This window comes from Hermetia illucens, chromosome 1, assembly GCF_905115235.1.
Source record: "Hermetia illucens chromosome 1, iHerIll2.2.curated.20191125, whole genome shotgun sequence".
Taxonomy (NCBI): Eukaryota; Metazoa; Arthropoda; class Insecta; order Diptera; family Stratiomyidae; genus Hermetia; species Hermetia illucens.
The window spans coordinates 182410210-183563642 of NC_051849.1; the positions used below are offsets into that span (position 1 = coordinate 182410210).

The 1153433-nt window shown below is 41.7% G+C and overlaps 16 protein-coding genes and 2 long non-coding RNA genes across 21 annotated transcripts; 6 read left to right on the forward strand and 12 right to left on the reverse strand.

Annotated features, from left to right (window-relative positions):
- Positions 1-24596: 24596 nt before the first annotated feature.
- On the reverse strand, positions 24597-44355 carry LOC119652622 (medium-chain acyl-CoA ligase ACSF2, mitochondrial). The gene is made up of 4 exons (XM_038056869.1): positions 43413-44355; positions 34803-36119; positions 25043-25184; positions 24597-24901 (listed from the first exon to the last, which is right to left on the reverse strand). The coding sequence occupies exons 1-4, from the start codon at positions 43484-43486 to the stop codon at positions 24668-24670; spliced, it is 1767 nt and encodes a 588-aa protein (XP_037912797.1). The 5' UTR covers positions 43487-44355; the 3' UTR covers positions 24597-24667.
- A 5551-nt stretch (positions 44356-49906) lies between these two features.
- LOC119661476 (medium-chain acyl-CoA ligase ACSF2, mitochondrial-like) lies at positions 49907-64328 on the reverse strand. Its single transcript, XM_038070839.1, has 4 exons — positions 64089-64328; positions 55576-56892; positions 50375-50516; positions 49907-50203 (listed from the first exon to the last, which is right to left on the reverse strand). The coding sequence occupies exons 1-4, from the start codon at positions 64160-64162 to the stop codon at positions 49967-49969; spliced, it is 1770 nt and encodes a 589-aa protein (XP_037926767.1). The 5' UTR covers positions 64163-64328; the 3' UTR covers positions 49907-49966.
- A 10149-nt stretch (positions 64329-74477) lies between these two features.
- LOC119661475 (mucin-17) lies at positions 74478-612687 on the reverse strand. Of its 2 annotated transcripts, none has more exons than XM_038070838.1 (10): positions 612038-612687; positions 537084-540232; positions 397795-397895; positions 298260-298379; positions 246153-246305; positions 101393-101721; positions 100772-100885; positions 83945-84140; positions 78724-79420; positions 74478-78637 (listed from the first exon to the last, which is right to left on the reverse strand). In XM_038070838.1, exons 1-10 carry the CDS (start codon positions 612044-612046, stop codon positions 77287-77289), a joined length of 6219 nt encoding a protein of 2072 aa, XP_037926766.1. In that variant the 5' UTR covers positions 612047-612687; the 3' UTR covers positions 74478-77286. The 2 variants fall into 2 exon arrangements, with proteins under 2 accessions (XP_037926766.1, XP_037926765.1); XM_038070837.1 differs by having other exon boundaries at positions 100772-100888.
- On the reverse strand, positions 410535-411550 carry LOC119661478. Its single transcript, XM_038070842.1, has 2 exons — positions 411456-411550; positions 410535-411400 (listed from the first exon to the last, which is right to left on the reverse strand). Exons 1-2 carry the CDS (start codon positions 411498-411500, stop codon positions 410606-410608), a joined length of 840 nt encoding a protein of 279 aa, XP_037926770.1. The 5' UTR covers positions 411501-411550; the 3' UTR covers positions 410535-410605.
- On the reverse strand, positions 421597-422617 carry LOC119661477. Its single transcript, XM_038070841.1, has 2 exons — positions 422505-422617; positions 421597-422435 (listed from the first exon to the last, which is right to left on the reverse strand). Exons 1-2 carry the CDS (start codon positions 422550-422552, stop codon positions 421641-421643), a joined length of 843 nt encoding a protein of 280 aa, XP_037926769.1. The 5' UTR covers positions 422553-422617; the 3' UTR covers positions 421597-421640.
- A 14168-nt stretch (positions 612688-626855) lies between the features above and the next one.
- Positions 626856-627818, reverse strand: LOC119647074. The gene is made up of 3 exons (XR_005248799.1): positions 627402-627818; positions 627123-627303; positions 626856-627060 (listed from the first exon to the last, which is right to left on the reverse strand). It is a non-coding gene; the product is annotated as an uncharacterized LOC119647074 (long non-coding RNA).
- Positions 627819-627857: 39 nt separating this feature from the next.
- LOC119647072 lies at positions 627858-629174 on the reverse strand. The gene is made up of 2 exons (XM_038047830.1): positions 629112-629174; positions 627858-629054 (listed from the first exon to the last, which is right to left on the reverse strand). The coding sequence occupies exon 2, from the start codon at positions 629045-629047 to the stop codon at positions 628133-628135; it is 915 nt and encodes a 304-aa protein (XP_037903758.1). The 5' UTR covers positions 629048-629054; positions 629112-629174; the 3' UTR covers positions 627858-628132.
- A 19241-nt stretch (positions 629175-648415) lies between these two features.
- On the forward strand, positions 648416-649329 carry LOC119647073 (NADH dehydrogenase [ubiquinone] 1 subunit C2). Its single transcript, XM_038047831.1, has 3 exons — positions 648416-648622; positions 648738-648881; positions 649191-649329. The coding sequence occupies exons 1-3, from the start codon at positions 648475-648477 to the stop codon at positions 649238-649240; spliced, it is 342 nt and encodes a 113-aa protein (XP_037903759.1). The 5' UTR covers positions 648416-648474; the 3' UTR covers positions 649241-649329.
- Positions 649330-654049: 4720 nt separating this feature from the next.
- LOC119657568 (cartilage-associated protein-like) lies at positions 654050-661147 on the reverse strand. The gene is made up of 6 exons (XM_038064532.1): positions 660570-661147; positions 655080-655223; positions 654752-654932; positions 654540-654665; positions 654327-654466; positions 654050-654261 (listed from the first exon to the last, which is right to left on the reverse strand). The coding sequence occupies exons 1-6, from the start codon at positions 661110-661112 to the stop codon at positions 654079-654081; spliced, it is 1317 nt and encodes a 438-aa protein (XP_037920460.1). The 5' UTR covers positions 661113-661147; the 3' UTR covers positions 654050-654078.
- A 168615-nt stretch (positions 661148-829762) lies between these two features.
- LOC119646915 lies at positions 829763-840996 on the reverse strand. Its single transcript, XM_038047591.1, has 6 exons — positions 840261-840996; positions 840009-840195; positions 839835-839924; positions 830932-831035; positions 830821-830870; positions 829763-830761 (listed from the first exon to the last, which is right to left on the reverse strand). Exon 6 carries the CDS (start codon positions 830747-830749, stop codon positions 829763-829765), a length of 987 nt encoding a protein of 328 aa, XP_037903519.1. The 5' UTR covers positions 830750-830761; positions 830821-830870; positions 830932-831035; positions 839835-839924; positions 840009-840195; positions 840261-840996.
- Positions 840997-862897: 21901 nt separating this feature from the next.
- On the forward strand, positions 862898-865030 carry LOC119646922. The gene is made up of 3 exons (XM_038047603.1): positions 862898-863345; positions 863416-864935; positions 864980-865030. The coding sequence occupies exons 1-3, from the start codon at positions 862898-862900 to the stop codon at positions 865028-865030; spliced, it is 2019 nt and encodes a 672-aa protein (XP_037903531.1).
- A 10435-nt stretch (positions 865031-875465) lies between these two features.
- LOC119646933 lies at positions 875466-875837 on the forward strand. Its single transcript, XM_038047625.1, has one exon. The coding sequence runs from the start codon at positions 875466-875468 to the stop codon at positions 875835-875837; it is 372 nt and encodes a 123-aa protein (XP_037903553.1).
- A 34262-nt stretch (positions 875838-910099) lies between these two features.
- On the reverse strand, positions 910100-911419 carry LOC119646942 (uncharacterized protein F54H12.2-like). The gene has a single exon (XM_038047634.1). The coding sequence runs from the start codon at positions 911417-911419 to the stop codon at positions 910100-910102; it is 1320 nt and encodes a 439-aa protein (XP_037903562.1).
- An 88498-nt stretch (positions 911420-999917) lies between these two features.
- On the forward strand, positions 999918-1012769 carry LOC119646948 (zinc finger BED domain-containing protein 4-like). The gene is made up of 5 exons (XM_038047646.1): positions 999918-1000210; positions 1010584-1011940; positions 1012060-1012225; positions 1012299-1012480; positions 1012584-1012769. The coding sequence occupies exons 1-5, from the start codon at positions 999918-999920 to the stop codon at positions 1012767-1012769; spliced, it is 2184 nt and encodes a 727-aa protein (XP_037903574.1).
- Positions 1012770-1023991: 11222 nt separating this feature from the next.
- Positions 1023992-1042222, reverse strand: LOC119655841 (protein ANTAGONIST OF LIKE HETEROCHROMATIN PROTEIN 1-like). 3 transcript variants are annotated; one of them, XM_038061963.1, is made up of 2 exons: positions 1041958-1042222; positions 1023992-1024816 (listed from the first exon to the last, which is right to left on the reverse strand). In XM_038061963.1, the coding sequence occupies exons 1-2, from the start codon at positions 1042198-1042200 to the stop codon at positions 1024007-1024009; spliced, it is 1053 nt and encodes a 350-aa protein (XP_037917891.1). In that variant the 5' UTR covers positions 1042201-1042222; the 3' UTR covers positions 1023992-1024006. The 3 variants fall into 3 exon arrangements, with proteins under 3 accessions (XP_037917891.1, XP_037917885.1, XP_037917899.1); XM_038061957.1 differs by lacking the exon at positions 1041958-1042222 and adding an exon at positions 1025756-1026203; XM_038061971.1 differs by lacking the exon at positions 1041958-1042222 and adding an exon at positions 1025366-1025477.
- A 1812-nt stretch (positions 1042223-1044034) lies between these two features.
- LOC119646958 (zinc finger BED domain-containing protein 4-like) lies at positions 1044035-1045728 on the forward strand. Its single transcript, XM_038047658.1, has 3 exons — positions 1044035-1045184; positions 1045245-1045438; positions 1045543-1045728. Exons 1-3 carry the CDS (start codon positions 1044035-1044037, stop codon positions 1045726-1045728), a joined length of 1530 nt encoding a protein of 509 aa, XP_037903586.1.
- Positions 1045729-1050749: 5021 nt separating this feature from the next.
- Positions 1050750-1068125, forward strand: LOC119646974 (piggyBac transposable element-derived protein 4-like). Its single transcript, XM_038047680.1, has 4 exons — positions 1050750-1052326; positions 1066732-1066937; positions 1067094-1067150; positions 1067917-1068125. The coding sequence occupies exons 1-4, from the start codon at positions 1050750-1050752 to the stop codon at positions 1068123-1068125; spliced, it is 2049 nt and encodes a 682-aa protein (XP_037903608.1).
- A 26453-nt stretch (positions 1068126-1094578) lies between these two features.
- Positions 1094579-1101628, reverse strand: LOC119661619. Its single transcript, XR_005250604.1, has 4 exons — positions 1101151-1101628; positions 1100856-1101083; positions 1100683-1100780; positions 1094579-1095098 (listed from the first exon to the last, which is right to left on the reverse strand). It is a non-coding gene; the product is annotated as an uncharacterized LOC119661619 (long non-coding RNA).
- Between the last annotated feature and the right edge of the window lie 51805 nt (positions 1101629-1153433).

The window sequence follows — 1153433 nt, forward strand, 5'->3', positions numbered from 1 at the left end:
AGCAACTCTATATGTAGATGCCAGCTATTTTTGCCCTGACAAATTCAACTACTGGAAACTTCCTCACTTCTAGAAAGGATTGATTTCTACACGCTCATATTGCCGCCTTACCAGTTAGATCTGTAGTCCAAGCACCGCTCTTATTATTATGATAAGGCTCGCTGATTATGGCAGCTTCGATTCTCTTCTTCCCTCGTCGTCTATCCGTTTGTCTGTCTATCTATCTTTTTTTTTTTCATCCTTGGAAGGTGGAAAGGTTCAAAACCTGCTGCTGGCTCTTGCCATACAGTTATGTGAGACTTCTACTCACTAAAACCGCCTCCTTCTTCTTCCACTCTCCCCACGGGACTGCTATAAGCATTGCATCGTGGCGCTGGATCAGTTCTTAACTGCGGCGCTTTATTGTTCGCTCCCTTTCTTGCTTTCTTCGCAGTTCTTCATGCCTTAGCTGTTGATGAATCATTTTCAGCTCAATTCCCACTTGATTCCAAGCCTCCGTTGATTCCAACATAAACTCCGCTATATTTCCAGGTGTTAAGCGCCTGTCTGCGATCGCCTCCAGCCTAGTTCGGTGTGCTGTAAACCTTGGGCACTCAAATACAAGATGCTTCGCATTCTCAGCCACGTTACGACATCTTGGGCACCATGGTGACTCGTCGTGTCCAAATCGATAAAGATAAGCCGGATAACCTCCATGTCCACTTAAAAACTGTGTTACCTCGTAGCTTAGTTCCCCGGGATTCCTTTCCATCCATCTTCGAATGTGTGGAATGATACGGTAGGTCCAACGGGCAGTTTGTGCCTCGTTCCATCTCTTTTGCTAGTTTGTGATGGATTCCCGCCGTGCTAGTTGCCGTCGAAGTACAATAGACTCCCCAATTGCATACATTTTGTCGTAGAGACGCCGACCTTCATCCGCCAAGATGTCTATGGGGATTGTTCCTGCCAGTACATATGCTGCTTCTCCTGATGTCGTTCGATAAGCACTGCATACCCGGAGTGCACTTAGTTGATACGCCATTCCTAGTTTTCCGCAGTTTGATTTGTTTTCCAGAACGGTTGCCCAAACAGGAGCTGCGTAGAATAGCACGGAACTAATTACCTTTGAAATAAGACGACGTCGACTTTGTCTTGGTCCACCACTGTTCGGTAGTATCCTCGAGATCGTTACAGCGATGGAAGATGCTTTAGCTGCAGCGCACTCAATGTGTTTTTTAAAATTGAGTCTTTTGTCAATCATTACTCCCAAATATTTAAGCGACTCTTGGGAGTAAATTGTTTTTTCACCAACTTTAATTTTCACGGTCGTGTCTTTCCTTCTTTTGCTGATTAGCACCAGTTCCGTTTTATGTTCAGCAAGTGATAGACCGGACTTTTTTAACCAGGAATTGATCTCCCTTATCGCTTCATTTGCATAGATTTCGATCTCGTCTAAGCGTTTTGCCACTATTGTTACCCCGATATCGTCCGCAAAGCCAATAATTGTCACGCCGTTAGGAAGGCGTAGCGTCAGCACTCTATTGTACCTAATTAACAACAGTAAGGGACCTAAGACATACCCCTGTGGAACGCCGCACGTCATTGGGAATAATTTCTCTCCATCGTCCGAGTCGCAATATAATCTTCTTCCAAGAAGAAATGCAACAACGATGCGTACAATGTACTTTGGAGCCTGTCTATCTATCAGTCTGTCACATCCGATTTACTCGGAAACGACCGAACGGATTTTCATAAAATTTGGTGAGAATATATGGTCCTTTACATGAAGCGAGTGGCGCCATTTTTGTTTGAAGGGGTCTCCACATATACGCGAAAAGGGGAATACATTTTTTCCACAGAATATGGTCATGTGGGGTACCAAAGGCAGGGTTAGTATTTCCCCAAGCTGATCTTATTTCTGATATTGGCTGAAATATAGGGGAGATTGGACTGAAAATATGTACATCAAAAAGTGAAACAAGTCTCGTTTTCAGAATCTATCCAACCGAAAAATCTGAAAAAAAATCACAGTGATGCATCTATATGAAACCTAGGCCTCAAAATACATCCCGTTCCGATGTCTGCACAAATAAAGTTAATAATAGTATATTTATACGTTTTAGAAATTTGACGGAAAACCCCCTCAAGTTCATCCCACAAGTGACATCAGCATAAGACATAATGTAATAATTCTGAAAAGTTTGAAGTCAATCAAAGTTAATTCAGCTATTATTAACAAAGTTATAGTTGGTCTAAATTTCTTGTATCGTAAGACGTCATCATCACAAGAAGTGATCTTATATGAACAGCGGGGTCCATGGGGACGCTTTAGTTTTCCTTTTTGGCTTTTTTCAGTTATTAGCATCTGTTTTTTCAACCTTTCAACGTTTGTCTTGTTCACAAGCGGGGTTGGCTTGTTGTGATCGATTTCGCCGTTTGGGTCTATCAAATGTCTGATCTAGATGCAATCACGACGCTTTTAAATCCCTATCTAGCGTATCAAGCCACCGTTGTTTCGGCCGACCTTTTGACTATCGACTTCGATGTTCAGGCCAATCTTGACAAGTGTATTCTCGTTGGCGTGAATTACATGGCCATATCATCATAAACGCCTCTCTCACAGTTTTTCCACGATCGGTGAAACCCCATATCGATCGTGGATATCCTCATTTCGGATGTGATCAAAACGTGTCACGCCCCTAGTCCAACGCAACATCTTCGTCTCCATTACCACAAAACACCGTTCATTGTCTTTTATACTCGGACAACACTCAGAACCATAGAGTGCGACAGGACAAACGACATTGCGGTAAATCTTAGATTTGAGATGTTCGTTGATACGTCGATCACAACACCAGTTAATTGCCGAGCATCCAGCACTATTGAACTCTCCACCTGAACTCGTCATAAAACCATATTTGTACCACAGAAAATGATAAAAGCTGTTTGTCAGGCATAGCATCGTCTTGGTGATAGGTTCACATGGATCTATCACCGGAGGATCTTATCATAATTTCTGAACAAACTACCAAAATGTAAATACCATTTAATGTGCAGTTGGAAATTTCAAAGTCAGGAAAGATTTTAAAATGAACGTTGCTGCTAACAATTTCAAACACTGCTTGCGTGATATTATCTCCGAATTAAGCTAATTGCAAGCCTACTTGTAAGAAAATAAAATCTGATTTATTAAGTGAGCGAATCGACGAACGTCAAGGACTGAGGTCTCTTAGTGCCGTTGCGGATGGAGACGGACATCATCATGATCATCGCTTCAGTCCCGGTACTACGACAAATCCCGGGAAAGGAAGGGTAGCGTACTCCGCGACAAAAGTGAATTTATCATTGCGCTGATCACGTAATACGAATCTGCTACAATAATAATGATTTCAGTACTACATAGTGCATCGCTAAAGAACTTACATGCCGTTAAGAGCTTCTGGATGATCTGTTCTAGGGATGAAATTGCTAATTACCGTAACATGCGGATACTGGCTGCTCCTCCAAAGGAAAGTGAAACCATCTTGGTCATCAATACACCCAAGTGAGGTAAAGCCGGTAAAGGTTTAACCGAATTCCGGCGCAACTGGTTCTTGCGACCTGGGAATGTGAGACTCTTCCAAAGGACAAGTTCGATGGACTATGACATCTTCCCTCAAACACCTCCCATACGCTGATGATATCCCGCGGAAACAATAACCAGATTCATTTGACCTTGAATTTGCAGAAAGAGGCAAGTTGAATTGAAAACAAACACTAATAAAGTCAAGGCTGTCGGACTAAGGTATCCTCGCACTCTTCCTATTTTGATAAAGCAGTTGCTCTTTCTGCTCCTTGATTATTTATGACAAACAAAAAAGTCAGGGAAACGCAGCTGTTCCTTGGTGATTTTTGCGAAGTTGGGCATGGTACTGGCCAACGGAAGATAGGGTTTTCTACAGGCTCGATTTTGAGATGACGTACAGCAGAAAAGCTAACCTCAAATGGAAAGGAACTGCTTAACTCTCGTTCGGGTAGCATTTGAGCCGAATAATTACTCAGCGGGCGGTAAATAGTAGCTATTAAGGATGCAAGTTAGTTGTTTAGCAAGTAAGGAAAACTCTTGAAGGAACTGTGCTTAAGGACAAATATAAGTTGTTGGTGAGTTGTTGCGATGAGTATGAACCCTACGAGACATGAAAAATTTGTATCATCAAGTAGTTGACTTTGTACCTCACTGTAGATTACCACTACTCATTTTAATTTCCGTTACTTCCAGTACACCCTTGCAAGGGATTTCCCCAACAACCCGTTGTTGCCAAAGTCTTATTAGATCGAAAATTCAAATCAACATCCACTATTTACTAGTCTCTAACCTCTTTTCCTCTGCCTATGTATGCGACCTACGTTTGTGTAAGTGTTAGTTGCCTACACTAATCCGTACGCTTCTATTTACCGCATAACAATTAGGGGTTGTTTCAGATGCATCCATGCGTTGGCATCCATCTTATATACTCCTGTAACGGATTCTAGGGGATCCATAGTAACGGTTGACTTGCATACTATTCTTACTTTAGCAACCAACTCAGCGTTGTTTTCACAAAATAAACAAAATTTCAAACTAGGCGTCAACTATGGTATCGTAGTTACTCAGCAACGTGAATGATAATTCCAAAGGATTATGGAAATATGGCGGGTTAAAGCCTTAAAAAATTTCAGCCGAACTGTGTGTAGAACATAACCTAAAAGTGGAAAGCGTGGTGTTTGTTTACAGTTTTCCCATCGACACCACCACTTGGCCGAATGAAAACTCTTCGATGTGGTGGTAGACATTAACACATTTCAGCACTGAAACACCTGAACGTATAAATCAGGACACTAAAAATTTGCATATTGTTACGTCACGTGAAACGAAGAAAGTGTTGCGACAACAATGGGGTGGCATAGCAGCGACAACGTGGTAATTACAAAAACAACTAAATGGGAGCTTATTGACCAGTCAGCCTATTTTTCGTAGAAACTTTCGCAGAGGGTAATGAGTTGTGGAACTTGTAGCACATTGAGTTACACGCTATATCCGTTGCATTAGAAGGATTCTAGTAGTTACTTTACAGTTTTTGGCAGAATTTTGCCACTGAATGAAACTCGTCGAGCTGTGAGTATCAACGCGACTGAAAACAGATAGTATCCGAAATAGGATGTACCATAAGTTCTAATAAAATTGACAAAGATTGATTTGCAATACCGTAGAGGCAATGACGAACTGGAAAACTGGTTCCCGAAATGCTAAGTTGCACAATGGAACAAATTCTAATAAAGGAGGCCAATCTTGAGGAGTTGGTGCAATCTATCCTACACGTCAATTCTTATGAACAGGACGATAAATTCAAATAAAAAGTTGAACGACTTCCTGAAATTTAAAAAGGGGAGGTAACAGTAGCAAAGATATTAATTTGCTCAAGTCAGGTACTGATTTTTAGCGGGAGAGAAAGCAACCATAATCATGGTGAAATGAAGAGCAACAACAAAAAAAATCAAGGATGCTTATATCTCCGTTAATATTGAGAATTTCGCGAAAAGGAGCTTAATTCGTGATCACAACTATTGGCGGAGGGTCTGATCTTCAAAATGGTATATAGGTTGTGGGGTCCCTGTCGAGATAGACACCGCCGAAGTTCCAATGGTAAGCGAAAAGGAGGTCCTCGAAGCTGCGGATAAAATTGTTGGAAACAAAGCACCTTGCTTGGATAGCATCCCCAATAAAGCTCTGAAGGCAGCAGTAAAAATAGCTCCAAATATGTTTGTCGAGGCGTTCACCACATGCCTTAAAGAAGGAGTATTTCCTACACAATGGAAGAAGCAGAAATTAATTCTAGTCCCCAAGCCAAACAAACCTTTGGGTGAAGCTTCGTCCTACAGGCCGATATGCCTTCTAGATAATACTGGCAAACTATTCGAACGAGTAATCTATAACAGATTAATTCGAATTGCCGAAAAGAATGACGGTTTCTCCGAAAATCAGTTCGGTTTTCGAAAGGAGAGGTCTACAACCGATGCACTTGTCCTAGTAGCTAACACAGCTAAGACCGCACTTGACGAGGGCAAATGTTGTGCAGTGATTACACTTGATGTGAAGAATGCCTTCAATTCCGCTAGATGGAGCAAGATACTTGAGTCCCTAATGAACTTAGGCGTGGCGAAGTACCTGGTGTGTATTGTTGCCGACTTCCTAATCGATAGGACTCTGTGCTGCGAGTCAGATGAAGGAATGAAATCCTACCAAACGACATGCGGAGTTCCACAAGGGTCTGTTCTAGGGCCACTCTTGTGGATTATTATGTATAACGGGGTACTGATCCTAGACCTTCCTACTGGTGTGGCCTCCATTGGTTTCGCGGACGATATTGGTGTGATGGTTGTTGCACGCCTTCTCGAGGAAGCCGAGCTCTATGCAAATGAAGCAGTCTATGAGATTAAATCCTGGTTAGAGAATGCTGGTCTACAGCTCGCAGAGCATAAGACGGAAGTAGTACTTATTACCAAGCGGAGAAAGTGCACTTCCATGAAGATCAAAGTTGGAACGCAAACATTTTATTCCAAGCCTGCACTTAAGTACTTAGGTGTAATGATTGACCAGAGGTTGAATTTCAGATTGCATGTGGAGGGTGCAGCAACCAAGGGATATAACATCGGAGCGCTGGTTACGAGAATGCTACCAAATATAGGTGGCCCAAGGCCGAGCCGTCGACTCCTTATTTCAAGGGTGGTCAGTTCGATCCTACTGTATGCAGCCCCAGTATGGGCAGATGCACTGGAAAATACAATAAATAAGAAAAAGATTGGAGCTGCGTATCGCATAAGTGTACTCCGAACATGTTTCGCTTACAGAACAATTTCTAATGAAGCAGTTTGCGTGATAGCAGGAATGATCCCGATTGAGATTCTGGCGAAAGAAATACAACGACTTTACGATCGAACGTACCTCACCGGAGAATCTCCTGCCCGTCGGCGACAGTTCGCACGAGGTGAGGGAATGGTAAGAGAAGTGGGACGAGTCAGAAAAAGGCCGTTGGACTCACAAAATCATATGGGATATCCGGAAATGGATCGAACGACCTCACGGCGAAGTAGGTTTCGACCTAACTCAATTCTTGAGCGAACACGGAGGCTATCGAGCATATCTGTATCGATTTGGGCGTGATGATTCGCCATATTGCCCACAGTGTGCAAACATTCCAGAGGACGCAGAACACGTCTTTTTTCACTGCCCCAGATTCGAAACCCAAAGGGCTACATTAGAAGCTACAACCGGGGAGCACTTTACACCCGAAAATATCATGGAGCTTATGGTGAAAGCCAAGGGGATATGGACCGAAGTTGAAAAAGTTATTACAGCCATCGAAAAGAAGCTTAGGCAGGAGGAAGTCATCCGCAAGAATGAACGCGAGAGGAACACGAATGTTGACATGAGCGCAGAATAAATTCTGATCCAGCCCCGCGACGTAATACGTAAATGGGAGTCCCACGGGGAGAGTGGAAGGAGAGGGAGGTGGTTTTAGTGGGTAAGAGTCCCACATAACCGTGTGGCAGGAGCCTGTGGTAGCCTTTGAAGCTTTCCACCTTCCATCGGAAAAAAAAAAGGTTGTGGGGTCTGAGTGTAGAAAATCCGCTGAAGAACGTTGACAAGACACTGAATCGGAACATTCGAGATATTTGGGCACATAATGAACATCCAAACTAACTGCTAGCTAACCACGACTGATAAATTTGATCGTTAAGGTTTCCCAGTACAGAAGCGCACCTCTAACGAAAGACCTGCCGGCATGCACTCTATTATCTTTTTAGTTGGTCGTTCGGGATTGTTGGTCGGGACCTTGATATTTCATTTCTTAACACTTCATTCAATGAATATTTATCAATATCCCGAAACAACATAATGTCAGGTGAGAAAATTAAAAGGAGAAAGAGTAAACATCCAGACCGTAGTTGGTACCAAAACAACTCACCTAATACGCCTGCTACTTATGTCACTGAGACGCAACTTATAGGCTCTGCTTCCTACTTTGGCAACCCATACCAAATTCAATGTGGAATACCTCATGGTTAGAGGAAGACCGAATTCGAAAAAGATATAAAAGACGTGTAAAAGATTTTTTTGGCAATCTTAGGTAAGAATATTTGGATGCAAGGTGATTAGATTTATAGGAAGCTAAGGAGGGAAATTTAACGCCTAAACATCACATAGATATAACATCGTGTTTTTCTTGGTAGTCCGGTTGGCTGGGTGGTTAGGACAATAGACTGTCGTACCGAAGGTGACTAAATGTCGGATACCGATGTGAACGAGCGCTTGAGTCAAATCAGGATAATAATCTTGGACGAGCGCAGTGCTGACCACATTGCCTCCTACAGTGTGCTATAATCCTGTAGTGCGCCGCTATGGTCTTGAATAAAGTACTCTAACACACTTCAAAGCACTGATCCAAATGGATTGTTGTGCCAACGATTATTATTATTTCCAAGTGGTCACAATCTCAGCAGATGCCGGATTTTACTTAATATTAGCACTGGGCGCCAAGCACTCAAAAATAAATATAAAGGAGTTCTGGTGGTTGTGGCTCGTCGTAGGTTAGTGGGAGAATCTGTCGAGAACTTCTGGCAACATCAAACACGTATACAGAATAGTGTATTCCTGCATGGTTTGAACCGGACTGTGTGGGAGTCCTAGGACATGAAAGGAAGCCGTGAAGGATTTAGGTGCAATACCTTTAACTGATCTGTCAGCACGTCAGACTTATTGTGTGATATATGGAGATCAATTAGAACTCGCCTTGCTGTAATCAGAACCATCGAATACTGCCCGCGGCTCATATCATAAACCTAACATGTTCCCGTGATCAGGTTTTCATGAGCCACCTTATATATAGCATTATGCTTGTTTGTACCATAACAGTGCAGCCATCTGTTCGGCAGATGCAAAGCGTAAATGGCTGCCAAAGACAATTCATCCATTCCATCCATCCATCCGCTCTTAGTCTGACTTCACCCCACGCAGAGCATTGACAGATCGATCTTTCAAATCAAATGGAGACGCCCGTAACCTGCCTTGCAAACAGATGCATGCAAGGGGCTCGCCTGCTCTTTGCTGTAAAAATAAGCGCGTAACAAGTCCGTCCCTGCCTTCGATGTCACAAGGCAGGCTCAACCGCTTTACGGCAGAATTTGAACATAGTAGTTCGTATCCCCCACTGAAAGTTTTCCAAATTGGTCTTCGTTCACGGCAATATTCTGAATCCATATTCCAGTGAAGGGATAGTGAGCAGCAGCAGAGCGTCGTTCAGATCACCAAATCGAGCATGTGTTCCTTACAGAATTTCAAGGTATTTGCAGAAGTCTGTCTCGGTGATGGCTTGGATGTGAAGGTCACCTAAATTATGTCTAGCATGCGGCTCGTGATGACCTTTGCAGATGGCTTGAATTCAACACTAGCCTAATCCGAATATCACAGCTAAACATGTCTACTATTTTCAATACACTTCTATTTACACTGGAAAATGTCTCCTTGTATGCGCATGGGCTCTGGGGTGTAGTTACCTTCATATGGAGGCAGGTGGTATGCGGTCCTCCCATGACTGTTGCCGAAAACTTTATTAATTTCGGATCGAAGTGATGCCTTGGCGCAAGCTAGAACGTCTTAGAACAAACTAAGTAATTGTCATAGTGAGGGTAAGTGGAAATTCGTCCCCCAATTCACCATGTATACCGGTGATCTTTTTTTTAAATTATGCACCTGATCCAGAAGAGAAGAGTAACATCTGTAAAACTCATGTTCGGCGCAGTAGCATGGTAGGTGCCTTCGGTGGTAATCTACTCAGCATGCTCAGCTGGGCGGGTAACTACCAAAGGCCAATCGAATATTCTTCTGCTTCCGTTAGCGAAAACTGCATTGTCTGCACGCTCTGATGGTATTCGTTGAGTGATATGAAAAAATTCCGCTGGTTACTCACATACGTTGCATTTTGGGCACGTCTGGTCTGACTTTTGCCATACCGTCGTAATAGACTGCATACGTTAGAAGGTCTCTGCTGCTTCAGTGTATCCATAATTTCAAATACAAGAGTCTTACTGGGGATTGCATAATTCCGGTAAACTTTCTGCACTTTATTTTTTACCCGTCTGCTGGCACTGCCAGTGTTGAGATAAGTCAGCCTACCAATGTACTGCCACAATGATTCATGGTGGAAACCTTCAGTCGCTCAAACCAATAACGCGAAAGCGAATCTTCTGGCCATGCAATCTGACAGCCGAAGCACAATACACAAGTAATTGTAGTTGCAGCAGTGAGCACACAATTAAGAGGCAATTTCATCATTGATTTGAGATAGAATTCTTGTGGTTGCAGGAAATGCATAGAGCCAGAGCCTGGTCTACACAGAGGATCCATTGAAGAAGAACGCTTCGGCGAGTACTGAAACTGTTGCCCGCAGCGTGGCGTGGTGGCCGCCTCTGGCCCCGTCGACCCTTATTCGCTAGTTCCCGCGAAGACCTCCAACAGAACACGCTCCCTGATGACCACTGAGGTTGTATTATTGTAAGTAAGAAAGCGGTACTGGCGTGCAGCTAACTGCACAGTCATGTGCGCATATTCTGAGAAACGGTTGACGAATTTCTGGTGCAAAAAGGGGCGGTAAGACGCTGAAGATGCCTCCCCCCTTGCTATTTCGTAGTATAAGCGGATAATAAACAGGTTTACTTAGTCAGGCGATTTGATACGCTGCCTGGCGAAACAGCCACGGGCCTTAAATTTCTTCTTCTCCCATTGTTTGACAGTGCATTTTATACCTAACTTCCAAGTAACTACCTAACTTCTCTAGTGAGTAATTTGCAAGACTACAAAGTTTCTGCACTTTCCTCACCTACCCCCCAAAGACGCTTCGGTGGCGTATAGCCATTTAGACTGAAGCTATCCATCTTTCCTTTTTTCACAATTGGGCTTGGGACCGGCTACGGCGGAGTTATTATTTTATTGTTTCTGAGAACTGGTCCGAGATTCTTAACTACAACTTTTTACCTTCACTTATCTCCCCTTGCTTTTCATTTGATGCTATATCAATAAGTATTTTCGAATAAATTGGGTGTCATAGACAGCCACAAACTTGGAATGGACATCGAGGTAGCGGTCATACCTACATCAGCTTGGTCGCGATGGTTCATCATGCCGTTGTTGCATTATATTCCCCGAGGAAGTTTAGTACAAACCGAAAAATGATTAGAAGCTATTGTGGAAAGAGGCGATTACAGATGCTGCGAACTACTCTTGATAGCTGTTAATTCAGGAAAAGTTCAAAAGAAAACCAGAAAGGAGGAAAATCACAACGATTCGCAACTAAGTACTGATCTAGCCCCGCAACGCAACGCGTTAGAACAGTAACGCACAAAGAGCGAAACAAAGAAGAGGGGGTTTTAGTGACCAAGATAATCACACATGTAGTAGGGGCCGATGGTGATTTCGTCCTTTAACGATGAAAAAGTCAAGCATTCAGACAGACCATTCAAAATAAACCTGAATTTACTAGTCTGTGGGGCTCGTAACTAATCTACCTTTAAAGTAGATTCTAAGTCAATTCAATGTGAAATATCTTGCGAACAGATGGAGAATGCCTGATTGGAGATCTGCTAATCTACCAGAAGAAGTGAGTATCCCTAATGATTCCCCCCATTAACGAGTTACCAGAAAAACGTTCCAAGAGTCCGGTTGCTATTTTATTTTAATTTTTATTTTAGGGTGGAACATCTATCGAAAACGCTAACGAGATAGCCGAAATATCTGGTAATAGAGGGAGAATATCGGGATCTCCGAAGCGACTTTAAGAAGGCCCGTGGGCTGCTTAAAAGATTTTAATGAACAGAGTACTTGTTCGAAAATCACTGCCTATGACGTGGCCGCGGCTCTTGCTACAAATAACGATAATCCTTTTTTTCCGTAGCAGGAGGAGAGTGGACCTAAGCCAACGATACAGCTGCATGCTTTTTCCAGGTTACCGAGGAAGAACTTCAAAGATGGGTATGATTTTTTTGAGAATTTTTTTTCTGAGAAATAATCAGTTTATCAATCGCTGTTAAAATTCGGGTCATTAGATAAGTGGAACTTCCCAGCGCTTCAATTATTTTCAGCAAGTATGGCGCCTAATATCGGCTGCTCCTTACTACAAGGATGCTGACATCCACCCTACTATATGTGGGGTGGGTGGAAACATTGGAAAACGCTGTCAACCGGAGATGGGTGAGCCGGGAATACCAGCTAATTACACTGAGATGCACAGCGTGTATAGAACAGAATCGGGTGAAACAAACAATTAGGAAGGAGAAGGAGACAAACTAGAAATTTAAAATATCACAAAACTGCTATTCTCGAAAGAAAGATGGGACATGAACAATTAGATAGATTTAAGAACACTCCGAGGGAGTGAGTCGTGAAACTCGCGTGATCTCTGCGATAGACCCCTAAAGTCCCAGATTACATCTGAGCTGAAAGAAGTAATAGATGAGGATTCAATCTATCATGTTTTTCGTTTCCGTCGATCTTGGCATCTATTTCTCGAAAAATGTGACCTCTTGTTCTCTCTAATTTGTTGATCAAACTATTTGTGTTCTATTTCGATTTCCTTTTCTGGGCTCCGCATTTGAGGCACATAAGAGTCCATAAATGCTACATGGGGGCACTAACTACTAATGATCGGTTCACTTTTCTTGACTTGATTAACAAAGAAAACTAAATCCCTGTGGGACTTTATTTAAAGCACGACGCTATGGCAAAGGGTATCTTCAATGTTAGGTAGGACATGAATGAAAATAGCATGAATTGTGTGGGTTCCTTTCAAGTACTCTCAACGTAGTTACCGCGCAGTGTATTTTTTTTGATCGTTTTTAGGGTTTAGGGTCTCGATTTACCATTGGCTAGGGTACTTCTTTGTGAGGAAAAGATAAGTAACATTTTGCCTGTAATGCTATTGAAATGTAGAAGAGTCAGAGATACCATACATATTCCCCAGAAAATAGCAACAGAAATACGTATCAACGGCCATTTTTTGTCAAATCGCATTTATGGTTGGGCGGACCTGCACTGTTGCTATTGACTGCTTTGGTGTAAAATATAACCAACTTAGGATGGTCGAATGCAATTTAGAACACATTCTAAATGAATTCTCATCAATATTTGTCAGATACCCAAACTGGATATGCGGAATCCTTCATTGCTCAAAAATATGTGCTCCCCAAACTCAATTTAAAAACCTTCTCCTTAAGGTAGAGGCAGATCTTTATCGTGAGAATTTCCATTCAGTGCTGCGAGCGAGGCATTTTGTCTCTTGAGAACTTCGCCGAATCAGGTTGTCTATGGGCAATGAAAATAGCAGTCTTTTTTAATGATATCTCAATGCATCATGCAACAGCGCGACGTATGTTCTGTGGACAATTTTAATCTTTTTAGGGTTCTGGAATAGACACGCATTCTAAAGATAAGAGACAACGGGAGAAGATAAGAGACAACGGGTGAAGGGTAACAATTTCTGGTCCTGAACTCGCGAATTTCAATTTCGAGTCTCGTGTAAACATAGTTTTTCCCTCAAAATAGAGCAACAGAGGTCGAGTAGAAATTTGCGAAGGGATCGGCCGAAGGAATCGGAAGGGTTCAATATGAATCGTTGGGCATGAACCATTGGAATTAAAGCATATCTCACGCTGGAGGCTAGAGGAGCTGACAACCTCTGCATTTGGAGAGTTCTATATTGCAGAAACGGACCTCACAACTTATACCGGATAACAAAAAATTTAGCTACTGATTCGGAAACTGGTCGAATTGATCATACATTTGGGAAATATTATAAATAATATGGGTCTGTAGAGATGCAAGTAATTTGGATATAATTGGCACTCTTGTCGTATTTTTGGGAATATATGTATAAAGGAGCGTTTTATACCTGTTGTCACTTTCGGTCACGTTGCACCCAGGGCAGAGGTGGGCTGCGTCTGACGAGTTGCCTCTGCCCTAGATGAAACCATAAGTCCTCTTTTTTTAATATAATAATCGTTGGCGCAATATTATATATTGAATCAGGGCCTTCAAGTGTGTTAGAAGCACTTCATTCAAGATCGTAGCGGTACACTACAGTAGGAGGCAATGTGGTCAGCATTGAGCTCGTCCGAGATTTTTACCCTAATTTGGCTCAGGTATTCATTCGCAGCTCAGTCAACTGATATTCAGTCACGATGACAAATCCCTCTGTCATCAGTGAGAATTGAACCGCGACCTTCCGCTATGACAGCCCAGCGTTCTAACCACTTGAGCCATTTGAACACGCGAAGATGCAAATGTCACATACAAATATACCTACTAACGTGATAGTACCGCTGATAGTACTTACCATATTACTACTATTATTTTGCGAGTTAATTGACGATAAGCAATTTCGCAATGAATGACCCTTAAGACACACTTCAGCACAATCATATGATTCTCATCATATGATTTAATAATCACTAGAGATGGACGTCAACAATTATATTTCTATTTGAAGATTGTGTGGGTTCTTAACTGCTCACAGATTATGAGGAGGGGTTGGCTGATCGGGGGCGTTGATTGCGTTGCACTGCAGAGAAAGTTTATAGTTACCTAAAAGAACCGTTTGCAGTTTAAGATACTGCCATAAATTATAAAATGGTTCCTACGAGTTTGTAATTGGAATCTTGAGTTTCATCTAGATCGGTGCATATAGAGGTCGAATTGTTGTAATATGGGGGTGGGGGTAGTGCTGCTTCCGTTGGTGCCTTTTAGCATGAAAGCGCTCCTTTCGAGTCCCAGAACAATAAAATGCGTGCAAATCTTCCAATCGAATGTTACTTCTTTAATAGATTTATAAGACCCACATAATAAGTAGAATTTTTATTTCATCTGCCTAACTTCGATTTTACCACTTCTTATATGTAAACAACGTCAGGTCTATTTCTGACCAAACCAATTTTTTGCCATAGCAGCTCATCACGAGATATTTTGTTTTTTTCATTATCACCACGGCGAATTTTTTAAGTTCGTTATTGCCCATATAATGGATGGCATTTGCAATAATTCTTTCTTTCAGCTACTCAGGTTTCATCCATCACCAGTTATATCATACCAAATTCTTGTATGTATTCGCCTAGGTCAATGCCTATTACCATAAGAGCAGTCGTAATGCAACAATAATTTTCACAAACCAGGAATGAATGTTGTTGATAAGAATTATCAATCCTCGAGTGGATTTTATTAAGTTGATAACAATTTCCTCTATCTTATAATAGGAGTCATGCGTGATAAAACCACCTCCAACAATTTATGAGTCTGCTTGGACTGCAACAAGTGCGGGTAATTGTTTATAATTGTTTTTTTTTAATGATTGTTATCGCACTGAGCTGCATTGTTTGATTAATAGCATCGTAATCAGCATAATAAATTTTTCAATAACAAATTCTAACGTTTTGTTGTCCAAAATAATCTTTAATTGAAGAAAAAAATCAAGCCCCATCTAGATTAGATTACGCCAGAATATTCGCGTGCCCAAACATTCCGTTTGTATATAGTGTACATATATGCTGTAAGTATGCCCAAAAATTCATTTCAATCTACTGAAATTTTATATATAATGTGTTAGGAGGCAGTGGATCACGCGAAAAGGATAATTTCAACTTCATTAATAATAGTACGATTCCTAATATACTTTCCAGTATCGTTCTTTAGAAAATGACCTATTTATTTGCAAAAGTTTATGATTTAAGTTTAGGTTTTTGGGATAAATCTCCCTTCTTGGTTGTTTCTAGCCACTGACCTCATGGTCATTGAACCATAGTAAAAACAACATTTTGTTATCCCTATATAACTACAAAGCTAAATTAACCTAACTTATGCACTACCTTAACAGCTTACCTTAATCTAAGGTAAAAGCTATGGCTTAAACTAACTCATCACTAAAGGAGAAATTGAAGAAATGAATGGTGTTCTGGAGGAAAAGTCGAAAAAACCTCCACTCGTAATTTTTTTATAAAAACGAACGGGCGGGGGAAGGAGCTAGGATGTGGGTTGGGATGGGGGGCATGCGGGAGGGATTTAGGAGAGGAAGCTAGGAGTGGCGCTGATGATGAGTGGGTATTGAAAACTGGGATGAGGAGTAGCTGCCGTTATAAAAGATTACTCTACCGTCGGGGTCGAACAGGAGGTTTCGGGACTGAAGAGATAGGAGGATTTGAGGGAACAGATGAGTTTGTAGAAGATTCTCTTCGACGATCTCGATCTGCATGACCTGCGAATAAGTGGGTTTAGATGGGATAGGCATTTGTCGAGGAATTTGAGGGCATGACGGGCTAGGACGGCGTCGATGCGGGGCGTTTGACAGGAGTCGTAGGGCATCTGGTTGGAGATGTATTTGGAGTGGTCTTCGTTCTCGTAGATATTGGAACAATGGCGTAGGATTCTGCGCTCTTTGAGACGGAATCGTTCGATTTGGTAGGGGGAATCGTCGAACCAAAAGATGAAGCCGAAAATGAGGAGGGGACGGATATGGTGTTTGTAACAAAACGGCTTGACTTTCTGATGTGCTGCTGTATTTTAGGATTGGGTAAAGGGATTTGAGGGCACCAGTTGCACGGCTTACTGCCTGCGTGATATGTGGGAGGTGGGATAGGCGGGAATTCATTGTCACCCCGAGGTAGGTGACTTCCTTAACGATTGGGATGGTGTCATTGTGGATCTTCAGGGATAGGGTTGATACGTCGCTCCTCATTTTCGGCGTCATCTTAGCGGTACCGCAGAATACGATGATCTTGTACTTTTGTGGGTTTAGGGATAGTTTCCAGCGGGTGAAATATCGATAGAGCTAGTCCAAATAGGAATTCAGGCGGGCTTCACTGGCTGGGGTATTTCTGGTGGAGGTGTAGAGGATGAGGTCATCCGCGAATTGGAGGATGCGAATTGGATTTGGGAACAGGAAGAAGAGGGTAGCGGCGAGGACTGATCCCTGAGGGATGCCAGAGGGAAGAGAGGTGTTCACGGAGTTGGACTTGGGATTTCTGCCCATCAAGGAAGCTAAAATTTAACTTGCAGAGGTGCGGATGAAACTGGAGGAATTCCGAAAGCTTGTATGCGAGTCCGTATTGCCATACGGAGTCGAAAGCTTTCTTTATGTCAAGGAGACAGACTATGGTCGGTGCGTTCCGTTTGAGGCCGAGGATTACGTCCGATTTGAGCACTAGGAGTGCATGCTCAACCGAGTATTTGGATTGGTTGGCGAATTGGAATGGTGGGAGTGAATGGTTGGAATCACAGTGCTCGTCGATAATGACTTTGATGATCCGCTCGAATATCATGGCGGAGGATGAGAGGCTTTGAACCATAGTGCATCAAATTCTTCCTTATATACCCCAAGCCTTCGCTTCAACCACTCATTGATGGCAGTAGCTGTATGCCCGCCAAACCTTTTCCGACGCTCTTACTATGTATCTACAGATTTCTCCCTTTCGGCCTTCTTCGTCTGTGATAAGAGAGAGATTAACTTCGCGTTGTACATGTTTGTCATCTAATTTGCCAAGATGTCAATCGCCGTTATTCCTACCATGACGAAAGCTGCCTTATCTGAGACGGTTCTGACTGCAATTCTTTTATGCCCATTGCATGACAGTTGAAGTGCCTCTTCCCAAATTGAGGCTACATAAAACAAGATCAAGACTTTTTTTTGCTCCCAGCTTCTGCAATTTAAATTGTCCCTTCAACGCAATGCAGATTTCTCTCGCCGAGATCCTTCCATTTTGTATAGATTATATGTTTGTGGGCACATAATGTGACATTGATCCCAAGTGAGTTCTTAATTTATTTGCTAGAGTTAGCTTGGCCAAGCCAAATTTTTTCAGCTGGGACCACCTATTTTAATCCTCCGGATGTTTCTAGCCAGATCTCTTCATGGGTTAGTTTTTACCTTTTTAGTATCCCGACTCACAGATGTTAAATGGTCCTTTATATAATTCGCAGAACACGACATTTTTTTTAAGAGGTGGAAATCTTCAAAAGACTTTTTTTTTTTTTTTTTTTTTGTTGAGGAGGTGGAAATCTTCAAAAAGACACTGGTCTGGACACACCAGCGTGTGGGATTTTTACCCACTAAAACCACCCCCGACTCCCTCCCTGCCCCGCGGAACCACCATAAGGTATTACATCACGGGGCGGAGTCAGCTCACTCTAGCTTTGTCACCTTTCTTCTATACGCGGCGCACGTGACCGCGTTTTTCTCCTCTCCTCTGCTTTTCGCAGTTTATTTTGGATAGATGTGATCATGGAGTTTACCGCATCCCAATTCTCTTGATGTGCTAGCATTTTCGGCACCAGATTTTCTGGTACCAGCACCTCCCCTAGAGTCTCCTCTAGATTCCTCCTTTCTTCCACAAATCTCGGACAGTGGAAGAATACATGCTCTGGGTCCTCTGGGACTCCATTGCAATTTGGACAATCGGGTGAGGTCTCCAATTTAAACCTGTGAAGGTATTGGAGATATCCTCCGTGCCCCGTGAGAAACTGGGTGAGATTATAATTAATCTCACCGTGTCGTCTCTCCAACCACTCCTTGATGGCAGGAATGAGCCTGTGCGTCCACCGGCCCTTTCCCGAGCGTTCCCACCGCTCTTGCCATCTATTTATGGATCTCTCCCTTTCAGTCTTCCTCGTCCGCGATGAGGAAGAGGTTGGCTTTGCATTGTATATGTTCGCCATCTCATCTGCCAAGATGTCAATCGGCATCATTCCAGAGATGACGAATGCTGCATCATCTGAGACAGTCCTGAAGGCAGAGCATACCCTCAGGGCTGTCCTCCTGTAGACTGAACTCAGTTTGGTAGCGTTCCCTGACATCCACAACGCCTCCCTCCAAACTGGGGTTGCATAGAGCATGATCGAGGTCACCACCCTGGCTATAAGCAACCTAGAGGTATGCCGTGGCCCTCCAATGTTCGGCATCATCCTTGCCAGGGCCATACTTGCAGTGGATGATTTGTCGCAAACATACCGCACATGTTGCTTATAGCTAAGCTTCCTGTCTATCACCACCCCCAAGTATTTGATGGTCGGCTTGGAAGTGACGATATGATTCCCGATTCTAATACAGGCGTAATCTCTCTTCCGGCGCTTAGTGATGAGGACCGCTTCCGTTTTTTCCTCCGCAAGTGTCAGACCAGAGCTCTTTAGCCAACTTTTAACAGCACCGATTGCCTCACTTGAGTATAACTCAGCATCTTCAAGATGCTTTGCGACAACAACCAGCGCTATGTCGTCAGCGTAACCCACCACTGTGGCTTCCCCCGGAAGGGGAAGATTAAATACATCGTTGTACATGATGTTCCACAGTAGTGGGCCCAATACGGAGCCCTGCGGGACACCCGCGGAAACAACGTACTCCTGGGGTCCGTCATCGGTGTCATACCAGAGTCTCCTTTCAGTTAAATAACTATCGACGATAGCAGCGAGATAGGCGGGAATACCAACCTTCGCTAAAGATTTCCGTATTAGATACTACCACGCAATATTTGCTGGTACTACCCTTTCCGTGAATTGCATCTTCGGCCAAGCCAGTAACCAATTTTATGGCATCAATGGTTGGTCTGGCTTTACGGAACCCATACTGCCGATCCGAAAGGCCGCCTTGGCTCTCAACAACCGGGAGTAATCTATTGTAGATTACCCGCTCTAGCATTTTCCCCACCGTGTCCAGGAGACATATGGGTCGATATGACGACGGTTCACCTGGAGGTTTACCTGGTTTAGGCAGAAGTACCAACTTCTGCCGCTTCCATGCCATTGGAAATATCCCCTCGGACATGCACGCTTCGAACAACTCAGCGAACATGTCCGGTCTGGATTTCACGGCAAGCTTAAGGGCCTTATTCGGTACTCCGTCCAGGCCCGGCGCTTGGTTGTCTCCTATTCTACCGCAGATATCCAACAGCTCGTCTCTGGTGACTGGCGGAATTGCCGCCACATTCAGAGGTGGTTGGAATGTGTCGGTGCTCTCCTCTTGCTGGGGGAATAACCCCTGGATGATTTTTAGCAAGAGGGTGGGGCACGTAATCTGCGGAGATGAACGGCCTCTGAATCGTCCCATCACGATTCTGTAGGCATTCCCCCACGGGTTTATGTTCGCTTCTGAGCAGAGCTCCTTAAAGCACTCCCTCTTGCTTCGCTGGATGGCGAGCTTGAGGATTTTGCGGGCTGCCTTATAGGCGCGCTCCTTTTGTCCCTGTTCGACTCTACCTACCGCCCTCTGAGCCGCTCTTCTGGCTCGGTGGCAGGCTGATCGAAGGCCGGTCAGTTCATCATTCCACCAGTAGTTTGGTCTTCTACTGGGGAATGAACACCTTCTAGGCATGGACGCGTCACACGCTTTGGCAATGCATTGAGCCAGATGGACGGCTCTTTCCGTAGAGGTGCCTGCTTTATCAGGCTGATCTAACCACACCTCTATGAAGGTCTCCTCATCCAAAGATTTTGCGGACCAGCCTGAAATCTTTCTCGGTTTCGGGCATGATAGCTCTTTGGCCTGCGGCTCGACACATGTCTCAAAGAAGATTGCCTGGTGATCGCTGTGGGTATAGCGTTCACTGACGCACCAGGACATACCACGCGCCAGCGAAGGGCTGACAAAGGTCAGGTCTACAACCGAGCCTGAACCCCCTTTCTGGAAGGTGTTTACAGCACCTTCGTTGGCCAGAACTATGTCCATCTGCGCAAAAGCTTCTAATAAACTGCGTCCCCTAGCATTTGATTCCCTACTACCCCACTCTAGGGCCCAAGCATTGAAATCACCAGCAATCACCTTTGGACTACGTCCCCTCGCGTCGAGAATAAGATTATCAAGCATTTGCTCTAATTCAGACAGTGTCAAACTTGGCGGGGCGTAGCAGCTGTATACATATACACCACTTATTTTCGCCCACACGAAGCCACTGCCTGCTTGACTTGCAGTACATTGTATGGCCTGTCGACCGCAAGCCCATATCGCCGCTCCCCCAGTCGAATCTTTGACCCATATGCCACCGTGACGGTGTCTATACGGTTCGCTTATGATGGCGATTTCCATCTCAGATTCGAATGTGGCCTGCTCAAGTAAATCCTGAGCGACCCTGCAATGATTGAGGTTTATTTGAATAAACCTCATTTTCTCATTGCAGTGAGCGCCTTCCTAAATTCCGGACATTTACCACTTCCGGCAATATGCCGGTTATCTTGTCCCTCTTTTACCTCGCACAATAGGCATTTGGGGTCCCTATTGCACTCTCTGGCAATATGACCTTTCTCCCCACACCTTCTGCATCGATCGGATCGATCAATGCTGCTGGTGCATGCCTTCGCGAAGTGCCCAAACATAAGGCATTTAAAGCACCTCTTCAGTGAAATTTGTTCCCTTAAACGGCAAACAACCCATCCAATCCGAACCCTTCCGGCAGCCAACAACATCTGTGCCGCCTCCGCTGGTACTCGTATTGTGGCCGTTTGAGTACCACCATAGGCTTTTCGCAAGCCCACAACTGACTCCTCGGTGAGTTCTTTCAACTTGAATTGCTCCTTCAGAGCAGTACAAATTTCTTCTTTCGATGTTACCTCATCGAGATCCTTGCACTGAATATAGATCTCATGTTTTTGGGCACGCACTGCGGCATTCTCCCCAAGTGAGTTTTTCACTTGAGTGCGAAAGTCATCAGTTTTGCCCACGCTGGATCTTTTCAGCTCGAACATGAGATCCCCTTTCTGGGTTCTTCGGATTCGGTTTACATTTCCGCTCAGATCTTTCAGGTCGGGATCCGCTTTGACCTTTTTGAGTATCTCCGCGTAGGACAGATTGCCCTTACTGGAGATAACAATTACATCTGGACGAGTTCGCACTTTTGCTTTTCGTTCCGCTTTTTTGTTGGTAACTTTAGTCCATCCATCGTTTTCGCTGGTCTTGGGCTTCGCAACGCTGGTCGAGTTTCCTAGATTCGCTGTACGGTTTCCTCCTTCTGGCCTGTTGGTGTTGGTTTTCAGGATGTCCTGTCCTCCTTTTTTTCTCTTAGGCGCCTGCTGATTATTTACAGGATCCCCCTCTTTTTCACGTACTCGCTTATTTCGCTGGAATTGGATGGTAGTACGGTTAGGCGTCACTTGGGTCGCTTGTGATACTGTTGGCACAGCGGGGTTCGGCGTGTCCTTATTATTCTTTTCCTCCTGTGATCTATTGTAGAGCACTCTAATAGCCCTCACCATATTCTTTATGGCTTGGTGCACGTTGTGCTTGTCCTTGATAAACTCGGACAGCTCAACTATTTTTGCCCCAAGCTGGGTGAAGGGTAATTCCTCCAGATCAGGACTCTGTTCCCTATAAGTCCCGACAGGGTTACCCCTTTTACACGGTCCTTCACTTTTGGCGTTTGTTGACCTTGCCTGTACTTTGTCCTTCATCGTCTTTGGCATTGGTGGAGATCTCAAAGTTGATGAGCTTCTTTTGAATGGATCCTTATCTTGTTCCTGGAGCACCTCTTGCTGTCGCGCATCTTGAACATATGCGGTGGGTGTTGTTACAGTTTTTGTCGTCCAACGATCCATCTTCAGTTCATCCTTGGTTGTTTTTGCTACTGGTGTTCTCGGTAAGGTCGTACTTCGCTTGAACACTTCCTTCTCCAGATCCAAATTACTTGTAACATTATATGCCAAGGTGGCCAAGTTGTCCACCACCGAGGCACTGCGGTCGAGGGATATCGACGACCGGGAGCCCGCTTGCTCACTCCCAAAAGCCGCCGGTACTGGGGTTCCGAGCCCCTGCACCGTAAGTTTACTCCTTCTCTCGTCTTCCATGGTGGTTTTATGTTCTGGGTATCCTTCCCATAGCCATTTTGGTCCGCGCACCAGAGATGAGCAAACACTAGCCCATGCACAGTCAGAAAAGAAAAGTGCATGAACACATATTTACACATCAATAGGTATGCCCCTATCCGCCACCTGGGGTCGCGCCTGATGGGAGATCTGGCCACTCCTCACAGGAATCTTCAAAAGACTGTCCTCAAAATTAACGTGTCTATACCGATGCGTGGGTCTGCGGTTCAAAATAGACAACAAACGAAGGAATCCGCAATGGCCTAACGAAAAAAAAACCAGAACTTCAGAGTCAATTTCGTCAAATTTTTAGGTTTCTGGGATAGCTCTTCCCTCTAGGTCGTTCTCGGCCACTTAGGATGATCGTCTGATCTTCCTATCCCCTTACCTTCATTATAATTTTTCACCCTTAATTTTGACATACAGGTATCAAGTTTTGCGTCTTTTCTTTATTTCCATTTGAATTTTGTGTTTGTTTTCATAACTTTTCCGGTTGCCTGATGCACTAACAGAACCATGTCCAAGGGTTTGTAAATATCTTTTTCACGGAATATGGTCATGTGAGGTACCAAATGAAAGGGCTTGATTTGCAATATTCAAAACTGCTCTTGTTTCTGATATTGGATGAAATGTAGGGGACTGAGGGCTCAAAATGTATGCCCCGAAAAGTGTAATAGGTCTCGTTCTAAAAACTTATCCAACCGAAAATTCTGAAAAAAATCACAATGGTTTTTCCACCATGAACTTAAATTCCATTTGGGAACATGATGCTCCTTTTGCATAAAGAAGCAAATGAACTCGTTCAGCGCAAGTGGTCCTTTCTTAAGTATGTGGTGTCTAAATAGATGATTTGCAATGTTTTTACTTGCAAGAAAGGATTCTCTATCATCAGAAATCCCCTAGAAATACTGCAAAGAGGCTCAGTTTTAATGACAGCGGTAATCCTTCGGATATCCGCCATGAAATTGAAAAGCGAAGAAAATCGAAGTCGGCTTTGGGGCGCCATTTACTACACAAAATTTCCACTTGAAGACATACGAAGTCAAAATCTAACACATGAAATTGTTCTCTATAAGTGAATATAGTTAATGCCTTATCCGTTTGAAGTTTAAAACAATTTTTTTTTTTAAAGTTTGGTTGGGGGGGACGGAGACCGTTGTACATGGAAAGGGGGGGGGGGAGAGTGTATAATTTTTTTCTGTTAATACAGTCATTCAGGGTATCAAATCAAAAGTATCAATTAGCACTTTCGGAGGCAAATATTAGCTTTGGCAGCGGAACAGTGCGGGGGCCTTAAAGAATTCTATTTCATAGACTCGTTCCCAGAAACAAACCAAGCAAAAAAAATCTGAAAATCATGATGGTCCGTGCACATGGTACCTAGATGTCAAAATACTCCCTGTTACAATATCTGCCCAAGTATAGCTAATATTATTATATTTTGGAAATGTACTGCGAATCCTCTTTAAGTTCATTCTCGATTCGTAAATGTAGTTTCCAAAAATGGTATCAAATCTGGTATTAAAGGAGTGGGAAATTCTGATTTTTAGGGAAGGTCAAGCTTTTTTGACACTGCTCACGAAAAACACTATAACTCTATAACGATAAAAGATAGAGTTCCATTCTTGGACCAAATTTCCTCAAACAAGCGGTACTCTCAACCATTAAAATTTGTATCATCAAAAACGGGACACCCTGTAGAATGTAGTAAATGAAAACAATCTTTTCATCTTCTTCAATTTATTTACATATTTTTAACACTTACAATAATTTTTTTTTGTACATCCCTTCTTATTATTCGTCCAGGCTGTCTTTATATTGCTGTACAAGTTTGAACTTTTGAATTTTTCCTGATACTGTTTTCGGGAAATCATGCACAATGCGTATATGGCGTGGTATTTTGAAGTGAGCTATCTTTCCTGCACCAAATGCCTTAAGATCATCATGCGTCAAATGTGGTCTGCCGTCTCTAAGACGAATAAATGCGCAAAGTTCCTCCCCCATACGCTCGTCTGGAACACCAATCACCTAATGAATATGAAACAGAGATATCAGATCAATAGCTTAATTTTTTTGACATGAGACAATCTAATAATCTAATCTGCATAATTATTCCGGATATTTGTTAGCTTCCCATAAAAACTACATGAACATAGCTAATCTACTCACATGATTTTCCATGATATCAGGATGGGTATTGAGGAAATCTTCAATTTCCTTTGGAAATATATTTTCTCCACCACGGATCACCATTTCTTTCAGTCGTCCAACTATCCTTCCATAACCGTCTTCTTGGAGGATGAATTGATCACTAAAGATATTTCATAAATAAATACAAGATTCTTTTGAATATGATGTTCATAAAGTGTTTCTAAATGTGAAATTTTCTCTTATCTAGAACAGACCGAGCGGATAAGAGTCATAATTCGCTGGAAAATGGCCAAACACATGCTCTAACAATACGAAATATGTTTTTTAACTGCTCCTGGTTTGAAAGAAAATGTGAAAGCGAAACAAGAAAATCGATCCTTTCTCTATAACGAACTTTAATTAATTGTATCTTGTTTAGCTAAATACAAAAGCCTCCCATACACTACCTTGACACAAACAGTGTCTCCTTTCCTATTATCATTTAATTTTCAACTAGGTTGTACTTCAGTTTTGTTATTATCACAATTAATACTGCATAAATAATGAGACTAAGGAAGACTGCAATTTTGAAATTGTTCAAAATTTCTCATATCCAATGACGAAAGTCACGACTGGGTTGTCTTGAACTCTGCTATGAGGACAAGGGGAACAGACCCTAGCGGCCTAGATCTTCAAAGCCAACTCCCAGTCTTCTCGAAGGATAGCAGCGTCCCCACCCTACAACCAGAGATCTTTCTAAGATCCCCAAGAATGGTTTACCTAACGTCCACAGCCTGCCATTAGCTGAAGATAGGCAACTGCAAAGGAGGTGTTTCATGGTCTCTCCCTCCTCTGCGGAACGTCAACAGTGCCCCATGCAAGCGCCCGTAATCATGCGTACTTTTACGCGCTTTTGGCTCAAAAACTCTCGCGAACAGGTCTTGGTGTAGAAGGACCGAATCTTCCTTGACTTAGAGCAAGTAATGATTCTTCTCTCTCTTGAGCGATCTGTCTGCCTGGTAGTTCGAATAGGTTTCACTTGTCTCGCCTGACTAGTTAGATTCCACAATCATCTCTACGTTCTCATGACCGGGAACGCGGTGAGCGAATCTCTTCACTGGCAACTTCGAGGATGTCGCCACTTAGACCGGGGCCCTCATGGAAGCTTGACTGCCTGTCAGAGTAACTATGTACATTGGGGGGATTCGATCATGCCGCAGCTATCGACAGGCTTCTAGTAATGCTATTATCTCAGTTTGGAATAGACTAGTGTATCCTAGCGACCAGACCATTTGGCTACACTAACCATCTTTGATCCGTCGGTATAGAATACCGTGTCGTAGTTCCCCAACATATCACCTGTCTCCAACCCTTGCCTAGGTTGGAAGTCCAACACAAAATTCTTCTTGCAGCTCAATTTTCTTGCATTACTTGCGACGTGGTCGTTGTGAATGTCCAGAGTGCGTTGTCCCACAACCAGGCGGATTCTGTGGTCAGGTTGCTGAGTAACATCGCAACGAATTTAATATAAAGGTCCAAAGGAAGGAGGTTTACATTAAGGGTATCCTCCTGACAGGAGTGTAGAACCCCAGTATGACCTGCACTACAATATCCCATTATATTTCCTGCCCAACGCCGGGTGGGTGAGAGCGACTACGGCTGTATACATTCAAAAAACCGTCCTCGATTGGAAATTCTATTTTCTTTGGAAGATTTTTCTGTAGGCATAGAAGGCTGCACAAACCTTCTTAATACCCACTTTTGCGTTTAGTTTCCAGTTTAACTTAGGATCCAAAATCACACCCAGATATTTTATACTGGGAAAAGACTATCTGTGACAAAACTGTATCATTTGTATAATGGCCGCTGTGAAAAGTGTTACTGGTCTACCACTTCTTTTTTTATAGTCCACGTTTCCTCTTTCTTAGAAAATCCGTTTTCTTCGGTGTTCTTGTGGATCCCCAGCATTTTAGATGCCGATGGATCCCTTGAATTTGATTAGATACTCTTTGATGGCTTAAGTACTCACATTGTTGAAAGTTCCCTCAGTATCTAAGAAGGCTGTTAAGGTGTATTGCTTGTATTCTAATGACAGCTTTTCATGGTCATCTATTAATGAATATCCAGTTAGCACTATTTGCGAACCACGGAAGAACCCTTTATTGATATTTTTGGAGCGTGGCTAGCATTATGCCGTTTGTGTTCAAAGATTTCTATCTGGAAAAACTCTTTATAACCCAGCTGATTTTACCTTCGGTGATCACTGATTCCATTTTCCCAAGCGACTGGGACTGAACAACCAGCCGTTTTCTTACTCCATACTAGGGTTTTTTGCCTCATAGTCTCGAGCCTAGCTTGCCGAGTGTCCAGCCAGAAAATTCCGTTCAGTAGCCCTCGGATTTTCTAAGAAAATATGTTGCGTGGCCAGAATCTTACTAAGTTTCACAGAATTCTGATGCTTTCTATGGTATGTCAATAATCAAGCCTAAACCATTTTATGACTGTTCTGATGGCGGCTCCATTTAGTGCTTGTATATCTGTCAGTATTTGTGCCTGCAGCAGATGCTGAAGACCTTCTTCTTCAAGTGGTTCCACACTAGACATCCCGACATTGCACACCTTTGCGAAACTCGCATGGCTACAAGTACTGTCACATGGTCATTGTTTACGCGGTGACTTCAGCCAATTGGAGGATATTACAGCGCAGTCCTGTCCTCGGTTCCCAATTCGAATTCACCTCCGGCATCTTGCCACGCGCAGTGAGCGGTCAACACTTCTAGGGACTTCGAAGTTTGCACACACGTCTTCGTGAGCACTGACACCACTTAGAGGCAGTTGTAATCATCATATTGAAGCCTCTGTAAGATCCTCGAGCGTGGAAAGTCCTCATCCTAATTGGACGCTAGGGGCAAGTCCAAGACCGCCAAGCCTTTATTCCAGGGGATGAGAGGAAAAGTGAGCGTCGATCGCCAATCTCTCTTGGAAAAACCTCTTAGTTTCAGGTGGGGGCGGTATACTGTGGCAAAACGATATTCAAGATTTTTCAACCGAGCGGCCGGATTCAAGCAGTCAATGAGAATAGAACCTTTTTTCTTTGTCCTCTTGTAAGACATTTAATTTATAAATTTAAATTTAATAATATTGAATTGAAACCAAAGGTATAAAAGGCCTGTGAGGCCTAGATACCTTGCAAAGGCACACCACCATTTTTTCAATTTTTTTTGGTTAGGTAACTCCTGAGGATAGGTCTTTAAAATAAGTAGTCGTTTTCTAACTCCCTCCTTCCCCACTCCACTCCCTCATTTCGAAACTAAAAAAAAAGGATTATACCGCACTTTTACATGTATGGGGACCCCCTTAAACTTAATCTAGAATAGTGAATAGGATAAAGGCTGAAGAAAAAAAACTACCGATTTTGGAAAAATTCCCAACAATCTGTTCTGCAGGTAAATAAATGACATCGATGCCAACATGCCCACATCAAAGGCAGCAGCACATGTTCGTTATATAGAAAAGCGATCAACACTATGCGCAAATGATGTTCTTAGAGCTTAGCCTTACCCATTGCTAAGCGACCCAGTACCTGCTCTCTGTGTACTCGGGATGGGAAAAATAGGGCAACCACGAAAGTCATACAAGAAGGTGTATACTGCTTGAAGTTCTTTCTCGATTGAATCTTGTTCTTGCAAACACCAGATGCGTCAACACAACAGGGGAATAGGGTAAATTTAGCTTTAGCATCTCCAGTTGCGCGTTAGCAAAAACAAAAATCGATTGGTCCCGGAAGACTGTAAGACGGGTAGTCAACTGGTATAACCAGCAGACTTTCAAAGAGGTCTTGCTGCAAAACACAACGTAAAAGGATATGCATATTATAAGGCGAGGAGTACCGAACTTTTGGTGGAACTCTAAAACTACGGAATGCCGCAAGGCTTGCCTCATGGCGAGAGGACGCGATCAGCGAAAGAGAAACCGATCTAGATACGAGCAACTACATGAACAATACAAAGATGCGTGGATTAAATTCCAAGGAAAAACATACAGTACTGCCAAAAATTCATGGGTAAACGCTCTCCATCGATTTTTTGCTCTAGCTTGCACGAGATAGTGACGTATCTCTCCTCCAAAATGTGAATACGGCTAACCTATCCATTGTCTATTGAAATTTAAATGGCGAGAAGGAGGTCCTAAAAGTTGTCAAGAAAATAACAGAAAATGAAGTTTTGGTTTGGATAGTTGGATAGTCCCAACAAAGCTCTTTAGGCAAGAAACAGAGAAGGGGCTATTCAAAAACCTTTAGGGGAACCCTTGCCCTACAGACCGATATGCCTTCTCGGAAAAAATCTGGCAAATTATTCTTATTATTTTTATTATGTGGATAAAATCCGGCTCAATAGGTTACGGTGGGCGGGTCACTTAATCCGTATGGGTGAGGATGATCCCGCCCGGAAAGTGTATAAGGGCAATATCTATGGTAGAAAAAGAAGGCGAGGCAGACCCTGCCTAAGATGGAGCGATGGCGTAGGTCAGGACGCCAGACAACTTTTAGGGATATCGAATTGGTGGACGTCGGCGCAAATCCGGGATGTCTGGAGTTCGTTATTAACGCAGGCCTAGACCAGATACCGGTTGTTGCGCCGCTGATGATGAAATTATTCGAACGGATAATCTACAACAGATTACTTCCCATTGCCGAAAAGCAAGGTGATCACTCTGAGATGAGAATCGGATTTCGAAAAACGAGGTCTGCACACGACGCAGTTAATAAAAGATAAATGCTGTACGATGATAACACTTGACGTGAAGAATGCTTTCAATTACGCAAGATGAATCAAAATACTAAAGGTCCTAATTAAATTAGATGGACCGAAGTACCTACTGCACATCGTTGTCGACTTCTTAATAGATAAGCTTCTGTGCTGCGATTCAGATGATGAAGCAAAATCATATCGAAAAACAAACGCCGTCCCACTAGGGTCCATCCTTCGCCAACTCTTATGGAGTATGGATTTTATTAGGTTATTTATTTCAGAATAACGGAATGCTGACGTTAGACCTATCTAAAGGGCCACCAGAGGCTACATTTCAAATTACAGCAATGATGGCGACAATGCTACTAAATATATATGGCCCAAGGGCGAGACGTCACCTCCTTGTTTTGAGGGTGATTAGGACATTTCATGCAGCCACAGTGTGGGCAGATACACTGGAAAAGAAAGTAAGTAGACGAAAACTAAGCGCAGCATATCGCCTAAATGCGCACCGAACATGTTAAGCCTACGGAACGCCTGATAACTCACTTCAAAGAATATTTTAGGGGGAGAAGGGCGTTTTTATAACCGAGCGTACATCATCAAAAAATCTTCGCTCGAAGTAAAACTACCGTATAATAACAGAAGAGCCAAAAAGAGTCAGAAAAAGGCCGTTGGACCTATCATACTGGATATTCGAACATGGATCAATCTAACACAGTTTTTGTGTCGACACGGAGGTTATTGAGCATAGTTTGATTTTAATGCGCGAAGTTCGCAGTTTGAAGGGCCGCATTACAAACTACAACCCTGAGATTGAGTAAGTCTTCATTCCATTGCTGTGGCGATGTCTTCATTTTGCCTGGCATGAGGTTCCAAAAGCAATTTGAAATACATTCTCTAAAGCCCCAAACTATGACTCCAGTTACTTTTTCATTCCAGTGTTTCCATTGAGAGTGCCTGTAAGTTTGGTTCCATAATCTGATTAAATTTCCCCCAATAGAACCTCCCGGAGTCTTTTAAAGGGAAGAAAACTGAAAAAAATGATATCCGACCATACTTCCTTCAGTTAATCCTTCCTGTGTCTTTGAAAGGGAAGGAAACCTCTGCAGCAAAATTCAGATTGGAAAATATCTAACTGTGATTCCAGAATGATCTCTGATTAAAAATTTCCAGTAGTCTGCCCTGAAAGTCTCTATATCAAAGATGTGGTTTGTGTTAATGATAAAAAACGTGTGCATCGAAATTGGTAACGTAGGATCGTATATATATATCGGCCTTCCTCTTATAAGCACAGGTTTTCCGCTCGCAGGAACGTACGCAGGTTCTTCCTGACATTAATGCATGCATAGGATTACTTGGATCAGTGTATCTAGTGGTGTGGAATAGATTATAACATTATTTTGGAGCCCTCTGATGATCGAGATTTCTCCGATTAGGCGCCTCCACATTGAGGCGATAGCATGTCTTGGTCCCGGTAAAAGATTGGCAGGTTATCCGCGACTCAGTTCGAGTACTGCAGATTAATCTGCGCCACTCTAAGCATGGTCTGCTTACGTAGGGCTCATTGGTTGTGTCGTCTAGGTCGAAGTTGCCGTGCGTCCATGGGTATCTTGGGATTTTGATGGCGTAGGGATAGAAAGGGCTTATTCTAATCAATACGGTGAATGTCATTGTATTGAATAATCTTTAACTCCACGCCTCCCCAGGCGTTGCTGATCTTAGCAACACACGAACTTAGAAATCCTTGGAGAATTTCTCCTCGTGTATTGTAATGTGATTCTCAAAGGCCAGCTGGGAGAAATCATGGTACGTGATACGTACTCCTGTTTCGACTCACTGTCCAGGAGATGGTCGATAACCAGATTCCACGGTCTAGCTTTAACTAACCACCAGCGCCATCTACGCGTTACAAATTACGATTCTTTAGCTCTACTACTCTACCTTATCATGAGATCGATTATAGTTGAAAGCAATGCATCTTCTTTTGGTGTTCTAAGTATTCGTAATTATATTCATTAATAATCGTCTGGTATTTAGTGAGGTACTTTTTACCCCGCTCATCGACAGTATTGACCTCTTTATAATCCGCTATCGTGTTCAGAATATGGACGGCCTTCTGATACTGGCTCTTAACAAGGGCAGCAGCAAACGTCCGCCTCTTCCTTGGCTTCCGGTAGCTGGCATTCATATTAGCCTGCATTCTTCAGAGATTGGCATCGACGGTTTCAGGGTAGGAGTACTATGGCGAGTAGTCGCTGCTTCTAGTTCGACGACAGTGGTTTTCAAGTTAGAAAACACTTACCCTTCTACTGCCTTGCTTTTGAAGGTTTTTAATGGATGCAGTGAAGTTTCTTAATGGACAGTATCGAGGTTAATACAATCGTACAGATCGCACTATATACATGCTCCTTGTTTTGATATTGTTGCTCAAAATATTTACCGCAGAGTACCCCCAATTACGTTTCAAAAAAAAATCCCACCGGCATATTGACATTAGTTTTCTGTGAGTAACTTCATACCACGATGTAGCAAACTCTCAATGACAGTAAAGAACACAATCTTCTTCTTCGATGACGCTACAGTCCTAATAGAGCCTTGGCCTCCCGGATGGCATCTAATTATCTCGATCCAAAGACTGTGTCCTCCAGTTAGAATTGGTCTGCAGTCTCCGTCCGGTGCTCAGAGGTGGCGGCGAGGAAGATGGGGCGGCAACCCTGTCGGCCAAACCAAAACCAAGTGGCCGTGGAGAACCTCCATAGTGGTGACACCGGGAGACGCTGTAATCACTTTGGTTTGCCGGCCGTGATTCAGTAGGCGAATGCTCCAAAGGCCTAATCAGGGCGATCAGACCCGAGTCTGCACGGGGACTCATCTGAAGCGGCAAATTGGTTACGAAACCTTACCAGGGGTATACTGGTACCATGGGAACCGGGAAAGCCCCTAGGCTCACTTACTTCGGGTGAACTCCTGTTGTATGTGAGGACAGCTCGGTTATTTGCGGTAGGCCCCCCTAGTGGGAGTTTCATGGTGGTTGTGGTTATGCTCAAGCGAGAAGAGACCTTTGGGCCTCGACGTGTTGTTGCGTATCAACACGGGTGCCGTACTCCATAGTTCGGTAGAGATTTAGGTAATTCTTGCATCCACCAGTATGAATGCTAAGCCATGCACTTGGTATAGACTAGTACCGTTGTTGCTTGTCTCAGCGGGGCTCTGATTGTGGTCACAAAACCAATCCGTGTCTTAAGAGGACCGTAGGATTAAGTCTCACGACAGGTGCCTACGTAAAACACCATGGGCTTCACTGCAGTCTCCGTCCACTGAGTCCTCACACCGTTTTCTTAGCTTCCCTTCTGGTCGGCTAACATCGGCTCTTCCTTTCAGCACTCATTTTAGAATATTTCCCTCGTGCATTCACTCTATGTAACTACCCCATTGCAGTTTACGGATTTTGACCAGTGTCGATGATGGTGGGTCGTCAAATAATTCATACAATTCATGATTGTATCTGAATCACCAGGCATCTCCCTCCTTCTCGGCTCCGAAAATCTTTCGGAGGAATTTTCCCTTAAATATATCGATTTGCTTTCACGACATCTACGTCAAGGTCCACGTCTCGCATCCATACAGTAGCACGGAAAGAATTAATATCATGTAGATGTGTAGTTTATTGCTTCTGTGTACTTTTCTCTCTACCAGGAGCGTCCTTCGACTTTGAGCCGTGTATTTCGTCTTGCATTCATTAACCCTGAGCCCCAATTTACTCAGTGCTGACCCGAATAGCTCGAACACTTCCTTCATACGACACATCGATCGAGCAAGAATATCCACTTCGACTGTGTATACCACCGGCTCCGCGGATTTTACCAGTACCATACCTCTGGTGTCAACTGAGCCCACCTCCTTGACGACATATTCGAGCACCAAGATAAAGAGGGTGGGATGAGTTCATCCCCTAAAACTATAGGAAATCTTTATGTCATTTTACATTTTTACCTGGCCGTCGTTGTTAATCAGTGTGGCTTTCACTAGTCCCACTAGCTTCGGTTGGGTTTTTAGCTCGATTATTATTCTGTACAGAGCATTATGATTTACATTATCGTACGCCTGACGCCTGACTTTTCAAACACCTCCTCAACTGCAAATATTTTGTCCGTTGTCGAACGTTCGAATCTGAGGTCACTTGGGTATTACCCAATGTCTGTATACTCTGTCAGTCGTCATTTGATTATATTCGTTAGCACCTTGTAGCACGTATACAGCAATGAGATCACCCTGCAGTTTTCACAACCCAGACGATCACCCTTTTTGTACACGGAAAGAATCACACTTTTCCTCCAGCCGTCATGTATTTGTTCGGGTGGCCAGATTCCGCTGATTAATTTGTAGAGCCGACTGGTGAGCTCTGTTCCTTTAAGAGCTCGGCTGGGATGTTCTTGATTCCATAAGTTTTATGTGATTTTAATTTAAAGGTTGCCGGTGGGTTCAATAGGTCTTAAAAGCATAATAGCTTCTTCTTATACCTTTGACTTTCTCTTTCATGTAACGAATGAAGCCCTTGATAAAAAAAAGCGTTTATTTAGCATTTATTTCTGACGACCCGAAAAGCAGAATTTCATATCTCCTAGTTTTATATACGTAAAGGAATGAAAACACTGACCTCAAAAACCACAACTTCCATTTTAACATTCTCAGCCCTTCTACGATTATTTCGCCCGCAATACGCATTCTATAATCTCTATCTTCATAGGGTCAATTAAACTTCATAATACTACCTTATCAGTTGTAGCTTACGCCAAATATTTTCATTTCTCCCCAGTCATTTCTATTATGTATCTGTCTTTGATTATACAAGATGCGCGTGGAAGTCAAAGATTCAACATTGCGATTATATTCGGCAATTAAATAGTTAAAATATGTTTGTATATTTGCTAAAAACAAAAGTTATCACTTTCAGTGACTCGGATTTGTTACTTATCAAGAAAATTTCACGGACCGTGCCTCCCTATCTTATCTGGTGTTGAAAAAAATATGAGCATCATACTTACCCCGTCTTCAGCCACCCATCGTGACCAATCAGCTCTCTTGTCTTCTCCTCATCCCCATAGTATCCCAAACAGTTCAAATATCCTCGAATACAAAGCTCTCCAGGTTGACCGAAAGGAACCGTATTCCCATCTTTGTCGATAACCTTAATTTCAATATGATCCGTGACGTGGCCCACTGTGTGAAGCACATGATCCTCAGTTTCACCCGGAAGACTTTGGCCCACAACAGCCGTTGCTTCGGTTTGACCGAAAACTGTCTTCACCTTCTTCACATTTAGATGATGTTTGATGTTTTGGAATAGTTTCGGTGAGCAAGAGGCTCCCCCGGTCACAGCTATCTCTGGTGTAGTCAGTATTGCGTTGGAGTCAATCACCTTTTTGATGAGATCAACATACATTGTTGGTGTACCGTGAATAACGGTGCATTTTTCTTGGTTAATAGCTGCAATACTGTCTTTCGGGCTAAAATATGCTGATGGTAGAACTAGAGTTGAGCCGTAGGGCATCCCCGCCAAGATTGTAATAGTTACACCATAGGCATGGAAAAGAGGGACTTGAACACAGATTTTGTGGTGCTTTGTATTTAATTCATTTCGTTGGGCAATATGAATGCCGTTGTTGACTAAACTGAAGTGACCTATCACAGCGGCTTTGGGGTGACCAGTTGTACCAGAAGTGAATTGAATATTACAAGGCCAATCGGGTTGAATATCTCGTTGACTGTTCTGTATTTGTGTGATTGCATCTTCGGTTGCATAGTTGAACATGTCTTCATACTGGAAGGCACCTGGGAACTTGTCTTTTGAATTGATGATAACCGATTTTAAACTTGGTGCCGTTCTGCTTGACAATTTGCCTGGTTCGCAATCTCCGATTTCAGGGCAGATATTTTTCAATATATCGTAATAATGTGTTGTCTTAAAGACATCTGGTGCCACGATGGCTTTTAAATTCACCTTGTTGATACAGTATTCGACTTCCGATGCTTGAAAAGCTGGATTTATGCCCACTGAAATGAGGCCAGCTCGAGAGGCCGCTAGCATACTTATATACCAAAACACGTAATTCGGTGCCCAAATTCCTACCCTGTCACCTCTTTCCAGCCCTATTCTTTTGAAACTTGCAGCGAGTCGGTCGCATTGATCTAAGATTTTTGAGAAGGTCAGACGTTTGTTTTCATGCACCGAGACGATGCCTTCACGATCTGGATAGTTTCGTGCAGTCAGTTCCAACTGTTGGCCAACGCTCCGATAAACAAGAGGTTCTTTTCCGACATGATGATAATAGCTGGGACCACGCAATGGTGAAGATGAATCACTGAAAAAGAAGTGATAAATGTATATTGCATTTGAATTTTGATGGAGCAATTATTATTTCGGTTTTGGCGATGGCGGGTTATTAACAACGACCGTAGAGTAACCGAACAAACCCAATATAGTTGCTCGAACATAATTGAAAAAAGAAAGAAAGTAAATGACCGTACCGCGAGTAGAGACCAACAGCTTCGGAATGCAGAATTGCAATTATATAAGAGAACTACTGATACAAATAACCATTAAGCCAAAAAACTCCTGGGCTGTCCTTATCATTTTATTGACGGAAAGAACTGATATCCCCTGATAAATACGACGGAAGAAGTTTCTTCAAAGGTTCACCAACAACCATTCAGGACTCTGGACGAAGCAGTCAGTTGTCCTTTTGTAAGGACTTGCGTGTTTAACACAAATTTTTGTCAATTAGTCCGATTCAAACTCCCTTAATCCTTAAATTACTATTCCGAGATCAACTTCTTTTTTTCCAGGTAGACTTCACATAAGTTTTCTAACAAGGAAATAAGTGAGCCAGTGGGCATTATTCCACATCTTTATTTCTAATCGAGTTTATGGTTCCCTCAAAGACTGACACCCCTTATTGTAGCAAATGACCCTCAACTTTCTTTTAACTGTAGTCATTTGTAGTATCGTGAATGTCGTGACCTTCCAGTAAGTGCTTTAGCACAGCATCAAGTGTGATTATTATGAAGCACGGTCTTAAAAACTAAGACTGTGTAGGTGCCATATGCTCTAAAACCTAATATTTATCTTGTAAATGAGACTACCTACAGTGAAAACTACATGAAACCTGTTTGGTCACTAAACTCCCGAATTTAAGGGCTTCCGCCTCCAAAGTGGGAAAACAATCCCTTTTGTGATAACGAATTCGCCCTCTACTCTTCTGCGCCAAGTGCCCTTGAGGTGATCCACTCGCCGGCCGTCTTGGAATTTTGGATTTTACTGAATTGCATAGCCCGCAATGCAATTGTCGCCCCTCCTGGAGTGTGACCTATGTGATGTGTGACCTATCTACTGCCAGTTCCGTCTTCCAATCAAATCGCATACGAGTGCCAAGCATGTGCACCTACCAATTTCTTGGTTTGAGATAGTTTCAGGCCAGTGTACTCCGATGATACGATGCAGTCAGGTATTGACGAAATCTCGGAGCTTTTGAATAACAATGGAGTTCACTTTCCATTTGCTACTCCTACATAGCAACACAAAAGAACTAACTCTCAACTTGATCTTAGTGGTGATAACTGCATTTTCAGACAGGCCATTGAAAACGGATCTAGCGCTGTTAATGTGTGGGGCAACATCTAGTTTGATGCCACCGTCGCTGAAACCACTTTTCCTAGATATACAAATTGATCGATGCTCTGGCCATTAATGCAGATAGGGAGAGTGGAATGAAAAACATGCCTTTGCTATTGCTTATTTTTAGTCCAACTCTGCCTCTCTTACCAAATCCAGAGCAATTTATCCAAAGTCCATGACCTGGCAAGAGAGTAAACAGATATCATCAGCCATCAGCTAGGTCGAGGGATAAATGAATGAATGCCTCCACATCCTCCGGACCAGGTAACACGAATAACATAATCGATAACAAGAAGAAATAATATCGCCGACACGATAAAACTCTGGTGGACTCCGCTTTCTACCTCAAGTTCGAGATTTTACCTCGGTGCATCAGGTGACATTTAACGCCATCAAATGTCGCTCAGAGAGGGCGGTACAGCGCTCCAAATATATTCTCTGCTCACGCTATCGAAAGCTTGCTTGAAATCGATGAAGACCAGGTGCAGCGAAGATCTAAATTCCACGCACTATTCCCACTATTCTACGCTGAACTTTTCGGAATTTCGCTCGGTATCGGAGTTCGACCGCGTCACGCCCGCCATCACTAGCAGCGACCAATAGAGCCTCCAACCCCTTCCGTTCATCAATCCGCTTCCCCTCCCCTAGCGTCACCTCTAGGTTCCTTTAGTCTGCAAATCTTCAACAATGAAAGAAAACGTGCTCTGGTTCCTCTGGGACTCCATCGCAGTTTGGACAATCGGCTAAGGTATGCAGTTAAAACCTGCACAGATACTGGCCATAACCTCCATGTCCCGTGGAAAATTGAGTAACATTATAATGAATCTCACTGTGCCGCTTCTCCAACGACTCTTTTATGGGAGGGATGGGTCTTTTTGTCCACCGAATCTTATTCGAGAGCTTCGCATCTATTATTACTCCTGAGTATTTGATGGCGGGCTTGAAGGTATTTGAATGCGGGCACAACTTCTTTCACGACACTTGGTGATGAGGATCGTTTCCGTTTTTTTCCTCCAGAAGCATTTGACCCGAACTCTCTAGCCAATCCTTATTAGCATTGGCCATTTTCCATGCGCATAAATCAGCATCCTCCGGGTTCTTTGCGAATACAATCAGCGCTAAATTGTCGGGGTAACTCACCACCGTACTGGTACTACCATTTCCGTGAATTGCATCTTGTCTCGAGCCAGTAACTAATTTGATGATGCAGGAAATATATCTTCAGACATGCACACCCCTAACAACTGTGCCGGCGCATCGGAGGCGCGAACCTGGGCGGATTCGTCTCCGCCGCTGCATTCAATGGCCGCAGGACAAATGTATGGAAAACATTTTTGTCAAGAGTCTCAGGACACACTAATCTCGCCCACCGGCGAGAGGAGGCCAGCTAAAAAATCACCTGGTAAATTTGACGTAAAAATTAAACTTTGCAATTGGCCTAATAGACGAGAGTGAATTGTAATAACCTGGATTGAATCGAATGCAATAAAATATTAAATTAAGTGAAACGTGTCTTTGATTGTTTGGGGAATACCGTTCTCTAAACAACCTAGCAAACATGTCCGGTCTGAATATCATCAAGCTTAAGGGCTTTATTGCGGATGATCTCTCCCATTCTGCCGCAGTTTTCCAACAGTTCGTCTCTGATGACTGACGATATTGTCGTCACTTTCAGAGATCGCTGAAGGTAGCCAGTGCTCTTGCTGGGAAAATAACCCCTGGATGATTTTTAACAAGGGGGTAAGGCACGTGACCTACGGAGAGGAGCTCTCACCGTCACGACTCTGTAGAGGCTCCTTCACGGGTTTGGGTCCCCCACAGATTTTGCGGGCCTCCTTATAGACGCGCTCTTTTTGCCCCTAATCAATTCTACCTACCGCCCTTTGAGTTCCTCTTCCGACTCGGTGGCAGGCTAATCGAAGGCTAGTTAGTTCACTTTTCCTCCAGATCTTCGGTCTTATACTGGGGAATGAGCACCTCCTAGGCATGTACGTGTCACATACTTAAGCGATGAATTGAGCCATACAGACAGTTCGTTCCGTAGCGGCGCCTGCTTTATTACGGTGATCTAACCACATCTTTCTGAAAGTCTGGCAATCCACAGCTTTTGCAGACCAGCCTGACGTCTTTTTCCATTTTGGGTATGATGTTTCTCTGCCCTGTGACTCATTTAGCCGGATCTTTTGACGAGGCGTGGCCGGCAACCTGTACAACACTCGAGAAAGGAGCATTTTTTATGGCAGTCTAATAGTCGTCGGTATTCTTAGGCGCTTTCGATCAGCAAGACAGCTTTCCCACTGCAAATCGACAGCTGGGTCATACAAACGGTCTATGTTGAACTTAGGGTGTTGCAGCTCCCCAACCCTGCAAGAAATGACAGACGCAATACGCAAGCGAACGTAAGCGACCATTAGATGGTGACCCGTTTCGAGGCCGATATCAACGCCTCTCTTGTTACGCACATCCAGGAGTCAGCTCCTGAATCTACTGCTCATCGCAAAATGGTCGATCTGATTGCTCGTAAGGCATCGGACCGTTCACACCTTTGACCTTATGGCAGACTCTGTGCCCCCACTAATGACGATGCGGTAGAAGTTTCAGAAATCCACGCAACTCCCATAATTACTGTTACGGTCGTCAAGGCTGTTTTTCTAAATCACATGTCCGAGCAAGGTATTATCAGATCACACCTAGGCATTCAGATCACTCATCATAACCACAATGTCACCTTTTGGAAACCTCCCCTGAACTGCGTAGAAAGCATCCTTCTCCACTACATAGGAAGTCTCCGTTGGTGCATAGCATTGTACAATTGTGATCCTTCTTAACCTAGACCGGACTCTTGCAATTAGAAGTCGCAGGGCACATCACATCACAAAAGGTATTATCACATCATCAAAGGTATAAAATAACCCACTAATTTGGACAGTTGCTACCGAAGCTAGCAGTGCGCAAACAAGCCGTCGTCATTCGCAATTCACGTAAAAGTCGGTTCAAAAGGACCACGACATTGGAAGATGTCCCAACATGCGCGGGTTGGATACCCGGTGTATTGTAGGTAGCGAAATTCCATAGTCGTTTGACCTGAAGAAAACCGGTCATTTCAGTATTCAGCCTGCCTTTGTGAAGAAGGGTGTTTTCCAATCGTAGAGTTTTAGATATTTAGTTCTGTGGTTCAGCAAATGTAAAGTCAGGATTTTGTAATTAAGACAATACGGAGCTTAAAACCTGAAACATACATGCAATTCTCAAGCACGGTGGCGGGAAGCGGGAATTAGTTGTGGCTTTAAGGCAACCATATTGAATAATAATAATCTTTGGCGCAACAATCCCAATTTTATCACGGTCTTGAAGCATGTTAGAACACTTCAACAGTACACCGTAAGAGGAGATGTAGTCATTACACTCGCCCGAGATTATTACTCTAAGAGAATCCTAAAGGTAGCGCCTGCTAAAATTTTATTTAGGAGGGACATGACTGAGGCAAATTCTGTTGCAAAAGGGGTGAGTGGGTGAGTTTTCCACAATGAAAGAAGAAATTCCCCCCTATTACATCCCCTATGAGAGGTAGTTATGGTATTGTTTCGGCAATATTAGGAAACTATTTTCATAACGGTAAAAATAGGTGTCGACGACATTTTTCCAGTTAGTGAAAACGGAGCTAACGTAGCCTCCGGTGTTGATCAAATCTTGACTACTTCCGACACCGAAAGCTACTCTCTCTCTCTCTTCGGACGTTCTCTGCTATGGAACATAAAGTATGATGACGTCTTACGGCTCCCAATGCCTAAAGAAACTGTTATCGTAGAATGACGTCCGGGTGATAAGACTGACTAGGATGACTCTGACTAATGTACGAGGTAGGTAAAACAGCAGGATCATTCTCGAGACCATTCAACATTAACATTAAATGGTATACCCTGTCATATATCAGCAAACGTTAATGCAAGAGGCAATATCCTCTTCAATTTCAGCCACACAATGGCATATACTTTCAATATTGACATTTTGTGAAGAACAACTCGAGATGTGCAAACTGCCTTCATCCAGATCGAGTAGGCAGAGATTAGCACGAGATCTTTCAACTTACAAAAACTGTCCCGCAAAAAACGTCTCATCATATCGTTAAAGCTCTTACTGTGCAAGACAACGATCTTGTCAATCCTCACGTATTCCTCGGAGGCCTGGGTTCTTAGCAAATTGCGAACTCTTGGACGATGGACGATTCCGTATTCCACATAAGAACGAAATCTATGAAAGATACCATGACCGTATGATTGTGAATAAAATCTGGCTCAATAAGTTGCGGTCAGAGGGTCACTTAATCCATAGATGAGGAAGTTCCAGCCCAGAAAGAACGGTAGAAAAAGAAGACGAAGCAAGTCCTGTCGCAGATGAAGCGATGGCAGAGGTCAGAATGCCAGACAACTTTGAGGGTTATCGAATTGATGGGCCTCGGCGCAAAACCGGGGTGTCTGGAGATCCTTATTAAGGCAGAACTAGACTGGATACCGGTTGTTGATGATGATGATGATGTTGGAGTTTGCAGGTACGTGGATGGCGCATTCAGTTGGGGGATAGTTCAGGGATATCGAATTGGTGAACCTCGGCGCCAAACCGGGATGTCGGGAGTTCCTTACTAAGGCAGGCTAAAATTTATGCGACCGAGATAACCTTGGCTATAAAATCTTGGTTGAAAGATTGACCGGGTGGGGCACCGGCTACGTGGCAGATAGAATAAGACAAGGTAGTCAGTGGACACACAAGCTTGGACTGCGCGAAATCACGGCGAGAAGAGCTATCTTTTTCCTCAACTCTTAAATGAATACTGTGGATATAGGAAGTAGTCCGGTTACGATGAGTCACCTCAATGTCCTACTTACAAAAGTGCAGTTCAAGATAAGGAATACATTTTCGTCACGAAAAAACTGGGAACTGAACGAAAAACTTCAAGGCTCAGCTAGTGTCTTGTTTAATGATAAAAAATGTGGGAGACTATGTAGTGGGATCGGATGCAGCAGATGCACCAGGCTAAAAAAAGCAGGGCAAAAGCGTATTAAGGGTAATTAATAACACCGCGTTAAGTATCCGCAGCTAATTCAAATAGGAAGAACAGTTAAGGAATAAACACAGCTTTTGAAGGAGAGCGCATCCTTAATTACATGTTGAATTTTCCCTTTAAAAGAGTCACACGAACTTTAAACCGACTTTAATAATTTTAATACACAAAAAAAATAAATTCCATAAAGTAGTGAGCAGGAGATATACAATACAAATTCACCTTCTGTATCCTCACTTTTGTTTTATTTTTATTACTATCGATATATTATTGATATAAAGTTAAAGTTAAAGTTTTCCAGATATTTTTCGAGGGAATTCCCAAAAAAATTCCCGTGATATTCTAGCAAACACTTAAATTGCGTTTTTTTTTAGATTTAGAATAAGAGATTATTTAAATTAGAGATAGTTATGTGTTAATATTTTTTTTTTCATCATCACCGTTTTTAACCATTCAACGAAAAAATTAACCCATTTTCGATTTAATTATAGTTGAGTCTTTCTAATTCTAATTCTTATAACACTTTGATTGGACAAGGGTTGACCGCAATCAGTAATCTAATCATTTTCATATCACTCAAATAAGATGCTTTCAGATAGCATTTATAATACAATAATTAACGCTCGTCAATTTAGAAAACAACATCATATTATGAAAATGCAATAAACCATTCAATTGCACTTGGCCTTAGTTTTGCATCTACATAGTTTCCCACAAACACACTTGACCGCCATCTATTTTCGTATCAGATATTTTCGTATCTAATGACATACAAATGAAAACCAGAAATGGTTGTTATAGACATGCATTTTGTATTAAACTTGTCTCTCAAGATTGTTGCACGTAATAAATATTCTGCATAATTATTCATCTGATTGCACAACGCACTAACTTAGGAATAATAAACGAAGATAGTTTTACCTCGATGAACTTGAATACAGGCGCGAGGATAATTTTTTTAGAACACAAAATCGATTCAACCTTGAAAGCGTCATGACCGTTGGTGCGTAAAAAAATTGTCTAATCAAAAACCACCGAAATCACACTATCCTGTCCGTGGACATGCACTGAGATATAACTAAGATAGTTGGAGATGAACTAAACTATTCTAACGTCATTCTATTAGATAGAGTGCTTAACGTACGGAATCTAAAAATATACTGAAGATTTTTTCGCGAAATTGGAATTGATCTAAGCACGATAGGGGCTTCTTACTGAAGTGCCTCTCATTGTACGTTACGTCGTTAAGTTTCTATTGAAGTCAACGAGTTGATAATTTCGCTCGCATTATCGCCGGTTAATATTTTGATGCAAAACAACGCCGCAAATTTGGAAAGCCGCTAAAAGATAACTTTCCACTATCTATTTGAGATATGTACATACATATGAGTACTGGTACTTGCAGATAGTTTGCTCACATCATAGCCAGCAAATCATCTTATCAGGTAAGGCTATCTACTCACCATTCAGAATTTATGACTGTTAGTTAATAAATACTTTCTCTTCTATGATATTCTGTGAAAATGAACGCGATGTTCGCAACATTTCGTAGATTTTACCCCAAATTTTATTTAAAATATTCGATGCACAAAAACATTTCCTTTGCTATGATCGGCTTACGAGGATTACCACTTCTTTTCGCAGAGTTTGGTCAAATAAAGGAAACGGATACAGTTAACGTCTTTATATGGATCAGCTCCTTTCATGCTTGTCTTCTACTTTTTCGACACATCTTCTACCTCCATTTTTCGTTCAGTTGTTCTTCTAAAGTAGTGAACCGAGACATGTTTCCCACTCGTATGACTCAACATTCTTTATACAACGTTTCAACCCTGCCTCCGCCCTGAGTCTGTCATGAGGCATTTCAGTAATTTTCCTGGAAATAAGAAAGAAAAAGACATCACCTTTTAAAATCTTTTTTAAGTGATCGTGACATCGAAGTTTAAAACTTTTATATGGTGTATAGTCTACTTACCTCATGTCCACAAGCATCCCTGGGTTTCCTTCAGCCCTCGCATTGTCGTCTGCACCGTGCACCGAGCTAATCTACTCTAGTCTACCATCCATTGTAAGTAGTAAATTATAGTTTAAATTTCACATACCTCTCTTATTATTGTTGCCGTGCTGTTGCTGGAATTATGGGCAACCATACGGAAGGTATGAATATTGAATAGTTAGAACAGATCTACTGGGAAAGGTTTGGGCGGGATGTCCGATGGATGGTGATGACTAGAATTTGCTGCAGTGAAGGAGGAAATTTGAATGTGATTTGTGACATCTGCATCATCAACGGCGCAACAACCGGTATTCGGTGTAGACGTAATAAGGAACCGTAGCCATCTTAGTTTTGCGCCAAGCTCGATCAATTCGATATCATTAGTGACAAGAGCCTCGTCTCCTTTTTCTACCATTGATATTGCCCTTATGGACTTTCCGAGCTAGATCATCCTCACCCATATGGATTAGGTGACCGGCTACAGCATATTGAGCCGGAATTTGTCCACTAACAGCCGTTCATGGTATCGTTCATCGATTTCGTTGTTCTGTACACCACGGAATCGTCCATCCTAATGCAGGAGACCAAAAACTTTTTCTCTCGTAATCAGCCAAGAATTCACAATTTTTCCTGCTAAAGACCTAGGTCTCCGAGAAATACATGAGGGCTGGCAAAATCAAATTTTTCAAGTAAGAGCTCTGAACCTATGGTGAGACGTTTCGAGCGGAACAGGTTTTGAAAGCTGAAGAAAGCTCTGTTGGCAGCCAAAAACCCTGTGTGGATTTCATCGCCGTAGCTGTTATCGACCACATTGCCTCCAACAGTGTACAGTAGTTTACCGTTATGGTTTGAGTGAAGTGTTCTTAACAAGAACGATTATTATTACTAAAAACGTCGAAAAGGAAGGAAATAGAAGAAGCACTTAGAACACTTAGGCTGATCCCGACCATCAAGGAGTGTTTGGAAGAACGGCATAAGAAGATCAGTTATAATATCACCCAATTTTTTACAGAACAAAGAGAATGCCGCTAGTATATTTACAGGTTTAACTTGGATAATTTACCCGATCGGTTATCTAAACTGCGATGGATTCCCGATGACCTAAACAAGTCTTTTTTCGCCGTCCAAGACTCGTGGATAAGAGATGAAACTTGGAAGATACTCTAGGTATGACAGTGATATCAGCAAGTCTAGTTACGAGAATACGAGGATGATTGGGGTTCGATCCATATTCGGATCCATCCAGCGTAGACTGTAAAGCGAACGAGACCAGAAAGCACGACTACGAGTGCCGCGCCCATCTAAATAAACAAACACTATCCATTACTGCAACACATACATACATATGTACACAACTAAATTGATCAAATGCATACAGGCATATACATATGTAAATTAAATAAATCATATAGGCATATACATATCATCATCATCATCAACGGCGCAACAACCGGTATCCGGTCTAGGCCCGCCTTAATAACGAACTCCAGACATCCCGGTTTTGCGCCGAGGTCCACCAATTCGATATCCCTAAAAGTTGTCTGGCGTCCTGACCTACGCCATCGCTCCATGTTAGGCAAGGTCTGCCTCGTCTTCTTTTTTTACCATAGATATTGCCCTTATAGACTTTCCGGGCTGGATCATTCTCATCCACACGGATTAAGTGACCCGCCCACCGTAACCTATTGAGCCGAATTTTATTCACAACCGGACGGTCATGGTATCGCTCATAGATTTCGTCGTTATGTAGGCTACAGAATCGTTCATCCTTATGATGGGGGCCAAAAATTCTTCGTAGGATTCTTCTCTCGAACGTGGCTAAGAGTTCGCAATTCTTCTTGCTACGAACCCAAGTCTCCGAGGAATACATGAGGACTGACAAGATCATAGTCTTGTACAGTAAGAAACTTGACCCTATGGTGAGACGTTCCGAGCGGAACAGTTTTTGTAAGCTGAAATAGGCTCTGTTGGCTGACAATAACCGTGCGAGGATTTCATTATCGTAGCTGTTATCGGTTGTGATTTTCAAACCTAGGTAGGAGAAATTACCAACGGTCTCAAAGTTGTAGTCTCCTATCTTTATTCTTCCCGTTTGAACAGTGCGGTTTGCTGTTGTTTGTTGGTTGGTTTTTGATACTGACGTTGCCACCATATATCTAGTCTTGCCTTCATTGATATGCAGCACAAAATCTCACGAAAATAGCCGCCTGCTCGATCTGGATGAAGGCAATTTGTACGTCTTGAGTCGTTCTTCCCATGATATCGATATCGCCAGCATAGGCCAGTAGCCTTAAAGAGGATCGGACCTGTTGCATTTACCTCAGCATCACGGATTACTTTCTCGAGGGTCAGGTTAAAGAGGGCGCATGATAGGGCATCCCTTTGTTGTAGACCGTTGTTGTTGTCAAATGGTCTTCAGAGTGATCCTGCTGCTTTTACTTGGCTTCGCATATTGGTTAGAGACAGCCTAGTCTTATTAATTTCGTCGGGATACCGAATTCTCTCATGGCTGTGTACAGTTTTACCCTGACTATGCTATCAGAGGCGGCTTTAAAGTCGATAAATAGATGGTGTAACTGTTGTCCATATTCCAAACATTTTTCAATCGCTTGCCGCAGAGAGAAAATCTGATCTGTTGCTGATTTGCCTGGAGTGAAGCCTCTTTGGTATGGGCCAATGATGTTCTGGGCGTATGGGGCTGTCCGGCCTAGCAAAATAGAGGAGAGTATCTTATAGATGGTACTCAGTAACGTGATACGTCTATAATTGCTGCACTGTGTGATATCTCCCTTTTAATGTATGAAACTGATAATGCCTCGTTGCCAATCGTCAGACATTGATTCGCTGTCCCATATCTTGAGCACAAGATGATGAACCACTTGGTGTAACTGGTCGCCTCCGATATAACTAATTCGGCTGTAATTCCATCAACCCCAGGCGACTTATGATTTTTTGGCCGATGAATTGCACGGACTCTTTCTCCTAAACTTGGTGGTGGCAGTATTTGTCCGTCGTCTTCAGTTGGTGGGACCTCCAACTCGCCGATGTTCTGATTGTTCAGTAGCTCATCAAAGTATTTAACCCATCGCTCCAATATGTTCATTCTGTCGGAAATCAGATTTTCCTCTTTGTCTCGGCAGGATGAGCATCATGGTGTATAAGGCGCCTGGTGCAGTTGCTTCCTGTACTTTTCTAGTTCACAGACTTGTTCGTTCTCCCAGGCTTCCTTTTTCCGTCTGTGAAGTCGCTTCTCCGCTCGACGGAGTTAGTGATAAGTCTCTGCGCGTGCCCGAGTTCTTTGAGAATGCAACATTACTCGATATGCGGCATTCTTCCGTTCCGTTGCTAGCTTACATTCATCGTCAAACCAGCCGTTCCGACTTTTCTTGCGGGCCAAGTATCTTTGTTGCCGTATCAGTGATAACGTTCTTCAGGTGGTTGCGAAGATCATTTGTTGATGCTTCATCTCCAGGACCTCATATACATATACGTACGTTAAATGAATACCATTGGCATGCACGTATACATACGTCTGTCCTGAGCAACTACAAAACACTTATACTTATCCTTATTCTGCTAATATAAACAATTCAATTTGTATGTAGCCTTTACGTCATAACGTATGTGAAAATGGCAGCTTATATCCTTTAATGTAATGATGACATTCTGCGTTGCCTTAAGGTGCAGGGGGATTAACTTGCGTGTAGGCATAATCCCCCGGTCCTCTTTGGGTACCAATTGATTTGGAGAACACAATCAAATCCCCACCGGCCTATCTAACGCCTCTGCAACAACTAAGAGGCACAGTACCCTAGCTATGCAGCGCAACTCTCCTGGAGCATATGCTCTCCGTAGGTTCCACGTTCTACGGTACTATATAACCTCCGGTGAATCACCTTGGATAGAGCCACTTCAGATGAGTTCCATTTGAAATTTCAATCTGATCGCCCTCTACAAAACTTAGGGACGGCAATCACCAGCACAGCCTTGTCGTCAAGAACCGCAACGAAACCTTTCCACCAGTCAACAATTGTTCTGGGTACACCATGCAACCGATTTCAAATCTGTGACCAACTTGTGAGGCACAAGTGGGATCTTTCGTTTGATACCCCACATACCTATATTCAGAAAAAACAATTGCACCCCCGCTTCGCTTATATGGGAACTCTCTGGAACTCCCAACAAATTCATGCATTCAATTGACCAAATTTCGCCGCAATAGTGCTACCCCAGAAAAGTTCGCGTGATAGACAGGCACACAATAAATCGATTTTAGTAAGGTTTTATTTTCATCCAAAGACATAAAACCACATCGGTTGCATCGGTGGAATTGAATATCCTGGAAATCTTAATTACGCCAAAGGAGAGAAAATTCACAGGGGATAAAACCTTATACCTATACCTTTCTTATACCTGAAATATATAGGAGGCACGGTCTCCGGGGCTCCTAACCTCGTTAATAGGTCACTGCTCACTGCGAAGATCCACAACGATCTTTCCCGCGCTCTTGGCTTCACAGCCTACTATTCAACGTTCCTGTTGAAATTTGGCCCACTACATGAGGATGGACGATTCCGTGGCCTACATAACGACGAAATCTGTGTGTGATACTACAACCGTCTGGTTGTGGATAACATCGGTGTCAATAGGTTACGGTGGGCGGATCGCCGAATCGGTATGGATGAGAATGATCCAGCCTGGAAAGTCTATAAGAACAATATCTATGGCATCAATAGAATTGATATTGAATTGGTGGACCGCGGCGCAAAACCGAGATGTCTGGAGTTTTTACTAAGGTTGGCCTAAAACCGGTTGTTGCGCCATTGATGATGATGATGATGTTGAAGTTTAAAACTTGAAAAATTCTTCCTAGCTATAGAGTGGCGGTGGTTTTTCCCCATACAAAATTGTCCTTTAGTACCTTGAACTCAATAACACGGTTGAAGGAGTCCTGGTGCTTCTGAATTTTGAAATACCACCTGGAAGGGCTGCAGCCTTGTTGCTGTCTTCTTAAGCATGAATCATAAGTTTCTGAACAGACTCCTCGCCTTGTATTACTAACCTTGTTTTCACAACAATTTGCAGCTTGTGCTGTTTTCATCATATTAGATGACGTGTGTCAGTTTTCCGGCTTATTTTATAAGGTGTTTCATAATTTCGGTAGTCGTGAAATCCGTGACGACACGAACGTATTGCTGTGGCACGAAGCAAGACTTGTTTTATTCAGACGATTACCTTATCGCGGCTTAGACCACCTATAAATTAGGAATCCCTACAGCATCCCCCAAGCTCGGCAATTGGCAACCTATAAACCTTTTGAACAATTCGCCCATCTTTCCGTATTGTCCGTGCCTAGGTGAATTATGCCTAAGGTCATACGTTTAATACTTATACAAATTGAATTCCAATATCATTTGCAGCGTAATTAATAAAATCATTTATTTTTAAGGCTTACAATAATTTTATTATGCACTCCTCCTTATTTTTCGTCCTGGCTGTCCTTATATTGTTGTACAAGTTTAAACTTTTGAATTTTTCCTGATACTGTTTTCGGAAAGTCATGGACTACACGTATGTGTCGTGGTATTTTGAAATGAGCTATCTTTCCTGCACCAAATTCCTTAAGATCGTCATGCGTCAGATGTGGTTTGCCATCTTTGAGGCTAATAAATGCACAAAGTTCCTCTCCCATACGTTCGTCGGGAACACCAATGACCTGGTTAAAGAAAATAATTATATCCACAGCATTATCATTTGCATATAACTATAGACATGATAAATAAGATATTTATTTCGGTGTGTATAATGCCTTACATTTGTTTCGCATATGGATAAACTTGATTTCTTTGCAAATATTCTATTATATTAAACATAAGCATCTACTCACATGACTTTCTACGATATCAGGGTGTGTGTTGAGAAAGTCCTCGATCTCCTTTGGAAATATATTTTCTCCGCCTCTGATCACCATTTCTTTTAGTCGTCCAACAATCCTTCCATAACCATCTTCTTGCAGGATGAATTGATCGCTAAATAAGTTCTAACGTTAGTATCTATATACAAAATTAATCTGTCTATTTTGGCTGCGGATAATATTAACTAGAGTAAATACATTTGTTTTTTCTACCAAATGCTTATTTTCCATCTGCAGATTCTTTTACAATACAATGCCGGAAAGATTGGGAAATATTCAAAAAACCACACACAAATACGCAAAATTGAATTCCGATGACACAATCTCACCAAATTTCATAACAATAGGTTCAATCGCTCCCTAGTAGATGAGGTGTGACAGACAGATGGACACACAAACATTGAGTCGATTTTAGTAAGGTTTTGTTTCACACAAAATATTGAGAAAAATCCAGTCGGAAACCAGAAGCTCAGAATGGTGCTTCTAGCAGAAAATGTCAGATTGGCGCAAAAAGAAACTTTTTCTATTGCTTGAGGTATGAGGAATCTTAAATCCACATTAACGTAACCACACCAAATGGAGAGCAATTTACTTCCGCTTTTTTTGGTCCTTGGAACTTGCGATGTAAATGCCTTACCATTACGAGCTAGATCCAAATGGGACAAATATACACTCAAATATTCTTGCGCATGAAATACACAAAACCTTTTTCGTGGAATGGTAAACACTCCGAAGTAATGAAAAGTAGACTCAATCGTGCAATTAAGATTCGCGTGTCAACAAAAATGTTAGTATTCGTAAGGCCATAAACATATATATGTATATACAACAATATTGGTAGTCGAACGACAGTGACAGAACCTAACTTGGAAAAAATATGTGGCAGCCTGATCATCGAAATTGCTAGAAGCGGAGACGTTCTCGAAGGCTGACATGACAGCTCCGTTTAAAGTGTCACAGATCCTGCAGCGAATACATCGAGCGTGTGATGCCTCCATCCCATGATGTTTCAAAAGTACCAGGAGCCTTCCGGCTTGAAATAAAGCACATTTCAAAAAAAGCCCTGGATTGTGGGCAGCTCCTCGTCGAGTACAAACATGAATACAGGAAACAGTAATGGGACATTTAAAAGAGCAAAAAGACTACTTCATATGACTCTACGCAAAAGAAAACCCCGAAACATTGGAGGTGCATGTAAGCCGATAATGTCGGCAATTAAAGAGGAGAGGAAGTGTATCCTAGATTGTTGCATCAAATAGTCAGGATATTGGTACAAAATGATAATGTTATCGGAGTACGCCGGCTTGTCACTATTACAAACGAATAACTTGGTCGGCGCAAAGGTCTGGAAGCCGTATGCATCGCGATCAGAAGGTGGAAGTGGTAATGGATAGGTCACATATTAAGGAGGGGCGACAGTTGCATTGCTGGTTATGCCAAGCAGTGGAATGCACTCTCACAAATGGCCAACGAATGGGTCGCCCCTAGGGCACTTGGTGCAGAACAGTAATAGTATAGAAAGAGTACAGCATATCAGGAAATCGTGCGGGGAGCTGAAATCCATTTCAGGTAACTACAAACGATGGCGCGTTAATGTGGTTGACTTACTATACCCCACCAAGGAGTAGATAGCAACGATATATATTATATAGAGACGAAGATAGTCGACCTCAATACTCATCCAACCGATGAAATGGATATCGCAATTATTCTCTGGAGTGCGGCTCTTAACCAAGCCAGGAATATACGTTGCCTAGGTCCCCGTCAAGCCGCGTGTCTTTCGGGGTTCTGTGAATTTCCAACTTTCATGTCAAGACGATATACTCCACTACTTTGGATTTGACCTCTGATATACGTACAATCTGGCGACATCATTTTTGATGTGCTTGGTCTTTTTCGCGATGGCTCCCGAGATCATGGAAAGGGTTAACATATGGTTGAAAGCTGCGACTTTGTACTGATGAGTGCTAGGGAGGACTCGCTTGGTATGCGTCAATTTCCTGTAGATCTCCAGGACTTCTTCTGGTGCATTTTCTTCTGAGAAATTTTATGAGAGACAAGAGGGATATTGCAACTGCAAGGGACGTCGACTGTAAACTCACCAGCAAAGACTGAGATTAAGAAGAATTTAGAAAAACTATGCGACGAACGCACACCAATCACTCAACACACAAACTTTACAAGCCGCTTAGACGCCGCTTGCGTTCTCTTCCATCATATATAATTCTGAAGTCATTGCGTTCTGCGGCATCTTCCGGTTCCCTGACCAGCATAATAATAAATTCTCCCTTATTTCGCGGTACACTATTTTCAACTTCTCAAGATTTCGTTCGGTATCGGATTTCGAACAAGTCACCTCCGTTATCGCTCGATCCATTTCTTCGATTCAGCAGTCAGCCCTATCTTATGACACTCCTTCGGGGCGTGGCCTATGGCCTGTGTGGTACCCGAGAAAAGAATATGGTCGCTGACTGCCCAATGGATATTCTCAGGCGAATTAGCTTTTCCATTGTCGAGCGACAGTTGGGATCATACGATCAGCAATCGATGTTGAACTTGAGAGGTTGCAGCTCCCCAACCCTACGAAAAGTGGCGGACACAACATGCAAGCGAATGTAAGTAACCATCAGATGGTGATGATTTTGGAGCACCTAAATCTACCGCTAATCGCGAGGTGGTTGATCTGATTGTTGTACGGTGAAAACCAACTGACCTTATGGCAGGCTCTGTTCTCGAACAATCTGCCACCGATGACGAGGCAGTAGAAGTTGCAGAAATCCGCAAATCTTCCACCTTTATCGTTACGGCCGCTAAGACCATATTTCTTCGTTACATATCCGAGCAAGTTGTTGTCAGACCCCACCCTGGCATTCAAACCACCCATCGCGATCACAGGGTCACCTTTAGGAAGCCTCCGCTGAACTGCGTTTCACTGCTCGTAGAAAGCATCTTTCTCTGTACCGTTATGGTCCTTTCCTTTCAGAAACCGGCACCCACGTCAAGTGGCTGTGCCATGTGGTAGAAATCAGAAGCAACCGGACATCGGATTCACATCTGCTACTACTTGGCTTTCTAGAGAACAAAAGCGCACGGCCGCTAGAGGGAGATGAGTACTCTCCAGAGTCCCACCATCTTAATTTTCCTAAGCCCAAAATCTCCAAGTTATATCGCTGGAATTCCCGCTCAAGTCGAAGAAAGCGAGCATTCGGAGAACCCTTGTTACCATCACCGAGGAGCGAGCGCACAGAAATCAAACATATTCCGTTTTCGATAGCCATAGGTCGTGTCGTGAGGTCAGTCCCTTTTCGAGGCAGTACGTTTCAGTAATAGCAAAGTTTTAAAATTTGCAAGTTGCTAGCCCACAAATTTCTATCCCTTTTAGTCGCCTCTTAGAACAGCAGGTAGCACTTTGAATGTATTCTAAGCCAACTCACAGGACAAAATTCTTGAGATTCTTGGTTAATTTTTAAACACCATTTACGAGCCATAGCTCATAATACGTACTACCAAAGTTCCGGCGAGAGAAAGAAAGCACCCTTCTTCACTATATCAGAAGTCTCTGTTGCTGCGTAGCATTCTACAATTGTGACGCTCCTTAATCTGTACTGGAATGTTACAGTTAGAAGTCTCTCAGAAACCAGCACCTAAATCAAGAGAGCGCGCCTTGCCGCAGTTGTCAGAAGCAACCCCACTTTATGTTAAATTGTAAAGGCACCTTAAGTTGTCCAACCAGAAATTACCACTGGTGTTTTCTTCGTTCGTTGAAGTTTTGTGGAGTCCTCTTGTTGTTGCTTGAGCTCGCTATCCAAGTTCAGCTCGACATGCCATTTGTGCCGCACCGGGAAAGCCTAATCAACACTACTTGAATTCTGGGCGTTTAAGGCTTTGATGTTCACCACCGATAAAGATGCCCATAAAATTCTCGCTTACAGCCTAAACAAAAAGAAAATTCTCGCTTACATAATAAACAAACATGTCCGACCGAATCATTTTTCATTCGATCACTGGACGCCTGAACAGTCAAAACTGAGAGACCAACTGGATGCCATCCGCGTTACAGCCGCGGGTCAAATACAGGCTCTTAGGCGTAACTGACAGGCCGAACTGAACGTGGATATCGGACTTTATATGCATGGTTGTTCAAATTTCAGGGCAATTGGAGCTTAACCTTGACTTTCGTATCGAGTAAGGTTTCGAAATTGTCACCAGTGAAATTCAGCATTATTTCAGTAACAGTAATCCTGTAGAGATGACGGGCTTTGCGATTAATCGTACCATGAAGCTACTGTTCCGTCAGCCTTCTTTACACTTCACTGATGGCTGGGATGTTTTCATTTTTATAACAGAGGCCATGCGGCTATGAGGGGAGACCCGGCCTCTAGGTGAAAGAGGCGATGCCAGTCTTGTTACGAGATTGGTTTCTAGCTTGAATGAAAAATTTGCATCCCCTTTGGTCACATTTTAGGATAGGCATTCGTTACAATCTTCACAAGGCATTTGACTTGAAACTACCAGTTACTACTATTAAGAGCGCGTTGAATGTCTCTCTCCTCTCTCTACTAATCCTAACCTTTTACCATTCAGACTGTATTAGTTCATCAATTTTAAGGTTTTGTATGCTTTTTAAAAACGGTTTTCTATAGCTTTGTCTGTCTTTTTCTTATAGGCAAAATACCGGAATCTTCCAGCTTCCCGCCATCCGCTTTAGTGTTGCTTCACGAGGATGTTCAGTTGCTAACCCTCCATCCTAGTTATATTAGTTGCTGCTACTCGACACTTTGTTATTTGTAAAAATTTCCTTTCTACGCCTACGTTTATTTTCTGTTTTGTCTGCCTATCAGTCAGACTAAACTCATTACCATAACGTCAAATCGACTTAGTAAAATTAGCTTATCAGTTACAGTCTAAACGCAATGAATTTATTTACGCTTAGTGACTTCTATACCGGGTATGCCTGCGATTATCTAAAAAAACACGCGTCAGTGGAAAATTCAATTTGCGATTAAATTAGCAAATGGAAAATTTAAAACAAAATATATTTACAAAAACAAAAGTTAATGAACGCGTATGGATTATCAACGAATAGTTTCCGCTAGTAATCAATTTTTTGGGGGAACGTGCCTCTATATCTTATCTGGGTTTCTATAAAAAATCCCAATTACGCTGATACTCACCCCGTTCTTAGCCAACCATCTGGGGAAATCAGTTCTTTTGTTTTCTCCTCGTCTCCATAGTATCCCAAACAGTTCAAATATCCTCGACAGCAAAGTTCCCCAGGTTCACCGAATGGGACGACGTTACCGTCCTTATCAATCACTTTAACTTCTACATGATCGGTGACGTGGCCAACTGTGTGAAGGACATGATCCTCGGTTTCATCCGGAAGACTTTGGCTCAGTACTGACGTCGCCTCAGTTTGCCCAAAAGCGTTTTTCACTTTCTTCATTTTCAGATAATGCTTGATGTTTTCAAGTAATTTCGGTGAACATGAAGCTCCCCCGGTCACAGCGATCTCTGGTGTAGTCAATATTGCGTTCGAGTCAATCACCTTTTTGATAAGGTCAACATACATTGTCGGTGTACCATAAGTGACGGTGCATCTTTCCTCGTTAATTGCTGCAATACTGGCTTTCGGGCTAAAGTATGCTGATGGTAGAACTAGAGTTGAGCCGTATATCATACCCGCAACGATCCCCACTGTTACTCCATATGTGTGGAAAAAAGGGACCTGAACACAAATTTTGTGGTGCTTTGTATTTAATTCATTTCTCTGGGCAGCATGAATACCGTTGTTGAGTAAACTAAAGTGGCTTATCACAGTCGCTTTTGGCTGACCTGTTGTACCAGATGTAAACTGTATATTACAAGGCCAATCGGGTTGAATATCTCGTTGACTGTTCTGTATTTGCGTGATTGCATCTTCGGTGGCATAGTTGAAGATGTCTTCATACTGGAAAGCACCTGGGAACTTGTCTTTTGAATGGATGATAACCGATTTCAAACTTGGTGCCGTTCTGCTTGCCAATTTGCCTGGCTCACAATCTCCGATTTCAGGACAAACAGTTTTCAATATGTCATAATAATGTGTCGTCTTAAACACGTCTGGTGCCACGATGGCATTTAAATTCACCTTGTTTATACAGTATTCGATTTCCGAAGTTTGGAAAGCTGGATTTATGCCTACTGAAATCAGACCAGCTCGAGAAGATGCAAGCATAGTTATATACCAAAATGCGTAATTTGGTGCCCAAATTCCTACTCTGTCCCCTCTTTCCAGCCCTAACCTTTTGAAACTTGCTGCAAGTCTGTTGCATTGTTCCAAGATACTTCCAAAAGTTAAACGATTATTCTCATATATCGAAACGATTCCTTCACGATCTGGATAGCTTTGTGCTGTCAGTTCCAATTGTTGGCCTATGCTCCGATAAACAAGAGGTTCTTTTCCGACATTATGATAATAGCTAGGACCCCGCAGTGATGAAGATGAATCACTGAAAAAGAAGTGCTTGATAGCTACTATATTCCATCCAAAGGTTAATTATGTTATCGTTAAATAAGTTGAGAGCCGGAAGCTCCACGCTTTAAATGTAAAATGTCTTGTGCATGATATTTCTAACGTAAATATATTCGAGTGCACAACCGCTCATAAGGAGCTTCTAATATGCATATATGCATTTGCTATGTTAGCATATTTACTTTAGTGTGACATTTATATTCAATGGTTTGGATTCCAGTAAATTCTCACAACAGAGTCAAATTTGACCCGCCATATTTCCAGTCTTCTTACCAATTTCGCTGGCAATAGTGCATGGACACACAGAGAATCAGACTTGAGAGGAATTACCAGATCTGTCATCGAACGCGTCCTTCGGTGCGGATAAGGTGTGCGCACAAAAGCGCCACCTGTGGACAAAAATGGCTATGATAAAGGTCACCCAGATCAACAAAGAAAGAAGGTGTAAACTTACAACGCAGGGCTCGGAGCCCCAACATCGGCGATTTTTGGGAGTAGAAAAGTAGGCTCAATATCGCTGCAGTGCCACGGTGGAGACCAACTTGGCCACCGGGGCATTCAATGTTACAAGTAGCTTAGAAAACTCTGTATTCAAACCCAGTATGTCGTTCCTAAGAACAACTGTAACAAAAACGCAGAAGTATGCAACCAAGGAGAAACGATGGGCCTTGCAAACCTCAATTCCACCACGCTCCATCCAAGCGTGTAGGCTTCTTAGAATCAAGTGCCACATCCGTTCAGGAATAATTCAACGATTATGGGATCTCCTCTAATATATAAGACGATAAGAAAAATGGAGCAAGGGGGTCTCTAAATATCCCAAAAGGGGCGAAGTAGGGCTTAGAATTTAGTCCGACTATTGCAGGCGAACAGTCTATATTATAAAGACGGAATTCTAGGAAAACGGATTGGATAAAATTCAAGGATCTTCTTGGCGACAAAGTTGAGCTCCCTAGGCGACTAAGGACTCCTTTGGCGATAGAAGATCAATTGGAAACTATGAATAGCACACTTTCACAGTGCTTTGAAGAGGCTCATCCTATTTCCCGAGGCCAACGTGGTAAAACAGTTCCTTGGTGGAACCGAGAGCCGCAAAGACTCAGGAAATCAACCAGACCAGGTTGTGGAGAATCCTTAATAAGGTTGAATAGGCCAAGCTTAACTCTCTTAGAAAATCGGATGGTACATTAGCGAACTCCAAAGTTAAGTCTATACAGACTCTCTTGGAAGTACACCACCCGGGAGAACAGGTCTCAGAAGTGGGAAAAAGCGAATTGGCGGTTTCAGCGAAGCCTTCAACACGAAGGTGTTGCAAGGGGAATAGGGACACTGCGAGAACAGTTGTTTCGAATTAAAAGACGAGAGCTGCTATACTCATATCATTTACACACTTCAAAGCACCTGGCATAGATGGCATCTACCCAGCGACGCTAAAGGAGGGTATAGAGCACTTAGAGCACTTCTAAGAAATATTTTTCGAGGATGGCTTGCCTTGGGTTACGTGAAGGATAAGGGAGTCTTCATAGACTGGGGAAGATGATTATTCAAATCCAAAGAACTTCAAGCAAATCAGCTTAACATAATTTTTGCTGAAATGTCTGGAGAAACTGGTTGATCGTCACATTCTCGAGAAGGCCCATTAAAAGAGAACCAACATGCTTACCAACGTTGAAATTCCTGTGAGTCTACTCTTTATTCTATTGTTTCAAAAATAGAGCACGCAATTCTGAAAGGCGAATACGAGATGAGAGTGTTCATGGATATTGAAGAGGCTTTTGACTGTGCGCCCTTCCAGAAGCTCTATGATTCCGGCAGAGAGCATGGTATTGACGAAAATCTAATAAAGTGGATCTAAGCTACACTAACGCAGAGATTCCTGTGTGCTGAAGTGGGTGTTGATCGCCATCTAACAACGGAAGCGACCAAAGGCTGTCCTAAAGGAGGTGTGTTATCGCCACTTCTGTGGAGTCAACTACTAATATGCAAACCGCAAAATCTGCCAATGCACTTTTAAGTTTTTGCGGATGACGTGGCTGTGCTGGTTGTTGGCCAAGATCTCGGAATGGTGTGTAGAAATACACAACGCGCCGTTGATTTGATTGACAGTTGGTGTCTCAGGCATGATATTATTTACAAAAAGAATGAAACTGAATGGTCTTTGCCTTCCAAAGATGAGGGGTACAACCCTTCAACTCTCCGAAGAAGTGAAATATCTGAAAGTTATTATAGAAAAAGCTTCTTTGGAACAAACATGTAGAGTTAAAGATGAAACGAGCTCTCACAGCTTATGGGCTGTGTAGGCGCACTTTTGCCTCGACGTGGGGACTTAGGCCTCAGGTAGTAATGTGGATATATGTTGTTAAATCTAGTTTTCGCAATGCCTTTTGATTCTCGGAATACACATACACACAGAAGATATGTTTCGAGATAAAATGAAACGAAGAGAAAACTGGGACGAACCAGATGGCTAAAAGACAGAAAATGGTTCTGGAGCAGGAGTTTACTTATCGAATAACTACGAGAAGTAAGCTTTTCTCTTGGGACAATGCACTACGGTCTTTCAGGCTGAAGTGTATGCGATTCTAAGAGCGCAACCTGGATGATTGACGAGCGGTTGAAGGGCAACCGCATCGCAATCTGAAGCGATAGTCAAGCTGCATTGAGAGCGCTGAGTTGTAATTTGATTACTTCAAAATTGTTCAGAAATGTAGGGACCGATTGAACTCTGTTTCTAGACTCAATACGGTAGAATTATTCTGGGTACCTGATCATTGTGGTGTAGAGGGAAATGAAATCTCGGATGCCTTAGCAAAAGAGGCTTCAGCTTCCCCCATGCCCGGAACCGAACCAGAAGGTGTCAGTAGCATTGGCTGATACTACTATCAAAAACTTTGAATAAGTCCCAAAATTACGGGTGATTGAATTTTAATTGATGCTAGCCACACTAAACTTTTCCTGTCAGAACCAAACAAACATACTGCAAAGTTGATCCTGTCGAAAAGCAAGAAGACTTGCAGATCCAAGATGATACGTGTTCATCCTGTAATGAGAATGCGGATTTCACGGAACATTTTCTATTAATGCCCGCTTATGGACGCATTATGTATCGGATTTTTGGTGCTGATGTGCTCCAACTGAAGCGGGTAGCATCACATCCACTATCGCGAATCCAGGATATTTCGTTAGATGGAGGAATCGAGTACAATGGACCACTATGGTTTGAGTGCTCAGAGGCTTTGCCTCTCTCCCACACACACACACGGGACTAGAAACGCCATGCCACAGTTTGCTTCGAGCCAAAATTGTTAAGTTGCCGGAATTGATTAAAGACAACCACAACATGTACCAAGCAATTAAGCATGGTGTGAATGATGACAGACAACCCAACGCAGAACCGGATATAAACCTATGATGGACGTCAAGGGATTGTAATGAGAAAGTCACGGGCAAGGCAACTCAAAAATTATATATCCCGACGTCCGCCCGAAAATTTCATCCGGTTTATTTTTTCACTAAGGGAGGCGCGGCAACTGCCTCCACAAACCCTTAGAGTGGTTGCAATACCAAACGAGGGAAAAAATTTAAGAGATTTGCAGTAACGGGGCGGGGGACTAAAAAAGCACCGGTTATTGATGGTATACATAAACGCAGCCTTTAAGTTAGCTGGTAAGTCAAGGCCCTTTTTTAAGGTTTTGTGTAAAACAAAACCTTATTAAAAGCAGTTTACTGTCTGTCTGTCTGACCGTCACACGCATTTTTCTCGGAGATGGCTACAGCGTTTGACACCAAATTTGGTGGAAAGGTGGAAACTCTGAACGCTCACGTATACAGTGAGTTACATCTTTTTACGTCGAACTTAAGGGGGGATCCCCATACACGTAAAAAGGGGGTGTGAATTCTTTTCATCAACAACAACAACACTGGCAAATATGGCGCGGTCATTGCGGGTGATGGAAAAAATACATTCAACTGAGACAATAAGAACCTTATAAGGAGGTCCCTCGTAACGAATTGCTTTCCCAGTTATTCAGCTACGTTTATGGACAACTTTCTAACAGAAAGACGGCTTCGGTATGAAACAGATAATAAGCACAGGCAATACACTGTATCCGGGGGTGTTTCACAGGGCTTGTGCTGGGAATACTGTTGTCGAATATCATGTATGATGATCTCAATTTCCCTGTTGCTAGCTAAGCCACCATAGTGGATTATGCTAAGGATATAGTATTGGTTGTTTTTACAAAACATGTTGCGGATATGACATTGTACTCATCCGAAGCTATCACTCCTACAAAGAATTAGCTGAAAGTTGCAAGTCTTGCACCTGCGGTAGACAAAACGGAGCAGGGCTTATGAAGATAAGCAGCATTTGCATTATACTTGCAATAAGGTGAAGAATATCAGCATGGCTCTGTTAAGGACAGTGGTAAATGAGTCGTGAGCCCTGTACTTCTCTACGTAACGCCCGCATACTGGATCGTCAAAACAGGCGTACGATTTACATGAGGCTCACGTGATAGCCGGATTAATGCCGATCGACATTTCAGTCAATGAGATGACACGAATCAATGATGGGTTTGGTTTTCCTCTGATCGGTAAATGAAAAACACCGAAAGATAGAAACATTCAACAAGGTGGGAACAACGATGGAAGCGGATGGGAGAGGATCGACGCACCCATAAATTGAGTCCCTGCGCACAGGTATAGAGGCAGAGAAGGCATGATGAAATTTATTATGATCTCACGCAGTTTCTCACAGGATATAGTACATACCGTACATACTATATGCATATATATAGATTTAAACTGGACAGCTCACCTAGCTGTCCCAGCTGCGGCGATATTCCTGAGAAACCGGAGCATGTCTTCTCCCATTTTCGAAGATACACAGAGGAAAGGAAATGTCTAGAGCAGACATTAGGACAGAGGATAGCACCCAAAAGTCCAATTTAACAAATGTTTGCTTACCCGCATAGTTGGAACGCAGTTTACGATATGTTGAGGCGAATTCAGTTCAGGTTGAGTGAAGAAGCGGTTATAAATGCAATCGATAGAAGATAGGAGTTGAGAGTTGAGAGGGTCTTTTGAAAATTTCCACCTCATTAAGAAAAGACAGAGAGAAAATGGACTGATTTAATAAGGTTTTGTGTAAAACGAAATCTTACTGGTAGAGGAGTTGATACTAACTGAGTATTAGAGGAAGGATTATTCGCTTCAAGCCAGCAGTCAACAATTATTCAAAGAGTTGTGCGAAGTGCTAACAAAAGCTTGCAAGAGCCAAAATGAGGGTTGCTTACAGCAACCAATATTTAACCCCCGCGGAGCTACTACCGAGAGAAGTGCAGTGAATACAGACCCTAGTAGATTGCACCTCGAGCTTTTGGAATGCCAACGTTGTCTAGTAAAATACAACTGAATAAAATAGAACTGATACCAGCCGTAGTGCTTCAAATCCGAAAGCACAAGAAAGGCATGTAAGCTTTTGATGAAAAATTAGTATCGAAAAGCCGCCCAAAACTTTAGCAAAGCTAAATATCAAACCATTGATAGCAAATATAATACATACAAGAACGATAGCAGTCTACTCAGCGCAGTCGATTGCTAGAGGAAGCCAGCGCTACAAGTTGTAAAAGAAGTGAGATCGGCCTACCCGAAAATTTTCCGGAGCCTTTAATTAAAGTGGTCGGGAGCCAACTAAAGTCTTTCTTCCACAGTTGAACTAACAATCAAGGTTCAGGATTGGAAATCAGAAAGTTAAGGCGCTCCGGTTGGCGACATTCTGTCGACGATCCAAATGACTTGCTGGAAGGGATGCCGATCGGGGAGGATATTCGGAAGGACATCGACACTCCCTACCTAAAGTAGATCTGTTTATTTTTACCTTAGGAGAAAAATATCAACATAGCTCTTATCCAAGTGGCCTATGCGACCATTAAAAGCTCCAGGACAAACATTCCAATCTATTTTTCAGTTAATGTAACGCAAACAACTCTAGCATTTAAAGACTAATCTGTGGTTAATCTCTACACCGATGTCCAAGTCACTGTTAAATTAGAATCCGAGTAGAAGAATGGCCTGGTAGTCAGTTGATCTATTTGTGAAGAACAACAGATAGTGTACATGCTAAAAACCAGTATAATTGTGATGGCCGTAAGTTGACTTACCCAACAGAGAAGCGTCCCCAGGTTGGGCTCCTGGAGAGAATAGGAAAATTCGAGGTTAGTGCTGTAAAGTTCCCGAATGAGTGATATTAAGGAGTAGGTAGCATGGATGCAATATTCTCGTGAACTACGCAGGCGGGGACTGCCTTGTCAATCCAGGTCAAATAGAAATAGACATGATGTTGTTCGCTACGAAATCAAATGCCGAACATCAGCCCACCCCTACACCTAAACTCGGTGGAATTTACGCTTGCATTTTTCAACAACATCAAAATATCGAAATTGGTGCAAACAACTAAGTGGTTATAGAAGCGCCAGAGTCCATCACTTTATCGCCCACGTAAGTGTCATGGCCAAAGAAAAATCTGGTCTCAAGAGTCGAAGTCAAATAATCATCCATCCCTTATCGCCTCTATATACTTTAAAGCAGATAACAATTGACATTAACCATATTCAAAGTAAATATTTTCTTTTTTTCGTTAAGGGAAACGACTATATGAAGGAACTGCCATAGTAGTTATCACCACACCCCCGCTCCTATCATAAATTATGTCATAAATACCAAATTCTATCGCAATTAATCGTAGTATGGGGCATATTTGATACCATCTCACACTCCGAAAATTACTTCAACTAAAGGAAAATAGTAGATATTTTCTTTGCACTTCTCTTCATAAGAAGATACAAGTTATCCATGAAGGGATTTCTTTGCTAGTTACACTGGAGTCGCCAGTCCTTTTCCCAAAGAAAACCTGATTAAAAACAGTTAATGGTATGTTTGTTTATCTGTTCTTCACAAGCAATTTTACGTTGAGGTAAAAGGGTTCCACAAAATGAAAAAAAAAGAAAGAGAAAACGAGAGGAACCCCAGTAATAAGGTTTTGTTTAACATCAAACCAGAAATGTCACTTTTCATCCAAGTTGTGTTTCTAGATTGCATGTAATAAACATAACAGCTTATGTGATTACTAACACACAATGATTGAAATCATCGAAGATATTATAGATTTACCTGGATGAACTTGAATACAGGCAGGGGGACAAACTTCTAAAAACACTAGGTCGATTGAACCTTATAAGCGCCATGGCCTTCCAACCGGAATGAGTTTTCTAAAACACTGAAATCTCACTATCCTGCATTTACTTTATATTGTCAACATTCACTATGCATTATTAAAATGATTGCAGATGGAGTAAACTACTCTAACACCATTTAAGAGGGTGCTTAACGTACGGAATCTTAAAATATACTAAAGATTTTTCGCAAAATTGAAATCTGTGTAAACACGAGAAACTCTTCTTACTAAAATCTCTCTTATTTCACGTCGTCAGATTTTTTGGAATCTAATATGATAACGATAATTTTTCAAGCATTATCGCTGGTTAATATTTTGATTGAAAAACGCGAGATATTTTGAAAATTACCAAAAAGATAAAATTTCTTCCTTTATTTATACATTCAGACAGTCTCCACACATCGTTGCTTACAAATATTCTCTTCTTCGTCAGATTATGCATCGGTAAATTCATCCACAATCTTTAATATTTGTCTACGATGAAAGCTCAAATTTTGTGAATAAAGGAAAGTATTTCGTTTCTCAAAAGACGCTGATAAGATTGTACTAGATCTTAGACACTTACTTTACAATAATTACATTAATTACGACGCGCTAGTGGTCCAATGGAGAAGAGTAGTATCCGAATATTGCAGTATATGCAAATATCCTTCCAGTCTATCATACAATATCTTTAAACTAGTAATTGAAGACAAAATGGTTTATCTTCTTAATTTGTTTTCTTTATTGATAACCCAGCTAATATAATGCCGTAAATAGTAAACTCGGAATACCAGCCGACCTCCAGTTTCAACTAGCCTAATCTCGGTAAAAAGGATCTCTTCCGAGATCGAATTTCTCCAGATAAAACAAAAGCCGTTATACCCAATTATGATAAATCCCACAAAGTAAAGAAAAAGTCAAAACAAAAATCGAAATTAAATCTCGATCATTCCGATTCAACCCGGAGCGAGAAGGTAACTTTGGGCTCATCGAATAAGAAACTGAGTTCAGACTCAGATTATCCACTCGTTAAATTAGAAACGGACGATCCAAAGCAGATTCCCTTCGTCAGCACCTCGGGCTCCAGTCAGCGTCATCTGATGAGGCCCACAGATGAACATCTTCCGGCAAAAAACCGCCTTCGAACAAACCGTCTTCTGACAATGCTTCCAGTCAAACCGTCTTCTTGCAAATATTCTCCGAGCAAGTGCTTGTACCAAGCTTGGATCATCTAATACATCTATGGCTAAGGGCAAACCGATGGTACCAACTCCTGAGTCCAAAAAGCAGGAAAGGAGGTTTCGCCTATCAAAGCCGATGAATGGGTTTTGCATAATGACAGCAGTCTATTTGGTTGCGATAATGAGCGTTGCGAAACCTAGTAAGTAGTAGTAACTCCTTCTAAATGTTACGACTAAATTTTACCGATGAAAGCACGAACGATTAGCTCAGTTTATACTGTTCCTTCCTCAAAGAGGCGTGAGAGGAACCGGAGATAACCCTGAAAAGGATCTATGAGTTGCCATCGTTCAGAAAGTGCTCACTTGTTCAGGAGAACTTCAACAAATTCATCTAGAAGCTAGCTAGACAGCATTGGAGGAAAGAGGACTGATAGGCCAGGAACTTTTCTTACTATCGACGTTTCAAAAGACCTCTATGCTATTTTGGTTAATGGCCAATGGGATGGTGATACCACAACTGTTCAACTAACCATAAAAAGTCTACACGCAGGTATGGAGATTTTCTAGTGTTCTGCTTATTTTCCCTATTAGATGTGTCCAATATGCCAAAAGTTAATTTCGCCCATATCTGTTAGTGAAACACAGAAAGACTTGATGAAGCCACTTTCTTCAATGGAAGAGAAGAGGCCCTCGACATCATAGTCGCATTCCTCGACGGGTCGGTTCTTGTCGAAAAGTAGGCAGTATCGAACGACATCACGCTCTCAGATCATAGGCGCATTGAATTTTTGATGGAAATGGATCCACCTACGATCACTCCCTTTCTAAAGCCGCGGAAAACGTATTGGGCGACGTACAAAATAGAGCCGTCCTCCCGAGTTACAATCCCTGGGATGCTCACCAAATCCATTGCTGGGTTAAGAAAACAATCCAGATGATCACAACCAATATAACAAAACTTTCCGAAATGGTGAAACTGGGATTAAGCAAAAGAAAGGAGAAAGGCAATGGCACCCCCAACCGTATTTTGAAGTTTGATTCGGCTGTTAAGTGGAATTATTATAGAGAAGCTCGTCAAGCTCTAAACAAGAGCATGTGGTGGGCTAGACGACCATCGTGGAAACGGTTTTGCGAAGAGACTCACTCACTTCAGGTTAGCTCGAAGTTGAAGCAGATCCTTATCAGTGAATGTAGTTAGAAGCAGACTAACCTAAGTTTACAGAGCAAGATGTACAAAGAAACTAATGAAGAAACGAAGAAACGGCAAGTGATTTGCTGAAGTGCGCTTTCCAGGAGGCAACTAAAATATCAACTCAAAGCCGAAAGTACATATAAAACTTAACTGAGAGGCTGGAATTTGGTGTGCAAAATAATACAATTAGAGGAAGTAAAATAGGCATTTTTCTTGTTCCATAGATACAAGTCTGTGGGCTCGGATGACAACACTCCTTTCTAATAATAGAAGGAATGGATGCACTGAATCTAAATATTGGGAATATATACCGCCTAGTTCTGACAAACGCTAATATACAAATTTCTTGGCGTAATGTGAAGGCCATACTTAGGCCAAAATCAGGGAAACCCACTTACACGGAGGCACAAAGAGTTCTTAGTCGATCAGTCTAACTTCCTTTCCACTAATAGAACTGGAAGGACTAGTAGGTCGGGTCATCAGGGAAACATACATTCCTAGGTGGTCATTTTATTGTGGGTAACATGCCTGGCAGAAATGTAAACCCATAGAGCCAGCAGTCCATGGTCTCACGGAAAAATGGAAAGGCTATGTCCGAAGTAATAGAAGCATTCGTGGATATCAAAGGTGCGCAGCGATTTGTAAAGAGGCAAGACAGCGCGGAATCAATCTGCCGTTAATGGATTGGGGTTTTCACATGATAATGCGGAGAATGATCAACATAACGTTCTATTGATGCATTGAAAAATATTGAAAAATCCTTTATCATAGCTAAGAGGTGCTCTCTGCATAGAAGGAACCGATCAGAATTCGAAAAGTTACATCTGCAATATAAAAATAACGATCAACGATCATTTGCTCTAAATTGTTGCAAAATATGGTCAACACTTTTTCCCAGAAAATGTGAGCTATACTAGCTACCTGCAGTTCATGTACTATAAATCCCCACAAACTTCTTGTAGTGATAAATGAGGAATTTTTAAATGCCGCAAAAAAGCTCACCGAATGTAAAACCCGGAGTTGTATGGAATCCCGAATATCGTCTTGAAAGTAGCATTCAAGACAGTGTCTGGTAAGTTTCCGCAAAACTTTTACGGCATGCCTTCACTGGACGGTGGCCCCTTTGATTCATGTACCTGTGCATCTTTCCCCATCCAATATGTGGCAAGCCATAAACACATCGCCGCACATCAATGCGCTGCGTGATCGAAGAACATCGAAAATGAGCAATGCTTTTCTTCCACCATACAAATCCGGGCAAAGGATTAATTGTCCGGTAGACAAATCTCTTGAGGGTAATCTCCATGCTCTGGTAAATATCAATGGTAAACTATCTGACAGAATAATTCACAATAGATTATTGCATATGCAATTCCGACTACATAAGGCGAGATATTGTACGCATTGCTGTCATATCTCTCCTGAGGAGAAGACTGTACTGACACTCAGACGATGGGTCGCAAATTTTCCCGACAAGTTTTGGCATACCCCAAGATTCTGCCCCAGTCCCTGACTCGCGTTAATTATGTATGATGGAGTATCTTCAAGCCCAAATCCTTCACTCGATTTAATTATGGACGATGAAGCATTCACGCAACGCTTCATTAAGATCGTGGCGACCGTTGGCTTCGCGGATGATATACGAACAACAATAGTAGCAGAACCCCTAGAAGAGGCCCAAATTTACGCGAACGAATATATATGGGGGATAATTACCTGTGGACAAATCCCACCCTGTCACTTCTTTTTCTTCACCCTTTGTCTCGTTCACAAGCGGAGACCAGCTCGTCCTGATCGGTTTCGCCATTTTGTTTTATCAAAAGCCTGATCTGAATGCATTCACATCTAACGTATCAAGCCACCGTTGTTTCGGCCTGTATTAGGAACTTCGATCTTCAGGCCGATCTTGCGAAATGAATTCTCGTTAGCGCGAATGACCAGACCATCGAAGACGCCTCTCTCGCAATTTTTCCACGGTCGGTGCAATCCCGTATCTATCGCGGATATCCTCATTTCAGATGTGATCAGAGCATGCCACACCACTTCTTCAACGCAATAGCTTCGTCTACATTACCGGAAGACGCCGTTCATTCTCTTTTTAGTCGACCAAACTCAGGACTATAGAGACATTGCGGTAAATTTGTGATTTGAGACGTTTGTTGATACGTCGATTACAAAAAACGTCAGTTGTGAAACGCCACTTTATCCAGGTTAAGGGGGTCGGTCGTCAAAAATTTAGTTTTATTCAGATTTAATTTGAGACCGTATTGCATAAGGCGATCATTCCATTTTTGGACAAGTTGCTCGAAATCATTTTTGCTATTGGGCGCTAGGAGAACATCATCTGCATAAAGTAATGTTTAACGCGCTGGAAGTTAGATTTCCCGGGTGACAATGTCCATAACAAGGACAACATAAAACAGAAACAGTTCTGGCCAGCAAGAGAAGAAAGAAAACCACAATAAAAATTGAAGTTGGTGAACAAATTATTTACCCATACCATGCTTGCGAGTCATAATCGGCGAAAGGCTGAACCTCAAAAAAAAAATTTATTAAGTGTGCAGAAAATAAAGCGGCTTCTATAGCTATAATAATCTCGGATATATTACCGAACATTGGTAGGCCGAGAGCAAGCCGATGTCTTCTTATTTCACAAGTTGAGAGTTCCGTGCTCCCCTATGCAGTTCCACTCTGGGCAACTGTATTAGGAAACAAATTAAACTGTAGAAAGCTAGGGACGACGAATCGGCCAAATAAACTCCGAACATGGAATGCTTACCATAAACATCCTGGCAAACTCACCGTTATGTTACATCCTGACATAACTTCAGACGTCTGTAAAATTTGAATTTTACTGGGTCGTCATTGCCTTCCATTGTAGCCTACACTTTGATTAACCAAACGTTGAATAATTTAGTTTCCATTCAAAACCCGCTCTTTCTTTTGTTGATTGGCCTGAAAACTGTGATGTTGAGGGTGCAATTCTTCCGGACAACAAAGGCTACCTCATGTTGTCGATAATATCAAACACCAGCCATCATAGTCCATAAAGTGTCCAACAGGTATACACCAAACAAAGTCTGCACAGGAATAATTGCAGACTTGTCATCTTGTTGTGTAACCATGGCTTGTACATCCTCGAACAAATATTGCCCCTCGTTCAAATTGAGCGTGAATGGGGCTTATTACTAAAATGACACTCACTCTTGTCATAATAATGAGGTTGGCAAAGACTGAAATTAATTAGTTGATAATCCGTAATTATATCTGGATGCAAATAAACACCAGATAATGATTATTAAAAAGATCACACAATCTTTATTTATGATGCAATCCGTTCTATGTAAGTAGAAAGTACCTACTTATTGAAGCTAACAAGAGTACACTATCAAGTAAGGTAAAGTTCTTCAACCTTTGGCTAGAGCAGATATACGAGTAGTGACTGGGGATTTAAATCTTTCCACAATATTCCCCGAGTACATAAAAATGAGAATAAAAAGAGTAAAAACTTTGCAACATGCTAATTTCAATCATATCAACTAGGCGTTCTGAATCTAAGGAAGATAAGATGGTGGGACTCTGCATAGTTCTCCGCGACCCTGCTCTATTCCAAAAGATTTTCGGGAATAGATGCGTACCTGACAACATCTTGATACATAATCTAAAACTATAATAGTTACAAGCAAGATTTCGCTTGGGAAATTTAGGCATCCATTAAGAAGCCTAACAATAATATAATGCTACCTAGCAAGGGAGAGTCAATAAACGGAGAAAAAGAAGCTTTATATAAAATATGTATTGCTGGTGGAAGATTCCCTCAAGGTGACATTTTCATTCTAATAAGCAATAAAGGCTTAGGAAGGCTTAATATATGTATGTACATGTATCTCCCACAAAGGACGTTAAGTTGTTCAAAGAAAAGTCGCTCTAAATGAAAATAACAAATAACACAGAATAGGTGTTTATGCATGTGCACACATTTCCAGTTTCAGAGTCGCCGATAACTACCAAACTGGTAAGTTAGTGCAGGGCCGAACTAAATAGTCTAGACGGTTCACTCAAAATCTTTCTCCTCTGCCCTTCCGAACAATAAAGAGGCAAATGAAGCAGTGAACAAACTGGCCAGTAGCGTTTCGCTCTCGATGGACCCTCGGCTGGCATAATCTACGTTCCGCTAGCTGTAATAAGGAGCAAAAACAACTAGCGCTACCTGCCAGCTGCTTGCTAGTGCACCCAGACGCCTTATCCTCACTGCTAGTGCTAAATGTTGAAAATTAATTTGGCCCCTATACAACAAAACCGGGGCACGAATTCTTTCATTGTTTTTCAGATACTATATTTCTGGAACCAACTGTTCGGTCCTTCAGTGTGTTAGATTCTAACATTTCCGAAATGTAGTATCGGCAAACAATAAAAATTCTGCTAGCCCAAAATGGAACAGGCAGTCGCTGACGTTTATATTTCCAACTGTTATGCTTCATCAAGCGTGACGGTGACATAATATCCGATGATTCTTATGCTTGCCCGCTGAATTAGGGCAGTGGAATTACAAACAACTGCGACCGCATCCTGTTTCAGATTTTTTCGGGTCTGGTCGATCGGACGTATGGTACATTATAGAGCCAGAAACCAGATTATTCGGGTTTGTGTTATGTATTTCGAGAGCATTACACTTAGCGGCCACCTACATGGTGGCCCAAAAATGAATCATGCTGCAGAACTTATTCCCGCAAATGGCGAGGTGAAAATCCAGATTAGATCGTGAAAGAACTTAAGGAGGACGCATTCGTAAAGATGTTATTAATCAGCCACATTCCAAGAAGACTACACACAGGAGGAGCAGCTCCAACGACAAATGGGCACGAAATCTCATTGTGCACCTTTCAGTGACGAAGTAGGTAAAGGGTATTGGTGTGTCGATTTCGCCTAAATGGTTTTCGTGTGTGAGGCTTTCGACAGCGTACCGCATACCTCGCTAATGGATGTCCTACGTCTGTATCGCAAACTAATAAAATTTTCTGGCGACAGTCATGGAAGGGTGGCATACCACCTCATCAGTGCATTTTTGTTGATGCCTCTGACTTCGCAGTAGGTGCTGCTCTTCACCAAAAGGTGAATCAAGTCTGGCAGCCGTTGAGCTTCTTCTCCAGACAGTTAAACCCCGCTCAAAGGAACTACAGCACTTACGATCGAGAACTGCTCGCCACGAACTTGAGTATTAAGTACTTCCGCTTCTCCCTAAAAGGCAGGCCGTTCAGTGTTCACGGACCATAAGGCTATAACGTATGCTTTCAAACAGAAGCCCGATAAAGCGTGCCCTCGTCAGCTTCCACACCTGAGCTTTATAAGCCAGTTCACGTCGGACATACAGCACGTGTTCGGCAAGGACAACATAGTTACTGACGCTTTGTCTCGTGTCTCCCAGGTTAACATCCCCGCCTCACTCGACTTCTCGGCTATCATCAAGGCGCAGGAGGATAACGCAGCACTTCAGAGCCTCAAATCCAACCCACAATACAAATTTCAGGAGTTGCCCATCTTCAGCTCGAACCTCTCTCTCTGCTGCGAATACTCGGAAAGGAACCCCGGCCATATATTCCGGCCACCTTTCGCAAGGAAGTGTTCCAAGTGGTTCACGACGTAGTGCATCCAGACATCAGGACGACAAATCGGTTAGTCACCGAGAAATACTTCTGGCCCTCCATGAGTAAGGACATCAACTCCTGGGCCAGAGAGTGGATCATGCCAGAAGTATAAGGTCACCAGGTATATAAGAAAAGAAGTCAGCTCATTTCCCCGCGCTACCAAGCGGTTCCACACCATACACCTCGACACCATAGGCCCTTTGCGAGACTCGCACGGTTATAAGTATTGCCTTACAATCATCGACAGGTTTACGCAGTGGCCTGAGGCAATACCTCTGAAGGACACTACGGCGTAATGTTGTGCCGAAGCCCTCTGTTGAGAGTGATCATCACTGACCAGGGAATGCTACTCGGCCTACGAACAACCCGCTGCCAGCCCCACGGAGCTGGTATATGAGGAGAACCCAAGGCTCCCAAGTGATCCGGTCTTCGACAAGAGATGTAAGAGTAATGCGGCGCATTCGAAATTTATTTCGAATGTTATTAATTCGATTGACAGTTGCCACCACCGGTGTTCTCCGTGGTGTAGTAGGCCTGGATTTGGCCGAAAAATAATTGAAGTTAGGAAATTAGTTTTGACATAAGATTTTTCAATGAAAAAGGTTCTAATTTTGATGCAATTTTAAAAATAAAAGTGTGTTCCTAGTGTGATGTCTTTTTGCTTTCTTCCAACATTCTCGCGGTACTTCAGTATTCGAAAGTGCATTCATTAATTACCGCGCAAAGTGAATCTAGAACAATCAGGTCGTATCAGACCAAAAACCTGCCTCGTGACATCGAAGGTAGGAGCATGGTTGACGTAGTGGCACAACATCTTCGTCAAGTCGATTCACTGCGTACTTATTTCTACAGCAAAGAGCAGGCGAGTCCTTTGGATGTGGCTGTCTGGAAGACTGACTGCACTTAACTTGAAGGACCGATCTTTCAATCCTCTGAGTGGAGTGAAGTTGGTCCAGAGTGGATCGATGAATGGAAGTCGAAGGCAATGCATGGTAAACTCGTGAATTGTCTTTGGCTGCCATTTGTCGATTTGCATTTGTCGAACAGATGACTGTGTGCTGGGGAGCTCTTTGCTGAGACGAAGGAATTTATGTGTGCCATTCAGGACGGCGTTTTCGTCACTTATAAGCTTATAAGAAGCTCATAAAAAAAGAGCGGGTGGAGAACGACCTGTGCATCATTTCTGGCTGCACGGTTATGGCACCGGTACAATACACGAACAAGGCACAATACTGCATGTAAGGTGATTCATCGAAACCTTCCATATAAACATGAGCTGATCTGCTGCTAGTTGACAAGTCGTGTATATTATTGATGTTACTATCCCCCATAATAGCAACATTGAACGAAAATGCGTGGAGAAGAAAGTGAACTGTGAGCCACTGACTTGAGAAATTAAAGAAATGTTGCACCTCGAGATGGTGGTTATATTTCCCATCATATTGTCAACTGCAGGTATTGTGCCAAAATCCCTTGCGGCTGCCATTGATGACTTGGGACTGGTTCAAACCATACAGAAGTACAGCATTCTATATACATGCTCGATGTTACGAGGAGTTCTCGACGGATTATCCCATTAACCTACCGCCGGCCACCACCACCGGCACCCCCTTATCTTTTAAGTAAATAGTATCGTCCGAGCCTAAATGCTTGGCATTTAATGCTAATATTAAGTAAAATCCGGCATCTTCCGAGATTATGACAACTCGGAATAATAACAATAACAATCCTTGGGGCCACAGCGCACAAAGTTAGACGCTGCTTGTTTGTCAAAATCGGAGGACGTGTGGGTTGGTCGACCGAGAAGAATGAAAACGAAGACTTCGGGTGGCTAAGGGCCGACATATCGAATTGTTGCGCTCTAGTCATGTCAACTTGACTCTCAGAACAGATATTCTGCTGCAATTAATTCAATTACAATGGGCCGAAACTCCAAGGAGACAACAAGAATAATTTCACTGATTTCATGGGTTCTGGTTTTGGTTTCAACGAGATCACACCATCCACAGTTATTATATTAGAAATTGAGAGTGGGTCAAGCAGAAGAGGAGTACTTTACCCCTCCTATCGATTCGGGTTCTTCCGAGAGGAGAGGAGAATTTCGGCTTTCTTTTTAAGACAATTTTAGCAGCTCTAGAATTTATGTCCCAATTTATCCATCCCTGAAATGTAAAAGCTCTACTAACTAGCGTAGGGATCTGTAAGCACAGGTTGATGAATACTTCTTCCAACTTTCCCTTCGCTATTCACCAAGTCTCCAACATGGAATATAGCTGATTTTGAGGTGGTCAACAACAGCCTAAACAAAAATAATAAAACCACGAATTTAACTTTGAGTTATTTCTTTATTCTCATCGTTATCATCATCATTACCGTTATATCTCATATTATACAATTTTAAATCAATTTTGCTTAAAAAAATCGGACCATCCTGCCTAACAGCAAGACACGACATACATTTTTCTTCTTTCTTTACAAAGGTAAATGAAACGTAATATATTATGCAATAGAAATGTTTGTTCTGCCCCGTCCATATCTGCATTTACGCTCTATGACTACAAAACTGTCCATATTAGATTTGGTTGCAAGACTTTCTCAAATACACATACCATAGTCATGTCTCCACACAAACTGAATTCTACACAATCGTCCCGAAGACATACATATTTTCCCAAAAAGTTTAAGGATCTCCAGAAAGAAAATGAAACTGTCAGGACTTCTTTCTACTGTTCTAAGTTGCTATCGGCATGAAAGAAATTGTTTTCGGGGACTAAATGCTCAAGGTCTTCCTAGTTTAAAGTCTGGCTTCCATTCCTCTTTCTATAAATGTAAATAACAACAAAAAAGTAAAACCTAGCAAGTTGGTGGTTTCCTCCATTTGTCTACTGTTTCTAGAAGTTTTAATGTGAATTTGTTTGTTTTTTTTTCTTTTCAAGTTTGCTTATTGAAAGTAGCTTTAACTATGCGTACACATGTTTGCTGGGTGGCAATATTGATTACTGTAAATATGTAATGGTTTGGTTTGTTTATATTTTACTCAAGTACAAGTTCATTTTGGCAGGGAAATAATTTATTTTTATTTTTTCTCGTTTCCAAGTAGAATCGTCAAATTTTTCAAATTTTTTTTTTTATCGTTTTCTTCTGTGGAACAACTTAGCGTCTACTGAATTTCGTAACAATATATGTATATAAAGGGTTTTGTGGTCAAAGTAAGTTTTTCGACTTTTTCTTTTTCTTTGCATTTATTTACTCATTAATTTACATTCGCCACCTTCTCGCCCTCACATTCGCTTTTTATGTATATATTAAATATTTACTCTTCTCACTTCTACCATTTGCCATTCATGTGTAAGTTTAATTAACAAATAATTTAACGAGATAATCTATAGCATGTATCCTTGCTGGAATATATTCAAAATAAAAATAAAACAATACAAAAAAGTTGAAAATGAACTTAAAAATAGACATAAAAAGTCTCCATACTGAACTAGCACAAATGTGAGTGTGTGGCCTCTAGCAATGACGGCATCAAACGTGCGATCTATCATTACAAATGAATATATCAAAAATTGAGGTTGAACCTACAAATTACTTTACAATTGCTAAAATATGACCTCAACACTGCTATTTTCGTTGCTTTTAAAAAAATGTTTGTGGCTCGAAGCCTTGCAGGCATCCCCCTAAGATTTTCTCTCTGGAAAAAAGAGCTTTTGCTGGAAGTAATAAGGATGTGCCACATGCTTTCATCGAACAGGAATATGGGTTCTCACTATGGCCATTGATCGATTCAGCCGCGAATCCCAGCTTGGGAGCTAACAAGTCTCAACAAAATATTACTGGGCATCGCACAAAAAGCATGCAGCTCTTCTGAGAACTAAATTGCCCAAGAAGAACAGTGACTAGATATGTTCGCACTGTACAAACGCTTGGAGGCTTGTCTCCTGGGAACGTAAACGTTGAAAAGTGTAACGATAACGAAGCTCGCAGATCGCAGAAATTACCTTAAAAATAAATAACCATCACCTAGAAAAGATACAACTAAAAATGTTTGAACTGTGCAGAAAACTTGATAAATTTCTTTTGCTCTTCGCTACGTACTTTCAGACAACGTTCCATCCAATTGACTTCTCAATGCTCTGCTGGAGAGAATAGGGGGACGCAGATTTAAGCCAGTGAATTCAAGTAAAAACAAACAATAGTTTAGTTAAAAGAACAATTTTTAGAGAGGATTTAACACGTGAAAAAGATTTTAGTATTTGATTATCTTCCATTATATAAATAGTATCTTGACATCTAATATCGACATAATAATAATCAGGTGAAAGACTACATCACAAACAACAGACCTACAAAAAGTTTTCTTTTAGATTTTCTCTTTATATTATTTTTAGGTAACAAAATATTCATAATATACTAAATTTCTTTACAGTTTCCCACTCCACTACGTCGCAGAGTTTCCTTCCGAACAGCTTATCAAGTTTTGAGCCTGTTTCACCACTTATCAGAGAACCAGCTAATGATTGACTTGAAGGACATTGGTGTCCGTCTAACCCCAAAAAAATCCCCAAATTTCAGAAGCTCTAAACATCAACACATGGTGTTTGAAATAAGATCTCGAGACTCCATCCGGTAAGATACACCAAATGAGTCAGACCTAAATGATTCCCTATGCTGATTTCTCCTTAGTGGTAGCCTTAATTCGAACAATTATTTTAACTTCAATTCAACTCCCATTCCGGGTTGCTTCCTTATCTCCGTAGAATTATTGAAAGAATTGTATGCAAGCAATTTGAGCTTTTACATTATTATTGTTTTGTTTTCTAAACATATCTATAATACAAAATGATGTTGTGAATGGATGGGTAACAGTGTCAGCAATGGTTGCATCGCAAAACTCGATCGTTAGGATTATGCAAAGCAACCAGTGTCGGCGCCTGAACGCCAGAGTCCCTAAATTTCACAAGATATTGTACACAAAAAGTATTCTGCGCAATATTCAACTATATTCGTCGCAATCAGAAGCGTACTAAGTCGATGCTGTTCTCTGAAGAAACAAAATATCGCACACAAGCTTTACATATACATCCAAATGGTGGTTCTCTCCTAGATCTTAGAAGCTATCATCGTCGTTGTGTCAGACTATCGACTCCCCACTTGGGAATTGATCAACATCATCAGACCAGCTCACCTCCATGGGAGTTCCGCCCAAGCTTGTGCTCATCTTGTTCATGAGGGCGTCTTCCAGCGACAACACATGATGTTTCCCCGCAGCTCCATTGCAATCTAACGATGAAGTTGCTGAATCGGCGGATGAAGCTGACGAGATAATATCATCTGATGAAGCCGAACAACCCTCATCCTCAGAATTCGTGCCAGAAACCATTGCCTCACCGGCAGACTCCTGAATTTCCTGACACTTCTTCAGAACTTTCAGATCTTGAACCGAAGGATGGGAAGGTAGTGACCTTATTTGCAAGCGGTTTTCAGCTGCAGTTAGAGCAGATGTGTCGCAGGTTATCAAGTTAGGCGCTTCGTACGACTGTTTCCTATAAAGACCATCTTCATCATCGTGAGAGAAAGATGATCTGCGTGCGAATGTGATAGTTGGTGCGGAAGTTGGGGACACTAATTGATGTTTCAAAGAAGCCGATCGCTCGTGTCTTCTATATGGAGAGCTCGAACAGATGGGATCTCTCCATGTTGAAAGCTGGTTTGCTGACGATGAGGTTCCTCCATTAACACTTTTTGACTCAGCTCCATTGGAATTCTGCCGGTTGAATTTTCTTGGTTCAGACGATTTGATAGTGACCGATTTCGATCGAATTCTAGCATTTGTTGTGGTTGGTGCCGATGAGTGCATAGACGCAACCGACTCACTGGAATGTTGTCGTATAACTGAAGTTGCTGAAGCCGATTGCATCAATGGGTTCCCACTGCTTGCAGCAGGTAGGGAGTACTGTCTTCTGGCATTCGATGACTTTTCGTTGAAGCTCGATCGAAATGAACCCGCTCGTCGTATCATTCGCGAAGCCAGAACTTCTGGGGTCTCGTCGTCCATTTCCAAGACCCATGATACAGAATCATTCTTCTCAACGACACCTTTGATAATAGGGGATGCTGGGGGTGAAACGTCATCCATTTGGAAGCAACCAACCATTCGATCTGAACCATTTGTTCGATTTAAGCTAGCTAGACTAGAATTGTGACTTGATGATAGCTGGTTGCCCTGATCTGCTCCTCCTGATATTTGGTGGGCGCTTTCACCGTTTCCAGTGCTATGCAGACTGGATTTTGATGCGTTTAGAAAACTGTTACTGCTTTGTTCACTGTAACTTTTTGATAGTTCGTTTAAGGCTAAGGCAAATTTCTCCGAGTTCTGTTTCAGACGCCATTGAAGCTCTTCGTTGTGTAGGCTGAGACGGCTGCGCGTTTCTAGTTCTTGTTTGTATGATTCTTGGAGATGTTTATTTCGGACTATCAATTCCCTAAAAGAGGAAAAAATAGTAATGAAAACTTGCTTCAAACAGTTAAACTAAACTAATATATTTCAGTAGGATTAGATGAAACTTACTTCTCCTCCTCAGACTTTGCCTTCAACTGTATCTGCAAATCCTCAATCCTAGACTCCAGCGCTGAAACTTTCATTTGCAACAATGGTACGTCATCCGAGGCTCTCTTCAATTCATGATTTTGTTTCCTTAAATCGGACAGTTCGGTCTGTTTCAGCTCAAGAACACTCCTTAAACTTTCCACCTCTTGAAGCATTTGCAATTTCGTAGCGTTACCATTAGCCATGGTGGGACTGCTTTTTGGTGACAGTGACTGTTCCATAAGATTTCTCGAATTGCGAAGAACAGAAATTTCGTCATGCGAAAGGTTCAATTTTTCCTCCAATTCACGTTCTCGGCTCTCGGTTTGGTGCTTGAACAGTTCCAGTTCCTTGTTGAGAGCATTCACCTTTTCGGTAAGTTCATGTTCCCGTTTGGCGGCATCCAGGAGCCGTTCGGCAAAACTTTGTTCGGTAGCTGTTACCCTTTCGCGCAACTCATTTTCGGTAGTGCTAAGTGCGCTTATCCGTTTGAGGAGCTCTTGCTCTTTGTCTCTGGCAAGACTAAGTTCTTGATCTTTCTCTATTAGCTGAGCTTCAGTTCGCTGCATGTAGTCCTTGAGTTTTTGGTCATAGGTGACATCTTTGGAGATGAGTTCAGCTTCAAGGGATCGGATGCGTTCTTGAGCTTTGCCTTCCAGTTCTTTAAGGGATGTTTGAACTAAAATGAGAAATTGAAGTCAAATTAGTGTCTGAAGTCATGATTGAAATACTTGGATGAAAAAGACAAATATTTTGTACTACTGGAGAAAAACCAACAAACAATTATACAAGGCAAAGAAGGTTAACAGATTAAATAAATCTGTTATTTAAAGGATATAATGGGCAGTAGATAAAATGTTTAACTATATCTTCGGAGGAAGGGGAAAATAACTTACTCTAGGAAGGAACTAGGAAAAGAGATACAGTCAAAGGGACAAAGTTGTAGCTATCGGTTTCTACGAAGGAACCTCAAAAATATCCGCTCTACGCAGATATGCTAATAGCAAGCAAATCAAATCATTTGGGGAGCCGGGCAAGGCTGAAGCAATTATCAAACTTGAAAGCTGTACACATCAGAAATGATAGTTGGTTGTAATAGAGAAAGAAAAAAGATGCGTGGCGGATTTGAATACTACATTACATCCGGTGACATTTGCCAAAATTTAGTGTCAACTTATTCGCCAGGCACCAAGGCATCAAAGTATCTAATGGGTCCTGCTGGATTAAGTTATTCCCAGCTACTGAGTAGGCCGGGTAGAGAGCAATCGCTACCCGTGAATAAAAATTAGCTATGGGAAGGATATGCGGAAATCAAACTAAAAATGATGTTTACGGTGGAGGGAATCGGAAATCCAGTAATTTCGGTTTTTAGCGGTGAGCAAGTTGACTCCCGGCACTTGGTTCTTGTGGCATCTAATGCTGAGAGGTAATAGCGGAATGTGGCATCTAATGCTGAGAGGTAATAGCGGAATGGAAATGAAATCCACCAGAATCTTTCTGTAAGAGCTTACGGTAGCCACGGAAACCAACGTTGCCCCTCGGGGGGAACTCGGAAAAGATGCAGATAGTATTCGAATCGACAATAATGCTGCTATTGCAAAAGACAAATGAACCAAACTGCACTGGGATAACGGATAACGTGTAAATGAACTGACTTCATCAAGGGGAGGCCGAATACCCTCCAAAATATCAGAGTTATGACATGGACCATTAGGTTATCCCATATTAGGGTACTAGAGGAGAAAACGTCCAAGTGTAGTTTGGCAAAATCACGTTAGAAACGCATGCCTCCTCACGGCAAGGTAGATGAGAATGCGTGGGAGCGGAGCAAATCATTTGGGGGTCGATCGTGGCTTTAACTGCCAACTTTATCTAAATCGCGATAGTGCTAATCTGAACAGCTTTACGTGCTCGAGGAAAAATGAAATCGAATGCATAAGGTGGACTTGCGGAAGCGAAATACCAATAATAATAATCGTTGGCGCAACAATCCATATTGGATCAGGGCCTTGAAGTGTATTAGAGCACTTCATTCAAGACCGTAACGGTACACTACAGTACACTGTACAAGGCAATGTAGTCACCATTGCGCTCGCCCGAGATTATTACCCCGATTTGACTCACTGACCGCTGAGTCGACTGGTATCCGACCTCAAATCACGATACAAATTCCACTGCCACCAATGAGATTTGAACCGCGACCTCCCGTACGAGAGCCTTGTGCTCTAACCACTCAGCCATCCGAAATACTAAGCCAACTTTTAATATGGATCGCAGGAAAAACAATACAGTTAATATTTGGGACTCTTAAATCCATAGCTAAGGTAGCCAGAGTAATTACCAATCTCAGCCGGGTAAGACATGATTTTTAAAAGCTTTGGAATGAATAAGGCGGAGTACCTCTCCGAAGAAAGGAACATTAATCATTTAACTAACTACGAATTGGTAACAATCCATTAGAAAGAGCTTCTGCATAAGAAACGGGAACGAAAGAATACAACAGGACTGTGAAATTCTATCTATCGGATTAAAAGTATAAGTAAATTTTCGAGGTTCAAGGGTAAAACGAGGAGATTAAGGCTCACCTTCGACATAGTCATAAGAGCCGAGGAACTGAATTGAACTTAAATGCAAACAAGTCGGAAACCGAAAGCTCGCCGCTTCAGGTATGAAAGGTTTCTTATGTAAGTATATTTTTGTACAGAACTATCCCCTGACTATCCCCTGGACACCATATAGAGACAGCTTCACGATTTTTATCCAGTTGTTCGGTTGAGTAGTTCCTGAGAAGGGGTTCGTTAAAGAATTCATACGCACATAAACGACATCCCGCCTCTCCAACAAATCTCAAAACTAAGGCTATCTTCGAAAAGTACTTATTGAGACCTTTCATTTGATACCCAACATTACTATATTCGGCGAAAAAAATTGTACATCCCCCCCACGAAGTAAGACTCCACGGTCATCTCACGTGGATATATGTAGAGATAGATAGATTCAGTGAGTGAAAATCCATCTGGCCAAATGGACAAAAGTAAAAATGGCTAGTAGTCATAGAAAGCAGATGTGCATGAACCAAAAGTAATGGTGCTTGCTACCCATTGCGCAAATCATCATCGACACAAGAAAGGAACTCTGGGCAACGACTATGATAAATAGATTGCCGGAGACCTTAGACAAGTAACAAGCATCCTAGAAGTCAGATAGGAGGTCAGGGGAGACTTTAGAAGGAAGTCAAAGCAATAGTAAAGACTATGGTAGACTAAAAAAGGATACACAATATTAAAGAATGAATACCAGAATAAAGAGGAAAGGGAGGGGGAGTTATGAAAACATACGAGTGAAGAAGAAAATATCAAGTATGAGAATATTCTTTTTCTTGATTACCAATTGTACAATTGAGTACAGAGCACAAGTTACGAAAACGAGAACAGACAAGCCTTCTAGTGAAACATTTAAATTTTGAATATTAGCCCAAGATCTCCCTCCGTATGGACGAAAGCGGTCGACAATAATGTGAAGAAAATATGGATGTCTTATTTAAAAAAGGGGCTTAATCCATCAATGACCCCAGAATACTGAAGCTCACAGGTGGCTCAGATGCCTACAATTAGGCTCTATTGGAACCTCAAATTCTGAAATAAAAGGAAGAACTTGAAGTTTGCGTCAAGTGAGACAAAATTAATCAGGCCTTGGGCATTGATGATTCAAGATTATTAAATATGATGGAAGTGGCATTCAGACCGCTGGAGCGGTACCAATCGATTATGTTCCCTATTCGTTATCATTAATATGGACACCATACAAAATATTGACAAAATATTGAAATGTGCGCTTATAAAGTGATCGGAACTAAATTTTAGAATGCCAATGAAATCAACATCACAGCTTAGGACAAATACAAAGGTCGAAATTAAGTAAGGAGATGAATTAGTCTCACTTTTGTTTAGCCAAGGTCTTGGGGCTACGCAACAAGGATTTCAATTTTGTCACCGCTGGTTTTATGTAAGAAGTTCAAACCGAGATAAAGAGTGCCTTTCGGATATATATACAATACGGAGGTTGTTATTAAAAGGAACCAATTTTTGTTGGCCAGGATCTTTTCTTCTTCACCATGATTATTACTGAGGTGTCGAGGTATGCTGAGTAAGCGGGAGAATAACATTTTGATAATGAAGGTAGTAATTTTAGGGTCGTTTTCCGCAATTATCATTGATATTCTAAATAACAGCTTGCAGGAGTTGACTTTTGAAAGGTAGAACTGAAACCAGAATACGGTAGTCTAGGCTAGAATCGCTGGTTTATTTAGAGAGGACATCCAAAGGTTGGTAATGGATTAAATTGAAGATGGTTCAATAGGTATACGCCAACACTAAGCAAGGAGCAAACAAAAATGGAAGGAAATGTTCCCGGTAATATTTGAATAATTCGAAAGAAGCGATACCTTTCCAGCCTGAAACATAGCATTCTTTGAACTGTAAGGTTTTGACCCACATTAGTGTGTTCCAACAATTGCCAATCTAGTTGGGTAATTGGTCAGAGGAACACGGGGATCTGTCTTCATCAATAAGTACTCGGGGATATTCAAAGCAGACTGCCTCGAGAATACTCCAAGTAGAACGATCAATAAGAATACATCCCAAACGAAGTCCGCAAGATTACCTTTACTTCTGGTTTGTCTCGTTCGAGATCACAAATACTATATTTCGGCAACCAACTGACACCTTCACCTGACAATAACAATGCCGAGGAGGAAAGGTCCTTCAAAGACAGGACGTAGAGTATTCCGAGCGTCTGGGGATCATTCGTTCCCCACTTCGCTATGGTTGTAAACAGGATATTACTATATCGAACAGTTGTTTTTTAAAAGAGAAATAATTTGATTAAACTTCGTGAAAATAAATTCACAATCTAGAGTGTCAAAAATTTCATCTAGGAAGGAATGAATGACTAAACACATACAACCACGGAAAAATGGAAGAAAATGCTTTACACATTTAAGTGGGAATTATGTTGACAAATTTTAGGATACCCTGGGAGTCATGAAATAAAAAATGCCATCTAACAAGCAAAACTCAAGAATGCTACAACCATCGAGAACAGTATTCTATCAAGTAAAAGTCACAAAGTGCTATGCCAAGACAGCCCGTCGTTGAACCTTAGAAATGAATACTAGGTGCCTAACAGAAAATTTCTAACTCACCTTTTTCAAGTTCACATCGATGCAATGTCTGAATTTCAGATTCCCGTGTCGTATAGTAGAGATCCTTTTCGTGGAGTTGATCTTGCAAATCGTGGTAACTTGCCTTCCCCTCCTCCAACTGCCTTCGGGTCTCATACAAAGTTTCCTTGACTTTTGCATAGTCATTTTTGATTTTGGGACAGGAAAATGCATCCAACTGAAATAAAAATTATGGTGGATATGGTTTAATCTCTATTTGCACAATTAAGATAAAAATTATCACTAAATAGTTACATTAAAATCAAAAATTGTTCTAAAAAAATACACTCTTGATTCTTCATCAAGGGATTGAAATCGCGCAAATGACAAATTTTAAAACACTTTGAATTTTAACAATTATTCACTGGCTTTACTCTGATATTCAAAAATTACATACCAAAAGGGTCTTCGGACGCATCGAATGCCCCAGTTTCCGCTGCAAAAGTCTTTGCTTCACTTTAAAAAACATTTCGACACGGGAATACCTACGTAACTTCACTAGAAAAAACTTTTCAAGTTACTAACCCACCCAAAATCTACACTGGAATGAGTTCTAGTTTTCTCTCTAAATTTCAGGAGACCTCGGCTAAGATCTTTTCTAGCTCAGGTAGACAACTTCCTCTGCAGGAAATCTCAGAATTGTTTTCTACCTGCTTAACGTCTTCTAAGCCAATTTTCTCAAGGATTAAGATTTCCCAAAAACTTGATCAGGTCACATGGCCATTTGAATATATGAATCTTTACGGCTTTATGCTCGAACACCTGGACAGGTAAGCCACATCAGCTATGGTTTAAACGAACACTACCAAGAGAATATGTCCGCACTAATGAGGATCTACAGACGTTCATGACCTCAGGTAATTTTAAGGGCACTGGAATTTTCCACATTCGAATTACAACCGGGGCTTGCTTTCTTCCCAGGATGTTACGCTCCCACCCAAAGGATAATTGATTGGAAGGTTTTTTCATAAGAATCTGACCATGCAAAAATTCAAGGATATTACGAAAACTGTCAAGTTGTTGGAAGGAGAGATGTGTATGGCTGTTTCGCTGTCCTCAAGAAAGGAGGCAATGTTTTCTTTATCAATTTGAATGTCGCGACTGATAATGGCTGTTGTTTTTATTAGATTGTCTGGCCGCAAGATTAAAGCGAGCCATACGCATTCAGATGAGTGACACCGTTTGGGAAATCCATAAACGCAAGCGCCACTTAATGCTATGTCTAGACAGATTAGCACGTGGAGCTCCACGTAAGAACTGAGTTAAGATAGCAGGAGACACTGTGAATGGGCTCGGACATTTCAAAGAACAGTCAGGAATGGTTTGTTGAATTGCATCTTAATCTCTCTTGACACGAGCAAAGTATCATGTTTCTAGGAGTATGTAAAAGAATATTGTTGATATTTAAATATTTATCCCTCCTTTAACTGTAACCATTTATATCAGGTTCTAGGGACAGGAACCCTATCATTTCGCATTGCAAAATTATTCAATTCAATTAGACTAAAAGCTTCCACACTACAATTATATTTTCTACCTTTTATCTCAGACATGGGTTGTTGCAATAAAATTAGATTTTGGCACCTTTTACATAAACATCATAAACTATGGATTTCTTGTGCTCATTTCACTATAAATCTAGACAACAGAAATAATACATAATAATGACATAGTTTACGCAAGCCGAACAATTTCCACTTAATGGAAGGCTCCAGCAACCGTAAAACCATGTCCTGTCTACCCAGAAATAACCACATGGCTGCTCTTTTCAGATACAATAAGTGAATTTCAATTATCACAGAGAGCTTCTTTGTGGTTAATCGCTGGGAAATCCCGCATTCATGAATAGAAATGGGTTAAACCGGATAATAACAGTTTGTATGCACAGGTTTTATCTATTAAGTAGCATCGTGCGATGAATAGATTTCTGTCCGACATGGCTAAATCTTAAAAAATAGTCCTTCTAGACAGTATAAGACTTTCAGGTGTTTTAAGAGAATATCTCCATGCAGGCAGAATGTTGTGGACCCTGTGGAGAATAACTGCAGGCAAATATCAATACATGCACGTATTCCTGGGAGCGTTTATCAGGTTTCATGGATAATCACAAAAAAAAATATCCTGGAAAATATATTATGCGTTTGATGGTTACATGACTATTAATTAAATCTTTGATTCGAATGATCCTTTTTCACTACATATTAGAAGTGAGCATCTTGCACTTGCACTGAGATTAGTTAGTGGTTCTCTAGCAGGCAACAGTGTTCCAGGGTATTAAGTATTAACACAACCGAACTTGAGGAGATATTCATCTTGCTTATCGATTTGTGGAAAGAACTGCAGAAAAAAGCGTGAATTTCACATAGGAGTATATATACCGCCAAAAGGCGCCTTATGTCAAGCAAACCGGTCTTAACAAAGATTCTCCCTATCAAATTTCGGTCGCGAAGGAGGAGCTAAAAGAGCTTCTGTTTTGCCTATAGGTACCTCATAGTAATTATGCCTCCAGTACGTCAGACTGTTCCATTTGATGTGATACATTCTCAACATTATGTTTTAGGATACAGTAAAATTTGGCAGAACAGACATCTTTGGCATGTTACAATTTTATTAATAATGGTAAGATTTCCAATTAACTTCCCAGTATTACATACCATGTCATAACCCACTCTACTACAGAATTTGTAAACTTAAGGAGGGTTTCCAACTAATTTTGAAGATAATGCAACGCACTATAATTAGGACATTTGAGAAGATGTCGGAATGAAAAGTGGTTTGAAACCTATCCATTATAATCTTTTTCAAATTTTTTCACTCAAAATTTTCTGAGAAGCGGTCCTTGCACTCCCCGCCTTTATTATGAAGGTCAAAACTAAGATCTACTTCAAAAAGTGCTACCAGGGATCTTCCATTTAATAGCCCACATGGATATATTTACCCTTCCCTTTTACAAGTATAGGGTCTACCACCGTTGCCTCGCTTCCTCCTTTAAACAACACATAGAATAATGTCACTCCCTGCATGAATGAGTGTTTACTGTTCCAAGTTTTTCACCAAAGCAACTGGCGCAATACAAATGGTGTCGGCTATGTCGTCTGCAGAATCCGATAGAAAGTGTCTCGTGTCATCCGTTCTAGATGTCTGAAGTCAGATCACATAGCCAGATCTTTCACAAGGTGTGTGGAAAAAAAGAGCACCAGGTTAGGAATTATGTATGTGACGACCCTGGGGGTATCTTGTGCATGGAGGTAAACTGATGACAAGGGCACGCTCACAGAAACAAAGCATGGTCACTAATTTAGAGAGATTCAAAAGTAAAAATCGAAATGAGGTTTATTCAAAAAAACCTCAATTACTATGAGGCCGCAGCCGATCTCCGGACCACTCAATCCAGAAACTCCCTGTGTACGTGCCAATTATTAGTAAGTTATGCAGAGGAAACAACAAAGGTGGAAAGAACACAAGGGGGACGATTATGAGATACTCATTCGAAAAAATAACTACAACAGCCAGCCACAGATCTGCAAGAGCGAAATTTAGTTAGGTTCATTTTTAAAGTTGCTATGCTGGATGAACAAGCATATAATGTAAATGACTCTTTAATGATCTTATATTCGATGCAAGAGCAGAATCTCCTATTGTCAATGAAGGAAACTTCAATGAATGGTCCAACAAGTGATGGCGCAAAATTTCAAATGATAAAGTATAAGTACTTCATCGTTTGAAATTATGCTAACATCAAAGAACCTAAACTTTCCACAAACCCAGGATAAGTTGATGAGCGAAATTACCTTGTGAGTTAATGAATACTACACACATCAACCAGTACCATCGAGCTGTACTGGTTAGTGTAATGGAGAGCAGTGTATCCGGGGAACTTAAGATTACTCCGGGACGAAGGATAGAGACTCGGTTTCCGCAGCTAAGCAGATGTGCTATTGTGATCGTAAAGCAGCTCTCGTAAAAGATATTCTAACTATCAGCTTACCGTTCCCTGCATAAATATAGAAACCAACAAACGATCCGGGCCGGAAAATTCAAAGTAGATCTGAAGATGACAATGACACAGGGATATGATTATTTCCTTTTTAAGGTTTTGTGTAAAACAAAACCTTATTAAAGTCGGTTTACTGTCTGTCTGTCGCACGCAATTTTTCTCAGAAACGGTTATAGCAATGGACACCAAAATCGGTGGAAGGGTGACTGCTAAGCCCCTCTTAAGTTCATCCTAGAATCATGAAATTTTGCAGTACTACTAACAAAGTTATAGTAGGTCAAAGTTGTCGGTTCGAATGTCAGTATCACTGTAAAGTGGATATTCTTACATAAAATATGCATATATTACGTGCTAAGTATTAATGGGACAAATCTTCATTCAAACGGTTTTATAAAAGAAATACACAAAAGCTTCCATACCCAAAGCCTCGAACTTCCGGTTTCCCGACTTGTTATTAATATTCAGCATGTACTCTTCGTGTGCTCCACATTATAGAAAATAGCTCCAACTAATGTTGAGGGACCCTCATGGGTAAATTGGATCATTCCACATAGGCTGTATTCTAGGGAAGTTTCGAAAAATAGAGCGCCTATGACAGAGAAATAAGGAGGGGACAATTCGTACTGAAGGAGTAAGCCAGTTGCGCTTCAACACGGTCCTCTATGTAGTGTCTGTAGATACATAGTTCCGTGGACTATAGTAGGTGTGATTTTGTTGAATTACAATCCCATAATTGACGAGCACTTCGGCATCAAGTTTAGGCAATTTAGTGCAAGGATTCCTAGGTTAGAATGAAAAGTGGAGCAAAGAGTTCTATCCTGCTCAGAAGATTTCAGAGTAAAGAACAGCCGAAAAAATCAATGCAGTGTGGAACTCCACTCCCAATGAATTCACAATTCATTCGATCTAATCTACAATCTTATCTAGAGAGTTATTAATCCTAGAAAACAGAAAACACATAATTAAAGGCAAAGGGAAATGGTAACGGGTCATGTAACATGCGGTAGATATCACGGATGGAAAGACCAACTTCATCTCATATCACCTCTCAAAATGAAAACGCTGAGTTGCAGGTCTCCATACAGAGTGATTTTATATCCCTGTTATTGTGATTTTCCAATCAAGCTAAAAAACTACAGTATTATGATAATTTTATCAAGAAACGAGTAGATGTAATGCCTGCAAAGACTCCAAAGGAACAAGCATTTTTCGCATGATGTCACTACAAAAGCTGCAAAAATAATTCTCAAGCAAATGGAGCAGCATTTCAAAAGTCATGTATAAGCATTTCCGAAAAAATGGCGTGCAATAAACAGACAGTTTAAGACAGGTGAAGGAAGGTGGGCTAAAAGAACATCGCGGGACAACAAAAGCGATTTCAACATCCACATTTATTGAAGGACCAGACCAAAAAATTGGCGAGAATGATCGTGAATTGCCTCAGGCCGCAAAGAGTACATATTCACAGCGGAGGTGCCACAGAGCTCTGTACTGGGTCCCCTGTTGTGGAATGGTATACATAATAGATAGAGCCAAATGGCAAAGCCGATCACGACGAGCCGACCCCGCTTGTGAACGGGACAAAGGCTGAAGAAAAAGAAGAAGAATAGAGTACTTATACTCCCGATCCCAGAGGAGGCTACGATTGTCTTCTTTATCGATAACCTGACTATAGTTGTTGCAGCAAAGCACCCAGACGATGTGAGCGTTTACGAGGCGGTAAGAATGGTAAAGGCCTGGCTGATAAATGCAGAGTTGACCCTGGAGGATGAAAAAACAGAAGCGGTCTTAATAATGAATCATAGACAGAATAACATCATGAAAGTAGTAGTCGGTCGGCATACAGTTATCTATAAGCCGGCTATCAAATGCCTGGGGGCGATAATTGATGTCACAAAAGAAAACCAGAAGTTGGACCTATTCGGGAGAATGAAGACGTCTATAAAAAAGAGCAAAAAAAACAAGGTTCAAAGAGAACATAACTTTTATCCGGATGAATTACTTTTTATACAGATTGGAACAAAAATAGTTGGGCTATCCAAGCTTATCAAGGGCAAGCTGAACCAAGTCATAAAACAAACCTAACAGTGGACGGACCAAAATCATCAATGAAAAGACGGAGAAGAAAACAAACATGCGAATTTGGCTAGAGCATTGATGATCTGTCGTACATAGACATATTGGAAAATGTCAAAGCTGATCCCGTCGTAAAAGACCTATACAGAAATATCCGCAGAATCTGAAAGACGCAGAAAGCGGGTCTCATATTTGAACAGAAGAGATCTATCGTGGACAAAGTAAATGGCTTTTGTATCAAAGTTAAAAGCTCACTTGGAGAGAATACTGCAGTCCATGCCCAAGAACAATCTCAGTGTAGTTACATTTTGAGAAGAATTCTGCACAGCTTTGAAAGACCGTTGTTACAGTTGCAGTTGGAACTTGAAGAAGGGCCTACCTACTGTGCGAAAAAAAGAAGAACAGGATAACAGACATATCCTGGAAGTAGTAAATGAACTTTATGCAAATACACCTCAATTATTTCAGGACCGCTGAAGAATTACTTTCACAATCGGTTGAAAATCCGAGGTAAAAATTGCCATTACAATGTGGCCGAAGATAAGAGGTGTATATGCATATTGATTGGCGGTGACTTTAACGCGTCAACTCTTGAGTGGGAAAATGGAGAAGTTAACGCAAGAGGGCTTAGATTATTAAAAACTTTTGCTCAGTTAGACATATTAATCAAACATGGCGTTGCAAACTATCACAGTCGGGACCCTACATTGAATGCCATTTCCAATGACAAAATGGGACGGTCCTCTTCGTGTGGCCTAAGATTAAGGCCCGGGTATAGCCTTTCAGAAAAATGATCAGTAAATTTTTCAACAGGCTATAAAAGATTAATTCGAAAACTATGTCTTATTAGATATGAACCAAAATATGTAGATTTCAATTTGTTAACGTCTCCAAGTAAAAAAATTTCCAAACTTATCCCCTAACAAGATATATTTTGAGAAATTTATGGTTTAAAACGTATTGAAAAATCTACTGATCATTTCTCTGAATAGCTATAATCCCGTCCTAACAGCCTTATTCTCTCCCAACTGAGTCAGCCGGGCTCCACACTTGACACCATTGGTAATAATATCCATGTATGTGTATCCATTGGTAATGAGAAAATAGAATGGTCCTGTGACAATCTGGTGTCCTCCAATAGAGTGGCATGAGGATGCCAAGGTAGGGAAGGAGCCTCAAAGGCCGCGCCTCATCACACATCATCGATCTTCCTTTTCGATCGCGGCACTTGGGTCCGGAGTTCCACGACCCCACGTGCGAAGTCGAGGTTTTTTTTCACTTTTTTAGCTCGCGTGTTGATCCTTTCGATAGGTCCACGTGAAGTCCCGTGTTGGCTAAATTTTCAGGATTCATTGCGGACCCAAGCACTGATTAAATAGACGCATGATTTTTGTATAATTCCTGCCCCTAGCTAGCATAGAGGCATGCATGGAACACTTCGTTAGAGCTTTAATATTTGGCGGACCTTCATCGTCAATTTCGCGATTCTTTTAGGTTTTTGGAATAGCTCTCCCCTATTAGTCGTCTCTGGCTACTCAGGATGGTCTTTGACCATCATCACCCTCATTTTGCTTGGTACATCCTGTCACGTCAGTGAGGAATACAGCTACAGTGACCATTAGACAATCAGACAGAAAGCTCAACTACTGCTCGAATAGTTAACTAGCTAGCCTTCAATCGGCTTGCCAAGGACCCGGCACGATAGGCAGGACAAATCAAAGGAAGAAGGGCAACATTGTATATAAGCAAGCTCGCAGAAACTTTAAACTGGCTATTTACCAGAGCATGAGAGAATTTTTAAGGAACTCCGATCAAAAGCAGACATAAGGGTAAAGAAGAGCACTTATTGAGTTGTGATGGAATGATTTACCGGCCGATCAGCTTGAGAAATGACGTACCTTTCTCACTATGAAAGTTATCCAGTGATTATTCTCCCAAGGATAAGATGCTGGCAGAGACCTATATTCACTTTCGGCACAATGGGGAAAATGTCAAAATGCAATTCTGATAAATTGTAGCCCCAACAAATATCGCGTGGTCCTGATCCTGAACCCGAAAAATTGCTTTCAGTCTGGTCAATTGGAGCCTGATATGAACGCACTTGTGATAATCCGTCCTCCCAGCTATCTGCCTTGTATTTTTGACAGGTAGTTATCAAAAAAAAGATTCTGTGATAACAAGGATGATGGAACAAAAAGCGTGACACCATGGATGTCCTAGTGCTTTGGAACGTACAATAATGTATTTAATCTCCCTGTTTCGAAGAAGGACACGATGGGTTACAAAGACGATTTGGTACTGATTTTAGTCACAAGAATTAAAGTTAACAATTTCAACAGCCTACTGAATCCGTTTAAGGATCATTATATAATTCTCTTGTTTAGGCTAATTCAAAAATTGTTTGACTCTGATAGGCGTCCAACTTCCTGGTGTCCTCGCCTTTACCATCAAATTGATTCTGATGATTTGGTGGTTTTTATCCAGGATGTGCTTTGCCGTTACCAATTTTACCAAGGCTCCGACCTTTTCCCTAAGATGACTAACTCTGCCTCCCTCAGTAGCCCTTCCAACCTCGTACCCTCAATCCTTTTCGTTATATTGCGGACAAGACAAGATAGGTCCTCCTTTTTCGGCGGAAATCCTTCTTGTCTTTAACGGAGACTAACCTCCATTCCATCCCCAGCCTGCCAAATACTTTGTGGGTAATGGCTGAGAAGGTGATAACAGCTCTTTTTTTCTTCCACCTTTTCGTTTGGGTCATACAGCGTGGTTAGAGGTTTTCTTCCCATCAGTTTTTTCTTTCAGCTTAGGATGGATTTAATTGAGCTCCCGGTCCTGATGATATTTTGTGAAAAGGAGGGAAAACATTCTAGTTATCATGGAGAGGTATAGTACCATTTTGAGCCAAAAAATGGTTAGTATCGTTTGTGACAAGACAAAAAGGAAGGGAGGGGGTTCATCCTTCACGACCTCCATGGTGAACTTTCTCACTGTTAACGAACCGAGTTAAGTCGCCCCATCATATCTTCTAGTTGGTATTTATTGCCCCCTTGGTAGGTAGTTATTCTCCTCCAAATTTAGGAGTGGAGAGGATTTCCCTTAGGCGCTTCTTATGTATTTTTCAATTTCTAGATTTTCATAATCTGTACACACCATGTACCGGAACAAAAGGACATTTGTGGTTCTTTAAGTTTAATTTTAGAAAATAATTTTTAATTGCTTATTCCTAATTCCATTTTCAGTAGATTATTTTTACTCAAAAATTTGTAATTTTGCGCATGTTCTTTGGATTACCACGAATTCGACTTATCACTACCCACTATCAGTACCAACTTTAACTTCTGATAATTTGCAGATTTCCCAGCAAAAAGTAAAGGTTAATGATGAATTTGTAAATTATTTATGTAACGATTCCTGGTAATTGCTGTTATGTTAATCGTGTTAATCTTTTATTGGCAGCATTTGAACATTCGTAACCTCTTCGACGTACCTATTTATTTGCATGCCGTTGCATGGACGGCGGCGAGCATTGCAGTAAACTTTAATCAGTGGGTCCGTCTTATGTGAAAATTACAGCACGTCTCAATTTCTGCACAGCGTGATGTCCAAATTAGATATATATAAGTAAAAGTTTATTCGAAAGATATACAAAATGCACTTATTCTCGGTAACGTACTTTTAAGCCAAATACTAAGCATGTCTACCTGTGACACCTTCGCACTCTCGAGCGATTCGTTTGAAAACTTTCCCATCTGACTTAAAGTTCACGCCAGCTCTTCCAATCCAAGTATTATAGCGTCAATTCTTAAAAAACCTTTCAAAAGTAGGTAAGTGTTATCAACTGTTCATTGTTGTTACTAACATGCGGAAAAGTGTTCACATTTAACGATCCGTACAGTAACAAATCACGTTTTAAAGTGGAAAATTACATATATTATGCAGCCTACTTAAAGTGAAGCATCTAATCCAAGTGGCTCTCCAGCGTCTCACTGCACTAGTGCACCACTGCCGTAAAAGGTCAGCTACAAATGACCATAGGTGTCAGCGGTTGCCATTACAAGTGCCCTGGGATGGTTACAACCTGCATTAAAGGAATTTCTAATGAAATGCTGCTGCTGGCATTCTTCAGCTGCCCATAAAGTAATTAAAGCCGCTTAAAGGGGAAACGCAAGTTGTGTAGAGTCGCTGCGAAAAATGGCTTCGATTCGAAATCGTTTTGAAGTGACCAATGTCAAGAGGACATGAAATGTAACTTAATTTTCAAAGATTATTACCTTAATAAAGTACTTTTATCTGATGGATGGAGCCGAAAATTATTGCAGGAAATATGTTTTGTCATAGGTTTTGCTAGTATGCGCTTAAAAAACGAATAGCAAACAGACCCAATCGAGCTTGGTAATTACTTATATAATTCATTCGCTCGTCATAGGTAATGAAAAGTGGACAATTTAACAAAAAGGCGCACTTAACTCTTCTTGGACAAAGTGTCCAATGGAACAGTTTTATAGTATTTTCTGATAATTCGTTTTAACGACCAAATCTACCAAATAAGAGACTCATCTAAGGAAAGAACTTTTGCATATTTGTTGGTTTCTATGACTTGCTACACTTATTAGCCTATCAAAATATTCTATGTACGAATTTCATTTTCAGACTCCCAATTGCACTTCTGTTGTAATTCATTGTGGGCTTATCCAGATAGGATTCTTTCTCCTTTCAAGATAACTCACTTTACGCTTGTTCCTTGAAAATCCATGCTCTGTAATAGCATGAAACTGAAAAGTTCGTAGACTAAGACACAGATGGCGCTACTAGTATTAAATCCATATGATTTTTAGTTAACAATAACTTTCAAAAGACAAATTTACAAATTTGACAGCTGTCAGATTATTAGTTTATGGGATAGAGCATTTTGAGTGAAGGAACTTTTGTTAGTTTGAAGAAAATTGGATAAAAAGGAATTGCTTTTTGACGAAAAAGATACTGTTGAAGCCAAGGCTTGACATGATAAACATTATTTGGACTTTGTACCAGGCAAACAACCGTTGTTAAATGATGTGCTAAGTTTAAATCAGGCGAAATGAACACTCAGGACTATGGACACAATGGACGGCCGCAAAGAGGCTGTTACCGACAAAAACATGAAAAAGTTCACAAAATAATTTTGGATGACCGCAAAGTAAAGTTGGTCGAGACAGAAGAGGCTTCAAAGATTTCAAAGGAACATGTTGGACGTATTGCGCATGGATGTTTGGGTGCGCCAAGGCTCTGTTCAATGTAAGTTCCGCGCGAGCTCACAATCGACTGAATTTATGCGTCGGTATACGACCATGGACGAAACATGGCTCCATTTATTCGCAGCAGAATCATAACGATCGTCATCTGAGTGGACTGCAGGTGGTTAACTGACTCCAAAGCGCGCAAAAACGCAACGGCTGGCAATGCTATGTCATCAGTATTTTGGGACGCGCATGGTATACGAGTATTAACAGCGACTATTACATACCATTACTGGAGCGTTTGAAGAATGAGATCGCGGAAAAACGGCCCCATTTGATGAAAAAGAAAGTGCTGTTTCATCTTGACAATCAATGAAAACGATAAAAAAATGACATGAATTGGACTTTGAATTGCTTCCGCATCCACTGTATTCTCCAGGTCGATCCCCCAGCGACCTTCTCCTATTCTCAGACCTCAAGAGAATGCTCATTGGAAAAAATTTAGCGGTAATGAGGAGGTAATCGTCAAAACTAATGCCTATTTGGTTTTGTGCGGCCGAACTCCTGGTAGTTTTGACACTGAGATGGACCTATTCTGTTATGAAGTTCTTCGATTTCTGTTGTTCGATGAACGAAGATTGTAAACAGGAGGCATGGCTTTCAACTAGCGTTTGAATGGTTCAAGTACAATATCATAGAGAGGCAATTAGACTTTGTTGCGATCTACCATATTATAGATGTTAAACAAGTAGCTTCCCCTTTCTACAAATAATTTTGAATTTTTTTAAATATGTATATATGATATTTCAGGAGTTACTTACTCTCGCTTCGTCAAGGTATAACCAGAAGTAACATGTAATTATTTCGAATGATATTGACATTCATTGTCTTGAATTAGCAAAGAAGCGGCAACTTTGACCTATTATAATTTTGTTAGTAATAGTGCGATTTCCACCAAACTTGGTGGGATCGTGCTCTATATTATAGATTACATTACTGCAATTTCGTGGTTCTAGGATGAACTTAAAGGGGATTTTGCAGCCAATTACTAAAAATGATAGTAATATACTATTATTAACTTTATTTGAAAGGATACCGGTATGGTGAATATTTCAGATCCTAAGCACCATATAGTGGCAGCCTATCGATCTTTTTTCAGATTTTTCGGTTGGGTAGTTTCTGAGAATGTCTCCGTTAAAGAGACGATCAATCCCCGCTCTCCCCGCCCGTCCAACGAATGCAAAACTAAGACAAGCTTCAAGTGCTAATCGAAACCTTTCATTTGATACCCCACATGACTATATTTGGTGAAAAAAATGTACACCTCGCTTTTGCGCGTATGGGGACCCCCCCCCCCCCCTTAAATTCGACGTAAAAGGATGTAATTCCCTGTATGCGTGAGCGTTCACAGTTCTCACCTTTCCACCAAATTCGGTGCCAATGGCTATAACCGTCTCCGAGAGAAATGCGTGTGACGGACAGACAGACAGACAGACGGACAAACAGTCAGACAGATAGACAGACAGGCAGACGTCTGCCGACTACGAGAGCAGATAACTCTGAAAAGATGCTTCAGGTATTTGGAATTTGGGCACATGACGAAAAAATGTACTAGCGTTCACGATAGGTCCGACCTGTGTCGTAAATGCGGAAATAAAGGCCACATTGCAAAAGTCTACGAAGAAAAACAGTTGTCTATTCTGCAGGCAAATAAACGACATTGACAGCGCCCATATTACAGGCAGCAGCACATGTCCGGTGTATAGGAAGGCGATCAACACTATACGTAAATGAGGTTCTTACAGCTAAACCTGAACCATTGCCAAGCGGCTCAGGACCTGCTCTCCCAGGCGGTATTGGAAAACCAAATCGACGTTGCTATTATCTGCGAGCAGTACAAAAATCTAGACAGTGGAGTTTAGGTGGCGGATAAGAGCGGAAAGGCAGCGATATGGACATGCGGAAATCGAGCCATAGAAGGCACCACGAAGATTCTCGAGAGTGGCGTCACTAGAGCAAAAATAGGCGGAATATCCATTTATAGCTGTTATGCGGCTCAAAGCCTTATGAGAAGAGAGTTCAATTCTTTGGTGGAGAGGCTAGCAATGGATGCAGACGATCATGGCCCAAAAATAGACGCCAATAAGACAATAATATCGAAAGTCAAAGGCAAACGCCCCACCAATTTCTTGTTCTACTCTGCTTAATGGAATAGCAAGGGATCTTTCCCAAGGAATTAAATTATACCAAAAGACATGCCGACTTCCACAAGAGTTCGCCCTAGGGCCACTCTTGTGGATTATTATGTTTAACGGAGTACTGACGTTAGACTTTCCTACCTGTGTGGCCTCCATTGGTTTCGCGGACGATATTGATGTGACGGTAGTTGTACTTACTACCAAGCGGAGAAAGTGCACTTCCATGAAGATCTAAGTTGGAACGGAAACAATTCATTCCAAGCCTGCGCTTAAGTACTTAGACGTAATGATTGACCAGAGGCTAAATTTCAGATTGCATGTGGAGGGTGCAGCAATCACGGCATATAACATCGGAGCGCTGGTTGCGAGAATGCTACCAAATATAGGTGGCCCACGGCCGGGCCGTCAATTCCTTATTTCGAAGGTGGGCAGTTCGATCACTGTGGGCAGATGCACTGAAAAATGTGGCAAATAAGAGAAAGATTGGAGCTGCGCATCGCATAAGTGTACTCCGAACATTTTGCGGTACCAGAACAATATTCAATGAAGCAGCTTGCGTGACAGCAGGAATGGTCCCGATTGAGATTCTGGTGAAAGAAAGGCAACGACTTTACGATCGAGCGTACCTCACCGGAGAATCTCCTGCCCGTCGGCGACAGTTTGCAGGAACTGAAACTATCGCGGAATGGCAGGAGAAGTGGGACGAGTTAGAAGTTCGACTCACAAAATCATATGAGATATCCGGAAATGGATCGAGTGACCCCAAGGCGAGGTAGGTTTCGTTTTAACTCAATTCTTGAGCGGATACGGAGCATATCTGTATCGATTTGGGCGTGATGATTGCCATATTGCTCAAAGTGGCCAAATATTGCAGAGGACGCAGGACACGTTTTTTCTCATTTCCCCAGATTCAAAGCCCAACGGGCTACATTGGAAGCTACGAGGCTACGGGCTACGGGGAACATTTTACACCCGAAAATATAATCGAACTTATAGTGAAAGCAAAGGGAATATGGACCGAAGTCGAAAACATGATTGCAGCCATCGGAAAGACGCTTAGGCAGGAAGAAGTCATCCGAAATAATAAACGCGAGAGAAACACGAATGTTAACACGAGCGCAGAATAAATTCTGATCCAGCCCCGTGATGTAATACCAAATGGTAGTTCCGCGGGGAGAGTGGAAGGTGGAGGAGGTAGTTTTAATGGGTAAAAGTTCCACATAGCCGCGTGGCAGGAGCCTGCGGTAGCTTTTGAAGCTTTCCACCTTCCATCGGCAAAAAAAGACAGGCAGATAGTAAACCGATTTTAATAAGGTTTTGTTTTATACAAACCCTTGACAAACTCAGGGATATCGTTGTTGTGTCCACGTTAAATGATTACAACTTCGAACAAGTTGGCAATTTTGTGTATTTAGGCACAACTCTTGTTGAATTCTCAGTAGTTTTAGGGTCAGTGAGGGTGGACGACGGATGCCGAGGGACATCTAGTAGCAAGCTGCTCTATTATATTATGAAGCACCATCCATATTAAGATTCGAAAGCTCCAGTATGCAGGCCATGTAATCCAGGCGATTACTCAAAGACAAGGTAAAAGGTAAAGCCCGAGACAGGGGGTAATCAATTGACACCGGAAGTTACACCCTGCTCGGGTTCCAAATAGAGCAATGGAGGCAAGGGACCGTTAAGATTCATGATCTACTGTTAGATTCCCAATTCAATCTAACTTCCTGGAATCCAATTCCGAAAGTTTAAATTCAGTGAAGTTTGTTGTCATCTGGAAGGACATTTAAGCCAATTCAATATTCAATGCTTACATTTCCACTTTTTCCAACTCTCTACAGATTTGTATTCTTGCCTCAACATGTGGACCTCTTTTCCGACCCGATTTGATCGGTTCATAACTTCAAACAGTAGAGCAGTTGAAAATAATGTGAACTTCTTGGCAACATCTAAGAAGAATTCTAGTAAATTGTTATAAACAGACAGTGATAAGGCATAGGTTTAGCTTTATCTTCCCCAACTGGGTAGTTGGAGCAACCACACTAGTTCTTTCCAATTATCTCATGATTCCCTAAATAATAAATCGTGGTCTCAGTGGTCGAATCCATCAAATTATTATATAGAAGCATGGATGAGAAAAGAGTACATATAAACAAATAGGAAACTTGAAGTTCGGCGTTTCAGATGTGAAACGTTTTGTTTGTTTCTTATGTAAGCATATTTGAATGCAAAACTATCCCATTTGTACGTAGCTCGTAATATATGCATATTATATCCATATTCAGCACGTCAAACTACTCAATTTAGTGTGAAATCGATATTTACTATTCTAAGTTGCAGTAAATTTACACGAAAAAGAATAGTCAATATTACCAGTCAGTAGTCAATATTACTATATTGACAAGTCAATATTACTTACTTATTTACTATTTTATAACTCTAGGATAAACTAATCGAATTTCCAAGAAACAAAGTATGTATTATTATTATTAATTTAAATTGATATCGATATGAAGAGTATAGAGGCAGCCCCACGATTTTTCGGAGTTTTCGGATGGGTTGTTTTGTTTTACAAGCAAAATCTTAAAATAGAAAATTCCGCGTTTGTAAGACTTTGAAACGGCGAAATTGTTTAAATTTCGCTTCGACCCGTGTTACTCTTCTTGATTTATCGACAGGACTATATCTTTTGCCGAAGATGTTGGTGAAATATGCAACTACGAAGTAGCACATGATTTAATGTGGTATAATTTCTGGCTCATCTCGAGCACAGATTTATTAACCGATATTACTGGTTCAAATTCTATTTATAACGAGAACTGAAATCTCCAAACTACTTTGCTAAGGTATGAATGCGCTCTCCATTTCCTGAATTACATCGAATTTACAATGTTGGGTCCATTTAAAAAAAAAATACTTCATATATCTTAACGATTGTGGAAAAATTGGTCCTATCTCGTTACTAACTATCGCCCCAGTTCTTCAATATGGAACCACTTCCATAGTCCTTGTTCGACTAATTTTTTGCAACGAAATAGGCAAACCCTTTTCAACCTAAATTATGAGCTTCAAATTAAAGTCAGAACCTTTGCACTAACACTTAAATTGCTCTCCAGCTTTAGTCAACTATTCTAAAACTGTAACAGCTGCTTCAAACCCTCTTGAGTAACAATTTTCATCTATAATTTGGGGCAGAAGCCATTCTGGCTTTTACGGCAATTTAAACTTTACGCATATGATATAGTATGCAAACCGAAAGGATAATTAAAATGTATAACTATGAGTGAATCTACATAGGTATGTGTGCAATATAACTTACATCGTAGACCAAATATTGTAGGAGAACTCCGAGTGCCTCGAAACCCTTATTAGCGTGCACTAAATGGAAATCTACAAGTCCCTTGGATGACTTAACTTGCGGATGCTGCTGTTTCTGCTGTGGACGAAATAAGGACGAAAATTATTAGTGTGAGGATTTCTCGAGAGTACAGAATTGCAGGAACATTTATTCGGATATTTGTGTGTGTGAATGGGAGCAGGACGTACTAAAACGGTGGAGAAAATTCAGGAAGTTCTCTAGAAACTCCCGCAGGTATGTTTGAATGAAAATTGTTTTGAAAGAATTTGAATGTGTTTGCCTGTAAACACTGAATACAGAATTATGAATTTTGGATCAACTTCGGTATAGGAACAGCATTTGAGGTATTCGTATGTATTATATTTCAAGAAAGGGTGGGATCTTTCTTAAAACTGTCAAATTCAGGAGAACTTCATTTGCATGAATTTCGTACATCCTGCAAGCATTCCTGCTGTGCCGCGAAAATTCCCAACTTTAAATCCCATCTACGTCTGGATGACTACGGAAGTTTCGCAGCACAGAATATGAGCGTATATATTCGGAAGGACTTCACTTCCTGAAAAGTATTGCATTTTTCATCACCTTATGAATTTGTTGTTGCTGGAGCACAACTGACGTTGGATTCACCACCGTATGTGGAGCACCGCCGCTATTGTTGCTATGCAAAATTCCAGCGGGTGGTGGAGATTGTGGCAGTGAATTTCTGTTTCCTGCTTTTAATCCTGCACAAACGAGTGCTGCTGGCGGTGGTGAAGATGCCGCTGATGCTGGAGTTGTGTTTGCTGTTGACGATGCATTCGTGGTGGTTTTTATGCCATGGATGATCCCACTTTTTGGGCTATTTGTATTGTTTGAATGTTGCTGCTGTTGCTGTTGTTGCTGTTGTGAATGGCCTAAAAGCCGGTTGTGATCTGAAATGGAAAAAGAAACGTAGGAACAGGATTAAATTTCCATATGCGTCAATTAATCAGGATTTGTACTTGGATTCAAAAATATTCAGAGTTACAATAGGATAAAAGGGCGTGGATTTGAGCGTCGAGAGAACCTGACCTAGTTTTTTTGAGATTACATTCGTATGTAGTTTTGCATAAAATTCGGAAAACATTGTCGATTTTCTGAATTTACACCAGAAGAGAAGTACATATGCATCCAAATAAATGTTGCAGATGCTCTTGAAAGTAATCCTACAGTTTCTTCAATAAGCGAGATGGTTTCATTAAAAACGATTGAGTCATGACTGCTGTTCCGTTTTGTTTATTCAAGTACAAAACCATCGGTGTTATATGTGAGGGCAAGTTAATCAACCACTGATAAAAAGAATCATCAAAATCCATAAAATTTTTCCTTTAGTGCGGCAAAACGTAAGTTCAACGAGTTCTTCAAAATAAGTATAACCCACTTCAGAGGGTTTTCTATATTCTGAACTTTTTTATGCTTAAAAATCTAACCGAGACCATTCTACTCAATTGTAGTAAACCAACTTGTTTCAAGTTAGTATTGCAAAGCTCAGGTAGGTGGAGAAAGTCTTGTTGGGGATTAGGAGCAAGGATACCAGTAATTCATCAAATGGTTGGCTACGAAAATGTATTCTCTTAAGCATATCTACCAAATAGCATATATAGCTGAAAAACATACTCATACATGAATGAAATCAAACGAAAGTATACCTGTTGAAAACTAGGAACAAAGTTCACGTAGATATATCCTACATTGTTGCAGCCACAACAATGAATGTTTTATGCAGGAAGAGAAAGTATACTGTGTTTACTTGTCACTTAATTCAGAACCACCGAAGCATAATTTTGTTTAAAACGTGTAAACAGTTTCTGGAGGTCAACTAGGCAAATAGAAGCATGAATTCACTTCTGCTGCAGCAAGTCTGAAATAGGCTTCAGTTTAAATAGGGAAATTATATACATACACATGAAAGTATATATAGAAAGAATACCACACCATATCAAAAGCTAGGAAATTGAAAAGATGTTAGACTCGTACGTTCTACGTGGGGCTCATTTTGGTTTGGATTTGATATCGTGATGAATACAGACATTCAGGAGTTTGTGAGTGATATAAATCTTTTCCGCAAAATTCAATAACAATTAGATGCGTTAGATGCATTTTGCTTTAAGCCTAATAAACCAATGGAATATGAGAATTCTCACAATACAGGAAACCCATATTCCAAGAAATGTAAGTATAATTGAACGTCTGCATCTCACTTTAAACTGTGTTGTAGTTGCATTACATTTTCTTAAATGTTGTTGAAATAAACAGACCCTGTTTAGGACCAACTTCTTTATAATAACCAAGGAGTTTTCTTTCTGCCCTAAATTCTATCAACTCCGCGAATAAATTGCTTGGTACTCATTGCTTAACTTATCTCACTAAAGTCTAGCTTTACTGTTCTTCTCTATAACATGGGCTGATTGTTTCAAACCATTAATTTTATTAGCAGAATATAACTTCTAGGATTATTTATTTGATTTCGATTGCTAGCAAAGACTGTATTATTCGAGAGAGACATCACCAGTTTTCGAAGGTATAGCTTATTTGGAAACGTGATATGCAATCAACTTCAGCAAACAAGTGGAAAGCCAAAAAAAAATCTGGCTTCTTGATTTCTCGACAGTAATTCCTGCAATTCCGGAAATCTTCCTGGTATCATTTACATTCATAAGGCCACCTATCCCACTAGTTCGCTCCTGAGTAATATTCCATAAATAGAAAACGCAGAACCGTAGTTCCAGTACTCAAGCCTTTAGGAGGTTCATTGTACTAAGCCTTTTAGAAAATCACAAACATCCATGACTATACCCGAGACTCGAACCCAGGGCACAGCCGGCGTCGAGATCATGAAGGTGACACCCCAACCATCTCGGCCATCGTACCGTCAAAAATAGATGGGGTACATCCCTGTGTTCTTTGGATCTGTATATAGAAGAGCAACAAGGCTATACCTTGGATTGCTACCGCGAATCCAACAGGTATGATCAGCATTCTTTTCCCAAGTCTGCTGGGTATCATTTCTTCTTGTCTATGTCTCCTTCATCACGTCCAGTTATGCTAGTTATTGCTAGAGTCGTCTTAGGAACTAGTTTTTCCGAAATGACCCATTCGATACGACGACTCATGTCCATGCATCACCACCTTTCAATACAAGCTGTACTGTATTGTCTAGTAGAATAAGTCAGTGTTATGAAGTTTAGAATGAAGTTAATAAACTATGATGATCTTGAATGTACAGGCGTTTTCGAACCTTATTCTTATGGTTCAGCTCTCACCAGGATTTACCTGTTATTACTTCGTCAGTTTCCCCAAAGCCCCATCTGAACGGCTGACAACTACTAAAAATAGTGGCCTTTACATTGTATGTGTTTCTATTTTTTAAAAATGACTGGCTGTTTTAGGGGTAGAAAAAATAAGCTTTTACAAAAACCACAGAGAAGCAACCATAGAATACATGCGAGCAAATTAAGCAGATATCCAGATATGATAAACTACATGGTAATCATCAACAAAAGCCTGTGTCTAATCTTGGTCTGACTTACATTGATTAATTAATATAAGCAATAAACTAAAAAAAAAAATGGTATTGCTGTGAAGTCCATCAAATTGATGTCCCTTACAAGTGCCTGCAAGAACTGCCGTGGTTTATTTCTGCGCCATAGCTGCTCCTCTCATAGACTTTTAGAGGTGGATCATTTTTGTCCAGTCAGTGCAGTCAATTAACCTGACTAATGATTTGCCTTACTCTTAAACCACTTATGTGTCCTTGGTATCCGAAATATGGGTCACAAGAAGTCAATATATCGCTCTTTGGGAGTCCTCTCGTCTACTAAGACCTTTAGCGCTTAGTGGTAGTCAAACCCTGTTCAAGGTGATATTGCTATTAAAAAAAACACTGCGGATCTAAACTGAGCAATCAAAGAATGTCGTTCTCAAATCAATCACCATTCGATAATTTGCAATCGAGGGTAACTAACTATTTTCACAAGTTAGATTGAAAGGAGCAGGACCACCATGCTGCACCGGTTTTCCGAACCGGTGCATCAGGCTGAGGTAGGCTTCCGCATTATAGATAAAAATGAAAAGAGAAGTTGGCGCGACAACTGCGACCAACAAACATCAATGATGAGAAGGAAGAGGCAAGCAACAGTACAGTTGTTGTTGCTACTTCAGAGGAAGAAAGGCTAGATACAAAAGCCTTCAACGGTAGAAGCAAAGAAGAGACGAGTAACAGAAGTTCGGTCACAAAAAGGAAGATAGCCAAATCCGAACCCAAGGAGGAAATCTCAGATAGGTTAGGTGCGGAGTTAACAGCTGGAAGATTTGGCATTAATTATGTTAGCATGGGCAAGGCTATCCGACTGATTACTACCCAAATCATTTCTCAAATAAATACTCATCCGTGAGGCGAAAGAAATCATTGAAAATGTTATCGTCAAGCAGATGGGTAAGAGATAGAACACCAAGCTTATTTTCCGTGATATACGCTTTCGACCTGGTCAAATACTAGTAGAACACGGCGGAATAACTCTGGGCCATAGCCCCTAATTTGTCAGGTTCGAAAGGAGTAGAACTGTCGATATATGGTAAGGATGGTATACTAGGGCACATATGGTGACAGTTTACCCTCCCAGAGGACAATTCTGGAAAGGAAAATGGGCTTTCTCTGGAGATAATCAAAACCAAAAAAAAGACTTACCTATTACAGTGTCAGTAATATCGCAGCACACGTGCACTAGAAGGGACCAGATAAAAGATCTAATGAGACCCGTGAAGTCATCGTCAAGATCATGGAGGCCTAAAAGGCAGGATGAGAGTGAGAACAATCTCACCGGGATCTTTTAATGCTCAAGGCGGATAGGGAATCACAAGCAAACGCCATATCAGAGGAGACAAAACCGCTTCAACTATTAAAGGAGTCGCTAGTCAGCGTTAAGATAGCCCAGGTAAACCTCCACCATGATGTAAAAAATACGCCAACGATTATTACTAACACCAGGAATCGAGACATAGCTCTATGAAATACTCTTATAAATAGCCTAGCTGGGAGCTGGGGAATTTCAGAGGAATACTTTATGTCTGATCACAGAATAATTAGTTTTAGTGTTGAGGGCGACTAGCTAAAGCATTATGTTCAGAAGTTAGAGTAAGATGGGCGGTGGGAATTTTCAAACTCATGAATTTACCCGGAGCGGAGGATATCTTCCTAGCACTATTCCAAGCAGGTTTTTAAATCATCCTAGACTCCCTTTTGAGAGCGACAGGGGAAGTGTAGCTTTAGGATATACACCAACGCACGGAGGTGAGCATAAGTGGCCTTCATTTTGAAAGCGGGCGCCATAATGAAAAGACAGGAGATCATTAACGACATTAGAACTAAATGGGTCCGAGCAGTACGATCAATCGAAGCTGTTCGTTGTTGCTGACGAACATGCTACGCGATGCCATAGATACCAAGTAAGTAGCTCTGTGTTCGTTTTTGGACGTCGAAGGCGCTGTCGACAACATATCCCGTGCGGAAATACACAATGCCCCTATTCGAAGTGGGGTCAGGACCACCCTGAGCTTTAGGATGGACGAAATACTAGAAAATAGAAAAATAGAATTATCAATTCTATCAACATTGAGAATTACCAGAAACTGAAGCAGGGGAGCGGTGCTGGCCATCAATCCAGCCAAAGTTGTCATAATACCATTGCACAGCAATCAGAGAATCACAGAAAGTTCTTTGTGTATGCATCGCTGGGTTTATAATGAATTGACTCCTCTAGAACTTCACATACAGATACAAGTGGAAAAATAATTCTTACAAATGCCCGGGGAAATTGCATAAACTGAAAGAAGATTGACATTCTTTCCACGCAGTATCCCGATTAACTGATACAGAGGGATAGTATTACAATGAATTTTCATTTTGATAAGAAATATGAAACAGGATTCAGCATTAGAGCAGTGACCTATTCCTTACATTAGTAATTAATTGCCTATTAACCAACGATTTCCTTACAGCCGAAGAGGCTGACGCGTGGGGGTAGGTCGATGAAAACGTATTCGAATAAATGAATAGCATACCAGAAATATATGCTATAGAAAGGTTTGCAAAATTTAATTCCCAGGGGAACTCTATGGAGCAGAACCTTGATATTCTAACTGACAGCCAGGTGGTTATCAGGATTCTCCAACCAACCAAATTAGATTAATGTGGAAATACCTTGATAAATAAAATACGCTTAGCTAGGGATCCGCAGACTGTGGACCTCAGCCGATATTGGGTTGGTTTGCAATGAGGCAGACAAAGTGCTCGCCAGGAAGGATCAGAACCACTTCTCTATGGAGAAAACCGTTCTGTTGAATTGGAGAGTCCTTACAGCCATGATACTCAGGTAGGAGTAGGAACGACTGAAGGAGCTATACTGGACGAATTTACCAGTCCAGGGCGCTTTTACGTCAATATGAACCAAAGCGCTCACAGGATTGTTTGGAACTCCCGAAAGAGTGCTTTACGATCGTAGTTAATGAAGTTAGTTAACTAATAGTAGTTATTAGCCACATTCGAAAGTTGTGACCTTACTACAGTTGTTGCATGTCTGCATTGTCTTCTCCAAAACTTTTGAATCCATTGATTTCTCATTGGTCCTCTTCGAACTCCAATTGCATGGGTTTCCGTCATCTGGATTTTTGGTTTAGGTAATAGACTAATGTGTTTCATTCTTTTTTCCATTTTGTTTAAATGATCTTGCATCCTTATTTACTTGACTTTATTTTTCATAAATAGAAAATTTGAAATCCTGTTCGTGGATGATTTGCTAATCGAAAGAAGTGGCCTGCAATCAGATCTTGATGCATTCTTTGAAGATAAGTTATGTTAGGCGACGACGGCTTTACGGTTTCTTACCAGGATAGAGGCAAATCATCAGAAGCGTGATCGAAGCGACTCGCAAATGTTAAATACTTATATAATTCGCAGAACCCGACATGACTGCGAATTATATTGGGCGTAAATCCGCCCATACTTTGGGCCAAAGCTTGGCCAGAGCTGAACATATTTTTTTTTAAAAATTGTGGAGTCCATAGTCCGCATCCACTTACTGTCGGACCGGCCAAGGTCTTAGGACCCCGCAATTCTTAAAAAAATAAATTCTGTTGTTTATCCAAAATTGCTCCCTCAACACCCCTGCCCTGATGGTCAGCTATTATAACAGTTATACCATATTATGATCCCTTTCATATAACCGTGATTAGCTTGCAATCGAATTAGCTCCAAAAAGACCCATTCGTTCTCCTGTATTTTGAAGTAATTTTCCATACAGTAGTCATCGTGGTTATCTGGCTTTCATTGGTTTACCATCTCGTCAACATTGAAAATATGAAAACAACATATGCGTCCTTTCCAAACTTTGCAACTAACTAACTTCCACTGCTGCTTTGAAGTACCATTTATTCATTCAACTTTTGAGTTTGCTTAGAATATAGTAGTGATATAATCGTCTCCAGTTTAGTGGTCTGTATTTATGTTATGCAGTTTATAAATTTATCGTCTCGTTTGCTCTCTGAATTTTCTCATTTTCTCTCAATTAATTAGATGGGCAAATAAATCTGGCATGCAGCGTCTAAACGCTCTCTTTTCTTAGTGAGTCTTTATAATCAAGATTTGGTGAGGATTCTGTAACACAATGAAGAAGGAAAGGCGACTCAATATCAGAATATATATCCAATAAAGGTGATTATGTCCGCCTTCTAGTTCAAAGATAACATTTCTTCTTTTTTTTTCAAATTTGGGCTTATTCTGCATCATCGGAAAGTTCTGCTCTGAAGTGATTTCTAAGGAAATACTATAACTTTTTACAGATCATCCTGTAGTAGCCACGGTGATTTGGGTCTTTAACTGTCTTTCCTCGGGTAGCTGGATTTGTCTAGCAGTTTCCAATGTTTCACAGTATTCAGATCATTTTGTTCCACTTTTGTCTGCGCGGAGCTGACGAAAAGATACATTCGATTGTATACAGCATTTTCCCTTCTCCTACTATTTAGCACCTTTCAACACCTTCATTGTCATGCTTTCAAATTCCTAATTTCCACCTGCACCGCGCACATGAGGCAATTCAGCTGAAGAGGCCAGACTGACAGGGTCCAACCGTACTGCTTCGCGGCAACCTTAGGTGTCATGTTGCGCAAATGGTCAAAGGTGCATTCCAAAACTTCAAATGGAAGGTTTTTCATCATCCCCCACATTATTCAGATCTTACACAAAGGATTTCCATCTGTCCTTGCTCTTTGTCGAATCAAAAATTGGCTCAAGGACTTCTTCGGCACAAGACCGGACAATTTTTGATGAAAGATGGAAACAGGTGGTAAGCATAAGTGCTAAAAAAATATTATATTATATTTTTATAATTCTTTTTTTTGTTCGAATAAAATGGTTTGAAAACAACGGAACCATGAGTGATAGTGGTGCAGTTAGTCGTCAATGTGCAATGTAAAAGATTTAAGAAAAAAATCATCAGTTAATAAAATCTGTCCTTTTCTTGCCATCCGAATTAAATAATATAATCAAACCAAATTTTTAATTTGAGGACCCCTTTCAGCGGAACCCACAATGATAGGGACATACCCCATTTTTATGGCCTGATGATGCCAAGGGATGGTGGGAACCCCAAAGCCACGCCTTCTAAAAATCTGACGTAGAGAAAACAACAAACAAACGAATGTAATTCGTCATAGATCTTCTCTTTTGATCGTGGAAGGATACGTAGAATGTTGTTAATAACGTGAGGGACCGTTCCACGTTCCTAAGGTTTGCTAGCACAGAGACCTGCAAGCGCATGTCGAAGGGACACTACACTGGAGCTCCAGTAGTTGCGGTCAATTTCTCCATTTCTATAGGTTTGTGGTAATTCTTCCTTCGATTTCAAACTACCCGGTCATCATTTCAAGCCTCCAATAAATAAATGCGTATAAGAATTGACAAATGCGAATCTCTAATTGCTACCCATATTATGCTGCCGAACTCAATTTCCTAACAACGCATTCGGCAAACATTGTGAACTATACCGGAAGACCTGGTGAAAGGCAAATCATATCGTCAGAAATCGATAAAAACATTTATTGCGTAGACGTTTTTACGCACTAGACCCTAATTAGGATTTCTTAGCAGTCAGACAACACAACAAAACACCAAGAAGAACAAGTCAATCATAATATGCTTAATAAATATTTTGATGCGGCAAATTTGGGTGTCACATACATATTGCTATCGCCAGTACAAAGAAAACAACATGCTGGTAGATGATAAAGCAGACACCTAGGCACCATTAACATATCAAATCTAACAATTAGCACTCATTGAATGGCAACCAGTCTACCTACATTAATGCTCCATGCCTCAACCAAACCCTTTTGGAATACATAAACGATACCAGGTTACGTGATATCCGGCCAGCATAACCATGCTTACTGGCCCATACGTTATCAGTTGGAAATTGGAAAGTGCTACGGTACAGCATAAGTTCATCCGCGCGGAAACCATGCTCCCTCCAGAACAACATATACAAATGACGGTAGAGAGTGAGAAAACATCTAAAGTTCACATAAAGTTGCCACAATTAGATTTATGTTGACGGACAATCGATGGTTACAGTTCCAATAGACTTCCAATAGTTCCAATTTGATAATGGAGTATTTTTGGAAATCAAGTCACGTCCACGGCAGTGGGTGCAACTTTAAGACAAGTTTGTTGGCGTTTGATTTGGATAATCGTATAAATTCCAAAAAAAGTCATTACAAGTTAAATTACAAGCTGCGCATGCCAAATTCATACCTTTCATTTCAAATGAGCTTTATATACATTGCCTGAAGAAATTGTCAATTGTGCAATACAGGACTATTTTAGAAAGGCTTTATAAAAAGATTCGAAGTTTCTTGAGCTCTGCCTACATTAAAAACTAGTCAACCCCTAAACTAGGCAGCCCCTTTTTGTTGCATTATTCTTATCTAATTAATATTAAGATACTGTCTGTAGAGTCTGACGCCACTGTATGAAATATCTTTGTTTTAATCGTATTACATGGTTGGAGGGTTTGTCATTTTCAATTTGTTCTTCTGTTTGGTCGATGTTAGACATTAAAAATTTCTTTTTAAGGTTCCGTGTAAAACAAAACTTTATTAAAATCGTTTTACTGTCTGTCCTTTCGAAGGTCCATGCTTCCTTGGTTCCATTTTCGGGCTTTACCTCCCTTGGGTAGATTGGAACCGGCGCCACTGGTTTTACGATGCTGGTCACTTTGATTGCCTTCGCATTTAACGGTGAGAGGCCGTTTCGCGTCCTGCGAGGATCCAAAAAAATCGCTCGCGCCCTTAAATGGTGGGCGTCACCTGTGTTACCTGACTGACGCCTGTTTTCTTCGGGGCATTTTTTTCATCCTTGGCACTATTGTACAGTACACGGCAGCACTGATTTCTTCTCTGGTGTGCCCAAAGACTCTACTCTTGCCCCCCCCCCCCCTTCCTGTTTTTTATCAATGACCTCCTCTCTATCCTCATTTGCCAGTGTTTGGTTTACGCTGACGATCTTAAATTATTGTCTCTGTTTTTGCTCTCTTGCAGTCAAACCTTGATACTTTAGCATTGGTGCTCGATTAATAAGCTGACACTGAATGTCAGCAAAAGCCCCTGAATGTGCTATTCACTTGAGCCCTGCCCAAGATCCTTTTCCTACTGTCTTGGCGGACAACTCGTTTCACTACTGACCTCCTTTCCAGATTTGGGAGCAATTTTCGGTGACAAACAATTCAAGTTGGAGGAATTTGCAGCGCAGAAGTTAATGGCCGTAGGAAAAGTTCGAATCGGATAAGTTATTTGCCGTCTAAGGGAACAGATATTTTTAAAGAGGTTCTTTAAATGCCTGATGTTTGGACAACCGCGAAGGCACGGGCTCCACTAATGGAGCGGTGATATGAGCTTGCGAGCTATACAATATACCAGTCGACCAGTGGCTTTATGTGGGTGAAAATAAGCGGTTTGTGGGTGTATAGCGGCTACACCACCTCCAAATACCCTCTGGTGAAATCATTCCAGAGCAAAAAGAGCGCGCCTATAAGGAATTCCGGAAAAAAACCTTTAAGCAGAACAAGAGAGAATGTTATGAGGAACTCTGCTCGGAGGCGAATATAAACCTATGGGGAGAATTGTTATGGAACGACTCAGAGGCTGGTCATCCTCACAGAACACGTGCCCGACGTTTTTGTTGAAAATAGTCGGTAGATTATCCCCCAGCAGAAGGGAGGCGCTGAGAAATCTCAGGAATTTCAGAATGAATTCCGCTAGTAACGATATACGAATTGTTGGACTTACTTATTCCTCTCCCAGAGGACAATATGTAGCTAGAAGTTTACTTTCTGTGTATTGTCATTAATTAAATAATGCTTTTGTTGCTCTGAATTACCCGTCAAGATGGAAGAAGCTTTAAAAAAATTTAATTCAAATGAATAATAGGAGCAAAATGATCCTGTAGGAAAACAGTATAGCCTGTTGGTTTTTGGTTGGTAGTAGCTCCTTCAAGCCCCAGAATTGATTTCAAAATAAAAGTTATTCCGCCCGTCAAACCACCTCGATGGAATTTTCTAGACTTTTCCAGGGCCGCTAAAGGAGCTCGTAGTGTCTTCCCTAGCACATAACGCCCGATCGTGTATTTCAGCATGTTAGGGTCGAATTCGGACAACTCTATTATTTTTCCTCTGAGTAGAGCAAACAATGATTTCTCCGTATTCTGACACTGCTCGTCTGCCTGATTTTTCCACTGGGCCCTGCCGCATTTATTAGCCTTTCGGAAGCTTCCCTGATTTCCTTTCTTCACCAACATTGACTTCGGAAGAGATCGCCGAGTTTCCCTTAAGTGGATCAAACACAAACTCCTGCGACATCTCCCGACCAGGTCTAGTCACCCCACTATGGGCTAATGAATGACCAGTTTGTGAGGCATCTTTCCGAGTTGTTGGAACAGGCATTCTCGGGAGTAATGTACTCGTTTTATTTAAATGCTTTTTTAGCCAGGCTACTTTCGATGCAACGGTGGCCAAGTAATCCACCACCGAGGCACTGAAGCCGAGGGATATCGACGGCCAGGAGCTTGCATGCCCTCTCCCAAAAGCCGCCGATACTAGGATTCCGAGTCCCTACATATTTTTCTCTCCTTTCTTCTTTCATATTGGTTTCTTGTTCTGGGTGTTCTTCGCATAGCCATTTTTGTCCACGAGTGGGCGTCTTTCACCCACCTACTCGATCTGAGCGTTAACATGCAACGCACACCTCCAAATGCCTACCAAATTTGGTGTGACGGTGGGAACTATGAACGCTCCCGCATGCAATGAGTTACATTATTCTACGTCGAATTCAATGGGAATCCGCATATATCCAAAAGAAGGGGTACATTTTTTTCACCATGTGGGGCATCAAATTAAAGGTCTCGGTTAGTACTTTCCAAAATCGGTCTTAGTGTTGACATTTATTGGGAAGGTGGGGAGTGCTTTCACGGATCCATTCTCAGAAGCTACCCAGCCCAAAAATCTGAAAAAAAGTTAAGAGGCTGCCACTATATGATACCTAGGGGCCGTAGGACCCCTCTACCGATATCTGTTCAAATAAAGCTAATAATAATATACTACTGTGCATACTGCCCCTTGTTGCGTTGAAATCATCGGACATTTCCCGCAATTCGCGCAGGTGACTGTGCAGTAAGTCGCAGACCAGTATCGCTTCATTACCCGCCGCAACAGAATCCCTGCAATTATAAGGGAGCGTGTTCGACTTGAGGTCATCGAGGAAACTGGTCACCAAGAGTCGACGGGGGCAGATGCGGCAGCATCAACAACATCACGCCGCACTGCAGGCAACAGTTTCTGTACTCGCCAAAGCACTCTTCTCCACCGTCCAGCCGAGGGCCCGGCTGAGGTTCGGGACGAATTCCAAAGAACGTGTATAGAATTCTCGGAAATGGATCCTTTGCATAGACAAGCTATTCCCAGGCTCTATGCAACTCGAGCAAGAGAATTCAATCTCAAATCAATGATGAGATTGCATTACGGCTGTGTATATGTGTGCAGTTGCAGCTGTCAAATTATGCGGTCAGAACATTCGATTTCGCATTATTGGTTTGAGTGACCGAAGAGATCCACCATGGAAAAATCGTATGAAACGTCGGCGGGACCGACTAAGGTAAGACATCGTTAGACTAATTCAAATTAGCACTGACAATCCCAGCAAACAAGTGAAGAATAAAGTGCAGAGGATTTCCAGGAACTAAATTCTTGACAGTCGGTTACGACGGTATGGCGAAAGTCACTCCGGACGTGCCTAGAATGCTATATACGCGAGGAACCAGCAGAGCTTTTTCAGACCACTCAAGGAATCCCAACAGAACGTCCAGACAGTTTTCAGTGAAGAAAGCGAACAAGTATTGGGGTGGACTTGGGAATTATTCACCCAGCATGCTGAGCATGCCATGTCACTACGCCTGAAATGAATTTTGCGAATGTTACTGAAGAGGAAGTTCGACGAGTCATAAACAATTCCAAAAACTGGAGGAGCCCAGGTCTGGATCGGGTGCAGAACCTTCGATGCGAAAAGTCCACCTGCATACACAACATAAATCAAGTCATTAAACGGACGAAGGAATTTCCACTCTTCTTCACTGCGGGGATTGTCTACCTTATCTCTAAGAAGGACACGGTGCAGCACCCCCCAGACACAAGACCGATTACTTGCTTACCAAACCTCTATAAATTCATAACGTCCATCATTAGTGGAAGGGTCAATGTACACCTCGAGACCAACAACATTCTGTCCGAGGAACGGAAGGGCTGCCGAGTTGGGTCATGTTGGTCCATATCAAAGAGCAACTCATTATCGATGAGTTGTAGGACAAGCAGCTCGAGGGCAAAGGAACCTCTTTAGTTACTATATCGATTATGCTAAGGCTTTCAACAGCGTCTCGCATACCTGGCTAATCGATGTCTTACACGTTCAATGGCGGATACGGACTACTATGTCTCAATTCCGAATGCATTTTAGTCTTGATATGACTATCACTACCATTTGCTTTCGATGTGAAGCATAACATGTTTCTGTTCACTTATATCATAGTAATATTTTTTCACGGTGGATGCGATTGAAGATAAAAATCTTCTTTCGATGTAAATTCTCACCCAAGCACTCTCTCTCGAATTTCATTTAAGTTGTAGCTCTCCTGTTCACTCCTTGGAGGAAGAAAGTTGCCCCGAATCCAATACAATGTTGTAATCAATTTCCAACTTTATTATCTAAAACGGAACGCAATAAACTATTCAAAAATGAAATTGAAAATATGAAACTGAAAAGTTCTTTATGGACTATCTCAAGTTCGCGTTCATTGAAAAACTAAAAGTCAAATCACTTTTTACTTTCCATTATTTTTTTGACCCATCCGAATTAACGAAATAAATTTCGAATGTTGTTAACCCTGCTGCGCCACAGCATCATCCAAACTCTCCCGTGGAGCGTATGAACCTGCCTCGTGACATCCGAAGTAGGGTCGTGGTTGCGTGTCCGGTTTACCGATAGGAGCCGCAAGCAGTACATGATAGTTCTCCTTGCAGCATGTATTGGGACCGGCAAGTTCTGAACAAGCCTGACGTGCTTTTAGTTGACGCGTATATGATTGATGTTGCTATCCCCATAATAGCAACATTGAACGGAAATACGTGGGGAAGGAGGTGAACTATGAGCCACTGGTTTGGGAAATCAAAGAAATTTGACGTCTCGGGAAAGTGGTTGTAGTTGTCATAATATTGTCAGCTACAGGTATTGTACCTAAACCCCTTGCGGCTTCCTTGATACCCTGGTACTCTTACATAATCTGGTTCAAACCATACAAAGGTACACCATTCTGCATACGTTCTCGATGTTGCGGGGAGTTCTTGACAGACTCTCTCATTAACCTACGATCAGCCACCACCGTCAGTGCCCCTTTATCTTTTAAGCAGGTTGGATCGTTCGAGCCTAAGTGCCTGGCACTTGGTGCTAGTGTTAGGTAAAATCCACCATCTGCCGAGATAGTAACAATTCGGCAAAAAAAAGTATACTACAATAATTTTTGGTAATCGACTGCAGGTTCAGCAGTGTAGGCTATTACAGAGAACATGGTCGTCCCAAATTTGGTGGAAATCGCACTATTACTAACAAAATGTCAATAGGTCAAAATTGTCACTTCTGTGCAAATTCAAGACTTTGAAGTGGATATAATATATGCAAATATATTATGTGCTAAGTACTAATGGAACAAATGTCCACTCAAACGTTTTTATAAAAGAAATACACAAAACCTTTCATACCTGAAACTTCCAGCTTCCGATTACCCGACTTGTTTTCATATTGAAGACCACACATTAATAAATTTTTATATATATGATACAGAATAATAAACTAGATGTGTCTGCCTTCTAATTAAAAAAGATCTTTTATTTCCATTCCCTGTTAAATTAAAATTCAACCCTCTGCCATGTTAATATGGATAAATATGGAATGCATTTCAATTTTTTCCAAATTAAATTTTACTCAATTTCGTATTCCATTCGAGCCTGATGGATCAGCACCTACACTACGCACTCGATAATCAAATCCACAACCCCCATTTGGTAATTTAATGTATTCCAATCTTTCCCCATCTAAAAGCGGCTGCCACCGCAACTGTCGCCAAAAAGCCCATAGAAGTGCATTCATGTTTGATTAAACCATAACGACCATCGTAAACTAAATCCACAATGAAACATATTCACGTATTTAAACTTGCTAAATTCATACAATTTGACTGCCCATTTCCCTGAATCGTATTCATGCGTTTAATTGATGTATGTAGGTGTGAATTTCGCAGATCACAAATTACACCTCGACAATTGTAACGATGAATTCAAACAAAGAGGAAAATTGCTCGTCATGATTGAACAAATTTCCAGCCTCAATATTTAAATGGCAAACCGCATGATGAATGATTCGAAATAATCTTCAGGTTGAATCGGTAAAATTACAGCTTCAGGGGGAAGAAATGGTTAAGTAAGAGTGTGTACTTTGCTAATAGTACTTTCTACGCTGATTCATTCTCAAATCTTTTTATGGTGAATAGAAACTAACGCAGCAAACATATATGTAGGCCAGGACTATATAAGAATCTGATTCACTCCCATTGAAATACAACAAATGAAAAAGATGCTTACAGAAATATCATATGTGGAAACTATTAGCATCAATAAAATTTGTGTGTCCAGTCCTATACGTTCGATTCCAGCTAATGCTATCATAAATCATTTCGCTTGTGTTTTGATTGACTTCACTCCAAAAACACTTCATGCACTATATTTCATGAGCGATTCTGCAAAATTATACTTTCTTGGCGATCCATGTTTTATTGAATTCACACGTGATATTTTCATGTTTTCATATTCATAGTATACCTAGGAACACGCATTCTGAATCCAAATAATTTCCATTTTCCATTTCATACTTTACGGGTGTAGACCGTCTTGCCAGTTGTTCGGTCCACCCAGCAGAACTGTGCAGAAAGGCCATCCTGCTATTGTATTTGTTAAATATAGCGAAGACGTTATAGATTTTTTAATGTACCATTTAATGGCGCTCTACGAGTTTCGAAAATACATGTCTGCATATCTGAATATCTGAAGAAGCAATTGAATACGAATGGGAATTTTGCAAAATAGACCTCTCGATATGAAATCGAAGGAACCGGACCGGCCATAAAATCGAACGTGGAGTAGAATAGAACATTGTGATTTCATGATTTCTGCTTGTCTTTCCAAAATATTGTTCTTTCAGATGGAAGTATGTATCTGCGTTCTCCGATGGTTTCAATTAAGTTGAAATGAATTCAATATGTGGTGCGCTATTTTTGACAGCCTAAAGTGGGATCGTGTCGCACAATACATTTCAGACTACTTCTTATGAGCACTCCTTGAGTTTTCTAAACATCCATCCTTAGAATATAAATCTCAGAAGTGTTCTTGAATCAGGAAATAGTTTAAGACAACTGCCAAGAGCTAGATCTGCTACTTTAGATTCTCGAAATGAAGATTGATATGATGATGATGCTAGAAAAACATCTTATGAACATTACCCAAATCTTGCCGAATATTAAAAGAGCACAGTAATTTTGCTTCTGTTGTGTTCACTATTTCCAAAACTGTCCCATGGATGCTTTAAATGATTCTAAAGTTACAGCGAAAGATCCAGCTGAATTCCTAGACTCCTCGCTGAATTAATTGCGCCATTAAGAGCCTGAAAATTACGAAATCGAATGTAGAGAGTATAGCAGGCTATACTCACAATCCTCCTTTAACCGCAACATATAGTTTCATATGCTTCAAAAATATCCGAAAGGCTTAGCAGTAGTAGTACTAAGTTGTCGAGAAGGAAGGTGACGGTTCAAATTTCACTGCTGGCAGGGATATTTGTATTACGATTGTATGTTGAACACTAGTCGACTCTGCAGACCTAAGTCAAATCAGGGTACAGTATACCTCGACCTTACAGTATACCTAGATCCTGTGGTGTACCAATCATTATCAACAAGGGCCAAACGATCGGCCTGCCTTAATAGGGTCTGTTCGTCTTCTTTTTCTAGCATAGAAGTTACCCTTATAAACTCTCTAGGCAGGATCATCCTCATCCATACGGATTAAGCGACCTAGCATCGGAATCTAATGCGGCGGATTTTATCCACAACTAGACGGTCGTAGCATCGGTCATAGATTTCGTCATTATATAGGCTACGGAGTCGTCCATCCTCTTGTAGGGGCCAAAAGTTATTCAGAGAATTCTTCTCTCGTACACGGCCAAGAGTTCTGAAATATTTTTGCCAAGAACCCAGATCTCCAGGAATTCATGCGGGCTGACAAGATCATTGTTTTGAACCGTAAGAAATTTGACCCTATGGTGAGACGTTCCTAGCGGAACAGTTTTTGCAAGCTGAAAAAGCCAACAACCGTGCACGGATTTCATCCTCACAGCTGTTGTCGGTTGAGATTTTCGACCCTAGATAGGAAAAAGTATCAACAGTCTCAAAGTTATAGTCTCCTCTCTTTATTGTTGTTACTTAACCAATGGGATTTGATATTGTTGGTTCTTCCGTTTTTAGTGCTGACGTTGCCACCATGTACTTCGTCTTCTCTTCATTAATATGCTGTCCAAGATCTCGCACCGATCGCCGCCTGCTCGATGTGGATAAAGGTATACTGTACATCCCGGGTTGTTCTTTCTATAATCTCAATATTGTCAACGTAGGCCAGTAGTTCGGCAGTTTTGAAGAGGATGGTGCCTCTCGCTTTAAAATCTGAATCGGGGATCACTTTTTCCAGGGCTGGGTTAGAAAGGGTGCATGATAGGGTATCTCCTTATCTTAGATCATTGTAGATGTCAAATGATCTCGAAAGTGATCCTGCTGCTTTTATCTAGCCTCGCACATTGGTCAGGGACATCCTAGTCAGTCTGATCAATTTCGTCGGGATTCCGAATTCTCTCATGATTCTGTACAGTTTTACCCTGGCTATCCGAGGGCTGCTCTATATGTACTTAGCCTATACAATACTTGCGTTGTCAGATGCAAACTATTGGTGTATTCGTCAAATTTGACATCTTTTAAAGTATAAGAATATTTTGTCATACGAGCATTTATTGTGTTGTTTACAGTTACTTGAAAATTGTGTCTCAACAAAAAAAAGGGATTAAGAAGAGAACATTTTTGTGCGATGATTTATTACGATTTTCGACGAGGATTATCAACACAAGAATGTTTCGCTCAACTCCATTTAATTTTTGACGATGAAGCTCCATCTTTACCCACTGTAAAAATAGGCTTAATGAATTCAGTCGTGGCCGTAGTTCACTCAAAGAAAAGTTTAAGGAAGGTGGTCCGAAATCAGTTGTTGAGCCAGAAAACATTGATGCTGTGAAAAATCTGGTAATCGCCGTCATGTGACATAGCGCAAGATTGGGGCATCCTTGGGCTTTAGCATGAGAAGCATAAGTGCCATTTTGTATGAACACTTGGACGTAAAAAATTTGTTCTCGTTGGATACCCAAAAATTTGACAATGGCCCAAAAAAAAGAATTCGCGTCACTTGGTGCAAAGAAATGCTGAAAAAATACAATCGCGGTGCGTCAAATGTCGTATATAATATCAACACAGGTGAAGAATGATGGATCTATGCATATGAGCCAGAACAATCGACTGTGTGGGTCTTCCAAGACGAAAAAAATCCAACAAAAGTTACTCAACCAAGGAGCAATGCCAAGCTAATAGTCGCCCGTTTTCTCGGAAAAACTGGACATGTGACCGCAGTGCCGTTGAAGAATCGTAAGACTACCAATTCTAAATGGTACACACTCATTTGTTTGCCCGAAGTATTTAGTGAAATAAGAAAAAATAAGCGCTAACGGAGAATAATTCTTGACCATCACAATGCGAGCTGACACATATCACATGGAACAACTGATTATTTCACCAGCCGGTCGGTCCTGACTTAGCCTCCAATGACTTCTTTTTTCTCCCGAATGTGAAGAAAAAACTACGTAGTCAACGATTTCCTACTCCCGAAGAAGCATTTGAAGCCTTCAAAAGCATGTTTTTGTGATACCTCTTTTGGAATGCAAAAATGCTATGACAAATGGTTTAAGCGAATGCAAAAATGTTTTGATCATCTAGGGGAATATTTTGAAAAGCAATAAATCTATTTGTGATCATAAATTACTGTGTTTCAAAGATTAGACTGAATATATATGGAGCAACCTACGTAATATTATAGGCGGCCTTCAATTCGCTGAAAGCATGGTGCAACTCATGGCCATCTTCCACCAGTTTTTCCATCGCACATCGCAGAGAAAAAATCTGATTTGTTGCTAATTTTCCTGGAGTAAAGTCTCTTTGGTATGGGTCGATTGTCTTGAGAGTATGGGGCTATTTGACCTAGCAAAATAGGGAAGAATATCTTATAGATGGTACTCAGTAACGTGATACCTCTATAATTGCTTTACTGCGTGATACCGATCGTGTGCCGTTTGCGCAACAGTAATTTTTGCAATTCAGCAATTACTAATGTCACTGATAGAGATTATTGTACCAAATTAGTCAGTCGCTTCCGTCTTTCACCAGGCGAAAAGTTTGTCCCAGAATTTTATGCTCAACTTCTCTGACACCTGCATTAAAACTTACATTTCCCTGCCACAAAATAACAAAGGTGACTAGATCTTTTTATAGTTTTGTAGATCTGAAACCTTCTTCCTTTAAACCTTCCCACTCTTCATTCTTTTGAGCACTGTCGCTGAACCTCATCTGTTTCATAATTATCCACCACCAAAATTCCGCCCAAATAAAAGGACTTGCCTACACGTTGCAGGCTGAAGTTCCGTACTAGGAGGTGCAATGGTGCCTATTTTCTTGTTCGCATCACGGATCTTATTTTCTTCTCGTCAATTCTCCTGCCGGATTCGTGTGCCCGCTTTGGCATTGCGAAACGATCGAATTTATATCATCGAAGAATCCATCATTTTATGAGCATTCAAAAAAGGATGCATTCCTTGCATCCCCAACGGCCAAGCATACATATTTCTACCATACAAAATCCACGAAGCGCTGATGGAGGTGTTTGTGAAGTTCATAGTACTCGTTCACAGCAAAAATCTAGTCAATTATAGATCGCCCGTACTATGAGTTGCATTAGAATACGTTAATCATATTTTCCGCATATATTTATAGGAGAACATTTTTCAAATCTAGCAAGCGAGCGGCAAACAAGACCAGAAACACAAAATCGTATACACTGAATAGTCCCGATTATCACCGAACAATAGAATTCATATCATCAATGGTAACAGCAACCGGTATTCGATCGAGGAATGATTTAGTAAGGAACACTAAACAATCCGATTTTCGAGCGAGGTCCACAATTCCCTGCAAGTTACGACCTCCCTGAGGTCTTCAAATAATGGTTTACCTAGTTTCCCTAGTCTGGCTTTAGCGAGATCTGGCCAATCGCAAAAGAACTGCCTGAGGGTTTCTTTCCTCTCCTCTCTAGAGCTTCGGCAGTACGATTTGAAAAGTTTTCCGAGTCTGGCATTATGGTCCCCTGTAGGTCACTGCCCCGTTCAGACCGCGGTAATTTTGAATGCATCTGTACACGTCTGACATAATAACTCTTGTGATCAGATCTTTTCATAGGCGAGCCAAATCTTCTTTGACTTGGCGCAGGTGATAAGCCTTCGCTATCAGAAGTCAGTGACAGTTAAGTAGTGCGAGTAAATTCCGCCCCTGACAGCTGCGGGATAGCGGGACGTAGACTGGTAAACCTCCAGGTGAACTATTTTCCTATGGATCCATACGCTTTCTAGTGGTAATAGCAAATATTGGGTAGTAATGATACTAGATGTGAGAATGGCGCTCACTTCGACCAATTGGAACCTTATACAGAAGCATGGTGGCAATTATATTTGATAGTGATTATAGATGCAAAATTCAATTGCAAGCAGCACGTAGAATATAGCGTATTTGGCGAAATAACATCTAGCATGAGTACGTTTCTAGCAAGTATACTGCTGAATAAAAAAGCGCAACGGTATACTTGAAGGGCTTTTTACAGCAAGGTGGTGAACTCTGTCTTCCTGTATATAGTCCCAGTTTGGGAAAGCGCCGTGCGTGCTTTTATATATCAACACAGTAGGGTCTGTAAAAGAACCACACTTTAGAGTGTGTTCTGCTTTCAGGATGATCCCTGCCGGCGGTGAATCACTAAAAAGTAAGTGAGGGGGGGGGGGGGCGATCAGTTTTAATCTCAGTTCCTCATGGGCCATGAAGTACATACCTTTACAAGTTTGCATTGGACACCTCACTTTCTGTCCAAACTGCTATGAGGGGCACCGGCGGACCCAGGGCATGTATTCTTTCAATGTACGCCATTCTTCACGAGAAGTGAAACCTAGAGGAAATTTTAGGTGAAATTCTATCAGCACAAAATTGCATACGCAGAATGTTAGTATGAAACGACGATCGGGATGCCGTTAACTCAATAATCGAATCGAACCAGGATAAACTGCGAAAAACAGAAGAAGCCAAGAAGGCACGGTTCCGAATACTGTACGTAGACGTACTGAATATTTGTTTTGACGTGCATATAATGATAGCAAGTTATTCCCTTTTTCAGTGCTATACGTATACGGTGTCTGGTTTAGGTCTGCATCAATAAAGAACTCCAGATATTCCGGTTTTGCGCCAAAATCCTTCAATTTATTACCTCTAACAGCTGCCTCGTGTCCTGGCCTACCCGTATGTCTATGGAAGAATATGAAAAAAACAAATGGCATCAGCGTAATAGATAACGTAAGCCATTGAAATCCTCCACATCCGCTCCTAAAATAGCATGGTCAATGCCACCGAAAAGTATTGATGATAAGATACATCCCTGGAGGACTCGGACTGTTCCATAATAGCCATTAATTTCGGGGAATGGCTTGTCTTCATTCCAGATATAGTCCCTGTTGACGCTGTCGAAAGCTTTTAGGAAATCGAAAAAGAGCAGGTGGGGCGGCAATTTAATCTCCATGCACTTTTCTACGACGATCGAAGGGTGTTAATGTGGTGGAGGATCCAGGTCGGAAACCAACCTGATCCCTGTCGTCCAGCTTTCGGGGTGTTCTTTAATATCACCGGCATGATTCTAGCTTATATTTTCACGGCAACAGGAAGCACACATGAAGTATAGAAAACCTTCATACCTGAAGCTTTCAGCTTTCGGTTTCTCAACTTTGACTCTTGTTAACTTAATGGCCTTGCCAGAGGTTTTAGTATAAACCAAGGCCTTAACTCCAAAATAAACATAATTGACGATATCTCCGGACACCTATGGTCTGTATGAAAAGTGATGCAAATGATACCCATCAAAATGTTTGGACGTAAGGATATTTGTAGAATTTAGAGGTAATATTGTTTCTATTGTCCAAGGCATTTGTCCTGAATCAAATTAATTTAATTAGGACTCCACTGAAACAAACTTTTTCATTACTGTACTTATACAGATAGTAGTTGATAAAAATTTATGGAGCACATTAAACAAAATAATCTATCTACTCTAAACCATGATCATTTAGAATTCAGCCACCTCGAAGTCTCTTTTTCAAATTTAATTATATCAACACCTGTAAAGTAATTAAATTTACACATGTTTTCTCAGTTTTCATAAAAGTTACATCGAAAATCGGGCAGTTTGTATGCATAGGTGAGTACTGTATACTAATTTTACTCATTTAAGCGGCTTCAATCTAAATTATGCATGAAAGTAATTTATTTTTAACGCTCCACAAAAATTCCCGAAAATGTATGGAAATATCTGAGCATAAGTGGAAAATGTAAATTAATTCATGAAAACCGGTAGCGACCAGCCGTTTTTGATAACAATATTGTTGCTGAAGAAATTAATGATACTAACACTATTTAAGATGTTAAGAAAACTTAAAAGATATCCAAGCTATCTTTCTCCATCTTTTTTCAAAATATGACCCAAATATTAATAGGATTAATAAGCGGAGCTAACTCATTCTGTTCCGAGTATTCTGTGCTTAATTATGCTTTGACAATTTCAGGTGAAAATTTAATTTTGTTTGAAAAAGTTGCATAACAAAAAGTCGAAATGGGAATATTCCACTAAAGATAAATTCGACTGAGGATGGGTTGCATGGTATCTTTTTAGGTTCAGTGGAAATGGTGAATGAGTCTGGTGGCGTCATATGTGAATATTTTAGATTGTAGCAAGCAGTAGGTCGTTTGCGGTCATCATGTCGGAAGTTTGAATCATTAATTTTAACAACTATTCTGTCCAATAAATTAGATGAAATGAAATTATGGATTAGGATAATGATTTGGATTTCGATATGTGCCTCTCATCATTCTTCTGTTTTGAGGTATGTAGTTTTAAAAAAAAAACCAAAAACTGCTTGTATTTTGAGGCTGACAAGACAAGATGATAGGAATTAGTAAAATTAGCCTATTAGAGGCAATTCACCTTCGATTTTGTACAATAAAAAAAATGATTGTATACGATTAGATAACAATTGCTTATCTGTGATCACCAAGTTGTATGATTTTACAAAAGTTAATTAAAACTTTTCTATGAAAAGTTGCTGGTCGACCGCTGGCCACATGAAAAGCGAGGAGAATCCAGCAAGGGCCCAGCTTTTGATTATATCATATCACTCAACGAAAGTTTAGTATCTCACCTGACCAAGTTTCTCTATTTATGTATCTGAAATAAATGCATTTCGTTATAGAAGATACATCGCACTATAGTTGTAGCAGTTTTTTGTGGCTGTAATTCTTTATTGAAAGTTTAATGCTGGAGCTAATGATACTCTCTCCTTACGTCTTCTGTTCATTAATTAAACGGAAATACATAGAATTGCAGCCTTGCATAGTAAGCACTTAATGTCGTCTGTATGTGCTGCAATGTATGCTGCACATACCGACCAGAATGCTATTTTAGAAATGAACTGCATCGTGGAACGTGACATGCATGCTCTAGTGGGAAAATATACTAAAGCTTTGCATGCCACTGCGTAAATACGCTAAAAGTAATTAATTGTCTAATGACCTAGTTTTGAAAGTGTCTCGCCATGTTTGTTTCAAGGTTTGCTCACTACCATTTGACACGAAATTCTAATGTTTTCAGAATTTGCTGTTGAGAGCGGTTCTGCATTCGCTCATACATAATTGCTGATGGCGATGATAGATGTGGTTGTCCGTTGAGTACTTAACATGAATTTTATAAAGTTTTCGTCTTCCGGTGAAGTACTATAGTAATTGGTACACCGTCTTGTAAGTACATGGAGTGCTGGATAAAATTGTACGACCGTTTTGGGGATATTGATCAACTTGTCTTACTTTTGGAGATATTTCGCATTCAGTTAAGCTTTTTTTTGATATTCGTGTTATAGATATTACTTTGCCTTACGATATTTGCAGTTAACCTCCTAGAAACACTTTACTAATAGAAAAGTAGGTGATCAAACTATTTGACATAAATATGATATGTGACTACCGAAATGCATATCTGGTGCACAGAGTGCCCACAAGCCACTTGTAATTTTTGGTTTTCGCAACGCCCTTGTTCAGAGATTGCAGGGTCAATAATTTATTTATTGCCATCGAATTAGATGAGAGTGGTCCAGTTGCTAATCAGTGCACGCGACCATCGAAACCTTCAAATTTCAGCTGCATACATAGAAAGAGGGGGTTTTCATGGCCCGAGCTTGAAAAATAATGTGAAACGACTTGACCCTTTTATCAATGTAAAATTCGCTTGACTCAAGAAGTGTAGCCACATTGCTTAAGCACTGGAAACCTAAATCAATTCAAAATCGATAATAATATCGACAGAAAAATTATTTTCCGCGACACAATCTACTTTTAAATTGAGGAGAAATCTTTGATTCCCGTGGCTTCTTTTTGATTCGATTCCAACAAAGCATATATAGATTCCGTTTTTGCTTGAAGGGATACATGGCTTCACATATTGTGGGTTTCCTCATTGCGATAGCTAGCGATTTCATTCACAGCAGGTGGTACTACACTAGATGTATATAGTCAAATGCCAAATAGTGAAGAAACGCTCGTTTTACTTTTTAAGTTGGTCAATACAGCAAATGATTTGGCACAGACTTTTTTCGGAAGTTCAGAACATTTCAAAGAAAGCAAATCCAATTCAACATATAAACTGTGATGAAGAGAAAATAACAGGAAATTTTCAATTTCGCTAAGTTTACAGATTCGCTTTTTTTATTCTCACGACATTAAATTAATTTGTTACAGTCGAAAAGCTTACGCACGTGCTTTGTTTGGTAACATTTTACTTCCCGAAAAACCGGGTAAACATTTTTAATAAATTCCACTTGAAAAATGTAGTAAAATGGATCTAAAATGCTTAGAGGTGTTGCGAAATCTAGCATTAGCAAAACAAAAATTTTAAAGTAGTAGACCCCCTTGGTCATCCCGTGTGAAGGCTTTTTTTTTGGCTTTTTTAGAAATTTTTTGTGAAGAGCTGGATAAAGATACAAATACGAATTTTTCAACATAGATTTAATAATATCTTAAGCGTGCATAGTAATTTTTCCAGCCTGATCGCATAGTTCGTTATTAAAATACAGAGCAATTTATACACCCATCTAAAATAAATGTGTTTTTCTGTTGCCACCCTAGAAGGCGCTGCGATCATCTTAATGAAAAAAAGTAAACAGCATTTTAAGGAACGGACTTAACTACAGGATAATTAAAAATTATTAAAAACTAAATTTTTGGTGCTGTGTTAAACTTTTTTTTGTGAATTTGGGTGAGTTTTCACGGCGTCTTCAATGAATAAAAAAAAATTACTGAACAAATTGCAATTATCCTAGTTTGCGGACCGCAGAAATATGTTCTGAATAAGTCGTGAAAATTTCAAAGAATTTCGATGGATAGATTTTGGGCTATGGTGGCAGCCGATTTTCAACATACAGTTTCGAAAAAAACGCATTTAAAAAGTAGAATGCAATTTTTAGCCATGACCATTAATCTGCTATACCTAATCCATAAACTTTAGGTTTCTTCAATAAACACATGTACAGCGTTGGCTTCAATTTTTGTCCTTTATTACGGCGATTGACATAAATCTGGCAGGTGACACACGAGATGACCCCCTTAAATGTTTCAAAGAACAACATTAGAACCTCCCTAGAATGTTGACAAGCGGCAACAACATCGGAAAGGTGAAGAAAATAACTCCGCAGAATAACCGAATTACTGCTAGAGAGGTTGGGAATAATTCGAACATAACATTTAGTTTACACCAAGCATTTTTGCAAGCGTCTTGGACATAAAACCTGAGGTGGCAAAGTTTGCTCCGGAACTGTTGAAGTTCAAACAAAAATCCCTCAGCAGGATGAAGGAGAAGGCGGGTTGCGAGGAATCAACTCGAATATAGAGTCTCATCGGAGGCTTGGAAAAGATTTGAATGAAATAAAAGGATAATGAGGGAACCTACCAATTAAGTTGTACCCCGAGCCGGAATTTGTCTCTACGGCCGCGCCATTTAGTAATTGTTGAATAAAGTCAACCGGAATTTAGACGAGCAAAGCAAGTGCCAACACGTATGCATATGAGTATAATGTTCCCAATTGTTCGAATGGATGCAGCTAAAAGGGTTAAGACTGAAAAAAGATGCTAGTGTGAAAATCTTTCTTATTCAGTTTCGAAAGCGCAATCATTATGAATTTGTGTCATATGATCGAACAATTAGTAAGGAATATTACCTGGGAGAAGTGGCTTATTTATGTAAAGCAGTTCGAGGACAATCGCCAGAATCATGGCAAAAATCTTTCTGTCAACATGGATGAAATGAAATATCATCATGATTGTATATGTCTGTAAGGGAGGTAAAGTCTAATGAAAATGAAGACGATTTGGAGATCTAGGTCAAATACAATAAAATGAAAAAGACCCTACCTAAAAGTCCTAGACGGAAGGTCTGCCTCTCCTTTATAACCCAATAAAGTAACTTATGGGTTTGAAGCGTCTTGCACAGGTAAAGCTGATAGCAACCAAGTTAAAAACGCACTGGAAAGAATGCACCAAAGCATATTCTAAAATATGAGATTTGCATACTGTGCAGGGATCCAAATGAAGTCACATCTTCAAGACAAATCTGTATTGCTTTGGAGGAGCAATTCAATGTGCGAGCAATTCAGAACGAATCCATTCCGTATCTCAGAAAATTATATGGTTACATTAAAACGGCGACAAGTGGGAACAAAAAAGGACTAGATAACAGGCACATCATCGGAGACAGCAAACGAAATAAAGATAATCAGGATTTGCTCATACATACCACTTATGAATAGAAAGTGAAAATTGCCACAATAAGTGAACTTTGGCGGTCATGTATGGGTCAAAGACTTAAATAATGGAACAGAATTACCAGAATAGAGCCGCTACACTATACATGATTGCATCAGTCAGTCGACTATTGGCTTTATGTCGGCAAAGGTGAGTGGTGTGCAGCTGATACATTTCACCAAGTCCTGCATTTGAGGACAGGCTTAATAAACTTATCTCCAACACAAGGGGAGGTTTCACCTAAAGGTGATCGAGAGAGACTTCAATGTGCATCTAACCTTTGTCAGCGCGTAATATATCCTGTCAAGGATATCACCCAGAACGACTGCTATAAAATCGTTTTACAACTATGCAATACAGCCGTGATATTGCGCTAAGCGCCAAGAAGTAAATACCAACGTACTTACCAATGTGGAAAGTCCAATGAGTACGGTCTTCATTCACAGAAGGTGCAACTCTGAAACGGGAGTACGCGATGAGAGCAGTGCGTAGACTGATCCGCTTGGATCTATAATCAAAAAAACGGACCTGGTGGACGCAGGGCATTGGAGGAGTCATTTAGAGAAATGAATCCAGTCTTACAATACCTTGCAATTCTCGTATCCCCATACATCTGGTAGAAGATATGAAATTATCCTGAAACGTAGAGAGAACTAGGAAGTCCCAGAAGAATGCATGGCGTGATATACGGGAAGTCTTCTTCAACGATAGCTAAGAAATAGAACAGGATTCTGGAGTCGGGGAGGCAAACTCTCGAGCACAGACCAGAAGTGGGCTTCTCCTTTGGGACATATGCATTGGTTTTCCAGGCTGAAGTGTATCCGACCCTAAGGGCGGCAACCTGGATAATTGACGAGCGGTTGAAGAGGGGGCACATCGCAATCTTCAACGATAAGCAGGCTACACTGAGGGCATTGAGAAGTGTTTTGATCACATCAAAAATCTTTCAGGAATGTAGAAACCGATTGGGCTCTACCTTTAGATTCAATACGGTGGAATTACTCTGGCCACCCGGTCATTGTGGTGTAGAGGGAAAATCTCAGATACCTCAGCAAAATAGAGTTCAATTTCCTCCATACCGGGACCGGAACCAACAGTTGAAGTATCAGTAGCATTGGCTAGAGCTAGTTTCAAAAGCTGGGAACAAGCTTCCCATAATAGCAGGTGACAGAGCCTAAACGCTGCAGTAGAACTAAACAAGCATATTGGAAACTGGATCCTACCGGAAAATGTAAGACTTCCAGGAATATGGCAGGCATTCTGACTGGCCATAATTCACTGCTCAGAATAGCAATTGAACAAGGGTGATACGTCCTGTAATGCGGAGCGGAATCTGTGGAGCATGTCTTAGGTCCCCCTATAATGGAAGCATCTGAAGCTGAAATTGGTGCCAAAGGTCCGTAAACGTCCAGACGGCGTAATCTATGTGCTTTAGGATATTATAGAGAAAAGGTTGCACCGAATTATCTACAATAGTTTGCTCTACGTTATAAGAGCCTAGTAGGGTACTAAGATCGGCAGTATGGTTTACGTAAAACGGGATTAACCATTAACTCGTCAAATGGTGGTTGGTTTTTGTGGATGGACTATGAAGAGAAGATCACATGCTGAAACAGATCCAACGAGAGGCAGACAATAGTTTTCCCGGCAAGATGGGTGGAGTACTACTAAAGTCAATATTTTGAACAATAATGTATTTAAACTTTATGTTATAGAGGGGACCCGATAATTGATTTGGACCCTAATATAGCACTGGTTGTGTTTATAGAGTATTTTGAGGATATTGGCTAAGTTACATGTGACTGAAAAGCTCTACACTGATATTTGCGGAGAGAAAAAGGGAAGAGGTTTTCGGAACGAAGTGTCGTAAAAGATCGCCGTCAAACACTTACAAGTGAAGATAACTGCACAATCAAGTTTTAAGTAGTACCTGGAGTGCGCTTATAACATAGGATCCAGCGCGAGTGTGGCTAAGTAATACGATTACCAAACATTGGAGGCCGCGAAATACTTATTACAGGCACACATACTAGTGAGCTATTTTTTGCTCCATGGGGCATAATTATTCATATATAATATATAAAGCAAGTAGGGGCCTAGGAAATGACAGTTCTAATTATGTTGTCTGCCTTTAGGACCATCTCGAATGATACAGCATTGAAGTGATGAACTTACAGGAATTAGACAAAATAATATCAACGCCATGCGATGGAGCCCAGTTTGGCGTAAGTTGGCATCACAGCTTCCGTGTAAATGCTGCAACGTAACGTTGGCTTTCGGTTACTGTATCCACGGTAATAACAGTAGAGATAAAACAGAGGAAAAAATCATCGACAAAGAGGAATAGTGTAGGAAAGCCAAAGTTAACGAACAGAGACCAACGAACATTGAAGAAGATTGCGACAAAAAAGCACATAACTGACAGCAGAACTCGTCACCGTCTCGAGCAACACAGTTTCGACAAGAACTGTACGGCGGGAGCTTCACAAAGCTAGCATTCTCGAAAGGGCTGGGATTGCGAAATCCTTCATAACAGATACCAACACTAAGTTGCGAAATAAGTAACGCCACGAGCATAAAACCTGGACACTTGAGAGTTGAAAGAATGTAGTGTGGTCCGATGAATCATTATTCACATCGTTTTCTACTAACTGCCCTCAAAAGAAGCCTACGATCCGAACTGTTTACTTTCTACATTCAAGAACGGGGTAGGTGCCGCTATGATTTGGACTATCATATCGCGGTAGTCCACTGGGCCTGTCGTTCAAATCACTGTCAATCAATGAAGAATTACTGACTATGACCAGCGTTCTGTTGCCGAACACTGCCATCTTCTAAGACGACAATGTGTCTCAACTTATCTGACCAGCATACTCGCCGGACATTAATATTATTGAACCGTTATAGCGATTTTTAGAGCAGAGAATTAGGAACAGATTTCCACCTGTAGCACTTGGAGCAAGAACAGAACAATATTCCGTTGGAAACTATTCAAGTAACCCTCGACGATTACCTACCTTGACGTGGTGAGGGAGCTCAGTAAGGAAGATCCTCCAGGAAACGGGAGGTGACACCTGAAGCCAAGCGGTAATCAAAACCCCAAGCCAAGGTGTGACTACCGTGCCGAGGGCTGAATGGTCACAGGGGTTAAGATGTGGCCGTAAACGGTGAACTCTGGGTACCAGGCGACCCCCAGTTTCAACTAGCCTTGTCTCGGCAAAAAGGGGCTCTGCCGAGATCGACTTACTTTCCCCGGAAAAATTGAGGCCATGGCAGCCAATTATGAAAAAATAAAAAAACAAAAACACAAATCTACTAAGCAAACACAAATAAACTTCGGTCGTGACGATCCAACCCCGAGTGAAGGGGCAACCCTGAGCTCATCGATGGAGAACCTGAGTCTAGACTCAGATTCCCCACTTATTCAAGTGGGAACCAATTCAATTGGGACCCAGTCCTTAACGGATGAGCCGATGCAGGCCCCTTCTGTCAGTACTCCTGACCCCAGGCTCCAATCGGCGCCACCTGCTGAGGCTAAAGTCTTGCCCATGGGTAAGCACCTGTCCACGGACAGCAAACTGCCTTCGGGCAAACCGCCTTCGGGCAAACCGCCTTCGGGCAAACCGCCTTCGGGCAAACAGCCTCCGGGCAAACCGCCTTCGGGCAAACTGCCTCCGGGCAAACCGCCTTCGGGCAAACCGCCTCCGGGCAAACCGCCTTCGGGCAAACCGCCTTCGGGCAAACCACCTCCGGGCAACGCACAACCAAAGAGCTGTGCCAAGGTTGAGGGGAAAGGAGCGTTCGGGGCACCTGCGGCTAAGGGGAAACCGAAGCGGCAGCGGTCCTCGGACGATCCTAACTCTTCGACACAAAAGGCGGCAAAGAGGGCTCGGCCGGCAACGGCTAGGCCTTCATTTGCAGCCAAGGCTATCGAAGCCGACGGATGGGTCCTGTATGACGACTCTAATCCATCCGGCTACGATACTGAGCAGTGCGAACAGCTTAGAAGGAAACTCCTCCTAGCTGTAAGGACTGCGTCCGCGCAAGGCATTAAGCTTTGCTTTGAGTCGGTAGGGGTATACCGTAAAATGTTACGGCTGAACTTTGCCGACGAAGACACGAGCGAGTGGCTCAGGCAGTACTGCTCCTCCCTTAACGATGTGTGGGAGGGTGCGCGACTAACCTTGAAAAGGGTCTCTGAGCTGCCATCGATCAAAAAGTGCTTTCTCTGGCTTCCAGAAGAAGAGCGAAATGGTGTCGGGGTTCTGGAACAACTTGGTGTACAGAACAACCTTAACACTTCCACCTGGTTGCTGCTAGGCAGCAAAACAGGAGAGAGAACCGATAGGCCGGGAACTTTTCTCACTATCGGCGTTCCCGAACCTGATGTTAAGATAGTTCGAGAAAAATCGGGTTGCCGGCTCTACTATGGGCTGGGGACCGTCACGTTACAAGTGTCGGCTCCTAAAACCATTGAAGGGGACATGCAGCCCCCGGCATCTACATCTGAAACATAGATGAGGTGCCATATCTCCCAAGTAAATTTGCAGCATTGTAAAACGGCGACTGCACTTATCAGTCGTCGGATCAATAGCTGCAAGACATTTATATACCTCATACAAGAACCGTGGGTTGTTGGTGGGGCAGTCAGGGGCCTAAACTTCCAACATGCTGACCTATTGTATGCCAATGGAAGCGATCGACCCCGCACCTGCATGGTAGTCTCCAAAGACTTCCAGGCTAACCTGGTTAACGATCTATGTGATGGCGACACCACATCGGCTAAGCTAACCATAAAAAGTCAACAGGGAGATAAAGAGATACTATGGTGCTCTGCATACTTCCCCTACGACGCAGAAGACGTTCCCAGTGGAACATTCATCAGAGCTATCCAATATGCCAAAAGTAGAGGCATGGGGGTAATAGCAGGATGTGATGTCAACGCTCACCATATATGCTGGGGAAGTTCGAACATCAACGCAAGAGGATCGAGACTACTGGAGTATCTAGTAGGAACCGATTTGCAGATCCTAAATGTGGGTAATGAAACCACTTTCTTCAACGTGGTCAGGCGAGAGGTCATCGACATCACGGTGGCATCTCCTGACATCGCGGCTCTGATCGGAGAGTGGAGAGTATCAAACGATGTCACACTCTCGGATCACAGACGCATTGATTTCGTTATGGGCATGGATCTACCTCCACCCACTCCATTTCGGAATCCGAGGAAGACAGATTGGGTAATGTATCAAACAGAATTGAACGCCCGAGTCACGATCCCTGGGAGGCGCATCAAATCCATTGCTGGAATTGAGAAGACAACCCAGACGATCACAACTAGCATGAGAGAAGCTTTCGAAGAAAGCTGTCCACTCAGGATGCCAAAGAAGGGTAAAACACCATGGTGGAACTCGGATTTGGCAAAACAGAGGAGAACGACAAGGATGCTCCTTAATCGTGCTCTGAAGGGCGAATCAAGCACTAGCTGGAATCGCTATAAAGAGGCACAGAAGGCTCTAAAGAAGAACATAAGATCGGCCAAACGGTCATCTTGGAGACGCTTTTGCGAAGAGACTAACTCTCTTGAGGCAACCTCAAAGCTGAAGCGGATTCTGGTCAAAGAACGTAGCCAGAAACTGGGTTACTTACGTTTACAGAATGGGAAGTACACAGAAAGCGACGAAGAAACGGCAAATCATTTGCTTGAAGTACACTTCCCAGGCAGCATCCAAAATCTAATCTAATCTAAGCATACAGCCCTCAGCCGAGAGATTGGAATCTGGCATGCAAAGTAGTATCACTGGAGCGAGTGAAATGGGCATTTAGCTCGTTCCACAGATATAAGTCTGCAGGTCCGGATGGCATCATTCCTGCGCTAGTAATAGAAGGAATGGATGCCCTGGGTCGACACATTCGGAATATATATCGGGCATGCCTAGCACACGCTTATATTCCAATTAGATGGCGGGATGTGAAGGTGTTGTTCATTCCCAAACCAGGAAAACCCACCTACACAGACGCAAAAAGCTTTCGACCGATCAGCCTAACGTCCTTTCTGCTAAAAGGACTAGAAAGATTAGTAGATCGGTTCATAAGGGATGCACACATTCCTAAATGGCCACTTCACCATAGGCAACACGCCTACCAGAAAGGCAAATCCACGGAGACAGCACTCCATGAACTTACGGCAAAAATTGAAAAGGCGATGTCCGGTAAAGAATACGCTTTAGGCCCATTCATGGACATCGAAGGTGCCTTCAATTATGCCTCATTTGCGGCAATTTGTGATGCGGCAAGACAGCATGGAATCGAACCGCTGCTAATCAGTTGGATCCTTCACATGCTAGAGTGGAGAAAAATCCACATATGGGTCGACCAGAAGTCTATTGAAGCAGGATGTCTCAGGGGCTGCCCACAGGGAGGGGTTCTCTCTCCACTGTTATGGCTCTTGGTGATGGATACCCTGCTGTGGCTCCTGGAGGACAAAAAAGTCTTCGCGCAAGCATTTGCGGACGACCTAGCCGTAATAATTAACGGCAAGTTTGCGGACACAGTATGTGACCGCTTGAGTGCAACTCTGCATGTAATCCACAGCTGGTGCCTCCGCAATGGACTCACGGTGAACGCTAGAAAGACTGGACTAGTTATGTTCACTAAGAATGTCAGGTGGGGCAGCTATACGCTACCCACCTTAGCAGGGGCGGAAATCCAGCTGGCACAAACAGTCAAGTACTTAGGAGTACACTTCGACTCCAAGTTAACGTGGAAGCATCATATCCAGGAACAATACCAGAAATCCTGCAGATTGCTCTGGTGCTGTAGGAATGCGATAGGTAAGACCTGGGGACTTTCACCTAAACGGATATATTGGATGTATACATCCATAATAAAACCCATTTTGATGTATGCATGCGTCGTCTGGTGGCCAAGACTGAACTTTGCTAACAGCAGGAAGCTGCTAACGCAGATTCAGAGACTTGGTTGCCTAAGTATTACTGGAGCAATGAGTACTACGCCGACTGCGGCACTTGAAGCCATCCTAAATTTACCCCCCATCCACTTGGAGGTGAAACGGAAAGCAGCAAACGACGCATATAGGCTCAATACCATTGGGGCGTGGAAAGGCGGCCAATCCAACGGGCATGCGTCTATATGGAAATTCCTTGAAAAACATCCGGTAGCCCTGATGCCGACCGATCATATGGTTTCCAGATTCGTCTTTGAAAAGACGTACACTGTCCTAATCACCGAAAGAGAAGAATGGTCGACAAGTGGCCATGAGTCTTTTCAGATTACAGACCTAATAATCTTCACCGACGGGTCAGTCACGGAGGATGGATCGGGTGCAGGCGTGTTCTCGGAGAATCCGATTATAGAACTGGCCCGACCCCTCGGAAAAATGACGACCATATTCCAGGCGGAGATATATGCCATTTCATTGGCAGCAGAAGAATGTCTGCGACAAAAATGGAGGGGTCGCACCATTCGAATCTGTTCCGACAGTCGGGCGGCATTATCAGCACTAGATGGCAACGACATATCAAGCCAGTTGGTGTGGAGTTGTCGTCAGGTGCTGCTGAAACTTGGCCGACTGAACGAAACATTCCTAATGTGGGTGCCGGGCCACTCTAACATCGCCGGTAATGAGGGGGCTGATAGACTGGCTCGCCGAGGGTCTGGATCCACAATGGTGGGCCCAGAACCAGCTCTTGGAATCCGACCATCTACTGTCAAGTCTACCCTGAAAGGTGAAATTGCAAGGATTCACGCAACCGAGTGGAGAAATTTGGACTCTTGCCGGCAAGCGAAAATCCTTGTAAAGGAGCCTAGGGCCACTAGAGCGGCATTTTTGTTGTCCCTTAAGAAGTGGGACATGAAAACCCTAGTAGGGCTTTTGACGGGACACTGCCCCTTAAACTACCATATGGAAAAGATTGGGGTAGTGGTTTCGGCTGTGTGCAGCCAATGTGAAGAGGAGGAGGAAACTGCCCTGCACTTTTTATGCAGCTGGCCAGCATCCTCAGATCTCAGACGAAGACACCTTGGCAAGGTTTTCTTCAATGAAGAATCTGCACACTCTCTGCCTCTTGAGAATGTTCTTAGATTCGCTAAAGCCTGCGAACACCGTAGGCAGGAAGCCATTGAATAGGCAACTTACGGGGATAGTACAATGGGCCTAATAATGGCCTGAGTGCTCGGAGCTGCGGCTCCCCCCATTTAACTAAACTAACTAACTAACTAACCCACGAATCTATTCAACGGAGAATTACAGCTATTCGACAAGGAAATAATATATAATAAATGAATATTGTATATACGCCAGGTGTTCATATTATTTTATCTAAACTCTCTATATAACGAAAAGCGGATCTTTCCACCATCTGAAGTGCCTACAAATTGGAGACTTCATCTGTCGTAACCGCAGTAGAGTTCTGGTCTAGTTGGCTACGTTTTCTTCCTGTTTTCGAGGGTTGCGAATGCAAACAGAAACTGCCAGTAAGTTCTAGATGAGCTATCAATACCTGGAAATACCTGAGCTGAAAGAAGCGGAAGTGACCAGGAAGGCGCAACTACGAACGCTATGAGTACAAAGCAGGGGACCTAGTTAGAGAGGCCCAACTCCACTTCTTGATATAATACCTTCTGGTAGTTTTACCAGGAAGGGAAGGTTAGGAGCGGTTTCACCAAGAAGAAATCCAATGCACTAGTATCTCTGGACCGGCGTCTTTTGAATTTTTCCACTTTTCTTAAACAAGACAGACACATGCTATATCGATTTTTCAACTTATTGAAAATTTATTTTACCCAAAACCTTAAAAATATCAGATTGCAAAATCTGAGTTTTTACTTTTTTACCTCACTCTATTACCAAAGTCATTCAAATTTCAAGCTTTCTTTAAATCTGTAGGTTTACTAGAAATAGCGCCCAATGTGGGATCCCCGGAGGTGGGGAATTTCACTCACTTTTGGAAGGAAAGAATAACAAGTCGGGAAACCGGAAGCTGGTCGCTTCAGGTTTGAAAGGTTTTGTTTGCTTCTTCTCTGGGTATATTTGAGTGAAGAGCTATCCCATTTGTACATAGCCCATTATATATATGCATTTAGCATCTCAGATTTAGTACTTCGGGTTGTAAATTTACACGGTAAAGACAACTTTGAGCCACTGTAACTTTCTTACTAATAGTATGATTTTGATCAAACTTAGAAATATCATAATATGTTTCATATTATATTTTATACTACTACCAACTTTTATAAATCTGGGATAAACTTTGGGGGGTTTTACCCAATTTTTCCAAAAATATAATAATAGACTATTATTAACTTAATTTGAACAGATATCGATATGGAGAGTATTTTGAGGCCTGGGCACCATATGGAGGCAGTTCCGTGAATTTTTCCAGATTTTCCGGTTGAGTAGTTTCTGAGAATGGGTCCGTTCAAGAAATCATCGCGTTCCACTCCTCCCACTCCCCGCCTTTCTAACAAATCGCAAAACTAAGAGCGGCTTCGAAAAGTACTAATCGAGACCTTTCATTTGATACCCCACATGACTATATTCGGTGAAAAAAATTTGTATACCCCCCTTTTACAGCCGGCATTCTCTCAGGGAACTCATCCTTTCAATCCTGAACTAGAAAACTGAAAAAAGAACTAAATTTTCCTAAAATGGCGAAAAAAAAATATTTATCATGAGCTGATATTTCAAGCACCACTTGTCCTCTCTCTCTTCTTCTTTTTCTTCAGCCTTGCCCCGTTCCCAAGCGGGGTCCTCTTTCTCAATGAGTCATAAGTAAAATTGTTTTTTTTTCGCATTCTAGGAAAACGTTGTTCCTTTTTTTGGTTTTTCTAACTATAACCAAGCCAGACAAGACGACATATACAACGCTAGAATGTCCAATCTGGCGGGACTTCATGCAAAATTACGGCAACATAAAGCGATAACAAAACGAATGTTCAATGTTGCAGAGCTGATGACGCAAAAACCCAAGGACCCAACTTCATTATAAATTCCAATATTTTTAAAGTTTAGAAAGGTACATTGATAACCATTAAATCTAAAGTTATGAACAGCCTTCTTATTAACATATTCATTTTTCCTGATAACTGTCACTAGATAACCGACTGCATCAAAAGCGAAACACGTTGTACTAATGAGTATTTACAATTCAATTCTGTGCAAGCACATTCTCCCGCATCAAACTGTAGTGTATGCAAATAAATAACTCCTGAAGCCCAACAACAAAATCCACATAATCGTCAAATTAATTCACCATTGTTTATTGTCCGCACGATTTTTATATCTTCAAAGCAAATACTTTTCCAGTGATGCTTTTTTCTCCCTTGATTGCAAATAAATCACCTTGTGGAAAAGGCATTACTGCATACATTACCTAATGAACAAAATACTCAATACACTTATCGAATACGAAGCTGGGAGCATGAATGCTCATATCATATGCTGGTGGTGTGACGCATTCAATAGACATGGTTGTTAACCACCCGAATTTATTCAAAACATAGCTAAAAATAGCGAATTCGTTCATACCGAACTGTAAAGTACAATCAACATGGGGAGCATATATGTAGTAATGGAACAGCATTAAGCAGTACGAATTTTGGCACAACAAACATTTGGAACTGATCCGTGCATAGCTCGGAGCCACTCTCCATAACATGACTCGCGAAAAAGGAAACGTAGAACTGTAGATCAACACGTGTGTTCTTTCACTTCCAACGGAAACATGGCTACATGTTGTTTTTCCAAAAATAAGAACCTTGAAGCATAAGAAAAACTTCCTACGGAGCACTGAAAAACAATTTTTGAAAGCTCTTGAAATGTCCATAAATCTCGGACCTAAAAATATATCTCGAGTCAATATTACTCTGAGATTGATTGGCTAGAGCCCACCAGAGAAGCTAATTATTTGAAAAGTTGCTGAACTACTAATCCTTTCGGTCCATCCACCTGACTGCACGAATATCAATGTCACTTTTTTCTTCTGTTACATAACCAACATTGTATCTGAACCTATGCGACATTGCCACCCTGTGAACAGTACCAACTTGCACCCATCCGATGCACATCTATCTACAGTGAAATGAAAGGCACCTGTAGGATAAATAGTTCTTGGCGCGTCCCTAAATTTAGTTTTGCGCGTTGACAAAGTAAACACACGCGAAATTTATAAATTTGTCGCCAGACATTTTTAAAATTTATTATAGGAGATGAAGCCAAAAAAGAATCAAAATAAATTACAATGTTTTGGCAATTATTCAAGAGGATGACTAACGCACAGGAAAAGAGATGGTTTTCGCGATTGTTTTCAGAACTTAGTACCAAACCATTGATTGAGATAGAATGCTTATTTTGTTAAGGCTTGTGGGATGTAAATAGTGTAGCGAATTCTCTGAAGCAGAGTGGCGGATGAATGAAATATAGCCGAGTCAAAAATCGTAGAAGAACGAGATTCAATTCAATCATTATTCAGGACAATTGTGGAAGGAAACTACGCAAATCCTGTTGAACGCATATAATGACTAAGATTCGAGAATTTGTGTGCAGACTCCTTTTATGTTCCGTTTTCTATAGAATTTCAAAAATTCCCAAATTAACAGGGCTTTGTTTTACACAATAGAATGCAAAACCCGTCATAAAAGCAAGGAGCGGAGTAAAATACTCGTATGCTTGTAAAAGCACCCCACAAGTGCATCTACGATGACTTTTTAGTCAATTTACAGCATTCGTTGCATCGAGAAGTAGAAAAAGCCTAAGGAGCTCACACATGAATTCTTATAGAAGTACGGAGCCAATAATCATGCAAAATAGGGCCCTAAAGCTCAACGAAAAAGAGGTACGAGTACAAAGACTACATACTCTATTGTGAGTGGTTTAATTTCTTTATCTGTAATAATGAAGGCTAATATGCGATGATATTTGAAGGACTTATTTTTTCCATAATACTAAGGGATGCTGTGGCGACAAAAGGTACTAATAGATGTCAAAGGGAAGTAATTCTAAGAGCGTAATATGGTAGACGATTGCAGAGTTAAAACACCTTAATTTTCTATGTTATATTTATTGCATTACAATTCCTTTCACAAAGGAAGATAATATCACATTAGGCTCATTTGATAAATTTCATTGAAGAATGAAAAAGAGACAAAGTTAATCCTTATCCAGCTTGGCGTTTAAGGGGGTCATCCCGTGTGTCGTATCCGCGGAATCGAATTTTTTTTTTGGCATCAATTGTCTCTAGATATAGTGTAAAATATATGGGCAAAGTGCTTTTTTGACATTCGGAGTCGTTCGGAAATTATAGTCACAAATTTTTGATAAGTCACATGTCAGATTTATGCCGATCGCCGTAATAAAGCGCGTATTTATCGGTCCGAATGACGTTCGAATTACTTCGCTAGAAAGGACAAGAATTGAAGCCAAGGCTGTACATTTGTTTCTTGAATAAACCTAAGGTTCATGGACTAGGTGTAGCAGATTAATGGTCAATTAAGGTTTTATGGCTAAAAATCGCATTCTACTTTTTAATGCGTTTTTTCTCGAAACTGCATGTTGAAAATCGGCTGCCAACATAGCCCAAAATCTATCAAACGAAATTCTTTGAAATTTTCAGCACTTATTCCGAACATATTTCTACGGTCCGCAAACTAGGATAATTGCAATTCAATCAGTAGTTTTTCTTTTTATTCATTGAAGAAGCCGTGAAAAAACGCCAAAATTTACAAAAAAAAAATTTAACACGGCACCAAAAATTTAGCCTTTAATATTTTTTAATAATCCTAGTTTGCGGACTGTAGTTAAGTCCTGACGTTCAAAGGCCGTTTACTTTTTTTCTTTAAGATTATCGCAGCGGCCTCCACCGTGGCAGCAGAAAAACACTTTTTTTGAAAATGGGTGTATAAATTGCTCTGCATTTCAATAACGAAATATGCGATCGGGGTGGAAAAATTACTATGCACGCTCAAGATATTGGTAAATCTATGGTGAAAAATTCGTATTTGTACCTTTATCCAGTTCTTCACAAAAAATTTCTAAAGAAAGACAAAACAAATCGGGAAACCGGAAACAGTGCACTTTAGGTATGAAAGGTTTTGTTTTGCTTCTTCTGTGAGTATATTTGAGTGTAGAACTATCTCCCCATTTAGCATATCTGATTACCCACTTTAGTGTGATATTGATATTTAGTTGCAATAAATTCACAGGGGAGAGTCAACTTTGAGCTACTGTAACTTTGTTAGTAATAGTATGATTTTGATTAAACTTGGGGATAATATGCTTCATATATATTTTATACTATTACCAACTTTTATAACTCTGGAATAAACTTAAGGGGGGTTTCACTCAATTTCCCCAAAAATATGACAATATACTATTATTAACTTTATTTGAATAGATATCGCTATGGAGAGTATTTTGAGGCCTAGGCACCATATAGAGGCAACTTCATGAATTTTTTCAGATTTTTGGGTTGGGTAGTTTCTGAGAATGGCTCCGTTAAAGAAATCATCACTTTCCACCCTTCTCATTCCCCGCCTTTATAACAAATGTCAAAACTAAGACCGGCTTCGAAAAGTACTAATCGAGACGTTTCATTTGATACCCAACATGACTAGATTCGGTGAAAAAATTTGTACACCCCGCTTTTTACATGTATGGGGACTCCCCCCTAAAGTCAACCTAGACCGATATCACTCACTGCATGTCTGGGGGTCCACAGTTCCCACCTTCTCACTAAATTTCGTGTCAATCGGTGTAGCCGTTTCTGAGAAAAGTGCTTGTGAAAGACAGACAGACAGACAGACGTGTCACTAGGTGAGGCTGCGGCCATCAAAATGAGCAGAGATTCAATGGTGATAGAATGTAAGGGCTTGGACGAAATCGCCACGAAGTTCGAGATCTGTGAAGCCTTGCAATCTTAATTAGGACTACAGTCAGTGAGCGAGGCCAACGTGCTACGACTTAGGAAGGCGTACGGGAATACACAGATAGCGTCGATAAGTCTTCCTGTCGAAGCAGCAAAAAAGGCGATAGCAGCAGGTAAAGTTCGTATTGGATGGGTGGTTTGCCGGATACGAGAGCAAAGTCAACTGCATAAATGTTTTAAGTGCTGGCAGTTCGGCCACATTGTGAAAGCCTGTACCAGCTCATAAGACAGATCTACTCTGTGTCGCAAGTGCGGAGAGCAAGGCCATTTTGCGAAGTATTGCGACGGAAAGCCCGCATGCGTGTTCTGTGTCGAAATGAAAAATAGCGACAGCGCCCACATTGCAGGAAGCAGTAAATGCCCAGTGTTCACAAAGGCGTTCATAAATAAGTACAAATGAAGTTTATGCAACTAAATCTGAATCACTGTCGAGGGGCACAAGACCTGCTCTCCCAGAGCGTATTCGAAAATAATGTTGACGCAGCTATATGGAGCTGCGGAAGTCGTGCTATAGAAGATGTGAAAAAATATCCAGAGAACGGATTTACACGTGCCAAGATAGGAGGTATATACATCTATAGTTGTTACGCAGCCCCGAGCCTCACTTTGTTGCTTGAGAAACTATCCTTTGATGCCAGGCGCTATAATCCCAAAATAATTGCCAGTGATTTCAACTCATGGGCAGAAGAATGGGGAAGCAGAAAAACAAATGCAAGGGGGCAAATACTGTTAGCGACATTCTCGCGTCTAAATGTCGTACTTGCGAACTCTGGGGGAGCCAACACATACCGGAGGGGAGAATTACAATCGGTAGTAGACCCCACTTTCGTCAGTGACACCCTTATCAAAGACTTGCAGTGGCATGTTAGCGAAGAGTACACACACAGTGATCATCAGACTATTGTCTTCCAAACCTCGCGTAGGAATTATATGTAGCCTACAACAAGAATAACGATGAGTTGGGTAACTAACAAATTCGATGAAGAAATGTTCAAGGAGGTACTTCTAGATGACACATTATTATCGGGAAGCGCACAAGAAAAAGCTAGCTCAAGGTATGCGATGCCTCTATGCCACGGCGTAGCGCTTGCCGAAGACGAAATCCCAATTTCTGGTGGAACTCAGAAATTGAGGAATGTCGGAAAAATGCCTCAAAACTAGGAGATGCTCCCAGCGCAGAAGAAATCAACCTGAATTCGTTGAGCTACACATGCAATACAAGAACGCGAGGAAAAAGTTGCAAGTAGCTATCAGTAAGAGCAAATCCGAACATTTCAAGCGGATGTGTACCGAAACTGATTCTGATCCTTGGGGTGGCGCATACAGGTCTGTAATGTCATCACTGAAAGGCAAGCACTCCCCACCGATTACCTGTCCAAAATTACTACAAAACATAGTGGACACTCTCTTCCCAGAGGATGTGAACTACACAAATCTGCCTAAAATTCATGTAAACCCCGACGAAATTCCTGAAGTGGTAGAAGAGGAAATTTTTGATGCAGCAAGGAAATTCGCTGAAAATAAGACCCCAGGGCCAGATGGAATCCCGAATATCGCCCTGAAAGTGACAGCCAGGTCAGCACCAGGTATGTTTGCCAAAGTTTTTACGGCATGCCTTAGAGAAGGAGAATTCCCCGAGCAATGGAAGCTGCAAAAGTTGATACTTATTCCGAAGCCAAGTAAACCATTGGGAGACCCCTCCTCATATCGACCGATATGTTTGGTCAATACCACTGGTAAACTATTTGAACGAGTATTATACAACAGGCTACTCGCTGTTGCGGAAAAGGAAGGAGGCCTATCCGACAACCAATTCGGGTTTCGTAAGGGGGGATCAACCATCGATACAATCAACATGGTGATTGGCCTGGCCCGCGCTGCAATACAAGATGACAAATGCTGCGCAGTGGTGACACTCGATGTAAAAAATGCATTCAACACTGCAAAGTGGACGAAAATCGTAGAGGCTCTAACCAAACTATAGGCTCCAAAGTACATTGTACGCATCGTTGTTGCATTTCTTCTTGGAAGAAGATTATATTGCGACTCGGACGATGGAGGGAAATTATTCCCAATGACGTGTGGCGTACCACAGGGGTCTGTCTTAGGCCCCTTACTGTGGTTAATTATGTACAATGGAGTGCTGGCGCTACGCCTTCCTAACGGTGTGACAACTATTGGCTTTGCGGACGATATCGGGGTAACAATAGTGGCAATCCGCTTAGAGGAGATCGAAATCTATGCAAATGATATGGGAGATCAATTCCTGGCTGAAAAAGTCCGGACATCTTGGCGCATGAAGGTCAGCGTCTCTACGACCAAATGTATGCAATCCAGGAGTCTATTTTGCTTCGACGGCAACTAGCAATGCGGGAAACCATCCGTTGGACCTACGGTATCATTCCACACATTCGAAGATGGATTGAAAGGAGCCACGGGGAACTAAGCTACGAGCTAACACAGTTATGGGGCTTACCTATAGCGATTTGGACACGACGAGTCACCATGCTGCCCAAGATGTGGTAACGTGGCTCAAATCAAAATATTTTTTTCGGAAAAAAATGGTATATTTTTTTATCCATCAGTATTCCTAAGTTACCTAAGTTAGAACTTGTTTCGAGACAGTAATCTTCACGAAAAGCCGAAGATTGGAGACTTTTCGAAAGATGGAGCTCCATATACTCAGGAGATCAGAGCAAACAAAGTAGTATCTGATACAGTGGTTACAGCATCCGACCGATTCCCTCAGGGATAAACGTTGCCTTTGGCCATAAAATCTTAACTGATCATTAATCTGCTATACTTAGTCCATAAAGGTTTCTTCAAGAAACACACAACCTTGGCTTCAATTCTTGTCCTTTCAGTGAAGTCTTCGAACGTCATTCGGACCGATAAATACGCGCTTTATTACGGCGATCGTCATAAATCTGGCGTCTAACTTATTACGTGTTTAACACTATAATTTCCGAACGATTCCGGATATCAAAAAATCACTTTGCCCATATATTCTACACTATATCTCGATACGAAAAAATTCGATTCCGCGGATCCGACACACGGGATGACCCCCTTAATGAGGTCTAGCGGTCTAACGACCATCTTGAGTGCCGAAGGAGATCAAGAGGGGAGAGCCTTTCCAAAACCTAAAAGTGAAAACGAATATTGGAAAAATTGGCCGTGAAGATCCGACTGGTTCAGCAGCACTTAGAAAGTTGTGCTTCCTATGTACACTCCAAATTTGTTTACTGCCTCCACCGCTGTCACCGCTGTTCAGTGGCAGTATAGTTTCGCTGAGCCTAAGTAAGTTTTTTCGGCATATACGCTATAGGAATCTCATCTACCTCCTCTGTCTTTTTGTATCATATTCCTTGGACGCCTCAGTCAGTGGAACTTGCCCGAACGCATTCTTCAAATTTAGCCTGCGGGAGATGACTGAAAATTCTCTCGATAGGTGGCAAAGGATAAGCGTTCTTCTTTTCATAAAGGGGCTTCTCGACGGCGGAGGAGAATGAAAAGTGTCTTCGCTTAATCGGTGAAATCGATGAGGTGTGCCGTTAGACTTGTATGACCTAAGTCATCCGCCTCAAAGGAGGGAAAACTACAGTAGTAGGATCGAGTCTTGCTCGCTGGAGAGGGTTCAGCTGATGCTGGTTGACGTTCTTGACATTGTCTTTTGAACAAACTGAAGATGCAAATTTACGCACTAAATGAGCACCAATGTACAAATTCTGCGTTAACGAAAGCATAGGGAAGTATTACATCGATTCCGTCCTATCACAAAATGTAATGTCAGCAGTTACTCCGTTCACTGTTGAGTGGCTAGTTCCATTGGCAGTCCTGAGATCAATGCGTAATCTCTCCCATTTGTACCACCTCCTATTTGCAGTATCATGTGCAACGGCTTAAGAAGCGTGAATTTCCTTGTAATTATCGGTAATGAGACCAAATCTAAGTATGTCATATCTAGAGTATCGAACCACTTCAACGCGATAACTTTCGGAATTACGGAAGACGTTATCGCAATGTTCACGCACTCACATGCGTTCGATGCAGGAACATCCTGATGGCTGGGCCAGGCTTTGGAACATGACATTTTGGACATAAGGCTCTCGACATTTTGAACATAGGCGTGCTTGGAAAGCTGCAACCATAGCAAAACAGTGTGGGATCTTCTAAACAGCTCTCGTAAAAATGTTCAATCTGCCGACCATTCCAGTAGACAAAATCAGAACCAGAATCCTAATCGTCAGCAAACGATTTCCTGAAATCTACTTTATGTCCACTTCCTTTCCAGATTCAGCAGAATGGCTGTACAATTGGTTAGAGAGCCTGTTTGAGAGACCGTCCTCTAAATCTTCGTTCTACTGCGCTAATTTACTGGCAAACCATACTAGCCAGAAACTACAGAAGTTGCCTCTGAATGTCGGATATCAGCCCCCCTTACAACTCCATCTGTCTTCAAACCTGTGGGCTAGCAAACGCATAGTTTTTTAGGAGCTGTCAGAATCCTCACATGAATGAGGAGTGCGGTCTCGCATCAGTTCAAGAATCATTCAATCATCTAGACAGTCCTTAAACTGCTGGCGAAGAGCTCCACGAGAAGAGGTCCACTCGATTCGTTCATCTAACTTATAATAATTTCAATTACAATCTGGTTCTCTCTCTTTGAACAGGGTGTGCACATGTACCCAGCAGACCAAAATTCCCCTGTAGGGTTGAGTTAGTTAGTTAAGGTAAAGTAAGAGGTAAAAGGCGACCATATTTTTAGGATTTGGGATAGCTCTTCCCTCTTTAGGGCCTCGCTGAACCCTATTTAGTCATTATAAGATATAAGTTTTTGGATCTCCTGATCTTGTTTTGAGATACCTTATTATACAAATGATCTGGTATTACTAGCGTTAAGCTGATGGTGCTAAGGTGGAATATTAAGCTTCGCTTATGCTTACCCACGACTGCATGATATAGAAGCATAGCTTTGAAGCATATATATAGTATATGAGCTGCGCCTATTTGAGGCTAGTTTCTATCATAGCACGTTTCTGAATCGGTGAATTACCAGATACTATGGGTACCATGGGTCCTGTTGAGACTGGCAGACTTCGTATATACGGGTATAGATATGTACAAGGCAATTGAGAAATTCAAGAAGGTTTTTGACTCCTGAAAATATCCGAATAGGCTTACTTTTCTCCCACCTTTTATAAATTAGATTGAAATCTGAATTCTCTGTACCACTATGTTGCGGGAAATTCTTCATAGTCTTCAAGGTAGAAGGAGGAAGCGGAGCAAGGTATTTCTCTAAGTCATACTGCTCCACTTGGTTGGCTACTTAAGAAAACATTTCATCTTTTTATCTTTCATTTCTTTCCATTGCTAGAATCAGGCCTAAAATCACCCTTTTCCTGAACTATCCTTCAATTTCATTATGTTTATTGATTTCGGATTTCATTCCCAAGTGAAAATATAGTTTTTCATCACATCAAAGAGTAAACCATTTTAGTAGTCGTAAGCTTACATCTTCCCACGTCCAACAGAACTATGTATCTGAATTGCTTGATACGATAACGAATAGATACTACGTCGAACGGTACATAAAACCATACAAAGCGCGGTATTTCCGATTACCATGAATTTGAAATGTGCATTCATTCACTTCGTTGCATTTTGTTGCCAGAAAATAACAATCTCGGGGGCGTTTATTTGAAAAAGTGAATATTTGAAAATATACACGTAAAGCAAGCATATTTTCACAAAGAATTCCATTGATTGAATGGTTTTTAGAGATGTTTATCGACCACACGGGTTGTAGTTATCACTATCTTTCCTTTATGTTGGTGTGAATTATTACATTCTAATGCGGGAAATGCAAGTGAAAAGCTTTTCACATATGTCGTGAATTTCTAATGGGGATTCGTTTTTGTGTTTTTCACTAGTTTGGTGTAAGTGGGGAAGCGGCGCCTAGCATACTTATGCATATAATCTTCTAATAGAGAAAGAAAGCGTACTAAAATGCGTGGTTAAGATCGAAAAGTTGCAACACAAAATCATGATTTGTTTGTAAGGATCTAATAGAGTAGAATAGTTGTGACCATGGAGTATCTCTTTTATTGCCTCTCATTCGTTGAAACCAGTCCTAACTAAACATCAGTAATCTTGACCAAGGAAGCCAATGTAGTAAATCTAGAATTTCCCCGGCTAAACATGCTAAAAATCACAAATTTATTTTCAGTATAGCATAATAACACCATTGACATTGAAAACCTTGATGAATCTAAATTCATTCAGTTCCTACCACCGCAAAACTTAAATTTAGACAAAGCTGCGGCTTTCACTGATTCGCACTTTCCGCTCTCTTTGAATGAAGACATCAACGGATGGAGATAGTATACGTAAGTTATCAAGCGACGCCAAGAAATTTTGTTTTTCGCAAAGTGAATAAATTGTACGTCGCTTGTGGCTTTATTGCATAAAAATTACATCAAGCTATGTGTTGGCAATAAAATTAAAGCGCAGAGCGATCAGTCATCCGCCTCTCTAGCATTATTCAGGGGATGATCTCAGAGAAATGAATCACATTCGGCTAGAGCTGCTGTCGTGAAATTCAGAGGAAAGATAGAGGGATTACTCTGGTGTGGGGCTACTGTTTTTATTTGGAACTAGAGTAAGAATGGTTTTTTTTAATATAATTCAATTGAGGAGTAACGTCCCTTTATATGCTCAGTTTCACCATACCGTTGAGCTGGTTTGCGTAATTTCTTACAGATCTTTGCGTAGTTCAAAGATAAATTCCTTCCCTAAATGCTCAGTTTGAGCTGCCTGTATAGTAAATTCTACTATACGTTCTTACTGAGCACGTAGGGACGGCTCAAGAGATCAAAGTTTTAATAGGAACAGTATCCTCCCTTTCTTTAAACCTCTTTTACAAAAAAAAAACACAATAATGAAATAGACTAGTTGAAATATCAACCAAACTTAACTTAGTATAGTATATTGGCAATTATAAAAAAATTAAGCTCCATTTTCTGGAAATTTCTTGAAGCAAACAATAATTCCGATACCATCCAATATCACTTCAGACTCTTAGGTGAGTGACACGATTTAAATTGTACAGTGATATAAAAAGTTCGGCTACAATTTTTCTCTGAAAGATAGCTATATACGAGGTCCGTCCAGAACGTGTCCGACCATCATTTTGTTCTGCCAACAAACAAAGCTTTAAGCTAGAAATCAGTGACCTTTTGTAAGCAGTCCTAGTGCTCAATTTGTTCACAACCACCAAAGCACCCATTCGTTGCTAAGCCCTTGATAAGCGAGCAGATACAACTGTCGTCAGATTGTTGTTTTATTCAGAAAAAGTTGGATAACATTAGTGCGTAAAATTTGCCATCACGAGACGACAATCCTCTCCAGGGAAAAACTAATGACGAAGGTGTGTGAGAATGAAACAATGGAAACTACGCAGTGCACTCACTCGAAATATAACCGTCTATCAGCAAAGCAAGTTCTTCTAGGCTCTGAACATGAAGGAATAAGTCAGGGGTAAGCCTTTGATTTCGAAGGATGAGGTTTGCCCGACATAGAGTGGGAACTAAACCATTCAGATAAACCGTTGGTGTAAATTTTGAGGATGGTTCTTTGTAATCTTCTTATTATATAAAAACCGGAAGCTGGACGCTTCAGGAATGAAAGGTTTCGTATATTTCTTTTATAAGGCCATTTGAGTGTGCATTTGTCCCATTAGAACCTAGCACGTGATGTATGCATATATTAGAATACCCACTTTCGTGTGATTATGACATTCAAAGTCTTAAATTTGCACAGAAACGGCTAATTTGACCTTTGTAAGTTAGTTAGTAATAGTGCGATTTCCACCAAACTTGGTAAGATCATGTTCTATACTATAGCCTACACTATTGATTTCATAATTCTAGAATTAACTTCAGGGGGTTTACAGGCAATTACTAAAATTTATAGTAATATCCTATTGTCAATTTTATTTGAACAGATATCGGTATGGAGGGTATTTCGAAGCCTAGGCACCATATAGATTTTTTTTCAGATTTTTCGGGTGGGTAGTTTCTGAGAATGGGTCCGTTGAAGAAATGATCACTTTCGACCCCCGCACTGCTCACTTTTTAAGCAAAAGTCCAAACTAGGCCCGGCTTTGGAAAGTGCTACGCAGGAGCTTTCATTTGATACCCTATATGACTATATGGTATTTGGTGAAAAAAATTTACACTCTCCTTTGCATGTATGCCCCCCCCTAAATTCGACGCAGAAGAATGTATCTCACTGTATGCGTGAGCGTTCACAGTTTCCACCTTTCCACCGAATCTAGTGTAAATCGCTATAACCGTCTCCGAGAAAAATGGGTGTGACCGACAAACAGACAATAAACTGATTTTAATAAGATTTTATTTTACACAAAACCTTAAAAATGGAAGTGATGATATATGAAAAGTGGTAAATTCGATCTAGACTCGTCGACCCTTATACTGAACGGGACAAAGAGTATTAGCAGATTTGGTGTAATGAAGTAGTGCTCGGTCGGTGAAGGAAAGATGGGTTTTGTCACTTCGAGGAAAATATCGGCAGGGATAGAATCAGAACATGTCCAGCAATTGTCTCGGTGAGAAAAAGCAGCTTTTGGAAATGGTTCCCAGGACCCGAACACGGTGCGTTGAAAAATATCCTATCAACATTTACAAGTTCCGATATTCACAGTATCTTTCACCATACGAAAGTCAAATAAAAACATCTGTCCAATCAAGGGGCAAAACTGTGATTCTCGGTGTGCAAACAATAGTGGAGCAACTCCATATGCTTTTCTCAATCGGAGTCTGAACCGAAACTACGAATTCGTTGTTTACGGTAAAAATTGTCTTGCTGAGTTGAACAACGGAAGAAAAGGGTCTTACTGTTGCCTCTTGGGAGGTGGGATTGAAAACTTGGCTTGAAGTTAAGCTCATCAAATAATCGATGTTTGTCAAGAGCAAAAATGAATATCACGAATTATTTTGCCGATATATAGATAGATAGATAGATAGATAGATAGTTAAAAAATCTCCGGAATACCTGAAGAACAAAGGTTGAATACCGATCTAGGAAACGCTCTTCAGCCTACTTTAGAAATAAATCTATCTATCTATGCTAATTTGAGTATCTGTAAGTTTTGAATAAAACATTTATTTCTAAAGTAGGCTGAAGAGCGTTTCCTAGATCGGTATTCAACCTTTGTTCTTCAGGTATTCCGGAGATTTTTTAACTTTCTAGGGTGTCTAAGGTCCGTGTTCCTCGTACTGTGTGCAGAATCTGATAGTTATTCATGGTGATCTTGTGGTTGCTATTCACCATGTGCTTAGTTATTAACGATTTTATTTCGTTCGCTGTTCGACCTTTCTTTAACGCATCCCGTGCTTCCCCTATATATTCACTGATCGCGATAGCCACAAGTCTTTTTGCTCATCCTATATAGACCTTGTCGCATTCCAGACAATCGATTTTGTAGATCCCACTTTTCTCATTCTTTTGCAGGCAGTCTTCTGAGAAACCCAGTTTTTGTTTTTGCTGCTGTTTCTTGCTTGTAGGTATCGGGACCAGGTTCACCTTCGCCATTAATTTTTCAGTGCTACGCCTTGCCCGTAAAATGGTGCAGAGAAATCTTTTTCTGTCCTCTGAGATTTCATGCTATACGCTTAGGTCCATTAGTTCCCTCTTCTTCAGTTGCCTCGCTTTTCGTCTCATTAGATGCTCCTTTGTTTTTTCCTTGAAGCCGTGGAATTGAAAGGGGATGATCCATCGCATGTACAGTCCTGCTATGTGAAGAAACGACTAGATCTTGAATAGATCAATGATGAATTCTAGAAGCATCGACGGAAGCAGTCGAGAAATATGTACGCGAAGTCAAACATGAGTTAATAACCTAAGAAAGAGCAAATAGGATACTGATATACGTAAATTCCGATTAACCTTTATTGCAAATTTTGAGGATGATTCCCTGGTATCAATTCCGCCGTCCGCCATATGGGAATTCGGTTATAATAAAACTACATGTAGCATATTATAAAAATAAGGCCTTAAAATGCCGAGATATGTAGAGGCACCGAGAAAGCCGTGCCTCAACACCATCTGAGAATAGATAGATGTTTTCGAAGTGGATGTGGTCCGTCGGGAAGCACAGCATCCGGCTATTTTTACTTGTGAACTTAAATTTTCGCCATGCCCCTTTCCCTTACACCCCTGTGTCAGCGGAAATAGGGGTAGGGCCTAGCGATCAAGTGTTTTATTCACCACAACTGTAAACAGTAATCATAAGTTCCTCAACACAGCAATTACTGATGATTAGCTTTGGGTTTATAAGCATAAAATGAAAACCAAATTCCGCTCATTAAAATAGAAACGTGCACTATACCCGAGGTTCAAGAAGTCAAAGCAGGACCGAAGCAACGTCACAATTATGCTTACCACCTTTCTTGAGTCCAAAGTCACCATGAGTATGATCCACACGACATTTTAAATGATCACCACCAAAAGGTTCTGTGTTACCTTCGTGATGCAGTGAGACGCAGCCGCCGGACCTGTGTGCAAGTGCTAATTTGTTAATATAACTGCATGCAATTCAGAGTCATCTGTGCCAACCTGTCTATTTTTCTGGCCTCGATTACTATACTTTAAAGATTACTGTTCTCCCCAAAAGGCGCCTTAATTTCCGGCGCACGTCTTCCTGGTAAAGCCATAACAAAATCCTTTGCAGAAACTTACATCATGACCGCATTATCATTATCTGACATATCCAGTTCGTTACACTCTATCTGAATAGCTAAGCTTCCGGCCTCTAGTTAGCCTCATTTGGAACGATATTTTCACGAATGGATTCCAACATGAATATGTTTTCTTTGACTCTCCAAAGAAAGATTTCATCTATATATGTTAATGTGAATCCCGTGTTTTAGATGAATGGATAGGTTCGCAATCTATTATTATTATGTATATATATTCCTGTCGATTTCCATAAATTGCGCATTTCTATGTTAATATCTTTATCATTTCTATATAACATCTATAAAATTCACACGGTTTCCGTTATTGCCATAATAATTTCTTTGTGAAATTCAAATTTTATTTGCAGAGAAGAAATCAATGAATTCAGATAGGCAACATGGATACATAAGTATGAGTTCATCTATTAAGAGTAATGCACGAATAGCCCCTTTATATGTAACAGTATATATAAACAAGCAAACTATGTATCCATTTTTCTAGTTTATCATACACACATTATTATGATTTCCGATAGAATAGAGAGAGATGCCAAAAAAGCAATCTATATCTTACACCTGCGTTGCTACTCAGAGTAGAAGTCGAACACACACGGTGACAGTAAGTCCCTACAATAACGCCACAGATTGTGCCACCGGTTGCTTTACTTCATAACAGTCTTTTTTGCGGGTCACCTATGAATTTTTTTAGAGGCATGTTACTAACGAGCGCAATGTAAAGTGGTATCACCTGGAAAGCTCATATCAACGATCGTAGCACTTAAACCTCAAATTTTATCTTAATCTGTTGCATTTCAAGAGACTCAAAGGAGTGTATGTGATATACAGATATGCAAACCAGTTTCGAACCAAAGAAGGTCAATTGGGAACAGTAGCAATCATCGATAAAATACCCAAAGTGTTATTCCGTGATAGAAGTGTAATCGACAAATGGCAAAACTGAATTGAAATGGTAGTGGCAAAAAAATAAAAGAGAGGCGACAGTGTTCAAGAAGCGCATGCTCAGTCCTTTACCAAAAATACTAGGCCAAAAAGTCAACAAGGTTTGTGGTCATAGTGCACTACAAATTCGAATAGCACATCAATGGTTTCAGAGTTCTCCGCCCGAGAACTTCGCCGTGAAGAAAGAGCCCCGCATTTTTCATCTAATTACAAATAAGTTCCCTGGTCAAGCTTTGTCAATCTAACACTACTTGTTTCTTGTGATTTCAACTAGCTAATTATTCGCTTTAGCCAGAATATTTTTCAAATATTTTATAAGGCAAGGATTAACGAATATTTGTATTTTGTTCATGACGGCCTTCTTAGTGAGCTATGTTTCACTGACATGTGACAGGATTGGGGAAACAAAGCACGTGCGGGCATAGAACATTAGAAGAGCTACTGGTGGAACTGAATCCAGCTCTTACAGTGCTTCCTGATTTTCCGGTCCCCATACATCTGTTTGTTAGAAGATATTAAATTACCCTGAAATGTACAGAGAACTGGGAAGTTCCAGAAGAATGTGTGGTGGGATATACGGATGTCCTCTACACCGATGACTCAAAAACAGAGTCTACCTGTCACTTCTGTAATGAAAAATCTTACGATACATAATCGAATCCGTGATATTCCATTAGACGGGGGAGTTGGTTACAATGTGCCACCACGGTCTGAATACCCAGAGGCTATGGCGTCTCCCCTGTCACAAACACACAACACCAATACACAGTAATAACTAACGAAACCACAAACTCCGAAGTTTCAGAAGCTTCGATCTATCCGAAAATAGCTTTAATATTGCATAAGCAGATGCAAAAAAAACAATCTAATTCCAAATGTCATCATGAAAAAGTTAAGTATTTCACCATAATCTAAAGAACCTCTATGAGGGTAAAATCATGACTCTATCCACACTAAGGAGACAGGCCAGCGATTAGAATGGACACATTTTGATTAAGTTTGCATATTCTAAGAATTAAAAAAATACAAAAATAATTTATTTAAAAAATGTAAAAACGCTTTTCCGCCCACCTGATGCCAACTCTTTCCTTTTCATCTCGCAGAATATTTAGCGCCGTATTAATGAAGTTAGAGCACGAAATGAAAATTAGGTATCCTTACGGCCAAAATTGGAGAATCAATCTAATTCTATTAAAATCTGTGTTTCAACTTCCTCGAGAAAAGTCTGGACCCATTGGGCTCCTTTCGACAGGCCTGACAATACGTAACTGCATTGTTCTGTTTATTGTTCTTATTAATGAACAAACAAAAATGTTTCCTATATCCAAACTGAATATCTGATATGAACAAAGGAATGCTAGCGACGTTGTGAAACTAAGAAGTCGATAAGGTATTTTCCTAAAATATAATAGAAATTTCTACTCGTTCGTTGATTTCTAGAAAATATGAGCATAAAATGACGCCATGATAGAGAGGGAACTTAAATGGCTGAGATAAAATTTATTCAATAAATTCACGAGGGCTTTATCGCTAAAAAATAACCAGAAAATAAAATAATTGAAACTGTTTTCATTTTGATTCATAAAATAAAAGCTGATAATCAACAAACAAAGCAAATGTTATCGAGTTCATGACTTTCATCAATTAGCTCCTTGAAATCTAACGAGTAATTGATGAAAAGATGCCTACAGCTAAGCAAGGAAAATGACGATGAAAGTTGAAAAGGTTCAACTAACTGTAGGCACCCAAAATAGTAAAAATCAAACAAAATTTTATCAAACAATTCTAGAGGATATTCCCAAGAATATAAAATTTCGATAATTATAAGAGTCGCCTTTCTGGCGACTGCCTCATTGGCAACTAACAACGGGAAATAATAGGAACTAGAGACTGTTTCTTTTAAAATAAAGTCCTGAAAGAACGCAAGATGGCCGAGTTTGTTGAACGTCATCCTCTTCGCCTCGGTACTCAGGGTTCAAATGCCGGTTCAGCATGAATGTTTGTCTTCATTTTTATGGTATCCCGCTGCTGTACACGTATCACTTACACAGCTGTCAGTGTGAAGTACGATGCGATTGGACAAGATACCAGTAGCGCATCGTAAGTTTTCAAACATCCTAGTTGCCCAAATATCATCAATTCGAAGTACTTGACCCGCTCAATAGAGCTTTTTCTGTTTTTATGAACACATCAGAGGCCCTCAAATTTAAAAACGAAATAGAAAATATCAAAAGCATATTTTCACTAACAGGCACATTTTTAAGAATTGCCAACAATAATTGCACGTCATCCACAATAATTCTACCAGTTGAGTAACTGTTTTATCCTGCACGGAGATAAGGTATATTTTTTACTACATCTCCGTTCTCTATATAAAGATAGACAATGCTGATGCCTGTATACCTATTTGGATGATATTGTGACTGCCAAAGTTATCAAGTTGTGTTGAGTAAGTTATTTGATTCGAATGGTTGACCAGGTATACCCTACCTTCGGTGAAGCAATGGCATATGCAAAAAGTCATAAATTTATTGACAGTAACGAGCTGGACGACCTTAACGAGAGACCGGGGTGTCTGCGATTTCCAATTGTGACAAACACAAACGATCTGGCGTGCTACTGAGGATTATCCGCCTTATGTTTAACTTCAGATGATCCACGGGAAACCTTTTTTGGAAGCACATTTTTTGCATCCTTGGGGCTATTAAGGCTTTGACTTCGATGGAGCAGGTCGATGACAAAGTTGCAAACGAACTTTGGTGACGCAAACGATGTGAAGACTAGTTTGTTGTGGTACGAGCAAACGTTTAGACTGTTGCTGTAGCACAAAACAATCGAGAACCTGACCTTTATTCAGATAACTACAGAAATATGGAACGAGTAGAGATTTTGTGAGCACATGACAAACCATAAAACTCAAATATAATCCCGCCTACTCTATGAGTTTCGACTCTGACATATCGCTTGTCGAGAGTGCCGAAAATTGGTTGAGACCCTTATAAACAGAAACTGGTCAAACAAGTGGTTTGCAAAATTTCGAAAAGGAAATTTTGATTTCGAAGGCAACCTTGGATCTTTGGCAAATGATCAAAACGTCTACCAAATTAGCTTGGAATTAAGAGATTTCTTTGTGTAGTAATAAATGCAAAACTGGAAGTGGTAATCATTTGGAAAAGAACACTCAAATCATATTATATTGCACTACTGACGCACGTCTAAAAACACTTCAAAGGATTTTATTTATTTGTACCGAAAGGTTTCAATAAAAAACTACTAATTATAATAACAACGTTAATCCAACAAAATTCGCATGTTTTTATTTCTGAGATTTATATGGACGCCATGTAACTGAGCGCTTGTAATACAAACTTTGCAGAACTTCCACGAGCTTGTGATCCGTGTCGCGGTTGGGAACAGAAGAGACCGACTTATTTCCATGCGGTCCTTACTGTCCCAACCAACGGCACTTTTTTACCGCTGGCTCTCCACTTCCCCGGTGCGTTCTGAAAACGCGTGAGTGGAGAGTTTCCACGTTCAGCGCCATCTACCCGTCCGCATCCGCAACATCCGAAATAAATTTCGAATGCTGCAGATCCTGCCGCGCCACATCACTCCGCCCCCAGACGAAACCTAGGGGGTTTCGGCGACGGATCCCCGAACTTCGTTCGCCGTTAATCCACAAAGCGGACACGACGTTGCTTCGGGGCGCACACGGGTTTCAGCCTGGCCAAAGAGACCGCCTTTTTGTGACCACCGATCTCGAGCTGGAAGAAATGTTCTCCCCTCTCGAGAACGCGGTACGGGCCCTCATATGGAGGCTGCAGCGGCTTCCGGACGGCATCCGTCCTGATCAGCACGTGCGTGCACGTGTCCAGTTCCTTGGGCGAACAAGCAGGTATGGACGAGTGTCGAGTGGGCGGTGGCGCTTTGATGCGTCGGAGATTGTCCCTCAGCAGACGCACCAACCCCGACTCCGTGAGACCCGATCTCTTGTCGAAGACCGGATCGCTTGGGAGTCTTGGGTTCTCCCCGTAAACCAGCTCCGCGGGGCTGGCAGCAAATTCCTCTCGGCGGGTTGTTCGAAGGCCGAGTAGGACGAGAGGCAAGACTTGAGTCCAGGACGGGTCGTCGCGTGCCATAATGGCGGCTTTCAGCGTCCGGTGCCAACGTTCTAGCATCCCATTGGACTGCGGGTGGTATGCAGTAGTCCGTTGGCGTTTAAAACCCAGGAGTTTGCCTAACTCCGAGAAAAGGGTGGACTCAAATTGCATTCCCTGGTCAGTGATGACCACTGCAGGGACGCCAAAGCGAGGTATCCACTCTCGGCAGAGGGCTTCGGCACAAGATTGCGCCGTAATGTCCTTCAGAGGTATTGCCTCAGGCCACCGCGTGAACCTGTCGATGATTGTGAGGCAATACTTGTAACCGTGCGAGTCTCGCAAAGGCCCTATTATGTCGAGGTGTATGGTGTGGAAACGCTTGGTAGTGCGGGGGAATGAGCCCACTTCTTTCCTTACATGCCTGGAGACTTTACACTTCTGGCATGCAATGCACTCTCTGGCCCAGGAATTGATATCCTTGTTCATGGAGGGCCAGAAGTATTTTCCGGTGACTAACCGGTTTGTTGTCCTGATGCCGGGGTGCGCCAAGTCGTGAACTGCGTGGAACACTTCCTTGCGAAATGTGGCCGGAATGTATGGCCGAGGTCCCTTTTCCGAGTCTTCGCAGCAGAGCGAGAGGTTTGAGCCGAAGATGGGCAACTCCCGAAATTTGTATTTGGGGTTGGACTTGAGGCTCTGAAGTGCTGCGTCATCCACTTGCGCCTTGGCAATAGCCGAGAAATCGAGTGAGGCGGGGATGTTAACTTCGGAGACACGAGACAAAGCGTCAGCAACAATGTTGTCCTTCCCGGACACGTGCTGGATGTCTGACGTGACCTGGCTTATGAAGCTCAGGTGTCGAAGCTGACGAGGGGACGCTTTGTCGGGCTTCTGTTTCAAAGCAAACGTGAGAGGCTTATGGTCCGTGAACACTGTGAACGGCCTGCCTTCTAGGGAGAAACGGAAGTACTTGATGGACAGGTATGCGGCGAGCAGTTCGCGATCGTAGGTGCTGTAGTTCCGTTGAGCGGGATTCAACTGCTTCGAGAAGAAGCTCAACGGCTGCCAAACTTGGTCCACCTTTTGGTGAAGGGCAGCACCTACTGCGATGTCAGAGGCATCAACAAAAACGGCTAGGGGTGCATCTTGTAGAGGAAATGCCAAGAGTGTAGCATCAGCCAGTTGCTGTCTGGATTTATTGAACGCGCAGACAGCCTCTTCAGACCACACAATCTCTCGTGTGTCTTTTGTTTTGGGGCCAGACAAGTACGCGTTCAAAATGGACTGGTGATGGGCGGCCTTGGGCAGGAAACGACGGTAAAAGTTTAGCATGCCCAAGAACCTCCTCAACTCCCTCACTGTTTTTGGACGCGGGAAGCTTGTGATTGCTTGCACCTTGTCTGGGTCGGGCTGTATTCCTTCAGAGGAAATGGAGTGGCCGAGGAATCTCACCTGTTGTTGAAGGAATTTGCATTTCTCAACGTTTAGGACTAAACCGGCCTCAAGGAGACGTTGAAAAATGCACTCGAGATGGGCTAAGTGCTCAGACTCAGTAGAAGAAGCGACCAAAACATCATCCAAATAGACGAAACAGAAATCGAGGTTTCGCAGGACTGAGTGAATGAACCTTTGAAAGGTTTGCGCCGCATTGCACAATCCGAAAGTCATTCGGGTGAACTCGAAGAGTCCAAAGGGTGTGCATATTGCCGTCTTTGGAATGTCTTCAGGAGCTACTGGGATTTGGTGGTATGCCTTGGCTAAGTCCAAGGTCGAAAAGATGCGGCAATTCGCGAGGTGATGCGCAAAGTCGTGGATGAGTGGAATTGGATATCGGTCAGGAACAGTCTGTGCGTTTAGCCTTCTGTAATCCCCACAGGGACGCCATTCGCCATTTGGCTTAGGGACCATATGTAAAGGGGAAGACCAACAGCTGTTTGAGGGCCTGCAGATACCCTGTTGAACAAGTTGTTCAAATTCTTTCCGCGCGATAGCCAGTTTCTGGGGTGGTAGAGGACGCACCTTTGAGAAAATCGGGGAACCAGTAGTATTTATGTGGTGCTGCACATTGTGCTTTACTGGTTTCGAGAGACTACACTCGGTAGTTATCTGGCTGAACTTTTGGAGGAGTGTCCGAACACGAGAGTCGGAGATGTCTTCCAAAAGAACGGAAAGGTTATTGTCAGCGTGAGATACCATTTGGCCCGACGAATTTAGTTTGGTTGTGGGGTCTATAAGGGACTTATTTTGCAAGTCCACCAGCAACCCATAGTGACACAAGAAGTCTGCGCCTAATATGGGGAAGCTGACATCCGCCAGGATGAAACGCCACGGAAACGTCCTACGCAAGCCAAGACTCACGTCCACTTGCCTGTACCCGTATGTATTGATGCGGGATGAATTTGCTGCCGCCAGTTTGAGGGGTTGTGGATATAGTCGATGATGCTGGGGTACGGGAAGAACCGAAACCTCCGCACCCGTGTCGACGAGGTAGTTGCGCCTGCTGAGGGGGTCGAAAATAGTTAGGCGACGTGGCGCTGCGCTCTGGGTGGCCGTCGCCAAGACCCCCCGCGGACCTAGTTTTTTGTGGTAGGCGCGAATTTGCAAGGTAGCGTACATCTTGTCGCTTTATCTCCGAAGTTACGATGATACCAGCAAATACCCTGGTCCGCAGGCTGTCTTGACGACCTGCTACCCGAACGCCCTTTTCGTGTGGCAGACCGTGAGCGAGCTCGCGGCCTGGCACTCGAACGCTGAGCGTCCAACGTCGCCCGCATCTCGGCCACGCTGGCAGTTAAGGCCGCGATCTCGCGCCGTAAGTCGCCGACCTCATCCGACGGTGGTTGAACGGCCGCTATGGTTGGGCGAACGTACACCTCCTGTACTTGATCGGCCGTTGCTGCTAGTTCCTCCAAGGAACCGGAGACGCAGGCTAGGATCGCCTGGGTGCCCTCCGGGAGCCGACGCAGCCAGAGCGACTTGATCAGGTCGTCGCCGATCTTGCTCCCACCCAATTGCCTCATTTCACGAAGCAATTGGCTGGGAGTTCGATCACCCAACGTTAAACCCGCCAGCAAGTGGTCTAATTTTGCCGACTCGCTTGCCGACAGGCGCCTGATCAACTCGCTCTTGAGCTGAGCGTACGATGCCGACTTCACCACGTCGGACACCAGAAGTATGGACTCTTCGTCCAGGCCGACCACCGCGTAGTTGAAACGGGTCGCGTCCGATGTGATACCGGACATTTGGAACTGTGCTTCCAAATGCACGAACCACAGCTCGGGGTTCCGACGCCAAAACGGAGGAACGCGTACGGCGAGGGCGGTCACTTGTGGGTCCGATGGGCCTGCCGCGTCTTTATTGTCAAACGACATTTTCCTACCGAGAAGTACGAGATTGTGATGCAGACGCGGTGAGTTTATACTGAAACGCGGTGAAATTTACACCGACACGGCAGGCCGTACCCACAAATGCACGCACGAAACGAGAAAAACGACGACCGAAGCGGACGCTCTCCAGCGCAGACCAAAAACACCAAGAAAATAGAGAACCCGCGATGCGAAACACTTCAACGCCGTCTCTTGCAGCGATTTTTGGTTATTATTATCACAATTTAACTTTAAATATAATTAACAATTAGTGCGATAATAATTTCACTTGATATAACAATAAATAATAATAATAATAATTAAATAAATTTGAAATTGATATTACTAGCTGTCCTCGACGGCGGCGCTGGTTTGAATTCGTCGGGCTGTAGCTGCGGCGTTGGCGGTGCTAGGGACGGCCGTTTGTTGCTGTTGTCGGGTATAATTGTCTGCTGATCTTTGTACTGCTTTTGCTGGACAACTGGCTGACTGGACCCGTAGACGGACGGGGATGTGTGCGCTTATGCGGAGTGCCTGCCCTTGGTGGCCTTTTCGTCTTGATGGTGGCGATGATTGTGGCGGCGGCGCTTGTGCGTTTTCCTCGACGGGCTCTAGTATCGGGGTCACCACTTTGGCAAATGATCAAAACGTCTACCAAATTAGCTTGGAATTAAGAGATTTCTTTGTGTAGTAATAAATGCAAAACTGGAAGTGGTAATCATTTGGAAAAGAACACTCAAATCATATTATATTGCACTACTGACGCACGTCTAAAAACACTTCAAAGGATTTTATTTATTTGTACCGAAAGGTTTCAATAAAAAACTACTAATTATAATAACAACGTTAATCCAACAAAATTCGCATGTTTTTATTTCTGATATTTATATGGACGCCATGTAACTGAGCGCTTGTAATACAAACTTTGCAGAACTTCCACGAGCTTGTGATCCGTGTCGCGGTTGGGAACAGAAGAGACCGACTTATTTCCATGCGGTCCTTACTGTCCCAACCAACGGCACTTTTTTACCGCTGGCTCTCCACTTCCCCGGTGCGTTCTGAAAACGCGTGAGTGGAGAGTTTCCACGTTCAGCGCCATCTACCCGTCCGCATCCGCAACATCCGAAATAAATTTCGAATGCTGCAGATCCTGCCGCGCCACAGATCAGTGATGAACTTGTAGAAGTGAATCTTGCAATGTTTGCCAGAAGATTCATAACTAAACAAAGAAATAAGGTGCCAGGAATGAACCTATGTGTATAATATATATATAATATATATATAATAATATAATAATAATAATCGTTGGCGCAACAATCCAATTGGATAAGGGCCTTGAAGTATGTTAGAGCAGTTCATTCAAGACCGTAACGGTGCACTACAGAATAGCCTGTAGGAGGCAATGTGGTCAGCATTGCGCTCGCTCGAGATTATTACCCTGATTTGACTCAGGTACTCATTCACAGCTGAGTCGACCGGTAGCCGACATCAAATCACGCCACAAATACCACTGCCACTAGTGAGATTTGAACCGCGATCTTCCGTACGACAGCCTTGTGCTCTAACCACTCAGGTATCCGGACATCTGATATACCCGGGTTTTTTCTGTGGAGAAACTCTCCCTTCATGGAAGAGATGTTATGACCTCTTCTGTCAAGTGTGATTGTCTCTGTGAAAAAATGATTAGTCCTTTCATAATTACTCGAAAGAATGAAGATATCTAACTACCAGAAAGATAACAAATAGTATTTAAATGGGAAATATCGCTACTATTGATAAATAAGGTCCGCAAATTAAATAACAACAGAACAGTTTGCTGGAAATTTGTTTGTCAGCTAGAACGCTTATACCTACCAGTATCATATAAAATTTGAAGAGCGATCAAGATTAGCAATGGATATTAAACGTGACTAATGAAGGTGTTCTACTGGAGTGAAAATTAAGAGATAAGCGGCAATATCACATCCGCCCATAGAATTTATGATTTCTCAGATATCTCGTTTAGATTATGTGTAGAGTCCCACTGTAAGCGTCCATAGTTCTTGAAGTAAGTTGTAGCTAATGAATGAACTCAACTTTGACTATGAATTTTGGGTAGTTTTTGGTCAGAACGTCAGTACAAGCGAACACCTAAAATGAAATTGTCAATAAGAACTGGCGTGAAACTTCTCTAAGTCTCCAAAAAACATGCTTTTATGGTCCAGCAAAGCAAGATTTCAGAGTGGCCATTGAAACTGCCGATAATTTCGCCTTAATTTATGAATAACTCCAATCTACGAATACTTCCATTCCTTGCCTCAATAAAAATGCAATAAGAATAAATAGTTAAAGTTACGTAGAAACTAGATAATAGACCGACTTTTTCCACAAATTTACATTGAAATATGAAGCACAAAAGAAAGTCATTACGTCTATTCCAGAAAAGTAAGGACTTATCACTCCATTCGATTGGATGTTGAATTTTTATGATATATTTGGCTTAAAACCAGGCCGACATTTCCTTCCTCTATTTCGTTATCTGTGTTTAAATTTCCAAACATGGTTATATGTTTTACACAAGAAAGAGTGTATCCTGGGGCAAAGTAAAGGGTCAGAATTAACAACAGAAGTGGTATAACAAAGAAAGTAAGCAAAAGCAATAAAGGTTTCACTAAAGGCCCCTTTATTCCAAGAGCTTTAGAGGCTAACGTAAAGCATTAAAACCCAACAAAAGAGTAGTTTATTCCAAGAGCTTTAGAGGCTAACGTAAAGCATTAAAACCCAACAAAAAGAGTAGTTTTCGAACCCAGAATCACTGAAGTATAGAATGGACTTTTATTAACTTTTCCTTGACGCTTTTGCGATTCCTTGTTATCTTGTTTTGCACACACACTGTGCACTCTCAGTCGAACCTATATCTGCGCCCACATTGAACAACATTATCAGATTAAAGGATGGAAGTAGTTTTCAAAGAAGGACAACTAGAAGAAAACAGAAAAATAAATCTTACAGGGAGGAAACACTAAAAAATGCTTAGTTCACAAATGACGATAAGTAGTAGAATGCAAGGCACACGCCCACCATCGAATCTTGTCCCACCCCCCTTATTGTCAATTAGCATCGTATGAAAGTCTACGAAAATACACAAAAGATGGTTACTAATGGACTTGATGAACGAAGAGTTTCTGCAGATGAGACCCAATACTTTCTACAAAATGCCAGAAGAAACAGCACCAGTAAACTTGAAAAAATTGACTCACCCATTACTAAATTGAAAATGATTTCATTTTCCACCCAATCAAGATTTCTAACTAGCAAAACAACCAGGCGAGTACAAAGTAGGGAAGGAAATGGATGGCAGATCCATCGAAGTCATTTGTCTGTGCCAAACGCTCTCGTGATTATTTTTTGAAACTCCCAAAAAGAGTTATTTATTTCTGGAAACTGCTGCCAGTTCGTGAAGCGACCCTTCTCCATAAGGTGCTGGGCCCTATGCCGCCCTTAAACTCGTGAAATCGTTTATAGTTTTTTCTGGACAGCAATAGCACATCCTTTTTACTTCCCAGATGTAGGCAACGTAGCTTGGAACACTTTATCTGATTTTGGAACGTCGGAATGCTAAATACACAGGCAACAGTAACAATATCAAGACCGTTTAAGGAGACCTTACTGCCAAAGTTGGCTAAGAGAATACTCACAGAGGAACTACGTCGGGGGAAATGAGGAGTGCAGCCTTTATGCAGCCGTTGGTCAATTTTGCGGCTAACAAAAATATAACTGTCAGCTGGACATGCTTCCCGAGCTGACCCTTCTTGTCAATGGTACAAAGGCTAAAAAAATGCTCCTCATTTCTTGATATACATAAAATTATATAGGAAACACCAGATAGTCAAATATTTAATCGAATAGGTGATCTCCAGATTGATCGTACTACTGCATACCAGTATTCAAGGTGTCACTTTTACTGGAGCACTATCTGTAATTCAGACCAGAATCTGGTAAGAACAAAATTCCATTGTCGAAGTTCCAGGCATTCGACTAGTTTAAAGAACAAAGGGTGGTGGACAAATATGTATCAAAACTAACGAAAAATTCTCTGGTTGGCTCAGAGGCCACAATTATAGACACACCCACAATCAGATCAAAACCATAGCAACAGAAGTATATCGCAAGGGGGACAAAATAACTGTTTCGAACCCGAACGAGGCAAATAGCACATCAAGAGAAAAACCCGAAAATACAAAATAGAAAAAGATGACGAACTGAGGCGATTAGAAAGAAAAAAAATATGAAGAGATACAATCGCAGTCTTCAAATCTTTCCGAGCAGATGAGGAAAAATGAAGTGTGCATCACCTACTAAAAGCAACTGAAATAAGGCTATACATAGCACACAGACCTCGCCAAGATTTTGAAGCTTTTGAACCCAACTCGCCAGCAACATCTGTAGCACTGTATATTCTTAATAGTCTAGACTGTGACACATATTTGACATCATCTTCAGATGACGTGATCGAAGCCGCAATACGTAACCGAAAATGCAGCCGAAATCTCCGAAATAGACAAGGTATCAGCGGAGAAAAAGACTGAACTTACTTCACGCCTACATCTTTTTAATATAAACGGAGGAACAACTACTTCAAACCTGGAGAAAAGGGGTTATATCCCCAATTTATCAAAAGGGACACAAACTCCCCTCCCCTGAGACAACTACAGATGTATCGGATCATTGTATGTACGTTGGGCAAAATTTTAGCAAAAATCATTGAAAGAATGTTGAACCCGTATACGAAAAAAACAGTGGCGAATCCTAAACGATCCACAATCGGCCAGATATTCACGGTTAAGCACAATCATACTCATTGATTGGGATTCCACATAGAAAATTATTCTTAAATGGCGCAGAAGTTGGTAATTATGAGAAGATCATCATAGTAAATACTGAATTCAATGCTAAAACCCAAAGTCTCTTAACAAACTCAGACCTAAATCGAGGAGCCCCAATGCCGTTCACTTTAACGCTTCTGCAGGTAGTCAAGACTAATCATGTGCCCATCACCAGCACATTCAGATAGTGGCGTATGTGGCTGAAATTGACATTATGGCATGCACAATTCCTGAAAAAATGCGACAATCCCCAAGCTCACACTTGGAGGTAAGTATACACATAGTGTTAGCTACGAACTTTTTTTAATAGAAACCCATCTGCCCGTTCAGGAAAATGCTAGTACCAATGTAGGTTTCAGGTTTTCATTTGCTCATGGGTCAGTGGAACAAACTACGATAACATGGTCAGGAATTGCTAGGTTCAGACAAGAAGGGAAAATCAATTAAAATGAAAGAAGGATTTCCAGAATATGACCCGTGCTGAGGATGATGCCAAAAATTTATCAATCCTTATAGAGATAGTGATACCCAGACCTAATAGAGGGTAATACCCATCGACAAGCCGGATTTGTCGAAAACTGCCGAACTACTGACACAATACATGCTGTGCGATTACTCATTGAGAAACAACTTGAGAAACATCGCCCTCCTTACATTGCATTTTTGGATCTAGAGAACCGTTTGACCGTGTGCCACACGAACTCATCTGGTATGCTTTATGACAACACTTAGTACCAGACGAACTCATGCGCTCGATTCAATTGCTCCATGATCCGAAAAGTAAAGTGTATCAAAACCGCTTCGTGTTTCTGTTGGTGTTCATCAAGAAGGCGCGCTCTCACCACTCCTTTTTGTCCTTCTCATGGACACCGTCACACGTGATATCCAACGTCCAGCGCCCTGAACACTGCTTTATGCAGATGATGTTTTCCTAGCGTCTGATAGCATAAATGATTTCGAGCAACTTATCTGAAAATGGAATGATCGTCGCATGCAACACAGTCTCAGATTGAATGTAAACAAAACTGAATTTTTGACGACCGATCCCCATGAAACAGGAACAATCACTGTCAGCGGCAGTGATCTGCCCAGAACTGAGCGATTTAAATACCTTCCGTCAACGCTATCAGCCGATGGAAAACTGCGTTATGAAATTGCTTGACGCATTAACGCAACCTGGATGAAGTGGCGTTCCACAACGGTTCTGTTCTTTGCGATCGATCGATCTAAAATCTACCGCCTCCGTCCTGTCGCTCTCTATGGTTGTGAGTGTTGGCCGACTATAAAAGACAATAAACGGCGTCTTGCGGTAATGGAGACGAAGATGTTGCGTTGGACTAGTGGCGTGACATGGTTTGATCACATCTGAAATGAGGATATTCGCGAAAGTTATGGGGTTGCACCAATCGTGTAAAAACAGCGAGAGCGGCGTCTTCGATGGTATGGTCACGTAATTCACTTGCCAAGATTGATCTGAACATCGAAGTCGATGGTAAGCGACCAAAAGGGCAACTGAAACAATCGTGGGTTGATACGTTGGATGGTCATTTAAAACCCTCGAAATTGCATCCAAAGGCATTCGAAAGAGCTAAATGGCGAAACCGATCACAACGAGCCGAGGACAAAGGCTGAAGAAAAAAAGGAAGACCCATTGACATGCATGCCGCATAGATAACAATGAAGTCGTCCACAGTCCTTTTTTTGACATTAAATCAACTTTGGTTAACTTTGAAATTCAAATTTGCGCCCGTCAAAATAAACACTTCTGACGTGCATCTACATTATATTTAGGTCCATCGTTTCCAATAGATACCAAGCAAGATGCTCACAAACCAGCTTCTATAAAGCAAATGCACAAAATACCCATTCATAAAAAGGATACCAATGTAGAACAATACAAATTTCCAAACTATAAGCAATTGTTCCTTACCATCCTTATTATCAACTAACATCAACGGCGTCATCCGCAAAGACGTTTCCTGTTCTCCTTCCTCACTGTATACAAACTCTTCACAATCAGTATCCGAAATGGGGTCAAAATTTAGGTCTGGGTCTTTAGAATTTCGAAATGTGTACTTCCGCTTAGCTTTTGTCTTGGAATACTTCTTCCCTTTCGTGACCGGTTTAGCGGCGAAGATGATGTGTTGGCCTCGTCGCTTTCTCATCACTGCAATACATCACGGATTCCGCGGGGGTGGAACAAAAAAATTAACGACGGAAATTTCTTCAACGTTCGTTTCACAACCGGGTATCCTTGGTAATTATACCAATTCCTTTGAATCGTTATTCACTCACTTATGCTTCCTTTCTCAATTTTTCTTCAATTGTTCCACAATAACGACACAAATTATATAAGCGACTAAAATTAAATCACCACCACTAACTTGGGAAGCGGCGCTAGGTATCTTTTTATTTGGTTTTCTGAATTAGATACTTCTTTTAATACAACTCAATAAAATTGCAAATAAATATGAGCTTGGAGACAATTAGCACCACGACTCTTCTTCCGTATAATTTAAACTCCGAAATAAAAAATATTTCTTTTAAATATGCCTTCAGAGAGTATTCCCAATAAAAACTTCATCTGACTTCACAGGATCGCGCCCGTCAAGTTTGAAGGGAAAAAGATGAGCACAACATTTACAATAAACGAAGGATTTGTTTTGAATATTGAATTTGGCAAAGCATCCTGCCTGAGCCGAATTTGATTGACGGACGGGATATCACTGTGCCTTAATGATTTGCTCTACATTTTCCGCCCTTTTTTGGGTAGCTATCACTCGGACATTGGCGATTTGAATTCTACTCCCAAATGTTGGGAAAATTCCCGCGTCACGTTACCTCGATATTTCCCATACAACTTGAATCGACTAACTGAATGGGCATCGTGAGGGGCCGCTTTTCGGGCCGCGAATGTTTGTTTTCTCTAAGCGAAAATTACGACAACAAACTGCGTGCGCATAGTGGCGTAAATGAGTAGAACAAGTGCCCGCTATGAGTACTTGACACTACGAAGGAAAATTTTACTATTAAGAGATAATCTTGGAAATATTAACAAAAACAGAATGGCTGAATTGGAAAAGAAGATCCTCCGAAATTATCCTTTCTTACATTGGATTTGTGATAGAAGCGCAATCAAAATTGAAGGGGACAATCGTCTATAATTCTTTGGCTAAACCACCAATAGTTGGAGTCTTTGCATAGTAAGCCGATTGAGATTTTTCATGAAAGATACTTTTCAATAGCCAAGAAGTTTTTGAGATATCTAAGTAAACACTAACTACCAGGACTCCCTTAATTAACTTTGTTACCGAAGGAATTCCATACTTTTTGTGAGTAGACCCCACGCAACGTTTAGGGAGCGAAAGTACCTAGCATGCTGAATTCGATATTTTTCGGAAGCTTTCCATTCCCATCTGCTCAAATACTCGTAGATTCTTCTTCTAAGGATCAAAACAGGATGACCTCGTGCTCAACTATGTATAATTCCAATATGCAAAAAGATTCAGTTCGCTATCATTTCAACGTTGATCGTACTTACATACATGATCCAAACTTATCCAAACTACTTGGCAGTGGGAGTTGGGAAAATTGCCGCAAAAAAAGAAAAGATATCATCATAACAGAAAAACATAGCGGGAAACTCTTTACGGCTACCGAACAGCCAGTGGTGGTGATTACCTTTAAGAAAGCTCGAGATTCCGCGCCTCGTACTATCCACTATTCGGGTACCGCTCCAAGTATAGCCCCAATCGTGGATAAATTCCTTGGGTTCTGTATACGCGTGCTGAGATTGATAGTGGACTCAAACGCACTTCTTCACGCTCTGTGCCAAGCCGCTCGACCGACTGGAGCGTAGTGCGTACGCTTGGAGGAAATAATCATCTAATCTGGCTTCATCAATGCAAATATATTCATTATGGATGGACTCGGAAAACAAATTTAGCTGCGTTTTATGCACATGGACGCAGTGCTCTTAGCCGCGATCCGATGGACATGGCTGGTTTCCATTCATAAACTTTGAGAAGGTGCGAAAGTGCCTTTCTCGGCATAATCAAGTGTACATAAAAGTGTGTTTTGAAAAGCCAATAACGCCATATGCGGCTGCAATCCAAATAGCGTCTCGAAGTGGATAATTTGGTGGTTTCAACAAATAATGACCACCTGTTCAATGGAAGGCACCTACGTTGATTTTATTAGCGTCTTGAATTGTCTGGTAGACGTAGGAGACGTACTTTTATCTTCTCAAGATGACTCTACGAAGATTTGTCTTCACTGATTTGTTTATAGCTCGCTTCAGACAATTTTCTTTGAATTGGACGAATGGGTGATAATTCAATCAAACTGTTGAACAGAATTGATCAATAAACCGATCCTTGTAAATATTTCCATTTAAATTGTCCATGAACTAACAAACAAGGAGGATGAAATATAGTACAACTACTTTTTTCCATCATCCGTCGTCCCACGAGACATTTGGTAAATAATCTTCGACTAAATTTGAGGTAAGTCAGTGGAGAGATATTTAAATTTGAGGTCGTCATTTTGATATATGCACCATACCTCAGTGCCCTACGAGATTTGATAATCCCCCATCTAGCTCAGTGGGGAAGGCAGGAGTTGATTTTACTGGCGAAACCCCAAACACCGCGTAGGCTTCGGTGAGGCCGTTGAACAATCAATATGATAGCAGGAATCATGGATCTAGCTCGGGATTTGACGTACTTTAGCAAATGCTGCGAGATGGTGATGCTGGACCTCGAAGATACCTTTAATTCGGCGAACAGAGGCACTTTGGAAAATTGAGGATTTCAATCTACCTAGCTCTGTTAATCAAAAATTCTTCGAAGAGAGACATCTGGAAGGGGGCTGCCGAAAAATTGAACTGATACATTACTACAGGAGTACCTTCGCATAGAGAGCTCGGATTTTGCATTCACTTGGGAGTGATAACTGATATCGGGTAACTCTTATAGCAGAGAAAAGGCAAATTCATGATTAGCAAGAATTATGCCTTACATCAGAAAACCGTGATGCCGTACCTGGGGCATCGAACCTTCCGTGTAGAACTTCTGTCTGGACAGGAAAAAAATAAGAATCTTCGGCATAGGCGTGGGTATAATCATAATAGTTGCATCACTTTCCACATTTATCAATTTTTAGTAAAACCTTTTATTGTTAGAAATGAGTGGATAAAAAAGTTACTTATGTACATCTTCCAGTATTCCAGGCCACATTGGGTTAGCAGGCAATGAAGCAGCGGACGATTTGGCCAAGAAAGGAGCAGCCACTATACGCTCCAGAATCATTGTGGGGTCCCAAATGGGCTCATGTCCACCACATTGAAAGAAGAAGAGCAACGATTGAGCGAACTTTACTGGGTGAACTTACCAGGAATAAAAAATTCCAGGGTTCTCATGGGGGATACGAACCCAAGCGCTCGAATGATTATTAAAGCCTAACCAAGAAGAGCCTCTGGATCATAGTCGGAATACTAACTGATTACTGCAGGCTAAACTATCACCTGGGTAAGGATATCTACGGACACTGTCTGTAGATTCTGTGAAAAACCCCCAGTTTAATAAAGTCTTTCAGTGATAGGAAAATCAAGAATTTGGTAGAGTATTTGGGTGAGTGCACACATAAATCAGTTTCCAATGATCAAATAATTTTGAAATAAATAGAAATAAATATGGTATCTTTAGGTAAATCTGAGGCATGGTTCAACCTTTAGTTAGTTTGTCATTATCAAATTCCCCCTCGCTAACAAAGTCGATATTTGCATTCCTAGGGTCATTTTCTATATATTTTCCGGGCTCATCTCTTAAGCCGGATCCGCACCGGACACGCTGCGCTGCACCGCGCTGCTCTGCGCAACTCTTTGATGTACCAACATCGACTGGATCGTGTTCGTTCGTGCACGCGATTGCACAATGTTACACGGATTGTCGTCTTAACTAACTGCTCAGCGCGTCCATTTCCTTCTTTCAGTTGCTATTTTTTTGCGGGCGGCTGGCACATCCGCATTGTGCGTCTTCATTCAGTTCTTTCCGGAAACGTTCGTGGTCCAACTTTGGGATAGGATCTCAGCGTTTTCTGGAAATATCGCGCTTGAAGATGTCGGTCTAAGCTTGACACGAAAAATTTCATCCATGTCACTGGACTCTTTAGATGTGCTTGACGTTAGCAGGTTGCGTTTCCTTGGCACTAGCAGCCAGTTTCAGAGTTCACTTGAATCTAAACGATCTCTGACAGAGTCAGCTGAGAAATCATATTCTGTTATTAAAAAATCCCATATTTTTTAAGTCCAGTCTTGATGTTAGCTGGGTTAAAGTCGTATGATCGCTGGTCTGCTGACTCCGGTTTCAGAGCGCAATTTGAAAGATCCAAAAACTGATACATTTAGGGATAGCAGGTGGTGTGAGCATATCACCATAGCAACTCCAGGCTTCTTGCGTAAATCAAAAACTAGAACACATATATATGAGAATTGGTTGTCTAGAAATAATAAGGTGAGATTTTCCTTTGAAAAGTTGATCCATTTTATAAACCAATAACTTCTCACAAACCAACTTATTTCCCATTCTAATACTCTCATATGAAATGTTCTACACGAGGAAGCGGAATGCCTCAAGCGCTAACTACAACAACTAGTTTCATCTTCCTTTAACTGATGTGACATTTTTAAAGTTTTGTGTGAAACAAAACCGTATTAGAATCGAGACGGTCTGTCCGTCTGTCTGTCTGTCACACCCGATTTATTTAGAAACGGCCAGACCAATTGTCACGAAAATTGGTGATAGTATGTAATCTGGTGTTGCAGTAAGTGGCGCCATTTTGTGTTAAGTTTAAGGGGGGGGCTCCCCATACATGTGAATGGAGGATGCAATTTTTTTTCACAGAATGTAGCCATGTGGGGTATCAAATGATACCCGGCACCCCCCTTATGTGCATCCAGAAGTACAAAATTTGGCGTGCGTATAATGAAGAACATAATGCACAGTTTGGTCAAGTTTGAAGAAAATCGAACTATTACTAACAAAGTTATAGGGGGTGAAACTTTACAATTTTTTGTGAATTTCGTGCACTCTGCAACCTGCATGACGTCATCATCACATATCAATACCACAACGAGAGAGAAGAGAATTATTTTGTTTTAGTTTTTTAATTATTTGTCAACCAGACATGTGTGTATGTAGGTATATAATATATGCAGCGATCTCATAAGACGCTTTTCCCTGCAATCGAAACTGTCAAAGCCAAATATAATTATTGAAAGTACTGGGCGCTCGCCCACGAACAGAGTAGTCCGTGCGCTTAACAGAAGGAGTAAGTTGCTTCTCGAACAAGTGCAGCCCGCCATCAAGTTGATGGTGGGCTCAGAACAACTCATTCCCAAACAAAAAAAAAATTCATTAGCTTAAACCAGTTTAGGTTCTAACCAGGCGATTTCGGTCGTTATAATTCAGTTCGCCATTTCAAAGATCACCTGAATGCCAAGATAGGATTTCAGACTCCTCGCTCGGGTATGTGATGGGACAGCGCGTCCTTACAGCCAGTGCATCATTTCAGAGTCCACCACTTCGCCATTACTGGGAGATTTATTGAACATAGAGCCTAGATCAGTGGCTTTCTGTTGTTTGTGGGATTTAGATCTTCTCTTTTGATTCAATTAATTGAAAATAACGCTTGATGGATGGTTACGGTTAAATTTTGGAAGATTTTCAAAACGAAAGTGGACAGAACTAATATCGACTATCAAAATAAAAAACGAGAGCGTGAAATGTGATCATCGAATTTGACAGGCAGAACTAGTAGCTACTATCAAAGCAACAAATGAGAGGGTGAAATGTTATCATTGAATTTGAGAGCCCAAATGAAAGTCCTGCAAGTGCCATTAATTCCTGGACTTTAGTCCCGTGGTTCAGAATTTGAAGAGGAAACAAAGACTGCCGTACTGGATATAAATACCAATAAAACTAATCCTCTCAATGGACCAATCGTCAAGGGCTTATAACAATTTGTGTGTTCAGATTCATTTTTCCACTGAACAATGCACCGAACTCAATGTTATTCGACGCATTAATCCTGTTCCGTTGTTCTATTTTGAATCGGGAAATGCAGATACTTCTGCACTAACATCAAATTGAGCTCGTTTCACAGTAAGGTTTTCATATGGAAACAAGTCAAGGAAAGTGACCGCCACTTTTGGTAGAAAACTTATCACTTTCGTCAACATTTGCTTCTATTTGTTTTTGAGGTACTCCGCCCCGACAGAATCTTCTAGCTCGATTACCCCTTTTCTAAAAAATCCTCGACGGAACCAAGAATAATGGCATCTAGTTGTGTTGACGTCCCAAGTTTACAACTATATGAATAAAAGACAGAGAGAACTTAAGATCTTCTTTTTTGGTTTCTTATGACATTAAGAAAATGTATTTAAGAAAAGCGATGGTCATCTTTTTAAAGAATAATTAAATGCAATCTGCGTAAGGTCCCAAAGTTCATATACACAATAAACGGCTTATAATATGAGATAACAAGAACCTTGCTTCCAAATTAGCAAAAACAGAGAAAGGGATTGAAGCACACGTCATACAGCGTACGATTGGTGTTTTAGAGCTAGCTTTAGGAAAAATTAAAGAATTACGGATTGCGGACGCTTCGGCATACATTTTAAAAGATAGATTGCGTTGCAGCTGTGACTGGTTCGATAAGTTCGAAGTAAAGAGTAAAATACCACTCCAATTTTGTTTTCCTCAATAATGACTAACTAACTACCCTCCCGAAAGGTGCGAAATTCCTTATATAAAATAAAAGTCAAAGGGTGAAAGAAATATCAAAAAAATGGAAAAATATTTTACTTACTAGATTTATGAGTAAGCACTGTAGTAACTTTGATTTTTTTGTTCTTACCTGAAAATGAAAAGAAAAACGAATTAACGGAAATTCTCAAATCGGTATAGCTCGATTAATAAAATATTTTTCATAACATATATATTTTTTTAATATATATAAAATAATAAAAAGGCATTCCTTTTTTGTAAGATGTAAAACTGAGTAAATCGGTTAATCTATTATCTATTAAAAATCTAAGAAACGAAGTCCGATCATAACTCCTTCTCGTATTGGACAGTCCGCAACCAGACCAGCCACCCGTTTTCAAGTCACCATGAGTATTGTTTGCTAACCCCTACGTTGCTCCCATTCAATAAATAACTATTGCTATTTTTACCTTACAAGGGGCCAAACCTTTCTTGTCAGTAATTATTTCCTTCTATCCGAATTATCTCCCGCCTATAAAAATCTGACTTTTACGGGTTTGGAAAGTTCTGCACGGTATTTCCGTTCCATTCTCCCTCCTCCTGTCCGACTGATAAAATAGCCACCCCCATGGTTTTTGGGACCTTACGAAATGTTTCAGCTTGGAATTCTGCATTTTCTTCTGTGGATTTGAAGCTTCCTTCCCTCATTTTGCTACTTTATACTGTTTTTGAAATGGCGAACTTCTGTAGCTTAGCATCTTCTACATTTACATATTATAGATAATTGATAAAAAACGCAGATGGCACAAAACTTCAAAACTTCGTGGTAAACTCTAACCAAGACATAAATTAAAGTGTGAAACCCGAGCAGTGTTGACACTGGTCTCCAAGGCGACAATATGTCGGCGTAGTTGATATCTATTTACTTTCGAATCACTTATATCGGCTGGTAAAAGTTTTACTAACTTCGCCCCCTCCCCACATTCAGAACCGGAAGAATTGCGCCCCTCACCCTTTTCTCGGTGGACCTATGATACATATGCAGTTGCGCCATGAAGGGAAAGGAAAGGCAGCCATCCGTACATGGGATACTCATCTTCGTACTTTCTCAATGAATCTAACCGTGATTATGTACACCTCACCTTACAGCTTAATACAGATTTAATGCAATCTGCCCATTAATCTCATCTGGAGAAATACTCCTAAGCATATGAAGACTATGTTGCTTCAGCAAATAAACGTTTGACTATGTCTGCAAGTTAATTTTCAAAATTCAATAGTTTTTCAGAATTTGTTTATACCCTGAGTAATTTGAAGCAGTTTGCACATGCAATTTTCGTGAATCCCCCCAAAATGTTACTAAGTAAATCAAACCGCAAACATTTCACTTTAATTTCTGAGTTTTTGTAACTTTCAAGATTACGCACATTTCTATACGTGATTCCCACTGAAAACGCATTCATGCTTTCATATTAATTCATACTCGTGGATATACCGACAATCTCCACCCGAATAACTTTGAGTTCGCAACATATCCGCGTTCGTTACCGTAATAACTTTGAATAGTTAATCTTTTATCTGATAAAACATTCACTCTCCCTGGATATCTTAATTAACAATTTTCAATCGATGTTACGTAACCAGGCATAACTTGGGTAACTTTCAAACGATCAAAGAGAATGAAAAAGCGGGAAAATACCTTCGTTGTTCTAAGATAACGACCTTTCACTTGCCCCCAGCTCTGGCAAGCACCGCATAAGCCGAGGCTCTCGGTACAACCACTTAACCAAATTATTCGCCGAAATTAGCAGAAATTCAAAGTTAACACGAAACTTGGAAAATTTTCTGCTTGGCTTTGGGAATTCGTGTTTGTGCATAGACGAGCAATATGCTTGGGGAAAAGTGCTTTAACCTCTCCAAACATTTACGGTCGTATGTGAAACGTATGCTCATTACACCTTGCAATTAATTTTCCATTTAGGCCGGCACAGAAAATGAAGAAGAGTTTATTCGCCGGCAGACAGAGTCTATTCATCCATTCATTCAAGTGTTTCGCCAGCTTTCAGACAGGTTCGGTTATAGCTTTTTTGTGGTGGTTCTTCTCTGCTTTTTCATTCCATATATGTAGATGGGAATGTGCAGAAAATCCGCTAATGCAAAAAAATAATCTCGGTTTAGCACAATAGCACTTTATTTTCAACGAATTATGCACTACTGCATAAGATTTTCTCTCCATCGCGGTATGTAAATGAAAAGGTAAAAGCAGTTCAGTGGTACGAGTGGTCTTTCCCAAAGGTTCGCATGCAGGCAAAAAGGTGAATATTCCGTACAACATATTCTGAATGGAATTCAGAGGAGCGAATATATTTAAAAGGAAGACTGGACTCATGAATAACTTCGGTAATTGCAGAGTCATGGATTTGCAAGAGTGGAAGATATTTCGGTGTCGAAAATTGCACGGTTTGGTGGTTCTAACGACCCTCAAATTTGAATTTTATATTTATATAGTATAATAATATACATACATATGTACGTTAAAGATCTCTGGATCCGATTTTATGCATCTTCGTTATTTCTATATACCTTCGAGAGTGTTGGACTGCGCTGCAAGCTCTACGTTGTAAGGCATTTCTCTCTCAAAATTGCCCTATTAAAAGTTATGGTGTAGATAAAACAATTTCAAATTGTGTGCCGAAACAGTTTTAATCAATTGGCCTAAGGACAAGAGACAAGGATTGACCCGATAAGAACAAGAGAAATGCTATCAACACAATTTTAATGCATTCCAGATGTTCGGAGACTGCAACGGCTTTCTATCTTGATCAGAATATCTGATTGGCGTAGGAACATTAGTGAAAATGGTATTCAAATTCAACCGTACGACTAGGAACCTAAGTAGAATGGTGCATAATATACCAAAGCAATTCAGTTTGCAGATACTATATATAAGGGCTAAAGGACTGTTTGTATGGGTCCATGAAGACAATACCAAATTCATTCAATAAAAGAGGACAAATTTGTAATTAATGCAAGGACAACAGATTAAAGTAGAAATCGAAAAAAATTCAAACAGTGAATGTGCGATTATTAGAACTAAGGAGTAATAATTTCCGTACCAACAACAAGGTCATCAGTGCACCAGTCTAAAAACAGTATGAATCTTAAGCGCTCATTCCTGTGCTTCCTGTCACTTCAAACCATCTCCAATTTAACCAAATTTATATCAGAGTGCATGAAGTACAGTGGATAGGGCCAGGTATTGTCCAATAAGCTTTCTAAGCAGGCATGCCGACTTTTAGCCCAAACAAGTCGGAACACCGGAAGCTGGATGCTTTGGGTATCAAGGTTTTGAATTCATCTTGTGTGAGAAATTTCCTATTCACGTTTTCCCATTCGCATATACCTCCAATTCAAAATATTCCTTGATATACATACATGTGTATTGCCAAACTCCAACTAATGCTCTAATACACGTCTTAGACTACGATAAATTCACGTGAAATACACAATTTTGACCTTCTGTAACCTTGTTAATAATAGCTGGATTTTTGTGAAACTTTCTAAAATTATGCATTATGTTATTACTTATAACCGTACGCACCATGTAAATTTTGTACTTCTATGATGAACTTAAGGGGGTTTCCGGGTAAATTATTAAAATAAGGTAATATACTATTATTAACTTTATTTAAGCAGATATCGGAAGGGATGTATTTTGAGGCCTAGTCTTCGTATGAAGGCATCATTGTGATTTTATTAAGCTTTTCCCGTTGGATAGGTTCTGAGAACGAGGCCTGTTACACTTTTTGAGGCACACATTTTGAGCCCTCACTCCCTTTTGTTTCACCCAGTATCAAAATTATCAGTTTCGAAAAGTACCAATTGAGCCCTTTCATCTAATACCCCACGCGACCATATTCTGTGAAAAAAGTCAAATCCCTCAAAGTCAGCACAAAATGGCGACACTTACTATATGTAATATGTATGTATATATCGGTTCTAATAAGGTTTTGTTTTACGGATAGCTGCGTGGCACAACGCTGTCATACGAAAGGTCGCGGTTCGAATCTCACTGGTGGCAGTGGGATTTGTATTGTGATTTGACGTCGGATACCAGCCGACTCAGCTGGGAATGAGGACCTGAGTCAAAATAGGGTAATAATCTCGGGCGACCGCACCGTTACGGTCTAACATAGGGATTTTATGGAAGACTTTCCATTCAGGACAAAGTGGAGCCTAAACGCTGCTCCGCTCTTGGCAGTCCCTCGGTTTGCACAGTTGGTATCCCAATGGCAACTATGTAAGATAGAGTCTGTTCACACTACTTCACAGGCGATGATTCCAGATGAGGAGGCTCACCACAAATTCTGACCTTCCAACAATAACATTTGATTACGAGAGGATTCCAGTGGAGACCATGCACCAGATACAGCAGATCCTATAATTCGCAATGATGATGTTGGCAAGAGGAGAGAGAGGCCCTGCTTTTTTGACAACTCAACTCTAGCTAGAGTCAGGCTACAGACAACAATACTTTGGGGCCCTCAAAGAGAACTCTGATTGTAGGATAGGAGAGTAATTGTTCTCCCCGCAGCAGATCTTTTGAGTTTGTGACGTCAAAACAACGCACTGCAATGCTAATAGGCATCCATAAAGTGGCCCCTTATATCTGCTTACCTAATTAATGATTTTATATAAAGTGACTTATAAACTGTGTGTATACTGTGGCCCTTGTGTCTTCTCACGCAGCTCTTACGCAGCATTCGGTGACTAAACACTTCTTTCGAAATTGATATCCCAAGTTTTTCATAACAGAGCTCAAAATATACTGAGGATATAGGAATTTATTAGAACTTTGAATAAATCCTGGCTATTTTCCAGCAGATACAGATAAAGCATCATTAAGGATGTACTTGAAGCAAACTAGGCATTTTTTGGTAATTTTTGAAACAGCGACTGTGCTTATTAAAAGTTACAAGTACAGATCTGTTAAGACGATTAAATACTAAAGAATTTTGAGAGAGATAATGAAAGGACTGGCGCATAGAATTATTCTACTAAGAAGTATTTAAGGCATATGGGTACAGCCGATCAATTACTACAACAAATAACTATGCGTTTTTGTTGCCTTTTTCAGGCAATATTTTTCTACTCCGTCCAGGACTACCTAAATTGCTTATCTACTACATCATTTGTAAACTGATTTAAACATTCGTGCACGATGTAGCAAAAATTTGCAATCAAATTGTTGCCGAAATTGTCCGAATCTCTAATTGCGGATTGAAAAATATTTCAGAATCCGCGGGGGGGGGGGGGGGGGGGGATATGAATAGTTGAGTCTACAAAATTATTTACGAAGGAGTGCCAGTTACAATCTCAACATTACTGGCTTGGAACTTCACCTTCATCTAGCTGCTAAAACAGAGACTTCCTTCTTGCATCGATTAGAAATCCAATCCAACCTCCGTCAGTCGTTTACATTCAATTGAAGGGTTTAAAAAAGTCCATGAGAAAAAAGCCTTATCAAAAAATATCCCTCTTGTGATCTACAAACTGCCTAGAAACCATTTCTAAGAGGTTAGATATTGTCTTCTATTAACTTACTCCCTTCATCAGTACAAAGCTACCTAGTAGTATATATACATAATAAAATAAAATTGTAGTTTGGAGTAAGCTATCAATGCCTAGAAACCGTTTAAAAATTTTCTGAACTGCATGAGATTAAATGCAGCCAACTTATAGAAAAATTTAAAGATTGAAAGCTATAACCATAACACCTATTGCTGAGCCTATTTCGAATAGTGGCAGCTTCGTGCACTTAGATCTAATAGCTGAGACCAACTTTGAAAAGTACTAATCGAGGCCTTTCTTATGATAACCCATGCCACTATATTCGCCGAAAAAAAAAATTATATCCCCCCGGTGCATGTTTAGAGACCCCTTTAAATTCCACGTAAAACGATGTAACTCACTGTATGTGTGGGCGTTCACCTTCCAACCAAATTTGGTGCTAATTGGTATAGCCGATAGACACAGAGAGAGCAAACCGATTTTAATAAGGTTTTGTTTTACATAAGGCCTTCAAAGTTTACACTCCGATAATAGCAAAACATGCAATCGACGGAAATCACAAGGAGGCTCTGGAGAGGACTTACATCATTGCAAGGGTTTACTGATACCGCCAACGGGTTATTAATTGGATCTCCATAAATCCACAAACACAACATAAGTTCGAATTGCTTTCAGTGCAAAAACCGATTTTTTAGGTGTAAGCTTGTCCCAAGAAAATTTTGTTTGAAATTTGAGAGATCCCTGACGTCACCAACTAGGTGACAAACCAAGCCAATTAAAGACAAACGTTCACTCACTTTTTGAATGTCCATGGGGTCCTCTTTTTGTGCTAAGCATTAGTTCAGAATGTAGGAAGTAAACATTTTCTCTATGATCAAGTCGTGCGCGCAGTCTATAACTTCGTTATTAATAGTAGGGCTTCCTTCAAACTCCTTCAATCCATCTTGGATCAGGGCCTTGAAGTGTGTTAGAGCACTTCATTCAAGACCGTAACGGTACACTCCAGTATACTGTAGAAGACAATGTGGCCAGAATTGCGCTCACCCAAGATTATTACCCTGATTTGGCTCAGGTACTCATTCACAGCTGAGTCGACTGGTATCCGACATCAAATCACGATACAAATCTCATTGCCAGTGAGATTCGAACCTTGTGCTCTAACCGCGTAGCTATCCGGACACCTTCAAGTTATATGCTAATACGATATTATTAACTTTATTTGTGAGGATATCGGAATACGATGCATTTTGAGGCCTAGATTCCATTTAGATGCACCACTGTGATTTTTTTAAATATTTTTCGGATCGATAGGTTCTGAGAACGAGATCTGTTACAGTTTTTGAGGGTCGTATTTTGAGCCCTCACTCCCCTACGTTTCACCCGGTATCAAAAATATCATCAGTTACTAATTGAGCTCTTTCATTTGATACCCCACATGGCCACATATTGTGAAAAGAAATTTAGCACCCCGCTTTCGCATGGGGAGCCCCTTTGATCAACACAAAATGATACCACTTGACATACGCAAAGGGATTCACCGATCACACGCTCTCACCAAAAATTTCCTGATAATCGGTCTAGCCGTTTCCGAATAAATCGGGTATGACAGACAGACATCGAATCGACTTTAATAAGGTTTTGTTTCACTCAAAACTTTAAAAAGAAGCACGAAGCGTCCTCGGAGACCAGGATAGGAAAATCTATGAAAAAAAAGAAAAATAGGTGGGCTGCATAATTTGAGGTAGCCTAGTTTTGAGGTATAATATTCACCCCGGCAGCGGATTTTGTCTCTACGGCCCTAAGTGTCGGCGTTCGTGTAATAATGTCTTTCAGCTGAATATTAATCATGAATCCTTACTACCGGTGAAACAATAAACCGGCTAATGCAAAAGTTTTAAACTTATATATATTCACGCCCCAAAAGTCTTCAAATCGCCAAATTCCTCCTTTCATGTTCACAGAAGAATTATAGCAATAATCAACCGATTTTCGGAAGGTCACCACTATCTCAGTCCGGGAACGAATAACACACAATAAACTTGATTGATGGTGATTGATTAATGATTTGTTTGCAGATAACTTGACTTGAGATCAAATGTTTACTGTTTTTTGTTTTTTCTTATTTTTTACTTTTATTTGCCTTTTAACGTATGGTTAAACGCGTACAGAGGAAGATTTAGAGAAGGTAATACCAAGGCAACTCCGTGGACCGTTTGGAAGCAAAACTAAAAACAGCGAAAACAGACAATATTTGGTCTTAGTTTAAGTTATCTTCATACAAAAACAAATGAGAAACTAACATTTGATATCTGAAAATTGATTAATGATCTAAATGGAAGAAGATTGTTTCTTTTTTATTTTATGGCTAGACCCATTTTTTTTATTTTACATATGTTAACATTTTTGCCGTCAGATGCTTGCTTTTTTAGTGAATATTCGCTTTTCGTTCTTCTGTTTTATTTTCTGTCAGTATATATAGGTAAAATTAGGTACGTATGACAGGCAACGCCTATATATGTATATAAAGATTCAAATAAACGTTTTACGTTTTGCTCTGAAAGCCCATCAATAATGGGTGTATGTTTCGGATTGGCATTTCTGTTTTCATGGTGAACTCTGAGCAAAAACCCGGAAAGATTTTTAAGTATCTTCAACACTTAGCAGCCTACAACCAAAACATGCGATATGCGATAAGAGATTGACTAACAAAAGGCATGTGTCTTGCATATGCCTCCAATGCATATATTAAACGTGCTCCTCGGTTATTTGACGTATTGACATATCTTTCACCAGGGCTTTTTGTAACTCGTTAACTAAGGACCTGTACAAAAGTACCTTGTTGTCTAGTGATAACTAGAATTTCGATAACTCAGCACAAGTGCAGTGTTTTTTTAACTTCGATGTGTCTCTACCAAGTAAGGGGTCGATCGAGCTGGAAACCAAGTTATCTGACATTACCACCTTGTCGAATATCGATTCAATTTATTGAATCAGAATAAACATAACATGATAGTTTTCGCCTTCATTTGCGCGAATTCTCGATATCGTTAGCCATTTCTCAACTTTTTTCAAATAAAATTCCAAAGACACGGATGCCTCTCCCCGGTGTGTTGTAAGAGCGATGGAGAACTGTGTCGTCCGCGAGAACGAATATTAGGTGACTATCGTCAATTCAACAGAGACACAGAGACACATCAGGCATGGTATAGGCCCTAGAATGCTTCTTTTTAGGCACCTGTTTTGATGGGATGATCTATGAATGTGAAACTTTTGTATTTCAAATGACCTATCTTTAAGACATTATGCAAGTTTGGCGTTGATGCAAGCTAGGTTTTTTTTTTAAATTTTCCTAGGGAATTTTGAGAATTGAAGCGATTGCACTTATTAAGATTGTTTATACTGCACAACTTACCATAGTTGAAAAGACTTAGTCTGTATCACTTAAATATTGATTGTATCTGAACATGAATTGATTTACACTAATAAAGCTATCTATCTATCTATCAAGTTTGGCGTTGCATGTTTTCTATTTTTGCCCAACAGTTTCACACTCTATCAAAAGACCGGGCAACAGCAAGAAAGACCGCAGGCCATTATTTCTTTTCACTGGAAGCTTGTCTTATTGCCGACACAATGAGGTCAACCTGCATTGTTCCGTCATACTTTTCTCGGAAGCGGAAATAAGAATTTTGGATGATATAGAGATTTGTTAAGGCAACAGAAAATTGTATACCAGCAGTTTTTTTAAACACTTTTAATGGGGTAGGAAGCAAACTTCGAATCGGCTTGAGAAAATGAGAGTGAGCTTTCGCCTTATATGCAAAAACATTTTCCAAATGAATCACGAGTAGCGCTTTTTTCAACGTGATTGCGGGCCAGTCCCCATGTGGTAGGAGCAAGGGTTGTGGATGCGGCCTTTTCAGATTTCTACAAACTCTCTAAATAGAAACCAAAAATAAAGGACGCAACTCTGAAAGGTAGTTTTTGAGTTGTATAGGCGGACCTTGGTCTCCACCTGGGGAATTAGGGCTGGAGTAGTAATATGGATATATGTATGTTGTTATCAATAGATCGATGTAGTGTGGTAGATTAGGATGAAAAAAAAAGGAAATAAAATAATTTTTTCTATAAACTGTCTGGGTATTACCGGTGCCATGAGCATTTGGCGCAGCTCTAAATGCATTATTCAATTTGCAACCTTTGGATTGGTTTATTCAGAGCACTGCAATAAGAGCTCATATAGGATTAGGTTTATGGAGAAATAATGGACTTTGGGAGCTTTGGAAAGGTTTTCGAGAGAACTGAATCCATATTTCTTTGGTAGGAGATATGAAGTTATCTTGAAATTTCAAGATGAATAGAACGAACTAGAAGAATACGTACAGAAAAGAACAGGCTTTTGTTTAGAATAGAGGGATGCTAAGTCCACATCTACGTGGTATTGGACTAGACAAAATGTAGAATAACTTACTGTCACGTTTTTTGATCCACGGATCCCTCATTTGGGGCATAGTGCCCAAGTATACAAAAAAAGACGACTAACAATTTAGGCCGGGACAGAGGCTACTTACTAGACGCTGCCTCACCTCTGCCCTAGGAATAGCCTGACCGGAAGTGACAACAGTGGAAAACGCTTCTTTATATAATCGCAAAAACACGACAAGGGTGCGTATAATATCCAAGTTTAAACCGCCAATAATTTTAGCCTAAGCAAGACTAAAGCTAGATTTTTGTTTGGGACATGAGGGATCTTAAGTCCACATCTACTTGATGTTTGACCGGACGAAATGGAGCAGGAGTCTGCCTCTCGAATAAATACGAGAAGTTAACGCAACGGTCTTTCATTATAAAGGGTATGCGATCTTAACCGATTGACATGCGGTTGAAAGGCAGGCACATTGTAATTTGTAGCGATAGTCAAGCTCCTTTGACCACGTCAGAAATCATTCAGGAATGATTTTAGATTCAAGACGATGGAACTACTCTGTTTACCTGGTCATTGTGGTGTAGAAGGAAAAGTTCAGTTTCAGTTCAACAATTGGGATGTCAGTAGCATTGGCTAAGCTGCTACCAAAAACTGGGAACAATTTTCCTATAATGACAGATGAAAGAGCTTTAATGCTGCTAGACACACCAAAATTTTCTTGTCAAAAACCACACTAACATACAGTAAAATTTATTCTGTCGAAAAGGAGGAAGACTTCCAGGAGTATTTTGGGCATTCTGACTGATCATGATTTATCAGCTGGGCATGTGTCCAGAACACGAATCCCTCAAGATAATACGTGTCCATTCTGTTATGAGGAGGCGGGATCCACGGATCATTTGCTATGTGAATGCCCCGCCAATGGACGCATCAGACATTAGATTTTTGGTGGTAATATGCTCTAACCGTAGTGGGTAGCATCACATCCACTAACGAAAGTCCTACGACCCCTAAACGAATCAGGGAAATTCCCTTAGACGGGGGAATAGAGTAAAATGGACCACTAGTGTCTGAGTGCTCAGAGGCTTTGCCTATCCCCCATCTAATAAATACATATTCACACAGCTCTCTAAAAACGGTGCTCGGTGTTCGCTGTCAAAGTTAAAATTTTGAGGGACTTTTGCATACTCCGCCGAGTTTTATTCTGTAGAGCCGTTTGCAGGTTGTTCGTAAGCTCTATAAGTTCATATTTTAACTTTGGAGAACGATTTATTTACTTATTTACTTACTTTACCAGGAGAGTCCAGTTAAATATTGCCCCCCGGAAGGGAGTGAAAGTAGAAAGCTTAGCTTAATTATAGTACAAAGTGTCTAACGGACCAAAGTGTAATGCGTTATAGAACCGAGATAGCCTCGAACTAGGAGACTCGGAACAAAATTCAAACTCCATAGAAGGCATAGAAGGCAAAGCACGTGCTATACTAACCCAAGAGGATATTTTTTTTAACGGTGGACCGAGTGAGATTGTGTTGAATTTCTCGAGGGTATGGGGCAATACTAAATGATGCTTCGAACAGGAGATGTTAAGGAAGTTCGGACAGAATCGAAGTCAGAAAAGGTACGCAATTTGAGCAAGCCATTCTGGCAGCAAGATTTTTCACCGAATATAGTCATGTGGGATATGAAATGAAGGGTCTCGATTAGAACTTTCCAAAACTGATATTAGTTTTGACATGGATTGTAAAGTGCACGTATAAGGAGCAACAATGTGCAAATTTAAAGTGAGATAGGATTTATTTTCGGAAACTATCATACCCAAAAATCCAAAAAAAAATAGCTTATATGAAATCTAGGGCTCAAAATATGTCCCATATTACCAGCTTTCAGAAATTGACTGAAAAAATCCTCCTTAAGTTCATCCTAGGAGTACTGCACCATTACTGCACCAGCATAGAGGACAGTATCGCGCATAAGCATGCCAAGTTTCATTGAAATCTGCTATTAATGTCAAAGTTATAGTAGTTCAAATTTATCAATTTCCCACGAATTTACTGCAAACCATCCAAATTAGCTACGGATGTCATAATTTACGAAAATAATTGACATTTCAATGAAATATTCAAATTCCATTATTAAAAAATTTTCTTCTTCCCAGCCCTTTCTAAGGTTTTATGTGAAACAAAAGGTGTGGTCTGTATGTCCCTTTACATGCAGTGTGTAGCGCCATTTTGCGATGAGTTTCAAGGGGGGCTCCCCTTCCATGCGAAAGGGATGCGTAATATTTTTTTACACTTTTTTTATTTTTTTTTAGTCACGTGGGGTATCAAATGAAAGGGCTCGATTAGTTCTTATCTTGTTTCTGACATTAGGTGAAACATAGGGGAGATATGGCTCAAAATGTAAGCCCATATTTTGAAAATTTACCCGAAATCCCTACTAAAGTTTATCCTAGAAGTACAAAATATTATATTATGTATGAGTTTAGGCGATAATATAGGGCATAACTCTGGAAAATTTGAACGCAATCCAACTATTAACAAAGTTATTGGAAGTCAAAGTGTTGCATTTCATGTAAATTTCTTTCATTCTAGGACGTGTATGACGTCATCATCATTTGTATAAAGTGAACTTATATGAATGACGGGGTCCATGAAAGCACTGGCTTTTCTTTTTTAAGCTTTTTTTAATTATTTGAATATCAGTATCGATTACTGAAGACAGGCACGTGTGTGTCTCTGTATATGCTAATGAGTCCCTAATGCCAAGCTTCCGGTATTCTAAATTGTTTATATCTGTGGTAGGTTACATTTACTGATAATATTGAACTGCTAGTATGAAGCGTATGGGTTGACTGCTATCAATACAGTGCTTTTCAGATCAAATTATTTGTGTAAATGGCTTTTTAGCAATTGGAGCGCAATTGAATTTTTAATTATGTACACGCCGAACTATCATGCACCCATCCTTCCTCACATAGGCAAAACACAACACCTTTTATACCCGGAGCGCCTAGCTTCCGGTTTCCCGACTTTCTTTTGTATTTTTCAGTTTTAGCTTTACGCATGTTTTCTATAATGGCTACAAGGGCACGTGGAGTTTTATAAAATAACACCAAAATCTGGCTAGCATCGAGGCGTATTCGGGGGCGAATATTCACTGTCTATTTCACCAACTTCTTAGGTTTCTGGGATAGCTTCCCCCTCTAGGACGAATTTAGCCAATTATGATGGTCCTAGATCATCCAGCAAATCATTATAGCTAGTAGCATGGTTCAGGTGAAAAAGGTTAGTTTAATTTCGCGACATAAATAATTCGTAATCGCGTTTTTGAAATCGATGATAACGGGGCTTTGCGGTGGTCAGTCGGCCAAAAGGCCGGATGCCCACATGAAACACACAAAAGTTTGCTCCATTTTGCTTCTCTGAGTATGTCCCACGCTGTGATCTCTCGAAGCTATGAACCGATTGTCCAAAGTCGGAAACAGGTCTCTAAATGGTTAACAGGCAATTTTGAATTTTGGAGGACCGTTTATTGAGGATACAGTAAGTTCGTTGCACATCTCTTTCACGAGAATAGAAGTTGCGTGCAGGAAATTAGGGCAATAGTTTTCAAGGACATAATACTTGAGAACCGAAGGGCCTAACTAATCTTTCCAAAATTTCCAAATTCCCTGCTTGCCATAGTATCGCAATTTTACTATTGAGCATTTGATTTGTGTATGTGCTCCGGAATTCAAGATATGGCTCCGGTATCAACTCAGTTCATAATGGACGAACTTTATAACGCTTGCATAAAGTAAACTGGTATTCTGTTCTGTTGTTTCTTCAATACTGATTGAAATTTTAAAGATATTTGTTAAGTTCTTTTGAAGAGCAAAGAAATGACAAAAGAAATCATTATTTTTCAATAAACATGTATTAATTGTTCATTGAAGAATTATTTAGAGCCGCAAGATGGAAAGAAACGAGAGCTCAATTTTAATTGATTGCATATGAAATGTTTATGAAAAAAAATCTTTATGAGCACAAAATTGGGTTAGATTTTTTGTGAAAGGCGACATTGCAATCACGATTAAATTGTCCATGTTCCACTCCCTAAAGTAACAATTCAATAGGGTAGACCACAAAATCCTCACCGGTCTATTCTTCCATTTCTGCTTTGTCGGGCGCCAGGAGATTGCATGCTGAAAAACTATGTTGCGAAATGACTTTTATATTATAGTAAATTGTTATCTAATATTACACGGGCTTTCTTTGGGAATTGCTAATTATACAAGAATTGCTACTAAACACAATCGCCCCAAGGGAACTCATAAGGCATACATTGTCATACCGTCTCAGTTCCATGAGACACTATGAAAAGGCATTAATTAATTCCATACGAACGTCCATTCATTCCCAGCCATCGACGGAAGTGTCTATTATATTTCAGCACCAGTAATAATTAAGTCCTAATTATATAGAAGTGAAATTTCATCAGCGTTCAGACGACGAGGAGCTGACAATTTTGCATTAATTATCTTCGAAAACAGATAGACAACGGGAAACACCACCACAGCATACATCCATAGGCTCATAGTTTGCAAAAATAACGCCGCCGACGCCATCGTCATCAAGTAAAATAGCGTAACTGTGAAGAAACTTTCTTCAAAATGATCAGCAGACAGGAAAAATCAAAGTTAAAGACTCAATAAATTCACAACCGTCTTCAAGAAATAAACAGCAAGCAAATAAAGTGGACGGAAGCTGAACGGCAACTGCACTTTTCCTCCTCGGACGGCGATTTTCGCCATTTTCGCAATAGTACGGAAAAAAACTTTGAAAGAAGAAGTAATTTTGCTGTCGATGTCTTCTTTATCTCATCAAATCTTCAATTCATCTACTTTTCGCTGAACAGTTGAATTATGGGTTTCGGAAGTGGTCCGGTGAAAATAAGTATCTAATCTCATATGTGGAGGCACACATGAGAATATGCACAGTTTAGATACAAGTATACTCGTCCCAGAGATTCATTTGTTCAAATGTACGAAGAAAGTGAAGTTGCCGGTAGTACTTCACGTCTAGAGTTCGTCAATTGTTGTGGGAAGAAAATATACTTCCAGTTTTTGCTTTGGTTTTGTAAGACAATGATTGAATCTCCCCAAGTATAGCGGAATGACGACAAAGCCTCATTACTTGTACAGGAAATAAATGCAAAACTGAACACATTTTGATTAAAAATTCAATCGTTGCAATCAGTTTGCAGAAAAGCCGGTTTATTCAGCCGCTGTGCTGCATAAGATACGTGCAGGTATATCTTACAATCTTCGGAAGTATTCATATCATATGCTGATCAAATGCGGTACTTGTGAAGCGTTCATTTGCTAACTTCCTCATAAGGAGTGAACTCGTCCTTAGGAGATCCCCAAACAAATAATAATTTGTCTTTAAAATTCTGAAAAATTGCAACAATTTTTTTCCTTTTTTGCACGAAATTCCATATTTTATTGCTAAAAAAACTTTTTTCATTGTTATATTAAAGTTTTCTAGCGGACGACTCACTAAACTATTTTAAGTATTGTGCAGAATCATTAATACCGGATATTTTCACTCCATTGTTCAAGATTTTTTCCCCTTCGCCCAGTGGTTGTACATAACTAAAGATTGATTTCGACTTACTTCCTTCTCTCCTTACTTAAAGGGGGTTCGGATTGAATCAGGTACTGCCCCTTAAATTTAACATGATGAAAATCTGTACTTTTCCGCTCAAAAAATCTCACCCTTGATTCGGTGACTCCAATAGAAAGATTCGTTCCAATTTATCCATTGAAAGCTGTCCTTTCTTTTAGGCTACTTCCTAGATAGTTATTTCGAATATAATTCGCGGTGTTACCAACTTCGCTCTTAATTACAGCGGGTCTTGCTTATCACAATTCACATATTTTAATTTTCAGATAGTGCGCAAGGAGAATTTCTTTTTGGAATTATGAAATATTTACGCAAAAAAAGGAAATTTAAAGATTTGTAGATTTTGCATCACGATAATGCACCATTGCACAATGCCATCATTATTCGGGAACTTTCGCAAAGCGCACAGTGAATTCGCACAGTCACCGAATTCACCTAGTTTAGCTCCCTCTAATTTCTTCCTGTTCATTGAAGTGAAAACCCTACCCCATGGAAACAATTAATGAAAGTCTTCCTGGATACCTGCTTATTTCACTCTTTACTAACTAATTGGAGAAGGCGGGTCAGGTTTTCGATACTTGAATCCCTCGAAACGTCGTTAAGCGAAATTTTCGTATTGTAATGACTTTCAAGTTGCGATACGCTGTGCTCTAGTAGCTAACAATGGTTGACTCGAATGGCCATATAACATCTGCTACTTTTGTTTTACTACAATGGCGCCCAACGTGGGTTCCTACAACGGTCATGGGTAGAATATTATCTTCTTCGGCCTTTGTCCCATTCACAAGCGGGGTCGGGGCGTCGTGATCGGTTTCACCATTTGGTTCTATCGAATACCTGATCTGGGTGCAATCTCGAGGCTTTTAAACCCCATAGAGCGTATCAAGCCACTCTTGTTTCGGCCTGCCTTTTGGTCGTTTGTGTCGACTTCGCTGTACAGACCAACCCTGATAACTGAACTCTCGTTAGCGCGGATAGCGGGCGACAGAACGGACGATATTGTGGTAAATTTCGTTCGTTGATACGTCGATCACAGAGAACACCAGTTGTGGAATGCAACTTCATTCAGTTTGCGTTAATGCATGAACCAATTTCATAACGCAGTTCTTCATTGGCTGACAGCGTTGATCCGAGGTATTTAAATCGCTCAGTTCTGGGCAGATCACTGCCGCTGACAGTGATTATGCCGGTTTCATGGGGATCTGTTGCCAAAAATTCAGTTTTGCTAAGAGAATCTAAGATTGTGTTGCATGAGGCGAACATTTCATTTTTGGACAAGTTGCTCGAGATCATTTTCGCTATTAGATGCTAGGAAAACATTATCAGCATAAAGCAGTGTGTAGGGCGCTGGACGTTGGATGTCCCGTATGACAGTGTCCATAACAACAACAAAGAGGAGTGGTGAGAGGGCGCTTCCTTGATGAACACCAACAGAGAACCAAAATGGCTTTGATACACCCGCCAGACTTCAAACTTTACTTTTCGGTTCGTGGTAGAGCAATTGAACCCAGCGCACGACTCCTTCTGGCACTAAGTGTAAAGCATACCAGATGAGTTCGTGTAGCACACGGTCAAACGCTTTCTCTAGATCCAGAAATGCAATATAAAGAGGGCGATACTTCTGACGGTATTTCTCCATGAGTAACCGCGCAGCGTGTATTGTGTCAGTAGTTCCGCAGTTTTTGACAAATCCGGTTTGATTCACGGTTATTTCAACGATTTCGGGAATACGGTTGTCAAGAATGCGTTCAAAAATCTCCACGTTATGGGAAAGTAACCGGATCGGACGGTAATTTGAACATTCTGCTGAAGTACCTTTCTTTTTCCATATTGGAACAGTGGTACTTTCTTGCCAGTCAAATGGTGTTCTTCATTCCAAAATAACCCGCTTAAAGAATTCGCTGAGCCACATTGTTGGGTTCCAGTTCTTCGCTTTCCAGACCTCAGATGCGATGTCATCATGTCCTGTGACTTTCCCCGATTTCATTCGTTTCATTGCCTTCTCGACTTCAGTTTCGCTGACAGGTGGCACTGGTCCAAATGTCGGCAATGATTGTGGAAGCGGAGGATGAGGAAATTTTTCAGTTGAAATCTACTCGAAGTATTCTCGCCATCTATCCGTTGCGGCTCGACTGTTGGTAAGCAAAGTATCGTTCTTGTCATTAATGCAACCGAAGTGTTCTATATCCTATGTGCGTTCGTTACGACTTTTAGCAAGTTGATACAGATCTTTCTCACCATCCCGTGTGTCCAGTTTATCGTAAAGATTTTTGTAATGGTCTGCTCGGGTGACAGCGACTGCTTGTTTACTTCCCGGTTGGCATTATTATAAACTTGCCAATTGGCCAACGTTTTATCGTCGAGAAATCTGTGGTAGAGGCATTTCTTTTCACGGACCTTCATTCCAACATCATCATTCCAAAACTAAGTATCTCGGTTGATGTACCGCTTACCCGACTTGGTGACCCCGAGGGTTGCAGAGGCCGCTTTGTGGATCGTGTCTTTCATTTAGTTCCAATATTCTTCCACATTCGTAATGGTCGGTAATCGTGTGAGTGAGATCATTTCTTCTTTCTTCTCACGAAATCGCCACCATTTAATCCGCGGCGGCCAGTGCGCTCCTCACGCTGTTTTATCAGTGACTTAATTCGCATGACGGAAATCAATGTAAAATGTAGGAAGATGAGACAATCGTTTGAGGAACCATGTATTCATAACTACAAGGTAATGGATGTCCGCAAAATCGATTATACGCTCGCCACCCTCATTGCGAGCTCCAAACCCCTTTCCCCCATGGCACCTATTACCGTCTCCCATTTCACCCACATGACCATTAAGGTCGCCTGCAATGATGATATAGTCGTCAGCAGGCACGTGATAAGTCTTTTCATCGAGAAATTGCCAGAAGGCATCTTTCTCGGCATCAGGTCGACCTGTCTGTGATGCATACGCTGTGAAGAGGTGAATAGTACGGTCAGCTGATATAATGGTGAGCTTCATCAACCGATCATCAAAACGTTGGCCTCTTTAATGGCGTCACGGAAACCCTCTGAGATGGCAATGCCAACGACTACCAAAATAGAGAAGTTTATAGCCATTTTTACCGCGTTCGCGGGCAATGTCGTAGCATTTGGCACCAGACCGTGAGGTCTCTTGCAGAGCGCAGATATCAATGCGCCTTTTCCGAAGAGCTCTTGCGAGTTCCTCGGTCTTTCCGGTAGGGTACCAACATTTAGCGTGCAAACACGTATTTGTTTTGTTCGTTTTGTTCGGACTAACTTGCTTACGTTCTGACGCCGTCCATGCGCCAAGAACCCTTGCCCATTTCTCGACAGGACCAGGGGCCATATGGACGTACAATCTTGTGAAGATTACCACCTCTTAAAAAAAGTAAAAGCTTTGACCCTATGGTGAGACATTTCGAACAGAACAGTTCCGAATGGAACAGTTTTTGTTAGTTGTATAGGATAGATCGGCTGTAATCTTCGATTTTAGAAATGGAAAATTATCAACCTTTTTAAAAATGGTATGCTCTATCTTTATTGTTCTCATTTGACTGGTCCCATTTGTTATTTGTTGTTACTTCTTTCGTTTTTGGTGACATTGCAACCATGTACTTCGCCTTGCCTCCATTATTGTGCAGTGCAAGATCTCATGCCACCTGATTCATTTGGATGAAGGTAGGTTGTACATCACAGGTTGTTCTTCCCACAACGTCAATATGTTCAGCATAGGTCACTAGTTGAGTAGACTTGAAGAGGATAGTGCTCCTCGCATTTACCTCAACATCGCAGATCACTGCATTTTTCTCGCACATTGCTCCAACATATTCCAACAGTTTTTCCATGTCTGGAATGAAGTGCGCTTTTGTATGAGACAGCGGGCAATATCTTGTAGATGGTACTCAGCAACAAAGTAGCTCTATAATTGCTGCGCTGTGTGATATCTCCCTTTTGATGTATGAGGCAGATAATGCCCCTTGCCAGTCATCAGGTATTGATTTCTTGTCCCAAACCTTAAACATAAGCTGACAAACTGTTTGGTGTAGTTAAGCGCCTCCATATTCAACCAGTTCTGGTGTAATTCCACGGACTCCTGGAAATTTATAATTCTTAAGACGTTCCTTCCATTCTTGGTGCTGACAACAATTGTCCATCATTTTTAGTTGGCGACACTTCCAACTCGCCGTTAAGTGTAAGTAAGAGTACGTCGGTGCTAGGACACTACCTTGGGGAATTTTTGACTGAATGTGATAGTCATGTGATTCAAAGTTCCTATATATCATCCTGAGCTTGCAACACAAGAGATGTGATTTCAGAATATCATGTGTCTCTAACAGAAACAATTTCTTTCGTTATTAGATCAAATTTTAATTCCATTCTTTGGTAAAGGCTCGTTTTTCATCCAAAATTAACAATGAGCTAAACTGATGCTATAGGATTATATTGTTTTTCAATAAAAATTGTTGATTGTGAAAACTAGTAATTCGTCGAATCCTTCTCAAAGAAAACTGTACCAACTTATGGTCACAGACTCTTTAGAATGAGATCGTAGGGAGTTACGAAATCTTTCAGACCTTAGCAAAGTATCTTCAAGGCCTTAGCAGAAAAAGTTTTAATTTATCCAGGATTTTTGGAAGTACAACGAGCGTTCTACCCGTGATAAAATTGTGGATTGATATTAGAAGTCTTATCTCTGTGTTTGGTTTGTGTGATTTAAATACTTTTTCCAGATGCTTTTCGCGGTCATTATTTATCCCCCTAATCTTAGCAGAGATCCCCATTGTACCTCGTCCATAAAGAAAAAACGGTTCATGCATTTGGAGTCGCAAATGGCATTGCATTTCCATTCCTGTCTACGGACTCGATGACCTAGCATTAGCTACTTGACATTTTAGACTTGGCCATCTGTGCATTTGTCATTTCCCTTTTAATTAGCACTTTTCTTAGACTAGTAGCAAAATTAACGTGATAACGTATAGTAAAGAGGTATGCAATGACAATCATTATTTCGCTGGAATTCACAATGGATTCATCCACTTCGTTTTCGGTTTTTAAATAGACGTTCATTTTTAGGTCTTAGGCCTTAGTTATTTGTAGAGCTCGAACCAGTTGGTTGATTTTGTTGTTTGACTGCCGCGTTGATTTTAGCGGGAAATTTGGAATGAAGAACGTAAATATATGTGCTGTGAATTAAATTAACAATATCCTGTTCAGACCACAAATTTTAATAATGGTTGAATAAACTGGAAGAAACAGTGCAGGAAAGAAAGACAAAGAGCCTTGATTCAGGTTGGAGACGAATAAATCTTGTAACGGGAGCAAATAATACTTAGCAAATAAGACAGAAATAGATTGTTGAATATTTAATTTCTTTTGCAGAGGAAAGAAAAGAACCATCAAGGGAAAGCCTCCACAAAAGCTTACAAAAAATCTTAGAACCAAATGAGGCATTTCCGTATATTGCGACCAGGAGATGCCGACGGTAGGGCGCAGGCCTCGTTGGTGGTAAGTTATTGGATTTCAGGATCGTTTCAACAATAGGGCCAAACGCACCTTGCTTTAAGACACGCAATTTTATAGACAACGTTTCAATTTTTTTCATTAAATTGAAAATTTAGAGACTTTCTGTTTGCGTACATTTATTTATTGTTTTGCCTACATACTTGAGATTGCCATTAAAGTGCCACTCTTTAGAAATTTTCTTTTTGCGACTGAAATCGGCTTCTCCGGTCTATTTACACCGCTATTCGATTCCGCGAATAGAGGCTCTGCCGCAAGAAGTGTGAAGAGTGACAAGAAATCGTGAGAAAACGAAGTAGGCTCGGATGGTTTCTTCACTTAAAATTTAGAAACGAAGTCCCAGGCAACATAACGGATATCACAACAACAGCCTACTTCAACTTGTTTCGGTGCATGTTCCCACAGCCAAGATGACCGATATAACTAAAAGAACTATGGCAGACCAAATGATCTTCTGGACCATAACCATTATTCGCCACTAGGATGTCAAGTACAACTACTTATTTTTATCTCAAAGGATCGTGACTACACTATTATTTTACCCTGGGATCTAGTGTTTGATGAATGTGTTGCCAATCAATCAGTTCCACCTTTAAGAGAAAAAAAATACTATCTAAACTCTAAAAGGGGCTGGTGCGTGGTTCGTGTTTACAGAGGCATCGACAAGCAGGGTGGTTCTGAAAGTACCATCGGTCTGTTGAACTAATCGACTCTACTTTTCAGAGGCTTTTCATCATTATCATCTCATTTCATCATCTCAAAGGAAGACAGGGCAATTTGGATGAACTGGTACACCGTTAACTGTGACCCGACATGCGGAGACATATTTTCGACTTCCCAGCTGGTATGGTTGCTTTTATGGTTATACAAGGTAGTTCACCAAGGAGAATATTTAAAGAAACATCTCTCAATGAGAAGGACCAAAATGTAAGCGGCGACAGATCGCTTTAGTACAATAGTCAAGTCACATAAGCATTACACTAGCAGCAGACGTGCAACCAAGTTGGCAAGCAAGTGGCTGGTTGCAGCGAAATTGCGCGTCTATGGGCAAGTTGTAGTTGCGTGCTTAGGCTGCGCTAACCGCACCTTGCTTTTCGAAAGAAGGGAAGTAGATCTCCTGACATTCGCCTCCCTAATTTTATCTACAATTGCTGAATGTAAAACTTTTAACTTCCGCTTCGAGAATTCTTCACATGTTGGTATCATATTGCGAATTTTGAAATATCTTTTTAGTGAAGTTATCTTCCTATTGTTCTTTCCCTTTATAAGGTTTTATGTAAAACAAAACCTTATTAAAATCAGTTTATCGTCTGCCTGTCTATCTGTCCGTCACACGCATTTTCTCTGAGACTATAACAGCGATTGACACCACCAATTTGGTGGAAAGGTGGGAACTGTGAACCCTCACGCATACCTTGAGTTACATCCTTTTACGTTGTATTTAAGGGGAGATCCCCATATATGGAAAAGGGGGGTGTAAATTTTTTTTTCACCAAACAGTCATATGGGGTATCAAATGATAGGTCTCGATTAGTACTCCGAAGCTGGTCTTAGTTTTGACATTTGTTGGAAAGGCGGGGAGTTCGGGGGTCGAAAGTGATCATTTCTTCAACGGGGCTATTCTCAGAAACTGCCCAAGCAACAAATCTGAAAAAAATCAAGAGGCTGCCACTATATGGTGACTAGGCCCCGAAATACCTTCCATACCGATATCCCTTCAAATAAAGTTAATAATATTATATATATAGTATATTACCATAAATTTCAGTAATGTAGGCTATAATAAAGAGTTTGATCCTACCAAGTTTGGTTGGAATCGCACTATTATTAACAAAGTTATAATAGATTAAAGTTTCATTTCTTTGGAAATTCATTATATTACGTGTTACGTACTAATGGGACAAATTCACACTCAAATGTCTTTATAAAAGAAATACACAAAACCGTTCATACCTGAAGCGTCCAGCTTCCGGTTTCCCGACTTGTTTTCATTTTTAAGCTATCTGTTAGAACTTATGAAAATGGCAGAACAAAGAATACCTAAGTTCATTAAATCCAGTGGAAGCTCGAGTTCGTCACGCACAGACCAAGCATAGGACAAAGAAATGATATGCTTGGTCTGGGTGAAGTCAAAAGGTTAATACCCTCCTATTAAACATAATGTATGAAGCAATCCCTAAGATGATAGTCCTGAGTATTTCAAACAGCTGAGCAACTCGAAGGGCTTGAGAACTTCAACTTCCTCAGCAGCCTTTTTTCAAAATTATTGTACGATTAGCTCTACAAACTATGCTCACCAACAAATGTTGTTCCCACCATAAGAAGCACTTTTAAGATTATCTGGTTCAAATTAGATCCTCCGATTCAGCAATTTCTACACTTTCCATTTTTTACAAAAAAAATGCCACAAATGCTTTTAGAAGAACCATTTGTTCAGTAAAAAGTTAGTCAAATTTCTCTAGGAATTTCTAAAACCAACTGATATCAATCTCACCAAATACAGCCTGTCATAACCACCAATTCAATTTTCAGAAGTAATTAATAACAAATAAACAGATAGTAAAAAAGTTTCACCAACCGTTGTAACAGCACGCTGCCAATCAACAAAACATCAATCCAGCCCCAACATCAGCTAAACCTGAGCAAATTTCAGATTCATTTCAAATTTCATGTATCTTTAGATTCTCTAATGCTCATAAGCCTAAAGACGAGTAAAGAAAAATAGATCAGTTTCTTCGTCTTCTACTCTTTCTCGAGTTTGATGATTTCTTCATTCATTTTCGCAAATGTAAGTCTTGCAAAATAAATTCCCGTTGAACTTTGATTTTCATACGAAAATTCTCTGAGCTACAATAGGTGAACTTGCAAAAAAAAAGTAGCACACCTGAAGAGACCTTAAAAGTGGAACAGAGGAGTATGGTGGAGAGAAAACGACGTTTTCAATGCGAAATGGAAAATTCATCAACGTTAGCAGCACAATGATAATAAATGATCATTCCGAAAATCACGGTACCCAAAGAGTGAACCATTAGATCGAGGACATTCCCAGGAGATTTTCTTTGAAGAAGCTTTTGTTTGATGAACGTTTTTCGGATGATCTTTATCTTAGCAGTAATAATAGTAGGAAATTGTGCACTTTTTGCGAAATACCTATGTATATAATTATTCTGTAATTTACTGAAAGCCACTAAAAATATTCAGAATCAGGGCCAACCATGGTCCCTAAATATTCTTTTAAAACAGGGCAAGCCCAATGTGGAAGATTCTACATTCACACTTCAATGAGCAGAAGCAATCTATCACATCTGCCTACTTTACCTTTAAACTTCTTGGGAACTCGAAACGAGCCCCATATTCCAAACTTCTTGCAGCGTATTCCAGGGCTCCGATATAAATCCAATTCGCTATAGCAAGTTGATTGATTGCTTCCGATTATCCCGTTCTGATCGTCCGCAATAATACTTCGCGAAATGCGCTTCTTATTATTCACATTGTTGACTAGCATCAAATCTTTATTCGTATTATGATTTTGAAAGAATGATGCAAACTTATTTAGGCCCATTGTACTGATTTTGTAACGTTTTTGCTTCTTTTTTCCCGTAGAGCCTATCGCGATCGCGAAGATCTAGTTCAAATCGTGTTGCAAAAAAACGGTCCACTGAGTCACTTAATGGGTTAGCGATCTTAAGAACGATCTACTGAGATGGGGACACAATGCTTCACATTACAGACCACAATTCTTTCAAGATGTTGCTTTGATCGCTATAAAGATATAAAAGCACAATAGTGACAGGTTTGTTGTTAATGTATCTTCAGAAGAACAACATAATCCATTTGGTATCTCGAGACGCGAAAAACTTGAGAGATTCACGCGAGGAGCTGATACATTGGCTCCAATGTCTTAAGCAAGACTGAAGATAGCCGAGAAATGTTGCTGCAAATGCTGAACAAACAGAAGCTCCATGAAGCCGGCTTGCGAAGACCGTGTTAGGTTCATTTCCATTCATATTCACGTTGTACTCCAACTCCCGCTAAACGTGAGGTTAGCTTACTTTCTTTTCAATCTGCAACGTCAGATCTTACCAAGCCAAATACGGCGAACGGTTACATGTTCGCATGATTGAAAGAACTTCTGAGGTGGTTGCTTTAAACTTGCAGTATCATGTAAGGTAAGAACTGAATCTCAGAATAATTTACAGAAAAGGTAAAGTGGATGATTGGCATTTATCTTTATTAGAGCGCAAGCTTGAATCTTTTGTGTAATAGTTACCAACTTACGGAACTCAGTAGTTCCGAGCACATACACCTGAACCAGCTTTTCTAAGAAAAAGGTTGTGAATTACTAAAAGATACAGCCAATCAGTCTCTCTCAAATAGATATCGGATTGGCAGTAGATAATATACCAAAACGCCACCATGGCCAATGAATAGATTATGCTGCCGCACACGACTGGAAACACCGTTAGCTTCTTTGAATAAATTAAAATATAATTGTAAAATATTATAGGGAAAGAATAATAATAAAGACTTAAATACGTAAACAATCTCGATTCGAGGAATGAATTAGGCGTGGTGCAGCCGTTCCTATTGCAATGATTAATTCAAACTCTATCTTACCATGCATTACTATGCCAATCAGCTGCAAATATGTATTCAATTATCTAAGATGAAGTGAATAGATAACTGTGGATACTGTCTTACCATGAATCTTATGCAGGTATATTGGATAATTGAAAGATTAATAATAATATTCATCACTGATTAGATTACAGTTTGAGCGCATTTGACTCTAATTGCACTCAATCAATCGGGGACATTGCATTGCGATCGAAAGCGAGAGTAGATACTTAAAGTGGAAAAAGTAAATGATCTTGTCATTACCAATCAAGCCTTAAATGTAAACACTCAGATCTACTACTCATGTCCACCGATCATTCAACTCATTCACCTGTTCCAAGCCACCTCCAACAATAGCGTTACAAATATCACCGTTGAAAACGAATGCATGCCAAATCGAGGAAAATTGCAAGATGTTTGACAATATCGCGTAGGCCCGTCGAACTTGCGCAAGATGCAAATATGTATATGTATTTTATTGAAAAGATGGTTTTCCCGTACTAGGAAAATCAGCACAGAATTTGGCAATGATTTTTGATTTAGCTACCATGCGGGAACCGAAATGCTAATCTCAACCGAATAAAGTTGAAAACAATGAATTTTCAAAATGATGGACGCGAGCAAGATTTTAATGATTAAGATATTCATGGTAATCATGCTGATGAGGCTGCAGTTAGCCAATTTTCATTTGGAAGAAAATCTTCTTTTGAATCAAAGAGAGTTCATCTGCACAGTCTGCTTGAGAACCGTTGCTGGGCATATTAACTGAACTTAAACCCGCTAAACCGAGTGGTAAACTCATCTTTTGTAGCTTCAGTGATTTTCTACTTATTTCATAAAATATGCATATCAGACATAATTCATTGCATAGATTTATGATAGAATGAAGAGATCAAATTATTAACTAGCATCACTGGTTAGTGTGGAATGTGTTTGTTGGCTAATCTTTAAATATGAATCAATGGAAGATTCTTCCGCTTTTGGCTGAAAGTTTTTATTGAATTACCGCATGTACAGTATTTGCGGAACCATTTGTTCTCTTGTTCAGGCCGAGAGGGGAAAATCACACCGTACCACGGTTTAGAAAATAAGGGCAAATAATTAGATAGTTTACACCAACTTTAACGTTCAAGTGTATCCTTACGTTAGTGACTTAAGCTGAAGTTTCAAATTCACTAACAATATATTAATATCTTTGACTCCCTTCAAGATAGCTCGATCTGTCAAAAATTGGTTATACAAAACCCCTCTACAAAACTCCTAAAAGCCTGTCCAAGAAAAACCTTACATGTTTCCTATTCATCTATCGCTGGAGCAACGGATATCCACACCTACGCAAGTAATAAACCTACAACATCGGGAGATGCCGACAGACTAAAACGTTCTTTAGGCAAAAAATGGGAGGAGGACTAAAATGTCGAGGAACTGAACGTCAGCTACCAACTCAAGCAAGCCTCTTGTTAGCAAGTTTGCTCCCAGACTTGTGTATCTCAAAACGTATCCAGTGCTGGATCAATGAGAAATTCCGCGACGTACGTCCCTATGTTTGACAGGAAAAGGGTTACAAAATTCCGGCAGTAGTAAAACCTAATGCATCAAAGATGATTAATTTCATCCATAAGGGAAGCCCATTTAATTTGTAGATATATATCCCCTGTCCACTCCATTGTGGAGTAAAGAGTATCCACAGAAACAATTTTTTTAGCGTTTTAAGTGCCTATAGCAGAGCGGCAAACACAAAGATGAACACAAATGTCCATGATCCGAAGCCAAGACGCGGACGATTGACAAACTCGACCATTGCATTGTCATTGCAAAACTGTCATACGCTGTTCTTATCTAGCAGGTATACTGAGCGGCGGTCGACTGGCATATGTCATATGGTGCCGAAGTGTAAATAAGGACAATTCTTGCTGTTTTGAAAGTGTCCAGTTAATTTAATAATTTTCTTTCTTTTAAAGATGTGGTCAATTGACTGAAGTTTTCGGTAAACACATTTTCGTAACTACAGGAAAAATAAATACTAAAGAACAAGGAAGAGTTGCTTGGAATATTTTACTTAAGAGAAAGTATATTCGAAAAAAGGCTTTTGACAGCACTGAATAAACTCCAATATGAACACCGCAAGTGATCTAGTGATGTGTAATGATTTGCTAAAAGCCAACTAAAATGATAACTACTGGAAACTAACCAATTGTTAGACAAGCCTGTATTAATAAGGAACTCCAGACACTCCGGTTTTGTGCTCTTATGCACATAAACTTTCCGGCCCGAATCATTTTCATGCATACGGACGACACCCACCGACGGCTGTATATGGAGCCGAATTTTATCCACTGCAAACGGTCGTAATATCACCCGAAAATTTCCGCATTATATTGGCTTCGAAATCGTCTATATTCCTGCAGTGAGCCGATAATTCGGCTCGGCTCCATATTTAACTAGTTTGATTGTAACTCCATCACCTAGTGGCGACCTATGATTATTAAATGGATGAATTGCACGGGCTGTTTCATCAGTTATTGGGCCTCTAATTCGTCCATATTCTGACCGTTAAGTAATTCATCAAAACAATTCAACATCCCCACACGGTTGGAAATCAGATTTACTTCCTTGTCTTGGCAAAATGATTATCAAAGTGTATAAGACTTCATCCTGCTGCTGCCTGTTGTAAAACTCGTGAACGATGTGGTTAGTCGCTATACTTCTTCGGCAACTACTCATCAACAGCAGTGTTATTTTCATCTTTTGCTCCGGGACCTCGCCTTCACACGGGTACAACCCGATATTCTCAAAATATTTGGTAGCCACAACCAAAGGCATCTTTGGCATTCTCCATTACAATGACTGCAATATTGAGTGCATTGGAGAGTTTTGTAGTATACCAGCGGATACAATATACTTCTTGAGTCCATTATTAACATCATATCAGAGCCGTCTTTACTCGGCGTAGCCGTCGGCAGAAGGAACAAGATAACTGGGAAGGTCTGTCATTGAAAACAACCTCTCATTTTGGCTCCAGTTAGCCGAACTTGATGCATTTCTCACATCTTCATATCTTCAGCCAAGTATTTCCCTTGTTCACTCCTTTGTACAGTATAGAACGTCCACACAGGCTCAAGTTTTAATGAGACTGTGCAACAGTTTCATTATCATCACACTTAAGCCGGACCTACAATAAGCATATGCAGCAATGTACTTGAAATTCCACAATGAAAATTGAATGTGACATCTATATTAGACGTACATCGTAAAATATTCCCCTCCGATAGTTTCGCTAAACTTGCGTACAGAAAGCACAGAAAATTCGGTAGCAACCGAATTCAGCATAGGAAATGTCAAACAAATGTCATAGGAAATGTCATTTGAAATTTTGTTTTTGCAAAGTGGTACAAGCAAGTGAGAGGTGAGATGTTCAAAACGTCAACACGAAATGACAAGCATTCAAACGAGTCAATTTCATTAGGGACGAAAATTATTTTTGACAAACCTCCAATTTACGTTCGTTAAAATTTTGGGATTTTAATATGCCCATTATAGTTCCGGCCTTGATTCTGTGCCAATGACAATTCTATGGCAGCGGGAAAGCACAAATACGAACACAAACATTCCAGAATTCAAAGTCCGGTAATTGAAATCTCGACCACCTCATCCGTCAAAGCGATAACCAATTTAATGGTTTCAAGAGTAAGATCGCTTCATGGAAACTAGACTACTAATCTGATGGATGGACGGATGGTTCGCTTTTATGTACCAGTGCAAGTTTCTGGCACTCTCAAAATCCAGGGAATATCTCCTCTCTTGGTTTCTGGCTCTGCGCAACTTTGCCTCATTTTCAGCCTTATTTTTACTGCGAGCTTGAACGCCTCATTATGTTTCTGATGCGGGGACGAAACTTTACTTCGTTATATCCAACTGCAAATTTACAACGAGCACCTGTTTTATTCGCACTTCTACCAAAGGTTGAAGGACTATCGTCTCCGATAATCAATTTGGCACTCCTGCTTTCTCCAATTTTTGACTTTGTAAGTCTACAGTTTCCTCCATAGCTGGAGCAAAATTGCTTGGCGCTGTAGGAATAACCCTCATTAAAGTGCCAACGAATGTCAATCCAATGCAACCCTTCTTTTTGATGCGTAATCACATCCCTTTCGTTGACTAGTGCATCCATCTGCATGGTACCGAAGCTTGTTTTCGTACTCCGTGAAAACCAGACTTTAAGGAACCTAGTGCCCATATGTATGTCAATGATCGAAAGTAGTCTGCTAATGCAAACATTGAGTGGCTCTTCAAAAATTGGGGTCGAACTAATTTTCATTTTCCTTTGCAGAACCTATCACAGTTTTAGCTATTTGACGCCTTCTTCCCTACAACAAGGATTTGAGGTTGTATCGCACAATATCTGCATTGAATAGACCAATCAATGCCCGTTTACCAGATCCTGCAAAGTATTCATAGATAATAAGGCTCGTTGAGAAAAACCCGCGCCCTTCTGTGATACCAATACTTATTTGTAATTTAGTAGGGATTCACCCCGCTCCCACCACCTCTTGACAGGCCTCCATATTTCTCTAGGATCAAGCAGATTGTGACGAATTCAATTAACTATGTGTTTCCCATAAATTGTGTCATGGACGTGCTATCAAATAAAACGAAAGAATGCAAATTTTGGCGCTTCAAATGGACTTCGTCCAAACGCGGTTGCTTGCCTTTTTGCATTCGAGAAAATAGGTCAGCTTCTTTGATATAATACTGCGGCCTCTTTCATGGTATTTACAACAAACATGTATCGCAAACGCATTGGAGCTTGTAACGGACTAAATTTCAAATCTCAGCAAGTCGGGAAACCCGAAACCAGACGCTTCATGTATGAAAGGTTTTGTGTACTTCTTTTATAAAGCCATTTGTCCCATTAGAACCTAACACGTAATATATGCATATATTATATGAGAATATCCACTCTCGTGTGATATTGACATTCAAACTCTTGAATTTCCAAAGAAGTGACAACTTTGACATATAACTTTGTTAGAAACTACCCCTTCTATATTATAGCCTATATTGCAGCAAAATTTGGGCGTTCTGCTTTCAATTATTGAAAATTATAGTAATATACTATTATTAATTTTATTTGAAGGGATGTTGGTATGGAAGGTATTTTGGAACGTAGCCACCATATAGTGACAGCCTCTTAATTTTTTTCAGGTTTTCAGTTAAGCAGTTTCTGAGAATGGCGCCATTAAATAATGATCACTTTTGACCCCTCAAATTCCCCGTCTGTCCAAGAAATGTCAAAACGAAAACATGCCTCGGAAAGTACTAATCGAGATCTCTCATTTGATACCCACCAAAAAAATTACACCCTCCTTTTGCATGTATCGGGACATCCCCTTAAATTCGACGTAAAAGGATGTAACTCACTGCATGCGTGGGCGTTCACAGTTTCCAACTTTCCACTAAATTTGTTGTCAATCGCTGCTACAGTCTCTGAGAAAAATGTTTTTGTTTTACACAAAACCTTAAAAATGAATGAAATTAGCGTCTCGGGTATGTGCAGAGGTGAACATCTCGCTTCCTGGATCGAAGATTGCACATTCACTTTATACTGATTTTGAACTTCTGAAGTAATCGAAACATGCACTTTTGGGTGCCAACATTTCCTAACCAAATAAATATTCTTTGCAGTGAACGGATAGGTGACTCCAACTTTCAAAAACCCTCTCCAACCCAGGAATTCACAATTGGTTTGAGCTTATCAGTACGTAAGTGTTCCAATTATCCTTGTGCACTCCTTGTTCCTCTTACTTACTTACTACTGCACTCACCAATAACAGAGCCACTTATGGCTTTATCTATAGACAGCTAAACAACTACTCAAAACTGAGAGTTTAGATATTTCCGCTTTTGCTCCAGCATGATTTAGCTGGCAATATCGGGAACGATATCTCCAGTTAATAGCAGCATAACCCACAACTATGTTGCAATGCGAACGCAAAAACGTGTAAAAATATGATACCTGCCAGAAATTGTTTTAAAGTAGTTTATAAATAGGAAACTGAAGTATATCTTAATGTTGAATAAAAGATGTTGCAGTTATGGAAGGCAGGGGTTTGAAATTACAGTAAAAGAGATCAGTTTCAATTTCATTGGTTTTACCACGCTCTCCACTAGAGTCAAAATAAATAAAAGCAGTTAATTTATTTCTAAAACGGGATATGTTTGTTATTTTATTTACATATATGTATTTCGGGTACCAGTTGTGCCACTCCTCAGTACCTTGGTGCTCTTATGTCTTATCCAGGATCAGTTTGCATAGTGGTAATGTAGGTACATTGTTTAATGTCCGAAATGAAGGTTTAAATACGGTCAAATATGGTTCGCACCCAAGGCACTCCCAGCGAAAATATCCTTCAGCGATTGTACCAATCAACATGTGAAGAATGGAAAGTCGGTGTCGCAGTAATCAAGCCACTACAGAGAAGGATCGCAGTGTGTTTGTTTATGAATAGGTGCGACAAATCAGTTACCAAATTCAATCTAGAATATTACCAATAACTAGTTTTATGCGCTTAATTTTATTTGGAAATCCATAATTGAGGGCTGATCATTTCGATGTGAATGAATCCAAGGCCCCAATCGGGATTTTGGAAGAGGGCAATCATTCAAAATTGTGGAGACAACTTGAATTTATAGAGAAAAAAATTGAATTTTGATCGCCAAGAGCTTAACTTCTGTGCTCCGTGCTCCGGATAGCTGAGTGATTAGAGCACAACGCTCAAATCTACGCACGGTTCAAATCTAACTGTTGGTAGTGGGATTTGCATCATGATTTGACATTGGATACTGCTGGGAATGAGCACCTGTGTCAAATCAGGGTAATAATCTCGAGCGAGCGGAACGATGACTACATTGTCTCCTACAGAGTACTTTAATCCTGTACTGTATTGTTACGGTCTTGAATGAAGTGCTCCAACACAGTTTAAAGCCCTAATCCAGTTCGATTGTTGCGCCAACAATTATTATTATTTTTCAAAGCTGAATTTCTACTATCTAACGTATGTAGCGTATCCTAAGATAGAGTTCAAATCATTCTGGGCAGCTGGCTTGTATTACATTTTAAGCCAAGGTAAATGGCTTTGCCTTCTAGTTTTATAATATATCTCACATCAGCAAATTTCACCTTTAAGGCCCCTTACATGACGATCTACCACAAAAAGCCAACAATAACAACTCTGCCACTGTACCAACATTACAAATTCATGAAACCTTACAAACATTTCACAACAGTATCATATTAGATAGGTATGCGCTGAAACTCATCGAAACCTGCTATTCATCATCTGAACGTCGAGATTTTCGCATATCGACAGATAAAATCCACGAAGGAAAATGTTCTTTGTACAAAACAATCTTCACAGACCCTCATTCTTATAGTAATGATAGCCAGTCCTTTCACAGTGAATGTGGATTGGTCCCCTACATAGTTCGCTATTGAAGCTGAAGGTTAAGGATACTCGTATGTTAAATATGAAGTCCGGTGTTTAATACAAAAGTTTTTTCAGCCTAAAAACACGTTTCGGACCTTGTTTAGCTATACAAGTTGTCAACTCCCCATTAAATCTCCACGAAAACTTGATCAAGCCCATCAAAAAACAAATGGAGCCAATAAATATTCACTAACTGGAAAGTTACTTAATTAAAATAAAATCCTTGACACTTATATATAACATCACTTTTCAATAAGAAGCAAAACAAACAATCCCCTTCCAAATATTCGCCATTCACGCATTTGATATTAGTTTGCCATTTTTACAATTTTCCCAAATAAACCATATTGCAACAATCCACCATCAAACAGACAATCAAACAATCTATTTATGAAACTGTTTTCCTGACGTTGAATAGAAGAAAACAGGCCAAAAATCAGTAAATATGAGGACTGAGAATAAAGCGAAATTTTAAATTCCATTTCATTTAGGATTAACCACTTTGCATATAATACACCAATTTTGCATATCTTTTATGAATTAGCGAAAACTATATTGCAAGAAAGAAAAGTTTGAAGGTTAAAAACTTCTTTCATTATGTTTCTCGTTTTTAATTTATACATAATGTTCTATTGTTAAAGATGATATAAAAGCCACAACGAAGGACAGAAAAAATGCAGTGGAGACTTTAAGATTAAATAAATTAATGGAATTTATCATCCGTCTGGAAACTTCATTAAATGCCATTTCCTTATCCAAGATAATATCAGCGTTAATGCTAATTTTATCGTATTTTAAAATCAATTGTCATTGTTTTATTGTAAAATGACATCTTAGTTGGATTTAATTGGAGATGAAATATTCGTTTTTAATAACAATTTACAGGAAAGTATAAACTAAATTTATGAATTAATTAACATATAATATTATAACAAATGATATAAATGCCTATCTATTTCTATTGAACCAATAAATTCCAAAGTTTGGCATTGCTAATTAGAGCCAAAATCAACCCATGCTTTGATTTCTCTCTCTCTCTCTCTCTGCCTCTAACCGCGCAGATTCTCTCGAACCAGTTAAGTACCCTCAGAAAGAAAAGGAAAAGAAAAAGGACATCTAATAGATTTGTGAGAACCCCTAAGAAGGAAAAGAAAAAAAATAGCTAAGAAGGAAACTATATGACAAATACCATATTAAAATTTGCTCAATAGCTCATAAAACATGCGCTCATCGCAATTGGCAAAGGGTCAATTTAGGTTTTAGATAAAAATCTACTTGCTGTCTGGAAAAAACAGGCATGTGAGACTATTGTAAGACATGTTACTTGAAGCTACTTAGCAGACTTTGAATCATCATCACCATCATCATCAACGGCGCAACAACCGGTATCTGGTCTAGGCCTGCCTTAATAAGGGACTCCAGACATCCCGGTTTTGCGCCGAGGTCCACCAATTCGATATCCCTAAAAGCTGTCTGGCGTCCTGACCCACGCCATCGCTCCATCTTAGGCAGGGTCTGCCTCGTCTTCTTTTTCTACCATAGATATTCCCCTTATAGACTTTCCGGGTGGGATCATCTTCATCCATACGGATTAAGTGACCCGCCCACTGTAACCTATTGAGCCGGATTTTATCCACAACCGGACGGTCATGGTATCGCCCATAGATTTCGTCATTGTGTAGGCTACGGAATCGTCCATCCTCATGTAGGGGGTCAAAAATTCTTCGGAGGATTCTTCTCTCGAACGCGGCCAAGAGTTCGCAATTTTTCTTGCCAAGAACCCAAGTTTCCGAGGAATACATGAGGACTGGCAAGATCATAGTCTTGTACAGTAAGAGCTTTGACCCTATGGTGAAACGTTTCGAGCGGAACACTCTTTGTAAGCTGAAATAGGCTCTGTTGGCTGACAACAACCGTGCGCGGATTTCATCATCGTAGTTGTTATCGGTTGTGATTTTCGACCCTAGATAGGAGAAATTGTCAACGGTCTCAAAGTTCTATTCTCCTATCCTTATTCTTCTTCGTGTTTGTGTTTGACCAGTGCGGTTTGATGTTGTTGGTTGATTCGTCTTCGGTGCTGACGTTGCCACCATATATTTTGTCTTGCCTTCATTGATGTGCAGCCCAAGATCTCGCGCCGATAGCCGCCTGCTCGATCTGGATGAAGGCAGTTTGTACGTCTCGGGTGGTTCTTCCCATGATGTCGATATCGTCAGCATAGGCCAGTAGTTGCGTGGACTTGAAGAGGATCGTACCTCTTGCATTCACCTCAGCATCACGGATCATTTTCTCGAGGGCCAGGTTAAAGAGGACGCATGATAGCGCATCCCCTTGTCCTAGACTGTTGTTTATGTCGAATGGTCTTAAGAGTGATCCTGCTGCTTTTATCTGGCCTCGCACATTGGTCAGGGTCAGCCTAGTCAGTCTTATTAATTTCATCGGTGTACCGAATTCTCTCATGGCCGTGTACAGTTTTACCCTGGCTATGCTATCATAGGCGGCTTTAAAGTTGATGAACAGATGGTGCAACTGTTGTCCATATTCCAACAGTTTTTCCATCGCCTGCCGCAGAGAGAAAATCTGATCTGTTGCTGATTTGCCTGGAGTGAAGCCTCTTTGGTATGGGCCAATGATGTTCTGGGCGTATGGGGCTATCCGGCCTAGCAAGATAGTGGAGAATATCTTATAGATGGTACTCAGCAACGTGATACCTCTATAATTGCTGCACTGCGTGATACCTCCCTTTTTATGTATGAGACAGATTACGCCTCGTTGCCAATCGTCAGGCATTGATTCGCTGTCCCATACCTTGAGCACAAGTTGATGAGCCACTTGGTGTAACTGGTCGCCTCCATATTTAACCAATTCGGCTGTAATTCCATCGGCTCCTGGCGACTTATGATTTTTTAGCCGATGAATTGCACGGACTGTTTCTACTAAACTTGGTGGTGGCAGTATTTGTCCGTCGTCTTCAGTTGGCGGGACCTCCAACTCGCCGATGTTCTGGTTGTTCAGTAGCTCATCAAAGTACTCAACCCATCGTTCTAATATGCCCATTCTGTCGGAAATCAGATTTCTCTCTTTGTCTCGGCAGGATGAGCATCGAGGTGTATAAGGCTTCATCCTGCTGACTTGTTGGTAAAACTTCCGCGCCTGGTGCGGTTGCTCCCTGTACTTTTCGAGTTCACAGACTTGTTGGTTCTCCCAGGCTTCCTTTTTCCGTCTGTGAAGTCGCTTCTCCGCTCGACGGAGTTCGTGATAAGTCTCTGCGCGTGCCCGCGTTCTTTGGGAATGCAACATTACTCGGTATGCGGCATTCTTCCGTTCCGTTGCTAGCTTACATTCATCGTCAAACCAGCCGTTCCGACTCCTTTTGCGGCTGGGGCCAAGTATATTTGTGGCCGTATCCATGATAACATTCTTCAGGTGGTTGTGAAGATCATTTGTTCATACTTCATCTCCAGGTCCTCTGTTGACTGTGGTTATTGCGGCATCCATTTCCCTCTTATAGGTGTCGCGGAGGGTTGTGTTGTGGATGGCTTCAGTGTTCACTCTCACCTGATTGTCAGAGGAGATTCTAGGTGGTATTGTTATTCGAGCTCGGAGCACCATGCCAACGAGATAGTGATCCGAGTCTATATTGGCCCCCCTATATGTTCTGACATTCATCAAGGCTGAGAGGTGGCGGCGTTCGATCAACACGTGGTCAATTTGGTTGAAAGTGGTCCCGTCTGGAGAGGCCCACCGCTTTCCGCGCAAACCAGGTACTTCCAACAACCATTTCGTGTGACCCTGCTAATTGAATAGTCTGCAGTCCGTTATCATTTGTTTTTTCGTGTAAGCTATGGGAGCCAACGTATCGCCTGAATACGGGCTCCTTCCCTACTTGGCTGTTAAAATCCCCAAGTATGATTTTGATATCATATCTGGGACACGCTTCGAGGGTTCGTTCTACTGCCTCGTAGAAGGTATCCTTCTCCGACTCTGCAGTCTCCTCTGTAGGGGCGTGAACGCTTATGAGGCTTATATTTCTAAACTTGCCTCGCAAGCGTAGAGTGCATAGCCGTTCGTTTATGTTTTCAAAGCCGATAACAGCAGGTTTCATTTTTTGGCTGACTAAGAAACCTACTCCGAGCACATGGTTTACTGGATGACCGCTATAATATATGGTGTAGTGGCTCTTCTCCAGGAAACCGGTCCCTGTCCATCGCATTTCTTGCAACGCTGTTATATCAGCCCTATATTGGGACAGGGTATCGGCTAGCTGCTTATCAGCTTCATCTCAGTGCAGGGGGCGCACGTTCCATGAGAAAATGCGCAAATCGTTGTTCCTTTGTCGTTGCCGGGTCCGTCGTTTTAAAATCCGTCCTATCCGAGGCTCCTGTTGTGGCTTCGTAACAAGTTGTTTTCCGTGTAGGGTTGTCAGCCCTACCCAACCCCCAACCTGGATGACCAGTTGGTACAATTTGTCCCATTTTTAGGCGCGGGAGACTCGCCTTCATCCTTCTCCGTCTGCAGCTTTTCATCAAGAAAGAGCTCCCAGCGGTCACCACGTGGAGGTGGAGATAGGGTTTGGTAGTAGAGCTGTTGGTGTTGGTTCAGCAGGCGTTTCCCAGGTTTTATGATCCATCGTGGGTACCAATCCACGTTTCGCCCCGGGACCTATACTACCCTTTGACCAGACTTTGGATCGCTTGCTTATTCTCCCATGATTATTAAGTCAAAAATAATAAAATTCATTGCTTCAAAATCATTCTCATTTCTTTGGGATTGGACCCAACTTTTGCACACAACAAATATTCCAGCCTTCTTAATTACGCGAAGGAGAGACCACCATCAGATAGTATCTACATCTTTCCGTTAAATAAAAAAAAAATAATTTTCAATATTTCTGGGGAATATTTGGACAAAAATTAAAGTTTTCAACTTTATCAAGCTAGTTTTTTGTTGATGACGCTAAGATGTCTAAAAACCTTTTTGATGATTCACCAGATGTGGTAAGTTAAAAATGATGAAACGGAATGGGAATAGCAAACTCGCTCTATCCTATTTTACAGGCGAAGGACACCTGTTTCATAGGAAAAATAATTTGATCAGAAGAATGTGATGTATTCCATTAACCTTATGCCTCAAACAACAGCTGACACCGTGGGTATTTTCTTTAAAAGCATTTCAAAAATTAGCCACAACTCGCTTATAATGTTCTGCAAGCCTCGAAAGAACCCAAAGAAGAAGCAAAGTTCACAATGAGAAAATTATTCCACAGCTAGTCTACCCGATGATATACCTAGTGAATTTTTCAACAAGTTCGAAACCCGGAAGCTAGCCGCTTCATGTATTCAAGGTTATATAGTTCACGGGTGCTGTATTTCCATCCAAAAGGGAGCAGAAACCTCAACCAGAAAACTATAGCATAAATAATTTGGTTGATCATCTACCTGACGAGTGGAAAAACTGGAAGCACAACGTTTCAGGTATTTAAAGTTTTGTATTTCCTTATGTGCAGAACTTTTGGCTGCCCGACTGTCCCACTCATAAGTAGCCTATAAATTCAAAATATTCCTATGTTAATTTCAAAATTCCAAAACATTCTGTAAAGACTTGAGGAAAGTCAAATAACTATCCAGCTTGGCCGAAATCAACTAAGAGGGTAGAGCTACTTCAAAGACCTAAACAAAGTGGCAAACTAAACCACCGCCCGAATTTAGGAGAGCTCCACTGAGGTGTATTAGCCAAGCACGTGAATGTGGGGAACGTTTTTGAATACTTCAGTCCCTCTCAGGTCATCACCAAAAATATTGCATGAAGCCGAAACGGACTTGGAAAAAAACTGGTTTCGATTACGCGTGAAGCAGGGACACTCGAGGCCCAAAAGCCGCGATCAAGCGGGCAGATCTCATCCTCATCGTCTCATTCTCAATAGATGCCTGCCTTAGATCCTAAGAGGCTTGGCATTTGGGTATCGCATTCTACCTTGATACCTTCCGGCTATCATAAATCAAGATGCTTGCAGCTACTGCCTCACGAAAACGACGGATGAATTACTTATCCGAAAAATCCTTCCTTGCTACCCACGAAGTTGAAGAAATTACTCACTTGGATTGCCATGTCACAATCGCTGGCACCTTTGCTTGGCCCAAGATTTTGTAGAGGTTCTTTTTATTTGTGTCGCCAATTTTTCAGCTTTTTTTAAACCTCTAGGCATCCCATCCGGAACCCCGTATATATGCGCTCTTAGTATCTCAGAATGTGCAGAATTCCCAGGAGAGGAAAAACTTTGACCAACTATATCTTCGTTAATAATAGTGAGATTTCCCCAAAATTTTCCAGCATTATTGTTTATACTCGTGATATTAAGAATAATTATGATTTTTTAAATTTAATAATATGCCATTATTAATTTTATTTAAGCAGAAATCATAGTGAGATCTGTTTTGAGGACTCGATTTCGTTCTGATTTTTTCTGATTTTTGGACGGATAGGTTTTACGGATGTAGCATAGGTTTTAAGAACGTGGTGCGTCACACTTCCTGATGCGAACATTTTCAGCCATAACTTCCCATGGATAATGAAAGTTCGGCCACTTTTGAAAAATATGAGCTCAGCACTTTTGTTTAATTTTCCACGTGGTTTTATTCTGTGCAAAATAGGCTCCCTTTTGCATGGGAGCCTTCCCTCCTGTTGAACACAATACAAATTCGTACTATTAGCTACCATATATGGAACGGAATTCACAGGCCACCCACTCTCACTAAATTTCCTGATAATTAGTTTAGCCACTTTGGGGTAAATTAGATGTGACAAACAAATGACCAGATAGGCAGACAAACGAACTGACAGATATTGAATTAATTTTAAAAAGGCTTTCCTTTATGAAAATATATAAAACCTAAAGCCTGGAGAAATGGAGAAGTTATCGTATTTCGAGGCAATTTTTTCAATCCACGTTCATCCTAGACTACCTAACCGGAGTTCCAAGAAACAAACTCATTTGGCTTATATTATGGAAAAATCAAGAGAAAAGGGATTCATCAATCTCTAGAAAATCCGATGATTCCAATGACAAAACTTTATCCTTTTGTCCACTTATGAGATCGCATGCACGTCTCTGATCCCTTGCAGCCAGCTCATTTCTGCCTGGTTTCTCCCAGATATATCAAGCACTTTATTGAATTCTGCGATAACATGGCGGATCCACTTACACATTATCCTTGAAACAGTGGTTGGTTGGCTGGGCAAATCAATTTTAATTAGCGTCCCATAAAAGTTATTCCTTTCACTTCCAGTAACACTGTTGGGGAAAATTGATCAAACTCAGAAGTCCTTCTTTTCTTAAATCGTTGGGGAATCTGTACTTAGCTAGCATACAGAAAACGAGTTATCAGGATGCTGTGAAATAGGGTCAAGTGGATATGGATAGTTAATATTATAGCCGCTTTTTTAAAGTAGTTGGTAAGTACAATTTTTAGTTTTAGAATAAAATAGCATTGTCGCGACAATCCAATTGGATCAGGGCCTTGAAGTGTGTTAAGTTCAAGATCGTAATGGCATACTACAAGATTACAATATCCTGTAGGAGGGAATGTGAACAGCATTGCGCTTGCCCGTGATTACTACCCTGATTTGACTCAAGTATTCATTCACAGCAGAGTCGACTGGTATCCGAGGTTCAGTCACTATACAAATCCCACTGCCAATGAAATTTAAGCCGCGACCTTCTGTACGACATTCTAGTGCTCAAACCACTGAGCTATTCAAACACTTATAATAAAATGTCAGCTTCAATTCTTACAGTCTGTTACATAAGAGCGTGGTCACTGTTACACGAAGATAAAAAATCAGAGCGTCCTGTTTCTTTTTCTATGACATAGAGGGCACCTCAGTCCTTCATGCTTTTTGTAAAATGTCAGCTCTCTGTCAAATTTAGTCTTCAATTGAGTGGTTTTTCGAAATGAGTGCTGTTTACGCTTCTCGCTTTGAGGCAATTTTTCTATGTTTGCATGAAAAAGGACCCATATTAACGCAAACTGCTGCTGCGAAATATATGGGAAAGCAGTTCGTTAGCAAGTGGATAAATCGCTATAAAAAGGTCGGTAACGTTGATGATTTTCCTGATCGCGGAAGTGCAAGCAAAGTCTCAAAAAAAGACGAAAAAGAGATTCTCGCATTGTTCTCGAAAGATCCAACTTTGACTTTACGTGGAGCTGCTGTGAAATTGAAAGCAAAAGGTGTTGACATATCTTACGGAACGATTCGCAGGCACTTGCTTGCCAATAAACTGAAATATCGCAGTACTTTGGAAAAACCAATGTTGAGTTCAAAACACGTTGAAAAACGAGTGGAATGGGCAAAGGAAAACTTGGACCGCGATTGGAGCAACGCAATTTTTTCTGATGAATCCTCCTTCTGGGCATTTCCGAACATCAAACACGCTTGGACAACCTCCATCAGTAGGATGCTTCAACGGACTGTTAAACACCCCGTCAAGGTCCATGTTTGGGGGTGCTTCTCAAACAAAGGTTTCGGTACTTTGTTCTTATTTACCGAGAATTTAAATGCCGAAAAAATGAATAAAATACATCAGAAGGCTTCTTTACCATCTGCTAAGCAATGGTATATCAAGAAAAATGAAAGCTGGATCCTTCAAGAGGACAACGATCCGAAACATCGGAGTCGAGCGTGTAGCGAGTGAAAGGTGCAAAACGGAGTTGTCACTTTAGATTGGCCATCTCAGTCACCGGATGCAAATCCCATAGAAAATGTGTGCGCTCTGATGAAAATGCAGCTTCGCAGACGCAAGCCATGTAATTTAGATAAACTTTCTCGACAAATTCGGAAAATTTGGAGGTCTTTTCGGGTAGAATATGCAGAAAAATTAATGGAAAGTATGCCCCGACGGTGCCAGGCCATAATTGACAATGCATGAGATTGGACTTGCTACTGAGGTATTTGCATTGAGTATTGACGACCAAATTATCAATAAATTTGGGAATTTTCGAAAAATCAATTGTTGTTATTATTTAACAGTGACCACGCTCTTATGTAACAGACTGTATATGTGGTATTCCCACTAATGATTGACTGCCAACTACTTTCAACATCTCATATGCAAGTTCAATGAAGGACTTTGCTTCAAATACTGGAAGACTGCTTCGGGAATAAGTACATTCCTCTGAATTGGGTTAAGCCTCCATCCATGAAGGTGGATCGGTCGATGGGATTCTTGTTCCGTTGTCGGTGGATGGCAAGGACGAAAAAATTGGAGTATTAACTTAGGCTAAATTATTGGGTGTGTTCGTAAGTTGTTTTTTAAAAAAAAGTAAGTCAAACTTGAACAAAAAGATTGCTATTTTTAGTTTAATGCATACTTTTTTCGTGGTCTATTAAATTCTACAAATGGCCTGGTAGCAACGAAGCCGACTTTTTGGAAAATTGAGATGACTTGAATGAGAAGAAATTCATAAGTCCGCTTTTTAGAGCGACTTCGTTAAAAAAAATCGTTCGCATTGAAATGATTGCCCAAGGGTCGGAACGAATAAAAATTTCAAGGAGCGGGAATAGGTGGGTATGGATGATTGATCAACGCAAATTTTTTTCTGAGTGAGTGCAGCATCCAGATCCAGCAGGCGACTATCGGCGCGAGATCTTAGGCTGCACATCAATGATGGCAAAACAAAATATATGGTGGCAACGTCAGCACCGAAAACCGACCAACCAACAACATCAAACCGCACTGGTCAAACGGGAAGAATAAGGATAGGAGAATACATCTTGGAGACCGTTGATAATTTCTCCTATCTAGGGTCGAAAATCGCAACCGATAGCAGCTACGATGATGAAATCCGCGCAAAGTTGTTGGCTGCCAACGGAGCCTATTTCAGCTTACAAAAACTGTTTCGCTCGAAACGTCTCACCATAGGGTCAAAGCTTTTACTGTACAAGACAGTGATCTTGGCAGTCCTCATATATTCCTCGGAAACTTGGGTTCTTAGCAAGAAAAATTTCGAACTCTTGGCCGCGTTCGAGAGAAGAATCCTCTGAAGAATTGTTTGGCCCCTTACGTGAGGATGGACGATTCCGTGGCCTACACAATGACGAAATCTATGAGCGATACCATGACCGTCCGGTTGTGGATAAAATCCGGCTCAATAGGTTACAGTGGGCGGGTCACTTAATCCGTATGGATGAGGATGATCCAGCCCGGAAAGTCTATAAGGGCAATATCTATGGTAGAAAAAGAAGACGCGGCAGACTCTGCCTGAGATGGAGCGATGACGTGGGCCAGGACGCCAGACAGCTTTTGGGGATATCGAATTGGTGGACCTCGGCGCAAAACCGGAATGTCTGGGGTTCCTTATTAAGGCAGGTCTAGACCGGATGCCGGTTGTTGCACCGTTGATGATGATGATGATGAGTGCAACAGTGTGAGGCCTAGCGTTGTCATGGTGAATTCTCCAATGATGGACAGTTTTCCTTGAACGATACCTCGAAATGCTCTAGCTGGGCATGGTATACTTCCGCTGCTGGAGTGTGGTTGTATAGTAATAGCTGCCAGTCAATAGTCCCTCGAATATTCTACCTTGATGTCAAAGGGTGAGTTTCGTTCTTCTGCGGCGTATGACATGTTTGCAGAGAACCCATTTCCCATCCCTAGGGACCAAATAGCAAAGGAAAAGCTTTCGAATGACTCTATTCAGGTTTGAAATACAATTGGCCAAACGTCTTGGTCTTTTACGTTCCTAAGAGATAATTCGCCGGTAACCGGGGAAGCTAATTTCGCAATCCAAAGACAAGATTCTTCTATGGAAGTTCAGATAGATAATCCTGCAAAAATTAAATGCCACTAACAATTCGTCGCTTCCGACTTGATTTGGCCTCCCAGAACGCGACTGATCTTCGAATTGTCTTTGTTCATCACGAAAACGTCGAAACCACCGCTGACAAATCATTTCGGTTACAACTTTCTAGTCGCAAATTTCACAAGTTCGTATTAGTTTCTTGACTTGAATGAATTTTATCATATTAAAGACATCACAGTTCATTCAAAGGCGAGACTAGCGATCAACCACCCCTACAATAGCAATCTCTTTCATTAGGGCGTTCACCCTAAGAGGCTAACAAATAGTCGAGGATCGCCTTTGAAGGGGTGAACAATATAATAAGTCGGAAACCAGAGCTCAGCTAGGTCATACTATACCTTACTAAATTCGCAAGAAATAGACCACTTTAACCTTCTGTAACTTATGGAATATGGGATGAAATTTGAGGCCTAGATTTCGTAAGGGCACATCATCATGTTTTTTTTAGATATTTCGGTTGTGTAGTTTCAAAAAATAAGTCCTCCCTTCCGTTGGAAAAGATGTCAAATCTAAAACCGCTCCGTAATAACCGGGATCTTTCATTTGATACTCCTCTTCGCTTGTATACGGCCCTCTTAGTATAGTTAATACACTAAATCTTACTTTTCACAAAATTTTATCTCAGTCGGTGCAATCGTTTCTGAGAAAAGTGCGTGTTACAGAGAGATAGACAAATTCTGTTCTTACTCGTACATAAAACCTTAAAAATTAGTGACTTTCTTTATTCTTATATTTTTTTCGGGTCTCGGAAAATCGGCTGCCGCCATAGCCCAAAATCTACTCAACGAAATTCTTTGAAATTTTCAGAACTTATCCAGAACATATTTCAACGGTCCGCCAACTATGATAATTGCGATTCATTCAATAGTTTTTTCTATCCATTGAAGAAGCCGTGAAAAACACCAAAATTCACAAAAAAAAGAAGTTTAACACGGTACCAAAAATTTAACTTTTAATATTTTTTAATAATCCTAGTTTGCAGACTGCAGTTAAGTCTGTACGTTACAACGCCGTTTACTTTTTTTCTTTAAGATGACCACAGCGCCCTCTAGCGTGGCAGCAGGGCAACACCTTTTTTTGGAGATGGGTGTATAAATTGCTCTGTATTTCAATGAGGAACTATGCAATCGAGCTGGAAAAATTGCTATGCACACTCGAGATATTAATAAATCTATAGTGAAAAATTCGTATTTGAATCTTTCTCCAGTTCTTCACAAAAAAAAATTCGAAAAAACAGCCAAAAAGAACGGCCTTCACACGGGATGACCACCTTAAAGTGCCATTCATTTGTCTCTTACTTTTCTTCATATTTGTAATCAATTCTCATATTTCTTACTTAGCTCATTTTTTACAATTTACTTTTTATTATTTTCTTTCTATGGTTAGTGGATAATTTAATTCTTTGTTTGAGTTATTTTTTCAGAATATCTTTATTTATTCCAAATAAATCTCTATTTAATTTGGGGGTCCTTTCGTCTTCCCCTCGTGACTCTTAGTAAGTCTCTAGTATTCTGAAAGCACTATTTTACCACAACTAGAGTATGGGATGCTAATGCAGCGGCAAGGTCCCTGACTAAAATTATGAAAGAGATTACCAAAGAAGGTTATAACCCATTGGGAGTTTCTTCGTTCGGAGGTTTCCGGTCCATGCGTCGTATGACCGTTTATGTCTTTTTTTGTTGTATTTTATTGCTGGTATTTGCGTTTTTAAGGCGCTCCGATGTGACTCCAGATGCGCTTTACTTAAGGGCACGTGCGTTTTGTTATATGACCGGCGAGGGGCTGAAGTAATGCGAATCCTACTCAACTTTGTGAACTGAAACGGGAACGTTGCACCTAAGCAGTTGAAATTCCCTTACTTTTTGAATTGTTTTGTAGCGCTGCCCTCACAGTCTATAACCAACTCGAATAAACATTTGATCATCCTCTAACCGTGGTCCCCAGAAAAAGCTATACAAGCAAAGATTTCTCTGGTAGTAGCTGATATCTCAAATATAGAGAATTTTCGTCAGGAAATATATAAAAACGTAAGTTCCCAATCATCCAACAAAATACATTCAAATACTCAAGCCCGAAGAAAAATGCAAAAGAAGCTTCGCCAAAAGGTTAACGCACCGTTTCAAATTCATTCATGCCTAAACCAAAAACCGAATATTTCGTATATCTTTCACGTAACCTCTCCAACAAAAATCCTGAGTCAGTAGCCTATTTAGGTTTCTTCATAGTCAATAAAAAAACTAGTTCAAATGCAACCTTTCAATATCCCACTCACATAATCGCCTCGCCTATAAATTGATAAATATCAATATTGCACTACGAAGCATAAACAAAACATGCGCGCCCTGAACGAATCAATCTTGTCAATACTTTCCCATAACAATCAATCTATGGTAGGAAGTTTATTGACCGAATAATACTACGTTGTCACCGATTTGTATTTTTAATGCTTCCCATGGCGCAGACAGGAGACGAATACCCAAGACATGGCGAACTCGATCGACCGATTTTAAATGCGGATTATCTAATCTGAAGTATAATTTTATGTAAAAGGTAATTTATGCGATTATATAATATGTAAATTGCCATTGGAGCTGATTTTCTGAAAATTCAATACCAATTTACTAATTTTCCAGTGCCCACTCGGTTACAATCAAATGCAATTCAATTTTATGTTAATGTTTGGCAGTAAAAGTTCCATCTAACAACTTGGCTTGTATTTTAAATTTCGTCTTGAACTTTATGTTTCCATTATTAACTTTTATACTTTCCAAATTATACAGAAAAATGTTTTATAAGTCCACGAGTAATAGACAAATTTTCATGACCATTCATCGCACATAAAAGGTAAATGAATGAAATCTAAACCTGATTCCTATAAAAAAAACCCAACTAGTCAAAAAAAGATTGAAATGAAATCCACATCATTTGGAATCTGACTCCACAAACGGTAGTACGTCACAATTTTAAATGATTCAAATTTCGAATTACTTCATTTATCTATTTTCTTTCAACAAACATGAAAGAAATTAGCCAGTAATTTTACACCGATACTTCGATACTGCCTAATCGCTTGCGGGGATCAGTAGCATAGATAGATACACAACAAAGCGATTGCACGGAACAATTAACATTTTTGGAGGAAAGTAACCGCGCACTTTCAATAGATACTTTCCAAAAGCGTACAAGATAAAAACTATGCAAACCGTCAGTTACCCGTTGCGTCTACAAATTAGTTGCTAATTTGAAGTGATCGAGCAACGGTAAGATTCCTTGCAGTTTCGCTACCCCTTTCAAGTACAATCAACAACAGGTGGCGAAAAGAAGGTGCGATCCAGCAGATTTTGTTAGTTTGTTAAGATCACGATTGCTGCTCATGGCCATCGATCATCCACCTGTAAGTGAAATCCAACATAAAATTCACCTTAGCTGCAGATGGCAGATGGACCATAATTGGTGGCGTGCAACTTAGGCGGAGATAGTCGTTATGTTTATGCAAGCGTGCCGGACTGTAATGGAGAAGTGAATGTACGATCGCTTAAGGAGAGACCGTACTGGTCTTGATTCTTCAAACCGATGATCGTGGATCTAAAAAATTCACCAATTTGCAAAATTGCGAAATGGATTTTGAATGTTTCTTCAATTTAACAATCATCAAGTGCTTCCGGAGCTAAGAATGCGAATTGTACCCAGAATGGTTATCAACTACTGGCGAAAGTATCCGCAAATTACAGGAAGAAAATTTTAAAAATAAATTCGTTAAAACCAAATTTAAAAGAAACAGAAACAGTATATGTAGTTCCAATCAATTTTTTCACAAACTATTATTATTATTCTGTTAAGGGAAGGTCGCACCGCGTCCTTGAAGAACTATTGTGCCCCTTTTACTGGTTATAGTGTACCTATTGATCATAGTATCTCAAGCAGGCCTGTAACCGTTAGGAACTTTAGTATGTTCCCCACTTCCAGATGTTTCAGCTTTGCATCTGGTATTAAGTGTTCTCCCAGATGTATCGACCTACTTTGCACAAATGCCGGACACTGTCTCAGGACGTGCATAGAGGTTTTCACAGACTAACAATCAATTTCAATTAATATATATAAATTTACAAAGAAATAAAAATCCTGCCAGGTATGAAAATTAATAAGATAGCGCAAGATGGCAAAAGCCATCAACATCATCTCCCAGGAAAACGAATATTTCTTTTTAGCCACTATTGGTTGTTCACCGGGTCGCCCCACTGCCCCAACAGCCTGGAGTATGTCACAATGTCTATATTACGCTCAGGGCTCGGATCGGTATCGCCAGTGACTCCGGTTTAAATACCCTGGGCAATCCTGGATGGGTCCGGCAACAGCTCCGTTCACCATTTTTGATCCGTCGATAAAGAATAGTGTATCATAACCTTGTAACCCCTCGCCGGTCTTCCACTCTGCCATAGTTGGAAGCTCGGCTTGCACATCGCGTAATACAATGAGAATGCCCATAGTTCCCGAGGTACTTCCTCTAGCATGTTACTACCGCTCTAGGGAAAAGGAGGAACGGCTAGATGCGTTAGTCGGGACGTTAGCACCTGAGAAGTTTTTCAGAGTGCTGGAGAAAATCACCAATTTAAGAACGGAGCTCCTGCATCGAAAGATTGATTATAAGGTCGTAGGTAAAAAATCAGGACCCTGGATGAATCAACATTTTCGCCGCATTTTCGCATTATATTATACTTTGCGATAAATTTTCCAGCACTTGCAGAGAGAGTACCAAGCTGTCACAACAGAAAGTAGCAGAAGCCGGTTACAATGAAAACCTGAGTCAAATTAGGGTAATAGTTCCGCGCAAGTGAAATGCTTTGATACGTTTCAGAATCTTTGATATATTATTCCATCGATTTTTATTATTAAAATTTCTAAATCGTTAGCTGCGATCCCACACTGAAGTGAAAAGGAAGAAAAAGCCGCGATATATTGTGGCCAGATATGTTGAGTATCACACCAAGAAGTGAATATATCCTGAAGAAGAGTTGCGAAAAGTTGGACCTTGACGAGTAGCTGAATGGGGAAGGTCCCAAGATCAATATAAAACAAGTCGGGAAACCGGAAGCTTGGTGCGTCAGGTATGAAAGGTTTTGTTTCCTTTTTCGGTGAGTATATTTGAGTGCGGAACTAGCTCATTGTATGTAGCTCGTTATGTATACTATATGCATTTAGCATGTCAGACTACTCACTTTAGTGTGACATTGATATTTAGCTGCAGTAAATTTACACGGTAAAGTCAACTTTGAGCTATTATAATTTTGTTAGTGATGGTATGATTTCACTCAAACCCGGAGATAACATGCTTTATATTACATTCTACATTACTACAAATTTTTATAACTCTAGGATAAACTTAAGGGGGGTTTTTACTCAATCACTCCAAAAATATATTAATATACTATTATTAACTTAATTTGAGCAGATATCGATATGGAGAGTCTTTTGAGACCTGAACACCGGATAGAGGCAGCTTCATGATTTTTTTCAGATTTTTCGGTGGGGTAATTTCTAAGAATGGATCCGTTAAAAATCATCAGTTTCGACCCCTCCCACTTCCCGCCTTTTGAGCGAATGTCAAATTTAAAACTGGCATCGAAAAGTACGAATCAATAACTTTCATTTGATACTCAACATGACTATGTTCGGTGAAAGAAAATTTTACACCCCCCTCTTGCATGTATGGGGGGGACCTCCCCTTAATGTCAACATAGAAAGATGTCACTGACTGCATGTCTGGGCGTTCACAGTCCCCACTTTCCCATTAGATTTCGTGTCAATCGGTAAAGCCGTTTCTAAGGAAGGTGCGTGTGACAGACAAAGAGACAGACATTGATCCGATTTTAATAAGGTTTTGTTTTGTAAACAACTCAAACGCTAGACGCAAATGAAGGTTCTGCAATTGAACCCGAATGAACAATATCAGGCAGCCCCGAAATCCGATTTACAGGATTGGTCAAGATGTTTAAATGGCTAGCATACGAAAAAGATTAAGGTTAGACTAATGGAACTATGCTTCCAAGTAGTCACAATAATGCCATTTGATGCGTCAGTGGTTAGTATTTAGCATGCCGGGGACAACGAGACGATGTTCGTCATCGAGAATCCGCCAAGTTTAGTGAAAGCGGGGTTGCGTCACAGCGCGCGTTCAAAAGGAAGTTTAAAGCGTCATGAGAGTCTTCCCGATAGTAAAACCAGGTGGTACATCGAGTTTTGCGAATAACGGGCGTCCGAGGTCTACCAGGACCGAAAACACTATCGAAAACGTGCGTGGAACATTCACACGAATTCGCGGGGATGAGTATTGACACTCTTTGGCCATGAAAATTCCCCGCACCTCTCTGGGATGAATCTGAATATGCACTCGTATAAAATTCAGTTGACCGAAGATCGATAATCGGCCCAAAAACACTGGAATTTTATACGAAAATTTTAGATATAACTGACGAAAATTTCGATTTAGAAGACTGGCAAAGTTCCAACAAACATGCGGTACTACACTACTAAGAACATGAAAATCAGGCATGTAACAACCTTACATTCCCTTAGCAACAAGTGTGTGTTTGTGCAGTGTCGACCAAGGTGATCATTGGGCCTATCTTTTTCGTATAGTTTGATTTGAACGCCATTATCAACAATAACCGTTACTCAGACATTTTAAACAAGTTTTTATCCCCTCTTTGCGTGGCAGACGAATATCTCTATTGGAGTATAGTTCGAACAAGACGAAAACGAAACGACTTCACATATTGCCGCCGAAGTTTAACCTTGTTGAAAAATAAGTTTGTGAATCGATTGATTTCCAGAAGGATAAGGTATATTTAAACAAGCCAAGAGACCCCGAGACCTTAAAATCTGCGATTGTGCCTGAAATTTCAAAAAACTGGGAGGAAGATTATCCAGAATATAATTGAGAATGTGAAGAAAATGGTAGTCGGATATAAAAAAAGACCTGCCAATTATCTTTCAGGTGTAAATAAATAAATAAATAAATTTCATGACATAATTCTTCTTTTTTTTGTTTTTGATTCATTTTGCTACCTGGATTAATCTTTAGTCCATGGTAGAACGATTAATTGTGAAGGCAAGTCGCCCTAATCCAACAATAATCTACCGCTTACACCGAAGAGTGGAACAGCCGTTAACCCAATGCAATAAGCACATTTCTCCTAACATTTTCACGTGGTATGTCCCTCTGGCAAATACCAGAGGGTAGACCCCTTTTCGAAGAGCAGATATACGCTTATTAATACATCTAACATTTGTTAGCAACATTTTGCCCTGTGTGCTCCACTATGGTTTTATAATGAAAGGTCGCCACCCATTACCAGCCCTGATTTACTCCAATATATAATTAGCCTTTCTTTGCTGCAGATTCTCGGCGAAGTCGACCTATTCACTGTACGGGGAAAGCGAGAACAAACTTCCTGGAACAGTGGAAGAAATTATTGAAGAAAGTAGAAGATTCCTTCACTATAGAATGTTCTACAAGGATTTTCCATAGTGGGAACAGTAAAAGCAAGTACTAATTTCGAAGCTAGACATTTCCTTGGATAATCCACCGTACTAGAGACCTAAATGGCTAAACACCATAGGCAATTAGTTTTGTTTGAGGATTGAGGGAGTCTTAAGTTCGCATCCAATTGATGTTGGACAGAACCAATTGGGAAGAAACTTTCTTCCACATTTGTGGTCCACGGACCCCTCTTTTGGTTGATGGTCCCGTCCGACATCAACTGGATGCGGACTTAAGATCCCGTCAATCCTCAAACAAAACTAATTGCTTCAAAGAAAAATAATTTTACTTCGACCTAATTTGGGTCTGAATATATAAGGCGAATTTCACTGGAATATAATTCGCACTCATATCGTGTTTACGATTTTTCATAAAGGAGCAATTGCCACCTGTAGCCAGTTTCGTTCACGCTGCTCCTAGGGCAGAGGTGAGATCGCGTCTGATGAGTTCCCTCTGCCCTGGATAAAACCGTCAGTCACTTTTTTGAACCATAGGCAATTTTGTTCAAATGGATATGTAGGGCACAGAAAAGGACAATGGCCACTCGGACAAGCAGAAATTTGCAGTCCAAGCTATCAACACCGTAAAATAAAATGTGGAGGCCGAAATTCAAGTCTATGCAACTTTTTTCATTCACTTACGCTGGACGGTCTCCACGCAAAGTTATTTATCGCTGCCGAGAGTAGAAGAAGTGGATGTTCGTAAAGATTCCAAAGAAGGCTACCCTTCTGGAGTGCGACAATTGGAAGGGTATCTGCGTCTTCCCTATCGTCGCAAAGATAATTGCTAAAATAATCCGAACCGCGGAGTATAGTTACCATTTTAGAAGGATCAATAGAGCGATACGCGTATGGTATTCAGAAGCGCCTGATTTGGTTAAATCCTCGTATATATATGGTTGCTGGTTACCCCTTGGTGGGATATCAACCATACAAACGAGCAATCATCTGGGGTTCGGGCGTCAACCCTTGGTGTTGAGATAAGTGCATTTCTAGATTTTAAACAATGCAACGAAAGTGAATCTAGCACTTTTAATGCATCGACCGACATCTAGTTCCGTGCCACCATTGGCAGACACTGCGCTTCATAGAGATATAAAATGATTCACGCCTTGGACAGGGGGATTAAAAAGCTTCATTTTATTGGTGTTTATCTTCAGTCCAACCCTACTTGCATCTCTTTTCAAATCAAGTGCCATTTGGCCAAAGCTCATGTTTCGGTGAGATAGCAAATATATGTCAAAGCGTAGTTGGGATGTCTAAGGAAGGATGTCGTAGTCCATTGAACTCCACCGCTTTGCACGTCATACTCCTCTGAGATTTCACCACAATGCAACACGTGACATTATAATGATATACAACAACATAGAGAATTTGTAAAGATCGTGACTGATGAGCAAACTATATACTCGCTCAAATACCTGTCAGTCGCGACTAGAAACTGAACTTCGAGCTTCATCTTGAAAGTACAGCGACACAGTCAGTAAATAATTCTCAAGTTGACAAAGGCGCTTCGGACAGGTTGCTTCGCCAATCTCATTTCCCGGAAGTTCGATGAATTGGATCACCTTATAGGCGAAGTGGTGTGAAAATATTGAAAAAAGAGATGTTTTTAGGAGAAGCTCTAAAGAAAATTAATAAACCAAAAATGGTATATTTTAGTGTTTCCAAATCCTTTGCGGAAAATATAAACGAGGGTATAATTCTTGACCGAATAGATTATGTATGCCGGATTTGCTGAGAAAAGTGCGTGCGGCAAAAAGACAGACAGACTGACAGCTAAGCTCCAAGTGATTTGGATTTAAAGAAGGAGGTGTTCAAAAAAAGTATGGCCATACTAAGAACACCAGCAACCAGAAAGATGACTTGAACGCAGCTCGCTGAACGACGAAAACGGTAACGACACGTACCGCCTTAGTTCAAAATGGGCAATAGAAGGAGGAACTCCAGAGCCAAAAGAAAATCCCATTCAGGAGAAGCTTGTCAGCTCTGAGATTTCCGGCAATTCCAAAGACCGTGAAAGACAAACAGCGTTCCTCTTCACCCTTCTTGGGGCAAAAACAGCTGAGTTAAACGAGTTTATCAGGGACAGGGGCAATGTGCACTAAGCCATAAAGAATATGGTGGCAACTATTAGAGTACTCCATAATAGATCGTAGGACGAAGAAAGAAATTGCAAAGAGAAGCCGAAACCTGCTACCCCAAATGTGTGACAAGACGGGAGAAAGAGAGGAATATTCTAGGCAATTAACAGACAGCTAAGAGGTAGAAAAGCATACAAACAATTGGAAATAGCGGAACTGAAAGTTCAGAAGGGAGATAGGATATGACCCAAGGGCGAACGTCAGCTGACGTAGCGAAATCCAGGAGGAATGAATGCAAATTTTCCTAGCAAGGGCAATCTGGCTTATGCCGAGATACTCATATGATTACGAGGGCTAGACACAAAAATCACTAGGCAAGTTTCTTTGAATAAAGGAAAGAAGAAAGACATTAAGCTGAGCTGTAAAAACTTTGGACAAGCAGAACTTTATAGAGAACTTCATAGAGGTGTGGCTATGCGTCCATATCTAGGAGGTACACATTCTACCTACTGGTAGAATAGTGAACTGGCCTCTATTCGAACCGCAAGCCAGACGAACGATTCAGACGCGGTAAGTAGGTTCGATCAGGGGCAACAATAGAAAGGCCACAAAATTGTAAATGTTTTAAGGAACTCTGCTCGGAGACGGACGTAATTCTCTTGGAAGCGGCCAGACGAGCTATCCTCCTACATAACCATATGTCGTGGTAAGGGTAATTAACAGCAGCAAATATTTCATTGCGATGACCCTGGCCCTGAGAAATGCATTCAGTTCGGCCACTTGAAACCAAACATGGAAATCGCTGTGCCCGGATAGGTGCGTGGTTAGCGCACAAGGCGCCAAATATTACCTGAAATCCGAGAATTTTTACTTTTATGAGCAATTGCTGAATGTTCTTACAAAAGTCCATAGCCGGAAAATAATTTGTTCTGACTTGTATCGCTATAAATGCGACATAATTTCCTCCCCGAAGTCACCCCGAATTCCGAACATTCTACGTTCCCTGTTGTGGTAGTTAGCCCATCAGATCACTAAATACTAGCCATCACAAGGCACCCAAAAAGTGATTAGGATATTATAATAGAAAGTCCCTCCGCATTCAAATGAAAATCAAGAAGCACGTGTCATGTTCTGCCGAAAACTTTTGGACGAAAAATGTATAATTGATTATTTCGTGGCTGTAAATCTTTTTCTCCTTTCGAGAGTGAAATGGAAATGCTTTTTTGTTGGTACTCAAAATCAAAGTACCAGCAAACACTCAATGCATGTATTCCATTTGGATAAAAGATTGTACGAAAATCGTGAAATCATTGGTTTCCACTCACTTTCAATTTTAGCGCAAATCCCTGCTATGCGCATCTTCACAAAGGCTTTGCGCCGTTGCATGAGTACTAATCAAATTAGCAATAAAATAGAATTAACTAAATTAGATGAGTAACGTTCCACCACAACATATAATTTTGTGTACTTACATTGCAGCCCGTGAACATTGTTGCAATGATGGTTTCTTGAACACTTGATGGAAATTAATGGCTCGAAGTCTTTCGCTCCTTTCTTTCCTCTGAATGAATTTTTAATAAGAACTTAATTGTGTGTTTTATTGCTGCCTGTTAGGGGTCACGGTAAAGTGCAGTTGTAAATATTACTATTGTTAAGCGAACAATGTGCTTGCGTGCCAATGTTTTGTAAAGTTGCTTACAAATGGGTGTCTGCGGGAACGAATTGCTTAAGATGTAATGTTACAGATTTGGATCCATAAATTTAGCTGTTGGAACATTACTAGCGTGTTTTTGACCACAATAGACAGTCCAAACTCCGAAAGAGATAACTTGAAACATGTTGGATGTGGGAATGGCTTGAAATAGAAATTGAATTAATTCTAGAAACGATTGGCTTGAAAATGAAAGTAAAGTTGCGTTTCTAATTGAGATGGATTATTTTCCTTAATGCGATATCTTTGGAGGTACCTTTCTCCTTTTGCTTGCCTCCAAGGTCGAACATGATTACATTCGTATGATAGCGCTTCAAGGGTTGCTTTGTATTCATCAAACGCAGTCGCATCCAGATTTATTCAGAATTCAAATTAGCAATTCTTTAAAGTTTTTCCCGTTTTCCGAATGGAGAAAAAATTAAATAAAAGAATTCCATAGCAGCTGAGCGCCAGTAAAACGATTGCATATTTAGCATCGATAAAAAATTATATTCGGTGCTTCTGAAAACATCGGCGCTAAATTTTCATCGAATAATTACAATTATTCGACGCAAAATTTTATATCTGCAAATGGCGCCCAATGTGGGCATAAATATGAAGCAAAAGTTGCCTAAATCATAAACATTTAAGAAGAAAAAAATAATAGTCTTTTCATCTTAAGACAGTTGTCGCTAGGATTCATGACAAATAGATGAGGAGCCTATATATTAGCTTTAAGATCGACTGACTGGAATTCTGCTGTAAGAGAATGCGCGGACATATCCCTTTAAATAAAGCGAAACACCCGGGACTATGCGCAATCAAATCGCGGACGGGACACGTTCTCCATCTGTAGAAAGCATACTCAAAAGTCTGCATTTAGTGCTTATCGTATAGTTAGTCAGAAAGGCGAATGTAAATAAGAGCATAGCATTCCAAATTCGATTACGCCTGGCCTGTCAGCAGGATTAGAACGAATATCAACCAAAAATCGATGGAAGAAGACATCTCAGTCGCTAAGGCTACAGCTCAAATCTTGCCTAAAGGAACCTTCTTCTAAGCCTCTACTAGGAAAAAGCGGATACTGGTGATGTAGGCGCAACTCACCTAATATTATTATTCTGTTAAGGGAAGTAAGTTGCACTGCATCCTAAAAGAACTACTGTGCCCCCTTTACAGGTTCTGGTGTCCTTATTAACTATAGTATGTCAAGGAAGCCTAGAATCGTCAGAAATTTTAATATATTCCCTACTCCCAAGTATTTCAAAATAGCGTCTGGTACCCTTGCAAATGCGTGGGCCTACTTTGTGCCGGACGCTGCCCCAAAACGTGTATGGAGATTTCGTCACACTCCGAACAGAACCTGGAGGTAGTGCCCGTAGGTATCCCTAACTTCCCCCCGTATAATCTGTAGGTTTTTCATCTCTCTCTGTGCGCTTGGATTTAAATCCCCCCATAAGCTCCCAGCACTGTTAAGTTTGGCCAGTATAGTTCCCCTCGGCCGTTCCTATTCATTTTTTTGATGACATAGCCATGAACCCGTTTCCGATTCCAGGGAAGGGTTCTGCTCCGTGCAGAGGCGTCTCTGCTCTCTTGCTGGCCAGTTCGTCCACCGCTTCATTGCCTTCCAGCCCACAAAGCCTGGAATCCAGAGTATCTAGACCTTCTTGTGCGAGTCGAGCGTGTTCAGTTTCTCAAGGCATTCCCATACCAGTTCAGAGTTCACATGGTTGGACCAAAGTGCCTCGATCGTCGCCTGGCTCTCGGTCAAGATATCAATTTTCTGCCCCCTATAGTTTGTTTGGAGGTTAAAACAGACACATCTATGGCATATATTTCCACCTGAAATATGCTAGTGTGCTTACCCATTGGTTCAAGGTACGTTTTCCTTGCACCAATGACCCTGGCGCCCACTTTCTCTGCTGTGAAGGATACCTTAGTGTTATAGGTAATCCGTTGCTGGTTTAAGACGTATGTCACTGCTGCGCTTTCCCAATTTCCCTGCTACTCCGAGGTATTTCAAATTTGTTATCGAAATGACATCTCATCATATTCTCTATTGGTATCAATAATTCGGAGTCCCGCAGCCAAAGATCTTCCTCCTTACCTACATCCATATGTAGAGGAGTTAATCCCAGAAGGACCTCCAGGGATACCGTTACCTCCACTCATACCCCTCCTTACTCCACTGATGCATTCACAAGCCGGTCTTTGGAATTTGTGTAACTATCTGGCGGTACTGAGTTCAGTTCTTTCTGGCCAGATTACCGCCCCAGGTATGGAGCGCAAGCTTTACTATTGCAGTGTGTATCCAAAGTATTATCTTCAGGGTGCAGCCCCATTTTTTTCCTGCAATAGACCTGCAAGACATCAGAGCCTTTCTAGCTTTACGTGAAGTGTTTATAACATACATCTTCCAGAGTAGTTTTTGCTCTAGTGTAATTCCCAAATCCACTACCATACTCCACATGAGCGGTGATAATATCCCGCTGTATCGAAAACCTTGAGTAATACTACTCAGCCCAATGGAATGGGTACCTATTGGTACTTCTATTTGTCTACTTTCTAACATTCTGTCCATCCTGAAAGCCAAGGCGTTTCCCACTCCCCTGCGGATCAAGGCATCTTGTATTTCTGTGTGCGATGTATTCTCGAATGCTCCTTCGACGTCTAAAAACCCACACAGTGATATTTCCTTTGTTCCTGTGACATCCCATAATACATCCGTCAGGCTGATACAGAGCAGTTTTGGTTGACCATCCTGCCCGGTAAGCGGACGCTGATGTAGAGGATTATGCATTAGAACGTCAGTTTTAATAAAGTTGTGTTTTGAGTACGAATGATGGGAAAATGGGTCTGCAAAATTTAGGGTGAAAACGATTCTTTCTACCCACTTTGCTACCCCTTACCACCCCTTTATAGAAGAGACTCTAAGATGATTTCCGGGCCTCTCTGGAGTAGTGCCTGGAAAATGTCATCTACTCCGGGTGGTTTCAGTGATTTAAAAGTTTCACCTGGCCTAATAACGAATTATGAAAAAGAATCCATGCAGACAAAACACCGCAAACTTAGAAAGGCTCCCAGCCGATACAAAGAAAAATGCTACGAAATAAATCGAGGCTCCTCCGGAGGAAAGAAGGCGGAACTTTTGATGGAAGATAGGACAAACTATTAGTGAAATAATTGACTTAACAATTTGTAGCTCAAAGATGTTAGAGTAATTGAAGAGTGGCGGGCGCTTAAAAAAGTCTTACAGTCATACCAGCGTTACATAGGATTTGGTTTGGCTATTATCGGGGAACAGACTGTAGCACAAGGACAGAATTCTAGGCAAATGGATTTGAGGAAACCCAATGTAATTCTTTGCAGGTGGAGATTTCTAGGTAACTGAAGACGCCTTTGGCATCAGAAATTCAACTCTCATAAAACAGTTCCCTAGTGAAGCCGAGACCTGCAAAAATTCAGGAAATCTACCAAATGACTTTCGAATCGCTTTCTTAAAAGCAGCAAGAATGAATTCTGATTAAACTTCGGGAAGTCTCAGCATGAATATAAGAGACTGGTAAAAGGTTAAAAGCGAGACTTCAAGAACATACTGTGAGAAATTAGAAGGGGAAGGAGTGGCTCCAAAGCTGTGCCTGGTCTTTAAATAGAATGAATCAACCCAAATGGAGTCTCTCAGAAAACGAGATGGTACTTTCGCGAACTACTGGATGGGGTCAGCGCAAACTCGCTTGGAAATACATTAACCAGGACAGAGAGAATAAGTGATTTCTGAGAGCCTTTTTCACTTTACGGAAAAGATTTAGGAACGCTGCGAAATTTATGGTAATCAGTGAAAAGCAAGAGGTACTATATCATCCAGTGATAATAAAGGAGGATATAGGGCCACTAAACCCACTTTAGGGAAATATCATTCTGAATAAACTTGGTCTGAGCCACGTGACTTCCCTCTTGGAGAAGGTTAGGGAAGTTTTCACATCGAAGTCTGGGATAACTATTCAAACTCGAAAAAAAGCATTAGCAAAGTAGCTTAACGTTACTCTCGCTGAAATACCTGGAGAGATTGGTACAGCATCACCTTCGAGCGAACCTGCTAGGTTCGGGCGGAAAGCAACATATCAAGCAGCACGGAAACTCCTATGAGCCGCCAAAAGCAGTGTGATTACCTAGTTTCGAAGATAAGAGACGCAGCTGTGGAAAGCCGAGTATACGATGGCGGTGTTGTGATGCATAGTGCTTCATTAGTTAAATGAATCTATGTGATGTTAACACATAGATCGTTGTATGCTGCAGAAGGTGGGTAGGTGTGATATCGCCTCTTCTGTGGAGTATGTTGATTGGCTCACTGCTATGTAAACTGCAAGAATCATTTTCACAAACCCAAGCGTATGCGGACGACGTGGTTGTGCTGCCTGTTATTCAAAAGTTCGTTGATTTGGTTGAAAGTTGATGCCTCAGGCAGAGGCTTTTAGTAAAACCAAATAAAACCACGATGGTATTTTTCAGCAGGCCTTTGTCTTTCAAAGATGAGGAGAATAACCCTTCAACTTTCCGAAAAAGTGAACTATTTGGAAGTTGTTCTACATAAGAGGCTTCTTTGAAACAAAGGCAATTATAAAACGAGCTTTCACAGCTTGTGGGCTATACAGACCTTTGCCTCAACATGGGAACTCAGATCTCCTGTAGTAAGAGCATATGTGTTGCTATCATTAAGCCGATGTTCACCGCGTGGTGAGTTAAAATGAGACAAGAAGGGTTTTCACTGTAAGTTAGCCACATTGCATAGAACTATATGTCTTGGTAATACCAATGGCATGAGTACGACATCCGACGCAGCTCTAGATGCTCTGAATTCGTACCAGTTGGATATATATATTCAGAGCACAGCATCGAAAGCAACTGACAGGCAACTTTGTTTAGATCTATGAAGAAACAGTGGACGTGACAGGCACAGAGCATTAGAGGAAATATTGAAAGAACAGTTCGTGTAATGCCTTCTGATTTTCAGATCGCCATACATTTATTTGGTAGAAAATATAAAATAGAAAAATAGAATTAAAATAGAAATAGAATTGTGGAGGAGGGGACTACTTCTCGTATAAAAACGAAAGATGGCCTACTTCTTTAAGATAATATTCAATGGTCTTTCAGGCTGAACTATATACTATCCAAACGGCTACAACCTGGGTAGTTGCCAGGTGATTACAGAGTATGCATATCACAATTTGTATCGATAGTTAGGTTACCTCCTTTGATCTGCCGCGTAGTGGGGAATGAAGGAAGGTTCAATTTGCAGTCTTGCCAGGACAGGGACCAACAATTCCAGTGCCAGCAGCAGTGATAAATGATGCTATCAGAATTAGGGAGCAGCCTGTTGGAAAGTTCAAATGGCAGAGTAGAAATGTCGCTAGACACAACATACTTTTCTTATCAGTACCCAACGAACATATAACAAAGTTTGTCCAGGCGAAAGCAATAGAAAGTTTAATAGGTGATATCTGTCCCTTCTAGTAATCCGAGGAAGGGAATCCCACGAGGAAAAATCGCTGAAAGTATAAAAACTACATTGAAATTCTTTATGTACGATAGTTAAGTTATTTTGAAGCAAAAAAAAAGAAATTCATGGTCAATGATGCAAAATTCCTCAGGAAGCGACCAGGCCCTTGAAGCTTACGATCCCCATATATGCACTGAGTACGTCCGTTCGATTTCTCTTCTAGAGTAATTGGAAAATAATTACTCTTTGAGTCTGATACTAGACAATTATTGACCAAAAGTAATCACCATTAAAGCAAACTAATCCCAAGATGTTACCTCTTTCTAGTCGTTATCCCCAAAGTAAACTACCTATTACAGCGTTTCATCTAACTTAATCTTGCTATTAACATCTCTTCAGTTGATTTATTTTATTTCATCTCAAACGCATGAATGGGCCACGTTGATCCACGCTTTTACTACATCAACCTTGCACAAGTAGTCCATCTTTTTGATTAATGTTTATATAACATTTGGATTGCATGTCTCCTTATAATATATTTTAAAAATAATATCTCATAAATATCCGAGATATAAGGAAAAAACCTGGAAAAGATACTTTAGCTTTTGTGGTATCAATTCATCATCAAAAATAGCATCAGCATTACAGTGACAGCATTCATCACTTCCATGGCTGCACGTTGCGGCGAAATATCTAAAGTTCAAAAGAAGAGATTTTCTTTGTTGTAATCGGAACCGATGGTAAACATTGGATTCATCTTTTTTTTCCCCGATTCATCTATAAGAAAGCGCACCAAAATCGAGGAAATTACAAAATGTACGAAAAAAAAATATTTCACACTAATCTGCAAGCGAAACGGTGTCGCCAGAGATGCAGGCAGATCCAAGAAGCGCATATGGAAAATTTAATGTTTACACCATGCAGAAACACGGCTTGCTTATTTTGTGACAAATTCGTGAAAGTAACAAAGGCCAAGAACTACACATTCAGCTGGAGCCATAAATACTCATTACTTCCAAGTCCAGCAGTGTACGAACGATGACGATTTTTAAGCAGCACATGAAGATTTCATCTCCAGATTATACTAAGATGGGGAAACTTCCAAAAACGTTCATTAACCTGATCTCAGGTAACAGTGGCTAGTCAAGTGCAACTAAACTCATAAAGTTAGCGAAAATCTTTTTTATTAATTCTGTGATGATCTGAGAGGTAGAGCACTCTTACGAATGGAATATGAGTACCCTAACTCTAATAAGATAGTAGAAGTTCACTGCATTTTGCTGGAAAACAGAGAGACGCTGCCGAGTTAAACGATACTATTCGTATATCTACAAAAAATGGCCTAAAAAAAAGTAAAATTTCCAAGATGAAATGTTGTTATGAATTTAACAGAAAAAGTGAGAGTTATAGTTGCTAAGGTCACTACAAAAAATAAGTGAACCAAAGGTACAAATACGAGTAAAACCCGCGAAAAGAAATCCTTTTTCGAATAATTATAAGTCCAATCAACTCCACTGTTTCCATGCTCCGTGGCTCAAACTGGAAGAGGTGATACTAGGGATGCAACTGGCGTGATCTTATGATATTAGTTTGTGAGCAAAATAAATCTTATATGGATAAAGGACCAAGTGTTTCAGTATAAGTCGTCAAGTTGAAGTCAGGAAAAATAATAATAATAAATTTAAAAGCGCGCATTTCTTCTTCAGCCAGTAACTCAACTAGTTTCTTTTTAATTATGATTAGTGATTGAATTATACTTTCTCTGAGGAGGATGTTCCGATCAGAATGCCTACGTGATTATGGGCGTTTTGGGCCCACAATGCAATAGCCGTAATATTTTATTTTGTTTGAGAATTAAGAGAGTCTAAAGTCCGCATCCAGTTGATGCCGGACCGGGCCAACTGGGAAGAAACTTTCATCCAAATGTGTAGAAGTTTCCAAAAGTGACTGACCAATTCGTCCAGAGATTCTACTTGGTTATAACTGGCAATCCCTCCAAAATCTCAGGATCCCCATTGACCACTGAATGGTTATCACGGAGGACGAACTCCTGGAGAACAGTCAGGACTAGTAAAAGTGGATTCTAAAGTGTAGTTTGCATTCAGGACCGTAAAAACCGAAGTGTCTTGCGAAACCTTACGACGACCTGGATCCAGCCGATGCCGCCAACGAGCTGTTGCAGACGATGAAAATCGACGATCCGATGAGCACCTTAGGTAGGGAGATCATGCTAAGAATAATAATAATAATTGTTAGTGCAACAATCCATATCGGATAAGGCCTTGAAGTGTGTTAAGGCACTTCATTCAAGGCCGTAACGGTGGTACACTACTGTAGGAGGCAATGTTCAGCATTGCACTCGCATGCTAAGAATAGCGCAGATAAATTTGCAGTACTCGAAGTGCATCTCAGCTGATCTGTTCGTATTCCTCACAGAGGAAGACCTCGACATCGCACTAATACAAGAACCTTGGCTCGGAGGAGGCCGAACCATCAAAGGGCTCGAAAACAAATATTACAATTTATTCAACAGCACAAGAAATACTCATCGGGACAAACGTAGAGCATATATTCTCACCTGGAAGAGCCTATACCCTTTCTGTGTCCGGACCTGAGTCCCAGTGGCCTAACCGTGGTAAAAATGACGCTCGCAGGAGCGAAGAACGTGTTTATCTTCTCGGCTTACATGGCTCATGAACGAACAGTTCGACCAGAATAACAGCAACATGCGATGTTCACCATCGCAGCAAACAAGTCTATTGATACGATTCTAATCCAATGCAAAGCATACGAAAGAGCCTCTCTTTGATTTTATTATTATCATAGCACAAACCTATCGGTGTGTAACAGGGGCACTACACCAAACTTCCATTCCCCCAATTGGGCGAACTGCGGCGGTTGGAAGCAGATCCTTGATATTACCCTAATAATCGACAGTGCGACTTTTAGGGTGGAGAACTCGAGAGACGGATACTTTTCAGTCTAGATTTCGGTGTAAAGGTAACCTTCCTTTGAGAGACCTCAGAAAGATCGACTGGAGGAAGTTTGAGCCAATTATCAAGAACAAATCCGCAAATTCGTAACATTGGCAGGACAGACGAACTAGAGTCAAAGGTCGGGGCTCAGGAAAAGGGAATCGAAATCACCTTCAAAGTTTCGTGCTTTGCTAAATACAGCAACAAGACGTTGCCACCGTTGTGGAAATCTAGCCTCAAGAAGCTGACCAGGAAGATTTTTACATCTACTATAGGCACAAATATTGACAGCCCCGCAAGGACCGCCTGAAGGGATAAAATCGGCCATCAAAACTGCAAAGAAGCAGTCTTGGTGGGACTATTGTGAGAACACTGAAAACTCTGAATTTGTGCTCAGTAAGATTCTGTTCAAGGAAAATAGGAACCACCCTTTCTTAAAAAGTCGGAAGGCTCCTGGTCGAAATATTCTGGTGAGGAGAGCTGCTGGTTCTGATGCACTTTCCCGCCAGGGAGTAGGACTGAGACAAAGTTTTACCCGCAGCCCCAGCTGTGAGAGACTATCAAGTTGGTAATTATTAGTAGACGAAGTACGTTGGGAACTCTGGGCGTTTTTAACGGACTACGCCACACCCAAGCTGAGCTTCACGTGGAACTTCGCTGTAGACTTTCCAAACCGGACCGACTGAAGGATCGGCGATGTGTTTCAAAGTTATGGCACAGCATTCTTCACCGACGGGTCAAAGATGGCCTGTGGAATTGATAGAGGAGTTTTCTCGAATACACACAGCGTATCCAAGTCGTACGACTCTGCTTCCAGTGGGATTTGAACCGCAACCTTCTGCTACGAGAGTTTAGTGCTCTAACAACTGAGCCATCCAGACACTAAAACCTTACATTAGCTTTATAATATAGTCAAGTGTGTTGGTAGCATGTCACTAGCTAAATAGGTTTGCACAGACAGGTCAAAGTTACTGGATGGCAATACTACTTGTCTACTTGTCGACTTAGACCTCCTAACTGGTAACCCCAGTTAGCCTGGTGGTGAGCTAACATGAGCGATGATGATGACGACACGATACGGACTTCTAATTTGGCAATCGATTCGGAATTGGTTGTATTTGAATTGGCAACTGTAGCATTCTGTTACCTTGTTACGTCATAGTGGCACCGCATGGAAAGGGCTCTCAGGTTATTATTACAGCTGCCTCCGTGCCGATAATAATCTCCTACATTCAAAGTTAACACACCATTAAATTGACAATGCAGACTCGATTGAGATAGACTCATAACTAGGGAATGATTCCGCTTCTGGACACAAACTTACATAAAGTTTTATGTCAATCCAATGCGTGACCCCAGCTTGCATAAATGATCACGGGGATTAATTAAGATATCTGGGATCCATAATACAATGGCAACAACTGGCAATACCCGAAATTTTGAGAAAAAGTGAAAATACACCACATTCACCGCTACTTACAACTGAAATAGGGTAAATAGGGTATACGATCATAAATCCCTTTAAAAGAAGCGCTACGATGGCCACCTGCCGAAAAGGTAGAAAAGCTACTACTCCAATGGAGAAGCAGTGAGAAAGGGATTAGCACTGCGGAATTCAATAGGCGGCCGAGAAGAAGAGGCGCCATCGAGTTTGTGGTCGAAGAAAAGCCTTCGAGAAAAAATTTGAAGGAATTTGAGGTCCGGTACCGATAATCGGCGGGAGTCGTCTGACTTAGTGACTGGGGCGCGCTCCCGTAATGGCCAGCACGCATCAAAACCGCCAGTCGTGGGGCGACGGTATGACAAAAGTCATTCCAAACGTGTCCGGAATTCAATATACGTGAGGAACCAGCGCAGCTTTTTCAGATCTCTTAACGACAGTGCAGTTTTCGGTGATGGAAGCGAAAGAGTATTGGGTTGGCTTTGGGGGTTACCCGTCCAACATGCTGAGCATGTTGAGTGAATCACCGCCGAAGGCACCCGCCATGTCAATACGCCTGGCATGAATTTTGCAGATGTTACCGAAGAGGAAGTTCGACGAACCATAAACAGCTCGAAGAACTGGAGGGGCACAGGTCAGGATCGGGTGCAGAGTTTCTGGTATAAGAAATTTATCAGCGTACACAGTCGGTTGGCACACAGTATAAATTACCTACCTGCAGGACCCTGCAGACACAAAACCGATTACTTGCTTACCAACCACCTACAAATTCATAACGTCTATCATTAGTGGAAGGGTCAACGCGTACCTCGAGACCAACAACATTCTGTCCGAGGAGCAGAAGGGCTGCCGAGTTGGATCAAGGAGTTGCAAAGAGCAACTCATTATCGACTCGGTAGCTGTAGGACAAGCAACTAGAGGCCAAAGAAACATCTTTAGTTGCTCTATCGATTATGCCAAGACTTTCGATAGCGTCCCGCATACCTGGCTAATCAATGTCCTACATCTGTATCGCATTGATCTCAAACTAATAAAGTTTTTGGCGACAGTCATGAAAGAGTGGCACACCACCTCATCAGTGCCTTCATCTGAGGGTGCCAACAGCTCAGAGCCCATCCATATACGGAGGGGGATTCTCTGAGTCCCCTTGGTTTTGTATGGCACTGAACCCCCTGCTAGAGGGCATAGTTTTGCAATAAAGTATGGCCTACGTGCTAAGTGCAAACTGACACATTTGATCTACTTAGATGACATCAAGCTGTATGCTGGTACTGACGACCATCTTCGAAGTCTGTTACCAATAGTAGAAATGTTCAGCCGTGATATTCGAATGGAGTTTTGATTAGACAAGTGTCGAATCCAGGCCATCCGCAAAGGTCATCACAAACCCCATGTTGGACATAGCATTGGTGACCTCCACGTCGAAGCTATGACTTCTACAAGTACCTAGGAATTCTGCAAGGATCCCATGTTCGAATTGCAGATCTGAAGTATGTCCTGCAGTCCCGATTCCTGCGACGTGTAAAGCTGGTGCTGAAATCGTATTTCTCGGGGAAGAATAAAATAACCGCATTGAATGTATTCGCTATCTCTTCACTGGTTTATGCATTCGGAATATTGCCGCGGACGAAGACCAATGTGGAAAACGTCCAGCGGTGAATACGGACAACTATGTCCAAATTTCGAATGTATCATCCAAAGTCTGCCGTGGAGCGGATGAACCTGCCTCGTGACATCGGAGGTAAGCGCGTGGTTGATGTGACGGCACAACATCATCGCCAAATCGACTCGCTGCAGGCGAGTCCCTTGCATGCGGGTATCTGTAAGGCAGGCTGTGAGCTGACTTCATTTGACTTGAAGGATCGATCTTTCAATCCTCTGAGTGGAGTGAAGTCGGCCCAAGAGCAGACCGATAAATGGAAGTCGAAGGCAATGCACGGTAAACACGAGAATTGTCTTTGACAGCCATTTGTCGACTTCCATTTGTCGAACAGATAGCTGTGTGCTGGAGAGCTCTTTGCTGAGACGGAGGGGTTCATGTGTTCCATTCAGGACGGCGTAGTCGCCACCCGAGCTTATAAAAAGCTTATCATGAAACAACGGGTGAAGGACGACCAGTGCAGAATGTGTGGTTCGGCGTTAGAAACGTTGTAATTTCTGACTGTACTGTTATGGCACCGGTGCAATACATCATCAGGCATAATGCTGTATGTAAGATGATCCATCAAAACGTTGCATACAAGAATGGGCTGATCACGAGAATATGTCCGGTTTACCGATATGAATCGCAAGCCGCAGGACCGGCATAGCCTCGGGATCGGATAGTGGAAGTAAATCTCGATCTCCGCGAAGGGTACATAAAAAATGTCCGCATTACGTGTGTTATGAGACGAGGCGATACGGAAAGTAATACCCTAGTTGGCGGAGCAGTCTATTAGACAATTGCAGAGTTTGAAAGGAATACACATATCAAGGAAGATACGGCGTTGTTGCAAGGAGGGCAGATTGAGGGTACGGAGTCGTGACGAATAATCAACCCGTGGAAGGTTCTTTTTGTAAAAGAAGGTCCAGGTGAATTTGCGTTGTATAACTTGAAGGGCGTGGTAATCACGAATGCAAAATTCAAGGATGTTTCTGACAAGGGAATAGAAGAGTGTTAAGGAGGGCTGAACTCAGGTAAAGTCGGAGGAGGAACGTAGGATAAAAGCTGACATTTTGGAAGCTCTATTGATGATGTCAACGAAGTGGTAATTGAAGCGAAGTTTGTCGTCGAATATTCCACCCAGGTCTTTGAAAGAGGTCAATAATGAAAGGGGTTATCCACTGAGAAAATAGGAAAAGGATGTTGGGGAGGGTTTAAGCGAATAGCACATCCAGTGGCATTTGTTGCCATTCAGTGTTAGCTTATTGACCGAACACCATCGGACTAAATTATCAATGTTGGGCTGTCATTGATAAAAAACAGGAAGAGTAGCGGGCCAAGAATAGAGCCTTGGGGAACACCAGAGGAAGGAGAGAAGGAACGAGATGAGTAACCATGAAAAGAAACTTTGCAGGAATGGTATGAGAGATAGGAGGAAAGCCAGGAGATGACTGAGAGGGGAAGTTTAGTCATGAAAGTTTAGAGAGAAGAATGGTCAACGGTATCAAACGCTTTGAAGAAGTCGGTATGAATGGCTTGTACCTTCTCCCGTGAATTAAAGCATTTAGCAAGAATGTGGGTAAAGACCAGAAGGTTTGAAGCCATAGATCTATGTTTCACGAAACCATGCTGCACTTTGACAATGAAGTGGCCGAAGTGCGCGGTCAACCAGTCATTGACGTGTCTTTCCAGGATTTTGGAACAAGAGGAGGGAAGGAAAATCTCCAGCGAGTGATTGTGGTTCCCATAATATTGTCAGCTACAGGTATTGTACCTAAATCCCTCACAGCTTCCCTTGATTCCCTGGAACTCTCACACAGTCTGGTTCAAACCATGCAGAAGTACACCATTCGGCATACGTGCTCGATGTTGCGGGGAGTTCCCGACGGATTCTTCCATGGACCTACCACCGGCCACCACCGCCAGCGCCCCGTTGGGTTTTAAGTAGGTAAGCCTAAATGCTTGGCACTTCTTGCTAGTATTAGGTAAAATCCGGCATCTACCAAGATGGTAACAACTCGGAAATAATAATAAAATAATCGTTGAGGCAACAATCCATATTGGATCAGGGCCTTGAAGAGTGTTAAAGCGCTTCATTCATACAAAAAAATCATCAGCCCAATTACTACAACAATTCCAATAAAGCAAGATTGTAATTAATAAAAATTTGTTTTGCGCACCCGAATCGTTTATCTATCCTTTAAGCATTTTCCAAAAATGAGGCGGTAATAAAATGATATGCAGTGTATGTCAGAGTGCAAGCTCTCCTCCTTAATTAATCTTTCTGCCTCGTGATCTTTCTTGTTCCCAAATTCAGCACTTAATCTCTGCCACTTTTGAAAGGACCACCCTAAAAATAGATTCCCTTTTTTCGCGTAATTTCTTTCAGAATCCCCGGAATTTCGCACAATTTACATCAAACAAGATGAATCATGTAAATGACCCCATCAGTTTTGCGATGACTCAGCCTGACATCATCGAGCATTGTGTCATCCAACCCTCTGGTAATCGTCTTAACCTCAGTCGAATCCAAAGCTGCTGATGACATGGCCATTGAAAAACGTTATGAGCACTTCCAACCACACGGAGCACACTCGTCCACTTTAGCGCTAGAACCATCAATGTCGTGCGATTCGAATGATTCGAAAAAAATGAATCAGCAGGTGATTGAGAGCGTAATTGAATTCGCGCGACAATGGGCAAATGAAACGTCTATGACAGCGGAATTGTTATGCAACACAAAACCGACATAACATACTTGCAAAGGGAAGCAGCGCTTAAACGAGCGTTGCTATTTTTGCAGATGGGGACAACATTAAGCACACGTAGATAGCCTCTTGGCTATACGCGCCGTCAACTATGTCTGAACACACCATATACATAAAATGGGGTATGACATTCATTAAGGGAGCCTGAAAAAGGTGTTCAGGGAGGCAAGTTATGGTATTAGGGGGGCTACTATTCGGCAGCAACATTGCTAAGCGCATAAGGCGACCTTAATGGTATTAGAGGACGCTTCAATAGACTACCACGCTGTGAACATGTTGGCACCCTCTTTTGCACGGCAAAAACAAGCGAGAGGGATTTTTTGCGATTGAATTTGATTGGAATGCGAATGCATAAAATATTTATGGTATTGATAGCGTGATAGTTTTGCATGGAGCGTGGAGTAGATACTATTGAACAACTAGGTATGCGGACCTATGCAAGCGTGAATGGCTCTGGTTTGGACTGGAGCCAACTATGAGAAAAGTGTACTCCTCACAGGATAGATGTTCTTTTTGATTGAAAAATGTCCGTCGATATAGACATACAAGCAATGAATAAATAATCAAATGTGCACTTACTACCAATATACGGGTATGCACTCCTTCCCTCTTTCCAATCCCCGAGATATGAGCTACTTTTCGTATTTCCCTGGCTTCGGGATAAAAGCATTCCACGACCTGACCATGAGGCAATAAAGAGCAACTGCTCTCCTTTAAAATGCTCATGCAATAACCATTTTCCACCCCCACGTGGATTACATAGTATATTGATTCTGATTCTCACGAGAATGGCAGACGTTAAGTAACGAATAATTGTTATGAAAGGAACACTGAAATGCACTCACCTTTCAGTGGGACTTTGGTGTGCGTTTGTTGTACTTGAGGACGACGCGATATGACCTTCTTCGGTGGCGGTGAACCTTGTTTACTCGTCACCAAAGGAGGTGGCGATGGTGTTGCTGTCGTTGGCTGTGAATTATTTGATGATATTCGTTTCTCTGTAAGAAAAGATGAAATTATATGTTATTAATATAAAATGGATACTAAGGAATACATTTGTGGACTTTAAAAAAATTAACATGGAAATGTATTTAATCTCTTCTCATAGGTAATTATACAGTTACAAAGTATGATTATCCACTCGCAAATCCTTATAATATTTTATAGCACTCGATCGAGCGGAAAGAAAGGTAATAACCCAGAAATGTCAGTCTTGATGAAGACGGGATTCTTGGTAAACCTGTGGGTGATACTCCCCCCTCATGTTATACCCTACAGGGTACGAATACGGTTAGTCCCTACCAAGTGCTACAAGTGTCTGAACTATGGACACACGTCAGCAGCTTGCAAGGGACCGGACAGGAGGACAGCATGACGGAGATGAAGCCAAGTAGGTGTCATCAAGCGGAGACCAGCAAGGAAAGCGAGAGTTGCGTTCCCTGCAGGGATCGTGGTGCATCTGGTGAGAGCGTCGCATACACTGCGGGCTTGGGATGGTCTCCAATCTACAGGGTGGAATTGGAAAGGGCTAGGGTGCGAATGGCATAGTCCGCATTTTACAAATTAACATACACCGAAGTGCAACCGTTCAGCAGTTGCTAGCACAGTTCTCTGCGGAAGTAAATGCTTATCTAGTGCTAATTAGCGCACAATACCGAAACAAGGACCCGGCCACATGGCATCTCGACTTATCGGCCACCGCTGCCATCGACTTGTCGGGCACCGCTGCCATCTGGTTTCGGGACGACGTTAGATTTCGTATTCTTGCCGAAGGAACGGATTTGTCAGGATCCGGCGTTCAGGGATAACGTTTTTTAGCGTTTACTTGACACCAAACGAGACGCTGCCGGACTTTTGGCGCCAGCTTGATGCTCTAGAGGACGCCGTTTCGAGCACGGAGGGACGAATCCTCGTAGGCGGTGATTTAATGCCAGGGTCCTTGAATGCGGCATGCCTTAGTCAGACTCCAGAGGGAAACGGATTCTGGAAATGGCGGCGTGGACCGGGCTCGCAGTTTTAAACACCAGATCCACGCCAACGCTGCGGTGCCCAGGCTGTGAAGGAAGCATTCCTGACATCATTTTTGCGTCGGAATCTTTGGCATCATGGCAAGTGATCACCAGTACATCGCGTTCGAATTGGTTGACGCTACTTGCCGGCGAGCATCAACGCGACGCTACCCCTGCCTGTGAAATGTCGCGAGGGCGAACATCGGGAAGTTCGTCGAAGTTCTTAGAACAGGCAGAGCTGCACTGGAGGGCGCTCCGAAGGGTGGTAACGTCGCAGCTGACACCGTCGCAAATTCAGTGATGAACCTGATAACCTGATGGCGTGTGTGGCTTTCATACCCCGAAGGGGCCCCAGCCGCGACAAGCCTTCTATGTACTGGTGGATGGCAGAAAATGCCGACCTACGGAGGGAGTGTCATAAGCTCCGTAGATCAGCGAAGATGAGACTCAGCAGCGCTATAAATAAAAAGAAAGCTCGCGGCTGGCAGAACCTTGTCAACGAGGTAAACTTGACTATAAGCGAAGAAGGACCGCATTCTACCGGCATTGTTCCCCAGATATCCTATACGGGTGGATGTCAAGCGTTGAGGATTGCCCCCTTTTCACAATAAGAGACCTCGAAGAAGCGGTTCCCACTATGAAGAACAAGAAGGCGCTAGGCCCTGATGGTATCCCGGCGGAAGTTTACAAACTGGTGTTCCGCCAATAGCCGAAATTGCTGCTTGAGACGTAAAGGGGACTCAACGAATCCCCCTGGAAGATGCCCCTCCATATATGGATGGGCTCTGAGGTATTAGCACCCTTAGATGTACACACTGATAAGGCGGTATGCCACCCTTCCATGATTGTCGCCAAAAACTTTATTAGTTTCAGATCAAGGCGATACAGATGTAAGACATCGATTAGATAGCATAATCGATATAACAACTAAAGAGGTTTCTTTGTCCTCTGGTTGCTTATCCTACAACTACCGAGTCGATAATGAGTTGCTCTTTGCAACCCCTTGACCCAACTCGGCAGCTCTTTTGCTCCTCGGACAGAATGTTGTTGGTCTCGAGGTGCGCATTGACTCTTCCACTAATAATGGACGTTAGGAATTTGGAGAGAGCTGGTAAACAAGTAATCGGTCTTGTGACTGCGAGGTCTTGCACCGTGTCCTTCTTAGGGATAAGGTATGTAATCCCCGCAGTGAGAAAGGGTGGAAATTCCTCCAGCTGCCTCATGACCTCATTTATAGTGTGTTTGTCAACCGACTGTGTACGCTGGTAAATTTCTTATACAAAAAATTCTGTACCAAGATCCAGACCCGGGCCCCTCCAGTTCTTCGAGCTGTTTACGGCTCGTCGAACTTCCTCTTCGGTAACATCCGCAAAATTGATGCCAGGCGTATTGGCATGGCGGGTGCCTTCGGCGGTGATTCACTCAGTATGCTCAGCATGCTAGGCGGGTAACCCCCCTGCCGATCTGAATCAGTCTAACAATGTCCTGCCTTAGTGAGTCCCACCGACGTTCTAGACGAATTTTCCATGGTGGATCTCTTAGGTCGCTCAAACCAATAACACGAAAGCGAATCTTCTGACCGTGCAATCTGATAGCCGTAACTGCACCACAATACACAAGTGATTGTAGTTGCAGCAGCGACATATCAGCACCCAGCCGGGATGCAATCTCATCATTGATTTGAGATAGAATTCCTGGAGTTGCTATAGATGCATAGAGCCTGGGAATACCTGGTCTATGCAAAGGATCCATATGCGAGAATTCTATACACGCTCTTTGGAATTCGTCCCGAACCTCAGCGGAAACCTCAGCTGGACGGTGGAGAAGAGTGCTTCGGCGAGTACTGAAACTGTCTGCAGTGCGGCATGGTGTTGTTGATGCTGCCGCTTCTGCTCCCATCGAATCTCGGTTCCCAGTTTCCCGATGACCTCAAGTCGAACACACTCCCTTATGATGGTCGGGATTGTGTAATGAAGCGGTACTAGTCTGCGACTCGCTGCACAGTCACGTGCCCGAACTGCGGGAAACGCTGGACGAACTCCTGGTGCAACAAGGGGCGGTAAGATGTTGTACCCACCCCCGTCGTTATTTCGCAGTAGGAGCGATCGAAATGGCGCAACAGATCAAGACGAGCCAACCCCACTCTAAACAGAAAAAAGACTGAAGAAGAAGAAATTATTATTATGAAGGATAGCAACATCAATAATATACGCCAAACGATCCGTTTAATCAACTAACAGCATGCCAGGTTTATTGTGCGCAATTAAGTGAACAGTTAAAACTTGCCCGTTCCAATGTAAGCAGAAAGCAAAGCTATCAAGTACTGCCTGCGATTCATATCGGTAAACCGGATATGCTCCCGTGATCAACTCATACTAGAATACAAGATTCTAATGAATCACCTTGCATTATGCCTGACCGTGTACTGCAGCGGCGCTATCTAGGGCAACCGAAAGTAAGATGATTGAAAGTCTTTAACGCCGACCCACATATTATGCACCCGCCCGCCCTGAATGACGTACAGAAATCCCTCCATCTCAGCAAAGCGATCTCCAGCACAAAGTCATCTGATCGACCAATGGTTGCCAGAAGCAATTTATGTGTTTACAGTACATTACCTTTGCCTTCCATTCATCGATCCGCTATTGGTCTGGCCACACCCCAATCAGAGGAATAAAAGATCGATCTTTGAAGTTAAGTGGAGTCTGCCGGAAATTTGCACAAAGACTTATACATACAGTCCTTGCTGTAAAAATCAGCATCATTCCGGTGATATTATGCCGCAATGCCAACCATGCCCGCTTCCGATGTTACGAGATGGATTCATCCGCTCCACGCCAGAAATTGGGTGAAGCAATTGCGACACAGTAGTTCATGTTCGTCGCTGGATGGCACATTCATTAGGCTTATTTCTTTCTTCTACGAGGAATGCAATTTTAGCACCAATTTTACATCATCATCAACGGCGCAACAACCGGTATCCGGTCTAGACCTGCCTTAGTAAGAAACTCTAGACATCCCAGTTGTGCGCTTTACACGTCGCAGGAATCCGGGCAGCAAAGCATCCTTCAAATCATTTAAGTGTAATATTTGGGGAAGTATGTCTCGGTAATATCTTGGATGCGGTGGTCACTACCATCGACACCTTACTGGACAAAGGAATCCGCTTTTATCGAGTGGAGACATTGACAAAATCAACGATTCAGGATTATTTCCACCTTTTGCCTTGGCAGGCTCACATGTTATTTAAGGGTGACGCTGCTAGAAGTTGGCCAGATCGCAACGAAGCAAGAGAAGATTATTGGAAGCCTAACTTTTATCTCATTGAGCATTTATGGAAAACATTGAAGGACCAGCAATGAATTTCAATAAATCAGTTTATAAAATTATTTGACTCAATATCTAGTGATGCCAAACATTAAATAAATCAAATAGACACGCAACAAAGTATTGAAAAGTGTACTAAAAAAATTGAACAACAAAAAGTATAATTATATTTTTTCTTTATTTTATTTATAAAGATCGTTTTGGTCCGGTGTTCACAATAGGCATATTTTGGTTGGAAGCTTAGCTAGAACAATTGAACGCGTTCAGTTATCTATATTCTTCTGAGAAAGTTCATGCATGTGAATGCCTGTATATAATATCTATTGATTTTTATAATCAAATAGTTTGAGACATTGATGATATTGGTTATCAAAAATACTCTGACCATGAAAGACTACTGAAAAAAAATCCGATCATTGAAAACGGATGAAAAGCTATTGTGAATACCGTCAAAACCAATTTTGCCTGCTTTCAGGCGCTCCAGATAATAGAAACAATTCAAAATAGACGATAGTCAGTGGCGCCCACAGCAGCTTCCCACATTTTACAGCTAGTGAAATTGCCAATAAATTCGGATGTAAAATTTCATTCATTGGGTTGCAATCTGCTTTATTTGGAACCCATTGTGGCGGCAAATTTAAACCTCCATCTTTCTAGGGTAATATTCTGTTTCATTGGCTTTTTAGATACTTTTGTTTTCAATGTTACATAATTTGTTACAAAAATACTTCCTACACTCCTGCCGTTGCGGATGGATGGGAATGAAGAAAGAATTCGCGTAGCCCAATCTAAACATTAAATGAAGCAACGAAATGGAAACAAATGTGTGTGGGATAAATTCAATGGCAATGTCAAGCTTCCATACATGGTGCACTAGGTCGTTTTCGATTAACATAATTGCCTGATAAAAGCTGGCCTGTTTCGAGCACATCAGTAAATAGTGGAAGAGTGCAAGCGGAATAGTTGCTCGTAGAGAAATTAACTTAATTGATGGAACGTCAATCTGTAAAAGGAGTGAAGCTAATATAAATTCTAAGATTTAGGTGAAGCTAGAACTCGATTGAAGTACATTTCCAGATAGATACATACTCGTATGTTAGATGACATTGAATCGTTCATTTATTATACATAGATAATGAGAAAATTGCAGGAGGCTATTAATTCAGCTGTTACCTTTGGAGAAATTATTGAGGTTCCAACCAGGTCACCTTCAATGATTGATTATGTTAGAAAGTCAAGAATTCTAAATTTATTTTTGAAAAAAAAGGAGAACATCGGCAATGTCATTTTATCGCCGTGGATGTTCATCATCATCGTCATCAACGGCACAACAACCGGTATCCAGTCTAGGTTTGCCTTAACAAGGAACTCCAGACACCCTATTTTGGGCCGAGGTCCACCAATTCCATATCCCTAAAAGCTGTCTGGCGTCCTGACGTACGCTATCGCTCCATCTCAGGCAGGGTCTGCCTCGTCTTCTTTTTCTACTATCGATATTGCCCTTATAGACTTTCCGGGCTGGATCATCCTTATCCATACGGATTAAGTGACCCGCCCACCGTAACCTATTGAGCCGAATTTTATCCACAACCGGACGGTCATGGTAGCTCACAGATTTCGTCGTTATGTATGCTACGGAATCGTCCATCCTCATGTAGGGGGCCAAAAATTCTTCGGGGGATTCTTCTCTCGAACGCGGCCAAGAGTTCGCAATTTTTCTTGCTAAGAACCCAAGTCTCCGTGGAATACATCATCAAGATCATTGCCTTGTACAGTAAGAGCTTTGACCCTATGGTGAGACGTTCCGAGCGGAACAGTGTTTGTAACCTGAAATAGGCTCTGTTGGCTGACAACAACCGTGTGCGGATTTCATCATCGTAGCTGTTATCGGCTGTGATTTTCGACCTTAGGTAGAGAAATTATCAACGGTCGCAAAGTTTAAGTCTCCTATCTTTATTCTTCCCGTTTGACCAGTGATGTTGTTGGTTGGTTAGTTTACGGTGCTAACGTCACCATAGATTTTGTCTTGCCTCCATTGATGTGCAGCCCAAAATCTCGTGTCGCTCGATCTGGATGAAGGCAGTTTATACGCTTCGGGTCGTTCTTCGCATGATATCGATATCGTCAGTATAGGCCAGTAATTGGGTGGACTTAAAGAGGATCGTACCCCTCACATTTATGTCTGCATCACGGATCACTTTTGCCAGGGCCAGTTTAAACAGGAAGCATGATAGGGCGTCCCCTTGCCGTAGACCATTGTTGATGTCGAATGGTCTTGATAGTAATCCCGTTGCTTTTATCAGGCCTTGCACATTGGTCAGGGTCAGCTAGTCAGTCTTATCAATTTCGTCGGGATACCGAATTCTCTCATGGCCGTGTACAGTTCTACCCTGGCTATGCTATCAAAGGCAACTAATGTCCATATTCCAAGAGTTTTTCCATTGTTTGCTGCAGAGAGAAAATCTGATCTGTTGCTGATTTGACTGGAATGAAGCCTCTTTGGTATGGGTAAATGATGTTCTGGGCGTATGGAGCTATCCGGCCTAGCAAGATAGCGGAGAATATCTTAAACATGTGTGATATCTTCCTTTTTATGTAAGAGACAGATAATGCCTCTTTGCCAGTCGTCAGGCATTGATTCGCTGCCCCACCTGAGCACAAGTTGATGAACTACTTGGTGTAATTGGGCGCCTCCATATGTATAACAATTCAGCTGTAATTCCATCGTGTTGCGCTTGGCTGTGTTGTAGATGGCTGGAGGTGTTGCGGAGGGCTGTGTTGTAGATAGCTTCAATGTTAACTCTCTCCTGATTGTAAGAGGAGAGCCTGGGTGGTGTTGTTATTCGAGCCCGAAGCAACATGCCAACGAGATTGTGGTCCGAGTCTATATTGGCCCCCCTATATGTTCTGACATTCATTAAGGCTGAGAGATGGTGGCGCTCGATCAACACGTGGTCAATTTGGTTGAAAGTGGTCCCGTCTGGAGAGGCCCACGTTTGTTTGTGAACCGCTTTCGCGCACACCAGGTACTTTCAACAACCATTTTGTGTGACACTGCTAATTGATTAATCGGTAGTCCGTTATCATTTGTATTTTGATGTAAGCTATGGGAGTCAACGTATCGCCTGAATACGGGCTCCGTCCCTACTCGGCTGTTAACATTCCCTAGTATGATTTTGATATCATATCTGGGACAGGCTTCCAGGGTTCATTCTACTGCCCCGTAGAAGATATCCTTCTCCGACTCTGCAGTCTCCTCTGTAGGGGCGTGAACGTTAACGAGGCTTATATTTCTAAATTTATCTCGCAAACGCAGAATGGGTAGCCGTTCGCGTGTGTTTTCAAAGCCGATAACAGCATTCTTTGGCTGACTAAGAAACCGCTATAATATATGGTGTAGCGACTCTTCTTCAGGAAACCGGTCCCTGTCCAACACATCTCCTACTACGCTGTTACATCAGCCCTGTTTTGGGACAGGGTATCGGCTAGCTGCTTGGCAGCTCCATCTCTCAGGAAGCGCACTTTCCATGAGGAAACGAACAAATCGTTATTCCGTTGTCGTTGCTGAGCTCGTCGTTGTGTTATCAGTCCAGTCGATCGTGGGTACCAATCCACGTTTCGCCCTGGGACCTATACTACCTTGACCGTGCATGTTGGCGCAATAAATTGGACAACATTGGCTACTCGCAGTCATAGAGCATGTTGAATAGAATGGTACATATAGTGAAACTTGCTTCCATGGATTCTCTTCAAAGAAAAGCAATTCCAGAATGAAATCTTAAAATTATGATGCAGAAAACTACAAGAAGATTGGAAATAGGTGACATCATAACATAACTATGTTAGATATTCACATATATTCAAACATAGCCAAATTGAAACTTCTTTTATAAACCATCACATTTCTGAGCTAATCCTTAAATTGGTGTGAGGTTGTTGTCATTGTCAAGTTGGAAGAGACCTAATTGGTGTCGGCCAATAGGTTCATCAAATAAGAAAGGCACGAAAATAGCTTTACCGGAACTTCCTTCACAACCTGTTATGTAATCCTCCTCTTCGGGTACGAATGTCTAGCATAAACTTCTATCGTTAATGAAAATGGACTGTTATACACGGGTTCCAGAGAACTATTTTGCCGAGACACATCAGTTCTACTTTCCTTCTGCGTTTCATCCGAATTCAAAGCCTTTTAATAAAGTTCTATCAATCAACCAAAAACAACTTAATGTCATCTGCGAATCTGAAGATTTGGATGAAAGTTAGCATTTGAAGATAACCAAAATGAATTAAAAAGAAGCTGATTTAGGGGACATCAATGGTTGCTTTAGATTGTTCTGAAAAAAACTACCCGCGCAGAATAAGAGCGGGAGGGCCACCAAAGCATCAATGCTTTCTGACACGTGGGATTCAAGATGTCGAAAACAAAGTTAGATTAAGTAGGGGTGATTAGAAGATTGAAGACGAACAAGATATTTCAGATGGGTTAGGTTGTTCATAAAAAAGAGGGACTGGGTAAATTTGCACAGAACTTTCTCAAGGGCAAGCCAGAAGGAGACCACATTGCAGAGCAATACTCAAGGATGCTTCGAAGGAGGGGTTGAAGAATGTTAAGGTGCGTTGGATGGAATCGAAGTCAGAAGAGGAATGTAGACATTCTACAAGAAAAACTAGTTGTTTGTTGGCATTTAGTTCCAACCTATTCGCAGAGCACCAGTGGTCTAGATTGTCCAAATTCGACGGTAAAGCATACAGTCTATTGACATTCTCATCTAGGTTTATTTTGACGGCGCGATTGGAGGATGTGCCCAACCCGTACACTATGAAGTGCACAACTACATCTCTAAAGCATACAGTCTTTTGAGGAAAATTGATATACTTTTTAGGCACCATTACGAATTACTGATACCAAGGGACAACATAACAACGAGGTTTCACTTCGATAAGAAGTTTGAAATACGTTGGAGGAACAGGACAAACTGAGAGAGCGTGACATTGACATACGCTTAAACCAACAACTGATCATCTAATACACTGATCGACCCGTTACCGCAGAGGGAGCAGGCGCTCATTGGATGTTCTGCGCAATTTAAACTCCTTGGGCCAGCGGGCAACTATGGAATATGAAGGAGCACAGGCCGTGAATACCCCCACCAGTATAACAGTGAGACAGTTTTTCAAGCAGAGCCTTTTGATGACTACGCTAATTTTGTTTTTTTTTACTGTTTGACTGTTCGTATTTAATAATAATAATAATAATAATCGCTGGTGCAACAATCCATGTTGGATCAGGGCCTTGAAGTGCGTTAGAGCACTTCATTCAAGACCGTAACGGTACACTAGGAGGCAATGTGGTCAGCATTGCGCTCGCCCGAGATTATTACCCTGATTTGACTCAGGTACTCATTCACAGCTGAGTCGGCTGGTGTCCGACATCAAATCACGATACAAATTCCACTGCCACCAGCGAGATTTGAACCGCGACCTTCCGTACGACAGCCTTGCGCTCTAACCACTCAGCTATCCGGACACTCGTATTTACATGAATTTAATTCCCTGGAATCGTGGTTTATATTATTTATTTGTGTTGATCTAGCGGCATGGATTTTTATGTGAACTGTAAAAAACCGATTATCTGCTTGGTTCTTAGGCCACTCCTATTGTGATAGAAGTCTTAGTCTAATAAACAATTCATTTATGTTGGCCAGGGCAGGGGGTGAACAGTACAGAAATTTTCTGTTTCTCATTTATTCCTTCGACAAAATTTGATGAAAAATTCCCTGTGACCGAAAGAAATATTGGACGATGGCATCGAGGTAGTGGAGAAACGTCCCCGTGAAGGAAGTTATTACATGGCCGGGGATGCCATCCTTCGTCAGCCCCCCACAGGAGGGAGGATGAGTTGATTGTACTCCTGTAGTCAAGAATATCGTTTGGGTGTCAAACCGACTAAGTAGAAGAAGAGCCTGAAATGATAGCTTGCAGTGGTCATCGGTCATACTTTGGAGAGGAAACGCGTTGGAGTCGGATCAACGTCAACCAGGTGAAAGTGGCGGCGCTATTACTGTTATCGGGAAAAATCACACTGCCTCAATGAAGTATCGATGTTTCGTTTGACAAAACCAAAACCAATTGGGCGCCGGAGCGATTTAGGTGTAACACCCCTATGAAAACTAATTTTAGCCGAAATGAGAGAGATGAAAGAGAGGATGCAGCACAATATAGCCATAGAATTTTATTTTAAATATCCAACACATAATCATTCAGACAACAATGTCTATTATAATAATAATAATCGTTTGCGCAATAATCCATATGGGATCAGGGCCTTGAAGTGTGTTGAAGCACTTCATTCAAGACCGCAACGGTACACTACAGTACGCTGTCGGAGGCGGTCAGCATTGCGCTCGTCCGATATTATTACCCTGATTTGATTCAAGTACTCATTCACAGCTGAGTCGACTGATATCTGACAACCTCTATTGCAACATCAAATGTAACGACATATCTACATTACACTATTTTTGTTTGAGGATTGAGGGAGTCCTAAGTTCGCATCAACCCGGACCATTGAAAAGAAACTTGTGGATCTGTTTTGAGCTAAATATCCAAAAATTCAAAAAAGTGACTACCGGTTTCGCCCTTTTGAATCTGAATATATAAGGCGGATTTCACTTGGACATAATTCGCACTCATGTTGTTGGAGCAATTACCAACTGTAGCCAGTTTCGGTCACGCTGCTCCCAGAATAGAGGTGAGACAGCATCTTATGCCTCTGCCCTGGACGAAACCGTCGGTTGCTTTTTTGTGCACTACATTGCTCGACTGAATCAAGACTGAATAACGGTCAAAGTGTAACAATAATCACGTTAAAATCTGCATTTGATCCAAACCATTGATATAGATAAGAAGCATTTTCGAAGAACAAATCAACTGCGTAAAGGACTTCACAATTACCCTTTGACATCAACTGAATGTCACCTCGAAGTGGAATCAAATCAGCGTAGCAAAGCAGGAAGTTATTGAAAATGAAGGAAAGTAATGTAAACCCTGAACTATATCGATTCATCAAGGGACGTATCGAGTGAACCGGATGTCTTTGGCATCACGATGGAGTTATCAGATTTTAACTGTATCTGGCATTAGCTCACCAGAGACGTTCCCAAGCCCGAGAAAACTTGTATTGAATTCATGTTTGCATCATTCGAGGAAATTGAATTTTAAAAGCCTTTTCAGAAATCAACTGAAGAAATCAAGAGTTTCTTAAGAAGGGCATCATATTAGGTAACACTCAGCAGACATGCATCTATAATTATAGCATCATTAAACGGTTGCTCCAAACAGATATAAATTTGCTACTGATTCAAATCCAGCGGTAATTGTCGTAGTCTTTTACCGCCCCTGAAACCTACAGTATTTACATCTACGGTGCTGACATCGGTCACCACCAATTCTTCAGAGGAGTCGCTTTTATGGTTACTATTAGCCCCTAAATGGGGCAGAACGCATCAAGCACGAATACACACTATCGCTGTTGGTTTGAAGAAATGTTCTTCAGCTACCACGAGGACTCAATCAAGGAGCTTGGACGCCTCCTCTATTGTCAAACACTATGTGCTTCTGGGGTGATACACTCGTCAAATATCCTGAAATAGGCGATTATATTGCATGGCATAGCCAACAGTCCAGTTTTCACCCCTAACTGATGTGTGAATTATCCACGACCACTGCCGTTTTGTCTTCAGCATGTCCACTGGTATCTTGCCTGTAAGCCAACAGAGTTCTTCGTTTGTTATATCTCAGGCTAGAATAACCCAGAAGCTTGGAGCGTCCCTATGCGACTTTCATATAACAACGTATTAGAAAAACATTAACATACCTTGAGGTCCGTGTTGAGTCCAGTCTTTGGACAAAATAGCGAAAACTATTAATACGTGATGGTTAGTGTTTATATTCAATTCGATTATGCTCACTCCCAAATCCAGAGCTATTTAACCAACGGTCCGATGGTTGAGAGAGTAGAGCGTCAACCTTACAACCTCGCTGCTCTGGGTTCGGATTCCAGTCCTCATGGGTGTCTATGTGTTTGTCTCGCTGCTGTGAGATTATCACTAGCAAAGCGTTAAGTGTGATGATACTGAAATTTAGGAGTGAATAGGGAACAAATGAATGAACAAATGACTCGACGAAAGTGCATACAGATGCCATCGGCATAATCGCGGTGTTTGATGAATAAGAAGATAGTTCATTAAAGCCCTCCACGTCTTCCAGACAAGCCAACATGGAGAACGAAAATAATTAATATCGGCGCAAAGATTCTGGAGAACCCAGCTTTGACCTTTTTATCTACCTTACTGGTTCCCTGGGTATACCCCTTCTGCAGAGAACATTCCAGATTTAAGCCTTGCACAACCAAAGAGCTGTGCCAAGGTTGAGGGGAAAGGAGCGTTCGGGGCACCTGCGGCTAAGGGGAAACCGAAGCGGCAGCGGTCCTCGGACAATCCTAACTCTTCGACACAAAAGGCGGCAAAGAGGGCTCGGCCGGCAACGGCTAGGCCTTCATTTGCAGTCAAGGCTATCGAAGCCGATGGATGGGTCCTGTAGAACGACTCTAATCCATCCGGCTACGATACGGAGCAGTGCAACAGCTTAGGAGGAAACTCCTCGTAGCTGTAAGGACTGCGTCCGCGCAAGGCATTAAGCTTTGCTTTGAATCGGTAGGTGTATACCGTAAAATGTTACGGTTGAACTTCGCCGACGAAGACACGAACGAGTGGCTCAGGCAGTACTGCTCCTCCCTTAACGATGTGTGGGAGGGTGCGCGACTAACCTTGAAAAGGGTCTCTGAGCTGCCATCGATCAAAAAGTGCTTTCTCTGGCTTCCAGAAGAAGAGCGAAATGGTGTCGGGGTTCTGGAACAACTTGGTGTACAGAACAACCTTAACACTTCCACCTGGTTGCTGCTAGGCAGCAAAACAGGAGAGAGAACCGATAGGCCGGGAACTTTTCTCACTATCGGCGTTCCCGAACCTGATGTTAAGACAGTTCGGGAAAAATCGGGTTGCCGGCTCTACTATGGGCTGGGGACCGTCACGTTACAAGTGTCGGCTCCTAAAACCATTGAAGGGGACATGCAGCCCCCGGCATCTACATCTGAAACATAAATGAGGTGCCACATTTCCCAATTAAATTTGCAGCATTGTAAAGCGGCGACTGCACTTATCAGTCGTCGGATCAATAGCTGCAAGACATTTATATACCTCATACAAGAACCGTGGGTTGTTGGTGGGGCAGTCAGGGGCCTAAACTTCCAACATGCTGACCTATTGTATGCCAATGGAAGCGATCGACCCCGCACCTGCATGGTAGTCTCCAAAGACTTCCAGGCTAACCTGGTTAACGATCTATGTTATGGCGACACCACATCGGCTAAGCTAACCATAAAAAGTCAACAGGGAGATAAAGAGATACTATAGTGCTCTGCATACTTCCCCTACGACACAGAAGGCATTCCCAGTGGAACATTCATCAGAGCTATCCAATATGCCAAAAGTAGAGGCATGGGGGTAATAGCAGGATGTGATGTCAACGCTCACCACATATGCTGGGGAAGTTCGAACATCAATGCAAGAGGATCGAGACTACTGGAGTATCAAGTAGGAACCGATTTGCAGATCCTAAATGTGGGTAATGAACCCACTTTCTTCAACGTGGTCAGGCGAGAGGTCATCGACATCACGGTGGCATCTCCTGACATCGCGGCTCTGATCGGAGAGTGGAGAGTATCAAACGATATCACACTCTCGGATCACAGACGCATTGATTTCGTTATGGGGATGGATCTACCTCCACCCACTCCATTTCGGAATCCGAGGAAGACAGATTGGGTAATGTATCAAACAGAATTGAACGCCCGAGTCACGATTCCTGGGAGGCGCATCAAATCCATTGCTGGAATTGAGAAGACAACCCAGATGATCACAACTAGCATGAGAGAAGCTTTCGAAGAAAGCTGTCCACTCAAGATGCCAAAGAAGGGTAAAACACCATGGTGGAACTCGGATTTGGCAAAACAGAGGAGAACGACAAGGATGCTCCTTAATCGTGCTCTGAAGGGCGAATCAAGCACAAGCTGGAATCGCTATAAAGAGGCACAGAAGGCTCTAAAGAAGAACATAAGATCGGCTAAACGATCATCTTGGAGACGCTTTTGCGAAGAGACTAACTCTCTTGAGGCAACCTCAAAGCTGAAGCGGATTCTGGTTAAAGAACGTAGCCAGAAACTGGGTTACTTACGTTTACAGAATGGGAAGTACACAGAAAGCGATGAAGAAACGGCAAATCATTTGCTTGAAGTACACTTCCCAGGCAGCATCCAAAATCGAATCTCGGGGCCAACAGGTGCATACAGCCCTCAACCGAGAGATTGGAATCTGGCATGCAAAGTAGTATCACTGGAGCGAGTGAAATGGGCATTTAACTCGTTCCACAGATATAAGTCTGCAGGTCCGGATGGCATCATTCCTGCGCTAGTAATAGAAGGAATGGATGCCCTGGGTCGACACATTCGGAATATATATCGGGCATGCCTAGCACACGCTTATATTCCAATTATATGGCGGGATATGAAGGTGTTGTTCATTCCCAAACCAGGAAAACCCACCTACACAGACGCAAAAAGCTTTCGACCGATCAGTCTAACGTCCTTTCTGCTAAAAGGACTAGAAAGATTAGTAGATCGGTTCATAAGGGATACACACATTCCTAAATGGCCACTTCACCATAGGCAACACGCCTACCAGAAAGGCAAATCCACGGAGACAGCACTCCATGAACTTACGGCAAAAATTGAAAAGGCGATGTCCGATAAAGAATACGCTTTAGGCGCATTCATGGACATCGAAGGTGCCTTCAATTATGCCTCATTTGCGGCAATTTGTGATGCGGCAAGACAGCATGGAATCGAGCCGCTGCTAATCAGTTGGATCCTTCACATGCTACAGTGGAGAAAAATCCACATATCGGTCGGCCAGAAGTCTATTGAAGCAGGATGTCTCAGGGGCTGCCCACAGAGAGGGGTTCTCTCTCCACTGTTATGGCTCTTGGTGATGGATACCCTGCTGTGGCTTCTGGAGGACAAAAAAGTCTTCGCGCAAGCATTTGCGGACGACCTAGCCGTAATAATTACCGGCAAATTTGCGGACACAGTATGTGACCGCTTGAATGCAACTCTGCATGTAATCCACAGCTGGTGCCTCCGCAATGGACTCACGGTAAACGCTAGAAAGACTGGACTAGTTATGTTCACTAGGAACGTCAGGTGGGGCAGCTATACGCTACCCACCTTAGCAGGGGTGGAAGTCCAGCTGGCACAAACAGTCAAGTACTTAGGAGTACATTTCGACTCCAAGTTAACGTGGAAGCATCATATCCTGGAACAATACCAGAAATTCTGCAGATTGCTCTGGTGCTGTAGGAATGCGATAGGTAAGACCTGGGGACTTTCACCTAAACGGATATATTGGATGTATACATCCATAATAAAACCCATTTTGATGTATGCATGCATCGTCTGGTGGCCAAGACTGAACTTTGCTAACAGCAGGAAGCTGCTAACGCAGAGTCAGAGACTTGGTTGCCTAAGTATTACTGGAGCAATGAGTACTACGCCGACTGCGGCACTTGAAGCCATCCTAAATTTACCCCCCATCCACTTGGAGGTGAAACGGAAAGCAGCCAACGACGCATATAGGCTCGATACCATTGGGGCGTGGAAAGGCGGCCAATCCAACGGGCATGCGTCTATATGGAAATTCCTTGAAAAACATCCGGTAGCCCTGATGCCGACCGATCATATGGTTTCCAGATTCGTCTTTGAAAAGACATACACTGTCGTAATCACCGAAAGAGAAGAATGGTCGACAAGTGGCCATGAGTCTTTTCAGATTACAGACCTAATAATCTTCATCGACGGGTCAGTCACGGAGGATGGATCGGGTGCAGGCGTGTTCTCGGAGAATCCGATTATAGAACTGGCCCGACCCCTCGGAAAAATGACGGCCATATTCCAAGCGGAGATATATGCCATTTCATTGGCAGCAGATGAATGTCTGCGACAAAAATGGAGGGGTCGCACCATTCGAATCTGTTCCGACAGTCGGGCGGCATTATCAGCGCTAGATGGCAACAACATATCAAGCCAGTTGGTGTGGAGTTGTCATCAGGTGCCTTGCCGACTGAACGAAACATTCCTGATGTGGGTGCCGGGGCACTCTAACATCGCCGGTAATGAGGGGGCTGATAGACTGGCTCGCCGAGGGTCTGGATCCACAATGGTGGGCCCAGAACCAGCTCTTGGAATCCGACCATCTACTGTGAAGTCTACTCTGAAAGGTGAAATTGCAAGGATTCACGCAACCGAGTGGAGAAATTTGGACTCTTGCCGGCAAGCGAAAATCCTTGTGAAGGAGCCTAGGGCCACTAGAGCGGCATTTTGTTGTCCCTTAAGAAGGGGGACATGAAAACCCTAGTAGGGCTTTTGACGGGACACTGCCCCTTAAACTACCATATGGAAAAGATTGGGGTAGTGGTTTCGGCTGTGTGCAGCCAATGTGAAGAGGAGGAGGAAACTGCCCTGCACTTTTTATGCAGCTGCCCGGCATCCTCAGACCTCAGACGAAGACACCTTGGCAAGGTTTTCTTCAATGAAGAATCTGCACACACTCTGCCTCTTGAGAATGTTCTCAGATTCGCTAAAGCCTGCGAACACCGTAGGCGGGAAGCCATTGAATAGGCCACTTACGGGGATAGTACAATGGGCCTAATAATGGCCTGAGTGCTTGGAGCTGCGGCTCCCCCCATTTAACTAAACTAAAACTAATCCTTGCTGATATTGTCAGAAGCCTTTTTGTGAAGGGCCCAGGATTTTCGTATTAGTAAAAATAGCAGTTCTACAGAAACTGCAATAGCTGCATTTAATGCTTCCACATTGATAGCAGTACTGACCGCACTTCCATTTGATAATCGGTATCGGCATGTTAAAATGACTAACCATTTCAATCACAATTGAGAGTCGTGGCAAAGTGCTCCTTCCACCTCCTCAGCTGCTCATCGTCGTGAATGAGGGGCCAACTATTTCGTCTTTGGCCGGACTAACGAAAAATTTGTTAACTCTCTTGCGCAAGTTGGAGGAAGCGAGCATTCTAAAGGTTCTCAATACTGTCATCGAGGAGCGTTCATACATTTCAAAAACCGATTCTTTTGCGTACAGGATACCCCAAGGTCGCAACTGATACGTCTGTCCTCATCCAAACTGTGAATTATATTTCATTATGATTTCGAAATTTAGGGTCTACTAGCCAATAAAGTCAATCACCTTTTGTCACCGAGGGTAGTACTTAAAATAAATGTTCAATCCCCAGTGGGATATAAGACGAATTAAGATCAAAGAGGGTACTATTAATGAGGCCCCCTCTACTCCTTGAAACGGGTAAATGTTACACGGTCTATCTGGCTATAGTGTCTTATCCCTACTCCTTTTTCAACCTGCTTGGGACAATCTTTGGCGCAGTTAAATGAATACAAATTAAAACCACAAAAGTAATTTTTAAGGTTTTGTTTGCAGCAGCGTGTGGGATTCTCACCCACTAAAACCACCCCCACTTTCTCCTTTTTCTTCTCAGCGAGACCGCCGCAAAGCATTACTTCGCGGGGTGGACTGCGCTTTAAGCGACCCAGCCTTCCGTTCTACGCGTTCTCCTTGCACGCTCCGCTCTTCCAAGTTCCTCCTGTATTCTTTTGATTGCGGAGTTCACCGCGCACCAGTTTCCCTCCGACTTCAACATTTACCCGACGATGTTCTGCGGGCTTAGGTTGGTTTTCAAAGAGTCTTCCAGACTCCTCCTTTCTGAGAAAAATCGTGGACAGTGGAACATAACATGCTCCGAGAATTATCCAGCCTGAATTGGTGCAGGTACTTCCTGTAACCACAGTGTCCTGTCAGGAATTGCGTCAGATGGTAGTTAATCTCGCCGTGTCATCGCTGGATCCACTCCTCGATATGGGCATCAAAGCGTGGGTCCAGCGACCCCTCTGCGAGTCGTCCCACCGTTTCTGCCACTTCTCCAGCGACTCTCGCTTAGCCGCATTTCGATATTCTGCATCTTTTTCAGGAGGATTCATTTTCCTTGCCTCGTACAGGCAGCGTATCTCACTTGCCAGAATGTCTATCGGGATCATTCCCGCAATAACACACGCTGCCTCGCCTGATATTGTTCTGAAGGCGCTGCACATCCTTAGCGCCACTAAACGATAGGTCATATTTACCCTCCTACCATTACTCTCACACGCTAGTGCTTCCTCCCAAACTGGTGCCGCGTATAATAGTGTGGAGCGAACCACTCCGGCCACAAGTAATTTGCGACTGTATCTTGGGCATCCAATGTTAGGCATTATTCGCGCTAACAATACGCTAGTATTTGCCGCTTCCTCACAGGCATAGTCCCTTGAAATTGATTTTAGCGTCAATCATCACCCCTAGGTATTTGATAACCGGTTTCGAAGTGATGATGTGGCCATCAACACGAATATTAACCGTATTCCTCTTCCTACGATTGGTAATCAAGACCGCCTCCGTCTTTTGTTCTGCAAGGTCAAGCTAAACCATCTCCAGCCACGCTTTTATGGCGCTAATGATTTCGTTAGGGTACATTTCAACGTCTTCAGGTTGTTTCGCGATGACAAGCACAGCTAGATCATCTGCGAAACCGATTATCCTGGCCTCCTTTGGCACGGGAAGGATAAAGACCCCATTGTACATGACGTTCCACAGGAGAGGACCCAACACTGAGCCCTGTGGTACTCCTGCGGTGACGGTGTACTGCTTGGATCCCTCATCCGTGTTGTACCAAAGTGTCCTCTCCGAAAGGTAACTGTCGACGTGCTTAGTCAAATAACTAGGGACACCCGTTTCAGCCAGTGAGCTTTTAATCCAATGTGGTACCCACATATGTCACATCGACTATTGAGGCCGACCCTGTCCCACGAAAAGTGGAAACGTTTCCCGTATTGGCAAGCACCAAGTCTAGCTCCGCGAAAGCCTCGAGAAGGATACGGTCCCTGGTGTTCGTAGTGCGACTGCACCAATCCACGGCCTACGCGTTGAAATCGCCCACTATGATCTTGGGGTTTCGACTTCTTGCATCCGAGACTAGCATACCTCTAGCATACCTGGCTTGATTTCCACACGCCCATATTGTCGCCTTGCCAGTTACATCTGCAGTCCAGGCACCGCTCTTATTGTTGCGATAAAGCTCGCTGATTATGGCAGCTTCGATTCCCTTCTCATACATGGTCTGCGAGAGAAGGTCTTGCGCTGCCTCCCAGTGATTGAGGTTAATTTGTATCATGTCCCCATACATGTAAAAGAGAGGTGTAAAAAATTGTTTCAACGAATATAGTCATGTGGGGTATCTTAAATGAAACGTCTCAATTAGTACTTTTCAAAGCCAGTCTTAGTTTTTAGATTTATTAGAAAGGCGGGGAGTGGGAGGGGTCGAAAGTGATGATTTTTTTAACGGACCCATTCTCAAAAACTGCCCAACCGAAAATTTGAAAAAAATAATGAAGTTGCCTCTGTATGGTGCCCAAGCCTAAAAATACTCTCCATATCGATATCCGTTCAAATTAAGTTAATAATAGCATATTAACATATTTTTGGGGAAATTGAGTAAAATTGAGTAAGTGTATCCCAGAGTTATAAATTTTGGTAGTAGTATAAAATATAATATGAAGCATATTATCCCCAAGTTTGATCAAAATCATACTATTACTAACAAAGTTACCGTAGCTCAAAGTTAACATTACCGTGCAAATTTACTGCAACTGAATATCAACATCACACTAAAGTGGGTAGTCAGACATGCTAAATGCATATACATAACGGGCTACGTACAAATGGGATAGTTCTACACTTAAATATACTCACAGAAGAAGCAAACAAAACCTTTCATACCTGAAGCACCCAGCTTCCGGTTTCCCGACTTGTTTTATTAAAATTTGACCATGCCTATAGCCGATAGCTTATTAGAATTATACAAACAGCATCCCTTGAAATATAGACCCGGACAAAAAATATTGCGTTAGTGTGGTCCCCATCCAGAAATGGCAACTGAAAAGCTGTAATGCAATTTAAATTTAAACTTGAGGGAGAATAACTAGGGTCCAAATGCGTTTTCAGTGGGGAGAAAATGTATGTATTTGATAGTTAATTATTTTTTCAAGAAAGTTCCAAATTACATATATTTTACTTAATATTCGATGCAACAAATGCAGCAACAATTTCTCCTAAACGGTGATATCATTCAAACAGTTGATTGCATTGGAGAGCCAATCTTAATGGATACTCCTTTATCTATTCAGCACACCCGTGATTCGCAGACAAAAAATCAGTTTCGCTCTTTTAAATTGCACATGAAAATTCATTTAATCGTTTAATATAATAAATAACTTTCTCCCTCTACGCATTACTTTCTTCAACTTGGTTTTGTGTGTATCTCCCCAAATTGCATATACTTATAACAAAACCCGACTATCGAATACTAATCAAATTGATTAACATAAGAAGATAACGAGGTCCGTCATCCACTGAAAGACCGATTTCGAGAATGAGATTAGTTTCTTTGATAGCAAAGTGGAACGCTTTCAACAACTTTTTCGGTGTATCTTTTATTATCGCTCGTTACTATCACTTTGTTGATTAACAATACATGCATAATCATTTCTGATGAGAATAGTTAACTGTTGTTCTGTTGGGAGAAGCATTTTGGAAGAATGGTTTCATTTTATAATGGAATGCAACTGGTGAAGTGACTTTTCAGTTTGGGATTCTTTGGTCATTGTGGTGTTATTTAAAGTGTAATATTTATGAGATCAATCAAGAGTTCAAATCAGATATTTATTTATGTATCCCAGTCAAATGGTAGTGGATTTTTGTTATTAATTGCGGAATAAAATATAAATATGCTTCCTAGATCTTTAGAAGATCTTTGGAAGAAGAAGAATCTTATGAAAATTGAGATCCATCTATACTAGCAAACTGAATTTACATCTTCTGAACAAAGAATTTCAAACCGGGAGAAGTTAGTTTTGCTATAGCGAAAAAAGGAATTATTACCATCTGCGCGAGAAAGACATATTACAAGTGTTGAAAGTTATTGTCTAACTTTTCAACCATGAACAATATTTTATATCACCTCCCCCTTTAGAGCTATAGTCGGACTAAAATATCTATCAGCACTTGGAAAATATCACCAGAATAGTGCAAACACTACAAACGGTCAATGGGCGGACATCTCTGTAGTTCCATATCTAATCTTCGCCCAAGCTCCATCTTTCACACAACAGATTATTTTTTATTGCACTCAATATACGCCGGTTGACAAACAACAATAACACTAACTCCACACCTTCTCATTTCTTCATGCAATCCTTGCATCCACTCTCCATTTTCACATTGGCAAGCAGTAAGTCTTCACTTTTCCAGTGGATCACCGTCGTCGTATTCCCTAATGAATACAGGGAACATATGTCAGGACGGGGCCAAAAATAGTAAAATCCCAGCAGAAGACATATATCTACGCGTAATAATATCTCACACTTTGTGAAAAGTGCTGGCATGGAGCGATACAGAACTTAGAGATCACGGAAGGCGAATCAAAGTGAAGTTTTCCCATAAATGTGACCCCAAAACCATAAATTACAGCGAGAGTCACATTAAAATGTTAAAAAAAGTCAACAGGAAAATTTTTTGTCAGTTGAAGAGGAGGACGGAAAGAAAATTAGATTTTGACCTGAGAAATCAAACACTATTTACAACTGAATGAAAATAGGATACTTTTTAGTAGTTTTTCTTACGGTAAATGTTGCATGGTACAAAGGACATTTCTAGGAAGGTTATACCAGATTGGCAACATATTTTTTAAGTTGCAGTTTGACTTCCTATTATTTTAAAGCAATAAATATAAACAACAAAAACTGTAACAAATGGAAGTATATAAATTTAACGAAAAACAAGTCGAGAAACCGAAAGCTGGACCCTTCATATATGAAAGGTTTTGTGTATTTCTTATATAAAGACATTTGAGTGCACATTTGCCCCATTAGTACGTAGCACGTATTATAACTTTGTTAGCAATAGTGCAATTTCCACCAAACTTCGTAGAATTATGCTCTATGTTAAACCTACATTACTGCAATTTCGTGGTAATAAGATGAACTTAAGGGGGTTTTTGCAGTCAATTACAAAAAATTAAAATAAAATACTATTATTAACTTTATTTAAAAGGATATCGGAGCCTAGGTACCATACAGTGGCAGCCTCCTGATTTTTTTCAGATTTTTCGATTGGGTAGTTTCTTAGAATGGGCCCGTTAAAGAAATTATGACTTTCAACCCCCCGCACTCCCCACCTTTCCAACAAATGACAAAACTTAGACCGGCCTCGGAAAGTACTAACCGCGACGTTTGATTTGATACCCCACATGACTATATTTGGTGAAAAAAATTACACACTCCTTTTGCATTTATTGGGTATGTATCAATTCTCTCTCTAAGCTAGCGAGAGATCACGCAAGGACGGCGACTAATCGACTATATTTCCGAGTATTACGTAGTTAGAAAAATCCTTGCCATCCTCCGACAAAACCATCAAAAATTACGATTCACCATAGCAAATGCCTGCAGAGTCCAGTGAGCTCAAAGGAATGTGAACTAAATATGAATGGGTACTGCACGCGTACTGCACGGTACTCCTACCAAAACAATCGGTAAATTTAAAGACGCCGAAATCTACCCTGCTCCCGGAGCCAATAAGATGTGCCTTGAAGTCGTCGATTAGGAATAATAACAACTTCGTCAGCCGACGGAAAGAGAACAAAAAGCAACAGTTGAGTATTAATGTGTGAGTTCTCCCCGAATACTAAGTATGAGTACCTCCCCCAGCTCCTAGTACCTCAAAGTCTAAAGAGGAAGAAGTTCCTCCAATCGCCGCATATAATACTAATGTCCCGAAGCTACTGAAATCTCTGGACAAATGATTGAAGATGACCCTAAAAACATGAGAGGTGAAAGAACCATCATTTTTGTGGAGTCCACAAGAGAGAACGCAAATTTATTTCGCTCATCAAAGAAAAAAGACCTAATGCTACTACAAGGAACTTTCCACCTCTTAAGAATTAGTCCATAATTATCCATGGCCTGTACAAGAAATTTGATCCCGAAAAAAATTATGTAGAACTCACCTCAGAACATCCATCCCGGAAAGTCACTTGGTTGCACATTTTGTGACCAAAAAAGATGATGGCATTATTTTATCAGATGGAATCCCTCGCCTCCCTTATTAGATTTAAATCAAGGACGCGGTGCGACTTTCCCTTAACTAACTTAAGGCTAGCTAAGTGAAGTTTTCAAGGTGAAGTACATCCGTCACCAGAAATTACCTTCGAAAAAGTGAAGCCAGTGTAGTGTTACAACTGGCAAAATTTCTAATGCACAAGATACGTTAAAGAGGCAAGGAGCCATCGTGGGGAATGTTCAAGATTTACGACGGAGGCTCCACATTGCTACAGCTGCAACCAAATTGGGCACCCTGCCAGCTATTGTGGTTGACGAGCTGATGAAGAAATACCATGCGAGAAGCCACTAAAACCCGAAAAATGAGGAACCTTCAGTCAAGCAAACAGTGCTTAACAATCATAGAGCCTGATTAACGCAGGCATGTCATGCGCAGAAACCGCTAGTAGTTCTCTGCCCAAAGTAGCCCAGAACCCAAGCAGCTAACCAATGGCTTCCCATAATTGGTTGAAGCTCTCCTTTCTGCGCCTTATATAGTTTAGTGTTACCTTACCTTATCATCTTACATAACCAACGAGCCATCACTCAAATGTTAACCCACAACCCACACACACTGAAGGCAGAATTTACAGCATTTCGAAGACTCAGCTTAAAGACAGGTATAACATAAATTTCACCAGATTTAATATTATCTGGAACGGTAACAACTCCGGCGCTGCCCTTGCAGTCTAAAAAAACTACCTTTTTGAGAAGTTCAAAATCGAGAACCCGCAAACTTCTTCCGCTGTGGCGATAAATTATCGATGTTAGCCGGATCTTGGTATTCTTGATCTAAATGAAATGCATGGTTTTGTTAGATATACCGAAAAGGCTGAGTAGTCAGTCCAACTCCGACTACCCCCGGCCGTTTGACAAAACTAAACAAAGTTTTCAATCGAAACTCTGTAAAACATCACCAGGTATGTCAGGCCACTTTACAGTCGAACTCCAACTTCTCCCACTATCAGATCCTTCGCTCACACAGCCTAGGACATATTCTTCTTCAGTGCTTAAGCTGAACCCGAAAAAAAACTCGTCTGACAAAGAAATCGACGAAGCTATTACTTGGGCTACCGACGCTATCATCGCTTGAATTTATGTAATTCTCTATCCCTTGATATTATGTTACACACGAAGGTCAGACAAATATGGTGCATGAACCTCAAACGGACTTTTCACAAGTATGGAAATAAAGTCAATGTAAAATATAAAGGATTAAATGCCTAAACATAAATATCAGGTAAATGGCTGCGAACTTACCACCACTTCGAGAATACGTTTTCGATTTAAAGAAAAAGCTCTTCGAGAAAATGAAACACCAAAAAAATCCACTAATTCGGCAACTTTACCAACGTGCCACATCTTTTTGGGTGGGCTTAAATTGTAATTGTAAGTAATTACCTAAACGGCATCATCCTTTCGATCCTTGACACTCGTGGCCTGGTAGGAGTACCCAGAGGATAAACACAGGTTATTATACAATAATGTACTATTATAGTAGTTTTAAGTATCTAAAGCTCGAACTAAGCATCTAAATAGTAGTTTTTAAGGATGTAAAATAAAAATCTTCTGGTGCTTATGGTGTAAGCGCTTTTTTTCAATAAATTAAATGTTTGGTAACTAAAAAATGCCAGGATCTTTTCGTTTCGACTGAGTAGATCCCCTTCAGATTTCAAACGGTGATGGGGAGATTTGGACCATTGATAAAGATAGCTGAATAAATTGCTTCGGAACTAGAATCGCTGCTAAACCTGAATTTGGCATCACTTTGCATCAAATTTGGTTTGTATTATAATAAGAAGGACGGATTTATCTAAATACGATAAATGATGTTAATTATATGTTACAGGATTCCAAAACGAAGATGCAAAAAGACAAAATTTGTCACATTCTCCAGTACCACAACAACCAAACCTAAAAACGGAGTAGGCGGCAGCAAAAATCCGTGCAGTTTATAGACCGAGTATAGTACCGAACTCCTGTAGTCTGGATCCTCATGCATTGATGTTAGAACTTCCCCAGCATTTGTGGTGAGCGTTGACATCACATCCTGCTATTACCCCATACCCCCCGATATATTGTATAGCTCTGATAAATGTTTCACTGGGAACTTCTTCTGCGTCATAAGGGAAATATGCAGAGCACCATAGTATCTCTTTATCTCCCTGTTGCCTTCGGTACGTTCAGTTGAAAATGTGGAGAAGCTCAATAATCATCAGCCGACGATGCTGTTACTTTCAGTTTCTCGTTCTTTCGGCCGGAGGTTTTGGGATGAATAAATACAACTATTGATGTCGGTAACAGAACTACCTTTTAGTCCCCTACGCCAAAAAGCTCCTCTGTCCCGAGATCAGTCCTGGCAAATTGCGTCTCTGCCTTGATGTGTCTAAGGTGAACATTTCCACCGTAAAGGACATTCGTCCATTATCTCTCATCGAGGGGATTTTCAACAATCTTTCCGGGATTAGATTAGTCATCATTCATGACCTGCAACAGAGGTTCTGGCAAATTCGATTGAGTGTGGTATCTAAAAATAAAATTGCCCTCATAGTCCTAGGCTGACTAGCCTATCAGTTCGTGAGCATGCACTTTAGGCTTTGCAGTGCACTCCAAACCATGCAACCACTAACGGGCAAGGTCATCCTTGCTTACTTAATAAAGCATTGAAAAAATGTTAACGATCATGTCGGTCGATTTTTGGCAATTTCAAATTCAACCAATGTCATACCCTGTATAAAGTGGAGGTCTGACCTATCAATCCGAAAATATAAATTTTAGCCCAAAATAGCACAGCTGATTAAAAGAAAATCGCGTTGTGTAGTTTTCTCTTTGCAATGGATGATCAATGACGATGCCCACTTTTTAAAAGAAGTGGGGAGGATTATCCTCCGCATTGGGGGCATAATGCAAATGGTTGCAAAGTAACATCTGTTATAACTAAACCTAAGTTTCTTCATTGAAACAATTTTGTTTGACTTTAGACGCTTTATTTTTTCAACAACAAAAAAACAAAACAAAATCGGCTAATTGACAACTGCCAAAGTAAAAAATGGTTTAAGCTCAAAGCCGTCCGAAAATATACCTTTGTAAATTACAAAACAAAAAAGTATCTAAGTTGCATTCTATCTATATATGTGTCACGTTAGTTCGACCCCAATCTTTTTTTAAAGATTAATGCAATAATCCGGTTGTCAACCCACCAGAACGTAATTCTTTTAGAAATTCAGAAGGCCTGCATTCGCTGTTGTGCAATATGGACACAAATTTATAAATTGCATGCGTCCGGTATGTCATCCTCTATCTGACTAATGATAATGAATCGGCGACTGGAGATTGTGTTCGCTGATACCGCAATTGAGTTGAGGCGACAATGCTATCATAATGGATATTGTTTTGATAAAGTTCAAAATATATTTTATTTTGGTCGCTATTGGAAGTGCAGCTGAGAATAAAGAGAGTGGAGACTAAAACTACCCATCGTGGGGTCTTTGAACATTTCAGTTCATTCATTGCAGTTATTTAAAAATTTCAAATTGTTTTTAGTTACGATTGAGTTAAAATTTTTGTCTTCCATAAATTAAAGTAAAACCTTGAAAACCCAGGACAAACGGTATTAGCTCCTGTTGTTGCCCGCTTCAAATTTACTGGAGCGCCGGAGAAATTATCAGATACCCCATAGTTCCGAAATCATATCTTGAACAAGATTATATCACTATTTCGAAGGGAACGCGTTAAACAGGAAAATTTATGTTTGAATTGAGCTGGAAATGTCACTAGAGCGCATTCTAACTCTTCTCTTACGTGATCTTATTATCAATATTATACTACGTATAAGTTCTCCTTCCTCTATACCGGGGAGAGATTTTTTTCAATAACATCTCTGTTAGAGTCTAACGATGGAAACCAGAACCAATCACTGAAAAATGCAGCCCTCCAAATTTCTACCTAAGAATTCCGTCGTTTGTTTTACTTCGCGATATTGGCCCCTATTACAACTTGGAAGTGCTAACCAAATTGGTCCACTGTCCTATTTTCGTATCACCCATTTTTTCGCTAGTTACCATCGGCTTCAAAAGTGGGATGATTTCATAACGTAAATTATTTTAAGCCATCCTCTGGATAATTTGCAACTTTTTTTTATCGACATTTTCAATGATTGTCCTAATCTTTATCTTTGACATCCTTATTACAAAGTTGGAATTGACGGAACCACCGGAACAGGTAATGGACCCACTTTCTTCAACGTGGTCAGGCGAGAGGTCATCGACATCACGGTTACATCTCCTGACATTGCGGCTCGGGTCGGAGAGTGGATAGTATCGATATCACACTCTCAGATTACAGACGCATTGGTTTCGTAATGGGCATAGATGCACCTCCACCCACTCCATTTCGGAATCCGCGGAAGACAGATTGGGCGACGTATAAAATAGGATTGCTGGAATTGAAAAGATAAGACGCCAAAGAAAGGTAAAACACTATGGTGGAACTCGGATTTGGCAAAACAGTGGAGAACAAAAAGGATGCTCCTCCATCGTGCTCTGAAGTGTATTTAAGCCGCTGGCTGGAATCGATATAAGGAAGGTTCTAAAGAAGAGCATAAGATGGGCTAAACGATCACCATGGAGACGCTTTTACGAAGAGAATAACTGTCTTGAGGCAACCTCAAAGCTGAAGCGGATCCTTGCTAAAGAACGTAGCCAGAAGCTGGGTGATTTACGTTTACAGAACGAGAAGTACAGGGAAAGCGATGAAGGAACTGCAAACTATTTGCTTGAAGTGTGCTTCCCAGGCAGCATCCAAAATCTCATCTCGGGGCCGTAAGGTGCATACACCCATTAACCGAGAATCTGGCATACAAAGTAGTATCATTGGACCGAGTAATATGGTCATTTAACTCGTTCCATAGTCCGGCTGGAATTATTCCTGCTCTAGCAATAGAGGGAATGGATGTCCTGGGTCTACACATCCGGAATATATATCATGCATGCCTAACCTATGTTTATATTCCAATTAGCTGGCGTTATGTGAAGGTGATATTTATTCCCAAACCAGAGAAGTCAAGTATATCTTCTGTACGGGGCAGTATTCAGTATATTAATTTAATATTTGGTTTTTTCTATCAATAAGACTGGGCTTCAACTTCATTACCATCACTAAACAGTTTCCAAGTGATAACCCTATTGCAATGGAACAGCACAAAAATGAATACAAGTATCCATTATGACCAAAAATCGAACCTGAAGCGACGAAATCGGGAGACTCGACCTAGGGCTATGTCATGCAAAACTACTGAAATGGGGGTGAACTTTTGACTATGTCCTCGCAAAAGCTAGAGTTCATAACAAAAAGTTGAGAGCACAACAATCACGCAATGTTACTTGGCTTAGTATCGTTTTGTGGATTTCTAGGTAACCCCTTATGCCACATATAATCGTCAATCAATTGATTTCTTTTATAAACTCTTAAAATTAAACAATGTCTGACACAGAGTTCAAAATCAAAGTTTATACGTATAAGATTCAATTATATCTTTTTCGGCCGATTTACTAAAGAGTGATAGGTGGCAAAGAGGGAGGGCTATTTCCCAGCGAAAAAATGATTGATAAAAAATACATCCTATCACCGCATTATCAACAGTAGATAGGCCTTTCGAAGATTCTTTTTTCAATATTTCTAACTCAATTCATTCTCGGATTCGTGTATTTATTTAATTTATCCAATATATGCACATGCATAGCAAAAACAAATTGAAAATTTTCCCCCCGCAGAATCGAGACCACCAACAGATTTCCTAACCAAGGATGGTCTATTTCGCAACTTATTTCAAAAAGGTCGAATTTGATTGAAAAATATTTTCAACAACTAGCCTACAAGCCAATTTGTAAAGAAAAAATAAAATAGATATGCAAATATTCAGATACAACACACCAGACAGAACATGTTACTAAATACATTCAATTGTATCGTTGGTCCCTAAAAAAATCATTCGCAATCGAATAGATTGCCAACAATAAATATCGAAAAATCTATAAATGTAAATGAAAAAAATATATTAAATGTGGGGCTGTGTATATTTATACTATATTTTAATGTCAGCTTTTATTCAACTGACTTCGATTACGTCAGTATTGGTATTGCAAATATGAATAAATTTCAGATATATTCCGAATAGGAGAAAGGAGGGACGGAAACTGGATATTTTGTATTCATTGGATTTTATTTTAATCATCCGAAAGGGATTTCAATGCAAAGTATTGCAAGGAATAGTGGAAGTAGTTGAATCGCGGGATTTCAATTGAAAGGCCTTCTGTGGTCCTCTAATTTTAAATAAAGTGGAATCGAAAAAGATTTTGGTTTTTAATCAATTCAGAGAGAGAAGTTGAATTAAAATTGAATTCGCAGGTTGTAAGGAGGTTTGAATTTAAAAGGCACCAAAAGTGAAGGGAATAACTGGTTCCCGAAATATGTAAATCCGAACATTAAATTTAGCTAAGAAATCAAAATAGATTTAAATGGTTCCCACTAGAATTTAATATCAGGAACCCAAAAATTTTAAAATAACCTGCAACATAAATACCAATTATTTTTTTACTTTACATTATTTTTGAGTCTTCTGAGTTTCGAAGCAACTAAAGTAAGTGTAACGCCTCTAAATTTTTTATAAATCGAAACCATTCACCTCAAAATACTTTGCGATTTCCTTTTTCCCCCACAATCCCATTATTGTCCACCATCTTCATGAGTTCAAACCATACATTGTGTGCTTGTGTGTACAAGAATGATATATTAAGCGTATATGCTGGTAATTGAACATGCAAATTAATTCGAAATATCAATATTTGCCGGTCGTGTCGATTTCATAGGTAATAACTTACTGCCGACTGCAAAGATAGTTGCTGACTGATTGACTATGGAACTTTGCTTTGCACTCTGTAATGCTTTCATTGGGTTCTTGTACTGAAACCGCGATGTGCCTGGAAGGCTTAATTATTGATTTGGTTTGAAAATATACGCATGGAAGATGGCTATACATAAATTCAAATGCATGTATCTATGGAACTAAATCTAGATTTAAATTCCACTGGATAGAAGTGAAAATGTAAACTAAGAATTGGATTTTCTTCACATTCTTGTCTAAGTGGATTCCTCGGGACCCCTAGGCAGTGCTATTTAAATATGCGGGTGGTATCTAAGTTGAATGAAAAGGAATTTGATTTGATAGGCGATATCTCACTTTTGCAACTCTTTGGCTATGTTACCTGTCAGTACCTTTGTCTGAGATTGGATTTATGAGTCTACAAATGGATATGGATATCGATCTTTTCCAGATATTGAATGGACTTCTAATTAGTCTATCGTGACTGCACTATAATTTTCATGTGAATGCTATGAATCATGAGGTATTCTAGTCATCTAGAAATATTTTATAGGGAAAGTTTTATGCATGATTGAATGCAGTTCCATTATATAATACTCCATACTGTCACTATATTCCGTATCTACACGGCATCTCTTTGATACTTTTCCCGTATTTATTATTCCCATGCAAATGATAAGCTGAAGCTGAGAACAAACGCAATGAGGCTTTGACTTTGACTTGTAGTCAAATCTGGGGCAACGTCAGTCAGGCGTATCAAGAGGGTGAGCGTCAAACTGCACGACTAGTTAAAAGTACAGAAAATATCTCCCATGATTTATAACCTACATAATGTGCAAATTCTAAAACAATTTCTATAAAGGTGAACATTTTGTTACCCGAATAAGACGGGTGAAATGAGGGAAAGCCACAACGTATTGCGTTCTTGCTTGACATTCCCCTTATGTGTCTTTAGAATTGCATTGGTGTGCCTTTAGAATTGCAACCCTATCTTAGCATATCACTATATATAAGACACCCCTTATTAAAAGGAAGGAAAAATCAAACTATAACGAAAAGGAAAAGAAGAGTAAAACAAATGAAATGGCTAGAAATGTATCAGAAAAATAAACTAAGCATATTAGCTTAAGTTGGGAGAATAAGCCAGCCGCAATTCCAAAGAGTCAGGTCTTTTATTTGGTCCATTATGCTGTCTTTTAAAATCACTTCTGCATGCAGAGAATAAACCAATTCTTCGTTGAACAAAACCTTTCTAAGTTGGCTTGGTCTAAGGTCTGAGGAGGCCTAGCAGGTGGACATAAAATACAGAGCAGCCTCCTCCACTACTTCGCGTTGGCTACATATAGCTGAATTCAACCCTTCGATTTGTCGCATTAAAAACTCTAGTAAGGTTTCCAGGGGATATATATTACGGGGTAACCAATTTGCACTCTAGAAGTCTTGGGTTCTTTCACTAGGATTTTCGAGTTCTTTTCGGCTTGTCGACAGAAATTTTATCCTTGAGAGCGAATGACCTGAAATGATGTTTTCGGTTCCACCATTTTGGAACCATACCATTGGCAAATTAACCTTTTCATTACAAGTAATGTATTTATTAATTTATTTGATCCACACTAAACGGAGAATACCCCCAGTACTTGTTGCATATATGTATGTACGTTACTCTAATAAAGGTGCCCAAAAGAAAAATTGTTTTAATAAAAAATGTATTTATTAAAATAAACCGAATGGTTCGCCAAGTAGCCCAAATGAAACCTTAGATACATGTAAGTTATGAATATTGTGTGATATGTCACTATAAAGCTTGAAACGGGCACATATGTCAGTCAAAGACTTCCAGATTGTAAAGATGTCAGATTAACGCGTGGCGGTGCTAATTACTTCCAGACACTTGTCTAGAATTAGAACTTTTAATTACCTTTCTTTTCCACCGAAGTGATCTAATCTACTCCCTAAAAGTTAGCTAATTGCTAGAGTCACTCGGTAGAAGAGTCAGCCTACTCACAGCTCTCACATTCTGAACTCCTCAATAAGATGCAGGCCAGATGTCATATTTAAATAAACATCTTAAACTTATATAAAAGGCTCTTCATTCAATATCTGCTATCTACTTAACCTAGCAATTCCCAAAGTGGTTCAAGGTAAACATAAACGCAGAGACAACGGGGCCACGCAACAAGCCTGCAGACAAGACTATGACTACGACCGTGGGAAACTAGGTACCAAGTTTTCAGACTTGAGCTCGCACGACCCTGAGATTTGGTTTAAAATAGTAGAGGCAAGGTTTGTCAAGTATACCATAAAATACCCACAACAGTAACATTTGTAAATCATAGCGGTGCTGCCACCATGAAATGTCACCAAGTCCGCGACATAATTAAACAGTCCGTGACAGACAGTTCATATAACCGCTCATGCGAGGAATTAGTAAAGCGGTTGTGTGCCAGCCAGGAGGAGAAAATGGGACGGCTAATGAGAATACATATATAGGTGACGAGGAACACTCCCGGCTCTTCTACCGCCTGCAGTGTCTCGGCGGTACAACAGTTCCGGGGCCGCTGATGCCTATGGTTAAGACGCCTTCCATTTACTCTTCAATCGGTTAAGACAACGATGGATGGTCAGAAACTACAAACTGCATTCGACATAGTTGATAAGATCTACGCCACACTTCCGTCAAGTATTATGGAAACAACACCCTCCCCTTCAGCAGCGGAAACCAGTTTAACGGAACTAATCCAGCAGTTGTCAAGTCAGCTCGCAGAGCTGCGAATTAGGCTACACACGGTCAAACTGGATTCCCGACCCGAGAATTCGTTCGGACGTAAACGTTGACGCTCTCATTTTCAATCGCATTCACAGCCCAAATCCGGTAGATTTCGTCCCCAAGGTTTCTGCCGGTATCACTGGAATTTTAATGCTTTTTAAAGGCACCAAATCGTCTTCATGCCACATGTTCATGTTCAACAAACACGGTTCCTGATAGGTATCGATATATGCGTTTATCCGCGCTCAAAATTCCAAGTACTGTGTAGAAAGGCACGGTTCGAGCTTTCGGAACACCAATTGCTACATACGGAATCACCAACCTTCGACAGGATTTCCCATGGAGATTTTTTATAGCGGACATTTCTAAACCCTTACTTAGAGCAAATTTTGTAGCATGTTACGGACTCCTTCCAAATTTTCAGGTTATCGATTCAACAACGCACCTTACTTGCCAAGGAGAAATGACAGAATGTACAATCCCGACCATCACAACAATTTATCATGATATCCATGAGTTTCCGGAAATAACTCGTCTGAACGGAACTGGAAAAATGGCGTGTCACCGAACTAAGAATCATATAGTCACAACGCCAGGACCACCAGTTGCTTTCAAACCCAGACGATTAGCTCCAGACAACCTGAACATCGGAAAAAGGAATACAATACCCCGATTCATCTAGGATTGGCGCGTCCATCAAATAGTCCCTTGGATATGGTGCTAAAAAGATCACTCGGACTTCCGCCGACAAGTACCCAGTTCGGAACATCCAAGATTTCGTCCAAACGCTCTATGGTAAAACTGTCATTTCAGCAATAGGTCGATGATATGTTAGTCACTTCACCTTCACGTGAAGAACACGCCAGCGCCTATTCCAAAGATTGAAACAATATGGAGTAGGCTTGGATCCAAGCAAATGCGGTTTTGGTCAGCACGAGGTCAGTTTATTAGGATGCTTTGTCTCAAAGGAGGGGACACGTCCCTTGCCAAAGTCAAAGCGATCCAATTATACCGCAACGTGAAGCAGCTTAGAGCATTCTTGGGTATGATAAATTTGTAAATACAGGCACCACTCAACGAGATTCTTTACAGCAAAATTAAAGGAAATTCACCAATCAACTGGACCGGCGAATCTACTGTAGCTTTCGAAGCTTCCAAAACCGCACTGGCGCACGCGACGCTGCTTGCACATCCAATATGACAACAGTTGTCGGAAAATCAGGTTGGGAATTGGAGCCCCTTGCCAGCCGACAGAGATGAAACCAAGGCCACAGTTGACGTGATATGGGGGGGACGGGGAGTTATTATGGGAACCATGATAGTATAACAGGGGAAGAAAACTCCTCTCCACAAGTCACTGAGTGTTGCCTTTATATAAGTCTTTCCATTCGCTATAGTAGTTGAAGTTGATCGGCCTGATTCTATTGAAAAATAAATATCTTGTTCTGCAGTAACCCCCGTGCCCTTATTCTTTGCATATTGGATAGTTCTAATGAATATTTCACTGGGAACTTCGACATGGTCGTACTGAGTAAGCAGAACATTCAAGACTCTCCGTATTTCAATATTGACTTTTTTAGTTAATTTGATCATTGAGGTCTCGCCATTACATAAGTCCTTAACGAAGATAGATGAGTTTTTCTTACTTTTCTGTCTAGCTGCAAACCAGCGATACTTGAGGCTATTAACCTATTTATTCTAGCAGGATACCATCAAGACAAAACCTGGAACTGATTCAATTTAATCTATGTGGGTCGGTGGAAAACCAGTCATTTTTTCAGGCAGAGAGAACACGGAAATATTAAAGTAAACAATTAATACAGATTTAGACCGGAGAGAAAATAAAAATCATCAGAAGCGATGCTCCCTATTGCGGAATAATTGAAATCCAGAAAAATCATATGCCTGATTGCGCGGCTTACTAAAAACTTAAACAAAAATTCGACCGCAAGCAAAGGAAATGTATTTTCATGGGATATTATAAATGCTCATGGAAGTGAAAAATGATGAAAATGCCTAGACCAACCGTCAGGAAATATAAGTAAAATATTCCAAAGAGTTTCATAACTTCACTTAAACATAATAATAATAATAATAATAATAATCGTTGGCGCAACAATCCATATTGGATCAGGGCCTTGAAGTGTGTTAGAGCACTTCATTCAAGACCGCAACGGTACACTAGGAGGCAATGTGGTCAGCATTGCGCTCGCCCGAGATTATTACCCTGATTTGACTCAGGTACTCATTCACAGCTGAGTCGACTGGTATCCGACATCAAGTCACGATACAAATCCCACTGCCACCAGCGAGATTTGAACCGCGGCCTTCCGTATGACAACCCAGTGCTCTAACCACTGAGCTATCCGGACACTCAGGCTCATAGCTCAGGTTTAAAAGATCTTAAGCCAATGGGTATGTTTATTTCAGAAGAAACCATCGGGACCTAAATATCATCAATAATAATAATCCCATTTTCTGCACTCCTTTCCCCTTATTATTAATTCAGAATTAATTAATTGAAAATTTTGCTACGTTTCATTATTGCAATGCTATGTGTATTTTCATGATTGCAGACAGTTAGATGCATTTTGCCTAAGCGAGCCAGGGCTGGCAATATAAATGATTGAGAACCGTGTTGAGATTTTTATGGGAGTTATAGAAAACCTATATCTTAAGGTTATAATTTCTAAAAAAGGGGTGAATCCATTGGTGCTTGGTCTTACGAAAACGGATGTAAGATAGTGAGAAAGAAATTCTGATTAGTGCAAAATTCCCGCGAGCAACTCAAATTGCTACCCGAGCGTGAAGAAAACAGCAGGTCGCTAACGCAAACAACTTCTTCAGCAGAAGAATGAGACAACGATATTGTCGACGCTAATGAGATTTATGTAAATTCTGGTTGTATATACATCTGTTAATTGAACCATGGACTTTATGAAAAGGGTGGCATGTAAAACAATTTTAGTGAAGATGAGTTGTGAGCGTTAAGTTTGAAAGCTGCAGAAATTCTAGTTAAATATTTTCTGTTCTCGAAGCTCGTGTTTTGGCGAAGAATCAATTTGCAAATGGAATCGTAGTTCCAGTAGAGCTCCTTAAACTCAAGGACAGATAAACTTTTGTAAAGAAAAGCAATTCGAGAAAAATAATGAACTGCGAATAGAATTCAATTTAAATCTATTCTGAAATGCTGTGGACAAGCTATGCTATTTGTGCGACGGAAATTTAATTTAAAGATAAATTTTTAATTGTTTTAATCGACTTGACATAGAATTATAGATCTTTGTTCTGAGAAAATATAAACAGAGAGGTCTTGCCCTATTATGTATTTTTCTTTTTGGTTCTATATTTGTGCATAGCAAATTATTACTTTTTCTTTCTATTTTATCTTAAATAATTATTATGACATGGCATGGATATTTTTTTTCTAATTTTTTTTTCTTCCCAATCTTCCTAAGTTCTCGTAAAGCTTACATAATAAGGCCATCGCCATATTTATTGACCAGAGGATACCAAGGCAGAGAAAAAACCCCATAGGTTGCGCGCAATCGACCCTTGGGTCCTTCCTTCTCATTCGCGGCAATTAGTATTTTTTGCTTTTCACTTTCGATTTACGTGCATTTATTCGGAACATTTTGCGGATTTCCCCAAACTGTAGTAGTCAAGTGATAACATATTATCTCCAAATTAATATGCACATTTTTTGGTTAGGGGTTAATGGGCTCTAAGTCCGTATCCACTTAATGTTGGACCGGACCAGATGGAGTAAAACTCGCCCCCAATTTTGTTGATCCACGGACGCCTCTGTTCGGGCTTAGTATCCATGTATTAAAAATTAAATCAAACTTCGCCGAAGACTACTCAAGATGCTACTTTGGTTTGAAGAATGAGCACATTTATATTGAATCTAATTCGCACTCATATCGTGTTTTGCAAATTATATAAAGGAGCGTTTAACATCTACCAATTTTTTGGATCAAGTTGCTCCCAGGGTAGAGGTGAGGCAGCGCCTGATGGGTCGCCCTTGCCCTGGTACAAAAATCGTCTTCGTCTCTTCTCGACTTTTAACATGCTTGTGCTCATTCAAAAATTTGCTTTATTATCTTCCTTCCGACCCTTTGTTTTGTTCTATATGTCCTGTATGTCTTTATTACAGATCCGGTCGACATGTTGCAGTAATGTTGGAAGAAACAGTGTTGAACAAGTTCAAGTTATTTGAAATTTTCGAAATTCTGTCCACGAAAAAATTTAGAAATAAGTCGGGAAACCGGAAGCTCGGCGCTTCAGGTTGGAAAGTTTTGGATACTTCTTATGTGTGTATATATATTTGAATGTAGATCTATCCCATTTGTGCGTAGCCCGTTATGTATATGCATTTAGCATGTCAGCCTATTCACTTTAGTGTGATATTGATATTTAGTTGCAGTAAATTTACACGGTAAAGTCCACTTTGAGCTGCTATAACTTTGTTAGTGATAGAATGAGTTTGATAAAACTTGGGGATAACATGTTCCATGCTACAATTACTACAAATTTTTATAACTCTAAGAAAAACTTAACAATTTCCCCAAAAATATAGTAATATACTGTTATTAACTTAATTTGAGCAAATATCGATATGGAGAGAATTTTGAGCCCTGGATACTTTATAGAGGCAGCTTCGTGGTTCTTTTCAGATGTTTTGCTTGGGTTTCTGAAAATTGGTCCGTTAAAGAAATCATCACTTTCGACCCCTCTCACTCCCTGCTTTTTCGACGAATGTCAAAACTAAGACTGGCATCAAGAATTACTAATCAAGACCTTTCATTTCATATCCGACATGACTATATTCGGTGAAACAAAAATGTTCACCCCCCTTCTGCATATATGCATGTCTGGGTGTTCACAGTTCCCACCTTCTCACCAAATTTCGTGCCAATCAGTATAGCCGCTTCTGAGAAAAGTGCATGTGACAGACAGACAAACAGACAAACTGACGGACAGATAGACATTGAACCAACTTGACCGGCTCATCTCCTTTCAGGACTCTGCATAGTCTTGAAGTCTCTCTTTCCCCTTCCAGTTCCTCGCAGTACGCTCTAAAGGAGTTTCGTTTCGAATACTTAACGAGCTCGTTCCGGAAGTATAACCAGTTTTCATTCTTATCGCTTTTACAAGCACGGTTCAGAAGTCGCCTGGTTGATTTCCTGAGTTTTTGCAGTTCTCGGTTCCACCAAGGCACTGTTCTACCACTTTGGCTCCGGTAATTAGGATAAACCTCTTCATAGTACTTTAAAAGTATTCACTTCATTATTTTCATCTTATCTGCCAAAGGAGTTCTTAATCGCGTAGAGAGCTGTACTTTATTGCCAGGAAGTTCATTCAACTTTGTTCAGTTCGTTTTCCTACGGTTCCGTCTTTGTATTACAGACTGTTCGTCCGCAATAGTCAGATTGAACGCTAGGTATCGGTGATCTGACAGTGACACTTCGTCTAGTATCCGCCGATCTGTAATCAACTCAAACACCTCTTAAATACAGATTGTTAGGTCAATTATTTCACTTATTCTCTATTAAGAGTTCGAGACCACTTGATTCAGCTTACGCTCCCAGGTCCCTTAGTTTTTGAGACCGTGGGGGAATCATAGGGCATAGGCAGCTATGATTTTTTTCCTTTCTCCATTAATCTGGTATTGTACGATGACCATAACTAGATCCCAGAAACAGAACTGCTTCAGCATGGTTGCCTCTAACCGTCTTGATATCAGGACACAAGCTCTCGGTCTTAGCCCCCTTTACTGACGCAATGCCACAGATTCGATTAAATCGAACCCATGGCTCTTCCACCAGAAAAATGTAGGAGCTGTCCTGCAGCTTTATCAGCCTCGCTGCAAGAAGATAGGAGGAGGCTTTGGTACGCTGGAGGGTAATTTGACAATCTTTATATTTTTCGACAAAAGTTAGTCTAATCTGTAACAGAAAACAGTTAGAATCGTATGCCACGATCGGCGTGTGACCGGGCTTCCCTCACATCATACCGCCCAAAAACAGGATCCCTCCGTGTTTGAATTCTCTGAAAATAGCCGATGCCCTCATCCATGAAAGGTCTAATCTCATCACGCAGAGTATTTGTCTGTTTTCCACTTAACACACTCGCTGGTTTGTAGTATTCGGTTTGCATAGATACGATCACACAAACTGACATCAAGTCAGTTTCGTTCACATCTCTGACTTCCCTTTCTTACTATCAAATAACATTTAATCTGTAGTCTTTTCGGCAGTGCAAGCCCCCATACGGGGATTTCGCACTGTATGCACTACCCTCTGCGCGCAGCGCACCGAAAATGCTGCAATTTGCTCTATCTTTTGTGAGTCGGAGACCATCATTGTTGTTCTCTCTAAACATGGTGATGATCCTTTACAGTTTCTTGATATGATTGAATTTCAATCTGAGAAAAAAGTGGCGCACCATGTGTTGACTGTCTCTGAGCACCTTCAGACTCTTTTGGTCCAGTTTGAATACCAAGTTAAAATCTTCCACGTTTGTAGATATCCTTCCTTCATAAACTTTACATTTTAGTGTCCGAAGTCTGTGCCCGGGTTCCGTTCACTCAACACGGGGATGATACCGCTAGTCGTTCATCGTTTACAATGGCAGAGTTTCTTAATCTTAACCTTCCGCTGGGGTGATGCGCCACCCCATGCAGGTGAAATGTGTGCTCTTGTGTTGGTACGCCTGACTTGAAACTCACGTGGCGGCTGCTAATCTTTTATCAGGTCAGCTGTAGTTTGTTTATAACCTTGACTTGCGTGCGACTTCCCAGTCCTGTGAATTATACTCTTTGTTGTGGCACATCACCTTTGTTACTATGCACTCTGTTACTATTCTTTTGTTTACAATATGTTCTATCAATGTAGGTGACCCGGAATTCGCGGATTATGTGAGAAGTTGTGTTGATGATGACGAAAATGAACCCTCTGATGAACATTCGTCAAGTGATGAAGAGGATATAGAGATGACAGTTAGTGAAGCTTCAGACGATATTGAAGAGATGATGAGGATGAAACAGAATATGCTTCGAATATTGCGAAAAGTAAGAATGGCCATAAATCGTCACTATTACCACCTGAACACAGGCTCGCAACCTTGTAAAAATACCAAAAGCCAAGACGACTTTGAATGTTTCATCCAAACTCAGTTTTCTAAGCTTGCTTATTGATCAAACCATAACTTAAATAATTGTTCAATAGACAAACATTGAAATAGGTATTCGGGCTGCAAAGTATTCTGGCCAACGATTCGTTCATGAAATAGATGAAATTGAAATAAAGGCTCTTATTGGAATATTGTACTTAGCTGGACTTAGCTGATCACTGAAGCAATGTAGTCAGGATCCTCTGAATATAGAGTTGCTGCGAAATGCGATTCAAATTTCTGGTTGTTTGTTTAAGATTTGATGACAGAAATACACGTGACAGGTCTGACAAGTTTGCACCCATTCATGTCTTGTGATCTATTTTTATTGATAAATGTCGCAAAAACTACACCCCTCATATGTATTTGGGAAAACTACCATTGTCTCTTTCACCCCAAAGAAAAACAAATCTTTCACTTTCATCTCTACAATCGATGACCAGAAAGATGTAAGTGAGGTCACCAAGGAGCCAGACAAAATTGACTTTTGCAATTCTACCGAGGGTGGTGTAGATATTTTCGCATGTTGTACGGTATTTTCAAGTTTGCGAATTCTGGGGAAAAAATTACAAAAAAGAATTTTTGAAAAGTTTAGCTCAGCTTTTCAAACCTCATGTTGAACGACGTCTCAGCAAGAACTTGCCACGTAAACTCACTGAAGATATTACGCAGTATCTCGGGAAGAAACGATCACTAGAAGAAGCAGAAACGCGGAACTTCCCTGCGAAATTGAAAAAAACAGTCTAGATGCCACATTTGCCCAGAAATCAAGATAGAAAAGTCAAAACTGCCTGCACAAACTGCTTCAGTAAGTAAGAGTTCTACTTAAACTATACATATTAATCATGATTTCATAATTTAAATGATGATTTAATTGTAAATAAACGCATAAACAAAAAAAATTGTTTTATTACCTTAATAACTCCTTGGGGTGGGGCATGTTACCTACCCCGGTTACAAAAGTCATCTCACCAGCGTAAGGTTAATAATTCCTTTTTCTCCTCTAAAATAATGGCACGCAATGAATGCATATAACAAATGTACTTTTGATCACAGTATATCAACAATCGGTGGGCTGGGCATGTGGGAAAAATAGTAAACGGACATTTTGGGCCGCCGAGAACAACTATGTTTTCCGAAACTATGGGACAGCGAAATCTAAACAAAATTATGATAAGGCCCTATAAAATCTACCACATATTTAGGTCATTAATAGAAAAGAGAGTATAAAAGCTACTGCAATTACGTTACAACATTTTTGATGATAGCATTGTGTACAATGCATCAATTAACAATAATAATATTTGAAGATATGAATGGAATGGATGATGGAATAGATTTATATATAAAATATTTGTCACCAACAAAGAACCCATAATCTTTAACGTCGTTTAGTGGTGCTGATATCATGCAAAATCAAATACATGTGACTTCTGATCAACTGGCAACAGTTGTAAATTTATAAGGTCACCTTCACAAGTTATACCGAATAATAAATTGGAAATATGCAAATTTACTTTGTCCAACTTGGAGTTTTAATTTGGAACAAATAAAAGCTTTTCTCGGTCTATTCGTTTTTACCACTGTAGATGTGCTAATTACCAGATGAAGCAATAATGAAGGTAGTGGTAAGTGGAGGAAATCAAATGTAATGGGGATACAAACGTTGAATTACAATATTAGTTGTAATTAGACAATTGGTTTATATTCACGCATAGTTAGTATAGAAATGTATTAAGAATTCATTGTTGTTAAAACTGAACCACAAGAAATGGGCAAACCAAAACGATTATTTGAATTCATTGATACTTATTTGAAATTTGTAATAAATTGCTAATCAAGAGAGCTCTTCAGTCCTCAGAACTGAACTATCACCCTGTAAGAGAGTTGACCTGCCAAATAATACAAAGAATTGTTAGTTTTGATTAATTGAGGAAATCCTGTGTCTATCTCTAGTTGAATTTCACTAATTGAAAAGAAATTGTCCATCGCATTTCAGTGCACAACCCTCCTTTTTTCAGAAAAATATCCCAGTTTTTAATAAATTGGGACTACGGTTTCATTGAAGGTAGAAGCAACTGAAAAGACACTACCTAATTTCCGCTCTAAGAGCAGAAAACAGGCATAGGTTACTCTCTTGACATGCAAACCAAAAAAACTTTATACGGAGGATTCATCTCTCGGCCCATTGCTTGAATTTGTATGTTGTAAGAAAAGCATTGCACATGCTTAACATTACTTAATCACTTGTGCGTGGCAAATTCAGCGCATTTACTCTGAGGTCAGTGTCGTGTATGTGAGGCAGGGGATGGGGAAGCATATGGAAGAAAACTATCTAGGCGTCATCGACAGTTGGCTATCGTATCAATCTCGCGTATTTGCAATGATATTCCATCCTGCTTGAAAACTCGATGCTCTGAAAATATGAGGCATAGCTTCTGACCAATTGATATAATTCGTAACAACGATCTTATATTCCTGCATTAACAAAAGTGAACAACCATCACCTTCCTACGGTGGCAGAAGTGAGATAGCGTCTAATGGGTTGTTCCCGCTTAATACAAGACTATAGTTCAGTAGAAATCGAAAATCCTTTTATTTAATCTAAACACAAGTGTTAACAGCTTTTCTGGTCAGCGTTTATTAACACTTTCATTCATTAAAAATTTTATAAAACAATAACTTTAATCACCAAAACTATCAATGAGTTCAACACCATCAGGTCAATCAATTGAAGTAACAAAAAAGGCGGATTTCCTTGATTTATAAATGATTTTCAACATCTTTCACACGACGGTTTGGCGATCATACAAAATTGCACTGCTTGCATTGGAATATCAATGTTTACACCCCGAATTCCGCCCCAATTCCTTTGTATACTCCTACGCCGAAATTAATTCATATTATTTCAAATTTTCCCAGCAATCATTCCGAATTTGAAATGCAATATTTCCAAAAAAGCCCAAAACAATTTCCCACAGGAATTCTGTTTAGATTTCCGACATCACCCAAAGTTAACATGCATGTTCGGGGGCTAAAAATATGACTTGCATCGATGCAGCTATGCAAATCAGCTGTCGATTCCAACTGACTGAGACACGATAATCGACACATATGAAACAATCGTGCATGGAAGCATGGAACCGCTCATGCAGGCTAGAAATTCGTTAGAGGATAAATATTAGCTTCTCTTCCTCAAACGACACATAAAGTGAATTATAGTGTAGTGGCGAAAGTATAAGGCGGCATATCGTTTACATCCCCTTTTTATCGTCATTATATTTTTACAACGACATAGTACCGTTCTGGCGATGCGATCTCATGGTGTGAAAGAAGCCGGTAGCCAATGAATGCATAATATTTCCAGAATTCCCGGCACTTCTGAAAATCAGCCAAGCGCATAAAATGCAAATTACAAGTATCTTTTGACTTGGCTTCTAGCATCTTATGGTCGTGTCTCACGAATAGTCAATGGGGAGATAGTGGATGGGTTAGCAGTGGTAAGGTATGAAGGAAAGATCGTTTGGGAGATTATCCAAGGAGCAGGTATACGAAGGCAAGTAAAGAACACGATTTCTTTGAAGTATTTGGCCACTACAATTTACATAGTTTTTTTGCAGGCTTTACTGAAAGCTTTTCTGACCAAAAGCGGAGTTTAGGAAATAGCACTTGCTTTCCATTTTTTCTTAAAATTCCGCCAAAAATGATTTCAATTCCAGTCGCAAATAGGGAAGAAACAATCGTTATAACCTGAACACCTGGCAAATTCATCATTGCCCCATCCAAACAGGGCCTGCAAAGTATAACAACAACGCAGTTTTTTTTATCAAGGAAACTACGAATAAGTCAATTTGCCTCAGGTAAGACTGTTGTCAAAGAGTAGTATAGGTCCCAGGGCGATACATGGATTGGTACTCACGATGCAACACAAAACCTGGGAAACGCCACCTGAACCAATACCAACAGCTCAACTACCAAATCCTACAACACCTCCACGTGGTCACCGCTAGGAGCACTTTCTTAACGAAAAGCTGCAAACGGAGAAGGATGAAAGCGAGTCTAAGGGCCTAAAAACGAGAAAAATTGTACCAACTGGTCCTCCAGGTTGGGAGTTGGGTAAGGCTAACAACCGCACACGGAACAACTCGTTACCAAGCCACAAAAGGAACCTCATACTGGATTGACGGCACAACAACGAACCCGGCAACGGCAACGGAATAACGAATTGAGCATTTTCTCATGATGGTGCGCTCTCTGTACAGAGGTTAAGCTGCCAAGCAGCTAGCCGATACCCTGTTCCAATATAGGGCTGATGCAACCGCTTTGCAGGGGATGCGTTGGACATGGACCGGTTTCTTAGAGAAGAGTCACCACACCATACATTATAGTGGCCATCCAGTAAACCATGTGCTTGGAGTAGGTTTTTTAGTCAGGGTTGAAAACATAAGTGAACGGCTATGCACTGTGCGCTTCCGAGGCGAATCCAGAAATATAAGCCTCATTAACGTTCACGCCCCTACAGAGGAGAGGAGTCGGAGAAAGATATCTTCTGTGAGGCAGTAGAATGAACCCTCGAAGCCTGCGCCAGCTATGATATCAAAATCATACTTAGGGATTTTAACAACCAAGTAGGGATTCAGCCGATACATTAACTCCCATAGCTTACATCAAAGTACAAATGATAACAGACTGCGGATTATTCAATTAACAGGGTCACACGAAATGGTTTTTGGAAGTACCTGGTTTACACGAAAAGCGGTCCACAAACAAACGTGGGCTCGTGTGGATGCTCATCCTGCCGAGACAAAGAGGGAACTCTGGTTTTCAACAAAATGAGCATATTGGAGCGATAGGTTGAGTACTTTGATAAATTGCTGAACAACCAGAACATCGGCGAGTTGGAAATCCCGCTAACTGAAGACGACGGACAAATACTGCCACCACCAAGTATAGAAGTAACAGTCCGTGCAATTCATCGGCTTAAAAATCATAAGGCGCCATGAGCCGATGGAATTACGGCCGAATGGGTTAAATATAGAGACAACCAATTACACCAACCACCTCAACTTATGCTCAAGGTGTGGGACAGTGAATTAATACCTGACGTTAGTCAACGGGGCATTATCTGCCTCATACATAAAAAGGGGGATGTCATGCAGTGCAGCAAATATAGAGGTATCACGTTGCTGAGTACCATCTATAAGATATTCTCCAATATCTTGCTTAGCCGGATAGCCCATACGCCCAGAACATCATTGGCCTATACCAAAGGGGCTTCACTCCAGGTAAATCAGCAACAGATCAGATTTTTTCTCTGCGGCAAGCACTGGAAAAACTGTTGGAATATGCATACCAGTTGCACCATCTCTTCATCGACTTTACGCTGTACACGGCCATAAGAGAATTCGGTATCCCGACGAAATAAGACTGACTAGGCTGACCCTGACCAATGTGCGAGGCAAGATAAAAGCAGCAAGATCATTCTCGAGACCATTCAACATCAACACTGGTCTAAGACATCATGTGTCCCCTTCAACTGGCCCCAGAAAATGATTCGCAATGGAGACGTCAATGCAAGAGGCACGATCCTCTGCAAGTCCACCCAACTACTGCCCTACGATGACGACATTGATATTATAGGAAGGCCAACCCGAGGCGTACAAACCACCTTCATCCAGATCGAGCACGCGGCTTTTGGGGCAAGATCTTGGGCTGCACATCAATTAAGGTAAGACAAAATATTTGGTTTCAACGTCAGCACCAAAAACCAACCACCCAACAACATCAAACTGCACTGGCCAAACGGGAGGAATAAAGATAGGAGACTACAACTTTGAGACCGTTCATAATTTCTCCTATCTAGGGTCGAAAATCACAACCGATAACAGCTACGACGATGAAATCCGCGCACGGTTGTTATCAGCCAACAGAGCCTATTTCAGCTTACAAAAACTGTTCCGCTCAATACGTCTCACCATAGGGTCAAACCTTTTACTGCGATTGTTATCTCCAGTAAGGGCAAACTGTCCTACGTGGAGATACTCAGAAAAGTCAAAGCAGATCCCGACCTAAGATCTGAGCGGAAATGTGAACAGAATCCGAAGAACCCAGAAAGGGATCTCATTTTCGAGCTGAAAAGATCCAGCGTAAGCAAAACTAATGACTTTCGCGCTCAAGTGAAAAACTCGTTTGTGGATAATGCCGCAGTACGTGCCCAAAAACATGAGATCTACATATAATGTAAGGATCTCGATGAAGTGACATCGAAAGGAGAAATTTGTAGTCCTCTGAAGGACCAATTCAAGTTGGACGAACTTACCGAGGAGTCTGTTGTGGGTTGACGAAAAGCCTATGGCGGTACTCAAACGGCCACAATATGAGTACCAGCTTAGGCAGCGCAGAAGTTGTTGGCGCCCGTTTTAAATGCCTCATGTTTGGGCACTTCGCGACGGTATGCACCAGCAGCATTGATCGATCTGATCGATGCAGAAGGTGTGGGAAGAAGGACCATATTGCCAGGAAGTGCAATAGGGACCCCAAATGTCTATTATGCGAGGTGAAAGAGGGACAGGAAAACCCGATGTGGTAAATGTCCGGAATTTAGGAAGGCACTCACTGCAATGAGAAAATGAGATTTATTCAAATAAACCTCAATCATTGCAGGGTCGCTCAGGATTTACTTGAGCAGACTAAGTTCGAATCTGAGATGGAAATTGCCATCATAAGTGAACCGTACAGAAACCGTCATGGTGGCATATGGGTTACAGGTTTGACTGGCGGAGCGGCGATATGGGCTTGCGGTCGACAGGCCATACAATGTACTGCAAGTCAGGCAGCCAGTGGCTTTGTGTGGGCGAAAATAAGTCGTGTATATGTATACAGCTGCTACGCCTCACCAAGTTTGACACTGTTTGAATTGGAGCAAATGCTTGATAATCTTCTTCTCGATGCTTGGGCCCTAGAGTGAGGCAGCAGAGAATCAAATGCTAGGGGGCGCAGTTTATTAAAAGCTTTTGCGCAGATGGACATAGTTTTGCTAACGAAGGTGCAGTGAACACTTTTCAGAAAGGGGGGTCAGGTTCGGTTATAGACCTGACCTTTGTCAGCCCTGCGCTGGCGCGTGGTATGTCCTGGTGCGTCAGCGAACGCTACATCCAAAGCGATCACGCGGCGATCTTCTTTGAGGCATGTATCCAGCCGCAGGGCTAAGGCCTATCATGCCCGAAACCGAGAAAGGTTTCAGACTGGTCTGCAAAAACTTTGGATGAGCAGACCCTCATAGAGATATGGTTACATCAACCTCTACGGAAAGAGTCGTCCATGTGGCTCAATGCATTGTCAAAGCGTGTGACGCGTCCATACCTAGGAGGTGGTCATTCCCCAGTAGGAGACCAAACTACTGGTGGAATGGTGAACCGGGCGGCCATCGATCAGCCTGCCATCGAGCCAGAAGAGCGGCTCAGATGGCGGTAGGTAGAGTCAATCAGGGGCAAAAAGAGCGCACCTATGAGACAGTTCGCAAAACCCACAAGCTCGCCATCCAGCGAAGCAAGAAGAAATGTTTTAATGAGCTCTGCTTACAGAAGCGGATGTAAACCCGTCGGGGAGTGCCTACAGAATCATGATGGGACGATTCAGAGGCAATTCATCTCCGTTCTTCTTGAAAATCACCCAGGGGTTATTCTCTCAGCAAGAGGAGGACATCGACACATTTCAACTACCTCTGAATGTGACGACAATTCCGCCAGTCACCAGAGACGAGCTACTGGCGATCTCGGTAAAATAGGAGACATTAAAGCACCAGGCCTGGATGGAGTACCGAATAAGGCCCTCAAGCTTGCCATAAAATCCAGACCGGACATGTTCGCTGAGTTGTTCGAAGCGTACATGTTATTTAGCTGAAAGGAGACTCTGGTATGACACCGATGATAGACCGCAGGAGTACGTTGTTTCCGCGGGTGCCCCGCAGGGTTCCGTATTGGGCCCATTACTGTGGAACATCATGTAGAACGATGTACTTAATCTTCCGCTTTCGAGGGAAGCCACAGTGGTGGGTTACACTGACGACATAGCACTGATTATTGTCGCAACGCATCTCGAAGATGCTGAGTTATACTCAGGCGAGCAGTCAGTGCTGTTAAAAGCTGGCTAGAGAGTTCTGGTCTGACACTTGCGTAGGAAAAAACAGAAGCGGTCCTCATCACTAAGCTTCGGAATAGAAATTACGCTTGTATTAGAATCGGGAATCACTTCCGAGTCGACCATCAAATACTTGGGAGTGGTGATAGACGGGAAGCTCAGCTGTAAGCAACAAGTGCAGTATGCTTGCGACAAATCATCCACTGCTAGTATGGCCCTGGCAAGGATAATGGCGAACGTGAGAGGGTCACGGCATACCTCTAGGTTGCTTATAGCCAGGTGGTGACCTCAATCATGCTCTATGCGACTCCAGTTTGGAAGGAGGCGTGCGGATGTCAATTAACACTAACAAACTGAGTGCAGTCTACAGGAGGACAGCCCTGAGTGTATGCTCTGCTTTCAGGACTGTTTCAGTTGACGCAACATTCTTCATCTCTGGAATGATGCCGATTGACATCTTGGCAGATGAGATGGTGAACATATATAATGCGAAAATAATCTCTCCCCCATCGCAGACGAAGAAGGCTGAGATGGAGAGATCCATAAATAGATGGCAAGAGTGGTGGGAAAGCTCGGGAAAGGATCGGTGGACTGACTGATGACAGACTTGTCATCAAGGAGTCGTTGTCATCATGGAGACGACACGGTGAGATTAATTATAATCTCACCCAGTCTCTCAAGAGGCACGGAGGATATCGCCAATACCTGCACAGGTTTTATTGGAGACCTCACCCGACTGTCTAAATTGTGATAAAGTCCCAAAGGACCCAGAGCGTGTATTCTTCCTCTGTCTGCGATTTGTGGAAGAAAGCAGGAATTTAAAGGAGACTCTAGGAAAGCTGCTGCTACCAGAAAATCTGGTGCCGACAATGGTAGCACATCAAGAGAATTGGAATGCAGTGAACTCCATGATCTCATCTATCCAAACCAAACTGCGAAAGGCAGAGGAAAGGAGAAAAACGTGGTCACGTGCGTCGCATATAGAAAAAAGATTACTAAGCTAGAGTGAGATGACTCCGCCCCGTGATGTAATACCTTATGGTGGTTCCGCGAGGTAGGGAGGGGGTGGTTTTAGTGCTGGTATATACCGACCAGTGCCTTTTGATGATTTCCACCTTCTCAGAAAAAAACAAGTCGGAATACCGGAAGCTCGCGCTTCGGATATAAAGGTTTTGTGTTCATTTTATGTAAGAAATTTCAACGCATATTTTGCTATCCGTATTTAGCTACAAATCCAACATAATCCTTCATATTTTTCCAAACTACGAGACATACGTACATATTACAGCCATAGATACTACGCTCACCCTAAACAAACAAACTGCCTATTTCCGAATACTGTACATACATATGCACGTATATAAATTGGTAATACCCATATTTCCGATTTACTTCTTATATCTATTTGAATTAGGCACTACCCGCAAAGTTCATTAGCACGCATATATTATATACCTACATGCACACATGTCTGGCTGGCAAATAACTAAAAAAACTAAAACAAAATAATTCTCCGCGACCCAATTCATAAGAACTTATTTCGTTGTAGTATTGACGAATTGATATGTGATGATGACGTCATGCAGGTTGTAGAGTGCACGAAATTCACAAAAAATTGTAAAGTTTCACCTCCTATAACTTTGTTAATAATAGTTGGATTTTCTTCAAATTTGACCGATTTGTGCATTATGTTCTTCATTACGCGCACGCCGAATTTTGTACTTCTGGGATGAACATAAGGGGGGTGCCGGGTAAATTTCTAAAATGTGGAAATATACTATTATTAACTTTATTTGTGCGGATGTCGGAACCGGATATATTTTGAGGCCTAGATTTTGTAGAGATGCGTCACTGTGATTTTTTTCAGATTTTTCGGTTGGATAGGTTCTGAGAACGAGACCTGTTACACTTTTTGGGGGTCATATTTTGAGCGCTCACTCCTCCATGTTTCACCCAATATCAAATATTGCACCAGTTTCGAAAAGTACTAAGTGAGACCTTTCATTTGATACCCCACATGGCTACATTCTGTGAAAAAAAAATTTGCACCCTCCATTCACATATATGGGGAGCCCCCCCTTAAACTTAACACAAGATGGCGCCACTTACTGCATGTAAAGGGATCACCAGATTACATACTCTCACCAATTTTCGTGACAATCGGTCCAGCCGTTTCCGAATAAATCGGGTGTGACAGACAGACAGACAGACAGACAGACAGACAGACAGACAGACAGACAGACAGACGGACAGACGGACAGACAGACACCGTCTCGATTCTAATAAGGTTTTGTTTCACACAAAACCTTAAAAAGACAGAGGGACAGACAGACAGACAGCAAACCGAGATTTTAATAAGGTTTTGTTTTTCACAAAATTTACAGAGTTTTGCAATCCTATGTAGCCCTTGGTTTCGATATACAGAAGCACGGTACTCCGTTGGTTCCATTGCTATTTCCCAGGAGTTCAAATTCGTGTCATGTAATAAAACCGTAGTACATATGTTTAGAGTTCTTCAGTATGCGCAGATGAGAGGGATAACCATCAATTGGAGGAATTACATGTAAGTCTGCATTTTTACAAGATCTCGAATCTCCAGCTAACTTCTTCCTTTCCTATCTTAACTGAACTGATAGTAAGTTTACACTCAACCTAAATTTTTCGCGGTGGAACAATATTTTTCTGTCCAACTCCATATCACTTGCCTTCTGTCTACTCAAATCAGAAAACTTCCATGCCCTAAGGCAGCAGAAGTTTACAATTTCAGTATGCCCGCCGCCACTCCTTCCATTTACCTAAAAAAATGTTATCTTCACCAGCATACATTCTTCCCTCACTTCCAAAGATTTTGCACTGAGCAAACTAGAAAACCTAACGAGAATGTCCGGATCGATAGTAAGTGCTTGCGGCTACGTAAAACTTAATGGCTCCAATGGTTCAGTTAAAAAAAGCATTTTTGCGCTGCTCGTTGGATACCGTAACAACTTGCAAATTGGATTTTTGCAAGATTTGGTTTCTCTGTACATATTCCTCCAATATATGTCAACCAAGGGCAGAGCTAGGAGAGCTGTTGCGACCCCCAGCCTACAAGATTATCGGATGCTGGAGAGAAACAAGTTTCGTACGAATGGACCTATCTTCTAAATTGGAATTTCACGGAGATGAAAAAACGAGAATATGGTCAAGTATCTACATAATGCATGTGCGGATGAAAAATCTTTCAAGTTTAGGTACAGACGGGTCCGATAAAAAATCGGAATGTATCACTTACGTGCTAGAACAGGTTGTTGTTTCGTTCGAACTGTTGCATTATTCGTTTGGGTTTTCGGTGGTGGTCCCAAGTCTGTCGGCGATATGCTAAGTGTTCGTACATCTCGTTTCTTAGCTGATCCTGAAATGAAATGAATTGGGAAATGTCGGATTAGAATAAGTTTTCCACGAAATTTGGCTGAAAATTTTATATTTAGGCAAAAAGTGTACTGGATATATCTCACGCAACTAAGTAGGCTTTAATTACATAATTTCCTAAAAGTGTTAAAGCATGTTATGTTGTCCAAGAGTCTATTACCAAGCACTAATCCTATTATGGATAATTATGGAGCTGATAGTTCCGATAAAGCGGATAAACATTTTAAACCGATTGCATCCGTTTAAAGTTTGCAGCGACAATTTACGGCTAATACGGATTATAAATCTACATGAGATGTGCATGGCCTATTTTCAAATAAAAAGCCACCCATACGCGATTTATTACGCTGTAAAGCGCTACTCACAATGTGCCTCGTAGTAAAAGGATTATACTCGTTTGCAAGCAGCATCCAATTCCAAATGCTCGTAAATATTACCAGAGTATCGTATTTATATTGCATTCCAGAAACCATCCCCCATTGCAGACTGCACGATGTGATATTGTGACATTAAATCGCATTTGCTCAAATCCAACATAAATCCGTGAAATCCTCCAGAGAGAGATAAGTTCGTATGTAAAATAGCAAATTCAAATTTTCCATGAATGAAATGCCCATTACATCCCCATTTTCCCTCATTACAGAAACGTCTCTGTACACTCGGACGACGGAAATATTATTTTCAATAATATTCCTCCAAGATCCAGCTCGTTTCAATGTCGGCTGGGTTTGTTAAAAGAACATTTTCTATTTGATTTTTATGCATCCATTGTTAAAACGGCTGTTTAACGGGCAGCCACGCATAAAAAGTAAAGGATTGAAAAGGATGAAAATCCTTGTAGACTTACAAACTCTTTCTTGTGGTAAGAAGTTCTCATCGACTCCCTGGCCTATGTCCTGCGCCATTATCCTTGGCAACAACAGAATCCTAGACGATAGCGAGTCTACCATTCCACTTATTGGGGGTTTTTCGGTTTGCTGTGCAAAGCATCCCCATTGTGTACTCATACCAGCACCCTGGCAAGCTCGAACCTAGACATGTAGTTGAAACGTTGAACCGAAGGACAGGACATTAATGTATTATTCAGAGAAAGCAGGCGACGACATGGAGCAGATTTGCATGGTTCAAAGGACGCCCAAGGAGACATGTAAACGAAAAAGAATGTTCTGATCTACAGTAAGATGCGTGAAGGAAAGCGTTGGAAGGGATTTGAGGGAGTTATAGACTGCGAAAAGATATTTTTTTCGGAGAAACAATCTTTGAGGCTGGAACTTATGATTATGACGTGATGAGGTTTCTTATGGCTATTTTAATGGGGGTGTATATATTCAAATTCAATGCAAATGAACGGTTAGGAGAGTGTGAAATAATATTCACTGAGAATTTGTTCATTAATTTCAAAGAATTGTCATATTAAGTATTTGTATGCATATGACGGTATAGTATATAAACATATGGTTGTGTCACTGAAATATTAATATGCTGACGTCAGCGTATCAGCGGGTGTCCATCCTTTAGATTTCCTAAATGGTAACCAGCAGGAGGGACAAGAAACCCTGCATCAGCAGTATATTGGTTTGCAGGAGTGTTTACTGCATAAACGACAATGGCGCTTTAGATATTTTAGATACTCCGATGAGAATCTTTCCGGCATTGGAACCGTATTATTATGCAGTACAGTCCATATCCCCCCTTAGGTTACTGCTTTGTTGACCAAAGGGTTTTCACATAATCTCTCTTTTTCTACTACACAAAACCTTAATTAACAGGTTTTGTGTAAAACAGAACTTTATTAAAATCCGTTTATTGTCTGTAAAGTGTAGTCTCGTAGGGTATCAAATGAAAGATCTCGATTAGTACGAACCGACATAAGATTGACATCGATTGCAAAGGGGAGGAGTGCGAGGGTCCGAAAAGTGTCACTTACTTCAAGAATCCTTTCTCTGAACCAGAAAATCTAAAAAGAAGATGGTGATCCATGCACGTGGTAACTAGACCTCAAAATACTCTCCATACCGATACCTATTTAAATATATATTTAAGTATATAAGCATATAAGTATATTTTTTAGAAATTGACTGAAAACCCCCCTTAAGTTTAACCTAGAATCATAAAGACTATACTATTGAGTACGATACTGCTAAGTTTGGTGGAAACAGAGTTACAATAGGTCAGATTTGTCATTTTTGTATAAATTTATTACATTTTAAGACTTTGAATGTTAGCAACATACTAAAGTGGGTAAAGGTCTCACAAACTGAATGCGTAAACATTACGAGCAAAGTACCAATGGGACAAATACCTACTCATATATGCCTACATAAGCAATACACAAAAACTACACCAGTATGCTGGTCCCAAGTCCAGGTAAAGAAGGAAGGTTTGAGGGAACGTACTTAGCACTATCTTCAGTAAAACAAAAATAAAGTGCTGACATCAGGAATAGAAACAAATAGTTAGTTATTCCACTATGCTAAATCCTACCTGATCTCATTTGGTGACAGGTCCCGCGATACACACAAGATGATCGGATTGAGTCACAAGGCTCGGAGAAATGCTAGGGCGCCCACCTCAGTCGACGCGGCCCCCGGCCCTGACAAGAAATGGGCAAGGGTTCGTGACGCATGGACGGCGTCGGGACGTAAGCAAGTTAGTCCGAACAAAACGAACAAAACAAATACGTGTTTGCACGCTAAATGTTGGTACCCTAACTGAAAAGACCGAGGAACTCGGAAGAGCTCTTCGGAAAAGGCGCATTGATATCTGCGCTCTGCAAGAAACCTGAGAGTATGGAGCCAAAAGCTACGACATTGAATGCGAACGCGATAAAAATGGCTATAAACTTCTCTATTTTGGTAGCGCACACACTCAATATGGTGTTGGCATTGCCATCTCAGAGGGTTTCCGTGATGCCATTAAAAAAATCGAACATTCTTCACCGCGTACGTACCACAGACAGTTCCACCTGATGCCGAGAAAGATACCTTCTGGCAACTTCCCGATGAAAAGACTTGTCACGTGGCTGCTAACGACTATATTATCATTGCCGGCGACCTTAATGGCCATGTGGCTGAAAAGGCAGACGGTAACAGGTGTCATGGTGGAAAGGGGTTCGGAGCGTGCAATGAGGGTGGTGAGCGTATAATCGATTTTGCGGACACGCATGTCCTTGTACTTATGAATACATGGTTCATCAAACGTTGTCTCGTGTACATTTTATAGTGGGAATAGTAAGACACAAATCGACTATATTCTCATTAGACGCCGACTTTTCACCACTGTCACTGATTGCGAAGCCATTCCCTATGAGACCATCGCACCTCAACATCGGCCGTTGATTGCCGTCCTGCGAATTAAGCCACCGATAAAACAGCGTGAGGAACGCACTGGCCTACCACGCATTAAATGCTGGTGATTTCGTGAGAAGAAAGAAGAAATGATCTCACTCACACGGTTACCGACCATTCCGAATGTGGAAGAATCGTGGAACCAAATGAAAGACACGATCCACAAAGCGGTCTCTGCAACCCTCGGGGTCACCACGCCGGGTGAGCGGTACATCAACCGAGATACTTGGCTTTGGAATAACGATGTTGAAATGAAGGTCGGTGAGAAGTAGCCCCTCTACCACAAATTTCTCGACGGTAAACCACTGGCCAATTGGTAAATTTATAAGAATGCCAACCGGGAAGCAAAGAAACACTCGCTGTCATCCGAGCGGATCATTACAAAAATTTTTACGATAAATTAGACACTCGGGATGGCGAGAGGAATCTGCATCAACGAGGGCGAAAGATATGTTAGAATTAACCGAATCCCAAGTCCCAAAGGTGAAATTAACCGCGACGCTCTATCACGAAGCGCTTTCCCCACTTAAACAGACATTTAAACCAAGAGACCCCAGACAGAGTGAGGGGTCCCAAAGCAGCGTGTGAAACAGAAGTTCCAGGGACCAGAAGGGGAACAGAAGTAATAAGGACGCTACCCACACTCATCAAATATCATAGTATATATTCGAGCGACATAACACACTGTCTGTAACATATAATAAATCTCTAGCAGCTATATATAGTTGTCTGCCGCAGGACGGCCGGTGATGTCGTTAGTGACGGAGCAGTCCATCAGTACAGAGGAAAATTTAAAAAATCTACACATATCCAGATAGGATCTACGCTGTCGTAGGAAGGGAAGGTAGTCCACTCGAGGAAAACTTTTCTTAAAGAAGAGGGAACGGGCGAATTTACGTTGCAAATTCTCGAAGACAAGACAATCACAGTTACGGGACGGTGACCATATCACGAAGCAGTACTCGAGGATATTCCTCACGAGGGAATTGGAGAGAGCTAAGGAGAATTGGATGGAGTTAAAATTAGAGGAGGAACGAAGTATAAAGCCTGATAATTTTGCTGCGCAGCTTATTGTCGAAAGTGACTCCGAGGTCTTGAGTGAAATTTAAGCAGGATAAGGAATGTCCGTTAAGAGAGTACGAGAAAGAAGTGAGTGAGGATTTTAGGGAGTAGCACATAGAATGACACTTTCTGACGTTTACTGGTTAGCCATTAGTCGAGCATCAACGAATCAGAGTGTCTAGGTAAGATTGAAGGGAAAGACAGTCCATAGGCGACGATATAGCAGAAAGCAGCTTAACCTCGTCTGCATAGAGCAAACAGGGACAAGTAAGGAGGGGAGGAAGGTCGTTAAGAAAAAATAAAAATAACAAAGGGCCCAGAATACGGGGAGAAGGAGTGGGAAGTACAGCCATCAAAAGAGATATGTAGAAGCAAAACCCTACTATGGAGAATGATTTATCCATTTTACGTACCACCCAAATAGTTCTCAGAGTGATAACCACTACCAATATAGTAATCTAATCTGAAAGGCTAAAAGGCTACAGACACATTAAAAACAAAAGACAATTGAAGAATTGAGTTTTCACTAAAGTTTCAATTAAACCTTATTTTCTCCTTCCTCTTTTAGAAACTTCCCTACAAAGGATTCATCCTTGAAAGTAATAAACACCAACAACATTATCTCTGGACAAACTCATAAACTGCAACTTTTTTCCTCTCACTCATTTCTTAATAAATTTTCACAGAAAATCATAATTAATTTTTTTCCAAAGGATAATTTGCATTTCCTTTTCATAATGAACAAACTACCATAAATGGACTTCCTCCTTTTGCCTTTTTAACGTGTTTATCAAAGAAGGAATACCACTTTGTAAGCTCGCTTGGAATCAGTCGAGATTTTGCAAAATGATAAGAACTTGGAATAGAATATATTCTGGAAAAGAAGGAAGATCTGGAGCAGTGAAAGTAAGGATGTAAAAGAAGAAGGTGAGTTCGGCATCAATTGTTTGCTTGAAAGGTCTTTTATTAAAAAGGAAAATAAAATCTGAAGAATTCATCTTAGCTTGTGATTACTAGTGATGGAAAGAATGAAATCGTTGAGAATGTTCAAAGAACTTCTCTAATTAAAGTAACATAAGAACTTAATTTTTAATTACAGAAAAGGTAGCGTTAGCAACGCACAAAAGAGAATGCATTCAATAGATTTGTATTTATTTAAGTTGAGTTCTTTTTCTGCTGATGTGGCCTATCATCTGATCATTTGTACAGCATCATTGTAGGAGACTGATCTCGACATAATAACAAAAATAGAAAGATATCATTGAAAGTCAGGATATTCGCAGAGTAAAGAAGTTTACGAAAATTAGTTTTTGGAAGTCTTGGACGCCCCTCGTGGTCCTCTTTTGGCCTCTTTTGAAATTCACGAAACTTTTCACATGGCACAAAATAGAGGGTGAGTTTTGTGCCATGTAGAACTGTCATTCCTTGCGTTTGCTGGGAAATTGCATTCTATTGCAGGCACTAAATTTTTGCAGCAATTTTCCGAAAGAACTATTAGACTCTGCCTAACGTATGTACTGTTGTTGAGGTCAGCTTTGATGAATTATTGATTTTCATTGTAAAGAGTGCTTGGTATCAATATATCCCCATTAATTAATTAATTAATGATGATGCCGTGGGACATTATAAAAAAACTGTTTCTCTTCTTTTCTACTATAGGTACATACATCTACAGTCGAACGTTGATAATTCGAAATCTTGGACAATTGAAACTTTTTTCTTGATCCCTTGAATTTCTCGAAAAATCTTGGATAACTCGATGCATTTTTGGATAATTCCAGGTATTTTAGAAAATATTATAAATAAGTTGACTTTTTTGGATTTCATACGAAAAGGATCTGAAAAAATTTTGCAATCTTCAGCGGTACAGTTAAGCAGCGGTTTCAGTGACTCCACTCGAAAAATACCAATCGTACCAGGGGAATGTTACACGGTTTGGTATGCTGAAAAAAAATATTTATCCACAATTATCCAGCGGAAAATTCTGGTATGACAACCGCAAAGGAACCTATAGGTCATACACTAATAATCCTAATTTGCTGAAGCAAAATCTTTATCTGTCAATCGCAAAAAAACCAGTCGTGAATTAATAAAAAGATGAAACAGTTTTTGTGGTATTATAATTTGTCCAATAAATAAGGCGGAATTTGAATCCAAAGTGATACAATTGATATGGTTCGTCTACATTAGTTTGCAAATAGGAAGCAGTTTCATATGACAACCCACCTATCTATTGGGAAATAGAAAATCAGAACAAATTAATGAAGTTAAAATTCAATTAAATACTTTTAATATCTTTTCTAATGCAGCACGAACAAGCGTAAAGGCAAATAAGTAAAAGTTTATTATCTATTTTATGGTAACAATATTGCAACAGCTTGTGTACATATAATTCATCCAAGGCGCATTGCAGTCTTACAAAGGAGGAAATACTGGCGAAATTTTACTAATGGTTGAGGATTTTTTTATTTTGTCATCGGTTATTTCAGAATAAATTCAATTTGGGCTGTTTAAACAGACTTGCCGGTCAAACGGCAGTATGGCTCCCAGGTCGGAAGTAGAGATTTGCACCAACGATGAAGTGCATAGGAAGCGTGCAGAATAAACATTAACAGCTCTGCCACCAAATCCACCATGTGAAAATGGAGGTAGGACTCTTTCAGTCAACTTTGCCCGGAAAAACTAAAAGTTGCCAAGCCACGGATTAGTCACGGACTGATCTGTCTACACAACGGTGGGCCCGTCAAACAAAACGGACAAACAAATTGCGCATTTTCTCGTGGAATGTGCCTCTACAGAATAGGAGCTGCTAAACAACTAGGCGATAACCTTGTTTCAATATAGGGCTTACTTCATTGCATTGAAAAAGCTTCTGGCTTCGTGGAGAAGAATGACTATACCATATATTATAGTGGCTATCCAATAAACCATGTGCTCGAGGTAGGCCTCCTAGTCAACCAAAACATAAAAGCCGCCGTTTCCGCTTTTGAAGGCAAAGGCAAAAGGCTATCGACCAGATGCCTTTAGCATTTGTACCGCTATAAGCATATTTGGCGCCACTCGTACAAAAGCCAGGACGATGACGATTGTGAGCTAGAAACGGAACGAATGAACGCGGACACAGGTAAAAGTTTACAACCAATTCCGTCGGGTGAAAAAGCAACCAACAAGTGGTACCAACAAGTCAGAAAAATAAAGCCGTATACACCTATCGGGACAAAGAGGGAAATCAGATTTCCGACCGTCTGCGTATATTGGACAGATGGGTCAAGTATATTGATGCATTTCTCAACAATTAAAATACCGACGAATTGGAAGTCCCTCCAACTGAAGACGGTGGACCAATGCTGTCATTGCCAAGAAAGTTAAGAACAGCCTGAGTACTCCGTCGACTTGACAATCACGAATCGCCAGCAGCCGAGGGAATTAGAGTTACACTGGTTAAATCTGGTGGCTACCAACTTCACCAAGCGGTTCTTCAGTTTATGCTCAAGGTTTGGAGAACCAAAGCCTGATTACTAGTTATCAATATCAGTCCAATGAGGCAATATCTGTCCAATGCATAAACAAGTCGGGAAATCAGAAGTCGGTTTCTTCAGGTATAAAAGGTTTTGTGTATTTTTTATATAAAAACATTTGAGTGGTCATTTGTTTCACTACTACGTAATGTATATGCATATATTATGTCAGAATATTCACTTTTGCGAGCCACTGACATTCAAAGTTTTAGAATTTGCACTGAAGCGACAACTTTGACCTATCATAACTTTGTTACTAATAGTGCGATTTCTGCCAAACTTGGTGGGATCAGGCTTTATATTATAGTCTGAACTTCATGCCCACATTTCTAGAATGAATTGAAGGTGGTTTTGCAGCCAATGACTAAAAATTACAATAATATACAATTATTAGCTTTATTTATTATTTATTTAGTATATCGGTATAGAGGGTATTTCAGAGCCTTATAGTTCTAGCTCCATTATATCCCTTTCTCCCCCTTGTGCACGAAATATCTAAACTGAGACCAGCTTTGTAAAGTACTAATCAAACCCTTTCATTTGAAATGTGAATTTTATGGGGGTATAGCCGCTTCTGAGAAAAATGAGTGTTACAGACAGAAAGACAGACAGGCAATAAAGCGATTTTAATAAGGTTTTGTTTTACAGAAAACCTTAAGAAGGAGATATCACTGCAGTGCACTGCGATCGTAGTGGCATGACGTAGCGGAGTACCTTCTAAAAAATATCTTCCTCTATCCTGCTAGGATGAATAGCTCCACAGGTTCAAAACAAAATCGATCCATACCGAAGAGGCTTCGCTTCAGGCAAATTAGCATTATATCAGATTTTCCCTTTGCGGCAATCAATGTATCATGTATCATGTAGCATTTATCTATTGACTTCAATGCCGCCCACGGCCATGAGAAAATTCAGTATCTCGTCAAAATGAATGAAAAGACTGATTACGCTGCTCTTGACCATTATGCGGGGCAGATAAAAGCTACATAACTGCTCTCCAGACCTCTCATATCACCAAGAAAAGGGAATGCTGCATCATCTATTCTTTTTAACCTGGCCTTACAAAAAGCAATCCGCAAAGTTGATGCAAATGCGAAGGGGACTATGTTCTTTAAGCTTAAATTCTGACAATACATAATGGTCTTTTTTGACAATACATAGTGGGAAGAATAGCCCAAGATGAACAAACTCCCATATCCAGATCGGACAGGTACATGGTGGCAACGGTAGTAGCAAAGACAAAAGCAAGAAACACTTAAAATAGCACTGATAAACTGGAAATAATGCAAAGAGTATACTATCCTCTTTGAAACTGTTCAAAATTTATTCTTTCTAGGATCAAGAATAATTACTAATAACAGCTATGACGATGAAATCCGCGCACGGTTATTGCCAGCCAAAATAACATATTTAAGTTTACAAAAACTGTTCCCCTCGTCGTATTTCTTAGTTCCTATTGCACAAGACAATAACCTTGCCTGGTCCTCTTGTGTTCGTCGAAAATCTGTGTTTTTAATAATAATAATCATCATTGACGCAACAATCCAATTGGATCACGGCCTTGAAGTGTGTTAGAGCACTTCATTCAAGAACGAAATGGTTCACAACAGGATTATAGTACCCTATAGAAGGCAATGTGGTCAGCATTGCGCTCGCCCGAGATTATTACCTTGATTTGACTCAAGTGCTCATTCCCAGCTGAGTGGACTGGTATCCGACACCAAATCAGGATACAAATCCAATTACCACAAGTAAGATTTGAACCGTGACTTTCCATATGACAGCCTTGTCCTCTAATTATAATACTTAGCTATCCGGACAGACTTGTGTTTTTAGCAAGTAAAATTGCGAACTCTTAGCCGCGTTCGAGAGAAGAATACTCGGGCGGAATGTTTGGCCCCTTACCGAAGGGTACATGATTCTATAACCTGTAAACCACAACGACGAAATTCATGAGCTATACCAGGACCATCTCTTGTGGACAAAATCTGACTCAATAAGTTACGGAGGGTGGGCTACTTAATCCGTATGGATGAAGATGATCTAACCCGGAAAGACTATAAAGGCAATGTCTATGGTAAAAAAAAGAAGAAGAGCAGCAGAGAAGCGTAGCAGGCCCTGGTTCAGAGGGAGCATTGGCGTAGGCCAGAACGCCAGACAGTTTTTATATCAAATTGGTGAAGCCCGGCGAAAATCAGGAAGCCTGAAGCTCTTTACTAAGGCAGGCCTAGACCGGATACGGGTAGTTGCCCCAATGCTAATGACGATAACATAATGCTAGTGCATACCATTTGTTGCGCTATGAATTTTGATGAAATCGACTTTGATTGTCACAGTTTTTTGTAAAAAAAAGTGAAAATTGGAAGAAATATGAACAAGGGTATGATCTCTGGTAACAAAAACCTCAGCCCGGTCCGCTTGATTGACACGCACTAAAGGATCTTTAACATTGCTCGCACAATAATTGTGATTACCTCTTATTTTCCTATTTCCAAGCTAGTTTCAGAATAATGAGTTCCGTTAAAGCGTTCAGGTTATCAGTAAAAAATGGCAGTTACGTCAAGTATTTCAGATATTATAAATATAAATACATAAATTTCGTCAGAATCATTGAAGTATCACAAAAATAGTAAGAAATATATCGGAAGATATCTATTTGCGTTAGTGTTTGCCTCCACAGTGAGCTTCGGACACTATTTAATAAGAATTCAGGGGTTCACAATTGAAATAGAAGGAGTTAATGGAAAGGAGTTTCTACCTGAACTAATTAATTACTACAAAAAGATAAAAAATTTGAAAATAAAATACACCAAACAGGTCAACAAAACTTTAACCACATTTCGATAATCAGACCAGAACAGATTTTTCTTTCTGCGCCTAATCTATTAGTTCATTGAATTAGGTCCACTGATATTGTTTATCACTTCTTAGAAATTTCTACTTTCCGCTTTATAAAAATGCGGTTTTCCCTGATATGAACATTTTGACATCCGTAATTTTCACAACTGTAAAGGATTTGAATATTATATGAACGAGACAATTGCTCTGTAGAAGTTAGGAGCATGTTTCTTTGGAAAAGTGGGAAACAGCTTGTTTTGCATTAAACGACGATGCGAAGTAAGGAAACAATTACCCGAATCCAAAGAAGTACCGACTGCGCGGGGAGAACAGGGTACTAGAAGGATAACTATGCCTCGAACAGAATTGGGAAATTATATACAACCTAACATGCCTTCTTAAAGTTCGCGCCAGGTTGCAGCAGGGTGTGGGATTCTCACCCACTAAAACAAGCCCCACTTTTTTCTTTTTCATTCCCCCCGGAATCGCTACGAAACATTACTTTTCCTACGGTTGGTAATCAAGACCATCTCGGTCTTTGTTCTGGAAGGTCAAGCTAAACCAACGCTAGTGGTTCCATTAGCATACATTTCAATAACTTCAGATTGTTTTGCAACAACAACCACAGCTAGATCATCCACAAACCGATTATCGTTGTCTTCCTTGCCACAGGAAGAACAATGACACCACTGCAAATCACGTTCCAGAAGAGTGTGGTACTCCTGCCGTGATAGTGTACTGCTCAGGTCTCTCATCCGAATCGTACTAAAGTACCCCTTTCCGAGAACTTTTAAGGAGCTTAGTCAAGGAACATCCTTTTTAGCGAATGAGCTTGTCATCCACTTCTAGCTGACTGACTGAACGCGTTTTTGACGTCGCGTCCTGAACCACTTTCAACACCACATTTACGGCATCGATCGTTGAATAAGTTTGACGAAAACCAAACTGTCGCTCCGATTAGCCATCCCTATATTCTATGATAGAATTTTTTTAACCGTGTCTATAAGAAGATGATGATGGATGTCCCGGTTGCTCACTGTGCTTCGGTGGCAAAACTAGTTTCTGCCACTTTCATCGAGCGGGGAAACTTCCTTTCATACACATCTCGAATCCGCTGATTAACCAGTCTTGTCTTAATGGCGAGTTTAACGGCTCCATCCAAACCAGAAGCTCTATTATCTCCGTTTCTCCGACCAATCTCGGCAGGTTCTGTCTGCCTGTTTGCTTGTCTGTCCGTCTGACTGTCACAGCTATTTACTCGACAATAGCTGCAGCATGAAACTTGGTGAAATTATATAAGCTGTGAATTCAAAGGATAGGGATGGTGGTTGGTGTTTTTTTTTCAACGATTTTTAATGGAATGTATATGAACGTACAATTATAATCGTGGCTATATTTAAGGGAAAAACTTAAATGGAAGTAACTTGGTATTTAGAAAAGATCTTAAGCAGCAGACAGGCAGGACAGTAAACAGATTTTGATAAGATTTTCTTTATTACAGAATCTTGAAAACTATTTATTAATTTATATCATGAAAATTCCTTTGTGAACCCCCTTTTCATTTCATGGCGGAAAGACTAGAATAAATTATCAGCTGCCAACCACATTGTTAAGAGTATATTTGGATGCTGGCCAGTTAGTACGGCGATATTTACCGGTTTTTTTAACTGTTCACGTCTTCCATTAACATTGGCCAATTTCAGAACCCTTGCTAGAGATTCTATCATTTGTTTCCAAATATTTCGCAAATTACTCGAACAAATCATTTCTGCATACTTATTATACTATATCATGAACGTCCGAGTTGAAAGGCAAATAAATTTAATTTTATTCATGTATATACAAAGCCCCGCAACAACCTTAATTGGCTCTCTTGATCAAACTTTCACAAAAAAGTCGGATTGAAATTAATTTACATTTTACAGTTTTGAGATAATTAATCAATAAAATATGAAAAAATGGATATGGTTTAATCACTTAATTTCATTGAGTGTCATAGGAGTATCAATTTATCGAGGGTTCTCAGTCATTTCATGCATGTTACATCGTAAAATATTTATCCCAAAGAGATTATTCGTTCGATGGAGATGATTTATTTGGTGATCGGATTGCGAGTGTTTATCCGATTGATAAATTCAAATTTATACAGGTTGAGCAATATTTTATGAAGTGGTTGCATTTATTATTACAACTAGAGGTATTGCAATGGATTAAATGATTTGCATGTAAAATAAACTCAATAAATGGAACTACTGTTATTCAGTCGTTTCGAGCAACAATATTCAACTTAATTATCGCTAAATAGATGCGAATGGGAACTAGGAAATTTTCGATGGGTGCAGCTAGTTTTTATTAAAATCGATTCACTGTCTGTCTTTTTTTTTAATGAGGTGGAAATCTTCAAAAGACTCTGGTCTTGGCCCGCCAGAGTGTCGGATTTTTACCCACTAAAACCACTTCCGACTCCCCCCCTACCCCGTGAAACCACCTTTAGGTATTACATCATGTCAAACCGCGGGGTTACTGCAATCATGGAATTGGTCGCCTCCCAGCCTTCCTTACAAGCTACCATTCTTCCGACCAAATTTTCCGGTGATAGCACTTCACCTAGAGTTTCCCCTAGGTTCCTCCTTTCTTCCAAGGACCTAGGATACTGGAAGAATACGTGCGCTGAGTCCTCTGGGACCCCGTCACAGTTTGGACAATTAGGCGAGGTGCCCAATTTAAACCTGTACACGTATTGATCCTCCATGGTCGGTGAGAAACTAGGTGAGATTATAATTGATCTCCCCATGCTTTCTCTCGAGCCACTCCCCGATTGAAGGGATCAACCTGTAAGTCTAACGACCCTTTTCTGACTGGTCTCTACCTTTCGGCTTTTTTCACCTCCGATAAGGGAGAGATGGACCTGGTGTTATAAATGTTCATCATTTCGGTTGCCAGCATGTCAGTCGGCATCGTTTTCGAGATGACGAACGCTGCATCGTCTGAGACGGTCCTGAAGGCAGAACACGCCCTTAAGGATGTTCTTCTGTAGACCGTACTCAGTTTGTGTGTATTGCCTAAAACCTGCAGCGCGTTTCCCCAAACTGGGACTGCATACAGCATGATAGAACTCACCACCCTGGCTATGAGCAGCCTGCAAGTATTCCGCGGTCCTCCTACATTCGGATCATCCTTCCCAAAGCCATACTAGTGGTGGATGCTCTTTTACAAGTATGCTCTATGTGCTGCTTAAAACTGAGTCCTCCGTCTATCATCACCCCCAAGTATTTGATGGCCGGCTTGGAAGTGATGATACGATTCCAGATTTTAATGCAGGGGTAATTCCTTTTGCGGGGCTTAGTGATGAGGACCGCTTCCGTCTTTTCCTCCGCGAGTGCAAGTCCAGCACTCTCTAAGCAAGCCTTAACAACACTGATTGCTTCGCTTGAGTACAACTCAGCCAGTGCTATATCATCGACGTAACCACCTCCTCCGGAACCGGAAGGGTAAGTACATCATTATACATGATGTACCACAGTAGTGGGCCCAGTACAGAGCCCTGTGGGACACCCGCGGGACAACGTATTCCTTGGGTCCATCATCGGTAGTATAATACTGTCTGTTTGTCACACGCGCTTTTCTCTAAAACGGCTACACCGATCCGAACCAAATTTGGTGTATAGATGGGAACTATGAAATTCCACGCATATACTGAGTGACATAAATTTAGGTGGAGTTTGAAGGGGGGCTTTCCATACATGGAAAGGGGGATTTAAAAAAAAATTTCACTAGATATAGTCGTGTAGGATATCAAACGAAAGGTCTCGATGGGTACTACGAAACTGATATTAATTTTGGCGTGAATTGCAAAGTGCGTGAGCAAGCAGTCAAAATGTACGCACTTAAAGTGAAAAGGACTCATTTTCGGAAACTACTCAACCCAAAAAATTCCGAAAAAAATCAGAATGGTGCGCTTAGATGAAATCTAGGCATCGAAATATGTCCCATTCCGATATCTGCTCAAATAAACTTACTAATAGCATATTACCAACCTTTAGAAATTTACTGGAAAACACCCCTTTAATTCATCCTAGGGCTACCAGCATAGAGGACCATATTTCGCATACACATACAAAATTTCATGAAAATCTGGTCATTAACGCCAAAGTTATAGCAGTTCAAATTTAGCAGTTTCGCTGCGAATTTACTGCTTCTAAACCCATTCAAATAAGATGCTGACGTCATAATTAACGAGAATAATTGAGAAGAAATATTAGATTCTCATTTATGCCGAATCTACTTCTACCTAGCCCTTTTTAAGGTTTTGTGCAAAACACTTATGTGAAACTTAAGCCTCGAAAGATGACCTATTCCGATATCTGCTCAAATAAACTTACTAATAGCATATTGCCAACTTTTAGAAGTTGATTAAGAAACCCCCTTAGGTTCATCCTGGGAGTACTTAATTTCTCACCGACATAGAGGACTGTCTCGTGCATACACATACCACATCTTATGGAAATCCGACTATTAGTGTCAAAGTTATAGCAGTTCAAACTTATCAATTTCCTGCGAATTTATCGCATCCTAAGCCATACAAATAAGATGCTGACATCATAACTAACGAGAATAATTGACATTCGACTGAAATATTAAAATTCCATTCATGAAGAATCTACTTCTCGATAGCCCTTTTTAAGGTTATTATACATGTAAAAGGGGTGCGTAATTTTTTTTTCATCAAATATAGTCATGTGGGGTATCAAGTTAAAGGTCTCGGTTAGTAATTTTCGAAGCCGATCTTAGTTTTGATATTTGTTGGAAAAGTGAGGAGTGCGGGGGTTGAAAGTGATCATTCCTTTAAGGGGGTCATTCTCAGAAACTACCCAACCGAAAAATCTGAAAAAAAATCAGGAGGCTACCGAAATACCTTCCATACTGATCGCTACAAACAAATTTAATAGTAGTATATTACTATTATTTTTAGTAATTGGCTGCAAAAGCCCCCGTAAGTTTATGCTAGCACCACACAACATTATAAGATATATCATGGAGCATGATCTCACCAAGTTTGGTGGAAATTGCACTATTACTAACCAAGTTACAATACGTCAAAGTTGTCGCTTCTTTGCAAATTCAAGACTATGAATGTCAATATCGCCCGAAAGTGGATATACTATGTGGTACGTACTAAGAACACACACACAAAACCTTTCGTACGTGAAGCGTCCAGCTTCCGGTTTCCCGATTAGTTTGTATCTGTTGTAGGTTAAATTCTTCGCATTTGCTAATAATATTAAACTCAGAGTCTGAAGCGCATGAAGTTCACTATTATCAATATAGGGCTTTCCATCAAATAATTTAGATAATTGCTTTCTAAAAGCTAGAGGTCAATTTTTAACTATGTGACACGGAGCTGTCATGTCCTCGTCGCTCCTCACATTTTCTTCTTTTTCTTTAGCTTTTATCCCGGTTGGGGGGCTATTCGTGGTCGGTTTCGCCATTTTATTTTATCAGATGCCAGATCTGGATTCAATTTCGAGGCTTTTAAATGCCCATCTAGCGCATCAAGGCACCTTTGTTTCGGTTGACCTTTTGGTCGCTTACAATTGACTTCGATGTTCATAGCAATCTTGGAAAGTGGATTCTCGTTAACGTGAATTACGTGACCATACCATCGAAAACGAAGAGTTTCTCGGTGCAACCACATATCGATCGCGAATATCCTTACTCGGATGTAATCAAAACGTGTCACGCCACCAGTCCAATGCAACATCTTCGTCTCCTTTACCGCAAGACGTCGTTCATTGTCTTTTATAGTCGGCCAACACTCAGAACTATAGAGAGCGGCAGACGGACGTCATTGTGGTAAATTGTATATTTGAGACGTTGCCTGATACGTCGATCACAAAGAACATCAGTTGTGGAATGCCACTTCATCCAGGTCGCATTAATGTGTGAAACAATTTCATTACGCAGTTCTACATTGGCTGATAGCATTGACCCGAGATATTTAATTCGCTCAGTTCTGGACAGGTTACTGCAGCTGACAGCACTGAGCAATGTAAATATCTCGAGTCAATGCTATCAGCCAATGGAGAACTGTCGTGTGCTCCTCACAAAGGGAACACAAAACCTTTTATACCTGAAGCGTCAAACTTCTGCTTTCTTCTACGTGCAATAATCTCTAATGATAAGATATCCCTGTTTGCACATTTAAAAGATATTTGCTGTTATGGTTTTGAAATAGCCAACAATTAATTATTTACTACAAAACTCCGCTTGACTTCTATTCGCTCCAGAAATTCTTGCTCTCTATAAAGATATTATAGATTTAATAAAACAACAGAAAATTCTCGTGGCGTCTGACCTAACAATCTCCGCTGCAAGCATAAACGCAGGTCATGTTCTTAAATAACACGGAAATAAATTTTATAATAATCCTCCATAAACCCCTCGCACCAGACACATTCTCCCTTGGTACCAACTGCTTCAACTTTCGACGAGACTGCAGGAAGTTAAATGGAAAGGTAAATATACAGGAGAATGTTAGAAAGGTCATGGGATTATTTTCGCTCCATTATGCTGTGAAATATACGTAGGTAAGTTCTATTGGGGAATTGCCCCATTGCGCACTGCTGGATGGCCGGTAAACCGGCTTCTGGGCCGTCTACCTCATACTAATGGGATGACGATGATTAGAAGGAGCTCCTCCGCGAAGTTGTACCAAAGCAGACCGAACGTAATTAAATAATGCTGTTTTCAAGGGCAACAACCTTAAGAAAGTTTTCGTTGATTTGAGACTGTATTGGGGAGTCTTGGAAGTTACTTTGAGATTGTTTTGCTAACGTGCAAGTGGTGGGGGCTGTATCATCATAAAAAGCTTGCTGCTAGCTAATTATACATATGCGTGCATGGATATTTCAGTGGAACAACTCAAACATGGAAACAACTCAAAATTTGTTGATATATATGATAATGTACTCGTACTTTTTACAACATGTAGCAGATAAGATGTTCAGTTTCTGCGACGCATTGCCATTCACGGTTGATAAACGCAACGTAACAGTGCCTCACCAATCCCCGCAAGGGTTGATTTACAAACGTTAATTGGAGAGTTAAGTTCTAAAAACACGATCCGAAAATTGGCCTAAAGTTAGGGCGAAGTTTAACCAGCTCCACCATAGAGTTGGGGTTTCGAGTGTATAGTAGATACTTTGTTTTGCCATTGGAGAGAGAGAGTAGATTCTCGACCACCCAACTGTACTTGTTTCATTTAGAAGAAATTGCGTGCCTACCAGCTAAGGGGAAAGCATGGAATCAGTTTTGCAAAAACTCTTACAGGAATGCCACCTAATCAATACCTCTAGTTAAGTTTCTTTTCTTCTCCGACCAGTTTTGGCCTAGATAAAGTATTCTGTAGAAATAAACTGCAACTAAAGATGATATGTATATTTATTTTAAGAAAGAGGACACACGTGTTTCCAAAAATGAATTTGATTTGCGAAAGTAGCAACGAATAAATTCATTGTAAAATAATTACTCTTCATTACTACAGAATTCCACCGCGAATTTCTATCAACCAATTATCTAAGTTAATATTCTCTAAATATCTTTGAATATGATTGTATTGAAATCTCAAACGTTTGGAAAAAAAATGCAATTGTAGTGTTCCACATCAATCATTTGATTTGAGAAAATTCACTAAAATTCATCAAACCGAAATGCAATTTTTTTACACGTGGTGTAAATTCATTGTAAACGGTGCCCCCACAGCTTCCCTGAAAAAAAAGATTTCATACAAATTTTCAATTTGTGGTCAATGGAGTTCTTAAAATCTGTCTATTCAGATCTTTTTGATGTTATTTTAAATGGAGGCAAAAAAATAGTTGAAATTTAAGACCGACCCAGAGAAGGTTTCCAAGTAATATTCAAAGGTTACGTTACAATCTTAGAAAAATCAGATAAGATAGCTAAAATTCAAATTAAATATGATTAAAAACACAGCTCTCGGCTAATCTATACTCTTAATCAAAGCAATTGTAACTTCCCCAATGTGGGCCCCACTGCATGAGTGATACGAACCCTTTTACACTCTGCTCGCATTCAAGATAATCTGCCTTTTTAGCTTTCAATGCAATTATAGATAGTAATAGTGATCTTTGAAGGAACTTACTGATTTCATCAATGATACATTGAGTAGACCACACAAGTTGAATCAACCGTTTGATCCGGCATCATGAGTCATGTATCGCTTACCGATAATGCTGTATGCAGGCCTGATGAGAAGAGGGTTGAAAATGGAAGACTCCCCCAGGCCTGGGTGTTCCTCAAGGACCCGGAATAGAAATTTCACCGCGATTCCGGCTACTTCGCTTAATTTTCATCCCAATTTTATCAAATTAGTTCTCGTCAGCGTAAATTATATATCTACTCCATCGAAGATGTCTCACTCGCAATTTCTTCATGATCGGGACATGAAAGTCCTAACGTGTAGATATAATTCCACGATCCTCTTCGAACACCAATTGATTTGAAGACCACAATCAGGGCCCGGCGTGACTGACGCAGCGGTACTGGTTTATACTGAATGCAATCTCATTATTCATACCAGCGGATGCAAGACCGAAACCAAAGGGTATAGCACCCGAACTGCGCAGCACAACTTCGTGCAGCCGTTTTGGTGCAACGCAATATTACCGCGCGACGCCTTTCATTATCTTCGATAGTTGGCAGGCACTCAGAATTCAGAACGCACGCCCTCTATGCTCAACTTTCGTAAAGGCGACTTTGAGGGTTTGAACTTAGCTCTCGCGTCAATCAACTGGGCATCCATTCTCCCTTGCGACCAAGTCCTCTTCTCCTTTTATTCCATTCTGTCTAATCGCCTTCCTAGTTGCGTTCACTCCTCCCCCAAATCCCTGAGCTCCTACCCAATATGGTTCACCACTGGAATCCATAAAAACCTTCGTCTGAAGCAATCTGCGAGGAAAAAATTTCTATCCACCGGAAGCCGTGCAGACTTTGACCATTGCAACGCTCTGCTCTCTCTCAATTAAGTCGCCGATAGTCAGGAAAGATTATCTGGACAGTGTTGAAGTCGAATAGGCGTGTGGTAACTTGAAGCCTTTCTGGTCTCACATCCGTAGCGCCCACAATGTCTCCTAGTCCCCTCCCACTTTCATCAAATTCTCGGCTCTACTACTACCTTTCCTCGGCTATCCTGTAATTACTTTGCAGTTTCTTCTCCTCGATACATAACTCCTCTCCCTCTTCTATCTCTCTCCTCCTTCTGAGTACAGCTTCCTCCGAATCGCCTGCCATTTCTGTCCTAACTCACTCTTTGGCGGAGTACCTCCTTGACACCCTTGATGCCAATGTTGGACCCGGCCCCAATCTCTTCCTGATTAAAACCTCTAAGCTCATTTGCCTTGTGTCATTTTCCCACCCTGTGAAAAGAAGCCCTTATTTTTCCCATACCCAGAGGCGGTGAATATCCCTTTGCAGATATTTACCGCCTTATTTCGCTCCTCTCATCATGCTCTAAGATCTTCCTGCTCCCGCCGCAGCAGGCCCTCATAAAACGTCGATCCACTGCTGCTTCTGGAGTTCACCGATTTTGTGGCCAAAAGCCTCAACTCTCGGCAGGAAGTCCATGTCATTTACACTTTGCTAAGGCCGTTGATTCCGTTAACCACGAGATAATATTGTCCAAACTCGCCTGCCTCAACATTCCTCCATTACTTATTACATGGATTGCCTCCTACCTCTTCTTTCAATTCTGTAGTATTTCCTTTGATGGTTGCACTTCTAATCCCTTTTCCCTCTCCTCTGGTGTGCCTCTTCTATTTTAATTCTTTATTAACGACCTCCCCTTAATCCTCACTTGTCTTTGCTTGATATCGTCCATACGCCGATGACCTCAAGCTGTTTTCCGCTGTTTCGTCCCCAATGGACTGCGCTTCCCTGTAAGCAAATCTGGATACTTTAGTCTATTGGTGTACAGTTAATAAGTTGGCTCTTAATGCCACTCGCTGTGTTATTCGCTTGTTGTCCGTTTAATATTGTAAATAAATAAATAAGCTATAGACACAACAGGAAGGGGGTGGGCGACACTGCGGAAAATTTTGGATTTAAGAAGTGGTTTGTAGATCGCAGAGAAACCGGAATGCCACTTCATCCAAATTTCGTTGATCCATAAAGCAATTTAATAGCGATGTTCACCATTGGCTAACAGCACTGATCGGAGATACTTAAATAGCTCAATCATTGGTAAGTCTGTTGTCAAAAATTCTGTTTTGTTCGTATTCATTTCGAGACTTTGCTGCAAGAAGCGATCATTCCAATTTTGAGCAAGTGGTTTGAGATGAGCTTTATTGTAAGACGCTAGGAAAATATCAACCACGTAGAACAATCTATAGTTCACTGAACGTAGACACTGTCAATCCATGTGTCCTTTACTCTCATCCCACTTCTTGCCACAAAACATCTCACATCTCAGATGTATTACACATGATCAAAGTCCTCTCCTAGAACCAGCAATGTAATGTAAAAAGGACAATGCTTCTAACGGTCTTCCTCCATGAGTAACCCCCCAGCCCATAGTGCGTCAATAGTTTTGTCGTCCGTGACAAACCCGGCGTGGGTTATTTTAACAACTGCGTTTATAAGATAACAACCGAATCGGACAACAGTTTAACCGTTCTGCTGAACTATCTTTCCTTTTCCTTATTGGAACGGGGGTGCTTTCTTGCCAGTGAGTTATTTTCTCTCCTAGATTTCGCGGCTAAAGAACTCACTAAACCAGAGTGTTAGTTTGCAGAGCTCAACTGCGATACCGTCAGATCCCCCCCAATTTCATTCGTTTAATTGCTTCCTCGATTTCTGACAAACGCTGAATTGCACCAAATTTCGGCCTCGGTTGTAAGGGTGGAGGATGAGCAAATTCTTGCGTTGAAGTCTCGAAGTATTCCTGCAATCTAGTCAATATACCGCTGTTTTAAAAATTTTCTAATTTTTGGACCCAGTGGCATATAATTTTTGGTTCATATATCAAGATCAGTTTCCAGTATAGGCCCAAACGTTATGCCCATCATGTCGAAACATAAGCATGTTAGCGATAAATGGAAAATAGTTGTTTTTTACTTTCTCCGACGCAGAAGAGAAGTTTTTTTTGAAACCCTCATTCAATGAATGATTTCTGTAACGGGTATGCTGGTAAAAGGGCTCTCAGCATCCAAACTCGATGAGAGAGGAACGAAAGGGGGATTCGGTACAAAAAAGAATAATAGGGAGGCTCGCATAACTTTTACTATCAACCGGTTTTCCCGTATAATTTTCGCCCTGGGCCCAGATTTTATCCCTAGGGCAGCATATAATTCACTTTTTTCCTGTGGTCGCTGGAATTCCTAATCATTGCCCTGTATCTACTGTAAATTTAGGAATTTTTGTTCCTGATTTGTCCCCTCTACCACAAAGCAGTCATTGGATAGAGGTCACAATTCATTTCATACGTTTAGCTAATATTTCTCAATTTTGGTTTAAATGGGTAGAATTCTATCAACAGTAGAATATTTGTAGAGATGAAAGCGCATTACTTCGGCAAGATCGAAGTGTCAAACAGGATATGTGGTTAGTGAACGATGTAACTGACAGCAGTTATTGTTTCTATGAATCCCATCCGGATCCACACATAAGAATGTAGGCTACAAATGAAACGACATAAAGGAGCACCACCTAAAGAGAAATTAATTAAAGTGGAGATCGGATGGCTCTAATAAAAATTTAACTAAGAGATCATTGAACCAAAAAACTGAAGGTAAGCAGGAGTATAAAAATTAATCTTTCCTGTGGAGCCATTCAAAAATTAGAGAGCATTAACATATCCGAAAAAAGCAAACAGTTCAGTTCCATATCAAGGGCATGAGCGGATCATTAGAGAAGAGCGAAAAATCCCCTTACTAAGTGAAGTGATCTTAGATTATTTTTCGAGAAAAATGATGTTACAAAGTAATAGCACGGATATCACCTTTCATTACCCAAAACCTGACTACATCACTTTTATTTTATATATTACCTTTCAAATGAATATCAGGTGAATAAATTCACCTAGGCAAATTTCTCTTTCTTTTCTTGTCACCAACAATACCAATTAAACTCAGCAGCCTTACTAAATGTCATCACGAGAGTGATATTTGTTTTACATTTATGACATTCATAGAAAAAAGCCACAGATGCTACATTAAGATATTTTCACAGATATTATATTTTAATCTGATATCACTATTGTAATATTATATAAATCACCGACCTATCTCGAACCACCTGAAGCAGCTATTACTGAGGCCACCCCTGGATAGGGTTTTGCGATGGACCGACAACCCGTCCATGTAAAAGTTACTCCATATCTAGAAACTCGGAACATTTACCACGGATTGGACGAATAAACGACGATGATTAAGCAAACGTCGAACGGATGATTCTTTCGGATCCTGGAATCTACGCTCCCTGGACAAACCAGGATTCGTCAAGGCCTTCCTTCAACAGGTCGAAATTAACAAATTGAACATGTTTGTAATCCTGGAAACAAATTGGATTGGTAGCGAAGTAAACGATGTGAATTCGCAAACAATCTTCAAAAGTGGAAAATCATCGGGTCACAAGGAGATTGGAGTTTCATTTATAGTGAGCAAACAGCTGCAGCCGCACGTTACCGACTTCAAACCTATCAACGAAAGGCCATGTGCGATTCGAATCAGGACTCGTTTTTTCAACCTCTGGCTCATCAACGTGCACACCCCTACTGAAGTCAAAGAAGATGCAGTGAAAGAAGAGTCTTATGTACGTCTTGAGACACTGTTTGACTCACTCACCACAAACGATGTCAAAGTACTATTGGACGATTTTATTTCGAAAATCGAAAACGAAAGCTGGTATCGGTAAACCACTGGAGGCCACAGCTTCCACGAGGAATGCAATGATAACGGTCAACGATCACTTGACTTCGTCAGCAGTAGAAATCTTGGCGTAAACTTCACATGATTTCGTCAGCAGTAGAAACCTTGGCGTAAACTTCACATGCCTTCCGCAATGGCGTATTCGCAAACAGACCTAGAAATAACCAACCAACCAAACTTACCATGTCCTAATTGGTAAAAGACGGGCGTCCAGTATATTGGATGTCCTATCCAATCATCACTTGGTGAAGGCAACATACCGGTGCAGAATCTCCTCAGGGCACCAATCGGTGTACACGGGTTCCGGGGAGAGCTTAAAGGCACTATCAAGGAAGTCGCAGTGAAGGTCATGGGATACTAATCCTGGCGAATACGAATTGACTGGTTTGACGACGAATGCAGAATAGCACTCCACGGAAAGAACAAAGTCCAGAGACGATATAACCAACGTGCAACCAAGCCAAAAAAGAAATGTATGACGAGCTACGACGAATTTCGAATAGAATAATTAGACGTAAGAAATGTATTTATGTATTTTCACGAGCAGTTGCTGAATATTAATAAGACCGTAGCTAATAGAAACACCAGAAAAGCATATAGACTAGCAAAAACCATTAAGAACGATCATCAGCTCAGGATTAATCACTGCAAGGACAAAGGTGGAAACGCCGAGCGTCTTATTTTGGAGAGCTTCTGAATCCGACACCTGGCGCCCTATACAAGTAGCCCAAATCGATGGCGGTATTGGTGATCTTGGCCCCACTATACATCCTCGAAGAGCAGCAGCAGTTGATTTCGGTGTGCGGTCATTGAAATCAAACAAAAGACGGGGGCACAGACGAGATTCCAGTCGAGTTGTTAAAATCCGGTGCAACGGATTTACTAAATGCGATACACCAACTACTGCTGCGAATCTGGGAGGAGGAGGAGATCCCAGATGAGTGACGCAGTAGCATTGCCTGTCCCATCTACAAAGGGGAAGATAGATTGCGTTGTGAAAACGCACTAGTCTGTTCGTCCTATCAATTGCTGGCGAAAATTCTGGAGAATAGAATAAGACCATACACCAAACGGCTCATTAGCAAGTACCAAGGCGGTTTCAGATCGGTTCGCTCCACAACCGATCGGCTTTTTACTGTTAAACTAATCCTACAAAAGTGCTGGGAATATAATGTTGGTATGTACCAAATCTTTGTCGACTTCAAGCAGGCATACGACAGAATAGATCGTGGAGTACTGTACAACATAATGTTGCAATTTGGTATACCAACTAAACTAGTACGACTGACGAAGATGACTATGAGCAACTAAACATCACGCGAACACGTACTGGTTTGAAACAGGGCGATAGCCTGGCGCTGACGCTCTATCCGAGCAATGGATACCAACACCAGTGGGACTCATCATCATCATCAACGGCGCAACAACCGGTATCCGGTCTAGGCCTGCCTTCATAAGGAACTCCAGACATCCCGGTTTTGCGCCGAGGTCCACCAATTCGATATCCCTAAAAGCTATCTGGCGTCCTGACCCACACCATCGCTCCATCTTAGGCAGGGTCTGCCTCGTCTTCTTTTTCTACCATAGATATTGCCCTTATAGACTTTCCGGGTGGGATCATCCTCATCCATACGGATTAAGTGACCCGCCCACCGTAACCTATTGAGCCGGATTTTATCCACAACCGGACGGTCATAGTATCGCTCATAGATTTCATCATTGTGTAAGCTACGGACTCATTAAGTTGACACAATTGTTAGTGAACACAGATGACATCAGCATCATGTCCTGAAAAGTGTTCGACGCAGAGGAACTTCTGCATACTCTTCTGCTGCGAAAGAAGTTGGAAGAATGAGGACAAAGCAATCAAGAAGTAGGACGCCAGTTCATTCGAGCATCAACGAGGGAACCTCAATATCGAAATAGTAGGCAGCTTTATATAACTAGGTTGCAGCCTGTCAAATGAGACTGACGAGATTAAGTGACGGATACAGTTAGCGAATAAGACTTTCTTCTCGTCTCGTCCCATAATGAAATCGAAACATGTGCAAAGAAACACGAAACCCTGAGTATACAAAACCACCATACGATCAGCGGTATGCTATGGGTGCGAAACCTGGGCCCTAATCCAAACCTCCAAAAGCAAAGTCCTTCGGCGAATTTTCGGAACAGTTCGCGACCGTAATGGATGGCGTCCGGTACAACCATGAACTGTATGATGAGCTAGAAATCTTGAAATTTGGCAGGGCATGTTAAACGAATAAGCGACGACAGAAACTATTGGGCTTCCGAAATTGGAAGACATGGTCACGTGACCGAGATAAGGACAACGATCCCGGCGACAGGGTTCGACGATGACCTATCTCCACGGCTCTTAGCCCAAGGTATGTTAGAATAGAAAATTAATATAAGTTGAAATAGGAGACATAGATTTTAAACTAAGTTAAATCGACAACATCCAATAAATTTTAAAAGGAATTTAGATAACTGACTTGGAAATTAGTAAATAAATTTAAAAACCTGGAAAATGATTTGAATGATTTTCTCAGTGTTAGTAGTCAATTAGTAAAATGTTCTCTTTCAATTAAGATTTTATTAATTTTTTTCCCAAACATTGATTAATTTATCACTCACCTTTCGTAGTACGTTTGCCAAAACTGCCGAATCGTTCACGTTCGAGCACCTGCGTATGGATAAAACGATCCGAAGCTGAACGCGAAAGCTTTTCTTTGGATCCATGAGCTCCCATTATCGGTTCGGCTTTAACGCACACATATATATATACACATTTATTCGCGACCAGGTGCCAGGTAATTTACCTCGTCTGGTTAGCCGGCCGGTCAGACAGGTAGACGGGCAAGCAAGGAGGCCGGCAGGTGGTGGTAGAAGTGGTGATGACTTTCAGATTTTGCTCCTCTTGTTACTTTCAGGTTCTTATTGCTCTTATTATTCATATAATGATTTCCGTAACGAAATAAAACTTCAATTTAGATCTGTAATGATTTCGCGAATTCCGACATTCTTTTGCTCGTTTTTCTGATATTTTGTTTCAATTCAGGACTATTTCAATGATTCACTAAATTTGTCGGCGAGCGAGCACCTTTCTTTGGGAGCGCGTAATTTTTTGCTCGAAAAAGACATTGTTAGCACGTTTACTACATTACCTTTATTGGATTCATTATGCTTATTGCAATTATTATTTCAGTCGAATCATTTCGTAGTTTTTTCTCACAGTGAAGAGCTGTACGAAATAGAGAAAAAGGGTAAGAAAATTAGAGGTGAATTCAATGGGTGACTTCAATTCGATCCACCTGATTGGGGTTGACCTCTTTGTACGAACTTTGTCCGCGGGTCGACTTTCTGTATGGGTTTCCCTGAGGGCAATGACTCGTAATTTCAATTTAATAGCCGACCTTATTGAGAAATCTGTGTTGTGGGTCAGAGCTTGTTTCAGGTCAGCAGCCTACACAATTAATTTCTAATTCTTCTGGAAGTATTTTCTGATGGAAGAAGAGTAATTGCCTGAGTACGTCTACACTCGTTTGAAAAGAATTTTATACGTTTAATTAGAATATCCGTTAGTCAATGTCCCTAAAAAACTTTCAAATCCTATATTAACCTAATCTAGCGTGGTAGCACTTTTAACGCTCAGAACTAAATTTCGCCTCCAAGTGCATAACATTCAGAGGGCAATGAGAACTTCCTATGCATTTTGGGCAATTTAATGGAGAACTATAAAAATCCACAAAAAGTGCAAGAAGGCCTAAATTAAATTAAGCATAGTCCGGTGGACTATTACATCTTTTTCGTTGATGTGTATGGGCATCCCTCTGTCCGGCTGTAATAATTCCGCTCAATTTTAAAACTACAAATAGCAAAAAACTGAGAGCGAATGATGACAGTGATGAATGATGGTTGGAGCTACATAGGTTAGCTGGCGCAGGAAATGTGAATAATATCTACTGCTACGGCTAATGGATTTTCAAGAGAAATGTTGAAGGCACTATTGGGAATCGACAATACAAAAAAATAAGAAATTGTACGTTCATGAGGGCAGTGTTCTATTACTTGGCTTTTAAACTAAAACGAAACCTTCGCTACTTATTCTACAAAGGCGAAAATGTAAGCGGTTCAAGCTATTGATACGTTATCACTTTCGAATTTTATTGGAAAATTACCTAGAAGACGAATTTTCTTCATTTTCCCTAGGATCGTTTTCAACATTTGAATATTTTCAATACTTAGTCGAGAATTTAATTTGAAGTGATACACTTTAATTAACGCTGTCACTTTGGTTCACTAGTATATCCACTTATGTCTATATGTGAGCTATCAACTATGTAGGCGTTTGTATCAATATTTGGTTAACTAATTTGAATTATCGAAATTGAAACACATTAATTATGTAGACACTATTGTGATGCTCCTACTCCTCTATTATGTACATATGTGTATATGAAAGTAGATTAAGCTTATCCCCGTATTAGGCACTGATCCCCGTTTATAACTTATTTAGAGAAAGTATCTTTCGTCTTCGAAAGAAGCTTCTAGACTATATTCAGAAGCAATATATAGACACAAGCAATAAAGCATAAAAGCTGGAAAAGAAGCAGCAAAATGTCTTTTTTAAAGCGCATACGTTCGCGCATTGTTTTTTTATAGCATGGAGAAGAAAGCATCAATATATTCATACCCACATACTATATTTATAAATGGAATTATTGATTGATTTTTTCTGCATATACATCGGTGTACACTGATAGTATAACATACATAGTATCTGGATACAGGACTGCATACATTCCTATTGATTTCCGTGCCAAAAACATGAAACCACATAAGAAGCCTTCGGTGCTTGCATACGTTACGGGTAAGGTATAGTATCTATAAGAATGAATATGCAAACTATTGGAAAGCACTCCTGTAAATGTACAGCTTGTGTGAGTGTAAAATATACAGATAAGTTGATGGAAAGATGAAGAATTCTCCAATGGGCCAGGGACATATCTTACTTCACTTTACATTTTCGATTTGAACAAATGACATGAGAAGTAAAATACTAAAAGCTAGAGGGTGAATTGAACCGAAAACTGTTGTGGAAATATGCAGATGAATAATTCAGTGTTATTCTCAAGGAAAGCAACAACCTGCAAATATCTATGTACATATTTCCTCCAGCTGACGAGAAATGTTCAACGAGACGTAGGGGCTGAAATCTTACACAACCCTCTTCTAGTAAAGTGCTTCCTCGATCAACTATAAAAGTTGAAATATAGTTAACTCATATCACATAGACCCGAAATCATTTATTCTATCAATTTACTAAAAAGACTTAAATGTATCGAGATACGAAGAACCAACAATAATTTAAATATTTTAACAACTCAAAAGGAGACGGAATGCTCTAAAATTTTCAAGTAAAAATTCTTTGAAGAATGTGATAATTCAACGTTGAAAAGTAAACAATGATGCAGCAAAGAGAAGATATTTCACATAGATATGTAAGTGTCCACTAAACTCTTGCTTCCGGTGGCAAAGACCCAGCAATAACGAGATATTTTTTCGGTCTTCGAATTAGACTATCTTGTTCTTAGTATTCATTGAGTGAGTTTTTGTTCTATTCTCCACTTGAAACAAATAGCGAAGCTCGGATACTAAGTGATATTTCACAAAACTTTAATAGAACTCCATACCATCTCCAGCCAAGTCTCTCAATTCCAGTCAACAAACTACTTATCATCTCTCTACTTCTTTTGCTGCTGAGAATCGTAATATAAAATTTGCCCCAGTAAGAAGTAAGGAAGCATCTTTATTGAAATTAATTCGAAATAGCACATTTTCCTAATCACAAAAGAAGTCCATGCAATTCCTATGGGTAAGCCTAACTACGTAATATAACAAGTCGGTAAACTTGGACGCTTCAGGTACGAAAGGTTTTGTGCATTTCTTAGTACGTAGCGGGTAATATATGCATATATTATGTGAGAGTATCCACTTTCGGGTGATATTGACATTTATAGTCTTGAATTTGCAAAGAAGCGACAACTTTGACGTATTATAACTTTGTCAGTAATAGATCCACCAAACTTAGTAAGATCATACTCTATGGTATACCCTATATTGTTGGAAAATTTCGTGGTGCTAGTATTAACTTAAGGGAGGTTTTGCAGCCAATTACTAAAAATTATAGTGATATACTAGTATTAACGTTATTTGTACATATATCAGTATGGAAGATATTTCGGAGCCCAGGCACCATATAGTGGCAGCCTCCTAATTTTTTTTCAGATTTTTCGGTTGAGTAGTTTCTGAGCATTTCCCTCTTAAAGGAATGATCACTTTGAACCCCCCGCACTGCCCACCTTTCAACAAATGTAAAAAACAATACCGGCTTCGAAAAGTACTAACTGAGACCTTTAATTTGTTACCCCACATGGGGTCAAGCAGTGTACTGCAGGATAGACTGATGCGGAACATAGCTCCCTGAGGCCAACCTATCTTTGTCTAAGGATGAGTTGTCTCTCCTCTGGGACGGTGTGTGCCTTTTCAGGGGCCAAGCCTCTCGTCTACCAAGACCGTTAGTGAGTGGTGATAGCCACACCCTGTACGAGGTGACCCTACTATTAACAAAACGCTACGGATCTAGACTGGGGAGTCGAAAAACACCTCCCCCAATCCAGGGTGTCATGCGAACCGTGCCCATTGGATAGTTTGCAGTCGGGGGTAACTGACTGTATTCGAACGGAGCCTCACTGATACCTGGTCGCCTCAGTGAGTAAGTTAGATCTTACCGTGCTACGGGGGGCTATGGCACGGCGGACCTCTTAACCCCCATACTCGTGGGAATCAAATGAGTACTAAATTGGAAAAAAAAACAAAAACCAAAAAAGCGGGGCCCCGTACCGCACCAAAACTGGTTAATCAGGTGGAGGCACGTCTCCGAATTACTGAAAGCCAGGTGACTACACCCAAGAAGGGAGAAGTTGGGACGTCAAGCAGTGGATCCAAGGTGACCATTGGTATACTGCATGGACTACAGCCAACGAACACCACTGCTCAAAGAGCAGGGACCAGCAAAAGCACGTCTGAGATAAACATAACAGACGTCAGGAAGGAGACAGGTCTCAGTGGCGCCGGGGTTAAATGGTACCTGCGCTATCTGAAGGAAGGCCTGAAACCAGAAGAGGCCCTTAAGAAGGCTCAGGACAGACCTAAGCCATCTCTACCGGAGCCGAGAAAGCGGGGAGCAGCAGAGATCAGCCCGCATGAAGGGAATGCCCCCAAAAAACCCAGACCTGAACCCACGGGAGGAGAAAACCCGGGCAGGTCAGGAGTGAAGGCAGGACCCAGGAAGCCCGGCATTAGCTATGCTAGTGCGGTCAAGGGCATTCGGCTGGCCATACTGCCAAAAAGGTTTCCCGAGCAAATACTCACTCGGGAGGAACAGGAAACCATTGAAGAACTGGTCGTCAAGCAGATGATCAAGGGATGGACGTCGAAACTGGTGTTCACCGGGATACGCTTTCGACCAGGCCTTATACTGGTGGACTGCGCGACGGAAGGTACCGCAGAATGGGTCAGAACCATAATTCCTAGATTGCCAGGCTGGGAAGGGGTGGAACTGTCAACATGTGCTGGAGATGATATACCAGGAGCCCACATGGTGACAGTTTTTCTCCCAAAGGCCGCGGCAATAGTAACAGAAGACCTCATGAGACTCCTAATTGCTCAGAACGAAGATCTCCATACTCGACTATGGAGAGTCTTCAGAAGCAAGGTGGAGGGAAAGGGTAAACTCCTCACGATCGGGGTAGATGACCGATCCCTAGAGGCAATTAAACGTCGGAGTTGTCATATCAACTACCGATTTGGCAACATACCCGTGCATGTGCACAAGGAAAAGCCAAGGAAAGAAACCTCGGAGGAGGCATCGGGTGGAAAACTTACCGAGGTCCCTGAAGAAGTCGCGGAAGCCATAGAGGCGGAAAGAACGGGATCAACCAGGGAAATAGACCTGCTGCCCAGTGAAGAACAGAAGCTGGACGACCTAGACCTAGGACTGCTAGGGCTCGGGGTGGACAGCGACGCGCAGGAAAGCGCCATGTCGGAGGAGGAGGGTGACACTCCGACAGTGGAGAAGAGCTCCAAACAATAACGGAGCCAATGGCCAGCACTAGGATAGCCCAGATAAACCTCCACCATGCGAGAGCTGCATCTGCAGTGATTGCAAGGGCAAATTCCAAGGAGAACATTGGAATAGTGCTGGCTCAGGAGCCCTGGGTGTACCGGGGGCAGATTCGCGGTCTGCAAGGAGGAGACATGCAGGTAATTTGGGACTCGTCTTGTGAAAAACCAAGAGCTTGCATAATTCTCAAACGTAATCTAAAATACATATGTCTTTCAGAGTTCTTAACCGGGGACCTTGTGGCTATCCAAGTCTCATTGGAAGCCGGGAGGAGCACTCGAAAGGTAGTGGTAGCATCGGGATACTTCCCAGGAGACGAGAGCCGGGCTCCACCGGAACAAGTCGCAAAGCTGACGGAGTATTGCGAGGAGAGGGCGTTACCACTTCTTCTCGGCTGCGATGCCAACGCCCACCACGTAGTGTGGGGAAGCAGTGACACTAATCGTAGAGGTGAGTACCTTCTCGAATTTATTCTTAGTAATAAGTTAGAAATATACAACGTAGGGAACACTCCAACATTTGTGACCAGCACCAGACAAGAGGTACTAGATATAACTCTAGGAAATACCCTAATGAACGGGATGGTCAGGAATTGGAGGGTGTCGGATGAACCCTCAATGTCTGATCACAGGATAATCAGATTCGACATTTAGGGTAACTCCGAAATAAAAAGAATAATAAGGAATCCCAAGAGAACGGATTGGGAATCCTACACAATGCACCTGAGCAACAACATTGCCCACCTTCAAGGGAGCGGTGACATCAGGAGCGAATTAGAATTAGAAACGGTGGTGGAAGACCTCAACACAATCGTCATTGACGCATATGAGGCCAGCTGTCCGGCCAAGACAGTCAAGTCATCAAGGGATGTACCATGGTGGAACAGAAACTTAGCCAGAATGAGAACGGAGGTACGAAAACTCTTTAACCGGGCAAAACGAACCGGGGACTGGCGGAGGTATAAAAATGCACTGACTGCGTATAGCAACGCCATCAGGGAAGCGAAACGGAACAGCTTTAGGGAATTCTGTGAAGGGATTGAAAAGATCACAGAAGCAACTAGGCTGTACAAGGCTGTAGCCAAAGACGGGAGAATATCCTCTGTCTGCTTGAAAAAGGAAGATGGGACATTCACCGAGAATGAGGAGGACAGGGTACACCTGCTTCTCAGAACTCATTTCCCGGGGTCCTACCCCTCGGCGGCAGGCGACAATAATCTGCCTGACACCCCAACAACGAATAAAAGGGGAAGGAAAGAGAGCTGGAAACTAGCAAAAGAGGTATGCTCGGAAGCTAGGCTAAGATGGGCAGTGGGAACCTTTCAACCAATGAAATCTCCCGGAGCAGATGGCATTTTCCCTGCACTTATCCAGAGGGGCCTAGGAATTATCCTAGAGTCTCTTCTGAGGGTGGTAAGGGGGAGCATAGCACTGGGTTACATACCAAGGGCATGGAGACGGGCAAAAGTGGTCTTTATTCCGAAGGCGGGTAAAAAGGATCCTTTTCACCCTAAATCTTTCAGACCAATCTGCCTAACATCGTTCGTACTCAAAACGGTGGAGAAGGTCATAGACAACTATATTAGAACTAACGTTCTAAAGCGTAATCCCTTACATCACTGTCAACACGCTTACCGGGCAGGAAGGTCAACTGAAACTGCTCTGTATCAGCTGACAGAGGTACTACGGGACGCCATTGAAACAAAAGAAATTGCACTGTGCGCGTTTTTGGATATCGAAGGAGCATTCGACAACACATCGCACACAGAGATACAGGATGCCCTGAGCCGCAAAGGAGTGGGAAACACCCTGGCACTCTGGATGGGCAAAATGCTAGAAAGCAGACAAATAGAGGTACAAACAGGTACAAATTCTATTATCATGAACACCACTCAAGGCTGTCCACAGGGCGGAGTACTATCGCCGCTGATGTGGAGTATGGTAGTGGATGAACTCCTGGACGTGTTAACTAATACTGGAATACAAGTCCAGGGCTACGCGGACGACATTGTTCTAATCTGTAGGGGCAAATATGAAGATACCCTATGTGATAGAATCCAAACTGGATTAAGGGTAACTAGTGCCTGGTGCAGGAAGGTGGGACTGCGGATCAACCCAACCAAAACCACCATAGTACCATTCACTAGGAGGCGTAAGCTGGATCACCTGAAAGCCATAACATTACATGATATGGAGGTGAAACGAGAAACAGAGGTCAAATACTTGGGAATCACGCTAGACCAAAAATTACTCTGGAAGACACATGTCGGAAACACTTGTCGGAAAGCCACGAGGGCTCTGATGACTTGCAGATCCATAGCAGGAAAAAAATGGGGTTGTAGCCCGAAGATACTACTTTGGATATATACTGCAATAGTAAGACCAATGATTACCTATGGAGCGGTAATCTGGGCAGAAAGAACCCAACTCAGCACACAAGCCAGGGAATTACATAAGCTCCAAAGGCTGGCTTGCGTGTGTATCAGTGGGGCAATGAGGACATGCCCAACGGCATCCCTGGAGGTCCTTCTGGGATTAACCCCTCTCCATCTGCACATACAGATGCAGGCAAGGAGATCAATATTCAGGATGGCCGGTAGCATGAGTGAGGCGGGGAGCTGCCTAAATCGAAGGAAGATTGATATCCTTTCTAGGCGGTATCCCGAATTACTGATACCGAGGGACAACATGACAACGAGGTTTCACTTCGATAAGAAGTTTGAAACACGTTGGAGTAACAAGACAAACTGGGAAAGCGTGGCTGTGACATACGGCTTAAACCAGCAACTGATTACTTGGTACACTGACGGATCCCTCACAGCAGAGGGAGCGGGTGCCGGTGTCATTGGTCCAAGGAAAATGTACTTTGAGCCAATGGGCAGGTACACTAGCATATTCCAGGCGGAAATTTACGCCATAGACAAATGTGCCTCCTTTAATCTGCAAAGGAACTACAGGGGGCAGAACATAGCTATTCTCACCGATAGCCAAGCAGCGATCAAGGCACTTAGGTCCAACCAGGTGAACTCTAAACTGGTATGGGAATGCCTTGAGAGACTGAATACACTCGGCTCGTCCAACAAGGTCTGGATACTTTGGGTTCCAGGCCATGCTGGGCTGGAAGGCAATGAGGCAGCGGATGAACTAGCCAAGAAGGGAGCAGGGATGCCTTTATACGGGCCAGAACCCTTCTGTGGAATCGGAAACGGTTTCATGGCTATGAATCTAAGAAACGAAGAAAAACGGTTGAGGGAACTATATTGGGCGGGCCTACCAGGGATGGAGCAGTCCAGGGTGCTTATTGGGGGATACGAACCCATGCGCACAAAGGATTGCTTAAACCTCACCAAAAAGAACCTCCGAATCATAGTGGGAATTCTCACTGGTCATTGTCGGCTGAACTACCACCTAGGGAAGCTAGGGATATCTACGGACACTGCCTGCAGGTTCTGTGAGGAGGAGGACGAAACCTCTATGCACGTCCTGGGACAGTGTCCAGCACTTGTGCAAAGCAGGTCGATACATCTGGGAGAACACTTAATACCAGATGCAAAGCTGAAACTTCTGGAAGTGGGGAACATACTAAAGTTCCTAACGGTTACTGGCCTGCTTGAGATACTATGATCAACAGGTACACTATAACCAGTAAAAGGGGCACAATAGTTCTTCAAGGACGCGGTGCGACTTTCCCTTAACAAAATAATAATAATACCCCACATGACTATATTTAATAAAAAAAAAATGTACACCCCGCTTTTGCATGTAGTCTCCGGATAGCTGAGTGGTTAGAGCACAAGGGTGTCGTACGGGAGGTCGCGGTTCAATTCTCACTGGTGGCAGTGGGATTTGTATCGTGACTTGATGTCGGATACCAATCGACTCAGCTGTGAATGAGTACCTGAGTCCAATCAGGATAATAATTTCTTGCGAGTGTAATGCTGACCACATTGCCTCCTACGGTATATTGTAGTGTACGGTTACGGTCTTGAATGAAGTGCTCTAACACACTTCAAGGCCCTGATCCAATATGGATTGTTGCGCCAACGATTATTATTATTATTATTTGGCATATATGCTTAAATTCATCGTAAAAGGAGGTAACTCACTGTATGCGTGAGCGTTCACAGTTCCCAGCTTTCTACCAAATTTGGTGTCAATCGCTGTAACCGTCTCCGAGAAAAATGTATGTGACGGACTGCGTATCAGTATACGAGGGTTGTTTCAAAAATAAGGTACCCGAGGCTGGAGCTTCGCTGCGCGTGAGCCTAGGCAGCACCATGTCGTTCGCTGGTTCCCCGTCGCCGATCCCAACAACAATCACTCGTTTGCGACTGTCAGAAGCGGCCTGATAGCCACCCGCGGTGGAGCTCGTCATGTCCGTCACCACTAGGTGCGAAATTCGTGCGGTCTTCCGATTTTTGCACACAAAAAAGATACCACCCAAAGAAATTCATCGCCAGTTAAGTGAAGTTTGCTTCATTGTCCGCAAATGCTGTAGGAAATTGTTGACGGCCGCACGGACTCCACCATTAACAACGGAGCGGAAGGCCGTCGACCTTCGACGCAGTTGTGACGAAAATTGAGCGAATCATGTCCGAAGATCGGCGAATCGCAATCCGGCAACTGGCTGTTGAAATTCCTGAGGCTTCTGAAACTTCAATTGACAGAATTTTGAAAGAAAAGCTAGGCTACCACAAGGTGTGTTCCCGCTGGGTGCCGCACATGCTTTTAGAAAATCACAAACAGCAGGACGTCGACTGTGTTCGGGAGTTTTTGAGTAGATGCGACGAAGAGTTCTTAAACTCCATTGTTACGGGGAATGAAAGGTGATGCCATTACGTTGCCCCGAAAACAAAACAACAATCTCGCCAATGGAAACACATCGAGTCGCCAAACCAAAAAAATCTAAGCAAAGCAGTCAGCAGGAAAAGTCATGGCAACGGCGTTTTGGGATCGGCGTGGTGTACTGTTTCTCAAGTTTATACTTAGAGGGACCAGAATAAACTCGACAAGTTATTGGGAGACCTTGAAAAAATTCGGACGGACAATCCAAAATCGTCATAGGGGGAAATTCACCAGAGGCGGCATACTGCACCACAACAATTGCAATAAACGAAGGACTTAATCGAGGGATTCAGTTGCCCATCCCCCTTACAGCCCTGACATTGCAGCGAAAGATTTTCATCAGTTCCCAAAGTTGAAGGAGCACTCAACTGGTTGGCGGCGGATTTATTTGAGGCAGGAATACAAAAGCAGATTATCTGTCAAAAAAAAAATGCATAGAAAAAATGGCAACTATATAGAAAAACAGTTTAAAAATCAACGTTTCCAATGGTGTATTCATTTTTTCAAATAATAAATTCCTTGTTCCTCAAAAAAATGTGGGAACCTTATTTTTAAAACAACCCTCGCATTTGATTTTTCTATCATTACGAGAACTCATTTCCTTCTGCCATGAAAAGTGTTCTACAGTCTTGTTACTTCAGGTCCTAAGCTGATTGATTGAAACCAGGCACCTGAAGCATAATATGATACACATATGAAAAGAATAAGCAACCAAATTTTTTACATCCGACATTAGAGCTCTGGTACGAATGAAAGCGATCACGGCCTAAAAGACGTGACAGGACCTGGTTATCTGGGGAGACATGGAGATAGATCGATGAGCACAAGAAGCTAAGACCTCTGTTAATGACCATTTTTCCTGAGGTGGAAATATTCCGAAGAGACTGACGCACATCTGCCAGCGTGTGGGAGTTTTACCTACTAAAACCGCACCTAAGTCCTGTCCCCTTCCCCGTGGAACCACCGCCAAGCATTTCGTGGCTGGGCTGACATGAGTATCATGAACTGGATCGACATAGAATCTTAAATGAAATTGAAATCTAAGCTAGAATCCGTCGAAGTCTGTAACTGGTACTTCTTCTTTTCGCCATCGAGGACGTCCTTTATACTTCTGTTGTCGTACAAACTGGAAGAGTTCAATGGCTAAGTCATCTTTCTTCATATACCCCGACCTTAACCACTCTTTTATCGAATCGTCAACTTTAACTTCATTCCAGTTCTCCTAGCCCGCAAGCACCTTCCTAACTACTTTCCGATGCTACTATTCCTTGCTCCGGGTCTTCCAGAATACCGTACGCAAGGGAGAGTTGAGTGGACTGCCCAGTTTAAATCTACAATGCTATCAGCCGTTTCCACCATTGTTGCCACCTGCTTAGCGATTCCTCGCTTTCGGCGTTTTTCATGTGTCAATCATAGAAAGATTTGTGATTCATCTTATAACAACAATCACCGCTATGTCGTCGGCGTAACCCATTATTGTGGCCTCACTACCAATTGGAAGATATATATACATGATACGTCAAGGGCAATCACTGCACAATACTTGGTAATGCTTCCCGTTCGATGCATCTCATTTTCAATTTAGCCAGCGACCAGTTTTTTGGCGTCAACGGTTGTTCTGACCGTATGAAAACCGAATTGTTGTGATAAGCGTCCCAGACTCTCTACAGCCGGAAGCAATCAGTTGTAGACTATTCGCTTCAACATTTTCCCCATAGTGTCTAGTAAACATATAGGTCGGTAGGGTGATGGTTTACTAGGAGACTTACTAGGTTTAGGTAACAACGACAGACGTAGCACATCAGCACTAAAAATCTGATGCCTGATGCGTCCCAGGTGGGACACTCACATAGAAAATGTTCCGTAGATTTCATTTCTTCATTACAGGATGAGCAAATTTTGTTTAAGAATCGAAGGATTCCTAAGTCCGCCATCCACTTAATGGTGGACTGGACCAGTAGGAAAGCAACATGCTTTCTCGGTAGTAGCCCACGGAGGGGAGCAAACACCACGTTGAAACCACTTCTGTCACTATGCTCCCAGGGCAGAGGTGAGGCAGCGCCTGATGAGTTACCTCTGCCCAGGACAAAACCGCAAGTTATATATTTTGCAACTTGGGTGCTTGCTAAAGGATGAGGGTTCCATTGACCACCACCGAGAAAACTTTGTTGCTTTCCAAATGGTCCGGTCCGCCATTAAGTGGATGGCGGACTTAGAAATCCCTCGATTTTTAAACTAAATTTTATTCAAGATTTCATTTCCCTCTACACCACACTGACCGGGTACCCAGAGTCACTCCACAGTATGGAATCTAGAAACAGAGTTCAACCGATTTCTACATTCCTTAGCGGCTTCTGAAGAGATCACAGGATTGCTCAATGCCCTCAATGCAGCTTCACTATCGCTACAGATTGCGATGCGCGTGTCCTTCAACCGCTCATCAATCATCCAGTTTGAAAGACCGTGGTATATTGTCCCCAGCGACAAGCACACTTCTCGCTTTTATTCGAGATGTAGAGCTCCAGAAGCCTGTTCAGTTTTTGAGCCATCGATGAAGACGTCAGTATATCCTGGCACGCATTCTTCTGATTCGTCCCAGTTTTCTCTTCGTTTTAAGATAACTTCATTTCTTCTATCAAGCAGATGTAAAAACTGCATTCAGTTCTCCTAATAACTCTTCCAATGCTCTGTACTCGCCACATCCATTGTTTCCCTATAGATATAATCCAAATATTGTATGAGCTGCTCTCATTACAGTGCTCAGAATAAACCAATCCAAGGGCTACAAATTGAGTAATGCATTCAGAGCTGGGTCGGATGTCGTGCTCACGGCACCGGTGATACCCAGACGCACAGTTAATTAAGTATAATTTTTTGTTTCATTTTTAAGTTTTGTGTAAAACAAAACCGTATTGAAATCGGTTTACTGTTTGCCTGTCTGTCTGCCCGTCGGTCTGTTTCTCTATCTGACTGTCTGTCACATGCATTTTTCTCGGAGATTGAAGCAGCGATTTACACCAAATTTGGTAGAAAGGTGAGAACTGTGAACGCTCATGCATAGTGCATGAGTTACATAATTCTACACCGAATTTAAGGGGATTCATACCTTTCCGATGCTTCTCTTAGTTTTGACATTTGTTGGAAAGGCGGGGAGTTGAGGGAGTCGAAGGTGATCATATTTAACGGGGCCATTCTCGGAAACTGCCCAACCAAAAAATCTGAAAAAAATCGCAAAGCTGCCATTATATGGTGGCTAGGCTTCCATACCGATATCCGATCAAATAAAGTTAATATTAGTATATTACTATAATTTTCAGTAATTGGCTGCAGAACTATCCTTAAGTTCAACCTAGCATCACGCAATGTAGGCTATAATATAGAGCTTGATCCTACCAAGTTTGGTGGAAATCGCATTATTACTAACAAAGCTATGATAGGTCAAAGTTGTCACTTCTTTGGAAACTGAAGATTTTGAATGTCAATATCATCCGAAAGGGTATATTAGGTGTTACGTACTAATGGGGCAAATTCACACTCAAATGTCTTTATAAAAGAAATACACAAAACCTTTCATACCTGAAACGTCCAGCTTCCGGTTTACCGACTTGTTAAGGTTTTGTGTAAAAGAAAACCTTATTAAAAACTGTTTACTGTATATCTGTCTGTCTGTCCGTCACAAGTATTTTTTTCAGAGATGGTTGTAACGATTCACACCAAATTTAGTGAGTTCCTTAATTCTACAGTAACTTTAAGGGGGGGGAGGGTCCCCATTCATGCAAAAGCGGGGTGTACATTTTTTTTTTATCAAATATAGTCATATAGGGTATCAAATGAAACGCCTCGGTGAGTACTTTCGAAGCCCGTCTTAGTTTTGACATTTGTTGGAAAGGTGAGGAGTGCGGGTGTCGAAACTAAACATTTCTTTAACGGACCCATTCTCAGAAACTACTTAACCAAAAAATCTGAAAAAAATCAAGAGGCCGCCACTATATGGTGCCTAGGCTCCGAAATACCCTCCATACCAATACCTGTTCAAATAAAGTTAATAATAGCACATTATTATAATTTTTAGTAATTGACAGGAAAACCAATATTGCAACTTTGTCTTTTACTTAACCAAGACTGTGGGGTCCATGGACCACAGGCGTGCAAATAAGTTGCTTCTCAACTGGTCCGATCCGTCATAAACTTGATCAGGGCTGAATTTTATTAGACGGTTTTGTCCTGAATATAATTCAGAAACATTTCGCATTTTTGAATTTAAAGGGAGCAAATACCACCTTGTAACCACGGTCATGGTCACGCTGCTCTCAGGGCAGAGGTGAGGCAGCGTCTGAAAAGTTGTCTGTGCCCTGGACGAAACCGCAAGTCTATAAGAGGAGGTTTACATTGATACCTCCCTATAGCATTAGCTCCTGCTACGTCACACTATCAATCACAGGCGAAACCATCTACTTTCACCGAAAATAGCATGTCCAAATCATTTTATTTCAATCTAAATATCCAATAAAGACAAAATGACATTCCTGCCATCACTATTGCACTAAACCCAACCAAAAATGATTTTCAGAATAGTCCCTTTGCGGCTAGTGACAATTTCTATTCCATACTCCATTCAAACGCCAAATAACCTGATAATTTCCACAACTTTGGATTGAGAAATGATACCCGGGGGCTAGTACCGGAATAGTGTCACCAATCGAAAAGGCAATTGACCATAACATTGTCAATATTTACCTAACCCACGCAATGCATTAAGGAACGAATGTATCGTGATAACACCGAAATTTGTGGCTAGAGCGTGAGAGTTGTCGCTTTCCAATGGTGTAGGAGGAATGGACCTATTTGGGTAGATAATGATGATACGGAATAGGCATTCTAGATACTGAGGCTTGTACACTTATGTATGATGTAAATATTTTCTATACTTCATGGATTGAAGGCGTGATTCCTTTTGAAGAACTTTAGAGAGCCGTGATGCAGTTGATATGACTGTTTCGAAATAAGAAATAGTTTGGAAAAAATGACTAATTTGAATAATCTTGTCGCCAGTAATGTTAGTTGCCAACACCAGCAATCAAAATAATCCAGGTGTGATGAAATTTATAGACAACCATTAGGCACCATCAATCAGTGTATTGCTCGGTCGATATCACTCTTCGCTACTTTCTGACCCAAGTTACATGCGACGAAAAAAACGCATAAGTACTACATAACGTCTAGATACATTTTCCCCCGGGGTTAAGATTTTAATGCAATGAGTTTGCAAGTCTGAAGATATGATTGATAGCGGGGGGTCCTGGGCCAAATTATGAGTTCGGTTTATAAATTCCCAAAATGTAATTGAAAAGTTGATAGACACTCTTATGGCGTGATAGCTGGGTATAATAGGAACGATTGACGTGATTATAGCTACACTTATCTATTCATGGCCAACTTAATTGAGTTGAGAGCGATTAAGTGCATTGGACCGAAAATTATTGGTGAAATGATTAATTTCGGCCTAAAATTGAACGATTTGAATCTGGGCAAGACGATGAAAATTGTCTACCTATCCGCGGAGTCATTTTGTGAATAGTGGAATGTAGACATTAAATGGTCATGACACAGCAAGGGATTCCCAGTATAGAGCATGATTGCAGTCCAATCAGACGAAAGCCGATATGATTTATTGATTGGTCTTTTCGGGCTGACCTACAACCATGTTCTCCTCGATGGAAACAGCCTTATTAAGGGGAATCAAATGATATTAAATTTATGACAGTCCTTGAGGACTTAAGGTACAAGGGCATCAGTCTATTGTAGAACTGAGCTCGTGCAGGATGAGCAACTGAAATAAGGGAATGCACACAGCAAATATCGAACAAATTCATCCAATTTACAATGAAGCTTTCGCGCATTTTTCGCATGTTGATTGAAAAAATGTAGTAATACCAACATGAGCTAGCTTGATTTAAGTTGTCGAAATAAAGAATTGAATTAATTGGAAGCAGACGAGGGGAATGATTCTAGCTTCATGTAATCTTACCCATTTAGCATTGAATTGCAATCGCAAAAGCACAGGAAGCTTTGCTGACTACAAAGGGGGATAGGATTAATTCGGTGAAAAAATAGTAGGTTTTTTGCGGATCCAGACAATGCCAACTTTCTTGCTAAAAATTCGTCTAATTTAAATAAATTTAAAATTAGTAAATATTAGTTAGATAGGTACATGCATACAGTCACCTCCAAAAGCTTCAATAGCTCTAAGTTTAGCGAAAAAAGTGCGTCGAAAATTGCCAAAACATTCAACATCCTTCGTAATAAAGACAATGAACACTCTGCTGAGAATGAAACATTCTGCTGAATATGCAAAATTACCCAAGCCCCTTACAATTCGCATTGCCGAAGCTGCGGAGAATAGAGGGAAACCCTCAGGCACTTCCTTTGCGATTGCCCAGATATAGCTAGAGTCAGGCTACGGACACTGGGTAAATCATTTTTTGGGAACCTCAGAGAGATTTCTAGCTGCAGAGTGGAAGAGCTGCTTTCCTTCGTCAATGTTACGGGCTGGCTCTGAAGATCTAACCTGAACTCTGCCTCCCAGCACTCATAACAATGGTCACGGTCTTAGGAGTTTGTGGCATCAAAATGCACCACAGCGCTAATGGATTCCTCGGAGCGACCACTGATTTACCTATCTACCCCACCCAAGCCTCCGCCAATACACACTAGTTAATTTCTTAACCCAGAAGATTGAACGCAACAACTTGTATGTTATGCCAATGGAAAGGAGCAATGTTGATGAGACAAAAGACCAGGTCTACAGAGAAAGCGACTATCGCAAAGTCACCAAAGGCTTTGGTTTGACAGGGAAAAATTACTACACATTCCAGCTCAAAAGGGCTAGTAGTAGTGACGAAAGGCATTGAACCTGAAGTTGACTCGACTGAAATCTCCAAAGTGCTCTCAGAAGAGGGCTAACATTAGTACCACAGCCGGTATTTAAGATAAAACTGGAGCCGGAACTTAAGAAAGTCATGAAAGGTGAAACGCATCCCATTAATAGCTTGCGTTACCTTCTATTATGGAGGATAACAATTGAGGAATTGATAAAACGAAAAGGGCCTATACAATGTTTTAAATATCAAGAGCTTGGACGCACCAAATCATACTGTCCACTTCCAAGTGTATGCGTCATATGGGGCGACCTCCATCCCACAGCTAAATGCCCAATTGACAAGGAAGATCCCTTTGCTAAAAAATGTGGTAACTGCGGGAACAACCACACTGTAAATTATAAAGTATGTCCGGTGTACGTTGAAGTGAGTCCAAGATCTTGGCCACCAACTAAAAGACCCTTAAAGGCGAACTAAACACAAATGTTGTTTCCTGCGCTCCGAACAAACTTATGCCTACTAAAACCCAATCGACCTCATCCTATACTAATGGTGTGAAATTCAATTGTTTCGAAGTAACATAATGATCCAAATCAGCAACTAATCTAGAATCTATAATGGTACAACTCATTCAATGCAAAACATGATGCAAGAACTGATGTGAAACCAGACCTTACATTGCATCCACCAGTATAAATGCTGAGCCATGCACTTGGCTCTGATTGTGCTCACAAAATCAATCCGTGTCTTAAGGAGACTGTGGGACTAAGTCCCCTAGCCAGATGCGCACGTTAAGCACAGTGACGTAATCCCTTACAAAAAAAATTAGCTCTGCTACAATCTGCCAATGGAATTGGAATGGTATTCGCCAACATAAAATGGAATTATAATACAAGTATTCCTTGTCAACAGTGGGATCCTCCTCATATCGGAGACTCATCTCATCGACAAACATAATTTTATGACACTTGGCTACAAATTCTACGATACTAGGCACCCTGACGAAAAGGTCATTGAATTTCAGAAATCCTGATTAAATTGTGTAAACCTTTACGCCATGGAACACCTGCGCAGGACTATAGGTAAGCCACATCTATATGCGTAGTAGAGTGAGGGGATCCGGTTACAATTTCAGTTGTATACTTCCCTCTGAGATTTACCATCTCTGTAGAACAGTTTGTAAGCTTCGTCAACTCACTTGGTAGAAGATTTATTATAGCTGGAGACTCCAATGCGAAACACGTATCGGAGCTCGAGACTGATTTCACCTAGAGGCAAAACTCTTTGAGCCACCATATCGACAAACTGTGAACTCGATATGTTATCGAGCAGCCATCCAACCTACAGACCAACTGATTGCCGGAAAATACCTGATCTTATCGATTTTGGCATAACGAGAAATATTAAAAGAAACCAAGTATCTGCGCAATCCTGTTTTGATTTAAGTTCCGATCATTCGCCGGTTCTCAGAACTTTTTCAAATCTCCAACCAATCCCTACCGAATCAAAGAAAACTGATTGGCCTAAGTATTGTAAATATATCCCTTCGCATTTAAAAGCAATGCGTCCTCGAAATCAAACATCGAACTCGACCAGGCCGTACATTGTTTTACTGAAATATTAACATGAAATGTTTCGCATGCAATACCGAAATCCCAATGTTCAATTTCAGATCATCCAAAGTATTCAAAGGAGGAGAGGAAAAAATTACAGCGAAAGCGCAAATGGCAACAGTTTAGATCGCCGAACTCGAAAAAGAATCTGGCAACAGCTAGAAAGGAGCTACAAGAAAAAGGAGAAACATAAAGATGTGAAGTGCTTCCTTAAAAATCTAACAGCTTTTCCTACCACAAATTATGCCCTTTGGAGAGCGGTGAAGAAGATCAATAGGCCAATTCTGCGCGAATCGTCCAATCCGATTGCCACCGACGGCAGTTGGGCGAGGAGTGATGCTAAGAAAATTTCAAATCTTTGCTCAACACTTGAGAGGTGAATAACAGGATAAGAATTATCACCATCGATTCCCAAAGATACACACCAACCTTCTCGTTTCAAAGTTTTCGAGGTCTTAAGATTCTCGCAAAACCTCATTGATCCCAAAAAGGCTGCTGATTTCGACGTTATTATGGGCAAAATGACCCAAAAACTGTCGAGATCTGACACTCAATTGACACACATGCCTTGGTTACATCCCAAAATGCTGGAAATTGCCAGAAATAATGATGATCCCGAAGGAAGGTAAATATTTTACGCTCGTCACGTCCGATAGACCGACAAGCCTGCTTCCCTCATCGAAGCTATTCGAGAAACTCCTACTACCCAAGCTACAACAACATTATTATTATTTCTTCTCACCAGTTCGGATTCAGAAGAAAACATGGAATTGTTGTACAGATCCATCGACTAGCTTCCGCGATAAGTTGTGTTTTGGAAGACAGAAAGTACTGCTCGACCGATTCCTTGACGTTGCACAAGCATTTGACAAGTTTTGCCATGAAGGTCTCATCTACAAAATCAAGGAAAAGCTACCTACGAATACCCATAAAATTCTCGAGTCGTATCCGATTGGCAGGAAATTTATTATAAAACCAAAAACTTTCACCTTACGAGAATGAAAGAAAGTTCTGAAACTGGAAAAAGACGCAAAAAGAATCGGATTAAAGTTTACGATTAAACAAAATTAAGGCATCGTTGTCTCTCCTGGAGATAGCGCTAAATCCGGCCCTCCATTTTGTTTAAAACCTAGAAATACATCTGCAACCCAGATTCGAGACATGATGTCAAAATCCTCAATAAGAGTGGCACATAGATAAATTGTCTAAGATATACCATTGGGGCACTCAGCCTGAGAACATCTCAAAGGCAGAACTTTGCACATGAGCAAACTTAGAAACCCGTAATAACCTTAAACGACTTCATGAAGATGGAAGGAACTCAGTTCTTTACAGCGTGAGGTAACTTGATGGCTTAAGGACTACTTTATTTCGATCTTATTTAAATGAAAAGTATAATATTTTGACTCTGAACAGCCTATTTGAGAGAGTATCTCTCAGACAACGCGTCGTCTTACAATGGACTCCTTTCGAATAATTTATATGCAAGCTTCTGGGTTATTTTAAACATTTCAGGCAAACTGCAGTCATATCTCGAAATAGACAATTGTGTTCCAGTTCGTTCTTAAAATATCTATCTACTCACATTCTAATTCTAACCACAAAAATATCTCCACAAGCCAATTCACATTTTAGGTCATCATTAATATTCCCGACATAGCTCATCTTTGTCACAACTTCAGAATTTCCGCACTGGAGGATTGGGAAAAACTTTTTTGGAAAATCGACACAAACCAAAAACATTAACACACTTGCATAATCTCATACCCTAAAAATAACATTTTCAGGAAAATCCCATATTCTTGCTCAAAGAAGTGTGTTCCTCTGATGGTATATCAAGAAATGATGTGATTTGAAAAGTTAATGCAAAGTGATTAGTGTAGGATTCCTTAACTCAGAACTTGAAGGCAACATGTGACATATGAATATGTATGTGTCATTTTATGTGAATTTTTCCTTGGATGAACGATGAATTGGATTTTTATGGAGTTTGAATAAAAGGATGGGAAAAATTTTGGATGTTGGAAGTTATAGACTTGGTTCACAAATAGATCAAATGCTCCATATTAAAGATTAAATTTCGTTACCAAGAAGATTTCTTTGATCTATAGAAAAACAAATTGAGTCACAGGAGACATGGTTGGCATTATTTACGATAGTGTAATGACTCGTTCTATAAAAAATATTAAAAACCCTTTTGACATCTACTATAAGTAATGTTTGTAGTTGCCTACAACAACTGGCTGAAAATTGGAGATGTAAGGATCAATTAATATAACGACCAAACTAATGCCAATCGGCCATTTTGCAGGAAAGTTTGAGTGACTCGGAGCATGAACATTACCGCCTAGTACAGTACCCTGGTTTTCATACTACTCAGTATGAGAAACACCATATCAATCATATCCAAGGAAAAAATCAACTACCCTGTAACATTTTTTTTTGGCATCTAAAAGAACTTGATTCTCGTTGTATGTTGCATACTATATAGTTTTCATACTCAGCGGTACAGAAATTACCAAACTTTCATTTTAATGTATATATTGATGTGGAAAACGCTTCATTTTTCTTAAAAAATAGAAAAGACGACTTGCGGTTTCATCCAGAGCAGACAAAGCTCAAGCTCTCTCAATGCCTTTTGTTTTGCAAATGTATATAAGAGAACGCCAAAGAGCCACTTCGGTCACGTCCCTCTCAGTTCAGGAGTAAGGCAGCGTATGATGCCATGGGGAAATCTACAAGTCATCTTTTTTTCAAAAATTAGGTACTTAGCCCGAAAAAAGGGGTTCATGGATCAAAAAGCAGCTAGGGGGTGCGGGCTGGAAAGAGCAAACCCGCACCGTATGTATCACTCCTTCGACATACAGATATGTAGTTTCTATTTTGGCTCTAAACTTGACCCAAGGGTCGTCCAAGAGCGTTTGGTGAACTTGAGGCTAATTGTCTTCATTTTTGGCTACCTTGAATATTCATCATCAACCAAATTAGTACCATGGCTTGCAAGCTAATAAATAATGGAGTAATATTGACTAAGCCAAATGTCTATAAAACAATAACCGTCCAAAATGAATTTTAACGGAGGTTGTTGATTGTATAACAGTATTGAAATGATATTAATCAAGAATATCTTTCTTAAAATGCAAAGTTCGTCAGACAATACTTTTAAAGGAGCAACTTTTAAAACACTCATAACAAAATTTTTTAAAGTACTGTAAGTATCTTAGATAAACACAAACATCCACAACAACCGGGATTCGAAGCGGGAGCAACAGATCGAAAGCCTGACGCTCAACCACCTTGTTTATTGCATTGGGATTCGTGTCTTCCTACGATTCGCGCTTAACTTAGTATCATAGTTAAAATAGGTCTCAGCATCGAAGTCGATGGGAAACGTGACAAGCTAGATGTTGGTTTGAGAGTCTCTCGTTTTTATCCAGCTCGCCCCTATAGCCGAGAAAAGTGGCACAACCGATGAAGGCGGGCACACTGACGGGAGCACATAAAAATCTATTTGAAAGCTAAATAAGTCGGGATACCGGAAGCTGGGCGCTATAGATAAAAGGTTTCGTGTTCATCTTATGTGAGGAACTCCCTATGCTTTGTTTTCCATTCGTACATAGCAAAAAATGCAAAATATTCCTTCATTAATTGCTTAAATCTAGATATACATATGTAAATATTGTGCTAGTCATAATAAACACACGTTGCCCACCTAAATTGGTCTAACGCATCTTCCCGAACTCCCACGTCACTCCGTGTACAAAAGCATACATGTACTGGTGCTAACGTACACGCATGTGCATCCTATTGGACGCTACCCGTAAACTTTATTACCACATACATATGTACATACATCTCTGTCTTAACTAATTCGTACTGATATATATATAATTAAAAGAAGCTAAAAACCGGAAACTAAGGGAAGGGATTCACAGACTACACATTCTCTCTCTCGTGACAATCATGTAGCTGTTTCCGAAAAAATGCGTGTGACAGACAGGCCGGCGCCTAGACAGACATTGAATCGATTCTAATAAGGTTTTGTTTCACACAAAATCTTAAAAAGGCAGGCAGATGGATAGACAGACACCGAATCAATTTTAATAAGATTTAGTTTCACACTAAACCTTTAAACAAGTCGGGAAACCCGAACTCCCCGCCTTTCCAGCAAATGTGAAAATTAAGAGCAGCTTCAGAAAGTACTAACCGAGACCTTTCTTTTGATACCACACATAACTATATTTAGTGAAAAATAATACACCCTCTTTTGCATGTATGGGGACCCCCCCTTAAATTCGACGTAACAGGATGTAACTTACTGTATGTGTGAAAGTTCACAGTTCCAACCTTCGCACCAAATTTGGTCTCAATCGCTGCTACAGTCGTCGAGAAAAATGCGTGTGACAGACAGACAGAGGAGAAAGAGCTTCTCGTCTGAATCTTGTAGTTGCTAACACTGAACGCATGAACACTTTCCGAAAGAGAGAAATGGGGTCCGTGATATATGTCACTCTTGTTACTGATGTTTTGGCGAAAGATCTCCAGTGGTTTGTCAGTGAAGAATATACACATAGCGACCACCAGGCCATCATTTTTGAAATCATGCATGGCACACGAGAGAAGTGGTCCCAGACGAGAGCTGAAAGGTGGGCAGCTAATAAGTTTGACGAGGAGATTTTCGAAGAAGTTCTGCAGCAAAATACAACGCTTGAAGGAAGCGTGAAGATAAAGTTTTACAGATCAGCGAAAAGTTTCGGCGACCATATGACGCCTCCATGCCAAGGTATGTTGTACCTCAGAAGCGAGTTCCGAACTTTTGGTGGAACTCTGAAATCGGAGAATGCTGCAAGGCCTACCTCAAGGCCGGAAGGCGCAGTCAACGAAATAGAAACCGATCTGGATACGAAATAGTAACGGATCTTTTCCCCCAGACTGTGAATGCCGCTAACCTTCTCACTGTCGAGAAAGACACCGTCCTCGAAGCTGCGGATAAAATTGTTGGAAATAAAGCACCTTGCTTGGATAGCATCCCCAATAAAGCTCCCAAGGCAGCAGTCAAAATAACTCCAAATATGTTTGCCGAGGCGTTCACCAAATGCCTTAAAGAAGGAGCATTTGCTACACAATAGAAGAAGCAGAAGTTAATACTAGCCCCCAAGCCAAACAAACGTTTAGGGGAAGCTTCGTCCTACAGGCCGATATGCCTTCTAAATAATAGAGGCAAACTATTTGAACGATTAATCTATAACAGATTACTTCCAATTGCCGGAAAGGATGGCGGTCTCTCCGAAAATCAGTTCGGTTTTCAAAAGAGGAGGTCTACAACGGATGCAGTTGTCCTAGTAGCTAACATAGCTAAGACCGCACTTGACGAGAACATTGTTGTGCAGTGATTACACGTGATGTGAAGAACGCCTTCAATTCCGCTAGATGGAGCAAGATACTTGAGTTCCTAATCATCTTAAGCATTGCCAAGTACCTGGTGCGTATCGTTGAGGACTTCCTAATCAATAGGATTCTGTGCTGCGAATCAGATGAAGGAATGAAATTATACCAAACGTCATGCGGAGTTCCCCAAGGGTCCCTCCTACGGCCATTCTTCTGGATTATTATGTATAACGGAGTACTGACGCTAGACCTTCCTACTGGTGTGCCTCCATTAGTTTCGCGGACGATATTTATGTAACGGTTGTTGCAAGCCTTCTCGAAGAAGTCGAGCTTTATGCAAATGAAGCGATCTATGAGATTAAATCCTGGTTTGGGAATGCTGGTCTACAGCTCGCAGAGCATAAGACGGAAGTAGTACTTATTACCAAGCGAAGAAAGTGCACTTCTATGAAGATCAAAGTTGGAACGCAAACAATTCATTCCAAGCCTGCGTTTAAGTACTTAGGCATAATGATTGACCAGAGGTTAAACTTCAGATTGCATGTGGAGGGTGCAGCAACCAAGGCATAGAACATCGGAGCGCTGGTTGCGAGAATGCTACCAAATATAGGTGGCCCAAAGCCGAATCGTCGACTCCTTATTTCGAAGGTGGTCAGTTTGATCCCACTGTATACAGCCCCAGTATGGGCAGATGCACTGAAAAATATAGCAAATAAGAGAAAGATTGGAGCTACGTATCGCATAAGTGTACTCCGAACATGTTGCGCTTGCAGAACAATATCCAATTAAGCAACTTGCGTGATAGCAGGAATGGTCCCGATTGAAATTCTGGCGAAAGAAGTACAACGACTTTACGATCGAACGTATTTCACCGGAGAATCCCCTGCCCGTCGGCGACAGTTTGCACGAACTGAAACTGTCGTGGAATGGCAAGAGAAGTGGGACGAGTAAGAAAAGGCCGCTGAAAATCATATGGGATATTCGAAAATGGATCGAGCGAGTCCACGGCGAAGTAGGTTTCGACCTAACTTAATTCTTGAGCGGACACGGAGGCTATCGAGCATATCTGTATCGATTTGGGCGTGATGATTCGCCATATTGCCCAAAGTGCCCAAATATTGCAGAGGACGCAGGGCACGTCTTTTTTCATTGGCCCAGATTCGAAGCCCAAAGGGCTACATTAGAAGTTACAACCGGGGAGCAGTTTATACCCGAAAATATACTGGAACTTATGGTGAAAGCAAAGGGGATGTGGACCGAAGTCGAAAAGGTGATTGCAGCTATCAGAAAGAAGCTTAGACAGGAGGAAGTCATCCGAAAGAATGAACGCGAGAGGGAGACGAATGTTGACATGAGCGCAGAATAAATTCTGATCCAGCCCCACGACGTAATACCAAATGGGAGTCCCGCGGGGAGAGTGGATGGAGAAGGAGGTGGTTTTAGTGGGTAAGAGTCCCACATGACCATGTGACAGGAGCTTGCGGTAGCTTTTGAAGCTTTCTACCTCCCATCGGCAAAAAAAAGACAGACAGACGCTCAGACGGACAGACAGTAAACCGATTTTAATAAGGTTTTGTTTTACACAAAACCTTACAAAGGGAAGCGGATAGGTTGCAGGGGTGCCTACTGTAGACGAAACGGACATAAATTGTAGAATAAGGACCTTATTTTCCTCTAGAATACATGCATATTGAAAGTATATGGCGTTTCGATCTATATTAAAAGCCTAAGATCTTCACCAATCGTTGCACTGTTATAAAATTTCACAGTTTAGAATAATAAATTTTATTGCAACCTCTTTTAATCTTGCAGTCTTCCACACTACCTCTACGCCCTTTAGGTCAGGAAAATTTAAAGATAATTGTAAAAACGAAATAAGCTGGTTGGAAACATGAGGACAGAAAAAGCGAGAAGGTTAGTAAACAGTTGAAGTAAAACTTGGTCAACTATGGTACTTCTCAAAACAGCATTAGCATTTTAGATTAGTTATCGTTTCCAATGCTTGTAAAGTCCTTATAGAACTTAAACGTAGAGATTCTCCTTTTTACATGTAAATTTTATTTTCTGCTTACTCCCTTCTTCCGTGCTTAGCTAAGCAAAATTTTCTTGCAAAAGGAGAAACTACGCGTTTCAGCATTCAGCATTTGCATTCCAGTAAGGGTTTTTAAAGGTAAATCTATGGTTACCTTTTCAGACTTTTTCAATAAATTCTAGAGTATTCCCAACATTATGATGAGTTCTTCCTTGAACTTTTCAGTCTGCATCTACAGCTTCAGGTTTCAGACAACGAAAAGCTGGCACTGTGATCCTTAGTTCAAACAGGGGCTAACTGAAGTTTGAACAGGAGTTGCGTTCTGCCAATGTGGCAAACAACCAACAATTTTATAAATCCACGTATTAAAATCCAATGATAAAAAACTATGAAAAACACTAGAACTATGTAATTACCACTTGCCTTTGCTGACGATCTGATAGCCTACACGGCGCACAAGAAGGTAACTGAGGTGCAAGTTGAACTTCAGAAGATGTTCAATGATATTAAGTTCTTCACGAACAGTTGGCGGATGAAAATCAATGCGCAAAAGTGTGAAACGATTCTGTTTCGGAACTCCTTGGCGTATGCCAGTAGGAACTTGAAAAGGAATTGGAGAGATTTCCACATTGTCGCGAACGAGGATAGTTCTGAGCGCATTCCTCATAAGAAGTGCGTTAGATACCTGGGTGTGCATCTTGACGAGCGTCTCCAATTTAACGAGCACGTTAAAGTCGCGCTAGAAAGCGCTCGCAAGGCATTCATGTTTCTTCGAAGACTCTTTTATGCTCCACATCTTAGCCGGAAGGTTAAGATTATTTGCTATCTTACTTTGGTTAGACCGGTGCTCACCTACGGGTGTGCTATCTGGTTTAATTTGAGTGCTAGCCAAATGGAGAAAATAAGGATCTTTGAAAGGAAATGTCTGCGTGCTTGCACGGGGCTTAATAGGACTGCTTCGTCAAACTATGAGCACTATATAACTAACGAAGTGATGTATGCAGCTGCTGCTGTGCCAAGAATCGACACAGTTATCGTTAGATTGATTCGGAATCATATAGTACGATCTGCTTCGCATGGTGAGAACCATTGGGTTTCGCAGCCGTTCTACCCAAATGATAGGTATTTCGAGAAAACTCTCACGACAGGCTTCATTCCTCCCAAAGCGTTCGTGTATCTTGACAGGAATGGTCTAATTTTTGATTCTGCCGGTGATCCGGTTATGTATCATATACATAGACGGGCCAAGGACAAAAGGATTGAATACCCCCCGAATTTGACAGTGGGGTCTCCGGGATTCGACTGGAGATACTCCAGAGCGAGAGCAATTGACATTAAGCGGGATGAAAAAGAGAAATCTTGGTGCTGGTGGCTGCGGGATGCCGATTAGCGGTGGCCGTGCTCAGTTCTGCCATTTGTTTCTTGGTGGGGCTTTGTAAATATGTACATATTGAACGGGTGCTGATTTTGTCTCCAGTTGTAACTTATAAATACATACGTTATTATTCTTTGTTTTTTTTGTATGGATGTTATTGTAAAAAAAAAGAAAAAATGTATAATATAAAATATATAATTATGATAGTTTCAAGAACAATAATTTAAGTTAAAAGTATCTTTTGAAGCGATCAAATATTTATTATTACTTTTATATTTCTTTATTTGCCACTAAGGCCAAGTGAATTCTGTCGGGTTTTAGACCATTTTTTTTTTTTATTGTTCATTTTTCCAATCTATATACTATTGTTACCTATTTCTTAAAAATAAAATGATTTTAAAAACAAAAACAAAAACAAATGTAATTACCACGACCTTACTTGAATGCATTAGTTTCATACATGAATGTTCATAAAAAATTAAACAAGAAACATTGGCATCGTCTTAAGACATCCATTGATTCACCAGAGCAAATGAAATGAAAAAAAAAAACATAAAACCGTAAGTGCAATCCACTCTAATAAATTTCCGTTTTATATATTATTCGAAACGATCATCATTTCCTTACCTGCCTCCCATCTAATTTCCTAATCCACCATATTTCCCTCAATATTTTATCGGCTAAACTAGTTAAAGAGCTGGACCCATAATAATAATAAAGTGTTTTCTGGCCATTTATCGTCCGAGATCGTGCTTGGACCCCTTCAACCTAATTTAACCTCTAATGTACATAGCACATCGAATAAAATTGATATAAATTTATGCCGCCCACAATATCAACAACAACAAGAACAAACAACAGCAGCAACAACAAATGTTGACGGTCGTTACGGAGAGATGAAAATTGAATTGACATTGGACCTTGTGTTGCGCATAGAATATTGTATCCTATTTTGGATGCTGGTGCCCGAATGGGGATACATGTTAGCAGGAAAACATCGATTCTTTCATTAGTTAAGACCAGGGCAAGAGTGAAGTTCCACTTAATTAGTTGTATCCTTTGGAGGAAAGTGTTTGTGGATGATTCCAAACGCATCAGAAGTGGCAGGTCAGCGGTATTCAATGGCTTACTATTAAAGGAGCTCAACTTCAATGGAACCTCGAAGGCATGCAATTGGATATGCTTTCTGGCCACCACAGGTCATTGCACGTTGAAGTAGTCTAGTCAGAAGCACTGGAATCATAACAACAAGAAACGATACCTTCGTGCAGCCAACTACCCGATTCCCGGACCAAGTTTCCAGCCTTTCAAAACGAACACCAGCCTAGCCTCCTCTGTTCATTGTTAGTGTTGGCGTTTTAATTAATTAACAATCGGCCACAGTCTGTCAAGTTTCAGCGACACAGACCCGGCTTAATCTCGCAATATTGTGAATGCGCTCCTCTACAGGTATCTGAAGCCATTTAGTTCGATTTGCTGCGCTGTACAGATTGCCAGTAATTGTATTTAATTGCAAGCTTTAAGTGTAGCAACTGAAATGGCGTGGTTTACCTTAAACTTCTATTAATGACCATATATATCAAATTAAACGCATAAAATCTGACTAGACCCAACTGATACAATCGTTTTAAATTATGTTTGCAATGCAGTTAGACCGTTCGGTTGCAGATAGAAAGTTTGCAGCTGAAAATTGGTCAATTAACTGGAAACTGGCACGAGTTGGGATGGAGTACTGTACACGTACGTGGTTTGTTTTCTGGTTGAAAGATTCGAAAGGAAAGGTTTTCGGTGCTGTTCGAATGCCCAACCTTCTGCAGCCAAAGTTCTCGAAAAATATTTGAAGAGGGGACGGATTACGATGCAACCCCAAAGCAGATTTTCTCCATTGGGGGATTTCTACTAATGAAACACGTTCGGCTAAAATTTCTCATAGTATGGAAGGTGTTATATGTGTACCGTTATTTATCTATTGAACAGGAATTCTTCTCCATGACTCCGAAGTGCATCCTCCCACCTGGGCTTCAGAACTTTGATATGTACTTTCTCGTAAAGGTCAGAGCCAATGACACAGCAGAAAGTTAACTTATTTTCCAGGCCATCAACCAGATAGAACGCATTTACGAATAAAATCTAATTGTGCACAAAAACACGTCGTACCGCATTAGTGCCGGGTGAATTTCATTTTGTGGTTATTTAATTTGCAATAAATTTTCTAGACTTTAGTTGAAAGCAAAGTGAGGTCATGTGTCGTCGGTCAATTGAAAGAGTCATGAACGAAGAGAAGATGCATCTAAAGTTTATTCTATTTTAAGACGATTAACTGGCGGAATTCAAATGTGTGCGTGGTAAGTTGAGGAAAGAAAGAACAGTAAATGAGAATTAGGTTGAGGAAAATTGATGACTATTGTTGCGTGTACCATTGTTATTCAAATTTCGATTTATCTCGCGAAATTTACAGCGCAGTAGGTACGAAGCAGCGAATTACAAAAACGTTTTTGAAGCGGAGGAAAGAACTTCTACAATCTGATTGACTGAGAAATACGCAAGCATGCTAGAATCTAAGACCTCCCTTTTAATTGGGAAAGAAAAACTTTATAATTTCTATTAACGGCTCTGCAGAACAAATAAGAGTGAGACAGAGACAGAATCTCTTCTTTTTAAGGTTTACTGTCTGTCTGTCCGTCTGTCTATCTGTCTGCTGTCTGTCCGTCACAAGCATTTTTGCGGAGACGGTTATAGCGATTGACACCAAATTTGGTAGGGGAGGGAATTTTCTTTCATCAAATATAGTCATGTGGGGTATCAAATTAAAGGTCTCGGTTAGTGCTTTTCGAAGCCTTAGTTTTAACATCTGTTGGAAAGGTGGGGAGTGCAGGGGGTTGAAAGTGATCATTCCTTTAAAGGGGCCATTCTCAGAAACTACCCCACCGAAAAATCTGAAAAAAAATCAAGAGGCTGCCACTATATGGTGCCTGGACTCCGAAATACCCTCCATACCGATATCTGTTCAAATAAAGTTGATAATAGTATATTACAATATATTTTTGTAATTGGCTGGAAACCCCCCTTAAATTCCTAGCACCACGAAATTTTGCAATGATATGGGCTATAATGTAGAGCATGATCTTACCATGTGAAAATCGCAGTATTACTAACAAAGTTATAATACGTCAATATCACCCGAAAGTGGATACTCTCACATAATGTATGGATATATTACGTGCTACGTACTAAGAAATACACAAAATCTCTTGTGCCTAAAGTGTGCAGCTTCCGATTTCCCGACTTGTTTGTTAGTTTCGTCAATTCATTTTCAATGGGATTATGTTGAGTTGCATTATCATCACACTTAGTAGTTTGCAATACAAGCAAATGCGACTTAATCAGGATTTGATCGAGACCATCATGAACCCCATTCAGTGCAGTATACAGAAGTATCAACTTTGCCACTTGAATCCTATGTTAGTAATGGAACCAGAAAATAAGCAAAAATTTCTGTTTCATATGTCACATACGAAAAACTTGGAGGTGGTGTGTAAAACAAAACCTTATTCAAATCGGTTTACTGTCTGTCTGTCACACGCATTTTTTTCTCTTCGATGATGCTTGCTCGTGTTTTTAGCCGTTATCGTAGTTGATGATGATGACCAGGATGCACTATACTAAAACTTAGTATACAAAAAGATGAGTTCCGGGAAAAACAAGATGAATTTTAAAATCGAGGCTGGTTGAGGGCCGGAAAACCAAGATTTAGTACTCCTTCGAGTGAAATAAAAGGTCGAAAGGCCTCCAGCCCCAACCAACCCGTAGCAACTTGGCGCACGAACACATAGAGGCTGCTCGGTTGTTTAGAAGCTGCTAACACCGTGTGGATCAGGTACTTCGCCACGACTCCATTAACCATTGCGAACGATTGAAACGCTAAGGGGTAATGATAGATCAATGCAAGAAACAAGAACGGGGATGGCAGTAAATGCTATGTCGCGAAGAAACTGGAACTGACTTTAGCCTCCTTAAAGGTTATCAATCATGCAAGGAGTTCTACTCAAAAAGATTTGTTCAAGGTTAAACAACTTATTAGACCATCTATACTTAACCCGAAACCGGTCATAAATCCTACAACCGAAGATTATGTGTTTGTTTGTGTGTTTCTCTAACCATGCAAGTGTTACATTTGTCCGAATCTATGTTTCCAAACTTTTTGAGAAAAACTGTATGATTGGTTTGAAGACGATTCAGTAATTTTTCTTCGGAACCTGTAAGCGTACGTGCAGCCTCTAGTTGAATTACGGGTAAAGCAGCGCAAATTTTAGAGAAAAATGGTTCTTTGACACAAGGGAGGGGAAGGGAAGGGAAGGGTTCGAACAAAATTGTGGGACTAGAGCCCATTGCCTTACGCTACTCTACATGGGCGAGTTCATTTAATAGGTGCGCCGGGCACTACAGAACATTTAAAGGCTTTAAAGGGGGTCAAAAGCAAGGGCATATATTTTGCTTTTTGTTTGAGTAATTTAGTATAGAGAGAGTATGTAATGATAGCAACCTTCTTCTCACCCACCTATGAAAACCACCTCAAATCGAACTGACATCCAAGGGAAAATGTAAGACTTGCGTCCCATCAGGACCAACCACCGCACAGGTAAACCTATCACGCATGAACACTGCATCAGACGCCAGGACCAGAAAACCGCTTGATTTGAGGCCCCTAACCGACCTGCCACATGCAGCCAGGCTCTGCCACAGGTGCCCCCAAATCATACGACAGAATAACCTGAATTATTAGAGGTTGTGGGAATAACATTGGGAATAACAGTGTCAAACAAGCTCTTAAACACCTTATAGATCGTGGAGACACCAATTCCAGCATTCGTGTTCTGAACCACCAAATGTTAGGTTTTGGGATTTCTTTTCTTTAATTTAAGAAGTTCTCTGGTTGCCAGGAGGGGCCTTCTAAAAAGGAGGGATGGCTCCTTGGCCAAAGCAAAAATCAGGTGCAATGGGGTGGTTCCGATCAGCCACAAGCACCTGCTCAGGATATAAGCAGATATTGAGTTGAGTTTGATTTCAAAATATTTTGGCGAATTCATAGTGGACGTAGCGGTATACTCTATACTGGACCTTACCACAGATATAGAGATTGATGCCCTGACGGAGTGTGAGACCCGAAGCAAAAGCAGTTGAAAAATTAATCAACCTGCCTGCCTTTACTGTTGTAGGAATAATGGAGTTTAAGTTGTCTCTGACCGAACATGTCTTCACAGTCTCCCTACCTAAAAGAGAGATGAATTTGACATAAGCAAAGGTAAAATAAGGTAAGGTTTTTGTATAGACATTAAACAACATTGGATTAAAACGCATCCTTGGGGAATGCCATTTCCAACTCAAACGCTGTCCAGCCCTAGTTGTAGGCATCGATTTGACATTATCCTTAACACACATAAAAGAATTTCAGCAGAAAAGTGACGTAGATTTGCCTGCTGAATGGGCATTACATCATTGGATTAATCAGTTTGGCAAACACATTAATCAGAGCAATAGGACGGTAACTGCCCAAAAGCTTTGGGTCCTTAAGTGTTTTTGATATGAGTACCACCTGAATAATGGACCAGTCCGCAGGAGGACACAACTTTCACCAGATAAGGTTAATCCCCTGCAGCAGCGCAGAAAATGTTTCAGGCGCCAGCCAGCGTACATGCTGATAAGTAATATTATTCCTACCAGGGCCGAAAGTACGCTTGTGCCTAAGCAAAGCAGCAGTCAGCTCTTCTTTGTTGAAAAAAATCTAAGGATATCCGGAGGAGAGCGGGAAGAGGGGCTATACTGCCCAGCCAGAAAATCGAGATACTCAAGGTTTTTCTTGGGATCCCAACATGGGGACTTGTCGCTAAGGTAACCACAAACACCCTTCATGGATTTCCAGAAGGACTTCACAGATAAGTCAGACCAAATTTCACACCAGCGCTTTCGTGTCGCGTCAGCAATAACTATCTTCCAAAGACGTTTAAATGGGAGAAAATTGGCGGTGCTGTATCTAGCCCTGAATCACCTATACGCAATTTCATCATCATCAACGGCGCAACAACCGGTATCCGGTCTAGGCCTGCCTTAATAAGGAACTCCAGACATCCCGGTTTTGCGCCGGGGTCCACCAATTCGATATCCCTAAAAGCTGTCTGGCGTCCTGACCCACGTCATCGCTCCATCTTAGGCAGGGTCTGCCTCGTCTTCTTTTTCTACCATAGATATTGCCCTTATAGACTTTCCGGATGGGATCCTCCTCATCCATACGGATTAAGTGACCCGCCCACCGTAACCTATTGAGCCGGATTTTATCCACAACCGGACGGTCATGCTATCGCTCATAGATTTCGTCATTGTGTAGGCTACGGAATCGTCCATCCTCATGTAAGGGGCCAAAAATTCTTCGGAGGATTCTTCTCTCGAACGCGGCCAAGAGTTCGCAATTTTTCTTTCTAAGAACCCAAGTTTCCGAGGAATACAGGAGGACTGGCAAGATCATAGTCTTGTACAGTAAGAGCTTTGACCCTATGGTGAGACGTTTCGAGCGGAACAGTCTTTGTAAGCTGAAATAGGCTCTGTTGGCTGACAACAACCGTACGCGGATTTCATCATCGTAGTTACTATCGGTTGTGATTTTCGACCCTAGATAGGAGAAATTGTCAACGGTCTCAAAGTTGTATTCTCCTATCCTTATTCTTGTTCGTGTTTGTGTTTGACCAGTGCGGTTTGATGTTGCTGGTTGATTCGTCTTCGGTGCTGACGTTGCCACCATATATTTTGTCTTGCCTTCATTGATGTGCAGCCCAAGATCTCGCGCCGCCTGCTCGATCTGGATGAAGGCAGTTTGTACATCTCGGGTGGTTCTTCCCATGATGTCGATATCGTCAGCATAGGCCAGTAGTTGGGTGGACTTGAAGAGGATCGTAACTCTTGCATTTACCTCGGCATCACGGATCCCTTTCTCGAGGCCCAGGTTAAAGAGGACCCATGATAGCGCATCCCCTTGTCGTAGACCGTTGTTGATGTCGAATGGTCTTGAGAGTGATCCTGCTGCTTTTATCTGGCCTCGCACATTGGTCAGGGTCAGCCTAGTCAGTCTTATTAATTTCGTCGGGATACCGAATTCTCCCATGGCCGTGTACAGTTTCACCCTGGCTATGCTATCATAGGCGGCTTTAAAGTCGATGAACAGATGGTGTAACAGTTGTCCATATTCCAACAGTTTTTCCATCGCTTGCCGCAGAGATTTGTTTCCTTTTAAAGTGCAATTTAAGCTCCAGGGCCCACCACGTCTTCGACTGTCCTTTGTGGCATCGTAGAATTCACTAACCGCATTCCCTACCCTGCGCCAGAGAGTCTTCCAAAAAGTGATGTTCAACAAGGTACAGAAGGTAGTTAGGAATACATAATCAGCCAATGCATCTCAATATCTTTTCTAGTTGAGGGAAGTGCATTCGCATTTGACTTCCTGTGTCAACACATACCAGTACTTTCCAGTACAGATCGCACTTCTTACCTTGTTCGTAGCCATGGTTATTATCTTTTACTCCTTCTTTAACACCCTCTTTACAAAAATGTAATGAAGTTACCATAGAATACTCCTCACTAATGACCTCATTCTATCCATGACACCAGTTGTCTGGCTTCTTTGAAGAATCCTGCATATATATCTGCGCGATTAACATTTTCTTGTCAGTAAATATTTTTTTTTGTAACGTTCTTTACCATGCAGCATGTCCTTATTTTATTCCCCTATATTCCGCTCGAAACGTCTCATCATAGGGTCAAAGCTCTTACTGTACAAGACAATGATCTTGCCAGTCCTCATGTATTGCTCGGAAACTTGGGTTCTTAGCAAGAATAATTGCGAACTCTTGGCCGCGTTCGAGAGAAGAATCCTCCGAAGAGTTTTTGGCCCCCTGCATGACGATGGACGATTTCGTACCCTACAGAAGGATGAAATCTATGAGCGATAGCATGACCGTCCGGTTGTGGATAAAATCCGGCTCAATAAGTAACGGTGGGCGGGTCACTTAATCCGTATGAATGAGGATGATCCAGCCCGGAAAGTCTATAAGGACAATATCTATGGTAGAAAAAGAACACGAGGCAGACCCTGCCTAAGATGGAGCGATGGCGTAGGTCAGGACGCCAGACAGCTTTTAGGGATATCGAATTGGTGGACCTGGGCGCAAAACCGGGATGTTTAGAGTTCCTTAGTAAGGCAGGCCTAGATCAGATACCGGTTGTTGCGCCGTTGATGATGATGATGATGATATTTTGGTACTTCAACAAAAGGACACTATCCTGTGTGTCAGCTCTTGGCGATAGATCCATTTCGCGAGTTAGAAATTTTGGTCGGTTTCTCGTTTAGAGCCTGTGTGCTCTCTGAAAATCCCAAAGTTTGACTGTCTCACAGAAAAGGTTGAAGTTGAGAAAGTCATCAAGCGTGAGATAACCAGTACTCGGATAGGTATCACCTGCGTATTATCGAAGCCAAAAGCTCGTTGTGGTGGAAATTTCCGAGCAATATGCGATACCCTGTTTAACACAACGTTTAAATGACTGGCAAGAGACATGCACCACACAGAAGCACACAGAAGCTGACATGTTCTAGTCGGCGAGGTGAATAGGGATCCGCATTAACTTATAAACTTACCACCCGGAAAATCAGTGATTTATGGAAAGCCTGTTCACTTAGTGCCGAACAGATGGACTGCATTTTACGCGCATTATTCCCTGGAGAGTGGCGAGGACCATGCTTTATATCATGAAAGAGCTTAAAGAGCCTGTCCTCACTATGAAAAATAAGAAAGTGCCATGTCTTGATGATATCCCACCAGAAGTATATAAATTGGTGTTCCATCATCGGCCAGACCTACTGCTCGGGGAATTCTACGATTTCCTGAAGAAGGGCATTATTCTTTGTCGATGCAAGATGATTGGTCAGCAAAGGAAAGGAGACCTTGAGCTACCGTCTGCATACCGACCCTGTTTATGTCTGACAAGGCCAGGAAAGTGCTGACAAATGCCACCACGAGTAGACTTACTGATTCGATACGTGCTGACGGGTATTTATCCCGCAGTAAATACGGTTTTAGAGCAAAGTGATCCACGGTAGATTCGATTATGGAGGTCGTGGATGCAGTTAATCGTAAGGCGTAATGCTATAAATGCATTCAATTTCGTAAAATGGGCGGATATGCTAAACACACTAGAAAATTTATTCCACGTGCCTAATTAGCTCTTGCGGATATTGGGGGATTATCCTTGAGACTGCTCCCTACTCTATCAGATGCTAGAGGGCCAGAGGAGGACAGCAATCACGGCGGGGATAGCACAGGGATATCTTTTTGAACAAATCAAAACAGCAGTGGGCGAGGCTGCAATTGGATTTTAAGCCTTAAGTCGGTTATTGACGAACGTTGGAGGTGCTACTACTACTAGAAGAAGTCTTCTCATACTTTTGCTCTACGGCGCGTAAGTAGGTAGGTAGGTATTCACCTACCCTACTCAAAAAAAGAAAGGACCTATGTGGAACATAGTACGTCAACCATAACGATGCCGCAGTTGATGGTTCCTAGCAATGTGATTCTTCGCATAACAGACTACAAAGAGTTACATGGAATAATTCTCTGATTTCGCCGGCTGTACTTGATGAGGGAACTCATGTTATATGCGTTAGAATTGTAGAAAGAAAAGCCCTAACTATGTTGAACTTAAATGGTCTTAAAGTTTTCCCACAGTATGAGAATGTACCAAGTGAACTATGTTGAACTTTATTGGACTTTCGCTCAGTGCTTTGTCGCTCAATCTTTAGAATCTTAATGAAAGTGCGATTATGTTGATTTGAAATTTTTAATTGTGCTATCATCGTCTGCTGCTCGTTATTAATAATAGATTATTTAGGAATTTTGAGTAATCTTGCCATGTTGGTGGATGTGGTGTCTTAAGTGCGTAGAATTAAGCTGACGCCAGTTAAGTTTTGACATGAAAGTCCTGGAAGTTTAACGTGAGTACCTGCCGTGAAGGCATAATCCCACGGTCCTCTTCGGACACGGATTGATTTTGGGACTACAATCAGAGCTCCGCCATGCAAGCACAGCGGTCCTGGTCAATACTGAGTCCAGGCTTATCATTCATACCAGTGGATGCAAGGCCTATCTAACACCTCTGCCGCAACTAAGGGGTACGGCACCCGAGTTGTACAGCGCAACTCCACGCTCGAGCTCGGAGGAGCTCTGCCCGCGATGTAGGCATAACCACAACCACCATGAAACTTCCACTAGGGGGCCAACCGCAAATAACCGGGCCGAGAACACATCCTCCAGGAATTCTCCTGGAGCATATGCTCTCAGAGGGCCATCCCGGTTCCCATGGTACCAGATAACCTCCGGTGAGGCTTCGTGGCCAAAGCCACTTCAGATGAGTCCCTTGCAGACGCGGGTCTGATCACCCTCCTCGAGTACGTGGGGACGGAACTCCCCAACGGGTTAACTGGAATCAGCCCGAGGCGGAGAACCGCAACGGAACCTTTCACCAGCTAACTACCGCTATCTTGAGAACCTTTTCGAACTGATTTTATCAATAATCTTTACTTAGCCATGCAATTCAATTAGATTTTAACTTCTCCGTACTATAATAGTATAAATGAGGGTCTTTGTTAAGCTACATAGTATATCCTACGTATAAATAAGCAATTAATCTAATAACTTTTAGGTAATTTATGTGGCCAGAGGAACTTGAAACAAGTCGGTAAACTCTTATCTGTGCAAGAATCAATCAAATATCCGAAAAGGCATGTTTTCCGCTGGCTACATCATCCAGAATAATCTTAATGCGTCCTTATAATATCGTATTAACTACGCAACTTCTTTTGCAATGTTGCAAGGATAATGAACATTTCCATCAGATATTCCCTCATTCAAGTGTACAGTTTCAAAACAAGAATTTATGCTATTTTGTACGCATGGCTTCCACATTTGCAATCAACGCCTATCGATATCCAATTCGTAATCGTCATCAAGTATTCGCATTTCAGCTGGACGTTCTTGAATTTCCATTTCAATCAATAGAATATCAATAAATCGATGCCTCTTGTCCTGCACATCAGGTTCGATTGCTTTCAAGTGCATACATTTTGTATTTCTAGGAATTCACTGAATACCTGCACTCGGTATCTTCCGGATACTATTTTCGTCCGGACACTCGCAAGCACATCCAGCAAGAATTGAATACCACTCTGGATAGATGATGGAATATTTCGACAGCTAGCTTGGCTGTCTTTAGCAGAGTTGCTGTGATTTCGCTGTTGATGACTGCGACTTGAATATCCCATCAATATTCTACTCCATACATTAATTTCGAGATTGCAAAACTTTTATCCACCGCTTTACTCCTACCACACTTTCCCTGGATCGAGCTCTGAGCTGTCTATTAAAACGACCAGGTCCGGGACGAGGAAAAGATACAAATCGATTTCAGCTTTTTGAGTGACTTGCCAGGGAGCGTGTACACAGTAAATCAATTTTCCTTGTTCAGAGTTTTGAAACGAGGAGGTTTGAGGTATTGAAAAAAATTATTCGAGAAAAGCCTTGGATGAGAAAATTTATGATTAGAGATGGAAAACTCAGTTGTCACCAGCGGACTTTTGCAAGACCTTTGTATCCATTTAATAGAAGGAAGCAAAATGGATCCGGTATTCATTGTTCTCTTTTGAATAGTGAAATTTGTGATAATTTTCCTCAGAGTATACCGAAAAAGTGAAAGCTTCCGCACCACTGATTTTCCCATTCCGTCATCATTGAAAAGAGGTCACCCCTGGTCATTCTGATTTTCATTATGATGAAACTTCACATGGACGTCCGCCTGTCCGCAGTAGTACCACACACAAATCTGATATACATAAGATTTAATCCGATATCAAGATGCATAAGGGATTACACACTAATTCCGCTTCCCGCTTTCATATTGCATATCTGAACCGCAGAAGATTCTATTGCGGCATCTTGGTGCTTCGTGTCTTTGAAATTATTGCTTCTAATTTAGATCCTCATGAATGAATCATTTGGGTTTTAATGTGCTTTTCTTCTAAAGCGCCATAATATTGAAATTGTTGCTATTTGGGCTTTACACCATTTTAGTGCAATTCGTACAAGACAGGCATACTGCGAGCTGTTTAGGACGAGACTTACTATGGGCACTTAAACGAACGAAAATAGCCTTGCTCCAACGACGCTATAAAATCGCAAACACAAACTGGAAAATGGAAAGAAGTTTCCGCATGAACGACTGCTAACAAAAGCAATGTTTCGTGTACGAAGTACTATGCCATCAAAGTTCATTCTAAGATACAATAAATAGATTCGAGATTGGATTAATATCTGCTGATGGGGCTAAGGATTATGATAAAAATTGCGAGGTCACAAGAATCACGTTCGGTTTGTATTGGAGCGTCAATGTCCATAACATACTCCCTAGGAGTACGTACATATATGGTTGAGAACGGAGGATAAATAGATGGTAAAATTGGAGAATATAATATTACATAAGAGAAAGCTAGTCGCTGTAAATAATGAAATTTTACATTTATTTTTACAAAGTTCCTGTTCTTATTTCAGTCCTTTTTGCTATTGATTTGGAATATCTGCATCATTAATAATGAATAATAATGATAATAATAAAAATTCCGTCGTAGCCGGTCCCAAGCCCGGTTGTGAAAGGAAGAGGGAGGGGTAGCATCAGTCTGAATGGCTGTACACCACCGCAGCGTCTCAGGGGGTAGGTGAGGAAAGTGCATGAAGATTATTCACTGAGGAAGCTGTCCCCACACCTGGCAGTTAGGTATCAAATGCAAATCCATCTGATGAGAAGAAGGAGAAATTTGAGTTCTGGTACGGATAACCGGCGGGAGTCGTCTGACTTCGTGACTGGGTCAAGCTCCCATAATGGACAGCGCGGTGTCGAAACCGCTAGTTGTGGGGCGGTTCGACGTCTAGGCGCCACGACGACCAGGAACATTGCTCCGCCTGCTGCAGCTGTTTCGCCACAATCTGTGGGGACCACTTCAGCAGGTTCGCGTAGGCAGCGGATGTAATGGACTGAAGAAATGAATCTCTTTATCATCCGCTCCTACTACGAAATCACGGTGGGGGCGGGTACAACACCTTACCGTCCCTTGTTGCACCAGAGATTCGTCGAGCGTTTCTCGAAATTCGCGGACGTGACTGTGCAGTGAGTCACAGACCAGTACCGCTTTATTACATGCAGCGACACAATCCCGGCTACCATCAGGGAGCGTGTGCGACTTGAGGTCATCGGGAAAACTGGTGACCGAGAGTCGATGGGGCAGAGGCGGCGGCATCAATAACACCACACCGCACTGCAGGCAATAGTTTCAGTACTCGCGAAGCACTCTTTTGCATCGTCCAGCTGAGGTTTCCGCTGAAGTCGGGACGAATTCCAAAGAACGTGTATAAAATTCTCAGATATGAATCCTTTGCAAAGGCCAGGTATTCCCAGGCTCTATACATCTCCAGCAACTCCGGGAATTCTATCTGAAATCAATAATGAGATTGCATCTCGGCTGTGTACTGATGTGTCGCTGCTGCAACTGCAATCACTTGTGTATTGTGGTGTAGTTGCGACTATCAGATTACACGGTCAGAAGATTCGCTATCGTGTTATTGGTTTGAGTGACCGAAGAGATTCACCATGGAAAATTCGTCTGGAGAGTCGGCGGGACTCACTAGGGAGGGACATTGTTAGACTGATTCAGATCAGCGCTGACAATACCAGCAGACGGGTGAAGAATAAAATGCAGAGGGTTCATCGGAACTATGTTATCCCCGGTGAGACACCCGTAGTTGGAATTCTGGACACAGTAAAGCAGAAACTCTCTGTCATATGCAGTCGGTTACGACGGTATGGCGAAAGTCATTCCAGACATGTCCAGAATGGAGCATACGCGAGGGACCATCGGAGCTTTTTCAGATTTACCAGCATACACAGTCGGTTGGCACACATCATAAACCAGGTCAAGAATCGGCTGGAGGAATCTCCACCCTTCCTCACTTCGGGGATTACCTACCTTATTCCTAAGAAGGACACGGTGTACGACCCCGCAGACACAAGACCGATTACTTGCTTACCACCCCTCTACAAATTCATAACGTCCATTGTTAGTGGAAGGGTTAATGCGCGCCTCGAGACCAACAACATTCTGTCCGAGGAGCAGAAGGGCTGCCGAGTTGGGTCAAGGGGTTGCAAAGAGCAACCCATTATCGACTGGGTAGTTGTAAGACAAGCAACTAGAGGCCAAAGAAACCTCTTTAGTTGCTATATCGGTTATGCCAAAGCTTTCGATAGCGTTCCGCATACCTGACTAATTGATGTCCTAGATCTGTATCGAATTGCTCCAAAACTAATAAAGTTTTTGGCGACAGTCATGGAAGGGTGGCATACCACCTTATCAGTGTGTACATGTGAGGGTGCTAATATATCTCAGTGTCCATCCGTATATGGAGGGGCATCTTCCAGGGGGATTCTTTGAGTCCCCTTTGGTTTTGTATGGTACTGAATCCCCTTTCATGGCTACTGAATGATGCTAGAGGATATGGTTTTGCAATTAAATATGGCCTATATGCTAAGTGCGAACTGACACACTTGATGTACTTAAATGACATCAAGCTGTATGCGGGTACTGAAGACCATCTGAAAAGTCTGTTGCGAATAATAAACATGTTCAGCCTTTCTCAAAGGTCATCACGAGCTGTATGCCGGACATACCTTTGGTGACCTCTACATCGAAGCTATGACCGAGACAGACTTCTGCAAGTATCTAGAAATTCTTCAAGGAACCCATGCTCGAGCAGGTGATCTGAAGAATGCTCTGCTATCCGAATTCATGCGACGTGTAAAGCTGGTGCTGAAATCGCATTTCACGGGAAAGAATAAAATAAGCGCGTTGAATGTATTCACTATCCCTTCACTGGCTTATGCATTCGGAATAATGCCGTGGACGAAGACCGATCTGGAAAACGTCAAGCGGCGGATACGAACAACTATATCCAAATTCCGAATGCGTCATCCAAAGTCTGCCGTGGAGCGGATAAACTTACCTCGTGACATCGGAGGCAGGCGCGTGGTTGACGTGGCGGCGCAACATCATCGCCAAGTCGACTCGCTGCACGCTTATTTTTACAGCAAAGAGCAGGCGAGTCCCTTGCAGCTCTTTGGCAGTCATTTGTCGATTTGCATTTGTCGAACAGATGGCTATATGCTGGGCTCTTTGCTGAGACTGAGGGGTTCATGTATGCCATTCAGGACGGCGTGGTCGCTACCCAAGCTTATAAAAAGCTCATCATGAAACAACGGGTGGAAAACGACCAGTGCAAAATGTGTGGTTCGGCGTTAGAGACGTTGGACCATCTCATTTCTGGCTGTATTGTTATGGTACCGGTGCAAAACATCACCAGATATAATGCTATATGTAAAGTTGTCCATCAAAACCTTGCACACAAGCATGGGCTGATCACGGGAGCATATGAGCCGATATGAGCCGGAAGCAGTACTTGATGGTTCCGCTTACAGCATGTATTGGGACCGGCAAGTTCTGGCTGATCGCCATAGCCCACATAACATGCCTGACGTGCTGTTAGTTGATAAGACGGGTTGCTCGGCGTATATTATTGATGTTGCAATCCCCCGTAATAGCAACATTGAATGGAAATACGTGGAGAAGAAGATGAACTATGAGCCATTGGCTAGAGAAATCAAAGAAATTTGGTGTCTCGAGCGAGTGGTTGCAGTTCCCATGACATTGTCAGCTACAGGTGTTGTACATAAATCCCTGACGGCTTCCCTTAATGGCCTGGGACTTTCGCACAATCTGGTTCAAACCATGCAGAAGTACACCATTCTGCATACGTGCTCGATGTTGCGGGGAGTACTCGACGGATTCTCCCATTGACCTACCACCGGCCACTACCACCAGCGTCCTTTTAGTTTTTAAGTAGGTAGGATCGTCCAAGGCTAAATCCTTGGCACGAAAAGCAATATTCTAAATTTTTAGTACCTTTTACAGAAATCTTACCAATACAAAAATTTCAAGGTAATTTTAACCTTTTTCTTTTGAATCTATAGGAATAAGCACTGCAGAAATATTTAGCAACAAAGCTACACCGCTCTGCATAAAATTTCCTACCGAATACATCAAAGGGTCATTTACACTCGACCACAATGACGACGACGATTCACAGGTTTCCAACGAATTAAGATACCATGACGGTTTTATTGCTCACATCCCATCCACCTTAAATTACAGACCGGTCGCCATTCAGATCCAGCTTCACCGCTGGCTTCTTCTGTCCTCAACGGAAACTTGAACTGTAGCTCAAATCATTCATACTACCTTAACTTGTTAACCGTGAGGTCAAGATCAGTGAGATCGCAAAAGGAGGCAGACTCGTAAACGTCCATATTATATGCTCAGATCGCATCTTTTCCATTTCCATTTCCTTGTTCCAACCTCGAATTGTTGTCAATGATGTGAAATTGTTATTGCAAATTGTCTGATCAAATTCATCAGTTCGCCGGCCAGTGCCAAGATGGTTCTTATAGTATTGCATTAACGTCTGTCATGGAGTACTGGTCGTAAATCCTCATTATCTCCGCATTTTTATCTTCGCATGGAAAGATTTTTATTATAAAAGATGACATTCATTGATTGTATCGAGATTTGATGTTGCGCGGCATGAGATAGCGTGTGGGCATAGAATCAGGGAGTGTGCTTTGTATCTTATCTGTTACCGATGTGTTCCGTTTTCGAGCAAATGAGATAATTGCTCGTAGGTACGTATCAGTAGTATATGGCGGTAGACAAGTTTGTAATTAGTAGATCGAGTCCAGCAAATATCGAACACTAGTTTGAACATTGATTTATGAATTACTGATAATAATAATAGTAATAGCACAAAACTCCACTTACATATATACATGGAAAGAATGGTAAACGGACGTTATCTTCTTTGGCGCAAACTGGAGATAATGATGCTCAATTCTATCTCTCTAATCTTGTTTACTCCTTAAATGAATCAGAACTTGGTATGATGATTGGATTATTTGAAATACAATAGTAGGGTATTTTCCAACAAAGGGGGTATGTCATAGACTTGTATCCTTTGTAAAGTAAAGATCAACCCAGAGTTGCATCACATGCGAAGAGAGGACCTGATGCTGAAGTTAAATAAACTGATGAAATGACAGCGAACAGCTTTCTCGATAAAGTACCATAGGTTTTGGGGAGTCAAGCTGAGGTTGGAGCTCAAAAGCAGAAAATGTATAATAGAAAGGAAGGACCCAAATAAAGTCACTTCAATTAATAATATTTCTGGTGCATTCTTCTTTAGTCGCCTAAACGCCGCAAAAGTATATCTGGGCCGTGTGCAGGTTCAAGGAGCAATCCAAGAAAAAGTGAAAAGATGCAGGAAGTATTAAGAGGGAACGAAATTTAATCAAGTATTGCAACCGAGAGGCCCGTGCAAAGAGTAACTTAGTGTAGATGGCCGGTGTATTACAGCATACAAGGCCTGGTATGAAAAATTGAACTGAACCGTAATCGCAGGTCTTACCATGAGGCCAAAGCCCTTACTATATAAGGCAATGATCTTCGGAGACTTGGTTCCTCGGAAAGAAAAATTGTGACCTCTTAGCCGCGTTCGAGAGGAAGCCTACAAAGAAAAATTTGTGCCCCTATAGGAGGATCGACAGTAACGCAGCCTATATAACGACGAAATTTATGAGCCATACCACGATCGTTTGGTATATAAAAGCATCACGTTGCTGAGTATCATCTATAATATATTCTCCGCTATCTTGCTAGGTCGGATAGCCCCATATGCCCCGAACACAATCAGACCATACCAAAGAGGCCACTTCAGGCAAATCAGCAACAGACCAGATTTTCTCTCTGCGGCAAGCGTTAGAAAAACTGTTGGAGTATGGTTATCAGTTGCACAATCTTTTATTCGACTTCAAGGCCGCCTATGGTAGCATAGCCAGGGTAAGACCGTACACGGCCATGAGAGAATTCGGTATCCCGACGGCATTGATAAGACTAATTAGGCTGACCCTGTCCATTGTGCGAGACCAGATGAAAGCAGCAGGATCACTCTCGAAACCATTCGACATCAACAACGGTCTAAGACAAGGAGATACCCTATCGTGTACGCTTTTTAACCTCGTCCTAGAAAAAGTGATCCGTGATGCTGAGGTAAATGCAAGAGGTACGATCCTCTTTAAGACAACTGGCCTATGCTGACGATATCGACATCATGGGAAGATCGACGGTAGGATAAGACCTTGGGCGTCACATCAATGAAGGCAAGACGAAATTTGTGGTGGCAACGTCAACACCGAAAACCAAACAACCAACAACATCAAATCGCACTGGCCAAACGAGAACAATAAAAGTAGCAGACTACAATTTTAAGACCGTTGTTAATTTCTCCTATCTAGGGTCGACAATCACCACTGATAACAGCTGCGACGATGAAATCTGCGCACGGTTGTTGGCTATCAACAGAGCCTATTTCAGCTTACCAAAAACCATTCCGCTCTAAACGGCTCACTATAGGGTCAATCTGTACAGTAAGATCATTGTCTTGACAATGATTTTGCCAGTCGGATGTTCCTCGGAGACTTGAGTCCTTAGCGAGAAAAATTGCGGACTTTTCGCGGCGTTCAGGAGAAGAATCCTCCAAAGAATTTTTGGCCCCTTACATGAGCCTACACAAGTACAAAATCTAGGAGTGATACCATGACCGTCAGACTGTGGAAAAAATCCGGCTCAATAGGTAGGCAATATTTACGGTAGAAAAAGAAGTCGTGGGGGACCCTACCCAACTGCAAACTCAACCGGGCGGCGGACCTGCTTTAACGAAACATAGAAAAAAAAAAACTCGGAACCATATCAAAATTATGTCTGTGCTATTCGGGTAAGGGATACATCAGATAAATCACAAGGCACGAGATAGTTGCGCGGGTGAGGAAAGGCTTCAATCACCCTAATCATCAAATTATTTTTGTTAACATTGGAAACAGATATCTACAACAAAAAGATGATGGTGAAGGTGGAGCATCCCTGCACTTATTTATGCAGGTCTAGTATTGTGGGCATAGGTAAAGGAGAAAACATCTTCAAAAGACTTATCTTAGCTCCAAAGACCTCCTCTTTCTGCACTACGTAAACTATGTACACCCACCGCTGCTGCTGGACGCCTTGCTGTAACTGCCACCCTTGCCCCTGCCAACATCGGAACTTAAAATAAAGGGAGAGAAGAGGTTGCACAGAATTAAACTATATAACATATGGAGTTCTGAGCCACCCAGCTGCAGTCATACTATTCACGGAACAAAAAATTTAGTAGTAGAAATGGACAGTGATTTCATGCTGCCAAAATTGTGCCGAAATTCCAAACCTGCCATCATGGAGTGAATTCGAAAGAAGATATGTGGCTACCCAACACTACAACATTCCATTGTATTTTAGAGAGAAATGCACACCTGTGAATCAAACAAAATCTATGAACGAACCTAAAATCCATACTTTCTCTGACAGCCAGCTAGCCTTAGAACCAGATCTACATAAGTTAGTGAATGAATCCCAGCAAAAAATAGTAATATTGGCAACTAATATCGAGTTGGGTTAATTCTTTTTCCGACTATGAAACTAAGTAACTAGTCTATCGAGGGAAAACAGCGCTGGGCTACAGGCAGGCGAAATTCATACATGCCACTAGTCATGGTAGATCAACACTGCGGAAGTGCCAGGACTCAATAGAGACGCTGCCTTCTACGGAAGGTGCAGATGCTTGGTGGATTTTTATCCTGGAAAACCGACATGCAGACTTTCTAATGAGGAGGACGCGACAGTTTCTTAATCGATTTTTTGCGGAATTTGGCGAATAGGGCGAGATTTTCCACTTAAATGAAGGAGGAAATACAGCAAATCATTCAACCATTCAACCATCAAACGAGAAACTTGAGATTGGAACCATATGCTATCGTACTCTTAGCATTCACTACTTTTAGCTTTACCATCGCGACATTGTGTTTGAAATTGTGCAGGATTTAAAGAGTGAATACCTTCCCCTTTTAAATCCTCATCAAGAACGGGCAGGGTGACAGAAAGGGGGCTTAGAAGAAGTTGGGACGATAGCCGGTGAATTCGTGCTGGAAGATATCTGGAAGGTGTTTTAGAAGCAGATTTAAAAGATACTCGTTTCCACGAACACCACGAGAAATTCGACGAAAGATAAAGGTCAGGAAATGTGAGAAAGTAGGGAATAACAGGTTAATAGGGGTTTGGACAGAAGAAATGATGCTCTATTTTGTTTAGTTTCGACACCTATATTCGATGGTGGTTGGGAGGAAAAAAGTAGGTTAACAGTGAAGTCTTGAACAAACCAAAATGCAACATCCAAACCTATTTTTCTGACAGTGCCAAATGATTTCTAGCAGAATCACTATATAGATGTGTGAAGAATGGAAAGATACAGAGGAAAGGAGCATGACCTCAATCTTAATCTCAAGGGCATAAAAGACAGAACGATCTGCATATAACCTACTAAGATAGAAAGCAGAGCCTTAGACCGAATTTTAGGCGAGTCAAAATAGAAATTAAGGCCTTGTTCAATTTGAAATTGAGACCTTATTCATCCTGCATCCGAGACAAAAGACTTTGTTAGAAGAGTGAAGTCGGATTATGTGCAGCTGGAGGTTTCAACAGTACTTTTTGTCGATACCGTTAGTTATCGAGGAATTTACCTTGATCTCCGCGTATTTCCATTGAACGCTGCTGTTACGAGGACTAAGAACATAACTAATATATTAGGAGTGCGTTTTGTCAACTGACAGAACGTCAGACTTGTTATGCAGAATGTGGCAACTAATTGAAACTTTTCGGTTCAAATACGTGCCGTAAGCAGAACACCAGCACTGCCTGTGATTACTATCGATAAACTGTACGTGTTTCCATGATCGGTCCACGCTTGTATGCAAGATTTTGACGAATCGACTTACATACAGCATTATGCCTGTCCGGCCATGACAGTCCAGCCAGAAATCAGGTTGTCCAACGTCTCGTCCAACGAATAGCTCGTTCTTCACCCACTCTTTCATTATCGGATCTACATAAGAATGATGACAACAGCGTCGTAATGGATTGCACACATAAATCCCTCCGTATTGGCAACAACAAATGAAAATGACAACAAACCACTGACATAGACAATACATCAGTTTACTATGCATTAACTTCGACTTCCACTTATCGAACCATCCAGGATCTGACTTTACCCCACTCAGAGGTTTTACAGATCGATCCTTCAAATTACGAGTAGTCAGCCGGCAATCTTCCTTACAAGCGGCTGCATTCAAGGGGCTTGCCTACCCATTGCAATGAAAGCTAGCCGAATTGACGGTGATGCTCTGCCATACCATCAACTACATCCTGCCCCAGCTAGGTTCATCCGTTCCACGGCAGAATTGGGATGGTTCATCTGGAATTTCAGCACCAGCTTCACGCGTCGCAGACACTCGGAAGCCATATTCCATATCACTAACTCGAGCATGGGTTCCTTGCAAAACTCCTAGGTTCTTGAGGAAGTCTCTGGCTGTTGTAGCTTGAATGCGGGGGTCACCAATGCTATATTATGAACAACATCGTTATGGCTTTTGTGAATGGCTTAGCTTGGCTTCGATAGTTGCCTAAACTAAATTCCATTCGAATATTAGGACTAAACTCAACTATGCACAACAGACTACTAAGATGGTCTTAGTACCAGTATACACCTTGAAGCTATCTAAGCACAGCAAGTGTCTCAGCTCACCCTAAGCACGTAGGCCATATTCGATTAAGTAACCAAGCGCTCTACCATCATTCAGTAGCCATGTGTTCAGCGTCATTCAGAAATAGAAGGATCTCGTCTCTCATCGTCTTCTTTCTTCTTCTTCTTCTTCTTCTTCTCCTTTCCTCTTCTATCTATGTAACCCCCGCAGTGAGGAGTGGTGAAAATTCCTCCCATCGACTAATAAGCTAACTTGTGCTATGACCGACCAAAAATATTACACCCGATCAAGACCAGAGCTTCCAGGTCTTCGAGATATTTATAGCTCATCAAACCTCCTTTTTGGTAACATCCGCAAGATTCCAGCCTTGGGAATATGACAAAAAGTTTTCCTTTGAGTGTGTCCAGAATGTCAGCTACGAGTGCTTCATTCATCGCCATGCTGATTTGACTTAGCAATGTCTTGCCTTAATGAGTCACAATCTAATCACTGATTTGAGATAGAATTCTGGGAGAAGCTGGAGATGCATAGGCCGGGAATACATATTCTATGCAAAAAAACTATTTCCGAAAATTCAATACACGCTCTTTGGAATTTGTCCTGAAACTTACCGAAGACCTCAGCCTGACGGTGAAAAAATTGCTTGGGAGATAACCAAAAGTATCACAACATTATACTTACACTAATTTACGAGAGTGAATTGCAAGTATCCTAAAGTATGCCCTCTGAAAAGCAATCAAATCTAACGTTGCACTAATCTGCAAACCCCTTTAGCAAGCGATTACATACCTAATTGCAATATTTCCATTTTGAATCAAATTGTTTTCCGAAAATAGCCATTTGTTGGGAAATACCAAGTGTTCGGTGCTCTTACAGCATTTTTTATCGTAGTCATAATAGCGTAAATATTTCCGATTAGATAGTCACGAATAAGCAATTAGCAGTTCGCGAAAAACTTGTGTCATCCAAATGCAACGCAACAGATATAAAGAAAAATAATAATAACGTCATATTTAATGTAACAACTCTCTGTGAATGCCATGACGGTTATCTGAGAACAACTCTCAGAGTATATTTTTCTATCATAAAAATATTTAAATTACTGCTATTTCATTTCTTTAAAATCTCCGGCCATAGTGGAACCATAATTCTGCTTGAAAGTACAATGTCAATGGTAAACAAAACGCCAAATAAACAACAAATATAAAAAAGTCAAACACAAAAAAATTAATCATTTCCTATAAATGACACAGTAAAAGCCCGGAGAACATATGAAGATAGAATGAAGTTAATACTAGCAAAGTGAAAAGTAACGAAACACCGGGAAAACATCTGAATCAGTTGAACGAACCTGCTAAGGTCAAATAGTAACATACACCGCAGATACATAGATACTTGACATAGTGTGGAAAAGTGGATCTAATCTCATCCGAGATCAGGTAGTGATACCTGAGCCCTGAGTAACCCAGACTGTGTACCTGTGCGTCTCATCATTCTGTGTTGCTTCTTATGGGTCCAAGTTGTATCTTCTATAATTGCAACATAAAGACATAAAAGTTATGGTTGACTTCGATCGCAATTGGATTTTCAGATAAAGATACAGAGTGTATCTATACCATTATAAAATATGATCATATTTGCTAATGAAAGGTGTTGATAATAAACTTATTAAGAGAAATGTCAAGTTGATGATAATCGATAGTGGACTTTCATTTGGCGACAGGGCAGAAATTATTCAGAAAACTTTCCAATCGATTTCATGAATAAATAAAAGCCTCTGATATATGATATTCTCGTTATGAATAAAAACAGATTATTACTTTGTGTTTTTCCATCCAAATTCGAACGCATTATACCGTTCAAGACAGAGGTTTATGTTTCGAGCAACAGATTTGAAAGGGACTATCTCTCTCAGTAATAAAAACAGCTACTATCATGTTCTCTTACTGCACTTAATCCGAACAAGCACTAATTTCTGGATTATTAACATTCAATCAAAGAGATATAGATATAGACCATACTTGCGCAAGTTGATATAAATTTCAAATCAAATTCCACCTGGGACCACCCAACATTTCCCTATATGCAACATTGTTGACCAGACCAATAACACGACAGCCACATTTCGAATTTGTTCACCTGATCTAACACAAACAGAACCTACTTTTCCTCATTTGTATAATTTGTGTACGAAGTACTTGTACACGTTCAATTACCATTTATATATGACTAATTCCGTCAAAGACGTTATTGAGAGAAGAAATCAAGCCGCAGAAGTAGGAAACCGATCATCTGCTGCGGTATTGGAGGAAACCAGTCAAGAAAACCGGACATTATTCTTGGCATGCGTAAGACGCAGGTATGCGCGCCCTATATCTTCCTGAATGGAGCCGGTATAAGATGTGAGACTAATGAATGCACTTAATGAGATAAAATTAAAATACTTTATGCAACCCGTGATGGTGATTAAATATTTCTGCGGAGTTCTATTTATGAATGTACAAATAAAGACAGTGATGCCATCTTGAAGGGAAGCTGACTTTTTGGAATCATTTTCAACCTTTAATTGCTAGTAAGCTCCTGCTAGTGGATAGAGTGACTCTAATTGCTAAACGTTCTACCTAACCTGAAAGGTATTTTATGTCCTCATTATTATAAGTAAAATACATCTTCCCTATAGTGACCTAAAATGAGTTGTAGGCAAATTTCTTCCTAAATAACCCAACTATTAGTTAGCAGAGTTAACCCCGAACAATTAACTGTACACTGCGGCAATATTTTCCATGCTATGCATCTGCTTAGAGTAGGCAGACAATCGGAGTCCATTTTACACCGTATACACGTTTTTTTCTGAGGGAAATGTCACTGGACATCTGCAGTTTTTTCTAGGTGATTTTATTTGTATGCAAGCAAAGTATGAATGAGCTCAACTGCTCCCCTCCAAAAGGACTGAAAGACAAGAAGTCGGAGACAAGCATTAGTGGTCATTTATTCTAAAAACTATGCAACCGTCTTGGCAAGGGAGTCTTTGCTTAATCAGCACCGATATGAAAAGTAACAAATTTATGGTACGAGCAAATAAAAAGGCCGGAGATAGACTTCCAAAAAAAACATAATTTCAGAAGGCTGCTTTGCCTTTCATACTTCCGAACCAAATTGGCAGATACCAATTGAAGTCAACATAGCCTGACTTTGCTGCTTAAAAGATGCATGGAGTGAACACTACCTAAAAGTGGCTTCCATATAGCATGACTAGTGAAACACTTAATTTGAAGCATCGATTCGCTTTTCTCTCCGAAAGCTTGTGGAATGCCAGGTACTCCTATGACCGGATGTATTCAAATACCTCTGTGGTTAGAGCACCAAGCACTTGTACGGAAGGTCGCAGTTCAAATATCACTGGTGACAATGGGGTTTACATCGTGACTTACCATCGGATACCAATCGACTCAGCTGTAAATGAGTACCTGAGACAAATCAGGGTAATAATCTCGGGCGAGCACAATACTGGCCACCTTGTCTCCTACAGGGTACTGCAATCCTGTAGTGTACCGTTACGGTTTTGAGTAAAGTGCTCTAACACATTTCAAGGCCCTGATCCATTTGGATTATTGTGCCAATGATTATTATTACTATTATTACTACTATTGCTACCAGACCAGGTCAGTTCAACATAAGAGAGATCACTTCAATAAATATACTCTCTTTTTATTTTGTGACCATGTTGGCTGTTGGTTCCAATTGTTGTAAATTTTTTAAAAGTAGAACAAGACTTTGGAATGGTTTCGTCATCGAATTCATAGGGCAAGGGCATTCCTCTATCTTTTAAAAACCCATTCAGACTTTATAAGCATCATTACCTGACAGAAATTAAATGATTCATTTTTATCTTCTCTGTTGAGACGGTTGCCTATATTTTCCATATTATTTCAGGTTAAGTTCGCTGAATGATCATTCAAAGTACCTCAAAATGGCATACAAAGAAGAGTTTCCAGTAACTGTTTAACAGGGCTAGAATACGTTCCTACTCGAAGGTGGATCTTAATAAGTAGGGAACAAGCTAAGAGTTGAAAAACTAGAAATCTGGAGTTAAGTACAGTGAAAAAGTGAGCTCCTAACAATATTACCGGATATAGTACAGACCTTCGACAAAGTATGACCATTTGATGGTGTGATCTTTAAATTGAAGAAACTATTTCCAATAGGAGAGTGGCTCAAATTCGTTCGAGAACTTATCGAAGGTAAACGCCGAATAGACGCCGACAAAATCGACCCACTATTAACAAACATGCCGGTTTCAGAACCTATCAGACGTTGTTAACAGAAAATCAGAAGCCGGTTAAGATGGAGGAGAGGATTTTTTGAGACAGTGATTAGGCTTGGATACACCATTACACTCCCCAATGAAGGCGACAATCATCTCTCAGTCCGAGAAGTTCTCACGGTGTTTCCATTATTACAGAGGAGTTATATTTATTGATTTGCTTCAAGATCAACTCAACGAAAGCTACCTCGAAACAAAAGGCGAAGTCCGTCTATCAAAAATATTATTCTCCTCGATGATAACGTAAAACCGCACACCCCGAATTTGGCAAGAGACAGATTGAATCAAATGCACTAGGAAACAACAACCCCTTGGGGTCCGGATTTGTTTCATAGTGATTATTTTTTATTCGTCCCAATAATAGAGTGGCTTTGAGGGCAGCAATTTTAAGAAGGGATTTTTGTAGTTGGACGTTGATGGCGGACGTGTGTAGAATGTGATGGAGGCTTATGGAGAAAAACTGAAGAAACACCCTTGTAGAGGCACTTGATATTCTCTCTAATTGTATTTGTTCGATCGCAAATTTAGGGTAAAATAACAAAGGTAAGGCTCTTCGAGGTGGCATACAAGGATCGACACACAACCTTATTTTCACTGCGAAGCTGCCAAATAACCTCAGATAAAATGTTTGTAAATAATACCACCATTCCAAGTACGCATTAAAAAATATGTAAACATCTTGTTGTATCCACTAGTCGGCTTTGGGAAAGCAATAACCGTGGTTGAACCGGAATAGGACAAACAAACACTATTAAAACTTCTGACCAACTTCGAACCTAGGTACGAATCAACCAATACAATAAACACCATCTCCAGAAGTCTAATAAACGAAGAATAGTACGCTTTGTCATTTTCAGGAGTCAAATTAAGGCGGCAATTTTTTATTTATATTTTTTACTTCTCAAAAATATTTTTGAAAAATGCCCAGTCTTTTTATGGCGTTAAAATGCTCTTACCATAGTCCTTGGGGAAATAGCATGAACCACTTTGTGGCACCTGAGCGGTTATTTTATCTATCCGAAGTAAAAAAAAATATTTCGGCTATGTTTTCCCGTTCGAAATTTTCATTATTTTGAAATATGGCAAACAATTTGCATCACCAAAGGTAGCAATTTGAACTCTTTTTGTTACCCTTTAGCCAAAAAAGTCTTCGCGCAAGCATTTGCGGACGACCTAGCCGTAATAGTTACCGGTAACACAGAGCATGTGACCGCTTGAATGCAACTCTGCATGAAATCCAGAGTTGGTGCCTTCGTTAGGGACTCACGCTGAACGCTAGGAAGACTGGACAGCTTATGTTCACTAGGAACGTCAGGTGAGGCAGCTATACGCTACCCACCTTAATAGGGGCGGAAATCCAGCTGGCAGAAACAGTCAAGTATTTAGGAACATATTTCGACTCCAAGTTAACATGGAAGCACCATATCTAGGAATAATATCAGATATCCTGCAGATTGCTCCGGTGCGTTAGTAATGCGATAGGTAAGACATAGGGACTTTCATCAAAACGGATACACTAGATGTATACATCCATAATAAAACTCATTTTGATGTATGCATATATCGTCTGGTGGCCGATACTGAGCTTTACTAACAGCATATTCAGAGGCTTGGTTGCCTAAGTATTACTGGAGCAATGATTACTGCGCCGACTGCGGCACTTGAAGCTACTCGAAATCTACCCCCCAATCACTTGGAGGTGAAACAAAAAGCAGCCAATGACGCATATAGACTCGATAACATTGGAGCGTGGAATACGCCAATCATACGGTCATGCGTCTATTTGGAAATTCCTTGACAAACATCCGGTAGCTCTGATGCCGGCCGATCATATGGTTTCCAGATTCGTCTTTGAAAAGATATACACTGTCACCAAAAGAGAAGAATGGTCGATAATTGACCATGAGTCTTTTCAGTTTACATCACTAAGAGGTCAGCCATGAACACCAAATTTGGTGGAAAGGTGGAAATTGTGAACGCTCACGCATACGTCCTTTTACGTCCAATTTAAGGGCAGGTCCCCATACATGCAAAAGGGGGGTGCAAATTTTTTTTCATCAAATATAGTCATGTGGGGTATCAAATTAAAGGTCTCGGTTAGTACTTTTCGAAGCCGGTCTTAGTTTTGACATTTGTTGAAAAAGTGGGGAGTGCGGGGGGTTGAAAATGGTCATTTTCTTAACGAACCCATTCTCAAAGACTACCAAACCGAAAAATCTGAAAAAAAACAGGGGGCTGCCACTATATGGTGCCTAGGCTCCGAAATACCCTCCCGATACCGATACCAGTTAAAACAAAGTTAATAATAGCACATTACTAGATTTTTTAGTAATTGACAGGAAAACCCCCCTTAAGTTTACTCTAGAATCACGAAATTTTGCAGCAATGTAGGCTACCGCATAGAGCATGATCCTGCCAAATTTGGTGAAAATCACACTATTACTAACAAAGTTATACTAGGTCAAAACTGTCGCTTCTCAGCAAATTCAAGACTATGAATGTAAATATTACTTGAAAGTGGAAATTTTCATATAATATTATATATGCATATTCTACGTGCTACATGCTAATGAGACAAATGCACACTCAAATCTCCTTATAAAGGAAATACACAAAACCTTTCACACCTGAAGCGCTAAGCTTCCGATTTCCCGACTTGTTTCAGACTCTGATTGAAGTTGTGATCACAATCGGAGCGCCGCTCTGATTGTTATAACTGGGCGCAGGTTCAGCATTAGTACCGGTAGAAGCGAAACCTATGTACTCGTAAAATCTCTACCATAATTAAAGGTATGGAGCCCTAGGCCGACATATTTAGCCCAAAATAAATGTGCTGAAATATGGGCGTAGAAACAACCAACTTTGAACTCCTCTATGGCTTAAAAGCCTGCAAACTACAAATTTATCTTAAACATATGTAGGTTCTTAGAGAGCCTTCAAATAGGACTTCGCAGACTCGCGGCAGATCGCCCTTCTCGAGGACGTTGTAGCCTTTTCTAAGATGACGGAGGGGAGGATATTGCTTGTCTACAAAACTAAATAATTTATCTATACAAATTATATTCTCACAATGGAGCATATTTATCATCATCATCAGCGCAACAACCGGTATATAGGCCTGCCTTAAAAAGGAACTCCAGACAGCCCGGTTTTGCGCCGAGGTCCACCAATTCGATATCCCTGCGGTGTCCTGACCCATTTTATTTTTCTACCATAGATATTCCCCTTATAGACTTTCCAGGCTGGCTCATCCTCATCCATACGGAATAAGCGACCCGCCCACCGTAACCTATTCAGCTGGATTTTATCCACAACCTGATGGTCATGGTATCACTCATAGATTTCGTCGTTATGTAGACTACGAAATCGTCCATCCTCATATAGGGGATCAAAAATTCTTCGGAGGATTCTTCTCTCGAAGTTCACAAGAGTTCACAATTTTTCTTGCTAAGAACCGTGCGGAACAGTTTTTGTAAGCTGAAATATGCTTTGTCGGCTGCCAACAACAACAAGGATATTTATCACACCCAGTTAAATGCATTGAACTATTATTTTCAGAAATTCAAACAGAACCCGAACTCAAAATTTTAGTAAATTAAACTACTTCAAAGAAGCAAAAACATTTAAGGACAACATCGGAACGTCCTGTCTGCAGCCTGAATTTTAATCAGCGCCTGCAGGGATTGTAATCTTTTCAACACCGACCAACCAACCATAACCTTGTTTCTCCAGCTCAAAAGAGTTTAAGGATGCGCAACGTGAACCAGCTAACAAGCAAAAAATATTTTGGACTCCGCCAGCCAATCCTGCACGGCTATGTCTAGCTAGAGTTTCGTCCTTTCTTGGTATTATCATATCAAGAATGGAGGGGGTGGGAACAATCCCTAAAGTAATATTGGAGATGAGTGACCAAATTGAAACCCAGTTCCTGGAAATGGTGTCAAAAGGAACCAAATTATAAACTTTCTTCCTCCTACTGACGACTCCTATTTTTGAATATCAGTGAGAAGTCATTTAGAGTAGAACTAGCCTTGATGCAAGCAATTCAATAGCTAAGTTAGTATCTTGCAGGTTGTAATCTATAGTGAGTTAGAAGGATATTTTTGGATAATTCGCGATTCTACAATACTTCAAAAGTCTTTGGATATAAAAAAGTCGTGCCTGCACGGCAACTAAAACTTTGGTAGACAGTCCCCATTAGGTATCGGTAGTTTAAAAAATGAAAGCCATTAATATATACATATGTATGAGTAGATTGGCATTTCAAACGCCTATTAATTAAAGATGCAAAACTTGTCTATCTTTCATGATGGTATTAATAAAATCTGTGATATTTCTTAGAATTGAATTCGATGATAGATTTATACCCTTAGCGTAAAGTTATTAATCATTTTCAATATTTTATCTATTCATCTACTTCGAAATCATATTCGGGCTGTTATTAATTTGGGTATGTTGCCTACCATTTCGAATTCCGATTGTCCCTGTTTAGATATTATTTTTAGATATTCAAGCTAACTGAACTACATTTTTTAATAACTATAGAGAAAAAATAATAAAATAACTAGTACAAAGAAAATAGCGTCATTAAGTATAATATTGCAAAAACGACGTTGGCCATCAATCGACGTCTGCTATCTAGATATCAAATTGAATCAATGAATGGAAAAGGCGAACGTGATCAGGAACTCCTAGTAGCTATATAGTCACTCATCGGTTACCAAATAAAGGAGAACCTTGTTCGTGGTTTAAATGAAGGAAGTCAACCCCAATCGGCGAAGTGGAACATTTCTTCAAGCACTATGACGTGCTAGGATCGATGTTCAGATAGTCAGTTATGGTTTCCAATAAAGCGCACCTGCTATGATAGTCTCTCCATAGTAAACCTGAGATCTCTCCTTCTACGATATTCCTTTGCATCCAACTACTTTCGAGAGTATTTATTCCACAAAATGCCTTTAACACTTTTCTCTGTTCTCAATGGACTGACATTACTATAAAACTTCACTATCACCACTATTTGCAATTTTGCACCTAAACAATTATGATTTTCTCACTCGATCCGGTTAGCCATGATTAAATAATGAATTTACGCTCATATCCGCTCTTAGCATGATATGTGCATATCGCGACGGTAATCTTTAGATATCTTAAATACGCTGATCATAAGATAAACCCTAAGACCATATTAAGAAACATATCACACATCTTATTACGAGAATAGTGGCCATAAGATACGATGAGACTGGGCCCTACATTTTATCTATCTGCTGGGTTCGTCTGATATGTACTCGAACGCGTACAAGTCGGAACTGCAGACATGTTTTCCTCAATTCCAATTCCAAACCTGAAAACAAGCTAAAGTGAATGCTATGCGAATGCGATACGAAACCGGCTGATCATATGAATGAGTATATAAGATACTAGTATGGAAGCAGTTAAGATTGTGTATGAATAGCGAAGTGGCATACATTGGACCGGTATGATGGAGCCTCGCAAGGTGCTCGTTTGGGACTGCAGCTGTTTTCGTCCTATTGCGCAAAGTTGTCGTGCGCTAAGTCGCGAAGTGCTACTACTTCTCATTTTAGATATTCTACACAGTCCAGATAGATAGTGAGCGGATAATTAGGGTTGCCGTTGCAACTCAACTTTAAGAAAAACTTATGGGTACATTTAGAAGATATTGTAACAGGGCATAAACAAGTATTTCCGTAATTTAAGCCATAGTAGACAACCCGTAACCTATCCACCATGATCATCAACCACACAGCAACGAGTGTCCGGTCTAGAACTCCAAGCATCCCAGTTCCTTGCTGAGGCCCATCAATCCGATATTTCCTGTACCTATCCGTCAGTACTCTGAGGAGGCGGCGAGGAAGACGGGACAGCAATCCTGTCGGCTAAACCAACATCAAGTGGCCGAGGAAAACCTCCATGTGGTGGTACCGGGAAACGTTGTACACGCTATGATTTGCTGGCTGTAATGTAGTGGGCGAGAATACTCCAAAGCTTAATAAAGACCAAACCCGAGTCTGCACTGGAACCCATCTCAAGTGGCTTTAGGTCACGAAACCTTACCAGGAGTGTACTGCTACCAAGGGAATCGGAATAGCCCCTGAATTCACATGTTTCAGGAGAATTCTTGGTTCATGGGCATTCATCTCGGTTACTACGGTTGGCCCCCTAGTGGGAGTTCCATGGGGGTTGTGGTTACGTCCAAACGAAAAGAGACTTTCGGCCGTCAAACATGCTGTTACGTTTCAACATGGGTGCCGTACTCCAAAGTTAGGTGGAGGATAAGGTCTTGCATCCATCTGTATGAATACTGAACCATGCACTCAGTATAGACTGGCACCGTTCTGCTTCTCCAAGCTCTCTCAGTCTTAAGAAGACCGTGGAATTAAGTCAACTCGATAAATATTTACATTAAACTACCAAAAACGTAGTTCCTACCCGCCCTGACGTCGTTATCGCTTCAGCCTAGGCAGCGTCTACTACGTCTGCTTTTATCGTAGATTTTATTCCTACACAGTTCTCGAGCTGAATTATCTTTATAATAATCGTTGGCGTAACAATCCATGTTGGATCAGGGCCTTGAAGTGTGTTAGAGCACTTCATTCAAGACCATAACGGTACACTAGGAGGCAATGTGGTCAGCATTGCGCTCGCCCGAGATTATTACCCTGGTTTGACTCAGGTACTCATTCACAGCTGAGTCGACTGGTGTCCGACGTCAAATCACGATACAAATCCCACTGCCACCAGGGAGATTTGAACCGCGACCTTCCGTACGACAGCCTTGCGCTCTAACCACTCAGCTATCCGGACTCTGAATTATCTTTCCACATACAAATTAGACAACCCCCCCACAATAGCCTATTGCGCGGAATTTTATCCACAAACAAACGATCATGATATTGCTCGTAGATTTGATCGTTATATAGACTACGGAATTGTTCATCTTCCTGTAAAGACCCCAAAATTCTTGGCAGGATTTCCCTCGCAAACGCGGCTAAGAATTCGCAAATTTTCTTAATCCTTAAAAACTGCCATGATCATTGTCTTGGCTCTATGAACAGACCTTTCGAGGGGAGGTTTTCTTGACTGCTACCAGCCGTGTGCAGATCGTCATCGTAAATGTTGTTAATTGTAACTTCCGTCCCCGGATAAGAAAAATTTCAAACAATTTCAAAGTTGGAGTTTGTACACCTTGGAACGTTTTTACCAATGCGTTCTTATAGTCAGTATAGGCCAGCAGTAGCGTGAATTTGAAAAGGGTAATGCTTTTAACATCCACCTTAGCGTCGTAGATCACTATTTTAGAGCTAAGTTAAAAAGGATGCATGATAAAAAGATGGACCCTTGCCTTTCAAGGTTAATCAGGGAGAAAGGTCCGGAAAACGGTCTTGCTGCTTTTATTTGGCCTCGAACATAGGCCATAATCAGTCTATTCTAATGTTGTGAGTGGGCTGGTTTCTAGTCCTGCGTACAATATATACCCTGATTGTGATAAATTTTAGGAATAATTGATAACAGTTATTAAACAAAATACAAATGAGACCACTCTTACCCAAATTGATCACGTCCTAATCGAATGCCGTCACCTCACAGCTATAGACTTGGGTCACCATCTTCTTAGAGAGGTGCTTGAGGCTCTAACAACAGCACCACCTCTAACACCTTAGACAATGATATGAGAGTAAATGCTGGGAGCATCCACAAGAAGATCCCTCGTACTACCTTCAAGAGGCAAAGAGGTGCCATAATACGCACATCTACCAGTTGCGCTGAAGTTTCGATAAATGAGCCTCTCAACCGTCTGAAGAACGTTGCCTTTGGTCGACGATGATTGTAGGCTAACAATGGAATGAAGGAATACTGTATACCGAGTAATCCAGCAATCTTAAAGAAGGCGGGCACACCAAGGAGCAACTCCTCGAACCGAAAAAAGAAACCTAGGTGAACCAACGGCCGTCTAAACTCAAGAGGCAGCAGCGCTCAGTACGGAAGTTTTATTAACAAGTCAGCAACATGCAGCTATATACTCAAGACCAAAAGGGAAATCTAACTTTCGACCGTATGGGCATAATGGAATGATGGGTTGAGTATTTGGAAATACCGCCAATTGAGGACGATGGACAAACTGTGCCACCACTAAACATGGAAGAAACGATTCTTGCTTGCATTGCTGGTACGAACTGATCAGATTTCAATCAGTGCCATTTGTGACTAGATTTATAAAATTCAGTAGAAAAGTGAATACAAATCCGACTCCAACAAAGTCGCGCTGTCGGAATACGAGAGAAGAAATATTGTAGATCTTTAAAACAATTTCCGGTGTGCAGTTGTACCATGGCGTTCAAGCTTAAAAATACTTCAATTTTCCACAAAACAGGCGTTAAAATGTGACTTGCCGGGACATCTGAATTACTTCAAACTGCTACAATGGAAAAGTGACCGTTCAAATTGATTGATCCACCTTGATGCACGGGGTCCAAGTAGGAAAAGAAAGTTGAGAGGAGGCAAGTAGACGGAGCGTGGATAACAACCCGTGGGGGAGTAGATTGTGTTGAGCTGCAGCGTGGATTTAGACCCGCTTAACAAAAGACGCTTTGCGAGTTGGGACTTAAAAATACACTAAAAGTCTACCGTGCAAATTTTGAAATTTTACTCCGAAAACCTTTGGCTATCGAAAACAGACTAGCATTCTTTTCTCCTCGATAACGGCGACGACGGTCTTCAGAATGCTCGCTTTTTCCAACTCGAGGGGGGGTCCAACGAGATAAGCTGGACATTCTGAGCCTAAGCAAAGTAGAAGATCGTGAGAATCTGGAGAGAAATCCTCTCGCACTTACCACACTGATGGCAATGTGGCTTTGAACTCTGGAAAGCTGAGTGGTAACACCTGGGTTGATGTTGACAACTACCGCAAGGCGCTCTCTCTTCACTTAGGAGATATTACCGCAAGATTCCGGGCCAGGTTAAGGAGCATCACAATTTTATAGTGGTACGCACCAACGGAGATTTCCGTTATAGTGGAGAAGGATGCTTTCTACGAGCAGTTACACGTTCAGTTGAATACCAAGGTACCAAGGATGTGATGGCGAAAACGATCTTGGCGACTGTAACGGTAATGTGAGGTTAATGAATTTCTGCATCTCCCACCTCCTCTTCATTGGTAACACATTGTTCGAGCAAAGAGCTTGCCATAAGAGGGGTTGGGTTTCGGCTGACACCATACGAACAGTCAGACTGACCATTTTGCGATCAGAAAAGGATTTAAAAGTTATCTCCTGAATGTGCGTTACAAGACAGGCGTTGAAAGAGATCATGGTACCTCACATTAGCTTTCGTGTTGCGTTCGCCACTTGTCGCAAGCTGGAGGTCTCAAGTCCAACATCGACCGAAAGACGTTAACCGTCTATTCCTGATCCACAATGGCGAGCAGCTGAAAAGGTGGAAAAAAGACTTCACCGCCGTACTTAACCACATCACATCAGATGAAATTCCGCCTCTAATGGATGGAATAGTTAGTCACCGTAACATACGGATAGTGACTGTTCCCACAAGCACATGAGAAATCATTCGGGCCATCAATGCACTCTAACGGAGTAAGGCCGCTAGACTTAAAGATCTTAACGCAGAATTATTTATCGCTGCACCTGCAGTTACTGCAGATCTGCTACTCCAAGAGACCTTTCGCAGAGAGTAGAAGAAGGGGATGATCGTTAAGTATCCAAAGAAGGGTAATGACAATTGAGGGGTATCTGCGTACTCCCTGCCGTAGCAAAGATAATAGCCAAAATAATTCTGGGTAGCATCAAAAAACATCTTGAAACTGGATCGACGGCTGGTTTCCGCTCCGGACCCTCCCGCATGGACCACGTCATCACCTTAATGGTCATTGTGGAACAGTGCGCGAAGTTTAAATTTTCGCTACAGCTGTCTTCATCGATTTTGAGAAAGCTATAGATATTACAAGTAGAGAGTGAATTCGCGGGTGTTCTACGCAGGAGAAACATTCCGAAAAAGCTAATAACTATTATAAGAGTGACATATGAGGGTACAAAGTGGTATATTATTGTATATTATTTCTTTTCTTTCTTTTTGATATCGGTGACGTTGTGCATGCCAGAAGACGTGCGGCAGTTGAATGAACTGTGGCATTTTTCCTCAAAGATATCGACTATGCTGGTTGCTCTCTCACCAGGTCGTGGGTTTTGACTAAAAGGGTCTCAATTTGGAAAGACAGGCAAGAAGAGTTGCATTATTAACTTTATTTGAACAGATGTCAATATGAAGAGTAGTTCGGTGCCTAGGCACCATATAGCGGCAGCCTATTCTTTTTTTTAAATTGAGTAGTTTCTGAGAATGGATTCGTGAAAGAAATAATCACTTTCGACCCCCCGGTTAAAAATAAGACCGGCTTTTATTTGATACCCCACATGATGGGGACCCCCTTAAATTCGACGTAGAATGATGTAACTCACTATACATGTGAGGGTTCACAGTTCCCACCTTTCCACCAAATTAGGTGTCAATCGCTTTCCAAGAAAAATGCAGTCTGACAGACAGACAGTAAACTAATTGTAATAAGATTTTTTTTTACACAAACCCTTAAAAAGACAAGGTTCTCAGTGTGTAGAGTCATGGTATTCTGCCTATCTGTATTAATGACAAAGCATCGATGACGTTGATCAATCCTTCACGGCTTCTGCCGACGCTAGCACCGCCCGACGTATTAATAGCACTAGTCCGCTTTCGCTTCCTTTCCGGAAATAAAAAAAAGGAATTATCTCTACACCAAGATCAAGTTGAGACTGTGTTTCCAGATGGAAGTAGCACCAGAAAGGTGATCCCCACCGTCACTCGAAGGCTCCAAGTCTTCGTTAACACTTGTTTGCGTCGTATCATCAGAGTACGCTTGCCTTGCCAAGTTTAGAACCAGTACGCAATGTACTTTTCTCCTTTTTTGGGAGTAGGGTGAGTGAATACAATCTTGAGCAGGTAAGACTGAAAACCTCCATACCCGCTTAGAAGTTGGGTAAGGAAGTAATCAATCTCACCATACGTTCGGTTCAATCACGGGTCTAAATAGTTGATGAGCCGCGCAGTCCATCTGCCTCTTTACTCATTCCAGGGTCATATCGAGTCTCGGCAAACTATCGTAGCAAGCGTTCTAGAAGTCTAGCCCTAGGATGGATGGATGGATGTGCTATTCCTGACGTGGTTTCCATCCTCCTCTGGCTCTCTAGCGTCTCATAGAGCAGGGAGCGGTCTTTCAGATAATCCTCCTGATGAGCTTCTCGAGCACTGTCCCGACCATGTCAAACATACACAGCGGCCGGTATGGAGCTCCGGGTCTCTTTTACTTCTGCTGATCAGTGCGAGTCTGTAGTACGCATTGTAATCTGGAGGCGAAAGCGGCAATGTATAGGTTGCACATTAAGGTGGGGCGACGCTTATATTGCCGGCTATGTCATGCGTGGAATCTACTTTCCTAAGATAGCTGGCAATATCTAGGTCGTCCCAAGGAAGGAGTGCACGTCTTGCGAAATCTTAGAGGAAGCCGAAGCATGCTTGAGGTAACCGTAAGCGATGGCCACCAAGGGGTAAATGGTCATCATATATATATTAACAGAAGACTCGGGAGGTACTCGTCAAGAAGGTGGAAACATCGTCTAGGGTAATAAACAATATTGAAGTATCAGTTATTTCGAGCCTTGTTCAGCGATGTGTGGTGAATAACTCGGTTGGTTGGGAAAACCTATTTTTATTAATTAAAAAAAAATGATCGATATCGTATCACTATTAGAAGAAAAATTATTTTATAAACAACAATAATCGAGGAATTTGCAAATGGGGCAACAAGGAAGAAAGATGTTCCGCCAAGAACGGGATGGAAATTAAACTCACTTATTATCTATAGTTTAGTTTCCTGTATTCCGTAAATGGATAATAAGATTTTGGACTATTTCAAAAAGAACCATCCAAAATTAAGCATAGAATTCAATTGGTAACCCTCCATAAAGTCCATCTTTTTCAACCTGAACTCAATATTTATATATGTATATGTATATCAAAAACTTCTCACACTGATACTTTTGGCAAACAGTCTTGAGACATTGTACATGCTAAGGAAAATACCAGGCCGTCAGAATTCAGTGAGGGACAACTTCCAACCGGCACTAGGTTCAGTGATATGCAATCGCTACTGATTAGCATACAAGTGACGCATGTATGTACAAGGTACTACATATAATAACAATACAACTACTTGAAGCGGTTACAAAACTACTTCGCCTCACATATGAATATATAGATATACCTGGCTATATCTGAGCATAAAAGAGATACATTTGCTAACTTGCATTCACAGGTAGGGGCTCCATAGCCGCGAAATCGAAAAAGCATGTGTAATTTTTTGGAATATGTGATGAGAATAGATGAATTTGGTGAGATACTAGAGCACATGAGAATGACAGTTTCGATGTGCAGGTGTCTGTTCTTGGTTTTGGAAAATCAGTAGACCGAAGAATATTTACATTCGAAAGTACGTGCGTATCTGTGCATTCGTTTTTATTTTTGGAATGTAGCAAATTTTCGCTTACTGCATGATATGCATATTAATTTTTTAATTAATTAATTCTTTTATATATGTAGATATAAAATGGTCAAAAAAGCTAAATAATAGTATAATTGACCTCTTATCATCATCAAAAATTAAATGAACGTTTTTATTATGTTGATACAATCTCTCGATGTAGAGGGACGCACTTAATAGGCAGCAAGCTTAGCAGATTCCAGGCGATAAAACGAATTTAGCGCTAGTTGGGTATTGGCATGCGAAAATGGTGAGGTACCACTCAGAGGTAATTTTACCAATAGCAATGCAAATTATCAGAACCTGAAATACTCAGCTCCCAGGAAATGTCTGAATCATTGGCCCCCAAGGCGAAGTCTTTTTCTTTTCTTCATTTTTTAGCTTATATCAAATGGCGCCCAACGTGGGATCTAAGAGTATCTAAGATTTGTGTCAAATTAAATGTCTTCAATGTTTGATTTATCAACTGGCATACTCCAAAAGACGAGTTCTCCTCACTACTGAAAGTCTTGACATAAACGTCTCAACTGAGGATTTCAATGCGAAATTTGAACAAAAGGAGGCATACATAGGAATCATCAAAAAGCAAAGTCTCCATGACTAGTTCAACTAGAACGACCAAGGTTTATCCACTTTATCAGCAACAAGAATCTAGCTGCCAGCTCAATAGACTTTCCATGATGCGGAAACCATGAAATTAACCTCGTACTCATCGAAATCGGATTCAATAAATATTATGAAAGAGAGTGTCCTTCGCGGTGCTAATTGTGATACCAAGTATTTGCAAGAACAAAATATATTTTCTGCATAGATAAAATTGACCAAAGGAGCTGGCTCTGAAGTTTAAAATATGAATTTCCACGATAAAACAAAAGCCTGAGAGTAGACCTCAGGGCATCTAACTGAACAAAGCGCTACGACAACGGAAAACCCAAATTAAGGATTTGATAAAGAAGTACACTGAAAGACGAAACCGGAGTAAATTGAATAACGAAAGAATTGTAAAAGTTGACAAAATTTAAGAGAAATTACTTCCAAACGATATTTAGCATCGTAAATTAACACAGGCAAGAATGGAAACCGCAAACGACTGTCTGTAGAGAAAAAGATTTTTAGTAATAACTAAGACGTAAGACCTCAGTAGGCACAATACTTCCAATACCCACTAAATGCTAGTGCAAAACAACAGATGTAACTTTCCCAGATGATTGAGATGAAATACGGCAACCGATACATATCCTCACGAAAGTAGAAGGATTAAAATCGAGCAAGATACCTCATTCACAAAATAATCGGCAGTCTGGGAGGAAGAAAATCGACTGGCAGACCTGCAGAGGAGTACGCTAGTGATGTACTTTCGACAAAATTGTAACAGAGATCAGCAAACGACGATTAAATGTGTACGTTGACCAAAACTGGAAAATTCTAAAGCAGTTACTGTAACACAATACCCACCGGTGACCAGACAGTCACAATTAAACGGATAGTATAAAGTCCTGTCACCGATGTTATCGGTGACGATCTTCATGCTACCTTGTTCGGAAGACGTGGAGGAATTCAATGGACGATGTCATCTTTCTTCAAACACCTCGTCTACGCTAATGATATCTTTTTTCTCTCCCACTGGCTGATGAACACTAGCCAATTGGCTCTGGATTTGAAAAGAGAAGCAAATAGGATTGGGGGTTCTTAGTCTGGCGGGTCATCGTGCTGTCCTTATCTGCATTAATGGGCAGAGCATTTAAGGCGTCGACCAATTTGTATATCTAGGAAGCGTAGTTTCTGCCGACAGCAGCACCCGACGCATTAATAGCGCTAGATCCGCTTTCCCTGCCCTATTAAAATTTGAAAATGCTGTTATCCCAAGACTAAGATCAAGTTGAATCTGTTCTATCCTAGTATTCTTTCCGTGTTGCTATATGGGAGTAGCACATGCAAAGTGAGCTGCACTGTTACCCAAAAGCTCCAAGCGTTAGGATATCTAACTAAACGGAGGCATTTGCATCATCACCACTCTTGACATTGTTGAATTTGTGTTTTTTCAAATGGTCAACGCAAAGGCACGCTACTAAGACCTTATGAGCGATGCCAGGAGAAATTCCACAATGATCATAAAAGCTGAATCGTAAAAGCATGGTCCAAGTTTGAGGAGCTCTTTCAAGGCCTCCTCCTCTAGATGGTAGACAACTATGAACAAAAAAAAAATTAAATTGGTCCAAGCAAGCAGGAGTGATCAAAGAGTAGCATAGGTCGCAGGGCGAAACGTGGATTGGTACCCACGATGGATCATAAAACCTAGGAAACGCCTGCAGAACCAACATCAACAGCTCTACTATCAAACCCTATCTCCACCTCCATGAAAAACTGTGGACGGAGAAGGATGAAGGCGAGTCTCCCGCACCTGAAAACTGGACAAAATGTACCGACTGGTCCTCCAGGTTGGGGGTTCTATAGGGCTACATGGAAAATCCAAGTTACGAAGTCACAACAGGAGCCTCGGACAGGATGGATTTCAAAACGACAAAAGGACAAGACATTAATGAAGGCAAGACGAATACATAGTGGCAACGTCAGCAACGACAAAGGAATAACGATTTGCGCATTTTCTCATGGAACGTGCGCTCCCTGTACAGAGATGAAGCTGATGAGCAGCTAGCCGATACCCTGTCCCAATATAGGGCTGATATAACAGCGTTACAAGAGATGCGATGGACAGGGACCGGTTTGCTGGAGAAAGCCGCTACACCATATACTGTAGAAGCCATTCAGTATATCATGTGCTTGGAGTAGGTTTCTTAGTCAGCCCAAAAATGAAACCTGTTGTTATCGGCTTTGAAAATATAAGCGGAAGGTTATGCACTCTGCGTTTGCAAGGCAAGTTTAGAAATATAAGCTTCATAAACGTTCACGCCCCTAGAGAGAAGACTGCAGAATCGGAGAAGGATGCCTTCTACGAGGCAATTGAACCTGTCTGATTTCAATAGTCAAATAGGGACGGAGCCCATATTCAGGCAATACGTCGGGTCCCATAGCTTACATAGGGATACCAATGATAACGGACTGCGCATTATTCAGTTAGCAGTATCGCACGAAATGGTTGTTGGAAGTAACTGGTTCGCGCGAAAAGCGGTTCACAAACATACGTGCGCCTCTCCAGATGGAACCACTTTCAACCAAATTGACCACGAGTGCTGATTGAACGTCTCCACCTTTCAGTTTCGATGAATGTCAGTACGTCCCCCCCCCCCCCCATTATGGATAATATAGACTCGGACCACTATATCGTTGGCATGGTGCTCCACGCTCGAATTACGACACCACCTACAATCCCCTCTGACAATCAGATGAGAGTGAATACCGGAGCCATCCACAACACAGCCCTCCGCGACACCTATAAGTGGGAAATGGTTATCGGTGTAATTCCATCGGTTCCTGACGACTTATGGCTTTTAAGCCGATGATTTGCACGGGCTGTTTCTTCTATGCTTGGTGGTGGCAATATTTGTCCGTCGTCTTCAGTTGGCGGAACTCGCCGATATTTTGGTTGTTCAGCAGTTCATCAAAATACTCATCCCGTCGCTTATGGGGGCGACCAATTACACCAAGCGGTCCATCAACTGATACTCAAAGTATGGGACAGCAAATCAATGCCTGACGACTGGCAGCGGAGCATTACCTGTCTCATACATAAAAAGAGAGATATCACCCAATTATAGAGGTTTCACGTTGCTGAGTACCATCTATAAGATATTCTCCGCTCTCGTGCTAGGCCGGATAGCCCCATACGCCTAGAAAATCATTAGCCCATGCCTAAGAAACTTCAATTCAGGCAAATCAGCAACAGATCAGATTTTCTCTCTGCAGTGTCCGTGGCAAGCGATGGAAAAACTGTTGCAATATGGCCATTAGTTGCACCATCTTTTCATCGACTTTGAAGCCGCCTGGAGAAAGTGATTCGCGATGCCGATGCAAATGCGAGAGGTACGATTCTCTTCAAGTCCACCCAACTACTGGCCTACGCTGGTAATATTAACATCATGGGAAGAACAACTCGAGGTGCACAGTCTACCTTCATCCGTATCAAGCAGGCGGCGCGAGATCCACGGTTGCACATTAATGAAGGCAAGACGAAGTACATGGTAGCCACGTCAACGCTAAAACCGAAAGAACGAACAACATCGAATCCCACTGGTCAAACGAAAGCAATGAAGATAGGAAACTACAACTTTGAGACCGTTGAAAATTTCTTCTATCTAGGGTCGAAAATCACAACCGATAACAGCTATGACGATGAAATCCGCCCGCAGTTGTTGGTAGCCAACAGAGTCTATTTCAGCTTCCAAAAACCTTTTCGCTCGAAACGTGTCACCATAAGGTCAAAGCTCTTACTGTACAAGACAATGATCTTGCTAGTCCTCATGTATTCCTCGGAAACTTGGGTCCTTAGCAAGAAAAATTGCGAAATCTTGGCCCCGTTCGAGAGAAGAATCCTCCGAAGAATTTTTAGCCCCCTACATGAGGATGGACGATTCCGTAGCCTACATAACGATGAAATCTATGAGCGATACCATGACCTTCAGGTTGTGGATAAAATCCGGCGGGTCACTTAATCCGCATGGATGAGGATGATCCAGCCCGGAATGTCCATAAGGACAATATAGGTAGAAATAGGTAGGAAAAGAAGACGAGGCAGACCCTGCCTGACATAGAGCGATGGCGTAGATCAGGAAGCCAGACAGCTTTTAGGGATATCGAATTGGTGGACCTCGGCGCAAAACCGGGGTGTCTAGAGTTCCTTATTAAGGTAGGCCTAGACCGGATACCGGTTGTTGCGCCGTTGATGATGATGTTGAGCATGTTGTTTTTTAATATCATAAAATTGACGCATACAAAGCGAAGGTGAAAATTGCCGCCGCGCGTTGCTACCTGCCAAAAATATTGTGGAATATAGTATGTGACTTCAGAAATAACTTGGAAAGTGATGGAAAAGTTCACCTAAGCCGTCGAGAGAGGGAGAATTTCGATGGAAAATAGTAAATACGAGAGAGCTAATGAATAACCACCGCTCCTGTACCTGAAGCAATACTGTAAAGACAATCGTGCGGGGTAAGTGAAAGAGAAGGGAATGATTTTAATAAATCAGCAGTAGACTTTGAACCTCTCCACCTTCCAACGAGTAAAAAAAAGAGACAAAAAGACAGTAAACTAGCTGGCACTAAGCACTAATAATCCTGAGATTATGCCAGGTACCATGTTATTATTTTGATTCCTTTGACTTTGTGAATACCAGACACGAACAATTTATACAAATCCATTATACTTTCTTGTCAAACATTCCCAACTCATTGGAAGCAAGTATACTAAGCTCTAATCCAGCTTTATGAATGCCAACACCTCAGATAAATTGTAACCCCATTCAATGTATTATTAACTCCTTTAAAGAGCTGAACCAAGGTAACACATTCATCCCTCGAAATCGTTTTCTACCCATGCAATAATTCAAAACCCTCTTCTCTGCAATGAGTTCCCTCTTTCATCAAGTGAAAAACCAAAGATCAAAGCCTATCACTGCTCCAAATTGAGATAATAAATTGTGCAGGTTCATGGATGAGGCTTTGAAAGGAGAAACGAAACACATGCCTCTCAATATCTGTGCCAATTTATGGCTAAGGTGTTTGAAGAAAGTAGAATTACCCAAAGCATCTGTTATCGATGAAAGGATCAAAACATAACCCCGTTCATTCCTTATGCTCCCGTATCCTCAAGTGAAAGCATCCATGGCATCAAAGGATTCTGCTTCTAAATAGATATATTTCATAGAAGAGAGAATATAAATTTTCAGATGAAATACAAGAGAGTTTGGTGAAAAGGTTGCAAATTGAATTTAAGGTAAATTGTTAATATCGTAAAAAGGTATTTTGGGTTATTTTTAGAGGTAAATAGCTGGGAGTTTTTCATACATAACTGTATTCGTTAGTTGTTTGCTATAGGCCGTGCTTATGGAGTTCAAAAATATTCGCGAGCCCCAGGGAGCAGATAAAAATTGCAGTATCTGTGATGATTGAGAAACGAAGTAGCTTCTTTCTTATTGAATCGCGAATGTGCTAAAGTAATTGGCTATAGATGAATAAGTACTTTCGATTAATGAATGCCGTTGTATCTAAAATCGCAATAGATACTTATTCTACATTCAGAGGTAGAAAATGAAATATGAAATGGAAAAGTTGCTCTTCTTATTTCCAGCTCGCCTAAAAGCATGCAAGAATGTGATTCTATGTACACTATGAGATAAAATTTATCAGACTCTTAATACTAGCTATTCTATTCGGTTGACGAATCAGTTGCGCAGTGAAGGATTCCGGTCGATCCCTCCCTTTCTCACCCCTTCGTCACCCTCTTCAAGCATGAGGAATGACTTTTTGAAACTGGTAAGCCCTTAGTACACATCCAAGAGTTTCTGATGGGTTAGGTAATATAAATGTGACTATATAAGCTCAGTTAACATTATAAAGTGGTGTTCGAGGCGTTGCGAGAAGACATATCTATTCTACGTGTTCTTATAAAACTAGCTTCACTTACTTGTACTTGGCGATGCTTTGACTTGATGCTTAGACGATCCGCCAGACAAACTCAAGTCACTTTGTGAGCTCTGCTGACTATCTTTGCTAAATGACCGTCCTCTGGAAGAAAAATAGAAAAAAGAAACATGAAAATGGCTATATGTATATAAAGACAAACAAATATAAATCAGCAATCAGCAATAAAAAAGGACACTAAGCGCTTTCCAACAACTATAAATTTTACATCTTAAAGAGCAAAAATACCCAGTCAGATCGGTGGAAGTTGGAAGCGTTTGGAAGGACTACTGGAAAAGTTTGTTTTCCTAGTACTTAGCATGGAGCACGCAGGGACAGACAGCTTTTAAAATGTTAATGAGAACATCAGGAGACAATTTAATTATTTTATTTTTCCTTAGGAGAAGCGGACTTTGTCGATGACTTAGTACAGCAGAAAAAAACTGTAGCAATTAGGAGGAAGACAAATTAAATTATTTCACGATTCTTGAAATTATGGAAGATAGGAAAATTATTCTATTTAGGGACCGTGACTTTTATCCTTAATATTCCCAGTTTACATGAAACATCCTTTTTCTGTTTTGGGAATGGAATTAACAAGGGACGAAAGGAAATTGTAGGCAAAATTCTCAATTAGAATTCGCTTCACAAAGAAGGCTCTTTGGAACTTAGTGGGTTGTTTCCAAATATCTAGTATTGCACTTGATTTGAAGGCAATTTTCTAGCGAAATCAATGCCAATTTCGAACTTCCCTAGAGCCCAAAACAAAGAAGGGAGAATTAAGTGAGTGGGGATACTGCACAAATTCGTGTATATATAATAATTGATAAAACTAACAAATGGGTCAATTACAGGCTAAAAAGAAATAATAGAGTTATAAGACTGTAAAATCTTCCATAATAGATATTTTTCGGAAACCGAATCACAGAGAGCCGACAAATACGCAAAAATATATTGCAAGGGTTCAGCCTAATATAATCAAATGTTATTAGAGCAAAATTCAGATAAACCCAAAATGAAACTAGCTAGGGCAGTAAATTTAAATTATACACAGGAGTATTGTCAGCTATCTGCATGAGGAAATAGCAACTCTACAAGAGCCGTTTAAAAAAAACAATTCCAAAGATACCATTTTATCTGCTCCTCATGTTGGCAGCAACATGCACGAAATACGGCATTCTCCTAATGACTCGTATATTTCTCGTTGCTAAAGCCTTTCCCCATCTGCAAGAGTCAGCGCCACCGCTTTTTATCAATAAAATATCTCCAAGTCGTCAAAGAAATAGCATGGCACCGCTTGACATATCACTTCGGGCTAAGTGCCCCGCTATCTCGCCTTACGTAGCCTTCAAGACGAGGAATTCCTTTTATCAGCGGGACGGACGAGGTGGAAGAGAAGTTGCTAATTCAAAGAATCCTTTGCCGTCGTGTTGATCCCTTTTTCGGTCGAGCCCAAACATCTTCGCAAGAGGAAGAATCCAAACGTTATCTAGAAGAAGAGTTGTTGATGAGTTCCAACCCCATCTTTCATAATAAAGTGGACTAATGAAAGATCGAAGTAGGCGTAGGTGTAATAGGCTTTGTGGATTTTTTATGTAATAATATTTAGGTGTCGATCTCAGTTCCCAATGCCCCGACAGTAAAAGTCCCCAAGTTATGGCTCGAGGAGCTAGTCAATCCGAGATCGCAGTTCAACCCCATTCTCGAACGAAATGCTAGGTAAAGCTTTAGAAGGCAATCGGAAGAGTTAGAAATCGAATTGCACCAAGTCAGGAAAATAAATGGGATGAGGAGGCACTTCGTATAATTGTCATATTGGATGACTGTTTGATTCGGATCGAACAGGCACACCGCATAAAATCGTCTTCCATGATTCAATTATTCTTCATCGAGTTCAAGAGTGCTCTGAAATAGCCACGTCCTTCTATCATAATCGAAAATTCCATTTCTGAACTTTGAAACCCAATTTTTTTGCACCCGGTAGAAATCTATCGAGAAACTTCCATGGTTTTGCACCCCCAAGAAAACTTGGTGTCGAAACTGTTAATTTTTGTTGATATCACATTCCATTTTAATGATCTGTAAATCAACAGAAATTAGGTCCCATAGAGTGATGAATTCTATTTCGAATACATAAAAATTTCATATCCGTAGTTACCACACTTTCTGGGAAAAATGCGTGTAACAAACAAACAGACAGACTGAGTCATTTTAGCGAGATTTTTTTCTACAAAACCTTAAAATGCTTAATCAGCGTTGTTCACTCCACTCCAGACTATGTTTTCAGGAGTTCATGCCTTATCAATCTTGGGGAAAGGATTGAAAATCTCCATGCCCACTTAAAGGCTGAGTAAAAAAAGAATTTCAAAATGTTTTTGGTCTAGCTACAAGAGTAAGTTTCTGATGAGCTACGCTACGTTCTCAAATCGTTTTCCCTAAATGAATCCGCCGCTCATTCAATGCGCGTCTATTCCTATCGGCAACCGACTTTTTGGAGTCCCCCCTAACGCTTATAATAGAATACATTCCCAAGCGGGAAGGACAACAGATGATGGAACTCATTACTGCAATGACCACCACAGCAGATTCTGAGACAATGCAATAGACAGGGCTCCGATCGCTGCACATATGCAAGGCATTTATGATATACCTCCTTGCTAGGAACATCAACCCACATTTCTGCAGAATGGATGACATCAGGAAGCAATTTCCGCAAAAGATAAGGCCCTTAACACGTTAGCACCTAACTTATATTTCTCGATAACAGCACTAGGTCAGTCTTGACACTTTTATCTGGAAATTTAAGTACACAGCACTAATATCAAGTTGAGCTATTCCACGCCAATACTTCTCTTTACTTTGTTCTATGAGAACGTGGCAAAACTAACTGCCAATGTCACTTGAACCAATCCAAATTTCAGAGAGACCTTATCGATGACCGTTGGAAAAACGGCCGAGGTACTCACCAAAGTACCCAATGACAACCCCTTCAACACGCAAGTGCTGCAAAGTGAACTGGAATGCTGCGAAAGCGGTTGTTACCTATGAAAAAATGAGAGCTCCTATACTGTCCTTTGAACCTTTCAAAGCACCTGGCATGGATGGCATCTATCCAGCAATGTTAAAGGAGGATATGGAGCACTTAGAGCAATTACTAAGAAATATCTTTCTAGCAAGCCTTGCGTTGGGCTATATGCCTACCTCTTAGCAGAAGGTTAAGGTAGTCTTCATACCGAAGCCTGGGAAAGATAACTATTCTAATCCAAACAACTTCAGACAGATCAGCTCGATCTCATTCTTGCTGAACGGTTTGGAAAGACTGGTTGAGCGTCACATTCCTGGGAAGGCAGTTAGGTTGCACCCGCTTAATGAAAACCAACGTGCTTACCAGCATGAAAAATCTTGTGAGTCTGCTTTTCAATCTTTGGTTTCAAAGATACTCTATCTCTATCTATACAACTCTGAAGAATGAGTACTCCATGGGGGTGTTCGTGGATATTGAAGGGGCGTTTAATTGTGCGCCTTTTCAAAAACTTTGTGGTACTGCCAGAACGCAAGGTGTTGATGATGCTTTAATTAAGTGGATCCATGTTATGCTAACGCAGAGTTGCTGTGTGCTGAAGTGGGTGTTGATCACTAACTAACAGCAGAAACCACAAGGGCTACCCTCCGCCACTTCTGTGGAATATGTTGATCGATTCACTACTATGGGAACTGTAAAATTTGCCAATACACGCTCAAGCTTATATTGATGACGTGGCAGTGCTTGCTGTTGATCGGCATCTTGGCACGGTGTGTACAAATATATACAAGGCGCCGTTGATTTGATAGACAGTTAATGCCTCAGGCGGAGACTTTCAGTTAATCCAAATAAAACCAAAATGGTATTATTCACAAAATGGAGAAAACTGGATGGACTTTAAAAAAGGGATTAACGGTTTCGTCCAGGGCAGAGGCAACTCATCAGACGCTGCCTCACCTCTGCCCTAGGAACAGCGTGACCGTAAGTGACAACAGATGGAAAACGCTCCTTTATATATTCGCAAAAACACGTGAAGGATGCGAATTATATCCAAGTGAAACCGCCAATAGAGCCTAAGCTGGGCTCCAACATCAAGTCGATGCGGAATTAGGATCCCTCACTATCCTAAACAATGGATGGACTTTGCCTCCCAGAGATGAGGGGTACAACCCTTCAACTCTCCAAAGAAGTGAAATATTTTGGAATCTCTCGAGATATAAATCTTCCTTGGGACAAACGTGTAGAGGTAAAGTTGAAACGAGTTCTCATAGCTTATGGGCTTTGCAGCCAGACGTTTGCCTCGACATGGCGAATTAGACCTCAGGTAGTAATGTGGGTATACATTGCTATTATTAAGCCGATGTTCGCTTATGCATCTGCAGTGTGGTGGATTAAGGTTTTCACCGTAAACTAGCCACTCCAAAGAGCTGTGTATCTGGGTATTACCGGCGGAGGTCTAAATGCTTTACTCAATTTGCGGCCACTGTATATATTTATTCAAAGCACTGGAATGAGAGCAGCTCATAGACTAATTCGATTAGATCTGTGGAGAAACAACGGATGTAGGGGACACAGAGCATTGGAAGAGTTACTGGGAGAACTGAATCCAGTTTCTTACAATGCCTTCTCGGGTCCTCATACAGCTGTTTTGTAAAAGATATGAAGTTATCCTGAAGCGTAGAAACAACTGGGGAATGCGTGGCGAGACGTACGGAAGTCTTCTACAGGATTCTGGAAAGCCAAACGCCAACCGAATTATCCAAAAATAGTATGGACAACTACATACAGGCTAAACCACGAAGCTTTATATGAGCCATCATCATTCTAAGCTTCGTCAGTAATCCAGCTGATTAGGACCTAAATATTCGTAAGAGGGAAGTAAAGGAAACTAAGCATTTTTTTCAGTTGCAGGCGGGTGGTATTATCTCTCCAAGACTCTTAAGTTAGGGTCATATCTCCATTTCGCTATACCAATATCAAATTTAGCCCAACTTTCCCGATTAGGGATATTTTTCGTAAGTTTATTGTGGAGCCAATAAACCACTCCATGGATAAATCATCTTTGAAAACATACGCGATTAGTAAAAAGTCCCGAAAAAAACTGCCAAAACGCTTCTCTAAACTGTTCAAAATTTTCCCTGAAAACATCCTTTCCATAAGTTCCCAGAAACACCCCACTGGAATCATTTCCAAAACAATGTAATTACTCATATTGAACCGATAAACTCCATTTTTCTCCTCGTCATGTTCCGTACTTGATAACATTTCTATGACCTAGAAAGTATTGGTCGCCATGGACTCCGAACCTACAAATACAGGTACACACCATATATATATAGCCAGGCACCAACTCACACTTACCAGAAATAGAATAGATACTATCTATTTTTGCGCAGAATACGTTCCAGTGTACCGAGGACAAGAAAAAAAAAATCGATAGGACAATGAGCAACTTGCGAGATTTTATTACGGCATTTGTCTGCTGACTTATCAAATCTACGGAAAAATATAAGATAGGAGATACCGAGACAATGTATGATGCCCGGAGGATACTAGGATGGGGTGGCAAAGTAAGTTTACATGTGTCTCTTTGTGTATGAAGGAAGAAAAGGATAACGACGATTCCATAAGTGTTTTGTCGCCATATAAAACGGTCATAAAATAGTCGAGATTATTGGTGGCCATTAAATTGAAAACTATTCTTCTCGACTTTGGTCCGTCTGGATTGTGTCTGGGGTGAGAAAGGCCCCTGGGGATGCAATTATTCCAAGGATATTGATGTGATACTCGAGGCGGATAAAGCCCATATAATTTTATATCCGTATTCAAAGGGTGAGACCTAAGATATTTGATAGTTAAAGTACATTGGAGGATATGGATGCCGGTGCATATTAACATGCTTTTATATTCATACGAACTTTGATAACTGGATATAGGGCAATGGACCTTAGGGAGTCGCCTAATTCGATCAAAAGAAAATAAATAGGAAGAGGGTCTGCTTTTTATCAGGACGCGAATTTTCCTACATGTATATCTACTTTATTCTCTGTGTCTGGTTGGCAAAGCGTTTGCGAATTTAGTGTTTAGTGAGTTTGTATGAAAAGCGAATGTCATATACCTTCGTCAAAACAACAAAAAAATGCATTCAGAGCCTGATTAAGTTAGGTAGGGTGAGTGATTAATATAAAATCAATAAATTGCGCTAGTTTACGGGAATAGGGAAACACGGGAATTCTGTTGTTGCTTCTAAGAAAAAAAAGTTCAAATATTCCAGGGTTCTACAGCCCATCTTTGCAGGATAAGTTGTGGAAATCAGTGCCTTGCTCATGAAAATTCGCTGGAAACTATAAGTGCCATTCTTGATCCCCCTTTCCCCACTGATATTTGAACGAAAAGGCACGTATCTTTAAGCGCAATAACGGGAGGGTGATTGAAATTCAAAAACTATTAAAAATTAAGGGAACGCTCTCGGAAGAACCGCGAAATGATAGTACATGGCCAAACACGTGCAGAGAGAGAACTTATTTCCGCTTTGAGAATAAAAACCGAAAGCGGATCTACAATCATTGGCAAGAAAAGTAATGAAATCTTTGTGAGTAAACCATCAGCAACTGACGGGGCAAAGTTTTCATATTTCACCTACCAAAGTGAAGAAACCCACAAAACGCAGAGGACCCTAAAAGGGTTGGGCGTCACGATACCAGAAACTTGGCAATATTTCGATATTGTCTATTGAACGATAGTCATACTAGAGACATCTAAGACAATCTATAAGATCATATACAGTTAAGAACGTCTCCACGCTCTCAACAAGAAGTAGGTCCAAGATACCAAGATGAATCATGAGCATATCATTGTCATTAGGCTATTCAAGCAATCCGTATTTTAAGGTTTCTTTCTTTCCACGAAGAATACCATGAGCTTTTGCTTACCAGACATCAAAGTTTGCCTCCCTTGCCTCTTGACGCAAACATTCTGGTTGCACTCACGTCCTCAGAAGAAGCCGAAATTCAATTGATTTTACAGAGCTTACAACTAGAGCCGCCGACAAAAAAATGATTATGTTTCCTCCAAAAGCTTAGAAACTCTCTCAAAAATCAGATCCTGAATCCAACGTTCACGACGAATCCTATTTACCATTTGCAGGCCCGACAAGCTACAGCCACAGACGAGCACCACACACTAATGACATCGCCAAGATCGTCGGCTGTGTCACCGAAATGCAGGGGTTGCAGTTGAGGGAAAAACCGATAGATCTTACTGACTGCACCGAAAATGTTATGAGTTAGTACTTCAATCATGCACTTTGGGAGCTCTTTCCCAAAGTGCAGCAGTACATGTAGGACTTTCCTAGCTTCTCCAGTTTGTATACCTGTACGGGTAGCCCCCAGTCTCATCTGGGTTTTACCCCGTACTGTCACTGCTCCCAGACCAAATTGAAATAAGGACGTTATCTAGAAGATAGTTCTTTATTAATCTTTTCTATTATGTACAACCACAGCCTTTGGTTACATATAAATTTGTACAATCTGCAGTGGGCTAAAATCTAACCATGAAATGTCCTATAACCCCCGGCTGGTAAGTATACGAGGTCAATTGGACGAAAGCACAGCAACTGCCCTCGACTTAGAGCCAACTGGAGTTGGTGCGCCTTTCCGAAAATAGAACCTCTGGTATGAAGTCAGCTGAACTCTATCCTAAAGATGATCAGAATCGGCTTGGAACCAACTATTGACGAACCTGTCTAGCGTAGGAACTAAGACAGGCACTTTTCCTATCCTCGACTCGATTTTTAATTCAATTTTGTGTTTGCTAAAATAGTGAACAGTTCAGCCATCAATCTTCCGTAGCACTTAAACAAGTTGGGGACGCTTCAGGTATGAAAGGTTTTGTGTATTTCTTTTATAAAGATATTTGAGTGTGCATTTGTCCCATCGGTACGTAGTACTAATATATGCATATATCATGCAAGAATATCCACACGCAGGTGATATTGACATTCAAAGTCTTGAATCTGCAAACAAACGACAGCTTTGACCTGTTATAACTTTGTGGTGGTAAGATCAATTATTAAAAATTATAGTAATATACTATTATTAACTTTATTTGAACAGATGTCGGTATGGAGGGTATTTCGGCGCGTAAGCACCATATAGTGAATGCAGCCTCTTGATTTTTGACCGATTTTTCGGTTGGGTAGATCTTTTCAACAAATCTTAAAACTTAGACCGCCTCCGGAAAGAACTAACCGAGGCCTTTCATTTGATACCCCACATGACTATATTTGGGGAAAAAAATGTACATCCCCCTTTTGCATATATGGGGACCCCTCCTTAAGTTCGATCTAGAATTATATAACTCACTGTATGCGTGAGTGTTTACTGTTCCCACTTTTCCACCAAATTTGGTCTGAATCGCTACAAGCATCTTAGAGAAAAATGCATGTGACGGATAAACAGACAGACAGAAATAGTTCTAATGAGCATTAGAGAAAGAACACAACTGTGAAAATCATAGTTGGTGAATGAACACTTTACTCCCAATCATCGCTCCCATACTTGGGAGTAATGATTGACAGAACGCTCAACTTCAAAAACCACATTGAGTGCGCCGCAACTAAAGCGTCTTCCATCGCTGTAACGATTTCGAGGATACTACCGAACATTGGTGGTCCAAAACAAAGTCGACGTCCTCTGCATTCTAGGGTAGTCAGCTCCGTGCTACTCTACCCAGCTCCAGTTTGGGAAACTATTCTGAATAACAAAGTAAAATGCAGAACATTGGGAATGGCGTATCGGCTAAGTGTACTCCGGGAATGCAGTGCGTATCGGACAACATCAGGAGAAGCAGAGCAGAGATGCTCCCCATAAACATCATGGCGAATGAAGGCGTCGACTCTACGACAAAATGTATGCAGCAGGGAAGTCTAGCTTATTTCGACGGCAGCTGGTACGGTAGGAATCTATCAAATAGTCCCAAAAGAGATGGGACAAGTCACAAACTGGTCGTTGGACAGACCGCATCATTCCGGATATTCGGAGATGGTTTGGGCAAAGAATTATGGTACGAGTTAACGCTATTCTTAAGTAGACATGGAGGTTATGGTGTTTATTTACATCGATTTGGTCATGACGAGTCACCATACTTCCCAAGATGTGGTGATGTGGCTGAGAATGCGGAGTATGTCATATTTGATTGCGCCAGGTTTACCACGCACCGAACAAGCGGTCGCATACAGGCGCTTAACACCCGAAAATATTGTGGAGTTCATGCTGGAGTCAAAACAAGAAAGAGAAAGAACCATAATGAGCCACAGTTAAAAGCGGACCTAGCCCCGCGACGCAATACTTTATAGGAGTTTTGTGAGGAGAGTGGAGTGAAAAGGAGCTGGTTTTAGTGAGTAGAAGTGTCACATAACTGCATGGCAGAAGCCTGCAGTAGGTTTTGAACCTTTCAACGCCGACAAAAAAAGACAGACAGACGGGCAGACAGGCAGTAAACCGATTTTAATAACGTTTTGTTTTACACAAAACCTTAAAAACTAAATTTCTCAATGTATACATAAAAAACAGCTATTACTTGAAGCACATGGTGAAAAATGATGAGCGTGGGCAGCATGATATCTGGAAAACGAATCCGCTAACATAGCCCGATATGGTGGGGACTATTGGGCGGACGGTTCATTACAAACAGTGCACACTTGCTACTTTCCTTCACATTGCACCGATGATAAAAACGAGTCTATCCAAAAGGCACTACGAAACATTTAATTGTAGTTGCCATATTCAATGAGTAGTAAGGTAGAGCCATTTCTATTATCCTGTGGTTGTTGGTTATGGATGAGCTTCTGAAGACACTGCATCATCAATGAGATACAGGAGGCAATTTCAATCAATGTTAGTCCAAGTAGAACGGACAGCCAAACCACGACAACCAAAATACCGAACTTCAACCTCCACGGACTGAAAGGTTAGAAATTGGTCTTGCTGTCTAGTACGAAAAATCTGGACGTAATGCTAGATGCTAAACTTAGTTAAATGAAAACGTGGAAGAGCGGGTCTAGAAAACCAGTACAGCTTACTATACCTGCCAAACTACTGCAATAGGGGCTGCAACCGAACTTAGTTTTCTGGATGTACACACCCAGAGTATTTCCCACCCTCATTTTCAGCTCGCTTGTGGACTACGCTGAGGAAAGACTACAATACGACGAGCCCTCGTAGAGTACAAAAAGCAACATATGTCGGCATCATGAGTGCTTTGTGATTATACCGTACAGTGGCTATGAATGCTTTATTTTACCTTCTCCCACTCGACTATCATGCAAAATGTACCAGCTATGAATATCAAGATCCTGAACCTTGAACAAAGCCTCGAAATCAGGGAGTGAAAGTAAATGTCGAGTTCCGCGAAGGATACTTCAAAAATGTTCGCACTACGTGTATTACAAGCCGCGATGCGGAAAATTATATCGAAGTTAGCAGAGCAGTCCATCAGGCAAGAGATCATTGGATCTGCAACTACTGAAGCAGAATAACACGGAGACTTCGATATTCCAACCGAGACTATCCTCCCTTACGTTATAGGACCAATCACCAAGAAATGATCCAGCACCAGTTTACCTGATCAAATATTTTAAAGCAGTTGACAGAATGAGTACAATCTCGTCTCCCTGAGCTTACCCAACCATCAGTTTGGCGATTATATAGCCACTGTTGGCCAGTAGCAAATTTCAAACGACAGACAGGTTGGCCAGAGAGTCTTTGTTACAGAATTCAACTGCTGACAATTTTTGTTTAGGAATTGAAGAGTACGAAACTTTAAGCCATTTTCGTCCCTCTTTTAATTTTTAAACTTTGAATTTTAAGCACTAAAAGAGGAATTCGAGGACCAGAAAGAGTGGGAGTAAGTTGCCTTCGATTTGGTCCGATCCGATATTAACTGGATGACATAGGGTTCCTCCATAGGACCTAACCAAAAATTGTCTAGCTCCAGCCAAGCTTTGGTCTGAAGTGCCGGCGGATTTACGTTCGATATAATTCGCACCCATGTTTAGTTTTGCAAATTATAAAAAGGAGCGCATAACATCTAAGAACCGGTTCGTCAGGCTGCTCCCACAGCATAAGTAAGGTAGCGTCTGATAAGTTGCTTTTGCCCTGACACGAAACCGTTAACCGTCTTCGTCCTTCTTTTAATTCTTCTTGTTTTATAAGAACAAAAATCAACGTCGTTCCCATGTGAAGCTTCTGAGCTCCTCTAACTGCAGCAATAGCAAAAAGTAAGGAGATACTATAGAGTTTGGTGTTGAATCATAACCCCAAAAATAATTGCTGGAGATTTCAACGCATGGACCTTAGAGTGTGAAAGCCAAGTGACGAACACCAAAGACCAAATCCTGCTTTAAATCTTTGTTTAACTACACATTGTACTAGCCACTTTCCGACGCAGAGAGTTACGATCAATCTGTCATATCTGAGTACTTCGCTGAGAGAGGGATGGTCTGACGGTTTAGTAAACATTGTACCTAAACTGACTATTAGGCCATTATCTCCGACATAATAAATGGAGAAAGCTGCATTCGAAGGTACACTATAATAGGACAGGCTGTTCTACTGAGGAGACATTCCTGGCAATTCTAGAAGGAAGTCATAACCTCCAGGAAACAACAATGGAAAAGATAAGTTAAATGTGTCAGTTCGTAATTGAAGCATGTGAGGCACAGTAGGAAACCAAACTACTGGTGGATTTAAGAAATACTGAAATCATCAGAGCGAGGAGAAAACCGGAACACAAGGAGATGTAATAGGAGTACCGAGATTTTCTAAGTAGCCTTAAAAAGCAAACGAAATTGCTTCAGAGAGCCGCGCGGATGGGGTGCTCCCTACAAGGCTGTAATAAACATGATATGTGTGCAGAAATTACCCTAAGTCACATGTCCGTCGGCTCTTCTTCCAAAACAAAAGGAAATTGTACTTTGGACAATAGTTCAACAGGACGTTTTTTTTTGTTTGCCGTGGTTACCAAGGAGGAACTACGAGAAATCTGTGGCCGCATCAAAAATTACAAGGCTCTGGTTTTGGTGCACCCGTTCTATGGTCGATTCGATAGCAATAGCACTGAATCTGGCAAAGAAGGTGATGGCCGTCATTAGACGTCTGCAACACCTTTAATTCTGCCGAGGAGGGCCCTTGGTAACTTAGCTTGGTTAATCAAAGGTTGTTTCTAGGAGAGGCTTCTCTGGTACATTGCAACGACAAACCGAAAGGACACATTGCGACAGCAGGTGTTCCTCAGGGTTCCGTATTGGGACCCATCTTTTAGAACATCATGTTCAGAGGAGTCAACGTTGATTTATTTTGCGGATGAGCTACGGTTCCGACGACGGGGAATTTTATGGAAAGGAAACCATTCACGCCAACCAATCATGGTTACAAATGGCATAACTGTACTTGGGTGACAATGGGTGGTGATGCCAAGTTGAGTTTTAATGGGTACTTAGACTATGCGCTAGAAGTAGCAGCAAAGGCTAGTTCATTTCTAGTAAGGAGGATACCTAATATTGACGGTCATTGGAAACCAATTCTACGGGTTGCTGCAACCTAGCGCAGAAGAACTTTTCCTAATAAAAAAAGTGACTGCACTGAGCGGGCTGTAACTTTGAATTACGAACGTACTCCAAATGAACTATCAATCTACTCTTCGGTTACAACGAACAACACATCTTATTTGAATAGACAATTTATTTTCATCCATATAGAAGGAAGAGGCAAATCTCCCCGCACTACTACCTCTCCTAGTTTCTTGAGCAGTTGGCTACATAATCTACCATATTCCTTACGAATCTGTCAATAGTACCAACAGCGTTAATTGCGCATTGAGAAGCAGCTGTTGGAATCGAGTTGGCATATAATGCAGCGTCCCTCACAGACCCGGTAATGGTGCTAAAGAACTGAGCAGCATCCGAATTCACTTTAACTGGAATATTTGCTAAACAGTTGGTTCTATTTATAGCTCCGACCACATCCAATATTCCTGACTGTCGTCGGTTACAGGTATTGATTTGATCTGGTATACTGAAAAGGGTAGTTCCTTGCTTGGTCAGATTTTCAACCAATCCATTGAACTGTTCGATGCCTTCATTGAGTTTATTTGCAAGGCAATTGTAACCAATATCCTTTGCATCTCGGATTGCATTTCTGGTATCAGATATATTAGCCGATGCACATGCAGCAATTTTTTGGGCCTGTTTCTCTAAGGAGAGCAATCGATTTTCAGAATTTTGGATGGCATTCTCAACAGCATCCCGAGTTCCGTTAATAACCATTTTCATATTTTCTATAGCTTGGTTGAGATGGGACGTTAATGTTTTACTGAAAGAACTTCGTAGATTGCGTAGTTGATTGACGATTCCCTCGGTAGCATTATAACCAACAGTAGCGAGACTCTCAAGGGCTGACAAGAATGACCTCTGTGCGGATTCAATAATATTTAAAGCTGGTGATATATCGAATATAGGGTTTTCTGGTGTACTAATTGGTATCACCGGAACTGACTGGCGTTTGGAACGGCCTCCGCATGCTTCACCAATCTGAAGAAAAAAAAAGTGAAAAAATTAAAGCAAATTAGATATCCCATGTATGTACCTGCAATGAAACTGCAATGACAGTGAATAATATGAAAAACCTCATGGTCAAATATTCACTACCGTCCTGGAAATTAATAAATGCAATTTGTTGAAATTGATCCTGGCTTTTATATCATTTTCGCTTATCGATGTTATATAAGGAAGGAGGAACTGTTTTGCTGGCATTTTTGTAATATAAATGCTTTCAAGGCTTGTTTAAGGGGGTAGTTTGTTCAAGGGGTACAAAATGCAGAAAGCAATATTGCCTAGCTTGAAATATCGACTTAATCCTTGCCAGCAATCATTGTTGAAAATTAACTTTATAATATATTCAGGCAATAATAGAATGCCCTAGCCAATTTTGGATGGATGGATTATATCTGTTTAACAAACAGTCATATATTTTATGGAATAATTCCTAAATGATAATAGTTGCAGGTCCCCCCTTAAGAGCTGATCTAATCTCATTACGCTGTTCTTCTGTGCTTGTAATATAATTGAAAAAAATATATATCAACGCATTGTTTTCATGCCAGACTTTGCAATGTATTTATTCAGACTTTACAATATCCATATATATGTAGTATTCATATTCCATTTGTTTTCGAGAATGATTGGGGCGTTTCGATCATTTTTTGGTCGTTCGTCGTCATTTTCGTTATATTCCGGATAGGTGTGTTGGACGGACTATGCCGCATTTAGGATGGCAACCATAAGCTATGTGTGGGTTACTTCCCATCGCCCAGGGTTTCCAGACAAACCTCAGCTACCGAATTATCTTTAACGCGGGTTATATCGCTAATCATCGAAACTGCAGCTCTCACACCATATATATCGCGAATGTTCTGATTTCTGTAATGAGTTATGCCATTTATTCAGCGCAACACGCATCTCTGAATATTATTACAACCATACCTTCTGCGCCCATCCTGAGTGTACCTAAAAGACGTAGTGCTTCATCATCACTGGCAGAACAACCGGTATCCAGTACAGGCCTGCCTTAATAAGGAACTCCAGACATCTCGGTTTTGCGCCGAGGTCCTTCAATTCGATATCCCTGAAAGCTGTCTGACGACCTGGACTAAATGCCTTGGTATCAGATGACTATGCACATATGAAGGAAGAGTCACTAAAAACTTAGACTGAATGCAGCAAAAAGCTCATAGATAGCTGCTGAAAACTTAGAAACAGTGGCAGACCTCAAATTCTACGCTATTCCTAGAGTAGAAATAAGGTAGCCTCTGATGAGGTACCTCTGCAATGGACGAAACTGTTGGGCACCATTTTTTAAAAATTTAAATCAAAAAAGTTGAAGGGGGACGCTCGCCAATTTGCATTATCCTTCATCGAGTGCCTGTCCGCTCAGGACACCCAAAATCATTAAACCACACTAGCGGACGCGCTATAGCCATAGTTCTCAGTAAGTCATTAGTTTCCTTCTACGATTTACATTAAAAACGACTCTAATACACAATAATTGTAAATTCTTCAGATATCTGAACTCGTATTGGGTATATCTATATATATATGAGAAAGGACGACGGTTTAATTGGCAACCTTTCTCCCACATTTGGAGTATGCTGCAGTGGAATCAAGGCGCTGGATTGTGGGAATTGAAGTATATACATAGTCAAAAATTATTTAGCTTTTTAGAATATGAAGGATTAGATTATTTGCAGTCTGCAGGTCCTAAAATAAACCGTAGATGTAAAGGGGAGCTTTCCATTCTAGACTGAAATAACCTTACAGACGTTTAAGGCTCTAGTTGCAGCTAAAATACCTCTAGGGGGCATCTAGAATAGATGAACATCAAGGTTGTTAAATTTCCGTATAGAAAGTCTTCTTGGATAGATGAGGAAATTGATTGGTCACCCCCATGTTCTGCTCCAATAAGAGACAGAGGGTACTAAAATAGAACCTCGTACTGCTTGACAGTAGAGTAGTACGCACTGTATCGAAGATTACACCAGTAGCACAAGCAACTATATCCCAGAAAAATCAGAATGAAGAGTGACGAATCACTTTTTAGGTTGTGAGGTAAGTAAAATCAGACTAATAATCAGGAATACTCATTGCGGATCGCATAATTACCTGCATAGGATCTTAATTTTATCTGAATATAATATACACTTGGACGTTCCAAAAACTTGCTGAAAATTAGACTATTAAATATATTGAGTACTCAAATTTAACCTGTGCGGTGGTCGAGATTGTTCAGCGCTCTCGATCTCGCTCTCCCGGTTGTCACGCATGTTTGTGTTTGGCTGTGTGGTATCCTGCTGCTGTACGCTTATCACTTGCACAACATTAAGCATGATGTAAATACAACTGAGATATAGTGTCATCAAAAACTGAAACTGCGATTCGAGAAGGGAATAAACAGGAGACATACACGTATTCATATTGGAGGCCGTGGGGTAGAACCGTGTAGGGAGAGTAGATTCGTGGGGTGAATTGACATGCATTGCAAGTAACGGATACTGAAAACAGTTTAGATGCTTATTATCTCCACTCCCTCAGCAATTTGCATTTTGGCTTACTACAAAACAAACCTCAATCTAGCAGACATTCTTTCAGTGATCTCTTTAACGTAGAGAGCAACCTGAAATCTAATGGAGCTGTAGGGGGATGGTAGCATTAGATCGGCCCTTTCATAAAACCTCTTGCATGTGTAAGATAATGAGCCCTGGAGCAATATCATGATGCATTTTGGGAAATATTCAAGAGTATACAAAGGGTATAGCCAGTGCAATATTTCTTGATAAAAGACCACATTGACGATCTGACCCTGCGGTGTGAACTCCTTTTGGGCGTCATACCTTAAAAATAGGTGAGCGATGTTTTATTTTTAATTCGCTAGCCTTACCCTGTGCCCAGTTACCTAAGACTCATATCGGATCATCGGTCGCAATGTACTCGAGTAATTTTTCAAAAGGCGTGAGACTTTTCGCTCCATTTTAAACATCTTAGACACAAGTTTTACCAACAACTTCCGCGATGTCCTTGCAACAAACAGTTTCCTTATTTACCTGGAATTCCCATGATAATATGCGAATTGATAGTTGACCTCATTGCTCAAGATGCTGTTGTTTTCATAGCATTGTCGAAGCACTGATCAGGACTGATAGAAGCTAACAAACTTTTTTCCTTTTGAACAGACCGCCTGCTCGATAAAAATGGCTCCGCTCTAAGAGTTGCGCACGAACCAATGTGAACTTTGATTTCTAGATCGGCACATATAATTACTCATATATTCGGAAAGAGAACATTGAACATAAAGTATCATCATGACGTCGTTTCAATTCTGTCAGTGAAGAAAGAAAAGAAAATAATTGTCACTTTTAATTCCTGTTATAGCCGCACTTCTTTACCTTTTGCAGACTTCAGGGTGTTCTCATCGATTTATATGATCTAAGGTTGCAAATTACAGCTACTTTCAAGAGAAACCAGCTAACGCTGCAAGCAAATGCATAATGAACATAGAAAAGTGGGACTGATTAAAAGTCCATCCCTGAATCATCCTTTATCAACCATGCGGATAGTGCTAAAACTACATGAGGATAAAATCTTCTTCTTTTTCAGCCTTAATTCCATTCAATAGTGGAATCTTGAACGAAAGCGCCATTTTTGCCTATTGGAGTTTTGATCTATGTAGCACCGAGAAGTTTTTAAATCTTGTTCATAGCGTGTTACCCCACAAATTCAACGCAGCATCTCCACCCCCATTCCCGTCAGGCACGGTTCATTACCTGTGACAGTCGGCTAGCAATCAGAACCATATAGGGTAACAAGGCGGACATTAAGACGTTCATTGATGTATTGATACTAAAAAACCAAGCTAGTTGTGGGAAACCACGCCATCCAAGTTGCGCTGATACGCGAAGTAATTTCAAAGCGTCGTTCGCCGTAGGCTAATAACGTTGATCCGAGATACTGAAATTATTCAGTACTCGGAAAGTCGCTATCATTGACAATAATAGTGTCTGTTTCATTACGTTTGGTTGTCAAAACGCTTTGTTGTATGAAACTGGAAAAACATCCTCACAGAGCAATGTGGAAGGCGGATGCTCCGTGTGACAGTATCTATGACAAGAACAAAGAGAACGGCGGACGGATACTTTTTTGAAGAACAACGCTACCAGGTGTTATTGTAGAGCGCACCAGCGTTTGTGTTGCATGCGGTCAAATGCTCTTTAGACCAAGTAATGCGGCCGTGATCATTCATCGAAATGCGGGGAATTTTATCATGGATATATAACACCGAATACTTTAAGTCATTAGGTCATCCATGTTTATTGGAAATGGCGCCCAATGTGGGGCATAAAACTGAAGATCACATGAAAGTAAAAGATTTTTGGGGTAAGACTTTGTACTTAGGCAACAATATAAATATGGCGCTTGTTCAAATACAGAACATAACTATTGCTATTTACTGGCTTCTTAGCGAGGTGGTGGAACAAGTGTTCCTTGCCGTACATCCTACCCTACCGTTTGAAGCGCAGTTCCTCATCCTTTTCGTTCGGCATATTACAAAAGCCTTGTCATTATTGCTTGCTTACTGTTGTTATTACTTTGATTGAGTTAGATCTTGTCGAAAAAGAATTTGCCTTGCTGCTAGGTAGCAGCAGTTCCCAAAAAATGTTGTGTACACATGCTCTGCATCGCTTCATTTACCACGACAAGAATCCATCCCATTACTTTATCCATCTCCCTCAATCGTCCTAAATTTGGTATCATATTACTAATGCTCCCCTTTTAACGCCTTACTTACTCTGTTTGTCACTTATTGACATTATTACGAATTTTGAGGAAAGAAGACCTAATCTAGGACCACGAGATACGGCCAAATCAACAATCGTTTCTTACTCTCATGGAAATCCTAAACACTCAGCCAAGCAAATCGACGAGAAAGGGGAGAGGAGGAAATGAGGATTATCCAAAGCCCAAAGTACTTTTTACCCAGTGCTCAATTTACCTTCTTAGGATCCTGCATTCAGTAATTGAAAGTACTTTCCTCGAATGTTGGCACCACCTCACTGCTGCTGCTGCTCCTAATAATACTTTTCCGAAAACTGACAGTGCAGTGCCATATTTGGAAGCAAACCTTATGTCTCCGTTAAGTTTCATCCCGCGAGCATGTCTGGATGATAAACAGAGATCCGCTTATTAAAAGAATACACAATGCTGGCCTGCTGGCCCGAAGGCTAACTAGGACACAATTTCATCCTGAGAATTATATTATGGTTTCACTATTCAAAATATTTATGAAGGAGGCTGCTAGAGCGGGCTTTTTCTTGTCCCTTAAGAAGTGGAACATGAAAATTCTAGTAGGACTTTTAACGTTACACTGCCCCTTAAACTACCACATGGAAAAAATCGGTGTGGTGGTCTCGGTAAAATCCGGCCAATGCGAGGAGGAAGAAGAGACGGCCCTGCACTTCGTATGCAACTGCCATTGCTCCTCAAATCTCATACGAAGATACCTTGGTAAGGTTTTCTTCAACGAAGAGTCTGCGCCTTCTCTATCTCTGGAGAATGTTCTTAGATTCGCGAAAGCCTGGGAACGCCATCAGCGAGAACTTGATGAATAGGCGGTCTCCGTGGATAGTACCATGGGCCTAGCAAAGGTCTAAGTGCTTGGGGCTGCGGCTCCCCCCACTAATCTAAACTAACTAGCTTCACTATTCAAGTCTATGATTCCATGCATATTTACTACACGTCCACATCAAATCCTCAGGTTATCGTGATGCCTGTGTTCTAGTATTTTTGGTTCAAATCAGTTGAAAACCCCTTTCATTTCAATTCCGATATTTGGGAAATAGTTTAGTAATCGAAATTGCAAAAAGTTCCATTCGGCTGATAAAAAGCTTTATTGGTTGATGTGGGATCTAAATTGATAATGTTTTAAACATCCAAAAGTTCAGTTTTCTCAATTCTCTTCAACAACTTATTAAATTCAATGAAACTCCGATGACGATTTCAAATTCCATTAACTTACCTCTCACCAGGAGATAATAAGTGCCGGCCTTAATATGGCAACCCCCCCCTTTCCATACAAAAGGTGCACCACTCTCTTCGGGTCCGACTGCCAAGTAAACATGGTTTCATTTTCACAGGAACATTTTACGAAAAACTACGTGGTATCATTTGAGCTCGCGATATGGATCTCTACCAACCCAAAAAATTGGATTTCCATCTGTCAATCGATGCTGACTCACACACTAGTAATGAAAAGTGAAACACTGACCACAGCGTCTAGCGTCAACGGTCATAGTCAAGTCATTTTGAGCCGGCGCAAACGGTGGTCAAGACACGTTTGACAGCTAGGAATGTTTTACCCAACTGTCAACAGTTGAAAATTAAACCAAAACCAAAACCCAAAAACACCCAGCTTTTGCCAACAGGACAACGCCAGGCCAAATTTAACGATAGCAACTAACCAAGAACTCCGAGAGCCTGATTGAAAGATTCTTATACATCCACCTTTTAGTTAAGACCTGACGTTAAGTTATGGCCTATTTTTGTCCATTGCAATCAATTTTATTGTTAGAAAACTCACTGCAAGAGAGGATTGTGAACATTGTCTGTGGCAGCTTTTTACCAATATGAATTCTATGAGAGAAACACAACGTAACTACCTCTAAAAACGAAGATAATGGAAAATGTTTAATCTAAATTAGATCATTCAAAGTATGCCGAATAAAGCCTTCAATTTCACGCAAAAATACTGGGTTACTTCTTACTATACCTCATATATAAGATGTCCCTTTACTGAAATCTCTTTTGATAGCCCCAGGGCGATACCCATTCATCACAAATAGTACTTAAGGTGAAATCTCAGACGTTTGCCAACGCTAGTCGCACGAAAATGGTAAATTTCGACTCCAAAGATGATTTCTGCATTGGCAGATAGTATTCCAAATCGTTGATGCCGTGTTGTCCCTTGGCTCCCAGTGGCACAAAAGACTGCATTTTAGGTAACAAAATAAGAATTGGGGGTCGAACGCGTTGCACTTGAGCCCGTGGTACCGTGGCAGACCTCAGGAAATGAATCAAAACGTGTGCCGTGACAAAACGGAATTTGTTATTGCGCTATTCAGGGAAGCAGGGGGCCCCGCAAATAGTTCAATTTTGCTACCGTATCACAAAAAAACTTGCAGGTGATCACAAGTTTCTCAGTGGTTACAAGGCATAAGGTTTTCTTGCAAAACTGTTCGCCGCAGCTCCGGTTGTCCCCGCAAAGTAAATGCTGGTAATTTGATATCTTTCCTAGCGAGTAGAAGAATGTGATGATCATTAAGAAGGGTACCTGTTTGAGTGCGACAATTGGAGGGATGAATGCGTACTCTGCGCAAAGATTGTAGCCCAAATTACTTTGGGACGCATTAAAGAACATCTTGAAAGCTGGATCGGGCAGAGCAGTCGTTCTCAATACCCTTCGAATCATTTTGGAGCAGTATGAGCAGTTCAAATCACCGTTTCGGCTGCTCTTCATCGATTTCGAAAAGGTTTCTGATAGCGTGAACGGAAGTTTATTTGGAATACTCTACGCAGGAAGGACATTCCCGAACTAATAACTACAGTTAGAGCGATACATGATGCAACTTCTGAAGAGTCCCACAAGGTTATTTCTGTCGCCGACACTATTCTTTCTTATTATTGATCATATTCTCCATGCTGTCTTCTCCGTAGGATGTGGAGGACTGCAATAGACCATAAAATTTTTCCTCTAAACACCTCGAATATACTGATGATATCCTTTTGCTCTCTCTGCGAGTCAAAAAGTAGGCCAAATAGGTCTTCATTCAAAAAGCGGCAAACAAAGTCGGGCTGAAGATAAATACCCACCAATGCTCTCAATCTCGTGGGACATCGCACAATTCCTATCGGCATTACCGACGCTTGATCAATTTGGTACCGTCGTTTCAAACCACAGCGGCACCGAGCTTGATGTTAGCCGACGCGTTAATAGTGATAGATCTGTCTTCACAGTTTCGTCTAAAATGTAGAAATGCATGTATCCCACGCCAATATCCTCTCTGTGTCCTTATGTGAGAGCAGCAGATGGAGCACTATTACTCAAAAGCTTCAAACCTTCGTTTATACCTGCCTCCGTCTTGTCTGTCTGGTCTAAGAAAATCACGAAGCGTGAGCTGAATTGGTGTACAGTCCAGGTACTGGTAGATGTGTTAACTAGAAGAGGACGGAATTGGCAGTCGATAAATCACACTTTGGGAAAGGCAATAAATTCATTACTGCAGAATCGCCGGCGAGTAGGCCGCCCAAGAAGTACTTGGCGCAAAACAATAAGGGAGGATTGTAGGCTTCCCGGGATGACCTAGAGAGCGCTGGTACGCATTTCCCACCATTCCCCAACTATATTAAGATTCAAAAACTGCAGTGGATGTGCCATGAACAAAGAATGGATTATGGAAGAATTGTTAAGCACATAATTTGACACAAATAGCTCCTAACGAAAACGAATTGATCTTGTATTACTCATTGCTCGGTTTGTCACTTATTGCACCATACTTCAAACATAGTTTGAGAAATTTGATGTCTTCACCAAGTGTAGCCGTGCTTTTTCTGACTTTGAGCAGACTATTAAAAACCGCCTTAAAAATTCAACGGGGTTACGAATGTGAAAAGGAACACAAACGGACATTGCTAAATAAGAAGCTCAACTTGTTGATAAAAAACTGGCGGCGCACTAGACAGGAAAAACCAACGGTAAGTACTATTCCTAATCAAGTTGTTAATAAATCATCTATTAATTTCAGCAATGAGAAAATGGATCTCCTAAACAAGGGCTGGAACTACGCCGTAAAAACTGACCTACCAGTTGAACACGTTGTTGTAAATGTGGAAGGAGCCATAAAATTCATGGGCAATGAAGCGAAGGAGGAAATCCGGTACGAACTATCAAAAGCCATCGCTTACCAAACTAAGATTCAAAAGTCTGCTAACCAGCGGGAAACCAATATCGTACGAGAACTGCAGAAGAAGCCTAAAAGCGGACAAAGGTAATGCGATTGTATGATAATTATGGATAAGCAACGTTACGAGAACCTAGTAATGGAAAAGATGACTGGAGGAAACTACTTTGAATTGAGGAATGACCCGCTACCAGGATCCATAAAACGAGTAGGGAATGCCCTAAAAGAAAGCTCTCTAGTGGTTGATAACCCAGCCCGGCTGCGGACGCCGAACCCCTCTATACACAAACCAGGCAATGAGATGAAGGAGATTATTGCAGGTTCTAACTCCCCTACTTACAACATTGCGAAGTGGCTGTTTGAGGTATGCCAAAAATTGGGCTCTATCAATGGAAAACAATCTGTCAAAAATTCGAAAGAATTGATTGAAAGATTGAGTGCAGTGGGGGCTTTGGCGAATAATGAACGCCTAGTGTCATTTGATGTTAAAGCCCTATTTGCCAGTACTCCTGTAAAAAAGGCAATAACTAAATTTGAAGACTGGCTACTACGGTTTGGTTCGACATCAGAATGGAGGAGAAAGGCTAAACAATATGCGAGGTTGGCTTCCCTCTCCATGAATGAAAATTATTTCACATTCAGGGGAAAAAACTTCAAGACAACCTCAGGTGTAGCGATGGGCAATCCTCTCCCCCCACACCTAAGTGAAATCTTTATGGCATCACTGGAGGAGAAAATGGAGTAGGATGGATTATTGCCAAATATGTGGTTGAGGTACGTGGATGACATTTTGACAGTGATCCCGGACACAAGTATCTAAAATATGTTGGATGAAATGAACACGCTACACCCTAAAATAACTTTCATTCATGAGATTGAAGTTAACAACCAATTGCCTTTCTTAGATTTATTAATCAAACGTCAAAACGGACAAATTTCTTTTTCTATTTTCACGAAACCCACCAGCACCCAGCGTACAATTCCGGCCACTTCGTTCCATAGCTACCAACATAAAATGGCAGTTTATGGCACGATGATCCACCGCCTCCTAACAATTCCACTCACAGAGGAAGACTACCGGAGCGAAAACTCTACATTATGGACACTGCAAGGAAGAACGGGTACACCAGCACCACCATACTTTTGAACTTTTACTATATGTCGATAATAAAAAGTATCCTTCGTAATCAAGATATGCATTTCATATAATAAAAACAAAATCAATATCATCAGTTATATTATTTCCATCATATTTTGCCAATAAAATCTCAATAATTATAATAATAATCGTAGTAATCATTATTGGTTGCATTAGTACAATTATTAAATTGAACCGCCATATCCTCTGTAAAATTACTTATTGTCCACGAAACATTCTGTATACATTCCGAAAGACCAACTTGCATCTGCAAAGTTAGATCAGCAATTTCAACAACTGCTTTGCCAATATTATGGAAAAATATGGTAGCATCCCTCAGGGCTCGTCTCGGAATAGCAGTCAAACAGTTCGTCTTTCGTATGAACCCTATGGCATCAAAGAATCCTGTTTGGAGATGATTGCATTTTGCAATATCATCCGACAAATTATAAATTGTAAAATTATCTGAGAGATTTCCCAGTAAATTACGAAATATAAGCTGGGCCGATTGAAAATCATCAGCCAAACAAAAGGAACTTATGCTCGTTATATTGTCAAAAAGAAGTTGGCTTCCTGAGGAACTGTTTGACAAACAGACCATAAGTTCCCCAAGTGTCAAATTTCCAGATAGTAGTGAAAAATTGCTGAGCGGGATACGTGCCCCGCTTTGTTGCCTTTTAAGATTATCCAAGGCCGCTTCAATTTGAGATGATATTGTGTTGTAGATAGAATCGCGCAAATTCTGGAGCTGACTTATGATGCCTTCAGAGGAGCCGAAAATCCAACTTCCTGCGTTTGTTAAAATGGTCAATGTTGACTCCTGAGCGAATTTGATGAGATCCAAAAGTGGGGCTGCATCGAAAATAGGATTACCCGACGACGAGGGTGATTGACGCTTGAACCGATGTATGCGAGCTTCGCCAAACTATATTAGCAATGAAACAAAAGAAAGAAATATTCAACATAATTCTAAGTTTTCTTTGATGATAGTTACCTGCACGGAAATAATAATTCCCACAAAAAATATTAGAATGTACTTCATATTTTCATTTAACTTTATGGAGGCAAATAATTAATCGAATTTTTATCAAACGCCTTTTATACTTATTCAATGATTACGTAGGTCGACAAATACGAATCTCCAAAATTTCAATATTTCACAGCCATTTTTGAAATGAATTAAGGGCTAAGATTATTCAGTATTCAGTAATAAAATCATTATAAATGAGACTTATAACTTCCCACTTGACGAATATGTGCCTTTTTTTACTTCATTACAAAACTAAACGAAGCTTCTCAACGAAGATAACGACCGGCGATTCAAACGCCAAGGACCAATTAAGGTAAGCAAAAGCATGTCTTCCCCCTATCTTCTTATTAATTTACCTAATTGGAGCATATTCAGAAATCAAACTTGATACTACCCTTAAAACTTAACGCAAATATCTATTTATTTATTTTCAGCGTTATTTGCCATCAAAAGATACTTAAAAACATATGAAACGCTATGTAAACAGTTTGTTTTATGTGAACACCTTATATTGTGTTTTTACAGCAGAACTGTAAAACTCCTATGTAGTAAATGTACTCGCAATAAAAGCAAACGAAAGAACTAACTGACAACTCAACATAGATAATTTTGCAGCCTTATTTCAGATACATGGTTCGAAGTAAACAGGTAATTCTTAGTCTACATATTCAGGGCATATAACTGATCAATCTTGAGGAATTTTTCTCAGCACTCCGTATAAGACTAGCTCGTTTCAACTCTGCAAATGTCCAATTATATTTTGTGAAATATTGGAAATACTGAAAGAAGTTTTCGAAAACTACTTCCACGAAAAGGACACCAATTTAACGAAATTTTAAGGGACACACCATAGGCATACCAATATGAAATTTATGTCTAACAATATATTACAATTCCGGAAAACCAAACCCTCAGAGAGTATTTAAACTATTTCTTACGAAACTAACTGAATATCAATCAACTTAGGGAGTGGATAACAAAAATGACAATTTAGATCTCCTTTCGTAGCTTTCTCAATGAACAATTGTGTAAAACAAAACCCTATTACAATCGATTCACTGTCTGTCTGCCTGTCAATCTGCCTATCAGTCTGTCATGTTGGGTATCAAATGAAAGGTCTCGACTAGTCCTTTCCGAAACTGATATTAATTTTAACATGGTTTTCAAAATACTTGAAGGAAGAGGCACTTAAAGTGAAACAGGCCTCATTTTCGGACACTACACAACGAAAAATCTAACAAAAAAATGGGTTGATACGCTTATAGGAAATCTAGGAATCAAAATATGTCCCATTTCGATATCTTCTGAAATAAACTTACTAATAGTATATTACCGACGTTTAGAAATTGACAGAAAAACTCCCTTAAGTTCACCCTAGGAGTAGTACTTTTCACTGGCATAGAGGACAGTGGTCAAAGGGTAGTATAGGTCCCAGGGCGAAACGTGGATTGGTACCCACGATGGAGCGTGAAACCTGGGAAACGCCTGCTCAACCAACAATCCTATCTCCACCTCCGCGTGGTGACCGCTGAAAGCTCCTTCTTGAGAAAAAGCTGCAGACGGAGAAGGATGAAAACGAGTCTCCCGTACCTAGAAACGGGGCAAATTGTACCAACTGGTCCTCCAGGTTGGGGTTGGGTAGGGCTGACAACCCTACACGGAAAACAACTTGTTACGAAGACAAAACAGGAACCTCGGACTGGACTGATAACACAACAAGGAACCCGGCAACGACAGCGGAATAACGACTTGCGCCTTTTCTCATGGAACGTGCGCTTCCTGTACAGAGATGGAACTACCAAGCAGCCTGTCCCAATATAGGGCTGATGTAACAGCGTTGCAGGAGATGGGTGGACAGGCGATACGTTTGCGTATAAAGCAGTCCACAAACAAACATAGGCCTCTCCAGATGGAACCACTTCCAACCAAATTGACCACATGTTGATCGAACGCCGCCACCTCTCAGCGTTGATGAATGTCAGAACATTGGAGGGGGGGGGGGCAATATAGACTAGAATCACTATCTCGTTGGCATGGTGCCCCGAGCTCGAATAACAACACCACCTAAAATCCCCTCTGACAATCGGGTGAGAGCTAAAACTGAAGCCATCCACAACACAGCCCTCCGCAACACCAATAAGAGTGAAATGGATACCGCCATAACCGCAATCAACAGAGATCCTGGAGATGAAGCATCAATAAATGATTTTCATAATCACCTGAAGAACGTTATCATAAATACAGCCACAAACATACCTGACCCCATTTGCAAAAAGAGTTGGAACGGTTGGTTTAACGATGAATGTACGTTAGCAACGAAACGGAAGAATGCTGCGTACTCGACGAACGCGGGCACGCGCGGAGACTTATCACGAGCTCCGGTGAGCGGAGAAGCGACTCCACAGACGGAAAAGGAAGCCTAGGAGAATCAGCAGGTCTGTGAACTCGAAAAGTACAGGGAACAACCGTACCAGGCGCAGAAGCTTTGCCAACAAGTCAGCAGGATGAAGCCTTATACACCTCGATCTTCATCCTGCCGAGATAAAAAGAGAAATCTGATTTCCGACAGAACGGGCATATTGGAGGGATGAGTTGAGTATTTTGATGAACTACTCACCAACCAGAACATCGGCGAGTTGGAGGAAAGAAGACGACGAAGACGACGTACAAATACTGCCACCGCCAAGTATAGAAGAAACGGTCCGTGCAATTCATCGCCTTAAAAATCATAAGTCGCCAGGAATCGATGGAATTACAGCCGAATTGGTTAAATATGGACGCGACCAATTACACCAAGTGGTTCATCAACTTGTGCTCAAGGTGTGGGACAGGGAGTCAATGCCTGACGGCTGGCAACGAGGCGTTATTTGTCCCATACTTAAAAAAGGAGATATCACGCAGTGTAGCAATTATAGAGGTATCACGTTGCTGAGTACCATCTATAAGATATTCTCCACTATCTTGTTAGGCCGGATAGCTCGATACGCCCAGAACATCATTGGCCCATACCAAAGAGACTTCACTCCAGGTAAATCAGGAACAGATCAGATTTTCTCTTCTTCGCGGCAAACGATGGAAAAACTGTTGGAATATGGACACTAGTTGCATCATCTATTCATCGACTTTAAAGCCGCCTATGATAGCATAGCCAGGGTAAAACTGTACAGGGCCATGAGAGAATTCAGTACCCCGACGAAGTTGATATTACTGGCTAGGCTGACCCTGACCAATGTGCATGGCCAGATAAAAGCAGCAGGATCACCCTCCAGACCATTCATCATCAACAACAAGGTGATGCCCTATCTTGCGTCCTTTTTAACCTGGCCCCGGAGAAAGTGATTCGGGATGCAGATGGGAATACGAGAGGCACCATCCTCTTCAAGTCCACCAAATACTGGTTTACGCTGAAGATATCTACATCATGGGAAGTACAACCCGAGATGTGTAGTCTACCTTCATTCAGACCAAGCAGGCAGCGCGAGATTTCGGGCTGCACAATAATGAAAGCAAGGCGAAGTACCTGGTGGTAACGTTAGCCCAAAAAACCAAAGAACGAACAACATCAAATTGCACTGGTCAATAAAAATAGAAGACTACAACTCTGAGACCGTTGATAATTTCTCCTATCTAGGGTCCAAAATTACAACCGATAACAGCTACGACGATGAAATCCGCGCACGGTTGGTGGCTGCCAACAGAGTCTATTTCAACTTACAAAAACTGTTTCGTCTCACCATAGGGTCAAAGCTCTTACTGTACAAGACAATGATCTTGCCAGTCCTCATGTATTTCTCGGAGACTTGGGTTCTTGGCAAGACAAATTGCGAACTCTTGGTCGCGTTCGATTGAAGAATCCTCCGAAGAATTTTTAGCCCCTATATGAGGATGTACCATTCCATAGCCTACATAAAGACGAAATCTATGAACGATACCATACCGTCAAGTTGCGGATAAAATCCGGCTCAGTAGATTACGGTGGGCGGGTCACTTAATCCGTATGGATGAGGATGATCCAGGCCGAAAAGTCCAAAAGGGCAATATCTATGGTAGAGAAAGAAGACAAGGCAGACCCTGATTAAGAGGGAGTGATGGCGTAGGTTAGGACGACAGACTGCTTTTAGAAGTATCGAATTGATGGACCTTCGCGCAAAACCGGGGAGTCTGGAGTTCATTATTAAGGCAAGTCTAAGTCGGATGCGGGTTGTTGCGCCGCAGATCATGATAGAGGACAGTATTGCGCGAACGCATGCCAAGTTTCATGGAAATCCGGCTATTAGTGTCAAAATTATAGCAGTTCAAACTTATCAATTTCGTACGAATTTACCGCGTCTTAAGCGATGCAAATAAGATGCTGACGTTATAATTAACGAGAATAATTGACATTCGAGTAAAATATTAAAATTCTATTCATGAATAATCCGCTTTTTTAAACTCCTAGTGTGAAGGGTATGAGGATGACTACCATCAATACAGCGCCTTCCAGATCAAATTATAGTTGTAAATGGCTTTTAAAAAGGTAAAGGGCAATTGAGTTTTTATCTATGTGCACACGGAACTGTCATGCACTCGTGGCTTCTCACATAGGGAAAAAACAAAACCTTATATACCAGAAGCGTCTAGCTTCCAGCACTTTAAAGTTGCCTTCGTATGGTGAGTGAAGCGGCCCCCGGAAAGCGTCCACCCTGATGAGGACCTGTGAACATATCTTGCGGTCTCTGGGGGTGTCGACCGCCGGCGTCGTATGTCGTCAAAGTAGAGTCGGCCGCAGTTTCAAAACGGCGTCCCTGAGCAGACGCGGCATGTTGGAGCCGCTTAACTCTCAACATAGGGACGGCGGGGAGGCGCAGATTCTCCCCGTATGCTATCTCCATGGGGCTTGCCTAGCAGGACAAAAGGCAAGGACTGCGATCACGATGGATGGTCACGAGCCATTAATGCGGCCTTTAGTGTGCGGTGCCAAAGTTCCAGCATCCCATTGGACTGCGGATGGTATGCAGTAGTCCTGTGATGTTTGAAATGCAGGAGCTTGCCCAACTCCGAGAAAAGAATGGACTCAAACTACATTCCCTGGTCCGCGATGATTACGGCTGGTAGGCCAATGCGCGGGATACGTTCTTGACAGAAGGCCTCCGCACATGATTGCGTTAGAATGTCAGTCAGGCTACCACATAAACCTGTCGATGATTGTGAGGCAATACTTGTATCGGTGCGAGTCTCGCAGAGGGCCAATGATGTCGAAGTGGACGGTATGGAAGGGCTTGGTCAACCGACCGAGGGAATACGCCTAGTTCCTTTTTTACGTGCTCATTCCCGACTTGTTCTAGATTCAAAGAATTTCTGCAAATTGAACCGAAAGGAGCAATATATTTTTTGCTTGTTTTTATTTATTTATTTAATCCGGTTTAAGGAAAATACACCGAAAAATGAATTTTCAACCATGTATTGTCCTCACATGAATGAGGAATCAGTACCTTAGTCAATGTTATTTAAAACTAAGAAGAGAAACAAAATATCTGAACAGATAGAGCTGTTTATCAGATATTAACAGAGCTTGAAAAGGGTACACATATCAAAGAATATTCGGCGTGATTGCCGATAAGGGAGATTGAAAGCGCGGAGCTGGAAAGAATAGTTCACACTCTTTTTAAAAAAAGAGATTCGCTGAACTAGCATTTGGGTAGAGCGATTGATAATTTCGACGAGGTGGGTGGGTGGGAGTTAGAAATATAGGAGGCGAGCCTCTCTAAAGGTCAGGAAAATAATGTTTTTCGAGACTAGGAAAAGACTCCATCAGAGTCCATTAGGTCTGATATCGGAACTCCAAAAGAAAGAAATAAGCAGAGAAACGGCTCAGAACAGTCAGAACCTAGAGCAGGGGCGAGGAGGTAAATATAGAAGAGAAGTAAGAATAGAATTGATTGCAAGAGTGTTATGGGGAATTGACAGTGGTGCCAGAAACATTAAAGGAGGTGGGAAAAAATCGACTTAAAATTACCACGAACTAGGCAGCTCATCCAGTATCGCTTATTCACTTCTTTGATCACCCAGATATTTCAGAAGTAATGTCGATGACATTTTTGGAAGACAGAAACTTCTTCCGTAATAAGAGAGAAGTTACCTCATATACGAACCCAAATGGTCAACTTCGCGCACTGTTGGAACTCGATCGACACATCTGTGCTTCAAATTCAAGGGTAGGATGGTTAACGTCGATTTTGACATATAGGGATATATAAGAGAATATAGGAAGGTAACGCTCTAACAGGTTAGAAAGGAAGAGATCTAGAATGCAGTCCAACAATATTTCAGTGGCCTTGAATTACAAAGTAGAACATGCATTTTAAAAAAAAGCGACGATAGGAAGGCAGTTTTTGAAAGGAATTGGAAAGGTAGGATAATTAAACAAAGCTGAGCATGGGGAGTTGAAAATCACGCGGAGGAAGAAAGGGAAAGAAGGGAATGTGACAGAAAGAAGCCCAAACTGTCGAACAATTAAGTTAGGTGGAGAGATCCTTAACACAATGCAATCATAAGGGCAGCCAGAGATGGAGAAGTTAGATAGATAGATATGATATTATAACCAAAAAGGAAGTACCCTTCACGATACTCGCAGTTTAAACCATCAAATCAGGTTCCATAAATATAGAAAATATGATGTTGTTGAGCTAGTCCGAACAAATTAAAAGCTCTTGCTTAGTTCTTTGTTCGCCACCCCCTCCCATTCTGTGGACATGTCCCATTCTAGTGGACAGTGAAGATCGATCAGTTACAGATCGGCAGGTTAGATGGATTGCTCTGAAATTTACCGGCGAATTGGTGCATTTGTACGGCTTGATGAGCATACCTCGTGGTCAGAAAGACGGATCGGTAATTAATTAAACTGAATCAGTGACCGCGCGATGCTTTAGGGAGTAGAGCGTCAGCCTCTCAATCTCACTGCTCTGAGTTCGAATTCCAGTTGTCAGGGTTGTCTGTGTTCGTCTTTGAACTTCACCTGGTAATTCTCAAACGAGTCTCAAGGAACTGCAAAAACAATGTCCCCCTTGATACTCAGTTCATCAATGAGAATAGAAACATGACGGGTTCTATGATTTGCATTAATTCTCGTTTCCAAGCTTTGGCTGTCCCCATGAAATTCTCATAAATACTTATTTCAACTCATTCTGAATAAAATATATTTTTCGCCAAGCAATCCTCTTCAAGCTTTAAATATCGAAAGTGATGGCCAAATAATAACTAATAAAGCTATTACTCCTCCGATATTTTACACTTCCTTATCAGAAAATATCCGAGAAGGATAATCAGTGATAGTTCCGTTTGAACCAAACCGAATTTTTCAGCCTTAACATCTCACCAACGATAAGAGAAATCGAGTTGCTGCATTAACTATACAAAGAATAGGTGGCACGCGTTTGGAAGATTTCTGCAAATGTTAACAGTCCCACCTGCGAAATTTGTTCGAGTTGTTTAACTAGATACATTTTGCTGCTTCTTATTAATTTTACCTTGAAATTTATTTGAATTTTGCAATTATCTGTAAATGAAACCTTCATTGAGAAACAGACACATATTACAGCTTAGTAAACATGGTTGTGCTAATTTGACCATATGTATTGTATCTGCGTCAAAGAAGAACTATGAATTTGAAATCTGAATGTCGCCCTATTCTAGTTAGCGAAATGCATAAAGTATAAATACGCTTGCCATGGTTCAGTTAATGCAGTATTGAATCTAATTTTCAGGTCCAAGTATTTCTACAAAACCATTATGCAACTCCGATTCGTTTTCTGGTTTATTACATTCATGCTTTGTGCAGTTGAGTGCAGACTTCAAAAGAGAAAATGAAGATCTAATAACATATCCTTTTTAGATTTTGCAGACGAATGCAGAAAATTCGGCAGCTTTGAGGACATGTTTTTCGAAAAGGAATCAAAGAACAACAAGATTTACAACGGCAGGAGCTTAACATTCAATATGCATGTAAATTTATCTTTGCTCATGGACAGAAAGATGTTGATGATGTATTGAATAAATCAAAAATGTGAAATGTACTACTAGTTTCTCTGGACCGCAATCTTATTGTCAAATTTATGTATTTATCCAGATACATGAACATTAGGGGACCCTTTAACACAAATAGATAGATGCACTAAAACTTCGACTCCATATTCCACAACAAAAATCTTATCAGTCGTAAGTTATCTGCTGGTCCGATTGAAGTTCTCAGCCCAGGACTGACTTCTAACCCAAGAATGAGTATGAGAACCACACCTTCGAGTAAAAGTGATATGACATCAGTCATCAACTAAAATTAAATCACGGAATTTGGTAAGACACTTGATGCTCTTCCAAAGGCATAGCAACATCAAATTTTGATGAACGATGAAAGCATATTACCGATAACCGATCACCGAGTCAACCAATATTTGTTTTTCATTGTACTTTTTTGTCTTTCATTGTAGACGCTTCCAACTGATCCCTTCAAATATTACAACTACTAATCATTATCCTGGCCTTGTGAGTTGCGGGGTAAGAATACACTTAAAGTCCTCTCTGCTGTCGTAAAGGAATGTGAGCACGCTTCTCGACAACGATATGGAGGGTCACCAGAATTCTCACCTTCTCTAACTCTCTCACTATTCTGGGCCGAACCAAAATAAGATGGCAGGACTCTGGACAGTACTCCTCTCCCTCTCGATAATGCTAATGTGCTTTCTGGCAGACTTCTGACTACCAGATTCCGGTTCATCTGAATGCCAACAATACTTTGCTCAGGTATGCGATAAGGAAGCACGGTCTTGGCGACCGTAACGATAAAGGTGGAGGATTTGTTCAAGCACAGAGCCCGCCATAAGATTAGTTGGATCTCAACTGACCTACTTCGTACGAGCGACCAGATTGATCACCTTGCCATCAACACTAGATTTAGGAATTCTCCCCTGGATGTGGGTAACAAGGGAAGCGCAGACAACGGTCTCGAAAGGTATCAACACCTGATGACCATCTAACTTCGCTTGCGTGTTGCGCCCGCCACTTCACGCACAGTTGGAGAGCTACAACCCCCTAAGTTCAGAGAAATTATCTCGGCTATCAATGCACTCGAACGGAGTAAAGCCAATGGACTTTGCGGTCTCCTCCGAGTTATTTATCGCTGCATCTACAGTTTTTGCAGATCTGCTACTTCCACTCGTACTGAAATGTAGAAAATTCGAGACCTTTCCTAGTGAGTAGAAGAAGGGAATGTTCGTTAAGATTCCAAAGAAGGGCACCTGTCTTGAGTGTGAAAATTGGAGGGATGCCCACGTGCTTCCTGTCGTGGCAAAGATAATAGCTGAATCCGAACGGATTAAAGAACATCTCGAAAGCTTGGTCGGCAGAGAGCAGACTGGTTTCCTATTTATATCCTGTATTCAAAACATCAACACCCGCCGGATTGTTTTAGAATAGTGCGCGGAGTTTAAATCTCCGCTTCACCAGCTCTGCATCGAATTCGAAAAAGCTTTCGATAGTGTGAGCAGGGAGTGTATCAGGCGTTCTCCACGAAGGAGGGAGATTCCAGACAGAACTTTACTTCCTCTGAGATTTGCCTCGCTCCAAAGTTGGAATCCACCAGAGTTGCATTTTGTCACCTATGTTATGTATTTCTTCTTGTTATCAGTGACGTTCTTCATGCTGCTTAATCTGGAGGACGTGGAGGAGTTCAGTGGACGATGACGTCTTCACTCAAACCCCTTGACTACGCTGATCTTTTTTTGCTCTCCCACCAGATCATGGACGTTGGCCAAATGGTTCTGGATTTGGAGCAAGAGGCTAGTAGAGTTGGACTGAAAATCAACACCAACAAAACCATGGTTCTCAGTTGACGAGTCATCCCACTCCACACATCCGCTGGGTAGAGCATCGAAGGCGTCCATCAATTTGTTTATCTAGGTTTCTGCTGACCAAAGTGGATGTTGCTCGACACATTAAGAGCGCTAGATCTACTTTCACTGTTTGTTTAAAATTTAGAATGCAGTTATCTCGACACCAAGATCAAGTTAAGACTGTTCTGTGCTAATGTTGCTTCTTTGTAGGTATATGGAAGTAGCATATGGCAAGTGAATCCCCCTGTTACCCAAAAGCTCTAAGCCTTCGTCAACACTTATCTGCGTCGTATTATCGGAGAACGCTGGCTTGATACTATAACAAACGAAGAATTTGGTCAGCGCACAGGCCTGACACTCGCCGCGCTGTAATCGGAAGGCGGAAGTAGCAATGGGTAGGTCACACATTAAGGAGGGGCGGCAATTGTATTGCTGGCTATGCCATACAATGGATTCCACTCTTCCAAGATGGCCGACAAGTGGGTCATCCAAAAGGTTCTTGGTGCCAAACAGTACAGAAGGAGTACAGGTGTCCCAGGAAATCATGGGTTAGCGCAAATCCGCTTTATTGACCAGAGCTTGGCCAGAGCTGAAAATATTTTTTTGAGAATTGTCGGGTCCTAAGTCCGCATCAACTTAATGCTGGACAGCTCAGCTCTGGCCAATAAGGCGGATTTGCGCTCAATATATTTCGTAGTCATGTTGTGTTCTGCGAATTATATAAAGGAGGACTCAACATCTGCGAGCCGCTTCGGTCACGCTGCTCCCAGGGCAGAGGTGAGGCAGCGACTGACAATTTGCCTCTGCCCTGGTAAGAAACCGTAAAGCCGTCATCGTCTGACATTTTTGTAAAGTTTGGGTCCTAAGCAAGGGGTCCGTGGACCAAAAAAAGAAGAGGAAGTTGCGCCCCAGTTGGTCCGGTCCAGCATTAATTTGATGCGGACTTAGGACCCCACAATTCTCAAAAAAATATGGTATATAACGTCTACACAATGCATCCACCAAGGACCAAAAAAGATACAATTGAAATCGTAAGCAAAAGCCAAAAGAAAGAAAATATAAACGGATAGAGATATTTCTCCAGGTTTTCGATCAGGAATTCTTATAGCGTTGGCTGTGGCTACCAAAAAATAAGGTACCTGGCAACATCACATATTCAAAATTAAATGTGTGCAGTTGTTTCTTATGAATTTGCATACCTTCGGGGGCAATTAATTCATTTTAGCTTTCGGAATCTTTATAGTAACCCATACATGTCAACAATTTGCTGAACTTTTTACTTCAAGCCATTGAAGATTCTGGCTGAGCTGCTGATTACGAATGATTTTGAAGTTTTCCAATTAAATTGCTGAATTTAGGTCAGTTCTGGAAGTGATCTCTCAATCATAACTATTCCTTAATGATCTTTGATGCGTTCCAGAATAATAATAACTAAAATATTACTAAAAACGCATCAAAGAACATCTTTAAAGCATGATCGACAAGAGCAGGCTGCTGTCTGCTTTTGCATCCTCCTACATTCACAACACCAACATCCTAGGATCATCTGGGAACAGTGCGCGGAGTTTAAATCTTCAATTTACCTACTCTTCATCGATATCGAGAAAGCGTTCGATAGTGTGAACAGGGAGTTTATTGCGCAAAATGTCATATGCTGCACCGAGTTAAAATCTCAGAGGATTTCGATTTAAAGAACGCGCAGAGACTTATCAACACGAACTCCGTCGAGCAGAGAATTGACTTCACAGGCGCCAAAAGGAAGCCTGGGAGAATCAACAGGTCTATAACCACAAAAAGTACCAGGAGCAACCGCACCAGGCCCGGAAGTTTTACCAATAAGTCAGTAGGATGAAATTTTACACTTCGATGCTAATCTTGCCGAGACAACGAGGGACATTTACGACAGAGTGGGCATATTGGAGCGATAGGTTGAGTATTTTGATGGACTTCTCAACAACCAGAATATCGGCGAGTTGGAGGTCCCACCAACTGAAGACGACGGATAAATGCTGCCTCCACCAACCATGAAAGAAACAGTCCTTGCAATTCATTGGCTTAAAAACCATGACCGCTGGAATTACAATCAAATTGGGTAACTATGGAGACGATCAAGTATGCAAACCGGTTCATCAACTTATGCTCAGGGTGAGGTATCACATTGCTGAGTACAATCTATAAGATGTTCTCCGCTATCTTACTAGGTCGCCTAAAACATTATTATGCATACCAAGGAGGCTTCGCTCCAGGTAAATCAGCAGCAGATCAGATTTTCTCTCTGCGACAAGAAAAAAAAACTGTCGGAATATGGCCATCAGTTGCACCATTTTCTCATCGACTTTAAGGTCGCCTATGATAGCATAGCCAGTGTGTACTGTACATGGTCATGAGAAAATTTGGTATCCCGGCGAAACTCATAAGAGTGAGCCGGCTGACTCCGACCAATGTGCGAGGCCTGATAAAAGCAGTAGGATCGCTCTCGAGACCATTCAACATCAACAACTGCTTTAGACAAGAAGATACCCTATACGACAGGCACCATCCTGTTCAAGTCCACCCAACTACTGACCTACGCTGACGATATTCACATTACGAGAAGAATAAATCGAGATGTACAGTCTACCTTCATCCAGATCGTGCAGACGGTAATCGGCGCGAGATCTCGGGCTGCACATTAATAAAGGCAACGTCAGCGTCAAAAACCAAAGAACGAACAACATCGACTTTGTGGACCTCGGCGCAAAACCGGGATGTCTGGAATACCATTATTACTAAGCCATGCCTAGATCGGATACCGGCTGATTTACGCCGTTGATGATTGTGAATATGCGTCCTCTTGCATTTGTTTCGCGATTAATCCAATCTTTAGCCCAAGCGTTCAAATTACCAGCTATTATTATTGGGTTGTGGTGGCTTGCCTCGGAAGCTAATCTTTGCGCCATCCGTACGAATTCGTCTAGCGTGAGGCTTTGCGCAGTATAGCAACTGAATATGTGAGTGCCGCTCACCGTAGATCTTGTGAATTCGTCTTCTGGGCTATTGCTCGTGATATCGATTGCTCTGCAGACCCAGATTGCCACTACTGTGTGATACAAAAACACTACTGTGGATATCTTTGTAACATTGACATATGATGGCAACGACAATTTTATTTTCAAGCACGCTTTGGGGCAGCAGGTCCTGAGCTGCCTAGCAATAGTCAGCTGTAGGAACTTCAGTTACGAAAAGCTGAAATCGGACGCCGGACATCTACAACCGTCTATGATATGGCCGATGTTACTTTCCTGCATTTCTCTGGCAATATAACCTTCTTCCCCGCATCTTCGGCACAACTTAGAGCTATCGTACTTGCTTGAACAGTTTCTCGAAATGTGTCCAAATTCCAGGCGTTTGGCGATATCTGGTAGGTAGGCGACAGCTGACCCAGCCGAGATGAATTTTGCCAACAGCAATAGCTTTTTTCGCTGCAAGGCTATTGTGGCCATCTAAGTATCACTATATGCATTACGTAACCTGATCACATTAGACTCAAGGATCGAATCTCGCCCAAGTTGAATCTTTTAAACCTGGCAGATTTCTGCTTTTGTCTTAATTTCATCTAACTCCTTGCACTAAATCTTCTTATGGAGATCGTAAGACTTATTCTCCCGGGGCCTAAGTTCAAAGAGTAAATCGCCGTGTGTCTTATTCGGTTGACGTCTTCACCCAAGTCCAGGATGGAAGTGCCTGTCTTGTCAACTCGCTTGTTGCTGTCATAATTAGCCCATCTGGCCGCGATCTCTTTTGCTGTCCTCTTTTTCTCTCTACTTGAGTCCAAGTAGGCTTATTGATGCCTTTCTCCAGATGATTCAATACACTTTTACTAGGTAAGTTTGGTAATTGCACCGTTTGTGTTGGTACTTCTATTGTTGCTTTCATTTGGTTGGAGCAGTGGAGCTGATTTCGTACCTCAGAATACATTGATCGCATTGCAAGTGCTTGACTTTTTATTTATTGCGTCGGAAACCTACAAACTTCATCGGGTTCGAGATCATCATCCTTAGCTTTGAAAATGTCTCTTTCTCCTAATCGGTTGCAGCATTAACGATGAGTTGTTTGTCATGCTTACAATTAGCGTATGCTTCGATCATCACTTTTCCCGTCGACGATCACAATACTCTACCGATGCGCCTAAAAGGATCGTTTACGTTTTTAAACGGCTATTCTTTAACAAATTCATTCGTGGATTGCCCGTCTATGTCGCAAATCCCTTCGACGACTGGTAGAAATTTCTCCTTTGTTTTTTGTCTGCCTCACGCATTTTTCTAAGAAGCGGGTATACTGATTGACACGAAATTTGGTGGAAAGATGGAAAATGCCCACACGTTCAGTGAATTTCATCCTTCTGTGTTGAATTCAAGGAGGGGGTGAGGGAGTCCCATATACGCGAAAGGAGAGTGTACATTTTTTTTTTTACCATGTCGAGTGATGTCATGTCGAGAGGTCTCGATCAGTACTTTCTGAAATCATTGACATTTACTAGAAAGGCAGGGAGTGCGGAGCTATAAAGTGATCATTTAGTTAGACCGATTCTCAGAAACTACCCAACCAAAAAGAACCTGGAAAAAAATCAGGAAGGCCAGGAAGGAAATCAGGAACATTCCAGTCCCAGGTCAATTAGAGTGAATACTACGCGTCGTCCTAAAACTTATCAATTCCATTCGCTACCAACGTTCCAGCATCTCATTCGACTGCGGATGATATGCAGTAGTCCTTACTCGGAGAAAAGAGTAGACTTGAACTGCAATCCCTGGTCTGTAATGATTACGGCTGGTACACCAAAGAACAGGATCCACTCTCGACACACATGATTGTGCCGCACCGCAGTATTGCTTCAGACCACCGCGTAAACCTGTCAATGTTTGTGAGGCAATACTTGTATCCGTGCGAGTCTCGCAAAAGGCCAATGATGTCAAGGTGGATAGTCTGGTAGCGCTTCATCGACCAAGGGAATACGTCTACTTCCTTTCTTACGTGCTTTTTGATTTTACACTTAGCACGCGATGCACTGTCTGGCTCAAGACATGGTCCTTGTTCATGGATGGCCAAAAGTATTTTCCAGTGAAAAACGGTTTGTCGTCCTGATGCCTAGGTGCGCAAGATCATGTACTGCATGAAATACTTCCTTCCTCCTTTGAGCCGAAGATAGGAAACTCCTTGAACTTGTATTTGGAGTTTGCCTTCAGGCATCGTCTTTCTGCGCCTTGGCAATTGCCGTATAATGGACCGCGGCGGGGACTATGATCTCCGAAATTCGGGACGAAGCGTCTGCAACCTCGTTGTCTTTTCCAGACACGTTTTGGATGTCGGAAGTAAACTGACTGACGAAACTTAGTTGCCGAAGTTGGCGAGGAGACGCTTTGTCAGGCTTTTGTTTAAGTGCAAAAGTAAGAGGCTTGTGGTCCGTGAACACTGTGAACGCCCTGTTTTCAATGAAGAAGCGGAAGTATTTAATGGAAAGGTACGCAGCGAATAGCTCACGATCACGGTCGAGAGTCTTTGGTTTTAGACCTATACAAGTAAGCGTTGATGATCGCTTGGTGGTGAGCGGTCTTGGGCAAGAAACGATGATAGAAGTTCAACATGTCCAAGAACCTTCGCAGATCCTTTGCCGTAGTTGACAGGCGAAAGTTCTTTATCGCTTCAACCTTGCCTGACTTTGGTTGTACTCCGTCAGGGGTAATCATGTGGCCGAGAAATTTCACCCGCTTCTGTAGAAATTTGCATTTTTTGACGTTTAGAACGAGCCCGGCCGCAAGAAGACGTTGAAAAATGCACTCGAGATGGTCCAAATGGTCTGATTCGGAAGAAATGGGGACCAAAACATCATCCATGTAAATAAAACAGAAGTTTAAGTTTCGTAGGACAGAGTGAATGAATCTCTGAAATGGCTGCGTAGCGTTGCACAAGCCAAGAGACATCCTGGTGAACTCGAAGAGTCCGAAAGGAGTGCATTGGTATATTTAGTGACTTGAGCTTCAAATTTACGGTGATACCAGCAAATCGTCGGGGCCGATGAGGGTCCCAGCGTACGACTAGCCGAGCGCTCATTTCGGGAAACAGATGTCGACCGTGACTAGGATCGAGATCTACCCTGGATACGGCGTCCACAAGTGTCGTCACATTGCTTTCAGGTCTTCCACTTCCTGACGTGTGTCTCTAGAGACTTCCGCAACCATCAGCTGTGGAAGACAACATCTCCAGCCCCCCCAAATCCGCGCAGACCAAGACGGCATGGATGACCTTCGGGAGCCACATTAACCAAAGGGACTTCAATAGCTTTGAGCCGACCTTATCTCACCCAGCTCCCTGATTTCACGAAGCAGCTGGCCGCGTGTATGGTCGCCCAGCGGCTGCTAGTTGAGCAAGTGAATAAGCTTCCCTTCCTCGCTCACTGACAGCCGGCGTATAAGCTGCTCCTTTAGTCTGACGTAGGAGAAGTCCCCCAACACGTCCGTAACTAGTCCAATGGTCTCCTCGTCGAGACCGACAAGGACGTGGTTGAAATACGTTGCGTCTATTGTGACGCCTGCTAGCGCAAATTGCGCCTCCAATTGCCGAACACCCTGACTGCGACCGCTCCTACAGGGGATCGCCACTTGATCTATTACACTTGAACGTCTTTGCGATCTGAATCAATCGTTTAAACAGAATTTACGTCACGAGCTTAACTTCGGTAATCGGATGAGAACCAGTGGAGTGTTATATATAGCCGATGACGTTTCATTTCTTCGGGCATCAGGGTCACCACTTTAGCCGCTTTTTGTGCTATATACTGAATCTGGAGATATTCCGACATTGTTCTATCACTTTTAATTTTCTCTCGCTTCAAAAGGAAATATTCGCACTAGAAATCACCTGCACTCGCACCAAACTAGCTATCAAAGTCTCCTTGGCCAACATTCCAGTCCCAGGACAATCAGAGTGAATACTACGTGTTGTCCTAAAACTTATCAACATCGCTGCATCTAACCGAGATAGAATAGGAGGCAATGACGTTGGTTGCCTGTAATGAAAAGTGTAGCGGGAAAAAACAAATTTTCCTTTTCTTTTATAATCGTCCCGCCGGCTCACACGACAGACGACAGACGATAGATGATAGACCAGTCGTGGCGGCGGCAGTACAGTGCGTCAACGGAGGCGAATTTACCAGCCGCAATACAGTCTGGTTCATGCATCTGATGTGTCACCACACTGTCCGCCATACCGACATCTACTCAAATTAAGTGAATAATAGTATATTACTATGTTCGTCGAAATTCCAGTTTTCGACTTGTTTCCATTCTTTATTCTTACGAATATGCAAAATGAAAAGATCGCCTTGTCATAGCCCCCAGTGGAAGGATAAGATCAAGTGTTCTCATTAAGATTGATAGGTACCAGTTAGGTACCGTATGGATACAGTCAATTATTCCCGGCTGGAAACTATTCAATAGGGAAGACTCGCATAACACTCTGGATTAGGCGGGGTATTTTTCGACTAGCCAGTCTAGACCCGTGGCGGTTTACTAGAGAAGCGTTACCGCGTACATAATGTGGTCCTAGTAAACGAGGTGCGATGTCTCTCTGGAAGCTACATTCACTTTGTTCACCGTATTCACTCCGAGCCAAATATCACCGCGTGAATTAATTATTATAGAAGGTAGAATTAATGAAAAAAAACAAAATTCAAGACAAAATCGACCAGCAAATCTTCCAAAAGAATTAAGTTCAAGATAGTTAAAGAGGATTCCAAATTTCTGACATAGGAAAGGACCAGACCGGACAACGATGGTACACCTCAGTGTTAGCCATATAAGTAGCACTTTGCTAGGAAGTTATAAACAGTAAATTGGGAGCTATTGCTAATTAAATTTGTGATACTATTGCACCGAATAATGTCCCCATCGAGTATCACATACACAATTTTCGAACTATGATTGTCAATGATAATCAAACCTATCATTTCAATTCAATCTGCAAACATCAAAGAACCAATAAATTTCAACTTATATAATCAAATTCCGATAAATCCACTTCAATCAAACGCTCATCATTTAACAAAACATCCATAAAACAATTGATTCCATCTCAGATGTACAACAATGATCGATGCACTTCATCAGTTTACATTGTAAAAGCTAACAATAACCTCCATCTAATTTCCAGATTCATCCAAGTTTACAGAACCCGTGGCCGGACTTGTCTAAATGCCATATACCAGTCTCAATTAAATTCTACTCGTCACATTGCTTTTTAGTAGCGATGACTTCATGTAACTATTGAATGTGTTTTCATGAGTATCTATTTCCCCTGCTTTGATGGGGACATTTTTCACAATTCATTCATTTCGCCTGTCTGCCAACAAATTAGATTGGATTCATTTGGAGCAGGAGTAGTAGGCTGGTAGCCGATGACAGCAAGGGCTCCCTACCAGGTTCGAAATTAAAGCCTGAGTTCGAGAGGAATCATTTTCTGCAAAGATAAAATAACATCTTTAAGTTCCGAACGTCTCTCATACGTAACAGGTTGTCCCGATTGAATCATCCAGGATATTTATCGGAATTATACAGCGGATATCGGAAATTGGTCACGACCCCTGGGGCCCAGGAAAATAATCTTCCCTCTATTGCTTGTAGAAGTCAGTGGGGGGAGAGTGAGGACGACATGGGCCTTGGGTCATATAAATCTGGGTCGAAACCTGCTTGTGATATGTGTACCTTGCACGTATTCACAGAATTTTTGGGATTCAATTTCTCTTCAGTCATGCAAAACACCGAAACGTTTGAGGGATAATCTTGGATTTCAATCAAATTGCGATTTCCAGATTAGCCTGAGATGGAAAAAATTAAAGAGTGTCCGGAGTTAATTAGGTTTATCTATTTAATGTGTTCATGGAAAATTAGCAGCCAGGTAAAAAACCATCAGCGGGAATAATTCAACCTTCATGTGACCTACGTACGAATGAAATTCCTGGTGATTACGACACTGAGCACTTTGTTGTCAGCACTAGATGTTATTTCAGCAATTTCACAGAAAAATCTGGATGAAAAAATACTTCGATTATCATAAATCTGCGGTGGAGTGACGACCGCAAATGGTTATTCAATTATAAGATATCTATTTAGATGGGTAAGTGTATTTCTTATCAAATGTATAAGGAAGTGCATACACATAAGGATGCCTTGGTAAGCACTATCCTGCCTCTAGAATCAGTGGTCACATAACCTGTGAGCCCGTTTCTCGGCCTGCATGATTGAGATAATAGATACCCCCATTTCGCTTGAGCGATACTGAAGCCAGCTTATGGGTGATCGTTTGTGTCTTTGTGTTTGTCCTGATCTCTTGGAAGTAGGCAAATCCTTTATAGAGCATTAAACGTGAAGATACTGAAGTAAAAGCATATCCACATAGTAGTGAAGCACACGTACTTCCTTCGGCCATAAGCTCCCAGAAACCCGGGACTAAAGCTGTTTTCCTGTTTGTTAACTTTATTTTTGGTGAAAGTGACAATATATCTAACAGTGTACTTTAGGGTGTGCTACAGCTTCTGTTTGTAGCCTGTAATGTTATTATATTTTACAATGCCCAACGGATTTCCATGCAAACCGCTTGGCACTTTCATGCGAGTCTCGATTAGTTCATCTCCAGTGTCACGATTTCAAGATAACTTTAATTGATTTAATTTAACCGCAGAAGTACACATACCCGATTCGTTCATGTGTGTTCGCAACATACTTACATACATGAGAATTTATTAAGTGCGTACTTGGTAATTTATGAAGAATTTCTCACATAACCTCGCCTCCATGGGTCGTTTGTATGATGAATTCTAGACAGAGTTTGGTTGTGCCAGGGCAAGCCCATTAACACAAAAACCAACTTGACTAAAAGAAAATTCTGGAGATAATATATTTCTGCGCGAGTCTTATAAATAGCCAAAAACTTAGTACCTACGAATTTCCAGAAGGCATTTGATGTGGTTTTATAGCTTATCGTCATTTTGATAAGTGGCCTCATATGTTGAACTTACGTCCCAGAGTAAAAGTTTCGATGGCTTCCATCAATTTCACAAAGAGAAAGCTCTTAGTCTACATCAATTTTACAAGCCGGAAAATGTATGTAAATTCCGCACTGAATGAGTTAAATGTAAAGTTTTTGCCGATGGAAAGAATTTTTAATTCCAACCTCGACAACATAGAACTAGTATTTGAAATCCGTTAATTCAAGATTAGATACCACTTACCAAAAGGAAGATTCTGCTGGCTTATTTCCGGAAACGCTCAACCCATTTTCTTGCAGTTGATGATGGAATGGTTCAAATTCAAGAAACATACTCATCCCAATTGGACATTCAAACCTACAATCCGCTGTGAGATTTTAAAATTTATAAACAATTCAGGAATCGGACCCATTGAACGCAGAAAATTGACTTGAAATTTCCAGTTGATTTCAAATTCTTCCAGAACTGAGAAATGAGCGACACATTTTTCAGGTTTCAAAAAATTAGATCTTAAATCGACCAAAATATTCTTCGAGACCCCGTAAGTCGCTTGCATACTATAATACTTCCGCATGGAATCCTCATAGAAATTGTCCTCGTATTATAACTTTGTTAATAATAGTGCGATTTCCACCAAACTTTGCAAGATTATGCTCTATATTATAGCCTAGGCCACTGCAAAATTTCCTGGATGAACTTAAGGGGGATCTAATATATTATTATTAACTTTATTTGAACGAATATTACTTTTGAACTTTATTTGAACGAATAATAACGAGTATGGAAGGTATTTCGGAAATCAGGCACCATATAGTGGCAGCCTCCTGATTTTTTTTCAGATTTTTCGGTTTGGTAGCTTTCGAGAATGGCCCCCTTAAAGAAACAATCACTTTCAACTCCCTGCATTCCCCACCTTTCTAACAAATTTGAAAACTAAGACCGGATTAGTAACAATACCGACGGGAGGTTTGTGAATTCCCGCAGCTTCCACCGCTCCGTCATTGATGGCACATTGTTCGAGCACGGAGCTTGCCATAACGTCAATGGCGATATGCCAAGATCAACATCGACCGCTTATATGATTCAGCTGTCGCCCGACAGTGAGAGAGCTACCTTGCAATAGGATGGCAGCTACACTGAGTAACTCGCCTGAGAATATCTATGAACATTGAGTGGTCAGAGGGTAGTATAGGTTCCAGGGTGAAACGTGGATTGGCACCCATGATGGAGTATAAAACAGCTCTACTACCAAACACTACCTCGAAAAGCTGCAGACGGAGAAGGATGAAGGCGAGTCTCCCACGCCTAAAAACGGGACAAATTGTACCAACTGGTCCTCCAGGTTGGGGGTTGGGTAACGCTGACAACCCACACAAAAGGAGTCTCGAAATGGACTAACTACACAATGACGAAACCGGCATGGCAATGAAATAACGATTTACGCATTTTCTCATGGAACGGGCGCTCCCTGTACAGAGATGAAGCTCCCAAGCAGCTAACCGATACCTTGTCCCAATATAGGGCTGATGTAACAGCGTTACAGGAGATACGTTGGACAGGGACCGGTTTCCTGGAAAAGAACCACTACACCATAGGATAGTGGCCATCCAGTAAATCTAGTGCACGAAGTAGCTTTCTTAGTCAACCAACAAATGAAACCTACTGTTATAGGTTTGGCATAGGAGGCCAATTTAAAAATGCAAGCCTCATTAATGTTCACGCAACTACAGAGGAGACTACAGAGTCGGAGAACGAACCTTCTACGAGGCAGCAAAAAGATCCCTCGAAGCGTATTTCAGGTATGATATCAAAATCTTACTTGGGGATTTGAACAGTCAAGTAAGGAAGGAGCCCTATTCAGGCGACACGTTGGCTCCCATAACTTACATTAAAATAAAAATGATAACGGATTATTCAATGACCAGTGTCACACGAAATGGTTGTTGGAAGTAAGTGGTTTGCACGGGAAGCGGTCCACAAACATGCATGGGGTCTCCAGACGGGATCACTTTCAACCAAATTGACCACATGTTGATCGAACGCCGCCACCTTTCAGCCTCGATGAATGTCACAACATATAGGGGGGCCAATATAGAGGCGGATCACTATCTCGTTGGCATGGTGCTCCCATCTCGAATAACAACACCGCCCAGAATACCCTCTGACAACCAGGTGAGGGTTATCACTGAAACCATCCAGCGGACAGCCCTCGTAACGCCTATAGAAGGAGAATGGGTGCCGTAATAACCGCAGTCAACAGAGATCCTGGAGATGGAGCATCAACAAATGATCTTCACAATCATCATTCACAGACACAGGTTCATCAACTTATGCTCGAGGAATGGAACAGCGAATCAATGCCTGATGGCCGGCAACGAGGCATTATCTGTCTCATACATAAAAAGGCAGATATCACACAGTGCAGCAATTATTGAGGTATCACGTTGCTGAGTACCATCTATAAGATATTCTCCGCTTCCTTGCTAGGTTGGACAGCCCCACACGCCCAGAACATCATTGGCCCATACCAAAGAGGCTTCACTCCAGGCAAATCAGCAACAGATCAGATTTTCTTTATGCGGCAAGCGATGGGAAAACTGTTGGAATATGGACAACAGTTGCACCATCTTTTCATCGACTTTAAGGCCCCCTATGATAACATAGCCAGGGTAAAACTGTACACCAGACTGACAGGATACGGTATCCCGATGAAATTAATAAGACTGACAAGGCTGACCCTGACCAATGTGCAAGGCCAGATAAAAGGAGCAGGATCACTCTAGAGAGCATTCGACAACAACAACGGTCTAAGATAAGGAGATGCCCTATCCTGCGTCCTCTTTAACTTGGCCCTGAAAAAAGTGATCCGTGATGATAAATACGAGGGGTACCGTCCCCTTTAAGTCCATCCAACTACTGGCCTATGCTGACGATATCGACATCATGGGAAGAACGATCCAAGACGTACTAACTGTCTTCATCCAGATCGAGCAAGGGGGGGCGAGGTCATGGGCTGCACATCAATGAAGGCAAGACAAAATATATGGTATCAACGTAAGCAACAAAAACCAACCAACCAACAGCATCAAACCGCACTGACCAAACGGGAAGAATAAAGATAGGAGACTACAACTTTGAGACCGTTGATAATTTCTGGTATCTAGGGTCGAAAATCACAACCGATAACAGCTACGATGATGAAATCCGCGCACGATTATTGGTAGTCAACAGAGCCTATTTCAGCTTACAAAAACTGTTTCGCTCGAAACGTCTGACCATAGGGTCAAAGCTCTTATTGTACGAGATAATGATCTTGCCAGTCCTTATGTATTCCTCGAAGACTTGGGTTCTTAGCAAGAAAAATTGCGAACTCTTGGTTGCGTTCGAGAGAAGAATCCTCAGAAGAATTTTTGGCCCTCTACATGAGGATGGACAATTCCGTAGCCTACACAATGACGAAATCTATGAGCAATACCATGACCGTCCGATTGTGGATAAAATCCGGCTCAATAGGTTACGGTAGGCGGGTCACTTAATCCGTATGGATGAGGATGATCCAGCCCGAAAAGTCTATAAGGGCAATATCTATGGTAGAAAAAGAAGACGAGGCAGACTCTGCCTGAGATGGAACGATGGAGTAGGCCAGGACGCCAGGCAGCTTTTAGGGATATCGAATTGGTGGACCTCGGCGCAAAATCGAGATGTCTGGAGTTTCCTGTTAAGGTAAGTCTAGCCCGGATACCGGTTGTTGCGCGGTTGATGATGATGATGGGGAACACTCCTCCAGAACGTCGGCGACGAGTCCAATCGACTCCTCGTCCAGGCCGACGGATGCATGATTAAATCGCATGGCAGAAGTATCGCTACTGCGAATGTTCATAGTCGCTCTCCCTAACCTTGATCAAAACACTTATGCCAGCACACAATTCAATACTGGAAACTTTTTTTAATCGGTTTTTGGAAGCTAAATTAGATTAATTCGGTGGTATTCCTTACATATTCTGTCATAACTCGAGTATAATAACGGTATTGCCCGATGGTGAGCGTGTGCTAGCGTAGTATAAGTATAAAGAGGAATGGTAATTCCCAGTAATTGCAGAAGTAAAAGGTAGCATGGAATAGAATAGTTTTAATATAACCTCCATATTGGGGTTGTGGACCTTAATAATAATGGATCGTGCAAAAATTTAATATGAATCTATGCCTTGAAGGGTTGTTAAGCACTTCGTTTCAAGACCGTGACGGTACACTAGGAAGCAGCGTGATCGCGATGTGACTCAGCTACTCATTCACGGCTAAACTCATCACGAGGCTCTCTACTTTCACTACCTTTTGCGATAGTTTAGTGCTCTAACTACTAAGCCAACCGGACAGGATATGGAACCTATTGCATTACAAAATTTGCACTGAATATTTTGCTCTTCCTACTCCTCCTCTTCCACGTCCTCTGTATGCGAACATAGTTCTCTTTCCAAAATCATCTCCCCTGCTGTATCAGTTCAGGCTTCTGAGATGTGGGTATATTTTCACCTTAGAGCGGCTCTACCAATATAGCCAAATATGCTCCTCTAATTACAAACTTTATGTGACAATTAACAAACAGGTTATACAATATATGTATGTAATATTACCAACACTTCCTTCTTGTAATCCATTAACTCCATCTGAATATATTCCCATTAGAGATTAAAGCTCCTCCAAAGTTTTGGATTATATCACAAAAATCATAGAAAGTCATCATAAAATACCGGATTTGATGTTGGACCTCCTCCACGACTCTGGTACACATGCATACATACTTTATTGTCATTGTTAACGCACTATAAAAAGAATTCGCAATAAAATATCGTCACTCTATAAATATTTATGAGTAGAACCGACCGTTGCCGGCAATGGACACCGGCCAGTGATAGGAGCTGCAAAGTCGCAGAATACACGTTTTATGTAAATGGGCAGAATCACCTGCGAGGATATAAAGGTCAGGTGCAAATGACGGGAATTAATTGAACTGTCGATTTTATTAACATATTTAACAATTTGCGTACATTTCTGTGGCGAATACTGGAGCAGTAGACTTTTCACTAACGACTCAACCGAAACGTGGTATGCGAAGGGTGTAGCATGAAATCCGTTAAATGTTCGTGGAATTAAAGCTAGAAACTAGTTTGAATCGCTCAAATATACGAACTGATAATAAATTTAAATGAGACTGTTAACTTTTAAGTATTTTATCTGAATAAACAATAGAGTTAATCGAAAAATAGGTAATGAATACACTTTTTTGGCGTCTGCTTAATGAGGAATGTTAAATATCAAGGATACGATAACGCTAGGTTGCCCAGACAAGAAACAGGAAAATTTGGTTGACTTTTTTCCTGAAACTTGGCCTATCATTAGTTAAACGCTTAGTGGAGAGTAGGAGTATTCCATAAAGCTAAAATATTTAGTAAAATAGGTAGCTAGGTTGGTCTGCTGCTCAACAAACAACCAAACTGGGGGTTGTTTTCTTGTTGAACGACCAGAATTTTTTGAGTATTCGTATTTATCTGCAAGCCGGCTTAAATGCTACTTAATTAAAGGTAATTTCCAATGAACGATTTTTCACTGACAAAATCAGAAAAATTTCCATTAACTTTAGTTTGTTTGCTAAAAAAGATTGAATTATAAAATTGATGTGTTTCGATGTCGAATCTAATATTGAAAAAGTATTAGCTTCTTCTAGACTCGGAAGCACTCCGAGAAAAATGCATGTGACAGACAGGCAGTGAGTGCCTACCCTTTTGCTGAAAATCATCCAGGGGTTATTCCCCTAGCACGAGGAGGGCACCGAAACATTCCAACCACTTCTGAATGTGACGGCGATTCCACCAGTCACCAGAGACGAGTTGCTGGAGATCTGCGGTAGAATAGGAGACAATAAAGCTCCGGGCCAGGACGGAATACCGAATAAGGCCCTCAAGCTTGCCGTGAAATCCAGACCGGACATGTTCGCTGAGTTCTTCGAAGCGTGAATGTCCGAGGGGATATTTCCAGTGACATAGAAGCAGCAGAAGTTGATACTTCTGCCTAAGCCTGGTAAACCTCCAGGTGAACCATCCTTATACAGGCCCATATGTCTTTTCGACACTGTGAAAAAAATATTAAAGCGGGTAATCTATAATAGATTACTCTCGGTTGTCGGGAGCCAAGGCGGCCTTTCTGATCGGCAGTATGGGTTCCGTAAAGCCAGATCAACCATTGATGCCATCAAATTGATTACTAGCTTGGCCGAAGATGCAATCCACGGAAAGGGTGGTTCCAGCAATTATTGCATGGTAGTAACCCTGGATGTGAACAATGCATTCAGCCAATTGGAATCTAATACGCAAATTCCTAGCGAAGGTTGGTATTCCCACCTATGTCGCTGCTATCGACGATGATTATTTAACTAAAAGGAAGCTCTGGTATGACACCGATGACGGACCCCAGAAGTACGTTGTTTCCGCGGGTGTCCCGCAGGGATCCGTATTTGACCCACTACTATTGAACATCATATCCAACGATATACTTAATCTTCCCCTTACGAGGGAAGCCACGGTGGTAGCTTACGCCGACGACATAACGCTGGTTGTTATCGCAACGCGGCAAACCATCCACTGCAAGTATGGTCCTAGCAAGGATGATGCCAAACATGGGAGGGCCACGGAATACCTCTAGATTGCTTATAACCCGGGTGGTGACCTCAATCATGCTCTATGCGACCCCAGTTTGGAAGGAGGCGTTGTGGATGTCAGTTAACACTAACAAACTGAGTGCAGTCTACAGGAGAACAGCCCTGAGGGTATGCTCTGCCTTCAGGATTGTCTTAGATGATGGAGCATTTGTCATCTCGGGAATGATGCCAATTGACATCTTGGTAGATGAGATGGCGAACATATACATAAACAATGCGAAGTCAATCTCTCCCCCATCGCAGACGAAGAAGGCTGAGAGGGAGAGATCCATAAATAGATGGCAAGAGCGGTCGGAACGCTCGGAAAAGGGTCGGCGGACTCACAGGTTCATTCCTGCCATCAAGGAGTGGTTGGAAAGACGACACGGTGAGATTAATTATAATGTCACCCAGTTTCTCACGGGGCACGGAGGTTATCGCCAACACCTACTCAGTTTTAAATTGGAGACCTCACCCGACTGTCCAAATTGTGATGGAGTCCCAGAGGACCCAGAGCATTCTTCCACTGTTCGAGATTTGTGGAAGAAAAGAGGAATCTAGAGGAGACTCTAGGAGCGGTGCCGATAGCAGAAAATCTGGTGTGGAAAATGATAGCGCAACAAGAGAATTGGGATGCGGTCAACTTCATGATCGCATCTGCCTTATGCCATCCTTTACCCTTGTGCCAAATTTTGTACTTCTAGCTTGATCTTAAGGAGGGTTTCCGGCTCAATTTCTAAAATAAGGAAATATACTGTTATTAATTTTATTTGTGCAGATATCGGAAAATTTTTCAGTTGGATAGATTCTGAGAACGAGACCTGTTGCACTTTTTGGGGGTCATATTTTGGGCCCTCATTCCCCTAAGTTTCGCCGATTTCAAATATGGGAAAAGTACTAATCGAGACTTTCATTTAATATCACGCCACTAGCTATATATAAAAGGGATCCACATACGACATATATTGGTCCAGCCATTTCCGAATAAATTGGGTGGGGCAGACAGACTGATAGGCAGACATCGAATCGATTCTGATAAGATTTTGTTTCATACAAAGCCTCAAAAAGGGTAGGAGGAAGATCCGTAAGGAAATAATAATAATTATTATCAAGAGGGAAGATACTGGGCTGTTCGATAAGACACAGGGTGTTCTCCAAGTTTTCAAAACTTTATTTTTCTTTACAAAATAAAACAACGAATCAGTCAACAATCTTCAAATGCCAAATCCGGTAATAATCATCTGATGTCGACTCGAAGCATGCGTCCATCCAAGGGCGTAATTCAACGTCATTCTTGAAAGAAACTTCACGAAAAGCGTTTGAAATAAAAAGGCATCAAGTAGGGAGGAGAGGATTTGGATTGCTTCCTTAGTCATATTGGTGATGTGAGGAAAAGCATTATCGTGTTGGTTGATGACCCTGTAACACCGATGAGACCGTTTTCGCTGGATTGCTTCGTTTAGTCGTCGCATTTGTTGAACATAGTGTTTCACATTCCTTGTTAGGTTCCAATCAAGCAGTTTGTAGTGAGTTATTCCTTCTTTATCCACCATGAGCACAACATCGTCTTCCGCGATTCAATCGTTCTCCATTGAACGCAATGGAACGTCCCAACCTGGCAGCGTTCGTCAGGTTGCAATTCCTACTTTTAGGCTTTGCAAGCCAATTTCGAGCAGTTCTCTGTACATGGCACAAATCTCTGAAGCTGCTTTCGCCTCCGGCGCCTCAATTAAAGGCAAAAGGAAGATAGTCACCCAGTTTTCTCGCAGCAAAAATTAAGTCGAAAAAAGCTAATTAAGCTGACCCATAGAATGATAAATTCTTCATCGAATAATGTAAAAAGATATTCCAAAGCATTTTATTTATAATTCACATTGACAAAATCTACCATAACCTATCGAACAACCTTCCAAAGATAAAGGCGGATCCGGAACTCACGGGTACAAGACCATAGCGTGAGCTACATCACACAGAAAGGCGGGCAGATGCTGGAATTAAGTAAATCCAGAGAGAGTAGCCCCAGGTTGGAGCTAGAATTTAGGAGATAACTATCAACTATAAGGATGCTTTTATTTATTTATTTATTTAATTAAGGACAACATTCAGAAAGATAAATTCCTAGTTAAATATTGTCCTCAGAGGGAGGACAAGTAAATAACTTAAGGGGGTCATCCCGTGTGTCGGGTTGGAGAAATCGATTTTTATTTTTTTGCATGAATTGTATCTATATATAGTGGAGAATATGTGGGCGAAGGGATTTTCCGATATTCCGAGTCCTTCAGAAATTACAGGGTTAAACAGGTAAGGAGTCTGCAGCCGCGGCTAGAGTACTCGATGAGAAAGAGCATCGAATCTTTTTTTATTTGTTAGTTTTTTACCTGAGCCTTATAAATTCGAACACAGGTATAAATATAAAAAGATGGAAAACCAATCAATTGTCTAAACTTATTTGCTGTTTGGAATAAAAAGGATAATCCAGTCTAGAGTGAGCACTGAAAGACGTTCAAGTTATACTCAGTTATATTTTGTTGTAAGTATTGTGCTGTTTGTGTGTTCAGTGATTTTTTTAAATGGGTCGTACGAAGGGAGATCACTTTAACGTTCAACGTCATGCTCGCACTAAAAAACGAGTATTTCATGGGAATCGATACTTATCAGAGAAGAAAAAGGACTTCGCATTAACGTCAGCAAAGAAACTTTTAGGAAGCATGAACATGGATGTTCCAATTGCGACAAGTTTTGTATATTGTATATTGGATTTTGCTGGAGTTGTCTCCGGTATTTCTGCTAATTTCTGCAAATAATAAAATATACGTAGCAGTAAAAAAGGAATACGTAGGACATGTCGAGGAAAGAATGGGAACGCGGCTTAGAAATGCAAAGAAGAATCACAAAGGCATTGGTGGAAAAGGGGCTGGAAAACTTACTGATAAGGACCCCACTACATTTCCTGGGCTAGCTATTCGTCGACACGCAAATTCAATAGAAGGAATGAAGCAAGAAATTTGGGCAACTTTCTTCCATAAATGTTCTACAGTCGAAAATCCTCAGTATCAAAATTGTCCAACAGGCGAGGACAGTTGGTGCAAATGGCGCAAAGCGGAAGCTAAAGGAGAACTGGATAGTTTTTACCACGAGAAGGCACCTTTGACTGAAGAAGTTCAAACAGTCATCAAACCAATCTACGAAGATTTGTCACGAGATGATCTCTTGAACAGATGTTTAGGAGCAGAGACCCAGAATAACAATGAGTCATTAAATGCATTGATCTGGACTTTCGCTCCTAAACACCTACATTCTGGGGCCAAGGTCGTAGAAATAGCCACTTTTCTGGCTGTAATTATTTTCAATGAAGGATTCAATGGCATTCTCAAAATTCTAGTGACAATGGGATGTCAAGTTGGTCACATATGTCAGGTTTATGCCGACCACCGTAATGAAGCGCGAATTTGGCGGTCCGAACGACGTTCGACTGACCTCGCTAAAAGAGCCACAATTAACACCAGAGAGCAACAATCGGCCTTACAAGACTTTTTTGAAGAAACGGAGGGTGTTCTCTATCGATCAGGTATAGAAGATTAATGGTGAGCTAAAATTTTACTGTTGATAATCACATTTAAATTTTCAAATACGTTTTTCTCGAAACTGCATCTTGAAAATCGGCTGCCACCATAGCTCAAAATCTATCCAACCAAATTCTTTGAAATTTTCACGGCTTCTTTAGTACATATTTCTACGGTCCGCAAACTAGGATAATTGCAATCGGAAGGGTAGTTTTTTTTTTATTCATAAAAAAAGCCGTAAAAAAACACCAAAATCCAAAAAATTAAGTTTAAAAGCCCACCAAAAATTTACCTTTTAATATTTTCTAATTATCTTAGTTTGCGGACCGTGGAATATTGTCCACATTAAAACGCCGTTTAGTTTTTTCGCTCAGATGAACACAGTGCCCTCCAGCGTGGCAGCAGAAAAACACCTTTTTTTGGAGATGGGTGCATAAATTAACACCTATTCCAAAAATTAGCTACGAAATCAAGCTGAAAAATTTATCACATATACTAGAGATATCAATAAACATATGGTGAAAAAATCATGTTTCTATCTTTATCCAGTCCTTCAAAATAATTTTTCAAAAAAAGGTAAAAAAAAACGGCCTTCACACGGGATGACCCCCTTAACATGCGCCTAAAGATAAGGAAGGAGACTGAGTCAAAGGACCCAAGCTGTAGGGCCTTGTAGGCTCGGGATCGGGGGAGAAAGCAAATGTCTAACCCCCCAAAGGGTACTTCAAAAATGTCCGCGTTTCGTATACTCCGAGACGCGATGAGAAAATTAATATCGGAGTTGGCAGAGCAGTCCTTCAGACAATTACAGAGTTTGAAAAGGGTACACATATCAAGGAAGATACGGCGTTGCTGCGGGGAAGGGAGATTAAGAGTGAGGGAAGCCGTGGTGGATAGCCCACCCAGGGAAGATTCTTTTCGAAAAGAGGGTCCGGATGAATTTACGTTGTACAGCTTCAATAGCGCGACAGTTACGACTGCGGAAGTGGGACGAGACTACACAGCAATATTCCAGGATGTTTCTAACAAGCGTGTTAAACAATGTTAAGAGAGGCTGAATTGAGGTAAAGCCAGCGCAGGAACGAAGGATAAAACCAGACATTTTGGAAGTTCGACTGATCATGTGAATGAAGCGGGAACTAAAACGAAGTTTGCCATCGAAGATTACACCCACGTCTTGAACGGAGGTCAGTAGTGACAGCGGTTGTCCGCCAAGAGTGCAGGGAAAGGACGCTGGGAAGGATTTAAGTGAATAACATATACAGTGGCATTTATTGACATTCAAAGCCAGCTTGTTAACCGAGCACCGACGGACCAAAGAGTCAAAGTTACACTGCAAGAGAGCGCAGTTCAGCCGAGACGAAACAGAGGTAAATAATTAAAGATCCTGAGTGTACAGCAAACATGGACAGATGAGGATGGAGGGTAGGTCATTGATAAAAAACAGAAATAGGAGGGAGCCAGGAATAGAACCTTGGCAAACACCAGAGGAGGGAGAGAAGGAACGGTATGAGTGTCTTGAAAAAACTTTTGCAAGAACGGTATAAGAGATAGGAGGAAAGCCAATAGATGATTGAGGCGGAAAGTTGAGTAGAGAGAATTAGTAGAGGAAAACATTGTGATCAACGGTATCAAAGGATTTTGCGAAATCGGTATAAATAGTGTGTACCCCTTGTCGTGAATTAAGGTATTTAGCAACGAAATTCGTAAAGACCAAATAGTTTGAAGCAATAGATCCGTGAGAAAGGACGGGTCGGTAGTTTACAGCTAGTGATGGACCGTCGCTATTGATGATAGGGATGATTAGAGGCCTCTTTCCAAAAACGAGGAAAGTAGCATTCTTCTAAACTTCTGTTGCAGATAATATAGAATAGAAGGGAAATTTATTGTTGTTTCACAGAGTAAAATGTAAATGTGGCATTAATTTGTGAACCATACTAAAGGTACGGTAGTACAACTTGGCTTCCGGATACGGGAGCCGGGTTTGTTAGAACAAAAATCAACGGGGTCCATACCTACAGCAGTGACGCTTCTCCTAGCCCACGATGGCACAATATGAGAAGATGTTAGATAGTTTGATGTCGCGCTAGATATCATAGCCCTAAAATATTTGCAGGCGATTTCAATGCGCAGATCTTAGAATCAATAAACCAGAGGCCAGATCCTCTCAGAAATCTGAACATCCTACTAACCAACGTTAGATTTGCGCTAACCCTCCAAGGCAAAGGGTTAGGCTCGATCATCGATCTGGCATACCTTAGTACTTCGTTGATGACAGTCATGTTCTGGCCTGTGAATGAGCACTACACCTATAGCAATCGCCATTGAGAACACAGGACGGCAAAGGGGCACTGGTGGTAAAAAAAAAACGGTTGGCTCCTCCGCGACTTTCAAAGAAGAGACATTTTTCGCGTTCTTACAAGGGCATTACGGTGGAAATGGTGGGTCAGCTGTGTCAGTGTAGAATGAAGACATGCGATGTTACAAAGCCTTGACGGGGTTTGCATCATAAAGGAAACGTGAATTACTGATAAAACCACAAAACCTCGATGCTGAGTTCATCATGCTGTCCAACGGTTTAACAGAATGCGTTCTTGATCTCTGACTTTACTGGGGAGATAGAGGAGATAGGCAAAATCATCTGCAGACGAATTGGAGGTGAACAAAGGCTTTTCTGGTGCAAGAGCTCATATACGATGGAATGCTAGGCATTCGTATATCAAAAGAGACAACGTTGATTAGTTTTGCAGACGATCTAGGTTGCAGTTGCGAAACATCCCGAGGACGTGACAGTATACAATTTTAATATCCGGTTTAGTGATTACGAGGTCGTCTCAAAACGACCATTAGATACCTGGGGGTGATGTGGAGTTTCAAAAGCACTTGGACTATATGGAAGAGAAAGAAATAATGGCAATAACATTTCCAATGGGAACCAGAGCTTTCCGGGACGGAAATATAATTTCCAGTCTAGTAAAGCAGAGGTGGGGAAATCCATTCTGCCCTACACGGCTCCTGTTTAGGTGGAAGCTTTAAACAATGAAGCTAACCGAAGGAGAATGAGCCCGGCATACTGACCAACCGTACTGATAATATGCAATACATATAGGACAGCATCAGGCAATTTGTGTTACCACTCATCCTATGCATCGGGAAATAGATCGAGCGAAAGCACTCAAAGTAGAAATACCCCCTGACAGAATTTCTTACGGGACACGGTGGTTATAGAAAACACTTGCATTTGATTGGCCGTCCCGAATGCCCTACTACAGCCGAGGACCTGAAGCATATTGTGTTCCATTGGCCGAAGTTCATAGACGAGTGGACAAGGCCATCCCCATAAAACAATAAATACCTCATGATAGTACCATGGAGAAATGTACGCAGGAATGAAGATGATTTTAGTGGGTGCAAGTCCCATACATACAGAATCTAATTTCGGTTCGGAATTTGAGAACAGTGTATCTAGTAGATGTTCGATGAGAAGTGTATCCGGATGGCTCAAGTGGTTAAGCGCTGGGCTGTCATAGCAGAAGGAAGCGGATCAAATCTCACTGGCTGCCAGAAGGATTTGTTATTGTAACTGGATGTCGGATACCAGTCGACTCAACTGTGAATGAGTACCTCCTGCAGTGTACTGTAGTATACCATTACAGTATTAAATGAAGTGCTATGACACTGCGCAGCAAACCAATGACCCTATTTTGACTACAGTTACATATATGCGATAGAAGGCTAAAACGCAGAATTTTTCAAAATGGTGAGCTCCGAGTATGTTTCCTTTCGCTTGCTCTTGTGTGAAATTTAATGAGTAACCATGCTGGACTTTTCGGAAGAAGGAATTCTTCTTACCAACTAGCCCTGGACTTTATGTGAAACCTAAGGAACGTATAATTAGAAATAATCATCACCCGTCAAGCAAACTGACCATCCTGGCAAAAAAAATAACAATAACGAAATGTAACTACTAAAAATACGAATTTACTCTCCCAGCAATAATCGAAGATTGTATTACATGATTTTATCTATAGATAGATAGATATAGTCAATTATAACTAAAAAGTAACTTTTCATTTCCGAATTCCATTCCAATTTTTTTAAAAATACATACATCGAAGATATTTCCCGCATATCCAATAAATAAGACATGGGACCAAGTATTTATACTCCCACTTAACCACGGGAATGGTTTTATGTTTTTATTGTAAATAAATGTAAATAAACAACTTTTAAATACAGAAAATATATTATGAGCCCCCATCTATGGAAAGAAGAAACATTTGGGAAAATATGTTTTACAACCAGTTCCATTAGTAAACTGTTGGCATTATAGGCGGGTAATCATTTATATTTAAATTCAGAATTGGAAAGTTATTCAAGGACATTTGAAAAACAGAAAGATAGTAATTTAATATTTATTTAAAATATGATTTCCATAAAATATGACAAAAAAAACATTTTCTAGATCTGAGTGCCTCGATTCGTTTTAAAATAAAATAAAAATAATTTAGTCAAATAGATTGGAAGCATTTGAAAATGGATGAATGGAATGGACAACCTAAAAGGGACTCTAATCTCGGAAGGCCCAGCGGTTGAACTATTCAACAGAGTTCACCATAGCAAGCAATGCTACATATCTAACTTCGCCTAGAAGTGAAATTACTCTATTACTCCAAAGGCTTCAAACTTCGGATCCTAGACGGCGTTTATTAAAACCTCAAGAGATGTTTTACTAAAAGAAAACGTAGGTTCAATATTTAAACTGACGTGTGCGAATAACGTGGTAGGTTGGATGTCTAACTACCTTCAGACCAACCGTCGTTTTATTCTCTCCTAAGTTGAAATTACATCCAAAATTGGTAGTGACGATATTTGCTTGAAGAACCGGTTGGTCTTCACAGTGATTGGCAATATACCCATGGGTAACAGAGTACTTTTCACCACAAGGATAACTTTGCTTAATATTAAACAACGCTGAGGTCCTGAGTTGAGGTAAACGGAAAGGAAAGGAACTATGCACATTTGGATTCCTCATGACAATAAGTAACGGAGTAGCGTCTGGGCTCTTCGACACCTCGCTGCTGAATCCGTCTGGTGCGAACTAGGAATAATCTCGCCATGAAACTGCCAAAGATTTATTTGCCATTTGTGCGGAGGTAACTCTATTGTGTATGTCATAACCCAAATATTGGATCAGTGCCCGTGCTCGTGCCCAATTCGTAAATATAAAGCTGGTGAAGCATCATGGGAAAGATAACCATCGACTTCAATCTTCACACTAATTTCGGCAAATAAGTTCGCGCCAGCGCGAAATGCATTTCCATACCATCGAAGGCGCATCTTTCAGAATTTTCCCACGATCTGTGAAATCCCATATCGATCGCTAATATCATCATGGCGTGTCGCACTACTAGTTCAACGCAAGATCTATGCCTCCATTACCACGAGGCACCGTTCATTGTCTTTTACAGTCAGCCAACACTCAGAACTATATGAGATGTCCGTTGATATCAATCACAAAGAACACCTGTTGTAAAACGCCCCTTCATCCAAGTTACGCTGATGCATGAAACAATTTCGAAACGAGATATTTAAATCGTTCATTTCTCGGCAGGAAACTGCGACTGGCAGTGATAGTGCGTGTTTCATTGAGGTCGGTCGTCAAAAATTCTGTATCATACAGATTCGGTGTAAGACCACATTGCGTGGGAAGATCATTCCATTTTTGAACAAATTGCTCGAGATCAACTTTGCTATGAAATGCTAGGAAAACATCATCCGCATAGAACAGCGCATTGAGCAAACAATACACGCATTTCATCGGAAGAGATACTTGAAGCCCTGATTAGTAATCGTAATCTGACTTCAAGTTTGAATGATTAGAAAGTCTGCATTCCCACTACAAATTCAAATTACCAGCCGTAACCTAAATAGAAGTGATGGTAGACGCTAGGCAAACTCTACGCTTAAAACCACAATGATGATGGTAGCTTAAGTACTGAGGAAGAGAGTAAGTAGTTCTCGAAATACGTAGTTTTGTAGTATTAGTAGTATTGTAGTACGAGAAAGCTACCTAGTTTTATTTTTATTTAGAAGAACTACACGCATCGGAACGATAACTATTTCACAATGATGATGCCAAAAATAAGACTTCTGCGATATACTCAGAGACTGCTTACAGCCAAAGTGGTGAGTTTCTGCATTGTACCACATACCTCATACAATGCATAGAAAATGAGTGTGACTTACTGAAAGGATCATCTAAAAGTGTGAAATATCTTCACAACCGTCTGGATAACGCAGTACATGCAACCGATGGAATGGTACCAATTCATATCTTAGCAAATGACCCGAATTCATGGTGAAATCTCCACTTCTTAAATTCGTATACACAAAATCCCGCAAAAAAAGATGCCCTAATAGTGTGAAGAATGATTCGAAAATGGTCACTGAACATAGAGACTGCTCCCCAAAATCAACGTTTAGATGCAGGATCATTTCTCATTCGAGGATACCGGCCACTCCTATATAGACTTAAACTGGACAGTTCACCTAATTGTCTCAGCGGTAATGGTTTCTCGGGAGAGTCAGTGTACGTTTTCTTGCCCTGTCCCTGATTTATGGAAGAAAAAAGAGATCTTGGAAAACATGTACTCGTTAGGATGTTATTACCGCAAAATTTCGTGAGGTAAAAGCTGTGCCTATCAAACTGGGATGCAGTTAACATCATGGTAGGATGCATTAAATGTAAGCTGAGAAAAACAGAGACAGCTAGAAAAATGCAGTTTCCAGTGCAGGCGATTGTGGGAGGAGAGTCAACGAGAGCTAAGTTCGCTCGCGTTCAAAAGAAGATGAGTGGGAGTTTGGAAAAAAGGCATGCATACAGGCAGGCTTCAAGTGATTTTTACAATTTTCTAAGCAGTTTCCCACATACTGCGAAGACCTTCAGCGATGTGGCCAGGAGTCACTTATGGGTGGCGCTGGCGGATGGCAATTCTGCTAGCGGCAAACTAACGCTGGAGGTGTGGACCAGTGTTGAGGCTAGGCTGTCGGGCATGGTCTATGAACATCTCGTGGAAATCGGAGGCAAACACCCGGGACTCACTCCCCACTTTGATTCATCTCATGTGGTCCGTGGGTTCCACGTAATAGCTTGCATGGACCAGTTCTCTAAGGACTTTCTCGGCTCGTGCGTCGCTAAGATCAGCGACGCTTGGGAGGGCGTTAAGCTCAAGACTATCCCTTACGACGAGATTCCCAGGAGACCGGTCGCTCGCATTTGGTTGCCGAAGATCCGCATGGAGAAGGACAAGCTGGTCCATTTCCTGCGCCTTCACAACCACGGGATTCCCATGGACGACTGGGTTGTTATAAAGGAGGAGGAACCTCAGATAAACAGCCAGCCCGTACTACTCCGCATAAACGAGGAGTGCCTGGAGGCACTGAAAAAGGCCGATTACAAAGTGTGGTTCGGAGTCAGGTATGCCAAAGTAAAAGTGTTCCGCTCCGCAAAACCGGACGACGACCTTGACCCAATCGACGCCGCCAACGAGCTGTTGGAGGAGATGACGATCGACGGTCCGACGGCGGCTGTCGAACCCCCCACGAAAGCAGATCATGCTGAGGGTAACGCAGATAAATCTGCAGCACTCGAAGTGTGCCTCGGCTAATCTGCTCGTCTTCCTCTTAGAGGAAGACATCGACATCGCATTAATACAGGAGCCCTGGGTCGGAAGCGACCGAACCATCAAAGGGCTCCAAAACAAATATTTTAATCTATTCCACAGCACAGGAGACGCTGATCAGGCTAAACCTAGAGCATGTATTCTTGCGAGGAAGAGTCTGCACGCTTTTCTGTGCCCGGACCTGAGTTCCAGTGACCTAGTTGTGGTCAAGCTGGAGCAGGTGGGGGCAGAGAACGTGTATATTTCCTCGGCGTACATGGCTCACGACCGATCAGCTCCACCACAAGAACTACAACATCTGATGAACACCATAACACCAAAGAAAGCCAACCTGCTGATAGGCTGCGACGCAAATGCAAGGCATACGCTTTGGGGCAGCTCTGAAATCAACGAAAGGGGTGAGTCATTCTTTGATTTTATTATTACTTCAAATTTATCGGTGTGTAACAGGGGCAGTACACCAACCTTTCATTTCCCCTGCTCGGAGAACTGTGACGGTTGGGAAGAGGTCCTTGATATCACCCTAATAACCGACAACGGGATTCTTAGGGTGGAGGACTGGAGAGTGTCTGACCAGAGATCCTTCTCTGACCACAGTTGGATACTCTTCAGTCTAGATCTCGCCGCAGAGATCCCCAAGCCCTTTAGAGACCCCAGGAGGATCGACTGGAGAAAGTTTGGTCAGGTAATTAAGAACAAACTCTCCGGTGCGCAAATTGGTAGGATTGGCACGACAGACGAACTGGAGTCAAAGGTCGGGGCTCTGGAGAAGGCTTTTGTTACCGCCTTCAAAGTCTCGTGCCCTGCTAAGTACAGCAAAAAGACCCTGCCACCGTGGTGGAACGAAGATCTCTCTAGTCTCAGGAAGTTGACCAGAGAAATCTTCAACATCTGCTACAGGCAAAAATACTGGCAGCCATACAAGGACTGCCTAAAGAAGTACAAGTCGGCCATCAGGACCGCCAAGAGGCGGTCTTGGCTAGACTATTGTCAGAACATTGAAAGCACTAGTGAATCCGCGAGGCTCAATAAGATTCTGTCCAAGGAACATAAGAGTCCATCCTTCCTTAAAAAGTCGGAAGGCTCCTGGACGGAATCTTCTAGTGAAACCTTGGAGCTGCTGGTGCAAACGCACTTTCCCTCCAGCGAGGAGGACTGTGAGTCAGAACCTCGCTTGGAGGGTTTGCGGCAACCCCAGCTGTGCGAGACTATCAAATCGGTAATTACCGGGGATAGGATCGGCTGGGCTATAAACAGCTTCTCCGCATACAAATCTCCGGGCCCAGATGGCATAATGCCAGTCATGCTACAGAAGCAGCAGGAAAGGGTTGTGCCGTGGCTTGTTGAGATTTACCGGAGCTGCATCACTTTAGGATACGTACCGCAGTCCTGGAGGCGCGCACGGGTGGTTTTCATACCGAAAGCGGGCAGGCGCGGTCATGAGTCCGCGAAGGACTTTCGACCAATCAGTCTGACCTCTTTCGTGCTGAAGACCCTAGAACGCGTCCTGGACATTCACTTAAGGACGACTATGGAGAGAACGCCTTTCTCCAAGTCCCAGCATGCCTACCTCAAAGGAAAATCCACAGAAACCGCCCTCCACGAGGTAATTGGCACGGTTGAGCGGTCGCTGCAGTACAAGCAGTATACCCTTGCTGCCTTCTTGGATATAGAAGGAGCCTTCAACAACGTCAGTACCAACGCCATCAAGGAAGCCTTGACCGGTATTGGATTGGAGGGGTATCTCACGCATTGGATTATATCCATGCTGAGTACCAGGATAATCCAATCCGATCTGGGAGGCAACCACTTGACCAGAGCTGTGAACAGAGGCACGCCCCAGGGTGGTGCTATCTCACCGGTGCTCTGGTTAATAGTAATGGACAAAATTTTACGTACTTTAGACAGTAGCGGGGTGAAGGTGGTGGCGTATGCCGACGACTTGGTGATACTAGTATCTGGGATGTTTCTGTCCATTATGAGCGACATTATGGAAGGAGCGTTGCGAAAGGTGTGCCTGTGGGCCGCAAGATGCGGACTCAGCATAAACCCAACCAAAACGCAACTGATGCTATTCACCACCAAGACAAGGATACCTGAATTCCATCTACCACGGCTGAATGAACAAAGATTGGTTCTTTCCTCTAATGTGAAGTATTTGGGTGTAATCCTGGATCCTAAGCTAAATTGGAGATTGAACATAGAACTGAGGGTTAAGAAGGCCTGTATAGCCTTCTATGCCTGTAAGAGAACCTTTGCCAGGAAATGGGGTCTCCAGCCGAGGATGGTTCTCTGGATGTACACCGCTGTAGTGCGTCCGATCCTGACGTACGGATCTATTGTATGGTGGCAGGCTTTGAAGAAGAAATACAATAGAACGAAGCTTAATAGGATTCAAAGAACCGCGTGTGCAGGTGCTACGGGGGCTCTGCAGTCTTGCCCGGCAGATGCTCTCAATGTACTCCTGCATCTCCTCCCCCTTGACCTCCACATCAAATATGTTGCAGCGTGCAGTGCCGTAAGACTGCGTGAGTCCGGATGCTGGGCAGCGAAGTCCTATGGCCACAGCAACATTCTAGATGAAATACCTCGAGAAATCTGGGCATCCCCCACGGACTATGTCACACGCAAGCTGAACTTCACGAGAAACTTTGCTGTGGACCTTCCAACCAGGGCAAAGTGGAAGACCGGCGGCGTGTTGCAAGACTATGACACGGTATTCTTTACGGACGGATCAAAGATGGCCTATGGAGTCGGCGCGGGGGTTTTCTCGAATACACACGGTGTATCCAAGTCGTATGGTCTCCCAGGTTTCACCAGTGTATTCCAGGCGGAAGTACTGGCGATATTGGAAGTCTGTCGATGGCTGGAGCGTGATTCGAGTCCCAAGCGTAACATAGCCATTCTGACCGACAGCCAAGCGGCCATCAAGGCCTTGTACTCAACGACGACATCTTCCCGATTGGTGGGGCAGTGCAGAGACACGCTCAACCATCTGGGCGGCACGCTCAAGATCACTCTCCTCTGGGTTCCCGGGCATAGGAACATAGAGGGGAATGAGCGGGCTGACGGATTGGCCAGGCAAGGCTCTGCTCTTGGCAGTCCCTCGGGGAACACAGTCGGTGTTCCGCTGGCGGCTGTCGGGGGCCGAGTCTACTCGCACTACCTAGCAGCCGCGGGCCTGAGATGGCGAAGGCTTACAAGCTGTGCCAAATCAAGGAGAATTTGGCCCGCTTATAACATAGCCCGATCACGAGAGCTCCTGTGCCAGACGCGTGCAAATGCATTCAAGATTACGGCGGTCTGCACGGGGCACTGGCCCATAGGGGACCATGCCGCTAGGCTCGGCTTACCCTACAACTCGCATTGCCGAAGCTGCGGAGAAGGAAGGGAAACCCTCATGCACTTTCTCTGCGATTGCCCGGCTCTAGCTCGAGTCAGGCTGCGGACACTGGGTAAACCATTCTTTGGGGACCTCGGTGAGATTTCTAGTTACAGGGTCGGAGAGCTGCTTTCCTTCGTGAATGCTACGGGCTGGCTCTGAGGATCCGAGCCAGCTGGACTCCGCTTCCCTGTTCCTATAACAACAGTCACGGTCTTAGGAGTTTGTGGCATCAAAACGGCGCACCAAAGCGCTAATTGGGCTCCTCGGAGCGGCCACTGATACCTACCTACCTACCTACCTTCCCACATAAAACAGGAATCTTAACATCCTTAATTTCGTTTTCCATTTAGTAGATGTTGTTCACATTCATAATAACCGAAATATTAGACAGCTGATACATTTTCTCTTTTTTCACAAATAATGGCAGTATTTGGATTAATAATAACTAAGTTTCACAGAAGTGGCGATTATATTCTAAGGCCCTATCCTTTTAATTCGTCAAAGGGGCGTCCTGATATATGGATGTTATGGATCAAGTCCACAAAAGCTGGTGATGAAAAAATTGCATGTCTACTAGCACGAATAATCTATAACCCATCAAAGAAAAAAAGAACGACCTTCGAATGAAATATCGAATCTACAATATCATCAGCAGCTATGGTATCTGAAATTGTGTGTAATTTTTCAAAAAAAAATTCTGGCTTTTTCCCTCACAAAGTATCCATTAGAATCTCCCCATCATGTTCATCATTTTAATCACCAAATCTCCAACCACATTTCTTTAAAAGTACTATTAACTAATATCGTCATGGCACAATGAGAAATGTCAATCTACAACCCAATATCGGTACCATCCAACATTGCGCCTTCAATTGAAAGATATCCGCATGAAAATTACGCAATTCCATGAGAACGTCTCATCAAATTTTCAAGTTTTATGAGTACTTCGCAGATGGAAGTTATTCAATTTTGAATGTTGGATGTCAACGAAGTGGAAATTGAGTGAAATGTTTTAAATAATTTATGTTGGCAGAAGGAAATAATTCTCGATGTTTTCGAACGATTGTTCAAGATGATGACGACTATCTTGGATAGCTATCATTTTGTTGCTATGTAGTTTCAAGACTCACTGACCTTTATCAGGTTCAAGTTGTTCAAGGCCTCAATCTGAAAGTCGATTTATTCCGTGATTATTGTGATTTTCTGTTGCTTTTCTGGTTCGAATTTGTGTAATAACCAATGCTGAGATGATTTCGCATGAATATACGAATAATAGTTAGCAATGTATCAAAATCGATGAGGTGGAAACGGAACAATCGCTAAATCGGATACAAATGGAGAATCAATGAACCCAATGATGCCCACGATCTTCTTTTTCGGGTACTGCAGATATTTTAAGATGAAATGAAGTCGCAAAGAAGAGGAATAGAGCCAAGGCATATACATAAATACATACAACACACTGAGTGTACACATTTTAACACGAATTGAATCGATCTCATGCCTTTTTCAATAAGAGATATGGGTGACGTCATACAATGTTAATCACCGAGCTATAAAGGAGTAGAACTGGTAGATGCGAAGGTGTTCTCTAATTATTAAAAGTTAATGCACTTCAGAAATCAATAGAACTCTCGTGTGTACTCATTGTATACACACTTTCACGTATAACTATCTTGTAATTGATATTCAATACTTTCCATAAAGTCCAGTAATTGCCTGCAGGCAAGAAATTTCCAAGCATGTTGATCGCTTATTGGTTTCATGTTAACTTACCTGTAAGAGAAAGAGAAATGCCATAAATATTTTATTTAATAGTGAATTATGTTTTAAATCAAATCAAAACACATAAATAATCATCATGAAATACAAAATTTTTGCATATTCTTGCAAACACGTGTTGGTACCCCAGGAGCCATAATATTGTGTTCGTTTTGCTACTCCGTTCTTTGATCTCTTTGATGATTATGTTTTAAGTTATTTCAATAATTAAACTTTCAAGATTTTTTTATCTCACATGCCGAACAACAGAAAGTTTTATGCACTTCTTGAATTGAAAAGGCGACACAGAGATAGTGCCTCTCTCTTAAAATATGAAATGAGCAACATTAGATATCGAGATTATTAATTTTAATTGTTCGAATCCTACATTTCTGGCAAAAATGGAATAATATATTTGAGAAACTATAAAAAATCTACTGATGAATTATCACCGATCTTCGCGATGATAACACCCGTTAGGTGAGAGTCACCGGTCTCACCGCAGAACTCTTCGGTGGAGTTCCTGCAGAAATGTTACTTCCACTCATTTGTATTTTCGTACTTCTTGCTGTCCCGAAGATATTAGCTAAAATCATCCTGGCACGCATCAAGGAGCAGCTCGAAAGTTAGATCGAGAAAGCGCAGGCTGGCTTCCATTCTGAATGCCCATCAGGATTTAAGTTTTCCTTGAGTACTCTCGTTAGACTACTCTCGTCTATTTCGTTTGTACCCTGGGTCTGGTTGTTTGTAATACGTTATTGGGGACTTCGATATGAGAGACAAGATCTGTATTGTATTCCTCCGCACTGCGCATTGTTGCTGAACTTGCATTGAGGATGTTTGCTTGCAATGGTCTAGAAAGAGCATCGGCCACAAAGTTGCTTTCTTCTGATTAGTATATTAAGTCATAGTTTTACTCCTCCGGGTGGTCAATGGGTAGTATAGGTCCCAAGGTGAAACGTGGATTGGTACCCAGGATGGAGCATAAAACCTGGGAAACGCCTGCTGAACCAACACCAACAGCTCTACTTCTTCTTTTTCTTCAGGCTTTGTCCCGTTCACAAGCGGGGTCGGCTCGTCGTGATCGGTTTCCCCATTTGGCTCTATCGAATGCCTGATCTGGGTGCAATCTCGAGGCTTTTAAATCTCCATCCGGCGTATCAAGCCACCGTTCTTTAGGCCTGCCTTTTGGTCGTTTACCATCGACTTCGATGCTCAGACCAATCTTGGCAAGTGAATTCTCGTTAACCCGAATTGCGTGACCATACCATCGAAGACGCCTCTCTCACAACTTTTCCACGATCGGAGCAACCCGATGACGTTCACGGATATCCTCATTTCGAATGTGATCAAAACGTGTCATGCCACTAGTCATCTAGTAACTTCTTCGTATCCATTACCGCAGGACGTTGCTCATTGTCTTTTATGGTTAGCCAACACTCAGAACCATAGAGAGCAACCGAACGGACAACATTGCCTGAAAATGGAACAAATTGTACCAACTGGTCCTCCAGGTTGGGGGTTGGGTAGGGCTGACAACCCTACACGGAAAACCGATGTTATGAAGCCACGAAAGGAGCCTCGGAAAGGATGGATGTCACAACGACAAACCCGGCAACGACAACGGATTAACGATTTACGCATTTTCTCATGGAACGTACGCTCCCTGTCGCGATCCACAGACAGACGTGGGCCTCTCCAGACGGGACCACTTTCAACCAAATTGACCACGTGTTGATCGAACGTCGCTACCTCTCAACCTTGATGAATGTCAGAAAATATAGGGGGGCCAATATAAACTCGGATCACTACCTCGTTGGTATGGTGTTCCGAGCTCGAATAACAATACCACCCAGAATCCCCTCTGACAATCAGGTGACAACACAGTCCTCCGCAACGCCTATAAGAGGGAAATGGAAGCCGCAATAACCGCGGCCAACAGACATGGAGATGAAGCATCAACAAATGATCTTCACAATCACCTGAAGAACGTTATCATAAATACGGCCACAAATATACTTGGCCCCAGCCTCAAAAAGAGTTGGAACGGCTGGTTTGACGATGAATGTAAGCTAGCACCGGAACGGAAGAATGCCGCATACCGAGTAATGTTGCATTGCCAAAGGACGAGGGCACGCGCAGAGACCTTCCAAGAACTCCGTCGAATAAAAAGGTGTACAGGCGCGGAAGTTTTACCAACAAGTCAGCAGGATGAAGCCTTATACACCTCGATGTGCACCCTGCCGAGACAAAGAGGGAAATCTGATTTCCGACAGAATGGGCATATTGGAGCGATGGATTGAGTACTTTGATGAACTACTGAGCAACCAGAACATCGGCGGGTTAGAGGTCCCGCCAACTGAAGATGACGAAAAAATACTGCCACCACCAAGTATGGAAGAAACAGTCCGTGCAATTGATCGGCTAAAAAATCATAAGTCGCCAGGAGCCAATGGAATTACAGCCGAATTAGTTAAATATGGATTCAACCAATTACACGAAGTGGTTCATCCACTAGTGCTCAAGGTGTGGGACAGCAAATCAACGCCTGACAACTGGCAACGAGGCATTATCTGTCTCATACATAACAAGACGGGAAACCGGAAGCTAGATGCTTCAGGTATGAAAGGTTTTGTGTATTTCTTTTATGAAGGTATTTGAGTGTGCATTTGTCCCATTAGCATGTAGCACGTAAAATATGCATATATTACGTGAAAATAGCTACTTTCAAGTCATATTGACATTCATAGTCTTGAATTTGCAGAGGAGCGACAGTTTGACCTAGTATAACTTTGTTAGAAATAGCGCGATTTTCACCAAATTTGGCAGGAGCATGCTCTATATGGTAGCCTATATTCCTGCAATTTTGTGATTCTAGGGGGAACTTAAGGGGGGTTTTCTTGTCAATTACTAAAAATTATAGAAATGTACTATTATTAACTTTATTTGAATAGGTATCGGTATGGAGGGGTATTTCGGAGCCCAGGCACCATACAGTGGCATTTTTTTCAGATTTTTCGGTTTGGTAGTTCCTGAGAATGGGTTCGTTAAAAAAATGACCATTTTCAACCCCCCGCACTCCCCACCTTTTTAACAAAAGTCAAAACTAAGACCGGCTTCGAAAAGTACTAACGGAGACTTTTATTTTGATACCCCACATGACTATATTTGATGAAAAAAAATTTACACCCGCCTTTTGCATGTATGGAGACCCGCCTTAAATTCGTCGTAAAAGGATGTGACTCACTAGATGCGTGAGCGTTCACAGTTCCCACCCTTCTACAAAATTTGGTGTCAATCGGTATAACCGTCTCCGAGAAATATGCGTGTGACGGACAGACAGACAGACGGACAGACAGACAGACAGACAGACAGACAGACGGACAGACAGACAGTAAACCGATTTTAATAAGGTTTTGTGTTTACACAAAACCTTAAAAAGGGAGGTATCACGTTGCTGAGTACCATCTAGAAGATATTCTCCGCTATCTTGCTAGGCTGGATAGCCCCATACACCCAGAACATCATTGGCCCACTTCAGGCAAATCAATAAAAGATCAGATTTTCTCTCTGCAGTGTCCGTGGCAAGCGATGGAAAAACTGTTTGGAATATAGATATCAGTTGCACCATCTTTTCATCGACTTTAAAGCCGCGTGTGATAGTATAACCTCTTCAGCCCGGCCCTGGGGAAAGTGATTCGTGATGCCGATGCAAATGCGAGAGGCACCATCCTCTTTAAGTTCACCCAACTACTGGCCTATGCTAACAATATCGACATCATGGGAAGAGCGAGCCGAGACGTACCAACTGCCTTCATCCAGATCGAGCAGGCGGCGCGAGATCTTGGGCTGTACATTAATGAAGGCAAAACAAAATATATGGTGGCAACGTCAGCACCAAAACCAACCAACCAACAATATCAAACCACACTGGTCAAACAGGAAGAATAAAGATAGGAAACTACAACTTTGAGACCGTTGATAATTTCTCCTATCTAGGGTCGAAGATCCCAACCGATAACAGCTATGATGATGAAAGCAGCTTACGGTTGTTAGCAGCCAACAGAGTCTATTTAGGCTTATAAAAACTGTTCCGCTCGAAACGTCTCACCATAGGGTAAAAGCTCTTACTGTACAAGACAACGATCTTGCCAGTTCTCATGTATTCCTCGGAGACTTGGGTTTTTAGCAAGAAGAATTGCGAACTCTTGGCCGCTTTCGAGAGAAGAATCCTTCGAAGAATTTTTGACCCTCTACATGAGGATGGACAATTCCGTAGCCTACATAACGACAAAAACTATGAGCGATACCATGACTGTCAGGTTGTGGATAAAATCCGGCTCAATAGATTACGGTAGACTGGTCATCTAATCCGTATGTATGACGATGATCCAGCCCGGCAAGTCTATAAGGGCAATATCTAGACAGCTTTTAGGGATATCGAATTGATGGACCTCGGCGCAAAACCGGGATGTCTAGAGTTCCTTACAAGGCAGACCTAGAGCGGATACCGGTTGTTACGCCGTTGGTGATGATGATAATGTCTATCTTGTTGGATTGGTTTGGATACCTCTGTATTACATAGCAAGGTATCGACAATAACTCACCCCAGAGAGCTGGCTTTCGAACGTAAAGTCCCCATAAGCGTCTTGGGTTCTGAAGGTGCCATATCGCGAAACAGGGAATTATATCACTTATATGCTGAACCATAAACTGAAACAGAGATTTCACAAGGCTAAGGGCTGATTTCGGACGACAGGAAAAGAAGGTGATCTTAGCGGGATTCTATCTTTGGTTGCCGATGGTTTTATTTCTTCTTCTATTTCTGCCTTCTGATTTCTATTTGAATCAACCAAAATTTGAAAGAAATTTCAAAATTAAACCTATTCGGTTGAAAATTTCCATACATCTCATGTCTCATTACTTAAACAAAATACTATAATAAACAGTGTCCGGATAGCTGAGTGGTTAGAGCGCAAGGCTGTCGTACGGAAGGTCGCGGTTCAAATCTCGCTGATGGCAGTGAGATTTGTATCGTGATTTGACGTCGGACACCAGTCGACTCAGCTGTGAATGAGTACCTGAGTCAAATCAGGGTAATAATCTCGGGCGAGCGCAATGCTGACCACATTGCCTCCTAGTGTACCGTTACGGTCTTGAATGAAGTGCTCTAACACACTTCAAGGCCCTGATCCAACATGGATTGTTGCGCCAACGATTATTATTATTATTACTATAATAAACAAAACAAAGGAAATCTGTATCGCAATAACTTCTGCTTTGCTACGTTTTACAGTAATATCTATGAAAAACTAGAGAAGGAGTAGGATATAGCTGGGCTACGAACTATCTAGAAGAGTGTACTGAGACGGCAAATCTAATCAAAAAAATTAGAAAGTTGAAGACAAAACATTGAAAGTCAAATTTGGGGATACTCTGTGAAAAGCCCAACACAAATAAAATGCGTTGCAGGAAAAAAATACTACCCGTAAAAAGATTCCGATTACGAAGACTATACTACCATATTTTCTAATATCTTTCTGCAGAAATGCAAGCAAACCGTGGAAACCAAATCTATCTGCACACAGTCTATCGAAAAAGTTGTTACCAAAAATGTTGCACTCTATTTGACCCCGCCTTGCAAAAATACTTTCAAGGAAGTCTCCATTGTCCATCACTATACGAAAAATATATCAATATCAGTTGCTTAAGAATTTTCGAAATATTTTCGTATCTTATCAGAAATTTTCAAAGTTCTTTATCTAAATACCTAAAATATTTACTTCCTGCTCAAACCAGACATTTCTCATGATTATTAATATTAAATTCAGAAGAATGTGTTAAGGTGTAACCGACATATCACACAATAATATTTCACCCACCTAATAACCAATTTGTTTATACTTATTTCCGCGGTAGATAAACAATGCCCAGTTTTTATATCTTTTATCTACGATGCTAGCTTACTCGTTTATCTTTGTCAATGATAATAAAATTGAGTGGAAGGTCAATGTTAGAAGAATATAACAATCGAAAAATTAACAAACTGACGGTCATAAATTTTCATATAATATGTAGACAAATTTGTGGTGAATGGGCATATAGAGTAGTAAAAAATGTTAAAATATGTTTAGGAATAGACAGAAAAAACTGAAATTGATGATCAAAAAATAGTGACAGTCGTAAGATATTAGTCTTTGCAAAAATACTGAATTTCATCAGATGATATATGCACCCGTTGCAAGGTTGAATGGATGTAGTTCAATAGGCTGGAGCTTTTGGGGTTTTACCAATGACGTCATCTTTATACTTTTTTTCGAGACCTCTTAAATAGTTTACTTTTCTAAAAAAAATTAATAAATCCGAATCTTGCAACAACATTGTTCGAAAATTATTTGTACTTGTGAAATCCCTTGGAAAAATTGTACAAACTTGAACCCAATATTGCTCTCCTGTCTGAAACCAAGTTAAACTGTAAATATAACCCCAGTCTCCCCAATTTTAAAATGTTCCATATAGACCGAACCCAATATAACTCCCAAGGACGCAACACTTACGATAGCCCCGCCATTCTCAAGTTCAAGAAATTTCTGTTCTGCTCCCCACCCCCAACACTTTTAATGCTACTGAAATCACCCCACTTCCTTCCGAACCCCGTCTTTCACGATCTTCACAGCATCCATCTACTACCCTGATCTATTCCTCGACATCAGCGACCTATAAAAAATCCATTCTTTCTGCTCCTCCAAATCCAGGACCCCATAATAGGCGGAGACCTTAATACTAGACACACGTCCTGGTTCGACGTATGGGCGAAGCAGAACAGTGTGCGCCTCTATCGATTCCTCACCAGTTCAAATCCCAGGATCTACTTGCCCCACAACACTGCAGCCCTGCTCACCTGGAGCAAAAGATACGCCCACTCCAACGTCAACCATTTCCTCATCAGCAGTAGAATTACTATCATTCCAAATCCCAACACTTTCTCTTTCTTTGAAACCGTCCCAAATTCCAGCGACCCTGTTTGCCATAATCTCCAACTTTCCGCAAGAACCATACACGATATCCCGCCATCAGTTCCTGTTTTCCAAAAAATCATCTAGAAACGCATAAATGCAAAACCCAAATAAAATTTTTAACCACACACATTTCCCTCCGACAGTTCGTCAGCAGACTAAAGCAGGTCGGCAAGGTCTTGCAACCCGCTTACTCAATTAACGTAATGTAAACTCCATCCCCATTGATATCCTTGAGGGTATAAAACATAGGAAGACCTTCACGCGGAGACTATTTAGAAGTAGATATTTTTCGAAATCGTAACACTTCTTAGGAGAAATCCGGTCCCTAGACAGGTCAATCCAATAGAGAGTTCTGACCCTCTACACCGACTACCTCCACAACTGCCTCACAAATACTGAAGTGAACGCTGCCACATACAGGGGGTTAAGAAAACCAATCACCAGCTTGGAAAAACTACCCAACAATGGGTTATCTTCCCCTCTGGATTCGGACGTTCTTCTGAGCCTAAACCGGAAGACATCATTTCTTTCTTCGATCCAAGGAAGGCTTTCGACTCTTTTCGACAGTACAGAGTCACATTTAAACTCTACGAGATCCTTCGATCTGCACATCCACAAGCTAATTCTCACCTTCCTAGATGAGCTTAAATCCGAAGCTCACATTCTCAATGCTCACACCTCTCGGCACCTTAATGGTATTATAAAGGGAAGTCACACTGCGTACTAGAAAAACTATTGTGCCGCTTTACTGGTTTTAGTAAATCCATTGACTATAGTATGTCGTTTAAGCCTACAGTCGCAAGGAACTTTATTATGTTAACTTCTTCCAACTGTTTCAACTTGGTGTCTGGTATATACATAAAGTACTCTACCAGGTACCTCAACCTACTTTGTACAATTGCTGGACTCGCCTCACAGAATCTGCAGATAGTGTTTTCCAAAGTTGCAGCCATGAACTCATTTCCGACTATAAAGAAGGGCTCTAATCCGTGCAGCGGAGTCACCGCTCGTTTCCTGGCCAGCCTTCTAACTCAATGGGGCCTGGGACCCAGAGTATCCAGACCTTATTGAACGAACCTGCTGTCGATCTGCTAGTCATCAGGAGCTTAGTTCTCCAAGATAGAGTACCCTTCAAATCGGTAACTTCTCCTCGTGCCAATTTTACAAACCTTCTCATCGTTGGCGCCCATCTTAGCTTCTAGAATCAAATTACCTTCCGCATACCCCATTCTATCCACATTCTAGATCCCCCCATAGACCGAATTGTTTTTATAAAAATTCCAGCAGGTGGAGATTTTTTCAACTTTTCCTCCAACCGACCTTCGCATATCATATAATTTCTTCATTAAAATTCATGCATTAAAATTCCTAAAATTCTAGCAAGCAAGCAAGCTCCCGGCCGTCGATATCCCTCGACTGCAGTGCCCCAATGGTGGATAACATGGCCACCGTTCGCATTGTATGCTACAAGTGATTTAGATTTGAAGAAGTATGTGTTCAAACGAAGCACGAGCTTACCATGAACACCAATAAGGAACACGAAAAATGAAGAATTGAAAGGAAATCACTTCCCATCGGAGGCGGTTTCGACACCCACCAAGCTCTTCAATTCTCAGATTTTCCCCAATGCCAAAAATGAAAAAAAAATTAAAGTCAGAAGAGGGCGGCAGGTGACAAGGATAAGGGAGTGTGTAAAAGCAGTAATCCAGCCAAAGCCCATAGAGAACAGAGCACTGACACGGAGGAACTACTTTTCATGCAGCTTGAAACAAAAATTATTGCGCAGTCCGAGTTTATCAAGAACAAGCACAACGAGCGCTAAACTATCAAAAATATGGTGAAAGTGAGTTCGTTGCAGCTTGCAGGAAAAGTAAAGAGAATCCAAGCAAAAGCGGAAACCTGCCATCCCAACAGTGTCACCGGCGATCTAAGTGACAAGGGCGACCTCTCGTACGTAGAAATTCTAAAAAAGGTTGAACCTACGGCCGACCGAAAAGGTGGAAATGTCAGCAACATCCTAAGGACCCCGAAAAACGTTTGATTGAATTGAAAAACCCAGTTTCGGCAAAACTGACAGCTTTCGTTACTAAGTTAACAACTCATTTGGGACAATGTAACAGTACGATAGCCTGAAAACATGAGATCTATATTGAGGGCAAGGGTCTCAACGAAGTAACATCCCGAAGAGAAATTTGTTGTACGACAGTGAAAGAGCAATTTAAACTGAAGAAACTGGGTGAAGGATCCATTGTGATCCTGAGAAAAGCCTATGGTAGTAATCAAACGACCACAATGTGACTACCAATGGAAGCCACGAAGAAGCTATTGGTGGCAGGAAAAGTTCGAATCTGATGGATTGTTTACCGTCTGAGAGAGCAGATTTCATTAAAAACGTGCTTCAAGTACCTCATGTTTAGCCACTTCGAGAAGCCAGACACTGGTGGGAGTAGCATGGGGAGAAATTCTATATTATCGAGGAATGCAACAGGCACCTCAAATGAATTTTGCCTGAAAAAAAAGGAACGGGATAACCAGTATATTCCTGGAAATAGTAAATCCCCGGATCTCAGGAAGCGAGGTTGCCATCGTAAGTCACAGATTCGACTGGTGAAGCGGCGATATCGTTATGCGATAGGTAAGCTATACGATGCTCAATGATTCAGTCGGCGAATGGGTTTGTGTAAATAAAAATAAGCGTAGTGTTCGTGCACAGCTGCAATGCTCCTCCCAATCTCACATTGTCTGAGTTTGAATACATGTTAGAATAAGGGTGCGCTAAACTTTGTTAGCCATGCACTGACGCTTTGTATGTGCTGGCATGTTAGCGGATACTACACCCACAGCGATTACCAGACAATTATTTTGGAACTATGGAGACGAGAAGGACATCAGGCTGGTCTACAAAACTATTGGAAGAGCAAACCTTCATGAAAGTGTAGCTAGACAAGCTTTTCATGTGATTCAACGCATCTCCAAGACATGTGACGCGTCCATGCTTAGGAGATGCAGATTTCCCAGTAGAACACCTCACACTGGTGGAGTAGGGTTGGCTAGCCAGCCTTCAATCAGCCTGCGACCAAGCCAGACGAATGGCTCGGAAGGCAGAAGGCAAGATCATCCAGGTCCAAAAAAAGCACGCACATAAGAAAGCCCGCAAAAATTTAAAACTTGCCATCCAGCGAAGCAAAAGGTAACTCTTTAAGAAACTCTGCTCTGAATCGGAAATAAATCAGAGGGAGAGCGCCTATGAATTGTGATGGGACGATTTAGAGGACGATCATCTCCAAAGATAACGTGCCCTACCCTCTTGTTGGAAATCAACCAGGGATTATTCCCCAGCAAGAAAGAGACACTCACGCCTTTCAAAGATTTCCGAAGGTAGCGGCAATTTCGACAGTAACCACAGACGAGCTTTTGGAAATCTGTAACAGATTAGGCGACAACAAAGCTACCGGCCTGACCAGAATACTGAATAGAATACTTAAGCTCACCGTAGCTCGCTGAGTTGTTCGAAGCGTGCATATCCGAGGAGATATTCCCTACAGCACGGAAGCGGCAGAAGTTGATACTGTTGCTTAAGACTATTACTGACTTAGCCGAAAATGTAATCAACGGAAAGGGTAGTACTAGCAAGTATTACGTGATACTAAACGTGGGCGTGAAAAATGCGTTCATTTCGGCCATATTCAGGAGTTCCAAGCGACGATTGGTGTTCCCACCTTTCTGGCTGATACTGTGGACAGCTATTTGCAAGAAGTGTAACAGCGATAATAGACCTCAGGAGTACGTTGTCTCCGCGGATGTCCCACAGAGTTCCTTGCCCCACACATGTACAATGACGTTTTTAATCTTCTACTTCCGGAGAGAACCACGACATTGCACTGGTTGTGGTTGCATGGCATCTCGAAGATGCTGAGTTGTACTCATGCGAAGCAATCAATGCTGTTAAGGCTTGGCTGACTAGCACTGGACTAGCACTCGCAAAGGAAAAGACGGAGGCGACCCTCATCACCAACGGCCGGAAGAGAAATTTCAGAATCATACCATCACTTTCAACCCTGCCATCAAATATTTAAGGGTAATGATAGATGAAAAGCTTTGTTTTAGTAGCACTTGGAGTATGCAAAGTGGCATCCATCGCCAGTATGGCTCTGGCAAGAATGATGCCGAATGTAAGTGGTCCGCGGTATATTTGCAGACTGTTTGTAGGCACGATGGTGAGATCTATTAAGTCATATGAAGTCTCATGTGGCGCATATAAACTTAGTGCGGTCTACAGAAGAATAGCCCTAAGAGTGTGTTCTGCCGTCCGGACTGTGTCAGATGATGCGGTGTTCGTCATCTCAGGAACTGTGCCGATTGACATCTTGGCAGATGAGATGACGATCATATATAACACCAAGTCCATCTCCTCCTTTGTCATAAGCGAAAAAAACCCGAAACCCGAAACTATGAGCTATACCATGACCGTCCGGTTGTGGATAAAATCCGGCTCAATAGATTACGGTGGGCGGGTCATTTAATCCGTATGGATGAGGATGATCTCACCCGGAAAGTCTATAAGGACAATATCTATGGTAGAAAAAGAAGACGAGGTAGACCCTGCCTAAGATGGAGTGATGGCGTAGGCCAGGACGCCAGACAGCTTTTAGGGATATCGAATTGGTGAACCTCGGCGCAAAGTCGGGATGTCTGCAGTTCTTTATTAAGGCAGGCCTAGACCGGATCCAGTTGTTTCGCCGTTGATAATGATGATGATGATGAAAAAAACCCGAAAGGGAGACATCAATAATTAGATGGGAGCGATGGGACCAGGTAGGCGCGTTCAGTTGATCCCTAACATCAGGGAGTGGCTAGAGAGAATTATAATCTTAATCAGTTTCTCACCGGCCGTGATGGATACCGTCAATACCTGCATAGGTTTAAATTGGACACCTCACCTGATTGTCCAAACTGCGATGGGGTCCCGGTGGACCCAGTATAAATATTCTTCTAATGCCTGAGGTTCGCAGAAGAAAGGAGGAACTTAGAGGAAACTCTAAGCAAAATGCTATCAGCAGAAAATTTTGCACGGGGAATGGTAGCATGCCAAGAGGATTGGCATGCAAACAACTCGCCAATCGCAATGATCCAAGATAAAGTGCGAAAAGCGGCAGAGATCAGGAAGGTGCGGTTACGAACACCACGCAAAAAAGAAAGGAGATCTAGCTAACATTAGTTAGCAACGCCCCCTAATGTGAAATCTAAAGATTGTTCCACAAAGCAGGGAGTCGGGATAGTTTTAATGGATAAAAATCACAGTCCAGCATCTTTGGCCCGCTTATAACATAGCCGAATCACGAGAGCTCCTGTGCCAGACGCGTGCAAATGCATTCAAGATTACGGCGGTCAGCACGGAGCACTGGCTCATAGGGGACCATGCCGCTAGGCTCGGCATACCCTACAACTCGCATTGCCCAAGCTGCGGAGAAGGAAGGGAAACCCTCATGCACTTTCTCTGCGATTGCCCAGCTCTGGCTAGAGTCAGGTTGCGGACACTGGGTAAACCACTCTTTGGGGACCTCAGAGAGATTTCTGACTGCAGGGTGGGAGAGCTGCTTTCTTTCGTGAACGTTACGATCTGGCTCTGAAGATCCGAGCCGGATAGACTCTGCCTCCCTGCTCCCATAACAACAGTCAGGGTCTTAGGAGTGTGGCATCAAAACGGCGCACTAAAGCGCTAATTGTGCTCCTCCCCCCCCATCTTTTAAAGATTTCCAATCGATTTGAATAAAGTTTTGTTTTACACGAATATTTGAAATAACTAGGAGGAGTCTTCTCAAAGCAAGTTCAAATATTACAATTTGCAAGTAATCTTCGCCGGGTTATTGCAGTTTCTCTACAGAAGTAAATGTTTGGATTATCCTTTGGCAAATTCTAATAATTAAATTAATGATATGGGGTCGTATTTGTATTCCCTTGCAGGCATAAGCTTTATGCTCTGCCATTTACTATCACAAAAGTAACATCTGCAATTTTGATGTTGCTTGCATCCCATTTGCTTTCAATTGGCCCCTAGGCTAAGCTTTGAATGTACGTCATAAATTAATATTCTGCTTTGTGATTTTAACAAAGAACTTCATGCAAATTTGTGGTAGGAGATTGTATTCCGGATGTGGAGGATCGAAATTTGCAAACACTTGTCTAGCTAATACTAAATGAGATGTTTGAGCTTTCAGTCCCAGAAGCACTACTGCATGAATGTGAGTTAACCTACAAGGGGCTACGAGGGACTCCCTAATTTTTTAGGATGTTATCACAATTTATTTTTAAAGTTCTTCCGAACCTATGTGCGCATCAGATATGCTAATTTTTTCCCAAAAATTATGCCTTACAATATCTATTTGGAAAAATATCAACACAAAGTACTGCCAGTAGAATATTTTCTAAGACATATTTGCATATAACTTCGTTCGTGCAGCTCCATATCCTTATATTGAATACACATCATTACTTCCTTTCGCTCTGCTAACCCAAAAGAAAATTCACAACTTTTCCAATCCAAATAGCACATTGACGTTGGTGAGTTTTCAATAATTTCAATCAAATAAATTCAACGAGAAAATATAACGAGCACGAGGGTTCTCCTTGAACATTTTCAGAAGTTGGTAAGTAATTGGAAGGAAAACGCCAGGTTGAGTGAAAATATCATATTCAATAATTTGATTTTTGGGGAAGTGGAAAATATTTTTAAGATCGTTATATGTACACATCAGGATACATCTTTAGATATTTGAATAAATTCATAAGAAAACGAAAGGCAAGTTACGGTTCAGCACCTCAGAAATTCAGCGCCGACAGTTTATTGGATAGTGGTGGAGGGAGATGATTCAAAAGTTTGTCAAATATCAAGCAGTTTCTCTCAGCACTGTCCCCATTTTTTCTTTCTTCCTCCTTCTCTTATGACCAATTTGAATATTCGAGTGGGTGCCATTTAGCAGTGTTGGATGAAATGGAAAATTTGACCTTTTGCAAGCATCACAACAGCAAATGCAAACGAAAATCCCACACAGCAGAATTGCTAACAACATCCTGCGAGTACCAGTTGTCCTTGGATTTCACCCATGCTGGTGATTTGATATCATTTGTTACTCTCTTAGTAACATCCCCGGTATCCTTAAAATTAAAGATTTGTGTCGGTTGTGTTGAGTTACACTTTCGAGTATTCACAACACCATTATCCCTGTACGATGTCGTAAAAAATTCTTACATTATCCTTGCTTGTAGTTTTTTATTTGTTTTCTGCCCCGTTCCAGAAGTATGAGGAATTCTTACCTACTAAAACCACCCCGTAAAGTATTACTTCACGTGGCTCTGGTCTATACCAGCACGATTAAATTACACATCCGTTGCGCTTTCCGAACTTGATACAGTTCCTGAAGCTTTTCATGTATCCCAGTTATTATTGCGTTTACCACTTCCGACCTCAGAATCTCAACTACCAGGTTAAGGAATCCGAAACTTGCACCCAGAAGTCGTTAAACCTCCATCCTTCATACGCAAATCTAGGGCAATGCGACATAACACGCCTCCGGTCCTCTGTGCGCTACACACCCTCAGCACAATTGTCCGGTTTAACGCGTTGTGCAGAGGATGGAGGATGGATTTCACGCCCTGCAATATTAATTATTATCCTTGCTAAAGATGAGCTAGCCTCTGCTGTCTTTTCTGGCGCATAGTCTAAGTGCCACTTGAAGCTCAACTTGGCCCTCACCCTCATGGTATCTAATGATCAATTTTGAAATGACCGCATTATTACCAACCCAGATTTTGGCAGTACTGTTTTTTCGGAGACCGCCTCCCTCTTTTTGTTCGTCAGGTCCAACGTTTTCGTAACCGACCAAGCAGTGAGTGACACCACGATGATCGTAAAGATCAGAAGCATGAGTTTCACTAAAGACTTGATCATCCGGACCTTTTTCGGACGAGGAAAGTTGATTGTGCACCGATTTAGAACTTTTGCCCTTGGATTCCCGGTCAAACTCGTGTTTCCATGTTTCGTCTCTACTATCAATCTATTCGCTTTTTGTTTGTCACCCAAAATTGCTGGGAGAAACTTCGTGTACACATCCCTCATTGCCAAATATTTTGGGACGATAGTTTGAACGGCGCCATAGGAAATGTTTATATTTCACTAATCAACGAATCCATAACCGACGATCAACGTCGAAAAATTGGTCACTTGCGTCACATTTTTGGCAACTCTTAGTTTTGGTGGACGAGTGGCCGCCATCTGCGAGACTCATGGTGGCGTCTCCGTACGCCTGCTTAAAAATATCGAAGGGTTCCTTAACCGTTTTTCCAAGTTTGAACTTCAACTCCCACTTTGGTGTTGCTCATAAAACAATGTGCTTACTTTCTCACTGTGGAAAAGTAAGCAAGTTACTGCGCAGGTCGGTTTGTTTTTGTGAAGGTTAGAAAACGACCTTGATTAAAAAGTCTCGCTCACCGGGCGCCATCTTTTTTCCTTGGAACAAATCAAGGCTTCCCTAGGCGGCTCCATCTCCTATGTATAGTCTTTTTGCTTCAAGCGTTTGTTTTGAACGACCCATGTTCCGCCAATAATGGGGCCCAGTCTGTTTTCTTGAAAAAGTGTGTTCACCTTATTTTTAATTGCACTAAACAGTAGAACATGGGTCTTTGCATTTGTTGATTAGTAGTTCTATTTTATAAGCCCTGCATAGGTCAATTATGACGGTTATACCGTTTCAATTCAAATAGTCCTTTTCTAACACCTTTTCGGTTATTGTACGATTCATTACTCAAATTACTGAATCAAATAGTGGACGAACCGATAGAATCGGATCAACCCGGCATATCAGCCTAACAGTTACGAGTGAAATTAGAACGCTTGTCAGTCCTCGATCGAATGAGGCCTTCCTTCCTCCCACGCCTCTACTTCCTTGTAAGCCAGAGCAGATTTTGCTTCATCCATCCCCGAAAAAAATGTCCTTGTTTCAGAAATATTCCTTCCACTCAGCTCGGGGTGGGTTTCTATTTTTCACAATCTGAACTAACAGTTTGTTTGGCATCCAATTCTGCCAGGTAAAGTCGAAAGGTAGAAGTAATCGAAAGTCGGCACGCAACCAATCGTTCACATTGGTCTTCATAGTTATCCACCTATTTGCAAGTTCTACATTACTTTTACTTTTTTTGGTAGAGTTGTGATCTTTTAAGAAATATCGCAGTTTTCAAATGGCCATTAGTTTGATTGAGAAAAATTCATTGACAAATCGTTCCGCTTTCTCTGAAATTCCGCTGTTGATACCTCCACTTAAGTATACATTTGAAAAATGACCATGAAAACAGTCTCTGCGAACCTCCTCCAGTTTTAGCCAACGATAATGTCCTCAACATGGCAGCGTCCCTGCTGAATAGCATAAGTGTATGCTCCACCAAGAAGTAGAAATTCCGTTAATAAGTAAATTGTATCAAAGTATCTATCCAGTGTAAGAACTGGTCCATAAGCAAGGTAATATCAACTCCGGTGGGTTTCAAGCTCCAACAGTGAAAATTCTGCGCCACTTGATCACACGAGACTAATAATGAGATCAGGCTATGCAAGCAAAATTAGATTAGATTACGCTGCACTACACTTAATCTTTTAAATCGAAGGTTCTTGAAGGGTAGAGGATCGATGCTCGTCATCCCAAAAACTTCCTTAAAAAGCAACCTCAGCGGAAACTCTAGAAATACTTTTAAATACGAAACAGGATGTATAGTGGGCAAGAAGATGTAGTGGCCACAGATTTGCGAGAGTGACAACATTTTCTTTACCATGTCCAGGGACAATTTGAGAAGGAATGCATTTAAAAACGTGCAACATTCTATCCCGTCCTAACACTCCATAGCCTTCCGCAATTCTCTACTTTCAATCTGATCTGAAAGACAGGCGGTGAGCGGGAGATGGGATGAAAGAATCGGTTTTTGTGGAAAAAAGGCGAGATCTTTTTGGCTGGAGTGAGTAATGCAACTGGAGTAGAGGGTGTCTTTGGAAGAAAATTATTCCAAACGTACATCTCCAATTTATTCAAAAAAAAAAATACGACAGGCTTTGTTTGTTCCAAATTCGGTGGGAGTACGTAAAGAACGCGAAAGATACGCTTACGCCCCAAATTGAGTGCAAAAAGCAATTGAGTGTTCGCTAGGTTGCAGTGTATGTGAACTCCTTCGGCTACCTGGAAATTTGATTGTAGAAAGGTCCATTATGCTGAAAACACCGAACAAATGGTAATATACGGCGAATTTTGATTGAGAGATACCGAGGACTGGATTTTAAAGAGTGACTGTAGAGGCTGCCTCTGTGCCTTGGACGAGTTTCTATCCCAAATCATTTACAATCAGATGCAAAAAGGTCAGTGAAAAATGTTTCGGAGTGTAAAAATTTAGATAGTCGGTGGAGCATGCTGAACCAAGGACCGTAAGCGGCAAATTTCGTTATCGAATTTAAAAGGTGTTTCGTTCCTTTTTGAAGGCAAATCTGTCTACTTAAGTTTTCTCGCTCAGTCGTTTTTTTTTTATTTTAATTTTTAGGTTTCTAAACTTGTTAGCACTGATGAAGGGAACAAGTGGTTCCCGAAATATCGGTATTTGCAAGAATAAGTATCCTCACCAACGAAAAAGAAACAACAAGTTTTTTATTATTTCAGATAGTTGTTTATGATTTGCCATATGGCTGATAAAAGTCAACCCTAGGACACTACCCCGCATTTTTCATGCATTTGCATGCGTCTGGAGCAAGAGCTCACGCAATCCGATGTGATTATAGACGAGCCGAATCCTCTTTCACTTGCCACAGATAGTGAGCTTTCCTCATCTGAAGTCTGCAGCTGCTAAGTCCTCCAAGTAGCTTCCACCCCAAACATTCGCTAGCCGATAATGCCTGAAGGAATACCCCACTGAATGGCAATATTACAGTTGAGGCTCAGATCATGGCCCAGCCATCGACAATATCGTCGGTACTGTATAGGTTGGAATATACTGGCGAATCCTGGGAGACCGCACAACTTCCAACATATCACCAGTCTTCAACTCTGCCCTAGTTGAAAAGTCCTCAGCAAATTTTCACGTGAATTTTGGCTTATGTGTGAATGGCAATATTACATTTGAGGCTCAGATCATACCCCAGCCATCGACAGTATCATCAGTAGTGTATAAGTTGGAATGAACTAGCGAATCCTGGGAGACCGCACGACTTGCAACATATCACCAGTCTCCAACTTTGCCCTAGTTGAAAAGTCCTCAGCAAAGTTTCACGCGAATTTCGGCTTATGCATGGCGTAATCCGTGGGGGAATGCCAAGAATTCCTGAGGTGCTGCATCTAGGCTGTTACTATGACCCTATGGCTCCGCAGTCCCCAGTAGAACCTGCACAAGCACCCCATTGAATCCGAATAAGCTTTGTTCTATTGTAGCGACACAAGTGACCCGTATGTTAGGATGGAAAGTTACACACCTGTGTACACCTAGAGAACTATCCTTTGCCAGAGACACCACTTACAGACGCAGAAGACTATGAAGGCCTTCTTAACCCGCAGTTCTATGTTCAATCTGTAATTTAGCTTCGAATACAGGATTACACCCAGATACTTTACTTAGGAGGAAAGAAGCAATCTTTGCTCATTTAGCCGCAGAAGGTGGAAGTCAGGTACCCTTTTCTTGGTGATGAATAACATCAGCTTTTTGGTTGGATTTATACCACATGCTATGGTCCTCAGAGGGAATCTTCTTTGACATCTATGGTTAAGGCTTGCTGGATGGCATTGGTCCTACCATGCTAGCATTAAGTGTTTTACAATGGCTCCTAGCTGCATATAATCTCTTATGTTCGAAGCGAATTTCACGGTTGCGTAAAAAGCACAAAACACTAAGGAAGGAGAAAATTGGTTCCCGAAATACCATATTTGCTTAAATATCCACAAGTAACCGACAAAGTTAACCCCCTCATTTTCTTTTCACGTAATTCTGGGTGTGGCCTTATTGCATTGACATTTTCCCAGTAGAGACAAACAACATTGGACACTTCACTACTCTGTGGGCGGTCTTCTGGAGCGAAAATTCCGGCAACCTCTTCAGCCAGCTCTCCGTTGCCAAACGATCCGCTAAAGTCATCTACTTACTTTTTTTCTCGTATAATAATGTCTACTTTGATGTCATTCAAATCTCCTGTTTGATTATACCTTTCATTTCTCCCTCCTCCGCTTCCACTTGTATTACCTAACAATGCCCAGACACCATCTATATATTTCGATATGTGGCGTGTCTCCTTGCTAAAACTCTGGCCAATATAATGCAACCTCCGAGCTGAATTGATCGTTTATGATGTTTAGATTACATGAACTTAAATTCAGAAAGGAAACCGTTTCCCCCAAGTAAATGTAACAAGAATTGTTGGGCGTGTACCAGGGCTGTGCCACTAGATTCCTCTTATCCATTCGGCTCGAAACAACACTTGAAATGATGTAAATTTCATATAAAACTAATCAAGGAGGTAGAAGCTGTAATAAAACAAAAACCAAAATAAATTTCCTATTTTGAATCCTATCGTGAAAATTTCGTTGTTGAAGATTGAAAATTACATAAATCCCCCACAGACTACAATAGTTTAAATAACATCACCAGACGTTCATTCATCAAAGCAGAATTCCAATTTAGATTTTAATTCTCACCTGAACCCATAACAATTGCATAATCATTCCATGCGGGTAAACAACATATGCTGGGATGTACATTTGTACAGAACAATATTATGCTCCGTCTGTACACAGCAACAATTGCTTGTCCTATTCACCTGTTCGATGTTTCCCATTTAGCAATGAATCGTTAATTTCACAACACGAATCTTCTCCGTACGCAGGTAAGGGAGCACAGACACCTGGATTAAATGTTTGGTATTTGAAAATGTACATAATGCATACATCCATAGCTCCGATGCCAGTATTTGCAGTGTTGAAATTGTTTGCACGTAAAACATTTAACGCTTCATTAAAATGATAAATGCTCTATGCGCGCGTTTTCAATGTTCTTGCAAAACCTGAGAATCCTCCTTCCTTTCCACATAAAAGTTATCTTGTTCGTAGATACTGTCGTGTCTAATCAACATCAATAACGTTTTTCTTAAGACTTCTGCAGGGTTGCTATAGTAACTCTCTATTATCCCAATAAGAATATTCTCAGTATTTTGATTGGAAGCGAATATAGAAGCACTTACCAACGATATTTAACTATGTTCCTCAAGAAAGGTACATATAACAATATGCAATTCATGGAACTAGAGAAATATTTTTCGCACAAGAATTCAGACCCCTTAAAAACTTTTAAGGTTAGATATACCGCAATGGGCCATTTAATGATTTAATTGTTATATGTCGGGAACCAGTGCGAAAACTGGTTCCTGAAATATGCCATCTGCGAAATTGAAAAAATAATCTTTGATCAAAAATTAAAACTGATTAGCAAAATTCATGCCATACCTCAATTCCGAAATTGAGTACCATACTATTTTTGTGCTCCTAGTTATTCCAAAGATAATGGACTAGAAAACTTTCAATATTAAATTAATTTTAAATAGGTCTGTGTGTTGCTTATACCTACAGAACCTCCCTCATGAAAGGGAGCTGCGTTAATGGAAACGGAATATGAGAGATGAAAAATATTTAGCCAAATTTTGTCAAATTTGGGAAAACTTTTAAAGAACTAGGCAAAAATGTTCAAAAGGAGATAAAATGCCTGAAGTTTACCTTACCTTTCGACAAGGTTAACTTCTTTCTACACATACGGGTCCAGTTCACAAGAGAGTTTCAAAAGCTGAATCGGTTCACAAATGAAACCTCGAAATAAGTTCTAAATGTACTATAAGACCACAAGCATTAAATATGTACTTGTAAAAATTGCAAAAACCTTCTATCTGAATATGCCAATATAGATAAATTGGGGACTATTACCAAGCAGGTAGTGAAAAGGTAGTATAGGCTTCGGTGCGAAACGTGGATTGGCATCCACAATGGAGCATAAAACCTGGGAAATGGCTACTGAACCAATACCAACAGATCTACTGCCAAACATTATCTCCACCTCCACGTAGTGATCGCTGGGAGTTCTTTCTTAATGAATAATTGCAAAAGGAGAAGGATAAAGGCGAGTCTGCCGCGACTAAAAACGGGACAAATTGTACCAACTGGTCCTCCAGATTGGGGGTTGGATAGGGCTGACAACCGTACACGGAAAACCAAAGTCACAAAGCTAATGAAGGAGTCTCGGACAAGATGGATTTTACAACAACGAGCCCGAATACCGCTCATCAGCTAGCCGATACTCGATCTCAATATAAACCTGATATAACAGCATTGCAAAAAATGCGTTGGAGAAGAACCACTAGACCATATATTATAGTGGCCGACCATCCAGTTAACCTTGTGGTCGGAGTAGGTTTTCTAGTCAGCCAAAAAATAAAACTTGTTATGATCGGTTTTGGAAACATAAGCAAAATGCCATGCACTCCGTGTTTACGAGGAAAATTTAGAAATACATGCACCATTAACGTTCACGCCCCTACAAAGCAGACTGCAGAGTCGGAAAAGGATACCTTGTACGAGGCAGTTGAATGGACCCTCGAAGACTGCTCCAATTATGATAACAAAATCATATTAGGAGATTATAACAGTTAAGTAGGGATGGAGCCCGTATCCAGGCGATACGTTGGCTACCATAGTTTACATAAGGATACCAGTTAGCAGTATCGCACGAAATAATTGTAGGAAGGTAGGTGGGCCTCTCCAGACGGGACCAATTTCAACCAAATCGACTATATGTTGATTGAACGTCGTCATCTCTCGGCCTTGATTAATGTCAGAATATATGGGGGGCGGGAGGCGGCAATGCAGACTCGGATCACCATCTCGTTAGCTCGAACTACAGGATCACCTACAATCCTCTCTGATAATCAGATGAGAGTGAATATTGAAGCTATCCACAACAAGACCCTCCGTAAAACCGATAAGGGGGAAATGGATGCCGCAATAACCGCAGCTAGCAGATGTCCTGGGGATGAGGCATCAACCAATGATCTGCACAAGACCTGAAGAGCGTTATCATTGATACGGCCATAAACGTACTTAGCCCTAGCCGCAAAAAAAATTCAGAACGGCCGGTTCGACGATGAATGCTGCATACCGAGGCACGTGCAGAAACTTATCTCGTACTCCGTCGAGCGGAAAAGCGACTTCTCAAACGGAAGAAAGAAGACTGGGAGAACCAACAGATCTGTGAACTCGCAAAGTACAGAGAGCCACACCATCAGGCACGTGAGTTTTACCAACAAGTCAGCAGGATGAAACCTTATACACCGCGATGCTAATCCTCACGAAACAAAAAGGGAACTGATTTCCCATAGAATGGGCATATTGGAGCGATGGGTTGAGAATTTTGATGAACTGCTCAACAACCAAAATATCGGCGAGTTGGAGGTCCCACCAACTGAAGACGATGGGCAAATGCTGCCACCACCAGCAGCCGATGAAATTACAGCCGCATTGGCTGAATATGGGGGCCACCCATTACACCAAGAGATTCATCAACTGAAGGTGTGGGACAGCAAATCAATGCCTGACCATAGGTAACGAGACATTATCTATCCCATTCATAAAAAGCATTGCTCAGTACCATCTATAAGATATTCTCCGCTATGTTGCCAGGCCGGATAGCCCCATACGTCCAGAACATCATTGGCCCAGGCCAAAGAGGCTTCAGGCCCAGGCAAATCAGCAGCAGATCAGATTGCCAAGCGATGGGAAAACTGTTGGAATATAGACATCAGTTGCATCATATTTTCATCGAATTTCAAGCCGCCTATGATAGCATAGCCAGGGTAGAACTGTTTACGGCCGTGAGGGAATTCAGTATTCCAACGAAATTAATAAGACTGACTAAGTTGACCCTGACCAACGTGCGAGGCCAGATAGAAGCAGCAGAATCACTCTCGAGACCGTTCAACATCAACAGCGGTTTAAGAGAAGGGGATGTCCTATCATGCGTCCTCTTCAACCTGACCCTGGAGAAAGTGATTTGCGATGCAGATTTAAATGCCAGAGGCACCATCCTCTTTAAGACCACCCAACTACTGGCCTACGGTGACGATATTGACATTATGGGAAGAACAACCCGAGGTGTACAGTCTACCTTCATCCAGATCGAGCAGGAGGCGCGGCAACGTCAGCGCAAAAAAACCAAAGAACGAATAACATCGAATCGCACTGGTCAGACAAAAATAATAAAGATAGGAGACTACAACTAGGAGGAGACTACATTGAAAAGTTCTCCTATCTAGGGTCGAAAATCACAACCGATAACAATTATGACGATGAAATCCCCGCACGGTTGTTGGCTGTCAACAGAGTCGGCAAAACAAATTGCGAACTCTTGGCCGCGTTCGAGAGAAGAATCCTCCGAAGAATTTTCGGCCCCCTACATGAGGATGGACGATTCCGTAACATATATAACAACGAAATCAAAGAGCGATACTACGACCGTCTGGTTGTGGATAAAATCCGGCTCAAAAGGTGAGCGGGTCGCTTAATCCGTATGGATGATGATGATCCAGCTCGGACAGTCTATATGGACAATAATTATGGTAGAAAAAAAAGACGAGGCAGACCCGGCCTGAGATGGAGCGATGGCGTAGATCAGTATGCCAGACAGCTTTTAGGGATATCGAATTGGTGGACCTCGGCACAAAACCGGGGTGTCTAGAGCTCCTTATTAAGGCAGGCCTAGACCGGGTACCGATTGTTGCGTCGTTGATGATGATGATGATGTTTTATTAGTCCTTTGCATCGCTGAATACGGATTTCTTTTAATTTAGAAAGTGGCTTTCACAGCATATGTGGGCCCCTAACTGGGGATCGTCGGGTAAAATACGTCTCATGGTACGCATGGAGATGTTCATTTCACTCGCTAAAAGCTTCTGTTTGCGCAACGGATTGCGATAAACTCATGAACGAGCAGTCTGCATACTATCTCGGCCGATCTTCGACATCATATGTATGGTCCTTCTCTGTAATGTTGTAACTTTCGGTTCACGAATCGTTCACTTATGGCTAGTGATTTAAGCGTTTTATGAATTTCTTTGGCCGTCTTTCTACACTCGCATAGGGCAACAGTAGCCACGCGTTTCTAATACTTGCCGAACCTCATCGTTACGCTGCTCACGAACAACTACCTGTGGCGGTCTGAAATTTAAGTGGTTTTTCGTTTCTTTATTTCTCTCGCGACGACCTTGCGCGATTTACTGACAGAGCAGCCCACAGAGATTAAATTGATTAAATTGAATTCAGACCTAGGTAAATGCAATTCCCAATTATTAAAAAAACTAATTGAAAACTATTCGTTTTCAGGATATAGTAATGTAATTAGGATTAACGAAAATAGTACTATAGATGTATAATAGTAGTAGTAGTTTTAAAATCAAAAAAAAAAAACAAGGAGAAAAAAAAACTGTCGAAAAAGAAAAAATAAGTTGGAATACAGGAAGCAGGACGCTTCGGGTATGCAGTTGTGTGGTCATCTTGTATGAGAAATTTTCTATTTACGTTTTCCCTTTCGCATATACCTCCAATTCAAGATTTTCTTTGATATATGACATTTCCAAACTTCAGCAATGACATATGTATTTCCAAACTTCAACTCCGTCGTTCATATGATGACGTCATACACGCCTTATATATATGGTTGCCTTTCACCCCTTGGTAGGGTATAACGCATCAACCGCACCTACGCACCATCGCTCACGATTACCTGAAATGCGCTTTAGCTCCTCCACTACTTCCCGAGACACTCGCACTCCTCCTCTACTGTTCTGCACCAAATGCCCTTGGGCGTCCCACTCGTCGGCCATCTTGGAAGAGTGGATTCCACTGCATGACATAGCCCGCAATGCAATTGTCGCCCCTCAATATGTGACCTACCCACTGCCACTCCCGTCCTCCCTATCACATCGCATACGAATGCTAAACCTATACGCTTGCCAAGTTGCGGGCCAACGTGAATTATGGATGAGATGTCGATCGTTAACGTCCTTCCCAGGTATCGAAAGATTTGCGACCACATGTAAGCTCTTTCGTTATGCGGTATACAGTTCTGAAATTATTGCGATCTGTAGCATCTTCTTCTCAGGAGCGTTACTCAATAAATCTGCCATTCAATCAGCAAGATAGCTCTCCCACTGTTGAGCGACAGCTGGGTCGTACAAGCGATCAATGTTGAACTCAGGGGGTCGTACCTCCCCAACCCTTCGAAATAATCGACCATCAGATGGTAATCGCTTTCGAGGCCAATGTCAGCGCCCCTCTTGTTACGCACATCCAGAAGACAACTCCTAAATCTACTGCTGATCGCGAAATGGCCGATCTGATTGCTCGAACGACGTTGGTCAGTTGAAACCCAACAACAACACAACGCAGCTAGGCAGCCCGTCCAGCCAACTCCTCAGACGCTGCCTCATCTCTGTCTTGAGAGGGCATGACCAAAAGCGGCTACAGGTGAGGCAACGTCTGATGAGTTGCCTCTGTCCTGAACGAAACCGTCAGTCATTCTTTTTAATATTTGGGTATTTAGCTCAAAAAAGAGGACCATAAATATGAAGGAAAGTTTCTTCCCAATTGCTCTGGTTGGACATCAACTGGATGAGCGCTTAGGACTACCTCAATTATCAAGCAAAATACACAAGATAGATTGCTAAACTTCGTTAATGCTAGTGTCTCGTCTGCACCTACTGGAGTAGGGGTTGTTTGAATAATAATAACGGAAAAGAAATTGTCAAAAAGCAAATCAATTGATCTTGTTGAAATCAATAAATCGTCAATTAAAGGCATCTTTGATCGAGTTACACAAAAAGTTTATTGAGAGAGAATTGAGGAAAAGCTATACCTACAACGGATACTTTCTCCCTCTAGTCACTAAGCAAACCAAGATGAGCACTAAGAAAGCGAAAAATATCATATTTGCCTGGTGGACACCCATATGGAACTACTAATGATTCGTTTAGTATCTCGCCTTGTACATATCTTTGACAATCCTTTTGTAATCAAACACTGAGCAGCCAATTAAAACTAATTGTAATATCGACAAAATCAAACTACGTCACCTATTCAGAAGAACTACTTTCCCTGTCCACTGTGTGCAGCAGATACTACATTTACAAGAAATATTACATCATGTACAAAATATTGTAACAAAATTATCTAAGAAGCAAACATTAAGTGGCTCTCGATAAAAGTAACTTTCAGTCATCTCCAACTTGCCATGCCAATCGTTAATATTTTATGTATTAAACCGACAACCCTAACATTAACAACAAAAGCATAAACAATGTTTCGGTCGTTCCCATGAAGTCGTTGGTAAATTAGCGGTTGTAAACCGGTGGATGAAGACAGTCGTACTATCCACAATACCAGTCCACATATAAAGATACAGCGCGAATGAGCATAAATTGAGCATAGTACACCTGGGCCCGGTCGCACTACTCTCGTAATTACATAATCCTCGTAGGTACCTATCTTGTCGGAATTTACAGCTTTAGAGAAATCCGTGGAGAAACATTGGAACACGTAATGAAACAGTGATAAAAACACGCGGCTAAAGATACGAGCGTGTAGTATATGAAGGTACTGTGGCGTAAAAGTGCCAGAGTTAAATCAGAGCTTTACGCAGTTTTGTATTGAGATAGGATCTGATGAGAGAAAAGATAAGAAATGAGATACGGTTAGGTGGGAAATAGAAAAAATGATAATTTGAATGTGATTTGATAAGCAACAATCTAAACACCTTTCTAGGTCCATGGAACTCCACCGTTCTTCATTGATTTAAGATCGGTTACTGATAGGTTGATAAAAGGCACTTGGTTGTACCTCGAGGTTTTCAGAATTAGTTTGGAAAGATAATTTCAAAAATCATAATTTTTTATGGATGAACCTATGAATATGTATGTAGTCATTTGAAGGAATAAAGTAATGCTTTGGCAAAGATTGAATTTTTAGACCCATCCCTGGAGGTGGTAGGGAGGATATAGAGTGGGAATAAGGAGATTCCCCTTCTTCAATCTCGATGAAAGCTCGTGGCCTGGATGCCCTTAAAAATTAGAGGACCTCCAAGTTTGGTTTGGTAAATTTTGAATCTCCAATCCTAGCCCCGGATAGGAAAGGATGAAGGGGGTATGGTGAAGAAAAGGAAGATCTCTTGCCACTAGCTCCCTTAAAGAAATGTGGCAGTTACCCGATGTAATAACGATAAGGTTTAACTTTGAAAGTACGGAAAATATGGACGAAGAAGCAAGAGGGCCAAACCCTCCCTTTTTAAAAGGTTATGCCGCTTCAAAGGGATGTATTTTGATATCAATATGGTAAAGTCTGATTCGTTAGTCATACGCTAGGCAGGGTAAAGTGAAGAAAAAGTTTCCCCTTTTGTTTAGCCTCATCAAAAAATTGCTGGCTATTTTCATATCATTAATAAGCTTATTGGTTGGGAAATTATCGCCGTGAATGGCAAAGGATTCGTTGAAGGAGCTGTGTCCTTTCGCTCCCCATTTGGTTTCGGGCTTGAAAGTAGATATTTCTCATTGTCTAGACTAAGGCACTAATTAAGACACTGGATCAGCTACCAGTATGAGTCTTTTCTTTAAAAATGCTAACAAAACTTCGTATGACGCTGTGCATTCTTAGATCCCTACAGAAAACGCGAAACATATTTTTATAATACAAAATCATAGGACAAAAGAAATAGTTTTAATATATTATATAAATTACTTTCGGGTAGGGTGGTAGAGTTCTAGGAAATTCATGGTAGTAGAAATATTGGTCCTTCTTTTCGTTTGTCGAGAAAAATCGAGAGAAGTCCGAGAGTCATCAAAGATCCAATTACCTGCTCGTAGGTTGATCTTTTCCAGTGTAGATTTATTTTGGCAAAGGATAAGAAATAGCAATTCGATGACGCCATTTTTACCCTCATTTATGTATGGCACGCTGAAGAGATGGTGGTAACCAGGTAAACCATTTCTTCTTGATATAAGTTGCTGCCGTTTTAGAATAGGTGAAATTAATTTGAAGGAATGATCAATGGGTCTGGTTGGGAAGAGTGACTGTTGGAAGAAATCAGTCTTGCTAGTTGATTGCGTGAATAATGGTCAGGTACACGGATTTTGGCTTCAAAATACTAGCCAAACATATAAAACAGATTACGGAATGGTGTCCTTTGAGAATATGTTTTACGAGTACGTTTACTTTTTTGCGAAAAGATATTTGTGGGAGTAAGAGAGCAAGGTATCGTATGGCGCATCACCAATAATAACTAGGGTCAGGAATTTACAGGTGAGTTTTTTTCCAGGAAAGACCAGACTTTGGCTAGCAGATCGATGAAAAATCATGGACCTGATTAAATTCGATGTTACAGAAAAGATAAAGCCTAAGCTGATAACGAGCAAGCCGTGCTATAAGGTATTTTCAGGCAACTCGCCTGTCAACACGAAATTTGCAAACATTCTTATGATAACAATAAAGGTAAGAAACGAATAGTCAAATCCAGAAACAGGTTGAATTCCAGAAAATACATAAGTGAACATACGTAATCCGCAAATCGATATTCCTTGAAAGCCGGAGTTGAAGTAGGCAAAGTTCTGTTGAAGTTCAACGAAATAATGGCCATGGATATTCAACTCTGTACCCCACTCCCTTGCGTCGCCAATTTTTCAATCTAAATCCATCAAAAATAATACACCGCATTAAATACTACAGCCAGTTCATGTAAAACGAAAGTTGAGAAAAGAATGATAAGGCCACAGATCTCCACACCAAAAAACAACAATTAGCCAGAGGAAGTCGCTCCATGAAGCTCTTAAGGATCAAAACGAACAGAAATTACAAAACTAGTTACGAAGCTTATCGCTTAATACATTAACCGATTTTCTCCTGTTGAAAACTATTAAAATAATGAGGTCATCTGCTATATGCGGATCGCCATTGAAATCAGCAGACGGCTCCTGAGAGGCGCAGTTACATGCAGTTTTGGAACATTTTCTCTCAGAATGCAAGTTCGGAACGAAATACAAAAGCTTCAAATCTCACAATAACAAAATCAAAACTGGGGTTCCCAAGGCGTCTAGCTTAGATCGACACTCTACCCAATTTACACTTCGGATCTATCAACTGACCTTAAGGTGATAACCTCAACGTTTTCAAACTAGAACCTAGAAATGAGGTTCACACGGGTTCTAATTTCCTGAACGACTTTTGAGGTGATCAAAGGACTGGTCGATGCAATCAGTGCAGCTTGTTTATCGATACAGAATGCTGCTGTTAGGATCGCATATATTTCAGATTAAAAACCATTGCATATTGTCCCAGGGTTTAAGTATAACTTTATATCTTTTACCAAAATCAAAATCTGGATTCTCCCAACAGATCTTGCGATGCAACTTTAGCATTTTCTAGCGAACGTGACGCATAACCAGTCTTACCATACATTTCGGCGAGAATGATGTTAAACTAGGCGAAAGATATTGGGAAAGTACTTTCTGAAAGTCGGACAAGGTGCTCTGTACCCTCCATAAACATCGTTAGATAGATGCCATGCCAGGTACTTTCTTGTGAAGTAAAAATATAGTATAGCAGCTCTCACTTTTTCACTGGCAACCACTGCTCTCGCAATGTTCAATTGTCTCTCTCTCACGTCTGGTATCTGCTCTCCTGGATGGTGTACTTCCAAACGAACTTGTACTAACGCAACTATGGAGTTCGTGGAACTCCTGCCCGATTTTCCTAACGAGTCCAGTTTGGTCGACCCATACTTTTTGAGACCTCTCCTTTAAAGCCTCTCTCTCACTTCCCAGTTCCGTTCGAAAGCAGTCTCTTTTCGAAGTTGTTATGAGTGCCTTCTATTGACGCTATGCGTCCCTGAAGGTCAAACGTCTTCATTCTTATTGCTTTTACAAGCACAATTTTCTCAGCTCCAACAGGCAACTACTTTACCGCGTTTGCCCAGATAATAGGGCAAGTCCCTCCAAAGCAGTTTAAAAGCATCGCCAAAGGAGTCGTTAGTCGCCTAGGAACCTGCATTTTATTGTCAACAGCTAAGATTCTGTCTTTGTATTACAATATGCTCGCATGAAATAGTCATCTGTCAATCTGTGTTGGTCTGACATTAAAATTCTGTCCAGGATCCGCCACTCTATTAACATAGCATGCTGGTCCCAAGCCCAGGTAAAAAGGGACGGTTTCAGGCAGCATACTTTGTATTATTCTCAGCAAATAATAATAATAATCGTTGGCGCAACAATCCATATTGGATCAGGGCTTTGAAGTGTGCTAGAGCATTTCATACAAGACCGTAACGGTACACTACAGTACACTGTAGGAGGCAATGTGGTCAGCATTGCGCTCGCCCGAGATTATTACCCTGATTTGACTCAGGTACTCATTCACAGCTGAGTCGACTGGTATCCAACATCAAATCAGGATACAAATTCCATTGCCACCAGTGAGATTTGAACCGCGACCTTCCGTATGACAGCCTAGTGCTCTAACCACTGAGCTATCTGGACTACACCACTAGTTTCCCGAAGATAAAACGCTCGAAAGCGATCCCTATCGCCCGAGCGGTCCTTTACAAAAATCTTTACGATGAACCGGGCACTCGGGATGTCGAGAGAGATCTGTATCGACTTGTCAAAAGCCGACACAAACGCACACAGGATATCGAACACCCCTGTTGCGTTAATGACAAGAACGGTACTGCTTATCGACCGCCGAGCCGCGCCGGATAGATGGCGAAAATATTCCGCAAAAATTTCAACTGAAGAATTTGATCATGGGGGATTCATGGGGGTTGTGGTTATGTTCAAGCGAACATCGAGGGATGCCCTATCATGCGTCCTCTTTAACTTGGCCCTCGAGAAAGTGATCCGTGATGCTGAGGTAAATGCAAAAGATACGATCCTCTTTAAGTCCACCCAACTACTGGCCTATGCTGACGATATCGACATCATGGGAAGAACCACCCGAGACGTACAAACTGCCTTCATCCAGATCGAGCAGGCGGCTATCAGCGCGAGATCTTCAGCTGCACATCAATGAAGGCAAGACAAAATAACCAACAACATCAAACCGCACTGGTTAAACAGGAAGAATAAGAATAGGAAAATACAACTTTGAGACCGTTGACAATTTCTCCTATCTAGGGTCGAAAATCACAACCGATAACCGTTACGATGATGAAATCCGCGCACGGTTGTTGTCAGCCAACAGAGCCTATTTCAGCTTACAAAAACTGATCCGCTCGAAAAATCTCACTCACTGTTCAAGACAATGATCTTGCCAGTCCTCATGTATTTCTCGGAGACTTGGGTTCTTAGCAAGAAAAATTGCGAACTCTTGTCCGCGTTCGAGAGAAGAATCCTCCGAAGAATTTTTGGCCCGGCGATTCCGTAGCCTACACAATGACGAAATTTATGAGCGATACCATGACCGTCCGGTTGTGGATAAAATCCGGATCAATAAGTTACGGTGGGCGAGTTACTTAATCCGTATGGATGAGGATGATCCAGCCCGGAAAGTCTATAAGGGCTTTATCTATGGTAGAAAAAGAAGACGAGACAGACCCTGCCTAAGATGGAGCGATGGCGTAGATCAGGACGTCAGACAGCTTTTAGGGATATCGAATTGGTGGACCTCGGCGTAAAACCGGGATGCCTGGAGTTCCTTATTAACGCAGGCACCGGATACCGGTTGTTGCGCCGTTGATTATGATGAACAGAGACCTTGGGCCTCAAACGTGCTTTTCAAGACAGGTGCCGTACTCCATAGTTCGTTAGAGATTTAGGTAGGTCTTGCATCCATCAACTTACCGTCAAATACGGTTACTCTCTCAGCTTGCCCAAAAATGGAATGATCGCCTCATGCAACACGGTCTTAAATTGAATCTGAATAAAACTGAATTTTTGACGACCGATCCCCATGAAACAGGGACAATCACTGTCAGTGGCAGTGGCCTGCCCAGAACTAAGCGATTTATATATCTCGGGTCAATGCGATCAGTCAACGGAGAACTGCGCTATGAGCGGCTGGTATCCGACATTCAATCATGATAACAAATCCCTCTGCCATCAATGAAAGACCTTCCGCTACGACAGTCCAGCGTTCTAACCGCTTGAGCCATCCGAATAACGTCATGAAATTGCTTCACGCATTAAAGCAACCTGGATGAAGTGGCGTTCCACAACTGGTGTTCTTTGTGGTTGGCGTATCAACGAACGTCTCAAATCTAAAATTTATCGGAATATCGCCCGTCGTGTCGCTCTCTACGGTTCTGGGTGTTGGTCGACTATAAAAGACAATGAACGGCGTCATGCGGTAATGGAGACGGAGATGTTGCATTGAACTAGTGGCGGGACACGCTTTGATCATATCCGAAATGAGGATATCGGCGATCGATATGGTCACGTAATTCGCACCAATGAGAACTCACTTCTCAAGATTGGTCTGAATAGCGAAGTCGATGGTAAGGGACCAAAAGGCCGGCCGAAACAACGGTGGCTTGATACGCTGAATGGAGATTTAAAAGCCTCGCGATTGCGTCCATATCACTAAATGGCAAAACCGATCACGGCGAGCCGACCTCGCTTGTGACCGGGAGAAAGGCTGAAGAAAAAAGATTTTTGAAGATCACATTGCTTTGTTAAACCCAACCCATGCCAGGAAAATGCAAGTGCAACTTTGCCAGCCTTACTACTAGTAGAAGTGAAGAGGCTTTAGCATATTATAAGTTAATTTGACTAACGTTAAAGAGTCTGTTGCATCTAGTGTGGGTCGCACCGGGGTTTCCAGCTTGTCCCTACCTTCCGCTGAAACTTCTGCTTCCATGCCTCCGATTTATGGGTGGGTATTGCCGCACATGGTGGTGTAACAACGCCCATGTCCTTATTCTCAAGAAGATTTGCAGTAGTCGAGTGTTCAATTTTACTTATTATAGGAATCGCTGTACTCTCCATTCTGGCTGATCGCGACTTTTACACTAAATGCATTACAAGTCTACAACTCCTAACCACTTGGATATTCAAAATCCGTAGTTTCCATATTCATTTGTTGAAAACTGTTAGGGTAGTACGACAAGATGTTATCCCAGTGGAGCAAAAAGCCTTGACTAGGAATAAATCTTCAGGTTATTTGTAAGATTCGAAAATCTGATTGTTAGTTCGTATTTCAGAAAGATGCAATAAAATAAAAATGTCGTTACAAAAAAAAATACTGCAAATATTACCAAAAGATATTGAAGGAAAAGATTGAGCTTTCTACACAAAATTAAATATAAATTTCCTCAATTTTTTTATCATGTATTCTCCTTGGGACGTCGATCTCCCGATGTATACATGCCTCACTTTTTAAGCATATTTCGATCGAGAATCTCAGAGAAATATAACAACAAAGCTCTTTATTAAATTTATGGTGGAAAATAGAAACCTTTGAAAACGTACGTTCCTAAAAGCAGCCGCAAAGTCATCCATCATATACGAAATCGAAAACGTCTTTATAAATGACAAGACTCCCAATGGAAACGAAATCATGTATTCAATTGTACAATTTATGAGCTCCACCCGATATTTGAAATTTATTCAGTCAAAAAGAAATCCTTGAAAGACAACTTTATGTATTGTTCTTCGTACAGATACTTCTACAAAGAATCAAAACAGCAACCCCCATTCAGGTAATATGATATTGGAATTGATTACATTTTTATGAAGTGAATTGATTCAAGTAAGAATAACCCAACGGTTTCAATATTAAATTCAAATTCTCAGATAGACTCATTACTGAAGACAGAGGAATAAAACTTATGAGAGACGGAATAAATGATCCTACCTATGTCTCAGGTTATAACATCAGTGTTATGCGTAGTACTCTACACACTAACTACCCCAACCACAAATAGACTCTATTCTAATAGCATGAATATTCCCTCCTCTCCCAATGCTTCCTAGATGGGCCATTAAACACAAGAAAATGACATCACTTAGATGTAAATATTACGCCAAAGAGCAAATAACGAGTGCCATGCTTGCGATGGTCAGGTGTAATGGGTGATTACACCATTCAAAATTCATGCAGGTAAGTCTAGTAAGAAAGTCTGGGAATTGGGTCGACGCGACGTTAATGCTTAGTGCTCGTAAGGTTTCGTGTAATTGAATAGAACAGTTAAACGTACTAAATACATTTCCATTTGCTCTTCTTTTTCACCGACTGGGTTTTGATGTAGGTACCGGTTAAATTTTCATTTCAAATGGATCAATATTGTTTTCAGTACGTATTCATGCAACCGCTCCTAAAAAAACAACCATAACCAATCCGTAATAAAAGCACTAACCCAACTCCATTGAAGATATTGTAACCGTGAAACTAATAGCGCGGAAACACACGACCCACATAACTGAGTAGAATCGATATCTGGCTTTATACACTATCCATACGGAGGCTAGATTGCCCGTGTGCACATAGATGAACTCACAAAAGTAACAAATTTTAGATGAAGTTAGGATCCACTAATACTTTATGAAGGGTGGTATATATACTGTCTAAGCCACTTGGCCTGAAGAGTCCTTCTTTCCGTTGGTCGTGAATCTTCCTTGTTGCTAAAACACTTTGGTAAGTCAGTCAAGCACAGCCTCGAACATGGGAAACTTGGATTCCTCCAGCGGAACTGAAGTAGAAGAGAGTGTAATGAATTTTTAAGGAAAATTCGAAAAGAGATTGCAAGTGCACAAAAGCGGATAGAAACATTGCCTTCATGAAGACAATAGTTCACTCTGCTTGTTTGCATCCACACAGTAGAAGCATTTTGGGCATAGAAACCGCACAGTGCACATAGCAGACCTCCATTCCTACCTTGCAATGTATTCAGTTTCTCTCCGTTGCAGTGATTTCAAGTAAAGTTATAATAGAATTTTAAATTTGTTGTATTAAGTTTTCGTAAACGGGGGAAGTTCTGCTAACTCCCCAAGCTTCAAACTTGGAAACAGAGCCCTGAGAGTGATGTTTTCAAACTTTAAAGAAATAAGTACATACATAAATATGCACTTTGAAAAGCGCTTTTCTGAATTCTCTGTCATTTGGCAAAACAATCTAATCCAAAACTTGCTCGTTTATCATAAACTTCCCCCAAGTTAAATTGAAAATAAAGCAATCCACCAATCATTCTTATTCCTTGAAACATCTTTCCCCGACATCATTTACAATAAATATTACACCCTCTCTCTTATCACCTAACAACAAGAGAATTTCCACGGAACCATCAATCAACCCTGGAAATAGTTAAATCGTGCCCCAAAGTCCAAACTCCTAAGGCGCTCATAAACTCGCTCAAATAACTTCCCGACAAATAAATTGCAATGTCTGACAATAATCGCCAAATTTACGATCCATTAACACCACATTTGGTGAAAATTCATTTTCATATTCCTGAAATCTAGTTTTTGGATTTCATTCTCCGTCATCGGACGGAGGCTGGTTGTGTTTTCGTAGCCAAGATATTGCTAAAATCTTCTGGATATAAATCAAAGGCACATTGCAGAGTTATGATTATTATGGTGATCCTGCTTCATGATACCATGGCAACTAAGTATATCACGCTCAACAAAGAACACATGGTGCACGTTCCTCATCGGTTTTCGTAGTATCTGATAGACACTAAGATAGTTCGTGCGTGTCGGATGATTAAGCATTGTCGGAAAACTTTTAATTTTCTCTTTTCACCTATCCGTTAAGATAATGAATCGAATTCAGTTTGCAGAAAATGAATGATCCGTTTCTTAAAATATTAATGGAAATTTGACGCTTTAGGGTGGTGGAATTTAGTTCACTGCCGAAAGGGATGACTAAACACAATCTTTACTTTTTGATTTTTTCCACATTTCAAATCATTTCTGAATATTAGATGAATTTAGCTACAGCTTCACAACTTCTATCTTGGAAACTCTCTTTAATTAAAGAGCTGAAGTCGTATACAGTCGTATCAGATTAAATTCAAAGTTATTCGGATCGAGGCAAAAAATGCATCAAGAATGGAAGCTAATTTCACCCACAGTCCGCACAAAACTTTGCTCATTCTGGTCTGAACCACCGACAGGTGAATTCACCCAGGGGTAAAAAATCAGCAATATCAGGGCAACGACTTTGTTTTCTTTAGTAATTATGTACACATATGATTGATTCTAAGTCTAAGTATAAACCAACCAAAACACATGTTCTTGGGGATTCTTTAAAACTAATCCAAGACAAGTCGACAAACCGAAAGCTGGATGTTTCAGATATGAAAGATTTTGTGTGTTTCTTTTATAAAGACATTTGAGTGTGAATTCGTCCCATTAGTATGTAACACGTAATATATAGTATGCATATATTATGTGAGAATATCCCCTTCCGGGTGATATTGACGTTCAAAACCTTGAATTTCCAAAGAAATGACAACTTTGACCAATTATAACTTTGTTAGTAATAGTGCGATTTCCACCAAACTTTATAGGATTAAGTTCTAACTTTAATTTGATACCCCACATGACTATATTTGATGAAAAAAAATTACACCCCTTTTTGCATGTATGGGGACCTCTCCTTAAATTGGACGTAATAGGACGTTACTCACTGTATGCGTGAGCGTTCAAAATTTCCACCTTTCCACCAAATTTGGTGTCAATCACTGCTACAGTCTCCGAGAAAAATACTTGTGACGGACAGACAGACAGACAGACAGACAGCAGTCAAAATAGCTCCAAATATGTTTGCCGAGGCGTTCACCACATGCCTTAAAGAAGGAGCATTTCCTACACAATAGAAGAAGCAGAAATTAATACTAGTCCCAAACCAAATAAACCTTTGGGTGAAGCTTCGTCCGACAGGCCGATATGCCTTCTAAATAAACTATTCGAACAAGTAATCTATAACAGATTAATTCGAATTGCCGAAACGGATGGCGGTTTCTTCGAAAATCAGTTCGGTTTTCAAAAGAGGAGGTCTACAACGAATGCATTTGTCCTAGTAGCTAACACAGCTAAGACCGCACTTGACGAGGGCAAATGTTGCGCAGTGATTACACTTGATGGGAAGAATTCCTTCAATTCTGCTAGATGGAGCGAGATACTTGAGCCCCTAATCAACTTAGGCGTGGCGAAGTACCTGGTGCGTATCGTTGCCGAATTCCTAATCGATAAGATTCTGTGCTGCGAAGGAATGAAACCATACCAAACGGCATACGGAGTTCCACAAGGGTCTGTCCTAGGGCCACTCTTGTGGATTATTATGTATAACGGAGTACTGACCCTAGACCTTCCTACTGATGTGGCCTCCATTGGTTTCATGGACGATATGGGTGGAACGGTGGGACGCCTTTTCAAAGAAGTCGAGCTTTATGCAAATAAAGCAGGCAATGAGAACGCTGGTCTACAGCTCGCAGAGCATAAGACGGAAGTAGTACTTATTACCAAGCGGAGAAAATGCACTCCCATGAAGATCAAAGTTAGAACGCAAACAATTCATTCCAAGCCTGCACTTAACTACTTAGGTGTAATGATTGACCAGAGGTTAAATTTCAGATTGCATGTGGAGGGTACAGCAACCAACGTATCTTACCGGAGAATCTCCTGCCCGTCGGCGACAGTTGGCTCGAACTGAAATTCTCGCAGAATGGCAAGAGAAGTGGGATGAGTCAGAAAAAGGCCGCTGGACTCATAAAATCATATGGGATTTCCGGGAATGGCTCGAGCGACCCCACGGCGAAGTAGGTTTCGACCTACAAGCGGAGAGCACTTTACACCCGAAAATATAATGGAACTTATGGTGAAAGTAAAGGGGGTTTGGATCGAAGTCGAAAAAGTGATTGCAGCCATCGGAAACATGCTTAGGCAGGAAGCAGTCACCTGAAAAAATGAACGCGAGGGAAATACGAATGTTAACAGGAGCCTGCGGTAGCTTTTGAAGCTTTCCACCTTCTATCGGCAAAAAAAAAGACAGCAAACCGATTTTAATAAGGTTTTGTTTTACACAAAACCTTAAAAAGGAGACTAACCCCACTGCCGGTACCCAAACCGTAACCAGTCAATCAACATTACAGAGTTCAACAGGGAAGAATAGATTCTCAGCATTGTTTCCGGCTACATTCCACGTACATTTGCTTTCACATTTCCAGTTTTAGGTTTCACGTCTTTTCTACTCCTGAACCAAGTGTTCCTAAGCCTCAATTTCCATTCCCACCTTAGAAAGTACAGTTTCCTACCCTATCTTTAGTAGCATACCACAAGAGCTACCCCTCGGACATCACCTTGTCGTGGTGGGTGAGCTTGCGGTAGTTTACTACTAAGGGTGTCCAAAAATACATGAAGATGGAGACAAAGGATTGTAACTCTCCAAGTGGTAAGAAGTCAAAGACTTCGAATCCACCTGCGACTTTGAGAAATCAGATTGTGGGCGAGACACGGATTTTGGAGGCCTCACCTAATTCACGTTTCCCCACGAAGAAATTGGTGGAAGACTGGGTCTCCACTTTAGTGGAAAACCTACACCCGGTGTCTGCGGTGCAGTCAGCCAAGAAGTCCCTTAATGAGAGGAACAGGCTTGTCTGTTAGAACCTTCTCCTCCGCCTGTACCAGGAAAAACGGAAAAAAGGGAAACTGATAATGTGGACGCAACTGGTCTAACGCCGGTGTGTGAAAACAGATCCATGCAGCCCGGACACCGTGAACCTGGGAGGGCTCCTGGCCGACGAAAACGGAAAGCACTGCGAAAGAAGGCGAAGTTTCTTGGCAATAAGGACATGGACGTTACTACACCACCAAGTGTGGTGCGGACGTAAGAAAATGGAACTTTCAGCACAAGGTGAGAACAAGCTCGCAACACCGGCCAGATCTACATTCAACGCAGCAGACTTTTCCGTTAGTGACGGTTTTTATATTAGGCTGCAGCATGCCAAAGCTTCTTCCTATCTACTGACGGCAAGACTGGCATAGTTGCAGGACTGTCCTTATATAGTTCTCATTCAAGAATCATGAGTTCATTTTAACAGAATCTTTGGATCAGTCACGGGGACTAGAATCTTCTTCGATGAAAGATCCTCGAGACCGAGGGCCTGGGTTCTGATAACGAAATTGTTTGAAACAATCATGCTGACAACATTCTAGAGGAGAAACGTCATTGTTGTCTCTGCTTACTTACTCTATGATTATTTGTGCCCTCCGCCGAGATAAGAACTAAGAACTAACTACACAATCAAGTGGCCTTAAACTTTTAATAGGTTGTGATGCTAACGCTCAGCATATTTGTTGGGGAAGTAACAAATGCAATCCTAAAGGAGAGAAGCTGTCTGATTTTATCATTTCAGCTGGTCTAATAACCACGAACGTAAGGTGCGCCCCTACGTTCGTGGGGCCAAGAAGAAGTAAAGAAATTGACCTAACAATCTGCACTTCAAAGTTGTTAGAGTTGATTAGAAATTGGCGAGTGCTAGATGAAGTCTCACTCTCAGATCACCGTTACTAAAAATTTTATCTGACTATTGTAGGCACACAGCCTGTAATATAAAGACAGAATCGCGACAAAGTTGAGCTCCATAGGCTACTAAGGAATCCTTTGGCGTTAGAAGATCAATTGAAAACTCTGAATTGCACACTTTTAAAGACGTTTCAAGAGGCTTGTCCTCCTATTTCGCGAGGCCAACATGATAAAACGGTTCCATCGTGGAACCGAGAGCTGTAGAGACTCAGGAAATCAACCAGACGACATCTAAATCGTGCTTGCAAAAGCAATAAAGATGAAGATTGGCTAAACTTCCGAAACTCACAGTGTGAATATAAGAGGCTCGTAAAATGTTCAAAATGAGACTCTTTTAGAGCATACTGTGAGGAACTGGAAAATGAAAGGGGGACTTCCAGGCTGTGCAGAGTCCTTAATAAGGATGAGTCGGCCAAGCTGGACTCTCTTAGAAAACCGGATGGTACTTGCACGAACTCCAGAGTTGAGTCTATACAGACTCTCTTAGAAGTACACCGCTCGGGAGAACAGGCATGAGAAGTGGGAAGAAGTGACTTGACGGATTCTGCAAACCCTTCAACACGCAGGTGTTGCAAGGGGAATTAGGACACTGCGAGGGCGGTTGTTACCAATGAAAAGGCGAGAGCTGCTATAATATCATTTGAACACTTCAAAGCACCTGACATGGGTGGCATCTACCCAGCGACGCTAAAGGAGGGTATAGAGCAACTTCTAAGAGATATTTTTCGAGGATGTCCTGCTCTGGGCTACGTGCCTTCCTCTTGGCAGAAAGTGAAGGTAGTCTTCATACTTCATACTTCAAGATAACTATTCAAATCCAAAGAACTTCAGGCAATTCAACTTAACATCATTTTCGCTGAAATGTCTAGAGGGACTGATTGAGTGTCACATTCGCGAGCAGGCGCTAAGGTCGTACCCACTAAATGGAAAGCAACATGCTTACCAACGTGGAAAGTGCTGTAAGATTGCTTTTCATTCTTTGGTTTGAAAGATAGAGAATGCAACTCTGCAGGGGGAATAGGCGATCGGGATGTTCGTGGATATTGAAGGGACTTTTGACTGAGGGGCCCTCCAAGAACTCTGTGATGCCGTCAGAGCATGGTGTTGACGAAACTCTAATAAAGTGGATCAACGTTATGCTAACACAGAGATTCCTGTGTGCTGAAGTGGGTGTTGATCGCTACCTAACTGCGGAAGCGACGAAAGGCTGTCCTCAAGGAGGTGTGCTATCGCCACTTCTGTGGAGTATACCGATCAATTCACTACTATGCGAACTGCAAAATCTGCCAATAAACGTTCAAGCTTATACGGAAGGCATGGTTGTGCTAGCTGTTGGTCGAGATCTCGGTGTGGTGTGTAGAAAAACACAACGCGCCGTTGATTTGATTGACAGTTGGTGTCTCAGGCATGGACTTTCAGTAAATCCAACTAAAACCAGCATGGTATTATTTACAAAACGGAGGAAGCTGAGTGGTTTTTGCCTTCCAGATATAAGGGGTACAACTCTACAACTCTCCGAAGAAGTGAAATATCTGGAAATTATTCTAGACAAGAAACTTCTTTGGAGGAAACATCTAAAGATAAAGATGAAACCAGCACTCGCAGCTTATGGGCTGTGTGGGCAGACCTTTGCGTTGACATGAGGAACTTAGGCCTCAGCTAGTAATGTCGATGTTGCTATCATTAGGCCGATGTTCGCTTATATATCCGTAGTGTGGTGCGTTAAGCTGGTACAAAAGAGTTTTCGCTATAAACTAGCCACAGTGCAAAGAACTGTGTGTCTAGGTATCACCGGTGCCATGAGCACCACATCCGATGCAGCTATGAATGTATTACTCAATTTGCAGCCCTTGGATTTGTTTATTCAGAGCACTACAATGAGAACAGCTCATAGACTAATTCGATTAGATCTATGGGAAAACAATGGACGTGTTGGCACAGAGCTTTGGAAGAGTCATTGGGAGAACTGAATCTAGTTTTCGCAATGCATTCCGATTTGCAGATCTCCATACATCTCTTTGGTAGAAGATATGATGTTATTTTCTAGCGAAGAGAAAACGGGAACGAACCAGAAGAATGCATGTCAGGATATACTGACGTCTTCTATGGCTCAAAAACAGAAAATTTTTCTACAGCGGGAGTCTACCTCTCAAATAAAAACGAGAAGTGGGCTTTTCCTTTGGGGCAATACACAACGGTCGTCCTGGCTAAAGTGTATGCGATCCTAAAGGCGCCAACCTGGATGTTTGACGAGCGGTTGAAGGGCAGGCGCATCGCAATCGGTAGCGATAGCCAAGCTGCATTGAGTGCGTTGACTAGTTCTTTGATCACTTCAAAAATGTGATGAATTGTTGATGGAATACGGAGACAGTCGGCCACATACTGTGCCGTTTCGTCCTCAATGATTCATCCTAACTTTGTTTTCTGGATCAAAACGAGAAAGATTTAGTTCTCGCCATTCTTTTTGATCGCTTTTGTTATCCAATACTCTATGACGGGGGCGACTCGATTGTTGGTTCTTCGTATATAATTATAACGACGGACCGCATTATAAGGACATCCTGTACAGGCAGCGCTTGCTTGAAGGAGGGCATTTTTCCTTGTCGCTGGAAGGTGGCCAGACTCGCGCTGATCAGCAAGTAAAGAAGACCCGGAGCTCCCGTCTGCATACGGACCGCTGTGTATCTTTGACACGGCCGAGAAAGTGCTCGAGAAGTTTATCAAGTGTAGACTCGCTAAAGCGATTCGCGCTACTGGGGACTTATCCCCAAAGCAGTTCGGGTTCAGAACGGGGAGATCCACAGTGGATGCTATTATGCATGTCGTAGATGCGGCTCACTGAGCTGAGACGCACAGCCTCCGATCTCGACGGATGGTGCTTCTCAAAACGCTTGATGTCCCAAATGTCTTCAATTCCGTAAGATGGACAGATATGCTAGGTACATTAGAAAATTCATTCCACGTGCCAAGCTACCTCTTGCGGATATTGACGCTCCGTGGAGCTCGCGAGTGGCAATGAGATGCGGGGTTCGTCTACCCCTAGACTCTCTTTCACAAGATTGTTTTCGCACAATGACAGTACAATCTTTCTCTTCACAAGGTACATAGACCTCAGTTCTGTAGCATGGAGAACGATCGGAATAGCACCTACAATCGCCAGTACTGCTGGTTACGAGATGGTACGTTGGATGGACGCAACTTATACTTACGCTAGGTACTTGCAGTACATAACCTTCTGCGGGACTGTCAAGAAGTAAGAAGGACGAACTTATCCGAACTCTTTACAAATAGAATTCAAATCTCAAGTCATAATAAGTATGGGTGAGTCTCAGTTTTATTTTCCGAAAGGGTCCGTTAAAACTTCCTTTTCACAGATATTTACTCAAAATGCTTCTTTTACCGACAAATTGAAAGCTTTGAACCATTTCTATGAAATAAATGTATTCGTAATTAAGGAGCAATTATTGGATTACAAATGCATATTATTAGATTCTGACAAAAAAAAATGTTTTTTGGTTCCTGTTTAGTTTGAATAAAGAATTGTTCAGGTTGAATTTTATTAAAAAGAGAGTCATTATTTTCAATTATTCTAAAAAGCTTCATTGAAATTCAACTGAACTTCATCCTTAAAATCAAACGCAAATTAGATACCTAATTACACTACTAATGAAATCTTTCCCAAGTTGGAGCGCTCTAATAGGCGCTGACATAGCTAATTGCATAATGGCAGTCATCTTTCACTTAATTTCACCTTAACCATTTCCTACCGCGTCAAAAAGGCCTTACTCAATACCTTTTTTAATCCCAGCCATAAAAGTGGATCTTTCGGTTCTAAGTGAATGAGCCCGCGTCATGGCGGCCAGTCAATCTCATGATTATGCAGATGAAATGATGTCACCTTTTTTCTCAACACTTATGATGATAATTCTAACCCGAGGAGATAGTTCTGTGGTACTCGTAAATAAGTTGTGATGGCCAGTGATGTCATAATGTAACTACGTCGTAATACACTTATTTGGTGTTTTGAAAGCTGCTGGGAATGTTTATCTGGAATAGTTAGAACATCCAAGATGGGGAGTGACATAGATATTTATATGCATACCCAACGTATGTATGTAACCAAGTGTTAGAGTACATTCGTCCCTGAGATGCTTTTGAACACTCAATTTCAATAGTCACGTTTACATTTGAATAATTGTAATATTTTCGGGGTCGGGCCATGTAAGTATATATATTACTTCACTTTAGATTATCTAGAACAATTAAAGCTTGAAATTAAGGTTTCGTGCATATATTATCTGTCTTGAAAGGGATAAAACGATGGGGACGACGACAACTACTATCACTTCTTTTGAAAAAGAAAAGAATATCTGGAAGTAGATACAGATTCGTAAGAAAAGATGTGAATTCTAATCAGATAATTTAACCAGCGTTGAGACTAAGTTGTTGGAGACGGTCGTCGAACACCTCTTGGATGCAAAAGGTGGACAAACGTGATCCATCTCCTGTTTTGATTCTTCGCATGTGGTCCGTGGGTTCCACGGTATAGTTTGCGATGACCAATTCTCCAGGGACTTTCTCGGTTCGTGCGAGATCAGCGGTGCCTAGGAGAGCGTGGAACTCAAAGTTATTCTCTACGATGAGATTCCCAGAGAACCGGTCGCTCGGATCTGATTGCCAAAGATCTGCATGGATAAGGACAGGCTCGTCCAACCCCTGCGCCTTAAGAACCTCAAGGTTTCCATGGTCGGCTGGGTACTTACCAAGGAGGGAGAACGCCAGATTAACAGCCAACTCCTCCTGCTCCGTATAAACTGAAAGTACCTGGAGACACTGAAAAATGTAGACTACAAAGTAAAGTTCGGAGTCAGAAAGGCAAAAGTGAAAGTGTTTCCTTCCAAAGCAAAGCCGGACAACGTTCTGGAGGTAATCGACGTTGCCAACGAGCTGTTGGAGGAAATACGGATCGGTGGTCCAAAAAAGTCTGATGAAAGCAGATCGTCGCAGATGTCGGAAGTAACGCAGATGAATTTACAGCACTCGAAGCGCGCCTCGGCTAATCTGCTAATCTTCTCCTATAGGAAGACAATGACATCGTATTAGTACAGGAGTCTTGTATTGGAGGCCACCGAACCATCAAAAGGTACCTAAGCAAATATTATAATTTATTTCGCAGCACAGGAGATGCTGATCAGGACAGACCCAGAGCATGTATCCTCGTAAGGAAGAGTCTGCATGCTTTTCTGTGTCCGCACCTGAGTTCAAGCGATCTAGTCGTGGTCAAATTGAAGCAGGGGTGGGGGCAGCGAAGGCGTTTATTTCTTTGAATTACATGACTCATGACCGATCAGCTCCGCGAGAACAACTGTAACATTTGAAGACCACCATAGCAACAAAGAAGGCCAACCTGTTTATAAGCTGCAACAAGGCTTTGGTACAGTTCCGAAATCAACGAAAGAGGTGAGTAATTCTTTGATTTTATTGTTAATACAAATCTATCGGTGTATAACCGGGGCAGTACACCAATCTTCCATTTTACACTGCCACCGTTGTGGAATAAAAATGTATCCAGCTTCCAATGTGTTGGAAGCTGACCATGTAGATCTCCAACATCTGCTAGAAGCATTAATATTGGCGGTTGTATGACTGACTGAAGAAATACAGGTCGACAACCAAACCTACCAAAAGGCGGTCCTGGTTGCACTACTCTCGGAACATTGAAAGCACCAGTAAATCGGCAAGAGTCTGTAAGACTCTGTCCAAGGAACATAGGAGCCTATTCTTTCTTAAAAATTCGGGAGGATCCTGGATAAAACCTCCTGGTGAAATGTTGGAGCTGCTAATTCAGACGCAACCCGGTAATTACCGAGAATAAGCTCGGCTGGGTTATAAACAGCTTCTCCGCATATAAATTTCCAGGTCTAGATGGCATAATGCCAGCCAGGCCACAGAAGCAGCAGCAAGGGGTTGTGCCGTAGTTTTCTCGAGATTTACCGGAGCTGTATCTCTTTGGGATACGTACCACAGTCTTGGAGACATGCACGAGTGGTTTTCATATCGAAAGCAGGCAGGTACGGCCATGAGTTCGCGAAAGACTTTCGACCAATTAGCCTCATCTCTTTCATGTTGAAGACCTCAGTGCGCGTCCTGGACATCCACTTAAGGACAATTATGGAGAGAATGGTTTTCTCAAAGTCCCGGCACGCCTACCTGAAAGGCAAATGCACATAAACCGCTCTCCACGAAGTAATTGATACGGTTGAATGGTTACTACAGTACAAGCCGGGGGAGAGAGCATTGAACAATGTTAGTACCAACGCCGTCAAGGAAGCCTTGACCAGTATTGGATTGCTAAAGAACCAGGATCAGCCAGTCGAATCTGGGAGGCAAACACTTGACCAGAGCTGTAAACAGAGGCACGCTCTAGGGCGGCGATGCCTCTCCGGTGCTCTGGTTAATAGTGATCGATGAAATTTTGCGAATATTGGATACGAGCGGGGTGAAGATAGTGGCGTTAGTGTCAGGCATGTTCTCCTCCATTATGAATGACTTCACCTAAGGAGCGTTGGGGAAGGCATGCCTGTGGCTCGCAAGATGCGAACTCGGCATAAATCCAACCAAAATGAAATTAACGCTATTCACCAATAAGTCAAGGATACCTAACTTCAACCTACCGCGGCTGAATGAACAAAAATTCTTTTTTTTTCTCCAATGTAAAGTATCTGGGTCTAATCCTGGATCCAAAGCTAAATAAGAGATTGAATATACAGTAGAACTGCCGGGTTAAGAAGGGCTATATAGCCTACTATGCATGCAAGATGACCTTTGCAAAGAAATGGGGTCTACGGCCGAGAATGGTTCTCAGATATACATAGCATGGCATGGTAAGCAGGATTCAAAATATCGCATGAGCAGGTGCTACCGGGACTCTGCAGACGCCTCTGGCACATGCACTCAATGTACTCATACATCTCCTTCAGCTTGACCTCCACATTAAATATGTTACGTTGTAGCCTGAAGTGAGTCTGAATAGGGAACAATGAAGCCTTTTGGCCATAGTAGCATCTTAGACGAAGTACCCCGGGAAACCTGGGCATTCCCTACGGACTATACCACACACAAGCAGAACTTCACGAAAAACTTTGCTGTGGACTTTTCAACCGCCCCGACTGCTGCAAAACTATGACACAGTATTCTTCACCGACAGATCAAAGATGGTCTGTGGAGTTGGTGGGAACGGTTTCTCGGATACACATAGTGCATCCGAGTCGTATGGTCTGCTAGGTTTCGCCAGTGAATTCCAAGCGAGTGTACTGGTGATACTGGAAGTCTATCAATGGCTGGAGCATGATCCGAGACCGATGCGTGGCATAGCCATTCTGACCGACAGCCAAGCGTTGAGCCGTTAAGGACTTGTACACAGCGGCAATATTCTCCTCTCTCCTCTGAGTTCGCGCTCATAGGGACATAACATAGAGGGAATGAGCGGACTCACGGAGTGGTCAGGCAGGGCTCTTTTCGACTTACGTTTATATTTATTTAAAGAAACAGGTTCTCTACTTGAGTTTGTTATATGCATATCGAAATTCACAGAAAAGCTTCATCGATAAGCACCTTCTACGTAGCGTTCAGAAACTCGCATTAATTTCCATATGTAATACCCAGTCATGCTCTTGCGGTTTGTTACCTCACATTTACAGCAAATAACATTATAAAAAAAATATTGATTGCAAATACTAACATCTCTGAACACGCATTCATCCATACATAATTTAAGAAAATTTATTCGGCTCACATGAATAATTTATTGAACCGCAAAGGGGCACAGCATAGATCAATTACTTACGAAAATTATGTACGTCTGAAATTTATATCAGTTTTGACCTTAATGGGTTTCAACAATAAAATCCAACTGACAATAATTATGGAAATCATCAGGGAATAAAAACTTGTTTCTTGTGAGATAGTCGTTTGTGTAGTTAGGCATGATTGAGTTGGGTTGATAGTAATTAATTAACATATAGTTGTACCAAATCGACCTCAGGGTCAAGGTTAGTGATAGTTTTTGATTAGAAATGTTGTGTATTTGCTGAGAGTTTGGGAAATGGAGAAAGTCGTTAGGCACAAAACATACATAAAGCGACTAAATTTTATAAAGCGAATTTGTGTCGGTGCTGATTCTTATCTTAATTCAATTGGTAGTGATTTTATATGGTTAAGAATTTGGTGGGAAGCTACAGGTAAAAAAATCACAAAGTAAATCTTATAATATTGTATAAGAAAACGCAGTTGGAGTACTCCAACAAGACAATTGAAAAAAAGTAGCACAACCAATCTACTTCTCTACAATTTAACTGTAGTTGTTGAACGACCTAGGATGTCCTCCATAAGAGGATCACATCACTGTTGAAAATGAAAAGCATCGGAACTTCACTGTATCAACTCGGTTCTCTTATGAATCAACACGTTTGTGTCCACTCACATGCAACTTTATTCAGAAGCCTGAGGTATTCTATGTGTTCGTTTTATTGCAAATGTCATAACTTCCTTTCAAATTTAAAGCATTGAGATATCACAGATGAAAACTCCTGACAGCTAGGAATAGCACTCTCTTAACAAACGCTGGGGATTTTTTACAAAACTGAGAAAGAAGTTTGCCGACAAAGATGTTACTTATATACAGAGCGAAGCTATATTTCCGTATTGCACTTTAATTTTGTTTTCAACCATACCAACTTATACTTCCTACAAAATAACATCTCTTGAAATTATAAGCAAGAAATGCATGAGCGGCAAGATTTCTCAATGATATTATGTACACTTAACCGGTAAATGAGTTAACCAGTTTCCATTCCACGGGCTCCTTGAAAGCTGACATTGAAGGTTTGCCTAAAAATAGAGCCAAGCCCAATATTTAATTTATAATGAATAGCCGCAATGAACGCAATCTGCTATGTGTATCTAAAGTGTTAGCTTGCGATAACAGTAATACCATAATAAAGGATTTTTTATATTAGTGAATTCAAAAATTGAAGTTTAAATCGGTAGAAGACAAATAAACAAAACCTTATTAGAAGCGATTCGATGTCCGTCTGTCTGTCTTTTAATATAATAATAATCATTGGCACAACAATCCATATTGGATCAGGGCCTTGAAGTGTGTTAGAGCACTTCATTCAAGACCGTAACGGTACACTAGGAGGCAATGTGGTCAGCATTGCGCTCGCCCGAGATTATTACCCTGATTTGACTCAGGTACTCATTCACAGCTGAGTCGACTGGTATCCGACGACAAATCACGATACAAATCCCACTGTCGCCAGCGAGATTTGAACCGCAACCTTCCGTACGACAGCCTTGTGCTCTAACCACTCAGCTACCCGGACACGTCTTTTACTTACCACTAAAACCATCTCCCCTCACCCGCTATGCTTCACGGAACTATCTAGAGACATTACATCGTGGGGAGCCCTATCAGTCTCCCTCTCATTTGCAAATCTCGGACATATGAAGAATATGTGCTCCGGGTCCTCGTATTCGTTATGCACTCAGGACAGAAGGGAAAATCGTAATTTCCAAAACGATGTAAATACCTATTTCCTCAGCCAAAATATCAATGGGCACCATTCCAGCAACGACAAAAGCCGCCTCGTCTGACGTTGTTCGGAATGCACTCCGACCATATAGTGAAGATCATTTTCTCCTAACTGGTACAATAAAATTGACAAACACACTCTAGCTAGCAACAGCCTCCTCGATGTTTTGTATCGTCCAATATTAAGCATCATGCCAGTTAACGCAGCTACAACTTTCCCTGTTTCCTCGTCCGGGTAGCTGAAGTGTTCCTTGAAGGTCAATAGATGATCTAGCATAACGCACATGCTCTTTCTTTCAATTTACGGCTGCTGACCAGTACAGCCTCAGTTTTGTGTTCCGTCAAGTCCAATCCATGTAATACTAACTAATCCTTAATCAGCCTAACCGATGACTCACATGCTCAGATAACATCCTCCAGGGCCAGTCTGCTATAACAATTGCGATGTCATCTGCATAGTCGATAAGGGGAAGGGGAATTTTAGCCATTAAAAAAAACGGAAAAATGTGCGTAGAAAACCTTTATACCAGAAGCACCAGTCTCCAGTATTCCAAGTTGTTTACTACCTTCAATAAGTCTCTAAATGTACCGACTTCTGTGGCTATACCTTGAAAGATATTGCCATCCAAAATTCTATGGATAGTTTATGTGAAAGGAAGAATCCTATGGCTCAGTCTGAATACCACTCGGGAAACGAAACCAAGAACTCTACTGGCGTCCACTAGAGACGCGTTGGACAACTCCAGAACTTATCGCGCTACCACTCCGCCGACAGGGGCTTCAGCTAACAAAAGTAGACACATTGCCTGCTACTTCACAGTTGCTTCCGTCGGTTTAATTTATACCAGCGCACGCGGAAACACTAGTGCAAGAAAAATTGAACGAGGAGTTGATTTATGGCTGCCAATTACTTGGTGGGGCATATCGCGTCCCCTTCCAGAACCTCTCAATAAAAGCAGGTGAGTCAGTTTCACTGCACTATCCATTGCCACTTCCGTCAATAGTTGAAAATAGTCTCAACTTTATTTTGGTATTGTAATAATTGTATTTCCACACCAAACAACGCAGCGAAAGCAGATCTGGAGTTGTTAATTCGTCGAGCGACACCCAGTTCGCAGAAAACACGCTTCATCGCCGCTTTCGATACTCTATCCATTAATGCATATAGGAGGTGTGCGATGACTTGTCAGACTGAGGACTTGGGTTTGCTAACGTTTGTCTTCAGTCGGACTCTACTTGCCTCTCCCTTTTCAAATCCAAATCCATTTGTCCAAGGTTCAAAACTCGGGGAAGAAGCAAATAGAAGTCATTAGCGTAGTCATGCAAGTTCTTTCATGATGTGGTAAATAGTTATGAAATTATTGCGACAGCAATTTAATTGCTCGTATGGTGCCGTTCAGTTGAAACCCATCTGATCTTAGAGCATGTTTTGTTTTCGAACAATGTGCCCAGGCTTTACGAGCCGTAGAAATGAGCAAACTTCCACCATTATCATTATGGTCGCCAAGGTTGTGTTTCCCATATCACACCACTTGGCATTCAGATCACAATCTCACCTTTACAAAGCCTCCCCTGGACTTCTTTTAATTAGCCATAGCAAGAATGCTTCTCCACTATATTGGAAGTATCCGTTGGTGCATAACAATATACAATTGTGATGTTCCTTCACCTGGACCGGACTCTTGTTCAAGAGAACGCGCCTTGCGGCCATTAACAGTCCGGCATCGGCTTCGCACCTGGCATTTCAAAGTACAAAAGCAAATTTGGCGGAAAAGGGAAAGGAGTACTCTTCAGAGTCCCACCATATTACTCCGCTTAGGACCAGAATGTTTAGCTTTTCTCCAATAACTCACCATGGCAAGTGACAAAAGGTCGTCCCACACTATATGACTCTACTTCACGATTTACAGCCATTACAGAACTATTAACGCATCCTTGAAGCACACACAGTTTCTGTTTTTGAGTCGGCTTGTCAAAGACCTGTGAAGCAAAATTCATGACTAAGAAATCAAACTAAAAAACCAGTCTTCCTTTATAATTTGTTTTCTAATATGAAGCTTCCTAACAAATCGTTGGAATTTGGACATCCTTGTAGATTGTCGCACTTATTAAGAGTCAAGGTTCCCCAGAAATATTTGTCCCTTGATTGAACTTTAATTTTTTCTTAACTTCTTCTTGTTGTTCCTTTGTTTCGATGTGCTTCCTCCATGTCAATTAGCTGCTTAACTCAAAACAGAAGTATGTACTAAGTGTTACAGCATAATCTGCAAAAATTGAGGTTGTTAAGTTTAAAAATCCAAAATGGAGCTAAGAAAAAGTCGTAGGACGCTATCCTGGAAAACTGCTACCTGAATATCATAGTTGCGAGTCATTACCCTACTGGTAGTTTGCGCACTGCGAGAAAAGTTGTCTTTACTGAGAGCAGCTTTATCATGTTGAGGATCAAGACCAGTAGTTTCCGGGGGATAAGGAATACTCTTATGGATCTGTAAGATAAGGACTAATCTTATAGTTGCGACTTTTGTCTATTGAAAATAATTCTTGCTTTATTTTTGGAATGTGCATGAACTATTTGACAACGGTACCGAGGGTTCTCAGAATGTAGGTGATTTTGAGATCAGTAGAACATTTGGCCAACCACTGTAACATGCGAATACGGGCTACTCACCCAAGTAGAAACTAAATCATCCGTGGCATAAATCCACTCCAGCGCAGCTTGTCAAACTTGAAAATCGCCCCCGAAAATTATTTATTGTAGCCCCTGGAATTTCTACAGAATTGCTACTATGAATTATCCTGAAATCGAGATCTTTCGCAGAAAGTGGAAGAAGAGGATGATCATCAAGATTCTGAGAGGGTGTATCCGTTTTAAGTGCAATATTTGGAGGAGTATTCGCAGGCTTCCTGTTGTCGGAAAAAATAATAATTAAAATAGACCTGAAACATATCAAAGAAAACCTCAAAAGTTTGATCAACAGTGAGCAGGCTGATTCTCGATCCTCTTACACTGACCAGATTATTGCTGGGCTGTATGGAGACATTAGATCCCCGCTTACTTTCTTTTCATGCGCAAACCTGGAGTGTATCTTAAATGATCTATGCAGGATGCATTATCAACACCAAATACACTTTCACTCTTTTGTTCAAAGTTCGCATATAACTAATTGAGATTATTCAGGTTTTGCTCTCTTTGTACTACTGTATGAGAATAGCACATGGAAGGTGGCCACCATTATTACTCTCTCTGTACTGCTATATGCGAATTGCACACAGAAAGTGAATATCACTAGTACTCGGCTCGCGGAAAATTTGATCAGAAAGCGAAACTGGCACTGGATAGGTCATACATTAAGAAAGAGAGACAACTGCATTGCCCAATATTTCATTGAGTGAAATCAAACACACCAGGAATGGATTGCCCTTAAGTTACCTGACACAGAACAGTAAAGGAGGAGTACAAGCTTCTCGAAAAGTCGTGTGATGAGCCGGAGCACATGATCGATAAATATGGTTGATTTAAGAATTCAATTTTTTTCAGATGTGCTTACATGTGCTCAAACGTTTGCAGATTAGTTATTATCTTTGCGACTGTAAATAACAGACAAATATCCTCCAGTTATTAGAGTCCAGGTGATGACTCTTCTTGAATCTAAAAAAAAACTTGCTTTTTCGACTTTTTGGAACCTGTCGAGTTGTACATAATCTCTAAATCCTTAAGCAGAACAACTCTCTATAATGTTTCACACAAAACTTTAAAACTGAGAAAACCGTCAAATAAGACAGATTTATTTCGCTCCAAATCGTTCATGTGCAAGGAAAAGTAATTTTTGTCGATATGACTTTGGATAGTTGGTTTGTCTCACGCTATAGTTGGAACTTCGCTGGATTCAATATAATTGATGATTTTTTCCACCAAAAGGATGTAACACGACTACGGCATGAAATATCTTTTGAAACTGTCTAGACCGACTTTTTTGAGACTTCAACAACGTTGGCAAGGTAGCTAATTGTAAACCAACGATTTTTGAGCACAACTGCTTGGATTTGCTTAACTCTGATTCTCGAGTGTTGACTGTAGATACTGTGCCAAGCAATGGACGGTGAAACGCATACAGAAGGTCCATAAATATTGTTACACTTATTAAGCCTACATTTTCCTGCGAACATATCATATCACCATTTAGTAAAAAAGCTACTTTAGATCAGCAGAGCTTGACAATGACGTCGATATAAACCTCGAAGATTTCCCAAAATAACGTCAACCATTGTCCGACAAATAGCTGACGTGTTGTTAATACTGCCCTCTTTTGTGATGGAAAACGCCATTTTGGAAGTGTGTATCACTCTCCTCCACATCTATCTGATGTGCCCTTGATATAATATGTGGAGTCATTATAGATGTTGATCTGCCCGGCTTACCAAAATATTTATTAAATTGGGTATTGGATACGCATCCGAAATTCTTCCTCTTTCGCTCCTTCATCCTTTTCTTTAGTATCCAATCGCTCGAACCAGTGACCAACCCATAACGCCTTTAGGCTTTAGAATGACGTTTCTTGGGTACGTTTCTTGTAGAAGCTCTATAAAAGTTTTGAGACTGGTTAATTATCCCACCATCAAGCATTTTCGTTAGTTGTGTCTCAACCTAGGTACGCATATTAACTGGATAAGGGTACCTTTTTGGATAAACGGAATCTGCTGCTGTGGATCCTTTCTCTGCTTTAATGTTCTTTAGGCTTTCAGTATTGAATATCGTCAATAAATAATTGTGGTTCAAAGTTCACAGTGAGATTTGTATCGTAACTGAATGTCGGATACCAGACGACTTAGCTGTGAATGAGTACCTGAGTCAAATCAGGGTAATAATCTCGGACGAGTGCAATGCTGACTACTCTGTCTCCTATAGGGTAGTGTAATCCTTTAGTGTCCTGTTACTGGCTTGAATGAAGTACTCTAACACACTTTAAGGCCCAGATTCAATTGGATTGTCGCGCCAACGATTATTATTATTAGTATTTGTACTGTTTACTTGATGTTGCTGACCAATTCATTCAGCTCTATAAGCAATTATGAAGAAATGTCTTCGAGTAAGACTGCCCCTTCGCATAGAAGGCGGAAGGGAGGAGAGCGAACCCCACTAATGTTTCTTCAATTTTTAGATTGAATCAATCCCAAACTTATAGTGCCTAAAGTAAAAGATAATCTAAACTCCTTAATATTATGCCTGATCTGAAAATTTTGTGAAAATAAATTTATTTTGTCTTTAGATCCTCTTGTTTTTCATTGGAAATCCTATCTATGTAAGCTCTTTCACGATGAAAAACTATTATTCTATCATTTGACTGGAATCTAAACCAATCCGATAAACGACTCTTCAAATAGTAATTTGGTCTAATATTCCCATATGTTTGCAACCAGGTCACCAAGTTGTTTAAAGCCTGCCTTTGTAAAGCAAACCCATTTGCCATGTTCCAGTTTCTAAAAGAAAAACCGAACTCAAAGTGAAAATTAATGTACTGAAGGGAGAACCTGCAAACATGTAATGATTGCGTCCAGAATAAACAAACAAAGTACATTAATGAGTACACCCAAGTCGTGGCGACAAAAAATTTTCGCTTATCATCAAATGGAAAGTCATCAACGTATTGTTTTGTATGTTTTGAATCAACACATTAATATCTAAATATAAACATAAATATGTATCTTGAATCACGGTGTCTTCATTAGCAATTTAGTTCCCACGTTTCAGGCAGCCGCGTTCGCGCTCGACTTTCATGTTTGGAATAGGCAACAATGACTGCAATTTGTGTGACAGTGCAATTTGTAATTTGATAGAAAATTCAATAAAACTTGGTGGCGAGAGTACAAAGTCATAATTAAAGCAAAAAAGAATTTCTCATTAAGATAAATCATGATGACAACCGGAGAGAAAATTATTGAGCACACGCTAAAGGTTTTTCCCAGCAGTGATTATTGCTTGTGATTAGTATTAAGCCAAAGAAAAAAAACACTATTTGAAACATCATTGTGTTAAAGAAAAAGATGGATTTAGTCAGCATTATGTAAAAATTTCGCGAGATAAGACTTCAAATGGAAAAAATGTCGCACACAGGTTTATCAAAAATTCCCGGATTTGTACTTAAGCTTATTATCCTTGTAATTCGGACGTTCGTATATGAGATGAAATGATACCAAAGAATGCTATTTTTAAGGTTTTATGTAAAACAAAACCTTACTAAAATCATTTTACTGTTGATACGAGATTTGGTGGGAACGGTGAAACCCCACGCATCCAGTGAGCAACATCGTTTCAAATTGAGTTTTAGGGAGAAGGTCCTCATACAAGCAAAAGGACAGTGTAAAATCTATTTCACCGAATATAGCCATAGTTGCTACCAAATTTGTTTTGATATTTGATGCATAAGAGGACACGTTCTCAGAAAGTATCGAACCCATAAATTTGACAAAAAAAAAACAAGAAACTGCGACCTAATAGTGTCTAGGTTTCAATATACCCTCCTATCCCTGAAGTTCATCGTCCTAAAATCGTGCATAATATAGGCTATGATGTAGAGCACGATACTATCAAATTTGGTAGAAATCGCACTATTACTAACAAAGTTGTCTCTTTCGTACAAATTTACAGAAACCTTTAGGCTTTGAATGAACATTTTGAGCTACGTACAAATAGGCCAAACATCCAGTTAAATATTCTTTCATAAGAAAAATACAAAACCTTTCAGACATGAAGCGCCGAGCGATATATGTATGGTCTGCAGTAAAGTTAAAAACATATATATTACTATTTTTGGAAATCAACTTTAATTTTTCCTAGTTAGTGTTTCCCGTTCACTCCTCAGTGGAGTATAAGGCTTTCACACAGGGAGACTGTCCTTCAGTTTCATTATTATCATACTTAACGTGTTGCAAATGATAAACTCACAGCGGCGAGATAAACATAAGACGAACTCAGACACCCATGACGATTGGCATTCGAACCCAAAGCAACGAGATTGAGAGACTGATGTTCTTCATGTCAACCATCAAGCTGGTGCTCTGAGGTGGCGGTGAGGAAGATGGGGTGGCAACCCTATTGGCCAAACCAAAACCAAGTGGCCGAGAAGAACCTCCATAGTGGTGGCACCGGGAGACGCTGTACTCACTTTGGTTTGCCGGCTCCAAAGGCCTAATCAGGGCGATCAGACCCGAGTCTGCACGGGGACTCATCTGAAGTGGCAAATTGGTCACGAAACCTTACCAGGGGTATACTCGTATCTTGGGAACCGGGAAAGCCGCTGGACTCACATACTTCGGGTGAACTCCTGTTGTATGTGAGGACAGCTCGGTTATTTGCGGTTGGCCCCCCTAGTGGGAGTTTCATGGTGGTTGTGCTCAAGCGAGAAGAGACCTTCGGGCCTCGACGTGGTGTTGCGTATCAACACGGGTGCCGTACTCCATAGTTCGGTAGAGATTTAGGTAATTCTTGCATCCACCAGTATGAATGCTAAGCCATGCACTTGGTATAGACTGGTACCGTTGTTGCTTGTCTCAGCGGGGCTCTGATTGTGGTCACAAAATCAATCCGTGTCTGAAGAGGACCGTAGGATTAAGTCTCACGACAGGTACCTACGTTAAACACCAAGGCCGTAACTGTCAACCATCAAGCTGTCAAGTTTTTCCCAGAATCATAAAATATAGGTCATAATATGGAGAATGATATTACAAAGTTTAGAAAAATCCCAAATCCTATAAATTATAGTAGATTAAAGTTGACCGCTTCATGGAAATGCTAATGGTTGAGAAAATGCGTCGCTCGCCCCAACACTTAGCGAAGGACGCAACAAGGGCTGAAATACCCGACGAGACATCGGGATATACAGAAGAAGACTCGCAAAGTGATGCGGCACCTTCAACAGAGAGACCCAGACAGTACCACGCACTGTTATAATTGCGGAAAGAAGCACAGTGGAAACTGCTGAAACTAACCAGATAGATTCGAATATAAGACGAGTGGGAGCGCTGTTGACTTCTCTCGCAAAAGCTGAAGAGGAGAAGCTTATTAAGAAATATGCGGCAGTTGTGAAGAGAAACCTCAGCAAAGGGGTGAAAAACGGGCTGATCGAGCTGGAGGAGCTCCTGGACAGAATTTCGTATTATAGGTGGACATGGAGAGTAAGAGAAAATCCGCAGTGAGCAGAAACAAGCCCGCCTCTCGATGAGAACATCGCGAGTGCCAAACGGATCGCAGACACCCTGTTGCAGAGAGAACCAGGGAAAAAACGAAAGGAGGAAGGGGCATCTGAAGGAGACTTCATTCAGGTAGTCTCTCCAAGGCTCAAAAGAAGAAGGCGAAGAGGGACAAAAAACAACAATACGCGGCATAATCAGAAAAACCCCTGCTAAAAACTAAGGTGGACACGGAGAATGGAGCTCCTGAAGAAAAGGTGGGGAGACGAAGGAAGACTAGACTGTCAGCTCTGCTTATTAATTCGACGAAAGGCAAGACTTTCGCGAAAGTCCTCATTGAAATGCGTTACAAGATCAAGACCGAAGATAGTGGAACAGAAGTGTCTTCCATTCGAAAAACTAAGGGTGGTGGAGTCCTAGTCCAATAAAACCGGAGGACAAGAGATAAAGTTACGTTACGTAAAGCAGTCAAGGAGCCTCTAGGAGAGGAAGCTTCGGTTTCTAGCCTGGAACCCACGTGCTCTCTGGAAATTCGAGACTTTGCCTGCCCCACAGAAAAGGACGAGGTAGAAGAGACCATCAAATGCGAATGTCTAGAGGTAACCAATGTCCGGATTGGCATCACCTTTGTAAACTCCCGAGGCCAAAAACCTCGATGTGGTGGAAGTTGCCGAGCAATACGCAAGGAAGCTTCTAAATAGCGGGAAAATCAGAATTGGTTGGGTAGTGGATAGGATACGAATCCGGGCCGCCCCAACCAAATGTTACAGATGTTTGGATTATGGGCACATATCTGCAAACTGTCGGAGACCTAACAGTAGGGCAATATGCCGTAAATGCGGTCAGGCAAGCCATCAAGCGAACAGCTGCAATGCAGGGACCGTGGCGCGTCTGATGAGAACGTTGTGCACACTGCGGGCTCGGGGCGGTGTCCAGTCTTCAGAGCAGAACTGGAAAGAGCTAGGACACGGTCAACATGATTCGCATCCTACAAATCAATATGCACCGGAGTGCAACCGCTCACGAGTTGTGGAGACCAAAGCTAATTTAGTTTTCATCAGTGAGCGGTACCAAAACAAGAGCCCAGTTTCATGGCACCCTGACATATCAGGTACCGCTGTCATCTGGATTCGGGACGGCACCCTCCTTAGAGTTTTTGCCCAAGGCCGAGGGGACGGCTTTGTCTCGATTCGCTTTTAGGAATTACATTTTTCAGTGTCTATCTAACGCCGAATCAGACGATGTCAGACTTTCGACGCAGGCTTGATGTTCTGGAGGACGCTATCGTCGGAAAGGGGGATCCTGGTCGGGGGTGACTTCAAGGCCAGGACACTTGAATGGGACATGTCTCACTCAGACTCCAGAGGGAAATGAATCCTCGAAATGACGGCGAAAACAGAGCTGGTAGTTTTAAACATCAGATTCACCACAACGCCCCAGAGCCCAGGCTGTGAGGGAAGGCGTTTCAGACGTAGCCTTCACATCGGAGTCTTTGGTGCCGCTGGTGCACGGGTGGCGAGTTCTGGAAGACTTCTCGGCAAGCGACCACCAATATGCTCTCGAAGTGGTGGACACAAACTCTCGGTGTGCGCCACCCCGGCAATCTTTCTGTGCATGGAACGTCGCGAAAGTGAACACCGGTAAGTTTGTCGAAACTCTGGGAACAGGTGGGGCCACGCTGGAGGGTACTCCTGGGGGCGGTGGCGCCGCAGCTGACACTGTCAACAACGACGGTCTGCGGAGCCTTCATGCCCAGGAGGGCATCGAGGCGCGGCAAACCTTCCATGTATTGGTAGACAGTGGAAATCACAGAGCTCCGGAAGAAGTGTCATAGGCTCCGCCGCTTAACATAACGTCTAAGCGACCGGGAGGAGGCATGTACCATAATGACGGAGTACAAATCAGCGAAAAGGAGAGTCCGCAGCGCAATAAACAAGAGCAAAGCTCGCTGCTGGCAAGATCTGGTCGACGAGGGGGTCGAATGGGGACTCGGTTACAAACTGGTAATCCGAAAAATCGAGGCTCTGCGGAAACCCTGTTCACTTAAGGCGGAGCAGATGGGCACTCTTCAATGCGCAACCCGAATGGGATGATGACGTCGGCGCGGAGAGCGCAGAAGACTATCCACTTTTCTCAATAAAATAGTTGAAACAGGCAGTCCTCTCTATGAAAAGCAAGAGGGCGCCAGGACCAGATGGTATTCCAACAGAGGTATACAAACTGGTATTCCAACACCGGCCAGACCTACTGCTCGCATTCAACGCTTGCCTGAAATAGGGTATTTTCCCTGTTCGTTGGAAGGTGGCGAGGCTTGCGCTGATCCATAAAGGGAAAGGCGATCACGAATTGCCGTCTTCCTACCGCCCACTATGTATGCTTGACACTGCTGGAAAAGTGCTCGAAAAGCTCATCAGAAGTAGACTCGCTGAAGCGATACGCGCTGCCGGAGATTTATCTCCCCGGCAGTTTGGTTTTAGAGCAGGGAGATCCACAATTGATGCTGTCATGCAAGTCGTGGACGCCGTTCGACAAGCTCTATGAAATACTAGAGGGTCAAAGGAGGATGGAGGTCACGTCGAGGGTAGCACAGGGATCCATTCTAGGGCCGGACCTCTGGAACGCTACCTATGATAGTCTACTTAAACTCGACATGCCAGAAGAGTCGCACCTGGTCGGCTATGCAGATGATGTCACGGCGGTTGTTGCTGGGGTCGGGTGGCGTCTGCGTGCCGCACTGCCTCTGAACCGGCCGTGATGGTGATCGCGGGAGTGATCCCAGTTGCCCTTCTTGCTAAAGAGCGTCAAGCCATATACAAGTGCAAGGGAGATAAGCCAAGGGAGGTGGTTGCTCGCGAAGAACGGCAACACACTCCAGACGAGTGGCAGCTCTCGTGGCAAAATGAAACTAAAGGCAGATGGACTGCGCGGCTCATCGGCAACTACGGTGTGTGGCTGAATCGGAAGCATGGTGAAATTGACTATTTCCTTACTCAATTTTTAAGTGGGCATGGAAATTTTCAGTCTTACCTGCACAAGATTGGAAAGGCGCGATCTCCGGATTGTGTGTTTTGCAATGGAGTTTTGGACGATGCCCACCACACTTTCTTTTCTTGTGGAAGGTGGGATGGGGTTCATCAGCAGCTCTATTTAAACACAGGGGATCTCTCTCCAGACAACATTGTCGAAGAGAAGGAGTGCTGACAGGTGGAGCCGTGTTGCCTATTACGTTCGGGCCCTTCTTGTTGCTAAGAAGATAGAGCTCGACCGGTGGAGGAGCCGGATGACAGGGGGTTCCTTGAACTGACAGTTCCCTTCCTCCTGCCCCGTCTCGTTGGTGAATGGAATTCCCTGATTTGAAGGCTCCGCAAGGCGGGAGAGTTCGGGGACTAGCCCGAAGTAATGTGACAAACGGTTCCAGGCTAGCTCTCTCACGATGGGGACGTGTTTAGTTGGTAGTCAGAAAACATACCGAAACGAGAGTCCAATACTATGTGCGTAAATGCAATCACCTACCCTACTTATAAAAAAGGACGGGGTAGACGAGGCCATCAAATGCGAATATCTGGAGGTAACCAATGTCTGGATTGGTATCACCTCTCTGAATTCCCGAGGCCAAAAACTCGCTGTGGTGGAAGCTGTGGAGCAATACACGAGGAAGCTTCTAAATAGCGGGAAAATCAAAATTAGTTGGGTTGTGGATAGGATACGGATCCGGACCGCCCTAACCAAATGATAAAGATGTTTGAATGGGCACACGCTGCTTCTCCGCCGTAGTTTACGCTACCGGTGCAATGATATAACAATTACAAGTAAAGGAAACCTTGACTTCCCAAAGTGGCATGATTTTAGAAAATTGAAAATCTTTCTAGACAGGAAATCGTTTCATCATTAAGAGTTATCCATATCCATTTACATCCTGAAGTTCTGAAAATCTTTATATGATGATATGCAGCAACTCCAGATGTTGGAGGAAGAGATTGGGGATATCGCTTTCTGGTTAGTATATATGATGACCACTCACGCCTTAACGGGACATAGGGCGTCAACCACGCCTATGCTAGATTTCGCTGTAATGCAGAAGCTTCCCCCAGCGCTTTCTGAGAAGTTTGCAATGCTCCTCCGCTGTTCTACGCAATGTGCCCTTTGCGACCTACTCGTCGATGATTACTGCAGCTCAACATTCCTTGCCCTGTATAGACTAGCTTCCTCAATTCAAAATTGTTGCAAATAACTAAGGCATGTGAAACAACAGGCAATTTTGTGAATACCGTGTCCTCTTCAAACTAACGCGTTAAATTTGGTCATCACAGCGGTTTTGCCTATCATCCTCTTTGCCAAGCAGCCTAGATCTACTAATCTGAAGAAAGATTTAAAAAGCAAGTGTGGACATTTATATATTATAGCGCTCTTCACATTTGACTTACATACAAATGCTGTTCCAGAATACTAAGTGGTGATAGTAGCAATTTGACGTCATTACTCCATATCTGCATACACTTGAAGATCCAATTAATTGCCTGTCCACAGTAACAAAAAGTAAATGCAGTCATGAGGACATCATACTTTTTGGGGAGCAAAATATCAAAGTGCCTTCAATAAAGTCTTCAAGTAGTTATTACTTGAAGTGGCTAGAAATCCCGAAGCTCCTTAACCTCCCAAGTCCAAATTATAAACCGCAAACATCTTGAAAATTACAAATCATCTTTACAACCTTCTCCTCAATCATGGAAGACCGGGTATCGCAGACCAAAATAACAATGACTCCGTACAGAGAGTCGAAATGAAAAGAAAACAATTTCAAGCATCCGCAATAAGTAGCAAAATTTTATTTAGCAATTAAATTTTTTTTAATGGCAAGCGCACCACAGTCAGTAGCCATCGAGCAAGAAAGAATAAGAGGCGACCGGTGGCCGAGAAGTGGATCGTTGTGGAGTAAGTAGTAGCCATCATGGCTGGGTCTCGGGTGGGTCAATTTGATGTACACAGATCCAAATCCATACCAGCTACAATGGAGTTAGCGAGGAGGAAAAAAATTTATGCAATTGCACAGAAAATGCCCAAGCAGAAATACATGTAATTTGAAACGAACCGACTTCCGACATGTGTACAATTAAATTGCCGACAGACAGACGGATGGGCCGGAGACTGGTCGGGTGAAGCTATCATGCTGTACATAATCGAGGCAAATAGTGGATTCAGAGAAAAATCTGGATGTGGCCAAGAAATAATTCAATAATAGTTTGCAGTGGAGAATTTATTCTAGAGAAGAAAGCACCGCTAGTTTCAATACTTTATTTTCAATTATCACCTCTATGGAAGTGTGAGTCCCCATAAACGAAAGATACCAGACAAAGATTAGGTTTTTATAACTCTTCAATTACAGATCAGAATTTCTGAAATTCCTACCGCACCTTACATGGAGTAGCGGTGTTCTGACCCCCTTGCCGACGAATTTAAAGCAGCTCCCAGTTATCTTCACTTATCAATAAATATTCTGCAATCGATATCGCGACACATAACCAAATTACAAACAGCACAATAAATCGGCCAAGCGGACAGGTAACTGATAACGAAAGAAAAAAATTCCTGATAAAATTACTGCCAAAAAGCATGAAGTGCTGATTGCCAAGGTGAACCACGTTTTCGCATAGAGTTACCGTGGAGCAACACAGTAACCTCGGAAAGTGGATACTCTCGCCGTTGCTAGTTCGGTTGAGCATATTTATTGAACTTTTTCACGTTTTTGCGAACACCGAACGTGTTTCACTTGCAACCATGTTACGTTCTTTCTTATTTACATCGAGTAAAGTTGCATAGCAATCGCCCATATGAGGAGAAACTATTTCTGAAATAGCCTCGCCGGACAGTCGCTGCCAGCGGTCTCTAGCCGGTCAATAGTGCACGCCAGACAAAATTACTAATTATAGACGTAAAGCGTGCCATTGTGCTCCGAGGACTTAAAAATGCACCGCCGAGAAGCTTTTCCACTTAATGTTTTATCTAAAGATTAACGTATCTACGCGTATATGTTTACCCAGCAAATTTCAAGTTGACTAAATTGATTAGTATCGTAATTTGATGAATGTTATAAATAGCGAATCAGCGGATTGTGGCAAGGTGTCTGTTGGGAACAATATCGATTGTTTATGGGTCCCGGATATTGATAATAATTTGCAGCCAATGAACGAATTTAATCTCCAATCAACCACATTTTTCATGTAAACAAATGCAATATGTGTAAAGCTATAAAAAGTTAGACAAGGGTAGGAATTTAACTTCCTTATCAGTAGGGCTGTATGCACATATTTGTGGGATTTTGAGCTTTAGAATGTACGATTCATGCGTGGGGTCGTAAACCCATCAAACAGCTCTGGCGGCGTCAATACTTTATTCGAAGGAATACTTCTGCAAGACAAGATGCCGATGGGAAACGCAGAAGGAAAACTTATCCAGTTTTTTGCAAGGATACAGACGCTTCCATGCTACGACGCACTGTACTCAAGAAACGATTGCCCAACTTCTGGTGGAATGCCGAAATTGAAGAACTTCATAAAGTTTGTCTTAAAGCGAGGAGACACAGCCAACATAACAGAAACTGACCTGAGTCTGAAGAGTTGCACAACCGATATAAGGAGGCGAGGAAAGAACTACAGCAGCCATCTCTAGAAATAAAGCTGAATACTTCAAGAGGTGCCAGGAAGCGAACTACCATGGGAAACTGCAACGATTACCCTTGATTGCTGCCACTGCATCCATCAAGGGTAAACGCTCACCAAATATCACGAGCCCTGATTTACTGCAGGATATCATTAGCAACCTTTCCCAAAAGGTTCAAGTGCGTCGAACCTATTCACTGTCTAGATAGATCCCAAGGTAGTTACTGAAGAAGTCCTGGAAGCCGCGAAAATAATTGTCGAAAGCAAGGTCCCAGAATTAGATGGCAATCTGAATAAAGCTTTGGTAGTAGAAGTCAAAACAGTTCGAAGGTGACTCGCTGAAACATTTACGACGTGCTTTAAGGCAGAGATTTTCTCGGAAAAGTAGAAGCAACAGAAGCTTGTGCTAATAATATAATAATAATCGTTGGCGCAACAATCCATATTGGATCAGGGCCTTGAAGTGTGTTAGAGCACTTCATTCAAGACCGTAACGGTACACTAGGAGGCAATGTGGTCAGCATTGCGCTCCAATTCAAATAGGCCTTTGGGTTATCCTTCGTCTCATAGGCCTATATGCCTATTAAACGGAGTTGGCAAACTTTTTCTTATATCCTACAGTCTAGCCGATTATTCTTTAAAAACATTACAGACCTTTTGAACTACCCTAAAGGAAAACTTAAACAAAGGAGTCAGTAACAACAGTCAGTAACATGTATGGTAAAGAAGTAATCATGAAGTGGCTCCTCAAAAACACATTATTCAGCGGCTGGAATTAAAAAAAGTACTGCTCATACAAGCTTTCTGAAGAAAACATTCACCACTTAGAATTTCGATTTTTCCGAATTGGCAATACAGTAGAGACCCATCAGATGGTATTTATTATTCAATTAATTATGGGACCCAAGGGACTCGAAGACAGAACCCAATACGGTTAACAGTTGGTGGCGAGAACCGGGCTCGTAGTCTTAAACACCGGGTCCACGCCAATATTTCGGTGCTCAGGAAGCATTCCTGACATCACTTTTGCGTCAGAATCTCTGGCATCATCGGTGGACGGGTGGCGAGTCCTGGAAGACTTCTCGGCAAGTGCCCACCAGCACATTGCGTTCGAAGTGATTGACGCTACTTGCCGGCGAGCACAAACGCGACGCACCCCCTGCCTGTGGAATGCCGCGAGGGTGAATTGGGAAGTTCGTCGAAAGTCAGCAGAGCCGCGCTGAAGGACGCGCAGAGGGTAATAACGTCGCAACTGACAGTAAAGAACCTGATAATGACGGCGTGTAAGGTTTCCATACCCCGGAGGGGCCCTAGCCGTGAGAAACCTTTTATGTACTAATGGACGGCAGAAATTACCGACCTACGGAGGGAGTGTCACAAGTTCCACCGTTTGGCACAACGTTTACACGCCAACGAGGAGGCATGCACCATAAAGGCACAGTATAGATCAGTCTGGATAGCTGAATGGTTAGAGCACAAGGCTGTCGTACGGAAGGTCGCGGTTCAAATCTCACTGGTGGCAGTGGAACTTGCATTGATTTGACGTCGGATACCAGTCGACTCAGCTGTCAATGAGTACCTGAGTCAAATCAGGGTAATAATCTCGGGCGAGCGCAATGCTGACCACATTGCCTCCTAGTGTACCGTTACGGTCTTGAATGAAGTGCTCTAACACACTTTAAGGCCCTGATCCAACATGGATTGTTTTGCCAACGCTTATTATTATTATTATTATAGATCAGAAAAAAGAAAATTCCGCAGCGCTATAAATAAAAACAAAGCTCGTGGCTGGTAGAACCTTCTCAACGAGATGAATGAGGATCCATGGGGACTTGGCTATAAGCTTGTTACCCGGAAGGGCCTGCGGAGGCCCTGCATACTAAATACCGACCAGATGGACCGCATTGTAAGGGCATTATTCCGCAGACATCCTGCACGGGTTAATGTCAATAGCGCAGAAAGCGTCGGCTAGATCCTGATGGCATCCCGCCGGAAGTCTACAAACTAGTGTGCCGCCAACGGTCAGACTTGCTGCTTGGGGCGTTCAATGCTTGCTTAAAGGAGGGCATTTTCCTTGTCGCTGGAAAGTGGCCAGACTCGCGCTGATCAGCAAGGAAAAAGGAGACCCGGAGCTCCCGTCTGCATACAGACCGCTGTGTATGCTTAACAGGGCCGGGAAAGTGCTCGAAAAGCTCATCAGGAGTAGACGCGATCCGCGTTGCCGGGAACTTATCGCCAAGGCAGTTCGGGCTCAGAAGAGGGAGATCCACAGTGGATGCTATTATGCAGGTGTAGTTCATCGAGCCGAGGCACACAGCCGACGATCTTGACGGATAGTGCTCCTCATAACGCTTAATGTCAGAAATGCCTTCAATTCCGTAAGATGGACAGATATGCTAAGGACATTAGAAAATTAATTTCACGCGCCACGCTCCCTCTTGCGGATATTGACCGCTATGAAACGCTAGAGGGCCAGAGGAGGATGGAAATCACGTCAGGGGTAGCACAAGGATCCATCCTAGGGCCGCATCTGGAACGCTTCCTACGATAGTTTTCCGAGACTCGAGATGCCCGAAGAGTCGCGCCTGGTCGGTTATGCAGAGGATGTTACGCACATATTGCCGGACGCACTGTTGAACAGGCGCAAAGTAGACTTGGCATATTGATGCAATGGGTTAGCCCATGCTCATAGTTTCAGCCTACCACTGGAAAAAACCGAAGTACTCATCTTGACCAGAAGGAGAATCCCGACCCTGTGTTCCATATCGATTAAATACCTGGTCTAATGCTCGACTCAGAGATGAACTTCTTCGAGCAAATCAAAGCGACCGCAGACAGGGCTTCAGCTGAAGGCTCGGCTTTGAGTCGAGTAATGTCGAATGTTGGGGGCCCTATATCTACCAGGAGACGTCTCCTTATACAAGCAACGCAGTTGGTTTTGCTCTATGGCGTGGAGGTATGGGCTGATGCCCCTGACAAGAAGGTGCATCGTAAGCGCCTTGCTCAAGTGCAGAGACGGGGAGCTTTGCGAGTGGTGTCTGCTTATCGCACTGTCTCAAAACCCGCGGTGATGGTGAACGCTAGAGCGATCCCCCTTGCTCACCTTGCCAAGGAGTGTAAAGCTAACTACCGCACTAAGGGCGAAAACTTAAGAGAGATGGTTGCCCGTGAAGAACGTCAACACACCCTTATAGGTAATCCTCTTGGCAAAATGAGCCAAGAGGCAGATGGACTGCGCGGCTCATCGACAATTTAGACCTGCGGCTGAACCAAACACACGGTGAGATTGATTATTTCCCTACTCAACTTCTAAGCGGGCATGGAGGTCTTATCTGCACAGGATTGGGAAGGCGCGATCTCCTGATTGTGTGTTCTGCAATGGAGTGGCGGACGACGCTGAAAATCCCTTTTTTTCTTGTGAACAGTGGAACGGCTTTATGCCAACACAGGGGAGCTCTCTCCAGACAACATTGTCAAAGAGATAGACTGGTCATATGTTAACAAAATACCAAGAAACACTCGATGAACATACCTTTATTTGTATTCAAAGACCTACCCGAAGGAAGATCTGCAAAGTACAGGATGTGTTCAAGTACCGTAGCCAATTTTTTACTGTTTTGACGGTACCCCGCAGTGCATTGTCATTTGCAAAGTAAACAGGATGTTAGCTTCAAAACTCACCCTGGCTGAATTGCCTCCGAAATGCCGGAAATCGCTCTATGGATCACACTATCGAATTTTGTGTTAAACTTGAGAAGCCCGACACGGAAACCTAATAGAAGTCCATCAACCTCCCAAATCCAGGAAAATGTAAATGTATTTGAACCTTGTCCAATGGTAGAGGTTCTAATTAATAGCAGAAATTCTTAACATAACGAGAATAACCAATTATCATCAGATTTAAGGATTAAAGAGGTTTACACCGAATTTTTTTACATCAGCATTTACTGAAGAACAAGAGATCATGCGAATGCTCCGGTGCCCAGAACCATTGGATATATGTCAAAATAATCTTTATTCTGTAAGTTCAATTGCCACCGCGTCATATTTTCTTCCTTTCAAAACTATTGACTTTTTTGAGAGGAGGTATTGCCCACCATCAGTTCGGCCAAATCTGGCTCATCCATTTTTTCTCCATCCTCGTTTTATGTTACCTGGCTTAAAAGACGCTACGAATGGGAACCTAGACTCGTGTTACATTGGCTCGGAAGGTCATCCTGCAGAAAATCATCCAGGCCTAGAAATTCCATCTTACTTAATGATTTCTTGGCTCACATACACACAATTCCAGTTCAGGATCAGAAAAGCCCCGAATAGACGTTTAACCCAAATTGAATGATTCTTTTGAATGCATGGCCTAACCTGGACATTGCAGCTCCACATTTATTACTTAGAATTTTAGCAAACGAACACATGTCCTTAAATCAAATGCAAGCCACAGAGTTTGTATTCTATCATATTACTTTCAAGGCTGCTCGTTTCAGTACTGGTGTTCCGATACAGCGGATCTTTATTCAACCTTTATAAAACCATTGAAATTATAATCGGATTTATTCGATTTGAATTCGATCTCTAAGCATCGATGTTAACCCTAACTGGCTTAAATGATGAAATCAGTCCGATCTGCTGCTAGATTTTACCTCAACACCTTTCGGTTTGAAATGAACTCCTTATATCACGGTGAAAAGAGTACCCAGATTTGTCTTTAATAAACTACAAGTGCAAAACCAGAGCTCTGTAAAGCCCAAATATGGAAAGAGAGACGAAAACGGTTCTGCCGAACGAACTAGCAAATATTAGGTTTCAGTTTAGGTACCTTTTGTTACGGAGTACATAAGCTGTGGAAAGCCAAAAAATAGATCACATCCAAGAGCGGATTTTTATCAATCATAGAAGGCCACCTAATATAGAAAATTTGCGAAAGGTGGCCGGTTAACACTCAAATTCGGCGTCGAAAACGTACCAGTAACACGCTTGAATCATTATCATCAACGAGGCAACAACCGGTATCCGATGTAGGCCTGCCTTAATAAGGAACTGCAGACATACCGGTTTTGACTGCAATACGCATCGCTTCAGAACAGGGTATCAAAACATCTAGGCTCCAAAAGATGAAAGCTTCTTCCGCGACTGATCTCTTGATCCCATGAAACCCATGATTAGGAGAAAGTTGTGGCTAACGATGGACATCACTTCGAAAAATACATATATATTTAATAAATGTGATTCTGAAGCAAAAAATGGACCCCCCAATAAGTTTTACTTTCATGTGGGCTACTATTTTCCTGAACAACCCACCCATTTGGAGTTTATATTTTGCTCATAGATGGGCTCAACTCTACCCTGCAAACGGGCTGAAAAACTGAAAAACGTTCTTATTAAGATATAGTTTTGCTTAACCGATACTGTATCGAAAGTAAAGGAAAGCACATTCTTTGGCATACCACGCATAAACAATATCATCATCATCATCAACGGCACAACAACCGGTATCCAGTCTAGGCCTGCCTTAATAAGGAACTCCAGACGTCCCGGTTTTGCGACGAGGTCCACCAATTCGATATCGCTAAAAGCTGTCTGGCGTCATGACTTACGCCACTACTCCATCTTAGGTAGCGTCTGCCTCGTTTTCTTTTTCTACCATAGATATTGCCCTTATAGACTTTCCGGGTGGGATCATCCTCATCCATATGGATTAAGTGACCCGCCCACTGTAACTTATTGAGCCGGATTTTATCCACAACCGGACGGTCATGGTATCGCTCATAGATTTAGATGCAGGGAGCCAAAAATTCTTCGGAGGATTCTTCCCGCGAACGCGTCCAAGAGTTCTCAATTCTTCTTGCTAAGAACCCAAGTCTCCGAGGAATACATGAGGACTGGTAAGATCATAGTCTTGTACAGTAAGAGCTTTGACCTTATGGTGAGACGTTTCGAGCGGAACAGTTTTTGTAAGCTGAAATAGGCTCTGTTGGCTGACAACAACCGTGCGCGAATTTCATCGTTGCAACTGTTGTCGGTGGTGATTTTCGACCTTAGATAGGAGAAATGATCAACAGTCTCAAAGTTGCAGTCCCCTATCTTTATTCTTCCCATTTGACCAGTGCGTTTTGATGTAGTTGGTTGGTTGGTTTTTGGTGCTGACGTTGCCACCATATATTTTGTCTTGCCTTCATTGACGTGCAACCCAAGATCTCGCGCCGCCTGCTCGATCTGGATGAAGGCAGTTTGCACGTCTCGGGTCGTTCTTCCCATTATGTCGATATCGTCAGTGTGAGGTGGACTTAGAAAGCATCGCACCTCTTGCATTTGCCTCAGCATGACGGATCAGGCCAGGTTGAAGAGGACTCATGATAGGGGATCCCCTGGTCTTGAGAGTGATCCTGCTGCTTTTATCTGGCCTCGCACATTAGTCAGTGTCAGCCTAGCCAGTCTTATCAATTCCGTGGGGATACCGAATTCTCTCATGGCCGTGTACAATTTTACCCTGGCTTTGCTATCATAGGCGGCTTGAAAGTCGATGAAGAGATGGTGTAACTGATGTCCATATTCCAGCAGTTTTTCCATCCCTTGGCGCAGAGAGAAAATCTAATGATCCCGCTTGAATACCACAACAATAATCAAATGGGGAAGATGAACAAGGTTTTTAGCACTTCAGCCCTTCGGGATGCAGCTTGAATCTCAAAAATACCAAAACCGTCATTACATCCTCCATAGGACCACAAAAATATAAAATAAACTCGATTAGAAAATTTAACTACCCCTGTTAAGGGAAAGTCGCACCGCAACCTTGAAGAACTATTGTGCCCTAACTACCCCTGGATCATTGGCGCAGATTAGCACCCCCACTTGGTTCCCAAGACCCCTTGTTCATTATGTGGTCAAACGTTTATCATATTATACACTCCAGCGTTACATTTACTAATTTCCACCAGCTCCTCTACTGGAAAAGTCGAAATTTTATTAAAATGACTTCAAAATGAGCAAAAGTTATGCATTAATTCCTTCTTGAATCTGAAAATTTCCAAAGTACGCGCTGCTTTCAATTTATCTTTCCGCACCAACGTAGTCCATTATCATTAATTGTCTTATGTCATTTCATTGAGTTACTTGTTTTCACGCATAAGCGCAATTCTTTCCACCATAGAACCCGCTGATTTTAAATGCGTTAATTATCATGATTAGCGTGCAACCTAGTGGAACGTACTCTTTAGCGTAAGAGTCGGTTTGTGTATCTTATTTTCTTATGTTGTACTCTCCAACAATTTGAACTTGCGTGGATATGGTTTGGGTAAATATGCTTATTATATTCAATTTCAAAACTGTTACTAAAGATTCCATTCAGTGGAAATAATAAAAAGTTTAAACAATCACTGTTTCAAAAGATGACGACAGAGAAGTAAAGGACGGAAGCCCGAACCTTGCGAAACACCGACCTTGGGTTGAAAAACTATGCCAGAACTACGCATTTCGTCCTGGATCCAGGACTCAGATAAGATATGTAGACTCACCGTTTCGTTGCACTCTGCATCAAAGCGCATTTTGACTGCGGTGACGATAATCCACTTGCGGCCCCGCTACTATTCAAACTTCCACAATTGCTATCCTGCGACTGGGTCGTAGGACTCTTTGTAAGCCTGGGTGTGCCAACACGTCGCAACAGCATACCCGTCGCCACTTTCGATTTCACTTGAGTGTAGTTCTTCTTCAAAGACTTATTCTCGGCAATTTTATTCATAACTGCATCCCATTTATTAGGGGATGATTTGCGTACACTACCACTACCATTACCAACACCTACACCTTGCGGTTGCTCTTGCTGTTGCTGATTAACACTACTACGATCACCAATTACACCTGCATTTCCGTTACACTTTTCGTTGGCCAAATCACTGGCAACACTACCCGCTCGCGAACCATTGGGGCGTCTATTTTCTTGATTAGTGGAATTTCGCGATTTTAGGGGTGTCGCGGATGAGCCGTTTTTCAATAACATTTCCGCGGCGTTACTGTTATAGTCGTTCTCATCAACGGGCGATCGTAGTTTCAAACGAGCCGCTTTGGTTGAAGGGGTTGAACAAATCGCGGACTTTTTCCCGCCCGTTTTACTTTCATGTTTGCCGATCTCGCGGGCTCCAACTATCACGTTGCGTTCCGCGCCCGAACCGTACTGATGGAGCTGTTGCTTGCGCGACGGACTGAATTTCTTCACTAACGAAGCAGACGTTTGCTGGGTTTTCTTGGAGCTCGCGATAGTTCCGTTCGATGAGCTTTTCTTATCGTCAGCTGGAGCAGAACAGGTTTTCTTCGCGGCCTCCCCATTTTCCGAAGCACTGAGAGTACTTGGAGAGCTTTTCATAGCACTTTTTTGTGCGTAATCCCCACCACATCTGCCGATGCCGCTAACTGAACTTACGCTAATCCGCTCGCTACTGATGCTACTCTGAATTGTTGAAGATGTCTGACTATCTGTTAGTACGTTAGATTGGCCTTGGCTCATGGATGAGGATGATCTTGGCGGATGCGAGCCAGCATTGTATTCAGTGTTGTTACTTTTGACTGTATCTGTTGATCCGTCTGGAGACATATCCACATCGGGGATAGCATCACCGCGACTTTGCGCTAAATCATCATCACATCGGTTCTCGACATCAGTGAAAATGCCGCTCGATTCCATGCACGAATCTTCCATTTGAGGTTGTTCGGTGATGAAAACATTGGCTGGCTGAAGCATGGGGCCGTAGAGTTGCCCATCGATCACCTGGGCTCGTCGATCTCCCCTGTGGAAGATGTCATCTGCATCACTTTCCGTGAAGAAATCTGAATCAGTCATAGGGTCCTGCCTCCGTATGGGGATATTCGCAGGAGCATTTTGATTGAACGAGGGTTGCCTTCCCAGATGCGGTTTGCGAGGTCCATTAGATGGAGAATGATCACCGGCACCACGCGAGGCTGGTCTCGACATCTCACCATCTCCTTGATACCCAGTATCGAGACTAGTTATACTAGTCACACTAGTTATGAAACTATTAGATACTTTCGAAACATTAGACTTAGTCATTTGGTCAGTCTTCGAATACGAGTCAGTTTGCGAAAGCTCCTGCTGATTGTACTGGATAGAATTCTGTCCAACTGTTATAGGCTGTGACATGATAACATCTCCGTGCTCAGTTTTTACCCCAACAGGATCTAGCGGCAAATCTTCTGGCGACGGAGTTTGATCGATACGCATCTGATGAATAGCCAATTTACTGCCACCATGCATATTGATCGGGAGGTCTAGGTTCGTTCCTGTGGTAGCTGAATCTAGAAACTCCTTCATTTGATCGGGAGTCAAAATTCCCAAGCTTTCGTCCATTTCGAATGAGTTTTGTTTCTTCAGAAGCGGCGACCCAGACTGAGCGGGAATACTCGACCCCAACGAAACATCACACAACTCTATGGAGCAGTCGAGTGTGCATTCGGTAAGATCCATGCCAAATGAGAAGCGAGGCTTATTCGTCTTGGCATCTTGCATCTGGTTTCCATTCAAGATTTGCGCCACATTAGCCGGCAAGTCTTCGTCTACTTCCATGCTCTCATCTTCCTGATCGGGCTGATCTTCTGGGTCTACCTCAAGATTTTCCCTTTCGACTGGTACTAATGTCTGGTCCATGTCTTCTTGCATGCTCATGTATAGAAGTTTCGTATTGTTTTGCGGATGGTAGTCTTCTTGGGGCGAGTCATTCAGATCTCTCGTTAGATTCATCAATGGATGGCTTGGCGACGATATCGACGATATATCTATCAAGCGATCATAATTCATAGTAGAATTTAGAACCAGTTTCATATTCGATTTATCTGGAGCGACAACAATTGTGTCATCCGCGAGATCTGATGAAAGATCCCCGCATTTGCGTAGAGAGTTGCTTGAATTGGTCCAAAAAGTTGAGTCATGTTCCCGTTCTGAGATATCTGATTGCTTTTTATTTGAAATTGTGATCGTAGCATCATCGACCAGATCACATTTTTTATTTGGATTTGAATCGATTGTCATGGTTGTCTCCAACACCGCAGGGTCGCTAACGTTGATAGTACGCGTCATAAATAATGCGCTATCATTATTTTTCGCAATGGTTGTATTGGACACCTGCGTCTGATGGTCACCAACAGCTGTAACATTGTGCGTCAAGCCCAGTATATTACTTTCTTGATCGCTATTACTGTCACGTATAAACGTCTCAGACCTGGTCAATGTTCTAGTTTCATTGTGCGTTTGCTGCTCACGTTGACCGCTTTCCGATCTGGTCAGCAACTTTTGATTTACATCCTCTTTAGTATCTTTATCCAATATCACTGTATTATCAGCAATTTTATTATTGTCAACGCTAGCTGGGGTAGACTGTTTTGACCAAAACTTTTTCACGATATTCGATGTTTTCCTAACAGCCTCACTGAATTTGTCACCAGATGAAGATCTTTTCAGTGATTCATCAATGGCGATTTGAGATTGTTTTTGTCCTGGACCACTGTATGAAGATGGACGTGGTTGGGTCGCTATTACCTTAGATGGTGCCATTGCTAATTGTGATTTTTGGGCAATTACTGCTTGTCGAATTGTTCCGGGAACGGGGATTCGTGTGACGCCATCAAGTCTAGGTATTCGAGACTGAGCAGAATCCTGAAAGTGAAAAATAGTTGTTATTAAGGATTGAACCTTTAAATCTCAAGTTTAGTAAATATAAAATAAGGCCTGAAATGCGATCATCTTTTGAAAAGTTCTGCAACGAGTATTCATTAACGAAACTTTTAGAATGTAATTCGCTTTCCTAACGACTGAAAGGACAGATACCTACAGCTGTAGAAATGTTATCCTTGCCACAGATTAGGAGGGAATTCCCAGCTACAAACGCAGGCTGTCGAAAAAGGACGAACACAGCTTTTTTGGAACTGAGCTCTCTCGTTGATAACTATATTAAGAGCCCCCAAAATCCAGGCTTCCACCAACTTGAAAAGAACTTCAGCGATATCAACTGCACATTATCGCCGCAACGTTTGACAGGGGGGCTCTGACGGGCAGTCCTCTCCCTCGTGTTGCACTCTCTTTCTGTATTTTTGTAAACTCAGCGACGGTAGATGGAAATTCCGTGTCAGACTGAAGCTGGCAGCTGCGACAAGACACGCCTTCAAGATCTGGGAACTGGTGTAAAAACTCAAAAAGCGGAGGACGAGTTCACAGAAGCTCATCGAATTATGAAACACCAAAGTCGAAAAAGATAATGGCCATTTGATACGTGTTATCAAGTACTTTCTGGCACTTAACTTAAAAAAATTAACAGAACGGTTCACTCACAAGATATTTAGTATAATAGTAGAAGTGGCAAAAGGTCGCCAATCGGCGGCAGGAGACCATCATAGGCATATCACGCTGATTGTGTTGTGAATGACAGAGTCTTGCATCTCAGTGGATGTACTTGGACTGATGTATTTCTGTTGATAAAACTATGAGTGGCATGAAGTGGTGAATAGCACCATTATTCCCGGGGGTGCCAACAGCTGCTGTGTAGGGTATTTGACACCCTACTCTACCTAGGTTAGGTAATTCTCTCAACGTTGATAATATTGGAAATGCAGTCTTACAAAAATAGCAGAGAGACACTATATACGTATGCCGTCCACCTCCCTGTGCGTTTCTTGGTAACCCTTGCCACCCCCAGTTTTCTGTCTGTATTTAGAGCAAGATATTTATTAAAGGTGAATTTGTAGAGACTTTCCTTCCTAGTAGACTCTTACATAGGAAGCGATTTCAAATATAGTCCTTCGCAAAAGCAAAATGGACCAGCCAGATAGACCAAAGTTCAGTTTTTACATCGCGAAATATTCCGTCCGGAATCATGTGGAGCAATTAGCTAACTGCTGACTCCCTTCTCGTCTCACAGATTTATCGAACTCTTTTTCATGTATTCGACGACATAACCAAAATATCAAGATTTCGCTCGTTCCTACTGTCATCAAATTTAACGCAATACCTGCACAAGTATTTTCGGTACGATTAGATATATGTTGTCCACACATGTTGAAATGCAGTGCTTCGGCCAGGGATTTAGGCAATGTATAAAGAACATAGTTGCTGCAAATAGTAGACTATAGTCAACCACGGAGGCAATCAGAAAAAAAAACAGAGGAGGAGACGGAAATCCATCGTGCAGGACCGCCACGCCTAAGTGTAGCTCCAACGAAGTAGACCGTCGAATCGCGCTTGCACGTCTACCTATCATCCAGACTAGGGAATGTGCGGAAGTATCTTTTTGAATATTCCAGCCCCTGTCACCCAGGGGAAGGAGGGATGCTGTAGACCACCACAGCGTCTTAAGGGGTAGATAGGGAAAATGCAGTAAGATTACTTACTGAGGAAACTATTACCACGTCTGGCAGATAAAATGCGCATCTTTAAAATGAAGAGGAAGAGAAATGTAGGGTCCAGACAGATAACCGGCAGAATTTGTCTGACTTGATGACTGGATCAAATTCCTGTAATACACAGCATATTGTCGAAACCAATTAACATGGTACGGTTTCCAGTTTAAGCGTCACGATAACCACGCATGGTTCCGTCTGCTGTAGCTGTTTCGCGACAATCTGTGGCGACCATCTTAGTTGGTTCGGATAAAGCGGATAAAATGGAGTGAGGAGATGAACCTCTTTATCATTCGCTCCCACTATGAAATGGTAAATACAACATCTTACCGCCTATTGTTGCAGCAAAGATTCATCGGGTGTTTACCGCAATACGCACACGTAATTATGAAGCAGGTTGCAGATGGTACTGCACTTTATTACTTGCAACACCATTTCATTAAGAAGCTCGTTCGACTTGACGTCACCACGGAAACTATTCACTAAAAGTTGATCCCGCTGAAGTCGGGACAATTTCCAAAGAATGTGTAGTGTACTGTACTACGACCTATCACAACAACATCCTACCCCCCCCCCCACAGCGAATCAATGCCTGACCACTGGCAAAGGGGCATTATCTGTTCCATAAATAAAAAGGGAGATATCACGCAGCGCAGCAATTATAGAAGTATTATTCTCCGCTATTTCGCTAGGCCGGATAGCCTCCTACGCCCAGGACATCATTGACCCATACCAAAGAGACTTCACTCCAAGCAAATCAGCAACAGACCATATTCGCTCTCTGTGGCAAGCGATAAAGAAACTGTTAGAATGTGGACATCAGTTGCACCATCTTTTCATCGACTTTAAAGCCAGCGTAAAATTGTACACGGCCATGAGAGAATTCGGTATCCCGACGAAATTGATAAGACTGGCTAGGCTGACCCTGACCAATGTGCGAGACCAGATAAAAGGAGCAGGATTATTCTCGAGACCATTCAACATCAACAACGGTCTAAGACAAAGGGATGCCCTATCATGCGTCTTCTTTAACCTGGTCCTGGAGAAAGTGATTCCTCTTCAAGTCCACCCAACCACTGGTCTATGCTGACGAGACTGACATTATGGGAATAACAACCCGAGATATACAGTTTACCTTCATCCAGATCGAGCAGGCGGCGCGAGAACTCGGGCTGCACATTAATGAAGACATGGTGGCAACGTCAGCACCAAAAACTAAAAAACGAACAAAATCAAATCGAACTGGTCAAACGAAAACAATAAAGATAGGAGACTACAACTTGGAGACCGTTGATAATTTCTCCTATCTAGGGTCGGAAATCACAGCTCATAACAACTGTGACGGTCAAATCCGTGCACGGTTGTTGTCAGCCAACAGAGCCTATTTCAGCTTACACAAACTGTTCCGCTCGAAACGTCTCACCATAGGGTCAAAGCTCTTACTGTACAAGACAATGATCTTGCCAGTCCTCATGTATTCCTCGGAGACTTGGGCTCTTAGCAAGAAAAATTACGAACTCTTGGCCGCGTTCGAGAGAAGAATCCTCCGAAGAATTTTTGGCCCCCTACATGAGGATGGACGATTCCATAGCCAACATAACGACAAAATCTATGAGCTATACCATGAGCGTCAAGTTGAGGATAAAATCCGGCTCAATAGGTTACGGTGGGCGGGTCACTTAATCCGTATGGATGAGGATGATCCAGCCCGGAAAGTCTATAATTATAGTCTATCTATGGTAGAAAAAGAAGACGAGGCAGACGCTACCTAAGATGGAGTAGTGGCGTAGGTCAGGACGCCATACAACTTTTAGGGATATTGAAACCGAGATGTCTGGAGTGCCTTATTAAGGCAGGCCTAGACCGTATACCGGTTATTGCGCCGTTGATGATGATCGCTACCCATGGTCAAAAAGCAGTGAGAGTGAATTGCTCCCATTTAATTCGGTCCCACATCAATTAGAGTCCCGGCCAGGCTTTGGTCGAAATATATCGATTTTACACTGGTTATAATTCGCAGTCATTTTGTGTTTTGTGAATGTATAAAGTAAAACGTCACCATCTGCGAACCGCTTCGATCACGCTACTCCCAGGGCAGAGGTTAGGCAGCGTCTGTCGAGTTGCTTCTGCCCTGGATGAAACTATAAGCCGTCTTTGTCCCTGACCATATGAAATTCCTTGATAAATGGTGTATTGTACAATATTCTGAAACATAACCAATATATTTTGCTGATTATATGTTAAAGTAAAATTAACCCTTCCTTCCGAATAATTAAATCTCAAACCTTCTCCACTTTAGCCAGCAATTAATCTTCTAATTGTATTCTAAACAATCTTCCCAACCACCTAACCTATTCATCTAATTCACCTCTAAACCGCCACCCCATTATTTATCCAACCCGAAGTAAACTTTTCCCTACCAAAGCCAATAATCGATTTGCAATAGACAATAAATTGATGATACAATTCTGGCTAACTTATCCTTACTTAAGCATTTCCACACCGATCAGTGAGGAAAAAAAGGACCGTTCCAAAGGAAAAACGCACAACAAACGATTCTAAATAGCTTATGAGAAATTGTGAAAGATCTGTATGCCGCTGTTTCAGGAAGGACATGACAAATGGCTTTTCAAGTAACCCCCGAAAAAGCAACACAATGCAGACAATAAAGCTGGGCCGAATAGTGGAGAAATTTCTGGCGCCATTTATCTTAAGGAAACATTATTCTGCCGGAGTAGGCAAACAAGGGGGATGGATAGAGTATATATCATGGAAGAAATTTTATCTTTTGTACATGTCGTACGTGAAGTAGAATTGGTAATTTTCTTTATGGAATTGCGGCGGTTTGTACAATGAGAAGTACTTCAGTTATGCAAAGGTAGAAGCGTGGGCTCACTTCAATTTGAATAATAGGACCGCAGCCAAGTAAAACACCCCCACCTTTTAGAATATGTACCTGATAAAGTCGCTCAAGTACCACAGGATAATTCTGAGCAAATTATATGTTTAATAATTTATCACAAGAGGTCAGCCGCCTTCTTTGCATGTACAGTGCCCTTCATCTGACAGAAAATAATCGAACGTCAATTCCAAATGTTCTTGACCCTTCTTAGTTGCACGGCAGGAAAACATATTGGGACGGAAATAACCCTAAGTGATTGGTTTTCACCTTTCCAGGAATAAAATTATATTCTATGTTGCCAACGAAGAAAATCTTCCCATCAACATTTACAATTTTAAATTATTCCGACAACTTGCTGAGTTGTTACTTTTGTCCAACATCTCCCAATAGTTCCATGACTTTAAGACAATTTCTCCCAATTTCGTTTCCTATCAATGAAAACAAAGTTTTAACCTTATTTCCCAATCTTATCATCAGTTACAAACATAATACAGCTCATTTGCTAAGATGATAAGAGGCTAGGCTGTAGCCGCACTTGAATATAAATCTGGATTACACTAATGGGTTCACTAAACAAAGCCCGGCCAACAGAACTAACTGAAATTTGTCGGTCTAAATTTAGAAATAGAGGCAAACATTCACGTCAGCAATCGATTTTGAATTATTCACACGCTACGTACATACATTCTATTTGGGATTTGAATATTATAAAGTTGGAGTGGATAATAAGCACACCATCCCAGCACAATGCAGTACGAAGGCCCAGGTTTCATTACTTTCAGCCGAAATCAGTTCATTGCCACTAGGGCAATAACCTACTTTTAATTAAGTACCTACAAACTTTTAATACTATTTTTGAGCTCAGTAGGAGTCAGCATAAAACTGGCTCCTTCGTTCTACATATTGAAGGTTAAAATCCATTGGAGTAATGAAATGGTCTGGGACAAACTTCGCACCGTTATCTACAAACAAATCTGGTATATTTAACTCCTCCATTTTACAGCCTCTTCCATATTTTCATATCAAGTTATTCCAGGACGGCTCATTATCCTTCAACTCTAACTATCGTTATGCTTTCAATTTATCTTCTGATTAGCTTCCAGATTTATCACCTTGCTAACGTATCGGTCCAAAGATTTAATCAAAACCGAGGGCTTCTACTGCATAATCAGCATAAATACCTGAAGCAATGTAAAGATACTGAGAAATTTTTCTTGGGAAGTAGACGGATCGATTTCTCCAAAATAACCGTGGTTAATGGTCTCCTGGGAGCCAAACTATCTCTCTCTGCTCTCCAAGTCTCTCGTTTACCAAGACCGTTCGTGAGTGGTGACAGCCACACTCTGTAACGATGTGACCCTACTATTAACAAAATGCTACGGACTTCAATCGAGGATTCAAAAAATCCAGGGTGTTAAGCGAACTGTGCACATTGGATAGTTTTCAGTCGGAGGTAACTAACTGTCTTCCAACAAAGCTTGATACCTGGTTGTCCCAATATATAGGCCTGTTCTTATTGTGATACGGGCGACTATTGCACGGCGGACCTCCGTGGGATTCGAATAAGTACAAAAAATAAAGATACACAAAAGACATGCAATAAACAAACGGGACCTGGCATCGCACACAAACTGACCTATTAGGCGAAGGCAAATTTCCGCAACACTAAGAGCCAGGTGACTACACCCAAGAAGGTAGAAATACAGAAGTCAAACAGTGGACCCAATGCCAATATTGGTCTACTGTGAACAATGCAACCACCAACAAAAGTCCCCACTCAACAGGTAGGAACCAGCAAGGGTACGTCTGACGTCAGGGTATCAGACGTCAGGAAGGAGACAGGCCACAGTAGGCCAGGTGGTAAATGACATCTGCGTTATCTGGAGGGAGGCCTGAAACCAGAGGAGGCCCTTAAGAAAGGTCACGACAGACCTAAGCCTTCAACATCTGAGCAAGAAAGCGCGGGGCAGAAGAAATCAGCCCGTAAGAGGGAAATACTCGCAAGAAAGGTAAACTTGACCTCAAGAAACAGGAAATCTAGATCAAGGATGAAGGTAGGAGCTAGGAGACCCGCCGTTAGCTATACTAATGCATTGAAGACCATTTGACTACATACTGCCGAAAGAATTTGCGGAGTAAATACTCACTCGTGAGGAGCAGGGAATGGAATATCAGTCCTTATACTGCTAGACTGAGTGACGGAAGACACCGCAACTGGCTTACGAATATAGTACCCTGAATGGCAGGATGGAAGCAAACGGAACTGTCAAAATGTACTGGAAATGATATTCTAGGACAACACAAAGTGACGGTTTAGCTTCACTCTAAATATGGATTTCCACATACGGTTGTGGAGAGTTTTTGTAAGCAAAGAGAAGGCAAAGGCATCCCCCCCTGGGTTTGGTGCGCTTCCTTGCCAAATTTCCAGAAGTACCCTGCTTTAATTCTGCACGGATTCGTCACTTTCTTCAAATTGGTAACCTATTCACTGACGCTCTCGCCTTCTCATCAACACTTCCACATGTATGAGACTCGTACGCTAATTCAGTTCGTCATTTGTTTTTGTCCCTTGCCAGAGTATTACAATGGGATAATGCAGACATGAGTTCATTCAGTTCCCATGTCCTGTTCCCATATAGCAACACAAAACACATCACAGATTGAATCACTCTACGTTTTCTACAAAAATTTGAGGCTCTTTCAAAATGGATCCTTGTGAATTGGGGCTTATGAATATACCCAAAGCCTTTCCTGCTTGACGGAAGAACTAAAAGGGATAGAAATTTGTGACAATGGTAGATTTTAGGAGTTGTCCCCTAGATATGCTTAACAAGAGAAGCGCTAACATCGGCCTCGAAAGCGATTACCATCTGAAGGTCGCTTACGTTCGCTTGTATATTGTGTTCACCGCTTCTCGCAGGGTTGAAGAGTTGTGATCCCCCATCCCCGTGTCGATTGTATGATCCAGCTGTCGCTCAAGAGTGGCAGAGCTATTATATCTTGCTGATCGGATGGCAGATATACTGAGAGAACCGCCTGAGAATATCGATGAGCATTAGGCCGCCATCAAAAAAGTTATTTTCTCAAGCGCTACACAGGTTGTCGTCCACGTCCCGAAAGTTCGTCATAAAATTTGGCTGACTGCGGAATCGAAATTGCAGATCGAAGCAGGGAACGCTATATTAACCACTGCAAGTGATGGTAGGTGTGACACGCTCGAACTCCAATACCGAGCGAAATTCAGAAAAATGTTGCTTAGTGTACGCCTTGACAAAAGGGAATTTGCTGTTGTGCTGGTGAGGGAAACGGAACATGCCGCAGATCGCAATGATTTCAGAACTGGATACCCCATCACGACCGAACTTGCATCCACAATGACGAGCACAGAGGAGGTAGAAAAAACACTTCACCATGGTTCTTAACGTAATAACGTTGTGAGACCACCCTTTTTTGGATGGCTAGTTACCGTTATATGCGGATACGGGCTGTTCCTACAAAAAGAAGAGGAATCATTTTGGCCATCATTACACTCAAACAGAGTAAAGTCGTGGGCTTGATGGTCTCCCCGCAGAATTATTTATCCCTGTACCTACAGTTACTGCACTCCCACTCGTATGTAAATCTTGGGAATCCGAGACCTTTCCCAGAGAGTGGCAGAAGCGGATGATCGACAGAGACCAGACTGGTTTCCGCGCCGGATCTTCTTGAATTGACCAAATCAACACCATACTGATCTCTTTAAGTGCGCAGAGTTTAGATCTTTGCTGCACTTGCTCTTCACCGAATTCCAGGGATCCGTGGATAGCATGAACAGAGAGTATATCTGGAGTGTTCTACGCATGAGGAGCATTCCGGAGAAACCATTAGCTATTATCAGAGCAACATATGATGGCATAAAATGTCACGTGCTGCATTGAGATAAAATTTCATAGGACTTTGAGATCCAAAACGAAGCCTCCCAGGGTTGCGTCTTGTCATCGATATTATTTCTTCTTGTTATCGGCAACCCTCTTTATGATGCCTTTTCCGAAAGACGTGGAGGAATTCAATGGACTATGGCATCTTCCCTCAAACACCTCGACTACGTTGATGACATCCGTTTGCTCCCTTACCGGGTAGTGTGCATTGGCCAAATAGCTTTGGATGTGGAAAGAGAACCAAGTACAGCTGGGCTGAAGATAAACACAAACAAAGCCATGGTTCTCAGTCTGATGGGTTATCGCACCTTTCGTATCTGCGTTAATGGGCGTAGCATCGAGGTCGTCAGTCAGTTTGTATATCTAAGAAGCGTGGTTTCGGTTCACGTTGGCATCGAACTGGATGTATCCTGACGCCTTAACAGCGCTAGATAGGCTTTTGCTGGCTTATATAGTACCTGGAAATGTAGTCACCTTAATACCAAGATCAAGTTGAGTGCTAGTGTTCTTTTTGTTTTGCTATATGGGAGTAGCGCATTGAAGGTAAACTCCACTGTCACTCGAATGTTCCAAGCCTTCGTCATCACCCGTCTGCATCGTACCATCGGAGTACGCTGGCCTGATACTATCTCAAACGAAGAACTCAGTCGGTGCAGGCCTCGCACGCATATGCACTGTGACCAGAAGGCGAAAGTGGCAGTGGATAGATCACACATTATGGAGGGGTAACAATTGCATTGCGGGCTAGACCATGCAGTGTCATCCATTCTCCCAACATGGCCGACGAGTGGGTCGTACCAAGGATTGCCGTAAGGGTACACTACAGGATTACAACACCCTATAGGAGGCAATGTGGTCAGCATTGCGCTCGCCCGAGATTATTACCCTCACAGCTGAGTCGACTGGCATCCGACGTCAAATCACAATACAAATTCCACTGCCACCACGAGAAAGAGTTGAACCGCGACCTTCCATACGACAGCTTTGGGCTCTAACCTCTCAGCTATCCGGACACTGGCATTGGTTCAATAACTGCAAGATATTTATATACCCCATACAAGAACCATGGGGTTTTGGGGGGATATGCAAGAGCCTAAACTTCCAACATGCTGAGCATGGAGGGGGACTCCGCTGAAGGGGGTCCTTATTAAAGACCGTAGCTAGAAGCTGGGTTATTTACGTTTACTGGGCGAGAGGTACACAGAAAGCGATAAAGAAACAAGCAAAACTTGCGCGGCGATTCGTGACGCACCAAGACAGCAGATCCGCAGTTGATCTGTTGAATCTTTCACATGCTGAAGTAGAGAAAAGTTGACTAGAAATTTAGTGAGACAGGATGTCTTAGAAGCTGCCCACAAGAAGAGCTTTTACTCTCTGTTATGGCTTCTGATAATGGATACCGTGGTTGGCTTGGAGCTGTTATCAGGTGCTGGTGAAACTTGGCCGACGGAACGAAACATTCCTGAAATGGGTTCCAGAGTACTCAAACAGCGTTGGTAGTGACGAAGCTAACAGATTGGCACGTCAAGGATCCACAATGGTGGGGTCAGAACCAGTTTTGGCATCAAGCCATCCACTGTCAAGTTTACTCTGAAGTGGAAGAATTTGAACTGTTGCCAGCAGGTGAAAATACTTGTGAAAGAACCTGGCGAAAATATTGGGGTGGTGGTTTCGGATATATACAACCAATATGGGGAGGAGGAAGAGACGGCCCTGCACTTCATACGCAGCCACATGTCTTCCTCAAACCTTAGACGGAGACACCTCGGTAAGATATTCTTCAATGAAGAATCAGCATGCTCCCTGTCTCTAAAGAATATTTTCTTATACGCACAAGCCTACGAACGCCGTAGATGAGACGCCATTGAATAGGGGATTTGCGGGGATAGTACTGAGTGATCAAAACTGCGGCTCCCCCCATTAAACTAAACTAACTAACAACAATGATCGTCACTTAATAGCTCCAAACTTTCGTCAACACTTGTTTACGCTGCCACCATATAGCAAAGAGAAAACATCGGTGACATTCTGAACTAATGAAAATTTTCCCTGCCCATTGCCCATCGATAACAAATACAATTGCATTGAAACGGAATTCTTAGACGGAAAGGAATAGTATCGAAATTTATCAATGAATTCTGTACTTTCCCTGAATTCATAATTAAGACCTCTCTCCATTTCATCACTCTTCCATAATCCTACCCATCGCCATCTACCAGAAAACATTTTTCATTTAGGCCATAACATTTTTCACTTTATTACAAAATATAAAGCTACTTATCGTCATTTCGGATTAAAAATTTACAACTTTTATGGAAAATTTGCCCGGGCCGAAAAGCGAAGTGAGAGTAAGTTTGTTCAGAGCTAATCTTGGCGCAGTATCAATTTCCTTACAAGTTAGCAACTTTTTGTTTGCCAATGTAATCTGCATGATCCACAGCTGTATCTTTACAGTATGCTCGTACCAGGCAAATATCGCCTGAATTCTTTGGTAACGAGGGTAAAAGTGGCAAGATTGGTGCCAAAAGGAAAATGCAATTCCTGTTGAGCGGATGTGATGTAATTTAGAAAATTTTGAATGAGGCTTTATTAGCTACGATGTCGTTTAATGAAAGTAGGATTTGTTTTTGATGAAGACTGAGTGAGTGCTCCGGGACTCAAAGTTTGGCATACTCTTCAGTTAGCAATCCTTCTTTTTGATCAGGGCTCTGTTTTAAGGTGGATAGTCGAACAATATTCAGCTAATATAATTCCCTCTCTCTTTCTTAATTCTAGAAAACTAAATACAGTATCATATAATTTCGTATTTAATTTTATATGAAGTATCCTTGACATACGAAGCAAAAAATCAACTCCAAAAGCAATCACAACTTCCCACATTTTGCCAGTTTTGCGGTATTCAGGCAGGCTCTGAAGCTCCTGTTAAATCGTCCCCATTCAACCCACCTACGTGAACTTTTCCCCCCCAGAATATATCGCAGAGTTCCGCAAACTTGAAGCCTAAATTTCCCTCGCCTACCATCTCGTTATCTACGAAGTCATACCGAAAGTCTTTAAAGATAATCCGTGTCTGGAAAGTTAATCAGATGCTGAAATTTCCCAGGCACGAACAAGCCTCAAAAACGCCCTATTAATATAGGACAGGGATGAGGTGGTTATGCAGAACAACAGCGATTAAAGCACATAAAAGATGGAAAATGTGCAAGAACATAATGTATGTGTGGTAAGTGCAAGCGAAAGTTGGATGCATTATTTTCTAAAGGAAAATTTCGATGCTTGACCTAAATCCTAGGATAAATTCAGACCGGCAAAGTTTCTATTCTGGCAAGTTTAATATGGTGCCCCTGGCAAGTTCCTCTTCTACTAAATATTGTGAAATTGTGAATCTTTTTTGACTGCCAAGAGCAACATAAATACTTCACCGCATATGGAATATCCATTCGTTTGGATGGCTTTCTGCAAGCAAGAAGTATCTCTGGAGATTCGTTTTAATGTGGAGCTCTTATCGTGCCAGAAAATCGACCAAATGTTAATGTCGAAACTGCAGACAATGGTGAAGATTTTCTGGAACCAAATTGGAAATGGTTTCGGTTTCGGAAATACCAGATAGAGTTCCTTGCATCAGAACTATCTATTGCATTCAAACAATGTTTAGGAGGGAACAAAATTTTATGGATCCAACAAGGAGCAAAGTTTACAGCACTAAATGAGTTGCCCAACAATATTTTGCATTTATATTGAAGGAATTCATTAAGTGCAGCATCATTCGTACGAGGAACTTTTCGTTTTGAATGTTTTTTTGGTGGGAAGTAAGTTTGTGTTACTATAGATGCGGGCCCCAGACTGGAATAGGAAACAGCTTCGCAATTTATTGTTTTATTTCCGTCCTCAATAAAAGGAGTCATTAAATCTGATTGTATGAGCTTGCATGAGTTTTTAGGATAACTTTTCGGAAAAGAGGAAGTAATTATGATAATTTGAAAATGTTTCTTGTTTCATAATTTAACCCTGCCAGCGACCGTACCAAGCTCTGTTGGCAGAAGAGGAGGGTCAAATCACAGTAGGTTGAATAATCAATCAAGGCGAATTGAGATCCCAGATCCCGTTAAAAGTAAACAATACTGATTTAAGGATATCTAGATGGTACAGTCTTAACGTGAAAAACTTTCAAAACAGAGGTCTCGTTTCAAATCTCACTAGAGACAAAATAATTTGTATTATAGGCTGGATTAGGGTACCAGGCAACAATTAACGATTAAAGTTAGGTCGTCCACATCCTCTTCCAACGTGCTGTTGTGGTCTCCAAATGGTGCACACAAAACGGCCTATTCCGTGATCTATGTAGCTATGCCCTTAGTTTGAATACAAACAGGTGAGATGGCGAAACTCAGGCAAAAAATTCGTCCCTTCGTTCATCCCAATTGAATCAGGACCGGTTGATATAAACTTGTCCCTTTTTCGCTATGCATCCTGACTCTGTTTGTGGGTGAAATCGTTGACCCACTTCCCACGTTTTTGACGCCCATACATTGTAACCCAATGTCTTTCCATAACTGACGACGAATGGCAATAGATAAATGGCTCTTGATACTCGAAAACGTATTACTGCACGTAACTCTCAACTGACAAGAGGAGCGAGCAAGAGCAAAGTGGTTAATCTAACTGTTCGTAGGGTGTCGGTCAGTTCAAACCCAACTGACCTTATGGCAGACTCTGTACTGTAACAATAGTACCACCAAACCATCCCACCATTAGCATTATTCACTCGCCAAGAGGTCGTCAATTTTAGGAATCCTTTCTTGAACTGCATGTAATTGCTAATAGAACGCATACTCCTCCACTATATCGCAAATTATTGTTGGTGGATAGCACTGTGCAATTGTTATCTTTCTTAACCTGGATCGTAATCCTGCCTGTCAGAATCCGGCTCCCAGGTGAAAGGACAGCGCGGGTAGTCGTCAGAAACAACAACTACTCGGCTTTCCAGAGTATGACAGCACATTGCCATTATTGCGGCAAGAGAAAGAGGAGTATTCTCGAAATTCCATTATCTTAATTCAGTTAGGCCCAGGATCTCCAGCTTATGTTGATGGAATGTTCGCTCGAGTTGAAGAAAGTGAGCATTCTGGGGATCCTCGATACCGTTGTCGAGGAGCTTACCAGCATTGCAGAAACTAGTCATAAACCGTTTTCGATAGCCAAAGGACTAGTCCGCCAGGTCAGCCCCTATTCGAGGCGTTGTTGACATTTCGGTAACAGAAAAGTTTGGAAATTTGGAGGTAGCTAGTCCACAAATTTATATTGCTTTTAGTCGGAAGTGCCGTCCTCACGTACTCGAGGAGGGCGATCAGACCCGAATTTGCAAGAGATTCATCTGCCTCACCGGAGGTTATCTGGTACCATAGGAACCAGGATGGCCCTCTGAGAGCATATGTTCCAGGAGAATTCCTGGAGGATGTGTTCTCGGCCCGGTTATTTGCGGATGGCCCCCTTGTGGGAGTTGGTGGTGGTTTTGGTTATGCCAACATCGCGGGCAGAGCTCCATGGAGCTCAAGCGCGGAGTTGCACTGTACAACCCGGTTGCCGCACCCCTTATTTGCGGCATAGGTGTTAGATAAGCCTTGCATCCACTTATATGAATGCTGAGCCTGCACTTAGTATTAACCAGTACCCCTTTGCCAGTCATGGTGGGGCTCTGATTGTGGTCTCCAAATCAATCCGTGTCCAAAGTGGACCGTGGGATTATGCCTAACCGGCAGGTACTCACGTTAAACCCCCAGAACCTCCATATGTGTTAGCCACATTTCTCCACAAGCCGAGGAAATTTCGAGGATATTTTTAAGCCCCAATTCGAATTGATTAGCATTCTTTAATTCTCCGAGGGGGTCATTCAAAATTTTTTTTACAAGCTTCCAAACCTCTGCTGTAAAAAACTCCGCAGTTCCACAAAAAGCGGGACACTCTGTCACGTGGATTCCCCACTAAAACCTAAATTTTTGGTGGCATAAAATTAAAAGAGACAGTTCTCCAAAATATCATGTTAGATACAGGGAAACGATTCTGGGACCATGATAATGAGCAGCTTTTCGTTCAGTAGCCAAGGTTAACTAACTAGTCTAACTCAGTGACACCAGTAACATCATGCTACGGAGTGATGCATGATTTTAAGATTTTTAAGACAAATTGTCGCACAGTCACCGTGGCATCTGCCTGATGTGTAACCACGCCTCTTTAATTTTTGAGGACAAATTTCAGAAGATTCCTTCTTACAACATATGGCTTCAATAGGGTAGAACTCAGTCAGCTCCAAGCAGTCGACAAAGAAGGTCATCCCTGAAAAACATAGAAAATTGACTAGCAGTTCTTTGAAAATTCTATAAGAAAACTCGGCCCGCTCCTAAAAGTCTTGGTAACTTTTGGCAACCGGCTTTCTCATGAATTTTTCGTCGTCAATCGACCAAAAGCTATTATAGGTACGTATCCCACGACCGAAGTGGTATTGAGATTTCTAATAATATCTTTATTTCATATGTGATTTGTATTATAATCGGGTGGGGTGTGAGCGAATCATTTGGCGCATTCAAGTGCCGCAAAACAAAACAAGCGACCTCCAAAGGATAGCATGATGGAGGAGTTGATTATGCCTTCCGCGAGGGCTCCATAGTCCAGGAAATCATAGAATTAGGTTAGCGTGAAAATTGTGCATATTCCGCAAGTAGTACCACTCCTCCGCCCCTTTCTTTTTTAACGCAGTCCAAATAACCCTAAAAGGGTGAAAGTTCCTATAATTACAGGGTATAATACTAGCGACCCTGATTTTAATACTCTCAAAGAAAATGGTACTAAAGCGACAATAACAAACATAAACGCAGATAAGACCCTCGAATCATTAAATACTGACACTAAAATATTAAACGCTCCTTAGGGAACAAGGACCAAACGCCACAACCTCAACCCCCAAAATCTAAAGACACTCCCAAAGATTATCGGAAATCTTCACCAAATAATGAACCCTGCAGATATCATGTCTGAAATAACCGCGAAGCACCGGCTATTAAAAATACATTCGGTTGCAAGCTTTGTAACAAGGGAAGACAAGACTCTTCACAGGAAAACCCCCGCTTCCGACCAACTCTCAAGTTGGGCTTTTCGCAGTTACTTTCTAACCCTTTCAGGAAATTAATGTTGAAGTGTTTAAAGGTGAAATGCACTCTTCACCAAAAATAACGTTAAACAAGATCACGAATTATGAAAAATACTGCAGTGTTACAACTATTAAAACTTTAATAGTTCACAGGTGTGTAAAGCGCACAAAGAATCATCCGCTAGAAATGTCCAAGGACAGTGCCGAAGGTACCGCATTGCAGCCATTATGGTCAAACCAGACATCCTGCTAATTACCGCGCATATCGAAACACTCGTAGTAGAAAGAAGAGGAGCTGCCAAAACTAGCGCACTTTCTGAAGTCAAACATACATTGTGTCCGAATAGCTGAGTGGTTAGAGCACAAGGCTATCGTACAGAAGGTCGCAGTTCAAAGCTCACTGGTGGCAGTGGGATTGGTATCGTGATTTGACGTCGGATATCAGTCGACTCGGGCGAGCGCAATGCTGACCACATTGCCTCCTACAGTATACTGTAATGTACCGTTCGATCTTGAATGAAGTGCTCTAACACACTTCAAGGCCCTGATCCAATATGGATTCTTGCGCCATCGATTATGGTACAACTGCCACAAAGCTTAACAGGTCCTGGCTTCTTTTACACCCAAATCGCTAAGAAGGCAATTCCTACAATCACAACCCAACCTATTCCAATTTCACCATATACAACGTTCACACAGGTTGTTAAAACCCTTGTTTCAGCTCAAACAACTCATCATTAATATATGGAGTTAGATGTCTTAACATTCCACTCTTCATCGCTGGTCTCACATGCCTAGCGTGCTACTGCCAAATGTGCGTTTCGAAGACACGCGTAAAAAGCAGACATAATAGGAATTCCATGGGACACAACATTATCTGAAATGATATCAACACCGGCGCTGTATTGTTAAACAGAAAAGAATATGAATTTGAGGAACCGGTCATTGACAGCCTCGAATCTCTTCTGCCACAGCTACCAATTACAGAAACGTATGTTTACATAAGAGCAAATCCTCAACTGAGCAACTGAGGCTAGGACTTAATCATCATAGCCCATATCTAGTCGAAGTTCAAGTACCTTATTTTCGCTAGTGATTTCAACTCAAGGCATACCTTCTGAGGCGATACGGCAAATAATTACAATGGTATATGCCTGTTCAAATGGGTCCACAGTCAGCATCTATTAACCCAGCTTAAAATAGTCTTAGCCGATACATCTACAAGTCCCCTAGTCAGTTTGTCCTTGACTATTTCCTGCTGTCTGAGAAAACCAGACACTCTTTTCAGATGTAGTTATGTAAAACAATGGTATGCACTTCCGACCACTTTGCAGTTCAACCCAAACTGTCCTTCTCCTCACAACAGCAAATACAAGTACTCAAATCAATAAGATCCTTCGCCCGGACCAACAAGATAAATTTAACCTGAAAAAAACTTGACACTTACAGGCAAAGCTAATCGCCGAGTTCATCGTTCTGACTACTGATATTATCGGTACATGCAGCCCTAAGCCTGCCATTAATTCCTCCTTTTAGACCATATTGCCATTAGAAAAGAAGAAGTCCAGATACAATGTAATACAATAACATTTTGGACTCCCTCAATTCTTAAACAAAATTCAATACAATAAATGGGGAATTTTCTTTTCGTTCTTTCTTTCTTCCTCTTCGTAGGTCCTAGCAGTTTTTCGGAGAAAGCGGTATTACAAATTTTATCCAGCGTTGAAATGCTGCGACCTTTTCCTGGCGTCGGTCACGCGACAATTTCCAAATCAAGTTAGCGATATCCCAAACGAAATTAACAAATTTACAAATCAAATTAGCGGCTGTCCATACCGAATTGACATTTTTCCCAATCAAATTCACGATTTTTTAAGTGAAATTGACGTTTTTCGAAATCAAACTAACGATTTTCCAAATAAAATTAATATTTTTCTAAATCAAATTTACAAGATCAAATGATGAAGTAATCTAAAAAGAAAACTATGTATGAAAAATGGGAATATGGCCCCCCTTCATACAAAGATTTTTCGATAACTAAATAATTTGATCCCGTTAATTTGATGTTTGAAAAATGTTAAATTTATTGCAAAATCCTTAATTTGATTTGGAAAAACGTGGATTTGGTGTGGAACACCGTTAATTTATTTGGCGACTAAAAGGAATAAAATATTGTGTTCTTGCAACCTGTAAATTTTCAAGCTACCTCCTTCTATCGAAATGTCAACAACGCCTCAGATATCGATTAACTTGACACCGAAAACCTATGGCAATCGAAAGCCGAATGTGCGCATGCCCCTCGACAACGGCACCGAGGACCCCCAGAATACTCGCTTTCTCCAACTCGAGCGATAATACTACACTCCCTCTTGTAGCAATTTGCTTTTATACTCTAGAAAGCCAAGTTGTAGCAGCGCGGCTATCGTAAAGGGCACTCTCTCGATCTGAGATCTAGTATCTGACGGGGTCCTGACTGCAAGATTCTGGTCCCGGTTACGTGCCCCAGTGCTATGCACCAACGTAGATTTTCGATATAGTGGAAAAGGATACTTTCTACGACCAATTACACGCAGTTCAGAAGAGGCTTCCTAAAAGTGACATTGTGATGATGATGCGTGATCTGAATATGAAAGTAAGCTTTGGCAACACTTTGCTCGGTCATTTAACGGGGAATCACGATCTTGGCGACCGAAATGATAACAAAGCCTGCCATTGGGTTTCAACTGGTCAACACCGTACGAACAATCAGATTCACCACTTTGCGATCAGCAGTCCATTGTCTCATTGTCTCATGGATATGAGTAACAAGAGAGGCGCTAAAATCGGCCCCGAAAGGGATCTGATGGTCGCTTACATTTGCATAGGTGTCGCTTTCGCCACTTCCCGCGGAGTGTTCAAGATCGACCGCTTATATGATCCAGTTGCTGCTCGACAGTGGGATAGCTATTTTGCTGATCGGACGACCGATGCATTGAATAACCCGCCTGAGAATATCGATGACCGTTGGACCGCCAATAAAAATGCTCTTTTCTAGGGTGCTACGCAAATTGTCGGGCACATCTCGAAGGGGCGTCATTAGATTCCACTGACTGTGGAATCGTGGAATCGAATAGATGAACGGAAGGGAGTGAAGGCTCTATTGACCAATGCGAGTGACGACGAGCGTGACGAACTCAAACTCCGATACTGAACCAAATTTCGCAAAGTTCAGGGTAACGTGCGCCGGGACAAAAGAGAATTTGTTGCTACGCTGTATGTGGTTGCAAACCCTTTGCTGGTCCTGTGAACCATGTCAACAGTCGACTTTTCATTCAGAGTGACAATCAATCAATCTTTACCATGGTTTTTAACCGTATCGCATGCGGTCAAATTCCGCCCCTTATGGATGGAATGGCTAATATCCGGATACAGATTGTTCTTCCAAGCAAAAGAGAAATTATGTCGGGCAACAATGCGTTCAAACGGACTAGAGCCGCTAGGCTCGACGATCTCCCGAGAGTTATTTGTCGAAGGGGATGGTCGCTCGATTCCAAGAAAGAGCACCCGTTTTGAATGTGACAATTGGAGGGGTATCTGCGTGCTTTCTGCCATAGCAAAAATAACTAAAATAATCCTTGAATGCATCAGGCAACACCACGAAACTTTGATCGACAAAAAACTGCCTGGTTTTCGTTACGGATCCTGCATTGACCACATCAAACACGTCAACACTCTAAGGGTTATTTTGGAACAGTGCGCAAAGCTTAGGTGTTCGCTTCACCGATTTTGAGAAACCTTCCGACGGCGTGAGCAGGGAGTGTATCTGGCGTGCTTCACGCAGAGAGAGAAATAACAAATAACTATTATCATATAATGGCAGCAAATATCCAAAACGAAGTCCACCAGGGTTACGTCTTGTCACCGATATTATTCCATGCAATTGTCAGTGCGTTCTTCATCCTATTTGTTTTCTTACCGGGGGATGGATCCTTACCAAATGGCTCTGCAGTTGGAAAGAGAGGCAGGTAGAGTTGGACTGAAAACCAACATTAACAAAGACAACATTCTTAGTCTGACGAGTTATCGCATTCTCCTTATTTACATTAATGAGCATGGAATGGCAATTTGTATATCTAGGAAGTGTCGTTTCTGCCGACGTTGTCACCGAGCTTGATGTCGCTACAAGTATCAAAAACAATAGATCTGCTCTTCTTGTCTGGTCTTAAACCTGGAAATGCAGTTATCTCAAAACCAAGGTCAAGTTGAGACTGTTTCGTGCTAGTGTCCTTTTTGTATTTCTACACACGAGTAGGACATGGAAAGTAGCCCTAACTGTCACTCGAAGGCTAAAAGCCATCATGAAAACTTGTTTGCTACGTATGATCGGGGTGCACTGGCCTGATACTATTTCGAATGAAGAACTTGGTTGGTCGCAGGCCAGTCATCCCTGGGCGATGTAATCGGAAGGCAAAAGTGGCAGTGCCCCAAGAGCACTTGGTGCAATGCAAAAGGGGAAGAGTGCGGGCGTCTTGGGAAATCCAGGGGTTAGGGAGCTATAGCGCATTTCAGCTAACCGTGAACGGCAGCGTCTAAGTATGATTGACGCGCCATATCCCACCAAGGTGTGAATAGCAACCGTATGTTCCAGGATTTTCCAAAACGGACTATCAACAACACCAGCAATATTTTTCATTTTCGCACAGGTCTAACAAAAAGAAAATTTTGGGAAATCAATGACTATGGCAATCTTGTGAATTTTCTCATGAACTATACAAAGTAAGCGTAGGTGGTACATTATTCTGTACTAGCTCTTATTATGAATTAAAATAATCCTTGAACGCGACGTAAAAGGAAACCCAATATTCTGTTTAATCCACCAATTCCATACAATTTCTTCAACGAATAAATGAGAAACATTCGTAATTGTCAGAATTCTTAATGTCGTCACCTTTCTTCGAATAATATTCCGGTCAAAGTTCAATTTTACATACCCCACGTCCTTAAATCAATCAACTGTTAAACTTTCAACTGAAACAAATGTTACCAATTCTCATCTCAAATTGCCTTCACCATCCCACTGGAAACTTTTTGAAAATTCAACATCCTCTCATTTCAATAAATTTATGGATCAAATAAGAGGAACAAGCTGCCTGTAGCAGCTTTTCATCCTGCGAAAACGCCAACTGGGTAAAATTCTTCCCGACGGATTATCCTCCTCAGCCACTGAAAAATTTCTTTCCTTTTTTCATGTTTTATTAGTCTCTGAAAAATGGTTAGCGTGTCCGACACGGAGTACTATATATTGATGTCGGCCAAGAGAAGGAGTAAGATTTAGAAAGGAAATGAACCTAACGAACGTGAACGGGAACGGGAGCGGAAATGGAGAGAATGGGGAAAATGGAAAAGCAGAGGAACGTGAACGAAATATGGGCATGAAGATTTTAAGCGTCTAAATGTCGGATTAGCCAAGTTTTTATCATGTCGTTGGCTGATTCGCTTGCTGTTTGTCCCAGAGGGTCTCTTATCAAATGCTTTTACTCTTCAGGCAGCCTCCAGATACTCGTTGAATAGAGTTACCGTGGAAATATGAAAAATCATATACAGGAACATATTCACACGAGCTTAAATGATGAAGTGGATTTTTGGTTTCCGGGCAGTTTTGAATAAGTTATAGAGAAATAGAATCCACTATGATACTCCGCATTGAATAGAAATTGGCAGAATTCAGAATATTCAAAACTACCAAAAATTTCATCGTTTGCGTTCATAAATAAATGGTTGCTTCCTGAAAACACTTCAGTGCTTTCCCAAGCGAAAGAAATTACCAAATACAAATTCCCTTTTGATGAATGAACCCTTAAAACATTTCCTCACTGACAGCTTGTAACCTGCAAATTCGAACAGGCAACCCTTTGCCTGAGTGGAATCAAGCTGGGTAGAATCCGGGTGCCATATGGATGAACAATGTTCTGCTCTAATGGAACACAAATGTATTAAATTTCATTGGGTGCTTTTAGCGGGTGAGAAGAGTAACTACATTTAATAGGACAGGGAATATAGCCAGGGCTAAAGCTTATCGACATGCCAGGTCCAGGTTGTTGGCAGACAATAGATAATAGATGAACCGGGAAAACGTCGGATAGAATTGACCATTGAAATAAAGACAGCACCTGTACAAAGTAAGTGGTAGGTTCGTATGGAGTTACCAAGAATCGGTCATTGGAAACTATAGCAGTTTTTTCAATAAGAGATTTGTGAACTCGACGGAATGAGGAAGTATAGTAATTCTATTACAGTGTTTTGGTTCCGTATTTAAGAGCACATAAATGTACTATTTTATATATCAGCTTGTGAAATATCAAATCGCGAACGTAGGATCACTTTAAATGTACGGTCAAGCAGTGTTAGTGGAGGTTTTCATAATCCGATACTTTTTTCAACAAAGCCATAAAATGTATTAATTTCGTTGTGAGATATATGCCGTGACTCAGGATAGTTGGTATCTTAAATTTTATCAGGAAATACGTATAGTTGTATGAGACGTAAAAATATACTTTATACGACGTTGTTATCTGATTCACATGGATACAACGTAAAAGGGCTAGCCACGTATCAAACCTCAATCACACAAAAAATACAATACTTTGCAAAAACCCTATGTACAATGTATATGTGAAAAAAAAATGTTTTCAGTGGGTTAATAATTATCTCATAAAAGGGACTACTTTTGAATGTATTCAAGTAGGAGATTATCGTTGTCATCATCTGGTTTTACATATTCTTTTACTTCAGCCTTTGTCCCGTTCACAAGCGGGGTCGGCTTGTCGTGATCGGTTACGCCATTTGGTTCTATCAAAGGCCTGATCTGGATGAAATCGCGAGACTTTCAAATCCTCATCTAGCGTATCAAGCCACCGTTGTTTCTGCCAGCCTTTTGACCACTTACCTGTTACTATTCAAACCAATCTTGGCAAGAGAATTCTAATTAGCGCGAATTACGTGACAATACCATCGAAGACACCTATTTCGTAATGTTTCCACAATCGGCGCAACCCTATATCGATCGCGGATATACTCATTTCGGATGTGATAAAAGCGTTTCACGCTACTAGTCCAACGCAACATCTTCATCTCCATTACCGACGCCGTTCATTATCTTTTATAGTCCGCCAACACTCAGAACCATAGTGGGCGACAGGACCGACGATACTGCGGCAAATTTTAGATTTGAGACGTTCGTTGATACATCGATTAAAAAAGACCACCAGTTGAGGAATGCCACTTCATCCAGGTAGCGTCAATGCGTGGATCAATTTCACAACGCAGTTCTCCATTGGCGAGATATTTAAATCACTCAATTGTGGACAGGTCACTGCCATTCACACTGACTGTGCCTGTTTCAGGAGAATCAGTCGTCAAAAATTCAATTTTATTCAGATTCAATCTTAGACCATGTTACTATTAGACGCTAGGAGACGATGGCTTTCCCGTATGACAGTGCCCATAACAAGAACGAAACAGAGTGGTGTGAAGGCGCTTCCTCGATGAACAGAGACCCAAAGCGGTTTTGATACCATCGCCACACTTCGAATTTTACTTCTTGGATCATCGTAGAGCAGTTGGAGCCATCGAACTAGTTCTTCTGGCACTAAGTGTTGTCGTAGAGCATACCAGATGAGTTCATGTGGCACACGGTCAAAAGTTTTCTCCAGATCCAGAAATGCTATGTAAAGAGGGCGATGCTTGTCACGATGCCTCTCCATGAGCAACCGTGCAACGTATTTTGCGTCAGTAGTTCCGCAGTTTTTGACAAATCCGGCTTGATTCACGGTTATTTCAACGATTTCGCGAATACGGTTGTCAAGAATACGTTCAAATCTTCACGGGAAAGTAAACAGGTCGGACGCCAGTTTGAACATTCCGCTGGACTTCCTTTCTTTTTCCATATTGGAATTGTGGTACTTTCTTGCCAATCAATGGTGTTCCTCCTTTCTCAATAACTCGATTGAAGAATTATAAGTAGTATAGATTCCAAAGGGTAGTATAGGTCCCGAAACGTGGATTGGTACACACGATAGAGCATAAAACCTGGGAAATGCCTACTAAACCAACACCAACAAACCCTATTTCCCCCTCCACGTGGTGACCGCTCTTTCTTAACGAAAAGCTGCAGTAGGAGAAGGATGAAGGCGAGTCTGCTGCACCTAAAAACGGGGCAAATTGTACCATCAAGTCCTCCAGGTTGGGAGTTGGGTAGGGCTGATAACCCTACATGGAAAACCGAAGTTACAAGGCCAAAAAAGAAACCTAACTGGATTGACAACAGAACGAGGAATTCGGCAACGAAAACGGAATAACGATTTGGGCATATTCGCGTGAAACGTGCGCTTCCTGTACAGAGATGGAGCTGTAAAGCAGCTAGCTGGTACCCTATCCCAATATAGGGCTGATGTAGCAGCGTTGCAAGAGTTGGCTGGACAGGGTTCCTGGAGAAGAGCCACTACACCACATATAATAGTGGCCATCCAGTAAATCATGTGCTGGGAGTAAGTTTCTTAGTTAGCCAGAAAATGAAACCTGCTATTATCGGCTTTGAAAACATAAGCAACAGGCTATGCACTCTGTGGTTGCGAGGCAAATTTAGAAATATAAGCCTCATTACCGTTCACGCCCTTACAGAGGAAACTGCAGAGTCGGAGAAGGATACTTTCTACGAGGTAGTAGAACGAATCATCCAAGCCGAGGAAAGTGACTTCAGAAACGGAAAAGGGAAGCCTGGGAGAACCAACAGGTCTGTGAACTCAAACAGTGCAGGGAGCAACCCCACCAGGCGCGGAAGTTTTACCAACAAGTCAGCAGGATGAAGCATTATGCACCTCGATGCTCATCCTGCCGAGACAAAGTGGGAAATCTGATTTCCGACAGAATGGGCATACCGGGTTGAGTATTTTAATGAACTGCTCAACAACCAGAACATCGGCACGTTGGACGACGGACAAATACTGCCACTACCAAGTATAGAAGAAACAGTCCGTGCAATTTACCGGCTTAAAAATCATAAGTCGCCACGAGCCGATGGAATTACAGCCGAATTGGTTAAATATTGAGGCGACCAATTACACAAAGCGGTTCATCAACTTATGCTCAAGGTGTGGGATAGCGGATCAATGCCTGATCCAGCCCGAAAAGTCTAGAAGGGCAATATCTATGGTAGAAAAAGTTGGTAGATGCGATGGAAAGATGCCGTAGGCCAGGATACCAAACAGCGTTTCAAGATAATTTCATATTGTGACGAAAATCACTTTGGAAAATTATGTGCGACGTCAATGTGAATCGTAGTATAAAACTAGCCAGGACACCAAAATTGTAGACCAGTAGGGCGAATATTTAATTACGATAATTGTTAACAGATGACTCTAACGTCGGCAAGAAGATCTTGCCGCGAAGTAGTTTTCTAATAAAGTGTTTTCATGCCTTTCTGGAATGTTCCGCGGGGTATAAAGGGGGCGGAAATCCGCCCAAAATTTCAGTCTGGTTCTAGACGGGTATGAATATGCCTTGAATTGTACTAGTTAAAGAATTGTTCTATAATTAATTATACAGTACGGTTGTATAATTTGGTGTTTAATAAACGCTTATATTAAAGTTAGCTAGCTGAGTCGTTAGAGCACAAGGCTGTCATACGGAAGGTCGCCGTTCGAATCTCACTGGTGGTAATGGGATTTGTATTGTGATTTGACATCGGATACCAGTCGACTCAGCTGTGAATGAGTACCTGAGTCGAATCAGGGTAATAATCTCGGACGAGCGCAATGCTGACCACATTTCCTTCTACATTATACTGTAGTGTACCGTTACGGTCTTGAATGAAGTGCTCTAATACGCTTCAAGACCCTAATCCAATATGGATTGTTGCGCCAACGATTATTATTAAAGTTATAGAACGGGTTTTTGTTTAGTGCCACGCAATCCAGTGATACGAAACTACGTAAAGCAGGTAATGTAACTAGTGATGAGTACGAATAGCTAAGAACGTAACAAGTGGTGACAGCGACGGGATTACCTAAAGGAAATCGTAACAATTGGCGACATTGGTAGAAGTACCTAAAAGCAAATTCGTAGCAATACCTTCTACCAAACAGATGTCTGGGCATTCGATAATCAGAAGGCATTGCGAAAACTAGATTCAATTCTCTCAATAACCAATGCTTGGTGTCCCCCCAAGGAGGAAAGAGGAAATAGTTTCCTCTCTCCTCAAGTTCTGGAAAAAGACGTTAAGCACTGTTAAACAAATCGCCCCCAAGATCAAACTTCATAATAATATGGAAGAATATGAAACTCCAACAATAAAAAGGTGGAAAAAACTGAAAAGCGTTCTGCTGGCAAATGTCAAAAAAACTATGGGAGATGTCGAAAATATCATCATCCTGCATTAGTTGAGTTAAAATCACTCCTTAAAACTTTGTGGGATCTTATCGGCGAGTATTACACAAATGAAGTGAACTCCAAATGGCGCGAAAGCGAGAGGATATGCCATGTTTACGAAAATAAATGTATTATTTCGGAGAAGTCAGGAGTCATTCTGCCGAGAATCAAAGTCGATAGTATATAGTGAAATAACACCTCATTAACTCAAGAATAGACACTAAAAATATAATTCCTAATTCGCAAGGGAACTTTTCATGATAGATAACCCATCGACCTAGAATTGATTCCAAGCAAACACGATTATCAAACATTATCGAATGATATGATCATGATTTCAAAATCATCCCAAATCCATATTTAGAGAGGTAAACTAGGGTGCAAGCCGAACTTCATCCAGTGTGGATGATATACCCATTGTGGTATTAAGCATGTAGCGGATACTGTCATTCGCCACAGTTGCATTTCGTCTAATAATCTATTGCACAAATAGATTAGATGATAGATGTTAAACTCCACCATGTAATTTACATAGCTTGCCGCTCCCAAGCATAGACAGGGGTGAAGGGTACAATGTACTATCCTCAGTTGAATAAAAAGTAAAAATAAGATCAAGTGAAAAGATTATTAAGGTATAATTGGGGTTATTCCACTACCCTAAATGATATATGATCTCTCTTGGTGAAAGGTCCTTCGGCGAGTGACAGGTCCCATAAAAAAACCACGAAACGCATTGAATAAAAGGCCTGGGAGAAATGCTAGGGCGTTCACCTTAGTCAAGGCAACAGGGCAGGTTACGGTTCTGTCGAGAAATCAGCCAGTGTTCTCGACACATGGGGGAGTCAGAACGTAAGTAAATTAGTCCAAGCCAAACAAAGGCAAAGAAAGACATAGGAACTCGTAAGAGTCCTCTGGAAAACGCGCATCGATATTTACCATCTATGAGAAGTTTAATGGTGTGGTGCCAAAAGCTACAACATAACAAAGGCAAATGGCGACAGGTGCCATAGGGGGTGGTACGATGGGGTTGGCTAGGACGCCAAACAGCTACAAGAGATATTGAATTGATAGGCCTCAGCGAAAAGTCGGGATGCTTGGGGTTCCTTATTAAGGCTGCCTTAGATCGAAAGCCAGTTGTTGCATCGTTAATAATGATAATAGTATCAGACTCAATTTTCGTTTTCAGATCTGTAGAGTAGAGAAATGATTTTGTTGATAGAGCCCGATTCATAGCTACCACATGGCAATATCCTTCAAATATGAAATATCTTAGAGTTCGGAAGCAAAAACAGATGATCAAATATCAACGTAAAGAGAACATGAAAAAAGGGCCCAAGCTCGGAGTAAAGAAACGAATGCAAATCGTATCTTCATATTTAGAAATGTGCATTGGAGATTAATATAGACCCTAATAAAATATTTTTTTTTGAGAATTATGGGGTCCTAAGTCCGCAGCAACTTAATGTCGAACCGGACCAAATGGAGAACTACTTACTCCCTCTTTTTTGGTCCACGGGCCCCTCGTTTAGGACTTTATATTGAGCGTCTGACGATTTGCCTCTGCCCTGGTAAGAAACCGTAAAGCCATCATCGCCTGACATTTTTTTTTAAAGTTTGGATGCTAAGCCTTAAACGAGAGGTCCGTGGACCAAAAAAAGAGGGAGTAAGTTGCTCTCCATTTGGTCCTTAGGATCCCACAATTTAAAAAAAAATATTTTCAGCTTTGGCCAAGCTTTTGTCAATAAGGCTCAATATAATTCGTAGTCATGTTGTGTTCTGCAGCTTCGGTCACGCTGCTCCCAGGGCAGAGGTGAGGCAGCGTCTGACGATTTACCTCTACGTTGGTACGAAACCGTAAAGCCGTCATCGCCTGACATTTTTTTCCTCATCAGATAATTAAGGATATATTGCAACCAGAATGTAACTTACTTCTAGAAAAATCCATAACAACAGCTAGAGGAATTGCTTATACTAGATCCGTTTTCCAGAAAATAACACTACACAGTGATCCTTTAAAGTACACATGCTTATGTTCAAATGTTGGATGCACTTTAATGAGTGAAAATTCCACGCAATCCTTTACACCGTTCAGTAGCGTATGAAAAATTGTGAATACAAAACATAGCTTTCCAATATTTCCTCAATATCCACCAGATTTTAGAGTCCATGATTCAATACAACCACATCAGCGTGAACTTAATGAAATTATCCTGGAAACTTCATTAAACCGATTGAAATTACGATTTTAATTGCAAACCGATCGAACATCCATCAAACTTTCCAGCTCATTATCGGAAGATGAACTAACCTAACTATACTCTCTCCCCATCCATATATCATCAACCACCATATCCTGTGCTTATCCCATTCTTCAAGGTTCAATGCATTTCACATGAAGTGGAGTTCATGCAGCAGACGCGAATTACAGCACATCCGGTGCATGCTTAACTATGCCCTGTGGCGTGTAAAGGGGCAGCGATATACAGGAAAGTCGCCCGAGAATATTTAATTATCTTGAGACGATTAGATGAGAGATAACTACACGTTTTACTATGAAAATTCTAGCAGAAATTTGAATTGATGTCATCAGGAGTTTTCAAAAACATATTTCATCATCCTGAAATAGTAATATTGCCGTATCTTAGCAAATAATCGATTAAGATATATTCTGAAGACACCTTTCGTAGCAGTGAGAACACAGCACGTACTGAATACTCAAACTGTTTTTATGCATAATATCTAAATTGCCATGCGAGGCACGCACTCGGGCGACCTTCCCCCATCTAAAGCACAAATTTTAGCGCAAGTATGCACTCCGTATAAGCAATTTGTAATCAAATACTGGCATTGCATTACACCTTGCGGAAACGCAACCGCATTCCACACCGCTTGGCAAAAAGGTATATCACACAGGTATCCTCCTATAAGCGGCTATAAGTCTATAAATCGACCTATGTGTGTACATACGTGCAAAAGAAATGCACGAATATACCAGTACCTTGGATCCCAATTCAATTTTTCCACCTGAAGGAACTCTTTTCTAATTAAGCACCACAGCACGGTAGACAAAGTGCATTAAAAATCACAATTTACATTTTTCTAGACTGGTGCGTCGTTGCGTTAGTTCACTTAATTAAGCGCCTTGTTTTCTCAGTACATTAACCACGTGATCTGATTTGATTTAGTGGGTAAAGATGCCGTATTTATTCGCTATTCCACGCATGCTTAATCTAAATTGTTAATTCCTAGTTGCCCGTGTGCTTCAAGGGATGATCGAATAGTTACATGCAAAGCGATTTTTGAATATTAACGGAAAGCGAAAACTGATTTTAAAAAATACTCTTTACATACATATTTCATTAAGATTATAAAAACCTACATCGTTTTCACTAAAATTTTCATAATTGATTTCGCGCTAAATTAAATATTAAAATGCATTTTTGTTGTTGTTTGTATTGGAAAGTCTTACGATTCGAAAGTTTTAAGCATCGGAACTTAAGTAGCGGAATGTAAACAAATTAATGAAGGAATACTCGTCTGGACTGATTAATTGAGAAATTTAGTTTTGTAAACAGCATGTACCCATGTGTAATGTAACGTAAGGAAATGAAATCTTAATTGGCTTTGCACTGATTTTTCATTCGATTGGAAAAAAACTTCATGATGCCAAATTCGTAGGCTACCCACGTTAAATGAAGTAATCTCCAACGATGGTACTTTTTGCAGACACATCTTGCAGGCATATTAAACTCTTGAATTATCCCATATTTGCCATAATATGGCACTTGGCGCACGTGATCTGGTAGTAGCTGTCAGTAGTCCAAAGAATAGAAATATCAATGCTCATCAAGTGCAGGATCAAAACTTTTTGGAGCCAACGAGGATTTCGTTAAATATCAATCTGACTACGACAATTCATCAATCCGCACTTCCTCATTTCTTATTTGGCAGCTAGTTGAAAATAGGATGATGCCTATGAGCTTCCCGATTAGACTAAAGGACATTATAATACAGTGCAATGCATGTTCAGAAATTTCCAACACAGAGAAGAACAAGTCGGAAGCCGGCCTTGTATTAAAATCTATATTATTGCAAAATTTCTAGAATCTAGGATGAAATTAAGGTGGATCCGCAGTATATTTTCAAAATATAATAATATACTATTACAGTGGAATCCCGATAATTCATACATCGATTATTCGTATTTCCCGATAATTCGTACAAATTTGCCGGTAACCTACCTTGCCGGAGAGGCCGCAATACTGGTCTCCGACAAATTCGTCACCACAAAGCTCTTTCTTCGCAACAACGCCCTTAAATCTCTAAAGGTTACCATCATCTCAATTGAAGCCAACTCCGGCTTCGTATATGTCATTCTGCTCTACTGTCCCAATCAACTCTTTGATCCGACCGACCTATGCATTATCAAATCCTTTTGCGCAAATCAATACCATCCAACTGACAAATCTTGGTCTCTGATTTTAGGAGGCACTTCAAACGCCAAGCACTAGAAGGTGTGCTTGGACTCCTTCATTATTAATAATAATTATCGCAAAGTGCACCGCTGGTTGACTACAAACCCTGCTGCTCGTAGTATGTTCCATTTTAGCCCCTACATACAATGTAAGGAACAGACACCCAAAGTTCGACCACTTCTTGATAAGCAGCAACATCAGCGTAAATCTCAATTCAAACATCGCTTCTTTCCTTGGAATAGTTTCTGGCAACCATGAGGCCTTCATCCAACTCCCCGCTAACAGTGCCAGACTTCAAGAACGCCAACTGGCAGCTCATTAGTCAATCCCGCAAAACCAAGCTCTCCCAGCTCCAATCGCCCTGATTCAGAGAGTTTCTAACGATACCATCAATAGTGCAGCTCGTCAATATACTGAGGCAATTCAGACGGTATATGACGAATTCGAATCAATAAGTTCCCTCGACTTCTGTAACCTTACTTCTCTCCCGGACGCTATCCTTCAAGACACCCACTAAAGGAAACTATACGGGGGAGACTAATTAGGAAAAGATACTCTTCACAACACTCCTTCCTTAAGAACGAGATCTATAATCTCGATACAACACTCCGCGAAAGGAGTTCCACCCTAGATACTAGCCATCTCTCTAACATTGAGCTCAATTCAAAAACATACAGGGAGCCCAAGCAAATATCCAACTTGGCAAAACTGCTAGCCGTAACGACAAAACATATGCCCTCCCGAAAAAGCAAAGGATCTTGCTAACCATTTTACGAAAGCCCATCAATCTACAACCCACATGCCTGACCAAATCGTTGAAACTGATGCCAATGCAGCAATTAATGCCCAAATAGTCAGCCAGGCTGGACTATTCAAATTCCCCCCCCCCCCCCCGTCCCAAAAAGACTTACTAGTTCAATCGTGCCTATTAACTTCATTAAACCCAAGATGGTCGCAATTTTCGTCGACCGGGCTTCATAAAAGTCCTTCCATAATCCTTAAACAAGTCGGGAAATCGTAAGCTAAACGCTTCCGGTATAAAAGGTTTTGTGTTTCTCTATGTGAGGATTGATGAGCTCATGACAGTTCCGTGTGTAGTTAAATATTCAACTTTGCCCTATCATTCAAAGATCCATTTACACAAAAAAATTGATTTGGAAAGTACAGTATTAGTATTAGTATCATAGGCTTCACACTAGGAGTTCAATATTATTCGCAAATGTGAAGAAGTTAACCTACAACAGATGCCAACAAGACGGGAAAGCCGAAGCTGGACGCTTCAGGTATGAAAGGATTTGTGTATTTCTTTTATAAAGACATTTGACCACCTAATATAATGCATATATTGTATTATGTGAGAATATCCGTATTATGTGAGAATTACCCGTGATAATTCAAAGTCGAATTTGCACAGAAACGGCAACTTTGGCATGTTAGTAATAGTGCGATTTCCACCAAACTAGGCAGGATCATGCTCTATACCATAGCCTACATTGCTGCGATGGATAAACTTATAGCAATACACTATTATTAACTTTATTTGAATAGATATCGGTATGGAGGATATTTCGGAGCCTAGGCACTATATAGTGGCAGCCTCCTGTGTTTTTTTTCCAGATTTTTCGGTTGGGTAGTTTCTGAGAATGGGTCCGTTAAAGAAATGATCACTTTCGAGCCCCTGTACTCCCCACTTTTCCAGCTAATGTCAAAATTCGGAAAGTACTAACCAAGACCTTTCATTTGATACCCCACATGACTATATTTGGTGAAAAAAAATGTACACAAATCCTTAAAAAGGGTTGGAAAAAAGTAGATTCTTCATGAATGAAATTTTAATATTTTACTCGACTGTCAATTATTCTCGTTAATTATGACGTCAGCATCTTACTTGCATGGCTTAGGATGCAGTAAATTCGAACGAAATTGATAAGTCTGAATTGCTATAACTTTGATAGTACTAACCGATTATCGATTTAAATTGGCATGCCCATGCGCGATACCTATATACCGTGAAAAAAATGTACATCCCCTTTGCACATATAGGGAGCCACGTAAATTTATGTCACTCACTGTATGCGTGGCATTCCATAGTACCCATATGTCCATTTTAATAAGGTTTTGTTTTCCACAAAACCTTACAAATGCTCTGTCTCCATGGCTCCTTCCAGTCACCACTATTCGACCACTGCTTGCTGAACGCTTATTTTCCCTCGAGCTGAGTGAAGAAAACTCCATCATCATCATCAACCACGCAACAACCGGTATCCGGTCTAGGCCTGCCTTAGTAAGGAACTCCAGACACCCCGGTCTTGCGCCGAGGTCCACAAATTTGGTATCTTTTAAAGCTGTCGGAGGATTCTTCTCTCGAACGCGGCCATGAGTTCTCAATTCTTCTTGCTAAGAACCCAAGTTTCCGAGGAATACATGAGGACTAACAAGATCATTGTCTTGTACAGTAAGAGCTTTGACCCCATGGTGAGACGTTTCGAGCGGCTAACAACAACCGTGCGCGGATTTCATCATCGTAGCTGTTATCGGTTGTGATTTTCGACCCTAGATAGGATGAATTATAAACGGTCTCAAAGTTGTAGTCTCCTATCCTTATTCTTCCCGTTTGACCAGTGCGGTTTGATGTTGTTGGTTGGTTCGTCTTCGGTGCTGACGTTGCCACCATATACTTTGTCTTGCCTTCATTGATCTGCAGCCCAATATCTCGCCCCGATTGCCGCCTGCTCGATCTGGATGAAGGCAGTTTGTACGTCTCGGTTCGTTCTTCCCATGATGTCGATATCGTCAGCATAGGCCAATAGTTGGGTGGACTTAAAAAGGATCGTACCTCTTACATTTACCTCAGCATCATCGATCACTTTCTCCAGGGCCAGATTCAAGAGGACGTATGATAGGGCATCCCCTTATCGAAGACCGTCGTTGATGTCGGATGGTCTTGAGAGTGATCCTGCTACTTTTATCTGGCCTTGCACATTGGTCAGGGTCAGTCTATTCAATCTTATCAATTTCGTCGGGATACCGTATCCTGTCAGTCTCGTGTACAGTTTTACCCTGGCTATGTTATCATAGGGGGCCTTAAAGTCGATGAAAAGATGGTGCAATTGTTGTCCATATTCCAACAGTTTTCCCATCGCTTGCCGCATAAAGAAAATCTGATCTGTTGCTGATTTGCCTACAGTGAAGCCTCTTTGGTATGGGCTAATGATGTTCTGGGCGTATGGGGCTATCCGGCCTAGCAAGATAGTGGAGAATATCTTATAGATGGTACTCGGCAACGTGATACCTCTATAATTGCTGCACTATGTGATATCTCCCTTTTTATGTATTATGTTGCCAATCGTCAGGCATTGATTTGCTGTCCCATACCTTGAGCACAAGTTGATGAACCACTTGGTGTAATTGGTCGCCTACATATTTAACCAATTCGGTTGTAATTCCATCGGCTCCTCGCGACTTATGATTTTTTAGCCGATGAATTGCCGCTGCTGCTTTCTCCTATACTTGGTGGTGATAGTATTTGTCCGTCGTCTTCAGTTGGCGGGACCTCCAACTCGCCGATGTTGTGGTTGTTCAGTAGTTAATCAAAGTTTTCAACCCATCGCTCCAATATGCCGAATCTGTCGGAAATTAGATTTCCCTCTTTGTCTCGGCAGGATGAGCATCGAGGTGCGTAAAGCTTCTAGGTCGATGCTTTCGTTAAATATCAATCAGATTACGAGTGATCTCCCCAAAGCAGTGGACTCTGCTCCTAAGGCGTGAACGATTGCTCAGTTCATCAATCCAACTCTATAACAACTTGAACATAACATTTATAACCACTTAACCATAACATTTCCTTGTTTCCCCATTTCTTAAATTAAGATAGATTAGCAGTAAATTTTCAAAATATATTACATAATATACTATGTATATGGGTAAACCAAGAGTTTTTCCGATTATTTATTAAAAATTTAAACAAAATTTTAAATTTTATTTAATTTAATATTAATATTTTAAAGTAAAGACCATTTGAACCTATGGCTTGAATCCATCGAAGTTATTCAATCCCACTTCGGTACAATTCGTTGTTTTTAGAGGCAAAAAACTCCCGGCATCCGTTTTGGATGTCATCCAGACTGTTGAAGTTGCAGTCACGAAGAAAGTGCGCCACGGAACGAAAAAGGTGATAGTTAGATGGCGCAAGGTCCAGACTATAGGCTGGATGGAGAAGAAATTGAATGGCATCGATATCTTTTTACTTTTTCTTGGGTTTGTCTGGGGGTATGTGGTTTTGCGTTATTTTGCTGCAGAAGAATGAGCTTTCAATTGGTCTAAGTCGGGTATTTTCTGCCCAGCGCATCATACATTCGATCAATTTCGCACAGTAGAGGTCTGCGTTTATATTTCGACCATTTGAAACCAGCTCGAAGTGAATTACACCTTCAAGATTCCACCAAACGCACAAAAGTGTCTTCCTTGAAAATGGATCCCGTTTGCTACCAGTTCGACCATTTACCCGGGGTCCAACCATTGATTTTGTTTGGTTGGATTGTTGAAATCGACCCACTTTTCGTCATAAGTAACGATTCTGCCGATAAAACAATCGTCACCTCGATTTTGTAGCAATTTTTGCCAGGTCTCGACACGTTGCTGCCGCTACACTGAAGCCTTGCTTCCAGTAACGGCATAAAAGGACTCGAATTGCAGTTTTTTCCATTATTTTACAATGAGTTAAAAAAACAAACGATCAATTATAATTTTTGCTGTAAACTATGATGGAACAGTTCAAGCTCTTTACAATAACATATAACACATGCATATCAGATTCCTTTGTTTAGTAAAAAAACGTTAAGGCAAAAACGCATAACAAATCGGAAAAAAAGTTTCGGTTTACCTTTATATTACAGTGGAATGTCGATAATTCGTACATCGTGCGTATGCCGGTATTTCCCGTATTTCCCGGTAATTTGTACAAATTTACCGGTAACCCCCTCATACCTTTCCGGATGGGCCGGAATACTTCCAACAAATTCCTTGCCACACGGCTCTTTCTTCCCACCAATGCCCTTAAATCTCTAGAGGTTACCATCACCTCAATTGAAACCGACTTCGAATTCGCCCAATCAACTCTTTGATCCAAAGGACCTAACAACTATCAAATCCTTTTGCGCAGACCGATTCCACCCAACTGCCAAATCTTGGTCCCTGATTTCAGGAGGCGACTTAAAAGCCAGAAACACCTCCTAACTGGACTCCTACACTTATGATAATGGTCGCAAATTGCACCGCTGATTGACCGTAATATTCCCCATTTTAACCGCAAAAAACCATGTAAGGAACAACCACTCATAGTTCGACCACTTCTTGATAAGCATCAGCGTAAATCTCAATCCAAATACCGTCTCCTTCATGAGTAACCACGACGCCATCATCCAATTCCCCGATCAGGCCGTTCTCCCACCGCCGCTAACAGCTCTAGACTTCAGGAACGCCAATATACCCCTACAGGGGAGACAACAAGTCGGGAAACCGGAAGCTGGGCGCTTCAGGTATGAAAGGTTTTGTTTGCTTCTTCTGTGAGTATATTTGAATGTAGAAGAATCCCATTTGTACGTAGTCCGTTATGTATATGCATTTAGCATGTCTGACTACCCACTTTAGTGTGATATTGATATTTAGTTGAAGTAAATTTACACGATCAAGTCAACTTTGAGCTATTGTAACTTTGTTACTAATAGTATGATTTTGATCAAACTTGGGGATAATATGCTTCATATTATATTTTATACTACTACCAACTTTTATAATTCTAGGATAAACTTAAGAGGGGTTTTACTCAATTTCCTCAAAAATATGGTAATATACTATTATTAACTTAAGGGGGTCATCCCGTGTGAAGGCCATTTTTTGGCTTTTTTTTGGAAGTTTTTTTGTGAAGTACTGGATGAAGATACAAAAACGAATTTTTCACCATAGATTTGTTAATTGCTTGAGCGCGCATAGTAATTTTTCCAGCCCGATCGCATAGTTCGTCATTGAAATACAAAGCAATTTATACACCCATCTACAAAAAAAAAGTTTTGTTCTGCTGCCACGCTAGAGGGCGCTGCGATCATCTTAACGAAAAAAAGTAAACGGCATTTTAACGTACACACTTAACTATAGTCTGCAAACTAGGATCATTAAAAAATATTAAAAGCTAAATTTTTGGTGCCGTGTTAAACTTTTTTTCTTATGAATTTTGGTGTTTTATCACGGCCTCTTCATTGAATAAAAAAAAACTACTGAATGAATCGCAATTATCCTAGTTTACGGACCGTAGAAATATGTTTTGAATAAGTCGTGAAAATTTCAAAGAATTGCTTTGGATAGATTTTGAGCATGGTGGCAGCTGATTTTTGACATGTAGTTTTGAAAAGAACGCATTTGAAAAGTAGAATGCGATTTTTAGCCATAAAACCCTAACTGACCATTAATCTGCTATACCTAGTCCACACATAGTCTCGAAGGAACACATGTACAGCCTTGGCTTCAATTCTTGTCACTGTAGCGAAGTCGAACGTCATTCGGACCGATAAATACGAGCGGCGATCGACATAAATCTGACATGCGACTTATCACGTGTTTAATACTATAATTTCCAAACGACTCCGAATACCGAAAAATTACTTTGCCCATATATTCTACACTATATCTAAATACAATTGAATACAATTTGAATGGATATCGATAGGGAGAGTATTTTGAGGCCTGGGCACCATATTGAGGCAGCTTCATGAATTTTTTCAGATTTTGCGGTTGGGTAGTTTCTGGGAAAGGGTCAGTTAAAGAAATCATCACTTTCTACCCACCCAGTCCCCGCCTTTACAATAAATCTCAAAACTAAGGCTTCGAAAAGTACTAATCAAGACCTTTCATTTGATATCCCGCATGACGATATTCGGTGAAAAAAAATGTTACGCCCCCTTTTTGCATGTATGGGAACCCCCCCCCCCCCCTAAATCTCAACATAGAAGGATATTACTGACTGCGTGTTAATAAGGTTTTGTTTTGCAAACAAAACCTGAAAAAACAAAAACGATTTTGCGAAAGCCCAACAATCTACTCTCCACATGCTTGACCAAAGTGTTGAAGCTGATGCCAATGTATCATCGCAGCCCTACATCCGCAAAATCAGTCAGATTGGACTATTCAAATACCCCTTTTTCCGAGGATGTACCTTGTATAGTATCTTGGTCCAAACACACATCTATGAATGTTTGTTTGTCAATTGCTTTCGACGACCAACGTAACACTCTTCTGATTTTTGGACGAGCAGATTTCCAACCGCTTGATTTGCTCTTCAGGTGGAAGACTATTGCCTGGTCGTTACTATGGGTGTACTGTTCACTGACGTTCCAGGACATATCGCGAGCTAGTGGAGGACTAAAAAAAGTCAGATCCACAACCAGACCGGATCCCCCTTTCCGGTAAATATTAACCTGACCATCGTTAGCCAATATGATATCTAACTACGCGAATGCCTCTAATAGACAACGACCTCTTGCATTTGTCAGTGAACTTCCCCATTCTGTGGCCCATGCATTGAAATCATCGGCGATGACTTTTGGTTTCCGTCCTTTTTCTTCCAGAACTAATCTGCCCAGCATGTCCTCGAATTTGGCCAACGTCTGGCTTGGAGGAGCATAGCAACTGTAGACGTATATGCCGTCTGTTTTTGCCCATACGAACCCACTTGCCTCATACATTTCTTTATGACTTGTCACATGCCCACAAGGCCGCTCACCTGTTGGATCGGCTGCTCATATATTATTGTTAGGTTTCTATATTATTCGCTTATTATAGCCACTTGCACCTCTGAATCATGGGTGGTCTACGAGAGCAGATCTTGCGCGACCCTACAGTGATTGAGGTTGATTTGGATTAACCTCCTTTTCTGGTTGCATTTAGCGCCTTTTTGAACTCGGGATACTGCCGCTTTCGGCGATATGCCAGCTAACCCTCCTTTTCATCACACAACATGCATTTCGGATCTGATCTGTTTTACCACAACGTCTGCATCGGCTAGACTGATCAACCTCATTTGTGCATACTCCCGCTAGATGTCCGTACGAGAGACGCTCTTTAATGAGATTTTCTCTTTAAGGCAACAGACTACACATTCAATACGGACCGGCCCGACATCCAGCAGCTTGCGCACTGCTTCTGCTGGCAGAAACCTGAAGTTGTGATGGAGAAATTTACAGGTCAAGCAGCTCCACAAATTACATGTTACGATCTCCTACTGAAAATCGTTCAGGATATGTTCCCTCAGGTAAGCACAAGGGATTACAGTCTACATACATCTCTAGATGTGGTTGTAGTACCCCCGGTAACGACAAAAGAAGTATTGGAAATTTGCGGTAGGTTGGGAGATAACAAAGCGCCCAACCTCGGCGGCATACCAAACAAAGCCAAACATATTCGTAAAATTGTTTGAAGCAAGCTTGGCGGATGGGGTCTTTCCAGAAACATGGAAAAAAACAAAGGTTAGTGTTGTTGCCTAAACCTGGTAAGCCTCGTGGTGAACCATGTTCCTACAGGCCTATATGTCTATTGGACACTATATGGAAACTGCAGGAGGGAATAATCTACAACAAATTGCTCCCGACTGCCGAAAGTCTGGGAGGCCTATCAGACCGACAATTCGGCTTCCATGCGGCCAGATCAACGGTCGACGCCATCAAACTAGTCCCTGGCTTAGCTGAAAGTGCGATGTACGGAAGGGGTGATACTAGCAAGTATTTCTTCGGTTGTGTCTGTCGTTTTTCCGGCTTATTTTATAATGAAAAAAAGACAAATTTTATTTTTTAATGCCGAATAGTGAGTTTTTGTCAAAACTCACTGAGGAAGAGGACAACTGGTCCTCGAAATACAGATATATGAGGAAAAAAACTCACTAATCGGCATTAATCTTTTTTTTCACTAGCAAGTATTGTGCTGTGATTATCCTTGATGTGCAAAATGCATTGAGATATGCCAGTTCGAACCTTGTAAGGTGGTCATTGACGGCTATGTACCCAGTTGCTTGACTGCGTTAGTCGACAGCTACTTAACAGATGAAAGGCGACACAAACAATGGATCCAAAGAATACGTTGTCTCCCCGGGTTTTCTACAGAGCTCTGTTCTGAGACCGCTATTGTGGAATATAATGTATAATATTATCCTTAACGTGCTAGCGAGGTCACAATAGTGGGTTACGCCGATGACATAGCGGTGATGGTTGTTGCAAAAGATCTGGTGGATGTGAAATTATATTCATTCGAAGCAATCACTGCTATAAAGAAGTGGCTGAAAGATGCAAATCTTGCATTCGTGGAAAATAAAACAGAGGCGGTGCTTATCACGAAGCCGGGTAAGGAAACCACAGCCCGTATCAGAATGGGGAAGCATATCATCACTTCAAAGCCAGCAATTAAATACCTTAGAGTGATGATAAACGCGAGACTGAATTTCAAGCAGCATTTACAAAATGTCTGCACCAAGGCGTCCAATGTTAACATGGCTCTGGCAGGGGAGGATGTCAAATGCTGGGGTCCCACGATGCACTCGCAGACTGCTTATAGCTAGAGTGGTGAGCTCTATACTGCTTTGCGCAGCGTTAATTTGATCAACTGCATTGCATACCGCATGCAATGCTCAAAAGATGAGCGTGGTGTATAGAAAGACCGGCCTAAGAGTGTGCTGTGGTTATAGAACCATCTCGGACGAAGCGGCCTATGCAGCAGCTGGAATGATGTCGATCGACATTTTGGCTGATAAGATGGCGCGTATCCATGATGGACCCGATTCTTCCTCTAATCGGCAAATGAAAAACGCCGAAAGGGAGGAACCGTTAAGCAAATGGCAGCAAAGGTGGGAACAGGCGAAAAAAGGTCGATGGACTCTCAAATTGATTCCCAGTGTCAAGATGTGAACGCAGAGAACGTATGGTGAGATAAACTATGATCTCACGAGGTTTCTCATGCAATATGGCGGTGACCGTAAATACCTCTATAGGGTTAAAGTCGACAGCTCACCCAACTATACCAGCTACGACGGTATTCCAGAGGACCCGGAGCATGTTTTCTTCCATTGTCCTGGATTGGCTGGTCTACAGGAGACATTAGGAAGAGCAGTAGCACTGGAAAATATTATTGGTAAAGTCCTTGCATGCTAGGAGAGCTGGAATACAGTGAACGACACGGTAGAGCCGATTCAGTGCAGGTTAAAAAAGACAGAGGACGCGAGGAAGGCACGGTGGCGAATGCAAAGCTATGTCCATCCCACGACGAAATACTTTGTAGTGATTCCGCGGGAAAGACGACAGGAGCTAGGAGGTGGTTTTACTGGGGAAAATCCCACACGCTGGAATATGTATACCAGGGTCTTTGGAAGATTTTACACCTACGGAAGAAAAGATGGACAGACTGTCGGACAGACGGACAAACAGACATTGAACTGATTTGTTTCACACAAAACCTTAAAAAGGAATGTTAATGGGTCTGCATTATTTTCACCCCAGACAAGTATATTTTTCATCCCGGGCCCCCATATCTTCAAATTACTGGAATTTGCCAAACTAAATTAAATAAAAGGCCAATTGTCGGTGTAGACTCCAAAAATTAGAGTTGATTCTATATATTTCATTAATTTTTCCCAGCATTTTCTTTTCCAGAAAAGATTATGATTTGACGTGGTTAGCAAGAATTTGCCTCTGAACATAAAATTCAACAAACTGTGAATGGATTCTTGGAAACATTAATCACATCCAAACAAACTCAGTTGTGCAGAAAAGGAAATTCTCCCACATCCCTTGCAGATCATTCCCAATTGGAATTATTCATAGAAAACTCATTCATGACTTAACCGTTCAAATGGAACTCTTTTGATCATTCCTAAATTCCTGAAAATGGACAAAATGAAGTCTTAACTTCCCCCAAAAAAGGAAATATCATTCAACAAAAGAGACCTTATAGCTCCCGGTAAAATGTGTACTGAGGTGAAAGACTAAATCATCCACAAATGTCTCCCTTGAAATTATCCAAAAACAACCTGTGAAAAATTCCAGGGAATTTATTTATAATTTCTGGGTATACACATTGAGGATGCCACCTGCATGTCGTCTGGTGTCTTTATAAATAGTAGCAACAGCAAAGAATAGCTCTACTCAGAATGCGGTTACGAATCCACGAGAGTGGGTGTCGGTCAGGCATTGGGCAACCATAAACTAATGTTTGGGTTAGTTAATTGAAAGCTATTAATAACTGCGTCGATGAGATATTAGATACAAATTAGGGTTCTATGATTCGACATATGTATGTAGGTTCGAAGTACAGAGGGAGTGAAGAAATATTAATTATCACACTTTTACTTGGAATGGTAAACTCATTACACTTAGGCATAAATGTTTACTAAAATAATGAAATAGGGTGCGAAATCTAATTACCCTTTAATTACTTCCTTGACCTGTGTGCCAGAAAAGCGGGTGGGAAGTGAGCTAACACTATCCTATGTACATTCGATGTGGGTGTCAGGAGGAAATCCATCCGCAACTAAGGAAGCCACAAACTTCCTGACGCCACTTGAACATAAATAAGGGTCACATCCTTCATATATTTCATGTGAACCATGAACTCTTGAACTGAATTTAAAACACACACTGACACCATCCAGAAAATAAAGATAGCAATATCAATTCTCACAGGAAGTAAACTGGCATTTATGGCGATGAGATCCATTGTCACCGCACGATATGACCTTATTTCCGAGTAAGAACTGAAGACTTGCTCACTCATTATGAGGTTGTGGTCCTGAAAGTTTCCAAGAAAAAAGTATCATTATGATTTCCGCATCCACGATGATGGCAATAGTTATTCCGGTTCAGACATTTCATAATAAGCGGATTCTATATCTTTCTGTGTACATTCAACAAACTCCAGACAGCTCTCGGTATTTATGCATATCTTTCACAAAGAAGCCAGATGATGACTCTTATGCTGTCATGCCTGGGTTAGTTTTAGAAAGTTCTTGGATTGTTTATTGTGCAAGAAGCTCGTGGAGAAAGCAACAATAACCACATCATTTAAGATGCGAATAATGAAAGGCAAAGTAGAAATGTAAGCAAGAAAAGTCTATTAAAGAATAAAGGGAAGGGGCTGCTTCTTTTACGATTTTTGTACATGACACATTGGAATCAACCTCCAACTCTTCACTTAACAGTTTGAAAACTAAACCGCAAAGACCCAGGACCAGAAAATACAACTATTTTCGCTTTCAACCTAGTTGAAAAATATCCTGTAACAGAGGAAAATGTGTCAACGCTGCACATATTAAATTCCGAAAAAGTCCTTGAAGCCTACGATGTAGTAACCTCAAGAGTATTAGACATTAAACTGTCATGGAACAGTAAAGCATAATTTTATTTACACTTCATATTATAAAGTGCATCTTCGCCAAAGAAAATGAGGTCAAGTATGAGCGCACTTCTAGGCCGTAATATAAAAGCTATGAGCAGCATTGATTTTTATGGAGCCTTATCCAAGTGGGCTTTTGCATAAAGAAAATATGTACATACAGGCCACAAAGGAATCTAGGTACGCTAACCGTGGCTAAGTTTAGGAATCGCAGTCTCTGGGCTCCCATTTCTTTCTAAGAAAATGAAATCTCTTTGGGAGTCTCCTTCTTATTGATTAATGCGGATAAATATTTTTCTTAATTAGGAAACTTCTTCGCATTTCTGTTCTTCTGTAATCAGGTCACGGAATCATCCCCTAAAGGTAAGCTTGTATAAATCAAGTTCAAATCCAATGGATTTACAATCAAGCTTGAATGTTATCCTCACGATTCCTATAATGGTTGCCATATACTTGGTCACTGAAGTTGAAATGGAATTTTTACGTTTCGGGAAAGTCGCTCCTTTCTCCAGCTTGCAGGAAGCGGTCTATCTATTTCAATAGTAGAGTAACCAATCGTCATTCCCGGTATCATTGCATTGTTGCGGAAATGTAGCAGTAAAAGGTTACTTCCTCTTCAAATCCCAGACAGTTAAGTTCGGAGTCACAGGGAAACAACTCCTTGGACAATAAAAAAAGAGTAGGATCAAAGTGACCAAGAATGATTTGCAAAATTTGGGGTAGGTAGTAGTTGTTTGTTTTGTTAGCCAAAGTTTGAAAATGAAAGATTACTTTACAAGACATTTTTTCGTTTTATTGGCTAAATGTATCTAATTTAAAAAAATACGAATTTCGGGGACCAACTGTCCCCTTCTGCAGTGTTCCATGAGTGAATCCTATTTCACATTTGGGAATAAATTTTATAAAACAAACTCTGGGGCAGCAATGGGCAACCCCCTCTCACCGCTGCTATGCGAGGTATTTATGGAGAACCTGGAGGATGAACTCGAGGAAGCACTTCCGAGATTATGGATCAGTTACGTGGATGACGTATTAGCAGAAACAATCCCCGAGAAACTCAACCGGGCACACAGGAACATCGAGTTTACTATGGAAATTGAAAAGGAAGGGAAGATACGGTCCCTCGACTTAAAAATAATCCGGAAAGGAGGGGATTTTGAATTCGACATCTAAAGGAAATCGACCCAGATACAATGAACCATCACATACACCTCAAACCACGATTTCCACCATAAGTTGGCGGCATACAACTTTATGATCCAGAGGATGATCACAACACCGCTCAACGAGGGGAGAAGAAATAAAGAAATGAATTACATCCTGGAAACAGCCAAGAAAAACGGATACAGCAGGAACCTCATCGAAAATCGGATCAAAAAGAAACTACGCCAGGCCTCAAGACAACAACTTTCAACACTCTTCCAGGAAGTGGACACAGAACCTAGGCAATGGATAACATTAATCCACCCGGCTCGGACGCTTAACATCAAATGGCGGCTACATAAATGTGGATTCCGGGTCACCTCGACCAGCAGACGATACCTACTTAGGACTCGATTACAATCAGTCAAGGGCAAAAAAGGGTATTTTTTTGAGAATTGTGGGGTCCTAAGTCCGCATCAACTTAATGCCGGACCGGACCGAATGGGAAGCAACTTACTCCCTCTTTTGATGGTCTACGGACCCCTCGTTTAGGGCTTCACAAAAATATCAGGCGATGATGGCATTACGGTTTCTTACCAGGGCAGAGGCAAATCGTCAGACGCTGCCTCACCTCTGCTCTGGGAGCAGCGTGACCGAAGCGGCTCGCAGATGGTAAATCTCCTTTATATAATTCGCAGAACACGACATCCCTACGAATTATATTGAGCGCAAATTCGCCTTATTGACCAGAGCTTGGCCAGAGCTGAAAATATTTTTTCAAAAATTGTGGGGTCCTAAGTCCGCATCAACTTAATGCCGGACCGGACTAAATGGGGAGCAACTCACTCCCCCTTTTTTTGGTTCACAGACCCCTCGTTTACGGCATTACGGTTTCTTACCAGGGCAGAGGCAGCATTTACCATCTGTGATCCGCTTCGGTCACGCTACTCCCTAAGCAGAGGCGAGGCAGCGTCTGACGATTTGCCTCTGCCCTGGCAAGAAATCGTAATGCCGTCATCGCCTGACATTTTTTTACAAAAAGGAGTGTACGGAAAAAAGCGGCATTTACAAGGTCTTCTGCCCACACTACGACAATATTTACGTAGGGCAAACAAAACGACTAGAACACACAGGAGATTAGAATACTTAAAGGAGGCCGAATCCGCTAAAAACAAGAATAGCCCACACATAAGGTCCGCGGTTGCCAGCCATATAATAAAGCCGGGACATATATAGAAGCAGGGACACCATATGTCGTTGGACACCGCCAATATCTTGAAAGAAGTGAACGACGTTAGGAGACTAGATTCCTAGGATAGCTCCACATCTCGAAAATTCCCCTGGAAAAAGGCTAAACAGGGACATGGGCAACAATTTTCCCACCTTAGTGGAACTTTTAGGAAGAATGCGAGAAGAATAGCAGCTTAATTAAGATGAAATTAATGTCCATGTTTTTTTTACAGTTAGTATATAAGTTGAAAAAAGGACTAGGTTTCAGGTACTAGCACTGAGGAAGGAGGCACGTGGTCTCTGAAACGATTGTATGCCGGGAAAAAATAAAGATATTTACAGGATAAGGAAAAAAACCTAGTTCTTTTTTCAACTTAATTAAGATATTATAATATAATCACAAGAACAGCTCTAAACAAAACCAAATGGAGAAAAAAAAATTCAGAAGATGATAACACTGAATAAGGACAGTTGGTCCCCGAAATACATGTTTGTTTAAATTAGATACTTTTAGCCAATAAAATGGAAAAATATCTTCAAATGCAATCTTTCATTTTCATGACTTGCAGCTTTGTGATTTTTTTCAGATTTTTTAAAAGAGCAGGTTTGTTTGTTATCACTTGCTGTCTCCGCACTATCACTTTCTGCGTTTTGGAAAGTGTTAATCGAGACCTTTCATTTGAAACCCCACATGACTACATTTGGTGAAATATGTTTTACACCCTCTTTAAAACCAAAACTCACCATGGAACGATGATACTCACTCCATACGAGAGAATTCGGAGTTCGCGACTTTGTTCCAAATTTTAAATAACTATTTCTGAGAAAATGCATGTCACGAGCAAGTAGATAGAGGAAGGACAGTCAGTGGAGGTACAGTTCCAAAAAGGAACTGATAAAGCATAGACTAAAGTTGACGGAAAGGAAAGACATGCAAAAAAAAGGCTAAGGCCCGGATTAACCATCATCTCTAAAAAAGATGATATCACATACGCCGATATTCTCAGCAAGGTGAAATCCCATTTGATGAAACTTAGCTGGTGGAGCTGAAAAAGTTTCTGGGTAAGAGAGCTGAAAATTTCCTCGCTTGGCGGAGAAGTCCTCAGGAGAAGAGTCACAAATACGGGCCAAAAAGTAGTAGATTGCAATACAATGTCAGTCAGTATGTCAGAGTCACAAATACGGGCCAAAAAGTAGTAGATTGCAATACAATGTAAAGACATAGTGGAAATCACGGCCAAGGATATCGGCAAGACTCTAAAAAAATAGCTCGGATGACTCGTTTTGCAAAAGACCCCAGATAGAGGGCTCAGGAAGGCATATGGAGTCCCGCAAATGCCAACTAACATATCAGTTTATCAGCTGAAGCAGCGTACAAGCTGCTGGCTACTAGTAAAGTAAAAATATCATAAATTGATTCGTTTCCCAACTCAGAAAGCAGGTGTTTCTCATGCGCGGTTTGAATTATTGAATACATTTCAAATGTTGCTAACCCTGCTGTGCCACAGACAAAATAAAAATGGATGGAACAAACTGGCTGTCCATCATGAGAAACATACTGGCTACCTACTTCATCGAGAGGAAACGAAAATACGACACCGACGAAGGCGCAAATTACTGCCATGTGTCAGCGGACGTCCTTCAGGGATCCGTCGTGGGTCTACCCTCGTGGGATCCGTCCTGCGTCTACCCTTGTAATGGAGTCCTACGCTTATCTTTACCCAAACGAGTGGAAGTAGTTGATTTCCCTGACGATATTGCCGTAGTGTGATGGCCAAGCAAATTCACGAATTCGAGACAGCAGCAAAAGAGTGCAAAGTTAGCTTGAAGCTGCTGGACGAGTATCCGCGGATCACAAAATGGGAACCGTCTTAAAAGCAAGCAGAAAAACCCTGGAATCCTCGAAGTGCTAGCTCAATTTGCTTCGATTTCACGGTCACCATGCGGTACACACGTGGTATATAATTTCCTTCCAAGACGTGATATGGAATTTTGCTGAGCCCGACAAACTACTTTCCTGTGGAGTTAAGCTATAGCTCCTCCCTTGATTTAAGTCAGGAGTAAAGCCTTTCCTAGGCCTAGATCGGATACCGGTTGTTGCGCCGTTAATGATGATGAAAGCCCTTTCCGCTTTTCCGACTAAATCGTTCTTGGCTCCTAGCTGGGCTTCCCATCGCAAAAAGCCGGTGCTCATCATAACTGACACTCACGTTCTGTTTATGGATAATATAATCGTTTCCGGTCAAGCTGCTCTAGGAGAGGTCATGCAGTGTCCGAAGAGTTTCCGCTATCATGCGACAAAACCAGCAGCTTTTTTTTAGATTTTCAAAACAAACTAACTAATTGGTCCGTGCACTAAAATGTAGGACAGGGCATTATACAACGAAATTCAAATAATTCGATTAAACAATTAAATGAAGAATTCCTGGGGGAATGTGCTCTCGTCTTGGTTATTTGCGGTTGGCCCCCTTGAGGGAATTCGGTTTAATTTCGTTAGGAGAAGTCCGGTGAATTCGCAATTAAGGCTAGTTTCAATCCTTCTCGAGAGCTCAACGGAGTTCCCCTCCCCTCCAAAACCTAGGAACTGTACAATCCCCCAGAATGTATCGGAATAATCCCAAATTAGATGTACCCAGTTAATGGAAAAAGTAATGCCTCCTTGTGGAATCTGAAACTTCTGAACCTTCTGAAAATAGGCATGTAAATAGTGACACCAAAGTTTGAATCGGAGTCGAAAAAAGGTTCGTGCTTACCGCGCCGACGACTATAGGCAATGGAATCTAAACCAAAGAAACACTTTCTTTTGAGAAAATATCATTTTTCATAAAACCCCTAGCGAAAGATAAATAGGTCAGTATCGAAAATTTCAACGCCAGGGAAGCCAAGAAAGAGGGAAATTGGCTAGAATCCAAACGAGACCATACGTACGTCAATAGGAATGTGAATGTCAGTGTTGATCCCCCAATAACGCCGATACGTTGAAATTCGCGTGGGTGTAACTGAGTGAAATATGTTGCTCATATGATATGAGCACGATGGCTGGTGCTCATGTCAAACCCCTAGGACCTTCATTATACCTACGCTATGCAATGGCAACGAAACGTCGACCTTACCTCAGGTAATAATAAAAATACTAAATTTCCTTTGAAAGGAAGACCCTGCACATAACATTCGGAGCTTTTCGCGACTACAAAGATGACACTGAGCTCCCATCTATAGTGCATGAGCAACGTACGAACACCCAAAACTAATGAGGAAAATTAACAGAAGGAGGTCTGATGGAAAAGCGAAGAAAATATGAGAAGAAGAATTAACACTACCCAAGAATGCATGAGGTTGATCGATGCTGCATCACCTATGTAGTTAACGAAGCATCCAATGTTTGCACTTTCAACGACATCCCCGTGCCCCTTTTAAGCGTTTCGCTCAAAAGTTACATATGTTTGAGGTCTGCGAATGGAAACCCTCTAGACCCACAAAATCGTAAAAGGATTTCGCAATCTATCATATGTAGTTATATTTTACAAATTAGAATGAAGTTAATAGCATAGCAGAAATTCGCTCCTCACACTGATTCAATTGAAAAGATGAATCTTTTATAAAGAAAAGATATGGACATAAAAAGATTCAAATGTGATTAAAAACTTCAAGTAACTACGCATTTTCCAATGAAATTAATTTCTGATGAAAGGATGTGAATAATACTTTTTCCAAATGTAATTATAGTTAATCTGAATCTGACCTCATGGAAAAAAATAAGAGGTTTACAATGAAAACTTATGCAAGCAAAAGTTCCTTGGAAACTTGGAACTCGGTGTAAAGTTAACATATTCATACCAACAATCAGAACACAATTGAACATGATGTTCCCACATTACAATGATGGGATCACTACTCTTTAGAGAACCGATAATACTTAACAAGATGAATATTTGCATATTATTGTAGATACTATTGCTACCATTCCCAGCAACTTCACAAAAAGTGAATCTTCCACTCCATGTTGCTACTCACTGTCTATTTTACAAACAGTAGCACTCTACTGGAATTTCATTCAAATTATCATAATAATGTTTACACATCGTGCACACACTGCATTCCGACGGAGAACAGCCAGCATCAGATTCCACGAGCCCAGGGTAGTATTATGATACAATTTGAATGGACACTGCATTAATTACAAGATACTGTGCAAGTATCAAATAATTGATATTAAGCTACGAGTCACTCTCACTTTTTGTGAACAATGTGAATGTGGAGACATATCTCGTTCCAAGTGAAGACTCAGTTTTCATTTAGCTATTTGATTCCTTGTCAGATTTATTTTTCCGACGAAATGTTATGAAAATGTTTAGATTCATCAACCAGAACGATAGAAACTTTTGAGGATATAGTGTATCTTTTCAGAGTGTGTTTTGACGCTGGTTTGAAATCGACATGTTTTGTAAAGAAAAGATGGAATTACATGATATCGAGAGTAAAAGTAGAACTTCAACTTTTTCTGAAATTTGTAAGTTACGGGACAATTTATTCATTCGTTGAATTAAAGTTTGCAAGGATAATGAACACGCCAGCAAACCTCATCCTGTATGAACAACAAAGAAAATTAGGGCAAGTCGTTCGCCCCAATCGATCACAGACGTTATCATCATCATCAACAACGCAACAACCGGTATCCGGTCTAGGCCTGCCTTAATAAGGAACTCCAGACATCCCGGTTTTGCGCCGAGGTCCACCAATCCATAAAAGCTCTCTTTCGTCCTGACCTACCCCATCGCCCCATCTCAGGCAGGGGCTGCCTCGTCTTCTTTTCCTACCATAGATATTGCCCTTATAGACTTTCCAGGCTGGATCATCCTCATCCATACGGATTAAGTGACCCGCCCACCGTAGCCTATTGAGCCGGATTTTATCCACAACTTGACGGTCGTGGTATTGCTCATAGATTTGGTCGTTATGTAGGCTACGAAATCGTCCATTCTCATGTAGGAGGCCAAAAATTCTTCGGAGGGTTCTTCTCTTGAACACGGCCAAGAGTTCGCAATTCTTCTTACTAAGAACCCAAGTCTCCGAGGAATACATGAGGACTGGCAAGATCATTGTCTTGTACAGTAAGAGCTTTGACCCCATGGTGAGACGTTTCGAGCGGGACAGTTTTGGTAAGTTGAAATAGACTCTGTTGGCGTGCGCGGATTTCATCGTAGTAGCTGTTATCGGTTGTGATTTTCGACCCTAGATAGGAGAAATTATCAACGGTCTCAAAGTTGTAGTCTCCTATCCTTATTCTTCCTGTTTGACCAGTGTGGTTTGATGTTGTTGGTTGGTTGGTTTTCGGTGCTGAAGTTCCCACCATAAATTTTATCTTGCCTCCATTGATGTGCAACCCAAGATCTCGCGCCGCCTGCTCGATATGGATGAAGGCAGTTTGTACGTCTCGAATCGTTCTTTCCATGATGTCGATATCGTCAGCATAGGCGAGTAGTTAGGTGGACTTAAAGAGGATCGCAGCCCTTGCATTTACCTCAGCATCACGGATCACTTTTTTGAGGGCTAGGTTAAAGAGGACGCATGATAGGGCATCCTTTTGTCGTAGACCATTGCTGGTGTCTAATGGTCTTGAGAGTGATCCTGCTGCTTTTTTCTGGCCTCGCACATTGGTCAGGGTCAGCCTAGTCAGTCTTATCAATTTCGTCGGAATACCGAATTCTCTCATGGCCGTGTACAGTTTTACCCTGGTTATGTTATCACAGGCGGCTTTAAAGTCGATGAATAGATGATGCAACTGATGTCCATATTCCAACAGTTTTTCCATCACTTGCTGCACAGAGAAAATCTGATCTGTTGCTAATTTGCCTGGAGTCAAGCCTCTTTGGTATGGGCCAATGATGTTCTGGGCGTATGTGGCTATCCGGCCTATCAAGATAAAGGAGAATATCTTATAGATGGTACTCAGCAACGTGATACCTCTATAATTGCTGCACTGTGTGATATCTCCCTTTTTATGTATAGGACAGAGAATGCCTCGTTGCCAGTCGTCAAGCATTGATTCGCTGTCCCACACCTTGAGCACAAGTTGATGAACCACTTGTAATTGTCCGCCTCCATATTTAACTAATTCGGTTGTAATTCCATCGGCTCCTGGCGACTTATAATTTTTAAGCCGATGAATTGCACGGACTGTTTCTTCTATACTTGGTAGTGGCAGTATTTGTCCGTCGTCTTCAGTTGGCGGGACCTCCAACTCGCCGATATTCTGGTTATTCAGTAGCTCATCAAAGTACTCAACCCATCCCTCCAATATGCCCATTCTGTCGGAAATCTGATTTTCCGCTTTGTCTCGGCAGGATGAGCATCAAGGTGTATAAGGTTTCGTCGTGCTGACTTGTTGGTAAAACTTCCGCGCGTGGTGCGGTTTCTCCCTGTAGTTTTCTAGTTGACAGACCTGTTGATACTCCCAGGCTTCCTTTTTTCGTCTGTGAAGTCGCTTCTTCGTTCGACGGAGTTCGTGATAAGCCTCTGCGCGTACCCGCGTTCTTTGAGAATGCAACATTACTAGGTATGCGGCGTTCTTCCGTTCCGTAGTTAGCTTACATTCATGGTCAAACCAGCGGTTGCGACTTTTTTTGCGATCGGGGCCAAGTATTTTTGCGGCCGTATCCATGATAACGTTCTTCAGGTGGTTGTGAAGATCATTTGTTAATGCTTCGTCTCCAGGATCTCTGTTGACTGCGGTAATTGCGGCATCCATTTCCCTCTTATAGGTGTCGCGGATCGCTGTGTTGTGGATGGCTTCAGTATTCACTCTCACCTGATTGTCAGAGGGGATGGTAGGTAATGTCGTCATTCAAGTTTAGAGCACCATGCGAACGAGATAGTGATTCGAGTCTGTATTGGCCCCCTATATGTTCTGACATTCATCAAGGCTGAGAGGTGGCGGCGTCGATCAGCACATGGTCAATTTGATTAAAAGTGGTCACGTCCGAAGAGGCCCACGTTTGTTTGTGACCCGCTTTCCGTACAAACCAGGTGCTTCCAACATCCATTTCGTGCGATATTGCTAACTGAATAATTCGCAGTCCGTTATCATTGGTATTCCTATGTAAGATATGAGAGCCGACGTATCGCCTGAATACGGGCTCCGTCCCTACTTGACTGTTGAAATCTCCAAGAAAGATTTTGATATCATACTTGGGACAGGCTTCGAGGGTCCGCTCAACTGCCTCGTAGAAGGTATCCTTCTCCGACTCTCCAGTCTCCTCTGTAGGGGCGTGAACGATTATGAGGCTTATATTTCTAAACTCGCCTCGCAAACGCAGAGTGCATAGCTTTTCGCTTATATTTTCAAAGCCGATAACAGCAGGTTTCATTTTTTTGGCTGACTAAGAAACTTACTCCGAGCACATGGTTTACTCGATGACCGCTATAATATATGGTGCAGTGGCTCTTCTCTTGCAATTCTGTTACGTCGGCCTTATATTGGGACAGGGTATCGGCTAGCTGCTCAGCAGCATTCGGTCTGTACAGGGAGCGCACATTCCATGAGAAAATGCGCAAGTCATTAATCCGTTGTCGTTGCGGGGTTCGTTGTTGTAAAATCCATCCTGTAGGAGGCTCCTTTCGTGGCTTCGTAACATCGGTTTTCCGTGTAGGGTTGTTAGCCCTACCCAACCTCCAACCTGGAGGACCAATTGATACATTTTGTCCGTCAGCAGTTTTTCATAAAGAAAGAACTCGCAGCGATCACCACGTGGAGGTGGAGATAGGGTTTGGTAGTAGAGCTGTTGATGTTGGTTCAGCAGGCGTTTCCCAGGTTTTATGCTCCATCGTGGGTACCAATCCACGTTTCACTACCCTTTGACCGATGATATCGAGAGTAAAAGTAGAACAACTTTTTCTGAAATTTATAAGATACGGGACAATTTATTCATTCGTTGAATTGAAGTTTGCAAGGGTAAGGAACACGCCAGCAATCCTCATCCTGTATGAACAACAAAGAAAATTGGGGCAAGTGGTTCGCCCCAATCGATCACAGACGTTATCACTCATCCGAAATAGCATCCATCACATCAAGTGTTTGCCTCCATAACTTACATAATTGCTTCCAATTATCCAGAAACAATTTTCGTCCTTCAACTGTTACACAAAATGTAAGCAGCCTACTAACTTAGGAAAATACATTAGTTATCGCTCCCAGGCTTATAAAACTTCATTATGTTAAAAGATGAAGTATCTCATTAACGAAAATCATTTCCCTCCTTCCGGGAAATCTTTAACGGTAACATCGAGTATCTACGAACTAAAACTTTCGTTAATGACTTGATGGCCCGGATAAATTTCGCAAAGCATTAAGCGATTTTATCAAGAGCAAAAGTGACTGCTGGGCTGATAAGGCTGAACGGTACAGGATAAAATCTCAGATTGCTTCCCTTTCCAATCTGACAAAAAAAAATCAAGAAAAAGGGGTTAAATGGACAATGGACACAAAAATTCTGGGTAGTGAAATAAAAGTGATCTCTGAGAAATGTTTCCCATCAATTTCTGTGTATCGTATCTTGCAGGTCGTGTTTTAGCTTAGATTGACTTCTACTAATTGTACATGGCAGCGGATAGGCTGCCTGGAAACTCAAGTGAGCGAAATCTATTAGCAAGAAATGTAATGTTGGAGTTGAATGACTTGTTAAAGTAGAAATTATTGGATTTGTTACGTGTACGTCTATCAGGCAATGACGCTAACGCTGGTTGAGCAGATGTACTCGTTACTACATTTCACCATGATGAATTCGTGCTGTTAGTCGAAGGTGTTTATGAGAAATGTATTCGAGTCTTAAGATCTCAAACGTAATTATCAACTAGTTTAGGTGTCGACAATGAAACTTTCCTTGCAGACGAAAAACTGGAATCAGACGAATTTGAACATAAAATTTAGCCTAAATTGAGTAGTATATGATTGAACCTCCTTTTTAGCGTTCAAGGTATGGTTTCAAGATGGCCTGGGGTCTATAGTGGACCTTACATACGTCAGCGCCGTTTTAGTCAGAAGAATTGCTTGGAAAATTAGTGAGAACTATACTCACAGTGACCACCAGGCAATCTTCATGGAATTCAAGGACCTATCGCAGTCCAAACGGAGCACTGACACAGTGTCGTGTGTGTTGTCCGAATAGCCAGCGGAAGCGTTTTTGGGGGCACATTCTCTACAGTGCTCGAGCCCAGCATATTCCTGAATGGTACAGCAACCCACTTATTGAGTGATGAAAGCATGCGATGCTACTATGCCCAGGAGGCGACTGCTTCCCAGTAGACAACCCAACTACTCCTGGATCAACGAAATTGCAATTTTGCGAGTTGTATGTTTTCGGGCAAGGATGCTTTATCAGATGCTTAGAGGGGAATCACAAGCCAGCTAAAAAAGGCCATTCGTAAGAGCAAATGGTGGTGGGCTCTACAGGGTGGCCATAAAAAAATTGCAGAGATCATACCGAAAGTTGTTGCCGCTCTGTTTCCTCATCAACAATACAGCCAAAGGCAAACGGTGGGCTAGATCAACAAGTGCGCGATACCTCCAACCAGTGATTAGGAGCTGCGGAAAATATTTGGTAGGATCGGTGACAATAAGGCCCAAGGTCTGGATGCCATCCTTAACAGAGCTTCGGAGAACCAGTGAACACTAGGCCACGTGGAGATCCATCATCATATTGCCCGATGTGTCTGTTGGGCACAATGGGCAAGAGGATGGAAAAGTCATCGACCAAGCGGCAACGGCCTGCCGGAGCACCAATTTGGGTTTGAACGACCCCACTCTACAAAGGATGTAATAAGAGCGGTGGTGAGCATGATAAAAGAGGCACTGAATTCTGGCGGCAGCTATCCCGTGTTGGTCCTAGGTATGAAAATCGCATTGACCTTTAAGAACCGGAGCCAAATTAAAGACGCACTCGCTGACATAGATGCTTTGGGATACTTGGCGAGTCTGGTCGAGAATTCCCTTACAGAGACTCATATCTCTAATACGAGAGATGAGGTCCCCGAAGAGTACATCGTCCCCGGCGGTTAAAACTCATATATATTGGAGTTTCTATGCGGATCATCTGAATAATTTTAACCTCTTTACATAAGTTTCCAAAACAAGCGACTCCAATATCCAGGATATCATCAAGCAGTTCTTTGTTCATTCCCAAGTCATATACTCGAGGAACTCATCTGAAGTGGCTCTAGCCACGAAGCCTCACCGGAGGTTACCTGGTATTGTGATCTCCTAATTGTTGTACTCCTGAAGTCACCAGAGAAAGAAGTATTCCTCGATTGTGAGGGGCAGGTTTTTGACAAGGACCTGGGAAAACTATATTGCAGCAACTGGAGTGAAAACTACCGATCTGGTATCAGATTTTAAAGATGAATTTGATTGCGTAAGTTGGCCGTCTGTGCTTTTGAAACTTCGTGAGTGTGACTGTTAGGAGTTAGCTCTATGAAAGAGCTACTTCCATGGTAGACAGTCCAAGGCGTCAATGAACGTGTAGGTCATTTATATTGAAGGCCTAGGACGACTTGCGGTCAGAAAGTTGTAAGATGAAAGTGTTACATCTGATTGGCAGATTAGATAACACTGGATCTCCTGCTGTGGAATGTTATGTATAATGCAGTGCTTGTGCATTTCTCCCCAGAGGAAACTGCAACGGTCGGCTTCGCTAATAACCTGGCTGTGGTTGCCGCAGCAAAGCGCCCAGGGGATATGGAGGTCTACGCAATGAAGACAGTGAAAGCGCTATAGACATGGCTAGAAAAACCAAGCGGATGAGAAAACAGAAGCGGTTTTCATAACAAATCGCAAAAAGAAGACAACTGTGGAGGACGAGTTCAGTGTGATGACTGGCACCAAACTGAGCTTTAGAGGGCACTTAAAGTGTGCGTGTATAAAGATAGCTAGTACCACCGCCTCACTTCCAAATCGTAGCCGAATGTTGTTAGCCGGCGAAACCCATTCTGTTTTACGGATAACCTGCATGGGCAAAGCCACTTATAAACTCTCAGAGAAGTGAGTAGGTGAATTCGGTTTAGAGGCTGATAGCTCTTAGGGTTTGCAGCGCTTTTATGACCATGCCAGATGCCGCAGTACTCGCGGTAGTAGGCATAATCCCATTCGGCACTCTGCCGAAAGAAATGAGTGTGCTTTACCATGTGAGAAGGTGTTGCATTAGCATGTACTGTCCGCCCATAGACGACCTGAAGCATTGTACTGCAATCAGGTGGTTCCGCGTGTTCACGGTACGCCACTTATCCTGGGCATAGACACAAATGCGGTTTCCTCTATGTGGCACAGTTAGATTGCTCATACTATATTACGTAAAGGAGATGTATTATCTAAAATGTTTGTTAATCACGATTTATTTTGTTTGAATGGCGTCAATGACATTAACGTTGCGTGTGTAGTTATTGTAGCAAAGACGTTTATTCAATTTTGGAAATTGTTGGATGATACCTTGTTAGTGACCGCACTTCCATTGAAAGGATGAGTTAGCTACCGCTCTCCCTTCTCTAAGTTTGTGATTTTGACTGTGGATGAAAAAGTGGAATTGTTGAATGACTAGATGTGTATCGTGAATAATGACATGCTGAGGAAGTTCGAACGAAGTGCTCCAAAGTATGTCGGGTGGTGGATGAATGCTTCCCGTAGCAAGTGCTTAATACCTAAAAAAGCACTGTCAAAGTTAGACTTACTTACAAGCTACGTATTTCGCCTTATAAAAAGTTTTTGAGGCAATCGAAGGAGGAAGACTGAATGCCTTTCATCAGTGAGCACAGCGCTGGCCCTTGCGGAAATGTTTGCCATATCCAGTAGACCGGGGAAAGGAAAACGAAGTCATGACATTACCGGCATTAAGGTGAACGGAGAGCCTATGGTGAAATGACGTGATAGGATTTGTGCCTTGCTGGGCTGAACCTTTGGTGTCTCCTACCGAACGCGATGAGGGAGAGGAAGAAATTCCTCTCGGACTCTCGTCTTGTAAAGAGCTGTTGAGGTAGTCGAAGAAAGAAAACTACAAACCTTTCGTCGGTGAGCATAGCGATGACCCTTTAGTCCTTGTTCAGTAACTATATCGGTGTTATTTACGGGATGGTTATTTCCCTGCATTCTGAAAAAATTGCGAACATTGTTTTGCTCCAAAGTTACCTGACAAGGGCAACAGTAATCCTCCGTGCTAAAGGTTCTTTTTTCTTCTCACGGGCTTCCCCAAAGTCCTGGAGAGGATTATGGTACAGCGACTGAGGGTGAATGCATATTGTCTGGTGTCGGACGGGCGGTATGGTTTCTGAAAAGGCAGTTGCACCGACGGCGCTTTAATAAAACTTTCTTATCCGTTATACTAGCAAATACATCCTTGGAATCTTTATAAATTTCAAAGGCATATTTGGTTACCTAAAGTGATCCGTGTTTTCGAAACATAACATCGTAAGTCTAGTTACCAGGAATTAGTCTGTCGAAAAACTACTGTCATGTTAAGAAAGCATTCGCCCAAGGTGTCAACGAGCTTGTGTAGGTGAATGTGGAGCGGATTCTGGTCCAGTCAATGGCATCTGATTTTAGATGAACTGTTGGGTAAGCTTACTTCTGCGATTGAATGCGTTGCTTACACTTTATTTCGCTTCACTTTATTAAAATTAAGTCAATCCTGCAATGCCAGGGACTTGCTCCGACTTTTGCTCCCCATAATCCAGTTCAGAAACAGAATTAGTAAAGTTAGTCTGAAGTTAGTCCCCAGTTCATAAGAGTGCATCCTGTGAAGGCTGCCACACCAGATTCGAACCTGCAATCATTATCCTTACCAAAATACAAAAGTATGATATCGGAGACTACATTGCAGAATCGCAGGAGCTTACTTCACCTCCGAACCAAGAAGATTTAGTCAATATCGCTTAAGTGTTCACTCAAGTTGGATAAAGCGAGCATTCCAGCGACTCGCGATACTATTACCCAAAAGCGAGTCATGCATCATAGTTCTTTTTGTATCTAGCTTTAAGTTTTTTTGATTGAGGTAGTTCCATACCATATTGCTGGTATGCTATTCCTGTTCGATTTTTTTCAGAAATTACCTCAGTTTTCTTGCTAATTGTTAAAAGTAGCCATTAATAGTCTAGCAAATCCACAATTTTTAACTTGTGACATAAAAAGTAAAACCAAAGTTGTTATTTTTCACATTTTTCTATAAGAAGCGTCATTTTTGGCTTTTTTAATTGATTCTAAATATTAAGAAGAAAGACGCAAACGCCAGCTGAAATCGCTACAAAGAGACGCAGCTCTAAGGAACAACATAGGGATGGCTAAGCGATTAACATGGAGATCCTTTTGCAGAGCGACTTGTTCAAAGCAACCCCAAATTTGAAAGCACGTTGGAAAACGGCAAACCACCTGCTTGAAATGCACTTGCCAGGCATTATCCACTCACAGCGGCGGTGCGACAGCCGCATGCAGCACTCAAACCAAAGACTGAACTTTTCGATGCAAGGTAATGTTACTTGAATCAGCACTTAACACGCTCCCTAGTAATAGAGGAAATGCATGCCCTAGGTCGAAATATTCAGAACATATTCCGTTTATCTAGCATGAGATGAAGAAGATATTCATTCCCAAACTAAGGACACCCCCTTATAAACGAAAACTGACTAATTTAACTTCCTCTTTACTAAAAGGATTGATTGGTTCATAAGAGTTACATGCATTTCAAGATAGCCGCTTCACTACAGACAACATGCCCATCCGAAAACTTGATTCATAGAAACAGCACTTCACGAGCTCAAAGTAAAGTCCAGAATTAGATATCTGTAGATGAAGTGGTATTTTACAACAGACGGTCTTCGTGATCGACCAAAATTTACTGCAGTGTCGTTTGCTCTGCAGCCCTCTTTGGTTGTGAGTGTTGGCCAACTATCAAAGACAATGAACGGCACCAAGCGTTAATGGAGGCACAGATGTTGCGTTGGACCAGGGGCGTAACACGCCATGACCACATCAGAAATGAAGACATCTGGGATCAACATGGGGTTACAGCGATCGTACAGAAATTTTGAAAGAGGCATCTTCGATGGTATGGACATGTAATTCGCAATGACGAGAACTCACTTGACAAGATTGGCCTGAACATCTAACTCAATGGCATATGGCTAGAAGGCTGGCCGAAACAACGATGGCTTGATACGCTATATTGTGATTTGAGAGTCTCTCGACTCCATTCAGATCAAGCACATGATGAAGACGAGTCGACCCGACTTCTGAACAGGGGAAAAGCTGAAGAAGAGGAAAAAGGAATACACCTTGGGCATATTCATGGCCACCGAAGGTACCTATTAATCAGTTGGATTCTTCACATGTTGAAATGGAGGAAGATTCTCAATGTGTTTAGTCGAAAATCTATTAAGGCAAGATATCTTAGGGGCTGTACAATGGAAGAGGTTGTCTCCTCCTTATTATGGTTCCTGGTGATGGAGACCTCTCTATCATTTCAGGAGGACACAAAGGTTATTACGCACGCTTTTTGCACACAATGTACACCTAACAATCATTGATATGGATGGATCCCTTTGAGTGCGACTCTGTACCACTAGGAAGATTGAATGAGTTATGTTCATGGGTCACCAATCCAGCTTCTATAAACCGTTAAAAAATTAAATGTTTAGAAGGTCATCATCATATCCAGGAACAAAACCAGAAATCGTGTGTTTGCTCTAGTGCTCGTAAGGATGCGATCGGCCTGGGTACTTTCACCAAAATAGATTTATTGGATGTATACTTCCATAACAAACCCCACTTTGATACATGCATGCATCATCAGGTGTCCAAGGGTAAGCTTTAACAACAGGAGAAAGCAGCTAGCACAGATCCAAATGCTCAGTATTACTGGAGCAACGAGAACTACCCCTCCTGCGAAAATCCAGGCTGTCTTTAATCTACCCACATTCATTTAGATGTGGATCGAACAGTAAATATCACTTGCACAGAGAAAAGCGGCGAATCGTGTTATTATGTGCCCAGTTGAAAATCCATGGACAAATATCGGGTAACTCTGCCAAGTAATCATGTGGTTTCCAGATTTGTCTTTGAGAACTCACACGCTCAGTCATAATCGCAAAAAAATAAGAATGATCGACAAATGGCCCAGAGCCTTTGAGGATTACAGTTTTTTATTCTTCCCAGACGGAGATGGTAATGAGGGCGGTTCATGCTCGGGTATGTTTTTGGAGAACCATATTAAGGGACTGGCCCCACCTCTCAGGAAAAATACGACCATACTCCAGGGAGGATTTATATGCCATTCAATTGGCAACGGAAGAATGCCTGTGCCAGAAATTACAGTTCGCAGAATTTGAATTTGTTCCGTAAGTCAAGCAACGCTGTAGGGAATAGCCAGCCGGTTGCTGGGGATATGTCAGCAGTTTCAGCTGAAACTTGCTCAACTGAACGAAACACTCCTGATGCGTGTGTCAGGGCAGTCGAATATTTCTGGCAACGAGGAGGCTGGTTCGCCAAGAAAGTAGTTCAGTGGAACCAAAGGTAGCAATTAGTATTAGACCATCCACTGTTAAGAAGAAAGCAACTGTAGGGATGTTCAATGTTGCACAGAAAAGTCAATAAGAGGCATAAATTTAACATTTAAAATGAGTAATGGAAACGAAGGAAGTTTTTCGCTTTTTTCAATAAAAAGTGGTCTACTCAACAGTATTTCGAGAATCAGTTCTTCCATTTTTCAGCATTCTCATTTTCAAGGGTTGACTGATTCCCAAAAAAAAACTATTGAATAAACTACTTTATTACCAAAAAAGAGTCAATTATTTTGATTTCATTACCTAAAATCCTGATTACCAAACCACCCAAAATGTATTTCAAAATGTGCACTGAAAATTTCAATTATTTAGTCGGCACAATTGGTATTCAATTTATCTTGCGATCTTTTCGATATATTGTGTCGTATTTTGACATCATCTTGTCGCTTCCTAAACACCTGTTGAAATATTGTATCAATTCATCCATATTTCTTAGACTCGTTTTCATGTTATTATTGGCAATTATCGGAGAATAAATGAATACTTTCTATGAAGAAATTGCTAACGGATTATAATCGTATCTTATTTATGAGCATCTCACGTTTGCAATCGTTCGCTCAGATGCAAGATGATGAGCAACTTTAGCACATTCACACATGTGAGTCTGAATAATCTGTTCATTCACATCTTGAGGCAAGAAGTCGATAGCAAAGGAGGAAATGCCCATCAGATCAGGTGGAATTAATCTACCGACAGGTAACATAACTGGCAAACAACAGGTCATTACTGAGATCATGATCATCAAACAAGCATGCAAGCATTTCCCAGGTGATGGATATTGGATAAGATCATGAACTTTTCGAGGAAGCATAGAAGAAGAAAGGAAAAACTAATCATAACAAATAAATCTTCTAAACAAACGAAATAACCGTTGTTGCATCTATAATTTTTATAAAATTTACATTGTTCTCAGTAAAACAATCAAAAAATATGGAAATCATAGAGACCGAAAAAACTTGTTATTTGTGTTGTGAAATTGTGGAAAACAGAAGCAAATCTGTAGACAATAGAATAATCAATTATTAAAATGAGGCATTAAAATTATATTCATGTATCTGTACCAAGAAAATCACTGTGTATCAGATGCAGATTGGGAGCATGAAAAAATTAGTCAAACGAGGTGAGAATGTGCTTATTTCATGCTAATTGAATCTCTATTGTAATTTGAGTTGAATATATCGATGCTGCGCCTGGGATCCAATTAATTCGATTCTCTTATGGTAAAAGACAGAAAACTGATAGATTGGGAAATTTTCCAACTTATGGTAAATTTCATTTGAATTCTACTTTCAAAAAAACTTTCTCATGTCCTCTGAAGACAGAATCGGTATTAAGTTTCTGCAAACTTTTGTTTACTTTTAGAATATGTTGATCAACAATGAACTACTGCAAACGTAATAATTGCGAGAGAAATTATTGGATTCCCGTAAGTATCCGTCATTGGGCATTGCCTAGGAGCCACACAATGGTCAATGTAAGAAACGAACCAACTTCTCAACCAGCTTAAAATTTACTGCAGATAGTCGATGAAGGTTACTACTTGGTCATACCAAAGTATTTGTACGACAAAATCCACCTATTAAGTAGACAAAATCCTCTGGGAAACTACAGAGAAATTCAAAAGCTAATTATTGATCAAATAACAAGTTAGGATGTAACCATCGGCCAGAGGATTGAGTAGTTAGAGAGGCTAAGATGGGGTAGAAAACGTGCACAAGGCACTCCTCAGTTTCAACCCGTACCTGAACAATGTTTAAAAAAAACAATCCACTTAAAGCCAAATCGCCTACAAGTATATCACACCGTTTGAAGTGGTCCAAGGCTAAGGTCAAGGGATCACCCGTGCCATCCGCTACCAAAACAAACACAAGCAGTTTTCTGAAGTTTCCAGCATGTCAACCTTATTCGTAGCAAAAAAGCTTGACCGACAACGACTAAGCTCCATTTACAGTGAAGCCTATTGACTACACCAGATCATTGGATTACGACAGCAAGCGTGTGGACAACTTAGGAAGAATAGGCCCTTATTGTGAGAACTGTACCATCGCAATGCGCCAAATCTGTTTCAAATCATTATCTGTCAAATAGTGCTGCCAAGCTGTACCAAGCTGTTAAAGAGCCCAAAAAACTAGTTAGCTGCCATCGTCCAGGGCTTTTATTAATTTCCAGATGAGGGCTAGCGTAGCGAAACCAAAACAGCGTCATGTCATTTGATTGCTATTAAACGCTAGATCGGGTAGAAAAACTAACAGGCCGGAAGTTTCCCTGACCAATGGCAAACAAACGGCTACAACGGCTGCTGGAACTCTTTTACCGATTTGGAATTTTCGCGTATGCACTTTGGCTCTCAAAGTCAGTACGAGAATGCGCAGTTCACGACAGTTCTTTGCACAAATTAAAACCACATAAATAAATTTGCAGCATTCAAAAACGGTTAACGTCCTTGAAGTGTAGAGGAATAGCGCGGTAGATAGCCGATTCCAGGAGGCCATTAAACGCTGTAACTGTCTCATGAGCTACAGACTGGTGCATATGCACAGGGAGAAACCTCCTTCCGAGGACACATCGGACGAAAATTCTACCGAGATCCGCGAAAGAATCGCAGCGGTCGCGGACCGAAAGGGCAGGATCGAGTATTGGACTTGTTCTACTTGTAGCCCATTGAGAAGGAAAAGATGTACGACCTAAACCTGAATCACCTAGGACTTAAAACGAAAAGCGAAGCACAGCGAAATATCGCGCCGAAAACGAAGGACCAGACTCCGACATTGGAGAAAAGTTTCAAGTATTAATGGAGCCAACGGTTAGCACTAAGATAGCCTAGGCAAACCTTCATTTGCAAAAGCTGCATCTTCAGTAATTGGCCATAATTTCCATGGGCGCTTCGGGTTCAAATTTGTGGTCTGCAAGGAGGAAGTATGTAGGTAATTTGGAATTCCTCTTGCGGTAAAAACACGGAATACATTCTCGAATCGATCATCATTACCAGGTAATCGATATTAAGGGAAATAATAGAAATATATACCAGATAAAAATAGGAGATAAAAGGAACATGCTACATACGTGAATATTCAATTGGCTTAAAACTTGGTTCTTAACCCATTCACCAGGTAACCTGGTGTCACACTGAAATATGAAAAAAGGCTTAAAATCGAATGGTTTAAGCGTTATCTATGCGTCTGATTGCAGTAGAGCCTTTTGAAATTATTAATTCTAGATGTCGAAACAGGAATCGAATACCAGTGGGGAAAGCGTGAATTCATTGCATTAAATATTAAAATGGTTGGAAAAACTCGGCCAAAACAATCAATGACCTATAAAAAGATAATTGACGAACTCAACAAAAAGCCAGAGCGGTACCTGCAGGTTGATGAATACGCTCTAGAGTCGAGAAATTAAATCAATAATTGAGAAGATATCCGAAATGCTGATACGGAATCCTTGAATGCCGAGGCTTAAATGTTAGTTTTTAATGAAACTACCACGCGTGCTGGATATAGCTCTGGTTACTTCTCCCAGGGCTGGTAACAATATTTTCTTTTCATATATTTAACAAATTTGAGAAAAATTTACGCTCAATGCATCCAATTAAGATTTCACCAAGTTTTTCTCCTAAGTTTACATTTTCCTTCGTCAGTACCATCAATTTCGTGGCAACATTGCAGAGACAATAACATGAACTGAAAAATGTCCACCCATGTAACTGCGGTATCACCATGTTTTGGGAAAGAAATTATACTCCGCTTGGTTTCTCCGCGTCCATTTCTTGATGACCGATACTTCCTCGTTCCAATACCCTTATCGTAAGGAATTAGATTTCCCGGGCTGTTGACCAACATCATCTCCTATGTTTTTTATAAAAATTGCTGATGGTTTCGCAATCAGGAGAGAGGCAAATTTTTAGACACTGGTTTAACTCTGCTCCTTTGAATAATAAAGCAAAATTCAAATAATTGCAGTTTTGCGAGAAAAAGGAGCTACCACTTTATCTCGGCGTTTCGGGCGATACTAATGCCCCTCATGAGATCGGGGAATGCAACGACAACAATCGAAAAGGTGAGCACCTTCTTGATTTTGGCCTTAGCAATAAATTGGAAATATAAAATATGGGAAACACGCTAACTTTCGCGATCAGTACCAAGCCAGACCTACTAGACATAACTCTAGGGAATACTGTGATGAAGATAATTTTGAAATAGAAAAACTAGTCAGGAATCTCAGGAGAACAGGTTGACACCTGAGTAATAACATAGCCCATCTAATATACAAGTGGGCCTTAATAACAGGAGTCAGCTAGAACGGAAAACAATAGTAGAAGACATCAACATAGTCATCGACACGCATGAGGCCAGCGGCTAAGACAGTCACGAATTCAAAGTATATCCGCTGGTGTGAGAGAAACCTGACAAAAACGAGAACCGAGGCCCGAAAACTTCTCAACGGGCCAAAACAGACCGGTGACTAGCTGAGGTACAAAAACGCAAAGGCGACATATAGTAACGCGATCAGCAAGTTTAGGGAATTCAGTGAAGAGTTTCAACAAACCACAAAAGCATCCAGACCATACAAAGCTATAGCCTGTCTGAAAAAAGAAAGCGGAGCTTCTAAAACCTCATTTCCCGGGGCGCTATCACATAGCGGAAGATACAATATTCTGCAATACACCCCAAAGAAAAGAGGAAAATTGAAAAGTAGCAAAAGAGGTATGCTCGGAAGCTAGAGTAAGATGTACAGTGGGAACCTTTAAAACAATGAAATCACCCGCAATGGGTAGGATGGTGAGGGTGAGCGTAGTTAGAGAATATGTACCAAGAGTATGGAGGCGGACAAAGGTGGTCTTTGTTCCGAAAGCGGACAAAAAGAATCCTTTCCACTATAAATCTTTCAGACCACTTTGCCTGACATCGTTTGTATTGAAAACAATGGAGAGTACTAAGTTCTAACACAAAATCCCTCATATCGATGTCAACATGTTCTTCGGGCAATACGGTCAACCGACACTGTCCTGTATCAACTGATGAATGTATTACGCGATGCTTTTAGACATCGAAGGAGCTTTCGGTAACACTTCGCATGCAGCCCAAATCTACAAGCGACTCGGGTACATCGTGGCCTTCTGGATTGGCAGGATTTTAGCGAAAAAGGAAGGCCAGACACAAATTCTATTGTCATGATCACTTCTGAAAGCTGTCCGTGGGCGTGGGTACTATCACCACTAATAGAGAACTCCTAAAAAAGCTAGCAAATACAATACTCTAAACCGGTATAGGTACGCCTTAGTAGACTGGCTACGCTCGGCAACAAGTCTGGATTCCAGGCCATATTAGGTTGAAAAGAAATGAAGCATGTGGGATCGCGAAGAGGTTCACAGCTATGAAGAAAAGAAGAGGAATGGCAGAGTCAACTTTGTTGGGCGACGTTACTATGAATAGAGCAGGGTGCTTATGGAGAATTACGAACCCAAGCAAGAATTTTTTAAATTTCACCAAGAAAAGTCTTAAGATCATAGCAGGAATACTCATCGATCATTGTAGCCTAAATATAAAGATATTTACAACACCTGAGCAGTTTACGATTACAGAGTGTGGGGGTACACTGAAAGCGGTGAGGAAAGAGCAAAATGTCTGCTTCGAATCCAATATGCAGAGAAACCATATTCTAGGAGATATGCGCTATTCTAGTGGCATTAGAATAATAAGGTGAGTCCAAAATATTTGCAAACCGTTGAGTTTGAGTGCACGAGAGATTGGCTCTTCAATGGAGGGACTATAGTTAACATCCGAAGTCAGGAAATTCACTATTAGGTTCGATCTAAAAGAGGAGAATCGCATGATGAAAAAGATTCAACAGCGGGCGAAAATTTTTATAAAGAAATCTAAGGTCACTGGGGCGTCATTTTTATCGCCCCTTAAAAAATTGGAACATAGAGATCCTGCTCTCTAAACTATCCTTTAAAGAAAATCAGGGCGGTTGCTTCGTCTAGTTGTATCTGATACTTGAGACAGACAACTACAAGGCCCTGCATTTCATATACAGCTGTCGGCTTTCTCAGACTTAAGACGAGAGCAGGTCCTTTTCTTCAAGGAATCTGCGACATCTGTCGGTTTGGAAAACATTCTTAGAAAGCCTGGAAGCTTCACAGAGGACCGTTTAAAATGACATACTGAGGGACTTTCATAAGGCTGCGACTTCAGGACTGTCTCTCATGTCACGAAAATCATAACAAACGTTGAAAGGAAGATATCTATAAGTAGGTGGTAATAGTAGAGGTAACACCAAGGATATTCTTTCAATCCGAAATTTGTGAACGAAAGAAAAAACCTATGTTGAAGAAACCTTAGCAGTACAGCTGATAGAAAAAATCGTAGCATGCTCGTATGCGAGGAAGATCACAATTTTAGAAGTAGGGAAGGTCTAGAGAGCTCGGTTATTGACGCTGCGAGAGCGAAAAGCCGTAGAACGTATTAAATCACTTAGTATCTCCTTCACATCCCCCGAAAAAAAGCAGGATAAAGAGCGTCACCGATAACATGAAAGAATTTTAACTCACTCAGAGAAATCTGGGATTCCCAGGATTTACTTATAAGCGGAAGAAGCAGCTCTGCAGGCATACACAGACCGTCGAGTCCAGCGAGCATATTGATTTCCGAGATGATATGATGATATCCACTTGTTACGTTGACTAGTCATTTCATCTACAAGAGGTGGAACTCGCCAGATGTTATACGATTGAGAATCGAGGTAAAGTGTTTCCTAAACCCTTTAAGCGGCTCGTCGTCGTTGATGATTAACGTCGCTCACGAGAACATCAAGATTCGCTGCGAGCAAGGAGCAAGTTCTTTCTGATACGGAATACAGAAGGGAAATCGTAGGTATTTCGGGCAGCTTTTGCTTCCATGAGCAACGCAATAATGAACTTTATTTTTGTCGCGGAGCTCAATCGCATGACGTTTGCCTCTACTCGTAGCAGCAATAAAAGACTTCAGTTCCCTATACTTCTCGATCCGTTTCCGTGCCTTAACAATCAACCAGATCTTATGACGCCCCTTCAACGCGTAGCTGACAACCTAATTCCGGCCGACGGCCCAACACTCATCGAAATTCTTAGGTGAGCTATTTAAGATCTAAGCCATCATGAAAATTATTTTCCAAATATCATTCGATTGTCAGGTCCCGTAAGCGAACCATATTAAATAGTATCAGTGTCAAATCTGCCTACCCCTGCGAGAAGGTGTGGACCGATACGCAAGCGCAAACAGCTGACCATGAAATGAGACCAATATCAGCGCCTCTCTTATTGCGCACATCCAGGAAACAGTTCCTAAACTCACTGCTGATAGCGATGTGGTCGATCTGATTGCAGATACGTTGCGAGTCAATTGTGGCCCAACTAACTGTATGGCTCTGTGCTCGACCAATGTGCCACCGAAGTGGTGGAAGCAACAGAGCAAGGTGTTATCAGAACCCACTTTGACAATCACGGTCACAATTTCGCCTTAGTCGCTGATTTGCTCGCTGAATTCGAAGCATGAGAACATGCTGCACAACTTCAATACCATCAACAAGAATTGACCACATATTCCAAAATCCAATCATTAAGGGGTCGAAGCCGAATGATCAGACTGATTTCGAAACCTCGCAGCCGCTTCTGAAGCATAATTGATTTCCATATTTACGGGTTGCTAGCCCACAAAACTTTATCCCTTTTAATGACTTTTTACGACAAGCAAGCAGTATACTTTGAGTAAATTCTACGACTCCTCAACTAAAAAGGGAGTCACTACCTCAGGGGGTCCCTGACTTCCCGTCTTAATAGAAAGGGTCATTGGTCCGGGTGGAGTTGGCCTTTGCCTGGCCCCAAAGACTCCAGCGACCAAAGGGACTGGGGACCGACTATGGCGATCGGAGGTTCTCATTGGATCCACTGTGCAATGTGCTATGATGTAGTCGACCTTCTAATACCAGACGGGTCAATAGTCGTGATTTTTGTGGTCCAGCAAGAATTGATTTAAGCAACCTCTATCTAACCACACCCTCTTTGCATCTCATTCCAAAACGACCAACACCTCCTTCCAAAAGTACTATTCGAGACCTTTCATTTGAAAACGAAAATTAAACCATTCAGAGCCAGATAAAGGTCCATAACTCCGTGAAGGAACAAACAGATATTATCTGGGTAGCCGAGGTTTTTAAGGGAAGAAACGGACAAAGCAGGCTGGAGAACAGGACCGATAATACGAAAGAACTGGAACTTACGAAGAAATACATCGGATTCGTAAGATTTGCGGATGAATGGAAGAAATAGCTTTGTAGACACGGCCAGAGCCTTGAGACGTCAAGCCCAGCGGCCTTGCTCTGCTTGAGGGCATTGATTTCCTTTTTGTTTGCAGAAGTAGTTGGTATCCGCATGTTACGGTGATTACTAAATTCATCCATAAAAGTGGAACTTCACCAGTTGCTATAGGTTTGAAAGTCGTAGTGAAAAGTTCCATCCAATTTTTAAGCTGCTCGTTGTCGTGGATGAATAATCTACCGTAAACGTCCCTCACAGAGCAACCGAAAGATTTGTAAGCAAGCAACATATTCTTTTGTAATGCAGAATACGGTACGATACGGGCTTCTGTTTCCATGATCAACGTAATAACAAATTCCTCTTTGTCACTGGGTACGCTCCACTTCCCAAGATTTTCCAATACACTAGAGATTAAGGGGGACTGATGCCAGTGCTTCCTCAGTTCCTCCCTCAATTCCTAAATCCACTAATGATCGTGATATAGTTAATCTGAATAAAGGTACGTTATCGGTCAATTGACACCCAACTGACCTTATGGCAGACTCTGTGCTCCAACGGCGTATTACCAATGACGAGGTGGTCGAAACCGCAGAAAGTCACAAACCCCCCACCATTATCGTAACGATCCTCAATATCAAGTTTCCCAAGGACCGAAATCTAGCAGTTGGTATTGTGTTCGGATACCGCAAACATTAGTCCGATAACTGGTTCACGCTTACTCCCGACAAACTTGCCAGAATTCAACAGGACAGTGAGTAGTGCTTCCCAGAGTTTCAGCTCCTTACCTTGCTTAATAAAAGAATGTCTAATTTGTACATTCCAAAATCCAATCATAAACCATTAATGAAAACAAAAGGTCAGCCGAAAGATCAGTCCGATTCCGAGGTCTCGCAGCCGCTTTCGAAGCCCACAAGCACTGACTTTCTATACCATTAGTCTGGTTGGGTTTACCCTTGCCTGTTCCCAAAGACACCAAGGTGTTACCCGACCATTCAGACTTTAGTGACTCTTCCTCTCTCAAATGGGCTGGGGACCGACTTTGACGGAGGGGGGCTTCGTTTTGAATCCACTGTGTCAAGTCTGATAACAGACGGGCCAATGGTCGTGATTTTTGCGGCCAAGGAAGAATTAATTTAAGCGACCTCTTTCTACCATCCCTCCGTCACCTTCTCATTGCATCTAATTCCCAAGCTTCAGAAAGTACTATTCGAGACCTTTTATTTGATACCCCACATCACTATGTACAGTGAAGAAGAAAAGTAGACCCCCCGTTTACATGTATGGGCAGCCCTTCTTAAAGCCAACGCTGAACGATGCAGCATATAGTCTCATCGTAAATGTAACTCGGTAGGGGTATAACCCATCCCACGATCGAATGTTTGTAATAGTTTCATGGAGCATAATGGGTGAGGAGAAATGGTTAAAGTCCCACAATATGGTATCTGATCGTTTACAAAACTATAGAAAATCAACAGGCAGACCGTGCAAAACGATTTTAATCAAATCCCACTTTACACAAAACTCTGAAAATGGATAAGGTGCATCCTGGCTCCTCTATAGGACAAAACTCAACACAATAAACTAACAGATGACAGCATCTTCCAAAGAACAATAAGCAGAAAATATGGTAAAATATCAAACAAGTTTAGCTGGGGTGAATGAATGTAATGCTAAAGTGAATTATCTAAAACTTCTACCGATTATTGGCGTTACGAAAATGAAAAGTCGTAGAACGTAACAAATGACGTCGCAGCCTTTATCAAAGAGTAAGTCAGGGGATTAGATCATTTGGGGTGAATAAACTCAGCAGAATCTTTCAAAGCTAAAAGAAAACTTATATTTCAACCCTTGTCGTGACCAAGACAGTGGGAAAACAAGACGATTCAAAGGATAACTCATTTTTGTCCTTCAAGCATAAAGCCATACGCACTTTTCTTTACCACTTCAAATAGCAGAATTCCTGGAGCTTCACCAGAAGATGTAATAAAATCAAGAATTGGATGCAAGTTTGATAAAGTATTTTACAGGAGAGCTTATACTACGGTATATAATGTAGCCAACTGAGTTGCCATAGATTTATTAAAGTGACCTGAGGTCAAAGTAACAACAAACAGCAGTTGGAATCCTGGTCAAATTCTTCGAATTCTTCTTACTATTATATTCGCCTTACCACGCAGTGAACAGTTTCCATTTTCCAACCTCTATGAAATTCTACCCAATTTTAGACTTTTCCCATCCGTTAATCTAAACTAGAAAGAAAACTGTTTATTTGTAGTTTGCCAATAGTTTCTGAAAGATAATAATGAACTTCGTAACTATGGTACTGAAAAACCGGTATTAGAATAAAAATTTCATTGGAATGATCTGTAATAACAGCCACAGCCATTGAGAGAAAGCCAGGAGTTTAGTGACCCGAATACCAAATAATCTGGAGCAAAACGTAGTAATGGGTTATGTCATCGAATTGTTCGTTTTTTCCTAGAAACCAGCTCCTTGCACAAAAAAATAGAGAAAAAACTGGAAGAACATGAACATCTCAATCACCTTTGCCATTCTAGATTCGTCCTCTTCTGACACCAAATCAAGGAAAATTCCAAAGGCTCCTTTTTGTCAGTGTTCGCTGATAGTTTTTTGTATTATTATGATCCTGTATCCTGTCTTCAGCGAATCGGTGGTTCCGACACTTCACTACAACTGGAAACAATTACGATCGTGGAATCCGCAAAGAAAATCCATGCCGGGAAAAGACACAGTGACGTGTCCTAAACTGAACAAAAATAGGACGCAAAACGGGAACTGAACAAAAAAAACTCGTCATAAATCACCACTGCCGAAAAGGTCCTGGAACGGGATTTGCCGCCCTCCAATCACTTTCACGAATGTTGTTTGCTCTTCCCACGGGAGCCCATCAGATTTTATGGTCAATTAAAGGTTTCGAAGGGACGCACAACACAAGCCGAGGGACGAATACGAATTCGTCTATTTCCTGGCTTTATCCACCCACTCACTTCACTGCCTGCATTGGCAATCATCAATTTTATTGAATTTTGATATTTCTGAACTGTTCTTGTGACTTCACCAATAATTTTCACTCCGAACACCACACACTCACGAGGCTGCGGTATTATGAAATCGACTTCCGAAACTCAACTGAAACGGAATGGATTTTCCGCAGAAGAAAATTCACTTGTTTGGGGGCCTCCGTTGCTTGGTGGGTAGGTGGAAAATGCGACGTGAAAAACCGATACCGTAACTGGAACTCATGTGGAGTTGGAGCCATGGGACCATCAAGCAATGGAACGAAACCAGAACGTGGGAAAGTGCGGTGGAAACAAGTGGGAAAATGGAAAATGTGAAAAACACACGCATGTGCATTAACTCCAGGGGAACTCATATATGCTCCGCCGGCACCTTGCAGACCTGCGGACTAGAACTACTCCAGCATGTGGCGAAAGGAAGCATGTTATATGCAGGCTGCAAAGGGAAAAGGCCGCTTGACCACTTGCAGCGGTACTTTCGGCCGGTACCACTTGCAATTTTGGTTGCTTAGGGCGAATTCATGTAAAGTGATTCGGATGTGATAATGGGTGGGACTGGCGACTGGCTTGTCGACGGTTGTTTACAAGTAGGAATCCGAAGTGCTGTCGTGTAACTTCAACTAATTTACTCACAGAATTGATTCAATGGGGGAGCATTTGATTGTTTAGGTATTTTCTGGTGATGCTCTGGACTCGCTTGGGTAGTTCCACTCCTCGCACAAAGGAAAGCGAATGGTGATGGTAGGTAGTAGCGAAAAGCAAATTAACAAATGTTTCTCTATGAACTGGAAAGTATATTTCCTGATTTGAGTGATTGATTTACTGGAGTTAATTAACTAAAGAACATCTTTCTGTTATAACGGAGGAACCGACATCTTTTTCACATAAATAATGTTAAACATAAATCAGACTAATAATGATAATTCCGCCGTGGTCGGTACCAAATGCGTGGCTTCGTCTTCAATCTGAAAAGTGCTAAGGTAAGTAAGCATAATGCAGTAACTCTGTCTCGCAGGTTACAAGCTGAGAAAACTATGGCAGTCAATGGCAAAATGTGCTACCAAATATATAATGATAGTGAAGGAACGCTCACTACATAAATGCCCATGTTGCCTAGATTGACCGACCGACACAGAGGACATGAGACCGGTCCTCTGAATCTGCTCCACGCAGAACACAACACGAAGAAGAGAAATTTTTCCAGACTACCATGACCTGCCACAAGAACTACAACATCTGACGAACACCATAGCAACAAAGAAAGCCAACCTGCTGATAGGCTGCGACGCCAATGCAAAGCATACGCTTTGGGGCAGCTGCGAAATCAACGAAAGAGGTAAGTCATTCTTTGATTTTATTATTACCTCAAACCTATCGGTATGAAACAGGGGCAGTACGCCAATCTTCCATTTCCCCAGCTCGGAGAACTTTGACGGTTGGGAGGAGGTCCTTGATATCACCCTAACAACCGACAATGGGATTCTTAGGGTGGAGGACTGGAAAGTGTCTGACCAGAGATCCTTCTCTGATCACAGTTGGATACTTTTCAGTCTAGATCTCGCCGCCAAACCCTTTAGAGACCCCAGAAGGATCGACAGAAGAAAGTTTGGTCAAGTAATTAAGAACAAACTCTCCGGTGCGCAAATTGGTAAGATTGGCGTGACAGACGAACTGGAGCCAAAGGTCGGGACTCTGGAGAAAGCATTCGATATCGCCTTTAAAGTCTCGTGCCCTACTAAGTATAGCAAAAAAACCCCGCCACCGTGGTGGAATGAAGATCTCTCTAGCCTGAGGAAGCTGACCAGAGAAATCTTCAACATCTGCTACAGGCAAAAATACTGGCAGCCATACAAAGACTGCCTGAAGAAGTACAAGTCGGCCATTAGGACCGCCAAGAGGCGGTCTTGGTTGGACTATTGTCAGAACATCGAAAGCACACGTAAATCCGCGAGGCTCAGTAAGATTCTGTCCAAGGAACATAAGAGCCCATCCTTTCCTAAAAAGTCGGAAGACTCCTGGATGGAATCTTCTATCGAAACCCTGGAGCTGGTTCAAACGCACTTTCCCGCCAGTGAGGAGGACTGTGAGTCAGACCTTGCTTGGAGGGTTTACGGCCACCCCAGCTTTGCGAGAGTATCAAATCGGTAATTACCGAGGATAAGATCGGCTGGGCTATAAACTGCTTCTCCGCATACAAATCTCCAGGCCCAGATGGCATATTGCCAGTCATGCTACAGAAGCAGCAGGAAAGGGTTGTGCCGTGGCTTGTTGAGATTTACCGGAGCTGCATCTCTTTAGGATACGTACCACAGTGCTGCAGGTGCGCACGAGTGGTTTTCATACCGAAAGCGTTCAATCCGCGAAGGACTTTCGACCAATCAACCTGACCTCTTTCGTGCTGAAGACCCTAGAGCGCATCCTGGACATTTACTTAAGGACGATTAAGAAGAGAACGCCTTTCTCTAAGTCTCAGCATGCCTACCTCAAAGGAATCCACTGAAACGGCCCTCCATGAGGTAATTGGCACTGTTGAGCGGTCGCTGCAGGAGAAGCAGTATCTAGCTGCCTTATTGGATATAGAAGGAGCTTTTAACAACGTTAGTATCAATGCCATCAAGGAAGCCTTGACTGGTATTGGATTGGAGGGGTATCTCACGCATTGGATTATATCCATGGTAAGTACCAGGATAATCCAATCGAATCTGGGAGGCAACCACTTGACCAGAGCTGTGAACCGAGACACGCCCCAGGGTGGCGCCATTTCACCGGTGCTCTGGTTAATAGTAATGTTTAAAATTGGTGGTGGCGTATGCCGACGACTTGGTGGTATTAGTATCAGGGATGTTTCTGTCCATTATGAGCGACACCATGGAAGGAGTGTTGCAAAATTTGTGCGTGTGGACCGCATGCGGACTCAGCATAAACCCAACCAAAACGCAACTGATGCTATTCACCACCAAGAAAATACTCTGAACTCCATCTACCACGGCTGAATGAACAAACATTGGTTCTTTCCTCTAATGTAAAGTATCTGGGTGTAATCCTGGATCCAAAGCTAAATTGGAAATTGAACATAGAACTGAGGATTAAGAAGGCCTGTATAGCCTCCTATGCCTACAAGAGAACCTTTGCAAAGAAATGGGGTCTCCGGCCGATGATGGCTCTCTGGATGTACACCGCTGTAGTTCGTCCGATCCTAACGTACAGCTCTATTGTATGGTGGCAGGCTTTGCAAAAAAAATACAATGGGATGAAGCTTAATAGGATCCAAAGAACCGCGTGTGCAGGTGCTACTGGGGCTCTGCAGTCCTGCCCGGTAGATGCTTTCAACGTACTCCTGCATCTCCTCAGACCACGTCAGAATACGGATGCTGGGCAACAAAGTCCTGCGGCCACAGCAACATTTTAGATGAAGTACCTCGGGAAATCTGGGCATTCCCCACGGACTATGTCACACGCAAGTTGAACTTCACGATAAACTTTGTTGTGGACTTTCCAACCAGGGCAAAGTGGAAGACTGGCAGCGTGTTGCAGTATTCTTTACGGACGGATCAAAGATGGCCAGTGGAGTCGGCGCGGGGGTTTTCTCGAATTGGCCTGGCGAGGCTCTACTCTTGGCAGTCCTTCGGCGAATACAATCGGTGTTCCGCTGGCGGCCGTCGGGGGCCAAGCCAACTCGCACTACCTAGCAGCCGCGGGCATAAGATGTGAAGGCCTACGAGCTGTGCCAAGTCAAGGAGAATTTGGCCCGCTTCTAACATATCCCGATCACGAGAGCTCCTGTGTCAAACGCGTGCAAATGCATTCAATATTACGGCGGTCTGCACGGGCCCTGACTCGTAGGGGACCATGCCGTTAGGCTCGGCATACCCTACAATTCACATTGACAAAACTGCGGAGAAGAAGTCCCAACTCTGGCCGGAGTCAGGCTGCGTACACTAGGTAAACCATTCTTTGGGGAACTCAGAAAGATTTCTAGCTGCAGTGTGGAACAGCTGCTTTCTTTCGTGAATGCTACGGGCTGGCTCTGAAGATCCGAGCCGGCTGGACTCTACCTCCCTGCTCCCATAACAACGAGCACGGTCTTAGGAGTTTGTGGCACCGGCAACCTGCGTCCTGATGTCAAAATTGTTACAGGTAGCCATGCTGAGATAATTCTGTTCCCAGGACCTTTTCGCGGTCAACTTACAATTCCAGGTTAATGGAAAGATGAGAACTGTCATAGTTGCCTACGCTTACTTACCCTATGATTCTTTGTGTCCTCCGCCGACGCAAAAGCTATGTGGTAGTATATGTAGAATCAAGAGACCTTTAACTCTTAATAAGTTGTGACGCGAACGATCAGCATATTTGTTGGGGCAATAACAAATACAACCCTAGAGGACAGAAGCAGTTTGATTTTGACACTTCAGCTGGTCTGATAACCGCGAAACGTAGGGTGTGCCAAGAAAAAAATAAAGTAATTGACCTAGCAAGCAGCACTACAAAGTTGTTAGAGTTGATTAGAGACTGTCGAGTTCTAGATGAAGTGTCACCCTCAGATCACTGTTACTTAAAATATAATCTGACTTTTTTAGGCGAACAGTCTATAATACGAAGACGGAATCTAGGAAAACGGGTTGGACAAAGTTGAATGAAAAGGTGTGAACTGTTATAAAATCCTTCGAACACTTCAAATCACCTGCAATGGAAGACATCTATAAAGCGTTGCTAAAGCAGAGTATAGAACATTTAAAGCAACTTCTAAGAAATATTTTTCGACGGAACGGAAGCGACGAAAAGTTGTCCCCAATTAGTGCGCTATCGCCACTTCTGCAGAGTATGTTGATCGACTACTGTGCGAACTGAAAAATCTGTCAATACATGCTCAAGCTATGCAGATGACGTGGCTGTGCTAGTTGTTGGTCAAGATCACTGAATGTTGCGCAGAAATGCACAACGCGCCGATGATTCGATTGACAGTTGGTGTGTCAGGTATATACTTTCAGTAAATCCAGATAAAACCATAATAGTATTATTTACAAAAAGGAGGAAACTGAATGATCGTTTATCTTCAGAAATGAGGAGTACAACTCTTCAGCTCTCCGAAGAATTGAAATATCTGGGAGTTATTCTAGATAAGAAACTTTTTTACAACAAACATGTAGAGGTAAAGATGAAACAAGCTTAAAGGCTGTATAAATGGATCTTTGCTCCGACTTGAGGACTTAGACCTTAGGTGGTAATGTAGATACATGTTACTATTATTAGACCGATGCTCGTTTCTGCAATAAGAGCAACTCATAGACTAATTCGATTAAGTTTATCTGGAAACAATAGACGTGGGGGCACAGAGCATTGGGAGAACTAAATACAGTTTTCGCAATGCCTTCTGATTCTCGGATCCCAGAAGATATGAAGCTATCTGGAAACGAAGATAAAACTGGGAAGTACCAGAAGAATGCGTATCAGAATATATTGACGTCTTCTACACCGATGACTCAAGAACAGAAAATGGTTCTGGAGCAGGAGTCTACTATTTGAATAAAAACCAAAAGTGGGCTTTTTCCTTGGGGAATATGGCACGGTCTTTCAGGCTGAAGTGTATACGATCCTAAATGCGACAATCTAGAGAATTGACGAGCGAATGAAAGGCAGGCGCATTTCCATCTACAGCGATAGTCAAGCTGCATTGAGAGCATTGTGCAGTCTTTCGTTTACTTCAAAAATCGTCCAGGAATGCAGAAACCGATTGAATTTTGTTTCTACATTCAATACCGTGGATTTACTCTAGGTACCTGGTCATTGTGGTGAAGAGGCAAATGAAATCTCGGATGCCTTATCAAAAGAGGCTTCAACTTTCCTCATGCCCGGACCGGAACCAGCAACTGGAGTGTCAGTAGCATCGGCTGGCTAGACACACCAAACTCTTCATGTCAGAACCAAACAAACATACTGCAAAGTTTATCCTATCGAAAAGCAGGAACACTTGCAAAAGTATTGTGGGCACTCTGACTGACCATAATTCACTAGCTGGGCATATGTTCAAGTTGATACGTGCCCATCCTGCAAGGAGGAAGCGGAATCCACGGAACATTTTTTATGTCAGTGCCCCCTTATTCACTAGCTGGGCATATGTTCAGAATAGGAATTACCGAAGATGATACGTGTCCCTCCTGTAATGAGGAAGCGGAATCCACGGAGCATTTCCTATGTGAATGCCCCGCCTATGGACGCATCAGGCATCAAATCTTTGGTGCCGATGTTCTCCAATTACGACGGGTAGCATCACATCCACCAACGGAAATCCTGCGATACGTTAACGAATCCGGAATATTCCGTTAGACGGGGGACGCGAGTACAATGGGCCAACACGGCCTGAGTGCTCAGAAGCTGTAGCTTCTCCCCACCACACACATACACACACACACACGCCCCCTTATGGACACATCAGGCATCTGATCACCTCCACTAACAATCCTGCGATACATAATCAAGTCCGGGCTATTCTGTTTGATGGGGGAATCGAGTACAGTAGGTCACGGGAGTCAGAGTACCTAGAGGCTTTACCTCTTCCCTACCTGATACAGACGCATACACACACAAATACTAAGTGCTAAATCAATGTTGAGCTGAAATCCTTGTTCTAAAGATGATCCAGGGGACTGGTAACTTAATTGTAACGTGAACGGTTTACGCTGAGCCGTTTCTGCAACTTCTAATTTGTAACGAATGTCCATCAACGATTTCGGGGTGACTTACTATATTATGCACATGAGGATGGACGATTCCGTAGCCTACATAACGACGAAATCAATGAGCGATATCATGACCGTCCGGTTGTGGATAAAATCCGGTTCAATAGGCTACGGTGGGTGGGTCACTTAATTGGTATGGATGGGGATGATCCAGCCCGGAAAGTCTATAAGGCAATATCTATGGTAGAAAAAGAAGACGAAGCAGACCCTGCCTAAGATGGAGCGATGGCGTAAGCCAGGACGCCAGACAGCTTTTAGGGATATCGAATTGGTGGACCTCGGTGCAAAACTGGGATGTCTAGAGTTCCTTATTAAGGCAGGCCTAGACCGGATACCGATTGTTATTGATGATGATGATACTATATTTTGACTTTGCTGATCATACTATGAAACCATGCTTGTAGTCTCCAGATTAGAAGATAACCATTGCAATTTATAAATTTACTTAGCAGCTCGCGGAACCCCGAGTTGCCACTATAAGGATTAATGTTGATCACTACCTTGCCTCGGTACTCTCTAGTGATTGCAAACCCTGGGAGAAACAATAAAACCCAAATAATCTTTCCACAAAATGATATCTTGAATAAGACGGTTCTTAGCATTTCATCGATAGACATTTTACACAATGATTTGACGAGCCTTCTAACTTCTGAATCTTCTTTGGAGCCTACAATAATACATTAGTGAATGGTTTGCTGAACATCCCGCTTTGGTAGATAAAACATTTCCACCCTGCAAAGAAAGAAGTTTCCCAATCAGATATCAAACTGTGCTCTGAACATCAAATTTTTCCACTTTTTCGCATCAATATTGACTTATCGAAGAGCAATTCCCAACTTTTCAAAAGTTGGATATATTACCAAGTTGTCCACACCGCGCCGATTTTACAATAAATGAAATAAAGTTTATGAAGTGTACCCTGACCGTGATTTCGTGCCGCCCCTCCACCATTCAAGCAACAAATTTCCTCGTAAGTCGTTATCTGCTTAGTCGATTTGAGTCATTTCAAGTTACACAAATCTAACGAAGAAATTGTTCCCCTGACAAAAGATACGAGCAAATTTCAGAGAGCTGAGCTACATACTTTAATGTTACTAAAATAACCCATGCCATACCCCTCAAAAAGTTTCTCTTAAGAAGATCGAAGCTTGCCATCAGCCGAAAATGATAAGCTTATCATCACTTCCCCGAGCGAAACGATCGCCACTATAACCAAATACTTTTATTCATGCAAACACAATTTGGCTTTTTAAGGTTTTGTGTAAAACGAAATGCTCACGCATACAGTGAGTTACATATGCAAAAGGGGGATGTACATTTTTTTTTCATCAAATATAGTCATATGGGTATCAAATGAAAGGTCTCGATTAGTAATTTCCGAAACCGGTATTAGTTTTGACATTTATTGGAAAAATGGGGAGTGTGGGAGGTCTAAAGTGATCATTTCTTTAACAGACCCATTCTCAGAAACTACCTAACCAGAAAATCTGAAAATCCATTCAAATAAAGTTAGTAATAGTATGTTACTACTGCTACTACTATATTGCAACAATGTGGGGTATAACATAGAGTATGATCCTACCAAGTTTGGTGGAAATCGCTCTATTACTAACAAAGTTATAATAGGTCATTTTATCGCTTCTTTGTAAATTCAATACTTAATGTGGATATTCTCACACAAATGCACACTCAAATGTCTTTATAAAAGAAATACACAAAACCTTTCATACCTAAAGCGTCCAGCTTCCGGTTTCCCGATTTGTTATTGCGTCGAACATCCCACTTCCCTTCAATTTCCCGATCACGTAACTTCTTTTTCCCATAACTCCATTTCTAATTTCATATATCTTGTCCGGATCCTACATTAATAACCCTTGAATGGAACCTCTGCCTTCGTTGAGATTGCAGTTTATGTAGTAGCCTGCGCCTCCAATGGAGGTTCTTTGCTTTACTAACCTTCATGCAAGGTGTGAGAGATATTAGTGGGTAATGCCAAAGAAAAACAGACTGAAGAAGGCAGGAGCAAAAAGGTGCTTTAGACATCATGGATAATAGAAACATCGTTTTATGGACCTGGCATCGAACAACTCACGTTTTCCAAATTGCGTTTTCATTCCAAAGTTTTCCCAAAAAGTCAAAAATTTAAATTTCGAAAAACTCTTCCCGGGGAAAGCGTACATCTAATGTAAGAACTTCGATTTTTTTATTTCAGATGATCCAGCACTGAGTTATGAGTGGCACCGCAATTCTACTTTTACTGCCTTGCCTTATTTTTGAAGATTTCTTCATGAAAATTTTATGCAAAATTCTTCAACTTAATGTACCATTGGTTTTAATAAATTAATTTGAACTGTGTTGTCAAAATAAACTCACAAAGTTGTGCCTTTTTTGCACAAATTAACATTACCATCACCCCCATACCACCCCTCCCCTTAAGTGATTAAAAGATAATTATAATTTTATTTGAAAATAACATAACATTTATGAAACCTTGCGAAACTCTCACACTAACTGTACGATTATATAAATGAACAGTAAGCTGCTATTCACTCATTCCTGTCCCCAAGTAATTGTATTTATTTATTCCTAAGCAATTCTTCTCAGTAACATGAAAATATCGGTGTAGGCACTGTTGCAAAAGTACGTATGCGCATCTGATTGGGCGACTTCCCCACGTGCATCTTCTTAAGCATTTTTATGTCAAGGTAAAGTGCAATCTCGACTGGCGACATGGTAGGAAGTTCACCCCCAGCCATTTGAAAGCGGATTGACCGGGCTAGTTTCCCTGGTGCTTAGTCGGACAATTTGCATTGTATCTGTTGAAACAAAGCTGACATTCATCGTCGAACCAGTCGTTCCGACTTTTTTTGCGACTTAGACTAAGTACGCCTGTGGCCGCACTAATGACAACGTTCTTCGATGCTTCATTTCCAGGACCTCTATTAGCTGCGGTTATTGCGGTATTCATTTCCCCGTTATAGGTGGTATGATGGATTCTGTTATGGATGACTTCAACGTTCGCTCTCTCCTGATTCTCAGAGGGGATTCAAGGTGGTGTTGTTATCCGAACTTGGAGCACCACCTCAACGAGATAGTGATCTAAAATAGGAACTAATGGTTTCATCCAGGGCAAAGGTAACTCATCACATGCTGACTCACCTCTGTCCTGGGAGCAGCGTGACCGAAAGTGGCAACAGGTGTAAAACGCTCTTTCATATATTCAGAGAAACACGACAAGTGTGCAAATTCTACCCAAGTTAAACCACCAATAGGTTCAGCCTAAGCTAAGCTAAAGCTAGATTATTGTTTGTTGATAGTGATCCAATACCTCATTATACGAGTATGTACCGATATATATCGTGGTAGTTTTATGCAAGTATGATTTTAATATCATACCTAGGGCAGGCTTCGAAGTTTTGTTCCACCGCCTTGTAGAAGGTATCCTACTTCGACTCTGCAATCCAGTCTATAGGGACGTGAACGTTTTACGTTTTAATTAACTTCGCAAACCTTCTTCCAGGTTCACTGCATAGCTTCCACCTTCTATGATATATGTTCTAGCGGATCTTCTCAAGGAAATCGATCGCCGTCCAACGCATCTCCTGTGTCGTTGTGACACCAGCCTGATATTTTTATTCTTTTTGGCAGGGTAAGTGAATGCATTTATGCCCTCGCAACGGTACGCGGTCGGACTACCAACTAAACACCTCCTCATCGTCAGAGAGCTACCCTGGAACCGATTGTCACATTACTTCGGGTTAGCCCCCGAGCTCTCTCACCTCGCGGAGCCTTCAAATCATGGAATTCCTTTCACCAACGTGAGGGGAGAGGAGCAAAGGAACTATCTGTTCAAGGAACCTCCTACCATTCAACTCCTCGGCTGGTCGAGCTCTATTTTCTTTACAACAAGAAGAACTCGAACGTAATGGGTAACACGGCTCCACCTGTTAGCGCTCCTCAGCATCTCCTCGACAACATTATTTGAAGAGAGATCCCCTGTATTTAAGTAGAGGTGCTGACAAATCCCATCCCACCTTCCACAAGAAAAAAAAGTGTACTGAGCGTCGCCCACAACTCCATTGCAAAACACACAATCAAGAGATCGCGTCTTTCCAATCTTATGCAGATAAGACTGAAAACCTCCGGGCCCACTTAAGAACTGGGTAAGGAAGTAGTCAGTCTCAACATGTTTCCGATTCTGCCACACTCCTAAGTTGCCAATGGGTTGCGCCTCTAATCTCATTTTGATTCGATTATCGACTCGCCGATCGAGTCAGGATAATTACTTCGATTTCTTTCCAGTGCAAGGTTGAAACCATGAACAGTCACCCATCCGCTTACTCGTCGCATCAATATGCCAAGTCTGCTTTTCGCCTTTTCGACATCATCTGCATAACCGACCAGGTGCGATTCTTCTGGTATGTCGAGTCTAAGCAGACAACCATAGGAATTTTGAAATAATATATAAAATGATTTAATCCCTAGAAACACCGCGAAATTACACTTAGATGCCATAGGAAGCTTTCTAGATGCAAGGCTCTGGGAAGGATCCCTACACTACCCTCGACCACCTCTGACCATGTGGCGCCTCTCAGAGCAGGGAGTGGTCCCACAGATAATCCCTCAATATCCGTAAGAGATAGTTCGGCACGTGGAAAGTATTGTCCAGTGTACCTAGAATGTGATGTGTGACGTCAGGCGTTACGAGAAGCATAACCCGTCGAGATAGGCGGCTGTGTGCCTTTGCTCGATGAACGGCATCCACGACATGCATGACAGCATCTCCTGGACTAGATCTCCCCGTTCTAAAGTCAAACTGCCGTGGGTATAAGTTTCCGGCAGCACGTCTCTCTTCAGCTAGTTTGCTTCTGATGAACTTTTCCAGCACTTTCCCAGCAGTGTCAACCACAAAAAGACATCAGCTTTATATTGAGACATATAGAATCGGCTAACTGCTAGCCAGCTCCTTTTCTGTAAAAGGAGGCTCCTATTATAGCGCCGTGGCCTTAGTTTCCCGCGTATGGGACCCGCCTTCTTCTGAATAAGTTGAGAAAATGTTGTTGGATCAATTTTGAGCTATACCGGCGCCGATTTTTAAGGGGGTGCGGTCTTTTTCAAACATTTTTTTTACAAAATGCGGGCAATGCATAAAAAATATTTAAGAATAACATTTTAAGAATATTTGCTGAAAATTTCAGCGAAAATATTAAAATTTAAGCCGTTGGCAGCAAATCTCCCAAGACGTCTCCAAAAAAGTCGTGTTGCGGTGGCGGCTGTAATTCATAACTCGACCATCTGGAGCAAAAAACCAAAGTAATTCTATTGGTACATCAGTTTCCCCAAGTAACGCTGCCGAGTTTTTTTTTTTTGTAATGACTTTTCGATTTTTGGTAACACTGTGAAGTAAAAAAACGCGATTTTCACCATATTTACTACTGTAAGATAAAAAAAAACAAGAAACTTAAAATAAAAAATAATAACAAATTTTAAAAAAAACTCGACAACGTTACTTCATAAATTACATAGCGGAAGTGTGTACTAAATTTCAAAAAGATCGGTGCAATCGATTTTAAACTACAACCATCACCGACTTTGGAAAAGTGAAGTGTGGCAAAATTGCTTTAAAGTTTTACAGATTTTATATTTTCGTTAGTTTTGCTCCAAATTGCTCTAAAAATTTGACACAACATTCTTGAGATGTTGTGCATTCATAAAAAAAAAAATAAAAAAATATAGGGAAAAAATTCCCGCCTCCATCTAGCAATTCAGTTTCAAGAAAACCAGATTTAAAAATTTAAATGTGATTATTAACATTATTACCATTAATCTTCCATACCTAGTCCATCAACCTTTAGTTTGTTCAGAAAAGTCATGTAAAGATTTTGCTATTGTTCCTTGGCTCTTTAAACAAAGTCATTTGAGTGTCGTTCGGACCGGCAAATTCGGGATTCATTACCCGCGATCGACAAAAACCTGTCATTTGACACTTTACCTGTTACACTGTAATTTACGGATGAGTCAGAATATCGAAAAATCGCTTTCCCCAAGTATTCTACACTATATCTGGATACAATGATGGCAAAGAAATAATTTCTCGGACCCGAAACACGGGATGACCCCCTTAACTCGTAGTAATGACAAAGAGCCAGAAAATCAACACTGTATAATCGTGGAACAAATATTTAGTGCGAATACTTGACGATAGATGTCTTCAATGTCAGTTAGGAGATGCTGTCAATGTGTCAGTTTTTAGCAAAGTAGTCGTGTATCTTTCTGGAATGTTCCGTGAAGTATAAAAGGGGGTAAATCCACCCTCAAAGTCAGTGAAGTTTCTGAAGTAGAACAATACATGTTAGTTATAAATATGCCTCGAATTAAATCGAGCATTCTATAATTAATTGTGAATAAAGTGCTTCCATGAAAGTTATGGAACAGGTTTTTGTTGAACACTTCGCATACCAGTGATAGGAATCCACGGTAACAATGTGTGTCATTCGTACGAGTCCGAAGTATTACATATGAGGAGTTTTCAAGTAAAAGGGGTTTTGGAAGTGTCAAGTTGTTACGTAACCCACTTTGAGTATAGAAGTTTCGGTTTCCAAGAGGATACATGCATAGCAATTACATAATAATGTGACGAAAATCACTTTGAAAAATTATGTGTGACGTGAATGTAAATCGTAGTTATGAAAAGTAGCTAAGACGCCCTTGCTCAGAAGCTGTAGCTTCTCCCCCATCATACACACGCACACACAGCCAAGACACCAAAGTTGTATAACAATAGGGCGAATATTTAGTTACGATAATTGTTAACAGATGACTCTAATGTCGGCAAGAAGAACTTGTCAAAGGCGCAAAGTAGCTTTCTGATAAAGTGTTTGCATGCCTTTCTGTAATGTTCCGCGTAGTAGAAAAGGGCCGGAAATCCGCCCACAAAGTCAGTCTGGATCCAGAGTTAGAACAGATCGCGTTGGTTATGAATACGCCTCGAATGTACCGGTTAAAGGAATCGTTCAATAATTAATTATACAGTACGGTTGTATAATTTGGTGTTTAATAAACGCTTTTATTAAAGTTATAGAACAGGTTTTTGTTTAGTCCTACGCAATCCAGTGATACGAGCCTACATAAAGCAAGTAATATAACTAGTGACGAAGACGAATAGCTAAGAACGTAACAATTGGTGACAGCGAAGAGATTACGTAAAGGAAATCGTAACAATTGGTGACAGCGGTAGGATTGCGTAAAAGCAAATTCGTAACAATAATATATTACGAATCTATATATAACAAGGGGTAGGTAATTTGTGGAATTTAATTTTGCGTCCTTATTTTTTTGTGTTTTGTGATAGGAATGGTTCCAGATCAAACAATCTTTGTACAAGATGTGAGATTGCACTTTTCTAATAAAAGCGCATTGCTTTTTATTTTTTTTTTAAGTAAAAGATTATATTCCTTACAAATAGAAATATATTTTACGTTTGTATTATAATACATCTAGATTCTTAAATCCACTTATATACAATGCAAATGTGAAATTAGTTTAATTGACATGGATAAATTTTATAATTCGAGTACGATATTTTTGTTATTTTTTTTTTAATACTCGGAAAACACTATCACAGAAAATGCTTTTCACAGAAAGATTTGCAAATAAATATATAAATACATATAAATTTGGTAATTGAGAAATTATTTCTTTTTAATTATTTTTCATAGTGCTTTGTTAAACACTGTGCATTATTTTTGCTGTGCTATTTCCTTTATAAAGCTGATTTTCTGTTTTTCAGTAACTGAAATTAAAACCAATTTTGTTAGTATGTCAACATAATTTGTTCATTTCATTTTTACTCACAAAACAAATTGTACAGAGCAGTAGTGTTCTGGTATTTATGGAACTGTTTCAACGCCACTCCCATCTGAATTTTCATAGCATCGATTTGGTTTGAATTGAATTTTTTCAACATATTAAATTTTGGATGTTGATGAACGGGCAATGAACGCGCTTCCAAAGACTTCACCAAATAGTCAAGTGACTGGAAATACCATGAAATATATTAATACCAACTCTTCCTGTAGTAAATCAATGAAAAGGACTTGTCATACTGACTGAACAGCACAGTTACGTACGTACCACATTTATAGCTTTAGCTTTAAGTCTGAATCCTTTCCGCGAGAATGCTGTTATATATATATCAATTATAATATTCAACCTCCGTGGGGCTTAAATTTCTATTGCCCCGGATGCAATTTTGTTAGAAATTCATGTTCAGAGTTATTTTTAACTTCGACTGTAACATTGCGGCACTTCGTTAACGTATCTAATCTAGTATCTCTAAATCAGTACTGATAAGGATACCTTATCTCCTTATTTCGTTCACTTGACTAATTGTGAATCACACTGTGAATCTGGAAACAACAGGTCACTTTGAATGACCCATCAGCAACAAAAAATTGTCATCTAACAATTAACTCGTTTAAAATTGCTAGACCAGTAGCTTACTCCAAACTACAATTTATTTTATTTTATTATGTATATATATATTTATTTGGCGAGCGCAATGCTGACCACATTGCCTCCTAGTGTACCGTTACGGTCTTGAATGAAGTGCTCTAACACACTTCAAGGCCTTGATCCAATATGGATTGTTGCGCCAACGATTATTATTATTATTATTATATATATATTCCCTTCATTAGTACAAAGCTAATTAACTCGTTCCCGACCTAACGTTTGAATAGAGTCCACCGAAACCATTAGTTTACCTTTTTCTGCTATTCGGAGCGAATCAATACTTTAATAGTGAGAAATCAGTAGCAAATTTGAATACCATTAGATTCCCCACCACTGAAGTGTTGATCCCCTCAAATATCAGACTCTTGTCTACTTACAATGACAAGAATCTCGTCCAATGGTTTGTTCCAGAACTCTGGCCCCTTCTCTTTGTTTATCCTCAGGAATATAGTCTTAATAAAATAACTTTTCAGGTTTTTAACACCTTTTCGATCCCGCATCTGTTTTACCAGTCGAATTGCTGGTTTCATATTGCATTTGTTTTTTAGCTCTTCGCTTTCTTGTTCAGGATACGACGGGACGAACAGAATGTTTTGGTAATCACCTGAACCATTTATAGGCTTCGGGATAGCCACCCAGCCGTGCTTCGCATTGTGCGATGTACTTCCCGTTTGTAATGATTCGGGAGGAAAGTATATACCGAGCACTAAGTCAATGCTGAGCTGAAATCCTTGTTCCAAACAAGATCCAGGTGCTGGCGACTTAATTGTCACGTAAACGGTTTCCGCTGGGCCATTTTGGCTGATCTTTATGTTAAGGGTATGTCCGTTGATGATTTCAAGGTCATTTTTGTTGGCTTTACTGACCATGCTTTGAGACCATGCTCGGAGTTTGGAAGTTTGAAGAAAACCATCTTCATTTGCAAATTTCCGTAGCAATTCTTGACACTCAGAGCTGCCACTATAAGAATTGATATTGATGGCCACTTTTCCCGGGTAGTCTCCAGAGGTCACAACACCCGGCAGAATCAATACGATGTTAAAATCTACTTCATCCGCTCGAAGTACTTTCAAACTATCGCGGAAGCTTCCACAAAGAATAGTTTTATTATATGTTTCTTTGAATAAAGTGTCACTTTTCATTCTATTAGTGAATTCGTTACATAACGAGTTTACAAGTACTCTCACTTCCGACTCTTCCTTGGAGCCCACTTTAATACATTTATGGGCGGTTTCCAAAATTCTCAATGTTGATAGTGTAGTCATTTTTGCTCTGGAAGAAAAAAATAGCGCATTCAGATATCTAGCATTGCACTATAAAAATGTTCACCTTCTCGTACGAATATTGAGCGTGTGGAATGCAAATTCATTCAATTGAATGATTGTCTTAGGCCGGCCGATACCTTTTATACTATATGAACATGTGTTATAGCCGAATTTCATCATTGATAGTCCCATGATTCACGTCGTATAAGAGAAATGTTCTCTTCCATCTTTATCTGTTCAGTTTCGTTCAATAATTTCGTGTCGAACGTTCCCCAAGCAAAAAATAAATTTCTAGTCTTACTAATAGCTACCGTACCATCAAAAAGTTTTCTTGCCTCAAAGATGTTGGGTGCTTATCACTGATAAGCTTTTCATTACTTCTCCAGCCAAACACTGGAGGGCAGAACCGTGCGAAAGATCAGTCGCCGCAAAATTAACCGTCAACGTCCATAAAATCAAATCGGTCGCGCTAACTATCAAAATGTAAGGTAGGGAAATGTCGAACCACTACATAAAAATTAAAAATTATCAAAATTTTAGAAATGGAGGTTAAACTAGAAGCAAAATGCCACGTTTTGGGAGTTGCAGAATTTAAAAATTCGAATCTATTTCGAGGTTATAAAGATTATTAAACGTTCGATATCTTCATTTTGAAAATTCGTGGGGAATGTCGAACCACATTGCGCATTGAGAAAATTTTAACAAATATTCATGTAAAACGTTTATTTATAACTTTATAATAAAACTACATACGATTTTGATGAAAAATAGAGAGAAAAAATCGATGTTTATTCGGAGTCACAGTTTTTGCATGTGAAATAGCCACCGGTCACATTGCAAGTGAACAGCTCGATCGCACTCGTTCCGATGAATCGTGTTGCTTCGGTTCTGAATTTTTGTCAATTTTTTGCTGCGCAAAAACCGGTATCCGGTCTAGGCCTGCCTTAATAAGGAACTCCAGACATCCCGGTTTTACGCCGAGGTCCATCAATTCGATATCCCTAAAAGCTGTCTGGCATCCTGACTCCATCTCAGGCAGCGTCTGCTTCGTCTTCTTTTACTACCATAGATATTGCCTTTATAGACTTCCCCGGCTGGATCATCCTCATCCATACGGATTAAGTGACCCGCCCACCGCAATCAGTTGAGCGGGATTTTATCCACAAATAGACGTTCGGGGTATCGCTCAGAGATTTCGTCGTTATGTAGGCTATCATCATGTAGGGACCAAAAATTCTTCAGAGGATCTTCTCTCGAATGCGGCCAATAGTTCGTAATTTTTCGTGCTAAGATCATTGTCTTGTACAGTAAGAGCTTTGACCCTATGGTGAGGCGTTTCGAACGAAACAGTCTTCGTAGGCTGAAATAGGGTCTGTTGGCTGACAACAACCGTACGCGGTCATAGCTGTTATCGGTTGTGATTTTCGACCCTAGATACGAGAAATTTTCAACGGTCTCAAAGTTGCAGTCCCCTATCTTTATTGTTTTCGTTTTACCAGTGCGATTCGATGTTTTTGGTTCTTTGGCTTTTGCCGTCTTGCCTTCGTTAAAGTGCAATCGGAAATCTCGCGTCGCCTGCTCGATCTGGATGAAGATAGACCGTACATTTCGGGTTGTTCTTCCCATAACGTCAATATTTTAGTTTGTTACTGATGTAATCCAATAGTAATAGTAATTCAATATTAGGTTCTGCTACCACTTCTCTTACGACTAGTTTCTTCCTCAATAAAATCATTCTGTCATATCGCAACCATAATTATATTTTCGATAAAACGATTACAAGCAAAACTTTTTATTTAGTTAAATGATTACAAGTAAAGCCCTTTATTTAATTTAATACGGGTATCTGATAACTATGAAATCAACCGCCTCCTTTTACTAATCAAACACAACTCTTTTTTTACAAAACCTCGTAATATCGGCAATTATTTTTCCATGTCATGGCACTCTGAACTCCACTCCTGTGGCGAGATCTGAACTGAGTGGAGGGCGCCGGTGGCGTCATCTGTCCGCTCGCATTCGCGAATCCTGCCGTGCCACAATATCGTCAACGTAGGCCAGTAATTGAGTGGACTTGAAGAGGATGGTGCCTCTCGCATTTACCTCAGCATCACGGATCACTTTCTCGAGGACACATAAGAAGGCATCCCCTTGTCGTAGACCGTTATTGATGTTGAATGGTCTCGAGAGTGATCCTGTTGCTTTTATTTGGCCTCGCACATTGGTCAGGGTCAGCCTAGTCAGTCTTATCAAATTTGTTGGGATACCGAATTCTCTCATGGCCGTGTACAGTTTTACCCTGGCTATGCTATCATAGGCGGCTTTAAAGTCGATCTAAAATGGTGCAACTGATGTCCATATTCCCACACTTTTCCATCGCTTGCCGCAGAGAGAAAATCTGATCTGTTCCTGAATTGCCTGGAGTGAAGCCTCTTTGGTAAGGGTCAATGATGTTCTAGGCGTATGAAGCTATCCGGCCTAGCAAGATAGTGGAGAATATCTCATAGATGCTACTCAGCAATGAGATAATTTTATAATTGATGCACTGTGTGATATCCCCCTTTTTATGTATGGGACAGATAATGCCTCGTTGCCAGTCATCAGGCATTGATTCGCTGTCCCACACCTTGAACACAAGTTGATGAACCACTTGGTGTAATTGGTCGCCTCTATATTTTGCCAATTCGGCTGTAATTCCATGGAATCCTGGCGGTTTATGGTTTTTAAGCCGGTGGATTGTACGGACTGTTTCTACTATGCTTGATGGTGGCAGCATTTGTCCGTCATCTTCAGTTGGCGGGACCTCCAACTCGTCGATATTGTGGTTTTGAGCAGTTCATCAAAATATTCACCCCATCGTTCCAATATGCCCATTCTGTCGAAAGTCAGATGTCCCTCTTTGTCTAGGCAGGATGAGCATCGAGGTGTGTAAGGCTTCATCCTGCTGATTTGTTGGTGAAGATCATTTGTTGAAGCTTCATCTCCAGAACATCTGTTATTGCCGCATCCATTTGCCCCTTATAGGTGTTACGGAGGGCTGTTTTGGGAATGGCTTCAGTATTCACTCTCACCTTATTATCAGAGGGGATTGCAGGTGGTGTTGTAATTCCAGCCCAGAGCACCATGCCAACGAGATAGTGATCCTAGTTTATATTGGCCACCCTATATGTTCTGACATTCATCAAGGCTGAGAGGTGGAGGCGTTCAATCAGCACGTGATCAATTCGGTTGAAAGTGGTCCCGTCTGGAGAGGCCCACGTATGTTTGTGGACCGTTTTCCGCGCAAAACCAGGTACTCCCAACAACCATTCGTGTGATACTGCTAACTGAATAATCCGCAGTCCGTTATCATTGGTATCCCTACGTAAGCTGTGGGAGCCGACGTATCGTCTGAATATGGGCTCCGTCCCTACTCGACTATTGAAATCTCCAAGTATGATTTTGATATCATACTTGGGACAGGCTTCGAGCGTCCGCTCAACTACCTCGTAAAAGGTATCCTTCTCCGACTCTGCAGGCTCTTCTGTAGGGGCGGGAACGTTTATAAGGCTTATATTTCTAAACTTATCACGAACCCCGGCGAACGGAGAAGCGACTTCACAGACAGAAAAAGGAAGCCTGGAAGAACCAGCAGATCTGTGAACTAGAAAAGTACAGGGAGCAACCGCACCAGGCGCGCGTTTTACCAACAAGTCAGCAGGATGAAGCCTTATACACCTCGATGCCATTCCAGCCGAGACAAAGAGGGAAATCTAATTTCCGACAGAATGGGCATATTGGAGAGATGATTGAGTATTTTGATGAACTGCTCAACAACCAAAATATCGGCGAGTTGGAGGTCCCGCCAACTGAAAACGACGGACAAATGCTGCCACCACCAAGCCTAGAAGAAACAGTCCCTGCAGTCCACCATAAATCGCCAGGAGCCGATGGAATTACAGCCGAATTGGTTGAATATGGAGGTGAAGCTCGTCCTAAACCCACAGAAATACGAAACTATCGTATTCTGCAGTAACGCAAAGATGACGCTGAAAATAACGAATAACATATCAACCCTATCCCTCAACATCCCTAACGCCCCAATCCCAACATTAAATGGAATCACCTACCTCGAGGTGACTATGAATTCCCGTCTATCCCACCTCCCACATATCACGAAGACACAAAGCCATGCAACTGGTGTCTTCAAATCCCTTTATCCAATCCTGAAATACAACATCCCAACACCTCCGAAAGTGAAGCGGTTTTACTACAAACAGATTATCCGTCCCCTCCTCATTTTCTGGTGCAATTCCGAGTCAAAGAGCGCAGAATCGTGCACCACTGCTCCAACACCTACAAAAACGAAGACCGCTCCAAATACATTTCCAACCAGATCCCCTACGGCCGCTGGCAAACGCCCGCATCGACGCCGTCCTAGCCCGTCATGCGTCAACTTCCTCAATAAATATCTAATCCATCCTAATCCTCTTAACTCCCAGGCCATGCAGAGCGAGATCGTCGAAGAGAATCTTCTACGAATTCATCTGTTCCCTCAAATTTTGTATCTGTCCAGGCCCGAAACCTACTTTTATACCCCAACGGTAGAGTAGTCTTCTACACCGGCAACTTCTTCTCATCTCAATTTTCAAAACCCACCCATCCCTAGCGCAGAGAGATTAAGGATCTGTTACGCGAGTTACACCTCTTAACTCAGATCCTGATTCACATATCACAACCAAATTTATCAATTCACATTATTAGATTATCAGTTACTTATGAATCATTATTATTTGGTATTATTTGGTAGATAATTGTCCTGCACATCCCCATATTACAGACCTTAGAAGCGTAACTCTGGTGCTTTTGCTCCTAACACCACTAGAGTATTACAACCCATAGACCAAGGGATTATTAGAGCCTTAAAATCAAACTTTCGAAAACTATCGAAGCCAGCGTTCGGTACCCTAAATTTGCAGTTCTCGATGATATTTTGATGATTCCCGATGCCTGAACGAAACTCATGCAAAGGATCAGATTCAACTGTTACAAACACGCTGAATTTGTTCTTACCACTGTGGCTTGTACAATGACTTCAAATGTAGATGAGTTTAACGAAGAAAATGACATACCCCTGAACGTTTGGGCAGGGCCCATTGATAATCAGCTACCCAAAACAAACGAGGAGCTTGGCCAATATACGTGTATCGATGACGCTGTTGCCACATACGAAGAAAATGATATTGTGCAAAATATTATAGCCAACAGGGAAGATAGTGACGTAAAGTGTCAACAAACTATTATCTTTCACGCATCGCAAAAATTCAATTTTTCGAACTTTTTTGTGTGCCGCATTGCGCATCGAATGTCTTGTATATTGCTCCATATAAGTCCGTGTAATGACCTTCATTTGACAGCCCTCCCACTACGCACGCACGCATTCATTTCGCTGTTACCTATCCCGCTTATGGCCATCGCTAATTGGCATCCTGAAGCTTAACATCAATTGCTCTCGCTCTGTATCCTCCTCCTGTAAACGGCATTCAAACCCGCGTTTAAAGTCTCGTACCCTGCTAATTACAGCAAGAAAACATTGCTACCATGGTGGAGTGAAGATCTGTCTAACCTTTGGAAGCTGACCAGGTAGATCTTCAACAGCAGGTATAGACACAATTATTGGCAGCCATACAAGGACCGTCTGAAGAAGTACGAGTCGGCCATCAAGACTGCCAAGAGGTGGCAATAGTCCAAATTGCCAGAACATTGCAAGCACTAGCGAATCTACGATGCTCAGTAAGATTCTCTTGAAGGAACATGGGAGTCCACCTTTTCTTAAAAAACGAGTTAGATCCTTGCTTGGAGGGTATGCAGCCCCAACAGTGCGAGATTATTGATCGGTAATTACCGAGGATGAAATCGGCTGGGCTATAAACCGCTTCTCCGCAAGGATTGTGCCGTGGCTTGCGAAGATCCCTTTGGGACACATACCACGATCTTGGAGACGTGCATGCGTGATGTTTATACCGAAGAGGGCAGGCGCGACCATGAGTCTTCAAAGAACTTTCGACCAGTCAGCCTCACCTCAGCCTGTGTTGAAGACCCTTGAGCGCGTCCTGAACATCCACTTATGGACGATTATGGAGATCGCGAGAGCTCTTATATCAGACGCCCACAAATGCATAAAGTTTACGGTGGTCTCCAACGAGCACAAGCCCAGAGAAGACCATCGTGCCAGACTCGGCATACTCTACAACTTGCATTACCGAAACTGCGAAGAAGAGAGAGTTTGCATTTTGTAGCGTTGAACGTTTTGGTTGTCCTCAGTGTTTGAATAGAATGAAGTTTTTTTTATCAGGAAGAGCCCTATTGTATTTATTTGCAGATACCGATATTTCGGGAGCTAGTTGCTCTTTTCTTCCTTGCTTACAATTGAGATTCTGAGCTCCGTAGGGCAACTTGCCTGGAGATCGGAACCGGTCTGATGGGCTAAACGTCTCAGGCTCTCGACGAACGATGTTGAGTTTGCGAACTACTGTTGAAGTTTGTTGGGTTGTTTGTTGGGTATTGGGATGGCTGTCGACTGTCTGGACAATTTGTCAATTATCGTGACACATTTTGATCACATTCAAAATGAGGATATCCGGGATCAATTAGGGTTGCACCAATCGTGGAAACTAACGAGAATTCACTTGCCAAGATTGGTCTGAACATATAAGATGATGGTAAATGACCAAAAGGCCGGCAGAAACAACGGTGGCTTGATACGCTGGATGGGGATTTAAAAGCCTCGCGAGACAAAGACTGAAGAAAAATAAGAAGAAGAAAAATATTTATACCCCTGCACTAATGGAAGCTTTATAAGGCCTATGTGTAAATGATCAAAATAAGCACCTTGGTGCACTGACAAGGCTGATATCGCTTTGAACATCGTTCCCGTACCGTGTACCGTAACTTTAACACTCGGATGGGTCGAATTGTAGAGCTGTTTTGCGCATTATGGCTGGAAAGTACGGCCTGACAGTACTTGTACAAAATGGAATGGTTGTCGATAACTAGTGGCTAAAAGTTTAGTGACATAGAGTTGAAAAATCTCTGTACCGTAGCGACTGCTTGGAGGCTAATTATTGAACGCATTGCGTCGGTCACATGCAATATCAGTAACGATATTGTCATGGAACCTAGCGTGACTTGTTGCTGTGGGATGAAATCGTTGTTGTGCTGCGTATATGAGAGAGCGATGGTCCGTGTAAACTGAGAAAGGTCGCCCTTCGATGCGATGGCCAAATTATTCAACTTGGCCTAGAATCTCGAAAAGTTGACGCAGGTGTTGGAAGTGCTGCTCGTCTCGTTTGAGCCGATTAAAATGTCATCCAGATGACATGTTTAACAATAACACAGAAAACAATCCATTGATCGTTGGAGAGACTGAACTGTGTTGCGTGGCTCATCGATAGCGCGTAAATTTAAAGAGATCGGATAAGGTCGCGATCTTTGGGATTTCCTTCTCGACGATTGGAATTTGATAAAAGCTTTCCGATCATGAAGAAGCGCATTATTGACCTCTGCCTGATAGCCAAACGTACGATGATACCAACATCAATCGGATCGGGTACATTGGCGGCTAGTAGCCCTACTTCGAGAGCGTCTGCAGCGCGCTTGTGCGTCGTTCGAACCTACAGACTCTGTCTCGTGTGAGAGATGAGTTACGCCATGCTGATACAAAGGGCGGCCAACTCCTGGGGAACAAGGTCAGTTTCGGCGGAGCACGAAGGCCTCGTCCAATAGCGGCAGGAGCAGAAGTACGTCTGCGATCTCCTGAATAACCTCCGGGTCTAAAATTGATATAACTAAGTCATACTTACATATATGAGAACGTATCTTGTTCACGCTGAAGAACAACTCAATCTGCTTAAAATCTGCAGTCTGCGGTTCGGGAGGCTAGATTTCGGGTTCTTGCCCAAGCAATTGCTTCCACAAGATTCGGTGTTTAGAGATAACGTTTTTTAGCATCTATCTAGAACAGAATAAAATTATGCTAGCTTTCAACGCAGGATTAATGTCCTGGAGGACGCTGCCTTGGGGCTGTAGAAGCGGATCCTGCCAGTGCTCTTGAATGGATATGCCTTACCTAGAGGGTTCCGAATTCTCATAATGAGGGCGAGCAGAGAACTCGTAGCTTTTAACATCCACCCTGATTTCCGTCGCCCAGGGTTTGAAGGAAGCACCCCCTGTCGACTTATCGGCAAGCGACTATTAGCACATCGCGTTCGAAGTGATTGACGCAATCTCTATCCAGCCCGGCACTCTTCCAGGGCATGGAACGTCGCGAAGATGAACATCGGGATTTTCGACGAAGCTTTTACAATAAATGAGCTATGCTGAAGGACACATGGGAGAGTAGTGGCCCTGCAGCTAACACTGTCGTCCATTTATGAGCCCAAAAAAGGCAGCTTACTTGACTTCTTAGTCGGGGAGGACGTCCAACTATGACAAACGTCCAACTGTGTTTGCTGATGGATAGAGGAAATAGTCGAGCCGCGGAATGAGTTTACCATAAGTTCCGCCGTTTAGCAGAAAGTTCAAATACTTGAAAGGAGGCATACACTACAATGCCAAAGTACGTTGCTGGCCGGTGAATGGTGATCCGTGTAGACCCCGTTATAAACTGATCACCTTAAAAAGCGGGATAGACCACATTCTGCTGACATTATCCCATGCACATCCCGGACGGGTTGATTATAGCAGCGCGAAAGGCGCCGAAGGGTTTTCTCTCTCTATAAAAACAAGTAGGCACCAGGATCGATCACTCAGTATGCTTGATACGACCGCCATGACAGCTGTCGATCTCGGCGAGGCCCAGTGAACAATGGAGATCAAATCGAGGGTAGCACAGTGTTCCATCCTCGGGCCAAATCACTGGAACGCTTTCAACTATAGTCCGCTAAGACTTGACATGCCAGAATAGTTGCAGTTGGCCAGTTATACAACACTTGGTACCGGACTCACTGCAAACTTGCCATATAGATGCGACCGGTAAGCGGTTGGATGACTACTGATGGTTTCAGCTTTGGAAGCTGCAACTGAAAACAAAAACAAATTAGTCATTCTGACTCAAAAGGGAATTCCGATTCCCCATCTGGATCCGCGAGTTAATATTAGTCAAAACCACCTGTTAAGCATCTTAGATTGACGCTCGACTCGAAGATGAGCTTCTTCGAGCAAATCAAGACAACAGGGGACAGGCTGTAGTTGCAGTTTCGGCCTTAAGTTCGCTGGGTGAAAACGGGGATTCTCACATACATATAGCGGCGGACGTCTTTTGATGATTGCAACGCGGTCTGACTTGCTCTACGACGCAGGGATATGGGCTGATATTTTTGGCAAGGAGGTGCATTGTATGCACTCTGCGCAGCTGCAGGAACAGAGAGCTTTGCGAGATGCGTCTGCCTATTGCACTGCCTCAAAACCACCTGTGATAGTGATCGCCGAAGAAATGTAATGCCCACTGATATATGGGGCCATGTTGCACATTATATTCGGGTTTTTCTTGTTGCGAAAAAGGCGGAACTCGACCGGCGGAGTGGCCGGATGGAAAGGGGTAGCTTAAAGTAACTCGTCTCAACTCTCTCTTATCCAGGACTGCGAAGAAATGTGTCAAATGGTTCCAGGCTAGTTCCCTGATGACGGAGAAGTGTTTAGTTGGCAGTCCGAATTTGTCACAATCATCCCATTTCTATAAGAGATAGGCAATAATTAGCTTCTCCAACTACACCCTCTTGGCACCGATTCATCCTTAGAGCAAAGCTCTATATTTCCTTTCAATTTTATAGTTCGACATCGGGACCGGTAGGAGGTAGCCGATGCGAAAGGCCGTGGCTAAGCTTTCTGAGGCGCCAGAATATCCAAAGTAGCAACTTTGCCAACTAACTTTCTTTCCCCTTCGTCCTAGATTTGTAAGGCTGGTAGCATAGTTTAAATCTCAAAAATTCCTTTGTTTGTGAACACCGTAAGAAAGAAGGAAGACGATTGGCGCCAGCAATGTCAATACCATCTCCATTCATAAATACAGGCAGTGGTAGATAAATAGACTTTCAATTTCAACACCTGCATCAAAGGATAATGCCTGTGGAGCTAAATGATTTAGTTATTGAATTTGAGTTACGAAATGGAGTCCCAGAAAGTTCATCTAAAATCACCCCCACGTCCAATAATACAGTTCTGAATGTCCTCATTTTCTTAATTTTCAGAACTCTTTTAAAACCTTGACTTCAAAATGAAGTAAATCAAGAGTAAAGCTCATCTTTGCTAAAAAAAAATGCTGCTGTCGAGAATATTCAAGGACCTGTTCCCATCGACATGCTTTACCAAACACTTTCGTTTATTTTCACATCAATCATGCCGCCATCAGTTACACTATTGACTGCATATCAAATGAATTATGAAAATCGATTTTTTAATCGTCATCGAAGGATTCACAGGACACAGCCTGACAACAACGGCGGCGATGATGACGATAGCACCTTCCTTTACAGGACATTTTCAAATCCATGCGCTTTCATGAATGACTGGTACATGCGCAGGACTGTTGTTTACTTTTCGAGATTCAAAAAAAAGGGAAAACGTGTAGGAATAAATGATTTTCCATTTGATGGGTTGAAAATTCCTTCACATGACCCATGGGGAACAGCGGAAAATGCATGACTATTGAGGGATAATTAAGAGGGACTCACAGAGAGGAAGCTAGTGTCAGTATATTCTTTAGAAGAGTCGCGATATAATTTCGGCCCCCTATACCTTTATTAGATTTACCTACGTGAGTCGGCATTTCAGTATCCTTTGGCTAACAGACGGTGCACGTTTAATAGAACTTTGCGGACTTTTCTCCACCGGCGTGGCCCCTTTTTTAGTTGCAGGATATTTATAGAGTTCTCCCTCTGAATGAAAGCACGAAAAATGACAAAGAGTTCGTTGATAGCGACACCGACACTGGTGATGACTCAGACCTTTGTTAACCGCGTGGTATCCTGATGAGGAGAGTCCTTACAGAGGGGCGGCACGACGAAAATTGAATAAAATATCATCGAAGGTATGCGAGCTTGTAAAATCTGTAATGCGTACAATGTTCTGGAGGTTTCCTCAATAAAAAGGAATGTGGGGGTATGCATTCTGTAGGTGGGAAATTCCGATTTGAGTCCGCGATGAGAGCGGGTATGGAACAATTATGTAAGGAGTTTGGTTTATCGGGCGAAGTGTCCCAAAGTAACTTATGTTGGGTTGACATTTTCCAAACCAGGGAATTTACTAGATTGAAGCCCGGTGACTTGAATTAAAGGGCTTAGGGCGATTAGCGTGTGTGATTAGAGTTTACAATTTGGGGTACGTTATCTGCTTAAAAGACGGATTTTCTTGATATTTAGTAAAGATAATGAAAGGTTGGGGAAGCAAGGAACGGAGGACATTTTAAAGCCTTTGGATGAAGTCTTTATTCAGGCAGACCAAAAAAACACAAAAAAGTTAAATTTGAAAATTTTGCAGGAACTTGGCGACGATTTCAGAAGCTCCGTATTTTTTCGAAGCATTTACAATTTTTGTCAGCACTCAGCATAACTTTCGAATTACTTTCAATGATACACAGTGGAGTAAAGCCAATTAATACTTTTTCATGAAGGGGGGAGCGGGATGCGTTAATGACCGAAAAATATAAAGACTTCTCAGTATATATTGTGAGCTTATCTCGGATATGATCTTAAATGGGAAGCTTACGACTGCACCACGCAGCATTTTTATGGGGATGAAGAAAATCATCACCTGGTTGGTGTATCAGATTTCTTCCATAAGTTATCGACTAAAAACATCCTAAATGGACTTTTCATCCAGGGAACCGTGGACAGTAGAACATGACATACACATTCCGGACAAAAGGGAGCATCATACAAGCTTCTTCCTATAACAACCATGCCCTAACAGCAATTGGATGGTAGTTAATCTCACCGTGCCGTCGCTGAAACCACTCCTCAATACGGGGCCTAGGTCCAGCCACCCCCCTTGTCCAGAATGCCCATCGGGATCGTTCCCGTAATAACACGCACTGCCTAGCCTGAGTTTGTTCTGAAGGCGCTGCACACCCTTGGCGCCACTAAGCAATAAGTCCCCTCACCCAATTGCTCTCACACGATAGTGCTTCCTCCCAAATTGGTGCCGCGTATAATAAGTATAGAGCGATCCACTCCGCCGGCAAGCAGTCTGTGACTGTATGTTTGCGTATTTGATAACCGCCTTTGAAGCGATGAAGTGGCCACCAACACGAATACTAATCATATTCCTGTTCCTATGGTTGATAATCAAGACCACCTTCGTCTTTTGTTCCGCAAGGTCAAGCTGACAAAACTGCAGCCCGGAAAAAAAAACCCTGAGCCCTGCGGTACTTCTGCTGTGACGGTGTACTGCTTGGGACCCTCATCCGTACCGTCCTTTCGGGGAGGTAATTTCCGAGTGGCTTTATCAAATAACTAGGGATACCCGTTTTAGCCAATGGGCTTATCATCCGCTCCCAGCTGCCTGAATTGAGTACACTTTTGACGTCCAACGTCACCACGGTACAGCATTTATTAGAGGACATGCTTTCAAAACAACGTCTACGGCGTCGATCGTTGACTGAACTTGTCGAAATCTAAATTGTCGCTCCGATAGGCCATCCTTATATTCTATGATAGGGAAAAGTTTATTGTAGATGATCCTTTCGAACATCTTTCCTACCATGTCGATAAAAGGCAAATCAGACGGTATAAGGATCCCGGTTGCTTACTGCGCTTCGGGATCAAAACTAGTTTTTGCCTTTTTCACCGAGCATGCTTCAAATACGCTGATAAACAACCGGTTCGCTGGCAAATCTCTGCAAGTTCCTCCTCAGTTACTGCAAGTATGATGTCGACGTCCAATGCTTGTTTATGTTTTTTGCGCTCCCCTTATTCGGGGGGTAGAGCCCTTTTGTGAACACTTGCCGCCTCCGCATGGAAGAGTCGCATTCTCTCATTATGCGTCTCATCATTTACTTTACCTTTTCTAAAGCCGCACCATCTGGATTGTGGCCTCCCAAGAGCATCTCTATGAATGCATCCTTTTCAAACTTTTTCACTAGCCCAGACTTCCAGCTCCGATCTAGAAGAAAATTGCGTGTGGTCTCTGTGAGTATAATGCTCACTTAAAAGCCACTCGCAAATGTGGTACTCACATATATCAGATCGACTATTGAGCTCCACCCTGTCCACGAAAGGTGAATAAATTTCCCGCATTGGCAAGCACCAGGTTTCAAGCAGGACATGGCCCCTGGTATTTGTACTTAGACTGCCCGAATCTACAACCCACGCGTTAAAATCACCCGCTATGATTTTGGGGTTTCTGCTCCTTGCGTCCGAGATCAGCATACCTAGCATTTACTCGAATTCTGTGCATAGCAACTATATATTTAGATGCCAGCTATTTTTGCCCCGAAAAATCCAAGTTCTGGAAACTCCACCACTTCGTGGATGGCTTGATTTCCATACGCCCATATTGCGGTCTTGCAAATTACATCTCTAGCCCAGACACCACTCTTATTGTTGCGATAAGGCTCGCTGATTATGGCAACTTCGATTCATTTCACATAGATAGCCTGTGAGAGTTAGGTCTTAAACTGTCTCGTAGTGGTTAAGGTTGATTCGTATCAACCTCATTTCTTTACTTTATTCAAGGCTCTCCTAAACAGTAAGCATCTGCGGCTAGCTGCAACGTGCCAACAGTCGACGCCCTTTTCCCCTTGGCAAAGCATATGTATACCCTGCACTCCTTGGGCATATCACTTCCTCCACCACATTTTCTGCACCCTTTTGACTTGTCACTATCGCCGGTGAATTTTGCCGCCATGTGGCCAAATTCAAGGCATCTAAGGCAACCATTGAAGGACACATGCTTCCTGAGTCTGCAAACAACCCAACCTATTTTTACTTAACCAGCTGCCAACAGTTTGAACGCTGCTTCAGCTGGTAAGTTTTGCCGGTTGCATGGCTTCGTATGCCTTCCTCAGTCCTCTGATTGCGAAATCTTGCAAACTGAGTGGCCCGAACTGTTTTTTCAACGTTTCACGGATTTCCTCCTTGGCCGTAATTTCATCAATATCCTCACATTGTATCACATTTTCCTAGTGTTTTTCCTCTTTCCCCTGAGGAGTTCTTCAGCTTGCCGAGGGAATTTTCAGCTATTTTGCCCACAGACTTCTTCAGTTCCAGCATCGAATCTCATTTTTAGGAGCTTCTGATTCAGCTGACACTTTCTCCAAGATCCATCAGCTACGGATTGGATTTGACCTTTCTGCCTGTGTCGCTGGGTGACTTTCCTGCCTGGTTTATATGCTGCCTTCTTCTTCTGGGCTCTGCCATACGCCATTCTGATATCTCTGATCATAACCCTAATATTTTGGTGGATGTTCTCCCTATCCTTTATGAACTCACAGAGGTGCATTATCTTCTCACCCGGTGCGGTAAATGCTGCTCCCGGGTGGTCATTCGTTCGCTGACATTCGTCACACCCATCATCTGGTATCAGAAACACATCGCTGGGCTTGGCTTCCGTAAATTTGTTCGCCATTGTCTGACAAACATCTCCTTCCTCTAGCGATCTCCCTCGACTAGATAGCGACTTAAGGAGCACTGAACTCCTTCTGAAAGGATCCGGTATCGAGTTAAGTGCCCCCTCCTGGACACCTGCAATCGAGGCAGTACGGCCGCTGGTGATTGTCGGTCGGGAGCCGGTTCGTTCGTTCCCAAAAACCGCCGCCGTTGGGCTTTTCAAGCCCTCTATTGTTGGTGCTGGTATTTAGTTGTTCGCATCCATTTGATTGTTTGCGTATCTGCTCCAAATTCAGGCACGTGTTCGCGTTCATGGACCACAGCCGTGGCAATTGCCAGCATTTTGCTTCCCGCTATCCCCATGCTCCATAGGAGTTAAATGCCCATTTTACTCGCTGCAGTGGTACTACTTTGCATACCTCGATTGAGGGCTGTATGCAGCTGTTGACCCCGAGATTAAATTTTGGATACTGCCTGGGAAGAGCGCTTCAAGCAAATGGTTTGCCGTTTCTTCATCGCTTTCTGTGTACCTCCCGTTCTGTAAACATAAATAACCCAATTTCTGGCTACGTTCTTTAACCAGACTCCACTTCAGCTTGCGGTTGCCTCTTCACAAAAGTGTCTCCATAACGATCGTTTACCCGATCTTTTGCTCTTCTTTAGAGCCTTCTGTGTCTCTTTGCAGCGATTCCAGCTAACGTCTGAATCACACTTGAGAGCACGATTGAGGAGCATCCTTGTCGTTCTCCCCTGTTTTGCCAAATCCGAGTTCCACCATGGTGTTTTACCCTTATTTGGCGTCTTGAGTGGATAGCTCTCTTCGAAAGCTTCTCTCATGCTAGTTATGATCATCTGGGTTGTCTTCTCAATTCCAGCAATGGATTCGATGCGGCTCCCAGGGATCGTGACTCGGGCGCTCAGTTCAGTTTTGTACGTCGCCCAGTCTCTCTTCCGCGGATTCCGAAATCAATGCGTCTGTGATCTGAGAGTGTGATATCGTTTGATACTCTCCTCTCTCTGACAAAGCCGCAATGTCAAGGGATGCCTCCGTGATGTCGATAACCTCTCGCCTGAGCACCTTAAAGAAAGTGGATTCATTACCCAAATTAAGGATCTGCAGATCAGTTCCTACCAGATATTCCAGTAGTCTCGATCCTCTTGCATTGATGTTGGAACTCCCTAAGCATATGTGGTGAGCGTTGACATCACATCCCGCTATTACTCCCAGGCCTTTACTTTTGGCATATTGGATAGCTCTGATGAATGTTTCACTGGGAACTTCTTCTGTGCCATAGGGGAATTATGCAGAGCAATATAGTATCTCTTTATCTCCCTGTTGAGCAATATAGTATCTCTTTATCTCCCTGTTGACCTTTTATGGTTAGTTTAGCCGATGTAGTGTCGCCATCACATAGGTCGTTAACCAAATTAGCCTGGAAGTCTTTTGAGACTACCATGCAGGAGCGGGGCTGATCACTTGCATTGGCATACAACAGGTCAGCATGCTGGAAGTTTAGGCCCCAAAAACTCACGGTTCTTGTATAAGGTATATAAAAGTCCAGCGACTGATAAGTGCAATCGCCGCTTTACAATGCTGCAAATTTATTTGGGAAATATGGCACCTCATCTATGCTTTAGATGAATGCGCGTCCCCTTCAATGGTTTTAGGAACAGACACTTGTAACGTGACGGTTCCTAATCCGTAGTAGAGCCGGCAATCCGTTTGTTGCCGAACCTTCTTAATATCGGGTTCGGAAACGCCGATAGTAAGGAAAGTTCCCGGCCTATCGGCTCTCTCTCCGGTTTTGCTGCCTAGCAGCATCTAGGTGGCGGTGTTGAGGTTATTCTGGACACCAAGTTGTCCCAGAACCTCAACATCATTACACTCCTCTTCTGGAAGCCAGAGGAAGCACTTTTTGAACGATGGCAGCTCAGAGACCCTTTTCAGGGTTAGTCGCGCCCCCTCCCACACATCGTTGAGGGAGGAGCAGTACTGCCTGAGCCACTCGTTCGTATTTTCGTCGGCAAAGTTTAGCCGTAACATTTTACAGTATACACCTACCGACTAAAAGCGAAGCTTAATGCCTTGCGAGTATGCAGTCCTTACAGCTAGGAGAAGTTTCCTCCTAAGCTGTTCGCACTGCCTAGCCGTTACCGGCCGAGCCCTCTTTGCTGCCTTTTGGGTCGAAAAGTTGGGATCGTTCGAGGATCATTACCGCTTCGATTTCCCCTCAACCGCGGTACCACTAACGGTCCTTTCTCCTCAACCTTGGCACAGCCCGTGGGTTGCAATTTGCCGGAAGGCGGTTTGCCCGGTAACGGTTTTATTAACTACATAAGTGTAGCTAGTGAAGTACACAGGATTATAATTTTAGAATTTTTTTCGCTAAATGCCCTTCCACAACCATAGTTTGCTCTTACAGTTTTTTTCTCGGTGCTAAAATGTTGCGCTCAGACCCTTTCTGATATTGACAACTAAGTGTTTTGTGGCTTACATGCGGGTTTCTTCTTAGTTACTCTAGCGAAACAAATTTTAAAAATATTTATAGTTATTTTTACACAAGATCGTTACTGATTATGAATCTGGGGATGTTTTAGGGTGTTTTAATCCAATGAAAAAAATTAAGAGAAAAAAATGCCCAACAGATACAACCCCTTAATTGCCGCTCCTTCGGTTTTTTATATGGACCACTCATTTTTGGGATTGCATTTTTAGTTGAAACCAGTCTAGATGCAAGCCTGACAGTTTCGAACAATATAATTCATACCTTTCCAGGTTTTGAATTAAACAAAAAGAGCACGGCTCACTGGGTAGGGTAGAGGTGCGAAGCAGCATCTTATGAGGTCGCCTCTATCCTGCGATCGAAACCAACGAGCCACAACCGTGTTTTATGCTCCCCAATTTTCAAAAGTTAGCATTTTTGTCTAGTTTTAGATGCGTACAGTCGTTAATTATGCCAAAAATGTGTAAAAAATAAATTAAATCGGTTGATAAAATTTTCTTAGTGCTGCCCCGTGGAACAAAAGTTCATATTTTGAAAAGACGAGCGCTCCGAAAATTGCTTATACAATTAAAACGAACGAGATATCAATATAATATTTTCATCATCATCAACAGCGCAACAACCGGTATCCGGTCTAGGCCTGCCTTAATAAGGCACTCCAGACATCCCGGCTTTGCGCCGAGGTCCACCAATTCGATATCCCCAAAAGCTGTCTGTCGTCCTGACGTACGCGATCGCTCCATCTTAGGCAGGGTCTACCTCGTCTTCTTTTTCTATCATAGATATTGCCCTTATAGACTTTCCGGGCTGAATCCTCCTCATCCATATGGATTAAGTGACCCGTCCACCGTAACCTATTGAGCCAGATTTTATCCAAAACCTAACGATCATGGGGTCGCTCATAGATTTCGTCGTTATGTAGGCTACGGAATCGTCCATCCTCATGTAAGGGGCCCGAAATTCTTCGGAGGATTCTTCTCTCGAACGCGGCCAGGAGTTCGCAATTCTTCTTGCTAAGAGATAGATGGAGAAAATAAGAGTCTTTGAAACGAAATGTCGGGAGCTTAACAGGACTGCTTTGTCAAATTATGTCCATTATGTAACTAATGAGGAGATGTATACAACTGCAGTTGTGCCGAGAATCGACGCAATTATCGTTACATTGATTCGGAATCATATAGTGCGATCCATTTCGCTTGGTAAGAATCCCTGGGTTTCGTTGGCATTCTACCCAAATGACTGGTATTTCGAGAAAACTCTCACGACAGGGACCATTCCTCCCGAAGTTTTCGTGTATCTCGATAGGAACGGTTTAGTTCTTCATTTAGCCGGTAACCCGGTTATGTAGCAAGACGCCGACAAGAAGTTAGGATATCCCCGGAACTTGACTGCGTGAGCTCCGAGATTCGACTGGAGATATTCCGGAGCGAGAAGCATTGATGTTAAAGAGGATGAAAAGGAAAAATTCTGGTGCTAGTGGCTTTGAGATGCTGACTAGCGGCGGCCGTGCTTATTTCTGCCATTTATCTCGTGATGGGACTATGTAAATATTATACGGGCGTTGCTTTCACTTACAGTCGTTATGAAAAAGGTATTCTATTATATTTTATTATCTTCATTTCGTTATTCCTTCAACAAAAAGAAGCAAAAAATTGTAAAGTATAAAAGTAATCATATCTTTAAATAGACATATATTCAGTTTATTAGCTTTAAGATTTAAGTTTAGATTTATATACACAATTCTAAAAACCACCGACTCTAATCAAATTAGCTGTAAATTCATAACTAGTTTTTTTTTTTTAAATATAAGGAACAGAATTGAGTTAGGAGATTTACTTTTACTTCTTTTTTTAGTCAAAAAGGCACAATAAAGTTTACGGAGTTTTTGACCATTTCCCGACTTGCATATTATTTTTCAATTATTATTTAATGTATTTTTGTTATATTGATTATAGTTTGTTATTTATTAGAAAAAACTTTTAGTGGCCATAATGTAATTCCATTTTTTTTTTTTTTTTTTTTTTTGTTATATTACAAGATTGTTTTTCATTCATTTTTGTCAATCTATTTGTTTTTTGTGCCCGTTCGAGTAATTTCCATTAATAGAAGAGTTCTATTACAATACATTTTAATTCGCTAATCCATATCTGGTAGCAAATTCTCTATTTTAGAATTTATTTTCATTTCAAAGTTAAACTGGTTCCTGGTCTAGACTTGAACAGTTTGAGAAACAGCCAGTCTGCGATGGTTATTGCAGTTCAATGGCCTTGTCAAGCAACTGAGTGAGTGTGCCAACTGTCATCACAAACGTCACTGAATTGTCAGATTTGCACTCCTGATCATGGCATCGCCACTAGAACTTTTAACAAATCGCGGCGACCGGCAGCCGTCATACCTGAATGACAAATGGAACCCACTAATATGTAGCGCCGTCGGTTTCGGTGCTGTGTGCTACATCAACTGGGCCACTCGCCGTCCTGTTTTCTCAGGTATGTATCCGACGTTGCGTAACAACCGCTGAGCCTCTTTCTTAACCTGGAAGGGCTGTCAACAGAGCACAACCTTCCCTGCGTGGACCAAATCTTAAATTTTACTCTAAAACAGGCGTCCAGCGGCATGCGGCTGCTGTATTAGGAGGTGCTGCTTTGGGAGTATTTATTGACAAGAAGAGGAACGATTACTTGGCCGAACGTGATGCGGTACTCAGACATTACGTTGAGCTGCACCCTGAAGACTTTCCGACTCCAGGTAAGATGCCTTTTTGGCTCATATCACCGAATTTACTGTTCCAGGATGTAGTGAAGCAGCTGCTGCATAAGGATCCCAATAATTCACAGTAAATGCAATGTAATTTTGATCGCGTTCTAGTTGAAAAGTGAATTAATAAAGACTGGCTTATGTTGAAGGTATATTGGGAGGCCTTTCAGCACATCACAACTTCGGCTTTCAACAGCTACGGGAGCCCCGCCAGATAACAAAGCTACAGCGAGAAACTCAACCTTTTCTATGGAATATTCTGTTCATTTACTTAGACCATTTTTTATTTTTCAATTTCAGAGCGAAAGAAGATAGGCGAGACCCTCGAAGCGTGGGCCCCAATTCGCTGAGCTGTTCAACTGCCAGTAAAATCGTTTGTTAGACTAGAAAAAGAACTTTGTCGTATGAAAGGGTGTAAATAAACAAAATTAAATGGAAATGTGTGTTTGATTGATTGTGCAGTGTGTTGTGCGAAGCGAAGTCAATTAATCTTATTTAACGCTGATGTCCTGCGAGTTGGGGCTCGAAAATTCACTCAAAGTTTTCCTTGCTTGTTGTAAGAGGCGACTGAAAGAGGTAGAAATGTCGCTCGCTTTCTCCAATTTGAGCGGAAATTCCCACGATATAAGCATGACCTTCCGGACCAAAGTGAAGTAAGATGATGGGACTCTTAGAAAGTACTCCTCTCCCTCTTGCGGCAATGTGCTACCAACAAGTTCAATATCGATCGCTGGTATGATCCAGCTGTCGCAAGGCGGACATACTGAGTAGCCCGCCTGAGAATATCAATGAGCGTAGGGCAACTATCAAAAATGCCCTTCCTCAGGTGCTATACAGGTCGTCGGCCTGGTCCCAAAGGGTGTGTGTGTCGATTGTCCAACCACCTGATTGCTTTAGACACAGACATTTGTCTGCCTGTTGTCTGATAGAGATTGTTGACGTTTTGTCACGTGTTGCAGAGGTCAAGATCCCCGCCACCGTCGATTTTCCGGCAATCGCCGAGGCACAAGAGGACGACGCGGTTCTTTAGAGCCTGAAGACTAACCCTCATTTAGCGAGTTTCCTGTCGTCGGCTCAACAGCTAGCACTTAGAAATATTTCACGCCGTGCACCCAAGCATTCGAGCAACGAATCGGTTAGCCACCGCAAAGTGCCGTACATGAAAAAACACATTAATTCTTGGGCCAGGCAGTGCATCGCATGCCAGGCAAGACTATATAACATGCGAGGAAAGAGGTAGACGTGTTTCCTTGGATCACCAAGCGTTTCCACGCAATGCACTTAGATTTAATTAGCCTTTTACGAGACGCGCACGGTTTCAGGCATTGCCTCACAATCATCGATAGATTCACGCGATGGCCTGAGGCGATACCCCTGAAAGACATTATGTCACAAGCTTGTGCTGAGACCCTCTGTCGAGAATGGATTCCACGCATTGATGTGCCGGCGATTGTAATCATCGACCAGGGAATGCAGTTTAAGACCCCGAACCAACCGCAGCTCAACGGTATGCTTGAAAGGTGAGGCCAGAACTCTGAAAGATGCTATAAACGCCCCAGGCCGACCCTTCTTGGTCTTAGGTCCTGCCAGCTGTTCTCCTTGGCCTCCGGACAGCCAATCGCGAAGAATTTGCTAGAAGTCCCGCAAAGCTGGTATACAGAGAGAACTTGAGACACCCCAGCAGTCCTGTACTCAACATTAGGTCAGGTCTCAACACTACCGGTTTGTTGCAATGCTGAAATTGAAGCCGCCATCACCCGCCAACCATGGCTGACATGTCCGGGGATTTCAAATTCGGTACGCATGTCTTAAGTAGGACGGACGTCTATCAGCGGCCGCTGCAGCCATCTTACGACAGCCCCTTTGAAGAGCCGAGTGGGATCCACACCATTATAGCCCCAATATCGGGAGCACCGTCAAGAGAAGAAGACGCTGTCAAGAGGAAAGGTACGCGACGCGTCCATTTTAACAGCAGCTGAGTAGAAGGAGCTGTGCGTCTGGTTCCTTGTTGAGACTCCCTTTGGTTTCAGTTGGAAGTGGAGTGTTTTGGCTGAGCGAGCAGCTTGTTTATTGATGCACGGAATTGCGAATCGCGTTGGCCATGACATCGAAAAACAATTTTTGACAGCGCAAATTGTTTTTCAATGTCGGATTGGAAAGAGAGTCGGAGAAAATTAATGGAAGTCACGAGTTGAAAGAGAAGAACTCCGCACTAATTTAAGAAACAGTTTTTTTAAAAATCAAATTAAAATTAAGATAAAATTGCAATAACTACACTGCAGACCCAAATAGGATTCTCATGGCGACTGAAATTTCTTTTCTATTATAGTTTTTGATTTTACGTGAACATAAGAACTTCATGTATTGCCAAGATTTAAATTTGTTTATGTGCCCATCCAGAATTTCCAATGAAATTTGAGTACTTTACCGATGCGACTACAAATGCTCATGAGTCTACGCACCACCGTTTGATATATCTGAAAAACAAGCAACGAATCGATTCTTCTGATTCTCTTTTTCTAAGAAAAAACACTAATACCTGGCCCATACACAGATGTAGTTTCCCCTTCGATATTTTGTCGGGCTAGGGTACCCCGTTTGGACAGAGGTGACAGTTGCACTCACTTTTCATGTATTCCTCCCATATAACAACGTTGAGAGAACATTGACGCGGAACAATCTCAACTTGACCTTCGTACTGAGGTGTCTGTGCTTCAAGATTCTAGACAATTGTATGGCGGAGTTATGATACAATTTCTGAGACTCACTAATAACTAAACTATCATTACCAATTCAAACCACAATGATGGGCATTGAAATAAAAAAAAAAAACCCAGAACGTATTTTAAATTGCTTTTGAGCTTAGAAAATATTCAAACTATTCCTTACTTGCCATAAGAGCAACTAAAAGCGATAGAAATTTGGTAGGCTGTACACTTCGAAATTTTGTTGCTACCAAAGCAAAGCCTCGAAGGAACCTCACGGCCATGATCTTTCGCTATCGTAAATAGTTTATAATTGGTTTCTGGAAAGTACACACTCTCCTCGACGAGCAGAATCCTCACCTTCCAATATGTCATCGAGTATTTCGATAATATAAGCTGGATATTCTGGACCTACATGGGGCTCTAGAGGATAATCCTCTCTCTCTCTTGCGGCATTGTACTTCTGTACCCTAGAAAGCCAATGTCGGAGTATTGCTGACACCTACTGTAAGGCAAAGTCCTATGATGTGAGAGCCGGTTTCTAATGAAATCTTAACTGCACGATTCGGGACCAAGTTAAAGAGCATCCCAATTAGATAGTGCTATGCACGAACGAGGGTTTCCTATACAATGGAGAACAATAGCTTCCTTAAGGTGACATTGTGATAGTGATGGACGATCTGAATGCCAAGATGGCCTCAGGCAACACTTTAATAATAATAATAACTCCGCCGTAGCCGGTCCCAAGCTCGGTTGTGAAAGGAGGGGGTTTCAGTCTAAATGGCTGTACGCCACCGCAGCGTCCCAGGAGGTAGGTGAGGAAAGTGCAGGAACCTTGCAGTCTTGCAAATTACTCACTGAGGAAGCTATCCCAACACCTGGCAGTTAGGGATAAAATGCACCACTAAAAATGAGAAGAAGAAGAAATTTGAGGTCCGGTACGCATAACCGGCGGGAGTCGTCTGACTTGGTGACTGGGTCAGGCTCCCGTAATGAACAGCACGACGTCGAAACCGCTAGTCGTGGGGCGGTTCGACGTCTAGGCACCATGATGACCAGTTGCATAGCTCCGCGTGCTGCAGCTGTTTCGCCACAAACTGGCGGAGGGAGGGGGCAGAGACGGCGGCATCAACAACACCACACCGCACTGCAGGCAACAGTTTCAGTACACGCCGAAGCCCTCTTCTCCACCGTCCGGATGAGGTTTCCGCTGAGGTTCGGGGCGAATTCCAAAGAGCGTGTATAGAATTCTCTGATATGGATCCTTTGCATAGACCAGGTATTCCCAGGCTTTATGCATCTCCGGGAATTCTATCTCAAATCAATGTTAAGATTGCATCTGGGCTGTGTGTTGATACACCGCAACTACAATCACTTGTGTATTGTGGTGCAGTTACGACTATCAGATTGCACGGTCAGAAGATTCGCTTTCGTGTTATTGGTTTGAGTGACCGAAGAGATCCACCATAGAAAATTCGTCTGAACGTCGGCGGGACTCACTAAGGCAAGACATTGCTAGACTGATTCATATCAGCATTGGCAATGAGTGCAGAGGGTTTATCGGAACTATGCCATCCCCAGTGAGACACCCGTAGTTGAAATTCTGGACCGATCTGGCCGGTTACGACGGTATGGTGAAAGTCATTCCAGACGTGTCCAGAATGCAACATACGCGAGGAACCAGCGGAGCATCCACACAGTGCAATTTTCGATAACGAAAGTGAAAGAATACCGTCCAGCATGCTGAGGGGATCACCGCCAAAGGCACCCGCCATACCAATACGCCTGGAATGAATTTTGCGGATGTTACCGAAGAGGAAGTTCGGCGAGCCATAAACAGCTCGAAGAACTGGAGGGGCCCCAGGGCTGGATCGGGTGCAGAATTTCTGGTATAAGAAATTTACCAGCGTACACAGTCGGTTGGCACGCAGTATAAATGAGGTCATGAGTCGGCCGGAGGAATTTCCAACCTTCCTCACTGCGGGGATTACCTCCCTTATCCCTAAGAAGGACACGGTGCAGGACCCCGCAGACGTAAGACCGATTACTTGCTTACCAACCCTTTACAAATTCATAACGTCCATTATTAGTGGAAGGGTCAATGCACACCTCAAGACCAACAACATTCACCATTTCAATTTCACTATTGCATTGGTAAAGAAGCGGAAGCTGCATACGAAGGATGGTAACGGCAAGCTTTTCATTTAAGGTGTTCTGCAACTGAAAACGTGGAAGGAGCACTTTATCACGATTCTCAATAGAAACACATCCGGTGGAATTCCACCTCTCGTAGATAATGTGACAAACCATTGCAACATGTTTCTCCTCCAAACAGAAACTACTCTAGATTCTATTGTACTTCCAGTTTGCATTATTGTCAAGTAATGTTTGAAGTTTAAATCTGCACCTCACTTGCTGGTCAAAAATATATGAAATCAACATAAGAAAAAATTCAATAAATAAAAATTCATTTTTTTTATTTTTCACTTCCTTTCATTTTCAGTTATTAAATTCGAATTTCCGGCATCAATAATTTGATGGTCAGTGAGAATATCCACTTGGGGACGAGGCCGAAATGGTTCATTTGATAATTGTGAAAATTCTCGTTCAACATAATTCAAAAAATCTACTTCGTAAATGAAGCGCTGTACGAAATTCGTCGCAGTCTGAAATGTGAACATCACAATATTAAAAAAAGCACATTTTAGTGCTGGAAATATGCGTTACATACTTGTCTGGGTTTCAAAAACTTCTTAGATTTGCCTTTGTATGCCTCCTTGTAATATTCCACGTTATTGAGCATTTCCTCGTGATCGGGATAGAATAGAAGATAGCTGGCTGCACATTGACTCGCTTCTACTAGTTTACCAACTGTTTCGGATTTAAGGTAAGTGAATGATATGTTCTGCAATTTAGAAGAAATCAAACGGGGAAGGATACTTACTGTTGTAATATGCAAATTGCAAATAATTGAACATGCTCGGGTACAAGTCCTCGTAGAATCTCCCATTTACAAACGAAAGCTCATTCGTACAGTTTTGCTTGCATCGCAGCGTGAACACATAGTGATCTGTAATAATAGTGAGATTCCATTGAACAAAAATTAGGCAGACATGATCCTAATGCAAAGACTAGAACCACGAGAGAATTGCTCACTTGCGACTGAAGCAGTAAAATCGGGGAACCATCCTTGGTCAAATTCACTCTCGCAAAAGGCTCGGCATTTATCGTGCTCCTGAAGCCACGTATCCATTGCGATTTCCAAGAGCTCAATACTTTCTTTCCATTGCTTTTGTTCGTATTTATCTACTCCGTCTTGATAATAAGTGGAGAAACGCTGAAATATAAATAACGTTGAAATGTGCTTCTTTCTTCAAACATAAAAGTCTCCAGTGAAGTTGAAAAGCTAGTTTTCCATCCAGTTAGTCTACAGCTAAGCTAGTAAATTAAAGCACTTTACACTTGATTAATTAATTCCATTTACCTTATCTTCCATATCCCTTAATTTGTCCCAATCAAATTCCTTCTGTTGAGTGTAATATTCCATGTTTTTCTTCATTAAGTCATCGCCAGGGTTTGCTACAAGCGCAGTGTAGGTGGCTGAAATGGCCTTTTCCAAGTCGCCTTCCTGAAAGCAAAAATACGATATTTCAACAATTATTTAGATTTAAGCGCGGGCCTGATATTAAGGGCTATTAAGGGGTAGTATAAATCCTAGGGTGGACTGCTACCCACCATGGAGCATAAAACATGGGAAACGACTGCTGCATTAACATCAGTAGCTCCACCATCAAACTCTATCTTCACCTCCACTGGGATGTCTTTCTTGATGAAAACCGGCAGACATAGAAGGATAAAGGCGAGTCTCACTCTCTTGAAAACGAAACAAATTATACCAACTGGTCCTCCAGGTTGCAGGTTGGGTGGGTCTATGGCCCTACACGGAGAACAATTGTTACGAAGCCACAAAAGGAACCTCGGGCTGGATGGATCTTACATCGGATCCAGCAATGATAACGGGCAAACAATTTGTGCATTTTCTCGCGGAGCATGAGCTCGATATACAGAACAGTAGCTGCTAAGCAACCAGCCGATAGTCTACCCCAATATATGGCTGATTTTCAAAAAAGTGGCTCACGGTATCAACCAGGACAGAGGTAACTCATTAGGCATTGCCTCACCTCTGTCCTAGGAGCAGCATGGCCGAAAGTGGCTACAGGTGAAATTCGCTCCTTTATGTATAATCGTATAGTGCGGTCTGACATCAACTGGATGCGGACTTAGGACTCCCTCAATCGTCAAACGAAATAATAAAGCTGATATTGCAGCTTTGCAAAAGATGGGCTGAACAGGGGTTAGTTTCCAGGAGAAGAGCCACTGTACTATATATTATAGCGGCCATCTAGTTAACCATGTGCTAGAAGTAGATTCCCTAGCCGCCCAAAAAATGAAACCTGCTGTTATGAGCTTCCTCTGAACATAGAAGAGAACGGCTATGCACTCTGCGCTTGCGAGGCAAATTTTGAAGTTTAAGCCTCATTAACGTTCACGCTCCTACAGAGAAGATTTGAGAATTGAAAAAGGATAACAAAGGTTGCGAGCCACATATTTCTGGCAAAAAAAAACTTACTGTAGACTTAGGGAAACACCCTGTAGTAACGGTCGACAGGATGAACGCAGGCAGCTGCGGAGCCGCTTAAAAGATCTAGAGATCGATTTTGACCGCGTATCAAACAAACTAATCTGGTATATATTGCGATAATACCCAGTGTCAAAGGAATCCATGGATGAGTTATACTGCTAATCCTAGCATCTCTGAAGCCATATACAACACAACCCTCCGCGACACCTATAAGAGTGAAATGGATGCCGCAATAAGCGCAGTCAACAGAGGACCTGGAGATGAAGCATCAACAAATGATCTTCACGACCACCTGAAGAACGCTATCATTGATACGGCCACAAAGATACTTGGCCCCAGCCGCAAAAAAAAAGTCGGAACGGCTGGTTTGACGATGAATGTAAGCTAGCAACGGAACGGAAGAATGCCACATAGCGAGTAATGTTGCATTCTCAAAGAACGCGGGCACGTGCAGAGACTTATCACGAACTCCGTCGAGCGGAGAAGCGACTTCACAGACGGAAAAAGGAACCCGGGGGGAGCCAACAAGTCTGTGAACTAGAAAAGTACAGGCAGCAATTGCACCAGGCGCGGAAGTTTTACTAACAAGTCAGCAGGATGAAGCCTTATACGCCTTATACAAAGAGGGAAATCTGATTTCCAACAGAATGGGCATATTGGAGTGATGGGATGAGTACTTTGATGATCTACTGAACAACCAGAGTTGGAAGTCCCGCCAACTCAAGACGACGGACAAATATTGCTATCACCAAGTATAGGAGAAACAGTTCGCGCAATTCATCGGCTTAAAAATCATAAGTCGCCAGGAGCCGATGGAATTACAGCCGAATTGGTTAAATATGGAGGCGACCAATTATACCAAGTGGTTCATCAACTTGTGCTTAAGATGTGGGACAGCGAATCGATGCCTGACGATTGGCAAGAGGCATTATCTGTCTCATACATAAAAAGGGAGATATCACACAATTCAGCAATTATAGAGATATCACGTTGCTGACTACCGTCTATAAGATACTCTCCGCTATCTTGCTAGGCCGGATAGCTCCATATGCCCAGAACATCATTGGCCTATACCAAAGAGACTTCACTCCAGGCAAATCAACAACAGATCAGGTTTTCTCTCAGCGGCAAGCGATGGGAAAACTATAATATGGACACCAGTTGCACCGTCTATTCATCGACTTTAAAGCCGCCAATGATAGCATAGCCAGGGTAGTCAGGGTGTATGTGTGACCAATGTGCAAGGCCAGATAAAAGCAGCAGGATCACTCTCAAGACCATTCGACATCAACAACGGCCTACGACAAGGGGATGCCCTATCATGCGTCCTCTTTAACCTGGCCCTCGAGAAAGTGATCCGTGATGCTGAGGTAAATGCAAGAGGTACGATCCTCTTTAAGTCCACCCCACTACTGGCCTATGCTGACGATATTGACATCATGGGAAGAACCACCCGAGACGTACAAACTGCCTTCATCCAGATCGAGCAGACGGCAATCGGGGCGAAATCTTGGGCTGCACATCAATGAAGGCAAAACAAAATATATGGTGGCAACGTCAGCACCGAGGACGAATCAACCAACAACATCAAACCGCACTGGTCGAACGCGAAGAAGAATAAGAATAGGAGACTACAACTTTGAGATCGTTGATAATTTCTCCGATTTAGGGTCGAAAATCACAACCGATAACAGCTACGATAATGAAATCTGCGCCCGGTTGTTGGCAGCCAACAGAGCCTATTTCAGCTAACAAAATCTGTTCCACTCGAATCATCTCACCATAGAGTTAAAGCTCTTACTGTACAAGACAATGATCTTGCCAGTCCTCATGTATTTCTCGGAGACTTGGGTTCTTAGCAAGAAGAATTGCGAACTCTTGGCCACTTTCGAGAGAAGAATCCTCCGAAGAATTTTTGGCCCCCTACATGAGCATGGACGATTCCGTAGCCTACATAACGACGAAATCTGTGAGCGATACTATGACCGTCAGGTTGTGGTTAAAATCTGGCTCAATAGGTTAAGGTGGGCGGGTCACTACGATGGCGTAGGTCAGGGATGTCTGGAGTTCCTTATTAAGTTAGGCCTAGACCGGATACCGCTTGTTGCGCCGTTGATGATGATGATGATGATGGAGGTCTTCGGATTGAAAAATCGGCCGTAGAGGTACTAGAAGAATACTGGGAATTCAACATTGATGTCCATTAAATATTCGTGAACTTCAAGCAGACGCACGACAGTATTGATAGAAATGTACTGTATAAAGTAATGTTGACTCGACAATTCCAGCAAAACTGGTAAGCTTTGCCAGAATGAATGTCCCACACAACAGCGCAGGTAAGAGTCATTAATAGTCTAACAGATCCATTTAAGACAAAGGTCGGATTAACGCAATCTGGTACTGGACCAGATTATACGAAAGTTACTTGTATACACAAAAGGCTCTGTGTCGTATATACGGTGACGAAAGATGCACTCATGCAACAAAGCTCCGAGTATACAAATCGATCTGTGCTATGCTACTGATGTAAAACATAGAGCCTTAAGCTGGTCTTATACGATAAATATTTCATCAGTATAGCGTCAATCAATGGATAAAAAATTGACTGATGAAAAACTGATGGATTGATTGTGCCCCTACACAATCAGTCCAGATTGACCTCAGTCATTGCACAGAACTCGACGCATTTGCGCCGACTAATCACCTTAAGTCTGATCGACATTGCATCCCATAATTGCTTAATTTATAATATCTCCATTATCACACAGCGAAGAGTCTAAATCTATTCCAGATTCTCCCTTGAAGTACCAAGCCCTCAATAAAACTTTTAAAAAAATCGCAAGCTGTTTGATGAAAAGAGAAACAAAGATCCGTGCAAAATAATAAATGTATCAATTCGAATTTGCACATCCGAGCCATTTGGAAGTCATGCAGTGATCAACTGGAAAATGAGAGCTGCACAGCTCTCAGCATCAGTCATCACTCCAGTCAGACTGACATAACATTTAATTACACGAGCTCCCGAAAAACTGGTCAATACCTTCGAAAGTAGGGTCCTGAGAAAAATTGATGAATACCTTTGAGAGTATGTTCCTGAGGAGAATAATAGCAGCTAAATAAGCAGACGACCAATGACGATTCAGATACAATCATGAATTATATCAAATATTTTACGCCCCGGAAGTATGCAATTAATCAAACTTCGGACGCTGCGATGGACTGATTAAGTTCAATGTTTGGATGATACTCGAAGGGGGCAGATGGTTGAAGACCGATAGGAAAAAGCAGATAGCGCATCACTGCTCGACTTTCGAAATTGGACGACGCGAGATGTTTGGAAGAAGGACATCATTAACGCCAGGCCCCGAAATGGCCTCGACAGCCTGTTGCCCGCTTTCATGCTGACCGACAATGACAATGAACAGCGCCCCGCGGTGCTGGAGGCGAAGATGTTGTTTTGGATCAGTGAGAAATGCGAGTCGCCGTCAATGATATGGTTATATAGTTCGTGTTGCTTAGAAATCACTAGTTAAGATTGGCATGAACATCGAAGTCGATGCCAAACGACTAAAAGGCCAACCGAAACAACGTCCAACGAGAAGGGTCATCTAGCGCATTAAGCGGGTAAGCTTCCTGACTCCACCTGCATCAAGTTTATGTTAAAGCAATGTGAATTCGATCGAGGCGCGCCGATCCCGCTACCAATCAGAATAAAGTCTACAAAAGAAAAAGGAGATCTGATCTCTGAATCTAGACCACTAATTGCAAATCCATCTATTGGAAAACCGTGGAAATCTTCCGCTAATAATAGCAACGTTTTTCTATGTTCATAATTCGCCCGGTGACATCCTCTGTTGAACTACTCATTCATGTATGTTATTATCATTACAATGACCCCAACTCGGAAGCAATCTACAAGACCATACGCAACAGCTGAATTCCACATTTTAAGAGATAAGATCAATCAAGTGTGCTACTTACTGACTGCGGAGATGAGTTAAGGGAAATGGTCATGGAAATTTTGAAAAAAATCCATCTTTTGCGAGTAATCAAGAATAATTCAAATTGTCGTTATTCCGGCTCATAGTAAAAACTTGCTCCCAATTCGGAAATTTGTGTTAGATTCACCATACTCAATACTACGCGATGAGGATGCGCACTGGAAAATGAGACTGACCTGGATATGAAAGTATGTAAACGCGAAGATTGTTCATTTTCCAGAAGCCCAATTCTGTGCACTACTCTCTGGTGCTACAAATGCTACTACTTCTCGTATACATTTTAAAAAAAGATTGTCCTTAAGGCCTAAATAATGTTTTAATGATTACTTACCCGGTAATAGCATAACTGCAGATACTCATATGGTTTCCGCGTTTTGAAAATCTGTTTATTGCTATAATCCAACGTAAAGTATCGTGGAAGATACGATAGATTTATCTGTCGACATTTTTCCAGGCACACTGTCTTCACGATCAACTTCTCGAAGAAATGGATGTGGTCATAGTCTTCCTTGTGGGTATTTTTAAATCTTTCTCGTTCAAATTCACACTGCACCCGACAATTAGCCACTGCCTCGTAGTAGTTTCTGTACAGACTAAGTGAACGCTGGATGTGGTTTATGCAAGCCTCCCAGTCATTTTCCAAATATGCCTGGACGCCGCTGTGATAGAGATCCAGAAAATTTGGATCAAACTTAATTTCTTCTTCGGCGGCTTTAATTGATTCCGCGTCTTGCGTTTTGGGTTGATTTCTATCTAAAATGATTTTCTGAAAGTAGTCACTTTTGGAAGTTACACTATTGGACGCACGTTGAAATAAACAGACCAGAAATACAAATACGAACTGCAACGCGAAAATTATTCTGGAATACTCCATGGCTGGAGTAGGACTGTGGGAGGATGGACTCGCAAACTGAAAGCTAAGTTCTTCCAGACCAAAACGTAGAGCGCATTCTCTCATCTCGTCTTCATCTGGAAGCAAACCCATGCGTTATATGATGATACACATATGTTTGCTTATCATCCTCTTGGTTATATTAATGGGCTGGCGTCCATATGTTAACTTATATGCGATCAACCGGCCGCTTATATTTCAGTGAATAAGCGTCAAGTGATACATGCTCCGAATCGGTCACAGGGATTGCAAACCGTTGCTGATAGTAGATTTCAATTTAGTGGGAGAGGTATAGTATTTGTTGGCTCTACAGCTCACGGTGGATCTCCATCATTCTATCGGCTTGTTCTGGGGTCCAAATCTATTTAATTGTTCATGCTCTCTCTGCTTCTCAACAAAGCACTTTGATGATTGTTTCTCAATATTCCCAGTTGTCCCACTTTGTCTTCATCGTTTGGTTTAAACATTTAATTGAATAAAATTCTACTTAGGCCAAATGCGTTCGGATAAAAGATAAAAATTGATGGCTGGTGACAAAAATTTTTGTTAATTCCGAACCAGGGGGACTAATGCTTCTCAGCCGGTAACTTCGATAATTACCAGCCTAGTACTGGATTAACATGAGTGGTATCACACAGTTCGGTTATTTAACAAACGATTAGAGATAGCTTACAGAGTAGCTAACAGCTATGGTATTCTCTCGTCTTAGTATGTCAGTGTGCCATCTCAAAGAAAAGGCTCTCAAGCTGATGTTAGAGGTCAACCAGTACACGGCAGGATAGACTGACGCGGAATATAGCTACCTAGGCCAACCTGTCTCCTTTCGCTCAGGCTGATATATCTCTCTCCAGGGGGATGTGTGCCTCTCCAGGAACCAAGCTTCTCGTTTGCCAAGACCGATATTGAGTGGTGATGCCACACCCTGCACAATGTGACTCTACTATTAACAAAACGCTACGGATCTAGACTGGGGCGTCGCAGACACCTCCTCCAATCCAGGAGTCATGAGAACCGTTCTTATAGTATAGTTTACAGTCGGGGTAATTGACTGTATTCGAACGGAGCCTCACTGATACATGGTTGCCTCAGTGATTTAACTTTACCGTGCTAGGGGGGGCTATGCAACGACGGACCTCTTAGTCCACATACTCGAGTCAAATGAATACACGAATAACAAATTAAAAAAATTAAAACCAAACAAGCGGAGCTCCGTACCGCCCACAATTGGCCAACCAAGCGGCGGGACATCGCCGAAATATTGAACAACAAAGACCACTGCCCAAAAAGCAGGAACAAGCAAAAGCACGTCTGAGATCAGTATATCAGACTTCAGCAAGGAGGCAGGCCTCAGTGGCACAGATACTAAACGGTACCTGTGTGAATATCACTGAAAAACTGAGACAACTCGAACAATAATCTGCACTTCTATGGTTTATTCAATAGTAACACCATCTGACTGGCAAGAAAGTACTACTGTTCCAATATGGAAAAAGAAAGGTAGTCCAGCGGAATGTTCAAATTTCCGTCCGATCCGGTTACTTTCCCATACCATGAAGATTTTTTAACGCATTCTTCACAACCGTGTATACACTGCTTTATGCAGATGACGTTTTCCTATCATCAGATAGCAAAAATGATCTGGAGCAATTTGTCAAAAAATAGAATGATCGCCTTATGCAACACGTTCTCAGATTGAACCTAAACAAAACTGAATTTTTTACCACCGACCCCCACTGTCAGCGGCAGTGATCTGAGGAACTGAGCGATTTAAATACTTCGGGCCAACGCTATCAGCCAATGGAGAACTGCGTTATGAAATTGCTTCATGCATTAAGGCAACCTGGATGAATTGGCGTTCCACAACTGGTGTTCTTTGTGATTGACGTATCAACGAACGTCTCAAAACCAAAATTTACCGCAATGTCGTCCGTGCTGCCGCTCTATGGTTCTGAGTGTTGGCTGACTATAAAAGACAATGAACGGCGTCTTGCGGTAATGGAGACGAAGATGCTGCGTTGAATTAGTGGTTCACGCCACGTTTTGATCACATCCGAAAGGAGGATATCCGCAATCGTTATGGTGTTGCACCGATCGTGGAAAAGTTGCGAGAGAAGCGTCTTCGATGGTATGGTCACGCAATTTGTGCTAACGACAATTCACTTGCCAAGATTGGTTTGAACATCGAAGTCGATGGTAAACGACCAAAAGGCAGGCCGAAACAACTGTGGCTTGATACGCTGGATGGGGTTTTAAAAGCCTCGAGATTGTACCCAGATCAGGCATTCGACAGAGCCAAATGGCGAAACCGATCCCGACCAGCCGACCCCCCTGAAGAAAAAGATAAACTACAATCTGCTTAATACTATTCGTGGTTAATTATTAATTACCAATCATTTCGCACTTACCTAATAGCATCAGTTGCTGATACCACATAATTTCAATTAATCACACCAGTCAATTACTAGTTAGCACTTTTTACATGCAAACGGGAGCAGATGCGCGTATGGACTTTGAATGGTATCAATGCCTTGCCAATAGGTGAGAATCACCACATTTCCTCTTGCCTTTCAAAATGTGGATACCGGTGAACACGTGTGTATTTGACACAACATCGAACCCAGCACTACCAAAACCTAACATAACGGAAAAAGATTTATTACCTAAATATGAACATTCTACTTCGTAAGTTAATTGGACTAGCACGTACGTGACAATGTGGTGCCGTAATCTGTTGCTGAAGGTTTGTCAATAATTTCAATGGTTGATGCAGTGGGCTCGCTGAATATTGGCGGTAATCTGGTAATCGTCAACGGTGGTAGCGGCGATACTTCGCTTCCGTGATCCTCTTCCTTCAAGTTATTCGGCACCTCTGCCTATCGTGTCCCCTTCCTTCGACATTGGCGTCTGGCAGTAACCGACGCCAATACTGCAAATATAAAAATGATGATAAAGCTGAGATTCTCGTTCGGCCGCAAATAGCGCTGCAACGAGGAAACTCTCCGTTCGCATCGCACAACTATCTTCGAATTCCAACACTCTCAACCCATCAAGTACACCGTCGATTTCCTGCCATTCTGGACAATAGACTGCGACCTGTTGACTTCCTCGCAACATATATATCCAATGGTTTTGTGCTTCTATTTTTCCTAAAGCGTTCTAATATATGGCCCAGTGGCAGTGGTCGACTTCACACATCATTCCTCTTCCTTACAAAGAAACTCGTCACACAAACCTGTTTGGGAAGAAGGAGCATCGTACCGGAGCTGTCACATAAAAGATGCACGGAACTAGACAGTTCCGCTAGCAGTTGGCATCGGCGCCTCTCTGGTAAGGACAATGAATCGGTAGTTTCCTCAATTAGCAGCTAAGTGCTCTCCTTCGAGATGGTAGAAATAAAAGCCTCCTTTTACACTTGCTGGAATTGTGTAGGCTAGATAAAGCTTATGGAATTGCTTCTCTACTCGGGGTATTTTAATTCAAACAACAGCAGCTACTCACTTTCATACACTGTCTTCCCTACTGCCAGTTGCCCGATCCCGCTTGTCCAGAGCCCCCTTGTTTGGAATTTGCCGAAGAACTTGAGAGAAATATTTATTGTGAAGTACAATCTTAAACAACATTTCCAGGCTGTTCGAGATAGCCTCAACTCTATCTCAAAGAAAACCATTAATTCCAACTATTCAACTTGGCGTTGTTCTATTCTGATCGCTGCGGTAATTTGACTCGCAAGAGGAGAGTAAGATCCCAATAAACGTTTCTTCTTCGCAGCTTCGCGTAACCGGGACTCATTAAACAGTTCGAAGTTTGACTTCATTATGCTCGCCTGTTCTTTCAACAAATGCACCGGTCAATTTTCCCTCGACTCCAACTCCTAAAGCCTGCCGAAAATTTGACGACCGTTGGCACTATTCAACGTACCGAGCAGTGCTTTACTCTAGAATGCTCCACAAAGTGGCCGAGCTGGACTGCTTCTCAGCCGTTTCATCCATCAAGCGTCGTATAATCCTGGCCATCGATTAGCACTTGTTGTCGACTCCACTTAACGTCGAACAATTTCTACCAATTAAGTATGACCACGTGTTTTCACTCAGCACTCCCAATTTAAAAACAGCTATCCGGTCCTTTTCGAATTCTTTCTTTAAACCCTCATCTCCTCCAGGATATTTTGCGCTAACAAACTCTCCCCAGGGCGCTACCTACACATCCGTAACTCATCTCGTAAGTCTTCAAGCGATCGTTTGGACATATACGCATTTTTCAAGCTCTCCCCAAAACTTTAACACTTTACACTAGCACGTTACACTTTTGCGTAACTTAACGAAGTTCTTTTGAAATTTTGATATACTCGCCTGCAGGTTTATATCTCGATTACTCCACTTCTCCTCTAAGTCACTGTTGAGTTCCTCTGCCCCCCTTCGCTCACTCCTAGCCAGACTCCTGTCGTTATCCGCCCCCTAGAGCTAAGATATCTTTATCAGAATCAAGAAAGTGGGAAGCAGAGGATATTAACCCGCATGAGGGGAATGCTCCAAAACTCAAGCTTGAACCCAAGAGAGGGGAAATCCCAGATAAGTAAGGAGTGAAGGCAGGAGTCAGGAAGCCTCCCATTAGCCATGCTAGTGCGGTCAAAGACATTCGACTGGTCATACTGCCAAAAACGTTTGCCGAGTAAATACTCATTCCCGAGGAACAGGAAACTATCGAAGACCGTCGTCAGGCAGGTGTAAAAGACATGGACTGCCAAGCTTGTGTTCACCGGGGTACGATTTCGATCAGATCCCATACTGGTTGACTGGACGACTGAGGACACTGGAGAAGGGCTTAGGAATATAGTTCCTAAATTGCCAGGCTAACACTAGAGACGGAAGATCTTATTGACCTCCTAATTGCTCAGAATGAGGATCTCGATCCGTGAATATGGAATCTTCAAAAACAAGGGTAAACTCGTTACGATCGGAGTGGATGACTGAAGTTGATATATTAACTATAGATTTAGCAACATACCTGCGCACGTGCACAGAGAAAAGCCGAGAAAAGACATTTCGCAGGAGACATCGGGTGGAAAACCTACCGAGGTCTGCAAAGGAATCTCGGAGGCATAGACGCTGAAAGGACTGGATCAAGCAAAGAAGTAGACCTGATGCCCAGTAAACAGGAGAAGTTGAACTCTTAGACCTAAATCTTCTAGGACTTAGTGTAGACATGTCGTAGGAGGACGGTGATACTCTGACAGTGCAAAAGAGCTCCAAACACCAACGAAGCTAACGGTCAGCCCTAACATAGCCCAAATGAACCGCCATTATGCAAAAGCTGTATCTGCAGTAATTAGAACCCAGACTTCTCTTGCGAAAAACCAAGAGCTTGCATCATTCTTAAATGTATTAGGTATGTGAATTACAAACCACAGCTTTTAGACAAATCTCAATGGGCTATTGTAAAGAGACTATTAAAACAATTTCATTCAAAATATTGGCCATCGCTAGCAACGACCTTTACCAATCTTTCTCGTTATCTTTAGATGCAATCCATGAATTCATCCTTTTTTTGACATCGTTGTGTGATGTGAAGTGCCGATCTGCTAGGGCATGGACCATCGAGCGGAAGAGGTAGTAGTTAGACGAGACGATGTCAGGCGATTATAGCGGGCGGGATAGAACTTCCCACTTGAACATTCCCAAGTATGCTTTGACTAATTTGGCAACATGTGGCCGAACATTGTCATGTTGAAGAAAAATTTTATCATTTCTCTGCTTAAATTGCAGCCATTTTTTCTTCAATGTTTTGTCACATCAATAGAAGTTTGTAGCGATTAGCTGAGATCTTCTCTTCTGGTTTTATCAGTTCATTGTAAACTGTGTCCAGCTGATCCTACCATATGCAAATGCTGTTTTTTTCTCAAATTTTCTAAATTTTCCATCGTCGATTTTGGTGACACGCTTTCGTGTTATTCAGAAACTCAAATTATGTTTGAAAGTTGTTTTTTATATCGCTTACCGAGAAAATCTGATCTGTTTCTGATATGCTTGGTATGGTATCTTTGGTATAGTCCAATGATGTTCTGGACGTATGGGGCTATCCTACCTAGCAAGATAGCGCAGAATATCTTATAGACGATACTCAGCAACTTGATACCTTTATAATTACTGCACTACGTGATGTCTCACTTTTTATGTATGGGACAGATAATGCCTCGTTGCCAATCGCCAGGCATTGATTCGCTGTCCCACACCTTGAGCATAAGTTGTGAACTGCTTGATGTAATTGGTCTCCTTCATATTTAACCAATCCGGCTGTAATTCCGTTGGCTCCTCGCGAATTGCACGGATTGTTTCTTCTATACTTGGGGATAGCAGTATTTGTCCGTCGTCTTCAGTTGGTGGGACCTTCAACTCATCGATATTCTGGTTGTTGAGCAGTTCATTAAAATACTTAACCCATCACTCCAATATTCACATTCTATCGGAAATCTCCTTCATCTCTTCACGATGAACTTCATGGTGTACAAAGAATCATTCTGCTGACTTGTTGGTAAAACTTACGCGGCTGGTGCGGTTGCTCCCTGTACATTTCGAGTTCATAGACTTGTTGGTTTTCCCGCGCTTCCTTTGTGTGGTTACCTCTCTGCTCGATGAAATTCATGATAGATTTCTGCGGGAGCTTGCGTTCTTTGAGAGTGCAGTATCACCTGGTGCAAAAATACTTCTGTTCCATTGCTAGTTTACATTATCATTGTGCCAGTCGTTCTTGCGTTTGGGGTCAAGTATGTTTGTGACCGTCTCAATGATAACGTTCTTGAGATGGTTATGAAGATCATTTCTCGATGCTTCATCTTCAGGATCTTTGTTGTCTGCGATTATTGTAGCATCCATTCCCCCTTATAGGTGTTACGGAGGAATGTGTTGTGGATGGCTGCAGTGTTGGTTTTCATTTGATGGTCAGAGGGTATACTAGGCGGTGTTGTTATTGCAGCCCGGAGCACAAGGCTAACAAGTGATCTGAGTCTACATTGGCCAAGGCTGAAAAGTGTCGGCCTCAATCAACACGTAGTCAATTTCTTCGAAACTGTTCCCATCAGGAGGGACCCACTTTTGTTTCTAAACCGCTTTCCGCGCAAACCAGGTACTTTCAGAAACCATTTCGGGCGACACTGCTAATTGAATAATCTGCAATCCGTGTTATCATCGGTATCCTTATGTAAGTTGTGGGAGCCAACGTACCGTCTGAATTCGGTATCATACCTGGGACATCATCATCAACGGCGCAACAATCGGTATCCGGTCTAGGCCTGTCTTAATAAGGAACTCCAGACATCCCGGTTTTGTGCGGACGTCCACCAATTCGATATCCCTAAAAGCTGTCTGGCGTTCTAAAATACGCCATCGCTCCTTCTCAGGCAGGGTCTGCCTCGTCTTCTTTTTCTACCATAGATATTACCCTTATAGACTTTCCGGGCTGGATCATCCTCATCCATACGGAATAAGTGACCCGTCCACCGTAACCTATTCAGCTGGATTTTATCCATAACCTGACGGTCATAGTATCGCTCATAGATTTCGTCGTTATGTAGGCTACGAAATCGTCCATTCTTCTGAGGATTCTGCTCTCGAACGCGGCCAAGAGTTTGCAATTTTTCTTGCTAAGAACCCAAGTTTCCGAGGAATACATGAGGACTGGCAAGATCATTGTCTTGTACAGTAAGAGCTTTGACCCTATGGTGAGACATTTCGAGCGGAACAGTTTTTGTAAGCTGAAATAGGCTCTGTTGGCTGCCAACAACCGTGCGCGGATTTCATCATCGTAGCTGCTATCGGTTGTGATTTTCGACCCTAGTTAGGAGAAATTATCAACGGTCTCAAAGTTGTAGTTTCCTATCTTTATTCTTCTCGTTTGACCAGTGCGGTTTGATGTTGTTGGTTGGTTGGTTCTTGGTGCTGGGGCATGTTTCGAGAATTCGTTCTACTGCCTCGTAGAAAGTGTTCTTCTCCGACTCTGCAGTCTCCCCTATAGGGGCGTTACCATTAATGGAGCTCATATTTCTAATTTTGCCTCGCAAACGCAGAGTAGAGTGATGTTTTCAAAGCCAATAACGGCAGGTTCTATTTTTTGGGTTACTAAGAAACATACTACGTGCACATGGCTTAAAGCATGGCCATAACAATGCATGGTGTAGTAGCTCTCTCCATGAAACTGGTTCGTGTTTAGCAGATCTCTTGTAACCCTGTTCCATCGGCCTTTTATTGGGACGTCATATAGGCTGCTCGCTGGACAGCATTCGATCTGTACAAGGACCGCACGTTTCATGAGAAAATGCGCAAATCGTTAGTCTTTTTCTGGCTCCTTTTGTGACTACGTAACAAATCAGGCTTACCCAGCCCCAACATATGAACTATTTGACTTGCCTTCATGTTTTTAACCCTGGGAGCTATACTACCCTTTGACCCAAGCTTCTTTTGCTTTTCCTTGCTAATTTCTATAAAGCATTCAAACCATTTTAGTATTTGCTGCTAGTTTCATAAAAAACTATTATATAACCGAGCTTTTACTAGGATCATCTTCATCTAGTGTGACCGCAATGCAGAGGTCGTAACCCCTTTTTTGAATGCGACAAGTTCGGCTTAATGCATACCTCCAAATTTTTATGAGTTTTGGTTTTGTTCGATATAAGTTCAGATGGAAGCAAGACGGATACTGCAGTGGAGCTGCACTTTAGTAATGCTGGACCTGAATAGTTTGTTTGATAGCTTTGACCTACTCGTTAACAATAGCCAACTCGTCGAATAATTTCAAATGCTGGAATAAATACTACCTAGAAGTGGAAGTGCCGACTTGATGCTTGTCTATTTGTTTGCATTGAAAATTGTCCTTACCTTTCCAGACCTGTTTTCCCAAACTTTCAAAAGTGTGACACTGTGTGAAAAGATCAAGATATCTAATAAAATGTTTTTATTAATAAATCAATGCAATAATCCTAATTTTAGCATTTTGATGCAAATATTTTTATCATGAACTCTAAGGTATACAATGCTATACTAACTTCTAGTTCTTAAGTAAGTTATATTTCAAACATTCTACTTAAGAAATTAATAATAAAATTGCCATAGACTTGTTTAGTCGAGCATTTTGGAAGATTATAATTTGGTTTATATTTTCTAATAATTTCTAACTTACAATATTTTTGAGAAATTATAATAAAGTTAGAATGTCTTCTTCAAATACATAAACATTTATTTATATTTATGGAATATTTCTGTAATTTTATAATGGTGATATTAATCAATAAAAAAATAATAATTTGCACATCATTTGGATGCTAATGTCGGAACTATCATGATCGTGTCCAATATATTCAGATTGTTTCGAAAATTGTAAATAATATACAAATCCACTTCATTTGGAGTTTACCCATATAAAAATCCTAAATTAAGTCTAAGTGTTGGGCATTATTCAGAACTATTGAAACGAAAGATCAGTACTTTTTATCTATAACAAAAGTGTTGTTGTTTTAAGCAGGCGCTTAGTTTTCTTCCGCTAAAACGCCTCCCATTTTGTTTTCCAAAGTTAATTTGAAAATTTATTATGATTATCAATTCTATTTAAACTGTTTTATGAATGAAAAAAAACAAGATTAAGATTATGAATGATATATTCATTGCATTTTGATTTTATCCCAGCACGAGTACGACTATCAGTTTCTTCTATTTTTTAGATTGTTTAAGCAACAATATTGCAGTATGCAACTTTTATAACCGATTCGCACGCATAAATAATAATTCATTCAAATAAAATGTTTCAGTTTGGAAATCTTTTGCTTATAAATAAAAAATTCCAGATGATAAAAGAAAAATTGAGTAATATTCAAGTCTATAACTTGTTGATGAGCATCACTGTGGTCAGTGTTTTGAAAGGCGTTTTTCCGCTAATAATTAAAGTTTACTTCGACAGTGAATTCGTACATACATATGTGGCGCGGCAGGATTCGCAGCATTTATTTCGAATGTTGCGCATGCGAACAAATAGATGGCGGGGAACTCTCCACTTTTTAGAACTCGCCACGGGAGTGGACGACTAGCGGTGAGAAAGTGCCGTTGGTTGGGAAAAGACCGCATGGAAATAAGCCGGTCTCTTCTGTCGCAACCACCGGGAGACAGACGCGGCTTCTCACGCGGCCCATCAAATAAATACGAAAAACCATTCACCGTTCCCCGTATAGTTAAAGTCGCAAAGTAACGAAAATAATTTCCTTAGTTCGAATGTAAATAGTGTGAAGTATAAAATACAGAACAAAAATGAACTGATGGTTTCCTATCTTCGGAGAATATCGCGAACTTACTAAATTTCTAAGCGACTGTATCGTTTTTGAAATAAGCGTAAGTGTCCGCGAAAGAAAGAAAGAAGGAAAGTTCAGAGAAGCAACTTAACATACTTCCTATACGTACTAGACTTATTGCAAGACACTGCTACAGTTTAATGATAAAAACTTGAAGCATTCAGACAGCACAGTAGTAAGGATCCAATCACGCCTTTGAATTTTAGTAGGTACGATAGAGACAAGATGCGATAGTAGGCCCCGCCCTAAAATATCCAATTATGCCGATTCGTATGAGGAAGCGGTTGTACGAGAACGTGCGGCGGCGCCGGAATTTTCGATTGGGGTGATGTTACAGTGCGAAAGTTGGATTTGTTAAGTTATTTTCTTGCGTCTGGTGTTTGCCTTAAAGTGGAATATGGATAAGACAGGTTTTCGGTGATGCTGCTGTTGATTGGTTGTTTGGAAAGTGTTTGATTTCTGATGTGATGCCCGCTTACTGGTCGGGATTATGAACATGATATGCTGTTGGTGTTGAATGTGCACTGCTCTTCGCGTGTCGCTTTTACTTTCTCAAAGCATGCGGACAGTAAATCGGATAGAATCTATTGGATTAAGTGTTTCCAATGAGACTTTCTCTTGAAGATTTAGTTCTTTTTAAGGTTTTGTGTGAAACAAAACCTTATTAGAATCGAGACGGTGTCTGTCTGTCTGTCACACCCGATTTATTCGGAAACGACCAGACCGATTGTCATGAAAATTGGTGAGAGTATGTAATCTGGTGATCCCTTTACATGCAGTAAGTGGCGCCATCTTGTGTTAAGTTTAAGGAGGGGCTCCCCATACATGTGAATGGAGGGTGCAAATTTTTTTTTCACAGAATATAGCCATGTAGGGTATCAAATGAAAGGTCTCAATTAGTACTTTTCCAATCTGGTTAAATATTTGATATTAGATGAAACATAGGGGAATGAGGGTTAAACATATGACCCACAAAAAGTGTAACAGGTCTCGTTCTCAGAACCTATCCAACCGAAAAATCTGAAAAAAATCACAGTGGTGCATCTCTACGAAATCTAGGCCTCAAAATATATCCGGTTCCGATATCTGCACAAATAAAGTTAATAATATTTCCACATTTTAGAAATTTACCCGGCACCCCCCTCTTATGTTCATCCCAGAAGTACAAAATTTGGCATGCGTGTAATGAAGAACATAATGCACAGTTTGGTCAAGTTTGAAGAAAATCCAACAATTATTAACAAAGTTATAGGGGGTGAAACTTTACAATTTTTTGTGAATTTCGTGCACTTTACAATCTGCATGACGTCATCATCACATATCAATTCGTCAATACCACAACGAAATGAGTTCTTATGAATTGGGTCCCAGAGAATTATTTTGTTTTAGTTTTTTAGTTATTTGTCAGCCAGACATGTTTGTATATAATATATGCGTGCTAATGAACTTTGCGAGTAGTGCCTAATTCAAATAGATATAAGATGTAAATCGGAAATATGGGTACGATCAATTTATATACGTGCATATATGTGTACAGTATTCGGTAATAGGCAGTTTGTTTGTTTAGGGTGAGCGTGATATCTATGGCTGTAATATGTACGTATGTCTCGGAGTTTGGAAAAATATGAAGGATTATGTTGGATTTGTAGCTATATACGGACAGAAAAAGGTGCGATGAAGTTTCTCACATAAGATGAACACAAAACCTTTATACCCGAAGCGCGAGCTTTCGATATTCCGACTTGTTTAAAATTCATTCAGCAGCAGTTTTCTTGCTACTCAAAAGGAGCATAGCTTTTCAGCTTCTCCAGGATTGGAATAAGGAGGATAGCTTCTTAGCTTCCCCACAGGTCAAGCCAGTGCTATAGCGCCCACACTGCACTGGAAGTCGAGTTAAAGCTATTTAGCTGCTCGCTCCTGATCCCGTGTTTACCGCCGTACCTGGTGAGAGCTATAGCACCTCACGCTGCTCTAACCCGTAAATCGGGATTATCCAGTTGCGGCTAGGATTCCATAACAGAATATTTCCAATGTACTTCATGCACAAAAGCATACATATGTATATATATAGTACGTATATTAAATACGGCAGGTTTAATGAACAAATATATCTGTCTGAATTAGACACTACTCTGAAACTTCATTAGCACGTGTGCATGACATGCACACATGTCTGGCTGGACCAATGGGTATTGATATACAAATGATTAAAAAACTATAACAAAATGTTTCTTTGCGGTCTGCCAATTATATGAGCGCACTTTGTTGTGGTATTAGCGCGAAGCGGACCGTTTGAAGTTTGTAACAAACCGCGAGCACATTCGTAAACGTCAGTTTTCGCTCGCGACGACCCATGTCCGTTGGTGGGTTATTAGTTCAAAAACATGGAGATGAAATGTCGAGTTAGGAATTAATTTTTTTCGATACCCAAAAGAACGTAATTGTTGAGATAGTCGTAACATTAAATTACATGACATACAGAATAGATACACAAATGTATTGCCTAAGTAAATATCTCCTCGAAACTTCGAGATTCGCGGGTGCCATACGGAACGCAGCTATTGTCGAATTGATATGTGATGATGACGTCACACACGTTATAGAATGCATAAAATTCACAAAAAATTGCAAAGTTTCACTCTCTATAACTTTGTTAATAATAGTTGGATTTTTTTCAAACCTGGGTAAATTGTGCCTCATGTTATCTCTTACACCAACACCAATGCACTTCTAAGATGAACTTAAGATGAGTTACTGGGTAAATTTATAAATTATGGAAATATGTTATTATTAACTTTATTTGTGCAGATATCGGAACCGGGTGTATTTTGAGGCCAAGATTTCGTTTAGGTGCACCATTGTGTTTTTTTCAGATTTTCGACTGGATAGGTTCTCATAACGAAACTTGTTACAATATTTAGTGGTCAAATTTTGATCTCACTGGAACTCTAAGAAGCGATCCATTATTTTTTCCAAAAACTAAGCGAAACTATAACAGCGAAACCCTACTGCTGTGAAATTGGTGAGCAGCTTGTGAAGAAGCAACCAGAATTGTTCGTCACGGCGCAGTATTACTGCAAGATGACCTCAAGACCAAATAAAGCTTTAAAGGGGTCATCCCGCGTGAAGGCCATTTTTTTTTGGCCTTTTTGAACATTTTTTGTGAGGAACTGGATAAAGATACAAATACGAATTTTTCACCACATATTTATTAATATCTTGAGCGTATAGTAATTTTCCCACCCCGATAGCATAGTTGGTTATTGAAATACAGAGCAATTTATGCACCCATCTCCAAAAAAGGTGTTTTTCTGCTGCCACGTTAGAGGGCGCTGTGATCATCTTGAAGAAAAAAGTAAACGGCATTTTAACGTACAGACTTAACTACAGTCCGCAAACTAGGTTTATTAAAAAATATTAAAAGCTAAATTTTTGATGCCGTATTAAACTTTTTTTTTGTGAATTTTGGTGTTTTTTCACGGCTTCTTCAATGAATAAAAAAAAACTACTAAACGAATCGCAATTATCCTAGTTTGCAGACCGTAGAAATATGTTCTGAATAGGTCGTGAAAATTTCAAAGAATTTCATTTGATAGCCGATTTTCAACATGCGATTTCGAGAATAAATGCGATTTTTAGCCATAAAACCTTAACTGACCATTAATCTGCTATACCTAATCCATAAACCCTAGGTTTCTTCAAGAAACACATATACAGCCTTGGCTTCAATTCTCGTCCTTTTAGCGAAGTCATTCGGACCGATAAATTACAGCGATCGACATAAATCTGGCATGCGACTTATCACGTGTTTAACACTATAATTTCCGATATCTAGATACAATTAATGCCAAAAAAAATCGATTCCGCGAATCCGACACACGGGATTACCCACTTAATCACTGTTAACAAATTACACTTTCTAAAATATGAACTTTTACCACATCCGTCCGCGTTGCTGTGAACGGCTCGGCGGAAGTAAATGCAGTTTCATCATTTAAAATACCAGTGTTTTGGAAAAACAGACCGGGATTATGATTCGCCCGACTGGAGGCCCCGTTCAAAGTCACAAAGGACGATGTCAAATTCGACAGAATCGTCAATGAATTGGACCCTGAAATTCTGGCACAGGTGGCCGACATAGTGGAGTTACCTTCTGCAACAGGAAAATATGATGCTTTCAAAGCACGCCTCATAGGCGCGTTTGCCGTTTCGGAAGAAACGGAAAATAGAGAGCTTTTGATCGGTCTTGAATTAGGGGACCAAACGCCCTCACAATGCGCATAAAAGTCGCTGTTCGAATAACGGACAATTTTCTTAAAATATTGTGCCTCCAACAACTACCGAGCAATTTGCAGGCCATTCTGAGTGTATCAGAAACGTCAGACCTAACAAAGCTCCCGGAAATGACGGATCCGATCATGGAAATGCGCGAAATTTGCGGCATAGCAGCTGTTTCTCCTTCAGCATCATTTTCGTAAGACAATATTGAGAAGGAATTGGTATACATTCGGAAGTCGATCGATAAACTTCAGGGCAGTAGATCACATAGTCAGAGTTCTTCGAGGTCTCGCAAGCGGACGCCATCGCGAAAAGTCAAACATCCTTTATGGTGTTTGAAATGCGATTCTTTGACCCCTTTTTTCAACTGTGAGTTTATAAACGATAGAAAAAGTAGACTTCGTTTACTTTTGCTACAATTCAACGCAAATAGAAGCATATCAGACCAAATGGAAGCACAATTTCAACTACTGTAACATCAGATTGCCCAGAGAGCAGAACGGGGAACTGCATTATAGCAATTAACTGCCCATTATACAACAGAGCAGAACAGAGAAAACATTTTAAAAGAAATCCATTATATGAAGACTTTCACGGAGACTGGTAAAATGACCCTAAACGCTAGAAGATGCAGGAATGAGGAGAGCAATAAGAACCACACTTTATGAAAAGATCCAGGGCGAGCCAAAAGAAACTATTATGGCATTACCGGAACCAGATAATTGGGACCAGATCATGTGAAACCGGTTGAAATCTACAAACGAATTAAGGAGCTATGCATTTTTACGATTCTATTGACCTTGTTAGGGATCACCACTAAGGTAACAGGACTACTGAATGTATATGAAATAACAGAAGAAACAGGGTTTACCGTAATCCAATTTGAAAAAGCATCCACATTTTAAATACCACAGAAAGCTTAGACGTAATAAATCAATTCAAAACCAACACAGCTCAATTGACAATCATCGTCAAATTCACGCGGTGGCCTGATGCGATACCTCTGAAAGACATTACTGCTTAATCTTTTACAGAGGCTCCCTGGCGAGAATGGATTCCACGTTTTATTGTGTCGGCAATTATAATCACCGATCAGGGAATGCAGTTTGAGTCCTCCCTTTTCTCAGAGTTGTTCAAACTCTTCGGCTTCAAACGCCACCGGACAAGCGCAGTCCAATGGGGTGCTTGAAAGGTGGCACAGGATGCTGAAGACCGCTATAGTGGACTCCGTCGGACGCACGCAAGTGCGAATCGTCATGGAAAAGCAATTTTTAACAGCGTTGTTTTTCGGTGTCATGACAGAATTCAGTCAGTTGGAAACAGAAACAAACGAGGAGAATTATAATTTATGCCAATTAAGCATTTCTAAAAAGTTTTAAACCAATTAAAATAAAGTAAAGAATAAGTAAATAAATATAAAATACAATAAAATGTTTTAATACAATTAGTATAATTTTTACTATAACTTTGTGGTGGGGCGAGCAACTTGCGCTTTGGATGCACGCAAGTGTGAATCGTGGTGACCATGACAGCGAAGAACAATTTTTGACAGCGTTCGTTTTAGTGTCAAGTCAATTCGAGCAGAGTAGCGAGCCGAAGGAGAGAGCTGAATCCTCTCTAATAATTATATCAATAATTATCTTTAATTATATCAATAATTATTTTTAAAATTAAATATTGTTAAATTAAAATTAATTAATAATCAAATAACAAAATATAATTTAGTAATTTTATTTACCCCATACTAGAATTCAGGAGAACCCCATTCTTAAGGAGGGAGAAGTTATGTTTAAATCTCCACATCAGACTACAGTGAAAATAATAACACAACACTTAACACAGATATCCGGTTTAGCACATTCTTTGCGAAACGTGTGAGGTAAGTAAAATAGTTGCATCAGCAAATTGTTATAATATAAACCACATGATACATGGCTTGGCCCCTCAGTCTGCCCTATAGCATTTTGAAAACCGTTTTTGTCACTTGTATCGGTACCTTTACGCAGTATTTTAATAAAGTCTAGTTATAATGCAACGAATTGAAGTGTTTTCTTTTCTAAGTGGTAAACAAATTTTCAACATAGAGGTAAAATTCTAACTTATTTATTTTTTTTTTGAGAATTGTGTGGTCCTAAGTCCGCATCAAGTTAATGCCGGACCGGACCAAAGAGCAACTTACTCCCTATTTTTTGGTCCACGAACCCCTCGTTTAGGGGTTAGCACCCAAACTTTAAAAAAAGTGTCAGGCGATGGTTTCTTACAGTTTCTTACCAGGGCAGAGACAAATCGTCAGACGCTGCCTTACTTCCGCCCTGGGAGCAACGTGACCGAAGCGGCTCGCAAATGACACATAATTCGCAGAACACAACATGACTACGAATTATATTGAGCATAAATCCGCCTTATTGACCAGAGCTTGGCCAGAGCTGAAAATATTTTTTTTTTTGAGAATTGAGTCCCCATCAACTTAATGCCGGCCTCTTTCACCAAAAAAGGGAGTAAGTTGCTCTCCATTTGGTCCGGTGCGGCATTAAGTTGATGCGGACTTAGCACCCCGCAACTCAAAAAAAATGGATTTTCAGCTCTGGCCTAGTTTTGATCAATAAGGCGGATTTACGCTCAATATAATTTGTAGTCATGTTGTGTTCTGCGAATTATATAGAGGAGCCATCTACGAGTCGCTTCGGTCACGCTGCTCGGCAGGGAAGAGATGAGGCAGCGTCTGACGATTTGCCTCTGCCCTCGTAAGAAACCGTAAAGCCGTCGTCGCCTGACATTTTTTTTCTATCTAACTTCTTCTTCTTCTTCAGCCTTTGTCCCGTTCACAAGCGGGGTCAGCTCGTCGTGATCGGTTTCGCCAGTTGGCTCCATCGAATGCCTGATCTGGGTGCAATCTCGAGGCTTTTAAATAACCCATCCAACATATCAAGCCACCGTTGATTAGGCCTCCTTTTGGTCATTTACCATCGACTTCGATGTTCAGACCAATCTTGGCAAGTGAATTCTCGTTAGCACGAATTGCGTGACAATACCAGCGAAGACATCTCTCTCGCAACTTGTCCACGATCGGTGCAACTCCACATCTACCGCGAATATCTTCATTTTAGATGGGATCAAAACGTATCACGCCACTAGTCCAACGTAACATTTTCTTCTCCATTACCGCAAAACGCCGTTCATTGTCTTTTATAGTTGGCCAACACTCAGAACCATAGAGAGCGGCAGGACGGACAACATTACCGTAAATTTTAGATTTGAGACGCTCGTTGATACGTCGATCACAAAGAACACCAGTTGTGGAACGCCACTTCATCCAGATTGCGTTAATGCGTGAAGCAATTTCATAACGCAGTTCTCCATTGGCATATAATTTTTAAAGGAAATATTCGCAATGGTCTGTTGTGATTCCTGGAATAACCGGAACCCATTACTCTTTATATAAATATCCAGATTGATGAGTTTTTATTTAATGATCATAATTCTAATTGCCTTGTTGGCGTCTCAGGACGTTGAAGTAATTACCTCGGGGGTCCGAAGTAGACATTTAAATAAAAATGAGCAATAAAAGGAAAGTTACATTTCCACTCCGTGCCAGTTTTTGTTCTGAATTTCCAACTTGAACTCAGATTTTCTTACAGGTATATTAGTCTACATGAAATATTTTATTATCCTAGCACTTCCCATTAGTGTGTCTTTTATTATTACGGATTCTCTCAGGACTTGATATTAGTCTTCCTGAATTTTTACGTAGATTATTATAATTGCTTATTTATCTAAATTAAACAAAAACCCCTTTTTAGGGAATGTGCTAATCGTTCCTCTACGCAGCGGCGAGAATTTTTTAAAAAAAATAGGGAAAAATAGTTTATATTGCAGGCTTTTTAAGTGTTGTTGATGACAATGATTAGGAAATTTTCCAAATTACCAATGAGTAACAATTTCATTCAGTCATTACCAGGTTAATAAAACCTGGTAATTAGCACGTGCTGGGTTTGGTTGCAATAGTCCGATCGATAGATCGTGAGTTTTGAGCAACAATACCTAACTCGTAACACCCTAATGGGTCTTGCATGTGAATACCAGTAATTGTAGTGTTTTTTTATAAGCATCTTCTTTGTGTCCTAGAATATGGTCCCATAAGGTAGGACTTAAAGGGGAAAGCTTCATCCACTACTATAAGATGCAGCATGAAAATATCGATATTAGGTAATATTTTGTCTCTTTCTTGTGCCACTTCAGAAGAAGCAAATATAACCCCGTCAATATTTCTCCCATAAGCTTCCACCTCAGCAACAATAAAATTAAAATTAGGTATCGATAGTAGTATAGCTATGCGGGTTCTGCGTCAAAATCCCATTAATTTTTAAAAGACGTGCCAATTTTCGTTTCGCCATCTTATATTTCTTGATGTCGTCACAGGCTTTGTCGTAACGAATTGCTACTTTCTTGCTGTGTTACATAGTGCACTCCACCCGACTTACGAACACCGGGCTCATATATAAATATTTCCTACAATGTATCTTCCTTTTTCTTCTTCTAAGATACCCACAAATCATATCTACTAGTTCAGAACTGGTCGGGTAGAATTCCAACGCTATCTTTTAAATTTTTTTCTTTCCATTTTAAAATTTGTTTTAAAAAATGTTTTCTATTTTTTTTTAAATGTTTTCTATTTTTTTTTTTTGAATGTTTTCTATTTTTTTTATACGTTTTCCATTTTTTGAATGTTTTCTATTTTTTTTAAAATGTTTTCTAATTTCAAAATATTTTTTTTTAATTAAAAAAATTAAAAAATGTTGAGGTGATTCTACCCGATCTGTATCGGGCTTTATCTCATGGTCGCATTCGCTGGTCAGTGAACTGGCTGTGATTGTGTTAATATAGGGAAGAAGTTGCTATAAAAGCGGAGGGTTCATCTTTTTCGTGAGGCTAGGCGGGGTTCTGATAGCAAAACCATCTTGGATTTGTAATGTGTGGAGTTCTTCCTATTCAGTTGGCTGACTGTCACTGACCGGAAAAAGGTCCAACTGATATCCCACCCTACTCTCATATATAGGGTTTCCTGCCCTCTACTTAATGGACAGGAAAAGGGATCAAAGAAATAGAATAAAAAAACAAATAAGAAAGAATAGAATAGGTACCAATTGAGTAACACAAATAAGAACGATGAATATATACTTATTTCAAATCTAGATTACTTAAATAGTCAATACAATATAGATATGAGCACGCCTTCGCCATTCGCGAAAAACGAAAGAAAAACACGACTCACACAAGCCGCCGATGTGGAAAGACATTCTAAAGCCGACTTTAGAATCAACATATTCTTAGGACGGAAGAAACGGGTATGCGGAAAAGCCAAAGTGTAAGTACAGAAAATGGAATATGGAATATGCAAATTGAAAGTGCAATACAAAGGCAGAACGTGGGATTAGAATTGTAAGTAAACATTTAAACGTCTACAATTGAGTTTTCTAGAATTACATATTTGGAAGCAAACTCTAGAGAACAGATTCACTAAAACAATTGATGACGCAACGGGGAGAAGAGGTTTATTTAATTAGTTTTTTAAATAATGGGGAATAGCAATTACCTATGTCTGAATTCAACCTACTATCTACCGGGTGTTTGCTAATGAACAAGCTTTCGTAGACGTCCAGCTGGTTAATTTTCCTTATCGCATTCCACCATATGTTTTGCCACCATAGATTTTGTAGGTTTTTGGGAGTACTTGACAGCCAACTCTGCCTCCTTCGTATGTTCCCTAAATCTGGTAGTTACCAGTCTTTTCGTTTGTCCGATATACACCTTCAGACAATCTTAACAAGCGATTTTATATATGCCGCTCATATCCTCTACCGTTTTTCGTCCCTTTTTCCTAGCCAGCTGGGATTTTAGCTGGTAGATCCAACTTGATCCTACCAGCTGTATGTCAAACCTTTTCAATGTCCGTTTTATATGCTTGGACAGATTTGAGAAGGTGACGCTTGATCGTTTTAGAGCGGTAGAGGTCGATTGTTGGGTATACAGTGTAGTGAGATTACGCACGAAGGTTAGAGCGTAGTAACGGGTCAGCGGTCCAGCATTAAGTTGATGCGGACTTAGGACCCCATAATTCTCAAACCAAAAAATAAATATACTGGTTAAAACTTCTCCTTTTGCATTGGGGGAAGCCAACATAACATTAGGAAGAGTAGATTACTAAAGAAATGATAGTTTAAATGCACAAGTAAGTAGGGAATAATGATTATAGGCATAGGAAATATTTATCAATCACATAGGAAATATTAGGATATATCTTATCATATATTTTCTTCATCTTGAATTTATATAAAAAAGCCTACTAATGAGTTCACTAGAAATGGACAAAATACGTATATAGGCGATCCCAATAGGTTTCCAAACCCAATTAAGAAGTGAAGTATTCTTAGGTCTCCATGCATCCACCATGTCCCAATGATGCACTGACCTACTCAGTTCACTGACACTTCCTCCAAAGGTAGATAAGGATATAATCCTTATAGTGATTAATTCAAAGGCGGAACATATGCCATATGTTGAAAGCCAATAGCATTTTTTTGAGAAAAATCAAATAGATTTGCTTAGGTAATGGATTACATTTTATTTAATACTGTGGGGTTTCTGAGTTTAGGGTTGATCGAATAATAACATGTACTCAAAGACGGTGAGGCAATAGCAATTCCGCAAACATCCCACCTAATTATTGTCCCATTCATGGAGCTATCACACGGGGATTGATGAAGTATTTCACTGATACGGCTCCGCGGGAGGTTTTAAGCTTCATCAGTGAGCTTCTCCCCCAAAAGCCTAAACGGCAAACTAGTTAGAAGCAGAAGATGGAGTCCCAACTGGTTGAAACGAAAGGTGTTAGCATACATTGTTTGTCAGCAACGAAGGCGACCGCTGGACGGCACTGGGCGGGTTTAAAACACCATCGTACTGTTTCGCAAAAACACCTTCACCGCTGTATGTTTTCAAACATCATTTACATTAATAGACCATTAGCTAATTAGCTTTGTACTGATGAAGGGAGTAAGTTGCTCCTGAAATATATATATACATAATCAAATAAAATTGTAGTTGGGATTAAGCTAATGGTCTATTAATTTTAGACTTAACTACAAACAGAAGGCGATATCTAACATTTTATCATTTACATGTTGCATCTTAAGCCTACACGGTAAATAATTCTTTAGTGGATTCATCTAGCTGGATCATACTTAATATTCTTGCATATTAACATATATCCTTAACGACAGCAGTGTCCAAGGCAACATATATGAAAAATCCATTTCTCAGACAAACGCTAGGTTTTTCATAGCTAGAAGACCAATTATATAGCAGAATCATAAGACGTTACATGATTTGCAAAGGTCTCTTTTGGAATAAACTTGGCACAGATAAGCAAAGGGCACAAAGGTTAGTCATATCATTAATAGATGAGATATAGATAGTGTGACATAACGGACTACGAAATTATATAGATAGTCTAGGGAATAGGGTAGGGAAAACTGATTAAGATCAATGAGCTACCAACCAAACATGGAATTAATAAGTAGCCAAGTAATAGGTCCCCTCTATTGGGACCACAAGCATAGCCTTCACGGTAGCATGCACATTCAGACTCACATGTGAGGAAAGAAGGCCGCCTGAGGTGATAGGGATCTGACCAAACTAAACTTTTTTATTCCTTTTTTTCGATTTCCCTTAATTTTTTTTCAACTTTTTGAAATAATTTGTTTTTACATTTGTTTAGATTGTTTTTTAAACCTTCCAATTTTCAAATTCTTTTAATTTTTTTTAATTTTTAAAATTCTTTCCTTGTTTTTTTTCCCAACCTTAAAAAAAAACATATTTCCAAAATCTTTTGTTGATAAAAAATTTTAGATTGCGGTTTTTACTTTTTTCCAAGTTTTAAAATTTTTTTTTAAACTTTCTTCCATTTTTTTAAGCAAAGTTAGATCAGACAATCGTGGTAAATTTTGATCTATTTTGGAAAATTTGATAATTTTCCTAGGGCTGCCAAAATCACGACAACAAACTGCGCCCTACGATAAACAACCAGATGCTGGGGACTAGAAACATGGAACTTTGTCGAAATCGACGATAGTTACGCTTTACGCATGCGGCTTTACATACCATACATATCCCCGCCAAATAGTACCAACTGAAAAGTACGCAGTTTTGGGACACTGTTTTGTCCTCAGACGAGAGCTAATACAACATTTTTCAAAGCGATGGACGTAGATGGGTTTGGAGAAAGCCCCATACCGAATTAGAGTTTAAAAATATTGGGAACACAGTAAAGCATATTAGAGGTGGAGTATGTCAAGGTGTACGGCATCGTCTGGTGCTGGAAAGTTTACTTTTATCGACCAAAATATGGTCAAGAATGTTTATCGTAATGTTCTCAAAAAAAATTTAAAAGTGCTGAAAAACTAGGTCTTGGAAATACGGCTTGGGACGTTCGAATGTGGGTTTTGTATAATATTCCTTACATTCTAATTACCCCACCACAATCCCCCGGCGTGAATCCCGTAGAACATTTCCGAGATGATTTAAGAAAACGCTTTCGATAAACCGAACTATCCAATAGGATACAGCGCTCAAATTGCACTCACAGAAGAATGGATTTTGCTTCGACTTCAAAACCATAATAAAGGCTGATATTCATTAGTTTTTAACACAAATTAATTATATTGGGAGATCCGTCGCCGAGAATGTCTGGTTAGATAGTCAGATCTCTCGCTTCTCACTACGCTGTCGTGACAACGACTGCGTTAGCGCTGCCTTAACGTGAGGTTGGTACACACCCGAGAGACGAGCCTTCTCTGCCATCACAAACTGCGCGAGATCATCTCAAGGTCATCATCTAGCTACGTTTCTCAACGTCATCATCTAGCTACATTCCCTACCTTTGGTGTGCACCAGAGTTGATCATCTCAGCCTCTCACCAGGACACGTGTTTAATTATTATGGCAATGGTAACAAACTGGTAATACATGACCGAACGACCTACGAAGACTGGCTCTCCAGAAAGTAAATAAAGGCAACTTGTTCAAACTAAGAACAAAACCTCTACCAGAGTCGATCAAAAGAGTGGAGAAAACACTACGGGAATGTGTTGACCTTGTCAAGAATACAGCCGTATTACGCATGCTTAATCTTTGCCTAGGTTCAGAATACAACCCAAAGTCATAAAAATGGTAATGAAACACGGGAAATAATCGCGGAGACTAATTCCCCTACCTACATTATTGCGAAATGGTTATTACAAGAAGTCAACACTATCGGTGACCGACGTAGCAAGTATTCCGTAAAAAACAGTTTCCTAGTTTCATTTGATATGAAAGGACTTTTTCCCGAGTATGCCTGTGAAACAGACCCTACACAACTTCGAAACGTGGCTCAACAAAAATCGCACCTCAACCAAAAAAAAGAAGGAGAATCGCCAATATACAAAGCTAGCGTCAATATGTATGAGTGAAAACTATTTCACCTTCCGGAATGAATACTATGAATTCACCGCAGGCAAGGCAATAAGGAAACCACTTTCCCCTCTACTAAGCGAAATGTTTATGCAGATCTAGAGGAACTAATGGAACAGCGTGGGATAATGCCCACTTTTTGGGTTAGATATGTTGATGAAGCACTAGCCATTGTGAACAAATTGCTGTTGAATGGATTACTAAAAAAATCAATCAGCTGCATAAAAATGATATATTCACCATGGAGACTGAACAAATGGGAGAAATACCATTCCTGAATATAAAAATAATTAGAAACGGGGAATACCTCGAGTTCGATATATTCAGGAAGCCCACAACAACCCAACGAGTCATTCCTAGCAGCTCTTTCCATTTATACCACCATAAATTTGCGGTCTTCCACAGCATGGTACATAAAATGCTAAACATCCCCCTAACCAGATCGAGACATATAAAAAAACTGGCTTATATAAAAGACACCGCGGTTGTGGCCGAGGATTAGTAATGCGTTTAAAGGATTTAAAATAAAGACTGTCCCAACAAGCAGACATGTGCAACTTAAAACGCGACTTAGGAGCGTAAAGGACCCGAAATCCAAGGAGGAAGAGAACGGGATCTATAAAATCACATGCCCGGAATGCACCAGTATATATACAGGGCAGACTTAGCGATTGGTAAAAACACGATTCGAGGAACATACCAAAGAAGCGGAACTAGCGACCAAAAACCACTATGGCATGTTAACTTTGCAGTCGCAAAACACATAGGAGACAGCGGTCATAATATTTCATGGGAAAACCTGGATATTATACAAAAAATACATAAAGTCCACAAACTAGACGCCGCAGAAAGCCTGGAAATATTTGAACAAAGTAACGCCAGGTTGTTGAACACTGATATTGGCAATTTTTCATCTAGCTTATTCCAGGTAATTAGGGTAAGTAATTAAGGGGGTATTACAATTTCAGAAAAATTAATTAAATATTAGTTATCACGTTATAACTCTAATACGGTGGGGTATATAAGGATTAGAGTTAAGTAAAATAAATTATTACAAAAACAGCAATGGTAAAGCACAGTAAGAAAATCATGATTTCCAAGGCCAGCGTATCACTAGAGTTTCCGTATTTCAAGAACAAGCGGTACCAGAAAGCGAAGGTACAATTTGTCTCATGTGAGCTCAGGTACCGTTATCACAAAGAAACACATTTGAACATTCTAATCTGAAAAGTGCCGTGGTAACTACGTAGTGAGAAAAGAAGTGAAATTTTTTCGCAAAACTGATATACGAGACAATGGCAGAGGGCCAAACTGGCACTCGGCGATGAAGTCCCCCGAAAGTGGAGGTGTAAAAGTAAGCACAGACCAAGAACCAAGTTGGTAACCTTCCCGAGCTTACCTGCATCTTCAAGTAAACTCAGTCTTAAGAACACCTTGTTCATGGAATCTTGAAAAAATTTTTTTTTTGGCAACCCAATAAATAAATTTTATTAACTGACACGATCGGCAGGAATTGCTCTTCTAGTAAGGCGGAAAACAAGGTAAAATAATTTTGTATTGACAAAGAAATTAGGAAATCACCTGACACAGTATAAATAGGAACATTATACTATATTCGTAGATAGTAAGTTATAAGCTGCTTACACAATATATTATAATCGAATATTCTTGTAACATAATATTTTTTTGTTTACCAATAATTTTCTTTCAGCGGCATTTTGATATTTTTCAGCTAAATTTATGAAATGTATTAGCAAAAATTCCAGTGAATTTTAAATTATTATTGAAGAACTTATTTACATTCGTAGTACATTTATAGTAATTTCGAATATGGCAGGGATTGTGGATACCGAGGCGTGTAGGGAGTTTTTCTCCGGGCTACAAACCTTGCCGGAGCTTTGGAAGATAAAAGCGAATGCCTTTAAAGACAAACACAAAAAAATGCACTTTCGAAGCTATTGAAAGTGTACAAGTCCATTAACGGCAACTCAAATGAAGACACAGTGAAAAAAGGCTTAATAATATAAGAAGCTGCGACTACACCGCAGGGAGTTGAAAAAGTTGAGAGGAGCCGAAAGTCTCGAGCTGGCGCCGAGGAGGAGCATGTTACTTTGATCTTGCGGAGTTCTTGAGAGATCAAGAAATCTAATTGAGTGGTACGTCTACCGTAGGCTAGGGATGATGAAGATCTTGAGCTACCAATGGTAAATAATTATTAATCTAAGATTCTATACTTACAATTAAAATTATTCGTTAATTTATGTTACATTACATTGACGTTCTTCAATTATTTCAGGGAACTCATGAGCCGGGACACAGCGTCAAAAGCAGAAGAACGTATGAGGAGTTAGTGGAGAGAAATGCGCTACTTAAAGACGCGCTGGCCCAGTTTGCGTCCTCAGAGGAGCCGAAAGACGATGTCAGCACGCATTCAGAAAGTTTATCAGCTTCATTTGGGAAGCTTGCCGCGCTCCAAGAAATATACGCAAAAAAAGCGATAGAAGATATTTTCACGCTAGGGCAATTGGAAGCCCTACGTTTGACTACAGTCAATATTGTTGAAGCCTTGGGGTTAGGTGGGTTTCAAAATTTCAAAAAATTGGTTTTTTTTTCGCTTATCTTATAATATACAATATGTTTAGAATATTCGCTCAAAATTTGAAAACGATCTGAGTAATATTCTAAAAGATATAGCCTTCGGATGTTCCGTCCATCCATGTCAGCGTGACGCGTCGCAGGTATATCGAGGCAGCTGCTTAGCTATTGTTAGTTTGTCATCATTTACCCTTGCTTTTCGCTTACCCTTACCCTTACTTTCACTTTCTATGGTCACATTGCATTAGTTATTCTGCATTTTACTTATTTTAGTACTGAAATTTAGTTGATTGTTGCGAGTCGAGCTGGAAGGTTGCTTGAAGTCATAAGTATTCGTTGTAAATTTCATCGAGGTTCTTATAAATTTCGTTGCAAAATGCATAAAGTCACAAGACCTGATCAAGCATCGGGCGCTCAGAGAAAAAATAGACTCAAAAAAAAGAAGGCAATCTTTCAACCCTAAGACTGCAGAGATAGACGAAAAATCTTTCACCAGCACGTCGGCGAAGAAACTGGAGCGTCAAGACGAAATACACGTGCCAGAGGACGGTACTCTAGAGTATGCCATTATAGACTTTTTAAGGTTTTGTGTAAACACAAAACCTTATTAAAATTGGTTTACTGTCTGCCTGTCCGTCACACGCATTCTTCTCGGAGACGGTTATAGCGATTGACACCAAATTTGGTAAAAAAGTGGAAACTGTGAACGCTCACGCATATAGTGAGTTACATCCTTTTACGACGAATTTAAGGGGGGTCCCAATACATGCAAAAGGGGGGTGTAAATTTTTTTTTCATCAAAGATAGTCATGCGGAGTATCAAATTAAAGGTCTCGGTTAGTACTTTTCGAAGCCGATCTTAGTTTTGACTTTTGTTGAAAAGGTGCTGGAATCGATGACTCCATGTAAGTTATTATAAAAAAATTTTTTTTCCACATGTTATTTGAATGTAAATCTTTAATCGCGTTTTTCTCGAAACTACATTTTTGAAATCGGTAGTCACGATTTTTCGAAAACTTATCAACCGATCTCCTTCAAATGTTGCACACTTCTTCAAAATAACATTAACTCGTGCTTGAACGAAGGATTTTAAGTAATTTTTCAAGGCCATGAAGGATGCAAATTTTACTCCAAAAAGGGTTTTTGTCTCAACGCCGCCAAAAGTGCAATTTTTGTTTTTTTTTTTTTCTTTCGTCCAAGCACGAGCTTTAAGCATCTACTAACAGAAAATTTTTGGTTTTTGCATTTCAGATGAATCTGTCATGAGTTATCCTGACTACGTCGAGAGAACTTTTTTTTGAGGGGTCACAGGAGATGACGTGTCAACGCCTTAATTTTCAATATTTTTCTATGAAAATTTCACAAACTACTTATGAAATATATATCTTTTGTATGGTATATTGATAGACTAAAATGTTTTGTTGGATAAATAAAAAAAAAAAATTCGTAAAAATGTACCTGTTTTGAGCCTTTGAAACCCAGCTAACCCCTTACGAATTAACAACATTCTTTATCAGAAAAGATATATCAAGATCGCCGAGGAGGCCCTTCTTCCGATGGTTGAAGTGAAATTTTAAAAGAAGATGTTAAAGAATTTCTGGATACCTGCCTATGTAAGCCACTATTCTAGACGAGATTGCTCCAAAAAAATTATCTCCCCCTCACTTGATCATCACGGTGCTTCATGAAGAATATCGAAAAACGTCGAAATTAGGATCGCAAGCAGTTTCATGAAACTGTTCATAAAAAAGCCCAAAACTGGCATCTGCGTTACTTGTGATAGACTAACTAAAGATGACAAGAAACCTATTATTCAAGGGAAATTTGATGACCATCAACTGCTTGCTCATTAAGCGTACGCAGAAAACCAAAAAGACAAAGAAATTTCGAAAAATGATTACTGGAAGAAAACTATAACTTTTGATTTACAACAGTGTCTGGCAACTCCATTGTTGAAGAACTCAGTATCTTTCTGTAAAAGGTCGTTATGGACATTTAACTTAATTGTAAAAAAAAGGTGGGTCCAGAAATGGATCACGAGGTGCACTCAGTAGGATTTACTTTCTTCTTCGAAAGAAGGTAGGACTCAGCACCAAGGCTAAACTGACTCTCTACAAGACCCTGATCAGACCCATTATCTGCTATGAAGCGCCCATGTGGATCACTTGCTCCACCCGAACCATGTCCAAATGTGAGGCATTCGGACGCCGGATTTTAAGACACTGCACTGGTCTTTCCTATAATTTTAAGACCAAGAAGGTTGGAAGAAATGCCGAAGTGTATCGGCGCGTCAAGGTACAACCTCCACGAGAATTCGTTCTCAACTTGGTAGAACGGTTCTTCGAAAGAACGGAGAATCATCCAAATCCACTAATCCGGCAACTCTACCAACAGGGTAGCACCTTCCCATTGGCCAACTTCCTAAGGCCCTGCTAAATAGTGAGCGAATCTCTTAAACCCGCCATCCTTTTCCTCTATGATTCTCCCTGTCTGGTAGGGGTACACCGAGGCTAAGCACAAGTAATGTAATGTCCTATTGTATATAGTAGGTTAAGTATTTATTGTTAGATTAAGTTTAGGCTTAGTCAGTTTTAATTATTTTAAGTAAGTAAGCAATGCCTTCTGGCGCTTTTAGTGCAAGCGCAGTTTTGAAATAATTCAGTTCAGTTGGAAATAAATGTGAAGATTCATGTATGTATGGGGCAATTGAAATCGCGTCATGTCTGTATCACTATTTCAATTCCGAAGTTGATCCTTCTGTGGCGCGGCAGAATCCGGAGCATTCGAAATTTATTTCGAATGTTGCGAATGCGGACAAGTAGATGGCGCGGAACTCACCACTCGTTTTAGAACTCGCCACGGGAGTGGAAGATTAACGGTGAACGAAGTTCCGGGATCAGTCGCCGAAACCCCCTAGGTTTCATCTGGGGGCGGAGTGATGTGGCGCGGCAGGATCCGCAGCATTCGAAATTTATTTCGAATGTTGCGAATACGGACAAGTAGATGGCGCGGAACTCTCCACTCGTTTTAGAACTCGCCACGGGAGTGGAGGATTAGCGGTGAGAAAGTGCCGTTGGTTGGGACAGAAAAGACCCCATGGAAAAAGCCGGTCTCTTCTGTCTCAACCACCAAGGAGGTTGGAAGTTGCCGGCGACTGTAATCATTCCTAGGTATAGTGACAGTGAAGTCAGTAACTGTGCACTCTGACTCTTGCCCGAGGCAAAATAAAAACAGTCATATCGCATCTATATGCTGGATAGGTCTTCAAAATTCGAATGCGCTACAACAGATAAATCACAAGTTTTTAATCCCTGGCCATACGCACATGAAGTTCCTCAACTCCCGTATATTAATTGAGAAGAAACAAAACACTTTTAAAGGCCCTATTGAACATCCTCATGATTGGGCTCAATTAATGCGGGACACTGGGAAAGAAAAGAAATTTATTGTTATAGAGATGGAGAGTCCCATTCCTTCTAAAAACCATTTTAGTTAATGGAAGAAAAGATAATGAAAAGGGCACTACGCACTGGGGGAAGGTAAGATAACTTAACTATAACCAAGATAGCTGCGGTGTTCTCTACTACAAGTCGACTCCCGATGTAAATGTCATTAAGACAGTACGTTCTTTGCAAAAGGGCAGGCTTCAAATATTAGAGCCACCAATCAGGTATATTGCATCACTCCCGATAGCGGCAGAAAAGAAAAAAGATCTATTAGATTTCCTTTCCTACATAAGTCCAGTATTTGGAAGATTCTATGAAAAGCTGAAATCAACATCTAAACAGGATGTGTACCCAGATTTAGATGAAGAAGAAGACGAATGAAAGAAAATTATAAGTGATTTTTTTTTCAATATTTGAATAAATGTTACTTTATTTTCAATTACTTTCTGTTATGTAAAATAAATATAAACAAATGGGAATACTGGAAGCTGGGCGCTTCGAGTATAAAGGTTTTGTGTCCATCTTATGTGAACACGATTTTCCATTCATACATAGCTAAGAATACAAAACATTCCGCCATATTTTGCCAAACTCCAAGATACACATATGTGATGATCGAACGCATCCTAATTGATTACTACCTACAAGCTTTATTACATATGCATATACATACACATTGACACCGATATGCAAGTAACTAAAAAAATTCAAAAACGAAACCAAAAACTCATCGATCACGCTGTTTATATAAGTTCACTTATTATGATGATGACATCATACATGTCTTACGATGCAATAAATTGACCTGAGCTTCTATAATTTTGTTAATAATAGTCGGATCGCCTTCAAGCTTTTCAGAATTATGTCCTATATTATCGCCTACGCCGATACCAAATTGTATACTTCTGAGATGAATTTCGGTAAATTTTCAAACCGCGATCATATTTTGTAAAAAAATTAAACCCACCCTTTCGCATGTATGGAAAGCCCTCTTCAGACTTAACGCTGCATGTGAAGAGGCGAACGCACTACATGTTCTCGCCAAATTTTGTGACTATCAGTTCACCCGTTTCCGAGTAAATCGAGTGTGACAGACAGCCCGACGGAATGTCTGCTATGCAGAGAAACACAGGAGAGTAACATCGACCGTATCACAGGTAGTTACAAATGTCCGGCGTTCAAGAAGGCGATTTCAGCTATTCATAAATTAAATTTCTACAACTGAATTTAAACTAAATAATATAAAGATCTCCACAGTGGTGTTTTTATATCAGACAGAAATGGAAAAGCGACAATCTGGACCTGTAGAAACCGAGCAATCAAAGACACGAACAACAGCCCAGAAAGCGGATTGACACGAGGTAAGGTAGGCGGCATCTACATATTTAGATGCACCAAGCTCCCGGTAGATGAATTCGTACTTCGATATAATTCGCACCCTTGGCGTGTTTTTCTAAATATATAAAGGAGCGTTTTCCATCTGATGCCATTCACGGTCACGTTGCTCCCAGGGCAGAGGAGAGGCAGCGTCTGACGAGTTGCCTCTGCCCTGGACGAAACCGTTTGTCCTATAATTTTTTAATGCTTGATCGTGGCAAGATTAGCTTCTGAAACTGGCGGTTTCAACCCAATAATAATAGCCGGCGATTTGAAAGTTTAGGCCGAAGATTGAAGTTGTCGCGAGACAAATACAAGAGGCATATTGCTCAAAGTATTTTCACGTCTGAATTTCGTTTTGGCAAATGCTGGTGGCATCAATACTTTTCGGAGACGGAATATAGGATCGGTGATAGACCTTATGTTTGTTAGCGACACATTATCTAAGGATCTCCAATGGCAGGTGAGCGAGGAAAATATGCACAGCGACCATCAGACTATAATCTTCCAGATGGAGAGTAGGACAGGTGGAAAACGTATCAAGAAAACTGCGGTAGCGGGTTGGACATCCAAGAAAATTGACAATGAAATGTTCGAGGAAATATGCCGATGGGAAACGAAGAAGAAAAGATTACGCAGGCTCTTAAAATGGAATGCCGAAATTAATGAGCTTGGCAAAGTTTGCCTTAAAGCCAGGAGACACAGTCAACATAGCAGAAACCGGACTGAATCTGAACAATTGCGCAACCGATATAAGAAGACGAGGAAGGAATTGCAAGTAGCCATCTTTAAATATAAAACTGGAAACTTCAAGAGGTTATGCAAGGAAGCGGACTCCGACCCATTGAGAGGTGCATACAAGGCAGTCATGGCATCAATCAAGGGTGAACGCTCACCACTGATCACCAATCCTGATTTGCTGGGGGATATCATTTGTACCCTCTTTCCAACAGTTTCAAATGAACCGAACCTGCCCACTGTCCAGATAGATACCGATGAAACTCCCGAGATAACCACAGAAGAAGTCCTTGAAGCCGGAAAGATAATTGTGGAAAATAAAGTCCCAGACTTAGATGGCATTCCAAATAAAGCTCTGATAGTGGCCGTTAAAACAGTTCCAAGATGGTTCGCTGAAACATTTACGACGTGCCTCAAAGAAGAGGTTTGTCCGGAAACAGAAACTTGCCCTAATCCCGAAGCGAAATAAACTTTTGGGTGGCCTATTAAACAGCGTCGGTAAACTTTACGAACGAGTTTTCTACAATAGACTTGTACCGTTTGCAAAAAAGGAGGGTGGCCTCTCAGATAGGCAGCTCGGATTCCGAAAGACAAGATCTACTGTCAACGTCATCAGTACGGTGACGAAAATTGCTGAGGAAGCAGTAGAGGTTAATAAATCTTCGCGATAGTTACTCTCGACGTGAAAAATGCCGTCAATACTGCAAAATGGAGCAAAGTAATTCCCGGCGCTTCCAGATACATGGTGTGCATAGTCATAGAATTCCTCCGGGAGAGGCAATTATGTTACGATTCGGACGATGGATTTAATACACATAGAACAACTTTTGAGGTTTCACAAGGATCAACCCTCGGTCCTCTCCTGTAGATAATAATGTGTGATGGAATTTTAATGTTGCAACTGCCGAAAGGAGTGACAATCATTAGCTTCACCGACGACATCGGTATGACTATCGTGGCACAAGATATTAAGGAGGTGGAGGTCCGCACGAGCAACATAATTTTTGACATAAAGACGTTGGTTTGACGCTCGCAGAGCATAAAACCAAAGTAGTTTTTATCTCCAAGCGAAGGAAGCAAACGTAGATAAAGATTAGAATTGGCGAACACATAATACATTCGCAACCAGCGCTCAAATATCTAGGAGTTATGATTGATCAAAGGCTGAATTTCAAGCCTCATTTTGAGAACTAGCAACCAAGACTTCCGGGGTTGCTACATTGTTGGAAAGAATGTTACTAAATATAGGTGTCCAAGGCAAAGCCATCGACTCCTTGTCTCGAGAGTTGTCAGCTTCATCTTGCTTTATGCAGTTCCAGTCTGGGCATCGGCACTAAAGCTAGAAGCAAATAAAAGGAAAATCGCAACCCCATATCAATTGAGTAAATTGCAAACGTCGTGCGAGTTACGTCCCCATAGCAATTTCATCCTGAATCTAGATATTTACATACTTAATATTCCCATAATTGAAATTATTCCATATTATCAAAATGGTTACCATTGCACTTTCCAAATTCCACAATATTTCTTTGGCTAGTGAACTTTTCTTGAATACGCCGAAAGTGCATTTCTAGATCAGCAATAATTATTAAATAGAGCTTTTTCTAGCACATGCCGGATGTTAATTTTCAATTTAGCATTAATTACAAAATATAAATTGGAGTAACGTATTCAAAGATTTGAGTTGCAATCGGTATTTGTAGACAGAAATTCTATCCAAATAAATTGCGCGCGGTAAGCGAAGGAGAAGGAGGTGGTTTTAGTGAGTAAAAGTCGCACATAACCGTATGGCAGGAGCCAGCGGTAGGTTTTGAACCTTTCCATTTTTCAACGCCAAAAAAAAGACAGACAGACATTGAATCCATTTTAATAAGGTTTTGTTTCACACAAAACCTTAAAAATGTCAAAAATAGATTTTTGAAAAAGGAAAAATATGATTTAATGTATGCCTAATTTTTGCTATCTCTGAAAATTAATTAAGCACTTGGTTTTCCGAGGTCAATCACGTTAACATTAATCCCTTAGCCCATTTCTCACAAAATCGATTAGTGTAATGCAAGCTAAGAGTTCGATTTATTGGAACGATTGGTATTAAATATTAGAATATTGGCAAGAATTGATACATAAATGGAAATGTGCTATCAAGGGTTTAAACCTCACAAATTGGATATTTTTTTAACTGGACGATTTGGGAAAAACTCTCAAACACTCAATTAAGTTTTCCAAAAATCGCAATTTTCGAACTTAATCCACTATGCATGCTACAGATATATTTTTTTTAGAAACCTATTTCAAATATGCACGGCGCCTTTGAGAATTACCGCTTGTATTCCATGTTCTTCCTTCCTTCAATTGCTGTAGCTTTACGAAAGTTGACATTGTTTTATTGTGTTGCAAACATCTGCCTTGCGCAGGATCAATAGTAATATTTATGGCTTTAGTATTTTCCGGTAGAGTAGGCTAGCTAATCCCAAGTATGAGGATTATAGTAGGCAATAAAAAGTGCAGTTTAAAAAGGAAAGGAAAATCCTTAATCAATGTTCAAAGGTGAAACGTATTTTTAATATAGACTTCACCTTTGGTAATGATTAAAAATGGCCCTGTAATAGATAGTGACGTCGCCATACCGAATTATATATAGTTTTAATGGGATTTCCTTCGTGCACGATCGGCAGTGACTATTTCTGTAGTAAAGCGGAAAATGGAAAGATAATTTGGTATTGATGAAGAAATTAGGAAATTACCTGACACAGTATAAATAGGAACATTATATTCATAGTCAGTCGAATATTTTCAAAATCAGTGCGGAGTGTCGAGAAGCCAAAGAGCTAAGTGTTTTTAGAGTGTCAAAATTTGGAAAAATCGTGTGTTTCACCTTTAATTATATCGTTTCAGTTCAGTGACGACAATGGGCGAGCCGTCCAGCGGCACCAAGCGCCGCAAAACGATCGAGGAAGTACTCGAGCCGAGGGACACAGCAGAGGATGAGCTTGCGATGTCATCCGACATCGACTGCAATCCAGACGAAGCCGACGAGGTGTCACCCCGAGACGTCGCAAATGAGCATCCAGAGGAGGACGATGTAGAGAGGTTGAAGAGCGAGAATACAATGCTGCTCACCCTCATAGCGCAACAAAAAGAACAAATCTCCGGTCTGAACTGGACAATCAACGATCTGCGCGACACAGTCAAGTCGCTCCAGTTCACCATCAAAGCCGCCTTCCCGGACAAAGTGTGGGAGGACAAACCAAAAAAACAACCTACGGCAGCAACCGACTTCCCGCCATTAGGTAGCAAGAAACGCACGACCAACGCTCAGCCAGTGCCCGCATCAAGCCAGTATCAACCGGTCAAACGACCTGCAGTTCCAGCAGTCGCCCCAGCAGCAACCCGCAACCAGCAAACATGTAAGTTTAGCAAATACACAAAACAAAATTCAAACACCCAACGCATCAAAGCCGAAAAAGGCGGAAAAATTGCCCCCCTTGGTTGTGATGGAGAGCCCAGAGTCTTTCCGCGCAACTAAAACCCGGATTGCGAAAGCAATCCCGAACAACTTCCTAGTCAAAAGAACGGGAAGCAACACCCATTACATTTCAGTGACCTCTACAGAAGATTATAATAAGGCGAAAAGCGTCTTAGTAGAACACAAAAACAAGTTCCACAGTTTTACCCTACCCGCGGATAAAACGACCTCCCTAATACTTCGTGGCCTTGACCACACATATTTCCCGGAGGAAATCAAAACTGACCTCTTCGCCCAAGGGGTCAAAAATATAAAATCAATTAAGCCCTTCATAACGTCAAGGGCTAAGACTGAAAACCGCCAAAGCAGCCTCTGGCTAGTTAATTTTGACGCGACTTTTGATGAGAGTCAGCTCTCATGTGAAAGCCGTCCACCATACTATTGTTTGCTTCGAACACATTAAGTCTAAACAGATCTTGCAGTGTAAAAACTGCCAACGCGTTGGGCACGCGGCACCAAACTGCCATTTAGGATATCGCTGCGTGAAGTGCGACAAATCCCATAATCCTGGCGAATGCAGTAAAACTGCAGAAGAAAAGCCACACTGCGTCAACTGCGGTAGCCCCGATCACCCGGCCAACTACCGCAACTGCCCTGCTTTTATTCGTGCCGTCTCCAAACGGAACGCACAAAAACAACTTCCTTCAACTCCGAGGATAATCACAAACCCAAGCTTCACGAAACCAGCAATCTCTTTCGCTGACGCTGCTCGGACAAACACGCAGTAAACCGCGAGGACTCAACCTAAGATGCCAGTAAACGCACAAGAATTCGTTGAGAAGTCTTAAGAATTCGTTGAGAAGTCTCAAGAATTCTTGTCCATGTTCAATGCGATGATTGCCGCATTTTCGTCCAGTCATGGACATTAAGATCATCGAATTGAACATCAATTCAATTGTAGGTCTTGCCCGTAGACACGAGTTCGACCTTTTCATTAAAAAACATAAGCCTCATATAGTACTCCTATGTGAGACGAGACTCCACTTTCGCCACAGACCTTCCTTCTCTGGGTTCAATTTTTTTAGAACCGACCGCCACAGTCAAAGCAGCCACAACTTAGCCGGAGGCACTGCTATTCTCGACTCCGACAAATTCCACTGCACCCAAATCTTTCCACCCGTGAATACTTGTGTGTCCCTGGAAGTAACTCTTGTTGCCACCGAGACACACTCCTCCATCATCTACCTAGCCTCGGTCTACTGCCCAAACCAGTCACTCAATACTAGTGACTTTCCAAATCTCCTTAACTTCTGCGCGTCCCATCCGCGCCCCGCCAACAAATCATGGCACTTAGTCATAGGTGGCGATCTCAATGCGAAGCATTGGTCCTGGCTGGATTCCGTCCACAATCCAAATGGCCTTCGCTTGCACAACTGGCTCACTACTGCGCCAGCTGCCCTGGATTTGCAACACTTCAGCCCCGCGCTACCCAGCTACATTGGCCGCCACAGCCAATAGCACATCGACCACTTCTTGTTGACAAATGGTCTAACCACGTTACCAAACTCTAACACATTTCCCTTCCTCAACACTCTTCCTGGGATCAGCGATCATGATGCGGTTGTACTAGAAATCACCCTTCCTGATCGCACTTCTCGCCCCAGCCACCGTACTGTCCCGGATTATTCAAGGACAAACTGGAGGCATATCAATCAGTCCCTGAATGCTTCCCTTTCAAATATCGCAATCAACAGCACCACATCCATCTCCAACGAGGAAATTGACGAAGCAATCAGTCAATATACTTACATCGTCAAAGAGGTGTGCGAGAAACAAATACCGCAACGCTCCCTCAATTATAAAAATCTTATCTCCCTGCCTGAAGATCTCCTACGGGACATTAAACTAAAAAGAACCCTTAGGAGAAGACTCATTCGGAACAGATATGGCTCTCACTGTCGTGCCCTCAAAACCGAGATCCACGATCTCGATAATTCGATTCGTCTGAGAATCCAGACGCTATACACCGAACACCTATACGGTCGCCTGTCCAACATTGAGCTGAACCCTCTCACCTTTCGTGAACTGAGGCAAACTTGCCCCAGACTCGGCAAAGGTAACGTTCCAAGCCCGATACCGCCCCAAAATATTTCGCCGCCCGAAAAAAGCGAACTACTGGCTAGCCACTTTTTAAAGGCTCACCAGACCACACTTCAGCAGAAGAGGAAGTCACCTCCTCTATCACCTCTCTTCTTAACTTACCAGCATTTCGGCCTCGTGCCACCAACCTCCCTCCACTTAGTGGCTATCTAATAGCCCCTCCGCCTCACAGCAACATCCCGAGCATCAAGTTCTTGAAGCCTAATCAAGTTGCAAAACTTATTAAGCTCTCAAAGAACAAAAAGTCCACCGGTCTCGACAATATCCCGAATATTGTCCTAAAGAGATGCTCCGCCTCTCTAAGTCCCTTCCTCTCCTTAATTTTCAACCATTGCATTCTCAATGCACATTTCCCCACCAGCTGGAAGAGTGCCAAACTAGTACCGATCCCGAAGAAAAACGAAAACCCTTTGCTACCAGATAGCTACAGGCCTATCTCAATCCTATCATCAACCGCCAAAATTTTCGAGAAGGCCATCAAGACCATGATTGATGAACACTGCGAATCCAGTGATATCATCCCAAACTTTCAGTTTGCGAACCGACCACAGCACTCAGTCGAGCATGCACTGCTCGTACTCAAAACCGACATCCTACACGGATTCAACCGGAAAACACCGACCAACGCATGCCTCCTCGACCTGAAAAAAGCATTTGACTCTGTCTGGCAGCACGAACTCATTGCTAAACTCTCCAGATCATTCCATTTCCACCCTCAACTGTGTAAACTTCTTCTCAGCTTTCTCCAGGAAAGAAAAGCCCAGGTGGCTGTCCAAAACCATCTCTCTACAACCTACACCTGTCCCGCAGGTATCCCACAGGGATCGGTCCTCTCAGCCACACTCTTCTCATTATTCACGGCGGACATCCCAGCGCCGCCTGACGACCCCAACTCAATCAAAATCCTGCAGTATGCTGATGATCTGATACTTTATGTATCAGTCAAAAACATTGCACAGGGAGAAGCCCGTCTGAATTCATACCTAGACGAGTTACATCACTACTTCTCCAGGTGGAAATTGTCCCTCAATCCGACCAAATGTCAGACAACAGTGTTTCAGGGCAACACGAAACTGACATACGCCACCAAGCGTGACATCGGAGACATCTCCCTCCACATTAACTCCATCTCAATTCCAAAAGTTGAGCAAGTGACATACCTCGGGGTCACTATGAACACTTCGCTCTCAAATACTCCACACATTGACCTCGCATTGAAACGCGCAAACAATGCATTCCGTTCATTTCTACCGATCATCCGGTACAACAAACCTGTTGCACAGAAGGTTAAACTCTTCTGTTACAAGCAGCTAATTCGGCCCCTTATCACCTTCGGGTTTATCTTCTGGGCAGATTGCCCAGCATCCCAAATCGAGAAATTGCGTCTCTGCGAGAGGAAAATACTGCGTCATTGCGCCAATATATTCAAAAACGATGACCGGACGAAATATATTTCGAACCGTGTCGTCTATCACACCTGCGAAGTCGCTAGGATCGACTTCGTCCTAATTAATAAAGCGCTTCGCTTCCTCGTTAAGTGTGAAACTCACCCTAAACCGCTGGTTAGAGAGCAAATGAATATCGAATGCAGTATCGAGAATTATCTCCGCAGACACCAGTTCCCTGAAGCCCTCCTGCACCCGTCCATCCGAAGCAATAGCTTCGACGAGGCTGGAAAGGTAATCCTTTACTCGGGTTCTTTCTCCAACGACCAGTCCGTGCCACCACCCAAGGCCAGACACCCGTGATTTTTTAAACTTGTTCTTTCCCACTTCCCACCCTATCCTTTCCTTTCTCCTTCCTCCTCTTCCCAAATAGCGGAATCCTCAAAGTGCTGGAGGTTTTTTGGAGTTTCCTCCACTAATAATGTTTTATTTTCAGCTTACCATTAAATTTAGTTTATAATTATATTACATTAGGCTAAACCTTAGATTAAGTTTTATACTGTTAAGGTTCTTTATGTTCTAGGTTAAGTAATTCTACTATATGTCATGTACCGTTCAATAAAATTGTGTTTCTCTGTAGATAGTCAGTAGGTTATAAGCCGCTTACACAATACATTATAATCGAATATTCTTGTAACATAATATTTTTTTCTTTACTAATAATTTTCTTTCAGCGATTATGGATACCGAGGCGTGGAGGAAGATCAAAGTGGATGTATTTAAAGACAAACAGAAAAAAAAATTGCATTTTTAAAACTATTGGAGGTGTACAAGTCCATAGACGGCAACGCAAATGAAGACACCGTCGAAAAAGGCTTCCCAATATAAGAAGCAGCTACCACCGAGTTGAAAAAAAGTCGAGAGGAGCCGAAAGTCTGGAGCTGGTGTCGAGGAGGAGTATGTGTCAACGTTATGGTACTTTGATCTCGTAGAGTTCTTGAGGGATCAAGAAGTCCAATTGAGTGGTACGTCTACCGTAGACTTGGATGAGCCGGGGCCCAGCTTCAAAAGGAAAAGAACGTATGGTGAGCAATTACAGGAGAGGAATGCGCTACTTAAAGAGGCGTGGGCCCAATTCGCGTCCTCAGAGAAGCCGAAAGACGATGTCAGCACGCATTCAGAAAGTTGGGCAGCTTCATTTAGGAAGCTTGCCCCGCTGCAACAAATATACACAAAAAAAAGCGATAGAAGATATTTTCACGCTGGGGCAATTGGGAGCCCTACGTTTAACTACAGTCAATATTGCTGAAGCCTTAACATTAGCAACTTCAAGTGAGCATAGCGGTGAACAGCCTTCTTTACCCCAAATCGAAAATGATCTTGACGGTAGTGAACTTTCTACCATTAAAAACAACAACAAACAAGAATCGTCCTTGGTAAGATTTACTTAAGATTTGCATACACTAGTTAAATCTCCCACAATTGTGATTTTTTGGTTGGAACTGAAACTAAGTAGTCACAATTAGTAGTCACAGCAGGACGATGCGCACTTCTCGGGATCTCGCAATAAACGAAGTTGCATAATCGGTTGCTGCGTGTGTGGCAAACGAACCGTAACCTGGTTACCAACTTGGTTGCACGTCTGCGGCCACTATAAGCAGCAGAAGGGCTACGCTCGAGCAACGCAGCAGGAAACCAGTTCCGATCGCTCTCTAGAAGCGAAGCTGAAAACCGCGCGGAAAAAGTTTCCAGAGTGGAAGGAGCGGTACGACTTGCTTGAAGCGATATTCGTCGCCCTCCTGAGGCAAAATCAAGAGCAAATAAGAAATTCAAGGTCAGACTCACTAGCGACCACCGCAGTGCCAGGAGCAATAAAATCGGGCATTTGATCACCATAGGTAACACCAAGTCAGCACCACCTCCTTCACATCCATACTTACCTCCACCACCCCCGATCTTGCCAGCATCCATTGAATCGGATAATATACCAGTCAATATAGATTGGTCATCTTAATTCTTAAATTTGGTTAATGCGACGGACAAATGCACCACCGGCGCTCTCCGTGGCATATTCGAACTCGCCACGAGAGGGGAAAGCCAATAGTGACAAATCCGTTTTTGTCCAAACAACCGGTCTCAACTTCTCTTTGTTCACAACCGTTGACTCGGATAGACGTTTTCATATTTTTAATTTTGAGTGCGAAAGTAAAATTAAAATATAGAATTAAGCCTAAATAGTGTTACATTAAATCGTAAGTAGTAAAAGGAATTAACATCGCTCAACGGAACTACAGCACTACAGCTTCTCCCTAGAAGGCAGGCCGCTTACAGTGTTCACGGACCATAAGTCTCTCACCGTATCCTTTAAAACAAAAGGCCCGACAAAGCCTCCCCTCGCCAGCTTCGACACCTGAGCTTTATAATCCAGTTCAATTCCGACATACAGCACGTGTCCGCCAAGGACAACATAGTTGCTGACGCTTTGTCACGTGTCTCCGAGGTAAACATCCCCGCCTCACTCGACACCTCGGCTATCGCCAAGGCGCAGCCCGGCCACCTTTCGCAAGGAAATGTTACACGCGGTTCACGACTTAGCGCATCCAGTCATCAGGACGACAAATTGGCTAGTCACCGAAAAATACTTCTGGCTCTCCATGAATAAGAACGTCAACTCCTGGGCCAGAGAGTGCATCGCATGTCCGAAGTGTAAGGTCACCAGGCATATAAGAAAAGAAGTGGGCTCATTCCCACACACAAGCGATTCCATACAATACACTTCGACATGGTAGGTCCTTTGCGAGACTCGCACGATTACAAGTATTGCCTCACAATCATCGACAGGTTTACGCGGTGGCCTGAGGCAATACCTCTGAAAGACATTACGGCGCAATCTTGTGCCGAAGGCCTCTGTCGAGAGTGGATATCTCGCTTTGGCGTCCCCGCAGTGGTCATCACTGACCAGGGAGTGCAATTTGAGTCTTTCCTTTTCTCGGAGTTGGGCAAACTCCTGGGGTTTAAACGCCAGCGGACTACTGCATACCACCCGCAAATCAATGGGATGCTAGAACGTTGGTACTGGACGCTGAAAGCCGCCATTATGGCACGCGACGATCCGTCCTGGACCCAAGTCTTAGCTCTCGTCCTACTCGGCCTACGTACAACACGCCGAGAGGAATTTGCTGCCAGCCTCGCCGAGCTGGTATACGGGGAGAACCCAAGACTCCCAAGCGATCCGCTCTTCGACAAGAAATCGGGTCTCACAGAGTCGTGGTGGGTGCGTCTGCTGAGGGACAATCTCCGACGCATCAAAGCCACACCACCCACCCAACACTCGTCCGCACCAGTCTGTGTGCCCAAGAAACTGGGCACGTGTACGCACGTCCTGGTCAGCGCGGGTGCCGTCCGGAAGCCGCTAAACAACGGCGCGTTCGCTTCAAAGACTGATGGGGAACACCGTTCCGGATTCGGTGGCTGAAAACTCTCGGTTTCAGCTGGGGACGGAGTGATGTGGCGCGGCAAGATTCGCGGCATTCGAAATTTATTTCGAATGTTGCGAATACCAGCGGACAGATGACGCAGTTTAGAGCTCGCCACAGGAGTGGAGAGCAGGCGGTGGAAGAGTGCCATTAGTAGGCGGCGGAATGACAAAAAATAATGGCGACAAAAAATAATGGCGAGTCTTCCGTCAGCTGTCAGAGAGAAAAGAGGATATTACAAAAAAAAAAGATTTATGTATCTTAGTTGTAATTTTAATTATTTGTAAAAATTAACTAGAATTTTTATAACAGTGTTAGCTATAATGTGAGATAAAGTTGTGTTAACTAAATAAATATTAGCTAAACACGCCTCAAACGTTAGCGACGACGTCGACATTGAAAATGAATAATCTTCCTGCATCGGTAATTTCAGGACCCGCATTTGCGGACGTCATCCACCAAGGGAATGGCGTGAAGCCACGACCAGTGGCAGAGGGCAGCAATCAGCAGTGGGAAGCAATCGTGCCAAGCTTAAGGAGGGGGAGGAGTTCCATCCTTTGTTTACGATACTCGAATTACATAGGTTGCACATTATTGCTGGCGATCTAAATGTCAAACATACGTGGTGGCTAAAGGCCACAAATAATCCCAGAGAGGCTTTCCTCAATTCTTGGGCAAAGCAGAACTAGATAGTGTATAAATGCAAACTCTATAGATCAGATAGTCCTACATTGTCCAGAACAAATTCCTATCTGGTTTTGTGAACGAAGAGTGCATACCCTTCCTTATGATAGCGACCATAACGTTATCTTAATGGAGGTCCTGTATGATAGAAGAGAAGTTCGATGAGATGCCATAGGCTGAACTTCAAGAAGACAAATTGACAGAAATTCCAAGAAAAATTTGTTCGAAGATATCATCCTCCTGATGGAGGAAACGGTGGTTTGGAGACGCCCAGTGATAGGAACCTGACAAATGAATAGGTAATTCAATACCTTCTCCAGTTAGAGACACTGACGCTGGACCATTGAGCAAATTTTCCCCAAGATCAAGCCTCGAAACAATATAAAAGGATATGCAACTTCAGCCATAAAACGGTTGAAAAATCCTGTTCTCATGCGCGTCAATACTATCTATCGGAGCTTCGAGTATTACCACCATCTTACATTGGGAAGACTCAAATCGTTGCTTAAAACTATGCGAAAAATGATTTGTGATTATTAAGGTGAGCTCCCAATGGGCAAATAAATTAAAGAGTATTTCGCCGGGCGAATCAGATACCATGGTCACTCAAGTGAATGCGTTGGTTAGGAAAAGGTCACGAGTATCTGCGTCGGAGATGAAAGTACACAGTAATGAAGTACCACACCTCATTGGCTCAGGTATAAATAATAATAATACGGCTTTGGATGCGCAGGCAAACTGCATTATGATGGATAATGCTCTTAAACTTGAACCGATAGGAAAGCAATTTGAATCACTGCATCGACCCAGAGCAGATATAGAAGCAATACGGCATTCTGAAATAATGAAGAGGGACGTCCACAGATTCAAAAACAGCCTGAACGGGGTCCAGCCATCCATTTCAGCGCTGCGATGCAGGCTGACCTTATATCGGATGATCAATTGTTTAAATACCATACTTTATCCCATATGAAGAACTTCTCTCCACATTTAGACGGGTAAATAACAAAAGGCCATATGGCGTGGATCGAGTGCCGAATATAATGTTGAAACGTCTCCCGAACGTTGCTATTCGTAACTATTGTATCCTATTCAATAATCTGTTGAATAACTCATACTTCCCTATCCTAAAAAAGGGGAAGAACTCTTCCAGTTGAATAAATTACCACTTGCTACTCAACATCACTAACCCAACGGGCACATCAAGAAGTATGATTCATTGTCGAATGCACAATTTTTTTCGATAATACATGCAATTACGGAAGTAGCGGAAGATATATGATCGCGAATCCGCAGAACTGTCTTATTGATATGGAAAAACCCTTCCAATACCATCTGATCGGATGGATTACTTTACAAACTTCTCCAGAGCAAGTTCCCAACCGTCTTGTAACAATGATGAGTATCATTTTATGCGATAAATGATTTGCTATGACATATGGAAATCTGCTTTTTTGCTGGGGGCGACAACCTACCTTCTAAATTGTAGGCTGGCTTGACACGCGGCTATCAGCCTGTGACCATTCTCATACAATACAATGCGGTGTTCAATAGCCCTGCATACCACATTGTCTCTGACTATCAGATACTCCTCCTCAAGATGATGCTAATATTCAACAAAATATATGAAACTCAAAACGACTTGGGAATACAAGAAGTTCTTCAATTCAGAAAATTAACGGAGAAACTGAATAACACCAATGATGTCTTTTTCACCAGTACTCCTGATGTGGTAGGAGTGTTACACCAGAATGCTCAAAGCATCTATAACTGCAAAGATGATGCTATTCACTTTTACAATACAAAGAAAATAGACATTATAACACTCCAAGAAATACTTTCCATTCATTTCAGCCCGATATCTAAACTATTAAGAAGCTATTGCCTTACATACAAAATGAGGAAAGATGGTTTTGGAGGGGTGGCCACCGCCTTCAAAACTGATATCACATTTAAATTAGTTAAATACGACACTGATCATCATTGCGGATGTGGCGCGGCAGGATTCGCGGCATTCGAAATTTATTTCGAATGTTGCCAATACGAACAAATAGATGGCGCCGAACTCTCCACTTTTAGAACTCCCCACGGGAGTGGAGGATTAGCGATGAGAAAGTGCCGTTCGTGGGGACAGAAAAGACCGCATGGAAATAAGCCGGCCTCTTCTGTCTCAACTACCAAGGAGGTTGGAAGTTCGAGTACACACAAATATCCTTACAAATTTTGCTGACTATATTTTATTCTATTTCGATTATAGAAATATGCAGTCGAGTCGTATAGAATAGCCCATCTCGAGTGCATTTTTCAACGTCTCCTTGAGGCCGGTTTAGTCCTAAACGTTGAGAAATGCAAGTTCCTTCAAAAACAGGTGAGATTCCTCGGCCACTCCATTTCCCCTGAAGGAATACAGCCCGACCCAGACAAGGTGCAAGCAATTACAAGCTTCCCGCGTCCGAAGACAGTGAGGGAGTTGAGGAGATTCTTGAGCATGCTAAACTTCTACCGTCGTTTCCTGACAAGGCCGCCCAACACCAGTCCATTTTGAACGCGTACTTGTCTGGCCCCAAAACAAAAGAGACACGATAGATTGTGTGGTCTGAAGAGGCTGTCCGCGCGTTCGATAAATCCCGACAGCAACTGGCTGATGCTACACTCTTGGCACTTCCTCTGCATGATGCACCCCTAGCAGTTTTTGTTGATGCCTCTGACATCGCAGTAGGTGCTGCACTTCACCAAAAGGTGGATCAGGTCTGGCAGCCGTTGAGCTTCTTCTCGAAACAGTTGAATCCCGCTCAACGGAACTACAATACCTACGATTGCGAACTGCTCGCCGCGTACTTGAGCATCAAATACTTCCGTTTCTCCCTAGAAGGCAGGCCGTTCACAGTGTTCACGGACCATAAGCCTCTCACGTATGCTTTGAAACAGAAGCCCGACAAAGCGTCCCCTCGTCAGCTTCGACACCTGAGCTTTATAAGCCAGTTTACGTCCGACATCCAGCACGTGTCCGGCAAGGACAACATAGTTGCTGACGCTTTGTCTCGTGTCTCCGAGGTTAACATCCCCGCCTCACTCGATTTCTCGGCTATTGCCAAGGCGCAGGAGGATGACGCAGCACTTCAGAGCCTCAAATCCAACCCCAAATACAAATGTCGGGAGTTGCCCACCTTCGGCTCAAACCTCTCGCTCTGCTGCGAAGACTCGGAAAAGGGACCTCTGCTATACATTCCGGCCACCTTTCGCAAGGAAGTGTTCCACGCGGTTCACGACTTATCGCATCCAGTCGTCAGGACGACAAATTGGCTAGTCACCGAAAAATACTTCTGGCCCTCCATGAATAAGGACGTCAATTCCTGGGCCAGAGAGTGCATCGCATGCTAGAAGTGTAAGGTCACCAGGCATGTAAGAAAAGAAGTGGGCTGATTCCCCCGCACTATCAAGCAATTCCACACTATACACCAATACATCGTAAGCCCTTTGCGAGACTCGCGCGGTTTCAAGTATTGCGTCACAATCATCGACAGGTTTACGCGGTGTGCTTCAGGCCACGGCGTAAACCTACCTCTGAAGGACATTACGACGTAATATTGTGTTGTCGAGAGTAGATCCCTCGCTTTCCCTCGCTAAAAGATGTTCAACGGGATTAGACTGGAGATACTCCAGAGCAATATCAATTTACGTTAGACGCAGTGAAAAAGAAAATTGTCAGTGCTGGTAGCCGCGAGATGCCAACTAACGGCGGGCGAGCTGTGCTTCCACTGACTGTTTTGCCTGGGGGGGTCTCCCATATTATATTTGTGAGAATTGCTTCCGGCCTTGACTGTAAAAGTAACCACAATACGCAACAAGCACGTAAATATAAGGTTGTAAATATAGCATATAATATGGAAATACTTCTAATTCTAGGTTGTATGTGTGTGTAACTGTGGAAAAAGTAGTACTAAGTAATGAAAAAGTAAATATTAAAGATGTAAATAAATGATCCGAATATAAAGAACCTTAAGCTATAAATATAACATAAATGTATTTATATTAATAAAAATAAAAAAGTGTACGCCCATAGTTGAAATTCTGGACATATTAAAGAAGAACTTTTTTGTCGTATGCAGTCGGTTACAATGGTATGACGAAAGTCACTTCAAACATGTCCAGGATACAATATACGCGAGAAACCAGCGGAGCTTTTTCAGATCACTCAATGAATCCCAACAAAGCGGCCAGACAGTGCAGTTTGCTATAACGAAAACAAAAGAATATTGGAGAGGACTTCGGGGGTTATCCGCCCAGCATCTTGGATTTATTATCGCCGAAAGCATGCATTTTGCGGATGTTACCGAAGAGGAGGTGTGACGAGCCATAAACAGTGCAGGGACTCTTATCAATCCTCTACAAATTATTATTAATGCGGGTTAATGCGAACCTCGTGATCAATAACATTGTGTCCGAGAAGTAGAAGGGCTGTCCAGTCGATTATACCAAGGCTTTCGATAGCGTCCGGCAACCTCTCTAATCGATGTCCCGCATGTGCATCATATTGATCCCAAACTAATAAAGTTTTTTGGCGACAGTTATGGAAGGGTGACATACCACCTTAAAAGTACGTTTATCTGAGGGTACCGATACCTCAAAGCTTATACGTATACCGAGGGTCATCTTATAAGGGGATTCCTTGAGAGTCCCTTTGGTTTCTCAAGGCTACTACTACTGGGTATGGTATCACAATAAAGTATGACCTACGTGCTAAGTGCGAATTGACACAGTTGATGTACTTATATAACATCAAGTTATATGCTGGTACTGAGGAACACCATAGAAGTGTGTTGCGAATAGTAGACATGTTTAGCCGTGATATTTGGATGGAATTTAGATTAGACAGATGAGCTTATAAAAAGCTCATAATAAAAGAGCGGGTAAAGAACGACCAGTGCAGAATGTGTGGTTGGATGTTAGAGACCTTGGATCAACTCATTTCTGGCTGCAAGTTCTAACTGATTGCCATACTCTACACAACAAGCCTGACGTGCTGTTATTTGGCAAGACGGGTTGCTCTGCGTATATTATTGATATTGCTATCCCCCATAATAGCCACATTGAACGGAAATACGTGAACAATGAGCCACTGGTTCGGAAAATCAAAGAAATTTGGCGTCTCGAGAAAGTCGTTGAAGTTCCCTTAATATTGTCAGCTGCAGGTGTTGTACCTAACTCCCCTACGGTTTGCCTTGATGTCCTGGGACTTTGACACAGTACGGTTCAAATCATGCAAAAATACACCTGGAGATCAAAAAGCGATCACAAGAGTTGTGTTTTATTTTTCTCTGAAACGGTTCATGAAACTCAGTGACTGTGCACTCCGGTCCGGAGCTTTACAGCTCCAGCGCACGATTGAGCCGTTCTGTTTTTTATTTTTTATTTTCGGGTTAAGCTCGCGTCATGTTATTTATTTTTTTAGGATCCGGTTCGGACCCACACATCCGAAAGGACACTTGAATTTTTATAAAATGACACGTGAGGGATCGAAATATTTAAAGGGTTGCATTTTATTACCGTAGATAGAGACTTGAACGTAGCTTCGGCTTGTACTAGAAGTAATCGAATAATGCGCAGGCTTTGCGGTAAACTCTTGTTCTAATTCATTTACGTATAAATCAATATCCAAACTGTCAGCCATTCTCAACCGTAGGTAGTTGCAGAAACGATAAATTTGCACGAAGTTGTTTAGCGAAAGAATTTGGAATCAACCTGAAGTGTCGACCATTCTCATGATTGTTAATGAAGTTCCGCCATCCCGCTGTCACTCTTTCTAATTGATACTGTCAACACCCCAATTAAATTGCTTTTCAAATTGTTTAGATGGTGTTAACGACCAATGTGGCAACCCGCCATCACAAGCTGTCTCCACTCTATCTCCATTCTCTGGCTACCGTGTTTAATATTTCATGTTGGACTTCTTGTTTGTCAATCTCTTCAACCACTGTTTTCTCAAATTTATTTTCCATGTAACTAGGAAAAGTTCGCACCACGCCAATTTTCCTCATCTTTACATTTAGATTTGTTCGAAAGTAAAATGGATGGACTTAAACTTTTCGAGACTGTTACTCTGCTCAGTTTTCGAGAATCTTTCAAAAAATGAATTAGCCGGTCCAGCCGTCAATCCGTCAACCGGTCTCAGCGCCGCTAAATCAGGCCTTGAAGTACGAAGTTCATGCCACTCAGCATCAACAGCAACGTATACAGTTGTGTTGACGAGCGCGGTAGATCATTCCCCTCAGCCATAATCAATTCGCTTGCCTGCAGGGTCAACGAACAGTTGTCAATTCTGGCTGGAAATATAGAATTCAACCAAGAAAATTTAAAGAAGAAAATCAGGATGGGAATGGTGAAATAGAGAACGATAAATAGCGAAGGCTAAAAGGATAGAGAAAAATTTGAGGCTAGAGGGACTATTACACATAATCGAATACATTATTTGGTCAAGTCGACCTCAAAAAAAGTGAATGAAATCCCGCTCCCATTGCTAAGCCACGGACACGACAGTTTCTTAGTCGTCCGGCCAGAACAAAACCAATCATCTCTGAAAATAATCAGAAAAACAACATGCCTTTGTGAAAGAGCGTGCTATAATCCAGATCTAAATCGTGGACTTTTGATATTCAGTTTGGTCATCTGGCAAAGGTAAATACAACTTATTTGGGTTTAATAAAAAGCAGTACATTTATAGGTAAACCAAAACCCAGTTCAAACTAAAACTAAACTAAAATCTAGCGATATGTATGCAACTGTCAAGCATGGTAAGGGAATCAGTTAACTTCAAAGCGGCCAGGGTGAGTAGATTGGTATTTATTGACTAGAACATGAAAAGGAAGTACATTTTAATGTGTTGTACCTTAGTTTGTTATAAAACGCTACCTTATGCATACAGCAATCAATTGGCTTTCAGAATTGCTATTGTATAATGTTCATGCCAACTCTATATGCCTCCCCAATCAGCGAAACCTTAATCTGGTTGAACTAGCTCGCACTCCAGGTCCATAAAAGGCACATCTCCACAAGAAATGATTTCTAGGAGGCACTGTTGGGAACGACATTTGCCTCCGTGTGATTCAATACCTTTCCAATCCGATGAATCGTTGTTTTACAGCCATAATTGAATATATAACATTAAAGTGTGTGAAGTAAAATAAAGTGAAGTGAAAGTTCGAGTTGCTTACATAGAATTTGCTCATCTTTTTTGTTCCATCAATACTTTTGTTACAGTTGACTATGTTCATTTTCCTGGCTTTCCTTGTATGATCTGTATTACGTGGGAATAAAGGTGTTGATTTTTCCATTGTATCGTCTGGTACGTGTTTAGATGTGCATTTTTCAACCTCCCCTCTCCTAAAACAATTCTCGCACGGTACCAGCAATATTAATAGTCACTTACACGATATACATGGACATGACATAAAATACAACGGCAGGTGAAAAGCTTTTTTTAGGACATCATCTCATTTTTTAGTACTATAATCTTTCTGCTTCCGGCAACACTGCACAAACCAAACATTGTCCTCAACGCGGTGACCGAGGTTCTCAACTCGCTCAAGGCTCAAAGATCAGCAGTTAACACTAGGATTAGCTATTATTCATCTCATCATTCATTGAGTCGAACGACAATCTCGTAAGTCTTAGGATCTCACACTGGGCTCTGCAACAGAGTATCCAGCATTAGAACGCGTCACTAACTTTCTCATGTGTTCCCCACACGCACTAGAAACTATGACAGGTAGAGTAAGTAAGAAAGATAACATTCAGCCAGGAGGAGTCCACACTGGCAAACCTCAAACTACTAGAACTACATTTGGGGAGACCCATCAAGTAAAAGCTTGCCGTAGTACAAGACACTGCAACATTTATCTCGGAAAGATTTTACAAAGGAAAGGGATCGAGTTCTTGCAAAATGGGTTGGTTTTACATTCACCCATAACTCCTAGATTAATATAAAGGCTATTATTTAAAATGGCTACTCGAAGTCAAGATACTAAACTCAATATGTCAATACGATCGTCTGAAAACTTCCACAATAGAAAGGCGAAAATATCTGCAAAAAGTGAATTTTTCGATACCATTTTAAAAACCTATATTCATTACTATTTTTGTACGTTAGAAATTAACGTGTTCAGCACTCCCTCCAGCACTGAAGATGAACATTTGCGTCTACCACCAATGTGTATTCACGTTAACGGAAAAGATGTTTGCGGACTTTCTAATCGAGTGCTAAATCAACGTCTTCCAAGGGTACCAACAATTGACGTTAGGTTTCTTGACACTAAACTCACATACATTGTATTCAAATTGTTACATTTCTACTCTCATAAATTGTAATATCGTTATTAAGCCAGACAGCATCGGCATCAAATATCCTTTGGGAAATACGACACAAATTCTGTTTTTAGTGGATCAGTGTGAATAAATTTAGTCTTCCAAATCTCAGGCATTTCACTTCTTTTTCTATAGCTCGGTAGTTTCTCTCGGTTATTTCTTGTTGAAAGGTTTGGTGATCTTAGGTTCAGCAATCGAGCTGTAGAAGCTGTCACGGACAGACGTGAATTTCGTTTTTTTCTACACCTACGCCAACCAGTCATATCGATTGGCGATTGCTTAGCCGTTGCATTGTCCCCTCAGTCTGAGGACCCTTCACAAAACTAAAAATTCAGGCCAACGCCTAGTGGTCAGATTTCATAATCATTATACCTTTCTGTCTCTACAGATACCTTCTAGAACTCCCTCTTCACCATGGCCGAATGGGTGAAAGTTAAACGCCAAAAGCGCGCGGCGGCGTCCGAACTATCACCTGACGAGGTTCCATCGGAGTCCTCCAGATAGCCAGCCCCAACAGCATAATTCACCGACAAAACCTAACAATCCTCGAACTTAGGATGAAAATCGAACAGATGGAGAGTACCCAAGCAGCATCATCAAAACAGCAGCCGTCTGTCGCCTCAACATCAGCGACACATCCAACGCTACCAAACAGCGCACCAAGTGGCGCAAAAAAACCAACCAAGGCGAAGATCCCTCCGATCATCATCATGGAGGAAGAAACAGTCATCCCAGAGATCATTGCGGCTCACTTAGAAAAGCTACCGAACAAATACACGCTAAAAAAGGGTGCAAAGTGCACAAAGGTGTCGACGCACATGCACCCGGTAAATGCGCCAAATCATCAGAAGAAAAGCCTAGCTGCATCAATTGCAACTACCGCAGCCGCAGGACCTTCCACAATTTCAACCGAAATTCAATCAATGAATCAACTCTAAACCGGACTCGTCCAAATTTCGACTCGGCCCGGATCAACACGGGCGTATCCTGAATAACAAAGGCCAAGAGCTCATCAACTGCAGCTTGTCCGACCTCGGGCGCCAGATGAACACATTTATCCCTGCTTCCAAAGACATTTGGGGGCAGCGCATGCAACTCTTATCATTCATTATCTCGATATGTAAGGAATAACCAGTCAGTTAACAAAAATTTCTACTTTTAGCATGTCCCCCGTCTAGACGTGCGGTTCTTTAGTTGTAACTTGTAGTTTTAAGTTTCATTTTAATCTATTAGGGATTTCTTAAATCTTTTCCCTATTATCTTTTATGATCGCGGCGGGCGATTTTAACGCCAAGTCGCCACACTGGGCTTCACGCCTAACCACCCCCAGAGGTAAACAGCTCTTAAACGCTGTATACAAAAACAATCTCCATTGCATTTCAGGGGGATTGCCCACCTACTGGCCATCCGACCCCCACAAAATCCCAGACTGTATAGATTTTGGTATCTTTAAAAGCCTAAATCCCAATCGCATTAGGGCCACTACTACGATCGACCTCTCCTCGGATCATTCACCAATCATTTTCGTGCTTAGACTTACGGCCACAAATTTCCAAGAAGAAGACAAACTAAACACTAACAAAACCAACTGGCACAAGTTTCAGAAACTTTTCAACAAAAACTTTTGCTCACAAATCAGACTTAAAACTCAAACGGACATTGACAACGCACTGCAATATCTGACTAGCACTATACTAGAATGCATCGAATTAGCTACTCCCAACCATAAATCCCCGAAAATATCCCATCCCGATACTTCTCAGAATGTCCAAGAATTGCTTAAAGCCAAACGAAAAGCAAAACGCGAATGGCAAAAGCTACGCTCCCCAAGAACAAAAGCAATCCTGAATAAAGCAACCAAAACACTTAGACAAGAACTTATCAAAGAAAGAAATGAAAACATTCAAAAATTCGTTCTTGGACTAAGCCATTTAGCAGACACAAATTACGCAGTATGGAAAACAACAAGAAGAATTAAAAAGCCAATACAAGCGGAAACTCCAATCCAAAGTCAGCAAGGCGCCTGGATCATATCTAACCAGCAAAAAGCTGAGGCCTTTGCTAAATATTTTGAAAAAGTATTCAAAACGGAAGGTGGTGATAGCACCCCACCTGATATCCCTAACCACCATACAACTAACCCATCAACACCCCTAAAATTCAATTTTGCAGATTTGCTCAAAAAACTTAAAGAAACTATCCCTAAGAAAACCCCAGGCCATGATTGCATATCAGGGAAAATGCTAAAGGAACTTCCGCTCTCAGGAAAATCTGCAATACTATTTATCTTCAATGCAATTCTTCGTCTCAACTACTATCCTGACACCTGGAAACACGCCAGGATTACAGTCATCCCTAAGCCAGGAAAAGACATGAAAAAAATTGAATCATACCGACCAATAAGTCTGCTCCCAACCCTCTCTAAACTATTCGAAAAGCTTCTATTTGACAAAATTCTAAAGGTAATAGAAAAGAAAGATATCATACCCTCTCACCAATTCGGATTTAGACAAAAACACGGAACGATCGAGCAAATCCACAAAATCGTTAACAATATTAAACAAGCCCTAGAAAGAAAAGAATATTGTGTAGGTATATTCCTAGATATTGCACAAGCCTTTGATCAAGTCTGGCATAAAGGCCTCAAGATAAAAATAACTGCCCTCCTCCCTAAAGAATTTCACGCTATACTATTTAGCTACCTAGATAGCAGAAACTTCAAAGTAAAATATAAGGATGCGCTCAGCTCAACCCACTACATAGAAGCAGGTGTACAAAAGGTAGTGTACTCGGACCACTTCTCTATCTACTTTACACTTCAGATCTCCCTACAAATAACAAAATGCTGACCACCACCTTTGCTGATGACACCGCCATCCTATATAGCCATCCTAATCCATTAACAGCCGTCAGAGAGATCCAAGGACACATCAACACGATAATGAACTGGGCCAAAACCTGGAAAATCAGTGTAAATGTTAACAAAACACAGCAGATAACCTTCACGCTGAGAAAAAGAACATGCAGACCTGTCACCATAAACGGAAATAAAGTCAATCTTTCTAACGTAGTTAAATATCTTGGGCTGTACCTAGACAGACGGCTCACCTGGAAATCTCACATTGAACATAAACGCAACCAAATCAAAATTCAATTCCGCAAGCTATATTGGCTAATGCACAAAAAATCCAAACTCAACACTTTAACAAAAATAATGGTGTATAAATCTATATTAAAACCAATCTGGACCTATGGCTTGCAACTTTGGGGCACAACCAAAAAGTCGAACATCAACATAATCGAGCGCGTACAAACAAAAATTATCAGGTCAATTTTAGGTGCACCCAGGTACGTTAAGAACGAAATAATTCTTCGCGACACCAATACTTTAAAGGTTGCAAAAGAAGCGAAAAAGTATAGCAAAAAATATATCAAAAGATTAGCCAACCATCCAAACACTACAGCTAAAGACATTCTTCTTTCCAACAATTACGCAAGACTAAAAAGAACTGACCCACTGCAACTAGCCAACTTGCAATAACATCTACCTTACAACATCATACTAATAATAACAAATCCACTACAAATTGCAAATAAAAACCCGCCACACTCATCAATTTTCTTATAGTACTCTTTTCCGTTTAACCAAACCAGTAATATGGGAAATACTCAAGATAAGCACGTTGATAAGACCGGGGAGGTGACGAACACAATCATGGTAGACACGGTCGACGTACAATCAGAAAGAATTGAAACTATTCTCATCATCCTCACTGCAACAGTAGGGTGCTCCTTTGCGTACCAACTGTATAAGGACTACAGACGCAGCATCAAAAAAAGATACACCGAAAAAGTCTGACTATCGACATAAACTACATAGCAATCCTTTCCTGAACCCTTCAACCTTAAGAAATACCCTACGAATTGGTTCCAAATCTAAATCTGAGATTAGAATAAAAAGGCTAATTATATTAGTTATTAAAAAGATTAATTGTATTAGTTATAAGCGCTTAGCTATAAATTTATAATAAGATTTGAACAAAATAACTCTTTTCAAACACTGGCTTGATAGAGTGAGAATATTCTATTTTAGTATTAAGATTCGCCACACTACAGGCTAGAGACCAAAAGGTCTAATTCTTGTTGTAAAATGTTTCTCTGTCAAAAAAAAAAAAAAAAAAAAAATCTTTTATGATCTGAAAAATGTTCCACTCTAGTCTAGTTCTCTATTTCCATTTTGTTTATAACTTAGATTAAGCTTTACTGTTAAGTCCTAAGATATTTTTAGCTGCTAAGCACTAACTGACACTGCATTGTCAACATAAATGTATATATTGACTAAAATACCAAAGGCATTGTAGCGGGACTTCGGAGGCGCGAACCTGGGCGCCATTGTGGATTCACAACAGATGGCCTGGCATCGGCTGGAGGACAAATGTCAAGAATGACATTTCCAACCTGACCCAGACAAGGTTGAGGCGATTAAGAGCTTTCAACTACCAACCACGATGAAGGATCTGCGAAGGTTCCTGGGCATGTTAAACTTCTATCGTCGTTTCTTGCTCAAGGTCGCTTGTCACCAAGCGATCCTGGACGACTATTTGTCTGAGCCCAAAACTAAAAATTCCCGCAAGGTTACGTGGTCTGCTAAGACCGTCCATGCGTTTCAGACAGTCATACAGCAGCTTGTTGATGCAACACCACTGGCGTTTCCTCAGCCAAATGCACCGCTAGCCGTCTTCGTCGATGTATTTGATACAGGTCTACTGAGACGTTTGAGACAGTCAAACAGCAGCTTGTTGATGCAGCACTACTGGCATTTTATCGGCCAAATGCACGCCTAGCTATTTTTGTCGATGCCTCAGATACAGCGGTAGGCGCCACTCTTCACCAACGGATGAATCATGACAACCGTTGAGCTTTTTTTCAAAACCGTTCAACCCAGCTCATCGCAACTACAGCGCACTATGAACGTGAGCTACTCGCCGCGTATCTCAATATAAAATACTTCCGTTTCTCCCTTAAGGGCAGGCAACGCACTATATTCACGGACCACATACCACACTTAATAGAAAGCCCGACAAAGCGTCCCCCCACCAACTTAGGCACTTGAGTTATATCAACCAGTTCACTTCTGATATACAACACGTGTCTGGAAAAGATAATGTGGTTGCTGACGCTTTGTCTCGAATCTCAGAGATCACACGAGGCACAAAAAGACGACGCAGAGATTCAGAGCTTGAAGACAAACTCCAAATACAAATTCAAGGAGTTCCCTACTTTCGGCTCAAACTCTTATTTACCCTGCGAGACCTTAGATAAGGAACCCAGGCCATTCATTCCGGTCGATTTTCGCAGGGAAGTATTCAATGCGATTCACGTTCTTGCGCATCCAGGCATCAAGACGACGAACCGGTTAGTCACTGATAAATATTTCTGGCCGTCCATGAACAAGGACGTAAACTCTTGGGCCAGGCACTGCATCGCGTGCCAGAAATGCAAGGAAAGGAAGTAGTTCCCTAGGTCAACCAAGTGCTTCCACACCATCCATCTCGACATTATCTGCCCTTTACGAGACTCGCACGGTTACAAGTATTGCCTCACAATTATCGACAAGTTTACGCAGTGGCCTGAAGCAATACCTCTGTCTGACATTACACCATAATCATGTGCCGAGGCCCTCTGTCTAAAGTGGATTCCGCGCTTTGGTGATCCAGCCGTTATCATACGAGGGCGCCTTTAGAGTACTAGATCGCGGCGAGCAATCATTCAAGCTCGACGTTTGGGGCGGGCCCAAGTTGATCTCCCTGTCGAGGCTGAAGGCCTTCGTCGAACCGGCGACCGCTCCGAAAAAGGCCCGCGAAGCGTCAGATTCGCCTGATAGCGATGGCGGGATCACAAGATCGGCTAGCAGGAAACCGTGCGGTGTCAGCTGAGGGCGAAGTGATGTGGCGGTGCATCGAAGGCGCGAACTTGGATACCAACGTGGATTCGCCTTCGCCGCTGTATTAATGGCCACATTATCGCCAACAGATGACCTAGCATCAACTGAAATATCAGTGTTTACAATCAACATACATATACTAATCTCACATTTCTGTTGAGTTTCTTTTTCCACAGATTTTAATTGTTTGTTCTATGATTGTATGAGTTGCTGACCACAGCATAAAAAATGTATATATGCCGTCCTACGATACAGAATAAACCACTTCTTTTAAAACCAAATGAGTCATTTTTTTTATTACACAAAGGCGAATTGGTGTATCACCAATTCGCAACTACACAGGACTACAGGCAGCAGCCTTAGTCACATCAACCATTAGAGGCAAAATAGTCTCCAACAGTCAGAAATTACATTTTCGAAAAAAGAGTCTAAAATGAGACTCGGAGGGCCCTCATCGGTCGGTCCTTAACGTTATAACAAAAATTAATTAAGTTAGATTTTACTGTAGCATATATATAATAGTATTTTATAATAATAAAGAATAGATTCCAAAGTAGTGTTTTAATAAAATAAAGTCTAAAGACTAATATCCCAAAATCTTCCTCATCTCCCTAACGATACAATCAGCTCGAAAGATAACATACTAAAATAAACTAAGACAACTACGACAATAAGCTGCAAATACGCCTGAAACATGCATTCGAGAAAGCCCGAAAAACGATTGAAAATAGATCAAGAATAACATATTAGAATTGAAAACAAACGATGTTGTATTACTCAAAAATGTACAAAGCGACTGCAGAAATTGCAATCTATTAAAAATTGGCAGTAATGACAATGACAAACATGTAAGCACTTAGTGCTGCCACCAGTGTAGCATCCTTACACAAAGCCACAAAAAGAGCAGGCATCTATGGGCCGGACATAACGAATAACATCGCCAACTACCTTCTCGTCCGGTCATCACGACCATAACTGCCGAAGGCATGAGCACCGAAGACTGTCCATATACCATGATTGAAGATGACCAGAGTTCCCCTTCAGGGGACCCACCGGGCGTCTGGAATGTGGATATACCATGATCGAAAAATAACCGGAATTTGTAATCTTGAAAGCCTGCGCTTTACGAATCGGTAAACCACTGATATTTTCTCGTTGGCAACACTAATTTCAACATTCTGTCAAAGTTTGACGTTAATCGGATTAGTTTTTATTTTGCGTCTGGTTTAGTAAGTCGGAAAATTGGTGTGCGGCGATTTTTACTATGCAAGAAAAATTGGAACAACGTGCGTGCCTCAAATTTTGTGTTAAAAATAAAATTTTATGTTCCGAAAGGCTTAAAGTGTTGCAAGTGGCCTTCGGAGAGTTATGTTTACAGAAAACACAGGCATATGAATGGTATAAAAGATTCAAAGACGGTCGTGGAAACCTGAACGTCCTGGGCGCCCAACAGCATCAGAAGAAGAAAATATCGGTTTCACGAAGCAAATCGTGTTGGAAAATCGTTGTGTATCAATCCGAGAGCTTGCTGTGTTACTGAGCATTTCATATGGATCGGCTGAACCACATTGCGGTGGATGTTTTGGGTATGAAGTATCGCCTCTCAGCTCGTACCAAAAACACTGAATTTTGTTCAAAAAGAGAAGCTCAAGTTGCGGTGGCTAAAGAGATGATTTCCAACGCAGGTAGTGATTTCACATTCATCAAACGCATCATAACTGGTAACGAGACAGTATGATATGCCAACTGAACAACAATCTTCAGAATAGTGCTTGCTTGATGAGCCGAAACCGAAAAAAAGTCGCCAAAGTCGATCCAAAATTAAGGTTTTGTTGGCAGGACTCTTCGATATTCGTGTTGTGGTGCATTATGAATTCCTTCCGGAAGGTCAAGGAACGAGATTTGCGACGACTGAAACTATAAGAGAAAATTCACTACGAGGGCTGAAAGTCATACCTAAACAGGCCTACGAAAAGTGTATGGAAAATTGGATTTTGCGTTGGCATCAATGGATAGCCTCACAAGGCGAGTACTGAGGGGGATAATAAAGAAAATGATTAAAATTTAAAATTTGGTTTTTTTTTTACAAATTCTGGTTATTTTTTACCATAATTGCTCTTACGATAAAATTTAACTGCGGAGTCCATGACGAATTCCGACTAGCCGTAGGTAAGTCACTCCTACATCATTTAATTGCTTGAGGAAATCAACGCGCATACATGGTAGGATACATACAAAGTTGTGAACAGTTCAAATGATAAGCTGTCAAACGTGTTAAGTAATTGACAACTGACACGTAGTCAACTGCGCCGAACAATTTAAACTCGTAAACCGTTTATTAGTTTGTTTCTCATGCTAAAAAGCATTTGGAATTTAAATAAACCGCGCTAATGATTTTTCAAATATTTATTGTACAAGCTGGCAACACTTGATTATCGTGTACCATTTGAAAGCAATCTCTCTTTCTTTCAGTTTGTTAACAGCAGTTGATTGAATCAGTACATATTGAAAGTACTTCAGGACTTTTATAATCAATATTAAAATCGAACAAAGAGTATGCCTTAACTCCGGAATCATTAAAAACGCTAGAAAAAACTTATGGTGATTCAGTTTTATCAAAAACGCAACCTAAGACTGGTACAAGGCATTCAAAGAAGGCCGCCATTAAGTAGTTGAAGATTTCCCTCCTTCTGGACGATCATCAACCTCTCAAGCAGAGCTAGAACCCGTGCTGATTTCTCAATGGATCGGAGTCCACTCTGCCACGTCGAATTAAGTGAACCCCGAGGCTTTGGACTTAATATTATCATTTTTATTTTTAACGACATTGAATGCATTTTCTTGATCGATTTCTCACGAGACCTGTCACCAATAGAGATCAAGTAGAATTTAACATAGTGGAAAACTCCAACTATATTTATCTATTTCCCTGATATCAGTATTCTAGTTTTGTTTTACTGAGGATAGTATAAAGTACGTTGACTTAAACCCTCCTCTTTTATATGGGCTTAGCACGAGCATGCTTTGTAAATAACATGACGGAATTGAAGGTTTAATAATAGATGTCAAGTTGAGAGTAGGGAACATATTAAAATTCCTGTCAGTTACAGGCTGGGTTGACATACTCTGTGTTAGTTAATAGGTATACCTACTTTTCTTGATAGTATTATTATTACAGTCGAACCTGGATATAAGGAACTTGGATATAAGGAAAACTTCTTTAAATGGAACATTTTTTCGTGCACCTTCAATTTTCAAAGAAAAAATAACATTTTTCAATTTTTCGAACTTCTATATATGGAATAGAAAACCTCTTTATAAGGAATTCATTTTTTTTCCGGAGCCTCTATAAATGGAAATTTTTATGTTATTCAGTTGTCATGACCTCTATATATGGAATTTTCCCCTGAACGACAAAAAGGGAAGGTCTTTTTTTTTTCTTAGAATCGTGCAATTTTCTATTGTGACACGTTTTGAAATTTTTTGTTTATTCAAAGTTTAATTTGAAACTCGGTGATAGTGGTGACGATTCTTTCACTTGCAAATTAAACCTTTTACTGTTCCTTTGCCGCTATAACTTTTGTTTCTTTTAATAATAAAAGGCTGTCATGTCCGAAAACAAGAGAAAAAATTTAAGTTTAAGTGAGAAATTGAAATTGATAAAGGAGTTTGAAAACGGAAAAACTCGGAATGCAATATCCGCGGAATATTTCGTGCCGCTGTCGACATTGTGTCGTATTTTAAAAGAAAGCGACAAAATCAAACAAGAGTGTTCTGAAGGACATGGCAAAATAAAAAGAAATCGTAATTCGGAATATCCGAATCTGGAACAGTGTTTAGTGGAGTGGTTGAAACAGTGCCAAAGCAAGAATGTACCTGTAAATGGACCGATTTTGAAAGAAAAAGCTGAAGAATTTGCTAGGAAGTTGACGATTGGAGGTTTTTGCGCCAGCAACGGTTGGTTGGATGGCTTTAAAAAAAGAAATGATCTTATTTTTAAAAAAATTTCTGGTGAAAGTGGTGCTGTAGACATCAACGCATGTAGCCAGTGGATAAACGATCTTCCCGCTTTGCTGGGAGATTATTCTCCTAACGACATTTTCAATGCAGACGAAACAGGGCTCTTTTTTAAATGCTTGCCAGATAAGACCTTTACCTTTAAGGGAATTTCGTGCCATGGTGGGAAGTACAGCAAGGAACGTGTCACTATTCTTTTATGTGCGAACATGACTGGCACTGAGAAATTACCCGTTTTTCTTATCGGCAAGTCAAGGAAATCCAGATGTTTTGCAGGTGAGTAAAAGATTCTTCGTTCGCTGTTACTGTATAAATGACATTAACAGAATAAAGGTTATGAGTCGATAGTTAAAATACTATAGATTTTTTTCTGTTTTAGGCGTGATAACTCTTCCTGTTGAATACAAAAACAATAGCAAAGCATGGATGACTGCAGCACTTTTTTCGGAATGGCTTAAGAAAATCGATATTCAGATGCGCCTCGAAAATAGGAAAATTTTACTTTTTATCGATAATTGTACTGCCCATTACAGCTCAGATGAACTACAACACATAAAAGTTGTCTACCTACCTCCAAACTCCACCAGCAAGCTGCAGCCCCTAGATCAGGGAGTGATTCAAAATTTTAAAATTAATTATCGTCGGGAGGTTGTTCGCCATATTTTAACAAATCTCGAAAGCAACGGTAGCTTGGAAATAAACGTTCTCATCGCAATGAGATTTGTGAAAAAAGCATGGTTATCTGTAACCCAGACCACTATAGCTAACTGTTTTAGGAAAGCAGGGTTCAGGATAAATGGTTTACAAGAGCCCCAATATTCCGAATGGGACTCTTCACATGAGGAGTTACGGCCTTCATTCCAAGAGTGGTCTGAATTAACTTCCAATGCCGGTGAGAGGGTACCTAGCTTCGAAGATTATGTAAACGTCGATGAAAATATCGAGGTTACAGGAGAGCAAACAGTCGACGACATTGTGAGCACCCTCCAAATGTGTGACACCAATGAAAACGATAGTGATGAAGATCACGGCGATACTCTTGAAATAAAACTTGTAAAGAAGAGGGAAGCGTTAGAGGCACTGCATACTTTAACAAAATTTTTTGAACAGCGTGAAACCGAACCAAAGATATTCGAAAATATTATCGCTCTTGAAAGAAACGTTGAAAATGTGGTCACTGATAAACAAACAAAAATATTTGATTTTTTCAAAACTTAATATCTATGAGATAGACACTCATTCCATTTATGTATTCGACTGATTACAGTGACGACTTATGAAATAAAGAATCTTTGATATTGATATACTCTTTTTAATTTTATTTATCATGCGGATTATTTATTTGTATTTAAATGAAAACTCAAAGTTGCTGTAATACTAAATACACCAGGTGATTTTAAAAACCTGGATAAAAGGAATTTTTTGCTGAAAGCCTCTGTATAAGGAAAACTGGATAAATGGAAAACTTGTTTATAAGGAATTTAAGTGAGTTTCCCTTGCAATTCCTTATATCCAGGTTCGACTGTATTTCGGATCAGTAGGCATTAATAAATCAAAGTTGGTTTGCTTAGCATGAGCAAAATATTTATGTCTGAAGTATAAGATGAGAAAAGAACTAGGTGTTTGTCCTTATCCTGTAAATATTTTTATTTTTTCCCCCGCATACAATTGTTTCGGGGGCCACGTGCCTCCTTCCTCAGTGCTAGTACCTAATTGTATGCGGGGAAAAAATAAAAATATTTACAGGATAAAAAAAAATACCTAGTTATTTTCTCAATTTATATATCGATGTAAAAAAATATGGACATTAATTTCAACTCATGTCTGAATTAATTTTCCGATTTTTGAAAGGAAAAACATGTAGAAAATTCAACATAATTATGTTGACGGGTACTGTGCGCGGTGCTTCGAAAGCGGGCGGCGCAGACAAACTAGTAGCAACATGAATTCGGTAATTGCATAAACGTAAATATTGCAATGCCGCGAATTTGTGCGGAGAAAATGGACCTGCATGCTTTTTTTATGTTAATTCAATCATGCAATTGATGCCGCCAAGAGTGCATTTACCTCAGGCTTAAATTCATCAATTTTTATTAATGGAAGATTCGGAAATGACGCTAATAACAATCCTAATTGGCACTTGCAATTCAATTAGTGTCTACGATAATTTCCTAAACGAATTCATGTTAATTAATCCCATTCAAATGTAACACCCAAAAGCGAAAAGTGCCGCCATATTGCGAATGACGCAAAAAACTCTCTCTAACGCAACGCAAGAGTTCGATTTTCCGAACTTTTCTGCGTGCCGCATTGCGCACCGCACTTATTGTATATTGCCTCATACAAGTGTGGCGCAGCAAGATTCGCAGCATTCAAAATTTATTTCGAATGTTGCGAATGCGAGCGGTTAGATGACGCCACCGGTGCTCTCCACACATTTCAGAACTCGTCACAGGAGTGGGGAGCAGGCGGTAAAAAAGTGCCGTGAGTTGACGGCAGAGTGACGGAAGAAAAAACAATTGCCTTCTTCTGCTTCCAGTTTTTACCGCGGTCAGACGTGTGTTTTTCCTCGTTATAATAGAAGCTTGTAATATATAATTTCTCGAAAAGCGCCCCTGTAATCGTCCTCTTGAATAGCTGTCACACAGAATAAACGGCTCAAAATTTAGCATATAATTCGTGTTTATTTGACTTGCTTCTTTTCAATCTAGTCGTAACTGCTGCCTTCACTTTCCATTCTATCTGTCCACGTTTCGAATTTATAACACCGTCCGCAATAAAGCCAATTCTAATTAAACTTCATGTGTTCAGTCTTTTATTTTTTTGCTTCCTCCAAGAGAACATTATCCAATTGGCTTGCTTGTAAAATTAGTCCCCTTTATAAAAGCTAGATACAAAATTTAAATGAAATAATCCATGAAAACTGGTGATATGAAAATTTGACAACAGTCTCCTACTTCCGGCGGGGGTTATTACCTATCAGATGCATTGTGTTCGCATCAATAGTACCCGTAGTCTATGAAGTTCTAAAGCCGCCGATCCAAAACACGAGAGACTCATCTGCTAGCGCATCGTTCGAAATTGTATGGTGGGAAAAAATCATTGAACTTTTACTAGAGTAAATGCGCGAGAAAACTTCCGGGCGTTAGGTCTGGTGTTAGCGCCGTGTATGTGATGCAGTCTATTGGTGAGCGGCCACGTAGTTGCGAGCATGTCGCCTTGCACAGACGTTTATGGCTTGTGACATGGGATGGCGGAGCACACAGAAGAAAACCATCTAGGCGCCATCGGCACACCAATACCGTCGACCGTGCAGGTCGCCTTAATCATAAATTCAATTCAATTGTTTGCTCTTTACTCTACGTTGAAATATTATTAGTTTTTCTCGCCTTTGTTGTCGTTTTAGTGCAAATTTGCATGAATTATTTTGTATTTCATATGACTGTTATGTTATACCATAATAAAATGTAAAACTTCTAAAGTGGTGACCCCAAATGTAATTTAAAAGAAAGTATCAAAGACAGATAACAAGTTCCACACTTGGTGGTCTGCTGTCGTCAAGTTAGGGAATTCCCCCTTTTGGCGGACGAACCTGGGGCTGTAGTGCGTCCATCTGGAGGCGCAATTCCAGATATCTGGAATCACAGAGGACGCGACCAAGTTCAACTGCGCCATTGTAAGCCTGGATGAGGAGACCATCCTCTTGGTGATAGTCATTGTCAAAACAGTCTCCCACAATTTACTAAAAACGGAGCTAATCAACCGTCTGTCGGTAAGTGAGTCAACTAAGCTGGATCACTTGCTGGCAGGTTTGACGTTGGGCCATCGAACTTTATTTCGCGAGGCAATTGGATGGGAGCAAGATCGACGACGACTTGATGAAGTCACTCTGGCTGCGACGACTTCCGAAGAGGACCCAGGCGGTTCTCGCGTGCGTCTCCGCCTCTTTGGGAGCGCTGGGCGCTGCGGCAGATAAGGTGCATAAGGTACACACGCGTCCCACGACAGCGGCCATTAGAAGAAATAGGTGAGCTGAAGTGCGAGATGGCCGCTCTTGTGGCCAGCATGGCGGAAATGAGGGCAACGCTGGACGCTCAGCGTTCGGGCTGCAGGTCGCGAGCTTGCTCGTCCGAAAAGGGCGATCGGGAAGCAGGTCGTCAGGACAACTTACGGACCCAAGCATTTGTTGGTTGGACTTGCAGAACAGGTACCTTATAGACTTCACAACCAACCTTAATTCGTCAGGCAGAATCTTATCTTCCCCCAACAACAATCTTTCCGTACTTTTGGAGGACATTACCGACTCTCGTGTTCGGGCAATTCTCCGAAAGTTCAATCAGATTACTACCGAGTGTAGTCTCTCTAAATCAGTAAAGCACAATGTGCAGCACCACATTAACACCACTGGTTTCCCTATCTTCTCAAAGCTGGGTACTCTACCACCCCAGAAGCTGGCTATTGCACGGGAAGAATTCGAACAACTTATGCAACAGGGTATCTGCAGACCTTCAGGTAGCTTTTGGTCTTCCCCACTCCATACGGTTCCTAAACCAAACGGCGAATGGCGCCCCTGTGGGGACTATAGAAGGCTAAACGTACAGACTGTTCCTGACCGATATCCCATTCCACTAATCCACAACTTCGCGCATCATCTCGCAAACTGCCGCATTTTTTCGACCTTGGATTTAACCAAAGCGTATCACCAAATCCCTGTAGCTCCAGAAGACATTCCAAAGACGACAAAGCAGGGTTAGCAACATTCGAAATTTACTTCGAATGTTGTTAATGCGACAGACAGATGCCACCACCGGTGTTCTCCGTGACGAAGTAGGCCTTGACATCTGTTTAGAAGAAGTTGTAAGAAATAATAATTGAAGTCTACAGTCAGTTCCCAACCGCTGACCGAGTCGGTCATTTTCATTTTCATTTCATTGAAATTGTTTAAATACAGTTAGTATAGTTATACTATAGACTCATACAAGTCCATGAGTCATAGTCGACGAAGCAGATGCCAACCATCTGCGACCACCATCAAACAATTCAATAGATAACAATGTCTGTAGTCCTTCCTGGAATAATATCACATTAGGTAAATAAATCTCCGACCTTCCTGGAACATTATCACCATGGGTAATAAAAGTCTTAACCCATATAGTAATAAAGATCACAGGTCATAGAGAAACATGTTTTGTATAGCTTCCCTGTGTTAAAGATAAGAACCATGGGTCATAAGGAAATATGTGTTGTATATTTCCCTGTCGATTCATTAGTAAATAAGACGTAGTATTTAAGGAGGTGTAGAAACAGACATCAGTAGTTCCTCGAGTACTACCAGAGCGTAAGCACTCTGGCCCTCGTGAATGAATAAAAAAGTATAAAACAAATATCGTTTTAGTTGTTAACTCATGTAATGAACTTCATTTCACAGCTCTCTCACTGCGGGCGGGCGCAGTCACTCCGCTGTTGTGTTTCGACCATATGTCTAACATGGGATGGCGAAGGACACGTAAGAAAACCATCTAGGCGCCATCGACATGTGGCGCGGCGGGGTTAATAACATCCAAAATTTATTAACAAGAGACAGATGCCACCACCGGTGCTTTCCGTGGCATATTCGAACTCGTCACGAGGCCGATTCAAAAGAGTAGGACTATTTCACACGGAGTAATAGTTGTCGTGTGAAGTAGGCCTTGCCAACTGATTTGACATTTTAAAAAAATTGTATAAATAATTGAATAGAGAGTTAGTTGTCAACCGTCGACAGAGCTGATCACCTTTATTTACGTGTCATTCTACAGTTGCTAACCGTCGACCGATCTGGTTGCCTTAATTTAGTATTTTACAATAGTTCACAATCTTGAGTGACCATACTAAGAAGTCATTACGCAAAATAAAATGTTGTTTTAAAAGTAATAAAAAGTAAACTTAATTGAAATAAATTATTGACTTGCACTTCCGTGTCTTTCCCGCATAGCTAACAGAAAAAGTAGTTCCCCGATTAAGAGTATCTTCTTTCGTTTGCGATAAACCTAATATTTAAGCCCATAAAAGGCACACCAATACATGAACCACAAAGGCCACGGGTCAGTTAGCTGAACATTTGATGTGTGATTATCACGTGAAAGTGGATATTCTTCAGTTTACAGGAATAATGCATCGATTGTTTGGAACCATTCAATTGAAGAGAAGAATTAATTCATCGATTCTTTGGAACCATTCAACTGAGGAGGTGACAACGCTTGTTGTTAACATATGCATATATTATGCGCTGGAAACTAATGTGACAAATGCACACTGAAATGGCTTTATAAAAGAAATACACAAAACCTTTCATACCTGAAGCGCCCAGCGGCCGGTTTCCCGACTTGTTTGGTGTGTAATAATGGCGTTTATTTTGTGTTTTCTTTACAACAATGGAATGACGTGCTTATTTTTCATTTTATTTCTAAAGAATTATCTATGTATCTATGTATATAGCAAGAAACAGAAAGTTTAAATAATGAGGTAAATGAAGAAATTGTTATTATTATAATTATATTAACATTAATTTGGACTATCATCCCCTACTTTTCCAGAAAGAACAAAAAGATCAACAGTTACACGCAATAAAAGCAATAAACGATATTTTATATGAAGGTCATTTAGGAGCTTTGCATCGATATTTTGTTACTATAAACGAACCACAAGCACAAACACAAAACCTTATTAAAATCGGTTTACTGTCTGTCCGTCACACGCATTTTTCTCGGAGACGATAATAGCGATTGTCACCAAATTTGGCAGAAAGGTAGAAACTGGACGCTCACGAATATAATGAGTTACATCCTTTTACGACGAATTTAAGGGGAGTCCCCATACATGCAAAAGGGGGTGTAAATTTGTTTTCTATCAAATGTAGTCATGTGGGGTATCAAATGAAATGTCTCGGTTAGCACTTAGCTCTTAGTTTTGACATTTGTTGGAAATGTGGGGAGTGCGGGGAATCGAAAGTGAAACTAATCAACCGAAAAATCGGAAAAAAATCAAGAGACTGCCACTACATGGTGCCTAGGCTCTGAAATAACCTTCATATCGATGCCTGTTCAAATAAAGTTAATAATAGTACATTACTATAACTTTTAGTAATTGGCAGGAAAATCCCCCTTAAGTTCAGCCCAGAATCACGCAGCAATGTATACTACATCATAGAGCATGATCCAACCAAAGCTTTCGGTTTCCCGACTTGATTTAATAATCTGCTCGGTAAGACAGTTAATTGGCGCAGTCGAAAAATTGTTGCTGTAAAAAAGTGCCAAATATTAAATATTACAATAATGTTGAAAAAAGGGTATTGCAAGGCCCAAAGGCTCCAGAATTGTAAAACAATCCGTTGCCAGTGTAATACATAAAACAAAATAACATAAAATAATACAAAGGGCATTGCAAAGCTCCAGGACAGAATTGTAAAAGAATTCGTTCTTCGTCCCAGGCTATCTGAACACGAGTAAAAAAGATAATAAAGTGCATGTATTGGAGGAGAAGTGGGAGGATCGAGGAGTACGACAACAATCGAAGGGAAATTGGAGTCGAGATGGAGCAGCAAATTGTAGAGCTTCAACGACAATTAGGAGAGAGAAATGCTCAGGTGATGCAAACTGGCAAACGTTTCAGCACAAGTAAATATCCGGGAGCAGCAACGGCAGGTTACAGCTAGAGATCGTCTAACGAAAGGAACGAGATACTTAACCGTATTTACTGGACAAAGAGATATCAAAATAAACGGATTCGTAAGTAATGTTGAGTATTACCTACAGACATTGGATAGTGTAGATTTAAGAAAAGAAGCCACAAACTGAAAAATGGGAATTTTTTTAAGTTGAGAAACAATCTTCTTCCCGAATCCATAAAAAGGGTAGAAAAGGCGCTCAACGAAAGTAGGAAAACACTACATTGCAGACTTGAGGATGCCAAACCCGTCTTTACCGAGAATAAGGATCCAGCCAAAAAACCATAAGCAAGGTAATGAGACAAAAGAGATTATAGCGGACACCAACTCTCCAACTTATAAAATTGCTAAGTGGCTTATGAAAGAAATAAGCACCATCGGAAATTATCACAGCAAGTATTCAGTTAAAAAAAAGCATGGAGCTAGTGGAGAAACTTGTTGCACACAAAAACCTGGAGGAAAGCGACTGTCTGGTATCATTCGATATAAAAGCCTTATATCCGAGCATACCAACCAAAGAAGCCATTTGGAAACTCGAGGATTGGCTAACAGAACAATGCGTGGAAATGAACGAGAGGAAAAAGGGGAAAGTCTACGCAAAATTAGCAGCTCTCTGCATGAATGCGAACTACTTTATCTGCAGAGACCAATTCTACAAAACCACCTCAGGAACTGCAATGGGGAACCCGTTATCCCCCTTGATAAGCGAAATCTTCATGAAAAGCATAGAAGAAATTGAAAAACATCATGCATCATGCCAACATTTTGGGCACGTTACATGGACAACATATTGATTATAATCCCGAATGAAGACATCGAGAAAACACTGGAAGCAATAAACCACATACACCGCAACATAACTTTCACAATGGAAAAGGAAGATGACCAACGGATAGCGTTTTTGGACCTAGCAATAACAAGAAACAACAATAAACTCGAGTTTGACATATACAGAAAGAAAATTCGCACATAGCAAACCATGCCAAGGACATCGAAACACACATATGGGCAGAAAATGGCGGTTTACTACAGTATGATACATCGATTGCTAGTGCCACCATTGACAGAAGAGCGATTCAAAAAAGAAATAACTTACATAAAAGACACAGCGGTGAAGAATAGATATAGTAGGGAGGAAATAGACAGAATATTACGTAAAAACCAAAATAGAATGAATAGGAACCAACTCACAACACTCTATAAACAACAAAAAGGGATAATGCTCCCTATCAGAGCGAGCATTACATTTTCACCGCTAACGAGCAAAATAAGGAATACGCTCTCAAACACAACATGGAAATAGTAAGCACAAGCGCTAACAGACAACTGAGGACTGAGCTAGGTTCAACCAAAGACAAATTGGAGAAGAGATGAGTGGAATCTATAAGCTCAACTGCCCAGAATGTGAAAAAGTATACATTAGGCAGACTAAAAGACTAGTGATCACTAGATTCGAGGAACACTTAAAAGAGTACAATAAAAGAAAAAGCGACAACCCTCGAAACATTAAGTCAATGGTTGCAAGGCATATGGTAGAAGAGGGACATATCCTAACGATGGACAATATGGATGTCATAAAGCGGGTGCGGAAACCCCATCTTTTAGATGCAGTAGAAAGCATATATATCATCAACGAAGGGAGGCAGGTAACCTTAAATCACGACGAAAGAAATTGTGCAACAACCCTGGTAAAAAAGCTATACAGCAGGTAATAAAGAAATAAAAAGATGTGGGAAATATGGAACAAACTTATTTCTTCTTTACAGCAGTGGATAACTTTTAGTGATAAGCGTAATTAGTGTTTGTTTGTTAAGTTCTTTGTGAATAGAAAATAGTTTTTTGAAGAGTTTTTCAGCCGATGCAGAAATCGTAATGGAGACAAGGGCCCAGAAAGCCCCAGACAAGGGCCCAGAAAGCCCAGAGGTCCGACTCTGCCGCCCGTATTTAAAAAAGTAGTGAAAGTAGTGAAGTCACCAGAAAAACAATCAAAGCCCACAAGACAGGAAAGTCCTAAAGCTAAAGAAGTTGAAAAGGGTACGATACCCATAATTTTACGGCAGTCGTCAAAATGGCCAGCAATAGAAAAAGAATTAAGGAAGAGAAAAATTAATATCCTTCACACTAGGAGGATACACCTGGGAGTGAGGATAACTCCAGAGCAGCCGAGCGACCACCGGAAGCTCACGAACTTTTTTAGGGAAAATGGAATTCAATTCCACACATATCCTCTCCCAGAAGAGAAGAACATTAAAGTAATAATCCGGGGGCTCAAGGGAATAACGCCGAGGATGTGAAAGAAGACCTTGAGAATCAGGGCTTCCATCCAATCGAGTGTTTCTTAAAAAAAATGAAAAACGGACGCTCCAGACTATTGAAAGTATTAATGCCGAAAAATGAAACTGGCACCTACAATGTGAAATCGATTTGCCACCTGATTATGAAAATCAAGTCACAAAAACCGAGAACTTCGCAATCGCAATGCCATAACTGCCAGCAGTTTGGGCACTCTGCGAACAACTGCTTCGCCGAAGCACATTGTGTAAAATGCGAGGGGTCGCATCATTACTTAAAATGCGAAAGGAAGCCGGAGCAGAAAGCAACCTGCACCAACTGCAAGGGAGAACATCCAGCCAGCTACGGCGGATGTCCAAAAAATCCCAGAAATATCAAGAAAACCTTCGCCCAGATGGCAAAATCTAACCCTTCCCCACAGGTATCACAACCAACCAACAAACCAACAGCAAAAGCTCCAACAGCATCAAAAACTCCCTCTTCCATAGCGAACCCGAAACCCGTACAAATGGATCAAGTGCTGAGCAGCATGCAAGCACAGATCCAAAATATGCTGGAGTCAATGATGACCAAAATGATACAAAACCTATTTAACTCGCAGATCCCTCTAAGCAACCCAACCAAGAACCAGCATGGTAAGCATTAAGCTTAACATTATCTCGTGGAACGCAAATTCCGTAAAAGGAAAAATGGGAGAATTGAAAGAATTCCTTTACGAGACAGAAGTAGACATACTACTCATCCAAGAAACGTTCCTCAAATTAACAGGCCCACTGAAAATACCAAACCACGAAATATATAGAAACGACCGACTTACTTGCCGTGGAGGAGGAACCGCAGTCATCATCAAGAGAAACATCGAGCATTACCGCCTGGAAACACCACCCATCACAGGAATGGAAGCTACAGCCATCGAGACAAGGACAGGATCAGCTGATGAAAAAATTATATCAGCCTACCGTCCACCATCAGCAGATAATTTTTCAGAGGACCTTCAACTGCTACTCAACGAGGACAAACCGACTTTTCTCGCCGGGGATCTGAACGCGCGTCATCGAGACTGGGGAGCAACACGAAACACCAAAGCGGGGAAAGAACTGCTCACTTTCCTAAACGAAAACGGAGCAACTCTTCACGCACCAGAGGAACCCACACTGTGTAGACGCAGCACGACCGGCACCATAATCGATGTGGCTCTAACAAAGAATTACAACAACCACATCACAATCAACATGTTGGACGACCTCTCATTGGACCACAAACCGGTGCTATTTTCAATATACAACATATATATTGAAAATCCGCCGAAAATGATCAAAAGCACCAACTGGGGGACCTACCGCCACATTCTAAGACAATACACCACAACGACAAAACTGGAAACATCGGAACAGGTAGAGACAGAAATACAAAACCTAACCGCCCAACTAACTTCAGCCAAACATGAGAGCACAACGGAGGCAGAAACAAACGACCAACAATACTACCGGCTCCCAAGAGTAAGGGAGAGACCGCATCAGAAAAAGAGGAAGAAACACAGGAGATCCCAATCAGAAAAGAGAAGCGAATCGGTTCACCAAGGTTATCAGAGATGACATTGACCGATTCAGGAATGAACAATGGGAATACTTCCTCCAAAACTTAGAGTCAGGAAACAACAACTTCTGGCGGCCCACCAAATATTTCAAAAGAGGCTCGAGAAGGCAAATACCTACAATTCATGGTTCAAATGACCTTGAATTCTACAAGGAGGGAAAGGCCGAAGCGTTGGCGGACTCACTCGAACTCCAGTTCAGGGAGAACACCGCATCGGACGATGAATCAGAAGAAGAATACGAGTCAGAAACGGAGACACAAGATGACTCAACACAAAGAGAAGACTGGGAACTGCAAACAGATCAACTGGAAGTCCAAACCATCATCCATGGACTAAGCAGCAAAAAAGCCCCAGGCTGGGATATGATTACAAACGAGTGCATCAAGAACGCACCGAATAACATCGCCGAACCAATCACCGCAATAATAAATGCAGTACTCCGTCTCAGAACATATCCAAAAGCATGGAAAAAGTCCATCATCATCCTTCTGCCGAAACCGGGAAAGAATCCAACCTTCCCACAGAACTGGAGACCCATCAGCCTACTTCCAACAATAGGAAAAATTGCAGAAAGGATAATACGGAGCAGACTGCAGGATCAACTCACCGCGCTCAACATCATCCCCGAGGAACAATACGGATTTCAACGAGAGCATTCATGCGAGCTAGAACTGGCCAGAGTAGTCCAACACACTTGCAGTGGATTAAACAAGCGGAAATCAACCGGACTAATAATGTTCGACATATCGAAAGCTTTCGATAAAGTCTGGCACGCAAGGCTCGTAGCCAAACTGAAGAAATTTAACATATCTGATTCACTGATAAGACTAATCCAATCCTTTATTACAGATCGAAGTTTTGGGGTGGCAATGGAGCAGCACCAATCAACAGAAAGAAGGGTAGAGGCACGAGTACCCCATGGATCACCGCTGTTATACACAGTATACACGGCGAACATTCCAAGACAATTCAACCGGCTCACAGGGATCTCCTTATTCGCGGACGACACATGCATCTCCCACACTTCGAAACAGGCACGCCTCATCACAGACAATCTTCAGAAGGCGACCAACACAACGTTGGAATACTTCAAGAAGTGGAAGACCAAAATAAACCCGGAGAAGACCCAGGCAATCTTCATCACAAAAAATAGAAAACAGAAACCGGGAAAAATCAAAATCGACAATCAGCCCATCGATTGGAAACCAACAGCGAAATATCTAGGACTGACGTTCGACAACAGACTTAATTGGAAAAAAACATATCAAGTCGAAACGCGAAGCATGCCCAGGTACGTTAAATTCCCTTTATCCTTTAATTAGAACTAAGAAACCAAATATTAAGAATAGACTTTTACTTTATAAGCAATTAATTAGCCCATCCGTGCTATACGGGAGCAGTGTCTTTTATCAAACATGTAAGACATATAAAAAGCAATTGCAAATATGTCAGAATATCATCATCATCAACGGTGCAACAACCGATATCTGGTCTAAGCCTGCCATAATAAGGAACTCCAGACATCCCGGTTTTGCGCCGAGGTACACCAATTCGATATCCCTAAAAACTGTCTGGCGTCCTGGCGTACGCCATCGCTCTATCTTAGGCAGGGCCTGCCTCGTCTTCTTTTTCTACTATTGACATTGGCCTTTTAGACTTTCCGGGTGGGATCATCCTCATCCATACGGATTAAGTGACCCGCCCACAGTAACCTATTGAACTGGATTTTATCCACAACTTGACGGTCCCGGTATCGCTCATAGATTTCGTCGTTATGTAGGCTACGAAATCATCCATACTCATGTAGGGGGCCAAAAATTCTTCGGAGAATTCTTCTCTTGAACGCGGCCAAGAGTTCGCAATTCTTCTTGCTAAGAACCGAAGTCTCCGAGGAATACATGAGGACTGGCAAGATCATTGTCTTGTCCAGTAAGAGCTTTGACCCTATGGTGAGACGGTTCGAGCGGAACAGTTTTTGTAAGCTGAAATAGACTCTGCTGGCCGCCAAGAACCATGCGCGGATTTCATCGTGGTACCTGTTATCGGTTGTGATTTTCAACCCTAGATAGGAGAAGTTGTCAACGGTCTCAAAGTTGTAGTCTCCTATCTTTATTCTTCCCGTTTGACCAGTGCGGTTTGATGTTGTTGATTGGTTGGTTTTTGGTGCTGAATTTGCCACCATATGCTTTGTCTTGCCTTCATTGATGTGCAACCCAAGATCTCGCCACGATTGCCGCCTGAGTTACGGGATCACCCCTTAACATCTAATACCTTCAGACAATGCAACACATGCCATCGAACCAGCTAAACATTGTAACCACCCACTCAGCAAAATGTGCAGATCATCGAACCAACAATTCGGGCAAATTCCAACGACACATGCCGGATATGCATTTTACCTGACCCACCTGTGTAAGCAGATTTAGAATATATAAAATTGTAACTTTAGCACGTAAGAGCGGAGTTGTAATTACTATCTAAACGTGGAAACTTTGTCCGAATAAATTGATAAATATATTTTTTGGAGTTTCTCCTTCCAACAACCTTAACTCCTGCTCGATCTGGATGAAGGCAGTTTGTACGTCTCTGGTGGTTCTTCCCATAATGTCGATATCGTCAGCATAGGCTAGTAGTTGGGTGGACTTAAAGAGGATCGTACCTCTTACATTTACCTCAGCATCACGGATCATTTTCTCGAGGGCCAGGTTAAAGAGGACACATGATAGGGCATCCCCTTGTCGTAGACCGTTGTTGGTGTCGAATGGTCTTGAGAGTGATCCTGCTGCTTTTATCTGGTCTCGCACATTGGTCAGGGTCAGCCTAGTCAGTCTTATTAGTTTCGTCGGGATACCGAATTCTCTCATGGCCGTGTACAGTTTTACCCTGGCTATCATAGGCGGCTTTAAAGTCGATGAATAGATGGTGCAACTGTTGTCCGTATTCCAACAGTTTTTCCATCGCTTGCCACACAGAGAAAATCTGATCTGTTGCTGATTTGCCAGGAGTGAAGCCTCTTTGGTATGGGCCAATGACGTTCTGGGCGTATGGGGCTATCCGGCCTAGCAAGATAGCGGAGAATATCTCTATAATTGCTGCACTGTATGATATCTCCCTTTTTATGTATGAGACAGATAATGCCTCGTTGCCAATCGTCAGGCATTGATTCGCTGTCCCACACCTTGAGCACAAGTTGATGAACCACTTGGTGTAACTGGTCGCCTCCATATTTAACCAATTCGGCTGTAATTCCATCGGCTCCTGGTGACTTATGATTCTTTAGCCGATGTATTGTACGGACTGTTCCTCCTAAACTTGGTGGTGGCAGTATTTGTCCGTCGTCTTCAGTTGGCGGCACCTCCAACTCCCCGATGTTCTGGTTGTTCAGTAGCTCATCAAACTACTCAACCCATCCCTCCAATATGCCCAGTCTGTCGGAAATCAGATTTTCCTCTTTGTCTCGGCAGGATGAGCATCGAGGTGTATAAGGCTTCATCCTGCTGACTTGTTGGTAAAACTTCCGCGCCTGGTGCGGTTGCTACCTGTACTTTTCGAGTTCACAGACCTGTTGGTTCTCCCAGGCTTCCTTTTTCCGTCTGTGGAGTCGCTTCTCCGATCGACGGAGTTGGTGATGAGTCTCTGCGCGTGCCCGCGTCGTTTGAGAATGCAATATTACTCGGTATACGGCATTTTTCCGTTCCGTTGCTAGTTTACATTCTTCACTAAACCAGCCTTTCCGACTCCTTTTGAGGCTGGGGCCAAGTATGTTTGTGGCCGTATCCATGATAACGTTCTTCAGGTGGTTGTGGGGATCATTTGTAGATGCTTCATCTCCAGGTCCTCTGTTGACTGTGGTTATTGCGGCATCAATTTCCCTCTTATAGGTGTCGCGGAGGGTTGTGTTGTGGATGGCTTCAGTGTTAACTCTCCCTTGATTGTCAGAGGGGATTCTAGGTGGTATTATTATTCGAGCTCGGAACACCATGCCAACGAGATAGTGATCCGAGTCTATAGTGACCCCCCTATATGTTCTGACATTCATCAAGGTTGAGAGGTCAGAATATAACTGTAAGAAAAATCTTTAATGTCCGCATTACATAAGAAATATAGATATACATAGCGATCTAAGATTAGAACCTATAGATAAGTTTATTAAAGATAAAGCCCTAAAATTGTTCAAAACATTGACTCCTACAATAATAAAACCTTAAACATTTTAAAAATAGAAACTAATAAAAATGAAACCTATCCCAGCTTAAGGGCACTAGTATTGTAAGAATATATAGTATTATAGGATAATTTAATATTGTAAGTTAAGATGGTAGTGTAAGATAAGATAAAATTATACAGAATTATTGTAAGATAACACATAAGTATTGTAAGTAATATATAAGTAGTGTAAGACAATGTATATCCTCAGTTTCCTTGTGAATGTTGTGAGTTAGGGTTTTGTCCTCTTATTCAGTGCCTATCGATGATAACAAGCACCGTAATGATTAATTTTAAATTTATTTATACGTCTTACCTTGATATTTATTTAATATTTTTAATTTGACACTTTTTACAAAGCTGACACAGCTGTCAACCACCCGTCCTTACTCCGAGCGAGAACATCACAAAATTGGCCATGCGACCATTTGTCATACAATCCAAAATTAACATAGTTCTGGTTTAACTCAGGAATATGTGTATAATGGAAGTTGAAACACTAAGTAAAGCAAGTTTATCCATAGGGGAAAACACCTCGTATATTTGATCCTTTTTCTCAAAAACTACCAGTCCGAATTTATTGAAATTTTGTCAGTTTATTCAGGAATCTGTATATCATTTAAAGTAGAAGGAATGGTTCTAAATGGTACTCTTTTTTTTTTAGAGCAACATGTGAAAAAATTCCCAGTTCTTCCTACTTTGATATTTTTTTTCGGAATGTACGTAATGTATTTAAAATTGTTCTCCCATAGTGAAAGAAGCATTAATGCTCTTGCAAAATTCTAGAACGGTTAGTTCACCTGGTTCTGAGAAAAAGGAAATTTAATCGGAAAAACGTGATTTTTCAGGAGAGGCAAAAAACGTGACGATTCATGTTTCCCGGCTTTATTATCGATTTCTCTCCATTTTTCGCCCTAGAGTTGTTGCTTCAACTCTCTACTACCCCTGCAGAGTACAGAGAGTACGATTGTTATGGATTCTACAAGAAAAATTGAGATGAAGCCAGGAGAAGCGTGCATAAGTGAACCTCAACTCGTGCTTCAACAACTTGTGTTATTTCGCATCATTTAATATTAGTTTATATTAGTTTTTTCCCCAAAGCACATGTCTTTTTAAAAAAGGAAAGAGTGTTTAGGGGAAGAAGACCCCAAGAACGCCAGGAAGAGATACCTCGATCTTCTACCCCAGAGCCAACACCCGGACCTTCCATTACAGGATCTGTACACGAAGTATTAGGTTGTTGTAAATGAAATGGCCGTTTTAGTACTAAAGTTTGAAACGACTGTAAAGCTCACAAAAATTTATTTAATTAATCAAAATTATCAAAATGCCAGTCGATTCAAAACACTTCCCCCAGCGAGATTCAAGAGCATGTATGCCAGTTTCGTAGAAGTTCAACTGTCGGGTGTTGATAAATTCGTCGAAGGCAATTTTGATAGCTTCTTCGTTCCTAAATTGTTTTTCCGCCGAAAAATGATCTAAATGCTTAAAAAAGTGGTAGTCGGTTGACGAAGGGTCCGGTGAATATGGTGGATGAGGCAGAGTCTCATACTGAAATAAGGAGTATCACACCATCTCTGTTGACTAATCTCGGCCGTTGAATACTCAATTTTTGGTGCATTTCCTCGAGTTGGGCACAGTATTTCTGTGCATTTATCGTTTCTGCAGGTGCCAAAAAAGAATAGTGGATAACTGCAGCTGTAGACCACTAAACGGTCACCATTACCTTCTCCGGATGGAGGCTCGGTTTCGACATATGCTTCGGTGGCCCATCAGCATGCAGCCATTGTGCTGACCGGTGACGATTGTCGTATAATATCTACTTTTCATCAAATGTCACTATTCTGTGCAAAAAGGGATCGCTTCTGTTCCGGGAAAGTAAAGAACTGCAAATTTCCATTCGAAGCGCCATGTTTTGCTTCATAAGGGCATGCGGAACCCATTTGTCGAGCTTTTCCACCTTTCCAAGTTGTTGCAAGTGGCGGAAAACTGTCGAATAGTGCACGCCCAGTTTCTCTGCAATGTCTCTCACAGGCTGACGTGTGTCGGATTCAATTAGCAAACGCAGCTCGTCGTTGTCAATCGATGGTCCTGGATGTCTACGTGGCTCACTTTGAAGCTTTACGTCGCCTGACCGGAATTTTTCGAACCACCGCTGTGTGGTTCGTTCGCTTACCATATCAGCTCCAAATGCGCTGTTAATGTTCCTGATCGCCTCCGCTACTTTATGACCGAGTTTGAACTCATACAGAAAAAGTATACGTTCTTAGCTCTTTTCCACCCTTTTTAAGGTTTTGTGTAAACACAAAACCTTATTAAAATCGGTTTACCGTCTGTCTGTCTGTCTGTCCGTCACACGCATTTTTCTCGGAGACGGTTATAGCGATTGACACCAAATTTAGTAGAAAGATGGGAACTGTGAACGCTCACACATACAGTGAGTTACATCCTTTTACGTTGAATTTAAGGGGGGGTCCCCATACATGCAAAAGGGGGCTGTAAAATTTTTTTTCATCAAATATAGTCATGTGGGGTATCAAATTAAAGGTCTCGATTAGTACTTTTCGAAACCGGTCTTAGTTTTGACATTTCTTGGAAACGTGGGGAGCGCGGGGGGTTGAAAGTGATCATTTCTTTAAGGGGGCCATTCTCACAAACTACCAAACCGAACAATCTGAAAAAAAATCAGGATGCTGCCACTATATGGTGTCTTGGCTCCGAAATACCTTTCATACCGATATCCGTTCAAAGAAAGTTAATAATAGTATATTACTATAATTTTTTGTAATTGGCTGGAAACCCCCCTTATATTCATGCTAGCGGCACGAAATTCTGCAGTGATGTAGGCTATAATGTAGAGCATGATCATACCAAGTTTGATGGAAATCGCACTATTACTAACAAATTTATAATACGTCGAAATTGTTGCTTCTTTGAAAATTGAAGGCTATCAATGTCAATATCACCCGAAAGTGGACATATGCATATATTACGTGCTACGTATTAAGAAATACACAAAACCTTTCGTACCTGAAGCGTCCAGCTTCCGGTTTCCCGACTTGTTTCCTATTTATTCCGTTATCACAACGATGGTCAAAACTGAAATGACTCCTCGAATAAATGTAGGAGTATTTGTACTCTATTATCCGACACCAACAGCCCCAACTGGTGGTGGTTTGATACAGCAAAATCGCAACTAACTTCACTTGATTGCGAAATCGGCCATTTCATGCGCAATAACTTAATACACCAAAAATCGTTTTCCTCTTCCTTCTCGAAAGTGAGTCACCATTTAGAGGAGTACGACAGTTTCGAGGAAAATGAAAATTATAATTTCATAAATTTTGGTATGTAAAGTAATATTTCTTGCAATTTTACTTACTATTTATTACCAATGCGTTCATTATGTTTCGAATAGAAATTCTCAATAAATATCTGGGGAACATGGATTGTTGTATAACCTGTCATGGTAAGATCGAGGTGTCAGTAATTTTCAGACGTGGTCTTGCTGTGCAAAAATTGTGCAAAATTAGACAATTTTTGGAATTATTCTGAAATTACTCAATTATGACACGGAAGAAAGTAAATATAATGTTATTGTGGAAGTGTTCTTTGACTTTGGTTTTTTTATAGTATTTATATGTATTTTCAGGCGGTCAAACTGACTTTGACACTTTGAATGTCAGGTTCGCCTATGCCCTCAGAGCAATGGGTAAAGGTCCTACTGCAGGCAAAATTTTATGCGGCCTTATGAACCTGCCTTCTCCCATCACCAAACATGCTGCATACGACAGCATCTTGGCTTCTGCTGCCAAAGAGGTGGCCAAGGGATCAATGGCGAATGCAGTAAATGAAGCCGTGGAACCGAACGACAATTGTAGGGACATAAGTGTGGCTCTCGATGGCACATGGCAAAAGAGAGGCCACACTTTCCTGAATGGTGTTGTCAGTGCGACCTCCATTGATACTTGTAAGGTAAAGGAACCACAAAAGCAGTTATTTGAGTCAAAATTTTATACTATATTTTATTTTAGGTCATTAACTTTGCAGTAATGGAAAACTGAAAAATGAGCATGGTGCCGCCTGCCAGGCTCCAGTGGGGCGATGGAAGTTGCTGGGGCTAAATAAATATTTGAGAGGTCACAGCAGAACTACGATATGCGATATAAGGAGTACCTTGGTGATGGAGACTCGAAAGGCTTTCTTTCTGTTGTTGAGAGTAAACGAAGTTCTGTTGTGACGCTCTCAAGAAATCTGACATCGAGAGAATTCAGAAGGCGGAAAAAAAATGTGGGTACGTCCCAAAAAGGCAGGCACACCAAACACAAGAACTTGTTAGCACTGATGAAGGGAACAAGTGGTTCCCGAAACATCGGTATTTGCAATAAATATCCATACCAACGAAAAAGAAACAACAAGTTTTTTATTATTTCAGATAACTAATCGTTGGAAACATCGCATAATTACACTTGGCCAAAAGGAAATTGCAAGAATCATATTTGGAAAAGGAAGTTTGCACTTCCTACAGCAAGGGAAAATTTTGCTGTAGACTGTCCTGTTGGCAGATAATGCCCGAAGCATTAATCTTCAAATCTTCCAAGGTGTCAGAGAAATGATCCTGTAGAATCTTAATATAATAGTCCGCTGTCATTCATCCTTTCCATCTCTCCAACCTGGCAGCTCCTTTTCTTATCCCTTAACTACAGATGTCCGATTTCCACGAATCCCCACTGCTTACACCCTCGTACCTCTATGTATCTTCTCAGCGCTTAGTGTAACATTGTTAGATAAAGTGTTCAGTGTGTTTTGTGAAATCTCGCTAGTAAATAATCGCAACCGGCAAAATTTATCGGTGGTCTGTGTTTACGGAAGTATTTTTTTAATTCCTGTTATAATAAAACTGACTAACAAATGGTATTTTTTTGTTATTGCCTTGTGTTTTTATTTTAGAATGTGGAAATGGATGATGGAATTAGTCCTGGAGCTTCAAAGAGGATTAAATTTGGAGACAATGGTTTTGAAGAAACTTTAGAAAAACGGACAGAAGAGATTAATTGTGATACAAGTGATTTAGATTCAGATGACGATTATAAACCATCGGACCATGACACTGAATCAGAAATAGAAGCAAAGGATGAAGATATCGAAAATCCCGACTCTGATGCCATCCATACCAGCTACTTATATGATAAGAATCGCTTTAAATGATCAAAAGATCCTGCAGTATCTAAACATACACGAACATTGCAAAATAACATCGTTGTCAAGTGCCCAGGTCTTAGAAGATACACGACGTACACTGTTGATCCTGAGAAAGTGTGGAACCTTTTTTTGATAATAATTTTGTAAATCTCATTCTTCATTCAACAAATGCAAGAATCGAATAAGGCAGACATATAAAAATGGCGCAAATAACTCCGATTTCCAAGATTTAGATATTGTGCAACTAAAAGCATTATTGGGATTACTGATATTAACTTCAATTTTTAAATCAAACCACAAGAATATTCGATCAATTTTCGCTACAAATGGAACTGATCGAGACATTTTTAGATTTAGTGAGGAGGAAAGAAGATAACCAAAGCCTACACAGGCTGTGTTAAAGCTTGCACGGCACATCGCAATATTACGGCCGATAATTGGTTTTCATCTATAAAATGTCAATCAAAATAAAGCAAAAATTCAATCTTTGTTTTTGTCGACAAGGCAGGCGAAGAAATGCAGAGCGGCGTGATCCTTCAACAGCTATCAAGGAAATTGCAAATGTTGCCTTTGACTCAGGCGGCAGAGGTAGGTGCTACCATTCCTACAGCAAACCGCCGCCTGCATTTGACCACAACAATCAAAAAGAATTCTCTTCCTAAGTCTATCGATCATAAAAAACGAACCCGTTCATCAATGGATCTTCCCAACGCAGCTCAATCCTTCCAACGCATCACATTGTTTGTAGGTTTAGAGTTGATTAATTCCAACTTTTGAAGTAATCAATCAGTTAACAGAAAAGAGAGGAAAATGTTACATTGTTACGTGAAAGGACAATCCAACAATTTACCTTACGTTTTGAAACTAATCGTAACGAACTATACAGCAATTTCCGACAAGTACGCATATAGAAGGGGGCGTGTTTGCGGACTTGAAGAAAATGGAGAGAGAGCAATATCGTAGAGTCGCTTAGCGACTGGCTTTGCGACATGTCCGTTGTTGAATTCGCCTTATCCAGGGACAATCTGACGAGAAAATGTATTTAGTAATTTGCAACAAGGATTCTTCCTTTTCTCATGTTTTTGCACCCCCTAGCTTTCCCAATTTACTCCTTTCAATTTCCTGATTCACATCGAGACATGCACTGATATCAACAATTTTAAATGATTAATTTTATTTATTTCAAAAAAGCCCAACAAATGGTGCCTTTCCCCTAATTTATAATATTAAAAAATTCAATTTTTAAATAATTCCTTATACATTTTGCAAGCTGAAGGTTACCGTGTATTTGACAATGCACCAATACGCTGTGTAATCTTTATCGCCGTTGCCGATGACTTACAATTGAAATCGTTGGAGTCAGTGACAACGAAAATTGGCGTGTCTGGACCGGCTGATAAAGTGGACCGGTGGTCAGCTGGATCCAGAGCGATTGCTGAAGAGCGGTCATTGGGAGATCGTCACTTTAACTTTAAGGAGTGCAGTAATTGGTTTTGGTTGTTAGTTAGAAGTGTCCCAATAAAATCAAGAAAATCCAGTGAAATAAACCGGATGGCAGAGTTAGATTTGAAAATGAACCACTGCTCCTGGATTTGTGAAGATGCTGTCAAGGCAAGAGAAATTTCGTTACAAATTTTAAGCTCAATAATTTCTTTGAGATTCACGAATGGTCCATTAAATAAGGACACGGGAAATACTATCGACCCGCCTACGCAGCACTGTGGCGCGGCAGGATCCGCAGCATTCGAAATTTATTTCGAATATTGCGGATGCGGACGGGTAGATGGCGCGGAACTCTCCACTCACTTTAGAACTCGCCACGAGAGTGGAGGATTAGCGGTGAGAAAGTGCCGTTGGTTGGGACAGAAGAGACCGGCTTATTTCCATGCGGTGCATATTGCCGTCTTTGGAATGTCTTCAGGAGCTACTGGGATTTGATGGTAAGCCTTGACTAAGTCCAAGCTTGAAAAGATGCGGCAATTCGCGAGGTGATGCGCAAAGTCGTGGATGAGTGGAATTGGATATCGGTCAGGACCGGTCTGTGCATTTAGCCTTCTGTAATCCCCACAGGGGCGCCATTCGCCATTAGGCTTAGGTACCATATGTAATGGGGAAGACCAACAGCTGTTTGAGGGCCTGCAGATACCCTGTTGAACGAGTTGTTCAAATTCTTTCCGCGCAATAGCCAGCTTCTGGGGTGGTAGAGGACGCACCTTCGAGAAGATCGGGGAACCAGTAGTGTTAATGTGGTGCTGCACATTATGCTTTACTGGACTTGAGAGACTACACTCGGTAGTAACCTGGCTGAATTTTTGGAGGAGTGTCCGAACACGAGAGTCGGTGATGTCTTCCAAAAGAACGGAAAGGTTATTGTCTGCGTGAGATACCATTTGGCCCGACGAATTAAGGTTGGTCGTGGGGTCTATAAGGGACTTATTTTGCAAGTCCACCAGCAACCCATAGTGATACAAGAAGTCTGCGCCTAATATGGGGAAGCTGACATCCGCCAGGATGAAACGCCACGAAAACGTCCTACGCAAACCAAGACTCACGTCCACTTGCCTGTACCCGTATGTATTGATGCGGGAGGAATTTGCTGCCGCCAGTTTGAGGGGCTGTGGATAAAGTCGATGATGCCGGGGTACGGGAAGAACCGAAACCTCCGCACCCGTGTCGAAGAGGTAGTTGCGCCTGCTGAAGGGGTCGAAAATAGTTAGGCGACGTGGCGCTGCGCTCTGGGTGGCCGTCGCCAAGACCCCCCGCGGACCTAGTTTTTTGCGGTAGGCAGCCCCAGCCACAACCATCGCCACCACAGCAGCCGCCGCAGTCACGCTCGCCGTCTCCAGCACGTACCTTTACTCCTGCCAGCACACAAGTCCGATCACCAACATCAGCAGTATTTTTCAATCATCACCAACAAGTGTTCCATCAGTAGCATTATCACAGTTCTCAGCACCAGTCACACAACAATTCAAACGAACATAATCTTAGATAGTAAGCGATATAGAGGTAAATGGTATTTTGTAAGTTTTTGAAGTATTGAGATACGATTTTCTTTTTAAATATTTTCAAGCTTGTTTTGAGTTTGGTGTGTGAACTTTTTGACTATATACGAATTTCATATTTATTTGACTAAACAAATGCCATTGAATATAACACGGTGCTTGAAATGGTTATTTTACCTTGAGTAATGCTTTCATTTCAATTTTCATTGCCGCATTCTTTCACAGTGAAATCCAAGCAGAAAGCAAAAGCTTAAGTCATAGAATCTTTAGACGTCACTCAAACAGAAACGCGTATCACACTACAGTAGCCGGACGTCACTCCTCAATGGTAGGCTAGGAATTGACCGAAATAGGGCAAGCCTTGACTGTATCATCTTTCAACCTTACAGAGCCTTCATGCATATCAATGTGTTGCAAAGTATCTTACAAGTTTTTATTTTTCAAAATAAGTAAATACCCGAGCTTTTATGCTTGAGCCCAAGTTTCATCCAATCGACTTAACCTTTTTTTTAATCACAAGTGTTACCTTCCACGGTTGGAGACAGAAGAGACCGGCTTATTTCCATGCGGTCCTTTCTGTCCCTAATCCGCTAATCCTCCACTCTCGTGGCGAGTTCTAAAGTGAGTGGAGAGTTCCGCGCCATCTACCCGTCCGCATCCGCAACATTCGAAATAAATTTCGAATGCTGCGGATCCTGCCGCGCCACAACAACTGCCAGGTTTGACATAAGGGTGGAGGACGGCAGTGAGTTGGAAGTTTTATATTTTTTCTTTTCCGCGTAAAAACTCAACGGTGGGTAATTTCATGGGTTTCTTGAAGAAATAGTGTAGAACGTGGAGCATCGAGACGTCAATATCCGCGCAAAAAAAATTCTTTTCACTACTGCGAAATTTGAGAAAATTGTAAGGTGCTCAGTACGTTTATGAGTATTAAGTAAGTTAATTTCATTCATTATTATTATACACAGACAATACACAGATTTACTGCAATTAATTTAATATGGTGAATTCCCGTAGCACTAACTATTCATTCTCAATCGTTAGCCGGTAATGTGCCAATACACATCGACGCAATTGACCAGTGTGAGAAAATTTTCTAAATCGTAGACTATATTGTTAAGTGCAAGTGCGATCAGAAAAGTGTACATGCTCTAATCTCACTGTGCCTCAAGCCGACAAAAAAGTTAGAAAAGTAGTTTGGGCACGCGCAATAGAAGGCGCATTTCAATTAGCGATAGGAAAGAAACGCCGTTAAAATGAAGTGAATGGAATCTTAGTACGAGGACGCGTCAGAGACGAACCCGACCGTGACTGCAAACGAAGAGTTCGACAGTGTCAACGATCCTGACGGTTAAGGACGAGCAAACAAAAGCTAACGATGAGGTTTGCCCTACGGAGAAAAACCGAAAGCCTACTGATCAAGTTGGAAGGAGCCCTATCTAAAAATAAGTCCCAAGAGGACCTAATCCGGAGTCTGCAGTCGAACATTGCCTATCAAAGCGACATACGGTAGACCTCGTCCCAAGTAGAGTAAGGCGTAAGTGTTCACATACACTCTCCCTTAAAAAATCACATCACTTATTATTCGTGATCTAGACCACACCTACTCCGCACAGGCAATTACCGAGGATCTGAAGACCCAAGGTATCTCCAGTATGGTATCCGTCAACCCCCTCCTCACATCGAAGGCGAAGCAAGAGGCCCGAAGATTGGACCTATGGCTAGTCACTTTGACGCCTCCTTCGAGATGGACCATCTCACCCCAGTAAAAGTGACAAGCCGCACTTTAATCGAAGTAAATCGAAAACAAAAATTTTCTAGCCTTAAGGAAAAAATTGCATGCGAATTGAGGTAGGCCATAGGACCATTAAGAACCAAGAGGCGTTCTTCTAGATTCCTAAAAGAAATTTTATTTGCCGCCGGAATATTATTATACAAACTTTTCAAGAATTTTTCTTAACAACTCAACCACATTTTGCGATCAGCTGCTGAAATCCTTGCTTTGAATTTCGACTCAGGGCTCATTGAAAGAAAGCAGGGTTGCAGTAAATTTACATTGCAAAGACAACTTTGAGCTACTGTAACTTTGTTAGTAATAGTACGATTTAGATCAAAATTGGGGATAACATGCTCCATACTATATTCTATACTACTGCGTAATATAACATTAAGATAAACATAAGGGGGGTTTCTAAACAATTTCCCCAAAAATATAGTAATATACTATTATTAACTTAATTTGAAACGATATCGATATGGAGAGTATTTTGAGGGCTGGCTAACATGACTATCTACGGTGAAAAGAAATGTTACACCCTCCTTTCGCATGTATGAAAACCCCCCTCCTCCCTTAATCTCAATCTAGAAAGATGTAACTAACTGCGTGTCTGAGAGTTCACACTTTCCATCTTTCCACCGAATTTCGTGTCAATCGGTATGGCCGTTTCTGAGAAAGGTGCGTGTGACAGACAGACAGACATTGCACCGATTTAATATTTGCAAAGAAAACCTTAAAAAGGCTAGTTAACAGAAAAGACAACATTAATCAATAAATTTTAACGGATATTATTAAGAAAATATGGTCAGAGGTGCCTGAGCAAAGCCTGCAGCTTACATAGGGAGAAGACTCGAAGTTGTCATAAGAGCAAAGGATGACAACAATAAATATTAATCTTCATCACCGGATTCAGTCGCTGAAACCCGTCGGTTTCATCTGGGGGCGGAGTGATGTGGCGCGGCAGGATTCGCGGCGTTCGAAATTTATTTCGAATGTTGCGAATACCAGCGGACAGATGACGTCACCGGCGCTCTGCACTCAGTTTAGACCTCGCCACAGAAGTGAAGAGCAGAGTGCCATGAAGGGACGGCAGACATGTCAAAGAAAACTAATACAAAAGATAGTATGCCTGTTTTCTTGACATCGGCCTAACGTCGTAAATTGTATACCTAAAAAAAAGCTTGAAATATCAATAGACGTTACCGTTGTGACTTAAAAAAAGATAAAAGGATTTAGCGTCCGAAAAGCATAATTAGTAACTTAAATAAGTAACACTTTTCATAATTGATTATTATTTATTTAATTTATTTGACATGACTAAATGGCTTGACGTAAGAAAAAAGAAAAGAATAGAGAGTCGTCCGTGAGTCGTCAAATGAAAGAAATTGAATCAGATTTATTAATTATGTAATTTAAAAGAAAAATAATAATTGAAGTTCGGTTTACGACTTTTAATAAATGTAATGAATAAAGAATTATAAAAGTTCTTAAATTAAGAAGCCGCAGAATCGGGTCTGCCAATTGAGCAACTAACTGCGAAACTATACCAGGCTTTTGTGTGTGAAACTATAAAGAGACGCCACGTTCTAAATAAAAAATTGTCCACCCTAAAAAATGAATCGACTCCGCAGGTAAATAGTAATAACGTCGCGCATATTGATAACTATGTAATAAACAAAAGGAATATTGAATTTTTTATAACGAAATGAAGTTGTTAAATAACGGTCTTGCGTTCGGTGTACCACAAACTAAGGTTACCGACGAAACCGTGGTTAATATCGAGGCAGGTGTAAAATTCTTGGACACTAAGGATGAAATTCGTTCGGGTATAAGTAAAATCATTCGGAATAACGCGCTGCTAAAAATTTGTAAACGCGATTTAAAAACAATACGCCAACTTCGTGATAAACCGCTATACTTTCTCAAGCCGGACAAGGGGAACAACGTTGTCGTTATGGAAAAAGCTAAGTATGACCAGGCTGTTTTTCGGAAACTGGAGAGTGGAAACTTCTTCGAATTGAGGAGCAACCCGCTGCCCCAATCTATCAAAAGGGTCGAACGACCGTTGAAGGAAGCTAGTGTGGTGTTCCCGAATATTGGGCGAATCCGAAAGCCTAATCCTGCGCTTCCAAGAATAAGATGTCAACCAAAAATTCACAAGGAAGGAGAAGAGATGCGAGAAATCATTGCGGACTCGATCTCACCGACGTACAACATCGCCAAGTCGTTGATCAATGAGTTCCAGACCCTTGGGACGACAAATAGTAAGTATTCAGTTGCTAACACCCATGAACTAATACAGAAGCTGCAGCGCATTGAGACAGTGGGTGAGGACGAGGTGATGGTGTCATTTGATTTTGTGGCGCGGCAGGATTCGCGGCATTCGAAATTTATTTCGAATGTTGCGAATGCGAACAAATAGATAGCGCGGAACTCTCCACTTTTAGAACTCGCCCCGGGAGTGGAGGACTACCGGTGAGAACGTGCCGTTGGTTGGGACAGAAAAGATCGGATGGAAATAAGCCGGTCTCTTCTGTCTCAATCACCAAGTTACAGGTTACAAGTTGCCGGCATCTGTCATTCTCAGCTGTGGATTGCAATATTTTAAGGCATTGTTTCCCAACACGCCAGTCAAAGAGTCAATTTTCGAACTCGAGAGATGGCTGAGCCAGTTTTGATCTGGCCCGGAATGAAGAAGAAAACTTCATATCTATGCAAACCTTGCCAGGCTTTGTATGAACGAAAACTGTTTTACGTTTCGGGATAGATTCTACAAAACTACTTCGGGAGTAGCGATGGGGAATCCCCTCTCGCCGTAACTCACTGAAAGGTTCAAGTCATCAATCGAAGAAAAAATTCAATTGAGGATAATAATGCTTAAGGATGGTTTAGGTATGTAGACGACGTATTTGCGATTGTTAGAAGACACGATATCGACATTGTCATCTCTTCTATAAACAAGATTCATCATAAAATCGAGTTTACACTAGAGGTAGAAAAGGATAGGGCTCTACCCTTCCTAGATCTAAATATCGTCAACTCTAGCGGTAAGCTTACATACATTTTCCCAAAAATGGCAACCTACAATTGCATGCTTCACTGACTGAGCACGTACCCTCTTTCGGAATACGATTTTAATAAGGAACGACAGCATGTTGTTGATACTGCTATTAAAAATGGATATAATCCTCAGACTATTGAGAAACCGATCGGAAGGAAAATCAAGCAACACAATAGGCATACCTATACACACACAGGACATACAGGACAGACTAATCAAGGAAGCGATAAGTAGAGTTCGGAAACAAAAGTCATGAATAAGATCATCAGTGGCAGCGCACAAAGTCGAAGAAGCCCATACCATTCAACCGGAAAATCTTGAGCTCTCGTGACTTATGAACCAAATTGCAACCTTGAACCCTTGGGAAAGTCTACAAATTTTGAGAGAAGATGCGACGCGGTTATTAAATAATGATGCAGATAACTGCCTTTCAAAATTAATAAGACTCGCCTGTTGTTAGTAGCTTTGTACTGATCGAGGGGGTAAATTACTCCCGAAATATATATCTTCATTGAAAAATAAAAATTGTAGTTTGGAGGAGCTACTGGTCTATCAATATTGACCGTCATCCCAGAAACAAATATCAACAATATATTGAATAACATGAGCACGGTACGCCCAAAAATAACCTTTTTTAAGGGTGAACCGTAGTTCCAGCACGCAGGCCTTTATTAGACCCATTGTACTAACCCGTTTACACAATCGCAAACACCCATGGTTATAGCCTGGATTCGAACACGAAGTACGACGCCGAGATCCTGAAACTGACGTCCAAACCATCTTGCCCATTGCACCCCTACACAATCTTCACTCATAAGATTGAAGTTAAACCAGTTGGCAACCAGCACCGAGCGGTCAATTCCGGAGAATTCATTCCATAGTTACCAATATAAAGTGGCATCCCATGGCACGATGATCCATCTTCGTCCCACAGAGGGCGACTTCAAGATTGAACAACAATATATTGTAGACTCTGCAAGGAAGCGCGGATACAAGAGCACCACTGTAGAAACGTTGATTCTAAAACACCTACAAAGGATAGAGCGGAGTAACGTGATTGCATTGTACAACCAACAATCGGCATGTAACCCATCAAAACGATCACGTGTCAACTTTTCAAATATATCACGGCATAGACTCCGCACGTTGAAAGTGTTCGACATACAATTGAAAGGATCGGAAGTTGAATATACCAGCTAAAATCTCAGTTTTCCAGGGAAAAGGACCGGAGAACAACAGATGAGGATGAGCGTTATTTATAAAATCGCTTACGCTGAATATCCGAAGGTGTATGTCGAACAGATGAAGGCTGGTAACCACCACATGCAGGGAGCAAATGAAGGAGGCAGAAGTGGCAATGAAGTACTCCCAGAACCCCACAAAATCTATGGTGGCTAAGCATATGGTGGACTGTACCATAAAATAAGCACCGATGATCTGTACGTACTGAAACAGGTAAGAAAAATTAACTAACTTGACATCTAAGAAAGCGTTTACATTTCCAAACAGCCGGCGGGCATTAGATTGAATTCAGACCTAGGTAATTGCTATACACGCCAACGCAGAGAAATTGGATATTTGTCAAACATTCAAGATGCACCAAGGCAACGAACTGAATTAAATTCATAGGAAATAGAATAATTTGTTGGTAATAGTAGGATTTCCTTCAAACTTTCCAGTATTGTGCTTATATTATTATTTAGGATGAATTTAAATTTCTGAAATATGGCAATATATCATTATTAACTTGTTTTGGGTAGATATCAGAATGAGATGCATTTGAGGCGTAAATTTTATACATGTGTATTGATTTGCTTCTTCTTCATCCATATACCATTTGAAAGATAGCACTTCTGCCTACACAATAAACAGAAGATTATGCGGTTCTTTTGCGTTTTATAGATTTTATAACAATTTAGAAATCGAACCCAAAATTGTGAAATTTTGCTTCTATAATTTCAGCGCAGACTAGAACTCGACGCAAACCTGTGGAAAATTGGCGATGCTTTAACTGAACATCATCGAATGCCCTAGTTTGCCAAACTCCGTTCTAATGATTTCGATGTGAACGATGCTCCTCACTTAGGCAGGCGATAATGAAATAAAGTCATTGATTGAGTCTAATCCTAAGGTATACTGCCGCTATTTCAACGAATTGAATTACGCAATCAAAGAACGCTCAGAACTCTTTTATCGCGTAAGATCTTAGCTAAAACTAAGTACTACCGTGAAAAGACCCGAGTGCCGAGTATCCGAGAGCCCGTTGAACTTCCTAAAGTTTTATCAGAAAAAGTTAATTATCGTGCACAACACGCACGTAATTCGGTTGGATAACACCCTTTTTATAGTGAGTGTAGTGTGGTCGAGCAAGCAATTTGTGTAACAAACGGACTCAATTTTAAACACACTGGAAAGAGTCAGACGGCCATGACTCCAGTGTTTCAAATATTTTTGACAGACAGTCCAGTCTCGTATTACTGTTTTTTGCATTATCTAAAAACCTTCCCAACATTTTTAATTAATTCATAAATAATCAATTTTTTACCAATTTTAACAAAGTGAGTGTAAAATAAAATTAAAATGTTTGTAAGATAGTATCCTTAAATAACAGTAGCAATAACAGCAATCAGGATACGAGGCAAAGCTTCAATAAATGTGGACCAATCAATAAGGGCACATGCATTAAATTACCAAAACCGGCCACAAGTGGCGAGACCACAGCGTGCTGGTAAGAGACTATAACAATCGACGAAAGTAAATGCTTCTAACAAACAAAAAAGTTGTGTTTTTTGGTGAAGTCACTTCTAAGACCACGGTGAGTTGTTAGTTTAAAAAGTCCACTATAGAGGATTTAACCCAATCAAATGAACCACGTGGTCGACCTGAGACTCAAAGGGAGAATAATGATGTGCTGAAGGCCATCATGGGAAAGGATCCTTGAAAAAGTGCGCATGAATTATCACTGGTGTTCGGTGTTTTCAAGAAAATGATCTTGTGCTACCTGGCGAAAATCGGTAAGGTGGAAAACCTGGAAAAGTGGATGCCGCGCGAGTTAACTGATGTGCAAAAACAAACACGACTCGATGCATGCCCCTCTCTTCTAAACCGCAACAAAATGAGCCCCACATGGCAACGACGTAAACATGGCAATGCCCTGCTTTTAGTGTCAACCACCATAGCGTCGTAATCGAATCTACTCAATGTACGCATTATTTAAATGCCAGTCAGTTTTCGTATATCAGCTTGCTAATACGCTTTATTCAGTCTCTCAATAAAGATATTGTTTTCCCGTAATGTAAAATATCGTTCTCTCTTCATATTCCCCGCAATACTCTATACTGGTGACCCCGTAGTGCGGAATACATCAACAAAGCGTGGATACAAATACCCGTTGATATTCGAGATAATTCCTTCACGTGTGACATTGTCCCTATGGGTTCAAACATGTTGGAAATGTTCCGACGCAATTGACGAGATGGCTGCTGCGCCATCAACGACAGTGAACATCGACGGCGTGACAGCAATTAAATTGGTTCAATTCTAGAAAGATCGACCAGCGTTATGGTTCGCTAAAGCGGAAGCGCAGTTCCACACATATAAATTGAGCAGCGAACTGGATCAGGACGACCTCTCTCAAGTAGCGGACATCGTGGAGAATCCCTTCGACCAGCGTAAGTACGCTTCTCTTAAAAATCGTTTAGTTAGTAGTAGCTGCGGGATATGTTGACGGTCATGGAGCTTGGAGACCAAAAACCAAGTCAGCTTCTGCGCAATATGAGAGTAAAGGCTGGCAAGAACGTCAACGACTATATCGTAAAAACGTTATTGATGCAGAGATTGCCCGCCCGAGTTCGGGGCATTTTATCAATTTCCGATACATCGGTGCTGAAACGTCTAGCTGAGATGGCTGACAAAATTGTCCGGAACTTCTGTACATTAAAGATCGAATCACAGCTTAAATTTTCTAATTGACACTGGCGCGGACATTTCCGTCATACCCCCCCAGCAAAGTTTCAGAATATCCACACCTACCTGGTTTCAAGTTTATGCGGCAAATAGATCTGCAATAAGTAAATACGGTGACAAGGTGTTGAACTTAACACACGGGTTAAGGTGAAATTTCACTTGGCGTTGCTGTATCGCGGACGTCTCACTCCCCATCATTGGTGCCAATTTTTTAGAATTCTATTCTCTTTTGGTGGATATCACAAATCGCCGCGTACTCGACAACTACGAGATTGTCGACTGCGGGACATATCGCTACCATATGGATCCATTGCCACCGTTTGCGAAACTTCTGTGTATCACAGCATCCTTAAAGATTTTCCGTCCTCAACAAACCCCTCGCTAGACCATTCAAACGCAACACACGAGGTTCGTCACCACATTATTATTACCAGTCCACCCGCAACAGGGTAGCCAGAGTTTTTCTCCGGAAAAGTTAAAAGTGCCAAAGGCGGAGTTCCAATATTTGATGGGCAAAGGCTACTGTCGACCGTCAAACAGCACATGGACCAGCGGCCGTGCGGTGATTATCGCAAGCTCAATGTGGTCACAAAACCCGATAAATATCCTATGAAACACATTAAGAATATTGTGGAGAGCTTGAACGGGAAGCGAGGGTTCTCGAAGGTAGACTTACTCCGCGCCTGAGGAAGGCAAATTCCGATGTTTGAGGAAGACATTCCAAAAACTGCTGTAATAACACCCTTCGGCTTATATGAGTTTACGGTGATGACTTTTAGCCTACGAAACGCGGCGCAGGCCTTTCAAAGGTTCATTGATCTGGTGATTAAAGGCCCAGATTTTTGCTCAAATTATCTGGATGACATTCTGGTCTATCAGAACACGAAATACATCTCCGCATCTTGTTCAAGCGATTGAAGGATTCTAGAGTGGTGGTAAACACGGAAAAGTGGGTATTTGGAATCACGGAAATTGAATACTTAGGACACAAGATCACCGTAAAAGGAGTTCGAAAACTCAACTCACGCGTCCTGCCAATTCAAGGGTACAGACAACCAACCTCCATCAAAAACTTAAGACGATTCTTAAGAACTTTATATTTCTACAGACGCCAATTGTCAAACGCCGCATCTATCCAGATTTCGTTGACGGAATATTTACGTGGGGCCATTAGAAATGATAAGTCGAAAATTATATGGACAGATGAGGCGCTCAAAGCCTTCGCCGAGTGAAAGGAGAGTCTTGCAATCGCAACGCTGCTTAGCCATTACGAGTGCAACAAACCTCTGGCATTAACCAGCGACGCATTCGACGTGGGAATTCTGCTGTCCTTAAACAGTTGCGAGACGGGCAGTGGTAGCCCCTCGCTTTTTTTTTCAAGAAAATTACCATCAGCGAAAAAGAACTATAGCGTACATGATCGCGAGTTGTTGGCGATTTATTGCGGCTTGAAATATTTTTGACACTTGTTAGAACCGGTAGAGTTTGTAATAAAGACCGGTCACAAACGGCTCTCCGAAAAAGGGATTACAAGGCTACCGCGCGTCAAATTAGACAATTGTCGTTCACTTCCGAGTTCTCTGCGAATATTGTTAACGCCAGCGGTGATTCGAACATAGTGGCAGACGCACTGTCGAGAATTAGTTCTTTAACAATACACAGCGATATCGATATTCAGGAGTTCATCGATGTGTAGAGAAACGACAGCAAACTGCGGAAGTTGTCACAAGACAGCACATCGTCACTCCAATTTACACCGACATAGATTGAAAACCAAGGCGAATTGTTTTGCGACACGTCTCTCGGCGTAACAGGGATTTACGTTCCGGCATCGTTGAGGAAGCGAGCATTCAACATCCTAAATCGTTACTCACACCCAGGAATACGACAGACCGTACGAGCCATATCGTTTGGCCAGGAATGCGGAATGACGCCGCACAAAGGACTTCGAGGACCGATCAAGGTACTCAATTTGAACTGGTACTTTCGGCGAGCTTACGAAACGAAAATATTCCCCGAAACGAACATTCTCGTGGTCTGCTTCAGATTTATGAGGCCTGACAACGTCAATCACGGTAAATGTCTACTGCAAGCAACTAGACGATATGATGCGAAATTTTGCAAGTAAACAATCGAGATTGATTGGCTAAACCTCTTGCTGCACAACAATGGTCGATCACATCCCACCAGAGTGATCGTGGTAAAACTAGGTCATCGACTCCCGTGAACATAGCTTCAACGTTGAAGAGACAACTGGGTAAACATAGATAGATAGGCGATTAAAACATGGAAACTACTCAATATTCTATTCTACTTTTGTAGTTGACAAAAGTCAACTCGAATGATCATTTGATCAACCCCAACTCTCGCGCTCATTACAATAGAACTTCATTGCTTAAGCATACCTAAAAAGATCTTAAAGACAGCTCCTTAGTGAATATAAACTGATTATTCGAACAATTTCGTGAATTCTTAAAAATAATCTTAAAAAATCTTAAAAATAAGAGTTATTGCTACTTAAATGCTAATTATAGAAATATTAATAAAAAACCATGGTAGTGCAGCATTGAGCAATATTAGAAAAGATACATTTGAATCTTTTAGCTATTTTAATTCAATACCCTTTCCATTTATGACATTCAACTGAGTGTATAAGGAAACCGGTAACATCTGTCGGTTGGTTAAATCGAGTTTATACCAATCATTTATTACACATGTCAACCAGAAAAAAAATAATGCCGCGTGAATTGCGTTTTATGACTGGCATGTTGATCAATAATTACACGTCAAAATTACATACCGTTTCGTAACGATTCTTAATTATAAATTTTTTGCACAAGGACCGGTTTTAGGTCATTTCGTTAATTATAAATTCTTCCCAACCGGTATACCTCCCGTCAAAACTAAGAACAGCTACAGACGCTGCAATTTTGAAATTCATTGCGCAAACTTACTAAATTTTTGACAGTTAATAAAAGCGTTCATTACTAGTATAACGCTTATTTTTTTAACAATAGGTCCACCATATAATACAAATAACCGTTAGCCACCGTGTGTCCGGGCAAAAATCAAATGTAGCCGTAATTTTTGGAATCGCGTTGAGAGGTCGCCACTATCGCTTTGTAAAAAGTTAACGACACTAAGCCTACCAATTCTCGACGCGACAGTCTCAACGTAACCACAATGACACCCAAGTCAAATTTCGTTTGGACGAAAAAGACCCACGTTTACGGGGAGCATGTGTCAAAAGTGTAAGTCAGTTTTTGTTCTTGTTTTCAAATTTCGTTTTAAAACTTTTATTGTGAGCGAAAATGCACCAGAAAAACTCCTGGCACACAATAAAGTACGAAATTATTTTAGCAGACTTTGGAGAAAATGGAGTAGCGGTCGAGCGAAGAAATTCGTCACATATTGCTTCCTCGGGAGAAAGTAAATCATTCCGGTGACGAGGGCAGTGAAGACGACGAGTGTAGAAGATGACAGCTGCAGTTCCGAAGCAGGCGTGTCCAATATACACTCTAAAGAAGTGGATGACGAAAACGGACGAAGACGGAAACTAACGTAATGCCCCAGCAAAAAGACGGAAATACGCCTATGGCAAAGACAAGTTGTGTCCAGGCTCCGAAAGTAAGAGGACGCCGATCAACGGTAACAAAAATTTTGCCTCAAGTTTATAACGTCATTACGTCAGCAATTAATTTTCATTGTGTATCCGCTACAATATTGCCTGGACTCAAAGACGAGTTGTGTAAACCCAGCCGAACGAATTTCATCAGACAAAAAAAGATTCTGTTGTGAAGAAGGCGCATTGCATCAGTTTAGATCAGGCATCCACCCAACAAAGAATTATATTCCCACTTTCAATAAATCGTTGTTGTGTTAGTAACGGGTTTTGGCTGTTCATAAGTTCGTAGTATCCTAACAAGTTGTAGCGATATGGTAATGACATGGCAGCACCAACATGGCAACGCCTTTCAACAGCTGATATGCTCAACAAAGTAACGTCACTATATGGACCGGCAAGGATATAAATTCGACGCCATCCGACTCTTTTAGACGCTCTATCTCGCGACCTTCTCGGTGTTTGTAACTTAATTGTTTCCCGAATTTGAATAAATGGGTAGAACCGAAAAACGTACTTTTTTCATGTTTCTACATTGGTGACCCCGACGACTAGAGTTAAAATAAAAAGTGCAGTGATCTTAAATTTCCATAAGTTTAATCGACACCAAGCGCGAGTTACAAAATGGCCACTGAATCCAAATCGCCAGAGATGCCGAAAACATCCCTTCAGAGTGATTTCCTGCTGCCGATAGCTAATCGACCAGCAGGCGTATTTGTGGAAGCGGCACGCATACAAAAATTTCCGTCATTTTACCGACCCGACCCGGCATTTTGGTTTGAGCAGGTAGAGGCTGCGTTCCACACTAATCACATCACGTCGGACGAAACAAGATTTAAGTACGTGATACAATTTGCCGAGCCGGAAATCCTTCCGCATGTGATCTCGATAGCACGCAATCCTCCGGCAACAAATAAGTACGAAGCCGTGAAGGAGAGGATATTGGCAGCATTTGTAGAGTCCGCCGAATCCAAGCTGCGACGACTTTTCCAAGGGAAGAATTTGGAAGGAAAGAGACCATCGCATTACCTGCAGGACTTGCGAAACACTTGGCGGGGAGCAGGTAACTGACGCCATGCTAAGATCGTTGCTACTTGAGCAATTGCCCGAAAATATTCGAATGGTGTTAGCAATTTCTAACGAGGCAGACGTCGATAAATTGGCGAAAATGGCGGATTTAATGATCGAGATGCAACAACTGCCTTGCATTTCCACCGTTCAGAAGGCACCCACGGAAAATGATGTCTTGGAGCAAATATTGAGCCGAATTGACCGACTGGAAATCACGACACGCAACCGGTCTCGATCCAAACAACGGAGCACCAGAAGGCAAAGATCAGGTTCACGGAATCGAGGGTTTTGCTTCTTTCATCAACGGTTTGGGAAACAAGCGCGTAATTGCCGACTGCCATGTAAGTGGCAAAATAATTCCGCGACTTCGGAAAACTAAATTCGTCGTCCAGAATTTCGGCGGTCGAGGACGACCCCTCTCACAGTAAACCCAGCCGATTATTAGTACTCGATCGGAAAAGCTGCATGCATTTACTGGTGGATACCGGTGCTGATATTTCAGTTTTGCCTAAAGACAAAAATCAGCACACGCCAATGCAATTTCAGCTTTATGCCGCCAACAATACGCCGATCAAAACATATGGACATCGCATCATAACGCTCGACCTCGGCTTACGACGACCGTTTACCTGGAGGTTCGTTTTAGCGGATGTTCGACAACCAATAATCGGTGTCGATTTGCTGCACCATTATAGCTTATTAGTGGACCTACGCAGGAGGAAGATAATCGACGAAAAGACCAACTTATCCTGCATCGCAAAGCTCACCGGCACCATAACTTGTGGTATGACAACACTGAAGTCTAGCGAAAGTTATCATGACATTCTGAGAGATTTTGCCGACATCACAATTTCATCTGACGGAGCGAAAGTGATGGCTCATGATATCTACCACCATATCCTGACTAAAGGACCGCCTGTTTTTGACCGACCCAGACGATTAACGCCCGAAAAACTGCGCGAAGCAAAGGCCGAATTTGACTACATGCTACAACAGGGAGTTTGCCAACCATCGAGTAGCCCATGAGCGAGCCCGTTACACTTGGTACGGAAGAAAAACGGGCAATGGAGACCATGTGGAGATTGTCGGCGTTTGAACGCTATCACCGTCCCAGATAAGTACCCCATCGCTCACATTAGTGACTTTGCGCACAAACTGAGTGGATGCAAGGTATTTTCCACGATTGATCTGACAAGAGCATACCACCAGATTCCTTTAGCACCCGAGGACATTCCCAAAACAGCTGTCATTACTCCTTTTGGGCTTTTTGAGTTCCGAGCTTTCCAGCGGTACATTGATCATGCACTCCGCGGATTGGACTTCTGCTATGCATACATCGATGACATTCTTATCGCTTCTAAATCGAACGAGGAGCATCGGAAGCACTTATTGACAATATTTAATCGACTCCGTGAATACGGATTATCCATCAATGTCGATAAATGCAGCTTCGGAACATCTTCTGCCGAATATTTAGGATATTTGGTGACCGAAAATGGCATCAAGCCCCTTCCAGGTCGAGTGGAAACCATTTTGAATTTCGGAAAACCGTCAACAATTGCCGATTTGCGACGATTTCTAGGAGCTGTTAATTTCTATAGAAAATCGTTGCAGAATGCAGCCGAAATTGAAGTACCTCTCCACGAGTATCTCATTGGTGCAAGGAAACGGGATAAACGCAAAATCGAATGGAATCCACGAGCAGATGTCTCATTTGAAAAGTGCAAACAGCAAATTGCCAACGCTGCGTTACTACGACATCCCATTGAGAATGCACCATTGGCCATCAAATCAGACGCATCGGACACGGCTATGGGAGCAATCCTCGAACAGTCGAACAACGATGTTTGGAAACCGCTCGGTTTCTTTTCAAAGGAGTTCTCCGATACACAACGTAAGTACAGCACTTACGATCGAGAACTCAAGCAATCTACAGTGCAGTCAAGTTTTTTCGCTACATGGTCGAAGGTCGTCCGTTATTAATCAAAACCGATCATAAGCCGATAACGTTTGCCTTCCAACAGAAAGCCGATAAAGCTAGTCCACGGCAATTAAGGCAACTGGACTATATCGGCCAATTCTCGACCAATATCATATACGTCACTGGCGAGGAAAGCGTTACAGCAGACGCCTTGTCCCGAATTAGTGCTGTTACATTGCCGGTTGCCATAACGCCCGAAGAATTAGCTACAGCGCAACGAAACGATGGGGAACTCCAACATCTACTGCGTTCTGAAACTACTTTGGATTTGAAAAAGTTGCGAGTTGACGACAAGGATACAATGTTGTACTGCGACGTGTCAACTTCCCAAATACGGCCGTATATCCCAATAATTCTCAGGAGGAGAATATTTGAGATTACTCACCGACTATCTCATCCAAGCGGACGCGTCACGAAGAAGCTGATTTGCCGAAAATATGTCTGGCTCTGTATGTCCAAGGACATTCTCGAGTGGGCACGAACATGTCTAGCGTGTCAACGAAGTAAGATTGGACTCGGGAATGCCCGAAGACCAAAGAGGAGAGCCCAGAATGCGTAAACCGCGGCTCAAACACGCACCCGGCCAGTTATAGAAACTGCCCGACGTTCATTCAGGTCCGCGCCAGATTGAACGAACAGACACTAGCGCCCAAGCTAACACCCTCACCAAAGCTACCAACCTTACCCAAAACACCAACCAACAACACAATCCACACGCACAATCCACCACTCCATACACAAACCTACGCCGCCATCACCAGGAACTCCACGCGTGCGCAACCTTCCTCGCCTATTGATAGGGAAATTCTTTCCCTATTCAATACCTCCACTGCTGCATTGGCAAGCAAATTACCACAATTCTTTCCAAGCTACCATTCGCTGTCATCTCCGATGGAAAAGAGACTAGCTCTCATTTCCTTCCTGTGTGAAATCTCCCCAGTCAACGGGCAGTAATGTAGCACTCCACACGTCATCCCACACCTTTTTCCCACAAATCCCACATCCAAATTACTAACACGTCAAGGAGGTTTTTTAATTTTTCCTCTTACAGCTAACCACTAAGAATATACTATAATAAGTAGAGCTTAAGTTAGACATTAAATATACTATAAGTTAGTCTCTAGGTAAAATTTATTAATTGTTAGAGATAAGTATAGCCCTAAGTTTTAGCCAGTCCAGTCAGTCAAGATTCGAGTTCAGTCGTAGCAGCAGCCGCGTGCAAACGTGGCTCTCCGAACCTGAGAGTTGAATTATCAAGGACTGAGCACCGAGGAACCAGAGCCGACTCAGGTCGGCAGGAAGCCGCAAGCAACATTTGGACTTCTACGGAGTCCATCATTATCGGCCGACGTTAGTCGGACAGGTAACTATTCGCTAATTATTTTGTATTTTTTCCCCCCGGATGTCGACCTGGGTAAAGGTGAAGCGGAAGAAGCGCGCTACCACGCCGCTCGAAGACGACGCCACGGAGGACATCGACACCGTGGAGAACGAAGAACAAACAACAGCAACCTCTACGGACCGGAATGACCCAGCAGTGAGGATACAGTTCCTGATGGCGCACATCCAGCGCCTGAATATGACGATCCTAGAACTTCGGAAAAAGGTGAACGAGGCGGAGTGTGCACGGACTACTCCATCCACTTCTCAGCCCGTCTCCAACGAACCGTGCACTTCGAAGGCTATGTCAGCGAGCACCGCCGCCGCGAGTACCGCCGACATCAGCACCGCCACGTCGAAGCCAGCAGCAGCCAGCAACAGGAAAGTGCGAATTCCGCCGATCATCCTATGCGAGGACGAGGCAGCACTGCCCACCATCATTTCGGAGCACCTCGAGTCGCTCCCAGACAAGTACACTTTAAAAAAGAATGGCGGTAAAACCAAAGTGCTCTTGAATTCACTGAGTGACTTCAACGAGACACGGGATTACCTTGCAAGGAAGGAGAAGAGCTTCTTCTCCTACACCCCGAAGAGTTTGAAACCGGTTAATATGGTTATCCGGGGCTTGCATCGGTTCCATCCGAGAACCGACGTCATGACCGCCGTCGCGCAGGCCGGCTTATCTGAGGCCACAGACGTTAGGGAGTATGCGACAAGACGCTCTCTACGAGAGAATCGTTCGCTCGACCTCTGGCTCATAACTTTCTCACCAGGGTTCAACACGGCGAAGCTCGCCGGTGTGAAAACGCTTCTTAACACGCTCGTTAAATTCGAGCCTGTTAGGAACAAAGAGGTAATGCAGTGTAAAAACTGCCAGCGGATCGGCCACGCTGCGATCAATTGCAGCATGCCCTACAGGTGTGTGAAGTGCGTCACTTCGCACGCGCCAGGCAAATGCCTTAAAGCGCAGGAGGAGAAACCCGCCTGCATCAATTGTGGTTCGACAGAACATCCGGCGAACTATAGAAAATGTTCCGCCTTCTTGAATTTCAAGAAGGGCGCTGGTCACCATCAATCCGCTAAAATAAGCCCTGGCGTCTCCTACGCCCAGGCTATCCAAGGCATCCCGTTGAGGAAAAGCCAGCAGGCACCTGCTCAGACACCAGCCTCTAATGCACATGAGGTCATTAGCAGCAAGGCGCAGGAGCTGTTTAAATGCAGCCTGCCGGAACTCAGTCGCCAACTAAAGGCCTTTTTACCAGCCCTGTCCAGTTCCAAGGACATCTGGGAACAAAGGCTCCAAATGATTGCTTTTGTGGCGTCAATCTGCAAAGATTGAAGCTCCATTAGCAGTCCACTGACAGCTCCTGAAATGGAATTTTATTGCCTGGCCTTACCCTGGTAAGTCCAGCAAGTAGTTTTTAAGTACTTTTAGTCGTAAGAGGTTTTTAATTATCTTTCCTTTTATGTTTTAGGTAATATGTTCGCTTAATTAGTTAGTCTAGTCTGTAAACTTTTCTTCTTTAGGTTATGATTTAGATAAGAGGTAGCTCGTTAAATCTTCTTCATGTTTTATTTAATCACCCTCTGTGTCTGTAATTCTGTTAGGCTAAGGTTTATATAAATAAAAAATTGTGTTTCAGTTCCAGTCAGTCATATATTTCAGTCGGTGCCAAGCATCCGAGACGATCGGACGTGTGCTAACGAAAGTGCGGAGTGAAAAACCCAAAAATCGAAAGTGTGGAGTGTAAAACAAAACACAATCGCGATCGTAGTGTTTCCGAACAAACATTCAGTGACGAGGCGTTATGTCAAAACGCTCGGTTGACGAGAGGTCACTGTCGCCCCAGGGGATGGATCCTGACCCCAAAAGGATCCACCCCTATGGGGACAGCGAAGGCGAGGCCCCATCGAGCCCCGAAGACAGTCGGGAATCTGCCCCCGAGGATAGTGAGTCGGACAACAATACAAGAGGGGTTTTTCCTGACTTTCCCCTCTATAGCATTAGTCCTAGGATAAATTAGAACTACCGTAAATTAAGCCTAGTATTAAGCAAAATGTTGATTTTTAGGTAAAGTTAAGCTGTTAAGAGATAAGCCTAGTATTAATTCTAGTCATAAGCTATTTGTAATCCAAACAATAAGAAATAAATTGAATGTGTTAAGAAAAAAAACGTTCCAGTCAGTCATAACAGTTCCCGCTGATCTCCCGCAGAGATCAGTCGTGTTATAGTGAAGTGTCTGAAGACATAACCAAAAGTGTATACAGTACCAGTGCTACATCCGACAGTCGATCGACGGCAGAATGTCGAAGCGACCGATACACGAGAATACTCGTGAAGGGACACCGTCCCCGCAGCCAATGGGTCTTCCTGACCCAAAGCGGTCCCACTCCGATGGAGTGGACATCAACGAAATTGAACCATTAATTTCCAACATTTCTCTCATCCACAGCCACATGGATAGCCCAGAACTACCGTCATCCGACGAAGAGGAAGACGTAGCAGCTTATCGAAGCCAGGAAAGAAATCGCATGGCTGAAGCATCGCACCCAAAAACTGGAGGTCCTCTTTGGGATAGCCCCGGACGAGGAGATACCCTCCCCGGCTACCCACAACGCGACGATGCAAAACCATAGCAACGCTCAACAAAGACACGACACCCCACCCACGTGACGACTACTGCGATCACCACGACCACTACGTCGACATCAAACAGAAGTAGCGCCCATTCTGATACCCCAACGCCAGCTGAGGCATATCAACGATCAGCGTCAGCCCCACTAGCACAGCCAACCATACCGGCACCTCTGAAAAGCACATCACCAGCCGCCTCACCGTCAGCGCAGACATCACGCCAGTCCGCGTCATCACGTCCCGCCGTGAAACCGGACAACCTTCCTGCCACGCCGTCACAGCGTCCCGCCACCACATCAAATCAACGCCAACAAGTCGCGACACCTCCGGCGCGACAAACAATAAACACCGGACCGACGCCAAAAACAGTAAATTACCTCCACTCATAATTAGGGCTGATCCTACAAGCTCTAGTAAGGACCCTCCTTGTATTTTTCATGTTTAGATTAAGTTTGATATAAATAAAAATTGTGTTTTCGTCAATTCCAGTCTGTTAGGAGATACCCTCCCCGGCTATCCACAACGCGACGATAAGCAAAACCATAGCAACGCTCAACAAAGACACGACACCCACCCACGTGACAACTGCTACGATCACCACGACCGATGCATCGACATCAAACAGAAGTAGCACCCATTCTGACGCCCCAACGCCAGCTGAGGCATACGACGCCGCCAAATATCTTCTGAAAGATAAAAACCAAATTTATTTCACTTTCACGCCGGCTCATCAGAAGCCCATTAATCTAGTCCTTCGTGGTCTAGACTTCACATACACCCCTGAGGAGATTCTTAATGAACTCCACAGGGTCGGCGTCAAGGATGCGATGGCTGTTCGTCTATATGAGACAAGCGTATCACGAGGTAGCAGCCAAGACCTGCACCTGTTCCTTATTACATCCAGCCCGAACTACCAGCAGGCACCCCTGGCAAAGGCCCGCGCCCTATTCCACTGCATTGTTAAATACGAAGCAGTCAAAAATAAAGACATTATCCAGTGCCGGAATTGCCAACGTCTTGGCCACGCGGCCACCAATTGCAATCTCCAGTTTAGATGCGCCAAATGCACTAAGCCCCACGGCCCTCGGGAATGCCCGAAAACCAAGGAAGAGAGTCCAGAATGCGTAAACTGCGGCTCAAATACGCACCCGGCCAGTTACAGAAACTGCCCGACGTTCATACAAGCCCGCGCCAGATTGAACGAACCGCAGCCGCATGTGCCCAAGCTAACAAGCTTGGGGACAAGATGTCCGCCAAGAGGAGCAAAGTTATACTCCCTGGTGAAATGTTTTCCGAGGAGGACGGGAGCATGGGCCCCGGGGACGGAGTAACTTTGGGTCTGCAAAGGGAAATTGCAGACCTGAAGAGCGAAAAAGAAGCAATAGCACACCAGTTAGAGTGCCAGCAGCTGCTCATCAAGCAACTGCAACAGCAGTTGGCGTCGCTGGAGGAGACGGTCAGCTCTGGGCCGGCAGCAGTACTGCAGCAACGGAGACACCAGAAGCATGAACAGCAGCAACCACATCAACAACAACAGGAGCAGCAGGAAGCTTTCGCAATGGACACCGTGGGATCCCCTGCATCCTTCCCTGAGGTCATCATCGACGAAGGAGACCCCTTCAACTTCGTCCGGAGTTGCAAGAGCTACAAGAAAAATAATAATAAGGTTAGTGCAAAAATTGTAACCGCCCCACCACAGCCATCCGTAAATCCTTCCCCGTCCCCTAAGACTAAAAAGATAAAAATCCCAGCCATTACCGGGTACAATCTAAATGTGCCCCATTTTCTCAGGTTACTCAAGGCCAAGGGATTAAAAGCGTCCCTGAAGAACACGAGGGCGGATAGAACCCTCATTTTTACGGAGACGGCGGAAGAACACGCCCAGGTCTTCGCGCTCATGAAATAGAAAGGGCTTAAAGCCACAACAAGGACCCCCCCCCCCTTCTCTACGAAACCAGTCCTTAATAATCCGAGGTCACCACAGGGAAACGGACCCCGCGGACATCCTGCACGAACTACAAGCCGACCACCCTCAGTTTAAACTCACCACGGTTTCGAACTTAGTAACCCGCAGAGATAAAGCTCTGCATAGAGAAGTCCCTACCCTCCCGATGAAATCTCAGTCGGGACTATTTATTGCCACATTCGAGCCCTCTCAAGAGTTCACCGAAGTGATGAAGGTGAAATACATCCTTCATCAAAAAATTTCCTGGCAGAAAGTTATGAGCTTCGAAGAAGTGCAGTGTTATAACTGCCAAAACCTCGGGCACATTGCACAGAACTGCACTATTGTACACAGATGTGTCAAGTGCTCGAAAACACACCCTCGTGGGGAATGCACGAGGACAGCAGCCGAAGGAGCGCTTTGCTGCAACTGCGGTCAAGCAGGCCACCCAGCGTGTTATCGCGCCTTCCGCGAACTGGTGCAATACCTCGCGACGGCCTTCACCAACGAGCAGCGGCATTTCGCCGCAATAAAACTTATCATGAATTTATGGAGTTAAATATCGTCACGTTTAACTCCGCGTCCCTAATCTCACACGCCCAACGTGCCACTGCCCAAGTGTTGGTCGACAGCCTGAAAGCAGACTTCTACTGCGTTTCGGAAACCAGGTTAAATAGCAGGCATAACGTGCAATTCACCGGGTACAATGTTATCCGGAACGACAACAACACTGGCGCTGCCCTTTTAATCAAAAAAGACTATCAATTTGAGGAAGTCGTCATAGAAAACCTGCTGACCTCTACTTAGGTTCTAGAGGCATCCACAGGAAACCTAAACGCTTGAAAATTTGAACCGGGAACACCACAGTGAGCAGATCTAGTTCGATCAAATACTTGGGAGTAACTCTGCATGAACTCCTCAAGTTCAAACCCCACCTTCAGCTCGCTATCAGCAAGGCACGCGGTGCAGTTAGTGGAATCTACTCTCTTCTTCGCAAGACAGTAGGTCTCAGTACCAAAATCAAACTGACTCTGTATAAGGCACTGATAAAATCCGTTATCTGTTACGGAGCACCAACTTGGATCTCATGCTCCAACCAAGCCATGGCAAAATGCGAGTCATTCGAACGCCGAATCCTTAGACACTGTACAGGCTTGTCATACAACTGGAAAACTAAAAAGATCGGCAAAAATGCCGAAGTGTATAAGCGAGCCAAAGTCAAACCACTTCGAGAATACGTTCTCACACTAATGGAAAGGTTCTTCGAAAGAACGGAGGACCACCCCAATCCATTAATTCGGCATCTCTACCAACAGGGTAAAACCTCCCCATTTACGATTGGTTCGAAAAATTCTACAGCGGAGACCTGACACTTGAAGATGAACCTCGCTCAGGAAGACCCTATACGATTGACGACGATATCCTGCGCAACAAACTGGAAGCGAATCCTTTTCTTTCGACACGTATGCTTGCAGAGGATCTCGGTGTATCAAAATCAGGAGTAGCAGTAGCCATTACGCGTCTTGGATATGTTTTGAAGAGCACAAAGTGGGTACCGCACGAACTGACTGAGCGAAATCTGGCCGATAGAGTGAGAATTTGCTCCGCTAACCTTTTACGGAACGAAAACGACCCTTTTTTGAATCGATTGGTAACTGGCGATGAGAAATGGATTGTGTACGAAAACGTAGCGAAGAAACGAGCCTACACTCATCGAGATCAACCGGGTCCATCGGTAGCAAAGCCGTCTATTCATCAGCAGAAGCGAATGCTCAGTATATGGTGGGACGTTCGTGGCCCCATACACTACGAGCTTTTGGGACCAAACGAGACCATTACCGCCGATAAGTACTGCGAGCAGCTCGACAGATTAAACACCCAGCTACGTTCGAAACGACCAGCATTGGTCAACAGGCGAAATATTGTCTTTCATCATGATAACGCCCGGCCGCATACATCTTTAACTACTCAGCGAAAATTGAGTGAGCTTGGCTGGGAAGTTTTGAGTCATCCTGCGTATAGTCCCGACCTTGCTCCTTCTGATTACCATTTGTTCAGGTCCCTCCAACATTTTCTGGATGGTAAAAAAATGACTTCTGAAGCTGACCTCCAAAGTGCACTTCGCACGTACTTTGAGGGGAAGGGGGAAGAGTTTTATAGAGGGGGGATTTTGAAGTTGCCCGATAGATGGAGGGAAGTCGTATCTAATGGAGGCAATTATATATTAGATTAAATAATTAAAGGTTTTTATAAACTTATCTGCTGAATTCTGTCTTTGATTTGTGCGAAAACTTTGTGGACAACCTGATAGTTAAGAATTATTTATGTTAGGCTAAGCTAGGTTAAGTAAAATAAGTTAGGTTAAAATAAGTTAGGTTAAGTTACTTTTAACCAGGTTAAGTAAGTAAATTTCATACCTTCTCCCGCCTTTAGTGCGGGCGCAGTTTGAAAATGCCAAGTTCGATTACAAAATTACCAAGATCGGTGTATATAAATAATAATATACACAGTAAAGTAGACTACAGAGAAGGTCGGGTTGGCCAGACTATGTAATAGTCACCCGTTTGATAGGGTTAAGATGAATGAGCCGTTATTTAACCTAACAGTAAGTAATCATTGTCTAGTTGTAAGTCACTATTGGATAAATAAATGAAAATGAAATCAGTTCCAGTCAGTGCAGTGTTACGGTCGAGTCACGGTCAGACGTGATTCCCTAAGCAAAAAGTGTAACTTGTTCCTGCCACATCTACGCCGGCCGGTCATCTCGGTCAGCGTTCACATAGCCAGCACTGTGTCTCCTCAGCCTGGAGACTTTCCGCCTGCGAACCATCTAGGCCTCCGCCTTGGCTAAATTATTAATTTGTCTTTATTTTCCACAGGCATCTCATCCTAACTTTCACCATGGCCGAATGGGTGAAGGTCACGCGCCAGAAGCGCGGTGCACCACCCGCTCCATTACCGGACGAAGCGCTGTGCGAAGCGTCTTTGGACTCAGCTCCTGAAGAAGAGAAAAAAACCGCCTCAAAGCCCCGCTGGAACACTCCAGCCGAAAAGATCGCCGGTTTGAATAGGATTATTAACCGGCAAAAGCTCACCATCATGGAACTAAGGAGTAACATCGCAGCACCAGCGACGCACTCTTCAACATCACAAGGCGCACCAAACGACGCCAAAAAGCAAACCAGCGAAAAGGTCCCTCCAATAATCATCACGGAAGAGGATTCTGCCATCCCGCAGATCATCTCGGTGTACCTGGAGAAGCTGCCCAAGAAGTTCACACTGAAAAAGCCCAAGCTGGCCTCTCAGAAGCCACCGACGTCCACCAGTACGAGACCCAACCCTCCATCCAGGAAAAGAGGAATCTCAACCTCTAGCTGGTCTCGTTTCATCAGGTTTCAACACCGCGAAACTACTGCACACAGTAGTACGTTTCGAGGCAGTACGCAACAAGCGTACAATGCAGTGTAAGAACTGCCAGCGCCTCGGCCACGCTGCAGCCAACTGTTTCATGCCATACCGGTGTGTGAAATGTGTGGACACACATGCACCCGGCAAATGCGCCAAAAACTCTGAAGAGAAGCCCAGCTGCATCAACTGCGGATCCAACGAGCATCCTGCAAACTATCGTAACTGCAGGACATTCCAGAATTTCAGAAAACCAGCACAGGACCAGTCCCGTCTTAGCTTTAACTCGGCCAGGATCAACGCGGGCATATCGTACGCCCAAGCCGCTCGCGGAATTCATAACAAACCGTCGTCAACTACTACCGCCTCATCGACGACGTCTCACACATTAGACAACAAGGCCCAGGAGCTTTTTAATTGCAGCCTGTCCGACCTCGGGCGCCAGCTCAACACATTCATTCCGGCACTGTCTGCCTCCAAAGACATTTGGGAGCAACGGATGCAATTACTATCGTTTGTCATGTCATTTGGTAAATAAAAATGTTCCTGTCTCACACCGAACTTTGTGTTTTTAGTTCCAGTCACTGTCATATTTCAAGACTCATTTCAGTCGCAGCAGCAGCCACGTGCAGACGTGGCTCTCCGGAACTAAGAGTAAAAATATCGTCGACTGAGCACCCAGCAACTAGAGCCGACTTCGGTCGGCAGGAAGCCGCAACCAACATTGAACTTCTCTGAACTCAACGCTATCGGCCGACGTTAGTTGGAAAGGTAATTTTTTCATAGATTATTTTTTCCCCAGGATGTCGAACTGGGTGATGGTGAAGCGAAAGAAGCGCGCAATCGCGCCGCTTGAAGATGACGCCACGGAGGACATCCACACCGTAGAGAAGGAGGAACAACCACCACAACGAGCGCTACGGAACGGAACGATCCGGCAGCAAGGATCCGATTCTTGATAGCGCACATCCAGCGCCAGAACCTCACGATCCTACAACTTCGAAAACAGGTAGAGCAAATGGATAGCGCACGGACTACTCCATCTACCCCTCAGTCTGACCACAACGCACCGTGCAATTTTAAGTCTACGTCAGCGAACACCGCCGAAAACAACACCACCACGACGAATCCAGCACCCGCATCAACCAACAAGAAAGTACGAATTCCGCCCATCATCCTGTCTGAGGATGAAGCAGTACTGCCTGCCATTATCTCGGAGCGCTCGGAGTGCTCTTGAACTCACTAAGTAACTTCAACGAGACAAGGGATTATCTGGCAAGAAAGGAGAAGAGCTTCTTCTCCTACACCCCCAAGAGCTTGAAACCGGTTAATATGGTTATCCGGGGCTTGCACAGGTTCCATCCAAGAACCGACGTGATGACCGTCATCGCGCAGGCCGGCTTATCCGAGGACACAGACGTCAGAGAGTACCCGACGAGACGCTGTCTTCGAGAAAATCGATCGCTCGACCTTTGGCTAATCACGTTCCAGCCAGGCTTCAACACGGCGAAGCTCGCCCGTGTAAAGACACTCCTGAACACGCTCGTTAAGTTCGAGCCTGTTTGCAACAAAGAGGTGACGCAGTGTAAGAACTGCCAACGAATCGGCCACGCTGCGATCAATTGCACCATGTGTGTGAAGTGTGTCATTACCAGCAAGGCGCAGGAGCTTTTTAAGTGCAGCCTGCCGGAACTTTGTCGCCAACTGAAAACTTTTCTACCAGTCCTGTCCAGTTCCAAGGACATCTGGGAATAAAAGCTCCAAATGATTGCTTTTGTGGCGTCAATCTGCAAAGATTGAGCCTTCATTAGCAGTTTACTGACCGCCATCAGCTTTTAAGGAGCCAGCCAAATAGCTAAGTTGCTAAAGGTAAGGAAAACCTGGCGTTACGGTTAATTAATCTTACTCTTTCAAATCACTGGCGACAATGGAGGAGCCGTCTAGTGGCTCCAAGCACTGCAGAACCAACCTGGAAGACCTCGAACCGAAGGACGCCTCAGAAGACGAGTCTAGCATAACTGAACTACCGATGACATCCGAGATCGAGTACCACTCGGACGAATCGAATGAAGTCTCGTCCCGCACCACCGCACCCGACCATCCAGAGAAGGAAGACTGCTCCTCTCCCTCATCGCCCAACAAAAGGAGCAAATCGTCGCCCTGAATTAGACGATAAACGACTTGTGCGACACGCTTAAAATTCACAATCTAAGCCGACTTCCCGGACAAAGTATGGGAGGAAAAAGCGCCAATCACGAAGCCGAAACAGCAGACTCCCGAAGCGACCGACGTTCCGCCCTTAGGAATAAAAAAACGCACCATCGACGCTCCTTCAGTGCCCGCATCACGCCAGCATTCATCCGTTCGACCTTCAGCTTCAGCAGTCGTGTCAGCAACTCCACCATCGAGAGGATCCGCTAAGCAAGTAAGTGGAACCACCTCCCTATCTTAAAATCCCACACCCAACACAGCTAGGCCGAAAAAGGTGGAAAAACTACCTCCCTTTGTTGTTATGGAGAGCCCTGAGTCTTTCCGTAACGAAAACTCGGATTGCAGAAGCAATCCCTAATAATTTCGTAATTAAACGGACGGGCAATAATACCCACCACATCTCAGTAACCTCCACGGAAGACTACAACAAGGTGAAAAGCGTCTTAGTTGGGAATAAGAATAAATTTTAAAGCTTCACGCTACCCTCTGAAAAAAACTACCTCCCTAATTACTCGTGGCCTAGACCACACATATTTCCCTGAAGAAATCAAAGATGCCCTCTGTGCCCAAGGAGTCAAAAACATCAAAACCATTAGGCCCTTCATTACGACAAGGCCTAAAACCGAAAACCGCCAGAGCAGCCTCTGGCTAATCACTTTCGACGCAACCTTTGACGAGAGTCAACTCACCAAAGTGAAAGCCGTCCAACGCACGATTGTTCGCTTTGAGCATATAAAAACGAAGCAAATTTTGCAATGCAAAAACTGCCAACGCGTTGGCCACGCGGCACCAACGCTGTGTCAAATGCGATAAATCCCAGTCCTGGCGAATGCAGCAAAACGGCGGAAGAGAAGCCGCAATGCGAGTAGCCACGACCATCCGGCTAACTACCGCAACTGTCCCGCCTTTATCCGTGCCGTCTCCAAACGGAACGCACAAAGACAACTATCCTCAAATTCGAGGAAAATTACAAACCCCAGCTTTACCAAACTGACGCTGTTTGGACTAACACGCAGCAAACCCCTCAAGGAAACAAAGCATGCAAGTGAACGCACAAGAATTTGTTGAGAAATCTCAACAATTATCGAATTGAAGATCAATTCGATTGTAGGTCCTGCCCTTTTTATCAAAAAACACAAGCCTCATATAGTACTCCTATGTGAGACCAGGCTCCACTTCCACTATAGACCTTCGTTCTCCGGATTCAACTTTTCTAGAACCGACCGCCACAGTCAAGAGAGCAACAACTTGGCTGGAGGCACTGCTATTCTCGCTTCCGACAAACTCCCAATCACTTAAATCTTCCCACCGGTCAACACATGTATGTCCCTAAAAGTAACACTTTTTCCTACAGAAACACACTCCTCCATCATCCACTTAGCCTCTGGCTACTGCTCAAACCAGTCCCTCGATACTGGTGACTTTTCAAGTCTCTTAAACTTCTGCGCGTCCCATCCGTGCCCCGCCAACAAATCATGGCACTTAGTCATCGGTGGCGATCTTAACGCGAAACATTGGTCCTGGCTTGATTCTGCCCACAACCCAAATGGCCTTCGCTTACACAACTAGCTCACTACCACGCCAGCAGCCCTGAATTTCCAGCACTTCAGTCCGACGCTGCCCAGTTACATTGGCCATCACTCCCAATCACACATCGACCACTTCCTTTTGACAAACGATCTAACCACAATGCCACATCCTAACACATTTCCCTCCCTCAATACTCTTCCAGACACCAACGATCATGATACAGTTGTACTTGAAATCAACCTTCCTGATCGCACTTCTCGCCCCAGCCACCGTAGTGTCCCTGATTATCAAAAGGCAAACTGGAGGCATATCAGCAAATCCATCTCACTCTCGCATATCCGAATTAACAGCACCACATCCATCTCCAATAAGGAATTTGACGAAGCAGTCAACCAATATACGAGCATCGTCAAAGAAGTGTGCGAAAAGCAAATACCGCAACGCTCCCTCAACTATAAAAATTTAACCTGTCCGCCTGAAGATCTCCTAAGGGACATTAAACTGAAAAGATCCCTTAGGAGAAGACTCTTCTGTCGCGCCCTGAAAATCGAGATCCACTATCTCGATAATTCGATTCGTCTGAGAATCCAAACTCTATACACCGAGCACCTCCACCGTCGACTTTCCAACATTGAGCTAAACCCTCACACCTACCGTGAACTGATGCAAACTTGCCCCAGACTTGGCAAGGGTAATATCCCAAGCACGATATTGCCCCAAAATATTTCCCCACCCGAAAAAAGCGAACTTTTGGCTAACCACTTTTTAAAGGCTCATCAGACCACACTTCACCTTCGTAGCGAAAAAGCAGAAGAGGAAGTCACCTCCTCTATCGCCTCTCTTCTCAACTCATCAGTACTTCGTCCACGTGCCACCAACCTACCTTCACTCAGCGGCTACCTAGTAGCCTCACCTCCTTACAGCAACATCTCGAGCATCAAGTTATTGAAGCCTAATCAAGTTGCAAAACTTATTAAGCTCTCAAAGAACAAAAAATCCACCGGTCTCGACAATATCCCGAATATTGTCCTAAAGAGATGCTCCGCCTCTCTCAGTCCCTTCCCCTCCTTAATTTTTAACCACTGCATTCTCAACGCACATTTCCCCACTAGCTGAAAGAGTGCCAAAGTAGTACCGATCCCAAAGAAAAATGAAAACCCTTTGCTACCAGATAGCTACAGGCCATCAAGACCATGATTGACAAACGCTGATCCAGTAATATCACCCCAAACTTTCAGTTTGCGAACCGACCACAACACTCAGTCGAGCATGCACTGCTCGTACTTAAAACCGACATCCTACACGGATTCAACCGCAAAACAACGACCATCGCATGTCTCTTCGACCTGAAAAAAGCATTTGACTCTGTCTGGCAGCACGGACTCATTGCTAAACTTTCCAGGTCATTCCATTTCCATACACAACTTTGTAAACTCCTTCTCAGCTTTCTCCATGAAAGAAAAACCCAGGTGGAGGTCCAAAACCATCTCTCGAAAACCTATACCTGTCCCGCAGATATCCCACAGGGATCGGTCCTCTCAGCCACACTCTTCTCATTATTCACTACGGACATCCCAGCGCCGCCCGACGACCCCAATCCAATCAAAGTCCTGCAGTATGCTGATGATCTGATACTTTATGTATCAGTCAAAAACATCGCACAAGGAGAAGCTCGTCTAAATTCATACCTAGACGACTGACACCACTACTTCTCTAGGTGGAAATTGTCCCTCAATCCGACAAAATGTCAGACAATAGTGTTTCAGGGCAACACCAAACTGACATACGCCATCAAGCGTCACATCGGAGACATCTCCCTTCACATTAACTCCATCTCAATACCCAAAGTAGAGCAAGTGACATGCCTCGGGGTCACTATGAAAACTTCGCTCTCAAATACTCCACACATAGACCTCGCATCCCAAATCGAGAAATTGCGTCTCTGCGAGAGGAAAATACTGCGTCATTGCGCTAATATCTTCAAAAACGAGGACCGTACGAAATACACTTGGAACCGTGTCCTCTATCACACCTGCGAAGTCGCTAGGATTGACTTCGTCCTAATCAATAAAGAGCTTCGCTTCCTCGTCAAGTGTGAAACACATCCTAACTCGCTGGTTAGAGAGCAAATGAATATCGAATGCAGTATCGAGAATTATCTCCGCAGACACCATTTTTTGTTATTTCAGATAGCAGCAGAAGACGACCTATAGCCACGCAGGACGGGCTTGGGGACAAGATGTCCGCCAAGAGGAGCAAAGTTATACTTCCTGGTGAAATGTCCTCCGAAGAGGAGGGGAGCACGGGCCCTGAGGACGTAGTAACTTTGCGTCTGCAAAGGGAAATTGCAGACCTGAAGAGCCAAAAAGAAGCAATGGCACACCAGTTAGAGCGCCAGTAGCTGCTCATCAAGCACTTGCAACAGCAGTTGGCGTCGCTGGAGGAGACGGTCCGCTCTGGGCCGGCAGCAGTATAGCAGCAACGGAAACACCAGCAGCAAGAACAGCACCAACAACAGCAACCACATCAATAACAACAGAGCAGCAGGAAGCTTTCGCAATGGACATCGTGGGATCCCCTGCATCCTTCCCTGAGGTCATCATCGACGAAGGAGACCCCTTCAACTTCATCCGGATTTGCAAGAGCTACAAGAAAAATAATAATAAGGTTAGTGCAAAAATTGTAACCGCCCCACTACAGCCATCCGCAAATCCTTCCCCGTCCCGTAAGACCAAAAAGGTAAAAATCCCAGCCATTACCGGGTACAATCTAAATGTGCCCCATTTTCTCAGGTTACTCAAGGCCAAGGGATTAAAAGCATCCCTGAAGAACACGAGGGCGGATAGAACCCTAATTTTTACGGAGACGGCGGAAGAACACGCCCAGATCTTCGCGCTCATGAAAGAGAAAGGGCTTAACGCCACAACAAGGACCCCCCCCCCCCTTCTCTGCGAAACCAGTCCTTAATAATCCGAGGTCTCCACAGGGAAACGGACCCCACGGACATCCTGCAGGAACTACAAGCCGACCACCCTGAGTTTAAACTCACCATTGTGGCGAACTTAGTAACCCGCAGAGATAAAGCTTTGCACAGAGAAGACCCTACCCTCCCGATGAAATCTCAATCGGGACTATTTATTGCCACATTCGAGCCCTCTCAAGAGCTCACCAAAGTGATGAAGGTGAAATACATCCTTCATCAAAAAATTTCCTGGCAGAAAGTTATGAGCTTCGAAGAAATGCAGTGTTATAACTGCCAAAACTTCGGGCACATTGCCCAGAACTGCACTATTGTACACAGATGTGTCAAGTGCTCGAAAACACACACAACGCAGCACAACCTGCTCCCACCCCCGCACCAAACGCCTTCCACGAACTGGTGCAATACGTCGCGACGGCCTTCACCAACGAGCAGCAGCAATTCGCCGCAATAAAACTCATCATGAATTTATGGAGTTAAATATCGTCACGTTTAACTCCGCGTCCCTGATCTCACATGCCCAACGTGCCACTGCCCAAGGTCGACAGCCAGAAAGCAGACTTCTGCGTTTCAGAAACCAGGTTAAATGGCAGGCATAACGTGCAATTCACCGGGTATAATGTTATCCGGAACGACCACAACACTGGCGTTGCCCTTTTAGTACCTCATTTTCGGTGGCGATTTCAACTCGAGGCACACCTCCTGGGACGATACGGCAGTCAACAGAAATGGGGAAACCCTGCTTAAATGGATCCAAGACCCTTACTCGCCAGCCTATGTCGATTTGGTCTTGCCAGATTCTCCGATAAGACCCAGTAGTCAATCAACCATCGACTACTTCCTCCTATCAGAGGAAACTTCCCTGAACTTTCAAGTGATATCTTGTAATACTCTACCAGGCATGTCTGACCATCTCGCAGTACAGCTGAAACTTTCCTCGTCTTCCCAACTGCGAAAGCGAGTGATGACCACCGTAAGGTCCTTCGCCCACACCGACTGGGACAAATTCAAGGCAGCCCTTGCACCAAGGCTGAACTTGAAAAAACTCGCAACTGACCGTAATCTATCAGACATGGAGATCGACGAAGCCATCACCTTGGCCACAGATGCCATTAATACTGCACGCAGAAACACATTCAAAGTCGATGAGTTACAATATAACAATATAAATTTTACGTAAATTATTTTTTACTTTTTTCCCCAGGATGTCGAGCTGGGTGACGGTGAAACGTAAGAAGCGCGCTACCGCGCCGTTTGAAGATGACACTACGGAGGACATCGACACCGTGGAGAAAGAGGAGCAACCAACAACGAGCGCTACGGACCGGAACGATCCGGCAGTGAGGATCCAGTTCCTGATGATGCACATCCAGCGCCAGAACCTGACGATCCTGGAACTTCTAAAGCAGATGAACGAAATGGAGAGCGCACGGACTACTCCATCTACTTCTCAGCCCGACTACAACGAACCGTGCACTTCCAAGGCTACGTCCGCGAACACCGCCGCCGCGAGCACCGCCGACAACAGCACCACCACGATAAAGCCAGCAACCGCATCGAGCAATAAGAAAGTGCGAGTCCCGCCATCATCCTATGTGAGGACGAGGCAGCACTGCCCGCCATCATCTCGGAGCACCACGAGTCGCTCCCGGATAAGTATACATTGAAGAAAAGTGGCGCTAAAACCAAAGTGCTCTTGAACTCACTAAGTGACTTCAACGAGACACGAAACTATCTTGCAAGAAAGGAGAAGAGTTTCTTCTCCTACACCCCGAAGAGCTTGAAACCGGTGAATATGGTTATCCGGGGCTTGCACCGGTTCCATCCGAGAACCGACGTTATGACCGCCATCGCGCAGGCCGGCTTATCCGAGGCCACAGACGTCAGGGAGTATGCGACGAGACGCTCTTTACGAGAAAATCGTCCGCTCGACCTCTGGCTCATAACGTTCACACCAGGGTTCAACACGGCGAAGCTCGCCCATATATAGATACTCCTTAACACGTTCGTTAAATTCGAGCCTGTTTGAAACAAGGAGGTGACGCAATGTAAGAACTGCCAGCGGATCGGGCGCGCTGCGGTCAATTGCAGCATGCCCTATAGGTGTGTGAAGTGCGTCACTTCACACGCGCCAGGAAAATGCCTTAAAACGGAGGAAGAAAAACCCGCCTGCATTAATTGTGGTTCAACAGAACATCCGGCCAATTATAGGAAATGTTCCGCCTTCGTAGTGTTCAAGAAGGGCGCAGGAAACCATCAATCGTGGCATAATCCTTCCACAAACAGTAACGGCATTAAACTCCACACCTGGCTCACCTCCAACTCTAACAACCTATCACTCGCTCTACTTCCCTCATCTCATCCTACCTTCCACAGAGGTACAACTCTGTCATTCCTCGACCTTTTCCTTGTGGGCGACAACTATCTCACCCAACACACAAACCGATCCGACCTCCCTACTATCCCAGGGATCAGTGATCACGATGGAGTCATATTCACCTTTTTTCCAACCTCACCTAATCCACAAATCCCTACCCAAACTCCTTCCAAACTACTCGGCTGCAAACAAGAATCTATTAAATTATAGACTAGCCAACCAGTTAGCAAAAATAAATCTACCCGATCAACCCTCTCCCGACGAAATCGACTCGGCTGTTATCTTCATGTTCACCCAAGCCACCCAATCATCTTGTGAACAAACTATTCCCAAACGTCCCCTAACGTACGACGGCACAATCACTCTCCTCATCTCATTAAAGAAAAGAACACTCTGCGCCGCGAACTACACCGCAACAGACACTCCCCTCAATATGACACCTAAAACCGTCGCATTTGTGGCCAAATCAGGTCCAAGATCCAATCCCTATACTTAGAACACCATACCCTAAATAACTCCAAAATTTCCCTCAATGCCGACATGTATAAAAACCTAAAATAATTGCATCCACCACCCAACCTATCCTACCCCAAACATTTCCAACATCGCCACCTACGGAGGACATCAACTTCGTGGAAAGGACGGAGAACCGGCAGCGAACGCTACAGACCGGAACGATCCGGAAGCGAGAATTCAATTCATGCTTTAACGCCAGAACCTCACGATTCTGCAGCTGCGAAAGCAGATCGAGCAAATGGAGAATGCATGCACTGCCCCATCCACTCCTCATCCTCACCACAACGCACCGTGCGCCACTAAGTCCGCGCCAACGAACACCGCCGCTGCGAGTACCGCCGACAACAACACCACCACGACTAATCCAGCATCCGCTTCCATCAACAGGTGCAAAAATACCTCCCATCATTCTATGTGAAAATGAAACAGAACTTCCCGCCATTATCTCGGAGCACCTCGATTCGCTCCCAGATAAATATACCCTCAAAAAAGAGGCCAAAGTGCTCGTGAACTCAATAAGTGCTTTCAATGAGACCAGAGATTATCTGACGAGAAGAGCTTCTTCTCCTACACCCCCAAGAGCCTAAAACCGATTAACATGGTTATCCGCGGCTTGCACAGGTTCCACCCGAGAACCGACGTGATGACCGCCATCGCGCAGGCCGGCTTATCCGAGGCCACAGACGTCAGAGAGTACGCGACGAGACGCTCTCTACGTTTCAACCAGGCTTCAACACGGCGAAGCTAGCCCGTGTCAAGACACTCCTGAACACGTTCGTTAAATTCGAGCCTGTTCGCAACAAGGAGGTGACGCAGTGTAAGAACTGCGAACACATCGGCCACGCTGCGGTCAAGTGCAGCATGCCCTATAGGTGTGTGAAGTGCGTCATTTCACATGCGACAGGCAAATGCCTTAAGACACCGGTGGAAAAACCCGCCTGCATTAACTGTGGTTCAACAGAACATCCGGCCAATTATAGGAAATGTTCCACCTTCTTAGTTTTCAAGAAGGGCGCAAGAAACAACCAATCATCAAAAGTAAGCCCTGGCGTCTCCTATGCCCAGGCTACCCACGGCATCGCGTTAAGGAAAAGCCAGCAGACTCCTGCTCAGACACCACCCTCAAACGTAAGGTAATTAACAGCAAGGCGCAGCAGCTCTTTAAGTGCAACCTCCCGGAACTCAGTCGCCAACTTAAAACCTTTCTTCCAGCCCTATCCAAAGGGGAACAAAGGCTGCAAATCATTGTGGCGTCAATCTGCAAAGATTGAACCCTCATTAGTAGTTTACTGACGGCTCCTGATAGGGAATTGATTACCTGCCTTACCCTGGTAAGACCAGAACTTAAATTTTAAGAACTTTTAGCTGTGTTTTATTGATCTTCCCTCTTTTCTTCTTTTTCCTCTAGTTTATATATGTATGCTCAATTAGTCTAGTTTATCTTCCTTTTCAGCGGTCATTATAGACGAAGGAGACCCGTTTCACTTCGTCCGGAGGCACAAGAATGTAAAAACTAAGGTTAGTGCAAAAGTTGTAACTGCCCCACCACAGGCATCCGCTAATCCTACCCCTTCTCTGAAAACGAAAAAAGATAAGATCCCAGCCATAACCGGGTACAAACTTAATGTCCCCAATTTCCTAAGACTGTTAAAGACCAAGGGACTAAAAGCATCCGTTAAAAATACGAGGGCGGATGGAACCCTCATTTTTACGGAGACGGCGGAAGAACACGCCAAGGTCTCCGGGCTCATGAAAGAGCAAGAGCTTAACGCCACAACAAGGACCCCCTTCTCTTCGTAACCAGTCCCTGGTAATCTGAGGTCTCCACAGGGAAACGGACCCTACGAACATTCTACAAGAACTCCAAGCTGACCATCCCGAGTTCAAACTCAGCACGGTAACGAACTTACTCGCAGATACAAAGTTCTGCATAAAGAAGTTTCTACCCTCCCGATGAAATCAAAATCGGAACCTGCTATTGCTACTTTCGAGCGCTCTCAACAGCTCACCGAGGTGATGAAGGTTAGGTACATCCTTCATCAAAAATTAACATGGCAAAAAGTTAGCTTCGAAGAAGTGCAGTGTTTTAACTGCTTAAACTTCGGACACATAGCTCAAAACTGCACCATTGTGCACAGATGTATCAAGTACACAAAAACGCACCCTTGTGGGGAATGCACGCGAACTGCGGCCGAAGAACCGCTCTGCTGCAACTGTGGTCACGCAGGCCACCCAGGGAATTATCGCGGGTGTCCGGCTTACAAAGAAATGGTAGCTAGAAAGGAAGCTGCCAAACAAAGAATAGTTAATAACGACAATTGTATCATCGCGTGGAATTCTCGCGTTGAAGACGCATTTGAAACCAATAAGGAACTATTGGTATCAGCTGCTTTACTTACATTTTCAGCAGCAAACTGAATAGGAAGAACCCCACACTCCACAAATCCAAGATGGTTTTGCTCTCAGAGCCCCTCTAGCACCACGAAAAAGATTAACCCTTTGCTTTTATAGCAACTTTTCTTGCCTGTATTTACATAATATTAGCCAGTTCACTGACCAGCGAGTGCGGCCATGGGGTAAAGCCCGGTGCAGATCAATGGCCAGACGACCAGTTGAGACCGGTAAAATTCTTCTTGAAGAAGTTCGGTTCAGCGTTTACGACAAAGACTTACTGGCCATATATTCAGCGATCAAGCACTTTCGGGTTCCATTAGAAGGACGGGAATTTGCCAATAAAATCGATCGTAAGCCGTTGTATTTCGCTCCTCCACAAAAGTCAACGAAAACTTCACCCCGTCACCTGGAATAATTGGAATTTATATCCTAATTCACTTTGGAGATAGTGCATATTCAAGGACACTCGAAACGCTTAACTGCTATTACTGCTGAATCGCCAGTTGACATGGCTGACGTTGCACAGGGGCAATCAATTGATCATGAGCTGCGTTACTCAACGAACAGTAGCATTTCTTTGGAGCTGCGTCAATTTGATTCTGCCCATCGATTGTCACATCCCAGCCAATTGGAATCTATACTGTTTTGATCGTTGACGCAAATCAGCGGATGCAAGCTGTTCGAGAAGTCTCCTATTAGAGTGTGGTTCGCACCCAAGTCCAGCCAAGTATCCAACTTGGCGCGCTTATCCCTTAGGCGCGATGGAGTCCTGCTTCTTTTATCCCTCGCTGTCAAGTGAGGCTGTGGAGAGAACTAAATTAGGGTCTTACCAAATTGTTTCTGAAGTTCCAGCGAAACAAAGACACAAACACTCTTTTCGGGTTTCTTGAATATTTTATTTACTTTATCACTAACTTTCTACCTTAAACTTAAATAACCGAAAAAATCTCCAAACAGAACTTCCGACCCGACCCGACTCCAACGCGTTTGACCTCCCCACGACTAGACTTCCACACGTATGACTCCAACCACGGCTCCACTCCAACACACCTGACTTCTCAAAAACGTTTCCGCGTTGCTGCAGTTTTTTATATGGAAAGTCCATTAGTAGCAACCCGGAACTTAAGTTTGTTGGAAAAAGTCCAATCAAACAAAAACTGCACACACAACAGTCAACCGTTGGCCGAGGTCGTCAGAATATTTTCCATATGTTATGGTGCTGGTGACGACATCGCCCAGTAGCAAGCCGGAACACGGAATCGCTTGCATTTTGCACATTAGCACATGTGCATGTTGTATGTTAGCACATGGGCAAGGTTGCTGTTGTTTATTATGATATGGGATCAGTCAGCAACGTACGCTGACCTTGCAGCAATCACTACCGATGATTGCTGACGCTGTTGATGTTAACTTACAAGATCGATTGATTGCGGGAAATCGCTTAAACATTCTCCCACCCGAGAAAACTTCCTGCTGAGGCGGAGCATTTTGTTGACGGTCATAATAACTTCGGTTGGTCCTGATGATCTGCTTGTGCCAGATGAGTAATCTGTGGTCGTTGAACTTATTACCTATTATTACAGAAGATTTTCTTCTTACGAATTACATTACGAATTACAAGATGTGTACATTTTGCACTTATTTTCTAATGTTACAAAGTTATTTCTTACGGAATATAGTTTTATCTAGTTTACAAAAAATCTTTACATGATGCTTATTAGTTACGGTAATGATTGCTTTAAAAATTTTTTGTTCATTAATAGCTTCCTTACAGTTTTTTTTTTTTTTTTAATGGAAGCTACTTACAGCGTAACAACAGTTTCTATTTAACTTTCTGTTGATTAGTAACTTCCTTACAAGATTTAGATGGAAGTAACTTTACAAAATATTAATTTAATTGAACTTACTAGTAACTTCCTTACAAATATTTTTTTTTTTTTAAATGGAAGTTACTTTACATTTTTTTCGTAGTTTTTCTTGATGTAAACATCTACATATAGAAAGAAGTTATACGTTTGTATTGAAAAGAGACTTTCATACTTGACAATGTTAGTTTAGTAAACTATTACTACTGTATTTTTTGTTAATCACCCAATAACAATACTAAAATCATGCATGCAGTAAGGATCATGAATCTTAGAACGCGGCATGGGTTTTATTTACATTGCCGTGAAAGCTAATTCATGAACCTTAATTCGTAAATGGAATATATTTACATTGCCGTGAAAAAAAGCTAGATACTTACTTCAACTACCATATTTACAAATCCAATACTACTACTATATTTACAAATCCAATAAATATATCCAATCCAATACATATATTTTTTTTTATATACAATTGAAGTGGTGATTCCTTCGCCCCTGGTTTGCTCCCCTGACTCTCGCCTAAAGGAAGCCCGACTTCCTGTCTCTCCACCTCAAGCTCCACGCAACGGTGTTGATCAGTTTAGTCAACGACGAGAACCGGGTGCTAAAATTGATAAAGCCCTTCGAATCCCCATAATCTAAAGAGACGCAACTTATTATTGAATTTTTTATCACAAAGGGAGTGACAGGTAGATCCCCTTGCAAAAAAGGAGGACCTTCAAACCATAGCTTATGGTTTACAAATTTCCGGGGGAGCATTCCTCTTGATGCACAATCAGCCGGGTTTAACTTTGACTGTACATAATGAATTTCAGAAGGAGCGAGAACCTTTCTAATTGATGCGACCCTACGCTTTACAGCCTTATTTTCAATTTCCTTCTGACTTCGGATCCAAGCGAGGGCTACCTCAGAATCAGTGTAGGCTGAGCACTTTAGTGGAATTGCCCCTAAGCTTTTTTTGACATCCCTTAATAATTCGACTAATAATACCACGCTTTCCAGTTCGAGCTTGGGAATGGTACAAAGCCCTTCGGCTTGACCAACCCGGGCCTTCAGAGGCGTAACTCGCCCTCTTGATGCAATAAGACGGACAACGTAACCCCGATGTGTCTTGACTCTGCTATAAATAACGGCAGCGTATCCATCCCCCGAAGCATCACTGAAACCAACTAACTCAGTTACGTGGCTCTCATTACCGTACCCAATCCATCTAGGGATTTGGACCTGATTCAAATCTCCTAATGAAGCAAACACTTTTTCTATTTGTTCTTGGGCAACTCCTGAAATCTCTTCATCCCAGCCATAACCTTCTTGCCACAACTTCTGAATTTCGATTCGTAGCTTCATAATAACGGGCAATAGCCAGCCAATGGGATCAAACAGAGATGCACTCACACTCAGGATGTTTCTTTTAGTGAACATAGTAATTTTTCTTATCTTGATACTATACTGAAAGCAATCCTTTTGAGGATTGTAGTGCAACCCCAGGATCTTTAAGTCACTCTCGGCCTTTTGCAATTCTACAAAGGAATCAATTTGTCGCGATCTATCTATGTTTTCCAAAACTTCGCTATGGTTACTGGTCCACTTCGTTAGAGACATCTTCCCCTTCTCCAATGTTACCGAAATTTTTTTAATAATTTCCTTGGCAGCACCAATGCTTGTTGCCCCATACAACAAGTCATCCATGTAGAAGGCGTTTTTTACTACCCATTTTGTCTCCTCATCGGGTGCGTTGTCCTCGGCTACCTGATGAAGTGTCCTAATCGCCTGCCAAGGAGCGCAATCAATCCCATAGGTCACTGTTTTCAGAAAATACTCCTGAATAGGTTCCTTCGGGTTAGATCTCCATAAGATTCTCAGTCTTAACTGGTCCTCTGGTTTCAGCAAAATCTGGCGATACATTTTAGTAATATCACTGGAGAAGACAAACTCAAATTTCCGACTACGGGTAACAATATCAAAGATGTGGGTTTGTAACTTTGGCCCAGGAAGAATTGCTTGATTAAGACTAACGCCATTCGACGTTGGACTGGAGGCGTTAAAAACATTCCTGAGCTTCGATGTGGTAGCATCCTTGCGAATCACACTCAGGTATGGTATGTAATAAACGTCTCCACTAGTATCACCTCGGAGTTCAGTAGGGACCTCTTCCATATGACCCAAGTCCCGATATTCTGACATGAACTCGTCCGATTTCGTTTTGAGTTCGGCGTTCTTTAACCACCGTTTCTCCTGGCCGAGAAAATACTGAACTGCCTTGTTAAATGAGTTTCCCAACTGAATATCCTCCTGACGCCACGGGGTTGGTACAACATACCGACCGTCTTCAGTTCGATAGTGCTGTGATTGGAATAAATGTTCACATCGCTCTTCATCCAATTCAACCCTATCATTTTTGTCAATGGGCATGTCCCAAAAAGACCTTAGGTTTTGCTCAAGTTCCTCCAAGGAAACATATGAGGCCGTAACTTTAGAAGCAGGCAATGCTGCAGAACCAGATACTACCCACCCAAATCGAGTATTTTGGGCTAAAAATCCTTCCACAACTTCCACTCCTTCCAAAAATAATTGAGGAAGGACATTGGAACCTAGAAGAACCGGAACATGCGAAGCGTGATCTGTAACTGGATCTGCCAGCCTCTTGCCTGGGAACAATGAATTTATTCCCCTAGGTGGACGAGGAAGACCCCCTTTGGTAACTCGCTTGACTACCAGCGCCTTCGTTTCCACGTTTGAGCCATCCTCTAAACTAAGAGTCAACCCGACAATTGAAGACACTCTTCCTGCGGATACTCCTCCCACTCCGGATACTTCCACATTGGTTCTCTTCTTAGTTAGTCGCAGCCTTTGAACTAACTCCTCAGTGATATAACTGCTCTGGCTACCCTGGTCGACCAAGCACCGAACTGAAATTACACTTCCATCCTTTGCCTTTATCTTTATTACAGCTGTGGGCAATATAGTTTCGGAATGGGCAAGTTTTGTAGAGTTTTCTGCGTGATGAGAAATACTCCCTTGCATGTATGACCCGCTCGATCGATCTTTGCCGGGATGCAATACTGTTTCATGCTGCCCATGACAAAGCTCACATTTCAAAAACTTACGCCTTTGACATTCCGTACCATTTTTGTACTTATGGGAGGCACAGAAGACACAGATACCATAATGCCGGAGAAGATCCCCTTTGTCCTTGCTGTTTATTAACCGTGGACATTTTAATACCAGATGATCTTCCATACAAATGTAGCATGGAAACCGCTTTATTTTTCCCCCTTGTGCTTTTGCGGCAAGGGAAATTTCCCTATGCGGTTTTTTTCGACCACCTAAGGTCTCTGCCTTCTTAGCAACGGAATGTTCTTCTGCTTGAACCTTCGCGAGTCCGCCCAACCCCTCCCAATTGGGAGACATAACTATGTATCTATTTTCCAGGAATAGATCAATATCATCAATTGTTACGGGAAGTTTTGGCTGTTTTAGCAATGAGTCAAATTCCCGTCGGGTGGAGACATCCATTTTACGGGTAAGGATAAAAGGTATGAAAGGTACACCTTGATCACAATTGAACCCAGCCTTCCTCAGGTTTTGAACCACTGAGCGCATTGTATCAAGTGCCCTTCCAATGGTACTGGGGTCTTGTAATACTATCTGGGGAAGATCTATGAGGGCCTGGATCTCCTTTTCAACCAGCGCCCGAGGATTACTGTAGCGTCGTTCCAGAAGTTCCCAGGCCTTAGCGTAGTTTTCCCCATGCACTCCTAAGTGCTCTACGACTCTCCTCGCATCACCTTTTAATTTGCTCTGCAGCATCATTAGCCTTTCAGCTCGCCCAATATCAGATCCTTCATAGACTGATTGAAAAATACTACGGAAAGACTCAAAGTGACGAAGATCCCCATCAAACGAAGGAATATCAGGGACTGGTGGACAAGGACGAGGTCTATGACCGCGATTCCAATAAGGAATGCCTTCGGTCTCGGAGCTTCTTAGCCCGAAGCCTCTTGACGGCAACGGTATGTCACCAAAAGGTATGTTCAAGTCATCGCGAACCCTGGGAAACCATTCTCTAGAGAACAAGTTTTCCGGTTGTTTTGTCGCGTCCTCCGACTCCCCTTGAGCTTCATTAAGCTCGACTGAAGGTCCGGGGCGTGGACTTGATGTTACCCTTCCACCTGTGATTTCTATATCGACGGGAGAGCCTTCGGGAATGAGATCGCGATGAACACGCCCAATCAGCTCCTTAGTAGCATTGTAAATACCGATCATAACGGATAGTTTATTTTCTCGGAAATAGACTATGTCCTTAGAAGCGTTTTGGCGAAGAAGTTGGCTGTGGCCGGCGAGGAAATCCCAATAAAGCTGTTGCACTTCTTCCCATGCCGCAGCAAAACGCTCTCGCGTCCTTTTTTCTTGCCGGAGTTTGACTAGGGACTCCCGCACACTTTCAAGTTTTGCGACCCTTTCTTGCTGGGCATCAATAATTGCCTGAATCTCCATTCTGGCTAAATTTAAATATCGCGATAATACCAAGCTCCGCGGCGATAGTAACTTTGCGCCTTTAATCTGGGCGCCGCAACGACAATAATTTTGCGCCCTAAGATTTAGGCGCCGCAACAATAATAATTTTGCGCTCTAAATTTGAGCACCGAATCAATAATTTTGCGCTCTTAAGTTTGAGCGCCGCAACGATAATAATTTTGCACTCTTAATTTGAGTGCCGCAACAACAATAATTTTGCGCCCTTAATTTAGGCGCCGCAACAACAATAATTTTGCGCTCTAAATTTGAGCGCCGCAACAACAACTTTGCGCCCTTAATTTAGGCGCCGCAACAACAACAACTTTGCGCCCTAAAATTTAGGCGCCGCAACAACAATAATTTTGCGCTCCTAATTTGAGCGCCGCAGCAACAATAATTTTGCGCTCTTAATTTGAGCGCCGCAACAACAATAATTTTGCGCCCTTAATTTAGGCGCCGCAACAACAATAATTTTGCGCCCTAAAATTTAGGCGCCGCAACAACAATAATTTTGCGCTCCTAATTTGAGCGCCGCAACAACAATAATTTTGCGCTCCTAATTTGAGCGCCGCAACAACAATAATTTTGCGCCCTTAATTTAGGCGCCGCAACAACAATAATTTTGCGCCCTAAAATTTAGGCGCCGCAACGACAATAATTTTGCGCCCTAAAATTTAGGCGCCGCAACAACAATAATTTTGCGCTCTAAATTTGAGCGCCGCAACAACAACTTTGCGCCCTTAATTTAGGCGCCGCAACAACAACAACTTTGCGCCCTAAAATTTAAGCACCGAATCAATAATTTTGCGCTCTTAAGTTTGAGCGCCGCAACGATAATAATTTTGCACTCTTAATTTGAGTGCCGCAACAACAATAATTTTGCGCCCTTAATTTAGGCGCCGCAACAACAATAATTTTGCGCTCTAAATTTGAGCGCCGCAACAACAACTTTGCGCCCTTAATTTAGGCGCCGCAACAACAACAACTTTGCGCCCTAAAATTTAGGCGCCGCAACAACAATAATTTTGCGCTCCTAATTTGAGCGCCGCAGCAACAATAATTTTGCGCTCTTAATTTGAGCGCCGCAACAACAATAATTTTGCGCCCTTAATTTAGGCGCCGCAACAACAATAATTTTGCGCCCTAAAATTTAGGCGCCGCAACAACAATAATTTTGCGCCCTTAATTTAGGCGCCGCAACAACAATAATTTTGCGCCCTTAATTTAGGCGCCGCAACAACAATAATTTTGCGCCCTAAAATTTAGGCGCCGCAACAACAATAATTTTGCGCTCCTAATTTGAGCGCCGCAGCAACAATAATTTTGCGCTCTTAATTTGAGCGCCGCAACAACAATAATTTTGCGCTCCTAATTTGAGCGCCGCAGCAACAATAATTAGTGATTTCCACTCCGCAATGGCAATACTCTGAACGGGGCACTGAATACGTGGGAAGCGCAACACTGTAAGGATCTATCCTTTGGTCTGAACGCGCCCACGTAACAACAAAATAGTGCACTGAAAACGTAGGAGACGCAACACTACAAGGATCTTTCCTTTGGTCTGAACGTTCCTATGTTGTTCCAGCACAAACAAAGCACCGATAACTTTACCGATGTACTATATGAACCGTTCAGTATTGTCGCGGCGGAACACTAACACGTTTGTAAACTACGCACTTATTAACAACAATTTGCACAAGAAACTTTATAAAAATTCACTGTTTTATAAATTTTAATTTACAAATACTTACTTGAAGGATCCTAATCCGGCTCGACGGACCAATTGTTCGAGAAGTCTCCTATTAGAGTGTGGTTCGCACCCAAGTCCAGCCAAGTATCCAACTTGGCGCGCTTATCCCTTAGGCGCGATGGAGTCCTGCTTCTTTTATCCCTCGCTGTCAAGTGAGGCTGTGGAGAGAACTAAATTAGGGTCTTACCAAATTGTTTCTGAAGTTCCAGCGAAACAAAGACACAAACACTCTTTTCGGGTTTCTTGAATATTTTATTTACTTTATCACTAACTTTCTACCTTAAACTTAAATAACCGAAAAAATCTCCAAACAGAACTTCCGACCCGACCCGACTCCAACGCGTTTGACCTCCCCACGACTAGACTTCCACACGTATGACTCCAACCACGGCTCCACTCCAACACACCTGACTTCTCAAAAACGTTTCCGCGTTGCTGCAGTTTTTTATATGGAAAGTCCATTAGTAGCAACCCGGAACTTAAGTTTGTTGGAAAAAGTCCAATCAAACAAAAACTGCACACACAACAGTCAACCGTTGGCCGAGGTCGTCAGAATATTTTCCATATGTTATGGTGCTGGTGACGACATCGCCCAGTAGCAAGCCGGAACACGGAATCGCTTGCATTTTGCACATTAGCACATGTGCATGTTGTATGTTAGCACATGGGCAAGGTTGCTGTTGTTTATTATGATATGGGATCAGTCAGCAACGTACGCTGACCTTGCAGCAATCACTACCGATGATTGCTGACGCTGTTGATGTTAACTTACAAGATCGATTGATTGCGGGAAATCGCTTAAACACAAGCATATACATATATGTACTAGACACCAGATCAAGGTTAAGCGACTTCACTAAGCTGCGTCTGCCCAAGGACGCGGTTTCGCCACTGCGGCCAATTCCACCTTCCCGACATACGACGCTGGAGGTTGACACCCCCAGGGACCTCGAGACATGTTCGCGGGTTCTCATTAAAGTCTTAGTACGTAGCGATGTCCCGACAAATGTTACAGATTCTGTGGTCACTGAGGAGATGTTTGGGAAATCTAACTCGTATTTTTGTCTGTCCATAATTGTTCACCTGGGATTAGCATATTTATAGGGAAATATTTTATAGATTCTCGGTTGCATTTTGTTTTCTGAATATGGCGTCACCTCCAATTTATGATGTCCGATGCGCGTAATGTAACGAACCTGAATCGGTGCGCTCGAAGTTTCTCGATTGCAACGGTTACTGCGGGGAATCTTACCATATCAAATGCCTAGATATTCCTACAGTATTTTTAGAGATTCGAGCAAAATTTGCCAACGACATATCCTATCGCTGCAACACCTGCCATGGCTCCACGCTATCGGATGCGATACAGCTGCTTAATAAACAGTCGACGACCTTGGCATCCATTCAGCGCGGCGTTGAGGCTTCTACTTTGGTACCGCAGTCGAATGGAGTCTACCTCTCCATATGAGTTGATTCCCATCTGCAATACCTTCCCACATCAGGGTTGCTTCAATTGGCTCCACATCCCTGATTCAGTGGTCCTTATGCGACGAATAACGGTCTACCGAGCCTCCGATCTTGTCGCGCGCCTGCAACGGAACAATATTCGTAGCCTGCTCAGCAGGTCACGAATCGGAATACAACCACTCCATTTTTTGACATCGTTCCCGTTGTCAGCGAAGCTCCACTTCCCGCCGCTGCTATATGTCCTGGCAGTTCATCCACCCATACCAGCGGCCCCGAGTTAAAGGTGGCGTCCCCACCTAAACAACTATTTATCTCCAGACTACTTTTCCTTTATGAACACTTGTTCTGCCCTGAATTTCAACACTACCAAAAACTCCTTGGGTTGCACTCTCAATCTCTTCCTTTCCAACATCCCAGAGGACCACCTCTCTTCATTTCCTTGTACATCCTCCGTATGTCAAAACTGACGCTCACCATCCCCACTTGAATTTGAAGCGGAGCTCCCTCGTTCAAACTTTACAACCGAGCGTAAATCTACTAAGCTGCTTGCCTGCGTTCGTACCCAACTTGTTTCACAATGGAGATCCTTAATAACATTCACCTGAAACATACACTGCGGAAGAAATTTCGGGCTTCTAAGAATGACGCGACTTTGCTCACTTTAAGGCTATTTGCTCCACAGTGTAATCATTGAGTTCAATACCTTTTCGCATAAAAGGTACTTTTGGTTACACACTCGCTATTCTCGTAATCACCCAATCTCTCCTTTCTTTTATCAGTTTTGCTGACTCCACTGCCAACTCTCCACAACAATCCTTCTCTGTACCTACTTCTTTTTCGTGTTTTCTCCCCTCGCCCACTCCACCCTTTACGTCTCTTCTAACTACAGACTGTTAAGAATCTCTGGCCATCCCTCTCCTTACTTCCCTCCCTCAATCATTTCCTGACTTTCCTCCTATCTCCCACACCGTTCCTGCAGAGTTTGTTTTCATCGTTACTTATCTCTTCCCCTCCTTCCTTCCTCTGGTGTTCACCAAGTCTCTATACTTGGCCCCCTACCCTTCCTGTTTTTTATCAATGACCTCGCCTACATCCTCACCTGTCCGTGTTTGCTTTACGCAGACGATCTTCAATTACTTGCCTCTGTTTCGTCTCCGCTGGACTGTGCTCTCCTGCAGTATAGCCTTGATGATCTGATGACACTGAATGTCATCCGCTTAAACCTTCCCCCATTATTCTCTTAGTGAACAACCCCTTTCACTACTGATCTCCTTTCAAAACCTGGGTGTAATATTCGACGACAAACTTCGTTCCAATTCCCACTTCGTTGACATTATCAATAGAGCTTCCAAAATGTCTGGTTTTATCCTACGTTCCTTCTCCAACTTTACCTCAATTCAGCTCTCCTTAACACGATTCAACTCCCTTGTCAGAAACATTCTTGAATATTGCTGTGTAATCTGGTCCCCCTTCCGCATCCGTGACTATCGCGCTCTTGAAGTTGTACAACCCAAATTCACCCGGACCCTCTTTTACAAAAAGAACCTTCCACAGGTTGACTATCCGTCAGGACTCCGCACTCTCAATCTCCCTTCCCTGTAGCAACGCCGTATCTTCTTTGATATGTGCACTCTTTTCAAACACGGCAATTGCCTGATAGACTGCTCTGCCAACTCGAATATTACTTTCCGCGCCGTCTATAATAACACATGTAGTGCGGATATTTTTTAAATGTCCTGCGCGGAGTTGGAGATTTACTTTCACTCCACGATTCTGAGGTCCTATAACGCCCTACAGCTTCTTTAGTTTTAAGCGTAAGGTAAGCCATTTACTTGGTTCTTGCTCTGAGGACAATATGTAACAAGGAATTTGTTTTCTGTATATTGTCTTAATTAAATAAATAAATAAAGTTTTATGAAACCATCCCTTAAAATCCAAACTCCCTAAAGCTACATCCTGAAATTAGATCTCTTAATCTCCAGAATGTGGTTCATTTTGTACAAGTCCGTTGGAGGAGCGGGAGAATCCTATCTAAAAATGCTAACAGGCTGATCTTGGATTCTAGACTGACCTCCTTGGGCTTCAGGACATTTGTACCATTTAGATGTGCTTACGAATATGGTGTAACCACGAGCGTCCCCCTCTGCACTAACTTTTCCCTCAAAATATCCCGGAGAAGTCGTGATCCTGATGGTAAAAACAGTTCCTTCGACTACCGTGACGTAACCTTCCTGGATGAGTTACCTGACCACATATTTGTCTGTGACATGAGGGTGGAGATATCCTACTTTAAACTTAGGGCGGTCTCAATGCTTTAAGTCAGGCAGACCGGGCCCCATTAGCAAGTATTGCAAAGCCCAAAAAACCGGGCTTCATAAGATTGTTCTGGAACATGTGAGGCCAAAAAATGTTTATTATGTGGAAACGTTTTGCACAATGTTAGGGATAGACCATGGCCTAACTAGGTACAATATGTCAAGAACGTTGAAATTGCCTCGATCAAGAATACCACTGTGGCTGAAGCGGCACGTGATTCAACCAACTATTACAGAATACTCCAATTTTCAGACAGATATGACAGATATGTCATCGCGGACAAAATCTATAAGGTCCATGTACGACCCATGGTTAGTGAAGTGCCTCGCGGCAACTCAAGCCAGGTGGCTCAGCTGCAGCATTAACAGTTACGGTCTCTGAGTTGGCGGAGACCGTCGGTGGTTTGCGTTCGTGGAGTAGGGCTAGATCCGCCTTCCGAAATAGGCGATCGTACGTAGGTCGTTGGGATCTTCGGCAAGTACATCGATATAGATGCTGACACTTCGGTTCTTCCCGTAACACCGTAATCCTTAAAACTTGCGGCAGCAAACTCTTCGTCGATTTGCATTAGCAAATCGCAGGTATTTGCAGACTTTCAGACAGTTGTTAGTTTTCACCACTTCACATGGTCCCTAAATCTAATGCCGAATGGAGACCTTGTGGCGACTGCAGGCACCTAAATGCTCAGACGCTTCCAGACCGATACCCCATGACATTCACCCACGTTTCGGCACATTCTGTCGCAAAAAGCTGTATTTTCTCGTCCTTGGACTTAGTCAAGGCATACCATTACGTCGACCCATAATCGAGGGGCACGAACAAAGCAGCGTTGGATTTCGGCAACCTGCGAAGACTCCGCTTATCCAGCGACAGACAACACCCAACAGGGAACTTATAGCACAGCGACTCAAGTTAGAGGACCATATGATGTGACACCGGAATCGCCATCGGTGTCATATCTAGAAGCTAGACTAATGTCGCGGTTAAATATGTTTGTAAACGAGGTGCTGGACGAGGAACAGCGTTCTTCCACGCTTAAAAATCCTCCAAGAGTGGATAGCCCCCCGGCACCTGTTTCTCTTTCATCGCCATTACCCCCGTTACCTCTCCCACCCAATTCATCGGGACGGCTACGCAGCATAATGTCCCCGGACAAAATAACTCACATCGTGAACTCGTGGGGTTTAAAATATGACGGCTCTGAGGGATCGCTGCCAATAGAGAAGTTCCTTTTCAGAGTCGAATCTTTGACTCATTCGACTCTGCAGGGGAACTTTTCTATTCTCTTGGAGTTCGCCTACACTTTGTTCTCTGGAGAAGCGGCAGACTGGTATTGGGAGTATCGGCAAGGCAACCCTGACGCGCAATGGACGGATCTGCGGGACGCTCTCCGAGATCAATTCCAAGATCGTTTGCCGGACATTGATCTTTGGGAGCGGATTCGGAGCCGGACTCAAAAGGATCGAGAACCCTTCAATGAGTTTTATAAGGACATCCGACGTTTGGTGTCCCGACTCCAGCAACCGCCTAAAGAAGCTGAGTTAGTGGAGACTCTACGGCGCAATCTCAGACAGGAAATCATGCGGGCTATTTTCCCCATTCACCTAGCTACAATTCGTGAATTGCGTGAATGGGTTGAAAAGTTCGAGAATCAGCAAGACCGCTTGGCCGTACGCCAATTGGCTAAATTTTCGGGTACAAAGCGACATTTGTCGGAAGTGGACGCTACCGAACCTTCTGGCGTACGCGGCAGCCCGAGTCGCCATGACATGCTCGAAGCAGAGGTCGAAGCGGTACAGCCCAGGGGTTGTTGGAACTGTGGGGATCTAGAACACCAATGGCAGGATTGTATGGGGGAGTTGCGTCGATTTTGCTATGGTTGCGGAACTCCTAATATCATGAAGCCACAATGTCCTCGTTGCTCAGTGCAAAAAAAAACTGGACAAATCGCTCCCTCAGGGAAGGGAGTCGCAAACCTCATATGCCACAACAACACTAGTCTCCTCGACTCTCGGTCCGCTTATCGTGTTGAAGCGGTCCGATAAACCAGATTTGACCTACCCGGATTTGACCCCACCACCAATTGTTTCAAGGAAACCGATGCTTTCGGTTCTGAGGCCGTTGCACGTAAGACTGCAACAATATCAAGCGGCCAGAGAACGGATTTTCGGAGTACCAGAGATGGTGACGAAAAAACTGAAGCGCTCAGCTCTTCGCTTATGCCAATATTGGATACGAATAATGCGCAACCGTCGTCTTTACTACTCTGCCATTCTCACGTGATATTCGCCCGTATGCGGATGTCACAGTCTTGGGTGAGCGTGGTTCAGGACTGATTGATACCGGAGCCACTGTAAGTTGTTTAGCTTCGGATTTCGCGCGGAAAATTATTAACGACGGTCGGTACAAGTGGGAGAGATTACGCGTCGACTTCAGGACAGCTGACGGGACTAGCCACTCGACAGTAGGCAGAGTGTCAGCTGACATCACGTTTCGTGATCGGACGGAATCGATGTCGTTCCTCCTTATCCCGTCGTTAACGCAAAATCTTTACCTTGGAACTGATTTTGTGCGCAAGTTCGATCTTGCACAGGACTTATTTGTACCTTCCGTTTGTTCCATCGAAAATGTTGAGAACGTCAATCAACACCAGTTGACGACACACCAGCGAGCAAGGCTCGAGGCTGTCATTGGCAGTTTTCCATCTTTCGAGTCGGAGGGCTTAGGACGTACATGTCTCACGACACACGTCATCGATGTCGACGGTAACAAACCGATTAAACAGAGACACTTCTCAGTCTCTCCCGCCATCGAAAAGCTCCTCTACGAAGAGATTGATAGGATGCTGGCTTTGGGAGTCATCGAAGAATCGCAAATCGCCTGGTCTTCGCCAGTTACCCTTGTGGTGAAACCTGGTAAAGTGCGACTTTGCCTTGATGCACGTAAAGTGAATAGTGTAACGGTGAAGGACGCTTATCCTTTACCTCTCATCGAAGGGATCTTCAGTCGCTTCCCAAAGGCTAGATTCATTACGAGTCTAGATTTGAAGGATGCGTTCTGGCAAGTTCCTCTGGATGAGGCGTCCAAGGATAAGACTACCTTCACCGTTCCAGGTCGGCCACTCTATCAGTTTGTGACCATGCCGTTTGGGCTCTGCAATGCACCTCAAACCATGCAGCGACTGATGAATAAGGTCATTCCTGCCCACTTACGTCATCAAGTCTTTGTATATTTAGATGACTTGCTGCTTATTACAGAGACCTTCGACCGGCACCTGCTGCTCTTAAGCGAAGTGGCTCTCTGTATGAGACGCGCTGGCTTGACGTTGAACATCCGGAAGAGCAAGTTTGTCATGAAGGAAGTTCGATACTTGGGGCACATCATCGGTAACGGGACGATTTGTACCGATCCCGATAAGGTACACGCCATCAAAGATTTTCCGCGGCCGAAAACCGTCAAGCAACTGCGGCGGTTTCTTGGGATGTGTGGGTGGTATCGGCGATTTGTGCCAAATTACGCTTCGCTGACTGCACCGTTGACAGACATGCTTCAGAAGAAGCGTCAGTTTTGCTAGTCTGAGGAAGCTATCTCGGCCTTCGACGCTCTGAAAACGAGTCTCTCCTCGGCTCCAGTTCTGCATAGCCCCGACTTCTCCAAGCCTTTCGCCATACATTGTGACGCAAGTCAACATGGTATAGGAGCGGTGCTGATGCAGAAGACCGAAGAGGGACATGAAGTTCCTATAGCATATATGTCGAAGAAGCTTACACAGCCTCAGCGAAATTACACTGTCACTGAGCAGGAATGTCTGGGAGCGGTGGAGGCAGTGCGCAAATTCCGAGCGAATGTTGAAGGCACCACATTCGAAGTGGTAACTGACCACGCTTCGCTCAAATGGCTGATGAACCAGTCCGACCTTCACAGCAGACTGGCCAGATGGGCATTGAAGCTTCAAGGATTCTCGTTCATCATTAAAAACAGAAAGGGATCACAACATCTGGTTCCGGATTCTCTATCTCGAATGTATTCACCAGCGGAGGTGGATGCTTTGGAGAGAAGTGGGAACAATGCAGACGTGGATTTTGATTCACCACATTTTCGGTCTGCGGACTATTTGCAACTAATAGAGCGTATTAGGGAAAATTCCAACAAACTCCCTGATCTGCAGGTGTGCGATGGATTGGTATACAAACGAACCAATCATGCATCAGGAGATGAGATGCAGGAACAACAGGCTTGGAAGCTTTGGATTCCGGAGGAGCTGACGATGGAGGTGATCACCCGTGCCCATGATCATCCTTTGAGTGCACATGGGGGGGTTGGTAAAACCTTGGGTAGATTGCGGTTGTGGCTTTATTGGCCTAAAATGGTTTCTCAAGTCAAGGACTATATCCGCAATTGTGAAACGTGCAAGACGTCAAAAGCTCCCAACCAAACGCTCCAACTGCTAATGGGAAAAGCGTTCATCTCCGATCGGGTATATCAACGTTTGTATATCGATTTTATCGGCCCATACCCCAGATCTCGTGCCGGAAATATCGGAGCAATAGTCGTTCTCGATTCTCTCTCAAACTTTTCATTTGTGGAGCCGATTAAACGGTTTACCGCAAACGTGCTGACCGAATACTTGGAGAAGAGAATCTTTCATGTGTTTGAAATCCCTGAGTCGATCACGTCTGATAATGGGGTACAGTTCAAATCCGTGGCTTTCAACGATCTTCTGAACCAGTATGGCATTCAACACATTTACACCGCTTTATACTCCCCGCAGGCAAACGCCTCGGAGCGAGTAAATCGCTCACTGTTGGCTGCTATACGCGCTTATATCGGTCCTGATCAAAGAGATTGGGATAACAAGTTGTCATCCATCAACTGTGCCTTGCGTTCAGCGAAACACGTCTCGATAGGGACATCACCCTATCACGTCGTTTTTGGGCAAAGCATGGTCACCCATGGGAGTACCTACGCCCTTTTACGACGCCTGAACGCCTTGCCTGATGCGACCTTGGAGATCTGTTCTCGGGATAAACTTGCTATTCTGAGAGCAGAGGTTCAGGGGCGAATCCTCCAGGCAAGAGAGACACAGGAAAGAGGTTACAACTTGCGATCCCGAGCTCGTGAATTTCAGGTCGGAGATGTCGTGTATAAGCGGGTCTTCAACTTAAGCAGTGCAGCAAAACGGTACAATGCCAAATTGGATCAGAAGTTCGTGAAGGCGAAGGTCATCGGTCGAGTCGGAACGGTTCAATACGAGCTGGAGGACATGGAGGGTCGTAACCTGGGCATCGCTCACGCGAAGGACCTCAGGGCCTAATGTGGGTTGGGATCTCGGGCTGCCTTTCCTCGTAAGCACGCCAACACTCAGCCGCTATCAGCAGTGATGCCCTCACTGGTCTTCAGCTTTCTTTCCTCGAGCGGGTCTCGAAAACCCAGCTGCCCTGTAGTGACCGCGGCTGCGCGACGGAAGCGGAATCTCATTCGGCTCTTTCTTAATTAATTTGCTTAAACAATGTATTTAATAGTGTGCAATTGCCTTAATGTTCGCCGCAGATTGCACAATGCATTCGGGCGAATTGATCTTGACAAGAGGCGAATGATTTGCCGCATCCACAGGCGCATGCGCATGTTGCCGCAACATTGCCTAGCGAGCGAGAAAGGCTATGTACCTAAATTTGTACTTGTTTTGAATTTACCTTGTAGTGGCGGAGGAGAGCAAATGAAATAATATACATGTGAAGTTTGTTTTTTTCGAGTGATTTTACACTAAAATTATACAAGCACAGTGCACAGAGAAGGACACAGAGCATGCGCAACGCAAGGTGTTATTAATATATGTATATAAATATTATAATCGAATTCTTGATAAAATTTGTTTTTAGAACTTGGTACACCAGCCGCCAACCGAGCTCGGAGTGACGACTTGGGATGAGTCATTGTTTTCATTTTCTTTTGTTTTTTTATTTTTTTCTAATTTACTTTTTTTTATTTTATTTTTCTTTTTATCTTTATTTTAAATTTCTTTTGTTATGTTGAATACTTTGAAACTTGTTGAACAATGAAGTGTGAATAATGTAATAATGGTTTGAGGACTTCCTCCCTTTCAAATCCTCTTTTCGAAAAAAACTGAATGAAATATCCGCTGACATTTCTTTCAACTTGTTGACGTTTACAATGCCATTTTCAATGTTCCCCGTCAAATATGAGAAGAGACGTTTTCCCTGCAGAAAGTCGTGGGGCAATGTAGAATTATATGACAATCGGCGTATTTTCATCTCAAATGATATAATCACAGCTACTAGTTTCATTTCACTTTCAACTTCTGTTATAATGAAGGGGAAAATCACATCTGTCAGTCGATGCGTATAGCGAGAAATGTTAGGCCCTCTAATCTGCTAACACTGCGCACGGAGAGTACCTAACCATACCCCACTTCCGTCAGACTTTCAGGCTCCATGGTCAGTAGCGTACGAACGACAACACGATGAAGTTCGGTAACTACGAAAAAAGAATCGCGATTATTGCGTCGCACTAATGTGAGAATACGCCGAAGAAGATTCATAGTTTGTTAAAAAAGCTGCCGGTTAGCGAACGATTCGTTTTTAGGACATTAGCTCGATACCGCTAAACAGCTGATGTGGTTGACGGGCCGCAGAAGGGGCGTCCGCCCTCCGTACGTTGCCCGAATGCCGTGCATGCTGTGCGCAAGCATTTTCGTCGCAATCCTTTCCGCAAGCAGAAATGGATGTCGGCGGAAATGGGCGTGTCAACTCGAAGTATGAGTCGCCAAAACAGAAGGAAATACGGCGAACTCGGTGTGCTGCTCTTCTGTAAAAAATATCTTTCAACCGACAAAATGATCGAGTATAGTGCAAGTAAAAATGATAACACACTCCATGTTTTCCATAAAATCTCAAAATAATAAAACAATTCCAAGGTGTGTAGATATCCGAGATAACGGTGGCGAATTACATTCTCCTGAGTAATTAACTGAAGGATTCCCCGAAAGCATATCGAGTGATTGAAGAAATTTGAATTTCAGGTAGGTAAAAAAGATAAGACACCAAGGAAAAATCATTCTCCGGTCATTCGAGTGTGAACATTTGACCAGTAAAAAAGACGCAAGGTATTAATAAAATTGGTTTTTAACTTTTGAAGACTATTTTTAGTAAATTTTATTTAGTGAATACGTGATAATGGGTAAAGGAAAGCCATTGACAACGGCGGAATCAAAGATTATACAAACATTACATGAAGAAGGTAACCCCATAGCGGAAATTGCTCGCATTACGAAGCGCAGCGGATGTGCCGTCCGTAATATGTTATTCGGGATCCCAAAAATTATGAGAAGAAAATGTCTACAGGGCGTCCAAGAGCGGTAAGTCCTCGGCCTGAACGGATGATTATTAGATTAGCATCCAATTCTACCCTAACCGCACGGCAAGGCAGGCGTTGACACTGCCATTAGAAATGTCCGAAACACTATCGCACGAGCAAAGCATTTTAAGCGCCACAAATTACAGAGAAAACCGCCTCTCACAGAAAAGCACAAACTGGCCAGAATGGCTTTTGCCGAAAATCACTTGCGTTGGAAGACAAAATGACGCCATGTAATTTTTACAGACGAAAAAAAATTTAACCTCGACGAACCCAACGGTTTCAGCTATTATTTCCATGATTGAAGGAAGGAAGAGAGAGTGTTAAGCAAAAGACAGTTTGGTGGCGGAAGTGTAATGGTTTGGGCTGCTATTGGATACAATGGGCGGTCAACTATTCGGTTTTTAAGTGGGAAAATAGACAGCTCCCGGTATGTGCAAATGCTACGTGAGGAATTTAGCGACAATTTGGGAACAATCGCGGATGAGCCGTTCATTTTCCAGCAAGATAATACTGCGATTCATAGTGCAAAGGTCGTTAAGCAGTATTTTCAGCAGCAACACACTGGTGTCCTCGATTTTCCAGTGAGGTCTCCTGACTTAAATATAGTCGAGAATTGTTGGGGGCAGCTGACCCGAATCATTTATGCTGAATCAAAGCAATTTAAAGACGTAAACGAATTAAAAAATGCTATTATTTCTGCATGGGGACAAATTTCCAATAAATATATAAGAAAATTGTTTAATAGTTTACCGAAAAGACTTACATCCATTTGGACAGTCTGTAGGCCAACATCGTGCGTGCAGCTCGAGAAATGCCGCTTCATACCGTGCGTGAAGCGATCGATGCATGGCCTCACAGACTTCGAGCCTGTATATCTGCTAGCGGCGGCCATTTTGAATATTTTTTTTCGTTTGAAAGCTCCATTTTTCCCTTTTCTAATGGTGTACTTTTCGATTGATTTCGTTTATTACTTCGTGAGAAATAAAGATTTGTTTGATTGACAAAACTTATGGGTATACTATGTTGAAATGCGGCGTCCGGTTTGATTATGGATAGGGATCGGTAACTATAAGTTTCTTTGGCTATTCAAACCTTGCAACTAACAAATAAAAATCGGAAAAATTTATTACTCATTCTTACGACTAGTCAGTGGTTATTCGTTGATTGCAATTGAAAATGAACTTAGTTCTATAGAAATCGTGCGTACGAAAGTTGAGCGAATTCGTAAGAACACGATACGAGGAACATACCAAAGAAGCGGAACTAGCGACAAAAAACCCACGTTAATTAGTCTAAAATGGGGGAGGGGGGTACATAAGGCTTAGAGTTCAGTAAAATAAATTGTTACAAAACCAGCACTGAAGAAGGACACATGTTGTGCCCGAAACACGTGTTTGCTACCTTAAAATAAATAAAATTCTACCTGGGGCAATAGCTTTTCGAGGTAATCCTTATGTTGAAGGTGGCATCACACTTTTCAATAAAAATTTACTAGCTTGCTGTACAAACTCTCTTCACAGCTTTATCAACGATATTGTGCGTTTAAGTTTCCCCTAAAAGCTACTATCATGTTTGCTCGTCGGTCAGTAACGAGCTGATCTTCCAAATTGCATCCAAAATGTAGCAATATATGATGCATTTCCCCTTGGAAGTTAGAACCGGTAGAAAGATGTACATCTTTGAATGTAATTTTTTCCAAATAAAATGAAATCGATATTGCCGATGCTCATGAAGTTTTGCAGATTACTCACTGAGGAAGCTATCACCACACCTAAAACTTAGATATAAAATGCAAATCCATCTAATGAGAAGAAGGAGAAACTTAAAGTCCGGTACGGACAACCCGCGGGAGTCGTCTGACTTGGTGATTGGGTCGGGCTCCCGTAATGGGCAGCACGGCGTCGAAACCGCTAATCGTGGGGCGATTCGATGTCCACGCCACGACGACCAGGAGCATTGCTCCGCCTTCAGCAGGTTTGAGTAGGCAGGGGATGAAGTGGACTGAGGAAATGAACCTCTTCCTCTTTTCGAAATGTGGCCGCGCAGCGAATCGCAGACCAGTGCCGCTTTATAACTCACAGCGACTCAATACCGACTATCATCAGGGAGCGTGTTCGACTTGAGGTCATCGCAGAAACTGGTGACCAAGAATTTGAAATAATAAAAAACTTGTTTTTCTTTTCTTCTTTCTTTATTTTTGCAAAATACAGATATTTCGGGAAACACTTGTTCCCTTCATCAGTGCTAACAAGTCTCAGATGGTGACCAAGAATCGATGGGGGCAGAAGCGGCAGCATCAACAACACCACGCCGCACTGCAAGCAACAGTTTCAGTATTCGCTGAGCCCCTCTTCTCCACCGACCAGCAGAGGTTTGGGACGAATTCCAAAGAGCGTGTATAGAATTCTCGGTGTAAAATACTGTAAAACTTATCCACATTATCATTGCTTACTATGTAATATTTTCTCTCATATACTGTACATTCATATGTATCTAAAAGTACAGGCCTACTAAGTATATGTAAATTTTGTATAAAATAGGAAACATGAATTGAATAAAATGTAGTTCGTTAGAACTATCAAAAGTAATCACGAAGTGTTTTAATTCTTGTGGAGTTCAGCAATTGCTGCTCCCAGGATCACACTACGTGTTTCTTGTAGAGTTTAAGCATTTGCTGCTCCCAGGATCACACTACGTGTTTTATTCTGTAAAGTCCAAGCAATTGCTGCTCCCATAGCCGGTTAGCCTGGAGTTTGGCATTCTAGCTGCTCCGACTTTCCATAAACTCATTTAGAGAGAAAGTAAGGTAAAGAGGAACTATCAGTGGACTGGCAACATCACATAAGGTAAAGAGGAACTATCAGTGGATTGGCACATGGCGACCGTGACAGTTTAAAGACTTCTTACATCACTTCGGAAATGAATCCTTTGTATAGACCAGGTATCCCCAGGCTCTATGCATCTCTAGCAACTCCGAGAATTCTATCTCAAATCAATGATGAGATTGCATCTCGATTGTGTGCTGATATATCGCTACTGCAACTACAATCATTTGTCGTGTACTTTGTGTATTGTGGTGCAGTTACGGGTGTCAGATTGCATGGTCAGAAGATTCGCTTTCGCGTTGTTGGTTTGAGTGATCGAAGAAATCCACCATGGAAAATTCGTCTGGAACTTCGGCGGGACTCACTAAGGCAGGACATTGCTAGACTGATTCAGATCAGCACTGGCAATGCCAGCAGAAGGGTAAAAAATAAAGTGCAGAGGGTTTACAGAAACTATGCCATCCTGAGTGAGACACCCGTGGAATTCTGAACACACTAAAGCATAAACTTTTTGTCGTATACAGTCGTTACGACGGTATGGCGAAAGTCACTCCAGACATGTTCAGAATGCAACATACGCGAGGAACCAGCGGAGCTTTTTCAGATCTCTCAACGAATCCCAATAGTGTCCAAACAGTGCAGTTTTCGGTAACGGAAGCAAAAGAATACTGGGGTGGACTTTGGGGGTTACCCGCATGCTGAGGGGATCACCGCCGAAGACACCCGCTATGCTAATACGCCTGGCATAAATTTTGCGGATGTTACCGAAGAGAAAGTTCGACGAGCCATAAACAGCTCGAAGAACAGGCGGAGCCCAGGTACGGATCGGCTGCAGAATTTCTGGTATAATAAATCTACTAGCGTACGGTTGGCACACAGCATAAATCAGGTCATGAGTCAGCCGTAAGAATTTCTACCCTTCCTCGCTGCGGCGATTACCTACCTTATCCCTAAGGACACAGTTCAGGACCCCACAGATACAAGACCGATTTCTTGCTTAGCAACCCTCTACAAATTCATAACGTCCATTATTACTGGAAGGATCAATGCGCACTTCGAGACCAACAACATTCTGTTTGAGGAGTAAAAGGGCTGCCGAGTTGGATCAAGGGGTTGCAAAGAGCAACTCATTACTGACTCGGTAGTTATAGGACAAGCAACTAGAGGCCAAAGAAACCGCTTTAGTTGCTACATTGATTATGCCAAGGCTTTCGATAGCGTCCCGCATACCTGGCTAATCGATGTCCTACATCTGTATCGCATTGATCCGAAGCTTTTTGGCGACAGTCATGGAAGAGTGGCATACCACCTTATCAGTGCGTACATCTGAGGGTGCTAATACCTCAGAGCCCATCCGTATACGGAGAAGCATCTTCCAGGGGGATTCGTTGAGTTCCCTTTGGTTTTGCATGCCGCTGAACCCTCTTTCATGGCTACTGAATGATGCTAGAGAGCATGGTTTTGCAATAAAATATTTCCTACGTGCTAAGTGCGAACTGACACACTTGATGTACTTATATGACATCTAATTGTATGCTGGTACTGACGACCATCTTAGAAGTATGTTGCGAATGGTTGACATACTTAGCCGTGATATTCGGATGGAATTTGGATTAGACAAGTGTTGAATTCAAGCCATCCACAAAAAGTCATCACGAGCCGCATGCCGGATATAGCATTGCAGCACAATTAAACTATAACCGAGACAGACTTCTACAAGTACCTAGGAATTCTGCAAGGAACCCATTGGTGATCTGAAGGATGCTCTACTGTCCGAATTCCTGTGACGTGTGAAGCTGGTGATGAAATCGCATCTCTCGGGGAAGAGTAAGATAAGCGCATGAATTCGGAAAATTATCGTGAACGAAAACCGATCTGGAAAACGTCCAGTAGCGGACAACAACTATGTCCAAATTCCGAATGCATCATCCAAACTCTGCCGTGGACCGGGTGAACCTGCCTCGTGACATCGGAGGTAGAGGCGTGGTTGCCGTGCCGGTAAGATGATCCATCAAAACCCTGCATACAAGTATGGGCTGATCACGGGAACATGTCCGTTCACCAATATGAGCCGCAAGCAGTACTTCATAGTTCTGCCTACAGCATGTATTGGGATCGGCAAGTTTTGACTGATCGCCATATTCCACACAAAAAGCCGACATACTGTTAGTTGACAAGACGGGTCGTATATTATAATATGATAATATATTATCGAAGTCGCTATCCCCAAGAATAGCAATTTTGAACGGAAATACGTGAAGAAGAAGGTGAACTATGCGCAATTGGCTAGGGAAATCAAAGAAATTTGGCGTCTCGAGCGAGTGGTTGTAGTTCCCATAATATTGTCAGCTTCAGGTATTGTACCTAAATCCCTCACGGTTTCCCTTGATGTCCTGGGACTTCCGCACAGTCTGATTCAAACCATGCAGAAGTACACCATTCTGCATACGAATCGACGAATTTTCCCATTAACCTATCACCGGCCACCACCACCAGTGCTTTTAAATAGGTAGGATCGCGCGAGCCTAAATGCTTGGCAATTAGTGCTAGTATTAGGTAAAATCCGGGCATCTGCTGAGATTGTAACAACTCGGAAATAATAATAGTCACCATGTAACGGAAGCATTTAATACCTCGGCTACCCCCCTAAATGGGTGTCATACAATCCAATTGTAATATGCGCTAGGGCTGTCAGAGGTCTAAAATTCGCTCCCGCTTTTATTAAAATTTTTGCGGACTTTGTTAATCCAGAATTCCCGACAATCCTAAATGAACGGCGATTCTTGCGAATCAGAGAAATGAATACTCAGTGTTCATTGTATATCGTATTCGAAAATTGGAATGATTTATGGGTAGAGCAAATACAGCCATTTTTGAGTATATTCATGGAACTATCTAGAGTAAGTAACTTCTTCTTAAATCCTTCTGTTTCAAACTTTCATAACAGAACTGGTAATTCCCAGGAATCATTCACAGCAAATTTTTAAATCACGAAGATTTTGATTACATAATTTGTAAGAGTGTGTTTTGGTAATCGCAAGTGGTAAGTAGCTATACGTCTTTGCTTCTTTAAACCTCCATAACAAAATTCTTAATTTCCAGGAATAATTTGAAGCAAATTGAGAAAATTCAATTCTTAAAGAGTGTGCCCCAAGTGTCCCAAATGCGATGCTGACCTGAAGGTTGGCAAAGACTTTTTATAAAGGTAGGAAGAAGGTCCAGGAGAAATGTAATTTCAAGCAGAGCGGGAAGAAAAATACTTTCTTCGAGAAACCGAAATGGAGCATTGAACAAATTTACAATGTTTTACATTACTATAAATAAAATGCAATGTTTTACTTTACTATAAATCCTCCAAAGTACCCATTTTTAAAAAATAGTTATCGTACCGATCCTTGTAGTTCTTCGACTTTGCGGACAGAGAAGCAAAAACTAAAAGAACATCTGGAGGATCTAAAAATTGTCCGTCAACTACGAGAAAAGCCAGTATATTATCTGAAAGCGTACAAAGGCAACAACGTCGTTATAATGGATAAAATCGACTATGACGAGCGGTGTCGTTAAAACTCAAAAATGAAAACTTCTTCGGACTTCGCAAGAACACGATGCCTGATTTCATTAAACGCGTAGATCGAGCCCTCAAAGAAGCAAGCAAAACATAACAAAACTAAGAATGTCAAATCCATCATTACCACGCATTAGATGCCAGCCCAAGATACATAAAGAAACGAAATGCGCGAGATAATCGCCGATTCCAATTCACTAACTTACAACATCGCAAAATGGTTAATCCGAGAATTTTCAGCCCTGGGAAGCACATTTAGCAAATACGCAATAAAGAGCACGACTGAAGTCACCAGGAGGCTACAGGAAGCAGGACACATAAACACTAACGAAGCGCAGAAATTATTCGACGAAAAAGCTCTGTTCCCAAACACACCGATTGAGCAAGCTTACCAACTAGAAGTTTGGCTGAAGAAATTGAATAACACAGCAGATTGGAGGAGCAAAAGTGAAAACATACCTAAAATTGGCGTCACTATGTATGAGCTAAAATTATTTTACATTCCGTGGGAAATTCTATAAAACAACAGAAGAAGTCTCGATGGGCAATTTAGTGTCACCACTGTTGAAGGAAATGTTTATGACATATGTAGTTATTGAAGAAAAGGGGATAATGCCGAGAATTTGGTTCAGATATGTCGATGATATATTTGCCATAATAAAAAAGGACAAGGTCGACAAAACCCTAACAGAAATTAACAAGATACACCCGAATATTCAATTTACGATGGAAAAGGAAGAACACAGATCTCTGCCATTCTTGGACCTACGAATAACGAACAACAATAACCTCGAATTCGAGGTATATAGAAAACCAACGGCGACTCAAAGAACGATAACAGCAACTTCTGCTCATACCGTAACACAAAAAATGGTTGCCTACAATTCAATGGTTCACCGGCTCTGCATATACCCTTTAAACAAGGAAGGTTTCCATAAAGAAAGGATGTACATACTTGATACGACAATCAAGGACAGTTACACCGCCGAAACAATAGAAAAACTGATCAAGAAAAAGCAAAACCAGATTTGGAAGAACCAACAATCAACATTCTTCGAGCAAGCAAGCGCTCTAGTCGAAACAAAATGGATTAGCAAGCCATTGTCCAAATGCTTTTACAGAATTAAATCTTTTCTAGGAAAATATAATATAAAAGTGGTGGGTTCCAGAAGAGACGCAACACTTAAAAGATAATTAGGGAGCGAAAAGGACCCATTAACGTAAGAGGAAAAAAGTGGGATTTACAAGATCAGCTGCAATGATTGAGAGATGGTCTACATTGGCCAAACAAAACGCCTCATCACGACTAGGTTCCAAGAACACCTAAAGGAAGTAGACAAAGGGGAAAGACGAAGAACCAATACAGTGCGATAATCGGTAGCTATGCACGTCATCGAGGAGGGCCATTCTGTGACGAGGCCAAATTTGGAGCTTGCCGACAAATATAGGCATGGCACCACCTACTAATTACAGATAACTGGTGGTCCTTAACGCGGAAATCATAAGGTCATCATCTCTACCTGTATGTGGACCTTTTTACCTTTTACAATTTGTACCTACATATGTATCTTTGACTTTTAACTTTTCTTATTTAAAAACAGAAGAAACTTTCCAATGATTTAGTTCAGAAGTGACCGGAAACGGAAGCAGCTGTGCTTACTTAAAAGTGCTGAAAAGTTCGAATGATTTTTGCCAAAATATTTAATGAGACGGGAAAACCTCATATCGACAAACTGTCGCGACCGCACCTAAAATACTAGACGTCAAAAAACCAAGCCGCCGTATCGGCGCCAATTTAGTGGAAAAAACAAAGATAGTGGTACAAAATGGAAACTAATAACAGAGCCTGAAAAGTGAAAGCAAACAGTGAAGTGGAGGAAAGTGGAAAACTAAACAACTGGGTCCAGGAAAACTCCAAGCCTCCGAACAGAAACTGCGACAAAGACGGCCTGTCTGCAGAAAAGCTTAGATCACCAAGCAACTGGCGGCTACGCAAGAGGACCTGCGCGAGCAGTGAAAATTAAATAAAAACTTGACGGAATTAATAAAGGGACTCCAAAAGTCGCTGGATACCAAATAGGAAAAATCGGCGCACAACAAAAGGATGAGACCGGAATCACCACCCAGCGCATTCTGGTCCAAAGAAGATATGTCAACAGATATCTCGGAAAGTCAGTGGGAAGAGGAAAATTTGGATTTCCCAGCACGCCGCCCCGAAACCGATAATCAAGATCCTACCACCGTCTTCAATCAAAAAGCCAGAGCCCAAAAAGGACTCAGTAAGTAGCATTAATATTTTAAATAAAAATACTCCCCCAAAAGAAAACGGCACAGTGCCAATAAATCTAAAACAGGAGGAAAAATGGCCGCGAATCCAAAAAGAGTCAAAACGCCTGAGAATCCGGGTGTCGCATGCTAAACGCATACACATAGGTATCAGAATAACTCCTGAAGAACCGGCAGACCACAAAAAAATTTGCAGGTTCTTCAGAGATCATGGTATCCAATACCACACTTGTCTCCTCCCCGAAGACAAGAATCTGTACGTAGTTATAAAAGGTCTTGAGGGAATCCCTCTTGAAGACATCAAGGAAAATCTCGAAGAGCAGGGTTTCCACCCGATTGAGTACTTCTTTTTAAAAACGAAGAAGGGACACACCAGACTAGTGAAAGTGCTGTTACCCAAAACTGAAATCAACATTTGCAGTGTTAAAGAGGCTGCCCCAAAAATCCGAAAAACTTCATAAAAACGTTCGCACAAATTGCGAAAACCTCAGAAAAACCAAAACCAACAACACACCGAAAGCTCCAATAATTCTCCAAAAAACCGCCAAGCCTATACAAATGGATTAAATTTTTGCAAACATGCAAAACCAATTTCAATCCATGATGAAAACAATGATGGCCAAAATGGTCCAAAGCATGTTTAATGCACAAATCCCCCCAAGTAAAGCCCTCCACAAATCAAAATGGCAGAGTCTAATCTAACGATTCTAAGTTGGAAATCCGGAGAATTGAAACATTTTCTAATTGACAGTAAGACTGACACCCTACTTATACAGGAAACATTCTTAAAGCCAAGGGATCGTCTCAACATCGCCAACTATTACACCTATCGGAACGACAGGCTGCACGGAAGAGGAGGAGGGACAACCATCATAATAAAAAGAAGCATACCCCACCACCAAGTTCAAACCCCAGTCCTTGCTGGAATTGAAGCCACTGTAATAAGCATAAAAACAGAAGCCCTTGAGATGAACATCATCTGAACATACAAACTGCTTAACTCCAGAGTTAAAACTCCTTCTAGACCAAAATACACCCACAGTCCTAGCAGGGGACTTAAACTCCCACTAACGCCAGTGGGGTGCTAGAAGGAACAACAAATGCGGAAGTGAACTATACAAATTCGTTTGTGAAAACGCACTCGCAATCCACACCCCAGTAGAACCTAGCTACTACAAAACCGGGCATAACGGATCCATATTGGATATGGTAATTACAAAAAATTTTAGTAGACATCTCTCAATTGAAGTCCTTGACGAACTATCCTCCGACCACAAACCCATACTACTAAAAATTCTCGACTAACATTACAAAACTTATAAGAAAAAGAAATAAATTACGTATGAGAGGCAACAATACGGGAGACCCAAACCTTACCTGACAATCCAACAGAATAACAAACCAAATTAGGGAAAAAAATTAATGAATTCAGGAATCAACAACGGGGCCACTTCTGCGAAAATCTCGAACCACGGGACAACAATTTCTGGAGAATGACTTAATACTTTAAAAATGGAGTACAATTACCCATGCTAACCATACACGGGCAAAATTGGCTAGAACATTACAAAGAAGGAAAGGCAGAGGCCTTCGCCAATTCCCTGGAACTACAGTTCCGCATATTTTCCGACGATGACACAGAGAAAGAAGACAGCACCACACCACCCCTACCATGCCCAACAAATCACCAGGAAAACCAAGAATATCAGCTCAAAACTAACTCCAATGAAATTGAGAATATCATTAAAACATTGAACAAGAGAAAAGCCCCCGGGATGGGACAAAATCTCCAATGAATGCCTAAGCCATCTCCCCAACAACATCATAGAGGGTGTTGGGAGTCCTAAGTCCGCACCCACTTGGTGACGGACCGGACCACTTGGGAAGCAACTTACTTCCTCTTTTGTAGTCAACGGACTCCTCTTTTTTGAGTTAAACCCAAGTTTTCAAAAAAGAACGAAAAAGCTGACTGACGGTTTCGTCCAGGGCAGAGGCAACTAATCAGACGCTTCCTCACCTCTGCGCTGGGAGCAGCGACAGATGGAAATTGCTCCACTTAAATATAATCGCAAACACGTAATCGGTACGAATTATATTCAAATGAAATCCACCATAAGTCCAGACCTAAACAACGCCGAAGTAAATTTTTCGTTGAGGATGCTGGAAGTCCTGAGTCCGCACCCACTTGATGACATCACCTGTGCGAAATTGCCAAATCTCCCATAAGGCGCGCCCCTTCGTTTGGAAACAAAATGCCCACCTGTAGACAAAAATTTCCTACTGGGATGACACCCAGAAATAAAACCGAAGATGAAGCAGAATAGGAAAGATAAAATTACGGTACAGGGCTTCGGTAGTAGTGGGAAGCTTGGCTACTGTGTACTACAAACGGGAGGGACTAGAAATGGTTCCATCGCCGGAATCCTTCTGGGAAAGATTGATTTTTCGTAGGTCCCATCCTTGCGGGCACAAGGCCTCATAATTGAAAGTCCTACCCACAAGGAGAAAAGTGCAGGAGGAAAAGGAAGAAACTATGATGCCTAATTACTCGGGCGTGACGATGCAGCAACCAATCGGGAGCAAGGCCCTGCATGAAAGAGGATTGACGGCGGCAGGCATAAAAAAGGCGGTCCAGGCAACACAAGTGACGACATTCAAAACACGAGAGAGGAGAAACCAAGGAAAAAGCTCCGGAATGCCCCTGCTACGAAGCTTACTCCAGATACACTTCCTGCTCACACTCTCGAAAGCTTTTCCGAAATCGATGAAGAGCAGGTGAAGCGAAAATCTAAACTTCGTGGATTGTTCCAAAATGATCCGTAGGTTGTTGATGAGTTCAATGCAAGATGATCCCCCTAGTATCCGCACTAGTCTGCTCTCTGTTAATGAAGCTACCGAAGACACTATTTGAGTTGCAAGTGCTAATTATTAATGTCACTGCATTAGTTCCAATACTTCCATTCATAACAAGTTGGGGAACCGGAAGCTTGGCACTTGAGGTATGAAAGTTAGACATACTAAGTTGTCAATAAGTTCTGCGATTCGATAAGAGAGGGCGTTGCTACTAGCCCCAATTTTGTTTGTTATGTTGGTAGACTCTTCATATGAACGTATGTGACGTTTCATTTCAATCTGTCAATTCATTCTTTATTTATAAGCCATTTAGTATCGACGTGTCACAGTATGGAAAAAATCAAGTATCGTGCAGTGATTGAATTTTCATTTTTGGAAAGTTTAAAAGCGAAGGAAATTTATGAATGAATGTTGAAAGTGAAGAAGGACTCTTCGCCTTCAATTAGTACAGTAGAAAGATGGGTTGCTGAATTCAAACGTGGTCGCACAAGCCTTGAAGATGATCCACGGAAGAAAGACGTCCGAAAACAGCATCAACCCCAGAAACAGTAGAAAAAATACAGGATATCGAATAGGAAAGTCATCGAGTGACTGAAAGAAATTTAGTAGAAGCCCTGGGCAGTGTAAGCAATATTTTGACTGAAGGCAGGGTTTGTTCAAGTTCGAATAGTTGGAGCATCCATGCTATTCACAAGATTTAGCTCCTAGCGACTTCCATCTGTTTCCAGACCTAAAACATTCATGCGTGGAAAGCGTTTTTCATCAAATGATGAGATCATAACAGCTGTGGAAGCGTATTTTTCACTCCTTCCAGAGTCTCACTTCAGGGAGGGAATTCGTGAATTGGAATGTCGTTGGATCAAGTGTATTGATTGATGTTTACGGAGACTAATTTGAATAATAAAGTGTATTTGAAACCATAAAATTGTGTTCTTCTTATCGAACCGCAAACCTTATTGAACAACCTGGTACGTCAGTTTCAGCCAATTTCTAACTTGCTTTGTGATTTTCCGCAAAAGCCCCCGTCTTATAATATTTTAATTGTTTGTTTGTATTTAACAAAATGGTGCTAGATTATATAGTTAGAAATTTCCTATTGTACGGGCCCAGGAAAAAGCTTTCATATTGCTTCCTCATTGGCTTCAAGAGATTAATCCTGGATGCATCTAATTTTTTTTGTTCCTAGACTGAAAAAAACATTCCTATCAACCTACTCTGCCACCAGTGAGATTTGAACCACTTGGGCGTACGTACACCTCCTGCACCTGGTCTGCACCTCCAAGGAACCGGAGACGCAAGCTAGGATCGCCTGGGTGACCTCCGGGAGCCGTCGCAGCCAGAGAGACTTGATCAGGTCATCGCCGATCTTGCTCCCACCCAATTGCCTCATTTCGCGAAAGAAGTGTTCCACGCAGTTCACGACTTGGCGCATCCAGGCATCAGGACAACAAATCGGCTAATCACCGAGAAATACTTCTGGCCCTCCATGAACAAGGATATCAATTCCTGGGCCAGAGAGGGCATCGCATGCCAGAAGTGTAAAGTCTCCAGGCATGTAAGGAAAGGAAAGTGGGCTCATTCCCCCGCACTACCAAGCGTTTCCACACGATAAACCTCGACATAGTAGGGCCTTTGCGAGACTCGCACGGTTACAAGTATTGCCTCACAATCATCGAGAGGTTCATGCGGTGGCCTGAGGCAATACCTCTGAAAGACATTACGGCGCAATTTGGTGCCGAAGCCTTCTGCCGAGATACCTCGCTTTGGCGTCCCTACAGTGGTCATCACTGACCAGGGAATGCAATTTGAGTCCACCCTTTTCTCGGAGTTAGGCAAACTCCTAGGGTTTAAACGCCAGCGGACTACTGCATACCACGCGCAATCCAATGCGATGCTAGAACGTTGGCACCGGACGCTGAAAGCCGCCATTATGGCACGCGACGATCCGTCCTGGACCCAAGTCTTGCCTCTCGTCCTACTCGGCCTACGTACAACCCGCCGAGAGGAATTTGCTGCCAGCCCAGCGGAGCTGGTATACGGGGAGAATCCAAGACTTCCAAGTGATCCGGTCTTCGACAAGAGATCGGGTCTCACAGAATCGGGGTTGGTGCGTCTGCTGAGAGACAATCTCCGACGCATCAAAGCGCAACCACCCACCTGACACTCGTCCACACCTGCCTGTTCGCCCAAGGAACTGCACGCACGTTCTGGTCAGGACGGATGCCGTACGGAAGCCGCTGCAGCCTCCATATGAGAGCCCGTACCGCGTTCTCGAGCGGGGAGAACATTTCTTCCAGCTCGAGATCGGCGGACACAAAAAGGCGATCTCTCTGTCCAGGCTGAAACCCGTGTGCGCCCCGGAGCAGCGTCATGTCCGCTTTGTGGATTGACGGTGAACAAAGTTCCGGGATCGGTCGCTGAAACCCCTAGGTTTCATCTGAGGGCGGAGTGATGTGGCGCGGCAGGATTCGCAGCATTCGAAATTTATTTCGAATGTTGCGAATGCGAACAAGTATATGGCGCGGAACTCTCCACGGGAATGGAGGATTAGCGGTGAGAAAGTGCCGTTGGTTGGGACAGAAAAGACCGCATGGAAATAAGCCGGTCTCTTCTGTCTCAACCACCAAGGAGGTTGGAAGTTCGAGTACACACAAATATCTTTACAAATTTTGCTGACTATATCTTATTCTATTTCGATTATAGAAATATTCAGTCGAGTCGTATAGAATAGCCAATTTGAAGAGAATTTAGTAAATTATATTCATATAGGCAAATCGTTTAAATATTCAATTTTGTATGTAGTGAAAAATGCATGTTTTATTTGAGTTGCAGAGTTCGGTTGTCAATGTGTAATTCTACACTAAAATCTTCCACTACGAACGCCCAGCGCTCCAACCGTTTGGGCCATCCGGACACATCCCACAACTATTCTCCTGAACGCTATACATGTGCACGCACAGTGGGGTGATCGATTATCAAATGAAATTTTATGGTAAATTGTTCAATGTTCATATATTATTTTGCAATTTCTAATTGGTAGTAATATTTAAAATTAAAGCAAGAACGTTGTATTTATTGTTGAAAAGTTGTTAATAATTCTTCTTATTATTTGTATGTATTTTATTGAAAGCATGCCATCCAGACTGCGAGAATGCACTTCGAAAAGGACATACCCGATATTAACCACACAAAAAGCAGCACGCACTAAGGCAAACCAAAAAATAGGTATCACTACGTTTAGGAGAGCGGAAACTGACAAAAAAAATAGGCGCATCTCTGGAATCGATGATAGCACGATATATTATAGGACATTCCATTACAGCAGACAGTGTGTACATAACTAGGACAGCAAAAAGTTAGACGCCGAAGAGAGCCTCACGATCTTATGCGAAAAAGGGGAAAGCAGACTAAACCATGACATGGGTAATACACAATCGAAGCTGCTCAGAGGTCTGCCAAATGAGACACCTGATAATAATCACCCGGTACTTTACTAACATTACGCATTGAACATAATGTATCATACAAGCTTAATCGCATCCCTTGTTTCTTGGCTTTCTTTGTTCGTCTAATTGGTATATCAACAGTAATGGAGAGATCACAGTAACAATTAAATATATATATAAATAGCAGAAGTCAGACATAATATAAAAAGTTAACAGTGTTCTGAAAAGGAGCGAAATTGCGGCCCAAATCCGCACATGCGAAAAATAAAGTCAATCCTGTCTTAGGAAAAGCAACGTAAGGATTTTAATTCTGTGACAATTAGACGTGGAATAAGTCGATAACTATGAACTGAGGTAGCTTTCGTTGTAGTACAGCATAAGGTGTCGCTAGTGACTGAAAATTTCAATGTTACAATGCGACCTCGTCTTTAAAAAAAAAAGGAAACAGAATTTGGAATCGTAACTATTGTTCTACAAGCGTCTCGAATTATAAAACGAAGCTGAGTTCGCTGTACATCCGATAATTAAAAAAATATCAATATTCATCCAACAAGGCTTCACATTTCTGAAGTATCTATTCTACCGGATGGAAATTAAAATCAAAGCGTTTCTTCAACTTTGCCCAGTAAACACTTGCCAATTTCAACTACTTTTCTTTCGTTCAATTTATCTGCAGTTTGGAAAATATAAGCCAAATGAAAAAGATTTTTAAACACTCAACCGCTATTCTACCCTACCATTCCTTTTGTATCTTAACCCAGTATCTATTTAGTGCTGCTGTTCTATGGGGGGATACTTTGATGATCATGATAATTCCGTTGATTTTTTTACACTTTTGCCTTTACAAATAGACGTCCTATTAGGATCTTATTGCTATGAATATTTCTTAAAGCTAAGAATTAATAAAACTTTAGTTAGTTTACAATTGATTGCGATGATGTCCGGTAGATCATATATTCGAGAAGCTATTACTCAAGCTATTTTTTTCATTTTCATTAATAGAAGCAAGTAGCAAGTAGGTAATGCTCCTTCATTACATATCCTTTCTTAACATTTATTTCTTTTGGTTATTTGACAATCACTTTTGGTAATGTAAATATTTTACTGACCTTGGACGCCCTTCTACATTATTTTCTTATTCTAGTAACCTGAAAAAAAAGAAATAAAAATATTAATCAAAATTCACTGAAATAATTTATATAGCATGCTGGCCCTAAGTCCAGACAAAGCAGAAGAGTTTGAAGCAACGTACTATGCGATACCCTCAGTAAAACAAAAATAAAATGCTGAGATTAAGGGAAAAGCGACATTTCGACCAAGAAAACGCATTCAATGTCGTCAAAAAACAAAAAAATATCGCATTTAGTAGAAAAGCCTCGGATGGGGCGTTCACCTCAGTCGACGCGACAGAACAAGCTTCGGTCCTGTCCAGAAATGGGCAAGAGTGCCTGACGCATGGCAAGCGTCAGAACGTAGGTGAATTAGTCCGAGCAATACAAATGCGTGTCTGCACATCTAATTCTGATAACCTCACTGAAAAGATGGAAGAAACTCGCAAGAGCCCTTCATAAAAGGCGCAATGATATCTGCACTCTACAAAAAATCGATGGCGTGGGCCCAAAAGCTGTGACATAGAACCCAACCGCGGTAAAAATGGCTATAAACTTCTCTATTTTGGTAACCCACACTTAATATGCAGTTGATTTCTGAGGGTCTCCATGATACCGTTTTGGGAATTGCCAGGTTAGGTAGATAGCAGCAGGTGAATGAAAGCCATGTTTATATATGCGATATATTTATTTAAATACAATATGGATCGTGCTTCTCATTGTGGTATCCACGAAGTGAGAGCTGTGAGTAGCCTCACCCTTCTATCGAGTGACTGTTCTAGTCAACCTTTTAGCAATTAGCTAATTTTTAAGGAGCATATCACTTCGTTAGAAAAGAAAGATAATTAAAATTTATAATTTCAGGCAAGTGTCTGGAAGTAATTGATACCGCCACAGCACTTCCCTGCCAGTGATTGGTCGCAAGGAAATTACCATGGTTCAGCTGGCCGTGTCGTGACGCCAGCTGTGAACCTATGGTCTTGTTATTGTTAAATTATTGAGGACCTGCCTGGTAACGGATCAGGAAATCTAACCCGTGCCAGATTTCTCTTCAGATTGTTGAACGGGAACTTGCCACGGAGGCTTCCTGTTGTTGCTCTGATATCGGGTTCTCTTCGATATCGTCGACCATCGCGTAAGCAGACTTGAGTCGATCAATGGATGCTGCAATGATACTCTGGCCACTTCAACTTTTAAGAACTTATCCGTTCTACTGATCACTTAATATGGTCCATGGTATGGATTTTCAAGTATTTTCTTTGGACCATCGATACGAATGAAGACATGGCTTGTTGTTCCCCAGTCTTTGAATATTAAGATTTTTTGCTTTCATGTTGACTCCCTTTGACTGCACGCTACATTTGGAAACGCTGGCTCAACTCATTGGTGAAATTAGACGTGTACACCTGCTCGCTGTTGGAGTGTATGTCAAAAAATTCGCGTGGAAGGCGTAATGGCTGTCCATACACCATTTCTGTTGCAGTTGCCCCGAGGTCTTCCTTTCAAGCTGTCCGAATGCCTAGTAGCACGATAGGCAATGCTTCCGTCCAGCAGCTATTGTGTCACTTTATTGCTGTTTTGAGCTGCTGGTGAAAACGTTCAACCATGCCATTAGTTCATTGGCAGCGGGAAAATCAAAATTGGATGGGTAGTATTCAAGGTACGAATGCGGATACTCCCCACCAAATGCTACAGGTGTCTAGACTATACAACTTGCAAGGGATCGCATAGGAGGACAGCATGCCGGAGATGCGGCCAGGTAGGTCACCAAGCGAAGACTAGCAATAAAAGCGGAAGTTGCGTTCTCTCTAGGGATCGGGGCGCATCCGGTGAGAGCACCGCACACACTGTGGGCTCGGGGCGGTTTCCACTCTTTAGGACGGAACTGGAAAGGGCTAAGGTGCAAATGGCATGATCCACACTTTACAAATTAACATGCACCGGAGTGCAACCGCTCACCACTTGCTAGCGCAGTTCACTGCAGAGGTAGATGCTAATCTTGTGCTAATCAGCGAGCAATACCGAAAAAGGAACCCGGCTTCATGGCATCTCGACTTATCAGACCCCGCTGCCATCTGGGTTCGGGACGTCGTTCGACTTCGTGTCCTTGCCCAAGGCCGAGGGAATGGGTTTGTCTGGATTCGGTGTTTAGGGATAACGTTTTTTAGCGTTTACCTGACGCCGAATTAGACGATGCCGGCTTGATACTCTGGAGGATGCCGTTTCGAGCACAGAGGGGTGAATCCTGATAGGCGGTGATTTTAATACTATAGTCCTTGAATGAGACATGCCTCAGCCAGACTCCAGAGGGACACGGATTCTGGAAATGGTGGTGAGAACCGGGCTCGTAGTTTTTAACGCCGGATCCACGCCAACGTTTCGGTGCACAGGCTGTGAAGGAAGCATTTCTGACATCACTTTTGCTACGGAATCTGTGGCACCATTAGTGGACGGATGGTGAGTCCTAGGAGACTTCTCGGCAAGTGATCACCAGTACATCGCGTTCGAAGTAGTTGCTGGAACTTGCCGGCGGGCACCAACCCGACGCTCCCCTTGCCTGTGGAATATCGCGAGGGTGAACATCGGCAAGTTCGTCGAAGCTCTTGGAATACGCAGAGCCGCGCTGGAGTGCGCTCCGGGGGGTGGTAACGTCGCAGCTGACACCGTCGTAAATTCAGTGACGCACCTGATAACTACAGTGTGCGAGGCTTCCATGCCCCGGAGGGGCCCAACCGCGACAATCCTTCTATGTACGGAGGGAATGTCATAAGCTTTGCCGTTTGGCAGAACGTTTACATACCAACAAGGAGGCATGCGCCATAAAGGCACAGGTGGAGATCAGCAAAAAGGAAACGCCGCAGCGCGATAAATAAAAGCAAAGCTTGCGGCGGACAGGACCTGGTCAACGATGTGAATGAGGACCCGTGGGGACTTGGCTATAAGCTTGTCAACCAGGAAATCGAAGCTCTGCCGAAAGCGTCGAGGATTGCCACCTTTTCACAATGATATTGATAAAATGCGGAAAAATTAATAACAGCTTTTGCGATAAATCGGTAGATAACTTTGAGATTGATGCAGATCGTCTTATTTTAACTTAGTGCGTTATTATCTAAATTGGTTATTACTCAGACAGAGATAGAAAAACAGAGAGGATGATTTCATTGTGCAGTTACAGATCCTACTAGGCGCACTTGTATAATTTGATTAGCTCCTCAGGGGCGAACATAATTATCCCGACCGGTCGCAGATAATATGACCCGTCAAGTCAGCTATGAATACAGGGGTTAATACTGTAAATAAATAACCGTTTCCATTTGTTTGTTTTCTGCACCCATTCTTCCACTTTGTAAGTAAATCTTTTTTAAAAAGTCCAGAATCCAGTATGAAGTAGTCGATGCACCTATCGGATGAATTGCAGTGACGTTTGTATTTCTGCGGCTTCACTCCAAATATCTTCCTTAATTTTGTGTGTAACCATGAGGCATTGTACTGTTAGGGCTCTGTTGCATGGCTGACTGTTCCCAATTACTCGTGGAACGCCACCCACTGCAACTGAAGCACATCAACATTAAAGAGCTGATGTTTAATGCATTCATAGGCGGAGCATTCATATAGAAACTGCTCTGTGGTTTCGGCTTCCTCATTAAAGGATACAAGCCTACGGTGTCCGCAGGCTTTAGCGAATCTGAGAACATTCTCCAGAAGCAGAGTGTGCAAATTTCATTGAAGAAAACCATGCTCAGGTGTCTTCGTCTGAGATCTGAGGATACCGGGCAGCTGCATAAAAAGTGCAGGGCCGTCTCCTCCTCCTCCTCACATTGGCTGCACCGAGCCGAAAGGACTACCCCAATCGTTCCATTGTGGATCCAGACCCTCGGCGAGCCAGTCTGTCAGCCTGGTAATGACCAGCGATGTTAGAATGCCCCGGCACCCACATTAGGAATGTTTCGTCCAGTCGACCAAGTTTCAGCAGCACTTGTTGACAACTCCACATCAGCTGGCTTCATATGTCGTTGCTATTTAGTGCTGATAATGCTGCCCGACTGTCGGAACAGATTCGAATGGTGCGACCCCTCCATTTTTGTCGCAGACATTCTTCTGCTGTCAAAGAAATGGCATATATCTCCGCCTGGAATATGGTCGTCATATTTCCGACGGGTCGAGCCAGTTCTATAATCGGATGCTCCGAGAACACCCCTGCACCCGATCCACCCTCCATGCCTGACCCGTCGATGAAGATTATTAAGTCTGTAATCTGAAAAGGCTCATGGCCATTTGTCGACCATTCTTCTCTTTCGGTGATTACGACAGTGTATGTCTTTTCAAAGACGAATCTGGAAACCATATGATTGGCCGGCATCAGGGCTACCGGATGGTTTTCAAGGAATTTCCAGATAGACGCATGACCGTGTGATTGGCCGCCTTTCCACGCCCCAATGATAGCGAGCCTATATGCGTCGTTGGCTGCTTTCCATATCACCTCTAAGATAGGACAGCTTCAAGTGATCCAGTCGGCGTAGTACTTATTGCTCCAGTAATACTTTGCTGTTAACAAAGTTCAGTCTTGGCCACCAGACGATGCATGCATACATCAAAATGGGTTTTATTATGGACGCATACATCCAGTATATCGGTTTTGATGAAAGTTCCCAGGTCTTACCTATCGCATTCCTATAGCACCAGAGCGATCTGAAGGATTTCTGATATTATTCCTGGATATGGTGCTTCCACGTTAACTTGGAATCGAAATGTACTCCTAAGTACTTGACTGTTTGTGCCAGCTGGATTTCCGCCCCTGCTAAGGTGGCTAGCGTATAGCTGGCCCACCTGACGTTCCTAGTGAACATAATTAGTCCAGTCTTCCTAGCGTTCACCGTGAGTCCATTGCGGAGGCACCAGCTGTGGATTTCATGTAGAGTTGCATTCAAGCGGTCACATAATGTGTCCGCAAACTTGCAGGTAAGTATTACGGCTAGATCGTCCGAAAATGCTTGCGTGAAGACTTTTTTGTCCTCCAGGAAGTAGCACAGCAGTGCATCCATTACCAAGAGCCATAACAGTGGAGAGAGAACCCCTCCCGCGAGATGAATAAAGGACCATTTAACACCTTCAGTGCGGCTTGCGCCCGCCCTTTAATCGCTCATCTATCTAGGTTACTGACCTTAGGATCGCATACAGTTAACCTGAAAGACCGTTGCATATTGTGCCACTCCTGCTCCAGAAGCCTGTTTTGATTTCTTTACGTTTCAGGATAGCTTCATATCTTCTAATAAACAGTTGTGTAGGCATCCGAGAATCAGAAGGCATCGTGAAAAATGAGTTCAGTTTCCCATTAACTCTTCCGATTCTTTGTGCGCCAGGTCCGTTGTTTTCCCATATATCTAACCAAACGAGTCCATGAGCTGCTCTTATTGTAGTGTTTTGGATATATACAACCGAACTGAGTAATCTACTTAGAGCTACGTCGGATGTCGTGCTCATGGCACCAGTAATACTCAGACACGCGGTTCTTTGCAACCAAACTAGTTTACAGTGAAAACTCCCTTGTTTCACCTTAATCCACCCAGTCGTCTGGTAGATTTCCTGAGTTTTGCAAGGGCACTGACAGGGTATTGGCAAATCATTTTAATACCATTTTTTCCCCAAGTGCGCCCTGTGAACTGTCGTAAAAGACGACTAAAACGATAGAAATTCGTGGGTTTTCCACAGGCAAATTTCAAAATTTTACTGCTAATGAAAGGTCAACAACGCCTGGGATAGCGGCTATGATTGGTTTCTGGAATTTGCCCACAATCCTCGACAATTCGAGAATTCCAATGGTATAAGCTGGACTGTAGTAAAATGGTTGGGCTCTAGAAAGTACTCCTTTTCCTCTTGTGGCAATGTACTTTTGTACTCTGTAGGGACAAATGGTAGCAGACGAAAATCCGATTTCGGGTCGTTTCTGGCGGCTGCCCCAAGGCAAGCTCTCTTCGCCTGAGAGCTGCTTGCCGACAGTATTCTGACTACAAGATTCCGGTCCAGATTAACGAACACCACAATTGTACAGTGCTATGCACTAACAAAGACTTCCGATTATCGGAGAAGGTTGCTTTCTACGACTAATTACACGCAGTTCGTGAGAGGATTCCTAAAAGTGACATTTCTGCATTTCCGGAGCCTTGTCATTGGGGCCACATTGATCGAACTCATAGCTTGCCATAAGGTCAGTTGGGTTTCAACTGATCGCCACCATACGAGCAATCAGATTGATCATTTTGCGATCAGCAATAGATTTAGGAATAGTTTTCTCATAAGGTTGTGCAACTTCACAAGTTGAACATCGACCACTTGTGTGATCCAGCTTTCGTTCCACAGTGAGAGAGCTATCGTGTTGATGGGACGGAGAATACCAACGAGCATTGGCCTGCGTTCAAAAATGCTCTTTTCTCGGGTGCTGCGTAGGTCATTGTCCACTTTCCGAAGGGGCTAACTGAGAAAATGTGAAAGCGAAACGATGAACGAAAAGGTTTGAAGGCTGCATTCATCTCGGGAAATTCACTGTAATGGGCGTCGTAGCAAAATATATTTTTTTATTGCGTTGATCATGGAAGCGGTTTATACCGCCTGACGAAAGAATTTTGCATTTCGTCACAAACCTTCCGGTGGTCGTTTCCTTATCCAGGACGACGAGCAGCTATAAAAAAAGACAATATTCTTAAATGTATCACCTCCGACGAGGTTTCGCCTCTTGTGTGAGATGGCTAGTCATCGTAACATGCGGATACGGATTGTTTCTCCAAGCTAAAGAAAAATTATCTCGGCCATTAATACAATCAAATGGAGTAAAGCCCCCGAGTTTGACGGTCTCCCCGCAAAGTTATTTACTGCTGCACCTGCAGTTACTGCAGATCGGCTACTGCCACTCTGCCTACGAAAATTTTGGCAATCCGAGGCCTTTCCCATAGAGTGGAAGAAGGGTATGATCGCTAAGATTTCAAAGAAAGGCATCCACTTTGAGGGTGAAAATTGGAGGGATATCTGCATGCTATCTGCCGTTGCAAAAATAATAGCTAAATAATCCTGGAACGTATCAAGATACCCCTCGAAAGCTTGATCATCAGAGAACAGGCTGGTTTCCGCTCCAGATCCCCTTCACCTTCTTGTCATTGATTTCGAGTAGGCGTTCGACAGCGTGAACAGGGAGTGTATACGGAGCTATTATGAGAACAACATACGATGCAAAATGGGACGTGCTACCTAGGTAAAATCTCAGAGGTTTCATTTTGACACCGATATTATTTCTTCTGATCGGTGACGTTTTCATGCTGATTTGTCCAGACGACGTAGAGGAGCTCAACGAACGATGACATCTTTGCTCAAATACCCCCCCCCCCCATTGTTTCCTCTCCGCGTCATCACCCTTAGCCAAATAGCCCTAGATTTGTAAAGGGGGGGAAATAAAGTTGGACTGAAGATAACAGAAAATTGGAACACGAATCTATCGTTATCTTCAAAACTATCCATCAGGCGTGGAATCTCCGCATGTAGCGAAGGTCCACACACATTCCTAGTGACCTCATATATATCCGTCAAAACTATGGAGACCTCCGACCTACTAGCTCTTATGTTCGTTTCGTGTCCTGACTTTCCAATTTGGCTCAAGAACTTGTCGACGATTACTTGTTTGGATTCCTTGATCCTCAACAAAAAGTCTCCTTTCTGAGACCGTCTAACTCTCACGAGAATATCAGCGCACATAATGGTAAACGTTCAAATCTTCCTCCGATTTTTCTTTTTCTGAGATGACACCTTTCTCCATACTTCTACACCCTCATTATAGAGTTCACTCCCTTTCTCCGGGATTGCGGCTATGTGAGTTTCGGAAGCAGCTCCTGCCGTTCTCCTCTCGTGTGTTTTGAATATCATCATCTGTATTGCCTGGGTAGGCTTTTTACCCCCCTTCACCCCTCTTTCAGGGCCTTGCCGTATCTCAATCTGATGTTTCTTATAATGGCCCTCTTATTCTTGTGAATATTCCGGCGTTCCTTGATAAATTCATAAAACTTCAAAATTTTATTACCTAATATGATAGAGGCAGCTCCCCGATTGGTTGCTGCATCTTACATCGCTCGGGTAGTTAGACGTCAAATTTTTCTCTTTTTCATAACTTCTCGTTGCAGTTGTGCCTGTAATGGTGGGAGCGACCTTTTCTGATCCAGTCCGTCGATGGAACCAGTTCTAGTCCCTCCCATGCGTTTGTAGATGCCACAGTAGCCAAGGTTCCCATTATTGAGGCGCTGCGGTCGTTGGATATCGGCAACTGGCCTGCATGGTCGCTCTAAAAAACACTGCAACTGGCTTTCCGAAGTCATACGCGGTCTTTCCTCTTCTCCTTCATGTTCGGTTTTATTTCTGGGTCTCCTTCCCATCATCATCATCATCATCAACGACGCAACAACCGGTATCCGGTCTAGGCCTGCCTTAATAAGGAACTCCAGACATCCCGGTTTTGCGCCGAGGTCCACCAATTCGATATGCCTAAAAGCTGTGTGACGTCCTGACCTACGCCATCGCTCCATGTTAGGCAGGGTCTGCATCGTCTTCTTTTTCTACAATAGATATTGCCCTTATAGACTTTCCGGGTGGGATTATCCTCATCCATACGGATTAAGTGACCCGCCCATCGTAACCTATTGAGCCGGATTTTATTCACAACCTGACGGTCATGGTATCGCTCATAGATTTCGTCGTTATGTAGGCTACGGAATCGTCCATCCTCATGTAGGGGGCCAAATATTCTCCGGGGTTTCTTCTCTCCAACGCGGCCAAGAGTTCACAATTCTTCTTGCTAAGAACCCAAGTCTCCGAGGAATACAGGAGGACTGGCAAGATCATTGTCTTGTACAGTAAGAGCTTTGACCCTATGGTGAGACGTTTCGAGCGAAACAGTTTTTGTAAACTGAAATAAGCTCTGTTGGCTGACAACGGTGCGCGGATTTCGTCGTCGTAGCTGCTATCGGTTGTGATTTTCGACCCTAGATAGAAGAAATTATAAACGGTCTCAAAGTTGTAGTCTCCTATCTTTATTCTTCCTGTTTGACCAGGGCGGTTTGATGTTGTTGGTTGGTTGGTTTTCGGTGCTGACATTGCCCCCATATACTTTGTCTTGCCTTCATTGATGTGCAGCCCAAGATCTTGCCCCGAGAGCCGCCTGCTCGATCTGGATGAAGGCAGTTTGCACGTCTCGGGTGATTTTTCCCATGGTGTCGATATCGTGAGCATAGGCCAGTAGTTGGGTGGACTTAAAGAGGATCGTACCTCTTGCATTTACCTCAGCATCACGAATCACGTTCTCGAGGGCCAGGTTAAAGAGGACGCATGATAGGGCATCCCCTTGTCGTAGACCGTTGTTGTCCTTCCCATAGCCAATTTTTATTCACGGGTGGGCGTTTTGTTCCCACCTATCCGGCCTACCCATAAGTATGCCCATACACGCAGATCTCTGGATGCATGCATGTCCACGTTTATAACATCCGCCGGGCGTTCCCTTATCCGCACGAAGGGACGCGCCTGATGGAAGATTACAAGATATACATACAATATATACAAGATAACATATAACTGACTATATTTAAAAACATATAATATGACATATATAACTACGAATATATATACAGACATATCTATGGCTACATAAAACTGTGACTATATTTAACTACAAATATATATAATTATAACTAAACATATCTTGAAATTAAACCAAAAACAATATATTTTCAAAACTTATGTTATCAAGATTTATACATTATCAAGATTTATTATCTCCTCATATTCTTCCTCGCTAATGATAGGCGGAATATACGCTAAAATATCAGGGCTATGATACGTGGCACTAAATGTTCTATATTAGGGTCGTGGAGGAGAAAAATGCCCAAGCGTCATGTGGGAAAGTCATGCGGGAGACGCAGGTAACGCCTCCCCAACATAAAGTAGGTGAAAACGCGGGCAAACGGAGTAGGAATGGAATAAGTGAATCCCTTGGTGTCCAACAAGCGACCAGGAAAAAAAAGCCTCTTCGCCGAAGAAAGCTGCACCGGAAGAAGTTTCGGCTAGTTCTTCGATTACGGCCTCAACTTTGTGAAACAGGGAAGAGCCTACGGCTCGTAAGGCCGAAGAAAAGGCAAAGGTGCGAGGCAAAAAGCGGCCCAACAGCCCGCACCGTGTTATGTACCACTGTCCGGGATCCGCGAATGAAAAAGGGAGGTTAAACGACACCCTTAACGCAGTTATCGGAGCCCATCATTTCGCGGAAGAGATGTTGAGATTCGCAACAAATTGGAGTGCGATAAACTCAACAGTAACTGCAGTACAGGAAAAGCTGCAGGAACTGGAACGAGCCCAAAAAGCGCGACGGACGCATGACTTAGTTGTGCTGGTGCAAACCAGAGCGCTTTTCGCGAAGTAATACTTCACAGTGGTCCCGCGGGGATATGAACGAAGAAGTGGGGATGCTTTTAGTGGATGAAAACCTCAAACACTGCTGCAACCTGGCGCAGCAGTGTCTTTTTAAGATTTCCATTTCCACCCATAAAAGAAAACCTATGTCTATATTTAGCTAGGAATATATACTACTATAACTAAACATATATTTAAATTAAACCAGAAAAAAATATATTATTAAGATTTAAGATCTCTGAAGGATTATATAGCTGCCCGATTGCTTTGAACAGTTCATGCGCTCTATCGCGGAAATTAGGGTAAGCTCTTAGGAACATATATTCAGCCAAATAGCCGGCATAGTATTCTTTTTTTCTGCCTGCTTTGGGAATTTTTGACCTTAACTCCCCGCAATCCCCCTCAATGTTTTCTGTGTGGGCACCAAATTGAGGGTCAATGAATTTTTTAGAAGGATTTATAGTTTCGTAAATGAATCCATATTCTTCAAGCCAGGAACATGACGGCCAGCACTCCGATATAATTTTCGTGCCTTCCTCAATTTTTTCAAGTATTATGGAAAGAAGACTTTCATGTGTTCTATCCGGCATGTCAACTATGAAAATTTTTTTTGAATTCCGCTCTACCCCACCAACAACCCACTGACCCTCAATAATACGACTCTGATTATATTTGCGCTTCTCCATTTTTGCTTCGCCGATTTCAACTGTTTTCCCTACCCCACCTAATTTCTCCATCGTTGTGTTTCGAAATCCCCATTCCAAGAGGACTTCTCGGAGAAAACTATTCCAACTCACGACTGAGTGGGGGCTTGCGTTGAACTCTTCAAGCAAAAATGGATACTTCGGAGGATTTATCGTAATGTAGTACATTGCGTACGTGCAAATTAGCTCTATACTCCACTTTGATTTTTCGAAAAAGGTGTTTTTCCTTAGGCTCTGCTTAAAATTGCATTTCTTCTTCAACTTCTTCTTGCCTTTATAAAAAATTCGAGTCTTTTGGCAACGCCAGAAGAAGTCTTTACCAAGCTTAAGGTCAGAACCGCATTTGGGGCACTTCAACTCCTTCAGAATAACCCCATGAGCACTTAAGAAATTTATCAACTCGTGTTCGTTAAATGCTAATTTTGAAATATAGTCGGTCTGGGACAATCTGCATCCCTTGCACGTGATTTCCGCCATTTCTTTGTGAATCTGTAAATTACAATAAACGTGGAAGTTTGTATAAGAAAAAGAAAATCTTACAAACGAACCGCCGGTTAGCGAACGCAAAATCTTCGTAATTCCAAAATAAGTTTTATTCCTGGAAATTAACGAATTCTGTTATGAAGAACTTAAAGAAGCAAAATCGTATAGCTACTTACCACTTGGGATTATCAAATCACACTCTAACAAAGTTCAAGTGATTTTTTTAATTAGATTGTTTTCGAGACTTCGCTTAACGATGCCGTTAGTGGAACGTTGAACACTACAGTATAAATGTAAACGAAACAAAACAAAACAAAACAAATCAATCCGTCAGCTTTTCATTTGTTTTAATAAAACTTATGAATAAATTCATTTTCGCTAACTATATGACTGTTGTAAATCAAAACCAAGGCCACCATTTTCGCAACGTTTTCTTTTATATGTGGTGGAAAACTTTGAATATGACAGTCAGGTAAGTCTATAAGGGCAATATCTATTGAAGAAAAAGAAGACGAGGCAGACCCTGCCTGAAATGAAGCGATGGCGTAGGTCAGGACGCCAGACAGCTTTTAGGGATATCGAATTGGTGGACCTCGGCGCAAAACCGGGATGTCTGGAGTTCCATATTAAGGCAGACCTAGACTGGATACCGGTTGTTACGCCGTTGATGATGATGATCTACTCTTTACAAATAACATGAAAAATAAGCACTTCACTCCATTCTTACAAAGAAAAAACAAAAACATAAAATAAACATCACCATTGCACATCAAAAATATTCTTCTGAATGCATTTTCTCTTGAAACATTACCAGTAAACGGCACTTACGAAAACTTTGGCGCGTACTGAGCCAGCATGACATTGTAGTCTACTTAGTGCTATATCTTAAAATGATAAATTTCAAGCGTTGTAAGTTAATCATTCACGAATCGCAATGTGGGACGAAAGGGCCGAGAAACAACTGTGGAAGAGCGAAAAATTGTAATTTGTTTAAACAAGGGTACATTCAAAGAAATAAGTGAAAGTGCTAACGGCCAGTTACAACTACTGAAAGCATTGTCTACAGGTATCTGAAAATCGGAAAGTACGGGAACACCCGAAAATCCGGCCGACCACAAAAATTAACTGGCACTGAGAAACGGTAATAGTGCAAAAAATTTAAAAAAAATCCTAGGCAAAGTAAGCCAAAAATAGTTGCTGAGGTGAAGAAAGAGGTAGAGAAAATCATATCGGTAGAAACTGTACGGAATGTTCTTCGTAAGGCTAGATATCACGGGCGTACAGTTCGCAGTAAACGATACATGGGCAAAATTAACAAGAAAAAGCACCTTGAGCTCGCAAAAATATACGGGAATCATCCCCACAACCTTTCCTCTTTTCGTTTTCACAGATAAAAGCAAATTTAATATATTTAGTTAGTTTAGTTCAGTGGGGAAACAGCAGCTACAAGCACTCAGACCTTTGTTAGACCCATTGTACTATCCCCGGAATTCGCTTATTAAACGAACTCTCGCCTAGGGCCTTCATGAGCTTTCGCAAATTTGAGAACATTATCTAGAGGCAGAGAATACGCAGACGCTTCATTGAAGAAAACCTTACTAAGGTATCTTCGTCTCAGGCCTGAGGAGATCGGGCAACTGTTTCGTGCTGATAAAATGCTGCCCAACCGTCGGAACAGATTCGAATGGTGCGACTCCTCCATTTTTGTCGCAAACATTCTTCTGCTACCAATGAAACGGCATTAATGTTCGCCTGAAATATGGTCGTCATTTTTCCGAGAGGTCGAGCCATGATCGGATTCTCCGACAACACCCGTTCGCCCGATCCGTACTCCATGACTAACGCATCGATGAAAATTATTAAGTCTGTAATCCCAAGACCCGTGATCATTTATGACCATTGTGGTGATTACGACGGAGAACGTCTTTTCAAACACGAATCTGAAAACCCTATGATCGGCGGACATCAGAGTCACCTGATGTTTGCCAAGGACTTTCCGGTTGGGCGCATGACCGTATGATTGGTCCCCTTTCCACGCGCTATTAGCTGCTTTGTTTTACCTCTAAATGAATGGGGATAAATTCGAGTGATGCGGTCTGCGTAATACTCATTAAAATAAAACTACAATACATTTTTATAATTTGTAGATACGTATTGCGAGAGCTACTTATTCTCTGCCTCAGTACTTTAGCTACTAAATCATTGGAAAGTTTTCCCTATTTTTAAATAAGAAAAGTTAAAAGATACATATATAGGTACAAATTGTAAAAGGTAAAAAGGTCCACAAACAGGAGATGATGATCTTTTGATTTTTGCGTTAATCACCACCAGTTTTCATTAATTAGTGGGTGGTGCGGTCCCTATAGTTGTCGGCAAGTTCTTTAATTAGTCTCGATGCACAGTTGCCCTCATCTGTGTTCATCAATTTTGTCGCATCCTTCTGCAATATTTCAAAGCTCCCCCATGCGTCCAAGGTGTGCGACTTATTCAGTTGCGCCACCAGTTCCAGATTTGGCCTCGTCACAGAACGGACCTCCTCGATGAGGTGCATTTCTACCGATGATCGCACCGTGTTGGTTCCTCGTCTTTCGCCCTTGTCTACTTCCTTTATGTGTTCTTGGAACCTCGTCGTGATGAAAAGTTTTGTTGTTTTGGCCAATTGGCAATCATTGCAGTTGATTTTGTATATTCCATTTTTTCCTTCTTCCGTTAATGGGTCCTTTTCGCTTTCTAATCGTCTTTTAAATGTTGCATCTCTGCTGGAACCCACCACTTTTATATTATATTTTCCTAGAAAAGATTTAATTCTGTAAAAGTGTTTGGACAATGGCTTGCTAATCCATTTTGTTTGGACTAGAATGTTGAGTGTTGGTTCTTCCAAATCTGGTTTTGCTTTTTCTTGATCAGGTTTTCTATTGTTTCGGCGGTGTTGATTGCTGAATCAAGTATGTACATCCTTTCTTTATGGAAACCTTCTTTGTTCAAGGGGTATGTGCAGAGCCGGTGAACCATTGAATTGTAGGCAGCTATTTTTTGTGTTACGTTATGAGCCGAAGTTGCTGTTATTGTTCTTTGAGACGCCGTTGGTTTTCTATATACCTCAAATTCCAGCTTTCCACTGTTGTTCGTAGAATGTAGAATGGTCCAGCTAGCGGCTGAATCAGACTTCGGCTGAGGAGCGCCCTTATCGTCTTCTCTGTTTCGCCAAATCCGCTCTCTTCGGAAGATTCTCTCAGGCTACTTGTGATCATCCGAGTCGCTTTCTAAATTCCAGGGATCGTAATTCGAGCGCTCAATTCTATTTTGTACGTCGCTCAACCTGACTTACATGGATTCTAAAGTGAAGTGGGTGGCGTTGGGTGCAAGCATATGGAGAAGAACGAGCGCGAACCCCGGGCCTAAAAATGAAACAAACTGATCCTTCAGGTTGTGTAGGGTTGAATCACATCTTGCGAAAATACGTAAGGAATCTCGGAGAAACGATTTGTGTATTTTGCCACGGAATTTGTGCTCCCTGTTTAGACCAGAATACCAAACCCCATTTCCACCTCCATGCGGTGACCGCTGGGAGCTCTTTCTTAGCGAAAAGCTGCAGGCGGGGAAGGATGAAAGCGAGTCTCCCACGCCTAAAAACGGGACAAATTGTACCAACTGGTTCTCTAGGTTGGGGGTTGCGTAGGGCTGACAAACCTACACGGAAAACAGTCCCTTACGAAGGGAGCCTCGGACTGGACGACGAACCCGACAACGTAATAACGATTTGCGCATTTTCTCATGGACCGTGCGCTCCCTGTACAGCTGATGTAACAGCGTTGCAGGAAATGCGTTGGACATGGACCTGTTTCCCGGAGAAGAACCACTACACCATATATAATAGCCGCTATCCAGTAAACCATGTGCCTGGACTAGGTTTCTTAGTCAGCCAAAAAATGAAACCTGCTGTGATCAGCTTTGAAAATATAAGCGAAAGGATATGCACACTGCGCTTGCGGGACAAAATTAGAAATATAAGTCTCATAAAATTTCACGCCCCGACAGAGCAGACTGCGGAGTCGGAGAAGGCGAGGTAGTTGAGCGGCCCCTCGAAACCTGTTACAAGTATGATATTAAAATTATACTTGGAGAATTCAACAGTCAAGTAGGGACGGAGCCCATATTTAGGCGATACGTTGGTTCCCATAGCTTAGATAGGGAGACCAATGATAACGAACTGCGGATTATTCAGTTAGCAGTATCGCACGAAATAGTTTGCGCGGAAAGCGGTCCATAAACATACGTAGGCCTCTCCAGACGGGACCACCCTCAACCAAATTGACCACGTGATGATCGAACGCCGCAATCTCTCAGCCTTGATGAATGTCAGAACATATAGGAGGACCAATATAGACTCGGATCACTATCTCGTTGGCATAGTGCTTCGGGCTCGAATCACAACACCACCTACAATCCCCTCTGACAATCAGGTGAGAGTGAATACTGAAGCCATTCACAACACAGCCCTCCGTAACACCTATAAGGGGGAAACAAATGCTAACAGATGTTCTAGAGATCAGGCATCAACAAATGATCTTCACAATCACCTGAAGAGCGTTATCATTGATACGGCCACAAACATACTTGACCCCAGCCGCATGAAAAGTCGGAACGGGTGGTTTGGTGATAAATGTTAGCTAGCAACGGAACGGAAGAATACTACATACCGAATAATGTTGCATTCTCAAAGACCTACCAAGAACTCCGTCGAACGGAGAAGCGACTTCACAGACGGAAGAAGGTAACCTGGAAGAACCAACAGATCTGTGAACTCGAAAAGCACAGTGAGTAACCGCACCAGGCGCGGAAGTTTTACGAACAAGTCAGCAGGATGAAGCCTTATGCATCTCGATGCTCATTCTGCTGAGACAAAAAGGGAAATCTGATTTCCTACAGAACGGACATATTGAAGCGATGGGATGAGTATTTTGATGAACTGCTCCACAACCGAAATATCGGCGAAGTGGAGGTCCCGCCAACTGAACACGTCGGGCAAATGCCACCACCAAGCATAGACGAAACAGTTCGTGCAATCCACCGACTTAAAAACCATAAATCGCCAGGAGCCGATGGAATTATAGCCGAATTGGTTAAATAAGGAAGCAATCAACTACACGAGGCGGTTCATCAACTGATGCTCAAGGTGTGAGGCAGCGAATCAACGCCTGACTACTGGCAACGAGGCATTATCTGTCCCATATATAAAAAGGAGAATATCACGCATTGCAGCAATTATAGAGGTATCACATTGCTGAGTACCATCTATAAGTAATTCTCCGCTAGGCCAGATAGCCCCATATGTCCAGAACATCATTGGCCCATACCAAAGAGGTTTCACTCCAGGCAAATCAGAAACAAATCAGATTTTCTTTCTGCGGAAAGCGATGAAAGAACTGTTGCATTATGGACATCAGTTGCACCATCTTTTCATCGACTTTAAAGCCACCTATGACCTATGATCCAGGGCAAAAGTCTACACGGCCATGAGAGAATTCGTTATCCCGACGAAATTGATAAGACTGACTAAGCTGACCCTGAGCAATGTGCGAGGCCAGGTAAAAGCAGAAAATCACTCTCGAGACCATTCAACATCAACAACGGTCTAAGACAAGCGGATGCCCTATGATGCGTTCTTTTTAGGTGATTCGCAATGCAGATGTAAATGCAAGAGGTAACATCCTCTTCAATTCCACCCAACTACTGGCCTACGCTGACGATATTGACATTATGGGAGGAACAACCCGAAATGTAAAGTCTACCTTTATCCAGATCGAGCAGGCGGCGCATAAATGAAAGCAAGACGAAGTAAATGGTGGCAACGTCAAAGCCAAAAACCAAAGACGAACAACATCGAATCGCACTGCTCAAACAAAAACAATAAAGATAGAAGACTACAACTTTGAGACGGTTAACAATTTCTCCTATCTAGAGTGGAAAATCCCAAGCGATAACAGCTATAACGATGAAATTCACGCACAGTTGTTAGCAGCCAACAGAGCCTATTTCAGCTTACAAAAACTGTTTCGCTCGAAACGTCTCACCATAGGGTCAAAGCTCTTACTGTGCAAGCCTATGATCTTGCCAGTCCTGTATATATGTGTATTCCTCGCAAACCTGGCATGGCAACCTGGCAAAAAAATCCGAACTCTTGGCCCCGTTCAAGAGAAGAATTTTCTGAAGAATTTGTGCCCCCCTACATGAGGATGGACGATTCCGTAGCCTACAGAACGACAAAAGCTATGAACGATACCACGACCGTTTGGTTGTGGATAAAATCCGGCTCAACAAGTTGCGGTGGGCGGGTCGCTTAATCCGTATGGATGAGGATGATCCAGCCCGGAAAGTATATAAGGGCAATATCTACGGTAGAAAAAGAAGACGAGGCAGACCCTGCCTGAGATGGAGCGATGGCGTAGGTCAGGAGGCCAGACAGCTTTTAGGGATATCGAATTGGTGGACTTCGGCCGAGGGTCTGAAGTCCCTTATTAAGGACTGGACCGGATACCAATGATGGTGTGGTCTCCGACGAGGCCTAATTTAAGCTATCGGGACACGTGAACCGTCATAACGCCCTGTAGTGGGACTTCATAAATCCGCCTCTCACGTTGGAACAGGTGGGACCTCCCCGTTCTATCGATCTGATCCCCATCGGTTTTTATTTCTGAGGCATCGTGAGGGACAAGGTGTTCGCCCGATACGACGATTTTCAAGACATCGAAAATGATAGCACTGTGCGAAAACGCTTTCTGAGAGGGTGCATTCAGCGCCTCGATGACTGCACCAGCTGCCGCGGTACGCAATTCGAACACTTGCGATAGACTATAAATGTCTAACAAGCATCCCTTTCAGGTTCTAACGGCACCTCCCACCTAAAATCGGCTAAAAGCAAACAGTGGGGTTCCTTCCACAAGCAGGAAACGTCTTCTTATAAGTACAACACTATCCACTTCAGTCTATTGCGCGGAGGTTTAGGCTGAAGCCCTCGGGAAGGAGGTATAGAAATGTGAGAACTTTACGGGGTGCCCTTTACCAGTCTCATAACCGGGGTGGGAGTGATCAACGTCGCACTTCTTGCGGAGAGCTCAAAAGAGCTGGTTGTTCTTGACGAACGGGAACATACATTATGCGAATGGCAACTGGCTTAGGAAAACGAGTCAGGCAGGTGGACAGCGCGGCCCATCGAGAGCATATAAGCAGGCATTCTGGTTTTCCGTGTTACTTCTGCAAAATTGGGAGCGGACGATCTTAAGTGGGTGTTCTGTAACGAGGCGACGAATCACACCGATCACAACTTTTTTTCTTGTGGAAGGTGGTATGGAATTCATCACCAACTTTATGCAGATACAGGGTTCTCTCCAGACAACATTGTCAGAGTAGAGCTGAGGAATGCCGACAGGTGGAGCCGTACTGCACATTTCATTTGGGTTCTTATTTGCGTGAAGCAAAATTGAGCTCGACCGGTGAAGGGACCGAACTGCAGGGGATTCGTCAAACTAGTACATCTCGTACGTGGATCGTACGAAGGGAGATCGCTTTAACGCTCAACGTCATGCTCGCACTAAAAAACAAGTATTTCATGGCAATCGATACTTATCAGAGAAGAAAAAGGACTTCGCATCAACATCAGCAAAGAAACTTTTAGCAAGCATGAACATGGATGTTCCAATTGCGACAAGTTTTGTATATTGTATATTGGATTTTGCTGGAGTTTTCTCCGGTATTTCTACAAATTTCTACAAATAAAATATACGTGGTATTAAAAAAGGAATGCGTAGGACATGTCGAGAAAAGAATGGGAACGCGGCTTAGAAATGCAAAGAAGAATCACAAAGGCATTGGTGGAAAAGGGGCTGGATAAGGTTATGAATGACCTCATTACATTTTTTGGGCTTCCTATTCGATAGAAGGAATGAAGCAAGAAATTTGGGCATAAATAATGTCGAAAATCCTCAGCATCAAAATTGCCCAGCAGGCGAGGACAGTTGGTGCAAATGGCGCAAAGCGAAGAACTGGATAGTTTCCACCACGAGAAGGCACCTTTGACTGAAGAAGTTCAAACAGTCATCAAACCAATCAACGAAGATTTGTCACGAGATGATCACTTGAACAGATGTTTAGGAGCAGAGACCCAGAATTTAACAATGATTCGTTAAATGCATTGATCTGGACTTTCGCTCCTAAACACATTCATTCTGGGGTCAAGGTCGTAGAAATAGCCACTTTTCCGGCTGTAATTATTTTCAATGTAGGATTCAATGGCATTCTCAAAATCCTAGTGACAATGGGATGTCGAGTTGGTCACATATGTCAGGTTTATGCCGACCGCCGTAATGAAGCGCGAATTTGGCGGTCCGAACGACAATCGACTGACCTCGCAAAAAGAGCCAGAATTGAAACCAGAGAGCAACAATCGGCCTTACAAGACTTTTTTGAAGAAACGGAGAGTGTTCTCTATGGACCAGGTATAGCAGATTGATGGTGAGTTAAAATTTTACTGTTGATAACCACATTTGAATTTTCAAATGCGTTTTTATCGAAACTGCATCTTGGAAATCGGTTGCCACCATAGCTCAAAATCTATCCAACCAAATTCTTTGAAATTTTCACGACTTCTTTAATACATATTTCTACGGCCCGCAAACTAGCATAATTGCAATCGGAAGGGTCGTTTTTTATTCATAAAAAAAGCCATAAAAAAACACCAAAATCCAAAAAATTAAGTTCAAAAGCCCACCAAAAATTTATCTTTTAACATTTTCTAATTATCCTAGTTTGCGGACCGTGGAATATTGTCCACATTAAAATGCCGTTTAGTTTTTTTCCCCCCTTTCTTTGGAGATGAGTGCATAAATTGATACGTATTCCGAAAACTAGCTACGATATCAAGCTGAAAAGTTTATCACATATACTAGAGATATCAATAAACATATCACGTAACGTTTCTATCTCTATCCAGCTCTTCAAAATAATTTAAAAAAAAAAAAAAAAAAGCAAAAAAACGGCCTTCACACGGGATGACCCCCTTAAGGAGCATTAGAAAACTAACCTTAGTTCCTTACGGTGTAGATGAGCAGCAACACACCGAAATAGGTCGTCCTGAAGGAACTAAAGGAAACACTTTCACTAACTGTTCATCCTGGAAAGAAATGGAATAAAAACGTTACTCAAGAACTACTTTTCCATTCGGGTTCCTTATTAGCAAATCCACATTAATACGTACCAGATATGATGCAAATCAAAATTCCAAATCTCAATACAGGAAACCGAAGTGACTGGAGAAAACAGAATTGCGTGTCCTTCAATTGAAAGCTTGAACTTATTGTGCAAAACGAGATGATTACCAACCAACGCACGACTCCAACAGGACAGGATGAGAGATTTTTGTAAGATTAGATTGGGATTTCGTCCTGAAATTCGAATGGAAAAGTAAATTGAGTGGTGACATAGGCAATAAAAAAAGGCGCGAAATTACCTGTGTCTGAACTGGTCAAAATTTAGGTGGGAAAACTCAATTCACACAAGATTTGCCTTTGTTTTTCTGGGAAGTATTTTATTCTCTTCATGCACCGGACTCTTTTTTGTCGAAGTTCCGAAGCCTTTGCGAACAGCCCCGTTCACTGCTAGCAAGTCCACGAATAGTCCTGGAACGGACCCCATCCAATATTTGCAAAATCACTGAATTCACTTAGCGAAAGTTCCGCTCATCCATAAAATAACGTATCGAACCAGTTATTCCCACAAACTGTTCTGGCGGTTCCGCTATAAGTAAGCGAGGTGAAGTTTTAAGTATTTTACGAAACCACAACGCAACTGGCGAATCACTCCACTGCGCTCACAACCCACTGCGAGTACATCCAGTTAATATGCAATCTAATTACCAGCACCGTAGCGCGAAAATATATTCACACACTCCTTGGAACCGGCGTCCGACCCCTTCAGCTGATTGCCAATGTTTGCCGGTTAAGCAGAAAACACACCATTTAGTGCGTTTCAAATTTTTCACCACAGAAAGAAATTGCTCAACATGCAGCCGCGTTTCGGCAAATGGTTTGAATCTAAAATAATTACGAACCCGTTACATTCGAAATATGCACACACCATAGCATGAATAGCTAATTTGACAAAAATTACGGGTAATTGGAGTGTACAAAATTGCCAATACCTTCCAAACACAAAATAGACTATTATCAACAAATAATGCGTCTCTGTTCCAGATGTTGAGGAGCTGATCTGGTGAAACTGTTCCTGGTTCAGATGCTTGGCTGTATAAACCCAGCCGATGGTATTTTACCACAAGAGGCGCAAGTGTCATTACGAAGATCCGTTGCGTAGTCAATCCATGATAAGTAGCTTATTAGAGAACGTTATAAAGACTATAACTTCACCCAACATTGGATATATCATTGTTTAATACGAAAAACAGTATTCGATGTTGAAGTAGTAAGTTTCTGGCTCGCCAACAGAGTGGATCACACTTCCAAACGCAATTTAATTATCTCCTGAATCTCTGAATGTGTTCAAGCCTAATAATGTATTCGCTGCTATCACGCATTCATTGATCAAAAGGTAAAATAGATCCTAGCGCAAAACTTTGGAAACCCCTGCTGAACCAACATTAACAGCTCAACTATCAAATACTATATCCACCTCCGGTGGTAATCACTGAAAGTTCTTTCTTAATGAAAAACTGCATATGGAGAAGAACAAGCGCGCACTCCGCACCTTAAAATGAAACAAACTGGTCCTTCAGGTTTTGTAGGGGTTGAATTACATCTTACGAAAACACGTAAGAAATCTAGGAGAAACAAAATACCACAAACTGCCATACTCTCTCTCAAAAAAAGCTGACACCACAGCGTTACAAGAAATGGCAGTCGAATGCACCCTAGAGGTTTGCCCCAGGTATGGCGACAATATCATGCTTACAGATTCTAACAGCCAAGTAAGGACGGAGCTCGTATTCAATGTCACACGAAATTGTCTTTTGAACTGATTGGCTTGTGCGGAAAGAGGTTCACAAACAAACGTGGATCTCTCCAGACGGTACCACTTTCAACTAAATTTTTTTTTTAGGGAGTAGGGTAGGTGAATGCGTTTACGCACAGAGTGTTGGACTACCGCAAAAGCACGCTGTCGGACTACCAACTAAACACCTCCCTGTCATTAGAGAATTAGCCTGGAACCGTTTGACACATTACTTCGGGCTAGCCCTCTCGCTTCCCGACTTTGGGAGCCTTCAAGTCAGGGAATTCTTTTCACCAACGAGAGGGGAAGGGAGGAACGGAGTTGTTGTTAGTTCAGGAACCCCTTACCCTCCGATCCCTCCGCCGGTCGAGTTCAATCTTCTTCGCAATAAGAAGAGCCCGAACATAATGCGCAATACGATTTCAGCTTGCAGCGCTCTTCAGCATCTCTCTGACAAAGTTGTGTGGAGGGAGCTTCCCTGTGTCTGCATAAAGCTGCTGACGAAAGCCGTCCCACCTCTCGCAAGAGAAACAAGTCGGGAAACCGGAAGCTAGACGCTTCAGGTATGAAAGTTTTTGTGTATTTCTTTTATAAAGAGATTTGAGTGTGCATTTGTCCCATGAGCACGTAGCACGTAACATATGCATATATTATGTGAAAATATCCACTTTCAAGTGATATTGACATTTATAGTCATGAATTTGCAGAGGAACGACAGTTTTGAGCTAGTATAACTTTGTTATTAATAGTGCGATTTTCGCTACATTTAGCAGGATCATGTTCCATGCTGCGGCCTACATTGTTGCAAAATTTTGTGATTCTAGGGTGAACTTAAGGGAGGTTTTCCTGTCAAGTATTATACTAAAAATTATAGTAATGTACTATTATTATTTGAATTCTTTAATCGGGTTATTCAAGAAGGAAGAAGACCATCTGACTGGCAAGAAGGTACCACTGTTCCAATATGGAAAAAGAAAGGTAGCCCAGCAGAATGTTCAAATTACCATCCGATCCGGTTACTTCCCATGCCATGAAGATTTTTGAACGCATTCTTGGCAACCGTATTCGCGAAATCGTTGAAATAACCGTGAATCAAGCCGGATTTGTCAAGAACTGCGGAACTACTGACGCAATACACGCTGCGCGGTTATTCATGGAGAAACACCGTGAGAAGCTTCGCCCTCTTTACATTGTCTTTCTGGATCTAGAGAAAGCGTTTGACCGTGTACCACACGAACTCATCTGGTATGCTTTACGACAACACTTCGTGCCAAAAGAACTCGTGCGCTGGGTTCAATTGCTTTACCACGATCCGAAAAGTAAAGTTCGAAGTATGGCGGGTGTATCAAAAACGCTTCGTGTCTCTGTCGATGTTCATCAAGGAACGGCCAAAAGGCAGACCTAAACAACGGTGGCTTGATACGCTGGATCGGGATTTGAAAGCCCCCAGATCAGGCATTCGATAGAGCCAAATGGCGAAGCCGATCACGACGAGCCGACCCCGCTTGTGAACGGGACAAAGGCTGAAGAAAAAGAAGATTAACTTTATTTGAACAGGTATCGGTATGGAGGGTATTTCGGAGCCTAAGCACCATATAGTGGCAACCTCCTGATTTTTTCAGTTTTTTCGGTTGAGTAGTTTCTGAGAATGGGTTCGTTGAAAAAATGATCATTTTCAACCCCCCGCACTCCCCACCTTTTCAACAAATGTCAAAACTAAGACTGGCTTCGAAAAGTACTAACCGCGACCTTTAATTTAATACCCCACATGACTATATTTAATGAAAAAAAATTTACACCCCCCTTTTGCATGTATGAGGACCCTCCCTTAAATTCGACGTAAAAGGATGTAACTCACTATATGCGTGAGTGTTCATAGTTCACACCTTTCTACCAAATTTGGTGGCAATCGCTGCAACGGTCTCCGAGAAAAATGCGTGTGACGGACAGACAGACATACAGGCGAACAGACAGACAGAAAGTAAACCGATTTTAATAAGGTTTTGTGTTTACACAAAACCCTAAAAAGTGTGTTCAGTGTGGTCCGCCACTTCATTGCAGAACACACAATTAGGAAATAGCGCCTTCCCGATCCTGTGCAAGTAAGACTGAAAACCTCAATGCCCACTTAGAAGTTGGATAAGGAAGTAATCAATCTCACCGTGCGTTCGGTTCAACCACCATTTCTAATTTGTCGATGAGCCGCGCAGTCCATCTGCCCCTTGGCTCATTTTGACAAGAAAGTTGCCACTCGGTAAGTGTGCGTTGACGTTCTTCACGGGCAACCACCTCTCTTAAGTTTTCGCCCTTACGGCGGTAGATAGCTTTGCGCTCCTTAGCAAGGTAGGTAACGAGGATCATTCCCGCGATCACCATCACAGCCGGTTCGGAGACGGTGCGATAAGCAGACGCCACTCGCAAAGCTCCCCGCCTCTGCACTTGAGCACGGCGTTTACGATGCACCTCCTTGTCAAGGGCATCAGCCCATAGCTCCGCACCATAGAGCAGAACTGACTGCATTGATCCCATAAGAAGACGGCTCCTTGTAGATATAGGACCCCCCGACCGCGACTCCAGCTGCAGCCCTGTCCGCTGCTGTTTTGATTTGCTCGAAGAAGCTCATCTTCGAGTCGAGCATTAAACCAAGGTATTTAATCGCTGGTTTTGACTCTATAGTCAACTCGCCGATCGGGTCGGGATTCTCCTTCTGGTCAGGATGACTACTTCGGTTTTTTCCAGCCCAAGGTTGAAACCGTGAGCAGTCATCCATCCGCCTACCCGTCGCATCAATATGCCAAGTCTGCTTTGCGCCTGTTCAACAGTGCGTCCGGCAACAAGTGCCGCAACGTCGTCTGCATAACCGACCAGGTGCGACTCTTCGGACATATCGAGTCTCAACAGACTATCGTAGGAAGCGTTCTAGACGTCGGGCCCTAGGATGGATCCCTGTGCTACTTTTGACGTGATTTTTATCCTCCTCAGGCTCTCCAGCGTCTCATACAGCAGGGAGCGGTCTTTCAGATAATCCATAAGAGATTTCACGTGCCAAAATAAGTTTTCTAATGTGTCTAGCATATCTGTTCATCTTATGGAATTGAAGGCAGATCTGAAATCAAGCATCATGAGGAGTACTATTCGTCGAGATCGGCGGCTGTGTGCCTCGGCTCGAAGAACTGCATCTACAACCTCCATACTAGCATCCACTGTAGATTCCCCTGTTCTGAACCCGAACCTCCTTGCGGATAAGTCCCCGGCAGCGCGGATCGCTTCAGCGAGTCTACCCCTGATGAGCTTCTCGAGCACTTTTCCGATCGTGTCAAGCATACACAGCGGTCGGTATGCAGACGGGAGCTCCGGGTCTCCTTTACCCTTACTGATCAACGCGAGTCTGGCCACTTTCCAATGACAAGGAAAAATGCCCTCCTTCAAGCAAGCGTCGAACACTTCAAGCAGCAATTCTGGCGCTTGGCGGAACACCAGTTTGTAAACTTCCGCCGGGATGCCATCAGGGCCTGGCTTCTTTCTGTTTTTCATAGTGAGAACGGCTTCTTCGAGCTCTCTCATTGTGAAAAGGGGGTAATCCTCGATGCTTTCCGCGCTATTTACATCAACCCGTACAGGGTGTCTGGGAAACAATGCCCGCACCATTGTGCGGTCCGTCTGGTCGGTACTTAGTATGCAGGACTTCCGCAGAGCCCCGATTTTCCAGGTGACAAGCTTATAGCCAAGTCCCCACGGGTCCTCATTCACCTCGTTAAAAAGGTTCTGCCAGCCGCGAGCTTTGCTTTTATTTATAGCGCCGCGGAGTCTTCTTTTTGCTGACCTATACTGCGCCTTTATGGCACATGCCTCCTAGTTGGCATGCAAACGTTGTGCCAAACGGCGGAGCTTATGACACTCCCTCTGTAGGTCAGCAATTTCTGCCGTCCACCAGTACTTTCAACCAGATTGACCGCATGCTATTTGAACACTGCCACCTGCCAGTATTGATGAATGTCAGAGCATATCGACTTGGAGCACTATCCCATTGGCATCCGGCTCTAACGACGATATCGTCTCGAATCCCTTTTGTAAACCAGGTGACAATGGACACTGAAGCCTTCCAAAATATCTATAAGGGGCCGCAATAACCGCAGGTAACAAATGAGTTGCAGATGAAGCATTGAAAAATGAGTTGCACAACTAGCTCAAGAACATTAGTTTTGGTAGGACCGCAAACATATTTGGCCTCAGTAGTAAAAACGGTCGAGCCGATTGGTCTCATGGTCATTGTAAGCTAGCATGCGCAGACTTACCACGAACTAAGTCGAGCTGAAAAGTTTTATCAACAAGTCAGCATGGTGCCTTCATATACTCTTCGATGCTCATCCTACTGAAGTAGGGAAATCTGATTTCCGATCATATGGACATATTGGAGCGATGGGTTGAGTGTTTTAATGAACTATTCAACTGGTTAAATAGAGAGCCAAACGCCTACGCCGAGCGCTAAAAGTTTGGGATAGCGAATCAGGCAACTGGCAATGTGGCCTTATCTGTCCCATACATAAAAAGGAAGATATCACACAGTACAGCAACCATAGGAGTATCATGTTGCTGAGTTCCATCTACAAGATATTTCCGCTATCTTGACAGGTCGGATAGCCCCATACGTCCCATACCAAAGAGGCTTCATTCCAGCCAAATCAGCAACAGATTAGATTTTCGCGGCAAGCGATGGAAAAACTGTTGGAATATGAACGTCACTTGCACCATCTTTTCATCGACTTCAAGGCCACTTATGATAGCATAGGCAGAGTAAAACTGTGGCCATGAGAGAATTCGGTATTCCAACGAAGTTGATAAGACTGACTAGGCTGATCCTGTCCAATGTACGAGGCCAGATAAAAGCAGCAGGATCACTCTCGAGACCATTCAACATCAGCAACCGTCTAAGACAAGGAGATGCCCAATCATGCGTCTCCTTTGACCTGGCCCTGGAAAAAGTCATCCGTGATACTCAGGTAAATGCGAGAGGCATCATCCTCCTTAAGTCCACCCAACAGCTGGCCTATGCTGACGATGTGGACATCATGGGAAGAACGGCGCGAGATGTAGATACTACCTTCATTCGGATCGATCAGGCGGCTTAAGATCTTGGGCTACAAATCAATGAAAGAAAGGCGAAATATATAGCGGCAATGTCACCAACAAAAACCAACCAACCAACATCAAATCGGACTGGTCAAACGAGAAGAATAAAGATAGGGAAAGATAAGGTCGAAAATCACAACCGATAACAGCTATGATGATGAAATCCGCGCACGGTTGTTAGCAGCCAACAGAGTCTATTTCAAACTGTTCCGCTCGAAACGTCTCACCATAGATCAAAGCTCTTACTGTACAAGACAATGATCTTGCCACTCCTCATGTATTCCTCGGAGACTTGGGTTCTTAGCAAGAAGAATTGCGAACTCTTGGCCGCGTTCGAGAGAAGAATCCTCCGAAGAATTTTTGGCCCCCTACATGAAAATGTACGATTCCGTAGCCTACATAACGACGAAATCTATGAGCGATACCATGAGCCTCTGGTTGTGAATAAAATCCGGCTCTATAGGTTGCGGTGGGCGGGTCACTTAATCCGTATGGATAAAGATAGCATAATATCTATGGTAGAAAAGGAAGATGAGGGAGACCCTGCCTGCCGGAGAAGAATCCTCCGAAGAATTTTTGGCCCCCTACATGAGGATGGACGATTCCGTAGCCTACACAATGACGAAATCTATGAGCGATACCATGACCGTCCGGTTGTGGATAAAATCCGGCTCAATAGGTTGCGGTGGGCGGGTCACTTAATCCGTATGGATAAAGATAGCATAATATCTATGGTAGAAAAGGAAGATGAGGGAGACCCTGCCTGTGGTGGAGTAATAGTGTAGGCCAAGACGCTAAACAGCTTTTAGGGATATTGAATTCCTGAACCTCGGCGCAAAACCGGAATGTCTGGAGTTCTTTATTAACGCAGGCCTAGACAGGATAGCGGTTGTTGCGTCATTGATGATGATGATGAATATCATTATTTTTAAACTACGATTTTATTGATTTGACAGTATGTTCAAGATTCGCATCAAAAAAAGGTTTTGTTGGTCGATGGTTTTCATTTCTACGCTGCTCGTAGCGTATATATGTTAAACGTACCCGATATTCAATTCGATGTGGTATTGACAGTTTTATCTCTTATGGACCATCAATTTGACGCAAACAAGGCAATAATAGTAGGATTTCTACCAAACTTTCCAGCAGGCTGCTCCACATTAAAGCCAATATTAATGCTTCATTTTAAAATCTGTATTAATTGCGGGTCTAGCATGATTTTAAGGGAGTTCGAAGTAAATTTTAAAAATAGATTAATATACTATTAACTTTATTTTACTAGATATCAGTATGGAGAGTATTTCGGAGGTTAGATGTCATATAGAGGCATCATCACCATTTTTTTCAGATGTTTTTGGTGTGTTGTTTCTGAGAATGGTTCTCTTATGACCCCTGCACTCCCCCGTTTCACAATCGGCTTCAAAATTTGATTTGGAAAGTACGAATCGAGACCTTTCAATTGATACCCCACATGACTATATTTGATGAAAAAAATTGCATATATGCGTGCTTGTTCCTTCCCACCAAATTTGGTGTTGATTGGTACAACCGTTTCTGTGAAAAGTGCGTGTGAGAAACAGACAGTAAATGAACTTATTGAAATTATCTCCTAATGCGCCATTAATGTGTTAATTCGGTACCTTTAGAACACGATACCGTACATTTTGAGTGATTTCAGTCATCTATTTATATATAAGCGTGATCGGTCTTGATAGATACTGTAGCTGCTGTTTGGCATGCTTCGCTAGGACAGTTTTCGCAAGAACTTTTCCTTGGCTAGGTAAAGTTTTTTCACAGCATTTTTAGCATTTTCTGCTGGTTCTCAATTGGCAACAACTGCACTTTTATAAAAATAATCTTTATTTAATATGGTCATAACAGATTATTGAAAGCATTCAGGCGAATTGATCTTGACAGAGGGGAATAATTTGTCGCATCCGCAGGCGCGCACGCATGTTGCTGCAGCATGAACTCTCGGAGTTCAATCGAGTTCAAGGCGAGCGTAGTGGCATGGGGACCGGGTCGTGGGCGGACAGCGGAACAACGGCCGGTGGAATTTGGAAAAGAGGATTCGTACCTCGAACAGAAGGGAAGGCGACACTGTGGGGAACGATCTCCGAATTTCCCTTGAGCGAAAAAAGTGGTGAAGCCCGTTCCGCGGATACGCGGAATGAGAATTTCATTCTTTTGGAAGAATTTTGAAATTTGAGTTTGTTGTTAGCCAGTGAGTCTTTTGCGATTCGCAGTGCCAAGTGAACACGATTTCAGATCGCCATATTTCTCGAAGAAAGTACTGTAACCAATTAACGCTACCACTGTATGAGGTACTAGTGCAGTCGGAGGACTTGTGAGAAAGCTGTAAGTCACCAAGTACAATACCTGGTACACCGCAAGTCTGCTCTAAAATCATCAATTAGTTTTATTAAATCCGAGTTTTGTAAGTCGCAAACAAAAGCGCATTACGGGGTCTAACTGCAATATTGAACGAGTTGATGCTGGTTGTTAGCGTCGCTAGTGCTTAATCATCATCCCCTTGAAATTGAAGCGATCAAGTGTGACGAACGTTTTGCTTCTTTTTGGATATTGGACAGACGAAACCCACTTTCATTTTGGAGACAGATAGCAAACACTATCCTTCAGTTTAGTGCATTTTATTCGACTAAGTGCTGTCATACGGCCTATTCCGGCCCATCCACCAATCCATTCATCGGAGTCTATCAAGGAATATGTAGTTTCTTTTATGGCAACCTGTTGGCGTGGTTCATTGCTAACCATACGCAACGCGAGGCATCGAAAACCAGCCCCAGAAGAAACCACAAACGCTTAAAGTGATTTTGGAGGGACAAATTTGGTCGAGTTTTGGTGTCTCGGGCAAAATCGACATTCATACTGGACGATCTAAATTGTTAAATTTCAAAATAATCTTCTAGAATTTCAACGGAAAACAATAGAAAGGAAATTTAAGAATATTTGAAAACTTATTCGGTGTTTGTGTCATCCAATGTTTACTCAAATTGACTTCCACTTAAAAAAAAATCTGAGCATGCAATGTTGATGTGTTTTTCAGTCGGGCTAATGAAGTGATATTATTTCGAAAATCAGAGAACAAGTGTTCAAATCGCAGACATTTTGAATTAATAGAGAATTAAATGTATGCAATTAGTACTTTAGTAGTCAAACTATTTCATCAACAGATAGAAACAAAGCGACGACAAATACATGCCACGACTACTCGGAGTCTACCAACGCGTAAGCTTTATTTTCCTTTAATCTCATTTTTTCTTTTTTATATTTTTAAATTTTGATTTAATTTCATTTTTTTTTATATTTTTTTGGGTTTTTTGATTTCATTTTACTTTTATATATTTTTTTGATTGCATGAATATAACATGAATTTGAGGTTTTTTTTATTTGAGGTGTTCCTCCCCCTCTCTTCCTCCTTGACCCCGTAAAACCTTATTAGGATATCTTCTAAATAATGACCTGAGGATGTCAAGGATGGGAGGGAACCCCAAGGGCAGCGCCTCAATAACTATCTGAGGCAGAATAAACGATGATCGGAACTTGTGATCCATCGATGATCTTGATCGCGACACTCGGGTCGGGAGCAGTTTTTTTTTTTCATTTTCCAGTTTTAGCTCGCGTTCTGGTTTTTTTATCGTTAGGTCTTCGCGAATTTCTTTGTTTATGGTATATTTTTTTAAACCCGGTACGCACCTTAATTTTGTGCTAATGGCAGGGATCAAAGCGCTAAAAGGACCTCGCCCCCCCCCCCCCACATTCCTGAGCCAGACTAGCACAGAGGCGTGCGAGAAGGTGTCAACCGAGCACTTTGATGGAGCTTTAGTCTTTGCGGGCGGACCTTCACGGCCAGTTTCGCCAACTTTTTAGGTTTCTTGGATAGCTCTTCCTTCTAGGTCGTTTTCGGCCACTTAGAATGATCGTTTAACCATCCTATTTCCTTTAGGTTCATTACAGTCTCCGCGGTTGATAATAGCCAGCGAGTAATCACAGAAGCTGAAATAAGTCATACCTAAAAGTGCAAGTGTCGAAAGAAGCTTAGAACTATCAGTTTGTACATAAAATTGCCCTTATGAAAAACTTACCTTTCCAGACCTGTTTTCCCAAATTTTCAAAAATGTTTCACAACAGAAAATAGATCAAAGTATCGAGTAAAATATTATTTTTATTAACTAGTTAATATAATAATTATATTATTCTAACATTCTTAATCAAAGAAATATTATGACATTCTGGTATACATTGCTATACTATAATATCATAGCTTTAATTCAAACATTTCACATAAGAAATTAATAATAAAATTGCTACAGATTCGCTTGATCAAGATTATAATTGACTTCTTATCTAATCTATCTATCTTCTTATATAATTTTCTACTAATTAATGTTTTTTTTTTGACAAATTGTATTGTATTGTAAGTTAAGATATCTGCTTCAAATGCCAATAAGCCTAAGCTATTGAATCTATCTTTTTATTTATCTGAACAAAAAAAAAACCTTTCAATAATTTTAAAATTAATAAAAGAATAATGATAATTAGTACATCATTTGGATCGTAATGTTGGAACTATCATGATCTTGCCCAATTTATTAAGATTACTTGAAACAATAATGAATAATGAATCCCCTTCATTTGGTATATACATTCACATGAAAATAACCTTTACCGGATCTAAGAGCTGTGCAGTAGTTGACTATATCTGCAAGTAACCAGATTTACAACTATTTGAACAAAAGATTAGTAATTTCAATCGATTACCACAGTGTTGCTAATTTATTGAAAGAAATAAGTTTTTACCCCAAATTAAACTTAGCAACCATTCGAACTGATATTTCAATTAGTTAATTTGTGTTTTTCTTGCCAGCTAGTTCTAGAATATAATAATAATATAGAATGATTATGATGAGCTAATAAAATATTTAAACGGGAAAAGGTTAGGTTTTTTTCCGTCCATTGAAAATTGTTCTATTCGGCATGGACATGGAATGCGATCAATTAAAGAAGCATCTTAAAGGGGTAGTACTACCTTGTGTGTAAGAAATCACTATCTTCTATAATTTACAGAAGAAAAATGAATTAACGCTTTTTATTTCTATTTTGTCTATATGTTAATACATATATAAAATTTAAGATGTATAAGGGGAAATTATTTTCAAACCATTTTAAAACAAAATGGCGCTACAATAGCTGACGAAAAAACTCTTCTTGTTTGGAATGATTCCCACAAAAACCTATAGGTCATAATTTTTTACCTACAAGCTAAAAAAACTCCCTAAAATGGATATAAAAACTTAATAAAGTACGGTGGATTTTTTGAAAATATTGATTTAAAAAATGGCATAAATTTCAAAAATTTAATGAAAAAATGGCCTAAAATCGGTCATAGAATTATTAAATTGAAGTTAATACTTCAGTAGAAACTCGATTTGGATTTCATCGATTGAAAATTGGAGTTATAAGGTTTTTATACAATTCGAAAAACGTGGTTTCGAGAAAAATGCGTTTAAAATTTCAAATGTTAAAATTTTAGGGAAACTTATATTCTACCTATAATCTACGATGCCTGGGCCATATAGTAGGTCTACAGAAAGGACATTCTTATGCTCCTCATTCATGTTTTGTGAAAAAAACAAGCACTCCAGGCTTCTCCAGCTTCTTCAGTAGGAGAACGGTTAGACTGCGCTATGTGCGTGTCTTCAACTTCTGAACAGAAGTTATAACAATGAAATCCCATTGTAATACCAAATTGATTCATGACTTGCATCGTTTTATTATAGGCACCATTGAAATAAATGACTACAAGGTTTGCAGCAAAATTGAAGGCAGGTTTGCCATTGAAAACAGATTTAGGAGCCGTCAAGCATACCATTAAAACTTTCCTTCATGTTTTGAGTAAATATGTCCAAGCAACGGCATCTTTGCTTATGTAAAATACTGTAAAACTTATCCACATTATCATTGCCTACTACGTAATATTTTCTCCCATATACCGTACATTCATATGTATCTAAACGTACAGGCCTACTAAGTATATGTAAATTTTGTAGAAAATAGCAAACATGAATTGAGAAATATGTAGTTCGTTAGAACTATCAAAGATAATCACGGCCTGTTTTATTCTGTGGAGTCCAAGCAATTGCTGCTCCCAAAAATCACACTAAGTGTTTAAATTCTTGTGGAGTTTAAGCAATTGCTGCTCCCAAAGCCGATTAGTCTGGAGTTTGGCATTTTAGCTGCTCCGACTTTCCATAAACTCTTTTAGAGAGAAAGTAAGGTATAGAGGAACTATCAGTGGACTGGCAACATCACATAAGGTAAAGAGGAACTATCAGTGGACTGGCAACATCACATGGCGACCATGACAGTCTAAAGACTTCTTACATCACATGACAGTCTAAAGACTTCTGCCTACTATCGTTTCCACTATTATGCGAGTTTGAAGATCGAGGTCGTGTCTCTAAAACTGACTGCAAATGAAAGACATTGGAAAAAAGTTCGACCAGCTTTACTAGAAAGCCTGGCGGTTGCTCAAAAAACCAGAGCGAAACACCGGAAGCAAAATGCTATACAAAGTTGGAGAGCAACCACCGCACTGGAAGCCGTCAGAATCAACCCCGACAACTGCGGTTGATGACAAACTTGCGGGACCACGACGCTTTACAATAGAGGAATATAGGAAACGAACGAAACGTCAATCAACTAACATATCTGTCAGCGCTAAAGGAGGACGAAGAAGAGAACTCTAGCGGCAGTTCACAAAATACAAACGTTTAGAGCAAATTGCAGCCACACCAGAGGAGAAGAACAAATATAAACATCTTATAACCAGTGTTAAAAAAGAAATAAATTACTTAAAAAAAATGCACTTAAAGAAAAAAATATATAATAACGTTAATCAGTAAAATTATAAAAAAAAAATGTTTGTTCTCAATTATTATTAGTTTAATAAATGTATTAATAGTAGTGGTAATAAATAATAAATGATTTTTTGTTCCAAATAATATTAGTATTTGTACACGATTAAAAGAACGTAGAAAATACTGGCCAAGTAGCCAACAATATAACAATATAAAAGATGTCTGAAAATGTTATTCTTTGCTTTTTCTAAATGGACAAATTAGAATCTCTAAAAGAGAAACTACAAATTACACTAATAAATCTACGGAAAAGTGTAAATCGTCCTTATAGTGAAAAAACTTAGCTCTCCTCTAGTCATTGAATCTCCTGTCTTAGTCATTGAATCAAGATCAAATTCATCTTATGCGCAAAACTGTAGACAACCGCTGACCTGGTCGCTGGTCGCTTTCCCCTAAATCTAATTTCATTTGAACAAATTTCTCAATTGCAAGCGAACATATCAGCTTACATATTATTGAATGAACAACGGTTAACTTGGGCTGGAGTGAATGTGCATGCATTTAGCAATACAAAAATTTGATTTGATTTCTGCTCGTGCTGCGCCGACTCTGAAGTTAAAGTTCAACGTCGCGGTCGGCGGAATCAGGAATTTGCGAGACCGAGATCTGCTGTTAGAGGTTGAGGTTGGCAGATGATCAGCTGAACAGGACGAAGGATGAAATTGCAAGACAACCAATTGACCACAATACAATTTCCAAAACTATCCTTCCACAATACTACGAATGGGGAAGCCATTAACATTGAATGGGGAGAAAACCACACTAAGGCATGTAGATGTCAATCTGGAAAGCAGAATCAGGAGACTAGCCGGAGGGATCAGTTACCACAAAAGGTACACACGGCTAGGCAACACGGGAGGGAGCGTTAAGAAAACAATTGCTGGTGAAATCCTCGGCAAATTCAAGCTGAACAACAAGCAGCTTACCCTACTACACCACAAATATATAAAACCGCATTTGAGGACCCCTGTCAGAAGTGTACTCGGCGTTTTACAAAACTACCTCAAGGAATAACCACTTGAGACCTTCCCTATATTAATGGCAAATCTAGTAACGTTTCTAGAAATGGCCAAACTCGCGGGCTACCGGGGCGATTATTATTACCTACAGCCGGCATATCCACCGAATAGCCTAGTAGGAAACACCGTCACTGAACTGTTTGTCGATTTAGTCGTGAATAGCACGATGGACACTCTGACGGAAGTCTATAAGGTTTAATGGGTGCTAGCTAGAGACATGGAACTATTGCTGGTACTGCCACCACAGAATGCACACTGTATCCAATCCATTATCGAAATAAAGTGTGCCAAAATCGTCAAGCCATTCTTAATTTGCAAAGAAAGGCAATTCAATCGGGCAAAGTTCGAAAAAAGAACTCTGCTTGAAGAAGACATAAACTTTAGAGGGGTGGAAATTAAAATCAGAGCGAAAATTCCCAATAGAACAAAACACAAAAACGACCGACAGGAAACCGCAGATAAAAACAAAGCAAGGGAAACTTGGGAGTCAAAAATAGCCAAAAATAGGAGCAGAGGAAAGAAAAAACTACCCAGCGATCTGTACAGAAAACTAACGATCAAAAACAACCAAAAAGGTAAGGAAACATCAACTTTTTAGTGACACAATATGCTTGACAGAACTTTAACATTCCAATAACAGAAAGAGAAAAGCGAGAGCAGAGGCAGCGGAAGATGGAAAGCGGCGGAGAGGAGAGCATGGAGACTCAAGAGCGGAACGCATAGGTAGGGCATACCCGCTGGACAAAACTGGGAAAATAAGACCGTTAATTCCCCCAATGACATCCCGCCTAAATTGGACATCATTCACAAACGTGAATTAAAATTTAATCTTATCCGAATTTATAAAACGCATCACAGAATTTACCAAGTGAATTTACAAAATATTATACAAAGTGTACATAGCAGACTAAGGAAAATACAAAGAGGAATCAGAAAAAGTAAGAATTTTCTTAATTAATCAATAAGAATTCGGAAATGGCCGACTAATCAAAGTCAACCAAAAACCCAGAACAGGAATTTGGGAAACTATAAACGCTCCCGCAGAAAAGGAAAAATTGGAATAGCCCAGCACCACAACACAGGACTCCCCACAAAGCACGCAGCTGAAATAAAGGTAGGAAAAACCTCCGTCACCTGTCTTTGAGATTGCTGTTAGGGTCAATGCGAAGATTTTGAACAGAAAAGGTTACTGATTTAAGGTCGCTGGGAAGTAAGGTTAATATTTCGAAAAGGAAAGGGGTTGCTGCAAGGTCGTTGAAAAGTGAGTGCGAGTGATCTTGGGGAAAAAATGATGATATTAGCGGGCTTAGAGATATTAGCACGATTTTAGAGCTTCAGCAGATTTATTTCGAGCCTCGAATGATTTCAGTTAGGAAATTCTTTTCGAATGCATGTTGTTCCGTTTTATTTTGCAAAGTGGCCACCTGGTGCATCATTTCAATATTTAGGTAGCCAATTTAGATAGAAGATAGAAGACAAATTGATTTTTTATGAAAGAGCGTAACGAAAGTGCTTTCCAACTGATCAGCTCCGCTATCAAGTGAATGAAGGACTTAGGAATCCCTCGATTCGAACAAAAGTCTACTTTAGCCTCGGCCGGGTTAGGCCTGAATTTTACAAGGCGATTTTTGTTTTCGTTAAAATTCATACACATGTCGTCTTTTTGAATTGATATAAAGAAACAAATGCCATCTTGTAACCACTTCGATCACTCTTCCCGCAGGGCAGAGCGTCTGATGACAAAACCTTGCCCTAGACGAAACCGCAAGTCATATATTTTATTGTGTTTTAAAAATTTATATTAGCTTTTGGATTTCTTTAAATTATCTTTGTATTTGTTTAGGACTTAGAAAATTATACAAGTGAATTTCAAGAAAATTCTCTTTGATTTGAGGACTTTCTTGTTCCCCCTTCTCTCCTCTGACCACAGTAAACTCTAAGAAAAGATATCTTTGAATATAATGGCCCGAATATGCCAAACCCGGGAGAGAACCTTAAAGTCAAGACCTCATCATATATCTGAGGCAGGAGAAGCATCGATTGAGGATGCGATCCCCCGTGGATCTACCCTTCCGATCGCAGCACTCGGGTCTACAGTTTTACGACCCTATGCGCGCGAGCAGGCCGGTAGTAGTAATAGACCAATCACGCCTTGTGATTTCAGTAGGTGCGATAGGGATAAGATGCGTTGTTACGCCCCGCCCTAAAATATCCAATCACGTAGGATTTGTATGGGGAACCGGTTATTTGTGCGGCGGGACGTTTGGTATGATTGGTCATAAGTGTGGTGTTGCAGCGTGAAGATTGGATTTTTTGAAGGTTGATTTCTTGTGTTGGGGTTCCGATTTGGTGGGATATGGAGAATATTTCGGTGTGAGTTTTGTGGGATATGTTCGAAAAAAGTGTTTTTGATCTGTGGAGGGTCCTTAAAGAGTCGTCTGTTGGGGTATGGTTTTTCCTAGAATTTACAATTGATGATTTTATGTAAGGGTGGTGTTGCATTGTGAGAGTGGTGCCGAAGTCTTTTCCGCCGATACCGTGGTTGTTGCGTTATTTTTGTCTGCCGTGATCACTAGAACTTGTACAGTAAACGGCGAGAATTAAAGTGTTTTATCGGTCAATAAAGTGGTCTTTGTTACTGTACTGAAAAGTGATAAGTGAGTGTTTTTTCAGGTATTTAAATTAATTTAGGGTGGGTATTTTGTAATGTGTTGTATTTCGCGAGTAGGTGATCCAAGTGTCCTTTTTGAAATAGTGTATACAGTGGTGTTTTTTCTCTTCACAGTGCATGCACTACAGAAACGGGGTAGTGTGGCTGAACATCAGCTTAACCGTGATTTTCAGGTTGCAGGTACGTATGCTTTGCGCTGTATTAGAAAGTAGAGTATACAGGGATATATCTTTCTTTACAGAGCAAGGACTTTCATCAAAGAAGGCGGATTTTCGTATTTTAATATAAGTCGTTAGGATAGAATAAAAAGTTGATTTGTTTTTTTCAGGAGATTGTAAAAGATGAATAGTGCTTTATTTCTAGGTTCGAAATTATTCCTGTCGACCCTAGTTATTTTGGTTAAACAGATGAAATCGGAGAAGATATTGTTTTCTCGGGAAGAACAATATCTGCTCCAGAAAACTTTGATTAATTTTTCAATGAAGTATGATGTTTCCTTTTCCATTGACGCTTTAAAAGGTGCGTTTACGTTCCTTGACAGTATTAATACGGGGGGTGGAGAGTGTTCTACTCAAATTTCAGAGCATGGGAGTGACTCCGTTAACAAGATTGTGAGTCAGTCGGGTAGTGGCCTAGAAAGTTTATACGAGGTGTTGGCGAAAGAAAAAAACCTTTTTTAAAAGGTTTAATGTGGAGAGTGTGAAGTTAAAGTATCGCATAAAAGACTTCGGTAATAGCGGTATGGAGACTACGGATGCTTTAGTAAAAGTTTTCGAAAACATCATCAAAGATGTTATCTCAAACTCGGTATCCGGTAATAAAGTCAGTTTCACAATAACGCTTCCAAATTCTCCGGAAATAAAGCCGATTTGGTCTAGTTTAAGGCCTGTCAGTGAGTTAAGTGGCAAATACATTCTTGACTTGATATCGAACGTAAATCAGTCAAACGCTGTTTTCCTATCGGATGAAGTTATGCAGATGAATGCAAACATCGTGAATTTCCCATTCGGAGGTGGAGATACAAGCAGAAACATTGACCCGCGAACAGTTGATGAAATTGAAGTTTTGAGAAGGAAAAAGAGCGTAATAGATGTTGGTAAGGATACTGATCTTTATTGTCTTCCACGTAGCATATGTTATGCTATGAAGATGGCTCTGGAAGATTTTAATCATTCATCAGTTATGAAATTGTTGGATGGACTGGCAAAAAACTTGTGTAGGAAAGCTAGAATTGTTGTTGGCGAGGATGGATGTAGTTTAGTTGATATATATAAATTTCAACAGATCTTTGAAGATTTTCAGATAATTGTGTTTGACGATCTTAAGAAATCAGATTCAATTATGTTTAGAATTCCAGTGGAAAATCAATCTGTTCGGAAGGTATATCTTTATTATTCGAAATTATTAAAACATTTCTACGTAATTAAGTCGTTGACCGGGTTTTTCAACAGAAAATATTTGCGTGTTTTGTGACAGAGTGATGCAGCATAGATCTCACAAATGTGAAATGAAGTGTGCTTATTGTCTGTCCTTTCCACCTTGTGCAATTGTTAAAGAAATAGTAAATTGCGATGCTTGTAATCAATCTTTTAGAGGTCAGAACTGCTTCAACAGCCATTTTCAGAACAAGTTTACAACGAAAACAGTATGTGATACATTACAGATATGTGCAATGTGTACAACATTTTTACAACTCGAAAACAGAGAAAAAAACGATCACAAGTGTGATGAATTCTTCTGTCAGGATTTTTAAAAATTTCATTTCCGGGTTTAGTTCCCATAATAATATTTCGGTAGATTCACGCGAATTTCCATTTGCGATTTTTTGCAGTACGAACCCACGCATCGGTAAAAGACACGTGAATTTTTGTATAATAACCCGTAAGGGATTGAAGTGTTCAAAGGCCCTTCCCACATTCCTGAGCTTGGTTAGCACAGAAGCACGCAAACACCTATGGAGCCGCCACCAGAGTAGCGTTACTCACCACGACGCAGAACTAACCCGGCTGAGTGGTTCGGCTACCTGTTGGTAGCGAGTTGACAGCCGCGAGGTTGGCAGAGCAACAGAGAGAGCTAGTCTGCGATGACAAAGAGAAAAAAGTAGAATGTCGATTTAATAATTTTTTGAATTAGACAGATTCATATTGTTTTTTTCTGAAATTGGATTGATTTTTATAAAAACTTAAAAGATTTTCAATTTAATTTTGGTTACTAGGGGTTAACCAGGGATCCATGGTTCAAAAAACGTAAATTGCTCCGCATTTGGTCCGGTCCAACATCATGTGGATTTGCACTTAGGATCCCCCATATCCTAAACAATTACCCAGCTTTAGTCTAGCTTAGGACTCAAACAACTGGTGGTTTGACTTCAACATAATTCGTAATCTTGTCGTGTTTTTGCGATTATATAAAGGAGCGTTTTTCCAGGGCAGAGGTGAGGCAGCGTTTGAAGAGTTGCCCCTGCCCTGGACGAAACCGTTAGTCTTTTTTGATTTTTGAATGCTAGTTATGTATCAGGTAACGTCTGGAATGAAGCAGTATGACACCGAGAAATGCGAGTTATGTATCAGGTAACGTCTGGAATGAAACAGTATGACACCAAGAAATGCGACACCATACTGGCAGACGTGAGAAATTATTTGCAACTTTCCACAATTCCAGAAAACGCAGACGCTAAGTCAGCACAGTAAAATCATAAATACGCCTGCCACGTAACTTCTCGGGAAGAGTATTACTTAGATCCTAGATCCGTGTAAGCAGGAATTTCCGTGAATAAAGTTGAAATAGTAATTCATAATTTGTTTAATTCATTTCGGATCTCAGGGGGCTTGGAGTCCATTTCTTTTTTTTAAACACTTTCGGCCCACGGCATGTAACTTGCTTTTGCCATCTTTTTACGTTTTTGGGATAGTCTCCCCTCTCAGTCGCTTTCAGCTACTCAGAATGGCCCTTTGACCATCGCCAATCCCATTTAGTCATTACAAACTATCAAATGAAATTCAGTACACTACTACTGAATCTAACGAACCCGCTTTTAATGGGGGAGATGATACTTGTAAACTGCTAAAAACAAGCCTTTTTCAGGATTTCTTTTTTAATAGGAATGATACGTATTCAATATTTTCAATAATATTGTTTAAATGAACTCTTTCATTTGTGTTTAACTCTTAAAAGAAAATGGCACTAACATTTGTACTTGTTTAAAGGACGTCACAATCGAAATGTCAAATCGGTGTGCAATCTAGCGTCCTTAATTCGTATCTGAGGAAATTGAAAATTTCTAGTTGATTTTTTGAAATGTTAACAACTTCTAAAATTTGATAAACGGATTGAAAGTGATACCAAACAAAGTGTTTTATGCAGGGAAATGCAATTGAGTAAGTCAGCGAAAGCAACCACTTGGAGAAAACGTGAAACCATTTCGCGTAGTTTCGAGAATATAAATTTAAGCTCCAAGAAATTTAAGAAATCTAAACATGATGAACTGGAATAAGGACTTCTAAATCGGATTTCACAACCGCCTAAATGTACCTACAATGAGCGTCATTGTGCAATTAATAGCGAACGAATTCGGATTAAAAGCGATGTTACATTTCTTTGCAGTAAGAGCTAGGTCGAGCGAACCAAAAAGCGGGATAGCATCTTTCCGAGAAATTAATCGGAAAATCTCCAGATATGGATGGATGAAGTTGATGTCTGGTAGTGAGTGCGATTACATCAGAACTAAACGTGCCATTTATGGTTTTCATTGCGATCAAACCAAATTTTAATTTCAATAGTAATTTCCTGAATTAATTAGCGTAACCAATAAAATAGTGAAAGTGTCAATAGTTGTCCAAATGATAAAAAAAACGGGCCCGAGTTGGTTATAAGGGACAAATTAAAAATGCCCAAAGATTCCGATGTAGAAGACTAAGATTCTAATCACACATACGTGGGCGGTTCTACAAGTACCCGTGTTTGACGACAGGGGGCATTTCTGAGGGAAGTTAGTGTTGTCATCGCGTGCTGCAATCTATCAAACGATGGCCACAACAAATCTCAGACTGACTGATTGGTTAGTTTGCATTTGTCAGCCATTCGAGTAAGACGTGTTTCATGATTTTAGCTAAGATGAAGAAGAGCATTATCGTTCGGAGATTCCCTTTTTGTTTTTGGATGGGAAAAAGTGCGAGGAGATAAAAGCAAAGTTGAATGTTGCTCATGGCGATACTTCACCATCTATGATCACAGTTAAATATTGGTCCAACGAATTTAAACTTGGACGAACATCCGTTTTTGATGATGAGCAATCAGGACGCCCGGCAGATGGGGTTACTGAGGAAATCATTCAAAAAGTGTATAAACATGACTCTCGCTGATCGATGAACGAAAGTACGCGAAGTAGCAGAGGTCGTAGGCGTGTCGACCGGGATGGCAATTAATATTTCACATTCGATTTATTTCGAATTTTGGGAATGCGAGCGGTTAGGTGACGCCACCGGCGCTTACCACACATTTTAGAACTCGCCACAGTTGTGGAGGGCAGGCGGTGAAAAAGTGCCGTGAGTTGGCGGCAGAGTGACGGAAGAAAAAATAATTGCCTTCTTCTGCCTCCAGCTTTCACCGCGGTTAGACGTGTGTTTTTCCTCGTTATAATGGAAGGTTGTAATATAAAATTTCTTTGGAAAGCGAGTGTATTCCATAGATAAGAAGAAGTCTATATATGCTGATATTACATATTACCTGTATATGTGAAATCATTCAGCTTTCTTCTTAGGAAGTCGACAAATACAAACAGTTCGATTCCGTACAATATTAATTTATTTATTCATCTTTTTGTACAAATTTCAGTTTCAAGAAACCACCTCTGGTCTTGTCTTTCCCTTCAAAAACAAAGTAGTGATGATCAATTTCGACAAGCTCTTTTACTTGTTTTCGGTTTTTGACGTTTTCAGAAAAACGCTGTGGTAGAAAGTAGTAGCCTCCTTCCTCGAAAAAAATAGCCAATCGCGTGCCATACTTAGTATCCTGCAGTTTGAATTTTTTTATTTTATATTCTTTTCCTTCCACCAACATGGTAGTTGTGGGAAGGTTATCAAAGTTGCCTTGACTGATTTCATTGAGGGCTGCTATATCCTGAGAGAAAATAGTTGACGTTACGTTTATGCTTTCTAAAGGCAAAGTTACCTACCATCTCTTCTATTAAATACTTGTCTGTGTCACAAACGAGCAATCGCGACCACAACGATGGGTAGCAGGCCGATATAGACCACAATATGTTCCGTGTTTAAAAACGTGAAATAAACAATTCTTGTAAATCAGTTAAAGACTTTGCTTTCTGTCTCGGCCCCTTTGACAGATCAGAAGTGGGATCTTCCTTTTCGGTTTCGGTGAATGCAAAATGCCGCGACAAAAATTCGCAATCGCAGATTTAACGTGCCCGGTATTACGGAAGTTGCTGCGCGACCGGGAGTTGAGATCGGCCGGGCGAAAACCGGATTTAGTGAAGCGGTTGATCGACAGTGAAGGTAGCGATGAAATCGAATTGTCCGACAATGAAATCGAGGACAATGACGACGACCTTCGACAGACGGTTTCCGCTTTGGTGGAAAATGTGGCGTCAATAATGGCGGCCATTAAAAATGGCCAAGTCGGTGTACCACCCGTACCACCTGTTCCACCCGTTCCATCAGCTGTCCTACCCCAGGACGACGATGCTATTGCCGAAGCCCATCATCAACGCACACCATTCAATATTACCGCACCGACTCATTCAACGGCTTTCGGCGATATCGAGCCGACACTACGACGGCGCAACGAGACGATGACGTCAACCGACCGCGGAATACGTATTTCAACCACGAGATGTTATCGGGATTCTACCAACATTTGACCCGCTCGACGATGTGTCCCCATCAGCCGAACAATTCATCGACCAAATTGAAAAATTGGCTCAGGTATATCACTGGGAGGAACACCTCGTTCTGTTTGCCGCTCAGGCTAAGTTGAAAGGCCCGGCTAAACGATGGATTGACGGATTGCAAACGACGTTTGCAACGTGGGAAGAATTCTCCAAAGTGCTAATTGCAGATTTCCCCAGTCGATTTACGACAGAAGATATGCGACAGCGGCTCGATAGCAGCCGTCGCGCACACAACGAAACAACCGAAGAATATTTTTTCCGCGTCTGCGCAATGGGACGACGGGCGAAGCTTGACGACGAAACGATCGTGTATTACATACGACGAGGGCTTTGTATGAAACCATTACAAACTGCCATAGCCACGATGCATTTCAACACGCCGAGCGAAATGCTAGTGGCCATACGACGATTTGTAGCGAACGATCCGGGAACGAACGATAGTTCCAATAGCGTTCGGGGTGAACGAACGAATATACTCCGATCGCCGCCGCTGCTGAATGCTGCAAATCAAAACTCGAGGCTATATCACAATTGTTTCGAAAGAGGGCATTTGTCGTTGAACTGTCCGAAGCTGCAACGAAGACCACGATGCGTGAAATGCAATAGAACTGGCCATGCGCAGAATGACTGCCCGACAGCCGCGCGAACAGAAGCCAACCGCCGAGAGACAATAAATTGTATAGCACAACACACAGACAAGAAATTGCTAACGAAGACAGTGGAAATAGGCGACGATGAATTTGAGTGTATTGTGGACTCAGCAAGTAGCTGTTCTTTGATCAGACAGTCTGAGGCTCAACGAATTGGACAGATTAAACAATTCAACCCAGCACAACAACTTAAAGGGTTCGGTGGAGCTGTATACCTTTGCAATAAGAAAATAATTACAACAATCAGAATTGAGGACGTGATACTGGAGGGAGTTTTGTATATCGTGGACGACGAGCAGATGGATAAGCCGATACTCATTGGAACCGATATTCTACTGCGAGAAGGTAGGTGCTGCACAATTCGTGGTCGTGAATTTAAAATGAAATCGGAATTCGAGAACATACGAACCGGACCAATATCATCAATCGATAAAGAACAACTGTTTGAAGTATTGGAAAAATGGCATAAGTGTTTTTCTACTAATTTATCAACGATCGGTCGTTCAAATTCCACCGAAATGGAAATCCATGTTACAACCAGCAAACCAATCAGTCGACAGCCTTACAAGGTTCCGTTCCCGAAGCGATTGAAAGTGGAAGAAATGATCGACGAGCTACTGAAAGCTGGAATAATTCGACCGAGCGAGTCGGAATATTCATCTCCGGTCATACTGGTCGCGAAATCAGATGGTACAGACCGACTTTGTATCGATTATCGAGCATTAAACGCGATTACAGTGAAGGAACCATTCCCAGTTCCCAGTGTGGAAGAGCAAGTGGCACAATTGGCCGGAAATTCCTTCTTTACTACGCTGGATTTCATTTCAGGATATTACCAAATCCCGATTGCCGAATATGGATTCAACGTAGCTCCATTTGGATTAACCAACGCTCCATTCAAATTCCAAAGAGAAATCCGAAAAATCACATCGAGAATGAAACGAGTAGTATCTTATGTTGACGAAATCATCATACCGAGCAAAAATATCAAAGAAGGCTTGGAAGCGTTGGACGAGTTCTTAGGAATATTAGCGGAAATCGGTATGACATTAAATATAAAGAAATGTACATTTTTAGCGACCGAAGTATCCTTTTTGGGACATCGAATCACTAAGGAAGGTCTTCTACCCGGTGAAGTGAAAACCGATGCAATCCAGAAATTCCCAACACCTAGTAATCGAACCGAGGTTCGACGGTTTCTTGGACTAACTAGTTTCTTTCGACGATTCGTTCAAGGATATGCTCAGATAGCTTTACCGTTAACTCGATTGCTGAACGAAGGATGCGGAACCATTTACATGGACATTTCTTGAACAGGAAGCATTCGATACCTTACGAAGAGCTCTTTATCATCCACCGATTTTAGAGATCTACGACGTCAAGCGACAGCACGAAGTCCACACGGACGCGAGTTCGAATGGAATTGCTGGAGTGTTACTTCAAGAGAGCGACAACGGGTTAAAACCTGTCATGTACTTCAGTCGGAAGTGCTCGGAGACCGAAGCGAAATATCACAGTCATGAGCTAGAGATTCTAGCCATAGTCGACAGCCTGGAACGGTTCAGAATGTTTTTGATCGGAAAGAGGTTTCGTGTCATTACTGATTGTGCTGCAATAACATCTACGAAAAATAAAACGCCGTTACATCCTCACATTGCTAAATGGTGGCTACGTCTTCAGGAATTCGATTGTGAATACATCCATCGAAGTGCTGACCGCATGCGACATGTAGACGCTCTGAGCAGAGCACCCGTAGAGCCTACAAACCCAACCAAGACAGTCGCCGACCTCGTCCTTAACGTGGAACTCGATGAACACGATTTCTTGACGACCATCCAGCTGCAGGATATGAAGTTAGCAAATATTGTCAAAGTTCTTCAAGGGATGAGCTCTGAACAAGCGACACAGATTCGACGCGAATACTTTTACAAAAATAACCGTTTGTACCGCAAAGTTGACGATCAGTTGAGATTCGTTGTACCGACGGCAATGCGATGGAGAGTAGTGCGTACGTACCACGATGACATGGGACACTTTGCTGCGGAGAAAACTTTAGATCGATTGAGGAAAGATTTTTGGTTCCCGAAAATGAGAAAATATGTCAAATCAAATAAGACGGTGACAGGGAAGGCCGAAGGGCAGCTATACATCGACACTGTGAAACCTATTCCCTTCATGCGATTGCACCTGGATCATGTAGGACCACTGCCGAAGACGTCACGAGGAAATCAATATATCCTGGGAATCACCGATCCTTTTACTAAATTTACAGTCTTAAAAGCCGTCCGTAGCGTAAACACCCAGCCAGTAATACGAGCGTTGAATGAATTGACTTCGTATTTTGGGCTACCAGTCACCGATCGAGGCACGGCTTTCACTTCTCACAACTTTGCCGAATACTGTAAATTAAACGGGATCCAACACATTCAAACAGCTGTTCGAACACCTCGAGCCAACGGCTCAATTGAAAGAATTAATCAAACGGTTTGCAAATGTCTTCGAGCCAGCTGTGTAAGCGATTCAGATTGGGACACAGCTATCCGCGACATCCAGTGGACTTTGAACAGCAATACAAATGCAACGACCAAATATAGTCCGAACGATCTCATATTCGATTTTCGAATGCGGGACGTTGTTCATAACCGTCTCGTACAAGCCATCCACGATGAAGCGAACGATTCACAAGAAAGTATCGATATCCGACGGGAAAGGGCAACTAAAGCGATTGAAGCCGAGCAGGCAAAATGGAAGCAGCGATTCGATAAGCAGCGCAAGAAGCCTTCTCAATATCAGGAGGGTGATCTGGTCGTGGTTACCAACGTTGCTCCTTCGACGGGGTTTTCTCGAAAGCTGGAGCCGCGATATCGAGGGCCGTATATAATTTCGAAAGTCTTAAGGTTCGACCGATACGTCGTTGAAGATATCGAAGGTCTCCAATGTCGACAAAGGCGCTTTAATTCGGTGTTCCACGCCGAACATCTTAAACCGTGGTGCACAGCTGCACCTTTCCTCGACAACGATACAGATGGGAGCGACAACGAAGAAGACCCGGGGAACGTGTCCGGCCAGGAGTCCGATTTGTCAGGAGTGGCCGAACTGTCACAAACGAGCAATCGCGACCACAACGATGGGTAGCAGGGAGTCGAGTTCGAGACGCCGACCGATATGGACCACAATATGTTCCGTGTTTAAAAACGTGAAATAAACAATTCTTGTAAATCAGTTAAAGACTTTGCTTTCTGTCTCGGCCCCTTTGACATCTGTATCAGGTTCAGAGAATGTCTACACAGCTCTAAAGATTATACCCGATTTATATAGCATTTGCTTCAGAAAAAAATAGTAAAAATACATGGTTTGATAGCTATGGTTGCGAATGAGACACTTTAATCTTGGTTCTACAACGGTGGAGGTTTGTCTCAATGTTAATGGTATTTGAAACAACTTATTTGATATGGATTTCGCAATTTTCTATAAGGCCATTTTTTACTGTGATTATGCTAGTTGTCCTGCACTAGACAGTGCTTAGCAAGGATCAGAAATTGGTGCTAAAAATAGTATTATCTAATCACAAGAGTAGGTTATGAATTTCGCAATTCTCTTTAAGAGTATCTATTGTGATGAAAATCACTTTGGAAAATTATGTGTGACGTCAATGTAAATCGGAGTTATGACAATTAGCCAGGACACCAAAATTGTATAACAGTAGGGCGAATATTTAGTTAAGATAATTGTTAACAGATGACTCTCATGTCGGAAAGGAGATCTTGTCAAAGGCGCAAAGTAGTTTTATAGTAAAGTCTTTACATGGCTTTCTGGAATGTTCCGCGAGGTATAAAAGATCCGGAAATCCGCCCACAAAGTCAGTCTGATTCTTGAGTTAGAACAGATCGCGTCGGGTATGAATACGCCTCGAATTTTACTAGTTAAATAATTGTTCTATAATTAATTATATAGTACGGTTGTATAATTTAGTGTTTAATAAACGCTTGTATTAAAGTTATAGAACGGGTTTTTGTTTAGTTCTACGCAATCCAGTGATACGAGCCTACTGACGATTATGGTCTATAAATTGATTTTTCTAACTACAGGTTTAAAATATAAATTGCGCAATTTTCTATAAGACCCTTTATTATTGCAACTATGCAACATGTCTATTCATAGGTAGTACTTAGTTACGGTCGTAAATTGCTGTAGCCTGAAGATATGAACTCTGCGATTTTCTATCTGATAGTTTGTGGCGCGGCAGGATTCGCAGCATTCGAAATTTATTTCGAATGTTGCGAGTGCGAGCGAATAGATGGCGCGGATCTATCCACTTTGCGTAGCACGCCAAGGGAGTGGAAGATCGCAGTAATTATGTTTTTCAGACCTGTCACTGATTTTTAATATTAAGTTTGGGATTGAAAAAAGAACACTGAAGTCTTTTTGATTTGGAAAATAGAATTGGAGTTGAGTTCGCTGACTAGAATTGGAGTTGAGTTCGCTGATTAGAATTAGGACTAATAATATGTAAAACCATTAATATTAAATGTTCGCTTAAATATTTTAATAAAAATATAAGTAATGTTAATTACTTAATTGGTGACCCCGGAACTCGCACCAACAGCATCAACAACTAAGATCCCGAATTCCCAGAACCTGCAAAATTGAAAAACTCAAGCACATCATCATCCCCATCAACAAATCGCAGTCTGCGCAAGCACAATCGCCCAGCAGGCAGCCGCAACAACCGATTGGAGATAAGTAAGAGTTCCGCAGCCGCAGCCGCCATCGCTGCCGCAGCCACTTTCGCCGCCGCACTCAACTCCACCATCGCCGCAGAGGTCGAAGCCGCCGCCGTCACCGCCGTAGCCGCTACCGTCGCAGCCGATACCAATATGATGTGGCGCGGCAGGATTCGCAGCATTCGAAATTTATTTCGAATGTTGCGAGTGCGAGCGAATAGATGGCGCGGATCTATCCACTTTGCGTAGCACGCCAAGGGAGTGGAAGATCGCAGTAATTATGTTTTTCAGACCTGTCACTGATTTTTTTTTAACTGAATAAATAAATAAATATTATATATAAATGAATAATAATTTCACTTAAGTATAACTCCTTGACGGCGGCGCTGGTCGAGTTTGTCGGCTGTAGCTGCGGCGTTGGCGGTGCTGGGGACGTCCGTTTGTTGCTGTTGTTGATCGTTGTGGCAATGATGACTAGTCCGGTGCGTGAAAGGTGTTGTGCAGGAGGGCGTGCGTACGGGAAGTCGCGTAAAAATCTACTTCTGGAGAGGGTCCGACGTGTGTCGCGCAGTACACTGTGTAGAGAAGGTTTCCTCGCGTTTTTTCTTGCCTCTGCTCCGACTCGGGATGTGAAGATGCGACACGTTTTCGTGATGTTTACCACATCACTCCACACTCAACTGTAGATGCGAACGCGTGAAAATCGCTTGCCGTACGGTCTACTGATGTTTTGGAAGGATTTCTCAGTCTTTGGAAGTTCTATTTCTGCCGTGTTGCTCGGACGAATTTTTGTCGTTAATAGAACTTCACCAATGTCGGCGATGGTGGACAATTATTCACTTTTAATATTGACTTAGAGTGAAATACAATTAACTTATAACAACTAAAACGGCGGCACCTGCTGAGGAGGCGGCGATGGTGGCGGAGCCTTCGGCTCCTGCTGCGATAGCGATGGTTGCAGCGGTGATATTGGTGTCGGCTGCGACGGTAGCGGCCACCCAGAACGCAGCGCCACGTCGCCTAACTATTTTCGACCCCCTCAGCAGGCGCAACTACCTCGTCGACACGGGTGCGGAGGTTTCGGTTCTTCCCGTACCCCAGCATCATCAACTTTTCCCTCAACCGCTCAAACTTGCGGCAGCAAATTCCTCCCGCATAAACACGTACGGGTATAGGCAAGTGGACGTGAGTCTTGGCTTGCGTAGGACGTTTTCGTGGCGTTTCATCCTGGCGGATGTCAGCTTCCCCATACTAGGCGCAGACTTCCTGTGTCACTATGGATTGCTGGTGGACTTGCAAAACAAGTCTCTTATAGATTCCACGACCAACCTTAATTCGTCGGGACATATGGTATCTCACCCAGGCAATAATCTTTCCGTTCTTTTAGAAGACATTACCGACTCTCGTGTTCGGGCACTTCTCCAAAAGTTCAGCCAGATTACTACCAACTGTAGTCTCTCCAAACCAGTGAAGCACAATGTGCAGCACCACATTATCACTACTGGTTCCCCGATCTTCTCGAAGGTGCGTCCTCTACCATCTCAGAAACTGGCAATTGCACGGAAAGAGTTTGAACAACTCGTTCAACAGGGTATCTGCAGGCCCTCAAACAGCTGTTGGTCTTCCCCACTGCATATGGTCCCTAAGCCAAACGGCGAATGGCGCCCATGTGGGGATTACAGAAGGCTAAATGCACAGACTGTTCCTGACCGATATCCAATTCCACTCATCCACGACTTTGCGCATCACCTCGCGAATTGCCGCATCTTTTCGACCTTGGACTTAACCAAGGCTTATCACCAAATTCCAGTAGCTCCTGAAGACATTCCAAAGACGGCAATATGCACACCCTTTGGACTCTTCGAGTTCACCCGAATGACTTTCGGATTGTGCAATGCGGCGCAAACCTTTCAAAGGTTCATTCACTCAGTCCTGCGAAACCTCGATTTCTGTTTCGTATATTTGGATGATGTTTTGGTCGCTTCTTCCACTGAGTCTGAGCACTTAGCCCATCTCGAGTGCATTTTTCAACGTCTCCTTGAGGCCGGTTTAGTCCTAAACGTTGAGAAATGCAAATTCCTTCAACAACAGGTGAGATTCCTCGGCCATTTCATTTCCCCTGAAGGAATACAGTCCGACCCAGACAAGGTGCAAGCGATAACAAGCTTCCCGCGTCCAAAGACAGTGAGGGAGTTGAGGAGGTTCTTGGGCATGCTAAACTTCTACCGTCGTTTCCTGCCCAAGGCCGCCCACCTCCAGTCCATTTTGAACGCGTACTTGTCTGGCCCCAAAACTAAGGACACACGAGAGATCGTGTGGTCTGAAGAGGCTATCTGCGCGTTTGACAAATCTCGTCAACAACTGGCTGACGCTACGCTCTTGGCATTCCCTCTGCAAGATGCACCCCTAGCCGTTTTTGTTGATGCCTCTGACATCGCAGTAGGTGCTGCCCTTCACCAAAAGGTGGACCAAGTTTGGCAGCCGTTGAGCTTCTTCTCGAAGCAGTTGAATCCCGCTCAACGGAACTACAGCACCTACGATCGCGAACTGCTCGCCGCATACCTGTCCATCAAATACTTCCGTTTCTCCCTAGAGGGCCGGCCGTTCACAGTGTTCACGGACCATAAGCCTCTCACGTTCGCTTTGAAACAGAAGCCCGACAAAGCGTCCCCTCGTCAGCTTCGACACCTGAGCTTCATAAGCCAGTTTACGTCGGACATCCAGCACGTGTCCGGGAAGGACAACATTGTTGCTGACGCTTTGTCTCGTGTCTCCGAAGTTAACATCCCCGCCTCACTCGATTTCTCGGCTATTGCCAAGGCGCAAGTGGATGACGCAGCACTTCAGAGCCTCAAGTCCAACCCCAAATACAAATTTCGGGAGTTGCCCATCTTCGGCTCAAACCTCTCGCTCTGCTGCGAAGACTCAGAAAAGGGACCTCGGCCATACATTCCGGCCACATTTCGCAAGGAAGTGTTCCACGCAGTTCACGACTTGGCGCACCCCGGCATCAGGACAACAAACCGGTTAGTCACCGGAAAATATTTCTGGCCCTCCATGAACAAGGATATCAATTCCTGGGCCAGAGAGTGCATCGCATGCCAAAAGTGTAAGGTCTCCAGGCATGTAAGGAAAGAAGTGGGCTCATTCCCCCGCACTACCAAGCGTTTCCACACGATACACCTCGATATAATAGGGCCTTTGCGAGACTCGCACAGTTATAAGTATTGCCTCACAATCATCGACAGGTTCACGCGGTGGCCTGAGGCAATACCTCTGAAAGACATTACGGCGCAATCATGTGCTGAAGCCCTCTGTCGAGAGTGGATACCTCGCTTTGGCGTCCCTGCAGTGGTCATCACTGACCAGGGAATGCAATTTGAGTCCACCCTTTTCTCCGAGTTAGGCAAATTCCTTGGTTTTAAACGCCAGCGGACTACTGCATACCACCCGCAATCCAATGGAATGCTAGAACGTTGGCACCGGACGCTGAAAGCCGCCATTATGGCACGCGACGACCCGTCCTGGACTCAAGTCTTGCCTCTCGTCCTACTCGGCCTTCGAACAACCCGCCGAGAGGAGTTTGCTGCCAGCCCCGCGGAGCTGGTTTACGGGGAGAACCCAAGACTCCCAAGCGATCCGGTCTTCGACAAGAGATCGGGTCTCACGGAGTCGGGGTTGGTGCGTCTGCTGAGGGACAATCTCCGGCGCATCAAGGCGCCACCACCCACTCGACACTCGTCCATACCTGCTTGTTCGCCCAAGGAACTGGACACATGCACGCATGTGCTGATCAGAACGGATGCCGTCCGGAAGCCGCTGCAGCCTCCATATGAGGGCCCGTACCGCGTTCTCGAGCGGGGAGAACATTTCTTCCAGCTCGAGATCGGTGGTCACAAAAAGGCGGTCTCTTTGTCCAGGCTGAAACCCGCGTGCGCCCCGAAGCAACGTCGTGTCCGCTTTGCGGATTAACGGCGAACGAAGTTCGGGGATCAGTCGCTGAAACCCCTAGGTTTCATCTGGGGGCGGAGTGATGTGGCGCGGCAGGATTCGCAGCATTCGAAATTTATTTCGAATGTTGCGAGTGCGAGCGAATAGATGGCGCGGATCTATCCACTTTGCGTAGCACGCCAAGGGAGTGGAAGATCGCAGTAATTATGTTTTTCAGACCTGTCACTGATTTTTAATATTAAGTTTGGGATTGAAAAAAGAACACTGAAGTCTTTTTGATTTGGAAAATAGAATTGGAGTTGAGTTCGCTGACTAGAATTGGAGTTGAGTTCGCTGATTAGAATTAGGACTAATAATATGTAAAACCATTAATATTAAATGTTCGCTTAAATATTTTAATAAAAATATAAGTAATGTTAATTACTTAAAGTTTATTACTATAAAGTCATAGAGTATCTAAATAGGGTAGTACCTATTAACGATCGCAATTTGATATTGCATTCTACAATTACAGGCCTGGAATGAACATGCATCTAATGACTGCAGGCCTCCATGGAGCAATTATCCCGCGTACGAGTGAATCGTATACAGGATAGATCGTGTAGTTCTAAAAACATAGTTGCGCAATTAATTCAATGCGTTCATACGTCTATCTTCGTGAGGCTAGACATTGTAAATTGGTTCCCTATTTCCGTTAGGGTTTCTCTTTTTGAATATTCCTGTATCGTTGAAGTGGATATAAAGGATGCTAGCTGGTTGTTGTAACCGTAGTTGAACGCCGAAGCTTTGTCCGCCGATACCGCGGTAAATATAAGTTAGTTATCGATCGCCAAGTGTTATTTTATACAAAGTGTTGCTTTGTTAAGAACTTAAATGGTAAAAAGTGATAAGTGAGTGTTTTTACGTATTTGAAAAGATCCTCCTCCAGAAGGTAAGTTTTTTCCCTTTTATTATTATTTAATTAATTAATTACTAGTATTATTTGTATTTATATCTATCCAAGGAAGTGTTAAAAAGAATGAATTTAGGGTGGGTACATTACAAAATGCGTTGTGTTTCGCGAGTAGGTGACCCAAGTGTCCTTTCTAAAATAGTGTATACAGTAGTGTTTTTGTCTTTTCACAGTGCGTGCACTACAGAACATCGGAGTCACCGTGATCTCCTATTTCATGTACGCATCTATTTTTGCAGGTAGGAGCTCAAAGTGTCCTATTAAAAATAGTGTATACAGTGGTGTTTTTTTTTTCTTTTCACAGTGTGTGCACTACAGAAACGGGGTAGTGTGGCTAAACATCAGCTTAATCGTGATTTGCAGGCTGCAGGTACGTGTGCTTTGTGCTGTATTAGAAAGTAGGGAATACAGGGATATATCTTTCTTTACAGAGCAAGGACTTTCATCAAAGAAGGCGGATTTTCATATTTTAATATAAGTTGCTAGGTTAGATTGTAAAAGATGAATCCAGATGCTATAATTAAACACCTAAATAGTGCCTTATTTCTAGGTTCGGAGTTATTCCTGTCGACCCTAGTTATTTTGGTTAGACAGATGAAATCGGAGAAGATATTGTTTTCTCGGGAAGAACAATATCTGCTCCAGAAAACTCTGATTAATTTTTCAATGAAGTATGATGTTTCCTTTTCCATTGACGCTTTAAAAGGTGCGTTTACGTTCCTTGACAGTATTAATACGGGGGGTGGAGAGTGTTCTACTCAAATTTCAGAGCGTGGGAGTGACTCCGTTAACAAGATTGTGAGTCAATCGGGTAGTGGTCTAGAAAGTTTATACCGAGGCGTTGGCGAAAGAAAAAACCTTTTTTAAAAGGTTTAATGTGGAGGGTGTGAAGTTAAAGTATCGCATAAAAGACTTCGGTAATAGCGGTGTGGAGACTACGGATGCTTTAGTAAAAGCTTTCGAAAACTTCTTCAAAGATGTTATATCTCAAACTCGGTATCCGGTAGTAAAGTCAGTTTCACAATAACGCTTCCAAATTCTCCGGAAATAAAGCCAATTTGGTCTAGTTTAAGGTCTGTCAGTGAGTTAAGTGGCAAATACATTCTTGACTTGATATCGAACGTAAATCAGTCAAACGCTGTTTTCCTATCGGATGAAGTTATGCAGATGAATGCAAACATCGTGAATTTCCCATTCGGAGGTGGAGATACAAGCAGAACCATTGACCCGCGAACAGTTGATGAAATTGAAGTTTTGAGAAGGAAGAAGAGCGTAATTGATGTTGGTACGGATACTGAAAGATCAGTCTTCCACGTAGCATATGTTATGCTATGAAGATGATTGTGGAAGATTTTAATCATTCATCAGTTATGAAATTTCTGGATGGACTGGCAAAAAACTTGTGTAGGAAGTTGTTGTTGGCGAGGATGGATGTAGTTTAGTTGATATATATATAAACTTCAACAGATCTTAGAAGATTTTCAGATAATTGTGTTTGACGATCTTAAGAAATCAGATACAATTATGTTTAGAATTCCAATGGAAAATCAATCTGTTCGGAAGGTATATCTTTATTATTCGAAATTATTAAATCATTTCTACGTAATTAAGTCGATGACCGGGTTTTTCAACAGAAAATAACTATGTGGTCTCTGTGTGATATCTTTATATATTTTCACAAGCTCACCACTATTCTCTGGATAAATCTGTTTAGCTAAATGGAGAAATTGACTTTCCACATCCAGACGGTCCTGCAATCATCATTGTAAATGGATCTATGGCAGGCTGATTTAGATGATATGCATGCCTACACATCTCAAAACCAAGGATTCAGTTTTCTACTTACAATAATTGATAGTTTTTCCAAATACGCTTGGGTATTACCCGGTAAAAATAAAAGTCCTTGTAAAGTTACTAAAGTTATCCAAGTAATTTTAAACCAGAAACGTGTTCCTAGAAATTTACAGACAGACGACCGGAAAGAATTCTTCAACAAGAAATTTATGAATTTAATGAAAAAATATGAAATAAATCACTACTCATTGCATAGCTCTTTAAAGGCATCAATTGTTGAACGATTCAATAGAATTCTCAAAAGTCTGATGTGGAAAGAATTTAGTATGAAGGGAAACTACAAATAGATCAATTTTTAAAAGGAGAAAAGGGGATAAAGTTCTCACTAATGATTGGGCTTCCCAGCAGTACACAACTCCTGTTTCGGCGATATCCTAAACGGCCTCTTCCAGTAGGCTACCCTGCTTGGGCGTTGGCCAAGCTCGCGCACTAGCTCCTGGATGTTTAATTAGAGGACCGTGGTTGCTCTCGTTCCGGGCTGCCGAAACTTAACTTCGGAACGATGGGGTAATCAAAAACTACTGGAACAGAAAAGGCTAAAAGGTTAGGTGTTGACTTTTCTAAAAAAATCAAACTGAATATGGCCAAGTGCTTAGGCAGTCTCACCTAAGCTTTAAACAAATTAAAGGCTTGTGTGCTTGAACCATGTTGAAATTTTATTGCATTTGAACACTTATTATATACACAATTTTTGCTTACAGGTAAAATTCTTAGTAGACTAAAAAACCGTAGGTACGAATATTACAAAAAAAAAACGCTATGTCAACCAATTTCTCATGCAATGTATTTTTAGCTGATTTTGTTCAATACATTTTTAACGCGAGTTCTTTACCATCGTTGTTGACAATCGAAACTAATACCTTGCATGCAATTATTGCGAGTTAATATTATACTCTAGATGAAGTATATGTTATATTTCTTAAAAAGACTTATTCTGATTATATTCTAAACATTCTGCCCAGCCAAGAACCACTGGTTCTTCTATTTATCGTGGTCGTACCACTGGACCGTGGATTCAGGAGATGTTCTGGGTGATGAAGTTGGCTGAAAGCTTTGTGACTTGCAGAATTTGCAAAGAAGCGCCGTGATGATGATGCTGGTAATCAGGAACCCGAAACCGAGCCCGGACCCTAATACGATGGTCTGATGCTTAAGATGGTGCCAAGTAGTAGTCTTCATATCGGCTCGAAGTTGGGCTTCTTGATGTTGAGTCTCCTCAATGAAGTTGTCGTCTCCTTCGAGAATTGTCTTTGATGGTACGTACACAACTGTCGTGTTGATTGTGTCAAGTCGTTGGATGATGACGGGTTTCACGTAGGTGTACTGGACCATGGCGTTGTTGATATCGGTGGGAGTGGTTCGAAGAATAACTGTAGAACTCTTCAGACTGCAACTTGGGTCCATTTCTAAGATGCCTACGCCTTCGAGTTGTAGGTCTTTTGTCTTTGTCCCTTGCAAGTGAGGACGACAGGATTCGTGGTGGAAGCAAGAAACCGCCAAGTGTTGGGTCGTATTAACTGTTTCCACAACATGTTCTTCACATGAATGATGTGCTGCGGACATGGTGTCTTGTTGAATCTGTTGTAGATCTCGTCCAAGATGCAATTCGGGTGGTCATCGATGCTCGACAATATGGTGACTGAACAATGAAATTCAGTTACTTGCTGTTTTTGCATTGGTTAAATTGTTCCGGAGTCAGCGTGAAGTACGTTTGGTCGTCATGCCTCACTCCGAGATAATTTTGAGCGATATCGGGAACTGAAAATTTTCCATTTCCTAAATTGTGTGGAATTCCGGTGAAATGCGTGAGCTCGAATTTCTTTCGTTCAACGACGTGGAACCAGCCGGAAATCGTAATTCCGTTTCCCGGGGTAGAAATGCCAGGTTTGCCTACTTCTTGTGAAACTGTGATCAGTTCACCTCCTAGCTTTTCTTGCATCCGAGAGAGGGTAGTCACTATGGTTAATGCTGGTAGTATTTCCGAAAAGCTTCCTGTTCCTGATTTAATTTTGTAAATCGCTTCATATTGCTTCTGAGTGTGCTCCAGCCAAGTGAATGCTGCCTGATACGCTGCCAAGAGTTGAATATTGATTCTGTTGTGATTGGTGTACCAGGCGTGATCTACTTTCCTAGCGATGAGGTGTAATTTAGTGGTAAGAGCTTGCCGTGTCTCTTTCACAAGTGCGGTAGAGCTTAATAACAGGTTGCCGTGGTGTTCCAAAGTCTTGATGACCTGCCTTTGATTTTCATCCAGTTTGTCGATGTCTGCGTAGACTTCGTCGTTCACTCCGAAGACTCCTTGCAGTAGATTTCCTAGGAGACCGCGTTGACTCCTCACTGTAACCCATGGACTGACAGCGTCTATTGTTATGTTGACTTCATGTTCAAGTTGAGTCACAAGCTCCGCACACCGTATATCTGGGTGTAATCGTAGGCCTTCTTTACAGATATTGGACATATTCTGATATATCTGTCGAGTGTGATCTAGGTCAGACATATCTTTTCACTAGAGATATTGGCGTCTAACCGGAATTGTCCCTTTATTAGTCGGACCTGACCCAAATGCTCGACATATATCTCTGGTTCAGGGTGCTTGATGGTATAGTTGCTTTTTGCCCCTGTGACACAAACTAATAAAGCGATTAAATTTATCATCAGTTTGGACATTTTTGATGTCTTTCCCCCAGACCGGGATTCTTGTTTCCTTTTCTGCCGTTTTGGGTGGATACCAATGTCAGCTATCTTTGTCTTTACTGTACGTTCCCCGTTGTTTGGCAAAGGACAAATCTTCGAAATAGGTCGTTTGATTATGTTATTTTCGGTCTTCAGCGTGACTACTCTAGTTAGTCCATTTCCAGGATGAACTGCCACAATTCTTCCTAGAGGCCATCGGCCAGACAGTTGATTTTCGCATTTAATGAGGACTAGATCATCCACGTTTATTTTTCGTTGATTACGTTGATTGGCTTGGATTTAGTTAAAGAAAACACTCGCGTTTCCACTTCTACAAACCTTTTATTACTAAACACGATATTCTACTTTTTTCTTTTTAACAATTTCACTAACTAATTCTATAAGCGAGTTAAAGAAATTACCGCGCGAAATAAAGTGTTCCCGGTTAGAACACTTTAGCTCTGTTCAGAGGCTTTTTGACTACTCAAAATTAAATGTAATGCTATTCTTTAAGTCACCTATGTTTGACCCTTCCGTGTTTACACATTGGTTTGAAAGTGTTCTTGTACACAACACAATAACACTTATTTATTATTATAAATTTTCTTGCTGGCGGCAAATCGACACCTGCTGTTGCGCTGCGAATTGATGACACGGAAGAAAGTCATATCGAGGCCAAATATACCATTTGGTAAGTAACATGCTGATACAATGGCGGAAAAGAATCTCGCAATGTCCGAACAGGCCATTTGCATAGCATGTGATGTAACGACGGAAGAGGTTAAATGCGCATGGAGACTGGGTTTCATGGGGCTAGCTCCAAGGATGCGGCTGCTGGAGAAAATCCGGCGAAATCGCTTAAACATCCTCCCGCGCAAAAAAAGTCCAATTGTCTTTGACCTGGACTGTTATCTATAGGCAAACGGTCCCAGGTGTCTGGATATGAAAACCCTTTTATTGGTGTCACTCGCTGCCAGCTTGCATTCTAAGGGTGTAAGGCCATCCTTCTACCTCCAACGATCGAAATGATGGCGCCCAAATCGAAAACCCCTAAGTGGTGCGTAGCGCCTTAATAACCCCTTCCATCAATAGTCTCCCCTGGTAGATCTCCGATCGATGCAGAATTGTCTTCCGGGTATTGATGTGTTGCTTTTTTTTTCAATGAAGTCGATTGCCTTGTTAGTACATATCAAAGTTTTTGCGAAAGGGTCCACAATTTTGTTTTTTCTTAAATGTATCGTTTTTATTTTCTTCATTGTGTTCATCATTCTTTTATAATCGAATCTGCTCTTTAAAAATTATAATAAAAAAGGCTATTTAACCCTAGAACTTTGTTACAAGAGGAAGAAAATGAAGAATGTAATAATTACACAAATATAAATACTTGGGGTCGTTTTTATAAACGCCTTGAAAACTTGAATCGTTTAATTGGATACTATTTTGCTTGTATATGATGTAGTTATCATTATGTTCATATGCATTTTGTGTTTATAGTTAATTTTAGTGTTGATTTAGAAAATATTCATACTTCACAAGATCACCACATTTCGTTTTATGCTTACTATTTCTGCAATATTTTTACTCTCAGTTAATTGTTCTCAGATTACTTATATTTCGGTTTTTTTTTCTCATTGTGCACTTAAGTGTGGTACCATTAGTAATAATTAGGGAATACTTCATCAGCTCAATTTCACGATGACGTACCACGGAAAAGAAATGTGATCCATCAGGCATTGACTTTGCATATTTGAAAACAGAGCGCCGGCTGCCCCAGACATTGAATTACTTTTGCACGCGTCTGCATTCATTTTTGCTTGCACTCATGCTACCAACAACAACACAAACCAACATATCAAGCGACCGTCACCCAACATAACAAAAAACAAAAACAATCAAAACAAATCTGTTACCCTGAAACCATGCTACTGTTCTTGACCGTGACTTTTTGCCGCCGGTCTGTTGTTAATTTGGATTAGTCACTTATTTACAAGCCATTTATACACAAGAATTTTACGTGGGTTAGTGATTATTATTTAATATCATTTATTTACAATACAATTTCGGATCCAACTACGGGTTTGTTTTTTTTACATGGGAATGTATACATAGGAATTCTAGACTGAGGAATTTGCGGGTGACACGGTACCTATAGGGTTTGCCGATTCTTGACCCCATCTCCCGTGCTGCCGATCCGCTGTTGCTAGATGGCTTATAAAGGTAGGGTGATCGTCATCCCCCTTTCGCTTCTTTCTGGCTAACCGTACCCAAATTCCTACGATAACAGCCCCTACTGATAACCCTGCCAAAGTACAACCGTGGGGAATGTATTGTTTGAACACATTATCGTCATTAATTACTCCATCGAGTTCTCTCTTTAATGTGGCTATAAGGTGCTTGTTGTCCCGGACGAGACTGATCTCGGTTGATGGAAGATTAAACCGAGGAGTGACTGTTTCATACACCTTTGTCCAGTTTACTGTAATGGCTCGTGGAATCTCTTTTATCTGGAAGGGGACCTCGCCCATGGTACAATAGTCGAGCTCTACGAGAGAAACAGGAAACCGAATTTCTAACTGAGTGTCATTACAAGTGATTGGTATTTTATCAACTTGCCCTTTGAATATCACTCCAACATGGGGGCTAAAGCGACCGATGTAGGTCTCATTGCTCCACCGCGTGGTCGAACACCAATCCTTTAATTGTTGGCCTCCCCGTATAATTTCCTTAATACATGATGATCCAGAGCGTAACAATTTTGTCTCATATAGACGAGGAAGAATCTCTGTAGACTCTTCCTCGAAGAAAAACTTGTCCGCATTGGGCCCAACGAATAGGATGCGGAATGGCATCGTTGTCCCCAAATCCCAAGTGTTATTTTTAGAATCTGGAGGGGTGATAACTGCTACCTGTCTAAACTCCTCTTTATACGCAAGAGGAATTGTATATTCGATCGTAACGAGATCATTCTGAAGCCATGCAGACACTGGATTAACCTCGAACACTCTGTATTAATATAAAAGACGTTGTATAATGTTATCCGTCTTAGTCAAAATGCTGAACCTTAAAAGTGAATACGATCGTTTGAAGACTTTCAACCATTTAAATATTGACGAGCGGAAGGCTCACAAGTTAGCGAAAAGCGGTTTTTTCTATACTAATCTGAAGGACTATGTTAAGTGTTACTTTTGTTCATTGGAAATAAGCGCTCTCAACACACCAGACACCAGAGACACAACCAACAGAGATGTCAAAGCGGAGTATTTACGGCTTTCTCGTACTTGTCTTTTCGCTAATGGACGAGATGTTTGCAGTCCGCATGATCGCATTCCTGTGCAAATGGCAAAATCCAGATCCGTAAATTACTCATCCCGTGCGGCGAAAATTTTACTAGCAGCTGCTATCGTGTTTGGATTTTTCACAGAGATCTACAAGGCATATAACACCTTGAACAAACAGACGACCACATGCACTGTCCTTTAATTCACTTGGCAATGGAATATTGATATTTCACAAGTAGAAATAATTTTGCTTTGCAATGTAGAAATATGATAATAAAGACTTTAAACCAAATATGTGAAGTTGTTTCATTTATTCAAAAATACTAACAAGTCGAGATAAATGTTCAATAACTGAGTATTTTAACGCGAGTGATAAAGTCCCATTGACAACACTACCGTCACTAGATCCTACCATCTACATGATCTGCGGAAGTAAAAGCGTTATTTCAGACAGAAGACACATGGACTCTTGTCATGACTATCGTGTCGCGTTTCCACTCCTCGCACAGCGTACGAAGCCGTCGGCGAATATAAGTGTCCAAATCAAGCGCCAGTGTTTTAATTTGATAGGAATCCAAGTACCCATAGTGGTGACCCCGATAGTTCCGTTTTTTTTCGCGCACCCAACGTGGGCAGTAGAACATCGCACAACGCATCGTGGTGACAATCAGACGGTGCGTCAGCGAGTTCCCGACATCCAGCAGCGATCCACGTTTTTTGACACCCGAAACCTGCATTCGACTGTCATTACAAAACGCAAGATACTTTTTTTAATTTCTGAGCATCATACCTGGCGATCCACATTCACCCTCGCCTACTCACGAGGCCAGCGCAAGTGTAACAGCACAGTCCCAATCGGCGGCCATATTGAAAACGCCTGTCACACCAACACGCGACAGCCCCGATCTTCGACCGTATTATCCGCCGGGTCATGTCGACTCCGTCCAAGTGAAAATATCTGCATTTTGGCGACCACGACCAAAATTGTGGTTCAGTCACATTGAGTCACAATTTGCTAGTAGCCGAATTGTGCCCGAATCCGCCCACGTGGTCGTTTCCATGCTTGATATGTCCGTTCTTGACGAGATAACAGACATAATCGAGAATCCGTCAAAAGACAATAAATACGCTAAGCTGAAAAGCAAGCTAATAAATTGTTTCGCGGAATCCCCAGACGATGCTTTGGCAAAGGCTTTATCCGAGTGTTGGGCGATTCTAGGCCAACACAATTACTACGGCGAATTCGATACCTTGTCGGCAGACAGCTAAGCCAATATACACTTCGCATGTTTTGGCTTAAAAAATTACCCACCCGTGTCCGGGAGATATTAAGCGTTACGACAATCGTCGATGTTGAAACCCTGGCCTAAATGGCGGACAAAATTCTTGCCGAGGAGGACTTCCCGTATGTCGCAGCAATCACCCTGGGCGATAACGCATCCGAACTTGGGGACCCCAGGGACATGGCGAGACAGATTGCTAACATAAGCGAACGACTCAGCCGCTTTGAAATCCAATTTAGGAACCGTTCAACGACGTGTAATGGACGACTTCGCTCCCGTACTCCAGCACATTCCAGAAATCGAAAAGTTAACCGCGACAGCGCCATTCGCTTCTACCACCGTCGTTTCGGTGACGAGACGTGAAAGTGCACAAAACTGTGTGCTTTTCCGGGAAACTTGTCACCTCGTCGCCAGTAGGCGTGATTGGCGGCGGTGAGGCACAAACCAATCGCTTACTGATAAGGGACAACGACGCCTGCTTTTGATACGGGAGCGGACGTATCCGTCATTCGAAATAACGCCAACTACCCCAAACTTTTCGCCGCAAAACGATACAACAATTGATACTTATGGCGAGCGCCATTTTGAATTTGGGTCTGCGTCGAGCATTTAGATGGGTGTTCCGAGTCGCAAACGTGTCCAGACCAATCCTGGGCGCAGACTTTTTAAAACATTTTGGACTACTAGTGGACTTTTGTCGCAGGAGGCTAGAAGGCCAGTCCGCTATTAATGAAACAGAAAAAATAAGGTTGGCGTCCACGCAGAGAATATCGCAGACTCAATGCGGTCACCATTGTTGATAAGTATCCAATCCCTCACGTCCATGACATCGTGCAAGGGATCAATGGCAAAACAATATTCTCAAAATTAGATCTGGTACGGCCATTCCATCAGGGCCCGATCTCCGAGGAGGACATTCCCAGGACGGCGGTTATCACCCCGTTAGGGCTATACGAATTTAACGTGATGACATTTCAGTGGTTGTTGGATTCCGTATTACGCGGTTTCACATTTTGCTTCAACTACCTTGATGACATCCTCGTCGCGTCGACATCGATGGAGGAGTATGAGGAACATCTTCGGACCATATGGGAGCGTCTGGCTGCACATGGGCTCCGCATCAATCCTGAAAAGTGCACATTCGGGATTGATCAACTGGAATATCTTGGGCAGGAAAGAAGGAAGGAAGGCCGCAAATTCCATATCCGCACCGATCACAAGCCATTGATATAAGCGTTCAAGCAGAAACCGGAGCGCGCGACACCCATACAGAAAAGGCACTTACAGTACATTTCTCCATTCACCACCGAGATAGTGCATGTTTCTGGCAACGCGTAGCAGACACTCTTTCGAGAGGTGGCGTGAACGCAATAAGAATGCTGGCATTTGTCGATCTTCAGCAGCTGTCTCAAGAGCAGAAAATCGACGTCGAACTTTACAGCATCTTGTCATCCGACACAGCGCTTCCGCTCAAACTCGTTTCGCTCGACGGTAGTTCCAATTCAATCTACTGCAATATCTCGCAGAAGCCAATTCGGCCCTATGTGCCAGCCAAACTTAGGACGACCATGTTCAATATTTTCCACAATTCAGCACACCCAAGTCCAAAGTCCACCAAACGACAAATCAGGGAGAAAAAACTTGGGCCAAACATTGTCAACAATGCCAGCGAGCGAAAGTTAGTCAAAGCAGTTCCGATTGTGGAGATGACGGAATGCGTGGCAAGTGCATCGTACAACACCTGGATTGCCCGGAACAATCGTGACCGACGAAGGATCACAATTTGAGTCAGCGCTCTTCCGTAGCTTTCTTTCGTTGGTTTCGTTGGTGGGCATTTCGAGATCGCGAACCACAGCGTACCACCCATCATCCAACGGGCACCGATCATTGAAAGCAGCGATCACTCGTCACGAATCAGGCAGGTGGACAGAAGTTTTACCAACCGTTTTTCTCGGACTACGCACTGCGTTTAAGGAGGACCTCAAATGTTCCTCAGCAGAACTTGTATACTGGATAACTCTCACGCTTCCTGGAGAGCTCCTCGTACAAGACGGAACTCTACCGAGCCGCACATGTTCGCGGAGCAATTACGAAACGATATGGGGAAACTTCGACCCATTCCAGCTTCGCATCATCATAGGAATAATGTTTTCGTACAGAAGGCGTTACACTCCTGCTCGCATGTGTTCTTGCGCCAGAATGTAGCGAAACCACCGTTGATACCACAGTGCTCAGGAGCTCATCGTGTTGTCAAGCTTACCGACCAAGTATATACGATAGTGCTCAGAAGAAAAGAAGTTAACACTACGGCCGAACGACTGAAGCCTGCATTCGTGGCGAACGAAGACGTTGAAGCAAGCCAGGTTTTCGATCCTACCAGAAGTGTTTTCGACAGCCACGAGCAAAACGTGTAAGGTTCTAAGGTTCAACATATAAAACTTTATTTTAAAATTTGTGGTTCATTTTGTCTAAGAAGTAAAACATGAAGTAACGTACAAGTCAAGATTCGCAATTTCCGAGCAAAAATAGCATTAACATTTTGAATCATTGTTTTTGTTTATATTGTACTGTCGACAGCGATCGCCACGACATCTGAGAGCGAGGGAAGTCATGCCGATCTATACAAAGGATTATTTTAGACAGAAGACACATGGGCTCTTGCCATGACTATGGTGTCGCGTTTGCACTCCTCGCACAGCGTACGAAGCCGTCGGCGAATAAAGGTGTCCAAATTAAGCGCTAGTGTTTTAATTGATGGGAATCCAAGTACCCATAACATCTTCTGATGTTCTGGTTCACTTCGAATAAAAATGGTAGTGTCTGTTCCGATCTTTCATCATAAATACATACCCAATATTAAGGAGATTATTGTATGGTTGGGATATTAGGTAAGACCGGAAGGTGGACATTTTAATAGTATACTGTGAGATACATATCCTGAAGACTATATGATATGTAGGGAGGTGCTATATAAGCTAACACCTGACTAAATGCAAGTTGCAGAGTTAGCTGCAGTAATCAAATAGCTACAGAATTAACATTAAACGTTATTGTCAATTAGAAAAGTAGTGGTAATCCAGATTCGAAAAGAGACACAAATGCCCAAAAAAAAAATATATTTTCTTAACATTTAACCAGAACGTACAACGCGACAAAAAGGATACTGGTTGAGCACAAGTCTCTGGAAAGTTTCCGTCAATCAAGTACCGACGCGATCCGTATCTTTCGTAACCGCGCGATAGCCAAGCCGGTAATAGGGTGATGTTTTCCAGGGAACGAGGCCTCTCAGTAATCCTTCACCCGCAAGGACAAACTGGAGGCAGTGATATCTGGTAGCCACCTTGGATTGCGAAGCGGTTCCAACAAAAATTATCAACCTTCAACAAGGAGAACCAGGAGAATGGCTGTATTAATCATAATATTACTGTAAGTCCAATCACTCTGTATAATTTTTGTAAAAATTTTGTAAATACGAAATTCAAATGCATATTAAATTGTGAATCGATTAAATTGATCGAAATATAACCAAGAACAAGTTTCTGCCGTTCAGAATTCGTAGAATCTCCATTAAATGCATTAAACAGAGCCAAGAAAGCGAACAAGTTTTGAAATTTTTCTTCTCAAATAAGTGCATTTCCTTTTTCCCTTCCTTAACTAAAATGTCAAACTCAAATAACTTACTGAGGTTACCTAGACTCAAGTTAGATATTGCGAGCCCTGCCGAACAAAATCCACCGCCAAATGAAGGTGGAAACCCGCAAGTATTAGACCATGCGGGGTTGATAAATCTAATAACCCGTATAGTGAATGAAACGATGAAAATTCAGGGAAGACATATTTTCCATCATGAATCCCGCATCAGAGATCAATAACGATGTTGATGTCCAAATTAACGCTGGGGGCAATCAGGATCTGTCCGATATGGACAGAATCCCTGACGTAGTTAAAAGTTTACGTGTCTTTTCTGGCGAAGCCGGTGAATTTTCCTCATGGAAAAAAAGTGTGAACCATATCCTTAAGATCTACGGGCACTTACGAGGTACTCCTAAGTATTGTGGAATATTCTCGATAATAAGGAACAAGATAGTAGGTCACGCTGATGTGGCATTACAATCTTACAACACTCCCTTAAATGCCTAACATTGCATTACGCTGACAAGCGTGACCTAGGAACCCTAGACTACCAAATGACAACTTTGGTACAGGGAAACAACACCATCCCAGAGTTCTATCAGGTCGTTTACCATCATCTGTCCTTAATACTAAACAAATTAGAATGTATGGATTTGAGCCAAGAGTCACTTAACATCATGACTCAATCTTATAGGGATAAGGCATTGGATTCCTTCGTGAGAGGTCTCCAAGATCAATTGCCCAGATTGTTAAGCTTACACGAACCGATTGATTTGTCGCAGCCACTACACTTGTGCCTGAAGTTGCAGAACATGGACTAGCGCGCACATCATGCGAATAGCTCACAAGGCGTGCGAATTCTCCAAACAAGGGCGCCACTTCCAGTACCTTAACGTTTAACCAGAATGTGTTGTTAATTTATATTCGAATAAATGAAAGTGTGATTTGGTTTAGAAGAAAAAGAACTTTAGGTCCAACATCAAGACCGAATAAAAAAAATTATTTCCGTGATTGCGTCGCTCGAGGCCGATTCCGACCACGCCAACCGAGGTAATGGACACCACCGTCCACGTGGAGCAGGTACCATCAGCTCCACTCGCCCTACCGACTGGGTCCTACCCCGAGACTTTCCCTACGGTCAGCGGGATGAAGAAGCTGCATCCCGCCAGCGCAGCCAAACAACCACCACCCAAGCAACTCCACCACCCAAGCAAGTCCCGACATTTTTAAATCGTGCACTTCCTAACAGCTACCTGAACAAGAAATCAGATAGTGCACACCAGATCCTCACTAAATCGCCAAAGAACAATAACAAGTTCTTCACATATATTCTCCCTTCTGAGAGAGACCAGCCTCATTCTCCGAGGCCTAGATGCGACGTTCTCCCCTCCGGAGATTATCGACGAATTGAAGGCTCAGAGAGTCTCCAGCACCAGTCTCCGCCGCATCGGGCGCGCGGCAACCTCCACTTCGCATACAAATGCGTTAAGTGTGTGGACACTCAGATTTTACACATATTAATTCCACGGGAATATTCGATGCGCTTTAACCCAAGAGAACTCAACGACAACTTTAAATTTGAGTTGTTAATATATTTTCCCTTTTAATTTGAGGAAACTATCTGTTAACCTGAAATAAAATTCGATGCGCTTTTAGCGTCATCAAATCGCTCGACTTCTTTAATGGCATCACGAAAACTCTCAGAGGTAGCAATCTCAACACTATACTCAGTGTATGAGCTACCAAAATAGAGAACTTTTTGTTTGATGATGCTGGGAGTCCTGAATCCACATCCACTTGATGAAGAGATTGGACCATTTGGGAAGGAACTTACTTCCTCTCTTGTGGTCCACGGGCCCCTCCGTTTTGGGTTAAACACCCAAGTTTTCGAAAAATAGATAATTCTATAGTCATTTTTACTGCGTTCGCGTTCTATGTCACAGCTTTTGGCACCACACCATCGAGTTTCTTGTAGAAAACAGATATCAATATACCTTTCCTGAATGGTTCTCTCCTCCGTCTTTCCAGTGAGCGTACCAATATTTAGCGTGCAGATACGTATTTATTTTGCTGGGATCAATCTACTCACGTTCTGACGCCGTCCATGTGTCAAGAACCCTTGCCTATTTCGCGACATGACTGGATCCTGTCCTGGCGCGTTAGCCGAGGTGAACATCACAGCATTTCTTCGAAGTTTTGAATTTCTCAACATGATCTCGTTACTGTACATAGCCCTCTAAGAAGATTAATTAAAAATCATTTTAGGATAGAGTTCCAGGATAGGCCCACTTATCCTCCTCCCGAAAAGACTTATGGCAATCGTATTTGGATTTAGCATCTGCCTTAAGTTACAAGGATAACCTATTTAACTACAAAAAATTCCAAAATTACAAAGAATTGATCTGACTACAAAAGACTGGCCTCAAAAACAAGAAGGGCATTAGTAGTTCTGACAAATTCGACAATTGAATCGACTGTCTTATGCATTGTAGTGTAACATAATATTTACAATATTGCATCATATTGTGAAATAGCTTCATAAAATTGTTACTCGGCATTTTAGATGACGTCAAAAAGTCAATAAATAAATAAAAAGGGTATGCACATGTATATAGTGTGAGGCTGCTACCATTTATTTAATGAAGTAACTTGAGGTTGCATCTAATCGTATCTAAACAAATGGCGTGTCCCTAATTCCCCTGAAATTTCTTTTGGACTTATAGGTGTTGAAATTATCAACCAGAGTCTAGAACAAATTTGAAGGAAAAGGGATATTGCTCAAAGAGTGTGTGCATTCAAAGAGAATTTGCGTTTATACGTGTTGCATTTAAATAGGCTCCATTGTACGAGGGTTATTCCAAAAATAAGTTTCCCAATGCTGTAATTTTGCCGTACGTGAGGCTAGGCGAAATCGGGCAACACCGCCTTCTTCGCTGATTCCCTTTCACCGATCCCCACAACAATCGCTTGTCTGTGACGATCAATAGCGGCCTGACAGCTATCCGCGGTGGAGCTCGTTATCGATAGGTGCGAAATTCATGCGGTTATAGTGGAGCGAGGAATTTGCGTGTCGGACGAATGCAAGTTTCTCGGTGAATCTTGGTGGCCATGACTTTGAAAAAAATTTTTTTTTCAACGAAAATTGTTTTTCAGTGTCAGGACAGAATCGAGTAAGAGTAATCAAGTTTATTATGATAGTATTATAAAAATTCAATAAATAAATTTAAAAAATTAATAATTACTCTATACGGTCATCCGATTTTTGCACGCAAAAAAGTTACCACCCATAGAAATTCATCGTCAATTAAGTGAAGTGTATGGGGAAACGTATATAAGCATTCAACATGTCCGCAAATGGTGTCCATGGTAAACAACGGATATCCCGCAACAAACGAAGGACTAACTTGAGGGATTTGGCTGGAAAGTCCTTACAGCCCTGACATTGTACCCAGTGATTTCCATTTGTTTCTGAAATTGAGCAGCACCTAGGCGGTCAACGATTTTTAACGGACGACGAGTTGCAAGACGAAGTTTCCAGGATTCTCAACGAATTAGTGGCGGACTTCTTTGAGGCGGGAATGCAAAACTGGATTAATTGTCAGAAAAAATACGTACAAAAAAATGCCGACTATGTAGAAAAATAGTTTAAAGATCAACGTTTCCAATGGTGTATTCGGTTCTTTTGTCAAATCAAAAACTCCTTGGGCGGGAAAAAATGTGGAAACCTTATTAACAAAACAACCCTCAAATTATGATGATTTATCACCTATGTGTCTATTTCCAATTTAGAGATGGGGAAAAATGCCTTAATTTGAGCAATAACAACTTCTTCACTACTTCGTAAGGATTCATAACCATAAACAAATCGATGAGTTGAACACTATACAGGAACATTATTTCGTGTTCAAAGTAATGGGCATACCGAGGCACAATTATTTTAAAATAAAATTTTTATTCATTTACTATATGTGTGTAACAAAAGCTCTCTGTGCGCACTCGGGCACTCAGGCACTCTGTTTTGCGTACATCTTATATAGGACGTTGGTTTATTTTATATTCTCTCAGTAGTAATAGACCAATCAGGCCTTGTGATTTCAGTAGGTGCGATAGGGATAAGATGCGTAGTTAGGCCCCGCCCTAAAATGTCCAATCACGTAGGATTTGTATGGGGAACCGGTTGTTTGTGGGGCGGGGCGTTTGGTGTGATTGGTCATAAGGGTGGTGTTGCAGCGTGAAGGTTGGATTGCTTGAAGGTTGATTTCTTGTGTTGCGGTTCCGATTTGGTGGGATATGGAGAATATTTTGGTATGAGTTTTGTGGGATATGTTTGAAAAGAGTGTTTTTGATCTTTGGAGGGCCCTTAAAGAGTCGTCTGTTGGGGTGTGGTTTTTTCTAGAATTTGTAATTGATGATTTTATGTAAGGGTGGTGCTGCATTGTGGGAGTGATGTCTTGTAGAATTTATACTCTGATGGTAAACCTTTTAATTTGGTTTTTTATGGTGAAATACTTTTGAAAAGAACTTTGTATGGCAGTGGCCCCCCTAAGGATCGTTGCATAAAGAAAATGGCTTGAAAGAGGGATGTGGATAAGACAGGTTTTCGATCGTGATGGCGATGGTCGGTTGGCGCTGGTTGGTTGGGTGCGAGGTGTTTGATTGCTGCAATGATGGCTGCCTGCTGCTGATTGGCTGGGTAATGGGCATGAGATGCTGTGGTGTTGCCGGGTAGGTTAATTTTGCGTGGAAGTTTGTGAGGGGGTTGAGTCGATGGAAGAAACACTACATTGTCGTCTCGCTTTTACTTTCGCGAGGCAGGCGGATAGTAGAACGGGTGGAATCTAGGTGGATATTTGCACGGAGGTTGAGAAGAAGGATTAGACAGTATATTGTTATCTCGCTTTTACTTGCGCGGAGCATGTGGATGGTAGAACGGGTAGGATCTAGTGGCAGTAGTGTTGTCAATGGGACTTTTCCGTAAAGTTCAGATTTTTTTTTTTCCTGAATAGTTTAAGAGTTGGTTTAAGGTTTCTCGTCTTGGTTGCTGGTAGGAAGAAGGTCTGGAGTCTATTTATACTGATAAACATATTACCTGTATATGTGTAATCATTCAGCTTTCTTCCTAGGAAGTTGACAAATAAAGACATTTCGATTGCTTACAATATTAATTTATTCATTCATCTTTTTGCACAAATTTCAGTTTCAAGAACCCACCTCTGGCCTCGTCTTTCCCTTCAAAAACAAAGTAGTGGTGATCAATTTGGTCAAGCTCTTTTATTTGCTTTCGGTTTTTGATGTTTTCAGAAAAGCGCTGTGGTAGAAAGTAGTAGCCTCCTTCCTCGAAAAAAATAGCCAATCGCGTGCCATACTTAGTATCCTGCAGTTTGAATTTTTTTATTTTATATTCTTTTCCTTCCACCAACATGGTAGTTGTGAGAAGGTTATCAAAGTTGCCTTGACTGATATCATTGAGGGCTGCTATATCCTGAGAGGAAATATTTGAGTTACGTTTATGCCTTTTAAAGGGAAGTTTACTTACCATCGCTTCTGTTAAATACTTGTCTGTGTCAGGTTCAGAGAATGTCTACACAATTCTAAAGATTATACCCGATTTATATAGCATTTGCTTCATAAAAAAAAACAATAGTAAAAATACATGGTTTGATAACTATGGTTGCGTATGAGGCACTTTAGTCTTGGTTCTACAACGGTGGAGGTTTGTCTCAATGTTAATGTTATTTGAAACAACTTATTAGATATGAATTTCGCAATTTTCCATCAAAGGTTTTAATAATTTAGTTGAGCAGGATATCTAATAGTGAAGATATGAATTTCATAATTTTACAATAAGGCCATTTATTACTGTGAATATGCAAATTGTCTTGCACTAGACAGTGTTTAGCAACGATCAGAAATTGGTTCTAGAAATAGTATTATCTAATCACAAGATTAGGTTATGAATTTCACAATTTTCTTTAAGAGTATCTATGATAGCAAAAATGCAGGATATCTAGCCCTAGGTGGTACTAAGTAACGATCGTAAAATGTTAACATAAATTGCCTTTTCTAATTATAGGTTCAAGATATAAATTTCGCAATTTCTATAAGAGCATTTATAATTGCAAGTATGCAGGATGTCTAGCTCTAGGCGTCACTCAGTAACGATCGTAAATTGATACTATAAATTGCTTTTTCTAACTACAGGTTTAGAATATGAATTTCGCAATTTTCTATAAGACCCTTTATTATTGCAACTATGCAACATGTCTATTCATAGGTAGTACCTAGTTACGGTCGTAAATTGATATAGCCGGAGGATATGAACTCTGCGATTTTCTATCTGATAGTTTATTACTATAAAGTCATAGAATATCTAAATAGGGTAGTACCTATTAACGATCGCAATTTGATATTGCATTCTACAATTACAGGCCTGGAATGAACATGCATCTAATGACTGCAGGCCTCCATGGAGCAATTATCCCGCGTACGAGTGAATCGTATACAGGATAGATCGTGTAGTTCTAAAAACATAGTTGCGCAATTAATTCAATGCGTTCATACGTCTATCTTCGTGAGGCTAGACATTGTAAATTGGTTCCCTATTTCCGTTAGGGTTTTTTCTTTTTGAATATTCCTGTATCATTGAAGTGGATATAAAGGATGCTAGCTCGTTGCAGTAACCTTAGTTGTACGCCGAAGCTTTGTCCGCCGATACTGTGGTTGTTACGTAATTTTTGGTGCCGTGGTTGTTGCGTTATTTTCGACTGCCGTGATCATTAGAACTTGTACAGTAAACGGCGAGAATTAAAGTGTTTTACCGTTCAATAAAGTAGTATTTGTTATTGTTTAAAACAGTGAAAAGTGATAAACGTGGTATTGGTTACTGTAATGAAAAGTGATAAGTGAGTGTTTTTTTTTTAGGTATTCGAAAAGCTCCTGAGAAGGTAAGTTTTTGTCCTTATTTTCTCCTTATTTTATTAATTTATATTATATATATATATATGTTTATATTTATAGTGTTATTATTATTATTATATTAATAGTGTTAAAAAATGAATTTAGGGTGGGAATTTGTATGTGTTGTATTTCGCGAGTAGGTGATCCAAGTGTCCTCTCTAAAATAATAATAATGTATACAGTGGTGTTTTTTTTTTCTTTTCACAGTGTGTGCACTACAGAGCTAGGGGTAGTGTGGCTAAACATCAGCTTAATCGTGATTTGCAGGCTGCAGGTACGTGTGCTTTGTGCTGTATTAGAAAGTAGGGTATACAGGGATATATCTTTCTTTACAGAGCAAGGAGTTTCATCAAAGAAGACGGATTTTTATATTTTAATATAAGTTGCTAGGTTAGATTGTAAAAGATGAATCCAGGTGCTGTAATTAAACATCTAAATAGTGCCTTATCTCTAGGTTCGGAGTTATTCCTGTCGACCCTAGTTATTTTGGTTAGACAGATGAAATCAGAGAAGATATTGTTTTCTCGGGAAGAACAATATCTGCTCCAGAAAACTCTGATTAATTTTTCAATGAAGTATGATGTTTCCTTTTCCATTGACGCTTTAAAAGGTGCGTTTACGTTCCTTGACAGTATTAATACGGGGGGTGGAGAGTGTTCTACTCAAATTTCAGAGCGTGGGAGTGACTCCGTTAATAAAATTGTGAGTCAGTCGGGTAGTGGTCTAGAAAGTTTATACGAGGTGTTGGCGAAAGAAAAAACCTTTTTTAAAAGGTTTAATGTGGAGGGTGTGAAGTTAAAGTATCGCATAAAAGACTTCGGTAATAGCGGTGTGGAGTCTGCGGATGCTTTAGTAAAAGTTTTCGAAAACATCATCAAAGATGTTATCTCAAACTCGGTATCCGGTAGTAAAGTCAGTTTCACGATAACGCTTCCAAATTCTCCGGAAATAAAGCCAATTTGGTCTAGTTTAAGGTCTGTCAGTGAGTTAAGTGGCAAATACATTCTTGACTTGATATCGAACGTAAATCAGTTAAACGTCAAACGCTGTTTTCCTATCGGATGAAGTTATGCAGGTGAATGCAAACATCGTGAATTTCCCATTCGGAGGTGGAGATACAAGCAGAACCATTGACCCGCGAACAGTTGATGAAATTGAAGTTTTGAGAAGGAAGAAGAGCGTAATTGATGTTGGTAAGGATACTGATCTTTATTGTCTTCCGCGTAGCATATGTTATGCTATGAAGATGGCTCTGGAAGATTTTAATCATTCATCAGTTATGAAATTGTTGGATGGACTGGCAAAAAGCTTGTGTAGGAAAGCTAGAGTTGTTGTTGGCGATGATGGATGTAGTTTAGTTGATATATATAAATTTCAACAGATCTTAGACGATTTTCAGATAATTGTGTTTGATGATCTTAAGAAATCAGATTCAATTATGTTTAGAATTCCAATGGAAAACCAATCTGTTCGGAAGATATATCTTTACTATTCGAAATTATTAAAACATTTCTACGTAATTAAGTCGATGACCGGGTTTTTCAACAGAAAGTATTTGTGTGTTTTTTGTGACAAAATGATGCAGCATAGATTTCACAAATGTGAAATGAAGTGTGCTTATTGTCTGTCCTTTCCACCTTGCGCAATTGTTCAAGAAATGGTAAATTGTGGTACTTGTAATCGATCTTTTAGAGGTCAGAACTGCTTCAACAACCATTTTCAGAACAAGGTTACAACGAAAACAGTATGTGATACATTACAGATATGTACAATGTGTACAAAATTCTTAAATCTCGAAAACAGAGGAAAAAACGATCACAAGTGCGATGAATTCTTTTGTCAGGCTTGTTCGAAAATTGTTCCGTCAGATCATCTATGTTATATAAAACGTTATAGATCTAGTACGGAAAAGAAATATCTAATAATTTTTTTTGACTGCGAAGCCACTCAAGATACTCCTCTTGATAGTAATGCAAATTCTTTCCTACATGTTGTGAACTTGATTGTTGCTCAGCAAATTTGTTATTCTTGCTATGAGGATCATGAAATACAAGATCAGTGTAATATATGTGGAATCAGGGAACATGTGTTTGAACACAGTGATAATCAAACAAGTGTAACTGGGAGGTTTGTAGATTATTGTTTAATGCATCGCCCATCGTTCACTAATATCTATTGCATAGCACATAATTTGCAGGGTTATGATGGCCACTTTATAATTTCCGAACTATTAGCTAGAAAAATAGAAATAAACCCCATAATGAATGGAACGAAGATAATGAGGTTAACATGTGGACGGATCGCATTTATCGATTCTCTAAATTTTCTGGCATTCCCTCTCTCGAAATTCCTCAGTGTTTTTGATATTAAGGAATATTCCAAGGGTTATTATCCACACTTTTTTAACACTTTAGGCAATATAGAAATGTACGGATATAACGCTATGAAAGTAAAGGAAAGAGATGACTTCCTCGAGTGGTATAAAATAGCCTCGCAAGGCGTCTTTGAGAATAAAAAAGGAAATGCTTTTATATTGCAAGAACGATGTCGACATTTTACGTCTAGGCTGTAGCAAGTTCATGCGGGAGTTTTTTGTTATAACAGGTATCAATCCTTTAACTGAATCGCTAACAATTGCATCAGCATGTATGTTAGTATTCCGGCGAAACTTTCTCAAAGAAAATACTCTGGGTATAATGCCTAGACAGGGATATTACAAGTCTCAGAATCAGTCTGTCCTTGCTCGAAAATGGCTTTCTTGGGAGAGTTCGAAAATTAATGATGAAATTACCTCCGTGAACAACAGAGGGGAGGTGAGATTGGAGAAAGGCGGGCTATTAGTGGATGGTTTTAATTGTGAAACAAATACAGTCTATGAATTTTTTGGTTGCTTTTACCATCGTTGTAGAAAATGTTTCAAAATATTAGAAGCACCTTCAAGTATAACTAGAAAAGTTGACACTTTGTCGCAGCGATACGAAAGTACAAAGAGAAGAATTGATTTAATAAAGCGTTGTGGTTATAAGCTGGTATATACTTGGGAATGTCAATTGAAAGATTTTCTGAAAAATAACATTGATATACGACAACAGCTAGATGAAAATGTTGTTAATATTTTACCTCCACTCAGTCCACGAGACGCCGTTTTTGGGGGGCGAACCGAAGTATTTAAATTATACCATAAAGTTAAAAATGATGAAGTGATACGTTATTTAGACTTCACAAGTTTATATCCATATATAAATAAATATGCCCCGTCATCCTGAAATTTTCCGCTTTACTAACATCCCTCAAGTGGAGGAAGTTCTTTCAATGCATGGGTTTATTACATGTACTATTCTTCCGCATACTAACTTATTTCTGCCAGTGCTTCCTTACCGAACCAATCTTAAATTATATTTTACTTTATGCAGGGTCTGTGCTGAAAGAAGCATGATTTTTGGTTGTGAACACAGTCAAGAAGAGAGGCAGATAACCGGAACATGGGTTATACCTGAGGTTTCACTAGCCGTTAGAAACGGTTATAAAATTAAAAAAGTACACGAGGTATGGAGATATGACTTCACACAGTACGATCCCATTGTAAAAAGTGGAGGATTATTCGCTGATTACGTAAATACGTTTCTGAAAATTAAACAGGAAGCGAGTGGTTGGGGGGACAAATATGACTCAGAGGCAGAGAAAGAAAATTTCATACTATCCTACCAGTCAAAGGAAGACATTCTGTAGTGACCGCGGCTGCGCGACGGGAGCGGAATTTCATTCGGCTCTTTCTTAATTAATTTGCTTAAACAATTCATTTAATAGTGTGCAATTGCCCTAAAGTTCGCCGCAGATTGCACATTATTCAATGTATTCAAGCGAATTGATCTTGACAGGAGGGGAGTGATTTGCCGCATTCGCAGGCGCATGCGCATGTTGCCGCAACATTGCCTAGCGAGTGAGAAAGGCTATGTAGCGGGAATAGAAGCGGTGCACGAAGAGAGAACGAGGAGAATGTTGCTGGGTGAGGAAAACGGTGCGCGGAAAAATAACTGGGAGTTGGGTTTGAGATCTGGAGGATAGCGGTTGTGGCTAGAAGTTTTGATCTGGAGGAGAATTCGGAGGAGAATTCTAAGGAGGAATAGAAGAGAAGATGACTTATCGGGTTGTGGCTAGAAGTTTTGATCTGGAGGAGAATTCTAAGGAGGATGTCGAGGAAGGGTGGGAACCTCACCGGCCGCGCCTCGTGCAAGATCTGAGGCGGAAGGGACGGCAATCGGGACGGTGATCCGTCGTGGATCTTCCCCTACTTGATCGCGGCACTCGGGTCCGGAGACAAACGGCTCCACGCGCGCGGTCGAGCCGGTTTTTTTTGTTTCTTTTCCAATTTAGCTCGCGTTCTGGTTTTCATTCGATAGGCCGTCGCGAATTCCTACCTAAAATCGATTTTAAAATCCGGTGCGGACCCACGCATCGGAAAAGGCACGTTGTTTTTAGTAATGAAGCGTGAGGGATCAAAGCGCCCAAAGGACCCCCCCACATTCCCGAGCCTGACTAGCACAGAGGCGTGCAAGAACGTGTCGACCGAGAGCTTTGATGGAGCTTCAATCTTTGTGGGCGGACCTTCACGGTCAATTTAGCCAAATTGTTTAGATTTTTGGGATAGCTCTGCCCTCTAGGTCGTTATCGGCCACTAAGGATGATCGGTATGATCTCCTACCTCCACTATTATCATTACAACTCTTCTCGAAAAAAATGAAATCCAAAAGAATCCGGGTAGGCGTAATACTGCTAAAATTTGTTTAAACTCTTTCTGGGGTAAATTTGCGCAGAGAGAGGATCGAACACAGACCAAAATCTTTAATAACTTCGAGGACTTTAGTAACTTTCTACAATCCCCCGGCATAGAGATATGTTCCTTAATGCCTATTAATGAAGAGACAATATGGGTTACATGGAGATATCTAAAGGAAAATTTGAATATGCTGCCTGTAGTGACCGCGGCTGCGCGACGGGAGCGGAATTTCATTCGGCTCTTTCTTAATCAATTTGCTTAAACAATGCATTTAATAGTGTGCAATTGCCTTAAAGTTCGCCGCAGATTGCACATTATTCAATGTATTCAAGCGAATTGATCTTGACAGGAGGGGAATGATTTGCCGCATCCGCAGGCGCATGCGTATGTTGCCGCAACATTGCCTAGCGAGTGAGAAAGGCTATGTAGCGGGAATAGAAGCGGTGCACGAAAAGGCAGCGAGAATGTTGCTGGGAGGAGGTTTTTGGCGGGAAGAAAGAAACGGAGAGGTTTTGTTTGAGATCGAGAGGCGAGTGGTTGGAGGAGATTTTTGGATTGGATTTTGGAGAAGTTGAGTGGAAGAAGAAGTAAAAGGCAGCAGCGAGTTTTTTTCCTTGGGCGAGAGAATTTAGGAGGAGAAGGTGAATTTTGAGAAAAGAGGAGTTTTGGTTGAAGAGCTGTAGGAGCGGTTTGAAGAACGTCTTGGTGGAGGAGGAAGTTTTTGGAGATGGAGAAGTTCTAGTGAACTTAGCGAAGGAAGGTGAAGTAATGGCAATTGATTCACAATAAAGAAGCAAAGGCAACTGGATCTCCTATCACCACTATTATCATTACAAATGGCGCCCAACGTGGGGCCCAACATTTCCTGGATTCAGGCTTAATTTATTATTTACAGGTTACTTGAATCATGTGGAAGATAGCCTATTCCGGCTCACAACTTCGTTTGGTGGTGTCGGATAGAGAATCAATAGATTCTCAATATTGTTCCCGGCTAGGCTCCACGTACACTTGTCTTCAGATTTCTAGTTTAGGTTTCACGCCTTTTTCCCCGGAAGCAAGTGTTCCTAAGCCTCAATTTCCTTTCCCACCTTGTAACGTAGAGTTTCCTGCCCTATCCTTGGTAGAATACCAAAAGAGCTAGTCGTTTGTTGTGTTTGTCTTGAGACTTAACGTCTCGTAGGTGATTGCCTCCCAGAAGCCTCTGGATCTACGGGCCTTTGCGGCTATAAGCTGAAAGGTATTGCCGTCCGAGCTTCTGAGGAGTGTCCTTCCCTACCTTTATGTGAAACGGCTATCTCTTCGATTCAGATTTGAAGAAAATTAAATATTCCTTCTTCTTTGTAGGGATGAAGTGACGGGTGAGATGGATCCTTGATGGAATACGGAGGTAGTCGGCTATATGCTGTGCCATTCCGTCCTCAATGATTCATCTTCACTTTGTTCTCTGACTCCAGACGAGGAAGATTGAATTCTCGCGTTCCCTTTTTGCTTGTTCTTTTATTTAATATTCTGCGACGGGGAGCAACTAGATTGTTGTCTCTTCTTGGAAAACACTGTGTGTGGAAGTTCTGCACACAGATGAGAAAATTTATGAGGTTGGGATGGCATTTTGGTCATCCGAGAGTTCTTCGGGAGTTGACTATGGAGTGAACATTTGAAGAGAGAGGAGTCCTCGTAATACATTTTTTCTTTCTTCTTTTTCATTGTTTTCTTTCTTTTGCCTTGTTTTTTTTCGCTTCTTTTTCTTTTTGATTGATTCGACAAGTTTCACTTTTTTTTTCTTGCTTTCTTTTATATATTTCGTTTTTTTTCTTTCGCATTCTTTTTCCTTTTTCTTTTTTTTCTTGGACTTCCTTTTGGTCGTTTCCAATTTTATTTTTTTTTAAATTTCTATAACGACATGTCCCATCAACGAGATCACGGGTCTCGCGACCTTTATCGCCTTCCTTCCACGTTACCTCCAGGTCAATGGAGCTCAGCTGAGCTTGACCTGCCAGCACGCCGTGACGACTGACGGTGGCATGAGGCGGCGAGGAGAGATCCTGTGGATTGGGTTGATCCTTCCACGCGGGATGCTAGGGCGACGGACGCTTCACGAGTTGCAGGATCGGTTCGAGAGCAATTTGCTGCGCTTCGAGACTCGAACCCGAACACGCACTCAGTGCATTAGGCAGCTCAACATCAGCCTGCTTCAACTCGTGCAGTGCATTTTGAAGACAGACGTGACTATGGACATAATAAAGACCAATTTTACACACATGACCATAAACGTGACGTTGGTTTTTACGGACTTGACGACAGGTCCGGATCCGAGAACTTTCACCGACATGAGGACAGATCCGGACCAGACTATATGTACGATTTTACTGTTTCTGACGATGACGACTTGCCGTATGGATGCCAAGCACGACCGCTTAATACAAAATCAGCGGATCGTGTTTATTCAATTCTGGCATCCTGGAACTTGGTTTTTGATGGCACATCGAAAACTTTGCCAATCAACCAATTCTTGTTCCGCGTGGAGGCTTTGACCAACACAACCTTACAGGGGGATTTTGGCCTGCTGTGTACTTATGTACACACCCTTTTCAGAGACAGAGCAGCAGATTGGTACTGGGACTATCACCAGTCTGTCGGACGAATCGAGTGGACCTCTTTTCGTAAGGCTCTTCGCCATGAGTTTAAGGATTCTCTAGATGACTGGGATATCCTTGAACTGATGAGGGAGCGCATGCAAGGTCCATCCGAAGATTTCGACAGTTATTATAAAGCTGTGCGTTCGCTAGCCAATAGGCTAGAAAATTCCTTAACGGAAGACAAATTGGTAGAGTTGCTACGTCGTGGGTTGAGACCCGACGTTCAGAGGCAACTTCTCTATTTTCCGGCTAGTACGGTTCGCGAGCTGCGGAAGTTAGTGCAGCAGAGCGAAATTTTAGAGGAGCGTCTCTCAAGCAGGCTCTCTCACCAATTACACAGCTATTCTGCTGAATCTGAAGAGGGTGTTGACATAAAGAACATCTCAGGAAATCCTCAGACTGAGATTCAAGATCATGATTTGGACTTGGTCTGCTGGAATTGTCGGCAAATTGGACATTTATTTGAGGACTGTTGGGAGGATCCCAAAGTCTTTTGTTTCGGTTGCGGGCGCCCGAACACTCGTAAGCCCGTATGTCCAAATTGTCGAGTTCCAGAGCCCAGCCCCAGTCATCAGGGCGTTCCTGCATTGGACGCACGTGACTGCGCAGGCGTTGCGACAACGCCTTCCACAGTATCCCCGAAAGTTACCGTGTTGAAGCGGTCCGATAACTTAAACATGACCTACCCGGATTTGACCCCACCACCAATTGTTTCAAGGAAACCGATGCTTTCGGTTCTGAGGCCGTTGCACGTAAGACTGCAACAATATCAAGCGGCCAGAGAACGAATTTTCGGAGTAGCAGAGATGGCGACGAAAAAACCGAAGCGCTCAACTCTTCGCTTACGCCAATATTGGATGCGAATAATGCGCAACCGTCGTCTTTACTACTCTGCCATTCTCACGAGTCGGCCCATTAATGATATTCGCCCGTATGCGGATGTCACAGTCTTGGGTGAGCGTGTTTCAGGACTGATTGATACCGGAGCCACTGTAAGTTGCTTAGCTTCGGATTTCGCCCGGAAAATTATTAACGACGGTCGGTACAAGTGGGAGAGATTACGCATCGATCTCAGGACAGCTGACGGGACTAGCCACTCGACAGTAGGCAGAGTGTCAGCTGACATCACGTTTCGTGATCGGACGGAATCGATGTCGTTCCTCCTTATCCCGTCGTTAACGCAAAATCTTTACCTTGGAGCTGATTTTGTGCGCAAGTCCGATCTCGCACAGGACTTATTTGTACCTTCCGTTTGTTCTATCGAAAATGTTGAGAACGTCAATCAACATCAGTTGACGACACACCAGCGAGCAAGGCTCGATGCTGTCATTGGCAGTTTTCCATCTTTCGAGTCGGAGGGCTTAGGACGTACAAGTCTCACGACACACGTCATCGATGTCGGCGGTAACAAACCGATTAAACAGAGACACTTCTCAGTCTCTCCCGCCATCGAAAAGCTCCTCTACGAAGAGATTGATAGGATGCTGGCTTTGGGAGTCATCGAAGAATCGCAAAGCGCCTGGTCTTCGCCAGTTACCCTTGTGGTGAAACCTGGTAAAGTGCGACTTTGCCTTGATGCACGTAAAGTGAATAGTGTAACAGTGAAGGACGCTTATCCTTTACCTCTCATCGAGGGGATTTTCAGTCGTCTCCCGAAGGCTAGATTCATTACGAGTCTAGATCTGAAGGATGCGTTCTGGCAAATTCCTCTGGATGAGGCGTCCAAGGATAAGACTGCCTTCACCGTCCCAGGTCGGCCACTCTATCAGTTTGTGACCATGCCGTTTGGGCTCTGCAATGCACCTCAAACCATGCAACGACTGATGGATAAGGTCATCCCTGCTCACTTACGTCATCAAGTCTTTGTATATTTAGATGACTTGCTACTTATTACAGAGACCTTCGATCAGCACCTGCTGCTCTTAAGCGAAGTGGCTCTCTGTATGAGACGCGCTGGCTTGACGTTGAACATCCGGAAGAGCAAGTTTGTCATGAAGGAAGTTCGATACTTGGGGCACATCATCGGTAACGGGACGATTTGTACCGATCCCGACAAGGTACACGCCATTAAAGATTTTCCGCGGCCGAAAACCGTCAGGCAACTGCGGCGGTTTCTTGGGATGTGTGGGTGGTATCAGCGATTTGTGCCAAATTACGCTTCGCTGACTGCACCGTTGACAGACATGCTGCAGAAGAAGCGTCAGTTTTGCTGGTCTGAGGAAGCTATCTCGGCCTTCGACGCTCTGAAAACGAGTCTCTCCTCGGCTCCAGTTCTGCACAGCCCCGACTTCTCCAAGCCTTTCGCCATACATTGTGACGCAAGTCAACATGGCATAGGAGCGGTGCTGATGCAGAAGACAGAGGAGGGACATGAAGTTCCTATAGCGTATATGTCGAAGAAGCTTACACAGCCTCAGCGAAACTACACTGTCACTGAGCAAGAATGTCTGGCAGCGGTGGAGGCAGTGCGCAAATTCCGAGCGTATGTTGAAGGCACAACATTCGAAGTGGTAACTGACCACGCTTCGCTCAAATGGCTGATGAACCAGTCCGACCTTCACGGCAGACTGGCCAGATGGGCATTGAAGCTTCAAGGATTCTCGTTCATCATTAAACACAGAAAGGGATCACAACATCTGGTCCCGGATTCTCTATCTCGCATGTATTCACCAGCGGAGGTGGATGCTTTGGAGAGAAGTGGGAACAACGCAGACGTGGATTTTAATTCACCACATTTTCGGTCTGCGAACTATTTGCAGTTAATAGAGCGTATTAGGGAGAATTCCAACAAACTCCCTGATCTGCAGGTATGCGATGGGTTGGTATACAAACGAACCAATCATGCTTCAGGAGATGAGATGCAGGAACAACAGGCTTGGAAGCTTTGGATTCCGGAGGAGCTGACGATGGAGGTGATCACCCGTGCCCATGATCATCCTTTGAGTGCACATGGGGGGGTTGGTAAAACCTTGGGTAGACTGCGGTTGTGGTTTTATTGGCCTAAAATGGTTTCACAGGTCAAGGACTATATCCGCAATTGTGAATCGTGCAAGACGTCAAAAGCTCCCAACCAAACGCTCCAACCTCTAATGGGAAAAGCGCTCATCTCCGATCGGGTATTTCAACGTTTGTATATCGATTTGATCGGCCCATACCCCAGATCTCGCGCCGGAAATATCGGAGCAATAGTCGTTCTCGATTCTCTCTCAAAGTTTTCATTTGTGGAGCCGATTAAACGGTTTACCGCAAACGTGCTGACAGAATACTTGGAGAAGAGAATCTTTCATGTGTTTGGAATCCCTGAGTCGATCACATCTGATAATGGGGTACAGTTCAAATCCGTGGCTTTCAACGATCTTCTGAACCAGTATGGCATTCAACACATTTACACCGCTTTATACTCCCCGCAGGCAAACGCCTCGGAGCGAGTAAATCGCTCACTGTTGGCTGCTATACGCGCTTATATCGGTCCTGATCAAAGAGATTGGGATAACAAGTTGTCATCCATCAACTGTGCCTTGCGTTCAGCGAAACACGTCTCGATAGGGACATCACCCTATCACGTCGTTTTTGGGCAAAGCATGGTCACCCATGGGAGTACCTACGCCCTCTTACGACGCCTGAACGCCTTACCTGATGCGACCTTGGAGATCTGTTCTCAGGATAGACTTGCTATTCTGAGAGCAGAGGTTCAAGGGCGAATCCTTCGGGCAAGAGAGACACAGGAAAGGGGTTACAACTTACGATCCCGAGCTCGTGAATTTCAAGTCGGAGATATCGTGTATAAGCGGCTCTTCAACTTAAGCAGTGCAGCAAAGCGATATAATGCCAAATTGGATCGGAAGTTCGTGAAGGCGAAGGTCATCGGTCGAGTCGGAACGGTTCAATACGAGCTGGAGGACATGGAGGGTCGTAACCTGGGCATCGCTCACGCGAAGGACCTCAAGGCCTAATGTGGGTTTGGATCTCGGTCTACCTTTCCCTGTAACCGCCAACACCCAGCCGCTATCAGCAGTGAGGCCCTCACTGGTCTTCAGCTTTCTTTCCTCGAGCGGGTCTCGAAAACCCAGCTGCCCTGTAGTGACCGCGGCTGCGCGACGGGAGCGGAATTTCATTCGGCTCTTTCTTAATCAATTTGCTTAAACAATGCATTTAATAGTGTGCAATTGCCTTAAAGTTCGCCGCAGATTGCACATTATTCAATGTATTCAAGCGAATTGATCTTGACAGGAGGGGAATGATTTGCCGCATCCGCAGGCGCATGCGTATGTTGCCGCAACATTGCCTAGCGAGTGAGAAAGGCTATGTAGCGGGAATAGAAGCGGTGCACGAAAAGGCAGCGAGAATGTTGCTGGGAGGAGGTTTTTGGCGGGAAGAAAGAAACGGAGAGGTTTTGTTTGAGATCGAGAGGCGAGTGGTTGGAGGAGATTTTTGGATTGGATTTTGGAGAAGTTGAGTGGAAGAAGAAGTAAAAGGCAGCAGCGAGTTTTTTTCCTTGGGCGAGAGAATTTAGGAGGAGAAGGTGAATTTTGAGAAAAGAGGAGTTTTGGTTGAAGAGCTGTAGGAGCGGTTTGAAGAACGTCTTGGTGGAGGAGGAAGTTTTTGGAGATGGAGAAGTTCTAGTGAACTTAGCGAAGGAAGGTGAAGTAATGGCAATTGATTCACAATAAAGAAGCAAAGGCAACTGGATCTCCTATCACCACTATTATCATTACATGCCTCATGTAAATATTCCTATAGCGGCTTACACAACAGCATTTGCTCGTATTAAACTTTACGAGGCTCTCCAAAAAGTGGGAAGTAACATTTTGTATTGTGACACTGATAGCTTGATTTTCATAGATAGTAAGACTGATCCTATCACCTTCCCGATATCTGACTTTCTAGGGGATCTTACAAACGAGATTGATTGCTTCGGAAATGATTCGTATGTTACCGAATTTGTTAGCACAGGCCCAAAGACTTACGGTCTTAAAATTGAAACAACGAAAGGTGCTGAACATGTAATAAAGTGCAAAGGGATCACTATGAATTTCAATAACGCAAAACTGGTAAACTTCGAGCATTTAAAAAATTTAGTAACTGGTGAGTGTGGAGGGGAGGTAATTTGCGTAGAAAAAGATTGTAAAATTAGACGCAAGCGACCTGGTATTGTAATTTCGACAATGGAAAAGAAACGTCTACAATTCACGTTTGAGAAAAGAGTTGTCGTGGAAGAAAACTTGTCTTACCCGTACGGTTTCAAAAGGGCTAGAGTAGAAGATTAACAAAGTACAGTCAATTACTGGATTCATTTATAGTTAAGTAAGGACATTGATAAATACATAAATACATTAGTTGATATTTTAGTAGCGAAGATTTCATCATTTGTGAAATTGATAGAATGTTTTTGAAAAATTCTTTAATATTGCGAATTAGGGAGTGTTATAATGACTCGTAGTCTATATTATTCAATATTAGGAGATATATAAATAGGTATTTTGTATATAATGTGTTAGATAAATTTGTACTTGTAAGGAATATATAAATATTGGAAAAAATCGATAAAACATTTTATTTTACTTCGCCCCCTTATATAAACAACATGTCCAAGTTTATTGTCGATGTTCAATACGTCTCCGGTAATAATTGCCATTATTTTGTTAAAGAACTGGCCATTCTGCCATTCGGATCAATCTATCCTAAGTTTTATTTTTTTGCTCCACCATATCCGAAACAGGAGCTATCATCAAGAGCTAATCAACAAAACCAGTTTGAAGTAGCAAACATAAACGGTTTAGATTGGGGAGAAGGAGAAACTAACTACAACGATCTACCAGGAATATTAGAGTATTTCGCGAATGCTACAATATATGTGAAAGGCAAGATGAAGGAAAATTTGATTAGGAAATACCTACCAACCACAGAGATACTGCAACTTGATATCCCTAACCTAAGTAAATTGCAGAATTATCAACAGTTTTGCAATGTTCACAGTACCAGATCTTCATCTAGGTGCGCAGTACAAAATTGTGTTAATATGTACCTGTATATTCTTATTAACAGAGTGGTAGAATAAAAAGTCAGTTGTTATTTATAAACTTGTTTTATTTATTCTAAACCAGCAACACTAAAAATGATGTTTGTACTACAAAATATTGGTATTTCGTAAAAAAGTCTCGAATAATTTAAATGTACATAGCAAGTTTTTGAAGATATGAAAAAGTCCTCGTTAGTCAACTTGATTATATTTTTATCTCGACATCTGGCAGCGTATTGGTTGAAATATTCCTTCACACTTTCAGACGCGTTATTGTTGTGAAACATGACAATGTTAAAGAAATCCATCATCTCGTACAAGGTGAGTAGCTCCAATAATCGTAGTTGAATACTACCTTTGCCTACCGGAATTTTAAACTTCTTCAGTAGACCAAGTTGGTTTTCCGGTATGTTCTCTCCAGTCTCCTCTTTCAGCTTCTTTAGGTATTCGTAAATAGGAATCCAGCCAATGTAATTAGTTATTAGTGGAAATCGGCCGTGCAAGTAGAAAACAATTTTAGCCTCAAATGTTGATGGATCAAAACCCAGCATAACCTTCCGATTCTGACAGCCATCCAGGAAGTAAGTATAATTTAATAACACTTTTTCACCAGGCACTTCGGCTTTTCGACCGTTGGTTTGTTTCATAACTTTCATCTCACGACGCGGTTGTTTCTGAAGCGGTTTCATTCCGGATATATTTAAAGGCGAACTAATCATAATTTTAAAATTGATCTACGCTTTTATACCTTCAACCAGAGCCTTGTGTTGCCGCTTATAACTGATGCCACTATTTTGAGAGTTGCCTTTCATGTATACTTTAAGAAATGTCTCTACAATTCTATTGTCATTTACATGTAGATTGCGTGATGAAAACATTCTTAGAAAGTATCTGAGACTTTTTCCTTTACAGCGTGTGTATATATACATACAACAGTAAGGTCCACATGTTGATGAAAACGGTCCTTGGAGACGTTTCCTATTATTGATATACAGTATGCAAAATTCGTATTCGTACACCCTATATTTTGCGGGTTTTTGGGTTATTTCTGAGAAATGATAGAAAATTCGTTCAATCTTATATAACAATTTTTTACATAAATATGTATGTAGTTGTTATAGAACATTAATCTTAAATTTTATTTACATCCGTTTGTTCAAGAGAACAATTTCCAAATTCAATCGAAGCAAAATTCGTATTCGTACACCCCGACTAGCGGCTTGAACTCAATCCCTGTACGATATTAATCATTTTGCACTGTAAAATTCTAACGGTAAATTCTTGAAAAAGTGTGGTTGACAGTTCGAGCTAAAGTGTTTTGGGAATTACAAATAAAGAGTTAATTCTTTAACAAATTTTCCAAATGAGTCGAAAAGGTAGTGAATTTTCGAACAGTGATCGTAAGATAGTGATACAGCTATACAAGGATGGTAAATCCTTGAGACAAATTGCAAAAATTATGCATAGGAGTCACTCGACAATTCAATCTGTAGTAAAGATTTACAATTCGTCTGGTAGAATCGAGAAGAAAAAAAGAAATGGAAACAGATTAATTTTGTCAAGGAGACACCAATCCTTTGTTCGGCGTGTTGTTCGACAGGATAACACGATAAGTGCAGTGAAATTAGCAGGACTTTTGCAAAACCAGTTCCAAATTAAAATTACACCCCAAAGTGTTCGGAATTATTTGCGTAGATTCGGTATACAGAGCCGGACTGCCGCTTCTAAGCCATTTATCAATAATGTCAATAGAAGAAAACGGTTAAACTTTGCAAAAAGATATCTAAATAAGGATTTTCGTTATTGGAAACGAGTAATTTTTTCAGACGAGTGCAAAATTAATCTAAAGTTGTCGGACGGACGGGTTCGTATATGGCGAGAAAAAAATACGAGGCTATATCCAAAAAACATGCTTCCTACATTTAAGCATGGAGGTGGTTCGTTGATGATTTGGGGATGTTTTGCAGCTTCTGGTGTTGGAAACTTGCATTTTATTGATGGAATAATGAACGCGAAGCAATATGTGCAAATTCTTAAAACTAATTTACATCAGAGTGCACAAAATTTATAGTATATATTTCAACAGGACAATGATCCGAAGCATACGGCACTTCACACGCGGCTTTGGCTACTCTACAATTGTCGAAAGTGTTTAAACACGCCTTCACAGAGTTCTGACGTTAACCCAATAGAAAATTTATGGTCTATTTTCAAGAAGAATCTAAAAAATTACAGTATTAGGAATAAAGAAGATCTGAAAACTGCCTTGCAGACCGAATGGCAAAATATTTCACCGAACTTAACCCAAAAATTAGTTCAATCAATGCCAAATAGGCTTAGAGCAATAATAAAACAAAAAGGATTTCCCACGAAGTACTAAAACTATATTTCTAGCACATTTTTTGAAGTCTGTAGGTGTACGAATACGAATTTTTTTTTGAGTTTTATATGAATTACTGTTTTTATTATTAAGTTTAAAATATATTTTATACTTGTTATTATGTACATGAATTAACCTCTTCATTTGCTATAATAATATACAATTTATTTATCTCTTAATGTTATATTTGACTTAAAAATAACAAATAATAGGTAAAAAAATGGGTGTACGAATACGAATTTTGCATACTGTATGTTTTCGAATTTGTCAATAAGAAATCGCGGAAGAATTTGTGTATGGGGTAATTTCCGAATGAATCAAAGTATTCTTCGGGTCCCTCTGTCGGAAAAAAGAATGCTACCCAATGGCTGCCAGGTTTGTATGATGGATCAGTATTGGCTATAATACAGGCTGGTTTCTTCACTCGAGCTGGAAGACGATTGGATGGAAATACGCCTCTAAAATATTTTTGTGTCACCTTGTTTCTTTGTAACGCTGATGTAAGCTCGATCGTGTTCATTCCTGTTCAGATTGAGTGCAAGATTCAGTGTTAATGAAGTTTGAGTGAGCCGTTACATAGTTTTTTAAGAAATCCTTTGTGTTTGCATCTCGAACAAAAATCGTGGAAAACTTTGCAAGGGTTTTTATAACATCTTCATCCAATCGTCTCAATTCCAAGTTTCCACATCTTCCTATCAGCTCTACACCTGCAGCATTGCTGGTTATATTCGGGTATCTGAAGATGACTTCTTTTGAGAATAATTTATTTTCTGTCGTTATACCAGCGAACGATACTTTCTTTATGAAGGTCAAATCCCCACCAGGGAAATATTCAGCATTAACTAAACAACTCATTTTCACTTTATCTGAATGTATGGTAAAAACAGTCAGCCGTCGGGTCTATATATAGATTTTAGAAACTCGTGTAAACATTGCGAGCTTTGTCCACCTCGATGCTACCATCATATTCCGCATATACAATACATGTCACGCTTTTCTTTAGAGAGTCTCTGAATCGTCCCTCGATCCTTATTGTGCCTTGATTCAAAAGACTTCCACATGTTGAATTGTATGAGTTGTCAGGGGTCAGATCAAATGCTAACAGGAACGCTCCATTATCGAAAAACTGTTTTGAAATCTGGTGTCCTCTATCGGAATAATGTATTCCAGTACCCTTGAATAATGTCAGATACCCGCGTGTACTAATAGGTTTTTCACCTGAAAAGTCGAATTCTAAAGGTTGGTTTGGTACTTGCACTCCGTTAACGGATAGGTTAAATCTCACCAGATTATTATGCTTGAAATTATATGAGTTTTTTGTACGTTTCCCTGTATATGCATCATTGTCTACCATACCGAAAACTATCAAGTTGAGTAACTGACCAATCACCACGTTATCTAGGGAGAGTGAGAATGTATTTGGAGGTAAAGTATATGTTTTTACCTCTACGCGTTTGTAAGGGTATATCGCATTGGATCGTTGGAGGACGTTTTCATGCGCAAGCAAGATGCTTGGACTAATAGTTACATGATTCATATACATTGTTGCCTCTATAATTTTCATCCGTGGTGAATTAGCGTCCTCTTTGGAGTACAAATAAAATTCCGGTTTTTCTAATGAGAAAATTACACGCAGATCAACCCCGTTAATTAACAACTTATCCTGATTTAAAATATCACCATGAACTTTTCCCATTAATTCCACCACGCCGCTGCTTGCAAGCAATTTGGATCTTTTAAAGTAGCCACTGTTTGAATCCTCTGGTTTTTCACTTTCAATAATATCCATTTCATTCTCATCAAGGTACCAGCCAACAGACTCGAGATGGGTTTTAGCTGTGTTGTTACCATAATTCAACAAATTTTCAATGTACGCTCGGTATTGATAATTATGATCGGTTTGTGCGATTGGCTTGCCGTTTAACTGTATTGTACATTGTCTGAACAGCGAATGCATGACATTATTGACAACACCAACCGGAGTAGCCCCTTTCTCGTACAATTCCTCCTTTCCATCTTTTAGCTTAATTAGTTGCACTTTTAGTCGAAGATATATACTGGACAGATCTCGATATGTATCATCATGACCGAGTGAGACAAATTCTAAAACTGTTGAATTATCTAGCGATGCTATGGGTTTGTATGCTACTTCCTCGGTTTTTAAAATATTGCTTTGTATCGGGGAATTAGAAAAAAGATCTAATTCGGATTTCATACATTCTTTGTAAGACATATTTACTTATCGAAAATGTCTGTCACACGCTTTCGCACGCTTTTTCTCGGTTTTTTTCCTTGTTTAACTGACTGAGATTTTCTAATTACTTTTTTACCTTTTGAATATTTCCTACGCTTAGATTTCGTTTTAGACTTTTTAACCTTGAAAGGGTTAGTTCTTTTTAATACTGACCGCTTATTAATAACAACAGTGTCTAAATCCCTGTAGAGTTTATTTATACCTTTTTGGGCTAGATCTCGAACAGCAGTTTGACTCCGTTTCCTTAGAATTGTTCTTATAGGCTTCTTACCTATCTCGGATAGTATCGCCTTACCAGCTTTTACTGCATGCCTTTTCAAGGTTGTTGTACCCGCGGAAACTACGGGGTTTCCATATCTCTGTAATAATAAACGTTGGATGGTCGGATCGCCTAGTAATGTTGAAGGTTGCAGGGTAGTAGAGCCGTTGATGGAGTCGTCTGAGTTATCCTCAGATGCTGGTAGGGAGCTAGCGAGAGAGTTCGACAGTGAAAAAGGAACTAAAGGAATTTAATGTTCCTTACCTAACAAAGCGGTGAGACCGCAGATAGAATGGCAATATGTTCATCCCTGAACACTTGCCGTGGTTACTACTGGTATCTTATGTTCTATACCTTGCCGCGAGGATACGGCATGCAGAAAGTAAACTGCCCAAAGTTAGAATCAATAAGAACGTATATTGCATCTTTTCATTCTCTTTTATACAATTTCTTAAACCTAAAATAACTCTAAATCTACCAATAACAATATTGACCTAAATTGGTTCGAAAGTAATTCAACACCAAATTACTTCGAACACTGCACTTACTAATAATTCTCATGAGGCGCGTGCTCTCAAATCTCACATTTCATTCCGTGTGCATATGCATTACTCATATCCATATGCACATATTTTATTCGAGCTAGAAATGCATGCAAGAAATGCAATGCATGTGATTTATTCAAACTGGCGTTTTTTAGAATATTTATTTCTAGGTCGTATCGAGTTCAAGTACCTTGGAATGATATCTTGTGAAGTTTTGTTTACTCGATTACGTAATTTATTGTTTTGATGATGACGCGGGTTGGAATGAATGTTTACGATTTGATAGCTTACAGTGCACGGTAATATTATTGTGATAGCTTGTAGTACAGTACACTACATCTCGCTAAACCTCTAAAAAAACTACCAACCCCTCTACCATCCTGTCTAATATTAGATGTTCGATGTAAGTGTGAATTACCGCCACTTTGAATTAGGTAGTAGCGTGTGTAAAAAGAGCTCATTTTATGACTAAATAATTAAACCCTTTGGTATCTTTAAACTACTATATGCTGAACTAAAATACAAACAGTATATTTATACTTTATCGCCGTTTAAAGTGGAGCGTGAGATAAGTTGGAACATCGCTTGAATGGAATGCGACTATTTCACCTTGTTGTTTAGTTACTTCTATAGCAATGCTTTCGATCGGATGATATTCTATATGCTCAAATCTTAGCATTCTACCACACTCTTCCGATGGTATTACACGTAGGCATCGTACCAATCTATTTCCAATTATTCGCGGTCTTATAACACCACTGGAGATGAAGATCAGCTCTCCATCATTATATTCACTAGGACTAGTAGTTGACTCTGATGAAGAATCCTTCGATACTTCACTAACTTCTTCTTCCAAATTTCGAATTTTATCTAACATCATTGACAGTTTTTTACTAAAATCCTCCCCATGATCAGAGGACTTTTTATCAATTTTTCCAGTAAGTTCACTAACAGTTTTCGATAAACTGTTGATACTGTTTATTATCATGGTGTATTCTTCATGAATTTTTTCAGATATTGGGGATGCTTCATGTCCTAGTTTTTCTATCATACGATGAATATTTTTTTCCAATATCTCGAACTTCCCCCACCCTGCTGCATCATCATTACCATCTTTTTTAGACCCCAAACTATCAAAACTCTCTTTTATTTCCGATATTATAACATCGGTATTACGTTTATTTTTAGGTATCTGTAAAAAGAAGTCTGTAAAGAAATCTCTAAGGTTATCTGTTTCAGTATCTACTGCAATTTGAATGGTTTTATAATCACCGCCACTTTCTTTCTCATACGGAGCTTCTACGATAGTACTATTTCAGATTTTCGCCATTTTACAGGATCTGTATCAAGTGATTTTTGCTTCAACTTCTCAATGTGTGCTAATAATAACATCTTGAACAGCTGGATTTCGTTTTTTCTTTCTTCATCGCTAAGCTTCCCATCGTTAAAATGTATGCCCGCTAGCAGTTTTCATAAAATCCCTAAATTTACTCCGTAAAGGTAATGGTTTTTTTATTTTCAACTGAATACCTACCCCCGGCCATTGAAGTTCCAAAGTATCAATAGATTTCATTTCATCAGGAAATTTAGGTGGTGCAGGTAAAGAACTTCCCAACACGATTAAAGACTGCAAGCTATTGCGATTTCTCCGCTCCTTCGGAATTTGACCGATAATCACATCAGTGAAGCTTTCAATAGAGGGGTAAGTATAATTTTTCAAGACAACTTTCTCTACAACAGCATCGTTCTGTTTTATATTGAGTATAAATTCGTTCGGAAGTTTCTCATAAGAAGATCCAACTATAACTCCATGTACTAAATCGGCTTCTACACGCGCCCACATTTTCTCTTTAGCTCTTCCTACACCCAGACTCCTTAACTCGGCAGGCTCAATTCTACTAAAAAAAGATGAAAGGAACGTAGAGAAATCGATTGTTCCATCCCCATTGCTTATTTCACTGAGTTGCTTTTGTGTCCAGTTAAGCAATCCATGAAAATCCTCAAAATTTAACACAATTCTCAATGCCAGGGGCTCACCTCCGGCTATTCCTTCTTTAGGGTAATCGCATCTGACTCTCTTCTTACCACTTACCTTATTTGCCTCACTGGTAAACCTTTTCTTCCGTATTTTTTGTGCAGGCAATGCTAATTCCGAAATCCCAACACACCAGGTATCGGTAAGATTACAGAGCCTAGGTAATATATTGCGAAAACGACCTTGTACATTATCAGGGTAAAAAAATAGAGAACTATTGCTTAGAAGTGAAATGTAAAACTCATTATTATTATTATCTACATTGACTGGCATCTCTTGTATTTTATATTCTCTCCCATTCAAAATCCGTAACACTAGAACCTCGTTCTCTTCTACTTTTTAAACGTTCACTTTGACGAGCAGATTTTTTTTGCTGGAAAAGCTAGCTCATATTGACCAGGATTTAACCGCGAAGGTTTTAAGGTACTCTTTCTGATAGCTCCCTTCGGAGCGCTTTTATATTCCCCCCGGTCGCCTTCCTCCAGCCTCTCCATAGCACTGAATACTTCATCCGGACTCATTTCCACACGAACGGTATACTGAGTTAATCCGTCATCGGCAGTAATTATTCTATAATCCCCCCTGTTAGATTTATCTACGGTAGTTTTTTGTACTTTCATTGGTTGAAGGTTTTTAGCCATACTACTTGCTGATAATCGTCGTTTAGATGCTGGTGAGAGGGATTTTCTGGGTGGTGTTATCTCTTCTGGCTCATAGTAACTCTCCTCGATCAAGAATGGCACTTTCTCCGGGGTTGTCTGTGTTGATAAATCTTTTCGAAAAATCAATCTAGTCTGGGTTTGGCTATCTCGTAGACCTTTCTGTTTTCTGAATCCTTTACTAGTTGATGAAAAATTTGACTTTACATGTTTCAACATGTCTCCCTTTTCTCTTTGTATTTAGAAATTTTATTAACTCATTTCTATAGCTGTACCATTTAACCTTATCAGGAAGATTTTTGTCCTTCAGAATTTTGCCCATTGCCTTATCAAACAAGGTCTGATTATTTGACTCTTCAATAATTCCTTTAAGGTTTTCGTACACCTCGGGGGGATAATAAAAGCATTTTGTTAAGTGCATTATTTTTCTCCATGTTCACTGAATAGCAGATCCTATAGCACCCGAAAGAAGACTTCCTAAGAGTACAGGAACAAATCCACCTTGTTGTATCAGGATTTTCCTGTCTCGGGACAGACCGTTTTGCCTCAGCCAACTTTCGCATATTGTTTTTATACCTGCAAAGTCTGCTAAATGCTTTCCTGCATGGTGTATGGTTACCTTTCAAAGTGTTTAATGTTATTTCGCAAATAGTTTTAATTACGTCAGCATCGGCATTCTTGAATATAGCGTTCCTCAAACATGATTTAGCGTTCTTTAGAACATATAGTATATGCCTGTTGGCCTTTAAACGTTTCATTTTCGATACCATTATTATTTTTCAGACTGCTTGACGAGCAATAACATGTAAGAAATCTCTTATTAAATATATCGGTTCGAAACCTAAGAATATCGTTTATATCCTGGGTTAAATCTACTAGCAAATAACTGTGTGGTGTCTGTGTGATATCTTTATATATTTTCACAAGCTCGCTACTATTCTCTGGATAAATCTGTTTAGCTAAATGGTGAAATTGACTTTTGTCTCGTGGGTTTTTGAATACAACTAGATATTTACAATTGAGCGATTTGTCGCGACAAAACTTCCCTTGATGAAAAACATTCTGTGTAACTAAGATCACAGAGAAGTTGCGATGATGTGAGCCCTTAGTGAAAAGTTCACATACCTGCTTTGAAAATGCGTTTAACATCATATCATCCAACACGATTAAAGTGGGATCCTTAGTTTTGTTTGTGAACTCATCTGGGATATACTGCAAATATTCAATGTTCTTAAACGATACACGCGATGGCAGTGCTCCTTGTTCTGCATTACAGCAAACTATCTTTTCAACTTGAGGCTGTATAAGACACATATTATTCAAAAAATTTTCTATAAAGGTCGTTTTACCACATCCAGACGGTCCTGCAACCATCATTGTAAATGGATGATTAAATTTTAGCATGGTGATACTACTTCTGATGTCTTTATCAGTAGATATTAATATATAATAGTAAAAGGCAATCGATATTTATACATTCAGGAAAATGAGCAGAAGACAGATTATTAATGAGCTTCACAGGCCCGCTCGCAGAAACTTTAAACGCCGCCGTGTTAGTATAAGGGGGATTGATGATCTATGGCAGGCTGATTTAGTTGACATGAGCGCCTATACATCTGAAAACCAGGGATTCAGTTTCCTACTTACAGTGATTGATACTTTTTCCAAATACGCTTGGGCATTACCCGTTAAAAATAAAAGCGGGTGTGAAGCTACAAAAGTTATGCAAGTAATTTTAAATCAGAAACGTGTTCCTAGAAATTTACAGACAGACGACGGGAAAGAATTCTTCAATAAGAAATTTATGCAGCTAATGAAAAAATATCAAATAAATCACTACTCAACATTTAGCTCTTTAAAAGCCTCAATTGTTGAACGATTCAATAGAACTCTCAAAAGTCTGATGTGGAAAGAATTCAGTATGAAGGGAAACTATAAATGGATCAATTTGTTACAAAAAATAGTACGGAAATATAACACAACCCAACATCGAACTATCAAGATGAGACCTGTAGACGTTTGTACTTCCAACGAGATAGATCTGATGTCCAGTGTGTACAAGAGAGAGTCTTGTCTAAACCAAGATACAAAGTAGGAACTTTTGTTCGAATAAGCAAGCATAAACATGTCTTTGAGAAGGGTTATACTCCAAACTGGTCCACAGAGGTATTTAAAGTGCATGAGGTAAAAGACACAGAACCTCGAACTTACATTCTCGAGGATTATCAAGGAAACATAATTCGAGGAGGGTTTTACGAATTAGAGCTCTCGTCGGCTAAGTACCCCGACGTATACCTTGTTGAAAAGATTTTAAAAAGACGAGGGGATAAAGTTCTCATTAAATGGCTGGGTTTCCCACCTGTACACAACTCCTGGATTAATATAAAAGACGTTGTTTAACGCTATCCATCTCAGTCAAAATGTTGAACCTTAAAAGTGAATACGATCGTTTGAAAACTTTCAACCATTTAAATATTGACGAACGGAAGGCCCACAAGTTAGCAAAAAGCGGTTTTTTCTATACTAATCTGAAAGACTATGTTAAGTGTTACTTTTGTTCATTGGAAATAAGCGCCCTCAACACGCCTAGAGATGTCGAAGCGGAGCCTCTACGGCTTTCCCAGACCTGTCTTTTCGCTAATGGACGAGATGTTTGCGGTCCACATGAGCGCATTCCTGTGCAAATGGCAAAATCCAGATCAGTAAATTACTCATCCAGTGCGGTGAAAATTTTACTAGCAGCTGCGATCGTGTTTGGATTTTTCACACAGATCTACAAGGCTTATGATACCTTCAAAAAACAGACGACCACATGCGCTATGCATTAGTTCACTTGGCAATGGAGTATCGTTATTTCACAAGTAGAAATAATTTCGTTTTACAATGTAGAAGTATGATAATAAAGATTTTAAATCAAATATGTGAACTTGTTTTATTGATTCAAAAATACTAACAGGTCGAGATAAATGTTCATTGACAGAGTATTTTAAGGCGACAACACTTCTGCCACTAGATCCTACCCGTTCTACCATCCACATGCTCCGCGCAAGTAAAAGCGAGATAACAATATACTGTCTAATCCTTCTTCTCAACCTCCGTGCAAATATCCACCTAGATTCCACCCGTTCTACTATCCGCCTGCCTCGCGAAAGTAAAAGCGAGACGACAATGTAGTGTTTCTTCCATCGACTCAACCCCCTCACAATCTTCCACGCAAAATTAACCTACCCGGCAACACCACAGCATCTCATGCCCATTACCCAGCCAATCAGCAGCAGGCAGCCATCATTGCAACAATCAAACACCTCGCACCCAACCAACCAGCGCCAACCGACCATCGCCATCACGATCGAAAACCTGTCTTATCCACATCCCTCTTTCAAGCCATTTTCTTTATGCAACGATCCTTAGGGGGGCCACTGCCATACAAAGTTCTTTTCAAAAGTATTTCACCATAAAAAACCAAATTAAAAGGTTTACCATCAGAGTATAAATTCTACAAGACATCACTCCCACAATGCAGCACCACCCTTACATAAAATCATCAATTACAAATTCTAGAAAAAACCACACCCCAACAGACGACTCTTTAAGGGCCCTCCACAGATCAAAAACACTCTTTTCAAACATATCCCACAAAACTCATACCAAAATATTCTCCATATCCCACCAAATCGGAACCGCAACACAAGAAATCAACCTTCAAAAAATCCAACCTTCACGCTGCAACACCACCCTTATGACCAATCACACCAAACGCCCCGCCCCACAAACAACTGGTTCCCCATACAAATCCTACGTGATTGGACATTTTAGGGCGGGGCCTAACTACGCATCTTCTCCCTATCGCACCTACTGAAATCACAAGGCCTGATTGGTCTATTACTACTTCTCTCCTTGATTTTTCTGCGAATTGAGTGTGAGTGTCCAAAAAGTAAGACTAATTTTTGATTTAAATTTTCCCGGTCACTGGCATGGATTTTATTTTCTTACAGTACCTGTACATTCTGACATCTTTGCCAAATTTCGTGCCATAAATGTCATTAGTTGTTGAGATAGGCTTGGTCCTTTAAGACGAGAAAAGTTGCTCGATCGATTTTTATAATGTCTGAATTAGTTGAGCTGAGATCTTGTCTCCAATTTTGTGTATGGAATGCATTGTCACGTGCGGAAACGTTCAGAATGTGGCAAAAGGCCTTTGGGAAGCAAACAATATCCAAAAGGAACGTCTACATGTGGTAAAAACATTTCAAAGATGGACGAGAACTTTTTGAAGACAATGCGTGTCCGGGTCGACCATTGACATCAACTAAAGATGCCAATGTCAAAAAAAGAAAGAATTTTAAAGTAATTTCTACTACGTTCGTGTTCTATGCCACAGCTTTTGGAACCACACCTTCGAGTTTCTTGTAAAACGCGAATATCAATACGCCATTCCTGAAGGGCTTTTGCGAATTTCTCCCGTCTTTCCAGTGAGAGTACCAATATTTAGCGTGCAGATACGTATTTGTTTTGCTCGGATTTACTCACGTTCTGACGTTATGAATTAATTGAGCAGAAATCTTGTCTCAAATTTTGTGTACGGAGAGGTTCAGGATGTGGAAAAAGCCTTTGGGGAGCAGACAATATCGAAAAGAAACGGCTACAAGTGGTAGAAACATTTCAAAAATGGACAAGAACTTGTTGAACACAAAGCGAGTTATGTATCAGGTAACGTCTGGAATGAAACAGTATGACACCGAAAAATGCGAGTTATGTATCAGGTAACGTCTGGAATGAAACAGTATGACACCAAGAAATGCGACACCATACTGGCAGACGTGAGAAATTATTTGCAACATTCCACAATTCCAGAAAACGCAGACGCTAAGTCAGCACAGTAAAATCATAAATACGCCTGCCACGTAACTTCTCGAGAGTAGTATTACTTAGATCGTAGATCCGTGTAAGCAGGAATTTCCGTGAATAAAGTTGAAATAGTAATTCATAATTTGTTTGATTCATTTCGGATCTCAGGGGACTTGGAGTTCATTTCTTTTTTTTTTAAACACTTTCGGCCCACGGCATGTAACTAGCGCGTCCAGATCGACAATCGACGACAACTGAAGATACCTATATGTCAAGGAAATAAAAAAATTGGCGCTCGCAAATCGTCGATTAACAATTAATGAGTTTGCTGATGATGTTGGCATTTCCATTTTGAAAGAAAATTTGAGCCTTAGACGCATGAAGTTGTGGAGGCGCTACAGTGTGGAGCCGTTCTGCGGAAATTCACTTGAGCTCCATACCCAAGTAGCGCAGCACAACTCACCACGACTGAGCAACTCGAAATTCACCCGCCTGAATAGCTCGCCTACCTATTGGTAGCAGGATGACAACCACGGGGTCGGCGTAGGAACAGGGCCAGTCAGACCGCAGTCAGCCGTCAAAAATAGAGAAAACAATTAATAATTGAAAATTACTAATAATAATTAATTTGCATTAATTTGTATAGGAGTGGAGAGCCAGCGTGAAAACTTCCGCTTGTTGGAGACAGAGGGACCGCATGAAGAACAACCGGCCTCTTCTGCTCCAGCCGTCACCCAAGACGCACATGTCGTTCTTTTCTTTAGTAAAGCTAAAGTCTCTTCCGCATCGACCACCGATCAGTTAACACGTTTTTATTGTAACAAAAAACTTAAAGAAATAAAGTAAGTTTGCATCTGAAATTTGAATGAAATGCATTTGAATGAATTCGAGTGAAAGGTACTTTCGACAAGTCGAATATGATATTTTAACGCGCTATGTCATTTAAGCGCTTTGAACAATTGACTCGTTTTCTACCTTTTGACGATTCCAGAACACGATTGTCACGATTATGTGATAGTAAATTGGCACCAAATAGTCATATCTGAAACTAACGTATCAAAAATTAGACAACGGTTTTCATTCTATCTTTGGAACTGCATCGATGTGCACCTATTATGATAGTAATGTGGAACAGATGAAGTTCTCGGCAATATATGTGGGAACGCAATAGCGATCGCCACGACATCTAAGAGTCATACAAGGGATTATTTCAGACAGACGATATATGGACTCTTGTCATATCTATCGCGTCGCGTTTCCACTCCTCGCGCAGCGTACGAAGCCGTCGGCGAATAAAGGTGTCCAAATCAAGCGCCAGTGTTTGAATTTGATGGGAATCCAAGTACCCATATATATTCATTCCATGCCAAGAAAGTATTAAAAAAGTAACTACCTAGTCGCAGCTGAAGTCTATGTGAGTACACAGCCGAATTAAAATCTATCGCCTGGTTTTGCATCTTTGCCAGAAATATTTAAATATTGGCGCCAATACGACATTAGCCGTTCTGAAAACTTACATATTATTCGCAAGTATCTATTAGTTTTTAGCTTGGATTTTTCATTGATAAATTTGTTGCTTCTGTGGTGCTATAGTTTTCTCGTAATCGTACAATTTTAGGTAATATCGCCCAGGGTTTAAGAAGGTCCTCTTTCAAGAATAAACAACTTTCACTTAGCTTACATTACAAAGAAAGGATAAATCAACCAAATTAAATGTGGTTCTATAGTTATGAAACGGACTTTACAATGACAGAATCAGTAGTAGTGGCATCACTAATAAAAACAAGTATGAATAAACGCATTTAACAATCACTTATTTAAAGTTTTTTTAAAAGTCGATTAATATAACGAATGCAGTTTCGTCCAGGGCAGAGGCAACTCGTCAGACGCTGCTTCACCTCTGGCCTGGGAGCAGCGTGACCCTGAGTGGCATCAGATGGAAAACTCTTCTCTACATATTTGGGAAAACACGCCAAGGGTGCGAATTATATCCAATTGAAACTCCAGGGCAGAGGTGAGGCAGCATCTGACGAGTTGCCTTTGCCCTGGACGAAACCGTTTGTCCTATATTTTTTGAATGCTTGAACGCCATGCCCCAAACGAGTGATCGATGGACCAAAAAGACGTGAGAATAAGTTGCTCTCCATTTGGTCCGGTCCAACAGCAAGTGGTTGTGGACTTAGGATCCCTCACTTATCCTAAACAAAAATTAGGCACTATGCAGACATTAGAGGATGAAAAAAGACAGGATTCACCAATTAAGGATAAATTCAAACTGTTTTTAAAATTTTTCAAAAAATTAAGTTTTGAAAACGCAAACAACACATCTTTATGGTCGGGCCATGTGTTTTTTACGCACCATTTTGCAAATCATGCGAAGTATTGCGATAAATCATAAGACAAGTATCTACGGACTCTTGTTCCGTGTGTGTGTTAACATCACATGGCGACCGTGACAGTGTAAAGACCAATTACGTTGCTGCCTATTGCCGTTTCCACTATTATGTGAATCTTAAGCTCTACAAACTGCTAATGAACGATATTGGCAGAAAGTTCGACCAGCTTCAAAAGAAAGCTTGACGTCTGCTCAAAAAACTAAAGCAAAACACCGGGAGCGTAACGTTATATTCACTCGGAGCGCAACCACCGCACAACGAAACGCCGCGTATATTTGTAGATCCAATTTGCTATGTGTCGGTACCGGGGAAAAGGAACTTTACATGCGGGAATAGTAAGCTCTGACATCGGATCAGAGCCAACATAAATGTAAATAAATTAATAAAGCCCCTGAAAACTAAAGCAGTGATATAGTGTAGTGAGCACAAGCTCCAAAGAGGAAAATGGATACCTCTAGGGGAATAATGAAATGTAAGTTGTATAAGGACAGACAGAGAGTCGAGTGCCGACAGCGAAAGAGTAAACGTCGCGGATAGTCAAGTGAAGTAAGGCGATAATTGGAGAATAGTGAAAAGTGTTAAAAAAGTTTAATAAGAAGTGTGCTAAAGTAGGCGGATAGCCAAATGCAGCCAAAATACAAGAGGCCAAGAAACTCTCTTCCGCAGTAGCGGCATGACCTACAGACTAAACAAAAATAGTGAGGTTTTTTACAAAGGTGTTAGTGAAAAACAGTAAAGAAAATGAAGTACGAGCAGATGACTCCCGACCAGATCAAGATTGCTAAGTTGGAGCAAACGCTAATAGAAGTAATGACAGAGCTACGCGCAGCGAGAGCTCTAAACGAAAAACTTTCGGCGCTTATAGACAATCTAAACAAGAGGCTGGAAAAGAAAGAGAACCCAGTGAAAACTGAAAATAATAAGAGGATTCGACTGGAGAGCCCGTCAACTAGTGAAGACGGCAACGATTCACCGGCTGAAGAAGAGCGAAAAAAGACGAAAAGACTGACGACTTTCCGCTGTTACCAACTCCGAAACCAGTGGTGCAGCTGCCACCGCCCCCCAAACCAACAACAAAGGTACAGGTAAATACTCTCCCTATTAATTCTAAATTAGTCCCCAACGCAGAGAAAAAAGGACGGTACAGTCCCAGTAATTTTGAGGCAACCTGAGATCAGGCCCCAAGTGGAAAGGGAATTTAAAAAAATGAAAATAAAAATTTCAGAGGCGAGAAGGATTCATTTAGGAATCAGAATCACGCCAGAAGAACCCGCTGACCACCGGAGATTGACAAAATTTTTTAAGGATAGAAATATCCAATTCCATACTTTTCTTCTTCCAGAAGAAAAGAATCTGAACATCATAATAAAAGGCCTCCGAGGAATTGACCCCAGCTATATCAAGGAAGACTTGGAAGACCAAGGATTTCACTCGATAGAGTGCTTCTTCTTCAAATCCAGAAATGGATTCTCAAATCTTTTGAAGGTACAGGTTCCGAAAACGGAAACCGAAATATATAATTTGAAGGCAGTATGCCATCTTCTGGTTATAATAGAGAGCCAGAAACCGAAAACTAATAAAGCGCAGTGTCATAACTGCCAGCAATTCGGACACGCGTCCAACAATTGCTTCGCACACCCTAAATGTGTGAAATGCGAAGGTAATCACCACTTCTCCCAATGTCCCAAAAAGCCAGAAGAAAAAGCGAAATGCTCCAACTGTGGAGGGGAACATCCGGCTAACTATGGAGGTTGTTCACACAACCCTAAGAATTTAAAAAAATCTTTCGCTCAAGTTGCGAAAACCCAAACGATCCCCACACCTCCACCCACTCAGCCTTCAGCAAAATCTCCACCCATTAAAATGGAGAACATAATGACTGAAATGCAAACGCAATTCCAGTCCATGTTTGAAAACATGATGTCTCAAATGTTTGAAAACATGTTTAAGAAGCAAATCTCTCGACCGACCTCTAGGCCCAACAATGGAAAGGGACAACATTAGAATCCTAAGTTGGAACGCCAACTCGATAAAGGATAAAATTGGGGAATTTAATCAATTCCTAATTGACTATAAAGTAGATATTATACTAATTCAAGAGACCTTCCTAAAACCAGGAGATCGGCTAAGAATTCCCAATTATGAGACCTATAGAAACGACAGGCTCACAGGGCGCGTAGTGGGAACCGCAATCTTGATTAGCAAAAATATCACACACCACCATTTAGTCACTCCCCGCCTTAATGAGATAGAACATGAGGAGGGAGGAGTTAAGTATCATGCACACACACATGACTCACATACCCTTCAATCGTGCTTGGAAGTCAGCGATATTAAATTTCCTGATCTTGAACAAATAAATTAACGCTGACTTGGTTTTCCATTTAACGACAATCAAGAGATCTTATAACAATAACATTTTCAGTCTTATAAGGATTTCTGTAGTCAACGATTGTTAGTTAGTAAGCTTGAGGTTTTGGAAGTAAACCAATCTTTTTCACCCACGTCTTAGTAATTCATCGAAAGTAGAAAACCCGGATAACGTGAAATAATTAAAAGCGAATCGACACTTTATTCTTTTTACCTTTGCTCGGACTTGAAACTTCACTCATAAATTTAAAAAGACACAATTCACGAGAATTATCATAGTAAAACTGAACGGACGTGTTTGAATCTTGTGGAGTTTAGGCAATTGCTGCTCCCAAAATTGGTTGGCCTGGAGTTCGGCACCTTAGCTGCTCCAACTTTCCGTAGATCCGTCTAGAGCCTAAGGACTGGTAACATCACAATGTTCCTAAGTAGGGAACACATGCACAGAAAGGATTTTTTTCTGAAGGCGATTATCATTTGTCAGGCTGCATCATGCAAGCAATCATGGTGAGTATCTTCACTATTCATTTTGAAAAAATATTCGATACGTTTTTAGCGCAGGAGAATTCAGCGCCAACTTAAAATTTGGGTCGTTAGTAAATCTGTTTCTGAAATAAAATTCGATGTGCTTTCAGCGTCATCAAATCGGTCGACTTCTTTAATTGCATCATGGAAACCCACAGAGATGGCAATGCTAACACCATATTGAGTGCGTGGTCTACTAAAATAGGGAAGTTTATAGCCATTTTTCCCGCGTTCGCGTTTTATGTCTCAACTTTTGATAACACACTTTGTTGCAGAGCGTTATTCCGCCTTTCCAGTGAGAATGCCAATATTTACCGTGCAGACACATATTTGTTTTGCTCGGACAAATTTGCTTACGTTTTGACGCCGCCCATGCGTCAAGAACCATTGTCCATTTCTCGACAGGATCGGAGCCCGCCCAGCGCGTACAAAACGTTTCAACCTCGCTTGTTTCGACGAGAAGTTTCGATGCTGCTCGTCGACACCAGACAATTTTTCAGACTACGTCTGAAATTTATTCGATATAAACAGAGCAGATAGAAGCGAGAGAAGAGAGTCACAATTATAAAGTGTATACACATTAACAAATATTAACAATTAAAAATTATTAACTTTTTTCATCGCTTAAAAATGGAATCAAAACGAAGAAAGATGGAGTACAAGTGTGTATGTGTTATTATGCTTCATACATATTATCTGCTCGATTTTTCACTACTTTGAGTGGGCCTCTCTCTAAATGATGATGATGATGGGCTCGGAAGAAAGGAACATCAAGCCTAAAAAGTACTTTCCGAGAAAAACACACAACTTTAAGCTGGATAAGACTGTTACATGACATACGTTGTACGTTTATATGATGTTCGTCAGCAAAATACAGCTGCGGCTCAAAATACACAGGACGCGACCAAAAAAGCCACACTAGACCAGTATTTCCATCATTTGCATCGAACCGAACGCAAATTCTACTAAGATGAGATGGCACGTGCCAAAAACACATCCAACGGTTCACTGACGGTTTTATCCTTTGATTATGCTCAGGTTCAGGGGCGCATCCTCCAAGCAAGAGAGACACAAAAAAGGGGTTACAACTTGCGATCCCGAGCTCGTGAATTTCAGGTCGGATATATCGTGTATAAGCGACTCTTCAACTTAAGCAGTGCAGCAAAGCGATACAATGCCAAATTGGATCGGAAGTTCTTGAAGGCGAAGGTCATCGGTCGAGTCGGAACGGTTCAATACTAGTTGGAGAACATGGAGAGTCGTAACCTGGGCGTCGCTCACGCGAAGGACCTTAAGGCCTAACTCAAGTCTGGATCTTTGGCTGCCTTTCCTCGTAAGCACTCCAATACTCAGCAGTGATTGCCTCACCGGTCTTCAGCTGTCTTTCCTCGAGCAGGTCTCGGAAACCCAGCTGCCCTGTAGTGACCGCGGCTTCGCGACGGGAGCTCAATCTCATTCGGCTCTTTCTTAATTAATTTGCTTAAATAATGCATTTCATAATGTGCAATTACCCTAATGTTCGTCGCAGATTGCACATTATTGAATGCATTCGGGCGAATTAATCTTGACAGAGGCGAATGATTTGCCGCATGCGCATGTTGCCGCAACATGAACTGAACAGAGTTCAAGGCAACATAGTGACAAGTCAAGCGGTGCTGGGTTGAGGAGAGGTCAAAGGCCTGAAGAGGATTGGATTGTTTTTTTTGCGAGGAGATTGGCAGAGAAAAAATTGAAGGAGATCGTGACGAGGAAATAAATTAGTGAAGTGGAAGACAGTGGGGGTCTGAGAAAAAAAAAAATACAAAGTTTTTTCAAATTTCTTTTTTTTTTGTTTTTAATTTAATTTAATTTTATTTTTTTATGGTTATTTTTTTTATATATTTGATTTTTTTCTGGTGAATCATAGCACATTATGAATTCTGATTAATTCTTGAGTGATTCACTTTCCCGAGCCTGGCTAGCACAGAGTCGTGCGAGAACGTGTCGACCGAACACTTTGATGGAGCTTCAATTTTTGCGGGCGGACCTTCACGGTCAACTTCGCCAACTTTTTAGATTTCTGGGATACTTTACTAAACTTTACTGGCGAAGTCCTGGTCTTTGGAAGGGAGGGAAAATAAAACCCTTCTCAGAACTTCATATCAGCCTAAATCCGCGTAGTGGAAACCACGGAAAAAACAATCCACATAATATCTATAAATCAGTATTTGTGTGATAAATAAATCTTATCTAACTAGTAGCAAGTCTTAATGCTGTACCCCTAAAAGAGACCGGTTAGGGCTAGATAATAATCAATTTAGTGATAAGTGGAACGTGCTTTATTTTTTACAATATTAAACCAGTAGATCATCGGATCATCAGGTACTGTAAAACAAGAAAAAGGCAATAGCCTTAAGTTTTTTAGAAGTAACTAGAGAAGCTAGAGCTCTACAACCGTACACGGGGGAAGATGGATCCCAGTTACACGATTTTATAAATGAAGCCGCAAAGAGAACATACTGCTCAGATCCTGATGTCAAAAATTCAAGGGAAAGCAGCAGCCGTAGTGAGACGTTTAAATGACAGAAACTGGGAAAATATGAAGGTGTTGCTTAGAAACACGTTTGGAGTGAAAGAAACATAACTGCAAATTAAGGAGGATGCTGACAGGATTTAATCGAAAAGTGCGATGGAAATATTCGAACATCTTCAGTTTAATTTAAATAAATTGAATCTGAAATATAAATTAGATAATAATCACCCTTTTGAATTTACCCCAACTAACAATGAGAGTATAAGAAGACTATAAGAAAAATTTTTATCAAAAATTCAAAGGTAAAGCCAAAACGCAACGTCTATAACGATGAATTCTCAAACTAGGAGAATGCACCATTAATATGAGTTATATAAAAGGGAAAGAAAATATGCAGATTTCTTATCTAGATTAAAGGAAGTGGATGAAGTAAACCCGATTACCATTCAAAACATACAGGTGTTACCAAAGTTCAGGGAGCTCCGATGTCACCACTGAGTCAAAATCAAGATTTAATTTTAATAACCCAGTGTAAGGAGGAGGATCTATAATATAAACAATTCATTCACAGGAAGAAAATTTTAATAATCATATACCTGTTGCGAATGCGAGCGATTAGATGACGCCACCGGCGCTGTCCACGCATTTTAGAACTTGCCACAGGAGTGAAGACCCAACGGGGAAAAAAGTGCCTCCAGCCGTGATCGCGAGTTCCAGTTCGCTTCGAGATATCGAGGCGAGCAGACGTGTGCTGCGGAATTGAAAAAGAAAGTGTTTTTTTTTTAAAAACGGTGAAATATACAGTATATGTCAATATTATTGAGACACCGTATATTAAAGTACAATTTAAATGCGATTGTTTTTTGTTTTCTTTTAGTGAACCGGAGAAATTCTGACATCCACACGGGACGGGCTTGGGGACAGGATGTCCGCCAAGAGGGCGAAGACCGGGGGCCCGAGCCCCGGAGACGAGGATCGAGCAAATCTGGTCGAGATAATTAAAATGCTGAAGGAGGAGATCGCGGAGCTGCGGGCAGAGCCCAGGGCAAAACGTGAAAAACGGGAGGAGAAGGAAAACCTACAAGCCGGACAACCCATTGAAGTGGACGACAACGTGGGATGTGCGTGCGCTTTCGCCGAAGCTGTCTTGGTACAACCGAAAGCGTAGAAGCCAACAACGTTGGAACCAACAAGACCGTAACCAGCAACATCACTGCCGCAACATCGGAGTACGAAGACCCATTCAACTTCGTCACAAGACGTAAACCAAAAAGGAAGAAGATGTTGCATTGCACTGGTGATGTGACACGTTTTGATCACGCCTGAAAGGAGAATATCCACGATCGATAAGACTTTGCACCGATCTGTGAGAACGTTTTTGATGTTGTGGTCACGTAATCCACGCTAACAAGAATTCACTTACCAATATTGGTCTGAACATCGAAGTCAATGGTAAGCAACCAAAAAGCCGGCCGAAACAACGGTGGCTTGATACACTGGATGGAGATTTAAAGGCCTCGCGATTACATCCTGATCAGGTTGTAGATAAAATAAAATGACGAAACCGATCACAACGAGCCGACCCCGCTTGTGAATGGGGCAAAGGCTAACGAAAAAGATGTGAGGAGCGACGAGTGCACGACAGTTCCGTGTCACATAGCTAAAAATTCCACTGCCCTCTATTTTTTAGAAAGCGATTTAAATAAATCATTGGATGGAAATCCCTGTATTGATAATAGCCAACCTCATACGCTTCACACTCTGAGTTCAATATTATTAGCAAATGGCAAGAATGCAACCCACTCTCTAATAGTTGCATTTTCATGAAACTTGGCATGTGTATGCACGAGACTGTCCTCTATGTCGCTGCAAAATTTAGCACACCCAGGATGAACTTAAGGGGAGTTTTTTAGTCAATTTCTAAAAGGTGATAATATACTATTAGTAAATTTATTTGAGCAGATACCGGAATGAAACGTCTCTCGGAAATTAGATTTCACATAAGTGTTTTACACACAACCTTAAAAAATTCAGCACGTATATACAAAATATTGTCCTCTATGCTGGTACAAAATGCAGAAGTCCTAGGATGAATTTAGGGGGGTTTTCCAGTAAATTTCTAAGTTAGTAATATGCTATTAGTAAGTTTATTTGAGCAGATATCGGAAAGGGACAGATTTTGAGGCCTAGATTCCATCTAAGCGCACCACCCTGATTTTTTTCGAATTTTTAGGTTGGGTAGTTCCCGAAAATCGATTTTAATAAAGTTTTGTTTTACACAAAACCTTAAAAATGAATCTAGACCGAGAAAAATATGAGGAATTTCGTAGCCAGGTATTCAGAAAAAACCTTAAGGCAGAACGTAACAAATTAGCCCCAAAATTTAAGAAAACAAAATACAATTCAAATATTGCAAAAGTGAATATAAAACGACTTAAAAAGGATATTATTATTCCAGGTTAACACAAAAATGGAACTAATGATCCAGCAAGTAATAAACCTGCTATTTTGGATACTAACGGAATCCACTGTGGCGTGGCAGGATCCGCAGCATTCGAAATTTATTTCGAATGTTGCGAATGCGGACAAGTAGATGGCGCGGAATCTCCACTCGTTTTAGAACTCGCCACGGGAGTGGAGGACTAGCGGTGAGAAAGTGCCGTTGGTTGGGACAGGAAAAGACCGCATGGAAATAAGCCGGTCTCGACCACCGGCGTGTGCGGACAGCACTTTTGCGTGTTAGATAAAAAAAGTCAAACTAATATGATTATTATTATAGCTAAATATTCATTGAATGTGTAGTGGTTTAAGAAATATGGAGTGCTAAATAAAATTTAATAACTAACAAAATTCGATTTTTGTGTCTTTCGAAGTGGACGTGCCTGGCCTTAAGACTAGTAGCAGCCGACATAGTTAAACCACTCTAATTGTTGAGGAGATTAAAACGGATATAAGATATACTGAAATCATATTGGATGATATTCAATTGGTACAAACCCAACAAACAATATTGCATTGAATCAATCTAAATTCACCTATCACTAACTATAGCAAAGATCAACGTACTTACTTATCTTAAGAGATAGAAAATCTAGAACAGCATTACCTTATATTATTGCCAAGCCAGTATATACATCAACCTATAAGTACTGACATGTAGACGTAGAGAGGACTAATCAATCCAATGGGCAACATTTATAATTGGTTATTCGGATTAATGAGCGACTCTGATAGGCAAGCCATTGAAGAACATTTAAATACAATTGATTCGAATAATCACGAAATAATCGATCGAATTAATAAACAAATACAAATTAAAACAGAATATTCAAAATATTACTCAATTGATAAAAGCTAGTGCAAGAATTAGATACAAACATTGCCTATTTGAGTCTCATTTTTAATATACATCTACTACAAGATCAAATTGAGATAATTCGCTAGATTAGAAATAATGAATCGTAACATTTTGACAAAAGATGAAATTTTGCAGAACAAAATAAATATTCATCAATTGGAACACATTGAACTAGTAGTACTTTCCAATACTAGAAATAATCAGGAAATTATATTTGTTATTAGATTACCAAAAGATTTGATCATTACACCAAAATACTATCTAATACCGATACCTGATAAGGATCAATATTAAATAAATTCTGAACCAATTCTGAAGGTTAATGGAATAGCCTATGACTATTATAATGAAAATCATGTAAAACATTTGAAGGCTAACCAATTATGTATATATGCGAACAGAGCCTGCAATAAAGAGAAAGTAACAACAAAAGTAATCACAGAATTAGAAACAGGATTAGTAATAATCATCAATGCTGTAATAAATTGGAACAACGCCTGAGTTACACCCAATATCAATACTAACTTTGAACATGTCAAACCCATTAACGATATCAGAGCATATTAACATTCATCAATATTATAATCACATTAAAACTTAATACAAATGTAAACATCCTCCATATCAATGTAAACATTTCATACTAATGTAAACATACTCAAACTAGAATTTTAGAGTTTTTTCAAATCTCCCGCTTCTCATCTCATCGCGACAGCACCCTGCCTGCGTTAACGCTGACTGTTTGTGTAAATGTACAGCGGTTCTCTATCAACATCACCGCTTGACATCTATCATATCAATTTTGACGCGCAATTCGCTGTTTACTTTTTTCCCTTGTTTCGTTTTCGTTATCTTTGTTCTCAACGTGCTTTGCGCGGATAATAAAATTAATCAAAATCAATCTTTCGTTTTGTTGTTGATATCATTTCGTTCTCACCCAACCGTGAGTTTGATTGAATGTCGAAAGAAGTCCGGTCCCAGTATTTGCTAAGAACGCGTTTTTCAGACATTGTTTTTAAAGCGTTTCTCGAACAGAGTTCATAGAATGACTCTTCACCTTATCTCAAACTTAGTATGAATGATCAATCCGAATCGATCAGAACAATAAACAAAACTACATAGTAAGCAAAATCAAAATAGATATGCAAAATGCATTATCAGCATTCTGCATCCTTTGTCTTAAAAGGCTTGTCTTTTAGCATCAATCAGTCTTTATTCACGGAGTCTTTTACAACCCGTCTTGAAACACAGAAGTCGTGTCGCGTATTAATTATAGTCATTCAGTGAAGTCAGTAATCAATAAGTTGTAGTGACTGCGGCTTCGCGACGGGAGCGGAATCTCATTCGGCTCTTCCTTAATTAATTTGCTTAAGTAATACATTTCATAATGTTCGCCGCATCCGCAGGCGCGTGCGCATGTTGCCGCAACATGAACTGAACAGAGTTCAAGGCAACGTAGCGGCAAGTGAAGCGGTGCTGGGTTGAGGAGAGGTCGAAGGCCTGGAGAAGATTTTTTGCGAGGAGATTGGTAGAGAAAAAAAATTGAAGGAGATCGTGACGAGGAAGTAAATTGGTGAAGTGAAAAATAGTGGGAATCTGAGAAGAGAAAAAAAAAGTGTAAAGTTTTTTTAATTTTTTTTTTTGGTTTTTAATTTTGTTTTATTTTTTTTATATATTTGATTTTTTTTGGTGAATAATAGTACACTATGAATTCTGATTAATTCTTGAGTGATTTGAGGACTTCCTCCCTCTCTCTTCCTCCTTGTTCCCGCAGAACCTGTGCAGGGACATCCTCAAAAAGAAAAACTGGTCTGAGCATGTCAAGGAAAGGTAGGAACTTCAGGGGCCACGCCTCATTCAAGATCTGAGGCGGAAGAGGCAATAATCGGGACTGAGATCCATCGTGGATCTTCCCCTCCTTGATCGCGGCACTCGGGTCCGGAGACTTAGGGTTCACGCGCGCGGTCGAGCCGTTTTTTTTTTCATTTTCAATTTTAGCTCGCGTTTTGGTCGTTATTCGTTAGGCCGCCGCGAATTCCCTTGTATTGTCTATTTTGGAATCCGGTGCGGACCTATGCATCGGAATAGACACGTTGATTTTGTAGTAATGAAGTGTGAGCGATCAAAGCGCTCAAAGGCCCCCCCTTAAAAATGAATCTAGACAGAGAAAAATGAGGAATTTCATAAAAAACACTAAAGCAACGACAAACAAATTAGCCCCAAAATTTGGGAAGACAAAATACAATTCAAATATTGCAAAAGTGAATAGAAAACGGCCTAAAAAGAATATTATAATATCAGGTCAACACAAAAATGGAAAATACACTACAAATTTTGGAAACTTTTTACTCAATTTTAATAATTGTGCAATCAACATTAATAACCACTCATTCAAAAATAAGCAACAAACATTTCAAAGTAAATTTATTATACCTGGAAGCCCTCAAGAAATACAACAAATAATGAAATAAAAGAATAAATGTACATAAATCAGCTTAGCCATCTTTGCAAAAACCATAGAAATAAAAGTTAAAAATTTTACCAATAAAATTGAGGACAATTTTGAACATGAGGAGGGAGGAGTTAAGTATCATGCACATACACATGACTCACATACCCTTCAATCGTGCTCGGAAGTCAGCGATATTAAATTTCCTGATCTTGAACAAATAAATTAACGCTGACTTGGTTTTCCATTTAACGACAATCAAGAGATCTTATAACAATAACGTTTTCAGTCTTATAAAAGATTTCTGTAGTCAACGATTGTTAGTTAGTAAGCTTGAGGTTTTGGAAGTAAACCAATCTTTTTCACCCACGTCTTAGTAATTCATCGAAAGTAGAAAACCCGGATAACGTGAAATAATTAAAAGCGTATCAACAATTTATTCTTTTTACCTTTGCTCGGACTTGAAACTTCACTCATAAATTTAAAAAGACACAATTCACGAGAATTAGTAAAACTGAACGGACGTGTTTGAATCTTGTGGAGTCTAGGCAATTGCTGCTCCCAAAATTGGTTGGCCTGGAGTTCGGCACCTTAGCTGCTCCAACTTTCCGTAGATCCGTCTAGAGCCTAAGGACTGGTAACATCACAATGTTCCTAAGTAGGGAACACATACACAGAAAGGATTTTTTTCTGAAGGCGATTATCATTTGTCAGGCTGCATCATGCAAGCAATCATGGTGAGTATCTTCACTATTCATTTTGAAAAAATATTCGGTACGTTTTTAGCGCAGGAGAATTCAGCGCCAACTTAAAATTTGGGTCGCTAGTAACTCTGTTTCTAAAATAAAATTCGATGTGCTTTCAGCGCCATCAAATCAGTCGACTTCTTTAATTGCATCATGGAAACTCACAGAGATGACAATGCTAACACCATATTGAGTGCGTGGTCTACTAAAATAGAGAAGTTTATAGCCATTTTTCCCGCGTTCGCGTTTTATGTCTCAGCTTTTGACAACACACTTTGTTGCAGAACGTTATTCCGCCTTTCCAGTGAGAATACCAATATTTAGCGTGCAGACACATATTTGTTTTGCTCGGACAAGTTTGCTTTCGTTTTGACGCCGTCCATGCGTCAAGAACCATTGCCCATTTCTCGACAGGACCGGAGCCCGCCCAGAGCGTACAAATCGTTTCGATGCCGCTTGTTTCGATGCTGCTTGTTTCGACACCAGACAATTTTTCAGACTACGTCTGAAATTTATTCGATATAAACAGAGCAGATAGATGCGGGAGAAGAGAGTCACAATTATAAAGTGTATACACATCAACAAATCAATCATCAATCATCGCTTAAAAATGGAATCAAAACGAAGAAAGATGGAGTACAAGTGTGTATTATTCTTCATACATATTATCTGCTCGATTTTTCACTACTTTGAGTGGGCCTCCCTCTAAATGATGATGATGATGGGCTCGGAAGAAAGGAACATTAAGCCTAAAAAGTACTTTCCGAGAAAAACCCACAACTTTAAGCTGGATAAGACTGTTACATGACATACGTTGTACGTTTATATGATGTTTGTCAGCAAAATACAATATTCAAAATACACAGGACGCGACCAAAAAAGCCACACTAGACGAGTATTTCCATAATTTGCATCGAAACAAAGTACAACGCATATTCTACCAAGATGAGATTGAACGTGCCAAAACGTACCCAAAGGTTCACTGATGGTTTTATCCTTTGATTATGCTCAAAACGTGTATTACCCTGCATACCCAGGCAGGCTGTTGGTTCGTCGTATTTCAAAGCAGCCCGGAAGGTGGAACCGTTTAGAGGTTATTAACTCCAAAGGTACAAAAATCCAGTGTCATCAATAATGTCTATTTTAGAATCCGGTGCGGACCCACACATCGGAATAAGCACGTTGTTTTGTAGTAGTGAAGCGTGAAGGATCAAAGCGGGGGGAGGGAGGGACCCCACATTCCCGAGCCTGGCTAGCACAGAGGCGTGCAAGAACGTGTCGACCAAGCACTTTGATGGAGCTTCAATCTTTGTGGGCGGATCTTCACGGTCAACTTAGCCGATTTGTTTAGATTTTTGGGATAGCTCTGCCCTCTAGGTCGTTGTCGGCCACTTAGGATGATCGACCTGATCCTTCCTATCCACTTTAAACATTACAGACAGTAAGGTTGAAAACCGATTCCCGTAGATTCCCAGACCAACCTAAACGGCTACCACCCGGGGAGATTCATACTCAAAGATCGACACTGCAGACCTCCCCAAATATTCGTCTTGTCTCCCTAACACTACCCTGAACCTCAAACAAATCCACCTCTAAACAACAGACATAATACGCATACCCCACACCTCTCCCCGCCATCTTCAACTCTGTCCAAACAGAGACATATTAAAACAATCAAGATGAACCTCGAGTTGATTGTCTCACAACCCAACACCATGTACACAACACCTTACCACTCCCTCTTAGCTAAATCCACTCCAACCATCAACTTCAATATATGATACACACATGGTGTCCCACCCTTGAGAATGTAGCCAGGGTCCATAGCAGACTATCTCCGGGACCATGTTATGGAGCAATCCATTCGGCTGATGAGAATGACACGTTCGATCATTGAATTCCTAGAATCCATTGAAAGATGCCGCATTCCTCAGGCATGATAGAGATGTACGCGAGCTAATGACTTACCTGGAAGAAGAGCTCTACACGAGAATATTAACCTCATGTCTCCCAATAAAGAGCCCAGCTGGGGGGAAGAATGGTGCCACCCATGAGAGCATGGACGACCCCGAACCATAAATACAAACTTTTCACCGAAAGCGCCTTCTAGTCAACAAATTAGCCTTGTTGTGTGACAATAGGACAGAACAAGAACAATGCAGTCATACATTATCTAGCATGGCGTGTTCACATGAGACACAATGAAAAGATTTTCTTAAACTTTGTTTTAATGGGACACACTAAATTCGCGCCAGACTAAATTTTTGGCCTGATCAAGCAAAGACGGACGTAGACCCCTTCCAGGATCCAGGACAAATGGGGACAGCAGCGACTGCAAAGAATTCGCAAACTCTACAGTGCAGATGTGCGATATTTTACAGACTCAGAATCTGGGCTTCTCCAACAAAAGGTTCGCCCAGAAGGATTATCCCATCAACGGTTGTGGCATAAATAAAATCAGGCAACTCCGATCCCATCCAGAAAAGAGAGAAGCATTCCTCAAGCAGCCGAAGACTGCACTTCCACAACACATAGCCAAATAATGTGCATCAAGAAGCAGCCAAAGAACCTAAAAATTGTTTATTCTTATTGTTTTTGTAATGTAAGATCGTATTTTTTATACAATTTATTACAAATTTTCTTTGGATCTGCGTTGCTTTTTTTTTCAATGATTCTTTACAGGTCACTAAAAGTTGTTTAACCTTGCGATGATACGATATGTGCAGGAAGAGGCCTTGTAGATATAAAAGCTGTCAAGCTTCCGAGTCCATCACAAATGAACGTTTAGTATATCGAAATTTTTTGTTGTTATGCGTTGAGTATGTAGTTTCAAGTATATAACATACTTAGTTTGTTCTTGACAGATAGAAAAGTTAGAAATGTTTTAGTTTGCTCGGCGATTTTCCATTAAAATTAAAAAGAGGGCAAAGAATTTGTATCAAATTTTGTGTAAAAAAAATGAAATCAAGTGCGCTTAGATGTTGACAGTGGCATACGATGAGTCTGCTCTAAGTACAAAAAATGTTTACAACTGGTACAAACTCTTCCAAGATGGCCGAGAAGATGTCAATGACGAACCTCATTCTGGGCGTCCCAGCAGATGATAACGTTGAAGCTGTGAAGAAAATTGTTTTCGTTGAATTACAATAAAAGAAGTTGCTGAGGATATTGGCGTATTTGTCGGCTGGTGTCATAATTTTTTTTTCAGATATTTTGGGCATGAGACGTGTGGCAGCGAAGTTTGTCCCAAAACTCTACATACTCTACATGAGAATTGCTCAGGAGCTGCTGAATGACGTCAACGACGACCCAGATATGCTTGAATGGTCCTATCTGGTGATGAATCATGGGTATATGGTTATGACCTTGAAACCCAATCGTCTCAACGGAAGTTCTTCGGAGAGGCGATACCGGAAAAGGCACGCCAAATTCAATCAAAAGTAGAGGTTTTGATCAATGTTTTCCTTGATTATCATGGACCAGGAGTTTTTACCTCAAGGTCGTGCGGTCAATAGGGAGTAACACCTTGAAGTTATGCGCCGTTCGCGGGAAGCAATACGAAAAAAACGTCCGGAATCGTGGAACAACAATTCAAGGCTTTTGCATCGCGACAATGGAGCTGCTCATTCATCGTTCCTGATGAGAAATTTTTTGGCCAAAAACAAGACAACAATCATGTTTCAGTCACCATATTCACCGGCTTTGGCATCCCATAGAAACTGGTTGGTGCTACGATATTGAATAAGGTTTGATTCTATCAATCATTTTACCAATATTCCAAGTAACCAGTTAGCAGTTAGCTAATGGTTTTACTATTAAGCTTTTCATTAATTGAGAGCTTTTGATATCGAATGTGAGGTCAACCCTTTGACCCTTTCAACGTTCAGCCACTCATGACAAGGGAATTAAAGTTATGAAGTAACCATGATATCTACTGCTCCATAAATACCTAGTGCCGTAGGTCATACAGATAGTGAAAGGCAACCCATCTTAAAACAACCGTGTTCCTGAAATCCTTCTTAATAAGTACAGTATGAGGAGTAAGTATATGTGTTTGACAAACACTTCGCCAGTGAGAAATATGAGTCATGGCGCTGCGAGGAAAATATTCAGAAAAGCCGTTGCAAAGGACGAATTTAAACAGATGTAAATAGTGAAGACTATGTGCGTTCAGTAACTCAGCATATTCATGATGCCAATGCTACATGGATTGGAATTATTGATGTCATAAACTTAAAGAAACGCGCTCTTTCCCCAATTTGAACTGCAGCAATACAGACATTGCCAGTTGGTTCTTTTGGGCAATTAGCAGTGCTTTCAGAATGATAGCGAGCACGCTCGGATGACAGTGCGGGCCCAACTAATCAAGCCGATCGTGCTTCGATTATTATGCCTGAAAATTACCAAAATTATAATGAGGAGTGATTCTTAATAACCGACAGCATTTTAATTTTTGGCAAGAAATCCATTGGAGATTGGGTTTGTGGCGCAGCAGGGCTGGCAGCATTCGAAATTTATTTCGAATGTTGCGAATGCGAGCGGATAGATGACGCCGCAGGCGCTGTCCACGCGTTTTAGAACTCGCCACAGGAAAAAGTGCCGTTGGTTGGAGACAGGGGGACCGCATAAAGAACAAGCGGTCTCTTCTGCTCCAACCTTCGTAGCCATCGAACGTAAAGTAAATTCTTAAAAAAATAATAAGTTAAGAACACGATAGTTTTGGTCCCGCGATTTATTCTTAGTAACCAAAAGAAACTTATAAGGCGGTGGCAGTACGACCAGATGTGAAAAGGGTAAGGGAGGCAAATGCAAATAGTGAAAGAATAACACAGGTTCATTTAGTCCATAAAATTTATATTGATGGTATTTTTAGTTTGTCACCAAATCACGTTGCTCAGGTATTTGTGATAATGGAAGAGCGCGGATGATATGTAATAACATTGGTATACGTATTACTGCCGAATAAAAACTAGAAGACGGATACACGTATGATTCAGGTGATATGTCAGACGTGGTAAAATTTCCAGCCGCTAATTATTTTCCAGGATTTCGAGTTAGCCCTAATTAAAGCATTTTCTATTCTGATGTAGAATTGCAAGGATGCCTTTTTCATTTGGGGAAAAATATTAAACAAAGATTGTCACAGGGCAATTTACTGCCGCAGACGCAAATTTTGCGATGTCCGCGCGAAGGATTTCTGCTTTAGCATTGCCCCGGTTGAAGCACTAGAACAGCCGTTAGATTGCTTGAATGACAGTTTACCTCAGCAAAAAAGTGAGTTTTATTTTTTTGTAGGTAAAATATCGGCTAAGTTATAGCTCGTCAAACGTAAATTCTTCATGTCTAAAAAAAGAAAAGAATTTTCACAAAAAAAAATCATTTTTTTTAAATATCTCGAAAAATAAAGAAAACTAAAAACTGCATGCTTAATCTTTTATCGAGAAAAAAAACCATATTTTTGTACTTTAGAATTTTTCCATTACCTTTTTCATTTTTTGAGAGTAAAAAATAATTACGAGTATTTCGTTCAAAAAAATATTTTTTTTGCGATAAATCACACTTTTTTCCCAAATTATCTTTAATTCCACCAGAATCACCCAGAATTTGTTGGGAGGGCTTAAATACAGTAAATTCTCAAGGGATTCGAGTTACTTTCAATTTATATGAGAAAACCAGGTTTTGTTTTTATTAATTTTTATATAAAAATAATTATTATTATTTAATTAATAACATTATTTCCCTTATTCTTTATACCACTGACTTCTACGCAAAGAAAAATAGTTTCATCAATTATCATCATTGAATCGGCGTTTTCTATTGTATTGTATTATTTGTAGAAAGCATTCTATGAATTTTGGCAATATTCTTAGCATATCATGATGATTTAAATGTCATGTATTATATGAAAAATCGAAAATAATGTTCGATAAGATATAATTTCTTTCAATAATCCAACAAAGCAAGAAACTGAAGTATTTTTCTAGCATAACTTCCATAACTCATAATTCTTTGGCCATATTGTATAATATTCACAATTTTTTCTAATTCATATGAACAACTTACGAGGGGGACCCATAAGTTCCGGGAATTACACTGAGGTGAGGAGGGAGAGTGTGGAAATTATTGTTTGACCACATGTCCGTTAATGTTACCCGACCTGCGTCAGTGTGCGAAGTTGTGCCGCTGTGAGTGCATCGGTTTGCCTGTGAGATTTTTTTTTAGTAAGACAACTTCTTACATTTCGGCGAAAACTTAATGGCAGATTGTCAAGAACAACGCGCCGCTGTGAAATTTTGTTTCCTGTTGGGGAAATCGGCCGCGGAACCTATTGCAATGCTTAAGACTGCTATGAGGATGCTGCCTTAAGTAAAACCAGAGTTTACGATTGGTTTTTCATCATACAGTCGATGTCAAGCGTCCCAGTGGATCGGACGTGTTCATTAAAGTGCTCCGCGAGTAAACCAGTTAGTGAACGAAGTGTTATTGTGTTCCGCAATGTCCAAGCGCCAGGTGGTCGACAGGTTACTGTCACCCCAGGGGATGGATCCTGAATCCAAAAGGGTTCACCCCTCCGAAGATAGCGAAGGCGAAGCCCCATCTAGTCCCGAAGGCAGTCGGGAATCCGCCCCAGAAGAGAGCGAGTCGGACGTGGCTCGCGAGTCGGACATGGCTCACGAGTCGGACATGGCTCGCGAAACGTCGGACGACGACGAGGACGAAGTCGCCGCTCTACGGAGGCAGGTCCAAGAACTGAGGACCTCCCTCAAGGAAATGACGAGTCGGTACGACGGGCTCGCCGCTCTGTTCAGTTCGTCACTGACGAAAAGCACCATAGCCCTCACCAACCCAACTCACCAAACGGCCACGCCAACCACATCATGCCATGAGAACTGAGGAGAACGGTCCATGGCAGAAGTGAAAAATCCGACAATACAAGAAATTACGGCCGCAGCAATAGAAACTACAAGCACCCCTCATCCAACTACCACATCAATCAATGTCGCCGAAGGTCCAGCCCGACAGCTACAACAGCCATCCACCCACACACCGATAACAACCACCTCAACCACACCACGAGCCGTTCAAGCAGCCAAACCTAAGACACAAGAGGTAAGTCAGGAAAAATTTCCGCCTTTAATCATACGCACTGACCCCACAACTACAAAGAACATTACCACCAAAATCCTCTCCACGATCCCTAACAACATAGCCCTAAAAAAGACATCAATTCACTCCACCCACGTCCTCGCCACTTCCCAGGCAAATTACGAATCTGCCAAAAATATACTGAAAGAAGGGAACCACCCCTTCTTCACATACACCCCATCCCATATGAAACCCGTCAACCTAGTCCTCCGGGGACTAGATTTTACTTACTCCCCCGAAGAAATCCTCAAGGAGCTACACCGCCTCGGCGTCTCCGAAGCCATCAGCGTTCGTCAATACGAAACTAGCTCCTCCCGACGAAACGCGAAACCCCTCCACCTCTTCCTTGTAACCTTTGCCCTAAAATTCCAGCAATCATCCCTCACGAAAGCCAGGGCGATGTTTCACTGCATCGTCAAGTTCGAAGCGGTCCAGCTACACGAAATCACCCAATGCCGCAACTGCCAGCGCATTGGGCATGCAGCGTCCAATTGCAATCTGGCTTACCGTTGCGTTAAATGCAACACCCCCCACGGGCCACGACAATGCCCAAAGAAGCAGGAAGAAAGAAAATCCATCCTGCATCAATTGCGGAGCCAACACGCATCCGGCTAGTTATCGCAACTGCCCGATGTTCGTGCAAACTCGCGCCCGTCAACCACAACAATCCCGCCCCACAAAACAGAACCCCACTCCACCAACCAAACCCGTTCCCCAACCAAAACCCGCTCAGATCCCCACCCCACATAACCCTACTTCCCCACCATTCTCATACGCCGCAATGGCTAGGAGCGCCTCGCACCCAGCACCTACATTTGACCTCGACTCCGAGATCTACTCGCTCTTCAACACCTCCACTAACCAACTAGGCTCTCAACTCACCTCCATTCCTCCCCACATACAACTCCCTGTCCTCACCAATGGAGAAGAGACTCGCACTCCTCTCCTTCCTCTGCCAAGTGTCCCCCAGTAATGGCCACTAAAGTGGTATTACTGAACATAAATTCAGTTGTCAGTCGACAAAAGCGGCACGATCTGACCAACTTCCTATCCGTCCACAAACCTAATCTACTCCTTCTTACCGAATCCAAACTCCACCCAAGACACAAGCTACACATCCCTAACTACACCACCTTCCGATCCGACCGCATTGACCGCCAAGGCGGAGGCACAGCCATATTAGTGGCGAATCCCCTAGAAGCCCAACGGGTCTACATCCCAAACACTATTGCCCCATCCATGGAGCTAACTGTCGTATCCATTGCCACACCCTCCTCCATCACATTCCTAGGTAGCCTCTACTGTCCCGACCAAACCCTAGTATTAAGCAAAATGTTAATTTCTAGGTAAAGCTAAGCTGTTAGAGATAAGTCTGGTATTAATTTTAGTCATAAACTATTTGTAACTAAATCGAAGGAAATAAATCGAATGTGTTAACAAAAAAAAAAAGATTGGTTTTCACGTTTTAAAAATGGAGAAATGTCTATTAAAGACCAACTTCGTTCAGGACGCCTCTCAACGTCAAGAACTGATGAAAACATCGACAAAATCAATGCCCTCGTTCGTGAAGACCGTCGCCGAACCATTGATCAACTCTGTGAGATGTCGGAAATGTCATGGAGTTCAATTCAGAGAATTTTATCTGAAGATTTGCACATGAGAAGGGTTGCTGCCAGATTCGTCTCGCGCCTTCTCACAGACTTCCAGGCATGTTTTGAGCTTCAAATCAGCTCGAAGAGAACCCTGAATTTTTTTCCAAAGTGGTTACTGGTGATGAATCGTGGTGCTATTGGACACGACCCCGAAAGAAAGCAGCAATCAAGCCAGTGAAAGACAGCTGGCTCTCCTCGTCCCAAAAAAGCTCGAAAAGTGAAATCAAACATCAAGAAAATGCTCACTTGTTTCTTTCGATTGCAGAGGTGTTGTGCACGCGGAGTTCGTTCCCCCGAGTCAAACTGTCGACCAGAGGTTCTACTTGGAGGTTTTGAAAAGATTGAGGGAGACTATCCGGAAGAAAAGGGCACATCTTTGGCGCACAGGCGGCTGGTTCGTCCACCATGACAACGCGCCGGCCCACACGGCCCCTTCCGTGAAGCAATTTTTGACCAAAAACGTCATGATACTGATTGTCCACCCCCGTACTCACCGGATCTAGCCCCCTGTGACTTCTTTGTGTTCCCCAGACTCAAAAGGAATATGAAAGGAAAGCGTTTTTCCACCGTGGAGGAGGTGAAACAAAAATCGCTTAAAGGACATCCCGATGAGTGAATTTAAAAAATGTTTTGAACAATGCAAGAATCGTTTGGAGAAGTGCATTGTAGTCAAAGGCGAATACTATGAAGGTGATCAAATTTTGGTTTAAAAATATTGAGAAATAAAGAAGTTATGATGAAATTCCCGTTTTTTTGGGTCCCCCCTCGTATTTGCGTACCAGCACATTGGAGGCGCGAATCTGAGCGCCATCGCGGATCTTTATTTCACATGATTTGATTACTCAGAAAAAAAATTATATAACAAAGTGAAACAAGGATCAGTCATTATCCTCCAAGCTGCCATCATCACTGTCACCTGACTGCAGCTTACCCGGTGCCTTTTCGACAACCATAGTAGTTTGAAATCGATCATTGAAACGAATTTATTTTAATAACAATATCACAGAAATATGTTTAAATTCCAATATGTTCAATCAGTTAACATTAAATTTCTTTTCTTTATGTTCAATTTCGGTCGGCGGACGCGACTGCTCTCTTCTCTAGACTCTGTTGACCAAAAACTGCCATTCCTGACATTTTTCGCTCGTCTCATGTCAGCCCGTCAGCTGTTTCTGCGGCCATTGAATGCAGCGGTGGAGGCTTCGCGCTTCCGATGTGTCGCCACAGTTGCTCCCGCAACACTAGCGGAAAGCGGACTGGGTCCTGATGGTGACAATGATGTTGATCCTAATAAGGAGGATAACGATTGACCATCTGCCGAATAACTTAAGAGTGGCTTTAACTCATGTGAAATTACATCGAGTTTCTCATGTATGCGATCACAAGTGTTACGATTCGACCTACAGACCCCCTGGTATTTGAACTTCGCTAAAACACATATTGCATACTCTGCATTTCTGCTACATGCGTATCCAAGAGAGATACTGTGAATTGAAAATTAATAAAGTATTGCAAGTTAAACATCGCTTTTTCTTTCTTCCTTTTGTTTTTTACGGAAAGTTTCGCGAGTAACAAAATTCTTAAGCTAGATGATCGGACCCCAGCCAGCTGCTTCGAAAAATGAGGCTGCTGAGCAGAGATAAAGTTGGGCCGGAGCTGCTAAAGTCCATCTGGCTCCAACGCCGAAAACCTTCTGCGCGGTCCCATTTCGAACAAAAAATACTTGATGGAACGTCTTCTCAAATACTGGAAAAAATTCCAGTCGAATATATCCAACGTTTGGTCAAATCTATGCCACTGTCCAGTGAAGGATGCATATGATGCTAAGCCCCCATACGAAGTATTAACTAGTCATTTTTTGAGTTTTTATCGTCATTATTACACTGTCCGACAAGGACAGGGCAAAATTAGAAGGTTTGCAAGAGAGTTGAAAAAAGTATCCTTGAGGTAGTAGAGGAAAAATTTATTAAAAAGAAAGAAGAAAACATCTTGGCATTATTTGACCAACATTCCGGTCAGAACAAGCACATAGCCAACGAAGCTTTAGAGAAAAACGATATTCAGAAGTTGAGGAACTCATGGACATACTTAAATTTGCTACAGAACTAAATCTTTTCAAAGCGCAAGAAGTGACATATAGGTAGATAGGAAGACTGGCCATGGGGAGCCCTCTGGCACCGATCATGACAGACATCTACATGGATCAACTTATAAGCAAATGCCTGGACGAGATCAAAAAGAGAGGAGTCATAGCAATATACAAATAAGTAGATGACATCGTCATTATTTTGAAAAAAAGAGAAGCGATCATACAAACATAAGAGATCCTAGAGTAGGAAGCAAGAATAGATGACACACATAATGACCTGAGACAAATCAAGTCCACCACTGAGTTTGAGGACGGGTATAGATCAATTAACTACCTGGAGGTTACTTTCACTAGAACGCCGGAGCAAAAATTCATCCGAAATTGGTATGACAAAGATGCAGCGTCTGATAGACTACTGAATCACAACTCAACTCTTCTTTTCCACTTTATTTAAAATCTTATTTCCTATTATACTATTTACGTTAAATGCATCGCCATCGTCCGCGGACGCAAATTCAGTTGGGACACAGCCGTTTTCAGCTCCGGTGGGTCGTCCTTTTTTTCCGCTCTCCCTGAATCTCGAAGAAATATTTCCCGCAAGGAGAAATCCGCGGAAAGCGCGATATCGCGGTTAGGGTGCCTCCCTTTTGGCGACGCAATCCGGCTGCGTGGTTTTGCCAGTTGGAGGCGCAATTTGCGCTGGCGGCATAATGGCGGACGCCATAATTGTCGATTTCGACGAGGAGACCATTGGGCTTGTTGGGTTTCGACTTCAAAACTTTTCTATCTTAAGTTGCAAGAATTATTTGTAAATTTCATATTAGAACAAAACCCCTGTGAATCACTTTCAAAACCCTATTTTAACACAAAACCGTATTTACAATTCCGCGTACACCTTTATTGTCTTGAAAAAGTAAAGTAAAAAGTAAAATTCAGACCAAGTCTGGCGTGGGATCGAAAAAAGCGATAAGCACCTTTTACAATTTAACGATTTGAAACATTTTAGGATTGAAATAAATTGGTCACGTTTTGGACATGGATTAAGGTGGTCGTGACAATTAAATAAGTATATCTGGAAGAAAAGCCTTCTAGACAGACTCATATACGGACGTGCTAGAGGAGTACTCGTACGTCCGCTTGAAGGAGCAGCTGATTCGGTGCCTTTCAGTGAGTGAGGAAGCAAAGCTACAAGAAATGAAGCAGCTAGATGGGGATAAGATCGGCTCTGAGTTTTTAAAGTCTCTCTGGCTGCAATGACTCCCGGAGAGCACACGAGTTACGTCAACGGCATCTTTGCCGTCTCCTCCACCACATGTACCAGAAATTACCATGCCCCCACATATAGAATGGCCAATATAATCGTGAGCTCAAAGACTTCCTGTACATTGGCACACTCTTTTTATTGAAATGTTTATTGATGATTTCGTTTTCGCGGCGTTTTATTTTAGCGGGCATCAGCATCCCCATATTAAACGCAGACTTCCTGTGTCACTATGGGCTGCTGGTTGACTTGCAGAACAAGACATTAATAGACCCCCCGAGATGACACTCTCTCGATAATTTTCGAGGACGTTGCCGACCAACGCATTCGTGCACTCCTCCGAAAGTTTCGTAATATCACTGGGGAAAGCAGCACTGCAAGCCGGTGAAGCACGATGTGCAGCACCATATCAATACCACCGGCTCTCCAATCTTCTCAAAGGTACGTCCTCTTTTACCCAAGACGTTGTTGTTGCGAAGAGGGAATTTGAAAATTTGATGAAACAGGGTTTCTGCAGACCAACAAACAGTTGTTGATCCTCTCCGCGATGCCAACCATGCGGAGATTGTAGGATCAGACAGTTCCAGACCGATACCTCATACCGCCCATCCATGAATTCGTGCACTCGCTATCGAATGTCCGTGTTTTTATGACCTTGGATCCAGCCAAGGCGTACCGCCAAATCCTTGTAACTCCCGAAGACATTCCGAAGACGACTATTTGTACACCTTCCGAACTCTTCGATTTCACTACGACGACTTTTGGCTTGTACAACGCTGCGCAGACTTTCCAGAGGTTCATCCTCTCTGTTTTATGACACTTAAAACCTTTGTTTCGTATATATAGATGATGTTTTGGTCGCTTCCGCTTCCGAGTCTGAGCGCCTAGAGCATCTCGACTGCATTTTTCAACGTGTCCCTGCGGCCGGACTTGTCTTAAACGTTAAAAACTGCAGATTCCTACAGAAGCGGATGAAATTTTTCGGCCACTTAGGTACGCTTGACAAGGTTGAGGCGATTAAGAGTTTTCCACTGTCAACCACGGTGAAGTGTGGTGCGGCAGGATTCGCAGCATTCGAAATTTAGCGCGAACAAATAGATGGTGCAGAACTTTCCACTTTGTAGAGCTCGCCACGGGAGTGGAAGACTAGCGAGGAAAGTGTGCCATGAGTTAGGGGGCAGAAAGAAACACATGAAGGGAGATCGTCCTCTAACGTTTGGATAGTCGGTTATCACGCGGTGCAGTTTTTAATTAATTTAAACTCATTCATCAAAATTAAATTGATGACCCCGAAGAGCACCGCAGCGTCAGACATAAGCACCGCAGCCCCAGACGCCAGCACAGCAGCGCCAGACGTCAGTATCACTGCCGCAGCTACCATCGTTGCCGCCGCAGCCGCAGCCATCACCATCTCAAACGCCGTAGCTGACACCAGCATTACTGCCGCAGCCACCGCTATCAGGCTGAAGCCGAAGACTCCGCCACCATCGCTGCCGCAGCCACCATCGTTGCCGCAGCCACTATCGTTGTCGCCGCAGCCACCAGAGACGCAGTCGCAGCCACCAGAGACGCCGCCGCAGCCACCAGAGAAGCCGCCGCAGCCACCAGAGACGCCGCCGCAGCCACGCTCGCCGTCTACAGCATCGACACCGCCGCCGCCTTCACCATCAACACCGCAGCCGTTGCCGCCAGCGCCGCCGCAGCCGTCGTCACCATCACCGCCGCAGCAGCGAATCATTGTTGTAATTTATTTTAATTGAATTTTTATTCGTTTTAGTTGAATTTACTTATTAAAAAACAAAAATCAATAAATAGTATACTCGCTGCAAGAGACGGCGTTCAGGCGTTTTAGGTGCGGATCATCGTTGGTTGTCCGCTCTCTGGGCGAAGTTCTGGGAAGTGGTTTCGGCCTGCGCTTAAAAGCGTCCGCTTCGGTGGTGATTTCTTTGTACGTGCGTGAATTTGTGGGTTTGGCCTGCCGTGTAGTTAGAACAGTTTCACTGCGTTTTCGTTTTAACACTCGCGTCGAAAAGAAGTTTCCTTTTTATTAGTCAAGATGTCGTTCGAGAACAAAGACTCGGCAGGCCCATCGGACCCACAAGTGACCACCCTCGCCGATATCCAATTCCACTCATCCATGACTTTGCGCATCACCTGGCGAATTGCCGCATCTTTTCGACCTTGGACTTAACCAAGGCTTATCACCAAATCCCAGTAGCTCCTGAAGACATTCCAAAGACGGCAATATGTACACCCTTTGGACTCTTCGAGTTCACCCGAATGACATTCGGATTGTGCAATGCGGCGCAAACATTTCAAAGGTTCATTCACTCAGTCCTGCGAAACCTTGATTTCTGTTTCGTATATTTGGATGATGTTTTGGTCGCTTCTTCCACTGAGTGTGAGCACTTAGCCCATCTCGAGTGTATTTTTCTCCTTGAGGCCGGTTTAGTCTTAAACGTTGAGAAATGCAAATTCCTCCAAAAATAGGCAAGATTCCTCAGCCATTTCATTTCCCCTGAAGGAATACAGCCCGACCCAGACAAGGTGCAAGCGATAACAAGCTTCCCGCGTCCAACGACAGCGAAGGAGTTGAGGAGGTTCTTGGGCATGCTAAACTTCTACCGTCGTTTCCTGCCCAAGGCCGCCCATCACCAGTCCATTTTGAACGCGTACTTGTCTGCCCCCAAAACTAAGGACACACGAGAGATCGTGTGGTTTGAAGAGGCTATCCGCGCGTTTGACAAATCCCGGCAACAACTGGCCGACGCTACACTCTTGGCATTCCCTCTGCAAGATGCACCCCTAGCCGTTTTTGTTGATGCCACTGACATCGCAGTAGGTGGTGCCCTTCACCAAAAGGTGGATCAAGTTTGGCAGCCGTTGAGCTTCTTCTCGATGCAGTTGAATTCCGCTCAACGGAACTACAGTACCTACGATCTCGAACTGCTCGCCGCGCAGTTGAGCATCCAATACTTCCGTTTCTCCCTAGAAGGCAGGCCGTTCACAGTGTTCACGGAACATAAGCCTCTCACGTATGCTTTGAAACAGAAGCCCAACAAAGCGTCCCCTCGTCAACTTCGACACCTGAGCTTTATAAGCCAGTTTACGTCAGACATCCAGCACGTGTCCGGCAAGGACAACATAGTTGCTGACGCTTTCTCTCGTGTCTCCGAGGTTAACATCCCCGCCTCACTCGATTTCTCGGCTATTGCCAAGGCGCAGGAGGATGACGCAGCACTTCAGAGCCTCAAATCCAACCCCAAATACAAATTTCGGGAGTTGCCCATCTTCGGCTCCAACCTCTCTCTCTGCTGCGAAGACTCGGAAAAGGGACCTCGGCCATACATTCCGGCCACCTTTCGCAAGGAAGTGTTCCACGCAGTTCACGACTTAGCGCATCCAGGCATCAGGTCAACAAATCGGCTAGTCACCGAGCCCTCTGTCGAGAATGGATTCCGCACTTAGGTATTCCAGTCGTCATCATCACGGACTCTTATCGCGGAGTTAGGAAAGCTCCTTGGCTTTAAACGGCATAGGACTACTGCATACCATCCACAGTCCAATGGTATGCTGGAACGTTGCACAGGTCGATGAAGACCACTCTAATGGCTCGCTGCGATCCGTCGTGGTCTCAACCCTTACCTTTCGTCCTCCGTACAGCCCAGCGGAGATGTTTTACGGGAAGAATCTACGCCTCCCCGGGAATGCCGCGTCTGCTTAGGGACGCAATTTGATAGTTGCGGTCGACTCCACCGTCCCGACACGCAACATTGAAGGTCAACACCCCCAGGGATCTCGAGGCGTGTGAGCAGGTCCTCATCAGGGTGGACGCCCCTCGAAAGCCCCTGCAACCACCATACAAAGGCCACTTTAGAGTTCTGGAATGAGGCGAGTACACGTTCAAACTCGACGTCCGAAGCGGGCCCAAGCGGGTGTCCTTGTCGAGGCTGAAGCCCTTCGAGTAGCCGGCGGCCGCTTCGAAAAAGGCACCCGCGGAGCGTCAGATTCGCCCGGTGACCCCCATTGGCGGAATCAAGCGGACGGTTTGCTTTGCTGAACCCGCAGCTGGGCGTGGAGTGATGTGGCGGCAGATCGGAGCCGCGAACCTAGGCGCCAAAATGAATTCGCCTCCGCCGTTGCATTTAATGGCCGCAAAAATAGTTGACGGACTAACATGAGACTGGGGTGGCAAAATGTCAGGAATGACAGGTTAACAGTTTCGAAAAAGTATGAGTCCACGTCCGCCGAGCGGAGAAAAACGAATAGTAAATAAAGTTACGTTCATTTTAGTTTAGTTTGTGGTTTTAAGTATCAATAAAAATATAGATAAACGCTAAAAAAATGAAGACCTGAACGTTTGAATAATAGATTCTAAAGTCGAATATTTGAATAATAAACTCCAAACTACCATAATTGAAAATGATCAAAGAGATCTGTGGAAGGGGAACAAGAGTTAGATAGAACAATGAAATATAGGATTTGTGAAGATAGACGACATTTTTATAGCAGGGAAGTCTGGAGGGATTAATATGTGAAAGAAGGTGATCTCAGCAGATCTGCATAAAAAACCAATGCAGTGGGGTTAGTTTAGAACTAGTATGTGTTCTTCGGATGAACACTCATCATGTGGAAAACATTAGGTTTAATGTTATGCCCTAGGGTGTCAGACCAGGCACATATTAGTGAGAGCTCTTAACGAGCATTTAGGCTTAGGAAAGAAATGAGAATCTTACCAATTCAAGGTAGAGCTCTTAAGTTTTCAAGAGATAGGAGAGGGAGGGGCCTTGCCAGGGTTAGAGGATGTGCTTACTCTAAGTACATTGTCTACACTCTGCTAAGGAATCTCATCTTCAAAGAAACCTACACGGTAATGCAGAGTGCCTGGTATTTCATATTTTTCAGCAAGAGGGATGAAGCGATGCCTACTTGCAATATTTTATACTAGAATATCTGGAAGTGATAAAGAGTTAGCGCCAGATACGCTGATGTAATTTGAATATAAAGATTATAATCAAATAGCTACAATAGGATGAGCTGTTAGCCAAAAGGCAGCAGAAAAGTGCTTGTTGATGATGCGACCCCGTTACTGAGAGGATTTGGGACCATGTCAGGCAGTAACAGCAGTTGTTTCTCTTGGATATCTATTCACGAGAATACAGAATAATAGAATAGAACAGCTCTCTGCCTTCACTTTTAAAAAGGAAGTCAAATCAAAGAAAGTTTTTTCAACTTAAGAATTAAATAAAATCGGAGTATTTTTGAATGTATTTAGTGTTTTATAATAAAAAGACTCATGTGTCATATTTTTTTAAAATAAAGCTGATGCAGAAAATATAAGCCAACTTTGAAAATCGTCATCAAAAATTGAACTAATATCATGTAACATAACCCAATCATCAGACAAGCTGTCGTCCGGAGAATGAACAAAAGACCATCAGCTCATAAGTCGCGGACCAAAACAGTAACACAGATAGATAGCTGTGGTTCTGTTGGCCTTCAAATATAATAGTTAAATGTCGCACGAGACATCACTATATATGTAATTGTTAGTTTCTGAACACGTGCATCATAACCAAGAGAGCTTCATCGTTTGAGGGTACCTAAGATGACCCCAAAAGCATTCAATTGGTTATCATTACTCAATTGCTGAAACATTTTTGCGAAAGGTGAAAAGTAGAGTTCATTTTGTTTAGAATGATACTATTCAATCCTGATATCACGGTGCCAGTCAATGTTTCAAAAAATACATTTGGACCTTCCAACTTGTTTCAATCAACGTGCTTCCCATTCATGACGTTTGACTATGAGTATATAAGGAAACCGGTAACATCTGTCGGCTGGTTAAATCGAATTCACGTCAATCATTCATTACAGAGACCTGAAAGAGGAGGAGGACTTCCGTGCTTCGGCAACAAGTTACGATGCATCTAAATTCACGCAGTCATCAGAGTTTTAAATACTTTAGTCACGCAGCAACTCGCGGACACTGTTCGCAAACCGCCCGGAAGTAGATAAGTATCATTTTTTGAAAAATATACGGACGTACAATTTAATTGAGCCCGTTTTGAAGAGGTGGCTCTAGTGATCATTAATGTTTCATATTGACAACTGATTACGATTATGTCAGAGAGATCTGTCAATAATATAAAGTGGATATTGCTTTAAGTTTTATGCAAAACACCATTTTTTTTATGTTAAAAATGTCGAATTTTGTGGTGACTAGGCAGCATTTGCGGGAAGTTTTACTTTTCTGCTTCAATTGGAAAACAATGCAGCTGAAGCGCATAGAATGCTTGTGCAAGTGTATGGTGACAATGCTGCAAGTAATAAGCCTTGTCTGGACTGGTTTCGACGATTCAAGGACGGTGCTTTTAGCGTTTACGACAAACCTCGTCCTGGACAACCAAAAAAATTCGAAAATGAAGAATTGGATGTATTATTCGATAAAGGCACGAGTCAAGCACAAGATGAGCTTCTAAAATCATTGGGAGTGACACAGCAAGCAATTTCAGTACGACTAAAATCTATGGGATTAATCCACATGCAAGGAAACTGGCTACCTTATCAACTTAAACCGAGAAATGTGGAAAGGCGATTGTATATTTGTGAGCAATTGTTTCAAAGGCAAAAAAGAAAGGGTTTTTTGGATCGGATTGTGACTTGTGATGAGAAGGAGATATTTTATGATAATCCCAAGAGGAAAAAATACTACACTAGGCCCGGTCAACCGTTGCCATCGATCTCAACACCAAAGCCGAATATTCATGGTTCGAAGATCATGTTGTCTATCGGTGGGACCAAAAGGGAATTGTGTATTATGGGCTTCTGAAACCGGTATAGATTGCAATTGATTCGTGTGAGCTGAGCGTTACAAGAAAAAAGGTTAGAATATGAGGAAAGGCACGACAAAGCTATTCTTTTGCATGATGCCGCAAACTTCGTGACTTCGTAAACACTCAGGTGCGACATTTTACCGCACCTCCCGTATTCGCCAAATATTGCTCCTTCTGATTACTGACTGTTTCGACAGATGCAGTACAATTTGGTAGGTCACCGGTTCACTTCTTTCGAAGAAGTCGAAAATTGGCTTCAAACTTGGATTATCTTCTGGTGAATTGTTTCCTCAGTTAGGTTCTGCCTCCTATTAAGTATTGGATTGTCTTCTTCATTGTTTTTATGTATGATGGTTGCTGTCAGGTTCTTCCTTACCTCTATTGTCGTGTTGTTTGGATTCGATCCTTGGTAGATATCTGCTGTGAATGTGTCTTTCCTGTTGAATCTTCTAAAGGGATTAGACAACGCACTCAATTTCTTCGACGACATCGTAATATTTTCCGCAACTATCGATGAAGACATTACTGGTATTAGAAGCAACAACGGATATGAATTTGCCAGTCGGATATCTGAGACAGACTCAGATATTTGTTTGACACAAACACAGATGCTTTTCTGAAACAGAAATTTATCCGAGACAGACATTTGTCTGACACAGACACAAGCATTTGCCTGACATAGTTTGGTGCCGGAGACAGCCACAAACATTCGTCTGACACAAGCACAGATGATCTTCTAATGCAGAAAGGGTAGAATGAAGCACTTGAGTCCGAGAACGAATCGGAGTCAGTGGTCGTAATAAAGAATGAGTCCGCGTCGGCCCGGGACTCCGACTGTGGAGCTAGACCGAAACTCGGTCGCAAGAGGAAACTCGAGGAGACCCTCTCAAGAAATAATTCTCAGGAAAACCTTACCCAGGAGGGGCTCCAAGCGACCATCGTTCTCCAGAAGCGACGATTAAACAAATGTTTAAACCGATGTCAGCAAATTAGCAACAACAACCAGAAAAAATGTAGTAAACACCCTATGTACTCGTAGATGCCTCTGCAAAAGCAACAGTACCAAAACAGGGGACTAGCTCGTGCTAAACCAACCATAAGCCAGGTTAAGGCGACCAAGCGGACAACGACACAATCATCAACACGGCCGTCATTCTGTGGCTCTCTGGCATTGAACCGCTGTGGAATCAGCTTATGGCCTGACAAGAATTATGTGAAGAATGAGACATTGATCTGCCGGCGCGGCAAAACAGATTCGTTCCTAAAAAATTTTAATCTAGATAATTACAAACGAAACATCGTTAAGTGTTGTGGAAATTATATATGTAAATGCGAAGCACAAACGCCTTTTAGGGAAGCGGAAGCCCTTGAGAAGAACAAGTCCCAAGAGCAATTAATCCTGGGACTTCGAGCTACAATTGGTTGTTTGCAGCAATGATCAAGCGCACTTTCGGGGATGCTATCTCTTCACCCTCCGTTCCAGAAAAGGAACTTAAAATGACGGATTTATCTGCCAATAATAAAGTCCCATAGCCAGTCACCATCATCAAAGCTATACCCGTTTCTTCCACGTCCAAGACACCATCGATTAACAATAGACCCCCGCCGTACATCCATCAATAATAGCGCCAACATTAGTAATAAGGAGGTAAGTCGAAAGATTCCTCCACTCGCGGTTGTTGAACTGTCCAGCTAGATGTATGGCTGGTCATCTTTGACTCTTCGTTCTCGGAGCAATACATTTCAGGCATCAAGGTTATACAGCACACCTTGGTACGATTCGAAACAATCCGAAATAAACAGGTGTTGCAGTGTGAAAACTGCCAACGAGTGGGTCAAGGAACAACCAACTGCCACCATTCTTATCGCTGCGTGAAGTGTGACCAGGTTCGTGGTTCGGGCGAATGCTCCAAAACACCTAAGCAAGCGCAAAAGTGCAGGGGCAACGATCATCCTGCAAACTATCGCAACTGTCCGATGTTCATCCGAGTTGTGGCGAGGAGAAATAGCCAAAAACGAGCACCACCCTCCCGTCCTATTCCAACTCACAAAAATTACGAATCCCGCTTTTACGGAAGTTCACCACGAAATCGCAAGAATTCTTGCAAATGTTCAACGCAATGGTCGGTATCCTAACGTCCAATAATGGACGTTAAGATCATTGTGTTGAACATCAACTCGATCATCGGCCGTGCTCGCAGGGACGAACTCGAACTATTTCTTGGCGAGCATAATTCCCACATAGTGCTCCTGTGTGAAACCAAGCTGCATTATTTGCATAGGCCCACTTTCCCAAATTGCAAACTTTTCAGAACTGACCGTCCTCAGTCCAATCCTCAAGGCTAAATTAAACAATTGTTCCCTCCACCCCATTGTTTCAAATCTATTGAGGTTACTCTTATTTCTTTAGAACCTAATCGTCCTTGGTCTTCGATGCTGCTGTCTACTGTCTCCATCAATCCTTTGATACCTATGACATTCGTTATATCCTATCCTACTGCGCCGCTAAATCGAAAACAGATAAGTCCTGGTTCGTAATTATAGGTGGAGACCTCAACGCTAGGCACCTGTCATGGTCCGATGTACGGTCGAACAAGAACGGGGAAACTCTCCATTTCGGAACCTCCTCTTATCCCAATATCAACCTTTCAATTTCCATCCGCACCTTAGCTTTCAAGAGGGGCGGAAATCCTGAGTCAATATCCAACAGCACCTTTCCTCGTCCTATACTTACCAAGTGTTGCAGTAAATCATAAGACAAATATCTGCGGAATCTTGTTCGTAGGCATATGGTTGCATATGTTAGTATTATGGATTTGTAGGAAGTTTACATATTCAGATGCTGTGTAATTAATTTCAGAGAACATGAAAACATCACAAAACTGTCCTGGATAAATTACAAGGCAAGTATCATGATGATGATGATTTTTTATGAGCTATGTAGATATCTTCATGATCGCTATATGACGTTCTCATGTAGCGAATACATGTATAAAAGGTTCTTCTTCTGGAGGTAATTATCATTTGCAAGGCTGCATTATACAAACATGGTAAGTTTATTTTATTTGATTCAATGCGCTTTCAGAGCAAGAAACTGAGCGCCAACTTTATGTTTGGGTCGCTATTATATACTTTTCTTTTTGACTTTTATGAAACACAAAAAATCTGTCTCCGAAACTAAAAAAAATCTCTGAAGTAAAATTCTATGTGCTTTTAGCCCTTACCGCAAGAGAACCGAGCGCCAACTTCAAGTTTGGGTCGCTAGTACAATTTTCTTGATTAACTTAAGAAAATATTTTACAATAGTTTATTATTTGTTTCCTTAGAATACCATCGAAATCCTGAACAATGTCAGCGAAACATTACTCCAGGCCTATGTGTCAATATCCAGTTTAGAGGTGGGTAAAAAATATCTCATCACCGAATTTAAGCTTGTTAAAACTAAATTTGGACAGCGTTTGGCAGTTCATTTTAATAATAACAATTTTGTTTCCTTACCCCCGTAACCAGAAGCAGGTCAATGAGTGGAACGCCATACAGGAACACTATTTCGTTTTCGAAGGAGTGGATGTGCAGAAACACAATTATTTCAAAATAATAATTATTCAGCTTATGCACTGTAATTTAAAGTAATATATAATAAATGTCGCATAATATTGTGAAATAGTTTTCTAAGATAAGAATTTTAAATAACATCACCACCCGGATTGTAACGAATTTCATAATTTGTATCTGAAATTCCTACATTATACTGTGAATACTATACTATCGAGAAGGATGTATAAATAAGTGTACACATATTGTTAATTCTAAAGAATATTGAATGATGTATGTGAAAATAAGTATAATAAAATAAATATTTGAACTTTATCAACGAACTTTTTCAGTTAAACTTAATCCGATTACCAAAGTCAGCAATGATAATCGCAAAATCTGCATTGGCCAAGCCAACTCCCTCAAGTCCGCAGCGAAGCCTACCACCTAAAGCCTACACCATAGCTTCCCGTTGTGATCCCCACAAATCCCACTTCAACCAAGCCACTCATTACAAAGTACGATACCCAGTCAAATATACCAAAACAGAGTATATTAACTCCAAAAAGATTGATACCTCCTATTAAAACACCCAAAACAACTTGACACTCCCCAAAAGCACTCGGAAAAGATCGCTATCTCAGATACACACCAAACCAGCCTTATGACCCCCCAAAAGACCGATACCCCCATAAAGGCACCAAATAAAACTTGATACAAACTCCCAAAGCCCTCACCCAAAAGCTGACAGTGCGACTTAAAAGCTCCATCGTGCTACCTCCCTCTAACATACAGAACCTATTGGGAGAGTATCCCACTTACTACTCAAATAAGCGTTTTAATAAAGTAATGTCCAAAGGTGGAACACCAGAGAAAAAAATAAGTTTTTTCATTATTCCAAATAATCGCTACAGGATACATGATAAATAAATAAATTCCTTTTTTATTTAAATTCTACCTACTTTAGTTAATTATAATGATCCCCATACATATTTATGTTGAATCTGTTCTAATTTTTTAAATATTGTTACGAAGGTCAGTCATCGCATTGGTAAAAACAACACAAATTAAATCATTTACTTAGTTTCATTTCACCCAGTTAACTCGAGTTACTTTAACCCGAGTTGGCACATCCCTACATTCGACAAAACCACCCATATGTGAACCAAACAAACTCGCATCATTAAATTTCTCATTTTTAAATATTTTTTGTCAAACGGGTTTTCACATTGACTTTTCGCAAATCTGTGCGAAGTCTAACTCAAAAAGATTACGGCGGTCTGCACGGGCACTGGCCCACAGGGGACCATGACACCAGGCTGTGTATATTCTACAATTTGCATTGCCGAAGCTGTGGAGAAGAGGGAAACGCTCAGGCACTTCCTCTGCGATTACTCAGCTCTAGCTAGACCGTTACAATATGACAAAGGCCTTCAAGATGGGAGAAAAAAAAACAGATTTAGTAAATAGATCGGCAACATAACACCCAAACCAGTCTTTACCTAATGTCCATTTTAGCTTGTTGATTCTTTCCGTTGCCGCTGTAAAGTTCGTTTCAATTCGAAAGTTAATGTGTTCATTTTATTTTTTTGGTCGCTATTCGGACTAAATCTTTATCTAGCTAGAGTCAAGCTATGGACACTGGGTAAACCATTCTTTGGGGTGTAGTGTACTGTACTACAAGCTATCGCAATAATATTACCGTGCACTGTAAGCTACCAAATCATAAACACTCATTCCAACCCGCGTCATCATCAAAATAATAAATTACGTAATCGAGTAAACAAAACTTTACAAGATATCATTCCAAGGTACTTGGAATCGATACAACCTAGAAATATATATTCTAAAAAACGCCAGTTTGAATAAATCACATGCATTGCATTTCTTGCATGCATTTCTAGCTCGAACAAAATGTGTGCATATGGATATGAGTAATGCATATGCACATGGAATGAAATGTGAGATTTGAGAGCACGCGCTTCATGAGAATTATTAGTAAGTGCAGTGTTCGAAGTAATTTGGTGTTGAATTACTTTCGAACCAATTAGGTCAATATTGTTGTTGGTAGATTTAGGGTTATTTTAGGTTTAAGAAATTGTATAAAAGAGAATAAAAAGAAGAAATAAATGTTCTTATTGATTCTAACTTTGGGCAGTTTACTTTCTGCATGCCGTATCCTCGCGGCAAAGTTTAGATCTTAAGATCCTTTTAGTAACCACGGTAAGTGTTCAGGGATGAACATATTGCCATTCTATCTGCGGTCTCACCGCTTTGTTAGGTAGGGAACGTTAGATTCCTTTTGTTCCCTTTTTACATTCGAACTCTCTTGTTAGCTCCCTGCCATCATCTGAGGATAACTCAGACGGCTCCATCAACAACTTCACTACCCTGCAACCTTTAACATTACAAGGCGATCCGATCATCAAACCTTTATTATTACATGGCGATCCTGCAACTGTCGAACCTCGGAACTGCGTTCTTCCAACTATCGGCCCTGCGACTCATGTGCCTCCAACGGTGAACTGGGACCCCGCAACTTGCGATCCGGAAGTCACCCCAACCGACATCAAAACGGACGAACTAAGGATTTTTAGCCCAGAGGACATCGCAACCATCGATGCACTTTTCCATAGGCTCGAGGAATACATGCCCCAGGCAGCAATCGCGGAAAAACCACCCGTGTACATACCCACGAAAATTGGCACTCACGACCCTAGAGGACCAAAGCCAAGGGATATTGGAAAATATATAACCAAGTACAACCAAACAAAGGAAGCCGTCTGCAGTCAATACTTCCATAACGAAGAAGAGAAAGCCCAGAGGCGGTAGAAAGACTCGTCTCAAAAGAGAACGAGCAGAACTTCATCGACTACTGAGAATCTCAGTCGGTGATAAAAAAAACTGCTGAAGCAGAAATTGCACGAACTTCGGTAAAATGGGAAACCAGTGCTCAGTTCAAGAGCAAACAATTCTGCAAGAGTATAAGCAGACAATAACTACAACAGCTATATTTTTAGTAATAATCATAACTTTGTATATGTATAATAACTACAATAAGCATTATGTAGTAAAGAAATTAAACAAGTCTATTCAAATCTAATTCACTACTTTAGCATTCAAATCTTGTGGTTCCACTTATTTTCCCATCTTCTCGTCAAAAAGGATTATAAGGTTAACACTTTCACTGTATGAATCTTTTGGAGGAATTAATAAGTGAAAATAGCAAAGTCCTAAGTAATTTAAAAAAAAGTTCAAGAGCTCTATATACTTTTGAGACATTACTCACTAAATTGAATGAACTGAAATTAAGAAAACAAAAATTCAACCAAATTTTGAAAGGTATAACTGTAGAGGATTCGAAGTTACTAGACCTAAAACTCAAATTTAAAGCTGAAACTGCAATTCTCGAAGGACACATTTGGCTACAGCTAGGTAAACAAGGATATTCAGTGGAAGATATTCAACAAGACGGTATAACCGAAGAGTTAGAAACGAGTTTGCCAAATTTACAAGAAAATTTCATCATGGCTGATTTCAGTTTAGAAACAGCAATAAAGATAATTCCAATTTTTGATGGAAAGTATAAGGAACTAGAACCATTCCTTACAATTGTCGAACTACGACACTAGCAACAACAGGGAAGACTACACTGATAAACTTCATCACTAATGTGAAACTCAGTGCCACTGTTAGATTATTGTTATGTAACGCCTCCATAACCAACGAACCGACGAAGGGGGAAACTCTCAGGCGATTGCCCAGCTCTAGCTAATTATGTATGTGTCAGCGTGTAGACGATTGGAATATGACACCGCCCTTCAAGACGTGAGAAAATTCCTCCACGTTTCCAGAAATCAAGAAAAGTCAGACGCGCAGTCAGCAAAACAGATTTAATAAATAGACCGGCAACATAACACCCAAACCAGTCTTTGCCTAATGTCTATTTTAGCTTGTTGATTCTTTCCGTAGTTGTTGTAAAACCTTTTCCGTTTGGTTAATTAAATAAAGTTCGTTTCAATTTGAAAGTTAATGTGTTTATTTTATGCTTTTAGTCGCTAATCAGACTAAATCTTTCTCTAGCTAGAGTCAGGCTACGGACACTGGGTAAGCCATTCTTTGAGATCTCAGAGAGACTTTTAGCTGCAGGGTGGGCGAACTGCTTTCCTATTCACGCTGGCTCTCTCTCTGAGCTGGCTGGACTCCGCCTCCCTGCTCTCATAACAACAGAGTAGTAAGGGTCCAATCATGCCCTTGAATTTTAGTAGGTGCGATAGGGATAGGATGCGGTGATAGGCCCCGGCCTGAAATGTCCAATCACGTTGGATTTGTATGGGAAACGGGTACATGTGGGAGGCGCTATGTTTCTGGCCCCGACCTAGGAAGTCCAATCACAGCGATTTGTACGGGAGACCGGTTGTTTGTATGGGCGGGTTTAGGATGTTCGGATTGTATGATTGATCGTAAGGGTGATGTTGCAGCGCGAAAGTTGGAATTGTTGAAAGTTGTTTTCTTATGTGTAATTGTAAGGGTTTCATGTAGGTTTATTCGTCAGAACTGAATTCTGTTTATGTTCGAGATAATTTAGTATCTCTTTCCAGGAAATCAACAGTTAAAAAACAGTTTGATTGCATTCAACATTAATTTATTCATTGATATTTTTAGACAAATTTCAGCTTCAAGAAAGCACCTCTAGCCTCGTCCTTCCCTTCGCAAATAAAGTAATGATGATCAATCTAGTCGAGTTTCTGTACTTGTTTCCGGCTTTTAATATTTTCAAAGAAACGCTGTGGTTGAAAATAGTAGCCTCCTTCCTCGAAAAAATTAGCCAGCCGGGCGCCATACTTAGTATCCTGCAGATTGAATTTATACATGTTACACTCCTTACCTTCCACCAACTTGGTAGTTATGAGAAGGTTATCAAAGATCCCTTGGCTGATTTCATTGAGGGCTGTTATATCCTAAAATAAAATATATGAATTACGCTTATGCTTTTTGAAACAAGGTTACTTACCATCTTTTCTATGCGTTGTCTGTACTAGGTTCAAGGAATTTATGCCTAACGCTGAAGATTATACCCCACTTATATCGCATTTGCTTCAGGAAAATAGAAAAATTTGAAGTTTGATAACTATATTCACGTAAGAGGTAGTTTTATCTTGATTCTATAGCGTACTTTAGGTAGTGAATAATATCCTTCTATTAACGATCGTAAATTGATATTATGAAAAAATTTCATATTACCGCTTTAAGATATGCATTTCAGAATTTTCTATAAGGCGATTTATTAATATGTAAGTCATCCAGCACTAGACGATGTCTAGCCAAGATTAATGCTATAAATAGTAATGTCTGATAACCTCACTAACTTATGAATTTCACAATCTTTTATACGAGCATCTATACCATATTTGCAGATATGTAGGATGTCTAACCCAATCAATCAGTTGTTTTGTCTAATTACACGTTTAAGATAAATTTTACAATTGCTTGTACAACACGTTTGTTGTTGCAACTATGCAACATGTCTAGTCCTAGTTACTACTTAGTAACGCCCATAAATGGCTGTGGCATGAAGATATGAACTTTGCAATCTTTCGAATAATTTATTACCGCAAAGGCATAAGAAATCTAGTTGCTGTAGTACCTATTAACGATCCCAACTTACCTAGAGTCGTGGGCCTTACAGACAGTGTAAAGTAGCCCTTCTGAAAGCAATCGGGTTTCCGAACTCTTAATATTTTTCAAGATTTCTTCAGAGGACGTTTGTTGATCTTCTTGGAATCTCCTTCAACTCTTTTTTAAGTTTTCGAAGGACTTCTTTGAGGTTTTCTTCTTATGTTGTTTGTAGTTTTTTGGAAACTCTGTTAAATACCAGTTGCAGATACATACGATTTTGTTTCTTGATACAATTTTCTTTGTTTCATAATATTTTACTTAGTTTATTCGCGCCCACAGGATAGATCACTTGATCTTCTTGTCTTCCATTTGTGAACTTCTCTCCGTTTTCTGTTTTTCGGTTCGTTTTTCGTTCGCTACCTGTGGTTCTTAAATTCGTGTCACGGTTTTTTGAATTTACTTCTTCGTCAGTTTGTTGTTAATTTCTTTTTTCTTCGTCTCAAGTTAATTTTCTATTTGATCTTCTTCGCCTTCTATATTATTTAGCGCGGTGTTTACGTCCTTGATTCCTCCCTAAATGGTGCAGTGCAGTTTTGTGGTGTTTCCTTAACTCTGACCATATATCATTTGTCTATTTGGGTTTTTCAGAATTTAAATTTAAGTGGATTGTGCAATTTCTTCCGTTTGTTTCATCAAACACTAATTGAGGATTAGCTGTTTTCCCTTCTCAGGTGAGACTGTAATTTCCTTATTACTCTGTTTGTCGTTCTTGCTTGCACAATTAAATAGTATCCTCACTGTTTCATTATGCTGAAATAAAGTTAGAAAACCTGTTAATAATCGTTAAATAAATTTTACAAAAGACTCTTACCGCACTGCTACCTTCCTTCCTGATCGTTTCTGCGGATTTTCCACTTGAAATATTGCAATAAATCAACAGACAAATGAAATTGTAAGGAGTTTACATACGCAGATGCTGGGTAATTAATTTCAGGGAACATAAAAATATCATAAATCAAGGCATATGCATGCGTATTTTTTCTTGTTCACAAGTAACACATCTTCATGATCACAGTATCTTAGTCCATTGCATTTTTTTATGCATCATTTCGCATGGGATAAATCAAGACGGAAGCATATGCATTTCCCTTTTTGTTGGCAAGCAACTGTAAAATACTGTAATACTTATCCACATTATCATTGCTTACTACGTAATATTTTCTCCTAAGTATATGTAAATTTTGTATAAATTAGAAAACATGAATTGAGAAATATATAATTCCTCAGAATTATCAAAGGTAATCACGACGTGTTTAATTCTTGTGGAGTTTAAGCAATTGCTGCTCCCAAAGTCGGTTAGCCTGGAGTTTGGCACTTTAGCGGTTCCGACTTTCCATAAACTCGTTTAGAGAGTAGGTAAGGTAAAGAGGCTGGGATCAGAGGAATTATCAGTGGACTGGCAACATCACACAACTTATGCGTATCTCCATGATCACAATGTGTAGGGAAGTGATGTCGACATCGTGAATTTATAGTGAAATAAGAAGAGCTACATAAGTTACTTTAGAATTATAACTTTTATTAAAAATTAAAACCTTCTTTTTGGATTCCTAACTCCGCAACAATCTGCGGAAGCTACAATCAGCAGCAGTCTGCCGTTGGTCTAAATGACACAGGAATTGCTCAGGAAAGATATCGCTGTATAGCAATTATCTATCCTTATGGAAAGCAACTAATCAAGTGTGTCGAGCCTCGGGGCTCTAGTTCTTTTATACGATTCTTACTTACATTCTAACATATGTTAATTCCTTATTTTCTATGCACTAACCAATCAAATTCCTTTAATTTCTTACTTGCAATTTTCTTGACCAATTGGGTCTGTACATAACAATATACGATTGTGACGTCATAACTTTCTCTTTCTTTCAATTTACCAATCTATAAACATACGGGTCGTGCTGGTCATATGCCTGTATGCATTTCTTATGCATAGTCATGTAGCTATGTAGATGGGTGATGTATGCATGGCATGTTGTGACTCAAGTGGGTCTTATTTCATGTGTTTTGTTCAGCGGTAGATACAAAGTGAACTCTAGTGACTTATGAGGAAATATAGGTCAGTTAATGACTGGTTGCTATTGTTTACGTAACTTGAAAATTTGTGTGAGGTCGGGTAAGTTATTTGTGTGAGGTCGGGTAAGTTGTCTTTTAGGTTTCGTATTACTAATGAATTAAATTTATCGTTTGGAATGATATCACTACAAATGGTTCCATACATTTTTTTTACGCAACATGCGAAATGTATAATATAAACCATAAGACAAGTATATTATTCCCAAGCATTTGGTTGCATAGAATTATGAAATTGCAGATGTCGGGTAATTGTTTTCAGAGAATATAAAAATATCAAAAAAATCGCACTGGATAACTCAAAGAACCAAGGCATAAGCATAAGCACTGTTTTTTTTTGACGGGCAACCTGTCTTCATGATCGTAATATCTTAGGCCCATGTATTTTGTTTTTGTTTTTATTCATTTTGAAAATCATACAAAGTGTTGCAATAAATCATAAGACAAATATCTGTGGAATCTTGTTCCTAGGCATATGGTTGCATATGTTAGTATTATGGATTTGTAGGAAGTTTACATATTCAGATGCTGTGTAATTAATTTCAGAGAACATGAAACATAAAACTGTCCTGGATAAATTACAAGGTAAGTATCATGATGATGATGATTTTTTATGAGCTATGTAGATATCTTCATGATCGCTATATGATGTTCTCATGTAGCGAAGACATGTATAAAAGGAATTTCTTCTGGAGGTAAGTATCATTTGCAAGGCTGCATTATACAAACATGGTAAGTTTATTTTATTTGATTCAATGTGCTTTCAGAGCAAGAAACTGAGCGCCAACTTTATGTTTGGGTCGCTATTATATACTTTTCTTTTTGACTTTTATGAAACAAAAAATCTGTCTCCGAAACTAAAAAAAATCTCTGAAGTAAAATTCTATGTGCTTTTAGCGCAAGAAAACTCAGCGTCAACTTTATGTATGGGTCGCTAATACTTTTTCCACTTCAATTGTAAATTGGTTTTAAGATAAAATTCGATGAGCCCTTCCTGCAAGAGAACCGAGCGCCAACTTCAAGTTTGGGTCGCTAGTACAATTTTCTTGATTTACTCAAGAAAATATTTTACAATAGTTTATTATTTGTTTCCTTAGAATACCATCGAAATCCTGAACAATGTCAGCGAAACATTACTCCAGACCTATGTGTCAATATCCAGTTTAGAGGTGGGTAAAAAATATCTCATCACCGAATTCAAGCTTGTTAAAACAAAATTTGGACAGCGTTTGACCATCCATTTTAGTAATAACAATTTTGTTTTCTTACTCCCTTGCTTCTCCGAAAAGATTCGTAACCAAAAGCAGATCGATGAGCTGAACGCCATACAGCAACACTATTTCGTTTTCGAAGGTGTGGATGTGCAGAAACACAATTATTTCAAAATAAAATTTGTTCAAAATAACAATTATTCAGTTTATGCACTGTAATTTAAAGTAATATTCAAAATGTCGAATAATATTGTGAAATAGTTTCATAAGATAAGAGTTTTAAATAACGTCACCACACGATTTGTAACGGATTTCATCATTTGTATACGAAATTTATACGTTATATTGTGAAATAAAGAGAGAGATATATAAATAAGTGTACACGTATTGTTAATTCTAAAGAATATTGAATGATGTATGTGTAAATAAGTATAATAAAATAAATATTTGAACTTTATCAACGAACTTTTTCATTTAAACTTAATCCCATTACCTAAGTCAGCAATGATGACCGCAAAATCTGCATCGGCTAGCCAACCGCCTCAAGCCCGCGGCAAAGCCTACGATCTAAAGCCCGCGGCAAAGCCTACGATCTAAAGCCCGCATCATAGCCGCCTGCCGTGAACCCCACAAACCCCACTTCAACCAAGGCACTCACCGCAAAGGCCGATGCCCAGGCAAATACATCAAAACAACTTAATAAACCACAAAAAGCACACCAAAAAGATCGATACTCCCTATAAAGGCACATAAACAACTTGACACTCCCCAAAAAGCACTCGGAAATCATCGCTATCTCACATACACACCAAACCAGCTTAATAACCCACTAAAAGCACACCAAAAAGATGGATACCCCATAAAGGCACCAAATAAAATTTCACACTCCCCAAAAACACTTGACAAAGATCGCTATCTCAGAAACACACCAAAACATAACTCGGTATTATCCAAGACACACAGCAAAAGTACTTATCCTAGAAAAAGCAATAGAGCTTAATATCCCCCAGACACAGACCACCCACCCCAAGACACGACCCCCGACAAAAGCACAGGCCCCCACACAAAGCAACACCCCGTACCCAAGTCGCAAACCCAAAGGCTCCAAAGGCACACCCCTCACCCAAAGCCCCCGGCAAAGGCACACCACTTACCCAAGGCGCACACCCAAAAGCTCGCAGTGCGAAAGACACGGAGCGAGCGAGATAGCATGAAAGCTTAAAAGCTCTATCATGCTATCTCACTCTAACACACAGCACCTATTGAGAGAGTATCTCACTTACTACTATCGTACTCATGAAGTCATCAGATGTAGAGAGGCTGATGTCCTACTGGGGTGTCTACTCCTCCTCCCTATTTTACCTAGAGTCGTGGGCCTTACAGACCGTGTAAGGCAGCCCTTCTGAAAGCAGTCGGGTTCCCGAACTCTTAATATTTTTCAAGATTTCTTCAGATGACGTTTGTGGATCTTCTTGGAATCTCCTTCAACTCTTTTTTAAGTTTTCGAAGGACTTCTTTCAGGTTTTCTTCTTATGTTGTTTGTAGTTTCTTGGAAACTAGGTAGGTATTTAACCTAAACAACAAGATCCCAACTTGAAATTACCTTTTACAATTATAAGTTTTAATGACTGCAAGCCTCCATGGGGCAGCTATCCTGTATGTGACTAAATCGTATACATTATAGATCGGGTAGTTCTAAAGCCGTCTCTAATTGTTCAATTAAAACAATACATCCACCGGAATTTTTCCTGTAATTAAACTTTGCAAATTTTTATATCTTCGCCAAGGGTTTTGTATTTTTTTAAATACCACTGCATCGTTAAATTGCATATAAAAGGCGCTAGTTGATAGCTGCAATGTTAGTCTCACGCCGAAGCTTTAATCGTGGAAAGCCGCGTAATATACGTCAAGCTTAAAAATCGTAGTTTTACGTGTTTGTTGCAATTATACTACAATTGTGAAACTTGCGGTGCTAGTTTGTACGTGTGTGTGGGTGTTTTGCTGCGACAGCCGTCTTCAAAAAGGTAAGTCCTTTTAAAGTTTTTTTTTGTCTTTCTTCTTTTATAACATAAACTATCGAATAAGATTTTTTATTACCAACGTTTTTCGCTTATTTTTAACTTTTTCATGCGCGTCCTTTCGTAGTTGTGAATATTGTGGTGATTTTTATAAAATAGTGAGTGAGCTTTTTTCCTTCCAGGATAGTAAAATCCCGAGGAAAACATTGTGGTTTATTTAAGCGTTTTCTTGTGCGTCCGTTCGTATTTTCAAGTAAGTGAATTTTGTGATGATTTTTAAAAAGTAGTGAAGATATTTTTCTCTGCAGGAAAGTAAAAGTTCGAGAGAAATATTCTGCCTTATTCGAGGGTTTTCGTGCGCGTCATTTCGTCGTTACAGGTAAGTGAATATTGTGTAGACTTCTTAAAAATAATGAAAAGGATTTTCTTCTTATAGGCTAGTGTGCATTTTGACGTCTTCATTTATATATTTTAGAGTGTGCGTACACATAATATATATATAATATTACTTAATTGAATTGAATTTTCAGCAAAATATTTTTCTTCTTCCGCTCAAGCCTTAAAGAAGGCATACACCTTCCTTATTGATAATAATATGTCGATGAGGGAGGATTCTCAAAGTGTCTCGGGTTGTGAAAATGAACCTGCTAGCGGGGTCGTCAGCAGGAGGCAGTGGACCTACCTTGTATGAGATTCTGGCTAGGGAGAAAACCTTTTTTAAAAGATTCAATGTTGAAGGTGTGAAGTTGAAATACCGCATAAAAAAGTTCGGAAATATATCGTGGCAGAAAAAGAGAAAAGCATTCGATGGTATCATTAGGGATGTTGTCTCACATGCAGTCGCTAGAAGTAAAGGTCTGTCAGTGATTTAAGTGGGAAGTATATTCTCGACTTTATATCAAATGTAAACCAATCAAATGCGCTTTTCTTTCAGATGAGATCATGCAAATGGAAGCCCACATTGTTAGTTTTCCTTTCGGCAGTGGGGATACAAATAGAACCATTGATCCCAAGATATAAAGAAGAAGTGGCACCTGGAGGGAGAAGAACTCAAGAATATACTGACATTCGCAATGACAGAATTAAACTTGTTCAAAGTGCAAGGAATCATATACAGACAGACAGGGGACTAGCCATGGGAAGCCCATTGGCACCCATCATGGCGGACATCTATATGGATCAACTCATCAAGAAATGCGTTGAAGAAACCAAGAGAGGAGTCATTGCGATATACAAATACGTAGATGACATCCTCATCATTGGAAAGAGAGAGGCCATCCCACCGGCAAAAGGTAGATGAGATCGCCTCTGCCCTGCGATCGAAATCGTCAAAGCCAAATATTATTTTATTAAAGTACTGGGCGCTCGCCCACGAACAGAGTAGTGCGTGCACTTAACAGTAGTAAGTTGCTTCTCGAACAAGTGCAGCCCGCCATCAAGTGGATGGTGGGCTCAGGACAACTCATTCCATAACAAAAAGATATTCTGGAAAAGAAAGCCCAAATATGTAGTGACCGCGGCTGTGCGACGGGAGCGGAATCTCATTCGGCTCTTTCTTAATTAATTTACTTAAACAATGCATTTAATAGTGTGCAATTGCCTTAATGTTCGCCGCAGATTGTACATTATTGAATGCATTCGGGCGAATTGATCTTGACAAGAGGCGAATGATTTGCCGCATCCGCAGGCGCATGCGCATGTTGCCGCAACATTGCCTAGGAGTGAGAAAGGCTATGTAGCGGGAAGTGAAGCGGTGCAGGAAAAAAGAACGGGGAGTTTTGGTTTGGCTTTCTTGGAAGGTGGAGAAGAAAAAAAGAGGTGCTGGAGCGGTAGAAGAAAAGAAGAAGGTGCTGGAGCGGTAGAAGAAAAGAAGAAGGTGCTGGAGCGGCAGAAGAAAAGAAGAAGGTGCTGGACCGATGCAGAAAAAAAGGGAGAAAGTATTGAAGCGCTGCGCCAGGAGAAAAAAAAAAGGAGGCGAAGCGGCCCAGACGGGAGGGAAGAAAAAAAGAAAAAGTGACAGTTGGAAGGAATTATTCTGAATAAATTCAGGCAGACGAAGGCGGAGTGCTTTACTTTGTGTGACGGGATTGATCGTGATTTACAAACGTTGTCGTGAAATTCCGGACAAATTTTCGTTAATAGAAAAGGGACATCCTCAAAATGAATAACTGGCCTGAGGATGTCGAGGAAGGGTGGGAACCTCAGAGGCCGTGCCTCATACAAGATCTGAGGCGGAAGAGACAATAATTGAGACGGTGATCCGTCGTGGATCTTCCCCTCCTTGATCACGGCACTCAGGTCCGGAGACTTACGGCTCCACGCGCGCGGTCGAGCCGATTTTTTTTCCTAATTTCCAATTTTAGTTCGCGTTCTGTTTATCATTCGATAGGCCGTCGCGAAATCCTAATTAACGTCTATTTTAGAATCCGGTGCGGACCCACGCATCGGAATAGACACGTTGTTTTGAGTAATGAAGCGTGAGGGATCAAAGCGCTCGAAGGGCCCCCCACATTCCCGAGCCTGGCTAGCACAGAGGCGTGCAAGAACGTGTCGACCGAGCATTTTGATGTAGCTTCAATCTTTGTGGGCGGACCTTCACGGTCAATGTAGCCAATTTGTTTAGATTTTTGGGATAGCTCTGCCCTCTAGGTCGTTATCGGCCACTAAGGATGATCGACCTGATCACCTATTTCCACTTGGATCATTACAAATGGCGCCCAACGTGGGGCCCAACATTTCCTGGATTCAAGCCTATTTTATTATTTGCAGGTTTCCTGAATCAAGTGGAAGATAGCCTATTCCGGCTCACAACTTCGTTTGGTGGTGTCGGATAGAGAATCAATAGATTCTCAATATTGTTCCCGGCTAGGCTCCACGTACACTTGCCTTCAGATTTCTAATTTTAGGTTTCACGCCTTTTCCCCGGAAGCAAGTGTTCCTAAGCCTCAGTTTCCTTTCCCATCTTGTAACGTAGAGTTCCCTGCCCTATCCTTGGTAGAATACCATAAGAGCTAGTCGTTTGTTGTGTTTGTCTTGAGACTTAACGTCTCGTAGGTGATTGCCTTCCAGAAGCCTCTGGATCTACGGGCCTTTGCGGCTATAAGCTGAAAGGTATTGCCGTCCGAGCTTCTGAGAAGTGTCCTTCCCTACCTTTATGTGAAACGGCTATCTCTTCGTTTAAAAATTTGAAAAAAAATTAAATATTCTTTCTTCTTCGTAGGGATGAAGTGATTTATCTTCACTTTGTTCTCTGACTCCAGACGAGGAAGATTGAATTCTCGCGATCCCTTTTTGGCTTGTTCTCTTTATTTAATATTCTGCGACGGGGAGCAGCTCGATTGTTGTCTCTTCTCTGTGGGTGGAAGTTTTCTGCACACAAATGGGAAAAAATTTATGAGGTTGGGATAGCTTTTTGGTCATCCGTGAGTTCTGTGCGGGTTGAATATGGAGTGAACAGTTGGGGAGGGGGGAGTCCTCAGAGAACATTTTTGCTGCATTTTTGGTTTTGTTTGGCTATTATTTTTTCTTTTTCCCCTTTGCTCTTGTTTTTCTTTTCGTAGTATTTTCCTTATTTTTGCTGGGATTTTTCGTGTTTTCTGACTGATAAATTTGGGTTTTTTTTTTCATTATTTATTTTTTTCTTCTCATTCAAAATGTCCGAGAACGAAGGTGACCCAATGCCGAATGGAGATGAACGAGAGGCTGGGGCCTGGGCGTCGACCCATAATCGAGGGGCACGAACAAAGCAGCGTTGGATTTCGGCAACCTGCGAAGACTCCGCTTATCCAGCGACAGACAACACCCAACAGGGAACTTCTAGCACGGCGACTCAAGTTAGAAGACCATATGATGTGACACCGGAATCGCCGTCGGTGTCATATCTAGAAGCTAGACTAATGTCGCGGTTAAGTATGTTTGTAAAGGAGGTGCTGGACGAGGAACAGCGTTTTTCCATGCTTAAAAATCCTCCGAGAGTGGATAGCCCCCCGGCACCTGTTTCTCTTTCATCGTCATTACCTCCGTTAACTCTCCCATCCAATTCATCGGGACGGCTACGCAGCATGATGTCCCCGGACAAAATAACTCACATCGTGAACTCGTGGGATTTAAAATATGACGGCTCTGAGGGATCGCTGCCAATAGAAAAGTTCCTTTTCAGAGTCGAATCTTTGACTCATTCGACTCTGCAGGGAAACTTTTCTATTCTCTTGGAGTTCGCCTACACTTTGTTCTCTGGAGAAGCGGCAGACTGATATTGGGAGTATCGGCAAGGCAACCCTGACGCGCAATAGACGGATCTGCGGGACGCTCTCCGAGATCAATTTCGAGATCGTTTGCCGGACATTGATCTTTGGGAGCGGATTCGAAGCCGGACTCAAAAGGATCGAGAACCCTTCAATGAGTTTTATAAGGACATCCGACGTTTGGTGTCCCGACTCCAGCAACCGCCTAAAGAAGCTGAGTTAGTGGAGACTCTACGGCGCAATCTCAGACCGGAAATCATGCGGGCTATTTTCCCCATTCACCTAGCTACAATTCGTGAATTGCGTGAATGGGTTGAAAAGTTCGAGAATCAGCAAGACCGCTTGGCCGTACGCCAATTGGCTAAATTTTCGTATCGAAAGCGACATTTGTCGGAAGTGGACGCTACTGAACCTTCTGACGTACGCGGCAGCCCGAGTCGCCATGACATACTCGAAGCAGAGGTCGAAGCGGTACAGCCTAGGGGTTGTTGGAACTGTGGGGGATCTAGAACACCATGGCAGGATTGTATGGGAGAGTTGCGTCGATTTTGCTATGGTTGCGGAACTCCTAATATCATGAAGCCACAATGTCCTCGTTGCTCAGTGCAAAAAAAAACTGGACAAATCGCTCCCTCGGGGAAGGGAGTCGCAAACCTCATATGCCACAACAACACTAATCTCCTCGACTCTCGGTCCGCCTATCGTGTTAAAGCGGTCCGATAAACCAGATTTGACCTACCCGGATTTGACCCCACCACCAATTGTTTCAAGGAAACCGATGCTTTCGGTTCTGAGGCCGTTGCACGTAAGACTGCAACAATATCAAGCGGCCAGAGAACGGATTTTCGGAGTGGCAGAGATGGCGACGAAAAAACCGAAGCGCTCAACTCTTCGCTTACGCCAATATTGGATGCGAATAATGCGCAACCGTCGTCTTTACTACTCTGCCATTCTCACGAGTCGGCCCAATAATGATATTCGCCCGTATGCGGATGTCACAGTCTTGGGTGAGCGTGTTTCAGGACTGATTGATACCGGAGCCACTGTAAGTTGCTTAGCTTCAGATTTCGCCCGGAAAATAATTAACGACGGTCGGTACAAGTGGGAGAGATCACGCATCGATCTCAGGACAGCTGACGGGACTATCCACTCGACAGTAGCCAGAGTGTCAGCTGACATCACGTTTCGTGATCGGACGGAATCGATGTCGTTCCTCCTTATCCCGTCGTTAACGCAAAATTTTTACCTTGGAGCTGATTTTGTGCGCAAGTCCGATCTTGCACAGGACTTATTTGTACCTTCCGTTTGTTCATTCGAAAATGTTGAGAACGTCAATCAACACCAGTTGACGACACACCAGCGAGCAAGGCTCGAGGCTGTCATTGGTAGTTTTCCATCTTTCGAGTCGGAGGGCTTAGGACGTACAAGTCTCACGACACACGTCAGTGATGTCGGCGGTAACAAACCGATTAAACAGAGACACTTCTCAGTCTCTCCCGCTATCGAAAAGCTCCTCTACGAAGAGATTGATAGGATGCTGGCTTTGGGAGTCATCGAAGAATCGCAAAGCGCCTGGTCTTCGCCAGTTACCCTTGTGGTGAAACCTGGTAAAGTGCGACTTTGCCTTGATGCACGTAAAGTGAATAGTGTAACGGTGAAGGACGCTTATCCTTTACCTCTCATCGAGGGGATTTTCAGTCGTCTCCCGAAGGCTAGATTCATTACGAGTCTAGATCTGAAGGATGCGTTCTGGCAAATTCCTCTGGATGAGGCGTCCAAGGATAAGACTGCCTTCACCGTCCCAGGCCGGCCACTCTATCAGTTTGTGACCATGCCGTTTGGGCTCTGCAATGCACCTCAAACCACGCAGCGACTGATGGATAAGGTCATCCCTGCCCACTTACGTCATCAAGTCTTTGTATATTTAGATGACTTGCTGCTTATTACAGAGACCTTCGACCAGTACCTGCTGCTCTTAAGCGAAGTGGCTCTCTGTATGAGACGCACTGGCTTGACGTTGAACATCCGGAAGAGCAAGTTTGTCATGAATGAAGTTCGATACTTGGGGCACATTATCGGTAACGGGACGATTTGTACCGATCCCGACAAGGTACGCGCCATCAAAGATTTTCCGCGGCCGAGAACCGTCAAGCAACTGCGGCAGTCTCTTGGGATGTGTGGGTGGTATCAGCGATTTGTGCCAAATTACGCTTCGCTGACTGCACCGTTGACAGACATGCTTCAGAAGAAGCGTCAGTTTTGCTGGTCTGAGGAAGCTATCTCGGCCTTCGACGCTCTGAAAACGAGTCTCTCCTCGGCTCCAGTTCTGCATAGCCCCGACTTCTCCAAGCATTTCGCCATACATTGTGACGCAAGTCAACATGGTATAGGAGCGGTGCTGATGCAGAAGACAGAGGAGGGACATGAAGTTCCTATAGCGTATACAGTCACTCAAAGTGAAAATGATCCACCCATTGAAAATGACTTTAGTCGAGTTAGATTAAAGTATAGTAAATACAAATGAATTTATTTCAACGTAATAATAATTCTTGATATGTTAGTAATAAATACTCAAGATATATTTGAAATTAGTGTATTTTCTTTGCAGTTACTTGTTAATATTTGTCATTGGTCCGAATATGGGGTCAAAGTGAAAATGATCCAGGCAACTTATTCCAATGAACTTGGTACTAAACTTTTGTGATGTACTGTTAAAATGCGTAGCTGTGCAACTGTGCAGTTGACTATAGCCCTTCGCTGAGTGCAGTCATCAGTTACATTTCTATTTCGGCAAGTTTTTCTAGTGAAATGGGTCGACACACGACGTACGAAGAGCGGGAAGTAGTGATCCATCATTTTATGCTTGGAAAAAGTAAAAGAGCGATAGCGAATATTGTTAATAAAAGTCCTTCAACTGTACAACATATAATTGAGCGATTTAGAGAAAATCGCATCGGTAATAAAGTTCGTATAAGTCCTAAAAAGGCTTTTCCCGAGCGTGACGAACGATGGATTTTAAATTTGGTCCGAGATAATCCTAAAATAAGTGCACCAAAAATACGTGTAGAAGTTGAAAAGCATTTAGGTATCAAGGTCTGCGACGAAACAATCCGAATCGTTTTGAGAAATCATGGATTTAACAACAGAGCCCCTCGAATAAAGCCGTTAATTAGTCCAAAAAATAAGCAACGCCGGCTAGAATTTGCAAATCGTTACTATTCACACGGTCCAGAATTCTGGAACAACGTTATCTTTGCAGATGAGAGCAAATTTAATGTTTTTGGATCCGACGGAAAAGTTCGAGTATGGAGAAAGAAGAATGAAGAGTTAAATTTGAAAAATTTACAAGCGAGCGTAAAACATGGGGGCGGTTCAGTAATGGCTTGGGGTTGCATGGCAGCCAATGGGGTCGGGAATATTTATGTCATAGACGGCAATATGGACAAATTTATGTACCTTCAAATTCTAAAGGACAATTTACATGCCAGTGCCAGAAATTTGGGTCTTGACGGGAATTTCCAGTTTTACCAAGATAACGACCCCAAACACAAATCGTTTCTCATTCGCGAATGGATGCTCTACAATTGTCCTAAGGTTATCGAAACTCCACCACAATCACCAGATCTGAATGTTATCGAGCATTTGTGGGACTTTCTAGACGATCGAATCAGGCAACATAGAATATCTAGCCGAAATCACTTAAAGCAGGTTATTTTGGAGGAATGGGCAAAAATTCCATCAGAATTCACAAAAAAACTTGTTGAGTCAATGCCAAGAAGACTGTCAGCTGTTAGGGTGGCTAAAGGGCTTCATACTAAATATTAATTAGCTAAAAAAAATTTTGAATTTACTTTGTTTTTGCCTTTTTTATTTTAATGGATCATTTTCACTTTGACTAGGAATTATGCATTTTTATGTTTATGTTATTATATTTATAAATGAAATAAATTTTTTATTTTTTACAAACTTAAAAGTAAACGAGTTCATCTTAAGCAACATTTTTTTATTTATAGTAGTTCATGATTTACTTATTTTCAATCAGTACAACACATTTTAACTGCTTTATACCGGGTGGATCATTTTGACTTTGAGTCACTGTATGTCGAAGAAGCTTACACAGCCTCAGCGAAACTACACTGCCACTGAGCAGGAATGTCTGGCAGCGATGGAGGCAGTGCGCAAATTCCGAGCGTATGTTGAAGGCACCACATTCGAAGTGGTAACTGACCACGCTTCGCTCAAATGGCTGATGAACCAGTCCGACCTTCACGGCAGACTGGCCAAATGGGCATTGAAGCCTCAAGGATTCTCGTTAATCATTAAACACAGAAAGGGATCACAACATCTGGTTCCGGATTCTCTATGTCGAATGTATTCACCAGCGGAGGTGGATGTTTGGAGAGAAGTGGGAACAACGCAGACGTGGATTTTGATTCACCACATTTTCGGTCTGCGAACTATTTGCAACTAATATAGCGTATTAGGGAGAATTCCAACAAACTCCCTGATCTGCAGGTGTGCGATGGATTGGTATACAAACGAACCAATCATGCTTCAGGAGATGAGCTGCAGGAACAACAGGCTTGGAAGCTTTGGATTCCGGAGAAGCTGACGATGGAGGTGATCACCCGTGCCCATGATCATCCTTTGAGTGCACATGGGGGGGTTGGTAAAACCTTGGATAGACTGCGGTTGTGGTTTTATTGGCCTAAAATGGTTTCTCAGATCAAGGACTATATCCACAATTGTGAAACGTGCAAGACGTCAAAAGCTCCCAACCAACCGCTAATGGGAAAAGCGCTCATCTCCGATCGGGTATTTCAACGTCTGTATATCGATTTGATCGGCCCATATCCCAGATCTCGCGCCGGAAATATCGGAGCAATAATCGTTCTCGATTCTCTCTCAAAGTTTTCATTTGTGGAGCCCATTAAACGATTTACCGCAAACGTGCTGACCGAATACTTGAAGAAGAGAATCTTTCATGTGTTTGGCATCCCTGAGTCGATCACGTCTGATAATGGGGTACAGTTCAAATCCGTGGCTTTCAACGATCTTCTGAACCAGTATGGCATTCAACACATTTACACCGCTTTATACTCCCCGCAGGCAAACGCCTCGGAGCGAGTAAATCGCTCACTGTTGGCTGCTATACGCGCTTATATCGGTCCTGATCAAAGAGATTGGGATAACAAGTTGTCATCCATCAACTGTGCCTTACGTTCAGCGAAACATGTCTCGATAGGGACATCACCCTATCACGTCGTTTTTGGGCAAAGCATGGTCACCCATAAGAGTACCTACGCCCTTTTACGACGCCTGAACGCCTTGCCTGATGCGACCTTGGAGATCGGTTCTCAGGATAAACTTGCTATTCTGAGAGCAGAGGTTCAGGGGCGAATCCTCCAGGCAAGAGAGACACAGGAAAGGGGTTACAAATTGCGATCCCGAGCTCGTGAATTTCAGGTCGGAGATGTCGTGTATAAGCGGCTCTTCAACTTAAGCAGTGCAGCAAAGCGGTACAATGCCAAATTGGATCGGAAGTTCGTGAAGGCGAAGGTCATCGGTCGACTCGGAACGGTTCAATACGAGCTGGAGGACATGGAGGGTCATAACCTGGGCATCGCTCACGCGAAGGACCTCAGGGCCTAATGTGGGTTTGGATCTCGGGCTGCCTTTCCTCGTAAGCACGCCAACAATCAGCCGCTATCAGCAGTGATGCCCTCAGTGGTCTTCAGCTTTCTTTCCTCGAGCGGGTCTCGAAAACCCAGCGGCCCTGTAGTGACCGCGGCTGCGCGACGGGAGCGGAATCTCATTCGGCTCTTTCTTAATTAATTTACTTAAACAATGCATTTAATAGTGTGCAATTGCCTTAATGTTCACCGCAGATTGCACATTATTGAATGCATTCGGGAGAATTGATCTTGACAAGAGGCGAATGATTTGCCGCATCCACAGGCCCATGCGCATGTTGCCGCAACATTGCCTAGCGAGCGAGAAAGGCTATGTAGCGGGAATAGAAGCGGTGCGCGAACAAAGAACGGGAGAGTGTTGCTTTGTGAGTGAAAAAACGGTGGGCAGAAAAAGAACGGGCGAGTTGGATTTTGGCGTTGGTGAAGAGTGGAGCTGCACGAAAGAAAAGAGGAAGGAGAAAAAGTCTTTTCTAAAAGAACGGAGGAGCCGTGCGAAGGAAAGGAGCAGCAAAAAAGCCTTTTCTTAGGAAGTGAAGTTTTGAGCAGAAAGAGGAGAGGAGGAGAACAAAAAGACTTAAAAAGACGGAAGAAAGAAGCAAAAAAAGGAAAGAACCTAAATTTGTACTTGTTTTGAATTTACCTTGTAGTGGCGGAGGAGAGCAAATGGAATAATATACATGTGAAGTTTGTTTTTTTCGAGTGATTTTAAACTAAAATTATACAAGCACAGTGCACAGAGAAGGACACAGAGCATGCGCAACGGCGAAAGCTGCTACCTGCATAACTTGCACTAGGTGTTATTAATATATGTATATAAATATTATAATCGAATTCTTGATAAAATTTGTTTTTAGAACTTGGTACACCAGCCGCCAACCGAGCTCGGAATGACGACTTGGGATGAGTCATTGTTTTCATTTTCTTTTGTTTTTTTATTTTTCTTTTCTATTTTCTCTTTTTTTTTTGATTATATTTAAATGCAATGTAAAGAGGACGATGCTTCTCACGGTGTTTCTCCATGAGTAACCGCGCAGCGTGTATTGCGTCAGTAGTTCCGCAGTTCTTGACAATTCCGGCTTGATACACGGTTATTTCAACGATTTCGCGAATACGGTTGTCAAGAATGCGTTCAAAAATCTTCATGGTATGGAAAAGTAACCGGATCGGACGGTAATTTGAACATTCTGCTGGAATATCTTTCTTTTTCCATATTTGAACAGTGGTACTTTCTTGCCAGTCAGATGGTGTTCTTCCTTCCTGAATAACCCGGTTAAAAAATTCACTGAGCCACAGTGTTGGGTCCCAGCTCTTCGCTTTCCAGAGTTCAGATACGATGTCGTCAGGTCCTGTTGCTTTCCCAGATTTCATTTGTTTTATTGCCTCCTCGACTTCAGTTGCGCTGACTGGTGGAACTGCTCCAAATGTCGGCAATGATTGTGGAAGTGGAGGATGAGCAATTCTTCAGTTGAAATCTGCTCGAAGTATTCTCGCCATCTATCCATCCCGGCTCGACGATCAGTAAGCAAAGTACCGTTCTTGTCATTAACGCAACAGAAGTGTTCGATATCCTGTGTGCGTTCATTACGGCTTTTAGCAAGTCGATACAGATCTCTCTCGCCATCCCGAGTGTCCATTTTATCGTAAAGATTTTTGAAATGGTTCGCTCGGGTGACAGCGACCGCTTTCTTTGCTTCCCGGTTGGCATTCTTATAAATTTACCAATTAGCAGGCGTTTTATCGTCGAGAAATTTATGGTAGAGGCGTTTCTTTTCACGGACCTTCATTTCAACATCATCATTCCAAAGCCAAGTATCTCGGTTGATGTACCGCTTACCCGGCTTGGTGACCCCGAGCGTTGCAGAGGCCGCTTTGTGGATCGTGTCTTTCATTTGGTTCCACGATTCGTCCACATTCATAATGGCCGGCAATCGTATGAGTGAGACCGTTTCTTCTTTCTTCTCACCAAATCGCCACCATTTAATGTGCGCGGGCCAGTGCGTTCTTCACGCTGTTTTATCGGTGGCTTCATTCGCAGGACGGCAATCAACGGCCGATGTTGAGGTGCGATGGTCTCATAGGGAACGACTTTGCAATCAGTGACAGTGGTAAAATGTTGGCGTCTTATGAGAATATAGTCGTTTTGCGTTTTACTGTTCCCACTATAAAATGTGGGAAGATGAGACAATCGTTTGATGAACCATGTATTCATAAGAACAAGGTCATGGGTGTCCGCAAAATCGATTATACGCTCGCCACCCTCATTGCGCGCTCCGAACCCCTTTCCCCCATGGCACTTGTTACCGTCTGCCTTTTCACCCACATGACCATTAAGGTCGCCGGCAATGATTATATAATCGTCAGCAGGCACGTGACAAGTGTTTTCATCGAGAAGTTGCCAGAAGGCATCTTTCTCGGCATCAGGTCGACCTGTCTGTGGTGCATACGCGGTGAAGAAGTGAATAGTGCGATCAGCTGATATAATGGTGAGCTTCATCAGCCGATTATCAAATCGTTCAACTTCTTTAATGGCATCACGGAAACCCTCTGAGATGCCAATGCCAACACCATATTGAGTGTGTGGGTTACCAAAATAGAGAAGTTTGTAGCCATTTTTACCGCGTTCGTGTTCAATGTCGCAGCTTTTGGCACCAGACCATCGGGTTTCTTGCAGAGCGCAGATATCAATGCGCCTTTTCCGAAGGGTTCTTGCGAGTTGCTCGGTCTTTCCAGTTAGGCTACCAATATTTAGCGTGCAGACACGTATTTAAGAGTTATTTTAGGTTTAAGAAATTGTATAAAAGAAAATGGAAAGAAGAAATAAACGTTCTTATTGATTCTGACTTTATGCGGTTTATATCTGCATGCCGTATCCTCGCGGCATAAGTAAAAGATCATAAGTTCCTAAAGTAGCAACCATGGCAAGTGTTCAGGGATGAACATATTGCCATCTTATCTGCGGTCACGCCGCTTCGCTAGGTAAGGAATTTTGATTCCTTGTCTTCCCTTCTGATTGTTTGAATTCTTTCGCTAGCTCCTTGCCATCATCTGAGGATAACTCAGACCGCTCCATTATAAACTGCGATCCTGCCAGCTTTAAATTCAACCTTTAATATTACAATAGGTTTCAGATCAAGACTCTGAAATTATCGGCCGAAAGTGAATTATTCACTATATTAAATACAACCGCATTTAAAACGCCAGCGAATCATACTTTGAAAAACATGGATATACAAACCGCTAATTACAATAACGGACAAATCGAAAATAATAGAAGTATTGCATTATAATCACTCTACTCCAACAGCAGGACACATTGGACAGAGTAGAATGTATAAAAAACTTCGTGAAATATACAAATGGAAAAACATGAAAAAAAACAATCGCTAATTATATTAAAAACTGTAGTTCATGTGCAAAAAATAAACATCAAAAACAAAATAGGGAATGACTGGAGATAACACCAACCAAAGTATTCGATACCATGTCAGTAGACACAGTTGGACCGTTTACCAAAACCAGCCAAGGTAATAAATACGCTGTAACTATGCAGTGTGATCTGAGCAAATATGTAATAATAATACCTATTCCAAACAAGGAAGCGAACACTGTTGCAAGAGCAATTGTCCATGGATTTATATTAAACTACGGACCTATGAACAAAATAAAAACAGATCTCGGTACTGAGTATAAAAATCAAGTATTCTTAGAGATATGTAAATTGCTAAAAATAGAACAAATATTTGCAACACCAGCTCATCCTGAAATCATAGGGGCTCTAAAACGTAACCATAAGTGTCTAAACGAATACCTACGGAGTTTCGTTAACGAAAACAAAGACGATTGGGATGATTGGGTACAATACTACTCTTTCTGTTACAATACGTGACTCAATTCCATACATGGTTACACACCATTCGAGTTAGTATTTGGAAAAAGAGTAAATATACCCTCAGAACTCTCTAAAACAAAACCAGACCCAATATATAATTACGACTTGTACAATAATGAACTAAAATACAGATTACAAAATTCCATTAGCAAAGCGAAACAACTTCTAGAAAAAGCAAAGAAAAAGACAAAAAACCAAAATGACTCAAAATGTAACCCATTATCATTGAAAATAGGAGATCAAGTTTTGTTATTCGTCGAAAACAGACGAAAACTAGACCCATTGTATGAAGATCCTTATAGCATAATATCAATTGACAATGTAAATTGCCTGATAAAAGACCAGGACAATAAAATAACTAAAATTCCCAAAAATAGGTTGAGACGAATAAATTAATAAATAAAAATTTCACTTGACTTATAACAAATAAACAAAATAGTTTTGAAATTGCTTATATTGTTAAAAATAGTGTTATAAATATACCAGCTAATTAAAACTAGAATTAATCAATACCAATACAATATATTACAATAAGTAGATTTTAAAATTATTACTCATTATTGTTTAAAATAACTCCCTAAATGTACACAATATAAACACAAAAAAAAACGAATTACCTACCGTTCCTAAAGACAATTCATTTTTTTTTAAAAAGGGGTAAGGTGTAAAATACTGTAAAACTTATCCACATTATCTTTGCCTACTACGTAATATTTTCTCCTAAGTGTATGTAAATTTTGTATAAATTAGGAAACATGAATTTAGAAATATATAGTTCGTCAGAATTATCAAAGGTAATCACGACATGTTTAATTCTTGTGGAGTTTAAGCAATTGCTGCTCCCAAAGTCGGTTAGCCTGGAGTTTGACATTTTAGCGGTTCCGACTTTCCATAAACTCGTTTAGAGAGAAGGTAAGTTAAAGAGGCTGGGATTAGAGGAACTATCAGTGGACTGGCAACATCACACAACTTATGCGTATCTCCATGATCACAGTTCCATACATGTTTTTTACGCAACAGGCGAAATGTATAATATAAACCATAAGACAAGTATATTATTCTCAAGCATTTGGTTGCATAGAATTATGAAATTGCAGATGTCGGGTAAATGCTCTCGGAGAATATAAAAATATCAAAAAAATTGCACTGGATAACTCAAAGAACCAAGGCATAAGCATAAGCATTGTTTTTTTTTGACGGGCAACCTGTCTTCATGATCGTAATATCTTAGGCCCATGTATTTGGTTTTTATTTTTATTCATTTTGAAAATCATACAAAGTGTTGCAATAAATCATAAGACAAATATCTGCGGAATCTTGTTCTTAGGCATATGGTTGCATATGTTAGTATTATGGATTTGTATGAAGTTTACATATGCAGATGCTGTGTAATTAATTTCAGAGAACATGAAAACATCACAAAACTGTCATGGATAAATTACAAGGCAAGTATCATGATGATGATGATTTTTTATGAGCTATGTAGATATCTTCATGATCGCTATATGATGTTCTCATGTAGCGAAGACATGTATAAAAGGAATTTCTTCTGGAGGTAATTATCATTTGCAAGGCTGCATTATACAAACATGGTAAGTTTATTTTATTTGATTCAATGCGCTTTTAGCGCAAGAAAGCTGAGCGCCAACTTTATGTTTGGGTCGCTAATATTTCTTCCATTTCAATTGTAAATTGGTTTTAAAATAAAATTCGATGAGCCCTTCCTGCAAGAGAACCGAGCGCCAACTTCAAGTTTGGGTCGCTAGTACAATTTTCTTGATTTACTCAAGAAAATATTTTACAATAGTTTATTATTTGTTTCCTTAGAATACCATCGAAATCCTGAACAATGTCAGCGAAACATTACTCCAGACCTATGTGTCAATATCCAGTTTAGAGGTGGGTAAAAAATATCTCATCACCGAATTCAAGCTTGTTAAAACTTAATTTGGACAGCGTTTGACAGTCCATTTTAGTAAAAACAATTTTGTTTTCTTACTCCCTCGCTTCTCCGAAAAGATTCGTAACCAGAAGCAGATCGATGAGCTGAACGCCATACAGGAACACTATTTCGTTTTCGAAGGTGTGGATGTGCAGAAACACAATTATTTCAAAATAAAATTTGTTCAAAATAACAATTATTCAGTTTATGCACTGTAATTTAAAGTAATATTCAAAATGTTGAATAATATTGTGAAATAGTTTCATAAGATAAGAGTTTTAAATAACGTCACCACACGATTTGTAATGGATTTCATCATTTGTATACGAAATTTATACGTTATATTGTGAAATAAAGAGAAAGATATATAAATAAGTGTACACGTACACGGCTAGCCAACCGCCTGAAGCCCGCGGCAAAGCCTACGATCTAAAGCCCGCATCATAGCCGCCCGCCGTGAACCCCACAAACCCCACTTCAACCAAGGCACTCACCGCAAAGGCCGATGCCCAGGCAAATACATCAAAACAACTTAATAAACCACAAAAAGCACACCAAAAAGATCGATACTCCCTATAAAGGCACATAAACAACTTGACACTCCCCAAAAAGCACTCGGAAATCATCGCTACCTCACATACACACCAAACCAGCTTAATAACCCACTAAAAGCACACCAAAAAGATGGATACCCCATAAAGGCACCAAATAAAACTTCACACTCCCCAAAAACACTTGAAAAAGATCGCTATCTCATTAATCTCATTAATAATATCTATTATCCAAGACACACAACAAAAGTACTTATCCTAGAAAAAGCAATAGAGCTTAATATCCCCCAGACACAGACCACCCACCCCAAGACACGACCCCCGACAAAAGCACAGGCCCCCACACAAAGCAACACCCCGTACTCAAGTCGCAAACCCAAAGGTTCCAAAGGCACACCACTTACCCAAGGCGCACACCCAAAAGCTCGCCGTGCGAAAGACACGGAGCGAGCGAGATAGCATGAAAGCTTAAAAGCTCTATCATGCTATCTCACTCTAACACACAGAACCTATTGAGAGTGTATCCCACTTACTACTATCGTACTCATGAAGTCATCAGATGTAGAGAGGCTGATGTCTTACTGGAGTGTCTACTCCTCCTCCCTATTTTACCTAGAGTCGTGGGTCTTACAGACAGTGTAAGGCAGCCCTTCTGAAAGCAGTCGGGTTCCCGTACTCTTAATATTTTTCAAGATTTCTTCAGATGACGTTTGTGGATCTTCTTGGAATCTCCTTCAACTATTTTTTAAGTTTTCGAAGGACTTCTTTGAGGTTTTCTTCTTATGTTGTTTGTAGTTTCTTGGAAACTAGGTAGGTATTTAACCTAAACAACAAGATCCCAACTTGAAATTACCTTTTACAATTATAAGTTTTAATGACTGCAAGCCTCCATGGGGCAGCTATCCTGTATGTGACTAAATCGTATACATTATAGATCGGGTAGTTCTAAAGCCGTCTCTAATTGTTCAATTAAAACAATACATCCACCGGAATTTTTCCTGTAATTAAACTTTGCAAATTTTTATATCTTCGCCAAGGGTTTTGTATTTTTTTAAATACCACTGCATCGTTAAATTGCATATAAAAGGCGCTAGTTGATAGCTGCAATGTTAGTCTCACGCCGAAGCTTTAATCGTGGAAAGCCGCGTAATATACGTCAAGCTTAAAAATCGTAGTTTTACGTGTTTGTTGCAATTATACTACAATTGTGAAACTTGCGGTGCTAGTTTGTACGTGTGTGTGGGTGTTTTGCTGCGACAGCCGTCTTCAGAAAGGTAAGTCCTTTTAAAATTTTTTTTTGTCTTTCTTTTTTTATAACATAAACTATCGAATAAGATTTTTTTATTAGCAATGTTTTTCGCTTATTTTTAACTTTTTCATGCGCGTCCTTTCGTAGTTGTGAATATTGTGGTGATTTTTATAAAATAGTGAGTGGGCTTTTTTCCTTCCAGGATAGTAAAATCCTGAGGAAAACATTGTGGTTTATTTAAGCGTTTTCTTGTGCGTCCGTTCGTATTTTCAAGTAAGTGAATTTTGTGATGATTTTTAAAAAGTAGTGAAGATATTTTTCTCTGCAGGAAAGTAAAAGTTCGAGAGAAATATTCTGCCTTATTCTAGGGTTTTCGTGCGCGTCATTTCGTCGTTTCAGGTAAGTGAATATTGTGTAGACTTCTTAAAAATAATGAAAAGGATTTTCTTATAGGACAGTGTGATATATTTTAGAGTTCGCGTACATATAATATATATATAATATTACTTTATAGCATATTTGTATTCCCCTTTGTAAAAATGAATCCAGGTGCCGTTATTGATCACCTAAAAAGTGCGCTGTCTTTAGATTGTGAATTGTTTATATCAACCTTATTCATTTTAATTAAGCAGATGCAATCGGAGAAGGTATTGCTTTCTCGGGAGGAGCAATATCTTCTCCAAAACATTTTAATTGAATTTTCAGCAAAGTATGTTCCTTTTTCCGCTCAAGCCTTAAAGAAGGTATACACCTTCCTTATTGATAATAATATGTCGATGGGGGAGGATTCTCAAAGTGTCTCAGGTTGTGAAAATGAACCTGCCAGCGGGGTCGTCAGCAGGAGGCAGTGGACCTACTTTGTATGAGATTCCGGCTAGGGAGAAAACCTTTTTTAAAAGATTCAATGTGGAAGGTGTGAAGTTGAAATACCGCACAAAAAAGTTCGGAAATGCTGGCGAAAAATCTATCGTGGCAGAAAAAGATAAAAGCATTCGATGGTATCATTAGGGATGTTGTCTCAAATGCAGTCGCTAGAAGTAAAGGTCTGTCAGTGATTTAAGTGGGAAGTATATTCTCGACTTAATATCAAATGTAAACCAATCAAATGCGTTTTTCTTTCAGATGAGATCATGCAAATGGAAGCCCACATTGTTAGTTTTCCTTTCGGCGGTGGGGATGCAAATAGAACCATTGATCCCAAGATATAAAGAAGTGACACCCGGAATATACTGACATTCGCAATGACAGAATTGAACTTGTTCAAAGTGCAAGGAATCATATACAGGCAGACAGGGTACTAGCCATGGGAAGCCCATTGGCACCCATCATGGCGGACATCTATATGGATCAACTCATCAAGAAATGCGTTGAAGAAACCAAGAGAGGAGTCATTGCGATATACAAATATGTAGATGACATCCTCATGATTAGAAAGAGAGGCCATTACACAGGCAAAAGGTAGAGGTGCTGAGGCAGCGTCTGATGAGGTCGCTTCTGCCCTGCGATCGAAACTGTCAAAGCCGAATATAATTTTTGAAAGTACTGGGCGCTCGGCCACGAACAGAGTAGTCCGTGCACTTAACAGGATTAAGTTGCTTCTCGAACAAGTGAAGCCGGCCATCAAGTGGATGGGGGGCTCAGGACAACTCATTCCCAAACAAAAAGATATTCTGGGAAAGAAAGCCCAAATAGACAGAGATGAGCACAATGAACTGGGACAAATAAAATTCACGATAGAATTTGAGGATGAGTACAGATCCATCGACTACTTAGAGGTGACCCTCACAAGAACGTCGGAGCAAACGATCATCAGAAATTGGTATAAGAAAGACATTGCATGGGACAGGCTGCTACACTACAATTCGGATCATCCAGAGAGAATGAAGAACGAAGTAATAAAAGAATACATAAAACGAAAAATGAAACTCACCAGGCCCATCTGTCACAAAAGTACAATACAGAAGCTCAATAGAATCCTGAGAAATAACAATTACTCAAAAAAACACATCCAAAGACTAATGGAGAAGGCGATCCAAGATATTGTGAAAGAAGACAAACAAGAAGGATATTATGTGATGGTAAGCACCATCAATGAACATAATCCACAGGAAATGAAAGAAGAGGATATTTTAAAAGAAAAAAGAAAGAGAAGAAAAGGCAAATATGACATGAGCATACAACAAAAGCGTTGGGTAAAAGAAGTGATACGATTAAGAAGATAGTTAAGAGGAGAAATATTGTTGCGGCGCGTCAGAATTCGCGCCATTCGAAATTTATTTCGAATGTTGCGAATGTGAGCGGTGAGATGACGCCACCGGCGCTCGCCACAGGAGTGGAGAGCAGACGGTGAAGGTGTGCCACGAGTTGGGGGCAGAATGAAAGAAAAAAAAAAAAAACAATTGCTGTCATTCTGCGTCCAAGGTTTGCCAAGAACACCCGCGTGTTTTGAGACGAGCTCATTTTAAATATTTTCATTATTGTTGAGAATGTCAAGAGAGTAAGTTCCTATGCCCCGAACATAAATAGAACCAAATTCTTCGTCTGCCCCAAGGACAAGATACCAAGAGTGCATGTGTGGAATTGCATAGCGGACTATTAGATGCCCACCCTGCAAAATCATTTCAATAATAGAATGCAGAGGTCCTAAATCCCTTGGAGAATGCATTATGGAAGAGAAATCGATGATTAAGAAACACATACAGGTCACAACATAAAGATCAGCACCCTGGATATAAAACCGATAAGAAACTTGAGCGTGGCCACGACGCTCACATTAACCATAACAACAAAATATAATACGGTACCCGAACCGCAAAATTATAATGTTGACAAGCAAAAACATGGCAGAAGAAAAGAAAAAATCGTCGCCAAATAAAAGGCTGGAAATCTTCTATATATATACTGACAACGAAGGATACAGCCACAATAACACCCAAATTGAGGGTATGAATTTGGAAGACGTATGCAAATACCTCGGCATATTGCAAGCAACAACACCTGCTGTGGCAATAATTAAATCTAATTTCCTGGGCGAATTTGAACGGCGTCTGGCTCTTGTTCTTAAAACTGAGCTGTACGGGAAAAATAAAATCATGACAATCAACACCTTCGCCATTCCCGTCCTTCTATACACTTTCGGTGTGATACAAGTGGAGTAATACGGATTTAGAATCTGTCAATAGACGGGTAAGGGTAGTTCTTGCAAACAACAACATGCACAATAAAGCTGCCGAGATAATCACCTCCCACGTCATCAGGGAGGAAGAAAGGGAACTTAATTTAAAAACCTTGCACTACAATCAAGTGCATTCTCTTCGTGGGTTTTTCTATGAGAAACAATCCTCTAGCCAATTAAACCAGGCTACCGTCATGGCAGATAATAAATTATCTCCTTTGAACTTGAGAAGCAGAGGTTATGCAACTGTGAAGAGGAAATCATCCAACACATAACATTTGCGTGCAGGATGTTGAGCAGTACCGAGTACACCAGTCGTCATAACTCCGTTTGTTGAAGTATAACTTAGTGGCAACCTACCATCCTTATTACAAGTATACTCCGCAGAGAATCTTGGAAAATAAATTTTTCCGTTCTGTGGATAAGTTCTCATTGTAGATTAATACTATAGCGATATAATTTATCCGTAAGCAAATAAGTTGTATAAAAGTACGTGTAGCAAAGAATAAAGTCTCTTTTCTAATACCAAAGCCTGACAAGACTTTTCGATCGGAGCTAAGGTTGGGGGTGGGTCTGCCCCAACACTTTGGGTTAAAGAGCGAATTTAGCACGTTGCCAGTATTGTGGGTTAAGTTACTGACCACAATCAGGCAAATTGGGGGTAGAAACAAAAATAATCATCGATTTTATACTAAAATTAAAAAAGAAAAAACTTTAAACGCGTTTTTCGTGAAACGACTGTCGCGGCATATCCAAGGCGCGAACCTAAGCACCATTATGAATTCGTCTTCGCAGCATTCAATGGCCGCAGAAACAGCTAACGGATTGACATGAGGCTGAGGTGACTAGTGTCAAAAACATAAATTTGTCAACATTATCATTGAAACACTCGAGGCCTATCCGTTGATCAGTAAGTCATAAGAACAGTAACAACAAAATCCCAATTTGATATTACCTTTTATAATTATAGGTTTTGAATGGACTTGTACTCTTAATGACTGCAAGCCTCCATGGGGGAGCTATCCTGTGTGTGGCTAAATCGTATACATTATAGATCGTGCATTCTAAAGCCGTCTCTAGTTGTTCAATTAAAACAATACATCCACTGGAATTTTTCCTGTAATTAAACTTTGCAACTTTTATGATCTTCGCTAAGGGTTTTGTATTTTTTTAAATACCACTGCATCGTTAAATTGCATATAAAAGGCGCTAGTTGATAGCTGCAATGTTAGTCTCACGCCGAAGCTTTAATCGTGAAAAGTTGCGTAATATACGTGTTTAAGCGATTTCCCACAAGCAATCGATCGCGTAAGTCCACATCAACAGCGTCAGCAATCATCGGTAGTGATTGCTGCAAGGTCTGACTGGACTTTTTCAAACAAACTTAAGTTCCGGGTTGCTGCTAATGGACTTTACGTATTTAAACTGCAGCAACGCGGAAACGTATGGAAGTCAGGTGTGTTGGAGTGGAGCCGTGGTTGGAGTCATACGTGTGGAAGTCTAGTCGTGGGGAAGTCAAACGCGTTGGAGTCGGGTCGGGTCGGAAGTTCTGTTGGATTCGAGTTGGAGTTCTCTTGGAGTGGAGATTTTTCGGTTATTTAAGTTTGGAACAATAGCTAGATAGGTAGAAAGTTAGTGATAAATTAAATAAAGTATTCAAGAAACCCGAAAAGAGTGTTTGTGTCTTTGTTTCGCTGGAATTTCAGAAACAATTTGGTAAGACCCTACTTAGTTCTTTCCACAGCCTCACTTAACAGCGAGGGATAAAAGAAGCAGGACTCCATCGCTCCCAAGGGATAAGCGCGCCAAGTTGGATACTTGGCTGGACTTGGGTGCGAACCACACTCTATTAGGAGACTTCCCAAACAAGTATATTATTCTCAAGCATTTGGTTGCATAGAATTATGAAATTGCAGATATCGGGTAATTGCTTTCAGAGAATATAAAAATATCAAAAAAATTGCACTGGATAACTCAAAGAACCAAGGCATAAGCATAAGCACTGTTTTTTTTTTGACGGGCAACCTGTCTTCATGATCGTAATATCTTAGGCCCATGTATTTTGTTTTTGTTTTTATTCATTTTGAAAATCATACAAAGTGTTGCAATAAATCATTCGTAGGCATATGGTTGCATATGTTAGTATTATGGATTTGTAGGAAGTTTACATATGCAGATGCTGTGTAATTAATTTCAGAGAACATAAAAACATCACAAAACTGTCCTGGGTAAATTACAAGGCAAGTATCACGATGATGATGATTTTTTATGAGCTATGTAGATATCTTCATGATCGCTATATGATGTTCTCATGTAGCCAAGACATGTATAAAAGGAATTTCTTCTGGAGGTAAGTATCATTTGCAAGGCTGCATTATACAAACATGGTAAGTTTATTTTATTTGATTCAATGCGCTTTCAGAGCAAGAAACTGAGCGCCAACTTTATGTTTGGGTCGCTATTATATACTTTTCTTTTTGACTTTTATGAAACACAAAAAATCTGTCTCCGAAACTAAAAAAAATCTCTGAAGTAAAATTCTATGTGCTTTTAGCGCAAGAAAACTCAACGCCAACTTTATGTACGGGTGGCTAATATTTCTTCCATTTCAATTGTAAATTGGTTTTAAAAAAAAATTCGATGAGCCCTTCCTGCAAGAGAACCGAGCGGCAACTTCAAGTTTGGGTCGCTAGTACACTTTTCTTGATTTGCTTAAGAAAATATTTTACAATAGTTTATAATTTGTTTCCTTAGAATACCATCGAAATCCTGAACTTTGTCAGCGAAACATTACCCCAGACCTATGTGTCAATATCCAGTTTAGAGGTGGGTAAAAAATATCTCATCACCAAATTCAAGCTTGTTAAAACTAAATTTGGACAGCGTTTGACAGTCCATTTTAGTAAAAATAATTTTGTTTCCTTACCCCCGTAACCAGAAGCAGATCGATGAGTTGAACGCCATACAGGAACACTATTTCGTTTTCGAAGGAGTGGATGTGCAGAAACAGAATTATTTCAAAATAACAATTATACAGCTTATGCACTGTAATTTAAAGTAATATTCAAAATGTCACATAATATTGTGAAACAGTTTTATAAAATAAGAGTTTTAAATAACATCACCACACGATTTGTAATGGATTTCATAATCTGTTACGAAATTTATACGTTATATTGTGAAATATAGAGAAAGATATATAAATAAGTGTACACATATTGTTAATTCTAAAGAATATTGAATGATGTATGTGTAAATAAGTATAATAAAATAAATATTTGAACTTTATCAACGAACTTTTTCATTTAAACTTAATCCCATTACCTAAGTCAGCAATGATAATCGCAAAATCTGCATCGGCTAGACAACCGCCTCAAGCCCGCGGCAAAGCCTACGACCTAAAGCCCGCATCATAACCGCCCGCCGTGAACCCCACAAACCCCACTTCAACCAAGGCACTCACCGCAAAGGGCGATGCCCAGGCAAATACATCAAAACAACTTAATAAACCACAAAAAGCACACCAAAAAGATCGATACTCCCTATAAAGGCACACAAACACTCCCCAAAAAGCACTCGGAAAACATCGCTATCTCATATACACACCAAACCCGCTTAATAACCCACAAAAAGCACACCAAAAAGATCGATACCCCATAAAGGCACCAAATAAAACTTCACACTCCCCAAAAACACTTGACAAAGATCGCTATCTCAGAAACACACCAGAACATAACTCGGTATTATCCAAGACACACAGCAAAAGTACTTATCCTAGAAAAAGCAATAGAGCTTAATATCTCCAAGACACAAACCATCCACCCCAAGGCACGACCCCCGACAAAAAGCAACACCCATACCCAAGTCGCAAACCCAAAGGCTCCAAAGGCGCGCCCAAAAGCTCCCAGTGCGAAAGAGACGGAGCGAGCGAGTTACATATACCAACAACACGAATAAACACGCGAAAATATTTCAAGATGTAAAACTATACCTAGACCAAACAAAGGGTCAACATTAACATTCCAAAGTGCAGACATTGCGTCAGCATCTTTTTCATTTGTTTCCGGTAAATCACTTAATCAGCAAAATTGCAGTTTCCATAAATGTGGTGTACATGTAGCTTCCCGCGCCCAGTTGTTCTATATTCGCCACCGACGCGGTAACGCTGCCCGTTAAAGTATCTGTAAAGTTGAATTATAAGTTCTGTTGTGTGTAATAAAGTAAAGTTGAATTATAAGTTTGATTTGAAAGTGATCCTTTTGTGTTTATTTTTTTTAATACTCCCCTCCGCTCAACACCAAAACTAGCGAGATAGCATGAAAGCTTAAAAGCTCTATCATGCTATCTCACTCTAACACGCAGAACCTATTGAGAGAGTATCCCACTTACTACTATCGTAGTCATGAAGTCATCAAATGTAGAGAGGCTGATGTCCTACTGGGGTGTCTACTCCTCCTCCCTATTTTACCTAGAGTCGTGGGCCTTACAGACCGTGTAAGGCAGCCCTTCTGAAAGCAGTCGGGTTCCCGAACTCTTAATATTTTTCAAGATTTCTTCAGATGACGTTTGTGGATCTTCTTGGAATCTCCTTCAACTCTTTTTTAAGTTTTCGAAGGACTTCTTTGAGGTTTTCTTCTTATGTTGTTTGTAGTTTCTTGGAAACTAGATAGGTGTTTAACCTAAACAACAAGATCCCAACTTGAAATTACCTTTTACAATTATAAGTTTTAATGACTGCAAGCCTCCATGGGGCAGCTATCCTGTATGTGACTAAATCGTATACATTATAGATCGTATAGTTCTAAAGCCGTCTCTAGTTGTTCAATTAAAACAATACATCCACTGGAATTTTTCCTGTAATTAAACTTTGCAACTTTTATGATCTTCGCCAAGGGTTTTGTATTTTTTTAAATACCACTGCATCGTTAAATTGCATATAAAAGGCGCTAGTTTATAGCTGCAATGTTAGTCTCACGCCGAAGCTTTAATCGTGAAAAGTTGCGTAATATACGTAAAGCTTAAAAATCGTAGTTTTACGTGTTTGTTGTAATTATACTACAATTGTGCGGGAGTGAAACTTGCGGTGAAGTGCTAGTTTGTACGTGTGTGAGTGGGTGTTTTGCTGCGACAGCCGTCTTCAGAAAGGTGTTTTTGTCCTTTTAAAGTTTTTTTTGTCTTTCTTCTTTTATAACATAAACTATCGAATAAGATTTTTTATTACCAATGTTTTTCGCTTATTTTTAACTTTTTCATGCGCGTCCTTTCGTAGTTGTGAATATTGTGGTGATTTTTATAAAATAGTGAGTGGGTTTTTTTCCTTCCAGGATAGTAAAATCCCGAGGAAAACATTGTGGTTTATTTAAGCGTTTTCTTGTGGGTCCGTTCGTATTTTCAAGTAAGTGAATTTTGTGATGATTTTTAAAAAGCAGGAAAGTAAAAGTTCGAGAGAAATATTCTGCCTTATTTGAGGGTTTTCGTGCGCGTCATTTCGTCGTTGCAGGTAAGTGAATATTGTGTAGACTTCTTAAAAATAATGAAAAGGATTTTCTTATAGGACAGTGTGATATATTTTAGAGTTCGCGTACATTTAATATATAATAATATTACTTTATAGCATATTTGTATTCCCCTTTGTAAAAATGAATCCAGGTGCCGTTATTGATCACCTAAAAAGTGCGCTGTCTTTAGATTGTGAATTGTTTATATCAACCTTACTCATTTTAATTAAGCAGATGCAATCGGAGAAGGTATTGCTTTCTCGGGAGGAGCAATAGCTTCTCCAAAACATTTTAATTTAATTTTCAGCAAAATATGTTTCTTTTTCCGCTGAAGCCTTAAAGAAAGCATACACCTTCCTTATTGATAATAATATATCGATGGGGGAGGATTCTCAAAGTGTCTCGGGTTGTGAACATGAACCTGCCAGCGGGGTCGTCAGTCAAGCAGGAGGTAGTGGACCTACTTTGTATGAGCTTCTGGCTAGGGAGAAAACCTTCTTTAAAAGATTCAATGTTGAAAGTGTGAAGCTGAAATACCGCATAGAAGATTTCAGCAATGCTGGCGAAAAATCAATCGTGGCATTAGAAAAATCATTCGATGGTATCATTAGGCATGTTGTCTCAAATGCAGACGCTGGAAGTAAAGTCAGTTTTAGCATAACACTTCCAAACTCGCCTGAAATAAAACCAATATGGTCTAGTTTGAAGCCTGTCAGTGATTTAAGTGGGAACTATATTCTCGACTTAACATCAAATGTAAACCAATCAAATGTGTTGAGATCATACAAGTGGAAGCCCACATTGTTAGTTTTCCTTTCGGCGGTGGAGATACAAATAGAACCATTGATCCCAGAACGGAAGATGAGATTGTGGTTTTAAGAAGGAAGAGAAGTGTGGTAGATTTTGGTAAAACCAATGATTTTTACTGCCTTCCACTCAGCAAATGTTATGCATGGAAGATGACTCTTGAAAGTTTCAGCCACTTACCTGGAATGAAACTGTTGGATGGATTAGCCAAAAACTTGTGCAAAAAGGCCACAGGATGGATCACTTGATCCTCTCGTCTTTCAATTTTTAACTTCCTTTTTTTCCGTATTCGGTTCTGTTTTTTCGTTCTATTTTCGTTCTATACCTGTGGTACTTTAATTCGTGTCTCGTGTTTTTAATTCGTTTCAAGTTAATTTCCATTGGACCTCCGTCGCGTGTGATCCCCATATATATTGTTTCACGCAGTGCCTACGTCCCTGGAATTCCCCTGAATTAAGTGCAGTGCAATGGTGTTACTTCCTTTACCCTGTATAGATATCATTTATCTATCTTCTTGTCTGATTTTAAGTGTATTGTGCATTTTCAGTTTGTGTTATCACACATTAATTGAGGATTAGCTGTTCTCCTTTTCAGATAAGACTGGTTTTTCTTTTTTCCTCTTTTTGATTATTTGTTTGCTCAATTAACTTATCTCCTCTCTTTTCATGTTCTTTTTCTCATATTTTTCCACTCATCATATTTACTTCTTATATTAAACTGATGTTTTTCATTGGTTTCTCCCAATTCTCTTATATATTTGACTTAATTGTCTTAAATGTTAGGTATCCTTCTCACAGGATAAATTAGCTGTTGTATTTTATCTTTTTATCTTACTACTTCATGTTTCAAGCCTACTGATGAGATCCTGGGGACAGGATCGAAATACGTATCTAGGCGTCCCATTTATTAGTCTCATATTAGGTGCTCGATCTTGTCACTACGTTGAGTGGGCCCTCCATCTAAATTAATTTAGTATTGGCCAATTTTCTCCATACATACTCATCTTGTTGTGTAATGCACGAGCTAGTTAGATTGTTAGTTTAGATTAGATTTTATATCCATTAGTATGGATTAATATTTTTTCATATGCACCTCCTTTTGTGCAGTTTTTGAGGTTTACTTGTATTTTTCCAGGTTTACCTGGTTCTCTAAGAATTTAATCCTTTCTTGTATTGTCCCACATATCTCTTCTCCCTTGTTACACTTGAATGCGGTTCAGTGAGAGTGTGACTTCCACATTATATGGCATATTATTACCTATCTTTTCCCTTATTTACCACCTTCCGAATTCTTTTTGTCTTCTTTTATCCCATAATTACTTAGCAAGATTGAGTATCTCTATACCACCATTACTCTTCTTGCACTTTTGTTTTTGGTTGATTATCACTCTTTTGCTGATAATCTACCATCTTTCTGCTTCTCATCATTATCGTATTAATTATGTCCAAAATAGTTTTTAACTATTCCTTTTCAATGGAATAGTTTCCCTTCCTTTTCATTTGTCTTGTGGGGTTGTCTGTCTGTCTCCAAGTCGGAGTCCGGGAATTTATATATATTTTACCAGGACATAGTTGTATGATGTTTTTTACCCTTACGGTTGATGAGAGCATCTTATTGAGTTTTTAGTTGGGACATGTTCCCCTTGGGGTACTCCAATATAATACCGTGAGTACAACTTCTCCTTTTAGCTTTCTTCATGGCTGTGACCTTCATCATTGTAGCATGATAGATCTTGGTCACATTAGCCATATGTCTGTTTTCAAGTTTTGCTGGGGATCATGGTGAAACTCTCTATAGGTTGTGAGTTTGGATCCTTGGGTGTAAGTTCAGTTCTCTGAACTTTTTAACACTTCCTCCCACTCATAATGGGGAGTAGTAGTCATGAAGCCATCAGATGTAGAGAGGCTGATGTCCTACTGGGGTGTCTACTCCTCCTCCCTATTTTACCTAGAGTCGTGGGCCTTACAGACAGTGTGAGGCAACCCTTCTGAAAGCAGTTGGGTTCCCGAACTCTTAACTTTTTTCAGGATTTCTTCAGGTGATGCTTGTGGATCTTCTTGGAATCTCCTTCAACTCTCTTTTTAAGTTTTCGAAGGTTTTCCTTGAAGTTTTCTTCTTGTTTCGTCTGTAGTTTTTTGAAAACTCTGTTATAGCACCTAAATGTTCTGTTTTTATTAACACTAAGCTGGGGCTCTCTATGATATAACTTGTATCATAGACTAGGAGACTCTGGATGTCTCTTATGCCTATATGTAGTGATCCCATGTCCCACTTGTTATTCCTTTTCTTTTTCTTTTTTCTTTTTCCATATTATTCTCTACACCAGTGGTTCTGATCCACATATTTCTTGCACTTGCTCTAATACATTTCCATCACACCTGATAACGATCTTCGTCTTTACTTCTTATGAGCATTCATATATGGATTTCATTAGTTTTTTTCTTTTCGTTCTCATTAATTTCATACTTTTTCTTCTACAATTCCTTTTTCCCTTAACTGTGTAAACACAGTTGTGTCCATATTGCTCAAAAACCAACTTTTTACTTAATTTCCGCCATTTTCTGTCCTAAACAAACAATCCCCATGTGTTAAAATGCTTTTTCTGCAACCTTTTGCGCATTTTCTTTCTAACTAAAGTTAATGCGTGTTGCAGTTACATGGAGCTTTGTTTTCCTGATATCTTTAGTATATTCGCGGCCACAGGATGGATCACTTGATCCTCTCGTCTCTAATTTTTTCCGTATTCGTTTCTGTTTTTCATTCTAATTCTGTTCTATACCTGTGGTACTTCTAATTCGTGTCTCGTGTTTAATTCATGTCGCTTCAAGTTCAATTCATGTCGTTTCAAGTTTAATTCATGTCATTTCAAGTTATTCCCATTGCACCTCCGTCGCGTGTGATTCCCCTGTTTATTCACACAGTGGCTATGTCCTTGGTTTCCCCTGAATTAAGTGCAGTGCAATTGGTGTGATTTCCTTTAACCTTTATAGTACAGTGCAATTAGTGTTTACTTTAGTCCGACTTAGATATTTCTCATAGATTGGTGTTTCATAATTGATAATTGAGGTTTAGCTGTTTTCTTCCTCAGGTGAGTTTGTCTCTTATTATTCTGTTTTTGCCTTTTATTTGCACAATTATATTGTCCCCTCAGTATTTATAACTCAACTTTTATAATCTTTTCCACTCACTATGATCATTTCACACATAAATTAATGTTTTCATTGGTTCTTCCTCAATTTTGTATCATATACTTGACTTTATTGTCTTAATGGTTAGGTATCCTTTTTACAGGATAAATTAGCTTTTTATTTATCTATTCTTATCTTATCTTATATAATTTTTACATATTGTTTCAAGCCTACTGATGAGATCCTGGGGACAGGATCGAAATACGTATCTAGGCATCCCATTTATTAGTTTCATATTAGGTGCTCGATCTTGTCACTACGTTGAGTGGGCCCTCCATCTAAATTAAATTAATTAGTATTGGCCAATTTTCTCCATACATACTCACCTTGTTGTGTAGTGCACGAGCTAGTTAGATTGATAGTTTAGATTAGAATTTATATCCATTAGTATGGATTAATACTCTTTTCATGTGCAGCTTTTTTAGGTTTACTTGTATTTTTTCCAGCTTTATCTGGTTCTCTAATATTTAAAGTTTTCCTTGTATTGTCCCACATATTTCCCTTTAACCTGTATCTACTTATGACTTCTTAAATCTCCTTTCCCTTTTTACACTTGATTGCGGTTCAGTGAGAGCGTGACTGCCACATTGTATGGCATAAATTATTACCTATCTTTTCCCTTAATTACCACCTTTCGAATTTTTTGTCTTTTTTATCCCATATGTATTTAGCAAGATTGAGTATTCTCTACCACCATTACTCTTCTTGCATTTTTGAGTTTTTGGCTGATCACTCTTTTGTTGATAATCTGCCATCTTTCTGCTCTTCATCATAATCGTATTAATTATGTCCGAAGTAGTTTTTAACTATTCCTTTTCAATGGCATAGTTTCCCTTTTCTTTTTCATTGGTCTTGTGGGGTTGTCTGTCTGGCTCCAAGTCCTCAATGAATCTCTACATATGGGTACCTTCTATCATCATCAGATACAGTGTAGGTATGCTCCTATAATTCGGCGTATAACGTTTAATACTCAACTATGGGACAACCCAAAATCCAAAATATTCTGTGATAAACTCACATCCTCTCCCTGTACTTCAACAAAAACTGGAAGAACAACAGAGAAAATGAGTCTCAGCCCAAAGATTATTAAATTTTCCTTATTCAATTTTGAATAATTTTCCTTCTGTTACATACAGTCACTCAAAGTGAAAATGATCCACCCATTAAAAATGACTTTAGTCGAGTTACATTAAAGTATAGTCAATACAAATGAATTTATTTCAACGTAATAATAATTCTTGATATGTTAGTAATTAGTGTATTTTCTTTGCAGTTACTTGTTAATATTTGTCATTGGTCCGAATATGGGGTCAAAGTGAAAATGATCCAGGCAACTTATTCCAATGAACTTGGTACTAAACTTTTGTGATGTACTGTTAAAATGCGTAGCTGTGCAACTGTGCAGTTGACTATAGCCCTTCGCTGAGTGCAGTCATCGGTTACATTTCTATTTCGTCAAGTTTTTCTATTGAAATGGGTCGACACACGACGTACGAAGAGGAGGAGGTAGTGATCCATCATTTTATGCTTGGAAAAACTAAAAGAGCGATAGCGAATATTGTTAATAAAAGTCCTTCAACTGTACAACATATAATTGAGCGATTTAGAGAAAATCGTATCGGTAATAAAGTTCGTATAAGTCCTAAAAAGGCTTTTTCCGAGCATGACGAACGATGGATTTTAAATTTGGTTCGAGACAATCCTAAAATAAGTGCACCAAAAATACGTGTAGAAGTTGAAAAGCATTTAGGTATCAAGGTCTGCGACGAAACAATCCGAATCGTTTTGAGAATTCATGGATTTAACAACAGAGTCCCTCGAATAAAGCCGTTAATTAGTCCAAAAAATAAGCAACGCCGGCTAGAATTTGCAAATCGTTACTATTCACACGGTCCAGAATTCTGGAACAACGTTATCTTTGCAGATGAGAGCAAATTTAATGTTTTTGGATCCGACGGAAAAGTTCGAGTATGGAGAAAGAAGAATGAAGAGTTAAATTTGAAAAATTTACAAGCGAGCGTAAAACATGGGGGCGGTTCAGTAATGGTTTGGGGTTGCATGGCAGCCAATGCGGTCGGGAATATTTATGTCATAGACGGCAATATGGACAAATTTATGTACCTTCAAATTCTAAAGGACAATTTACGTGCCAGTGCCAGAAATTTGGGTCTTGAAGGGAATTTCCAGTTTTACCAAGATAACGACCCCAAACACAAATCGTTTCTCATTCGCGAATGGATGCTCTACAATTGTCCTAAGGTTATCGAAACTCCACCACAATCACCAGATCTGAATGTTCTCGAGCATTTGTGGGACTTTCTAGACGATCGAATCAGGCAACATAGAATATCTAGCCGAAATCACTTAAAGCAGGTTATTTTGGAGGAATGGGCAAAAATTCCATCAGAATTCACAAAAAAACTTGTTGAGTCAATGCCAAGAAGACTGTCAGCTGTTAGGGTGGCTAAAGGGCTTCATACTAAATATTAATTAGCTAAAAAAAATTTTGAATTTACTTTGTTTTTGCCTTTTTTATTTTAATGGATCATTTTCACTTTGACTAGGCTTATGTTATTACATTTATAAATGAAATAATTTTTTTATTTTTTACAAACTTAAAAGTAAACGAGTTCTTCTTAAGCAACATTTTTTTATTTATAGTAGTTCATGATTTACTTATTTTCAATCAGTACAACACATTTTAACTGCTTTATACCGGGTGGATCATTTTGACTTTGAGTCACTGTAAATACTGATAATATAGCAAACTACCCTAAAAAATAAACTAGGCCCGATGCCTCGCCTTCTCCCATCATTGCTCTATCTATAATTTTTTCAGCAAATTGCGACACACACCTCTTTAGGAACGCTTGATGAGGTCCTTGAAGGACTAGTTAAGCGTATACAGTATTCCGCTAGGAAAGGAACGCTGTACTGGGAAATTAAGGTTTAAAACCTTCTCCAGCCTACCCCAACAACAGCCTACACGGCAAAAATTGCAAATTATTATTTGCCTCTCGATTACCACAAACACCAGAGCAACCATACACAAGTCGTGATCACCCTCCTCTACCCCCGCCATCGACACTCATGACTTGATAACACACTATTTTCATCTAATCTCAAACTTGTCCATACTCCAAACAAAATATATTATATATAGAACAGAAAAAACCCCATACAGCATAACCCAAAGATGGCAATTTGCTCATAAAAAGCTCCTAACCTCCCATTATCAATAACCCTTTGCTTATACAGCAACCTCTCATCAAAACACATAAAACCTCAGCTAATTCACTGACCAGCGAGTGCGGCCATGAAACGAAGCCCAGTATAGATTGGGAAAAGTCGCCCCCAAACCTATAAAAAAAAACATTGTTTTGTATTAACTAGCAGCCAAGCAATAGGTCCCAATAGAGACCAAAGCATAGCCTTCACGGCAGCATGCAAATTCAGACGGTAGCCGGAACACAGTTGGAAGCCCTGGTGGACTGGGTATAATCCTAAACGGATTCAAAACCAACTATGAAGCTTGATCACAAGCTCACATGGGAGGGAAGAAGGCCGCCCGAGGTGAAAGCACCGAAAGATCCGACCAAACCACCAAAAAGTTCTTTTTTATGTGAAAAACAAATATATGAAATGAAATGCATTCAGGATTAATGTCTTACAATCTAGGAGGATGCAATATGAAAGGTTTAAATGCAATCAAGTGTCATGTAAAGCGAATGCATCCATAACAGTACTTCTACAGCAGCAGCAGGCAACAGTTAATCATTAATGTTTGATTACGGCATGTATGCAACCTTCTTAATATGCAAATTGTCTTGTTTTGTCTTGCCAATCAGAAATAATCTACATCATCATCATTATGTATTGTAGCATCATGAAAATCTGCAATATAAGAAGAGTACAAAAGACTCTACAATAATTCCCATTCTATTGTGTCTACATAATCTTCTACGATCAGCTACCATCTTCTTATATACGGACATATCATTCTTATATATCGAAATGAATATCATTAAAGAAATACGGCAATTTGAAATTGTCAATTATGAAATTCCCATAAGAGTTCCCAATAAGAATTGATCGCGCTACTGTATAAAATTGAATTGTTTCCATTGATCATTCGTCGGCGTCATATTTAAAATCAACATCAAGGATCAGTTGGAATACATAAAGAAAATGTCTAGGATATGATGTATATACTTCCGATTAGAAATTTCAGAATCCCATCTGTAATCGCGTATATGCAATGGGAATATCGAATACAGAAATGCTGCAATACGAAAATACAACAATATTACTTATGTACATACTCGCCACATGTGTAGAAATAAATATATTTCCTATAGAACAGCTATCAACATCTACATATATTCGCTTCCAATCATAGTCTGCATCACACTCTTATAATAGTGCATACTTGTACGTACATACGAATGCCATAAGTTTTTCCAATATGTACACACATATTTCACAAAAATCTAGCATACGGAAACGTGCAAAAGAGTCTAGCTGTAAGGGGAAATGTTGTCATCATCATCATTCATTAATACATACTGTACACGTAAATTTCGGGAATGAAAGATAACAAACACACACATATATTTCGGAAAAACGGCAAGAAATACATTTGATTATTTCCAATCATCAAATCAAGTATAGAGCAGCGTGCGCAATATATAAAGTGCACAACTAGTCACCATTTCAATCTACATAAGATAAAACCAACGTACTTACTATTACACATCATACACACACACAAAATGGCCGCCGACACTTCTTACTACACTAAGTATCAGCAGAATCAATGAAATTCTTCTTGCTAATGCAATTGGAATTGCAATAAAAACGTGTAAATATGGCACAGTGTCGGCTATATATGAAAAATGTAAAATTGTCGAAAATTTCGGCTATTTCATATAATTAACTTGTCCAAGAATGTCTTCGCCCCCTACGCAAACAACCGTTGTGAAGCATTACCGCGCCGCGCCCTAATAAATGGTCACTAGGCAATTGCAACGGTGCGCCCCGAAGCAGCGTCGTGTCCGTTTTGTGGATTAACGGGGAACGGAGTTCCGGGATCCGTCGCCGAAATCCCCTAGGTTTCGTCTGGGGGCGGAGTGATGTGGCGCGGCATTATCTGCAGCATTCGAAATTTATTGCGGACGGGTAGATGGCGCGGAACTCTCCACTCACTCATTTTAGAACTCACCAAGGGAGTGGAGAATTAGCGGTGAGAAAATGCCGTTGGTTGGGACAGTAAGGACCGCATGGAAATAAGTCGGTCTCTTCTGTCTCCAACCGCGGCGGTGAACACACCTAGACAAAGTTAAAGTCTTATTCTCGGGAATTTCGAGCCAATCAAATAAAACGACTAAACGAACTAAAAAGACTACATTATTATTATATTACTAAACCTAATAAGTTTTTATATTGTAAATATTCGCAACCATCTAATAAAATTTTGAAACAACTGTTAAACGCCTACTTCGTACCTTAAAAGAGTTGAGATATATCCTTCATGTTAACATGACTGACCATAAGCTCCCATTTTGGGGAGCCAACATATATGTTTGGTTTTACAAGTTTCCCCTTTTGCATTGAGGGAAACCAACATAATTGTAGGTACCTTACGTCACAAAATTGAACAGGTTAGTGCGCAATCAGGTAGGGCGGAGTGATAAGAATGTTAGATGTAGATATTCATATATAGGAAATACTGTCTCTAGTTTTACATTGAGAAAAGCCTACTGATGAGTCCATTGGGAATGGACGAAATACGTATACAAGCGACCCCAATAGGTTCTCCATACCCCAACTTAGGAGTGAAGTCTTCAGAGGTCCCCAAGCATCTCCCCTGTTCCCAATGATGCGCTGACCGACATTTACCAAACACACTTCCTCCAAAAATGTTAGCATTAGGATAAATATTATAGTATAGAGTAGTTCAAGGGCGGGACATATGGATTATGTCACAAGCCAGTAGTTTTATCCCAAAATAAGAATTCAGGTTAGGTATATTAGAATATTTTTTAGGCTAACTCACAGAATACACATCCCAAGCAATTTAGGGATGTCCTCAGGCTGCATAGGTATACTGGTTTGCAGCCTGCATTGTTTTCGACCTGTGGTGAGCTGAACCACACTCAAATGGCAACTCAGAGTTCCCCATGACTGTCTCGCTGAGAGATCGGTATTCGTCACCCAGCCAAAGGTTTGCCGGAGGTAGGTACTGGCTGATCCGACGAATACAAGGATGCCCATTTGGAGCGACCAGCCCCTCACTGGCTTTAAAGTATAAAGCACATAAGGAGAGTCTTGCTCAAGCGGGAGCATTCTCATTTCATTTTCATACTACTACTTTTCTTCTCACCTTTGTTTCTGATCTGATAGATTGGTATTTGTCATCTGACGAATACAAGGATGCCGTCTTGGAACGACCTGCCCTCCCTGCACTTTGGAGTACAAAGTACATCAGGGAAGGTCTTGCTCCATCAGTAGCATTCTCATTTCATACTCTCACTATACTCCTTTTCTTCTCTCTTACCTCTGTTTTGATCTTGAAGTAAGAGGTCGGAGGAGATGGAGCTGCCTTAAGTGAAATGTAGCTGCACCTCCATATTGGACGCTCATACTACATATATCCAAATGAGAGGGGTAGCTGCTTCCATACGAGTAGTTAGTCTCAGCCACCTATATGCACATCTGGTAGTAATATGGAAAACCAGATACGCATTAAAGATTACTACACCAGCCTTACGGCAGATAGTGATGAGCACAAAGTGAGCAACAAATGATAGGATGAGCTTGTAGCTAGAACACAACAGAAAAGTGCTTGCTTGACGACAAGGACCCGGTACCGATAGGAGCGGGACCATGTAATAGAGTAACAGCTGTTGGAATTTCGTGGATATCTCAGAACGAGAATACTTAATAAGAGAATGGTTGTTTGAGCGATTTCCCACAAGCAATCGATCGCATAAGTCCGCATCAACAGCGTCAGCAATCATCGGCAGTGATTGCTGCAAGGTCAGCATGCGTTGCTGACTGATCAAGTATCACAACAAACAACAGCAACCTTGTCCATGTGCTAATGCACAATATGCACATGTGCTAATGTGCAACATGCAAGCGATTCCGTGTTCCGGCTTGCTACTGAGCGATGTCGTCACCAGCACCATAGCATATGGGAATATTCTGACGACATCGCCCAACGGTTGACTGTTGTGTATACAGTTCTTTATTTGGCCGGACCTTACAAACAAAGCTGAGTTCCGGGTTGCTGCGAATGGACTTGGCGTTGTTTAGGATCTGCGGGATCCTAAGTCCCCATCCACTTGATGGTGGACCGGACTAAATGAGGAGCAACTTACTCCCTCGTTTTTTAGTCCATGGATCCCTAGTTTGGAGCGTAGCACCCCAAGCATTAAGAATCGAAAAAATCAAAAATGACAACCTAGCTTTAGTCTAGCTTAGACTACAACGACTGGCGTTTTAAGTCCAATATAACTCGCAACCTTGTCATGTTTTTGCGATTATGAAAGGGAGCGTCTTTCCACCTGTTGGCACCTTCGGTCACGCTGCTCCCAGGGCAGAGGTGAGGCAGCGTCTGATGAGTTGCCTCTGCCCTGGACGAAACCGTCAGTCAAATTTTTGATTTTTTCGGACTTGGCGTATTTAAACTGCAGCGAGGCGGAAATGATTGGGAGTCGTGTTTTTTATCGGATAAGAAGTATTATTGACGGTGGAGTCTTTTTCATCGAATTGAAGCATTTTTAACGGAGAAGTCTATTTATTGAAAGTTGTTTGGAGTACTGTTGCAGAGTTGTTCGTTGAACTAAGCGTAGATGTAATTAAAGTTAAATATTCATTCATTGGTAAGAAAGAAACTTTGTCTCTACAATTAATTATCTCCACAGCAGTATTCGCCGGAGCAGTAACTATATAAAAGGAACTCCGCCATGCTATTAACATAGTATGCTGGTCCCAAGCCCAGGTAAAGGAGGAGGGTTTGAGGCAACGTACTCTATACTATCCTCAGTAAAACAAAAATAAAATGCTGAGATCAGGGAAAGAGATAAATAGAGTTTAGTTGGAGTTATTCCACTATGCTAAATCCTACCTGATCTCTCTTGGTGACAGGCCCCGCGACAGGTCGACCAAGAAAATGCATAGAATGTCGTTACAAACATGATGATCGGATTAAGTCACAGGCCTCGGAGAAATGCTAGGGCGTCCACCTCAGTCGACGCGGCAGGACGGGCCCCGGTCCTGTCGAGAAATGGGCAAGGGTTCTTGACGCATGGACGGCGTCAGGACGTAAGCAAGTTAGTCCGCACACAACGAACAAAACAAATACGTGTCTGCACGCTAAATGTTGGTACCCTAACTGGAAAGACCGAGGAACTCGCAAGAGCCCTTCGGAAAAGGTGCATTGACATCTGCGCACTGCAAGAAACCCGATGGTCTGGTTCCAAAAGCTGCGACATTGAACGCGAACGCGGTAAAAATGGCTACAAACTTCTCTATTTTGGTAACCCACACACTCAATATGGTGTGGGCATTGCCATCTCAGAGGGTTTCCGTGATGCCATTAAAGAAGTCGAACGATTTGATGATCGGCTGATGAAGCTCACCATTATATCAGCTGATCGCACTATTCACTTCTTCACCGCGTATGCACCACAGACAGGCCGACCTGATGCCGAGAAAAATGCCTTCTGGCAACTTCTCGATGAAAAGACTTGTCACGTGCCTGCTGACGATTACATAATCATTGCCGGCGACCTTAACGGTCATGTGGGTGAAAAGGCAGACGGTAACAGGTGCCATGGGGGAAAGGGGTTCGGAGCGCGCAACGAAGGTGGCGAGCGTATAATCGATTTTGCGGACACCCATGACCTTGTACTTATGAATACATGGTTCATCAAACGATTGTCTCATCTTCCCACATTTTATAGTGGGAACAATAAAACGCAAATCGACTATATTCTCATAAGACGTCAACATTTTACCACTGTCACTGATTGCAAAGTCGTTCCCTATGAGACCATCGCACCTCAACATCGGCCGTTGATTGCTGTCCTGCGAATTAAGCCACCGATAAAACGGCGTGAGGAACGCACTGGCCCGCCGCGCATTAAATGGTGGCGATTTGGTGAGAAGAACGAAGAAGCGGTCTCACTCATGCGATTGCCAACCATTACGAATGTGGAAGAATCATGGAACCAAATGAAAGACACGATCCACAAAGCGGCCTCTGCAACCCTCGGGGTCACCAAGCCGGGTAAGCGGTACATCAACCGAGATACTTGGCTTTGGAATGATGATGTTGAAATGAAGGTCCGTGAAAAGAAACGCCTCTACCACAAATTTCTCGACGATAAAACGCCTGCTAATTGGCAAATTTATAAGAATGCCAACCGGGAAGCAAAGAAAGCGGTCGCTGTCACCCGAGCGAACCATTTCAAAAATCTTTACGATAAACTGGACACTCGGGATGGCGAGAGAGATCTGTACCGACTTGCTAAAAGCCGTGATAAACGCACACAGGATATCGAACACTTCTGTTGTGTTAATGACAAGAACGGTACTTTGCTTACTGATCGTCGAGCCGCGACGGATAGATGGCGAGAATACTTCGAGCAGATTTCAACTGAAGAATTTGCTCATCCTCCACTTCCACAATCATTGCCGACATTTGGAGCAGTTCCACCAGTCAGCGCAACTGAAGTCGAGGAGGCAATAAAACAAATGAAATCGGGGAAAGCAACAGGACCTGACGACATCGCATCTGAGCTCTGGAAAGCAAAGAGCTGGGACCCAACACCGTGGCTGAGTGAATTCTTTAACCGGGTTATTCAGGAAGGAAGAACACCATCTGACTGGCAAGAAAGTACCACTGTTCCAATATGGAAAAAGAAAGGTAGTCCAGCAGAATGTTCAAATTACCGTCCGATCCGGTTACTTTCCCATACCATGAAGATTTTTGAACGCATTCTTGACAACCGTATTCGCGAAATCGTTGAAATAACCGTGAATCAAGCTGGATTTGTCAAGAACTGCGGAACTACTGACGCAATACACGCTGCGCGGTTACTCATGGAGAAACACCGTGAGAAGCATCGCCCTCTTTACATTGCCTTTCTGGATCTAGAGAAAGCGTTTGACCGTGTACCACACGAACTCATCTGGTATGCTTTACGACAACACTTCGTGCCAGAAGAACTCGTGCGCTGGGTTCAATTGCTCTACCACGATCCGAAAAGTAAAGTTCGAAGTATGGCGGGTGTATCAAAACCGCTTCGTGTCTCTGTTGGAGTTCATCAAGGAAGTGCCCTCTCACCACTCCTCTTTGTCCTTGTTATGGACACCGTCACACGGGATATCCAACGTCCAGCGCCCTACACACTGCTTTATGCAGATGATGTTTTCCTAGCATCTGATAGCAAAAATGATCTCGAGCAACTTGTTCAAAAATGGAATGATCGCCTCATGCAACACGGTCTCAGATTGAATTTAAACAAAACTGAATTTTTGACGACCGATCCCCATGAAACAGGCACAATCACTGTCAGCGGCAGTGATCTGCCCAGATCTGAGCGATTTAAATACCTCGGGTCAACGCTATCAGCCAATGGAGAGCTGCGTTATGAAATTGCTTCACGCATTAACGCAACCTGGATGAAGTGGCGTTCCACAACTGGTGTCCTTTGTGATCGACGTATCAACGAACGTCTCAAATCTAAAATTTACCGCAATGTTGTCCGTCCAGTCGCTCTCTATGGTTCTGAGTGTTGGCCGACCATAAAAGACAATGAACGGCGTCTCGCGGTAATGGAGACGAAGATGCTACGTTGGACTAGTGGCGTCACACGTTTAGATCACATCCGAAACGAGGATATCCGCGATCGTTATGGGGTTGCACCGATCGTGGAAAAGTTGCGAGAGAGGCGTCTTCGATGGTATGGTCACGCAATTCGTGCAAACGAGAATTCACTTGCAAAGATTGGTCTGAACATCGAAGTCGATGGTAAACGACCAAAAGGCAGACCTAAGCAACGGTGGCTTGATACGCTGGATGGGGATTTGAAAGCCTCGAGATTGCACCCAGATCAGGCATTTGATAGAGCCAAATGGCGAAGCCGATCACGACGAGCCGACCCCGCTTGTGAACGGGACAAAGGCTGAAGAAAAAGAAAAGAAGAAGAAGTAACTATATAAAAGGGCCAGGACTCCGTCGCTCCCAAGGGATAAGCACGCCAAGTTAAATACTTGGCTAGAATTGGGTGCGATCTGTGCTCTATCAGGAGACTTCTCAAACAATGGTCACAGGCGGATAGTCGCGGGTCAAGCCAGCTTGCAATGTAGAATGCAAGTTGTCGCCCATCCAAGCCTAAAAGGAGCATTCTCACTTTACTCTGTCATTCTACTCCTTCACCACATTTCACACTACTTTTTCTCCTCTTCTGTGATCTTGAAGTAAGAGGTTGGAGGACATCGGGCTGCCTTCAGTGAAATGTAGCTGCGCCTCCATATTGGACTCTCATACTATATCCGAATGAGAAGGCCAGCTACTCCCATATGAGTAGTCTCAGTCACCTACGGTGCTATTACACTCAACAATATGAATATCTGGTAGTAATATGGAAAACTAGATATCACAAAAGAATAGATCCCATTTCACTTTAATATTAAAGACTGCTACACCAGCCTTACGGTAGTGCTGCGACATCAATATCGATGTTTTTTACATCGATTTTTTGATTCAGATGTTTATCACGTATCGATATTTTTGGTTCGATTTTTTAACTCAATACTCCTGGCAATATTCAATTATAATAAGTTGAGTTTGTGTGCGCTTGCGGCTTGCCCTCACATGTCCATGTACAACACGACGTCGTCCGTCCATCAACGACAAAGTAAGAACAACGATCGGAGTTCGGCAGCCAAGTACGGCACGCGCTTGCTGTTGCTTTTCTATGATACGGTTGCTACTTGAGTGACAGGGATAGTTATAGTGAGTTGAAGTTGTGCTTCTTTTTTGCCTTCATCGTGTTTCATGTGTATCGTGTCGTCTTCTCTTTATTATTAATTCGTCGTCGGATGTCGGGTTAAGTCTAAGTTCAAGTTTGTCTGTCGTAGGGAATTCATTTTAATTATATCGGTCGTGTTGTAGTTTCGATGCGAAAAATTTTGGGAAAAATCGACTGTTGTGTCGAGCAATTAAAATGTATTCTTACTGGTGATTTTATTGAAACAATAGGAAGTCACTTGTAGAGTTGTAACTGTGAAATTCGGTAGAAAATCAGTGCTAAAATTGACACTTTTTCATTTTTCTTCGAGTTGATTGTGTTAGAGTTGAACTATCAAATCGCGTTTTAGACTCTGTTGTGCTGTAATGTCGCCCAAAAATTAACTATCCCGGTTCGAATTTTTCAGCCGAAATAAAATCAAATTAGCCCTGCATATTGACTTTTCGACAAACGGCGCCAGTTGCAAAATCTCACGGTAAGTGGAAAATTTCGTAAAGCCTTGTATGAGAAACCAGTAAGGACGTTATTTATACCCAGTTTTTACCCAATTTGTTCAATTTCCAATTATATTCTATTGTTCGGATAGCTTCTTTGAAAGTAACTTTAAATTAATGTGGAATATTCTGTACTCTTGGTGATGATTTTGATTCTTAATTTTCTTGCAGGCATTCCTATAGATTCATTCTTAGCTTCATTATGGCTCTTGCGCCTAAAAGCGAAGTGTGGAAGTTTTATGTAAGAATAAACGACAAAATAGCAAAATGCAATGTTTGCATAAATAATATAAAAACAAGCGGAAATACCACCAATTTAAGATGCCATATAAAAACAAAACATAAAAACATTTTCGAAGAACACTTTAATCGCTCAAATCAAAATAACACACGAGTAGCTTCAAGTTTAGAAACACCAAGTGAAGCAGCAATTGAAATTGGAAATAAATCCACGAGTTCGACTTCCACATCCCTAACCGCTTCTTCCTCAAGAGCAAGCACGTTAAGCCCAAGTCCTTCGATTGCCAGTACCAGCTCGGGGTCCACGTGTATTTCTGTTAGTAATTATAAGCAGTATGGTTCCCTAAACCAAAGCTTCGCCAACATCAGTTCGTTTCGAGAAGGAGGAAATAAAAACTCCAAAATAACTGATGGGATTCTGTTTATGATTTGTCGCGATAGCGAACCAATATCGGTCGTCGAAAATGAGGGCTTCCAATATCTTATGAAATTAGTTGCTCCCTTATATAAAATTCCATCGAGAAGGACTTTCGACGAATTACTCGATAAGAAATACGAATTTGTTTCCAATATGTTAAAAGAAAAATTGTCAGGTATACAATACATTTGCTTGACAACCGATGTGTGGACAGAAACACATCAAACAAGAAGTTTTCTAGGAGTAACAGCCCATTATGTTTCAAATGATACTGACGACCTAAAACTTCAGGGTGTCACACTAGGGGTTTATGAATTAGAAGAAAGGCACACAGGAGAAAATTTAGCACAAAAACTGAAGGAAATATGCACCAAGTGGAACATCAAAGATGATGTCGTTATTGCTGTCGTTACTGATGGAGGGAGTAATATGATTAAGGCTGTAGAATTGGCTTTCGACAAGAAAAGGCACACCTATTGCTTTGCCCACCTACTAAATCTTCTGGCTCAAAAGTCCATTGAATCTCTCCCTCAGCTAAAAAGTTTACTGGAACAAGTGAAGACTATAGTCAGCTGGTTTAGAAGCAGTGTAATTGGAAGCGATGAGCTTAGAAAGAGGACTGTCAATTCTACTGAAAAGACTTTAATTCAATCGGTTTCCACAAGATGGAATTCCACGTATTATATGGTGGAACGTTTTCGGGAAATCGTAAGCAGTATTATAAACTTTAATACAACAGCTCCACCAATGATAACAGCGAAGGATGTAGTATTCCTTCAGGATTTTGTATTACTTTTTAAGCCAATCGAAGTTGCTACTAAAGAAGCATGTGGTGAGAAATTCGTTACGTCGAGTATGATCATTCCGATCGTACGCCTTTTAAGAAAAAAATATCTGAAGCTTCAATCACAACGGACCTAGCAAAATCCCTGAAGAATAACATCTTTGCGGAATGGAATAAACGATTTCTTAACATTGAACACAACCAGCTTTTTGCAACAGCAACAATATTAGATCCTCGCTTCAAAAATTTGCATTTCGACGATAAAGCGGCATTAGGCAGTGTTATACGGAAGCTATCAAATGAATTGAGAAAAGAATTAATCGAGTCAGAATCCGATAGCGATGCACCTTCTCATTCTTCTGGGTCCAAAGGTAAATTCCTTTTTATATTGACATCAGACCAGTAGCTTCTGAAATTAAATATTATCCCAGAAAATGAATACAGCTTATGGGACGATCATCATAAAATGGTTCAGGAAGCTTGGAAATCTCGAAAAAAAATCCAGAATAGTCGAGGAACTAGATACACCGAATTCGATACCAGCCGAATTTTCAGTTTATTTGAAACAGCCTGTAGTACGACTTAAAGACTCTCCGTTCGAGGTATGGACTGAAATCGTTCACAAGGTAAGATAGCTAAAAAAAAATTTATATGTGTATACAGCATATTTACAATCTAACAAATAATAGCTGTGAAATGCATTTTATTCGGTTCATCTTCTTTCTACAGGACTCATCGTTACTGAAAATGGTCAAAAAATATTTATGCGTTATGGCAACATCTGTTCCGTCTGAACGCGTTTTTTCAGCGAGTGGAAATATTGCAAACTGCAAGAGAAGCTGCCTCTTGGGAGAAAAACTACATAAGCTACTTTTCCTCAAAAGTGTAGATAAAACATTTTGGGGTCATAATTGATTTCGATAGTGCCCGGGTTTCGTTTCAATACTTTTATAATAAAAAAATGAAATAAAGGTTTTCTTTCTATTCGAGATACATTGTTATTTGTTTCCTTATTTAGATCTTGCTTTCTTTGCATTGATAAATTGAAAGAAATATCGATGTTTGCTAAAATCGATGTTTTTATCGGCATCGAAACATTCTAATTCAAACATCGATATTTAATGATATCGATATTTTTTGTCGATGTCGCAGCACTAAGTCTTTGTATATTTAGATGACTTGCTGCTTATTACAGAGACCTTCGACCAGCACCTGCCGCTCTTAAGCGAAGTGGCTCTATGTATGAGACGCGCTGGCTTGACGTTGAACATCTGGAAGAGCAAGTTTGTCATGGAGGAAGTTCGATACTTGGGGCACATAATCGGTAACGGGACGATTTGTACCGATCCCGACAAGGTACACGCCATCAAAGATTTTCCGCGGCCGAAAACCGTCAGGCAACTGCGGCGGTTTCTTGGGATGTGTGGGTGGTATCAGCGATTTGTGCCAAATTACGCTTCGCTGACTGCACCGTTGACAGACATGCTTCAGAAGAAGCGTCAGTTTTGCTGGTCTGAGGAAGCTATCTCGGCCTTCGACGTTCTGAAAACGAGTCTCTCCTCGGCTCCAGTTCTGCACAGCCCCGACTTCTCCAAGCCTTTCGCCATACATTGTGACGCAAGTCAACATGGTATAGGAGCGGTGCTGATGCAGAAGACAGAGGAGGGACATGAAGTTCCTATAGCGTATATGTCGAAGAAGCTTACACAGCCTCAGCGAAACTACACTGTCACTGAGCAGGAATGTCTGGCAGCGGTGGAGGCAGTGCGCAAATTCTGAGCGTATGTTGAAGGCACCACATTCGAAGTGGTGACTGACCACGCTTCGCTCAAATGACTGATGAACCAGTCCGACCTTCACGGCAGACTGGCCTTATGGGCATTGAAGCTTCAAGGATTCTCGTTCATCATTAAACACAGAAAGGGATCACAACATCTGGTCCCGGACTCTATCTCGCATGTATTCACCAGCGGAGGTGGATGCTTTGGAGAGAGGTGGGAACAACGCAGACGTGGATTTTAATTCACCACATTTTCGGTCTGCGAACTATTTGCAACTAATAGAGCGTATTAGGGAGAATTCCAACAAACTCCCTGATCTGCAGGTGTGCGATGGATTGGTATACAAACGAACCAATCATGCGTCAGGAGATGAGATGCAGGAACAACAGGCTTGGAAGCTTTGGATTCCGGAGGAGCTGACGATGGAGGTGATCACCCGTGCCCATGATCATCCTTTGAGTTCACATGGGGGGGTTGGTAAAACCTTGGGTAGACTGCGGTTGTGGTTTTATTGGCCTAAAATGGTTTCTCAGGTCAAGGACTATATCCGCAATTGTGAAACGTGCAAGACATTAAAAGCTCCCAACCAAACGCTCCAACCACTAATGGGAAAAGCGCTCATCTCCGATCGGGTATTTCAACGTTTGTATATCGATTTGATCGGCCCATACCCCAAATTTCGCGCCGGAAATATCGGAGCAATAGTCGTTCTCGATTCTCTCTCAAAGTTTTCGTTTGTGGAACCGATTAAACGGTTTACCGCAAACGTGCTGACTGAATACTTGGAGAAGAGAATCTTTCATGTGTTTGGAATCCCTGAGTCGATCACGTCTGATAACGGGGTACAGTTCAAATCCGTGGTTTTCAACGATCTTCTGAACCAGTATGGCATTCAACACATTTACACTGCTTGATACTCCCCGCAGGCAAACGCCTCGGAGCGAGTAAATCGCTCACTGTTGGCTGCTATACGCGCTTATATCGGTCCTGATCAAAGAGATTGGGATAACAAGTTGTCATCCATCAACTGTGCCTTACGTTCAGCGAAACATGTCTCGATAGGAACATCACCCTATCACGTCGTTTTTGGGCAAAGCATGGTCACCCATGAGAATACCTACGCCCTTTTACGACGCCTGAACGCCTTGCCTGATGGAACCTTGGAGATCGGTTCTCAGGATAAACTTGCTATTCTGAGAGCAGAGGTTCAGGGGCGAATCCTCCAGGCAAGAGAGACACAGGAAAGGGGTTACAAATTGCGATCCCAAGCTCGTGAATTTCAGGTCGGAGATGTCGTGTATAAGCGGCTCTTCAACTTAAGCATTCTCATTCGGCTCTTTCTTAATTAATTTGCTTAAACAATGCATTTAATAGTGTGCAATTGCCTTAATGTTCGCCGCAGATTGCACATTATTGAATGCATTCGGGCGAATTGATCTTGACAAGAGGCGAATGATTTGCCGCATCCGCAGGTGCATGCGCATGTTGCCGCAACATTGCCTAGGGAGTGAGAAAGGCTATGTAGCGGGAATAGAAGCGGTGCACGAACAAAGAACGCGGGGAGTGGTGCTCGGTTCTTTGTTGAGGACAGGAGGAAAGAAGGAGCTGTTGTTGTTTGGAATCGAGGAAGGGTGGGAACCTCTGAGGCCGCGCCTCATACAAGATCTGAGGCGGAAGAGACAGTAATTGAGACGGTGATCCGTCGTGGATCTTCCCCTCCTTGATCGCGACACTCGGGTCCGGAGACTTACGGCTCCACGCGCGAGTTAGATATCCAACCCAACCTAATAACGACATAAACACATTAGAGTTTCCCCACCTAATAATGTAATTAATGAAACAAATTCATTAGAGTCGCCTCTTGACTCAAACGTAAATAAAATCTACCCAACAATATCTTTATGTAATGAGTTTAAACCAAATTCCTTTTATAAGATCGAATAAAGAAATATGATGAAGCGATCTTATAAACACATTAAAAATCCATTAGAAAAATCAGAATAAGAATTAAACAAACACTCAAAATCAATTAAGCTTTTAATCCTTTGTTTAGGAGAAATTGAGATAGAAATTTAAGTTAAGAATTGATTCATTCGTATTTCTGCTTCCAAATAGAAAAGAGCTAAAATAAAATTTAAGAGCAGATATAATTTTTTTAAAATCAATAAAAATAAAATAAAACAAGAAATTTGTTTCATATTTTATAACTCGCGCGGTCGAGCCGGTTTTTTTTTTCTCTTTCCTCTTTTAATTTCCAACGTTTGCTCGCGTTCTGTTTGTCCATCGATAGGCCGTCGCGAAATTCATTGTAAAGTCGAATTTAAAATCCGGTGCGGACCCACGCATCGGAATAGACACGTTGGTTTTTAGTAATGAAGCGTGAGAGATCAAAGCGCTCAAAGGACCCCCCCAACTTTCCCGAGCCTGGTTAGCACAGATGCGAGCAAGAACGTGTCGACCGAGCACTTTGATAGAGCTTCAATCTTTGTGGACGGACCTTCACGGTCAATTTAGCCAATTTGTTTAGATTTTAGGGATAGCTCTGCCCTCTAGGTCGTTATCGGCCACTCAGGATGATCGACCTGATCTCCTATTTCCACTCATACCATTACAATATATAGGACTAAAGGTACATTATTGGAAGGTAAGAATGATGAGAACAAGTAAGGTAATCAACAAAGGGGAAAGTAGTAGAAGAGGGTTAAGACAAAGAAGGAAAGATAGGAAGTTTAGACTAATGGACATCCCAAACAAATTTGTTAACTTAATGGATACGGAAATACCGGAACAAGTGAAAGCCATCCTCAGTTACGGGCCCAAATTCGGAAAAGGTGAAAGCAAATGGGAAGAGGGAACTTACGATAATATAATAAGTGCGGTAATACACAGCAAACAGGGAGAATGGGCAGACGAAGTAGAAATAATGAACATCAAAGATAGTATCCGAGAACTCCAAGGATATTTAAAACAGACAAATTCCACAAAGATCAAGACAAAAAAGGCAGAAAGATGGTATAAGGCGATGAGGACCACTTCAGAATTTGTGACTAACAATCCAGAAATACATATAATGGAATCAGACAAGGGCAAGGTTACAGTAGCTATTAACAAAGAGGATTATGAACAGAAGGTCAAGCAGTTCGTGAACAAAGGAGTAGAAGAAAAAAAGATCTTTGAAGTCGTTAATGAAAAATACATTGGAAATAGGCTAAATGCCAAAATACGCAGAATAATAAAAGAAAACATTAAAGCACTAAAATCTCGGCAAGCAAAGCTGGTAGAATTGAAAGACCTGATCAAGAGAAAGAACAACATGAATGACACGGGAAAGGTAGAAAGTACAGCGATAGAAAACATCAATACAAGAATTAATCAGCTCAAGGAGGACATACAGAATACAACAAACCTCAAAAAATTGATGAACAGAGTTACAGAAAAAAGCGGATTAGAAATACCAAGAATGTACGACACCGTCAAAATTCACACGCAGGACAAACCCATACGCCCAATAGTAGACACAAGGAATTCCGTAGGGGGACCCATTGCGGAAATGCTAGCAACAATACTAAAAGCATATAAATGCAAAGTGGTAAACGTTTAAAACACAGAGGACTTAATCCAAAGGTTACAAAAGATTAAACTAGGATATGACGAAACCATAGAGGAGGAGGATGAGGAAGAGGAAAACACCCTGGCCTCATTGGATGTAACAGACATGTTTACTAACATCCCTGTCAAATCGACCATACAGCATATAATGAGCGTTTTCGGATAGGATATACAGAACAAATGGCATCTAGAAGGAGAAGAAATCAGGAATATATTAACATTCACGATGACAGAATTGAATCTCTTCAAAGCACAAGGAATCACGTACAGACAGATAGGGGGGCTAGCCATGGGAAGCCCACTGGCACCCATCATGGCAGACATCTACATGGATCAACTCATTAATAAATGTGAAGAAGACATAAAGAAGAGAGGAGTCTTTGCTATATACTTATAAATATGTAGATGACATCCTCATCATTGGCAAGAGAGAAGCCATCATACAAGCCAAAGACATCCTGGAAAAGAAAGCCCAAATGGACAGAAATGAACATGGTGACCTAGGGCAAATAAAATTTACAATAGAATTTGAAGATGAGTATAGATCCATAGACTACCTAGAGGTGACGCTCACAAGAACACCGGAGCAAGAAATAATCAGAAACTGGTATAAGAAAGATATTGCATCAGACAGGATGCTACACTATAATTCGGACCATCCAAATAAAATGAAAAATGAAATAATAAAAGAATACATCAAAGCACAAAAACACACTACAAAAACTCAATAGGATCCTCAGAAATAACAACTACCCGGTTAAACACATCCAAAGACTGATGAATAAGGCGATCGAAGACATTGTCAAAGAAGAAAAACAAGAAGTATATTATGAAATGGTAACAGACGTCGTCAAGAACACAGAAGACAGAATACCAACAAAAATGGAAAGAAGGTTGATCTGGAACATCATCAACGAACACAACCCACAAGAAATAAAAGAAGAGGATATACTAAAAAGAAAAATGAAGAGAGAAAAAGTTAGACAGGACATGAGCACACAGCAAAAAGCGTGGGCTTGTCTGCCATACATAGATAAAAGAAGTGACACCATCAAAAAGATCATAAAGAAAAGAAACAAAGGCATGAAAGTAAGTTCCTATGTCCCAAATGCCTACAGAACAAAATTTTTCGTCTGCCCAAAAGATAAGTTAGCAAGAGTAATGGTATGGAACTGCATAGCGACGATTAGATGCCCACTCTGCAAAATTACTGGGATAACAGAATGCAGAGGTTCCAAACTCATCGGAGAATGCATCATAGAAGACAAATCAATAATCAAGGAGCATATACTAAACACAGGTCACAACATAAAAATCAGCAGCTTGGATATAAAAAGGATAAAGAACATGGGCATGGCCAGGACGCTAACATTAGCCATAGAAACCAGGAACAGAATATGGCATCCGGACCATAAAATTATCATATTGTCCAGCAAGAACATGGCAGAGGAAAAGGAAAAATCGTCGCTATACAAAAGATTGGAAAAAGAAGTCAAAAAGACTCAAGAAATTATAAAAGACCAACTATCTGAAGACTGAAAGGGGCACATCACTCAATTAGCTGAATAAACTTTGTCTATCGGTTCTATATCACAATCAATTACAGGTATGTCACCGAAAGTCACCAAACACACTAAGGATATGAAGGGAGAGAGTAGCAGAAAAAAGAAACAAAACAGGAAAAAGACTGGATCGATTAGCAAAGGGATAAGATCGTCCAGCAAAAAGAACACAGAAATCATGAAGACACTAATTAAAGAAGGAAAGGAGAACCGAACACTAGAAATGATCACTATAATGAACAAAAAGATACAAGAACAGACCTCCAGCAAACATCTTGAAATAATAACAGAAATAGTTGAAAATAATAAGATGTACAAAAAAGAACTGAATCTAGCCACTGAAATAAAGCACTTAGAAAACCTCCCCAAAATGATCTTCAAAAAATTCGTCACATTAAACAAGAGCAAATACCTAATAAGTAATAGATTGGAAGTCAACATGGATAATACATCGGTTAAAGAAATGGAAAAAGAACTAGCACTAATGATTGGAGAACATGACAAAATAGAAACTGAAGAAAGAATTACAAACGTGTCTTACAGCAGAATAAAGAGAAATGAAATCAAAGAATTTTTGGACACAGTAAGCACAGACACATGGCAAGATGGAAAGATGACAATTATGAAAATCACATTCACTGATTTAGAAAGTAATCTTCCTATATGGACAGTCACAAAAATGATAACTAATAATATACCAGATGAAGTCATCAAGAAACAACTTGAGATGAAGATCATGGCTCATCTGGAATGCAATAGATGGCTCACGCAAGGTGGCCTGGTCTATCAGCTCAGCAAGGAAAAAATCAGATACCCAAGTGGTAGCATATTAGGGATGAAACTTGCAGAGACGTACATAGACAAGGTCATAAACGAAAACATGGAGGCAATGGAATTGTTCCAAGTTAAACAGATCATAGCGTCAGGTAATGAAGCGATATTTGTGGTACGAAAAGGTAGAGAAGCATCTATAAAAACGCTTCTAGCGACAAACATCCATCAATTCAAGGAACAATATGTAGAAGCATATGATTATAAACTGAGCTTAAAAATGAACAAACCCCTAAAAAAGAACCACATACTGTTCAACAACACGGTAATAGTCTCACAAGGAAAAAGATGCCATAAAATAGGGCTGGACATAAGCAAAGGTAAAGAAGAAATCATCATAAACATGTCTGAGAAAGACACAGACGAAGACTTGATAAGAATCATAAAATCGGAAAACATAAATGAAATTCCGGACATAGAGCGCCAAATTGAGGCCGTCATTAGACCCACACGGGCGTGCACTACGTAATAACAACCAAACCCAACCAGCCAAAGACACCGTGCAAAGAGAAAAAGAAACAGAAAAGATAGGAACGCATGGAATAGGAACGGGGGTATAAAAGAAACAAATGACGTCAAAATGAATCAAATCGACAGTCAGTTCGATTCTTGACGTCGTGTAGTGCAGTCGCGTTTTTCTGATTCGGAGTGAGTTTTCCTCACAATAATTTAATTGAGTAGCCGCAGTAGTAGTAGTTGTACTTAGCTTTTGTAGTGGTAGTACATTTGAACACGTGTAGAATTCCTAGACTTTGTGTTGCGTTTCGACACTATGTCGAAGCGCAATGTGGACGTTAGGCCTGTATCCCCCCAGGAGGCGGATCCGTGCAAAAAGATCCACCCTGCTGGGGACGCTGATGGCCCATTTTCACCGCCGGGCAGCGCCGAAGCTGTCTTCATAGATTGTTCTTCCGAAGCGGAGAGCGAGTCCGATCTCAGGCTGGCCGACCTCGAGTGCCAGCTGCAGCAAGTCAGGGAAGCCAACAAGAGACTGATGTGCCATAACATCCGGCTCATGTCTCTTCTTGGCATTGACGGCCCCGAAGTCCTCGACAACGAGGAATCCGTTCTCAACTTGGCCAGCAAAATGGCCGCCCACAAAAATTTTTGTGCCAGCAATTATGGCAACCAATCCACCCACACACACGAAGCAGAGTCAATGACCTTACAGCACCAATCAACACAACCGTCGTCATCAGAAGTTTCAGTTCAAATCCTCTCCGAGTCTCCAATACAACCCCACATCAACCCAGCAAACATGCTTCAATCAACCAAATAACCGCTCTCACACACACTGATCCAGCAAAAACCAACCACCAATACTTCAACCATTCAGCAAACAACTCTCAATCCAACTACTACACCCAAAATGCATCTCACCGGAACCCAACAACGTATCACCATCAGCACACCTCAACAACAATCAACAGTGGTCCGCAATAGTAACATTACACCTAAGGTAAGTCAGGAAAAATTCTCCCCCATAATAATCCGCGCCGATCCGACTATTACCAAATCCGTTACCTCGAAAATAATTAGTGCTTCCCCTAACGTCTCCCTTAAGAAAACCAGCATCCACTCCACTCATGTGCTCGTCTCGAACCAAACGGAGTTCGAAACCACGAAAGCACTACTCAAGGAAGGGAATCATCCCTTCTTCACGTTCACACCAGCACATCAAAAGCCGGTAAATCTAGTTCTCCGGGGACTAGATTTCACTTGCACCTCTGATGAAGTTCTCGGCGAACTCCACCGGCTCGGTGTCACGGATGCAGTTAGTGTTCGACCGTATGAGACGAGCTCATCGAGGCGTAATAATAAATCCCTCCACCTTTTCCTGGTTTCATTCAAACCAGGCTTCCAACAATCCATATTATCCAAGGCCAGGGCGATGTACCATTGCCTTGTTAATTTCGAACCCGTACAATTTCACGAAATCGCGCAATGTCGCAATTGTCAGAGACTTGGACACGCCGCATCTAACTGCAATCTACCTTACCGTTGCGTTAAATGCAACACTCTCCACGACTGCCAACCAAAATCCTACGTGTATAAATTGTGGCTCCAATACGCATCCGGCGAGTTATCGCAACTGCCCGATGTTCGTACAAGCCCGTGCACATCAAAACGTAGCTCCTCAACCAAACAAGCCCTCTCCAATCCCTGCTCCAAAAACTTCTTCTCTCCACAAACCTAGTCAATTTACCAATTCTGTCCCACTACAAAACCAGCCACTCTCCTATGCTACCATAGTCAGAAACGCCGCTCATCCTAACAACTCCTTCAATTTGGATAGTGAAATCCTTTCACTATTCAATATGCCGACTCCCCAACTCGCCTTCCAACTCAACTCCTTCATTCCCACTTACCATTCCCTTTCCTCTCCTATGGAAAAACGCCTCGCTCTACTTTCCTTCTTGTGCCAAGTCTCTCCTAGCAATGTCCACTAAAGTGGTCTTGCTCAACCCAAACTCCATTGTGAGCAGGCAAAAGAGACATGAACTCCTTAACTTCCATAACACCCATAATTCGCACTTCCTTCCGCGCCGATCGTACAAACCGCCCGGGTGGAGGTACAGCTATCTTAGTGTCCAATAACATAGACTCCAACCAAATTTTTATCCCATCTTCCTTTACCCCTTCCATTGAAACTACGGTTATCTCTGTTGCTTCCCATTCCTCCATCACCTTTCTCGGCAGCCTATACTGTCCAAAACAAACCCTTGACCCAGCTGACCTCACCCAACTTGTTCATTTCCTCAGAGCCCTCACAGAGTCCCAAAATAAACAAATCTTCCTCATACTAGGCGGTGACCTGAATGCCAAGCACAGTATTTGGTTCAATACTTCCACCAACCCCAATGGCAACAGGCTAGCCAACTGGTATTTCCAAAATTCCCTCCCACTACAGTTAACCCTCCTCCCCCCCAATCAACCTACCCACCACTCATCCAATTCCCATTCCTTCCTTGACCTATTCTTCGTGAGTAATAATCTCCTCACTCAGTCCCACTTCCCTACAGTTCCCTCCGATCTCCTAACTGTTCCTGGCCTCAGTGATCATGACGGTGTAGTTCTAGACTTCTACATTAATGATTAATTCCCTAGAATCCAACCTAAAGTCCTTCCAGATTATTCCAAAGCCAACTGGAATCTAGTCAACTACAGGTTAGCTGACAAACTTGCATCCATCTCTCTTCCCTCCTACCCTTCTTCAGAGTATTTAGACAATACAATATCCCGGATAACCGAAATCACCCAAGAGGTCTGCAACCAAACCATCCCTATGCGTCCCCTAAACTACAACAATCTCATCACCCTCCCCACCCACATCCTCGACCTAATCAAACTCAAAACCACCCTCCGTCGCCAACTCCACCGCAATAGATACAATCCCCGCTTCAACTTCCTTAAAACCCGCATTGCTTCCCTAACACATACCATCCGATCCGAAATCCGATCCCTCTACGCCGAACACCAGACCGTCAAACTTTCAGGTATCTCCATAAATAACCAAACATGTAACCAACTCCGCCACACCTGTCCCCAACTCGCCAAATCTAAAGGGGGCTTTACACACAACGATACGTTGTAGCAATTTATCGTAACGATCAGATTGTTACAATTTATCGTTGTGTGTAAACGGGAGATTGTAGCGATTTATTGGGATTGGAGTTGGAGTGGATGGTTGATGCCGGCCGGCATCAATTTCTGGGAATCGTAACGACATGTTGGAACGTGTAAACAGTTGCACCAATTCATCGCTACGATTTCACTCAGTGTCTATTCTGTTTTTGCGCTGAGGTGTTTGTATTGTAGGGTTGTTTCGTGAGTGTTGTAGGTAATCATGGCAGAAAATGCAAGTAAACAAACACCTCGTGAGTTCTTAATTGAATTTATAGAACTTTATAGAAGTTTTACCTGTTTGTGGCTCGTTAAGAGCAAAGAATACTCCGACAGGAACAAAAAAGACTTAGCTTATATTGAGCTAGTTAAAAAGTTCAAGGAGTTTGATCCGTCGGCAGATAGGAACACTGTCGTAAAAAAAATTAACGCGTTGTGTACGGTTTACAAGAAAGAACTTTCGAAAGTTAAGAGTTCGGAGAAATCTGGGGCTGGTGCGGATGATATATACAAACCTAGTTTGTGGTATTTCGACCTTCTTCATTTCTTGAACGACCAGGACTTTGCAAGACCTAGTAGAAACACAATGAGTGATGTGGATGCAGTAACACAACAAGACGTAAGTAAAAATGCAATTTATTAATAGCATAAATAGTGTAATGATTTGGTTGAATTGTTACAATAATAAAACAAATTATTCAATCTAGTGTTTGTATAGTATGCTTTAACTTTAGAACTGTTAATTTCAAGCGCTAAGTGCAAATTTTTCTTGCCAAGGAACTGACCCCTCACCGTTAAAATACATACAGAACTTTTCTCGAACAGTTTTCGCGTGTTGTAAAACTTGACCTCCTGAACGACGTTGCAGGTTGTGTAGCAAATCGGGATGAGCCCTTGCACCTAGTTGAATAGTACCATCGATAATATTTTCATGATCAAAACTATCAGGAGGGGTGTAGGTGGCTGATTTTTTTCGCAATAAGTTGTGCAAAGCACAGCACGCAAGAACTACTGATTCAATGGTTTCCACATCTAAGTTTATTGCGGTGTGAAAAATGCGGAATCGTGAAGCTAAAATTCCAAAACTGTTCTCAACCACTCGCCGTGCCCTCGATATGCGATAGTTGCAAATTTTTCTCTCGTTGTTAAGGGAATCCCGGCTGTATGGCTTAATAAGATCAGGGCGCAATGCAAAGGCGTCGTCCCCCACAAATACATATTCCAGATCAAGATCGAAGGTAACTGGTTCAGGTTCAGGAATGTTCAGTTGCTTATTTACAAGTTTTTCATAGAAAAGAGTGTTGTTTATGACGCCTCCATCAGATATTCTACCGTTCGTTCCTACATCACAATATATAAATTCACAGTGAGCGTTTGCTATAGCCATCAAGACTATACTGTGTGTCTTTTTGTAATTGAAGTAGTAGGAACCGCTATCCTTGGGTTGAACAATCCGGACATGCTTTCCATCGATCGCCCCCAAACAGTGAGGAAATTGCCACTGCTCATCACAATCTGAAGCGATTTTTAACCACTCACTTGCTGTTTTAGGAAACTGAAACAAAAAACTATACTTAATAGTTTTATTATCAAATTATTTATCTAATACTAGATTAAGTTAGGTTAGGTTATAGTTATATTTCCGTGTTTGTGGGCTTAATAACTAACAATACGTGGTTTTTTTGAACAGGAAGATTCAGAACCTACTGACCAAGACCACTTTCAACGACGAGAGATAAACACACCGGCTCCTCCGACATCGGGGGATGATGGATCAAGTGCATCAACAAGTGTGGCAGCTTCACCAATGTTATCACGGCCAAAACGAAAAAAGAACATGACTCCAGCAGATGAAGTGATACACCTCGCGGGAGAGCAGTTAAAAGGTCTTCGTCCTCATGATGAATTCGAAGCCTTCGGAAAGTATATAGCGCATAAGTTACGTTCCCTTAAAGGAAACCAATCTGTATTCGCACGAAAACTCATAAACGATGTGATTTTTGAGGGAGAGCTTGAAGCACTCACCAAAGATTTTAAAGTAATGGATAGTCAACCACACCGTTCACTCGGAAATGACTATGTACAATTCCACCCTCCATCATACCTTCAACGACCTCACCCTCCACCTTCCATTTCTCAAATTCCAAATCATCAACTCTCACAACTCTTAACAAACCAATACAGTCCTGAACAAGCCGACTCCCAACAACCCATTACTCAGCAACCAGAACCTCAACAACACACTGATTCAAACTACACGTCACACTCAGCTAGTGAGATATATTCCAAGCAATTAATGGGTAACAATGTTTCGACCTTCTTTAAGAACTTCTCTGAGTAGCAGGACCTTTTCTTCTATGCTTATTTACTTTATTGCATTGTATTACACTTGATTGAATTATATTACACTTGATTGTATTGTATTAGAATTTATTGTATTGTTTTAAGCTTGAATTTGAATATGATTACAAATAATAAACTGTTCTTAACATACCTGTATGTATTGTTTTAATACTTCGTAGATAGCCTCACATGTTTCCGGGATTATTTTGCTGAGAGCTGGTCTAGAAATGGCAGTTGAATATTCCATGTCCTTCAAACTTCTTCCAGTGGCAAGGAATCGTAAGGTAGCAGAGAGTCTTTCGTGGGGAGATACCGCTTTCCTCATAACAGTATCACATTTCGCTATAAACGGAGAAACTAAACTTAGCAGCTCAACATAGGTCTCTTCGTCCATTCTCAAATAATTTCGCCAGTCATTTGGTTCATTTTGTAATTCTTTCAACAATTTTACATGAGAGAAATCCTTCCTCTTAAGCAACCACTCCCGGCTCCACTGTGTTCTTGGTTTTCGCGACTTCTTCACCTTTCTCACCAAACAACCGATGTACAGCGACAGCAACACTACTTCCTCCATGGTTAAAGCTTTATAAAGACTGGAGGGTCGATGTAGGGTGACATTTGACAAGAAATCGTTACAATTTAGCGTAGCGTGTAAACAGTGCTCTACTCTTTCGATTTGTTGGAGCGATAAATCGTTCAATGAATTGTTACGAGTTATCGTTGCGTGTAAAGCCCCCTTAAAGCTCCTACCACCCTTCCACACAACACTAGGGCTTTTCCACAATCATAGATGCCGTATTCAAGGGCAGGCTGCAGAGGCGGCAAAGAATCGCCAAGAACGTTCAGCGGCATCAGAAATCACAATAATTAGTAATTATCCAACAAATAGAATACTTTTCTGTCAAGGGTCACTCCACACAAAACTAATGACCACTTGGGTTACTTATGAGAATATACACTTGACCAGCATTGTAGCCAGAACACAACAGAAAAGTGCTTGCCTGACGACAAGGACCCGGTACTGTGAGGGAGCGGGACCTTGTCTTAGAGTAACAGCTGTTGGAGTTTCGTGGATATCTCAAAACGAGAATACTTAATTAAAGAATGGTCACAGGCGGATAGTCAAGGGTCAAGCCAGCTTGCAATGTAGAATGCAAGTTGTCGCCCACAAATCGAAGAGTCTTCTTACCCGAGTCGCTGGGGGTTGAACGGATAATGCTCAGCTAAGTCCGAGGAGAGACCCCTGATACAGTGCCTCCTTCACTATGATTATTTCACACATAAACTAATTTTCTTTTCTTCCTCAATTTTGTATCATTTACTTGACTTTATTGTCTTAATGGTTAGGTATCCTTGTTACAGGATAAATTAGCTTTTTTTATCGATTCTTATCTTATCTTATATAATTTTTACATCATGTTTCAAGCCTACTGATGAGATCCTGGGGACAGGATCGAAATACGTATCTAGGCGTCCCATTTATTAGTCTCATATTAGGTGCTCGATCTTGTCACTACATTGAGTGGGCCTTCCTTCTAAATTATTAATTTAGTATTGGCCAATTTTCTCCACACATACTCACCTTGTTGTGTAGTGCACGAGCTAGTTAGATTGTTAGTTTAGATTAGATTTTATATCCATTAGTATGGATTAATAATTTTTCATGTGCATCTCCTTTTTTGTGCAGTTTCTTGAGGTTTACTTATATTTTTATATTTTCCAGCTTTATATGGTTGTCTTAATTAAGGTTTTTCTTATATTGTACTACACTTTTCCCTTCAACCTGTTTTTCTTCTTTATTCTCCTTTCCCCTGTTACACTTGTGACGGCCACATTATACGGCATATATCATCACCTTTTCCTTTATTACCACCTTTTGATTTTTCTGGTCTTTTTATCCTATATGTTTTTAGCAAGATTGAGTATCTTTCTACCACCATTACTCTTCTTGCATTTTTGTGTTTTTGGCTTATTATCACTCTTTGGTTGATAATCTGCCATTTTTCTGCTCTTCATCATTATCGTATCAATTATGTCCAAAGTAGTATTTTTAACTATTCCTTTTCAATGGTATAGTTTCCCTTTCTTTTTCATTTGTCGTGTGGGGTTGTCCATCTGGCTCCAAGTCGGAGTTCGGGAATTTATATACAGTATGCAAAATTCGTATTGGAACACTTATGATTTTACAGAAAAATGGTTTATTCTACGAGAAAATTAAATGATTTTAGCACAATTATATTTCTAATTATTTGCATTTGAGTTAAGACACTTTTAACACATAAAAGTTTTTAAAATAACAAAACCGGTTTTTCATAATGGGCTATAGATCATTATTGTCGAAGCAAAATTCGTATTAGAACACTAATGGTGCGACACTGTACGCTTCCAGGAAATGCACAATTTGCACAGATTGTGATGTTTTAGTTAATGATCGGCTGTGTATCGAGTTAGAGAATAGTTTTAAGTATAAAAATTACATTTATTTTCCATAATTAGTTATACTATTCAAAATTTATCAAAATGGGTCGGAAGTCAACAGAGTTATCAAACGATGTTCGAAAATTAATCGTTAATTTGCATGAAAATGGGAAATCGCTCCGGGAAATAGCAACAATCGTTCAAAGAAGTCATACGACGGTTTACAACATAATCAAAATATACAAATCAAGCGGCAGGATCAATAAGAAATCGCATAATCCGAATCGAACGCTTCTGACTCGCAGACATCAGTCCTTTCTTCTCCGTCAAATTCAAAAGGATAATGCCGTAAGTGCTGTAAAGCTAGCTGCCCTCCTAGAGAAATATTGTGGAGTAAGTGTAACAGCTCAAACGATTCGAAATTACATTCGCCGGCTTCAATTTCGGAGCAACGTAAGTGCAAGAAAACCTTTTATAAATACAGTAAATCGGAAAAAGCGAATTACATTCGCAAAAAGGTATTTAAATAAAAACTTCCGATTTTGGAAAAATGTAATTTTTACCGACGAATGTAAATTTAATGTTAAGTCGTCGGATGTTCGCCTACGAATTTGGCGTGAACGAAATACTCGCCTCCATCCGAGAAATCTGAGACCAACCTTTAAACATGGGTACCGCTCATTAATGGTTTGGGGTTGTTTCGCTGCATCCGGCGTTGGAGAGCTCCACTTTATCGAAGGAAATATGAATGCCGCGCAGTATATCGACATTTTAAAAAAAAATCTGCACAAAAGTGCGAGAAACTTGGGCATTGAGGACCGCTACATATTTCAGCAAGACAATGACCCCAAGCATACCGCTTTAAATACTCGCTTGTGGTTATTGTACAATTGTAGAAAATATTTAAAAACCCCTCCTCAGAGCCCAGACATTAACCCTATTGAAAATTTGTGGTCAATTTTTAAACAGAGGTTAAGATATCATAGCATAAGAAACATCAGTGACCTTAAAACTGCATTACAGGAAGAATGGAAAAAAATTCCGAGAAACTTGACTGAAAAATTGGTGCAGTCGATGCCAAAACGACTAAGGGCTGTTATAAAGCAAAAAGGCTACCCAACTAAATATTAGATGTGTTTAAGAAAATGAATTTTTGTAACCCATTTTAGTGTTCCAATACGAATTTTGTTTTTGTTAAAGTAGGAAATTATTATTATTTTTTTTTTGTTACCAACATTTTTAGTTATTTTTATACAATTGAATAAATATTTTGCTTTAAAATCCAAAACACATTTTAATTTTTCAAAATTCGTGCGAATTTCGAAGATTTAAGCAAAAAACTGTTAAAAACCTACAGTCACTCAAAGTGAAAATGATCCACCCATTGAAAATGACTTTAGTCGAGTTAGATTGAAGTATAGTTAATACAAATGAATTTATTTCAACGTAATAATAATTCTTGATATGTTAGTAATAAATACTCAAGATATATTTGAAATTAGTGTATTTTCTTTGCAGTTACTTGTTAATATTTGTCATTGGTCCGAATATGGGGTCAAAGTGAAAATGATCCAGGCAACTTATTCCAATGAACTTGGTACTAAACTTTTGTGATGTACTGTTAAAATGCGTAGCTGTGCAACTGTGCAGTTGACTATAGCCCTTCGCTGAGTGCAGTCATCAGTTACATTTCTCTTTCGGCAAGTTTTTCTAGTGAAATGGGTCGACACACGACGTACGAAGAGCGGGAGGTAGTGATCCATCATTTTATGCTTGGAAAAAGTAAAAGAGCGATAGTGAATATTGTTAATAAAAGTCCTTCAACTGTACAACATATAATTGAGCGATTTAGAGAAAATCGCATCGGTAATAAAGTTCGTATAAGTCCTAAAAAGGCTTTCTCCGAGCGTGACGAACGATGGATTTTAAATTTGGTTCGAGACAATCCTAAAATAAGTGCACCAAAAATACGTGTAGAAGTTGAAAAGCATTTAGGTATCAAGGTCTGCGACGAAACAATCCGAATCGTTTTGAGAAATCATGGATTTAACAACAGAGCCCCTCGAATAAAGCCGTTAATTAGTCCAAAAAATAAGCAACGCCGGCTAGAATTTGCAAATCGTTACTATTCACACGGTCCAGAATTCTGGAACAACGTTATCTTTGCAGATGAGAGCAAATTTAATGTTTTTGGATCCGACGGAAAAGTTCGAGTATGGAGAAAGAAGAATGAAGAGTTAAATTTGAAAAATTTACAAGCGAGTGTAAAACATGGGGGCGGTTCAGTAATGGCTTGGGGTTGCATGGCAGCCAATGGGGTCGAGAATATTTATGTCATACACGGCAATATGGACAAATTTATGTACCTTCAAATTCTAAAGGACAATTTACGTGCCAGTGCCAGAAATTTGGGTCTTGAAGGGAATTTCCAGTTTTACCAAGATAACGACCCCAAACACAAATCGTTTCTCATTCGCGAATGGATGCTCTACAATTGTCCTAAGGTTATCGAAACTCCACCACAATCACCAGATCTGAATGTTATCGAGCATTTGTGGGACTTTCTAGACGATCGAATCAGGCAACATTGAATATCTAGCCGAAATCACTTAAAGCAGGTTATTTTGGAGGAATGGGCAAAAATTCCATCAGAATTCACAAAAAAACTTGTTGAGTCAATGCCAAGAAGACTGTCAGCTGTTAGGGTGGCTAAAGGGCTTCATACTAAATATTAATTAGCTAAAAAAAATTTTGAATTTACTTTGTTTTTGCCTTTTTTATTTTAATGGATCATTTTCACTTTGACTAGGAATTATGCATTTTTATGTTTATGTTATTATATTTATAAATGAAATAAATTTTTTATTTTTTACAAACTTAAAAGTAAACGAGTTCATCTTAAGCAACATTTTTTTATTTATAGTAGTTCATGATTTACTTATTTTCAATCAGTACAACACATTTTAACTGCTTTATACCGGGTGGATCATTTTGACTTTGAGTCACTGTATGTGTTCCAATACGAATTTTGCATACTGTAAATGTAGGTACCTCACGCCACAATAATTGGATAGGTTAGTGCGCAATTAGGCAGGGCATAGGTATAATAATGATAGAAATAGTTATCTACATAACGTAAACTGTCTGTAGTCGTCACTGAAAAAAGCCTACTGATGAGTCCATTGGGAATGGACGAAATACGTATCTAGGCGATCCCAATAGGTTCTCAATACCCCAACTTAGGAGTGAAGTCTTCAGAGGTCCTCAAGCATCTCCTCTGTTCCCAATGATGCACTGACCGACATTCATCAAATACACTTCCTCCAAAAAAGTATAGTATTAGTATAAATAGAATAGTTCAAGGGCGGGACATATGGATTATGTCACAAGCCAGTAGTTTATTCCAAAACAAGTAGTCATGTTAGGTATTTTAGAATATTTAGGCTAACTAACTGAATACACATTCCAAGCATATTTTGGGGATGTTCTCAGGCTGCATAGGTATACTGTTTGCAGCCTGCACTGTTTTGACCTGTGGTGAGCTGAACCACACTCAGAGGGCAACTCATAGTTTCCCCCATGACTATCTCACTGAGAGATTGGTATTCGTCACCCAGCCAAAGGTTTGCCTTGTAGGTAGTTCCTGGCTGACCCGACGAATACAAGGATGCTCACTTGGAACGACCTGCCCCTCACTGACTTTTAGTACAAAATACATCAAGGAAGGTCTCGCTCCATCACAAGCATGCTCATTTCACACTCTCTCACTACTCCTTATCTTCTTTCTTACCTCTGTTTGATCTTGAATTAAGAGGTCGGAGGACATGGAGCTGCCTTAAGTGAAATGTAGCTGCACTTCCATATTGGACGCTCATACTATATCCAACTGAGAGGGGCGGCTGCTCCCATACGAGTAGTCTCAGCCACCTATATGCACATCTGGTAGTAATATGGAAAACCAGATACGCATTAAAGATTGCTACATCAGCCTCACGGGATTCCACCATCGGGATGTGGAATAGAGAATAAACAGCGGATCGTGCAATTTGAAGTCAAACCCATCGCGCATGGATTAGAAATATCGCCGGTGCATGTGCAATTTCGGTGCCGGCGAATTGTACAAACGCAGAAACTGCCACAATATCGGGCGTCGGATGTGTTACAATTGTGCAGTTTCAAGTGTGAAAAGTGCGTCGTGCATATGAGACGTGAGTCGCCGCAATCAGGAATCCGTATCCTGAATATGGACACATCGTCGGGAAGTCCACACGCAATATTCGTGACGTGCAAAGTAAACCGTTCCGCCATACACACAGTATAAACAACTAACGCGTGGTCGAGTGTTGTGCCGGCAGAAAGAATCTATATGTTTTTGTCTTGAATTTGGTAGAAGTGATTGAAAGCCGCCGTGGATAAGGAAAATTGATAGTGCACGTCGGGTCGTGAAACAAAAGTAGGATCCATCGCGTATGGATAAAAAAGTCTGCCGGTTTAAGGTGCAATTGCGTATCGGCGTATTGCACTACCACACTAACTAGTACAAGATTGGACGTCGGACGTCATCAAATTTGTACACCGCCGGATTATGTAAAGTGTGTCGTGTATGTGAATGGAAAGTCGTCACGATCAGAAACACGCATCCTGACTATGGATGGATCTGCCGGAGACTCCATACGGAAGATAGTTGACACGCAAAGTCAAACGTGCCGCGATATATACAAAAAATGCCGACACAACAAGGAACGAATCACCGCGTACAGTTATAGAACCAATTTTGCTGTGTCGGTACCGGGGAAAAGGATTTTTACATGCGGGAATAGTAAGTTCTGATATCGGATCAGAACCAACATAAATGATAATAAAATAAATTAATAAAGCCCCTGATAACTATAGCAGTGATATGTTGTAGTGAACACAAGCCCCAAAGAGGAAAATGGATACCTCTAGGGGAAGATTGAAATGTAAGTTGTTATATACTTAATGCACGTTTTTCATTCTTATTTAATTACATATATGTGGTACGTAGAGTATAATTAGAGCGACGCTCATTAAGTATGGAGAAACCCCCAGACAATCACATCTGGTCATTGCGGGGCAGCCCCCGGGGGGGAAAACCCTGAGTAAGTAGGTCACGCAAGTACAGCATGTACAGTATGCAAAATTCGTATTCGTACACCCTATATTTTGCGGGTTTTTGGGTTATTTCTGAGAAATGATAGAAAATTCGTTCAATCTTATATAACAATTTTTTACATAAATATGTATGTAGTTGTTATAGAACATTAATCTTAAATTTTATTTACATCCGTCTGTTCAAGAGAACAATTTCCAAATTCAAGCGAAGCAAAATTCGTATTCGTACACCCCGACTAGCGGCTTGAACTCAATCCCTGTACGATATTAATCATCTTGCACTGTAAAATTCTAACGGTAAATTCTTGAAAAAGTGTGGTTGACAGTTCGAGCTAAAGTATTTTTTGAATTACAAATAAAGAGTTAATTCTTTAACAAATTTTCCAAATGAGTCGAAAAGGTGGTGAATTTTCGAACAGTGATCGTAAGATAGTGATACAGCTATACAAGGATGGTAAATCCTTGAGACAAATTGCAAAAATTATGCATAGGAGTCACTCGACAATTCAATCTGTAGTAAAGATTTACAATTCGTCTGGTAGAATCGAGAAGAAAAAAAGAAATGGAAACAGATTAATTTTGTCAAGGAGACACCAATCCTTTGTTCGGCGTGTTGTTCGACAGGATAACACGATAAGTGCAGTGAAATTAGCAGGACTTTTGCAAAACCAATTCCAAATTAAAATTACACCCCAAAGTGTTCGGAATTATTTGCGTAGATTCGGTATACAGAGCCGGACTCCCGCTTCTAAGCCATTTATCAATAATGTCAATAGAAGAAAACGGTTAAACTTTGCAAAAAAATATCTAAACAAGGATTTTCGTTATTGGAAACGAGTAGTTTTTTCAGACGAGTGCAAAATTAATCTAAAGTTGTCGGACGGACGGGTTCGTACATGGCGAGAAAAAAATACGAGGCTATATTCAAAAAACATGCTTCTTACATTTAAGCATGGAGGTGGTTCGTTGATGATTTGGGGATGTTTTGCAGCTTCTGGTGTTGGAAACTTGCATTTTATTGATGGAATAATGAACGCGAAGCAATATGTGCAAATTCTTAAAACTAATTTACATCAGAGTGCACAAAATTTAGGAATTCGTAGGAAGTATATATTTCAACAGGACAATGATCCGAAGCATACGGCACTTCACACGCGGCTTTGGCTACTCTACAATTGCCGAAAGTGTTTAAACACGCCTCCACAGAGTCCTGACGTTAACCCAATAGAAAATTTATGGTCTATTTTCAAGAAGAATCTAAAAAATTACAGTATTAGGAATAAAGAAGACCTGAAAACTGCCTTGCAGACCGAATGGCAAAATATTTCACCGAACTTAACCCAAAAATTAGTTCAATCAATGCCAAATAGGCTTAGAGCAATAATAAAACAAAAAGGATTTCCCACGAAGTACTAACACTATATTTCTAGCACATTTTTTGAAGTCTGTAGGTGTGCGAATACGAATTTTGTTTTGAGTTTTATATGAATTACTGTTTTTATTATTAAGTTTAAAATATATTTTATACTTGTTATTATGTACATGAATTAACCTCTTCATTTGCTATAATAATATACAATTTATTTATCTCTTAATGTTATATTTGACTTAAAAATAACAAATAATAGGTAAAAAAATGGGTGTACGAATACGAATTTTGCATACTGTACCTAGCAATAGATGCAAGCGCGTGGGGGTAATTAGATTTAGGATATAAATAGAATGCATTGTAATTAAAACATCAGTAGCTTTCACACCATCATCCTGTACGTACATAATACTTTAAGCGCGTTAAATCAATAAAATACTTTTAGTTTAACCAAACTATCATTCTTTTAATACTATCTCCTGGACCCATAAACCCTATGTATATATGATATATGTTTTACCAGGACATAGTTGTATGATGTTTTTTATCCTTACGGTTGATGAGAGCATCTTATTGAGCTTTTAGTTGGGACTTGTTCCCCCTGGGATACTCCAATATAATACCGTGAGTACAACCTCTCCTTTTAGCTTTCTTCATGGCTATGACCTTTATCATTGTAGCATGATAGATCCTGGTCACATTAGCCATACGTCTGTTTTTCTATTTTTGCTTTAACGGCCATCTTATGTCTTTATTTGAGTTTTAGCTGAGGATCATGGTGAAACTCTCTGTATGTTGTGTTTCGGATCCTCGGTGTAAGTTCAGTTCTCTAAGCCTCTTAACACTCCCTTCCACTCACAATTGGGGAGTAGTAGTCATGATGCCATCAGATGTAGAGAGGCTGATGTCCTACTGGGGTGTCTACTCCTCCTCCTTAATTTACCCAGAGTCGTGGGCCTTACAGACAGTGTAAGGCAATCCATTCTGACAGCAGTTTGGACTCCCAAACTCTTAATATTTCCAAGATGTCCTCAGATGACATTTGTGATTCCTCTTAGATTTTCCTTCAACTCTTTTTCAAGTTTTCGAAGTACTTCTTTGAGGTTTCCGTCTTGTGTTGTTTGTGGTCTTTTGGATAATTTATTAATACCCTCTATCCTTCACCCTTTCGATCGTCAACAAAATCATATGTGGCCATACAGCAAGTCGGTTAGCTGTAACGGACGCGACGACTTAGGTTTTTTCCACACTGACACGTGGCAATTCCCCACCCAGTCAGAGAGCCAATTTTTGCTTTTGAAACTCCTGCCCATGTGTTCTTGAGGGCCATAAATTTTCCCTTTGGTCTCTGGAATTTTTTCATGCCAAAGCTGCCAATATGGTTTTGAAGACATATTTTTCTCGGGAATTTTTTAACTGGGGAATGGTTTTTGCCGTTACTTGTGGTCAGCGATGAGGTTTTATGACCATCAAGTAACAGTAAAAAGTTGAACAATTCTTGAGTTTGGGCATTTGATATGAAGTTATGGAATTTTCCATAACATACGTACAGTCGGCAGCAATCGTATTCGTATGAAATATTTCTTTTGAGACACTATAAAATAAAAATTGTTCTTCGCGACAGTTATAACTGAAAATGCACACCTAAATTCATTTATGTCTTAGTTATATACAGAAGATCACTTATGCTGTGAATTTTTTTTTTCCTAAATTCACCACAAACTGTACTTGACGAAAGAACAGCAATTAACAAAAATCATGATCGATACTCGACGACGCATTCGTATTCGTACGAGCAAAAAATGTCCCGTTATATTTCAGCTGTTGAATTTTTGGGTATATTCTTAGAAATGATTTCTGTTCTAGAATTTTTCTAGCACTCAAAAACGTCATTGTAGTTCGAAACAAGTGTTCGAAGTGATAAAAAGTGCAGGATGGGCAGAAAAGGCGAGGAAACTTCAATAGAGACCCGTGAAATCGTTGTATTCCTACATAATCAGGGAAAATCGTTAAGCGAGATAAGTAATATCGTTGGTCGAGCTAAATCAACGATTCAGTATATAATTCAAAAGTACAAGTCGGAGAATATGCTGGGAAATAAGCCGAGAAATTAAGGACGAAAAAAGTTGACACCGCGAGACGAACGTTTTATTTTAAGGCAAATAAAAAAAAATCCTAAGGAATGTGCTACAACGATAACCGCAAGACTCCACCAACATTTTAATAAAATAGTTTCTGTTGATACCGTCCGAAGGACACTTAAAAGGTATGGTCTCTTTAACTCTGTACCAAGAAAGAAACCGTATATCAATAAAGTAAATAGAATTAAACGGTTAGATTTCGCGAAAAGATATATTCACAAGGATTACGACTTCTGGAAACAGGTAATATTTACAGACGAAAGTAAATTTAATATCATCACCTTGAACGGAATTGGAAAAATTTGGCGAGAGAAGAATTCAAGCTTGCATCCGAAGAACCTAATACCCACCGTAAAGCATGGCGGAGGATCTGTTATGGTGTGGGGGTGTTTTTCTGCAGCAGGAACGGGCAATTTGCATTTCATTGATGGAATAATGGATGCTGCCAAATATGTGAATATCTTAAAATGTAATTTAAACCCAAGCGCGGAAAAATTACGAATACAAGATAACTTTATTTTTTATCAAGATAACGATCCGAAACACACGGCTCTCAATTCGCGTTTATGGTTACTTTATAATTGCCCTAAAGTATTACAGACACCCCCCCAATCACCGGACATTAATCCGATAGAACATTTGTGGTCGGAAATTAAAAGAGGGTTAAAAAAATATAATATAAAAAACGCGGCAGACTTGAAAGATGCAATCGGAAAAGAATGGAGTGCAATATCCCCTCTATTTACAGAAAAATTGGTGAGGTCGATGCCAAATCGATTAAAACATGTTATTAAAAACAAAGGCTACCCGACTAAATACTAAATGCTTAATTTTCTCGAAATTCATAACGTACGAATACGAATGCGTCGTTTAGTTATACGACAGTTTAACTGAATACTTAATTTTTGGATTTTATTTTATTGTTGAGTAATTGAATTTGAATATTATTTTGTAAATTTAATTGGATTTAGATATTGTATTTAAATAAAATTTACGCAATGTAAAAATAATGTTTAAAATTCTTTATTTTTTCATGATTACTTAATTTTTTTCCTCAATACTCACGGTGTACGAATACGGATGCTGGCCTCTGTATATTCATGAGGGTTTGGGATGAATATATGGAATTTTCCATATAAAAAATGATATTATTTTACTATATTATATTATTCCATTTTATTACATTATTAAGAAATTCCTGAAATAGATTAGCAAGTGCTATGGGCAAAGCAATTGCAATTTTCGTGTTTTTGAAATTTTGAAGGATTATAATTAATAATCTTAGGCAATTGGTTTTTGTGTGAGACATGTCTTTGCCTCCTACGCAAGCAATCGTTGTAAAATACCACCGCGCCGCGCCCCAATATATGGTGACCAGGCGATTGCATATGCCTACTTCGTACCTTAAAGAGCCAAGATATATCTGACATATGAACATGAGTGACCATAAGCTCCCATTTGGGCAAGCCAACATATACGTTTGTTTTTACAAGTTTTCCCTTTTGCATTGGGGGAAACCAACATATATGGAGGTCTCTTACACCACAAAAAATTGAACAGGTTAGAGCGCAATCAGGTAGGGCATAGTGATATAATGATAGATGTAGATATGTATATAACAAAACTGGCTCTAGTTCACACTTTTTAAAAAAGCCTACTGATGAGTCCATTGGGAATGGACGAAATACGTATCTAGGCGATCCCAATAGGTTCTCAATACCCCAACTTAGGAGTGAAGTCTTCAGAGGTCCTCAAGCATCTCCCCTGTTCGCAATGATGCACTGACCGACTATCATCAAATACACTTTCTCCAAAAAAGGATAGTATTAGGATAAATAGAATAGAATATTTCAAGGGCGCGACATATGTATTATGTCACAAGCCAGTAGTTTATTCCAAAATAAGTAATCAACTTTTAGGCTAACCAACTGAACACACATCCCAACCTTTTTGGTGATGTTCTCAGGGTGCACAGGTATACTGTTTGCAGCCTGCATTGTTTTGACCTGTGGTGAGCTGAACCACGCTCAGAGGGCAACTCACAGTTCCCCCAATGACCCTCACTGAGAGATCGGTATTCGTCACCCAGCTAAAGGTTTGCCTGGGGCACTTCCTGTCTGATCTTTCACCCAGCCGTAGGTTTTCCTGGGGAATTTCCTGGCTGAACCGACGAATACAAGGATGTCCTTTGGAGCGACCAGCCCCTCACTGGCTTTAAAGTATATATATAAAGTAAAGTAAAGTATAAAGCACATAGGGAGAGTCTTGCTCAATCAGGAGCATTTTCATTTCTTCTTTTTCACACTACTCTTCTTCTCAACTTTGTTTCTGATCTTACAGATCGGTATTCGTCATATGACGAATACAAGGATGCCGTCTTGGAACGACCTGCCCTCCCTGTACTTTGGAGTGTAAGTACATCAGGGAAGGTCTTGTCTCCATCAGTAGCATACCTTTCATACTCCTACTATCCTCCTTTTCTTCTCTCTTACTTCTGTTTTTTGATCTTGAAGTAAGAGGTCGGAGGACATGGAGCTGCCCTAAGTAAAATGTAACTGCACCTCCATAGAGGTGTAGGGGTAGCTGCTTCCATACGAGTAGTTTTCAGCCACCTATATGCAAAATCTGGTAGTAATATGGAAAACCAGATACGCATTAAAAGACTGCTACACCAGCCTTACGGCAGATATTGATAGCAGCGTATGATAGGATGAGCTGTTAGCCAGAACACAACAGAGAAGTGCTTGTCGACGACGAGGACCCGGTACTGTGAGGGAGCGGGACCTTGTAAGAGAGTAACAGCTGTTGGAGTTCGACATCTCTGAACGAGAATACGAAATAAGAGAATGGTCACAGGCAGATAGTCGCGGGAGTTATGTATAACCAGACATCCGGTTCCATTAATTCACACGAAATCAAAATCCTCTTAGATCAAGTAAAACTGCACATGCCGGAAATGCAATCGTAAGCATAATTAGCAGGTGTAAAGTGCAGACGCTAACACCAGCACTTTACACGAATAAATACGTCTGATTATACATAGCAAGGGGTAGTCCGATTAATTACTCTAAGATCGTCACTATGTCCGACGGGACATCGGTATTGTAAAATTAATAAAGTTTTGTTAATGAAGTAGAAACTGGTATAAATTATTTTAGTGAAACGCGGAGTTTCTCTTTTTTTTATTTTATCCGTTCGGCTACCCACCAACAAAACTCGCATGGATTAGAAATATCGCCGGTTTATGTCTAATTTCGGTGCCGGTAAATTGTACAAACGCACAAACTGCCACAATATCGGGCGGCGGATGTGATAAAATTGTGCAGTTTCAGGTGTGAAAAGTGCGTCGTACATATGAATTGCAATTCGTCGCGATCAGGATTCCGTATCCTGAATATGGACGCATCGTCGGGAAGTCCATACGCAATATTGGTGACGCGCAAAGTCAACCGCGCCGCGATATACACAACAAATGGCGACACAATAATGAACGAAACGCCGCGTATAGTAATAGATCCAATTTGCTATGTGTCGCAACCGGTAAAAAGGAACTTTACGTGCGCGTATAGTAAGCTCTGACATCGGATCAGAGCCAACATACATGTAAATTAATAAAGCCCCTGAAAATTTGTAGCGCGGCAGGATCTGCAGCATTCGAAATTTATTTCGAATGTTGCGGATGCGGACGGGTAGATGGCGCGGAATTCTCCACTCACTCATTTTAGAACGCACCAAGGGAGTGGAGAATTAGCGGTGGAAAAATGCCGTTGGTTGGGACAGCAAGGACCGCATAGAAATAAGCCGGTCTCTTCTGTTCCAACCGCGGCGGTGTAGACACCTAAACAAGTGAATCGGTTACGAGACAATTTTGGATTATTTAAATTTTCACAAAACTATAAAATAGATTTCAATATTTCGTAAATGTTCATTAATCTTTTAAATTGGTGACCCCGACCTGATTTGAACACGCAACCTTCTGATCTTATTAAAGGTGCCTCTAAACGAGTCGATTTTCCAGGCAATTTTGCGCATGCCATATTGCATATAGCGCATGCGTGAGCCGCATGCGTTTTTTGACAAATATTGTAGCGCATGCCGCAACGCAAGCACTCCCATCACAGATGGGAGTCATGTGCGCTTTTTCCATTGAATAAGTAAAGAGACATCGACTGCTTTCTATTGTGCATTCGTATTTATATTATACAGTGAAAATGTCGCTCGACAGCAAAGAAACGACGTTAAATTTCATAGAAGATTATAAATTAAGTGAAGTGCTATGGAAATGTGACCAGAAAGGATATTCTAATAAACAATTAAGAAGTGATGCACTTCATAAATTAAGTGAAAAATTTGGTGCCGACGTTAAAGCAATAAAATGTAAAATAAAAAATTTAAGGTCATATTTTTGTAAAGAATTTAAAAAAACTCAAACAAAAAAAGCGGCAGTGGTACAAACGAAGTCTACGAATCAAATTGGTTCGCGTATAAACATTTACTCTTTTTGAAAGATGTAAATGTACCATTGCCAACAAAAGACAGCATAGTGGAGAAGAATGCCCAACAGGGGAGCAATACACATGACATTGAAGAAGTAAGTAGTATATTTTAATCAAAAAAATATAATTTGGATAAATTAAATTGTTAGACATAATTACTTAAAATAGATTGTTTTAATAGAATCAACATTTTTTCAGACAATCGCTGATGAAGGATTAGAAGAAATGGATACTTCAAATTCTTTTCGGAAACCAGCGGCAGATGGAAAAATCACAAAAAAAAAGAAGGCGGAACGTCACAACTAATGTGAGTGATGAGAGAGAAGAAGAAGCTTATAATTTTATGAAGGCTGTTAGTGAAATGAAAACTATGGATGAATATTCAGCTTTTGGGGATTACATAGCGCATAAAATTCGAAAACTTAAAAGCGCTACATTGCGCAGTATCGCCCAAAACCGCATCAATAATATCATTTTTGAATTGGAAATAAGTCATGAAAATGACCAAGGTTTAATCTTAATTTCTTCGCCATCTACCGTAAGTTCATCGGAGCAATATTCAGCGACTCCTACTCCTGAACCAGAACCTCATCCATCATCACCGATCGCTACAATGCAACACGTCAACAACAATTCTGTAATAACAGAACTTTTGAACATATAATTGAGGTTATTTTTATACGTTATTTCAATTTCAATAAAGAAATGTCAGTATTAACTCTAGAATTTAATATATAATTCGGTTTATGAAGGCATATATACATACTCGTATGTACCAATTCATCAATAAACTCACCTTTATGTAATCTTTCAGTGCTGAACAAATACTTTTCGCTACTTCAGGAACAATTTTCGAAATGCTTTGTGTTGAAACTTTGAATAGGAAGCTTAGGCTTGCGTATGAGTCACCTGTTGCCAGATAACGGAGTGTGATTGCGAGTCTGATTTCAGCAGGTATAGCCTCACGCATAACCGTATCCCTTTTTGTTATTAGCGGCCTTATCATATCCAATAGAATATTGTAATCTATTTGAGACATCCGTGTAAAATTTTTGAAAAGATAGTCGTCATTATCTATCTCTTTTAAAAACTTATTTTTATTGTCTTTAAAATAGTCACGCATCCATATCCTTTTTGACTTTGCTGTCCTTTTATCGCAGTTCCCTTTAATTATTATATACGCTGCACATACTCCTGCTTTCATTAAACAATTCACTGACATGTTGAAAGAAACCACGAGAAAGCGAAAACAACTATAATAATTGCAACGTATGGACGCTGGAGTTGCATGCGCTATGACGCACGTGCGTTATTCAATTTCGCACCAAAAAGAGGCATCGTTTGGAGGCACCTTAAGAGTTTAAATTGTGATCATAGTAGTGCTGCGACATCAATATCGATGTTTTCGAATTATCGATGTTTTTGCTAATATATCGATGTTTTTTACATCGATTTTTTGATTCAGATGTTTATCACGTATCGATTTTTTTGGTTCGATTTTTTAACTCGATATTCCTGGCAATATTCAATTATAATAAGTTGAGTTTGTGTGCGCTTGCGGCTTGCCCTCACATGTCCATGTACAACACGACGCCGTCCGTCCGTCAACGACAAAGTAAGAACAACGATCGGAGTTCGGCAGCCAACTACGGCACGCGCTTGCTGTTGCTTTTCTATGATACGGTTGCTACTTGAGTGACAGGGATAGTTATAGTGAGTTGAAGTTGTGCTTCTTTTTTGCCTTCATCGTGTTTCATGTGTATCGTGTCGCCTTCTCTTTATTATTAATTCGTCGTCGGATGTCGGGTTAAGTCTAAGTTCAAGTTTGTCTGTCGTAGGGAATTCATTTTAATTATATCGGTCGTGTTGTAGTTTCGATGCGAAAAATTTTGGGAAAAATCGACTGTTGTGTCGAGCAATTAAAATATGTATTCTTACTGGTGATTTTATTGAAACAATAGGAAGTCACTTGTAGAGTTGTAACTGTGAAATTCGGTAGAAAATCAGTGCTAAAATTGACACTTTTTAATTTTTCTTCGAGTTGATTGTATTAGAGTTGAACTATCAAATCGCGTTTTAGACTCGGTTGTGCTGTAATGTCGCCCAAAAATTAACTATCACGGTTCGAATTTTTCGGCCGAAATAAAATCAAATTAGCCCTGCATATTGACTTTTCGACAAACGGCGCCAGTTGCAAAATCTCACGGTAAGTGGAAAATTTCGTAAAGCCTTGTATAAGAAACCAGTAAGGACGTTATTTATACCCAGTTTTTACCCAATTTATTCAATTTCCAATTATATTCTATTGTTCGGATAGTTTCTTTGAAAGTAACTTTAAATTAAAGTAGAATATTCTGTACTCTTGGTGATGATTTTGATTCTTAATTTTCTTGCAGGCATTCCTATAGATTCATTATGGCTCTTGCGCCTAAAAGCGAAATGTGGAAGTTTTATGTAAGAATAAACGACCAAATAGCAAAATGTAATGTTTGCGGAAATAATATAAAAACAAGCGGAAATACCACCAATTTAAGATGCCATATAAAAATAAAACACAAAAACATTTTCGAAGAACACTTTAATCGCTCAAATCAAAATAACACACGAGTAGCTTCAAGTTTAGAAACACCAAGTGAGCAATTGAAATCGGAAATAAATCCACGAGTTCGACTTCCACATCCCTAACCGCTTCTTCCTCAAGAGCAAGCACGTTAAGCCCAAGTCCTTCGATTGCCAGTACCAGCTCGGGGTTCACGTGTATTTCTGTTAGTAATTATAAGCAGTATGGTTCCCTAAACCAAAGCTTCGCCAACATCAGTTCGTTTCGAGAAGGAGGAAATAAAAACTCCAAAATAACTGATGGGATTCTGTTTATGATTTGTCGCGATAGCGAACCAATATCGGTCGTCGAAAATGAGGGCTTCCAATATCTTATGAAATTAGTTGCTCCCTTATATAAAATTCCATCGAGAAGGACTTTCGACGAATTACTCGATAAGAAATACGAATTTGTTTCCAATATGTTAAAAGAAAAATTGTCAGGTATACAATACATTTGCTTGACAACCGATGTGTGGACAGAAACACATCAAACAAGAAGTTTTCTAGGAGTAACAGCCCATTATGTTTCAAATGATACTGACGACCTAAAACTTCAGGGTGTCACACTAGGGGTTTATGAATTAGAAGAAAGGCACACAGGAGAAAATTTAGCACAAAAACTGAAGGAAATATGCACCAAGTGGAACATCAAAGATGATGTCGTTATTGCTGTCGTTACTGATGGAGGGAGTAATATGATTAAGGCTGTAGAATTGGTTTTCGACAAGAAAAGACACACCTATTGCTTTGCCCACCTACTAAATCTTCTGGCTCAAAAGTCCATTGAATCTCTCCCTCAGCTAAAAAGTTTACTGGAACAAGTGAAGACTATAGTCAGCTGGTTTAGAAGCAGTGTAATTGGAAGCGATGAGCTTAGAAAGAGGACTGTCAATTCTACTGAAAAGACTTTAATTCAATCGGTTTCCACAAGATGGAATTCCACGTATTATATGGTGGAACGTTTTCGGGAAATCGTAAGCAGTATTATAAACTTTAATACAACAGCTCCACCAATGATAACAGCGAAGGATGTAGAATTCCTTCAGGATTTTGTATTACTTTTTAAGCCAATCGAAGTTGCTACTAAAGAAGCATGTGGTGAGAAATTCGTTACGTCGAGTATGATCATTCCGATCGTACGCCTTTTAAGAAAAAAAATATCTGAAGCTTCAATCACAACGGACCTAGCAAAATCCCTGAAGAATAACATCTTTGCGGAATGGAATAAACGATTTCTTAACATTGAACACAACCAGCTTTTTGCAACAGCAACAATATTAGATCCTCGCTTCAAAAATTTGCATTTCGACGATAAAGCGGCATTAGGCAGTGTTATACGGAAGCTATCAAATGAATTGAGAAAAGACTTAATCGAGTCAGAATCCGATAGCGATGCACCTTCTCATTCTTCTGGGTCCAAAGGTAAATTCCTTTTTATATTGACATCAGACCAGTAGCTTCTGAAACTAAATATTATCCCAGAAAATGAATACAGCTTATGGGACGATCATCATAAAATGGTTCAGGAAGCTTGGAAATCTCGAAAAAAATCCAGAATAGTCGAGGAACTAGATACACCGAATTCGATACCACCCGAATTTTCAGTTTATTTGAAACAGCCTGTAGTACGACTTAAAGACTCTCCGTTCGAGGTATGGACTGAAATCGTTCACAAGGTAAGATAGCTAAAAAAAAAATTTATATGTGTATACAGCATATTTACAATCTAACAAATAATAGCTGTGAAATGCATTTTATTCGGTTCATCTTCTTTCTACAGGACTCATCGTTACTGAAAATGGTCAAAAAATATTTATGCGTTGTGGCAACATCTGTTCCGTGTGAACGCGTTTTTTCAGCGAGTGGAAATATTGCAAACTGCAAGAGAAGTTGCCTCTTGGGAGAAAAACTAGATAAGCTACTTTTCCTCAAAAGTGTAGATAAAACATTTTGGGGTCATAATTGATTTCGACAGTGCCCGGGTTTCGTTTCAATACTTTTATAATAAAAAAATGAAATAAAGGTTTTCTTTCTATTCGAGATACATTGTTATTTGTTTCCTTATTTAGATCTTGCTTTCTTTGCATTGATAAATTGAAAGAAATATCGATGTTTGCTAAAATCGATGTTTTCATTCGATGTTTTTATCGGCATCGAAACATTCTAATCCAAACATCGATATTTAATGATATCGATATTTTTTGTCGATGTCGCAGCACTAGTTGCATCAAATTCTTCCAGCATATGGTCATATGGTTATTAAAACCGACCATAAGCCGCTAACGTTTGCTTTTGAGCAAAAAGCCGAGAAAGCCTCTCCTAGGCAACTTCGACAGTTAGACTACATAGGTCAAATTACAACCAACATAGTCTACATCTCGGGAGACAATAACATTGTTGCCGACGCATTTTCCCGTATTGGAAATGTAAACCTACCTACGACTTTCACCACGGAAGAACTAGCTCGTGCTCAGAAAGATGACGATGAACTTCAGGACATCCTACGTTCTAATACATCATTGGACTTACGTAAACTTCGCATAGACGATACCGAAACTTTTGTATTCTGCGACATTTCTACAAAAGAAATCCGTCCATACATACCCAAAACACTCAGAAAGAAAATTTTCGATACGACCCATCGACTATCGCATCCCAGTGGTCGAGCCACGAAGAAGGCGATACAACGGAAATTCGTTTGGCCGTCGATGGCGAAAGACATCACCGAATGGTCACGTACTTGTCTAGCATGTCAACGAAGCAAAATCGCTAGACACGCCAAACCCTCTCATGAACACATACAAGTTCCAGACACACGATTTAGTCACGTACACATCGATATTGTAGGACCTTTGACGCAGTCGAAAGGATATTCTTATGTGCTTACGATGATCGACCGGTTCACACGGTGGCCGGAAGCAGCCCCACTTAAGAGTATCACTGCAGATGCATTTTACACTACATGGATTTCAAGATTTGGAGCACCTACAGTCTTAACATCAGACCAAGGAACCCAATTCGAATCGATGTTATTCAAATCGTTATCGCATTTGGTAGGTTGTGAAAAGATCCGAACTACAGCATGTCATCCAGCCGCTAATGGAATGATTGAGCGCTGGCACCGCTCATTCAAAGCTTCGATTATGTGTCACTACAGCGCCGAATGGATAGACAGTTTGCCTACAGTTTTATTAGGACTCCGTATTAGCGTTAAAGAAGACATAGGTTCATCAGCAGCGGAACTCGTTTATGGTACCACACTTCGATTACCCGGAGAATTTTTCTTCAACGAAGACATGCCGCCAGATCCTAAATTCTTCGTAGAAAAATTTCGTGAAATCATGCGAAAAGTACGTCCTACTCCTACGAAACATCACGGAAAGCCGAAAATTTTCATCCACAAGGACATGTTCACTTGTACACACGTCTTTATTCGAGTAGATCGAGTTAAGAAACCACTTGAACATCCGTATGAAGGAACATTCCGAGTGCTCGAAAGAACTTCAGACAACGTTTTCGTTATCGACGTAAAAGGTAAAGCAACCAGCATCAACATCGAAAGGCTTAAACCGGCGTTTATCGAAGCTGAACCAATCAACCCATCTTCAACTATAACACAGCCCAACCCAGCTACACCTACACTCAAGACGTATCCCGGACCTGGAAAGAAGACAACGAAAACGAAATCCGTAACTTTCGCAGCATAAATATTTTTTCAGAAATTTCATAGTTCACGCAATGTTTACACACGCAACGATCGCAACTTGACATTTGACATTTGCCAAGACACTCGGAGGGGAGTGATGTAGCGGAGCTATTCAAATTTCCTAATTTCACCACTATCGAAACGAAGCGCTGCAGTCTACAAGAGGAGATCGATCTGTCAATTTTCTAAAAATCCTCTCGAATCTTCGCGGCGTCACGAAAGAATGTAAAAATACAGACTCTTGAATTTTAAGTATTATAACGTTTAAATAAATAAATAAATATTATATTTGGACTACACACAAACGTGTTCTTTTGAACCTAACGCCAAAACTCACTCATTTTAGAACGCACCAAGGGAGTGGAGAATTAGCGGTGGAAAAATGCCGTTGGTTGGGACAGTAAGGACCGCATGGAAATAAGCCGGTCTCTTCTGTTCCAACCGCGGCGGTGTAGACACCTAAAATAGTGAATCGGTTACGAGACAATTTTGGATTATTTAAATTTTCACAAAACTATAAAATAGATTTCAATATTTTCAAGATTAATAAAGAAATTATCTAACATTTCGTAAATGATCATTAATCTTTTAAATTCGTGACCCCGACGTGTTTTGAACACGCAACCTTCTGATCTTATTAAGAGTTTAAATTGTGATCATAGTTCAGATAATAATAATTAAAAATCGCTGCAAGAGACGGCGTTGAAGTATTTTTCATCGCGGGTTCTCCGTTTTCTGGATGGTGATTTCGGTCTGCGCTGGAGAGCGTCCGTTTCGGTTGTCATTTCTGTGTTCGTGCGTGCATTTGTGATTGCGGCCTGCCGTGTCGGAGCAAAATTCACCGCGTTTTCATCATAAACTCACCGCGTGTTCATTGAAAACTATTACTTTTTTTTTGTTGTTACTCGAAATGTCGCAAGTGACCGCCCTCGCCGTACGCGTTCCTCCGTTTTGGCGGCGGAACCCGGAGCTGTGGTTCGTGCATTTGGAAGCGCAGTTCCAAATGTCCGGCATCACATCGGACGCGACCCGCTTCAACTACGCGGTGGTCGGCCTGGACGAAGAGTCCATTCTTATGGTGTCTGACGTAGTGAAGTCGGCATCATACACGCAGCTCAAGAGTGAGCAATTTCCGAATATGTGAAATGTAAGACCTGTGACGGAAATGTGAAGTTTCAAACTGCTTCTGAACGAGGACTTGGTTATAAAATTGTTTTGCTGTGTGATAAGTGTGCAGATCGTAACCTAAATTCTAGTCCTTTTGTCGCGCACTCTTATGAAAAAAATCGACGATTTTTATTTGTCATGAGAGTCCTCGGATTAGGGTTAAAAGGTGCAGCAACATTTTGTGGATTAATGGATATGGAGGCTTTTATATCACAGTCCACTTACGATTTAATAATTAATAATATTCACTCCAGTGTAAAAACAGCCACCGAAAAACTTTTTCAACACGTTTGTACTGAAGAAAAAAATTTGACTTCCGAACATTAAGGTGATGAACATTCGACAGAATTAACTGTATCTGGCGATGGCACATGGAAAAAACGAGGGTTTACTTCCTTGTACGCTGTGACATCATTGATCGGATACTATTCTGGTAAAATCATTGATATTGTTGTAGAAAGTGTCTACTGCAAACTGTGTGAAACTTGGAAGAAGAAACTCAACACCGAAGAATACAATGAATGGTATGAAGAACATAAAAATACTTGGATTGCAAATCATTCTGGTTCTTCTGTCAAAATGGAAGTAGATTCAGTCGTTGAAATGTTCCAACGTTCATTGGAAAAATTTAGAGTCATGTACAAAAATTACATCGGAGACGGTGACTCTAAAACGTACTCGGGAATTTTAAAAGCTGCACCTTACGGTAATTAAGAAGTTGTGAAAAAAGAATGTATTGGACACGTACAGAAACAAATGGGCACGCGACTCCGAGATTGTGTCAAAAAAAATGTTGAAACAGTTGAAAACAAAATGGGAAAAAAAATACAAAAAAAAAAAACTCTCGGTGGTTAAGGCAAACTTACTGGAAAGATGATCGATAAGTTGACAGTTTATTATATGATAGCTTAGCGATAAGGAGAAATTGTGATTCCATTAAAAAAATGTATAATGCTATATGGGCCACATATTATCACTATTGTTCAACCGACGAAAAACCTCAACACGATAAGTGCCCGGACGGACCAGACTCATGGTGCAGTTGGCAGAGGGCTGCAGCTTCCGATGAATTATCCACTTTGGAACATGATTATCAGCCATTACCAGAAGATGTTGCTGTGGCTATATTTCCGATTTTCACAGATCTCAGCAGTAAGAATTTATTAGAAAGATGTGAAGGTGGTTTTAACCAAAACAATAACGACAGCTACAATCAACTAATTTGGAAAATCTCTCCCAAAATTGTTCCGGCTGGTTCGACAACTGTGGAAATCGCTGCATACATAGCTCCCGGCATATTTAATGAAGGAATGGCATCACTATTATATTATATGAAGGCAATAGGAATCACACTTGGACCCAATGCGCATTCATATGCTGAAAAAAAGATGAGCAGCGCGTGATCATTTCCGATATCAGAGCGCGTGAGAGCACCCGAGATGGAAGAATGGCTCGCAGACAACATCAGCTCGAGTTATTAGAAGCTGCCGAAGCGACGGAGGTTTTATTAAATGGTCCTGGAATAAACGACTCCATGTAAATTGAAAAAAAAAATTTTCATCTTACGTAAAGTCCTTTTCAAACTTTAAACGCGTTTTTCTCAAAATGGTGTTTTCAAAGTCGATGACCAACATTACTCAAAAACGGCTAAACCGATTGATCTCAAATTTTGACACAAGCTTCTTAACCTTCATACGTTCTTCTGGTCATTTCTGACCAAAATTGATTTTTCGTTGACTCTGTATTAGCTGTTTGTTATTCAATGAACTTTAAATATGGTAACTGATAATTTATTTTCTTCCTAAACATGTTAGACACCAGAGTATTTTTAAAAAATGCTCCGTTCTTGCACAGTAAAAAATGTTACGTTTAAGTTCCTTGGGTCAAAAACGACCAATCGAATGAATTTTGCGAATTCTGGGGATAAATTCCAATAGGAAAATTGTTTTCTTGTATTGCATAGCATCCTATATGTGTTGCAATGTATTTCATCATCTTATTGCACATAGCGTGCAATGTATTGCATCATCCTCGAAGGGCTATAAAAGCGCGAGGTCATTGAACAAGTGTATCATTTGGTAAATCGTTGCCGTATAGTTTAGTTGCATAAAAGCATGGACTTTATCGAAGTAGCGGAGAGTTTTAGTGACGAGGACGAGGAAGTATCCGAAATTGAAGATTATGAATCGGGCGATGAAGAAATTGAAGTTTCGAACGACGACCTTGAAGAAATTATTCTGGAAGACCTACCCGAATATTTATCTAGAGACAAAACTATACAATGGTACGAACATCCTTTCCGACATTCACGAAGAAGTACAAACCCATCACTACAACCCGGAATAACACGCTACGCCGCTTCAAGGATCTCTGATATTCAGTCATCATTCGATCTATTTCTACCACCGCAGTTGGAAACGATAATTTTGCGAAATACGAATCGGGAAGGACGTAGAGTCTTAGGAGCCACTTTTGAAGATATCGATACGCCAACTTTGCGAGCTTACATCGGACTTTTGATTCTTGCAGGAGTGTACCGATCTAACAATGAAGCAACTGAAAGTTTGTGGGATGCTGAAATAGGACGTCCAATTTTTCGAGCCGTCATGTCGAACAAAACGTTCAAGAAGATCTCACGATTCATTCGTTTTGATGATCGGTCCACGAGGAGTAGCCGCCGGGAAACAGACAAGTTTGCACCCATCCGCGAGCTGTGGGACTCGTGGGTAGATATTTTACCAAAACTCTACAATCCGCAAAAGAATATTACCATTGACGAGCAGCTGGTTCCCTTTAGGGGCAGATGTCCTTTCAGGCAATATGTGCCAATGAAACCTGCTAAATATGGAATGAAAAATTGGGTAGCTTGCGACAGCGGTACAAGCTACGTCTGGAATATACAACCTTACACCGGAAGAATAAACAATACACCAGAAAGAAATCAAGGAATGCGAGTCGTTCAAGACCTGACTGCTGGATTGAAAGGTTACAACATTACGGTAGATAATTTTTTTACATCCTATGAACTTGCACAAAAGCTCTTGAAACGAGGGATTACATCAGTTGGAACAATTCGAAAAAATAAACCTTCGATTCCGAGAGTTCTTTTGGAATCAAAGAAGTGGCCTGCACAAAGTTCGAAATTCGCATTTACCAAAGATACGACGTTGGTTACGTATGTACCAAAGAAAAATCGAAGCGTTATTTTACAGAGCACACTACATACTACTAATTCTATAAATAATAAGGAGAATAAAAAACCGCTTATCATCGAAGATTATAATGCGTCGAAAGGTGCGGTAGATACTTTGGATAAACTTGTCGCTTGCTACTCAACGAAAAGAAAAACTAAAAGATGGCCAGTAGCAGTTTTTTGCAACATTATTGATATATCGTGTTATAATGCATTTATATTGTTTACTCAGGTAGAACCGGATTGGAACAAAAGTAAACTCTACAGGCGGCGACTTTTTTTGGAGCAGCTCGGTCGCGCACTGGTGAATCCATATATGCAGATGAGGAAGTCTCTTCCTAGAGCCTTAGCGTCTGCAGACATTGTATTGAAAAGCAGAAATTTAACTGATGACACCAATAACACTACAACAACAAAAGAGGAATCTGCCAAAAGAGGACGATGCAAATTTTGCCCTAAAGACATAAAAACCTCATTTACTTGTAACAATTGTAAAAGGTATGTGTGCAAGCGACACTTTATTGTAAAGTGCAAAGACTGTTAAAACAATATAATGTTTTGAATACTAATAAAAATTATTATCGTTTCTTGAATTTTTTTCATGATTTCTTTACATTTTCTCCATGTGGTCAAAAATGACCATAGGACCTTCAACGCTAGTTGAAAAGAGGGTCGTATGAAGGTTAAATATATTTTTTAGTAATTGATCGAAGATTTTATTTGACCGACTAATACTTTTTTTTATAAACAATTTAAGGCCGAAATTTTGGCCGAAAATCAATTTTTTTTCTAGAAACCACCATTTTGTCAAAAAAATTTATTTTGCTTATTCCTTCGATTAATTACTAGATTTAACATTACTTTAACGAAATCTGTTTGGTTTTTTAATTTCAGAGGTTCCAGTTCAGTGATATACCGTAAAACGTCTTTTTTGAGAGGAGCTCCCGGAGATCAGCTGTAGCTCCTGTCCAAATAAATATTTTTACTAGTTTTAAGTCTGAAAATATTGTTAAAAGATACCATAATATATGTTCAAATATTTAGATCAATAAATTTTCTCAAAAAAAAATCTGGAAAATTCGCTTTTTTTCGGCCTTTTAACTGTATATAACCCCTTATGTCACAAGCCAGTAGTCATATGCTAGAATAAATTTAGGTGAACTAATAGAATGCAAGCTGTAAGCGAGAAGAGACTGAAAAGAGTTAGGTATGTCCGTAATAATCTGTCTGCAAAAGGTTTTGAGGGAAAAGGAATATTTAAAGGGACATCCACAGACCATAAACGACTCACAGAATATGCATCCCAAGCCATAAAGGAATGTCTTCAAGCCGCATAGTTATGCTGGTTTGCAACCTGGAGTGTTGACCTGTGGTGAGTTGGACCACACTCAATAGCAACTCAGAGTTCCCCCATGACTGTCTCACTGAGAGATCGGTATTTGTCATCCAGCCCTAGAGTGACTTGTAGGTAATTCCTGGCTGATCCGATGAATACAAGGATGCCCATTTGGAACGACCAGCCCCTCACTGACTTTGAAGTACAAAGTACATCAGGGAAAGTCTCGCTCCATCAGGAGCATTCTCATTTCACACTATCACGCTACTTTTTATCTTCTTTCTGTTTGATCGTGAATTAAGATGTCGGAGGACATCGGGCTGCCTTTAGTGAAATGTAGCTACACTTCCATATTGGACGCTCACACTATATCCAAATGAGAGGGGCACCTGCTCCCATAAGATAAATCAGCCACCTACGGTGTAATTATACTCAATAATATGAATATCTGGTAGTAATATGGAAAACCAGATATGCATTCACAACAAATATGAAAAAACAGATCCCAGTTCATGTTAATATTAAAGACTGCTACACCAGCCTTACGGCAGATATTGAAAGCAACAAATGATAGGATGAGCTTGTAGCCAGAACACAACAGAAAAGTGCTTGCTAACGACGAGGCCCCGTTACCGTTAGGACAAGGGACCATGTAAGAGAATAACAGCTGTTGGAGTTCGTGGATATCTCTGACCGAGAAACGATATAATAACCTGTAAATGGTCAAAGGTTGATAGTCCGCGGGTCGAGCCAGCTTGCGATGTAGAATGCAAGTTGTCGCCCATACAAATGTAAAAGGTGATCCTTACCCGAGTCGCTGGGGGTTGAACGAATAATGCTCAGCTTATTACTAGGAGAGACCAGTGCCTCCTAAGTTCTGAAGTAAAAGCGTATGAGAGAAGCATTATCCATGAGTTCTACGGCCTTGACTCTCTCCTGTACATCGGCCACCTGGTTCGCTCGCTATTATGGAAAGAGGAACATCCCACAAATATAGTCCTAACAATACCATTTGAATAGGAACTACATCCCTGACTTTTTACGTTTAATTCCGAAATCACAAGTTACGCATCGCGCCCCAAGCCTTTGGCCACAAGACACCCGAAGTGCCTTCCCACGTATCTGTCCTATAGCCCTTAACCGGAACGATGGCTTCCTATACTCCAATGTGGCCATATAGAACGTCGGTTAGCTGAAACGGACGCGGCGACTTAGGTTTTTCCACACTGACACGTGTCAGTCAGTCGTGGCGCGTTGTACCGCTAAGCAGCTACGGTATATGCTGCTCGGCCCTTTCCCTCCTAAATCTTGCTGCAAATGTTCCCTATAAAGTTACCAGTGGAAGTTTTTCAGAAACTCTATCACAGGTGGTAGAGCGAAAGTAAAATTTTCCACAATATCGACAAAGTGTAATGTGCCCCTGAATTGATTGCGCCCATGGGAATTATAGGGCCGAAAAAACCGTAAGTAAAATCTTCCACTACTCAATTTTGCCTTTTCACATATTGCCACAAGAGATGTTTCATAAAATCACAATTAGGAGGGAACACTGCACTTGGTTGGTTTTAGTGCACTTGGCAATATTTGATGTTTTCTATAATGGTTTGGTGGGCTTTTTCGAAGATTTAGTGCACTTTTGCGGAATACTATCCTTACTATTTGATTGCGATAGATAATATTGACTATGCTGGTAAATTTTCTTCTGTAGTATGGGCATATGAACGTTTGGCGGCACATCGGAGGCGCGAAACTGAGCGCGATTGTTAATTCTCCTCTGCCGCTGCATTCAATGGCAAATGTCAAGAATGACATTTGTCAACACTCTAGTCTCGCTCGCCGGCTATAGAAGGGCTATAATTTAAGCTTTACTTTCATTTTAATAAAAATATAATATAATCTAAGAGACGTGACTAGTGATAGAAGTTTTATTCGTTCTAGGATGAAGTAATCAATAAATTATAAGAGCAAAACTGTTGAAAAATAATTATCTTTCATTTAATTGGGGAAATAGTTCCCTAAAGTCGTGACCCGGACCGTTTGTGTAGCACCGGTATCTAGGATTATCGGGACCCCCTGCCGTAGGAGTGGATATATGGTGCGGGAAATGGCAAAAGAGGAATACAGGTGGACAAGCCTTTGCCAATAAACTGTTATTTCTGCACATAAAGTGAAATTTAATTAAATGCAACGTAACGTTTTCCGCTCAAGCGCTTCGTCCTTTCTCCCTTCCCGCTCCCCTGAATCATTACGAATATGTCGCGCGAGGAGAAATCCGTGCGATTAGGGTGCCTCCCTTATAGCGGCTGCGTGATTAAGACAGCTGGATGCGCAATTTGCGCTGGTAGGCTTCACGACGGATGTCACCCTGTTCAATCACGGTTTCATCGGTCTCGACGAGGATACCATCGGGTTTGTTTCGGATGTACTTGAGGAGTCCTCCGCTTGAAGGAGCAGCTAATTCCGCGACTTTCAGTAAGTGAGTAAACGAAGCTTAATCACTTGTTGAATGAGCTGAGGTTAGGCAACCGTACCCTCAGCCAGTTGCTTCGTAAAATGAGGTAGTTGGATGGGGATAAGATTGGGTCAGAGCTGCCGAAATCTCTCTGGCTGCAACAAGCCCCGGGGATCACCCGCGCCATGTTGGCCTCCGCGGACTCGAGATCGATAGAAATGTTGGCCACCACGCCTGATAAGGTACACGAGGTGCACGCGCGCCCCTGGTTGCGGAAACTTACCGAGACACAACTCGGGAAGTTGAGGAGCTTAGGGCTCTGATGACGACATTGGCCGACGCGGTCACAAAGCTCGCCGCGACAGTTGGTACTTTGCGTTCCGGAGGTAGATTTCGAAAAAGACGTTCGAGTAGTCGCACGCCGCGACCCTCATCGGCCTCGGCGGTTTGTTGATACCATCCGAAATACGGAGCTCAAGCGACTAAATGAGACCGAACTTGCCCTAAATGTTGAAAAATGCAGATTTCCTCCAAAGGCAGGTAAAATTTCTTGGCCACTTAATAACCCCTGACGATATTCAAGCTGAACCAGACAAAGTTGAGGCGATAAAGAGGTTTTACTCTGCCAAGATTCTTATCCATGTCAACCTTCTATCATCGTTTCTTGTTCAAGGCCGCTCATTACCAAGCCATCCTGAATGCCTACTTGTCTGAGCCCTAAACTAAAAACTTTCGCGAGGTTGCGTGTTCTGCTGAGGCCGTCCACGGGTTTGAGTCGGTCAAACAACAGCTTGTTGATGTAATACTGCTGGCATTTCCGTCGATACCTCAGATGCAGCAGTAGGCGTCGCTCTCTACCAACGGGTGAATCAAATCTGACAACCGCTGAGCTTCTTTTTGAGCCTTTCATACCTTGTTTGTAAATTTATCCATATATTGACATCCAATTCTAGCGTGCAAGCGAATTTCAAATGCAACCAGAAGTCAGCAAATTCTGTAGATAAGTTCTCATTGTAAATTAATACCATAGCGACATAATTTATGCGTACTCAAATAATTTGGATAAAAGTATGTGTAGCAAAGAATAAAGTTTCTTTTCTAATACCAAAGCCTGACAAGACTTTTCGATTGGAGCCAAGGTTGATGGAGAGTCTGCTCCAACACTTTGGTTTAAAGAGCGAATTTAGCACGTTGCCAGTATTGTGGGTTAAGTAACTAACAATAATGAGGCAAATTGGGGATAGAAACAAAAATAATGATCGATTTTCATACTAAAATTTAAAAAAAAACTTTAAACGCGTTTTTTCGCGAAACGACTGTCGCGGCATATCCTAGGCACCATTTTGAATTCGCCTTCCCCGCTGCAGTCAATGGCTGCAGAAACAGACGGATTGACATGACGCTGAGGTGACAAATGTCAAAAGCGGACATTTGTCAACATTCTCATTAAAACACTCGAGTCCTGTCCGCTGATCAGTAAAAGACATAAGAACAGTAAAGTAACAACTGAATTGACAAAATACCAAGATAATCAAAAGTAAAGTGTGAACTTGTACAATCGTAACATAAATAAATAAAATGCGAATAATAGTAATCACAGAAGTTTGAAATATTATTTTATTGATCGTATATAAGATTGGGGAAAATCAGCACCCCAAACGACCATTTTCAAAACAGAAAGATACATTGCTCGAGATATACCTGTACACTTAAGATTTTGCGCGTTTGAAACTTAACGAGGCTCTTAAAAAAAATTGGTAAAAATATTCTCTACTGCGAAACAGATAGTTTAATCTTCATAGATAGCAAAACTAACCCTTTGAGTTTTCCGATATCCAACTTTCTAGGGAAGCTAACGAACAAGGTTGACTGCTTTGGGAAAGAATCTTATACATATAAGCGTTTGTCCAAAGACTTACGATCTTAAGATTGAAACGAGTCTGGTTACAGAGCATGTTGTGAAGTGTAAAGGGATAACCCATAAATTTCAAAAATTCAAAAGTTGTTCAGTTTGATCACTTGAAAAATTTAGTGACCGGTGATTACGCGGGGGTTCAACCTGCGTGGTAAATGTTAGTAAAATTGGACGCAAGCGACCTGGTATTGTAATCTCAACAACGGAAAAGAAGCATCTACAATTCACATTTGATAAAAGAATTGTTACAGAAGAAAAATTTTTCATACTCAAATGGGTTCAAACGGGCTAGAATACGGAGCGAATAATAAGATATAGTTACCTCGTGGCGCAACAGGATTCGCGGCATTCGAAATTTATTTCGAATGTTACGAATGCAAGCGGTTAGATGACGCCACCAGCGCTCTCCACGCGTTTTAGAACTCGTCACAGTAGTGGAGAGCCAGCGGTGAGAAAGTGCTGTTGGTTGAAGGCAGAGGGGCCGCATGGAGAATAACCGGTCTCTTCTGCCTCGCCGTGACCGACGACGGATTCCTTGCTTATTTTCTAAAAGTGATTTCGCTTTGGGGTGCGTCGTTGGTGTTTCTTTTTTTCGCTCGTGCGGGCATTTGTGGGTGCAGCCTGCCGTGTCGATTAGGGCTTTAGCAGAAGTCAGTATCACCGCGTCTTCGTAAGAACCTCGCGTCGTAAGATTAGTTTTTTTTCAGAATGTCGGTCGACAGCAAAGACGCGGACGCGCGATCAGACCTCCACCAGAGGACCTTCCATTTTAGCGGCGGAATTCGGAGCTGTGGTTCGTGCATTTGGAAGTACAGTTCCAGATGTTCGGTAACACAGCGGACGCAACCCGCTTCAATTACGCGGTGGTCGGCCTGGACGAAAAGTCCATCCTGCTGATGTCCGGCGATTTCACCGGCTTCGTACCCGCTGCTGAAACCTCCTGGATTCATCTGTGTTTTATAAGACTACATAGTTTTGTGAAATTCATTGTTGTTTAAGTTGCGAAATACACACATTACATAAAATTGTTAATAGTAGGGGATGTAACTCAGTATTGTGAAATTCACATAGTGCTATTTAAGGGTTATCCAGCATTGTGATATAGGATGTATATATTAAAGGGTAATTTTCCTTTTTCAGAAGTTGCGAAATATACATAAGATATTAATTCAATTGTGGCGGCACATCGGAGGCACGAAGCGCATCGCTCGTGGTGAGTTCGTCTCTGAACGGTCGCGCACACAACTGACGGCCTGACAGGAACCTGGCGTGAGAAATGGCAGACTCACAATCACTCTCTATCTGACCGTTGGCGTGATAACATATATTACATTGTCGAAACCTCGATTAGTAAATAAAAATGAAGTTGAATACTCTAATCTAGAAGAAATTGAGAACTCATACCGACTTGAATAATTACATGCAAAATTAAAACAAATATCTAAAGGAAGGGATGATAAAAATAGAAATATTCAATCTTTCATTCAAACGATAGTATTCAACACAATGGTTTTCAAGATGGCGAAATATACTGGGACTCATAGCAAATGTCAATATTATATGAGTTTGTTATATCGACTTTAACATATAAGAAATATAAAAATATTGGAAAAAACATTTTATTTCACTTCACCTTCTTATATAAGCAACATGTCCAGGTTTATTGTAGATGTTCAATACGTCTCCGGGAGTAATTGCCATTATCTCGTTAAAGAACTAGTCATCCTACCTTTAGGATCAATCTGTCCTACGCTTTATTTTTTGCACTACATCCGAGGCAGGAGCTATCATCAAGGGTTAACCAACAAAAGCAATTTGAAGTAGCAAATATAAATGGTTTAGAGTGAAATGAAGGAGAGACTAACTACAACGATCTACCAGGAATATTAGAGCATTTCGCGAATGCTACAATATACGTGAAAGGCAGGATGAAGGAAAGTTTGGTTATGAAATACTTATCAACCCCAGAGATAATGCAACTTGATATCGCTAGCCTGAATCTCGTCGAATTGTGTTCTAGGTGGGTACACTGACTCGACCTCCGAAAGTGAAGAAGCGGGGCACGAAAGTCAAGAAGATTGAGCCTTCCTGCTCGCTTATTGAGGGAGGCGAAATTGAGAAAGGGAGGAGGATAAGCGACCAGCTTGTCGAGATTTTGGTCAAGAGTGGTGCTTCGACGGAGAGAATGGCTGAGGTTGTCCCCATGGTAATTCTGGAACACGGCAATCTGCTGTCCAAGATGACCGAGAATTTGGCCCTATCTAAAGGGAACGTGGAGCTAATGGCTGCAAAGAATAGCCAATCTGCTCCTTGCCTGTGACTAAGTTAGTCGGTGGTGGTAGGCCGACAGCCTCCGCTGCCGATGTGTCGCCTGCAATCCCTAAACCGACCGACACATGGTCGGTTGTGGTGAAAAGCCGCAACAAGGAGGCTTACGCGTGCCCTTCGAAAAGGAACGAGGGAAGGTTGTGGAGAACCCGAAGTTCTTTGAACATGGCCTGGAGGAAGCTGGGACTTCGTGCCATCGTCTATGATGGGTACTGCTGCATTAGCGCTAATGGGCTGATTCAGCAGATTTATGGGAATCATTTGAGGGACCGGATGTCCTTCGAGCGATTCAAGAAGGAGGCGGTCCTGAGGCAGTCAGCAATGCTGTGATTGAGGGCATTCCAGCAGTAGTTGACAGGTTGACATCCACCGAAAGGGTGTATGTAAAGTGGTTTAGTTACAGGGTCAGGTCACATGACTTGCTCCTTGTATGTTTTAGATGTCTTGGCTTTGATTACCGCGTGGGTGATTGCTGTACGAAGGACCGTGTCTGCGCTAGGGGGACTCATCTGTCTGCGCTCGTTGCTCGCCATATGGCCTCCTCTTCAGGTTCACTGCCGAACTGTGCGTACTGGGGAGTTCCAGTCGATGTTTTGCCCGATTTACGCCACAAGGGTGGCTCGGATCAATGAGCGCCATGTCGCTCACACTGTTGCAGTTGAACTGCGCCAGAGCGGTTGCCGGGATGCATGATCTCGGCCAGTACATGTGTGAGAATAACATTAACATAGCCATGTTACAGGAGCCCTGGGCAGTTAATGGCTGCATCAGAGGTTTGCCTGAAGACATGCGGGTCTTCACTGCCAGAGAGTCGGCCAAGGCGGCTATCGTCATTAATGATACGCGTCTGCGTTGAGAGTCTCACTAATGAGTGAGGCGTATCTGCCCCAATCACGGGGCCTTTAGGAAAGTGGTTTTGCTTGAGCATATACTGTACAGCCACAGACGACCCGGAGCAATATATCGCGTGCCTGGATGAAGGAACAACATTCATCCTGGGCATGGACGCGAATGCGATCTCCTCTATATGGCACAGTAAGATTGCCCAACGTAGATCTTGCCGCCGTGCTGTACGTAGGGGAAAGGTATTGTCCGAAGTGTTGTTAAAGTACGATTTGTTTTGTTTAAATGTCCCGTCAACTGTTTCGACTTTTGAGAGCACCAGTTGATTGATATTACGTGTGTAAATGTAGCAGCAAAATCGTTTGTCCAGCCATGAAGATTGTTGGATGGATGCAATGTGAGTGATAACACTCCTATTGAGGTCGTGCTACATTAGACTCAATGGAGTTCCATTGAAATACCAGCAGAAAGTGACATACTTGGGAGTCACGATCGCGGAACGGATTTCCTTTGTATGTTGAGACGTGTGATGAGGTGTGAATGAGGTCTAAGCAGGAGAGCTGCTAGATCCATTTATGTGGGACTCTTCCTTGCATGTTGTACGTACGGGTCCTCTATGTAATGTGATTTTGCGGTGACGATGCAGGGCAGGAAACTGCTCTACGCTTGCCAGTGAGTGGCGTTGTTATCGTGTTTTTCTGTATGTCGTACGGTCTCCACCGACGACATGCAGGTCCTGTTGGGTGTTCCTCCTCTTGATCTGGAGGTAGTCCGGCGTGCCACCGCTACAGGATCAGGAGGGGCGTACTTTGCAAGGGTAACATCTAAGTGGCAGCTTAGACGAAACAAATGCGGGAAAGGTCGGGTCACGTATAAGTACCTCAGATATGTCTGCCAGAGGAAGTTCCGTCGTGGACTTCGGGATTGAGATAAGCTTCTCCTGACGGGGCATGGTAGCTTGAATGAGTTTCTTTTCATGCGGAACCTTACCGCCAGTCAGGGTTGTGTTCTGCGTGGGGCACACTCAAAGGACTGGTTCCAAGTCCGTGGTAAATACCCATCAGTCCTGTGTGTTCTGTGTTAGTGTTGTCTTGTGACGTCTTACGTGTTGTATTATACGCAGAGCTGCTTTTGTACTTGGTGGAAAGGTTTCGATGCAGTTCTCCGGTTCGAGCTAATTCCAGTTAACCCGTTGGGGAGTGCCGTCTCCACGTACTCGAGGAGGGCGATCAGGCCCGAGTCTGCAAGGGGCTCATCTGAAGTGGCTCTGGCCACGAAGCCTCACTGAAGGTTATCTGATATCATAAGAACTGGGTTGACCCTCTGAGAGCATATGCTCCAGGAGAATTCCTGGAGGATGTGCTCTCGGCCCGGTTATTTGCGGTTGGCCACCTTATGGGAGTTTCATCGTGGTTGTGGTTATGTCTACATCGCGGACAGAGCTCCTCGGAGCTCAAGCGTGGAGTTACGCTGCACAACTCGGGTGTCGTACCCCTTACTTACATCCACTGCTAAATCAGTACCGCTGTGTCATGGCGGGGCTCTGATTGTGGTCTCCAAATCAATCCGTGTCCGAAGAGGACCGTGGGATTATACCTACACGGCAGGTACTCACGTTAAACCCTCAGGACTTTCATCCCTAGCCTAAGTAAATTAAAAAGTTACCAATTGTTTTGCAATGGCCACAGTACCAGAACTTCATCTAGGTGCGGAGTACAAAAGTGTGTCAATATATATCTTTATATTCTTATTACCAGAGTGATAGACCAAAAATTTGTTTTATTTTTTTACTAAAAATAATGTTTGTAGCACCAAATACTGGAATTTCGTAAAAAAGTCTCGAATAATTTAGATGTATATAGCACGTTTTTGAAGGTATGCAAATGTGATTATGTTTTTATCTCGACATCCGGCAGCGTGCGCTGCATTCAATGGCCGTGTAAACAGCTGACGGCCGGACAGAAGACTGGGTTGACAAATTTCATTCTTGACATTTGTCAAATCGGACACTCTAGTCTCGTCTGTCGGCCAAAGAAGGACCATAATTTAAATTGTCTGGAGTATTAAGAATTGTAACAAAAAGGAAGATTCTAAGGTTTTCAAAAATCTGTGATAAGCTTCCAGTGAATTATAATAAAGAATCAATTAAATTGAAGAAACATCTTTCAATTGATTGGGGAAAGGGTTCCCAAAAGCTCATAAGTCTATAGGCCAAGTAAGCAGTGGTTCTGTTGACCTAAAAATCTTAAGTTGAGCATTGAAGTAAACAATGAAACATACACTTTAAATTTTCAACTTTTTGAATAAAATTTTGGCAAACGCCAAATCTTTAAGGAAAATAGGAAAAATTTTCGATAGAAGTCATTCTATTATCCAAAGTGTCGTAGCGATTTACAAAAAACCGTTACACAGTAATGTGTAATTAATGTGCGAACACCCGATGGGCTTGTGCAAATATGGCGTGAAAGGAATACAAAGTTCTTCCCTAGATACCTCATCCCGAATTTCAGACATTATTTGTGCTAAGAATATTGTTATAGTGCATGTCGAACGCGAACGCTGACTGCGAGTGATAGAAGGAAGAAAGCAGGTTGGTACCAGGTTCCTGCATTCGTTCAGGGAAATTGCTCTTCAGAGCCTGCAATCAATATTAATCCACGTCCTGATGCAGATTCAGTGGTTATGGAAGCAAAATAAGGTCGAGCAGGTACACGAGTGTGGAAAGACGGCCAAAGAGACGCTTAAACCGTTATCGGTAAGTGAGCGATTCGTGTACCAAACGTTTCAACGATACACAGAAACGGGGGCGTCCGAGGCCTGTACGACAGTCGAATGTTGTATAGGCTGTTCGTGCAAGAGTTTATCGGAATCTGCTGCGCAAACAGAAGCGTTTAGCGAGTGAAATGAACGTCTCCACGCATACCATGAGCCATATGTTGCGCGACGATCTTCAGTTAAGGGCCTACGATGCTGTGAAAGCCACTTACTTAGGCCTAAATTAAAAGAAATCCGCCTTCAGCGATGCAAAAAACTGATAAAACAATTCCCAAAAAATCCTTTCTACGAAAAAAAAGAAAAGGAAAATATTGTACAATAGTTAGTGGTAGATGGTTGTGAGAAAGAACATGTTCTGAGGTAATCTTGGGTCGGCAAATAAGAATAGGAAAGTACGTTAAGTCTAGAATAAGCATAAAGAAATGTTGATCGATGTTCAAAAGCGAATCTGCGAGGTCGGTAATGTGCGAGAAAAGTCAAATAAGAAAATATGTGGCGCAGCAGGATTCGCGGAATTCGAAATTTATTTCCGTCAGAGTTGGACTCCCATCATTCTCCAGCATTTCTCACATTCATGGAAACGAGGTTTCAGTCATTGGAGGAATTAGACAAGGAGAAGCAACCGAAGGCTAAGTCGGCATCTTTAGTATAATCTACTTCTGGCGAGTGCTGCAGAGTAAGCAAGGCAAACCATAAGGTCTTCAGTTGCGAGCAACTTCTCGCCAGAAAATGTTCTAACACACTTCAAGGTCCTGATCCAATTGGATTGTCGGTCAGCGATAACTCTCCTTCTTGGTCGTCTCTGTCCACACAGGATGGTATTCTGGTCATCACCCAATCGCATTAATTCATTACATCCGCTATATCAAATGTAATTCATGAGCAACTGGGCCACGACTTGGAATATCCAGATAGTCGAAATGTGTCCTTCTGGGTGGCGATTTCAACTCAAGGGACTATGGCGCAGCGGGGTTAACAACATTCGAAATATTCGAGCGGATAGACGACGTCGCCGGGGCTCTCCGTGGCTTATTCGAACTCGCCACGAGAGGGGAAAGCCAGCGGTGAAAATTATTTCGTTGGTTGGAAACAAACGGAGCTCAAGAAAAACAAACCAGTTTCTTCTGCCTCGACCTGCGGGAAGTGAACACGCTTTTTCTGTGTTACAAACAATAAGTAAGAAAAATAAAATAAAGTTTTTATCAGTCACTTTCAGGGTGAGGCAAGGCAGTCAATACAAATGGGGACGAAGCTTTAATTTTGCTTACCGACGCCATCAACTTTGCTATAGGTATTATATAAACACCAAGCTGATTGTTCAAGCATAATTAAATTGAACAACTTGGAAAGACCTGTTTGAATTATCATCCAAGAAATTGGTTCCAGTACCAGGCGGTAACGTCCATTGTAGAAGGTTAATCTGGTAGCAGTACAGCGGTTAGGTAATAAACTAAGCTAAGGAACTTGGTAATATATAAATATAAAACAATTATACTTGTATTAAAACAAAAGCCGTTGTTACTATTCCTCCCCCAAGCCCTAAGGAACCTTTCAGCCGCCCTTTGAAAGAAGTTCCGCCGGAACAACACGAGTGACCTGGAACAAGCGAGCCAAGGTACTATTTCAGTGGGAGTATCTGGGAATCGCCGCGCCGGTGACGAATCTTTTAAACACTGATTAAAGTCGATGATTTCCCCACCCCCTGTAATATGATATATATTACTCATGAAAGTCAGACAAATATGGCACGGGACCTCAAACAAATTTTCCATAAATAAAGTCAATGCAGAATACATATGGCAACATATTGGATGCTCGAACCTAGGCGCCATTATGAATACGCCGGCGACTGACAAGAGACAGATGACAAATATCAAGAATGACATTTTGTCGAAAAGTCTCAAAAGAGGACTCAAGTCTCGTCCGCCGGCTGAAGTGATCCGTCAAGCCGTAAGGTCTTTTGTGGATCAAAAAAAAAAGTAATAAAAATCTGTGATAAATGATGTAACCAATTAAATAAACAGCGCTATTAAAAAGAAAACATTCCTTAATTATTGGAAGTGAACTAATTACAGCAAATACAGATTAATTATCTGAGTATTATAAAGTATTAAAAAATTAGCAGAGGTAAAATCCGAGATTATCAATCTTTAACCTGGGAAAACTTTTTGCATGAGCAACTGGATTGAAAATTTAGATTCAAAACTGGAGACTGGAAGAAAAAAGGCCTCGAGAAATCCACCTAAATCAAAAGCATATCATAAAGTTCAAAGATTTTGAACTCATGAGAAACGATAGACGAAATGGTGATGCGGAAGGTGACATATCATGGCAAATCAGTATACCTAAATCCGCAAGACTTTGAATGTTTGGAAGTCTCTGGTATCCTATTTTCGTTGCCTAAGGAGGAAATTTACATTTTCTGTTTGTCAATGCAATTGGAAGCAATGGAGCCAAATTCAAGGAGTCTATTCCTTGCTTACGATACTCGAATTAAATAGGCTAGATTGATGTACCTTTCGCGGAGCTCGAGATTTACTTTCACTTTCCGATCCCGAGGCTTTGCCGGTGCTACAATGCCTTACAGCTTGGGTCCTTCGACTCTATTTCCCTCTCTAGCTTTAAGCGTAAAATAAGCCATTCGCTTGCTCCTCCCTCTGAGGACAATATGTAATAAGGAATTTGCTTTCTGTATATTGTCCTTACTAAATAAATAAATAGATAATTACGATACTATAGCCGATGATTTAAAAGACAAGCATACCTCGTGACTAAACGCCATAAATAATCCCAGAGGATATTTGCTCTACATAGCAAGTAAGCATTTTGTATATTTTAGTTTTTAACATGTAAAAACTTTTGTTACTATTTAAGCGAAATCAATGAATAAAGAATTCAGTGTATTTTTAAGTTCCAATGAACTAAGCCTTTTTATTCTTTTCCAGTGACGCTGCTGGAGACTTCGAAGATTTGAACTGAACTCAACTTGATTCGGTGTTCCACCCAATGAACATACTAACAGACACTTGGCAAACGAACTTTACGTTGTTTTAGCTTAAGCAGGTGTTTCACCTGATCAGGGTGAAAGACTCACTCGGTGTATCACCGAGTGGTCCTATCGGAAACAAGACATTTTTTGGTGACCCCGACGTGATCGGCCGATCACAACATTAAACGGAGACGAGACAAATTAAAAACCTAGCCAATCATGCAGGCGATACGTGAGAAAGTGAATAAGCTTACCCACCAAAAAGATGTGACGGGCCAGGAGATTCAACGTCTTTTGAGCAACGGAAGGATCCGGCAGCTCGTAAGACAAAGGAATATCTCACGACGAGATTAGAACAATTAGAAAATCTCTGGACAACCTTTTCCGAGAGAAATGAAGAGCTTCAAGAGTTACCGCATTATGTTCCAGATTATCCATATTTCGAGAAACAATATTTTTCTTCAATGCAGCGTGAGTACAACAAGTACAAGGATGATATAGCGGAACGCCTTTAGGGTTTGAAAGGCAGGTCTAAGACTTTTATTAACCGCGAACGTTTTGGCCAAAAAAAAATAAAAACGCGCAAATCGGTTTATAATATAATTTATTTTATTTGTCCTCTTTTAGGACATGAACCGATACAAGAGCAAGTACCCCAGTGCAGTCTCACACCGGGCAATCGGGGTAAGGAGACTTGTCGCGCGAAAATAGACTAACTTTTCCTGATTCCGAATGTTATAAATTTATATGAAATTATTGCTGAGTTGTTGCAATAATTAGTTCATGCTAATTGTTGCAACAGCAAAATCGAAAGAATAAAAAATGTGCCTTTGGCGGAAATGTACATACGCGCAATATGATAACTTAATGAACTTGAATGAATGAATAGAAAAAATGCGCGTGGCGGAAATGCACATGTATGCAACGCGTACTTTGGTTTTTGGGTTTAATGAAGTTCAAATACTTTGGGGTTGGTGGGTCGTATTGTAACATCTAAGCTATCTAAGGTATATTAGCCACAAACAATGCTCAGAACGATCTTCCCAGCGATGTCGTGGTACTAATAAGGTAACAGGAATCAAGGATACAGACTGTCGAAAATATCATTAGCGGCATCGACACAATTGAACAGGCACAACCCAAATCATACTACCAACTGAAGACAGCTACTTTATTAAAGAACTGGGAGGAGTTGCGTCAAGGCCATTAAAATATATGGCAATATTCCAGCGATCCAAATGAGTTGGGGTACAATGAGCAGAATTTTCTCAACATCGAAAAGCGAATTCAACACACCTTAATATTTCTCACTGAATGCCGTTCAAAATTAGAGCCTAGAATAGCTTCCGCTAGAAGGGCCTTTCCAAGCATAGACTTACCACATGTGACAATTCCTACCTTTGACGGCGATTATGCACAATGACAATCCTTTCACGACTTATTCCGCCAGATGATTCACGAGCAACAATTGGGGAATGCTCAGAAAATGTGGTAGTTGAAGAGCAATCTGAAGGGAACTTAGATTTTCTGTCTGTCAATGCAGTTGGAAGCAATCGAGCCAAATTCAAGTTCTACTCCTTGCTTACGATACTCGAATTAAATAGGCTAGATAATAACGATACTATAGCTGATGATTTAAACGTCAGTCACACGTCGTGACTAAACGCTACAAATAATCTCAAAGGGATTTTACTCAATCCTTGAGAAAAGCAATACCAGAGTAAAATAAAATTTCATGGGTTAGATAACCCTACATAGCCCAGGGCAAATTCCTGGATATATATGAATATCTGGATTACAATAATATTATTTCAACAGGTCTTTCTGCTTTTCGACAGGATAAACTTTGCAGTGTGTTTATTTGGTTCTGACAGGAAAAGTTTGGTGTGTCTAGCAGCATTTAGGATCTGCCTGTGGCGCGGCAGGATCCGCAGCATTCGAAATTTATTTCGAATGCGGACAAGTAGATGGCGCGGAACTCTCCACTCATTTTAGAACCCGCCACGGGAGTGGAGGATTAGCGGTGAGAAAGTGCCGTTGGTTGGGACAGAAAAGACCGCATGGAAATAAGCCGGTCTCTTCTGTCTCAACCACCTCAGAGGTCGGAAGTGGCCAGCGTCAGTCAAATTTGTTAAAGTTTTCTTTTAATATAATACAGCATATAATACGCTTATTAATCATTGTGATGACTATAACCATTCTTAGAGTTAGTGACAGTTAAATTACAAATTTTGATTTATAATTAAATAATTATAGAAAAACAAGATTCTAATTACTGACACGTGTATTAAACATGTGAAGTGATCTACATTAGTGTATATAAGATATTCCATAATGGCGCTACTAAATTTGCATATCTGTTTCCTTTATTTTCAAATTTTTGGTACTTAATCCCAAATTACATGGCTCTTCCTCCATCATACAACCTCTTATATGTGACAAAACAGTGTAAAAAACGCACAATAGTGTTAAATGATAGTCTTTTTCAAATTTTGAACGCGACATACACCACACTGACGCCAAGGTGTGCAGAACACTGAATACATTCACTTTTCATTTCTTCTAATTACTCAACGGTTTTACATAAAAACATTTTGTTTTTCGGTTTCAATATATACATGTCTTTACTTTTATATTGTTCAGATCATGTACACTCCTCAAGGAAGTCACAAGCAAGCTTATCCACGCACTTACCCTGCCAGGATACAATGATTAATCAGCTCCAGCAGCACTATAGAAGACAGTGCGAGCCGGGTCAGCGGTGACGCAACAGGAGCAACTCACCGGGTAACATCACCGACAACAAGACTTGGAGACATGGGATATCGACAGCGATATCGATTTTCACTGCACGGAAAATAGAGCTGGTTACCATGGGCGAGTTGCACGTAAGAAACCATTTATTTCATTAACTAATAGGCGAAAACGAATAAAATTTGCATAAGTACGTAAACCAATCAAATGAATTCTGGGAAAATGTGCTTTTCTCAGATGAAAGTAAATACTGCATTTTTGGAATAAAAGGAAGAAAAATAGTATGGAGAAAAGCATGTACAGCATTGAATAAAGAAAATTTGATGCCAACGGTAAAGCATGGTGGTGGCGGAATAATGATTTGGGGGTGTATGGCAAGTGGTGGCGTAGGAAATCTGCAATTTATAGAGTCTACCATGGACAAATATGACTACTTAAATATTTTAAAACGTAATTTAAAACAAAGTGCTGAAAATTTACGCCTGGGTGACGAATTTTATTTTATGCATGACAACGACCCTAAGCATACGGCTGAGGTTAGTAAGCTGTGGCTATTATATAATGTTCCCAAACAGTTACGTACACCCCCACAATCGCCAGATTTAAATCCCATAGAACATCTGTCGGATTTATTAGAACGCAGAATTCGCCAATACGATATAACTTCAAAGGATATGCTGAAAAATGTATTACAAGAAGAATGGAATAAAATAAGTGTTGAAGAAACATCTAAACTTGTATCTTCTATGCCGAAAAGATTAAAAGAGGTCATAAAAAGAAAAGGGTATCCTACAAGCTACTGATTTGCTTTTCATATTTACTCAAATATAATTTTTTTTAAATATTTGTTTACTGTACGCAGACTTTTTCTACTGAATTATTGCGATTCTTTTAATTTTTGGCTTTATAACCTGGTTTTTGTAAGACTTATAACTTAGTGAATTAAATACATTAAAACTACGGAACTATTTGTAATGTTTGGATAATAAATTCGCCACAAAAATTAGCTTAATTTTTTTGTTTTACTAAGGAAAAGTATCATACTACTGAGTGTACGCACACTTTTTCTGCCTAGTGTATTTATATATTTGTTTTTTTATGAATACGTAAATACATATGAGTTGTGAATAATTCTTGCGTAATTTGAAGACTTCCTCCCTCTCTTTTCTTGCTTGCTCCCGCAGAACCTGTAAAAAGGACATCCTCAAAAAAAAAAAAAAGACAAACTGGCCTGAGGACGTTAAGGAAGGGTGTGAGCCTCAGGGGCCGCGCCTCATTCAAGATCTGAGGCGGAAGAGGCAATAATCGGGGCTGTGATCCGTCGTGGATCTTCCTCTCCTTGATCGCGGCACTCGGGTCCGGAGACTTACGGCTCCACGCGCGCGGTCGATCGTTCTTTTTATTTTTTCAGTTTTATTTCGCGTTCTGGTTGCTATTCGATAGGCCGTCGCGAATTCCCTAGTATTGTCTATTTTGGAATCCGGTGCGGACCCACGCATCGGAATAGACACGTTGATTTTGTAGTAATGAAGCGTGAGGGATCAAAGCGCTTAAAGGAGTAGTGTAGTATATTGTTTGGCTCTTCTGTCTCCTTTCCGATTAAATGCTGACACAATAATGTGAATACCGCGCCGTGCCCAACGATAACAAATAGCCACTAGGCAAACTTTGCTCTTGCCTCGACGTACTCTAGAAAGAAGTATAAGTAGTTGATAAACGTAATATTGACAAATAGCTAATGCTTCCACCAGAAGGAGCCAAATTAATATATTGATCAAAAAGTCTCCTTCTTGCATTAGGGAGAGCCAACCTAAAACGATACGTTAAAGGGTTAAATTGAACATGCGCACTGGGAATGGACGAAATGCGTATATAGGCGTTTTCCCAATAGGTTTCCAACCCCAATAAAGGAGTGAAGTTTACTAAGATCTCCACCACCATGTTTCAATGATGCACTGACCGACCCTGCGACCCGCGGTCTTGCAACTTGCGACCCTGCGAACCGCATTCTTGTGAACTGCGATCCCGTAACTTGCGAACCGGAGCTCTTCCCAACCGACGCTACAACGAACGAACTCAGAATTTCCAGTCCAGAGGACATCGCGAAGATTGATGGATTATTTAATAGGCTGGAAGGGATACATACTCAAGGCAGCAACTACGGAAAAGCCACCAGTGTATCTGCCCACGAAAATCGGCTCACACGACTTTAGAGGACTGAAGCCAAGGAACATTGAAAAATATGCAGTCAAAAACGACCAAAGAAAAAGGCCTTATTGATTGCTGTAACGAAAAAGAGAAGGCCCAGAGGTGGTAAAAAGACTCGTCTCCCTTCATTTTGGCGACGGAATCCGGAGCTGTGGTTCGTTCATCTGGAGGCGTAATTCCAGATGTCCGGGATCACGGCGGACGCGACGAAGTTTAATTACGCGATTGTGGGCCTGGATGAGGAGTCCATCCTTCTGCTGATCGACAGTAAAATCGGCCTCCTACAATTTAACCATTTTTAGTAGTTAATCAAGCGCCTGTCTGTAAGTGAGTCAGCTAAGCTGGATCACTTGCTGGCAGGTTTGTCGTTGGGCGATCGAACTCCAGCCAATTCCTTCGCGAAATGAGGCAATTGGGTGGGAGCAAGATCGACGACGATCTGTTGAAGTCACTTTGGCTACGACATCTTCTGGAGGGGACCCAGGCGGTCTTCGCGTGCGTCTCCGGTTGTTTGGAGGCGCTGGCAGCTGCGGCCGGTAGGGTGCATTAGGTGCACGCGCTTCCAACAATAACAGCCTTCTGCCGAAGTTGGCGAGCTGAAGTGTGAAATAGCCGCACTAGTGGCCTGTATGGCTGAAATGAGGGCGACGTTGGACGCTCAGTGTTTGGGCGCAAAGTCGCGAGCTCGCTCGCAGTCTTCTGCTCGAAAAGGGCGACCGGGTAGCAGGTCGTCAGGACAACCTACGAATCGAAGCATTTGTTGGTACCATCGCAGTTTCGACGAAAAAGTCACCAGATGTACGATTCCGTGTAAATTCGGGCCTACCTCAAAAAAGTGATGTGGCGCAGCGGGGTTAACAACATTCGAAATAAATTTCGGATGTTGTTAACCCCGATTGACAGTGGCTACCATCAGTGTTTTTTGTGGCGGAGCAGGCCGTGATTTGAAAAAAAAAAAAAAAAATAATTGAATTTGAAAAATGAATTTAGTGAGATGTCAAGTTTTTAGTTGCTCAGCACTGCGAAGACATACAGCTACAAGAAAAACAGCAGAACATCCAATGAAACGAAAGGAGAGACAAATGAAGAAGGAACTTAATGTATCTAAGAAGAAGCAATGAAACCTAGAAAGCACAAACAGATTCACCTGCCTGATCCCTCAAGGGCAACGTGTAACAATAATGGAGAAGACAAACCTGGTGCCGATGTTCACAAACAAGAAATAATAACTAAAATAAAAGCTCGGTTCCCCAAAATGCAACTAAGCTCCCGCGGTTTGTTAATATATGGCTCGAGTGGGAAGTGCTGGTCGATTTTAAGATATCTACACAAACCGCTTTGATAAGTTAGTGATTTCATTGTGTCGTCATATACATACATACTTTTATGCAAAAAAATGTCTAAATTGTGCCAAAAAATCGCTATTTGCGGGAAGTATTACTTTTCTTATTTCATTCAAAGATGACAGCGACTGAGGCGCATCGAGAGTTAAAAAAAGTTTACGGAAATGCTGCTCTATGTGAAACAACATACCGTGTTTGGAGGTTTAATATACAAGGGAGCGGTTAACATCTGAGAACCACTTCGGTTAAACTGCTTCCAGGACAGAAGTGAGGCAGCGTCTGCAGCTGCCCTTGTCCTGGACGAGATCGTAAGTTGTACTCGTACTTTTTTGAGTACTAGAGTGCAAACCCTAAAAAGAAGGGTACCCGTAAAAGAAGTAGGAGCAAAATGTTCTCAAAGTATTTGTCAGAGAACCAATGACAAATAATAACCATAAAAATGCGAACAACCGTTTTAAATGTTTGTAAATACAAACCAATTAATGGTATAATGAGTGATTTGCTCATTGTCGTATCTTAATTGATTTTTCTTTGATTTAGTCTTGCATCTTATTTGTTTTCTTTGGTTAATTGATTTCTCTTTAAATAAAGCGAAATTGTAAATTTCAAGATGATGATGCCTGAGGAGTAAAGTATGCAATTTGGCAGGGTTTCCTCTTTCTCATTATTTCTTTATCGTGCCAACAGTGTGTTTGTACCGTGTTGAAAATGTCAAGTTTTGTGTCTGTAAAACGTAATTTATGGGAAGTGATGCTGCATTATTTTTTCTTGAAGAAAAGTGTCGGACCGGCATGATCGACTGCTTGTAAGACGCGCTCCAACAGTTCGCATGTGCCAAAAGTGTTTTCAGCGGTTCAAAGATGGCGACTTCAACATAGAAAACAAAGACCATGGATGACCCAGAAAGCTAATATATGCAAAATTTTAAGCAGTATGGGATGCATGCTCCTGTTAAACGCAACAACAGCTTGTTGACACATGGAAGGTCGACCGATCTACTGTATTTCGCCTAAAAGCCATGGGAAAGACGATCCAGAAGGAAGGGAAATGGGTGCCACTTGAATTCTATCTGAGAGCCATTGGAATACGTCTGTAAGTCTGTGAATTACTTCTTCAAAGGCACGGAAGAAAGCAATTCCTACATCGGATTGTAAAGGGTGACGAAAGGTGGATCTACTACGACAGTCCGAAGCGCAAAATATCATAAGTTTCACGAGGCCATACATCCACATCCCAGCCAAAGAGGAAACCCATGGTAAGGTTTTGCTGTGCATTTGGTGGGACCAGAAAGAAGTGATTTTGAAACCTGGTCAACTGGTAAACAAACATCTGCTGTAAAAAACGGCCAGAAAAGAAGGACAGGCAGAACAAGGTCATTTTCCAGCACGATGTTGCAAAAGCGGTCTAACTCTGCTGGGAGGTGATATCCCCCCTGCCGTATTCACCAGACATTGTCCCATCGGACTACCATTTGTTTCGGCCGATGACCCTCGGATTAGCTAGCCAACGTTTCGAATCCGCAGCATGCGCCGAAAAATGTGTGTCTCACTGGATCGCCAGTCAAGATGAGTTCTTCCGATGCGGAATCCCTATGCTGTCAGAAAGATGGGCCAAGGTTTTAGCAAACAATGGAAAACATTATGAATAATAAATATTCTGTTAAATAAAGAAAGAAATGTCTTCGAACAAAGGAAAAGAGAGTTTTGCTTTAAACTCGGAAAATCTACGTTGGAAACCCTGGAACTTATTAAACAGGTTTATGGGGATGACGTCTTAGGCCGCACAGAGGGGAATGATTTGTTGTATCCGTAGGCGCACGCGCATGTTGCTGCAACATGCCCTCAAGAGAGTTCAAGGCAAGTAGCGGCTGCAGAGCGGTTCTCGGGAAGAACATCCTTAGCTCATTCGACTCTACAAGGGAATTTTTCTATTTTATTGGAATACGCCTACACCTTGTTTACCGGAGAAGCGGCGGACTGGTAGTGGAACTATTGACAAGGCAACCGCGATGCTCAATGGTCGGATCTGCGGGACGCTCTCCGAGATCAATTCCGGGATCGTTTGTCAGACATTGATCTCTGGGAGTGGATTCGGAGCCGGACACAAAAAGACCACGAACCTTTCGAGGAATTTTTCAAAGACATCCGACGTTTGCTGTCCCGACTCCAGCAACCGCCTAAAGAGGTTGAATTGGTGGAAACCCTATGTAGCAGCCAATTTTCCCTGTTCACATAATTACAATTCGCGAGTTGCGTGAATGGGCCGAAAGAATTGAAAACCAGTAAGACCGCTTGGCCGTACGTCAGCTGGTTAAATTTTCGGTTCCAAAGCGTCATTTGTCGGAAGTGAAAGCAACCGAACCTTCTTGTGATCGAGACAGCCGGAATTCCTCCGACATGCACGAAGCAGAAGTCGAAGCTGTACAGTCCAGGGGTCGTTGGAATTGTGGGGATCTGGGGCACCAATGGCAAGATTACGTGGGGGAGTTACGTCGGTTTTGATATGGCTGTGGAACTCTTAACATCATGAAGCCACAATGCCCCCGTTGCTCGTTGCCCAAAAAATGGAAAACTCGTTCCCTCGGAGAAGGGAGCCGCAAACCTCATTTGCCATATCAACACTAGTTTCCTCGACTGTGTGCATATGGATATGAGTAATGCATATGCACGCGGATGAAATTTGATATTTGAAAGCACGTGCCTCATGGGAAAATATAGTAAGTGCCGTGTTCGAAGTAATTTGATGTTGAATTACTTTCGAACCAATAATTAGGTCAGATATTATTGTTGGTAGGTTAATAGCCAATTTTAGGTTTAAGGTTTTTGTATAAAAAGAAACGAAATGAAGAAATAAATGTTCTTATTGATTCGAACTTCATGCAGTTTATCTCTGCACGCCGTATACCCGCAGCAAGGTGAAGATCCAAGAACCATTAGCAACCACGGCAAGTGTTCGTAATGAACATATTGCCATCCTATCTGTGGGCTCGCCGCTGTGTTAGGTAAGGAATTTTTATTCCTTGAGTTCTTCTTTTATAAAATCCGACTATCTATAGTTCTCTGCCATCATCTAGAGATAGCTCGGACAGACTTATTTATCCGAACACAACAGGCTACCATCAAGACAGTCGGAACATCATATATAAAGGTCTGAATATAATCCCTCATCCCACATCATATGGAGACCATGAAGTCATTCCACCTATATTACACAGCGACCCTGCCAGTATTCTATCAATATTACAAAATGGGGGCGGAGTGATGTGGCGGCACATCGGAGGCGCCAACCTAGACGCCATTATGAATTCACCTACACCGCTGCATTCAATGGCCGCGGAAATAGCTAACGGACTGACATGAGACTGGGGTGGCGAATGTCAAGAATGACATTTGTCTCAATGACACTCTAGTCACGTCCGCCGGCGGGCTAAGACCACCTTCACATGAGTACAAAATAATCAAAAAGTCGTGATACAGTAGCATAGATTGATAGTATGCAAATAGCAAAGAAAATTGATATATGCGAAAGGAATTAATGAATAATGAAATTAAGATAGAAGAACGGGACCTCTTTGAATTAACGGGGAAAACGGTTCCCTAAATCTGCATTGAACGGTTCGTTTAAATTTGCTTCCGGCATTCGCGCGGCGCAAGCAAGCATTGCTCCTACGTGGCGATGTGGGCGCGAGCTACTGCTAGCCCCTCTCGGGAACGTGTTTTTGTGGTATTACGGGTTTTTTTGGTTTGTTTCGTTGTTCGTCATTTGACATGTACAGCACTTTGTGTAATTAATTATTCATGCCTTACCGTATGTTCTAATCGCGCTCGATGTTTGTCTTTAGCTATTGTATGTTTACAGTTCACATCCACTTGGTCGTTATTAGTCTGATTTTCATATAGATTTGACAAGCAGTGGCCAGCTTGCATGTTAGCTTTCTGCATTGTCCCTCTGTGCTGCTTTCATAAGGACTTTGCAGATTTCTATCAGTGGTAGTTCAAAAATTCGTGAATTTGTGTATATGCTATTTTAGGATATAATTATTTTGTGCGGTTAGTGTGCATCCTGTTTCCCTCTACAGCTGTTTGTGTAGGCGTAGCTTTCATAACCTCAATTAGTTACATGTTTATCAGGACCTATTAACTATTGTTGGTGGTGATAGTGCTGTGTTTTATGGTCAGTTTGTTTCCAAATAGGAGTTTGGTTGCTTGATATAAGTTAGCATCTGCAGGTGCATTCAATACCTGGCTTCAACAAAATTGCTGCGGCATCAACTATCAACATAGGTGTTAAGGAATATTATCATTAGGAATAAGTTTAGTTCTTGTAAAGACTCAAAATAATAAACATCAGGCTCAGCCCTGAAATTATTTATAAAAAAAAAAAACACAAACGGTGTTTAAATTTATTAACTTATATGTGCAATTATCAAGGCAGTGGTCCTTATCTCAGTTGAGTCGTCGTTTTGTTACCAGATAGTCTCGTTGGGTCAGTCAGTATGTCTGCCCGTGACTTTACCATTCTACAGTGTCTTCTTCTGACTTTAGTATTTGTTTATGATCTTGTGGCGCGGCGTTCGAAATTTATATCGAATGTTGCGAATGTGAGCGGTCAGATGACGCCACCGGCACTCCGCACACATTTTTTGGAACTCGCCACAGGAGTGGAGAGCGCGCCCGATAAGTAGGCGGCAAAGTGACACAAGAGAAAAAAATAAAAAACTTTAGTCGACTTCTGTCTACGACTTTTGGAATGCTCCAGGACACGACTACGACTCCTAATTGATTTTAAAAGTATATTAACTGAACTTAATCAAATAATTAAGTAATAAATGTAATTTTATCTGCCACTAATAAATGTAATTAATAAAAAGTTATATTATCTCCAAAATCGTATGATGCCTTGATAATTTTGTGTTCATGCCGGTATTATTCTGATTTGATGTCCTTTCCTCATTGTTGTAGGTGATATACGTGCTTATACCTGATATCCTGTGCTAATGATGTCATGCATTTCAGCGATGTTCACAAAGTGGTAGAAATGTATCTGTATACTGTGCTGCCTTATTGCCTCTTTGTCTTTGTTCAGTGACCCGCAGCTGTTGTTTGGTATCCTTTGGTCCGTTTGTCCTCTATGCTCTCTGTTAATTTGATTGCCACGTTTTGGCATCTACCCTGCTTGACTATGTATCATCATTCCTTCTGTGTTAATTACTTCTTAGACCTCACCATTCATTACTACTTAAACTGGATGTATCTTGAATTATTGATTATTACCATTGTAGCTACCTATGGCATTATTTTATTATTTGCAATTTATTTTATATTTTGGAATTGAAAATGCTGACAAACAAAAAATGTAATGTTTAAGTACAGAATAGAATTGGAACACTTCGTGTCAATCTTTGGAATAGTTCAAACTTAAAATTTGCTAGAAATACAAAGTTATTTACTAAAACCCCTTTTCGAATAAAATAACTATCTTTTACTTGTTTGTGTTTCCTTTCTTACGTTCTCACACCCCTAAGGACATAACTGGCGCAATCGGTAAACATTTTAGAGAGTTAAGACTTTGCATCGTCTCCGCGAAAGGCTGAATTTTTAAAAAATTCGCCCCCCACCATACGTTTGAGTGGGTAACATATGGTCCAACTCCGTTTGGTAAATCCAGCGGATTCCCGAGCTGGGAATTAAAATAAAGTGCAAGTATAAACATTTTAAGTCCAGTGCAGACTTTAAAAATCGCACAAAAACACAAATTATAAGTCTAGTGCCGACTTTAAAACATAGAAACATATTTTCAACGATGGAGCTTTAGTACGGAGTGACGGATCTTGGATTTACTCAGCGAATCTGAAAGACCCAACAGTTCCTGCAGCGAGACCAACGAATTTATTTTACAGTGAGTTAGTTATAGATATATATTTAAAAATATCAACACGATGGCAACAAGTTAAACAAATTATATATCAACACTTTGGGATTTCTCAACCATACCATGCTCAATTCACGAAATGAGCTACGTTAAATTCAATACAGACATTGATAAAGTGTACACGGAAATCAGTGACATATTAAACAAAATTAATACTAAATACCTTCAGGACCCTCAAAAGGCTCAGTTTCCTCATTTTCAACCCCAGTTTAATTAAATTTTCGCTTTGTCTCGTTTCAAATCTTGTACTCCAGAATACAAGACTATGTTAGTTGAAACGCGACAATGTGCTACGCTCTACGATGCGTATTTCGTGTTAAAACAAATTCACCAGCTTCCCGATAGTAGCTTTCCTAAAAATGTTGACAATTCGTCCGAAAATAAAAATTGAAATTCCGAAAACAAAAGTGGTTTTGTTAAACAAAATTATGTGCCACAACCTAACTTTCAAAATAATACTCAAAATTTTCCTGTCAATAATAACTACTCTAGTTCTAAAGTAAACCTTTCACAACAAAGACAATACCGTCCTACACAAAATAATAATCAGCAATATATGAACAGTGACCAAACTTCGATGTAAGTATGCGCACAGTTCAGCCCCCGCTACCTTTCAACGGATGATAAACACCGTTGTGAAAGAATATATTAATAAAATCTGCGTCGTCTATTTGGATGACGTATTAATATTTAGCACGTCACTAAAAGAACATATTGATTATTAGTGTACGATGATCCTTTGTTGTCAATTTGCCCCCATGCTCCTGCTTTAATTAGTACCTTAAATTTTGCAGGTTTAAAGACCATCTCTCCCATGCTAGTGTCTTCCCCGTCCCATCATGTAGATGATTATGTGAGTGTTTTTGGTGAGTTTGTGTTTCTATTGTATTTAGTATTTCCCTTTCTGAATGTTTCCTTCCTTTCCAGATTGACGCGCCTTGTTATTCCCGGACCACTGTCCTTATTCTACTCTTACTCCGTTGGCAGCGTCATCCCAATCCCACTATCTCAGCCAAAGCCACACACAAAGCAGCGCCGTGTCCGCTTCGCGGATTGACGATGAACGAAGTTCCAGGATCGGTCGCCGAAACTCCCTAGGTCTCATCTGGGAGCGGAGCGATGTGGCGCGCAGGATTCGCAGCATTCGAAATTTATTTCGAATGTTGCGAATGCGAGCAAATAGATGGCGCGCCGAACTCTCCTCTCTCACTATTTAGAACTCGCCACGGGTGTGGAGGACTAGCGGTGAGAAGGTGCCGTTGGTTGGGACAGGAAAAGACCGCATGGAGATAAGCCGGTCTCTCCTGTCTTGACCACCGGGAAGTGCACACAGCACGTTTTCCAATCAAACAATATTCATCAATATTCAAATGTAAAACTTCATTTCAACGAAATTTTCCACATTAACGGAAAACAAGAAAATAGACAACTAAAGTGGTGACCCCGACGTGATCTGAATACGCAACCGCAACCGGTATAGTCAAGTGGACGTGAGTCTTGGCTTGCGTAGGACATTTTCGTGAAGTTTCATCCTGGCGGATGTCAGCTTCCCCATACTAGGCGCAGACTTCTTGTGTCACTATGGGTTGCTGGTGGACATGCAAAATAAGTCCCTTATAGACCCCACGACCAACCTTAATTCGTCGGGCCAAATGGTATCTCACACAGACAATAACCTTTCTGTTCTTTTGGAAGACATCACCGACTCTTGTGTTCGGACACTCCTCCAAAAGTTCAGCCAGATTACTACCGAGTATAGTCTCTCAAAACCAGTGAAGCACAATGTGCAGCACCACATTAACACTACTGGTTCCCTGATCTTCTCTAAGGTGTGTCCTCTACCACCCCACAAAGTGGCTATTGCGCGGAAAGAATTTGAACAACTTGTTCAACAGGTATCTGCAGGCCCTCAAACAGCTGTTGGTCTTCCCCACTGCATATGATCCCTAAGCCAAATGGCGAATGGTGCCCCTGTGGGGATTACAGAAGGCTAAATGCACACACTGTTCCTGACCGATATCCAATTCCACTCATCCACGACTTTGCGCATCACCTCGCGAATTGCCGCATCTTTTCGACCTTGGACTTAGCCAAGGCTTATCATCAAATCCCTGTAGCTCCAGAAGACATACCAAAGACGGCAATATGCACACCCTTTGGACTTTTTGAGTTCACCCGGATGACTTTCGGATTGTGCAATGCGGCGCAAACCTTTCAAAGGTTCATTCATTCAGTCCTGCGAAACCTCGATTTCTGTTTCGTATACTTGGATGATATTTTGCTCGCTTCTTCCACTGAGTCTGAGTACTTAGCCCATCTCGAGTGCATTTTGCAACGTCTCCTTGAGGCCGGTTTATGCCTAAACGTTGAGAAATGCAAGTTCCTTCAAAAACAGGTGAGATTCCTCGGCCACTCCATTTCCAATGAAGGAATACAGCCCAACCCAGACAAGGTGCAAGCGATTACAAGCTTCCCGCGTCCGAAGACAGTGAAAGAGTTGAGGAAGTTCTTGGGCATGCTAAACTTCTACCGTTGCTCCCTGCCTAAGACCGCCCAACAACAGTCCGTTTTGAACGCGTAACTGTCTGGCCCCAAAACTAAGGACACACGAGAGATCGTGTGGATGATTGCTGCGTCAGAGGCTTACCTGGAGACGTCCGAGTGTTTACTATTGGGGGGCCGGCCAAGGCGGCCGTCGTCATTAATGATACGCGTCTAGATTGCATCTGCGTTCAGAGTCTCACTAATGAGTAGAGCGTATGTGTCTCAATCACGAAGCCTTTAGGATCTCCCCTATATGGCACAGTAAGATTGCCCAGTGCACATCTTGCCACCGTGCTATAGGTAGGGAGAAGTATTGTCCGAAGTGTTATTAAAGCACGATATGTTTTGTTTAAATGTCCCGTTAAATGTTTCGACTTTTGAAAGCTCGAGGGGCGTCAGTGATATAGATATTACGTGTGTGAATGTAGCAGGGAAGGTGTTTGCCCATTCATGGAAATTGTTGGATGGATGCAATGTGAGCGACCATACTTCTATTGAGGTCGTGCTGATCAATAGAGGTGTGAATGTGAATGTATATCTCCCACTTACGCCGACGTGTTGCAATACGCGTGGGTCTTGATCGGATGGAAGAGTTAGCCGGCCGAACGATTGAGCGAATCTAGCGCGAACCTAGGCGCCATTAAGCATTCACCTCCGCCACTGCATTCAATGCTCGCAGAAACAGCTAACGGACTGAAATGAGGCTAGGGTGACAAATGTCAAGAATGACATTTGTTAACAATCTCAATGATACTTTAGTCACGACCGTCGGCAGGTTAAGGCCACCTTCATCTGAGTACAAAATAATCAAAAAGTATTGTGATACAGTAGTATAGATTGGTAGTTAGCAAATAGCAAAGAAAATTGAGATAGAAGTCCGAGACCTCTTGGAATTAACGGGGAAAACGGTTCCCTAAATCTGCATTGAGCGGTTTATTTAAATGAAAGATTATCGATACTTTTTAGTTATGTGGCGCCCCGGCATCCGCGCGGCGCTCACGGCGCAAGCAAGCATTGCTCCCACGCGTCGCTGTTGGCGCCAGCTAGTGCTAGTCCCCCGCGAGGTTCTTCTCGAGTCGACCTCTTTCTCTTCCATCCTGTCCGTCAACGCAATCACACGTGCAGTCAAACCTCGTGAAATAAATTCAATTTGCGGAAATATTTCTTTTATTTGCAATAAAGATACTGATTTAATTTCAATCCTGCATTCTTTCTCAATCGGGCCTCCTTTTGTCGCGGCACGTACCCTGGCGTGATGATCTTGATATTAATCTTAAATCAATCAATTTCAATCTACAAAGTTATAAGATAAACGACACGTCTAGTTTTACTGTGACCGTTATAGTGAGTACATCATTACAAAAAATGTTTAGTAAAAATTGACGAGAATTCTCAGTATTTAAAATACAAAGTGTTTCAAATGAAATTTGTATTTGTTTAGCTTACTACACTATACATATGTATGCTTTGGCGCACGGAGTAAAGTGGAAATATTCAGATGCGTATGATCAATTTAGCCAAGTATGCGCGTATATATGCGCATTAGTATGCGGTAATAGGCAATGTTTGTTTGTTTAGGATCAGCATAATATTTATGTCTTTAATAGGTCCATATATCGGAAAGTTTGGAGATATATGAAGGAATATTTTAAACTTTTAGCTATGTATCAAAAGAAAAACGTGCATAGAAAATTTCTCACATAAGATGAACACAAAAGCTTTATATCTGAAGCGTGCAGCTTTCGGTATTCCGACTTGTTTGAAGATAAAAGTGGAGGTGCGCTTACAGTAAATTCAGAGCATGACGTAAGGATGTTAGATGAGTTTTTGTTGCTTGAACTGCAAAAACTATAACAAAAGAACATGGTTCCAGGAGGATGGTGCAACATCACACACATCCAATCCGTCGCTGTCACGAGTTCATGCAATTTTTTTCATGCAAATTAATCTCCAGGAGAGACGACTGCAGTGAAGATGTCACATTTGTGAGAAAATCTGCTGAAAAATTAAAAAATAAAGAAGATATTGAACTAGCCATTGATGAGAGCTCAACGTACGCTCTTTTGAGTTTTACTTTAGTTTTCAGTGCTTTAGAAAGCTCGCAAGAGTGACATAAAATTTCTTAAAAAATCTAAAGTAGGATTGGGATTTACCTTAAGTGTAAAGTGTAAGTTCGATATTATGAATAATTCTTGCCCAAAAGTGTGGAATGCCTCTGTGGTTAACAGACGTCTTACTGTTGTAATGTGTGTTGGTTTATCGGGCATAAACATTTTTTGTGGCATGATAAATTGGGACCAGGATACTATCCAATAATTTTTCAACTCGGTATTGAAAATTACCTATTCTCCCAGATGCCTCAACCTTCTTTGATCTCGATAAATCGCCCGATTGTCCTACGTGTGAAGGTGCAGCCGAAGATGCAGAACACGCCAAGTTTTAAAAGCTCAAGAAAAAGCTTAAGAGTTAAATATCCGTTTAACGTTGGAAAATCTGATAAGGTACATGATGCAATCAAATACAGCATGTGACATGGTAGTTGCAATGGTTAAGCGGATCTACCAGTACCTGAAAGCAGAAGAAGCGCAGCGAACACACAGAAGGGAAGCTACTGCAATTAACGCCACGCCAAGCGGTAGAAGCTCGTTTAGAATACCAGAACAGTGATCCCGCCAGGAGGATGTGGAGTCCGACATACATGTCCTTGATTCCAGATGCGTATCTATGATGGATTTCCCCCAGTGAAAAAAAAGACAGATCTGCGAGGAGCGGCCATCCCATCATCATATTAATGTATAAATATGTGTTCATGCACTCTTCTTTTCTGACTGTGCATGGGCTAGTGTCTGCTCATCTCTGGGGCGCGGACCAAAATGGCTATGGGAAGGATACCCAGAACAGGTCGTCGATATTCCTCGATTTCAGTGCCTTGGTGGTGGTCAATTCCAATTTCAAGGGGAATGAAAACGGTGGATGGACAAAGATAGTTAATAAAAAAAAACGCAGAAAAAAGCTGAAGTGCGAATTTGCCCAGAAGCAATTGTGATCTTTAGCAAGGGAAATTTGTCCTATACGGAGATACTGAAGAAGTTCAAAGCTGACCCCGAGCTAAAAAATCTGGGGGGAAATGTCTGTAAGATTCGAAGGACCGAGAAGAGTGACCTTATGTTTGAGCTGAAGAAATAGAAGCTTGGGAAAAACTAATGACTTCCGAACTCAAGTTTAGAATCTACTTGGGGAGAATCTCATAGCGCGAACCCAAAAACCTGATGTTTATATACAGTGCAAGGATATTGATGAAGTGACATCCAAAGGAGAAATTTGCACTGCCTTGATGAAACAGTTCAAATTGCAGGAACTTGCCGAGGAGTCCATTATCAGTTTACGGAAAGCCTATGGCAATATTCAAACTGTCGCATTGCGATTACCAGTGTATGCAGCGCAGAAGTTAATGGCGACCGTGATAATTCGAGTCGGATGGGTTGTTTGCCGTCTGAGAGGCCAGTTTTCATTTTGCGAAGGCATGCCCCAGCGACTTTGATCGGTGTAGACGGTGTGGGAAGAAAGGCCATATCGCCAAAGAGTGTAATGGGATTCCAAATGCTCATTGTGGGAATGAAGAGAGGGACGGGATTACCGGAAGTGCTAAATGCCCGCAATTTAGGAAGGCGTTGACTTCAATGTAAAAATCAGGTTTATTCAAACAAACCTCAATCATTGCAGGGTCGCTCAGGATTTACTTGTGCAGATCACCTACGGATCCGAGACGGAAATTGTCATCATTAACGAACCCTATAGAAACCCCTACGGTGGGGTATGGGTTACAGATTCGAATGGTGGAGCGACGATATGGGCATACGGTCGACGAACCATACAATGTAGGGGTTTTTTGTGGACGAAAATAAACGGAGTATATGTATACAGCTGTTACCCCACACCCAGTCTGACACTGTCCGAATTCGAGGAAATGCTTGACAGTCTTGTTCACGTCGCAAGAGATCGTAGTCCAAGGGTGATTGCTCGTGACTTCAATGTCATAATTTGCATAATATAATATAAAATTGCCTGACGAATCAGCATCCGTTGACCATGAAGCTGTGACGCAACAGGATTGGCAGCATTCGAAATTTATTTCGAATGTTGCGAATGCGAGCAGTTAGATGACGCCACCGGCGCTCTCCACGCGTTTTAGAACTCGCCACAGGAGTGGAGAGCCGGCGGTGAGAAAGTGCCGTTGGTTCGAGGCGGAGGGATCGCATGGAGAACAATCGGTCCCTTCTGCCTCCAGCTGTAACCGCGAGTAGACAGTACTGCACGCTCGTCGACAACACATCTCGCCTATTCATTAAAGTTTTCTTATAAAGCAGCCAAAAAAAATTCCGAAAAACCGAAACAGGTAATTGAAGGAGGATATCTAGCACAGCAGATGTTCAACGAAGACGAGACCCAATTATTCTGGAAGAAAATGTCGATTAGGACTTTCCTTTCCAAACATTAAAGGGTTCAAGGCAGCAAAAGATCGGATTCCGCTTCTGTTGTGTGCAGACGTCTTAGGTGATTTCCAGGTAAAGAGCAAGCTTTGATAGGAAAACTGAAAAATGGATTACCTGCTATTTGGCGAGCCAATTAAAAATAATAAGTTACACGTATTTTGTTTCAGGAGGGTTTGATGCATGTTTTATCCCAAATGTCAATAAATTTTTTGGATCCCAAAACCTTAATTTTAAAGTCCTGTTGTTAAATGATAACGAACCTGGACATCCTTCCTCTTTGGTAGGGGCTCATCGTAATGTTAACGTGATGTTTATGCCTTCGAAACGACGTCGTTAATTGAATTCGTTTAAGTGGTTACAAAGCAGAACAATTTTCCGCCTTTAACAAATCAAGAAAAAGAGATTGTAGGTTCTGCCTATCAAATCGGCGGTGATAAGCAGGCAAGATGAAACTCAAGACCATCTAGAATCTTACGAATACGATATCTAATTAAAGAAGAGCTTTTGGAGATTATGAAGAAAAAACAGAAGATAACAAATGAGGATGATGAGAAAATTCAGATAAGTGATATTTTTATTCTTGTTTTTTAACTAAAGTTATTTTACACAAGAAAAACATTTTCTACGAAACACCTGCGGGAAATTTTAATTCTTTAACAGCTCGTTCAAAAAGCTGTTGAACACGATTCATCCCTCATGAGAAGATTGAAATTTAAGCGGAATATCGAAGTTGCAATCACACCTTAAGTCGAACTTCAAAAATTCTACACGTATTCAGCCAAACAATCTCGTATAACATTTTTTTCCGTTAACCTTCATACGTTCTTCTGGTCATTTCTGACCAAAATTGATTTTTCGTTGACTCTGTATTAGCTGTTTGTTATTCAATGAACTTTAAATATGGTAACTGATAATTTATTTTCTTCCTAAACATGTTAGACACCAGAGTATTTTTAAAAAATGCTCCGTTCTTGCACAGTAAAAAATGTTACGTTTAAGTTCCTTGGGTCAAAAACGACCAATCGAATGAATTTTGCGAATTCTGGGGATAAATTCCAATAGGAAAATTGTTTTCTTGTATTGCATAGCATCCTATATGTGTTGCAATGTATTTCATCATCTTATTGCACATAGCGTGCAATGTATTGCATCATCCTCGAAGGACTATAAAAGCGCGAGGTCATTGAACAAGTGTATCATTTGGTAAATCGTTGCCGTATAGTTTAGTTGCATAAAAGCATGGACTTTATCGAAGTAGCGGAGAGTTTTAGTGACGAGGACGAGGAAGTATCCGAAATTGAAGATTATGAATCGGGCGATAAAGAAATTGAAGTTTCGGACGACGACCTTGAAGAAATTATTCTGGAAGACCTACCCGAATATTTATCTAGAGACAAAACTATACAATGGTACGAACATCCTTTCCGACATTCACGAAGAAGTACAAACCCATCACTACAACCCGGAATAACACGCTACACCGCTTCAAGGATCTCTGATATTCAGTCATCATTCGATCTATTTCTACCACCGCAGTTGGAAACGATAATTTTGCGAAATACGAATCGGGAAGGACGTAGAGTCTTAGGAGCCACTTTTGAAGATATCGATACGCCAACTTTGCGAGCTTACATCGGACTTTTGATTCTTGCAGGAGTGTACCGATCTAACAATGAAGCAACTGAAAGTTTGTGGGATGCTGAAATAGGACGTCCAATTTTTCGAGCCGTCATGTCGAACAAAACGTTCAAGAAGATCTCACGATTCATTCGTTTTGATGATCGGTCCACGAGGAGTAGCCGCCGGGAAACAGACAAGTTTGCACCCATCCGCGAGCTGTGGGACTCGTGGGTAGATATTTTACCAAAACTCTACAATCCGCAAAAGAATATTACCATTGACGAGCAGCTGGTTCCCTTTAGGGGCAGATGTCCTTTCAGGCAATATATGTCAATGAACCCTGCTAAATATGGAATGAAGAATTGGGTAGCTTGCGACAGCGGTACAAGCTACGTCTGGAATATACAACCTTACACCGGAAGAATAAACAATACACCAGAAAGAAATCAAGGAATGCGAGTCGTTCAAGACCTGACTGCAGGATTGAAAGGTTACAACATTACGGTAGATAATTTTTTTACATCCTATGAACTTGCACAAAAGCTGTTGAAACGAGGGATTACATCAGTTGGAACAATTCGAAAAAATAAACCTTCGATTCCGAGAGTTCTTTTGGAATCAAAGAAGTGGCCTGCACAAAGTTCGAAATTCGCATTTACCAAAGATACGACGTTGGTTACGTATGTACCAAAGAAAAATCGAAGCGTTATTTTACAGAGCACACTACATACTACTAATTCTATAAATAATAAGGAGAATAAAAAACCGCTTATCATCGAAGATTATAATGCGTCGAAAGGTGCGGTAGATACTTTGGATAAACTTGTCGCTTGCTACTCAACGAAAAGAAAAACTAAAAGATGGCCAGTAGCAGTTTTTTGCAACATTATTGATACAGTCGAACCTGGATATAAGGAACTTGGATATAAGGAAAACTTCTTTAAATGGAACATTTTTTCGTGCACCTTCAATTTTCAAAGAAAAAATAACATTTTTCAATTTTTCGAACTTCTATATATGGAATAGAAAACCTCTTTATAAGGAATTCATTTTTTTTCCGGAGCCTCTATAAATGGAAATTTTTATGTTATTCAGTTGTCATGACCTCTATATATGGAATTTTCCCCTGAACGACAAAAAGGGAAGGTCTTTTTTTTTTCTTAGAATCGTGCAATTTTCTATTGTGACACGTTTTGAAATTTTTTGTTTATTCAAAGTTTAATTTGAAACTCGGTGATAGTGGTGACGATTCTTTCACTTGCAAATTAAACCTTTTACTGTTCCTTTGCCGCTATAACTTTTGTTTCTTTTAATAATAAAAGGCTGTCATGTCCGAAAACAAGAGAAAAAATTTAAGTTTAAGTGAGAAATTGAAATTGATAAAGGAGTTTGAAAACGGAAAAACTCGGAATGCAATATCCGCGGAATATTTCGTGCCGCTGTCGACATTGTGTCGTATTTTAAAAGAAAGCGACAAAATCAAACAAGAGTGTTCTGAAGGACATGGCAAAATAAAAAGAAATCGTAATTCGGAATATCCGAATCTGGAACAGTGTTTAGTGGAGTGGTTGAAACAGTGCCAAAGCAAGAATGTACCTGTAAATGGACCGATTTTGAAAGAAAAAGCTGAAGAATTTGCTAGGAAGTTGACGATTGGAGGTTTTTGCGCCAGCAACGGTTGGTTGGATGGCTTTAAAAAAAGAAATGATCTTATTTTTAAAAAAATTTCTGGTGAAAGTGGTGCTGTAGACATCAACGCATGTAGCCAGTGGATAAACGATCTTCCCGCTTTGCTGGGAGATTATTCTCCTAACGACATTTTCAATGCAGACGAAACAGGGCTCTTTTTTAAATGCTTGCCAGATAAGACCTTTACCTTTAAGGGAATTTCGTGTCATGGTGGGAAGTACAGCAAGGAACGTGTCACTATTCTTTTATGTGCGAACATGACTGGCACTGAGAAATTACCCGTTTTTCTTATCGGCAAGTCAAGGAAACCCAGATGTTTTGCAGGTGAGTAAAAGATTCTTCGTTCGCTGTTACTGTATAAATGACATTAACAGAATAAAGGTTATGAGTCGATAGTTAAAATACTATAGATTTTTTTCTGTTTTAGGCGTGATAACTCTTCCTGTTGAATACAAAAACAATAGCAAAGCATGGATGACTGCAGCACTTTTTTCGGAATGGCTTAAGAAAATCGATATTCAGATGCGCCTCGAAAATAGGAAAATTTTACTTTTTATCGATAATTGTACTGCCCATTACAGCTCAGATGAACTACAACACATAAAAGTTGTCTACCTACCTCCAAACTCCACCAGCAAGCTGCAGCCCCTAGATCAGGGAGTGATTCAAAATTTTAAAATTAATTATCGTCGGGAGGTTGTTCGCCATATTTTAACAAATCTCGAAAGCAACGGTAGCTTGGAAATAAACGTTCTCATCGCAATGAGATTTGTGAAAAAAGCATGGTTATCTGTAACCCAGACCACTATAGCTAACTGTTTTAGGAAAGCAGGGTTCAGGATAAATGGTTTACAAGAGCCCCAATATTCCGAATGGGACTCTTCACATGAGGAGTTACGGCCTTCATTCCAAGAGTGGTCTGAATTAACTTCCAATGCCGGTGAGAGGGTACCTAGCTTCGAAGATTATGTAAACGTCGATGAAAATATCGAGGTTACAGGAGAGCAAACAGTCGACGACATTGTGAGCACCCTCCAAATGTGTGACACCAATGAAAACGATAGTGATGAAGATCACGGCGATACTCTTGAAATAAAACTTGTAAAGAAGAGGGAAGCGTTAGAGGCACTGCATACTTTAACAAAATTTTTTGAACAGCGTGAAACCGAACCAAAGATATTCGAAAATATTATCGCTCTTGAAAGAAACGTTGAAAATGTGGTCACTGATAAACAAACAAAAATATTTGATTTTTTCAAAACTTAATATCTATGAGATAGACACTCATTCCATTTATGTATTCGACTGATTACAGTGACGACTTATGAAATAAAGAATCTTTGATATTGATATACTCTTTTTAATTTTATTTATCATGCGGATTATTTATTTGTATTTAAATGAAAACTCAAAGTTGCTGTAATACTAAATACACCAGGTGATTTTAAAAACCTGGATAAAAGGAATTTTTTGCTGAAAGCCTCTGTATAAGGAAAACTGGATAAATGGAAAACTTGTTTATAAGGAATTTAAGTGAGTTTCCCTTGCAATTCCTTATATCCAGGTTCGACTGTATTTAAGTGGAGAAATTACCATCTGTCGTTACTTTCGATCACGCTGTTCCCAGGGCAGAGGTGAGACAGTATCTGATGAGTTGCCTCTGCCCTGGACGAAACCGTCAGTCAACTTTGTTGCTTTTTTTGAAAACTTGGGTTTAACTCAAATAAGAGGAATCCGTGAACTACAAAAGAGGGAGTAAGTTACTTCCCAAGTGGTTCGGTCCGTCACTAAGTTGGTGCGGACTCAGCACTCCCAGCATCCTCAACAAAAAAAAAATATTTTTACTTGTGTTTTGTCTTGCACGTACGTATTTGTGTATATATTGTCTATTTCTATCATGGAACATAACCCTCCTTTTTACAAATGAAGTCAGACTCAATATTCTCGGGGTTTTTAAGGAACGTAACCCTCGCGAATGTCAACGGATTACTGTACCTATCTCACCCTTTAAATATATATTCATGCAGTCAATAACCGCCCTTATGTAGGATACTGATAAAAAATTTAACCAAACAAACTGTTAAACTTGTATAAACTCATAGCCACAAACTTGCTCTTATTACCGAATTATGACCTGTCAACGCAGTTATATTAGAGCGTTCCAGCGTGCCCAAACTTCTGCTAATTTAAACTACGAAGAGGCCTTTTGGACTTTTCGAAGTCAACTTCGAGAAGGATAACTCTAGCATGATAGAAATCGCAGCAGGTGTAGTACCACAAATCCAATCCTATATTTCAATTTTGAAGTTGAATTACAGGGTGAGGTAATTGAACTGCAACTAACTTCAGACTGTTATAATTTCGAAATTGTTTATAACAGCGCCCTACAACATCACAACTTTAATAAATATTTGTATCTCGAATCATAACTCGTCACAAAGATGCTGGTAGCATTGCAAAACGCTAAGGAGGTGGTCGGAAAAAATCAGCAACATCGTCAGAAATAGTTCAGACAGTGAAGAAGGGGCGCACATTTCGGTCGTAGACCGTGGACATTTCAACTAGACTCGGCACCGTCTCACAAAGCACGAGTCAACCAAGAATGGTTAAAAAACAACGTTCCACACTTCATTTACAGCACAGAATGGTTGGCAAATTCACCGGATGCAAATCCGTTGGACTTTTATGTTTGGGGTATTTTGAAGGAGGCGGTTGGTACTAAAAGATACACAAGCATCGATCATCTCAAGCAAGCGCTTTGCCAGGAATGGGAAAAAATACCACAGATCCACTTACGGACAGCATGTGATGTTTTCATGTGTCGCCTTGTGGCGAATGTTGTTAATACGAGCGGATAGATAACACCGCCGGCGCTCTCCGTGGCTTTTTAGAACTCGCCACGAGAGCCAGCGGTGAAAAAGTTCCGTTGGCTGAAGACAGAGGAACTGCATGGGAAACCAACCGGTCTCTTCTGCTCCTACTGTCATACAGTGTACACGCAGTCGCAAGTAACGGATTTTAAAACTAAAAAAGAAAAATATTTTACTCGCCTTGGTTTCATTTCGATGTCGTAACACGATCTGTAAACAACTGTTCCTACGCGACCTTAGACAGAAACATAACCAAACCGTCCGTTGTCGGCGCTTCGCTGCTTTCCGGCCGGACCGTTGCGACGGGTACAAAAAGACGACCCCTGCCGCTGCCGGGGTTGGATGGATGTCGGCCGGACAGCTCCTGCGATCAGTTGACTCCCGGCTCGGGCTGGCGTGAATGGGCTACTCCTGCCCCTGCTGCGTGGCTCTGCCTTTCGTAGCAATCCCTGTAGCTCCAGAAGACATACCAAAGACAGCAATATGCACACCCATTGGACTCTGAGTTCACCCGGATGACTTTCGGATTGTGCACTGCGGTGCAAACCTTTCAAAGGTTCATTTACTCGGTCCGACGAAACTTCAATTTCTGTTTCGTGTACTTGGATGATGTTTTGGTCGCTTCTTCTACTGAGTCTGAGCACTTAGCCCATCTTGAGTGCATTTTTCAACGTCTCCTTGAGGCCGGGTTAGTCCTAAACGTTGAGAAATGTAAGTTCCTTCAAACACAGGTGAGATTCCTCGGCCACTTAATTTCCCCTGAAGGAATACAGCCCGACCCAGACAAGGTGCAAGCAATTACAAGTTTCCCGCGTCCGAAGACAGTGAAGGAATTGAGGAGGTTCTTGGACATGTTAAACTTCTATGGTCGTTTCCTGCCGAAGGCCGCCCAACACCAGTCCGTTTTGAATGCGTACTTGTCTGACCCTAAAACAAAGGACACACGAGAGATTGTGTGTGTGGGCTGTCCGCGCGTTTGACAAATCCCGTCAACAACTGGCTGACGGTACGCTCTTGGCATTTCCTCTACAAGATGCACCCCTAGCCGTTTTTGTTGATGCCTCTGACATCGCAGTAGGTGCTGCTCTTCACCAAAAGGTGAATCAGATCTGGCAGTCGTTGAGCTTCTTCTCTAAGCAGTTGAAGCCCGCTCAACGGAACTACAGTAGCTACGATCGAGAACTGCTCGCTGCGTACTTGAGCATCAAATACTTGTGGCGCGGCAGGATTCGCGACATTCGAAATTTATTTCGAATGTCGCGAATATCAGCGGGCAGATGACGTCACCGGCGCTCCACTCAGTTCAGACCTCGCTACAAGAGTGAGAAACAGAGTAGGTGACGAGAAACGTCAAAAGTAAAAAAAAAAGAATAGTTGGTTAACAGTCACGGTGAAAGGAAAGATTTTCGTGCAGAAAGAAAGACAGTTAGTCGGTTGTCAGCAGTGATAGAAAAAATAAGAGTAATAAAATTAATGACTGACATAAAATAATTATAATTTAACAAACAAAAACGAAAGATATAATTGCAGTTGTAATTATATTATTAATTTCATTATATACTTCCGCTTCTCCTTAGAAGGCAGGCCGTTCACAATGTTCACGGACCGTAAGCCTCTCAGGTATGCTTTGAAACGAAAGCCCGACAAAGCGTCCCCTCGTCGGCTTCGACACCTAAGCTTTATAAGCTAGTTTACGTCAGATATCCAGCACGTGTCCGGCAAAGACAACATAGTTGCTGACGCTTTGTCACGTGCCTCCGAAGTTAACTCCCCCGCTGCACTCGACTTCTTGGCTATCGCCAAGGCGCAGGAGGAAGACGCAGTACTTCAGAGCCTCAAATCCAAATTTCGGGAGTTGCCCATCTTCGGCTCGAACCTCACTCTCTGCCATTATTCGCGACAAAGGTGGACATATCGAAAATTACTAATACATTGTTAAATCTCAAGTAATTTTGAACATTTTTTGCTTTGGCACAGTAAAATTGATTAAAAAATAAAATAGGTATAGCGTTTTCAAAAGTTGCAGTTCAATTGCCTCACAGTATCGATTACTGCTAACAGAGCTATTTTAACAAAAACTTATGCCAAAGCAGATATGTTCTACGAATTCAGAATGAACCGTTGATTACATAAATGAGTGCACTAAAAAATTAATAATAAAATGAAGAATTAGTTAAGAAATTTCAAGTACAGATAAATGTACTGAGGATACAAAGAAGTATCTTCGGCATCTGAATAATCTGGAAAGTATCAAAATAGGAAATTCCAGAATTTACCCAACCGACTAAAAGGAGTTAATTGAGATGATTAAATAATATTGTGGAGCCAACGCATGGTTAACACGAAGTTAATTTGATTTTTGTGTCCGGATAGCTGAGTGGTTAGAGCGCAAGGCTGTCGTACGGAAGGTCGCGGTTCAAATCTCACTGGTGGCAGTGGAATTTGTATCGTGATTTGACGTCGGATACCAGTCGACTCAGCTGTGAATGAGTACCTGAGTCAAATCAGGGTAATAATCTCGGGCGAGCGCAATGCTGACCACATTGCCTCCTACAGTCTACTGTGGTGTACCGTTACGGTCTTGAATGAAGTGCTCTAACACACTTCAAGGCCCTGATCCAACATGGATTGTTGCGCCAACGATTATTATTATATTAATTTGATTTTTCTCAGCGAACACTTGAGTCATTAATATCCATTACTTTTCTTTCATTCAATTTATAAAGCATCAACCAAATGAAGATTTTTCATAAAGATACTTTATCGTATTGCAGAGTAATCTTCCGTCTATATCCTAATAGCGTAACTTTAAGTATTCACTTTGTACGAGTGGACATCCTTTACGATCATGATAATTCCGTCGATCTTATTACATTTTTGATAATACCTTATCTTACTAGGATCATATTGTTATGAATATTTCTTAAAACTAAGAACTAATATGACTAATTGAAGCCTAAATTTGATTTATTATGCTAATCGTCGGTCTATGCTTTAAAAGCCATGCTCAGGCGTATTTTTTCTCACTTTCGTTAACAGGAAGCACGTATCTTAGGTAGTGTTAAATATCTTTTCTTATTGTTTGATCTTTGCTTCCTTTTCTTATTTGCCAATTTCTTCCATAATAGAAAGTTTTACTGACCTTGGACGTCCTTTTACATTACGTTCTTAAACAATAACCTGGAAAATAAAAGAAATAAAAATATTAAATCGAAATTCATTCAAATGGTTATGTTTAACAAAATTATTTAATGATTTGGAAAATGCAGTTCCAACTTCTCAGAGTGCATTAGCTCTATTAATTTTAATTCTAGAAAACTCGAAAAGGGGGTGCATCCCATTCATAATAACGGGTCAGTAGTTGATAACGGCGGAAAGTTTTTAGTTTGACGCTACTATTAAACTCACATTCACGCGTGTTTTATTAATCGACTACCTCCCGAAGGGTAAATTCGTCAATTGTTCTTTTAACAGAGCAATACACCGCCTCCAAAATAGATGAAAAAAATGGTGAATTTGAACGAATTACACTTTGAATTGCTTGAACAGCCCAGCTTATTCTGACGATCTGTTTCCAAGCGACTACTGCCTCTAGTAGATCGCAAAAAGATATTCCAGGGAAAGAAATTTGGTAATCAATGTGTGATTTGCCGTGTTTCTAGCGAATTGAGGGAAGATATTAAGTTTCTAAGATTTTTGCCTGAAGTACCTAACCCCGAGGTGACCTGGTCTGATTATGCTGATTATAATTCGGCAAGTCCTCACACGACCTCCTCCTCATGGTGGCCGCTGGAATCCGTTTTCGGGCGGGCCAAGAGTGTGTAGGGCCGGGCTGGGAGTAGGCTCATCCAACTGACAAGCTTGTCTGCTGGTCATGTGTTAGGGGCAAGTAGATCTGGCGGGGGGATTGATTGAAGCAAAAACTCGGGGATCTTCCTCCCTGCACCGGAGAAGGTGCCAATAGGACCCCAAGCCAAGGTGGAACAGCATACGCTGAGGGCTGCGTGGCCAATGGGGTGTTTGGTATTTAGTATGCGAACTCTGAATACCTTGGGCACCTTCAGTTTCAAATAAGACCCTTAGCCTGTTGAACGGTCCAGCCAGGGTGGACATTCTTCCCGGACTAAGCGTGGGACCCAGGCAATTTTTAAAAACAAAAAAAAACGACGATAGAAGAAGAGGGGGTGATGCCAGGCGCATCACGGAGGACGAGTTGCTGGCCTCCAGTCAGAAGACAGTAGCCGTCGAGAGTAGTACACTCGGCGCCCGCCGTAGCACCGCTGTGCTGAAACCAACCGCAGGGACCACTCGGAGCGAGGCAGCAGACGGACTAGTGGCTTCCAGCCTGGAATCCACTGCCCTTAAATTGGTTGTAGCGAGTACCTGGACGGAACGTTCTAGCGAAACCTTGGAGCTGCTGGTTCAAACGCACTTTCCCGCCAGCGAGGAGGACTGTGAGTCAGAACCTTGCTTGGAGGGTTTGTGGCCACCCCAGCTGTGCGAGACTATCAAATTGGTAATAACCGAGGATAGGATTGGCTGGGCTATAAACAGCTTCTCCGAATATAAATCTCCAGGCCCGGATGGCATGCTACAGAAGCAGCAGGAAAGGGTTGTGCCGTGGTTTGTTGAGATTTACCGGAGCAGCATCTCTTTAGGATACGTACGCACAGTCCTGGAGGCGCACACGAGTGGTTTTCATACCGAACGCGGGCAGGCGCGGTCATGAGTTCGCGAAGGACTTTCGACCAATCAGCCTGACCTCTTTCGTGCTGAAGACCCTAGAGACCATCCTGGACATTCACTTAAGGACGATTATGGAGAGAACGCCTTTCTCTAAGTTCCAGCATATCTACCTCAAAGGAAAATCCACTGGAAACCGCCCTCCACGAGGTAATCGGCACGGTTATAGAGGGAGCTTTTAACAACGTTAGTACCAACGCCATCAAGGAAGACTTGACCGGTATTGGATTGGATGGGTATCTCACGCATTGGATTATATCCATGCTAAGTACCAAGATAATCCAGTTGGATCTAGGAGGCAACCATTTGACCAGAGCTGTGAACAGAGGGACGCCCCAGGGTGGCGCCATCTCTCTGGTGCTCTGGTTAATAGTAATGGAAAAAATTTTGCGTACATTGGACAGAAGCGGGATGAAGGTGATGGCGTATGCCAACGACTTGGTGATATTAGTATCAGGAATGTTTCTGTCCATTATGAGCGGAAGGAGCGTTGCGAAAGGTGTGCCTGTGGGCCGCAAGATGCGGACTCGGCATAAACCCACCCAAAACACAACTGATGCTATTCACCACCAAGACAAGGATACCTGAATTGCATCTACCACGGCTGAATGAACGAAGATTGGTTCTTTCCTCTAATGTAAAGTTTCTGGGTGTAATCCTGGATCCAACGCTAAATTGGAGATTGAACATGGAACTGAGGGTTAAGAAGGCTTGTATAGCCTTCTATGGCTGCAAGAGAACCTTTGGAAAGAAATGGGGTCTCCGGCCGAGAATGGTTCTCTGGATGTACATCGCTATAGTGCATCCGATTCTAATGGATGGCCCTATTGTATCGTGGCGGGCCTTGAGTAAAAAATAGGATGAAGCTTAATGGGATTCGTATGCAGGGGCTAATGGGGCTCTGCAGTCCTGTCCGGTAGCTGCTCTTAAGGTATTCCTGCATCCCCTCCCCCTAGACGTCTACATTAAATACGTTGCAGCGTGTAGTGCCGTTAGACTACGTGAGTCCGGATGGTGGGCAGCGAAGTTCTAGGACCACAGACCACATTCTAGGCGAAGTACTTCGGGAAATTCCCCACGAACCATGCCACACGCAAGCTGAACTTCACGAGAAACTTTGCTGTGGACTTTGCAACCAGGGCAAAATGGAAGACCGGTGGCGTGTTGAAAGATTGTGACACAGTATTTTTTACGGACGGATCAAAGATGGTCTGTGGAGTCGACGCGGGTGTATTCTCGAATACACACAGTGTATCCAAGTCATATGGTCTCCCAGGTTTTGCCAGTGTATTCCAGGCGGAAGTGCTGGCGATATTGGAAGTTTACCGATGGCTGGAGCGAGATTCGAGCCCCAAGCATAACATATCCATTCTGACCGACGGCCAAGCGGCTATCAGAGCTTTGTACTCGGCGACATCTTCCAGGCTGATGGGGCAGTGTAGAGACGCGCTGAACCGTCTGGGCGGCACGCTCAAGGTCACTCTCTTCTGGGGTCCGGGGTATAGGAATATAGAGGGGAATGAACGGGCTGACGGATTGGCCAGATGAGGCTCTGCTTTTGGCAGTCCTTCAGCGAATACAGTCGGTGCTCCGATCGCGGCTGTCGGGGGCCGAGTCTACTTACACTATCTAGCAGCCGCGGGCCTAAGATGACGAAGGCTTACGAGCTATGCCAAGTCAAGGAGAATTTGGCCCGCTTACAAGAATCCGAGCACGACAGCTCCTGCGCCAGACGCGTGCAAATGCATTCAAGATTACGGCGGTCTACACGGGGCACTGGCCCATAGGGGTATACCCTACAATTCGCATTGCCGAAGTTGCGGAGCTAAAGTCAAGCTACGATCACTGGGTAAACCATTCTTTGGGGACCGCAGAGAGATTTCTAGCCGCAGGGTGGGAGAGCTGCTTTCTTTTGTGAATGCTATGGACTGGCTCTGAAGAACCGAACCGGCTAGACTCTGCCTCTTTCTTATGATCAAGAAGTATAGAAATATACAAAATGCCGTTGATTTGATAGACAGTTGGTGCATCAGACATTCAGGTAACCCAAATAAAAACTTCTTTGGAACAAACATGTAGAGGTAAAGATCAAACGATCTCTCATGGGCCTACGGGCTGTGCAAGTGGTTATGTGGGTATACGTTGCTATTATTAGGCCGATGATTGCCCGTAGTGTGGTGGGTTAAGGTGAGACAAAAAGGTTTTCACCGTAAACTAACCGCACAGCAAAGAACTGTCTGTCTGGATATCACTGGTCCCATGAGCACGACATCCGGCGCAGCTCTAAATACACTACTCAATTTGCAGCCACTGGATATATTTATTCAAAGCACTGCAATGAGAACAGCTCATAGACTAATTTGATTAGATCTATGGGGAAACAACGGGGGTACAGCGCATTGGAAGAGGTACTGGGAGTACTACTGTATAATATGTATAATCAAGTTCTTATAATGCCGTCCGATTCTCGTGTCCCCATACATCTGTTTGGTAGAAAATATGAAGTTACCCTGAAGCGTAGAGAGAACTGGGAAGTCCCAGAAGAATGCGTGGCGGGATATTTGGAAATCTTCTACACCGATGGCTCAAAAACAGAACAGGGTTCTGGAGCCGGAGTCTACCTCTCAAATAAAAACGAGAAGTGGGCTTTTCCTTTGGGAGAATATGCAACGGTTTTTGAAGCCCAAGTTAATGCGATCCTAAGGGCGGCAAACTCATTGATTGACGAGCGGTTGGAGGCCAGTCGCATTGCAATCTGCAGTGATAGCCAGGCTGCACGGAGGGCCTTGAGTGGTCCTTTGATCACCTTGAAAATCGTTTAAGAAAGCAGAAACCGTTTGAACTTTATCTCTAGATTCAATACGGTGGAATTACTCTGGGTACTTGGTCATTGTGGCGTAGAGGGAAATGAAATCTTGGATGCTTTAGCAAAACAGGGTTCAATCTCCCCAATGTCAGGACTGGAACCTGGAATTGGAGTATCAGCAGCATTGGCTAAGGCTGTCTTCAAAAACTGGGAAGAAGTTTCCCACAATGACAGGTGGCAGAGCGTAAATGCTGCTGGACACACCAAACCCCTGTGAGAACCGAACGAGCGTATTGCAGAGTTTACCCCGTCAAAAAGCAGGAGTGTTGTGATAGGCCATAATTCAGTACCTGGACATATGTTCAGAATAGGAATTATTCAAGATGATACGTTCCCCTCCTGTAATTAGGAAGCGGAATCCACGGTGAGTTTTCTTTGTAAATGCCCCGCCTATGGACGCATCAGACGTCAGATCTTCGGTGTCTATGTTTTTCAATTGCGACGGGTAGCATCATATATATTTACAGAAATCCTGCGATACATAAACGAATCCGTGATGTTCCTTTAGATGGGACTGTCGAGTACAATCGGCTACTACGGCCTGAGTGCTCAGAAGCTATAACTCCTCCCCCGTCACACACACACAGACCCCTTTCTGAGTCAAGAGATAGATTAAATGGAGAGTAAAGAATTTTATGCTGGGTCAAATCATAGAAATATAATTCGTGACTGCCTTACCAGTGTAGTATGGCCCCTAGCAAAAGGTCACCTTTCCACACCAGAACTTGGTAATATAATTTTACTTTTACATTTACGTGCCCGGATGGCTCAGTCCTTAAAACGCTAGGTCTCGGTTCTAACTTCGCTGCTGGCAGGGAGATTTGTATCATGTCTGGATGCCGGACACCAGTCGACTCAGCTGTAAATGAGTACCAGACTCAAATCAAGGTAATAATCACAGAGGAGCCCATTGTTCTTACAACGTACCTCCTGTAGTGTACCGCTACGGTCTTGAATGAACTGCTCTAACACGTTTCAAGGCCGCAATTGAACTGTCGCCCCAACGATTGTTATTATTTACAAGGAAGGAAGGAATTGGAAATATGAAACCTTGCATTGGAAGTTAAAATCTCTATCGACACAACAAGTTTGACCTACTTTCGACCCGAAACTTTTAACTTTCCTTTTTATTTTTGAAATTGTTAGAAATCTAACCTTAATTCCTTTCGAGGCAGGTGGACTGCAGCATACTCCAAACGTTGATTGTCCTGATGCCAGAAGCAAAACGTAGACACTTTCACTAAATATTCATCCTGAAGAGAAATGGAAAAAAATACAAGTAAAATTCCGTCTTTTCTGTCTGCAAATAAATCCGTAATGTTACGTACCAAGTAGGATCCAACGCAATTCAAGATTCAAAATCAGCACAAGGAATTAAGGAGGCAGAGCAAAGTGATTGTAAGAAACGGAACACGTGGGTGTCTCGCAATTGAAAGGTCGAAGCCATTGTGCAAAACCAAGTGGATGGCCTACCGACCACCATCCCGACCTTATTAGTAGAATATTGGGGACAACCTCTACTTTGGCATTTTGCAAATTCAACTGCGAATTTTATCCTGAAATTCAAATCGAAGTGCAAATTGAGCGGATACTTTACCAACGCATTGAAAGGTCTAAATTTACCTATATCTGTCTGAGACTGCCGAAAGCCTGCCTTCCTTTGTTTTATTATTCCTTGCATCGAACTCCATCTTTGCCAAAGCTAAAGAATCACTGCAACCACTGAAACACGATTCACTTCCACGGCAAGCACCGCTAACAACTCCACGGATTGTTCCTAAGCGGAATCCGTCGTAACATTGGTAAATTCACTTATTCACTTGATGAATTCCCGTTCACCCTTAAAACAATTGAATCAATTACACGCACAGGTGCCCTGTTTGGTTGGCCATTGGTAGGTGAAGTAGAGCCTTCGATAAAGCCACAGAACAGAACGAGTTTTCAATGCATGACGAAATCGCAACGCAACAGGCGAGTTTTCCCCAGTTTTGTTTTCCAGCCCACGTCAAGGACAACCAATCGGAGTGCAATCTAGATGCCCGCAGCGTCGCGCGCGAACCGGCTTGCAAGTCCCTTGAACCCAGCGTCCATCGTATCCAGCTGATTGCCAACTGCCGGCTTTTCATTAAAAATGCAGTTTTCTTGCAAATTTTCACCACAGGGTGAAAGTGTTCAGTTGGGTTGTTCGGGAAAGTGGTTTGAGTCTAAAATAATAACGAACTTTCTAAATTCGAAATAATTTCAAGTTATATTTCTAATTACTATGAATGCGCCGTATAGGTAACCGCGTAAACGATTTCAACTGTTCAATAGAGTGTTATAAAGAGATAATGCACCCCATTGGTAAATACTGACGCGGAGGAAATTTGAAAGAGTCGTTAAAAGTTAAGGTGTCAACCATATATGACTAGCGCCATCTGCGAGATTAAATTCAAATGCATAGTTCATCTGCCTTTAGCCCTGATGTTTGTAAATAAATAGAAATTAGTCCTTTTCCTTTAATATTGTGTATTTATAAGCAATCTATTACATAATATATGGTTGCCTTTCACCCATTGTTGGGGTATAGCGCGTCAACCACACCTACTCGCGCTTCAGCTCGCCCACGAGTTCCTAAGCCACCTGCACTCGCCCTTTACTGTTCTATGCCAAGGACTTTTGGGGCGTTTCACTCGTCGGCCATCTTGGAAGAGTGGATTGTACTGCATGGCACAGCCTGCGATACAATTGTCAACCTTCTTCAATGTGTGACCTATCCACTGCTATTTCCGACTTCCGATCATATTGCATTTTGAAATAGTGTCAGGACGACTCAGACAGGTATTTACGAAGGCTTGGAGCTTTTGAGCAACAGTAGAATTCTCCTTCCTTGCGCTATTCCCCTATAGCAACACATAAAGAACACTAGCGCAGAATAGATCTTAGTATTGAGATAACTGCATTTCCAGATTTTAGACAAACCAGCGAAAGCGAATATAGCACTGCTAACGCGTCACGCAACATCTAATTCAATACGGCCGTTGGTAGAAATCACGCTTCCTAGATATACAAGTTGATCGACGCTTTTGATTCTTTGCCCATTAATGCACAAAGGGAGAGTGCGATGACCCGTCAGATTGAGAACTTTGGTTTTGTTAGTGTTTATATTCAGTCCAACTCTATTTGCCTCTCTTTATAAATCCAGAGCAATTTGGCCAAGGTCCGTGTCCCGGTGAGAGAGCAAACATACAGTCCTGGCCATATTATTAGACGCACTACAAATTCTATGCAAAATCTTAATTACCGGGTGTTTTTCAGCTTAAAAATTTATTAATAGACACATTTACGTAATTTGTATGTATAACATACTTAGTTACATAATTGTTAAAAGTGAGCCCTTGAGGGTTTTACGGGAGCATCTGTCTGGACGACTTAATCCCACGGTCTTCTTAAGACACGGATTGATTTTGTGACCATAATCAAAGCCCCGCTGTGACAAGCAACAACGGTATCAGTCTATACCAAGTGCATGGCTTAACATTCATACTGATGGATGCAAGACCTACCTAGATCTCTATCGAACTAAGGAGTATGGCACTCGTGTTGAAGCGCAACACCACGCCGAGGCCCGAAGGTCTTTTCTCGCTTGAGCATAACCAACAACCCCCATGAAGTTCCCACTACGAGGCCAACCGCAAATAACCGAGCTGTACTCACATACAACGGGAGTTCATCGAAGTATGAGAGTCCAGGGGCTATCTCGGTTCCCATGGTACCAGTATATCTCTGGTGAGGTTTCGTGACCAATTTTCCACTTCAGACTCGGGTCTGATTGTCCTGATTAGGCCTTTGGAGCATTCGCCTACTGCATCACGGCCGGCAAGCCAAAGTGAGTGCAGCGTCTCCCGGTGCCGCTACTATGGAGGTTCTCCTCGGCTACTTGGTTTTGGTTTGGCTGACAGGGTTGCCGCCCCGTATTCCTCACCGCCACCTCTAAGCAGCCCTAATTGTTAACAAAAATAAAACATCATCTTTTTAGAAAAAATATGTATTTATTAACTGATTTGAAATGCATGCCATAAAATGCCGCTATGATAGCTCCAATTCTGCGCCGCATGAGGATGATGATTCCACACATGGTTTATTTTTTCTATCAGCTGAGTTTTGGTTGTGATCACCTCTTTAGTCACTTCCCTCTTCATCAGCTCCCACACATTTTCAATTGGGTTCATATCGGGGCTATTATTCGGCAAATACAATAGAGGAATATTCTGCTCCCGTAAATAAGTTTTCACAGATCGCGTCTTTTGACAGGGAGCCCCATCCTGCATTAAAATAAATGACTCTCCGTTCGGAAACCACTCTCTGAACTGGGGAACCAGCCGAGTTTGCAAGACTTATATATACTGATCTTGTCTCATAATGCCTTTTACGACGTACACATGTCCAGTACCTCTGCCGCTGATAACTGACCAGATCATAACTTTTGTAGGGTGCTTCACAGTTTGAACAACGCAGTCAGGATTAAATTTTTCTCCAGGACCACGGCGCACAAACTTAGTTCTATTCTGCAAAATTTCAAATACGCCTTTATCGCTAAAGCGGACCTATCAAGAATAGAAAAAATAAATGAAAATCCTAAGTATCAGTGCTTATCTTTCATTATTTCATAGTAAATGATGCATCTAATATCAACTTACCGATCTCCAGAAGTTGACATCTTTATCACGCCATTGTGTGACCCATTTCCGACTCTAGGCTTTCATGGCAGCCGTTAACTTGGGCCTCTTGGCGGGTCGGCAGGCCTTTCAATGTAAATCCTTTAATTTTCTACGTACAGTGCTTTCAGACGCAATTACATTAGCATCTTCTAGTTAAGATTTTATCTGTCTTGTGGTGGCACATCTGTTTTTTAGGCAATTTTCGCTCTGATAATAGCTATTAGTTTCTCCGGAATGACCCTCCTACCTAAAGGTCTCCAGATATAATCCGTATTTAGGCTGTCGAAAACTTTCTCGAATTCGATGAAGAGCAAGTGCAGTCAAGATCTAACTTCCGCGTACTGTCCCAAAATGATCCGTAGGGTGTAGATGTGGTCAATGCAGGAGGATCCGGGGAGTAAATCAGCCTGCTCTCTATCGATCCAGCTTCCGAGATGTTCTTTGAAGCGTTCGAGAATTATTTTAGCTAGTATCTTTGCGATGGCAGGGAGCACGCAGATACCGTTCCAATTATCATACCCAAAACCGGTGGTTTTTGGAATCTTAATGATCATCCCTTTCTTTCACTATCTGGGAAAGGTTTCAGATTCCCAAGATTTTCGTACGAGTGGAAGCAGTAGATCTGCAGTAATTGTAGGTGCAGCAGTAAAAAACTCTGTGGGGAGCACGTCAAACCCAGCGGGCTTACTTCGTTTGAGTACAATGATAGCCGAAATGATTTTTCTTCTGCTTCGAGGAACAGTCCGTATCCGCATGTGACTAGCCATTTCATCCGTAAGAGGAGGAAGCTCACCGAATGTAAACAGTTAAGGACCCTGGTGAAGTGTTCTTTCCACTCCTTCATTGTTCATCATCGTGGATGAAAAGTTACCGTTGACATTCTTAACAGGACCATTGAAAGTTTTGCGACCACATGCAAGCTCTTTCGTGCTGCGGTATACAGTTCTGAAATCTGATCCGATCTGCGGCATCTTCTGTTTCCCTGACCAGCGCAACAGCAAATTTTCTTTTGTCTCGGCGTACACTACGCTGAACTTGTCGTGATTTCGCTTGGTATCGGAGTTCGAGCGCGTCATGCTCGCCATTATCCCCAGTGGTCAGTAGAGCCTTCAACCTTTCCGTTCATCGATCCGCTTCCACGACTCTGCATGATACCCCTCCGGGACGTGGCCGACGACGGCCTGTGCATTATCCGAGAAAAGAGCATTTTTGATGGCTGGGTTACTCAGTAGATCTACCGTTCAATCAACAGGGGGTCGCAGCTTCCCAACCCTGTGAGAAGTGGCGATGGGGTGGGATCCCTTTCGAGGACCATGTCAGCGCCGCTCTCTTCAACGAAACATCTCCGTCTTCATCATCGCGAGGTGTCGTTCAACGGCTTTCACAGTCGACCAGCATCCAGAACCATAGAGGAAAACAGGGTGCTTCTTCGGTGAACATTGAGAGAGATACGAAACGATTTTTATGTACTTGCTAGACTTGGAACTTTACCCAGCGCACCAGTTCATCTGGCACTAGGCGTTGTCGCAATGCATAACAGATGAGCTTGTGGGGCACATAGTTAAAACACCTCTAGATCCAGGAATGGAATGTCCCTGATGGTGTTTCTCTACGATAGGTCTGGGTAGGTCTTGCGTTCGGGACGTGACCGTTGACTTTAGCAGCACAGGAGGAAAGTCAGGAAAGTCAGTTAAAACCCGATTGACCGTATGGCAGGTTTTGTGTTCGAAAAATGTACCGCGAATGACGAGGCTGTGAAAGCTACAGAAATGCACCAACCTCTCATCATTATCGTTAGAATCACCAAAATCGTGTCATCCAATAACATGTCCGAGCAAGATATTGTCCCAGCCCCCCTTGCCCTTTAGATCATCCATCACCCCATCCCAATGTTACCTATAGAAAACACTTTGAACTGCTTTCAAGTGCTTATAGAGAGCCCCTCCCTCCTCTGCAAGTCTTCGTTGGTGCATAGGCTTACCGTACTGTTGAGATGTCCCACATTCTGAACAAGAATTTTGCAGTAAATGTCGCAACTGGCTCCCAAGTAATGAGAGTGTGCCTTGAGATTACCGTAAGCATTAATTCGACAACGGACTCAAGCGTACTTCCAAAGAGCTTTCCGGAGTACAATGACATAGTGGCGCAAAAGGGTGCGGAGCGCTCTCCAGCGTCCTACCATCTCCTTAGCTTTAGAATGCGCAGCTTATAACGCTGGAACTCTCGGTCAAGTTGGAGAGAGGGAGTCTAAACACACTCGATATCGTTACGGGAAAGCGTGTGCACAACCCTAAATCCAACTCGTGACTTAGCACGATAGCTAAATGTTGTAACCGGTAAGTTAGCTATCTAAGGCATGGAAAAATCTTTTACGACAACCAGCTAATAACTTGAGTGTATTGTAATGAACCTAGGAGAAATTGGAAGATCAGACAATCATCCTAAGTGCCCGGAAACGACCTAGAGGGAAGAGCTATCACAGAAACCTAAAAAGTTGGAGAAATTGACCGTGAAGGTCCTCCCGCCAAGACTGAAGCTCCATCAAAGTGCTCGGTTGACACGTTTTTGCACGTTTCTGTGTTAGCCAGGCACCGGAATTGGGGGCTGGTCCTTCACGTGCGCGGTTGAGCCGTTTTTTTTATTTTCCAGTTTTAGCTCGCGTTCTGGTTTTTATCCTTAGGCCGTCGCGAATTTTTTTGTTTGTGGTCTATTTTTAATCGGTATAGACACCTTAATTTTGTATTAACGACACGTGAGGGATCAAAGGGCTGAAAGGACCCTCTCCCCCCATATTTGCGAGCCTGGCTAGCACAGAGGCGTGCAAGAACGTGTCAACCGAGCACTTTGATGGACCTTCAGTTTTTGCGGGCGGATCTTCATGGTCAATTTCGGCGAATTTTTTGGTTTCTGGGATAGTTCTTTCGTCAAAGTCGTTTTCGGCCACTTAGGATGATCATCTGATCCTACTATTTCCCTTAGGTTCATTACAGTATTTTAACAAATAGCTTAGAGGTAATACTATTAATAGGGGCCCATCTACTCCCTAAGATGTCTAGGTATTACAAGGCTATTAAGATTAAAAGGGTGTCCAATCCTCCCAGATCTACTGGATTGCAGCACTAGAAGTGTGCCGCAGCCCTCAGTGCCCCAGGAAAAGTCTGCACGCTTTTTTATTTCCGAACCAGAGTTTCAGCGACCTACCGGAGGTCAAACTGGCGCAGGTAGGAGCAGACAATGTGTATATCTCCTCTGATTACATGGTTCACGGCCGATCAGCTCCACCAGAAGAACTACAACATTTGTCGTCTACCATGGCCAAGGCATTCATTTTGGGGCGATTTGGTAATTGGAGGTGAACTTTCTCAGTTCACAGGAAAATCGTTTGGAGAAAGTTTGGTCAAGTAATTAAAAACAAACTCTCCAGTGCGAAAGTTGGCAAAATTGGCACCACAGATGAACTGGAGTTAAATTTCGGGGCTCTGGAAAAAGTATTCGAGACCGCTTTAAAGTCTCGTTCCCTGCTAAATAAAGTAACAAGATATTGTTACCGTGGTGGAGTGAAGCCTCAGCCTCAGGAAGCTGAATGGGTAGGTCTTTAACATCTGCTACAGGTATGAATATTGCCAGATATGCAGGGACTGCCTGAAAAGGTACAAGTCGGCTAACAAGACTGCCACGAAATGATTTTGGTTGGACTATTATCAAAATATTAAAAGCACGAGGTAATGTTCAGTAAGATTCTAACAAAGGAACGTAGGACTCCATGCTTTCGTAAAAAGTCGGAAGGCTCCTAGACGGAATCTTCTGGTGAGACCCTATAATTGGTAGTTCAGACGCACTTGCACGCCAGTGAGGAGGACTGTGAGTCAGAGCCTTACTTGGGGGTATGCAGTCCGAGTCCCGAGGATAAAATTGGCTTGGTTGTAAACAGATTCGCTGCATATAAATCTCCGAGTCCAGTTGGCATAATATCAGACATACTACAGGAACAGCAAAAAAAGTTGTTTCGCGGTTTGTAGAGATTTAGGGAAGCTGCATCTCTTTGTGACGCCTGCAGAGGCAGCAATGTGTCCCCGAAGAACCTGCGACCAATCAGTCTAACCTTTTCCGTGTTGAAGATCCTGCATGGAGCGTGTTTCGAACATCCACGATTGTGGAAAGAACGTCCTTTTCCAAATCTCAGCGCGCTTACACCAGAAGAAAGTCTGAGGTAATTAGAGCGGGGGAGCGGTCTTTACAGTAAAAGCAATATAAGCTAATTGTCTTCTCGGATATAGAGAGCAGGTTCAACAACGATAGTTCTAACGCCGTCAAGGAAGCCTTAATGAGAATAGGATTGGAGGGAGTATAGTACACATTGGATAATATCTATGCTAAGAACAAGGATAATCCAGTTTCATCTGGGAGGTAGCCATTTGCGTAGAACTGTAAGCAGAAGTATGCCCTAGGATGACGCTATCTTTCTAGAGCTCTGGTTGATAGTTATGGACGAAATTGTATGCATATTGGACAGAAGTAGGCTGAAGATGGTGGCGTTTTCCAGCGGCTTGGGGATACTGCTGTCAGGCCTGTTTACTTCGATTATGGGTGAAATCATGCAGGTAATGTTGGGAAAGGTATGCCTCTGGGCTGCAAACTGTGGACTTGGTATAAATCCACCTAAAAGGGGGGTAATGTTATTCACCACTAAGACAAGGATACCCGAATTTTGCCTTCCGTGGCTAAATAAACAACGATTGGTTCTCTCCTGTAATGTAAAATATCTGGGGGTGATCCTAGACCCTAAGTTAAATTGTAAGTAGAACAGAAAACTGAGGGTTAAGAAGGGCTGTATAGTCTTGTACCCCTGCACTAGCACTTTTGTAAGGAAATAGGGTCTCCAGCCGAGAATGATCCTGTGGATGTATATAGCCGGGGTTCGTCCTATCTTAATGCACGGTTCTATTGTGTGGCGGTAGGCGTTGTGCAAAAAAGTACATTCAAAGAGCTGCGTGTGCCAGTATTGCTGGAGCTCAGCATTTCTGCACCGCAGATGTCGTCAATGTACTCCTCGACCTCCTCCACCTGGACGTCCATTAAATACACTGTAGCGATTATGTGACTTCGGATGTTGCACATAGTAGCATTCTAGACGAAGTCATAGTAGCATCCTAGACGAAGTACTCTGACCATTCTGAGCGAATTACATCCCACGCAAACCGAGTTGTACGAGGAGCTCTGCTGGGGACTTTCCAACCAGAGTAGAATTGAGGTCCGATGCTATGTTCCAAGTTTATAACACATTATTTTTTACTTTGGGATGAAAGATGGTCTAATGAGTCGGTGCGGGAGATTTTGCGGATGCACACAGTGTAACTTCGTCGTACTATCTCGGATTCGCCAGTGTATTTTAAGCGGAAGCACTGACGATACTAGAAGCCTGCTGACAGCTGGGGCATGATCGGAGTTCAAAACTTATAATTGACTGGGTCTCAAGCGGCTATTAAGGCTTCGAACTCAGTGGCGACATCCTCCAGGTTGGTAACGAGTGCAGGACGGTCACTGAAACATAGAGGGGAATAAGCGGACTGACGGAATGGCCAGGCGGGTCTGCTTTTGGTAGCCCCTTGGTGAACGTATTCTCTGTCTCTGGCGACTATCAGGAGCGGAATCTACTAGCACTATTTAGCGGCCGCTGACTTGAGATGACGGAGGTTTACCGTGTGCGCCAAGTCAAGGAGGATTTGGCCCGAACATAACAAAATCCAATCGCAAGAGCCTTGGTGCCAGATGCATTGCGTGGTTTGCACTGGCCACTGGCCCACAGGGGATTATGTCGTTAGACCCAGCGTACTATACAATTCGCACTGTCGAAGCTGCGGAGAAGAGGGAGAAACCCTTAGGCATTCCCTTTGCGATTGCCCAGCTCACGCTAGATCCTGGTTACCGATACGAAGTAAATCGGCCTTTGAGGACCTCAAAGAATCTCTTATTGCAGCAGCAGGCATGATCTTAGGAGTTTGCTACATCAAGATCGCCCCCCGTTCCTCGGAACGGCCACTAATACCCACTTACCTACCCATCATCTCATAAAATGAGACCCAAGTTGTTTTGTGGATTCTGGGTTGGGGAAAGCAAGTCCATCAAGTTGCCATGTTTCTGCTGCAAACGAGTTCTATGAGCCTGTTTCTGTCCTCATCAGTTATACCGTGGATACCATGGTAGTTGGCGTTGCTTTTCCGATATGATCCAAGGTTCAAAGATAATATTATACTTTGAGCAGGCAGTCGACCTGTTGCACAACCACAAAACCTGGAGCACAACCCGACTCACCATTGTTTTATGGTGCAGTGAACTTGCAATTCATCCTCCCTTGTCCGCTGATTTGGATTATTCAGGGGCTATCAGTGTGGAGATAAGAGCAAGATTTTTCACCATGGCTGCAGATGTTGAACCAGCGTGCATTAACCAGGAATTTTTTGAAGATCGCAGTGTTGAATCAGCAATTGTCCATGCTATCCTTGCGTTTACCCTTAAAACAAGGACTTCGATCTTGAAACCATCCCCTCTGCAAGAATAAACTTGACAACTTAATTTTCGCAAAAAAGGATAATTAGAATTTCAGTTTATATCTGATCCTTAAGACGACGTGCATGCCCATTCAAAAACTTATATTTTAGGTCCTGGCTAAACCCACATAAGACTTCGGGTTCGTGGAAAAAAGAGGAAACCAACTCATACGGGAAAGTATAAAAAGTCAAAAGGAGCGGAAATTGAAAAGGAGCTTATCGAAACTCTTGACTTCCCTTTCATACTTTATTACGTGGGAGATAGGAATGATTCCGCAATGGAAGCGTCGTCTGCCAGCTACGCTTCACGGATTCCTTTGCCATTCCCATGGAGGCGCGTAGATACTGTCGTGTGCTACTCATGCGGAAATAAAATTACAGAAAATATAGCTCAGATTTTGGAGAGTGCAAATAATGTGATTGGTGTAATGTTATGAAAGTCCTTATCGGATATTTGGAGCATGGAAGTCCTTTGTCGTGGTTGGTTTGTATGGATTGAGAGGAGACTCTGTTATATGGCAGTTGTAGTTGATTAATTAGGAGGAAATTTTGAATCTAGTTCTGCGATTGAGACCAAACAGTTCATAAGTTGCACACAGCCCGATTGCTGTGGGATGTATGCGCTTGGAGGGCAGCCCTTCTGGCTTTTCAACGACAAAACACCAAACTCTATCCAAGTCAAATTGAACATTGAACTCTCTCGCAGGATTGAGCCTTACTCCTGAAGCACTGTAGGGTCTTAGCCGTACGCAGTGGAGCTCGCAGTACGAAATCCCTCTTCTGAGCTCTTCCAAGGCTTCGAAAAACCACAGCAGTGCAATGCGCCAGTGTTTGAGGGAAACATGATACTCAAGAACTCAGTAAATAACTTTTCGGTTGCAACTTCCAATATTCAACAAGGAAGTAACTTTTGCCATTCATGTACATTTGAATGCGACCCGCCCTTCGCTGTAGGAAGTGCACGACTAAGTGTGTCAATCTCGCATTATGTATGGCTGGCACTCACCCAAAAGGAATGTTCGGTTAAAGACCGCACAAATGGAAGGACCACAATGCAAGGAAAATATAACAATGTTAAAGTTCCCGCAAACAGCAACAATGCCTTCCGATTAAAGGAAAATTTGAGTTAGTGCTCAATGCTCCTCGCTCGTGAGCTGCAGCTATTCATGTATTTCAATATTTGAATGCAAACTATTTATCTACTGCTGCGAGGCTACGTGCATGCGAAAAGGATAGGACTCGTATCGGGTTTCTTGACGGCTGGTCGAAGTGCAGTTCCAGGAAGAAGGTTCCATGGAGGAAAATGTATGGAGTGCAAATAGGAAGTAAGAAAGCTTAGGGTAAATATTTGAGGAGGTTATGATGCCACAAAATGTATGTGTGCAATTTTCATCAGTTAAAAATGATTCTATCCTAAGCTGAGGAGTTTGGTTTAGTCGGATTAAAATGGGGCCAGATATTTTCTAAGCGGAAATTTATGGTTGCGAATTCAGAGTAGAATTATGTTCAGCAATTTGCATAGTTTGCAGCGAATCTGTTTAAGTGACTGTGGCTGAATAAAAAGGTTCGAAATTATATATATCCGTGACGACACTGGAAACTTTTGTTCTATTATATACGGGATTTTTAAAAAGGTCCTTTTTTGTAAAACAAAACATCATTAGCGGACACTTCAATATCTTCAAAATTGACTATCGTAGTCTCCTTAGGCAAGGGAAAAACGAAAATATCGTTGAATATTGCGTTCTGACTGCGGGACTGTGGTCATAAACGCATATTCCTTAGGTGCCACATCCGTATCCTATAAAAGTGTCCTTTCAGGAAAGTAACTCTTTAACAGTATCGTTAAATAGCTAGGACCATAGACTTTAACTCTTAATCAATATCCTAAGACCGGGACTGCTATGAGAAGGACAAGGGGAGCAAAATTTGGCTGGCTTAGGTTTACAGAGCCAGCCCCTAGCGTCCACGAAGAATGCCAGCTCCACTATTCTACAACCAGGGTCCTGCTGGTTGGCTCTGCCTTGAGCTGGACAAACGCACAGGAAGTGCCTGAGAGTGTTTCCCTCTTTTACGCAACTGCAGCAATACGATTGAAAGGTATGCCAAGTCTATCGGCATGGTCTCCAATTTGTCAGTGCCCCGTGTAAACCACCGAAATCTTGAATGCCTTTGCGCGTGAGTTGCCTAGAAGTACTCGGAATCAAGCTTTGTTGTATGAGAGCCTCCTTGACTTAACGTAGGAAGATAGGGAAGATAGGGAAAAGATTGTGGTAAATGATCCTCTCTAGCATCCTTATCATGTTTATGTGGCTATTGAAGGTAAATCTTACGATTACTTAGGCAACAAAGCCAGCCTTCTGCAACTAAGAAAAATTCCTTTAAGTTGCACACTTCAAGCATATTTATAAAACAATCGGACTTCACCCTGATAGCAACTTCAAAGGGGCTATTAGGCATATTATTCAATTGTCATAGACTGTTCTCCTACAGATCTTCATAATTTTTTTCCCAGGTACTGCAGACATAGAAAAGACACCTAGCATTACTCTAAATTTTTTGTAGTTTCCATTGTATGGGGGAGAGACGTGCAGGGATCTAAATCCGTATCTTTTTTAAAATATTCCTACTCGATTATTTCACTGGGGTTTAAGGGTACAGTCAAAGTATTTCCTGGCATCATTGCAAGAGGCGATTAAAACTGACGAAAATTTGTGGGCTTGCGACTTGCAAATTTCAAATGTTCTTACTTAAGAAATGTTACCTGATAAGGACTGATTTCACTGCTACCACGTTTGGCAATCAAAATATGTTGCCATTTACCCATTGGTTGAGAATAGCACGTCTCTCTGGAGTGCCCCTCCTATGCAAAGCACTCCAGATACACTCTCTGTTTACGAGATGAGGTGTTCTTTCCACCTCTTCAGTTGTTCATCATTGTAGATGAGAATCCGACCGCTGACATCCAGGACCATCGAAAGATTTGCAACCACATGCAAGCGGTATACAGTTCGGAAATCTTAGCGATCTGCAGCATCTTCTGTTTCCTTGACCAGCGCAACAGCAAATTCTATTTTGTCATGGCGTACACTATGTTGAACTTCTCGGGATTTCGCTCGGTATCGGAGTTCGAGCGCGTCACGCCTGCCATCATTCGCAGCGATCTTCTTGATCGATCCGCTTCCATGACTTCGCAGTTTGCCAGACGCCAGACGCCCTTTCGGGACGTTGCCGTGCTCATCGATATTCTCAGGCACGTCATTCAGTAAATCTGCTGTTAGATCAGGAAGATAGTAATCCTCCTGTTACGCACACCCAGAAGACAACTCCTAAATCTAGTGTTGATCGCGAAGTGGTCAATCTGATTGCTCGTACGGCGTCGGCCAGTTGAACTCAACTGATCGATCAATGACGAGGCGGTGGAAGTTGTAGAAATTCACGAACCTTCCGCCATTACGTGCTGCTTCCCCATCGCATGTCCATGTTGTCAGATCCCACCTTGGCATTCAGATCACTCATCACGATTACAATGTCATCTTTAGGAAGCTTCCCCTGAATCGCGTTTAATTGCTCGTAGAAAGCATCCCTCTCTATTACATCGGAAGTCTTCGTTGGTGCATAGTGTTGTACAATTGTGATGTTCCTTAACCTGGGCCTAAATCTAGCACTTAGCTGTCTGTCAGAATACCAGGTCAAGAGAGTGCGCCTTGCAGTAGCCATCAGAAGCAACCCGACACCGGACTTGCGTTTGCTACCACTTGACTTCTAGATTACAAACGCACATTGCGGCAAGAGGGAGAGAAGTACTCTCCAGAGTCCCACCATCTTACTTCGCTTAGACCCAGAATGTTCAGCTTATATCGCTGGAATTCCCGCTCAAGTTGGAGAAAGCAAGCATTCTGAGGATCCTCGCTACCGTCGTCAAGGAGCGTGCGTACATTCCAGAAACCAATCATAGTCAATCATAATCAATTCGATAGCCAAAGGTCGTTGCCGTGAGGTCAATTCCTATCCGGGGGGTCATCAAAATTCTGTTGTAAACGATCCTCTCTGCTTTCTTGCTTATCATGTTTATAAGGAAGTTGAAGATGGATCTTCCTTATAAACCTTATAAACCTGGCTCTGATAGCGAGCTCAAAGAATCTATAAGGAATGATATTTAATAATAATAATAACAATGATTCCACCGCAGCAAGTCCTAGCCCCGGTTATGGAAGGAGGAGGGATGGATAACTGCAGTCTGAATGGCTGTAGACTAGTGCAGCGTATCAAGGGGTGGGTGAGGAAAGTGCAGAAATTGCACTGATGAAGCCGTCACCACACTTAAAAGTTATGTTTACAAGGCAAATCTATTAGATGAGCAGAAGGAGAAATTTAATATCTTGTACGGATAACGAGCAGGAGTCGTCTAACTTGGTGACTGGGTCGGGCTTCTGTAATGGACAATATGGCGTCAAAATCGTTAATGTAGGGCGACTTGGCGTTTATGCGCCACGATGACCGAGGACAAGGCTCTGTCTACTCAGCTTATTCGTAACAATCAGATCAACAGGTTTGCGTAGGCAGCAAATGAATTGGAGTGACGAAATTAAACCTATTATATCATCCACTTCTACTACGAAACAGTTATAACAGCTTACAGTCCATTCTTGCACTAAAGATTTGTCGAGCGCTTCCCATAATACGAGCACATTACTGTACAGCGGGTTGCAGGCCAATTCCGCTTTATTACTCATAATGATACAATCCGGAAGCGTGTTTGACTGGAGGTCATCGCGGGAACCGGGACCAAGAGTCGATGGGGGCAGAGGCATTGGCATTATCAAGACCACGCCACACTGCGGGCAACAATTTCACCTGGCTGGTGCACAACCGATTTCTTAGTTGTTCGCGGAAGTGGTTGAATGAGTCGTCTGTGATGATATCGAAGACTTGAGTGGTGTACCAGAGAGGCATCACTACGATGACTTTCATATATTATTGCTGAAATTTAAGCCAAATTTTGACTTCTGGTAATTGAATTGTAGTAACCTCAGCGCCTAGTCAAGCTATCGGCGTATTACGGGTTTTCGGGGTCGTTGTAGTTATTTCTTTATGCTTTAGCTATCAAATTGTAAAGTTGTTCCAATGGAAGGTCGCGATTTAAATCTCATTGTAGTAAAGTAATTAATCTACCCAGGCGGTATAGGTGCACTTTATCCTCTAACAAGTAAGGAGATCTTTCGGCAAAAAAGAAGGATACCTTAAGGGGGTCATCCCGTGTGTCGGATCCGTGGAATCGAATTTTTTTTGGCATCAATTGTATCTAGATATAGTGAAGAATATATGGCGAAGGCGATTTGTTGATATTCGGACTCGTTCGGAAATTATAGTGTTAAACAGGTGACAAGTCACATGCCAGATTTATGTCGATCGTTGTAATAAAACGCGTGTTTATGGGTCTGAATGACGTTCAAATGACTTTGCTTAAAGGACAAGAATTGAAGCCAAGGCTGTACATGTGTTTCTTCAAGAAACCTACGGTTTATGGACTAGGTATGGCAGATTAGTGGTCAGTTAAGGTTTTATGGTTAAAATGCTGTTTACTTTTTTTTCTTTAAGATGATCGCAGCGCCCTCTAGCGCGGCAGCGGGAAAATACATTTTTTGGAGATGGGTGTATAAACTGCTCTGTATTTCAATAATGCGCTACGCTGTTGAGCTGGAAAAATTATTACGAATGCTCAAGATATTAATAAATATATGGTGAAAAATTCATATTTGTATCTTTCTCCAGTTCTTCCCGAAAAAATTCTAAAAAAAGCCAAAAGCCCTTAAATATTGAAGGTGGTTTCCGACTATTGAGAGCTCAATAAGGAGAATCCTCCAGGAAACCAAAGGTGACATCCGAAGCTAAACGGTAATCAAAAACCCAAGCCAACGTGTGAAATCTGGGTACTAACTGACCCCAGTTTTACCTAGCTTTGTCTCGGCAAAGGAAGCCCTACGAAGATCGACTTAATTTCTCCGGTAAAAAAAAGGCCACGGCAGCCAACTATGAAAATTTAAAAACCCAAAGCATAAAACCAAACAAAAGCACTTCGATAATGACGATCCAACCTTGGGCGAAGGGGCAACTCTGAGCTCATTGATGGAGAGGAGAACCTGACTCTAGACTCAGATTCTCCACTTATTCAGGTGGGAATCAATCCAATTCTCCTCTGTTCTGGCTGCTAGATATGGACAGCTTGCTATGACTCCTGGAGGACGCAAAGGTCTTCGCACAAGCATTTTGCGGACGATCTAGCCGTAATAATTATCGTAAGTTTGGATATAATCTAGAGTTGGTGCCTCCATAATGGATTTACGGTGAACGCTAGGAAGACTGGACTAGTCATGTTTACTAGGAACGTCAGGAGGGGCTGCTACACGCTACCCACCTTAGCAGAAGCGGAAATTCAGCTGGTACAAACCGCCAAATATTTAGAAGTACACATCCACTCCAAGTTAACGTGGAAGCACCATATCCAGGAACAATACCAGAAATCCTGCAGATTGTTCTGGCATTGCAGGACTGCGATAGGTAAGACCTGGGGACTTTCACCAAAACAGATTCACTGGATGTGTACATTCATATTAAAACCCATTTTGAGGTATGTATTCATCGTCTAGTGGCCGAGACTGAATTTTGCTAACAGCAGGAACCTGTTGACGCAGATTCAGAGGCTCGGTTGCCGAAGTATTACTAAAATAATGAGTATATATATAGTAGTATATTATGTTTACTCCCCATTCATTTGGAGGTGAAACGTAAAGCAGCTAATAATGCATATTGGCTTGGCATTTTTGGCGCGTGGATAGGCGGTCATGACTCTATCTGGAAATTCCTTAGCAAATGCCAGGTGGCTCTGATACCCGCCGATCATGTGATTTTCAGATTCGTCTTTGCAAAGATACTCCGTCGTAATCACCAAAAGAGAAGAATAGTCAATAAATGCTACGCGTCCTTTTTGGTTCCATACTTAATAACCTTCATCGACGGGTCAGCCATGGAAAACCAATTGGGCGAGTCACAACCATGTTCCAGGCGGAGATATATGCTCTTTCATTAACAGCAAAAGAATATTTGCTACGAAAATGAAGGGGTCGCACCATTCCAATCTGTTCCGACAGTCGGGCAGCATTATCAGCACAGCAAGAACATATCAAGCCAGGTGAGATGGCCTTGTCATCAGGTGCTGCTGAAACTTGGCCGACTGAACGAAACATTCCTGATGTGGTTGTCAGGGCACTGAAACATCGCTAGTTCAGCAAGGTCCGGGATCCACAATGGTGGCACCAGAACCAGCTTTCGGCATACGGGCATCCACAGTCAAGTCCACTCTGAAGGGGGAGATTGTAAAGATTCACGCAACCGATTGGAGAAATTTGAAGGGTAAGAGAATTGAAGCTGGTAAGGTTGCTGCTAATGCCGATATGTAAAAATAGTGCCAAGTAGATCAGACACCGTGAACCTTCGGAGGCTCCCAATCGACTGCAGAGGAGGGAACTGCGGAAGAAGGTGAAGTTATTTTGGAATGAGGACTTTGTGATAATGTCCAGAGAAATTGGATGCAAGCATGAGCAATTTTCAGCGGAAGGTGGGGACAAACTGGTAACCCTGGTGAGTCAGTGGTGGTGCTTCCAAGAAGTCATCTGTGCCGGGTAGCGTTTTGCTGTGTTTCCCACTACGCTTATCCGAGGCTTAGAACTGGTATGTCAGGAGGCGACGGTGTTGTACGTCGCAACGACCAACTTGGAAATCAACTTGAAGAGGATGATAGCGAGCATCGATTTTTAAAATAAACCTTAAACAAAGGGATATTGATAAAAATCAGGTCAAGGATGCGGTTGTTCTGGTTTCGATGGGCATTTCAGTGGGAAACGGAGCAGGAATTCATAAAGGCCAAAAGAGCTAATTATATATCTAAGGTGAACTGGAAGACCAGGAGAGCTAAGCCATTCAATACACAAAAAATTTAAGTTTCTGGAGAGAATGCAGACGTATTAGCAGTAAAACATCTGACAGTGTCTCGAGAAACTTTTCAACAGGAATAATCCCGTGAGGAGTTGCCAGATCCCCCATCAGGCGTGTGCCTTTGTGTGGATAAGGGAATACTCGGCGGATTCTTAGGTGTGCGCGCTTGGGCATGTATATGCGTAGATACGGTGCAGGGGCTCGGAACCCCAGTACTGGCGGCTTTTGGGAGAAGGCAAGCAGGCTCTCGGTCATCGATATACTTTGGAAAGCTTGGCCGCCGTCGTATCTAATGCTACAAGCGACTTAGACAAGGAGGCGCTTAAACTGAGCACATCGCTCTCTAGAACACCTATAACAAAAGCCCAGAAGGATGTGCTCAAGGAGGAATAGTGGTAGTAAAAAGCCGTAGTGACTCCAACCGTAACGGAGCGAAAAGGGTTAGGGGAGGCTCTTCAGGATCGAGAGTCGGATCCGTTTAAGAGAAGCACAACGATTATGAGATCTCTATAATCCTAGGCGAAAAAGGACCTGGGTCAAAGGAACCTCGTTAATGCCAGTAAATGTGCGGAAGCAAGAATGGAGGCTGTGGAGCAGAAGTCTAACCTGGAAGAATCATCGTTCATTTGGCTTAGAGCCAAAATTGTTTAGTTATTGGAATATCGCAACTACGACGATTCGTCGCGAGCCATTAAGGCAGCTTTTAGAGTCCAGTGACAATGTTCTAGCAACCCATTGAACTGTGGATAGTATGGAGTTGCCCTGCTGCATTTGAAACCCAGGAGTTTGCCTGACTCTGCGAAAAGAGTAGATTCAAATTACATTCTTCGATTCGTGATAATTACGTTAGTACACTAAAGTGCGGGATTTATGTTCGACCGAAGACCGCGGCCCATGATTGTGCCGTAATGTTAGTCAGAGGTATCGCCTTAGGCCACCGCGTAAACCTGTCTATGATTGTGAGGCAATACTTGTATCCGTGCGAGTCTCGCAAAGGGCCAATGATATCGAGGTAGGTGGTGTGGAAGCGCTCGGTCGACTGAGAAAATACGCTTACTTCCTTCTTTACCTTCTTGCTGATCTTAGGCTTCTGTCACGCGATGCACTGTGCGGTCCAAGAGTTTACGTCCTTGCTCGTGGACGGCGACGAAAGTATTTTCCGGTAATTAGCTGGGGGTGCGCAAGATCTTTTGTAGTGTGAAATACTTCCTTCCGAAAATCGGTCGCAATAATTGGCCTGGGTCCCTTGTCTCGGGTCTAGTAGAATAAATGCGATTGGAGCCGAAGATAGAAAACTCGTTGAATTTGTATTTGGAGTTTATCTTCAGGCTTTGTAACTTTGTGTCATCTTTTTGTGCTTCGACGATTGCCGCATAATCGACCTCAGTGGGGACTGTGATGGACAAAGCCGCGAAAAAGCGTCAAAAATGACATTGTCTTTTCCAGGTACGTGTTGGATGTCGGAAGTGAACTGGCTAAGGAAGTTTAGTGGCCGAAGTTGGCGAAAAGATCGTTTGTCGGGCTTTTATTTAAGCGCGAACTTACGAGGCTAGTGATCCGTGAATAGCCTACCCTCAAGGGAAAAACGAAAGTATTTAATGAAGAGGTACGCGGGGAGTAGCTCACGATCGTAGGTGCTGTATTTACGTGAAGTTAATTGCAAATACAGAATCTATTCAGTTATAACGTTTCGATGATAAATTTCCCAAATAAATACTATCTAAAAAGCTTCCAATTTGCTGCCATCAAAAACTGAAGGCCATCAATCTCCCAACAAAGTGTTTTCTAACAAGTTTACTCTCCCTTAACCGAGTTAGCTACACTTGCTCAATTTAAAACACTTCACGACTTACCAAAACACTTTTATTGATGGAAAATTCAATTTTCTTCTGGACCGCAACGAAGAAATATCCCCAATTTCCAATTCAGTTTCAAATATAAACTCGAGTTAACATTGTAAGGGCTGAAACGGAGAAGCCGGGAAATGTTACGAATGTGACCAAGGTCCTGGCGTGGCCATTCCCAGTGTAAAAGTATAACAAGGAAATTAGATATATGGATTTTTGTTTGTGACATGGAAAATGTCCACATAAGGAATGGTACTTGTGCTGGAATTGGTGACACGGAAACCAATTCTGGTTAGTTTGATTGGTGTGTTCAGGAAACGATTTACGAGCTGTGTGTGAAGCCAGGATACTAGGAGGAGAAGAGAAGTGGACATGTATAATTTTCGCTGTTTGTTGGAATGTGGGGACAGGGGGGGGGGGGCGATTCTTTGAGAATTTCTTCAGCGCTTCCGAAATTCGTCTTTGGTTGAGTTATAAAAATCTCATCCGCTGGAAACAGTCAATTTGACTGCATCCTTTTTAACATTCATTCCAACTGCGTTAAAATTTGTCCATAAATTTCGCCTGTTCGCTGTGAATGCACGAAAGCCTAAGTGTACATTAAAATTTCAAAATACCGCCATTTGAAAGCATTGCGACAACGTTTTTATGTCCGATTAATAAACACTTTATATTTCATGTCAGGTACTTTGGGGGAACAGAGGAACATCTTTTTCGTGTTGAAGCCTTAGAACTGCAAGAATTTCATTTAAAAGAACATTTTCCTTCGGAAAATTTTAATTAAAAATGTTTACACTCAGTTACGTGTGAAGCGTACATTAAATATTATAATTACGCGAGTGTCAACAAGTGAAATGAATACGGCGCACAGGAGATTCAGACGTTTTTCCCCGAATTAAAACAGGTCCCTTGAGCGAATTGGCGAAGTCAAGGGGAGTGCTGGAGGCCTTTTATGGTGCTCATGAATTTATAGGCAATTGAGTGTTTTGTGCGTATTGTAAAAATGTGTTTAGGATGATGTAAAACCACAAATTATGAGGTATAAAATTAAATTGGAGAGGCTATGGCATGAGGTTGGTATCACGGATTCAGTGCATCGTAAGATGTCACATCGTTAAAAATCGGGAAATCTAGAATTTTCTCGTACAGGATTACTTAAAAATTATTCTTGTTCTAATTAGGAAGTCTCTTGCCTAGTCATTCTTGAAGTGTACTATATTCTTGAGTGACGACAAGTGTTGTAATGAATGACATATTGTAATGAATGTTGAAGTTGGGAATGGTTAGAATGACCATCGGATTGACTATGTTTACCTACGAGAGTAGTGGTATTCTAAGGAAGAAAGAGTAACACAAGTGAACTAAGCAATGCCGCCAGTACACCTTTCCGGGGGGAAGGGGGGGCGGTCCGTTCTGCACACACCCAAGACAATACTCCATGTCATTTAATGTCGTGCAAGGAGAGTGTATCTGAATCCGAGATAGATGTAGATGTGATTCGGAAATCATGAGGAGTTACGAGAATGCACGTGAAGTTGAAGTAAACAAGTCGGAATACCGGAAACTGGCTATAAAAATTTTGTGTTCATCTTGTGTGAGAAATTTCCTATCCAAATTCGCATATGCCCCCAGTTCAAAGTATTCTTTGTTATATGTATTTCCAAACTCCAACTCTGCTGTTAATATGAGTTGACTTTATTTGATGATGACGTCATACACGTTTTAGAGTGTAAATAAATAAGATAAATTCACGTGAAATACACAATTTTGACCTTATATAACTTCAATAATAATAGTTGGATATTTGTCGACACTATCTTATTACTTATAACCGTAGCAAATTTTCTACTTCTTGGATGAACTTAAGGGGGGTTTCCAAGTAAATTTCTAAAATATGGTAATATACTACTGTTAATTTTATTTATCCAGATATCGGAATGGAATGTATTTTGAGACTTAGATTTCATATGCATGCACTATTGTGATTTTTTGACTGGATAGGTTTTGAGAACGAGACCTGTTACATTTTTTGAGTACACGTTTTGACCCCTCACTCCACTATGCTTCATCCAGCATCAAAATGTCATCTGTATCGAAAAGTACTTATCGAGTCCTTTCATTTGATACCTTACACGCTCATATTTTGTAAAAAAATGTACACCCCCTTTCATATATATGGGGGGCTCCCTTTAAACCCAGTGCAAAATGATGCCACCCGTTGTATTTAAAAGAATTCACAGACCAAACGTTCTCATTAAATTTCGTGACAAATGGTGTAGCCGTTTCCGAGTAAATCGGGTGTGATATACAGACATCAGATTGGTTTTAATAACCTTAAAATATGATATAAAGATTCGATCGTGCTTAGGCATCTGCAAAATTCGCGACCTCAGGTTCTAATGAGGCGGGGCTTTTGGAATATCTTTCTTATTTAGACATTTTCTGGCCATTGTAATTAAAAATGTCCTTTGCATTGTTGGGTGAGTTTTACCACGAGGGAAAGGGGTCCTGAAATAAAAAAAAAGGGAAAGCATAAGCTGGACGCTTCAGGTATGAAAGGCTTTCGGTATTTCTTATATAAAAACATTTGAATGGATAGAAGCGAAACCTTTGACCCATATAACTTTATTCGTAATAGGGCCTCCACCAAAACGCTCATACTACTACGACTATTTGCAGCAACATATCATGATTCTAAGATGGATTTAAGGGGGTTTTTACATTCAATTACTGAAAAGTATAGTAGTATACTATTATTAAACTTATTTGAAGAGATATCGGAATAGAGGGTATTTTGGAGGGTAGGCACCGTATAGTGGCAGCCTTGTGATTCTATTTTTCAGATTTTTCGATTGGGTAAATTCTAAGAATATGTCCGTGTAAGAAATGACTACTTTTCAGCCCCCGGCCTCCGCCTTGTGCATTCAATATCAAAACTGAGGCCAGCTTTGAAAAATACTGAGCGAGATTTCTCACTTGATGCCTATATTCGGTGAAAAAAATTTACACCCCTCTGCAACTTACCCAATGTAACTTACTCTATGCGTAAGCGTTCCTAGTGCCTTCCATATAAGAGATCCAAAGTCCACATTTATTTAATGTTGGACTAGATCAGGTGGAGAGCAACGTAATCTGGTTTTGTTGGTCACGGACCCCTTTTTTGGGCATAGCACTTAAGGTTTCAAAAAAGGAAGGCCCTGGATGAAAGCGTTAGTCGTCTTTCTAGCTTTTTTGAATACTTGGGCGCGACGCTCAAAACGAGGTGTCCGTGGACCAAAAAAGTGAGAATAAGTTGCTTTCCATCTGGTCCGGCCCAACATAAGTAGGTTTGGATTTAGGTTCCTTCATATCCGAAACAATAGATTAATCATTTCTTAGCTTAGAACTAAAACCAAGCTGTTGCCCTTTAATCGATCTGCCCTGGCTTACCAGCACAACAACAAACCCAGTCTGTTGATAAGAGTTGGGATTCTGAGCTTCTTGAAAGGTGATTTATTTTGCGTTGTGTCTGAAACAGTGCGGCTTTGGGTAGGGTAACTGGTGGCGACGGCTTGATTGCTGCTAAGTCTCCCTTTGGCGCCAAGCTTATCTTTCCCTCCTCCTCTTTTCCTTACGAATATGTTGCCCTAGATATTTCTCTGCCTAATATTAGTTCGTTTGTTATTTCCAGTGTATTTTCAACCCCTTGCACTTATAAGAGGGATTTCTCGACAGATTATCGGAAGCGGTAGTTTCCTCGACTTTAATCTCCCTATGCTCACCTAACCTAATGTCCCCGTCTTCCTACACCTCCCTAATAACTCCTACTACCTTTTACCTTTTTCCTCTTTTACTTTTATGTGCACCTGTGCCACTCTCATGTGCATCTGCGCCACTCTCATGTGCACTTGTGCCGCTTTTCAGTTCAATCGCATTAGAAATCGCATTCTTGATCTTATCGTTTCCAAATTCTAGATGCTTGTTCTTACAGTTCTCCTGAGACTCATCATATTGCTCCTGAGGTCGACACGTAAATCACTCGTCTTAAAATCCCATTTTGTGCGCAGGCATGGTAAGTTGAACTTTTGACAGGCCAATTCTTTTAATATTTGACCAAGACCTCATTCCATCCACACTGTTTCTCTGTTTTTTCCTTCCTCCAGGGGATGAGAAAGGGTTGACGTCCTTCACAGTACCATCGAAAGCTTTGAAACCACATGCAAGTGCTTTCATGATGTGGTATATACTTCTGAAATCATTGCGTTCTACGGCATGTTTCGCTTTCTTGACCAGCGCAATAGCAAATTCCCTTCCCCTCTCCTAGGCTGAACTTTTCGGGATCTCGTACGGAATCGGGGGGATCAGCGGCTCTTGTATGGCGAACATCCAGGAGACAACTTCTAAATCTAGCGCTGATCGCGAAAGAGTCGATCAGATTAGTCGTTCGGTTGTGATCCAATTGACCTTATGGCAGGCTCTGTGTTCGAACAGTGAGCGACCAATGACGAGGCAGTGGAAGCTGCAGTGATGCACAAACCATTTATTAGTATCATTACCCCCTCTCTGTCGGCGTCGACGGGGTGATGTGAGCGTAGCTCTGCCAAGGTGGTAGTTGCGACGTGTATCAGGAGCCAGCCCCTTCGGGACCCTGGTCGAGAAGTGTGCATTGAACCGGTGTTAGTAGACCGCGTTGCCCCGAGCGAGCGCTGATCCGTCCGTGAATTCCGGGATCAGCTAAGCGTAGGTCAGGCCTCAGGGAACTGGGGTAGGGGCTGTGTCCCCGAGGGTATACCCGTTCTTGACTATTGCGGCCCGCTCCCTTGCACACGATGCGCTGGTACCTTTTTCATGGAGAATATTCTGAAAATTATAAAAAAAAACGACGAAACAACAGACAAGGAGGAAGAGCTGGGTGCGTTTGGGCGGAGCACAAAAATGCGTCGTTCACCGCAGCGATCAGTGAAAGAGGCAACGAGGGCTGATATACCCGATGAGACACCGGGGCGCCCAAATAAAGAGGAAGCCTCATCAAGTGGCGCGACTGATCGTGCGGGGATGGCAACTCCATTACCTTGCAGTGCCCCTGTTTTGGAACTAAGCTCAGTGAGAAACGCTAGTCCTGAGCAGATGGATTTGGACACAAATCGAGTGGAAGTGCATTCGACCATCCTCGCTAGAGCCGAAGAGGAAAGGCTCATCAGAAAGTACGCAGCAGTGGTGAAACGTATGCGGTCGGCAACGTTCCTGCAGAGAAACGTCAGCAAAGGCGTCAAAAACGGGCTGATGGAACTGGAGGAAGTACTGGACCGCATTTCCTTTTATAGACGCACGTGGAGAGCAGCGGAAGACGATTGTAGAGCAGAAACAGTCGCACTCCCCGCTGAGTGCCTGAAGGAGACTTTATCGAAGTAGTCTCCAAGGCCCAACAAAAGAAGGCGAAAAAGGATAAAAAGAAACAACGGACTCCGGCGCCAGAGACACGTCTGTCCAAAAACAAGGAGGCTGCCAACCCAAAGCCAGTAGCGGAAAAAACGAGGAAACGAAGAAGGACTAGACCGTCGGCTCTGCTCATTAAGCCGACGGAAGGCAAGACATTTGCGGAATGTCCTTAGTGAAATCCGCTACAGGATGAAACCCGAGGAGAACGGAGCAGAGGTGTCTTCGATACGGAAAACGAGCATCATCGTCGAATTGGGCAGAAAGACGACCAGCAAGAGCACGTTCTGCGAAGCGGTCAAGGGGCTATTGGGGGAGAAGGCTCTTGTTTCCAGCCTAGAAACCATGTGCTCTCTGGAAATACGGGATCTTGACTGCCTCACAGAAAAGGTCGAAGTAGAGGAGGCGCTAAAGCGTGAATGGCTAGAGGTAACCAATGCCCGGGTAGGTATTACCTCTGTAAATGCTCGAGGCCAAAAACTTGCCATGGTGGATGTCCCCGAGCAATATGCGAGGAAACTCCTTAACAGCGGGAGAATCAAAATCGGATGGGTAGTATGCAGGGTACGAATGCGGATAGTCCCCACCAAGTGCTACAGGTGTCTGGACTATGGACACACGTCAGCAGCTTGCAAGGGTCCGGACAGGAGGACAGCATGCCGGAGATGCGGCCAAGCGGGTCATCAAGCGAAGACTTGCAAGGAAAGCGAGAGTTGTGGTCTCTGCAGGGATCGTGGCGCGTCTGGCGAAAGCGTCGCACACACTGCGGGCTCGGGACGGTGTCCGATCTTCAGGGCGGAATTGGAGAGGGCTAGGGTGCGAACGCTATGATCCGCATTTTGCAAATTAACATGCACCGGAGTGCAACCGCTCACCAGTTGCTAGCACAGTTCGCTGCGGAAGTAAATGCTGATCTAGTGCTGATTAGCGAGCAATACCGAAACAAGGACCCGTCCTCATGGTATCTCGACTTATCGGGCACCGCTGCCATCTGGGTCCGGGACGACGTTCGACTTCGTCTTCTTGCCGAAGTCCGGGGGGACGAATTTGTCTGGATCCGGTGTTTACGGATAACGTTTTTTAGCGTTTTCCTGACGCCGAATGAGTCGATTCCGGACTTTCAGCGCCGGCTTGATGCTCTGGAGGACGCCGTTTCGAACACAGAGGGACGAATCCTGGTTGGCGGTGATTTTAATGCCAGGGCTCTTGAATGGGACATGCCTCAATCAGACTCCAGAGGAAAACGGATTCTGGAAATGGCGGCGAGAACCGGGCTCGTAATTTTAAACACCGGATCCACGTCAATGTTTCGGCGCCCAGGTTGTGAAGGAAGCATTCCCGATATCACTTTTGCGTCGGAATCTCTAGCATCATCGGTGGACGGGTGGCGAGTCCTGGAAGACTTCTCGGCAAGTGATCATCAGTACATTGCGTTCGAAGTGTTTGACGCTACTTGCCGGCGAGCACCAACACGACGTTCCTCCTGCGTGTGGACTGTCGCGAAGGTGAACATCGGAAGGTTCGTCGAAGCTCTTGGAGCAGGTAGGGCCGCGCTGGGGGGCACTCGGGGGGGGGGGGGGGGTGGTGGTGTCGCAGCTGACACCGTCGTAAATTCAGTGATGAATCTGATAACGACGGCGTGTGAGGCTTCCATGCCCCGGAGAGGCCCCAGGCGCGACAAGCCTTCTATGTACTGGTGGACGGCGGAATTTGCCGACCTACGGAAGGAGTGTCATAAGCTCCGCCGTTTGGCACAACGTTTGTACGCCAACGAGGAGGTATGTGCCATAAAGGCACAATATAGATCAGCAAAAAGGAGACTACGCAGCGCTATAAATAAAAGCAAAGCTCGCGGCTGGCAAAATCTTGTTAATGAGGTGAATGAGGACCCGTGGGGACTTGGCTATAAGCTTGTCACTCGGAAAATCGGGGCTCTGCGGAAGCCTTGCATACTGAGCACCGACCAGATGGACCGCATTGTGCGGGCATTGTTCCCCAGATACCCTGTACGGGTTGATGTAAACAGCGCGGAAAGCGTCGTGGATTGCCCCCTTTTCACAATGGGAGAACTCGAGGAAGCGGTTCTCCCTATGAAAAACAGGAAGGCGCCAGGTCCTGATGGCATCCCGGCGGAAGTTTACAAACTGGTGTTCCGCCAATGGTCAGAATTGCTGCTCGAAGCGTTCAACGCGTGCTTGAAGGAGGGCATTTTTCCTTCTCGCTGGAAAGTGGCCAGACTCGCGTTGATCAGTAAGGGTAAAGGAGATCCGGAGCTCCCGTCTGCATACCGACCGCTGTGTATGCTTGACACGGCCGGAAAAGTGCTCGAGAAGCTCATCAGGGGTAGACTCGCTGAAGCGATCCGTGCTGCCGGGGACTTATCCGCAAGGCAGTTCGGGTTTAGAACAGGGAAATCTACAGTGGATGCTGTTATGGAGGTCGTAGATGCGTTTAATCGAGCCGGGGCGCACAGCCGCCGATCTCGACGGATAGTGCTCCTCATAACGCTTGACGTCAGAAATGCCTTCAATTCCGTAAGATGGACAGATATGCTGGGCACACTAGAGAACTCCTTTCACGTGCCAAGCTATCTCTTGCGGATATTGAGGGATTATCTGAAAGACCGCTCCCTGTTCTATGAGACGCTAGAGGGCCAGAGGAGGATGGAAATCACGTCGGGAGTAGCGCAGGGATCCATCCTAGGGCCGGACCTCTGGAACGCTTCCTACGATAGTCTGCTGAGACTCGATATGCCTGGTCGGTTATGCAGACGACGTTGCGGCACTTGTTGCCGGACGCACTGTTGAACAGGCGCAAAGCAGACTTGGCATATTGATGCGACGGGTAAGCGGATGGATGACTGCTCACGGTTTCAACCTTGCGCTGGAGAAAACTGAAGTAGTCATCCTGACCAGAAGGAGAATCCCGACCTTGTGTCCCATATCGATCGGCGAGTTGACTATAGAGTCAAAGCCAGCGGTTAAATACCTTGGTTTAATGCTCGACTCAAAGATGAGCTTCTTCGAGCAAATCAAAGTAGCCGCGGACAGGGCTGCAGCAGGAGTCGCGGCCTTGAGTCGGCTAATGGCGAATGTGGGCGGCCCTGTATCAACTAGGAGACGTCTCCTCATGGGAGCAACGCAGTCCGTCCTTCTCTATGGTGCGGAGGTATGGGCTGATGCCCTTGACAAGGAGGTGCATCGTAAACGCCTAGCTCAAGTGCAGAGGCGGGGAGCTTTGCGAGTGGCGTCTGCTTATCGCACTGTCTCCGAACCGGCTGTGATGGTGATTGCGGGAGTGATCCCCGTTGCCCTCCTTGCCAAGGAGCGCAAAGCTATCTATCGCCGTAAGGGCGAAAACTTAAGAGAAGTGGTTGCCCGTGAAGAACGTCAACGCACCCTTAACGAGTGGCAAGTTTCTTGGCAAAATGAGCCAAGGGGCAAGTGGACTGCGCGGCTCATCGACAAATTAGACTCATGGTTGAACAGAAAGCACGGTGAGATTGATTACTTCCTTACCCAACTTCTAAGTGGGCATGGAGGTTTTCAGTCTTACCTGCACAGGGTTAGGAAGGCGCGATCTCCTGATTGTGTGTTCTGCAATAGAGTGCCGGATGACGCTGAACACACCTTTTTCTCTTGCGAGAGGTGGGATGGCCTCCGCCAGCAGCTTTATGCAGACACAGGGGAGCTCTCTCCAGACAACATTGTCAGAGAGATGCTGAAGAGCGCTGGCAGCTGGAATCGTATTGCGCATTATGTTCGGGCTCTTCTTACTACGAAGAAGATTGAACTCGACCGGCAGAGGGATCGGACGGTAAGGGGTTCCCTTAACTAACAACTCCCTTCCTCCCCTCCCCTCCCGTTGGTGAAAGGAATTCCCTGACTTGAAGGCTCCCAAAGCCGGGAGAGCGGGAGGGCTAGCCCGAAGTAATGTGTCAAACGGTTCCAGGCTAGTTCTCTGATGACAGGGAGGTGTTTAGTTGGTAGTCCGCCAGCGTGCTTTTGCGGGAGTCCAACACTCTGTGCGTAAACGCATTCACCTACCCTACTCCAAAAAAAAAAAAAAAAGGGGGGGCTCTCCTTAAACCCAGTGCAACATGATGACACCCGTTGTATTTAAAGAGATTCGCAGATCACAAGTTCTCATCAAATTTCATGACAAATGGTGTAACCGTTTCCGAGTAAATCGGGCGTGATAGACAGACATCAGGTTCAAATGAGGCGGCTATTTTGGGATCTCTTTCTTATTTAGGCATTTTCTGCCCATTGCAATTGAAGATGTCCTTTGCATTGTTGCGGGAGTTCTGCTAGAGGGAAAGGAGCCCTGAAATAAAAAAAAAAAGAAAATAAGGAGGGAAAGCAGGAAGGTTTTCTGTACTTCTGGCGTACCTGGTTAATCGCGACCGGAGCGGCAAACGCAGAGCTGCATACGACCAAGCGCGTGTCATGGGTTGCGGATAATGACATGACCCACCAGGTCAGCTACGAATATGGCAAGTTAATTTTGTAAATAAGTAGCCGCGGACAAGCAGAACGTTTCCCTTTGTGTTCGTCCTTCCTTACTGATTCTTCCCTTTCAGGTAGAGTAAATCTCCTTAACAAATCCGTAATCCGGGGTGAAGGGATCGACGCTTCTATCGGATGAATTGCAGTGACGTTAGAGTGTCTTTCAGCGGCTCCCCTCCGAATACCTTCCCTGCCTTTGGAGGTAACTATGGAGCATTGCAACATTGGGGTTCAGTTGCTGGGTTGACTGCCTCCCCAATACTCGTGGCAATAAAATTGGGGAGATTTTTAACAATTTTAATGGGACCCTAGGGAGACGAAGACAGTACCCAATACGGTTAAAAGTCGCTCAACAATATCAGAGCGGCTTTCCGCCCTTGGATGTTTTGCCGGTTATGCCGTCAATCACGAGGGATGGAAGACGTAGGCGTCGTAAGGTTTGTATGAACTAACTCAATGAATTTATCGTGAGTAACAACCGAGTTGCCCTACCAACTAGGCAACAAATCTTCCAAGAGGTTTCACTTGAGCTCGGTGTGGAGTCATCACTCCACCTATAAGGCATTCCATGAACCCAGTAGTCATGAGAAGCTTAGTAATTGGGGATGTTGACCTAATTTATAATGAGGTCCAGGTCCCGTTCACAGAATATGCTGAGATTCTCCCAGACACTAGGCCAAAGATCCCAAAACTAAAGTTTACTTCGGCAACTACTAAAATCATTGCTGCCGTTGACAGAATTTTGACTGATCGTTTGGCTAGCGAGGTTACTGCTGCAGAGGTTCACAGCCTAATCTACGTTGCAGCTGCCACAGTTATTCGCCTCCATAACCAACATCTAGGAGCGAATAACAGAGACATCTGCAGGAGGGCTGTAAAGTGTATTTTGGCTAAGTAAAAGAGTTGAAAATTGAGAAAGGAGATTGAACGTGCCACGCAAGCACTTCTTGGAAATCCATCACCAAGAGTGCATAGATGCGTTGCCAACTACCATCTCTCTAATGATGTGCCAATCGAAGAAATCCTCGAAGTGCTGAATCAGAAATTTGCAGTATACTTCATTGGCATTCGTAGGTATCAAAAGAGTTTTCAGCGAAGGACAGACAACACGTTGTTTTTCTAAAACCAACGGGGATTTTATAAAAATCTCACCAACTTAAGTCTTGAAAGTAACCTCGATCTGGATGAGGCAGAAAACTGCTGGAGAAATATTTGGAGTGAACACAGCCGTTGCGATTTAGAAAGATTTTTCGGTTGGGTAGATTCTAAAAAAGATTAACCATTTCTTCACCCTGGCTTACCAGCGCAACAACAAACCCGGCCAGTTGATAAGAGTTGGGATTCTGAGTTTCTCGAAAGGTAGTGTGTCTTGTGTTGTGTTTGAAACAATGCGGCTTTTTATATTTCTTTTTTTAACCCCTTGCACTTATAAGAGGGATTTCTCGGCAGATTATCGGAAACTCTAGCTGTAGTTTCCTCCACTTTAATCTCCCTATGCTCACCTAACCTAATGTCCCCGTCTTCCTACAATCCCCTATTAATTCCTACCTTCGGAAAAATCAACATGTAGAATGTGACCGCCAACAAGAAGAAATAATATCGGCGACAAGATACAACCCTGTCGGGCTCCGCTTTGGAGCTGAAAATCTTTTGAGTCTGCAACACGTGACAGTTTGCGTAATTATACGTCACTCTGATGATGCTATTTGCGCCTCCGGAATGCTCCTGTTGTGTAAAGCATCCCAGATACACTGCCGGTTCGTATCGAAAGCTTTCTCGAAATCGGGTGTCCTTCTTTGGCATCTTAACGATTAGCTTCTTCTTCCACTCTCTGGGAACGGTTTCGAATTCCAAAGGTTTCCGTATGTCGAGCGATAGCTGGATCATTCCAACCATGTTAGAAGTGGCAGACGCAAAACGCAAGCTAAGGTAAACGACTATCAGATTTTGATCCCTTTCGAGGTTAATGCCAGCGGATCTTGTGTGACGAACATCCATGAGACAACTGCTAAATCTAGTGCTGATCGCGAAAAAGTCGATCAGACTAGTCGTTCGGTTGAAACCCAATTGACCTTATGGCAGGCTCTGTGTTCGAACAGTGTGCGACCAATGACGAGGCGGTGGAAGCTGCAGCGATGCACAAACCATTCGTTGTCAAGACCGTGCTCTTCATCACATGTCCGAACAAGCTGATGTCGAAGCCCACTTTGACTTTCAGATCACCCATCACAACCAAAATGTCACCTTCAGGAAGTCTCCCCTGAACTGCGTGAAATTCTCCATTATATTGGAAGTCTTGTTTGGTGCATAGCATTGTACAATTGCGATCCTTTTTAACCTAGACCGGAACCTTGCAGCCATTATCGTGTCAGTAAACGGTTTTCAGTTCATCTTCACTATGAAGTTAGAGAATGTCGACGAAAAAAATGTGTTGGTCATGGACAGCGAATGCAAAAGTATTGAATCCTGAAAAAAGCGTCTAAAACCTGAGTAAATGGAAATTGACCGCTGGGAAAGCCATGGGAAAGGTGGTACTGATATGGTGGATTATTTTTAAGGTTTTATAATTGGAGATCTCGGTGGTCTGACCGAGACAACTGGAGGAGCTGTATTTGTGAGGCTAAGGTTGGGTATGAACTGTAGCGCTATGAAATTATTGATGGCCGTTATTGACGCTGGCAAAAGGGTCGTCAACTCAGGAGCTGATCGGACGTTTTAGGTAAGGTAAGGCATGATGTACTCAAGGAAGATATCCTGGGAATTGTAACTTCAAATAAATTTGGAGGAGCTTAGGTGCCAACCGGGTATCGACCGACATCATAATTAATAAATCATGCAACTTCACAGCATTGAAATTTGTCGTAAAGAGAAAAGGATCATGATTTTAAGCCTATGGCTTCATTTTATTTTTTCCATTGCAACATATTTTTTATTTGCGCCCTATTTTCCTTTTCAGCCGTTCTTAAAGCAGGACAAACATTTCTAATCGTCTAGAGCACAATCCAATTTACTTCTTGCCTCATCAAAACAAAAATCCTAATTGATTTTTATTTCACTTGTTAAACAAGCTGTGACCGCCGAAACTAGAAGAAAATTACAAATGATTTTCTGACGGAAAAAAGTCCAAACAGAGAGAGAGGAAAAACTGATGCAGAAAGAAATGGTAGGAAATCCTTAAGCAAACATTATTACGAGCATGTTGAACAAGCGAACCGCAAGGAGAAGTACGGCTGCATTTATTAGAAACTGACCATAAATCTGTTGGCTGTCAGGAGCAAACTAATTGGAAGCAAGTGGAGCGTGTAACCAAACTATTGGTTGTCGACTCGCTTCCAGTTGTAAATTTAATGGGCTGAGCGTAAGTGCTACTACGGCAAGGATATGTGTGTTGCAATAGTTTGCTCATAAGTCGGTCAGAATGTCGGAAGCGGGAATAAAAAGCTTTTGTTCTTCTACCACTTTATCCTTCTAAGAATGAAATAACGCTTCCGCTTCATATTTTTAGCTGGTCTGGTCCATGTATTCTGGAATTTAAAGGATTCTGAAATGCAGAAGGGACATTTGTACCTCATAATGTAACTCTGACGAAGCAAGTCTACAGTTCAGTGCACACATGACTCAAATAGGATAATGTGGGTGTTACAGGGAAGGGTTTGGTTGAGAAGTTATTGAGCGCTCTATTCTTGCTTTTGAGTTATAAGAATCGGGAAGAACCTTTTTCTTCAAAGTAAAAGCCAATATCAAGTTGACTAGCAAAGATTTCATTAACAAAATGATATTATTTCAAGCTATATTGGCTGCGTGGTATCTTATCAGCAATCACTGTTCCTGCGTATAGACTCAACCTTGGTGATTTCAAAAATATCCTTTAAGAACCTTATCCTTTTGAAATTTTTTATGGTTTGTCTAGATGTTGTGATTATTACTACTTTGAGGTTTTAAGGAATTGGTAGGTTTCCATTCAGAGTTTGTGGTTGGCGCAAGGATGTTGCTTACAGGTACAAAAATAAGCATCCCAAAGATTTTAAAAATTGAATCAGCTTAAGAATTTTCGCGAGTTTCTCGAGGTTCTTATCAGAGAATCTGTATAGTCTTTATATCAGGAATGCAAGAAAAGTCTTGCTAACTTAACTCCTTAATTCTTTTCAAATGACCTAAGCTAGATTATTTGTCAGAATTCAGGATCGAATATACCGAAACAGATAAAAACTATAAGATGCCTGCAGGCATTGCTACTGGAGAAAGAGTCGTGAGTATATTAGGCATCACGCTAGACTGGGTTGATTCAATTTTAGTATTTCGGAAGGTGATATTAAATTAAGGAAAAGCAAGATTAGGTTCCCGGTATACTCTGCAGGCGGTTTATTTACCTAAGATTACCTGAGTGATCCTCTCACGACCAGGTTCAGGAGCTTTCCTTAGAAATTGATCTCGTGTAATTTGGATTATGAGTTTACTGCGTCTAAGATACATTATCGTAGGATTATAGTGGATTCAGGTTATGCCGAGCTAAAAAAATGATGACAGTATTTATATGGACAGGAGTAGGAGGACAATATTGATGCATAAGTAACGTCAAAGCACATGAAGGAGAAATGGTGCCGATCAGCCAACAGAAAGCGATGGTTGCAATCGCAACACAAACCATGCGGAGGACATCTCTTGCCAAAAACCTCTTTGGCAAAGGAGCCTTTTAAAGCGGTACTTTGAAAATTCACAACAAACGAAGAAAACATCCGCATGAGGAGGTGCAATATTTCCAACGAACAGCATAAGGGAAAAAAAGAAAGGAAAAACCGATGTCGGTGTAATCTAGGCTGCAAAAGAGAGCTAGGCCGGACGCGCTGATTATAACAAAAAGCAATTAGCTGACGTACGTGGAAATCTTACGCAAAGTCAAAACAGATGCCTCTTGGACCGATCTCATTGGAAATGTCACACGGAAAAGACGTACACAGGAAGTCCTGTCGCTAGAGTTTAGAAAGATGGAAGCTAAGACTCGCGGAAGAAAAAACGACGCAAAATGACGAATACTTCTTGAGGCATTCTCGCGCTCTGCCAATTCTGGATGAGTCAATACATTTCGCAGGTTAGAATTACAATCGGCAATGGACTGTCAGCGATACTCTAATCAAGGACATATCAGCGAGGATTACACACACAGCGCTCATTATCACGACGAGTTGGTTAACCAACAAATTTGACGAAGAAATGTTTAAGGAGATACTTCTGGAAGATACATTGTTATCGGGAAGCGCATAAGAAAAAGTTCTACAGGTCGTGAAAAATTGCAGTAGGCATGCGATGTCTCTGTGTCTCATGGTAGCGCGGATCGGAATAACAGTAGTTGCAAATGCCAACCATCGCTTAAATACATCGGAGTAATGACCGATAAAAAACTCAACTTGAAAAAATACAAACGCAAGTGTGCAGCAACTTAAGCGTTTTCCATCGCTGTAACAATCTCGAGGGTACTGACAAATATTGGTGTGCTAAGACAAACTCGACATCTTTTAATTCAAGAGTAGTTACTTCCGTGCTATTCTACACAGCTCTGCAAATTAAATTCCAGAAAACTAAGAATATCGTATCGGCTAAGTGCAGTCCGGTCATGCAGGGGTTTGGACAACATCAGGAGAAACAGCACACGTACTAGCAGAGATGCTCTCCATAGATATCTTGGCGAACGAAGAGCGGCTTGCGAGTTGGCTGGCATAACTCGTGGTGGTCAACAGTTGGCGAAGTTAAAGAAACATTTTCAAACTGGTGTAAAATTGTTGGGTTGGCCTCACTGGAAACTTCGTTCGTGACTTTAGATGAAGTCATTAAAATTACCAATCGGACAGTGAAGGTAATCGAGTACGTTATCATCCAATGTATCAAACGTACCCTCCAGTATATGAAATACGATCAATTGAAGTGTGGGGAGTTCTATCGTCCAAGATGAACCAGGAAAAAGAAGAAGACCAAGCTGCTCAAAGATGCGTTGCTATCGTCGACATTCGCGACCAAGTCAATATTCTGGGGAGTTATTGTTTTCCATATAGTTAAAAACTACACCCAGATTATAAGTCGCCGCGGCCAACAAGTCCAGGCTGTGCCTACCGGCATACGCTAGTATGGTTTGCATGCCCCCGACAGCCGCTGAATCCTCGGAGACTTCAAGAACTCCGCGCCAATCGTTTCCCCACACATTTGCTCCATTTTACGCAGCAGCTGCCTTAGTCGCGGTCGCCAAGTACCAAGTGCGTCAGCAAGTGTCTCAGCTTTGTTGACTCATTTATCGACAGGCACTTAATGCGCTGTTCTCTAAGTCGCGTATAAGAGCCCTCGCCCAGAATATCGGCAATGATTGCGATTGACTCCTCGCGAACTAGGCCTGAAGGAACCAAATAAACCAGGTTCAGCCAATAAAGTTTAATAAGAAGCGGAATGTTACGATGACGCGTATGGTTGCGAACAAACATACCACTATGTAAAACTGCGATGAACATTACAAACAGCAAGTTAGTTTACTATTTGTAATGTTTATTCAACTAATCGAAAACATTGGATTACAGACAACGAGCAATTCCATCTACGTTGTAGATGAAATTTCAATCAGCTCGAACAACAACACTCTTTTCATCATTTTCCGAGCCTAGTAGCAAATGACGACCTTGTGGAGATTATAGACGCCTGAATCCCCAGACGATTCTGGATTGGTGCCCCATTTCTCTCGTCCAAGATTTTGGGCATTACTTAGCAAACTGTTGTGTTTTCGTGATCTGTAGCTCCCGAAAATATTCTGAAGGCGGCAATTTGCACACCTTTTGGACTCTTAGGGGTTCACACGAATGGCTTTAGGCCTGTGCAATGCAACGCAAACTCCAGAGATTCATCCACTGTCAGCCGCTGTGTTTCTTCCCGAAGAAGCTAAACATCACTCAATGGAGCTCCAGCATATATAATCGTGAACTGTTAGCCCGCGTGTTTGAGTATCAAATACTTCTGTTTTATCCCTGTGGTCACACCTTTCCCTTTGTTCAGGTACCATTAGGCTCTCACGTCTCCCCTTTGCCAATTTTGGCGTTTAGTGTTCATTCGCCAGTTTAGTTCAAACATTCAACATTTGCCTGATAAAGATAACTTACTTGCCAACGCTTTGTGCCGGGTGTCAGATTTGACGCAGTTCTTCAAAGTCTGAAGTGGGACTCCAAATATACAGTCAAAGAGTTCCTTATTTTCGGCTCAGTTTTTCTACCTGCTGCGAGATCTCTGAAAAGGTGCCTGGGTCATATATTCCGCAGGAATTTCCTTATTAGAATTGCGTGCCGGCGGCCATTAATCTTACGAAATTGGATGTGTGGACAAAAAAGGCAAAAGGAAAAAATTAAAAATTGCACCTGCAAGTCCTGTTCCTGATCGAAAACTGGGTGGGTGAACACGTTTATGGATACTGGCAGTGTGTGTAAAAAAACCAGAACCCTTAAAAACCACCAGGACTGCAGAGAACGTCTAGAAAGTATGGCAGGCGATTTTGAAATCCGCCAAGCGATCTGCACGCAAACATTCAGTTGCTCTTAGGATTTCTGATCGCCGAGTAAGACGAATTTCATCCATACTAATTGGTAATGATGCAGAAACTACATACATTGCGATCCACGAAAAAGGGCTTGTGAAACCTTTGTCGAAAACCGGCCCCATGACGCGTTTGTATTCTTCAGCGATGAGGCCCATTTTCTTCTGTCAGGATGTGGTAATAAATAAAACATGTAATATTGGAGTGGCAATATTCACGAGCAGCTCCTGCATGCAGAACATGTGACTGTTTGATGTGTATTATCGCGAACTGGCATTATTGGACCCTGATTTTTTAAGAAAACGGCCAAGAATTGCAGTTACTTCTGACCGATATAGCCAGATGAATGAAGGATCTTTCCTTCCCAAACTTGAAGAAATGAATCCGAGGGATGTGGGTTTTCAACAAGACGGCGCCACAGCTCACACGACACGAACATTAATGGCTATCGTGCGCGAACATTTTCCTGAAGGTCTTATCTCTTTGAGAGGTGATCTTAAATGACCAACACGCTCGCCAAACTTAAAACTTTGTGATTTTTTTTTATGGGGATATCTCAAACCCTTGGTGTACACTAATCGTTCAAAGATCTTGGATATGCTAAAAGTGAATATTGGTGCTGCTATTGCTAACATCGACACGGGCACACTAGGCAAAGTGGAACAAAACTTTCGATTTCGACTCTCTCAACGTATTGACCAGAACGGAGGTCATCTTCAAGACATTATTTTCAAGACGCAATTAGGAAAAACTTTAAATGTACCTCTAGGTAAAAATAGAAAGATTGAAATGACATTTCCAATAATTATTGTTTTATGATCTTTTCAAATAAGGAAGTTCCCGCGCCGCACCCTGTATTTCTGACTGTCCATGAACAAGGATACTAATTCAGAGAGTGCATCGCTGCTTTCACAACCTGCAGCTCGACATTGTAGGCCCTTGGTGAGACTCGCGCTGTTACAAATATTATCTCACGATTATTGATCAGTTTATGCGGTGGCCTGAAGCAATACCTCTGATATTATAACACAGTCATGTGTTGACGCCCTCTGTCAAAAGTGGATTCCGCCTTTGGTGTTCCAGCCTTAGTAAAGGCGCAGGAATGCAGTTCGAATCTGCTTTCCTGTGGGAGTTCGGAAAGTTCCCCCATTTCTAGTCCAATGGGATGCTGAAACGTTGGCATCGGACGGTGGAAGCCGCTATTCTGCCAGCCAGACCGACCTATGGAGTTCACTTACGACTTGCTAGCGACGTGGTCCTCAACAAGAAACACGGTTTTGGGGAGATTCGATTATTGCCACCGCGAAGTTTGCACACAAGTCCTAGCGAGGACTGATGCCACCCGGAGACCGCTACAGCCACTATACGGCCATAGTGAACACTCGTTCCGACTGAACGTTGGCATGGTTAAGTTTAGGATGGAATCAACTTTCGGCGACTCTGCCTCTAGAACAGCGATAAAGGATTGGTCTTTGCCCTGATTGAAACCCTCAGTCGTCTTTTTTTACACAGAAATGACATAGTAGACTTTATTCTACTTGCTTCTTCAGCTACCATGGATGCATATTATTTGAATTGATGACCCAATCATCTATTTTAAGGGTATTAAGTTTAACTAATAAAAATCCATAATTCAGGACGGTCGTGGATTCGGTTGCGTTGCGTGTGAGTTTTTTTTTTTGGAAACTGAACTAAAACTGACAATGTCAGGAATCGACAAAGACGGCAAGTAAGTGAGGCTGACGTGTTGTGTCCCATTTAGGGGTGTTTATAAGCATTAATAACAAGATAAAATATTCATTCTGTTCCGGTGTGTCGAATAAATAAAACTTCTGTTAGGTAATTCTTTGTCACATTTATCTTTGTTTTCACTTGACTCAGATACTTTTAGTAGGGCGAAGGACCATCAGATTGACTGAGAACAAAGTCTAGTCCAAAATTATCATTGGCTCGCGTAGTACAGCGACGTTTGAAGGACCCAGTGGTTTACCATTCACCCTTCCCACTTTCTGAGGGTATCCGAGAAACCTCAATACGACTTTTCCGCATAAATATTGGTTTGATGAAAAAATCAAAGAACGGTAGAGTTAAGGCAACTTTTTAAGTATAAACGGGCTCAATCCAAGGCGGAAGGGTAAGTGTAATCCGTTGTGACCAAAATAAATTATAATTTGCTTTTCTTGTGAAGGTGTAGATTCAAATTTCGTAGGTTCTTGTAGGCGATCAAAGTCTGGACTGAAATTCTTAAATATTCGCTGAAATTATTCCCGTGCAAGCATCTATTGCAGGGCTTTCGAAAGGGTGAAATAGTTGTGTCTTTTACAGTCACTTTTGTGCCAGGGTAACTAGTTCGAGTTTTTGAGTCATGTTTCACCGTTGGTTGTTCCAAAATATAGACAAGGAAGCTGGGAAAGTGACAAAAGTATAATGTCATAATTGTTGTTCCCAGAATTCCAAGAACTGTTTATTGGTGGTATTACCATTTTGAGACAGGGTAGTTTCCCAAGTAAGATATTAAAGCGATCATGGACAACACTAGTTTGGGGGGAAACATTTGAAGTAAAGTAAGGAACACTTATTGTAAATTAGAATATACTCTGAAGCCTCTTATAAAATCACTGTGTACGTGGTTCACATAACCATTAAGAAGCAATACCATGCCTGCTATATTAAAAGTTCTTGAATCGAATTTCCTCAGGCACTACCATAACGATTCACCGAATTACAGACCACGGACGAAACTAAATATTTATGTTCATGATGAGTACAAATATGAACTAAGCACACAAATATTCGCCTTAGCAGAAATCCTTATTCGTGTTTTGATGTATCTTTACCAATTGGAAATATTCCCGAACTCAACTCATCTAGTTTACAAATTTGTGAACCAACGACGGTGATACTGCGCACTGTTTTGAATATGTAAAAGAAGGAAAAATAGAGAAAAATGTTTTGCAAATCCTTTGAAGGTAATATCACCCCTAAACAAAACGAAGGATAATGGGAAATAATAGGAGTCACAAAGAAAACCATCCTGAAGTCTTTGCTCGGTCGGAACAGAAGCTTGTAGGCGGCGGCTTGCTTGATTTTTTTTAATAACGAGAATGATGGATAATGAATTGTCATTGTCAAGATTTAATCCTTACCAGACTTTAAATTGAGACATAGAGAAGATATGTCTTATAGAAAATTTATGGAAAAGTGGGAAAGATCATGGATAAGCTAAATACGACATACCTATGCACCTACGTTTCTCTCAAAATTATACAAGTGCAAAGTTATGTTGTTTTTGGAGGATTTTGCGAAATATTATATTTTTAGATACCATTTTCCAGTAAAATGGATAATTTGGATATTATATGGGATATTTTTATAATAGAATTGAAGCCTATGTAACGGTGAGTCGCTTGTAAGAATTTCGCGGTGATTTAGAAGACGAAAGAAATATGCACCCACGTTATTTTCCATAACAACCAATACGAGTAGGTTTTTGCCTAGCACGAGGAGAGAGTTCACGGCAACTGGTTACCTTTCAGGTCTGCCTCCATCCTTTTTCGACATTTCATATAATATCTTCTAATCAGAGGTGTCAATATTTAAGGTAGACGTGCAGGGGGTCGCAATCTCTGGGAGTTAAGGAAAATTGGAAGGGGAGAATTTCTTCAAATTAAAACGGGATTGCACCTACTGTAATGCATCACACTTTCAATATTAATAAGTTTACAAAGCGATGAACATTTTCAACAAATGATTCCACTATTATTAATTGGGACTGACGTTCCCGTGCTATAAAAAATGTCACTGTCAACAAACACGCAAGCTGAGCGTTTCGGGTATAAAGGTTTTGTATTCAACTTATGTGGAGAACTATCTACGCGTGGTTTTCCATTCGTAGATAGCTTAACGTGAAAAATATCCCTTCATTGATTGCGAAACTATTATATATATATTTTTGCATTTTATTTATTTTTTTTTTTTTTTATTTTTTCGGGTGGGGTAGGTGAAAAAGACGACAAGGCAGACCCTGCCTAAGATGGAACGATGGCGTAGGCCAGGACGCCAGACAGCTTTTAGGGATATCGAATTGGTGGACCTCGGAGCAAAACCGGCATGTCTGGAGTTCCTTATTAAGGCAGGCCTAGACCGGATACCGGTTGTTGCGCCGTCGATGATGATGATGATGAGGTGAATACATTTACGCACAGAGCGTTGGACTCTAGTAACAGTACGCCATTGGACTACGAACTAAACACTTCCCTGTTATCAGAGAACTAGCCTGGAACCGTTTGACTCATTACTTCGGGCTCTCCCGCCTTGCGGAGCCTTCGCCTTCAAATCAGGGAACTCTATTTACCAACGAAAGGGGAGAGGAGGAAGGAAACTGTCAATTCAAGGAACCCCTTGCCATCCCACTCCTCCACCGGTCGATCTCTATCTTCTTCTTCAACGAGAAGGATCCGAACGTAATAGGCAACACCGCTTTACCTGTTAGCGCTCCTCAGCATCTCCTCGACAATGTTGTCTGGAGATAGATCCCCTGTGTTTAAATAGAGCTGTTGACGAATCCCATCCCACCTTCCGCAAGAAAAAAAAGTGTGAAGGGCGTCGTCCACAGCTCCACTGCAAAATACATAATCCGGAGATTGTGCCTTTTCCAATCTTGTGCAGGTAAGACTGAAAACCTCCATGTCCACTTAAGAAATCAGGAAGGAAATAGTCAGTTTCACCATGCTTCCGATTAAGCCACGTATCTAACTTGCCAATGACCTGCGTAGTTCACCTATTCATCTTGGGCACGTTGCCGTTCTTCACGAGCAACCACCTCTCTTGGCTCTTCTCCCTTGCGCTTGTATGTAGCTTGACGCTCCTTAGCAAGAAGGGCAACGGGGATCACTCACGCGATCACCATCACGGCCGATTCAGAGACAATGCGGTACGAAGCCGCCACCAGCAAAGCTCCCTGTCTCTGTACTTGCACGAGACGCTTACGATATACCTCGTTTCCAAGAGCGTCAGCCCATACCTCAGCACCGTAGAGCAGGATAGACTGCGTGCAGTCATCCATCCGCTTACCCGTCATATCAATATGCCTGGAAAGTATTGGCTAGTGTGCCTAGAATGTCTTTTCATTTTACGGAATTAGAGACGTTCCTGATGTCAAACGTTACGAGGAGCACCACCCGTGGAGTTCGGCGGCAATGTGCCTCCACTCGTGGAGCGGCATCCAGGATTTGCATGATAACATCAACTGTGGATGAACCTGTTCTAAAACCGAGATGCCGTAGAGTTAAGCCTCCCAAAGCGCGTATTGCTTCAGCAAGTCTGATGAGCTTTTCGATCACTTTTCCAGCAGTGTCAAGCATACAAAGTGGGCAGTATTAAGACAGCAATTCAGGGGCATCTGTCCTTTTGCTGATCAGCGTAAACCTCGCCACCTTTCAACGAAAAGGGAAAATTCCCTCTTTCGGGCAAGCGTTGAATGCGCCAAGCAGTAGGCCTGGGCGATGTTGAAATACCAGTTTGTATACCTCTGCTGGAATACCATCGGGTCCTGGCGCCTTCTTGCTTTTCATAGAGAGGACTGCGTGTTCCAACTCTTTTATAGAGAAAAGTGGATAGTCCTGCGCGCTCTCCGCGCCAACATCATCATCCCGTGGGGGGTGCGCAGGGAAAACTACCCGTACAATCCGGTCAATCTGCTCGGCCTTAAGTGGACAGGGTTTCCGCAGAGCATAGAGTTTCTGGTTACCAGTTTGTAACCGAGTCCCCGCGGGTCCCCATTCACCTCGTTGACCAGATCCTGGCAGCAGCGAGCTTTCCTCCTGTTTATTGCGTTGCGTGGTCTCTTTTTGGCTGATTTGTACTCCATCATTTTGGTATATGCCTCCTCCCGGTCGTTTAGATGTTGTGTTATGCGCCAGCGTCTGTAACACTCATTCCGGAGCTCTGCAATTTCCATCCTCGACTAATACATAGAAGTTTTGCCATGTCTCGATGCCCTGCTGGGCAAGGAGGCTTCACAGGCGTCGGCACCGTTATCAGGTTCATAACTGAATTTACGATAGCGCCAGCTGCAGCGTCACCACCCCCAGGAGTACTCTCCAGCGCGGCCCCACCTGTTCCAAGAGATTCGACAAATCTCCTGATGTTCACTTTCGTTCTATGCGCAGGAAGAGCGCCAAGGTGGGGCACACCGACAGCTCGTGTTCGCCACTTCGAAGGCAACGTATTGAAGATCACAATTTAAGAAGTCTTCCAGAACTCGCTACCCGTCCACCGGTGACTCCGACGCGAAGGTTACATCTGGAATGCTTCCCACGCAGCCTGGGGTCGGAATGTTGGGGTGGATGTTGTGTTGAAAACTGCCGGTCCTGTTCTTCATTTCTCCATCATTTCGGGAATTCTTTTCCCTCTGGAGTCTGAGTGAGGCAAATTTCATTTAATGCGTCGGTTTGAGTGCCACCCTCGGTAGAAACCCCGGTTCCTGGATAACAAATTGGTCGCCGGCTTCGATGCTCTGCCCATTAATGCGGATTGGGAGAGCGCGATGATCGAAGTGAGACCCTTGGCTTTGTTGGTGTTTATCGTTAGCCCAACTTTACTTGCCCCTTTTTCTATATCCAGAGCTATTTCGGCAAGCTCCATAAACCGGTGAGAGAGCAAACAAATGTTATCAGCGTACTTGCGGTGTTTGAAGTCTAGTCTATTGAATTTTTCGACTTTCTTCGGACAGAGTAGTATGATCAACGCCACCGATAAGAGGAGGAAATAATATCGGTGATAGGATTCAACCCTGGTGGCTTCCGCTTTGGACCTCAAATTCCTTTAAGATTTTACCTCGGTGAAGCACTTGTCATTTTGTGCCATTATACGTCGCTTTGATTTAGTTCCTCCGGAATGCCCCTATTATATAGAGCACTTTAGATACACTTCTTGAAGAGGGTGTGCGACGAAGATTTGAACTATCCGCACTGTTCCAAAAAGATTCGCAGGGAGTTGATGTGGTGAATGCAGGAGAACTCGGCGCGGAAACCAGTGTGCCCCTCTCGATCGAGCTTTCCAGATATTCTTTGATGCATTGCAGGATTATTTTTGCAATGGCAAGGAGCACGCAGATACCTTTTCAAATGTCACCCTGATTGCGGGTGCCCTTCTTTGGAATCATCCGTGCACCCCCTTCTTTCACTCTCTGGGGAAGATCTCGCATGTCCAAGATTTCCGTAAGAGTAGAAGTAGCAGATCTGCAGAAATTGCAGGTGTGGCAATATATAATTCTGCGGGGAGACCGTGAAGGCCAGGGGCTTCACTCCATTTGAGTGCATTGATAGCCGAAATGATTTTTTTTCTGTTTAAAGGAACAGTCCACATCCACATATTACGGTGACTTGCCATTCCATCTACAAGAGGAAGAACCTCACCGGATATGACACGGTTAAAAACCATGGTGAAGTGTTCTTTCCACCTCTTCAATTGTTCGTCATCGTGGATGCGTTAACGTCCTCCACGGGACCATCGAAAGGGCATGCAAGTTCTATCGTGATGCGGTATACAGTTCTGAAATCATTGCGATCTGTGGCGCCTTCCAGCAAATTCTTTCTTGTCACGGCACACAGTACGCGGAACTACTGGGGATTTCGCTTGGTATCGGAGTTCGAGAGCGTCACACTCGCCATCGCTCGCAGCGGCTAATACAGCTTTCAAACCCTTTCGGTCATCGATCCGCTTCCACGATTCCGCTGCCAGTCAGATCTTAAAACGCCCCTTTGGGTCGCGATGACCTATGTAGCACCCGAGAAAAGAGCGTTTTTGATGGCGGTCGTATCTCCCTAACCCTGAGGGAAGTGGCGGATATAACACGCATGCGAACGTAAGCGACCAGATGGTGATCCATTTCGAGGCCGATGTCAGCCTCAGCTTAAACCCAACTAACCTTACGGCAGACTCTGTGCTCGAACAATATGCCACCAATGGCGAGATGGTGGAAGTTGCAGATATCCACGAATCTCTCACCATTATCATTTCGATCACCAAGACCTTCCCCATCATAATATATATTATATAGGGGCCTTAAGCTCGTCGGGAATTCGGTGTGGACATGTTCGCTGAGTTGTTCGAAGTGTGCATGCCCGAGGGGATATTCCCTAAAGCATGAAAGCGGCCGAAGGTGGTATTATTGCCTAAAACGGGAAAACCTCCAGATAAGTCGTCCTCTTGTCTTCTAGATACTGTGGGGAAAATGCTGGAGCGGGTAATTTATAAAAGATTGCCACCACCCATGGATGACATCAAATTGGATACTATCTTGACCGAAAAGGCAATTCACGGAAATATTGCGTGGTAGTATTCTTGGGCGCTAATGATGGATCCCAGGAGTCCGTTGTTTCCGCGGGTGTCCCGCAAAGCTCTGTACTGGGCCCATTACTGTGGAACAGCATGTACAATGGTGTATACTTAATCCTTCGGTTCTGCAGAAGAGCACGGTGGTGGGCTGGTTGTGTTGCAAAGCATATCGAAGATAAGTAAGTATCATGCGAAACAATCATTCTTACAGTTTGTTTATAGCCAGGGTGGTGAGTATCATCAGGATGTGTGCATTCCAGTTTGGGGAGTAGTGCTGCCTATTTTATCTATTATAACGCAAATAAACTGAGTGCGGTAAATAGAGGAACAGCCTTAAGGGATTGTTCTGTCGTCAGAACCGTCTCAGATGATGTCACGCTCCCCATCTCGAGAATGATACCGATTTACATCTTGGTAGACGAGGTAGGGAACATATATGTATAATATCAAGTCCATCTCTCCTTTATCGGAGGCGATAAAAGTGAAAAGGAGGAAATCTATAAGTAGATGAGAATAGCGATAGAACCACTCAAAAAAGAGTTGTGGGACACACCGGTTGATCCCTACTGGATGGCTTAGTGGTTAGAGTACTTCTCGAACTTACTTGGTAGTGTGGGCATTTCGCGAAACATGTTATCGACCAAAAAAGAATGAATAGACAGAAAGACGTAGAGTGTAATGGCAGGAGGCCTCCTATAAACTGCGTGTATTTCTTTTTAAGAAAAGGACAAATAGGTTTTGAGTTCCCAGTCACCAGTAATTATTAAATATATCGTGCGCCCGTCAATGTGGACATGTTGTCCATATATCTTTAATCTAAAAATCCTCAACCGTTATCGAATCGTCTTAAACTGTCAGTTTGTTTCAAAAATCCCATATGGTATTTTCATTCAATTTCAATCTATTGGAACTCAAGGATATTTGGTTTAGATGTGAAATATTTGCGCATGAATGTAGATGTATGAATTTTAGAATGAGGATTTTGTTTGCACGTTCGGAAAATACATGTTTTCCATGGTTGAACGAACTTCTTTCTGGACAAAACACAAACATACATATTTTGCACAGTATTGAGATGGAATCGAACGACAACGTACGACGACACTGACATATTTCCTTGACCATGATAATCTTCTTATATTTCTTGCGCTTGTTTGATCTTAAATCCATTCGTCTGTACAAAGGATTGCAAAAAGAGGATAGTGGAATGTATATATTTCGCATATTTGAAAGGTTTTTCTGCCAATTCTCTCGGTTGGAATATTTTCAATATGTTAAGCGAGGGTTTGAAGGGATCAACATGTTTAGTGCAACTTTAGCAGACGTGGGATCAATGAAAGATTTGGGAAAGTGCTGCAACTATTGAAAAGTTTTGTCAGGTCATTACGGAAATATGGTCTACTGTGTGGGTGGAAATTAATATTGGAACCACAAAGTGGGCACCCTACAATATTGCTCGGGCTTAATGGAACTTCAGTTACACTTGCAAAAACATTGGTATCCTTTGCTAATTAACAAGGACTCATGCTGAATTAATAATGCAATTTCGGGTGAAGGGGAGGGGGTAGTCAATGGTTTGCCAAGTACTTACATTTTGCTCATAGTTAAGCTTCAAGGCAACATCCTGCTTTAATGAATTAATCCGATCATCGTCTCCCGCTGTTTCATACCTCCGGAACAGCTCCTTCGCTTCCGTTTGAATGGTCCACACATATACAGATGGCACTCATCAGCGCCTCCTGTGAGCAGGGAGAATTCCAGGGACGGGAATATTTCAAATATGGCTTAATTTGAACTTTGCCAATTGACGAATATGCGAATCAATGATCGAACTTGCTGACTAATCGACACAAATTGGGTGCACTTGCATAGCGTGTAATTGGCGATAATTTAATTAAATTAACAAGTAAGGCACAAGTGCATTGCACGCAGAGGCAAACATATCGATTATTGATAATTATGTACGTGGGGAAGGTGTTTTGCTCCCATGGCAACGAATTTATTGAAACGTCCAATTTCTAAGCACTTAGCAATTTACTCGCATTCTAAAGGTATCCAATTGTAAACAATTGTAAACAATTGGTAAAATAATGTTTGATCTAGTGTGAATTTGTACGAGTATTTATGATGCTGATGTGCTTCAATCCGATTAAATTCCATTTATAGAATAAATGTTTCGAAAAGTCAACTGTTGCATTGACTTCCGACCTCGAAGCACACTTAGTACCTTTGTTTGAAATTTGCGGGTTTTATATCCAAACTTTCGGGAATAATTTTCAATTTAAATTATTTGTTTTTCCGGATTTGGTTGAAAGATGACCTCACGTAAACATTGATATTGCCCTTCAATGCAAGGTAAAACGAAAAGCAGCCGCAGATCATCCTGTTCATCGGCTGGCGTACTACGGTCTGGATGCACTCCCCACTCAATCGCTCACCTGATCTTCTCTATACGTCCTGGACCCGATCCGACCCAAAAATATTAAATTGGGACTCATCAGAGAATATTACGGTTTGCCACGGTTCCCGTGTCCAATTTTCGTGGTCCTTTGCCCATAAAGAGCGTTGCTTCGCATTCTTCCATTTAAAAAAGGCTTTTTTGTAGGACGTCGGCAATGAAATCCGCTCTCTCTGAGCCTCCGACCAAAAGTCGATGCATCGATTTCTGTTCCAATGCATGCTTGAGCTCTTTTTTAATGTCTGATGAACTTTTGAATCGATCCCGCAAGCAGAATCTCAGCATCAGTCTATCTTCGGCTGATGTAGTCTTTCTCGGCCTTCCAGAATCCGGTCTCCTGGCAGTTGATCCAGTGTCCGGAATTTTTTTAAAAAATCAAATACAAAAGACTGGCCAAAACCTACAACGATCGCTATTTGTCGTGTGCTATATTTTTTTTAAGAAATAAGGCAATTATTTCTTTTTTGTCGATATCACAGAGGAACCACCTTCAGGTATTACATCACGGGGCGGAGTTATTTAGCTAGGTCTCCTTCTGAACGCAGGGTTCGTAAACGCGTCTTCCTCACTTCTTCTGCTTTTTGCAGTTTATCCTGGACTACTGCGATCATGGAATTGATCGCATCCCAGTCTTCCTGACAAGCTATCTTTTCAAGTCTGAATTTTATTTTATTGAAGTAAAAAAACAAAGAAGATTCGCTAGTGATGCCGGAGTAGATTAGATTTCGAGGTAATTGTGCATTTGTGAATACTTCTGGTGAAACAAGAGACAACTTCGAGTGAGATATTTCGCGTGAAGTGAAAGAAATTCATAAAACTATCATTCTCCGGACAAAATTTTCCGGTGATAGCACTTCACCTAGAGTTTCCTCTAGGTTCCTCCTTTCTTCCACGAACCTAGGACATTGGAAGAATACGTGCGCTGAGTCCTCCGGGATTCCGTCGCAGTGTAGACAATTAGGTGAGGTGTCCAATTTAATCCTGTACAGGTATTGACAGTATCCTCCATGGCGGGTGAGAAACTGGGTGAGATTATACTTGATCTCCCCAAGCATTCTCTCCAACCACTCCCTGATGGAAGGGATCAACCTGTAAGTCCAGCGACTCTTTTTCGACTGGTTCCATCGCTGTTGACATCTGCTTTCGGTTTTTTTCACCTGCGATAAGGGAGAGATAGACCTGGTGTTATAAATATTCATCATTTCGGTCCCCAGGATGTCAATCGGCCTCATTCCCGAGATTATGAACGCCGCATCGTCTGAGACGGTCCTTAAGACAGAACACACCCTTAAGGCTGTTCTTCTGTAAACCGTACTCAGTTTATGTGCATTTCCTAAAACCCGCAGCGCTTTTCCCTAAACTGGGACTGTATACAGCATAATAGAACTCACCACTCTGGCTATAATTAGCCTGCAAGTATGCCGCGGTTCTCCTACGTCCGGCATCATCCTTGCCAGAGCCATACTTTTTTACAAGTATGCTCTAAGTGCTGCTTAAAATTTAGTCTTTCGTCTACCATCATCCCCAAGTATTTGATGACTGCCTTGGAAGTGATGATACGATTCCCGATTCTAATGCAGGCGTAATTTCTTTTGCGGCGTTTAGTGATGAGGACCGCTTCCGTCTTTTCCTCCGCGAGTGCCAGTCCAGCACTCTCTAACCAAGCCTTAAGAACACAGAACACTGATTGCTTCGCTTGAGCACAAGTCAGCGTCCTCGAGATGCTTTGCGACCACAACTAGTGCTATATCATCGGCGTAACCCACCACGGTGGCCTCCTCCGGAACCGGTTAAGCACATCGTTATATTATACATGGTGTTCCACAGTAGTGGGTCCAGTATAGACCCCTTTGGGATACCTCCGGAGACAATGTACTTCTTGGGTCCATCATCGCTATTATACCAGAGCGTCCGCTCTTGCAAGTAGTTATCGATAATGGCGGCGAGGTTGGTGGAAACTCCAATTGTCGCTAGGTTCCAATTGGCTGAGTGAAATGCATTCCTTACATCCAGGGTCACCAGCACACAATATTTGCCGGCGCAACCCCTTCCGTGAATTGATTTTTTAGCCAAGCCAGTAACCATTTTAATGGCATTAAAGCTAGTTTGAGAGCGTTCTTCGGTATACCGTCGAGACCCGGGGTTTTGCTGTCGCCTATTCGACTGCAGATCTCCAGCAGCTCATCCCTGGTGATTGATGAAATCGGTGTCACATTCATGGGGCGCTGGAAGGTGTTGGTACTCCCCTCTTTCAGGGTAAATAACCACTGGATTATTTTACACAAGAGCATTGGGCATATGATCTGCGGAGATGATCGGCTTCTGAATCGCCCTGTTACGATTTTATAGACGTGCTGGTCGTTGTACGTGAAGTCCTCGCTAACTTGCCAAGACATGTTACGTATCAGGCGCAGGGCTGACGAAAGTCAGATCTACAATTGAACCCGATCCTACTTTCCGATAAATGTTCACATCGCCTTCGTTGGTCAGAACTACATCCAACGAATGCTTCTAATAAGCACCTTGCCGCCCCACTCGATAGCCCACATAATAAAGTCACCGGCTATCATTTTTGGACCTCGTCCCTTTGCGTCATGAACAAGATCGTCTAACAGGCCTTCACTCGGTGGGGCGTAGTAGCTGTATACGAATATACCGCTTTTTTTTGCCCACATAAAGCCACTAGCAGCCCGGTCCATGCTATATTGCATGGCTTGACGACCGCAGGCCCATATCGCCTCACCATCAGTCAAATCTGTGCCCCATACACCACCGTCAAGATTTCTATACGGTTCACCAATGAGCGCAAGCAAGCAAATCGTGTGCGACCCTGCAATGGTTGCCGTTGATTTCTATTATCTACAATTTTTCACTGCAGCTAACGCCTTCCCAAATTCCGGGCATTTACCACTTCCGGCAATATGCCAGTTATCCCGTCCCTCCTTTCCTTCGCACAAAATGCATTTGGGGTCTCTATTGCACTCCTTAGCAATGTGTTCTTTCTCCCCATACCTTCGACATCGATCGGACCAATCGATGGCGCTAGTGCATGCCTTCGCGAAGAGCCCAAACATTAGGTATTTGAAGGACCTCTTCAAAGAGATCTGTTCCATTAGTCGGTAAGCAACCTATCCAATCCGAACCTTCTCCACGGCCAACAACATCTGCGCTGACTCCATTGACAGTCGCATTGTGGCCGTTTGAGTACCGCCATAAGCTTTTCTTAGGCTCACGATAGATTCTTCCCTGAATTCCTCCAACTTGAATTGTTGCTTCAAGGCACTGCAGATCTCGCCTCTGGATGTTACCTCATCGAGATCCTTGCACTGTATATCCAGGTTTTCGGGAACGAATCGAGACATTCTCCCCAAGTGGGTTTATAAGTTGGTTACGAAAGCTATCAGTTTTTCCCACGGTGAATTTTTTCAGCTTAAATATGAGATCCCCTTTCTGGGTCCTCCGGATTTCGCTGACGTTTCGGCCTTGGCCTTGTAGCCCGGGGCATAACGTAAAGATAAGGCCTTTGTTCCGTTTGTATTTCAAGGAGGCAGGCGGTGGTAGAGATGTTGTTATTTATGTTGGTACATATGTCGGTTTTAAGCATGAAGGGGGCTTTTTCTTCAACCTTTGTCCCGTTCACGAACGGGGTCGGCTCGTCGTGACCAATTTCACCCTTTGGTTTGCGCGGCTTTTAAATCACCATCCAGCGTATTAAGCCACCGTTGTTTTGGCGGGCCTTTTGGTCGCTGACCGCCGACTTCGATGTTGAGGCACGTTACAGGTCTTTGCATCGAAAAGTTGCCAGAAGGCATCTTTCTCGCATTAGGTCGACCTGTCTGTCGTGCGCATGCGGTGAAGAAGTGAATAGTGCGATCAGCTGATATAATGGTGAGCTTTACCAGCTGATCATAAAATCGTTCGACTTCTTTAATTCCATCACGGAAATGCTCTGAGATCGCAATGCCAATACGGTATTGGGTGTGTGGGCTATAAAATAGAGAAGTTTAAAGCCATTTTTACCGCGTTCGTGTTCATTGTCGCAGCTTTTGGCACCATCGGGTTTCTTGTAGAGCGTAGATATCAATGCGTCTTTTCTGAAGGAATCTTGGGAGATCCTCGAAACGGGGCCTGTCCTGCGCGTAGATGCCCTAAAATTTCACCGAGGCTTGTTACTCGATGCGATCATGTTATTTCTAACGACATTGGATCCTTTTTCTTGGTCGGCCTGTCACCAAGGGAAATCAGGTAGGATTTAGCATAGTGGAATAACTCGGCGATACTTTATTTATTTCTTTCCGTGATCTTAGCATTTTATTTTTATTTTACTAACGTCAGTACAAAGTACGTTGCCTCAAACCTTCCTCCTTCAGGAGTCAGGAGGTCTTTGTGTAGTTGTGTTCATTTGGAACGCTAGGTGAGGCTATCCACTTTATCAAGGGTGGAAATTCAGCTGGCACAAATATAAACATGGTTGCCTTTCACCCATTGGTGGCGTATAGCGTGTCAATCACTATTGCGGGCCATTACTCGCGGT

Coding starts and splice junctions, on each gene's coding strand:
- LOC119652622 (XM_038056869.1), bottom strand. CDS start 43,486: ATGACGCTTTCAAGGTTGAATCGATTTTGTGTTCTAAAAAAATTATCC. Junction 25,185..34,802: donor GATGGGTGGCTGAAGACGGG/GTAAGTATGATG, acceptor AAATATCTTTAG/TGATCAATTCATCCTCCAAG. Junction 24,902..25,042: donor CTGATATCATGGAAAATCAT/GTGAGTAGATTA, acceptor CATATTCATTAG/GTGATTGGTGTTCCAGACGA.
- LOC119661476 (XM_038070839.1), bottom strand. CDS start 64,162: ATGGCGCTTATAAGGTTCAATCGACCTAGTGTTTTTAGAAGTTTGTCC. Junction 50,517..55,575: donor GATGGTTGGCTAAGAACGGG/GTGAGTATCAGC, acceptor GAACTTATTTAG/CGATCAATTCATCCTGCAAG. Junction 50,204..50,374: donor CTGATATCGTAGAAAGTCAT/GTGAGTAGATGC, acceptor TTCTTTAACCAG/GTCATTGGTGTTCCCGACGA.
- LOC119661478 (XM_038070842.1), bottom strand. CDS start 411,500: ATGAGGTTTTTCATATTATTCACTGTCATTGCAGTTTCATTGCAG. Junction 411,401..411,455: donor TCATTGCAGTTTCATTGCAG/GTACATACATGG, acceptor TTTTTTCTTCAG/ATTGGTGAAGCATGCGGAGG.
- LOC119661477 (XM_038070841.1), bottom strand. CDS start 422,552: ATGAAGTACATTCTAATATTTTTTGTGGGAATTATTATTTCCGTGCAG. Junction 422,436..422,504: donor GAATTATTATTTCCGTGCAG/GTAACTATCATC, acceptor TTGCTAATATAG/TTTGGCGAAGCTCGCATACA.
- LOC119661475 (XM_038070837.1), bottom strand. Junction 84,141..100,771: donor TACAATATTTGGTCTACGAT/GTAAGTTATATT, acceptor TTTTTATTTCAG/TTGGATGCATTTTCCTGTCC. Junction 78,638..78,723: donor GCAAAGTCTGAGGAGGAGAA/GTAAGTTTCATC, acceptor TTCCTCTTTTAG/GGAATTGATAGTCCGAAATA.
- LOC119647072 (XM_038047830.1), bottom strand. CDS start 629,047: ATGACTACACTATCAACATTGAGAATTTTGGAAACCGCCCATAAATGT.
- LOC119647073 (XM_038047831.1), top strand. CDS start 648,475: ATGGCATCGCCACTAGAACTTTTAACAAATCGCGGCGACCGGCAGCCG. Junction 648,623..648,737: donor TCGCCGTCCTGTTTTCTCAG/GTATGTATCCGA, acceptor ACTCTAAAACAG/GCGTCCAGCGGCATGCGGCT. Junction 648,882..649,190: donor TGAAGACTTTCCGACTCCAG/GTAAGATGCCTT, acceptor TTTCAATTTCAG/AGCGAAAGAAGATAGGCGAG.
- LOC119657568 (XM_038064532.1), bottom strand. CDS start 661,112: ATGGAGTATTCCAGAATAATTTTCGCGTTGCAGTTCGTATTTGTATTT. Junction 654,666..654,751: donor TTTTACTGCTTCAGTCGCAA/GTGAGCAATTCT, acceptor CTATTATTACAG/ATCACTATGTGTTCACGCTG. Junction 654,262..654,326: donor AGTTTTTGAAACCCAGACAA/GTATGTAACGCA, acceptor TTCACATTTCAG/ACTGCGACGAATTTCGTACA.
- LOC119646915 (XM_038047591.1), bottom strand. CDS start 830,749: ATGGCGGAAATCACGTGCAAGGGATGCAGATTGTCCCAGACCGACTAT.
- LOC119646922 (XM_038047603.1), top strand. CDS start 862,898: ATGCCGCGACAAAAATTCGCAATCGCAGATTTAACGTGCCCGGTATTA. Junction 863,346..863,415: donor GTCAACCGACCGCGGAATAC/GTATTTCAACCA, acceptor TGTCCCCATCAG/CCGAACAATTCATCGACCAA. Junction 864,936..864,979: donor TTGCCGAATATGGATTCAAC/GTAGCTCCATTT, acceptor CAAATTCCAAAG/AGAAATCCGAAAAATCACAT.
- LOC119646933 (XM_038047625.1), top strand. CDS start 875,466: ATGGATCTATGGCAGGCTGATTTAGATGATATGCATGCCTACACATCT.
- LOC119646942 (XM_038047634.1), bottom strand. CDS start 911,419: ATGTCTTACAAAGAATGTATGAAATCCGAATTAGATCTTTTTTCTAAT.
- LOC119646948 (XM_038047646.1), top strand. CDS start 999,918: ATGGTTTGGGGTTGCATGGCAGCCAATGCGGTCGGGAATATTTATGTC. Junction 1,011,941..1,012,059: donor CGAGTATGATCATTCCGATC/GTACGCCTTTTA, acceptor GAACACAACCAG/CTTTTTGCAACAGCAACAAT. Junction 1,012,226..1,012,298: donor TCATTCTTCTGGGTCCAAAG/GTAAATTCCTTT, acceptor AAATGAATACAG/CTTATGGGACGATCATCATA.
- LOC119655841 (XM_038061957.1), bottom strand. CDS start 1,026,178: ATGGAGGAAGTAGTGTTGCTGTCGCTGTACATCGGTTGTTTGGTGAGA. Junction 1,024,817..1,025,755: donor TATTAAAACAATACATACAG/GTATGTTAAGAA, acceptor TTTTTGTTTCAG/TTTCCTAAAACAGCAAGTGA.
- LOC119646958 (XM_038047658.1), top strand. CDS start 1,044,035: ATGATTTGTCGCGATAGCGAACCAATATCGGTCGTCGAAAATGAGGGC. Junction 1,045,185..1,045,244: donor TCATTCTTCTGGGTCCAAAG/GTAAATTCCTTT, acceptor ATATTATCCCAG/AAAATGAATACAGCTTATGG. Junction 1,045,439..1,045,542: donor GGACTGAAATCGTTCACAAG/GTAAGATAGCTA, acceptor TTCTTTCTACAG/GACTCATCGTTACTGAAAAT.
- LOC119646974 (XM_038047680.1), top strand. CDS start 1,050,750: ATGGACTTTATCGAAGTAGCGGAGAGTTTTAGTGACGAGGACGAGGAA. Junction 1,066,938..1,067,093: donor ATATTTTTCTTCAATGCAGC/GTGAGTACAACA, acceptor GTCCTCTTTTAG/GACATGAACCGATACAAGAG. Junction 1,067,151..1,067,916: donor TCTCACACCGGGCAATCGGG/GTAAGGAGACTT, acceptor TTATTCCGCCAG/ATGATTCACGAGCAACAATT.